This window comes from Canis lupus, chromosome 12 (genome assembly GCF_011100685.1).
Source record: "Canis lupus familiaris isolate Mischka breed German Shepherd chromosome 12, alternate assembly UU_Cfam_GSD_1.0, whole genome shotgun sequence".
Taxonomy (NCBI): domain Eukaryota; kingdom Metazoa; phylum Chordata; class Mammalia; order Carnivora; family Canidae; genus Canis; species Canis lupus.
This window is the reverse complement of record NC_049233.1, coordinates 47,725,795-48,863,649: the sequence shown is the minus strand read 5'-3', so window position 1 is coordinate 48,863,649 and position 1,137,855 is coordinate 47,725,795. Positions and strand designations below refer to the sequence as shown.

At 38.9% G+C, this 1,137,855-nt stretch overlaps 9 protein-coding genes, 9 long non-coding RNA genes, 1 other non-coding gene and 2 pseudogenes across 38 annotated transcripts; 12 read left to right on the top strand and 9 right to left on the bottom strand.

The window, feature by feature from the left end:
* The first annotated feature begins 22,240 nt into the window (after positions 1–22,240).
* RRAGD (Ras related GTP binding D) lies at positions 22,241–63,938 on the top strand. The gene is made up of 7 exons (XM_038554725.1): positions 22,241–22,610; positions 39,564–39,859; positions 45,430–45,629; positions 46,715–46,829; positions 47,634–47,776; positions 53,643–53,791; positions 61,016–63,938. The coding sequence occupies exons 1-7, from the start codon at positions 22,475–22,477 to the stop codon at positions 61,165–61,167; spliced, it is 1,191 nt and encodes a 396-aa protein (XP_038410653.1). The 5' UTR covers positions 22,241–22,474; the 3' UTR covers positions 61,168–63,938.
* Positions 63,939–75,575: 11,637 nt separating this feature from the next.
* UBE2J1 (ubiquitin conjugating enzyme E2 J1) lies at positions 75,576–104,671 on the top strand. Its single transcript, XM_038554724.1, has 8 exons — positions 75,576–75,789; positions 85,189–85,262; positions 87,034–87,165; positions 89,570–89,654; positions 89,940–90,045; positions 93,683–93,812; positions 95,013–95,132; positions 101,366–104,671. The coding sequence occupies exons 1-8, from the start codon at positions 75,759–75,761 to the stop codon at positions 101,642–101,644; spliced, it is 957 nt and encodes a 318-aa protein (XP_038410652.1). The 5' UTR covers positions 75,576–75,758; the 3' UTR covers positions 101,645–104,671.
* A 4,521-nt stretch (positions 104,672–109,192) lies between these two features.
* Positions 109,193–155,079, top strand: GABRR2 (gamma-aminobutyric acid type A receptor subunit rho2). Of its 2 annotated transcripts, XM_038554723.1 has the most exons (10): positions 118,316–118,423; positions 119,124–119,200; positions 119,640–119,730; positions 142,389–142,456; positions 144,428–144,651; positions 145,437–145,519; positions 145,718–145,858; positions 149,942–150,094; positions 151,114–151,310; positions 154,198–155,079. In XM_038554723.1, exons 4-10 carry the CDS (start codon positions 142,454–142,456, stop codon positions 154,507–154,509), a joined length of 1,113 nt encoding a protein of 370 aa, XP_038410651.1. In that variant the 5' UTR covers positions 118,316–118,423; positions 119,124–119,200; positions 119,640–119,730; positions 142,389–142,453; the 3' UTR covers positions 154,510–155,079. The 2 variants fall into 2 exon arrangements, with proteins under 2 accessions (XP_038410650.1, XP_038410651.1); XM_038554722.1 differs by lacking the exons at positions 119,124–119,200; positions 119,640–119,730 and adding an exon at positions 109,193–109,462 and having other exon boundaries at positions 118,317–118,423.
* On the bottom strand, positions 120,073–121,962 carry LOC111098355. Of its 2 annotated transcripts, none has more exons than XR_005368013.1 (3): positions 121,923–121,962; positions 121,446–121,519; positions 120,073–120,319 (listed from the first exon to the last, which is right to left on the bottom strand). It is a non-coding gene; the product is annotated as an uncharacterized LOC111098355 (long non-coding RNA). The 2 variants fall into 2 exon arrangements; XR_005368014.1 differs by having other exon boundaries at positions 121,409–121,519; positions 121,923–121,959.
* Positions 155,080–160,443: 5,364 nt separating the features above from the next.
* Positions 160,444–166,014, bottom strand: LOC119874298. Its single transcript, XR_005367452.1, has 2 exons — positions 165,561–166,014; positions 160,444–160,744 (listed from the first exon to the last, which is right to left on the bottom strand). It is a non-coding gene; the product is annotated as an uncharacterized LOC119874298 (long non-coding RNA).
* Positions 160,726–219,409, top strand: GABRR1 (gamma-aminobutyric acid type A receptor subunit rho1). 2 transcript variants are annotated; one of them, XM_038553358.1, is made up of 10 exons: positions 160,726–160,937; positions 184,226–184,369; positions 199,900–200,006; positions 201,456–201,523; positions 202,550–202,773; positions 209,693–209,775; positions 212,033–212,173; positions 214,715–214,867; positions 216,817–217,013; positions 217,851–219,409. In XM_038553358.1, exons 1-10 carry the CDS (start codon positions 160,906–160,908, stop codon positions 218,142–218,144), a joined length of 1,443 nt encoding a protein of 480 aa, XP_038409286.1. In that variant the 5' UTR covers positions 160,726–160,905; the 3' UTR covers positions 218,145–219,409. The 2 variants fall into 2 exon arrangements, with proteins under 2 accessions (XP_038409286.1, XP_038409287.1); XM_038553359.1 differs by lacking the exon at positions 184,226–184,369 and having other exon boundaries at positions 160,729–160,937.
* A 13,156-nt stretch (positions 219,410–232,565) lies between these two features.
* Positions 232,566–245,688, bottom strand: PM20D2 (peptidase M20 domain containing 2). Its single transcript, XM_038554712.1, has 7 exons — positions 245,085–245,688; positions 242,578–242,726; positions 238,614–238,756; positions 237,375–237,529; positions 235,087–235,222; positions 233,731–233,838; positions 232,566–233,505 (listed from the first exon to the last, which is right to left on the bottom strand). The coding sequence occupies exons 1-7, from the start codon at positions 245,538–245,540 to the stop codon at positions 233,351–233,353; spliced, it is 1,302 nt and encodes a 433-aa protein (XP_038410640.1). The 5' UTR covers positions 245,541–245,688; the 3' UTR covers positions 232,566–233,350.
* Positions 245,689–273,718: 28,030 nt separating this feature from the next.
* On the top strand, positions 273,719–292,148 carry SRSF12 (serine and arginine rich splicing factor 12). 8 transcript variants are annotated; one of them, XM_038554714.1, is made up of 5 exons: positions 273,719–273,859; positions 283,000–283,104; positions 284,412–284,515; positions 284,667–284,808; positions 289,473–292,148. In XM_038554714.1, exons 1-5 carry the CDS (start codon positions 273,795–273,797, stop codon positions 289,840–289,842), a joined length of 786 nt encoding a protein of 261 aa, XP_038410642.1. In that variant the 5' UTR covers positions 273,719–273,794; the 3' UTR covers positions 289,843–292,148. The 8 variants fall into 8 exon arrangements, with proteins under 8 accessions (XP_038410642.1, XP_038410645.1, XP_038410644.1 ...); XM_038554717.1 differs by lacking the exon at positions 283,000–283,104 and adding an exon at positions 283,230–283,576 and having other exon boundaries at positions 273,721–273,859; positions 284,404–284,515; XM_038554716.1 differs by lacking the exon at positions 283,000–283,104 and adding an exon at positions 283,230–283,576 and having other exon boundaries at positions 273,721–273,859; positions 284,392–284,515.
* Positions 292,149–304,093: 11,945 nt separating this feature from the next.
* Positions 304,094–308,196, bottom strand: PNRC1 (proline rich nuclear receptor coactivator 1). The gene is made up of 2 exons (XM_038554711.1): positions 307,496–308,196; positions 304,094–305,176 (listed from the first exon to the last, which is right to left on the bottom strand). Exons 1-2 carry the CDS (start codon positions 308,033–308,035, stop codon positions 304,733–304,735), a joined length of 984 nt encoding a protein of 327 aa, XP_038410639.1. The 5' UTR covers positions 308,036–308,196; the 3' UTR covers positions 304,094–304,732.
* A 14,360-nt stretch (positions 308,197–322,556) lies between these two features.
* Positions 322,557–325,694, top strand: LOC481915 (annotated as a pseudogene).
* Positions 325,695–341,255: 15,561 nt separating this feature from the next.
* On the top strand, positions 341,256–703,625 carry RNGTT (RNA guanylyltransferase and 5'-phosphatase). Of its 4 annotated transcripts, XR_005368010.1 has the most exons (19): positions 372,840–373,134; positions 380,825–380,934; positions 385,908–386,011; positions 386,111–386,199; positions 398,649–398,724; positions 400,006–400,246; positions 407,506–407,615; positions 408,812–408,913; positions 453,649–453,784; positions 471,875–471,946; positions 476,731–476,895; positions 536,735–536,803; positions 566,067–566,167; positions 653,102–653,168; positions 654,927–655,356; positions 661,768–661,918; positions 663,287–663,342; positions 664,353–664,399; positions 699,334–699,407. XR_005368010.1 is itself a non-coding variant. In XM_038554709.1 (16 exons), the coding sequence occupies exons 2-16, from the start codon at positions 380,848–380,850 to the stop codon at positions 701,131–701,133; spliced, it is 1,707 nt and encodes a 568-aa protein (XP_038410637.1). In that variant the 5' UTR covers positions 341,256–341,464; positions 380,825–380,847; the 3' UTR covers positions 701,134–703,625. The 4 variants fall into 4 exon arrangements, 3 of the variants coding, with proteins under 3 accessions (XP_038410637.1, XP_038410638.1, XP_038410636.1); XM_038554709.1 differs by lacking the exons at positions 372,840–373,134; positions 654,927–655,356; positions 661,768–661,918; positions 663,287–663,342; positions 664,353–664,399 and adding exons at positions 341,256–341,464; positions 700,970–703,625 and having other exon boundaries at positions 699,334–699,457; XM_038554710.1 differs by lacking the exons at positions 654,927–655,356; positions 661,768–661,918; positions 663,287–663,342 and having other exon boundaries at positions 699,334–699,438.
* Positions 529,816–530,084, bottom strand: LOC100683458 (annotated as a pseudogene).
* Positions 654,567–654,669, bottom strand: LOC119874399. The gene has a single exon (XR_005368193.1). It is a non-coding gene; the product is annotated as a U6 spliceosomal RNA (small nuclear RNA).
* Positions 675,299–695,043, bottom strand: LOC119874213. Its single transcript, XR_005368011.1, has 3 exons — positions 694,806–695,043; positions 692,106–692,224; positions 675,299–675,624 (listed from the first exon to the last, which is right to left on the bottom strand). It is a non-coding gene; the product is annotated as an uncharacterized LOC119874213 (long non-coding RNA).
* An 8,792-nt stretch (positions 703,626–712,417) lies between the features above and the next one.
* On the bottom strand, positions 712,418–728,097 carry LOC102154882. 2 transcript variants are annotated; one of them, XR_005368009.1, is made up of 5 exons: positions 727,966–728,097; positions 721,990–722,059; positions 721,026–721,248; positions 719,086–719,175; positions 712,418–712,940 (listed from the first exon to the last, which is right to left on the bottom strand). It is a non-coding gene; the product is annotated as an uncharacterized LOC102154882 (long non-coding RNA). The 2 variants fall into 2 exon arrangements; XR_005368008.1 differs by lacking the exon at positions 712,418–712,940 and adding an exon at positions 716,454–718,847.
* Positions 728,098–728,198: 101 nt separating this feature from the next.
* On the top strand, positions 728,199–817,320 carry LOC111098354. The gene is made up of 3 exons (XR_005368006.1): positions 728,199–729,084; positions 775,037–775,140; positions 816,567–817,320. It is a non-coding gene; the product is annotated as an uncharacterized LOC111098354 (long non-coding RNA).
* LOC111098353 lies at positions 779,286–785,313 on the top strand. The gene is made up of 4 exons (XR_005368005.1): positions 779,286–779,409; positions 780,344–780,373; positions 780,483–780,643; positions 781,363–785,313. It is a non-coding gene; the product is annotated as an uncharacterized LOC111098353 (long non-coding RNA).
* Positions 817,321–992,149: 174,829 nt separating the features above from the next.
* LOC119874281 lies at positions 992,150–995,753 on the top strand. Its single transcript, XR_005367451.1, has 3 exons — positions 992,150–992,273; positions 995,023–995,144; positions 995,240–995,753. It is a non-coding gene; the product is annotated as an uncharacterized LOC119874281 (long non-coding RNA).
* A 2,475-nt stretch (positions 995,754–998,228) lies between these two features.
* LOC119874280 lies at positions 998,229–1,000,917 on the top strand. The gene is made up of 3 exons (XR_005367450.1): positions 998,229–998,347; positions 999,285–999,357; positions 1,000,737–1,000,917. It is a non-coding gene; the product is annotated as an uncharacterized LOC119874280 (long non-coding RNA).
* Positions 1,000,918–1,059,420: 58,503 nt separating this feature from the next.
* LOC111098352 lies at positions 1,059,421–1,088,013 on the bottom strand. Its single transcript, XR_005368004.1, has 4 exons — positions 1,087,719–1,088,013; positions 1,077,657–1,077,830; positions 1,062,670–1,062,778; positions 1,059,421–1,060,284 (listed from the first exon to the last, which is right to left on the bottom strand). It is a non-coding gene; the product is annotated as an uncharacterized LOC111098352 (long non-coding RNA).
* CNR1 (cannabinoid receptor 1) lies at positions 1,087,416–1,110,897 on the top strand. 6 transcript variants are annotated; one of them, XM_038554706.1, is made up of 4 exons: positions 1,087,416–1,087,652; positions 1,089,105–1,089,187; positions 1,105,343–1,105,508; positions 1,105,676–1,110,897. In XM_038554706.1, the coding sequence occupies exons 3-4, from the start codon at positions 1,105,422–1,105,424 to the stop codon at positions 1,106,822–1,106,824; spliced, it is 1,236 nt and encodes a 411-aa protein (XP_038410634.1). In that variant the 5' UTR covers positions 1,087,416–1,087,652; positions 1,089,105–1,089,187; positions 1,105,343–1,105,421; the 3' UTR covers positions 1,106,825–1,110,897. The 6 variants fall into 6 exon arrangements, with proteins under 6 accessions (XP_038410634.1, XP_038410633.1, XP_038410631.1 ...); XM_038554705.1 differs by lacking the exon at positions 1,089,105–1,089,187 and having other exon boundaries at positions 1,087,417–1,087,652; XM_038554703.1 differs by having other exon boundaries at positions 1,087,417–1,087,652; positions 1,105,343–1,110,897.
* The last annotated feature ends 26,958 nt before the right edge of the window (positions 1,110,898–1,137,855 follow it).

Below are 1,137,855 nucleotides of genomic sequence, written 5' to 3'. Positions count from 1 at the left end.
CTCCTGCGGGAGCGAGGGGGGCGCCGCAGTGGGGTGAGCTCTTCGGGCGCGGGGCTCCAGGGTTTATCGGAGGGAGAGGGACTGGGCGCAGAAAACCATGCCTCATCCCGTGGCCAAATGGGTAGTTCAGGCTACTCCTAGTTCACTTAACTGGAATAGCCCAGTGGAAGCTCAACAGGGATGCATGATGCAGATTCATTAAAGAGCTGGAAACGGTAAGGAAGTCCTTGTTGCAAACAGCGTGTCTGTAAGTAGCTTGTCACAACCATCCCATGTGACACGGACAAAAGCATTGAGCTTTCCTGACTCCTGTACTCAAAATATTCAAAGCACAGTTTACATACCACTAACTTGGTCTGGTTTTTTTTGTTTTGTTTTGTTTTTATTTTTTTAAGATTTTATGTATTCAGAAACACACAGAGGGAGGCAGGGACACAAGCAGAGGGAGAAACAGGCCCCATGCAGGGAGCCCGACGTGGGACTCGATCCTGCAGTCTCCAGGATCACACCTTGGGCTGAAGGAGGCGCCAAACGGCTGAGCCACCCTGGCTGCCCTAACTTGGTCTGTTTTTCACGGTTACTTCTTCAGGACCTAGAAGAGTTCCCTGAAAAATCGTGAGCGTCCAATAAAGTACTGTCCGTTGTATGTGTGAATGAATAGAACCTCATCCAACCTTTTGAAGAAGCATGACAGGTAACTGCTGTGGACACAGCAGGACGAAGAGGTTGAACCCTAGAATGGAGTCCCAGTTTTACCTGAGGTTTGGGATAAGCTTATTTTGAACCTGATTTTTCTTATCTGCTTTGAAATAGGCCTGGTTTCCAGAGGCAAAGGAACATGATGATCTCTCTTTTTTTCTTAAGATATTGATCTCCCTCTCTCAGGGTGCATTCCATAGGAGAAATCCAAACTCACACCCAGAATGAGTAAGTGCTTGATTTCCCTCTACAATTTCAGAACTTCCCCGCCCCATAGCCATAGCTGCAGCTGTTCTTGGCAAGGTGTGAAACCTCCCCTGAGTGTGCTTTGACCCTCTTCAGATTTGTTCCCATCCCTGTCATTCCTCATCTAGAACACATTTCCTGGGCAGTCCCTGTGGCTCAGCGGTTTAGCGCCGCCTTCAGCCCAGATTGTGACCCTGGAGACCCTGGATTGAGTCCCACCTCTGGCTCCCAGCATGGAGCCTGCTTCTCCCTCTGCCTGTGTCTCTGCCCCTCTCTCTCTCTCTCTCTGTGTCTCTCATGAATAAATAAATAAAATCTTAAAAAAAAAAAAAAAAAGCATATTTCCTTTCCCTGCCCATCCGTAGCTCTTGATTTCACTCTAGGCAAGTCACCGGTGAATTATAGGTGAACCCCCAAAGTCAAGATATGTATGTATGATTTATCAACTTGATAATTTCTTTCTTGTATGTTTCCAGATTAAAGAGTTTTCCTAGCTGTTCATTTAAATGAACTGCTAGAGATACAGAGTGCTCCATTCCTCTGGGAAGCTTTAAAACATCACCATAAAGTCGAAATGAGATGGAGTTTTAAGTTACATTTGTGGGCAGTCAGAGCAATCACCCATTAATTCTACTGAAAGGAAGAGAAAGCTAACCCATAAAACATGTTCCTGCTCCTGGAAGCCAACTGGTCTGTAATCGTTCCCAGGCTTTGACTAGTGGGAATTCCTGGCTGAGGGGCCTCATGAGAGCCAAAGCAGGCAGTGGGTGAGCTGCTTAGAGATCTTGTTTGCTCATCTCCAAGTGGGCACACAGTCTTTGGAAAACTAATGAAAAGAGACTCTAAACTTCCCACTATACGAGGAAGGCTCCCAGCCTACAGTTCCATTCTTGTACCTCTGTTCAGCTTAATCAAAGCCAGCCTCATAGATCCACCTCCCTACCTCCTCCTTCTGCCTTACAAGAAAGTCTGTTCTGCCAATGATAGTTTTCCCTACTTTCTGAGAATATAATCTGCTCTGATTTTGAGCAACATTCACCATCCTCGTGACCTCATAGATGACATCAACAGTGGTGCAGTGGAATGCCCAGCTGGTTAAGAACTATGAAGGAAAATATTTCAATAAAGGATCATTTGACAACCAAAACAAAATTTTGCCTGTGTGTATTAATAATTCTTATAACAAATATATATGTATATATCTATATCTATATCTATCTATATGTATATATTCCTAAACACTACCTTGTACAGTTTAGCCTAGTTTTGAACTTTTTGTAAATGGAATCATTTTAGGGGCACTGGGTGGCTCAGTCAATTAAACATCCAACTCTTGATTTCAGCTCAAGTCGTGATCTCAGAGTTGTGAGATTGAGCCCTGTGTAGGGCTCTGTGCTCGGCAGGAAAGTATGTTTGAAATTCTTTCCGTCTGCCATTTCCCCTGCTCCCATTTGCTCAAGTGCACACGCACTCACTCTCTCTCTCTCAGATAAATAAACAAATCTTTATATTTTTTTAAAAGATTTTATTTATTTATTCATGAGGGACACACAGAGAGAGAGAGACAGAGACACAGGCTGAGGGAGGAGCGGGCTCCATGCAGGGAGCCCAACGTGGGACTCGATCCTGGGTCTCCAGGATCATGCCCGAGCCGAAGGCGGCGCTAAACCGCTGAGCCACCGGGGCGGCCCAATAAACAAATCTTTAAAAAAAAAAAAATCATTCTGCACTCTTCCTATGCATCCTGCTTTTCTCACTCAGCATTCTGTTTTTGAGATTCAGCTATTCAATTTCTCTGCTATATAGTGTTTCATTGTAAGAAGATACTGCAATTTATTTTCCAGTCTACTTTTGGACATTGGGTTGGCTCCAGTTTTTGCTGTTGCAAACAGTGTTGCTATGAACACTCAAATATTTCTCCTGATGCATGCGTGGAAGAGTTTTCAGGATCTTTATCTAGAAGTGGAATTGTTAAAAAAAAATAGAAGTGGAATTGTTCTGTCTTAAGGTATGTATGTATTCAAATTTACTAGGTAATGCCAAATTTTTTTTAAAGATTTATTTATTTGAGAGAGAGAGAGAGAGCACACGTAGGCAAGAAAATGGGCAGAGAGGGAGGGAGAGGGGCTGGGAGAGAGGGAGAGAGAGGATACCAAGCAGGCTCTGTGCTCAGCGCCAACCCAGGGCTCAATCTCATGACCCTGAGATCATGACCTAGGTCAAAATCAAGAGCCTGCCAATTAACCTAACCAACTGAACCACCCAGGCCCCCCACCAAAATTTTCTAAACCAGTTGTATCAATTTTTATTTCCATCAGCAATGTGTTCAAGTTCCCCTTCCTCTTCATCTTTGCCAGCACTTATTTTTGGTTTGTGTGTGTTTGTGTGTGTGTGTGTGTGTGTGAAATTATTTCTTATTATGGTTGTGATTTGTATTTTCCCGATTACTAAACATCTTTAACATTTAATAAACTTTCTTGTTTTCTCTTTTGTTAGTCATGTCTTTTGCCCTGTTCCATGTGTTTTGAGAAATCCTTCCTGACCCTGAAGTATACAAATATTCTTCCATATTTTCTTCTAAAAGTTTTATTTAGGGGATCCCTGGGTGGCTCAGCAGTTTGGTGCCTGCCTTTGGCCCAGGGCCTGATCCCAGAGACCTGGGATCGAGTCCCATGTCGGGCTCCCTGCATGAGGCCTGCTTCTCCCTCTGCCTGTGTCTCTGCCTCTCTCTCTCAGTCTGTGTGTCTCTCATGAATAAATAAATAAAAACGTTTTATTTATTTTTTAAAATATTTTATTTATTCATGAGAGACACACAGAGAGGAGAGAGAGGCAGAGGGAGAAGCAGGCTCCATGCAAAGGAGCCCAATGTGGGACTTGACCCTGGGGCTCCAGGATCAGGCCCTGGCCTGAAGGCGGCGCTAAACCACTGAGCCACCCAGGCTGCCCTTCTAAAAGTTTTAAAGCTTTGGGACACCTGACTGACTCGGTCAGTAGAGCATGTGACTCTTGATCTTGGGATTATGAGTCAAGCCCCATGTTCGGTGTAGAGATCACTTAAAAAAATAAAATCTTAGAGCAGCCTGGGTGGCTCAGCGGTTTGGCGCTGCCTTCAGCCCAGGGTGTGACCCTGGAGACTAGGGATGGAGTCTCACGTCAGGCTCCCTGCATGGAGCCTGCTTCTCCCTCTGTCTGTGTCTCTGCATCTCTCCCTCTCTGTGTGTCTCTCGTGAATAAATAAAATCTTAAATAAAAAAAATATTTTAAAAAGTTTGAAAGTTTTGCCTTTCATATTTAAGACCATATTCCATCTGAAATTCATTTCACCTCTCATTTGCAACGCCAGAGCATGCAAGCATTACAATGGGTTTCCATGTATGCTTGGGTCTGTTTTAGGTTCTCTATTTTGTTCTATTTGCCTATTCCTGTGCAAGTGCCATACTGCCTGAAAATTGGTATTTTTTTTTAAAGATTTTATTTATTTATTCATGAGAGACACAGAGAGAGAGAGAGGCAGAGACATAGGCAGAGAGAGAAGCAGGCTCCATGCAGGGACCCTGATGCAGGACTCGATCCCGGGACTTCAGGACCACGCCCTGGGCCGAAAGCAGATGCCCAACAGCTGAGCCATCCAGGGATCCCCGGTATTTTTTTTTTTTAAGATTTTGTTTATTTATTTGCTATTTATTTATTTATTTATTTGCTCCCAAGCAAGGGGAGGGGCAGAAGGAGAAGTAGACTCCCCACTTAGGGAGCCAAATGTGGGGCTTGATCCCAGGACCCCTGGATCATAATCTAAGCTGAAGGCAGTTACTTAACCTACTGAGCTGCCTAGGTGCCCTGAAAATTGGTGGGGTTTTTGTTGTTGTTGTTAAATCTCCATTTCTGGGATGCCTGGGTGGCTCCGGGGTTGAGTGCCTGCCCTTGGCCCAGGACGTGATCCTGGAGTCTGTGGATCAAGTCCCACGTCAGGCTCCCTACATGGAGCCTGCTTCTCTCTCTATGTCTCTGCCTCTCTTTCTCTGTGTCTCTCATGAATAAATAAATAAAATCTTAAAAAAAAAAATTGATTTCTGGGCAGCCCGGGTGGCTCAGCGGTTTAGCGCCAACTTCAGCCCAAGATGTGATCCTGGCGACCTGGGATCAAGTCCCATGTCGGGCTCGGGCTTCCTACACGGGGCCTGCTTCTCCCTCTACTGGTATCTCTGCCTCTCTCTGTCTCTCATGAATAAATAAATTTTTTTTTTAAAAAATCTTGATTTCTGATCATAGAAGTCCTACCCTGATCTACCTCTCTTTCATAAAGAATCTCAAGTATTCTTAGCTCTTTTCCAGAGACATTTTAGGTTTAGCTTGTCTGGCTCTATGAAAATTTTGGGTTCTGTTTTTTAAATTTTTAAATTTTCTTAAGTAAACTATGCCAGATTTGGGGCTCAAACTCACAACCCAGAGATTAAGAGTTGCATACTCTGCTGAGCCAGCCAGGCACCCCTCCATGAAAATTTTGTGATCTTGATTTGAAATCCAGAGAATCTATATGGCAGATGGCATTTTTTAATTCATGATTGTTTATTCACCTTTCTACCCTTGCCATGCTTCCCTATAGTGGTATAGACTCCTCTGCCCCACTGGTTTGGGACTTGTGACTTGTCTTGACCAACACCATGTTGGAGCAGAAGCTTTAAATATTTTGTGGACTTTAGTGCTTCTCTGACCCTGCTTTTCTCACCTTGAGCTTCTGTCCTATGCTATGAGAATATACTGCAAAGAGTGGCTGCCAGTATGAGAAATCACATGGAATCGTAGAGCCCAGTATGATTACAGATGCTCTGCGCTGTCATGTAATGGGAGCAAGAAATAGTTTGCTGCTACTGCAATTTGGAGAGACTTAGCAACTTTAAAAAAATGTTATTTATTCATGAGAGACACAAAGAGAGAGGCAGAGACACAGGCAGAGAGAGAAATAGGCTCCTCGCAGGGAGCCCCATGCAGGACTCCATCCCAGAACCTGGAATCATGCCCTGGGCTGAAGGCAGATGCTCAACTGCTGAGCCACCCAGGGCGTCCCGAGAATTAGCAACTTTACACTGTTGTATCTTTCTATCTATGAACATATTTGACATTTACTTAAAAATTTAGTAACTTAAATGTTTTAGAACTTTTCATTTTCTGTGGTGCCTGGGTGGCTCAGTTGGTTGGGTGTCTGCCCTTGGCTCAGGTCATGATCCCAAGTCCTGGGATCAAGCCCCCATGGGGCTCTCAGCTCAGTGGGGAGTCTGCTTCTCCCTCTCCCTCTGCTCTCCACTTGTGCTTGCTATCTCTCTAGTGCTCCTTCTTTCTCATGCAAATAAATAAATAAAATTTTAAAAAACTATTCATTTTCTGAGATTTATTATCTTTTTTACCGTTGTAAGTGATATCTCTACCTCTAAAAGTACATTTTCTACCCCTTGTGTTGTCGACAAAAATGCAAATATCTTTTTTATTATACTTACATTTAAAAACATTGCTAAATTCTGTTATTAATTTGAGTAAATTGTGAATTCTTTACTTTTCTATGTACCTACAAGTAAGGATATTTTATTTCTTCCTTTCTAATCCTTATATCTTTAAAAAACTTATTTTGAGATAATTTTACATTCACAAAAATTTGCAAAAATAGTATAAAGAGGTCCTGTGTATCCTTCACCCAGTTTCTCCCAATGGTTACATTTCACATAACTATATCACAATATCAAAACCAACAAATTGACATCGGTATGATGTGTGTGCAATTTTATCACATGTGTAGCTTCATTTAACCACCATCACAATCAGGGTAAAGAACTATTCCATTACCACAATGAATCTTACTCATGTTCCACACCTTCTCCTTTCCCCATACCAACCTAACCTCTGGCAACCACTAATCAGTTTTCCATCTTTATAATTTTATCTTTCGAGAATGTTTTATGAATGACATCATACAGAATGTGACCTTTTGAGACTGTCTTTTTTTCACTCAGTGTAAATGCCCTAGAGATTCATCCAAGTTGTTGGTATGTTTCAATAGTTCATTCTTTTTATTGCTGAGTAATATTCCATAATATGGATGTAGCATAGTTTGTTTAGCCATTCATCTGTTGAAAGACATCTGGGTTGTTTAGAGGTTTGGCTATTATGAATAAAGCTGCCATGAACAATCATGTACAGATTTTTTTTTTTTTTTTTTTATTCATGATAGTCACAAAGAGAGAGAGAGAGAGGCAGAGACATAGGCAGAGGGAGAAGCAGGCTCCATGCAGGGAGCCCGACGTGGGATTCGATCCCGGGTCTCCAGGATCCCGCCCTGGGCCAAAGGCAGGCGCCAAACCGCTGCGCCACCCAGGGATCCCTCATGTACAGATTTTTATACAAACATGTTTTTGGGGATTCCTGGGTGGCTCAGCAGTTTAGCGCCTGCCTTCGGCTCAGGATGTGATCCTGGAGACCCGGGGTCTAGTCCCACATCAGGCTCCCTGTATGGAGCCTGCGTCTGTCTCTGCCCCCTCTCTCTCTGTGTGTCTCTCATGAATAAATAAATAAAATCTTACAAAAAATTTAAAAATAAACATGTTTTCATTTCTCTAAGAAAAGTGGCCATAAATGCAATTGCTGGGTTGTACAGTAGTTGCATGTTTATTTTTTTTAAGATTTTATTTATTCATGAGATACACAGAGAGAGAGAGAGAGAGAGAGAGGCAGAGACATAGACAGAGGGAGAAGCAGGCTCCATACAGGGAAGCCCAACCCCAGGACTTGATCCCAGGACTCTAGGATCATGCCCTAGGCTGAAGGCAGGCGCTAAACCACTGAGCCACTCAGAGATCCCCCTTTTTAATTTTTTTTAAAAGATTTATTTATTTGAAGGGGGAGGGTCAGAGGAGAGAATCTCAAGCAGACTTCACTGAGTACACAGCCTGACATGCGGCTCAATATCAAGACCCATGAGATCAAATTAACTGTTTAACAGAGTGACTATGTCATTTTACATTCCTATCACCAATATATAAGAGATCCAGTTTTTCTACATCTTTGCCAGCATTTGCTGTTATTACTACTTTTTAAATTTTAGCTATTTTTTCAAAAGATTTATTTATTTGTTTTTATTTTTTTATTTATTTTATTTATTTGTTTTTATTTGAAAGAGAGAGAGAGGGTGGGAGCAGGAGAAGGAGCAGAGGGAGAGAATCTCAAGCAGACTCCTTGTTGAGTGTGGAGCCCGATGTGGGGCTCGACCTTAGGACCCTGAGATCATGACTGAACAGAAACCAAGAGTTGGATGCTCAAATGACTGAGCCACCCAGGTGCCCCTGTTTTAACCATTTTGATAGGTAACAGTAGTATGTCATCACTTGTCCCAATAATTTGCTTTTCTTTAATGGCTAGTGATATTGACACTCTTTTCTATTACATCCTAGAGGATTTTTATTTTTTTTATACTCATTACACCATGGATTTATAAGAAAAGGATCCCAGAAGCTCAGGCTCCTTTCTATTGGCTCTCAAAAAGTGTGCTTCTCTGGGTGAAGTAGGCTGGTGCTCCAGTTGAACCCAATTATCTTTCTCTATGGGTTCCCTCTTTTCCTGATTATTTCCCTTCACTTTTTTCTTGAAGCTATCTGGCTCTTAGAGTGCTCAATGCATACATTAATTCTCTCAGCAAGAATGTTACCTTTAGCTCATTTGTTTCAACAATGCCAACAGCATGCTGGGTCACACTACAGACTTCCATTTTTGTCATGGGAACATTCGTGAGGTACTCCTTTTTGAATAGTGCCCATTGCCTTGATGTCTACCATAACACCTTTTTTGTAGATTAGCATGTATACAGCCAAAGGAACAAATCCATGTTTTCTAAGGCTTAGAATATAAGTGGGTTATACATAACCACATATAGTGGGTTATTCTCCTCTTTGTCTTTGGGTTGGTCATTTTGGATGACTACTGGAAGATGGTGGTTCTGACCAAAAGACTGAATATCTTTCCATGTGCTTATTTGACATCCTGTATCTTCTTCAGTAAAATGTGTCTTCATCACATAGATCAATGGAACAGAATAGAGAATCCAGAAGTGGACCCTCAACTCTATGGTCAACTAATATTCAACAAAGCAGGAAAGACTATCTACTGGAAAAAGGTCAGTCCCTTCAATAAATGGTGCTGGGAAAAAAAAATGGTGCTGGGAAAATTGGACAGCTAGGTGCATAAGAATGAAACTAGACCATTCTCTTACACCATACACAAAGATAAACTCAAAATGGATGAAAGATCTAAAAGTGAGACAAGAATCCATCAAAAAAAAAAAAAAAAAATCCATCAAAATCCTAGAGGAGAGGAGATCCCTGGGTGGCTCAGCGGTTTGGCACCTGCCTTTGGCCTAGGGCATGATCCTGGAGTCCCAGGATTGAGTCCCGCGTCGGGCTCCTGGCATGGAGCCTGCTTCTCCCTCCTCCTGTGTCTCTGCCTCTCTCTCTCTCTCTCTCTCTCTCTCCCTCTCTCTCTATGTCTATCATAAATAAATAAATCTTTAAAAAAAAATCCTAGAGGAGATGGGGCAGCCCTGGTGGCTCAGCGGTTTGGCGCCTGCCTCCAGCCCGGGGCGTGATCCTGGGGTCCCTGGATCGAGTCCCACGTCGGGCTCCTGGCATGGAGCCTGCTTCTCCCTCTGCTTGTGTCTTTGCCTCTCTCTCTGTGTGTCTCTCATAAATAAATAAAATCTTTAAAAAAAAATCCTAGAGGACAACACAGGCAACTCCCTTTTTGAACTTGGCCACAGCAACTTCTTGCAAGATACATCTATGAAGGCAAGGGAAACAAAAGTAAAAATGAATTATTGGGACTTCATCAAGATCAAAAGCTTCTGCACGGCCAAAGAAACAGTTAACAAAACTAAAAGTCAACCTACAGAATGGGAGAAGATATTTGCAAATGACATATCAGATAAAGGGTTAGTACCCAAGATCTATAAAGAACTTATTAAACTCAACAGCAAAGAAACAAACAATCCAATCATGAAATGGGCAAAAGACATGAACAGAGATTTCACAGAGGAAGACATAGACATGGCCAACGAGCACATGGGAAAATGCTCCGCATCACTTGCCATCAGGGAAATACAAATCAAAACCACAATGAGATACCACCTCACACCAGTGAGAATGGGGAAAATTAACAAGGCAGGAAACCACAAATGTTGGAGAGGATGTGGAGAAAGGGGAACCCTCTTGCACTATAGGTGGGAATGTGAACTGGTGCAGCCACTCTGGAAAACTGTGTGGAGGTTCCTCAAAGAGTTAACAATAGATCTGCCCTACGGCCCACCAATTGCACTGTTGGGGATTTACCCCAAAGATACAGATGCAGTGAAACGCCGGGACACCTGCACCCCGATGTTTCTAGCAGCAATGTCCACAATAGCCAAAGTGTGGAAGGAGCCTCGGTGTCCATCGAAAGATGAAAGGATAAAGATGTGGTTTAGGTATGCAATGGAAATTACTCAGCCATTAGAAACTACACATACCCACCATTTGCTTCGACGTGGATGGAACTGGAGGGTATTATGCTGAGTGAAGTAAGTCAATTGGAGAAGGACAAACATTATATGGTCTCATTCATTTGGGGAATATAAAAAATAGTGAAAGGGAATAAAGGGGAAAGGAGAGAAAATGACTGAAAATATCAGTGAGGATGAGAGAACATGAGAGAAACCTAACTCTGGGAAGCGAACAAGGGGTAGTGGAAAGGGAGGTGGGCGAGGGGGTGGGGTGACTGGGTGATAGGCACTGAGGGGGGCACTTGATGGGATGAGCACTGGGTGATGTGCTATATGTTGGCAAATCGATCTCCAATAAAAAAATAAAATAAAAAAAATGTGTCTTCATGCTTTTGCCTGTTTTCCAATTGGGTTCCTTTTTTTTTTTTTTTTTTTTTGCTGTTGAGTTTCAAAAATTCTTTACATGTTATAATGTGAGTCCTATTTCAGATATATGGTTAACAAACATTTTGCTCCAGTCTATAGCTTTTCATTTTTTCTTCTCCAAGTAATCTTTATGCTCAAAGTGGGGCTTGAACACACCACCACAAGATCAAGAGTCACATGTTCTACCAACTGAGCCAGCCAATCACACCTTGTCTTTTCATTCTCTTAACAGGGAGTTTACAAGAAAAAGCTATAATTTTAATAAAATCCAATTTATTGATTTTTTTTTCTTTTAGGGATAGTACTTGCTTTTAGTGTCACATACCTTTGTTTCTTTTCCCTATCTTATCCTGCAATCAAGGATGTAGCACACTGTGGAATAGAAATGGTGGCAGTGGGCATCCTTCTCTGTTTCCGATTTTAAGCTACTGATTGTCTGATCTGGCTCCATCACTCACTTTACAGTTCCAAAGATAATGGGACCATATTTATCAGTTAGCCTGTGTTTGGCTACAAGAGACAGCATGCTTGACTATAGTGGTTTAAATCATAAAACACATAATAACTTACATAAAAAAATCTGGGTTTAGGGTTTTTCTATAATTCTATTGTATCACTCTCAGTATTGGCTCTTGTCTTTATTTTATTTTATTTTATTTTATTTATTTTATTTTATTTTATTTTTTGGCTCTTGTCTTTCGCTTGACATTTAAGCAGGAGAAAGGGACAGGCCTTCTCATTGCATTTATTTCAATTTGGGAACAAATTCTTCTCAGATGACCCTTAAATATATTTCTTCTTATGTATCATTGGATACAGCTGGGTCACAAGGTGATAAGGGATGTGGTTACTATACCTAGGTAAGTCATGAATCATGATTCAACCTTTAGGTCTGAGGTTCCTTCCCTAAGTATGTTGATACCCAAAAGTATTTCAGTATAACAAACTAAGAGAGGGGGAAGGGGAGTGTTGGTTATGCCACCAACAATGTCTACCTGACATTTGTCGACTTTGCATCCCTTCTGTCTGACCAGGTGAGGCTCATGGTAGACACATTTAGAGGCTTCTGTTCAGCTTATCCCCTTTTGCTAAGAGCTGCCTCCATGCTCATGAGGTTAGACCTCTGCAGCTACCAACCACACCCCCCAGCCATGGTGGATTAAACCATTAATTCAGCATATCATTTGGGACTTGACCACCATCAAGTTGTCATGTTGCACATGGAATACAATGTAAACAGTAATCCCTAGCTTGTGCTTCATGGAGTTTTGACCACTGTGCTAGGCACTGAGAACAGAATGGAGAGAAAATCAGATAGTCCCAGAGTCTCATGGTGAATACAGTCCTCAATCAAGCTATTGAATTATAGCTGAGAGAAATGCTCTAAAAGTGTAGCAGTGCATGGCACTGTGTAAAGTATGATTGGGAGATTAGGCCAGGAGTGGACCACTGGGCCAAACTCAATCAGATCTTCTTGCCTTGGAAAAAAAAGATACTAATAACTAATACGTATATAGTATTTGCCTTTTAAATATAGATATGTAGCTATATAGATATACACACACCCACAGTTCAGTCAGTTCAGTGGGATTTAATTCCCACAACTCTGAGATATATAACATTATCACCAGTTTAGAGATGAGGAAATTGAAGCACAGATAGGTTAGGTAACTTAGGCTAGATCACAATGCTTAGTCAGTGGTAAAACTAGGATTTGAACCCAGGTAGCCTGGTTCTAGAGCCTGGGACCACTATCATGGGGACTAGAAGGGTGGGGCCACCATCTTCTGTCACCTGGCATGAAAAGCATAGAGAGCCAGTTTTCATGTAGATTGAAGAATGAAGTGAGAAATATAGAAAGAAGCAAAAAATGAGTTCCCTTTTTAATGAGGCCTCAATTATCTCCCATAATATCTTAAGACACCTTTACCAAAATCCATTGAATATAACATAATTTCTGAACTTTATCACCAAGTATATGATCAGGTTTTATCCACTCATTCTTCCCATCCTCCCCCATTCATTTTTTTTTAAGATTGAGGTTTATTTTTTTATAAGGATTTTATTTATTTATTCATGACACACACACACACACACACACACACACAGAGGCAGAGACACAGGCAGAGGGAGAAGCAGGCTTCATGCAGGGAGCCCGACATGGGACTCAATCCTGGGTCTCCAGGATCAGGCCCTGGGCTGAAGGCAGCGCTAAACTGCTGAGCCACCCAGGCTTTCCTCCTCCCCCAATTCATAAAGGGTATATATTGTGTCAATCAGGACACATTCTATTGCAAAGGTCAGAACACTCACTTTCAGTGTTTTTTTTTTTTTTTTTAAGTAAACTCTAGCCGGGTGTGAATTTTGTACTCATTACCCCAAAATCTATAGTTGCGTGCTCTATCTACCAAGCCAGCTAGGTATCCTTACCCCTCTACGGTAATTCAAGCAGAACTTCCCAAATGGTTTGCTACTACCACTTGTGTGCAAATGAATGGGTTATAGATACAGCTAAGTTATTGATTTCTTCAGCCTTTTGGGGCAGCTGGGCAGGACCTGAGGTGACGAAAGTCTCTGAGCCAGTCACCTCTGGCTGCAAGTGGCCTGACCATTTATGTCAGTGTACCATATAAATAGTATCATTTTCTATTTTTACCATGGGAAAACAGTGGCTTCAAGAATGGACTTCTAAGGGGCACCTGGGTGGCTCAGCTGGCTAAGTTTCTGACTCTTGATCTCAGCTCAGATCTTGATCTCAGGGTTCAAGCCCTGTGTTGGGCTCCAAGCTGGGTGTGGAGCCTACTTAAAAAAAAATTGTCTCATGAAATAAGAAGTTTGGGGATAGGCCTTTCCAAGTCTGAGTACAATAGCTCAGCAAAGTCATCCAGGCTCTTTCTATCTTTCTATCCTGTCATTTCCATGACAGGGTTTTGGTTTTAGATTTGGTACCCATGGTTGCAAGATGGCTTCCCTACCTCCAAGTACTGTGCTCTTATACAACTGTTTTCAAAGCAGGAAAGGGTGGTGTCAAGCGGCCCTTCTGATTCATTGGCCTCTCTTATGAGAAAGCAAACTCTTTCCTAGGAGTTCCCTAGCAAGATTCCCCCTTATTTCTTACTGACCAAATATTAAGGAGTCTCAAAGTTTGAGTATTTGACTTTTCCCATCTCTAGTTTGAGAAATGGACATAGAAGAACAGGGAAGTGGGTTTGGGAAATTTGGGAAAGGCCTGGTAAGTAGCTGACGAACAGTGTCTGCAACTTTGGTAGGTCACACTAAGTGAAACGCTTACATGACAGTTCCTAGATCTCATTCTAGTAGATATTTATTTATCTTATTTGTTTAGTAAACTCTGCCTCCAATATGGGGCTTGACCTCATAAACCCGAGATCAAGAATTGCTGTGCAGACTGAGCCAGCCAAGTGCTCCTCTAGTAGATTTTTAATATGATCATTTTTCTTAAAGAATCTGTTTTCTTGGGCAGCCCGGGTGGCTCAGTGGTTTAGCACTGCCTTCAGCCCAGGGCATGATCCTGGGAACCTGGGATCGAGTCCCACATGGGGCTCCCTGTGAGGAGCCTGCTTCTCCCTATGCCTGTGTCTCTGCCTCTGTTTCTCTTCTGTGTGTGTCTCTCATGAATAAATAAATAAAATATTTTTAAAAAATCTGTTTTCTTGTATCATTGAATGTATACATTAGTATAACTTTCTGGCCTAAGAAGGAGTTGACAAGTGCAAACCGATCTACAGATAGGCGGAACGGTTAATACTTTTGTTTGGTTGACTCTACCGTCAGAAGTTTTCTGCCCTCATGTTACGGCACCATTTAGGTCAGAAGCTTGTCCTTGAAAGTCCATATGAATAAAAAGTTTATTTATTTATTTTTTATAGAAGTCCACATGTAGTCCACCTCACTAGTTTTGGACTTTGCTTGGGTAATAACAAACGCCAGCTTCAGTTGGTTCATGGCTCTAAATCAGAAAAATTCATTATTTATTCCAAAGACAACATGATAGATATCTAAGAAATATCCAAAAAATCACAGGATTAAAAGAAATTGCCCAAGGGCAATGTACAATAACCAGGATCTTAGAAATCAAGGACCTTGATTCACATCTTGCTCCTCCACCCCATCTTGTTCCTGTCTGAGTCTTACTCAATTTAATAAATGGCGTTACAATACATTTTACTGCTCAAACCAAATGCCTGGGAGGAGTCCTTTCCCTGACCACTCATGTTAAAGAAGCTACCAACAGGGGATCCCTGGGTGGCGCAGCGGTTTGGTGCCTGCCTTTGACCCGGGGCACGATCCTGGAGACCCGGGATCGAATCCCACGTCGGGCTCCCAGTGCATGGAGCCTGCTTCTCTCTCTGCCTCTCTCTCTCTCTCTCTCTGTGACTATCATAAATAAATAAAATTTAAAAAAAAAAAAAAAAAAGAAGCTACCAACAAATATTATCTATTCTACCTCTGAAATTGATATAAAATCTACCCACTCCTCTCACTTTTCACTGTTCTTTCTTCTTCCACCTGTAAATCTGCAATCCATTTCCCCCACCTCTGCCAGAATATAGGCATCACTTATCTACTGCTGTGTAACAAACCAAACCAAATCGTAATGGCTTTAAAAAAACAGCCATTTTAGGGGTACCTGGCTAGCTCAGTCAGTAGAGTGATTCTTGATCTAGGGGTTGTGAGTTCAAGTCCCACGTTGGGTGTAGAGCCTACTAAAACAACGATGATGACAAGAGTCATTTTATTTGTTCATGATTCTGTGGGTTGGCTGAGCAGGGTTCAGCTGGAATAGCAAGTCTGTGTTCCACATGGTGTGGACTGGACTTGCTGATGTGGCTGCAACACGGGCCGGGGAATCCAAGACAGTGTCACTCACATGTCTGGTCCCTCAGCTGGAATGGCTGGAAGGCTGGGCCTTTCTACTCTTGTGCTCTGGCATCCTTCATGGCCTTTCTGTCTATGAGGCTTCTCCACCAAACTAGCCCAGATCTCTTTTCATGGTGGCTCTAGGCTCCAAGAAAGTGAAAAAGGAAGTAGCAAGGCCTCTTATGGCCCAATCTCAGAAGTTGCACATTGTTACTGTCACTTCTGTAACATTCTATTTGGGTTTTTTTTTTTTTGTATATTTTTTTTTATTGGAGTTCAATTTGCCAACATATAGCATAACACCCAGTGCTCATCCCGTCAAGTGCCCCCCTCAGTGTCCGTCACCCAGTCACCCCTTCCCCTCCCCACCTCACTTTCATTCTATTGGTTAAAGCAAGTCACAGGGCCTGCCCACATTCAAAAGGAAGGGAAAATAGGTGGGAGGAGTGGCCAAGTCACATTTGCAAAACAGCATGTGGGATGGTATGGATGGTTGTGGCCATCTTTGGAAACAATCCACTAGAAAGGGCTTTTAGAAAAGTAAACCGCACATCTCATCTCCCTTCTTAAAACTCTTCAATGCCTCCAGAGGCACTTTGAATAAAATCCAAAACTCCCTATCCTGAAAAGACCACCTGTCCCTCATGCCTACTCCACCACTGTCCCCCTCTCTCATGACACTGACATTTTGTTCCTCCAATGCCCTTCCCTTGCTCCTTGGTTTTCCCAACTACTGAGAAACCTTCCAAAGGAACACTCTCCATCCTGGCTTTAACTTTGTTATATGTCCTTGTGGTCAACTGAAATGTCAAATTTTTTATTATTTATTTATTTATTTATTTATTTAATTTTTTAAAAGTGATCTCTACACGCAATGTGGAGCTTGAACATACAACTCCAAGATCAAGAGTCACATGCTTTACCCCATAAACATCAGGCTCCTTCTTTCACCCCCATGTACTCTTTCACCTCCCTCTGCTTATCTCCTTCAAAGTACAGCCCTGAAAATCTAATTGTCTTCATGGTCATTAAAAAACAAAATAAAACATATTTGTTGACTGTTGAAGAGATGAAGGTATCAAATATAAGTCTCTAAAATGGCTACAAATATGTCTGCACACTTAAAAGCAGAGTGTTTTCCTCTACAGAGGGGTAAATATCACTGGATTCTCTTATGCTGTTTGACTATTTTACCATATGCATGATTATTATTTATTTTTATTTTTTTTTAAGATTTTATTTATTTACTCATGAGAAACAGAGAGACAGAGAGGCAGAGACACAGGCGGAGGGAGAAGCAGGCTCTATGCAGGGAGCCTGACCTGGGACTCGATCCTGGGTCTCCAGGATCAGGCTCTGGGCTGAAGGCAGCACTAAACCACCGAGCCACCCGGGCTGCCCTGATTATTATTATTATTATTATTTTGATTATTATTTTTAAAGTAATCTCTACACCCGGTGTGGGGCTCAAACTCACAACCCCAAGATCAAGAGTCTCATGCTTTACTGATTGAACCAGCCAGGTGCCCCTCAAACTGTTATTTTAATAAAATATCTTTAATGATGGACTGCCTCAGGGAAAATGATTCAATGATTATTTAATGATTTTATCAGGTCAATGACTGTTAGGAGAATTGGAGACTGTGAGCAGCACTCTTGAAAAATTTGGTTGGCTTCTCTGGATTAGCAGGAGTCCAGGGAGATTCTGTAGAAGGCTCTTTCCTTTGTTTGCTTCAAGAGAGAATTAATGGCTTTAAATACATAAATACATATTTTAAAAGAAAGCCTAAAAGACTTTGAACATGTGAATCCCAAGAACCAGGCATAATGCCATCAGATGCCTTAAAATATCCTAAGATGCAGGATGCAGACTCTATTTAATTGCTTGCCCTCTTCAGGACTGCAATTATTCTCCCTAAATTGTACAGGTCTCTTTTACATAGCTCTCATGTTCCTTGTCACAAGACATCTAATTGCAAATGGCAAAATAATTCACTAAAATAAGGACACAAACGTCTGGCCTTTAAAATTGAAAAGTTTTTTAAAGATTTTATTTATTTGGGCAGCCCGGGCAGCTCAGCGGTTTAGCACCGCCTTCAGCCCAGGGTGTGATCCTGGAGTCCCAGGATCCGGTCCCAAGATCGGGTCCCACATCGGGCTCCCTGCATGGAGGCCTGCTTCTCCCTCTGCCTGTGTCTCTGCCTCTCTCTCTCTTTGTGTCTCTCATGAATAATAAATAAAATAAGAAGAGAGATACACAGAGAGAGAGAGGCAGAGACACAGGCAGAGGGAGAAGCAGGCCTCCATGCAGGGAGCCCGATGTGGGACTCAATCCCGGGTCTCCAGCATCACACCCTGGGCTGAAGGCGGTGCTAAACCGCTGAGCTGCCCGGGCTGCCCTAAAATTGAAATTTAAAATAAAAAAAACCCACTTAGATATTATACTTTGGCTTCATGGTACAATATTAGCCGTATAAACCAGAAAGGGTTATTAAATCACTTGCTATTTGTGTTCTTAATAGAAGGAGCAATGACAATCAGCGGTTTTATTATGGCAAGTAGTTTTCTAACTTTCCTTGGTTAGGAAGCTTTGAGATTTTATTTTCTTCCTTTCAGTGAATCCTATAAGTTAAATAGCCTGAGACAAGAGATCCATTTTTGAGTGTATATGTGTGTTTTGATTCTTTACTGAGGAGACTGGAGCCAGCTCTTCACTTCTCCCCCAACCCCCTTTCCAGTTTAAGGCTGCAATTTAAATTGACTGTAGCTACTAAGTAGGAATAAGATCCAATGTCTAACTGAGCTCCAAAGTAGTTCCATGATCCGCTCCAGGTCCACTGTATGTGGTACCCTGGGGAAAGTTTAACCTCAGTGTTCTTACCTGTAGAGACAATCATATTTACTTAATGTGATTATTTTGAAGGTCATAGTATTTTGGAACAGTGGCTCCTTTGTGGAAAAACTCACTAAATATTAGTTGATTAAATTTTATTATTTTTATTATGTTTTAAAAGACTCTATTTATTCATGATAGACACACACACACACACACACACACACACACACACACACACACAGAGGCAGGGACACAGGCAGAGGGAGAAGCAAGGCTCCATGCAGGAAGACCCATGTGGGACTCGATTCTGCGGCTCCGGGATCATGCCCTGAGCCAGAGGCAGACACTCAACCACTACGATAGACAAAGCTCATCTTTCATTAAGCTACAAAATACTTCTCAGAGTTAGTAATTTTTGTCCACTATATTCAAATAAAAAGAAATATAATAAAAAAAATTTTAAGGGGGGAAAAAGAGTTAAGAGGTTTTTTTTTTTTAGAAGGAAGGATGAGTAAAAATAAGCATTTAATAGTCATTATACTGTGATTCTTTCAAATCTTTAGGCAGTCCTGAAGGGATGAAGGCCTAAGAGTGATCATCTCTCTCATATGTCAGGTCATTATTTTTTCTAAAGATTTTATTTATTATTCATGAGAGACACAGAGACAGAGGCCAAGACATAGGCAGAGGGAGAAGCAGGCTCCCTGGGGGGAACCCGATGTGGGACTTGATCCCAGGATCCCGGGATCACTCCCTAAGCCAAAAGCAGACGCTCAACCACTGAGCCACCCAGGTGCCCCTCACATTCTTTTTATTTTTTTTTTTAATTTTTATTTTTTAAAAGTAGGGTCTATGTCCAATGTGGGGCTGAACTCACTCAGGACCCCAAGATCGAGTCATATGCTTCACCAACTGAGGCAGCCAAGTACTCCAAAGTCTTTCCATTTTTATTTAAATTCTGAAAGAACCTACACATATGACTTTTTAAATTAAAATACATCTTTCAATTTTTTCAATATATCCCTTATTTGACAGTATTGAAATAACAGCAAAAGAAAAGCAGTAAATTTTTTTCTTGTTCTGTTTGCCCAAACTTTATCAATACTATACATTTGTGAATGACAATGAATTAGAATTTCTTAAACCTATATATGACTTTTATCTACCTTGGGCTGGAGCACAATTGAAGATTTAGCTCTTATTGATTTTTTATGGATTTGTTCCTTTTTTTCTCAAGAATGCTCCAATTCTCAAATATTTTAGGGTATGCTCCAATTTACTGCTGGTGTTCCCTCTAAAATCTATCTTTTTTGGGGAAAGCAGAGGATCATCAAATATCTCCATCCTTTCTGGGTCTCAGGCACAGGGGGACTTCTGCCTTAGGAACTGTCCTATCTTGAACCCCCAGGTCCCTGGGGCAGACACACTCAACAACCAGCCCAGGAATGCCCTGTCTAGCCTGACTTTGGACTGGCTTCTATGGCCCCATAAGTAGCCGTCTGCAGTATGAATCAAGCCAGCTCAATGTCCTTCTCAAGCTGGTGGGTTTGTTCTGGGATACCTGAAAGTCGTTAAATCTACTCTGGGAGAAGACTCCTTCCTTCCTCTTGGGGACGTCCTTTTATAAAATGGATGAAAATGTGCCAGGAAAATTACCCCTAGAGTAACTTCCTCTGATAAGAACAAGTAGAGCCTTCTTCTGTTGGCTATGCTATTTGCCCCCTATTCCAGCCCCAGCCTGGGACCCACTATCTGCCCTGTGCTAGGCATCCTGGACTAGGTTCTAGACTTCCTTGCCCTCTGGTTTCCAGCTGGGTTTGGCCACTGGGAGGCACTTCTAGGAGAATGGCAGTTGGAGAGACATGTCAGCATATTTCTATTACTGTCTCCCTGACAGTGAGGTGCTTTTGAAAGTGGCTGCTTTCTCATCATCTAGAGCTCCAATTTTGTGCCCCCGGTCCAGTACTTCCAGATCCTTTCCTTTCCTCCTAATATTTTAGGGTTAATAGTATCTTCACACTGTTACTAATCCCTGTGTTGATTCCCTGAACCCTGCCCATGCCTCTGTAAATAGTCCCTTAATGTAAAACTTTCTATAAGTTAAAATCTTTCTCCCTGCCATCTGTTTTCCTCCTAGAAAGGACCTTGACTGATACAGTCCTATCAAGTTATGCTTCCTCCACTTGGAAAATCTGAAGACCTTCCCAGTCAGAAGCAGCCACCTCCAAGGTGTCTACATCTGCCTTTAACACAACTACTATAAAATTCAGGACTTGAGTTATGATTTGCTAAACTGAGAGGTCCTCTATGTCAGGAACACAGTGTCAGGAACACTGTCTACACTGTGTAGGTGGACCCGCCCTCCATCCCACACTTAGCTCAGCCCCTGGCATATAATAGGTGCTCAATAAATGTTTCTGACAGAGGCAGCACCCTTGGGCCCCAAGAGCCTGCAGTCTCAGCTCCCTGCCTCCTCCCCCACGCCACCTGCTGCGCTGTTGGCACCTGTAGGATCTGGATCACCATGCTGGCCAGCTGGTTTATTTCTTATTGTGCTTGACAGAAGGAAGTTCATCCACGTGATTTTGGCAGTATCCAGAAAGGGTGGGTACAGTCTGTCCTGTGATAAAAAGCTTGTGGAGAAATGCAGGTTTTAGTTTCACCCCCACATTGTTGCTCTTCCTATGTGAGACTTGCCCCCCTCACCCCCCCACCCCAAGGCTTGAAACATTCTGAGATGTGGGATCCCAGTCTACGAAACAATGAGACAGTTGTGGGGATCACGAATAACCTCTAAACATGTTGTACACCTGCAACCTTTTCCAAAATGCTGCAGAGGAATTACTATTCAGTCTAGGCAGCCACGAGGCACTTTCCTTTTTGAAGAAACATTTACATCTGGGTAGGCCTGATTTTTTTTTTTTTTTTTTTAATATTCTTGGTGGGAAGCACTTTGAACCATAAACGCACACTGCAAGGCAATTGCCATGGAGACTGAGCCTCTGCAGTGCATTGCTCTGGAGTTCTCTGCCCGGGGGAGCCTCAGCATCCATGCAGCGTCCTAGGCACGCTGCTCTGGGTGGGGGCCCGGGCGCAGCAGCGGTGTTGGGGTCGGGGAGAGGCAAGAGGCAGCCTCGGGACCGGAACCCTCTCCAAGGCTGACAGTGGAGCAGGCCACGCACCCTGGGGAAGGAGGTCGGGTGCGTGAGTTGGAGGTGTGGGGGGGAGGGGGAGACGTTCCGGGTTGGGCAGGCCCCCGGCTCGCCGGCCTGGGCGGGTACCACGTGCAGGAGGCGCGCGTGGGGGCCCCTGGCGCGCAGCCGCGGTGGGTGACTGCGCAGCGGCCCGGAGCCCGCGGCCCGGGGCGTGTGCGCCGCGAGCTCCCGCTTAGGTGGAGAGGTGCGCGCCGCCCTGCCCCCCGCGCCCGCCCCGGCCTGCGCGCGCCGCCTCGGCCCGGGGCCCCGCGGAGCGCAGCCGGAGCCCGGGAAAGCGCGCGCGCGCCCGCGTGTGTGTGCGTGTGTGTGTGTGTGTGTGTGTGTGTGTGTGTGTGTGTGTGTGAGTGACAGTGTGTGTCAGGTGACTCGGGTCACGCAGTCTCTCTCTCGCTCCTCGGGGAGGAACTGCCGCGCTCCGGCCGACTCCTCCGCCGGCGGGCGGGGCGGGGCGGGGCGGGGGGCTCCGGGCGCGGTGGGAACCGCGAGCCCCGGACCTGGACGCCGACCGCCGCGGGGGGCGCGCGGCCCTGCCTCCGCGGGCTCCCGCCAACCTCCAGACAAAACCCCGATTGAGAGAGAGGTTGCGAGCGGCGGGGAAGGAGGCTTGGCCCCCGCCAGGGACCCCCGCCGCCCCCGGGCCGGCCGGCCGTGGGAGCGATGAGCCAGGTGCTGGGGAAGCCGCAGCCGGAGGACGAGGACGACGACGAGGAGGATGAGCTGGTGGGGCTGGCGGACTACGGGGACGGGCCCGACTCCTCGGACGCCGACCCGGACAGCGGGGCGGAGGAGGGAGGTGAGCGCGGGGCCCCCCGCCCGGCCCCCGCCCGGCCCCCAGCCCCGCGCGCCCTCGGCCCGCGCCCGCCCCTGCCCCTGCCCCCTGTGTCTTCCAGCCCCCCGGCCGGCCGGGCGCGCGGGCCACCGACTTGGAGGGGACCCCGGAGAGCGGAGGTGGGGTGGGGGCGGGGGCGGGGCGGGGCGCCCGAGGAGCGACCGGGGGCTGCAAAATGGGGGATCCCGGGTGCAGGCGGCGGAGGGTGGCCCCGGACCCGCGGAGAGAGCGGGGGGCGGGGGGAGCGCAGGGGCACGAGGAACGCGCCCTCTCCGGCCCCTTCCACGGCTGGTCCCTCCTCCACCCTCACCCCGAGCTCTCCGCAGGGTCTGGGGGTTGGGAATGGGAGGGGACCGCCCGGCGCGCCCTGGGACCTCTCCCTGGATGCTGCTGTCGAAGCCTGGTCAGATGTCGTGGCTAAAAAAGGCAGCCGGCGGCGGCGTGACTGGCAGGGTCGTAGGCAGCTGCGGGTGTCAGTCTTAGCCCGTGTGGCCGCGGGAGGGGTCCCCGGGCTGCCCGGGTCTGCAGCGTGGGGGGCACCCGTGGAGCCGCGGGGGGATGCGCGCAGGTGGGGGGGGGGGGAGTCGCCGAGCGGCCGCGGGCTCCCCGGCATCCAGGCAAATAGAGTTGTTAGGACACCTTATCTCTGCTCGGTGTCACCACCTGGGCATGGCAGCGCTTGCCCCTGAGCGAGCGAGGGGCGGGGAACTGCGTTGCCATCCAGAGGCAAACTCTGTTTCCTGTTTAAGAAGTGGGATTTAGCAATTGTTCAGCCTGGGGGTGGGGGTGGGGGTGGGGGTGGGGGGGTCCTGTATTTAAATTCTTGAGGCCTAAGAAAGTTGAGAGTTTTTTGGGATTCCAGAAAGGTTCATCTTTTTTTGTTGTTGTTGTTGTTGGCCTCCAAAGCAAGGGGGAAAGGTCTTTTATTGTAAGGTCACTTGAGAAGGTCAATAGAATGAGGCTGTTAAACACAACATTTAGATGAAAGCTGTGTGCTTGCTAAAGAAGGAACTAACTTCTCAACATTTCACTTTGAAGAAATTGTGGGAGGGGTAAAACTACCTTTGTGATTTGGAAGAACTTTTGTTGAAAACGCGTTGAACTTAAAAATTCCTATACAAAGCCTCTCTGCGGAGGATGCTTCCCATGATTTAAATACGCCAGCTGCTACTTTCAATTAATCAGAAAGGGAAGAAAGTTTAAAAAAAAAAAAAAGAAAGTTAACTAAATCTTGAGCCTGATAGATGAGAAAGAAGCTTTTTAAGTCACACTTTTTCATAGTGTCCTGTCTCCACAGAGGATTTGTGCTAATTCTCCATTTGCTTAAATTGGTGTGTGCACCTGTGTGCTTCTCTCTTCTGCACTCCCCATAATTGGTCCCACAGTTGAGCACGTGGCCACGTTTTTGTAGATAAAGGCTTTCAACCCTTTTGTTGGAGTCTCTGGGGCTACCTTTGGTAATTAAATTGTTCAGTCGCTTTGTATTATTCAAATTGCTTTCCTTAGCTCCTTCTAGATTCTTAGAAGACTCCAGAGATTCAGAATGGGGATATGTTTGGAAGATATTTGAAATGGTAGACACACAATAGGGTGCATGTGTGATATTCTTTTAAAAAAAGAAAAAGAAAAGAGACTATATCTGGGAAGAAAAGCCCTGTAATTTGAGAATTGTTCTGGGGACCTGAGATGTTCCATGGAAAGTAAAGGACCTGCTTATTCTGCAGCTCTTTTAGGGGGCACTTTTCAAATTTGACTTGAGGACTTGAAATTGAAATGAAAGTAAAGCTTTGCCTGAGGGGTGGGATTTCCTGAACAAAGGGCTTCCCCAGAGCCTGGTCTTGAATGCTCCCCACTGCTCCTAACCTAAAGGCAAACTCGTCTGTAACTGATGCTTTTCATTACTTCAGTAATGAAATCATCCCTCGTGAGTTCTTGGGATCAACCTGGAATCTTGCTTTTGCATTGAGTGTATTTATGTGGTAAGAGGAGCGACAAATGATTATTTGTTCCTGCAGACATTACTGAAGCTGGGCCAGCTGTAGGTAGGTGGTCTGGTCTCAGAAGCCTTCCTCTATTATCTCAGATTCCTGTTTTTTCCATGTATCCCTGGCTTTGATTTTGGGGTTTAGGCCTGAATGCAGAGTCTCTTATCAGAGCATTCACTTTCTAGAGTGGCAGATAGGCTCCTCAGTCAGCAGTTCTAGCGACAACTGTCGTGTCATGCCAACTGATATGGTCCTGGGAAGTTGAGACGAGGGTGGAGGCTAGGAGTTGTGACTTTGATTCCTGGGACCTCAGGTGCCACAAAAGGGTCATCTCAATTTCTAATGGGCCCTGGGCATATACTGCATTAGAATCCTGTGTTATTTTTGGTAAAATTTACATTTACCTGCTCTCAAAAGTGAGAAATGGAATGTGGAGGGGAAGGGACTTTTTTTTTTACTCTGAGGAAAGGTGGGTATGGTACATTTTGAAGCATGAACAAAGTATTTCTCTAATGAACTCCCTTCTCCCTTTACCGTCCTAATGGACTTGATTTAATGCCTTTGCTTCGTGGAGACCTGGGGCTTTTTCCGTGAGGTTCAGAAATGTACTTTGGCAGGTGGGATGCAGACCTGACTAGCATCACCAGGTCAGTTGCAAAGGAGTTTGTCAGGAACTGTGCAAAAAAAAAAAAAAAAAAAAGGTAGATTGAAAGTGGATAGTGTAAATTTCATTTCCCTTAGCCTTAGAAGGAACCTCTGAGCTTATTTTTAAACTGAGGGACTTGTAAGTTTTACCACAATGTGCAGAATTTGAAAACTTAGTGCAACTAAGGTGAAACTTAAATTGCGCTTCTCTGGCTTGCACTCCAAATTTTATTTATGAATAGTAGGAGTGTTCTCGGGCACTGCAGCTCTGTTAAGGACAGACTTGGGCACCTCTCCACCCCTCTTTGAATATAGTTAATCAGAGATAAGGTGAGTTTCACCTTCAACCTCCTCACTCCAGATAAAACTCCAGTGAGTGGAGGCAATAAATAAGCCATTAAAAACAATTGCAGCAAATATAATGATTGTTTTTAGACACATGGAGTTTAAATCTTTAGTAAATTATTGTGCCTTAAAAACTGCAATCACAAGGAAAGCAATTAAAAGATCATAATCAGAAAGTGAAATTGTTTTTTTCCCCAAAGTTCCTCCCGATTTTTAGAGGGAAACTTGGCTAAGACAGCTGCTCATCATCCACAGTCCAGTTAAGGTGCGGTCCTGTTTCCATAGTAGCCTGTGAACTCTCTTAGGGTCTGAGGAAGTGACAGTTTAGGTGGTTACTGGAGGCACGAAAAATTGACTGTCAGCGGGTGATACTTCCGTGATGGGTGTAAATGCAGTGAAACTACCAGTTTGCATCTATTAATCATGAGTGTCAGCTTTTTTTTTTTCTTAAAGTAATTTAAAATTATTAGTGAATTCATCCTCTCATTGTTCCCTGAGAGTAAGTAGAGATAGATCATCCTTCTTCTGATAGTGAGACTTGGCTCAGAGGTGCCAGGACTTTTCTGCAGCCACAACATAAGGTAAACCTGAGCAAGGTTTAGGAGAGGGTCAAGTTCATGGAAATGCAAATCCCTTTCCTTGTAATTCTCCCTTGTCCAAAAAAAGAGTTGGGTTGACTACAGCCCTGGCTATGCCTAATCTCCTGGGTTTCCCTCTGGCCCTGGAAATCCAAGGATACAGAAGAGTCAGATGAAATATAGAACAGTAAAAATGATGTGACCAAAGTCACACCTTAGGCACGATGCTTGTTTATTTTTTTTAAGATTTTATTTATTTATCCATTAGAGACACATGGGGGGGGGGGGGTGGGCAGAAACATGGGCAGAGGGAGAAGCAGGCCCCATGCAGGCAGCCCGATGCGGGACTCCATCCCCGGACTCCAGGATCACACCCTGGGCCGAAGGCAGGCGCCAAACTGCTGAGCCACCCAGGGATCCCCACGATGCTTGTTTAAATACATGTAATATGTGAGTAGGGAAGGGGGAGAGAGGGAGCAGGAGAGAGAAAGAGGGTCTTAATCAGACTCCACACAGAGCCCAGCATAGGGGTTGATCTCCTGACCCTGAGATCACAACCTGAGTGAAAACCAGGGGTTGAACTCTCAACCAGCTGCACCACCCGGGCACCTTAGGAGCATATTTTTATATTAGATATTTTGTAAACATGTTTTAGTGATTCAGGGTATCATAGAATCTTGATTCTATACTTTTTTTTTAAGATTTTATTTATTTATTCATGAGAGACACACAGAGAGCTGCAGAGTCACAGGCAGAGGGAGAAGCAGGCTCCATGCAGGCAGGTCTCATGCCCTGGGCCAAAGGCAGGCACTTAACCCCTGAGCCACCCAGGCATCCTTGATTCTATACGTTGATCAGAAATCTCTCCCATTTTTGTTTTGGAACAGTTATAGGGTAGTCTGATGGGATTTTAAAAAAGGCAGAAGCTAAGTTCTAGAGTTCTGGATAAGGGCAGTAGCTCTGAGTTTGAAAGATCATCTTTGTTGATCCCCAGTTGACTATATGTCTCCCTGTTTACCATCTGCTTTAATCAGTCCCTTGGCCCCCATAGCTGTTGTGGGTGGCACAATTTCACTTCATACCACAGCCACTTTCCTGCTTATTTTTCTTACTTCTCTACCTCTGTTACTGTTCCTTACCTTTTTTTTTTTTTTAATTTTTCTGTTCCTCCTCTTCTGTGAAAGCTTTCAAGCTGTCTTGTAACAATGGCTTTCCCTGGTGCTGTGACACTCAAGCAAATGGGTTTTTCACTCCTGTCCTAAATAGTTCAGGATGCTGTCGACTTTCTCCTCTTGGAGACCTCTGGGGCAGACACCAGCTCAGTTTCTCAGTGCACAAGTAGGGGACCATAGAAAACCAACCTAGATCACTGTCAAAGTGATTGTTAAAAAAAGTTCACATGAACACTTTGCATTTTTTCAGGGACATTAGTAAATCAGAACACATTCGAAATGTTACTGAATATATATGTTAAGGAAATATTCATATATGGAATTGTTTTTAGTGACCTGTCAGTGTGATGAGAAAGGATTTCATAGAGAGAGATTTGGTCTTCACGTATAAATAAAAATCACCTTCAAAATCTTTGATACTTTTGAAAATATATGTTGTTTGCATTTAATTCTTACTAAGTAGCTGATCAAATAGTCTTTATGATTTTTGCATATTCTTTTATTAATGGTATTATCATTCATATTTAATTCCCACTTATGATATAATTTCTCCCTGAGCTCCTGGGCCTTTTTTTTTTTTTAATTAAGTAGGCTCTACACTCAATCTCAGGCCTCATGACCCTGAGATCAAGAGTGGCATGCTTCACCAACTGAACCAGTCAGGTACCCCTGAGCTCCTGGGGTCTTGAATGTATAAGTAGTTCTATTTATCAGAAATGTAAAGGACCACAGATAATATTGCAAATAGAAACAAACCAGGGATCCCTGGGTGGCGCAGCGGTTTGGTGCCTGCCTTTGGCCCAGGGCGCGATCCTGGAGACCCGGGATCGAATCCCACGTGGGGCTCCCGGTGCATGGAGCCTGCTTCTCCCTCTGCCTATGTCTCTGCCTCTCTCTCTCTCTCTCTCTCTCTCTCTCTCTCTCTCTGTGACTATCATAAATAAATAAAAATTAAAAAAAAAAAAGAAACAAACCAGAGGCCTCTTCCTAAAAGCATAAATAAATAGAAACTTAAGCCTTTCTGTGGTGACACAACAGAATACTAATAGCAAAGAAATTCTGACTTTCCCTTAAGGCCGTGTGAGTCTCTCACTGTAGCCACATTCCACAAAAAGACCTCTCATTACCTAGGCTTCGGCTGGGGAAAGAAAGAGAGAGAGAGAGAAAGAAAGAAGGAAGGAAGGAAGGAAGGAAGGAAGGAAGAGAAGGAAAGGAAGGAAGGTGGGGTGCACGTGTATATACAGACTCATGGGCCAGGGGCCATGTATGGGGTCACACAGCTGGTACATGGCAGAGCTGGGACTTGGACCCCAGTTTGTCACCATCCAGTACTATTTAAACCATTCCGCTTACCATCACTCTGCCATCATATTATCCTAACTTTTCATTAACTGTTTAGTTTTCCCATTTTGGACTTGTTTAAAGGTGTCACCTTTTGGAGAACATTCCTTAATTAGAATAGTTCTCGATTATATAGTATTTCAGAACTTATGAAGTACATTTTTTTTTAGAGATTTTATTTACTTATTCATGAGAGACACAGAAAGAGAGAGGCAGAGACACAGGCAGGGGGAGAAGCAGGCTCCATGCAGGGAGCCCGACGTGGGACTCGATCCCAGGTCCCCAGGATCACACCCTGGGCTGAAGGCGGTGCTAAACCGCTGAGCCATCTGGGCTGCCCGATGAAGTACATTCCATATGATGTCTCATTCTCTCCTGAGAGACCGCTTGAGCTTAAGAAGGTAAGGCCAACCCTGGTCAGGCCTTTAGTTCCCATTTTCCTGATTCCTGGTTCTTTGCTGTGAACATTCCCATCCCACAGATCAGTCTGGTGTGGCCCCTAGGCAGCCATGTGCCATGCATCTTTCCCTTCCTTGTATATTTCTAAGGCCTATTGATTTTTGAAAGGGATTTGCCAGTTACTGATGAAGTAATTAACCTGCAGGTCCAGTTAGATGGCCCTTCCCCATAATACTGTTCCTTGAATGATTGAGTTTCCCTGGGATTTCCAGAAGTCTAGTTACAAAGCTAGGCTGTTTGGAAAATTTGGTCCTTGACAGGACCCAGTACAAGATAGATAAGCTATGTTCAGTGTCCCTGACCACAGTAGATAAACTACCTAAGCATAAAGATCATACTTTTGATACTCAGGTGCTGATCTGGGCCAATGTCAGATATCAAATTTCTTTTTAAAGCTTCAGTTAATTTAGCTTCAAACTCTGCTTTGTCACTTTCATTCATTTCATTTCATTATCCCACCCAGCGGACATCTATGGAGTGTTTACTGTAGGAAGCACTGAGGCCTCAGTTTTTGCATCTGTAAAGGATGTATGTTATCAATTTGAGGATTAGAGGTGACCCTACATGCTATGCAGGTGGTCAGTAAATGATAACTGCTGGGCGATAAGAGGTTGGAGCAGGTTGGTTTGAGCTGTTTCATGCTGGCCAGAGCTAAAACCTGTCAAAAATGCCTTCACCCTCAGACAACAAAATTAGGGGAAAACCAGGAGTTGAGGCATGGACTTCCTCAGCAACCTACATTCCCTCTTCAAACCTGTCTGTGACCTCATGTTCTTCCCAGGCCCTGGATCCTTCTCTCACCTGAGCTGCAGGTGGACAAACACCCCACACTCCACAACTTCAAATACCCATTCAGCCCCTTTCCCTTTGGCATCTTTGTGAACGGGCTCTTGTTAGCATGGTCTGCCAGCTTGGAAACTTGGGGCTTCTTTCTCCCTCATCATCTGCGTCCAGGGAATCACTAAATACTATTGAGTTGATTTGGACTACTCACAAATCCATTTCTTCTGACCATTTCCATGGCCTGTGCCTTATTAGTCCTTTCATTTCTCATTTGTGTTCTAGAATAACTGAATTGCTGTCAGGGGAGGAAAAGCTTTTCCTTTACTCTTTTAGGTTCTGAATTGGGAGCCTGCAAATTAAACTGACAAAAGATGGATTAACAAGAGAAAACCAGATTTAATTATGTACTAATGCATGAGAGTTCACAGAAAATGCAACTTACCAGGTGTTTAGAGGGGTGCCTGGCTGGCTGAGTCGGAAAAGCATGCGACTCTTGATCTCATGTTGGCAGTAGAGATTATTTAAATAAATAAACTTAAAAAAAGTGTTTAGAATTCTGGCTTTTTTTTTAAAAAAAAGTATTTATTTATTCATGAGAGACACAGAAAAAGAGAGGCAGAGACACAGGCAGAGGGAGAAGCAGTCTCCATGCAGGGAGGTGATGTGGGACTCGATCCCGGGACTCCAGGATCATGCCCTGAGCTGAAGGCAAAGGCTCAACTGCTGAGCCACCCAGGCGTTCCAGAATTCTGGCTTTATTACTATCCTAATAGAGGATGGGGAGGGGCAGAGGGGCAGTTCTGGGATAATGAATGACTTCTTGGAAGGGAGTTGGGGAAAGGGCATTTATGGAAAAAACAAGTGACTTTTTGGAAAGATAAATGGGCGCACAAGAGAACAGCTGGGAGATAGGATAGTTTGGGAACCATGTCTGTTTGAGTGTGATGCCAACTTCTGTCTCAATTTCAGTCTTCACCAAAAGATTAGAGCTGCTTCTGGGAAGGAGATTTATGGCAAGTGAGTTCTTTTGCTTCTACTTTAGGCAAATAAGGGATTTCAGGGACTTCAATATCTTTCACTCAGTATAATTTTCATGCCACAGTGGCTTACTCTAGACCCCTTCCCTGTCTCCATACTGACCCCCTCTAGGAGATCTGTTTCTGGAGTGAACTTCTTGAAGTGTGAAAATGAACATGTTAGTTTCCCCTAAAATTCTTAGTGATTTCTTCATGACTTTTTTTTTAAGATTTATTTATTTAATCATGAGAGACAGAGAGAGAGAGAGAGAGAGAGGCAGAGACATAAGCAGAAGGAGAAGCAGGCTCCCAGTGCAGGGAGCCCAGTGCAGAGCTTGATCCTGGATCCTGGGATCACACCCTGAGCTGAAGGCATATACTCAACCACTGAGCCACCCAGGCGTCCCTCTTCATGGCTTTCAAAGTAAAATCCGAACTTCCTGGCATCTCATTCATAGGGTGACAGAGTCAACAAAATATTTTTGACTGTGGTCTGCAGTAAAAAATATGTTTGTATTGTGAACTAGCACTACATATGTCTAGGTAGACTTGAAAGAGTTTTGCTAGCAGTTTGTACTCTTATGCATGATGTACTCTGGTATTTCCCAGTCCCTTCTGTTTTCTTTGTTGCAGTTTTTGTTTGCTATGGAGGTAACAGGCTCCTCTATCAACTGATACTTCTTGGACTCATGCCACATGCTTTGTGATTTACCTATCTATATGTGGGACAGACAATAAACAAGTAAACAGACAAGAAGACAAAAGTGTAAAGTAAAAAGATAGTTTTGTATAGTGACAAGCACTAATTTTTAAAAAGATTTATTGATTTATTTGAAAGAGAGTGAGAAGGAGGAGGGGCAGAGGGAGAGCATCTCACATGCACTCCTTGCTCAGTGAAGGGCCCAGATGCGGGGCTCGATCTCAGGACTCTGAGATCATGACCCTGAGATTATGACCTGAGCCAAAATAAAGAATTGGTGGCTTAACCAACTGAGCCACTCAGGAGCCGCTAGTAATAAGTACTATTCCGAAGACACAGGGTGATGGGGTCTGATTGAGCTAGAGGAGGTAAAGTTGCTGCTGGGCTGCATGGGAAGAAAGCTAAGGGAAGCCTGTCAGGTGGAGGGAGGAGCAGGTCCAGACCCAGAGGTGAGGAACCAGAAGGTCAGTGTGGTTACAGGATAGGGAACTAGTGGGGATGAGAGGGTAGCCTCTGTAGGGCCTTCTGGGGAAAGAAAGTGTTTGGATTTTATTCAAAATGCTGTGGGAAGGAAGTCACTGGCTAGTGTGCAGCCTTTTCTTGCCTTTAAACTACATTTCTTCAACCCCAGGGAAGGTAGAATCTCTTCCTGGCACGACCTTTCCCCTCGTTCATCTCTTTCACACCTCCTTTTCTTTAAGACTCAGACATTTTTCTCCAGGGAGCCCTCTCTCTGAGCCCGTACACCTCGATAGCAGTGCATTGTAATTGTCAGTTTTTCTTGTCTATTTTCTCCTCTAATCACTAAGGAATGAATCTTTCTTTGTGTCTGCAGCCCCTGGCTCAGCCCGGTCTAACACTTGGCAGAGGATCAGGGAACCTTTATGAAACTGAACAAACTGCCCTCTGGTAGATTTCACCTCTCCCGGCAACTTCCTCCAGCACCCGCTGACACTTCTAAAGGGCCCTCCCTGGATGCCATCTCCAGTCCCAAATCCTGTGGTTCCTTTCTGATCTTTTCTTTTTTTTTCTTTTTAAAGTGTTAGTCCTTTTATTGCAGCTCTCATTCTTCATTCTCTTCCTTTCACCTTGCTCAGGATGTTCTTGAACGAGTGGTGATGCACAGGGTAAGTTTAGTGGAGAGAGCCAGCTGGAGGAGCCATAGGAGGCTGGGTGCTGCATTTCCTGACGTACATTCCCTGCTATCACTCCCAGAGTGGGATGAGAGTCTCTGAAAAACCCCACAAGGTTTCAGAAGCGTGAGGGGAGGTGGGAGAGGATTAGAGGAGAGATTTAAAAATATATATATACACATGATCTGTATCAGACCCTAGAGGCCCATCGTGTTTGAGAGTAATGGCAAATCAATTTTTAAAAAATTTTGTTTAGGGACGCCTAAACAAAAGCGGTTGAGTGGCTGCCTTTGCCTCAGGGCGTGATCCCGGAGTCCCACATCAGGCTTCCTGCATGGAGCCTGCTTCTCCCTCTGCCTATGTCTCTGCCTCTCTCTCTTTCTCATTCTGTCTCTCATGAATAAATAAATTCTTTGAAAAAAAATATTTAAAAATAAATAAAAATTTTATTTATTTTCTAAAGTAATCTGTGTGCCCAAGGTGAGGCTCAAACTCATGACCCCAAGATCAAGAGTCATATGCTTTACTGACTGAGCCAGCCAGGCACCCCAAAGGAGGGACTTTTGTCAGTAGTCCTCTGATATAAGAAACCTCTTCTGGTCAATAGCAGTGGTTAACAAAGTGCTTTTGAGTGTGGTTCACATAACAAATAACATTTATATTGTGAATCAACACTATGTATGTCTAAGTAAATCTAAAAGAGTTTTGCTAGTGGTATGTACTCTTACTATGCATGATGTACTCTGGTATTTCCTAGTCTCTTCTGTTTTCTTTGTTGCAGTTTTTGTTGAATGCCATCTGGTTGTTGGCTAAGGCCCTAGGTGGGGACTCCACCACATACCAGCCCTGTGACCTTGGGCATGTTCCTTCTCCCAGATTCCTCAGGTGCAAAACAGACTTGTACCTCCTCATTGCTGGGGGGGTGGGGGATAGAGATCATGTTGAGGAGGAGGGGGTAAAAGTTTAAGAAATGCCTAGCAAGGTACCTGGCACATGTCCATACCTGCTAAATGTAAAATGTATCTGCATGGGTCTGAGGGGTCTCCACAGAGTTGATGGTACCCTCGCTGATCTGGCTCACCATTGCCCAGCAGTTTACCGTTGGTGGCCTGTGCCTGAATTTGGCAGGGAGAAGGAAATACTTCCAACCACGTGTGTATGTTGTAGCAGCATGTGCATCTCACTTCCCAGCCAGTCTGTGTATATACATAACGTGCAAATACACCACCTTCTCTCTACACAGTGGCCTCCATCACCTCCCACTCTCCCAGGAGGAGGAATTCTGTCCTCCAAGGCACCAGCATGGATGGTCATGCTGCAGAGACGCTTGCAGACCTTAAGGAAGATAAAATCTACACTGACATCCAGCAGTATAAATTGGGAAGAAATAAAGACATGTATAAACACTTAAATATTTTTGTGCTTGTACATAATTTAACATGAGCTTTTGCTTTCTTTGATTGGATTGTTGCGCAATCCAATATCTATTGGATTGTTGATGCTGTGTTGCGCAGCAGAAACAGAATGCATAGATTTTGGATGGGCTAGCCCTCGGTTTGAATGTTACTTAACCTTCCTGAGCCTGAAATTTCTTTACCTATGAGATGGATGTAACACTATGTATTCCTGAAAGAGTTGAATAGGATGGGGTGTGGAGAGTGCCTAGCACAGTACCTGGCATAGGAAGGTACTTTCATACATGGCTGCTGAGTTTTCGTTGCACACATACTTCCCTGTTCTACAAAAGGCATTCTACCTTCACCTACATTTGGGCTCCACTCAGAGAGCCTCCTTCTCCCCACACCCATCATCCCCATCCAAACCCTGTGCTGCTTTGTCTGCATTCATAACTCTTGTAATGTGCTGAGTTCCTTCCTACTGCCCATGGGCATTTCTCCCCTACTCTTTGCATTGATCTAACACTGTTTGCGAGGTGATAATAGAATAACTATAGCTCTTGAGGTTTCCATTTTTGTCCTTGAGGATACATTTTTAAACATTTTTTCTTAGGTTTTCTTTTTTAACTTTTATTTTATTTTTATTTACTTTCTAACTTTTTTTTTTTTTTAAAGATTTTCTTTATTCATGAGAGAGACAGAGAAACAGAGAGAGGCATAGACACAGGCAGAGGGAGAAGCAGGCTCCATGCAGGAAGCCCGACGTGGGACTCGATCCTGAGTCTCCAGGATCACACCCTGGGCCGAAGGCAGGCGCCAAACCGCTGAGCCACCCGGGCTGCCCACTTTCTAATTTTTTAAAAGTAATCTCTGCACTCAACATGGGCCTTGAACTCAAAACCCCAAGATTAAGAGTCTATGCTTTACCGACTGGGCCAGCCAGGTGCCCCAGAGAATACATTTCTTAAAACAGCTGTATTGAGGGGGCGCTTGGGTGGCTCAGTTGGTTAAGCAACCAACTCTTGGTTTCGGCTCAGGTCATGATCTCAGGGTCGTAGGCTTGAGCCCTATGTCAGGCTCCATGCTCAGTGGGGTCTGCTTGAGGATTTCTCTCCTTCTCCCTCTGCCCCTCTCTTACGCTCTCTCTTTCTCTCTTTCTAAATAAATCTTTTTTTAAAAATCTCTGTTGGGCAGCCCAGGTGGCTCAGCGGTTTAGTGCCGCCTTCAGCCCAGGGCGTGATCCTGGGTATCCAGGATTGAGTCCTGGTTTGGGCTCCTTGCATGGAGCCTGCTTCTCCCTCTACCTGTGTCTCTGCCCCCGCCCCCGTGTGTGTGTGTGTGTGTGTGTGTGTGTGTGTGTGTCATGAATAAATGGGTAAAATCTTTAAAAAAATAAAAAAGCTCTATTGAGGTATATTTGACATAAAATTAAGTACATCTATTTGATAAGTTTTGACGTAAGTGTACACCTATGAAACCGTAACCAAGGATGTATCCATCACCCCCAAAAGTTTTCTTATACCCCTTCGAGGTCTCTCCCTCTGACCCCTTCTCACTACCTCTTCCATTTCCCAGGCAACTCCTGATCTGCTAGTTGTCATTGTAGATGAGTTTACAGTTTTTAGAACTTTACGTAAATGAAATCACAGAGTGTGATTTTTTTTCAACTGGCTTTCACTCAGCATAATTATTTTGATATTCATCCAAGTCATATGTATCAACAATTTCTTTTTATTGCTGAGATGCACCACAATTTGTTTATCCATTCACCTGTTGATAAACATTTGGGTTGTTAACAGTCTTTGACTATTACAAATAAAATTGCTCTGAGCCATTGTGTACAAGTATGGATATATACTTTGATTACTTTTAGGTAAATATATAGCTGTGGAGTAGCTGGGGTAATATATGTTTGACTTCTCAAGAAATCATCAGACTGTTTTCTAAAATGGTTGTACCATTTTACATTTCCACTAGCAGTGTATGAGAGTTCTAGTACCTCTACATCCTCCTCAATACTTGTTACTGCCTGTGTTCTTAATTTTAGCCATGTTAGCGAGTGAGCAATAGCATCTCATTATGGTTTTGATTTATATTCCTTGATGACTAATGATGTGCTGAGCATCTTTTTATGTACAAATTTACCTTCCATAAGTCTTCTTCGGTGCATTATTTGTTCAAGTCTTTTGCTTCCCCATCTTTCTGAAAATAGAGTTTTGTTTTCTTATTAGTAAGTTTTTAGAGTTCCTTACATATTCCAGCTACAAATTCTTTATCAGATATATGATTTACAAATATTTTCTTCTAATCTGTGGCTTGCCTTTTTTTTATTATTTTAATGGTGTCATTTGTAGAGCAGAAGATTTTATTTTAATTAAGTCCAATTTATCAATATTGGGGGGAGGGTGTTATATCTAAAAGATCTTTGTTTAACCCAAAGTCATAAATATTTTCTTCTAGAAGTTGGATAGTTTGAGACTTAAAATTAGGTCTATGATCTATTTTGAGTTAATTTTTGTATATGGTGTGAGATGTGGATTGAAATTCCTTTTTTTTAACATATGAATATTCATTTGTTTTAGCACCATTTGGTGAAAATGACTACCCTGTCTCCATGGAGTTGGCTTTAATCTTTGTCAAAACTCAGTTGTCCTGGTATATGTGGGTTTATGTCCGGATTCTTTATTATATTCCAATGATTTGTTTCTCTGTCTTTTTGCCCATACCACATCGTCTAGACTGGATTTTGAGTAGCTCCAAGATAACCATGTTTTGCATATCTTTTTGTCCAACTGACTTACTACTTTCAGTACATTAACCAGTGTATTTATTTATTATTTTATTTTTATTTTTTTAAGATTTTATTTTATTTATTAGTGAGAGACAGAGAGGCAGAGACATAGGCAGAGGGAGGAGAAGCAGGCTCCATGCAGGAGCCCGATGTGGGACTTGATCCTGGGATCACATCCTGAGCTGAAGGCAGATGCTCAACCACTGAGCCACCCAGGCATCCCAATATATTTATTGTATTGAAAAAAACAGAAACCTTACAACAACCACTTAATGAGAAAGTGTTGAGTTGAAATCGCAATTTAAAGAATATCTAAGGGCAGCCCTGGTGGTGCAGTGGTTTGGTGCCGCCTGCAGCCTGGGGTGTGATCCTGGAGACCTGGGATCGAGTTCCACATCGGGCTCCCTGTGTGGAGCCTGCTTCTCCCTCTGCCTGTCTCTCTGCCTGTCTCTCTCTGTGTGTCTATGAATAAATAAATAAAATCTTTTAAAAAAATAAAATAAAGAATATTTAATATCTTGAAATATTTCTGTATCTGTCAGAACTCTCTCTACATTAAACATTTTCTTAAAAACTAATTTTAATTATATAAATATAAATGTGTTTCCTTTCTATAATTAAAGCCACAGGGTGCCTGGCTGCTTCAGTCGAAGCAGCATGCAATTCTTGATCTTAAGAGTTATGAGTTGGAGCTCCATGTTGGGTGTAGAGATTACTAAAAAAAAAAATTAAAGCCCAAACCCCTTTGATGATTCCCCCAAATCTTTTTTTTTTTTAAGATTTTATTTTATTTTTATTTTATTTATTTATTCATGAGAAATACAGAGAGAGAAGCAGAGACACAGGCAGCGAAGCAGGCTTCACGCAGGGAGCCTGATGCAGGACTCAATCCTGGGTCTCCAGGATCACGTCCTGGGCCAAAGGCAAGCGCCAAACTGCTGAGCCACCTGGGCGTCCCTCCCCCCAAATCTTTCACTCATGCACTTTTTGTTTGCTGTGCATCCGTCTGGACCCTTTTCTAATGTATTTTATCAAGTATTTATATTTTCTGTTGGTTTGAGATAATTATAATTATAATTATTCCTGATGTCACTTTAACCATTATCTCATACTTTCTAGCATTGTATCCCTTTGTACTACATTCTGAGAAGATTTGATGTTCTAGTTCACTATTGCCCTCTTTATCTTTATTCTACTTTTCAATCCTTATATCTAACCCCCACCCCATACACACAATTATATTTTTATTTCTAACATCTCTAAGGCCATTTTTCATGGTTGCTCTTTTTTTTTAGTTTTTTTTTTTTTAAATTTATGATAGTCACACAGAGAGAGAGGCAGAGACACAGGCAGAGAGAGAAGCAGGCTCCATGCACCGGGAGCCCAACGTGGGATTCGATCCCGGGTCTCCAGGATCGCGCCCTGGGCAAAAGGCAGGCGCCAAACCGCTGCGCCACCCAGGGATCCCTTCATGGTTGCTCTTATTCTGAAACTCTCTGTTCTTGTTTTATGGGTACCACATTTTCTCTGAATATTTTATTTTTTTTATTTTTTTTGAATATTTTAATTATACTTAACTTGGAAGTTTACTGTGACTCCTGTATGAACAAAAAAGAAATTCAAGTACATTGGACATATATTTTCATTTCTTTGAATATATTCCTAGGAGTGGAATTGCTGAGTCATATGGTGACTCAGTGTTTAACCTTCTAAGAAACTGCCAAACTGTTGAAAGCACATCATTCTCACCAGTAGTGGATGAGGGTTCTAATTACTCTATAGCCTCACCAACACTTGTTTATTACTTGTCTTTTTTATTATACTCATTCTGGTGGGTGTGAAGTGGCATCTTATTGTGGTTTTCATTGTTTTTTTTTTTTTTTTTTTTTTTTTTTTTTTGATGGCTAATGATGTAGAGCTTTGTTTCATGTGCTTACTGGCCATTTTTGTATCTTCTTTGGGGAACTGCCTTTGCCCGTTTTTTTTTTTTATTAGGTTGTCTTTATTATTGCATTGTAAGAGTTCTTTATATATCTGGAGACTAGTCCCTTATCACATATGTGATTTGCAGGTGTTTTCTTCCAATTTGTGGGTTGTCTTGGCTTTCTTGATAGTGTCTTTTGAAGCACCAACGTTTTAAACTTTTGTGAAGTCCAAAATTGTTTGAGTCATAACTCAAATGAACAAGCATCTCTTTAGGGCAGAGAGACACTCTGATGATCTAGACAAAGAAGACGTTGCTTTGGAATGCTGAGACTGGATTTTTCCCGTCATGGTCTGCTCCAGGAAAGCTTTATATTCTTCACACCAGCTTCACTGCTTGTGATGTGAAGTTGTACAGGTTTTCTGGCCCTCTGGAATGGTGTGACAGATCGTGAAACAGTATTTTTCCGTGTTCTGAACTTACTCAGAGGCCCCTCAGTGAATGGGAGTGCTGTAGTTAGCAGTCTTTGTGTTTGGAAGATTAGCATTGACTGTGAATCATAAATCACATCTGAGGTGGAAGTGAAACTCCTCTAATTAACCACTGTGAAATCGATTCACTCTCATTCTTGTTTTGTGGTTTCTCCAGTTCTGGACTTCAGCGATCCCTTCAGCACTGAGGTGAAGCCAAGAATCCTGCTCATGGGCCTGAGGAGAAGTGGCAAGTCATCTATTCAGAAAGTTGTCTTTCACAAAATGTCTCCCAACGAAACACTGTTCTTGGAGAGCACAAACAAGATCTGCCGGGAAGATGTTTCCAATAGCTCCTTTGTTAATTTTCAGATTTGGGACTTCCCAGGACAGATTGACTTTTTTGATCCTACCTTTGACTATGAGATGATCTTCCGGGGAACAGGAGCACTGATATTTGTCATCGACTCCCAGGTGAAGTTCAGTATCGGGCTACAAGAGACTGCAGGCCCCATCTCCCCCTAAAGGCAGCCTCTCCCCTGTGTTCAAACCAGGTTCTTTGTGACTGGATTTGGTTTGGATTTTAGAATCAGGACTAGCCCTTTTTTTTTTACCAAACAAGTGTTTCTCAGTGGGGGTTCTGGGGGCTGCAAAGGGGAAAGGGCTTCCTCTGTGTAACCCTAACCAGAGAGCAGTGAGCACCCTTAGGGAGTTGTGTAGTCGCAGCAAATCATAGAAACTTCACAGATGGAGGGGGCTGCAGTACAGACCAAGGACAGTAAATATGTGTCCCCTCCCCACCTGCCTGGATACTCTTGGCAGACATCTATAAAAGAGCATAGGTTCTTTGCAACAAAAATTTGTATATAAGTCTACATTTTATTTTATTTTTTAAAGATTTTATTTATATATTTATTCATGAAAGACACACAGAGAGAGGCAGAGACTTAGACAGAGGGAGAAGCAGGCTCCATGCAAGGAGTGGGACTCGATTCTAGGACCACAGGATCTACAGGATCTGAGCCAAAGGCAGGTGCTCAACCGCTGAGCCACCCAGGTGTCCCTAAGTCTCCATTTTAAATGTTGGCTCTTTCCTAGGAAGATAAAATTCTAAGTGTGAAGTTTTTCTTTTTTTGTTTAAGATTTATTTATTTGTTTATTCATGAGAGAGGCAGAGACCTAGACAGACGGAGAAGCAGGCTCCCTATGGGGGGCCCAATGTAGGACTTGATCCTGGAACCCCAGGATCATGCCCTGAGCTAAAGGTAGACGCTCAACTGCTGAGTCGCCCAGGCATCCTGAAGTTTTTTTCTTTAATTAAATTATTATAATTATTATTGGTACACAATTGATTAAACTATTATGTATTTTATGGATAATTATTATTTAGAAAAAGCTAATTTTCTTAAGTATATCTCTTAAGACGATGGATATTTTTCCACTTGATTCACGTATCTATGCTTGAATAAGACCAGATTTGGCATCAATTCTGTTTTTGATTGTGTAGATAAAAGTTCTGAGAAACTTTGTTCACATAAATAAGTAGATGGATACAGAGTGAGTTTTGTTATAGCATTCGCTCAATTATTTAAACGCTTTCCAAGTTATATCCTCTAAATTGCCCAGTTTACTATCACAAGGGATTGTTTCTAGTAGTTTATCAGTAGACATTCTGATTGAGCCTTCCTTTAGCTTTGCTGAAAGCAAAGACACGAGGATCCCTTGACTGGTGAAGAGCCTTATTATCCAGGTATTAGTTAGTTATTCCCTTTATTAGTGTTCAAACTAGTCTCCTGAATTGTCTCTTTGGTATTCTGGGCCTTCCTCCTGTAAAGTGAGAGCTGGCAGGGGCATCTCGGGCGTGCCAGTCTTAGGAAAGAGTACAAGGAACAGAATTGGGACAGTGATGCTCTTCAAACTCTCCCCATGTCCAGGCACTCTTAGAAAGTGTCCGGAAACATAAGCTCAGCCCCAAGGCTCTCCAAAGGGCTCTCTTTTATAGCTGTTGAGAATAAATGGCAGTAAGTCTTCAGGAATGCACTAAACCCTCTCTAAGTTCAGGGCATGGTATTTCCCTGAAACTGGACCTACAGTCAGACACATGGGCCGAGCATACCTGCCCCTTCCAGGAATGCCAATGGTGTTAGGGAGGAAGGGGTATGTAAACTGCTAGTAATAATGGTTCTGAGCCCACACTTGGAAAGCCATTCTCTGAGAAGACTGTTCATGCCCGAGAGCATCATAAATTCCTTCAGGGAACTAAGTGCCTGTTTAATGTAATAATGAAATTTTCAACTAAGCCTTTTAGTTCCAAGTGGTTGCACCGTGGACTTCTAGTGTAGCTGTGGGAGTGTGGCCATATGGTAGGAGGGCCTTGCTCTTTCTTTTCTGGTGGTAGTGTGCTGGGGAGAGGCTTTTTTTTTTTTTTTTAAGATTTTATTTATTCATGAGAGACACAGAGGAAGAGAGAGAGAGGCAGAGACAGGCAGAGGGAGAAGCAGGCTCCATGCAGGGAGCCTGATGTGGGACTCGATCCCGCGACTCCAGGATCACGCCCTGGGCCGAAGGCAGACGCTTAACCGCTGAGCCATCCAGGGATCCCCTGGGGAAAGGCTTTAAAGTCCAGGGCCCGATCTATGAACAGGCAAGCAGTGCCTCTCCTCCCCTGGGCCCATCCGGAAACGCATGCTGTAGACACCTGCAACAGGTCCTGGGCCTGCGGTCAGTTGCTGCTTTCTTGGCTGCCCCACTTGTACTGACCTGTTTTCTGGCCCTTCTGTGGCCTTGGCAGTAGCCCCTGCCTTCCTGCCTTGGTCTGCCAGCGCCATAAATCAGGGAGCTGGAGCGCGAAGAGCAGTCCAGGTTGTGTGCATGCGGTGGCGTGGGGGGGCAAGCTCTTGGATATGTCCCACTCAGCTGTCTCTTCTAAGCTCCAGTTTTTCCCCTAAGTCACTCCACTGCTCTTTCTGTAGTTGTTGAACAAGGGAGCAGCAGTAGTAGCCCTCCCCGTGGGTAAGTGGATTCCAGCCAGATGACTCATCTTTTCAAGACAGTGGCTTAGTAAGTTTAGTAAGTACTTCAGTAGCCTGTCCATGCTTACGTAGCAATTTGCATTTATAGAATTCAAATGTCCAATGCAACTCTATCCTAGTTGTGGTTTTTTTTGTTCTTTGTTTTTTGTTTTTTGTTTTGTTTTGTTTTTATCCTAGGTGTTTGTAGTATGGCTATAATGTGGCTAAAATAGGTTCACGTGCCTATTTTTAAGTTGCAGCTGTAATTTGGTTTTAATTTTACCTGAACATGAAAAGTCGCCCTTCAGTTTGGGTTGGTAAATGTGTTTTCTTTCATTTTGCTTCTTGGTCCCCCATCCCCGCCCCAAGGGAGGGCAGAGAAAGGTATAAGAATGTTTGAGAAATCTGTCTTTTTAGGTTCCACTTTTAAAAAGTAGGAAAAACATTATTGAGAGCTATCATTTACTAAAAGGAAGGAATAATTCAATAAGTTGTTTTGGAGCCTAATACATACTTTTGTATTGGAAGCAGACTATAAAAACCATGTTTTGAGAAATTTATATACGATGTACTTACAAGCACCGAAAAGAAAAGCAAACCAGGGAGTCTTGGCAGGCACTTGAACGTCATTGCCTTTATTTTTAAACAGGGCTGTGTTGGTCTGACGCCTCATATTTTTATTTTTTTCCTTGTGAATTCCTCACAATCACAGGATTGCCAGATAAATATATCACCAGGGAGATAAATGTGTCCTCACAGTGTTGTAAAATAAAAGAGAATGAAAGTACCAAGAGCAGTTTCCTGTGAGCTAACTGCATGACACTGCCAGCCCCCCAGGCAGAGCCCAATATGTCCCACACCTCCAGGGCCACCCTTGGCCCCCTGAGGCTTTGGGAACCACAATGGAGTGTTGGCTTCATCTACATTGGTGATTGTGACCTGCCTGTAACTCCTAGATCTAATTATGGAACTAGGCAGTGCATTTTTTCCTGTATTTTTATTTGTTGTAGAAGACAGCAACAAACACAGTGGGAAAAATCATCCATGCTCCCTCTATTCTAATAAACCAAGTATTTCCTTCTTTCAAATGTTATTTTTTTAAGATTAGTTACTTATTTATTCATGAGAGACACACAGAGAGAGGCCGAGACCTAGACAGAGGGGAAGCAGGCTCCCTGAGGGAAGCTTGATGTGGGACTCCATCCGGGTACTCAGGGACCACACCCTGAGCCGAAGGCAGACGCCCAACCACTGAGCCACCCAGGCGCCCCTCCAATGTTATTTTTAGTCCTTGTAGGTATGTGCCACTTCATCACTTAGTTGGTAATCAGATCATCTTGTATGCCTGGCAAGGAAGTTAGAGTAGCAATTTCTAATCTTTTGAGCTTGTGATACTCTCTTGACATTGGCTAATTTTGCTTATAGACATGTCCCCTTAACTCCCCTGTTAAGTTAAAGACATAAACAATAACAAATTTTTAAGGTATAATTTACATACAATAAAATTCATTCATTTTGAGTGTGCAGTTCAGTGAGTTTGAGAAATGCATATACCTTGTAACCACTTCACAGTCAAGATATAGAATATTTCCACCACCCCAAAAGCTTCCTGTGTTGTCTTTTCTCAGACAGCCTCCCCCTAAATTTTGAGACAACGCAAATGAATTTTGTATGTTGTTTAAGGACATATGTAGTCACGCATAAAGAGATGATTGAGAAAAAAAAAAAGATGATTGAGAATAAACACTAAACTCAGGATAGGTGGATACCTCTGGAGGATGGAGGGTCGAGTGATGAGGTGGGTTGGGAAGATGGGGAGAGACACACAAGGGCTTTCTTTCTTTTTTTAAAAATAAATTTTATGTATTAATGTCTACACCCAATTGTGGGGCTCAAACTCCCAATTTTGAGATCAAGAGTCTCATGCTCAGGGTGCCTGGCTGGCTCACTTGATAGAGCATGCAATTTTTGATCTCAGAGTTGTGAGTTTGAGGCCCATGTTGGGTGCACAGATTACTTAAAAAAGAGTTGCCTGGTCCTCCAACTGAGGCAGCCAGGCACCCCTAGTGTTTGATTTCTTAAACAGGGAGATGCATATGTAGATGTTCATCATGTTACTATAAAAGTGTCATTTGTAGGAAGAGAAAAAATTGTATTGCATTGTTTGGGTTAGTTACTCTAGATCAAAGGTCAGCAAACTTTCTGTAGAGGGCTAGATGGTAACTATTTTAAGCTTTGCAGGCTGTCTGTTCCATCTCTGAGGAGTTTCCACAGAGGAATGCCACTCAGCTGTGCCGCTGTACCACAGAAGCAGCCACAGACAATATGTAAATAGAGGAGTGTAGCTGTGTTCCAATAAAACTTTACTTAGGAACAACACACAATGGGCCCAGTTTGGCCCTCAGGCCATGGTTTGCTGACCTGTGCTCTAGATCAGTGGCCCTTACCTTTCCTCTTGGCTCCTTCTCCATTCTCCCAGTGACCCATATCGTGTTTCCATCTCTAACTATTCATCACAGTTCACCAAGGGACTCATACTCTGGGAAGGATAGATAGTGTCCCAGGGAAGGTCCTAGGTGGTATGGGGTCATTTTGAAGTCATAAAACTACAACGCTGATCTTAATGACTATCATCAAGTTCCATCACAACTGCCTACAGCTGTGTTTTGCTAGCCTTTCTTTTTCATCTCTTTGTTGATGCAACTTCAGTTTTCAAACTTGAATTTCATGAAACCAGCTTTTATTTGGGCTTTTGCAAAGTATTTTGGAGGGTTGTACCCACGTGATTTCCAGATTAGAAGTGTATATGGAAGGGAAAAAAAGATAACTGCGAAATAAGGTGATGGATAAATTAACTTGATTGGGGGGATGATTTCATGATGTATATATATCAGAGCATCACATTGTACACCTTAAACACACACAGTGTTTATGTGTCCATCATACCTCAATAAGACTGGGGGAGAAGGAGTATATGTGGAAGGCAGCTCAGAAGGGTTTGGCCTCCCCTGACAAGTGTGTGTTTATTCCCAGGACGATTATATGGAAGCCTTGGCCAGGCTCCACCTCACCGTGACCAGGGCCTACAAAGTGAACACCGATATCAACTTCGAAGTGTTCATTCATAAAGTGGATGGTCTGTCAGATGACCACAAAATTGAAACCCAAAGAGATATTCACCAGAGGGCAAATGATGACCTGGCAGATGCTGGATTAGAAAAAATTCACCTCAGGTGAGAACAGGAGCCCTCTGGGATCGCAGTTAACAACAACAACAAAAAAAAAGCAGGTGTGAAGTCCAAAGTCACAATGAGTGGTTTGGTGTTCATCTGTTTACCCTATTTGTGCTGTATACATTGGGACAGTAGTTGGGAAAAGTAAGCTTTGCACGTGCTAATTCTGATTTTTGATGGGATATTTTTGTTTTTTTTAAATTTTATCTATTTATTCATGAGAGACAGAGAGAGAGAGGCAGAGGGAGAAGCAGGCTTCCTGCAGGGAACCCGATGTAGGACTCGATCCCGGGGCCCCAGGATCACACCCTGGGCCTAAGGCCAATGCTCAGTCGCTGAGCCAGCCAGGCATCCCTGTTTTTGTTTTTTAAACAAATGGTCACAGCATTCCCCACATATGAAAAACATAACATAAAACTTAAGGACATAATCCAGGAAGTTAATCACTGCTGAAGTTTACAATAAGTGATGAATACAGTAGTATTTATAGTCACAAGTAAAAGAGATCTCTGAAGAGGATTCAAATAGAAATACAGAGGAAAACCACTTCTCTGTCAGTTTTTAAAAAAGATTTTATTAAGTAATCTCTACACCCAGAGTGGGGCTTGAACTTACAACCCCAAGATCAAAAGTCGCATGCTCCACCGACTAAGCCAGCCAGGTGCCCCTCTATCAATTTTATTTATGGGGAGGTGTACACATCATTCAATTTACAAATCAGGAAATGGAAAAATAAGATGCTTCAATGCCAATAACATAGGCATTACTAACCCAAGAGGTGTGCATAAAGATGACCTGCTGTGGATTCTTTTGCAGAATGTAAGGAAGCTTGTATGGGCACACAGCACTGCAATTTTTAAGCTTTCCAGTCCAGCCAGTCAGCAGATGAGAATGGGCACAATCCTTGCTTTTTGGGAGTTGGAGGAATGGCTTGTTAAGACATGGTTCACTTTTTACCGAGGTCATATGGAACGTGTGCATAGGGACTGTAGACACAGGGAGCAGGGCACTGGTGTTGTGACAGCCTAAGCAATCTGTTCTCCAGTCAAAAGGAAAATGTGATGAAATACCGTTTTCTCTTTCAGCTTCTATTTGACAAGTATATATGATCATTCAATATTTGAAGCTTTTAGCAAAGTGGTTCAGAAACTGATTCCGCAGCTCCCCACCCTAGAGAATTTGCTAAACATCTTTATCTCAGTAAGTAAATAATATCATCCTGGTAGAACCATTTGCAGAATTTTAGAATAACATTGCAAGCGTGAAAACAGTCTTATTTCTGCTTGCTCTTATGGCACTGCAAGGTCACTGAAGGATTACTTTGGAAGAATGCTCCTATATACTGTTTTATGTTCTTTAAAATCTAACTCCCCAAACCATTCCTGTACTTTCCTGATATAATTAGAGTGTTTATTAAAGTTGTAGGCAGTCGTTCAATGTTGATAGAGCCCTATGAGATGTAGGAAGCAGTAAGGGTGGTTGGGGCAATAAGATATAATACTATTTTATATTTTATATGTTTAACCCTGTGGGGGTTTAACCCTGTGATGAGCTGGCTGAATGAGCCCTATAAACCGTCAGCTCTAGGCAAGCTCTGCTGTTGACTTGAGTCAGACTTGGTGGTGGTACTCATACTTACTCTGTCACTCCACCGTTTGGAGTTTGTTTAGATTTTTTTAATTTATTTTATTTTAAAATTTACAGTCAGCAAAATTAGTGTTTTTGCTTGCCTTTTCCTAACTGCAGGTACATCTCTAAGAACCAGGAAACAGTGGCCAATTTGTTTACCTACAGTAAATAATTGATGAAAAATAAGAATTCTCCATGTCTTATGCAAATCCATTATAAAGCTTTATGTGAGGTTGTAATAAAATAGAACATTTTTAGTAAATTAATTTTTGTTCATTCATATTTTACAGTGAGGATAGCATGTAATTTTTTATAAGTGGTGACATGTTCTCAAATCAGCTGTCCCTTTAAGATAGCATATTCTTTTTGTTTCAGAATTCTGGAATTGAAAAGGCATTTCTCTTTGATGTGGTCAGTAAAATTTATATTGCAACTGATAGTACCCCAGTGGATATGCAAACCTATGAGCTCTGCTGTGATATGATCGATGTCGTTATTGACATTTCTTGTATTTATGGGTAAGTAAAATATTCTTGAAGGCTACAATCAAACCATACTTCAGATTAGAAAATGAAACCTTTCATAACCTTTATAACATTTGCATTTACTTATTTGATTTTAATACTTGTGTTTTAAATGACTGAGATCTATAAATAAATATACCACTTAGCATGCAATAACAACAAAAATCATTGAGTTAATGCCTGACATTCTGCTAAGAAGTATATTGCATACATTATAACATTTAATTCCCCACTATTCCATGAGGTGCAATTTCCTATCCCCATTTCACAGATGGGGGAAGTGAGGTTCAGAGTGGTTAAGTTTCTAGCCCCTGCTCACACTGTCAATAAAGGACAGAACTAGAATTTGAACTCAAGTCTGATTCCTGGTTCTTCTGAAAAATCTGTCATCATATCATAATGTCATTCACACTTGGGAGAGACTAATAGGATCCTCCAACTCTAAATACATATCTCATATTAACAACAGTTCTGTTACTTTCTTCATTATAGGAAATAACTGCTGGGTTTTCTTTAACACACTTTGCCTTCTTTTAGGAGCAGCAGAGAATTACAAAACTAAGCAAACAGTATTACCTGTTTATTATTACTCTATTTCTTAGAGTCTTAGGAAACAGAACTTCCTGTACACTTAAAATATTATAAAATAAGCAAGGAGTGAAGAAAATTGATTGTGGTACCAGACATAGAAACAATTCCACATATTTTAAATTTCTTGGGTGTTGTATAGAGTGAATGAATATGAACTAGTTTGTCTGTCTTACTAAGATATCAAGTTGTTGCTGTCGATTTATGTTGGATCTTACATGCTTATCCAGTCATTTTTTTTTTTTAAGATTTTATTTATTCATGAGACACAGAGAAAGAGATACAGAGACACAGGCAGAGGGAGAAGCAGGCTTCATGCAGGGAGCCTGACATGGGACTCGATCCCAGGTCTCCAGGATCACACCCTGGGCCGAAGGCAGGCGCCAAACCGCTGCACCATCCAGGGATCCCCGCTTATCCAGTCATTGATGCGTAAAGTTCTTGTTCTTCCTCTTTACTCACCAGCTGTAACCTGCCTCACCTGGCCACCTCTGTCAGCTTTGATGAGGGTCTTGGTCTCCCCATTTCTCTCTTCCTCTGAAAATCCTTTGCCCCTCAGTTCAGATTCTTTGTCTTATACACACATGTACGCAGGGTCCCTTCCATTATGAAATAGGGAAAGTGATACTTACAAGACCACAGTAGGGATGACATATCACCTGGTAGGCTCTGGATAAATGTAGCTGCCATTATTATTATTATTATTATTATTATTATTATTATTAAACATTGTCATTTAGCTTTAGAAACAGACCTTATTCCCTAAGATTACTGCCTTTTTAGTAGTATTATTAAACACTGCCATCTGGCTTCAGAAATAGACCTTGTTTTCTGAGATCACTGCTATACAGCATTCTATTGTTTTTAAACACTAAGTGGATGACCTTGAAATAGTCATGGAAACTGAATGTATCCTGATTATAGTCTAGGTTGTCGTGGTAATCAAATACAATAAACACAATTAATCTGGCACCTATTTAATGATATGCATAATTATTATTGTGCCATATGGTAATTAGATGTAAGTGCTAAGCTGTTCATGTAAATGATGTTAATCAGAGTTCCTTTTACCCAGCTAAAACAAACATGAGGAGGGTGGCAGTAGGAGGAGTCAGATTGTTTTTCTGTGGCAGCATGCAGTGTTCCTGAGAACCTGTCAGGTTCAGTAAGAACCAGTCTGGGTCACCCGTTGGCTGTGGGCCCTGGAGTTTCCCCAGTGTTTGCTGGAGCCACAAGGAGCCAGCCCAGTTGACTGGCAGCAGCCGAGGAAACAGGCTTGCTGCCAGTTCCCAGATGCTCCATGGAGACCGGCATGGCCCCGAGGCAGGTGACCTGGTGCCTGGGTCAGCCTGCTCAGGAATCTGCGGAGCTTCTGCTCTGCAAGTGCACGCATACAAGCACCACACTTTCTAAAATCCATTGCAGCTGCCTGTATTTTCACTGCTTGGTGAATGCAAATTTCAGTAGTAGCATGTAGCTGTTAGGAGTTGTACTACATCACTAGTTTTTACTCATAAGTTTTTGGATCTTTTTGGTTTTTCCAATTTGTTTAATGTTTACTTTTTTTCTGACTATGAATGCAATCCATGCTCACTGCATAAAATACGTAAAAGCATAAAGAATAAAATTATTAAAATAGCCCATAATCTCATCACCTAATGACAGTCACTATTAACATTTAATGTGTTTTATTCTTATTTCTCTGTATAATTTTTAGGATACTGTGATCACTTTGTATATATAATTTTAAATATATCCTGCTTGGGACGCCCAGGTGGCTCAGGGGTTGAGCATCTGCCTTTGGCCCAGAGTGTGATCCCGAGGTCCCCGGATCGAGTCCCACATCGGGCTCCCCACATGGAGCCTGCTTCTCCCTCTGCCTGTGTCTCTGCCTCCCTCTCTGTGTCTCTCATGAATAAATAAATAAAATCTTTAAATATATATATATATATATATATATATATATATATCCTGCTTTATACATTTAACATTATTACCTAAGAATTGGTGCTGTTAGTAAACAGTGTATAATGTCTGTTTACTATTTTATTTTCTTGGAAGTTTTTTTTAAGATTTTATTTATTCATGAGAGGCACAGAGAGAGAGGCAGAAAATAGAAAAGCAGGCTCCACGCAGGGAACCTGATGTGGGACTCGATCCCAGGACTCCAGGATCACGCCCTGGATGGAAGGCAGACACTCAACCGCTGAGTCACTAAGACATCCCTCTTGGAAGTTTTTATTTTATTTTATTTTATTTAAAGATTTTTATTTATTTATTCTTGAGAGAAAGAGAGAGGCAGAGACACAGGCAGAGGGAGAAGCAGGCTCCATCCTGGGAGCCTGACGTTGGACTCGATCTCAGGTTTCCAGGATCACGCTCTGGGCCTAAGTCAGGCGCTAAATCACTGAGCCACCAGGCTGCCCTTCTTGGACGTTTTAAATGCAGTTTTCTTCATTGGGTAAAAAAAAATTCAAATGTTTTAGCCTATTGTTCTCAGAACATTACTTATTAGCAAGACAAATTCAGTCTAGAAAAACAGCTAAAAATAGTACAAAGGAAGTTAAGAATTCCGATAAAGCATCTTTAATATCTGAGATCCAACACTTCTTAGAGATTTTTCTTTAATGTTTTGGTAGGTCACAGTGAGTTGAATCCTTTTAAAAAAAAAAAAAAAACTGTCTTCCCTGGTTTACTTTTAAGTAGCCATGTGTGTGCCAGTTTAAAATATTCTCAAAACTAAAAACTTGCATATCCTTTGAAATACTCTATTTCAGCTTTTCATTCAATCCGGTTTGTCATCCTACCGCCTTATGATATTTATGAGATTAAAAGCATTAACTCTGAAATTAGATTAGTTTGAGGTCCTGCCTCTACCCCCATCATCAACCTTGACCAAATTATCCTATTTCCCCTAGCCTCAGTTCCTCAATGCCTAGCTTAGATGATTTTTAGGCCAGATGATAGATAATTCAGGATAAAAACTAAGAATGGTGGGATCCCTGGGTGGCGCAGCGGTTTAGCGCCTGTCTTTGGCCCAGGGCGTGATCCTGGAGACCCAGGATCGAATCCCACATCCAGCTCCCGGTGCATGGAGCCTGCTTTTCCCTCTGCCTGTGTCTTTGCCTCTCTCTCTCTCTCTCTGTGACTATCATAAATAAATGAAAATTAAAAAAAAAAATTAAAAAAACTAAGAATGGTGCCTGTGACATTGTAAATGTTGGCTCTTACTCTGCAAAGGGATCATGTTGCACTTGCCGTGTTACTGTGTTGTATTAATAAGGTCTAGCACAATTCCAGCTAAGTTAAATTTCTGATCAATTATTCATTAATTTGGGAAATAAAAATACACATACATACATATATATGCGCACACAGTTTTGGATAAGGGGGAAAGTTCCAGGGAAATGTTCCCTTTGCCTATAAGGAAAGGACATATAACTCTGATTACGTCAGTGTCTTCAGAGGGTCCAGTTTTGTTTTGTTTTTAATTTTATTTATTTGTTTGAGAGAGAGGGGGAGAGACAAAGAAAATGAGCGCAGAGGGGAGTGGTGGAGAGGGGCAGAGGGAGAGGGAGAAACAGGCTCCCCACTAATGAGGGAGCCAGTTGTGCGGCTCCATCCCAGGACCATGAGCTGATGACCTGAGCCAAAGGCAGAAGCTTAACCACTTAACCACTTAACCAACTGAGCCACCCAGGTGCCCCTGGAGGGTCCAGTTTTGATCATTAAAGGACATAATAATAATAATAGTGGTTAACCATGCATTTTACATGGTCTCAGAACTGTGCTCAGTGCTGTATATCTCTTATTTCATTGCATTGGGAAACTTAGAGGTAATTACTGTTAGTATACAGATGAGGAAATTGAGGTTCAAAGAAGTTATTCACCTTGTTCCAGTTCACGTAATAAGTGAGCTGGGGTTCAAACATGAGTCATCTGTGTCTGTAGGCCACACCTTTTCTTAAATAGACCAGTATATTTATTTTAATGTTTTATTTTGAAAAAATTTCAAACCTACAGAAAATGTGCAAGGATAGTCCAGTGAACTCCTGTATGATACCCTTCACTGGGATCCACCAATTCTACCAATTTGCCATAGTTGCTCTCTCTTTTTCTAATACATTTTGTGGTTTGTTTTGCTGAATCATATGAGAGTGAATTGCAGACATCATGATTCTTTGATCCTAGCCACTTACTTGAGTGTATGTCTCTTTAAAAAAAATAGACATTCTCAAATAAAATCTTAAAAAAAGGGGGGGGGGCAGCCCCAGTGGCTCAGCGGTTTAGCGCCGCCTTTAGTCCAGGGCGTGATCCTGGAGACCTGGAATCGAGTTCCACATTGGGCTCCCTGCATGGAGCCTGCTTCTCCCTCTGCCTGTGTCTCTGCCTCTCTCTCTCTCTCTGTGTCTCTGATGAATAAATAAATAAAATCTTAAAAAAAAAAAATACAAATTCCTAAAAAAAAAAAAAATAGACATTCTCTTATAGGACCACAGTTTAAGCATATTAAGCATATTTAGCATGGCTACATTAATGCATTATCTAATATATTGCCCATATTCAAATTTTTTTTTCAAAAGATTTTATTTATTTATTTGAGAGAGAGAGACAGAGATAGTGAGAGAGAGCAGGAACCAGGAGGAGAGAGAGAAGCACATTCTCCACTGACCAGGGAGCCTGACATAGGGCTCAGTCTCACCACCCAGGATCATGAGCCGAGCCAAAGGCAGCCACTTAACTGACTGAGCCACCCAGGTGCCCCTCCATATTCAAATCTTACCTATGGTTCCAATTCTATCTATATTCCTGATCCAGGACCTAGGCCAGTCTTTGGCTTTCGTGTTTCCTTAGGCTTCTGTAATCTGGAATAGTCATTCAGCTCTCGGTCTTTCATCAGGCCGTGATTTTGACCAGCCTGGTTATTCTGTCAGAAAAAACAAAAAAACAAAAAAACAAAAAAAAAAAACAAGAAACCCCTTGTGGAGGAGAGAAGAGCTAACCTTCATCCCTCATGTGTGTTCCTCAGGTGCTAGAGAGTTGTCTCCCTGCCCCAACAGCCACTCACTGTGTCAGTAGGAAGGGACGGTCATACACTATGTACATTCTTGTGATTGTGTGTTTCTAAGACTTTGCTGAAAAGCACCGTGATTGTAAACGAATTCTCATTATGATTATCATTGTGTGTATTAAAGCTGGTTTCTCTCACTGAGTTACAATTTATAGGTTTTTCTTAATGGTCACATACGTTTTGGTTTCTGTCTCCATTTAGTCTCAAAGAAGATGGAGCAGGAACCCCCTATGACAAGGAGTCAACAGCCATTATAAAGCTGAATAATACAACAGTTCTTTATTTAAAAGAAGTGACAAAGTTCCTGGCTCTTGTTTGCTTTGTCAGAGAGGAAAGCTTTGAAAGAAAAGGTAATTTGTGTGTGTGTGACTTAAGTGCAGCATTTCATTTCAGACTATACTGCTCCTACTGCTTGTTGAATGGGGACAGTCCACAGCATGCCTCTTGAAGCTCCCAGCTTGAGTCCCAGGTCCCCTGGGCTCCTGCCCATGTCTGTCAGGCTTCTGGGATCCTTGAACCAGCCTGCCCTCTAGTGATGCAGCTGCCATGAAGTGGAAATGGCACCAGACAATCCTCCCAGGGGCTCTAGCTTTTTCTTAAAAGCTTGTTACCAGGCTGTAAAGTCTCTTGCCAGGGAGGGCCCAGCAGCCTATAGGGAGGGTCAAGGCCTCCTTCTTGGTCCACTCCTCTGGAAGGTCTTAGGGACCATGTGACCACTTGAGATCCCTGTGTAAAGGAGAGGACTTGTAGAACGTTAAAGCTGGATGTATTTATTTATTTATAAAAAGATTTTATTTATTCATGAGAGACACAGAGAGAGGGGCAGAGACTTAGGCAGAGGGAGAAGCAGGCTCCCTGTGAGACTCGATCCCAGGACCTCAGAATCACTATCTGAGCCAAAGGCAGACACTCAACAACTGAGCCACCCAAGCATCCCATTCTTAACATTTTCTTTAGAGCTTTTCAGACTTTTTCATCTGTAGCTATGTCTCTATCTATATGGGATAATATGATAAATATTACTTTACAACCTTCACTGAATTTATTACAGACATCTTTCTCATTCACTAGGCCTTTTTTCTTACCTTATCATTTAAATAATTGTTAGTTTCTTTTATTATTAAAAATTTATATTGTTTTTAGATTTTAATGTAAATAATCTATGATGGCTTTCCTTACACTGAATATTTGTGTACATATTGGTTATTTCCTTAGGAAAAATTTCAACAAATGGAATTACTTAGGCATGTTTTGGTGGCTTCTAATACGTATGATCAAAATGTCCTTCTGAAAGATGTTATGGGTTTATGCTACTAAGAGTATATAAGTGTGTCCATTTTTCTGTATTATCAATATTGGATATTAGCACTAAAAAAATTATTAAAAACTAATCTTGTTTGAATTTGTATTTCCTTGCTTCTTGGTGAAGTGTGTATTTTTCCTATATTTAATGACTGTTATCAACCAAATTGCCTTTTGTGTTCTTGGCCCTCAAAACTTCTAATTGAGTCTTGTTAATCTTTCACTCCTTAGTTTCATCTTGCTGAAAGTAAGAATAGGCTCCTGGAATTCTGAACATAGACAAGACCATACCTTGTTTCATTCTCTCAATTATAGATGATTTTACGCACACCAAGGAACTATAAAGTGACTTTCTCTCAAAGTCCTCCTACCGGTGTATGGCAGTCAGATTCCTGGACTTGTCCCTACATAGAATCGGTTGTGTACGTTGTGCTTTGTACTGTCATATATGTATTTCCTTGGTTAAAGATATTTCCAGAATTTATATTTGGTGATTAATATTTCGTGTAGATTTTGGAAGCTAAGTAAAATAAAAGTAATACAAATAGTACAACTAGAGCCCCCAAAACATCTAGGTTAGTAGCAGGTCCTAAAATTTAGGGTATGTTAGCATCAACCCAGAGAGCTTGTTTATTTTGAACTGATTTTAGATTTAATAGAAAAGTAGTAAAAATAGTATGTAATTTATACATATTTCTCATCCAATTTCCCAAATCTTAACATCTTATATGCTATAGTTAGTTATGAAAAATAGGGAATCGCTATTGGCATAATACTAATTAATAGTATTAGTAAATTAATTAGTATCCATTAAAAAACCATAGACCTTATTTAGATTTCACCGTTTTTCCAAAAATGCCCTTTTTTCTGTTCTAGGATTCCAAATCGATTTATTTTTTTTCTTTTTATTTTATTTTATTTTATTTATTCATGATAGGCACACAGTGAGAGAGAGAGAGAGGTAGAGACATAGGCAGGGGGAGAAGCAGGCTCCATGCACCCGGAGCCCGACGTGAGATTCGATCCCGGGTCTCCAGGATCGCGCCCTGGGCCAAAGGCAGGCGCCAAACCGCTGCGACACCCAGGGATCCCCCAAATCGATTTAATTGTTATCCCCCCCCCCCAGTGTTCTCCAGTCTCTGACAGTTGTCTTTCATGACCTTGACACTTCTGAGGACTACTGATCAATTATTTTGTAGAGTGTTACCTCCAGTCAGGCTTGTCTGCTGTTTCCACCCAGTTGGAACAAGATTATGCACTTTGACAAGAATGTGTCCTCCTTGGTGCATCATTATCAAGCGGTTCAGGATGCTGATAAGTCTTATTACTGGTGATGTTGACCTTGATTTAGTTAAGGTAACGTCTGCCAGGTTTTATCACTGGAAAGTTCCTCTTTCCCTTTGTAGTTAATAAATGCTTTCAAATGATGTAAAGCCTCTTCCTCCTCACACCTTTGCCCACTAATTTTAACATCCATCTGTGGTTGTGGAAATAAATTGAAACAGGAGTTTATCATGTGGGTCTTTGTAAGGTACTGCTAAACCACCTAGGTGGGATCATCTCTGAGGATAGGCAGATTTGGTAGCATTTACTAAACTAGCTAGAAACCTAGGTATTAGTCTTAATGTTATAACTAGGAAATGACAGATTTAACCCCATCAGGTTAGGGAATCCTGGGTGGCTCAGCAGTTGAACATCTGCCTTTGGCTCAGGGTGTGATCCTGGAGTCCCGGGATTGAGTCCTGTATCAGGCTCCCTACGGGAATGGAGCCTGCTTCTCCCTTTGCCTGCTTCTCCCTCTGCCTTGTGTCTCTGCTTCAATCTCTGTGTCTCTCATGAATGAATAAATAAATAAAGTATTAAAAAAAAAAAAGCCATCATGTTAAACCCATCATGTTAAACTCATGTGCTTTATTTTATTTTTTTTTATTTAAAAAAAAATTTTTTTTTCATTTATTTATGATAGTCACACACACAGAGAGAGAGGCAGAGACATAGGCAGAGGGAGAAGCAGGCTCCATGCACCGGGAGCCTGACATGGGATTCAATCCCCGGTCTCCAGGATCGCGCCCTGGGCCAAAGGCAGGCGCTAAACCGCTGCGCCACCCAGGGATCCCGCTTTTTTATTTTTTTAAAGATTTTATTCAGGAGAGAGAGAGAGAAAGAGAGAGAGGCAGAGACACAGGCAGAGGGAGAAACAGGTTCTATGCAGGGAGCCGGATGTGGGACTCGATCCTGGGACTCAAGGATCATGCCCTGAGCCAAAGGCAGATGCTCAACCACTGAGCCACCCAGGTGTCACCTCATGTGCCTTTTTAAAGTGATTATCTCTATTTGCCTGGGATGGAAGGGCTTCCAAGGACAGGAGATCTTCAGAGCTGATACTGGGAACGTCCTAGGCAAACGGCGAATTGATCACCCTAGGGATTAGGTGGTTGTCACTGAAGGCAAAACTTAATGCTTATAAATGCATAAAATAGTTTGGTTTTGTAGCTTTACTTTTTCCTCTTTTTTAAAGATTTTATTTACTCATAAGAGACAGAGAGAGAGAGGCAGAGGGAGGAGCAGGCTCCATGCAGGGAGCCTGATGTGGGACTTGATCCCAGGGTCTCCAGGATCAGGCCCTTGGCTGAAGGCGGTGCTAAACTGCTGAGCCACCCGGGCTGCCCTACTTTTTCTTCTTTAAAGATTTTTATTTTTAAGTAATCTCTCAACCCAACACGGGCTCAGACTTCCAATCCCAAGATCAAGAGTCGCAGGCTCTTCTTCTAACTGAGCCAGCCAGACGCCCCTGTTTTTGTTGCTTTAATCTCATATTGTAGAGTCCTGTTGGCGCAGATAACGGACCCTTGTTGATGAGCTTTTCCTCATGCTGGGTCTCTGAGTTTTCATTAATGATCTCTGTGACTACTTTGGCAGAAAGGAGAGGATCGAAAGCAGATGTGGAGTTTTCAGCCTTGGCTGCACGTTATAGGTACCTTGGGAAAGGAGGCGCTAAAAAATATGGAAATCTGGGCCCTCCTCCAAACAATTAGAATAGAATTCCTGGGAGAAGGGCCTATGAAATGTTAAATTGTTTTAAGTACCCTGGATGTTTTTATTGTACGGCTAGGGTTGAGAACCACTGAAGCAGAGAAGGATGTGGAACCATCACGTAACTGTGGTGGTGAAGATAGTGTTTGTTCTGTTGGAGTCTCTGTTCTTGAACATTTCAAAAGCTTTTAGTGAAAAGGTTGAAAGAAATGGCAGCCACTTGATATGAATGCTCCCTTTAAAAACCTCAGTTGTGAATTTTTACTTTTAAAACTTCAAATGCAGCAGATAACTGTTAGGTTTTAAATTGTGAAGATGATGGGACGCCTGAGTGGCTCAATGGTTGAGCATCTATCTGCCTTTGGCCCAGGGCATGGAGTCCTGGGGTCAAGTCCCACATCCGGCTCCCTGCATGGAGCCTGCCTCTCCCTCTGCCTGTGTCTCTGCCTCTCTCTCTCTGGGTCTCTCATGAATAAATAAATAAAATCTTTAAAAAAACTGTGAAGATGAGTAAGTTCAGACTTGTCAGGAACTACCAACAGATTATTTCTACAAGTTGACTTTTCACTGAGCCAAAGTTTTTCTAGCTAAACTTTCTTCCTAAGGCAGTTGGTTGCATATATAGGCAAAGGATTTTGAGGTGGTTCTCACATCTTCTATCCATATTCCCACTAAATAAAATCATTTCTTTGTTCCTTGTTTATTTTCTTTTAATTATGTGCTTTGTTTGGAAGGATGGTCTCAAGAAACAAAAATGATAAAGTAGGGAAATGAGACAGGGAAGGTAGAAAAGCCACCCATAGTGGTATCGATGAGTAGATTTATGTTCACTTCCAATAAGAGAATCTCTGAGAAGCTGTGTGGAACAAACTCAGAATCACCCCAGTTGAGTATGGGAAACTGCAACATTTTTTATTTATTTTTATTTTTAGAATTTTATTTAAATTCAATTTGCCAACCTATAGTATAACACCCAGTGCTCATCTCATCACGTGCCCTCCTTAATGCCCATCATCCAGTTACCCTGTCCATCCACCCACCACCCCTTCTGCAACCCTTTGTTTCCCAGAGTTAGGAGTCTCTCATGGTTTGTGAAAGACTGCAACATTTATCTACCTTCCTCCACCATGCCCCTGTTTGAGGGGTGCCTTCAAAATATTCATTCCCATATCCCTGATAGCTGTCTGTGTGTGGTCAAGGCAGTTATGTGGTACCAAAGAAAGCCTTAGACAGAAAATGAATGTTTATTTTTTAAGGCTTTATTTTATTTTAAAGATTTTATTTATTTGAGAGGGAGAGAAAGAGAGCATGAGCAAGGGGAGGGGCAGACTCCTCACAGGGCGGGGAGCCCCACACAGGGCCCAGTTCCAGGTCCCTGATGTCAGGAACCCAGCTGAAGTCAGCCACTCAACCAAGTCGCCCTGGTGCCACAAGATTTTGTTTTTAAGTAATCTCTACACTCAAAATGGGGCTCGAGCTCACAACACTGAGATCAAGAGTCACATGTTCTACTGACTGAGCCAGCCAGGTGCCCGGGGCTTATTTATTTCTTACTACTTTCTCCCTTATTCCAGTAGTCTTGCCTTTAGGATTACCACTTAAGGGTTTTATTGCACTGTGGTCACTGTCACTTCAGAAGCAGCAGAGGGCGCCACTCAGAGAGTTTCCTGCTTCTGGAAGTTGAGCTAGTGTTTCCTCCAGGACACTTGCGGTTATATGACTACTTTGAAGAATTTCACTCGTTGGCTAGAATCCCAGTTCTTTTATTTCCAGGCTTTGGAAGCATCACCTCAGTGGATGGAAATGATTGTTAGGCTAGTTATTCTAATGAATTTAAAGATAGCAAATAGAACCAACTGCCTTATCCTAAGTGGTATAAATATAATGTTGCTCTCAACACTTTTACAAATTAGTGTAATGAAAAATGTACCCAAGGGAGATCCCTGGGTGGCTCAGCGGTTTAGATCCTGCCTTTGGCCCAGGGCCTGATCCTGGAGACCAGGGATCGAGTCCCACATCAGGCTCCCTGCTTGGAGCCTGCTTCTCCCTCTGCCTGTGTCTCTGCCTCTCTCTCTGTCTCTCTCTCCTGTGTGTGTCTCTCTCTCCCTCTCTGTGTCTCTCAGGAATAAATAAATCTTAAAAAAAAAAAAAAGAAAAGAAAAATACACCCAAGATTTGGGATTATCTTTTTTTTTTTTTATTTTTATTTATTTATTCATGAGAGACACACAGAGGCAGAGACATAGGCAGAGGGAGAGGCAGGCTCCATGCAGGGAACCCGATGCGGGACTCTATCCTGGAACTCTGGGATCATGCCCTGGGCCAAAGGCAGACGATCAACCACTGAGCCACCAAGGTGTCCCTGGGATTATCTTTTATTCCATTCCTGTACCAGTAATTTCAGAAAACAACAGAAGATTCTCCTCTACTATTTCTGCATTTAAAATTTACTTAGTATTGAGTGAGTGTCATTGGTCGTTGAACTTCCAAGCTTGAAATTGACCTGAGGTAACTACTACCACTCCAAGGTCAGGGACTTTGCTTTTCCCAGGGCTTCTGACAATGGCTTAAATATAATAGATTTTCAGTAAGTATTGATTGGTTGAATGATGAATATGGGAGCTTTGAGATCTTAGCCACATTTCAAGTCAGGGTCGGCCACCACTCAGTCAATTTAATAATCCCTTTTGAGGAAAAATAATAAACATCCATGGAAGATATGTCTTAATTGTAAGAAATCTTGAATTCTGGGGGCACGTGAGTGGCTCAGTGGTTGGGCATCTGTCTTTGGCTCAGGTTGTGATCCAGGGGTCCTGGGATCGAGTCCCACATCAGGCTCCCCGTATGGAGCTTGCTTCTACCTCTGCTCATGTCTCTGCCTCCCTCTCTGTGTCTCTCATGAATAAATAAATAAAATCTTTAAAAAAAAGAGAGAGAGATCTTGAATTCTAATAGGTCAAAAAATGTGCATTTCAGTTGGTTCTTCAATATTACAGGTCATAGACATCTTTCAAAATGTAGTCTCTCCTCTGGAACCTTTCCTTAGGAAAATGTGGACATTCACGAAACTTTGCATGCAATTCCTGAAGCCCAGCTGCAGAGCTTTGAGGGAAATCTGTGGACCTTCTGTTGAGGCTGCTCTAGTAGCTTGTCCTGATTGACCTGACCATAGCATGACATGACAAGAGAAGATTATTATTTCTGTGTGACATTTCTAACTATTTTGTTTTCTTCCCCAGGGCTTATTGACTATAATTTTCATTGCTTCCGGAAAGCCATCCATGAGGTTTTTGAGGTGAGGATGAAAATGGTGAAATCACGGAAGGTTCAGAATCGGATGCAGAAGAAGAAAGGAGCCACCCCCAATGGGACCCCAAACGTGCTCCTGTAGTGAGGCTTCGCGAGTATCTTTGCAAGTCAGACCTTTTGAGGCTGCTGCCCTGTGTTGCACTAACGGAAGAGGAAAAAGGAGATTGGGACACATGATGTATTTGTTGTAAAAAAAAAAAAAAAAAAAAATCCTGCAACCCTCTTGATCTTTTTTAAATAAAGTGAGCACTTTGAAGCCGAAACTTGTATTTTAACAACGAAGTCAAATCTACTGTAATTTCCTTACACAAATGTAAACTTTTATGGTCTGTAGTCAGAAACTCCGATGTGAGGACTGCCAGGAACTGTATATATTTTGCTCTTTTTCATGTTTTTTTTTTTCTTTGAACTTTGATAAGACAACTTTTCTAAGCTTTTTTCTGTACTTGGTGTCAAGGACATGCATACTGTAGGGTAGTTCAGATCTATATGGCAATCAGAAATCAAAAAAGCAATGCACTGGCAATGATTTTTTTTTTTTTTACAAATTTGGGAATCTTTGCTACTAATTGTTAAGAAAAATCATTTTTCAGTGGAGCTGAGACAGATTGGGGCGGCAAGCTCCAGGAGCAATAAGAACTGTCTCCTGTTTATAACTGGTATAAATGGGAGTTTTGTTGAATAATATTAGCACCAAACTTATCTAAAAATTTCTATAGCTGTGGCAGTACTTCCCTACTGAACAGTTTTTACAAAGCTCTTTACCTCAACACACATCTCTAGAATCATTTTATACAGAGAGGTTATTCCTTTTTGCTGCATTACTGTTCTTTAGAATCTTCGGGACCAGATTTCCAAAATGGTGCCAATCACTGGAGAGAAATAAGAATGTTGCTGAATTTCAGGGTTTCTGGAGGCTTTTCTGTACCTGCCACCACTTAGGCTGAAGTAACATCAGAGGTAACGTGGTTTCCCAAATGTAGGTGATTGGTACCTACAGATTTAAAAATATATATATACAATTTGTATGTTTGGCCGCTGTGAGATGGGTCTGTTGTGCAACATTTAAAATGTTTATTTAGGATCATAACCACAGGGAATGTCTCAGATCTCTCCCAAAGAGCATAATGCTGGTGAGCACATTTGTCACCACTGAGTCTCCTGCTCATCCATGACAGTGTGCCTTGTGGACTCTGCTTGTTCCCACCTTCTGATTGAACTAGAGCTCAGCTTGCCAGCAGCACACTCTGCACAGCTGAAAAGCCATCCTGCAAACCCCTAACAATCGGCAGGAAGAGGACGGCCAGAGGAGGCATTACAGTTAGCTATGTGTTTGTTTCTGTGAAATTCTTCCACTTATATTTACTTTAGACTTTCAGGATATTAAGGGACTCCTAAATCTCCCCTCATCCCAAACCATTCCTAGTAGATAATTCTATGTCCGTCCCAAGGGTCAGTGTCCTAAAGCATACTTGAGAGTGTTAGAAAATAATTTTATGTATGTATTTATTTTTAAGCAGACTCATAAGGAAATCGAAGCTGGTCCTAGCAAAATGTACCAAGTTCCTAAAGCGACTTAACCTTAAAACTATCCTACTTCTGTGTCTTCCTTCCATACTCTCTCCCTCCCTCCCCAAGTCCTATTCCTTTGAGGCTGCTAACTACAATGCAAGATGGTAGCTGATTCAGGTATAAGATTTGAGTCCTCCCAAGGGTCCGTGCATTTTGAAAGGAAATTTCTCAGAATTATTAAGGCGCCCAACTCCCTTCCTCATGATTCCTGCTCAGAAGCCTGGGTGGGTAGGAACCCAGGGTTCCAAAAGAGACTTTTCCTTAATTTCTAGACCTGTATATCCTGTTGGCTCTTTGGATCTTTGCCAACAGGCTTGGTACATATGGGTTATTCTTATAAATTTAATGTTCTAATATTTTTTACACAATCTTTCTTTTTGATTAAGCAAATAAACAATTTTCTAATGTGACTTTATCCTCAAGGTAGAGACACTTGCCTATCTGGTAAATCACACAATACGTAGGTATACATATACATATTATTGTAACCAGGAGGAGCTTCAATTTTTAAGCTGGGTGTATGATGGGTTTTTGTAAAATGTGCCTTAAAAGTCTATTACTTCAGGAGCAAATGATTCTTTGGGGGAAAAGCAAAAAAATAATCCTATGGCATAGGACCTGAGTTCATGGTAGTAAGTGCACTCTTTGATTGATTACACACTAATAACATAGATTACTGCCTCAAACCTGTAAGCATGGCAATGACCTCTTAGTTAAAGACAGATGTAGGAGTTATGTCTAAGTTTTCAATTTTTTTTAAGTCTGTGCTATTGGAATTACAAAATCTATTCCTTTTGCATTTTATTTTTGATATGGAACTTTGCTTACTGCGATGTGTATGGCCATGTTTAGGTCTCAAATCTATGCTATAAATACAAAGCCCAAATACATGGCTACAGTGACTGCTCTGGAACATTCTGACTCATTTTCAAAGGTTGAGAACTTGACCTGTGGGGTTCTAAGGCAATTAGAACTTCTATGTGGAGGTGAGACTGTGAATTACCATCTTTGGTTGTTTTTAGTTATGTAAATTAGCGTGTATGACCAGGGTAGAGTGTTTTTGAAGGAATATAAATTAAAAAAAAAAACAAAAAAACTGGTTGGCCTTCACAGACAGTGTTATTTTGTGAGCATAATATATTTTGGACCCTTAAACATAAAAGGACTAAAAAACACAGCAATATTGTTATATACGGGTTATATGCTAATTCTGTTTGAGACATACTCCAGAAAAACGGCTGAACTGTCTTGATTATTAAAGTATGGTATGCATTTAACTTCTATAGACTGGTTGTAATTTGTAATCAAGCGCAATGTTATGTTTTACTTTAAGCAGTACATTTATAATTGTTAAACCATTGCTTTCAAAGATGTTAACTGCCAACTTAAAAGCATGTGTCATGCTCATGATTTGGTAAGGCCCTTGTTTTATTTCAAGCATATTCGTAACTAATCATTCTGGGACCAGAATATTCTCTTTGGTGAGGTGTAAGTATGATCCTTCCTGTTTGTGGTTGTTTACTGCATGTGAATATCATGGCTTCATTGGCCCTGCTGGGTCCCTTTAGTAAAATGTCCTGATTAACCAGCTTTCATTTTATGGAAATGAGGATAAATCACTCTATTTACACTTTTATTTTTATTATATTTTTAAGCTCTCTTATCTCCAAATTTTTTATGGGAGCATGGTTGTTTAGAACCGTTTTTTTCAGTAAACCTCAGATACTAATTCTTGCTGCTCTGTCCCCTAATCCCTAGCCATCTGGAAATTCTTTTCCAAACAGTCCACCTTATCGATTCTGACTTGCTTAGTAGGATTCCAATCTGTAATGACTTTTACAGATTCTTAGAGTTCCCAGAGAAGACTAGCTTTAGATGTTGTATCATACATGAGGGGCACTGGGGTGGCCTAGTGGTTGAGCATCTGCCTTTGGCTCAGGTTGTGATCCTGGGGTCCTGGGATCAAGTCTCGCATCAGGCTCCCTGCAGGGAGCCTGCTTCTCCCTCTGCCTATGTCTCTGCCTCTCTCTGTGTGTCTCGGATGAATGGATGAATAAAAAATATCTTATATATGAAATTCTGTTTCTGATTGGAAAATCTGGTCTAAAATAATATGTTTTTAAGATTTTTAACGGATAGTGATGTTGAGTTTAGGAGAAAGAAAATGTCTTTAACAGAATTACTTACTAATGCTGTATAATGATTGAGTGCACACATTATGTCAGGCTCATAAGTGCTTTTGCATAAGTTATCTTCAGAAACCCAAGAGGTGGATACTATTATCACTCCTATTTTACAGATCAGGCAACTGAGGGTAGAGAGTTAAAATAACCCAGTCAAGATCACGTAACTAGCAAGACACAAGGCCGGGAGTCTAGCTGGAGAGTCCACCCTCAATACTGCTCTAAGCAGCTGTACCACATGTCCCTTTAAATGCTCTCTCTTTACAGATAGTAAAATGGGGGACTTGAAGTTTAGGATTTACTGCTGCCTGGGATTATGAAGGCTAAAATGCTGGGAAATTTTAAAAGAAATAGCTTTTCTCACATGAGAAGCAGTAAGAGCAGCCTTTTAATGTGCTTCACTCAAGATTATGCCTTCTTCCTAATTCATTACATAACTTGAATATGAAAAATAATATTAAAGTGTTTAAATATCAAAAGAGAATTTAAATACCTTTTCCAGACATTTAGTTTTCTAAGAAGCAAAAGTATATCAAATTCTCAGAAAGTCGAGAGAATTAGTCTTTGATCTTAGCTATATTCAACCTTTTACTTCATTTCTATTATATGCAACCATATTTATATATAAAAAAACAATGATCTGGATTAAAACTCAAACAAATTTTTAAAAAGATTTTATTTATCTGAGAGAGAGAGAGAGCAACAGAGCAATAGTGGGGAGGAGAGGGAGAAGCAGATTCCCTGCTGAGTGGGGAGCCTGATGAGGGGCTCTATCCCTGGACCCCAAGATCATGACCTGAGCCAAAAGCAGAGGGTTAACCAACTAAGCCACCCAGACACCCCCAAAAAGATACATTTCAATCCTAACCTCTCCTTGAGCTGCAGATCCACCTTTAAAATTGCCATTAGCATAATTTTACTGGAATCTTCTATAAGAAATCTAAAATGTCCAAAATTGAACTCCCTTCTTGCTAAATCTTCTCCTTCTGTGGTGGTGTGACTCTGCTTCCTGCAGTCCCTGCCAGAAATGTGGGCCTCCTTCTTAACTCTCCCTTCCAGCTCACTCCATCCAATCAACCATCCAGTTCTTTCAGTTCAGCCTTATAAACATCTATTCAATCAATTCTCTCCATCTCTTTTGCCACTACCCTGGTTTAGACCACCATCTCCTTTTCTATGGATCTCAATAGCATCTTAACTAACATCATTCCACCTCATCCATCCATCTCCATTCTCCACACAAGACCCAGAGTGACCGTTCCAAACCACCACCATTCTGACCATATCACTGCCTTGCTCAACATCTCTCATAGCTCTCCATTATAGATAACAAACTCCTCAGTAAAGTTTGCAAGAACCTGTCTCCCTGGTTCTTACCTCCCTCTCTAGCTGTGGTTCATCTCTCAACAGAGGTGAACCAGCATGCCCCTATAGTGTATGGTAAGTAAGAGGAAACATGAGTCTTTTTTTTTTTTTTTTTCTGGTTTTATTTACTTGAGAGAGTGAGAGAGCAAGAGTATGAGTGGGGAGGAGAGGGAGAAGCAGGCTCCCTGCTGACCAGGACCCTGGGGTCACGACCTGAGTAGAAGGCAGAGGCTTAACCAACTGAGCCACCCAGGCACCCCCATGGAACCATGAATCTTGATTCCTTTCTTTGTCAGTTGTTTTCTAAGGGAAATGATAATGTTTTTTTCATTCATCAGTGACTGATAGGGCACCTATTATATGCCAGACATTGTGCTTAATAAAACAGCTAAAAGGCAGATTCTAGAGATGCAAGGATTTTAGTAATAGAAAATAAAGTACTTTACAGAACTGTAGGAGTTAACTCTTCATGCAATACATTTTAAACTTTTTGTTGTTGTGAGTCACAAAAAATACAACTCACACTGCAAACTATCACATAGTCACACCTATAAAAATTACTTTTTAAAGTTTTTTTTAATTATTAAAGATTTTTAAGTAACCTCTACACCCAATGGGGGGCACAAATTCACAACCCTGAGATCAAGAGTCACACGTTCCACCAACTGAGCCAGCCAAGTGCCCCTTATAAATATTACTTTTATTTTTTATTTTCATTTTTATTTTCTTTAAGTGAGCTCTATGCCCAGGTGGGGCTTGAACTCACAACCCTGAGACCAAAAGTCACATGTTCCATTGCTTGAGCTAGCCAGGTACCCTATAATTATTACTTAAAAAAAAAAATCACAAAGTACTATTCCTTCTACTGCAATGCATTCTAGTATTATTTTCTTTATTTCCTTTTTTAAAAAAGATTTCACAATCCACTAATGGGTCACGACCTGTAATTTGTGAAGCATTGCTGGAGTGAATGAATCCATTGGCCAGATCAAAGCCCAAATCAAGAGTCTGATGCTTAACTGACTGAGCCACCCAGGAACCCCAGTAATTAACCTTACTGGGAGTTTAGGGACTCATAAGTTTGTATCTAAATTCTATGGAACCTTTGTTAATTCAGATGTCATTGGTTTTATCTGGTATCAAGAATCCACAAGTTTTGCCCTTTTGTAGTATTTGAACACTCCAAGAAGCAGGTGGACAAGTCCCTTCCCCATGAAAGGGAGTTGATATAGCTGCTACACTCAGTGTGGAGGAGAGCATTAACTAGTGTCTCGCTGCCTGGGGTCTTGACATCCCAGCTTCCTCAATGTGTACTCAATGTGCCCCTTGCTGCTGGGGCAAGGAGGATCTTTCTAGTCTCCCAAAACTGTGTAAAAAACCTAAGGCCGGGATCCCTGGGTGGCGCAGTGGTTTGGCGCCTGCCTTTGGCCCAGGGCGCAATCCTGGAGATCCGGAATCGAGTCCCACGTCGGGCTCCCGGTGCATGGAGCCTGCTTCTCCCTCTGCCTGTGTCTCTGCTTCTCTCTCTCTCTCTCTCTCTCTGTGACTATCATAAATAAATAAAAATTTTTTAAAAAATTAAAATTAAAAAAAAGAAAAAAACAAAAACTAAGGCCTGGGGTGCCTGGGTGGCTCAGTCGGTTAAGCATCTGCCTTTGGCTCAGGTCATGATTCCAGGGTAATGGGATAGAGCCCCACATTGGGCTCCCTGCTCAGTGAGGAGTCTGCTTCTCCTTCTTCCTCTGCCCCTCCCCCCTGCTCATGGTCTCTCACTCTCTCTCAAATAGATAAATAAAATCTTAAAAAAGAAAAAAACAAAACTAAGACCCTTCCCCTGAATGCCCAACTATAGTAGAGTAATTAGGACCTGTTTCTTCCATGCTAATGCAGGCCCAAGATGGGTCCCTCTGGTGTGAAATTTAAGCCGAAGGCAATCAAGACCCTCAAGAGAAACTCTGGCCCCTCCTGTAACCACACAGAAGAATCTAAATTGGGGGTCTTTCACAGAGTAAGGATTATTACCAGAGATAAACTTTATCCAAGTGACCCATCAGTATGGCAGGGCAAACACCTAATTACCAAATATCTACTTTACTTCTTATCACCCTGTGCAGTGCATTCCTTCCTTCTGAAATTCCAGGTCCCTACCTCCTTCTCTTTAGTTCAGGATAACATACAGACCTCATTTTGCCTGTCTTTGGAGTTTACATTTCTGTGTGGATTCCCCATGTGTATGCCATTAAATTTTAGGTGGCCCTTATTAGAAAACTGCCACTGCTTGAAGGCCTTTCAATACCTATTTTCTTACTGAAGAGTACGTCGTTCAAGAAGACAAAGTAGGGGCACCTGGGTAGCGCAGTGGTTGAGTGTCTGCCATTGGCTCAGGGTGTGCTCCTGGAGTCCTGGGATCAAGTCCTGCATCAGTTTCCCCACAAGGAGCCTGCTTCTCCCTCTGCCTGTGTTTCTGCCTTTCTTTGTTTCTCTCATGAATAAATTAAAAAAAAAAAAAAAAAGGACAAAGTAGACAAAAATATAAGGCAACTCTCCTTTCTGAAAAATGGTATTTGGGAAAAGTTTTGCTTTCTCTTCTTGGCATATATATAGCATACATTTTCTTTTAAGAACATCTGCACCTAAACCCAACTTCAACTTCCAGGAAGTCAGACTGGCCCAGCTGATTTCTCACAAGATGCTAGAAGGTGTATGGAGTATGGCATACCCATGCCTTTTGGTTATTTTGTGCTAAAAGGATAAACCACAGGAAAGTCCATCACTGCTTTTTAAAAGTTGATGACTTGTCATTCAAAGTTTGTAGACTGGATTTTAATGGGAAGGAGCATAAGGTTGTTTGTTCTAAAGATGTTAATAGTATTACTGAAATGCCTTGGGGCTGCAGAATTTCTCTCGGAAGGTCTGTAATTTGTGTATGCACTGAGCATTGTCTGTAGACTAAAGAAGTTTTCACATCTTTATGAACAATGACTTTTTTGGACTACTGTGGATACTATAGTGATGAAGAAAATACAAATTTCTTTAAAAGTATTAAATTCGAAGTAATTTTTTTGCCATTTTGTATTTTCCCAACGAACAGAAACTGAAACTGCTTTCAAGATAGGGAGCAGTTTTTTAAGCTATTCAGGCTAGTTCATAAGTGAACAAGTTTCTTCAATTGGCAAGTGGCTAAAAAGGCTCAGAGGCTGATGGATTGGCAATGGCCCGATAGGGGACCTGAAAGAAAAAAGGCATAGACAGAGAGGCAGAGGGACAGTGCTGGAAGAAATAATTAAGAAAGGACCCGGGAGGAGGGAGGAAGAAGACACAGCTGCAGGCACATCGTGAGGTACCTGTTCTTTCACCCATGAACAACTAGTTTTATCTTAGTGGCAGGTGTTTCCTTAGAGCTAAGATTAGAAAAGGAAATATCTCTTGACCAACTCATCAATCTGTTAGAACTAAGGAGTACGGAATATGAGTGTTGCAATTTTTTTCATTTTAAGAGCACTTTTATTATGAGGGGCACCTGACTGGCTCAATCAGAAGAGCGTGTGACTCTTGATCTTAGGGTCATTGAGTTTGAGCCCCAGGTTGGGTATAGTGATTACTTAAATAACTGAAAATAAATAAAGGCACTTTACTATGAAAAACCACAAAAACAAACAAAGTCCCTGCAAATGAAGCAAAACCACAATACTAAGCAGGTTTCTTTTTCTTCTTTTTTTTTTTTTGGTAAAGATTTTATTTATTTATATTAGAGAGCATGCGCATGAGCAGAGGGAGAGGCAGAGGGAGAGAATCTCAAGCAGTCTCCCTGCTGAGCACGGAGTCCCTTATGGGGCTCCATCTCACGACCCTGAGATCATGAATGGAGCAGAAATCAAGAGTCTCAGACACTTACCTGACTGAACAACCTAAGCACCCCTCTATTTCCTCATTTCTAATATCAAGAGCTGTAATTTTGGGTAAAGTGTCAGATAAATCAAAATTATGGCCGCAGATTGGATCTCCAAAAAGACAGTAAAAGACAATAAAAATGATTTAAATAGTGTGGCAAACAACTGTTTACTACTGTATTTAGAAATTGCTTCTTTGCTTATTAATGGAAAATGAGGTACTTTTAAAACGAGTGGACTATAAGTCGTTTGGTGGAAGGGCCCTACTAAACTAGTTTCACAAGCACTCCACTGGGTTTCAGATAAATTCACATGTGATCTCTTCACAATACTTTCTTCTAGAACACAGTATTAGAAAAGTGTTAACATAGAATTAGCAGGTCAGATATGTCTTGAACAAATCAGAAACTGAGGAGGATAAAATGAAGAGGTCATTTCACTCCTGGATCTGTCAGCCTGCCACCTGATGGTGGGTAGATGCTGGACCTGCGGTGCAGTAAGGCTGGGCTCACGGGAAACAAATTCCTTCCTGGCTGACATTTTTGTTCAGGTGAGCAGAATTTAAACTTGGGTCCCTAATAATGGCCAGCATCTCCTTATATTAATACCAGCTACAATTACATCCCCATTGAATAAATAGTCCCATTTTTCTTATTAATTATTTTAAAGGGGAAATCCTGGGGGTGAAACAATAGGAAAACCATGGCAGGTGGGTCTTCTTTTAAGTGAAAAATTGAAAAGTGTCTATTAGAAAATATTCAAAGTAATTAATAAAATGCCCACAATAGAGTCCATATATAACTTTCTGAGGTGTTTTTTCACTTTTAAGTATACTCTAGGAAGGCATTGATGTGAAATTAGTCAATTTACACTATCAATCTAAGTGATAATAGTACTGCTACTTGCAAAACAAGTAATCCAGTTAGCTGATGGCAGATACTTTTATTTTTTTTTAAAGATTTTATTTATTTATTCATGAGAGACACAGAGAGAGAGAGAGAGAGAGAGAGAGGCAGAGACACAGGCAGAGAGAGAAGCAGGCTCCATGCAGGGAGACCAATGTGGGACTCGATCCCAGGACCCCAGGATCATGCCCTGGGCTGAAGGCAGATGCTCATCTGCTGAGCCACTCAAGCAGCCTCCCCCTTTTTTTAAAGATTTTATTTATTAGATATTTTTTATATAAGAAGGAGTATATACAAAGGAAGCTCAACTCTGTTAAAGTACTAATACTTTATAAATAAAGGCTCAAGGTAAATACACTAAAATGTTGATCATGGCCATTTCTGTGCAGTAGGATTATGGGAGATTTGCATTTTTTTCATATTCCAAATACTGAACAACAATCATGTAAACCTTTATGACCAAGAAGAAAAATCATTTTAAAAAATAAGAAAAGTTCGGGGCTCTTGAGTGGCTCAATTAAGCATGGACTCTTGGTTTCAGCTCTCAGAGTCCTGAGATCAGGCTCTTGATGGGCATAGAACCTACTTAAGATTCTCATTCTCCCTCACCCTCTCCCTCTGGCTCTAACCACCACCCCACCCTTGCTCGCACTTGTGTGTGTTTTCTCGCTCTCTCAAATAAAAAAATATATATAAGAAAAGCTTTAAATGCTGAAGGATAAATATCTCAAAGTGAATAACACTGAGGTTCTAAGAAGCATATCCATTTTCAAATAATGGGGAAAAGGCCTGATTTTCCCCAAAATAGCATGATTCCTTGCTAGTGTAGCAAAAACAATCCAGGTTTCAGAGTCCAAAGACCTGGACTTGAATCAGGGTTCTTCCACTTTCTAGACAAGCGACCTCTGATAAGACAATGAAACTTTAAGATTTCAAAGTATTCAAATCAAATAAAAAAATAAAAAAAAAATTCTAGAAAAAATTGTTTTCATCAATATGATAAAGCAATAATGTCGGAAGCATAAGAACTTGTAGTGGAAAAAACTGAGAATTAAAGTAAATGGTTTTGGGGTACCTGACTGGCTCAATCGTGAAGCATGTGATTTTTGATCTCAGGGTCGTAAGTTTGATCTCCATTTTAGGTGTACAGATTAAAAAAAATTTTTTTAAAGATTGTATTTATTTGAGAGAGAGAGTGAGAGAGAGAGAGAGCAAGTGCATGAGCAGGGGAGGGGCAGAGGGAGAGGGAGAGAATCCCAAGCAGACTCTGAGCTGAGGGCAGAGCTGGGCTCAATCTTGTGATCTGAGATGAGAGTCAGATGCTTAACTGACTGACCCACCCAGGCACACTCCCCACCAAATCTTCAAAAAAATAAATTGCTCACTTCTCTGAGACCTCAACTGTCTTCACTAGTAAAATGGGTATAAATAACCTGTGCTGCTATCAGTATTGTTCGGAAGAACAAATGAGTTGATGTATGTCAAGTGCCCAATACTGGGCCCCATACACAGGAGATGCTCAAAAAGTATAGTCCTGGCTCTGCTCCCTGGATGCAAATAAAGATGGGTGGGGGATCTGCACTTCAAAGGGCTTCTGTTCTATCTAAGGAAAAGAGGAACTGTATAGGTCAATGATTATAGTTGTGTGTGTGTGTTTTTAAGTAGGCATGGAACCCAACTGGGGCTTGAACTCACAACCTTTGAGATCAAGACCTGTTCTGAGATCAAGAGTCAGATGCTTAAAGAACTGAGTACCCAGGTGCTGGATTGTGGTTCTAAATAAATACTCTTAAATGTCTCTGCGGAGAGAAATCTTTCGATTGGCTTAGAGGTCTTTGGCTCTTGAGATAAGCTTAAAAACTTTAACATGTGCCCATTAACTAAAGTGTCAGAATAAATTTTTTAAGAACATTTTTATTTATTTATTTATGAGAGCCAAAGACAGATGCTCAACCACTGAGCAACCCAGGAGCCCCTGGCATATGGATTATTTTGAGCTGAAGGCACTTAAGACCCTGGGAGCTCAAAAGAAACTTTTGCCCCTCCCTTAACCACACAGAAGAATCTAAATTGGAGGTCTTTCCCAGATAAAGGGAAGGCATAAATTTTATCTGAGTGACCCATCTGTATGGCAGGGCAAACATCTAATTACCAAACATCTGTTCTCCTTATTGCCTGTGAATTGTATTCCTTCCCTCTGAAATCCCAGATCCCTACCTCCTTCTCTCTAGTTCAGGATGACATATAGACCTCATTTTCCCTGTCTTTGGAGTCTCCATGTCTCTTTAGATTCCCTGTACATTCGCAATTAAAGTTGATTTTCTCCTGTTTATCTGTCTTGTGTCAATTTGATTCTTAGTCCAGCTAGAAGGACCTTGAAGGGGACAGGAGTTCTTGCTCCGTGAAAAGGGACAAAGTATTCTTGCTCCTCAACTGGACTCTTCCCCCCCACCCCCACCCCCCACCCCACAAGACTGGCTCAGTGGTAATTATAATCTCTCCTTTCTTGGTTAAAGACAAACAAAATTGGGCAGCCCGGGTGGCTCAGCTGTTTAGTGCCGCCTTCGGCCCAGGGTGTGATCCTGGGGTCCTGGGATCCAGTCCCGCATTGGGCTCCCTGCAGGGAGCCTGCTTCTCCCTCTGCCTGTGTCTCTGCCTCTCTCTCTCTCTCTCTCTCTCTCTCTCTCTCATGAATAAATAAATAAAATCTTTAAAATAGTCCATATGCCAAATAACACTCAGGGGGTGGGAGGTGGGGGGACTGCTGTCCTGAACCCCCTCAACACCAAGGAATAGGCTAGGTAGGGATGTCTTCTAAAAATTAAGAGGGACTCCTGGGGGGCTCAGCCATTGAACCTCTGTCTTCACACTTCTAGGGTCCAGGGATCAAGTCCCACATCAGGCTCCCTGCAAGGAGCCTGCTTCTCCCTCTGTCTATGTCTCTGCCTCTCTCTCTGTGTCTCTCTTGAATAAGTAAATAAAACCTGTAAAGTTAAAAACTAAAAAAAGGTTCTTAGTGTTTCCAGACTGTTTCCTTAGCTATCAAGGAGAATGATAGTACCTATTTCACAAGCCTCTTTACTGTGAGGCCTATTGCACAAGCCACAGGCTTTTGCAAAACTGTCAAGTGTTAAACAATTTGAAGATTCAACACAAAGAATGCATAAATGAATGAAGCAGGGTATCGGGGTTTGGTTTTGTTTGCATATCTCAGCCACTCTGATTATCCATTTGCGGCTCAGAAAACAACATCATGGAATGGCTTCAAAGATACCACCTAATTCTTATTTTAGATATCCTCCATTTCATCCCTTCCCTCTCCATTTCAGTCTTTACCAAGGGTTGCTGGTACAATTCTCTATGTAACAAAATAGAACTTGTCCAGCCAGATTAACCCTGCTTCACCTCACCTAGAATTCCTCCCTTCCCTCTTCATCCTCTTCATCCTCCCCACCGTGCCAATCCCTCCGTGTCTGCCTCAATTCTCACCCCTTCCTTAGCCTTCGAGAACCCGTATGTAACCCTTTCTCTGAATCCCGCTTTCCACAATGAAGCCTATACTGTGTCCTTTGAGGTTTACCCTTATGTATTTGTACACGTTCCCCCCAAATTCAATGTGACTCGCTGTTTTATTTGACAAGTTATAATTTCTTTCACTCCCCTCCCCAGGCTTAAAAGTACCTTGCACCTAATCACATTACTAAAACAAAAAACAAAACAAAACAAAACAAAAAAACAAAAAGAAACCCACAAACCTAAATTGCTATAAAAATCCTACTGGGGGCAGCCCGGGTGGCCCAGTGGTTTAGCGCCGCCTTCAGCCCAGGGCCTGATCCTTGAGTTCCGCGATCGAGTCCCACGTGGGGCTCCCTGCGTGGAGCCTGCTTCTCCCTCTGCCTGCGTCTCTCTTCCTGTGTCTGTCATGAATAAATAAATAAAATCTTTTAAAACAATAAAAATAAATAAAAACCCTACTCAATTTCCTTTTATTTTTAAAGATTTTATTTACTTTTCCTGATTAAAGATTTTTTAAAATTAATTTATTATTATTTTTTTTAAATTGGAGTTCGATTTGCCAACATCTCGCATGTCACCCGGTGCTCATCCCGCCAAGGCCCCCTCAGCGCCCGTCACCCGGTCACCCCAACCCCCGCCCTCCGCCCCCGCCGCTGCCGCCGCCCCGCGTTCGCTTCCCAGGGTCCACGGGCTCAGCACTGGGTCTTGGCGCCGCACTGGCCGTCGCGACCGCTGTGGGATGGGCTCCGGGGCCGCGCGCGCCCCTCCCCGCCCGCCGAAAGGCGCCTCCGCGCGGCCGCAGCCTGAGGCGGACCCGGGCGCCGCCCGCTTTTGCAGAGCCCGGAGCGACCTCGGCGGCGACCGACCGCCACGAAGCGGCCGCCACGTCAGGGCAACTTCACAAACCCGGGCGAGGGCGGGTGACGCAGCGCCGGCGGCCGCGGCGGGGTGGGGCCGGCGGCCCACGACGAGGCTGACCCGCAGCCCGGGCGCCCCGCTCAGCGACGCCCCGGCCGGCGCCGGCGCCCGCCCGGCCCTCAGGGAGGCGGGGGAGCCGCGGAGGAGGCGGCGCCATCGCGAAGCCCGTGCCCCGCCCGCAGTCCGGGCCGGGGCTGGGCGGCGTCTGCGGAGGCTCCCTCGGCCCGGCCCAATCGGCCCGAGCCGCGCTGACACCCGGGCGGCCGCGGCGCGGAGAGGTGGAGGCGGCGGGCGGGGAGGCCGGAGCCCGGACGGCGATCGGCCATGGAGACCCGCTACAACCTGAAGAGTCCGGGTGAGCGGGGCGGCGGGCGGCGCCCCTGGGCGGGCCGGGCCGGGCCGGGCCGGGCAGGGCAGGGCAGGGCCGGCGCGACCCCCGGCTCCCGGCTCCCGGGCCCGGCGCTGCGGTTCCCTCGCGTCCGCCGGCGCTCGCCGCTCGGCTGCGGGGCTTCGCGCTCTACGCGAGACCGCCGCCTGCCGGGCTGGTGCAGGCCGCGGGGCGGGCGCCCGCCGCCGACCCCGGGCACCGGCCGCTCCCCCGCGGCGCCCGGACTCTCCCTCCCGTCACCGTGGGCGCCCGGTGCTGGGCCCTAGGCTCCTCGCCAAGAGCAGGTGTCACGGGGATGTCCGTGGGCGGCAGCCAGCCCCTGCGGTCCCGGAACGCGGAGCGTCGCTGTCCCTTCGTCGCCGCCACCGGACTTTTATTAGCTGTTTGACTCACTTGGCGTGTGAGGACCGGTTTGTTTGAATTTCCCATTTGCAGCATTTGGGGCGACTGGAATTGCAGACCTAAAGGAATGCTCTGTTGGAAACCAACGAACCAGCGAGCTCAGAAAACTAGTTAGATGAGCCGTGTACTCTGGGGCTAACCATGATTTTTTTTTTTAATTTATTTATTCACGAGAGACACAGAGCGCGCGCGAGAGGCAGAGACACAGGCAGAGGGAGAAGCAGGCTCCACGCAGGGAGCCCGACCTGGGACTCGACCCCGGGTCTCCAGGATCGCGCCCTGGGCGGAAGGCGGCACTAAAGCATGATTTTTGCCGTGACGACTAACACGATGATAGAGCTCGATATTCCGTCATGGAGACTTCCTGTGGTTAGTGCCCCAGCTTCATTCACAGAGCAGCCCGAACAATCCCAGCCTCAAGTTCTTCTCTGGTGCATTTTAAGATGCAAGAAAAGTCAAGCCACTCTCTCCTATTAAGGCAGGCTGGAAATAAACCACTAGGTTTTGTAAGTGGTATTCATTTTATCTGCACCTTGATAAGTTTGTCAGGAGGGAGAAACTCCGCAGTTCAGCTCTAAATGGTAATCCTAGAATATTAGTGATGGTTTGAGCACATATTGCTGCTGCTTTATGTCTTCCTTCCAAGGAAGCGTCTTTTCCGTAGGAATCAGCAAGATTAGCATCCCGATGGAATAGAGCTGACACTGCGAATCTTTGATCTTTAAGAAATACTTAATGTGTAGGAACTCCAGAAAAGTCTGGGGATATTGATCGAACAGAGTGTTGTTAACTTGAGTGCTGTCGGGCTGAGAAATAGTCTTAGCTGACCAAGTGTGTAGAATGGATCATAATATTTGAGGGTGCATGGACTGCTTTAAAAATCTGGTGAAGGCTTTGGGCTTTCCAAGAAATGCATTCATATAATTTCTCTTAAGAACCCCCAGGGGGAAAAAAGGAAAGTAAAAGAAGAAAGAGGGAAAGAAAACCTCCACTTTTAGATTAGATGGTAGGATGCTTAAATTGTTTAGATTTTCATAGATTTAAATGAAACTATGTGGGTAAACATGCATGGTGACTCCTTAGAGGTCACATGATACCAAGTTCCTTAGGACAGCTGAGGGACTTAGTAGAGTGTCCAGAGAATAATGCAAATAAAAATAATAGTGCAGTCTCTGGAACGGACAACTGGTGGGTCCCAAGACGTTAAGAGCACATAGCTCGGGATCCCTGGGTGGCGCAGCGGTTTGGCGCCTGCCTTTGGCCCAGGGCGCGATCCTGGAGACCCGGATCGAGTCCCACGTCGGGGTCCTGGTGCATGGAGCCTGCTTCTCCCTCGGCCTGTGTCTCTCCCTCTCTCTCTCTCTCTCTGTGACTATCATAAATAAATAAAAATTGAAAAAAAATTAAAAAAAAAAAGAGCACATAGCTCACTTTCGATAGGTCATCAGACCTGAGGTTATGAGAAACTTTTAAAATTCTCCAGAATTTTGTGCATTTCCAAAGTATAGGATCTACCAGCTGGCTGAGCTTTGGCCGACATGCCATGTTTGTAAATTGCTTCCTCTTTTTTGGTATCATTTCCTCAAAGATGGTGTTGCTGTTCTATTCGAGATGATTTCTAAAAATCTTTTTTGTTTGTTTGCTTTGTTGTATGGATCATTTGGAGTTCATAGTGAAGGTGAATTAGATGACATATGGGATGCACTAGAAATGCTAGGAGGCACGATGAAAATGCTTCCTTCCTTTGTTTTATTTTCAGTGCTGTGGTATTTTTGGAGCAATGCATATGTGGAAAAAAGTGGTTAAAAGCACTGCACAATGTAAGAGATATAACCCTTTCTCTCTAATGTGGAATTGTCTTAGAGGTATGGATGGTTCAATTAAGAGAATACCCATAACTGGTTAAGGGCCAGTGTGCTAGCATGTGGATGGTAATTTGTTCATTTTGTAAGTGGGAAAACTTAATTTTTTGTGACTTTTCTGGAATGGACTTGTGGCGATGGGCAGAGAGCTCTGTAGAGAGCCACCTCATAGGCCTCTGACTTAGCCTCTCAATAGTTGCACTGCATCAAGCTCCCTGGTCCCTTTTTGGGTCTGCTCTGGCCAAGAAGGCAGTAGGGTCTCACAGTACAAAGTAGGGAGACCCATGTGTAAAGGATCTCTTGTGGCAGCTTTCTCCAGAAGGGGCCTATTAGTATGTTTAGCAGGTGATTGGTACGTAAGAAACGAGTGCAAAGGATCCTACTATCTCCACCAAAAACCTGGGAGCTTCTCCTACCGATGCCCTTAGTATGAATTTCCCACAGACTGAAAAAATCTCTAGAAGGTAATAAACTGAACTCATCAATTTATTCTCCTCCCCCAAACTTGCACCCCATCCCTTATTCCAGGGGTTAATAGCAACTAGGTACTTGTAGGAATCAAGATGATCAATCATCTTTGATCTCTTGGTCTACTCCTTTACTTCACCTCCTAGCCAGGAACAAACACACACACACGCACACTCACATACACAGGCATTCTCACATGGTACCAGGCCACACAATAAGTATTTATCTATTCAGTCACTATTGTCACCAGATCCAATAAAACAAAATAAAACAAAACTGACTAGATCACTCCTCATACTGAAAAATTTTCAGGAGCTTTCTCATACCTAAGGATAAAGTTCAAAGTAAAGTGTTTAGCTTGAGTGTAGCTTGTTTAGCTACAGGGCTGCTCATTATTTGATCCTTACCTTTCTCCCAACCTAGTTTCCCACAACTGCTCCTTTGCCTTTTTTTTTTCTCCTTTGCGTTTTTGCCATGTATCCATTTTTCCAAGTGACTTTCTAGATGGAGCAACTCTTCTCACCTGTATGCCCTGATATATTTTTTTAAGATTTTATGTATTTATTCATGAGAGACAGACAGAGAGTCAGAGACACAGGCAGAGGGAGAAGCAGGCTCCATGCAGAGAGCCTGACGTGGGCCTTGATCCCAGGTCTTCAGGATCACACCCTGAGGTGAAGGCAGCGCTAAACCACTGAGCTACCCGGGCTGCCCTATGTATGCCCTGATAAAGACCTGTTGGAACCTCTGCTTGGAATGGCTTCCCTTTAATCCATCTGAAATTCTTATTCTTCAAGCTTCTTTAAGGTTCAGCCTTGGGGATCCCTGGGTGGCGCAGCGGTTTGGCGCCTGCCTTTGGCCCAGGGCGTGATCCTGGAGACCCGGGGTCGAATCCCACGTCGGGCTCCCGGTGCATGGAGCCTGCTTCTCCCTCTGCCTATGTCTCTGCCTCTCTCTCTCTCCCTGTGTGACTATCATAAATAAATAAAAATTAAAAAAAAAAAAAGGTTCAGTCTTGTTCAGCTGACCACTATGTAGACTATAAGGTAGTCCCTGTATTTGTACATATGTCGTGTTTGTATTATAATTGTTTTCATATCTTTCTCACTCTGAGCTATTTGAAGGCAAGAAGCAGGTCTTGGTTATTCTTCTGTCTGCATCACTCAGACATTCTTTAAATGTTTGTTGAATGGATACCTTTGTAGGGTCATTTGGGGCAGAAACACTAGTCCTTAAACATTTGCTTAAAGGCCTTCACTATGGGAGCAGGAAGAGGCACTTGGGGAGCAAACATTGGATTCATGTCCTCAAAATACCTGATCCTGCGTCCTATCTATGCTTTGGAGATTGATTATATAAAGATATTTGCTTTCCAAGAGAAATTAGATCCATGAGAGACAGCAGCCTGTAAAAGATCTCTTTAGCTAGAGCTTTGTCTCCAAAGCCCAGTGTAAGCCTGGTGTGATGGAGCCTGGACAGGGGAAGATGCTTGGGCCCGAGGAGCCTAGAGCTTGGATCTAGAGTGATTATGTGGCCTCCATAGAAAAGAACAAGAGCAGGCATGCAGGTGCTCCCTACCTCTTTCCCTTCCCTGGCACATCTTATCTCACCATGGTAGAAGAATTTCTTGAATAATCTTGCAAAGATAAGAGAGCAGTTGATCAGAAGAAGTTTTCTAACTATGTGATAGCAAGAGATGAAGTATCAGGAGTGGCAGATTATGCACTAGCCCCAGTTGCCAGGCAGTATTTTGAAACTTGACTGTTCCATAGCAGTAATATTTCTCCTTGGGAACCAGAGAGCCATGCTATGAAGCCAACTGCATATGTTCGTTGCTTGGTTTTGAACCAAGGAGAGAGCCTTATATCCCAATCTATTTCTGACTTTAATAACTTGTGACCATGGAAGGGGGAGGGAGAAAGGAGAATTATATGAAGAAATCATTGACTCCCATTCACTAGGTACAAACATTGAAGAAGAATAAAATTATGTGATTTATTTAAGGATTTAGAGCCAGAAGTTTGATGCAGCTCTAATTTGGAGTCCATATTTTTTTTGCACTACGGTGTTTGTAATATATGTAAATGTAAGGAAAAAATTATGAAAATACTAAACTAATATTACCTACTATTTGACTGTATGGCCTGTTATGGCTATATGAGCTAGTAAAATCAGCATGCTTAGTTGTTGAGCAAATGATTGTTCCTTTAAATACATTCTTAAATCAATTCTGACCCTTTCTTACATCTCTCATAATATTGAGGTACTACTGGGTGTTTATTTTCTTCTCTCCTATTGAACTGAGCTGAGTGGGAGAGAGGCAGAGAAAATGTGATAAGGGTATGGAATGACATAAAATCTGACTTCTTCAGCTTATTCAGCCAACTGTTGAGGAATGAAGGAAAAACAATCTCTGTGGCATCTTTGGTTGCCAACAGCAGCCAAATAAATTAACTTCATGACAGATTCCAAAATTTAATTTAAGTCTAATAATATTAATTTGAAAGAATGATATTTTTGTGTGGCTCTAAACCAGAGTTTTTCCATCTTTGTTCCATGGGACGCTTCCATAGACTAGGTCGAAAGGGGTCAACAGTCCTTCCATGCTGGCTTCTTCTTCTTTTTTTTTTTTTTTTTTTTAATTTAAGATTTTATTTATTTATTCATGAGAGACACAAAGAGTGAGGCAGAGTCACAGGCAGAGGGAGAAGCAGGCCCCATGTAGGGAGCCCGATGTGGGACTCGATCCCTGGTCTCCAGGATCACGCCCTGGGTTGAAGGAGCCCTGGGTTGAAGGAGGCGTTAAACTGCTGAGCCACCAGCCCCATGCTGGTTTCTTCAATCAGAGCAGCTCTGTTACCTCTTTTACACACTGAGGTTCTCATGAAGCTTTTTTTTTTAACAAAGGATTTTATCTTATTGTCAGATAAGTTTGAAAACCATTTTAATTAGATGCTTAGATATTTTTGAGGGGAGGATAGTAAAATTCAAGCAAACTAATATTTGAGTGCCTACTGTTTGCTAAGCCCTGAGGAGCCTGCAGTGAAGTAAATTGTTTAACAGGAAAGACCGGGGTTAAGTAATTACAGGTGAGATCAACTTTATAAAAGATAAAATACAGAGTGTTATGAGGGCTTCCAGCAAGGAGACTCAACCTAGTTTCTAGGGTAATGGCTTCCAAACTTGACAGACTATGAGAATAACTTGAAGTATTTCTGGTCTCCACTCCCCTCCCAGGATTCCTCAAATTTTTATCTGTCCCAGTGGGAATCTCTAGTCATTCCGCAGCATGTACAAGGGAAAGTGTCAGGGCGACCTTCCTGAGAAAGCTTATTATTTTTTCTTTAAAGATTTTAATTATTCATGAAAGACACAGAGAAAGAGGCAGAGACACACGGCAGAGAGAGAAGCAAAGTCCATGCAGGGAGCCCAAAGTGGGACTGGATTCCGGGACTCCAGGGTCACGCCCTAGGCTGAAGGCAGGCACTCAACCACTGAGCCACCCAGGCGTCCCTCTGAAAAAGCTACTCTAAAGCCAGTCTAGATGATGAGATGGAGAGTGGGAGTAGGAACAGTATTGCAAGCTGAAGAACAAGACAAATGATAAGAGTAGAAAATATATGTACATATTATTTTTAAAGATTTTCTTTTTTTTAAAGATATTTATTTATTTATTTATTTATTTATTTATTTATTTATTTATTTATTTATTTATTTATTTATTTATTTATTTATGATAGACATAGAGAGAGAGAGGCAGAGACACAGGAAGAGGGAGAAGCAGGCTCCATGCCAGGAGCCTGACATGGGACTCGATCCCGGGACTCCAGGATCGTGCCCTGGGCCAAAGGCAAGCGTGAAACCGCTGAGCCACCCAGGGATCCCCTAAAAAGATTTTCTTTATTTATTCATGGGAGACATAGAGAGAGACAGAGACACAGGCAGAGAGAGAAGCAAGCTCCATTTAGGAAGCCTGATGCGGGACTTGATCCCGGCAGTACGGGATCACACTTTCAGTGAAAGGCAGACGCTCAACCGCATAGCCAGACAGGCATCCCCATATATGTACCTATTGAGACACATTTTCCCTCCATGCTCTGGACAGGAGGCTTTGTTCAATTCTTTTTTTTTTTTTTTTTAATTTATTTATTTATGATAGTCACAGAGAGAGAGAGGCAGAGACACAGGCAGAGGGAGAAGCAGGCTCCATGCACCGGGAGCCCGATGTGGGATTCGATCCCAGGTCTCCAGGATCGCGCCCTGGGCCAAAGGCAGGCGCAAACCGCTGCGCCACCCAGGGATCCCTGTTCAATTCTTTGATTCCCCCACCACCTGCTCCAAGACTACAAGCTCCTTGGTAACCAAAACTATTTTATTTTGGTTATAGCTGTAACATCTAGTATGAACTTAATAAATATTTGATGTTCAAATACTTCCATCAAGTGAGCAAAGTCTCTGCCTCTAGGGACCTAGTTCAGTGCAGGAGATGGAAAAAAATAGTAATTATGGAATAGGATAGAGACTTAACTTTTCCCCCCCACTTAAGAACTCTTGATTAAAATGAAATTTTATGCAGAAGTCTGATACTTACTGAACTATTTGGTTCTGTGTATGTAGGAGGTTTTCTCAGTTAACTTCTTTCCCCATAGCATTCCAATCTAAACTTCCATATATTTTACTTTTATTGTTTCCTCTGTGTATTCATACTCATGCATACTTCCTACTATTTTTTTTAAGATTTTATTTATTTATTCATGAGAGACACACACACACAGAGAAGCAGAGACATAGAGGGAGAAGCAGGGTCCACGCAGGGAGCCCGATGTGGTCGATCCTGGGACTCTGGGATCACACCCTGAGCCAAAGGCAGACGCTCAACCACTGAGCCACTCAGGCGTCCCCCTACTCTCTTTCTGAAAGATGTCAGTACCTGATTCCTTTTCTTTTCTGTCTGCTCTCAGGTTAGGTGCCACTTGATTACATACTTTTCTTATAGCACTTGTTGAACCACATCAGCTGATCCAGTAAGTCAGCTTTCCTCCCATACCTGACCTACCAACCTACCAGTTGATTTTCAAGCAGAGTTTTGGTGAGCCTTGGACTACCTGGTTTTTCCCTGGCTTTGCTCTCCTACACCAGTATCGTGACATTTTTTAGCACCCAAAACTTGAGGTGAAAGGGGCTGGGATCAAAGGATTGATCTTTGAGAGCCAGTAGGGAAGTAAAGAGGGTACAGATACAGATAGGATTGTAGGTTGTCATAGGCTGTCAACAGTCATTTATCATGGAAGTAAAAGGCTTTGCCATTAACTCCAAGAGGTGGAAGAGAAGGTGAGGAGAAAACAGGTGTGAAATAGTCTTGGGGTACTAGTTGGAGTGGGCTGGTGAGCTTACTAGAGAAACTGAGGAATATTAGATAGCATTGTGTCCCAGTGGAGGTTGTAGACTATAATGGCATCAATGTTCCTGCTTCTGTGACTTCCCTCACCCTCCTATACCCAGCTGTTTGGGTATAGGTACCAAATAAGAAGATGGTGGGGTTGGGTCAGCTAGAATTGAATTTTATTAGGGATTGTGAGAAAAGAACTCTTAAGAGCCAAGTGTGTGGATAAAGAGAGAAGCGAATATAGGTGTAGGTGAGCACAGGAAGTTATGGCGTCAGTGGATTGAAAGTTTTAAGTTGAGGGATCCCTGGGTGGCGCAGCGGTTTAGCGCCTGCCTTTGGCCCAGGGCGCGATCCGGGAGACCCGGGATCGAATCCCACGTCAGGCTCCTGGTGCATGGAGCCTGCTTCTCCCTCTGCCTATGTCTCTGCCTCTCTCTCTCTCTCTCTCTCTCTGTGACTATCATAAATAAATGAAAAAAAAAAAATTTAAGTTGAGTCATTTCTTTTTTTTTTTTAAGATTTTTATTATTTATTTATTCATGTGAGACAGAGAGAGAGAGAGATCTCAGGGTCATGAGCTCAAGCCCTACATTGGGCATAGAACTTACAAAAAAAAAAAAAAAAAGCAATTCTGTTAGAACTGTGGCGTTTCAGTGACCTCTGGGGACCGTTCCATTTAGATTAATGCCAGATGGTGGGTGGAAATTCCCAAAAGATGGAAGATATGGGGGAGTCTACTGTTCATAAACATGAATTACAGAGGGCATGTTTTTGTTAAGATAGGCATTTTAACAAGATAGAGTTGGACTGCCTGTGTTAGAATTCCAGCTGTCATTTACTAGCTGTGTGACCTTGGACAAATTATTAATTTCTTCATGTTTCCATTTCTTTGTCTGGAAAATGGGAATAAAAATAGTACTTATCTCATAGCATTGTTTTGGGAATTAGATGAATTAATATTTTAGTGCTAGCACATAGGAAACATATGTAAGTACTTATTAAATAAAAATAGTACTGCCCTAAATATTTAATTTAATATATAATTCTTCTAATGCCTACCTGCCATGTCCTTCCCTTCTCCAATTATTACTGTTATCTCATAATTAAACTTTTATCATATACTCAGTTGAACTAGTCCTCTACACATTTTTTATTGAAGTAGGAACTTTTTCATTAGGTTTGTAAATCTGTACTAATGTCTTGGTAAAGTGTATTTTAAATGTCTCTATCTTATAAATTTTATTTTAGCTGTTAAGCGTTTAATGAAAGAAGCAGCAGAATTGAAAGATCCAACAGATCATTACCATGCACAGCCATTAGAGGTTAGTTTCCATCTTTTACATCTGGATTTTAATACCTTAATATTTTAAATGAATTCCTTAAATTGTTTTTTCATTGCTTTGAGTCATTACAGATGTGTTTGATATGGTTTATTGATATATTTTACTCCCTGTATTTTCTTAGTACTTATTCCATTAGCCATTCAGAATCTGACTTTTTTTTTTTTTTAAGATTTTATTTATTTATTCATGAGACACACAGAGAGAGAGGCAGAGACACAGGCAGAGGGAGAAGCAGGTTCCATGCAGGAAGCCCGATGTGGGACTCATTCCCGGGACTACTGATCATGCCCTTGAGCCAAAGGCAGATGCTCAACCACTGAGCCACCCAGGCGTCCCAAGAATCTGACATTTTAGAAACAAATTTCCAGTCTCTATAAAATGGTCTTAAATGCTAAGGTTTTTAGTTTTAGGTTGTAAGTATGAGGGAGAGAGGGGTAATGGAAAGAACCCCAAACTCTATAGTTTGGAAGACCTGGCCCCTCGAAGGGACCTCTGCAGCTAGTTTGGGCTTCTTGTACAAACATCTCTGTTTCTTTTCAGTCTTCTCATCTGTCGGAGGAGGATATTTAAATGTGTTTAGTCTGGTTTCCATGATAATGAGAATAAAATATAATAAAGTGCAAATATTTTGCACACTGTAAACTGTAAAATACTTGGGGACTCTAAGATGATAGTATATTTATTAATATTACTGACTAATAAATAAGCTCTTGAGCATCTATAAGGGATGATTTTTTTTTAAGATTTTTTATTTAGTTATTCATAGAGACAGAGAAAGAGAGGCAGAGACACAGGCAGAGGGAGAAGCAGGCTCCACGCAAGGAGCCTGATGTGGGACTTGATCCCGAGTCCCCAGGATCACACCCTGGGCTGACGGCGGTGCTAAACCACTGCACCACCAGGGCTGCCCTGAGGGATGATTTTTTAAGGTTTTTTAAAATAATACACATTTACAGCAATTATTTGATTATATAATAACTTAGCTTAATTAAATATGTAATCTAATTTAACTTAGCTTAATTATGTAATCTAATTTATGAATATATAACAATGCTCCCCTGTTTTTAAATGTATTTGTTTAAAAAAGCTTTTAGGGGCACCTGGGTGAGTCAGTCAGTTGAGCATTTGCCTTCCACTCAGGTCATGATCCCAGGGTCCTGGGATCTAGCCCTCTACTGGGCTCCTTGCTTAGTGGGGAGCCTGCTTCTCCCTTTCCCCTCTGCCTGCAGTTCTCCCTGCTTGTGCTCTCTCTATCAAATAAATAAATAAAATCTTTTTTTTTAATAAATAAAATCTTTAAAAAAAAAGATTTTAGCTCTTGTGGGACATGAAAACTAGATCAAATAGCTTTTATTTATAACTTTTTTAAAAAAAAGATTTTATTTATTTATTCATGCAAGACACACAGAGAGAGAGGCAGAGACACAGGCAGAAGGAGAAGCGGGCTCCATGCAGGGAGCCTGACATGGGACTCCGTCCTGAGTCTCCAGGATCACGCCCTGGGCTGAAGGCGGCACCAAACTGCTGAGCCACCGGGGCTGCCCTTATTTATAGCTTTTATACTTGAGTTATTTTGTGCATTAGAAACTATTGTAGTAATAATTTGAAACATTTACTTTTTCTCACCCAGGAATATTTCTGGTACTCATTAATAAAGATGATCAAATGTTTTAATGTTATTGATTCCTTACTGGTTATTGTTTCTGTGCAGGATAACCTTTTTTTTTTTTTTTTTTTTTTTTTTTTTTAGGATAACCTTTTTGAATGGCACTTCACAGTTAGAGGGCCCCCAGATTCTGATTTTGATGGAGGAGTTTATCATGGACGAATAGTACTGCCCCCAGAATATCCCATGAAACCACCAAGCATTATTCTTTTAACGGTAAGGATTCTTGGCAATTTAGAATGCTTGTCGTTTAACTCTTCATGGTGACTGCAAAGCATGGTTAGCATACTCATTTTCATTAAGAAATAAAGCAGAACATTGCTATAACTTTGTCATTGGGGACCAAGATTTGATAGTACAATTCTTTTCCCCGAAAATAATTCCTAGGAATTGTCAATGCTAATGGATGCACAGTTGCCATAGTATGGTTGATAGGATTCAATGAATTAGTGGATACAAAGTGCTAGGGACAGTGTCTGGCACTTGGTAAGTACCAGAAAAGGGTAGTTAATGTTACTATATCTCTTACTCATATCATCACCTTCAACTTTTCACTTTAAACTCTTTTCCTCAGTTTCCTCATTTTTACATAGAGCTCTGAAAATAAAAACTGTCCCAGAGTCTTCAATAAATGTTAGTTATATTATTACTCTTTATATCTTCGAATTTCTCTCTTCACATATTTTATCTCCATGTAAGGAAAACTATTGATCCAGTTTTCTCTTTATTTTTCCTGGGATGTTGTTCCTTCAGAGTAAATTCCTCTCTTAGTAAGTTCTTCTTCCCTCATTTCCTTTCATTTGCAAGAATGGCTAATTATCCCTAACCTTGAAAAAAGCAAAACCAAACACAAAAGCCTTTCTGGATCTCTCCTTTCTCTTTAAGCTATTGTCCTACTTTCTCTTTGATAGCTTCAAGACATCCTTCCTCTAGCTTAGCCTGTTGCAGTCTGGTTTCTCCAGGCTTACTGCACCAGTCTCAGAGACCAGCTTGACAGTTCCCACTGCCTCTTCTCAGTCCTCATCCCAGACCATATAAGTTAAACATCTGATACACATGAGTAGCAAAAGGTGAAACGGAAGGTATTCATCAATACTCGACTAAAGCTGCTTTTACCCATGTGTGGTACAGTGGAAAGAGCGTTAATTTCATAGCCAACAGACCTGGATTCTGACCACTGCTCTTTCCATTACACCAGGCAGGTTACTTAATCTTTTTGAGGTTCAGTTTTCTCATCTGTTAAGGGTTGTGTATGGCAAATATGTTTACAATATAAAGTTCCTAGGACATAACCTTTTCTGCTTAACAAATACTAGGTGATGTTGTGAATTGTTAATGCCAGCAGTAGGGTAAGAGTAGGGTCTTGGAGGACCCCTCCTGTATTAGGAGTCACTTTTTAGTTGCTTGACATTGGGGAGAACCAGGTGGTTCAGGGGATGGGGCTGGTGTATGGGGAAACCAGGGATGGGGGGTAGGGGGGGTAGTTGGGGCAGCAGCTGTTAACAAATACAGAAATATTTCAGTAGTTAACTGATGTATGGTTATGGTTAGCACACTGCCTTCCTGATTTTCAGTATTTGATCTTTCTGATTCACTTCTCTCTTTTGGAAAGCCTTCTCCAATCTTCATTCAGCAAATATTTACTAAACATATGTCATGAACCATGGGGCTCAGTCAGTTAAGCATCTGATTCTTGATTTCAGCTCAGATCATGATCTCAGGGTTCGTGATACTGAGCTCTGCATAGGGCTCCACGTTCAGTGCAGTCTGCTTGTCCCTCTCCTTCCCCCTCTGCCTCTCCCTGCTCTCTCTCTCTCTCTCTCTCAAAATGAATAAATAAAATTAAAAAAATATATAGGCCATGCCCTTGTAGGTGTGGCAGGGAATAATAACTCAAGTTCTCTGGCTATGTGGAGCTTATATTCTAACTTCATGTCTCTTTGCCCATCCCCATGAGTATGGATATTCTATAAGTTCAGATATCAGCTGTTTTTTCTTATGCCTGTTGAGATGGCTTCACTGGTCACCTCTGTGAAGTCAGATACCAAACACATGTATCTTCTTCTGACATCAGCGTGTCTGTATTTCTGCCTTTCTGCTGTATATCATCAGTAGCTCTTCTACCAAGACAACAGATCCATGTCCAAAATGGAAATCATTACCTCTGATCTGCCTCTTTTGTATTCTTGTCTTATGAAATTGCATCATCCATATGAAAATCATTCCTGTCTCAGAGCCTTCTGCAGCAGTATCTAGTTAGGTGACACCAAGTCCTCTGGTTTTTCCTAGCCTCTGCATGTCTTCTCTTTTAGATCCTTCACAGAGCCTAGCACAGTATTATACTCAGAGGAGGATATCAGGACATCATTATATGTCAGTTATTTAGATTTAGATTTCAGTTATATAACTCAGTTTCAGAAAGGTGCTACAACTTCTAAAAACAGCATATATTTTACAAGTATTTGTGGAGTGTCTAAAAAAGGACAAAAATCTATGTCCTTTTGGAGATTATATTCTTTTAAACCTTTCTTTTAAAATTATTTATTTATAAAATATATTTATATTTATAAAATACAAAACATTACATATATAATTTTTAAAATGCCTTATTTATTCTAAGGCTAATGGACGATTTGAAGTAGGCAAGAAGATCTGTTTGAGCATCTCAGGACATCATCCTGAAACTTGGCAGCCTTCATGGAGTAGTGAGTATTAATTTAAAGTGAATATAAATCTTCTGTAATTCTAATTAACTCATAATTATAAAGTATAACACCCTCTTGAGACTGAAGCTGTTTGGGGTAATTAATTTGATGTTACTGAATAAAGAATAAAAATTCTTGCCTTGTCTCAATTTTTGCCATCATTTTAACACAACCACCTTACCTGTACCTTTTTAGTAAAAGCCCATGCGTCTTGTTTTCTTCTTCCAGAGTAAACCCAGTTCCTTTTACAAAACAACTTAGATTTATGTTTACCTTTTATTTCAGTAAGAACAGCGTTACTAGCCATCATTGGGTTTATGCCAACAAAAGGAGAGGGAGCCATAGGTTCTCTAGATTACACACCAGAGGAAAGAAGAGCACTTGCCAAAAAGTAAGTTTTGCATTTCATTCTTTGTTAAGATTTAAATACTATTCTGGGTAATGGCTGTTAGGAGATGGGCTCAGTCTCTTTGTGAGTTACCTTGGTTACAGGATCTAGTCTAGTTGTGCTATTTTAGAATTCATTTGTAGCAGTTTACTATCCAGGGGTGACCAGAGTCTAAAGAATTGATTTCATACTGTCTAGTTTTAGAAAGTACTTGGTAATAGCAACGTATCTTCTAAAAGAAGATATCTATTCTGGTCATTTGTCTCTAATTGAGCAGAATTACAGATAGAAAAAGAAAAAAAACCAAACCAACGCAATTGTTTATATGTAGCTTTCCATAAGATTGAAAACTTCTTAAGGGCAGGGAGGAAGTCCACTTTACCCATCTTTGCATCTACAGTATCAGGCTCAAAGCAAATACTCAATAAATGATCCAGAATAAAATAAAGGAGATTTTCTTTACCAAGTTACGGTTTCTTAGTGATATTGCCTTCTCATTTTCTTCAGATGCATTCTGTCTGTATAACCCAGATTAGTCACCAGATTCAGAGTAGCCTCTTCTTTGAGTGGTGCAAAGACTAATTCTCTCTCTCTCTCTCTCTCTCTCTCTTTTTTAAAGATTTTTATTTATTTATTCAGGAGAGACACACAGACAGGCAGAGACACAGGCAGAGGGAGAAGCAGGCCCCATGTAGGGAGCCCCATGTGGGGGACTCAATCCCGGGTCTCCAGGATCAGGCCCTGGGCTGAAGGCGGCGCTAAACTGCTGAGCCACTCAGGCTGTCCTCTCCTTTTTTTTTTAAGACCAACTTCTTTCTAACCCAGTTTATTTTTTAATCAGTGTGCATAGGGAAGAGACCCTATAAGAAATCCTATCAAAAGGCTTTCCAATCCTAGAATACTAGTCCCAACCCTCAACAAATGTTAAAGATTCCAAAATTGCACTGAGTGAGGAGGAAGAGTATTTAAAAGTACTTACAGGGGGATCTCTGGGTGGCTCGGTGGTTTGGCACCTGCCTTCGGCCTGGGACATGATCCTGGAGTCCCAGGATCGGGTCTCACGTCAGGCTCCCTGCATGGAGCCTGCTTCATGGCTCTGACTTGCCTTCTGGCACGTGACTCTGCCTGTGTCTCTGTCTTTCTCTCTCTCTCTGTCTCTCATGAATAAAAAAATAAAATCTTTAAAAAAAAAAAGTACTTACATTCTGTAATCCTTGATCTTCATCATTTTCCTGCTTGGACTCTGCTATCACCTCTCAGACATATTATGTTAATTAAATTACAGTATATCTTACCCTAGCACAGCCCAGAATATGTCCTCTTTAGATGTTTGTTAAATCAAATAGATTTTAGTGTCTGAAAGATTTGATAGACTCTTGGATTTCATCAACAACTTTTCTTTATAAACCTTATTTCCAGGTTCTGGGGATATACCTTATACTGTAGCTGTTATTCACAAATTATATAATATGTACTCTGAATATATAGCATTTGCTTTTATTTGATTTTCTTTGTTGGCTTTCTGTCTTGATACTTTTATCCAGTTCATTTCATGTATAAGGAAAAAAAAGAACTTTGTTTTTTTGTTCTAGATTTACCAATGTATACATTCTAGGTTATTTTGTTTTAAAGATTTTATTTATTCATCTGACAGAGAGAGAAAGAGCACAAGTAGGCAGAGCAGCAGGTGGAAGGAGAGGGAGAAACAGGCTCCCCTCTGAGCAGAAAGCCTCGACTGTGGGCTTGATTGATCCCAGGACCCCAGGGATCATGGCCCGAGCTGAAAGCAGACACCCAGCTAACTGAGCCACCCAGGTGTCCTTATGATAGAGGCTTTTTAAAAAACATGATTTTGCATTCATCCATAGTAGCATATTGTCCTGTGGATAAACTAATATATTAAAAATTAACCTTCCCCTTTAAGTCTCATGACTTCTCAGTTAAAGTGGACACATTTTAAAGCAAATAATTTGAATACAACTGACTTTCAAAAGGATATGGACAGCAGTGCTGCTTCTGGTGAAATAAAAATATTCATCAACAAGTACTAAGTTAATACGACTTTTACATATATTTGTTCACATGAAGTTTTTAAATAAATTTAAATAGCATGATCTTAAAGAACAAAGGCTTTTATTATGTTGAAGTGGAAGTACAATAAAATGATTTTTTTTAAAGTTCAGCAATGTAATGATGGATATTTTTATATGTTATACATATTTACTTCCAGTCCTACAAATCCTCAGCACTCTTGTGGACTTTGGGACACTTTTGGCTATATCTGGAATACAAAAGGGAAAATGAAAACCTAGAAAAACAAATAAATCTTAGGAAGTAGTCTAGTTAACAGATTTATCTTGACTCTACTTAATATAATGAGCGATAAATTTCAGTCTTTGGATTTTATATGAGTTCTCTGTCTTTCAAGTTATACTGCTATTTTTTTTATTATGTTTTTCTAAGTTTTCTTAAAATTCTAGCTAGTTAACATACAGTGCAATATTAATTTGAAGTTCAGAACTTAGTGATTCATCACTTATATACAACATTTATATATGATATATATTTTGCTCATCACTAGTGCCCTCCTTAATCCTATTTACTGTTTAACACCTCCCATACATCACCCCCTACCCTTGCTCCTCCCCTCTGCTAACCCTCAGTTTGTTCTCTGTAGTTAAGAGTCTTTCTTGGGATGCCTGGGTGGCTCAGAAGTTGAGCCTCTGCCTTTGGCTCAGGGCGTGATCCCAGAGTCTGGGGATCATTTCCTGCGTGGGGCTCCCTACATGGAGCCTGCTTCTCCCTCTGCCTGTGTCCCTGCCTCTCTCTCTCTGTGTCTCTCATGAATAAATAAATAAAATCTTAAAAAAAAAAAAAAGAGTCTGTTTCTTGGTTTTCCTCTTTTTCCTCCCCTTCTCTTGTTTGTTTCTTAAATTGCGCATGAGTGAAATCATACAGTGTTTGTCTTTCTCTTATTTCATTTACCATAAGTTATACTGCTATTTAGATGAATAAGATTTGTGAATTTTTTCCCTAGAAATATCTGTAAATTCTATTTTTAATGGCCTCTTTACTATTTTATCTATGTTTCAGCTAAAAAGTAACTCAAACTTTATAACGGACTTTTTTTCACAGGTTTAACATAGTTTTGTTATGTGATCTTGAGGACACTGTGGTTAGACATTCTATATATTTTGTTGTATAGATCTAAACTTAGTTTTCTTTAAAGAGTATGTTGGGAAAAAATGGAATCTAAGCCCTGATTTTTTAAAAAATTTAGATTAAAAAAAATTGAGATATAATCGACACGAGTTTTTATTGTTGTTAAGTTTTATTTGAGTAATCTCTCCACCCAACATGGGGGTTGAACTCAGCAACCCTGAGATTAAGAGTTGCATGCTCTTTTGACTGAGCCAGCCAAGCACCCCAACATGAGTTTTTTTTCCTAATACCAACCTAACCTAACTTGTATATTTATCTCAGAACTATAATATTGCTGTAATTGTCTAATTTATAGATGAATATGATATGGAATTTTCCAGTATTCTTTTATTTTAAATTGAATCATTCAGTATTTGAGTATCTTAAATTACCATTCAAGTATTTGATTTATACCTATCAAAAAATTATTTCCTACCAGATCACAAGATTTCTGTTGTGAGGGATGTGGCTGTGCCATGAAGGATGTCCTGTTGCCTTTAAAATCTGGAAGTGATTCAAGTCAAGCTGACCAAGAAGCCAAGGAACTGGCTAGACAAATCAGTTTTAAGGTACTCTAAATTTGTAAATGTTATTATGTAACCTTTTTGTTTACTGCCAAATTCTGGATAGAAAGTAAAGGCGATATAGTTTTGTGAAGTAAGATTTTACGAATAATTCTTTATTATGAAACTAATAATGTATGTTTAGAAAGGCATTACAGCATAGTGGTTAAGAGCTTGGACTCTGGTATACCATGCTGGGGTTCAAATCTCAGCTTTGCTGTTTATTAGTTTTAGGACCTCAGATGTACTACTTACCCACTCTGTGCCTTTTTCTCATCTGTAAATAACGTTACTTATCTTATAGGATTCTTATGAGGATTGAGTTAATACCTAACTGTATTGCATTTAGAACTGTCCCTGATACTTAATAAATTTTAACTCTTGTTATAGAAGATATGGTAATTTAGAAGAAAATCACAGTCATATATAATCCCATCCCCAAGAAATAACTGCTGTTAATATTTTAGCATATCTCCCTTATGTCCTTTTTCTCCACATATGTTTTACTCAAACATATAATTACTTTTGGAATTTAATTAGCTCTATAAAAAATGTCAACCTGCATTAAGCAGCAATGCTACTTCTCCCTCTTCACGTCTCTTAACATCCTGTCTGTCCTTTCATATCCAGTTCTTAGGAGAAATTTTTCCTTCTGTTCATTGTATTGCCTGGAAGAGGAGGTGCTTAATAAGTATTTGTTATTTTCTTCCTTCTGAAAATTCCTATCATACTTAATATTGTTTTTCTGAAAATTGTAGGGCCAGGTTTGTTTTATACATCAGAATTTTGGATTTTAGAAAATAACAAACACACACCATATTTTAGTACCCACAAATGGGATCTGGGGCAGTAACCCATAATCAAGTCTATTAATATTCCCTCAGCAAACCTGAGAATATCTACACTAATGTGGGATAAAGAGTATTAATAACTTCACATGTCACACTTCATCTGGAAATTACAAAAAAACTTCATTTAGAATTGTGGATTATGAGCCACAGGTGTTAGTTTTGTCTCTCACCAAGAGCTCCTTGAGAACAGGTTTTGTCTGTGCATCTTGAAATACCTAGCAGTTTTAGACACATGTGCACTTAATAGTTGATAGTAAATTAGCAAATAAAATAAGTCCAAGAGAGGATTAGTAGGTGTAGGTTCTTCTGTACATTTCCTATTTTAACGCAGCTCTTGGGTGTACTTTTTTTACAGGCAGAAGTCAATTCATCTGGAAAGACTATTGCTGAGCCAGACTTAAACCACTCTTTTTCACTAACTGATTTACAGGATGATATACCTACAACATTCCAGGGTGCTACGGCCAGTACCTCGGTATGGCTCTTGTTTTCTACATATATGTATGTCTGTATCATTGTCATTTGCAATAGGAGGAGGAAATCTCTAGATGAAATATCTGAATATTTTGATTCTCCTGACAGTTGGATTCCAGCTCACCTCTCCCTCTAATGAATCATAGTATCTTAAGCAAATTATTCATACTTTTTGGGCCTTCTTTCTTGTTAAATGGGGTCCTATTGTCCCTCCAGAATTCTGTGATTTCTCTGAAAAGTTGGTTACAGTATAACACTACACTCTGAATAAAACAAAACATACATACTTTGGCCACTTTCTAAATAGGCACTGTTTCTTTGGCAGGTTTGTTAAGCTGCATTAAGTCACTCAATTAATAAAGGACTAGAGCCAAAGATTTGTCTCAGATCTGCTATGCCCAATATTGTAGCCACTAGGCACATGTAGCTATCTAAATTTGTATTTACGTTACTCAGAATTAAATTAAATTTAAAATTCAGTTCCTGAGTCATAGTGGTCACATTTCAAGTAATCCATAGCCACTTATGGCTTGTGGCTGCCATTTGGACAGCAGAGATACCGAATGTTATCATCTCAGAAAGTTCTACTGGACAGTGCTGCCTTGCACATAGTAAGTGTCCAATAACTAATTGTTGAATGAAAGATTAAATGAATATTATGTGTCTTGTTAGTTCTGCCCTTACCTATTGTCTAAGTATTGGTGGGTATAGATCATCAGAGATTGATTAAGAAAATGTGATGGATAGTCACTAAATAATTAGGATTCTGGGGGAAAAACCAGATTTCCTTTCTAGATTTCCTTTCTATATGTAAAAGAACAGATGTCTTTCGGTAACAGATTGGTTGAGTAGCTGCATCTTCTTTCCCCCCTCTTCAGTTTTAGAGAGGATTTTAAAGGGTCAGGAAAATTTAGATAGCTGGCCAATACAGATGTGCCCTTTCCTCAGGCATAACTTACTATAAAGTGGGACTGCATAGTCCTGAGTGGTTGTTCTCTCCTTTTCAGAGAGTGAGATGGGTAGAGAGAAGTAGGTTGGAGAGAGAAAGGGAAAGGGTACCCTGGAGGAAGTAGTTGGAGGACTGGAGATGGAGGTATAAGGAAAAAGTGTATGCTGAGAGTTAAATTGTTTTCACATGATCCCCATGTAATTTTATGAATCGCAGAGGGATATTATGAATTAATTTTAGTCAGTATATGTTTTACCTTGAAATATTAAACTCAGACTACTTTTCACTTTTAGAATTCTGTTTTTTTATTTTATAGTTTTGGTTTTTTTATTTATTATTTTATTTTATTGTATTTAAAGATTTTATTTGTTTATTCATGATAGACATAGAGAGAAAGAGGCAGAGAGAGAAGCAGGCTCCCTACAGGGAGCCAGACACGGAACTCGATCCTGGGACTCCCAGATTGTGCCTTGGGCCAAAGGCAGGCGCTAAACCGCTGAGCCACGCAGGGATCCCCTGGGGTTTTTTTTGTTTTTTTTTTTTTGTTTTTTTAAATGGAACCATCCTATTACAGAGAGGAGGGTGTTTATCTTTTTTCACCTGTAAGGACAGTCTCCTGATATTTGTGATGTATTCAAATCTGTTTTTAGTCTCTTAAATCTATGTCAAGTCCCCCTATTGCATATTGCAGTTATTTTACTTGTAATTTATTTTATCATTATTTATTGTCTATCTTCACAGAATGTTTGTTCCTTGAAGATCAGAGCTTTCCTTCTATTGCATTATATCCCTGGTGCCTGGCCTTGTGCCTTGTGTATAGTTGTATAGTTGGTGGTCAATACATACTTTTTTTTTTTTAAGATTATTTATTTATTTATTTATTTATGAGCGACACAGAAAAAGAGGGAGGTGGAGGCATAGGTAGAGGGAGAAGCAGGCTCCACGCAGAGAGCCCGACGCAGGACTCGGTCCTGGGTTTCCAGGATCACGCCCTGGGCCGAAGGCAGCACTAAACTGCTGAGCCACCCGGGCTGCCCAATACATACTATTTTTTTAATACTTTTTTTGATTGAATAAATGAATCTTGGGATTGGCACTTGTAAAAAATACTAGAAATACAGGTAAAGAAATCTAGAAGTTTAAGTATATACATTGCATAACTAGTATTATTATCATAGTGGTATTTTCCATTTTGGTTTGATTTGATTTGTTTTCATTTTTATTATTGCAGTTGATATACAGTGTTGTTCTAGGTTCAGCTGTGCATTCTGATTTTAAATTACATAAAACTTTAAATTCTTTTTCATAGATAAAGGTAATTGATACCAATTCTGTTTAAAATACAAGAAGCAATAAATTGTCTACAGTTGCAAGTTAAGATTTTGGTTACATTTACATGCAGATTATCTCAGAGGATGATTATATAATTTGATCACTATGGAAGTAATTGAAACTTGGTTTTGGCTAGGGGTGGCTGCTTTACATGCAAGTGTAATATAAATTCACTAAAATATTATACATAAAATCCCAGATAAGCTATGTTTTTTTAGCCTTGAGGGGGCGAGAGATTGCCCAAAGTCTAAATACAGCAGATAATATCAGGCCATCTGTTGCTTTTTGATGCAGAATTTTTTTAGCTATGTAGAAAGAGGGAAAATACTGATGGTAGTTTTATGTTCTTCCAGTCTGTTAGACTTTTTTCCCCTCTTCCTAGGGATTGAGGTTCTGAATAAGCCATTCTATTTTATATTAAAAAGCAAACATACAACTCCTTCACTAATAGTGGTTATTCTAGATTATTATAGAAAAACTTATATGTATTATAAGGGAATTATCTGTGACTAATGGTTTTTAAAAATTAACTGAATTAAATACAAATGTCATAAACTTCTACCTTCCCAAAAATGGTTGCTTCATCTTAACTAAGAACATGGAAACTGTTATGACTTAAGTCTTCATTCAGTGATAGGTGTGTTTGGACAAGTTTAGATAAACAGCAAAAATTTAGAAGTCTGATTCCCAATCATACACAGCATTTTGTTATTTATTTATTTATTTATTTATTTATTTATTTATTATTTATTTATTTATTTATGATTTTATTTCTTTATTCATGAGAGACAGAGAGGCAGAGACACAGGCAGAGGCAGAGGGAGAAGCAGGCTCCATGCAGGGAGCCTGATGTGGGACTCGATCCTGGGACCCCAAGATCAGGCCCCGGGCTGAAGACGGCACTAAACCACTGAGTCACCCGGGCTGCCCATACACAGCATTTTGAAAATGCCAACCTCATGTGAACTGCCAAAATTTTGTCCAGTTCAACTCCAAGCAATCTAGGTTCCTCCAGGTCTATAACCTTAGGGTTGTTACCATTTTCTTATGATGTGATTGTCTTAACTAGGAAAAATTTTAGAATGTTATATCTCAGCTCAGCGCTAGTCAGTAATACTCAACAATATAGTAACCAGAAGGCACCTGGGACATAGGAATCTTTTTTATTTTTAAGATTTTATTTATTTATTCATAAGAGACACAGAGAGGCAGAGACATAGGCAGAGGGAGAAGCAGGCTCCCTGTGGGGAGCCCGATGTGGGACTTGATTCCGGAACCCTGGGATCACACCCTGAGCCGAAGACAGATGCCCAAGCACTGAGCCACCCAGGTGTCCTTGAAATATAGGAATCTAATTAAAGCAATATGTCTATAAAGTATTTCCATTAAGTGCATGTACTAAAATATCATCTAAAGACAATGTTTTATAGGGATTGTTTTTCTAAATGTTTTTTAAAGATTTTATTTATTTTACAGAGAAGGAATGGGGGGAGTGGGCATGTAAGGAGGAGGGGTAGAGGGAGAGGCAGATAATCTGAAACTGATTTCTCCTTGAGGACATGAGCCCCATGGGTGGGTGGATCTCAGACCCTGAGATTATGACCTAAACTAAAGCCAAGAGTTAACCCCTCAACCCACTGAGCCACCCAGGTGCCCCTAAAATATGTTAATCATACTAACAGAGGTCTGAAAATCTATCCTAAGCAATCACTTTTTGAAAATCTAAATCTGTGAGGTTCCTGGGTGGCGCAGTAGGTTAAACGATGATGGACTCTTGGTTTCAGCTCAGGTCCTGACTCCAGGTTGTGAGATCAAGCCCCAGGTAGGGCTTGGAGCTCAACCAGTGTCTGCTTGAGATTCCCTCCCTCCACCCCTCCACCCTGTGTGTGCATGCACACATACTCTCTCTCAAATAAATAAATAAATCTTTAAAAAAAAAAAACTAAATCTAGTGTCTCCATAGGGGTATATTAACAATGACAATATTAATAATAAGTAACATTTATCAGCAGTTGTGTATCCTAAGCATTTTATATTGTTAATCCTTTTAATCCTTATAAGTACATAGAACGCCTGGGTGGCTCAGCAGTTGAGCATCTGCCTTTAGCTCAGGGCATAATCCCAGTTTGGGGATCGAGTCCCACATCCGGCTCCCTGTGAGGAGCCTGCTTTTCCCTCTGCCTATGTCTCTGCCTCTCTCTCTGTGTCTTTCATGAATAAATAAATCTTTAAAACAAAACAAATAATCTTATAAGTACAGAATTGGATATTATCCAATTGTACAGATGAAAGAGCTGAGTCTTAGGCTGAATAATTTGCCCAGGATCCTGCATCCCCGAAGTGCTAGAGCCTGCCTGGTAATTAATGAATGATAAGGCTGCTTGTTTTAGTCATTGTATTCTCTCAAACTAATGGAAAAAAATAACATGTATAAAATAAAATCTTTAAGCTGAATCAATCTCTTGTGCTAGTTCCTGGATTGATAGCACCTTTGTGTTTTTTACTTTCCTTAAGAACCTTCCCTGTAAGCCTTGAGCACTTTTACTGCATTAGACACTTTTAGCTTCTTGGCTGAGAAATCAGAAGAATGGGAGATTTCAAATGGAATGTTGCTGTATCAGCCACTATAACTCAGCTCAACCCAATGAGTGCTTATTAAGATAATATGATGCCTGCGACAGTGTAAGACCTCGTAGTTCCTTTTCTGTCTCTGTGTTATGGGTCACTACATTCGAGTGCTTCCAAAAGACAATTTTAAGAAACTCAGATTATTCACACCTTGTAATGTTGAAATGAATGTCAGATTTAAAATGTACTTTCTTCTGTAGGTAACTTAGATCAGCAGTTTCTTCCCTAATGTTTATAGCTGTTGCCAGAACAAAGCTCATCCTCTTATGCTTTTTAAAAAGTACATTATTGATTTTTTTCTTCTATTTGAAATCTTCTCTAATGGAAAGTTTTAAAAATATTTTTTATTTACTCAGTTTTTAAAGTTATCCTGAAAAAGACATGCATTCTTATTTTTTATTTGAAAGGCTATTGGTACTAATATAACCAATATAAAGTTTTCAATAAAAGAATTAAAGGCCACTGGGTTATTAGAGGTAGAGTTAAGGTATCTATATAAATAAAATGGAATTTATATTTTGTAGAGCTTTCTTATCTATATACCATATTTAAGATTTTTGAATCACTTCGTATCACACTGTAATTATGCTAGGCCCAGTAGTCATTGAAAGGACAGAAAACAATTGATATCTTGTGCTTTGTAGGGCCCGCTACTGTGCCAAAGTATGCTTTATATGCATAAGGTAACATAATTCAAATACACAGTAAAGAATTATTCTAGACTTGTGCTCAATTCACTTTGCAGGAGTTATGAGAAAAGACAAACTTGGCTTGAAAACATCTGATTTTTATAACAGTACTGCTGTGAAGAAAGTATGGTTTGAAATTATTCCCTATGCTGTATGATTGTTGGTGGAAGCATGTGGATGTAGTCAGATAACATTGGAAGAGACCTGGTTCATGAAAGGCAAGCTGTTGAGAGTTAAAACTTTTTGCCATTTAGTCTGGCAAATTTTCAAGCCGAAAAGAAATCAGATTGCTTCCCTTCTTAGCTCTCCTGTAAGAAAGTAAGATGCCCAGATGCTTAACATATATTGCTGGAGTTGTAGCTACAGGAGGGTAGAAAGCCATCTGTAGAGCACATGGCCAACCTCTGTTCTCATCCTATTTGTTGCTGATAAAGTCCTCCTCTACCTGATGAGTATTCAGAATAAATTGTGTTGTTGGCTTGTTCAGGAGGGTAATTAGTTTCAGCCTTCAGATCATTCTTGGTTGTTTTGCCCATAGTCATATTTTAGTGCTCTGAGGTTTTGTGTATTCTTGTAACTTCCATATATACAAGTTTTCTTTGCCAATTTCAAACAAGATTTCCTAAAATTTCCTAGTATGGAGCCCAGAACCCCCCAGCAGCATCCCTTCAACGACCTGCTCAGCCTGTAGTTAAGAATACCTCCATGAGCCCTCGACAACGCCGAGCCCAGCAGCAGAGTCAAAGAAGGTCGTCTACTTCCCCAGATGTGATCCAGGGCCAGCAGCCAAGAGACAACCACACTGATCATGGAGGATCTGCTGTTCTGATTGTCATCTTGACTTTGGCATTGGCAGCTCTTATATTCCGACGAATATATCTGGCCAATGAGTACATATTTGACTTTGAGTTATAATATTGTTTTGTGTCTTAAGAGCTGTGACTCAGCTGCTTCATTAAACATTCTGCATTGGGTATAATCTAAGAATTGTTTACAAAAATATTATTTTGTATTTACCCTTCATTCCTTTTTTGATCCTTATAAATTCAGTATCAATATAGCTAGACTTTCAGACTGTGTCTGCTTAGTTTAAGGGACTAGAAAGTCAAAGTCCCTTGTCTCACCATATGACCTGCTTTACAGAGAAATAACTTATTGTTTCTCATGCCTCAACTTCTTTTTATGTAAATTTGTGATACTTTTCTGTATAACCCTTTGAAAATTTTGAATTAAAGAAGGTGTTTTAAGTTCCAGTGAGTATTACTAGTTACTCAATATCATTTATTGAGTACTCTGTTTCTACTTATGTAGAATGATCTAGGGATAAGAATTGAAAAGGGAAAGTAGAGCTCTTCAAATAGCTTGCTGAGAATGTCATTCATAGGAGATAGACTGGGATGCCCATTCTGTGACTTTGTGTCCTAAATGTTGTTCAGTGAAAGTAATTATTTCAGTCAGACATTTATGAGGAGAGATTACATCTTTGTTACTGGATGTTACTTGGAGGGAATAATGCTTTGTAACCACTTTGATATGCTGTTATCCCCTTCTCTCCCAAATGCACACAAGATTCAAAAACAAAGGAAACAGTCCTCCATAGAGCTTTTTTTAAGGAAAGAAGGGTCCAAGCCAGGAAATCACTTGATTTTCTTCCAGAAGTCAAACGGAAGGATCTTCAGATTTTAATGTTTGCTCTGCTTTGAATTGTATATCTTTTGAAGGTATTATATGCCTAGCTTTGTAATCACTATAAATTTAATTATTCTAGGAATAATGCATAATGTTGAAATATTTCATGTACCATTTTAATAGAAAAGCTCAGGGCCCAAGTAACAGTGATAGAAATTAGAAAAACCTTTACTTAGAATTGTCCACCTAATCAAAGCCCAAGAAATAATTTTCAGTGCAAAATCAATATATATAATGTAGTGCGAACTAGCTCCACGGATTGTAGCAGATAATTTTATCATCATAATGCCTGGTGAGAACATAGAATCACAGAAAAACATTGCCTTCACCATATTCAGTAGCCGCATTGAGGGCACTCAAGTGTATTTGTTAATGAAGAGTTAATTTTTAAATACAGACAGTCCCCCTGCTTTCAAATAGGTTATGTTCTAAAAGTGCATTTGTGGGTTATTATTTTTTTCTTTTACAACTGTTATAAATGGCATTCAGGTTCTAGACAAGTCCAAAAAGTTAGTCCATAATGTGTCTCAAGTACTTTGGAGGATGGTGTTCATAAAGTCCTTAATGTAGTTTTAACTAACCGAAATTATGGGCAAGATAGAAACAATTTGTGAAATTATATTAAAGGCAAATTTAATTTTTACTGCTGCTATGGACTTTGGTTCTGTTAATTATCAGACACAATTTCTATGTTCATCTGATAGCCGTTTTTCCTTTATGTCCACCTCTAAAATAAAGAACATACTGTATACTATTATATAACACATAATTGTCTTAAGCTTTAATAAGCATTTTAAAAGTGTTAACAGATTGTTTCTGTTATATCTACAAAGTTGATAAAGTCTTAAAAAAAAGCTCAAGGACTTTATGAAGACCTCCTATGTCAGGAAAATTATAGGTTACCATTTTATAACTTTATTGCCCATGAGAAAGCACATTCTGAAGTTTTGGTTTGGAACACAAAATATTAGAGATATTGGTTCCTCCTAGGGAGAGGGCATTGACCCACCTGGGAAGACCAAATAACATCATCACCTGAGAAAAAGTCCCCTTGCTCTCAACCTCTGCTGAGATTAATCGTGTGCTAGGAACAATCTTCCCTCCACTTCCTCTCAAACTTGAGCCAGCCTCTGGATCTCTGTGATCTTGTTACATGTATCCATGGGGTGTACCAATACTTTAAGATTGATTAAGCCGAGAAGATTTTGCATTGCGCAGGTCCTTCTCTATCTGATTTGCTTCTCGTCTCACACCTATCAGCTGACAGGCCACTTGTTTGTGTTGGCATTTTTTAAGCACTTGATACACATACCTGAAAGTGGCATACTTTTTGCTCTTTCCCTTTCAGCTTACATATGCTACCTAAAAATCCTTAAGTGGTCAATCTGATTCCCATCCTGGAGTTGATGAGCAAAAGTGATCTTTGGGGCTATTCTTACTTGAACGCCACCTGAAGAGACTTCAGAAAACTGTTATTTTTTAAAGCCCTAGTTTATCCCTTTAATTACAGCGTAAGGGCAAAACCAGATACGTGTGATCTGGTTGGTAAAGGCTTAGGACTCCTTCCCCCAATCCTCAGATTTAGGTAATTCATGGCTTTTTCTTTGACCAACAAAGCACATGACTACATATCAAGGTAGTTAAAATAGCATGCTTGAAAAAAATATATAATGTCTGTTTCACCTGTAACTGTTTAAGCCGATGAAACCTTTAAAAATTTATGTATTGTGGGGCTTTTATGTAGCACTTTACATGTTCATGCTGCTTATTTGTTTTATTCTACTGAAATAAATGAATTTCATCAAAATTCTCAATGAAGTTTTTTAAAAAAAACCTTTAAAATTGTTTATCATTTTGACTATGGAAATGTAATATTTCTTATTTCAGGAGAATAAGAAATCTTTTTGTTACTTTTGGCTATGAATAAACCTTCTGGTATCTTGAGACCTCCCATTTTTATAGACCAGAATCTGTAAACAAGCAAACCTCACACATTTGGACTTACTTGAGCAGAAATCTAGGCTAAAGTACTGAAAAGCCTATACTGTTGCATCATTTGCAATTAAGTATATGAAATGACTGCATTTAGTGAACCTGACTCTTAAAGACTAATGTATACATTAACGTGTGTACTGTTTAAGCCTTGTGGGAGGGTGTACATTGCTCAGAAGCTGTTTGGAACGCCTCTTGAACAGTTGCCTTCAGAACTAGTTTGAGCTGCTCAATAAAACCAGTGACTTTATTCATACCGTGCTTTGACCAAAAGTTGTATTCTTTATATTATTCGATCTTCAATCCATTTTGCCTCCTTAAATATTCTCTCACGTCTTCCACTTCTCTTTATGCTCCCTGCCGTTACCCTAATGAGCCTCCTCTCCTCGGACAAGTCTCCAGTCTTGCCCTATCATTCCCCTCACCCCTGCCAGCATCTTCTCCAGTGTGCAGGTCTGATTCTATCTCTTAAGCTCACACCCTTAATGTAGTTTATAAGGCTGTGTGTAACTAGAGTCCCACTGACCTCTCTGGCCTAATCTGACAGCAAATGCTTACTGCCACCTTTCCACAGCTCTGAGCCACGGGCCAATCCTCTGTTGTGAGAGAAATAAACAAATGTAAAATTATACATCTACTGCCTCACACCATATACAAAACAACTCAAAATGGATCCAAGACCTTAATGTTAAGAACAAAAACTATAAAATTGTTAGAAGAAAGCATACTAAAACTTTGTGACCATGAATGAGGCAGTAATTTCTTAGACACAAGACTAAAAGCACAAGTAATCAAGAAAAGAAGTAGATAAATTATGCTTTATCAAAATAAACCCTTTGTGTTTCAAAGAACATCATTAATAAAGTGAAAAGACAACACTGAATGGGAGAAAATATTTGCAGATAATATATCTGATAAGAGATCTATATCAATATCTAGAGAATCATTTCTCAATAATAAAAAAAGATAAACATTTAAAAACAGCAAAGGGATTATAGACACACAGATGACCCGGAAACATGAAAAGATGCTCCAACATCATTAGTCATTAGGGAAATGCACATCAAAAGTACAGTAAGATACTTCACATCCACTGTGATGGCTAGAATAAAACAGTTAAGTGTTGGTGAGGATGTGGAGAAGTTGGAATTCTCATCCATTCCTGGTGGAAATGTAGAGTGGGGCAGCCACTTTGAAAAACTGATAGTTCGGGCAGCCCGGGTGGCTCAGTGATTTAGCACTGTTTTCAGCCCAGGGCGTGATCCTGGAGACCTGGGATCGAGTCCCATGGTGGGCTCCCTGCATGGAGCCTGCTTCTCCCTCTGCCTGTGTCTCTGCCTCTCTCTCTCTCTCTCTGTCTCTCATGAATAAATAAATAAAATCTTAAAAAAAGAAAAAAAAAAAAAAACAGTTCCTCAAAAAATTAAGCAAGGAGTTACCATACGACCTCATCATTCCAGTCCCAGGTGTATTGCCAAGAGAAATGCAGACATAGTTACACAAACTTATACACAAGTATTCATAGCAGTATTATGTACTGGAAGCTCAAATGCTCGTTGACTGAAGATAAACAAGATGTGTTCTGTCTATACAATGGAATGTTACTTGGCAATAAAGAGGAATGAAGTTATAATACATACTACAACAGGGATGAGTCTTGAAAACATCATGCCAGAAAAAAAAAAAAAGAGAGAAAAAATAATCAAGTCCAGTGAAACCAGACACACAAGGCTAAATTGTGTATGATTAAAAAAAAAAAATAAAAATAAAAATAAATTGTGTATGATTCCATTTACATGAAATACCCACAGTATGCAAATCCATAGGACACAAAGTAGGTTGGTGATTGCCAGGGGTTGAAGGGAAGTGAAGGGGGAGTGATTGCTAATGGGTAGGAGGTTTCTTTGGTGGAAGATGAAAATGTTCTAAAATTAGATACTGTGATGGTTACACACACTGACTACTAAAAACCACAGTTTAGAGGAATAAAAATTGGGACACCTGAGTGGCTCAGTCGGTTAAGGATCTGCCTTGGGCTCAGGTCATAATCTCAGAGTCCTGGGATGGAGCCTTGGGTCAGTCTCCTGGCTCAGTGGGGTATATCTACTTTTCCCTCTCTCTCTGCTCCTCCTCCCACTCATGCTCTCTCTCTCTCAAATAAATGAATAAAATCTTTGAAAAATAAAGGGAAATTTATGTCTGTGACCAATACTTCAATAAAGCCATTACTTAAAAATTTATACTTACCTCCAACTGAGTTTTTCTCCATACCATCATTACAATAATTGATCTACTGAAAATAAGGATTTCAAGAAAAAATTGATAGGTTCCAGGATGCAAAAAAACAAGTATTTCTTTCTTTTCTTTTTAAAAAAATATTTATTTGTTAGAGAAGGGGAGGGCAGGGGCAAGGGGAGAAGAAGAGAATCTCCAGTAGACTCCCCACTAAGGGGATAGCTGGGTGGCTAGTGGTTTAGTGCCTGCCTTTGGCCTGGGGCGTGATCCTGGAGTCCTGGGATCGAGTCCCGCACCGGGCTCCCTGCATGGAGCCTGCTTCTCCCTCCGCCTGTGTCTTTGCCTCTCTCTCTGTGTCTCTCATGAAAAAATAAAATTAAAAAAAAAAAAAAAGACTCCCCACTAAGTGTGGAGCCTGATGCAGGGCTCCATCTCATGACCTTTGAGATCATGACTTGAGCTGAGACCAAGAGTGCGACACTTAACCAACTGAGCCATCCAGGCATCCCAAAACAAATATTTCTTGAAAACTAACAATATCCATAAATAGTTCTAGGCTTCTAGCCAGTCCTTTATAAGCCCGTTTCAAATGGAAGAGAGGAAACGTGTGAGCTTTTGAACAAAATCTATGGAAAAGAACTTTAATAGGACTTTTAAACAAATTACCTGGATAATTCTGAGAGGCGGCCAGTTTGGAAAACCACTGAATTAGTCCAAATACTGAAATTATTCCCACTCCCAACTTCCTATTTAATTCCTGTAATTTGGCTTCCTGCCACATCTTTCAACTAACACTACAGTTAACTGAAGTTAGGACCAATGTTCTGGTTGCCAGACCCAGTGAACCTGTTTCCTGCCCTCACTTCTTCACAACACTGTTGACTACCCCCTTCCAGAAACTCCTTTGGTTTTCATAGTCAATATCTTTGCTAGTTCTTCTACGCTTTTGTTTGGGCTTCCCATCCATCCATTAGAAGTGAAGATTCCAGTGCATTTGACTGGCTCAATCAGTAGAGCATGCAATTCTTGATCTCGAGGTTGTGGGTTTGAGCCCCACATTGGGTATAGAGATTAATGAATAATAAAATCTTAAAGTAGAAATTCCCAAGGATTCTACACTTCACTGGGACTTCTATTTTCCTGGAAGATCTCACCCTTTCCTGTGGTTAGACTACTACCATACACTGACGGCTCCTAATCTATTTCTCCAGTTCAGACCTTTCTCCTGAGCTCCAGGCTTCTTTATACTCCAGCAGCCTGTTTGGCATCTTGAAGTCCCACAATCCCTCAAACTCCACAAGTCGAAATCTATGTCATCTCCCCACCACACTTGTCCACCTCTAATGGGTATCGGTAAATGGTACCATTCACCAGTCCTACCTCCAAACTAGATTGTAGATATCACTGTTGTCTTCTCTATCTCCCCCTCTATTCAGTCAGCTAATGTCTTCTACTTCAGAAATGACTTGACTGTCTCATCCTTCTGTTTTCCCTCCTCTTCTCCTCCCACCATTCCTTCCATTAGGGCAGGACCCCATCCTCCTTTGTTATTATAAGTTCTCCAATACAAGTGATCCCAGATAGGAATTCCTTAAAAAAATAAAGTGGATCATGCCATCCCACTTTGCTTAGAGGAATCAAAAGAACTTCTTTTGATTCTGTCTTTCTTACATAATACACCCCAATTCTGTTCCCTTCTGGCTACCACTCCTTTGAACTCCAACCTCGCCTCCTTCTGTCTCTACCACACTAAACTCCTCTCCATCTCAGACACAGCAGGCAAGTAATAAGTAGTTTTTAAACATTTTATCCTATTCAGTAGATTAAATATAACCGCATATATCTTTACACTTCAAATGTTCATGATTCCATATCCCAGGATAGGAATCAAGGCTAATTTATGATGAAATTATACATTTTAGGATTAGAAATCCAAATTAATCTAATGCTCATGATAGGAAGAAGAGTTTACATAATCCTGAATTCTCCTTTGGTTTATAAATTCCTTCAAAATCAAAATGGGCTTTATGCTTTGATAGGATGTATTTTCATTGAGAAAACGATGTGGATTTGGGGAGGAAGTAAACATCCTTGGCTATAGGCAAAGCATGCTTTCTTAGATTGAGAAAGAAATAAAGCAATCCTGTGAAAATGGGTTATTTGCGTGTTTACTCAGCATTTCCAGAGCACATTCATGCGTTCAGCTTGTCCATCAGGTCTTCCCTGCAAATCCACTCAGAATCCAAGCTGTCTCCCTAGTGGATGTGACAGACTGGTTTTATGCAGCCAGAGGGAAGGATTAATGCTCTCAGCAAAGAGCTGGCATGTTCAAAAGGTTTAATTTTTTTTTTTTTTTTTTTTACGTAACAGTTTTAGTCAAAGCTGCTCTGGGACTCAGCGGAAGCAGAATTTCACAGGAGGACAAACTTGTTGACTAATGGCCAATCACTATGCAGCAGGGAGGGCAAAGCCTTGGTGTCTGTGTCACACAGGGGGGTGGGGGAGCTGTGGTGGGAGGTGGGGTGGGATGAGAATCACTATCAAATATTTAATCGCAAAAATCCATCTGGCCAGTCATGCTCTTGCAGCCCCTTGGAGAAGCACCGTCACAAAGCGACAGACTGAATCCATGGTTCAGCCCAGGGGGGTCAGCCCCGCTGCAGGTCACTGGAGAGCAGCTTGTGGCATCAAAGACGTTCACAGAATGCCTTATTTCACAAGACTCATTTTGTTCTTGTTTTGCCTGACGGCTCTTGTGGAAAGCAGAAAACCCAAGAGGAAGAGATGGACAGGGCAGCTGGAAATGCCCAAGCCAAGGTAAAGTGGTGGGTGGGAGGCGAGGAAGGCCACTAGCACCGGGGCACAGCGGGACAGCTCCCAGGAGGGCTAGTGGTGACACTGTCCTCCTGGAATCAATTTTCCAGCCATGGGTAGATGGGGCCACCAATCTGTCTCAGGGCACAAATATTCTCTAGTGTCACAGGCACAGGAGAGCAAAGCTAGACTAGGCCAAACATTTTGTTCTGGTATCTGTTCTGTCCAAGCATTTTGACTTAAGGCAGGTGGTTGAAGATTTTGGGGGTAAAACACCTCGTACTTCTCAGCTTGTGTTGCTTTGTTGCTCAGGATGACATCCTGTAGGGACGGTGGGGGCCTGCTGAGTAAAGGCACTCAGGAACGTTGGAGGGGGGACTGTGTATAGGAATTTCGTTGGAACTATTAAGAAAAACATGTAACTGAAAGTTGACTTCTTTAAATTATTTGATTGGGAACAGCTTTATAATGGTATCAATTTTCCTTTCACTGTTTTGATCTTTTTTAAAAAAAAAAACTTTATTTATTCATGAGAGACACAGAGAGAGAGGCAGAGACACAGGCAGGGGGAGAGGCAGGCTCCTCGCAGGGAGCCCCATGTGAGACTGGATCCCTGGACCCCGGGGATCACTCCCTGAGCTGAAGGCAGATGCCCAACCGCTGAGCCACCCAGACACCTCTCACTATTTCAATCTTAAGAAGGTATTTGAAAAAGAAAGAAAGAAAAAAAGAAAAAAAAAAAAAAGAAGGTATTTAAAATTTGCTAGGTTATCAGAAATACATGTGTGGACACAGCAACTGCCATTGGCACCATGTGACGGAAACGTTTCCAAGATACTGGTTAGGTGCAGAGTTTGCATTAAAAGATCGTGACATTACAAATCAAAGTTCCTTATTAAGTGTGTTTGAACCGATGTACGAAGTGCGATACTCCAGGCCCGACGTTGAACAACTGTTCAGCACGGAGAAAAGAGTAAGCAGCTGAGATGTAAACAGCATGTGTGAGATGTTACACATCTGTTCCCATTCTACTCATCATGTGTGAACTAATGACTGTGAGCAGTAATACACTGAGGCACATTTTCTAGGTCACTGGTTTTTATTTATAATCAGGCACCGCTCTCGGTGACAATTTTTTGAAACCGTACCTCCCATATATTCACTGATATGCATTGTGCTGTTGTACATATGTATACAGAAGTAAAACCTGATCGGGTCCTTATTTTTAGATAAAGACTATCAGTAAGAGTTACAATCTCTACTTTCTGCGTCCGCATGGAGTGTCTTAGGAGGCCGCTGCTCTGGGGGAGCTACACGCTCTACAGGGCCTAATGCTAACTATGCAGAAAGCAAACAGATGAAATTTGTCCAGGATACAGGGAAGACGCACTGATCTGGAAGCCTCATCCTGGTTACGTTGCCAGAATTACGGGCTGGTAAATTGGAAGGAACCTCAGGGGTCATTTGATCTGGTAATTCTTCTGAGCTTTAAGACTGTAAATGTGACTAGGTGTTGTATGAGAAAGGGGTTTCCAGGTCAAAGGAACTTGGGAAACTCTGGTTTGCACCATTTTAAACAGATGTCTTTATAGTGCAGCTTCTAGAACCTTTATTATGCAGACACTCTGAATTTGGAAAAGGAAAATAAATTATGCAGTTTCTCAGAAAACCCCACTTTTTGGGGACTCTTGTGGGATTCCTATTTTACAGAGCACACACTGGAAACACCATCTCAATTTTACAGACGCTGGCAAGTCGGCTCGCAGGCATGGGTAACTCACACAGCTGGTTAGTGACCCCCAGGGGCTAGAACGCAGGCTCCCTGATGTACTCAGCCTGTGTTGTGCCCAAGATCGCGAATCCGAGAAACCACCAAGGAGCCGACACCGGTGCAAACACACGAGGGTTTATTTACAAGCTCGAGCTTGGGTCCAAGTGTACCCGACACAGCAGAGCAGGGACTTGGACCCCGAGGTGGGTTTCAGCTTAGTTTTTATAGGCTGGTCTAGGGGATCTCCAGAAGGGGGGGAGGAATTTCTCAAGTTCTGTTTACATTTTGATATGGGGCCTTCCAGGGCATTGAGCTCTGTTCTTATTCTAATAGGGGCTTCCTGCCCTTGGCTTGGGCTCTGTTCTTATTCTAATATGGGGCTTTCTAGCTGTTTTCTTCCTGTAACTGAAGTAAGGTAAAGTTCAGCTCTTATTCACAGGGGCCTGGGATGGCTGTACCTGTGCTAACGCTGAACTTAAAGTGGAATGGCCTTAATTTTCTCGGCCTCCACACCTGGAGGAATAGCGTTATATGGACTTGTCTGTACCCCGAGAACAGTGCTAGGGTTCAGCACGAGCCCCTCAGGGATCCTCAGGGATCCTCCTCGGCAGCCTGGGCTCTCATACCTGTGTCACTCCTCAGAAGACCCACAGTCATTCCCAGACACCTGCCCGAGCTTGGGGACAGACTGAATCTGACCCTTAGGGGTGACCACAGTTTCTTGAACTCCATCCCAGGATATGTTAAAATGGAAGAAAAGGTAAACATATACATTCAACAAATATAAAATAATTATTGAAGGGAGAGGCTGGGAAAGAGGACAGAGAAAATGTCACATCAGGGAACATGATTCTAGGCCTTTCTAAGTCCACCAGGGCATGTACACGCTCAGGCAATCATGAAGCTGTGTCTGCCTGTGAAAAATTTCAGCCAAGGATCTGACTAAACAATTACTTTCATCATTGACACAGAAGAGTTAAGCTATAGAATAAACAGGAATAAAATGACCTGACTTTTAGAGCACTGCATCTCTGTAGGGGAGCTTCTTTTCTTTGAAATGCTGTCCCCCCTACCCCCTCCACACAGTCATACACACACACACCATACATAGGATTTCACATAGTCACGCCACACACATGCACGCCCCACACATGGTCTCACACACACAGCCATCCCTTCACATGTAAATTATATGGTCACACTCACGTATACAGTCACACAAACACACACACACACACATGCACAAACACTCTGTTAGGATCTTTTGTAACCCATATACCTTCTGTATTAATTACTCTGACCAAGACACCCTCACAGAACAATTATTCTGCTCAGTGGGTGCTTTTTCAAAAGCTGCTTCCAGGGCAGCCCCCGTGGTGCTGCGGTTTAGTGCCGCCTGCAGCCCAGGGTGTGATCCTGGAGACCCGGGATCGAGTCCCACATCAGGCTCCTTGCATGGAGCCTGCTTCTCCCTCTGCCTGTGCCTCTGCCCCCCCTCCTCTCTCTCTCTGTTTCTTATGAATAAATAAATAAATCTTAAAAAAAAAAAAAACTGCTTCCAATTTCCCCACCCTTCGTGTTCCCCTTTATTGAACTGTTGCCACTTGAACCGTTTTCACTTAGCCGTCTGATTTGTTCTGTTCTCCTTGCCTTTCAGCCTCCCAGCTTTATTCCTACTCCTTCCTGCCTGCCTCCTAACTTGGCCTCCTGAGCACACAACTTCTTTCCAGCAAGAGAGGCCTTTCTCCCTGGAGATCTGAGAGGGAACCTAGCTCTGGGCTCTGGGGGTCCAGGATAACACTTTCTGGTTCCCTCTGGTCCCAGAGCCCGGGGGGGCCCCTTCCATATTTCCTCTCCCGTTTGCTGCCCTCCCTCTGGCCATCCTTCTTCTGGTCCGCATCGTGTCTCAAGTTGTGCTGGGCTCAGGAGCAGCTTTGCTTTCCTGCTGCCCAGTGATCCTCACCTTCTCAGGGGCCTGGGGAGGGACATGGTGCCAGGAAGTCAGGGAAACCAGGTTCAGGTCCTGATTCTGTTGCTCCCCTGGCCATGGCCATGTTTCCCAATATTTCTTTTTTTTTTTCTTTAAAGATTTTATTTATTCATGAGAGACACAGAGAGAGGCAGAGACATAGGCAGAGGGAGAAACAGGCTTCCTGTGGGGAGCCAGCTGCAGGATTCAATTCCTGGACCCCGGGATCACGCCCTGAGCCGAAGGCAAGGCTCAACCACTGAGCCACCCAGGCATCCCCTTTCCCAATCTTTCTGAACCTTGTTTCTCCAACTGAAAAGGGCTGGTTGTGAGACTTTCCCCACTGGGATGATGGGGTAACCACAGCTCAGGTCCCGCACAGAGAAAGGGAGATTCATAAGGGCATGGTCAGTATGACTGCTCAAATAGACCTCAACATGGTAGCACTAGCCCTGCCTCTCAAAGGTGTAGTGAGCACATTTTTCCTCTCTCTCCACCCAACGCTGGTCTGAGGTCTCATGGAGGTCCTGGCTTCCCCTCACTGAGGTGGGACTCAGAGAGTCTGGGGAGTCTGGAGGCTTTGGGCCAAGGCATCTGGGCACTGGAAGGATGAATTGAGTGCATCTGGCTCACACAAATAGCCCAAGGCTGGGGACATTAGTGCCTTGAGTTATCAAATAACTGGTTCCTTAAAAAAAAAAAAAAAATCAACAAAACACTTCTAGGCCCTCTTTAATGGCACAGACATTTCAATCCTCTCTGTCCTGCTGGGGTGCTGGAATTCTGGGACTTCCGCTCCCTAATCCTCCCCTCTAAATGGATATGGAAACTGCTAGCCAGCAGGGATTTGCTTCCCAGGAGGCAGAGCCACAGGGCTGCACTCACAATTTAATGTCTGTGATCTGCTAAGCCCTCAGGTCGAGCTCTGCCTCTGCCTCTCCAGGGTGTCTTTGCTGGGGTGTCAAATATGGCCTGTCATGAAGTTGCTGAGCAGGGAACTGGGCCTGGTACCTCCTGCCTTCTGGAGCCAGGCTTGGGACAGAGACCACGACCAAAAGGGGAAGCTCCATGGAGGCACCGTGACAGTGACCACCATGCTTCAAGGGAATTGGACTTGGGTTCCATATTCCAGCTAACTGGGAGGAAGACATTACATTGGACTTCTCTCCAAAGGGCTTGTCTAAAAGCAACTCTGATCATGGCTTCTTCCTCCAACTGCTTAACACCTTCAGTGTTTTCCCATTGCCTTCAGATAAAAACAGAATTCTTAACATGATCTTCAGGGCTTTGCCTGGCCTGGTCCCCGCATGCCCTTGCAGACTCACTTGGTCTGTCTCTGTGCCTCTTCCTTCCCTTCCCCTTTTACTGGATGCCCACCCATCCTTCAGCCTAGACCACCTCAAATGCAGCATGTCCCAAACCAAAGTGTAGGTGTGCTGAGTTTAAACGCCTATAGGATATCCATTGGGGTATCATCAGTTGGGCAGTTGGATAAAAGGTCTAGACCAGAGGGTACAGATTGAAGAATCATCAACATGTTAATGACCACTGAATCCACAGACATAGGCCAGCCTGCCAAAGAGGGGTAAAGGGAGAAGAGAGGGAGGCTGGGATGGGGCCCTGGGGATATTAGCATATAAGGGATGGGCTGAGGGCAGGGGGGCGGCAATGGAGATTGAGAATGAGCTCTCAGGTGATACAGGAGGACAACCCAGTGCCTGGTCCTGAAAGACCAGGTTTCTAGCAGAGGCCTGGTCCTCTGTGGTGCAGAGAAACCAGCGTCCAGCAAGAGTAGCTTCAATGCCTCGGGTCAGGCATACAAGTGGGGCAAGAAGTTCTTGGGAGTCAGGATGTGGCAGCAGCACGGGGCACTCAGCTCTCTGGGAAGATTATGGATTTATTAGGAGACAGAAGACCTTTTTTTTTAAAGAACAAGCTTAAAGACAAATATAATTACCATTACCATTTTTCAGTAAATTTTGTGTGAGGATGTGCAGTCTAGACATTTTGCTGAGTTTTGGTTCAAGGGAGGAGAGACTTGAATCCAGTTGGGAAGCTGACAAGAGGGAGCCCTTGGAAAGGGAGATGCTGAGGAAGCTGGGGTGAGGGTTTTGAGGGCAGAGGTCAAGGGCTCTGGGAGGAGGGTCAGGCACCTCTGCCAAGCCCCCGGCCTCTAAGAAACTGCAAGGCTAAAAGAAGTGAAATACTACTACTGCTCCTGCTCCCAAGTTGCCCCAGCCCTGTATTCACCTTCTATCTGGATATCTTACAGGCACCTCAAAATCCAGATGGCTAAGAATGAGATGCACCCCTTGTCACCACAAACATGTCACCTACCATCTCGGGAATGCCCCCACCATTTACCCAGGTGCTCAAGTTATAAACCAGGGTCATCTTTGGCTCTCTCTTCCCTCATACCCTAATCCATCATCAAGACTTCTCTGCCTTTCTCAGATCTGATCACTTCTCTGCATCTACCTCCCCTACCGCCCTGATCCAGGTGCCATGTTTTCAGCAAGTCTCCTAATGGTTTCCCATGTCTACTCCGCTCTCTTCAGTCTTCTCTACTCAGTGGCCAGAGGATCTTCTTAGGTCCTAAGCCTGTCCTTGTGACTCCCCTGCTCAGAATTTCATGGGTTTCTTCTCAGAATTATACCTGTGAGGGTCTCATGTTCTTGTCTCTGGTCTTATCTCCCACCTCCTTCCTTACTGCTTTCCTTCTCCTTGCTGTCCTCCAATTCACTGGTTGTCTTACTGGCTCTCACACAAGCCAGACTCACCCTAGGACATTTGTACTTGCTATTCCCTCTTTCAGAGTGTACTTTTTCCAGATCTTCTTATGACTTGCTCTGCCCCTCAGCCCCTCTAGGTCGCAGGTGGCTTTCCTGACCACCTTCCACCCCAATCCATCTCCCTCTTACTCCTTATCCTGCTTTATTACATTGATATGGCACTTGGCACTTTCTGAAGTTATGTTATTTATCTGTCCGCTTGTTTATTGTCTATCTCCCCAACTAGGTATTTAGCCCTGTGAGGGCAGTGAGTTCATGTCCTCCACATGACTTGTACAGAATCTGGACAGAGTAGGTTCTCCACAGAAATGTGGTTAGCAAATGGTTTTGAGTCTAGGAATTGAGGAATTATGTGACCAGAGTGTAGGATGGCTGTCCATATGGACATCCCTAAGGTTGATGGGAGGAAGTTGAATGAAGAGGAAGAGAAGTAGTTGGGACCAAAGCCCTTGCTGGAAGAGGGAGAAAATAGTTGGGAGGTCTGGAGCTCCAGGTGGCTCTAAAGGTAGTGCTGTAAGGTGGGAAACCCAGGTTATAGGGTTTAACCTGGATGGGGAGGGGAGTGGAGGGCAGACCAACCTCTAGACCAGCACTGCATAATAAAACTTTTTGAGACTGTGGAAATGCTATAGATCTGCGCTATCCAATACAGTAGCCACTAGCCTCATGTGGCTATTAAGCACATTAGTACGGCCTGTATAATTAAATAAAATTGATATTATTTTGTCTTATTATTGACTTTATTAATTTAAATTTAATTTTAATTGACTTAAATAGCCAGAAATAGCCAGTGGCTACTCTTTTGATCAGCACAACTTTAGACCTCCCATCAAATTACACCATCTGAGCAGAGCTGACAGAGAATGAAAGCTAAGGAGGATTGCACAGAGAGGTGTCTCAAAGAACAGGCTCTCAAGAGAGGAAACATATTACTTCCCTCTTACAGAGTTTAAACAGGAAATAGGTCTGTTTCTCTGGAAAAAAAAAAAAAAGAAGGGTGATTAAAATACAGAGTAAAATCGGGGTGTATATATAAACGAACAACATTCAACACAAAACCTCTTTGTTTCCGGGATCCCTGGGTGGCACAGCGGTTTGGTGCCTGTCTTTGGCCCAGGGCGCGATCCTGGAGACCCGGGATCGAGTCCCACGTCGGTCTCCCGGTGCATGGAGCCTGCTTCTCCCTCTGCCTGTCTCTCTCTCTGTGTCTCTCATGAATAAATAAATAAAATCTTTAAAATATATATATATTTTTGGATTTTACTGCTTTAGGATTATGTGGGTTGTGGTGAGAAAAAAAAACATAAAGATGATCTAGAAAGAGTGAGTGTGGATGAGAGAGAATAGAGAGGGACTCCTTTGTCATCTGGGTTAGGGAAGGAGAGTGGACCAGGGTCTGCAGTCCGTGGCTGGCTCCACCTTCCACCACCTGGCTCAGTGGCCAGAGCAACCCTGTCCCCAGCTGGGGTGTTGATCCCCCTTGGCTGTACCTTGTCTGTTCTCCTTGGGATTGAGGCTCTGCACTAGGGTGGATTCTGTAGACAGCTCCTAACTGGGCTGATGTAAGGAGCATCAGGTCTGACTAGGACCGGCATTTTAAAACTGTATTTGTCTACTGTATTTGTCTCAGAATTTTATTTATTACAAAATCAATATTGCAGTAACATAAGAGAAACATTTAAAAAGAAAAAAAAAATTAGGGACACCTGGGTGGCTCAGTGGTTGAGCGTCTGCCTCTGGTGGCTCAGTGGTTGAGCGTCTGCCTCTGGCTCAAGACGTGATCCCAGGGTCCTGGGATCAAGTCCTGCATCAGGCTCCGCATGGGAAGTCTGCTTCTCCCTCTGCCTGTGTCTCTGCCTCTCTTTCTGTGTCTCTCATGAATAAATAAATAAAAGATTTTTAAAAATTATAATCCGGGACACCTGGGTGGCTCAGTGGTTGAGCATCTGCCTTCGGCCCAGGGCCTGATCCTGGAGACCCGGGATCAAGTCCCACGTCAGGCTCCCTACATGGAGCCTGCTTCTCCCTCTTCCCGTGTCTCTGCCTCTCTCTCTATGTGTCTCTCATGAATAAATAAAAAAATCTTAAAAAAAAAAATAATCCTGCACCATTCAACCCAACTGCTGTCATTCGATCATAACTTACCTTAGGAAGGCTCTGGAAGGGTTTGGTCCTTAGGACCTGCCTGTGAGGACCTGGGGAGGTGTGAGTGTGTAGCCTTCAGCAGATGGAGAAAAGATGCCTAACAGGTAAATCCTGCAGGGAGTAATCTCCCCAAAGGCCTCTGTGGGCCATTGGAAAATGTCTCTTACTTTGTCTTTGCAGTCACCTATATAAGAAGAACCTTGATGTGACCAAAATCCGCAAGGGAAAGCCTCAGCCACTTCTCAGAGTGGAGGACCACGATTTCTCCATGAGGCCCGCCTTTGGAGGTAGGACTGAGCACTTGCCTTGGCCGAGGTGGGGCCTGGTCCTTGGGGATGGGCTGCTGTTGCTCAGTCCTGTTCTCTCAGGCACAGCCCTCCCTTGGGGCCCTGATTATCCCACTCCTGGTCAGATAAACCCAATTCGGCTTCCAGAATTACTCGTGTTCCCAAGGAGAGAAGTGAGCAGAGAAGGGTGCTGACTAGAGTGCTGCTGAGGGCTACGCTGTTTACGGCCAGAGTCCACCTGCCCTGCTGCTGCCATATTGCTTTTCCTACAATATGAGCCAGCCCGGAGAGGCTGGACACAGAATGGCTCCCCTGCTTGGCCACCCTGTGATTAGCTGGGAATTTGGGGTTTTGAAGGCCGCCTGCCTTTCAGTGCAGCAACAATTTAACTTACTATAAGTCCCCTCGGAGACCTGTCCCCAAAGGGGCTTTGCTGCTTTGGAGTCAGAGAGGGGTGGTGAGGCTGGTGGCTGTCCCTTCCAGGGACTGGAGAAATGCCACAGGGAGGCCAGGAAAGGAGCCAGCCATCTGTTCTGACCAGGCAGGGAGTGGGGTGAGAACAGCAGAATGTGTGAGACGTGGGGCCAATGTCCCCCTTGTAGATTCTGGAAACTGAGGCCCAGTGCATTTCAGCCAGTGGGCTCTGGCCAAAGCAGACCTGGGCAAGCCGGCTTCCCTTTTCCTTTGTCTCCCTTTCCAGATCTCCTCTTAGGTTCCTGAGGCAGTAGGGGTGACCTTCGGGCAAGTCCCAGGCCCTCTCTGAACCTCTGTTTGCAGGTTTGTAAAATGGGGATAGTAATCCCTACGGTCAGGGGTGGCCCGGATTAAAGGAGATAATGTATGTAAAGCCCTTGACACATAAGGGTTCAGGGTCCCCTTAGAAAAACCCAGCTGTCAGGCCTTCCTCTGTGTGACTGTTAAGGGATTAGACATTCCTTTATCCCAGAGGCCTTTGCATTTTAAAAGGCCTCAAAGCCTCCCCCTCAATCCCTGAGCTCTGACACCTGCTGAGCAGGAGAAAAGTAGGAGGCAGATTATGGCCCTGTGCCTCTACTTCCTGCCCAGGAAGGCTGCTCACCCGGGGCTCAGGTCAGGAAGTTGCCATCTCTCTGGCAGCTCCGGTCCCCCCTCCGCCCCCCTACATTCCACCCCCCGGGGCCGCCATAGTAATGCTGAGGAGGAATTTTATGAAAACAAAGTTTTCCTGAATAAGCAGCTTGAAGAAAATAGCTGTATCTGCTCCAGGAGGTCTAAATGCGACATCCTCTCAGCAGGAAGCTCCACGTTGCTTCTCCCTGGAGTGTCCGGTAAGATACAGAGAGGGTCAGCTGAGCGGCTGGGACAGTAACACACATTAGTATTAATGACAGCTAACACTTCAGGGTGATTTTTTTTTATAATTTTTTTAAAGATTTATTTTATTTATTTATGATAGACACAGAGAGAAAGAGAGAGAGAGAGAGAGAGAGAGAGAGAGAGGCAGAGACACAGGAGGAGGGAGAAGCAGGCTCCATGGACCAGGAGCCCGACATGAGACTCGATCCCGGGACTCCAGGATCAGGACCTGGGCCAAAGGCAGGTGCTAAACCGCTGAGCCACCCAGGGATCCCCTCAGGGTGATTTTTTCTGTGCCAGGCACCATTCTAATCAAGGCAGACACATACAACATCTTATTTTAGTGCTCACAACCGCTCCGTGAGGTAGGTACTATTAGTTTCCCCATCTGGGGAAGGCCCAGAGAGGTGAGGTCACACGCCTGCTGAGGTCAGGCCCTCCCTCCTGGCTGAGGCTCTTTCTTGTCCCTTCCACCTGTCTGTCCCTCAGTGCAGGGCTGACATATCCAGTGGACAGGGTAGGCACGGAGTCAGATGCTCACAGTGATACTCTCAGAAGCCTCTGAAAATATGTTAAAACCAGAAGGAAAAAAAATGCAATGTTAAGTAGAAGAAAAGTTCTTAAGATATATAATTATATATTTACCTCAGGCCAAAACAGTTATAAGATATGCTTTTTTTTTTTTTTTTTTTTTATTTTGTGGAGGAAGGAGCCCATGAAAGCAAAAATGCCCCAGGCCCTCAAAAGTCATACCATGGCCCTTGCCTCACTGTCCAGTTTTGTGGGGCAGGTGTGTGTGTATGGGCGTGGTAATACCCTGGAGAACTTGCTGTAACTTTCCACCAGAGTCTGTTGCTGCGGGCAGGAGCCTGCAGTCACCTGGTCAATACCCTTAGTTTACCTGGGGTATCAAGAGGAAGAGCTGGGGGCACCCAGGAGGATTAGGAGGTGGCTACAGGACAGCCAGGAGCAGAACTGGTTTCACCTGGGACATAAGCTGTAAAACTGAAAGCCTCATAAAAATGCGCCCTCCTCCAGGAGAGAGTCAGGAAACCTGGAGCTAGCTCTCCGGGGAGGCAGGTGAAGCCTTGCCTGTTCCCAGAAAACCTGGCTCTGAGGAGAATCATCCAACAGGGTGGTCAGGGTGCTCCTTCCTCCAGCCACATTCTAATAGCAAATTGGCCTTCCTGTGCCCCATCCAAGGGGGCCCCACAGACTGAAGGGTCAGGATGGTCCCCTGCCCCTGCCTGCGTAAGCCTCTGAGGGAGGCTGGGAAGGCCCTGACTTTGGGGGAAGCTGCAGGGGAAGGAGGGGTCACCTCTGGCAGGTATAATAAGACCTGAGGCTATTACATATTAAATCTCAGTTCCCAAAGGACAGGATGGGGGCTGTTTGTTTCTCTTTCCAAACCACTCCCCCTACACTACCCCCCCCCCCCCCAGCCCAGGGCGTTTGGTCCTTTGGGCACCTTTTATCCTATTCAGGGCTTTCCTGGATGTCCAGACATCACTGGGCTGCAGTGGGGAAAAGGGAGCACGCGGTGAGGTGCCAGGGCTCCACACTCTCACCAGCCCGTAGATAAGAAGGTTTGTACTTCAGAGAGTCCAGGCCAGGAGGGTGGGATGGGGTCATTCCAGGAGTGGGGAGTACCTGGAGAGGGTACAGAGCCAAGCAGCTTTCCCAGTACCTGCTCCTGAGGCTCCCATTCTCCCCAGCACCTCATCCTTGGGTGGGGGACACCACCCAGGCGGCAGGCAGTTCCTGGGGGACAGAACAGCACATGGACAACTCCGTGCAAGTAGCAGAAGGCACTCGTTGCTGGTGGACAGCCCTGTACCAGGCCCCTGGTTAGCAGCAGAGCCTGGGCCCCACCAGCCCTAATGCCAGCCCATCCCGACCCCCTCCTCTCCTTAGCACCCACGTGCGCTAAGCGGGTCACTTGAACAGGGGTATCGGTTGATAATTGTGGGGTATCTCTTTTCCCTGTCTCCTCTGTTTTCTTTAAGAGGGACTTCCTTGTAGATTGATGCTTAAAAGTAGTCGATAGAGAAGAATTTATCTAAGGTTAGATACCCTGTGGATGACCTTTTCAGTCTGGAAAGAGAAAAGATTAAAAATCTAGCAGCTTCCTAATAATCCCAGGGATCAGTTGAAACAAAAATACCTTGCCTAAGCTCCCAGCTGCCTGATGCAGTAGCGTGTCCTGGTTAGAGGAAGCTCCAGAGACCCGGGGAGCTCCTCCACGTGTCAGGAGGTACGTCACAATGCTGTTTATTTGAGTTTAAATGCAATTTTTAAAAAATTGCCATACAGAACATAAAATGTACCATTTTAATCATTTTTAGGTGTACAGGTCAGTGCCCTTGTTCTGCAACCACCAACACCATCAGCCATCTCCAGAATTTTCTCATCTTCCCAAACTGAAACTCTGTGCCCATTAAAAACTTCCATTCTTTCCTCTTTGCCCAGCCCCTGGCAACCACCTACTGCTTTCTACCCCATTCTACTTTCTGCCTCTATGAATTTGACTAGTCTCTGTACCTCGTACCTCGTGGAAGGGGACTCCTACAGTTCTTGACTGACTTTTGTGACTGGGTAATCTCATTTAGCATAATGTGCTCAAGGTTTGCCCACGTTGTAGCATATATCAGAATGTCTTTTCTTTTTAAAGCCAAATACTATTCCATTGAATGTATAGGTCACATTTTGTTTATCCATTCCTCTGTTTTTTTTGTTTTGTTTTGTTTTAGATTTTATTTATTTATTCATGATAGACACAGAGAGAGAGAGAGAGAGAGAGAGAGAGAGGCAGAGACACAGGCAGAGGGAGAAGCAGGCTCCAAGCAGGGAGCCCGACGTGGGACTCGATCCCTGGTCTCCAGGATCACGCCCTGGGCCAAAGGCGGGCGCTAAATCACTCTGCCACCCAGGGATCCCTATCCATTCATCTGTTAGTAGGTATTGGGTGGTTTCCACCTTTTGGCTCTGTGACCAATGCCGCCATGAACATAGGTGTACAAGTATCTGTTTGAAACCCTGCTTTTTAATTCATTTGGGTATATTCAGAAATGGAATTGGTGGATCATATGGTAGTTCTGTTTACTTTTTGGAAGACCCTACACACTTTCTTGTATAGCAGCTGTGCATTTTATATTCCCACTAGCACAACGCTGATGTTTGAAATCAAACTGTTATGGGAGGGATGGAGTGTCCTTATGGATTCTTTTGAATTATATCCAAGGACTTTGTCAGGCTTATCAAGAAGAATGGTAGCAACAAAGTAGGTCAGGTTCTCCAACCAAAATACTTCTGTTCATAAGACAAATACATGTATTTTGAGCTGCAGGCACCTGACTGGTTTCGCTGGTAGAGCATGAGACTCTTGATCTCAGGGTCATGAGGCCAAGTCCCATGTTGGGTGTGGAGCCTATTTTTTAAAAAAAGCCTCATATTTTTTGAGCTGTTATTATGTGTCAGCAGGGCCTGTGGTATCCAGGGACCCAGTGGTGAGGAAGAGTTCACTCTAGTGAGAAAGACCAGTGTTAATGAGATCCTCACTTTAGGAGATGTGAGAACTGCTGGGAAGGAAAGTTCGGAAGCCGTGGGGTACACACAGCAGGGTCTGGTCATGCGGTCCCAGGGGGCTGCTACCCTGAGAAGCCAGGGAGGAAGAACACCAAGGAGTCACCCTTGCCTGGGAAGCATGTACCATTGGAGTCCTTTACATTTAGTGACTTCACCTGAAAAGATAGATTGTTCTCGAGAAGCTAACAGAAACAAAGAAATGATGAAGCGCAGTCAAGTACCACAGAAGCAATGTCCAAGTACCACAGAAGCTACGTTGGATGTCCCTACTGAGGGAGTGAGGGTGCTGAGGAAACGGTCAGTTCTGCTCAGAGAGAGGACCAGAGATGCCTTCCCTCAGGAGGCGATGCTTGCAATGAATCTGGAAAGATGTTTATTTTTTTTTAATTTTTTTAAAATTTATTTATGATAGTCACAGAGAGAGAGAGAGAGAGAGAGAGAGGCAGAGACACAGGCAGAGGGAGAAGCAGGCTCCATGCACCGGGAGCCCGATGTGGGATTCGATCCCGGGTCTCCAGGATCGTGCCCTGGGCCAAAGGCAGGCGCCAAACCGCTGCGCCACCCGGGGATCCCATGGAAAGATGTTTAGTGAGTGAGCCCAGGGGCAGAAAAAAGGACAAAGGACAAACCAGGGAGGAAGGTGCTCTTGGATAAAAGATGAAGTGTGTCAGGGAAATATGAGAAGCTCCATGTGTCTGGACTATATCTAGTGTGCGTGTGTGTGTGCGTGAGGTGGGGCAGAGAGAGAGAAGGCTGGCTGGGCAGGGGCAGCTCTGGGAAGACGGTGCTCTAGGACACTCACTGTGGGCCTGTGGGAGGATGCTGGGCAGTTAAAATGGTTACTGGTCACTGGCTGGCCACTTCTCGTCTGGAACAGAGCCTGTGAGAGGTTAAGCTAAGGCCACAGGGAGAAGTGGAGGGGTCTGAGAGATGCTAAGAAGGGAGACAGCCTCTGATGCCATCAGGGCACTGGGGGCACCTAAGCGTCTGTGCAGGGGGAGACCATTCACTGAGAGGCAGCATCAAGGAAAAGAAACTGGGAGAAGACAGAGTAACAGCGGGGGGAAGAGATGGATGGCTCAGGGGGCTGAGGGCAGAGAGAGCCCAATGTGTTGGGAGTGTGGAGCCATCACCAGGCTGAGGCCTGAAGGGTAAGAGGGGGCAGCAGTTACCTGAATCTAGGAAAAATCTAGAGCTGTGGCCTCTGGGAGAGAAGCTATTCCTCTCATTCTCCTCCTGCCTTCTGATGCCCACTGGCACCTTCAGTGGATGCACCCAACCCGAAGGCGGGAGGCAGGGACCTGTGGTCGTCAGCAGTCCTCAGCCCAGGCAGCGGGACCCTGCTGTGGCCCTGCTCTGACACACATCTGCCTCAGGCTATGCTCTGTGGGGCCACCAGGCTATACCCACCCGGGGTCTCCCTCCTGGCCACATCTGAGCACAGGGACTTGGACTCACCTGTCCACACTACCTTGAGCCTGTTTCCAGGGCCTGCACAGGCCTCTTCCCTAGGCAAGCCCCCAAGGGGGACTGTACCATCCGTGTGTACACCCCTCTTTCTGAAAGGTGGCTGAGGCATAGCTCTTGGAAGGGGGTGGGATAGACTTATGGGGTGTGGGTGGGGGGTGTCCACGTGCATGCGTAAGAGGCTCTTCTACACGGAGAGTGCTGCTGTGGGTAGGAAAAGGAAGGTGGCTTAGGGCCTGGGGCCTACTCTCCCTGCCTTGCCATGGGCCAGCCTGGAACTCTGAGCAGTCTAAGGGTTCTGAAGTTGGACTTGGCCTTCGGGGTTGTTGTGAAGATATATTTGTCAAAGAGGTAAGTTAGGCTATATATCATGTTGCAGTACCTTGGATTGGTTTATAACCTTCAGATATTCAAGCATATGGCATAGAGGTCTCTGGTTGTACTCTTACCTGTAGGCGGGCCTGCCAATGTTGTTGCTGTCCATAGAGGTCAGCTCCCCAGCACCGGGCAGGGAGGACAGTGGGCCTGGAGGTGAGCACTGGATGGGTTGAGACTGAGGGACTCTGAAAACCCCTGGGGACTGAACCCAGCCTGTGACCAGGGGCAGGTTGGGGCACTGGCTAGGCCATAGGACCTTCCCCACATCAGCTTCTGGAACCCAGGAGAACACCCTTTCTGTGCTAAATTCACACAGCAAAAGGACTGAATTCAGGAGAGAAAGCAGGCAGCACTGGCTCATGAGATAACCGCAAACCTCAATGCTTCCAACCTTCACCTAGGAACCTGCTAGTTTTCTGTTAGTTCTTTGTCAGACGACTCAGGCTGGAGCCCTCATCCAGCCCTTGTCCTTGTCCCCTTCCAAACCAACCAGCTTGAATCAATTCATCCATCAAACTGTCACTCAGATCTGCCCCCCCTTTCCCCTGCCTCACCCCCTTCCACCACACATATTCTCACCTTCTTTCTTAGCATTTCATTTAAATTTGGATTAATTGGGGCATCCTGAGTGGCTCAGCTGTTTAGTGCCACCTTCAGCCCAGGGTGTGATCCTGGAGACCTGGGACCTGGGATCGAGAGTCTCACATCGGGCTCCCTGCATGGAGCCTGCTTCTCCCTCTGCCTGTGTCTCTGCCTCTCTCTCTCTCTCTCTGTCTCTCATGAATAAATAAATAAAATCTAAAAAAATAAAAATAAAAATAAATTTGAATTAATTGACAACCTTAAATTCTATTAGAATTTTCTCTGTAGGGGCCTCACTTGACCCCACCTGAGAGCCCAGGTGAACAACAGGGTCACCATGCTCCAAAAGGACAGGTTGCTGGGCCCCACTAATGAGCCAGTCTTGGGATGTTCAATTTAAGAAATTGTTAGATATCCAGTGGAGGCCTCTTTTAATCTTTAACCAACAATCAGGCTATTGGAGTTTGGGTCAGAGATGGGGACCAGGATGGTGATGAGGGTCAGTGTGGCCTTTCAGGGGAGAGTTGGTTGTGGGAGGGGCTGGGTGTCTGCGGGGAAGAGCTTTGTCACAGAGACCACAGAGGGAGGGGTTTCAACAAGGAAACCGGAGCCCCCAGAAGACTCCTCTACTCAGCAGCTCAGCAGTGTCAGGAGGGGACAGGTAGGAGGTGGAGACAGCTGGGGGAGCTGTGGTAGTGGAAGAGTTTGGCAGCAAGAGGCAAGTGGCCATGAGGGCATGAGAAATTGTACAATCTCATTTTGGTTCGGACGTCTCCTTAGAGGTCAGCCATCCTGAGGTTCTCAAACTTGAGTGTGGATCAGCACACCATAGTGCTTATGAAAACCCAGACTCCTGGGCCCCACCCCAGAGCCTCCGGCTCAGGAGCCCTGGCGTAAGACTCCAGAATCCTGTTGCTAACATGTGCCTGTTGAGGCTGTTGCTGCTAAGGAAGGTAGCCCCCCCACCCCCACCCCGGTCTAGTCTAGCTTAGGTCCTAAAGTCCTAACACCAAAAATCCTTCTTTAGCAAAATTCTTTAGCAAAAATCCTTCTTTAGCAAAATAGACTGAGCAGGTTATAAAGAGCCTCCATTCTAGAGGCTGGAAGTCTGAGATCATCCATGTGGTTCCTGGGGAGAGTCCTCTTCCTGGTGTGCGGATGGCCACCGTCTCGCTGTGTCCTCATAAGTGTCTCTTCTTACAAGTCCTATCTGTGGAGGTTCCACCCTCATGAACAGCTCGCCTCCCGAAGGCCCTGACCTGCTAACACCACACATATGGCAACTAGGCTTCAGTGTATGAATTTGGGGTGGGGGTGGGGGGAGAGACAAGCATTCAGTTCACAGCAGGCCCCTCCTTCCTTGGGGTCTGTGCCCACCCAGCGTCCCCTTCTACCTTTCCCAGTGATGGATATGTGAGCGGTTTCCCCAGAACAGTTCAGCACAGAGTCAGTGAAATAGAGCAAGGCGGTCGAGGCTGATCCTCAGGGAGTCAGCGGTGCACAGGGTGCACAGGGTGCACAGGGTGCTCACTGAGGCAGCCCATGGACACGGTCTGCACCCGGGTTCTCCCCTGCCCATCCAGGACGCTCTCTCTTGGGCCTTAAAACAATATTTTCTTGAAGTAAGCACCGTGTTAGGGTTCTGGAGGTCTTTAACAAATCACCACAGATTTAGAGACTTAAAACAGCACAGGTCTATTACCTTATGGCTCTGTCGTTCCGAAGTCTGAAACGGGTCTCCCTGGTGACTTAAGGGGTCACCGGGGTTGTGCTCCTTTCTGGAGGCTCCTGACAGTCTGCTTTCTCGCCCTTCCTGGCTTCTGGAGGCTGCCCAGATTCTTGAATTCCCAGCTTCCCCCCGCCCTCTGTCTTTAAAGCCAGCAGCAGCTGATTAAGCTCTCCTAACCCTGCATCACTCTGAACTCTTCTTTCTTTCACATTGAAGGGCCTTGTGATTACATTGGGTCCACCTGGATAATCAAGGCTGTGCTTCCTATCTTCAGGTCAGCTGCTTAGCATCCTTAGTTCTTTTTTTTTTTTTTAGAGATTTTATTTATTTATTCATGAGAGACACACACACAGAGAGGGAGAGAGTCAGAGACACAGGCAGATGGAGAAGCAGGCTCCATGCAGGGAGCCCGAGGTGGGACTCCATCCCAGGTCTCCAGGATCACGCCCGGGGCTGAAGGTGGCGCTAAACCGATGAGCCACCCGGGCTGCCCAGCATCCTTAGTTCTATCTGCTATCTTAATTCCTCTTGGCCATGGTGCCTAACATATTCACAGGTTCTTCAGATCAGGATATAAGCATCCTTGGGGTGGGGGCATTATTCTGTCTACCACAAAGGTATGTAAGGTGAAGTTCATAAACCTTAAGTGTATAGCTTGATTTTTTACATATGTAAACACTTATCCTTGAAAACACTACCGAGATCAAGATCTAGAACGTTTCCAGCTCCTCAAAAGGCTTCCTCATCTCCCCTCCCGGTTAGTGCCTCCCAAGGGTCGCCATTATGCTGACCTCTATCATCACAAATTAATTTTGCTTCGCCTTCCCTCGCTTTCCCTTCCCTTCCCTTGCCTTCCCTTGCCTTCCCTTGCCTTCCCTTCCCTTCCCTCGCCTTCCCTCGCCTTCCCTTCCCTTCCCTTCCCTTCCCTTCCCTTCCCTTCCCTTCCCTTCCCTTCCCTTCCCTTCCCTTCCCTTCCCTTCCCTTCCCTTCCCTTCCCTTCCCTTCCCTTCCCTTCCCTTCCCTTCCTTCCCTTCCCTTCCCTTCCCTTCCCTTCCCTTCCCTTCCCTTCCCTTCCCTTCCCTTCCCTTCCCTTCCCTTCCCTTCCCTTCCTTCCTTCCTTCCTTCCCTTCCTTCCTTCCTTCCTTCCTTCCTTCCTTCCTTCCTTCCTTCCTTCCTTTTCTTTCTTTCTCTCTTTTTCTTCCTTTAATTCAATTTGCCAACATACAGTAGAACACCCAGTGCTCATCTCATCACATGCCCTCTTTAGTGCCCATCACCCAGTTACCCTATCCCCCCACCCTCCTCCTCTTCTGCAATCTTTTGTTTGTTTCCCAGAGTTAGGAGTCTCTCATGATTTGTCTTCCTCTCTCTAATTAGTTTTGCTCATTCTTGAGTTTCATATCAATGGAATCCTGCAGCATATGACGTTCTGTGAAGTAACCTGGTCCCTCTTTGGAACAGTACAATGGAGAGTGTTTTCATTATTTGAATGCCAGTCTGTCTTTCTGAGGGAACCCAAGAATGTTTTGTGGATGTGGTAGAGAAGGAAGGTTGGTGGCTCACAGCCTTGGCATAGCATGGGAGAGGGTGTGTGTGTGTGTGTGTGTGTGTGTGTGTGTGTGTGTGTGTCTGGTTTAGTCTGTGTTTCTTGCCTTAGCAGATATAGCATGCTGAAGTGACCAGCAGACCAGCACAGGCTTCAGGTCTGGACACAGAGACCCACTGGGTGGGAGGGTTTTGCTACTGGAGGCAAAAGGAGGGTTCATGGATTTGCCAAAAGACCCATGGAGTTTATTGCAGCTCAGCAGATGCCAGTCCAGGGGTCGGTCCAGACCAAGTACTTCATGACAGAAGCCAGCCAGTGTGGATACAAGGGCCCCTTTCTCCTCTATGCTGCAAGGTCACCCAAGGTGAGGGGAAATCTAAAACACTTTTAAAACCAGACTAGACTGAGCTGCTATTAATTGGTAACTGCAAAATTCTCACACCTTGAGGTATGATCTTTTGCAAGAAAGATCAAAGAAGCTGCCTATTTTTTCACATCTGAAAAGTGTGGGTTAATGATCCACCTTGCTCCGCTGTGCTTCCTGACACTGTTCATACAATCTGAAATGCCTTTCGTCCCTTCATTACTTGTGAGAAGTAACCAATGCTTCAAAGCCCAGCCCAAACACTGTCCCTATGGGGACACTTTCTCCAGTGTCCACTGTCAGAATTAATCAAAAGTTGTCTCTTCTATAAAATTTTCTACAGTGACTTTGGTTAGAATTAATTGAGCTTTCCTCTGGCTTCCTGCAGTATCTCCTAGGTACTCCTCTTTCTTTTTTACATTTTATTTATTTATTTGAGAGGGAGAGGGAAAGAGAGTGAGCACAGGGAGGGGCAGAGGGAGAGGGAGAAGGAGAAGCAGGCTCTCTGCTGAGCAGGGAGCCTGATGTGGGGTTCGATCCGAGGACCCCAGGATCATGACCTGAGCCCAAGGCAGATACTTAACTGACCAAGCCAGCAAGGTGCCCCTCTCCTTGATGCTTCTATTATTACATTTGTGATGTGCCCTGAAACAGAGCTCATTGTCCCCCTTAGTGCGTTTTTCCAGTCCCCCCTGGAGAAAGAAACTGTCTTCTTGATCTCCATGCTCCCAACTGCACCCCTGAGGGCCTGGCCTGATGGACATGGGCAGCGCAGATTTGAATGAATGAAGCAGGCAGTCAGTGTGGCATGGTAACATCAGGAAGCACTGATGGAGAGCATACGTGGAGAGTCTTACGCAGAGTAAGCTGCTGCTATGCTGATCTATGAAAGACTGTGACACCTAAAATATCAAAGTAAGGAGAATAATAAAGAATCATTATTAAGGCCTTGTTTTTTGTTTCAATTAATTTTACTACAAGCCCAAGAACATTTCATTATAAAAAGAGGCTTTGGAAAGACTTTGAAAAGATACGGCCAGATGACGGAAGAGATGAACAGATATTTCTACAAAGAAGACATCCAGATGGCCAACGAATACACGAAAAAATGCTCAACATCACCCATCATCAGGAAAATGTAAATCAAAACTACAATGCGTGTCCTGTCACACCTGTCAGAATGGCTAAAATCAACAACACAAGAAACAGCAAGTGTTGCTGAGGATGTGGGGGAAAAAGGAACCCTCTTGCACTGTTGGTGGGAATGCAAACTGTGGAAAACACTATAGAGATTCTTCAAAAAATTAAAAATAGAATTCTCACATGATCCAGTAATTCCACTAGTACTATTTACCCCCAAGAAAGAAAACACTAGTTCAAGAAGATATATGCACCCCTATGTTTATTGCAGCATTACTTACAATAGCCAAATAATGAAAGCAGCCCAAATGTCCATCAATAGATGAATGGATAAAGATGGAATGGAATATTACTGAGCCGTAAAAAGAATGAAATCTTGCCATTTGCAACAACATGGATGGATCTAGGTAGTATAATGCTGCAAAATAAATCAGAGAAAGACAAATACCATGTTATTTTACTCATATGGGGAATTTAAAAAACCAAATAAAGAAAGGGAAAAAAGAGATAAACCAAAAGGACTTTTAATGATAGAGAATAAGCTGATGGTCACCAGAGGAGAGGTAGGTGGGGGGAATGGGTACAATAGGTGGAGGGGATTGAAGAGTGCACTTACCAGGAGGAGCATGCAGGAATGTACAGAAGTGTTGCATCACTATATGGTGCACCTGAAACTAATATAATGCTATATGTTAGCTTTACCGGAACTTAAATTTTTATTTTCTAAAAAGATACTGCCAGATGAGTCTGATTCATTCACTGACCACAGCATTTCTTTCGACAAACCCTGGAGGGTTCTTTCCCTTTACTGTGACAAGTTGTAACTCCATTGTAGCTGAGAGCATACACTGCTTATAATTGCCAGCCCTTCTTCAAGGGTGGCCCACAGTGATTTCTCTGTTGTTGGGCTTCCCCATTCTATTGCGGGGCAGTCTGGAGAATTTTATTTCTGCTCGCACTGCTGGAGGTGAGTGAAGCTGCGCTTCACCCAAGGCTGGGGCTGGGTGAGTTTGGGCCTGCGGAGTCCAGGCACAGTGGGCGGTTATGCTGGTGTGGTGGGCGGGACACCAGGGTCCCTGTGATTTCCCTGGGGAACTGGGTCTGTGGCACCTCAGTGATGACACCAGGACTAAGAGGATGGCCATCATTCCTGCCTCCAATGTGTGTGTGTGTGTGTGTGTGTGTGTGTGTGTGTGTGTGTGTTTTAAGATTTTATTTATTTATTCATGAGAGACATAGAGAGAGAGAGAGGCAGAGTCACAGGTAGAGGGAGAAGCAGGCTCCATGCAGGGAGACTGACCTGGGACTCCATCTGGGGTCTCCAGGATCAGGCCCTGGACTGAAGGCGGGGCTAAACCGCTGAGCCACCGGGTCTGCCCCCTCCAATGTGTATTAAGCCCACTTTGGGCCAGGCTCTCTGTTCTGTGAGTTCTGAGGGAAATAACAATGAATGAGTTTGGGGCTCTACCTTCTAGGTAAATGAGCCAGGCCACAGTAACAATGGCAGTGATAATATAACCATTTATAGAACATCTTATATGCCAAACCCTTCCATGGGCTTTGCAGGGATTAACACATTCAATCCTCATGACAACTATATGAGGTTGGTATATACTATACCTACTTTACAGATAAGGAAATTGAGGCACAGAGAAATTATGTTTGCCCAAGGTCACACTGCTAGTAAATGTTGGAGCCAAAACTCAGCTCCTGGCTATCTAAGACAATGGGTTTGTTTTTTTACTTTGTTGAAGCATTGAGTCCTTTGAAAATCTACTTCTCAGAATAATGATAATCTCTCTGTCATGCCCCCCCCTCCGCTCCACCTGTCCCTAGGGGCTCCCTGAAGCTCAGGATAACTACCCCTGCCTGCCTTGCACAGATGATCTCCACGTGAGGACATTTGTAGAGAATGACAAAACACAGGAGCCAAGCAGTTCAGGGCTGCTGGGATGTGGCATGAAGAGTACCTAGAGAAAGCAAAGGAAGGAATGCAAGGCCAGGTGGGGGACCAGAGGGACAAAGAAATGGCCCTCTATCCTGCCCTGGAGCCTGTTCGGTCTTCTGGCGCTCCTGAGGGCAAGGTGGCTTTCTTGGGCTTATCTTCCACTTCCTGATCTTAATCATTCCTGCAGCAGTGGTTCCTCAACCCACTGATAAGCTGGTTGGAGAAGATGGGAGTGGGACCTGCTTCCTTAACCGGAGTTGGTAAATGACCATTATCTTCTCCACCCTGTGGGACCAGAGGGCCTGCAACATCCCCCCACCCCTTGCTCTTCTTCCACGCTTCCGGGGCGAACCTTAGGTCTTGTTGTCTATTGATATGCTAACTGCCCCACCCAACTCTAATGTGTGGGGGTGCGGGTGTCTCAGAAGCTTTCTAGAGTGCAGATTTTGGAGGCTGACAAAGTAGAAAGACAACCCTCCTCCCCAGTGCTTGCGGGGGTGGGGAGTAGATGAGTGTTCTGGTAGGAAAAGAACAGGACCCTGGGTTTCGACAACCTCAATTAGGCAGTTGGGGGAATCCTCCTAGAAGAAAAGCAGGGTTTAAGCTGAGACTCTGGTCAATTTGACTAGATAGAGTAGTTATAGCTTGCTGTGTTTCAAATGGAGTTATGTCTATTTTATATGACTATTATTTATTTCCTCTTTTTTTGAAATGCTTATTCAAGTCTCATGCCTGTTTTTGTATTGGGTTGTCTGACTTTTTCTTTTTTTCTTTTCTTTTTTTTTTTTTTTGACTTTTTTTTAATGGGACTCTGGGAATTATTTATATATTCGGCATATGAGCTCTTTGCCAGTGGTGTTTTTTGATAAATATGAGTTCTTGATTTCTTCAATGGAAATATGTTTTTAAGATTTTATTTATTTATTTGACAGAGAGAGAGAGAGCATAAGCAGGGAGAGTGGCAGGGGGAAAGGGAGAAGCAGACTCCCTGTTGATCAGGGAAGCCCAACTCAGGAGCTCGATCCCAACTCAGGGGCTGAGATCATGACCTGAACTGAAGGTAGACGCTTCACCGACTGAGCCACCCAGGTGCCCCTCAATGAAAAATTTTTTATTGAATGGTAACATGTATACAGAAAATATACACAAATCATAAGTGTACAGCTTAGTAAATTATTACAAATTGAACACTTTCATCAAGGAGCACCTAGATCAAGTATTTCCAGAAGTCTCCTCTCCCTGTCATTATCCTTCCATCATGGGCAACCATTTTCCTGACTTCTTCTTTTCTTTTCTTTTTTTTAAGATTTTATTTATTTATTTGAGAGAGAGAGAATGAGCAGGAAGCAGGGAGGAGGCACAGAGGGAGAGGGAGAAGCAGACTCTCTACTGAGCAAGGAGTCTTATGTGAGATACCATCCCAGGACCCTGGGCCAAAGGCAGACACTCAATAACTGAGCCACCCAGCTGTCCCATTATCCTGACTTCTAACACCAAATATTTGTTTTGCTAGGTAATCTCAATTTCAATGTAAATCTATTGATCTGATCTGATCTTTTCTTATGGTTAGTATTTTTTGTGTCCTGATATTGCTCCCCTGAGGTAAGAATGCCTTCCCCTCTATTAACATCTGGAGCATATTGTTTTACTTTTCACATTTGGATCTATAATCCACTTGGAGTTACTTTGCATATTGTGTGATTTGCATATGTATCACCAATTGTCCCAACATTGGTTATTAACGATACTATTCCTTCTCCAATGATCTATAGTGATATCTTTATAATAAGTCAATGTCCTTAAGTGTGTGTGTCTGTTTCTGTTACTTTCTACTCTGTTCCATTTGTCAGTTTGTTCATTTTTATGCTAGTCCTTCACTTCTTGTTTACTGTAGTTCTATAATAAATCTTGATATCTGGTATAGCACATCTCCTCACACTGTTTTTCTTCAAAATGCACTGCTTTGAATTTCCTGATAATCATTTTTTCAAGTTCCATAAGAAAACTTAATGAGATCTTGATTAGAATTGCATTGAGTCTATCTATCAATATGGGATCATTAATATCTTCATAATTTTGAAACTTCCAATACAGGAACATGATTTATTTTCCAATTTATTTAGCTCTTTAATTTCTTTCAATAATATTTCATAGTTTACTTCATAGAGAACATCCATATATTTTGTTAGATTTATTTTAGGTACTTATTCATAGGGTTTTTTTTTTTAAAGATTTTATTTATTTATTTGGGAGAGAGAGAGTGAGAGAGAAAGAGAACATGGACAAGCTGGGGAAGGGGCAGGGGAAGAGGGAGAAGCAGACCCCCGCCTTGCTGAGTGGGGAGCTCAATGTGGGACTCCATCCAAGACCCTGGGATCATGACCTGAACCAAAGGCAGATGCTTAACCAACTGAATCACCCAGGTGCCTCTCCTAGGTATTTTTGATGCTATCATTAAAGGCATTTTGGAAAAAATTTCCTTTTGTAACTTTGACTTTTGTATCCTGACTCTGTATTCAACATCTTTATTAAAATCCCTAATTAATTCTAATAGTTTATCTGCAAATTAAAAAATTATATACCCAATCTTATACAAATAATAGTAATTTTGTTTCTTTTTTCCAGTTGTCATAAGTTTTTCTCATTTCTTTCCTTATTGTACTATCTAGTCCTTTCAAAACAATATTGAATAGAAGTGACATTTACAGGCATTCTTAATATTAAAGGAAATCTTTCAGCACTTTACCATTAAATATGGTATTTACTTGGGCACCTGGGTGGCTCAGTTGGTTAGGCGTCCAACTCTTGATTTTGGCTCAGGTCATGATCTCATGGTAGCGAGACTGAGCCCTGTGTTGGACTCTGCACTCAGCGCAGAGTCTGCTTGTCTCTCTTGCTCTGCTTCCCACCCCCACTCATGCTCTCTCTCAAATAAATAAATAAATAAATAAATAAATAAATAAATAAAATCCTTAAAAATAAACAAATATGGTATTTACTGTAGCTATTTTTTGGTAGCTATCATTTTTCAAATTAAGGAAGTTCCCTTATATTCTTGTGCGCTTTAAAAAAATCATAAATGGACACTGATTTTAGTAAAGGCTTTTCTGTTAATGTGGAAAATTATATTGATTGATTCTATTTTTAGGATTTATTTTTTATTTATTTGAGAGGAAGAGAGAGAGAGTTGGAGGGGTAGGGACTGAGGGAGAGAGAGAGAGAAACCTAAGCAGACTCTGCACTGAGCATCAGTCTCATGTGGAGCTTGATCTCATAACCCTGAGTGCATGACATGAGCAGAAACCAAGAGTTGGCCACTTAACTGACTGTGCTACCCAGGGGCCCGATTCTGTTTTTATAGTTTAGAGTTTTATGCAGAAATTCTCAATCTTAATTTTTTAATCTCTTTGCACTTAGTACACAAAGATATTTTAAAGTTTATGCTATTTCAATATCGAAAGCCCCTTGTTCCTATTTTCTATTTTTTCTGATGGTTATTGTATGTCTTACTTTCTTGTGTGCCTGGCTATTTTTTTATTTTTTTATTTTTTTTTTCTGGCTATTTTTTTATTATGAACTATATATTATATTTACAATATTTTTAATAGAAATAAATGGAGACCTCGGATGGTGTTATCTTCCCCCAGAGAGGATTTCTGTTTGTTTCCATTTATTTCTACCAGGCACCTGGTAGCACTAATACCTGGGGCTGCCTGAGGCCACTACCACTCCAGATAACTTTAACCCACTTGTAGGGACTGACCTGGTTTGAAGCTGAGCTGCACATGGTACCTTCACTGCTAGGATATGCTCTTAGGGATCCTAAGCTGGAGCTAGACCACTTGGTGGGCCCTGGTGTCTAATCCAAGACCTGAGGCTTCCCAAAACCATCAAAAGCATCCTTCAGCTTCTCAGTTGCCTTCCTGAGTTAGCAAATTCTCCCAGGAGAAGTAGATCCAAATGTGGTTTTAAATCTGTCATATAGGGATCCCTGGGTGGCGCAGAGGTTTAGCACCTGCCTTTGGCCCAGGGCGTGATCCTGGAGACCCGGGATTGAATCCCACGTCCGGCTCCCGGTGCATGGAGCCTGCTTCTCCCTCTGCCTATGTCTCTGCCTCTTTCTCTCTCTCTCTCTCTCTCTCTCTGTGTGTGTGACTATCATAAATAAATAAAATTAAAAAAAAAATCTGTCATATAAATAAATAAATAAATAAATAAATAAATAAATAAATAAATCTGTCATCCTACTTACTATTTCTTTTTTGTTGTCTAACCAATTCTATGTTCTTTCTTTTTCTCTTTCCTTACTTGTTTTCTTATGGATTGGCTACTTTTGGTTATTCTTAGTTAGGGTTTCCTATTTTAGTTTTGAACATATGTACTCTTGCTATTTTTCAGTGGCTCCCCAGAAAACAACATGAACTCTTGGCTTATCAGACTAGTATGTTAATTAGCTACTTTTATTTCTCTCCCAGACAGTGTGAAGACCTCACAACACTTTCACTTTATTTATATCCCTCCTCATTCAAATGCTATTTTTGCTTGGATTTCTGTTTCGTTTTCTCATCTCCCCAGTATATTATTAATATTGTTTTATATAGCCAATGTTTACTTACAATTATGTGTACATTTTCCATTTTTGTTTTCTCTCTTCATTCTTGCATCTCCAGCTTTCCCTCTGGGATCACATTCCTTCAACTTGAGAAATATCTTCATTTAGGGCAGGACACATGTCCAATTCTCTGTTTTAGTTTCTCTGAAAATTCTGTCTCACTTTCATTCTTGGAGTCAGTGAGGAAGAAGTGGGACATCTCAACTTCAAAAATGGATAAATTCCTCATGTGTGCTTTTTAGGACCATGTGAGGACAAATAACGATAGAAAGGCTAGGAACCAAGAAAATCCTTGGCTACACATGTATCTCCATATCCTGCCTTGAATTTGTCACCTCATTGGCTATACTGCCTGAAATTCCACCAGTGATTTCTAATTGGTTTACCAGATCCCTCTCTCAAAGCAGGAAAACCACAGCAGTGTGACGAGGCCAAGGCAGGAATGCCTACTTAGTTTAATGAGACCGTTTTCTTTCTAACACCCTATGGAACCCAGTCCCACTCAAAACATAAAATTGTTCAAGGAAGGAGGAGAAAGACCAGTACTTTGGAAGACTTTCTCCCAAAATCAGGTCAAGAAGGGCCACAAAATAGAGTTCAGGAGAGCCTGGAAGCATTCGCCCTGGGTAGTGGGCAGGTCAAGGACAGAGATCAACTCCATTGCACTCAGACTAAGGAGAACAGGGTGTTGCTTCTGTTCAAACTTGAGGTGAGTCCCCTGGAATTCAGCTTTAGAGCCTCCTGAACACCCAGACTGTTTACCTCCAACAATCCAGATCTCCTGAGAACTTGACCTGCACTCCCACGTGAGCACTACCTTCCAGAGCACTGACGCCACCCTTACAGGTATTATCAAATTTCTCTGTGAAGGGCAGCTGGAGCTGTGGAGAGCAGGGCAGGCCCTGAGAACAGAGAGACACCGTTCCAGATTCCAAGCAAGCTGATATGCTTTATCTTGAATGTGTCCTTTGCCAAAACCAGCTCCTATTCAAACACTGGGCCCATTATCTGAAAACCGGGCCACTAGGAGGGAGGTCCAAAGAGGTTGATGGCTATATTGTTTCTTCCATTTGGCTCCTGGAAGAACTGGGTGTAGCAGATAGCGTGGCACTTTAGAGAAAGAAAGTGAGGGAGCAAGTACAGCACACCTCCATGAGAGGCAGGGCTACCCCAGTTAACAGCCTAGACGCTGAACCATTTTAATATCTCTGGCTTAGGGGCCAGAGGATGAGGAAACTCAGCCCCACCTCCCTGATGGTTATGCTGGGAGCATGTAGCCCTGTGCAGGGGAGCGGGGGCCAGGAGAGGACCCTGGCCAGGCTGCCTGCAGAACCCCCTCGTGATGCAAGCTCCCTGGGGAAGAAAGGCAGCCCAGTCAGCCCTCAGGAGGGGGCCTCCTCCCACACTGAACATTCCACTTCTGGCGCTTTCAAAGCACCCCTGAAGCCTGGGATAAGGAATGAACACAGCTGTCAGAGCAGGGACTTCCCGTGGGCCCTGACCTAAGCTAAGCCGTCAATTAAAAACTATGGGAAAATAAAAAGATCAGCTTACACTCTGATTTATTTCAGAGGGAAAAACTAAAACTAAAAAGTAAAGCATTGTACTCATTTGCTGAGTTAAGAACACAGAAAATATCCATTACCTCCCACTAGTAATAAATAAAATGCTTCCATTCTATTGGGCTCAGTCAAAAAATGAATCTTTAATGGTGAGATTGTATTATAGTAGCAGGTGTACAGGGGAGTTTTGGGGGTAAGTTGGTGAGTCCATCCAATGCCGTGGGCCACCTCCATGAGGAACCCTTGCTCCCCAGTTTGGGCTGGAACTGAGGATTGAGACTTCTGGTTCCCACTCCATGTCAGTGTCTCTGATCCTCTTTCCCTGCCCATGACCAAAGTCTTGGTGCCTTCCAGAACTTCTCACCACTAAAACCCAGGCTCCCTTGGCCACTCTAAGGTTCTTCTTGCTTAGACCACAGTGGGTCAGCATGCCCTGGTCCTGTACTCCCTGCACTCAGAGGTTCCAGGAGCCCCAGGGCTGGCCTCTAGACAATACCCTCTCCCCAGGAAACCTAGCTCAGCTCCCACTTGACTCTCAGAGATATATATATATATATACTTTTTTTTTTTGTCTGTGAGTATAATAGCATTTGTTAATAGGCTTGACAAACACATTTTTGGTTTTCATTTTCCCCATTTTAGATTTAAAAACCTAGGGACGCCTGGGTGGCTCAGTGGTTGAGCATCTGCCTCTGACTCAGGGCGTGATCCCGGAATCCGGGATCGAGTCCCTCATCGAGCTCCCCTCGGGGAGCTAGCCTCTCCCTCTGCCTATGTTTCTGCTTCTCTCTCTCTCTCTCTCTCTCTCTCTCTGTCTCTGATGACTAAATAAATTTAAAATATATATTAAAATCTAAAAAATATTGTATGGAAGTATAACATATAGAAAGTACACAAATTGTGAGCGGACAGCCCGTTAAGTTATCACAAAGTGGGGATCCCTGGGTGGCACAGCGGTTTGGCGCCTGCCTTTGGCCCGGGGCGCGATCCTGGAGACCCGGGATCGAGTCCCACGTCGGGCTCCCGGTGCATGGAGCCTGCTTCTCCCTCTGCCTGTGTCTCTGCCTCTCTGTCTCTCTCTGTGTGACTATCATGAATAAATAAATAAAATCTTAAAAAAAAAAAAAAGTTATCACAAAGTGAATGTAACCATCAACCAGCCCAAGAAATAGAACAATAGCCACAGATAAATCCACAGCTAAACCTGGTTTTGGAAATTTTGCCATGAGCCAGATGGAATTGAGTGTCAAAATCCTGTGCTATGTACTCTTCTACTTTTCTTCTGACATGTCCTGAAAGGATTTAAAAATCTTGTGTAGTATTGTCTTTGGCTGTGATCTTTTTTTATTTTTTTTTGTATATTTTTTATTGGAGTTTTATTTGCCAACATATAGTATAACACCCAGTGCTCATCTCGTCAAGTGCCCCCCTCAGTGCCCATCACCCAGTCACCCCAACCCCCACCCACCTCCCCTTCTACTACCCCTTGTTCGTTTCCCAGTTAGGTGTCTCTCATGTTTTGTTACCCTCTCTGATTTTTCTCACTCATTTTCTCTCCTTTCCCCTATAATCCCTTTAACTATTTTTTATATTTCCCAAATGAATGAGACCATATAATGTTTGTCCTTCTCTGACTGACTTACTTCACTCAGCATAATACCCTCCAGTTCCATCCATGTTGAAGCAAATGGTGGGTATTTGTCGTTTCTAATGGCTGAGTGATATTCCATTGTATACATAAACCACATCTTCTTGATCCATTCATCTTTCGATGGACACCGAGGCTCCTTCCACACTTTGGCTATTGTGGACATTGCTGCTAGAAACATCGGGGTGCAGGTGTCCCGGCGTTTCATTGCATCTGTATCTTTGGGGTAAATCCCCAGCAGTGCAATTGCTGGGTCGTAGGGCAGATCTATTGTTAACTCTTTGAGGAACCTCCACACAGTTTTCCAGAGTGGCTGCACCAGTTCACTTTCCCACCAACAGTGTAAGAGGGTTCCCCTTTCTCCACATCCTCTCCAACATTTGTTGTTTCCTGTCTTGTTAATTTTCCCCATTCTCGCTGGTGTGAGGTGGTATCTCATTGTGGTTTTGATTTGTATTTCCCTGATGGCCAGTGATGCGGAGCATTTTCTCATGTGCATGTTGGCCATGTCTACGTCTTCCTCTGTGAAATTTCTGTTCATGTCTTTTGCCCATTTCATGATTGGATTGTTTGTTTCTTGGGTGTTGAGTTTAATAAGTGCTTTATAGATCTTGGAAACTAGCCCTTTATCTGATATGTCATTTGCAAATATCTTCTCCCATTCTGTAGGTTGTCTTTTAGTTTTGTTGACTGTTTCTTTTGCTGTGCAGAAGCTTTTTATCTTGATGAAGTCCCAATAATTCATTTTTGCTTTTGTTTCCCTTGCCTTCATAGATGTATCTTGCAAGAAATTGCTGTGGCCAAGTTCAAAAAGGGTGTTGCCTGTGTTCTCCTCTAGGATTTTGGTGGATTCTTGTCTCACATTTAGATTTTCATCCATGTTGAGTTTATCTTTGTGTATGGTATAAGAGAATGGTCTAGTTTCATTCTTCTGCATGTGGATGTCCAATTTTCCCAGCACCATTTATTGAAGAGACTGTCCTTTTTCCAGTGGATAGTCTTTCCTGCTTTGTCGAATATTAGCTGACCATAGAGTTGAGGGCCCATTTCTGAATTCTCTATTCTGTTCCATTGATCTATGTGACTGTTTTTGTGCCAGTACCACACTGTCTTGATGATCACATCTTCATAGTACAACCTGAAATCTGGCATTGTGATGTCCCCAGCTCTGGTTTTCCTTTTCAATATTCCCCTGGCTATTCGGGGTCTTTTCTGATTCCACACAAATCTTATGATTATTTGTTCCAACTCACTAAAAATAGTCCATGGTATTTCAATAGGGATTGCATTGAATGTGTAAATGGCTTTGGCTGTGATCTATCTGCAGAGAGATCTTATCTCACACGAGACTGTGAGGCTTCTAGAGGGCAGGATCCCAGTTATCTGTTAAGTACTCTATAGGTATAGGTTGAGTGACCAAATGAATCTGGCCCTGGGCAGGCTGGTGTCCCAAGCCTGGATCTGAGGTTCTTAGGCCTCATCTGCCCTTTATAGGAGGACAATTAACTAGGGTCCCTATTCAAACACTAGAACATGGGATGCCTGGGTGGCTCAGCAGTTTTGAGTGCCTGTCTTCGACTCAGGGTGTGATCCTGCGGTCCCGGAATCAAGTCCCACATAGGGCTCCCTGCATGGAGCCTGCTTCTCCTTCTGCCTGTGTCTCTGCCTCTCTCTCTCTCTCATGAATAAATAAATAAAATCTTTAAAACACACACACAGGCACACACACACACACACACACACACACACACACACTAGAACATTAGTCCCTCTACCCTAGAGTGACAGCCCTGGGATGTAGAAAGTAATCCAGCTCATCGATTCATCCCACAAGCATGGATTAACCATTCACCTTGGTCCAGGAAAGACACATAAGTCAGACACGATCTCCGCCCTCAGGAAGAAAGCTCAGGCACTCATCATGTCAGGATGTAGCCAGAAAGCCCTCATAGAATTGGAACCCCTGCTTCACTCTGCTCTGGTCAGGCTATCCCCAGGAGGGGTGTGTGGCTGCGGACCCACTGGTAGATAAGAATGTGCCTTCCTCAGCTGTCTTTGCTCTTCTGCAGGCCCTGCTATCCCGGTGGGCGTGGACGTGCAGGTGGAGAGCCTGGACAGCATCTCGGAGGTGGACATGGTGTGCAGCGCCCTTGGCGGGGCTTCAAACCGGGGTCCTGAGGTTAAGGGTCTGTGAGAGCCTGTAGCTGGGGTAGCCACACGGGTGCAGGCTGTGCCTGGTGGGCAGAGCCAGGGCAACAGGGGGTAAAACTAGGACTTGGAAGTTGGCTCAGGTGCAGTGAAACCTGAAGCAGGGGTTCTCAACCTGATGGGTAAAAGTAACTGGGGGAGTTGGTTACATGGAGATTCCTGGGCCCCACTGGAGACATCCTGGATCAGTCTCTGGGAGTGAGGCCCGGCACCTTACACTTTGAACACACTCCTCAGGTGATGGGACTGGGGAGATGGACCACACTTGGAGGAGCACAGGAGGGGGTCATTTTCAGACAGAAATTCTGCAGTTCTCTGCTTGCTAATGCCCACCTGAGCATTGCTTCCCTACGCCTTCCTTGGCAGTGTCCACCAAGATCAGGCAGTAAGGGAAGGCTCTTAAAGACGCCTTGTTTCAATTGAGACCTGAAGGATAGATAAGAAGGAGACATCGTGGGGAGGGCCAGAGCAAGAGTGGGGCAAGGGCCCCTTGAGGCAGAAGAAACAGGAGGTTTATAAACACAAACCAAAACAGTAGGGCACAAACTGAGGAAGGGGCGGGGATGGAGAGGGGGAGGGTGGGGGTGCTCCCCTCCCCACTGAGCCTGCAGGACAGTCAGTTCTAGGTGTGCTAGTAAAGCAGAAGTGGGCACTATGGTCTGAGACCACTGCCACCAGGCATCTTTCCATCCTCGCTCCCGAGGGGGATGCTTGGGGCCCTTATTGACTTATCTGCACTTGTAACTTAGCACTTGCATCTTCCGCTGCGGCGGGGGTGCCAGGCTCTTGGTTTAAGGCAGCAGCCCTGCAGGCGAGGAGACACGGTTTAACAGAAAGAACTTTCAGGCTGAAATGATAGTGGATCTGCAGCTGCACATACCTTCATCCATTCATTCCCACCCCCACCCCGCAGTTTTCTATCCTGCAAATATTTATTGAGCACCCACTGTGTGCCTTCAGGTAGGGCCTGGGGATTCAATGGCACGCAGGGCACAATTCTGCCCACAAAGATTCTCCAAGATCAATGACAGAAACTTATAAATAGGACACTTGACCGTGCAGGTTTCTCCCAGCGTCCACCAACCTGAAACTGCATGCTTGGCCAACAGGGAAGGAGCACTGTGTGCCTAAGTCTAGGGGAGAGAGCAGGACTCCTGGGAAATCCTGCCCTGCTGGCCCCCTTGCTGGCTGCCTCACCCCTGTAGGTTTCATTCGCAAAGCCTGAAGGATGGGCTGCTCCCCGTCCCGGGCTCCCACCTCACGATGCACAGCAACAATGCGCCAGGCCCTTTCCTATTGTAGCAGCACCCCTGCGGCAGCGGCCACCCTCCTGCGGGTGCTGCAGCCCTGTCACTGGAGGCTGAGCCTGAGGTGTCCGTTATGTGGGTTAATGATGGGTTGATTGTAGGAAAGGAAGCTTTATTTCTTTTTAAATTAAAGATAGATTGATTGATTGATTGATTGATTGATTTATTCCTGAGAGACAGAGAGAGAGAGAGGCAGAGACCTAGTCAGAGGGAGAAGCAAGCTCCCCGCAGGGAGCCTGATGCAGGACTTGATCCCAGGACCCCAGGATCACTCCCTGAGCCGAAGGCAGATGCTCAACCACTGAGCCACCCAGGCGTCCCTATTTATTTATTTTGGAGACTGAGAGAGAGAGAGAAAGAGAGAGAGAGAGAGCACGCATGGGCAAGAGCTGGGTGGGAGGGGCAGAGGGAGAAGGAGAGAGAGAATCCCAAGCAGGCCCCCATGCCCAGCATGGACCCTGATGTGGGGCTCGATTCACGATCCTGAGATCATGACCTGAGCTGCAATCAAGAGTCGGATGCTTAACCGATAGAGCCACCAGAAAGGAAGCTTTCTAAGCACTTGTGTTTGGTGTCACCTCGGGCTCCCACAGGACTTCACCATGACCCTGTACCTGCGGCATTACTGGAAGGATGAGAGGCTGGCCTTTCCCAGCAAGAGCAACAAGAGCATGACCTTCGATGGTCGGCTGGTAAAGAAGATCTGGGTCCCCGACGTCTTCTTTGTTCACTCCAAAAGGTCATTCACTCATGACACCACCACTGATAACATCATGCTGAGGGTGTTTCCGGATGGGCACGTGCTATACAGCATGAGGTAACTGTCCATGGGGTCACTGGCTCTTTGTCCAATGCCATTCTAATACATATGGTCTGTCTCTTTGTCCCTGAAGAGTTTGTCATTGTGTTTGGGCCTGAGGGCTATATGGATGTGATGAGACTTCTGATAGCTGTTAGAAGTCTCTGAAGATGAAATGGTCACCCTAGTAGCCAGTGACTTCCCAGTCATCAGCAATCTCAAGCTCAGGTTAGGAGACTTGTTAGACTTGAGTGAGTTGAGAGTCAATGACATTCTATGTCCCTTCCACCCCTGAGAGCCTATCATTCTAGTTTATTGATAATAAAGATTTAAAAAGGCAACAAGACCTACTGTTTATTGAGTGTTATTCCAGATTGGCTTCTGGGCCAATGAGTGATTGCACAGGCTTATTCCACATCTTCTTGGCCTGCTTGTAGGGTTCACCAGAATTTGATGCTAATAGCCTTGGTGCGGTGTGGGGTAGGGAGGTGTAGGCGGGGTGGTGTGGGGTAGGGAGGTGTGGCCATAACCTCCCAGGCATCTTGGGGGGAGTTTGCTCACAGGCGCAGAGCAGAGTGCAGCTCTTGACAGTAGCTGGGGCCCAGCAGAGCACTGATGACATGTCCTGCAGAAGACAGAACTTGAAAGTTAGGGTCCTGCAACTTAGCGACTAGGGTTTCCAAGCTTCTGAATTAGACGTGAGAAAGCATTTGCTCTTGGTCGTTGGTGTTCTTCTTACTCGGGGCAGGCACATGAGCCAAGAACTCACTGCACAAGCCAACATGCCTGTTTGGGTTGCCTAGGATTACGGTGACTGCCATGTGCAACATGGACTTCAGCCACTTTCCCCTGGACTCCCAGACCTGCTCTTTGGAGCTGGAAAGCTGTAAGTATCAGTGTTCCTAACGACAAATCTCTGCCTTGTTCCCTCTCCAATCTCTGCGCCACTTCAGTAACCGTGACGCTGAGTACTGCCTGCCAGTGTTAAGACCTGTTTACTCCGAGGCTGGTATAGGATTTCCCTGTTGCTTCGGCCACATCAGAAGCCAAGGAGTCAAATTAACTTATTTTCCTCTCCCCAAAGATGCATATACAGATGAAGATCTGATGTTGTATTGGAAGAATGGGGACGAATCCTTGAAAACTGATGAGAAGATCTCCTTGTCCCAGTTTCTGATTCAGAAATTTCACACCACTTCCAGACTGGCCTTCTACAGCAGCACTGGTAGCTAATGTTTGCCATGGTTGGGTGCGAATGTGGGAGAAAATACATTAGAATTCTCCAGCCTTAAACTTTTCCCCTTCCGATGAGAATGAATCTGTATTCCTAAGGAATGCATAGTTCTACAAAACATAAGCAACACTTAGAAGTAGAAATTTAAAAAGTTTTGTCATCTTCTCAAAGCCGATGGCCAGAGGCAACCACTCCTAACGGTTTAGCACACACCCTTGTGAACATCTTGCTTTAATTATGTAAAGCGGGGTCATGTTTTACGTGCTATGCTGTTATCCGATTTGTCTGACTTAATGATACGGATGATAGCTTTTCGAGGAAATGTATCTATTACCTATATTTAGATCTATAGATTTATTGATTTATTTAGTTAGTTACTTAAGTGGGGGGAAGGGGAGGCCCAGAGGGAGAGAGAGTCTTAAGTAGGCTCCATACCCAGTGCAGAGCCCAACATGGGGCTTGATCTCGTGACACTGAGATCATGACCTGAGCCAAAAGCAAGAGTTGGACACTTGAGACACCTGGGTGGCTCAGCAGTTGAGTGTCTGCCTTTGGCTCAGGGCGTGATCTTGGGGGTCCCGGGATCTAGTCCCACATCAGGCTCCCTGCATGGAGCCTGCTTCTCCCTCTGCCTATGACTCTGCCTCTCTCTTTCTGTGTCTCTCATGAATAAATAAATAAAATCTTAAAAAAAGAGGTCGGACACCTAACCGACTGAGTCACCCAGGTGCTATAGATTTATTTTTAATATTTAGTGTAACTCATCCCAGACCCTGGGCTGTGTTTGAAGTTTTGAGAGGTTGCACTTGTCCATCTGTCTCTAATTTCACCATTACTTAGCTCTTATAGTCACTTCTGAGGGCTGTCAAAATAAAGTATCTAAACTGGGGCCCTGAAACAACAGGAATATATTTGCCCACAGTTCTGGGGACCATGCTCCTCTCTTAGGCTTTCTTTTTTCTTTTTCTTTTTTTTTTTTTTTTAAGATTTTATTTATTCATGACACACACACACACACACACACACACACACACACACAGGCAGAGGGAGAAGCAGGCTCCATGCAGGGAATCCGATGTGGGACTCGATCCCAGGTCTCCAGGATCACACCCCAGGCTTCAGGCGGCACCAAACTGCTGCACCACCGGGGCTGCCCTCCCTTAGGCTTTAGAAGGAACTCTGCCTTGTGTCTTACTAGTTTCTGGTGGGTGCTGCATTGCTCCAGTGCCATCCTCTGTTGTCACGTGGCATTCCCCCCATGTCCTTCTCTGTGTCCTAACATGCTGCTGTTTCTGTGGATCTGTGTCCAAATTTCCCTCTTCCGTAAGGATATTAGTCATTGGATTATGGCCCTCCCTAATCCAGTATGACCTCATCTCATCTCGATTCCATGTGCAAGACCCAATTTCTAAATAAGGCCACGTTCACAGAAACTGGGATTTAGGACTTCAACATATCTTTCTGAGGGACACAGTTCACCCCCATGACAGCTCAGCAGTAGCTACAGGACTCTAAGGGACTTTTCACTTCATCACCCCTTGTCCATATGCTGGGAAACCCCAGCCCTTCCATGTGGAGCTTCTGTGCTACTGTCTGTCCCTGCATAGCCACCATCTGCCTATTCACCTGCCCACCCCCACCCCTTTGTCCCCAACATCAATCACTGAAAAAGCCTGAGTCTCAGAGAAGGTGGAGTTAGTGTCTGGACAGCCCAAGGTCCCTTTCTTCCCTTTCTGCCCATAGGGCTCATCCTCATTCCTCCCTTCCTTTTCCGCTGGTATGTATTACCACACAATTTTCTCTTCTCATCTCTTCTTGGCAAGTTCAAATCCACTCTCTTGCTAAAACCATTTTTAAGAATGTCCTATATAACTTTTTACTATGTGTCAGTCACTGTCTTGAGTGCTTTATATGAATTAACTAATTTCTACCCAACAAACCCGTGGTGTAGATATTATCATCATCCCCAATTTACAGATGAGAAAACTGAGACTCAGAAGGGTTAATTTGACTATCGAAGTTGCACAGCTAGTAAGTGGCCAACGTGCCTTAGTCACTATGTGTACTTCTATTAGACATTTTCTGTGTTCAAATAGAAGTTTGTTTGTTTGTCTTGTCCCCCATTCCAGCCTTTCTGGAGTCCAGATTAAAATGCATCTTCCTCTCCCATTATTTTCTATGTGCCAACAAGTGGGTTGGTACAGGGGCTGTGAGCTCCCCACGAGTGCTCTGTTTGGAACACAGAGTATACATTTGTGAAGCTCCTGGTTCCCTCTTAGTGTTTCCAAGGCAACCCTCCCTGATTTTCTTAGAAGGAAAGGATAGTGGAACAAACCTTAACAGAATTAAGGCAATGCTCAGCCCTTCCAGAAAGACCCTGTACAAACCTAAAGCACAATGTGATTTGCTTCATGGGTGCCGATTTACGTAGGGAAGATAAAGCTGACATGACGGGACAAAGGTTGTGGGATGAAAAAAGGATTAGGTTATTTCTGTCACATCTGAAGATCACTTTCTATTTATCCAGTCCACTAAAAGTAGCTAGCTCATTCAAACAACAGGGGAACCTACACAGGAACCATGGGTCAAGCTTGTCTGGACCCATCCTATTGTTTGAGCCTTTCCCTATTGATCCAACCCTTCTTTAACCTGACGCCACAGTAACTTTTTACACCACCCAGGTAGCCTTTGTTACCTGCGCAGCATTTTCCTGGGAGCAGCCTGAGGTCCTCCTGCATCCATATCTACAGGGGAGTGTGTTTGACAAGCAGATTTCTGGGTCCCATTGCAAGCTACTGAGCCAGTATCCCGGGCAGGGCTGAGATGAGAGTGGAGTGTGTGTGCGCACACAGTTGCAGTCCACTTTTTCACATTTATACTGTCCTTGACACCATCTTTGATCCCAGGGATTGGGTATAGATCTTGTGGATTTGAGACCTTATCATTTTAGTCCTTATTTACAACCACCCATCTCATGATATATGTGGAAACCGACTGAGCTGATCAATCTATGACAGAGAGAACAGTGGCAAGACCCCGGCTCTGCTGGCTCCTGCCTCAGTGGTACTGGCCTCAACAAAATATATTCTATTTTTTTAAAAGATTTTATTTATTTATTCATGAGAGACACACAGAGAGAGCCAGAGACATAGGCAGAGGGAAAAGTAGGCTCCATGCAGGGAGCCTGATGTGGAACTTGATCCTGGAACTCCAGGATCACAGCCTGGGCTGAAGGCGGCACTAAACCACTGAGCCACCCGGGCTGCCCTGGCCTCAATGAAATAGAACCCAGTCCCACTTCTGGGCCTCGTGAGCACTGAGTCCTCAGGAAATATGGTTTTGGTTTGCAAATAAAAAATACAAAACAAACAACTAAACCTAGATCTCGGGATCCCTGGGTGGCGCAGCGGTTAGGTGCCTGCCTTTGGCCCAGGGTGCAATCCTGGAGACCCGGGATCGAGTCCCACGTCGGGCTCCCTGCATGGAGCCTGCTTCTCCCTCTGCCTGTGTCTCTGCCTCTCTCTCTCTCTGTGTGACTATCATAAATAAATAAAAATTAAAAAAACAAAACAAAACAAAACAAAAAAACCTAGATCTCTCTTTCTACCTTCTTCCAAAATGTTAGGGGAAGAGAAGTTAGGTAATATTGAATAAAACAGTACATGTAGGGCAGCCTGGGTGGCTCAGCGGTTTAGCGCCGCCTTTGGCCCAGGGTGTGATCCTGGAGACCTGGGTCGAGTCCCGCATGGGGCTCCTTGCGTGGAGCCTGCTTCTCCCTCTGCCTGTGTCTCTGCCTCTCTCTCTCTCTGTATCTTCCATGAATAAATAAAAATAAAATCTTAAAAAAAAACAACAGTACATGTATTAGATACTGGCAAGATACTTATTTATAGGAGAGAGGGCTTAGATTTTAGATAGGAGATGTACTATATTAAGTCTATTAATCATTAACTTTTAACTTTCTGCTGAAGATGAGAGCAATGTGGGGGGGAGGGGGGTAGAAGGGTTCCTGGGGATGGGGTTTGTTTAAGCCTCTCCAGCTGAACCTCCCCGGTTTCTTCCTGTGTCCCCCAGGCTGGTACAACCGTCTGTACATTAACTTCACGTTGCGACGCCACATCTTCTTCTTCCTCCTCCAAACCTACTTCCCTGCCACCCTGATGGTCATGCTGTCCTGGGTGTCCTTCTGGATCGACCGCAGAGCTGTGCCCGCCAGAGTTTCACTGGGTAAAAGCATGTGATAAGGTGCGGTGGGGTGGTTATTGTTTCAGCTGGTCACTATAAAGAGAAAAAGGACAACCATTATTCAGAGTTCTTAACTGATGGGCTGTCAGAGTCAAAAGGAGCAAACGTTCCTCCCACCTGTTGCTGTCACCACTCACATGCCACGCTGTTTCCTCCACTACTTTAGGAAAACCACAGGGAGCTAAAGCTACATCAGCTTTGCTCGAATCATCTCAGAAACATGAAGCCTGTCTGGGGGATAGACTTCCACCACCAGCAGGATTAGAGCTCAGGACTTTCATAAATAAGACAATTCTACAAACACCAAAACCTCCCTCTGTAAATACACACACTCTGTGTCGGCCTTGTTTGGACAGAGTCTGAAGGCAGGGTGGGTAATAGGGGATTTGGGGGAGGGGGAGGGCTGTACTCCCTGGACTTGTGGTTTTCCGCCTCCACAGACCAGAAGCTCCAGGGGGAACAGGGGGAACTGTACAGCTCATCATGGTCAATTTGGCCACGATCAGCCGGGTCTCCAAGAAATGTGAGGGTTTTACCAGCAAGGCACAGTGAAGAAGATAGCATGATAGGCTTCCAGGAATTTCCACAGCGTTCAGAGACTTAATACATGTGGTTGGGAGGAGAGGGAGGGAGGGAGGGCATTCCCTGCAGGGGTGGGGAGGTTCCTTTAGGGGTGTCCTCCGGTCACTGTTGCAAATTCCACATCTGACCGGGTCCTTGGTGAAGCACTGAGGAGGCGGCCAGCCACACCACAGACACCAGGCCCCCCCAGCCCCCGGGTGAGGATGGGGGGCTGCAAGGCAGAGGAGGCCAGCAGCGAGCTGGCCCGGAGGGACCCGCCTGCTGCCCATGGAGCAGATCTGCCGCGTGGAGGTTTCCATGCCGGGGGGGCCCCTCTGTGGGTTTCCGACACGGAGGAAGAATGCAACACGGTGACTCGGTGAAATGTGGGGGCCGTTCTGCACCCTCGCGGGTGGCTGAACCCCGGCTGCACGTTGCAGGTATCACCACGGTGCTGACCATGTCCACCATCATCACGGGCGTGAACGCCTCCATGCCCCGCGTCTCCTACATCAAGGCGGTGGACATCTACCTGTGGGTCAGCTTCGTGTTCGTGTTCCTCTCGGTGCTGGAGTACGCGGCCGTCAACTACCTGACCACCGTGCAGGAGCGCAAGGAGCGGAAGCTGCGGGACAAGGCGAGACCACAGTCCTTCATCTCCCGCCCGCAGCCCAGGCTACTGGTTGCATGAGAAGGGCAGGGAGCCAGGGCTGCCCAAAAGGAGGAGGATCTATTTCAGAAGGGGTTCTAGCTTCAACCACCAAGCATCCCAGAAAGCAGAGAGTCTGGAGCCTGGGGGGCTCAGTGGGTTAAGCGTTGGCCTTGGGCTCAGGTCGTGATCCTGGGGTCCTGGGATAAGGTGCACGTTGGGCTCCCTGCTCAGTGGGGAGTCTGCTTCTCTCTCTCTCTCTCTCTCTCTCTCTCTCTCCCTTGCTTGTACTCTCTCAAATAAATAAATAACATCTTAAAAAAAAAAAAAAAAAAAAGAGGGGATCCCTGGATGGCTCAGTGGTTTAGCACCTGCCTTAGGCCCAGGGTGTGATCCTGGAGTGTCAAGATCGAGTCCCATGTCAGGTTCCCTGCATGGAGCCTGCTTCTCCCTCTGCCTGTGTTTCTGCCATTCTCTCTCTCTCTCTCTCTCTCATGAATAAATAAGTCTTAAAAAAAAAAAAAAAGGAATCAGAAAGTCTTTGGACCAGGACTAGGAAGACTTGGGTTCTTTTTTTTTTTTTTTTTTTTTATATATATTTTATTTATTCATGAGAGATACAGAGAGGCAGCGGGAGAAGCAGGCTCCATGCAAAGAGCCCGATGTGGGACTCTATTCTGGGACTCCAGGATCATGCCCTGGGCTGAAGACAGGCGCCAAACTGCTGAGCCACCCAGGGATCCCAAAGACTTGTGTTCTCAGGCACCACTTACCCTGGGCCTCTGTTTCCTCATCTGTAAAAAGGTATAGAGGAATCCTCCCCTCCCCTCTTCCCAAGGTTGTTGTAAGGGTCACGTGAGATAACGTATGCAAAAGTTGTTTTGAAACTGTGGGGTTCTAGGCAGACATAAAGTATCACTATTACTATGAACATGTTTAGGGAAGATGCCTCCAGGTCCTGTGACCAGATGAGGGGAGAGGTCTAGAATTAAAAACTCTTGTATTTATCTGTGGTCTGACCCAGTGGAAATTCAGCTACATACAACTTTAGCCTTCAGACTCATTGGAAATACTATGCTGTCTACACTGTACTGCAGTGTAGTAACCTACGTTAGTTATGAGATAGAATACAAATGGGAAATTCAGGCAATGTGCGTGGGCCTTTGGACAGGGAGGGAGACTCCATTCCATTCATATTCAGACTCTTATTAATCACAGTAAACAATAAAATGCCAACTTGTTGCCAAATCATTGGTCATCATTGTACTAATCAAAATGGGTATTCACCTAGAAGGTATAAAGGTCAGGGGATATGAAAATCCCACATTTCTGTACATCTAGGTGGCTGGTAGCTACTTAACATAAGGGAGCTTTAAATTTTAGGAAAAGATGATGTGTTGCCTTTTCAAAAATAGTCTTTCAATGCCCAGATTATACTTAAATATATTATATATATTTAGGCTAGACTGTTTAAGAATTTATTTTTAAAGTTCTATTCAAACCTTTTTTACTTTAGCATTTGAGTACTCATTCAAATTTTCAATAAATCTGCACATTGGTCATTGTCAAATGGACTTCTGGATTTAAACACTTTTGATTTATAATCCAATGAACTTTCCTGTATGGAGCTGTCAGAAAAATAACATGCCTCCACCTGACAGGTACATGCCCTTGAATTATTAACCAGTGCCAGCTGGAAGCCCACTCTTTGCTGACTCAAATTATGGGGAGAAGTGAAGCCATTTCCTTCCTTCCAACTTATAATTTCTTTTTTTTTTAAAAAAAGATTTTATTTATTTATTCATGAAAGACACACAGAGAGAGAGAGGCAGAGACACAGGCAGAGGGAGAAGCAGGCTCCATACAGGGAGCCCAACGTGGGACTCGATCCTGGGTCTCCAGGATTGCACCCCGGGCTGCAGGCAGTGGTAAACCGCTGTGCCACTGGGGCTGCCCCAACTTATAATTTCTTATAAACATTTTCATACTTGTAGAAACAGTTGAAAAATAGGATAATATACATCCATAGACTCTGCACCTACACTCAACATTGCTAACGTTTTGCCATTTTTGTGTGAGCTCTTTCTCCATATACATGTAGTTTTGTCCATGCAGTTGAACCATTTAAAAGTGCTTTGCAGGTACCATGACCTTTTATGCTTAAATGTAACTCTTTAAAGTAAGGATACTCTCCTACTTAATCATCTTTTGATTCATGCACAAAGAGTTGGAGACCCACAACTGGAATCAGAATGTGTGGGTTTACTTTATTTATTTTTAAATATATTTTTAAAAGATTTTATTTATTTGAGAGAGAGAGAGCAGGGGGAGGAGCAGAGGGAGAGGAAGAGAGAATCTCAAGCAGACTCTGAGCTGAGTGTGAAGCCCAATGCAGGGCTCAAGCCAACAACCCTGAGATCATGACCTGAGCCAAAATCAAGAGTCAGATGCTTAACCAACTGAGTTACTCAGGTGCCCCCAGAATGTGGGGGGTTAAAGTCCTGACTCCGACACTAGCTGTGTAATCTCAGGAAAATTGTGTAGCCTCACTGGGTCTTAGTTTTTCCCTCTGCAATAGACTAAGTCGGTGATTCTGGACCCTGGCTGGGTGGTACAATCACCTGGGGAGCTTCACATCAATTAGAGTAAAACCTGGATGTGGCTATTTTAAAGAGCTCCCTGGATGATTCTAATATTCAGAGAATTATAATATGTAGAGAGTCACTGGACTGAGTGATCTTTGGAGATCCTTCTAGTTCTGCCTTTCTGTGGTTCTGAGTAGCCATGGGGCTTTGCTCTGGGCCCAAGGCACCTCCTCTGCCTCTCCACAAGCCCTAAACATGCCTGACACCTTCCTTGCATTTGCTGCCCACAGTTCCCGTGCATGTGTGGAATGCTTCACTCGAGAACCATGATGCTGGATGGAAGCTACAGTGAGTCTGAGGCCAACAGTCTGGCTGGATACCCAAGAAGCCATATTCTGACAGAAGAAGAAAGACAAGACAAAATAGTGGTCCACCTGGCTCTGAGCAATGAATCCAACTCCTCCAGGAAGAAGGGGCTTCTGAGGGGCCACATGGGTCTTCGCATCTTCCAGAACACCCACGCCATTGACAAATACTCCAGGTTGATATTTCCTGCCTCCTACATATTTTTCAACTTAATTTATTGGTCAGTGTTTTCCTAGGGGTCCGGAGGCTATGACTGGGAAAGGACATGCCTGGCCAGCTGTCTGCACATGGACCTGCCGACCATGCCCCCCCTCACCAGATAGAGCAACAGCTCCTGGACCACCATGGCAATGCCCCCCTCACCGGGAGCCCTCCAGCTGCCCTGTCCCTTATCTCATGGGTTTGCTCTTCATTAATGCTGTGTTCTGTGTCCTACTTCACGCCTCTTTGGGACTGTCTTCTTCTGTTCTTGTGTGTAAACCAGTTCACAAGAGCCCCCCCCCCTATAAAAAATGACTCGAATGCCTCCTAGATAATCTGAGACCCTAATGAAGCCTAGGATTCAGTTTTGAAGGGACACAGAAGAATAAAGGGCAAGACTAGGGGCTTTCTGGATAGGAGATGGAAAATAGGATTCAAAATAGGAATAAAAAAATCTGCAACCCATGCAACTAGATTAAGTGCCTACCTAGGAAGAAAAAAAAAGCTCTTATCCCAGATAGGAAATGATTTGACCTGTGTGAGTCTGACAACTTGCATGATTTTGCAATCCATTCAACCACTCATTAAATATTGAGTACCCACTCTGTGCCTGGTCCTGTGGAAATGAACAAATAGAGGTCTCTCAGAGAACTTCTCTAAGCCTGCACTCATTCTACATATGGCAGTAGTGCTGCTCTTCTGCCTCCCTCCAACCCCCACTGACTCCACAGATCCATTCTGTTTGCTGGTGCTTTTACTCCTAGGTCTGTCTAGGAAAGCATCTCCAGTCTCCTATGAGACCCTTGTGAAGGCAGCTTAAAAACTTCTCTTCTAGAATCTCCACGCAGGACAAGTCTAGTGCTGGGGAGAGGGCCAAGGACTTGGTCTTGGGGAGGAAGGAGCCATGGATCTGCTGTGGAAATGTGTTCCATATTCCAGCCTACTTCTCTTTCTGGGCTTCTCCCCTATCAGACAGGTGTCCTTAATAATCCTTGTGTCCAAGCCTGGTCCCCACCCCTGGGACTCTACCTGACCAGAAATACCCTGCACCTTGAAATGATTTCTCCCTTCCACAAGGTAGTGACTTTCTCTAATGTGGCTAAACTAAGGTTAGGAAAACAATCTGATTAACGGAATCTACAATAAATCATGAATAACCATTTCTCTTATCCGTAATTTAGATCTTTGCTAGTTAACTCAAGTGAACCTCTAATCAGTAGTATTTGTGGAAATATAAAGAACACGATTTTGAGAAGGGTACCTCCTCTTTCAATTACAGCATGTGGAATCAGAGGGCTGTTCTGGGAAGTAGAGAAAGAATGCCCAGTTTAGATTTCTTGCTTAATAAAAGAAATTGTTCTGCTCTTTCTTCCTACCTTCCACCTTCCTGCTCAGGGTCTGGGTATCTGGTCCTTTGGTCATGAGTGTACAAATGGTATAGCAAAAGAGAGGATGACCAAATGGTGCAGCAAAAGAGAGGATGACCCTGCCTTAAGTCAGGCGAGTGCTGGCTTGTGGCGTCTGCTCCACAGGGGCAGGCAGAGATTTTTAGTTCCTGAGGATTAGAGCTCAGGTGGGTGCCAGAGCCTACTGAAGTTTATTTTTTTTATTTTTTATTTTTTTTCCTACTGAAGTTTAAAGTCAGGGGCCAGTAGATCCCTGATCCTCTCCTCCCTCACCACAACTGTCACTTAGCTGCCTTATGCATTCCAGCTCCTCCTCTCCTTCCTCTTGTCGGTCCCTCATCCATTTCCTCTGGCCTCAGACCAGATTGTGCAACAATCTTACTCAGTTGTTTATTGTAATGTTGGTTGCTGTGCTACTATTATAGATTCATGAAACCAACCCTAACCCTAATCCTCCCAGCACTGGGATGTCCAGGATATACGAATATCTATAAGTTAAAAAGTGTTAAGTGGTTCAAAATGTAATGGGAATTCTGAGGAAAGAAAGAATGATTTCCACTGGAAAGACTAGATCTAATGGAGAAAACGGCCCCTGAGGTGACCCTTGAAGATTGGAGATTTCGAGAAGCTTTACATGCTAAATGCACATGTAGAAAAGTACATGCTATCCCACTCTTCATTTAGCTCATGAACTCAGGATCATGAGATGGAGCCCTGAATCAGGCTCTGTGCTCAGTGGGGAGTCTGCTTGAGATTCTTTCTTTCCCTTTCCCTCTGTCCTGCTCCACTCTCTCTCCCCACCTCCCCCCCATCAAAAAAAAAAAAAAAAAAAAGGAAGAAAAATTCATGTTAGATACATGGCTAGTGGCTGTCTAATATGGTAGCCACTAGCCATGTATCTATTTAAATTTAAGTAAAATAAAATAAAAGTGCAGTTCTTGCCACTTGTACTGGCCACATTTCAAGTGCTTTGTTCAATAGCCACATGTGGCTAGTGGCTATTGTATTGGATAGTACAGATATATAGAATGTTTCCACAACCACAGAAAATTCTATTAGTGCTATTGTAGATGAAAAGGTTGGCCTGAGCAAAGACATGAGAAAGGCAGGACAGGTTGGGGCTACATAGTATAGGGTTTGTGGGACAAGTCATCCCCGTTTTGGCTGGATCCTAGGCTATGGGAAGAGGAAGTGAAGTCCAGTACTTTCCATAGCACTAGGGGTGCCCCATGCCAGTGCCAAAGAGGAAAGCTTCCCCTGCATGGAGTTCTCTGGCCCCAAACCACTGGATTTTCCAGCCTTGTGGACAGAGGAAGGATAAAACTGTGTAAACAAGGATTATTGGATGATACAGAGCATCTGGACTTGTTTAGAAATTTTTACTCTCCATAGACTCTTCTAGACCACAATGCTGTTCAAAGAATGATAATTATGTTGTCATTAAATATATCATATTGCTATAGTTGTCTTATTTAATTCCAACACTACTGTGCTTCTGACTACATTGTCTTCATAAATTGAGGCTCATATAATATGCTGGCACTTTCACACTTTAAAAAAAAAAAAGAAAAAAAGAGATGGGCAGTCCAGGTTGGTCAGCGGTTTAGCGCCACCTTCAGCCCAGGGCCTGATCCTGGAGACCCGGGATTAAGTCCCACATCGGGCTCCCTGCAAGGAGCCTGCTTCTCCCTCTGCTTGTGTCTCTGCCTCTCTTTCTCTCCGTGTCTCTCGTGAATAAATAAGTAAAATCTTAAAAAAAAAAGAGAGAGAGAGAGAGAGATTTTAACTAGCTTATACAGTTAATTGTATGAATAAACATATTTACAATTGCAAACAGCATTTTATCACGTGGGACCATGATACAGTGACACTACTGCGCAGTGTATTCAGCACTGCCTTATTGCAGTGTAAAATAGCTGACTCTCCTTGAGGAAACGAGAAAATTAAAGGAGGTAAAGAAGGAGACAATAGCAGGAGTGGAAAACAGGAACTAAGGAAATGTTGAGAACATGAAATGATTCACCCTAGAGGCAGGAAGACAGGAGTAAACGTAATTGTTATCAGGGAGGCTTGAATGATACTTTATTTCACTGAATCTAAGGTATTATCAGTGTGAGATGTACCCATTAATTAAATTATAGCATGCTGATTATTATAAAATGAATCCTGATTTTGCAAATGTCAAACTGAAAAAATATGCATGTTAGAATAAAAGAAATAGGTATTGTACAAAAGCTGGTGATCGGACATACTTCTTTGGCTTCATGGAGCCAACAGTTACTATGCTTTTATCTTTGGGGTCTTGTGCCTGGGATGGAGATAGGGTGATGGCAGATAGACAAGTGGGATGAGTGCCTGGGTGGCTCAATCAGTGAAGCATTTGCCTTTGGTTCAGGTCATGATCTGGTTCAGATCAACAAGCTCCGAGTTGGGCTCTCTTCTCTTTCTCCCTCTGCTCCTCTCCCTGCTCATGCTCTCTCTTTCTCAAGTAAATAAATAAAATCTTAAAAAAAAAAAAAAAAAAGAAAGGAATGAAAAACTCCTTTTAGTGATTAAGAAGCTTACACTGCAGTTGGTATGTTTCAAAGGAGGGAGAGATCTTAGGATTTGAGGAACAAATGCTATTTGTGGTAAATTTTGAGCAACAGATAGATATAATTTCAACAAGTAGAAAAAGTGGGGAGCAGAAGGAAAGCTGAGGTGTGTTCATGAGACCATGGGCAGATACACTACCAAATGTACAAAAGTCTCAGGTACGCATCCTCCTAGTTCAATGATCCTGGTATCAATGGTCCTTTTAGGTTCATTCCAACTTAGAAAAAACCTGGGGAAGATGGGGCACCTGGGTGGCACAGTTGGTTGAGCATCAGACTCTTTGTTTCAGTTCAGGTCTTGATCTCAGTGTTGTGAGATCGAGCCCTGCCTTGGACTCTGTACTCTTCCTCTCCTCTGCCCCTCCCATTCATGCTCTCTCTCTCTCTCTCTCTCTCTCTAAAATAAATAAATCTTAAAAAAAAAAAGAAAGAAAGAAAAGAAAAAGAAAAAAGGATAAATCTGGGGAAGAAATTGGTCTGGTCTGATCTGGGCCACACATGTTGAAGATGATCAGAGTTCTGTGTTATGTGTAAGTTTAGAAAGAACTCTTCAAAGACATTTTATTTTGGTTCAATCTTTTTGTAAACATCTTCAGGAGGGAGACCAGGAATTCAAAAAATGGAAAACTGCCTAGTTTGAGGAAACCAATGAGGCAGAAAAACAATGATAATAATAGCAGGGAAAGTTCATGTTAGGTTCAGTTACGGGTGAGAGCCACAGCCTATGTGCTGACATAACAGAGACTGAGCAGCCAGGGGAAAGAGGAGGGATGAGGAGTTTGAGCCTTGCAGACAAGTGGAGATGTGAATGAAAAGTTATAAACGTTGGTCTGGGGCTGGAGGGAAGTAAAGATTTGGGACTTCCCTCCTAGATGTGCTCAAAGAAGCTCTCCAAGTGGATGGAACTCCAGGAGCAAAGCTTAAGAGAGGATGTCTGCAGATAAAAGCTTAGGAGTATATATTTAGGTGGGAAGAGAAGGACTGATGAGAGAAGTAGGAGGAGAACCAGAAGACTGTTGTGTCATAGAAACTGGAAGAAAGGAGGGCAGCTGGGGTGCTCAGTGGTTTAGTGCCACCTTCTGCCCGGGGTGGGATCCTGGAGACCCGGGATCGAGTCCCATGTCGGGCTCAATGCATGGAGCCTACTGCTCCCTCTCCCTCTCCCTCTGCCTGTGCCTTTGCCTTTCTCTCTCTGTGTCTCTCATGAATAAATAAATAAATAAATAAATCTTTGAAAGAAAGATACTGGAAGGAAGGAGACTCTTGAATGGAGGAGGGTATGGCTGGAGGCAAAAATAACCAGAAAATTGAGAAGGGTAAAGAACAGACATGGCAAGGTGGAGGCCAGAGGCTCAGTGGGATCAAGCCCACAGGTAGATGTTAGAGAAGAGGGACTCTTCTTTTAACTATAAGTGATTTAGGTAGATAGAAGGGAAAATGCTCAGAGAGTTACTACTATTTATTATGGACAGAATATCTTAGACTCTTATTTTCTTGGAAGATTTAAAAATAGCATGATGGCATACCTGGCCTAGATGAGGGTTGTGGTCTCAGTGGTTAGTTTCCCAAACTATTATAGTGGAATTTAAGGGACTGATCTGAAAACAGTTTTTATAACCTGGTTACCAGGTCTGTGGACGAGCAACAGTCTTGAGGACTTGTGCCATCCTTTGTCCCCACACGCATGAGGTGGGCACTGCCAGGAGACAGCAGGGCCATTGCCTCTATCACAAAAGATAGAACAGATGATAGAACAGTCATTGTGTAAAGGGCCAAGTATTGAGTGCATTCTCTGTGCTTGGCACCATGGTAAGAGTGGGATATATGGTTCCCAACTCAATTCTCATATAAACCTGAGGTGGGGAGGATTGCTCCTACTACATACCCCCTAATGTGTGCTGCCTTCCATAACTGTATGCAACACATCTCGGTAGGTGGACTTCATGTGAAATAATTATTTACCATAATGTTTTCAGGAAAAGGCAATTTATTTCCTTACTTAGATGGACAGAGATAGGGTTGCAAAGAGTAGAAAGAAAACTCAAACCCGTCTGAGTTGTGCTGAAACATGTGGGCATGGAGTCATCCCTACACCTGGGTAGAAACTTGAGTCTACTAGGACATGCAGGTAGCCCTTGAGATTGGAAGCTGGCATATGGGACACGCAGCTATTCAGGGTGGCGAGGACAAAATGTTATGAGTTTCCACCAACTGTGCTGTTGTAGGTAGGAAAAAGTTTTCTTCGACCCTCATAGGGTCCTTGGCTGAGTCTGAAAATGAAAGTGAAGAAGACAGATTAACAGGAGAAGAGTACACATATTCATCTAATACAAGTTTCATATGGCACTGAACCTTTGTAAAGACATGAAGACCTCAAGAAATGGCTAAACCTGAGTGTTTTTGTGCTAGATTTGATGAAGAGTGAAGAGTCATGGGAAAATATAATAGGACAAGGGATATGAGGTAAGTGTAGTAAATTGGGGGGTGGGGAGACTTAGCAAGGCCTCTTTCTCCAGATTCCTCTCTGTGCCCTTTGTCTTTGGGGACAAGGGTGCTCCTTTCCTCTGGGTGTGGAGAAGGCACCTGTCTCATGAGGGTTATGACCTGCTTCAGGGGATGGTAGAAAATCCTTCCTGCACAAACCAATTCTCAAATTCCTTAATCTTGAAATAGTCAACATGCTACATTTGAGGGGTTATGTCTCCTGCTTAAAAGGTCCAGACCAGCGGGATTCATGTCCACACCACCACCCTTGGAGACCCTTCTTCCCCTTCTCCTTTCATTGCAAAAGAACAGACAGCTGTGCTGGTGGGATTAACACTGGATTGGAAGCAGCTGACACCCCCACTTCCATCCCCACACCAGTCACTAAGAAATATGCCATGAGTTCAGATGGTTCCCACAAGGAAGGCTGCATGCCTAATGGTCTGAGGGTGGAGGCACTGGCCTCTTTGCACAGAGACCTAAATCCCATGCCAGGAGGGTCCTACATCCCAGCCTGTCCAACCCCCAGAGCCACCGGTGAGCATCTGCACCAGTACTATAAAAACATTCCCCATTAGCAGATTGGATAAAGCACTCAATCCTCACCCTCAGACCTTCAAATGTCATTACGAAACGACATTTGGGTCAGCCATTGGGAACATTAGGTTTGGGATTTATTTTAAAAGAGAAATTGAAAAATAAACCTTGGTTGTAGCAAACCATTGTTTAATCTAAACTGACCAGGTTTATAGTGGCAACACTCTTCTCCACCTTGCCCATTTAGACCAAGGCATCTCAAACTCTGCTGTGCATATGAATAACCTGGGGTCTGGTTAACAAGCATACTGTGATTCAGCAGATGGGGGAAGGGACATGGGATTGTGCATTCTTTTTTTTTTTTTTTTTTTTTTTTTAAGATTTTATTCATTTATTAGAGAGAGAGTGAGCAAGAGACAGAGAGAGACTATGAGCAGGGGAAAGGGCAGAGGGAGAAGGAGAAGCAGGCTCCCCGCTGAGCAGGGCTTTGGGGCTTGATTCCAGGACCCTGGAATCATGATCTAAGCTGAAGGCAGAGGCTTAACCGACTGAATCATGCAGGCGCCCCCAGGATGGTGCATACTTGGCAGGTGTTCACACTTCAAATGGCAAGGCCCTAGAGACCCCTGTTCATCATTTAAAGTTGAGCTTAGATGTCACACCCCCCCCGTTGATTTCCTAACATCCTCTTCCTTCCCAAAGCATAATTTATTACTACCTCACTGTTTCTCATTTTATGCATTTGAGCATTACGAAATTTCCTTTACATTGTGATTATTCTCCTTAATCCATGCTTTCCTATTCTGGCCAAGTGGTCGTCACCTGGGGGAGTTAAAAAAAAAAATCTCAGTGCCTGAGGTCTGCCCCCCACCCCCCACCCCCGGAATTTCTGATGTTATCACTCTCATAGCCAGGACACAAGGGTGCAAGAACACTTGGCTTTAGGGGGCCCACACAGAGCAGGCTGGGCCACTCGTTGCTGACAAAATCCAAAGGCAGAGAAATAAGTGGCGGTGAAACAAGAAAGGAAGTCATTTCAATGAGGCTGTCACCTGGGAGACAGTAGACTAGAGTCTCAGACTGTCTCCAAAGTGCTGAAAGTACATCCAGGTTTATATAAGGAAAATGTGGCACAAAGGTGGGTGGGAAAGTGCAGGGGGCAGTGAAGGTCCAAGTGATCCTTGTCTTGGGGTCAGTTACGTGGGGTCTTGCTGGCTCAGGGCAGTCCTTACTGCTTGGGGGTAGTTTCACTTCCCATCTGGGGATGCTTTGCCTTCAAGGGTCTTTTGCTGGAGATAAGAAATAAGCTGCAAAGAATTTAATCACTTAGAAAGTACAGATAGGTCAAAATGGGAGTATAACTGAAGTCCTCTTTCACTCTCCCTCTTTTAAAACTGTTTTTTTAAAAAAATATTTTATTTATTTATTTATTCATGAGAGACAGAGAGAGAGGCAGAGACACAGGCAGAGGGAGAAGCAGGCTCCTTGCAGGGAGCCTGATGCGGGACTTGATCCCGGGACTCCAGGATCATGCCCTGGGCCGAAGGCAGATGATAAACTACTAAGCCACCCAGGGATCCCCCACTCTCCCTCTTTTAAATAACACTAACTCTTTTTTAAAGGCTGGTACTAATATCTGAAATTTCTTTGGGAAAATACTGTCTCAACTTGCTTTGATGGTTTACAAACTGTGTTCCTTGGGATCCAGTGGGTTTTCTGGGGGTTCAGGAACTACTCTAGGAGTAGGAAATAGAATAGGAATGAACAGAGGGAGTGCTAACAAAGCAATGGAGCCATCCAGAGGGAGGGGACAGTGAAGAAGGAAGAGAAGCACACCCTTCCCCTTTTCCCAACAACTTTTTCATCCTGCTCTTTACACCAACCAGCCCAACAAAGAATACTTAACCTACTATGAGCAAGTGCTCAGTCTTTTAATCCTTCTAAGAACCCCATGAATTAGGATTCACAGAAGACATAAGAGGTAAAGATGGCAAATTACAGGGCCAGGACAAGAACAGGACTTCTGACCCCAAGTCCTGTCACTTTTCTTGGTTCCCTGCAAGAAAGCTGTGGGGTCTGAGGCACAAAGTTCCCCAGGGAAGCCTCAGTCTTCTCTCATCAGCACCACTCGGATCAATCCAGAACAGAAGGTACCCGGTTTCCTGGTGGCACAGGTGGGATAGAGGTTAGAGGTGGGAGGGACAAGAAGGCACCAACCGCCCGCTGAGCTTTGGTTTCTGAATTGACACCAGATTTGCCCAAAGTATTTGGAAGAAGCACCTAGCACTGGGTCCTGGTCTTCTGGCTGCTGCCTCCATCCCCGTTTTCCTTCCCCCATCACTTTTCCTCTTCCCCAAGAGAGCACCACTGCTCCACCTCTGGTAGGAAGCTGGCAGCTGCTGGCACCATAGCCCCATGTCTCCCTTGATGTCTGCTCTGCCACTGTAGGGCTGTAGAGTGGAATATGGCCACAAACCTTTTTCATTCCTGCTGTCAGCAGAGTGCTTGTGAGAGAAAACTGCAGCAGAGGATGTAATCACACACGCACTAAGCCCTAGAATGTAAGCTCCATGGGACAGGGATTTCCACCTATATTCTTAATTGCTGTGTCTTGGGGCATGTAACAGTGCTTGGCACATGGTAGATGCTCAGCAAATATTTATGGAAGGAATGAATGAATAACCACTCTTTGTTAAGTACCCACTATGTGCTAGATACTGTGCCAGGTGCTCTACCTAAACCATGTCATTTCCTGTTAGCTATTGAAAGGTCTTATTCATGCTCAGTATGGAGGCAGGAGCCTGGAGATTCAGTGAACACATTTTGCTAGCTGTGTGACATTGAGCAATGTACTTAATCTCTCTGAGCTGTAGTTTCTCCATCTGGAAAAAGAAAAAAAAGAAAGGAAAAGAAAAAGATGCTAATTCTGGCTTCTTTGGGTGGCTACGAGTAAGTTAATGTGTCCAAAGTACTCAGCCCAGTACTGGCCCAGAGAAAATATAATGTCAACAAGGAGAGGAGTAGGAGAGGGGCATGAGGAGGAGGAGGGTGAAGAAGGAAAAGGAGAAGAAGAAGGAAAACATTTAAAATTGTCCTATAACCCAAAGTATCCCCTCCATCTGTAATCGCAATCATTTCTAAAGAACAAAAAATTTAACAATGACCTGATCTCAGAGTATATAATTCTTTGCAAGAGAACCCAGTTTGCATTTTACCCAGACATTTTCTTTTTTTTTTTTTTTTAATTATTTATGATAGTCACACAGAGAGAGAGAGAGAGAGGCAGAGACATAGGCAGAGGGAGAAGCAGGCTCCATGCACCGGGAGCCCGACGTGGGATTTGATCCCGGGTCTCCAGGATCGCGCCCTGGGCCAAAGGCAGGCGCTAAACCGCTGCGCCACCCAGGGATCCCTTTACCCAGACATTTTCATCAGAAGGACAGATGAAAACTTTATCATGGACCAGTCGGTGCTTCGGGGGACCAGCTTTCTAAGAGGAGGACTCGTTCTTTATTTTGCAGAGGAGAGAACGGACCCAGGGAAGCTGAGTAACTTGAATAATGGCAGACAGCTAGTTTTTAGAGGAAAAGTGCTTATCCAGATACTCTCTTCTGCCAGTTATGGATTTATTTTTTAAAATATTTTATTTATTTATTCACAAAAGACACACAGAGAGAGGCAGAGACACAGGCAGAGGGAGAAGCAGGCTCCTCACAGGGAGCCCAAGGTGGGACTTGATCCCAGGACTCCAGGATCACGCCCTGGGCCAAAGGCAGACACTTACCTGCTGAGTCACCCAGAGGTGGGATCTTATTAATGACAGCTGCTTATGACCAACAAAGAATTATGGGGCCCTAAAAAGGCAATAAGTCATTGAAGGTGTTATCACTAGTCCTTACTCAGTGGTGATATCAATAGAGCTGTTAAAAGGATTTAGGTTCCCTAGTTGGCTTTCAATAAAAGACCAACCCTATAAGCCCCCAGTGGCAACCCCGTGGGGACCCCTCTCACTCCTGAGAGCTCTCTCTGTATTCTCACTTAATCAGCTTCCATCCCTTTACTCACCTGTGTCCACGAGATTCATTCTTCGACTCCATGAGACAAGAACCTCACTTGCTCACTTCAGTGGTGGTCGAGGATGCTCTAGCAGCTCTGTTCCATGTAGTCAGACTGTTCCATGCAATCTCAGGAACTGAAAACTTGGGTTCTTTCTAGCTCACTGCTTGCTGCCCTGGAGTGTGGCCCTTGACCTCGTGGTCCGAGATGGTGGTAGGAATCCTAGCAGTCATTTCTACAATTGAAGAAGCAGGATGCTTAGGGGGAGAAAGAAGGACAAATGGAGTATTCTTTCAAGGAAAGTTCCAGGGGCTGTCACACTTCCCCATTGGCTGAACTTGGTCCCATGGCCACATTGAGCTGCAAAGAATGCTGGGAAAGGTATTTGCTCTGACTAGGCATATACCTAGCTGAAAACAGGGAGTTCTGGAAGAAAAGGAAAAACACGTAGTGTAGGAAACAACAGTTCCTACCATACCACCCAAGAACACACCCACTGGTTTCCATGAAACCCCAGCTGGGAACAGTCAGGAAGGTCATAAGTAAGGACAAAATGTTCACCCATTGCCCCCCCTCCATCATCTCTCCCCCTCCCCCAGACACCTCTTGTCCCTGTCTCAAGTGTGAAGCAGGGCAGAGATACACGGGTCTTTCTAAAGCATTATGTTAATGCCAGAAGCTTCTGTTACTACTGAGCTCAGAGACTTGGAATGTTTCTATGCCCAGAAATAGGACCTGGGCACTGAGTCCCTGCCATCATTTATTTTGAAAGAGGGCAGAATTTTCCTTTCCCCCAGCTCTGCCAGATTTAGGGACAAGCAAATGAGGTCAGCATATCCGAGGTAATTCTCCTTGAAGACCTATGGAAACCTCAAACCCTTGCTCCCACTCACTGTCCTCCCTCCTCCCTCCATTTATGTGACTTCTCTCCCCAGAGGCTGCGTGGACCTGTCTGTCCTCACACTCTAAGGGGGCCTCGATTACTAGAGGCAAGAGAGCAAAACAACACCTCCAAAGTGATTCTCAGTCTCTGATTGTTTTCCCAGGAATAATGGAGGCTTTGCCCCAAGTCACCCCCATCCTCTTAGTTAACAGAAGTACCTTGTTTTGAGATCTCCCTCTGGTTTAAAGGATGTAGACATGACGCAGAGGAGGGCTTCTTCTGAGTTAGGATATCTTTAGAAATTGAGGTGATAAGCAAAAATGATATATGTGTATTAAAAATAAGAATAATATCAGAGTGAGGTAAGTAGCTGGAGTTTATTATTCTGGAGGCTCTTTCTTGATAAGAGAAGTGAGACTACATTTAAAGACAATATATTGTGAACAACAATGTGTTAGTTACTGGATTAGTAATCTGGGCCATTGGTGTGCCTGTGGTCCAAGTTTACTGCTTGCCTTGAGGTCATTGTGTCCTAAAACAAAGGCATCTCTCCTTTTTTACAGTACTCTTCTGTTTTGGTCTACTTCATGTTAACTAGTAGTCCACACGAAATTGGGCATCTAAATGGTTGTCATGGTTAGTCACATCTGTATTTCTGGAAAAGCTACCTTTTAATAAGCTATTGTTGGGTAATTGTTTAACTACCTGCAGCTGCCAGTTTTTATTGAGGTGTGCTTTACATGCAGGGAAAGGCACAGATCTTAATTAAGTATATAGTTCAGTGAGTTTTAACAAGTTTGTATACCCAGTCCCTTGCCTTCCTATCAAGAGACGGAACATTTCTGACACCTCACAAAGTTCCCTTATGCCTTATCTCCACTCAGCCCTGATGTCCACCTTCCCCCCACCCCCACCTCACAACCACGGTCCCGGGTTCTATCACCATTAGCTTTGTTTTGTCATTTCTAAAACTTCATATAAATGGAATCATAAGGCCTGTAGTCTTTTGTGTCTGGCTTTTTTCATTTTTTGAGATTGGCATATGTTTTTGAGATTCCTTCATGTTGTTGCAAAGTATCTAGAGGTCAGTCCTATTTGCTGCTCAGTGGTATCCCACGGTATGAATAAACCATGATTTCATGACCCAGTCTCCTGTTGATAGTTAGATCATATTCGGTTTGGAGAAATAAAGTTTTTTATAATAATTATAATAAATAATTTAAATAACGATATAAGTAATAAATGTGTAACTTATAAATAAAGACGCTGACGGGTATGTGTATGTGCCTGACTTATCACGGAAACTCGCTCATCAAAGATACTCAACTAAAGCTCAGAGGTGACAAACTTGGGTGCGACTGGAACTGTAGATACTAGGGTGAGGGAGGAATTTGTGGAAGGTGGTAGAACAATGCAAAAAATACCAATTCCCATACTTTAAAAAAATTGTTATTTATTAATTGCAATCAAATGAAGAAAGTAAGCTTGGTTTGAAAATACATGTTTATAATTTAGAAATGAGTCACTCCTGATGAGCTATTAATTGTACCATTTTACAGTGGAGAAAATTCTTGGACTCTGTGTAAAATGGAGACACTAGTTCCTACCTCACAGGGGTTTTTCAAGAAGAAAATGAGAATGCGCACAAAGTGCCTGTCAGCTTAAAGCTCTACATAAGTGCAAAGCAGTAGTGCTGTCTGTGACAAATTCACACAGTTTTCCCTTGAAAAGACTACAGTGAAATATGTCACACGTGTCATGCCTTTTTTGTTTATTAACTCATTTACCTTCCCAAGAGACAAATACTGTTGCTACCATTCCCATTTTACAGATGAAGAACTTGAGGCCTGTGACAGAGGCCACACTGGTATAAACAGCATAAGTGGAATTTTAATCCACAGAATTGGCTCAAATCTGAGCTGTTACTATTGTGCCATCTGCCTTTCTAAAAAGATGCACATTATACCTCCTCCCAACAGCTCGCTTTACAATAATTGTCTTCATCCACAGCCTTTATCTCCTTGTGGGAGGGTTGCTATATTCAAATTTGTTGGCGTACTCTCTACAAGATATTACAGACGAAGCTGCAAGCTTGCCTAAAATCTCAGCGATTTCCCATGTTGGTCTTCCTGGAGGTTTGTAGTGAGACTGCCGGGTCAGCCATACTCTTAGCAAATACTCCATGTTTATGAAACAACCAGAACCACCCACACAATAGACAGATCCTGTGGGCTCCTACTTCAAGCCATCTTTCCCAGAACACACAGTTTGGTGTCCAGCTGAGGTGGGAAACACCCTGTAGCACTAGGAAGCATCCCCATACCCAAGGCCATTTGGTCATTTACTGGAATGTCTCTGTCCTCATCACCTGGACATTTGGCCTTGCTTCTTGTAGACCATGCTTGCACCTTAGGTGGCACTCCCTTGTGTCTGAGGCTGTGGATAACTGAGGTGGAAGGCATCTTGCATGACTGGGTAGGGATGGGGGAGGGAGGACGGGAAGCATAGCATTTCTTTCTCTTTTTTTTCTTTTAAAATTACCGGGGACCATTCTTTTAAAAAAAGGAGGGAGCGCCTGGCTGGCTCAGTCAGAAGAGCATGCGACTCTTGATCTCAGAGTCATGAGTTTGAGCCCCAAGTTGGATGCAGAGATTACTTAGAAAATGCATAAATAAAGGGCAGCCTGGGTGGCTCAGTGGTTTAGCACCACCTTCAGCCCAGGATATGATCCTGGAGACCTGGGATCGAGACCCACATTGGGCTCCCTGCATGGAGCCTGCTTCTCCCTCTGCCTGTGTCTCTGCCTCTCTCTCTGTCTCTCATGAATAAATAAATTAAATCTTTAAAAAAAATAAATAAAAACTTTTAAAATAAAAGAAAACAAATAAAATACAATAAAATTACTGGGGACCACTAATACCTGCACATTGACCTGAAAGTTCAGTTTTTAAGTAGAATAATCATGGCTGTCTAAAATATTACATGTCCCTAACACTGAGGTTTCAGGGTATGAGCTGCGGAAATTCTAAAGTTAGGTGCAACTTAGCAACTCCTGAAACTGAATATTCAACTCTAGAAGAACCAGCTGAGAGGACCACCTGTGCTGCTTTCTTTAGCATTTTCTACAGAATAATTAGAAGCAGGAGTCATGGCCTCCAAAACCACATCACCAGCAATTGGCTGGCTCTACCTTCAGCATTGACTAAAACAGGAAATTTGCAGTTGTACCTAAATGGAACTAATAAGAAAAGAACCTCCTACAACTTTGTAGACACTTGGAAAAAGCAACCCTAGACCAAACCACCCATCTGGACCTGTCTTCTGTTCATAAAGGAGGTAGATTTGGAGAGCACCAACACCTCCTCCAGCTGGAATGGTCATGGTTCTTTTTTTTTTTTTTTTGATTGATTGATTGAAGATTTTATTTAGGTAGTCCTGAGACCTCATGGTTCTAAGAGGTGCCATGAGTGGTCAAGGACTGCAATCCTCCACAAACCTGTCATTTATGTTCATGTTGGAACTGTCCTGGATATTCTCCTGTGGGATAGCAGGGTATGGAGCAAGAGTCAGGGTGATTTCCGAAGCCCCTAAAGAGAGCCCAATCCTGACAGTCAGAGGGCAGAAAGTAGACACAAATCTACAAAAAGCATTCATTTCATTGACTTTTAAGGCTCCCCAGTGCTTTCTTTCTTCTTAAAACAAAGAACCAAGTCATTTGAAAAAGTGGAGACAAATGCAAACTCTGTGAGGCAGAGTTTATTTTATTTATTTCATTTTTATTTCTCAATGAGAATGGAAAAATTCAAAGAGAGTGGAATTTATTTGGTGGCTTGTTTTAAGGAATGACATGCAACCAAAGTTAATCTGTGAGTCAAGACAGTCACATGAGAAAAAAAAAAGGAAATAGTCATGCATTCATTAAATTGCACAACCATGATGTCCTTCTTTTCTGCTGCCGAGTCACTCTAGGACTGTTGTTTATTTTATGGTAAGATTAAATTACATTCTTCCTTTTCTTCAAGAGCTGACCAGTTCCAAATGTGGCTTCTCATTCAAAGAATTCATTCTTACCACGGCCCAAAAGCCTTCATTCATACAAATCATTTCCCTTAAGTAGCAGGGAATAATCTGGAACTGATTAAAAGATCTAGGGTGTCTTCAAAATGCCTCGGGCAACATGTTATATGAGACGACTGTGTTACAAATAAAATCATTTTGTAGACCAGCCATTTCAGGAAGAGGGAGGAGTTAGTCAGTGGAAAAACACAAGCCCTGTCATCGAGAGCACAAGTTTTCCTGTTTATTAACCACGTGTCCTGTGGAAAGTAACTTAATGTCTTGAAGCCTCAGCTTCTCATCGATGAGGTAGACATGGGAATCTGCTGTGCCTACCTCCAGGGCTGGTTCTCAGGCCCAGTGGAACCATGGATTTATTAAATTTTTTTATTTATTTATTATTTATGATAGTCACAGAGAGAGAGAAAGGCAGAGGGAGAAGCAGGCTCCATGCACCGGGAGCCCGACGTGGGATTCGATCCCGGGTCCCCAGAATCGCGCCCTGGGCCAAAGGCAGGCGCCAAACCGCTGCGCCACCCAGGGATCCCTGGAACCATGGATTTATATCCATGTTTCATAAATGCAACAGGACCATTCAATTGCAAACTGGTGTTATTCAGCAGTTGGGTCACTTTGGGGACGATAAAAGAAGTCCTTGTGTTTTGCATTCATCCCGCGGACCACATTATGCCACTGAGGGGACCCCACATCAACACCCTCTGTTCATCCTAGCCCACCCCGCGAAGGGCTCCAAACGGTCACTGGGGCTTTGGGCATAGCTTGATCTCACAGTATTTCCCCTTTCCTTCACCATGACTTACCTGGAGCTGCAACAAGCATATCAAACTCTCCATCAACAAGAAACTAGGGACTTTTTGTGAAGTTATATTGAACCTAGAAACCCGTGTGTTTTGGTTAAAGACAACCGTGGAAACGATTTAAAAAAAAAAAAAAAAAAAAAAAAAGGCTGCCTTAACAATTTTATCATGATTCCAGCAGAGGGAGACAGGGCTGCACGGACTCCCCACAATATCGGAAGTAATCTACAGGTTTGCATCACAAACAGCTTTTCTTCCCTCTTTTCCTTTCTGATCAGATGACTTTAGTCATAATTTTACTATCCCTTGGTGGAGAAAATATATGACTAAAGGCCCTTAGTGGGATGCCTGGATGGCTCAGTGGTTGAGCATCTGTCTTTGGCTCAGGTCATGATCCTGGGGTTCTGGGATTGAGAACCCGAATTGGGCTCCCTGTAGGGAGCCTGCTTCTCCCTCTGCCTCTCTCTGTGTGTCTCTCATGAATAAATAAATAAAATCTTGAGGGAAAAAAGGCCCTTATGAATTCAGCTGCACTTCCAAAACACTTCCAAAATGGATTTGCATTGTATTGGTCACAAGAGCCACTAGGGAGGGCATTTGGAAACGGTGGCAAAGGCAGGTAGTGCATTCAAGTCTCCAGAGGCTTCACACCTGTGATGGCCTCCGCAGGAGGCTGAGCCCCTTATCACCCCTTTTCCTACTTGAATCACAGACCCAGTTTTGTTCAGGCATCTGCCCCTTCCCAGTTCAGAGGGGGATCCTGATTCATCTAAGTCAATCAGATCACACTCCTCCCCCCCCCCCCCCCCCCCCCCCCCCCCCCTCAAAGTAATTGGTCTAGGGGTGGATTTAGGACCTTACTTGGTTGGCTCAAACTGAAGGGAAGGTCTTATCTTCCATACTCTGGGAAGAAGTCTTCTCTTTCTCTTCCATTGGATTTGAATGAGGAAACTTGTTGCTCTTGGCAGCCATATTCAACCATGAGTAAGGAAACAGAAAATACATCAAAGAATGAGGGAAGGAAAGAACCCAAGTTATTGCTGTTGGTTTTTAAGAAACTGAGCTTTTTTTTTTTTTAAGATTTTCTTTATTTATTCATGAGAGAGACACACGCAGAGAGAGAGGCACAGACACAGGCAGAGGGAGAAGCAGGCTCCACGTAGGGAGCCCGATGTGGGACTCGATTCTGGGTTTCCAGTATCACACCCTGGGCCGAAGGCAGGCGCCAAACCGCTGAGCCATCCGGGCTGCCCAAGAAATTGAGTTTTTGATGACACCACTAAGTTAATCAACCCTACAGCCTGGATTTCTTGTTATTGTGAAATAACACATTTCTGTTTAAGCCTGCTTGAGTCAAGCCTTTATTTTATTTTATTTTATTTTAGATTTTTATTTATTTATTCATGAGAGACACACCGAGAGAGGCAGAGACACAGGCAGAGACACAGGCAGAGGGAAGAAGCAGGCTCCCCGTAGGGAGTCCCATGTGGGACTTGATCCCAGGACCCAGGGATCTCGCCCTGAGCCGAAGTCAGACGCTCAACCACTGAGCCACCCAGGCGTCCCTTATCTTCCTTTTTGATTCTTTATTTCTCATTATTATGGTAAAATAATAAATGTTTCATGAATGCTTAGACAAATTATCTGGTGATATCCTGAGCAATCTCAAACACTTGGCCAAAATCCTTGGGACATTCAGCATTTGGTCTCCTTTCTCTGAGGCAACGTGTACTTCCTGCTTGACAAGTTCCAGTAGGAACCACAAGCAGATTTTTAAAATGTGATTTATTAGTTTAAATTGATTAGAGGTTATGAACATAAATTAGCAAAAAAGGGTTAGTAAGAAAAACACCTATGTAATCCCCCACCCTTGAAAAAGAGAATGAAGAAAGGCAGCACTAAAGATTCCAATTTTTTTTAACTACCATGGTTTGCTGTTTTAGATTACTTAAATTTTTCCCTCCATCAGATGAGAATTAGCAATGAGAGGAGTACTTACGACATACAGTATTTTCAGCATAGTGATGGACATCTTGGGTGACTTTGGATACATTTCGACTTGTACTGCAATCTCTCATTTGTAATAATCCCTCTAAATTATAGATCCATCTAGGAGTAGAATAAATAATAAGTAATCGGGATCCCTGGGTGGCGCAGCGGTTTAGCGCCTGCCTTTGGCCCAGGGCGCGATCCTGGAGACCCGGGATCAAATCCCACGTCGGGCTCCCAGTGCATGGAGCCTGCTTCTCCCTCTGCCTGTGTCTCTCTGCCTCTCTCTCTCTCTCTGTGTGACTATCATAAATAAATAAAAATTAAAAAAAAAATAAAAAAAAATAAGTAATCTATATAGTGCTATGTCAATGGAAGGAATAATTTGCAACAACCTCTTCAACAAGTGACCTATGGAAACCAATAAATAGTTTAAAATAAAAAGTAGTCAAGGGGCCCCTGGGTGGCTCAGGTGGTTAAGCGTCTGACTCTTGATCTCAGCTCAGGTCTTGATCTCAGGGTTGTGAGTTCAAGTTCTGTAAAAAGTAGTAAAAAATAGTGGTTCTCAAGAAACAGACTCTTAACTATAGAGAACAAACTGATGGTTACCAGAGGGGAGGTAGGTGGGGAGATGGGTGAAATAAGTAAAGAGGATACAAGAGTGCGCTTATCATGATGAGCACACAGTAATGTATGGAAGCATTGAGTCCCTCCCATCTGTCCGCCTGGACACAGCCCTGCCCTGAAACTATATTGTGCACCTGAAACTAATATAACACTATGTATTAACTATACTGGAATTCTAAAAAAAAAGAAAAAAAATTGTGGCCCTCAAACACTATTTCAGCCTGCCCAATGGAGATAGGACTACCTGGTGCCCTTGGGGAACACAAAAGGAGCCCATCAATCTATACAGGTACTGTATCTGGAAAAAAAAAAATAGGCTTAGGATGCCTGGGTGGTTCAGGGGTTGAGCGTCTGTTTTTGGCTCAGGGAGTGATCCCAGGTCCAGGAATCGAGTCCTGCATCGGGCTCCCTGTGAGGAGCCTGCTTCTCCGTCTGCCTGTGTCTTTGCCTCTCTCTCTGTGTCTTTCATTAATAAATAAGGAGCAATTGATGATATTTTATATTCTCCTTAGAGAAAGAAGTTTAACACAGTGTGTGTGAAAACAAGTACCTAACCATTTTAGGCAGCAGATAATTAAGTGCTAAAGTTTGTGGTACAGGGGGATCCCTGAGTGGCTCAGTGGTTTAGCGCCTGCCTTGCCTAGGGCGTGATCCTGGAATCCCAGGATCGAGTCCCACGTTGGGCTCCCTGCATGGAGCCTACTTCTCCCTCTGCCTGTGTCTCTGCCTCTCTCTCTCTGTGTCTTTCATGAATAAATAAGTAAATAAGTAAGTAAGTAAGTAAATAAATAAATAAATAAAATCTTAAACAAATAAATAAAGTTTGTAGTACAGAATAAATGCTATCAGTACACAGAGAGAGAGCTCAAGATGAGCTATTGTGGTCAGAGAGATTATTTTATAAAAAAGATGAGCTACACAGATGGTTTGGATTTAGATGAACTTTTAAGTTAAGAAAATTAGGGCAATTATGGTATTGTGTTTAAAAAGTAAATCAATGCTAATCAAAAATAGTTTTCATTTCAAGCATTGTTGAAGGTTTTCCTAAAATATATCATTATGTGAGCATCTAAGATTATTTCCTATTTCTTGGAAGGCTCCAAAATGAAACTTAGAAAAAAATTTAAGTGCACTTATATATTTTCTTCCTTAGGAAATAAAAGTATTGGGCATTTAATAGGTTCATTATTCATTCACTAAATATTTATTGAGCACCTACTGTGAGCCAGCAAAGATTCTAAGTGATGAGCAAAGGAGATATGCCTCATTGATGATTGAAATCTTTGTTTTAATATATTTTTTAAAGATTTTATTTATTTATTCATGAGAGACAGAGAGAGAGAGAGTGGCAGAGACACACAGGCAGAGGGAGAAGCAGGCTCCATGCAGGACTCCAGGATCACACCCTCAGCTGACGGCCGCGCTAAACCACTGAGCCACCAGGGCTGCCCTAATGTTTGAAATCTTGTCCAGAGTAGTTAAAAGGGGAAAGATACAAAATCTAATTAGATGAGGTGGTTGGGGAGCTTCTCTGAAAAGGCTATGTTCAGTTGAGATTTAAAGAATGAGAGGAACCAGTCAGCCCTCTGGGCAGCAGAGGCAGCAGAGCTCCAGGCAGGCCATGAGGCTGAGTTGGAGTGGCCCACATGTATCAGCCAGGGTTCTCCAGAAACAGAACCAATAGGATATAGATCTTTGTTTCTACATATCTATATATTTATCTAACTACCTATCTCCTACCTTATTTCAAGAAATTGGCTTATGTGATTATTAGAGCAGGCAAGTCCAAAATTGGTAAGGCAAGCTGGTAAGCTGGAGCTCTCAGGCAAGAGATGATGCTGTAGTCTTAAGGCAGAATTTCTTCTGGGAAACCACAGTTTTGCTCTTAAGTTCTTTCAGTTGATTAGATGAGGCCCACCCACGTTATCAAAAGTAATCTCCTTTACTTAAAAGCAACCATTGTAGACGTGAGCCACATCTATAGAATACGGTTCCCAGCAAGACCTAGATTAATGTTTGATTAAATAACTGGGTAGGGACGCCTGGGTGGCTCAGCAGTTAAGCATCTGCTTTCGGCTCAGGGGGTGATTCTGGAGTTCCAGATTGAGTCCCACATTGGTCTTCCTGCATGGGGCCTGCTTCTACTTCTGCCTGTGTCTCTGCCTCTCTCTCACTGTGTGTCTCTCATGAATGAATAAATAAAATCTTTAAAAAAAAATAACTGGGTAGTATGGCCTTGCCAAAATGACACATAAAACTGACCATCATAGCAAGAAAATGTCTAACACATCTAACACCATGTCCGGAGCATGATGAGATGAGGGAAGTAACCAGATAAACTTGGGAATCTGGGTGGGAATCTCAAGGCCAGGATACAGAGTTTAGGTTTTATTCAAAGTGCATTGGGAAACCACAGAACTGTATCAGCAGTGGTGGAGTGTTCATTCACCTTAGAGCCCCAAACCTGTATTTTATTCTGCTTTTTATACCTACTCACTGATAGTGGGATCCAAATTTACAAAGCAAATCACTTTGGCTGCTCTATGGAAAACACAGAGGATATGTCAGTCAGAATCCAGTCAAGAGGCAGAAACTACACCAGCGTTTTCAATAAGGAACATTTAATATGAAGAGCTGTTAACTAGATAGGTAGATGATTAACTGTTAAAAGGAGGAGAAGGCTCTATTGTGTATATAGATAGCAACTACAGAGAGCAGCCCCTGAATGAGGAAAAGGTAAAAAAGGAATTAAAGGAACAAACAAGGAATTTAGAAACTTAGAAGAGGTACTGCAAGCTTCCAGATTCAGACTCTGATGAGGTGTGGCTACTATAGGAACAAGCTGCCAGCCACTAGGGAGAAGAAACTTGCTGCGGGGCTGCTCACTAGAAGCACAAGAACCTCAGCTGCTCTGGAGAACAGGGCACCCTCTTCCCTTTGCTGCCACTTTAAAGAACAAAATCTAGAAGAAAAAATTCTCTTCTCTCTCCTCCAGACTTGCAGACTTTTTGGCGGAGCCTGGCATCATGTTGATTGGCAAAGGAGAAATGTGGTTTGCAGAGTCCAGCTCAAATATCACAAAGTAGGCCAATAAAGTGATATTGGGGCTGAGAGGCTATCAATTGATAACTGGTACAGGAGGCAAGAGTGGACTCATGAGACTGGACTAGGGTGGGGGCAGTGTAGCTGGATAAGTGGAATCATTAAGGTTATGTATTTGATGTAGATATGCAAAAAAAGCTAGCTTCCCTCCTTAATTATTCATAAGGAAAAATATTGAAAATAAGAAAATTCTGCAGTATGATTCAGGTTCTTGCAATTCTGGCTCTTGACTCCAAACTTGAAGTCTTATTGTCAGTATTTATTAATTCATTTATCTATGTAGTGAAAGAAATCAAGAACTCATAATAAATGGAGAGATTTTCCATGTTCATGGCTAGTTAGACTCACTATTGTTAAGATGTCAGCTCTTCTCAACTTGATCTATAGATCCAATGGAATCTCAATCAAAATCCCAGCAAGTTATTTTGGATATTAGTGAAGTGTTTCTGAAGTTTATATGGAAAGGCAAAAGATCCTGAATAGCCGTTAAAATATTGAAGAACAAAGTTAGAGGACTAATATTACCTGACTTCAGGATCTACTTTACAGCTACAATAATCATGACAGTGTGATATATTTTTTTTAATTTTTATTTATTTATGATGGTCACACAGAGAGGGAGAGAGAGAGAGGCAGAGACACAGGCAGAGGGAGAAACAGGCTCCATGCACCCGGAGCCCGATGTGGGATTCGATCCCGGGTCTCCAGGATCGCGCCCTGGGCCAAAGGCAGGCGCCAAACCGCTGCGCCACCCAGGGATCCCGACAGTGTGATATTTGTGAAGGAGTAGACCATAGATCAATGGAACAGAATAGAGAGACCAGAAATAGACCCATACAAATATAATCATCTGATCCTTGACAAAGAAGCAAAGGCCATTCAATGGCGAAAGGATAGTTTTTTCAACAAATGGTGCTGGAACAATATATCCACATGTGCACACACACGGGGAGAGAAGAAGAAGAAGAAGAAGAAGAAGAAGAAGAAGAAGAAGAAGAAGAAGAAGAAGAAGAAGAAGAAGAAGAAGAGAAAAAGTGTATCTAGACAAACACATCTATTCATGTAGCAAATATTTATTTATTGATTTCTACCAAGTGGTAGGCATCAAGCTTGTGATGATTCTCATGATGAAAAAAATATATGTGGATAAAATTCAGGCTCTGCTATCAAAAGGTATTATCTGGTGGTCTGTTAATCCTTGGCAATGTAGTTGTGGCTGGGGCAGCTATGGAACACTTGGCTGGGTTTGTTCAGACCCAAAGACTTAGAAAGTGGAAAGGTCAGTCCAGCTAATTAAGGCTTCTTATTAATCTAGATAACCCATCAATCATGAAAATTTAAAAATAGATAGTGGGCAGGCTCCAAATAGACTATTGTCGCCACCATATTAAATAATTAAGTAATTTAAGTGCTTTTGGTGTGACCTCAATACCAGCTGGCTTATGGATCAGTAATTCAACAGGGAAATGACACATTACATTACAGATGGGCTTGAAAAGACCGAGAGACCAGGGAATCTGACTGAACTAAAATAGCAGATGCAGAACAGGGGTGATGGCTGTCGATGCTCGCTGTAAATACCACCGCCTTCTTGGCATGCCTGATAGTAATGATCTGACTGACATTTTGTCCCCTCTTTGTCTTGTTTGGGTGCTCGAAGGGGCCAAGGGGGAAAAGAGTCTAGCAAAATGGATATTATATATATATATGTATATATTATAATTAATATATATATTAAGATTTTATTTATTTATGACAGAGTGAGAGAGAGGCGGAGACACAGGCAGAGGGCAGAAGCAGGCTCCATGCAGGAAGCCCCATGTGGGACTTGATCCCGGGACTCTGGGATCATGCCCTGGGCCGAAGGCAGTCGCTCAACCGCTGAGCCACCCAGGGATCCCAGCAAAATGGGTTTATAGGAATAAAAGTTGGGATTCATATCAAACTACCTGATTCCTGGGATGGAAAGAAAAATAGAATTTGGCAGACTGCTGATTGTTCCCCCAATTTTATTCTTCTGTTTTTACAAAAGGAAGGAGTTTTAGCTAGGCATAAGGTGACTCATCTAGAAACTGAAAGTCTCAGACTCCTCACTGTAGGAAATGGCCTACTTCTTGCCAGGAGAATGTGAATAGAAGTGATGAGTTCAACTCTTGTGTCACTTTCTTAAAAGGAAATTGCTTGCCTTTCGTTTTTTCTCTTTGCCTCTCCCCATGACCGGGGCAGCCCAACTTTAACCATGCACGTAAACACAGCACCCTAGAAAGGGATGACAAGATGGAACAAACATTGTATGGGGCAGACTTCCCCATTAACCTGGACCACTCGCCTCTGAACTGTTACGTGAGAAACAATATTCTATCCTATTGGTTTGTTGATCTTTGAATGTCTCAGTTATAGCAGTTTAAATTGTAGGATGGGCCATCCACTGAATAAATATGTACTTGCATCAGGAACTAAAAACAATTCTTCTGATTATTGCTTCATCCAAGTCATTTTTTTCTCTCTCATTCTTTATCCCTAATTCCTTACCTTGCAAGTTTCAGTCCAATGCTAGGAAACGACATTTAGGCCCTGAACTCAGAGCCAGAGCAAAACTGGTGTGCATGTAGCTAGAGAATGTTCCAGAGTGAGTAACTTGAAAACAGTTGATGAAGACCTAGGGCCATTGTCTTGGAGCAGCCAGAAGCAAGGTGTCTGAAGTTGACTGTCTTGGTCAGGGAGTGTTGGGCCAGTTCTGAGGGCTGGAGGCAAGGGGACATTTCAAGAGCCTAAAAGAGGCAATGAAAAAGCAAGTTAGGGGTGCCTGAGTGGCTCAGTTGATTCAGGGTCTGACTCTTGATTTCAACTCAGGTCTTGATCTCAAGTCGTGAGACGGAGCCCCACATCGCACTCCATGCTCAACAGGGAGTCTGCTTGAGTTTCTCTCTCTCCCTCTGCTCCTCCCCCTGCTTGCACACTCATGCACACACACACTCTCTGTCTCTCTCTCAAATAAATAAATAAATAAATAAATAAATAAATAAATAAATCTTAAAAAAGAGAGAGAGAAAGAGAAGAGACTGGTGTGCTGAATAAAGGAAAAGGAGAATTTGGTCAAAAACAGTGGTTTTAAAAATTGCTCTGGAAATACTATACTTTAGTAAGTCAGTCTAGGTCCTCAATAAGTCTTGGATCATGATTTCTAATTCCTCTGCCTTCCTGAATCTGGATGTTAGCCTCAGCTGGTTCTCTCAGGCCACATGTCATCTTTACAAATATCTCTTATGTCCTTATCTTGCAAAAATGGCATGGATACTCTCTGCAGTAGAGTCACATGGTGTTAATGGTGTGTGTGTGTGGGGGGATATTTATTAAAAGCACTTATAAGTGGGGAAGTAACAAAGTGCACATGACTTTCTGAGCCTTCATGATCTCCCCAAGAGGGGTACTTGGGCAGGGTATTGGTTGGCCAAGGCCAAATGCAGAAAGGGTTCTACCATTGGCGCTTCCTGGTGGGGGAGGTGGCCTTGTTGGGGAGGTTGGGCATCTAGCCTCAGCCTGTCCTCCCACTGAGCTAACTCAGACCTGTTGAGCCAGATCTCTGCTAGGCTACTGAGAGAAGGTAGGAAATGCATATTTGAAGCCATCTGGATTTGTTTTCTTTGGTTAAGTCCAGGGTCCTCTAAATAAGAAGGAAATGCATTTTCCAATATGAGCATCAAAGAGTCATTTAACAGACCCTTCAATGCCTTGTTGGCCTGAAAAATTTTATGTACTCAATCCCAGAATCTTTCCCTTTTGCCACTTTGTTTCTTCAGATGGGCGAGTCACTACCAAGTGAATAATCATTCTGTGCTTGCACTGACTTCTGGAGACGTCACATATTGTCTTTATTTCTAGATGTTGAGTTATTTTCAACATCTACTCACTAACTATTGTTTTTTTTTTTTTTTTTTTTTTTTAAATACCACAGGCTAAGTGGCATTTTTTTTTTTAATTTTTATTTATTTATGATAGTCACAGAGAGAGAGAGAGAGGCAGAGACACAGGCAGAGGGAGAAGCAGGCTCCATGCACCGGGAGCCTGATGTGGGATTCGATCCCGGGTCTCCAGGATCGTGCCCTGGGCCAAAGGCAGGCGCCAAACCGCTGCGCCACCCAGGGATCCCTCACTAACTATTGTTAAAAGACAATTTATATAAGAAGAGTTAACACAACTCTATAAAAATGAACACATGTCAAAATTTTTATTTATCTCATTAATTAGCAAGAGGACTGGTAAGATGTGACAACTAGTTCATATGAGGATTTGATTTATAGAGATTTATATTTCTTATTGGACAAAAGGAATAGTTTGCATAGCTATGGACAGAAAAAATGTATTACTTTCAGCTTTTTACATGTTAATATCTACTTGCACAGAGTTGTAAAATAGCCTGGTCAAAGACAATCAAAGGCCACATCCCTATAGGGTGAGATAATCCCTAGAAGGTCCACTGGACAAGGTTTAGCATTTGATTACAAGGACACCCAATAATCTCTTTTGCCCATTTCAATATCTGACAGTTTCTCCTGGCAGACTTCCTTCCCCTTTGATCATATACAATTTCAAGATCATTCTAGGTCATTAAAAAAGCTGGTTTCAGGACGCCTGGGTGGCTCAGTGGTTAAGCGTCTGCCTTCAGCCCAGGGTGTGATCCTGGAGTCCTGGGATCGAGTCCCACATCAGGCTCCCTTCATGGAGCCTCTTTCTCCCTCTGCCTGTCTCTGCCTGTGTGTGTGTGTGTGTGTCTCATGAATAAATAAATAAAATCTTAAAAAAAAAAAGAGCTGGTCTCATTAGGTTTGGCTGATGTACTTAGGTGCATTGAGATTGTTGATTGATCAGAGAGGCCTCCTTCAGCTTGCTTTGTGAAATCTAGAGTCATACAGTATTAAACAGTCCCAAATTAACTTCTGTCTGGGAATGTTCATAAAGAATCTGAGACTGAACTCTGAAAAGCACATCTTATTTGCTGTCCCAAGACACTCCACCAAACTTTAGCTACCTTTACATTTGGGCAAATTCTTCTCTTCTTGAGGTTTCAAAAAACATAACAATGGCTTCCCTTCCTTACTACCTATCAGGCTGGACTCTATAAACTGTTTCAGGCCACGTTTCTTGGGAGGACTTTGTAAGCATTGACTCCATAATTACAGCCAAATTTTGTTCTTTATTCCTTTTAAGTTTTTAAAAAAGATTTTATTTTTGGGTAATCTCTACATCCAATGTGGGGCTCGAACTCACAACCCCAAGATCAAGAGTTGCATGGTCTACCTACTGAGCCAGCCAGGGGGTCCCCAAAGTTTGTTCTTTAAAATGGCTTGTCACATCCAGTCAAATCAACTATAATATTCCAGGCAAGGCCTTGATGGCATAACGGAGTCTTCTAATTATATCTGGTAAAAAGGAGGACAGATTCTTATTGAACATAAACAATTATATTGAAAAGTATAGAGACTAGGTAAGTTTCTGAATTCTGAAGAGGGTAATTAATTGTGTCAGTGAGAACCATATATCATTTTAAATGTTTCATTTTAGGTTTACAACAGCACAATTTATAAAATTATTGTGAATTACATATAGCATAAGAAGAAAAAGGAAAGGCTTCCTTGTACAACCAGTAAATAGGACATTAAAACAAATCAACAGTAATCCAAATAATCTCAATAAAACTTCCTGTACCAATTTGTTCAGTCTTATGTAATTAATTCTCATTCTGATGGATGCTGGGTTAGCAGTTTCATGAAACTGTCTGCTTCTCAACTATAAAGAGTCCTGGAAATCCTAAGTTCCAGCATTATGCTCCGAAAGTTATCCATGTCAGCTGAGACTTAAAGAGTCAATAGATTGACTGACCTATCGATTATAGCAGTCCTTGAACAAGCATTAGAGATAAATAAAAACTATCTATGATGTTTAAAATATTCAACTGAGTAAATTTTGAAGATTTTATTGGCTTTGTTCAATGATTCATGAATCAGGCAACATCTAATCTAGCAGATAGAAAGGAGCTCTGAGGACCTATATAAAATAACAGATTTGTATAAGCAGAAGGGGTGGGACAAGGAAGTTATACTAGACAAAAAAGTGGACTGGTTAGGGGTGCCCAGGTGGCTTAGTGGTTAAGCATCTGCCTTCTGCTCAGGTCATGATCCCAGGGTTCAGGGATGGGGATCAGTGGGGAGCCTGCTCCTCCTTCCCACTTGTGCTCTCTCTTGCTATCTCTCTGTCTCTCAAACAAATAAATAAACAAAATCTTAAAAAAAAAGTAGACTGGTTATTGCAACATTACTTTCCTTTAGGGGATGGTAAGGTCTCTATTAGGCAGATTATTAACTAGTGCTAATTAGGTGACTTCTGATTGACTGGTTTAAGATTCCATTTCTAGGAGGGCTGAAACTAAGTCTTGGTGACATGGAACTTATCATAAGTGACTCCATTTTGGACCCATTGCTCTTAACATTAGATAATACAGGCTTAATGGCTATTGCTAATTTATTATTGGTATTTTTTAAACATGAAAAGTCTGATGAAGTTCATAATACAAATAATACAGCTAATAAGAAAATTTGGTTCTTTCTGTGCAAAACAAAGACAAAAAAATCCTCTCCCTCCAGCCCTCCCAACCTCAATCATATAGACAACCTGCCCAGGTAGGAAGCCATGAGGTTTTGTGGCTTCAGCATAGGAGGGATTGGGGGCGGGGAGTTGTACAAATCCAGCCCTCAGCTAAAGCAAATAATAATGGCTGGAAGCTTAAAATAGATCCAGGGAGGAGCTCATTAACTTAGTATAGGAAGCAGTTCAGTATTTCTGGCATTTCTCATTTTGGAAATTGCTTTGGTCCGTTTTCCTTCTATTCATTTGAACCAGAAAATACAGATCTTTTACTAATATATTCACCACATCTAATGATGAACTAATCTAGACTGGATGAAATAATTGTTCAACAGGAACACAGGACTTCAACCTCAGTTCAGAAAATCCCTGACATCTGACGTAGGAGGATTTATAGGTTTAGTGGAAATTGCTTTCTCCTGCTCTCCAGATTACATACTGTGGGTTTATTTATTTATTTTTTTGCATGAGTAAACATCCTTGGAATAATGAACAGACCAATAATGTCTTAAGAGAGAAAAAAGAACATCCTTTTCCTTTTTGCTGTTTCTTGAGAGAACCATTTGGATTTGGAAACCCATGCTGGCTGTCCAGAATATGAAAGTTGGCGTCTTCCTTTTGTGGTGGGGATGGGTTTTGACCACTGAAGGCAGACAGCACTGGCAAGGAAGAGAAGCACACGAGATGTCTAAGAAAGGCAGGTGAGTGGACTCCTGGGGATAGAGCCTATGGTATTGTTCTGGAGTCCCTTCCAGCATATCGTGTTTTATGTGGATGCCTTTCCCCACCTTTTCCTTTTGTTCCCCTGCTCCCTCTCTTTTTTTTTTTTCCCTGCTCCCTCTCTTTTAGGAAGTTAGAATTATGCTGTTGTTTTTTTAATGATGCCAGATCAGATATACTGTTATTACTGCATATTCCTAAATCTCTTATGAATCATCCTAGGGGAAAGATAGACTCTGGAAAAAAGAATACATGCACCTTGTTTAAAAAAATTAAGGGCAATTATTTGATGTCTGCATTCTATGTTGGAATAAATCTGCAAATTCTCAAATAACTAAAGGGGTCTCTAATTAGTGAGAATGATCTTGTTAGTTCTAACTATTTCTGCTAGATTTGTGGGTCCCTTTTAACATCTTTTAAAAGAAAACCAGGCAGCTTTCTTCAAGCTGTATGGCTAGACAGATCATTAGATTGTCCCCTACTAATAAATGGGGGAGGGAGGTGCAGGGATAGACCTGCTTGCAGACCTGCTGCTCACTCATCATCAACGGTACGTGCTGCCCTCCCGGGACTAGCATCTGAGGCAGCAGCTTAGGCAGAGGCCCCTTTGGCACCTGTACCCACTCAAGCAGCATTGATGGCAGCGCTGGTCGTTAAGTGCACATCTGCTTGCCCAACATTCATCAATAAAATAGCACAGAGGGAGGAAACCTGACCCATCTCTCTCTTTACTGATGAGGAAATAGAGGCAGTAAGGGCATTCTTGCCTCTCAGTTCTTTGTCAGCCTTAGGTCCAAATTAAGCTTTGAGTCTCTTTATCTCTGGATATAAATATGAATAGAGGTCAGAAATATCAATTAGTGTGAAAGGAAACCCAGCTTTTTGCAGATCAGGGCTAGTGAGAGGGCTGGGTGGGTGGCTGACTCTTCAGTGTCCCCCTCCTGGAGTTGAGAGCCCTCCACACACGGGCTCACAAGCAGCCAGCTACGGCTCACAGCACTTGTTCCAGGTGCTTTACGACATCACAAAACCAGGAGCTGAAATACCCCAGGATCATGGGAAGTCCTGGGCACTGAGACTGCCGTGTACAAGCCACATGCCCTGGTTCTGTCAGAGTCAGAAGTTGCTTGGGCAAACAGTGGAATCCGTGGAGCGGTACAGCCATAGAGATTATCTGGACCAAATGTGCTCATGAGGATTAAAAGCAACCACAACGACAAACCCTATTGGTTGTCATCAGAAACTTCTCAGCCTCTCCCCTAAGCCAGAGTTGCAGTGGCAACCTATTGGTGAATACCAGGGATGAAGAGAAGTCCTAGAGAGTGAAATAGATTTTCTTTAAAAAATATTATTTGGGGGGCATCCCTGGTGGCTCAGCAGTTTAAGTGTCACCTTCAGCCCAGGGCATGATCCTGGAGACACAGGATCAAGTCCCACGTCAGGCTCCCTGCATACAGCCTGCTTCTCCCTCTGCCTGTGTCTCTGCCTCTCTGTCTCTGTGTGTGTGTGTGTGTCTCTCATGAATAAATAAATAAAAATCTTTTAAAAATTTTTAAAAATTAAAAAATATATTATTTGGGGCACTGGGTGATAAGGTCAGTTAAGCACATCATTCGGTTTTGGCTCAGGTTGTGATCTCAGGGTCATGGGAGCAACCCAGCAGGATGGAGCCCCATGTGGGAGCCTCTGTGCTCAGAGAGGAGTCTGCTTCAAGATTCTCTCCCTCTCCCTCTGCCTCTCCCCTTGGTTCTCTTTCTCTCTCAAATAAATTAATAAACAACCTTTAAAAAAATTTAAACATTATTTAAAAGAACTTTCATTTTTTATTATGAAAGTCATATGTGACTATTACTTAACATTTTCTTTTTTTAAGATTTTTATTTATTTATTCATGATAGACATAGAGAGAGGGAGAGGCAGAGACACAGGCAGAGGGAGAAGCAGGCTCCATGAAGGAAGCCCGACGCGGACTCCATCCCGGGACTCCAGGATCACACCCTGGGCCGAAGGAAGGTGCTAAACCGCAGAACCACCCAGGGATCTCCTACTTAACATTTTCAAAAATGGGAAAGATGTTTTAAAAACACAAAAATCATTCATAATCCCCAAACCCAGAAATTTATGAGTGTTAACATTGCTAGCATTTTTGTGTATTTTCTTTCAGCTTGTCTTTTCTTTTTCTTTTTCTTTTTCTTTTTTTTTTAAGATTTTATTTATTTATTCATGAGAGACAGAGAAGCAGAGACACAGGCAGAGGGAAAAGCAGGCTCCCTGTGGGAGCCTGATGTGGGACTTGATCTCAGGACCCCGGGATCACGACCTGAGCCAAAGACAGACGCCCAACCCACTGAGCCACTCAGGTGCCCCCAGCCTTTAATTTCTAAGCACATACTGACTATTAACTAGTCTGAGATTATTCTATATATATAGTTACATTTGTAACCTTAAGGTATTGAATGATTTTGTCTGCATGTTTAATTATATACAGTCTACATAATTATCATTTGAATGACTACATTATAATGTATAAAAATGCATGATTTATCACCATTTAAGCAGTTTCCTCTGTATTGTGGACTTTTAGTTGCTTCCTTTGTTATTATAAATATTGTGCACGATTATCTTTGTACATTAGGATTGTCTACAGACAGGATTTTCTTTTGTAAAATAAGCTCTATGCCCAACACGGGGCTTGAACCCACAACCCTGAGGTCGAGAGTCACGCGCTCTACTCACTGAGCCATCTAGGCAATCCTACGTATATGATTTTTAAATTTGGATAGACTCCTGGAAGTGTACTGGGTCAAATGGCACAAGAACTTTAAAGCTACAAATATATTTGGCCAAATTGCTTTCCAGAATGGTGGACCCAACTTCTATATCCGCCAGCCAGGTGGTTTTATTTTTATATAGCCTACATTCTTAAAGGGCTTACTTAATTTCATCCAGATTCTCAACTCTTAAATTGCTAGTTATTTGTATCCAGGTTTCTTTTCAATTTATACTAATGAAATGGGAAGCAAGGTGTGAGGGCAAGGCAAGTGAGATGCCTGCGGTGCAAGGTAGGCACTTTAAGGAGGCACTTGCATGGTCTGAGAATGGATGCCTCCTTAGGTTTTGTTCCTCACTTCCTCGCTCTAGTCTCCACTCTGGCAAATAACTCAAGTACTGTTTCCCAAGATCTCCATAGGAGGCACATCCAGGTGGGACCTTCCTCATAAATCATGCTTGGTAAATATGAGAATGCCACGGCACTGGGTAATGTTTCTAGAATGGGTCAATAGTTATTGTCTCTTCCTCCTCCCTGAAAGAATGGAGGCATAACCTACCTACACCACAGGCCATGGGACAAATGCCAGCTCTTGCTCTGGGCAGGCAAACTGATCTATCAGAAGCAGCAAGAATTGTTCTCATACTTGCTTTGGCATGCTAAAAAATTCAAGTTTATTCTGAAAGTAAAGTGGGTCTGAATAGCTTCAGCTGGTTTCCATTTTGGAGAGCTCACACTGGTGTCAGTATGGTAGAAGGATGGAAAGGGTGCTAGAGAGGAGTCAGAGAAAGTAATCCAGAGCCTATGCCTTAACCCAGGTGAGAGGTAGTGAAAGCCTGAAATAGGATATTAGTGGAAAGAACAGTGCGGGGGTGGGGGTGGAGGAATGGATCTGAGAGCTTTAAAGAGCTAGAATCATCAGAATTAGACTGGGTGGTAGACTAGCAGGTATTTGAATTGTGTGACCTGGTAGAGGGTGGTGCCAGGGAAAGGAGAGCAGGATGAGGAGCAGATTTGGGGCAAGAGGTGTTCATTATGAACACGTGGACCTGGATTTGCTTTCACAGATGCTAAGAGATAGCTGTCTAATTGGAGGCCTATAGGTCTGCAGCTCATGAGGGAAATCGGGCTTGGAGATGTAGACTTTTTTTTTTTTTTAAGATTTTATTTATTTATTCATGAGAGACACAGAGAGAGGCAGAGACATAGGCAGAGGGGAGCCTGTTGTGGGACTCAATCCCAGGACCCCAGGATCATGACCTGAGCCAAAGGCAGACACTCAACCACTGAGCCACCCAGGCATCCTTGGAGATGTAGATCTTATAGGAGTACTCATAGGTGGTGGTGGATGAGGTGACCCAAAAACAGCATGTCACATGAAATAAGAATAGGATCAAGGAAGAATCTTATGGAAAAGCAACATTTAAGGAGAGGAAAGAGGAAGAAGCCTTGGTGAAGGATGCTGGAAAATGAGGGACCAGAGAAATAGCTGTGTGACTGGAATTGAGAGGTGTCATAGATGCCAAGAGAGCCATTTATTTAACAGTTGTCAAATGCTCCTTAAAGGGCCAGCACCACACCCAGCGATGGGTGCTTCATCAATGACTAAATCAAATACAGCTTTTGCCCTCCAGAGGCTTACAGACTACGGAGGCATTCCAGGGAAGTGTCAAGGATTTCCAGAAGGAGGGAGAGAACAATAGGGTCATATTACACAAAGATACAGCCGCTAAGATCCACTGAGGACCTCAGAGAAGAGTGGCAGTGTGTTGAAGAGTGGGATGGGTATAGGTAACTTAGACGAGAAATTCAGCTGTGAATGGAAAGGCTGCAACTGATGAGGGTGAGACAGAGCCAGCTGGGTAAGAGCTCTCAGGCCAGAGGAGATGCAGCAGGTTCACATGCTGATGAGGGAAGGTGGGAGAAAGGCAATGATGATGATGATGATGATGATGATGATACATGAGATACTCACTGTCAAATCCCTGTCCTGACAAAGCACAAGCCAATGAATTATGGACTGGGTCTCTGACTGTCCTAAATATCTTGGAATTTGATTTTCTCCTGAGTAAGTAGTGTTCTCTCTTCATCTTGTCCTTTCATTCTCCAGATAGTTTGCTTAAACCTTTGATTCTCCTCTTTGTGCTGCTGGGTCTTGTCCAGTTCTGACTAATGGTTTCCTGAGACCTATACTTAGGTTTCTTCCCATGCTGATGACATCATTTCCTTTCCTTTTTGTCCTGCTCACTTCTTTTGCTGCTCCAATGCTTACCAGAGATGTCACCTTCTGAGGAGCCTTCATTGGCCTTCCTCCACCCCGCCTCTCAGTCTCAACTGGGCAACTTACTTCAAGGCTTCCACAGCCCCCGTCCAGCCCATCTCAGAGGACTAATCTCTCAACATTAGCACTCACTCCTCATCTGCCTCAGCTTCTAGACTATCAGCCTCCTGAGGGCTGTATTAGTCTACTGGGGCTGCCACAATAAATTACCACAGACTGAGTGGCCTAAACAATAGACAGTGATTCTCTCACGGGTCTGGAGGCTAGAAGCCCATGATCAATGTGTCAGGAAATTTGGTTTCTGGTGAAAGGCTTTCTTCCTGGCTTGTAGACAGCCTCCTTCTTGCTATGTCCTCAAATGGCCTTTTCTCTGTGGAAGATGCATCTCTAGTGTCTTCCTCTTCTTGTAAGGACACCAATCCTATTGTATCTGAGCTCCATTCTTCTGAACTCATTTAACCTTAATTACCTGCCTGAAGACCTATCTCCAAATACAGTCACACTGGGAGTTAAGGCTTTAACATATGGATTTGGGGGCGGGGGCACCGTCCAGTCCATAACAAGGGCTCAACTTGTACCTTTATCCTTGTCACCCCAAGTTCGAGTACGATATCTGGTACATAATAGATACTCAAGGAATGTTAAGCATAAATAAATGAGTGCATTCTAATTCTTGCTCTTTCTGTACTTCATTCATCCAACAAATTTATGTATTCACTACATTATGCTCCAGGCACTGTGCCCAAGGCTTGGGAAGCAATGGTGATCCCTTGAGATGCTGACAATTCAGTAGAGGTTACAGACATTAATAAAATAATTTTTACAGAATGTCAGAATTTCAAGGACCCTAGAAATCCCTTCATTTAAAGATGAGAAGAGCCCCAAAATATAAAATACTTATGCCAAGGTCATGCTACATCCCCTCAGAATTCATACCGCTTATTTCTCTATGTCCAGGGCCCTCCTCTCACCATCATCATGTGAAAACAGGACATTATATTGATGAATGTAAGATTCAGGTTGAACCATATGAAAATGTTTTTCTAGGTCAAAACCATTGAATGTCAGCCATTTTATGTAGTTCAAATATTTTCTTGCTTAATTTAGCAATCTTATAAAGTTAGTATCATTTCCCCATTTTATATAAAACTGAGGCATAGAAAGATCAAATAACCTGCCCAAGGTTCATGACTAGTTTGTGGCTATCCTGGGATTCACACTGAAGCCTGACTGATGTCAAATCTGAGCCCTTTCCTATACTGTAATCTGCCTCATTGAAAAAATTTCACCTCAAACAAGTGATTGTGACTTGTGATTACTGTGATATCAAGTCTTGTTATAGGCTTTTACTATCCTCTTTTCTGGGCCTGATCTTATTCCATTTCCAGGTGCAAGGGCAGGAGGTAGGGGTAGGTAGAGAAGTTCACTCAATAACTTCACTTACCAAATATGTTGTGAGCTATCTCGACAAACTCTTTGTTTTCTGGCCTTTTTTTTTTTTCTGGTTTTGTTTTTTAAAAATAGCTGGTTATTTAATTAGTGATGGGAATTCCACTTAAAAGATATTTACTGAGATTCTAAAGTGTTCAAAGGCACATAGGTACATAGTGAATAGAATATGATCAGTAAACAAAGGTTGCTCATAAAGCAGGTAACATTGGAATTAGAGACAGATTTGTACAAGTTAGAAAGTAGTTAAAGAACTATAATAAATGGGAAAAGTACAGCCTCAGAATCCTGAGAAAGAGAATAGGTGGGGGAAAAAATCAGAGCTTTAAATTAAAAGAAAGTAATCCAGTGTCTTCAAGTGGGAAGGCATAGGGAATTTATGTTGGGACGTATGTACAAGAGAAAAGAGATGATCTAGGTTGAGATTTTAGCTGAGAAGCAGGGGGACAGACATGACCTTTTGTCCCCTCCAAGGGCAACAGCATCCCAGGGCTTTGTGCTAAGGACCTGCCTCACGTTGATGGGAACAGGATTCAGGCATGGTGGCAAGAAGAAAGTTTGATCAAATGACCCTGAGTTAGGACATGGAGATAGGATCAGAAGCCACGTTGAAGCTGGGCTGGTCCCACCCACACCAGACATGAGCCCTGCTGGCTTTTGATTCCAGGTAGTTCAGGTCCCCCACAGGTGTGCAGACCTCAGGTGTCAGGGAGTGTTCCCACCCTGTATTAGTCAGGGTTCTCCAGAGAAACAGTAGGGGGCATGTAAATGTATCTATCTATCTGTATATCCAGCATTACATAGATATATTGTGCGACACAGATGTAGTATAATGTGTATGTATGTATGGAGAGAGAAGAAGGAGGAGGATTTATTTATTTGAAAGAATTGGCTCATGTGGTTGTGGGGGCTACCAAGTCTGGAAATTCAGCAGGAGTTGATGCTGCAGCTCAAGTCTGAAGGCAGTCTGGTGGTAGGTTTCCCTTTCTCAGAGGATCTCAGCCCTTTCTCCTAAGGCTTTCAAATGATTGGATGAGATCCACCCACATCACGAAGAGCAATCTGCTTTGCTTAAAGTCTATTGATGTAAATGTTAATCACATCTTTAAAAATATCTCACTGCAAGATCTAGGTTGGTGTTTAACCAAGAACTGGGTACCATGGCCTAGCAAAGTTGACACATAAAATTACCCATCATATATTCTTAGAGGTTATGGTTTGAAAAGCAGTTTATTGGTTACTTACCCCAAAATCCACCTAGTAAGAAATCAAAAGAAATAAACTAGTTTCTCTCAAAGGAAAACACGGAATACTTATTCATTATGTGCAAAAATCCACAGCCTCTATAGCAATTCAAGAAATATAAGTAACATTATGGTACCATCCTTATTAGATAAATAAAAATTAAATGCACACATGCACACACACACACACACACCCTGTACTGCTGTGTCTGTGAGGAAACCAAAACTGTATTTGTAGGGATCTGCTGTGCCCTGACCCTTCCTATATTGCCATCCACCCACAGGGCTAGAGCTATAAGGTACCTCTAGTACCTTAGGGACAATATGCCTTCTGGAATAGGCTTGAAAGGTCTCCAAGCTCCCCCATGGCCCAATCCCTTATCTCACAGCAGAGTAAACAGAAACGGACAGAAAGCAGAAATGTGTTGTGTTCTCTCATCAGCCAGAAAAGCTGGGTCTTGAGAGTGTGCTGGCTTCCTCACTGGCAGGTGTCCTTCCTGCTGCACCATATCATTGCCTCAAAGAGCAACATGTACACAGTCTCATAGCAGCCTTCCTCGGGGTGGGCACACTGGAGGGTAGCCCCATGTTCAATCTTGGGTAAGCAGAGGAGCAAACTCAGCGGGTCTGGCCCATGTCTCCTCCTTATTGCCACACTGGCCTCCTTGCTGCTCCTGGGGCACACCGATCAGCCCCACCTTATGGCCTCTGTCCTCGCGAGGACTCTGCTGGGAGCACTTTCTCCCATTGGCAGGTTGCTCCCTCATCTTCTTCAGGTCTCTGCTGGATTGTCACTTCCAGAGAAGTGTTCCCTGGCCACCCCTATAAGACAGCCAGCTTAGTACCCACTCCCAAACCCTTACTCTACTTGCCATCATAGCCCTAAATTTATGTTCCCATGAGGTAAGATGGAGCCCTGGATGTGTGTCCATGAGGATTTCCTTTGAAGTTTTGGCCTGGGCAGCAACAGTTATAGGCAACCCCAAGAATCCATCAACAAAGCTCCTAAGCTAGATGGGACAGTGATAAGAAGACTGGCTCCAAACAGTAAGAAGCCAGACCTGGAGCTGCCACATACTCCATGACTTGGGACAAGTCACTTGACATCCTCAAGTCTGTTTCTTCTGTAGAGTAGAGTCGGTTATGTCTGTCACCTCAGGGTTATTGTAAGGACTGTGCAAGCTGAAGTATGGAAGGTGCTTTGACTACTGTAAAGCTCAGTAAACCCCTAATGATCCTGGGCCTCACCTATGTCATCTTGTGATGGGCACCAATAAGAAACTCTCCTGCAGACCCTCATTCCACCAGGCACCCCTTAGGGCTCCTCACTGCTTGGAGGATGGTTACGCTATGCACACCACCCGGATCTGCCAATTGGAGGCCTCACCTAGGGAAAGGAAATCCGTTTAGGATGTCTTGCTCTGTCTGAGCTCTCATTGGTGTAATGCTATCGATGTGATGGGACACAGTAAGTTCCTAAGTTGTCTTTGTAATCAAAGTTCTAGCCCACGGCCAGGCATCATCCTGGAGCTTACTTCAGCAACTTTCATGCTACCCTTTTTCCTTCTTTGTCAATTTCAAGAAAGCATTTTCTCACCCTCAGTTCTCTGGCCTCTCTCTTATTTTCCAGATTTTTCTCTGCTGCAGAATCCTTGTATTTCCTGAGCAGTAATTCATCCTGGTCTGTAGACTTGAGTTCTATTTAAACAAAAATTAGAGCAGTGGTTCTCAACATTGGCCGAGGAGGTTTGAAAGCTATTGATGGCTGGGTCTCACCCCTGTTGTGGGTGTGGCCTGGAAGTTCCTTGGGTGACCCCAAAGTGCAGTTGAGCTGAGAAACCCCTAGTTAAGTGATCCTATGCCTGCATTTTTGCTATGCTGGGCAGCAACTCATTCATTTTACTGCTCCCTCCCTAATGCAGAGGCCAGTCTCTTTGAAGGAGATTGGATTCTGTTAGCAGAGTCTCAGCCTTACCTTAATCGTTTGCTAACATTGCTGCATCTCCTCCCAGCAGCATATTTCCCTCTGCACACTCTGCTGGCTCAAAATACAACTTTAAGGAAAGTTGGTTGTCTTTAGCACCTTTCTTAAGTATCACCTCATTTAAGCCTTGGCCTCCTTGGCACATTTCTCACGGGACCATTTGACTCTTTGGAATATACCTTTGGATTTGTGCTTCTTTTTCCTTTCAATTTACATATTTACAGACCCTCTGTGTCTTAGTTTCCTCATGTATAAAATGGGGATAATGATAAAACCTACTTCATAGGATTGTTATGAGGACTAAGCCAAGTTAATACATGTAATACGAGTTAACTTAGTACCTGGCAGATAATAAGGACTCAAGCAGTGCTAGTTATTCCTATCATTTGATGTGTGTCATACTTCATTTCAAGATTAACAATCCGGGCTGCCTGGGTGGCTCAGTAGGTAGAGCACACGAACCTTGATCTGGGGGTTGTGAGCTTGAGCCCCACATTGGGTGTAGAGCCTACTAAAAAAAATTAATAATCATACTCCTGGCTGGTAAAAAGATGCCAATGCCATGCAAAATATTTCGTGATATATTGTATTGAGTTTAAATGCAAGTTATACTGTCTCCTCTTTCTCTCTCTCAGAGGATAAGGGTATATGCAGATGGCAAAGATTATTCCTGAGTGGTTTTTATTTTCTCCTTTATGTTTATTTTTTTAAAAGATTTTATTTATTTATTCATGAGAGACAGAGAGAGAAAGAGGCAGAGACATAGGCAGAGGGAGAAGCAGGCTCCATGTGGGGAGCCTGATATGGGACCCGATCCCGGGACTCCAGGATCATGCCCTGAGCCAAAGGCAGATGCTCAACCTCTGAGCCACCCAGGCATCCCTCTCCTTTACGTTTAAATTTATTTCACAAACTTTTTTTTTTAAGATTTTATTTATTTATTCATGAAAGACACACAGAGAGAGGCAGAGACACAGGCAGAGGGAGAAGCAGGCTCCGTGCTGGGAGCCCAATGTGGGACTCAATCCCAGGTCTCCAGGATCAGGCCCTGGGCTGCAGGTGGCGCCAAACTGCTGCGCCACCGGGGCTGCCCATATTTTACAAACTTTTAACATGGGTACATAAGCAATAAAAATTTTTAATAAATCTTTTTAAAATTAACTAATTTATCTTAGATATTTTTTAAAAAAGATTTTGAGAGAGAGACTAAGCGTGCACCAGCAGGGGGCAGGGAGCAGAGGGAGAGAGAGAAGCAGACTCCCAGCTGAACGGGAAGCCCAATACAAGACTTGATCCTGGGACTTGGAGGTCATGACCTAAGCAGACGCTCAACTGACTGAACCAACCAGGCACCCCAGCAATAAAAAAGTTCCTTAAAAATATTAACAGCATTAATGAAAAAGACTTCAAGGATCCGGGATCCCTGGGTGGCGCAGTGGTTTGGCGCCTGCCTTTGGCCCAGGGCGCGATCCTGGAGACCTGGGATCGAATCCCACATCGGGCTGCCGGTGCATGGAGCCTGCTTCTCCCTCTGCCTGTGTCTCTGCCCCCCCCTCCCTCTCTCTATGTGACTATCATAAATAAATAAAAATTAAAAAAAAAAAAAAAGACTTCAAGGATCCTATTTATCAGTCTTTTCTAGGCTAGAATCTAAGCTTTGTGATGGGAGAGACAGTGGCATCTCAGAGCCCATCTCTGTTTTCAGGCTGGCCCAAAGCCAAAGAAAGAACTGAGTCAAGCTCAATTTCCATCTCAAGCCCTTCTCTTCTTTCAATTCCCTCTGCTTCCCTTTTCAGACACCCCTCTAGGGGGCTGATTCTTTTTTTTTTTTTTTTTTTAAGATTTTTATTTATCTATTTGAGAACGAGAGAGAGAGAGAGAGAGAGGATGAAAGAGAGAGAAATAACGAGCAGGAGTGAGGGGCAGAGGGAGAAGCAGACCCTTGACTGGGCAGGGAGCCCGACACGGGGTTTGATCCCCGGACTCCAGGATCATGACCTGAGCCAAAGGCAGACACCTCACCGATTGAGCCACCCAGGCTCTCCTAGGGGCTGATTCCTTCCTTCATTCCACTAACATGTCAAGAAGCCACAGGGGCCCAGCACTGTACAAGGTGCTAAAGATAAAGAAGACTGCCTCAGTGGCCTGTGACCTCATCCCGCCCTCGCTGACCAGCAGTTGTGATGGCTTGTAGCCCCAAAGACAGCCCTCCCTGCAATCTTAGCTCTTGCCTACTGCTGGGACCCACTCCGGGGACCCACATCTGTCAAGTTCCTGCCTCTGCTCCCCTTTGCTGCAGATAAGTGATAGAATCCTTATGCATCAGTCCTGATGTTTGTGCATCAGGCGAGTCCCGGCGAAAACAGCATTGCACTCAAAAGGGCTTAACCAATAATTGAATAAAGGGACCACTCACAGAGCTGTGGGCAAGGTTCAAGGCACCAACCAGGCATGCCAATGTCCTTGAGGACAAGCAACAGCAGGAAGCTATGGCTACCCACAGTCCTGGAGAGCACATGGTATTATTGGAGCTTATTGAAGATACTGTGATTATCTGTGATCACAGAGCAACACAGACATTGCTAGTCCTTGGCACTGAGGCAGGAAGAGAATGAGGAATAAATGCCCTGCTCTGTTATATCCTGCCAGTGCCCATTTGGCTGAAACCACACGCCAGGGGGGCAAGGATGCCCAAGTGATACAGTCCACCTGGCCAAGTGTTACTCTCTGTAGTAACAGTTTCATGGTAGGTTCAAGTTAAGGATGGTGTCAATCTCAGGTCAGGGTAAACTACTGGGGCAGATATTTTAAGTCAGACCTCCTCAGACTAGTCTTTCCGAGTAATTCATTCTCCAAATCCTTGCTCCTGTGGGTACTGGGAAAATGCTCATCAAAAGGCTAAATTAATACATTGACGCTTCATAGTTATTTTTTTTCTTTCACATTTTATTCTGACTCTATTGGAAGTAGATCTGAAGGATGAGGAGTGCTTTGTTGATTTGAGACCTGTCTCTAGCACACAGGTTTGTTTTTAATTCCCATCATAGACAGAGACAACAACCAGAAGTACACAGAGATGCCAACAAGTAAGACAGGCATGGCCATAAATGCATGCACACCATTCTAAAGATGTCTCTTCCCCATGCCTCAACTGTGGTGATTTTCAGCAACAACCCCCTCCGTTGGCCATGGAGCAGAAGGCAGAAAGTGGGGGACCAGAGGATGGGAGAACTGGAAGGGAAAAGATGGTGGGCGCCCAGCTCCAGCTGGGTGAGAGAGGATGAGGGAAGTGATGGGGTCCAGTTTTCCTCCTCTCCAAGTCCCCAGCTTCTTCCTCTTTTACATTCATAAGCAGTGTAGGCTGGTTCTGTTTCACTAGTTTAAATTCTTTCCCTGGACTGCTTCCCTTGCTACGAGCACAGTAATTTCCTTACTTGGGATGGAAACTTCCTTGTCAGCTCAGTAATGACAGTGGCTCTTTCCATTTGTATACCCTTTAGAGTCTGAAGAGTACTCCCACACGTTATCTCATCTACGCTTTGCACCCCTTGTCAGGTCACAGGGCTTTACCTTTTATTGGTTGAGGAAATCTCAGGAAACAAATTGCCTAAAGGCACAGAGCAGTCAGCATCAGACATTTTTGTCTCTCAGCCACATTTCCTTCCAAAATGATGAAAGGTTTCTTCAAGAGAGAAGATGGCAAAGAACTTAAAGGTGGAGTAAGGTTGTTATAAAGGAGGCAAGTGTGTATATCGAGGATAAAATGAACCAGGGTGGTGGCTCTCTCAAGGCGCTGTCTCCACACGGGTGGCATCAGTGACATCTGGGAACTTCTTAGAGATGCAAATTCTTGAGCCTCAGCCCAGACCTACTGAATCAGAAACATCAGAGGAAAGGGGAGGCTCAGGAACCTAAGTTTGAATAAGCCTAGGACATACTGATGCAGGCCAAAGTTTGGGAACCACTGAATCCAGGGGAAAGGAGGTGTGTGTGGTGGGACCATAAGGAGAACACATGCCTGGTGTTAGCATAAGAAGGAGTGTGGGGGGGGGAGCACTTGGGTGGCTCAGTGGTTGAGCATCTGCCTTTGGCTCAGGTCATGATCCTGGGGTCCTAGGATTGAGTCCTGCATCAGGCTCTCCATGGGGAGCCTACTTCTCCCTCTGCTTCTCCCTCTATGTCTTTACCTCTCTCTGTGTGTCTCTCATGAATAAATAAATAAATAAAATCTTTAGGAAAAAAAAAGAAGGAGCTGGGAAGGGAGTCAATTATTTCCGTGGATTCTAAAGATGGTGCTGATGGGTGAATGAAGGCCATTCAAGGCCACTGCAGCATTTTTTGTAATAGCAGAAGACTAGAAAAAACCCAGCTGTCCACCAATAGAGGATGGTTACACAAATTGTGGTGCATCCATGTACTGGAACACTATGCAGCGTAAAGCAGAATAAGAGACTTGGGATATTTAGATATGGAAAAAAATAATCCAAAGTATATTTAAATAAAAAAGAAAAAGTAGGAGAGTTTATATAATATGTTAACTTTGGGTTTTAAAAAGGGAAGAACTAAGAACATATACTTGTACTAACTTGTACCTACAAGAAACTCTGGGCAGAAACAAGAAATCATTCAGAGAGGTACCTGTGGATGGGGGAATAGGGTAGATGGAAGCAGAGATAGGATGTCAACTGTTCACTGCATTTCCCTTCCTAAAATTGTCCAATCCTGTAAATATATTATCTGTTTAGAAAAAGTAAAAATAAATAAAAAGAGCAGTGGGTGCAATTCAGCAGCAGAAGAACAAGAAGCTGCCTCCTGTGGAACAGGGATGGTGGGTATTTCCAAGGAAAAGTGTATCCTCTTTGTACAGAATGAGCCAACAGAGGTCAAGGGTACCAAGCTCTGTCCACACCCACTGTCTCCTCCCTCCAGCTCAAACCCTTCCAGAATGGGCGAAGTGCTTTGGGGGGTGTTTAGACTCTTAATAAGATTTTAAAAATACCAGTCACCAAGCCCCATTCCCAGAGCACCCAAATCCAAATCTCTGAGGTGGGGCCTGGGCATTTGTTTTGTTTGTGTTTGTTTGAGAGAGAGAGAGAGAGAGCGAGCAAACCAGCAAGGATAGGAGGGGCAGAAGGAGAGGGAGAGAGAATCTCAAGCAAGCTCTGCACTGAACTCAGAGTCTGTCTCTGGGCTCAATTTCACAACCCTGAGATCATGACCTGAGCTGAAATCAAGAGTTGGACGTATAACTGACTGAGCCACCAAGGGAGCCCTAGGCACTGGTATTTTTAAAGCTCCTCAATTATGATTCTGAACCACTGTCTTGGACCTTCTGGGTCAAGTCATTTATCCAGAAAGCTGGAGAGAGAGAGGAAGAGAAGATATCCAGTAGCTAAAAAGAAGAAATAAGGGCAGCCTGGGTGGCTTAGCGGTTTAAGCGCCTGCCTTCTGCCCAGAGTGTGATCCTGGAGTCCTAGGATTGAGTCCCACATCAGGCTCCCTGCATGGAGCCTGCTCCTCCCTCTGCCTGTGTCTCTCCTCTCTCTCTCTCTCTGTGTCTCTCATGAATAAATAAATAAAATCATTAAAAAATAAAAAAAAAGAAAGAAACATGTAGGGTCCACTTAACCGTGGATTCTTAAAATATAAATAAATAAATAAATAACATAAAAAGAAGAAATAACACATCTTTTGAACCTGTCAAGATCAAATCTGAATGCAATTTTTAAAAAAATCTGTCTTGATGGGAATATGTGATGAACCTGTTTCTCCCCCCTTGGCAGCCCAATTCTGAAGCGAAGCCCTGATATCACCAAATCGCCATTGACCAAGTCAGAGCAGCTGCTGAGGATAGACGACCATGATTTCAGCATGAGGCCCGGCTTTGGAGGTATGAGACATGCCCTTGTGGTGGCCTTCTTCTGTCTTCAGGTCTGTCCACTTGTCCATGGATAGAAATCAAACCAAGGGGCCACCTCACTTTGCTCTCCCCCAATGGAGGTCTGCCTCCGTTGGGCTTGGGGATCAAGACGGAGCCCACAGCATCACCCCTGCTCAGCCCCGCCAAGGGCTCTGCTGAGCACATTCCCAGGTTAGGCTAGGCTAACTGAGCTGTCCTTAGGCCACTGCTCCTGACAAGGAAGGCTGGGGATCAGTGAGGCCAGCAAGTGGCTGTGGGAAGGGCCAGGGGAAGACCGGGTGGCTGCAGCCCAAAGCTGCCTCCTGCAAATGCTCTGAAATAACAACCTTGGACTAAATTCATGCTCATCTGGGAGCTGGCAGACGGAACTGTGGGTGTGTATCCGAGGGCAGAGTGTGGTCTGCTGGGTTTAATTAAATGAAAATAGCTTGAGAAAAAAATGATGTAGTGCAGAGGGCTGTCACAGCCTCTGAGGCTTAGCCTGTAGCTGGCGGATTTCAGCCGTCTCAGTGTCAAATAGGGTTTTCATCCATACAGGTTTCTTCCTGGAAGAAAATGTTTATTTTAGAAATAGTTCTCATGTTTTTATTTCTGCCGGCCACCTTCACCCAAAGAATAAACAGATTCTAGAAGGGAGTCTCTATTCCATCCATAACCTGCTGCTCTTGGTGCAAATCTACCTCAATCCATGATAATCCAAGTTGTGTTCCATGGCTGCCCCAAACACCTGGAGGCAGGGAGGGAAAGGGGCAGTAATCTACTCCCTTTATAATCTTTTCCTTCTCTTGATGAATATTAAGTTTTCATTGCCTAGAAATGCAAAAAAAAAAAAAAAAATCTAACGTTTCAAGGCCACCCTGCTGCATCCCTTGGAAGCTATTCCATCATGTGGCAAAGATGCAGATCTGTGGGTTTGGTCGATGACCTGCATGTGACTTTGGTTCTGGGTGTCTATTTACCAAGCAGTGCCTTTCTCATAGCCAGACAGAGACAATGGCTTCCATGATAAAATCAGGAGACAAATATAAAAAATAAAGTGGGGGACTTCGTGCTAGGGAGTAACTCCTTAGATAAGGCCCAGCTTTGAGCTAGGTCTTCATTGTACCTTTAGATGAGCATGTGTAACCAAAGAAGAAAGCTTTATTGGAATCTCATCATTTCAGAATCACCTGAATGATTCAGGTGAAAACAAAACACTTATTTTTTTTAAACTTTTGTTGGAGTATTCCAGGGAGCCACCCATGATTCAACCCTTTGATTCCTGGTTTCATTTCAGCTTGACATGTGGGGACACCAAACCTTCAAATCTGGCAGGAAGCTGAGGAACGGGTTCCAGGGGGAATGCTCCTCATGCCTGTCTTTTCCACAGTAAAAATTCAAGTAAAAAGAATCCATATTATTTCCATGCCCTGTTTGCAGGTCCGGCCATTCCTGTTGGTGTGGATGTGCAGGTGGAGAGCTTGGACAGCATCTCGGAGGTCGACATGGTAAGTGCTTCCATTTCAGGGACTGCGGGCAGGTGGATTCACACACACGGGGGCCTGTGCTGGGCTGGGAAGTGCACACACCCGAACTCGCTGGGTCTCACAACTCCGTGGGCAATGGGAATGCCCACAATCATGTAGGTGGCTCCGGAAGGTTAAGACACTTGCCCGAAGCCATCCAATTGGTGTGAGGCAGAGCCAATGACAAAGTTGATCTCCCTCCACACTAAACTCTTGCTACTGGGATGTGTTCTCTGGGCAAAGGCTGTCAAACATGAACAGTGGGGTCCAAGGAGGCAGCTGTCAAATAGCCAGATGTTCTTCAGCTGTAGATCCTATATTTAGCTGTGGAAATGCAGAAAAACTGCTGAAAAGTGTCCTTTTCCCCCCTTTTTAGTGGGTTTAGATGTGAAAATAGAATGTTCTACAACTCCTTGACTTACAGGACTTTTAAAGCCTTATGTTAGCTTGGGTTCTCCAAAAAGCAGACTTGAGAGAAGCATTCTAGCACAAGAGGTTTATTTGGGAGGTGATTCCCTATGACTCAGCAAGACAGCAGGGGTGGGAGACAGGGATAGGGGAAACAGGGATAGGGAGGAAGCAAAACAGCCTGTGCCCTCAAACCAGTTACTACTGTGAATCTCAGTCCCACTGGGGGAACTCTGAGAGTCAGCAAAGAATACACCTCAGGGTTATCCCAGCTGAGGGGCCAGGGAGCTGGGGTGTTTATCCAGCCCTCCCACCCCCTCCACTCCCCAAACATGGTGAGGGTCACCAGTGCTGGCAGTACCACCTTGTCAGTGTGGAAGCAGATGCCAGGGCATGGGGTGGGGTTCTGCTGGAGGCCTCTGGCTGAGTCCCTCCCCTGAAGCCCTCCAACTGCTGCTGCCAACCCCAGGGACTAGACGCAGGCCCTCGACTCTGCTGTTTCATTCCCAGCCAGGTGATGGCTCCATGGGGTGCACAACGTCCCGCTGACACCCAGTAGGTTCAGTGTGTGGGGTTCCCCTCTCTGCCCCCCGCCCCCAGGACTTCACGATGACCCTCTACCTGAGGCACTACTGGAAGGATGAGAGGCTGTCCTTCCCAAGCACCAACAACCTCAGCATGACCTTTGACGGCCGGCTGGTCAAGAAGATCTGGGTCCCTGACATGTTTTTCGTGCACTCCAAGCGCTCCTTCATCCACGACACCACCACAGACAACGTCATGCTGCGGGTGCAACCCGACGGCAAAGTGCTCTACAGCCTCCGGTAAGGCCTGGCAGCCTGTGACCTTTTGGCTTTCCAATGGCCAGCTTCTAACTTCTCGGGAGATGTCACCTTTTCAACTGTCAAGGGACGCCAATTTTACACACGAGAAAAAAATTGTAAGGAAGTTTTAGTCTCAGAAACACATTGGCAGAAATTTCTCAAGCTGATACTTATGATTTATGCCTTATCTCGCGTGTTATATTTTCATTTAAAAAACTTTAATGAAAGTTTTATTGGTTTAGACTCTAGTGGGAATCAATGAAATAGAGTTGACAAAATTCTTCTGAAGGACTTGCCTCCTTAGATGTCTCAATTCCTGTTTTTTTTTCAGGTATAGTTTAGAACTTGGGCTAAAAAGAATTCTTTTACTTTACCTGGCCAGCCAGGCTTGTTTGCTATCCTTTCTCACCATGGTATCCTACTTGAGAAACTATGGAAATCCCGGGTCACTTTATGACTTTTTTATTTTTATTTTTAAGAGATACAGAGAGAAAGAGAGAGAGAGAGAGAGGCAGAGGGAGAAGCAGGCTCCACGTAGGGAGCCCAATGTGGGACTCGATCCCAGGACTCTAGGATCATGCCCTGGGCTGAAGGCAGGCGCTAAACCACAGAGCCACCCAGGGATCCCACGCTTTATGACTTTTAAATAGCATTCTGAGCATCACTTTTAAAATATAAAGAATATAATCTTTTTTTCTTATGTGCTCAGATGCCTTAGAAATGTTCAGGTGCTCATTAATCACTGACCTGGAGGAGCTTTCCTTAAACACAGGAGCCACAGCAGGGCTTTCCCTACTTGACCAGCTTTAGAAACTCCAGGTGGGGCAGCCAGGTGGCTCAGCGGTTTAGCGCCGCCTTTGGCCCAGGGCCTGACCCTGGAGACCTGGGATCAAGTCCCATGTGAGGCTCCCTGCATGAAGCCTGCCTCTCTCTCTCTCCCTCCCTCCCTCCCTCCCCGTGTGTCTCTCATGGATAAATAAACAAAACCTTTAAAAAGAGAAAGACAAAAAAAAAAAAAAAAAAAAGAGAAAGACAGACAGACAGAAAGAAAGAAACTGAAGGTGGCCAAAGCTCCACCAGGGAGGATGTGTGGAGTTGAGCTGCAGGCCTTCCCAGAGAAGGGGCTGTGCCTGCTGTGATTTACTCCTCCTGTGCCACACTGAAGGTGCATTTTAGTTTTACAGACTTCGTTTTGGAAAAGACGAATCCCTACCCCAGTGTCTAAGGAAGGGGATGCCTAGACAGTGGCACAGTGTATCTTTTGAGTCAAAGATGGCAGTGTTGGGACGCCTGGGTGGCTCAGTGGTTGAGCATCTGCCTTAGGCTCAGGGCGTGGTCCTGGAGTCTCGGGATCCAGTCCCACATTGGGCTTCCTGCATGGAGCCTGCTTCTCCCTCTGCCTATATCTCTGCCTCTCTCTCTCTCTCTCTTTGTATCTCTCATGAATAAATAAATAAATCTTAAAAAAAAAAAAAAAACAGATGGCAATGTTGAAGCTGAATTTTTTGCCCCTACCCTCCAAGGTATTTATGATGATTCCTCATTAGTCATTTTGGCTTGGCACCTAAGCAATTAGTTACTAGACTCAGAGTGGAGTTATGGGGTTTTCCTCTCCGTGAATTGAAATGCCTCCCCCCATGGAAGTACTCAGGAGGGTCAAGGATGTGTAATCCCTCCCCCCAGCCATGTTGGATTGGTTTTCCCTGGAGTCTCACATCCGAGGCAGCTGACAAGTCATCCTTAAGCTCAAAAACCATCAACAAAACAACACAACCCGATGGTACCACCAGGGACACAAAAGACTAGACCGTAATGCATGTGAACACTGGTGTGCTGGTAAATGTTTAACAACTGGTTGCCTGGGGTTAATGTATAGACATATGTATGTGGACGTAAGTTTCTTATAAACATGACTGATAAAAAGAATGTACATGATTTATAAGTGAAACAATATATATAATACTTTCTGTTATAAATCCCATACACTTATAACTTCAGTACTTATAACTTCAGTATAATTTCCCATTTCTTATAAAATTCCATTATTATTTCTTCTGGTTTTATTGAGATATAATTGACCTATAACCTACTATTATTTTTTATGATTCTATTGCCAACAATAATCCAAAAAAATCAGGCTATGAATAAATGTTTGTAAGCATTTTTGTGATTATGTGACTTACAAATGAGTGTAGATCTGATCAATGATTGTTGATATTTTTTGTTTCTTATATATTTTTTTAAGTAATCTTTACACTCAACATGGAGTTCTAACTCACAGCCCCGAGATCAAGAGTCTCATGCTCTACCAACTGAACCAGCCAGACACCCCTATTTTTGTTTTCTTTAATAAGACAAAAATGAAACAACCAAGAACTATGCAGGAACTTCATTCATTCATCAAAGACATAGCAACTTCCTTGCTGAATTGGATAATAGCTTTTAAATATTGGAAGACATATCCTTAATTTTTTGTACTATTTATGTATAATAGCAAAAGATAAAGCACACTTTTAGGTTTTTTTAAAAATATTTTATTTATTTATTCATGAGAGACACAGAGAGAGAGGCAGAGACATAGGCAGAGGGAGAAGTAGGCTCCTCGCAGGGAGTCCAATGTGGGACTTGATCCTGAGACTTTGGGATCATGCCCTGAGCCAAAGGCAGACACTCAACTGCTGAGCCACCCAGACATCCCATGCTTTTAAGTTTAATCTGCTATCTTTTTTTTTTTTTTTTTTTTTATTTATGATAGTCACAGAGAGAGAGAGAGAGAGAGGCAGAGACACAGGAGGAGGGAGAAGCAGGCTCCATGCACCGGGAGCCCGACGTGGGATTCGATCCCGGGTCTCCAGGATCGCGCCCTGGGCCAAAGGCAGGCGCCAAACTGCTGCGCCACCCAGGGATCCCCTAATCTGCTATCTTAATTCAAGACAATCTACAAAACAATATATCAAGCCCTGATTTGGAGCATTTGCTGATTTCTGTAGTGTAAATATTCCTATCACAGCTGGCTTCAAACTACCAACCTGATGTCACTCAGTGCAGAGTTGGGAAAAAATGCATAGTAGCACAGTGATCGGTAGTGTTTTCCACCAAATAAACATTATATATGTAACTTCAGGAGTATAGATAATAGAAAAATAATTAAGAAGTGTTGAGTTTTTAATATTTATTTGTTTCAAATATAAGTTAAGTTTATACAGTCTGATTTTTAATAATGGCCATGTTTAGGGACTCCATCAATAACACGTGTGACTCTTGATCTCAGGATTGTGGGTTCGAGTTCCACTTTGGGTATAGAGATTGCTTAAAAATAAAATCTTAAAAAAAAAAATGGCTCTGTTTAACAACCAGCTTACAACTTCCCGAAAGTCTAGCAATTGGCTTTCCTGAGCCAGATGAAGTCTAATTTAGTACACCACTGGATGTGATCAGAGGCACTACATAAAAAATAAGAAAATGGAAAACCCTCCTGTGTGTTCAGAATCAGAGTCCTCAGTGAGCCTCCTTGTGGCTAAAAACAGATGCTTTGATTTTTCATTGCAAATAAAATCATAGGTTTGTTTGATTTAGGTGGGGGGAAAAATCCAAGAGGCCTAAATTAACTGCCATTTTGTTGTTGGTGGTTTTTTTTTAAGATTTTATTTATTTATTCATGAAAGACAGAGAGAGAGAGAGGCAGAAACACAGGCAGAGGGAGAAGCAGGCTCCATGCCAGGAGCCTGATGTGGGACTCGATCCCAGGTCTCCAGGATCACGCCCTGGGCCAAAGGCAGGCCCGAAACCGCTGAGCCACCCAGGGATCCCCTTAACTGCCACTTTGAGCTTTACTTTGGGGAAAACATGGGGTAGCTGCCCATCAACTGTGCCAGTAACAGGTTAACTCCTAGAATACAACCAATATACCATCCTTCCACCTCATCTAGTCATTGATTCATTTGACAGATTTTTATTAAGTTTCTGGGTGCCAGGATGGCCCCTAGAAAGGTGTGTGCAAATGAAAGCCTGTGAGGTCCTATCTCCAGATCTGGGGATGTAGAGAAGAATAATATCAGTGTGATTACTGGCTAGTGAAAGAGACAGACATGGAACCAGATGATGAGAATGTAGACAGAGGCATGTGTGTGAGCGGGGGAGGGGCAGGGAGTGAGTGGCAGGTAACAGGACAGTGAGGTTGAAATCTCCTGGGCCCTAGGATAAAAGAAAAAGTGAAATCCACAGATGAGATGCTCTGTCATACTAGGCAGATTTTATTAAGCAAATGTTAAAAAACTCATTCCATGGTTCTTGAATTCCCAGTCAACTTCAAAATATGAAAGAGTCGATGATTGTGGGCAGAGGAAAAGATTTATGAGATTATTTTTGGAAGAGAGTTATGGGCATGTTCAAGCCTTCCCTGGGATTTCCTCAAGAGCTTGATACACATGTGCATACCAGTGGGGGACACTATGCAGTCAGAGGGCAAGAGAAGAGCCATCTAAACACCCTGGGGCCTTGTAGGGTCAGTCACTGTGGAGTCAGAGCTGGGGTGGGGAGTTGCTGCTGGATAAGGGAGCTCTGAAGCTGGAAGTGTCCAGCAGTGGGAATGAAGAACCCAAGAAAGTTATCAGCTTCAACCGTGTAGAGCATGGTTGCCAGGGAGCTTCAACCAGAGAGCATGAAGTCACCTACCAAGGAACTGTCCTGCTCCCACCTCCCTCTCTCCTGTCACTTCCACCTGTACAGGAGCTGATCAGAGGTGGGCAGGAACTGATCACTCAAATGCCAATTTCATACCTTAGCTGGGAGGAGGAACAGCAGTCTTAATGTGAATGAAGTTTGAAGTGTTGATTAATATCGTGGGTCAAATTCTTCTAACTTTTGAATTGAAATGTGCTTTGTTACTTACAAGTAACTGTCTGGACTATTACATAAGACGTAAGCAAAAAAAAAAAAAAAATCACGGGACGAAATTCCATCCAAGACAAGGGGAAAGCCTACCAAAAACCCAATTTTTAAAAAAAAATTTTTTTAGAGAGAGTGCATGTGTTTGAGCAGGGAGTGGGTGGGGGGCAGGGGGGAGGAATTCTGGGGCAGAGGGAGAGGAAGAGAGAGAATCTTAAGCAGGCTCCCTGCCCAGTGCAGAGGCCAATTAGGAATTTGATCTCACCACCCTGAGATCAAGACCCAAGACAAAATCAAGAGTCGGGCGCTTAACTGACTGAGCCCTCATGTGCTCCCCAATGAATCAGTTTAGAAACATAGAGTCTGTATTAAACCACAAACTGTGCTTGTTCAATGTGTGATGTGTGAGTTACAAGCGGAAAAACATCAAGTCGGGGTTCAAAGAATATAATAACAGATATTCTAAAAATATCTGTTCCTGATACAAAAAGAAAAGATATTCAATCCTTTTGTTGATAGCGAAAACTTCCTGCATTCGACATTTCATTAGCTCTAAGTCTCCAAACTTAGCTTCTAGTTTCTTTCTTGCTGGGGATGCCATTAGGTATAGTTAATGCTGGTGTCGCCCCGATAGAAAAGGAAGCCTTCCATTTGGATGTCCAACTCAACTGCCATCCTGACTCCTCCCCACTCAATACACCCTGTTTATCAGGATTTCCACGGGGACATAAGGCTACTCAGCTCTGCCAACAATAGGAAATCCTTTTCAGGGATGCCTGAGTGGCTCAGTCTGCCTTCAGCTTAGGTCATGATCCCAGGGTCCTGGAATGGAGTCCCATATCAGGTTCCTTGCTCAGCAGAGTTCTCTTCTTCCTCTATCCCTCTCCCCTGCTTATGATCATTCTCTCTCTCTCTATCTCTCAAATAAATAAAACCTTAAAAAAGAAAGAAAGAAGAAGAAAGAAAGAAAGAAAGAAAGAAAGAAAGAAAGAAAGAAAGAAAGAAAGAAAGAAAGAAAGAAAATCTCTTTCAGAATACAATTCCATACTCACATGGAAGGGGGAAAATAAGGCCAGTATTTGGATAATTCAGTTTCAAGAGGGCTCTCTTCCTTGAAATTTCCATTTAAATTAAAAGTGATTTTTGTCTTTTTGGCTATGAATTATTCAGATAACTTCTACAACATATATATATATATATATATATATATATATATATATATATATATATAGCAAAGATTTGGTCAAAGAAAAAATAGTTTGTTCAGTATCAGCCAATAACTGTTAATCATGTCCTGCCAAGAGATTCCCCACAGGATGGGAGATTTTCATGTACAACTAATGATCTGTGTTGTGTTTGTTTACTGTTTGATGCAGAAGCCCATTTTCCTGTGTAAACTCTGAAACAAAACCATCAGATGCCAGCAAGTGCTTGCATGTTGGTACAAAAAAATCTTTCAGTGTTTTTTCATTACTATGATCTCCATGGAATTAGCCACTAAAAATAACTATGCCCACTGGGAGCTATTGTTATCGATATAAAAATAATAACATTATAAAAAAAGTGCCAAATTCGACCACTGGCGTAAGTGTTTCATTAATATTATTTCTGACATGTTGTATTCAAATATTGAATATCAATAAAATCAATAAAAGAACAGAAAAATTGAATTTATATAAAACCAGAGAACAATATATACTTCTATGGTTTCTTTTAAGAAACAACATCATATGAGTTTTTACTTCACATTTTTATATAGGTTGAGACCATTGCTTCAATAATATGCTTGAACGTGATAGAAGTTGGTAGAGATCCTCCGCCTCACACAGCCTCTAGAATAAAACATAAAACCCAGAGCACTCAGATGACTTTATCATACATAAAGCTACTTGTCTAAATCTTGACACCTTGCTTATTATGAATTATAAGGAGGCAGTTATATTGGAAGGAAGCAGAGCCCTTTTCTGTTTACCATTTTGCACTTGTATTTTGCAACCTCTTAAAATTTGGATGTTTGTCTTTTTGTTTCTAGGGTTACAGTGACTGCAATGTGCAACATGGATTTCAGCCGATTTCCCCTGGACACACAAACATGCTCACTTGAAATTGAAAGCTGTGAGTAGACTGTCTGGGACATCAGCACACAGATCACGCAAAGACTAACTCTCCGTAGCAGGAACAGCATGTGCTTCTCATTCATGCTGTGCTTTTCAAGTGATTTTTTTTTTTTTTTTTTTTGTAATTAAAAAGCTAAGTCCAGGGTAATTATGAAAATCAGGAACAGGTTTGAAACTAAAACCTTCTGTTCCCTTAAGTGACCCTTTAAATGCGCCAGAGCAATGGTTTTAAGCTCAGTTCTGGGGAACCGGGGCAATTGCTAGGGAGCGGGGTAGAGGGCTCAGCAAATGTGGGTCTCCTTGTGCAGCTACCTCTACACACCGTCCAATGTATGAGCTCATTTTTTATCTGTTTTATTGTTCTTCTGAATAAGATTTCTGTTAAAGAAAAGACTTCCTGGCAAAAACAAGTTTGCCAAGGTAATCACATGTGGTGCTAGAGGTCCTTAGGCACAACTGAGGGGCATTAGGATACTTGCACACATGGCTGGTGACCAAGCCCTAGTGAGGCATCCCTTTGGCACAGGGACCTTTATAAGCCTGCCTGTACTTGTGACAATGAGTCAGGTGTCCCCTGGCTCAGTCGTCTAGGACCAAGGAGGGCAGGGATGTTGAGATAGAGGGTCAAGAGGACAGCTCCATAGGGCACTGAATGTGGGAAAAGGGAGTAATAAATCCCAGGACCAAGGGGGTGACTGCCCAATGCATAGGGGCTTCGGCCTGCCGTCATTTCATCCTCCCCAGATTCAGTGAGCAGGTTACTGTAATGTTCATCATACAAGGAGGGATGTAATTTGCCTGAGGACATAGCATTAAGAAGAACTTAACTCATTGTCTCCAGAACCTTGTCTTCCCCACTAGACCCAGGAAGCTCCATTGGGAATGTAGCTTCTTCCAGTTGTATCCTTCAGGGTGCCACAGGGAAGCAGAATATTGGAGACACATAGTAAGAGATACTGAGTGCAAGGAATTGGCTTTTGCAAGTGAGTATGGGGGTTTGGTAAGGCAAGTCTGACATCTGCAGGGCAGGCTGTTGGGAAGGGCAGGCTGGGAACCCCGGGTGGGGCCTGATCTTGCCCTCCACAGGCAGATTTTATTTTTCTTGGGCAAACCTCAGATCAGCTTCTTAAGGCTATTCAATGGATTGGATCAGGCCTACGTGGATTATCCTGGATCATCTCCTTTACTTAAAGTGAACTGGTTGTAGGTGTCACATCTACAAAGCATCTTCAGAGGAACACCTGGATTAGTGTTTGATTGAATAACAGCCTAGCCAAGTGGATACATGAAACCAACCAACACACAGGTCAAGGGTAAGAGATAGAATAAAATAGAGGAATGAAATAGGACATCGGGGAGCTCCAGAAAGAACTGTTACATACAGGAGCAGACTGGACCTCAGTTCTGTCCAGGCTGCAGGTAGGTTTGTTCAATTGGAGTAATGTGTGTGATCACCTAAAGTGGGCGAAGGTCAGGAAGTGATCCTTAACGGGGCCCTGGGTAGAAGCACCTGGAGGCCTGCAGAGAAGGGGCTTGTGTTCTGCTGCCAGCACTTTATGTGTCCTTTTTCACAGAATGCAGCTCTTCTTGCCTTGAGAGTATTAAAGATATTAGCCACTAATGGATGCAGTACTACACCTTGGAAGCAGAAAAGAAGGCGAAATCAGCCTAGGTTTTTTTGTTTGTTTGTTTGTTTGTTTTTAATTTTTTTATTTATTTATGATAGTCACACACACAGAGAGAGAGAGAGAGAGAGAGAGAGAGAGAGAAGCAGGCTCCATGCACCGGGAGCCTGACGTGGGATTCGATCCTGGATCTCCAGGATCGCGCCCTGGGCCAAAGGCAGACGCCAAACCGCTGCGCCACCCAGGGATCCCCCAGCCTAGGTTTTTAAGACTGAACCGTGTATGCAATTTTGCCACGATTTCACCATTTCTGATCTGCAAGTATAGCAATTTCATTTGTTTTAACCTAATAAGTGGCAGGCTGGATTGTAGGGTGAAGGTGTTTGCAGGAAGTATGAGTATTTAGGCTCGAGAGCTTTGCTCTGATGACTTCTGGAAGACTGGGGAGAACTCATTTTTCTTTTTGTATTTTGTTTTGCTTTGTTTAGACTGTGGTTTGGTTATTCAGACTCTCTTACTGTAATCCCGGTTTGTGTGCGAGATCTGGAGCTGCTTCCACGGAGCCCCACAGATAGGCCTGCCTTCCTACCACTGCAGGCCTGTGCCTGATGCTGTCTTCCGTCTTTTCAGATGCTTATACAGAGGATGACCTCATGCTGTACTGGAAAAAAGGCAACGACTCCTTAAAGACAGATGAACGGATCTCACTCTCCCAGTTCCTCATTCAAGAATTCCATACCACCACGAAACTGGCCTTCTACAGCAGCACAGGTGCGTGTGCACGGTGGGGGCTGAGAGCTGGGGTGGGTCCTAGTCTGGCTGCAGGGGGTCATCCTCTATTTTAGGAAAGGTGTGAGTTGGCTGTCAGATGAGCAGAGGTTGTGCCACCTAGATGTGAAGCCAAAGGTGGAATTCCTAAATCAGGTCTAGGGGATGGCAAGAACCAGGGAGAGGTGATTTTTAGATGCCACCAAAGCATCCAAAGTGATAACCTAAAAAATATTAGTAAGGACACAAACATAAGCCATGTGAGGAGTTTTGTTTGAGCCAATCACTTTGCTGGTTTAGCAGCTGGCATCTCCCCTTCCCCCATAGGATTCCCAGAACCTCCTCCTCTGTAGGCAAGAAACAGTAGGATTTTAGGTCTGTTGATTTCTGTTTTCTTTGCTCCACTCAGCTAATCCTCTCTCTCTCTCTCTTTTTCCCTTTTTTCCCTCGAACTAATTCTCTTTTAAGTATACTGCTTACACAGGCCCCCTTTATGACCTTGTGAGGCTCCACACTCAGGTCTGAACAAGCTTGCCATCTCTCCTTGCCTGGGGGCATGCTCTGTGGTCTTCCTCCTGGCAGCTGAGGTGAACAGCTCTCTCCAACACTTACCTTTGTCTTGACTAATCACCTTTCAGGATGATATTATTCAAATCTTTATGTAGTTTCTTTTTCTTTCTTTCCTCCCTCCCTCCCTCCCTCCCTCCCTCCCTCTCTCTCTCTCTTTCTCCCTTTCTTTCTTTCTTTCTTTCTTTCTTTCTTTCTTTCTTTCTTTCTTTCTTTCTTTCTTCTTTCTTTCTTTCTTTCTTTCTTTCTTTTTTCTTTCTTTCTTTCTTCTTTCTTTCTTTCTTTCTTTCTTTCTTTTTTTCTTCTTTTTCTTTCTTTTTTTAAGTACGCTCCATGCCCAGTGTGGAGCCCAATGCAGGGCTTTAATTCATGACCCTGAGATCAAGACCTGAGCTGAGATCAAGAGTTAGATGCTTAGTCAACTGAGCCACTGAGGTGCTCTTCTTTATGTAGTATCTATTGCCAAAACATTGCATGACTGCGCAGTAAGTGTAACCTTTTAAGTCGTCTAATCTGTAATACAAGGCACTGTTGTATTCCCAACATATCGTGGCAATCCAGCATATCTCATCTTCTGTATATATCACGCAGGTCTTGGTTTTTCATGGGACTCCCACTTCATCCTTAGCATTCTGACTCTTCCTCTTTTCTTAGTCTGTTCAGGCTGCTATCATAAAATACCATAGACAGGGTGGCTTCTAAACAACAGAAATTAACTTCTCACAGTTCTGGAGGCTAGGAAGTCCAAGATCAAGATGCTGGCAGAGTCAGTGTCCGATGAGAGCCTGTTTCCTAGTTCATAGACAGCCACCTTCTTGCTGTGTCTTCACATAGGGGAAGGCACAAGGGACCAATCTAAGGTCTCTTTTACAGGGACGCTAATCCCACTCGTGATGTAATCACTCCTAAAGGCCCCACCTCCAAATACCATCATGTAGAGGATTAGGTTTCAACAAAAATTGGGGGGGGAGGGACATTCAGTTTACAGCACCTCCACAATCTCTTCCTGAGACTGTTTTACAGTGATAGCCATTGCATTATCATTGTTCAGGATGCCAGGTTTTCAAGTTAATATTGCCAAGTTTCTGTTTCATTTTCAATCTCATCATCTCAGGTTTATCTTGCTTTTTTCTTTTCCTTCCATCTTACCCCTGTTCCTTTGAATGCCTCCATGCATATTTTTTCCTTGTAGAGAGAACACAAGGGTGGAGCTGAACCATAGTGAACCTGTGTTTATTGCTCCTGAATGCAATGTTAGGGTTAGCTTGGTATTTTAACTTTAAAACTTTTTCCTCCATAGAGAATCCCAAAGGGGCTTGTTTAAATAAATGCTTCTCAGACTTTGTCAGACATATCAATCACGTGGGGAGTATTGTTAAAAGGAGATTCTGATGCGATAGATCAGGGGTGGGGCTGAGAGTCTGCATTTCCAACAAGCAACCAGGTGACGATGACACTACTGGGCTCTGTCCCAAAGGATGAGTTAACAAGAGTCTTATTTATTTATTTTTAGGTTTGTTTGTTTGTTTGTTTATTTAAGACAGAGACAGAGGCAGAGACATAGGCAGAGGGAGAAGCAGGCTCCCTGTGGTGAGCCTGATGCAGGACTCGATCCCAGGACCTCAGGATCGTGACCTCAGCAAAAGGCAGATGCTCAACCACTGAGCAACCCAGGCATCCCTGAGTTAACAAGAGTCTTTTGTTTTGTTTTGTTTTAAACAAGAATCTTAAATCACCTTCTCAAGAGGCTTCCTTTATGTAAAGACGGGGCCAAAAATTTCTTGAGACGGACTAACCCATGTGGTGTAGGTTATCATATAATCACTCCATTCCACGGTTTTTCTTTCACTTTGTAAAGATGTGGCAAGTTTCCAGTGAAGTCTGTAAGGCGATCATGATTCCCTGAATGAAATGTGTTGGGTGAAGGAGCTGAATAGCTATGGTGTGTGCTATCTTTACCTCCTTGTGTCCCCCCAGGCTGGTACAACCGTCTATACATTAACTTCACTTTGCGTCGCCACATCTTCTTTTTCTTGCTCCAAACTTACTTTCCTGCCACCCTGATGGTCATGTTGTCCTGGGTGTCCTTCTGGATTGACCGCAGAGCTGTACCTGCCAGAGTCCCTTTAGGTAAGGAATATCTCAAATGTGTATTTCAGGTATCTGAAAATACAAATAATTTCTTCCAGATAAAACCATTCATTTCAAATTTGATTCTAAACCCCTGTTGGCATTATAACTTGGAAAAACCAGGTATTGATTTACAGGTAAAATGCCATTATTAAGAACCTATGTGGCAAAACTGTTTCCAGGGCCCTACAAGTGCCCACCTTAGTCTTGTTAGAACCGTGTTCTGGGGTCCACAGTCTAGGTGTGTGGGTGCTTTTTCTGGCCACTTGCATAAGGAAACTACATTTTCTAGCAGGGTTTCTCAAAAGATTGCCCAAGGGATCTTTGCAATGGATCTCTGGAGCAAATTGTTAAAAATAAAGAATCCTGTGATTCATCTACATGTATAGAACCATAATCCCTGAGAAAGGGCTGGAACCTACATTTTGAACAAGGTCTCCTGATAATTCTTATACATATTCAAGTCTGAAAAATCCCTACTCTGTAAGAACTCCATGAATAGCTAAATTTGCCATCAACTCTCTCCCCCACTTTAAATATCGCACCCACCCAGTCACACACACCACCATTGTTCAGATGGTTCAGAGGCTTCAAGGGAGCGGGTGACCTCCACCCAGGTTTTAGTGACACTGAATCGAGCTGGCCCTTAAGGTGACTCCAGTCCCCTGTGACTTAGTGTTTGCCAAGAAATATTCTGAGCTTAATTTGAAATCCCAGGCAAATACCACTAACAAATGACTTGTCCTTTAACAGTTATTCTATAGCTTGAACAGTTACTATGCTAAATAAACAAACATTCCAGTTTCAAAAATCTAACCCCCCCTGAATGAGGTTAACATCATTCTTTGTAAAATTGATCTCTGAGTCCTCAAGTCAATGTTGTTGAGAGGGCAATGGGCAGCGAGGTCCAGCACAGTTGATAGTATAGGCCCAGGACTGTGAGGTTCTACCCCAGCAACAAGGACACAAGTACTGAAATATACCTTGCGCACTTTTCCCCCTTTTTGGAGAAGTAGTTACAAGATACACTTATCTACCTCCTTGTATATATCATCTCTGTTTTATTATTTACTTATTATTTTTTAAGATTTTATTTTTATTTTTAAAAATATTTTATTTATTTATTCATGAGAGACAGAGAGAGAGAGAGAGGCAGAGACACAGGCAGAGGGAGAAGCAGGCTCCAAGCAGGGAGCCTATTGTGGGACTTGATCCGGAGACTCCAGGATCACGCCCTGGGCTGAAGGTGGCGCTAAACCGCTGAGCCACCAGGGCTGCCCAAGATTTTATTTTTTTAAGTAATCTCTACATCCAATGTGGGGCCAGAACTCACAACCCCAAAATCAAGAGTGCGTGTTCCACTGACTGAGCCAGCCTGGAGCCCCTATACAATCTCTGTTTTAACCAACTGAATGGAAATAAATGTCTTGCTGTCAAACAGTCTAGGGTGGGCTCCCTATAGAAGGACAAAGTGATACAGGTGTCCTAATGAATATGCGAGTATGTGGAGGAGGAAGGGTGAGCATGAGGGGTGGAGGAACAGGAGAAGCTTTATAAAAGCTAGGTCTTGGGATCCCTGGGTGGCGCAGCAGTTTGGCGCCTGCCTTTGGCCCAGGGCGCGATCCTGGAGACCCGGGATCGAATCCCACGTCAGGCTCCCGATTCATGGAGCCTGCTTCTCCCTCTGCCTGTGTCTCTGCCTCTCTCTCTCTCTCTCTGTGTGTGACTATCATAAATAAAGAAAAATTAAAAAAAAAAAAAAAAGCTAGGTCTTAAAAAAATAAATAAAAGCTAGGTCTTGAAAGATGAGTAGGTGTTTGCTAGACAGAGGGGCAGGGATGGAGATATTCTAGGCCGGAGGACCAGAAGGGACAAAGATCAGAGACACAAAGCCACCCAGGGTGTTTGGTGAAAGACAAACTTGGGCTTATTTCTCACTCTGTTTGCAGGTATCACCACGGTGCTGACCATGTCCACCATCATCACGGGCGTGAACGCCTCCATGCCCCGCGTCTCCTACATCAAGGCGGTGGACATCTACCTGTGGGTCAGCTTCGTGTTCGTGTTCCTCTCGGTGCTGGAGTACGCGGCCGTCAACTACCTGACCACCGTGCAGGAGCGCAAGGAGCGGAAGCTGCGGGACAAGGTGACCTTACCATGAGTAAAGTGTCTGCTCAGGGGTAGAGCCTGGTCCAGCTCTGGACCACGGGCAGGTCAGACCTTCTCTATAAGTTGGGCTGGTGACACCCTCTCCTCCACCTCCTTCACCAGTTGGTATGAAGAGCAAACCAAATAGTATGTTAAAACAGTGTGAAATTTACACTGGACTATATCACTCATTCATTCAAATATTTATGTAGCACCTACCATATACTGGCAGCTAAGCCAAGTTAACTAAAACAGAGTCTCTGTATTCGTGGTGGTGTTGATTGTTCAGTGCTAAAAATAGATGACAATTCAACATGCTGGAACAATTATTTGTGGACACAGAGGCGTAATAACAAAAACTTCCAGGGTGGCCCATCTTTCATTCTAGGAATTCTCCTTTCATATGTGAAAGGAAAACTCCAGAAAACTAATACTAAATAGGAGTAAGCTGTCTCCACAATGCTACACCTTTCAAACCCCACCCCATCACACCACACACACACACACACACACACACACACACACACACACGTAATGTTATCTGAAAACATTTTTATCAGGGCTTATATCAGTTTATGATCTCATGGAGAACAGACCATTATTTGATCATGAACATTCAAGTTAGTCTCTGATACAAAAGTTGCTTTGGAGATTTGGAACAAAAATGGGCACCTGCTTTTTTAGAACGTCTATGGTGCCAACACCATTGTTTTCCCATACCCTGTCCCTAACTGGGACTAAAAGAAACTAGAAAAGGCAATCTGGGCCACCATGCAGTTTCTTCTGAGAGATGAAGCTGAGCTCACATCCCAGTGTCTGTTTGCTGTGTTTGCAGCTTCCCTGCACCTGTGGAATGCCCCAGCCACGCGGGGTCATGTTGGATGGCAGCTACAGCGATGGGGAGGTAAATGACCTGGGCAACTACACCCCAGAGAATGGAGAGAAGCCGGACAAGATGATGGTACAGCTGACCTTGGCCTCGGAAAGGAGCTCTCCCCAGAGAAAAAGTCAGAGGAGCAGCTACGTGAGCATGAGGATTGACACCCATGCTATTGATAAATACTCCAGGATAATTTTTCCAGCAGCATATATTTTATTCAATTTGATATACTGGTCTATTTTCTCATAAATGCCTGTAACTCTATACATTTCTCATTCTTCTGTCTGTACCACAGATGTACCTGTATGATGAAAGTAATTTAAGGTAATGATGAAATTAAAGTTCCCACTACCTACCTTTCTCTGTCTTTCCAAGACATTGACAAGACATTTATGGTTTAATTTGTACTTACTAACCACCTCTTATATCCACAGCATTCTACTCGGTGCTGCAGGAATAGGACATCCGTAGCAACTGGTGATAGTTGTTAACCAGGATGCCTTGGAAAAGCACACCGCCAGTGTTGTGGACACATTGTAGTTCAACCTCTTTTAGAGCCTAGGTGCTTATTCACAGGAATGACCCCCTATGTCCTTGTATTCTCTGGACTTGGTGGAATTGGGAAGCACCTAGAGTTCACTTGCATGGCATATACATGCACCTAAATCCCCACTTTGACCAAAATTTATGCTTCACTTCATAGTCTATTCCCTATTTTTCAATGTGTCTCCTCATGTTTATTTTAATACAAGGCAATAATAATACTCCTATTTTTATTCGTCTTATGGCTCATAAGGTTTCACCTCTTTCAGAAGCAAAGCTCTTTAGATTGGTGCAATGGCTTCTGACTTGGGGGGAATTTCCCTGGTAGGGAAACTGAGAGGTTCTATGCACACAGTCAGTTCTGTCATAGAGATAACTAGCCTAGAAAACCTGTGTTTCAGTGCTTCCTGTTTCATAATCACTGTTTCATGGAGCTCCACCTTGGAGTATGTCCTAGTTCAAAGTGAAGTCCTTTCTCAGTAGTGTGATATTTTTACTGAGGAACTTGGGAATAGACCGTTTTCTGCATAAACATTTTAAGAAAATGCATAATTAGGGGCAACCTGTAACCCACTGGGATGAAAATGCTCACGTGGTTTCTGAAAAAAAAAAGAACAGAAAGAAAAAGAAATGGGAAGACATCACTGAAGATCTCCAATTACGCTTAGTGAATGCCAGCATTTTCTGTGAACCAGAAAACAATGGCCACCTCCTGCCAGGACAAGGGAGAAATGAGAGGGTCCTAATTTGATGTATTATTTAAAAATTGAGAAGTTATTAATACTATATATCTACAGGAACAACCCCCACCAAACTCATCCAAACAGCATTTGTTTGAAACTCACTTTAATAAAGTGAATTCTATACACAATGATGTCTTTTTCTTTCCAAAGTTAATTGGATTGAGCACCCATACTAAATAACATCATATTTCTTCATATGAGAACTACATTCTCATATGAAAATAAAACCATATTTGCACAAATCCTTTTTTTTTTTTAATTTAACTTTTATTTATTTATGATAGTCACAGAGAGAGAGAGAGAGAGAGAGAGAGAGAGGCGCAGAGACACAGGCAGAGGGAGAAGCAGGCTCCATGCATCGGGAGCCCAACGTGGGATTCGATCCCGGGTCTCCAGGATCGCGCCCTGGGCCAAAGGCAGGCGCCAAACTGCTGCACCACCCAGGGTTCCCGCACAAATCCTAATTACAAGGTAGTCTCCCATTTCCCTCAATAAAGGCTCATGAAAACAAAAAGTTTTTTGGCAAATTCAAGAAGATACTTAGAGGGATATAGAAGAAATTGTTAAACATTAGTTTTTAATATTAAATTTTTTTTAAACATTACTTTTTTCATGCTTATTTTATGAAGGAATTTCAATCAAACTCTTTGCCAATATCCTTGCCATTCACTTCTTCCTCATGACTTGGGCCACTTCAGAGTCACCTAGCAAGGTTTCCAGGGCACATCATCTGAATTTCCAACTGCCTTGTTTGGGAAACTCACATGGGATGCTGTATTAGTCTAGTCTGCTCAGGCTGCCACAGTAGGTGGCTTAAACAACAAAAATTTATCTTATTTTAGTTCTGGAGGCTGGAAGGCCAAGATCAAGGTGTTGGCAAGTTTGGTTTCTCCTGAGGTCTCCCGCCTTGGTTTGCAGAAGTCCACCTTCTTTCTGTGTCTCCTAGCGCCACCTTTTTCTCTGAACCCACACAACCCTGGTGTCTCTTCCTTTTCTATAAGGACACTAGTCATATTGGATTAGAACTCCACCCTTATGATCTCATTTAACCTCAATCACCTCTTGAAAAGCTCTATCTCCAAATAAATCACAATGGGAATGAAGACTTCAACATATAAATTGGGGGGCAGGAAGGAGGCACAATTCCGTCCAGAACAGATGTCCACGGGAATTATTCATTAGCATAATAGTACATCCTATAGATGTTTGCTATTGATCTTTATAATGTAATCACATACGGTATTACTTTTTAAAGTTTACACTGATAGCCACACTGGTAGTTAGGAAGAAAAAGTGATTAAATTTATGTTCAATTTCTTTGCCACCTTAAAGCAATTCTCTCAGGTGACCTCTTCAAGCATTTCAAACTAGCATTGATGGAAGTGATTTCCATGCTAATGTTTTCTCAAGGCTGTACCTCGCTGTCAAAGCTGTGTTTGAGACAGAACTCTAATACAACTTTGTAAAGACCCAAATATAAAGCAACTCCCTCTTTCTGATGGATAATTTTGGAGAGAACCTCATCATGCATGTGGGTGTCTATAGTACTTAATAAACTTTTGCTGGCATGACTAGAGAATAGGAAGATTTGGTTAACAATATTGCCTGGTTAAGAGGCAGGTATCATCATACGCCCATATCGAATAATTTTTAAAGAGTCAAAATACTAAAAAAAAAAAAAAAGAGTCAAAATACTGTAAAATACTGTTGATTTGAACTATATCAAACATAATTTATTCTCTGGTAGTTCAGGATTTTAAAGTTTCTTATCATTTTTATGTTACAATGTGGACATCATAAAACTGTGCAGAGTGTTAACCAGGAAGGAACTGGGGTTAGACCAGCTTTTCCTTAGTGGCAATATTCTCTTTCTGTATTATATATTCCTAAGCAATATTTATTAGTTTTTTTCATAATTCACATTTTATAGAGAAGAGTAGGATGCTAGATTTTAGAATAAAATAATGGCTTGTTAGTAACAGTGAAACCTCACATTTGTAAAACCCAGTGTTATAAACAAGTATTTTTTTCAAAAGTACCACTGGGTGCGGAGCCCACCGTGGGGCTTGAACTCAATCCTGAGATCAAGACCTTAGCTGAAATCAGAGTTGGATGCTTAACCAACTGAGCCACCCAGGTGCCCCACAAACAAGTACTTTTGATGTAGCACATTGGGTCTGGCAAATGGTCAAGAAAGAATTCTTGAGATGTCTTCGGTGCAAAAAAAAAGATGTTGTTTTTTTTTTTAATTTTTGTTTTTAGAGTGCAAATAAGGTAGTTTTATTAAATCATGGGGACAGGACCTGTGGCCAGAAAGAGCTGTGGTGGGGTTGTGAGAGGTGACTGATGATCTATTTTCAGATTGCGAAGGGGTTAGAGATAGTGTAAGTCTCTAAAGAATTTGGAAGCGGGCAGCCCCGGTGGCTCAGCGGTTTAGCGCCGCCTGCAGCCCAGGGCGTGATCCTGGAGACCCTGGATAGAGTCCCACATCGGGCCTCTCTGCATGGAGCCTGCTTCTCCCTCTGCCTGTGTCTCTGCCTCTCTCTCTCTCTCTGTGTCTCTGTGAAAAAAAAAAAAATTTTGGAAGCAAGGTTTCCAAGACCTTGAAGGGCCAACTGTTAGGATTCAGTTGTTTACTACTGTCTAGTAAAGCCTTAGTCATGAGACCCTCCAGATGTGCATCAGTGGGCCATCTGTTTCAAGGATGATTGCTAACATATATTTTAGGGGCAGGGGGGAGAGGAAAGTACAGATAAAGGAAGTTTACAAAGGGTTTTTCATATGTCAAAGAAGATTTACAGGATCCTAGAGGTCTGGCTAATGTCAAGCAAAAGTTGCCTTTTGCTTCTAGCAGAGTATTAACACTGAAGCAGTTGAGCTCCTTGAAGAAGGCTACCTTGCCTGTCCCAAGTACTTGTCAATGGGCTGTAAGTTGTAAGGAAGTTTAATTTTTTTTTACATTTCTTTTGCCTTTGTTCTCCACATCACTTTTCCTTTTTCTTTTTTTTTAAGATTTTATTTATTTATTCATGAGAGACACACAGAGAGAGAGGTAGAGACATAGGCAGAGGGAGAAGCAGGCTCCCTGCCGGGAGCCGAAGAGTGGGACTCAATCCCAGGACTGCAAGGCAGAGGCTCAACCACTGAGCCACCCAGGTGTCTCTCCACATCACTTTCACGTAGTGTATTTGTATGAAAGATTCCCAAGTTTCAAACTCAGAAACCTTTCGTTTTGTGATAACTCACTAAAGAACTCATACAAAGAGACAGACTAAGAAGTCAGGGAAGGAAAAGAAAAAAATGAACTCTTGATGAAAACTTAATATCTAATTAGTAGGGGGGAAAAAAACAACAATTTTCAGGCCAAATGAAAGTTGAATACAACCCTAATGACTGCAAGATAAAATTCAATCTCTTTTTGGTTTCTACAGGGTTTGACAGTTTGATTTGTCAGATAAATTTGATAGTAGCTTTGGCATTGAGTAGATTGAACCCTCCTATACATATCTGATCCTCCAGTATATAAAAGCTCAATTTTGGGGATCCCTGGGTGGCGCAGCGGTTTGGCGCCTGCCTTTGGCCCAGGGCGCGATCCTGGAGACCCGGGATCGAATCCCACATCGGGCTCCTGGTGCATGGAGCCTGCTTCTCCCTCTGCCTGTGTCTCTGCCTCTCTCTCTCTCTCTCTCTCTGTGACTGTCATAAATAAATAAAAAAATAAAAAAAACATTAAGAAAAAAAAAATAAATAAAAGCTCAATTTTTTATAGCTCTCATTTATTCTGACAACTGGAGACAGGGAAACACGATGTATAAAGAAATGCAAAAAGTAAATACTCCCCAAATCCTCACCATTTCCCTGGCTTAAAAATGTAATTGACATTTCAAAGAGTAGTATTAACATTGGGGAAAACCCACTGGAGCAAGAAGACAGGTTCTGGCACCAAATATTAAATATAATCTTAATTTTAATCTAATTACATCTAGATGAATGAAATTCTAAAACATTGTCCCCGAAAATGATATATTCCAAGGAAATGGAGATTTTTGTAGACTGAGAGGTCAATGGAATTATTTGAATGAAGAGACACGGAAGTTGCTTTAGGAAATTTCACTGGCCACAATAGCAAGATTTCTTGTGTGCAAAGGCCAAGTTTTAAATTGCATTCAGGCACGTTTTAATAGGACTGCACTTGTAATTTTCCAGTAAGTTTCTTCCTTTTAGATCTTCTTTCAGAAAGCAATCAATGTTAGTATGGCCAGTTTAATGATATGCTTAGAAAAATAGTTCAAGCACGATTAGAGAACAAAAAAAATGATCTCTGAAAGTCTCTCAATCTTCTCTGAAAAGTGGCACATTTTCTCATGTTATACATCTGCACACAACTATTCTTATATGAAAATCAATTTTAATGTTCCGGCTTCCCCCCGAAATACCATGACTACAACTTAATATGAACCTGGCTGCATAGTTACTGGCTTTGCCATTTCAAAAGTTAACAATCTTTGCAAAATTGTCTTTAGTTATGAAATATGGCATAATTGTGCTCAAATATGGTGGATTTACCTAAAAACTAAAGATTTAAGGTTCGGCTTTACAACTGCTTTCCCATTTTGTAATACTGTTCCATCACACAGTTTAAGTATCATGGCATTCCTCAAGTTGGATTTCCATATCGGGGTATTCACTGTAACTATTTTTAATTGGGATAAAAATACAATATGTTCTTGCGACTCAGATATCCCCAGAGCAGTGTTGACATTATCTAAAAATGTGTTAAGAAAGCAGAATCTCAGTACTTGCCTTCCACCTTCTCAATTAGAACCATATTTTAACAAGATCTCTTAGGTGATCATGTGGGGGTGCCAGGCAGCCTAGGCAGTGAAAGAATGCACCCAAGGCGGAACAAAAGAGAAGTTTATTGATTGCACTGCAGGACAGTAGTTGGCAGGAGAGTAAAGGAGATTGTCTGTCACAAGACAGTGGTGAGGCACCACAGTTATAGGGCAGGATAAGAGAGTATGGGGACATATGGTAATTTTAGGAACTGCACCTGGGTCTCTGACTGGTTCTATGTAGTCCATTGGTCAGTTAGGGTCTATGGGTATTTTGAGGTGAATCACTTCAAGAGCCTCCTTGTATTCAGCTCAGTGGTTCCTGTGGATTCTTTTGTCTTGTTCAGGATTCTATTACTCAAGCCTATGGCCTAAAAGCAGCCTCCACAATTTATATGTACATTCAAGTTAGCAAAGCTCTGAACTAGGTTCACATAACCACACATCTTTGACTATCATTCTAGAAGAACTGATCAAAGAATTGCATTTATACACTCAACAACTCAATATTGAGGGCTTACTATAGGTGCTAAGCACTGTGTTAAGAGCTATAGCTGATTTGTTGATCTCAAACACATTGGTCCAGTAACTGCCACCCCCTCAAAAGTGTACAGCCCTCAAGCACCAAATCCAGCTTAAAAAAAACAACAATAAATGCCTCTACAAAATAGTAAGAAATGTTTTTCCTGGGGATGTCTGGGTGGCTCAGTGGTTGAGCGTCTGCCTTCGGCTCAGGGTGTGATCCCAGAGTCCCAAGATTGAGTCCCACTTTGGGCTCCCTGCATGGAACCTACTCCTCCCTCTGCCTGCATCTCTGCCTCTCTCTCTGTGTGTGTTTCTCATGAATAAGTAAATAAAATCTTAAAAAAAAAGTTTGTCCTGGAATCTTCAAAAAATATTTCTCCACCACAAAGCTCAACTGAGTTTAAATATTTTTTTTTTTTTTTTTAAATTCTAAGGGAGTCTCAGTTACCTGGGATCTAAGTGCATTTTTGGGAGGTAAATTTCCTTGGGGGGGGGGGGGGGGGCGGGAATAATTTGTAAACCTCATCAAGTTATAAAAAACAGAAAAAATTCATAATCCTATTAAGCAGAGGCAACTAGTATTACTTTTTTCTGTATATTTTTATATAGTTGCCATCATATTTTATATACAAATTGATTTTGGTTCTTTTCCAAAACATAGCATGACCATTTTCCTACTAAGAACTCCTTATATTCTGCAGCCATTAAAATCATCCTATAGGGGGAAGAAATGTGTGGGAAATATCAGAAAGGGAGACAGAACGTAAAGACTGCTAACTCTGGGAAACGAACTAGGGGTGTTGGAAGGGGAGGAGGGCGGGGGGTGGGAGTGAATGGGTGACGGGCACTGGGGGTTATTCTGTATGTTAGTAAATTGAACACCAATAAAAAATAAAAAAATAAAAAATAAAAAAAAACAAAAACAAAAAAAAATCATCCTATATTTTAAATATACAAGGCAATCTTCCCCTTAATATTGGGTAAAAAGAAATACTGTAATGAATACTCTTAGATATATATTCGTGTCATGCTCTATTCTATCTCCTTACGTTAACAATGAATGTTGGAATAGATGTTGATTTGAGACTGATATTCCTTATTATGTCACAGTAGTGTGATTCTAGGCTACTAGCTTTCTCCGACTGTAGAAATCACAAATGGGATTAAACTATATCTTAGTGGTATTTGAGAAGATGGAACAGCAACCCACTCATATTTGCTTAAGAAAGATTTAGAAGAATATAGGGGAATCTCACATATAAAAGTAAATAGAAGTACAGTGGGGCCTGATGAACACTGGAAAGATTTCAGACAGCTTTTCTTTTTAAGCAGCATGGTACCTTTCTTATTTTTCTGGGTGACTGTTGTACTGGCTATTAAGATTGTCCACTGCAAATACATGACATTCAGCTCCAGATATGTCTTTAAAATTCTAGGCTTATCATCATCTAAGTGACACTCCCATCCCATTCTAAATTCCCAGGAGAGCTAATTCAAGTGCCTCCTCACTCATATCAGAATTCCATGTCAGTTTGTATAGACCTCTTGAGAGCTGAAAGAGTGTAAACTGGCTCATTAGGAGGCAGGAAAGGAATTAGCAACCAGAATCAGATTAAAATTTTTCCTCCTGAGCCTACCTTGAGCTCAGTGATGGCTGTCTGCAAATGAGCCCAAATCTAGAGGGATCTTTCAGACTATTAAAACAAGAAACAGGGCAGCCGGGGTGGCTCAGCGGTATAGTGTTGCCTTCAGCCCAGGGCCTGATCCCGGAGATCTGGGATCGAGTTCCACGTTGAGCTCCCTGCATGGAGCCTGCTTCTCCCTCTCCTGTGTCTCTGCCTCTCTCTCTCTCTCTGTCTGTCATGAGTAAATAAATAAAATCTTAAAATTAAAATAAATGAAACAAGAAACAAAACAAATACAACAAAAAACAAAAATTTCAGCAACTGGTTCAACACAAAGGAGATGGTTTTGAGTATGCAGAAAGTAGATTTCCCTGGCAGTGGGAATGCATAGGTCAGGTTATATATTAAAAGATAATTAATACAGTTGTGACAAATCAAGTTGAGCACAGGAAACAAGTCTTGTTAGTGAAATTATGTTCTTGTCATCTAATAAAAAATTTGTGCTTTGTGAATTAATTCATTTCTAAGCTTTTATTTTTCCTTTTGATTCCCCAAATTTTTGTCCAATCTTGGATCAATGGAAAAAAGAAATCATTTCTTTTTTAAGGCGAGGAGAACTTAGTAAGTGGCAGAGGGTAGAAGGGTATATGTAGAGAGAAAGATGGAGTCACTCAGGTCAAGCTGGAGCCTGTTTCAAATAGGGGCCTGTGTTAAGCAATGATGCAAGCAGTTAAGGGTACTATAGTGGGGTGCCTGGGTGGCTCAGTTGGATTAAGTTTCCGGCTCTAGATCTTAGCTCAGGCCTTGATCTCGGGGTCATGAGTTCAAGCCCTACGTTGGGCTCCAAGCTGAGAGTGGAGCCTACAAAGAAAGGTCGGGGGGTATTAGAGCCACTGGATATAGTCAGGACCAGCATCAGCTAACACCCCAGGACTAGTAACAGAAGCAGGGGCCCAAGACCAATTAAAGTTCTTTGGAAAAGGAAAGGATTTTTTCAACAAACTGTCACTCTTCAGACATGACCTTTCTAGGTCTACTAAAAGGCAGCTGCCACTGAAGGCTCTGCCAGATTTATCTCTAAACAGAACTGAGAGACTTTACTGCTTGAGCTTAATAAGCAGTATGTGCCAAGCTGACCCCGACCAGAGGGAGATCTTATTCTCAACCTCAACTGCACCCACAGACTGACTTGTTTCCTACCCTCTTCTGTTATCTTGTTTGTTGTGTGTCTTGTCTTACATTCTGCTGTGTGCCGTGTAAGAAGTCAAGTTAGTCACATGGTAAAAGGTCATTGAGTTTGGAGTCCTGAATCTGCTTTAGAATTATGATTAACTTTGCTTTATGATTATATAAAGCTGACATTGTGCAAAGTCACAATTCATGTGTGTGCCCTCATAGTATACTCATGGTAATGGCAACATCAGAGACTAGAACACGGACTAAAATCTGATAAAAACCTAAGAGAACCATGGTTGCAATCTCTCTCTGCCTGGGATTTTCTATCACAAGCTTTTCATATACATATATGTATATATACATTTTTTTTTAACATGGAACCTTCTCTTAACACGCAACCCATCTAGATAGGTTTTTGTGACTAGGGACGTATGATTCTCCTCCCACAACACATGACCTTCCTGTGAGAAATGTGTCAAGTGAGATGACAGGGCACGCAATGAAGTCATCATTAATCCTGAACCTGTACCATTTACAGGCAGTTAACAATGTTTGGATTTAGAAGGTTTGTTATTTCTCGAATAAACTAAGCTCAAATGGGAAAACATGAAGTTTTTGAACCACTTTCCATTCTCTAGAGCTCAACAAAATACTGCATTAGACAAATGATAGATGTTCAAATTCTAATGTTACTGTTCACTCCCTGGCACAAGGTCTACTTAGGCTTTGACCTAAACAAGATTCTTGTATATTTAAGACCTGGGCCTTATATTTCTATTTTATATTTCTGAGGTTTATTTTTTAAGGTGATTGGATACTTTGATCCACTGAACTAACAAAAGCTAGTCTTACATTTCCATCACTAGGAAAAAGGATTGGACTCTTATTTTGAAAGCCAGTTTGAATTTTTCTCAGATGAAGACACTAGTAATTTTTCTTTTGTATGAGGCACTTATTCTTCAGTCATTGATAAGAAACTAAAAACCTGTTCCACTGCATTTTAGTAATTACATCGAATTATTCTGTATTAAAGTTGAAAATCCTTTTTATAGAAAATTCAATATTATAATTATGTATCTCTTACCATGTACAAATTACATTGGCATTTTTCAGCTTTGGAGACTAGTAAAACATTCATTTTTAAACAACACAACTTAAAAAAATCCTTCATTATATGAATAATATGACTTATTTTTCTTTAGTTTTTTAGGTAAACTCCACACCACACATGGGGCTTGAACTCACAGCCCCGAGATTAAGAGCCCCATGCTCTACTGACTGAGTCTGCCAGGTGCTCCGACATTTATAGTTTAAAAGCACACCATCATCTGTAAAATTGATGAATTAATAAGAGAATAATATATCAACATATTTGAGAAACTTTAGCTTCATGTATTTTTCTAGCTCTGTGTATACATTGAAAAAAACCCCAAGACAACTATTAAACATTTATTACCATTTCAGGTTTTCATATACATTTTTTTAAGATTTTATTTATTTATTCATGAGAGACACAGAGAGAGAGAGAGAGACACAGACACACACAGAGGCACAGACACAGGCAGAGGAAGAAGCAGGCTCCATGCAGGGAACCTGAAGTGGGACTCGATCCCAGGTCTCCAGGATAACGCCCTGGGCTGAAGATGGCGCTAAACCACTGAGCCACCTGGGCTACCCTCATATACATTTTAATATGTACATATTAAAACATTACAAAAACTACTATCACCTGATGGTAGTAGAGATTGCTTACTTGAAAATATTAACTTCATACATATCAAAATGCATCATCCTCAGTTCTATCATTGAACTGAGGTTCAATGCCTGAAGTATGTTAAAAAGATAAAGAAGTAGTTTATCATACCTTATAGCATTATAAAGAGTTGCCAGTCAGCACAAGAATAACTGACTTATTTTAAAATGAAAATGTTTTTTGATAGTTTGAAGGTTTATATGCTATGTAGGGCATTTCCCAGAAGACTAAAAAGACGCTTTACATAAAAAGAAAGAAATGTATAAAACACAACTATCAGAATATTTTTTTTAAAAAAGAGTATTAGACAATCATTTTTTTTTTAAGATTTTATTTATTTATTCATGAGAGACAGAGAGAAAGAGAGGTAGAGACACAGGCAGAGGGAGAAGCAGGCTCTACGCAGGGAGCCCGACGTGGGACTCGATCCCCGGTCTCCAGGATCAGGCCCTGGGTGGAAGGCGGCGCTAAACTGCCAAGCCACCCAGGATGCCCGACAATCACTCTTTTAACAAAGACTTTTGTTTTTTTTTTTTTTAGGATTTCATTTATTTATTCATGAGAATATACAGAGAGGAGAGAGAGAGGCAGAGACACAGGCAGAGGGAGAAGCAGGCTCCACGCAGGGAGCCCGACGTGGGACTCGATCCTGGGTCTCCAGGATCATGCTCTGGGCTGAAGGCAGCGCTAAACCACTGAGCCACCCAGGCTGCCCTAACAAAGACTTTTAATATCAATTTATTCTATCCAAACAAACTGACGTGACTCAGGTATTTAAAAATATTTTAGAAACACTTCCTCAAAAATTTCCAAGACAGCAGCTTTCAGATGTTCCCCCAATACCAGGGTTGTTCCGATGAAGTAAATCTTATGAGAACTCACCACCAACCACAAGCAAATCTTATGAGAACTCACCACCAACCACAAGCATTTTCAGGCATAAGCTTACTCTTCTTACCACCCTGAGCTTAGAAGCAGGCAGTCCTCAACAAAAGTTCATTGAACCCAAGTACTGAAATTATAACAGCTAAAATACCAACATATCAATAAACAGGCTTTTGAAAGACTGTGGGAAATCAAAACACTGTCAGTTTATACAAGTATTCATAAACATGTGAAAATGTTCTAGTTTATCCTAAATGCCTCAGCCCTTTTGAATGCTACACTAATTAAAAGGATACATTTCCTGAGTAGTTCATAAAATATGGATAGTATTTAAAAATGAAAAGCAGTGTGAAAAGGGTAAGCTAAATATTAGCTATACTCAGTCTTACTATATGGCATAGTGCAATCCAGTAATTAATAGTACCACATAATTGTTTTATTCAGGTTCTGTTTGTCAGGCCTGCTTTTAAAATTAAGTCACTAAAGAGAAAATATTTTCAGTCTGTAATTATATTTAAATCATCAATTTGACTTGTGCTTTTTAAAGTCTATTAATTTAACAAAGATAGCCAAAAGTTGATATTTGAGGAAAAGACTTTCAGTTCAGGGTATAAACGATAAAAGATCATTTTAAAAAGCATGTAATAAAAGCATTTTCTGTAAAAACAAAGACACCTCAAGCAGGTCCACCTATACCTCTAGTTTAGGTCAGAAATGAAGTCAATCTTAAAAAAAAATCATATAATCTTTAACTTTGCACTAAGTCACGTTGGCCTTCTTCCCCTCATGAGTCAGGTCTTAGTGTACCTGAAGGAAATTAAAGCATACTGAAAAGATACTGGCTTCAAATAATATACAGACATATTGATATATTGCATCAATATCTAGATATATAACCTAGTGGATTAGGTGTCATCCTTCAAACCATTTCTAGGAGAAAAACTTGGCTGTCAGCTTTCCTCAAAGCAAAGATACAATTTTCCTCAAAAACAGGATACAAAATTATAAATTCTGCAAAGTCCTATTTGTTAACATCCTAAAAATAAGCAATTACCTTTTAGGTATAAAGAGCTAAATACAGCCCTTCCTTGTCTAAGAGTGACACTGGTCACCTGTAATTTAGTGCTTCCTTTATCTTCCAAATCTTTGGAGATTTACTATACCCTGTGAGGATCAACCAACAATGGTAATTTAATCCCAGTATAAACATTTATGGAAATCCAACACCGTTACTTAGTGCCACTGAAGTATGAGAGTATAAAAAGAGCTTAGTTCTAAAAGGAAAATCGCTTATTACAATGGAAGTAGTCTCTTAAATTCAAATGGCATCATGAAGATCAGTGATAATTGATTCCTCTGGAATGAGATTTTTTATTCCAGCATTTATTGTATGTGTTTAATGATATTTTTTACTGTGATGTGGCTCAATTAACTCACTGGTATATAAAAAATAAAAAGGGATTAAAAATATGAATTATATTAAATGCTATTAAGGTAAAAATAATGTAAAATATCAAAGTAATATAGGACAGAGATGGGAAAAAATTTTTTTTTTAAATAAAGGGCCAGATAGTAAATATTTTAAGTTTTACTGGTCGCATGATCTGGTCTTGGTCTCTATTTTTTTCTACAATTCTTTAAAAATGTAAAGATTATTTTGTACCTGCTAGCCACATAAAATCGGGTGCTTGCCAAGTGAGGCCACAGCTTGTAGTTCCTTGATATAGAAGAAAAGCAATCCTCAGCTACTAACTCTCTACCCTTTTTTTCAACTTTAAATAATTTCAGATAGGACAGGAATTAGAGGTTCAAAGGACTATAAGGATAAGTGATCTAACTTTCCAAATGAGGAGCTCAAGGCCCAGGAGTCCCACATGACCCGCTAGTAACAGAGAGGCCAAACACTGGTCTTTCACCTTCTATTTTTGGAATATACTCAAATTTGAGGACTCCCTTTAAAATAAAGTATACTACAGCTTTACTGTATTCACAGCTTAAAGTATTTGCTTTACCAGATATTTTTCACATTCTTTTATCAAGAAATTCACACTAAGAAAAGAAAAAAAATATATATATATATACATTTTTTTTTTTTAAAGAAAAGAAAATCTTTAAAATACTTTCAAAATAGTATGGAGATAGCGTGCGGCTTAAGGAGGTTTAGAATTCTGTCCCCTAAACTCGGTAAGCTGGACAGGCTGGCTTCTGAGTAGAAGCCTGAATAGGGCTGCTAGGTCTATGACATTAATATTCAAAGCAAATAGACATTACTCCTTTCTCATTAAGTCCCCCAGAAGACACTGGGATACCACACAAACACTTCACAGAAAGAGTCTAACCCTATCCGTCTATATTTTTTCCTATTACGGATATGTGGAATTAGGAATAGCATTTTAATGCCACTTCTCAGAGTTAATTATATTAAAAAATTTTTTCATTTTCCTTCCAATGGTAAAACTGAAGCTTATGCTTTGTACCTGAGTTTCCAGTTGTTTCCCACAGCACTTCTGGTCAAAAACCTCTCTTTATTATCAATGAAAAGATTCTCTAAACCAAAACAGACATAATCAGATTTTTTTTCATAATCAGATTTTCAAAACCTCTTTTTATTATCAATGAAAAGATTCTCTAAATCAAAACAGACATAATCAATTTTTTTTTCATAATCAGATTTTCCCTAAATTTAGTACATGAATTTTAAAACAATTTCATTGCCCTATACCAAAAAGGAAAAAAAATCTTTCATGGACCAACTCCAAATATAAAGTTTGAAATTCCTTGAATCTTTTAAAATACACTTATACAACAACTGAATTTATGAAATATTATCACTGATAAGCCATGTAGCATCCAGACTGTTTGAAGAAATGCCATCACAGGGTTGCCTGGCTGGCTCAGTCAGTGGAGCACGTGACTTTTAATCTTGCAGGGTTGTGAGTTCAAGCCTCAGACTGAGTATAGAGATTACTTAAAAATAAAATCTTTACCAAAAAAAAAAAAAAAAAAAAGAAATGCCATCACATATCAGCTTCTAAAAGATCACAATTTCATCAGACTTGTGAAAATTTTCATTTTAAGTATCTAAATTAATATTTTTAGGTAAATTCTATGCCCAATGAGGGGCTCAAACTCATGACCCTGAGATCAAGAGTAACATGCTCTACTGACTGAGCCAGCCAAGTGCCCCTGAAAAATTTCATTTTAGATAATGAAGTCATGGGTTTTCTCCACATCATGGCCTCATTTTTCAGGTAAGAGGAATCTGACTCCTTTAAGACCAAAAATTAAGGATGTTCTCCTCCATCATTAAAAAAGATTAAAGAAAAAAATCATTACTTAATGATCCGTAAGTGGCTCCTAGATCTTCCTTTTATTCTACCGTATTTAAAAACTCTTCTTCTTGAAGTTTCAATTTAAAGTCTTCTTTGATTCTCTCTAGCAACTCTGGTTTAAAAATAACATCCAATGCTGTCATTGCCAGAGCTTTGGCAGTACGTAAAGTGTAGAACTGAGCTTCTTGTGATCCTAAAAGGTAGAGAAAAATAAATGAATAAGCCTCCATATTTATTACAAATTACTGTACTGGTTTGCAGGTTAGTACTCGATACTGAAACTGCCTCTTCAAATGCCCACACCTCAATATTTTCTGATCATGTCAGAAAATGAAGTAACAATAGGCTAAACTAAATGAGCAGCTATTACCACAAAAAGAGAGCATATGCCAACACATTCAATTCTAAAAACACTTACCTGCAGCTTCAGTATATTGTTCTGTATGGTTCAAGGCATCAGATCCAATGTAAAAATATGGATGAATCCCAGGAACCACAAAAGTAACATTTCCAAAATCAGTAGATCCTTTGAAAGGTAAGACAATCCATGAATTTCTAATTGCTAGTCCAATAAACACCAGACTGCACTTACCCAATTTCTATAGGATCTGACATGATTTACCACTCCTTTCCTTCTAGAAATTCTCTATTCCTTTGGCTTCCATGACTTGACTCTCTCCTGTCTAGCTCTCTGTTTCCTCTAAATTGCTTCCATTGCCTGTCTCCTAAGTGCTGGTAATCCCTAGGGTGTCATCTTTGGGCTTCTTCTCTGTGTACTTAGGTGATCTCAAAAACTCCTTTGTTTTCAATTACCTTTCAGATACTGACAACTTCTCTATCTGCAATCTAGACATCTTTGGGAGGTCCAGATTCAATAGTCCAGAACAATTCCCCTTAAAAGTTCTATAAGCACTTCAAACTTAACATATTAATAATATATACCAACATACCATACCCCAACCTGTTTTCTCCTGAACTCCTTATCTCAATAAATGACATCAACACCCATTTCTATGGTCAAGTCCTTTTGAGTCCACTTCATCAACAGCTACTATTATATTTTAGGAGATATATTGCTAACATGCAAACATATTAGTGATGCCTTTAAAAAGAAAAAATCTAAAATAATCCCCAAAACACTTGTAACTATTTAAATTCTAATCATTGCTTACTAAATTGTTAGTAAACGACCACAATAGTTATCCTCAGAAACTGGAATGCCCCTCTTGTAAGTACTTGCTAGCCTGCCTACTGATGACTGAGAATAAATTAAAATTTTATTTCTTAAGTAGCTCACTTAAAAATTCAAATTAAGCAAAAATTTTTTTAAAAGATTGTATTTATTTATTCATGAAAGACACAGAGAGAGGGGCAGAGATATACGCAGAGGGAGAGGCAGGCTCCCTTCGAGGAGTCTGATACAGGACTTGATCTCAACAGCCCAGGACCACAACCTGAGCCAAAGACAGATCTCAACCCCTAAGCTACCCAGGTGCCCCAAAACTAAGCAAATTTAAATACTAGAAATATTTAGAATACAAAGGAAAAAGTATATTGGCTATTTCTAAAAGCAAATCTGCTCATTTAACACTTTACATTCACTGAAGAGTTCATTAGTTTCTTTCCCCTAACCATTAAGTTTTTGAAATATATTGTTAAAAACAAGAGCTATACCTCCCTACCTCCAAAGCTGCTAAACAAAACCATTTAACTAAAGATGATATTTTCCTTCCTCAAATAGCACAATATAGCATATATGAAAGAATCTAGTTACCTGAAAAGCCATTCAACATTGCATCTTCTGAAATAAATTCTATTCCCAGTTTTTTTCCATTTTCAACATAAGCTTTCCATAGGCTCTTATTGGGAAGAACATTGTAATAATCGCGTGCTCCACCTTTAATTTCTACCTAATAAAAAATTGTAAAACAAATTTTGAAATAAAAAACTCATTCACTCTCTAATTTTCAAACCAGCAAGAAGTTTAAGAGAGCACACTTTCCCTTTCGTTTTTTTTCACTTTCCCTTTCAGATACAAACTCTCTCAAATACTTTACGTTTAAAAATTATGTATTTTGTATAATGAGACTTCCCTAGGACCCTATCTCCTTTATGTTATATATACACCAAATCACACAATGTCATCTTGCTCTACTAATCAGTGATTCTCAACCTTAGTAACTTCAATAGGGTATGGAAGGAGCCCAGGAATCTCCATTTTAGCCAGCACCTCCAAGTAATTCTGATGCAAGCAGTCCAAAAACCAGCCACTGAGGAACACTGCTCTAGGCTGTAGCCTCTAGAAGAAAAAAATTAAGCTTTGCTCATATCCAAAATACAAGCTGACACTGACACCACTGCCTGGTACCCTAAGAGAAAGAGAGGTTTACAATGAAGAAGGATTGACTATGGTCCTCATTTGCTATTTATTTTTTAAAGTACTCTCTACACTCAATGTGGGGCTTGAACTCATAACCCTGAGATCAAGAGTTGCATGTTCTACCAACTGAGCCAGCCAGGTGCCCGATCCTCATTTATTAATCTCTGTATTTCAGTATATGAAGATTTACAAGTAGTTTACAGGTGGCCAGTTAAGAGGATTCACAGATTTTGTTTTGATTAAGTCCAAAAGTTCCTCAAACTAAAGGTAATATAATTAGTAAAAGCCAATTTTAAAATGGTAGAATTGACATTTCTTCTAGTCTTAGCAATATCTAAGTTAGAAATAATGACAACCTCACCATATAAGTCAGCCAAAATATAAAAAATTAAAGAGACTATTTAAAATCTAGATTAAAATCTAATAACAATGAACCTTATCCTAAAGGAATATTATACCTTAGGATACTAGCTAATAATAGTTCATGTATTTATTCTATAAGTATTTATATTTAGAATTATAAATAAATAAGGGATGAATGATTAATTTTTTACTCTTGGGCACTTAACATAAACTGCCTGAGAATCACTGCTACTATGAGACACCATTACTATCAGAATAAATCAAACATCTCTAGTCTAACAAGAGTAGAAACAAATAAGGTAGTAATAAGGATGATGGCTAGACCCTAATTCTTAAAAAATATCTCATTTCCCACAAGAATCCAAAGATGAATTATATGATCTCTATTTTTCTTATCTCTATTTTTCAAGAGAAAATAGAGGCCTAAAGATATGAAATAAGACAGTAAAAATGTTTCCAAAGTTACAAAGTCAGTAGACTGAGAGGTAAGATCCAGATCTTGGCTCTCCAACTAGACTATAAACTCCTCCCAGGGCAAGATTTAGGTCATTCTGAAACATGTCATCTTATGTATGCCCTATATGATTGATACATAAATGTCACTGACTTTATGGTTCAAATGAACAAACTTGCTTCACTAATTTCTGCATCTATTTTAACTTTCCAGCAAGACATCAGTATTTATAACATTACTGCACAAATCTGTAACTCCACCAAAATTAGCTTTTGCTGATTTTGCCAGAAAGTACCTTTTTGGGTACTGTACAGAGCAATTCTGAAAACATAACTGCTAAGAAGGAAGGCTGTAACTTGCAAAAAAAAGAGGGATTCTAGTGCAGCACTATCAAGAGCTATTCCATTAACAGTGTAATAAGATGACTGTATGTGGGCACTGAGCAAAATAAATAAGAATTAAAGACTTTCATATCACCTATTCAGTCACTTGATTTTACATATTCAAATCATTGCCAAATGAAAAAGAGGCAAGGTAGGTTCTCATCGAACTTTAAAAAAAAAAAAAGATTTATTTACTTACTTTAGAGAGAGTGCAGTCATGCACCTGTGTAGTGTGTGGGGAGGGGCGGAAAGAATCTCAAGCGGACTCTGCGCTAAGTGTGGAGCCCAATGGGGCTCAATCTCACCACCCTGAGATCATGACCTGAGCTAAAATCAAGACGTCCAATGCTTGATCAAGACGTCCACCCAGGCACCCCAGGTTCTAATCTAACTTAACAATAATCTCAATAATCTAATTTAATAACCCCAGCCCATATATATACCTCTAATTTTAACTTAGATTAACTCTTAAAAGGTCTTACTGTACAACCAGTAGCCAAAGCTGCAGCTCTGAAGCAGTCTTCTGCTTTTTTGGTCAAAACTGGAAGTTCTTTCATTGAGGGTGCACGGAAGTAATAGATTAATTCAGAATAAGAGGGAATGATATTGGGTTTTACACCACCACTTTTTATTATGCCTATAAAAAGAACCAAATTACTGAAATTGAGTTTGGAGACCATTTCTTTAAGTTAAAATACACCCATAAAGTTTTCAGCCACTATGTACATGAAGAAAAACAATTTAAATTTATTAGCTTCACAGATATGCCAAAGAGACTTTTATTTCAGTAGGTTTCATTACCATTGTGTTGTACATTTTGATAAACTTTTGACCTAAGGGATAAAAATGGTATAAGGTTATATAACTACCCTTGTACTACCAGAATCCTATGAATATTTTAAATGTCATTGGATTCTAGGGACATAATTTTTATGCCAGTAAGAAACCAAAGTAGGTCAAAGATCACTAAGCACTATTGCTGCCAAAACAAATGCATTTATTTGGAACTACACTGAGAATGAAGATTTATCCATTCAAAGTAATAACTAAAATAGATGTAGAAATAAAATTTATATGACCTGCTCTCAAAATATAATTTCTACATATTTCTCTTTAAAAAAAACTAAGAAAACTGGTAAAAAGTACAATTACAAATTAATTTCAGCCTACAACAAAATCAGAAAGAACAGATATTAAAGTATAACAATATCTCAAATCATAAGAAAATAAATTTAAAAATAAATTTGTACCTTCAAGATAGTACTTTATTACCTTAGTTACCTTAAGGTGATATGCATAATTTAAAAAGATGTTACTCAGGATTAATGGCACTTGAAAAAATAAAACCAGTAACCGTAACTTTTTAAAAATAGAGCAAATGATTTATTACCATTAAAGAACAGTGAGGATAACTGGAAAAATCAAGATTCAACTTTCAAATACCTACAGAAAGCATGTATGTCCTTACATAAAATCATTATCTCTAATACTCAAAATGACCATTCCCCATTTATACATAAATACTCTTAACTGCCTTCTTTCCCAATAAATATAAACCTCCTAGTGTTCTCTCACATGAATTTCTGAAAACGTTTAAAAATTTTTGGAATATTCTTATGAAGTACATAAAAAGTCTCCAATTTTTAAAACTCAAATACTAATTACATTGCACTGAAACACATTAAACACCATCTATTACACAAAATACTTGACATTCATACCATGAACTCTCCAGGATGGTTTCATTTGCTGTCTCAAGACAGACAGATTGTTGTAGGCAAGAACAGCAGCATCCAATGCATTTACTCCTTCCCAGGGATATGCAGCAGCATGACATGCTTTGCCATAGTATTTCACAGTCACACTAGGAAACAAAATATCATTCAGAATTACTCTTCAAAATCACTAAAGAAAATCTAGGTACTGTCATTAGAATTACCCAACAAGTATTTAGAATTAATTCAGACTGCCAGAATTTTTATTTGCAAATCATTTGTAGAAATAAGTTACCTGAGAGATAACTATTATATAATATAGTGACTGACACAAAGATCTCATTCCAAAGAAGAACTTTGCTCAACCAACTTCCTGTATAAATTAAATCTGTATGCAATTCAAGTCAAACAAACATGCAATTCTGTATTAGGTGCTAGAATTACAAAAAAAGATGGTTCCTGTCTCCTTCTATGCTCCACTGTGATAACTCTGTATCAAAGATCTGCATAACTCAGATAATTCCGTCTTAAGGTTAACCGAAGATGAAGTAAAACAGAAATAAGTGACAATTTGGTCTTTTTATTTTTTTATTTTTTTAAAGATTTTATTTATTCATGATAGACAGAGAGAGAGAGAGAGAGGCAGAGACACAGGCAGAGGGAGAAGCAGGCTCCATGCCGGGAGCCCAAAGTGAGACTCAATCCCGGGACTCCAGGATTGCACCCTGGGCCAAAGGCAGGCACTAAGCCGCTGAGCCACCCAGGGATCTCCCAATTTGTTTTTTTTTACAGATTTATTTATTTATGAGAGAGAGAGAGAGAGAGAGAGAGAGAGAGGCAGATACATAGGCAGAGGGAGAAGCAGGCTCCCTGCAAGGAGTCTGATGTGGGACTGGATCCTAGGACCCAGGGATCACACCCTGAGCTAAAGGCAGTCACTCAACTACTGAGCCACCCAGGTGTCACCCCCCTTTTTCTTTTAAGATTTTTAATTTAGAAAGAGCTGACAATTTGAAATGAGTTACGACAATAGCAGATTATACTCACAATATTATAAGATACTGTAGCATTGTCAGTTGTTCTTGACCAGTATTTTATTAGTGTTCCAAAATACTTGTATCACTAATAGCTTAAAATTTTATCAATTACTGTTATTCCACTTTCAAATCGTTCTCATACCAATCTTAACTACTCCAATAATAAAAAAAAAAAAAGGTTTAGGGCAGCCCTGGTGGCTCAGTGGGTTTAGCGCCGCCTCCAGCCCAGGGCGTGATCCTGGAGATCCGGGATCGAGTCCCACATCAGGCTCCCTGCATGGAGCCTGCTTCTCCCTCTGCCTGTGTCTCTGCCTCTCGCTCTCTCTCTCTCTCTGTCTCTATGAATAAATAAATAAAATGTTTAAAAAAAAAAAAAAGGTTTAAAGGAAGGATTGGGTGGCGGGTGGGGGTGGGGTGGAATTAAAAGAAAATGAAAATTTAAAAAAATTAAAAAAAAAAATAAATGAAGGATTGCATAAGAAATAGTCGTTTATAACATGACTTGCTTAGACACTTTTTAAGCCTAACAGTATCCATATTTAAATTATTAAAAAGTTACTGTAGATTTATTTTTTTAATGGACTAGATTCAAGAGTCCTTGGTATGCTCATATTTCTTGACGAATTCAAAACAATTTGTTAGCAAAGACAAATAAAAGCATCCAAATATATTATTAAGACTTTATTGGATACTTGCTACTTCCTTGACATATATTTTGTCACATTATATTGAAATTGAAATTTTAACAAAACTGAAAAGGATGGCCTTTATGAAAATGGCTCTAGTACCATTTCTCCCAGGGATCAAATCCATGTACAATTAAAACACAATAAACCATAGGAAAAGAAATGTTCATGATTATTTTATACCCACATTAATATTTTAGCATATTTTAAAACAGATTTTAAAAAATATATTTTATACAAACTGATACGGAGTAATTTTTAAGACATATTCTTTCATTTTCTGGCAAGAAGAGCCAAACCAACAATATATTTAGCAGAATATTTAAAGGGGAAAATCCTCCTTTAAAATTCAATTTTTGAAAAATAAAATAAATTAAAAAAAATAAAATAAATAAAATAAATTCAATTTTTGGGGCACCTGGGTGGCTCATCAGGTTAAGCATCTGCCTTTGGCTCAGGTCGAAATCTCAGGGTCCTCCCTTGGGGTAACCTACCTCCCCACCCCACCTTGCCCCAGCTCAACAGGGAGTCTGCTTGTCTCTCTGCCCCCACCCCCTTACTCATGCTCTCCCTCAAATAAATAAAATATTTAAACAAATAAAATTCAATTTATATGTGTACCTATTTATGTTTATAAATATACTCAAAAAGTCCTGGGAGGATATATGTCTCTTCAGGAGGGAGAGGATGTGGGAAAGGTGGGATAACTATTTTTAAAATTTCATTTTAGTTCTTGGTTCTCTTTTCTGTCTTAAAAGATGGCCAACGAAAAATCTAGGAAGCCAGACACTAAAAAAAGGCTTGAGGTCAACTGGGTTGATCAGGATCAAGGCCAAGAAGCCTAACTCATTAGTCCTAGAAGGCTAATGGGCTGGGAAGCCTGCCTACAGCTGCAAGTCCCTTCTAGCCAGAGGCACTGGCAGAGATTTCTAACCTCCAAGGTTCTCCAGAGACGTTCTAATATATACTACCCCTGAAATCAAGGTTAAAAAATTCTTGTTTTTTTTTTTTTTTTTTTTTTTAATTTTATTTATTTATGATAGTCACATAGAGAGAGAGAGAGAGGCAGAGACATAGGCAGAGGGAGAAGCAGGCTCCATGCACCGGGAGCCTGACGTGGGATTCGATCCCGGGTCTCCAGGATCGCGCCCTGGGCCAAAGGCAGGCGCCAAACCGCTGCGCCACCCAGGGATCCCAAAAATTCTTGTTACTGAGACAGCACCAACTCCTAATGATAAGAAGGAAGATACCAGAACAGTTAATCATCTGAAAACAAGGCCTCATGAGATGCTTAAATGTAAAATAACAGTATAATCTAGAAGCTCGCTGGAATGGTTCTGCTATTAATCCCTAGCTACCGCAGAGGAGAGTATGTGGTTTTTTTCCAGCAGCTGAGCAGTGGCTCCTTTACACTGGCCCACTAACCTCTTGACCACTGACTACTAGGATCGAAAGTTCTGGTGTACAGAATTCAAACCACTTCAATGATCCATGTTCCTAAGTACCAAAAAAATTAAAGGTCAGCACCAGACAAATCAGAAAAGTATACACTGACTGGCAAATTCCACTAAAATCCAGAGCTAGTTTCTCTATTCTCTCTCAAAAATATAATTCACCCTCTGTGCAAAGAACTCAAATGACAATAAACTAGAAAAGTGTATTTTCTTCCCAAGTCTAATAAAGCTGCCTCTTACAAATCTATTCAGTTGCAAAGACAATCCCATATTAAAGGATAGGTATTTTCAAGAAAATAGATTGCTCTCAGTTTAAACTAGAATATGTGTTGGGGTGTCTGGGTGGCTCGGTCTGTTAAGCATCCGACTCTTGGTTTTGGCTCAGGGCATGATCTTGTGGTTGTGGGATCGATCAAGCCTCAAGTTGGATTTTGCACTCAGTGCATGCACAGTCTACTTTGGATTCTTCCTTCCTCTGCCCCTCCCCACTCATGCTCTTTCTAATAAATAAATAATTTTTAAAAATTGAATATGTGTCAACATATTCTGTTTGCTACTCTTATGCTTTTTAGGCACTACCTTAATAGTCCAATGATGAACACCACATTAAATCTCAATTTAGAAGAGGCTTACCAAATGTTATTCAAAGGGAATCAAGTAAGGTATTACATCATCATTTTTCAATTCACTTTTTAAATGTGTAAATATGGGAGTTTTACTCCTCAGTTAGGACATGCAAATATTTTAATAGTCTGTTTTCCACAAAGGGGCTTATTTCAACTTGACTACTTACTCATGTTCCGCCACATCAGGTAGATAAGCAGCATCCTCTTGGGATGGGTGAGCCATAAAAACAACATCAAGATTTTTAAAAGCCCCTGCTTCCATTAAATCAATTTTGCCACCACCTTCTTCTTCGGCAGGGGTTCCCAGGACAATTACCTAGAAGGAAATACCTGTGTCAGAGCAAAACAACCACAAAAAATCCTCGGAGGAAAATAGCAAACAGGTTCCCTTGCACATGTATTCACAACCTACATTAAAGTCCTTAAACTATGGAGCGAGGTTTTATTCTCTGACAAATAATGCAGTGGGCATAAATCTAAGGTGCTAAATTAACCACAAATCTTAACTTATATTATTATACCAATTTAGGGCAAAGTGTGCACTAAAGCTACAGCAGGAAACTCTTCCAAATTTTATAACTCAATTTTATAAAACTAATGGCAAAGATAAAAAAAAGATAAATACTATATATACTGAGTTCCTCAAAATTCTCTAGGGACCTATTTCTTTCTTTCTTTTTTTTTTTTTTTTTTTTTTAGGGACCTATTTCTTAAAGCTTCTTCTTGACTAAGTCTTTTAGTAATGTATATAATTATTCGTAAACACTTTACTAGTAAAGAACTTTCCAGTTACTTACTGGTTATCCTCACAACAACCCTGTGAGGTAGGCGAGCGATGTGTGTCATCATTTCAGGGATGGTAGTTTGAGGCCAGGAGTGAAGTGTTTGGCCCCATGACACAGAGCAAGTCTCCAGGTAGAGCAGGGATTAGTTGCCCTGATCCTCAGTCCTGAACTCTGATTCCTTACTGAGCTACCTCATTAAAAGGTCTTAACTCAAAATTTTTTTGAAGAGCATTAAATAAACCTTAAAACCACATTTAAAAACAGCCAACTAGGGATCCCTGGGTGGCGCAGCGGTTTGGCGCCTGCCTTTGGCCCAGGGCGCGATCCTGGAGACCCGGGATCGAATCCCACGTCGGGCTCCCAGTGCATGGGGCCTGCTTCTCCCTCTGCCTGTGTCTCTGCCTCTCTCTCTCTCTCTGTGTGAGTATCATAAATAAATAAAAATTAAAAAAAAAAAAAAACAGCCAACTATGACACAAACTTACTAATTCGATTCCACCAGTTCAACCAGGCAGATTTATTGGTCACCAAACACCTAATTAAACAAAAGAGAACTTTACAGAACATTTTACTTTGATATTTAAGCTTAACTTCTTCAAACAATTTTTAAAAGCAAAGAAAAATTATCTAGAAGCAACTAAAATACTTTCGAGATCACGTATAGGACTACAATGAAACAAGCTGGAAAAAGTCTTGTCTTGTTTAGGGAATCAACATAAACTCCATTTCCAGAGAGGACAGATAACCTTGCTACATAACAGTGCATTACCCTTCAAATGTGTACATTTCCCAAAGTTGAGCCTTCTCTGGAAGTTACAAAACTCTCAAACTCTCAAATTAACCTGCTTTTTACTGAACCCTGGGCTTTTTAAATTTGATGACTTCACAAGTTACATCTTGCTGACTTCTCTGAATCTTTCATAAACCTGATTAAAGTTAAATCTCTCCAGTGTTTCATGCAATGGCAAAGGACACTCCTCCCCCCCAACAAAACAAAAACCTACCCAGAAGCAGTAAAGAGAAGGGCAGCTAAAGAGAATAAGCCACAAAAGATGAAACTGTTAAGATAAAAGAGAAAAGTTACTGACATTTGAAAAAAAAAAAGGGGGGGGGGGCTACAGAATATGAAAATAAAACCTCGCTCTTGCCCTTAAGCCAAATGGTGATGATTGCATCTTAGCTCACAAAATGAGGACAGACCATCTGAAAAAAAAAAAAAAAAAGAAAGAAAAACACAGTATGCCCTGTAACAAACATAAACGGCATTACTCCACTTGAAGAAGACATTTCTTAAAACCATGAAATATTAAAATTTAAGGATGAACTCACTTATGTAGCAAATATTCATTCCCTTCCCTACTTTTCGTGCGGGCGCTTTGGTTGTTCTAATGAATGAGTATTTCCCGTCCAAAATACCAATGATTCGAGTCACAACAGCTCCTCTGACTGCCACACACAAAAGATGCTCTGCAGCTTGAGAGCCTTGGGTTTCCCTACCATGACGACTTTCTTCCAGAGATTGCACAACCCTGTCGGCGAATTGCGGTAGCCTCTGTTACCAAAAATAAATCACAACGAAAACCAGGCTCGGTTCTAAGTTCTTCCCCTTGGGAGAGTCTACTCAATCGTTGACAACTACGTAAGAGAAACCCAAAATCTGTCAAACGTCGCCGTGCGGGCAGCTCCCGAGCTGCAGACTCGTACCCAGGAGCCCCTCCCCCGCGCCCAGGCCGGGCGGGGACCCCGAGGGGGCGGCCGCGCTCGGGAAGCGCAGGATCCCGCGGTCCCCGGTCCCCGCCTCCGCGCCCGGGCGGGGCGGAGACCCCGAGGGGGCGGCTGCGCTCGGGAAGCGCAGGCGGTGCAGGTCCCGAGCCAGGGCCCCACCTCACCTTCACAGGCGGAGGCGGCCCGGGGCGGCCCTCCAGGGCCCCCTTCACGCCCAGCGCGGCCGCCGCCCCGACCTCGGCGATCAGGTTGTGGCCGCAGGCGTGCCCGAGGCCCGGCAGCGCGTCGTACTCGCAGAGGAAGCCCAGCTGCAGCGGGCGCGGCGTGGCGCGGCCCCCCGGCGGCTCCCACTCGGCGCGGAAGGCGGTGGCCAGCTGGTAGTGCGGCTGCACCGTCCACGAGGCGGCCGGAGGCTCGCGCTCGAAGAAGCGGGTCAGCACGTCGTGGGCCCGGTGCTCCTCGTAGGCCAGCTCGGGCTCGCTCCAGATCGCGCGGCTCAGGGCCCCCAGGCGCTCGGCCGCCTCGTCAATGCGCTCGGCGGCGCGCAGCTTCAGCAGCTCCAGCGCCGGGACGCCGCCGCAGGCGCCCCCGTCCACCGGCCGCTCCTCCCCGGGTCTCATCGCGACCACAGCCGGTGACCTGCCGGCGCCCCGCTCGACTGCGCGTCCGCTGGCTCCCTCCTAGCTGGCTCCCTCCGAGGTGCCCGCCTACCGCTTCAGCGCACGCTGCGGCGTCGGTGGAATCTGGGAGCGGCGCCCAAGTCAGCTCCGCTGCTCCCGGGAGCTCCGCGCCCCGAGCCCGAGGCCCCGCCTCCGTCGCTCCCGGGAGCACCGCCCCCCGAGCCCGAGGCCCCGCCTCCGCCCAGGAGCCCCGCCCCCCGAGCCCGAGGCCCCGCCTCCGCCGCTCCCGGGAGCACCGCCCCCGAGTCCGAGGCCCCGCCTCCGCCCAGGAGCCCCGCCCCCCGAGCCCGAGGCCCCGCCTCCGTCGCTCCCGGGAGCACCGCCCCCGAGCCTGAGGCCCCGCCTCCGCCCAGGAGCCCCGCCCCCCGAGCCCGAGGCCCCGCCTCCGCCGCTCCCGGGAGCACCGCCCCCGAGCCCGAGGCCCCGCCTCCGCCCAGGAGCCCCGCCCCCCGAGCCCGAGGCCCCGCCTCCACCGCTCCCGGGAGCCCCGCCCCCCGAGCCCGAGGCCTCGCCTCCAGCGCCTCGCCCGAAACCTGTCTGGTCCTCCCTCCACCCGCGAGTGCTCCGCCCCGGGGAGCAGGTGGGGAGCTGGTAACTGCTCCCAGCCGGGAGCGCTGGGAAGTCGCGGTGTCGAGGGACACCTCTCTCTTCCATCTCCTTGGCTGTGCTTACAACTGAATTATGCTTTAAAGTCATTATTACTTTTCTGCTGTGGCTTTTTTCCCACGGCAGCAGAATGAAGACGGTTTTATTGGCTCATTGCCATCAGACACAGACCAAGTGGAACATGGTCCTTGAAAAAGGCCACTTTCCTTTCTAGAACAGTGATAAAAAAAATTATACAAGATTTTTAGTTCATAAAACCAGATGCCAAAATAAATGCTATACAAAGAACACTGGTCTATAGACTATATTCTCAAGTGTTCAATACTGCCCTGACTTTCTTCTCTGGAGGTTGCTGTATTATCTAAAAGCTGCAACTACTCTATATAGTTTTCTTGTAAGAATGATGCTAGTGTCTAGAACAGCACCTGGAATATAGTAAGGACTGGATATGTATGAGCTACTATAGTCTTATTGGAGTAGAGTAGAACTAAGAACTTAAAATGAGTTTTTTTTAAGCTCAAACTAAAGAGTTAATAAAAAGATTTATGGTTGTAAATATTCATGCCATTTTGTTCACTTGAAATTTTATTTTATTTATTTATTTGTTCATTTATTTATTCATGACACACAGAGAGGCAGAGACACAGGCAGAGGGAGAGGGAAACCGGCTCCATGCAGGGAGCCTGACGTCGGACTCTATCCCGGTATCCAGGATCACACCCCAGGACGAAGGCGGCGCCAAACTGCTGGGCCACCAGGGCTGCCCGAAATTTGATTTGCATAGTAACAGCTACGAAAGAAAACATATGACCCGTTTAATTTGTAACTGTAATTGATGCTGAACTCAAGTAACATGATGTGTGCAGCTGCTGTGCACAAAATAACCGGGTTTTAAATTACCCAGTGAAGAAATTCAAGATGCCATAGTCTTGTTTTCCTCCAGAATGAAGCACAAAATCTGAAGAAAAAAAAAAAAAAAAACTGTTGATATTCTAAGGTGTTCCACATATTGAAAGTTTCGATTGGCTTTTCATACTCTACCCTCTCTCCCTTAATTTGTCACAATTAGGTTAACTGGGATACAACATATTCAGATAATTAGAGAAATGTATTTTTTAAAGGTTTCACCTATTTATTTTAGAGAAAAGTATTTTTTGAAAATAAGTCTAATGGAAGCTGCATAGTACATGAAGATTCTCTACTTCTGTTTTAACTATTTCTTTTCTTTTTTTTTTAAGATTTTGTTTATTTATTCATGAGAGACACAGAGAGAGGGGCAGAGACACAGGCAGAGGGAGAAGCAGCCTCCATGCAGGGAGGTCTCCAGGATCACAGCCTGGGCTGAAGGCGGCGCCAAACCGCTGGGCCACCAGGGCTGCCCCTGTTTTAACTATTTCATATGTTAACAATACCAGAGTACATGTCATATTTGAACTTGAAAAACACTGTCATTCTCATTAACACAGCCTTCTCAGCCCCGAAGGTATCAATGTGGTATTAAATTTCTGGACCCCCTTATTTATACTTAACAAATCATACCCTGGTATACTTTTGACAAAAATCCTACCTTTATCTATGAAATACAATATTATTGCTTTATGTGAGCAAAACCAATGGGAGCATTTGTAGAGCACCTACCCTGCGGCAAGCACCTAACATGTGCCAGGTGCTTTATCTGTATTGACTTATTTAATCCTCATAACAGCCTATGAGGTTGTTAATGTAATTATTTATCTTTATAGATGCAGTGTCCTAGATTACACAGCTAGTAAATAGTGGACCCAGGATGGGACAGAAGCCAGTCTGGCTCCCTGTGGCCTGCTTTTAGCCACCATGCTTTATTGCTTACGTAAGCAGACATCCAAATCCATAAATGCATCTGTAGCTTATCTATTTACATCAGAACCCGTAGCAATCACTTATTTTGAATAAATATATTGTAGCAACTCTGCCTGTTGACATAAGTAGGACACATGTAAACAACAGAAAAGGCATACACATCAATTCTATACAGAAGCTATTTATATTGCTTGTCATGAGTTAACAAAGCTGTCACTTGAGGTAGAGAAAAGATGGATTCGTTTCAAGTTCTGTTCTGTTTATGCACACACATGCTGTATATGTTTGGTTTCCATTGTGGGGACTGTATATTTCTTGCTCGTGGTGCTTTGTACCCTTTTATTTAATAAATTACAATAATTTGTTGGATGTGTATCTTCCCCAGAAATGTAGGGGAGAGGGAGAGGAATAAAAGGTGCTAAAATTATTTCATCCATAGAGAGAGTGCAGATATATCACCAGAAAATAAATAAAATTTAGAGTAAAACCTTAAAGAATATAGAAAAAAGGAATCAGTTCCAAATGTACAAAGGAGTCTTACTGACTACCTTTCCATTTTAACAATATTTGGAATCTGAATATTTTTCTCCAGAAATAAACTGTGGCCCTGGGCGATTTGGGGCTACCACTCCCAGCAAGCAAACTACAGTGCCGCTCTAGGATATTGGTTGTTCACGACATCGCCCTAACCACCTCCCCTGGTGCCCCCACCTCCAGTACTTATGATTATCCCCAAATAATTCTCTAGTTGATATAAACATGCAACTCGAACTAGACAACATATTAATAAATCACTCCTGGGCTAAGATGTTGGAAAAACTAGCTGTCATTCTGGCAGAAAGCAGTGAGCTAAGAATTTGGCAGAAAGGTGAATTTGGATTGAAGGTTAAGGAAAATGGAGGAACTTTGTACACATTGTTAAAAAATAAACCTTTATCCAGGCAATGGGTAACTACTGGATGTTATTAAAGGGTGGGGGGAGGTAAAACTGGATTTTTGTTCTGGAAGAATAATTAATGACTACGTGGAAGATTAACTGGAAACAGATTAATTGGTTCCCAGAATGTCCCAGGATTCCAGAAACGTTCCAAGGGCAGAAGTGACAGGACTTGGTGCCTAACAGAATGCGTTTGGGGGGCAGGGGAACATGATGGAGAGAAGGAAGAGATGACCAAGGTCCATAGTATGAACAGGGTGAACAGGTATGTGGATGGTAAAGTCATTAAACAAATAGGGGCAATGTGAGCATGGGGTCGAGCTGATGGTTGTGTGTTAGACATGTCAAGAGGAAGTGGAGGCCCCCACTCAAGAGACCAGTAAGGAAAGTGGAAGAACTAAGGAAAGTGCATTTCTGCATATCTACTCTGCATAATGGTTATATCCAGGGGAGAATTAAACTATCCAGGGAGTGAGTGACTAGGGAGGGAAAAAATTAAGCTGAGGAAGACACCTTGGAAAACAAAACAAAGGGAAGAAGCAAAAACTCTCTGGCGGAATCTTGTTTCTGTTGGATAAGGCTCTAGTACAACTTGTTTTTAAGTTCTGTATAGATTGCTTCAAATGGCCCATGAGGTAAAGGCAGCTATTTCAGAGCCTAGGACGTCATGGTACACACAGATATTTGAGGCTCCCTTTGGCTTCCATCTCTCCTGGCAGTGAGATTAGCTGCTCTGCTGACCATAACCGTTCCTGGAAATGAGGACAGTGATGTTCCCAGAGGAGGCTTCTCCTTTGCCCCGATTCCTTAGGGCTTATGTACTCCAACACTGGGAGACATGGCCTGACTTGAGCTGGATGAGAACACTTCTCTCCTAAGGTTATGTATGGTTCAGAAAAATGGAGAGAATTTTTATTGCTCCTCTACCTTCATTGATAAAACATTTAGAACTTGGACCCAACGCAGGGCTTGAGGGTCCTTCATGAGATTCCTCTCTCAAGCCATGTGTGTACAGGTTGTCCATATGCATACTATGGTTAGTAATTATCTATACTAAAGATTCACTTCTCAAAATTCTTGGTTATTTTGGTGCTTATTGTTGTGTGTGTGTGTATATATATATATTTAATTCTGTTTATTTGAGACAGAGATAGCAAGAGAGAGCATGATAAGGGGGAGAGGGAGAAGCAGGCTCCCTACTGAGCCAGGATCCCAGGTCTGGGAGTATGGGGCTGATTCCCAAGACTCCAGGATTATGACCTGAGCCGATAGCACATGCTTAACTGACTGAGCCACCCAGGTGCTCCTGGTGCTTATTATTTTAAAGTTGCTAGCAGGAATGGATGGTGAAGATGGTCACAGAGTGCTTAAAATACTCAAAATGTTTTATAAAAGATGTGGTAATGAAGAGTTATTAATTTTAAAAAATGTGTAGCCTAAAAATTAATAAATAACATCTAGCAATTAGAGGCATTCTGGTAGATGAAATAGGCAGTCAACTAAACATTTCCAATAAAACCGATTAAGAAAAAACAATTATGGTGTTCCCGAAGGTCTTCTGCATAAAATGTCTTTCCCCTTCTGTTTTGCTACAAGGTATGAGACCAAAATAAGGAAAGAAGAGACCCTCATGGGAAACTGGCTGACCAGTTTAGGAAAGCCAAATCAAGTCTTTCTTACTAGTTAATATTGCAAAATATTTACTGTGTGTTAACATGGCATGAAATAAGCCTCTGACAATCGGTTAAATTGAAGCTAGAGCAAAACTAGAAGGTTGAGTGGCTCCAGGGAAGTGGTCAAAATACAAAGTTATGTAAAGGGTAGTTTCAATTATACAAGATGATTAAATCCTAGAGATCTACTGTATATCATAGTGCCAATAGTTGACAATATTAAAACTTTGCTAAGAGAATAGATCTCATGTTGATTGCTCTTATCACATACATGTAAATAATAAAGAGGACAGAAGAAAACTTTGGGAGGTGATGGATATGTTTATGCCATAGATTGTGTTGATGGTTTCATGAGTATATACTTACGTCCAAAATCATCAGGTTATATACATTAAATATGTACAGCATTTTGTATGTCAACCATACCTCGATAAAGTGATTTACTAAAAAGAAAAAAAAAGTGCTTGCAAGAACCTGAAAACCTTCAAAGGGTTGTACAGATTTCTCCCATAGCCCGATGAGTTCCAAGCTAAAGGTTTTGGGGAGCTAATCAACTCTAGGAATAATTCCTAGCTTAGCTTAAGTAATGGCTGAGAACATTTAAATATTAGTGGTTACGGCAACAAAGTACTGTTAATTTTACATTTTTAATACATGCCCCTAAATTGTGTATCCTGTATTAATGTAATGACAAGGAATGGGGATCTCATCCCAGCCCCAATACTTTATCTGTGTCTCCTCGGGTGACTCAGGTTCTCACCTATGAAATGAAATTTAGATTCAGTTATGTGTAAGACCCATTTTAGAATAAAGATACCCCCCATCTCTGCCCAAGGATCCCATCTTTTAATCATCCTGCTTATCTGCTTCAATAAAATACTTCATTTTTTTTTTTTTTTTTTTTTAAATATTTTTTATTTATTTATTTATGATAGTCACACACAGAGAGAGAGAGGCAGAGACATAGGCAGAGGGAGAAGCAGGCTCCATGCACCGGGAGCCCGACGTGGGATTCGATCCCGGGTCTCCAGGATCGCGCCCTGGGCCAAAGGCAGGCGCCAAACCGCTGCGCCACCCAGGGATCCCCAAAATACTTCATTTTTAAAGCATGATTTGGTAGTATGAATCTTTCCACTTTGATTTAGTTGATCACAGAGGGAGAGAAGAAAGGACATAGTACTCTCTAGGTTCTGGTTGTTTCTTCCTAGCCCCATTTTCCTTTTGCTCTTTTATTTTCTTTTTAAATGTCATTTTCCTTATTTCATTTTTTTAAAGATTTTATTTATTTTCAAGAGAGAGAGAAAAAGAGAGAGCATGAGAAGGAGAAAGGGACAAAGGAAGAGGGAAGAGCAGACTCCCCACTGAGCAGGGAACCCAGCATGGGGCTCCATCTGGGGACCTTGGGATCATGACTTGAACTGAAGGCAGACGCTTAATCAACTGAGCCACCCAGGTGCCCATTTTCTTTATTTCTGATTTTTAAATGTAATATTTCATAAAAGTTGACTGATCTGGAAAATGGAAACAATGTTACCTCTACAGCCATCTCACAGGTAGGCTATAAGCAAATTAAATGAACTCCGTACATGTAAACACTGGCACAGTGCCTGGCATATAGTCCTGTGGGTACTCAAAAACGCTAGCTGATAACACTGGGATTATTAGCATTGTTTTGTTTTTTACATGTTGACCATAAAAATCAGAAAAGTCAGCAAAACACAAAATAATAAAAAATTATTTATAATTTATGATCCCATCTATATGATTATTGTTGCCAAATAGTAACAATTAATATGGTGGTACATGTATTTTCACACTCCTCTCTCTCTCCTCTCTGTATGTACATAGGTTCATGTGTGTGTTACAAATGTAACCTGTTTGTGACTGGGCCCCCTTTTTGGCTCCAATGTGTGTTCCTTTTTCATCTTTAGGCCAGACTGGTACATTAAATTCAAGGGCAAACTACTGATGATGCTTACAGTTTTTACTGAACTGAACCCTTTGAAAGGAGATGAAGACAGCATTATATCAAGCCCTACAGTGCAAAATTTCCTTAGAATGTTTCAGCATTTCTCTTTCTCTCCAAGTCCCTCTCCCTCTGGCAGTGCCTCCTGTGTCCCCTCCCGCACACCACATCCTCCACAGCCACTCCAGCTGCCTCGGGTTCCCCCCCTTACAACACTCCCCAAAGCATGCAGACTTTGTTCAGCAGAACCCTCAAACCAGGGCTCTTTTGGACAAACCACAACCACCTGTTGACTGTACCAGAGTGAGTCAGTTCAGCTGTGGACATATACTTTGACACACGCCAGTGGGAAAGGATGACTCTAAGTTTAATAATTATCTTTCAAGTCAGGAGAGAGAAAAGAAAAAGAACCTGGCAAATCCAAGCAGCGGGCCTCCACACACTGACTGACGCCCCCCCCCCCCAAAGTGGTCTGCTTGGTCACCATCAGCTCAGCAAAGCATACCCCAAGAATTCTGGGACGAGGGTCCCAGGATGACCTTGATGGCACCCTGGTCCCTTCAACATGTAGTTTGGATATCTTAACCCAGGAAAAGTCCTCCACCTCCATCTCTCCATTTACAAAAGTTCAGGTATATGATGTGCTTTAAATGAAAAAAAAAAATAGATATTACAAGTCCCCAATCTCTTCTGTGGTTCTTGAAATACTGTTAGCATCTATATTTTTGTGACAAGCTAGACAAAGCAGATGTATCACCACCATTCAATTACTTAGGTTGTGATATTTTAACTGGAAATATCACCTCTGTTCAAAAGTGATATTTTGATGCTCCCAGGTGCTACGACATCAGACCTTGCCCATCTACTGACCCAGAATCTTATATAAGGTGTTGACTTTTTATATCTATACTGTACATATATCTACTATTTTTGTCCGCTCAGGCTGCCACGACAAAAGACCAGAGACTAGGTAGCTTGAACAAAAGAAATTTATTTTCTCACAGTTCTGGGGACTAGAAGTCTGAGATCAAATGGCCACCATGATTGCTATAGCCATTTTCTTGCTGTGTCCTCAAATGGCCTTTCCCCTGTGATTGTACAGGGATGGGGAGAGGGCAGGGAAGAGGGGGAATGGGGGAGACCTCTGGTGCTGCTTCTTTTTATAAGGACACCAATCTTATAGATTAGGGCCTCAGTCTTATGACTTCACTTAAACTCAATTACTTCTCTAAAGGTCCCATCTCCAAATACAGTCACATGGGGGGTTAGGGTTTCAACCTATTAATTTTCTTTGGAAGGAAGGAAGCACAGTTTAGTTCATAACAACTACCAAACATCAGCAGTCCAAGCTAAATATATAGCAGCAAAGCAGAGGATTTGTTTTGAATAAAGATTATAAGCTATAATATTACATATTTCTAAAAAAAAAGACATCTGTAGTAAATATATACACAGATTTAGACAAATTCTTCAGAAAGGCTTTCCAAGTATTTTCCTTGAGAAATTAAAAATTCTTAACATACACTTATAGCATTAGAATTTAAAGTGTTCATTTCCTTTCAAGAGAGTGTTCCTTGAAATTCCATGTTTTTTCTTAGTAATAAATGTAAATCAGATTAAAGTGTTCCTCAAAAGCTATATTTTACAGTTCTATTTGCTCTAAGTTTTTTGTGCCAATTAACAAAATTTTAATTATTGTTATACGTTGCTTGACTTCACTAAAACTATCTTCCTTAGTTACAAATGAATTTGGCTTATGAGAAAAGTTCATTCAAACTGAATTATTAAAGAAGAGATATTTAATTCAATATCTTAATTTTTCAGGCAAATATGATAGCTGGCCAATTTTTAAATATAGAGAATATAATTTATATTATTATTTTAGAAAAGCAAACACTTTATTCATTGTCTAATTTATATCAAATGGCAACAAGTGATGCTCTCCTGTTTTTTCTTATCGAAGATTAGTTTATGATTTTTATCAAAATGCTATTGTTACCCAGATATTAGTTTCTTTCTCTGGGAATGTTGGATCAGAGATCTGCAAATTATGAGGACATGTAATGGGGATCTATCATGTTGCTTTGAAAGCTTGAAAGCCCATATTTGACTATAACATTCAACATCAGAATTTAGTACAGAACCAGGGCACCTGGGTGGCTCAGTTGGTTGGGTCACCAACTCTTGATTTAGGCTAGTCATGATCTCAGGGTTGTGGGAACGAGCTGCATTTTGGGCTCCACACTGGGCATGAAACTGCTTGGGATTTTCTCTTTCCTCTCTCTCTTCCCCTCTACCCCCCACCCCAGCACACACTCTCTCAAAAAAAATTAAATAATTAAAAAAAAATTTTTTTAAAGAATTTAGCACAAAACCAAATTAATTGTGTAACAGTGTACACCATTATATTTGAGATGGGAATAAAAGGCTTAAAGCTATTACACTGGAATGTCCAATGATTTATAGTCATCATAAACTGAAACAGACCCTATACCACATAATTTTAAAATACTAGAAAAACTATGAAAAAAAAAACAATAATGCAATGTATTTGAAGGGGGGGAAGAAGGGAAATAAGCAAACTATGCAGCAGTGAAATTTTTACATTGTTGTAGTCTTATGGAAATGTTTTTAAAAATTGGGGCACCTGAGTGGCTCAGTCAATTGAGCATTTGCCTTTGGCTCAGGTCCTGATCCCAGAGTCCTGGGATAGAGCCCCATGTCAGGCGCCTTGCTCAGTGGGGAGCCTGCTTCTCCCTCTCCCTCTGCTGCTCCCCCCTTGCTTGTGCTTTCTCTCTCTGTCAGATAAATAAATAAAATCTTTTAAAATAAATAAATATTAAAAAAATTAAGTCTGTGATAAGTGTAATAAAATATACACAAAAACATACATTTTTAGCCCATGGATCACAAAGTGAAGGTGAAGTTAAAGAAAACAAACTAAGCTTAAATAAATAAATAGAATGGCCAAAGTTGCCAATTCATGACCTAACCAGACTATTCGTCTGCTTTCAATTAATGGCTAAATAAGTTTGATGCAAGATCATATTAAACCTGAGTTTCTACATTGCACAATAGGATCATCTATCATAGCTGCTAATCTAAGAGAATTTGATCTTCAAATACCCAAGGCTGTGAAAAAAACAAACTCCACACACTTTACCCTAGATTCCAGTTTCAAACCCCACATTCTATGAAGTGCTTCCAATGTCCCTCTTTGACTTTTGAGTACTAATATTCCCTTAGCTTCATTGTATATTTTTAAATCAATATAGAAACTCAGCAAGTGCTTGTTAGTCAATTTTGGTTGACTTGGTATCTGAAGCAGCAATAATTAGTAAAGCTTCAGTAGTATTGAGGCTGGTGTATGCAAGGAAATTACATCGTTCTACAGATAATCAGCTTAACCAAGCCACCATTCTGACAGGAAGCAAACCTATGGAAGTGGAAAAACCTTAAAAGCTAATAGAAACATCTTCTGAAAAGTATCAATTGGCTTGTAAGGTAAAAATATTGTAGCAATGGATTTCACTTTTAGCTTCTGCTACTCATACCAGAGAAATTGGCCACCATACCTTACTATACTGCCACTTTTTTTTTTTTAACTTATGGTGAACTATAGAATTGATCAAAAGAGAAATCTATTCTGAGGAAATTTATAAGATTAATAAGTATACAAAACACTGATTTTTTCTGAGTATGAAAGTGTGTATATATATATATGGTTAGAAATTATATAAATGATTAAAGCATCATGCAGATATATACGTTTGAAAAATACTTTGTGTATAAATGTGCTAGAAGTAAATTGCACTGAATTAGCAGAGTTAGGTGAACATGACTCATCTGGTAAGGATGTGTCTTCATCAGCAAGATTCTTGGAAACACAGGTTTAACAAAAAGGAGATACCACAGTTTGAAATTCCTGTAACCACAAAAAAAAAAAAAAAAAAAAAAAAAGAGGAAGAAAGAGAAGTGAAATCTGGGGGGTAATTCATGCCAAAACCAGTAAGATTAAGAAGGGTTGGATTTGTGGATAAAAGGATGTTCCTGGATCTCAAGAACATTTGGGTCATTGCGGTGGTGGTTTTTCCTGGTGCTGTGGTTACAACAGCATAAATAAACGACAATGTTCCTGGCTACATGTCATTCTATTTGTCCTACCACAGACAGATATACCTCACAGCTTCATGAAGCCTAAGCTTCAAGGCCCAAAAAGGGCTTAGAATGGTTTCACATGGTCATAAATTTGAGTAAAATTTGAAGAAGATATTTCAATTCCTCAGTCATGTCACACTGAAATGGCCATAAGCATTCTGGGATCCATTTATTTTTTATTTTTTAAAAATATTTTATTTATTCATTCATGAAAGACATATAGAGAGAGGCAGAGACTTAGGCAGAGGGAGAAGCAGGCTCCCCACAAGTGCCCGACGTGAGACCTGACCCTGGGACCCCTGAGCCAGAGGCAGAGGCTCAACTGCTGAGTATCCCTCTGGGATCCATTTTAATGGGAAGATGAACTAAGCATACATTTGGTTTGGGTTTAGTAGAATATAATTATGGGTATAGCAGTTATTTATGTGCATAGGAAAGTATTGCCAGTTGTCCAGGTGTAGAAATGGCTTCCAGGAATATTCCTACTGTCTGCTATGCTGACTCCCCTAGCATCCTGTCACATCAAGATACAGGGACAGAGGTCATATTGCAATGTGACCCTATCCTCCAAAGCACAGCACTGTAAGTACATGGGTAGAAGGGAAGAAACAAGGTTTGAAATGAATGGAGTTTACTGGAAGTCAGTTTATTGGAAATTCTTCCAAACACTAGATATAAACACTAGATATATAGATTCCTTTTATAGATATATAAAAAGGAAGTTCTATCCTGTCAGTGATATGCTCAACAATGCAATGTATATAATTACAAATGCATCATGGTTTCTCCCCCTCTTTTGATGGAGATTGTACATAATAGATTTTTTTTTCTTTTACATAATAGAATTTAACAGAATTACTGTGTTTGTAGTTTACAAACTTAGCAGGACTGTATACACAATGAGCACATCTGTCTATGAAGTCATATGTTATATATACATTGCAAAGCACTGGATTGTGTCTTGATAAAGGCTGATGACATGTCACTCATTGGGAGAAGACTTAATTGACTCTTGATTTAATGCAAAATACTTGCATCAACAAGGATAATATAAAGTTCATTATGTTCCACTGAGACAAGACATGGCAGACAAAATCGTTGATGACTTGAGAGTTAAAGTTTATCATTGCCCAAGAAAACTTGAAATGTATTAATTTTACAGCTTGGGCAGCCCGGGTGGCTCAGCGGTTTAGCGCCACCTTCAGCCCAGGGTGTGATCCTGGAGACCCAGGATCGAGTCCCACGTCAGGCTCCCTGCATGGATCCTGCTTCTCCCTCTGCCTGTGTCTCTGCCTCTCTCTCTCTCTCTCTCTGTCTTTCATGAATAAATAAATAAAATCTTTTTTTTTTAATTTACAGCTTGTATGTGACAGAGGCTTTACTATACTTGACGATAATTCTAAAAATAAACATGACCTTACTAGTCATGAGTTATGAAGATAAAAAAACTTTTCCAAATTATCAATAATAAAAAAAAATTTAAACAATCATGCTAAACTAAATCATCCTTCTATACTGCTTATAGAAAGTATTACAAACCATTGTCCTATGAGGAAGAGATCAGGGGTCCTGACTAAGTCAGTAGAGCAATGTGACTCTTGATCTCAGGGTTGTGAGTTCAAGCCCCACATTGGGCATAGAGATTACTTTAAAAAAAAAAAAAAGGGAGAGAGAGAAAGAGAGAGAGAGAGAGAGAGAGAGAGAAAGGTGTGCCTAGGTGGCTCAGTATATTATACATCTAACTTTTCAGCCCAGGTCTTAATCTTAGGGTTATGAGTTCAAGCCCCACCCCATGTTGGGTTCCATGCTGGACATGGAGCCTACTTGAGAGAGAGAGAGAGAGAAATCAAAGTCTATGGAGAAAAACAAGAAAAGGAGAAATAGTATTATAGAGAGGTTCTAGGCACCTGCAATATAATTTTTTTCTGGATTTTCTGATATTTACTATATTTATCAACTTAAAAAATTTTAATTTTCTTTTATTAAGTAATCTCCATGCCCAACATGGGGCTCAAACTCACAACCCTGAGATCAAAAGTCATATGGTCAAAAAAAAAAAAAAAGTCATATGGTCTATGAACTGAGCCAGCCAGGCACCCCAACTTTAAAAAATTTTAAATGACTATTTCTATTCTTTACTTTTGTACCTGTAGTAATAGCTATTGGTCTCCTGACCTCATTCCCTTTGGCAAGAAAGTGCACACATCCCAGTTGCTGCAAGTGTTGATTACTAAGGACTCACATCTGTACCCTGCTGCAGCAGACTGATTGTCCACAGCTTCGGGGAGCCACCTTCCCTCGTAGACGACTAGGATGCTAGACTACCTCCGTGACTGTCTGATGCTGAGCCATAAAAGTCCCTGCCTTATCACAGGGTAACATACTTTCCAGAGCTCCCCAGGAGATGAGGCCAAGACTAGGTATCTTCTGAAACCACACCCTTGCCTAGCTTCTCTGGCTTTCTCCTGCATCCTCACTCCCCAATGATTTCCTGAGAGTGAGGCCTTAATTAATCACTTACTCAAGAATCCCAGTCTCAGGCTCTGCTTCTATGGAACCCCACCTGAAAGCATATCTAATTTTGTATTCTGATTCTCAGATAAATGCCCTAAACTGGAGAAGCAGTAAGTCCCCCAAAGTCTAGATTTATTCCTGGTCCTCCTTACGGGCATTGCCAAACAGAAGACACTCTGAGCTGGGAGATGGGGATCTCATTCAAAGTGGTTCGAGGAACAAGGCTGACTTCCTCACCATTTTAGCCACTTTGGTGATTGTTCTCCCTGCCTCTTGTCACCACCAAAGATTTGGTTAAAGGGATAGGATAAAAGATGAATCAGCTAAGATTAGATACAGCACTACTTAACCCCATAACCCAACTTAGAGAATTTCACTTCTCTGTTTTAAAAGAAGTCTGCTATGAGTTCAGGACAACTCTCTAGCCACCAGAGACCAAGGTTTCCATATCTCTGCTCTGCCATCCTATGTGGCTCTCTTCCTCAAGGTTTCCTTATGAGCTCAAGATAATCCCTGGCACTCCAGCTCTCATGTCCACATTCCAGGCAATAAGAAAAAGGGAGAAGGATAAAAGAAATATCCCTCACCTGAATTGGATCCCATTAAGGGGTCATTCTGGGTGTCTCTCACAGCATTTCTTCCTGTATGTCTTTGGCTAAAACTTGGTCATGTTGCCACAACTAGAAGCAAGGGAAGCTGAGAAATACTTTCTCAGAGGGATGATTTGCTGCTAGTATACAACATGGAATATGGCAAACAGGTGGAGGTGTGGGGACTTAACAAAGCAGAGAAAGCTGAAATTTCAGCACCTACAATTAGAAAAGTCAGAAAACACAAGACAGCTGTGGCACCTGTCATTTTGAAGTGACAAGATTAGTTGTAAGCCCATATAAGGAACAACTAGATCTCCAGATGCCAGCTCTAACATTGCATAGCCAGGCACCTAAACCTTTCCCATTTCAACAGAAGAAGACAAGTATTCTCACTGTGAAAGTTAAAACAGAGTTCTAACCTCAGGAATATCTCAGAGAAGTAAGACAAATGGTAAAATAGGGAGGTTAGGTTAAATTCTATGTATTGAGTTGTGAGAACCTTTAATGCCCTGCCTGCCTCTACTCAGCTCTTAGAATAATAGTAGCCAGGTTTGTACCTTCTGCGGGAGGATAGAAGGGATCTCTCTCCTGAAAAACAGAACAATAACAACAACAAAACAAACAAAAAACTAGCCCAGGAGGAAAAACCTACAGATACTAATATTTTGGTGTCTACAAAGTAAGACCTAAGTGTAAGTATAGTATAGTGAAGCCACAGTTAGCACACCCTAGCCAAGCTTCCAATCCATTTTTTTATTTTTTATTTTTTGGTGTTTTTCTCTTAGATAAGGACAGAGAACCAAGAGTCACTAGACTGTTGCAGAATGTCTCTGCCAGATTGACCCAGTCTAAGGGCCAGTGAGCATCAATCCTTGAGATCCCGGTAACAGACACCTGTTCTGATTCTGAAGCTCTCAGTTCAGGGGCATATATTGGCTGCAGGTGATGATTAAAAGAAAAGAAAAAGACTGTCGGTGGTGGGTGTTCTGTGTTGGAGAATGCTCTATCTCGTTTATCATACACCCCAAGATTAATGAGATGCACCTAGTTCTAATGAGATGCTCTCTGACACTTATCAGGATTGGCCTAAGTGCTGAGCTTCTCCAGTCTCTCAGCTCCTAAAATTACCCCAATACAGCCGCTCACCACTTTTCTAATGAAAATGAATTACTACCTTGTTGCCAGACACTGGTTGAGATTGCACCACTATTAATGGACACCTATGACGAAAGATTCCAGTACTTTTCTGGGTGATACAGAGAAACATTGGAATAAGCAAGGAGAAGTTCAGTCAATCTCATTGATTTAATGTGATCGATACATTCAAGAACATGTGAGAAGGCACAGCATGGGAGAGCTCTAGAGAATTCATGGGCCAGAGGCATCCACCATCTGGGGATGACATTGTCCCCATTGCATGCTTCTCTCTCACTCTCTGACAAGGACTGAAGTCCAGAGAGATGTGACTAAGCTTCATTTATAGACGGCAACGTCCACATTAACTACAACCCTAGCAATAGAAGGTGAGTCTAGTTATATATAGTATGGCTGGATGTACATTCCAATGTCTTTGTTTAGTTTCCCCTAAAAGCAGAGCTAGGGACTCATAAATACAGGTGACTTATTTACAAGATAATCCCAGAAAACAGGGGAGAGATACAGGCAAAAAGAGAAAGCCAATACAATGTGTATTACTGAATCACTAGACACAGCTAGGGATCAATCCTGCCTGGGACCTTCTGAAGAATTCTATGGAATCCACTTGGAATTGTACACTACCCACAGCAAATATCATTCTCAATGGGGAAGCACTGGGAGCCTTTCCCCTAAGATCAGGAACAAGACAGGGATGTCCACTCTCACCACTGCTATTCAACATAGTACTAGAAGTCCTAGCCTCAGCAATCAGACAACAAAAAGACATTAAAGGCATTCAAATTGGCAAAGAAGAAGTCAAACTCTCCCTCTTCGCCGATGACATGATACTCTACATAGAAAACCCAAAAGTCTCCACCCCAAGATTGCTAGAACTCATACAGCAATTCGGTAGCGTGGCAGGATACAAAATCAATGCCCAGAAATCAGTGGCATTTCTATACACTAACAATGAGACTGAAGAAAGAGAAATTAAGGAGTCAATCCCATTTACAATTGCACCCAAAAGCATAAGATACCTAGGAATAAACCTAACCAAAGATGTAAAGGATCTATACCCTCAAAACTATAGAACACTTCTGAAAGAAATTGAGGAAGACACAAAGAGATGGAAAAATATTCCATGCTCATGGATTGGCAGAATTAATATTGTGAAAATGTCAATGTTACCCAGGGCAGTATACACGCTTAATGCAATCCCTATCAAAATACCATGGACTTTCTTCAGAGAGTTAGAACAAATTATTTTAAGATTTGTGTGGAATCAGAAAAGACCCCGAATAGCCAGGGGAATTTTTAAAAAGAAAACCATATCTGGGGGCATCACAATGCCAGATTTCAGGTTGTACTACAAAGCTGTGGTCATCAAGACAGTGTGGTACTGGCACAAAAACAGACACATAGATCAGTGGAACAGAATAGAGAACCCAGAAGCGGACCCTCAACTTTATGGTCAACTAATATTCAATAAAGGAGGAAAGACTATCCATTGGAAGAAAGACAGTCTCTTCAATAAGTGGTGCAGGGAAAATTGGACATCCACATGCAGAAGAATGAAACTAGACCACTCTCTTTCACCATACACAAAGATAAACTCAAAATGGATGAAAGATCTAAATATGAGACAAGATTGCATCAAAACCCTAGAGGAGAACACAGGCAACACCCTTTTTGAACTTAGCCACAGTAACTTCTTGCAAGATACATCCACGAAGGCAAAAGAAACAAAAGCAAAAATGAACTATTGGGACTTCATCAAGATAAGAAGCTTTTGCACAGCAAAGGATACAGTCAACAAAACTAAAAGACAACCTACAGAATGGGAGAAGATATTTGCAAATGACATATCAGATAAAGGGCTAGTTTCCAAGATCTATAAAGAACTTATTAAACTCAACACCAAAGAAACAAACAATCCAATCATGAAATGGGCAAAAGACATGAAGAGAAATCTCACAGAGGAAGACAGACATGGCCAACATGCACATGAGAAAATGCTCTGCATCACTTGCCATCAGGGAAATACAAATCAAAACCACAATGAGATACCACCTCACACCAGTGAGAATGGGGCAAATTAACAAGGCAGGAAACAACAAATGTTGGAGGGGATGCGGAGAAAAGGGAACCCTCTTACACTGTTGGTGGGAATGTGAACTGGTGCAGCCACTCTGGAAAACTGTGTGGAGGTTCCTCAAACAGTTAAAAATATACCTGCCCTACGACCCAGCAATTGCACTGTTGGGGATCTACCCCAAAGATACAAATGCAATGAAACGCCGGGACACCTGCACCCCGATGTTTATAGCAGCAATGTCCACGATAGCCAAACTGTGGAAGGAGCCTCGGTGCCCATCGAAAGATGAAGGGATAAAGAAGATGTGGTTTATGTATACAATGGAATATTACTCAGCTATTAGAAATGACAAATACCCACCATTTGCTTCAACGTGGATGGAACTGGAGGGTATTATGCTCAGTGAGGTAAGTCAGTCGGAGAAGGACAAACATTATATGTTCTCATTCATTTGGGGAATATAAATAATAGTGAAAGGGAATATAAGGGAAGGGAGAAGAAATGTGTGGGAAATATCAGAAAGGGAGACAGAACGTAAAGACTCCTAACTCTGGGAAATGAACTAGGGGTGGTAGAAGGGGAGGAGGGCGGGGGGTGGGAGTGAATGGGTGACGGGCACTGGGGGTTATTCTGTATGTTAGTAAATTGAACACCAATAAAAAATTAAAAAAAAAAGGAATTGTACACTATTGACAAACTGCCCACATAATCAAATACAACACTGTATCTATACTATGTATAGAGAAAAATAAAGTAAAAAAAGCTTTATGAAATCATATGAAAATAATATTTATAAAACAGAATTCTGAGGGAGCACCTGAGTAGCTCAGTCGGTTAAGTGTCTGACTCCTGATTTTGGCTCAGGTCATGATCTCAGGGACCTGGGATCAAGCCCCATGTTTTGCTCTGCACTTAGTGGGGAGTCTGCTTGAGATTCTCTCTCCTGTCTTTCCCTCTCCCTCGGCCCCTCTCCTCAAATAAATAAATCTTAAAATGAAACAAAGCAAAAACCATTATTCTGAGAACTGAAGTTCTATTGGATGTTACTTTGAGCACAAGTATGGTCATTTAAGTAACATTTAAAATGCTGATGAATGAGATTAAATTCTTTTTGAAGAGACATAATTTTAGAGGTCTCTAGTTTTTGGATGTTGGTTCCAATAGTTGGTTCATTTGATATTTGAATCAACCCCAAAAGAATGCCTGTTTTTAGGATTTGAAAGTGGAAGAGAAACTCCAGCCCAAGAAGAGAGCTCCCCATAAGTGCTTCCCAGGAGATGAGAAGGAAAAGGAAGTCTCCACAGGAACTATTTCCTTGGATGGGGGTGGGGTAGTAATGAACCTCATATTGGAGCATAGGTGGGTGAATGTGGCTTGGCAGCACAGGAGCCTGAACAGAGGGAAAAAGCAGCTCTGCTTTCAGATCATGTCCACCCTTTTGAGGGATAATGAGGGAGCTGTTGGCTGGTAAAGCTTATTGAGATGTGGTGACTCCTAGCTCAGTGACCATATCATTCTTATAACTTTAGCCATCATCTCTTCTTGCCTTGTGTGTCTGGATCTTTCTTCATTAAGTTCTTCTATTACGGAAATTATTTCCTCCTTCAGGTTAAAGTTTGTCCTCTTCAACTTTCTGCACGTGTCCACCAGGCTCTGAATTTTTTTTTTATTTTTATTTATTTATGATAGTCACAGAGAGAGAGAGAGAGGCAGAGACATAGGCAGAGGGAGAAGCAGGCTCCATGCACCGGGAGCCTGATGTGGGATTCGATCCCGGGTCTCCAGGATCGCGCCCTGGGCCAAAGGCAGGCGCCAAACCGCTGCGCCACCCAGGGATCCCCAGGCTCTGAATTTTTGATGACTCTTTCTTTAGGCTAGTATCTTCCAAAGATGACTCAACCCCTGCACTCCCCTTTTGAACAAAGCCAGGCTTGTCAGGGAGTTGACACTATCTTGAATTACTGCAGCTGGTGTTTTTGACATTTTGAGCCAGTGTTTGTGAAAACAGCATTCTCCATTGCACATAAAGTCAGCTTCCAGCCAACAGGACAAGTCTAAACAAATATGAGATCCACCAAAAGGCCAATGGCAGATGTACACACCACTGACTCCAGCTGAAGACCACAGAGGGTGGGGTCCAGATCCCCATCATCCAGCCACAGCTCCACCACCACCACTTGTGGTTTCCCAAGGACACCTGAAGCCAAGTTCTACAGTGGCTTGAGGCCCTTCTATGGCACTGAAAGCCTAGAACAGAGTTCTGCTGTGTAATCATGCCTCCACCAGCCCTCCCACCAGCTCCATAACAAACCGCCTCAAGTAATACCTGTAAACATTTCTTACTGGCAATCTGAGCGGTCTACCAGTGGAGCTAATCCAGAGGAAGGATAGATTCAATTTTTAAAAAACTTCTTATTAGGGCATCTGGGTGGCTCAGTCAGCTAACTGTCTGACTCTTGATTTCTGCTCAAGTCATGATCTCAGGGTGGTGAGATCGAGCCCCACATTGGGCTCTGTGCTGGGCATGTTGCGTGCTTAAGATTCTGTCTCTCCCTCTCCTTTTCCTCCTTCCACGGCTCCCCTTCCTCTCTAAGAAAAAACAAAAGGTGATCAATTAGGCTGGTGTTTTTTAGTATAATTAGGAACTTGTACGCTTGCTTAAAAATATTTGGTATGTTTTAATTCATTGCAGTTACTATTCTTATTGATATTCAGATTGTCCCCACTTTAGCCAGTGTTGTCTTTTGAATCCTTTTAATATGACACCCGAAGACCTTGAAGGCTTCTTTCTTTCTGAAATGACCAGATATCCCAGGCTTATCTTGTACATTTCCTGCCCTAGACCTGGCATTAGCCACTCTTCCAAAGTCATGGTTCCTTTTAGGAAAAAATAATAGAGACTATAGTCTGGCTCTAGGGATGCTGAATGCTGCGGGGCTAGTCATTGTTTCTAAGTATTTTCAGTGGACAAAGCTAAGAAATATCTGTTTTTAACTGAGATATAATTGACATACAACATTGTGTTAGTTTTAGGTATATAAAGTAACATAATGATTTGATATGTGTATAAATGATGAAAGGATGACCACAATAAGTTAGTTAATATCCATCACCACAAAAAAATTAAATTAAAAAAAAAATCCATCACCACACACATATTGGATGGATTTGTTTCCTTATGATGAGAACTTTTAAGGTCTACTCTCTTAGCAATTCTCAATATACAATAGAGTATAGTTAATTATTGTCACCATACTATACATTACATCCCCAGCACTTATTTTCTTACAACTGGCAGTTTGTACCTTTTGACCCTCTTCACCCATTTTGCCCAACCACCATCCCCTGCCCCTGGAAACACCAGTCTGTTCTCTGTATCTATGAGCTCTAGTTTATTTTTAGATTCTACATATAAGTGAGATCATAGATTATTTGTCTTTCTCTGATTTAAGAAAAAAAATTTTTAAGGAGTAAATACGTTGCATGCAAGAGACTTTTAACTGATCTGCTTGTACCAGGTTCTACCACTACTCCCTGCAATTCATCCTATGAATCTGTCAGAATCATCCTATAAAATGTAGATCTAATTTTCTTAATCCCTTGTTTAAAAACTTTTGATGGAGTCCCATTACCAAAAGAATTAAGAAAGCTCCCTGGTGTGTGTGTATGAGTACACACACTGAACCTCTCAAAACTTAGCTCCTAATCTCCATGCCAACCTCTTTAGCATTCCTTCTTCCTTCTCCCCTTAGGTCAGCACACCACACTACTCCAACCACACTATGCATTTGCTCAGCTACTTCACTTTCTCTGAAATGCTCTGTTTTTACCATTCCTCGGTGAATTTATATTCACCCTTCAATAAATAGCTCAAACATCACTTTTCTTTACGATAACTTGCAGCCTCCCTTCCCCCACAGAGAGCTAATCTGTTTCCATCATGTTCTACATAGTACTCTGAGATCTTTATGTACCACTAATGAAACTGTATTGTAATGATTTGTTTACATGTGTATCTCCCTCTAGCTAGAATGTCTCCCAAATTGTAGGACACTCACCATTGGTGGTACTACAGATGGTTTTATTTATTGCATAGAGTGAGAGTTGGTCCCCTTTTAATAATCTACATCAGGGAAAACATTTTATTTTGGTGCTAGGGTGGCTTTAGCATCTTTCTGTTGTGTAATGATTAATTTCTGCTTTTAAAAGAGTGCAGACCTCAGTCTTGGACCCTTTATAGATAAAAGTAATTATCTAGAATTTACATTTTTTTAATAAAATGATATTTTGTAATGATTACCCTCTCTCTGTGAAACTTTAAAACTTAATATTGGTGATAGAGTGTTTTTTAAAAATAAAAGTAAGCCAATTTAAAGAAAAGCCTACTACAGTAAAGAAGTGCACCATGGCAAAAAATCTCGTAGGCTATATGAAAATGACTTAATTCTGGGAAACACTGGCCTGGGTCTTTCAGAACTATAAAGCATAACTTCTATTTTCATCCCCGGTTCCTAGTACTGTGGATAACATACAAGCAGATTATCACTAAACATTTGCCAAGTTAATTAGGTTAGGAAGAAGCACACAGCTCTAACATTTTCAAAACCAAGTGTCATTTTGGGGGACATGCAGGTAGAGTGACAGGCCTTCTGTAATCCAGTGTTTCAGAAAAAGTTAAACACCATCCACTGTTACCACATAAATGACCTTTTAAATTATTTCCTATAGCTGCTGTGGAAGAAATCAACTTCATAAGAGGATACAATCATAGATTTTTCAACTGGGTTGTGTGGAATAATAACCCATAAACCAAAGTTTGGGTGCAATAGAAGAAAGTTTACAATACATTCTATACAAATTACCACATCAGGGCGGGGGGTGGGGGTGACTGGATGACAGGCACTGAGGGGGGCACTTGATGTGATGAGCACTGGGTGTTATGCTATATGTTGGCAAATTGAACTCCAATAAAAAAAAAAAAAAAGATTCAGGATGGTGGTCACATCAGCTGGGACAGACAGGGAAAAAACAAAACAAAACAAAACAAAAAACCAAATCACGACATCACTCTTCACTTTCAAGGTCATGCATGGAACGTTTTAAGAAAGGGTAGACCAGAGCAGCTCTAACTAGAGGAGAGCTAGCACCATCTGTTGGGGAGTGAGTTCCCAGCATAAGAAACGTTCACTATCAGGTGATTTACTAATTCTGAATTTGTTTCTTCAAAATACTTTCATCACACTGATTTCAAGACACTCACACACACCCAAGTACAATATAATTTTCACTAAGTTCTAGTTCTCCATTTTGACAGTCAAAAACAAAACTAGTTCATTGATCTAAGATATATTCATCTTTCATGATTTGACTCCTTAATTACAGACCTAATAATTAACCTGCTTTGATCGATTTAAGAAATGGAAGAAAAGATAACTATATAGCCACATACACTACAGGATTACTTTAAAAGAACAAATACATGTTTCTTGGTCTTATAAACCAGCCTTGGCATATCTGTAGTAATTAGAAATAGGGATAGCCTTGAATTTCAAACTTTACGAATAACTCAGAAACAGTGTATTTGTACTTTCAAACTTTCCCCCCAAATCTGTTAAGATTGAAAGGGTTGTGTTTCTCCTGTCTACCATTTGTAATAGATGCTCCAAAGTCACAAAAAGAGTAGAAGAGATAGCCAGTTTAGAGTGGGAGGGCAGGTGGAACATGAAGGCAAGCCCTAGGTGTTTAGATTCTAAATAACAAGTTAGCTATCGGCATTCTCCCCCAAAGACAGGGCTCAGGAGTAAAGGTTCAAAATTAGAAATAAATTCATATGTGCCTTTATTTTAAACATAACTTATAGGGCAGCCCTGGTGGCTCAGCGGTTTAGCACCGCCTTCAGCCCTGGAGACCCAGGATGGAGTCCCACGTCGGGCTCCCTGAATGGAGCCTGCTTCTCCCTCTGCCTGTGTCTCTGCTACTCTCTCTCTGTGTCTCTCATGAATAAATAAATAACATATTTTTAAATAAATAAAATCAGTAATCTAGCCCGACGTGGGGCTGCCTCACCCCCACCAGGGCTGCCCTAGATTACTGATTTTTAAAGACTTGTCCACTAAGACAAATTTTAACAAGTTGAAATTTTTTCTTGCTATTTTCTTTACAAAAGTGTGATTTCAATGAAAAGTTTAAAATCCGTTTACTTAAAAAAATCTGTTTACTTTTGAAAAGTGAGATAAATGATTGTATCTAAACTGGAAATAACCTTATCCATTTTCCTGAAATATTTTCCAATTGAAAATATTATTGGGAAAAAAATCAAGAAGGATCAGATTGTAACTTTATTTTTATGGAGATATAACTGATATATAACATTGAGTTTAAGGTATACAACAGTGTTGATTTGATATTTATATATTGCAACATGATTACCACTGTGTCATTCACTAACACCTCTATCATGTCACATAATTACTATTTCTTTTTCATAGTGAGGACAGACCATAATTTTTTAAATGTATTAAGTAGAAAGGAAGCAGCTGCTACATAGAATATATTAAAGTCTGCCATAGAATAGGGGCTATAGTTATTAAACAATTGTCAGATTTTGCCAGTGGTATACTCCTTGGAATTCCCTGGAGATTTAGAAAGAAAAATTAACTCTCCCAAGCTGGTAGGATACCATTTTGTGCCTCAAAGCAAGGACTGATTTACTAAATGGCACCTAGCTAAATTTTAGGACTTAGGGTAAATATTATTTGTGAGTATGGTGCCAGGCAAGGTATTTAGTCTTGACCTAAGCCTTTTCCCTACTTCTCTAAGTGTACTCCAAAATGCCAAGGAAAAGATAAAGTACAATTTCATCACTCATCTCAACTGGTTTGATGACCTGGCCAAGACACTGGCCAAGCAGAGCATTCTATAATGTTCTTTCATTATGCATGCCTGACCATGTCCCTCCTCAGGCCTTCCAAATAGAAAGCAGGTTACTTACACTTCTTTAGAAACAGGAAGAGCATATGTTTTTATGTAATATAAATAATTATGGGTCCATAGCTAAATTATTAAATAAAAATGTACACACTTGGGATCCCTGGGTGGTGCAGCGGTTTAGCGCCTGCCTTTGGCCCAGGGCGCGATCCTGGAGACCCGGGATCGAATCCCACGTCAGGCTCCTGGTGCATGGAGCCTGCTTCTCCCTCTGCCTATGTCTCTGCCTCTCTCTCTCACTGTGTGCCTATCATAAATAAATAAAAATTTTAAAAAATGTACACACTTAAGGTATACAATATAATGGAGATATATATATATGCAGTGAAATGATCACTAGTCAAGATAATTCACATGTCCATCTTCTCGCAGTTACCATTTCCACAACCGACTTTAAATCAATTCCAGCTACTTTAAAAAATATTTTTAAAAATTTATTTCAGAGACACAGAGTGGGAGAGAGCATGCAAGCAGAGGAAGAGGGAGGGGCAGATAATTTTAAGCAGACTCTCAACCCCACGACCCTGAGATCATGACCTGAGCTGAAATCAAGAGTCAGATGCTTAGCCAACTGAGCCACCCAGGTGCCCCCAATTCCAGCTACTTTTAAAGTTCAAATTTCTAACCGAACCTCCTTTCACAGTTTAAAACCCTTTCCTCAGATACTTCCATCAATAGGAACAGGGAAAAAAAAAAAAAAACCCACTCCTCATGTACTGTTAAATCTTCTCACATACTCCTACAAAAGCTTTTCTTCAAACTGTAAAGAGCTTTGTAAAATTTTTCCAGTTTTAAGGAGGGTTTCAAAAATAATCTGACAGTACCAGAGGTAAGAAGAGAAAAGTAAAAATCACGTAGAAAAAAAAAATCCAATTTACATATAGACATACATATATTTTTAACTAAATAAGTTCATAGTTTACATGGAGTTTTTATTCTACTTAATATGCTAGGGAATAGATTTATTAATAACTCATTTCCCACCAAATCAAGTCTCTTATCTTCACAAGGTCATTATAGTGGATTGAATGGTGGCCCCAAAAAAGGTATGTCCAAGTCCTAACCCCCAAATATGACCTTATTCAGAAAAAAGGGTCTTTGCAGCTACAATTAAGGATCTTGACATGAGAGCAGCCTGTATTATGTGGGTGGGCCCTAAATGCAATGACAGGTATTCTTATAAGACAGAAGAGGAGATGGACCTGTGAAGATGGAGGCAGAGACCAGAGATATGCAGCCTCAAGCCAAGGAACGTCTAAGGGCACCAGGGACTGGAAGAAGCAAGGAAGGATTCTCCTCTAGAACCTTCAGAGAAAGTGTGTACCAACACGATGATTTTAGACTTCTGACCTCCAAAACTGTGAGAGAATGAATTTATTTCTTTTTAAAAAAAGATTTTATGGGACTCGTGGGTGGCTCAGCAGTTAAGCATCTGCCTTTGACTCAGGGCGTGATCCTGGGGTCCCAGTATCGAGTCCCACATCAGGCTTCCTGCATGCGGCCTGCTTCTCCCTCTGCCTGTCTGCCTCAGTCCCTCTCTGTGTCTTTCATGAATAAATAAACTTTTTAACTTTTTAAAAAAAGATTTTCTTTATAAGGCATCTTTATACTCAGGGTGGGGCTCAAGCTCACAACCCTGAGGTCAAGAGTCTCATGCTTCACTGACTGACCCAACCAGCCAGGCACCTCATAAATTTTTGTTTTATTTTTATTTTTTTTAATTTTTCTTGTTTTAAACCACTGAATTCGAGGTTTAATTTGTTACGATGGCCCTAGCAAACCAATACAGTCGGCATTCCAAACTTTCCTACTATATACCCAGCCTGCTTTTCAGCCTTATTTTCCTGTTCTGCTTTTTACTCGTTTGCCTCCTTTCAGTCCCAAATTGTGTCAAAGTCTTTGCACATGCTGTTCCAGTATGTGGATTTCTCTTCTTCATTCTTCAAATACCTCCCCAAGACTTCAGGAAAAGGTCAGTGATCCTCTAGCCCTGTTTATCAACCACAGTAGGGACACTTTCAGCAGCATACAGCTCTTACCACAGCCTTTATTGTATAGTTTATGCGTTTATTAGTGTAGTTGTTAGACTCCACCTCCCTACCAAACTGTAAGCTCCATGAGACTAGGAACCCTGCTCACCCCCTACCCCGGCTATATCCCCTGTCTAGCCCTGTGCCTGCTGTGCCAAAGCAACTCCTCTTTGAATGAATGGCCACTGTTCCAGAAGCGTTTCTAGACCTTGGGAAACTCTCCCAGCCTTTAAGACAGCTGTGAGCTGCGTAGGGTGACCTTATTGTTTACCCACCAAAATCAAGTGCTTTTGAGAATAAAAAGGAGTGCTATTAACCTGGTTACAGTTCTGGGTAATAGGTTGTTCCAACCACAAGAGCAAACCTGAAGGCAGAGGATAACTAGAAAGGGCTGGGCTACTTTTTGGAGCAAGGAAAAGAGGGTACTTTAAATTTGCCTAGGGGATCCCTGGGTGGCTCAGCGGTTTAGGGTTTAGCGCCTGCCTGCCCGCCTTTGGCCCAGGGTGGGATCCTGGAGAACCGGGATCAGTCCCACGTCGGGTTCCCAGCATGGAGCCTGCTTCTCGCTCTGCCTGTGTCTCTGCCTCTCTCTCTTTCTCTCTCTGTCTATCATGAATAAATAAATAAAATCTTAAAAAAAAATTTGCTCAATTGCCACTGCATTTTCATTGCTTTCTTCTACATCACACATTCATTTGTTCTTTCGTGTACCGTTGGACCCCCCCTCTCTACAATGCAAGCTGTGGGGGGTTGGGACTGGGCCTGCAGTGTTCATTGCTGTATCCCACGGCTGGCACACTTCCTGGGGCATAGTAGGCACTCAATGAATATCTTAATGAATGGACCCACCGCTGAATAGTAGGCCCTAAAGGAATAATGGATGAAGAATCAAGACACTAATAAACCAACAAAACCCCGAATCCTCGCAATCTGAAAACCCTCGAAGGCTCAGGCCTCAAGGGGCAGGCGACGGAACAATTCCCAAAGTCTGGGGCTGAGGCTGTCCGAGGATGTAGGGATGAAGGCCCCAGCCCGATGGGCTGTCGGGCAGTCGAAGTCAGTCGTCATCCCCACCGACTCCGACGATGCCCGACCCCCCGTCTGCGGCTCCGGGGCCCCCAGCTCAGCGTCAGCCCCGGGACCCTGGCAGTGACCCCGGCCGCCCCCTCCCCGAGGCCCCCGGGCTCCAGCCTCCAGGCCCCGCCCGGCCGCGTCCCCGACCCCTGGGCCCGCGGGGCCCCGCCGCGTCCTCTCCCGGATCTCTCGCGCCCCGGGACTCCCGCGCGCAGCCCGCCTCCCGCCTCCCGCCTCCCGCCTCCCGCCTCCCGGGTCCCGCGGCCCCGCCCCCTGCCCGAGGCCCTCCTCGCACCCCCTCGGCCCCCCGGACCCGGCGCCGCCGCGTCCCCCGAGCCCCCCCGCCGCCCCCCCGCGGTCGGCCCGGCCCGGCCCCGCCCCCGCGCGGTCCGCACGGACGGGCTCGCGCCGCGCAGCGCCCCCCGCCCCCCGCCCGCCTCTGCGGCTGCGCGCTCGCGGGGCCGAGGCCGAGGGGAGGGGGTCGCGGAGGGGCCGGCGGAGCTGCTGGGGCGGCAGCGGCGGCGGCGAGACGCGGAGCGAGCCCGGCGGCCGCGGGCAGGCCCGGAGGCGGCGGAGGCAGCGGTCATGTCGCGCTACACGAGGCCCCCCAACACCTCCCTGTTCGTCAGGAACGTCGCGGACGCCACCAGGTGAGCGGCGGCCGCCGCCGCAGGTTGGCGCGCGGGGGAGGGGCGGGGTAACGGCGGCGGCGCGCGGCGCGGCGGGGCCGGGCCGGGCCGGGCCGGGGCCTCGGGGGGCGGGGGCGGGGGCGGGGGGCGCCTTCCCCGCGGGCGCTGCGAGCCTCGGGCTCCGCGGGCTCCGCGGGCTCCTCGGGCTCCTCCGGCTCCTCGGGGCGGGACGCGCGCCTCGGGCCTCGGGCCGCCGCTCCGCTCCGCTCCGCCCCGGCTCGGCGCGCCCCCGCCGCGGGGCCCGAGGCTGGAGCCCGCCCGCCGCTCCCTCCCGGCCGCCGGGGTCGAGGGCGCTTTCGCTCGGGCCCTTTGTCGCCGGGCCCCGGCCGAGCTGCGCGGCCCGCGTCCCGGATGGACGAGACTCGGGGATGGCGACGAAGGTGTAAGATAACGCGCACCTGCCTTGGGCCTCACGGTTCCGGTTCCCCGGTCTGCTCTGCTCAGCGGGCGACGCCGGCCGGATTTGATTCTGTTGCCCAGTACGAAGGATGGGTTCGGGGGAGGAGGTCCAGGTGTTTTCCTGTGAAGTTCAGGGCGCGACAACATAAACACGCAGGATGACGGTTTGCACGGACTTGCCGGATGGACTGGGATGCCCGGGTGCGCGCCTTCTCTTGCGCCCGGGGATGTTTGCGTGGTGCCTGCCCCTTACTGTGGAGGAAGGATTCTGCACAAAGCGGAGTCTGCCCTCCCCGGCGCCCGAGGGGCCGACGGACGGTGGGATAGGGGCCTCCAGAGACGTTTCCGTTCCGCCGGGTTTACTTAATTTGCTCCCCGCTCAGCCTTTTTTTAGGTAGGCAATATTATCTTTTATTGTGCATAAGGAAGCGCAGAAGCCCAGAGTTCTGATGACTTACGTGGGGCTTCATGGCTACAGATACATGGGAGCCCTTCACGCCAGAGCCATAATGGAGTAATTATAATTTACCTTAGGGGAGTAAATGTTAAGTTTGTTTTTTTTGTTTTTTTTTAATTTGATCTCGACTATTATATAGGTCACAGTTATAGATTGTGGATTAATAATACCTTAATTGACATCTGAAAGATGCCTCTGTTTATATTTGTTCTTCTCTCAACCTGTTTACCCATACATGATGTAGAAAACAGAATTTATAATTTGGGTAGAGTAAAAATTCCCACAGTTAAACAAACCACTTGAATGCTTAAATAAGCATCAAGCCGCTCCAGTGTGTCTACAAAAAAAAAAAAAAAAAAAAGAGAGAGAGAGAGAGAGAGGTTTCCAGTTCTGATTGGAATTCGCCCCCACAGGGGCCAGCCAGAGTAATAGGAGTGAAGTTGTGAGATTAAGGCACAATGGGATAGTGTGGACTGTAGTAGCAAAGTGCCATCCAAGAGGACAGCAAGTTGGTACTACTAGCTCCGGCTAATAACCACTGTGGAGACGTTTGGACTTGTTGCCACATCATCCTAATTTTCTAAAGTCAGAAAACTGTGTTCGTGTGTGTAAACTGTTTCAAAATGTTGGCATTTATGGAGTTGAATCATGAGATTCCCATTTTTGTAGATTTAAAAGCCGTAAAATATTGGCAGTTTCATGTTTCAGCACACCTTTAATCGTTTTTTTTGTTTGTTTGTTTGTTTGTTTTGTTTGTTTTAATTTGTTCGTGAGAGACACAGAGAGAGAGGCAAAGACTTAGGCAGAATGAGAAGCAGGCTCCATTCAGGGAGCCGGATGTGAGACTCGATCCCAGAACCCTGGGATCACGCCCCGAGCCAAAGGCAGACATAACCACTAAACCACCCAGGCGTCCCAACCTTTAACATTTTTTTATTATTATTTTTTGTTTATTTATTCATGACAGAAACATAGAGGCAGAGACAGACAGGGAGAAGCAGGCTCCCTCTGGGGAACCCGATGTGGGACTCCATCTGAGACTCCAGGATCACTCCCTGAGTGGAAGGCAAACAGTCAACTGAGCCACCCAGGTGTCCCCTCCCCCCCTTTAACATTTCTTAAACATTGTACTAGCCAACTAAAACACATCAGCAAGTGACACATGATCTCTGATCTAGATAATCTACCATAAGTAAGCAAAACTAAAAATTGAGATTTATTGATTTCCTTTTAAAAATTTTTCACTTTTTAGCACTGCCACTGGGGGCAGTTGTCTAGGGGGTTTGTATTAATGGAATAGTAATTGGTAACATTTATTGAGTATTCACTGTGTGCTAAGCACTATACTACACATTTTGTGTATATCAGTAAATTTTCAGAATAACCCTGTAAGGTATGTTCTTCGTTAATCCCATTTTACAGATTAGAAATTGCGGTTTGAGAAATTAAGTTTCTTACCTAAAATTGCATAGCTACTGAGTAGTTTTGTGAAGGTAATATAATTACATATAACCTATATTGAAAGCTTTTTTGTATGAAGCAGCAGATAAATTAATTTTATGTTTTAAATTAATTTTATGTTTAGTATGCTTTACGTTTTGAATTCATTTTATGTTTAGTATGCTTATAAAGAAAATTATTGGGATAAATATTAAATGACATAAAATTATATATTTTGTGTGATTTCAATTATATTAAAAAATGAAGAAAGGAAAACTATAGAAAATGAGCCTGGAAAGAAGTCCACTTGTGTAATTTTCTTTATCCTGTTTTCAAATTTCATGTAATAAAATGTGAGTTTTATAACAAAGCCAAATTTTATCTCAAATGTTATTTTGCAGTAGCCATTTTAATATATGCCATAAAGCATAAGACATTAAAAGATATTATTATGGCTTAGCATAAAATTTGTTAGGAACGAAATTGAGTACAAGAACCAAAGAAAGATTTAAAATACATTTTAGGGCAGTCCAGTGGCTCAGCGGTCTAGTGCCGCCTTCAGCCCAGGGTGTGATCCTGGAGACCCGGGATCAAGTCCCACGTCAGGCTCCCTGCATGGAGCCTGCTTCTCTGCCTGTGTCTCTGCATCTCTCTCTGTCTCTGTGTCTCTCATGAATTAAAAAAAAAAAAAGGAATATTGATTTTAATATCTTTTTTTTTTTTTTTTTTTTTGCCATGTAGAAGAGTGATTTTTTTTTTAATGTCAGGTATAGTTTTCTAATGGAACAAAGTAATGTCCAAATCCCAAACATAACTCTCATTTTGCTGCATAACAGCACATCAGGTTTGGGAACAGCCATCAAGTCCCCTCTTTTGGATATCCTTAGCATTCTTTGGTTACTGTGTATATGAGACTATGTTGATACTGACAGTGCTATAGAAGAAGTATTAGAATTCAGCAAGATTCATGAGAAAAAGTGTCAGCAAACTCAAATAGAAGGAAATTTCCCCAGCCCAGTAACGGGCATCTATGAAAACCCTACAGCTAACAAGATTCTTAATGGTTAAAAACTGAATGCTTTCCCCCTAAGATCAGACCAAGCTAAGCCTGCGTGGCTTAGTTGGTAAGTGTCCAACTCTTGGTTTTGGTTCAAGTTACCACGGTCTTGGGGTGGTGAGATCAAGCCCTGTGTGGAGCCTTGAGCTTAGTGCAGAGTCGGCTTGAGATTCCCTCTTCCCTCTGCCCCTACTTGCGCTCTCTTTCTAAAATAAGTAAATCTTAAAAAAAAAAAAAAAAAAAGAACAAGCCAAGGATGCCACTCACACATCCTCATTCATCATTTTATTGCAGGTCCTAACCAGTGTAACAAGGCAAGAAAAATAAGAGTCATAAAAAATTGTAAAGATAGAAGCAAAAGTTGCACCTATTCTTAAGTGACATAAAACTACAGTAACTAGTGAATTTTAGTAAGTTATCAAGTATATAGATGAACTTATGAAAAATCTATATATTAGCAGCAAACAGTTGAAAATAATGAAATTTTTAAGACAATTTCATTTGCCTTAGTATCAAACAGATTTAGGAATAAGTTTCACAACAACAACAATAAAACATGTAATAAAAACCTTTGCACTAAAAACTACAGTACCAAGAGAAATTAAAGAAGACAACATAAAATGATAGATATACCACGTTCTTGGATTGGAAGAGAAAATATTACGTTATCACTTCTTTTCCCAAATTGATTTTATTATAGATTCAAGGTATTACTAATCAAAGGCTATTTTAAAAATAGGAACTGGGAGTGCCTGGCTGGTTCAGTCAGAAGAGTGCAACTCTTGACCTTGGGATCCTGAGTTTGAGCCCCTTACTGGGGGGTAGAGATTACTTTAAAAAAAAAAAAAAAAGAAAGAGAAACAAAGGGAAGGAAGGAAGGAAGGAGGGAGGGAGGGAGGGAGGGCGGGAGGGAGGAACTGACAAGCTAATTCTAAAATATATTGGCATATGGTGCACCTGAGTGGCTCAGTCCAGTTAAGCATCTGTTTTCAGCTCAGGTCATGATCTCTGGGTCCTGGGATAGAGCCCTGTATTGGCCTCTGCTCAGCAGGGAGTCTGCCTCTCTCTCTGCCCCTCGCACTACTCATGTTTATGCTCTCTCTCTGAAGTAAATAAAATTTAAAAATACATCAATATATTGATATACAAAGGATCTAGTATAGCCTTGTAGAATGGAAGACTTACAGTACTTGACATTAAGACTTACTAAAAATAGTAATCAAGACAGTGTGATACTGGCCTAAGGATAGACAAGTAAGTCAATAAAATAGAGAGTCCATAAATAATCCACACTTACAGAGTCAAATGATTTTTGACAAGGTGCCATAGCAGTCCAGTAGAGAAAGGAAAATCTTATCAACAAATGATGCTGCAACAACTGGATTATTCATACTGGAAAATAATGAACTGCAGCCTCTACCTCACATCATATTTTGAGCTGGATCATCAATTGAAATGGAAAAGATAACAATATAAATAAAGTTTTTAGAAGAACACATAGAATATCTTCATGACCTGGGGATAAGCAAAGATTTCTTACAGGACAAAGAAAACAATTACCATAAAAGAAAAAAAGAATATTGATAAATTAGATTTCTCTAAAATGAAAATTTCTGTTCATTAAAAAATACTATTAAATAGTCAAGCTACAGATGAGAGAAAATATTCACAGAATATATACACAAAGCAATACAAATACAGCTTTTTTTCATAATACATAACTTTTACAACTCGATAATAAAAAGACAGACATCAAAAATGGGTAGAAAGCTCCAACAGACTTCACAAGGAAAACTAGCACATAAAAAGTGCTCAACATCATTTTCATTTGGAAAGTGCAAAATAAAACCACGGTGAGATTCCACTTAATATCCCCTTGAATGGCTAAAAAAAAATTTTTTTTTAAAGTGCTTACAAAGACTGGCACAACTGAAACTCCTATATTGTTGGTGGGAGTATAAAATGGTACAACCACTTTGCAGAACTGTTTGGCAATTTCATAAAAATTATATATATACATACATATCCTCTTTAACCCAGAAATACAGCTAGTAGGTACTAACAGGAAATAATTGGCCCATACACATGAAAAGATGTTGCATCTAAGTGGTCATTAGGTAAATTAAAATTAAAACAATAAGATTCCCATTCACTTTACAACCATCAGGAATTGAAAATGTCAATGAGGTGGTGGAGCAATAGGAATTCTTATGGCTGTTTTGAGTATAAGTTGATTCGGTCACTCTAGAGAACATGTAGGGCAGCTGAAGATAAGCATACTGTCTAACCCACCAATTGCATTGTGATATATTCCAGGGATCTAGCAGAGCTCTACTGTATGTAGCACATGTATCATAATGTACACTGTAGCACCCTTTGCAATTAAAAAAAAAAAAGGCAGCATCTTAAGTGCTTATCCATAGAAAGGGATGAGTAAATTGTGGTTTATTGATAATACCAATACAGAGTTAAATTGAGTGATCTAGAACTACATAGAGAAATCTCAAGGGTGGAGAAGGAGCAAAATTACACAAATTGTCAGATACTATTTAAATAGAATTTTATTTTTGTATAAAAACACATAATTAGGGATATATTCACTTGCAGTAAAAATACTGAGTTATGGAGGGGCACCTGGCTAGCTTAGTTGGTATAGTGTGTGACTCTTGCTCTTAGGGTTGTGAGTTCAAGCCCCATGTTAGTTAGGTATAGATATTACTTTAAAAAAATAAAGTCTTTTAAAAAAAAGGACAAAAAAACAAACAAACAAACAAAAAAAAAAGGACAAAGTTATAGGGAGGAATAATGATTGTTTCTAGAAGAAGAATGTAAATATAAGTGTCTCATTTCTTTTTCTTTTTTTTTAAGATTTTGTTTATTCATGAGAGAGAGAGGCAGAAACACAGGCGGAGGGAGAAGCAGGCTCCATGCAGGGAGCCCGACGTGGGACTCAATCCTGGGTCTCCAGGATCACACCTTGGGCTGAAGGTGGCGCTAAAACACTGAGCCACCCAGGCTGCCCAAGTGTCTCATTTCTTAAAATTACTGAAAATGATGACAAGTATTGAAATATAATACTGTTGGTAGATATATAGGTATTAATGCCCTATTTTCTGAATGTCCAAACAGACCCCAAAAATGCAAAAATGAGAACAAAAAACAGCTAATAGGTGTGGGAGTGGTGACAGTGAATGGGACCCTGCTCTTTTTAGAAGTTTGTCTCCTTCAGACTCCTGTCACCTTTGGCTTCTGGGATTCCAAGCCACCATGATAAACAGTGCTTCAACGTCCTTTTGTACTATCTAGGATCCTTTTCCTATCAGCCACACACAGTAGGTTGATGGGATTGATTGCCTTAGAAAATATTCATTTGAATTCCAGCTTTACTGCTGGTTGTATGTACCTCTGGGCAGGGTAATTTCTCTCATTCTTGGTATCCTTGACTATGAAATGGATAACAATAACATTAAATGGTAACTCAGTATTTTGAGTGCCTGTTGTGTCCAATCGACTGTGCTAGGTATACTGGTAAAGACACCCCTTTTAAAAGTGATCCTCAACACTGATTCTCAGAATCCCCATAAAAAAATTAGACCAGGATGCCTGGGTGGCTCAGTGGTTGGGCGTCTGCCTTTGGCTCAGAGTATGATCCCTGGTGGGCCGGGGGCCCGCAATGGGCTCCCTGCATGGAGCCTGGTTCTCCTAATGCCTATGTCTCTGCCTGTGTCTCTCTCTCTCATGAATAAATAAAATCTTAAAAAAAAAAAAAATTAAACCTAACCAGGCCCCACCATGGGAAGCACTAATTGAGTCCAGAGTTAATGCATCAGGCTGGAGTACCTGTTTCTGTAACATCTGCTTCACAAATGATTCCAATATTCAGGAATAGTTGAGAATCTGTACTCTGTTGTCTGTGTTCTGTGGTAGGAAGGATTGTATTTTCCTTGTTCTCCATCATATCCCTAGAGTCTGGCCACGTAGGTGCTCAAAAATTATTTGTTGAATGAATAAATGAAAGAAGACATTGTCACTATCCTCTAAAGATAATAGTTTCAGGGAAGGCAGACAAATGTTTTATAGTAAGTATTAAATGAAAAAAATAGTAAATAATAAAAATATAATAAATATGTCAACTGCACTGCCTGGTGTATAGTGGACATTTAATCATAGTTGAATTCACACCCCTAGCTTTAATCACTGACTTCTGGTCTTGAAAGGAAAATATAATTAATTTGTATAATCAGAATTTTCAGTTTACAGGAGTCTGTTGAAATTTTTATTTTATTTTTTAAGTAATCTCTATTCCCAATATAGGGTTCGAACTTACAACCCTGAGACTGAGTCAAATGCTCTGCCTACTGAGACAGCCCAGTGCCCCTGTCTACAGAACTTTTTTTTTAAGAGAACAAGCTGGGGAGGGGGTGGGTGGTGGAGAAGAAGGAGACCTCCTGCTGAGCAGGGAGCCCAGCTTAAGGAGCCTGGAACTCGATCCTAGGACCCTGGGATCAGGACCCAAGTCAAAGGCAGAGCTTAACCGACTGAGCCACCCAGGCACCCCTTATCTACAGAACTCTTAGAGATGATCTACCATCACCTCAAATCCAGCATTTCTTTTGCCTCCACCCTCCCTCTTCATCTCTTTTCCAGCTATCTAATTTTTGTCACCGACACCATCTTTCTTCCATTTGCCCAGGCTAGCAGCTTTCCAGTCGTTTTCGAGTCGTCTTTCTGCATAATATGTTTTGAAGTACTCTTTCTTCTTCTGAGCCATGTTTTGTGCCCAGAGCCTAATGTTGAACCTCTAAGATCTCCAGGAAGCAGTAGGGTATAATGGTTAAGAATAGACTAGCATCAGGCTGTGGGAGTTTGATTCTAGTTCTGTCATTTGCTGGCTTGGTGACCTTAAGTAAATTGATCTGTCTGTGTGCTCATCTGTAAATAACCATAGGGTCATCGTGAGAATTAAGCGGTCTTAAGGTGAACAGAGACTTTTTTTTTTTTTTTTTTTGAACAGAGACTTTTTTTTTTTTTTGAACAGAGATTTGATTACAAATGTACTGTAATTGTCAGCTATAAATGCTAAGCATTTTGCCTCTTGAGTTAGATTGTTCCTCCATGAAAACAAATATGCTAAATATTCCTTTAGTCTCCCCTCGTTAGTTCCTATCACATATAGGAGGTTTAAATATAGTTGTCAAATTTAAGAATACAGTAGGTATTTTGCTTTATGTTTAGTAGTAAAACATCCATTTTTCTTTAAAGCCTGAGAAATAATTTTAGGACTTCTTTAGAACCTAATTCTTGTGATCTGAAAACAAAATTAACATAAACATGAAATTATAGTGAGGCAAATGAATGTGTTCTCAATGAAATAGGGTTGTTAGAACTCTTTATGTTGACAATTGAAATATCTTGTAATAGAAATAACTTTCAAAGATGGATAACTTTCCTGGGTCATTGTTTCCCCAATCTGATTAAACTTAACAGCCACCTGGAGTGCTTATAAAAATACAGATTTCCAGCCCCTAGTCTGTATCTTTTAAACCAGAACCTCTAAAAGTGAGGCCTGAGGATTTGTTTTCTTTTTTCCTTCTTTCTAAACCCTGGGTGATTCTTCCGACAGGCAATTTTAGATAATACTAGTCTAGATAATATACTTTCTTTTGAAGGTTTCAACTGGATTTCCATAGGCAAAACATTTTAATCCGGCTATTCATATTTCTTTGCCTTATTTCTAAAACACTTCAGGCCTGAGGACTTGCGCCGTGAGTTTGGTCGATATGGCCCTATAGTAGACGTTTACATTCCACTTGACTTCTACACCCGCCGCCCAAGAGGATTTGCTTATGTTCAATATCCTTTGTTTTCTGTGTGCATGTCAAATTACTGGATACGTGTGCAGATACGCATGTGTATTCAGGAGCATATGTTATGAGATTAATATTGCCTAATTAAATGTGTTTATTTCTTTATCTCAGAAAATCTAAAGCAGTCCACAGTAGCTGGCAAGCACCCCCCAGTTTGAACCAACCTGTTAGCTAGAATCCAAGCATAAACCGAGCAGGCGAGAAAAAAGGCACCTAAAGTTCAAGCATCAAGGAGTAAAGAGGGAGGGTGGACACAGATATAAAGACCTGGAAGAGGGGAAGTCTTTATCAAGCAAAAGACAAAGCCAACACCAGGTTGAGACTTCGGCTTTCCTACATTTATTCAGAGTTCCAGAGTCAAAGCCAAGTCTGATTTTGTTGGTTCTTCGTCTCTTATAAAGTCCATCTTGCAAGCCTTAAAGAGTAAAGGTCAAGGTTCAAGATCAAGTGACATTGAGGTAATTGCCAGTCTCATTTTGTATTGCATTTCTTGAGCTTTTTCTGTTTTCTATTTAAAAAAAAATTAAACCAGTGAATAACCTCCTGGAAGACAGCTATTTAGTCATTTTATATAGTTTATTTCCATTTTAGTTAGGTTTAATATATATGTAGATAAGGAAGTTTAGTGGGATATTATAAACCAGTATATGTAATTCCAGATGTTCACAGATTGCCTTTGTGTTTCTTTTATAATTATATCCCAAGTAATAAGAACATAAAAGTATTTTAAAGTAATAGGTTCAAAAGTAAATATCATTTTTAAAGGTATAATGTTTTAGGTTACGTGTGTCTGTGCAGTTTTGTGTATAATTAGTAATTTCTCCTAAATGTCATAATTAAAACGTCTGTCAGTGAAAGAATAATTTGTAATTTCAGAGTAAAGGCTTTTGCATGCTGATTTTTCTCAGTGAAAAACCTGATGAATCTTTTACCTGAAAGAAGGGAATGAATCCTAAACAGTTCTTTTTATAATACTAGCCAGGGTTGGACTAATTTTTTTTTCATAACCTGTTTCACATTATAAATGCATACTGCAATTGCACTAATGTGTACATTAAAAGTGTAATTACACATTTGTTCTTCTTACTTTTAGATTCTCCTAAATCATAAGGGGGCATTTGTTTTCATGATAAAAGTGAAATTCTTTTTTGATTTCATATATATATAGGAGATGTAAGCTTAATAATTTGGAGTTGTTTTTCCTATTAATTTCATGTCACATGTAAATAATTATTTAAAAATAACATTTTTACTTGATATCTGATGTTCAAAGTATCCTTAACAGCTAGTCATATTTGAAGATGTTCGTGATGCTGAAGATGCTCTTTATAACCTCAATAGAAAATGGGTATGTGGCCGTCAAATTGAAATACAGTTTGCACAAGGTGATCGAAAAAGTAAGTATGGCTAAACATTAGATCTTGTTTATTCAGCAGAATGAGTTTTAGCTATGACAGATTTTTTTTAATGTCAAATTCTTTCAGGAAATAATACTACTAGAGTAACTGTTATTGAGGTTTTCAGGTGATAAATTGTTTCATATTCTAGCACCAGGCCAAATGAAATCAAAAGAACGTCACCCTTGTTCTCCAAGTGATCATAGGAGATCAAGAAGCCCCAGCCAAAGGAGAACTCGAAGTAGAAGTTCTTCGTGGGGAAGAAATAGGAGACGGTCTGATAGCCTTAAAGAGTAAGTACGAAATACAAGAGGATTGAAAACTTAATTTTCTACTTTTTCTGGAAGACATTTTAAAGAGTTTCAAAAACAGGTCACCAGAATAATTTTGTTTAATATGCAAAAAGATCAACTTTTGTTAGATATGCTCTTAGGGCACCTGTGTGGCTCAGTCAGTTAAACATCTGACTTTGATTTCAGCTCAGGTCATGATCTCAGGGTTGTGAGATCCAGTCCTGCATCCAGCTCCATGCTGAGTGTGGAGTGCGCTTAAGATTCTCTCTCTCGGGGATCCCTGGGTGGCGCAGCGGTTTGGCGCCTGCCCTTGGCCCAGGGCGCGATCCTGGAGACCGGGGATCGAATCCCACATCGGGCTCCCGGTGCATGGAGCCTGCTTCTCCCTCTGCCTATGTCTCTGCCTCTCTCTCTCTCTCTCTGTGACTATCATAAATAAATAAAAAATTAAAAAAAAAAAGAAAGTTCCACCTTTAAAAAAAAAAAAGATTCTCTCTCTCCTTCTCTCTTCCCCTCCCCTCCACTCCATCTCTCTCTCTTTAAAGTAAAAAAAAAAAAAAAGGGCAGCCTGGGTGGCTCAGTGCTTCAACCCAGCGTGTGATCCTGGAGACCCAGGATCGAGTCCCACGTTGGGCTTCCCTGCATGGAGCCTGTTTCTCCCTCTGCCTGTGTCTCTGCCTCTCTCTCTCTCTCTCTCTTCTCTCCCTGTGTGTCTCTCACGAATAAATAAATAAAATCTTTAAAAATAAAATAAAATAAAGGATATGGTCTTTTCTATTTGAAATGTATAAATGTATGATTACTTGAGTTTGTTGAATATCTTCTAGTGTTCTTATTTCATGACAGACTTTAGACCTTTTTAATAGAAAAATAATATGTACGATGGAAAATCAAAGAATTTTTAATAAATAAAATTTTTGTATTTTCTAACTGAACCCAAAATTTAAGAATGTTATGTTCTGATGATTAAAAGCTCATAAGAAAGCAACCAGGGTAGCTCAGCGGTTTAGCACTGCTTTCAGCCCAGGGTGTGATCCTGGAGACCTGGGATCGAGTCCCACGTCGGGCTCCCTGTATGGAGCCTGCTTCTCCCTCTCCTGTGTCTCTGCCTCTCTCTCTCTCTCTCTCTGTCTCTCATGAATAAATAAATAAAATCTTTTAAAAAATAAATAAGTAAAAATAAAAGCTCATAAGAAATTTAATCGCTTGTGAAAGGAGATTGAACCTAAAATTAATATAATCAATATATTTATAAAAGATAAATTATTTTCTTTTTTTTAAGATAAATTATTTTTAAAAAATAAATTTCTAATGGTATTATAAGAAGACATGAAAATAGTAAGTTTTTCAGAAAAAGATGTTTGCAGGTTATCTAATTTTGCTGGCCAGGAGTTTGTTTCTGTTAGAATAATAGTAAATCATAATGGAAATTAATTATTTGGTGAAGCTATTTAAATGATAACTGAAATTGTATTAGCAGCCTTAAATTCTTAAATAATTATTGTATTTATCTCGAGTTTAGGGTTAGAATTTTTTCATAGGCATGTAGTATTTTAACGTAAATTCTATTTTTTTTTTTTTCCCGTAAATTCTATTCTTAAAGAATAATTAGCACTGGGGCTCCTGGCTGGCTCAGTTGGTGGAGCATGCCACTCTTGATCTTGGGGTCATGAGTTTGAGCTCCATATTAGGTGTTGTAGAGTTTACTTTAAAAAAAAAGAAAAAGAATGATCAGCATTTACACTAATCTTCTCTTTCCGTGAGTAATACGCTTAGCTGGGGAAAAATAAAAAATGTCTATCAATTGTCCCAAATCATCATGGAGTGTCAAGAACAGAAAGAACCACATCTTGTAAAGCAATATTGTTTTGCTTTGTACTCATTATAAGATCATTGCTTAACCTCCCTGACCTCAGGTTTTTTCATTTGTAAATTGTATTATTGAGAATGCAAACCTAACTCTCATTATATTTATAAGGATCAGATTTTGTGTATGCATATGTGTATGTGAGTATATGTAAATAATCAGAATATGTATAAGCCTAACATATGATAAGTAAATACTATATGTGATATTATCTTACTAAAAAGGAGTCTCTGATTTGGTTTTTAGTGGATATGGATTAAAAAACAAACTAGTTTGTTGCTATCCACTAGATTATGATGAACTCTTTGAGGAGCAAGGACTTTTGTCTTATTCATGCTTATCTCCCCTGGGCTTAGCAGTAGTCCCTAGCTCATATTAGATATTCCATAAATTTTTGTGAATTCATACATCAGTGAGTATATATATATATATTCCTGAAGAATTGCCCTTTAGCTTTCTTTAGTCCAAATACAGCATCCCCCTTATTTTTTCCCCTATGTTGGATTTTTTTCTCAAGGACAGTTTTCCCATTTGGTTTTCTACAACAGGAATGAAATTTAATAATTTCTTTCTTTTTTTTCTTTAAGAGAGGGATGGAGGGGGCACCTGGGTGGCTCAGTCAGTTAAACATCTGCTTTTGGCATCATTGGACTCCCTGCTCAGCAGGGAGTCTGTTTCTCCCTCTCCCTCTGCTCCTCCCCTCTGTGCATGTGCATGGAAAAAAAATAATAAAATCTTTAAAAAATAAGAACTTTAAAAGATTTGCATGGAGAGGAACAACTCTGGGTCTTAAACCAACTTTTTAAAGCCTTGTTTTTACAGGGCTATAAAGAAATTAAATAATTAACGATAACGTGTCTTATTCTTCAGGGTTTACTGAGCTTCTTGAAACAGTGAGTTGAGGGATCAGTGGTTGAGCATCTGCCTTTGGCTTAGGGTGTGCTCCCGGGGTCCTGGGATCGAGTCCCACATCGGGCTCTCTGCATGGAGCCTACTCCTCCCTCTGCCTAAATCTCTGCCTCTCTCTGTCTCTCACATGAATAAATAAATAAAATAAAAAACAAAAGAAATAGTGAGTTGATACCTTTCATTAATTTGGGAAAATTCTAGGCCCTTATCTCTTCAAATATTGCTTCTGCCTCATTCAGTTTTTCTTTTTGGCTGTGTGACTATGTACTATATATCTCTTATGCTCTGTTCTAGATTTCCTAAAATTCCTTTTCTTGTGTTTCAGTATATATGTTTTTCTAATAATCTGTTTTACAGTTCAGGTCACTTTTTCTTCTGTTGTATCTAGATTGCTATTATATCAATCTAATGACTTTTTAAATTTCAGAAACGTATTCTCAGTTCTAAAATGTCCATTTGTTTCTTTCTGTAGATTCCAATATTTTGTTAAAATTCTCCACTTGTATATTTGTTTTGCCCGTCTTTTCTTCTTATTTTCTTGAATGTATTAGTCATAGTAATTTTTTAAAATTCCCGTATGAATAATGTCAGTGTCCCTTCTGTCTGTTTCTTTTGTCTTTTATTTCCTTAGCTTTTAGTCATTTTTATCTATTTTTCAAATACCTCATAATTTCTTAATTGGATTTTGGACATTGCCAATGAAAACTTATAAGACTTTGGATGATATCCTCCAAAGAAAGTTGTTCTCTTCTAGCAGGTGAAATATTCACAAATCACCTTGATCCTGTCAAGGCTTGGTTTGAGGCATTGTTAAAGCTAATATATTTTAGCTTTACACTGATTCTTAGGACATAGTCCTTACCTATAAGGATATGGTCCTTCTGGGTTTTTAATTGAAAGCCTGGGTTGTTACTCAAGGGTCCTTGACCTTTGCGGAGCTTGAACTCCAGCCTTTTTCCCCAGCACTTTGTGTCTGATAGAATTTCAGCTTAATTCTTGCATCTTCCAACTGCTGTGTTTGCTGACCTCTTGGAGTCTCATCCTGTACTTACACAGTTTATACAGTCTCATCCTGTACTTATACAGTGACTTAAGGAGAATTTATAGGCAAATTTTAGGAGATTTTTTTTGTCTGCCACTCCCTCATTGCTAAAATTTTGGCTCCTTAGTTCCAACCGTTTTTGGTAAATGTGAATCCTAACTTGTCTTCCAGCTTAGTCAAATAGCCATTTTCTGGTTGGGTTCAACTTCTCCATGCCAGCATTTGGAAAATGTTCTTAGAAAAAAAAAAAAAAAAAAGGAAAATGTTCTTAGTAAAAGAGTCATAGCTTGTAACCCCTCAAGTTCTCCTAGGGTTGATTATTCTCCAATGCCTTTAAATAGTTGTTTTATAATGTTTAGCTTCTTTATATAGCTGTTTTCCATGGGAAGGTTAGTCTAATGCAAGTTGTTGTATCATGGTAGGATTCAAAAGTCCTGCATCTAGGTTTTTGTTTTTCTTTTTATAAGTACTGTTTGACAAACTTTAAGTAATTACTTTCTTTTTTTCTTTATCTTTTTTTTCCCTTCAGATTCTCATTCATTGAAGTTGTATAATCTAGATTAAACATGCAAGGCATTTTTCAGAACTGACCCATGTTATAAGATAAATCTAGCAAAGTAAAAATCTTTTGGTCATAGATTCTGATATAACAAATTTTACAAACTTGTTACTTATATTTGAACTAAAAAGCATGCATAATAAAATTAAAATTTTTTCTTAGGCTATCCAGGAAAAACATAACTAATACTATTTAAAGTGTATAAATTCCTGAAACTGCTGTTTCCTGACCTTTCATTAAATGTTTTTGTGTGAAATATATACTGTTAACATTATGAATGTTTGCAGGTCTCGACACAGGCGATTTTCTTATAGCCAGTCTAAATCTCGCTCCAAATCACTACCAAGGCGGTCTACCTCAGCAAGGCAGTCAAGAACTCCAAGAAGGAATTCTGGTTCTAGAGGACGGTCAAGGTCCAAGTCCTTACCAAAAAGGTCCAAGTCAATAGGAAAATCACAATCAAGTTCACCTCAGAAGCAAACTAGCTCAGGAACAAAATCAAGATCACATGGAAGACATTCTGACTCCATAGCAAGATCCCCTTGTAAATCTCCCAAGGGCTATACCAATTCCGAAGCTAAAGCACAAACAGCAAAACACTCTCATTTTCGATCACATTCCAGATCTCGGAGTTATCGTCATAAAAACAGCTGGTAAACAGCCACAGAAGAGCGCAACATAGTTTCGAATATAAGTTATCAAACCTCTCATTATGTTAAATAAAAATTCTTCAAGGCTCATAGTAATTGTGAGTTACTTTGGGCATGTGCAACAAATAAAATCTCTCTAGTTTTGGGTTAATAAAGTCTCAATTTAAAGGGCCCATACCACAAATTATGTGTCTGATGTCACCATTTTATGGACCATTTTTTGTTTACATTATGGCAGGATACTTTTCAAAGGAGATGGGTAAAATGGAACTAATATAGAAAATTATACTTGGATATTAAGTATTAGTAATATTAATGATACCTTTTACAAAAATATTTTTTACTTTAAAGCACTTTTACTTTCATGTAAAAAGTAATTATGACTGTATAATTACATAGGGCAGACTTAAACTGCTTAACACCTTACGTCTCTGTTGTATCTTCTGTTTAGACTTGGGCCAATTCTTAGTGGATATTAGTTCATATTATAAAATCTGACATTTCTAAAAATAGAATTTATATAGAGATCAAGCATTCAAAAGATACATTCTCTCCTAAGCTCAAAAAAGCTTTTATTTTTACTATGTGGAACAGTATAGATAAGTTGACATTAAGTTGCATCCTGTACTGTGTTCATTCACTTCAGAAATATCAAAACGTTTTAAATATATTGAGTTTTGAATAGTTGGAGACTACTTCTCTAAAAATTGTGTGCAGCACTCATAATCCAAAAATACTCATACTAAGCCTTATACATTTGAAGAGTGGTACATTTTGTATAAAAATCATATTTTATAACATTATTTCTACATACCTACTTTTCATCTACTACTTAATTTTTTCTTTTTAGAGTTCCAGCTCAAGACTTTAAATTGTATAGAATAAGTCCTATTATTTTTGAAAGTGTTGAGTATCTTGTATTAAGGAATTCAAGACTGCATCCTCAATAAGCTTTGTGGTATTCAGATTTACTTTACACTGTCCTTCATTTTTATAAACCAAATAACTTTATTGATATTGCTTTTGTAGTTGTTAAACCTGAGAATTTCTTTAAAAATGTGTTTGTAGTTTACGTTTTTCAGAGGGTTTTGGTAGTATTTGTGATAAAATGGTTTTGCATATGATTATTATAGGGGATATATTTATAGAGTTCTACTTGTGTACTTTGTTGAATTATATTGAAAATTAAAAGTTCTCAGCCCATACAGTTAATATTTGTATCTAGAGTGCTTAAGAAAAAAATCTGTCTTATATTTTTGGCATATAGGAGCCAGTGTTGCTTCTATTTTCTTTTTTAAATACAAATTCTACTTTTCTTTGCATTTTAGACCCTATGTAAGAAACAACTTTACAGAATAATTTATATGCTGGTGATATTTAGACAAGTACCATAAGTTAATGTAAACTGTACAGTACTTTCTGAATACATTTTCTTTATTTAATCATAAGAACAATTTATTTCAAAACTACAGCTCTTTGAAGTGTTCAGCTGTAATAAAATTTAGTCATAAAATTATGTGGCATTGTTAAAAATTTAAAGGATAGTCCAAAGAAAGAACAGATAAGTATTAATAGTAATGTTTTATATTTTCTAAATAAATGTTTGGGTTTATCCACGTATATATGCAGTAATTTGAAATACTAAGTAGAAATTGATTTATAGTGTCTTTACTTTGCATTTAATTACATCTTAGTGAAAAATTAATACAGCGATATTTCTGAAATTGCTTTTCCTTTGACTTACTCCTGATTTGGTTTTCCATTATAATCTTTAGACTGCTTAGGAAGATACTATTTGATTTGACGGAAAAACTCAAATGATAATAGTTCAGACTTCTTTGAGCATTTACTTGGCACTGCTCTATAAGTTTTGCATTATTCACTCATCATTACAACAACTGTATGAGATAAAAACCACTGCAGATAAAGAAAATGAGATGCAGAGAGGTTCAGTGATACCCACCAGGTCACACACTATTAGACTTGGGAGTGGGCAGTGGCTGGGCTCCAAACTACCCCTCCCTGATTGTTATACTTTTTGGAAGAGAAATCTGTGACAGATATATGCTAAACTAAGATAATGTTTAGAGTGAAAGGAGAAAATAGAATTAGGAAAATAAATTATTATAAGTTTTCAGTATAAATGGGTTCTGTGACTAAGTGGAAATTGACAGTTGTGCTGGTTGCTTGAGAAATTGTCTTCTAGGTATATCTCTATTCTAGGATTCACTTTTGTTATAGAATTGTTTCTTGGATCATTTAGGAGAAGATACTTAGGATAAGATTGTTAATAAATAAAGCAAATGTTTTATACATCTGTGATCATTTCCTTTAAAGATAATGTATTTATTCAGGTACCTCCCGAGCTTAGTGTAGGAGAGCTGCCTGTGTATATTTGTTCAGGATCAGAGGATAAGTTAATGTCAAAGAAAATAAAAATGGCCACTACAACTGTTTGTTTTCTTTCTCCCCATGAATACTACACAAATAATTTCTGTATAGCAGCTGATACTTTGCAGTTGCAAACAGTGGAATATGCCAGATTTTTTATTTGGAGGCTAGGATTTAATCCTAACTTATTTTTAAATGAAAAGAACTAATTTGGGGACTTTATATGTTATTTGTAGTGTTTACTTGAGATGCAACTGTTATATTACACATAATGTCTGCCTTATTATCGTCCCATTGCAAGAGGCAAGCAAAATTAGTTAAAATGTGAAGTATTTAGAAATACATTTACAGTCCTCTAAACTAAATTAAAATTGTAAGTTCTTAGAATTAAAAATTAAAATTTGTTTCCTAAACAGAGTGGTGAAATATTTAAAGTATTTATATGTAGATAAATATATGCTACCTAGGGGCACTTGGCTGGCTCAGCTGGTCGCGCATGTGACTCCATCTTGGGGTGGGGAGTTTCAGTCCCACATTGAGGGTAGAGGGTAGTTTATTTAAAAAAAAAATATATATATATATATATATACATATACATATATATATATATACATATATATATATAAAATGGAGTGCCTGGGTGGCTTAGTCCAGCCTTCAGCTCAGGTCATGATCCTGGGGTCCTGGGATCAAGCCCTGCATCAGGCCCCCTGCTCAGCAGGGAGTCTGCTTCTCCCTCTACCTGTTTGTGTACCACAATCTCTGTGTGTCTAAAAAGTAAATAAAATCATATATATGAAAAAAAAAATCATATATGTGTGTGTGTGTGTATTACACACACACACACACACACACACACGCTACTTAGTATGGTTTGGTGCAGACATGTTAACTTGGCATCATGGAACTAAAACTTTACTTCTAGGCCCTGTAGATTTTCAAACAAGTCCATGACTTGCAAGAGTTTAAGGATCAGTGGTTTAGTGAGTTTTGGAGTCCGAACTTACCTATATTTGACTAGAATACATTTCCAAGTATTAAATGAAGACTATGCACCTTAGCATTTAAATCCCTCCCGTGATGAATAGTATATTTAGGATCATATGAACTCTGGCATTGGTTTACAAGATCAGTTTAGGCTCTCTGGAAAATTTACGTCTTGTTTGCCTTTAAAAGATGTTTATAAAATAAAGCAAATTAAATATAATTGAGTCAATAAACTTTTTTAGAAATATATTCTCTGATACAAGTGTTAGACATAGCAGGTTGATTTAGTTCTTTCAAATTAATACAATAATGACCCCTTTTTCTTTTTGCTTAAAGGAATCATGAAAAATTGAAATTAAAAAATATAGATTATTATGTCCCAACATTACTATTTTCTCCCCAAAATTAAACTGTTTTTATCCTGTTTGGGGGAAAGGGCTATATGAATCTTAGATTATAGGAATACACTGCATTTCTGAACTTATGAAAAGAAATTGTATCAACTTGTGGTAGATGGATGTTGAGTAGATTGATCGTTACTGTTTTTTAAAAGTAAGTGATTTTAAGTATATCTTTCATGTAATTCAAAACACTATATTCAACCTACATGTTTATAGTAAATAGATTACAAATTGAAATCAAGAATATCTTACTGTTTGTCAGATTTCAGGTACTTTCAGAACACTGACAAAAAATTTAAAGGGTCAGTCTCTTTAGATGAGAGAATGCCTGGCCTATAATTAGCACTTGGTCATAGAAATGGGTTGATTGAATGTCCATTACTGTTTGATCTTATGTGTAGTATGAGTGGTTTCTCAGAAAAAGTGTAATTGAAACATGAAGTGAAATTACTACTTCTCTAGTTCATAATTATATGAACTAAATGGCTAAGTACTGTATACACTTTTTATAAATATCTTCAAAGAGGTAGGTTGAGGAAAACAGAATTCATTGCTATGACCACCTGTTTTCTAAAGTATAAATAATTACATTCTAGTTTGCCTAGCTTTTCCTAATAGTATAGATTTAAAATACTGTTAAGTTGACTTCAGTCTCAAGAAAAATCTCAGTGTAAGTCTTCCAAGGGTGCCTGGGTGCTCAGTCAGTTATATATCAGGGGTTGTGGGATCAAGACCAGCCTTGGGCTCTCTCATGGGTGCATGTGCACTCCGTCTCTCTCAATCTCTCTCTCTCTCTCTCTCTCTCTCCCCCTCCCTCTCCCTCTGCCCCCTCCCTGCTCATGCTCGCTCTCCCTAAATCAACCAATCAAGTCTTTAAAAGAAAAAAAAAAAAAAAAAAGCCTTCCAACCCCCAAGGAATAGCCTGTTTCTTTAATAGTGAATTGAATTTTAATGGCTTGGGCGGGGTGGATTAGGAATCATAACTGTTACATTGGTAAGGTAGTATTTGCTTTGTGAAAATAATACTTCACAACTTGAGAAAAGTATTCTGTTGAAAACCTTTTCAAAGTTGACATAAGCTATACAACTGGTCAGTCTCTTCTGGGAAATTTTGTATTTTAAAAATGAAGGAATTGTGAAATAAATGATTTCATAAGAATTTTATAGAAAAGCATTGATATTCATCATTGTCAGTAAATCTTCAGATTTTGGCCTTAATGTATTAAATGTAGCTGAATTGAAAAATATTAATGTTCTAGTTTTGTTAAGATAGTCCTTTAAATTTTTAATGGATATATAAGTTGAACCATTTTTGGTACTGTTTTGTACTTTGTTATTCCCTCTTACCATAGAATCTACTAAATGAGGTGTTTTGTTTTTTTTTCAAATAACACTTAAAAACATGGATGAAAAACTTTTATTTTAAAATATCTCATATGAAAGCACTTTATACAGAGTTCTGGCCTGCTGGTTAGTAGTCAAATATTCCTAAAAGGTTTCGTTGACCATACTTTGTCTTTCCTCTATTTTCACTAAAAGGTTATGGTTTTTATATGACTTAGTCTATCATGGAAAGTGGAACTACATCTTTTACAGAGTAATTTTAAACACTTTTAGCTTCCCGTTAGCACCATTGGTATTAATTCAACATTAAAGGCTTTAAAGAGTAGGAACCAATGAAGAGTTAAGAGTTTTACATCCCCATGCCCTCCTACTTCCTAACCACCTCAATGCTAACCAAGCCCTTCAGCCATCCCCTTTCTTCTCTTTTGGGAGTCATACATACCTATTTCTTTTCACTGCTTGAAGTTCAAGTTGTTCCACTTTAGATAATTTCTTTAACTTTCACACCATGGGCAGTTATTATAAATCCCCTTCAGAATCTTTGTAAGCTTCCATCTGTCTCTTCATCCTCCCTGATTAAAGCTTCTGCAATCAGCATTTATGTCAACATTAATATTAAATGTTGACTGTCACATTTCCCGAATAAGCCAAATACATTTCTTGAATGCTTAAATACATTATCCTCTCTCTAATCTTTCAGTTCTTGTTTACAATGGCTTTGGTGTTTCAGTCGTTAACTAGAGTCGTTCTATTATAAGTGTGATAACCAACTAACCAGACTTGAAATTGTAAAGAAAAACAGGAGATTAACAGTTACAACTTCAAGAGAAACTTTATGCTTGTATGCTACATATAAGCTTTTAGAATTATTGAATTTAGAATTATTGGCATGTACTCAACTTACATATAATGTTGGAGTGAATAGTAAAGCAGCCTTAATCTTCCCAAATTCTATTAAGACTGTTACAAAACTCCTCAGTAAAGAAATTAATTTTACAGTGAACACCCATATACCCCACTACCTAAATTCTACAATTAACAGTAAATTTTACTTGCTCTGTTACATTTATATCCATGTATTTTCCAATTATTTTGAATTTAACAGTAAAAATTTGAAAACCAGAGTGTTAATAAATAGGATACTCCAGTTAGCTAAAGAGTGATCAGAAAACCTTAGCTGAATACCTTTCACAAACCTAATTCTCTTCTCTTTCGAAATTTAGGGTCTGGTCTCAAGCATCAGATTATAGGAGCTTAATAGACACAGGTGGTTAAGGAATGTACAGTGAGTAGGACCTTTGGAAAGCTAATGGAAAAGGGCTATCTGATCTTTGATATTAACCCTTTAATCATTCTAAAATTTGAGAGCAATAAATGCCTGATCACTTGAAGAGTAAGGGTAATTTCAACCACTGACAGCCTTTATTTCATAGGATGATCCCCAGAATTACAGCTCTCTAAGGTTTTGATAGGAAGAACCAAAGCTCTCTATGATTTGATGTTGCTAAGTACAGTATAATAATCTTATTTAAAGATTTTTCTGGGACGCCTGGGTGGTTCAGCGGTTGAGCATCTGCCTTTGGCCCAGGGCATGACCCTGGAGTCCCAGGATCGAGTCCCACATCAGGCTCCCTGTATGGAGCCTGCTTCTCCCTCCGCCTGTGTCTCTGCCTCTCTCTCTCTAATGAATAAATAAAGTCTTTAAAAAATAAAGATCTTAATATTAGAAGGCAATTTTGAGTTCAATTTAAATCAAACATTTGCATGTTGGAAGTAATCAAAAGTCAAAATGTCCTTTACCTGCCATCCCCTGCTCAAGATTCTAGATTGCCGAGAATACATTTGTAATTTGGTTTTGACAACTAATCAGGTTAATTTCTAATATTAGAATAAAAGAACTATCTGTAATAATTTAGGGGTAGCTATGTATATATGACCAGCTTTGAAGGAATTTGATTAGTATCTATTATCTTTACAACCAGATTTACCACATTTTCTGCCACTTTATTAAATTAGGAAAAATTACTTTCCTGAATCCTTTCTTAAGAAATTCTTAAGTAAATTGCTAGAGAAGTGAAGTATTTGTCATTATTTTTTATCAGTATCTTTTAAGCTATTCTACATTCATAATACATGATCTAATGGAGCTTGACTAGAACATGTAGCCTCCTTTGACAGATGTGCATATGATTTTCTATGTAGGTAGCTTCTGCTGTCCTCCCATCTTTTCTACCATTACTTAATTCAGACTGTAATTAATATCACCGTAGTCTATGATAAACTATTCCTCAAGACACTTTAAATTTGTGTTACCATTTCTATACTAAGGGAACATTACTATAAACTATGCTTTAGAAAATGAACTCCAAGATCTCAACAACGAACCCTCAGTAAATGCAACACCTTTTATAAAGCTTAAATTGTAATTCTATTTGGGATTATAGCACGAGCTTAAGTTTGACAAATACAATTCCTGGGTGTTGGGAACATTACTTATACATTTCAGTATATTTAATTTAGAATTCCAAGATAATTGCAAAGGATATGAAAAGCAATCCAAAAACTGTCAGAGAATAATTCAAGACAATCTAAGAGATTTAAAGAAAAGAGATTTAGTTCAAGCATAAAATAGATGATCCCTAACTTAAAAAATTAGGGGATCCCTGAGTGACTCAGTGGTTTGGCACCTGCCTTCGGCCCAGGCCTCATCCTGGAGACTTGGGATCGAGTCCCATGTCGGGCTCCCTGCATGGAGCCTGCTTCTCCCTCTGCCTGTGTCTCTGCCTATCTCTCTCTCTCTCTCTCTCTCTCTGTCTCTGATGAATAAATAAATAAAATCTTAAAAAAAAAAAAAAAAAAAAACCTCCGTCTACCCCATACTTTCAGAGAATCCTGTAACTTTCAAGGTTTCTTTCAAAGATAAAATGTTAATGTGTTGATAAATAGCATTCTATAAAATGTACTCTCAAATTTCCTAATTTAGAAACAAGTAGTTCCTGAATTACACATGCCTTTTTAAAATGTTTTTTACACACTTCGGCTATCTCATGTCACAACACAGACATCCTCTTTCCATTTGAAAACTTGCGTTTTGGGGTTCTTGAAAGATTTATGGATTTAGGAGAAAAGGAAATACAAAGAAATCTAAAGGAGTTAGCTCGGGAATCAGATGCTCAGCAAGGCAGGCCTGAGATTTTTTATTTTTATTATTTTTAGGCCTGAGATTTTTAAAATGCATTTAGTTCAGCAATGCCTTTCAAAAACTTAAATATATATGGATGATGGGACTATCAGCCTTTCCACACACAAGTGTAAGTAAATATGTTTGATTCCCTTTGATACCTGAAGCAGATATCAATTGCCTACAGGCATGGGAATTGGGGGGGCCTTCCAACCTATGAATAAAGGATAATGTATTCCGCAATATGATGGAGAGTCATTAGGAGATACGAGATTGCACACACAAAAAATAGAGAAGTATAAAAGGTTGGGGGCACCCTGGCTTAGTAGGGTATGCAAGTCTTGATCTTAGGGTTGTGAGTTTGAGTCCCACACTGGGTGTAGAAACTACTTTAAAAAAAGTTATTAGGGATCCCTGGGTGGCGCAGCGGTTTGGCGCCTGCCTTTGGCCCAGGGCGCGATCCTGAGACCCAGGATTGAATCCCACGTTGGGCTCCCCGTGCATGGAGCCTGCTTCTCCCTCTGCCTGTGTCTCTGCCTCTCTCTCTCTGTGTGTGACTATCATAAATAAATAAAAATAAAAAATAAAAATAAAAAAAGTTATTAAAGGTCAGTTTTACCTGGTTTGAAACCTTGGACTAACAAAGAGGAGGTGAACTTTTTTACTCCCTTCACCAAATGGGCTCCCCTGCTATCAATTCAGAACTTGAATTGGAACTCTCTCCTAACAGGCTTTTACAGGTAGGTAACCAATCACCATTTAACAGTTTGAGAGGAAATCCTTTCTTTTTTTTTTTAAGATTTATTTGAGAGCATGAACAGAAGGGACAGAGGGAGGAGAGCGAATCTCACGTAGGCTCTGCACTGAGTCGAGACGTGGGGCTCCAGGCAATCAAGAGCTCAGCCCAAATCAAGAGCCAACACTTAACCCATCTGTGCCAGGTAGGCGCCTCCTGAGGAAATACTAATTCAACTAATTTGCTGTCATAGGTGAAGTTCAGAGTCCCCAGGAGACAGGATGAGCTCAAGAGTACTGGTAAAGATGTTAAGCCTTGTGAGAGAAGAGAGGCTACAGGAAGACAAAATATTTCAGCTCCATTTTCAAGTTGTAAATAGTGCTTCTGTGCACTATTACCAAACTACTTCTAGCGCTGACCTATCTTCTACTTGCTGTGTATTTCCACGTAGATGTCCTACACACCCCTCCACATTCTACATGCAAATCCAAAAGGCATCTATAATTCAGATCCCGCTCCAGAGTTCCCTCATTGTTAATTTGTTTCCCTAATTGCCCAATTTAAAAACTCTTTCTTACCCTCCATGCAGTTGCTCAATTCATTCTACCTTCAAAACCTTTAAGTAAGTCCTTGCCTATAGAGGGAATCCTTAGGCTCATCTCATTAACTGACAAATCCTTTTTCCTCCAGTTTTTCCTTTCCAAGCTGTTTTCCATATTTTCACCTGTTTTCTTTTTGAAGCTGGGATCTCTTTCCTTTGCTCATGAACCTTGGATGGCTGCCATGCTTGCAGAATAAAGTTGCAACTCTTATTAGGACACTCGCCCCCAGGTTATTAACACAGTACACCTTTCAATATATTTTATGTTCTTTCTTTGTACTTGTCTTCAACTACTGGATACTCCACATCTATCTTACACGACTGTCTATGCACTTTTACCTCTGACAATTATTTTCCTTTTCTTTACATGTCAAAAATCTTAAGGCCCAACTCAGTACTACTTCTAAGGTGCTAGACAACCCCTACTCACACGAATGTCACTACTTTCTGGGGGAAACAGTGACTACTTTTTTCACCTCTTCAGGCATTTGTTGTAGGGAAGGGGAATGCAGCTTGTATTTTAGTTACACATGTAATTTCTTCCCCACTTGTGCTACTACTTTCAGCTCTGCCATTATCTTTGTATTTCCTGAGCATACCTCACACATAAACCCCACACATTAAATTATGGACATGCTGCTCAAAATGTCACAAAGGAGCTGAGAAATGTCAAACAAGGGGGGAGGGTTGTGGAGGAGTGGCTGAGACAGTTTTATTGAGTTTTATTTTCCAAAAGACAGGAACTCTTTTTTAGAACTTTTTGAATCTTATATAGAAATGTTATCCAACCTGTGCAAGAATGAACTATTTTCTGGAATCAGACTGGGAAAGAGGTCAGCTCTAAGGCAACCCATTAGTTTAATATTTACAACACATTACTAGAAAAAAAAACTAAAAATTGGTGACTAAATATTGAGGGAATTTTCAAATTATGGTCTGAACTGCTAAAATGAGTTTCCCAACTATTTGAGAAGGTATCTGCATCTACATGCAGGAATGGAACTTCATACAAAATGAGCATAAAAAAGTTCCTTTGCCTCTTTAAACTTTCCCTTTCTTTCTAGAACTGGTGTCCCCACTCAAAATTTGTCTTTATACTTCTTGAAGGCTTTAGTCTCAAAAGCAGCCCTCGTTTTTGTAATTTCAAGCCATTAATACGGTTCTTCCCAACATTTCTAGAACCAGGGATAGGGCAGAGGTGGGTGGCTTTGAGCCAGGACAACCCAAACCCTCTCCCTGACATCTAAATACTTTTGAGGGATCCCTGGGTGGCGCAGTGGTTTGGCGCCTGCCTTTGGCCCAGGGCGCGATCCTGGAGACCTGGGATCGAATCCCACATCGGGCTCCTGGTGCATGGAGCCTGCTTCTCCCTCTGCCTGTGTCTCTGCCTCTCTCTGTGACTATCATAAATAAATAAATAAATACATACATACATACATACATACATACATACTTTTGAGAATAAGCTGGGGGCATGCAGAGTCTAGCCTACCACAGCTCCTCACAATCTTAATTTCACCATCCTGGGTGGGTTGCCACATGTCCCCCTGCCCCAGGTCCATTCTGGGGCCTAGTGCTGAAAGGCAGAAGCACTGCAATAGAGCCTAGGTTTTGTTCCTTCTCAATGCTGAAAGTTGACTTAGGGTTTTTATAAGAGGGCAGGTAAAGACAAAAGTAACGTGGGTTTTTTAGATAGTTTGAAGAGAAATACAAATGGTTTTCCCCAAGTGTGGCATGACTGGATCCCATTTAAGTCCCACATTTGTATGGCTTTATACTAAAATATACCAATTATTGTGAAGGGGTGATTACATAGCTCAGTTGACCCCTGAATAACATGGGGTTTAGGTGTACTAATTCCTGTGCTGTCAAAAATCCACATATAACTTGTTTCCCCAACTATTAATAGTCTGTTGACCAGAAGCCTGTAAGTCACCTAGCATATTTTCTATTAGATACTGTATTCTTACAATAAAGTGAGCTAGAGAAAACTCATGAAAATACAGTACTATACTATAAAAATCCACATCTAAGTGGACCAGCAGTTTTGAACCCATGTGATTCAAAGGTCAATGGTATGCCTAAAAACCTGAATGCTGGTCCTGAAAATGTAATTACTTGCCTAATACATTATCTAGTCTTTTAACTAATTACATAAACCACCTTAAAATTTGTATTTTAACGAGTTTGAAAAGAGCTGTTCCTGTCAATCTTAGTGTGATTTGATGTTTTATTACTTTTCCTTGATCTGCCTACAGGTACACTAAAATACTTAGTACACCAAGCATTAATGCAAATAAAAGTTCTGTGGTGTTACTTAGTATTTCACTTTATCAGTGCTAGTTGAGGTATTTGTACATTTATCTAAAAGTAATTTCAGAGCAGCCCCGGTGGCGCAGCGGTTTAGCGCCGCCTGCAGCCCAGGGCGTGATCGTGGAGACCCTGGATCAAGTCCCATGTCAGGCTCTCTGTATGATGCCTGCTTCTCCCTCTGCCTGTGTCTCTGCCTCTCCCTCTGTCTCTATGAATAAATAAAATCTTAAATAAATATAATAAAATTCCAGTGAATACCCCACATACTGATGTTCCATAATGAAGTGCCATTGCATGTAATTCACTCACATATTAACTTTTCGCCCCTTTGCAATTAGGAGCCCCCTCTACCAGGAGTTAAAATTTACACCTGAAGCTGGTGACTGCAAAATTGCTTTATAAACCCACAGAACCAGTTAAATGAACATTGGAGGAAATGTTTCAAGACTTGTAGAAAAAAAATTAAAGTAGTTAAATAGATTGGCCAGCACTAAGTGTGAATAATGTTGAAACCTACCCTACAATTAATGGGATTGTAAGGTGGAACCCTTGGGAAGTAGAATTAGGACATAAGGGCAGAACCCTCATGAATGGGTTAATGTGCTTACAAAAGGGGATCAAGAAAGCCCCCTCAAGGGAGGCCTGGGTGGCTCAGGGGTTAAGCATTTGCCTTCGGCCCAGGTTTGTGTGATCCCAGAGTCCCAGGATGGAGTCCCACATTGGGCCCCCAGCATGGAGCCTGCTTCTCTGCCTGTCTCTCATGAATAAAATCTTTAAAAAAAAAAAAAAAGCTCCCGACCTTCCTGCTATGTGACTCGATGAGGACTCCCCATGTCTGAGCCATGAAATGGAGACACTACATCAGCAGGTGCGTTGATCCTGGGACTTCCTGACCAATGAAACAAATTTATAAGCTATCCAGTCTTTAGTACTGTTACAGTAGTCCAAAGAGATTAAGGCTGCTAAATCTTTTAACACCAAAACTATTCAGCTTTTCTAATTAACCTTTTCACTGTATCATCTATACTGTAATTTAGCCAATTTTGTTCACTCAAAAAAATCATAAAACCTCTTTATGAACATCTATTTCCTTTATAAAATTTAACTACTTTTTACTTAGAAAATCTTACAAGGGGATCCCTGGGTGGCTCAGCGGTTTGGCGCCTGCCTTTGGCCCAGGGCGCAATCCTGGAGTCCCGGGATCGAGTCCCATCTCGGGCTCCTGGGATGGGGCCTGCTTCTCCCTCCTCCTGGGTCTCTGCCTATCATAGATAAATAAATCTTGAAAAAAAAAAAAATCTTACAAAATTTTGCAAGGTTGAAAGCTTACTGTATTTTGTTAAAGCTTCTCTAATTTTTAAAGCTAGCTATATGTAACTTTATTGTAATATTATTAAAAGTATAGCTTTCTCTACAAAGAAATGAAACTTTTTATAGCCAGGGCCAAGAATAGTTGGCTGGGTTATGAATGAGCTGTGTAAACAAGACTACAGCCAGTTCTGTTAACTAGCTTAGATTTTGTATCTATTCTAGTTTTCATACCCTCCTAGCTTCAATAACAGCTCATCAATAACGATTCTAACATTGTGCCCACAAAATCACCTTTGTACAGCCTGAAAGTCTCCCCTCCTATGAACCAAATGTGCAAGACAGGAGTCTCTTCTATATCTTTTCTTGCAAGAACAGTAGCACCTTTCTCATATTCCACCTTAAGAAAATCATATATACCCTGTTAACACCCTTTTCATGTCTAAGTAATGCCTGATTACTAAAAAATCTTTTCCTTTTGTTTCAAGATCAACTTTAGCTTTGTACAACTAAAAACTATAGAGGGTAAATTAGGATTTTAGAATTTTAGAACAAAGTTTGAATTTTAAAGTAACAATACATAAGCTACTGTATCTTTTAGCCAACATCAGGAGGTTCCAAATCTTCCATCTACTATTTTAATGTAAATTATGCTTGCTTTGGTTCAAGAACCACCATTCAAAATAAATATAAATTTAGTAAACCAAACCAAGTGTTTTCTTTCACTGAACTTGTAGGGTAAGTCAAGTAGTATTTATGAAAGTTTATATAAAAATACATGGTTATAAACTAAATCAGCTGTACTTTTGACCACAACCATTTCCATTGTAAAATGGGGAATTCCTCCCCTTAGAGGTAATAGCATTAAATTATTGGACCCTTTAAATTTCAGAGAAAGACAATTAGTATAATACTAAGACATTAAGCCAGTAAAATGTTAAAAGTTAAAATCCATCTCCTAGACACACAAACAAGTCACACACAAAGAGCCAAGACTAGTATAAAAGGGGGGGCCAAATTATATTATTATTTAAAAATTTGAGTACAACCAATTTTGTTGGCATTAAAATTAGAAGTATCTTAAATTTGAATGGATAAACCAAAAAACCAGAAATTAAGTTTGGTAAAAATGGGAATAGTTTTCCAGTAATTACAGATTAGAACGCAGAAATCAATTTAGAGAAACATAGACAAACCCCATGTTTACAATGATTGTGCCACAGATTTAAACTTCAGTAGTGCATTAGTAAACTGTTCACATTTAGATCTTCACCTTGAGATAACTGTTTCTTTAAAAAAAATCTCAGTACCTTGTGCAAATAAATCGGTCTTCCATGTGCCTTAGCACACTTAAAATTTCTCCATTGTATATATACAAAACACCTACCGTTTGGCAGGGCAAAATACATACTTTCATAACAAAACTATAATGTACCTCTCAAGTATGAACAATATACACATAATACATGGTATACAGTATTTACAAAATATAAAATATAATACAAGTTGTTGGTTGTAATTTTTTCAACTCATCTTTTGCACTTGTAAGTTACAAGGCAAATTTTCATTTCTGTACCAATTTTCTTTTCAAGAGTCCAGAGATTTTGAAAACCGACAGACATTGCAATCTGAGATCTAAGTTTGAACTTTTAGGAGAGTTTTTAAGTGTACTGCCATCAACTCCCTATTTTGGTTGGAATTTTCAATAGTGCTTCCCATCCAGTGACTAGGAGGCTTTGGAAGAACACTAGGAGAAGGTGGATCGCTAAACTTTGCCCCAGCATAATTTTCCTTTTGGTTCACTTCAGTTAGAAATGCTGATTTCTTCAAATGCATATTTTTAATATTCTCAGTGTTTTTAAAAGGCTTTTTTTCCTGCTTCTGAATTAAAGCGGATGAAACAGAATCCTGCCAAAAGTTATTTTCATTTCTTTTTGCAGAGGTGATCTTGGTTAGTGGTAAGTTATATTTGCTTTTCTGTCTGTTTATCTTTGGTTGTTCACACAAGTGTATACCATGAACAAGCTGGCCGTGGGGAATGGCAATTTTCTCCGATTTTCCCATCTTTGATTTTAAAACCTACAAAGACAAGGAACATAAAAGTGAATACAGTCTCATGATAAAAATTAGTCACAAACTTCACACCATATACCTAATGTTTTCTTCTTCTGGACTTCAGTTTACTGCCTTGCTTCAACGTGGGCTCACTGCACTTACCAAATAAGCACACATCTAAGTTTACTACCACCACCAATAAGTAATGTAGGGAGAAGTGTCACAGGGAAAGAAACCCAAAGTAACCCAAGTTCATCTTTCTATAACTGTAAGGAAGAGTAACAAGCTACTTTCCAAACAGTAAGATGTGGCCAAGAGGATGTTCACATACTTTCATTCTGATTGACTGGGTCTGGTTAAAAATAAAACCTATGTTCATAGATTACTATATATCTTTTAGTCAAGTCCTTTTAAAATTATCCAGGAAAGAAAATTTAAAAAACAAAATTATTCTAGAATAAAAATTTGGTTAGCAGGAACTAGATTTTAAGTGTTTTGATAATGGTTATTAAGTACACAGAAAAATTATCTCCCGGCTTCTGAAAACAAAATTTCATAAATTTAAGTACTAATCATTTTTTATCATCTTTTCCAGCTACACATATAGCAGCAACTTTAAAACTGAAACTTTCCGGGACACCTGGGTGGCTCGCGGTTGGGCCTTTGACCCAGGGCGTGATCCTGGAATTCCAGGATGGAGTCCCACATGGGGCTCCCCGTGTGGAGCCTGCTTCCCCCTCTGCCTAGGTCTCTGCCTCTTGTGTCTCTCATGAATAAATAAAATCTTTTTTAAAAAGTTGTTTCCACCTGTCCCTACCTCTTGTTTTAACAATTGCCTTTAAGAACTTTGCCGCTCAGGACGCCCGAGTGGCTCAGCGGTTTAGCACCACCTTCAGCCCAGGGCGTGATCCTGGAGACCCGGGGTCGAGTCCCACGTGGGGCTCCCTGCATGGAGCCTGCTTCTCCCTCTGCCTGGGTCTCTGCCTGTCTCTCTGTGTGTCTCATGAATAAATAAAACCTTAAAAAAACAACCTTGCCGCACCAATTCTAACTGCTTTCCCTAACTAGTGATCCTTACAGGAAGCCATGACCGGATGGAGGAGTAGAGTGCTTCATTCGCTCACCGCCCTTCTCACACTTGTACTGTGGAAGGGAAGCTGGACAAGAATACAAATGCCCGGGCGCCCACCCTAACATTCCAGGTCAGTAAGTGCCGGAAAAAAGATTACTTTTAACCAGGAACCAAGAAGTCTCCAAAAGGAGACGGCATATCAGATACGGTTTCAGAGCCCTGGAATCTTAAAACTGTACTATTATTTCGGTAATCACGGCGATCAAATCTAGCGAGAAGCTGCCAATCTCTATACTCGTCCAACGACGAGTGGCTGCCACTTACTTTCATCTCTTGAGGCCGTTAAGTCTTTGAAATTGGCAGGTTTTACTTTGCTACCCAGATCAATTTCAAAAGCTCGTTAGCGACTTAATCTCGCCGGAGTGCTAGTCTCACCCTAACCTAACGGCGCGGCAATGGAGAGGCTTCAACGTCAACCGCAACTTACAACTTTAGAGAAAAGTTTCATCGTTCTGGACTCAAGAAAACTACCTCCCATCAGTAAAACCCAGGACAGTAGACTGAAAAGGTCAGCAACTCCGTATTCATCTGCCAGGCGAGCACGCAAAAGCTCTCGTCCCAGAGAGGCAGGAACTGCAGGTGCAGCCGTCCCTGCCAACTTCTTAAGAGTTAAAAAAAAAAAAATTAAAAAAAAAGGTACAGCTGAGAAGGGTGGCGGCGGGGGCAGAGCCGCACCCGGGCACCGCTGCTCGGCGGAAGGCCAACCCGACTGCAGCCGCTCGCGGCCCGCTCCAGACCCACAACACGGCCGAGGCCGTGCACGCGCGCCGCCGTCGGGGAGCCCAGAGCGGTCGCCCGCCCCTTCCCCGGCCTCGCCTCCTTCATGAGCGCCGGAGCGCGGCGCACGTAGCGCGCTGACGTCAGCCTCCCGCGGGCCCCCTCCCCCCCGCCGCGCGCCCGAGCGCCGAAACCCCCTGGAACGCCGCCAGCCTTCTAAATCGGGGCTGTTGCTGGGGCGCAGCCGCGGCTCCCATTGGCTGAGTCCCGGGAGCCAATCAGCGGCGCCAGCGCATGCCTCCCCCTCCCCCGCTCCCCGGGCTGGAACCGAGCGGGCGTCACGGAAACTTCCCTCCCGAGTAAACAGCCGCCCCTCACCCCGGCCCCCCCTTGCCGACCCCTCCGTGCGGGGCCCCGAATCCCAGAGCCCGGCGGGGGCTGCCTAAGGGCCAGAACTCCCCCAGCAGCCCCCATGACCCCTTCGCGGCCCTTACCTCTCTTCTGAACGAGGGCTGGCCGGGCGCCGGGGGCGGCAGCGGGCCAGGGAACGGGCTCGCTTCCTCAGTTTGGGCTGCGGCCGCAGGACCCGGGGCCAAACTGGAGGCCCGGTCCGGGACTTCCTGCGCTCCGCTCGGGCCCGTCGCGGGGCCCCGCCCGCCCTCGAGGCTCGGCCGGTGCTGCTGGTACTGATGGAAGCGGCTGGGCAGCTGCCCCGCCGGGCTGGCCCGCACCCTCTTCTTGCGCCGCTTCTTTGGCGCTGCCCGAGAGGCGCCTCCCGCCGGAGCCAGACCGCAGTTGGACAGAGGTGCTGGGGCGCGAGGCTGCGGGGTCAGGCAGGGACCGTCTCCCCCAAGGAAGTGAGGGAGGAAGAGGGTGGGGGGCAGTGCCCGGGGGTCCGGGATTCGGGGTAAAGGCGGCGGGGCCGTGGTCACCATCGGGAGAGCTCCGAAGTAACCGCGGGCGGAAAAGCCCAGGGGCGCAAGGCGGCCGCCCAGGACAAGGGGCTCCCGCTGCGGGACGGAGACGACGGTCATAGCTCTAGGAGGAAAGTGGCTCAGCGAGAAGAAAAGGAGGAAGAGAAGCCAGCGATTGCAGGGCGGCGGCGGCGGCTGCTGCTAAGAGAGCCCGAGGGGAGCGCGGACCATGGTTCGGGCGGTGGCGGCGCAGCAACAAATAGCCTCAGCCTCAGCGCCGAGTGTTGTTATCCGAAGCCCCGCCCTTCGCCCGCCCACCTCCTCCCGAGAGCCCAATCAGGATGCGGCGGCGCAGGCCACGCCCCCTCCGGCGCTCCCTCCCCCGCCTCCAAGAGACACACACAAACAACCAGCTTGCTGCAGCCCCGCACAAAGAGCGTGCACTGCGCAGGCGCTGCCAACGGGCTCTTTCGGGAAGAGTCGGTCCCGCGAACAATGAAGTTCCGTTTCAGCCCGACCTCCCCCACCCTGCTCCCTTCTCGCCTCCGCACCTTGCCCTGAAGGCAGGGGTCCTAGTGCTAGATCGAGGCCGGATTTGGAAAAGGGGATGGGGGCGGGAGAAAGAAACCTGGAAACCTCAAGGCCACGGATGCCTCCTCAGCCACTGACCTTGGTTGGGGGGGGTGGGGAGTCTCTCTTATTTCAAGCCCAGCAGAATAATAACATTAGGATTTTTTAAAAAGGTTTCAAAGTACGTTATAGGGGTTTCATTCTTAGCAATTGCAAGGAGATCAGTCCACATTTAAGTTCTGTTTGGCAAAGTGTGGCTTGCGTTGTTGTCTTCATTTACTCGGGTCACCAAGCGCTGTTCCTTAAACGCGGTAAAAAGAGTGAGAATTAAGGGGAGTGACTGATTGAAAGGGGCCCCTTAGCAAATACAGCGTTCCCCGTAAATCCGTGATTGAGCAGTGGGAATGTTACTGTCTTTATACTTGAAGGACTCTGAGACTTTGGGATCACGAAACGGTGCCTGGCACTGAGGAAGCAAAGGGGGAGGTTTGCGTCTCAAAGGGAGAAAGTGAAACAGCTCTGCAACCTGCAGTGTATCTTGCTAGCTGGGGTGTTCTGGAAATCCCACGCTCATCGTCTCTCCGCACTGCGCTCACACACACAAGCCATGGCTCTTTTATCAAGTACTTTTGTGGCAGAAACTGTGCTTTGCATAAATTATGTCATTTGAACTCGACCCTAAGGAATAGGTACTCTATTTTGTCCCCACTTTATCAGAGAGGAAACCGGCTTCGAAAAGCAAAAAGTACTTGTCAGGCTATCATACAGCAAGTTAATAGAATTTGAACTCCAGTCCAGGGATGGCAAGGACCCAAGTTTTAACATCATCCAAACTACCTGCCACTTTAGTTTGGAGACCACCACAATAATCTTACCCTTCTCTGTATCCTTAGCTGTATCGTAGCCTCTAGCCAATATTTTTCCGCTTTGTAGTGCTCGATAAATGTTTTATGATTGGTAACAAAGTTGGACAGACGGGATACCCGGAATAATGCTTCCAAAACTTTATGCAGATGGAAGTTGAGGAAGATCTGTATAAACTTGTCATATGACATTCCATCATTGCCGAGTTTTATCATTTTTGCTGGATTTTACTCAGTTTTGTGTATCCAGTGGGATACCTATATACTTCCAGGGCTTTAAAAGATTTTAGAGGGCCTTTAATTCAAATCCTCTAGTCTGCAAATTGAAGTGGGTTAAAGATCAGGTGAAGAGAATGGCCTGGCAACAGTTGGTGGAAAAGATTATGGAGACTCTGGAATAATGTAGCTCTTTTGTTTTTGTAAGAGTTTAAAAAAATTTTTTTTAAAGAATTGTTTTTTAAGGGTTTATACTTTTTCAGAGCACTTCAGCTAATTCATTTTATTCTAATCCTAATCCTTTAGAGATGAGTTCTATTTTCCCTATCATACAAATAAAGCCTCTAAAGATAAGATAATTTATCTAGGAACACCTGCAGCTGAGGTGCAGCTGAGCTGGGTAGCTCTGCAGCTGAGCATCTGCCTTTGGTTTAGGGCGTGATCCCAGGGTCCGGAATTGAGTCCCACATTGGGCTCCTTGCAGGGAGTCTGCTTCTCCCTCTGCCTGTGTCTCTGCCCCTCTCTCTGTCTCTCATGAATAAATAAATAAAATCTTTTTAAAAAGTTATCTAAAGGTCACAGAATGGGTCAAGGACTAAAGTCCCTTGAACTCCCAATGCTTACTTCTCTTTTCATCATATCCCACACTAGGGTTTGGCTTTATCTGGGATTAATATCACACTGTCCTGGAGAATAATCTACTCTCTACTGGTAGTTCAGAGGGGCCCTTGATGGAAGAGATCTATTATTATCTGTGTGTATCTCTTGGGTGAATGTTAGAGTTATTAGATATGTATGTAGTTTATAGGCCTGAAGGGTAGGCATCATGTAAGACCCTGGATCCTGTATGTTGAGAAAGGTAGCCTTGGAGCTGTGATCACCTGGGTGATGGGCACTAAGATGGTGCCCACCATGAAGAGACAGGGAGTAGGAATGGATCACCAGAAGAGAATAATCCAGGTTTTATAAACCAGATAATTGGATTTCATGTTATTTTTCAGGTATAGTCCCTATAGATCCTAGTCTTTAGGAAAGCCTAATTTCGATAGGCAAACCTGGTTTCATCTGTGCTATACGATATAAAGGAAAAGGTCAGATGCTCTTGTCTGGGCCCAGAGGGCTAATCATGGAGGTACCAAGACATTCCAAGTATAAAGAAAGTTTTGGGAGGACTCTCAGGTTTTTTTTTTGTTTTTTTTTTTTGTTTGTTTGTTTTGTTTTTTAAGATTTTATTCATTTATTCATGAGACAGAGGGAGAGAGAGAGGCAGAGACACAGGCAGAGGGAGAAGCAGGCTCCACACAGGGAGCCTGATGCGGAACTCGATCCCGGAACTCAATCCTGATCCTGGACCCCAGGACCACACCCTGGGCCTAAGGCAGGTGCCAAACCACTGAGCCACACAGGGATCCCCTGACTCTCAGGGTTCTTAGAGGACTTTTGTCCCAGTGCATATCTTGATTTTATTTCTAAGTCAACAGTTTCTTTAGAGGAAGCTTTTTTTTTTTTTTTTTTTTTTAAGATTTTATTTATTTATTCCTAAGACACACAGAGAGAGAGAGGCAGAGAGAGAAGCAGGCTCCATGCAGGGAGCCCAACGAGGGACTCCATCCCGGGTCTCCAGGATCAGGCCCTGGGCTGAAGGCAGCGCTAAACCGCTGAGCCACCTGGGCTGCCCCCCCCCCACACCTTTTTTTTTAATAAACACTTGAAAAGTAAACCAGATATTAAAGAACAAAGAGGTAAAAACCGTGTATGAAATAAGCAGTTGACCTACAATAACCCTTTAGAGCTCTCTGAATTCCTCTGCTCTCCTACTTGCTTTTGTCTTACATTTTACTTCTGTCCTCTCCCTTTCTCTGCCTTTAATATCATCCTTCTGTCCTCCTTTTCTTAATATTTTTCTCCCCCCCTCATTGTGACTTTATTTCCATTTCCTCTACCTATTACTACTTAGATCTTAAATGTCCACACTCTAAGGGACACGTGTGAAAAGAGGAACACTCCAATTTATACTTACCTTGATGCCCAAATTTTTAATCTTTCATGTCTATGAAATAAAATTCCTGTAAACACTGAACACAACTAGGAAATCAAAATGTTTAAACTTAACAACTGCAACTTTCCCAGACATTTAAGCATCGATCACAAACCTTATTTTATCAACATAGTCTGACAATATTAATTGAAATTATTAGATTTATGTTTAGAAGCAAACAATATGCACAAAATTTCACAATAATGACAAAATTGGTATTTAAATTGCTACTAACATACCATTACCACAGGTTGAAGTTAATGTCTCTGTGATTCTTATCCTTATACCTTTCTGGGGTGGCAGTAATTTTACCACATTTATTTCTTAAAACTTCCTAAAAGGAACAGCAGACCTATGCAGGCTGTGCTTTGCACGAGGGCGCCTGGCCAAAGGGGGGAGGGAGGCCTGAACTACAGTTCTCACTCTGCTTTTAAAAGCTATCTTTCCAGGGGCTACCTGGAGGAAGAGATGTCTTTTTCTTATTGGTACACGGTGTCAAAGGAGCAGTGGCAGCCCTGGGGTACAGTAATATTATAGAGACTTGATTCTATTTTGTCCTAGATATAAAACCAAAAGAAAAAGCATGTTATTTAGACCAGCTGGGGTTTCAACCAATTTAAATCTTAGTTGGGTCATAGGCTTGGTTGTGCCTCCTGGCTGGCTCTCCTTTCATACGCTGATAAAACCTTTTAAATCCTTGCCATTCACAGAATGCAACTTAATGCCTTTCCTGAAATGATATAGTTTTTAGGTTTCATTTGGCCACCTTACAGAATCCAGTTTCTTATCATTACATATTCAGCTAGGTTGTTCATTTTTTGCAATCAGATTTGGTCTCATTCATTTGTTACAATTAATAGGATCATTGAAAGTTTTCACCTTTCATGAGATAGGGAGGGGAAATTAGCTATCTTCAGGACATTTAGCATATTCTCATTGTGAAACACATTATGGAATTATTTTTCTACTTGATCATTTTGCCCCACTCCTGATTAAATGTTGGATCTCCTTTCTACCCAATTGTTATGTGTGACAAATGATGTGGAGCAGTTCTTTCTGTTCTTGGTATAGTTAATATTTTCTTCCAGGACTGCTTGGCTGATTTCCAATTTCTTCTACTCATCCTTCCCTACTGTTGCAATTAGAGAAAAGGCATGCCTATACTTTGTAAACTAATATATGTTTTAGATTTAAAAAAAAAACCTCATACATATAACTCTATATTTATTCAACTTAAAAAAAAAATAACATATCTAGGGGCGCCTGGGTGGCTCAGTCAGTTAAGTGTCTGCCCTCAACTCAGGTCGTGATCCCAGGGTCCTGGGATGGACCTTGCATCAAGATCCCCACTCCATGGGCAGTCTTCTTCTTCCTCTCCACTGCTTGTGCTCTCTCTTGCATGCCTTTCCCTCTCTCTCAAATAAATAAACAAAATTTTTAAAAATATGAATATATCTGTATAATCACAGACACTATCTTCTTTTTTTAAAAGATTTTTTTTTTTAAGATTTTATTTATTCACGAGAGACACAGAGGCAGAGGAAGAAGCAGGCTCAATGCAGGAGCCCGATGTGGGAATCGATCCCAGGACCACGGGATCATGCCCTGAGCCAAAGACATGATGCTCAACCGCTGAGCCACCCAGGCATCCCAGGTTTTTTTTTTTTTTTCAGGCTATCTCTACACCCAACATGGGACTCAAATTCACAACTCTGAGATCAAGAGCTGCACCTTCCACCAACTGAGCCAACCAGGTACCCCACACTCTTTTTTCTTTTTTCTTAAAGACTATTTATTTATTATTTAGATTTTATTTATTTATTCATGAGGGACACAGAGAGAGAGAGATACAGGCAAGAGGGAGAAGTAGGCTCCATGCAGGGAGCGATTCGGGACTTGATCTTGGGACTCCAGAATCACGCCCTAGGCTGAAGGCAGATGCTCAACCGCTGAGCCACCCAGGCAGGCGTCCCCCACACTATCTTTTTTTTTTTTTTAATTTTTATTTATTTATGATAGTCACAGAGAGAGAGAGAGAGAGAGAGAGGCAGAGACATAGGCAGAGGGAGAAGCAGGCTCCATGCACCGGGAGCCTGACGTGGGATTGGATCCCGGGTCTCCAGGATCGCGCCCTGGGCCAAAGGCAGGCGCTAAACCGCTGCGCCACCCAGGGATCCCCACCCTATCTTTTATAGCTAAATTACCTGGCATTAAATTGTAAACTTTTTTCCTTTGGAGAATCATTATGGACTTTCATAGATTAACAAAGTTGCAATCATCTATAATCATTTTCCCTTTTTTGATTAAATCTTTAGATCTTGGCCAATAAAAATCCTTTTAAGATGGTTCTATGGTTTCTTCAGCCCTTCTCCCAAACATTTTTGAAAACATTCTTGCTTTAAATACACAAGATCTCCATCTTTCTCTAACCAAAACACAAAATGAGCTATTTTACAAACAACCTTAGTTCCTTTAAGTGAAGAAAATAGTAGTGGAAAAGTCTGGGCATCAAAGATGAATATGAGATTGTTTTGCAGGAGTGCAGATTGGGATTAGAATAACATCACTGCTAGGCCATTTTTTTGGACAAAATTGGAAGGCATTTCAAAGTCATGAGTCTATATTGATTTTTTAAAAATTCTAATTCTATCACTATGAAATCTTTTAAAACATTTATCCCATCACTAAATAAATGTAGTCTTCCCAACTTAACATTTATTTATTTATCTGTTAGATTTTATTTATTTATTCATGAGAGACACAGAGAGAGAGAGAGGCAGAGACATATAGGCAGAGGGAGAAGCAGGCTCCATGCAGGGATCCCGATGTGGGACTCAATCCCAGGACTCCAGGATCACGCCCTGATCAAAGACAGAGGCTTAACCACTGAGTCATCCAACCGTCTCATAATCTTGAAATTTTAACCCCCTCACTGGGACTGCAATTGTGCCCTTGTGTATAATCCTTATATGTCTTCTCAGTTATTAAGTGTATAATCACTTCATTAACCTTGATCTCTTTAGTCCCTCTTTGTCTCTTACGCCTTTCTCCCTTTTTTTATCTTTTAATTTTTTCCTATTATTCTCATTATCACTCTGACTTTATCTCCCCTTCCTTAAATATTGAAACCATGGAACTGGAGTATAATTCCTGCTCTAGAGTGTTTTGTAACTCTGCAGAGTTACTATCTTTTTCATGATTTAAGCTCCTTGTAAAACTTGGAACATCCAGATCCATCCCTACTTGCAAATACTCTTGATCAAGTCATCAAAAACTTAATGCCAGGGACACCTGGGTGGCTCAGCGGTGAGTGCCTTCAGCTCAGGCCATGATCCCGGTTTGAGGATCGAGTCCCACATCAGGCTCCCTGTGAGGAGTCTGCTTCTCCCTCTGCCTATGTCTCTACCTCTCTGTGTGTGTGTGATTCTCATGAATAAATAAATAAAATCTTAAAAAAAATACCTTAATGCCAGTTTTGTGTGTGTGACATAATGTACTCTTACAATATTGGCACATTTTTATTGACTTATTGATGTATTTTTAGTTAGGTAGTGTTCTTATAAGTATTCCAGAATGACTTTCTACATCAAAACAAATGGAGAAGGCAGAGAGGACCACAGAAGAGAAGAAGTTAGAACAAGCATTTTCTAACTTACCAAGGTTTGACTAAAATTACCACCCTCTGCCTTGTTTTAAAGAACATTGCAGGGATCTCTGGGTGGCGCAGCGGTTTGGCACCTGCCTTTGGCCCAGGGCGCGATCCTGGAGACCCAGGATCGAATCCCACATCAGGCTCCCGGTGCATGGAGCCTGCTTCTCCCCCTGCCTGTGTCTCTGCCCCTCTCTCTCTCTGTGTGTGACTGTCATAAATAAATTTAAAAAATATTTAAAAAAAATAAAGAACATTGCATACATTGTTAGGTTTTTATCATTGCAAAAATTTACTCAGGTTCCTAATGTAATGGTGTATTTGTTTTAAGGGTATGCCCACATAGACATAAGGAAGACAAGATACATACCAGGCCTCAGAGGAGCAATGAAAACCTTCATGCTCAGAACTCAAGAGAGACACAGGAATGACAGTATAGTGCCTACCAGACTTGGAATGAAGTTTGGAAACTCAAAATTTATTAAGGATTGCCGTGCACCTTAATTACTAGGAGGTTATTTTGTCACCCCCTAGCAGATGTTCGTTGATCCTTACTCTAAATGTTCTGGCATTCCCGTGATTCAACTACTCTTTCTGTTTGTGTTTCTTATATATTTCCACGTCCACTAGCACTACCAATTAACTCACTGTTTATCTAAGGCTCAAATTCCAGAGAAAGAGGAACTGATTAGTATAGTTTGGATTGGTCTAGATTGTATGATTCATTATCATCATCTTGGTTCAACAGAACTTTCTTACTTGACCTCCTCTTGGTGGCTCTTGGCGAGGATGACGAACCAGGATGATGAGGCATCTGTGAATAAGGAACCACTTAGGGCCACTTCAGGGACTGTGGACATGACAAACATTGAGAAGTCTGGCCAGCCCAGTACATTTCATAACCTACCTTTCAGGTCCAAAATATCTCTCTTCCTATGTGATGTATATATAGAATGGAGTATTACTCAGTCACAGAAAGGATGAGTACCTACCATTTTACATCAACATGGATGGGGGATCCCTGGGTGGCGCAGCAGTTTAGCGCCTGCTTTTGGCCCAGGGCGCGATCCTGGAGACCTGGGATCGAATCCCACGTCGGGCTCCCGGTGCCTGGAGCCTGCTTCTCCCTCTGCCTATGTCTCCGCCTCTCTCTCTCTCTCTCTCTCTCTCTCTCTCTCTCTCTCTGTGACTATCATAAATAATAAATAAATTTTTTTTAAAAAGGATACATCAACATGGATGGAACTGGAGGATAAAATGCTAAGTGAAATAAGTCAGTTGAAGAAAGCCAATTATCATATGGACTGAGGGTTGCTGAAGTAGAAGTGGATGGGGATAGGGTAACTGGGTGATGGGCATGAAGGAGGGCAGGTGATGTGATGAGCACTGCATATTTTACTATATGTTGGCAAATTGAAATTAATTTTAAAGAATTAAATTTTTTTAAAAAACTAAATATCTCTCTTTTCTGGTACCTACAATTCCCAGGAATCCAAAGGAAGTGAGATAACCTATGGAAATGAGGGATCTCTGACCATTCTTGGGAAGCTGGATTTCTAGTGACACTGTCCCATCATCCCTGGTGAAGCAACAATTAGCTGAAGCTGAGTGGAGGCTGTCCTTTCAAATAAGACCTGTGCTCAGCCAGCTCATTTCATTCCTTTACTTACCTGACTCTCTAGGCAAATAAGCAGAAAACTCCTCTAAAAATAGGTTGGATAAATAAATAAAATATTTTTTAAAAAATAAAAATAGGTTGAAGGCAGTGAGACAAATGGCCAGAACAGCTCTGAGGCACCTGAGGACTCAGGCTAACAGGGTCCAAGAACATGGAAAGGTGAACATGGAGGTAAAGGCCTGAGATTTGGTGGCTGACAAGATGAGTCCAGCAGAGACCAGGCTGGCCTTGGGGTGTGAGAGGGTAAGAAAAGGTATAGAGAAAGCAGAATAAAATAGATGGCTCCTGAACTTTCAAATCTGATTGATTTGGAGAGAAATGATAGCCTTGACAGGAACATGAAAATCTGGAGGGAGCAATCTGGGGAGAAAATAAAACTGCTGTGATTTAATTAGGTGTGCTTTTTTTTTTAAAATTTTTATTTATTTATGACAGTCACAGAGAGAGAGAGAGAGAGAGAGGCAGAGACATAGGCAGAGGGAGAAGCAGGCTCCATGCACCGGGAGCCCAACGTGGGATTTGATCCCGGGTTTCCAGGTTCGCACCCTGGGCCAAAGGCAGGCACTAAACCGCTGCGCCACCCAGGGATCCTGAATTAGGTGTTCTTTTTTCTTTTTTTAAGTAAGATTTTATTTTTGATGGTCTTCACTTTTTTTTTTTTTTAAAGATTTTATTTATTCATTCATGAAGGACAGAGAGAGAAAGAGGCAGAGACACAGGCAGAGGGAGAAGCAGGCTCCATGCAGGGAGCCCAGTTGGGACTCAATCCTGGGTCTCCAGGTTCATGTCCTAGGCCAAAGGCAGACGCTCAACCGCTGAGCCACCCAGGCATCCCTGGTCTTCACTTTAAAGTCAAGTGAGGGCAGCCCCGGTGGCACAGCGGTTTAGCTCCGCCTGCAGCCCGGGGTGTGATCCTGGAGACCCGGGATCGAGTCCCATGTCGGGCTCCCTGCATGGAGCCTGCTTCTTCTGCCTGTGTCTCTGCCTCGCTTGCTCTGTGTCTCTCATGAATAAATAAAATCTTAAAAAAATAAAATAAAATAAAATAAAATAAAAAATAAAGTCAAGTGAATTAAAATTTTGGTTTGTCTCTCAAAAATGAAAGAACTCTAAAATAGTTAAGTTGTTTTTTATTTGCCTATGAAGCCCTAATAGAAAAAGTATCCTTACTCTTGTTCAGTGCAAAAACATGAAAGTCTGTTTGTCTAATTGGTCTGGTTATCTTTGATTATTTCATTTGACATTTCCAGAAGATAGAAAACTCCTCCCAAAAAATTTAAGATAAATTGAAAATGGGTTAAAACATATCTACCAAATCTTTATTCTTCAGGTCCCACAGTAATCAATTCAATCCTATCCTTTTAAATAACTAAGAGTCCATGAGGAAAAGAGCATATTTCATTTTTACAAAATATTCCAGTACTCCAATTTTTATAGACTTTGAACTTAAGGTGATATGATACAGTAGAATTTCAGACACTAGGGCTCTATAAAAGGCTACAAAATGAGTATTTGTCTTAGAGAAATGCTTGTTATTTTCAAGCCAAAGTGAGATTGTATAGTTTTTTCCTGTAGTTTGTAACCTCGGAACATAAAAAGAAAAATGAGATTTGGCCAATGAGTTTCTGTTAACTCTTCATAAGAAAGAACATTTCATGTCCTTATAACATCCAGAAACAAGGTTTGTACAAAATGATCAGATCAACATTGCTTGAATTATCTTTACCATGTCTTTATTTTATCCTTGAAAATTTAAGGTTTGTACAAGAAAAGAAAACTAACATTCCCTGGGTTATATCATTTTAAAAATTCCTGAACATACAAAGACCAAAAGAATGTTTGGATTGCAGAGCTGAAGAACAAGCAGAACTAACTTCACAGAGGAGCTCAGAATGAAGTGGGGATGTTGATGTTTTGCCAAGTTTTCTCCGAGATATTGATTATGACTCACAGCCAGATATGACTCATTGCTATAAATGCCGTATCTAAAATGATGTCACCAGCTTTTTGAGCTTCAGAGGAGAGAAGAGTGTGATTTTGTGGCCTAACCAGTAAGTTACCACTTATAGTTATTTTGCATATATATGTGACTAGGTTAAACACTAACATTAGAGGTTCTTTAAGATGCAGCCCAGTCACATCATCCTGTAGTGGTGTCCACTAGCCAATAATGTATACCGTGCACACAGAGTTCACAATCAACTTCTTTTTCTTTTTTTTAAGACTACATTTATTTATTCATGAGAGACACAGAGAGAGAAAGAGGCAGAGACATAAGCAGAGAGAGAAGCAGGCTCCATGCAGGGAGCCTGATGTGAGACTTGATCCCGGGACTCCAGGATCATGCCCTAGGCTGAAGGCAGATGCTCAATCGCTGAGCCACCCAGGCATCCCTTGAAGCAGTCTTTCAAGATTTTTTTTTTTTTAGATTTTATGTATTTATTCATGAGAGAGAGAGAGAGAGAGGCAGAGACACAGGCAGAGGGAGAAGCAGGCTCCATGCAGGGAGCCCGATGTGGGACTTGATCCCAGGACTCCAGGATCACGCCCTGGGCTGAAGGCAGCATCAAACCGCTGAGCCACCTGGGCTGCCCTACAATCAACTTCTTATTGCGATACTCTAAAATATAAGAAGTCGGGATCCCTAGGTGGCGCAGCGGTTTGGCGCCTGCCTTCGGCCTAGGGCGCGATCCTGGAGACCCGGGATCGAATCCCACGTCGGGCTCCCGGTGCATGGAGCCTGCTTCTCCCTCTGCCTGTGTCTCTGCCTCTCTCTCTCTCTCTGTGACTATCATAAATAAAAAAAAAAAGAAGTCAGGCAAGGATCACCAGAGTTTTTGAGGAGCTAAGCAAAGAAACAAGCAGGAATAAAAGGAAAACAAGCATGAGTAAAAAGCCCCTCTAATTAATAGCCTCAGAGTGTTAGGAGTCTATTACATCTATAGAACACAAACAAGATGGTATAAAAAAGAAACAGTTAAAAAAAAAAAAAAAGGGAAGAAAGAGCTCCTGAAAATTAAAAATATCATGGCAGAAATACAAATTCCAGTTGAAAAAAATAAAAGATAAATTTGAGGCAATCTCCTAGAAAGTAAAATTTAAAGATGAAGAGTTTAAATAAATAAACAAACAAACAAAAAAACAAACAAACAAATAAATAAATAATATAGATGAAGAGTTTGAAAAATAAGAAATAAAAGAGAGGATCTGTTCAAGAGATGCAATATACCAAATAAGAATTTGAGAAAAAGAAAACAAAGTAAGTGGAGGGGAGGAAGTTTAAAAAGAAATAAATCATACAAGTTGCCTAGAAGTGAAGAACATGAGTCTGCAGATTGAAATGGCCCACTGAGTGCTCAACATAATGGATGAAAATCGGCCTACACCAAGAAAGGTAATAAGGTAACAAAAATAATTTTTAAAAAAGACTTGATTATTAAAATCCTTTTATGGGGGATCCCTGGGTGGCGCAGCGGTTTAGCGCCTGCCTTTGGCTCAGGGCGCGATCCTGGAGACCCGGGATCGAATCCCACGTTGGGCTCCCGTGCATGGAGCCTGCTTCTCCCTCTGCCTATGTCTCTGCCTCTCTCTCTGTGTGTGTGTGACTATCATAAATAAATAAAAATTAAAAAAAAATTTTGAAACAATCATTTTATGGGAGAAATAGGTCATATACAAAACAGCCGAAATGGAATAGTATCTGAAATATCAGCTTGAAGCTAGAAGACAATGGAGCAATGACTTCAAGAATCACGGATAAATGAATTCCAACTTAGAAATCTGTCTCCATGGGCAGCCCAGGTGGCTCAGTGGTTTGGTGCCGCCTTCAACCCAGGATGTGATCCTGGAGACCTGGGATTGAGTCCCATGTCGGGCTCCCTGCATGGAGCCTGCTTCTCCCTCTGCCTGTGTCTGTTCTTCTGCATGTGTGTGTGTATCTCTCATGAATAAATAAATAAAATATTTTAATAAAAAAAAAGGAAATCTGTCTCCTCCTGTTATGTACTCAATGTGTGTGTCCCTCCAAAATGCCTATGTTGAATCTCTGCTTCCTAATGAGATGGTATCAGGAGATGGAGGCTTTGGGAGGCAATAGGTCATGAGAGTAAAGCCCTCATAAATGGGATGAGTGCCGCTCAAATAGTCGTGAGAGAGCTTGCATCCTCTCTCTGCTCTTTACCATGTGAAGATACAACGAGAAGTCTGTAGTCTGGAACTCAGAAGAGAGTTCTCATCAGAACCCAAATAGGCTGGCACCCTGGTCTTGGACTTCTACCGTCCAGGAAGAAATAAATGGTAGCAAATAACTTAAAAATAAATGTCTGTTGTTTAGAAGCCACCCAATCTATGATACTTTCTCTTTTTTTGTTTTTTTTTTTTAAAGATTTTATTTATTCATGAGAGACACAGAGAGAGAGAGAGAGGCAGAGACACAGGCAGAGGGAGAAGCAGGCTCCATGCAGGGAGCTGGAAGTGGGACTTGATCCGGGGACTCAGGATCATGCCCTGGGCCAAAGGCAGATGCTAAACCGTTGAGCCACCCAGGGACCCCAATCTATGGTACTTTGTTCTAGCAGCCTCAGTCAAGGATAAGGGTAGAATAAATATCTTTCTTTTTTTTTTTTTTTAATATCTTTCAAATACATAACAGCTCAAGACATTTACTCTATATGCAGTTTTTCTCAGGAAGCTACTACAAGGGTCATTTCGTTGAAGTGAGTAAACCAAGAAAGAATAAGACATGAGATCTAGGAAACTCCTCCCACACAAGAGAGGGGTGAAGGGAATTTCCAGGATAAGGGTAAGAAATGAGCTCAGGGTGACAGCTATACAGGTAACCTAAGGAGTGTAGTAGCCCAGACTGCAGTAGGAAGACAGAAGATTCTGGGGAGGAGTGGAAGATTGTCAAGAAAAAGACAAAATCAATAGAATCCTCGATATGTTCAAAAGAATTGAGAAGAGATGCGCTTCTGTCAGAGAGCTTGGGGATGAATAAATGCTGGGTAAATGGAAAATGAAGCAAAGAAAATGAAGTCAAGGAAAGAGCAAGGCAATTATTAATTCCAAAGAAGAGCAAAAGTACAAGAAAAAATATATTCATAGTACAAGTGATTACATGCAAATCACCAAATATCAATAGAATCCAAACTTATAACTACATTAAGAGGATAGGGAAGGCCAATATATGTATATAATATTTGTGTATATATATGTTTATGGGGAGGTATGGATAATAATACAGCTAAAACCTCATCTTCAGAGTAGAAAGTCATTGGTTTATATCTTAGCACTATTAGTGCTTTATTTTTTTTTTAATATTTATTTATTTATTTATTTATGATAGACCTAGAAAGAGAGAGAGGCAGAGACACAGGAGGAGGGAGAAGCAGGCTCCATGCCAGGAGCCTGACGTGGGACTCGATCCCGGGTCTCCAGGATCGCGCCCTCGGCCAAAGGCAGGCGCTAAACCACTGAGCCACCCAGGGATCCCCATAGTGTTTTATTTTAAGATATGAAAGTTGGCCTGCACTTCCCCAGGCGCTGGGCCCACGCCTTCTCTGGCCAGTTTGCTGACTGCTGGAAGTCGGTGCTGTGGGCCTGTGTCCTGTCTGCAGAAACTCTTCCCTCTGCTCAGGTCCATGATGTCGGTGGACCTCGGCAAGTGGTCCAGGCCTTTGAGCCTGCAAGAAGTGGAGGAGCAGCCGCAGCATGCGCTGCATGTCAAACACACCGGGATGGAGGTCGACGAGCTGGGCAAAGTGCTGATGCCCGCCCAGGTTAAGAACTGGCCCACCAGTATTGCATGGGATGGTCTTGATCCAGGTAAACTCCACACCTTGGTCCTGACAGATCCAGATGCTCCCATCAGGAAGGACCCCAAATACAGGGAATGGCACCATTTTCTGGTGGTCAACATGAAGACCAACGACATTAGCAGTGGCACAGTCCTTTCCGATTATGTCGGCTCTGGGCCTCCCAAGGGCACAGGCCTTCATTGATACATCTGGCTGGTATACGAGCAGAGTGGGCCACTGAAGTGTGATGAGCCCATTCTCAGCAACCCATCTGGAGACCACCGTGGCAAATTCAAAGTGGCATCTTTTCGCAAAAGGTACGAGCTTGGGCCCCCGGTGGCTGGCACGTGTTACCAGGTGGAAGGGGATGACTATGTGCCCAAACTCTATGAGCAGCTGTCTGGGAAGTTGGGCAGTGCTGGGAGACAGTAGCTGTCCCAGAAGTCTCAAGCAGTGTTCTCAAGTTCAGTGATGCATGTAGATGCATCCACTTGCTGCCCAAGTGACAGGATTTTAAAGTGAAAATGAAGGCATAAAGACATGGGTGTGCAAGGAAGGCATAGGAAGGAAACAAAATAATACGAAGAAGGTTGATATTAGGCAGAAGTCATACTGAGAGGGGCACTAGGACCCTGCTGAGCAATTTAGAAAATCCTGTTTGTGCTGTGGGAACCCCAGAAGCTGATGAGTAGGCACAGCACCTGAAGGCAGGTGTACTTTGGAAGGGATAGAAAGAGGACTGACACTCAAAGCTGGAAGGCTGGAGCATCTGGGTGGCTCAGTAGGTTAAGCGTCTGCCTTCAGCTCAGGTCATGATCTCAGGGTCCTAGGATGGAGCCCTGCGTCTGGTAAGAGGGACACACAGAAGAGGAAGAGGCAACATGACCAGAGAGGCAGAGATTATGATATGGCAACAAGTCAAGGAATACTCGGAAACACCAGAAGCTAGAAGAGACAAGGAACTGATATTCTCTCCAAGAGCTTTCAAAGGGAGTGTGGTGACCCTACCTTTTGAGCTTCTAGCCTCCAGAACTGTGAGAAAATAAATTTCTGTTGTTTTAAGTCACTAAATTTATGGTAATTTGTTATAGCAGCAAAAGGAACCTAATACAATTGGTGATATTATATTACCTAAATGTCCTAAAATACCTAAGTATCTTAGGTATGGGGATTAGATGTTTGGTTTCAAGGAAAAGAGACCATGAAACGAACTCAAGCAAAATGGGATTTATTTATTTATTTTTTAGAAGGGATTTATTGTAACAATGTCAAGCTCATTCTTTCCATTGGAACACTAACCAAGCATAAGTGGAGACATGAGCTCTGGAACATCAACACATCTTAGTTAGTAATTCTTAGGGTGTGGCTTCTTTCCTGTCCCATGGCCAAGTCCACAATGGGAATCCGTCTTCTAAATTCCCAGAAAAGGCTCTGAGTGACCCAGCTTGTATTTGGTAACCACTCTTGGCCCATTCAATTGTGAGCGAAGCTTCAAGCAATTTGTAACTTGCCTGTTTGTGCTTTCAACTCAATAGGTCTCTACTATGGATTTTCTTTTAAGTCACAGGATATTAGTTTGCCTATCCTTGGAAGTTTGCATTCTTTTAAATTTTTATTTATTTATTCCTTTCCCTGTCCCTGAATTATTTTCTAAATTGTGGTAAAGTACACATAACATAAAATTTGTCATGTTAACCAAGTTAGAGTGTACAATTCAGTAATAGTATATTCACAATCTTGTGCAACCATTATCATTACCTAGTTCTGGAACATTTTTATCACTCTGAAAAAAAATCCTCATCCATAAGTAGTCACTCTCCATTTCCCCCCTTCCATAGCTTCTGGTAACCACTGAACTGCTTTCTGTATTTATTGATTTGCCTTTTCTGGACATTGCATTTAAATGTAATCACATAATATGTGGTTTTTCATGGCTGACTCCTTATACTAAGCATGTTTTCAAAGTTCATCTACATCATAGCGTGTATCAGTACTTCATTCCTTTTTGTGGCCAAATGCTATTCCATTGCATGGATATACCATATCTTGTTGGTCCATCCATTAATTGATGGACATTTGGATTATTTCCACCGTTTGGCTATTATGAATAGTGCTGCTGTGAACCTTAGTGCACAAGTTTTTGTTCTTTGGGGTATATACCTAGGAGTGGGATTGCTGAGTCACATGGTGATCAGATGTTTATTGTGGAGAACCGCCAGACTTTTCCAGAGTGAATGCACCATCCTACATTCCCACTGGTAATGTATGAGGCTTCCATTTTCTCTTCATCATCATCAAAACTTGTTTACTGGTTGTTTTTTGTTTGTTTGCTTTTGTGATTATAGCCATCCTAGTAGATATGAAGTGGTATCTCATGGTTTGTTTGTTTTTAAGTTTATGTATTTATTTTTAGTAATTTCTACACCTATTGCTGGGGGCAAACTCATGACCCTGAGAACAAGAATCACATGCTCTTCCAACTGGTTCCAATGGTCAGGCATAATTTATATCTCTAAAGTCCACTCACCTTGATTACTTTGACACAACTGTCACCAGGTTCTCAAGTGTCAAAATTCCCATTTACTCAGCACATACAGTTTTTCTTTCCTCCAGACTTTTAAGATTCTGCTTACCCCAAATTTTTGAATAACATTGGCATTTCAGAAGAAGAATCACATGGAATCCCTTGATGACTTATACTTCTGGGTCACTGGCACCTGCTCCCAGTGATATGCATCCTAATTCAAAAGTGAGTATTTTGAATCCATTTACATTCCAGATGAGGAAAGTTAAGTAATTTGCCCAAAGTTTAGAGTTAAGCATGGAACTGAATGAGCAGAATGGGAGAAACTATTTGCTAATCAAATATCTGATAAGGGACTTGTATCCAGAATACGTGAAGAACTCTTAAAACTCAATAATAAAAATGGGCAAAGGATTTGCCTAGACATTTCTCCAAAGAAAATATGTAAGTGGCCCCAAAACACATGAAAAGATGCTCAACATCATTAATTATTAGTGAAATGCAAATAAAAAACCACAATGAGATACCACTTTACATCCACTAGGCTTGTTACAAAAAAAAATAAAAAAAAGACAGACGTTGGTAAGGATATGGAGAAATTAAAACTCTCATACATTGCTGGTAGGATTGTCAAGTGGTTCCGCTGCTTTGGAAAACAGCTTGTTAATCTCTCAAAATGTTTACCATACTTATATACAACCCAGCAATTTCACTCTTAAGTATATACCCAAGAGAATTGAAGCAAAATACATGTTTATATTCACACACACACACACAAAGTTGTACATAAAATAGAAGCATTATTTATAATAGCCCAAAAGTGAAAATAACCCAAATGTTTGTCAATTAATGGATACACTAGAATTTGGTGGTCTGTCCATACAATGAAATAGTATTCAGCCATAAAAGAGAATGAAGTACCGATAAACACTGTAACATGGACAAACTTTGAAAACAAGCTCAGTGGAAGAAGCCAGCCACAAAAGATCTCATAGTATAATATTCCTTTTATATGAAATGTCCATAAAAGGCAAATACATAAGAGACAAAAAGTAGATTAGTAGTTGCCAAGAGCTGGGGAAGAGGGAATAGGGAGGAATGGCTAATGGCTATGGGGTTTCTTTTGGAAACAAAACGAAATTTTTGTTTTAATAAAAATATTATTTTAAAATTAGAGTGCTTGGGTGGCTCAGTTGGTTAATTGGCCATCTCTTGGTTTAGGCTCAGGGCATGATCTTAGGGTCCTGCAATCAAGCCCCATGTTGGTGTCTGTGCTCACCAAGGAGTCTGCTTGAGGATTCTCTCTCCCCCTCTCCTTCTGCTCTTCCTCCCTCTCACACTTTCTCTATCACTCTCTAAAATGAATAAATAAATATTTTTAAAAAGTCTTAAAATTGGATAGGAGTGATGGTTGTGCCATTTTATAAATATGCTAAAATCCATTGAATTGTAAACTTTGAAAGTGTTAATTTTATGGTAGGTGAATTTATCTTAATAAAGCTGTTAATATTAAACAAACAACAACAAAACCTCCAATCCTTGTTTATACTTCTTCATTGAGCTAATAGGTAAAGTGAGTTTCTGGAGAAACAGAAATCTTCTCTTTCTGTTTGGGAAACTTCTCTGTCTGGCCTATTACTTTATTCATCTTGTTATTTTAATGTCTGTCAAGTTTTCCACTGAAATACTATATATTCCTTTTCAGGCACTGCTGCCCTGATTTAGGTTAAAAAAAATCTGTGGAAACTTTCCCATTTTAAACAGATAAAAGCAGAGCTTCTTTGGTTGGAAATGATGTGGGGGACCTGGTAGTTAAATATATGCTTTCATGTATAGTCTGATTTTGTTACACAGTAGGTAGTAAAGCAAGTCTTTTAGCCAGGACTTTTTCTGAATAATGAAGAATAATATTAGACCATATACTAATAACTTTCTCTATCTAAAACCATTAGTGGGACTTTAAAAAAATAAACAGCTCCTGCTCTTTAGTAAAACAATAAATAAATATAGCATTTAACACTATAAAAGAGAAGATGTGTCCTTTAGAATGATCTAGGGAGCACTCTCATAAGATGGGTAGATATAGGTTGCTGTGCAGAACATCTAGAAAAAAATCATAAATATACATTTCCTTCTTTCAAAGAACTTATATCTTCTTGGGAAGATAAACTTTACATGAACAATTTAATGAAATGGCATAATGTATGAAAAGCACACACTTTTGGTACACATTATAACAAGACCACCAGAATTCCTTTACTTACCTTTCATTCACTAAAAACTTTATAAGTGCTTTCTACTACCAAACACTGTATGAGACTTGGGAATTACTGTGCTAAACAGGCCTGTCATGATCCTGGGCCACCTAAACAGCAAGGTAGAGCAGTAATGCAAAAGTCACAAGTTGGGATAGGAGCATAGCAGAGATGGCAAGTTTATTCGTTAGTGTTTAAAAAAAAAAATCCTTGGAAAGTTCCAGGTATGAAGTTTGGACTTGTCATCTATTTATGAAAATACTCTAAGGTGTGGCTCCTGCCTCTAGCTACAGCTGTATGGAGTCACTCATATCCACACATACATCCTTCCAGGTAGAGCTGGGCCGCTTGTGGTATCTGCGGCCTGCAAGGGCTAGTGCTGGATCGCTGTTGGCTGTGCCTTCCTTCTATAAAAGCAGATTTGCCAGTTACACAGGGAAGGTGGTGGTGATGGTGGGATTAGCCTATGAGGGTTTGTAATCAGAACGTGTTACCTGAAGCCTTCCCACCACGGTAGCAAGGCCACTCCACGGTGTTGAGAACTGACTAGGCTTAGAGCTGTCCCTGGTAGACTGCTCTCTTTCCATCAGATCCTCAACTAATGGGAATAGAGCTGGGGCCTCCAGCAAGGCCCAAGAAGATTCAGAGGTAGGATGTAACTGCATATACCAGCTCCTTCCACGCACACCCAGCAGGCTGAACGTCACTGTTTCCTTTTTTCAGCCCAGGCACCGAGACATATTTGCTCACGAATGTGCCTGCACTTTATAACCTTTTTTCTCGTGACTGAAAATGCATATGTTCTTTCCCTCATCCCCTTCCTGAGATTCTTATTACACTCCCTTCTACCCAAGACCAGCATACTCCCCAAAGAACTTACATCTTATCTAATTTTCCTGCTCAAGGCTGTCAGCTGTTTTATACATTATTAAAGAATTGTGCAATCCTAAGCAAAGAGGTCGGAGGGAGGGAGGGTGAGAAATAGGGATTCTGTTCTCATACCAGGGTCCAGATTCCCGGGAGGGCTGGGGGCTCTGTAACAGAGAAGATCATTATTATTGCTGCAGCGACTTTCACTTGAGGACAGCAGTTTTCAGAATGTGGTCAGAGAACCCCCAGAGCCCCAAAGATCCTCCCTTTTCCCGTTCTGTGTCTGTATGAAGCCAAATTCCAACTAAAACATCACAGCGGACTGAATGCAGAGGCAGATATGAGAATGCAGCTGCCTTCTATTAAGGAAGATGTAGGCAATTTGCCAAAAAGTAAATACCCCTCCTGTCAGTGACTTTTGTTTTGGAAAGATAGCTGGGTTTTTTTTCTTCTAATTTTTAATTTTTAAAAATCTTTTATTGTTTATTTATTTTTAAAGATTTTATTTATTTATTTTGTTTGAGAGAGAGTGAGCAAGCACAGGAGGGAGGAGCAGACGGAAAAGGAGAGAATCTCAAGCAGACTCCCTGCTTCACAGAGTCCAACAGAGCTCAATCTCACAACCCTAAGATCCTGACTTGAGCCCCAATCAAGAGTCGGTCACTCAATTGACTGAGCCACCTGGGCACCCCCACCCTTTCAAAAAAAATTTTAAGTAATCTTTACATCCCACGTGGAGCTCGAACTTACAACCTGGAGATCAAGAGTCACACACTCCACTCACTGAGCCAACCAGGTGCCCCAGATGGAAATGTTATTTATGCTAACATGTAATGTGTTTTTTTGTTAAGTTTTTAACGAAATAATATTTTTTAAATTTTGTTTCAATTTTCATATTGATTTAGTCCCTGTAAGAGAGCTTCTGAGAGCCCTTAATAATTTTTATTTTTATTTTTATTTTTTTTCTCTTTTCTTTTTTTTTTTTTTTAAAGATTTATTTATTTATTCATGATAGACATAGAGAGAGAGAAAGAGGCAGAGACACAGGAGGAGGGAGAAGCAGGCTCCATGCACCGGGAGCCCGACGTGGGATTCGATCCCGGGTCTCCAGGATCGCGCCCTGGGCCAAAGGCAGGCGCCAAACCGCTGCGCCACCCAGGGATCCCCCTTAATAATTTTTAAAGCTTATTATAGAGCGGTCCTGGTCCTGAGAAGTAAAAGTTTGAGAATTGCTCCTTTATGGCTACTCTTGGCCCCTGTTTCTTCTTATTCTTGTTCTTTGAGAGACCTCACCAAGCCCTCCTGCCTCAGCTTCCACCTCTGAGCTAGTGCGTGCTGTTGGCAACACTTGAGCTTCCATGTGCTGCTCTGTGACCATCTGTAGGCAAGGGAAGTAAGATTGCCTCTGACAGCCGACCTGGATAAATCCATACATGGAAGATGTGATCAACCATTCACTCATTCCACAGATACTTATTGAGTACCTACTATGTGCCATGTACTATTTAGACATTGGGGTTCCAACGGTAAGCAAAACAGAAAATCCCTGAACATATTACTGGGATATATGAGGAGAATATAAGAGTATAGCGAGAAAGAAAGCCCTGTAAGGGCTTGACTTTTTGAAGTACTGGGGGTAATCCCAAATTCTAGGTTCTTTCCCCAGCAGGGTTACCAAAAGTGATATATGTTTCCAGGTAAGCCATTCTGCTAGTAGGCCTCTGGAAAGTAGGTGTTGACACATTCCATCCTGGTAAGGAGGGAGATATGATGCAAGAAAAGTTCTTGCCAGCCACAGTTGGGGCAGGAGAAGAACCAGGAAAGCAGACCTTATGACTGGCAGCTCAGGAACAAGACCAGACTAGCATCCTGGCAGGACAAGGTAGTGATGATCCAGGGAACATGGGCTCTGAGAAATCATGAGGTCACCTAATCACCGCCTTCCAGACAACTTCTGAAGGAAGAAAAAGGAGAGAAACAGCTCTAAGCGGGAGTTATTACCTGGGATGAGACTATGTTAAGTTAGAAGAGTAGAATACTTTATTCTATTGTTGCTGAGCTTGTGTATGAAACCCTGAGGCAGGGAATTCTGGCAAGAATGACTCAATTAGACCCTTCTCCTTAACCCTAAACCCAAATATTATTACCAACTAGTCACATGGAAGACAGTAAGATGAAGAGAAGGAGATACCAGAGAGAAAAGAGAACAGGATAGACAGGTCTTTTCTCCAAGAGGAATTGGTTCCCACCTTCTTTGCCACTTAGGTCACCTGGAAGGGAAAAGCAGAGATCTGCACTTACACGTACAACATTAATGCAAGAAGGAGAGGGCTGAGGTGCCTGGCTGGCTCAGTCAGTGGAGTATGAGACTCTTGATCTTGGGGTTGAGTTCGGGCCCCACACTGGATGTAGAGATTACTTAAAAATAAAAATATCTTTAAGAAAAGAGAGGAGCTCCTGAATAGCTCAGTCAGTTAAACATCTGCCTTCAGCTCAGTCATGATTTCAGAGTCCAGGGATCAAGCCCTGCTCAGGGGGGAGTCTGCTTCTCCCTCTCTCTCTGCCCTTCCACCCACCCAGCTCACGCTCTGTCTCTCTCAAATAAATAAATAAAATCAAAAAAAAAAAAAAAAGAGAGAGAGAGAGAGAGAGGTCTATAAAGGAAAATAATGATAGGGGAAAGAGGGGGATCTTCATCCTGGAAAAGTTCTGGCTTTCAGACAGGATAAGAAAGAAAGAGAGCCCCAATCTCATGTGGCCCAATTGACTGTCCAGAAATGACCCATCAGTATATTGCAAACCAGTTTCTACATGCTGTTGTTCTTGTAGCTGGAATACAGGGGTACAAGAGCAAACAGAGGGGGGTCCCACACAGAGCAGGTTGGGCCACTGACTACTGACAAAATTCAAAGGCAGACAAATGAGTGGCAGTGAAACAAGAAAGGAGGTTATTTCAGTGAGGCCGACACCCCGAGGACAGCCGACTAGAGTCTCAGACTGTCGCCAAAGTGCTGAAAATACTTCCAGGTTTACATAAGGAAAATGTGGGACAAAGGTGGGTGGGAAAGTGCAGGGGGCAGTGAAGGTCAAAGTGATACTTATCTTGGGGCCAGTCACATGGGGTCTTGCTGGCTCAGGGCAGTCCTTACTGCTTCGGGGGTAATTTTGGTTCCCATCTGGGGATGCTTTGCCCTGTGGGTCTTGCCTGATTTAAGAGATGAGCTGGAAAGAACTTAATCACTTAGAAAGTACAGAGTGAGGTCAAAATGAAGGTAGTTGAAGTTGTCTTTCACTCTGTCAAACTCCCCTACCCTCCCCAGTCAGATTTGGTTGGTATAGATAATCTTTCTTTTTTTGTTTTTATGTATTTATTTGAGGAAAAGTGAGAGAGAGAGAACATGAGCAAGAGGAGGGGCAGAGGGAGACGGAGAAGCAGACTCCCACTGAGCAGGGAGCCTGATAGGGGGCTCTATGCCAGGACCCCTGGATCATGACCCCAGCCAAAGGTAGCTGCTTAACCCACTGAGCCACTCAGGCACCCCTAGGTAATCTTTCTTACATCTTGCAGTTCTGTGTCCTTTCCTGCCCTGAGATATTAGGTGAAAAATTGCTTGTCCAGAAATGATTTGTTCATCCAGCTAATATTTATTGAGCTTGAGGTCTTTGCTCAGTTATGAGTCCTGAAATGACTTCTGTGATCCAGTCTCCTGAGAAGTGATTCGCAGTGAAATGGATCTAGCCACCGGAGAGTTGATTGAAAAGTTAGGAGGTAGAAGATGACAGGAGAGGGGCCCCTGGGTGGCTCAGTTGGTTAAGCAGCTGCCTTTGGCTCAGGTCATGATCTCAGGGTCTTGGGATCAAGCCCTGCATAGGGCCCCCTGCTCAACAGAGAGCCTGCTTCTCTGTTTCCCTCTGCCTGTGGCTCCCCCTGCTTGTGCTCTCTCTCTCCTTTCTCTCTGTCAAATAAATAAAAATCTTAAAAAAAAAAAAAAAAAAAAAAAAGTTGAGGTGATCCCTGGGTGGCTCAGAGGTTTAGCACCTGCCTTCGGCCCAGGGCATGATCCTGGAGTCCCAGGATCGAGTCCCATGTCAGGCTCCCGGCATGGAGCCTGCTTCTCCTTCTGCCTATGTCTCTGCACCCCCCCGCCCCCCGTCTCCCATGAATAAATAAACAAAATCTTTAAAAAAAAAAAAAAGATAACAGGAGAAATAAGACTAACATTCAAAAGCCCTAAAGTGGCTGAAGTTTCTGGTTGAGACAGGGACCGTCTTGTGCACACAAAATAGGTAGCAGTGATGAGCATTCTCTTCCTGGGTGCGATTTCTCCTTGACTGTTTGCAGAGCAGATGCAATCTTGTACCATGGATAGATTATGCCTTTTAAAAAAACTTATTCTAAAAAAACTGATTGGCAATTCCGATGTTCCCAGATTCTTTCTAGCAGCTTGAATCACCTTCATTTAACTTTCTTTGGGGTGCCTACATGAAACGACCCAAATGTCAGAGCTGTTAAAAGACAAATTGAGGGATCCCTGGGTGGCTCAGCGGTTTGGCGCCTGCCTTTGGCCCAGGGCCGATCCTGGGGACCCGGGATCGAATCCCACGTCGGGCTCCCGGTGCATGGAGCCTGCTTCTCCCTCTGCCTGTGTCTCTGCCTCTCTCTCTCTCTCTGTGTGTGACTATCATAAATAAATAAAAATTTAAAAAAGAAACTTTAAAAAAAAAAAAGACAAATTGAGGCATATTAAAATTTTTTAAAGTTTATTTCAGCAAAAATCAGTGGGAATCAGGCAGTGCCAAATCAGAAGTAGTTAGGAGAACTCTGCCAGCAGAAGTGAAGGGAAAAACTTATAAAGAAAAGGCAGAAACAAAGCAAGGAAATTATGCAATTGGCTGTAGCTTAAGCGTTTGCCTCATTCCAAGAAAGTCCCATTGGCTGTTTGTGATTGGTGTTCTCCAACTTTGATTTCTCAGCATTGAGGTTTTTACAGGTTTGTTTTGTGTAAGCCTCTAAGGCATTAGAACCGCCTCCTTGTTGAATTCAACACAGCATAGACGGATGGTTGTTTGTGCCATTAACTCTAGCACAGAGCTGGCTTATCCACAGCAAGATTTAAATCACAGATCTACCATAATTTCAAACCACGTTCCTCCAGCGTTTTGTTAATGTGTCATTCAGGGAATATTAACCTAAATAAAATGTAATTAGTATGAAAAATCTTCCCTGAAATTATACAAAACTATGCCTAATTTTTATGCATCATTTATGAGGCAGATGATAAATAGAAGAGGCCCTGATGTTAGACCATCCAAGTGAAGTCCCAGCAACTGAATTTACTAGCTCTGTGACTTTAAAAGAGTTATTTGACCCCTCTCTGCTTCGTTTTTCTTATATGTAAAATGGCAGTAATAACAAATAGCTTCTTATCCAGAGTTGAGAGAGTAAATGAGCCAGTTACTGTCCAGTGGATAATAAATGATATGCAATAAATGTCAGTTTCATCATTATTAGTTTTTAAGTTTCTTTCCTGTTCTCTTCCATTTATATGGTTAAAGTCATTTTCTTTCTTTCTTTTAAAAAGGTATCCATTCTGATTACAGAACTAATATGTATTAGTAAAAGATTCAGAGAACATATAAAAAGATAAAAAGGAAATAGAAATTACCCATTAATCCCAGGCCCAAGAGATAGAACCACTTTGAAAATGACTCTCAAGAAATCTATTTACTAGCATTTCTAAGAAATGTCTGAAATTTCCATTACAGAGCTTCCTCAACTTACAATGGTTTGCGTCCTAATAAACCCCTCATAAGTTGGCAATATCGTAAATTGAAAAGTCATTGAATACTCCTAACATACCGAACATCATAGCTTAGCTACCTTAAATTTGCCCAAACACTCACTAGCCTACAGCTGGGCAAAATCATCTAACACAAAGCCTGTTTCATCAAAAGTGTTGGATATTTGTGTAATTTACTGAATACTGTACTGAATGTAAAACCAGAATGGTTGTGTGGATACACAAGAAGTTAAGCGTGTTGGTTGTTCACCCCCGTGATAGCGTGGCTGATTGGGAGCTAATGGTCACCTTTGCTCACCATCTTGACAGAGGATTATACCTCACATCGCTGGCTCGGAAAAAGATCCAAATGCAAAGTACAGTTTCTACCAAATGCGTATCCCTTTGGTACTATCATGAAGTTGAAAAATTTAAGTTGAACCATTGCCAATCGAGAGCCATCATATTTGGTTTTATGAAAAGAAAAACCTCATTTGTACCAAGGTGCTACTTGTCTTCCCTACACTGCTTTAGTGTGAATTTGAATATGAGTAGACACATCTTTAGTCACCATGTATTACTTTCTTTGCCAAGAGAAATCAAACAATGAATTAATCCTCGGTGCCACTCTTTTCTCCTCCGTCACTTCAGAGGAATCTATTGTGATACTTTTTCCATCTCCATGCCTTAGTGTCCTCCTCCTCCTCAAAGGGATAGCAAGAACCTGACAGCACTCCTGGTCCGTGTTCTCCACGTAGAGAACGTGAGCCACTGATGCCCTGGATGAACATGTGACTTGCTGAAGATCTCCCAGTGGGATAGGAATTAGAAGCCGGATCACTTGGTGTCCAGGCCAGTGCACTTCCCACCACACGGCAGCGCGGTGCAGGGTTGTACTCAGTCTGCCCTCAGCTTGCCTAATTTCCCAACTCTAAAGCCACTTTATCTGGGAGGGTGGCTCCAAGGAGAGTGAAGCCAAATGATGAAAGGTTTTGGACAAGGAAGACAGAGGTTCAGAAGCAGCAGAAGGTAGACGTTTAGTATTTTTGCTCAAAAATATCCCTCATTGGGCTCCCCAGGGAGAGCCTGCTTCTCCCTCTGCCTATGTCTCTACCTTTCTCTCTGTGTCTCTCATGAATAAATAAATAAAATCTTAAAAAAAAAAAAAAAAAAAAAAAGAAAGCATATTCTCTGAACCCTGAGAAAGGAAAAGGGTGGTTTTGGAAGGTAGAGCCTGGGGCTACTGGGCCACTCCCTCTCGGAAAAGGCAGGGGACAGAACCCTGAGGCTGAGAAGGGAGGAAAACTCAAGGACTTTTACTAGAAGATACAGCATTACAAAGTAACAAGGCAAAATGCAACAGAACCCTAGAAACTAATAATGGAGTCCTACAAATTAAAGTGTATGCAGCTGGATTAACATGTCTGTAAAGAAACCCCTAGTTTGTTTTGTTTTGAGGGCAAAACTTCCACAAGGTCATTTTACCCGAAAATGTTTCTTAAGTGGGTATTTACTTTTCCTAAAATGGGCATCGAAGGCCTAGATTGCAGTCACATGTAAATCCCTTCAGAAAGATCTCTAGCACTTCAATAACAATAAAAGTGAAATATACAGGATCACATAAAGAATATAAAATGAGACATTTCCTTTGTTACTATTTGGTTTGTTATTTATTATTATTTCTGATGCAGAAAGGTGTTTTTATTAAAGCACAGGGACAGGATAGGACTTGTGAGCCTGAGGAGTGCACTATTTGATCTTTTTATATCCGGGTCTTATCTTACTCTTAAAAAAATGATTTTATTTATTTATTTATTTGACAGAGAGTGAGTGAGCTCATGCAAGGTTAGGGGCAGAGGAAGAGGCAGAGGAAGAGGGAGAGGGAGACTCTCCCCTGAGCAGGTAGGCGACCTGGAGCTCAATCCTGCAACCTGAGATCATGACCTGAGCTGACGGTACGTGCTTAACCGCTTAACCAGCTGAGCCACCCAGGTGCCCCTGGAGTCTACCTTTTTAAAGAAATGGTGACAACACTTTAGGATATTTATATTTGGGCTAATCAAAATTAAATATTAAGATCAAACATGCAAAGTGCCGGGTGCCTGGCTAGCTCAGTCAGTGGAGCGTGTGAATCTTGATTTTGAGGTCAGGAGTTCAAGCCCTAGGCGGGGCCTAGAGCTTAGTTAAAATAAAATAATAATAATAATAATAATAATAATAATAATAATAAACAAACCACCAATCATGCAAAGTGCTTGTCTTATATAGTAGGGCTTTAATATATATTTTTTCCCCAGTTTTTAAAAGCATGTATCATTAAACATGAGAACATTCTAAAACATTTAGGTTGATTTTGCCTGTAGTTCAAGAATTTCTGAATCCTTAGTAATCTATACCACATTTTATGAGCAAGGAGCTACAATTCCCTTTAGGCAGGTGAGAAAGCTGACAGGTAGAAAGGTTAAACTATTTGCCCAAGCCCTCTCATTGGCGTTGCTTGATTCTGAGTCTATCAGATCCATTTTGACCCACCATCATCTGGCTTTCTGCCCACCCTCCACTCCACGGAAACTACTTCTTTAATGACTTCCCCATTGCCAAGTCCAATGATCAATTTTCAGTCCTCAGCCACATTTGACACAATTGGTCAGTTCCTCCTACTTTTCTTTCCCTTAAAGATTGTATTTTTAAGTAATCTCTACACTCAATGTAGGGCTCAGACTCACAACCTCAAGATCAAGAGTCACATGCTCTTCCTGCTCTTACCTACTGAGTCAGCCAGGTGCCCCTTCACTTCCTCTCACTAGAAATACCTCCTTCCCATCCCCCATTTGGTTCCAGTACCTCACTGTGTCCTATGTCTCTTGCATCCCTCCTTGTCTCTTATCTAATCCTCCTCGTTTTCCTTAGCATGCCAGGCTCCAGTCCTTGGATTTTTCAATCTATATCCCATTCCCTGGGTGATCTTGATTTAAACACCATCTTCCTCAAATCTGTTCCTCCAAATGTTCCCCACCTTGGTGAATGACATGTTCCAGGGGCTCAGGCCAAACCTTGGATAATCATTTGATCGTTTTCCCTCCTATTTCACATCTATTTCATCAGCAAATCTGATCTGTGATACATACTTATTTAAATCTGTTTTTTCCATCTTCCTTGCTACTACTACAACTTCAACACTCACTGACTACTTCAGTGGCCTCTTAAGTGGTCTCCTTTTGCCTGGTCTCACCCTTCATGGGAGAATGGGTAAGACCCATATGGGGGTCCATTCTCTACACAGCACCGAAGCTGTCCTTTAAAATGTGAATCAGAGGCCCCTGGCTGGCTCAGTTTGTAGAGCATGTGACTCTTGATCTCAGAGTTGGGAATTGGAGCCCCACATTGGGTGTAGGGATTACTTAAAAATAAAGTATTTTTTTTTAAAGATTAAAAAAAATGAAGATTTTATTTACTCATTAGAGACACACAGAGAGAGGCAGAGACATAGGGAGACGGAGAAGCAGGCTCCCTCTGGGGAGCCTGATGTGGGACTTGATCCCAGGACCCCGGGATCATGACCTGAGCCAAAGGCAGGCAGATGCTCAACCACTGAGCCACCCAGGTGTCCTCTTTTAAAAGATTTTATTTATTTATTTACTTATTTGAGAGAGAGAGTGAGAGAGCATGAGTGGGCGGGAGAGGGGATGCGCAGAGGGAGAAGCAGGCTCCTCATTGAGCAGAGAGCCCAATATGGGCCTTGATCCCAGGACCCTGGGATCATGCCTGAGCCAAAGGCAGGCACCCCCAAAATAAAATCTTTTTTAAAAAAGGGAATCACATCCTGTTACTGCCCTGCTCAAAACCCTCAAATGGCTTCCCCTATCGTCACAGAAACACCCCAAGTTCTTACTGTGGCCTCTGCAACTACCTGTCTTACCACTTGTACCCTTTCCTGCTCTCTCCCCACACATTGGCTTTGCTTTTCCTTGGTCATGCTAAACTGGTCTGGACTCAGGAGCTCTCTACTTGCTGGATTCTTTGCCTGAAATTATCTCCCAAACCTCTACCTCAAACCTCTATAGGGTTCACTCTTATTGTTATTCAAGGCTCTTGTCAAGTGCTGCCTCAGAAAGAATTTTCCTCATGTGCCTTCTAAAATGACATTCACTTATCTCTATTACTTTAAATGATTTATTTTCTTCACAGCATGTATCACTACTGACCATTATACTTATATATTATGTTCATTTGTTTATGGTTCATCTCTATCACTAAAATACAAGCTGCATGAGGGCAGGGAGCATGTTATTTTTTTGTTCACTGTTATGTCATTAGTGTCTAAAATAGGCACATGGTAGATATTCAATAAATATTTATTAAGTTCATTAATTCATTCAATAAATATCTATTGCTTTGATGGGACTTATATTTCAGTGGAGAGAGAGGCACTGTGGAAAATAAGCAAATAAATAGGTAGTGCACCAGATGAGGATACGCTCTACAGGGAAAAATAAAGCAGGAGAAGAGGAATAGAAAGTGCAAAGGGGCAGAGTTGTAGGTTTTGGCTTTTGCTAGTTTGAATAGGGTCGTCAGAGAAAGCCTCACTGAAAGGCAAAGTTTCAGTTGAGAATTAAAGGAAGCAACTCATGAGGCTATTTAGGAGAAGACAGGCCCAAACAAAAGAAACAGAAAATGCAAAGGCCTTGAAATAGAGGTGAGTATGGTTTCTTTGAGAAATAGCAAAGAAGCCAATGTGTCGGGAACAAAGCAGGGAGGAGACTCGTAGAAGATAAGGTCAGAGAGATAAGGGGGATGAGATTATTCAGGTTTTGAAGTTCATGTAAAGACTTTGAGAGATTTTTGCTTGAGATAGGAAACCAGTGCAGCTTTGGAATATTTTAAGCTGAGGAGGGACATGATATAACTTACATTTAAAAAGGATCTCTCTGTTGCTGTGTTAAGATGAGATTATAGAGAGACTAGGATGGAAGCAAGATCAGTTAGGAGGAGGCAGCTGTAGTGCAGGCAAGAGGCGTTGGAATCCTGGCCCGCAGTGATAATGATAATGGTGATGAGAACTGGTGGACCTCTGGAGATATTTTGTGGTTAAAGCTAGCAGACTTGGGGGCACCTGAGTGAGCCAGTCTGTTACAGCCCAGAAGGCAGGAGGTGATGGTCAGAGTGGAAAGCTTAAGACTGAGATTTTGAATGCAACTCCTGACAGAGCTAGCTAACTGCAGAACCACAGAGTTCAGAAACTCCTCACACCATGTTTTAAATTTCTGAGTACGAGCAAAAATTTTGATACCTGCTGTCATAATAGATTGTGAAGAAAGGGGAAGAGGCAGCAGTGAAGATGACTTTTGACAGGAAAAGTGAGTAAGTAATCATTTCAAGCATGAAGGGAAAGCAAATCAAATAAGGCCAAAAATCCAGGTTGTGAAGATCCATTTGGAAAAGGGAAAAACTGGAAAGAGCTTTGTTCCACACTTTAAGGTCACATGGACAGAGGTGGGTGAGTGAAGGGAATTAGAATCAGGTTTGAAAGCAAAATAGAAATACCTGACATTGTTGACCTACAAAGGGACTTCCCATGTGTAATATCAGGAATCATTCAAAGTAGCTGATTCTCTGGCTCCCAAAGCACTCATTAGTAACTTTAGAAGTCCCTTGGTCACTGGCTACCAGATGTTCCTTACTTCTTAACTCAGTGCTCATTTACTTCAGGGTCATCAAGTAGTAGCCAAACCACAGGATGAGCTGGAACAATAAATCACATTATCAGGACATACTGTTTCTTCAAACACAGGCTTCTGAAAGAGCGGTGTGGGAGACCTCTGACCAATCAAATAAAACTGAATTCAAGTTTAGTTAACAACTTAGGTTATGGATTTTTTTTGTCACTTATCACTTAGTCCTGAAAATTATATATATTTTAAAGATTGTATTTCTTTTTATTTTATTTTATTTTTATTTATTTATTTTTAAAATCATCTCTACACTCAACATGGGCCTTGAACTCACAATCCTGAGATCAAGAGTTGCATGCTCTACCAATGGAGCCACCCAGTTGCCTTTATTATATACTCTTGAAAATTATCTATTGAAAAATTCAAACAAACAAACAAAAAGCTCAAAAATGAATTCTTATGGTGGTGGTATTTGCACAACTCTGTCAATATACTGAAAGCTATTAAATTGTACACTAAAAATGGGTGAATTTCATGGAATGTAAAATTACACCTCAAAAAACTTTTAGAAAGGAATTTACATTTATTAGATACTGTAATGATATATTTGAAAATTTAAGTCAGGAATGTTGATTTTTTAAAAATTAGTAAGTTAAGGGATCCCTGGGTGGCGCAGCGGTTTAGCGCCTGCCTTTGGCCCAGGGCGTGATCCTGGAGACCCTGGATCGAATCCCACATCGGGCTCCTGGTGCATGGAGCCTGCTTTTCCCTCTGCCTGTGTCTTTACCTCTCTCTCTCTCTCTCTGTGACTATCATAAATAAAAATAAAAAAAAAAATTAGTAAGTTAAGCAGCCTACCAGAGTACAGCTCTAATAAAAGGAAAACCCGCAGGAAAAGAATTAGGTCACCCCTTCTGTGTTTCTAGTACTAGTTAATATAAACCAGAAGTAAAATTGCAACATTGCCCAGGATAATAACTGGGGTTTGCATAACACTCTAGAAAATTCCTTCCTTGCAACACTTCTTGGCCCGTATGTGCTCTTGTTCTTCCTGGCAAAGTCCAGCCCATATTGTCTGTGTACTTCTCCCTAACAGTTCTTTGCTTGTCACTTGGCTGGATGTACTTTACTGCTGAGAGTGTAACAATTTTTAATACTGAAATAGGAAGAGTGTTAGTTGACAGTAGTAAATTTTGCTGTCAGGCAAAAGGCCAAGTGGGAACTGGCATATAAATCAGCCTACTAGTTAGTCATCGTTCTCACCAATAAAATACATATCTGGTGTGATGGGAGTGGCAACTTGACTACTTAGCTGGTGTTGTTTCCATGGACTTTGGAAAGCCCTTAGGTGGGACCCATGGGTACTGAGGTGGGTGGGGCCTGCTGCCTCACCATCAGATCAGCTGTTGTTTTGTCACAATTATTCAAGGCCGTGAGCCGGCACTGAGTATTCCAGGCTTACGCCTCTGTAACTAAATTTTTTTTTACTGCTAAACTTTTTTTACTTATGTTTACTGCCAAACTGAAATGCTTAAAGCACCCAGCAGTGGTGGGCGACCTGAAAGTCTCCAGTGAGAATGTCTCCTCTCTGGAATAATTAACAGCTTGGGCCAAGTCCTGCCTTCGTGCTCTTCCTCACGTGAGTGTCGCTGCTCTCTGCCTCGCCCATGGGCCTGTCCAGAGCCGACCCCACAGGCCCTACAGCCTTAGCTTCTGCTGTGCCTTCCGGGGAGCGCCAGCTCTGAGATGATCTCTCCCGAGGTCATGCCCTGGCTCTGCCTGCAAGCACCCATGTGACTAAGGGAACTTCCTTTACCTTCTCTGGGAGACACAATACATTTTAGGGTGGTGGTTTGGCAGTAGATGCTCAACTAAAATTCGTATCTTTCTTGGCTATTCTAGGAGGGTAAAAACCAACATTGCTTTCCTCTAAACGGAATGTACTTCATAATTTAGCACCTGATTATAAAGTCTTTTGTACTTTTGCTCATTATTTCATGTGATGTTTGTCTTTTGTCCTCAGTTTGCCCAAACCTACTCTGGGGAGGGAGAAAAATGCTTTATTCTTTTTTGAAGTCCTCTTAGAATGTGTGCTTGGTGACAGAGTGAGATTACCCAAGTTTTAACTATGTTATGGGTGGTGGGCAGTTTGGTTTGTTACATCACCTTTTTCAGTTCCATTAGGTTGTGGTAACAGGATCAGACCAGGTGGCTGGGATTTAGGGACACTGTGGGCTACTGGACCCGAGTACCTTGTGTCATTAATGTTCAGTGTCTCTGACAGGTGGGAAGCCCTCAATTAAATATATTAATCTAAGCAGAGAATTTTTTGTGCAATCTTAGTATGTGCAAGTTCTATTACTCATCCCGATTACTGACACCCGGTTTCCCATGACAGGAATTGAGACATCCTTAACTCTGCCCTCTTTACCTCCCTCACAATCACTGATGTAGTCAGCAAGACCCAGTCCATTCTGCCCTTTCTATGACTCTTCTATGACTCTTCTGACCTTCCTTTCCAATCCCACTCCCCAGGTTCTGGTTCAGGCTACCACCATCTCTTATCTGGATCTTTATAAAAACTTCATAGCAGGTCTCTCTGTTGTGAGATTCACACCTCCATCATTTACTCCCCAAATGCAGCCATAGTTACCTTTCTCAAACAACCATCTGATCAGGTTATTCTCCTTTCTAAAATCATTTCATGTGGGTTGGGGGAAAAAAAATCCTTCAACAATTGATCATTAGTGAGAGGGCCTGCCCCGCAATGGAGTCCATCACTGTCCAATCCCTATTCCTTTCCCATCTGTCTTCCATCATTCCTCCCTGTATATCCTCATTCCAGTTATAAGATGCAGGCTCTGGGCCTCTTAATATACTATTTTTTAAAAAATATTTTATTTATTTATTCATGAGAGACACAGAGAGAGAGGCAGAGACACAGGCAGAGGGAGAAGCAGGCTCTATGCAGGGAGCCCGACGTGGGACTCGATCCCGGGTCTCCAGGATCAGACCCTCACAGGCTGAAGGCAGTGCTAAACCGCTGAGCCACCCGGGCTGCCCAATACACTATATTCTTGTCCTGGAATGTCCTTCTTCTTCATTTCTCTTTTTATTAGTGCTTTGGAGCAAAGACTGTAGGGCAGACAGCTGCATCTGAATGCTGACTCCTATGCTTGCTGGCGGTGGGGGGGGGGGGGGGGGGGGGGGGGGGGGGGGGGGGGGGGGGGGCGGGAGTCCAGGGCAAGTTATTCTGGAGCTTCAGGTGCCTCATCTGTAAAGTGGGGAAAAGAGTAGACGCTGCCTCCAAGGGCTGGTGTGATGACTGAAGGAGAAAAGTACATGAGTAGTGCTTCGGAAGGTGCCTGGCACAGAACAAAGGCCAAATAAAAGTGACCTATTACTAGTACTCAATATTGAAGTGTGTCATTTTCAATCATTGCTCTCTTGCCTTCAGTGGTAGGTTGAACGGTGGCCCCCCAAAGATGTCTACATCCTAATCCCTGGAACCTATGAATATGTGATTTCACATGGTAAAGGGACTTTGCAGATGAAATTAAGTGACGTGAGATGGGGGAGTATCCTGGATTATCCAAGTGAGTCTGGTGTGATCACAAGATTCCTTACACAAAGAAGGTGGGACAGTCAGAGAAAGGAGGAGAGGGTAATGTGCTAATGGAAGCAGAGATTGGAGTGATGCAGCCACAAGCCAAAGAATGCTAGCAGCCTCTGAAAGCTGGAAGAGATAAGGAATTACCTCCAGAATCTCCAGGAGGAAGAACTAACCTTGTCGATACCTTATTTTGTTTTTCCATTAAAAAAAAAAAATTCTAGTTGGTTAACATATAGGATAATATGGATTTCAGGAGTAGAATTTAGTGATTAATCACTTACATACAATACCCAGTGCTCATCACAAGTGCCCTCCTTGATATCCATCACCCATCCATCCAGCCCATCCCCACCCTACATCAACCCTCAGTTTGTTCTCTGTTAAGAGTCTCATGATTTCTCTCTCTCTCTCTCATTTTTCCCCTTTCCATATGTTCATCTGTTTTGTTTCTTAAATAACACCTTAATTTTATCCCTTAGGACTCATTTCTGACTTCAGATCTCGCAAACAGTAAGAGAATACCCTTGTGTTGAATTAAGCCACTAAGTATGTGGTAATTTGTTTTAGCAGTAACAGGAAAGGAGCACAACTTCCTAGAGATGGCTTGAGACCCACAGCATTTACATATAGATACATAATTTTTTTAAAAGTAAGCTCAAAGCCCAGTGAGGGGCTCTGTGACCCCTAGATTAGGAGTCCCAGGGTCTACCAACTGAGCCAGCCAGGTGCCCCGAGATATATAATTTTTAATTCATATGCCTCCTCCAGTAGACTGCATGTTTCCTAAGTACTCCTGCTTCTTATTAATATTCGAAACCACCTCCTATCACTGCCTCTACATACGTTGCACAGTGCCTGGCACATCCTCAAACTCCAATAAATATTCAATGAAGGGAAGTTTATGGTCTCAAGGGTGTTTTTTTTTTTTGTTTTGGTTGCATTTAGCTTGTGTCAAGATGGAGGGACCAGTCATGGATTACTTCAGTCTCTGGCAAGCACAGGTCTGGGAGATGTGTCAGGGGGAATGATTGAGAATAGGTTTGGGGATTTTTGCAGAGAAGAGAGGTGACTGTAATTGAAGGAGCACCCGGCCCTGGAATACTTTATATGATGAATATTTCATGGGGTTCTGGTCTCTGCTTTTCAAAGATATAATAGCGCTAGAAAAGATCCAGTGGAGGACACTAAAAATGATCAAGGGCAGAGAGAATTATGTATGGCGGTAAAAATGAAAAAGATTCCATTTGCCAAAAAAAGTGAAAGTCTTAAATTTATGATGAATAATCATGGATTATTTTCTCAAATCCTGAAAAAATGGAAATAGGTAACATTCCTGAAGCCTAACAGTCTTCCCAACAAAAATAAAAGAAAGTAGCTCTTTATATAGCACGCATTAAAATACAGGATCTATTACTCCAAGAGGCTGTGTCAACCGAAAATGTAAATACTGCAGGCAGAGCTGGATTAAGGGTCAAGCCAGCTGCCCAAGGTGCCTCTAAGAGGCACAAATCATTGCTGAATATGTTAGAATGTGGTGTCTGTTAACTCAGGTTTTCCAGAGAAAGCTTCTTACGATTTTACATCTGTAAAAATTTCTTGGTCTATTAAAATACACAGCGCCCTTGAGCAGAATTTAAAGAGAAGAAAACCAAAAATCTCCCCTCAATTCAGATTAATCTCCTTTGAAACTGTGCTTTTGAATTGCAGACAAGTGGCCTTATCTACTAAACGCCTGGGTTGAATAGAATGTACGGCCTTAGTGCTATTTACTAGAAGCAAGTGATTTATTTTCTTATCTGGATTTTAATCTCTTTAATATACCTTAGCAAGTTATTGGTCCCCCCCCAAAAAAAAAATCACAAAAGGAAAGTACGGAGGAAACAAGAAACCCAGAAAAGTAGGAATTATTGTGCAGATTTTTCCCAGGACGTTTAACTTTACATTGGTTGGTGGAACTCAAAGAGCAAATCAGTCTTAAGTAAATAGTTTTACTGATATTTTTATTTTATTTTTTTTTTTTTTTTAATTTTTATTTATTTATGATAGTCACAGAGAGAGAGAGAGAGGCAGAGACACAGGCAGAGGGAGAAGCAGGCTCCATGCACCGGGAGCCCGATGTGGGATTTGATCCCGGGTCTCCAGGATCGCACCCTGGGCCAAAGGCAGGCGCCAAACCGCTGCGCCACCCAGGGATCCCTAGTTTTACTGATAAAATATCATTTAAAACACTTTACACTTAGAAATGTTAAACAATTATTTAGAGAATATTATTGTGAGGGGCTCCCATTTTGGGGAGCTTTCTCAATTATGTTTTAACTGTACGTTTAAGAAAGAGTTGTAAAAACTTAGAAGTTATAAATGGCAATTTAGCAATGTGTCGAGATATTTTGGGATAATTACAGTCCTTGGGCAAACCAGCCCACCAGGTTGGGAACAAATGAGCTAGAGTGTGTGAAGAAAGTTCTTTGGAACTTGTCACTGCTATGCTGTATACTATCAGCCTCCCCCTGCTGTAGCCCTCCTACCCTATGTGTGCTAATTCTGATATTGCTATATTGTCCAGGTCCCAGGAAAGCTGTGGCCTGGTCACAGTCACCCTCCCCACAAGGCAGTCAGGAAATGGTCTCTAGCACTAGCATGCCTGGTATCTGAGAGCCACCCAGCTCCCATCATGCCTGGCTTACCACAGAGACACATCTCCTTTGCTCAGTATTTGTAGCTCAGAATACAGAGTCTAAAGCCTAGCCTTGAGCTGTGACTGATAGGCTCTCAAAACTGCTCCACTAACCCTCGCACCTGGTTCAAATCCTCAGCAGGCCCTTTGCCCTGAAACGACCCAACTTGTAATAATCTTCCTTATGCTTCCGGGTGTCTCGATTCAATACCGTGTAGAGTTCCAACCAAATCAGAGAAATAGGATTCCTGGCTTCAACTTGTCTCCTTGCTGGACCTGTGTTAAGCTTGATTGTCTTGAGTCATCCCCCCTTTCCCTTTCAGACTGCGCGAGCCAATGGCTCGGCCAGGTTCTAGCTGTTACTCTGCCTTCCCACCCTTAGCCAGGGGTACTTTCCAACCTGATACTGAACTGAGATTTTGCTATTTATTCATTCATTCACTCACTCACTCACTCACTCACTCACTCACTCACTCATTTTTGCTTTTAACACACACAAACTTTTTTTGAGGTAGTTTACATAAAGGGAAACAACCATTGCCTCTCATAACCTATCCTGTGGCACGATTTTCAAAAGACATATCATGTGATGGAAGTGTAAAACGGTGCACTTGTTTTGAAAAACATTATGTCACTTTCTCACAATGTTAAACATAGGGTTATCACATGACCCAGCAATTTCATTCCTAGGTATATGCCCAAGGGAAACAAAAACATATAGGCACACCAAAACTTGTACACAAATATTCACAGCAGCATTACTTATAGTAGTTCAAAGGTAGAAATAATCTAAAGGTCTATTAACTTGTGAATGAATTTTTTAAAAAGTGGTATATCCATATAATAAAATATTATATAAAAAGGAAGGAGTGCTGATATACGTTACAACATAAATGAACCTTAAAAACATTATGCTAAAGGGATGCCTGGGTGGCTCAATGGTTGAAGGTCTGCCTTTGGCTCAAGGCATGATCCTGGGAGTTCAGGATCAAGTCCCACATCAGGCTCCCTGTGTGGAGCCTGCTTCTCCCTCTGCCTCTCTCTCTATGTCTTTCGTGAATAAATAAATAAAATATTTTAAAAATTTTATGCTAAGTGAATGAAGTCAGTCACACATACCAAAAAATATATTGTATGATACTATATGAAGGGTCCAGGAAAAGGAAATTTATATAGAGAAAGTAGACATGTTGGGGGAGGGTGGGTGATGGATATTTCTTTTTGGGATGATGAAAATGTCCTAAAATTACATAATGCTGATGGTTGCACACTTCCATAAATATGCTAAAAACTGAATTGCACAATTTATTTATTTTTTTAAATTACTTTTTAAAGTAAGCTCTATGCTCCACTTGAACTCATGACCCTGAAGTCAAGTGTCCCGTGCTCTAGTGACTGAGCCAGTCAGGTTTCCCAAGATATAATACACATTTTATTTTTTTTTTTATTTTTATTTTTTAAATTTTTATTTATTTATGATAGTCACAGAGAGAGAGAGAGAGAGGCAGAGACATAGGCAGAGGGAGAAGCAGGCTCCATGCACCGGCAGCCCGACGTGGGATTCGATCCCGGGTCTCCAGGATCGCGCCCTGGGCCAAAGGCAGGCGCCAAACCACTGCGCCACCCAGGGATCCCATAATACACATTTTAATTTCAAAAGTACTGTCACATTGGCTGAGGTGGCCATAACAGTTTATACTCCTTCTGGCAGTGAATGAGACATGAGAATTTTCCTATGCCTTGACATATATATATGTATGTGTAAATTTGATAAAATGCTTGATAAAACAAATGTTTAAGCTTTGCCAAGCAAATCAGTGTTAAGTGGATTCTTACTTCCATAATTACTAATGAAACTGAAAATCTAGACTTAGGATTGCCGTTTCATATTCTTTCCCACTTTTTTCTACTGGAGTATTTGCCTTTTTATTTTATTTATTTGTTTGTTTGTTTAATTTTATTTTCAGTAGGTTCCATATCCAAAGTGGGACTTGAACTCACAACCCTGAGATTAATTGTCCCATACTCTACCAACTGAGCCAGGTGGGCACTCCAGCCTTTTTAATTTCTATCTTTAGTAGTTCTTTATATGCATTCTGTATGATAAATACCTATGTACTTATCTATATCCATATCTATCTACATATGCAGATATATCTTACCTAGTCATTACTTTATGGTTTTTGCTTTTTGTATTGTACTTGAAGGCTTTCTGTCCTGCCAAGATCATAAATATATGATCTTGGTACCAGATAAGGAACTAATACTGTTATATTTTCCAAATGACTAGACAATTGTCCCAGTGGTATTTATTGAATACTCCATCTTTTCTGCGCTGTTTTGAAACACCCTTTTTTTCATATACTAAAGTCCCATATCAAGAGCAATTCTTAGGCTTGTCTGTAGAAGTGAATCTGAAACCAGTGGATACAGGAAGTCCATGTGAGGAGAGTGAAACTAGCTCTCTGAACTGTCTGCCCACAGGAGTTTCCAGCAAGGAAAGCATGGGATTTCCCAAAGCTAGCCCTGGACTTTCTAGCATTAGGCAAATTGGAAGCTAAATACTCCACATCCTCATAATATCAATTAACAATTGATTATGTCATTTTAGTCCCTTTCTTTCCAGATTCTCTAAAACAATGTCACTCAGTTTGGTGCAGAAAGTGGTCACGATATTTATCTTCCAGCTCCTTCTATGATACCCCTCAGACTGTTTATGTTCTTTAACTAAAGGTCACTGGTAACCCCTCTCCTTCTGGATTCTGGCAATCTCTTTCCACTTGTCCTTTGTGACCTCTGCCATTATTGGTTCTGGGTCCTTGCAGGGTCTTTACACCTCTCCTACACCTTTGTAAATAGTTCAGTGATGTGCTCAGAGAGAAAGGAACTCTCTTTTCTATAAGACTTTAATCCGGGAAGAGGTAAGCCTAGAGCTTCAGAAGCTGTCTGAAAGTAAACCCAACCAAAAGGAAGGCAGAGTTAAGAGGTGGAGGTAGACAAATTCCTGGTGCTATCATTTGAAGCCCTGGGTATAGCCATATTTAAAGTGAACTGTGCCCCGGCCTTTTCAGGAACTCAGGAACGGAACTAATAAATTCTCTCTCCTTTTCTTTTTTCTTTTCCCTTTCTTTTTGTTCTTTTGTTGTTGTTGTTTGTTTTCCCACAGAAGTTTAGCACCCTAAAGCCCCACATTCTTCCCAATTTGTGATTCTATTCTCAGGCATTAGGTACCATTAATAGGAAAAGTAGATTTGAAAAGATTCTTGGTTTACAGGTTTCCAGTATTCAGATTTACACAGCAGGTTCTTTCAAATTACATTTAGGGGAATAAATCAGTGACAATTTGGCAATCTTGCAAAGTACAGAGCCTTCCAATTCTAAAGGATTTTGCTGGTGAGTCATTAAGTTAAAAAAAGAAATCTGTATCGGTAATAAATCTTTGTAGAAGTACTCTATGTTCTTTTCAAAATTGATTGTTTCTCGGTGGCTACTTCAACTAACATTATCAAAAGAATAGATTTCTGCTATAATATAAAATGATGCTTTCTGAGAAATTGTTCCCAGTCTTATTTAAAAAAAATTGACAGGGGAGATTTATTGCAGAGGATATTTCCACAAAAACAGAACTTTTAATGAATTCATTCTGTGTTATTTTCAGTGCTTATTATTATAGATCATAAACATTTGCCAGATTGGGAATTTGGGATTGTGGTACTTGTGGGGAGATGGAAGTGAAGACCTAAATGTTATGCAGTTTAGGACTTAACATTACTGACATCCCAAAGCTGTGGTGCCTGGGGATAAATGAGTCCCCAAATCCATCCTTTCACTCAGGTGTTCCTCACCCACCCTCCACATATCCAGTGGCAAGACCAGAATATTCTTCTTCTCCAACCTGTCACTTTCTCTCTTTTTCCATTTTCATTGCTCTAATTCAGGCCTTTGAGCTTTTGCAGTGGCCTCATAAGTGGCTTTCCTGACTTTAGCCTCAGCTTCCTCCTAGCTTGTTCTGACTCTGTTGCATTGCTTCCTTAGGGCAGAAGCTATGGTTCATGGCTAATAGTCACAGCTCTCTTACTTCATTTAGGGCATGGAAGGGAAGCATTGCTCTTCTTATTATATAACATAAAAAGCAAGCCAGCATTCTTTCTAAACCAAAACGGGTTTTTAGTCAGGGATTTTTAGATGTTAAAATCTAAACACATACTCCTTCTTTTTGAGAAGGGAAGTGCCTTACTTAAGGATAATTTACGAAGGTCACACACAGGCTGTTAGCGACATCTGCTTTTTTTAAGAAGGAAATTCCGTGGTTCTGTGCTGGCTTCAGAGCAGTTCACACCCTGTGAGGTGTTTTCCCATGGTTCCTCCAGGATAGGAACCTGACCTACTTTGGGAGATGAGGGACTGTTTCACTGGGGAAATGATATCTCTGTTGAAACCTAAATGATGAGCATGACTTTTAGAAAAGAAAGGAGAGGGTGCCAGAGGGCAGTATTCCAGGCAAGAAGACTGTGTACATAGAGGTGTCAGGGACTTCACCGAGCATCCAGCAACCCTGGGTATTCAGGGAAAGTCTCATATGGTTGGTGTGCAGAGAGCAAAGGGAAGAAGCTTGCTCAAGGAGACTGAAAATGTGTGCAAGGGTGAGATTTTGCGCAGCCTTGCAGACGGTGTTGTGAATTTAGGATTCAGGCCAGGTCTGGAGTTCAGAAGATCAAGGCATTACTAAGCTAGAGCTTTTAAGTCATCACCCCAACAACATTTATGTGCATAATTTTTTTCTGTCCTTAAGTGTCATTATACAATTAACTGACATTACAAAATAAATTAAATTTTAATTTTCATGTCAAATTAGAAGAGTGTTTGTTTGTTTTTTTTTTTTTTTTTTAAGATTTTATTTATTTATGGGATCCCTGGGTGGCACAGCGGTTTAGCGCCTGCCTTTGGCCCGGGGCGCGATCCTGGAGACCCGGGATCGAATCCCACGTCGGGCTCCCTGCGTGGAGCCTGCTTCTCCCTCTGCCTGTGTCTCTCTCTCTCTCTCTCGCTCTCTCTCTGACTATCATAAATAAATAAAAATTTAAAAAAAAGAGAAAGATTTTATTTATTTATTCATGACAGACACACACACACACACACACAGAGAGAGAGAGGCAGAGACACAGGCAGAGGGAGAAGCAGGCTCCATGCAGGGAGCCCGACGTGGGACTCGATCTCCAGGATCAGGCCCTAGGCCGAAGGCAGCGCTAAACCGCTGAGCCACGGGGGCTGCCCAGAAGAGTGGTTTTTTATCCTACATTTTATTAAGAACATTTTCAAAGAAAGAGAAATTGAAAGAATTGCCCTATCTTCTACAATTAATGTTCTATTATATTTGTTTTGTCACATATTTACCTATCTAGCCATTCTTCTTGGCATTCATCAATTCCTCTTATCTTCTGATGTGTACAGCAAACTTCATCCCTGGATACATTAGTATGCATATCGTTAACTGGAACTTAAGGTTTGTTTAGGTTTTCTTTTGTTTGTGTGTGTGTGTGTGTGTTAAATGGTACAGTGAAATGCAAACATCTTAAGTGTTCTATATGATGAGTTTTGATATATATATTTACATATAAATTTGAAGTTTCTAATAAGATATAACATATAAAAATTATCATCATATACTGTTGCAAGGCTCTTACATTATACATGATATGGTGTAATATCAATTCAAGGTAGATTGTGATGAATTAAGGATACATATTGTAATCTTTAGCAATCCCTTTAAAATATTAGAAAAAAGCCAGTAGGAGATAGGCTGGAATACAAAAATTACTCAATCCAAAACAAGACCAAAAAGGAGGAACAAAGAAGAGAGAGGACGAATAAAAAACAAATAGCATGGAGGTAGACTTCAATCCACCTATAACACAGTTATACCAAATACAAGCAGAATGAACAGTCTAATGAAAAGACAGCAATTGCCAGCATGGATAAAAAGGAAGACCCAACTGTATACTGTTTCCAAGAGATGCATTTAAATATGAAAGCACAGTCTGAAAATTACAGAGTAAAAAAGTCTATACCATGCAAACTTAAGCATCAGAAAGCTAGTATTTCTATGTATCAGAGAAAGTAGATTTGAAGAAAATGAGTATTTCTGGGGATAGAGAATGATATTGTGATGATAAAAAAAAGGGTATTTGATCAAGAAGATGTAAAATTCCTAAGTGCGTGTGTACCTAGTAACAGAGCTTCAAAGTAAGTAAGCAAAAATCTACAAGAAAAACACATCCAGGGATCCCTGGGTGGCTCAGTGGTTTAGCGCCCGCCTTCAGCCCAGGGAGTGATCCTGGAATCCCAGGATCAAGTCCCACATCGGGTTCCCTGCATGGAGCCTGCTTCTCCCTCTACCTGTGTCTCTGCCTCTCTCTGTGTGTCTCTCATGAATAAATAAATAAAATCTTTGAAAAAAAAAAAAAAAAAGAAAAGAAAAACACATCCACAATCACTAAAATCAGATTTTAGTACCCCTTTGCCAGTATGTGATAGAATAAATGACAAAATATCAATAAGGATAGGAAGATTTATGTGACATTCTCACCAACTTGGCCTGACATATTTAGATGATCCAATAATTGTAGAGTACACATTCTTTACAAATGTACATAGAACATTCACCAATATACATCTTATGTTACTGGGCCATACATAAAACTTAGAAATAATACCATTTACAAGAAAATAACGATGCAAAATACTTAGGAATAAATAGAATTAACAAAAAGTGTGTAAAACCTGAACAATGAAGACTACAAGGGCAGCCCAGGTGGCTCAGAGGTTTAGCGCCGCCTTCAGCCTAGGGCCTGATCCTGGACACCCAGGATCGAGTCCCGTGTCAGGTTCACTGCATGGAGCCAGCTTCTCCCTCTACCTGAGTCTCTGCCTCTGCCTCTCTCTCTCTCTCTCTGTGTCTCTCATGAATAAATAAATAAAATCTTAAAGAAAAGAAAAGAAAAGAAAGGGTGTGGGAAATGCTTAAAAAAAAAACCCTACAAAACATTATAGAAAGAAATTAAATACCTAAATAAATGGATTATAAATTGTTCATAGATTGGAAGCCTCCATATTATTATTATGTCTACCCTTTATAAACTGATTTCTAGAGCCACAGCCATCCAGTCAAAATTCCAGTAGGATTATTTTAAAAGAATTTACAAGCTGGTTGTAAAGTTTATGTGAAATTGCAAAGGATGAAGAATGGCCAAAATGGTCTTGAAAAAAGGACAATGTTGGAGGACTTCACTGCTTGATTTCAGGAATTACAAGAGGCTCCACAGTCATCAAGACAGTGTAATATTGGTGTAAATAGATCAATGGAACACAACAGAATCCAGAGACAGACTTACACATTTACAATTAATTGATTTTCAACAAAGGTGCCAGGGAAATTCAATGGGGAAAATGACAGTCATATCAATAAATGTGACTGGAGGGGGTCCCTGGGTGGCTCAGCGGTTTGGCGCCTGCCTTCAGCCCAGGGCATGATCCTGGAGTCCCAGGATTGAGTCCCAGGATCGAGTCCCATGTCGGGCTCCTTGCATGGAGCCTGCTTTTCCCTCTGCCTATGTCTCTGCCTCTCTCTCTCTGTCTCTCTGTCTCTCATGAATAAATGAATAAAATCTTAAAAAAAAATAAATAAATGTGACTGAAACAACTAGGTATCTATATGAAAAAATTATCGTTGAATATTATATTTGTAGTATTTATGACACTAGTAGTATTTATGACAAGTTACAATTTTAAATCTATGTTATCCATACCCTGGGAAATAAATTATGCAGGCAACCACTATACGAGCTCTCTGAAACCTCAGGAGTCATATTTATTAAGTAAAGCTTATTAAAGGACTGCAATTGCATTGAGGACACAAAGGTATCATTTAGAAAATAGTTTGGATCATTAAATAATATTTTATTTTCTGGGAAATATAAGAATGACCTTCTATTTTTTTTTTTTTGACCTTCTATTTTTATAGTGGATTTAGTCCCTTCCTCTGTATCCAAAGCAGGAGAAATTTCTATTCATTTATGACCAGTGGTAATACATTGTGACTCCCAGATGGTGATGGAGGGGCAGCTGCTACAACCTTGCAAAAGTGAAATCCCATGACCCAAAAGCTGTATAGCTTGAAAGAATTAATAGGTCTACTATCGATTTAGTTCTAAGGCTTCTTTTATTTTATTTATTTATTTTTTTAGAGATGGGGAGAGGCAGAGGGAGCAGCAGAGAGAATCTTAAGCAGGCTCCATGCCCAGAGCGAAGCCGGACACAGGCTCCATCTCATGACCCCGAGATCATGACCTGAGTCAAGATCAAAAGTGAGATGCTTAACCGGCCGAGCCCCCCAGGCGCCTCTCTAAGACATCAATTAGATACTGAAAGAATCAGGTTCACTGTGTCCTTCACGTAGATGGAGACTAGCAAGGTTAATCAAAACGAGAAATTCCTGCCCTAACAAACTGAAACATAAATGTAATTAGATTTTGAAAAGTTTTTCATACTACATTCTGAGTTTTTCTTTTTTTAATTTTTTTAAATTTATTTATGATAGTCACAGAGAGAGAGAGAGAGAGGCAGAGACATAGGCAGAGGGAGAAGCAGGCTCCCATGCACCGGGAGTCCGATGTGGGATTCGATCCCGGGTCTCCAGGATCGTGCCCTGGGCCAAAGGCAGGCGCCAAACCGCTGCGCCACCCAGGGATCCCTACATTCCTGAGTTTTGAGAGGGATTTCTCTAGGACAAAAAATCAGACTGCTGCTGTATGTATAGTCCTAACTCCCAGACTCAGGAAGCTTGGTAATTAGGTAAGGCCTGATATTCTCCAGGGAGTTCCTGGAGGCCCCCAAAGGGCCTATTGATTCTAGAGAGTCAAGTTGCAGCTGGAGTAGTAGTACAGTTTCTTTCTTATCACATAATCAATAATCCAGGAAAGTCTCCCAAAACCTGGAACAAAAATGCTCCCATGACAGAGGACAGCTTCTCTCTTCCATACAGTGCTAGAGACACATCACAGTCTCTCTGTACCTCTTTTTAAATTAAATTTATTAAAAAAATGATAATAAATCAATGTATTTTTCTGTTTATCTCTATAGTGTTTTCTTTTTTTAAATTGACTGTTAGTGATGACACTTCCGCGACCACACTTCCATTACTACCATGTCATTTCAAATGTTCAAGTTACAAGAGGATTGATTAGATTACATTTCTGTTCAGTTAAATAACAGGATACACTTTGAACAGTCACTGCAGGTTACTTTCTAAGCCCTTGCTAATGTTACAAATCATCTCTTAGGAAGGATTACTTTTGCAAGTGGGTCATCTCAACCATTTTGTGTTTATTCTTAGTTGGCTATTTATGGAGCATGTACTAAGGGCTAGGCTAAGTGCTTTACTTATACTATCTAATGTGATCTTTATGACATCCTCTCGAACAGATCTGTTTACTTCCTCCTTTTACAATTAACTTACTTCAGGACAGAGAGTTAGGCGATGATAGAGATGGACCTCAAACAGAGATCTGAGTCCACAATAACAAGCTCTTAAAACTACTCCATATTCCCTTACTGAGCTCAAAGGGTGACATACTCCTGATCTTACTCCAGATCCTAGGCACTTTGCTGAAACTCCCTGTGTGTTTCCTATCAACTGCTTGCCTGGTCTAGGCAGGACAGGGCAAGACAATGCAAATTGTAAGACATTGCCTTGCCTTTGGCCAATTCTTAAGATCTAGTTAGGCAGGTATTATCAACTTAAGATGCACATATAGGGGCCAAGGGCTGGCCGCTGCAAGAAGATTATTTTAAGTTAAAAAGTAATAAACCCCAACCGATTTAGGAAAAGCTCTTTACCTTCCCCTTCAACTCTCCAGAAAGCATTTAGATAGAGGAACTGCTCAAGAAGAAAGCTATCACCATAAAGAACTACATTACACTATGAACTAGGGGTGTTAGACAGGGAGGAACCTAACAAGGCTTATTTGATCAAAGTCCTCTGTGTCCCATTGTTTCTGAGCAGCCCAGTGCACATTTGTTTACCAAACATTTACTCCTTTTCATTTTCTGTGAATTGTGTTTTTTCCTTTTGAAGTCCCAGACCCTTTACTCCCTTCTCCTTAATTCAAAATGACATTACGTACTTCATTTTTGCCTGTCTTTGGAATTGCCATGGGCAATTCCCAACATATGCTATTACATTTGATCTTCTGTCAATCTGTCTCATGTCAATTTGATTCTTAGCCCAGCTAGAAGGACCTTGAAGGGGACAGGACGTTCTTGCTCCCTGACACACACTAGAATAATCTGCAGGACTTTAATAAACACCGAGGACAGAAATTCTGATTTAATCAGTCCAGGGTGAGGCCTGGGCATCAGAATTTTTAAAACTCCCCAGGCAATTCTAATGTGCAGCCTAGGTTGAGAACCACCTAGTTTTAATGAAAAATAGATAAAAAACCCATCAAAACCACTACAGTGTACAAAATGATATATTCTGAAATGTATTTATTCCTTACCTCTTTCCACAAAGGGTATGACGTGGCTAAAAAATTACTCGATACAGAATGAATTCCACTGAGGGGCATGGAGTTCAAAGCACTTGTCAAATAGGCCACAGATGGGCTGGAACACATGAGGTCAGTGTAGAAATAATTCAGGTATATTTTCTTTCTCTGATTTTGGTTTGCAAGGCAGCAGTGGCAGATTTTAGGAAAAACAGTTCTTAGAAGACAGTGATTGGTTCAGGTACTGTTTCTAGGTGGGTGATTGGGCCAAAGACTGATTCTAGGCAGCTGATTGGCCTGGAATCCGTTTCCAGGCTGTCTAGCCAGTAGATTGCCTTGTCTCCAAGGGTTATTCAATCTGCAAAGTGATAACAGGTCTCAGAAGCTTGTGTGGAATGATAATTTTTTCCCCATTACAGAGGCTCATTGAAGAAAATACCAGTATTTTAAGGATGACTCATAGGCATGTTGTACATTTTTTTGATCCAACTTTGCTAAGGGTTATGAATTGCTTATAAGGCAGAAGCTTCCTAAAGGATTTTTTTTGTAAGTTGAGGAGTGGCTGGAGCCATTCCATGAGAAATTTCCAGCTGTTAAAAGGGCAACTTTAAACTATTCAGTGCAGTTTAACTGTTGGACTATTTCCTGCCTTTTCCTTCTCTTTCTCAAGAGTGGATGAAGCTGCTCTCAGTTTACTATCAGGAGGAAAAACAGATAGAGTAAGAAATGATGCAATAATAGTGAAAGAAATCCAAGGGAGAAGGTAAAAAAAAAAAAATCACTATAATGCCATGATCTTAATATTTAACTATTTTCATTTTTGCATATTTTTATTCTAACCTAAAGTCAATATTATTTGGATGATTATGTATGTATGTAAAATTTAAGGTTTAACTGTCTAACCATATATTTTTTACGTTTTTATTTAAATTCCAGTTAGTTAACATACAGTGTAATACTAGTTTCAGGTGTACAATATAGTGACTTAACCCTTCCATACAATACCTGGTGCTCATCACAACAGGTGCCCTCCTTCATCCCCATCTTCCCCTTTAGCCCACCCCTTCGCCTCCCTGCTGGTAACCATCAGTTTGCTCTCTACAGTTAGGTCTCACCATATTTTTAAAATGGTGCTCTCAGTTTCTTTATTCTTTTTTTTTTTTTTTTAATTTTTTTTTTAATTTTGTTTATTTATTTATGATAGTCACAGAGAGAGAGAGAGGCGCAGAGACACAGGCAGAGGGAGAAGCAGGCTCCATGCACCGGGAGCCCGATGTGGGATTCGATCCCGGGTCTCCAGGATCGCGCCCTGGGCCAAAGGCAGGCGCCAAACCGCTGCGCCACCCAGGGATCCCCCAGTTTCTTTATTCTTACTGGCTTACCAAGTTCCTTTGAAAGTATGATGATGTAACATGATTTATGAGCAAATGTTATGTTTTTATCTTCAGAATCAATGAATATATATATTTAAAGATTTTATTTATTTATTCATGAGAGACACAGAGAGAAAGAGAGGCAGAGACACAAGCAGAGGGAGAAGCAGTCTCCTCTCAGGGAGCCTGATGTGGGACTCGATTCTGGGTCTCCAGGGTCACGCCCTGGGTTGAAGGCAGCGCTAAACCGCTGAGCCACCTGGGCTGCCCTCAATGAATATTTTTAAGTGGCGTGCACACACAATATTCATTTTACATGCTTATCTCATTTCAAAAATAACAACAATAATCAGCATTTACGGAGAGGCCACGTTGTGGCTCTAGGCTCTGTTTTAGGCCTTGAGATATGATTAGGAAGAAAACAGACAAAATCTTTCTCTAGTAGGGAAAGATAAGTAATAACAACGCTGGATGGCACAGAATGCTTCTGGGCTCTCTGTGTTTACACATATTAACTCATTTCACTCTGGTAGCAATCCTGTGAAGTAGGTACTATCATCATCTCTATTTCCTAGGGGAAGAAAGCAGTGAACAGAGTTCAGTGACTTGGTGAAGGTCATGCAGTTAGTAACCTTGGGGCTGGGATTTGTGGCTCTATAGATTGTATGCTTAACTGTGATGCTATTCTGTTTCTCCATAATCACCTCATTTCTACTTACTCTGCTGATGCAGGTAATCAAAGGTTTTTTTCTTTTTTTCTTTTCTAAGATTTTATTTATTCATTTGAGAGACAGAGAGGGAGAGAGAGAACAAATGGGGAGGGAGGGGCAGAAGGGGAAGGAGAGGGAGAAGCAGATGCCCTGCTGAGCAGAGGGCTGGACTCAGTAGATCCCAGGACCCCAGGATCTTGACCTGAGCCAAAGGCAGATACTTACCCAACTGAGCCACCCAGATGCTGCATCAAAAGTTTTTCTTTATTCAAATATTTTAAATTTTTACTTCAAATATTTAATATTTTTCTACAAGGCTTTGGATAAGTATTATTGCCAACACTCTTTTTTTTTTTTTTTTTAAAGGATTTTATTTATTTATTCATGAGAGGCACAGAGAGAGAGAGAGGCAGAGACACAGGCAGAGGGAGAAGCAGGCTCCATGCAGGGAGCCTGACATAGGACTCCATCTCAGGTCTCCAGGATCAGGCCCTGGGCTGAAGGTGGCACTAAACTGCTGAGCCACTGGGGCTGCCCCTTGCCAACACTTTCCAATGACAAGATACTCTGTGCCTGGTACCCAGGGAAAATAAAATGAAATCTTTGGTTTGGTGTACTTGCATTGATTTTGCCTCAAAATAAAATGACAGGTACATAAATGTTTATAGCCTCAAATTAGAAAGTGATACAGTGAAGTAGTTACCAACCTTCTCTGAACTGTAGAATCACCTAGAGGGGCTTTATTTATTTTTATTTTTATTTTTATTTTTCGTAACCTAGAGGGGTTTTAAAATATGACACCTGGGTCCCTCTTTCAGGGATTCTGACTCAATTGGTCTGGAGTGGGTTAAGGCACCAGTACTTAGCTAGTATGGTAATCTGGCAAAGTTATAGAATATTTAAAATCCAGATACTTAAAATCATAGTCACTGTTAAAAGCATAGTTTGAATCAGATTGACTTGGATTAAATCCCATGTCTGCTACTCATTAGCTGTGTGGTTATGGGTTATGGGTTAAGTTTTTGTGTGGGAAGAAAAATTCTCCTTTGCCCTATTAGGGTCTACAGTTGTGCTTAAGACTTAAAATGACATAAGACTGGCTCACAGGAGAAGAGCAAACAGATTTTATTAAATCTTCACATGTACGAGAGAGCTTTCGCAAGAAAATGCAGACTTGAAGAAGTGACCAGAACAGGAAGTTTTTATACCTTTTTGGCCATAAATACCACACATTTGTGGAGAAGTGACATGACTAAAGGGTTTGGTGAGGGGGCCGAGAGTTGTGAGCACGTGGCTAGGAGATACAAGGGGAGGAAACCAGTGAAAGATAAGGGTTATTTAATTTTGTTTGTACACACCCGTTTCTGAGCTGACTCCTAGTCTTCTGGTGATAAGAATGTTCCTCTCTTCCTGGTACAGGGAGGGTACTTTTTCTATGGGAAATTTTGTGGTTTTGTGGTTTTTAGGTAGTAAAGGGGAGATCAGGAAGCTCTTCCTTTATCTGCTATTTCTCAAATGCTTTCAGCTCAAAATAATCAATAGCCCAAGCAGTATAATTTGGCTGGCATGTCCTGAACGCCTTCATTTCTAAACCTGCGCTTCTCTTTTCTCATCTGTAAAATGGAAATAATTATTTACCTTTTAGAATCGTTGTTGTAGGGGCACCTGGGTGGCTCAGTTCGTTAAGTGTCTGCCTTTGGCTCAGGTCATGATCCCAGGGTCCTGGGATCCATCCCCCCACCCCCTGCTCATGCTCACTTGCTCTCTTGTGCGCTCTCTCTCTCTCAGTCTCTCTCAAATAAATAAATAAATAAATAAATAAATAAATAAATAAATAATCTTAAGAAAAAAAAAAGAATTGTAAGAATTAAAGAGAATATGCAAGAAAATAATTTTCACAGTCCTGGCACAAATTTTTTTTTTTTTTTAATTTTTATTGATTTTATGATAGTCACAGAGAGAGACAGAGAGGCAGAGACACAGGCAGAGGGAGAAGCAGGCTCCATGCACCGGGAGCCCGACGTGGGAATCGATCCCGGGTCTCCAGGATCGCGCCCTGGGCCAAAGGCAGGCGCCAAACCGCTGCGCCACCCAGGGATCCCTCCTGGCACAAATTGTGTCTAATTAATGGTTACTATTTTACATTCATGAATTAATTCACTCAGCAAATACTTGATGAGCACCTACCATGTTCCAGGCATTGTTCTAGGTGCTGGGGATACAGCACTGAGCAGAACTGACAAGGGTCTTGCCCTCAAAGTGTTACTTTGGATTTTTTTTTAGCATGAATAAAATGTTTAATCTCATGGTATTTTTTTCTTTAAAGATTTATTTATTTATTCAAGAGACAGAGAGAGAGAGAGAGAGAGAGAGAGAGACATAGACAGAGTGAGAAGCAGGCTCTTTACAGGAGCTTGATGAAGGGCTCAATCCCAGATTCCGGGATTGCGACCTGAGCCTAAGGCAGCTGCCCAACCACTGAGGCACCCAGGCATCCCCTCATGGTATTTTTATTACTCTACCTTATAATAGGTCATCTGAACTTGGGAACCCGTCCTTCCCTGCCCTCAGAGGGCACGCTCCCCTCAGTTGTCCCCTCTTCTCTGTCTCTACTGGCCCTTTGAGGTATTCATGGAAATGTAATCTTTTTTTCTTTTCATATTAAAAAAAATCCCTGAATCAAACCCTTTGGCTTCAAGTTATCCAACAATTACTGCCTTAACTCTTACTCCTTTTGCTTCACAGGCAGGTACAAGTATTAGCTGCACTCAGTCTCCACTCTGTCCACCTCTTCCCTTCTAATTCACGCTGCAGAATACTGTAATCAGACTTCTGTCTCCATTAAAATTACACCATTGCATTTAGGCCTTTGGACATACAGCCCCCATTATGCCCCCAACCCACCCCTAACTTGGCTCAGCTTAAATGTGCCTTTCTCTTGGAAGCTTGCCCCCCTGACTTTTCAAGATTCAGATTCTGTGGAAGGGTGGGCAGCTCCTGCACTGTGGTGTTTACACTGATTTTTTTTTATGTATCCTAAACTGGCCAAGTAAAGTCATTGAGGTCAGGGCATTGTCATGTTCATTACTACTGTTCTCCTCCTTGGATGGTATTTGGCACATAGCAAGGTGCTAAATCATATTTTTAAATAAATCAAGGTGGGGGGTCCTGGGTGGCTCAGTTGGTTAAGTGTCTGACCTTTTTTTTTTTTTAAGATTGTATTTATTGAGAGAGAGAGAGCACATGAGCAAGAGGGGTGGGCAAAAGGAGAGGGAGAAGCAGACCCTCTGCTGAGAACTAAGCCACCCAGGGGCCCCAAGTGTCTGACTCTTGGTGTCAGCTTAGGTCTTGATCTCAGGTTGTGAGTTCAAGCTCCACACTGGGGCTAAAAAAAAAAAAAAGAATCAATACATGAGTAATAAATAATAAAGTAATAAAGTCGTTCCTAATAAATAATAAGCTTTTAATGGTTCAACAATGTGTCTTCATCTTTATAATCTCTGGATTTCCTCACACACAGTCAGCAATCAATAGAAATGTGAATAGAATGGAGTAGACTTAAAGAGCACTTTTTCTGAGCATACCCTAAGGCCCAATTTAAGATAACCATTCTAGAAGTGAGTCAATGACCTCTGAAGTTAGCTTTCTGTAGAATCCAAATCTGGAGTTTTGAAATATGTCACCAGGAACTTCAGATGTTCCCTAACCATCAACCTGCCTCAATGTACTACAGTGATCCCAAGCTTATCCCGCTTCCTTCTTTCCTCTTCTTTTTTTTTTTTTTTTAATTTTATTTATTTATGATAGTCATCAGAGAGAGAGAGAGAGAGAGAGAGAGAGAGAGAGATAGAGGCAGGGACACAGGCAGAGAGAGAAGCAGGTTCCATGCACCAGGAGCCCGACGTGGGATTCGATCCCAGGTCTCCAGGATCGCGCCCTGGGTCAAAGGCAGGCGCCAAACCGCTGCGCCACCCAGGGATTCCCCTTTCCTCTTCTTTTATCTACAGCATAGACACACTTCTTGCTTACAGATTCATATACACATTGAGCCATGAAGTAGGGTAAGAAGGCAGTGTGGTGAGCTGAAAAGTGCTTGCCAGTTAGAGTCAAGAGACACTGGCTATGTTCCTGTCTGTCATAACCTTTCTGGAGACTTTGTCTCTTTATCTGCGATGAGGGAAAATATCTTCCCTATCTAATTCACCAAGTTTTTGTAGGCTCAGATGAGTTAACACAGATGAAAACGCTCTTGTAAATCGTAAAGCACTGCACCACGTAAAAGCAAAATTTCTCAATTGATCTTAAGTACATGCTATAGTTTAATAGCTCCCTAGCAAGGAAACTGCAAAGAGATTAAAGTGTTCCTGTATGGAGAGGGTATAGAAATCTAGAAGTTATGTATTTGGGAACAGGATGCTGTACCTGTTTCTCAGCATGGAATTAGGTAAAGATTAATTTTGCATTGGAACAGCTTCATACTAGATGCTATGCTGGAAGTCTGGGGTGACTTCCGTCTGAGATGCACGGTGTGCTGTTAATCAAGAATTAAAAACAATTGACTTAAGAAGGAAACGAGCCAATATATTAGCAGCTGATAGCTGGAATAACAAAGTTTCATCCCTCCATAAAATCTGCTAGGCTTCAATTAATCTAAAATATAAAGCATGAAATATAGATGAATACCAAACAACTGAGTTCCTTTCAAATTGATAGCTACCAGTGAATATTTTAAACAGCAAGCACTGTTGTGGACATATGGTTTGCCCATTTCTTAGTTTTCCCTTGCAGATGTTAGAGTTATTAGCTTTCCACAATAGAAAGGCTCTACAGTGTGGCTCTCCAATCGGCAGAACGGGCAGCATGAGCATCAACTGGGGAGCAGGGAGCATGTTAGAAATGCAGAATCTCAGCCCTACCGCAAACCTAGTGAATTAGAATCTGCATTTAACAAGATCCCAGGGATTGGGTGCATTTAAATGTAATGCACTCTGCCTTAAGGACCACTTAATCATTTTTCAAATGGAAAAACAAAAAATCAGGTCTTGAAGGGTGATTTCCCCTCCTCAAGGTAGAGCTTGGATGAAAAATGAAGATTTCCTGACTGCTGGCAGGTTCCAGCATCGCACGCACATCACCTCATAGCCTGGTTTCTGGACTTGTTGGCTGTGAGGCTTTGGGCAAGTTACTGAACTTCCCTGAGTCTGTTCCCTCATCTATAAAATGGAGATGATAGCAATGTCTACTTCCAGAAAGGTGAGGATGAACTCAAATTGGAAAACCTCTGAACACTTTGTGCCAGGTAAAGCACAATTCACAGTTTTATTTTATTATTCTCAAATGCAAACACAGACAATGTTCAGCATAATTTAAAGCAGGGGTAAGTGTTTTATGGCACGCAGAAGCAGATAGCTATTTGTATCTCTGAAAACCATCATGACTTGGCAGTAATGTTTAGAAAGCATTTTCTTATTTTTCCTCTTAATCTCTTGTATTTTCCATTGAAGGAAGTTATATAAACTGCACAACAGAGACACTGTCCTAGTCACTGTTATTTAATCATCTTGTAGGTTAGACTGACCTCTGTTATTATGAATTTGGTGAACCACGGCCAAATTCAGCCCTTGGAACAGGCCCACACATACGTAATTGAAGAACCTGACTCACTGACCTACTTTCTGGGTCAACACAACAAATAGAAGGCTGGATTACTTAGTTTTTGGCTCCATCTAGTGGCCAGGATGCAGCTCAATTTTGAGGTGTAGAGAAATCCTTGGGAATTGTAGTTCATGTTTATAATTCAAATACATCCAACTTCTCATCATTCAGAAGAAATGATCCAATATACACACTTGTAATGCTCTTTATTTGAAATAATAGGCTTAGGATTCTTGGAGCTGGTCAGAAAGTTGGAGACCTTTGTAATTAAAACAGGAAGACTGGAGTCATCTTTGATGCTTCCCTCATGAGATATGTCCATTCTGTCATCAAACCCTAAACATTTAATTCCTCAAAACATTATCCAGCCATATGTGCTTATTTAAACCTTCCTGTGGGACTGGACTGTATGCTTAGTGAAGGAAGGTATTGGGTATTCCTTCAGACTCTAGATTTTGCTCCCTTGTAGTACCTGGGAGAAAAATGGCTATAGGTGGACCCAGAGAGAAAAGTTCTGAGCAATAGGGTTTCCAGCCACACAAAAGCAAAGCCCTTTCCCTACAGTGTGGCCAATGATCAGTAGAGAGCTGAAGAAGCTATGTCAGGTGGTCTGTGACAAAAGGCCATCCTGGCCTGGAGATGTGTTGTCTGAGCTCCTGGAACCAAGACACAATTCTAGGTATAGCAGTGGGGGAAGCCCCAAGAATGACAGAGCTAAAATCTCCTACTGAAGAGTAGCTCTTTGTCAGAGGATTATTTTGAACAGGTTATTTTTGAGAAACTGCAGACACAGGAGAAATTCTGAAAACAGAGTAGAAGTTACCATTCTGCAAGGGAAATTTACCACTCATAGAGGAAAGGAAATCCCCATTGAAGAGCAGACTCCTTCTTGGTATCAGGAAGAGAAAGATAAGTCTAAAATCACAAGAGACATTAACAGAGAAGACAGCCATTTAAATCTGCATAACAAAGCTTACCTTTTACTCTGCTTTCCATGGTCCCCCCGCATAACTGCACATCATCCAACCCCCAACATCTTTCTTTTGTCTTTACCTGAAGACGGTATTTAAGGTGGTGGCTTGGGATTTCTGGGGGGAGGAGTTACCCTCGGTTTCCCTGAGTGTCCCCCATCTACACCTGAGGCACGCATGTTAATCAATTTCCCCTTTTGTTAATCTGTCTCTTATTATGGGAGATAGTATCCCAAAACTCAGAAGAGTAGAGGAAACATTATTTTTCCACCCCTACACTACCTATTTAGCAGGAAGGAATTCAGAATAAGATTAAGTTGGTCTAGAGGAGATAAAGATGTAATATCCTTGCACACAGGTCTGTGGCCAGGGAATCAGATCTATGTAGGAGCCTGTTTAGTGTTGGGTATATATTTGTTCCCCCGGAACTGGAGTTATTTCCTGTTAAGTCCTTGTTGGGGAATTGATGTTATGTGAATTAAACAAGGAGGCCGTTAGACTGAGGTGGCTCTAATCCCATGGTGGACTACATGAGCAAACCAAAATCTAAGCCTGTAAATGCCTCCGGGTCATGAAATCAAAATGCTAAGGACCACTAATCACAGCCAACTAGGCTTTAAACTACAGCCAGTCAAATAATTTATTTTCTTTGCTTCTATACTGCTCTGTAGAAAAAGTCTTTCCCTTGGCTCTTGTCTCCATAGTGCTCCAAACCGTTTCCAGTTTGGTAAGCCCCAATTCAAAACAGTTTTTCCTCAAATAAACTTTTAACATTTTTAATATGTCTCAGATTATCTTTTAACAAGGTGCAGCCATGAATTTGGACATTTAGAAGTTTCAAGACTAGCTGGAGCCTCCGAGAAGAACAGGTGTGAAAGCATGCCACTAAAGACCTGAAACTCTTCAAGCAGGCTCCGTGCTGTTGGTAGAAAGCTGGAAGAGAGGGTAGTTTTGGGTTTGCTCATATATTTCATTTTCTGCAGTTACTAGCAGTATACAAAACAAGGGAGGGACACGAAGGTGATTTTTAAGGCCTCTGTCTCAGTTTCTGACTTTCTAAAAAAAAACTGCATGATCCTCTGAGAGAGGAAGACATTGTTAGGGAGCAAGAACTCCTGTCCCCTTCAAGGTCCTTCTAGCTGGACTAAGAATCAAATTGACACGAGACAGATAAATGAGAAAATAAAATTTAATAGCGTACATGTGGGGAATCTACAGGGACATGGAAACTCCAAAGACTGTCAGGCAAAATGGGGTCTATATGTCATCCTGAACTAAGGAGAAAGGGGTAGGGACCTGGGACTTCAGAGGAAAGGAATGCAATTCCTTGGGTGATAAGAAGAAGAGCAGATGATAGGCAATTAGATGTTTGCCCTGCTCTGGGAACTCCCCTGCCCCCCAGTTTAGGTTCTTCCATGCAGTTAAGGGAGAGACAAACGCTTCTCCAGAGTCTGCAGGGTCTCAATTGCCTTCAGCTCAGAATAATTTCATGCCAAAGTGGCCCATGTTGGAGTGGCCTGCTCTTGGCCCCTGTAACATATGGCAGCCAAATTCCTGGGCTCAGAAAAGCTTGTTTCTGCAAGCCTGGACATGCTTCCAGACAGAAGTCAGGGTGGATGTTAGGGGTTGAACAGTCTCAAAAGATACGTTGAACTTCTAAAGTCTGGTACTTGTGAACATGACCTTATCTGGAAATAGGGTCTTTGCAGACAGAATCAAGCTTAAAGGAGGTTATACTAGAATAGGGTAAGCCCTAATACAATATGACTGGGGTCATATGAAGAGGGAAAGTAGGACATAGCCACATAGAGACAGGAGAATGTCATATGAAGACACAGACATGGGGGGATGTGGACCATGTGAAGATACAGGCAGAGGCTGGGACCAAGGAATGACTGGGACTACCAGTGGCTGGAAGAAGCAAGGAGAATCTTTTGGAGGCTTTGGAAAAAGCGTGGCTCTGTTATGTTTGATTTTGGACTTCTAGCCTTCAGAAATGTGAGAGAATACTTTTCCGTTGTTTTAAGCCCAGTCTGTGGCCTTTTGTCAGTGGAAGAGGCCTTCCTCTGATGGAAGATGAACCTTTGGGTCTAAGGGCATTTTCTGCAGATGTGGTTCACCTCAGCAACAGGAACAGTAAACCCCTATCATAAATAAATAAAAAAAAATTAAAAAAAAAAGGGATCATTGGGTGGTGCAGCAGTTTGGCCCCTGCCTTTGGCCCAGGGCGCGATCCTGGAGACCTGGGATCGAATCCCACGTCGGGCTCCCAGTGCATGGAGCCTGCTTCTCTCTCTGCCTATGTCTCTGCCTCTCTCTCTCTCTCTCTCTCTGTGTGACTATCATAAATAAATAAAAAAATTAAAAAAAGGAACAGTAAACCCTTGGGCAGTGAGGACTATGGCAGATACTTGAATTAATGCTTGCCACCTGAAGAAATATCTAACTCGGCCTTTGAGGATCTAAATGCTCTTAAAGTAAACGGTGATGTAGTACTAATGGCTGAATATAGGAGTTCTTTAGAACAGACTCTTGGGCACTGAAACCCTGAGAATGTCCCAGGTAAATTTCCCTTTATTTATTTATTTATTTATTAAAGATTTTTATTCATTTATTCATGAGAGACAGAGAGAGAAAGGCAAAGACACAGGCAGAGGGAGAAGCAGGCTCCATACAGGGAGCCTGATGTGGGACTCGAACCTGGGTCTCCAGAATCACACCCTGGGCTGAAGGCAGCACTAAATCGCTGAGCCACCCGGGCTGTCCCTTAAATTTCCCTTTAAAAGGCCTTGGGATGTGTATTATGCTAAGCAAAATAAGTCAGTCAGAGAAAGACAAATACTATATTATTTCACCCATAGGTAGAATTTAAGAAATAAAACACATGAACATATGGGAAAGGGGAAAAAAAGAGAGGGGAAACAAACCATAAGAGACTCTTTAGAGAATAAACTGATGGAGGGAGGTGGATGGGGGATGGGCTGGATGGGGGATGGGTATTAAGGAGGGGATTTATTAGGATGAGCACTGGGTATCGTAGGTAGGTGATAAACCAGTGAACTCTACTCCTGAAATCAATATTACACTGTATGTTAACTAACTAGAATTTAAATAAAAATTTGAAAAAAAAATAAAAGGGCTTGGGAAAATTTGTCTGCATTTATACCTTTAGGGACTTTGTTCCGGAGGGTGCTGGCTCCAAGAGCTTTAGATCCAGAAAGCATGGATTAGAGCAGAGGCAGATCCAGGTTTTTAGGGGTCCTTATATTAGTTTCTTAGAGCTGTTATAAAGAAAGTACCTCAAAATGAGAGGCTTAAAAAAACAAATGTATTGTCTCACATTGGAGGCTGGAAGTCCAAAATCAAGCTGTAGTCAGGGTCGTGTCTTATCTGACAACCACAGAGGAGAATTTTCCTTGCTTCTTCTAGCGTCTGGTATCTGCTGGCAATCCTTAGTATTCCTTGACTTATAGACCCATCTCTCTAGTCACATAGCTGTCTTCTCGCTGTGTCTTTACGACATCTTTCTTCTGTGCAATCCTGTCTTTATGTCCAAATTTCCCCTTATCATACGACACGAGTCATACTGAATTAGGGACCACCCCAATGACCGAATTTTTTTTTTTTATTTTTTTTTATTTTATTTATGATAGTCATACAGAGAGAGAGAGAGAGAGAGGCAGAGACACAGGCAGAGGGAGAAGCAGGCTCCATGCACCGGGAGCCCGACGTGGGATTCGATCCCGGGTCTCCAGGATCGCGCCCTGGGCCAAAGGCAGGCGCCAAACCGCTGCGCCACCCAGGGATCCCTTTTTTTTTTTTTTTTTTTATTATTATTATTTTTTATTTTATTCAATGACCGAATTTTAACTTGATTACCTCTGTAAAGATCCTATTTCCAAATAAGGTTGAATTCTGAGGTACTAAAAGGGTTTGGATTTCAACATGTCTCTTTGCCCACAATTAAACCAGTAACAGGCCTGAACTTATATAACTTGTATGGGTCCTCTTTAAGATTAAAAATATAGGGGCACCTGGCTGGCTCAGTTGGAAGAGCATGCAACTCTTGATCTTGGGATCGTGAGTTCAAGCCCCACATTGGGTGTAGAGATTACTTAAAAATAAAAATCTTAAAAAAAATATTAAAAATATAAAATAACAAACACCGTTTTAGGCCTCAGAGCTTGTGTGAATAAGAAGCTTCAGAGTCCTCTTTTGGTTTACATTAGAGTAGCTATTGGTGGGTATGAATTGGACTACAAAGAAGTCACATCATACCTACATTTGACTCATACGAACTTACCTGTACCCATGTAGGCATGCAAGAAAGAGAGAGAGAGGCTATTATTGTTCTGCTTCTTGAACCTATGCCCTTGAGGAAGATGAGAAGTTCAGACTGGAGAATCTGGCTGTGAAAAGTGTGTCTGTTGTTCAAAGATTGCTTGTATGTGACCCTAAATGCTAGTCAGTGACTTCATTTGGAGTTCAAATGAAGAAACAGCAGTGGAGGACAGTTTGGAGTTTGTCTTCTTTTGCCCCATATCTTGAATTTAGAACCTAAACCTCTCTGTGAGATGTGACACATGTTTCTCCTTTGCTCAAGGTTAACCTAAGGTGATCTCTTTCTGACCTTCTTCTATGTACTATAGCTGGTAAAGCCCAAGCAGCAGGCCGAGGCAGTGGGTCACCAGAATGAGAAAGGGAGCCAGTCACAGGTGGCATCATAGCGCTTGTCAGCTAGGGAAGATGGGAATTGATCAAAAAAGCGAATAGCACTTGCTGACATTTTGCCAACCTCTGGGAAGCCAGGTAGGAGCATCCTTCCATACATGCTGGTGTTCTGGCTGTCAGAATGAACAGATTTGGCTCTTCATGAGCCATTGATGGAGATGCGGGGAGCAGGAGACTCAACTCCATGGCAAGGCTTAAGGGGGCAACAGAGGGGGATTTCTGCAATAGTCTTTAATAGTGGGGCATAAATACTTGCTGGTGAAAAAATTAGGAATAAAATCTCTTGCCAATCTGGAGAATCCTCCCCACAAATGCAGAAAAGAAAGAACACACTTTTGTTATTGGATGCACATGAAATCAGATTGCAATTAGCTTCACAGGTAATCCTTTAATGAGACTGCAAAAAGAGAAAAAAAATCTCACCCTTTCCTACAGCCAAGCACATATACTGCATAGATTATATGTTCCCAAGATAAATGATAACCCGTAGTCATCTAAAGAGGATTTGGCAGTACCATTTGTTATTCGTTCTTTCGTAGTTCATCCTAAATTCATTTGGTAATTGGCATGGCCCTTTTGTCAGTTATTTGCCATTGTTTGAAAGAACAACAAACTTTTCTTAACTCTATGGGTTTCTTAACTCTTGCAGTTACAGCTCAAGTCACTTTGGGCTAAATTCCCGTGGTGACAGGTAGGTAGGGGGGCCATCTCCCTTCTTGTTTGCAGAGATGGCTCCCAGGCCCTAAGAAAAACATTCCTGTGTGGTAAGACAGGCAAGAGGTCCACTGAACTGCTGAAAAGATTTATACACACATCAAAGTGAAGAGGCAGGATTTACAAATACAAGCTTTCTCCAGAGAATGTTCTAGGAAACGGCGGGGGTGGGGGGAGTCTCTTTGCTTTTTGTCAACAGGGAAAATTCAGTCTTATTTTCATTTACCGTTACATGTTTCCTTATTGGCAAAATGGATGTTTGAGGGAAGAATTCACCCATGAAGATCAATAAAGAGTAGGTTAAGACGTATTTGTGAGGGTGGGTTAGGGGTTTTAAGAAACCAGGGAGGTGTCATGTTGGTTCCTCTGTGGGCATCTATTTTTCCTCTTGCAGAAAAGCAGAGATGTGGGAGTAGGAGAAAGATTCCTGGTAGGGAGAAACTGCCCAGTCACGTGGATGCCACCTTCCTACTCTACTCTCCTTTGTGGGGTGAGGGAAGCCACGAGGTCCTTTCGATCTATGGGCACTAAGGATGGAGAGGGCATGACTAGATAGTGACGTAAAAATGAGGCACACACGTAAAACTGAGGCCTCACAACCAATTACAGCTGCTCATCACTGGTATGAAGGCTCTGGGAATCTCTCCTTGTGCCTAGGCCTGAGCTCTCTGGGTGGACACAATGTGTCTGAGGGGGACAGTCTCCAATGGGAGTCACCCCCAGAAAGAGAAAGTGAGACATTATCACAGGATTAGGCTCACCTTTTCCATCTTTAGAGATTTGGGGGATCAAACACTTCACCACTCTGAGATGCATTCACTTTGCCAGCAGAGAAGAGAATTATCTAGGTACACCGTTAGTCTGTAAGGAAAGGGAATCTTATCTTATCCTGTGGGGAGAGGTGTGACACATTCACACACATTCACATAAAGGTCTCAAGATGTGACAGCAAGGGCAGCCTGGGAGTGTGACCTAACTCAGGCTCTCTCAAGGCAGAGAGCCATTGGGCCTCTCTATTTATGGGAGAATTCTGCGTCTTACTGAGAGGGTCCAGGCATTCAGGGGCTGAGCTGCCCTGCAAGTTTCACACCTACCCTTTAAAATTTACACCACCCACCGACTGCACCATCTTGCAGTTCAAATATAGCACTGGTGTTTAAGACCAAACTGTTACATTACAATCAACTTTCCCTTATCCAGCTTTATGTTTCATACTGGTAATAACAGTCTTATTACGGGATGGAGTTTACAAAATGCTCCCAACTCGAAGGGAAAGACCATTTGTTTGGGAAGGCAAAGGACGCCGCCAGGTAGTGGTACTCCACAGGGCAATTCCTGCCTTTTGCCAAGCTATTCACGTTAGTAACTTTGAGACAGGGACCCCCTGAAACTCCCAAACACTCTGAAACTTTGCTCCAGAAATGTACAAACAAAAGTCTGGAAGAACGCTCTGGGATTAATTTCAGATACTTCTTGGGTCCTTATTAGTACTCGCTCCACGCCCCCCCGCCCCGCCCCGCCCCGCGCCCCAACCCAAAGAGAAAGTCTTCATTTCTGGCATTCCAATTTCTCGCCCTTAGAATTTCTGGAAAGCAGGTTCCCTGATCCACGTCAGGGAGCACTTCCCAAATTCCAGATCAAACCCAGACCCCGCTGGGACGCCAAGCCTGCCAGGAAAAAGAGCGATCAGGACCTAACAGTGGTGGGAAGGACCCTTGCATCACTAAAACAGATGCTTTTGTGGAGGCTGCGGATCACTCTGCGCGTGGACAGAGTCTCGGCTTCTCTACGTCTCCCGAGATGACGATTAGCGGTCCAGGTGCGAAGAGAAGATACGTGTCCTTCAGCGGGAACCCGCGCAGGACCACCCGCGCTTGCGCAAAGCTGTCCTAAGAGCGCGCGGCCTGCTCGGCGGGGGGCGGGGCTACGGATGACGGGCCCCGCCCACTCGCCGAGGCTTTAACTCCTTGCCATCCCTCTAACGGGCTTTTCCGTCTTTCCCTCTGACCTCGGAAGAAGGGGGCGGGGCCTCTGGGGGGCGGAAGTAGCAGTGCATTGTGGGCTCGCTCGGAGCGGCGGAGTTGAGCCTGAATGGAAGTGGCGCGCCGCCTCTGACGTTTCCCGGGTAGGAGCTGCTGGGATCCCGACCCCTGCTGGGATTCGGAAGCCTCGGACCCCCGTGCGGAGCCGACCGCGCGGAGGCGGCGACGTTGGCGCGGCGAGCGTTGGTGGAGGCGGCGGCTTTGCGCGGCCCCGAGACATGGCTCATAACAAGATCCCCCCGCGGTGGCTGAACTGTCCGCGGCGCGGTCAGCCGGTGGCAGGTAACTCGGACGGAGGGGTGTGGGGTGTTCGGGTCCCTGCATACCGGCGGGCCCGGGGGGCGGGGGGAGGCCTCTGAAGGGTTCTGTGCTTGTTAGTGGTATTTCAGGACCGAGGTGAGCTCGGTCGGATGAAGCTTCGGGGTTGAGTGTTTGGGAAAATGACTGGAGGGGGTGGGTCGGTGGGTGGGGGCACGTGTCACTGTCCGGGACGGCTGAGTATCGCGAACGGGAGAGCAGGCAGCAGGTTTGTGTGGCATAAGCTGAGGACCCAAGAACACTGTGGGCATTACGTTGAGGCTTAGTCAGAAGTTTGTGAACCTTCCAGGGCTCTCGGAAGGGGAAGGGACAAATGTCAGTCTTGAGATGGAGGGCTCAAGAGGAGAGGAAAGTTTCCCAGTGGTGAAATGGATCGACACTGAGACTGGAGTTTGTTTTTTATTTTTATTTATTTTTTAAAGGAGACTTCTATCTCTGAGCCCAAGGGGAAGTATTTTTTTTAAAAGATTTTATTTATTCATGAGAGTCACAGAGAGAGAGAGAGAGAGAGAGAGACAGACAGACAGACAGACGCAGACACACAGGCACAGGGATCCATGCAGGGAATCCGAAGTGGGACTTGATCCCGGGACTCCAGGATCACACCCTGGGCCGAAGGCAGGCGCCAAACCGCTGAGCCACCCTGGGATCCCTGGAGTTTGTTTTTTAAAAATGATTTTTATTTTGAATTTTTGCATCCTTATTGAGTTTGACGAACAGCAAACTTTAAAGTGCAGTTTGATTATTTTTTTAAATTTTTTTTTTTTTATTTATTTATGATAGTCACACAGAGAGAGAGAGAGAGAGAGAGGCAGAGACACAGGCAGAGGGAGAAGCAGGCTCCATGCACCGGGAGCCCGACGTGGGATTCGATCCCGGGTCTCCAGAATCGCGCCCCGGGCCAAAGGCAGGCGCCAAACCGCTGCGCCACCCAGGGATCCCGCAGTTTGATTATTGACCATGTACACAGACACACTTCCAATGAAACGCCCCTGAAACCATACCACAATCAAAATAGTGAACATAGCCATCACCTCTCAAAGTTTCCCCTGCCCCTTGTAATCCTTTTCTCCTCAGACAACCTCCTGTCATTATAGATTAGTTTGTATTTTCTATGACTTTTACAATAAATTGTTTATATACATTTGTTTGAAAGGGAGATCTCTATTCTTTTGCTCAGCATTATTATTTTGAGACTTACCGAGTTCTTGTATGTACGTATGTTCATCTCTTTTTATTGCTGAGTAGTAGTCCATTGTTAGGGCGGCACCGTGTTTGTTTATCCATTCACTTGTTAATAGTCATTTGGGTTGTTCCCAGATTTTGACTGTTACAAACTAACTCGCTATGAACATTCCTGTACAGTTGTATATATGGACATACACTTTCATTTCTCTTATGCAAATCTCTAGGAGATGCATGGATCATATGGTAGGTGAATGTTTAACCTTTTAAAAAAATGCCAACTATTTATCAAAGTCCTAACATTTTACATTCCCACCATTAATGTATGAGAGTTCTATGTGCTTCATATCCTCCCCATCACTTGGTATGATCAGTCTTTTTAATTTTACCCACTGTAATAGGTATTTAGTAATATTGTAGTTTGATGTTGAGCTTCTTGGCAAGTCACATATCTTCTGTGAAATGTCCAAATCATGTACTGATTTTTAAAAATTTTTTTAATTGGGCTTTTATCTTATTGATGAGTTCTTTATGTATTGTAAATACAAATTCTTTGTTGGATATATGCTTAAACATTTTTTTCTCCCATCTGTAGCTTGCCTGTGCCTGTTCATTTTCTTTTCTTTTTTAAGGCGTTTATTTATTTGAGGGAGAGAGAGCGAACGGGCATGGGCAGTGGGGAGGGGTAGAGGGAGAGGGAGAAGAGGACTCCCCAATGAGCAGGGAGCTTGATATGGGACTGGATCCCAGGACCCTGGGATCATGACCTGAGCTGAAGGCAGACATTTAACCAACTGAGCCACCCAGGTGCCCACCTTTTCATTTGCTTTACAGTGTCTTTCTAAAGAGTGAAAGATTTAAACTTTAACTATAACTTGCTGCTTATTCTAGAAGGTATTTTGCAACCAGAATTAAAAGAGAGAACTTTGTAGTGAACTATGATTACTTGTTAGGTACATATCTGTAGTATGTCTGACTAGTTATTTGAAATTTTTGAAAGGGGAGATTCTATAGACCTTTTTAAATTCAGGTTTTCTGATTCTCCTACGTTGTCAGCTTTTCTTCACATTTTATATAAAATCTCCAGTCAATAGAGCCATATAAATGATGGATAAAAGTAATGCTGAAAGATAACCTAAGCAAATCTTAGGGTGAGGAAATGTTTTTCTTTATGCTCTAACCATTTTTTTTTTAAAATTTTTTTTCAATTTTTATTTATTTATGATAGTCACACAGAGAGAGAGAGAGAGGCAGAGACACAGGCCGAGGGAGAAGCAGGCTCCATGCACCGGGAGCCCAATGTGGGATTCGATCCCGGGTCTCCAGGATCGCGCCCTGGGCCAAAGGCAGGCGCCAAACCGCTGCGCCACCCAGGGATCCCATGCTCTAACCATTTTTTAAAAAAGATTTATTTATTCAGAGAGAGAGCACCCATGTGTGCGCACACACACTCACACACAAGCAGGGGGAAGGGCAGAAGGAGAGGAGAGAATCTCAAGCAGGTTCTGACTCCCTGCTGAGTGTGGAGCCTGATGCGGGGCTTGATCTCACCACCCTGAGATTATGACCTGAGCTGAAATCAAGAGTTGGCTGCTTAACCGACTGAGCCACCTAAGTGCCCCTGCTCTGTTTTTATATGCATATTCACTTGTAATAAAGAGTTGTACTTGATAATCATCACACTTATTCAAATAAATTCATCACAGTTCTTTAAATTTTTTTTTGTAGGTCTTACTCCCTAGCTGTTTTGACTTTTTCTCCTTACATCCCTAACTTTATAGTGAATCCATTCTTTTTTACGTGTGGTTTTCTTTGTGGAGTTATGAAGGAACCTCTAAACTTAGATGTCTGGTTCCTTTCTAGCTCGGAGCATGCTCCCTGGATTCTTCCATTAGGGTTATCCACTACACTGATTTGTGAGAAAAACAAGATCATAAAGAAGTTCTTGTTGAAGTGATTTTTTTTTTGTTTGTTTGTTTGGAGTTAGAAAAATGGTTAAAAAATCAGAATTGTAATGTAATCTGCAGGCTGGCAGTGACAAAGTTCAGAATACTGATTTACTGTTAGATAAATGGAACAAATGTAGCACTGACTTGGGGTAGATAGCAGCAGGTAAGGTGCTAACTTCAGGCAGCTTTATGTTTCTCTGAGAAATAGACTTGTGTGCCTTTTTTTTCTCCCTTTTGCTGGGAATGAAGGGCCTGGGAATAAAGCTTTTACTTATTATTGTATTAGAATATTTTGGCCTCCAAAAATTAGACTCTTAATTGTTGTGTTCCAGTGAGATACTAAGCTCACCTATCAGATTAATTGTGATCTCTGGACAGAACTCCAGGCCTTCTGACAGTCATACTAGATCTTTACTAGTAATCAATACAGCTTCAGCTTCTAATGCTTATTAGAAAGTAAAATGAACACAACGTACAAATGTTCATGCCACATTGTGTATTTTAGAAATGCAGGGTTAGCAATGTTTTATAGTGGGTAAAGCAAGAGATACTAGCTATATTCTTGAAAGCTTTAGTGAAAAATAAGGAATATTTCACATTCCATTTTCTAGCTATTTCTTTCTCTTTTTTTTTCTGATTTTAAAAGTAATTCATGCTATTGTATAATTTCCTTGGTATGTGGCATATTTAGGAAAATGTGTTATGGCTGCTTACATTTTCTCACTGTAAACATTGGGATACATTTCAATAGTACTAGATGTTCATAATTTTCCTGAATCAGAAGGAAGATGGTACTAATTATATTTAATCTGTTCCACTATGAAATTACATCTGATTAAACCAGACTTCCAGTGGGAGAGGGCTCTTTGAAATAGGGCCAAGCTTTATTTCTGAAAAATTCTTTTTTTCAACTATGAGTGATAGATTTCAGGTAAACACTTTGAGGAAAGCAAAATTCTTGTTTCTCAAAGGTAGATCATTCAACAAAAAATTATCTTGTGCTTTCTATGTGTGAAGAACTTACTTGGAACTAACTTTAGGAATGTAATATGAAACAGTTTTGTGATAGAGATGGTGACTTTGGAGTCATTTTACCTAGCAAATATTTGAGAGTCAACTTTGTGCTAGTCTTTAGGGCTAAGGAGATGATTTAGACACAGTTTATAGTGTCAGCCATCTGCTATATGGTGAGGTTTTCTCTGGGAGCCCTGAGCTGCATAGGTATAGGCCCAAAGAAGGCAGGTGGTTGAGTTTATGGAGGTCTTGGTTTTTCTCAGGTAAATGTGGCTGAGTGATATGGAGGATCAAGGAAGTTAAGGGTATTTAGAGGGGACTGACTATGATGATCAGCTGTGGACTCTGACATTGGATAAGGAAAGTGAAGACTGGAGGAGTTGATGAAAGAAGATTGGACCTCTGAGACAACAATGAAGGAGAGAGAGAGGGCCTAGTGGGATTAATCTTCTAACATGTATTATTTACTTATTTTGTTTCTTATTTATGGTTTATTTTTCCCCAATAGAGTGTAAACTCTATGAAGGCAGAGATTTTTACCTGTTTTTTTCTTTTCACTGACATGTTTCATGTACCTAGAACAGTGCTTGGTATGTTGTAAGTACTCATTAAATATTTGTTGTAATAAGTTAAGTGAGTTGATGGTAGAGGTGATAAGTGCTCAGATTCTAGATATATTTTGAAGATAGAGCCAAGGGATTTGTTGATGGATTAAGCTTGGAGTATGAGAAAAAGAGAGGAGTCAAGGATAATGCCAAAGGTTTGGCCTGAGACTACTGAAAAAACTAGTGTTACATATGCTGAGATGGGGAAGACCACGAGAGGAGCATCTTTTAGACCTTACATAGCGAGAGCTCAGGTTTGGAGATCAGGTCTGAGACATCTGTTAGACATCAAGTAGAGATGAAGTCAGGTAAGCAGTTTGATATCCGAGCCTAGAGTTCAGGGAGAGGTTTGGACTGGAGATACACATTTTGAGTCAGCAGCACATTGATGGCTTTTAAAGCTGTGAGATCAGATGAGACACCAGGTAAGTGAATGTTGATAGAAAGGAGGTCCAAGGACAGGGCCCTGGGACAAAACATTGAGGGGTCAGGGAGGTAAGGAGGAGCCAGTAAAGGAGATTGAGAAGTAGAGGCCAGAGAGATAGGAGGAAAACCAAGAATATGTAGTATCCTGAAAGCCAAGTGAAAAAGTGATTCAGGAATTAAAAATTAAATTGAATTAAAAAATGATCTTGAATTTAAAAGTGACCAGTTGTTTGAGAACTGAGCATTGGATTTAGCATTATGGAGGTTATTGGTGATCTTGAGTGGTTTGTTGCATAAAACATAAACATTTAAAAAATTATGTTTTATGAAATTTAGGTTAAAGTCTCTGGATAGGGGATCCCTGAGTGGCTCAGCGCTTTGGCGCCTGCCTTTGGCCCAGGGTGTGATCCTGGAGTCCCGGGATCGAGTCCTGCATCGGGCTCCTGGCATGGAGCCTGCTTCTCCCTCTGCCTGTGTCTCTGCCTCTCTCTCTCTCTCTCTCTCTCTCTCATAAATAAATAAATAAATAAATCTTAAAAAAAAAAGTCTCTGGATAGATGTTAAGATTTCACTCATGTTATTTTACGTAGATATTCTTACTGATATTATTGAGTTTTAGGATATAAATCAGTTAAAATAGTTGATTTTAAAATTGATTATATAAGGTGACTCCTCCTATGCTTATACTATGATTCAGGGAAAATAAAAGGCCAAAAAGGTCAGTTAGTCTTGCTGAAATTATGATCACTGATAGTTGTTTAATGAGTGATTTTGGGGGCACCTGGGTGGGTCAGTGGTTGAGTGTCTGTCTTTGGCTCAGATCCTGATCCTGGGGTCCTGGGATCGAGTTCCGCATTGGGCTCCCTGCAGGGAGCCTGCTTCTCCCTCTGCCTATGTCTCTGCCTCTCTCTGTGTCTCTCATGAATAAATAAATAAAATCTTAAAGAAAAAAAAGAGTGATTTTGGTTAGCATGCTTCTCAGTATGATCCCTATCTTGGAATGCAGGATAAAGCTTATATGATGGAGAAAGTTTTAACCTTACAGTAAAGAAGTATAATTAGAAATTTTAAAGACTGATTTAATGTACTCCATTATCAGTTTTCTATTATTATATTTTTAAAGGCTTTAAGGCAATAACTTTTTAATGTAGTAGTTTAAAACCTTAGTCTTTTTTTAAACTATTAGCCAATATAAAATTAAAATAATTTTTATTGATGAAGTATAGTTGACATACAATGTTATAGTAGTTTCAGGTGTACATAGTGATTTGACAATTCTTTGCATTATGTAGTGCTTACCACAATAAGTGTAGTTACCATCTGTCATCATACAATGTCATTAAAATATTATTGACTCTGCTCTATGCTGCACTTTTCATCCCTGTGATTTATTTATTTTGCAACTGGAAGTTTATACCTCTTAATCTGCTTTACCTATTTTGTTCATACCGGTGCCTCAAACTTAAACGCATGTGCTTGCACACAAGCTGGGGGAGGAACAGAAGAGGAGGGAGTGGAACGGAGAAAAATATCTCAAGGGAGAAAAAAAAAAACCTCAAGCCGACTCCCTACTGGGCACAGCCTCTTGTGGGGCTGGATCCTATGACCCTGAGATCATGACCTGAGCTGAAACCGAGACTGGGATGCTCAACTGACTGAACCACTCAGGCGCCCCTTTCTCTTGCTATTCTATTTGATTGTCAATTTTTGGAATTTATGTTGTCCTTAAAAATTCTAAGGTGATACTTTTAAAAGTATGGTTTGTACTGAGAATACATCGTGAACAGTTCCATTTAAAACGTTTTAAGACAGTGATTTTATGGTACGCCTGAGTGGCTCAGTGGTTGAGCATCTGCCTTTGGCCCAGGGTGTGATCCTGGAGACCTGGGACTGAGTCCTGCATGGGCTCTCTGCATGGAGCCTGCTTCTCCCTCTGCCTCTGCCTGTGTCTCTGCCTCTCTCTCTGTGTCTCTCATGAATAAATAAATAAAAATATTTTTTTAAAAAAGAAGACGGGATCCCTGGGTGGCTCAGCAGTTTGGCACCTGCCTTTGGCCCAGGGCGCGATCCTGGGGTCCCGGGATCGCGTCCCGCGTCAGGCTCCTGGCATGGGGCCTGCTTCTCCCTCCTCCTGTGTCTCTGCCTCTCTCTCTATGTCTATCATAAATAAATAAATAAATCTTTAAACAAAAATAAAAAAGAAGAGGGGCAGCCCCGGTGGCTTAGCGGTTTAGCGCCACCTTCAGCCCAGGCCTGATCCTGGAGACCTGGGATCCAGTCCCACGTCGGGCTCCCGGCATGGGGCCTGCTTCTCCCTCTGCCTGTGTCTCTGCCTCTTTCTCTCTCTCTATGTCTCTCATGCATAAATAAAAGTATTAAAAAAAAAAAAAAGAAAGTGATTTTGAGAATTGCTAATTATGGTTTCAACCTGGAACATTTTCTTTAATGAAAATTGTTACCTGTCTTAATGTTTAGGAAGATTCTTACCTCTGAAGACAATGTTAGGACCAAGATATGATAGTCAAGTTGCTGAAGAAAATCGATTCCATCCCAGTATGCTCTCAAATTATCTAAAGAGTCTGAAGGTAAGAATCAAAACCTTTTGGTATTGATTTAGTATACTTTATCTCTCTCTCATTCTTCAAGTGGCTTAAAAATACTTCTTATTTTGAAACAATTTATTGACTAAGAGGAAGTGGTAAAAATTGTACATAGAATTCTGTGAACCCTCCCCCTAGCTTTTCCCAATGGTGACATCTTACATAATTGTAGTATAACATCAAAGCAGGAAATTGACATTTGTATAGTACTGTTGAATTGATTACAGACCTTATTTAGTTTTTAGAGTTTTTATATGTGTTCATTTTTGTGTATATGTATATAGTTCTCTGCATTTTGATCCAATGTATAGATTTGGTGTTAGTCACAGAACTGTTTCATCTCCACAGAGGAATTCTCACATGCTATCCCTTTATGGCTAGACTCTACTCACCCCCATCTCTGTACATTTGTACCTGCTAATCCATTTTCCATCTCTATAATTTTGTCATTTTGAAAATTACATAAATGGAATAAAACAGTATGTGGCCAGGCAGCCCGGGTGGCTCAGTGGTTTAGTGCCGCCTCCAACCCAGGGCCTGATCCTGGAGACCCAGGATCGAGTCCCACGTCAGGCTCCCTGCATGGAGCCTGCTTCTCCCTCTGCCTATGTCTTTGCCTCTCTCTCTCTCTCTCTCTCTCTCTCTCTCTCTCTCATGAATACATTTAAAAAAAAATCTTTAAAAAACAAAACAGTATGTGGCCTTTTGGGATTGGCTTTTTTCACTAAGCATAATACCCTTGAGGGCCATCCAAGTTGTTGTATGTTTCAACAAAAAGTTTTTCTTTTTGTTGAATAGTATTTACTTATATGGATGTATCAGGGTTTATTTAACTCTTCTCTCATTGAATGCTTAAATAACCATTTAACCAATTTGAGTTATTTCCAGTTGCAGGGTATTGCAAATAAAGCTATGTAAACATTCATGTACAGTTTTCATTTTTCTGGGGTAAATGTTCAAGAGTATGATTGCAGTGTGCATAGCTAATTTTATAAGAAAGGGCCAAACTACTTTCCCAAATGAAACTTTTTAATTTTTTATATTAATCTGACATCATACTGATTCGTTTCCTAAAGCTACTGTAACAAATTACTATGAAATGAGTGGCTTAAAACAGCAGACATTTATTCTCTCACAGTTCTGGATGCAGGAAGTTCTAAATCAAGGTATTGGAAAGGTTGGTTCCTTCTGGAGGCTTAGAAGGAGAATCTTTTCCATTCGTTCTTTTCTGCTAGCTAGCTTCTGGTTAATACCAGTGATCCTTGATATTCCTTGGCTTGCAGCTTTGTGGGTTGTCTCTTGTTATTGACATCTCCCTGTGTGTGTCTAAGTTTCTGTCTTTTAAGGACACCCTAATGCAGTATGATCTCATCTTAACTTGATTATATTTGTAAAGACTCTCTAGCCCTATTTCCAGATAAGGTCTCATTCACAGGTATAGGATTTAGCACTTGAACATATCCTTTTAGGGGACATAATTCAACTTGTAACACTACTGTTTGTACTCTTCTATTTTAGTACATTAGTCTAATATTAATACCCATTACCCAAGGGCTTCTTTTTTTTTTTTTTTAAAGATTTTATTTATTTATTTATTCATGAGAGAGACAGAGAGAGAGAGAAAGAGAGAGAGAGAGGTAGAGACACAGGCAGAGGGAGAAGCAGGCTCCATGCAGGGAGCCCAATGTGGGACTGGATCCCAGGTCTCCAGGATCATGCTCTGGGCTGAAGGTGGCGCTAAACCGCTGAGCCACTTGGGCTGCCCTACCCAAGGGCTTCTATCATGGGAGAAAAATTGTCACTTAGATTTTGAAAACCTGTTATTCCTTTTCTTGGTGTAGTTTTTTTGCGTATTTATATTTTTTGTAAACTTTAAACTTTTATTTTCATTATCAATAGTGATATGAATTAAATCATAGTTAACATTTATAGAGCATTAAATATTTCCTGGTTGGTATTGTAAGAGTTTAGGCTTAGAAGCCATATATTCTGGCTTTGATTTCCAGTTTGCCACTTGCAGCTTTGTGGGCAAGTTACATAATCTCTTCCTGTTTCAGTTTCCTCATCTGTAAATAAAATTAGTGTATATAAAGCACGTAGAATAGTGCTTGGCACAGAATAAGGCCTTTATTGAATCTTATAACAACTCCATGAGGTAGATACTATTATTATTCTTACTTCATGGATTGGGACTATTATGAAAAATAAATATGTATATGTAATATATATGTATATGTGTATGCAGACAGATTCACACATAACATGTTACCTATATAGACACATCTCACACATACACACATACACATATATGGGGCTTCAGGCAGTCAAGTCATACGGTACAGTTTCTCCATTTCCTTGGCTAAAGTTTCCTATGTAGTTAGAAACTTCATATTTTCTTGCCCATTTCCACTTTACATCCATTTCTTATTTTGGACCTGGATACACACAACGTGAGTTCTAATTCTTTTTTTTTTTTTTTTTTTAAAGATTTTATTTATTTATTCTTAGACACAGAGAGAGAGAGGCAGAGACACAGGGAGAGGGAGAAGCAGGCTCCATGCAGGGAGCCCGAAGTGGGACTTGATCCTGGGTCTCCAGGATCACACCCCAGGCTGCAGGCGGAGCCAAACCGCTGCGCCACCAGGGCTGCCCATGAGTTGTAATTCTAACTCACTGAGAAGCTGTATTAATGAGATCTAAACCTCTGTGTTTGACAATATATGTCCTTTGAAGGAATTGAGATCACTGCTGAAGCTCTGTGAGAAAAGAAGTAGGTCCAGGGGTGGCATATTGTAGAAAATGTCATAAAAAAATACATTTCCTGTAAGTAAGAACTCTCTTGATGGGTAGATTGATCTCTCATCTGTACTTAAACTAAAGAATCTGGCAAAATCAGTGAGCACATTATGGCAGCTAGTTAGTATTTTGGAAAAAAGTTTTGTTAGTTTTGTTGTGCGTGAAATATAAATACTTTTGCTATTTTTCTTTCTAAGAATGGAGTCAAAACATTATGTAGACCAATCTCCTTTAGGCACATCCAATAATAGGTACTCAGTAAAATCAGCAACAATAAAAGAGAGAAAAATAACAATTTAAAAAGTGCAGATTGGGGACATCTGGGTGGCTCAGCATCTGCCTTTGGCTCAGAGCGTGATCCTGGTCCGGGAATCAAGTCCTGCTTCGGGCTCCCTGTGAGGAGCCTGCTTCTCCCTCTGTCTATGTTTCTTTCTCTGTGTCTCTCATGAATAAATAAATAAAAAATCTTAAAAAAAAAAAAGTGCAGATTGTTTCTCTTGCCATTCTTCCCAGAGAATAATGTGCTTCAAAATAGGATAGAGGATGTATGAATTTTTTATTTTTAAAATTTATTTTATTTATTTAATTAAAAAATTTCATTTATTTATTCATGAGAGGCAGAGACATAGGCAGAGGGAGAAGCAGACTCCCCGCGGGGAGCCTGATGCAGGACTGTAAACCAGGACCCCGGGATCATGACCTAAGCCAAAGGCAAGATGCTCAACCATGGAGACACCCGTGTGCTCCCATTATTTATTTATTTTAAAGAATTTATTTGAGAGAAAGCAGAGTGAGAGAGAAAGAGCATGAGGGGGGTGAAGGTCAGTGGGAGAGGGACAAGCAGACTCCCCTGCTGAACAGTGAGCACTGATGCAGGGCTCCATCCCAGGACCCTGCGATCGTGACCTGAGCTGAAGGCAGACGCTTAACTGATTGAGCCTTAATTTTTTAAAAATTAATTAATTAAGGTGCTCCTTGGGATCCCTGGGTGGCTCAGCGGTTTGGCACCCGCCTTTGGCCTAGGCTGTGATCCTGGAGTCCCGGGATTGAGTCCCACGTCGGGCTCCCTGCATGGAGCCTGCTTCTCCCTCTGCCTGTGTCTCTGCCTCTCTCTGTGTGTCTCTCATGAATAAATAAATAAAATCTTAAAAAAAAAAAATTAAGGTGCTCCTTAATTTTTTTAAAATTTTAATTTATTTATTAGAGAGATGGTGAGAGAGAACATCAACAGGGGCAGGAGAGAGGGAGAAGCAGGCTTCCTCAGTAGGAAGCCTGAGGTAGGGGCTCCATCCCAGGACCCTGAGATCATGACCTGAGCTTAAGGCAGTTGCTTAACCAACTGAGCAACTCAGACGCCCGAGGATGTATGAATTAACTGTTCTTTAACTTGGCTCAGTTTGGATGTACATATCTTAGTGAGACTCTCTTACTAGTCTGAAGATGATTCTAGTTGTGAAAGATTTTTTAAACCACTTGGCCTCTGATCACAAGCCAACTATATCAATTGATGGTGAACAGAAGAAATAATGATTTTAGTTCCAGTGCAGGAAGAAAAACTGGCTAAGAGGTGAGATTAAGTCTTCAATGAGATGTATAGTTATGGCCATGTGTACTGTTCTCTATTGACTATTTAAGGGATTTACAAAAGAATTTTGACTGTACATACTTTTTATCATATATGGTACTCACTTTAGAATTAGCTGCCTAGCTTGTGATGTAGTGATAGCTGTTTAGAATGCTGAGTTGATGTGTGCCTGGGTATGGGGTGTATTTCACACAGATGCTATTCTTGCTGTATTGTCTTGCTAATAAATCATAAGTCGGGTGGATGCAGAAAACTGCATCCATGTTTGCTTTTTTAGGTAGACTTTTAGGATGTTGAAGTGGAGTAAGTTTTGCTTCTGTTCTAGTTCCATCATTAGTTTGGGGGTTAATTTATTTCATTGAGTGCCTTTTAAGTTCTGGTACCTTGAATAAAACTTCAGTAACTGATGCTCTTGTCAATAGTTTATTGGCAGAGTGAACATAAAATCTCTCTCAATATAGATGGTTAAACTGGAGTATTGCCATTTCGTCAGTTTGTTTTGGAACAAATTCAGTTACTAGTAAATCTTCCTTTTTTCTTTCTTTCTTTCTTTCTTTCTTTCTTTTTTTTTTTTAAGGTTAAGATGGGCTTGTTAGTGGACCTAACAAATACTTCAAGGTTCTATGACAGAAATGACATAGAAAAAGAAGGAATCAAATACATAAAACTTCAGTGTAAAGGGTAAGTCATGTATTAAGATTCTTTATTTAATATTGAAACCTTTTGCTGAAATTTGCAATTTCTTCTTTTTCAAAAAAAAAAATGTTTCCGTATTACTAGACATGGTGAGTGCCCTACAACTGAGAATACTGAGACATTTATTCGTCTGTGTGAGCGGTTTAATGAAAGAAACCCTCCAGAACTTATAGGTATGTCTTACTTTACCACTCTTTAAATATTTTATTTTGTGATTGGGTTTCCATTTTCTTTTTTGCAAGTGAGGTGATACAGAAAATTTTTTTTCTTTTTTAAGTAATCACTGAGAAAAGTGATTAAAGTAGTTAGAATAATAGACTAACTTTTGTGAACTATGAAATACATTTTTGTAATTTTTACAGTTTTTGAGATAAAGCCCTAATTGCCCCTCTTCAGGTATACTACTGGGAAACTTTACCTTAAACACTGCATATTTATTTTTTATAATTTTGCATTTTATACTGTGTATACTATGAAAAAAATTTTTTTTTAAATTTTATTTTATTCATGAGAGATACAGAGAGAGAGGCAGAGAGACAGGCAGAGAGAGAAGCAGGCTCCATGCAGGGAGCCTGACGTGGTACTCAATCCCGTATCTCCAGAATTATACCTTCGGCCGAAGGCAGGCGCCAAACTGCTGAGCCACCCAGGTGTCCTGAAAATATATTTAGAAAATTTTTTTTATTTATTTGTTCATGAGAGGCACAGAGAGAGAGAGGCAGAGGCAAAGGCAGAGGGAGAAGCAGGCTCCCTTTGGGGAGCTGATGCGGCACTTGATCCCAGGACCCTGAGATTATGACCTGAGCCAAAGGCAGACGCTCAACCACTGAGCCACCCAGGTGTCCCTGAGTGAAACTCTTTTTTTCACTCAGTATTGTATTTCTAAGAGTGATTCATGATGATGTGTGTAACTGTGGTTCATATTTGGCTGCTGTATAGTATTCTATCATGAATATCATATAGTTTATCCATTTTCCTGTTGATGGACAACTAGTTCAGCAGATATTTATTGATTGCTACTCTTTGTAAGGTATTGGCTCTTGGAACATATCAGTGGAGAAAATAAAAAAGTCTTTGCTCTATTGGAGCTTATATTTTAAATTTTTTTTTTTTTTAACATTTTTATTTATTTATGACAGTCACAGAGAGAGAGAGAGGCAGGGACATAGGCAGAGGGAGAAGCAGGCTCCATGCACCGAGAGCCCGACGTGGGATTCGATCCCGGGTCTCCAGGATCGCGCCCTGGGCCAAAGGCAGGCGCCAAACCGCTGCGCCACCCAGGGTTCCCTGGAGCTTATATTTTAGCATGGACTGGGAGCAGGGGGAGGGGATGTGGGAGGAAGGCAGATAATAAACACTAAATGTATTAAATAGGTAAATTAAAACGGACAGTTACTTAAAATGACATTTGGTTTATTTTCATTTTTTTTTCTATTATAAACAGTGCTACTAATGGTCTTCTAGAATTTTTAAGGTTTGATTTTTAGCTTTGATTTTCTTTGTTCTTTCAGATATTTATATTGATATATGATTTGAATTGAGGATCTAATTTAAATGTTTTTTATATAACCAACTATTTGTTTTTTTGTAGCTTATTGAATAATTTTTTTCTCGTGATAGTTAGATGCCATAAGTTAACTTCTTCTTTTTTTTGTTTTTTTTAATATTTTACTTATTCATTCATGAGAGACACAGAGAGAGAGAGAGAGAGAGAGAGGCAGAGACACAGGCAGAGGGAGAGGCAGGCTCCATGCGGGGAGCCTGATGTGGGACTCGATCTTGGGACTCCAGGATCACGCCCTGGGCCGAAGGCAGGCGCTAAACCACTGAGCCACCCAGGGATCCCCAAGTTAACCTCTTATATGTACTTTTGGAAAGTTTTTACATTTGATTTGCCTTTTAATTTTTAAGGTAATATTTTAAAACTTTTGTTGTCAATATATTTTCTTTTGCAATTTCTTCTTCTTCTTTTTTTTTTTTTTTAAAGATTTTTAAAAAATGTATTCATGAGAGACACAGAGAAAGAAAGAGAGAGAGAGGCAGAGACATAGGCAGAGGGGAGAAGCAGGCTCCATGCAGGGAGCCCGATGCGGGACCCGATCCTGGGACTCCAGGATCATGTCCTGGGCCGAAGGCAGGTGCTAAACCTCTGAGCCACCCAGGGATCCCCGCAATTTCTTCTTTTTAAAGTTTTAAGTAGCTAACATTTTCCCTATACAGAGAATTAAGTGAAAAACTATTAGAAATAGTAAGAAAGTACAGGGGATATATTTGAACACAGATAAATAAGAAAATATCGACTTTCTTGCAAATAAACAGTAAATAGAAAATAAAATTAGAGGATGGTCTTACTAATCTTATTAATAATACTGATTAACATTTATGGAGCATTTCTTCTGTGCTAGTCACTCTGTAAACTGTTTTACATTCAGTGTCTCCTTTTCTTCTTACAACAGTCTTTTTACACGGAATTTATTGTCACCCTCATTTTATGATGAGAAATTGAAGATTGGGAAGATTAAGTGACTTATTCAAGGTCATTCACACAACTAGTAATGGTTAGAGCGTAGGTCATATCCTAAGCAATCTTAGTTTTAAGTTCATACTCTAAACCACTTCTCTTTTCTGTAACAGAAGTACATGATACCAAGGAATAAAGTTATTAAGTGTAGGAGGTCTTTATGAAGAAAATATACTTGGATGTTTAAAAGACTCGAAGAAAGAGAGAGATATTTGTTTCCAAGTTAATTTCAATTTTTAGTGTAATTCTAAGCAAAATCCCAATGAAACTTTGGAACAATTATTATGAAGTTAATTTCTTTTATTTGTAAAATTTACTGCTTCAACATAAGTCAACATATATTGAGCACAGAACAACATTGTTTGGCAAATGAAAGAGGCAATATTATGAGCAAGAAAAATTTGAAAAACAAAAATAATGAGGGGATTGTCCTTACCAGTTTGTAAAGCAGAGGGTAAAGTAATGGACACTATAGTAGTTTCCTGGTGGTAGAGGATATGTTTTCCAAATTGTAGGGGGAAGGTGTGATTATTCAATAAATGGTGTGAAACAATTAGTCCACTATATAATAACATGTATTTTAGATGGATTAAATATTTTTAAAAGGACCCATAAACACATAGGAGAAAATATAGGTCAGTATTTATTTAATTCTGGGATAAGGTAGTATATTTCAATATATCAACCAAAGGCAGAATCCACAGCAGTGTCCCTGGACTGCTTGCATGAGAATCACCTGAGGATGCTTATTAGAAATATTTGTTTTAGGGTCTCATCCTGAATCTGCATAATCAAAAACTCTGGGATTAAAGCCTAGGAATTCAGTTTTTGTTTTTTTGTTTTTTAAAAACAAGGATCTTTGGAGACTTTTTTATGTACACTTAAATTTGAGTGTTCCTGTCAAAAATGAAAATGTGTTCTCCATTACTGTAATAGTACCTACTGTAATCAATGAGTGCTTATTCTTTGCTTGGCAGACATAATGGTAAACTATAAGTGAATGAATGAAGAAATGAATGAATATAATCCTCATGACAACTATGTAGTATGTGGTGTTATCCCCATTTTACAGTTAAGAAAATTAAGTTTCAGAGAAATTAAGTAGTTTGCCTTTGGTCATGCATCTAATAGGTATTTTTTTTCCTTAAGATTTTATGTATTTATTCATGAGAGACACGCAGAGAAGCAGAGACATAGATGGAGGGAGAAGGAGGCTCCCTGTGGGGAGCCTGATGGAGGACTCGATCCCAGGGCCCCAGGATTATGCCCTGAGCCAAAGGCAGACGCTCAACCACTGAGCCACTGGCTCTAGGTTGTTGCTACCCTGATTTCTATATTAACTCATGAAAAATGAAAAATAATTTCTGAACTATAAAACATAACAGAAACAGAGCACAAGTATTATTTGACAAGTTTGGAAAAATATTTGAAGCATATGACGGATAAAAAAAATATACAAAGAGGGACACCTGGGTGGCTCAGTTGGTTGGTATCTGAGGCTCAGGTTATGATCTTGGGGTTGTGAGATCTAGCTCAGCGCTCAGCAAGGAATCTGCTTGTCCCTCTCCCTTTTCCTGCTTGCATGCTTTCTCTCTCAAATAAGTAAATAAAATCTTAAAAAATAATATATGTATATATGCAAAGAGATTTTATAATCCCAATGGCAAAATACAGAAAACAATGAAAATGCAACTTCTATAAAAGAAAATACAAATAGCCAAGAAACATGAAAAATTTTTTTTCATTTGTTAACAAAAGATACAACTAAAATATAGTTGTTACCTTCCCCCATCAGATTGTAAGGATTTAAAAAATTATGTCAAGGATTGGATACATTGAGTGCTCTCATATTGTTAGGGTGTTACTTGGTACTGCTTCTCTGGAGGGACATTTGGTGATATTTTTCAAGATCTTTGAAAGCAGGGATCCCTGGGTGGCGCAGTGGTTTGGCGCCTGCCTTTGGCCCAGGGCGCAATCCTGGAGACCCGGGATCGAATCCCACGTCGGGCTCCCGGTGCATGGAGCCTGCTTCTCCCTCTGCCTGTGTCTCTGCCTCTCTCTCTCTCTCTGTGTGACTATCATAAATAAATAAAAATTAAAAAAAAAAAAAAAGATCTTTGAAAGCATTTATATACTTTGACTTATCAAGACTACATCTAAGAATTCATTTTAAGGAAGTAGAGATGGACATGAAGATTTATGTGAAAGGAATTTCATCACAGCTTCATTTGTAATAAAAACAGAATTTGATATCTGATAAAAGCAGGTCGTTTATAGAGTATGCAACTATTATTTAACAGAAGAACAATAACATGCAATATATGCTATACAGTATTATGGTACATTCACAAGACTGTATGTAACAAGTGCACATATATACACCTATATTTAGGTATACATCCGGAAGATACACAGCACTATGGCCTTTGAGTGACAGCTGTTTTCTTACTTGAAAGAAATCATTGCAGTGGTAGATGCTAAAAATACGCTTGAAGAATTCAAGGAGGACAAAAAGTTTTAACATTCAGAAAAAGATGTCATGATTTCAGAAAGATTAACACTCCTAGGTTTAGGAAAATAAGTTACCCTTATAAATTGTCCAGTTGTATTGTTGGAATTATTTTTATATAGTTGATGTATTTAAATCAGTTGCTGTCAACATTTATTTATTTATTTATTTTTTTGCAAGGTAAAGATATAACATTTATGACTTTATATCTTTTTTTAAATTTTTTATTTTTTATTTTTTTATTTTTATTTTTTTTATTGGTGTTCAATTTACCAACATACAGAATAACCCCCAGTGCCCGTCACCCAATCACTCCCACCCCCCGCCCTCCTCCCCTTCTACTACCCCTAGTTCGTTTCCCAGAGTTAGCAGTCTTACGTTATGTCTCTCTTTCTGATATTTCCCACACATTTCTTCTCCCTTCCCTTATATTCCCTTTCACTATTATTTATATTTCCCACATGAATGAGAACATATAATGTTTGTCCTTCTCCGACTGACTTACTTCACTCAGCTCAACATTTATTCTTAACGTCCAAACTGCTCCAACCTAGGGCAATGGGAGCCTCTTCAGTTGGTTTCTATATTCTTTTGATATTACCCATTAGTCTGATGGTTTCCTTGTTCTCTGGCACATGATGTTTTCCAGACAGCATCTGTTATTTCTCTGAAGAGTTTGGTTCATTTTAGTGGTTCCTATTTAGAAAATAGTATTTAGAGATAATCTTGGTGTTGGAGATCATTCCATAATTAAACACATTAACATTTCTGCAGTTAAACATGAATATTCATTTTTTAAAAGATTTTTAATTTATTTCTCTATGACAGAGAGAGAGAGAGAGAGAGAGGCAGGCAGGCAGAGGGAGAAGCAGGCTCCATGCAGGGAGCCTGATGTGGGACTCAATCCCATGTCTCCAGGATCACGTCCTGGGCCGAAGGCGGTGATAAAACCGCTGGGCCACTGGGACTGCCCTGAATATTCATTTACACTAGGAAAAATAGACTATAAATAAATGTCACATAAAGTCAGGTTTTGGCCCCAAATGATTTACCAGAAACCTTAATTTTTTTTATAGCTCTTCATGGAGGCTGTAGTGCATTTGTTGTTTGCATGTACAGAAATATCTGTCTTCAGAATAAGAATTTTGGGGACTGGAGAAATTAAAAAATCTGTTAAAAGAGAAGTAGCTGATTTCTTGGTAAATAGTAAATTGTATGATAGATATGTATCCAATACCTCTAATTTAGGTATTTCTAGTTATCAATACTGTAACAGATTCGTGAATATGTATTTTCATGAGTAGCATATATTTATTTTGGTAAAAAGCTTTTTTTTTGGTTTAAAAAATATTTAAGATAACTTTGTATAGAATAAGTTCTTAATAATTGTTAGTTTCTTTTTTCTGTTCTTATTTTTTTTGCTCTTTTAGACCAGAGCATTTCATCCTCAGCACTATTGCCATTTTGGGTTGGATAATTTATTTTGGAGGGCTCTCCTGTGCTTTGTAGTATGTTTAACAGCATCAGTGGCCTCTACCCACTGGATGCTAGTGGCATCCCACCAGTTGTGACAATTAAAAATGTCCCCTAACATTGCCAGGTGTCCTCTGGGAAATACTGATTTAGTCTGAGATCCTAAAAATTAATTTATCTGACTAGTGAGATAAAAAGGAAATTACGTATATTGAAATAAGGCTTTATTTAAAAACAGTTTGCCAAAAAAAAAAATAAATAAAATAAAAACAGTTTGCCATTAACCTTTTCTAAGTCACCTCTTCGTAATTTATATTTCCAGGATATGTATTCCTATTGTTATAGCTCATCCTTCTGTCCTTTTGCTGGAGACATAGTTTCTCTCTCTCGTTCTCTTTTTTATTTTTTGAAAGATTTTTAGGTAATTTCTATAACGAATGTGGGGCTCAAATTTACAGTCCCAAGATCCAGAGTCACTTGCTCTGTACTGAGCCAGCCAGGTGCACCTGTTTCTTCTCTTCATTTGATTTTTAAAGAAAAGTTTTCCCTTAATATGTATATTAGTGTTAATATTTTTTGACATGCCATATAAACTTATTTCATTGTATTAGCTTACATCGAAAACAAAGACAAATTTTGATAAGGAGTTGACTTGAAATAGTTAATAGTGAGCTAATCTTTAGATGTAAACTCTGCTTTCTTGCCACTAGGTGGACCCATTCTCATAATCAATTGAGGAAAACTGAACGCTTTTTTTTTTAAACATTGAAGCCATATCATACTAGTAATCAGTGAATTTTTTTAACATCAAATATATGATCTTCCATAGTTTTCTGCAGAGATTTGTTTCAATGAGGTTTTTATTATTTTATTATCTTACTTTAAAACTCTAGTCATCTATTAATGTTTTAAAGTATAATAAGACTAAAACTTTACATATTTGCATAATAAGGAATGTTAAAAGAGCTGTGTTACTTTCTTAAATTATATTTCATCACATGACTTAATCACTTAGTTGGCAGTTATTCTTACATTTTCTATTTGTAAAAATATCTTGCTGGAGTAAAAATTAGATGCAAAAACAGTAGTGGTTTAGGTGAGAACTATGTTTACAGTTAGAATATTTGTTGCTTAAATTGGTCTGAAATACAAAGTAATAAAAGGAAAAGTTATATGTTAGGTTAGGATTCATGTTGGACAAAAGGTGTAACTTTCTGTAACTTTTGAGGCCCCTTTTCTTAAAAAGCAATGGAGATAATAGAATTTATAGTTTCATGATTATAGTCATTTATTTCTAAGGGGCATCGTTTCCTGTTCAAAGTTGATCTCTATTTTTTATCTACTCTTTAGAAACTTCATTTCAGTTGTGTCCTTGTTATCCATTATTGTCAACCTCTGTGATTAACCCGGTTCTTTTCAGCCTGTAAACATATTTAAGTCTCTCATATTAAATGATATTCACCCCCCCGCCAAAAAAAAAAACAAAACCCCACACCTTTCTTCTTGTTTTATATTTCCCCTTCCTCTTCCCAGCTGATTTTTTGAAAGATTGATACTTGAATTCACTTATTCCCATTCACTGCATTGCAATCTGGAGTCCTCCTCATGCACTCTTAAACAAATAGTGACTTTCACTTCTAATTATTATGTGACATTTAAACAGCTGAACAGTCATGTCTTGAAACTTTCTTTTTTTGTTGTAGATGACTCCATGTTCTCTTTGTTTTCTTGAGCCCATGGTAGTTTATTTTTAGTCTTTTTTATAGTTTTGCCACTTATTCTTGAAAGGTTGATTTTCCTCAGATTTTATTATTAGTTTTCTTCTCTTATTTTACATACCCATCCTTAGTGACCTTATACCACAGACCCCTTCCATAGTTGACTATGTGTTGATGATTCTTTAATCTTCAGTTCCAGCCACACCTGTGAAGCTCTTTGCTATTTTTTCCAATACTTTTAAGTCCCAAAAGAACCCTAAACTCCTCGTCACCAGCTGTACTCATTACCCTGCGTATAAGACTGATGTAAACTCCTGTCCTTCCCAAGCTAATAAATGGTGCTACTGCCCACCAACATCAGAGAACCAGAGACTCCTTTTATATCTTTTCTCTCTGTTGACAGTCATTCACACCCCAGATTGGAGATTCTGTCTTAAATATCTCTTCAGTCTGCCTCCCCTCAATAACCTTATCACCATGAGCCTTGTCCCTCAGACCCTTATCTCACACATAAATTACTGGGATGGCTTCCTTATTGTTTTTCTTACCTTTATTATTGCTCCCTCTCTGTCTTCTGTTGAGCTGCCATTGGAGTGGGTTATTTATTTATTTATTTGTTTATTAAACCTTTATTTGTTTATCTTTAATCTTTACACCCAGCATGGGGTTCGAAACCACAACACTGAAATCATGAGTCACATGTGCTTCCGACTGAGGCAGCCAGGTCCCCCAGAGTGTTTTTTTTAAAACATGATAATTTAATTGCCATGCTTAAAAATTTTTAATATCTCTCCATTGCCCTTATACTGTCTTTAGTATTGGATACAGTACTAAACAATTCAGGATATTGTTCTTTTCATTGCCTCCAACTGCATTTAGTATTACTTTCTTACTATATATTGCACACTGTAGCCATTCTAATTCATTTATAGTTTGCCATATGTGGTGTTTTGATTCATATTTTTATTTGCACAGATTGCTTTGTCTGCAATTCCTTTGTATTCTTGTTAATTGGGTATTGCTCATTGACTAAAGTTTTTATTCTAAATATTAATGATTATTTCTATGAATATAGAAATAGATTTAGTTTAATGATTATTTCTGTGAATATAGAAATAGATGATTTAGTTTAGTTGATGGTAACTCTAAGATACTGGTTTTCAAAATTTCAAAAAATTTTTTTTTTTCAAAAATTTTTTTTTATGTAGCAAAGGCCTTTTTTGTGTTTTTTTCTTTTTTCTTTTTAAGATTTTATTTATTTATTCATGAGATGCAGAGAGGGAGAGGGAGAAGCAGGCTCCATGCAGGGAGCCTGACGTGGGACTCGATCCCGGGTCTTCAGGATCACACCTGATCCTGGGATGAAGGCAGCGCTAAACCGCTGAGCCACCCTGGCTGCCTGCTTTTTTTTTTTTTTAAACTTAAAAAATTTTATCTATTTATTTGAGACAGAAAGAGATATGTAGAGAGAAATAGAGCACCAGCAGTGGGGAGAGGGAGTAGCAGGCTCCCTGCTGAGCAGAGAGCCCGATGCAGGGCTTGATCCCGGGACCCTGGCATCCATGACCTGAGCCAAAGGCAAATGCTTAACTGACTGAACCACCAAGGTGTCCCTGGGCAGAAGCTTTCAAGTTTGATATAGTTTCATTTGTTATACTTGCTTTGGTTGTTTGTGCTTTTGGTGTCCTATCCAAAAAATTCTTGGCAAGACCAGTGTGGAGTAGTTTCTTCCCTACATTTTTTTTCTGGAGTTTTATGGCATTGAGTCAGATTTAAATCTTTGATCTCTTTTGAGTTAGTTTTTGTGAATGGTGTAAGATAGGTGTCCAGTTTTTTTTTTTTTTTTTTTTTGGCATCTAGTTTTATTGTTCTGCGTGAATACTGTTTTCATTCCCCATTGAGTGTTCTGGGTTCCTTTATTGAATATTAGTTGACCATATATGCAGGAGTTTAATTCTGGGTTCCCTATTCTGTTCTTTTGGCCTATATGTCCATCTTTATGCCAGTACCATACTGTTTTTAATAACTACATTCTTATAGAATAGTTTGAAATAAGGAAGTATCATATCTTTAGTTTTGTTATTTTTCCTCAATACTGCTTTGGCTGTTCAGGGTCTTTCATGGTTCCATGCAAATTTTTGCATATTATAGATTCTGTGTAAATGAAATTTACATATATAAATATATATATCCTCATTGCATTTATTAGCAATTCATTCATTTTTATGGCTGAGTGGAAGGTATTGAATGGGTATACCACATGTTTATCCCTTCACCTGATGATTGACATTTGGGATGTTTGCTATTTTTGGCCATTATAAATAAAGTTGCTGTGGACATTCATCTTTGTATGTCTTCGCACACATTTTTGTTTTTCTTGGGTAAATAACTAGGATTAGAATGTCTGGGTCATTTGATGCTGATATATGTTTAACTTTTTAAGAAATTGCCAAACTGTTTTGGCAATTGTGTTGTTTTATAGTTCTACCAGCAATGTATGAGGGTTTCAATAACTCTGCATACTCACATTTGATATGGTCAGTCTTTTTTATTTTAGCTATTTTAATTAGTGTGTAGTGGAATTGCATTGTGGTTTTAGTTTGCATTTTCATGATAATGATGTAGACTGCCTTTTCAGGTACTTGTTAACCATTTACACATATTCTTTTATAAAGTATCTTTTAAAATCCTTTGCCCGTTTAAAAATTATTAGAGTGTTTGTCTTATTATTTAGTATTACGAGTTCTTTATATATTCTGGATACAAGTTCTTTTTTTTTTTTAATTTTTTTTCTTTTTTTTTTTTTTTTAATTTATTTATTCATGATAGTCACACGGAGAGAGAGAGAGGCAGAGACACAGGCAGAGGGAGAAGCAGGCTCCAAGCACCGGGAGCCCGATGTGGGATTCGATCCCGAGTCTCCAGGATCACGCCCTGGGCCAAAGGCAGGCGCCAAACCGCTGCGCCACCCAGGGATCCCTGGATACAAGTTCTATATTAGATATATGTAATGAGAATATATTCTGTGGCTAGTGTTTTTATTTTTTTCTCTTTTTATTTTTTTTCTTTTTAGAGAAAGCTTAAGCAGGCTCTATGCCCAGCGTGGAATCTGACATGGGGCTCAATCTGACAACCTTGAGATCATGGCCTTAGCCGAAATTGAGATTTAGGACACTTAATGGACTAGCTACCCAGACACCCCCTAGTGTTTTATTTTCTTAAAGACATCTTTCAAAGAGCATTTACCATTGTGAAGTAGCCCAATTTATCAATATTTCCTTTTATTTTGTTTTATCCAAGAAGTCTTACATTAAATTGCAAAGATTTTCTTCCATATTCTCTTCTAGAAGTTTTGTAATTCTTAACTTTTAATTTATATATTTGATTTTAGTTGTTCTCTATTAGGATGCTTTATATTGCAAAGAAAAGAGTAGTTTATTAAGGTATAATCTTAAATGGCAGATTATCTTTCCATTAAACATAACAAGAAAAGCTTCATTTTTGAGGTTTGCAAGATAGTGAGTTAAGTAATGTCATGTTAGTAATGTCAACCAAACTTTTACTTTTTCAAAGTAGTTAAAATGATTTAAAAATGCAGTCATTTTTTAATTTATGAAGCTCATTTGCAGCTTTTCCGAATGTGGAGGTAGACCCACATAATCTTGAACACATACTGAAACAAGATTTAAGAAAAAATTCTTTTTCTCAAGTTTTTCTCTGGAAAGTTTATTTTATTTTTTAAAGATTATTTATTTGAGAGAGAGAGAGGCAGGGAAGAGCCAATGGAGAGGGAGAGAAAGTCTTAAGCAACCTCCACACAGAGTGCAGAGCTGGATGTGGGGCTTGATCTCCCAACCATGAGATCATGACCAGAGCTGAAACCAAGAGTTGGATGCTTAGCCAACTGCGCCAATCCAGGCATCCTCTGAAAGTTTATTTTAAATATTATTAATTAGTGTAAAGATACTGTCAGTTGGTTTCTAAAAGAACTTCAAGGTAGTTTTATTTTTATTGTGCTGTATATCCATCAGTTATTTTCTAGATCCAGTGAAGTGTTGTGTGTATGTGTGTGTCCACCTTTTAAAGTTGTATGTTTGATAAAAAATACTATCTTATCTAAAGTGCTTGGAATCTGTTAGCTTTAAGAGAAATTTTTCGGCCTTAGAGTCTAAAATGATTTGTAACCAATATATACTAAACTTTTAGCTAGTGAGATAAATTAGATGCTAAGCAACTTAAACTGAGAAATTACTAATAGTTATAAGAAAGGGTCAAAGTTTTAAAAATGTAGTTATTTTATCAAATCATTAAAATGTTTTGATTGCAGGTTGGAATTTTAAAGTAAAATGTGGCTTCTGAAGTAATGTGTTAATTTTAAACCAAAGCTGCTTTATTTTCTAGGTGTTCATTGTACCCATGGTTTCAATCGCACTGGTTTCCTCATATGTGCCTTTTTGGTGGAGAAAATGGATTGGAGGTATTTGTTTCTTGTTATAATGGAAGAAGACTAGTAATTGATGATATATTTTATTAATTCTTTTAGTTTTAGCATTTTATATTACCAAATTTTTGATAAAGTTATGATTAATAAAATTTAAAATGGTTTTCGTTTTAGACTTGATTAATCTTTAAAACACCATTTATTACCTGGTATGTTGTTCTAAGTGGCACTGTAGTTGAATATTTATGGATTTTTATACTATGTCTTGTCTTTTCCAGATTTTTTTTTACATATTCCAGAATAATCAGATGCAACTTTTCTCAATATTTTTTTTGTATTCACCTTTGGAAGTTACTGTTGTTGTTATTGTTCTTTCTTTTCTTTTTGTAAGTAAGCTAGCAAATGCCCAACATGGGGCTTAAACTTACGACCCTGAGGTTGAGTTGTGTGCTCCACTGACTGAACCAGCCAGACACCCCTTGTTCTTTTCATTTTTAATAATACCTTTTTTAATAGCTGTTGAATATTAGGAAAACTTATAATGGTATATGAAAGGAGGTATTTTGGGACAGTTACTGAATTTGAACCAATCAAACAAACATGTCTTTATTGAAGTGTCTGTTTAGATCCTGAGAGAACCTGAAATTGCCTGAAATTCCTGAGTGAATGGGATATTACTACCTGAATTTTCTTGTTTACTGATTGAGGGTCATTATTTTTGTATATAAATATAGAGGGTCCTTCTGTGGATATAATCAGCTGAAGTACACATATGATTGTGTATTTCTCTTCACACATCCTCTGGTTCTCTACTACGTGCTTTTCCAGGTCTGTCTTTCTGGCCTTTGAGATGCTTTCAACAGTAACCCCAGACTACTGTGTTAGTCTGTGGTTTTGCCTCTCTCTGAGGACCTTTGCTCTTTTACCTGGGTCTATTGAAAGTTCTTAAAAGCTAACATGCTTTTACTTTTATTCATATTGCTACTCACATTTCTTTGATTTTTTTTTTAGAGTCAGACCTCAATCTTCAAGGCTTTATTTAGAATTTTCACAGACTTTACCTGGGTCTCTTCTATATGCTCATTGCAGCTTACCTTTAGATTACTTTAGGGATTATCAGTGTATCTTATATTTAAGCTGTTTCAGAAGAAATTTGTCCTTCAATGATTGAATGCCTTCGGTGTGGGGAATATGATTTGTCCATTTCATAAACCTATATTATACTTCATTTGGTACCTGAAATAGAATGAGTGAGTTTTGATAAATCTACATAAATGAAGAGTGGTGAGGAAATTACATGGTGTTTGTTTTCCATAGTATTGAAGCAGCAGTTGCTACTTTTGCTCAAGCCAGACCACCAGGAATTTATAAGGGTGATTATTTGAAAGAACTTTTTCGTCGCTATGGTGATATAGAGGAAGCACCACCCCCACCACTATTGCCAGATTGGTGTTTTGAGGATGATGACGAGGAAGATGAGGATGAGGATGGAAAAAAGGAATCAGAACCTGGGTCAAGTGCCTCCTTCGGCAAAAGGAGAAAAGAACGGTTAAAACTGGTAATGTTTCAAAATATTATAGTCTTTACTTTTCTCTTCTGCAAGCTTATTGAGATTTCTGTGTTTAGCTAGATTTGTAAAGTTACTTCATTCTGGCTGTTTCTAAAGATTCTTGATAGCCATGAGTCTGCATTTTCTATGGGAAAAGTTTGTTGAGTAAGTTCATTTTGTTTTTGATTCGTAGGTAAACCAAACAACTCTTACATATTAAACTGAGAATTTACTATTTTTTTCTTGTAAAGTATTGGGAGATTCCAGCTACATAGTGAAATTTTTTACTGATGCTTTACAAAATTGTCATATAGTTAAAATAACTTTACATATAAATTCTACTCTTTTCCATGGTTGGTATTTTCATATTTTCTGTAAAGTTGAACTGAGAAGACTCTTCTATGGACAACTCCCACTAATCTTCTTACTTCTATGGACAACTCCCATTAAAAGGCCTAACAAAAACCATTAAGAATTCTCCTCTCAGGGGGACACGAGAGATGCTGAGAAGAAAAGTACTGATTGTACTTCTATATACAGGTATATGGTATATAGGTCAAAGGGAAAAGTTAGGCAAAGTGTGGAGATAATGAAATGTTAATGAAGTTAGTAATTAAGGAATGTGGGATATCAGTTGAGCAGTACAAGATACAACTCCCTTATTAGTAGGCAGTGATTCACAGGCAAGGAAGAAGATGCCTTTTTTTTAATGTAAATCATATGATACAGTCAGTTGGGATTTTTAAAAAAGTCCCTTATTTGAAAAACATTGTTTTAATATGTATATACACATTTCAAACTTCAAGACTTTGAGGCCACTGAAAAGTATTAATTGTTTTGAAGCATAGAAATAATTTAAAAAATAACTTAATTCTCTTAGTCTAACTCATTGATTACTGAATCACATACCTAGAAAAATAATTACATTCTAAGAAAAGGCTAATAGCATAATATAGCAGAAATGACTACCTTCTTACAGTATCATTTTTGTAAGGAAATTTAACTATATTTTTTAAGGCTAGCATTAGCCATGAGCATATGCTAATGTGTTTTTGAATTATAGTATTTGAATGTGTGAAACAGTGTATTTTTAATTTAATTTTATTTTTTTTGTGTGTGTGAAAGACTTTATTTATTTTTGTGTGAAAGAGTTTAAAGCGAAGAATTATTATTTTGCAAACTTGTGCTAAAATTTGCAGTCCCCCACACCCCCAGCAGAAAGGGTCTTAAAAATGATGTTTATTTTATAATATCAAGTACCATTTAATTTCTAATGGTAGAAATTAGTTGCAAATGAGCTTCAGCATAATTATGAGAAACATAGCCAAGATGGGCATATTTCGTTAGGGAAAATAAATGACATTTAAAATAAAATCCCCAATCTACTTTTTCCTATTTTGTTTTGTCAGTTACTAGGAGGAGTGTTTTGAAAATTTCCAACTATGAAGGCACCACAGTGGCTTGGTTGGTTAAACATCCAACTCTTGATTTTGGCTCAGGTCATGATCTCAGGGGTGTGAGATAGAGCCCTCAGTTGGGGCTTCGTGTGGGGCGTGGGGCCTTCTTGGGATTCTCTTGTCCCTCCACCCACTAAAATAAATTCTCCACTGTGATTATGGATTTATCTGTTTCTCTTTCTGGTTCTGCCAAGTTTTGCTTTATGTATTTTGAGGTGATATCATTTAGTTTATACAAATATGTGTAGAAGATTGTTGTATCTTACCTGTGTCTTCACTTTTAGCAAAAAAAAAAAAATTCTAATGTTAGTATGATTGATTGCCCAAGCATTCTTTTGGATAGTTTTTGTATGGATTATCTTTTTTCTATCCTTTTGCTTTCAAACTTTATCTTTTATTTAAGGTACATGTCTATAGGTATTGTGTTGTTGGTTTTTTTTTTTTTTAATCCAGTGAATAGTTTTTGCCTTGTTGGAGTATTTGGTCCATGAACATTTATTTTACTGTTGTAATCAGATTTAACATTTAAAGTCTTACTCTCACCGCCCCACCCCAACTCCATTATGGTATATTCCTTTTTATCTTCCTTTCTTTATGCTTAATTGTTTTTATATCACCCCAACCCATTGCTTGTTAGTTATACATTCTTTTGCTATTCTTTTAGTGGTTATTCAAGATTTCAGTATGTATCTTTGACTTAAAGTCTGGTATATATTAGTACTTTTGCCACTTTTTAAACAATGCAAGAATCTTAGGACATTTGGTTGCATTTACCTCTTTCTGCCTTTTTGTTTTTGTGTATCTTAGTTCTACATGTATCTAAACACGTAAGACATCATCATCATCATCATCATTTTATACGTGAATATTCAGCAGAAAAACCCACATATTTATCCTTTCTGGTGCTGTTCTTTCTTTCATGTATGTTTGTGGTTCCATTTGGATAATTACTCTTCTCACTGAAGAGCTTTCTTTAGTATTTTCTTTATTGTGGGTCTACTGTAACACATTCTCTCAGTATTTGTGGAAAAGTGTCTTTTTCCTGCCATCATTTTGAAGAATGTTTTGGGTATAGAATTTTGGGTTGGCACTTTTAAGATATCATTCCATAATCCATTTCTATTAAGAAGTTGCTTCTCTGAAGCTAGTTTCTTTTTGTTTTTGATTTTCAACAATTTTACTATGATGTTTCTACTTAGAGTTTCCTTTGTGTTTATTCTGCTTTTTGTTTATAGTGATTCCTGAATCTGTGGTTGGATTTATTGTTGTTGGTTTTAGACAATTCTCAGCCATTATCTTTTCAAATAATGATTCCCATTCATTCTTTTTCTCTCTCCTTCTGGGACTTACCCAATAGACTACCCCCCCCCCCCAAATTCTAATGTCTCTTATTTTTCTATATTTTCCACCCCCTGCCCTTTTTTTCATTTTTCAATGTGGAGATGGGCCTGTCTTCCAGTTTACTTAATCCCTCTTTAGCTTTGTCTAAACTGATGTTAAAATAATCCATTAACAGAAATTAACTCAAACTAGCTTAAATAATAAGAGGAAATTACTATAAGTTCAGGGATAGGACTCAAATCCAGGAATATAGCTGGATCTCAGGAAGGGACTGGAGCCTGGACCAGAAAGCTATTTATTTAGAACCTGGTTTCTGCTCTTTGTTCTTATTTTCTCATCTTTGCTTTTCTCTCCTATTTCTGTTTCTCTCCTTTTGTGTCATCTCACTAGTTTTGTCTTTCAAAACTGGCTTTTTGTTATTCCTTGCTTATCTGGGAGCTTATAACCATCCTGTACCTTCTGAGCTTACATGTTGTAATTTTAGCCACATGAAGAGATTCTGAATCCTAATTCCAAATTGCCAGAAGAGAGAATCTGATTGGTTCAGACTGAGTTAATGATTTGCTTATGCTCCCATCAGCTTTGGCTGGAGTGGGATGTTATCTTGTAATGTCATATAACATGGTTGTTAGGGTCCTATCTTCATGGATGAGAGGCAGCTCTTAATGAGAGCTATTTTGCCACCAACCACAGTGGATGTCTCCTTTACCACAGTTGAGTGATATAGCTGATGGAGTTAGTCTGAATGGAAGAGGAACTTTTGAAAGAGGCCAGGAATGCAAGTGCAAGTATAGGAGAATGGTTTATACTACCCCCATGGGACTTGGGCAGTGGGAGAATGAGTAGTTTTTACTTAAGAGAGAAGTGGTCTCCTTGGTGGAGAGTTAGCTCTTAATTAAGACATAGGGAATGGGGTACTCATGAAAAAGGTTGAAGTTTTAGGGAAGGTTATTTATGAAAAAGAGATTCCAGGGTTTATATTGGAACTCTTTGGGAAGGTGGTTAGTCATAAGGTGAACCAAAGAGAAGGAGCTCCAAAGCAGTGAGGATAGATCGACCATCAGAGAGGAAAGACGACTGAATACTTGATTTTGGGTGATGTCAACAGTATGCTTGAAAGACATGAGAAGTAATTGACAAACGATTGGAAAACTTTCATTTTCCTCTTATTTCTATCTGAGTTGAAGATAACAGAGACAGTCCCAAGAGTTACTAATTTTTGTAGCTCCAGCTCAACACAATGAACTTATTTTGGTTTGAGACTTTATTTTTGTTAGTTTCCCTTTCCCGATTCATATTGATATGACTATGACTTGAAGTGATGGACTGACTCCTTGTAGTGAATTCTGATAGTTCCGTTTGGGTTTTTAACAGTGGTACATGTCCTGTACTTGGCCTTCACATTCCTGACACCTTTGCTCATCTTTTGAGCACATGCTACTATTGATTTGGAAAAGTATGACTTACAGTTATGTTGCTTGCTCCTTTGAATCGATATCTGGGATCATCTGTTTGAATAAGACTGTTAATGCATTTTCCTCATTATTAAAATATCCGTGTTACACCTTACATACATACTTGCTCACTCATTCTCTCTACATACACACCTTTTATAATTTGCACCCCCCATCTTCTATACAGTTTTCTGTTTCCCTCTAACTGATCTCTGATTCCTTTTGTCCTTTTTGTGGCAGCCATATGAATTTCCATGTTAAGCCTGACAGACTGTTAATGAAATGCACTTCTTTCATCTTAAGCATACATTATCTTCTTTTCACTTTTGATATTTCTTTATTCCCACACACTGAAATGGTAGTTTGTTAAAAAGTGAAAGTAAATGTCAGTGACTTTGAATCTCAGTTGTAGTATGTTTGAAAATAGTTCCAGACTTAAGACATTGCTGTTTAGATTTAGTGATACTTTTTGAAATTACTACATAATTTTGAATAATATATTTTTGTCAGAAGAAATTTGTAATGACAGTAAATAGCAAATTAAGTTAAAAAGTTAGTAAATAGTATTTGTGTATGGAGTACACCATGCTTACTGTTTCTTTTTTTTTAATTTTTTTTAAAATTTTTATTTATTTATGATAGTCACAGAGAGAGAGAGAGAGGCAGAGACATAGGCAGAGGGAGAAGCAGGCTCCATGCACTGGGAGCCCGATGTGGGATTCGATCCCGGGTCTCCAGAATCGCGCCCTGGGCCAAAGGCGGGCGCCAAACCGCTGCGCCACCCAAGGATCCCCTGCTTACTGTTTCTAATGGACTTATTCCTACCATTTTTTACTTAATAATAATTATTGCAGAAGTTGGGAAAGATAGTGAAAAAAATGAATGCATTGTAGGAAAGATTAAGAAAGAGGAAATATAAATGGAGAGGCATTTGCAAGATGGTTGGAGTTCTCTTTTATAATCAAGCTTATATAGTTAAAATGTGCTGAGGCTCAATATTTATTCTGGTAAATTAAAATACTTGGTTCAGCTGCATAGAATTATTAAAATATTTCTGTAAAATAGTAATATTTTATTTTAAAATATTTAAAATATTTTAAAATATTTCTGTAAAATAGTAAAATCTAATAGTAAAGTCTAATATTGTGGGAAAGTGCTTGGTAGAATGTTGATCATATTCCTATGTTTTAGTCCTTTTTATTCCTTCTTAAAAAATGAAATAATGTTTATTTGTTTAGGGATAATTTATGCTAATTGTTCTTGCTTTTCAAATTATCATTGATTTCTTAACTTTCCTCAGGAAATACACGCTCATGAGTGAACCTTCTTCATGTAAAACTTAAAAAAATCCTATGCTATTAGTACCTTCAAAATAAAGATGCTGAATGTTAAACTCTCTGAATGCTTTCTCCTTTTAATTAGTATATATAGGATATAATTTTATAAGTTTATGGCAGTTATCTGAGTATCTCAGTTACTAAATATACTAAAAATATGTTGTGAACCTGGTTCTTTTTCTCCTTCTTTAGTTATTATACGTAATGGTTGAATGATTCTAAAGCAGAACTTTCAGTGATTGGTAGAAAGTGGTGATGGTGTAATACGAAAGGAATGATATTCCTTAATCCCTTGGCTCACGAAATCTACAAAGTAGACTTATTTAAGGAAAATAGAGTTGATGACATAAAGGATAACTATAAAAAGCAATTCAGAATTAGGGGCAAAAAGTAGAACTAACGTCTGCTGGATTTTGACTCAGGACGCTTCTAGATTTGACAGGCACGTATGTGGACTAAATACTGTGTTCTTTTTTTCTTCCCAAGTGGCTCGAGTTGCCAAGTCTTTGCCAGAAGGTTGATCATTGCAGCTTGTAGACCATATTTTTTATTCCTTAATTACATTAACAGCTAGAGTTGTTTTATGGATTTTTCTTGAGACTGATGCCAGCCCTTTTATGGGTCTGAAAGTAATTGTAGCATGAATCTAGACTGTATTTTTAGTCTTTAAAATTTCCAGGAGTGTTCTTTATTTATTTGATATATAAATTTTCCATCTGCTCTACTTCTCTGTAATATTTTAAAAATATGCTTGCTATGAAATACAATAAAACACTTCATGTAGTTCTGAGTTCAAAAATTTAGATTAAAAATTCAGTGATGAGTAATAGTGTTTGTTACATCCAATGACTGTAGTTTAGCCATTTTGACTGACTGTTATACTCTTCTTTTTTTTTTTTAAAGATTTTATTTATTTATTTGACAGAGAGAGAGTGAGAGAGAGACAGAGATCACGAGTAAGGGTAGGGCCAGAGGCAGAGGGAGACGCAGGCTGAGCAGGGAGCCTGATGCAGGACTTGATCCCAGGGTTCTGGGATCATGACCTGAGCCCAAGACAGAAGCTTAACCGACTTAGCCACCCAGACGCCTGTCTACTGTTAAACTTATTCTAATTTACGAAGGTATATATTATGGGTGTTTATCTCTTTAAAATCCGTACTCTATCAGTAGTACAGTTCCTCTCTCTGTCCCCAGTGAGAGTCATTAGTGAATGGTATAGTGTGGACCTGGGTTAGATTCTATTTTTACTCCTGAATAAATTGCATACAGTCTCATTTACTTATTTGTAAAATAAATATAATCTACTTTTCAGAGCTGTTGTAAGGATTAGAGAAAATGTATAGTGTCAGATCCTCTGCCTAGCTCTGGGTAAATGGTAGGTAAGTTATTATTACTGTTATTAATAAGTAGTGTCTGTGGAGTGCTTTGACAATATGATATAGACACTAGGCTTTATATGTACATTGAAAAGGATATGATGGAATAAGGAAAGCAAGTATACAGTCCCAGGGGAGGTTAATAGAGCTTTCTGGACTAGACCAGAATATATGAAAATATATATATGAAATGTATTTCATATATTTGCTCAGACTTATGAAAATAAGCAAATCTATCTCTCAGTCTGGTCTTTGTAAATAGATTTTGAACACTAACAATATATATATTTTTTTCATTTTAAGGGTGCTATTTTCCTGGAAGGTGTAACTGTTAAAGGTGTGACTCAAGTAACAACTCAACCAAAGTTAGGAGAGGTACAACAGAAGTGTCATCAATTCTGTGGCTGGGAAGGGTAATAAACATTTTCAAGTTTTAAATAAAAACTTACTCATACTCTGAAACATTTTACCTTAATGAAAACATTGACTTAGCTTCTTTGCTCCTTGAAGTTTGAATTTTTACCTAGAGTGCTTAAAAAAATAGCAAGCAAGAGTTTATCAGATTTTTCTCAAGACCAACAGTTGAGTCAAAATTAGATGACTAGACATAATTAAATCACTCAGATATGTCTTCCTAATGGAACAGAAGGTTATTTTTGTCACTGCCTACTGTTTATTTTATGTGTTGATTCTGTTGCTGATTAATGTTTGGGTTGCCCATATCATTGTACTGAGGGAGAAGAGGTAAAACTTGAAGACTTAAATGTACCTCATTTCCCAGTTTTTCTGTAATCCAGTTTTCTGAAACCTGGGAGAATCAGCTTTAAATATGTTTTGCCCCTACCGTGACTTGAAAATATTTATCAGACATTTCATGGGAGGGGATTCAGGAGAGAGTTTTCTGCTCTGCTCTCTTGCTGTCCAGTCTTAGTCTACAGTCACTTCTATTGGTCATTGCCACCTGTGGCAGAAGATTGTTGTACAGCTAGAATATGATGAAACAGGATTGATAATTGTTAAAAATTCCTAATATAAAGAACTTTTGAACTGGTACACACAGATAAATTAGCCAGAAATAATTTTAACTAAAAGATGAAAATGATAATGAAGTAATATTGATTTTAGTGCTGTGCTAAACCCTTGCCAGTGAACTTTAGTTTTGACCTATATTTCTCCTGTTTTGTCACTTCTGGGCATCTTTTGAGCAGAAATTTGCCAACTTTGTGGAGTTATGCCAAGTTGGCAGAGTCATGATGGAGGGATATGGGGTCGAGAATAAGATAATTAAGGCAAGCAAGATTTAAGCTTCTTCCTGAAGTAGAAGTTTTGTAAATGTACTTCTTTACTGTTAGATCATGAATATTAATATTTAAAAAGCCTAATAGTTACAGTATATAGTGGCAATTAGAATCTTGTTAACTTGAGTCTGAAATGTCTAGAAGATGATGACGTTTTGTTAGCATTCTTGGGAAAGCTGATATTCCAGTTGACATTAATCTCATGATGGGGAGAATGTTGTGATAAATGTGTGACTAATGCGAGATTGGTTTAAGATGTATTGCTTTGTGTGGATGCCAGCCATAATAGTAATAAAGTGTTCTTCTTTAAGGTCTGGATTCCCTGGAGCACAGCCTGTTTCCATGGACAAGCAAAATATTAAACTTTTGGAGCAGAAGCCATATAAAGTAAGCTGGAAAGCAGATGGTACTCGGTAAGTTAGACTTCTAAAAAAAGTTATACAAATAACTCTAATGCTTGAAGAATACTGCTTTGTTAGAGAAGGTTTATACTCTTGGGAGTGTGAATTTCTGACTTGAACAGCAAAATAATCATGTTTCAAATATATAATTTTTGTTTTCCTAGTATTCTTAGTTATGTAATTCAGTTTCTTTCATTCTGCTATATTATTTTTGGTTTCAGAGTTCTTTTTTTTTTTTTAAATGGATTTTATTTTTTAGTAATCTCTGCAGCCAATGTAGGGCTGGAATTCACAACCCTGAGGTCAGAAGTTGCATGTTAACACCTACTGAGCCAGCCAGATGCCCCTCAGAGTTTTGTTAGTTTGACATAAGTTTATACCAAATTTAAGTTTGAAAGTGGTTTCTCTTGATAATACTGTGCTTTTTGGTGTGTCTGCTGCCCACCACCTTGTGTTTAATGGTGGTTGAACATTTCTAAAACTAACAGATGTGTTGTCAGTTTATAATCTAAAAATTACCATGTCTCCTTGATATTTTGTTCCTTCGAATATTTTGTTCTGTATTTTGTTCCTTTGAATAGTTTTTCCTTTTAATCTTTGCTAATACTTTTTGTAATTTTATATACTTGTGAGAGTATTGTATTCTTACAACAAAGCTTAGTTTCAGGTTTTATATTCCTATACTTTTAAATATCTATTAGTGTAATTTTATACTTCCTCAATAACATTTAACTTTTTCTTTCTCTTTTGTAATCACATTTTTATAGCTTTGCCATATGTTTTTTTTTTTAAAGATTTTATTTATTTATTCATGATAGACACAGAGAGAGAGAGAGAGGCAGAAGCAGGCTCCATGCAGGGATCCTGATGTGGGACTCGATCCCGGGACTCCAGGATCACACCCTGGGCCGAAGGCAGGCACTAAACTGCTGAGCCACCCAGGGATCCCCTGTATTTTTTAATTCAAATGTTCTAATGGTTGTAGTAATTATTTTAATAGATATTAACTTTCTCCTATTAACTTTTTCATAATAAAGAAAATATTTCAGAATAATTAAGATAGCATATATATAATTAGTTTTTTTCCCAGCTTTATAGAGATATAATTGACATATAATGTTACATAAATTTAAAGTGTACAATGTATTGATTTGATACACTTACATATTGCAAGATGATTACTATTCGCTAGTACTGCCATCTACTTCACATCATGACCTTTTCTTTTTTGTGGTGAGAATATTTAAGATCTGTTATCTTACCAACTTTCAAGTATATAGTACAATATTATGTGTTATAATCACTATGATGTATATTAGACCCCTGGAACTTATTTGTCTTGTAATTGGAAGTTTGTACCCTTTGACCAGTTTCACCCCATTTCTTCTAGGGTCTCAGCCCCTGGTGACCACCATTCTAGTCTCTGTTTCTATCAGTTTATTTTTTTTTAAGATTCCACATGTAAGTGATACTGTATAGTATTTGTCTTCCTCTGACAGATCTTATTTCACTTAGCATGATGTCCTCAGGGCCCATCTGTGTTGTTGTAAATGGCAGAATTTCCTTCTTTCCCATGGCTGACTAATATTCCATTGTATTTATATAGCACATCTTTCTCTATTGACGGTAACTTAGGTTCTTCCCATATCTTGGCTATTGTGAATAATGCTGCATTAAAAGTGGCAATGCAGGTATTTCTTTGACATGTTGTTTTCACATTTTAAATGTTATTTTGAAGATGATATAGGTTGCACTTCATTTTTGTGGGAAATTTTTGAATGTCAACGTGACAATTACACCTTTTTTATCATGTTATCTTCATCTGTATTTTGCTTGTGCTAACCTTAAAAGATGCGTATGAAGATATGGAGTGGGGCAGATAGAACTTGATTTTAATATTGGGTGAATATAATGATACTATTTCAACATGATCTCCTTTTTAGTAATAACATTTTTTTTTTAAATAGAGAATATATTGAAGTATTTTTTCATTTAATTTGTTTTTCTTTGTTGGAAATGATCTTTCCTTTCAATTTAGCATATTCTAGCTTTTTTTGGGGGGGGAGATTTTATAGGTAATAGGGCTCATGAAACAAAGTTCAGAAAATAACAAATGAAAAGAAGAAAATAAAATTAAAGAGTGATTCTCATCACCTAGAAATAACCCTTAAATCATTGTGGTCTTGATCTTATTCTTTGATTATAAAGCAGTTTATATCGGGGTGCCTGGGTGGCTCAGTTGGTTGAGCATCTGACTCTTGACTTCAGCTTATCTTGGTCTTAGGGTCTTGAGTTCAAGCCTTGTACTGGGCTCCATGCTAGGTGTGGAGACTACTTTAAAAAAAAAAAGTTCTATTGATGCTTCATATAGTGAATACAAATAGTTAAATAACAAGTATGTTTTAGGTATATGTTTATTTTTAAATATTATTTTGAATTTAGAAATGAATCTAAAAAATTAATACTTGATAACATTTTAAGCTATAGTATAGAGACATACAGTTAATTTTGCCCTGTGTGCTCCTGGAAGTGTTCGTTTTACAAGGATGAATCTCTTAAGGATGGATACAGTTAAAGATTTAGATCTAGACAATTTGGATAATTTGTCCCTTCCGTGCCCTCCTCCCTATGAATGTATAATTTTGAAGGATAAAAATTAGCTTCATTGCTTATTTTCAGAATGTTAAAATTATATTTAATTTTTTAGATTAGAATAAGCTTGGAATCTGAATATTAAATTGGTAGTAAGGATTAACAGAAGTTGATGAGTGTGTGTGTGTGTGTGTGTGTGTGTTTTTTTTTTCTTAAGGTAGGCTCCATGCCCAGTGTGGAGTGCAATGCAGGGCTTGAACTCATGACCCTTAAATCAAGACCTGAGCTGAGATTGAGAGTTGGACACTTAACTGACTGAGCCACCCAGGTGCCTCGATATATATATATTTTTAATAGCTGCATAACAATGTCTTAAGGTTTATTAATAGATATTTAATATTGTAACAGTGTCCTAGGTTTATTTTGTTTTTTATTTCTAAAGATTTTATTTATTCATGAGAGACACAGAGAGGGAGGCAGAGACACAGAGGGAGAAGAAGGCTCCCTGCGAGGAGCCTGATGCAGTATTTGATCCTAGGGTTCCAGGGTCATGACCTGAGCCAAAGGCAGAGGCTCAACCACTGAGCCACCCAGGTGCCCTACTGTCCTAGGTTTATTAACCACCTCTGAGTGGAGAAGGAGTAAAAAAAGGTGAGGAGCAAAGATGCCCATCTCCAGACTTATACTATAAAATGGTTTGGGGATTTTGGACTGAGACATAGTTTTGATCCAATGAGTTTCATAATCTGTGTATTTTTTACTTTCTACCTTGTCTTCTCCATAGTATCCAGGCTATGATCATGGCAAACCTTGGGCAAAATAACAAAATCAGTTTAATTTGTCATTTGTATTTCCTAATTTTGTTTATTTTCCCTTCCCTGCTTCATAAACTCCTTTCCCCATGTCTTCTCAATAATGTCAGACCTCTAAATGATTAGCTAAATAATTTGAGCTAAGATGTTTTTTTTTTTTTTTTTTTTTTTTTTTTTTTTTTTTTTTTTTTTTTTTTGAGCTAAGATGTTTTGATTGATAATGGAAATATCTCATTTCTCATGGAACTGTGCTCCATCAAAACAAAAGGATACCCTCTAAGTAATTATTTGAATTACTACTCTGTCTTAGGATACTTTGTTCTGGGAGGAAAAACATTTATGTGAGATATTTTCTGGACTAGTGCAAAATCTTTCTTTTGCACAGTAGGATTTAAGGCCAATAGCATGGGAGGAGGACTTTCTGTGATTACTGGGTAAAAGAGCCTCAGGGAGCTGTAGAATGGTCTAGGGGCCCATGGAATTAGAACAGCTGATTAACAGCCATGAACCCTAGACTCTATTTTATTTATTTACTTATTATTTTTATTTATTTATTTTTAAAAAATTATATTTATTTTCATTTTTTTATACTTTTGTTTTTTTTTTATTTTTTTTTATTTTTTTTTTATTTATTTATGATAGTCACACAGAGAGAGAGAGAGGCAGAGACACAAGCAGAGGGAGAAGCAGGCTCCATGCACTGGGAGCCTGACGTGGGATTCGATCCCGGGTCTCCAGGATCGTGCCCTGAGCCAAAGACAGGCACCAAACCGCTGCGCCACCCAGGGATCCCTATACTTTTCTGTTAAAGGTATTTCATGACCTTTTGGTACATTGCATGGATTGAGTACAGAAGAAAGTTGTGTTAGGAAAAGTGTACTGAGGAGTAGAAAGAGCACAGAGGTAGAAATTGAAGACTTAGTTTCTGATCTGTCTTTATCCTTTACTGGTTTGGATAAGGTTCATTTTTGGTAGTAATATATGCCATCTTTTTTTTTCCCCTAAGATTTTATTTATTGATTTATTGAGAGGAAGAGAGAGAGCGAGGGGGAGGGAGAGGGAGAGTGAGAATCTCAAGCCGACTTCCCGCTGAGCATGGAGCCCAATGTGGGACTCAATCCCACGACCCTGAGATGATGACCTGAGCCGAAACCAAGAGTCAGATGCTTAACTGACTGAGCCACCCAGGCACCCCATGCCATCTTTTATTAAATAGCTGTATATGTTTTCTACTTCATAATGTTTATTTGAAGCCTAAATGAGAAAGGATGTATAGAAATGGCTTTTTTATTTACTTATTTATTTATTTTTAGGATTTTATTCATTCATGAGAGACACAGAGAGAGAAAGAGAGAGGCAGAGACACAGGCAGAGGGAGAAGCAGGCTCCACGCAGGGAGCCTGACGTGGGACTTGATCCCAGGTCTCCAGGATCAGGCCCTGGGCTGAAGGTGGCGCTAAACCACTGAGCCACCTGGGCCGCCCTAGAAATTTGGCTTTTAAATTGAGGAATGTTCTAAATGAAATGTACTGTCAGTTTCCCAATATTAAACATATTAGTAGCCCATGTAGATAGAGGAGCAAATAAATATATGAGCTCCTCTTACTTCATGTTTATAAACCGTATGTACGACAGTCTTTTCTAGTATGGGGTATCTGCTTCTGTGTCTCTAGTTTCCAAGTTGACTTGTAGTACGTATTAGATATTTTTCCTGTTTTCACTGTATTTTGTACTTTGTTTATAATTCTTAAAATACTAGCTTTAATTCTGGATTTAAGCAGTAATATTACCACATAAAATATATGTATACACACACACACACACACAAATGTTTTTAAAAAGTCTCAGCACATACAAATTATTTACCTTCTTTCTTGTTAGGTAGTTCTGTTGAATTTGTCTAGAGTAGGTATTGGACTATCCTCGTAGTCCAAATCTTGCCCATGGCTTGTTTTTGTGAGTTAAGAATAACATTTATATATATTAAATTTTTTACTGTGGTCAAATATGTATAACGTAAAATTCACCTATTCTTTTCTTGTCTCCCTGTACAGACACCTTCAGATTTTTATTATCTCTTTATTTATTGTATTATAATTGACATACAATATTACTCTTTTTTTTTTTTTTTTTTTTTTTACTTTTTAAATTTATGATAGTCACAGAGAGAGAGAGAGAGAGAGAGAGGGAGGCAGAGCAGAGACACAGGCAGAGGGAGAAGCAGGCTCCATGCACCAGGAGCCCGACTTGGGATTCGATCCCGGGTCTCCAGGATCGTGCCCTGGGCCAAAGGCAGGCGCCAAACCGCTGCGCCACCCAGGGATCCCGACATACAATATTATATTAGTTTCAGGTTTACAACATAATGATTTTATATTTTAAAAATTCACCATTTTAACATTTTTAAATGTGTAATTCAGTAGCATTAAGTATGATCACATTGGAATGCCTGGGTGGCTCAGCAGTTGAGTGTCTGCCTTTGAGTGTCTGCTTTTGGCTCAGGGTGTGATCCCGGTCCCAGGATCGAGTCCCATATCAGGCTCTCTGCATGGAGCCTCTTCTTCCTCTGCCTATGTCTCTGCCTTCTCTCTGTGTCTCTCATGAATAAATAAAGAAAATCTAAAAAAAAAAAAAAGTATCACGTTGCTCTGCAATCCATTTTTATATTTTTATTTTTTTCATTTTTATATTTTTAAAGAATGGTTTAAAAAAGAATTTGTGACAGACTGTATGTGGTTTGTAAAACTTAAAATATTTATTATCAGGCCCTTTACTGAAGAAGTTTGCTGACTCCTGGTTTAGACCTATGCTTTCCATTACACAATGGTTACTGAGTAGTAGAAACATGCCTAGTCTGAAATGAGATGTGCTGTGAGTATAAAATATACACCAGAATTCACAAATACTAGAATGTATAATATATCAATAATTTCTAGTATTGATTACATGTTGAATGTTTTGAAGTAAATAGCACATTTTAAAAATTAATTTTACCTGTTTCTTTTTTACTGTGGCTACTCAAAAATTTGAAACTACCCATAGGACTCATGTTATATTTTTGCTGGATAGTGGAGTAGACAGAGAAGGACATTATTTTTTTGTCAAATTAAAATGAGATTAGACTGAGGGAGAGATAAGAGGCATGCTAGCTTGATGTGTCATGTCATATAAAAGCCAACTCTGAATGGAAATGTGCAGTAGAATAGTAGAGGAAATTTTAACTGATGAATCTGTAATTGAAAGAAGCATCTTAATCCTCTTTTAAGTCAGGCAAAGGCATAATTTAGTTTTTACATGCTGCTTAGGGTTGCTACAAATCTACATGGAATTCTGAAGAGCTTTGAAAATCATAGGCCTCTGTCCCATGTAGTGCAAAATACACATTTGTTTATTTTTAAAACTAAAATTGACAATTGGGATCCCTGGGTGGCGCAGCGGTTTAGCGCCTGCCTTTGGCCCAGGGCACGATCCTGGAGACCGAGGATCGAATCCCACGTCGGGCTCCCAGTACATGGAGCCTGCTTCTCCCTCTGCCTGTGTCTCTGCCTCTCTCTCTCTCTCTCTCTCTCTGTGACTATCATAAATAAATAAAAATTAAAAAAAAATAAAATTGACAATTAGGATGAAATTGTAAGAAAGATTTAATTGAAAAGCAAAAAAAAAAAAAAGACAGTTTTTTGTTAAAGATTAAAGAAAGATAATTTTCATTATTTAATATGTAGTGATTTTACTGTTCAATTTAGGGATGTCTTTGAGGCAGCGTGGGATCAGAATGATCACAAAAATGTGTTCAATAAAGCTCTTATAATTTCCTTGGTGTGAGATGTTGGACAGAATTTCTTTGCCTTTTTTTATGTTGTTTATCCATCTATATGATGAAATGAACAGTAATTACCCCATAGGCTATTTTGATTATTAAGTGAAATAATGTATATAAAGTATCTACCATGGTGCTGGCATATAGAAAATGTTTAGTAATTTTTTTTGTTTGTTTAGTAATTGTTAATTCATTTTTAGTTGACTAAGCCTCTAATTTCAAACCTTTGTGTATTTGCAAAGGTTCTATATACAGCATTAGCAAAATCACACGGCAAGTTTAACTGGCCATAAAATTGCTGATGGTTTGTTTGCATTATAGTTGATGCAAAAAAGAAATTGGGGTACATGCACATGTTCATGTGTGAATGACAGAGAGATAGAGAGAGAGAGAATGTGTTAGGTTGGAATCTAGGAGTTAAAATAAGTAACCCTGTTCTGGAATTAAGATTTTTTTTTGTTTTGTTTTGTTTTAATACTATTAAGCTTCAGTCTCATTTGTAACATGCAAATAATAACCTAAAATCTAGAGATCCATTTAAAAACTTATGCTTTGCCATCCAGTTAGGAACTTTAGTTTGCCATCCAATTAGTAACTTAGAAAAATCAAACTCTAAAAAAGTAGAGTTGCTGATTGAGTAAGGACACTGGGTGATGAACATATCAGATATTTTCAACAGGAAGTGGTCAAATCTTAGTGCAGTGAAGTTTATAGTGAATAGTGAATTTCAAGGCAAAAAGAAAAAAGCAGTATTTCACTGTTTTAATTTTTAAATTCCTTTGTTCCATTTGTTTCTTTTTTTTTGTGGTAAATATTAAAGTAAATAATTTCTTGCAAAGTAAATAATTTCTTGCTATCTGAGCATCTCGTTGAGAGGAGTCTGTCATTTTCCCTTGAGGAGGTATGACAGAACTTCCTTCAGTTTCTTATGCTCTCTTCCTCCCTTCTGGCTCCTTCACACACATTCTTTGTGCTTTGGGAGAAAGTGGACACCTGTGTCAGGAGCCCACTGCTGAAATACTGCCTTCCATTTCTCTTATTTTAACCCCGACTTTGTGAGAATTACAAACAGGGTCTTTATATATATGATATGTTAAATGCATCAGGATCTAAAGTTTATGCTTTGGATGTGTTGTGTGGATATTAAGAGAAGCAGGAATAGAAAGGCAATTGGAATGTGTCAGGCCTTCCTAAGAATTGTTTTGAGAAAAATACTGAAATTTCATGTTGGGCATGTGATTAGTGGAAATAAAAACATGAGAAATTTGTGATTAATGAAAACTATGACATTAAAATTGATTGTATTTGATATATGACTAGTAAAATATGGATATATACATATTTTGGAACTATTTAAGGCTTAATGATAGGTGTGTGTTTATAATTCATTTTTAAAATTATTTCTTATTTAAATTCAGTTAATTAACATATAATGATTCATCAGTTGCATATAACACCCAGTGCTTATTACATCAGATGCTTTCCTTAATGCCCATCATCCAGTTACCTCATCCCCCAACCCAGGTCTCCTCTAGCAACCCTCAGTTTGTTTCCTATTGTTTAGAGGCTCTTGTGGTTTGTCTCCCTCTCTGATTTTATCTTATTTTATTTTATTTTTTAAAGTAATTATTGATAGGTATGTACTTACTGTCATTTTGATAATTGTTTTCTGGTTGCTTTGCAGTTCTCTCTGTTCGTTTTTTTTTTTTTTTTTTTCCCCTCACTTTCTTGATGATTGTTGACTTTCTGTAGTGTTATACTGGGCTGGCTTTCTCTTTAGTTTTTTGTTTATCTATTATAGGTTTTGGGTTTGTGGTTGCCGTGAGATCCATATATAGCATCCTTAGTATATAGCCATTATGAAGTTGAAGGTCACCTAAATTTGAACAAATTCTAAGAGCACTTCTTTTTCACTTCCTCCTCCACATTTTACATATATGTTGTCATATTTTACATCTCTTTATTCATAATGTTCTCCTAACTATGGCCCTTTCTTTTCCACTTAAAGGAGTTCCTTTAACATTTCCTGTAAGACCTGTTTAATGGTGGATGAAATTTGAATATATCATGCAAAGATTCTGCTGAAAACTCAGCTGATAGCCTTATTCCCTTGTACATAACTTTTTGCTTCTCTATTGCTGCTTTTAAAATTATTTCTTTAAAATTATTTCTTTAACCTTTGACATTTTAATTATTATGTGTCCTCATGTGGACCTCCTTGAGTTCATCTTGTTTGGAACTCTTTGTGCTTCCTGGACCTGGATGTATATTTCCTTCCCTAGGTTAGGGAAGTTTGCAGCTATTATTTCTTCAAATAAGTTTTCTGCCCCTTTCTCTCTCTCTCTTCTCTCTTACTTTTGGAACCCTATAGTGTGAACTAATATACTTTTAAAATGAAACCTGTATTAAATAATTCTTACTATACTTGGGCATAACCTCCTATTTTGGGGTATTTGTATGTGCATGCACATGTATGTTGTCAAGAAATCATAGCATTGGAAGGAAAGAAAGCTTTTATCTTATAAAAGGCCATATCACATAGTAACTGAGATAACAGACTGTAGAGCAGACTGCCCAGGTTCAAATTGTGACTCATCATATTACTACCTTTGGGTTCTCAGTTTCCGTATTTGTAAAATGGGAGTGATACTAGAATTATTGGATTTTGTGATAATTGAGTTAATGCATATAAGACAGTTTCTGATTGTGCCTGGCATTTTGCCTTTGCTGCTGTTGTTATTCTTCTATAAAGGAAACTATTTAACCCAAACTGTTAAATGTGTAGAAATTTTCTATTGTGTTTCTGAGCTACTGTCTGTAAACTAGTACAGTATTCACATTTTTCTTTTTTAATTTATTTATGATAGCCACAGAGAGAGAGAGAGAGAGAGAGGCAGAGACACAGGCAGAGGGAGAAGCAGGCTCCATGCACCGGGAGCCTGATGTGGGATTCGATCCCGGGTCTCCAGGATCGTGCCCTGGGCCAAAGGCAGGCGCCAAACCGCTGTGCCACCCAGGGATCCCAGTATTCACATTTTTCTTGGAAGTTTGTGAAGATTGGAGATTTTTTCATTTTGTTATTTTCAAATTGTTTTTACAACTTCCATATATAACATTCAAATGAAAACTTATTAAAACATGTAGCTTCGGGCAGCCCCGGTGGCATAGCAGTTTAGCACCGCCTGCAACCTAGGGTGTGATCCTGGAGACCCGGGATCGAGTCCCAAGTTGGGCTTCCTGCGTGGAGCCTGCTTCTCCCTCTGCATGTGTCTCTGCCCCTCTGTCTGTGTGTCTCTATGAATAAATAAACAAAAAAAATTTTTTTAAAAGATTTTATTTATTTATTCATGAGAGAGAGAGAGAGAGAGAGAGAGAGAGGCAGAGACACAGTCAAAGGGAGAAATAGGCTCCATGCAGGGAGCCCGTCACAGGACTCGATCTTGGGTCTCCAGGATCACGCCCTGGGCTGAAGGCGGTGCTAAACTGCTATGCCACCGGGGCTGCCCAATAAACAAAATCTTAAAAAAAAAAAAAAAAAAAAAGTAGCTTTTTTCAAATTTATGTAGGATCTTTAGTACTTTGCTTATTACTTGTTAAGTATTAGTGTCCAACTAATACTTAAAATGGGAAAAACGGTTTAGGTATTTAAAACTGAGGGTTTTAAGTACCCCCCTCCCTTTACGACTTCAAAGAATAGGGCTTTTGTTATTCATTACTTTATTATTAGAGAAATCAAACCATGTCACTGTGCCAAAAGGAGACATGTACTTTTCCCACATGGCTTACAACAGTATTACTTTATTTTTTGTCTACTTAATGGAGTTATAATTTATGTGCAGCATATAGTTCATTGAGTTTTGACAGACATAAACCTCCATGAAAGCACTACCATAATCAAGATACAGAACATTCTGTTTTCTAAAGGTTTTCTCCAATCCTTTTATAGTCCATCCCTTTTCTGCCACTGGCCCTAGTCAACCGGTAGTTTACTTTTGTCATTATAGATTACTTTGCACTTGCTAAAATTTTGTATACATGGAATCATACAGTGTGTACTCTTATGTGTCTGACTTTTTTCTCTCAGTATAATGATTTTATAATGATTTCTAAAAAACCTGTTATATAAATTAGTAAATTGTTTCCTTTTTATTGAGTATTATAGTATATGGATGTACTACTGTATTTTGTTTATTCACCTGTGATTGATATTTGCCATGTTTTTGGTATTTGGCCATTTTAAAAAGTTTAAGAAGTTGCTGTGAACATTTGTATGCATGTAAATCTGTGTGGAGATGTTTTCTTTGACATTTTTCCTTTTGTAGTTCATACTTTTTGTGTTCTAAGAAATATTTTCTTTCTTCAAGGTTGTAGGATTTTTTCTTATTTTTTTTCTAGATGTTTTATACATTGGGCTGTGATACATTTGAGTTAATTTTTGTATATGTGTTAGGTAAGGTTCAATGATATTTTTTTTTCCCAATGAAAAGCAGTTCCAGTATCATTTATTAGAAAAGACTATCTTTTTTTTTCCATTAATTGTCTTGGCACATGTGTTGGAAATAAGTTTACCATATATTTGTAGTTGTATTTCTTGTTTTATTGACCTATGTGTTTATCCTTACCATAATGATAAGTTTGGAAATGGTAAGTTTGGAAATCAGGTAGTCAAAGCCTTCCAACTTTGTTGTTGTAATTTAGAAATTGTTTTGGCTGATCTGGATTGTTTGCATGTCTCTCTAAATGTGAGGATTTACATTTTAGTTTCTCTGAAAAAGCCTACTAGAATTTTGATTTGATTTACATCTAATCTACATATAACAGTACTGAGTATTCCAACCGATCAACCTCTATTTATTTAAGTCCTCTTTAATTTCTCCCAGCAGTGTTGTGTAGCTTTCACTGGAGAGATCTGGCATGTCCTTTGTTAAAATTTCGAAAAAGAACCTATTTTGATATTGTAGTTAACTGCCTGTTTGCATGTGGTTCTAAAAGGAGGCCATGTAATAAACTTGGAAATTGTTCCTTGGAAATTAAAGTGGAAACACCTAATATCTATTGAAGTCAAAAGGAGGTTCCTTGCTTTGAATTCAGATGTATCCTCATGCCTGGCAAATAGCTCATGAACTATTATGAGGACACTAATCATTTGGGCATGTTGATATTGTACCAGCAATCTTGCTGAACCCTTCTGTTCACTAACTCACTGCATTTTCTATTAGTAGGACTATAGATTTTTTGAATTTACTGTGTAAGTAATTTGAAAATATTTTTCTGTTTTCATTTCTTGTAATTAGTATGTGAGTGTGTTATGGCATTAGACTTCTAGAGAATATAGAATTATATGATATTGGATAATCTTGTCATGTTTTTAACTTCATTGGGAATGATTCTCAGTTTTATTATTGATATTTGCTATAGGTTTTACCATACAGCCTTTATCTAGTTAAGAATATTACTAGTCCTGGTTTGCTAAGAATTTTTATCATCAAATATTATTATATACATTTTTAGTGTTTATTGAGATAAGTCATCTGAGTTTTTACATTTAATTTGTTAATTTACTTAGTGTGGTGAATTACACTGATAGATTTTTCTGAAGTTGAACTACTTTTTTTCCAGGATGATGTTGGATTAAATTTGATGATTTACAAACGTATAGTTTGTGAGATTGGTCTGTTTTTTTTTTTTTTTTTGTACTGTCTCTGTGTGATTTTGATATGACGATGGTACTAATTTTTAAAAATAAATCAGATTTTTTTTGTTATGTATCTAGAATAATTATAAAAATCAGGGGAAATGTGTTACTCTTATAAAGTTGTAAAATTATTAAGTGAGGTAATTAAAGTAATTAGTCTAATGCTTAGCATAAGTGATTAAATGAAAGAATACAATTCTAAATGAGAGCATAAACAAAGTGTGATATATACAGGGAATTAGAATTTGACCCATGGGAGAATTCTAAGGGTAGAATTAAGAGAAAGAATCGTAATATGTATTGGTCCTAGTGGACATGCAGAGGAGGGGAGAATCTGTTATATAGTTGGGTGTAAATTCAGTATCAGCAGAAGTGTTATCAGGGTATTGCAGATGCAGTTGGAATTGAACTGTTGTGAAATTGTGAAATACTGCCTTTTCACAGGTTCTGAAGAGTTTTCTGGGAAAATATAATTAGAACTTTTAAAGTAGAATTTCTGTGTAGTTAACTAGCAGAATTTGTAATACAGTAAAAAAAAGATCTATCTTCAAAATTCATTCAAAATTAATTCCAACATCCATTTGAAAATGAAGATTTAGAACTATGTAAAAATTTTAGAATTAATCTCAAATTTTCTTTTATTTCCCCCCTCAAAATCTCTTTTAATTATTTTTAATTGAGATTAAGTACTATACATTTAATTTCGGCTGTTTCTGAACCATTATCTAGGTAAAAACTAAATTACTATTTTTTGTAACTACTGTTGTCATGCAGGTAGCAAAGTAAAAGATAGTAACTTAGACTATGTTGACAATAGGAAAAGTGTAAGGTTATGGGAACAGTTTGTAATAGAAAAGCAAAAGCTTTATTATGAATTGATAATCATGATAAAAGCAATCTCCATGAGGGCTGGAGTTTTTGTCTTTTTATAAAAAATATGAATGATTTATACTCTGCCATATGAAAACATTCCTCTCCCTCTGTCCCTCCTTTCCTTCCAGCTCTGCGCCCAATGCCCAATGTGGGGCTTGAGATCAAGGATCACTTGCTCTACTGAATGAGCCAACCAGGCACCCCAGGATTTTTGTCTTTTTAACCATTGTGTCCCCATTGCCTAGAATAGTGCCTAGCACGTGGTAGGCACTCAGTGAATATTTATTGACTGAATTGATCAGTGGAAAGCTGCTAATGTCTTCACATGAAAGATATGGGAAACACAGTAGTTATGAAATTTTTAACATTTAAAAGATGACAACTCTGTCACATTCAATTTTCCAACAAAAATGTAAATCATTTAGCAAAAGAAAAAAGTATATTTCCAGGAAAATATGCCCTAGGAAAGAATTTAAAGCTAGATAGACTTAAGAAAGAAATGACTACTTTTGTTTGGATTAATGTAATAATAGGGATGATATGTCCGCATAGAGTTGCTATAAAAGAATTAAGTGAAGTAAATAATTTAAAGCACTTCAAATTCAGTAGAAGTTAGTAGAGAAAAGATAGCAATATATGCATATACTTATCTCCTGACTTAAATCTAATACACATACACATATACAATCATACCCTGCTTTAAGAAAAATTGGATTTATAAGGTAAATACGGGACTTGGATTACAAGGAGAATTATTGCAGGAATTAGAAAGCTACTTAGGCACTTACGGAGATGTAATTTATAGTCAGCTTTTTATAACACCTCTATTTAAGTAAGCGAGATACATTTACATAATGCTTCTTGGAGGAAATTGTAGACAGATTCATTCTCTCTGAACCCTGGTCTGGGAATCCCCTTTTTATCATCCATTCAGAAATTACACTGCAGACTTGTACTTCCAGGGCTCTGTCAAGTGCCAAATGGATCAGAAGTGCTTAAAACAGAATTCCTAGCTTTAAGTTTTCATCTAATCCAAGGTTCAGCAAATGTATTTTGTAAGGCCAGATAGTAAATTATCTTTAGTTTTGTGGACTGTGTTGTCTTCTGTCTCAGCTATTTCTGCTCTGCCATTATAGCACCAAAGCAGTTATATTCTGATATTCTTTCATAAACAAATGAATGTAACTGTGTTCCAATAAAACCTTACACAAAAGCAGGTAGCAAGCCACATTGGGCCTTTGGATCAGTTTGCCGACCCACGTTTGAATGATTCTTTGATTCTTCTTCTTCTTCTTCTTTTTTTTTTAAAAGATCTTATTTATTCATGAGACTACACAGAGAGGAGAGAGAGAGAGAGAGGCAGAGACACAGGCAGAGGGAGAAGCAGGCTCCATGCAGGGAGCCTGACGTGGGACTCGATCCTGGGTCTCCAGGATCACGCCCTGGGCTGAAGGCAGCACTAAACCTCTGAGCCACCTGGGCTGCCCTGAATGATTCTTCTTAAGAGACTATCTTACGTCTTTTATACATTAATATATCTCAAATGTGGTTTCCTTTCCTTTTTTTTTTTTTTTTTTCCTTTCTTTTATAAGAAAGTATAAAAGTGAGCTTAAGGTAGGAAACATAAGATTAATGTAAAAATATATTTTTATTTTTTAATTTAATTTTATTTTTAAAAGGTTTTATTACTTGCGAGAGCATGAGTGGGGGTGAGGGGAAAGGAGCAGAGGGAGAGGGGCAGGCAGACTCCCTGCTGAGGAGGGATCCAGACACAAGACTTGAACTCAGGACCCTGTGATCATGACCTGGGCCTAATGCAGACGCTTAACCGATTAAGCCACCCAGGCACCCTAACATAAAAATATTTTTGTTAGGACGCCTGGGTGGCTCAGCAGTTGAACATCTGCCTTTGGCTCAGCGTGTGATCCTGGGATCCTGGGATCGAGTCCCACGTCGGGCTCCCTGCGTGGAGCCTGCTTCTCTCTCTGCCTGTGTCTCCTCCTCTCTCTCTCTCTCTCTCTCTATCATGAATATATAAATAAAACATCTTAAAAAAAATTTTTGTCATTGGTAAGCCACGGGTACTTTGACAAGATGTTTCATGTAAGTAACTCAGGAAACATAAATTTGAGAGGAAAATTGTCTTTTTTCCTCAATAAAAATCCTATCCCATGCCTTTGTTATGTATATATCCTGAAAACGTACTTAGTGACTTATAGAAATATCTGTTGTGGGGTGCCTGGGTGGCTTAGCAGTTGAGCGTCTCTCTGCCTTTGGCCCAGGGCATGATCCCAGGGTTCTGGGATCGAGTCCCACATCGGGTTCCCCACAGGGAGCCTGCTTCTCCCTCTGCCTATGTCTCTGCCTCCTCTGTATTTCTCATGAATAAATAAATGGAATCTTAAAAAAAAAAGTATCCGTTGTATGGATCAACTAATTATAATAGGTAGTTTCTGTATTTGCTGCTATAATGATTCTTATACAGAACAGTGTAATTACCTCCAGCAAGTTAGTAGCTTGCTTGGATCCCTTGATATGTATCTCATTAATGATGTTTGTAGCAGATGTTTATTCTAATGACTGGAGCTGAATGTTCAGACAGGAACAGTGAGGATAAGGCAGACTAGAAAAGTCTTACATACTGAGAAGAATATTAAAGAGGTTTCAGATGTCTTTGGAATAATTTTCAGTGAACTACAAACAAAACCAAAATATATTTTATGCTGTTTCGGAACAGAATAAGTAAATCAAATTATAATCAATTAAGTTATGTGTATACTACTTTAATTTAGATTTGTTCACTCAGCTGTTTTTTCAGTTCCACTTGAGGGAAGATATCAGAGCAAATATAAATTTCTCTTTAGTTCTGTTTTTCTTTTGACTGCAAAGCAAATTGTTCTTTATGATATGATACATAAGAACTTTGGATATAGGTATTAATAAGAATTTATCTCTTACTTACTAGTAAGTATTAATTATAGCCTATGTCATATTTAATATTTAGAGACTTACTAGTGTATAAAGTTATACCTGGAAAGAATTTTAAATTTTTGAACTGTTCTAGGTAAACTTAGAGTTATGTGGAAGGGTCTAAGGGATCAGAATCCTGAAAATAAGGTATTTGCTTCAGTTGTACAAGTAGTGGCAAAATCAGCAATACAACTCTGGTCTTCTGCAGCTTTTTTCTTTATTATTCTTTGTTCTAGTATTTGGGCTTTTACAATTTGGTTTATGGTAGTTTTGTTGGAACCTGCTGGGAGAGAGCCAGGCCAGTTTTCTTGCAACTAGGAGGGATACAATAATGCTGTGATTCCTGTGTTTCTGTTTGATCGTGGAGAAAGGAGACTAATTGTGATTAGAAGTCAATCAGAAACACTGTTTAATGATCTGAAGCTATAGCTTATTATTTTTTTTTTAAGATTTATTTATTTATTCATGAGAGACACAGAGAGAGAGGCAGAGACACAGGCAGAGGGAGAAGCTGGCTCCATGCAGGGAGGCTGATACGGGACTCGATCCCCAATCCTGGGATCACAACCTGAGCCGAAGCCAGGCGCCCAACCTCTGAGCCACCCAGGCGTCCCTGAAGCTATAGCTTATATCTGGTGGTAAATTGGTTAAAAAAAGAAAGCATCAGGACTCATTTTACATCTTCTTTAAGCCCAGCTCTTACTTGGAGCCCCACTATATAAAATAAGTCAAAGTGATACTGCTTTTGTTGTTGCACATTTCCAGAGAGCGTGTGGAGTCGCATTCTGAGTGTTCTCTAATGTCATGATGGAACGTTTTAGGTAACAATCCTCAAACACCAGTGGGTGTTTGAGTTATATTACCATCATGATTTTATTACCATGTAAGATACTCTTATTAAAAAAAAAATTCAGAGATCCAAATTCAGTAGGTCTTGCTTGGCTTGGAGACTCTGCTTTGAAAAGCACCAGTTGGTTCTGATTTCAAGCCTGGTTTGGGAGCTACTGTTCTTAGCACCCTGTGGAATACAGTGTAAAAATCACTGATCTGAATCAGAGTAATGTTTAGCCAACCATTGAGTTAAGGATACGGTTGAGATTTTCTTTTTTCTTTTTTTTTTTTGTTAAAATTTTTAAATTTATTTATGATACTCACAGAGAGAGAGAGAGAGAGAGAGGCAGAGACATAGGCAGAGGGAGAAGCAGGCTCCATGCACCGGGAGCCCGACGTGGGATTCGATCCTCGGTCTCCAGGATCGCGCCCTGGGCCAAAGGCAGGCGCTAAACCGCTGCGCCACCCAGGGATCCCACGGTTGAGATTTTGATCATCAATTGATTAAAGGACATACATATAAAATGCTTAGTACAGTGTTCGGTGGATGTTAGTTATTGTCAGAGCTAAAGACTCCTTGGAAAACTGTTTTTACATGGGAACCAACATTTTGTTTCCTAGAGTCCATTCACAGTTCTCTTAGGGTGTGGTGTAGTTACAGCATAGGAAGAAAATGGGGTATTGGTCAAAAATAGTCTAACATCTTAAAACCAGACTTATGAAATAGATATCAGCTAACCAAATCCTTAGGATTTACTAATGGATAAAAAGATCCTTTAAATACAAGCTTCTTTGACTAAATGCTAAATGTGAGAATTATTCCTAATTAATAGAGATATTGTGTCTGAAGTGATGCCTAAAAATAAAAATCAGATGAATTCAATACCTGTTTCCAAATCTGGCTAGAGAACTCTTAGAGCTAAACAGATACAGGTAAGACCTCTTGCAAACATAGGTACAGCCCCGAGGTAGAATTTGCAGTTGCCCATATGCTAGGGGTAGCAAACATCTGGAACTTTGAAATATTAAAAAGATTTAACTTTTTTTGGTTAATAGTTCTAAGTATATGTATTTTAAAATAGAGGTTGGCTACAGCCCCAAATATATGAAAGGAGATAATATTGGATAAAGAGATTGATTTTGTTTGTTTATTCATATGGTCAATAAATGTATTGAACATCTTCCATATGTCAAAATTAGAACTAAATTGTATAATATTTTTATATAATTTTTAAATCTTAACATGAACATTTTCCATTTTAAAGTCTACTTTTTAAAAATACTGCATAATTGCTGTCAAGGTAAAATTATTTGCTTTCTATTGAGGCATTTAGATTGTTTTGTTTTTTTGTTATAAATATCTGTAATGATCTCCTTATATCCACTTTGTGTAGGTTATGATAAATATAGTACTTTGACACTTAAAATACTTTGATACTTAGATAAAGAGTATGGAAACTTCAGAAGTCCTTGATACACTTTGCCAAAGATTGTGTGGTACAAAAAAAAAAAAAAAAAGATTGTGTGGTACACCCCAAATACCATTGCCTAAAAGAGCTCATTTCACTGCATCCTTGGCAATTTGGGTAGTTTCATAAATAATGATGTAACCAAGTTGACAATCAAAAATAAAATTGTATTATTGCCTTTAATTAGCATTTTTTAAAAAAACAGTGTGGTTTCTGGGGTTTATTGTGTATTTTGGCTATAGTAACTTTTTTTAGCAACAATTTTTTTTAATAGGTAGCACTTGTTAAGCACTTACTGTACTAGACATTGTCCTGAGTACTATTATGTATCTCATTTAATGCATGCACTATATGAAGTGTAGATACTGTTATTATTCTGGTTTTATGAATTAGGAAAATGAGGCACATAAAGGTAAGTATTCCAAACCCATACGGTTATTTAAGTAACAGGACTGGGATTTGAATGCAGGTGCAGAGCTTAGGTTCCTTACCACTGTGCTGTATCATAAAGGTATTTCTTTTTTTCTGTATTGCCAGTTGATGTCTTCATTATTTTGTTCAACATCTCTTTGGTTATTTTTGCTGTTTTATAGGTGCATTTTTGTCTTAGTTTATACTTACTCTGATATTGTCTGGCTTATAAAACATTATATAGGGAGATTAAAAGTGCTTTCTGTGAGAACTTTTATCCCATTCCTTGGGATAATCAAAATTAAGAGTTGGATATTTGGTTCCTGTAGACATTATGCCTTCATCTACCTATCTGCTACCTTCTTCCCCTACTGCCTGATCCTCCATAAATGGGATATGATACATACTGTTCTATTATAAGTAAACTATAGATAAACTTTATCAGTTTTTTTTAAAGATTTTTATTTATTTATTCATGAGAGACATAGAGAGGCAGAGACATAGGCAGAGGGAGAAGCAGGCTCCTCACAGGGAGCCAGATGTGGGGCTGGATCCCCGGACTCTGAGACCACGCCCTGAACCGAAGGTAGACGCTCAACCCCTGAGTCACCCAGGCGTCCCTATGAGTTTTCTTCATATTGCTTTGTGGTGGTAATTGGAATAGCATTGCAAGTTCTTAATGGGAGAATCAATATGTTTGTAGAAATGTTTGTAGAAATAATGTTTTGCTTTCCTAGGTAACTATTAAGTGACTAAAGGTGTCAGAGACAATACAATACAATACACTGTAGGAAAACAGAATAGAATTCCTACCCTGAAGCAGCTGTAAGATATGAGTTGTCATAAAACTGTGAATAGTATAAGACAGAATGAATAAGGAGAGGTACCAGAGAGCTACTAAGGAGCATTATTTGATATTCCATATGAAATATGAATGCTCACTGTGATTTCAGGAATGTAATATTGGATGTCCTAGATAATTTTGAAATTTTGATAGTGGAATAAGTAAGAGATGCAAACACATTTGTTATTTAGTATTGAAGAGTGCTACTGACTAAACTGAAGAACATTTGTCCCCAGCCCTTATTTTAGCTCTGGAGCTGTTAGATGAGATGTTAAATGGATTTCATACTTATTTTTTTCACAATTCCATGATATTTTCAGAACTAGTTATTTGCTCAAGTGCTCTTAATCTGTTATGTGTGATTATAGAAATGATAACTACTAGTTTGGGTAAAAAAGGGAAAAAAAATCTGTTCCTCTTTGTGAATCAGTGAAAAATCGTTGAAAGAATTATAATTGATTTTTAAGGAATGCACATTATATACAAATGAAAATTGAAAGTAATCAGCCATGTCAGGAATAAATGCAAAGTGAAACAAACTTTGGAATATTCTTTTGATCTTTTCTTTTTATAAAGACTGAATGATTTATAAAAATCAAAGTGGTTTTCACATCTTTGTGTCCTTTTGATACAAGGTGTTGCCCAAACCATTGTAAATGCCTTTTAAATTTTATTCCAGAGGCAAATCTGGGCAGTGGACATGGCATTACTCTGATGGAGGACCACTTAAAAGGATACAGTATTTTATATATTTAGTTTGTGTGGCTAAGAAGTTCTAAAAAGCATAACCTGTTACATTCATGATAATTAGTGCAAATGAATATATAATTTGATTTTATACTTTGAAGTCAGACATAGATACTCTATATTCTCATAATGAACGGAGCTACTTAATCTAAAAGTAACTAATTAAAATATTCAAGAGAGGCTTCTTATCTATAGAACTGGTGGAGATTCATGAGGTTTGTTTACAAGGATTAGAACTAATTACTTGTTTGTGCAATGAATAATAATTTTTCAGTATTCCATTATATTGAAAGTTTTTCTAATCATCTTAATTAGGTCAAAATCAATGAATATGTCTGTACCTTACTAAACCTTTTCCATTATTAGTAGTTGTGACTTTTTCTAGTATAGACTTGGTATTTTATTAAAAATGTCGTTTTTTGTCTTGTGATTCTGGTCTTGTAATAATGAAAAAATGACAGTGTTTTAAAAACTTTCCCCCCATTTTAAAAGTATTTTGTTATTTATTATAGAAAATTTAGAAAATGAAGATAAGGAAAAGAGAAAAAATGAATAGCATCTGTAATCTTATCAGTTTGAGGTGGTTACTGCTTATATTTTGGTGTGTATGCCTTTAGACCTTCCTCTCTTACACATATGATTTTGCTTAAAGAAAATATTCCACAGTATTTTTTCAGTGTATTTATATGCCAAGTACCATTCTGGGTGCTGGAAATTTATTATGGTGGTTCCTGCTATAATGCAGCTTTTATTAGGTGAACTATGTTTTCTACTACATAAACTGTTTAGTATCTGTGATTTATAATCTGCTATTTTTACTTAATCCATCCTAAATATTTTTCCATTTCATTAAACATTTTTCTTTTAGATGACTACAAATAAAATTACTTCTTTATTAAGGTAGTACCTGCTCATGGTTAAAAAAATATTGGAAAGCTTATAATGTAGAGCACTAGATCCCTTCTCCATTCCTTCCTTTTCTCCATCAGTTCTGCTCACTAAAGGCAACCACCTTTAACCATTTCTAGTTTTTACTTATCATATGCTTATCCCAGATTTCTAAATAATATGATTATATCTCTGTTTATTAATCAGCTATAGGTGAGTTTTTAGACTACTACTCATGTAGTTTTTAGCTACATGAGGATGTAGCTCAACCAAAATCTTTGTGCCTTCCTTTTCTTCTAGTTTCTCATCCTACTTATACTATTATTGTTAGTTCTTTATTGATCAAGCCTGTAATTTTAATCCTGCCTTCACTGTTCTGATAGCCCCTGTAGAGTGTTTCTTGATTCTTCATGTTGTAGGATGAGGACTTTAGAGTTCCCTGTCTTCACCTACCTCTATTATGTCAGATCTAACTTTAATATTGTCAACTTCATTTACATTTACATGCTGTTTGGTAAACATAGTTTTTTTTTTTCTTTTTTAAATTTTAAGTCTGTGGTTGAATTGAAATAATAAAAATACTTAAAAATTTTTCCACTGGAACTACTTAGATTAATGGGAAGGATTACCTCTGTGCAGTGGTTCTTAGCACTTCTCCATTTCTTTCTTCTTCTTCTTTTTTTTTTTTTTTTTAAAGATTTATTTATTTATTCATGAGAGAGAGAGAGGCAGAGAGGCAGAGATATAGGCAGAGAGAGAAGCAGGCTCCTCCCAGGGAGCCTGATGTGGGAACTTGATCCTGGGACCCGGGATCACGCCCTTAGCCAAAGGCAGACGCTCAACCGCTGAGCCACCCATCTCCATTTATTTCTTGATGACCAGAAATTTATTGAAATAGTTCATCTGCTGATGCTCTTCCCTTCTTTCTTATCTTCCTTGTGTGTTTCATTAGTTATCTTTTGCTACATAACAAATTACCTCAAAATTACCCTTAAAATTAGTAGCTTAAAATAAGAAACATTTATTAACTCATAGATTTGGGGAGCAATTTAGTTGGGTGGGTCAGGCTCTTAGGAGGTTGCCTTCAAACTTTTCCAAGCCTGCTGTCTTCTCAAGACTCCACTTCTGAGCTCACTCCTGTGGTTGATGGCCTGTCTCAGTTCTTCACTGGCTCTTGGCCTGAAGCCTCCATTCCTTGCCATGTGGGTTTGTTCATAGGCTGTGTGTGTGTGTGTGTGTGTGTGTGTGTGTGTGTGTAGCCTTTTTCCCCTACCCTCTTAGATTGTTTGGGAGCCTGCAAAACTGACAAAAAACTGAAAAGAGAAAACAGTGTATTCATATGCATGTGGGAGTGCAATGAAAGAAGTGGCTTGCTAAAACACTAAAGTTAGGGATTTATATACCTAACTAATAGGAGAAAGAAGTGGGGAGGAAAGACTGCTATGAAAACAAAAGGGTTTCTTTGGGAAAGGCAAATGGGTTTTTAGCAGAACAAAAGGGAAGTAAGAAAGTTTATAATGTTTGTTATGCTGGGTCGAGTGGTCTTTTCTGTCTTCATGGCTATAACTGCGCCCCCCCCCCCCCCCCCAGGAGGATTTAAGACAGTTTCACTCACTCCTTCCTGGGAGTGAAACTTCTCTGAAGAAGGAATTTATGGCAGCTTCACCTCCAGAAGTTTCTGCTTTTAGTTGGATAAGGGAAGCTCTGAGGAGGCTTCATTCTGCATCTGTTGAATATCTCATGTCTTCAGCTTAAAATAATCATACTAACTCTGGGGTTCCTAGTGGGTCCCTACAGCTGCCTGAGTGTCTACCACAGAGCAAATGATCCGAGAGAGAGCAGTTACTCCCAAGATACCCAAGATGGAAGCAATAGCCTTTTTATAATCTAATCTCAAAAATGACAGTCACTTTTGCCATATTCTGTTTGTTGAAAGTGAGATGTAAATCCAGCCTTCACTGAAGGGGGCGGGGGGATTAGGTTCCACTTCGTGAAAGGGGTGGGGGGAGTGTCAAGGAATTTGTGGACTTGTGGTCATATTTTTATTTTTTATTTATTTTTTATTTATTTTTTTGTGGTCATATTTTTAAAACCACTAGATGGCTGTGTATGTATGTACAATTTTTTTTTTTTTTGGTTATTTTGATAGTGTCTTGGGAGGAAAAAGACTCACACTGGATCTCTAGTCCATTCCATAATTTATTTGAGAAATCCTGTATGGTTAGAAATTTAGATTGTTTTGAAAATGTAGTCTTTGTAATAGTACTGTGATAATGTTATTCTAGATAACTTTTTTATTTTTTTTATTTTATTTTATTTTTTAAAATTCTTTTTAAAGATTTTATTTATTTATTCATGAGACACACACAGAGAGAGAGAGGCAGAGACACAGGTAGAGAGAGGAGAAGCAGGCTCCCTGCACGGAGCCCGATGCGGGACTCGATCCCAGGACTCCAGGATCACACCCTGAGCCTGAAGGCAGACACTCAACCAGCTGAGCCACCCAGGCGTCCCTAGATAACTTTTTTATATGAGTAATTATTCTTCTGATAGTTCATTATAAGTATTGCTATATTCTCTATGCTCTAGAATATGTTTAAGGAAATATACATATATCTATTTTAAAGTAAGTACTTCCAGTGCATTAAATGTTTTTGCAGCATTTTCTGCAGGGATATATAAGGACTGTGTTCTGAACTAGTTATTTTAATGATTTATTAAACAGATTCATCCCTGAAAATTTTTTTCCAGTCACTTTTGGTTTAGATTTGGCATTTATGAGTTCACTAGATGGCAGCAGAGGACCAGCTTTTAATTCAGGCTGCTTTTGTGAAGCAGTAGAGGTACCCAGTACATTGTAACATCTAAAACATACCAAAATATTAGTTTAGGATTATTAAGAATTTAGTAAGGATTAGGGGGATCATGTATACAAGAATGTTCAAAGCATAGTAGTTTTGATGATGTTGACATATTCTTCTGTGCATTGTATCTAAATTATATTTTTAGGTGACTGTGTAGTATCATTTTGGAAGTATTTTTGTAAATACTATTAAACCATATTAAAATCCCTAAAAGTATTTTGTCTACTTCAGGAAACTGCAGTGTTCTTATGTAAGAATCATAGAGAGTGAAGAATGATATGAAGATTTTCTCTTATCCCATGTGGGATTTTTGCTCTCCATTGTTTTTCTTGGGAGCAAAGGAGTCTAATAGAAAAACTTAGGCTGGAAGAATATAACTTCTTCCTTTATTTTAGATAGTGAAATTTATGGTCCGAGGATAGAAAAATCACTTGACTTGTGTGTGGTATATGAAGAATAGTGATTTTGACATATGTACTCTAATTATATTTTAGGGAAAAATTTTCTATGACCATATGTTTTTTTTTCTTTAAAAATCATATATAGTATTTTTACTTTCTCAGGGAACTATATTCAGGTTTTACATGTTTTTGGTAATTTCATTTCCAAAAGTTTGCATTAGTATCTGTGAACAAGTTAAAGAAATTGAAAATGAGTAATTCTGACAGCTTTTTTTAAAATTGTGAAATCTGATTTTAAGATTTTATAGGCAGCCCATCCTAGTACACCACGTCTCTGGCTTTCAGCCCAGCTCTAATGTTGCTGCTGTTGCTGATATTTTTGCTGGCAGGTGAGCTTTCTTGGACAAATTTTATTTTAGCAATATTTTAGAATATAGAAAATGTAATTTAAAAAATACTTTTGCATAGACAGAGAACTAAATTTTGTCTCCTCATGAATTATTTAGAATGGCATTTAAGCCTTTTATGTCTTATATTAGCCTGATGATATAAACTTGTGACTAGAGGTACAGAGTACAGTATATATAACTACAACAAATAGAATTGCTGCTTAAATAACTTCAAGCAACTGCACAGTGAGTCTACTTTGTGATCTGGCCTTTGTAGTTGCCTTAATATTTTGAGTCTATATTATATTTATTTTTGTAGCCTTAGTAGTATTTAACTTCTTGTATTTAGTATTTAGCTTTTGAGATTGGTGTATCTAGAATATCTCCTGATACTTTTATGTGAACACTAATAGACTAGTGGAAAACAGTTAATTTCTAATAGTGTGATCCATTAAGCATTATTTACTAATAAATGCAGAAATTAAAAATAATTTGAACAACTGGTGCACATATAGTTTTACTTATTACATTTTCTCTATGTGTATTTTTTTTTAAGATTTTATTTATTTATTTATTCATGAGAGACACAGAGAGAGAGGCAGAGACGTAGACAGAGGGAAAAGCAGGCTCCATGCAGGGAGCCCCATGTGGGACTCGATCTCGGGGCTCCAGGATCACGCCCTGAGCTGAAGGCAGATGCTCAAACCGCTGAGCCACTGAGGCGTCCCTCTATGTGTATGTCTTTCTTAAAAATACCTTAGTTGTTGGGATCCCTGGGTGGCGCAGCGGTTTGGCGCCTGCCTTTGGCCTAGGGCGCGATCCTGGAGACCCGAGATCGAATCCCACATCGGGCTCCCGGTGCATGGAGCCTGCTTCTCCCTCTGCCTGTGTCTCTGCCTCTCTCTCTCTCTCTCTGTGTGACTATCATGAATAAATAAATAAAAAAAAAATACCTTAGTTGTGCTGTTAGCCCATTTATAAATTGAAATACTTGAGGATTTTAATGGTAAAGTATAATATCTGTGTTGAAAGTAAAGTCCTTATATATGTATTTTTAAAGATTTTATTTATTTACTCGTGAGACACTCTCACACACACACACACACACACACACACAGAGGCAGAGACCCAGGCAGAGGGAAAAGCAGGTTCCATGCAGTGAGCCTGACATGGGACTCGATCCTGGGTCTCCAGGATCACACCCTGGGCTGAAGGCGGCACTAAACTGCTGAGCCACCCGGGCTGCCCCAAAAGTAAAATCATTATAGATTAAGTTGTTCTCTCCCTTTTGCTAAAACAAATAACAAAATATTCATTGTTCTAGTAGAAATAGTGTGAAAATAAAAAGATGTTCCTTGCTTTAAAGACAATTTCTAATTTTTGACCTATTTTAAATGGTAGCTTTTCTGTCTATATACTTGGAGCTACCAAATAAAGTATTTTAATGTGTAGTCTCTTTCAGTGGCAAAGGTTTGAGAGGAAAATTAGTTTGTACATGTTTTAAAAAAAGAAAATTTAAGACCTGGTTTATGGGGTGCATGACTGGATCAGTCAGTAGAGCTTGTGACTCTTGAGCTTGAGGTTGGGAGTTTAAGTCTCACATTGGGTGCAGAGATTACTTAAGAATAACATCTTAAAAAAAAAGAGCTGGTTCATACTTTTAGACTGTAATTGCTCTATTAACATGGGAATGCATGAGAACACAATATGAAATACAGTTGCATGTAAATGACATGGCATAGAACATAGGTGTCCTTAGGAGGAAGATGACTACTGAAGGTCCAGTAATATGGGCAAGAGGAGCAACAAGAAGGAAGCCATGAGGGGGAACAACCTGAGTTGGACAGTGCTAATAATTGGTATAAATCCAGAATCTATGTAAGTTCTGGCCACTGGGAAAGTTAGGTGCTTAGACCAGAGGAAGAACATTGTTAGCACTGGTGCTTCGGTTAAACCTTTGTTTATATTTTTAAACATGTCAGAGTTTTAATGATTGCTAAGCCTTGAGTTTCTGATTTGAATTTTGCCTTAATGTCAGCTCCTGCTTCTTCTTGAATTATTCTTAGGAATTTGTAAGGTAGGGATCCTTTATTCTCAGTCTTCTTGAAGTTTAAGGCCTCCTGGAATTGCTGAGTCAGTTGGTTAGCCCAGTGGCCTTTGAGGGACTTAAAAGAGCGTTTGAAATAGAGAGTGGTAAGAGAGTATTTTCCATAGTGATTCAGAAGGCAGGGAAGTGAACATTTGCTGTGGAAGGGGAAGCAGACTAAGCTTTGGGGAGTGGAAGAATAAAAGAAAGGGGTGAGGTCACAGCTGACCTTTGTACCAAGACATCCTCAAGGGGCTATCCTGGAGGGGGCACTGGAAGACCCTATAGTAATTTGTCCGTCCCCCCTCCCCTTCCCACTGCTCCCCCAGTTGTCCCCACATTTTATTTCCTATTTCAGTTATCATTCAAGGGCTATTAGGTAAACCTTTTTTCGGGGGACTCAGTGAAACTTTTATTGAAAGTAGATTATATTAGCTTTCATTCAGTTAGTCTACCCAATAGTGAGTTTCAAATTTGCATAATATGAAATGTGAAAACTAGAGGATTGTGTTGGGACTAACTTGTGATCTTGCATACTCTTCTTTTACTTCTCTTTCATACTCCTCTTTGTTCCTTTTACTTGAGTTAGCATCAGAACAAGGATATTTCTATAGCTAAGGAGAGAGGAAAAATCTATTTGAATGTAACATTTAGACAGGTGCTTTAGAAAAAAATGTATTTGAATGTAACTTTTAGACAGCTTTTTTCCATGTATTTTAAAATTTTTTAATTTTTTGTTTGATTTTATCTGTTTGGCTTTTCTATCTTCATTTGCAATTTGAGTGTTAAGGGTGGTTAGAAATTGTTTAATCCAGCACTTTGCATCATTTAATGTGCATGTGAATCCCCTGGGGATCTTGTTAAAATGTAAATTTTGATTCAGTAAATCTGAGATGAGGCCCAAGATTCTGCATTTTTAACAAGTTCCCAGGCAATGCCAATGCTACTAGTCCAAGGACTACACTCTAAGTAGCAAGAATCTACTCCATTCTCTCAGGATGTTCAACAAGCTATATCTAATTAGCAGTTGGTGAGCTTTTATTTTTTAATGTGACAGTCATATATATTTTAGTGTAGGAAATATTTAAAGACTGGGAAAAAGCCTCTTCTCCTAGTTAAATGGCAGCTCACTTTTAATAAATAGCCAACTTTATTCATCTTGACTCTTTAAGATGGATAAGATTTTGTCTTCTAACTATCACTTTTAAGGATTTGAAAAGGATTTTTTCAGCTATGTCTGTGTCCAGTTCTTGTTTTGGAGTGCTTACAATCTGGACTTTAGGTGACCGTTGAGAAACAAATTTAAGTGAACTTAGAAGGTCTTCAAAATATCTATATTATATTCAAATTGAGTTTTTGAGGTGGGAGCTTCTTGCTATAGAAAAGTAAAACGTGTCTGTTGATGTTAAGTGACTTTTATTTGTACTTTATTTTCAGACTTAGACGAACTGGAGGAGTTAATATAACCAGAGAAGGTTTTGTGTCTGTGATAGTGTCTGTATAAATACTTTTTGTTTCTTACTTGCATTTGAATCTAGCCTGGTTTTTCTTGTGCCTTAAGTGCTATTAGGATTGTTGCAGGGCTGGAGGTGGGCTCAGTGTGTATGTGTGCTCACATATGTGCACCTGTTACTCAGGTGAAGTGGGATGATCGTAAGAACCCTTCCCCCCTCTGCCCCCATCCGCCCCTGTTCATATGTGCATGCACACTCTAATAAATAAATAAAATCTTAAAAAAAAAAGAAAAAGAGAAAGACTTAAGCAAGTTACTACATGAAGGGTTCAGAACAGTGCCTGGCACATGGTAATAAAACATCAGCTCCTGGGATGTCTGGCTGGCCCATTCAGTTAAGTGTCTGACTGTTGGTTTCAGACCAGGTCATGATCTCAGGGGTCATGAGATTGAGCCCTCATCAGACTGTACACTCAACACGGAGTTTGCTTGAGATTCTCTCTCCCCATTTCCCTCTGCCCCTCTTCCTGCTTGTGTGCACTCTAAAATAATAAATACTTTTTAAATGCCAGATATTGTTATTATGTCTAATTTAAAGCTGGATATCATTAGTAACACTACAACTAGTATTTAATACAATAAATGTTTAAGTAACTGTTTTTAACTACCATAGTAGACTCCCATTATTTTAGGTTAGGATGGTGTAGTAGTACAGATACATAGGTTTAGAAATAGGCATACACAGATTTCTTTTTAAAGTTTTTATTTATTTATTCATGAGACACACACACACACACACACACACACACAGAGGCAGAGACACAGGCAGAGGGAGAAGGAGACTCCATGCAGGGAGCCCGACATGGGACTTGATCCCGGGTCTCCAGGATCAGGCCCTGGGCTGAAGGCAGCGCTAAACTGCTGAGCCACCCGGGCTGCCCCCATACACAGATTTCTGAGCAGTACAAGATGGCAAAATGAAAAAGGGATAAAGAAGTTGCAATTCTGAAGTTAAAGCATGTGCTTAGGAGTTGGACAGTTAGAATCATTTCATAGTACTTGATGAGATTTTTATTTCTAATCTGTCTGCCTGTTTTTTTAGGGATAGTAAGCACTGCCAAGTCTGGTAATACAGGCTTCTCAAAGCCCATAATGATAGCATTTGTACCATTTGACACATGTAAACAGAATAAGCAGATTAAATTATTTTTTTAATTATTGGGTGGTTTGGAACAAATTTGCTCTATATCTTATCATACACTTGATTATTTGTATTACATATCATTAATTCTGTGGAATGGGAGGGACGAATTTAGAAACTACACTGGCCTTATGCCTTGCCAAACTTTATAGTGTTGATTTTTAAGCTTTGCATGATACTTTAAATCTTGCTGGTTGAAGGAGGTGTCTTGAAACAGAAACATCTATATTTGAAAACTATTAATATTTGTTAATAGAAATAAGCACACATATTTTAATGAGAAAACTTGGAGAACCTGTGATTTTCTTTTTTTTAATGATAGATATCCCTAGGTCTTCAAGATTTACTTGTGATAAATTACGTAAATCAGAAAAAAAGTTAGTCATTTGATGATTTTTCCGTAAGCTAAGTTTTACCAAGTACCAAGCTTAAACAACAACAACAACAAAAAGAGATGAACAGAACATAGAAAATTTGCTGTATAAATAACATGTAAAAGGTGGCTATGCTTAGGTAGAAGACATTTAGATGTTGGCAAGTTGGCTAAATGTTCAGTGGCATGCTGCTGGCTTGCCACTTAATATACAATTAACATTCTAAGATCAAAGGCTGGTTAGACAAATTTGACAATTGGTGGGATAGTGAATGGGCTTTGCAATTTAAAATTAAATAATACATGTTTTCTGTTTAATTACTGTTGTGTATATGTAAGTGATCACTTAATAGAATGAAGCTGTGGGCATAAAGTGACTGCTGCAAGACCATTAAACCTTAATCACATCTGTTTCATGACCTTAAATTGATGTGATACGAGGATTTAAAAAAGAGCTAATCCTTTTGAAGAAGACTGCTGTGCTTATAGAATCAATGAATCAGAATAAAATTGCTTATTGAGTTGGAATCTTTTATAATGCTGAATGAAAATTTTGATCGTTTTTGATGAAGAGAATATGTTAAAACTGTCTCTTCATTTCAGTGACTTAATAGTAATCACGTTTTAAAAAGGGTAGTTGGTGGGGACGCCTGGGTGGCTCAGCAATTAAGTATCTGCCTTTGGGTCAGGGTGTGTTCCTGGAGACCTGGGATCGAGTCCGGCATTGGGTTCCCTGCATGGAGCGTGCTTCTCCCTCTGCCTGTGTCTCTGCCTCTCTCACTCTGTGTGTCTCTTATGAATAAATAAAATCTTAAAAAAAAAAAAAGGTGTTGTGATGGTGGTATTGTGTTTGTGTGTGTGTTCTCTTTAATTTGTTAATGTGAAAATAAGAATGATTTTAATGTGAATTCTTTGAATTTCTGGAAGATGAAATAAGGTAAAGCTGTGATTTCAAATAGTTTTTCTTTTCGCGGGTTAAAATGTTACTTTTGTCACATAAACAGGCAAATAGTTATTAGTTTGAAAGTAAAGTTCGGGGATCCCTGGGTGGCGCAGCAGTTTAGCGCCTGCCTTTGGCCGAGGGCGCGATCCTGGAGACCCGGGATCGAATCCCACGTCAGGCTCCCGGTGCATGGAGCCTGCTTCTTCCTCTGCCTATGTCTCTGCCTCTCTCTCTCTCTCTCTCTCTCTCTCTCTCTCTGACTGTCATAAATAAATAAAAATTAAAAAAAAAAGAAAGTACGTGTATAGGATTACATTGTTTTATCATCAAATAAATGTCATGTATAGGATTACATTGTTTTATCAAATATTGTTCCTTTTGTGAAAGTAATGCAAATAGTGATTCCTAAACTTATCAGAAGTCTTTCTCTGAGATTCCTGAACTTATTTTGGTAGACTTTGGGCTGTGTTTCAGTAGAATTCTAGTGTAAATGGTGGTTGGGTTGCCAACCAAGGCTTGCTTAATTCCTAAGGTAGCTACTTTACTGACTGTGTATGTCAGCTGTGAAAAATAACAAAAGGTACTGTTCCTTTTGTTCATTTGGAAATGAACCAAATTATAATTGCAACAAATGCAGGAAGTTTATAAAAAACACTATTGACTAGTTAAAAAATTCTGTTGGGGAAAACAGGTTTGCTTTTACAGGATAAGGAGAGTGAGAGTATGATGGAAATTGTGAGAGGGATTCTGTCTGTGATACTGATTATTTTGTGTAGGTGGATTAAAATCTGAATGACTTTTTAATTTTGCTTGATACAGATGTGTCACTAGCCTTGATCAGAGTTTTCTGAGACTCATTAATGGAACTAAGTGAATGAGGTGAGAAAGAGGAAATTGTCTTTATTTAAAAAATTTTTTGGTAAAATATATATAATTTTTTGTAAGAGTTGAAAGAAACAAAAAAATGGGTTAAAGGAGACATGGCTATAGTTTGAAAAAGAGATTACCATTGGATAAAATTTATTGAGTGGTGAGGTGGTGAGAGAAAAAAAAGGCAAAGTGTACATAAGCCTCCATGGGGAAGGAGGAAATCTGGTGTTTGGCAAGTCAGCTGTTCTTGTATTGTTCTTAGAATAAGGTGTGACAGGTGTTGGTGGGTAGGGGGCAGAGTCTGACCACCTGCTCTTGTCAGGCAGGTTCATAATTTTATCTGGGGAAGTGGCTCTAAACTAAATTTTCTTTGTAAGAAATTTTAGTATACCTGAATTTATTTATGTATAGTTTTTACAACCTTGAGAATTAGGCTTGAGGTACTTGTGTGCCAGTTCTTTTGGTAAGAGAGATGAGAAGGAATGTAGCTGGTACAGAGGGTTTGGCCAAGCGCTCTTATGAGAGGAAAGTAAACTTTGGGCTTAATATTACACATTTACCTTGTTTGAAGGACAGGAAATAGATGGCATGTCTCTTGGCGTGAAATTATTATGTAAAGAGCTCGTATCATGTGACCCTTGGTACTGAGGGTATGTTGGGGACCGTAACAGTGAGGTTACATCATAGGCTAACATTTAAATTACTTGAATTCACCTGTTATACAGTGGACAAAAAGGAAAAAAAAAACCCAGCATATCCGTTAGCATCACATGGACTGTAAGTGGTAGAAATCAACTTTGCCTCATTTAAGGAGAGGAATAAATTGGAAGGCTCTAAGGAGAACCAGTCTGGGAAAATGGGTAGGAATCCAGAGCAGCCAGGTATCAAGGACCAGAACCAAGATCAGGCACAAGAACACTTTGCGTAGGAAGCCACCACTGGCATTTGCTGACAGTGACTCTGCTGTCGCTCTGAATCAGTTTTGAGCTATTCCTGTGCTTCTCTGTTATTTGCTGAACTTAAAAGTTTTGGGAAAAGAACATTTGATTGTCTGGTTTATAGAACCTGAGCCTATTTCTAACCTGGTTGCCAGGAGAGGCCTTTTGATTTTCAAAGTGAAAATGAAAATTTACGTATCCAGATTTAAAACATGATGTCTCACTTCTGCCAAGCTAAACCAGTTAGTCCTTCCTCCTCAAATGCTTCATGGCTCAATAAATAGGGTACACCCAGTTTACGTATGCCAGAAGCTAGGAAGTCATCCTTGACTTCTACTCCCTCAACTCTCACCAGTAGCATATTGTCCTGTCAGTCTGCGGCTTAAATACCTTGAGCTTATCTACCTACCACTAAATAGTCCTTGCCACTGTGGTCCCACTTGGTATACAGCAGAAGCTGTATAATATCTCAGGCCTATAGATTGGTTCCTACTCTGAAGGGGTGCATGCTATGTGGGGGTGAAGTTTAAAAAATGTGGGTCAGTTTATGCCTTTTTTTTTTTTTTTTTTTCCAAAAAGCCTTTCAGTGATCTGCCTTATATTTACCTAGTATTTCTCAGCTCTGGTCTACCCTTAAACCAAGATGAGGGACTCTGCAAAACTGCATATCTCCCTTGCCAGCTTGCTTCCTGTTAGGTTTTACCACTGGGACCCCTTGGGCGAATTTGGGAAAAAAGAGAGAGGGCTTCTCCTGTTTTCTAGTTTCTTTTTTTTTTTTTTTTAAATTTTTTATTTATTTATGATAGTCACAGAGAGAGAGAGAGAGGCAGAGACACAGGCAGAGGGAGAAGCAGGCTCCATGCACCGGGAGCCTGATGTGGGATTCGATCCCGGGTCTCCAGGATCGCGCCCTGGGCCAAAGGCAGGCGCCAAACTGCTGCGCCACCCAGGGATCCCTGTTTTCTAGTTTCTTTATACCTTCAGCAACCAGTGATAACTATCACTTCATTCTCCAGCTTCTTTTGGCTCTCTCAGCACCAGCCTTGCTGCTCCCTCTCCCAGGTACTGGCTTCTGGGCCACACATTCTAGATAGATAGAGTGCCATTTGCATCTCTTTCTCACCCCTTAGACTGCATCGCCTTAGCAATCTGAGCATCCTCTTTTTTTGTCCCTCTTCCACAGAGATTCAAACTTGAGTTGCAAGGCAGCTTTCATAAAAGGAACAATATTTGATTATAAAACAGTGTATCCAAGGTATCAACTGTGTGGTGCCAACTCCATAGAGGTTTGAACACCAAACTCCATGGACCTCCCCACACTCGTCCAGGCATAGCTCCATAATACCTTTCCTCTAAGCTCCTCATAACACACCTCTTCCATTTTGTTCCCCCAGCCCTGTGGTGGTAGTACTTCCTGCAGTTATGAATTTCTTGATTCCCTTAGCCTTCTCTTTTTACCTTTTCAGCTTTTCAGTATCCATGTAACCAGTTTCCTGTATTAAATGAGTGCTTGAATTACCCATATGATTTGTTTGTCTCATTCAAAGGGTTTTCCATTTTCTAGTAATAAAGTAAAAGAAGATTTTTATTAATTCCTAAATTTGGAACTACTTCTCTAGTTTTAGGCCATGCCACCCCCCCCTTTCTCTCTCTCTCTTTTTTACATGGTGGGGAAAGGGGGAGAGGGAAAGAGAGAATCTTTTTTTTTTAATCTTTATTTTTTTTTAAATTATTTATTTATTTATGATAGTCACAGAGAGAGAAAGAGAGAGAGAGGCAGAGGGAGAAGCAGGCTCCCATGCACCGGAAGCCCGATGTGGGATTCGATCCCGGGTCTCTAGGATCGCGCCCTGGGCCAAAGGCAGGCGCCAAACCGCTGCGCCACCCAGGGATCCCGGAAAGAGAGAATCTTAAGCAGTCTCCACACCTAGCATGAAGCCCCATGTGTGGCTCTATCTCACAACCTGAAATCATGACCTGAGCAGAAATCAGGAGTCGGATGCTTAACTGACTGAGCCACCCAGGTGCCTCTCCTCTTTTTCTCTTTATGCTTCAGTGTTCTGAAGTTTTTTTAGGTGCTAGAACATGCACATTCAGTTTTTGTCTCAAAGATACTGCACCTGGTAGACTGTACCAAGCTCTGATTGTTAGCACCCCCATCCGCCTTTCTTTCACCTCCCACTCCATAGCAGTTACTTGGCTAACTCCTGCATGACACTGTAGAGGTTATAGACATAGGCTATTGTGTAGGTTTTATCAGCTTTGTTATTTTGCCAGCTTTATGACCTTGGGCAAGTTACTTAATATGCATTTCAGTTTTCTCATCTGGAAAATGGGGATAGTAATTTTACCTACATGGTAGGGTTAATGTAAAGCTTAAATGTGTTAATGCATAGTCGTTGCTCAGTAAGTAATATTAATTATCTACTGTTATCATCAGCTACATGAAAATCCTTCTGGAATGCCTTATGCTTTTATTCATCTCCACACTCTGACAGGTTCCTCCTTTTTTTTTTTTCTTAAAAGATTTTATTTATTTATTCATGATAGACATAGAGAGAGAGAGAGAGAGAGAGGCAGAGACACAGGCAGAGGGAGAAGCAGGCTCCATGCCGGGAGCCTGACGGGAGACTCGATCCCGGGACTCCAGGATCACGCCCTGGGCCAAAGGCAGGCGCTAAACCACTGAGCCACATGGGCTGCCCTGATACTTTTTAAGTAAATATTAAGCTTTGCAAAGTGCTGGCCTGAGTCCTTGAACAACATGATAGATTATGCCTTCAATATCATTTTTACAAAAGATACAATTGCTTTTTATTTGACCTTTCCTTATGTTGATTTAAATTTTCTTTGAAACACAATCCAGGGGATGGCTAACTTCTTCCAAGAAATCTAGATTCTCCCTATCCACAAGGCATAGCTTTTTTTTTTTTTTTTTTTTTTTAAAGATTTTATTTATGTATTTGACACAGAGAGAGAATGAGCACACATACACAAGCAAGGGGAGCAGCAGAGGGAGAGGGAAAAGCAGGCTCTCCACTGAGCAGATTGCCCAGTGCAGGGCTTGATCCCAGGACCCTGCGATTTTGACCTGAGCCAAAAGCAGATACTTAACCAACTGAGCCACCCAAGCACCCCAGGAATTGGTGCTTTTGAAAAGCATGTGCAGGAGTGCTTTAGGAAGTAAGTATTTCTGTTGTCTGCCAGCCTGTTGACCTGGCAGCTGGTCTAGGAGTCTCTCAGGGGCATGGTAATTCTTGATTGAGGCTGATTTTATTTTTTCTAGTGTAACCTGACTCTCTAGAACCTACACCTACTAGGGCTACAGCTGTTTCAATATGTAGCAAGGGCTTGAGTTCTCCACCTTCTCTCCAGGGCCCTGCTGGGACTAATTATTTTGAAAACACTAGTAGCAGCATGCTTCCAATTTAGCCCCCAGATGTAAGCTCTTTTGGTCTTCCTTGCTGCTTTTCAACCTGTTTGTCACACACTTCTTATACCTTAATCAGCTCTCCCATTTCTCCTCCCTTCTCCTAAACATGTGTGTTTGCTCTTTGCTTGTTTATGGGAAACAAATTATCCTCTGTTACATTAACCTCTGCTATGTTAACTTCCATCTCTTTATTTAATGTTTCATTTAATGTTTCTTTCACCCACTGGCCTTACTTGATTGAAGTACATCTTTCAATTGTTTCTTTTTTCTGACAACCAGGAGGTTGGGCCGACTAGTCAGTATTCTCCAGTTGCAGTGGTACATGCAGACAGACTATTATTCCTCTACTTTTTCAATTAACAGGAACAATTTAAATAAAATTCTGTTCTTTTGGGTCTTAGGTCTTTTAACTTTCTTACTTCTATTGCCGTCAATTTTCTCTCATTTGAAGATTTTGGTACTTAGATATCATCTTTATTTTCACCCCTAGTCTTGCCATTTATTCATTTGGTAGCCATAGCCTATCCATTTGTAATTTCCTCAGCTTGAATCCATTTGGACTTTATTTTTTGCATGTGGTGTGAAATACAGCTCCATTCTTGATGATCCACTGATGGGGAAGTAATGATGATAACTTGACCACTTGAGGAATGCTGCATTTTAAAAGTATATAAATCGCCCCATGAATTGATTGGCTCTGAGAAGATAAGGGCAGATAAAAATTCTTAGGAATGTTTAACATGTTTTATGTTTAATGTTTAATATATTTAAAAATTTAATTTTATAGTAATGAATGAGAATTGGACCTGAAATGATAATATCTGGCTATATCATAATCTTGATTCAAAGAGAGGGGTTAGCTATTTTGCTAATGATAGTGCAGTAGAAAGAGCATTGAATAGTTTGAGGTCCAGCCATTTACAGATCACTTACTTTCTCTTTTTTCCTACTGCAAACTGGAGAGAGTAATAACTGATTTATAGTTGTTGGGCTAATAAAATGCAATAATTGGATATAAGTGTATGTGTGTTCTGTAAACTTTCGATGTTTAAGATCTAATAAAAATTAGAGGAGTATTCTCTCCTAAGATAAGATTGCTCTTCATTGTCACATTGTCTCCATAAAAAACTTTGATTTCTCTATACCATGTGTTTTTATAGGAAATGTGTCTTTTTATAGGAATTGTGTGTGTTTTTATAGGAAAAAAGTTTTTTTTTTAAAAAGCATTTGTTATTTGTGGTACTTTAATCTGAATGATAGTTGTTGGGGTTGGCAGAACCGAACATTATTCGGTGCAACTATTGTAAGTCTAAGGAAAAAAACTTATTTATTTATTTATTTATTTATTTTTTTAAATTTATTTTTTATTGGTGTTCAATTTACTAACATACAGAATAACACCCAGTGCCCGTCACCCATTCACTCCCACCCCCCGCCCTCCTCCCCTTCTACCACCCTAGTTCGTTTCCCAGAGTTAGCAGTCTTTACGTTCTGTCTCCCTTTCTGATATTTCCCACACATTTCTTCTCCCTTCCCTTATATTCCCTTTCACTATTATTTATATTCCCCAAATGAATGAGAACATATAATGTTTGTCCTTCTCCGACTGACTTACTTCACTCAGCATAATACCCTCCAGTTCCATCCACGTTGAAGCAAATGGTGGGTATTTGTCATTTCTAATAGCTGAGTAATATTCCATTGTATACATAAACCACATCTTCTTTATCCATTCATCTTTCGTTGGACACCGAGGCTCCTTCCACAGTTTGGCTATCGTGGCCATTGCTGCTATAAACATCGGGGTGCAGGTGTCCCGGCGTTTCATTGCATTTGTATCTTTGGGGTAAATCCCCAACAGTGCAATTGCTGGGTTGTAGGGCAGGTCTATTTTTAACTGTTTGAGGAACCTCCACACAGTTTTCCAGAGTGGCTGCACCAGTTCACATTCCCACCAACAGTGTATGAGGGTTCCCTTTTCTCCGCATCCTCTCCAACATTTGTTGTTTCCTGCCTTGTTAATTTTCCCCATTCTCACTGGTGTGAGGTGGTATCTCATTGTAGTTTTGATTTGTATTTCCTGATGGCAAGTGATGCAGAGCATTTTCTCATATGCATGTTGGCCATGTCTATGTCTTCCTCTGTGAGATTTCTGTTCATGTCTTTTGCCCATTTCATGATTGGATTGTTTGTTTCTTTGGTGTTGAGTTTAATAAGTTCTTTATAGATCTTGGAAACTAGCCCTTTATCTGATATGTCATTTGCAAATATCTTCTCCCATTCTGTAGGTTGTCTTTGAGTTTTGTTGACTGTATCCTTTGCTGTGCAAAAGCTTCTTATCTTGATGAAGTCCCAATAGTTCATTTTTGCTTTTGTTTCTTTTGCCTTCGTGGATGTATCTTGCAAGAAGTTACTATGGCCGAGTTCAAAAAGGGTGTTGCCTGTGTTCTTCTCTAGGATTTTGATGGAATCTTGTCTCACATTTAGATCTTTCATCCATTTTGAGTTTATCTTTGTGTATGGTGAAAGAGAGTGGTCTAGTTTCATTCTTCTGCATGTGGATGTCCAATTTTCCCAGCACCATTTATTGAAGAGACTGTCTTTCTTCCAATGGATAGTCTTTCCTCCTTTATCGAATATTAGTTGCCCATAAAGTTCAGGGTCCACTTCTGGATTCTCTATTCTGTTCCACTGATCTATGTGTCTGTTTTTGTGCCAGTACCACACTGTCTTGATGACCACAGCTTTGTAGTACAACCTGAAATCTGGCATTGTGATGCCCCCAGATATGGTTTTCTTTTTTAAAATTCCCCTGGCTATTCGGGGTCTTTTCTGATTCCACACAAATCTTAAAATAATTTGTTCTAACTCTCTGAAGAAAGTCCATGGTATTTTGATAGGGATTGCATTAAACGTGTATATTGCCCTGGGTAACATTGACATTTTCACAATATTAATTCTGCCAATCCATGAGCATGGAATATTTTTCCATCTCTTTGTGTCTTCCTCAATTTCTTTCAGAAGTGTTCTATAGTTTTGAGGGTATAGATCCTTTACATCTTTGGTTAGGTTTATTCCTAGGTATCTTATGCTTTTGGGTGCAATTGTAAATGGGATTGACTCCTTAATTTCTCTTTCTTCAGTCTCATTGTTAGTGTATAGAAATGCCACTGATTTCTGGGCATTGATTTTGTATCCTGCCACGCTACCAAATTGCTCTATGAGTTCTAGCAATCTTGGGGTGGAGACTTTTGGGTTTTCTATGTAGAGTATCATGTCATCGGCGAAGAGGGAGAGTTTGACTTCTTCTTTGCCAATTTGAATACCTTTAATGTCTTTTTGTTGTCTGATTGCTGAGGCTAGGACTTCCAGTACTATGTTGAACAGCAGTGGTGAGAGTGGACACCCCTGTCTTGTTCCTGATCTTAGGGGAAAGGCTCCTAGTGCTTCCCCTTTGAGAATGATATTTGCTGTGGGCTTTTCATAGATGGCTTTTAAGATGTTGAGGAATGTTCCCTCTATCCCTACACTCTGAAGAGTTTTGATCAGGAATGGATGCTGTATTTTGTCAAATGCTTTCTCTGCATCCAATGAGAGGATCATATGGTTCTTGGTTTTTCTCTTGCTGATATGATGAATCACATTGATTGTTTTACGGGTGTTGAACCAGCCTTGTGTCCCAGGGATATATCCTACTTGGTCATGGTGAATAATTTTCTTAATGTACTGTTGGATCCTATTGGCCAGTATCTTGTTGAGAATTTTTGCATCCATGTTCATCAGGGATATTGGTCTGTAATTCTCCTTTTTGGTGGGGTCTTTGTCTGGCTTTGGAATTAAGGTGATGCTGGCTTCATAGAACGAATTTGGAAGTACTCCATCTCTTTCTATCTTTCCAAACAGCTTTAGGAGAATAGGTATGGTTTTTTCTTTAAACGTTTGATAAAATTCCCCTGGGAAGCCATCTGGCCCTGGACTCTTGTGTCTTGGGAGGTTTTTGATGACTGCTTCAATTTCCTCCCTGGTTATTGGCCTGTTCAGGTTTTCTATTTCTTCCTGTTCCAGTTTTGGTAGTTTGTGGCTTTCCAGGAATGCGTCCATTTCTTCTAGATTGCCTAAGTTATTGGCGTATAGATGTTCATAATATGTTCTTAAAATTGTTTGTATTTCCTTGGTGTTGGAAGGAAATACAAACTATCGTGGCCATTCTCCTTTCTGATTCATGATTTTATTAATTTGAGTCTTCTCTCTCTTCTTTTTAATAAGGCTGGCTAATGGTTTATCTATCTTATTAATTCTTTCAAAGAACCAACTCCTGGTTCTGTTGATCTGTTCCACAGTTCTTCTGGTCTCGATTTCGTTGAGTTCTGCTCGAATCTTTATTAACTCCCTTCTTCTCTTGGGTGTAGGATCTATTCGCTGTTTTTTCTCTAGCTCCTTTATGTGTAAGGTTAGCTTTTGTATTTGAGTTCTTTCCAGTTTTTGAATGGATGCTTGTATTGCGATGTATTTCCCCCTTAGGACTGCTTTTGCTGCATCCCAAAGATTTTGAATGGTTGTATCTTCATTCTCATTAGTTTCCATGAATCTTTTTAATTCTTCCTTAATTTCCTGGTTGACCCTTTATCTTTTAGCAGGATGGTCCTTAACCTCCACGTGTTTGAGGTCCTTCCAAACTTCTTGTTGTGATTTAGTTCTAATTTCAAGGCATTATGGTCCGAGAATATGCAGGGGACAATCCCAATCTTTTGGTATCAGTTCAGACCCGATTTGTGACCCAATATGTGGTCTATTCTGGAGAAAGTTCCATGTGCGCTTGAGAAGAATGTGTATTCAGTTGAGTTTGGATGTAAAGTTCTGTAGATATCTGTGAAATCCATCTGGTCCAGTGTATCATTTAAAGCCCTCGTTTCTTTGGAGATGTTGTGCTTAGAAGACCTATCGAGTATAGAAAGAGCTAGATTGAAGTCACCAAGTATAAGTGTATTATTATCTAAGTATTTCTTCACTTTGGTTAATAATTGATTTATATATTTGGCAGCTCCCACATTCGGAGCATATATATTGAGGATTGTTAAGTCCTCTTGTTGAATAGATCCTTTAAGTATGATATAGTGTCCCTGTTCATCTCTCACTACAGTCTTTGGGGTAAATTTTAGTTTATCTGATATAAGGATGGCTACCCCTGCTTTCTTTTGAGGACCATTCGAATGGTAAATGGTTCTCCAACCTTTTATTTTCAGGCTGTAGGTGTCCTTCTGTCTAAATGAGTCTCTTGTAGACAGCAAATAGATGGGTCCTGCTTTTTTATCCAGTCTGAAACCCGGTGCCTTTTGATGGGGTCATTAAGCCCGTTCACATTCAGAGTTACTATTGAGAGATATGAGTTTAGTGTCATCATGATATCTATTCAGTCCTTGTTTTTGTGGACTGTTCCACTGAACTTCTTCTTAAAGGGGAATTTTAAGAGTCCCCCTTAAAATTTCTTGCAGAGCTGGTTTGGAGGTCACATATTCTTTTAGTTGCTGCCTGTCTTGGAAGCTCTTTATCTCTCCTTCCATTTTGAATGAGAGCCTTGCTGGATAAAGTATTCTTGGTTGCATGTTCTTCTCATTTAGGACCCTGAATATATCCTGCCAGCCCTTTCTGGCCTGCCAGGTCTCTGTGGAGAGGTCTGCTGTTACCCTAATACTCCTCCCCATAAAAGTCAGGGATTTCTTGTCTCTTGCTGCTTTAAGGATCTTCTCTTTATCTTTGGAATTTGCAAGCTTCACTATTAAATGTCGAGGTGTTGAACGGTTTTTATTGATTTTAGGGGGGATCTCTCTATTTCCTGGATCTGAATGCCTGTTTCCTTTCCCAGATTAGGAAAGTTTTCAGCTAGAATTTGTTCAAATACATATTCTGGCCCTCTGTCCCTTTCGGCGCCCTCGGGAACCCCAATTAAACGTAGGTTTTTCTTCCTCAGGCTGTCGTATTTCCCTTAATCTATCTTCATGGTCTTTTGTTTGTCTCTTTTTTCCTCAGTTTCCTTCTTTGCTATCAACTTGTCTTCTATGTCACTCACTTGTTCTTCCACCTCGTTAACCCTCGTCGTTAGGACTTCTAGTTTGGATTGCATCTCATTCAATTGATTTTTAATTTCTGCCTGATTAGCTCTAAATTCTGCAGTCATGAAGTCTCTTGAGTCCTTTATACTTTTTTCTAGAGCCACCAGTAGCTGTATAATAGTGCTTCTGAATTGGCTTTCTGACATTGAATTGTAATCCAGATTTTGTAACTCTGTGGGAGAGAGGACTGTTTCTGATTCTTTCTTTTGAGGTGAGGTTTTCCTTCTAGTCATTTTGCTCAGTGCAGAGTGGCCAAAAGCAAGTTGTATTGGGAAAAAGAGAAAAAGAGAGGAGAGAAAGAAGGAAAGAAAAGAGAAAGAGAAAAAAAAGGGAAGAAAAAAAACGAAAAAAAAAAAAGAAAAAGAGAAAGAACAAGAAAGAAAAAAAGGGGGTGGGGGAAGGAAACAAATCAAAAAGCAAAACAAAACAAAACAAAACAAAAAAAGAACCACGGGGGAGTATCTTCTGATTCTGTGTTCTTTAAGTCCCTTGGCTTCTCCTGGAAGTTGTCAGTCTAGCTGGTGTTCTGGGGGAGGGGCCTGCTGTGCTGATTTTCAGGTGTTAGCAGTTGGGGGAGCTGCTGTGCCCCTGCCTGGTGCAGGGCTCAGTGGGGGTTGTTTACCCCGTGAGGCCGCAGGAGGAACAGCCCCAGTGGCGGGGCCAGCTCTGGAAACCTGGATTCAGCTCCGGCAGGAACTCCGTCTGCAGGGCCTGGAGGCTCCAGGGTGGGGCCGCTGATCTGCTCAGCTGGGGCAGGAGCGTCCTCGCCGTCCTGGGCCCTCCCGGCCTCTGCCTGTCCCGGGGGAGGCCGGATCCTGGGCTGTGTCCCGGCGCCCTGTGCTCCGGGGCCTGCGCTGTTGGATTCGCGCTCCCGGGCCGCGCAGCCCCCTCCGCGGAGCTGCTCCTGGAACCGCGCAAGCCCCTCTGCACGGAACCTCTTCCTCTGCCCGAGCCCCTCCGAGCTGCTCCCGGGGTGCGCAGCCCCCTCCGCGGAGCCGCCGCCGGAGCCCCTCCTGGCTGCTCCGGGTCCCGCCGTGCGCGCTGCAGCCCTTAGGGAGCTCGGCGCACTCTCCTGGGCGCGCAGTTGCTCTGTTACTGCCCCAGGGAACCCGAGGGTTCCTCGCCCTCCTGGGTTCTGCTCCACCTCCCTGGAGCCCCTTTCCGCCCGGGAAGGTCGGTGCAGCTCCTGCGTCTCCGGGACGGGGCTCTCCTGTCCTGGGGACACTCGCCCCGGCCTCGGCCCGGCTCCTCGCGGGGCCCCTCCCCCTTGGAGGCCTTTGTTCCTTTATTTCTTTTTCCCCGTCTTCCTGCCTTGATAGATGCGCGAACTCTTCTCACTGTAGCATTCCAGCTGGTCTCTCTTTAAATCTCAGGTCGAATTCATAGATTTTCAGGATAATTTGAAGGTTTTCTAGGTAGTTTGGTGGAGACAGGTGATTTGGAGACCCTACTCTTCCGCCATCTTGCTCCTCCCCCCAACTTTTTTTTTTAAAGATTCTTTATATATTTATTCATGAGAGACACACAGAGGCAAAGACCCAGGCAGAGGGAGAAGCAGGCTCCCTGTGGGGAGCTCGATGTGGGACTCAATCCCAGGACCCCAGGATCACGACCTGAGCCAAAGGCAGATGTTCAACCACTGAGCCACCCAGGCGCCTCTCAGAAAAAAACTTATTTTTTATGATCCTATACTTGAATTATACTGTTATAATTATCTTTTTAATGTTTCATTTACAGGTATATGATGTTGATTGATGGCACAAATGAAGTTTTTATGATTGATAGAGATAATTCAGTGTTTCATGTTTCAAATCTGGAATTTCCATTTCGTAAAGATCTCCGTATACATTTATCAAATACTCTCTTGGATGGGGTAAGTCCCTTGTTGTTGTTACTGTTTTAAATTAGACCAACACTGCTATTTTTGTTTTTTCTTGCAAGTGAATGTTTTTTTTTAGAGTGGGGAGGGTCATAGGGAGAGGAAGAGAAAGAATCTTAAGCAGGATCCAGTGCCCAGAGCGGAGCCCAAAGTGGGGCTCAACCTCACAACCGTGAGATCATGATCTGAACTGAAATCAAGAGTTGGACACGTAATTGACTACAGGCGCCCTTAAATGTGTATTTTTATTAATTCATTAGGAAACTTATAATCTAGTTTTTTGAAGTTTTTTTTTTTTTTTTTTTTGAGAAAACACTCTCACTTGATCATTGTCTTGGGTATGGGAATAAGTGAACAAGGTTAAATCTTATTTATTTATTTTTTTGCTCTTTGTGACTGAAAAAATAATGCTTGTTGAAAAAGACTGTTTTATTATTTTAATATTAATTGAATTTCAGTTACTTGATGCAACATTATCACATTTTCCCTTGACTCTTCAGCTACATGGACTAGTAATTCTTGTTTAAAGAGAATCATGCCTTTGAAAGCAACCATTATACTTTTATATTTGAATTTTAAAAGCTGGTATGAGTTTTCCTATTTCAGAAAATCTGTATTTAATACTCATAAAATTACTTGATTAAAAATGTTTTAACTTGCTCCTGTATAAACAGCTTTCTTCATCCCAATTCTGAAAATATTTGTTCATTGTAAATACAAATTAAAATAATATAGAACATTAGGAAAAAGCTGGTAAAAATCACCAGATCTACCATTGGAGTAACTTTGATGACCATTTTGATGAACATTATTCTAGGCTTTTCTCTGTGACAGAGTGTTCAATCTTATGTCTGCTCCTGTGGGATGTAACATTCATATTAGTAATAGCAACTCAGAACTTAGATTCTTTAGGGTCTTTGGGATCCCTTATAGTCCAGTAGGATTCTGAATAATCGTGGAACCTCTTCCTTGGTCGAAAATGAGAACTCTGGTGAAATATGCATGAAAAGAACCAAATGGTACATGTGTTTTGTAACTTGTTCTCCCCCCCCCCCACCCCAATAGCAATTTGTTTTGGACCTCTTTCTCACGTAAATATCTGAATGGTATACCATTGTATAAGTTAACACCATAATTTGGGGTATCCAAACTATCTTGACTGTGAAAATTGTAGCAGATGCTCTTTAAAAATATGATCATCTCAATAACACAGCCTCAACTTAATGAATTAGACTCTCCCAAGGGGTCAGAGTTATCTGTACTTTTGGAAGCGCCCAAGTGATTCTAATCAGGCAAGTTTAAGAAACAGTTTTGTAATTTATTTAACCAGTCCTCTTTTGGTAGATGTTTTGATTTTTTTTTTTTTTAAGATTTTATTTATTCATGATACACAGAGAGAGAGAAACAGAGACACGGGCAGAGGGTGAAGCAGGCTCCATGCAGGGAGCCTGACATGGGACTCGATCCGAGGACTCCAGGATCACGCCCTGGACCTAAGGCAGGCACCAAACCCCTGAGGCACCCAGTGATCCCATGTTTTGATTTTTTTTTTTTATTGTAAGACACTTAAATGCATATCCTTATACCCCTTTCCTTTCATAGTTGTACAATTTTATAACTAAGATTTCTTAGAGGTGAGATTATAATGTGTATTAAGAATCTTTTGATTGTGGGTAGCTGAAGTCCAACTTAAAGTAACTGAAGAAAGAAAATTAATTGGCACAAATAAATGTTTTAGCTTGACCTGCTTCAAGCTGGATCTGGGGCCTCAAAGAATACTGGCAAGGTTTTGTTGTTTTTTTTCTTTGCTTTACTTGTCTGTTTGGTCTCATTCTTCATGAAGGCTTTTTCACATGGGAGGCAAGTTGCATTGTAGTGCAAGCAGAAAGAGAACTTTGTCTTTAATACTCATATGTCAGTCGCAGGGAGGACTCCAAAGGGTTACATACCGATGGAAGCCACTCAGTCACTGGTAGCACTACCACTTGGGAGTGCAAGAGGAATAGTGTTCCTAAGGAGGGGATGGTAATAGGCTCTACCCTGTTCACTATGCTATGTATGAGGGCATGCCCACTATAAATTTGACAGGTATAATTGGCACCCTTCTTTCCAGAAAGTTTGAACCCATGCACATTTCTACCAACCATATGTAAAGGATCTGTATACTCCTAAACACTGGGTTTTGAAAATTTTGAATATTTTCTAATTTGATGAGGGAAGGAATTCTTTTTTATGGGACAGTGTAACATAGTGATTAAGAACTCTGAGTCTATCTGTTGGTGCCTTACTGGCTTCATCAGTTGTTATATAAGAGATTTAAGTAATTTATTCAGTTTTTTCATCTGAGTGAAGGGAGGCTAGGAACAATACTTAGATTTTGATGCTATTTTGAAGATTAAGTTGGATAGTTTATAAAGTACTGGCACTAGTGTCTGACACATAGTAAATATTTAATTATGTGGATTGTTAATGAGGTTTAACATTTTGTCACTTCTTTGTGAATTACTGTATTTCTTTTGTGAGTTGCTGGTTCAGATCCTTTGTATGTTTTTCTCTTGGATATTCATCTTTTTCTTACTGATTTGTAAGAAGTTTTTGCCTGTTAGGGTATTACTTTGTGACATATATTTTGAAAAAAATGTATTTTGCTTTTTGGTGTTTTCTGTGGCACAGGTTTAAATTTATATAGGTAAATTTATGTAGGTAAAATTATAAACATTTAGTTTTTCATACTTGGCTTTAATATCATTTTAAGAAATTTTTACTTAGTTTTCTTCCTATTTTTCATATTTTACTTTAGAATTATTATAATACCTGTATTTTCTTTTAGTATATTTTAGTTTTATTTGTATATTTAAATATTTGATCTATCTGAAATATATTTTGAAAAAAAGAATAAGGTAAGGGTGTGATTTTATTTATTTCCAAATGTCTAAACTGTTGTCTCAACACCATTCAACTCATCTGTTTTTCCTTTTTAATTGGATATATGATTTTTATTGTGTAGTGGATTCCCTTATATATCATTGTTTCTTTTTTCATTTGTTTTCTCATTCCATTAGTTTTTTTGTCTTTCAGTGATAGTTTTAGATTGATTTTAATACTTTCATTTTAGCATATAGTTTAATGTTTGGCTGTTTAAGTGCACCCAGTCTCCTGGTTGTTCTGATTTGCCACTTAGATTTTGCTCTCTTTAGCTTTTGGGTGAATGGGCTATTTGATTAAGAGGTTAGTCTGTACTTAATGTGCAAATCTATAAAACAATAAGCTTATACTTTTCTCTACAATCTCTGGTAGGCTTGTCTTCAGAGTGTTCATCTTTCCCTTTGCTGTATTTGGTTGAATGGTTTATCCCTTTGCCACACATTCACTGCCTTTCTCTGGAGGGAAAGGGACTCTACATCTTTATTATAACTTCTCACAACTTCAGGTCTCCTTTCTACAGGGATACTACTTATATTTTTAAGATTTCTAACCTTTCTTCAATGTTAACTTTTTTCATGAGCCAGACTGAATTATATGTGGCCAATAATTCTCTGGAATTTGTATGAGAATCCTTTGTTGTTTTAATCCAGATGAAATTTGCTCCTCTATTTCTGGCTTTTATTCGCTGTTGGGATGATACGGAGTGGCTTGTGAATGATTACTTAAATTATCAATGGTACAATGATCCTAATGAAAATCACATGCATAAAATACATACTTATTTGTTTAACAGAGGGAATATCATTTTCCAAGTGTCCTGAATGCTTTTGGCCCCATCCCATGTACATTGTTTTTATTTACCAGCTAGATAGATATTGGAGTGTGCAAACCAGTAGATGGAAGACTGATGGGAGAATAAGATGTTTAAATTAGTAATTCCTGAGATATAGTTTGGGGTGATGAGAAGATTCAGGATGTGACCTAGGGAAGATGAAAGTTTGAGGTTGTGTGAAGAAGAGCAATGGAAGTAACATCAAGGAAAACATTAGGTGATTCTTAATGAGTGATGGTAGGAGTTCAGGTTGAGAGTTTGACTATGAACCAGGTACTAAAGATTAGAAAAGAAGAAAAGAAGGTAGTATGGTTGGATGGAGTGGCAGAGACTGAGCAGAGTAAATATAGTCACAAAACAAAGAGAGTACTCTGTGGGGCTGTAGTAAAATGTCAGTTTGTAATGACACTATATATACATAAACATTTGGAACATGTATGTGCAGCACACACACACACACGCACACACACACACACACCCTGTGATTGACAGAGCCATTATGTACGGTTGGAAGTGTTGTCCACTGCACATCTCCAGGGTGTGCTATTCTCAATTCTGTAGTTAGTGTGACTGGCACCCCTGGAGTTGTGCTGTTTGTAAACTGCACAGCCAGTGTGGCAGATCTGGCAGTGCCTTCATGGGAACAAGAAGAACATTCTGTTTTTGTTAACTTCATTTAAGATATAATTTTTTAGCATTGTAATCAATAAAATAAAAGGAAGAAAAGGACTCTTAAGTTAAAGCATTTGCCACGGTTTAGTATAGTTTATCATTGAACTAATATTTTTTTGAATGCTTTTCATGTTCAGGTTGCTGTGCCAAGAATGCAGAGGGTTGAAAACAAGGCCTCACCCTTGAGACATTATACTTCATTTGATAGGGTGGAGAAAAATTGGTAGTGATGGAGGAGACCTTCAAATAAAACAATAACTTGATGATTGGTTTTTAAAAAAAGTCTAGTGGTGGTTTAGAGAAGAAATAAATTACATCTAGTTTGGAATGAAAGAAGTTTTATAGAGGAATTAGCATTAGATATGGAAAGATTTCTTTAGAAAGAGATTTTTTGTTGGACATGGGCTGAGGGCATTCCAGGTAGGAAATAATGCTTAAAAATTAGATGTTTAACCATCTGCAGATTTAACTGAGCAATACTATTTATTTTCACCCCAAACTTGGACAAATGAAAGCTGCATAATAGACTCTTGCGAAGTTTTAAAATAGCAATATGATTCATGATGTCAATTTACTTGGACCAGAATTATAGTTGCCATATCTGTTTTTCCAGTTAGTTAATTAAAACAGTCCTCTGTAGTTTCCTGTTTCTTCTACATTTTCATTTGCAAATTGTTTTTGTAAAATTCCAAATCCAAGAATAACTCAAACTACCTAATTGTCTGGCTGTCAGATGTGAACATTGAAGTTTTTGTTTTGCTCTCTAAATTATGTTCTTTGACCCACAAAATGTGGAAAATAGGAGTTTAGAAATATGGCATTAATTCATTTGAAACAATCAGTGAAATTCAGTTGATTTTATATTGAGGTTAAGAGGAGAATATAGCAGTTAGTCACCAAAGTTAATAGCAAGAATCTTGGAAAAAATGGCATGCCTTTTCAACTGTTAATGTTTTTTGTAAAGGAATATGCATATTCATTGCTAAAATTTTAGAAAGTCTGTACATCATAAAGTAGAAAAATTAAACTGTCAAGAAGAGGTTACATTTTAACATTTTGTATTTTCTTTCCGTCATTTTGTTGTGCCTATATTTTCAGAATGTATATAATTAATATATATATAGCTGACATTTAATATATGCTGTGTATCTAGGGTTCCATCATTTCCCTTCATTTTGAAGAACTGATTTTAGGATTTAAAAATATTTAGTTTTATGTTTAAGAATTGAAACATAATTGACATGCTATAAAATTCACCTTTCTAAGCTGTATAATTTAGCAGTCTTTAGTATATACACAAGATTGTGCAACCATTACTACTATCTAATTCCAGAATGTTTCATCACCTAGGTGGACAATGATAATTAGAAGTAAGTGGGCCTTGAAAGGATTTTGAGGAATGGGTTACCTTTGAGATGAACTTTGAAGGTCTGCAGGTTTCCAGAGAACAGTTAATTAAAACCCTTCATTGGTTCTCCATTGCCCATAGCATGAAACCCAAACTACTGAACATAATATTCTTTATATCTGGGCCATGCCCATATGTCTTTAGCATTGTCTTTGATTGTGAACCCTCGAACTATAAGCTCCATCTATACTGAGCTTTGGACAATTTACCTAAAACCATCATTTTTCATGCCTTTGTAATACTATTTGGCTCATTCACCATCCTGCTAGGAAATACCCACTTGTACCTTTCAGGATTTAAGGAATGGATCACAATGTCTTATTATCAAACCTTTCTCTTACTCTTCAAGTAGAAATAACTACTCCTAGTTAAGTCTATACTATATATCCTTATTTGGCTGAAATAGTGTAGGTTACCTCTGCTGTCTTGGTATAGTTATTAATAGGAAATCTTTCAAGTATTCTGATTTAGACAGCTGCATGGTCACTCTATCTATATAGCAGCCTTTCATTAAACTAGAACTTTTCGCTGGACCTAGTCTAGCTACTGTGTATTTTCTTCTCTTTTGGGGCTCTGTTTTGAAGGTAGAGACTGTATGCTTAATTTCTCCAGTACTTTTCGCTGGACCTAGTCTAGCTACTATGTAGTTTCTTCTCTTTCTGGGGCTCTGTTTTGAAGGTAGAGACTGTATGCTTAATTTCTCCAGTATTTGGAGCTATGTCTAATAACATAGCCTGGGCTCAGGAAATATTGGATGGATAGGTAGAGAAGGGTGGATACCTGGGGACTACAAAAAAGATAATGGAATATAGGAAAGTACAGAGGATAGGAAAGTCAAACGTGAGGGTTTTTTTTGTTGTTGTTGTTGTTTGTTTTTTTGTGGGGCTCATAATGCAGGTCTTAAGTTGCAGGTTTCTCCACAGCAATATTTAATATCAAAAGACAACGGAGCAATTTCTAATGATTTCTTGAGCAATATAAAATTGCTGTATCTTGCAGTTTTCCTTAGTTTTTTTTTTTAGTTTAGGGTTTATTGAGCATCTTTTATCTATGGGTTTACAAGTTTTTCTTTTTTATTTTTTTTCCTTAAGATTTTATTTATTTATTTTTGAGAGACAGGAGAGAGAGGTAGAGACATAGGCAGAGGGAGAAGCAGGCTTCCAGTAGGAACCTGATGCGAGACTCGATCCCAAGACCCCGGGATCATGACCTGAGCTGAAGGCAGATGCTCAACCACTGAGTTAGCCAGGCATCCCAGGTTTACAATTTTCCTTAAAAGTAATTTTTTTTTGCTATTATTTCTACTCTTTACCTGTCTGAAGATTTGATTATTAATGCTGTTTTCATTAAAAACAACTTTTATCTTTCTATTTCAATTTTGGGTAGTTTCTGTTGCTGTATCTGTAAGTTCACTAATCTCTTCTTTTGTAGTGTCTAAATTGCATGGTATTTTTCCATCCATAATATTTTTACTTCAGGCATTGTAGTTTTCACCTCTGAAAATTCATTTTGAGTCTTTTTTTTAAAGATTTTATTTATTTATTCACAAGAGACAGAAAGAGAGAGGCAGAGACACAGGCAGAGGGAGAAGTGGACTCCATGCCAGGAGCCCTACGTGGGACTTGATCCCAGGTCTGCAGGATCACACCCTGGACTGAAGGTGGCGCTAAACTGCTGAGCCACCCAGGCTGCCCTTTGAGTCTTTTTTATATCTTCTATGTCTTTACTTAACTTTTTGGAATATATGGAATACTGTTATAATCATCTGCCTTAGTTTTCTTGCCTGCTAATTTTGACATCTTTCTCAGTTTTGGGGTGATTTTTGATTGATTTTTCTCTTCTTTATAGGTTTTTTTTTTTTTTTTTTCTTTACCTCTTTGCATACCTGTTAATTTTTGACTAGATGCCCAAAATTTTGAATTTTACCTTTTTGGGAGCCTGATATTCCTGTGCTTAATTCTGGTATGTAGTTAATTTACTTGGTACTGGTTTATACTTTTTGAGTCTTGCTTTTAAGATTTGTTAGGTGGACTAGAGCAGGGATAATTATTCTCTGCTGAGACAAGTTCCTTCTGAGTACTCAATACCCTGTGAATTAATCTGTCTGGTAGGCAGAGACATTATTCCCAGCTTTGTGTGGTCCTTTTCACATGTATACTCTGCTGAACATTCATGGAAGTCTGACTTGAGGATATCTTGTAGTTCTTTATCTGGGCATATCTCTCTCTCTCTCTCTCTACCCTGAGAACTCTAGTCCTGTTGGTCTCCCCAGACAACCTGTTATTCATTCATTCATTCATTCATTCATTCATTCATTCATACATACATACATACATACATACTCAGGGAGACTATTGGGCTTTACCTGGGATCCCCCTGCCTGCACTGAAGCCTGAAAACCTCTTGGGCTAGAAGTTGGGAAAATTGTAGGGCTCATATACCTTATTTACTGTCTCCTAGAGATTACTGTCCTTTGTTGTTGGATGTTTAGTGTCTTGAAAATGATTGTGTCCTCTATTTTGTCGACATCTTTGATTGTTTCAGGCAGGATGGTAAATCTAGTTCCTGATTCTCCAGTTTGGTTAGAAGAGGAAATATGTTTTTCCTTCTTGACTGGATTTTATTAAATTTTTTTTTTAAATTTATAGTTGTGGTAAAACCACATAACATAAAATTTACTATCTTAACCATTTTTAGGGATACAGTCCAGTAGTGTTAACTCTATGCATGTTATTGTTCAACAGTTCTCCAGAACATTATCTTGTAAGACTACAACTGTGTTCCCATTAAATAGCTCTTCATTACCCATAGGCCTGTGAGAACCATTATTCTACTTTCTATTTCTGTGATTTTAACTACTTTAGATACCTCATATAAGTGAAATCATATAGGATTTATCTTTTTGTGACTGGCTTATTTTACTTAACGTAATGTCTTCAAGGTTTATTCTTATTGCAGTATGTGATAAATTTCTTTTCTTTTCAAGGCTGAATAGCATTTTGCTATCTTTGTATGCCGCATTTATGTATCCATTTGTGTGTTAATGGATATTTGGGTTGCTCCCACCTGTTAGCTATTGGAATAATGATATTATAAGCGTGGGTACGCAAATACCTCTTCAAAACCCTGCTTTCAATTCTTTGGGATATATACCCAGAGGTGAGATTGCTGGATCATATGGAGGTGTTATTTTTAATTTTTTGAGGGAACTGCCATGCTACTTTTCATAATGGTTGCACCATTTTAAAATCATAGCAACAGTACCCAAGGGTATTTTCTTAACTAAGTTTTAAGCTTAGGTATTTTATTTTTACGTACTTTTCTGTAACCTAGAGTAACGACAGCAGCTGTAGGCAAGGGGAGACTTTGTGGTGGGGAGATCATTTGGGAAAAACTAAGCCTAGGTATGGGGTCTTTTGTTAGAGTCCTTGGGTTTTGTCCTTTAAGAAAGGCTTTTAGTGAATGTTTTCTTTAGCTAATTGGGAACCAATATTATTCCAGTAATGTGCAGGTTATTTCTTCAATTCATTGTGGAGTTCAGGAATCTTTCTTCAGGCACAAAGAGTATTGTGCTATTTCTATTACTATAATCAGAAGAGAGAAAAAAGAGGACAAGAATAACTACTGAGTTTGTTTCTATCTATATTTGAGTGTAATAGTGACAATTATCAAGAATTTGTCATTTTACAAGTAGGGTCTCTGGGAGCTTAGTGAACTTGTAGTGAAATGCTGCTGTACTTATTGTTTTGCCCCATTCTTGGTAGTTTTCAGTATGTATGTCTGTATGTCTGTATTATTTATTTATTATAAATTTATTTTTTATTGGTGTTCAATTTGCCAACATACAGAATAACACCCAGTGCTCATCCCATCAAGTGCCCCTCTCAGTGCCCGTCACCCATTCACCCCCACCACCCGCCCTCCTCCCCTTCCACCACTCCTAGGTCGTTTCCCAGAGTTAGGAGTCTTCATGTTCTGTCTCCCTTTCTGATATTTCCCACACATCTTCTCCCTTCCCTTCTATTCCCTTTCACTATTATTTATATTCCCCAAATGAATGAGAATATACACTGTTTGTCCTTCTCTGATTGACTTACTTCACTCAGCATAATACCATCCAGTTCCATCCAAGTTAAGCAAATGGTGGGTATTTGTCATTTCTAATGGCTGAGTAATATTCCATTGTATACATAGACCACATCTTCTTTATCCACTCATCTTTCAGTGGACACCGAAGCTCCTTCCACAGTTTGGCTATTGTGGACATTGCTGCTATAAACATCGGGGTGCAGGTGTCCCGGCGTTTCATTGCATCTGTATCTTTGGGGTAAATTCCCAGCAGTGCAATTGCTGGGTCGTAGGGCAGGTTTATTTTTATTTTTTTTAATTTTATTTTTTATTTTTTATTTTTTATTTTTTTATTGGTGTTCAATTTACTAACATACAGAATAACACCCAGTGCCCGTCACCCATTCACTCCCACCCCCCGCCCTCCTCCCCTTCTACCACCCCTAGTTCGTTTCCCAGAGTTAGCAGTCTTTACGTTCTGTCTCTCTTTCTGATATTTCCCACACATTTCTTCCCCCTTCCCTTCTTTTCCCTTTCACTATTATTTATATTCCCCAAATGAATGAGAACATATAATGTTTGTCCTTCTCCGACTGACTTACTTCACTCAGCATAATACCCTCCAGTTCCATCCACGTTGAAGCAAATGGTGGGTATTTGTCATTTCTAATAGCTGAGTAATATTCCATTGTATACATAAACCACATCTTCTTTATCCATTCATCTTTCGTTGGACACCGAGGCTCCTTCCACAGTTTGGCTATCGTGGCCATTGCTGCTAGAAACATCGGGGTGCAGGTGTCCCGGCGTTTCATTGCATTTGTATCTTTGGGGTACATCCCCAACAGTGCAATTGCTGGGTCGTAGGGCAGGTATATTTTTAACTGTTTGAGGAACCTCCACACAGTTTTCTAGAGTGGCTGCACCAGTTCACATTCCCACCAACAGTGTAAGAGGGTTCCCTTTTCTCCGCATCCTCTCCAACATTTGTTGTTTCCTGCCTTGTTAATTTTCCCCATTCTCACTGGTGTGAGGTGGTATCTCATTGTAGTTTTGATTTGTATTTCCCTGATGGCAAGTGATGCAGAGCATTTTCTCATATGCATGTTGGCCATGTCTATGTCTTCCTCTGTGAGATTTCTGTTCATGTCTTTTGCCCATTTCATGATTGGATTGTTTGTTTCTTTGGTGTTGAGTTTAATAAGTTCTTTATAGATCTTGGAAACTAACCCTTTATCTGATATGTCATTTGCAAATATCTTCTCCCATTCTGTAGGTTGTCTTTGAGTTTTGTTGACTGTATCCTTTGCTGTGCAAAAGCTTCTTATCTTGATGAAGTCCCAATAGTTCATTTTTGCTTTTGTTTCTTTTGCCTTCGTGGATGTATCTTGCAAGAAGTTACTATGGCCGAGTTCAAAAAGGGTGTTGCCTGTGTTCTTCTCTAGGATTTTGATGGAATCTTGTCTCACATTTAGATCTTTCATCCATTTTGAGTTTATCTTTGTGTATGGTGAAAGAGAGTGGTCTAGTTTCATTCTTCTGCATGTGGATGTCCAATTTTCCCAGCACCATTTATTGAAGAGACTGTCTTTCTTCCAATGGATAGTCTTTCCTCCTTTATCGAATATTAGTTGACCATAAAGTTGAGGGTCCACTTCTGGGTTCTCTATTCTGTTCCATTGATCTATGTGTCTGTTTTTGTGCCAGTACCACACTGTCTTGATGACTACAGCTTTGTAGTACAACCTGAAATCTGGCATTGTGATGCCCCCAGATATGGTTTTCTTTTTTAAAATTCCCCTGGCTATTCGGGGTCTTTTCTGATTCCACACAAATCTTAAAATAATTTGTTCTAACTCTCTGAAGAAAGTCCATGGTATTTTGATAGGGATTGCATTAAACGTGTATATTGCCCTGGGTAACATTGACATTTTCACAATATTAATTCTGCCAAACCACGAGCATGGAATATTTTTCCTTCTCTTTGTGTCTTCCTCAATTTCTTTCAGAAGTGTTCTATAGTTATTAGGGTATAGATCCTTTACATTTTTGGTTAGGTTTATTCCTAGGTATCTTATGCTTTTGGGTGCAATTGTAAATGGGATTGACTCCTTAATTTCTCTTTCTTCAGTCTCATTGTTAGTGTATAGAAATGCCACTGATTTCTGGGCATTGATTTTGTATCCTGCCATGACACCAATTTGCTGTATGAGTTCTAGCAATCGTGGGGTGGAGGCTTTTGGGTTTTCTATGTAGAGTATCATGTCATCGGCGAAGAGGGAGAGTTTGACTTCTTCTTTGCCAATTTGAATACCTTTAATGTCTTTTTGTTGTCTGATTGCTGAGGCTAGGACTTCCAGTACTATGTTGAATAGCAGTGGTGAGAGTAGACATCCCTGTCTTGTTCCTGATCTTAGGGGAAAGGCTCCTAGTGCTTCCCCATTGAGAATGATATTTGCTGTGGGCTTTTCGTAGATGGCTTTTTTAAGATGTTGAGGAATGTACCTTCTATCCCTACACTCTGAAGAGTTTTGATCAGGAATGGATGCTGTATTTTGTCTAATGCTTTCTCTGCATCTAATGAGAGGATCATATGGTTCTTGGTTTTTCTCTTGCTGATATGATGAATCACACTGATTGTTTTACGAGTATCGAACCAGCCTTGTGTCCCAGGGATAAATCCTACTTGGTCATGGTGAATAATTTTCTTAATGTATTGTTGGATCCTATTGGCCAGTATCTTGTTGAGAATTTTTGCATCCATGTTCATCAGAGATATTGGTCTGTAATTCTCCTTTTTAGTTGGGTCTTTGTCTGGTTTTGGAATTAAGGTGATGCTGGCCTCGTAGAATGAATTTGGAAGTACTCCATCTCTTTCTATCATTCGGAACAGCTTTAGTAGAATAGGTATGGTTTCTTTAAACGTTTTATAGAATTCCCCTGGGAAGCCATCTGGCCCTGGACTTTTGTGTCTTGGGAGGTTTTTGATGACTGCTTCAATTTCCTCCCTGGTTATTGGCCTGTTCAGGTTTTCTATTTCTTCCTGTTCCAGTTTTGGTAGTTTGTGGCTTTCCAGGAATGCGTCCATTTATTCTATATTGCCTAAGTTATTGGCGTATAGCTGTTCATAATATGTTTTTAAAATCGTTTGTATTTCCTTGGTGTTGGTATAGATCTCTCCTTTCTCATTCATGATTTTATTAATTTGAGTCCTCTCTCTCTTCTTTTTAATAAGGGTGGCTAATGGTTTATCTATCTTATTAATTCTTTCAGAGAACCAAGTCCTGGTTTTGTTGATCTGTTCCACAGTTCTCCTGGTCTCGATTTCGTTGAGTTCTGCTCGAATCTTTATTAACTCTCTTCTTCTGCTGGGTGTAGGATCCATTTGCTGTTTTTTCTCTAGCTCCTTTATGTGTAAGGTTAGCTTTTGTATTTGAGTTCTTTCCAGTTTTTGAATGGATGCTTGTATTGTGATGTATTTCCCCCTCAGGACTGCTTTTGCTGCATCCCAAAGATTTTGAACGGTTGTATCTTCATTCTCATTAGTTTCCTTGAATCTTTTTAATTCTTCCTTAATTTCCTGGTTGACCCTTTCATCTTTTAGCAGGATGATCCTTAACCTCCATGTGTTTCAAGTCCTTCCAAACCTCTTGTTGTGATTTAGTTCTAATTTCAAGGCATTATGGTCTGAGAATATGCAGGGGACGATTCCAATCTTTTGGTATGGGTTCAGACCCGATTTGTGACCCAGTATGTGGTCTATTCTGGAGAAAGTTCCATGTGCACTTGAGAAGAATGTGTATTCAGTTGAGTTTGGATGTAAAGTTCTGTAGATATCTGTGAAATCCATCTGGTCCAGTGTATCATTTAAAGCTCTCGTTTCTTTGGAGATGTTGTGCTTAGAAGACCTATTGAGTATAGAAAGAGCTAGATTGAAGTCACCAAGTATAAGTGTATTATTATCTAAGTATTTCTTCACTTTGGTTATTAATTGATTTATATATTTGGCAGCTCCCACATTTGGGGCATATATATTGAGGATTGTTAAGTCCTCTTGTTGGATAGATCCTTTAAGTATGATATAGTGTCCCTCCTCATCTCTCACTACAGTCTTCGGGGTAAATTTTAGTTTATCTGATATAAGGATGGCTACCCCTGCTTTCTTTTGAGGACCATTCGAATGGTAAATGGTTCTCCAACCTTTTATTTTGAGGCTGTAGGTGTCCTTCTGTCTAAAATAAGTCTCTTGTAGACAGCAAATAGATGGGTCCTGCTTTTTTATCCAGTCTGAAACCCTGCGCCTTTTGATGGGGTCATTAAGCCCGTTCACGTTCAGAGTTACTATTGAGAGATATGAGTTTAGTGTCATCATGATATCTATTCAGTCCTTGTTTTTGTCGATTGTTCCACTGGACTTCTTCTTAAAGGGGAATTTTAAGAGTCCCCCTTAAAATTTCTTGCAGAGCTTGTTTGGAGGTCACATATTCTTTTAGTTGCTGCCTGTCTTGGAAGCTCTTTATCGCTCCTTCCATTTTGAATGAGAGCCTTGCTGGATAAAGTATTCTTGGTTGCATGTTCTTCTCATTTAGGACCCTGAATATATCCTGCCAGCCCTTTCTGGCCTGCCAGGTCTCTGTGGAGAGGTCTGCTGTTACCCTAATACTCCTCCCCATAAAAGTCAGGGCTTTCTTGTCTCTTGCTGCTTTAAGGATCTTCTCTTTATCTTTGGAATTTGCAAGCTTCACTATTAAATGTCGAGCTGTTGAATGGTTTTTATTGATTTTAGGGGGGGATCTCTCTATTTCCTGGATCTGAATGCCTGTTTCCCTTCCCAGATTAGGAAAGTTTTCAGCTAGAATTTGTTCAAATACATATTCTGGCCCTCTGTCCCTTTCGGCACCCTCGGGAACCCCAATTAAACGTAGGTTTTTCTTCCTCAGGCTGTCATTTATTTCCCTTAATATATCCTCATGATCTTTTGATTGTTTGCCCTTTTTTCCCCAGTTTCCCTCTTTGCCATCAACTTGTCTTCTATGTCACTCACTCGTTCTTCCACCTCGTTATCCCTCGTCGTTAGGACTTCTAGTTTGGATTGCATCTCATTCAATTGATTTTTAATTTCTGCCTGATTAGATCTAAATTCTGCAGTCATGAAGTCTTTTGAGTCCTTTATGCTTTTTTCTAGAGCCACCAGTAGCTTTATAATAGTGCTTCTGAATTGGCTTTCTGACATTGAATTGTAATCCAGATTTTGTAACTCTGTGGGAGAGAGGACTGTTTCTGATTCTTTCTTTTGAGGTGAGGTTTTCCTTCTAGTCATTTTGCTCAGTGCAGAGTGGCCAAGAATCAAGTTGTATTGGGAAAAGGAGAAAAAGAGAGGAGAGAAAGAAGGAAAGAAAAGAGAAAAAGAAAAAAGAAAAAAGGAAGAAAAAAGAAAAGAGAAGAAAAAGAGAAAGAAAAAGAAAGAAAGGAAAAAAAAGGGTGAGGGAAGGAAACAAATAAAATAAGCAAAAAAAAAAAAAAAACCCCAAAAAACACAAAAACAAAAACAACAACAACAACAAAAAACCACGGGAAAGTATCTTCTGATTCTGTATACTTTAAGTCCCTTGACTTCCCCTGGAACTTGTCCGTCTAGCTGGTCTTCTGGGGGAGGGGCCTGATGTGCTGATTTTCAGGTGTTAGCACTTGGGGGGAGCTACTCTGCCCCCTGCCTGGTGCAGGGCTCAGTGGGGGTTGTTTACCCCTTGAGGCCCCAGGAGGAACAACCACAGTGGCTGCGGCCAGCTCTGGAGCCCTGGTTTCAGCTCCTGCGGTAACTACAGAGCTCTCCGTCTGCAGGGCCTGGATGCTTCGGGGGCGGGGCTGCTGATCTGCTCAGCTCGGGGCAGGAGCGTCCTTGCTGTCCTGGCCCCTCCTGGCCTCTGCCTGTCCCAGGGGGAGGCCGGATCTTGGGCTGTGTCCCCAGCTCCCTGTCTTCCCAGGCCTGTGCTGTTGGATTCGCCCTCCTGGCCGGCAGCCCCCTCTCCGCGGAGCCGCTGCTGGAGCCCCTCCGAGCTGCCTCCAGGTCAATGCATACGCGCGCTGCAGTCCTTTAGGGAGCTCGGCGCGCTCTCCCTGGGGCGCAGGTGTCTGTTTGTGTCCCAGGGAGCCTGAGGGCATCCCCGCCCTCCTGGGGTCCTGCTGTAACTCCCTGGGAGCGCCTTTCCCCCCGGGAAGATTGCTGAAGCTCCTGCTTCTCTGGGACGGAGCTTTCCTGTCCTGGGGGCACTCGCCCTTGGATGCCTTTTGTTTCTTTATCCCCCCCACCCCCCGCCCCAGTCTTCCTACCTTGATAGAAGCGTGAACTCTTCTCACTGTAGCATTCCAGCTGTTCTCTTTTTATTTATTTATTTATTTATTTTAAATTTTTTTAAAATTTTTATTTATTTATGATAGTCACAGAGAGAGAGAGAGAGGCAGAGACACAGGCAGAGGGAGAAGCAGGCTCCATGCACCGAGAGCCCGATGTGGGATTCGATCCCGGGTCTCCAGGATCATGCCCTGGGCCAAAGGCAGGCGCTAACCTGCTATGCCACCCAGGGATCCCCTGTTCTCTTTTTAAATCTCAGGCCAAATTCGTAGATTTTCAGGATGATTTGAAGGTTATCTAGGTAATTTGGTGGGGACAGGTGATTTGGGAACCCTACTGTTCTGCCATCTTCCATTCTAGGTAGTTTTCAGTTTTTAATAGTTACTTGTATATTTCCTTTTACTTGTTTTGTTTGCTGATAATAAAATTTCCTTTTTGCTATTTCTTATTGAACTCTTCCTATTGAACATTTTTGATGCTCAAAGGAATATTTTTGCTCATTTCATCAGAAATTTGGAAGGGAAATTTTGTGCTGTTATCTGAACCTGGAAGTTCACTTAATTTACATCCACAGATTTTTGAAAATAATAATGAATTTAAACCTGTTTTTGGTGCCACCTTGATGGTTCATTAAATTCTCAGATACAAGTATTTAAGTAAAAATATTTAGTAAACAGGTTAAGATAACAAAGTGATTTAATTTATGCCGTGTGTTGGGTTGAAGGTGATAACCATGAATAAGTATCTACAGGTTAGCAAATACATATTTGGGAAAGAAATTAATTAGTAATAGCTTCTTAACAAAGTATATTTGTCAGTGTGTTCTTTGTACTTTTGGATGGTTGTGGATTTTCTGTCATGAAATTATATAACAAAAATCCTGCTTAGTTTCTTCGGAAGAATATGAGGAAAGAAAAATAATTTTAGGTTAAAATGTATTATTAAGAATTAAAATTTTATAAAATACTACATTATGTGCCTAATCATTTTTTTGAAAAAATATTTATTTATTTGGAGAGAGAGAAAGAGAGAGAGAGAGCACGCAAGCGGGGAGAGGGGCAGAGGGAGAAAATTTCCAAACAGGCTCCCTGCTTGCTGAGTGTGCAGCTGTACATGGGGCTTGATCCAGTGACCCATGAGATCATGACCTGAGCTGAAACCAGAAACCAAGAGTCAGGCACTCAACCAGTTGAGCCACCCAGGCACTGCTTATAATCATCTTTTAATGTCCTTTATCTCTTTTCTGTCCATGTGCAGAATTTAAGATTTTTTTTTAATTTAATGGCTATAATATGTAATATATTCTCTTGTCCTGTTCCCTTTGATCATAGTAGAGGGACATGGGACCAAGGAAGACCACATTGGCTCACATGGGGAATATATTTATATTAAGGGCACCATTTATACCTACAAATTTTATGATTAAAGTAGTTGGCCTATAACAAATTTTAAAGCAAAAGTGATTTAACAAAATTTAAATAAAAATATTCCTCATATTTGGAATTTAAAATTTGTAGTTTCTTTCTTCTAATAGTTGTTTAGTAAATCAAACATAAAACAAAATGTAACATAGTAATTCAAATAGAAAAATACATAATGAGATCTTGTTATATCATTTTATTTCAGTACAGAATAAATTCATGACAGGAATTTATGGGATGCTGACAGTCTATTGATTTGATCTGGATATAAGTGTGTTCATTTTAATGTTTCATCAGGTTGTATACATATGGTTTACGTGCTTTCTGTGTATATGTTATATTTTAATCAAATTAAAGAAATTGCCATTAAAGTATGAAGAAACTTAATCTTCTTTTCTCTTTTAAGGAAATGATTATTGACAGAGTTAATGGACAGGCCGTTCCTAGATATTTGATATATGACATAATTAAATTCAATGTAAGTACCATTAATATAATTTATAAAGTAAAAATTGTCCCTGAGATAACAGATCTGTTTTTACAAATAAAAATTGTTATCTGCCTTAGAGATAGTAGGAGAGAAAAATTGTGACTTGAGTTACTTATTTGCTATCTTAATAATAATTTTGCAACTTTCTCTGTCTTTAGATTTTGTTAACTACTTCAACTGAGTAAAGAAGAATAGTTTAGCTGATAAAATAAGACAGCATTTTATAAGATGGAAAGTGTTGGTTTTAGTTATCCTGTATACAATTAAAAAGAGCCCACAATTTTATTACTGTCACTTGAAAAAAAAAAAGAGAAGCTGATTATGGGTATTGAATGTATAACTTGGGGGCAAAAATATGTTATTCATGAGTACAGGCAGGAAACTTAAAAACAAAATATAAAATTCAGTTATAAATAGATATCAAAAAATAGAAATTATATTTTCTACCCATTTCCTATAGTTTTAGACAAGCCAAGAATCTGCCTGTTCATGTTTAATTATAGTATCAGTGTCTAAATTATTTAGGCAGTACAAGATGACTTCTGTAAATGCGAGAAACTCTTTCAATAGTGTACATCTATGAAAAGGTATAATCATTCCTCTAGACATATCTTATTCAAATTGCATAGCCATTTAGTATTCAAACCAGACTGAAAGCAATTAAGAATTCTGGAATTAAAAGTGCTGTTTAAGTTTTAGAATTCTGAAGATTTATAACAATTTTTTAAAAGTTCTTTTTTGGGGTATATATTTTAAATTATAGTATTGAGATTCAGGATTGCATTAATCCAGATTACTTTAAAGGCATTTTTTTTCCTGGAAATTTTCAATGTACATATTTCATTTTCTGTCGAATTTATAGATTTCAAACAGTTTTCTATTTAAGAGACTCAGGTCAGAAACCACCAAATTTAAATTTCATCTGTTTGTGATTACTATATGCCTCAAAAGTAGTGCTTTCCAGAATTGGCTTACTCTTATCATAGATCTTGGAATAATGTTCATTGACCCATAACGAGACCTAAAGGGTGGGGGTAGCATTGTTTTGTTGTGAATGGAAGAATTTTGTCTCCTCTGCCTTTTGACATTGAGCTCTGTTTTAGTGTGTGTTCCATGCAGGCTCACTTCTTAGCCTGGGAACTTTGTCTTTGACAACATCCTTCTAATTCTTTAAAAAAATATGAAAAATTTCAGTGTATACAAAAGTATAGAGAATGATATGAGTAATGCACATATACTAATCACCAGATTTATTGAAGCATAACATTTTGTCATTTTTACTCCACTCTCTTTTTAATAAGATAAATTATAACAGATTCAGAAGTTTCTCATGCATACCTCACTTATCTTATTCTTAACCGTCTTACCTAGAAGCAACTTCTACCTTGTATTTGATGTTTATTGTTTCCATGAGTATTTTTAATAACTTTACTATCTATGTGTGTGTCCATAAAATATATGTGGTATTGTTGTGCAAGGGTTCTAGTGCTATATAAATACTACACTATACTGTGGTACCAAGCATTTACTCTACATTATTTTGTTGAGATTTATTTGTATTAATGCATATAAGTTTAGTACATTCACTTTAATTACTATTGAGTATTGCTTTGTATAAATATATAGATTTTGTCTTTTTTCCTTTTGATGAACAATTAGGTTTCTGTATTTTGCTATTATATTACTATTAAACAGTTTAATATATTCTTGTGTGCATACATCAGAATTTGTCTAGGGCAGTTCTCATTCTTGGGATGTAAGCACCTGAGGTGTTTTTAAAAAGTACAATCCTTTATCCCTACTTCCATCATAGAGATTCTGACTGAATTGTCAACTTCAGGTGTATTTGCTACATTGCTGAATTCCTCTCAGAAGTAGACATAACAACTTAACTACAGTTGGTATTATCAGAGTTTAAAGTTTTTGCTAATTGGATGTGTGTGAAATGGTATCTCATCTTGTTTTAATTTGCTTTTCCCTTATTACTGATGAAGTTAAGCCTACTTCATATGTTCATTTTTACTTGTTTGGATTTTTCTTTTGTCATTTAACCTTAAGTTGGAATAATTTTCTGGTTTTTCTATTTGGTTGTCAGTCTCCTTAATGTGTAGGAACTAATTATCTTTTCTGGATTCTAATCCTTTTTTGGTTATGTATGTGACAAACAATATTTTCTGCAAATTAGTATCTATAATGCACAGGAGTTTTTCGTTTTCATGAAATCAAACTTACTAGACCTTCTCAAAGTTTGTGCTTTTGTGTCCTGTTTAGGAAATTCATTAATTTTGCTATAAGAATGGTTAAGTTATGCTTTTACAAGGTCTATATTTACTCAATAAATACTTCGGTGCCATTAGTTGTAAAGTCACATTTCCCCCCACATTTCTGATATTAGGATATATTTATAATCAAAAGCATGTCATATATTTAATTCTTTAATTTATTATGGAGCCTTGATGGTTAACTAGCTTATTTTGAATCACCAGATCAAGGTTACTATTAGAAAAAAAATGATGTTTTGAAAAAATAGTTAAAATCTTTTTAGTTCCCTTAGTTTATTTTGTCCAGGAGGATTTCATTGATCATCTTTTATATGTCAAGTGCTGTTCCTGGTAGTGGATATACACAGATGAATAAGATGTAATTTCTTGCCTTCAGGGAATTTATAATTTGATACACTGGCCTCCAAAGAATACCATTTCAACAATGGGATTTGGGAAGAAAGTAGAACTTTTGTTTATTTTTATCTATTCAATTTTTGTTGTATAAAATATACAGTTGTACATGTTGCAACTCATTAAAAATTAACATGCATGTATTGTAAACATTTGTTAGGGTATGTATTTAGATTGAGTACAAAATCAAAAGAAATTTGTGTACCACTGGTCTTATGGATGAGAAATAAATGTAAAGAAATAATTATAATAGTATAAGAACAATAAAGATATGTTAGAAATATAGGGATATATGAAAGGAACTAGAGAGGTGAGAGTATTTCGGTTTAACCAGGGTTCAGTTGAGTCAAGGAAGCATGGACTTGCAGATAAGAGAAAAAAGTTACATGGATTAATTTTGAAGGATAGAATCATGGAGGTCAGGAGCATTAGAGGTTGTTAGTGTACTTATGTGTGGTGGGATGTGGGACACAGCAAGAAATGAGAATAATCTGTAGAATAGGGGGCCAGGGGACTTGAATAGGCATTTTAGCTTAGTTCTGGATGTAAGTCGGGCAGTATTGAAGGGTTTTAGTTAGGGTAATGATAGGATCTTTCTGTTGTCTGTTTTCAATGATTTATCACCTACCTATCAAGTACTTCCTTTCTTGAAGGCAGCATAGATTTGAAGGTGAACTTGCTTTCAATTTTTTCTTGTTGCTTTGATTTATGTGTATATATACATAAATATACATACACATAAATATATATACATAAATATATGATATATATTAAAGTAAAAAGTATTTAGAAGAAAATTTAGACCACTTAAATATTTTTAGACGATTGTTAGACTTTATTTTCTTAAAAAAATGGACAACTTGCTTGTTCCACATTAATTTTATAGAAGTCTGAATTCATCTAATAAGTCTAATAAATAAGCCTAACATTTTAGATTTTTCAACCTTATTGATGATGCAGATGTCATGGAAAAGAATGGACTTTGTGATGATTTACTGATGTTTCCTCAATACATACCTTTTACAAACAGTTGTATGCCTTCATGTAAAGGGAACATATTATACTACCTCATATCTAGGGCTTACTCTCTCTTGCTCCTTATTCTTATTAAGTATCAGAATTGTCATCCTTCCAAAATTGAGAAAAAGTCATCCTCAAGGCATATTTAATGTCCACAGCTTAACCAAATACTACCACCCTTTTGTAAGCATTAGGTTGTGTAAATGTTAGGCTGAGTAATATAGATTAGAGAAGAGGAAGAAGATGAAAAGGTGAGAAAAATTCATGGAAGGGTGTCCAATTGTAAAGTAAAGAAGAAAGGTACTTGATATGAGGTGATGCTACTAATCTGGATGGTTACTGTTAGCCAGATGAAGTATTGGATGCTGTATTATATATACTATTAGGGTAGGGAAAGCCCCTACCTTCAATTTACAGAAAAAGTATATGCACTTTTAACTTTATGGTTCAAATCATCTATACCACATATATGTGTACCATACTATATACTGTATATGAAGAGCTTTCTTTATAACTATATAATTGAGTATATTATGGAAACTGTTCTATATTAGTTTTTAGAGTTGAGATTGTATTAGTCTAATAATTATCTTGTGTTTATTGAGGCCTGTAAAGCATTAGTGCTTTAAGCAACAAGAAACATTTAGGTGACTATGTTGTTTATTTTGATGTGTTATTTGCTTATACTTTCCTGAATTATGTAGATTTTTGTTTTATATAGGTTTTACTAATTTATATAATTTTACTAATTCAAATAATAAAAATGATTACTGAGTATATTAATACTTTAATTCAGATGTGAAAACATCAGATTAATTTATATTAGAGAAGATTTATACCACTCTTCCATTATATTTTATGCATTTATGGTTTTAAAATAACTAATTGTGTATGTGTTTAGGTGTGTTTAATTAGTGAAATCAGGACTGGCATATGTGGTTATGCAGGGTGTGCATTAGACAAGTCCAAAGGATGCTGTTTATGTAGACTGATATGTACACTGTGACAGCCTTAATAATTATGCTGATAAAATAGTTTTCAGTGTTGAAATTTAAATAATTGTCTCATTTAATTCAGGCACAGCCAGTTGGAGATTGTGATTTTAATATTCGTCTGCAGTGTATAGAAAGAGAAATAATAAGCCCTCGACATGAAAAAATGAAGACTGGGCTCATTGACAAAACACAGGAACCGTTTAGTGTCAGAAATAAGCCATTTTTTGACATCTATACGTCAAGAAAGGTAAAATTTTCTAATTAGTACTTACAGCGTGTCATAATTCAGCTTATAAGAGGAATATGAATGACATTTTACTGCCCAGTTGTCTTGATTTTTTTCAGAAATTATTTTAATTGAATATAACACTATTCTGGACAAATGTGCACTTCCCAAGTCTTCTCCAAAGTAAAATTCTCAGTGATGGAAATTTAAACTCGGTTACTTTCTTGTTTCTCATAATAGTTTTTAATTCATGGCTGTTGGTTTATGTTATCTTTTTTAAAAAGCTGTAAACAGTAAAGAATGATATAGTGTGAAAATCACCTGTTATGCTTTCTGAAGGTCACCTGTGGTTGGTACATACTACTCTTACTCAAAAAATTCATTTGTGTACACACACATATATTGAGAGTTTTCTTTTACTTCTTTCTGTTGTTTTGGCACTTAAAATGCATCATACTGAATCTTCTTGGATTGTTGTTTTTTCACCTAACAATGTGGTGTGGGAATATTTCCAGGTCATTGCTTAGAGGTTTGCCATGTTATTTTTTACCTGCTACATGGTATTTGACAGTAAAGATACACCATGAAATTACTATGTTTTGGAGAAGGGTGGCTATGATAGAATAATATATAGGAAGTATAGCAACATATGCAATTAGGTGTTTTAAACTCCTTTCTAGTATAATTCCACATGCTAGATGATGCAAGTTTTTGTTGTATTTTTACCTAATTCTGCTCAAGTCCACTTAATTTGGTATTAGCCCTTGGATATAATAATAGCAGTAATTCCAGCACTGCCCAGGGCCTGTCTTTTTTCCTGTCAAGGGATATAAAGTTATCATTCTATTTTTATTGATATTTGGTGTGGAACTATTGATTGACCACTCCTGCCATGATCTTCTCACGGTTCACTGCTTGCCTTTTGTGTCTGTTATGGCAGCAGGAATGTTATCAGGGTCTCTATTTCTGTGCCCTGCCCAATCTATAGGGTAAGGATAAGGTTGGCTAACACTTAACCTGGGCCATGTCATTGGTGAAAATTTGCTAACTGGAGCAGTAGTCTCTTACAGAAATACTTTTGAAGTTATAAATCAGTGTAAAAGTTGGGCAAAAGCCACATGGTTTTAGTTTGCATTGGTTTTGAAAAAAAAATTAACTTGACAGCTTATGCTGTTATAATTCAAGTTCAGCATTTAAGAAAATGTGTCTTAGATTGTATAGGTTTCTTGAGTCTGAATCAGTGCTACTTAGACATATTTGCAGTGGATGACTATTAGAAAACTGTTCTTTAGGGATATGAAATTGTTGGGTTGAACAGTTTTTCATGTAGTTTTCCACTAGAAAAACCTGTTCTTTTTTTTTTCTTTCTTTATGTAGCCCCTTTAAGAAGCATATTCTCTTTTTTAAAGGAATTTTGGTTGGAATTTTAACTATACTTCCCTCCCCACCATTTCCAGTTCTTACTGTTACTTTTTGTTCCCAGGAATACAGAAGGAAAGCTCATTTTGTAGCATGGTCTAAAGGATAAGAGTAGTAACACCAGGTATAGGATAGTAGGTACAGTAAACAGATTATTGCTGTAGAAATAATTATTTTTATCATTGCTAATGGCAATGGGTGAACTAGTGATATTATGAATGATAAAGCATTTGTCAGAGAAGTGTGTATCATTTTATGAGGAAAGTTTTTATGTGGTTTTAAACAAAATTTACAACTACAAAGAATGCATGTTTTTGCAGAACATAGAATATTTTTTCTGTATATTGTTAAAATCATGGTGATAACTTTGATTTTAGGACTTTATGTAGCTCTGTAAAAACCTACTCAATTTGTCATTTGATCTGTCAAGCCCAGTGAAAAGATCATGAGTTGTTCAGTTTTTAACTTTAATATACATAGTTACAATATAATATCCAAGGTAGTAAAAATAAGTAGCAGCTTCTCAAATTACAACTTATTTGTATTTACAGCTTGAGGACCAATTAAAAAAGAATTATTTGAATGATTAATATGGTTTACAAAATTGTAAAAATCATGCAGCAAAGTTTCTCTGAAGGTTTCCTATTCATTTATCACCTAAGAAGAATCACCATTGCCATTAGCATTTACTGTATCTGTCAGAATTTTCCTCTGCATATATAAGCAAATACATTTGTTAATATTCTTACCAACCTCATCCAAGAGATGACTCTTAACATACTGTTCTGTACTTTGCTTTTTCTACTTAATGTATTTTGAGTCCCTTTGCCCTATTGGTACTTTGAGGTTATCCCCTTTTCATTCTTTTTTTCCTCCCTCCCTCCCTCCCTCCCTCCCTCCCTCCCTCCCTTCCTTCCTTCCTTCCTTCCTTCCTAATTTTTTTTAACAGTTGCACAGATTTCCATCTTATTAGTGAACCATAATTTAACTATTCCATAGCTTAGACATTTGCGTTGTTTTTCCTCATTTGGTAGATTTTTGTTTCTTTGTTTTGCATAGGAATATTCCATTGTGTCTGCACTAATTATTGAAGAGACTATCCTTTTTCATTGAATTGTATTTGTACCTTTATGAAAAATAGGTTGTCATGTATGTTTGGGTCTTTTTCTAGATTTTGTTCTTTTCTCTTGTTTTTATTTGTCTGCCTTTACACTAGTACCACACTGTCTTGATTACTTTTCAAATTAAATCTTGAAATGAGATAGGATTAATCTTCCAATTTTATACTTCTTTTTTGAAGTTGTTTTGGCTATTCTAGGCCTCTACATTTTCCTATGAGTTTTAGAATAAGCTTGTCAGTATATACAAAATGGAAGCTGGGATTTGGACTGGAATTGCATTGATTGTAGAGATCAATTTAGGGAGAAGAATTGATACCCTAACAATGTTGAATTTTCCAATTCATCAACCTGGTATTTTCCTTTTATTTAGGTCTTTAATTTCTCTCAGCTATTTTTGTAGTTTTAAGGATCAGGTTTTACTCATCCTAGTTTTTTCAGATTGGTTTCATACTGTTTGATATATATAGCATTTAAAAAATTTCAGGGGCAGCCCTGGTGGCTCAGTGGTTTAGCACTGTCTGCAGCCCAGGGTGTGATCCTGGAGACCCGGGATTGAGTCCCACATCGGGCTCCCTGCATGGAGCCTGCTTCTCCCTCTGCCTGTGTCTCTGCTTCTCTCTCTCCTCTCTGTGTATTCTCATGAATAAATAAATAAAATCTTTAAAAAAAATAAAAAATTTCAATTTTTAATTTTTGATAATATATAGTAATACATTGATTTTTGTATATTGATTTTTTCTTACAGTCTTGTTAAATATCTTAAAATATTTTGTTACTGTTTGTAATAATTCTTCAGTTAATTTTCTTAGATTTTCTAGTTATTTAATCATATTAAGTATAAATAGAAATAGTTTTCTTTAGTTTTTTAGATTGCTTTTTGTAGATTTCATCAGATCTTTTTATGTAGACAAACATGTTGTCTGGAAAAAAGGGGGTACTTTTACTTTCCATTTCCAGTCTGTATATCTTTTTTTGCTCTTGCCTTTTTGCCCTGGCTAGAGCCTCTTATTTAATGTTGAATGGAAGTAGGGAGAGTGAACAAGCCATATTTGTTCCTTTTGTTTGGAGCAGGAAAAGTTTGTTTTTAACTATTAAGGGTGATGTTACCTGTAGGACTTTAGCAGATACCTTTTATACAAGATGAATTTTTAAATTTGAAAGCTGTTAATTTTCAAATACTGATTTTATACAATTCTCACTGTATATTTTGTTACTGTTTGTAATAATTCTTTAGTTGATTCTCTGGATTTTCTAGGTATTTAAGCATATTAAGTATAAATAGACATAGTTTTCCTCTTTAGACTTTTCATACATTAATTTTTTTCTCATCTGATTCAGTTATGCATGAATACAATTTTAAACTAGTGATAGTTATAGGGATCCTTGTTTTGTTTATGATTTGAGTAGGAATGCTTCTAGTGATTCTTCAAAGTATAATATATTGTCTTTGAGTCTGGAATCTATTTTATCAAGTTAAACAAGTGTCTGATTCTATTTTACTGAGTTGCTTTGCTTTTAAACAAGAATTAAGTATTCAGTGTTGTCAAGTGGCTTTTTATGTACTATGGGTAAAATATCATTATCTTTTTCTGTTAGATTTGTTTATCTCATGAATTAAATGAACATATTTCCTGATGTGATAAGCCCTAGTTAATCTTACTGTATTATTGTAAGTGTTTTTATTATAATTTCTTTAGAGCAGTTTTAGGTTCACGTTTTGTTTTGTTTTGTTTTTGTTTTTTTTTTTTTTGGTTTCGGGTTTTTGTTTATTATTGTTTGCTTATTTATTTAGAAGATTTTATTTATTTATTCATGAGAGACATAGAGAGAGGCAGAGACACAGACAGACAGAGAAGCAGGCTCCACGCAGGGAGCCTGATGTGGGACTCGATCCTGGGACTCCAAGATCATGCCCTGGGCCAAAGGCATGCACTCAACTACTGAGCCACCCAGGTGTCCCCAGGTTTTTGTTTAAATCACCATTAGTGAACCTATGGTGTAATATTAGTTTCAGGTATAGAATTTAGTGATTCATCACTTACATACAACACCCAGTGCTCATTACAAGTGCTCTCCTTAATACCCATCACCTATTTTTATTCATTCATTTATTATTAAGATTATTTATTCATTCATTCATGAGAGACACAGAGAGAGAGAGAGGCAGAGACATACGCAGAGGAAGAAGCACTCTCCTTGCAGGGAGCCCGATGTGGGACTTCATCTCCCAACTCCGGGATCACACCCTGAGTCGAAGACAGATGGTCAACCGCTGAGCCACCCAGGCATCCCTACCCATCACCTATTTAACCAGTCCCCCTTACCACCTCCCCTCTGGCAACCCTCAGTTTGTTCTCTATAGTTAAGAGGCTATTTTCTGGTTTGCCTCTTGTTCCATGTTCATTTGTTTTGTTTCTTAAATGCCACATATGAGTGAAATCATGTGGTATTTGTCTTTCTCTGAATTACTTTGCTTAGGGTGATACTCTCTACCTCTATCCATGTAGTTGCAAGTGGCAAGATTTTATTCTTTTCATGGCTAATACTCATTTATATCTATATCTGTATATATATACACACAGAGACACACACTACGTCTTCTTCATCAGTTGATGGACATCTAGGGCGTTTCCATAATTGGGCTATTATAGATAATTCTGCTATAAGCATTGGGGTGCATATAACCTTTTAAGTCAATATTTTTGTATTATTTGGATAAATGCATAATAGTTCAATGGCTGGATCCTACGGTTGTTCTATTTTTAACTTTATTTTTTGGTATTTTTTTTATTGGCATTCGATTTGCCAACATATAGCATAACACTTGTTGATATGATCTATCCCGTTGATTATTTTATGAGTGTTGAACCAGCCTTGCATCCCAGGGATAAATCTCACTTGTTTAAGAAGAATAATCTTCTTAATGTACTGTTGGATCCTATTGGCTAGTATCCTGTTGAGAATTTCTGCATATGTGTTCATCAGGGATATTGGTCTGTAATTCTCCTTTTTGGTGGGGTCTTTGGTTTTGGAATTAAGGTGATTGCTGGCCTCATAGAACGAGTTTGGAAGTATTCCATCCCTTTCTATCTTTCGGAACAGCTTTAGTAGAATAGGTATAGTTTCTTCTTTAAACGTTTTATAGAATTCCCCTGGGAAGCCATCTGGCCCTGAACTTTTGTGTCTTGGAGGTTTTTGATAAGTGCTTCAATTTCCTCCCTGGTTATCATCCTGTTCAGGTTTTCTATTTCTTCCTGTTCCAGTTTTGGTAGTTTATGGTTTTCCAGAAATGCATCCATTTCTTCTAGATTTCCTAATTTATTGTTATATAGCTGCTTATAATATGTTTTTAAAATCATTTGTATTTCCTTGGTATTGATGGTGATCTCTCCTTTTTCATTTGTGATTTTATTAATTTGGGTCTTTTCTCTTTTGTTTTTAATAAGATGGGCTAATGGTTTATCTATCTTATTAATTCTTTCAAAGAACCAACTCCTGGTTTTGTTGATCTGTTCCATATTCTCTGGTCTCTATTTCATTGAGTTCTGCTCAAATCTTTATTAGCTCTCTTCTTCTGCTGGGTGGAGGTTTTATTTGCTGTTCCTTCTCCTGCTCCTTTAGGTGCCAGGTTAGCTTTTGTATTTGAGTTTTTTCCAGTTTTTTGAGGGATGCTTGTATTGCGATGTATTTCCCTCTCAGGACTGCTTTGGTTGTACCCCAAAGATTTTGAACGGTTGTATCTTCATTCTCATTAGTTTCCATGAATCTTTTTAATTCTTCTCTAATTTCCTGGTTGACCCTTTCATCTTTTAGCAGAATGGTCTTTAACCTCCACGTGTTTAATTTCTTCCAAATTTCTTCTTGTGATTTAGTTCAAGTTTCAAAGCATTATGGTCTGAAAAATATGCAGGGGACAATCCCAATCTTTGGTATCAGTTAAAACCTGATTTGTGACCCAGTGTGTGGTCTATTTTGGAGAAAGTTCCATGTGCACTTGAGAAGAATGTGTATTCAGTTGCGTTTGGATGTAAAGTTCTGTAAATATCTGTGAAATACATCTAGTCCAGTGTATCATTTAAAGCTCTTGTTTCTTTGGAGATGTTGTGCTTAGAAGATCTATCAATTGTAGAAAGCACCGTGTTCAAGTCTCCAAGTATAAGTGTATTATTATCTAAGTATGTCTTAACTTTGGTTATTAATTGATTGATATACTTGGCAGCTCCCACATTCAGGACATAAATATTCATGATTGTTAGGTTCTCTTGTTGCATATATCCTTTAAGTATGATATAGTGCCCCTCTTCATCTCTTACTACTATCTTTGGGATAAACTTTAATTTATCTGATATGAGGATGGCTACCCCTGCTTTCTTTTGAGGACCATTTGAATGATAAATGGTTCTCCAACCTTTTATTTTCAGGCTGTGGTGTCCTTCTGTCTTAAATGAGTCTCTTTGTAGACAGAAAATAGATGGGTCTTGCTTTTTTATCCAGTCTGAAACCCTGTGCCTTTTGATGGGATCATTAAACTCATTCACGTTCAGAGTTACTATTGAAAGATATGAACTTAATGTCGTCATAATATCTATTCAGTCCCTGTTTTTGTGGATTGTTTCTTTGGACTTCCTCTTTCTTTTACAGAGTCCTCCTTAATATTTCTTGCAGAGCTGGTTTGGTGGTCACATATTCTTTCAGTTTCTGCTTATCTTGGAAGCTCTTTATCTTTCCTTCTATTCTGATTGAGAGCCTTGCTGGATAAAGTATTCTTGGCTGCATGTTCTTCTCATTTAGGACCCTGAATATATCCTGCCAGCCCTTTCTGGCCTGCCAGGTCTCTATGGAGAGGTCTGCTGTTAATCTAATATTTCTCCCCATATAAGTTAGGGATCTCTTGTCTCTTGCTGGTTTAAGGATTTTCTCTTTATCTTTGAAATTTGCAAGTTTCACTATTAAATGTCAGGATTGAACGGTTTTTATTGATTTGGCGGGGGGACCTTTCTATCTCCTGGATTTGAATGCCTGTTTCCCTCCCCAAGTTAGGGAAGTTCTCAGCTATGATTTGTTCAAATACACTTTCTGGTCCTTTGTCCCTTTTGGTGCCCCCTGGAACCCCAGTTAAATTAGATTATTCCTTCTGAGGCTGTCATTTATTTCCCTTAACCTTTCCTCAGGATCTTTTAATTGTTTTTCTCTTTTTCTTCAGCTTCCTTCCTTGTCATCAGCTTGTCTTCTATGTCACTCACTCTTTCTTCTATTAACCCTCGTCGTTAGGACCTCCAGTTTGGATTGCATCTCATTTAATTGATTTTTTATTTTGGCCCGATTAGATCTAAATTCTGCAGTCATGAAGTCCCTTGAATCCTTTATGCTTTTTCCAGAGCCACCAGTGGCTTTATAATTGTGCTTCTGAATTGGCTTTCTGACATCGAATTGTAATCCAAATTCTGTAACTCTGTGGGAGAGAGGACTGTTTCTGATTCTTTTGTGGTGAGTTCTTTCTAGTCATTTTGCTCAGTGCAGAGTGGCTAAAACCAAGTTGTACTGGAAAAAGGAAGGAAAAAAAAAAGAAAAAAAGGGGGAGACAAAAGGAAACAACAAAAAACGGAAACGAAAAACAAAACAAAACAAAACAAAAGCTAACAAAAAAAACAAGGAGGGGTATCCTCTGATTCTATATACTGTAAGTCCCTCAACTTTCCCCGGAGCTTTTCAGTGCTGTTTGGTCAGGAACTTGCTCTTCCCCTGTCCTTCCAGCTGGTCTTCTGGGGGAGGGGCCTGCTGTGCTGATTCCCAGGTGTGTGCACCTGGGGGGAGCTGCCCTGCCCCCTGCCACATGCACAGTTCAGTGGGAGCTATTTATCCTATAAGGCCCCTGTTCCCTGGTGGCCCCGCTCAGTCCCAGGCACAAGGTGACACAGGGAGGAACAACAAGACTGGCGGCAGCCAGCTCTCCAGCTCTAGTGTCAGCTCCCGCAGTAACTACCGTAGTCTCCCAGTCCACACTGGCCTGGATGCTCGGGAAGTGGGGGGTGCTGATCTGCACAGCTCAGGGCCGCCCGGCAGCAGGAGCATCCTCGCAGTCCTGTGTCCTCCCAGCCTCCTCCTGTCCCTGGATAGAAGTGCGAACCCTTCTCACTGTAGCATTCCAGCTGTTCTCTCTTTAAATCTCAGGCTGAATTCGCAGGTTTTCAGGATGATTTGAAAGTTATTTAGGTAAGTTGGTGGGGACAGGTGACTTGAGACACTACTCTTCTGCCATCCTGCCCTGCCCCCTCAAATGCTTTTTCTGCATCTATTGAGAGGATTATATGGTTCTTTTCTTTTATTAATGTGGCATATTTATATTGATTGATTTGCAGATGTTGAACCACCCCTGTAGCCCAGGAATAAATCCCACTTGGTCGTGGTGAATAATCTTTTTTAATGTACCACTGGATCCAATTAGCTAGTATCTTGTTGAGAATTTTTGCATCCGTGTTCATCAGGGACATTTGCCTGTAATTCTCCTTTTCAGTGGGGTCTTTATCTGGTTTTGGAATTGAGGTAATACTGGCCTCATAGAATGAGTTTGGAAGTTTTCCTTCCATTTCTATTTTTTGGAACACTTTGAGAAAAATAGGTATTAACTTTTCTTTAAATGTTTGGTAGAATTCCCTTGGTAATCTGGCCCTGGACTTTTGTTTGTTGGGAGATTTTTGATTACAGATTCAATTTTTCTTGGTGGTTATTGATTTGTTCAAGTTTCCTGTTTCTTTTCAGTTTTGGTAGTTTATATGGTTCTAGGAATTTATCCATTTCTTCCAGATTGCCCAGTTTGTGTATAATTTTTCATAATATTCTCTTATAATCATTTGTATTTCTGTGCTGTTGGTTGTGATCTTTCCTTTCACGTTTGTGGTTTTGTTTCTTGGGATCCTTTTTAAAAAATTTTTATTTTTTTATTATTATTTTTTAATATAAATTTATTTTTTATTGGTGTTCAACTTGCCGACATATAGAATAACACCCAGTGCTCATCCCATCAAGTGTACCCCTCAGTGCCTGTCACCCAGTCACCCCCACCCCCCACTCACCTCCCCCTCCACCCCCCCTAGTTCGTTTCCCAGAGTTAGGAGTCTCTCATATTCTGTCTCCCTTTCTGATATTTCCCACTCATTTTTTCTCCTTTCCTCTTTATTCCCTTTCACTATTTTTTATATTCCCCAAATGAATGAGACCATATAATGTTTGTCCTTCTCTGACTTATTTCACTCAGCATAATACCCTCCAGTTCCATCCACGTTGAAGCAAATGGTGGGTATTTGTCGTTTCTAATGGCTGAGTAATATTATTGGGATCCTTTCTGTTATCTTTTTCATAATTTTGTCTAGGAGTTTATCAATTTTATTCTTTAAAGAACTAGCTCCTCGTGTCATTGATCTGTTCAACTGTCTTTTGTTTGTTTGTATATCATTATTTCTGCTTTGATCTTTATTATTTCCCCTTTTCTGCTAGCTTTAGACTTCATTTGTTCTTTTTTTAGCTTCTTTAGGTGTAAGGATTAGGTTGTGTGTTTGAGATTTTTCTTGCTGCTTGAAGTGGGCCTGTATTGCTATATACTTTTTATGACCATTTTTGCTACATCACAAATGTTTTAGACCATCATATTTTCATTTTTTCCATGTATTTTTAAATTTCTTCTTTAGTATCTCGGTTGATTCATTCATTCTTTAGTAGGATGTTCTTTGGTCTCCATGTATTTTTGGTCTTTCAAATTTTTTCTTGTGGTTGACTTCAAGTTTTATAGCATTGTCGGAAAATATGCAAAGTATGATTTCTTTTTGTGCTTGTTGATGCCTGATTTGTGACCTGGCATGTGATCTTTTCCAGAGAATGTTCCATGTGCACTCAAAGAGAATGTATATTCTGCTACTTTAGGATGAAATGTTCTGAATATATCTGTTAAATCCATCTGGTTCAGTGTGTTTCCTCGTTGATTTTCTGCTTAGATGATCTGTCCATTTTAAGTGGGGGTGTTAAAGTCCCCTACTATTACTGTATTTTTATCAGTAAGTTCCTTTATGTTTATATTAATTGTTTTATATATTTGGGTGCTCTCACGTTGGGGGGCATAAATATTTACAACTGTTAGATCTTCTTGTTGGATAGACCCCTTTATTATGATGTAGTGGCCTTCTTGATCTCTTGTTACAGTGTTTGGTTTAAAATCTGGTTTGTCTGATACAAGTATTGCTACTTGGCTTTTCTTGACATCCATTTGCATGGTAAATATTTCTTCATCCCCTCATTGTCAATCTAGAGGTGTTTTTAAGGTCAAAATGAGTCTCCTATAGGCAGCATATAGATGGGTATTTTTTTTTAATCCATCTGCCTATGTTGTTTGATTGCAGCATTTAGTATATTTACATTCAGAGTAATTATTGGTAGATATGAATTTAATGCTTAATTTTATTACTTGTTTTGTCATTTCTGGAGATTTTCTTTCTTCCTCTCTAGTCTTTGTTGATTTTGGTTTTTCTTTCCACTCAAAGTATCTCCTTTAATATTTCTTGCAGGGCTGGTTTTGTGGTCACAAACTTCTTAGTTTTTGTTTGTCTGGGAAACGTTTTATTTCTCCTTCTATTCTGAATGACAGTCTTGCTCGATAGAGTATTCTTGGCTGAATATTTTAACCATTTAGCACATTGAATGTATCATGCCACTCTCTTCTTGCCTGTCAGGTTTCTGTGGATAGACTTGCTGCTAACCCTATGTGTCTTCCTTTGTAAGTTAGGAGCTTCTTTTGTCTTACTGCTTTTAGTTTTTTTTTTTTAATCTCTACATTTGGTAGTTTAACTACAATATATCTTGGTGTTAGCCTGCTTTTGTTGTTTTTGATGGGAGTTCTCTGTGCCTCCTGGATTTGGATGTCAGTTTCCTTCCCCAGATTAGGGAAGTTGTCACCTATAATTTCCTCAAGTAAATGTTTTGCCCCTTTCCCCTCTGTCTCCTGCTGGGACTCTTTCATATTATTAATGTTATTAAGTTTATGAAGTTGCTGAGTTTCCTGTCAACATTGATCCAATATTTTTCTTCCCCCCTTCTTTTCAGCTTCATTATTTCCCATAATTTAATCTTTTGTATCACATATTTGTTCCTCTGCTTCTTCTACTCTTGTGGTCATTACATTCAGTGCGTTTCAAGTCTTGTTTATTGCATTTTTCATTCTGGCATGACTAGTTTTTAGGTCTTTTATCTCTGTGGTAAAAACCCCCCTGGTGTCTTTTATGCTTTTTTCAAGTCCAGCTATTACCCTTATGATTGTTGCTTTAAATTCTGGATCACGAATATTACTTATATCTGTTTCAGTTAGATCCCAGACTGTGACCTTCTCTTGTTCTTTCTTTTGAGATGAATTCATCTGTCTTGGCATTTTGTTGTTGTCATCATCATCTTTTTTTTTTTATATTTTATTTATTTATTCATGAGAGACACACAGAGAGAGGGAGAGACATAGGCAGAGGGAGAAGTAGGCTCCATGCAGGGAGCCTGGTGTGGGATTGATCCTGGAACTCTGGGATCACGCCCTAAGCCAAAAGCAGATGCTCAATTGGTGAGCCACCCAGGTGTCCCTAGGTCTGTGTCTTCTTTAGTGTGTTAGGAAATCTGGTTATGTTTCTTGCCCCCAAGGGTAATGGCTTTATGAAGAAGAGGTCATATACTGTCCGGGGCCTGGTGCTTCAGGAAGTGTCTCTGGTGTATGCTGTGTGCACTCTGCTGCTGTATCTTGCCTGCTCTTTCCTGTGGCTAGTCCTCTACAGAGTTTTTCCTTGCCTGAAGTATGGAATATTTGGACCTTGGCCATACGGTGGTAAGTTTTTTAACTAGGTGTGCTCTGGTCTGTTTATTAAAAGAGACCTGATGCTATAGTCAGTAGTCATGGGATTTGTGCTGGTCTCCTGGGGGAGGGGCCTGATGCACTGGTCCTCAGGCATACTTGCCCAAGTAAAGCTGCACTAGCTAACTGCAGGGGGTGGGGCCTGGTGTAAGCTGTTTAAGCTGCCATTGTTGGCTGTGCTGCTTACTGGTTAGTTTATGCTGAGAGGCCTGGGGAGGTTATGCTAAGGGGATGGTGAAGGAAAATGGTACTTGCTCATCTCCTAGATATACTCCAAGAAGGAGGAACCATCTCTCTCGTGCATCCCAGGGGATCTTCAGGTTTCGCCATCTGCTCCTGGGCTATCTGCCCTCTTTTCCATAGGACCATTGCAGCACCCACTGGTCTCCACACCAGCACTGCCACAGGTCTCTAAATCTCTATTTTTGGAGCCCTGCTGGTTGTAAAAACTCAGAAAAATCAGCCCCTCATGTTTTCCCAGTTACTGGCTTTGGGAAAATGTTTTCCTTGTGCAATTTTCTGTGTGTATTCTCCCTCTTCCTCCCTCCCTCCCGTCCTCTCTCCTTCCTTCCCTCACTTTCTCTCTTCCCCTATTTTCCTCCCCTTTCTGGACCTCGGCTCATTCCCTTACACAGCATCTGTGATCTGTTTTTTCCCAAACCGTATCTCCACACCTCCGCCTTCCATGATGTGGCCTCTTCTGTCCCTCTAGTTGTGCAGTGTGTTCCTTTAGTCCTCAGATCGATTTCTTGGGTGTTTAGAATGATTTAATATTTATCTAACTGATTGGGGGAGGAGGCAAGCTTAGGTCCTCCTACTACTGTGCCATCTTAGGTCCTTCTCTCACAACAAAATTAAAGGGTGATACAGAGATTTTCCATACACCTGCTGCCATTATACATTCATTGTCTCTTATATTATCAGTGTCACTCACCAAAATGTTACTTTTGTTGCCACCAATGAACATACATTGACACTCTAATCATTCCAAGTCTGTAGTGTACATTAGGATTTCCTCTTGGTGTTGTACATTTTGTAGGTTGGAAAAATATATTAATATCACATATCCATCATTATAGTATCATACAGGGTATTTTCACTGCCCTATAAATCCATGCTCTGCTTAATCATAATTCTCTTTCCCCTGCCCCTTGGCAACTTCTGATTTTTTTAAAAAAATTTTTATTTATTTGAGAGCGAGAGAGAGTGAGTGAGAGAGGAGTGAGCACGAGTGGTGGGAAGACAGAGAATTTCAAGCAGACTCTGTGCTGAGTGTAGAGCCCAGTATGGGGCTTCATCCCACAACTCCGAGCTCATGAGCTGAAACCAAGAGTTGGATGCCAAACCAACTGAGCCACCCAGGCACCCTAGCCCTGCTGATTTTTATATTGTCTTTTTTTGCCTTTATCAGTATGTCATATAGTTGGAATCACCCTTATTTTATTTTATTTTATTTTATTTTTTTAAGATTTTTATTTATTTATTCATGAGAGACACAGAGAGAGAGGCAGAGACATAGGCAGAGGGAGAAGCAGGCTCCCCAGGAGGAGCCTGAGGTGAGACTCAATCCCAGATCTTGGGGTCACGCCCTGAGCCAAAGGCAGATGATCAACTGCTGAGCTACCCAGGCATCCCTGTTATTTTTTAAGATTTCACTTTTAAGTAATTTTGTTTCCCAGCATGGGGCTTGAACTCACAACCCCAAGATCAATAGTTGCATGCTCTATGGACTGAGCCAGCCAGGTGCCCCTTATTTTATTTTTTGGATCACACTATTTTAGACTGGTTTCTTTCACTTAGTAATGTGCCTTTACATTTCTCCATGTCTTTTTTCATGGCATGATAGTTAATTTCTTTTTAGTGCCGAGTAATATTACTTTGTTTGGATGTACCACAGTTTATTTATGCGTTCATCTACTGAAGGGGACATCTTGATTGTTTCCAAGTTTTGGCAGTTTATGAATAAAGCTGCTATAAACACCCATGTGTAGGTTTTGTGTGGACATAAGTTTTCAACTTTTTTGGGTAAATACCAAGGAGTATAATAATATATTTTATTTTTTTGATAAACTACTAAGCTGTCTTTCAAAGTGGCTGTGCCATTTTGTGTTTCCACCAGCAATGAGTGAGAGTTCCTGTTCCACATCTTTCTGAGCAATTGGTGATGTCAGTGTTTTAGATTTTGGGCATTCTACTATGTGTATAGTGATATCTTATTAGTTTTTAAATTTGCAGTTCCTTAATGACATATGATATGGAACATCTTTTCATTTCCTTATTTTTCTTCTAAATCTTTTGGTGAAGCGTTTTTTTGTCTGTGACCAATTTTTTAATTTAGTTTTTCATTTTGTTATTAGGAGTCTTTGGATATTTTGGTTAAGAGTCCTTATTAGATGCGTTTCTTCAAATTTTTTTGTAGTATATGGTTTGTCTTCTCATTCTGTTGACATTACCTTTCACAGAGCAGAAGTTTGTAATTTTAATGAAGTCCAGTTTATCAATTATTTCTTTCCTGGATCATGTGTTTGGTATTATATTCTAGAAAGGCATAACCATACTGAAGGTCATCTAGGGTTTTTCCTGTGTTATTTTCTAGGAGTTTCATAGTTTTGCTTTTAACATTCAGGTCTATGATTTTTTTGAGTTAATTTTTGTGTAGGCGTAAAGTCTGTGTCTAGATTCATTTTTTGGCATATGATATTCAGTTGTTAAAACACCACTATCTATCTTTGCCCCATTGTATTGTCTTTGCTCCCTTGTCATAGATCAGTTGATTGTGTATATATGAATCTGTTTCTAGGCTATGTACTTTGTTCTACTGATCTATTCTTTTGCTAGTATGCAGTATCTTGATTACTATAACTTTGTAGTAAGTCTTAAAGTCAGGTAGTGTCAGGCCTCCAACTTTGTTTCTTTCTTTTCAATATTATGTTGGTTTTCTGGGTGATTTGCCTCTCCATATAAACGTTAGAGTCAATTTGTCAGTATCCCCAAGTAATTTGCTGGCATTTTAATTGGTATTGCATTGAATCTATAGATCAAGTTGGTAAGAACTGACATTTTGACATTATTGAATCTTCCTATCCATGAGCATGGAATAGCTCTCTCCATAATACATAATGTATTAATTTTAAAAGATGTGCTCCCTAGTTTTTTTCCTAACATTTTATTTAGGATTTTTGCATTGATGTTCATAAATGATCCTGTTCTGTAAATCTTTGGTAACTTTTCCTTCAGTGTTATACTTGTTTCATAAAAAGAACATAGGATTTTCTTTCTCTCTCTCTCTCTCTCTCTCTCTCTCTCTTTTTTCTTTTTTTTTTTCTTTTTTGCTTTGTTCTGGAGTAGTTTTAGTAGCCTTAAATTGCCTATTTTGATGGGTTTTGTGGAATTCTCCCATGAAACTTTTTGGGCTCTAGTATTTTGGGGTTGGGTTAAACAGATTTATTGGACTTTCTCTACGTCTCCTATGAAAATTGGTTTGTTTAGATTTTCTCCCTCTTCTGAAGTCTGTTTTGGTAATTAACATTCTTTGTAAGATATCTACTTTATTAGTATTTTAAAATGACTTGTATAGGGTTGAGAAAGTAATTATAAGATTTTAGATTTCTTTTGTTTTTATGGTTATTTCCTCTCAGGATTTATTAGTTGAATATTTCTTTCTTTGGTTTATTCTTTTTTTAAAATATTTTATTTATTTTTGAGAGAGAGATTGAGCAACAGCAGGAGCAGGGGGAAGGATGGAGGGAGAGGGCAGAGGGAGAAATAGCCTTCCCCAGAGCAGGTAGCCCAAAGCAGGGCTCGATCTCAGAATCCCGGAATTGTGACCTGAGCCAAAGGCAGATGCTTAACTGACTGAGCCACCCAGGTGCCTCTCTTTACTTTTTTTTCCTTAATAATAGTAGCTTTTATTTATTTTTATTTTTTATTTTTATTTTTATTTTTTGCCTCCACAGTAAACCAGCTTTCAGTTACAGATCTCTGTACTTTTCCTAAGCAAAACCTACTTTTATTTTAATTAATCTTTGGTTTGTACCTCTCTTTATTTTATTGTCCTTAAAGAACTTTATTTAATGTTAAGCAGAGGGAGAATCTTAAGCAGGCTCCATGTCCAGCATAGAGCCAGATGTGGGGCTCCGTCTCATGACTCATGAGACCTGAGCCAAAACCAAAAGTCAGACGCTTAACTGACTGAGCCACCCAGGTACCCTGTCCTTTATTAACTTTTTGAGTTTGACACTGAACTCATTGATTCTCATTCTTTTCTTGCAGATATTAGTACTTAAAATTTTCTCTGAGACTGCTGTAGTCTGATAACTATAATATGATATCAGGTAACTTTTGTTATGTTTTTAAGAATTCTGCAATTTTATTTTTTGCCTTTTCTATGTTCATTAAAAAGTTGTGAAATTTCAGGGTGGAAGAGTCTTTATTTTCTGAATTTGTTATTTTAAATTTTATTGTGTTAAGATGAAAAATATTATCTGTATTTTTCTGCTTTTTGGAACTTATTATAAGACATTATAATTCTTTTTACTGTTTCTTAGACCCTTCAAAAGATGTTATTTTTATAATTTCAGGGTAAAAATGTTGATATATGTCAGACTTACCTTACTAATTATGTTTTTGATTTTTGTCTTAATATTTATTTTTGGTTCAATCTGTTGTGGACTAAGTGAGGTAAATGAAAGCTTCCTAATAACTAGTGTCTGTTTGTTTAATTATAATGTCTTTTAAAGTTTCTTCATGAATATTCATACTATAAATACAGTACTTTTTGGTGATGATAAATCCACAGATAATTGTTTATTCATTTGGATTTATCTTTAGACTTATAAACTGTTTTTTTTTTTTTACTTGTTTAATCTTTTTTTTTGTCTTGACTGTTAAGATTGTGACTAATATTGTGAGCCTTGTTTCTTTTTGTGTTTGCCTTTGTGCATCTTACCATTTAAAATGTTTTTTGAATCATATCATTTCCCTTATGTGCTTTGTATACAGTGAGGTTTTGTTTTCCTTTGTGATACACACTGTAACACTTCTATTATTTGGAATTTTAAATAGTTTTATTGAGGTGTTATTGCATATCATATAATCTACTCATTTGAAATGTATAATTTCAATGAATTCAATTTAGTGCCCAGTTCAGATTGTGTGATCACCACCACAATCAACTTTAGAATATTTTCCATCACCTCCAGAGAAACTCTCTACTTGTTAGCAACCATTCCCTGATTCTTCCAAACTTGTAGCCCTTGGTAGCCACCAGCCTACTTTTTCAGTCTCTAAAGATTTGCCTAGTTTGGACATTTGATAGAAACAAAGTCATTCAATATGTGATGTTTTGTGACTGTCTTCTTTTACATAGCCTAACATTTTTAAGATTCCATCCACATTGTAGCATTAATCTGTGTTCCATTCTTATTATGGCTGAATAATAATTCATTATATGGCTATATAACATTTTATCTATTCTTCAGTTGATGGACATTTTTAGTTTTTTTTTTTTGGTTATTATAAATAATGCTGCAACAAATATTTCTTTTTTTTTCTTTTTGCAACAAATATTTCTGTCAAAGTACTTATGTGGACATGTGTAGAACTCTTATTTTTTAAAGTGATGATTTATTCCATTTATATTTATCCACATGATAGATCTATTGGGTATCAGTGCTGTCATTGTTTTATGTTTTCTATTTTCATAATTAACCACAAGTCTTTCATTCTGCTGTTAAAATGTGTGTGGGTGCATGTGTTTCCAGTTTTCTGGTATTTGGTCTGTATTTTTTTTTTATTTAATTTTTTATTTATTTATGATAGTCACAGAGAGATAGGGGCAGAGACACAGGCAGAGGGAGAAGCAGGCTCCATGCACCGGGAGCCTGATGTGGGATTCGATCCCCGGTCTCCAGGATCGCGCCCTGGGCCAAAGACAGGTGCCAAACTGCTGCGCCACCCAGGGATCCCTGGTCTGTATTTTTGTTCTAGTAGTTAATTTCATAATTATGTCTTTCTATGATACCTTCAGTTTTGTATTTCTTTAAATATTACCTATTAAATTCCTATCTATGCATAATATAAGTCTTTGTTCTTTTATTCCCATTTTTCCAGTATTAGCCTTTAATAAATAATATTTTCCTACAGTAAAATATACTTCTACTACTTGATTTAACATTAAATTGCAAACCTAGAGTCCCAGCCCATCATTTTTCCCTTTTTTCCTTTTAGTGTTTATTTATATTATTTTCATGTTTTGGGGGTAATTGATATTTACACTGTTCTTTCCTTCTTTTTTTTTTTTTTTTTTTGTTCTTTCCTTCTAATCCCAACATTTGTTTTATTAGGCTTTACTGCTTTGGTAACCACTTCTTTTCCTGTTCTTGCTTGGTTGAAGTTTATTTCTTAGTGGTTTTCTCAAGAATATTTCATGAGAATAGTGGTCCCTTAGTTCTTGCATGTTCAAAAGTGTTCAAAGTAACCTTTGTTTTTGAAGAGTCATTTGGAGGAATATAGAATTTGGCTCACACTTAACCTTTGAGTGTTCCACTGTCCTCTAATATTTAATATTGTTGTGAAGCAGTAATATGCCATCTCCATCTGATTTTTTTCCCCTTCCATTTTAATTAACTTAATCTTTTTGTTCCTTTGCTCAAAAGATTATTTCTTCATCTTTAAAGTTCACTAATTTCCCAGAAATGTCTTAGAGTTAACTGTTCTAGGTCAATTTTCTCTGGCACTTATATTCTTCTTAATATGGAGATTCAGGTTTTAAGTTTTCTTAGCTTTTATCTTTAAATATTTGTTATATTATATTGATTGGCTTTCCTCTTTGGACATTTTGGCTGTGTTCGTATTATGTCTCCTTTTCCATCTTTCAAGGCAGCAGTTCTCTGACTTTAGTGAGCTTCTGAATTGTCTAGAGGGCTTGTTAAAGCAGACTGTTGGGTTCCATTCCCAGATTTTCTGATTCTGGTAAGTCTCCAGTGGCATGAGAATTGGCACTGTCTCCCAAATTCCCAAGTGAAGCTGCAGCTGCTTGTCCAGGGACCCTGCTTTGAGAACCATTGCTCTAAATCTAATATTGATGCCCTGATCCTTTCTTTTGTTCTGTTTCATTTTGTTGTAGCCTTTAAATTTATATTCTCTTGCTCCTGTTCTATATTATTATTCTATATTCTTTATAATTCCTTAATTTCTGTGATTATTTTTTCCCTTGAACTGTTTTCCTGTGTATTGTCTTTTTCAGTTGTTTTGCTTTTTCCTTGAATCTCTATTATTTCTTTTTTGTTTGTCTTTACAGCAGTGAGAGTTTTATTAATTTATTTTATTTTTAAAGATTTTATTTATTCATGAGAGACAGAGAGAAAGAGAGTGAGAGAGAGAGAGAGAGAGGCAGAGACATAGGCAGAGGGAGAAGCAGGCTCCATGCTGGAAGCCCGATGTGGGACTTGATCCCGGTACTCTGGGTTCACGCCCTGAGCCAAAGGCAGATGTTCAACTGTTGGGTCATCCAGGTGTCTCGAGTTTTATTATTTTTTAAAAAGTCATCATAAAATGTTTGGTAAAAATTGTCATTCACGTAGGGCAGTATTTTTTTTCAAGTTTGCACTGTCACTATTACATTTCTGTCTCTTTCATCCAGTACTTTTGTATTGATGCTATGTCAGTTTTCTTAATATTACCCATCTTTAAAGAAATTAGATATGCTTGGATCAGTTATTTGCAGGAGGTTGCTGTGGAGGAGAATACAGATTATATTACCCAAGGCTTTACTTTGGCCATGCTTTTTCACAGAGTCAAGCTTGTTCTAGGCAGTATGCCTTTTCTATGCTATTCTTTTAAGTAACCCCACTGAATGTGTTCTAGACTTGCCTAGGAGCTGGAGTGCTTCTGTCTTTTTATTCTGGTTTCCGTATTCAGTATTTCAAATATTGAAATTCACTTTTTCACTTCTAGGCAAGCCATTTACTTTCAGGAAGTGTATTTTTGTGCACAGTTTCTGGCATCTGCTGCTAATTCTTTCAACCACACTGTGAACTTTCCTTTAGCCCCCTTTCTCTTGGATTCTAGCTATGTTTTATAGTTTACATTTGTATTTCAGAATCTGTGGATTATATTTGCCTCTGAGTTTTGCTGAAAAACATGAGTCACTTTAAAAAAGTTTCTTTGACAAATAAAATCACAGGTAAAAATCTTTTCTTCATTTTTTAAAAGATTTTATTTATTTATTCATGATACACACACACACACACACACACACTCACACACACACAGAGGCAGAGACACAGGCAGAGGGAGAAGCAGGTCCATGCAGGGAGCCCAATGTGGGACTCAATCCCAGGACTCCAGGATCACACCCTGGGCCAAAGGCAGGTGCTAAACCGCTGAGCCACCCAGGGATCCCCGGTAAAAATCTTTTTTTGTTGCTGGGATGATTTATAGGAGGAGAAGGAGAGAACTGTATCAATGTTCATGTTGGAACTTCATGTCAATACTTTGAAAGCCTTGGGTATGATTAAAGCATTTAGGCAGATTTATGGGTATTGTTAGAGATGTCATTAAGTTTTCTTACAAGATTTATTTTTGACTAAAAAAATATAAACAATCACAGATTTCTTTTTTTTTGATGTTTTATTTTTTTATTATTATTTTTTAAATTTATTTTTTATTGGTGTTCAATTTACCAACATACAGAATAACCCCCAGTGCCCGTCACCCATTCACTCCCACCCCCCGCCCTCCTCCCCTTCTACCACCCCTAGTTCGTTTCCCAGAGTTAGCAGTCTTTATGTTCTGTCTCCCTTTCTGATATTTCCCACACATTTCTTCTCCCTTCCCTTCTATTCCCTTTCCTATTATTTATATTCCCCAAATGAATGAGAACATATAATGTTTGTCCTTCTCCGACTGACTTACTTCACTCAGCATAATACCATCCAGTTCCATCCACGTTGACGCAAATGGTGGGTACTTGTCATTTCTAATAGCTGAGTAATATTCCATTGTATACATAAACCACATCTTCTTTATCCACTCATCTTTCGATGGACACCGAGGCTCCTTCCACAGTTTGGCTATTGTGGCCATTGCTGCTATAAACATCGGGGTGCAGGAGTCCCGGCGTTTCATTCCATCTGTATCTTTGGGGTAAATCCCCAACAGTGCAATTGCTGGGTCGTAGGGCAGGTCTATTTTTAACTCTTTGAGGAACCTCCACACAGTTTTCCAGAGTGGCTGCACCAGTTCACATTCCCACCAACAGTGTAAGAGGGTTCCCTTTTCTCCGCATCCTCTCCAACATTTGTGGTTTCCTGCCTTGTTAATTTGCCCCATTCTCACTGGTGTGAGGTGGTATCTCATTGTGGTTTTGATTTGTATTTCCCTGATGACAAGTGATGTGGAGCATTTTCTCTTATGCATGTTGGCCATGTCTATGTCTTCCTCTGTGAGATTTCTCTTCATGTCTTTTGCCCATTTCATGATGGGATTGTTTGTTTCTTTGGTATTGAGTTTAATAAGTTCTTTATAGATCTTGGAAACTAGCCCTTTATCTGATATGTCATTTGCAAATATCTTCTCCCATTCTGTAGGTTGTCTTTTAGTTTTGTTGACTGTATCCTTTGCTGTGCAAAAGCTTCTTATCTTGATGAAGTCCCAGTAGTTCATTTTTGCTTTTGTTTCTTTTGCCTTCCTGGATGTATCTTGCAAGAAGTTACTGTGGCTGAGTTCAAAAAGGGTGTTGCCTGTGTTCTTCTCTAGGATTTTGATGGAATCTTGTCTCACATTTAGCTCTTTCATCCATTTTGAGTTTATCTTTGTGTATGGTGAAAGAGAGTGGTCTAGTTTCATTCTTCTGCATGTGGATGTCCAATTTTCCCAGCACCATTTATTGAAGAGACTGTCTTTCTTCCAATGGATAGTCTTTCCTCCTTTATCGAATATTAGTTGACCATAAAGTTGAGGGTCCACTTCTGGGTTCTCTATTCTGTTCCATTGATCTATGTGTCTGTTTTTGTGCCAGTACCACACTGTCTTGATGACCACAGCTTTGTAGTACAACCTGAAATCTGGCATTGTGATGCCCCCAGATATGGTTTTCTTTTTTAAAATTCCCCTGGCTATTCGGGGTCTTTTCTGATTCCACACAAATCTTAAAATAATTTGTTCTAACTCTCTGAAGAAAGTCCATGGTATTTTGATAGGGATTGCATTAAGCGTGTATACTGCCCTGGGTAACATTGACATTTTCACAATATTAATTCTGCCAATCCATGAGCATGGAATATTTTTCCATCTCTTTGTGTCTTCCTCAATTTCTTTCAGAAGTGTTCTATAGTTTTGAGGGTATAGATCCTTTACATCTTTGGTTAGGTTTATTCCTAGGTATCTTATGCTTTTGGGTGCAATTGTAAATGGGATTGACTCCTTAATTTCTCTTTCTTCAGTCTCATTGTTAGTGTATAGAAATGCCACTGATTTCTGGGCATTGATTTTGTATCCTGCCACGCTACCAAATTGCTCTATGAGTTCTAGCAATCTTGGGGTGGAGGCTTTTGGGTTTTCTATGTAGAGTATCATGTCATCGGCGAAGAGGGAGAGTTTGACTTCTTCTTTGCCAATTTGAATACCTTTAATGTCTTTTTGTTGTCTGATTGCTGAGGCTAGGACTTCCAGTACTATGTTGAATAGCAGTGGTGAGAGTGGACATCCCTGTCTTGTTCCTGATCTTAGGGGAAAGGCTCCCAGTGTTTCCCCATTGAGAATGATATTTGCTGTGGGCTTTTCGTAGATGGCATTTTTAAGATGTTGAGGAATGTACCCTCTATCCCTACACTCTGAAGAGTTTTGATCAGGAATGGATGCTGTATTTTGTCAAATGCTTTCTCTGCATCTAATGAGAGGATCATATGGTTCTTGGTTTTTCTCTTGCTGATATGATGAATCACATTGTTTTACGGGTGTTGAACCAGCCTTGTGTCCCAGGGATAAATCCTACTTGGTCATGGTGAATAATTTTCTTAATGTATTGTTGGATCCTATTGGCCAGTATCTTGTTGAGAATTTTTGCATCCATGTTCATCAGGGATATTGGTCTGTAATTCTCCTTTTTAGTTGGGTCTTTGTCTGGTTTTGGAATTAAGGTGATGCTGGCCTCGTAGAATGAATTTGGAAGTACTCCATCTCTTTCTATCATTCGGAACAGCTTTAGTAGAATAGGTATGGTTTCTTCTTTAAACGTTTTATAGAATTCCCCTGGGAAGCCATCTGGCCCTGGACTTTTGTGTCTTGGGAGGTTTTTGATGACTGCTTCAATTTCCTCCCTGGTTATTGGCCTGTTCAGGTTTTCTATTTCTTCCTGTTCCAGTTTTGGTAGTTTGTGGCTTTCCAGGAATGCGTCCATTTCTTCTAGATTGCCTAAGTTATTGGCGTATAGCTGTTCATAATATGTTTTTAAAATCGTTTGTATTTCCTTGGTGTTGGTAGTGATCTCTCCTTTCTCATTCATGATTTTATTAATTTGAGTCCTCTCTCTCTTCTTTTTAATAAGGGTGGCTAATGGTTTATCTATCTTATTAATTCTTTCAAAGAACCAAGTCCTGGTTTTGTTGATCTGTTCCACAGTTCTCCTGGTCTCGATTTCGTTGAGTTCTGCTCGAATCTTTATTAACTCTCTTCTTCTGCTGGGTGTAGGATCCATTTGCTGTTTTTTCTCTAGCTCCTTTATGTGTAAGGTTAGCTTTTGTATTTGAGTTCTTTCCAGTTTTTGAATGGATGCTTGTATTGTGATGTATTTCCCCCTCAGGACTGCTTTTGCTGCATCCCAAAGATTTTGAACGGTTGTATCTTCATTCTCATTAGTTTCCTTGAATCTTTTTAATTCTTCCTTAATTTCCTGGTTGACCCTTTCATCTTTTAGCAGGATGATCCTTAACCTCCATGTGTTTCAAGTCCTTCCAAACCTCTTGTTGTGATTTAGTTCTAATTTCAAGGCATTATGGTCTGAGAATATGCAGGGGACGATTCCAATCTTTTGGTATGGGTTCAGACCCGATTTGTGACCCAGTATGTGGTCTATTCTGGAGAAAGTTCCATGTGCACTTGAGAAGAATGTGTATTCAGTTGAGTTTGGATGTAAAGTTCTGTAGATATCTGTGAAATCCATCTGGTCCAGTGTATCATTTAAAGCTCTCGTTTCTTTGGAGATGTTGTGCTTAGAAGACCTATTGAGTATAGAAAGAGCTAGATTGAAGTCACCAAGTATAAGTGTATTATTATCTAAGTATTTCTTCACTTTGGTTATTAATTGATTTATATATTTGGCAGCTCCCACATTCGGGGCATATATATTGAGGATTGTTAAGTCCTCTTGTTGGATAGATCCTTTAAGTATGATATAGTGTCCCTCTTCATCTCTCACTACAGTCTTCGGGGTAAATTTTAGTTTATCTGATATAAGGATGGCTACCCCTGCTTTCTTTTGAGGACCATTCGAATGGTAAATGGTTCTCCAACCTTTTATTTTGAGGCTGTAGGTGTCCTTCTGTCTAAAATGAGTCTCTTGTAGACAGCAAATAGATGGGTCCTGCTTTTTTATCCAGTCTGAAACCCTGCGCCTTTTGATGGGGGCATTAAGCCCGTTCACGTTCAGAGTTACTATTGAGAGATATGAGTTTAGTGTCATCATGATATCTATTCAGTCCTTGTTTTTGTCGATTGTTCCACTGGACTTCTTCTTAAAGGGGAATTTTAAGAGTCCCCCTTAAAATTTCTTGCAGAGGTTGTTTGGAGGTCACATATTCTTTCAGTTCCTGCCTGTCTTGGAAGCTCTTTATCTCTCCTTCCATTTTGAATGAGAGCCTTGCTGGATAAAGTATTCTTGGTTGCATGTTCTTCTCATTTAGGACCCTGAATATATCCTGCCAGCCCTTTCTGGCCTGCCAGGTCTCTGTGGAGAGGTCTGCTGTTACCCTAATACTCTTCCCCATAAAAGTCAGGGCTTTCTTGTCTCTTGCTGCTTTAAGGATCTTCTCTTTATCTTTGGAATTTGCAAGCTTCACTATTAAATGTCGAGTGTTGAATGGTTTTTATTGATTTTAGGGGGATCTCTCTCTTTCCTGGATCTGAATGCCTGTTTCCCTTCCCAGATTAGGAAAGTTTTCAGGTAGAATTTGTTCAAATACATATTCTGGCCCTCTGTCCCTTTCGGCACCCTCGGGAACCCCAATTAAACGTAGGTTTTTCTTCCTCAGGCTGTCGTTTATTTCCCTTAATCTATCTTCATGGTCTTTTAATTGTTTGTCTCTTTTTTCCCCAGTTTCCCTCTTTGCCATCAACTTGTCTTCTATGTCACTCACTCGTTCTTCCACCTCGTTATCCCTCGTCGTTAGGACTTCTAGTTTGGATTGCATCTCATTCAATTGATTTTTAATTTCTGCCTGATTAGATCTAAATTCTGCAGTCATGAAGTCTTTTGAGTCCTTTATGCTTTTTTCTAGAGCCACCAGTAGCTTTATAATAGTGCTTCTGAATTGGCTTTCTGACATTGAATTGTAATCCAGATTTTGTAACTCTGTGGGAGAGAGGACTGTTTCTGATTCTTTCTTTTGAGGTGAGGTTTTCCTTCTAGTCATTTTGCTCAGTGCAGAGTGGCCAAAAGCAAGTTGTATTGGGAAAAGGAGCAAAAGAGAGGAGAGAAAGAAGGAAAGGAAAGAGAAAGAGAAAAAAGAAAAAAGGAAGAAAGAAAAAAAAAAAGAAAAAGAGAAAGAAAAAGAAAGAAAGGAAAAAAAGGGTGGGGGAAGGAAACAAATCTAAAAGCAAAACAAAAGGAAACAAAAGAATACAACAACAACAACAACAGCATAAAAAACACCACGGGAGAGTATCTTCTGATTCTGTGTACTTTAAGTCCCTTGACTTCCCCTGGAACTTGTCCGTCTAGCTGGTCTTCTGGGGGAGGGGCCTGTTGTGCTGATTTTCAGTGTTAGCACTTGGGGGAGCTGCTCTGCCCCTTGCCTGGTGCAGGGCTTAGTGGGGGTTGTTTACCCCGTGAGGCCCCAGGAGCAACAGCCCCAGTGGCGGGGCCCCCTCTGGAAACCTGGATTCAGCTCCGGCAGGAACTCCGGAGCTCTCCGTCTGCAGGGCCTGGAGGCTCCGGGGCGGGGCCAGTGATCTGCTCAGCTCGGGCAGGAGCGTCCTTGCTGTCCTGGGCCCTCCCGGCCTCTGCCTGTCCCGGGGGAGGCCGGATCCTGGGCTGTGTCCCGGCGTCCTGTGCTCCGGGGCCTGCGCTGTTGGATTCGCGCTCCTGGCCGTGCAGCCCCCTCCGCGGAGCCACTGCCACCCCCGAGCCCCTTCAAGCTGCTCCCGCCCCGCAGCCCCCTCTGCGGAGCCACCCCCCGATGCTGCAGCCCTTAGGGAGCTCTGCGCACTCTCCCGGGGGCAGGTGTCTGTTAGTGTCCCAGGGAGCCCGAGGGCACCCCCGCCTCCTGGGTCCTGCTCCAACTCCCTGAGAGCCCCATTCCGCCCGGGAAGGTCGGTGCAGCTCCTGCTTCTCCGGGACGGGGCTCTCCTGTCCTGGGGACACTCGCCCCGGCCTCCGCCCGGCTCCTCGCGAGGCCCCTCCCACTTGGAGGCCTTTTGTTTCTTTATTTCTTCTCCGTCTTCCTATCTTGGTAGAAGCGCGAACTCTTCTCACTGTAGGATTCCAGGTGTTCTCTTTTATTCTCAGGCCGAATTCATAGATTTTCAGGATAATTTGAAGGTTTTCTAGGTAATTTGGTGGGGACAGGTGACTCGGAGACCCTACTCTTCTGCCATCCTGCCCCTCCCTCGGTCCACAGTTAGATTTCTTTGTGGAGTTATGCCTGTGTATCATTAGGATTTGCTACTATTAAATGAAGGGAATTGTAAGCACAAGCCAGTTTTTTAATAGTTGAAATATCCTGAACTGTGTACTAGGACATGGTTGTTTGTGTCCCGAAACACAAGTGGCAGAAATCTCCAAATATAGTAGCTGAGTGTTAAATGATCCTCATTGTTCTTGTTTGATGGCCTAGCAGTTTTCAGAGTTGTTCCCATCATATGTCACTTTACTGATGATCAACTCTTCCCTCTCCTTCAGTGAGGAGAGGGAAGACAGTTTGCCTAGTTTGGACATTTGATAGGAAACAAAGTCATTCAATATGTGATGTTTTGTGACTGGCTTCCCATTGTTTTGGGTGTGTACTGTTTTATATGTCACCAGGTTTCTATTCTCTTTATAGTTCAAAAATTTATTGAAATCTTTCTCAGTTTCTGATATTTGTCCCCCACTTGCTTTTTTTTAGTTCTGAGTTCATTCCATTCTTGTCATTTTATTGGTGTTTCTGACTAGGGGGAGTGAAGTACATAGCAGCTTTAACTGCAGTGGAAACTGAAGTGCATTTTCAAGAAAGACGTGGAATACCCAATGCCCTTTTTTGTTACATCATTTCTAAGTGTTCTGCTTTCTTGAGACATACTTAACATTATAACCTTGGGTATAATTGTTTTTATATAATATATTGTTTCTGTTTTTTTTCCTATTTCTCCCTCCTGTACTGTACTCTGGAAAATCTTGAGATTGGTCTCAATGAAAGATTTAATTATTCCTAATGTTGGTTTATTTTCCCTAATGTGAATTTTTTTAACCCTTTCTGCAATATTTACTTTTATCTTTACCTATTTTCCTTTTAATATCCTGTTAATTTTTTCTCATCTGGTTCTTATTACTTTATTTCTCTTTTTTTTTTCCTTGAGAGACTTTGTCCCCTAGCATTCAGCTGAGGAGATAAATATTTTTCTTAAAGATTTATTTCTTTTTAATGGAACTTTTAAATGGAATTTATGTTTAAAGTTTTAGTTTTCCTATGAGTTTTCATGATGATATTTCTCTTTCCTTGAATAATGATTCATTTAGTCCTCATGTTTGTTAGCTGACAAAGGTTGTAGATGTTCTTATTTGCACTCTTTAAATTTCAATTGACATGCTAGTTTACATTCATGTCACTTGTGTATCTGGGACTATGCTAGAGTAAAATGGAATATTCCTTTATCTTCTTCTGCATGATCCTCTAAACAGATGGAGTATATGAATATTAGTCTCCAATATGCTTTGCTCTCCAGGAGCCTCCTTTCTTTTCTTCAACTACCACACTTTCTTTATGAGTGAACATGAAACCAATATACATACTCTTCCTTCCTAATTATTTTCTTGGACTTAGAGTGTTTGTGTCAGTAAAGGAAGTGAAGTTCTTTAAGAGACTTAGGTTTTCTAGAGTAGCAGTTTTCAGACTTTTGGTCTCAGGACTCCTTTATACTCATTATAATTATTAAGGACCCTGGAGAGTTTTTTTTTTTAATTTATGGAGATTATATCTAGTGATATCATATTAAAAATTACAACTGAAAATATTTATTTATTTTTTAAAAAGATTTTATTTATTTATTCATGAGAGACACAGACAGAGAGGTAGAGACATAGGCAGAGGGAGAAGCAGACTCCATGCATGGTGGTTCTACGTGGGACTTGATCCTGGGACTCCAGGATCCCGCCCTGGGCCGAAGGCAGGTGCTCAACCGCTGAGCCACCCAGGTGTCTCTAAAAACAGTTATTTTAAAACAACTAAACCAACTATATTAATAGAAGTAACATTTTTGTGAAAAATTACATATTCTAAAGCAGAAAATTCATTGTGAAAAGTGTCATTGTTTTGCCTTTTTGCAAATTAAAGAGTGGTTTTTTTGAAGACAGCTAGATTCATTTTTTTTGTGATCTATGTCTTGTATTGCTGGAAAACTACGGTGTGCTCCTAAAGGAATGATAGTGAAAAGGGTTAATTATTGCTTGATTTTATTATGAGAATAGTTTTGACCTCATGGACCATCTGAAAGAGTCCAAGGGAAATCCTATAGACATTCTTTGAAACCCATGTAGAAGATAGGGAAAGAGAGGGTATAGGAACAGTTTGCCCCATGGTGTTGTAGACACACGTGGAAGAATAGCTAGCTGCCTGATTTCTGCTATAATCTATGATAGGATTAGAGAGATCTGTAGGGAGTTGGAAAGGGTCATTTTTATTGGTCAGGCTTCCTGTATGTGTGGTATACAAGGTCCATTGACCAGCCTTTTCAATAGAGATATGTTAGCCTTGAAGTTCTGGCAGCATATGAACTTTTTTTTCCTGATGCAAGGTTTAAGGTTTTCATCCTGCATTTTTCTTAAGTGTTTCGATAGATGTTTTGGAAAGTTTGTGTCAGAGCTGTGAGACAGTATTTTAAACTTCAAACCTCTTTTAGTATTTGGTTAGTCTGAGAAGCTGCTTTCTTTTACATTTTATTATTATTTTCCTCTTTCTTATTTTCAGGGCATAGTAGTTATCCATTACGTAAGTAGGTAGAAAGAGCACTTTGAAATTTTAGCCATTTATAAAAAGCAATAAGATTGATGAATGTATTTTTGCCCAATTGCCAATTTATTTTTCTACTAATTGGCAAAAATAATTCATATTCTTTCTTGTAAATTCCCCATTTTTATTTTATTATGACCAAGCCTGACCTTGGATTATTTCACACTTGTGAAGTCTTTTTCTCATGAAATAGTAAGTTGTCTTTATTTCCTGCTTATTTGCTTCTTTTAACTCCCTATTTTTTCTTTAGGGGTAGTTATGTTCCCCATAGGGTTGTATGTGGTTAGGACCCAGTCAGAGAACATGCAAGGAACAATTTTGAATGATTTTAGGAAATTAGACCAGATTAAAACATTAAGCAAGACTCCATCCCTCTCTCTCTCATCTTACACATTCAAATAAAAAAGAAAAAGAAAAACCTAATAATTTGTTGAATGTTCCTAGCAGTAAATTTATTGCTTTTCTCTGCTTGGAAAATTATTTACTTTCTCTTGTCCAGTTTGACTGCTTTATTAAGATTCTGTAGATAACAGTTTTACAATGATTTGTTTATTGCTGTTTTGAAAGTAAAATATTTGCTGTGTAGGATGAAAAAGTAATAAATGTGAAGATCTTTCTGATAAGTTTTGTGAGGATTCAACAAAGAATTATGAAAGTTATTCTTTTACTACATTTAATTTTTCAAGGCCATGTATTCACCTAGTTTAATTAGTTTATTCATTTATTATTTTTTGTATACTTTGCTAGGTAGAAATTAAGGTTTTATTTATATTTGTGTATTTCATCTGACATTCAAATTTATTTTCGAGGTATAGTCTGCTTTTATTTTTTTCTATCTAAATGTAAAGTTCTTAAGTGTCTAAAACTAGAGGTTCATAAAGAAAATCTAGCCATAAGGTTTGTTATTTATACATACAAATGTCTATGATTTTCTGTTGTATTGTTTGTATTATAGTAAAAGAAAAAGAACCTTTGAGAGTTTGTTATTGCAACTGTGGATGAAGAGAAAAATCTTTCCTTGAGTGTGAAGATATGTTGTTCACACATGGAGAGGTTTTTCAGTGACTATGCTTAGTTTTTTATGTAGTTATGGATATAATGGTGAAACATTTTTGGCTTAAAGGCAGATGAGAGATAAAATGGAGATAACTTTATGTATTCTCATATTTCTGCTGTTCAGCTTCGCATTATCTAGTCTATTGATCTGTTGTTCATTATTGAAATTGAGTATGACCTGATGGATCCCTTCAGTCTCATTCATTTACCATTGCAGAGGAAGATTTAAGAAAATCACAGTAATGCATAATAGAGAGAATTGCTTTTGTATGGTGGGCCTCAATGTTTATTGTCCCAGGAACTTCTTTTGGAGTAGTAAATCTGAAACATGGATAGTAATTCCCTAAAACATAAAGATATAATTATTTCTGATGTCAAATACATTTTAAACATTTTTATGAAAGATTCGCAGTTATGGGGAAATTGCTGTATGTTTCTTCAGTATAATAGCTTAAAATTTGTTTTACAGTTAACATTCAGGAGATATGTATTAGTAGATTCAGAAGAAAAAAAGTGATTATTGGCCTCTAAAATAATTGAGGCAGTTTTTTTCCTGAAAAAATTCTTATGGATTAATTGTCCCAACCCACTGTGGCTGTGAATCTCCTACAGGTTAACAAAGGCATAGGGATTGACATATCGCATGATTGTCTTCAAAATCAACTGAACACTTTTTTATTTTTTAAGTGTGTAACTCTCATCTGTGTGAACCAGTAATTTGATATCAGTATCTGCCCCAGGAGACTTATATTAAAATGAAAGACTAAAGTTAAGTCATATCATTTGTTCCTTTCCAGAGTTGCATAGAAAATTAAGTGAATCTTCTGTTGGTCATTGTTAAAATGATTGGAGGGGAGGGTCCTTGGTTCTAGCACACGAGTTGGAAAGTAACTTTCATAGTCCATCTTACTGTTCTTAATTAAAAAAACTCACTACTTATTACATTGCTGGAAGAGTAGATGTTTATAACAACTTTGGACTTTCTTGAAATCTACAGCATATATATATTTCAATTCTCCCCCAAGAATTGAAAAGGTAATGTATATAAATGGGAATGGACTTTAAGCATGGTTGAGAAAATGTCAATTTTTAGAGTAGATAAGGAAAATCAGGGACATACACTTTTTAGTTGGATTGTATTTCTTGGTCATTGGGTACATATCTGTCTAGTCACTTTTATGCCTGGATCAGAGCCAGTCTTACCAAAAGTTAAGCATAGAAAACTGATGTTTTATCATTGAATGAGTGCAATAAAACTTTAAAATAATTTCATAATTTCTAGGAAGATTGATTTGTGGCCCTTTATTTTATGTGCTTTTCTACTCCTTGCAGTATTATTTTAATATATTGTATAGCATTTACTTAAGAAATATAGTCTGTGATGATGACTTCACAGGGTTCAGGTGAAGCATTGAAGAACTTGACTTGATTGTGGAGTCACAGATTAACCACTAATATGTAGCAAAATCCTATTATCTAACTAATTGGTTGTGGTTTTGTATTTATTCATGAAAATGCTTTTGGCAGTCACTTCAGAGAAGCCTTAAATTTATTGGTTCAAGCAGTCTCACTAATGCTTAAGATTCTGAAGACAAATGCATGGGAACAAATTGTAAATCACAGGTGTGATTCTAGTGCATATTTGGTTTTGTAACTTTAAGTTCACATAAAATTATTTTCTGTACCTTGTTTTACCAAATAAGATGCTTCTACTTATATGACCATGCCCTTATTTTAGGTACCACTGGGTAAGAGAGACCTCTGCCAATTAAACTATGATACGTTGCTGATTGATTATAAGATATATCCTATATTCAGAGATGTAAAAACATGTGGGTTGTGACATAGGGAAGTATGTATTTCCTGGTAGAGAGAGGGACTCTATTTTTTCCATTCCAGCTTATAAAATTGGTTCAAATAAAAGTTATTCAAATAGATTAGGCTGAGATCAGAGCATGTTTGTTTTCATTTTGTTTTCCACCAGTGTACTCTTAGTCTTGTCCCATTTGAATGTGACTGCTGGGTTCTGAGTGAAGTGGAGGTTAGTGGGAAATGTACAGTTTAAATGAACACATGGAATATGGCAACTGTGTGATGTGCAGAAGAAACATTTAAAAACAGTGCTCATGATCAGAGCAATGTCATCTAGCATTTTTTTTTTTTTCCACTGGGAAGTAACAGTGAACTCTTAGCAGCAACCCGTTATGGAATACTGTGCTTTATCATAGAAGAAATATGAATGTCACTGCATGACAAATTGTGGTCGCAGCCACCAAACAAGGGTAAGATTTGCATGTATTCAAACAAAGAAACATAGGGAAAAACCCCATATTATATTAAAATATAATATGTCAAACATACATATAGAGAAAATAGACTGCATTTATTTAAAAATAATGTTTTTAGTTAGTATTCTTTATTAGATGTTAAGATTATTACCACATTTATTAGATGTTAAGATGAATATTTTGTAGATAACTTGGTGAAAGTTCATGAATATTTCCTTAGGATAAATTCTAAATAATGGAAATTTAGGTTCTAATCCATATTACCCACCCAACACACTTGGAAGTTTGTGACTGTATCCACTTCTACCCATGTGATAGAATTCTGAGATGACATCATGATCTTTGTATTATTTCCTTCTCTTAAGTATGGGTATCTAACCAGCTTCTAACCAATACATGGCAAATGTGATGGGAGGTTGTGTTATCAATTTATTTCTCAGCTCTGAGTGCACCTTTCAAAATATTTTCTGTGATGACTGATAGAATTTTTTAAGCATTTCATTTGGTAAGAATTTGGCATTTGTAAGTATTTCTATGTTTAGTATTTTCATTTCTATTTTTGTGTTTTTAAGAAATTTATAGAAATTTTCAGTTTTGGGGCACTTGGGTGGCTCAGTCATTTAAGCTTCTGCCTTTGGCTCAGGTCATGATCCCTTGGTCCTGGGATTGAGCCCCCATTGGGATCCCTGCTCAGCAGAGAGCCTGCTTCTCCCTCTGCCTCTGCTGCTCCCCCTGCTTGTGCTCACTTGCTGTCTTTGTCAAATAAATTAATAAAATCTTTTTAAAAAAAAATTTCAGTTTCTTGTATGATTTCTTTTGTTGGCACTATGTTTATGATATGTGTGTTTTCTTTTAAAACAGTACAGTTTAGTTGAATGTTCTGTGACAATGGAAATGTTACGATTTCTGTTGCGTAAAATAGTGCCCATTAGCCACATATGGTTACTGAGTACTTGAATTGTGGCTAGCGCAACTGAAACATTGAATTTTTTAAAAAGATTTTATTTATTTATTTATTGATGAGAGATAGAGAGAGGAAGAGACATAGGCAGAGGGAGAAGCAGGCTCCTCGCAGGGAACCCAATGTGGGACCTGATCCCTGGTCCCCAGGATCAAACTCTGAGCTGAAGGCAGATGCTCAACTGCTGAGCCACCTAGGAGTCCCAAGGAACTGAATTTTTAATTACTTTAAGTCTAAAATGACAAGTAGCTACCATATTAAATAGCACAGTTTATTTAAACTTTATTTGCTAATTTTAGTATTTTGTGCCTACATAGATTCTTTTTATGTTAAAAGTGGAATCTAAATTCATTATCTAGGTGTATAGTAAACATGTGATCTAGTTTTTGACTACTTTTCTGCTCATTTTCTATGACTTTTTCTTCTAGTTACTGTTCAGTGTTTCTTTTTCTTCCATTTGTGATACTTCATTTCATTCAAAGACATTTATACTGTGCTTAGAGCTGTCTTCAGATCTTATGGCTGCCTCTTTCTAGTTTTTAGCTCACCTCCTTAGTCCTTTTCTGAATCTCTGATATTTTTCAGTAAGATTTTGCTAAGAAACATTTCATGTTTTTACTATATCTGATTTAACACATCTTAATTCATGTATCTGTTTCTCTCTCTACCCATTTTTTTGGATACGTTTAAAGTATAGACTTCAATGCACTTTTAATTTTAGTTTTTATTAGGTTGTTTATCTCTGAAGAGTTCTTTATATATCCTGGGCATTGATCTTTTGTCAGATATGTTTTCCTAATATTTTCTCCCAATTTTGTAACTTGATGATTCATTTTCTAGACGGTGTCTTTTGGTAAGCAGGAGTTATTAAATTCACTGAAGTTTAATTTATCAATTATTTTTCTTTTATGGTTAGTGCTTTTTTGTGTGTCCTGTTGAAATTTTTTAAAACTTTACTTGTTAACTCTAGGTCAGAAAAATATTGAGAGCTTTGTGGTGTTAGCTTATATGTAGGTTTTATCCAACTCAAATCAGTTATAGTGTGGGGTAAGAATTGAGGTTTGTTTTTTTCCCCCCCATATGGATATATAGTTATGCCAGCACCTTTGGAAAGACTTTTCTTTTCTCATTGGATTCCACTGATAGCTTTGTAGAAAATAAATAAAAAAAAATTAAACCATCACATTATAAGTGTTGATCTATTTATAGATTGATCACTTATTTTTAATTGGTATGCCGTTCACTTTCACTCTTTGTGAAATAGACACAATTTCTGATAAGATAGATAATGTGATAGATTTGCTAGCATTTTTCTAGAGCCTAGAACATCACCTGGAACTGCTGAATAAATGATAGAGAGTGATCTCTAGTTGATAGTAGGTAGAGATTGGTTTTGTAGTTGGCTTTTATATTCATTATGTTAAATGAAATGAATTATTTCCAACGTTTTCCATGATGGAAAATAGTTTATTTACATTAGTAACAAACCGTTCTTTGAAAGTTTGAATGAACTCAGCTCTAAAATAATTTTTAGGGCATTTCTTGTTTTATTTTTCCCTATGCACATTTTAAAATTTAAATTCAGTTAATTAACATATAATGTTATTATTGGTTTCAGAGTTAGAGGTCATTGATTCATCAGTCTTCTTTAATACCCAGTGCTCATTATATCACATGCTATCCTTAATATCACCCAGTTACTGCATACCACCACCCCACTGTGACCCTCAGTTTATTTCCTATGATTAAGAATCTCTTATGATTTGTCTCCTTGTATGATTTCATTGTTATGTTTTTCCTCTCTTCCCCTGTGATCCTGCTTTGTTTCTTAAATTCCACATGAGTGAGATCATATGATAATTGTCTTTCTCTGATTAACTCATTTCGCTTAGCATCATATTCTCCAGTTCCATCTACGTCATTGCAAATGGCAAGATTTCATTTTTTGTTGGATGAATAGTATTCCATTGTGTGTGTGTGTGTGTATGTGTGTGTATATATATATACACACACGTGTATACATGTGTATACACACACATACACACACACACCACATCTTCTTTATTCTTTCATCTGTTGGTGGACATCTGGGCTCTTTCTGTAGTTTGGCTATTGTGGGCATTGCTGCTATAAACAGTGTGGTATAGGTGCCCTTTTGGATTTACCCCTGTATCTTTGGGGTGAATACCCAGTAGTGCAATTGATGGGGTTTTAGGTTAGCTCTATTTTCAACTTTTTGAGGGACCTCCATACTGCTATCCAGAGTAGCTGTACCAGTTTGCATTCCCACCAATAGTATACAGAGGTTCCCCTTTCTTCACATCCTCGTCAACATTTGCCATTTCCTGACTTGTTAATTTTAGCCATTCTGACTGGTTGTGAAGGGTATCCTGTTGTGGTTTTGATTTGTATTTCCTTGATGCCAAATGATGTTGAGCATTTTTTCATCTATCTGTTGGCCATTTGTATGTCTTCTTTGGAGAAATATCTGTTCACGTCTTCTGCGCATTTCTTGATTGGATTATTTGTTTTTAGGGTGTTGAGTTCCATAAGTTCTTTATGGATTTTGGAGAGTAGCACTTTATCTGATATGTCATTTGCAAATATTTTCTCCCATTCTGTCGGTTGTCTTTTGGTGTTATTGACTGTTTTCCTTTGCCGTGCAAAAGCTTTTTATCTTGATGAAGTCCTGATAGTTCATGTTTGCCTTTGGAGATGTGTCTAGTAAGAAGTTGCTGTGGCTGAGGTCACAAAGGTTACTGTCTATGTTCTCTTCTAGGATTTTGAAGGATTCCTGTTTCAAATTTAGGTCTTCCATCCATTTTGAGTCTATTTTTGTGTATGGTATGAGGAAGTGGTCCGGTTTCATTTTTCTGCATGTGGCTGTCCAATTTTCCAAATACCATTTATTGGAGAGACTGTCTTTTCCATTAGATATTCTTTCCTGCTTTGTCAAAGATTGGTTGACCATAGAGTTGAGGGTCCGTTTCTAGGTTCTGTATTCTATTCCATTGATCTGTGTGTCTGTTTTTGTGCCAGTTCTATACTGTCTTGATGATTACAGCTTTGTAATAGAGTTTGAAGTCTGGAATTGTGATGCTACCAGTTTTGGTTTTCTTTTTTTCAACAGTTCTTTGGCGACTCAGGGTCTTTTCTGGTTCTCTACACATTTAGGATTATTTGTTCCAACTCTGAAAAAAGTTGATGGTATTTGATAGGTATTGCATGAAAAGTATAGATTACTCCAGGTAGCAAAGACATTTTAACAATATTTGTTCTTCCAATCTATGAGCATGGGATGTTTTTCAATTTCTTTTTGTTTTCCTCAGTTTCTTTCATGAATAATCTATAGTTTTCTGAGTACAGATCCTTTGCCTCTTTGGTTGGGTTTATTCCTATGTATCTTATGGTTTTGGGTGCAGCTGTAAATGGGATTGACTCCTTAATTTCTCTCTCTTCTGTCTCATTGTTAGTGTATAGAAATGAAACTGATTTGTGTATTGATTTTAAATCCTGCAAATTGCTGAATTCCTGTATGAGTTCTAGCAATTTTGGGGTAGATTCTTTTGGGTGTTCCATATAGAATATGATGTCATCTGCAGAGAGTGACAGTTTGACTTTGCCGATTCAGATGCCTTTATTTCTTTTTGTTGTCTGATTGCCTAAGGCTAGGACTTTTAGTAGTATATTGAACAGCAGTGGTTAGAGTGGATATCCCTGCCATGTTCCTGACCTTAGGGGAGAAGCTCTCAGTTCTTCCCCATTAAGAATGATATTTGCTGGGATGCCTGGGTGGCTCAGCAGTTGAGTGTGTCTGCCTTTGACTCAGGGCATGATCCCATTTCGGGATCAAGTCTCACATCAGGCTCCCTGTGAGGAGCCTGCTTCTCCCTCTGCCTATGTCTCTGCCTCCCTCTGTGTTTCTCATGAATAAATAAATAAAATCTTAAAAAAAATGATATTTGCTGTGTTTTTTTTGGTAAATGGCTTTTATGATATTGGGGTATTTTCCCTCTATCCCTATGTTGTGAAGAGGTTTAATCAAGAAAGGATGCTGTAACTTGTCAGAAAGAAAATGGTCTTTCTGCATCTATTGAGAGGATCCTATGGTTCTTGTCCTTTTTTTTTTTTTTTTTTTTTAATTAATGTGGGGTATCACATTGATTGCTGATGTTGAACCACCCTTGCAGCCCAGGAATAAATCCCACTTGATCGTGGTGAATAATCCTTTGAATGTATTGTTGGATCCTATTGGCTAGTATTTTAGTGAGAATTTTTACATCAAAATTCATCAGGGATATTGGTCTGTAATTCTCCTCTTAGGTGGGGTCTTTATCTGGTTTTAGGATCAAGGTAATGCTGGCCTCATAGAAAGAGTTTGCAAGTTTTCCTTCCATTTCTATTTTTTGAAAATAGCTGTTTTGTGAAACATCACAAATTCCTGTAGTTTCTGTTTGTGCCGGAAGCTTTTTATCTCCTCCTTTAAATGATATCCTAGGTGGATAAAGTATTCTTGGCTGCTTATTTTTTCTCATTTAGCACCTTGAATATATCATGCCAGTTCTTTCTGGCCTGCCAGGTCTCTGTGGATAGGTCTTCTGCCAATCTAATGTTTCTACCCTAGGAGGTTATAGACCTCTCTTCCAACTGCTTTCAAGATTTCCTCTTTATCTCTCAGATTTGCAAGTTTCACTATTACATATTGGGGTATTCACCTATTTTTATTTATTTTGTTTTTTTAAAATAATTTTTATTTATTTATGATAGTCACACAGAGAGAGAGAGAGAGAGAGAGGCAGAGACACAGAGGGAGAAGCAGGCCCCATGCACCGGGAGCCCGACGTGGGATTCGATCCCAGGTCTCCAGGATCACGCCCTGGGCCAAAGGCAGGCGCTAAACCTCTGCGCCACCCAGGGATCCCTATTTTTATTGATTTTGAAGGGAATTCTCTGTGCCTCCTGGGCTTGGTTGCCTGTTACCTTCCCCAGATTAGGAAAGTTCTCAGCTATAATTTGCTCTAATTTACCTTCTGCTCCTTTCTCTCTTTCCTCTTCCTCTGAGATCTCAATTCTAATACTGTTTCAATTTATGATATCACTTATATATTGAATTCTGTCCTCATGATCCAGTAGTTGTTTTGTCCTATATATCAGTAATTCTGTCTTCTGCTTCATTTATCCTAATTCTGTCTTCTGCTTCATTTATCCTAGCAGTTAGAGCCTCCATTTTGATTACATATAATTAATAGCATTTCTGATTTCGACTTGATAGATTTTAGTTTTTTTATTTCTCTAGAAAGGGAGTCTCCAGTGTCTTCTGTGATTTTTTTCAAGCCCAGCTAGTATCTTTATAATCATTATTCTGAACTCTAGTTCCAACATCTTACTTATGTCCATACTGATTAGGTCCTTGGTAGTTTATACTGCCTCTTGTTCTCTTTCTTGAGGTGAATTTTTCCATCTTGTCATTTCTATCCACAGAAGAATTGGTGAATGAGAGAACAAAATACAAAATGGCAACAACAACCCCAGAGAAATATATGTTAAATCAGAAGAGACCTGAAACTGGGTGCGGGGCGGGGGGAGGGCAGAGAGAAAAGCGTATAATCAGACAGGTAAACAGAATAGAGCAATGCACTGGATCCTGTGTGTATTTTGGTCTGTTAGAAATCTAGATTTCAAAAATTTAATAAACGAACATATGTGTACAAAAAAATTAAGTACAATGAAAGTATAAAATGTAAGTGTAAAAATGAAAATTTAAAGGACCCCCCCCCCAAAAAAAAGAAGCAATATAAACAGGGGAACAGAACAGAACAATACTCTATATCCTGATTGTATTTTGTTTGCCTTGTTAGAAGGAGCTATATCTCAAAGTTCTAAGGAAAGAAAAACATGTATTTACAAAAATAAAGTTAAATACGTTGAAAGGGTAGGAAGTGACTGTAAAGATGAACATTAAAAATTACTTTAATAAAAAAAAAAACCAAAAAAGCAAACATGATCATACAGCTGAAGAGAACAGAGCCATACACTAAATTCTGGATGTATTTTGGTCTGTTAGAAGAAACTGCATCCCAGAATTGTAAAGAAAGAAAAACTTATGTATATACAGAAATAAAATTAATGAAAAGATAGAATGTACTGTAAAATTGAAAATTAAAAAATCTTTTTTAAGAGAAAATTCATGATGCTTTTTAAAAAAATTTAATTTATTTATTCATGAGAGATACACAGAGAGAGATAGAGGCAGAGACATAGGAGACTCCATGCAGGGAGGCTGATGTGGGACTTGATCCAATGCAGGGGTTATCTCATGACCCATGAGATCACGACCTGAGTTGAAACTAAGAGTCATTTGCTTAACCAACTGAGTCATCCAGGCACCCCTGTTTGTCTCCTAATATAGCTTTGCTTACGATTGATTGATTGATTGATTGATTGATTGATTTTATTTATTTATTCATGAAAGACACACAGAGAGAAAGAGAGAGAGACAGAGACACAGGCAGAGGGAGAAGCAGGCTCCATTCTGGGAGCCCAATACAGGACTCGATCCCAGGACTCCAGGATCACACCCTGAGCTGAAGGCAGGCGCCAAACTGCTAAGCCACCCAGGGATCCCCACTATTTATTTTTTTAAAAATTTTGTTTCACATGTGTTTTTCTTCTGTATACTTTATTGTTTTTTCTTTGTTCTTTGGTATTATTGGAGAGCTTAAAATGTCCTATACTTTACACATCTTTTTTCACCATAGTTAATTTTGCTCTTTATATTTTAGTGTGCTTTTCAGAAATTTATTTAGAACGTGAAGCATATGCTTTCTAAAAATTAGCCAATTCTTTCTTCATATAGTGTTTTTAAGGAAACTTTTTTCATAGATATATTCTGAAATGTGTACATAAATCATAAATTTAAAGCTTCAACAGTTTTCACAAAGTGAACAATCACATGAAATGCACAAATGTAGAATACTGTCAGTATTCCAAAACCTTCCCTGTGTGCCCTCCTGGTCTCTCTCCTTCACTCTCTTCTCCCCAGAAATTATTACTGTCTTGGAGTTAAATAGTATATGAGTTTTTTGTGTTTGGCTTCTTTCAGTTAATATTTGTACAGTTCATTTCTGTTGTTACATGTAGACATAGTTTGACCATTTTTATTGCAGTATACTCTGACTATATCATAATTGACTTACCCATTCTATTATTGATAGATATTTGGGTAATAGTTTAGGGCTATTATCCATTCTGTTATTGATTAATCAATCTATTGATTGATACTTGGATTATTTCTAGTCTAGGACTAGCCTAGTTCTACTAGAACTAGTAGTGTTGATGTGAACATTTTGGTGCACACACATATATTACTTTAAAAATATTGGGCACGCTTGGGTGGCTCAGTGGTTTCAGTGTCTGCCTTCAGCTCAGGGTGTGATCCTGGAGTCCCGGGATCAGGTCCCACATTGGGCTCCCTGCGTCTCCCTCTGCCTGGGTCTCTGCCTCTCTCTCTTGTGTCTCTCATGAATAAATAAACAAAATCTTTTAAAAAACTATATATATATATATCCAAAATAGTAAGGAAACAGGCCCAAATACGTGGCCACTTGAATTATGATAAACGTCACATTATAGAGCAGTGGGGAAAGAATGAGTCTGCTCAGTAAGTAGTGTTGCATCAGCTGGATCTCCCCTCACCTCCTCTATGTTGTTGACAAAATTTGGTCTATATGTTTCTTTTCTTTAAAAAATACTAAAAGGCTTTATTTTTTGAGAGTGGTTTTATGTTCACAGAAATTGAACTCATGGTACAGAGATCTTAGAGACCCTCTCTCTCTCCCAGTATGCAGTTGCAGTATACTCTGCATTTTACTTGAATATGGTACATTTGATACACTTGGTGAACCAATATTGATATTAATAAAGTCTATATTTTTACATTAGGGTTAGCTCCCTGTGTTATATAGGTCTATGGATTTGGCAAATGCAAAATGTCATGTATCTACCATTATAGGATTATACAGATTAATTTGTAAATTGTGCTCCCTGATTCATCCCTTTTGGCATCTCTTGAGCCTCTGGCACTCATGGATCTTTTTACTGTCTCTGTAATTTTACCCTTTCCAGAATGTCATATAGTTAAAATTATATAGTATATAACCCTTTCACATGATCTTCTTTTACTTAGCAATATGCATTTAAAGTTCCTCTGGTGCTTTTTATGGTTTGATAGCTCCCCACTCACTTCTTTCTTTCTTTCTTTCTTTCTTTCTTTCTTTCTTTCTTTCTTTCTTTCTTTCTTTCTTTCTCTTTCTTCTTTCTTTCTTTCTTTCTTTCTTTCTTTCTTTCTTTCTCTCTCTCTCTCTCTCTCTCTCTCTCTCCCTCCCTCCCTCCCTTCCTAATAGTTTATTTTTTATTTATATTTATTTATTTTTTAAAAAATATTTTATTTATTCATGAAAGACACACGGGGTGGGTTGGGGGGCAGAGGGAGAAGCAGGCTCCATGCAGGGAGCCCGACGTGGGACTTGATCCTGGGACTCCAGGATTGCACCCTGGGCTGAAGGCAGGCGCTTAACCACTGAGCCACCCAGGGATTCCCCAATAGTTTTATTTTTTAGAGCAATTTTAGGTTCACAATAAAATTGAGGGGAAAGTACAGAATATTCCCATATATTCCCTACTCCCACACATGGACCATCTAACCCACTATCAGTATCTTGCACCATAGTAGTACATTTGTTATGATTGATTAAACCTCTGTTGACATGTTATTACTCAAAATTATTATTACTCAAAAATCCATAGTTTACATTAGGCTTCACTTTAGGTGCTGTACATTCTGTAGGTTTTGACAAATGTTAATGACAGATCCCTATAGATTGAAGTATTATATAGTTTCACCGTTCTAAAAATCCTCAGTGCTTTGCCTGTTCGTCATTGCTTCCTCTCTAACCCCTGCATCCACTGGTCTTTTTATTGTCTTTTTATTTTTGCCTTTTCCAGAATGTCAGTGTGTAACCTTTTGAGATTGGCTTCTTTCACTTAGTAATATACATTTAAGTTCTTTTCATGACTTGATAATTTAACACCGAATAGTATTCCATTGTCTGGATATATCACAGTTTATCCATTCACCTACTAAAGTACATCTTGGTTTTCTCAGGTTTGGAAATTGTGACTACAACTGCTGTAAGTATCCACATGTAGAATTTTGTGTGGGTGTAAAATTTCAGCCTTTGGGTAAATACCAAGGTGCACTATTGTTGGATTATATGGTAAGAGTATGTTTAATTTTGTACAATACTGCCAAAAGAAAAGTTCTATCCATTCCTTTTCCTCATTCATAAGGGTTTTCATTTCTTTCCTTATTTTTATCCTTTGCCTTTCTGTTTGCATATCCTTAGAATTTCTAGTCTTATTAACGTAGAAGCTTAGTGCACATATGTATCCACCTATACTGTTTACACATGTATGTACCCATGAGAAGTAGAGAATGACTCACTAGGCTGAAGTAGATTGAGGCCTTTCTGGGAAAGAATCTGTAAGTAGATGCATGAAAGAGAACTATTAAGAATTTTGACTTGGGCATAGGAGGCTAATGACAATACAATTAATGAAAGCAAGAATTCTTTAAGGTGCTAGGTAAAATTTCAGTGAACCATGTAATTGTTTTGGTGCATTAAATTGTTGATAGATGCCTAACTTTTAAGTATAGAAAGAAATATCACTGTAACAGAGGTAAAATATATTTTGCTATTTTGTTCATGAAGTATTTTATTTTCTACAGCGGTCTAGATATAAATCTTAGGTCCTATTTTTATTTCTATGCTAGCTTAATACAAAGAATAAGGGAAATGTTGCATGCTTTTTATTTTGTGGAAAACAAAGTTTATTTCTTAAGGTCCCACTACCATTTTTTCTTTACTTTATTAGACTATAGAACATGTTTAGTTTACAGATAAATGCCATTTGGTATCCCAGTATGGGTTATCCTCATTCAAAGATATGCAGCATCTCTTAAAGTTCTCATGTGTGGTAGCTAATTGGTTCACTTTACCTGTTAACTGACAGGGTAACTACAGCATCATTCTATAGTCTGTAGCTTCTTGAACAGTCTCTTGACATAATGCCCAACAAGGGAAGTCATGATTTCCTACTGATCAGTATGACTTTGACAACAGTCCAGATTATATCAACTAGAGGAATTCAGTGACAAAAACTTACTACAGTGAGCTTAGTCCACCTGCATAGTCCCTGCAAGACTGCCCTCATTTCAAATGCCAGCTACAAGTTTTGGCTCCCAGGCTCACCTTTGCTTCAGATTTGCTGGGTACAAATTCTGGGGTTCCCAGGGACTCCTCAGGTTTGATAATTCAGTATAATGGCTCAGAGACTCAGAAAAGCACTGTACTTGTCATTATAGTTTTATAATAAAAGAAGAACTGGGTAGCCCTGGTGGCTTAGCGGTTTAGCGCCACCTTCAATCTGGGGCGTGATCCTGGAGACCAGGGATCGAGTCCCATGTCGGGCTCCCTGCATGGAACCTGCTTCTCCCTCTGCCTGTCTCTCTCTCTGTCTCTCATGAATAAATAAATAAAATCTTAAAAAAAAAAAAAAAAGGGAAGAAGAACTGCATGGGGCAAAATCTGGGAGGAACCCAAGTTTGAAGCTTCTGGTGGTCTCTTCCTAAGAAATCATGGACAGCATTACTTACTTCTGGCTAAGAGGCATTTGACAGTACCCAAAGAGTACTGCCAACCAGGGAACCTTTGGTGTACAAAGTTTATATTGTGATTCTGTCACATATTACCTGCATAGATGACCTTTAGTCTTCAGCCCAGAATTCTAAGAGGTCTGGGCTAATAGATTTAATCTCCAGTTCCTCTGGAGGGCAGAACTGATATGCTTATTCCAAAGTCTCCATTGTAAATCACCTTTTTAGAGTCTCTGGTGCCTAAATGCCCCAGGCAAACAAAGATATGCTTGTCAGGCAGGACATTCCAGGGGCCTCGAGATCATCCCCTGGTAGTGGGGCAAAGGCCAAACCTCTCTTGGTAAAGTTAACTCTTCAGTACATACCTATTCAAACAAAGGATGTATTGTTTGCAGCTTACCATGTAGCTCTTTGAAAGTCTTAAGTTAAAAAAAAATATGATTTCCTCTTTTTGCTCAAATTACAAATATTTAACTTCTTTCTTTCTCAAATTTGTGCCCCTTTTGTTGGAACAATCAGACCAGCCACTTATGTAGTTTAATTTTATTTGTATTGCATCACATATGTGTTTATGGTAAAGTACCCATTCTGTTCTTGTATTCTTTCCAAAAGTGCTTATTTTTCTCCCAAACTAGTAGATCATACTTTTATACCCACAAAGGAAATATTCACCTATACTTTTTACCAGCTGTAATCTGTATAAACATTCTGGAAAACATTTAGGAAAGGTTTCCCAGAAAAAAAAAGTGCTTTAAAAACCATGCTGAAGGAGCTTGGACTATATAGGCAGTGAGGAGCACTCAAAGCTCTTTGGTTGTGGTTATGACATACAACAAATTATTTTAGAAAGTCAGTTCTAGTGGAGGTAGAGTAGAAATAGTTTGAAAGAAAAAGTTAACCTATTAGCAAGAAGGCCAGTTAGGACCCTATTAGTGTTATCCTTGCTGAAGATAATAAAAGTAATAAGGGATGGTTTATGAGAAAGTTACTATGAGAGATGATTTCATCTTTTAAAAAATTCTTGCCCCTTTCATAATCTGTACATATATTAACAACTTAAACTTCTTAACAATTTTTTAAATGTTTTTATATTACACAGTTTCTTGGGATAATTCCATGTGTTTTCTATTTATATCTATTGGCTTGCATTTATTTATTTATTAAATTTTTATTAAAAAAATTTATTTTGAGAGACAGTGAGTAAACATGCCTTCAGGATTGGGAAGGGGCAGGGGAAGAGGGAAAATAGTATCTTAAGTGGGCTCCACACTGGGGTGCAGATCGCAGGACTTGGGGCTTGATCGCTGGACTCTGAGATCAAGAACTAAGCTGAAATCAAGAGTCGAGTGCTTAACCGACTGAACTACCCAGGCACCCCTATTTATTTTTTAGAAAGAGAGCGCATGTGCTTGAGCACGTGTTGGGGCAGGGGGAGGGGCAGAGAGAGAGGGAGAGAGAGAGCATCTTCAGTCTCCATGGCCAACATGGGCTGATGTGGGGCTCGATCTCACCACACTGAGATCATGACCTGAGCCAAAAATCAAGAGTTGGATGCTCAACCAGTTGAGCCACCCTGGCACTCCTGGCTTCTTTTTATTGGTCTCAAAACTGTGCTGTTCATTTTATTTAGTAAACCTTTGTTGAAGTGAGAGCATACTCCTCCAGAGTACTGTGATAGATGCTGAAGATACAATGATATGTGTGTGATTTTATTGACCTGTAAAAGCCCACAGTTCAATTCGGTAGACAGAGGAAAATCCTGTGGTAGAAGGAAGCACAGGGTGCTCTGACAGAATGTTGAAGGAGCACATAACCTCGAATAGAGATTAGGAGAAGATTTCTGGGTACATGACCTGCTAGCATAGAAAAGCAGTTAAGAACATGGGCTCTGGAGCCAGAATGATTTTGGATTCTTGGTTTCTTGCTGTGTGACTTTGGGCAAGTTCTAAACTTCACCTTTAAAATGGGAATCAGGACACATCTTTGTGGTTCAGTCAATTAAGCAACTGATTCTTGATTTTGGTTCAGGTCATGATCTCAAAGTCATGAGATCAAGCCCTGTGATGGGCTCCACACAAAGCATGGAATCTGCTTGTGATTCTCTCCCCCTCCTCTTGCCCCTCCCTACTGCTGTGTGTGTGCCTGAGTGTTGTCATGTGCACTCTCTAAATAAATAAAAAAGTAAAATCTTTAAAAAAGAATAAAATGAGGATAATAATAGTCCCTACTTCATAATATTGTTATGAGACTAGAATGGCTTGATATATGTAAAGTACTTAGAAAAGTGCCTGTGGTATAGTTTTTAGATGTTTTACCTCTTCTTTCTCATGTTTTGTTTTGTGTTGTTTTTTGTTTTCATGGATACATGATTAGCACTCAGTAAACATTTGGATACAACTAGATGAAATTATAATTACCTTTCTGTTTTCTTAGAAGTCTTTAAACAGCTCTCCTAAATGCACTTTACTGTAAAAGGATTGTTTTTGTGTATTTAGATCCTTCTTAACCACAAGTCATAAACTGGTAGGCTCCCGAAAGTGTAAGCTCTTCTATTACTTAAGAAACGCTGAGTTTGCTTGAGGATGAGGATGTGCTCCCCAGTTCATCATAATTCTTATCAACTAGTCCCTGTTTTCTTACACCTAGTCCTGTTCAGCTTCATGGTCTGGCCTCCAGGTATTTGAGTTTGGGACCTCCACACTAGACCCTGACACTAGCTCTTCCAGGATAAAAACCTATTGATCTCTTTTAAATCTCAAACACTTGATAGAATGGCTGTGAGTTATTGACATCAAATGAATGTTTCTTGAATAAATGAATAATGCCTCAATTATGAGATGAAAAAGAAGTCTGGGGATCCCTGGGTGGCGCAGCGGTTTGGCGCCTGCCTTTGACCCAGGGCGCGATCCTGGAGACCCGGGATCGAATACCACATCGGGCTCCTGGTGCATGGAGCCTGCTTCTCCCTCTGCTTGTGTCTCTGTCTCTCTCTCTCTGTGAGACTATCATAAATAAATAAAAATTAAAAAAAAAAGAAAATAAAGAAGTCTGGCATAAAGAACTTTGATTATTCCATGAGGGTGAGTTGACTTTCATTTTATAGAATTATGAGGGAATTTTGGTAAAAGTAAGACTGACAATATACCAAAAATAATAAAGAACCTATATTTCCTAGAGAAATTTTGTTAATAGATTTTCTAACTTGTCATGTGGCACTTACCAGATTTATACTAAGGTTGATTTTAATTGTAGTAGTATGGGTTGAAAGAGCCATTTGAAGCTATTTATATTTTGATTAGCTAATGATATAGTTGTTGAATCATCATTGGTAAATAATGTAAATCAAATCATTGTTTTCAAAAGGAGATAATAATCTTGCCTTTTTGGTGAGCTAGATGGATGAGTTTTGTAGAATGATTATGTACTGATTAGAAGAATATTTAGGGTACAGAAGCATTGAATAATCTTAACCTAAACCAGAAGTTAGACTCTAGGAATGAAAAAGAATGAAGAGTAGTATCCAGGTGAGTGGAGATTTCCATTTTGGGGGGATTGGTAAAATAAAGCCGTGAATTTTAGGGGATTTATTGAAAGCACAATTAAATAAGCAGATATAAGTTACTATATTGAATATTCTCAAATGGTTGGGGCTGTGTGGGGCTATCTGCTCAGAAAATGTTTTATGTGAGTAGAATAGTCCAGAACAGAAAGATGGAGATTATTCTTTTCTTGTTTAAGTATTCCCTTGATGTATTTTTCTTTACTTTAATGAATAGATGTTGCCAGTTGCATTCCCAATGACACTGGATTCATTTTCTTCTTCATTGTGGTCTTAAGTTATCATTTTACTTACTGCTAAGAGGTTCCTTTCTGTGCTTTATAACTTTGCAGTTTCTGTTTTGTTTTTTATGTTTCTAATTTCAAGCCCTTTTGCATTATTTTCTTTGCTTATACATTTATAACAATTTGGTTTCCAATTACTTCTGATTCATAGACACATAAAATACCAATTCAAAGTCCATCATCTGGTGTGTTACCTTTTTGCCATTTCCACAAATTTTTGGTCAATAGAAAGTTACATGTAGTTACATGTCTCCTCTAGGATGTTTCAGACGGTATTCCAGTGATGGGATTATGTTTTTATAAGTAAAACTTGATGACACACTATAATGTTTCATTAATAATTATTTGGGGGCAGCCTGGGTGGCTCAGCGGTTTAGCGCCGCCTTCAGCCCAGGGTGTGATCCTGGAGACCTGGGATCGAGTCCCACATTGGGCTTCCTGCATGGAGCCTGCTTCTCCCTCTGCCTGTGTCTCTGCTTCTCTCTCTCTCTCTCTCTCTCTCTCTCTCTCTCTCTCTCTCCCCATCTTTCATGAATAAATAAATAAAATCTTAAAAAAATATTTGGTATATTATGTCTACTATTTTACCTTTTATTCATCTAATTTAACCTGGTGGAAGATAAAAAGATTAATTCACTATATGTTCCACTTTAAAGCTTCCAGGGTTTTGCAGTTAAAATTTTGTATTTAAAAGTGAGATAGCTTTTAAGAATTTGTTAGAAGTGTTTTAGAAACAACTTCGGTAATTTAAGTTGAACTATCTTTCTGTAGAAAGATTGACAGGTAATGGCTAGTTCTATCACTGCATTTAATGCTTTTGCTAATGACTTAAAATTAAGGTATTATTTAGGCATATTGGCCTAAGCTTATATTATCATTGGTTCCCCAGTTTGTTTAATGCTAGCTAGACTGCTAGCATTAGTAGGCAGTCAGGAAATAGCTACCTAATAAACACTGATGGAAATTTTATTTTTATTGAAGTGTTATCCAATAAATTCTCTCAGAAAAACTTAGATTAGCACTTCTTACATAAAAATACCAGTGCAGGGACGCCTGGGTAACTCATTGGTTGAATGTCTGCCTTCTGCTCAGGTCGTGATCCTGGGGTCCTGGGATCGAGTCCTGCATCAGTCTCCTGATGGGGAGCCTACTTCTCCCTCTGCCTATGTCTCTCTCTCTGTCTCTCATGAATAAATAAATAATCTTTTTTTTTTTTTTTAAGAATACCAGTGCAGCTCATAAATAAGTTATACTTAAAATATGGAAGAGGAAAAAACCAAAGTAGCTTAAAATTATAGGACGTTCTATCTTGGAATGTAATATCAGAGACAAGAGAATAACAAAATGAGTTTTTAAAATACCTATTATTTAAGTTATTAGAATAACCTAACTTTTCAAGCCATGCTATTTTAACAGTGTATATTGAAACTCTTTTTGGCTCCTTGGTTAACTATTCCTTCCTTGGAGACTCTGCCTGACTTAAATTCTCTCAGACTGCCCATCACTCTTGTTGAATACAGCTTCCCTGTGTTTGGTTTGATCTGTTTATTACAATGGGTTTTCCATTTCTTTGTAATTTTTAATTCAGTGACTTTCTTCTGATTTAGTCACTTTCACTTTGGCAACTTATTTCTGGCTACTATTCCTACTTTAAAGTTTTAAGTGCAGACATATTCCTTTCTAACCACAACTTACATCTCTTAAAAACTTGTGAGACATTTCATCAACTTCTCTGCCATCTAGTAAATTGAGATTGTGCCCTCCTCTTCAACTATATCTGGGGCTTATTAGCTTTAGGGGCGCATGGTTCTCTTTCACTGGGCTTATCATCTCAGCCAAGGTGGCTCTTTTTTTTTCCCTGAACTTCCTACATTCTCTAGAGTTCTTAGTTTCTCAAGGTAGAAGTTGACATCATTGATTTGTGACCTCTTTTTTTTTTTTTTTGGTTAGTCATCTAGTACAATAAATTTTCCTAAGTGTACTTTAGCCACATCCCTCAAATCTCAGTTACTGTTTTATCATCTTCCTTCCATTTGAAATATTTAAGTTTTCTCTTTTAATTTCTTCTTTTATTCATGGGTTATTTACAAGTGTGTTAAGTTTCCAAACATTGAGGGGCTTTCCCAGATATCTTTTTCTTGATACTTAATTTAATTCATTGTGATCAGAAAACATACTTGGTGTGACTTTGATTTATAAATGTGCTCTATGTACTTGGAAAAATATTTTTTCCTGTTGTTGGATAGAATGTCATGTAAATGTCAGCTAGGTCAGGTTGTTTCAGTGTTGCTATAGTGTTCCATATACTCACTCATTTTCTGACTGGTGTTCTTTAAGTGTTGCTGTGTAAACTGGGGAGACCTTGGACCCTGGGGCCTCAACCCAGCCAGACAAAGGAATTGCTGAAGATTCTTGATCTTGTAACAAGAATTAATTCAAATTCAGACTGCAGCACAGCAGATAAGTAACATATACAGGAAAGTTTATTAAGTGAAAAGTAGAGATGAGAGCCCATGAGCTTGAATAAGAGACAGTGGGAGAGAGAGAGAGAGTCAGAGACGGAGAGAGAGTCAGACAGAGACAGAAGCAGAGACAGAGTTGCATGTCCTGGAGTTTGAGTTTCTACCTTTTATTGACAGTTGTTAACCAGGGGGTAGAATATTACTTGGGATGAGGATTTCTTGGGAGCAGGTTTTGGGCGTTTTCTTCCTTATGTGGTCATCCACAAAAGGCCTCCAAGTTTCTGGCCTCCTATGTCAGCCATCTTGGGTTTGCTTCATGTGGCTTTGTTTTGGATGGTGCCAGGACTGGCCTCTGACTTTCCCAAGAGCTGACCATGACTTCCTTTTTGCCAATGTCCAGGTGTCCTGTTAGAACCTAACTAACTGCCTACTCTAACATATGTGTTTTCAAGACATCTTTATCTCTACTGAATGTTTTTTTCTACTTGTCGAATCATTTATTTGGAAAAGAGTCTTAAATGATCCATGTATAATTGAGGAGTTTTGCCTTATTTTTATTATCTACTCTGTTAATTTAAAAAAATGCATTTTGAATTATTACTATTTTTGGTGAGGTGCATATACACTTAAGATTGTTATAGGTCCTTTTTATCTCTGGCAATATTTCTTGTTCTTGTCTTCTTTGTCGAATATTAATATAGGCTAGCCACTTCAGCTTTCTTTTCATTAGTGTTAGGATTTAATATCTTTTCTCTCATTGTACGTTTATCTTTCTGTCCATCCATCCAGCTTTATTGAGGCATAATTAACCTATAACATTGTGTGAGTTTAATCTATCCTTCTGCTTTCAATCTTTATATACAAAGTGGGTTTATTGTAGACAGCCTATAGTTAGTTGGTTCTGATTATTTTTTTCCTGACAATTTCTACATGGGGTGCTTGTACCATTTAAATTTAATGTAATTATTACTGTGGCTTGGTGTGGATCTACCATCTTGCTACTTTGTATTTGCCTGTGTGTTCCTATTTCCATTTTTCCCTCTTACTGTCATTTGGATTACTTGAGAATGTTTTCATTTCTTTATAGCTCCACTTTAGGCCCATTAGGTATACATCGTTGTTTTATATTTTAGGAGTTAGCCTAAGATTTATAATATATCTCTTTAGCCTTTCACTGTTTATCTTTAAATAATATTGTATCACTTTATAGTTGGGGTAAAAAACATACAACAATATCATTCCATTTCCTGTCATATATTTTGCTTCCAAAAGCATGTTATAAACTACACAGTACATTTTAATATATTTGCTTTAATTAGTTATCTTTTAAAGAAATTAACAAATATCTTATTCTATTTTTCAACCATTTCTTTTTTCTTTTTAACAGTCATCTTTTATTGGATGTTAATTCTCATATAGGATATGAAAGGATTTATTCTATTGTTCAACCTTCCCTTCCCTTCCCTTCCTTTCCCTTCCCTTCCCTTCCCTTCCCTTCCCTTCCCTTCCCTTCCCTTCCCTTCCCTTCCCTTCCCTTCCCTTCCCTTCCCTTCCCTCTTTTCTTTCTTTTTTCTTTTCTTTTCTTTTCTTTTCTTTTCTTCTTTTCTTTTTTTTCTTTTCTTTCTTTCTTTTCTTTTCTTTCTTTCTTTCTTTTCTTCTTTTCTTTTCCAGTCATCTTTTATTGGATGTTAATTCTCAATTAGGATATGAAAAGATTCAGGTGCCAGGGAAAAGTCATGGTCAGGAATGCAGAATGTGCCTCCACACTGGGCCTTCTTCAGTGGTACTTTTGTAGCTGCTCATGTTTAAGTTCCTGGTAGCAATGACAGTAGTTGAAAAGCCCATAGCTGCCAGCACCATAGAAATCTCAGTGATGCCCCCTTTTCTTATATTGACGTCCTTGTTGTTGTAGTACCAGTAGTAACCTCTGTAAAGTGCTCCAGCAGTGCCTGTAGGGGTGAAATTCTGCATTAGTATCCAGCTTGGCAGCCCTCCTAGTTTGTCATCCATGAACTTCATCTCCTTCACTGGTACATATGACTCCATCTAGGAGTCATGGGTGTCTGTTTTATCTAGTTTTCAGCCATTTCTGAAGCACTTCAGAAATTTTTTGTTTAGATACAGGTTTTTGTTGTTTGTTTATATCATATTTCTTCTACTAGAAGACTTTTAAAATCTTTTGTAGGATAGCCTGGTGGAAATTCATTTTATCAGATTTTGTCTGTTGGAAAAAAAATTACTTTGCCCCCATTTTTTATTTTTTATTTTAATTTTTTGTATATTTTTTTATTGGAGTTTGATTTGCCAACATATAGCATAACACCCAGTGCTCATCCCATCAAGAGCCCCCCTCAGTGCCTGTCACCCAGTCATCCCAACCCCCTACCCACATCCCTTTCCACCACTCCTTGTTCGTTTCCCAGAGTTAGGTGTCTCTCGTTCTGTCACCCTCACTGATATTTTCACTCATTTTCTCTCCTTTCCCCTTTATTCCCTTTCACTATTTTTTATATTCCCCAAATGAATGAGACCATATAATGTTTGTCCTTCTCCCATTGACTTATTTCACTTAGCATAGTACCCTCAGTTCCATCCATGTTGAAGCAAATGGTGGGTATTTGTCATTTCTAATGGCTGAGTAATATTCCATTGTATATATAGACCACATTTTCTTTATCCATTCATCTTTCTCAATGGAACACTGAAGCTCCTTCTACAGTTTAGCTATTGTGGACATTGCTGCTATAAACATCGGGGTGCAGGTGTCCTGCCATTTCACTGCATCTGTATCTTTGGGGTAAATCCCCAGCAGTGCAATTGCTGGTCATAGGGCAGTTCTATTTTTAACTCTTTGAGGAACCTCCACACAGTTTTCCAGAGTGGCTGTACCAGTTCATATTCCCACCAATAGTGCAAGAGGGTTCCCCTTTCTCCACATCCTCTCCAACATTTATTTCCTGTCTTGTTAATTATCATCCTCACTGGTGTGAGGTGGTATCTCATTATGGTTTTGATTTGTATTTCCCTGATAATGCCCCCATTTTTTAAAGATATTTTCATTTGTTAAAGATTTTTGGGTTTATAGTTTTTCTATTAGTACTTTAAAGCTGGTATTCTATTACCTTCTGGCTTATGTAATTCATGTCAAAGAGTCTGCTGTTGTTCTTATTTTTATACCTCTGCATGTAAGTTTTGTTCTTTCTTACTGGGGTTTGACTATACTTCTTTTTCTTAAATCCTTTTTGTTCTCTAGGCTTCTCTTGGGGTATGTACATGTGCAAATGTGTGTTTAATTTTGCAGTACTCTGAGGCATTATTCCTCCAAATTGTTTCTTGTTTCCTTATCACTTTCTTCTTTTAAAATCACACTCCAGTTGTACGGATGTTATATCTTTTTAATCTCTTGGCTCTTTAATTCTCAGTTTCTTCTCCCCCCCTTTTATTCTTTGTGTTTCAGTTGGAAGAACTGATACAGTTTTCTTCTTCAAGATTCTCCCTCAGTGATTCTTTCCTTTGTTGTGTTCAGTCTGCTATAATCCCATTGATTATTATTTCCATTGATTAGCATTCTTTTTATCTAATACCTTTTTTTATATTTTATATTTCTACTTGTCTCATTTTTATAGTTTTCATCTCTTTGTGCAGAAATTCCACATTTGTTCATACATGTTTTTCACCCTTTCCTTTAAAATATTAAGATTATTTTATATTATTTATTTATTTTTTTAAGATTTTATTTATTTATTCATGAGAGACACAGAGAGATAGAGAGGCAGAGACATAGGTAGAGGGAGAAGCGTGCAGGGAGCTTGACGTGGGACTTGATCCCAGGTCTCCAGGATCGTGCCCTGGGCTGAAGGCAGCACTAAACTGCTGAGCCACCCAGGCTGCCCTGTTAAGGTTATTTTAAAGTATTTTATAGTTTTAAAACATTAGCCATATCTGAGTCTTGTTCTTTTGACAGTCTTACCTGTTGAATGTAGATCATTTTTTTTTCTTGCTTTGTGTATATGTGATAATTTTTTTTATTGGGTGCTAGATTTTTTTTTTTTTCTGTTTGAACAGTAGAGACTGAGGTAAATGTATTTATGCTTAGTAAATGGGTATACTTCTTTTTCAGTTTGTTATAGATCTCATTTGAAGTGGGGAAATTAGTGGTTGAATCAGTCTGTTCTCTTTCGGAGATGGGTTTGTGTTGCTATATAATTATCTTTCATACTCCAGAGACTTCACATCCCCTCAGCCTATGACTGCTATTCATGGGCTTATTGAGAGTGTGGAGCAAAGAACAGTTTCTACCAAAAGAAACTGTTCATCTTTTGTATTGAATCAATACAAATCAATACAAAAGGTGAATTCTCCCAAAGGTGGATCAATTTATATGTCTCTCTCCTTTTGGGAGGGGGTTGGGATTCAGTTCATCCTGTTGCCTAGAGACCTTAGCTTTCTAAATAGCCTTATCAAAAATTATGATTTTATAGATTATCTGCTTTTTTATAATTATCATATTAGGGGATCCCTGGGTGGCGCAGCGGTTTGGCGCCTGCCTTTGGCCCAGGGCGCGATCCTGGAGACCCGGGATCGAATCCCACATCGGGCTCCCGGTGCATGGAGCCTGCTTCTCCCTCTGCCTGTGTCTCTGCCTCTCTCTCTCATTCTGTGACTATCATAAATAAATAAAAAAAAAAAAATTAAAAAAAAAAAGAATTATCATATTAGAAGCAACATTCTCTTGCCACTTTTTATAGTAAGTGAAAGTGGAACTTTCCCTTAAAACAGACTTTTAAAGATAACTTTAAAGGAGGGGCACATGGTGGCTTAATTGGTTAAATGTCTGCCTTTGGCTCAGGTCATGATCCCAGAGTTCTGGGATTGAACCCCACTGTGTGGGCTTTCTGGTCAGTGGGGAACTTGTTTCTCCCTCTCCTTCTACTACCCTTCTCCCACCATCGCTTATGCTCTCTTTCTTTCTCTCTCTGTCTCAAATAATTAAATAAAATCTTTTTTTTTTTTTTTAAAGATAACTTTAAAGGGGCTAAACACTTAGAAGATTATGAACATAGACATATAGAATGAATGAAGGGGAAAAGCCTTCCTAATGTTATTCAATTGGTACTTTTAACTTGGGATAAGATTTATTGTGAAAGTTGCATGTATAATTTGAAGTATATTGTTATTCAGGAGACAAGAGTGATAATAATGAAAATAGGTTAAATGTCTTAAATTTTGGCTATAATGATGAAGATAGTGATATATGAAGATGACGAGAAATTTGGATATATTGTCTTTCAAGAGTTGTGAAGGGGAAAGAGCAGTATTTTTAATTTAACATACTTTATATGATTTAATTTAAATACTTTATATGATTTCAAATATGAACACGTAACTCTATTAGTGATAAATTATACAATATTCATACAATATATAGATTTGATCTCTATTCCTAAAAAATATTTTCTTCCCCTTCAAGAATTTTACCTACCTTTGTATATACCTTTTTTTATATAGTAGTACATGGTACAATACATTTAAAGTCTATAAACATTGAGGTGCCTGGGTGACTCAGTTGAGTATCTTACTCTTGTTTTTGGCTCAGGTCATTATCTCAGGGTTGTGAGAGCAAGTCCCACTTCGGGCTCTGTGTTTAGTACAGTCTGCTTGTCTGTGCCTCTCACTCCTGCTCCCACATTTGCTTACATGCATTCTCTTTTCCAAATAAATAAATACGTACATATACATACATACATATATACAATCTAATGAAGAAAATAAAATATGTAAACCTTGAATGATGATTGGAGGACCTATATATATAGGATGTTGCAAAAATGTTTGGGACATTTATTTCAGAGTTAAAGCAGATTTTCTTTGCTTTTTTTCTCATTTTTAATTGAAATCTATTTTTTTTTTTTTTTTTTTTTTTAGCTGTCTGGCTTGAAGCTCATTACTGAATCTCTAATAGCCTCAGTTTCTTTTTCTGGCAAGTTAAATAATAATAACTCAGAAATACAAATCTTGTGAAGAATTATGTATTTTGAATGACATATTTTAAGAACCAAACACAACAACACTTTTTTATAGGTCCTATAGTATGTGATAGGTGCTAATGTAAATGTTAAAAAAGAAAGATTGTCTGGAGTAATCAACAAGGAGTAAAATAAGAGTAAAAACAAAAACTGTTTCTTGTTTTGTCTCAACAGGTTTTTAGTTCATAAAAAGTAAAATAAAAAATGAAGAAGTTATTTTCATTTCTGCAACAAGTAACATCATGTTATTTAGAGTCTTACCAACTCTATACTGTTACTTTATACATACTTTGTATAAAGGGAGGAGCCATTATATAAATTTGAGACTTCAGATCTAAGAATGGAAAAGCTATATTTACTTGCCATAGATGATGTACCTACAATTAAAGGAGAACAAATTCCTTTAACCTTTAAAAAGTTTTTTAGGGGCACCTGGCTGCCTCAGCTGGTAGGGCATGTGACTCTTGGTCTTGGGATCGTAATTTTGAAACCCAGGTTGGGTGCAGAGCCTACTTGAAAACAAACAAACAAACAAACTTTTTTTTTTTTTTAATGGTGATGTGGCATTGGTTTTCGTTGTATTATTTCTTAGTAGAATTTGTGCTATGAATTTAGCAGGTTACCTTTTCTTACATGATAGGATATAAGAAGTATTAAAGTTATACTTTTTCTATCTTGCTTGAGCCTTTACCCATCATTAGTTTGTGAATATTTGAAAAAGGTTGAAATAGAACATGAAGGTCTAATTAGATATGCTTCTCAGTATGAGAACAAGTTTCAAAAATTTTTCCTCTAGGATGAATATATCACATACATGATCCAAAGTCTTTAATTTAACATTGTCTTCCAAATTTCCAGCAAGAATGTAAGCTGATATTTTGACTCTTTGATGCTTAGGGTTTATTTTTCCTCTCTTAAAAGAAATTTATAAGAAATCAGTGTTTTTAATTCACATGGAATTTTTATTCTGGAAAATTGCCTTCTTAATTTGTTAGGTCATTTATACTGAGTGCATTGGAGACAAACATATGAATCTTGGAACTCTTGAAATTTTTGCCTGTTTGGCCAGACTCTGGATAATGTGACTAAGATTCCCAGTTTGCCAACTCCCTAAGAAGTCTTAATATTGTAATAAAAGGAAAAAGCAGAACCAAAAAGAGAACTTCAAGAGCATTGTAGTTTTTAAAAAAAAACTGTGTTAAAATATACCTAAAATTACCTTTTTAACCATTGTTAAGCATACAGTTCAGTGCCATTAAGGACATTCACATTGTTGTGCAACCATTACCATTATCCATCTCCAGATTTTTCTCATCATTCCATTTTTCTCATCATTTCCAGATTTCACTCATCATTTCTCATCATTCTCATCATCATTCATCATTCCAAATGAAACTCTGTACCTATTAAACACTAACTCCTTATTCTCCCCTGACTCCCCCTGCCCGGGCTCCCTAATTTTCTGTCCCTATGAATTTGACTAAGGAGCTTTATAGTTTTAAGGGAATTTAGATATTTAAATCAGAGTGGTCTTAAAGTCGTTGCAAACTAAGATTGCTCTTGTTTTTCTTTCTGAACTGCCCTCAGTTTAGACAAATTACAAATTTTGAAGAATGAAGTGGCAGAGAAGATGAAGCCACAGTTTGGGATGAGACTCACAGATTTGTTGCATGTGAAATAAACTTGAAATTTTGGTTATTGCTTTTGGAGTACAAATCTCCCTATAGATGAAGTGGTTTTAAGAGGTTGTAACTGTGATAAAAGAGATGTCTCCTGGGGCATATCCAAAATTTTGGATATGGAATATTTGAATCCTGGACCTATCTGGACTGTGCTGTAAATTGGTCAGACTCTGGCTCTCTGAAATACGGAAATCAATGTTTAGGGCTTCCGTTAGTGATAACACATATTCAGTTCTTCAGAATAATAGAAATCTGTGAAAGAAACATTTAAAACTCTTTGCTCAGAACTAATGAGAGAGCTTTGGGACTATGTCTTCTACTCTTTAGTAGATAATGATATTGAAAAAACTCATTTGTATTTTATACTGTGTATCCCTTGTAATGCATTTCTCTGCTTGAAAAAATACAAAAAAGACAACAAAACAAAAAGTAGGACAAAATTTTTTTAAAAAATCTGGTGGGTTTGGGGAAGACACAGATGATATGTTTTTGGACTGTGATCCCATGTCTGAGCTTGCTTGTGGTTACAGATTCTCAGGGGATATCTCCTCTGCCCCCAGCCTCCATCTACCCCTTGCAGGTTCTCTGCTATTTCCTTTTTTTGTGCATGTTTTATGTTTTATTCCCTGTACTAATTACTTCTCAGAATTTCTATTTTCACTTTGATTTTGGCCTCTGTCTTCCTTCCTTTTGTGCTGCCTCAGCAATGCATTTAAAAATGTTTTTAATATTTTATCCATCATTTTGGTTGTTTTAGTTACGACTTTTTCAAGATATCTAGCCTGCCATGGAGTGACAGTCTTTATTCATTAAAAAAAAAAATCTTGCAATATGTTAATCTAGATCCCTCTGTGTCATCTGTCTCCCCCATTTTGTATTTCAGTTCTTAAAGCTTATGTATTAAGAAATTTTTGTAAAGCTTGCAAAAAATTAAAATACTCTTTAAGTGATTATTGTATTTCTGAAAATGTGTGTATTTATTTTATAGTTACTTGAAGGAAATTTTGCCAAAGAAGTCAGCCATGAAATGGATGGACTTATTTTTCAGCCTGTTGGAGTAAGTTCGTGTGTGTGTGTGTGTGTGTGTGCACGCGGTGTGTGCATTTGTAGTATGTATATAAATATATGTCTACACATGCATGTATATGTATATATAAAGTACATTTTCTTGAGGTATATTTACTTAGGATTGATTACTGCTACAATCACTGCCTATCCTTAAATAATTTATTACAAGATATTTCACTTATATTCAATATATAATGATAAAATGAACAGTTATTTGCTTTTCACTAAGCTTATGAAATAAACATTGATCATTAATTTTCAAGGAAATTAGTCTTTTGATACAATTAGTTTTTTAAATAATTCTTGCAAAATGTTAATTTGTTTCCTTACTAGAAGTCTACTGATAACATTACTTAAATGCTTATTTCTTTCTGTACCCCAATTACCCTTAAATATTAATATTTCTAAAATTTGTTATGGATGAGTGAAATTCAAAGAATCTGTAATACTTGAAGAAAATATAATTCTTTGAATAATACATGTCAGATTTCTGAAACTCACTGAAGAACTTGCAGTAACTGAATGGTCATCATATATTGGGTGTAAGTTCCATTTTTGCTTGATAGTGTGGTTTCTTAGCTTTAGCACCAGTGACATTTTTTTGCCACATAATTCTTTGCTTTGGGGAGCTGTCCTGTGTATTTTAGGGGGTTTAGCAGTATCCTTAGTCTGTACTTACTAGGTGCCGGAGTTACTTCTTCCCTCAGTCCCATCTCTACAGGTATGACAACCAAAAATATACACGTTCACTGCCTGCTTTCCCGTGGAGAACAAAATTGCCCTCATTTAACACCTTGTGCTCCATAGGGCACTGTTTCTCAAAATGTGGCCTGTGGACAAGGAAATTAGCACCACCCAGAAAGTTGTTATAAAAGCAGCTCACCCTAGACACTACTGATTAGAAACTCTTGGAATGGAGTCCAGCAATTTGTGCTTTCACAAGCTCTCCACTGACTCTGATGCATGTTCAAGTATGAAAACCACTGCTCTGCAGGAAAGAGTTGTACTATACCTCATGCAGTTAATGTACTACACCTCAGCATGTGCTGCAGTATGCCTCATACACTGCATTTTTCCTTCAGTAACTCTAGCCTTAGAAATTAGGGTATGGGCTAACTAGGAAGTTGTATAGAGAGACATCAAACCGGGTACCTGGAGAAAGGGAAGGAAACTAATATTTTTGAAGATTGTGTATTAAATACTATATTATCTATATTTTACATATATAGTAGAACTTTAATATACAAGTTTAGATATAATGTGATATGTGATTGGCTTCTATCTTCCTTCCAGTCCCCTTTGCCAAACAGGTAGGGAAAGGCTATTCTGTGGTTGAGGGAAAGGTGATGGAGGAGAGTTAAAGGCTGGGGAAAATTGTAGAAAATGCTATCTTAAGAAGATGGAAGCTAGATCTTTGAATTCCAGTATTTTCTAGGCCTTATCTCCCTAGATTGAAATGAAGTTTAAAGATAGAAGTAATTGCAGTAAATTTTACTGTGTTCAACTCATAATTCACATCCATGTGTATATGAGGTTTCAGTATATGTAAGAGAAATGACTTGACATGTGAGCCTGTGGCATGTCTAGAAAAGTCAGCTGATGTATTAGTCTGTTCTCACTCAAATAACCAGACTTGTTAGTACAGTGATTTTGTAATTGATAGCTAGTAAGGCAAGTCTTTGTTCTTTGTCAGGATTTTCTTAAATATGTGTGGACATTCGGTTTAATATATAAATTTCAGAAGTCGCTTGTCAGGTTACCGAAAAATTCTTGTTAGTAGCTCATTTAGAATTGCTTTGAATTTAATTTGGAAAAAGTTGATGTTTTTACACTGTGAAATCTCAGTGAATAAGGTTTAGCTCATCTCAGTGAATAAGGTTTAGCTCTTTTCAGGTCTTTTTCTGTTCTCTAATTCAGTGTAAGTTTTTAATTGTTGTCGTTTAATTTCTAGATATTTATTATTTCCCATTTTTAGAGTAAATGGTGTCTTTATTTGGTACTTCTAACGTACTGCCACATTGTTGACTTATTTTGTTGATTCAAGAATCTTGTTGAGTGTTCTTAGTTCTAATTATTGTCTAATTTTACATATTGCCCGGAACCTCTAGTACTGGCTTAAACATTGACTTTATTGGGTGGAGGAGAGGGTTACATTCTTACCTTATTCTCAACTACAAAGGAAATGTGGCTAAATTTTCTCCATTAAGGATGTTTTTGGTATATTTCTCTTAGAGAATCTTTATCATGCTAAGAAATTTTTGTTTCTATTCAGATTTTTTTTTTCCAATCATAAATAGGTTTTCGGAGTTAACAAGTGTTTTCTTTGTATCTGTTGATTGAGATTGCCATGTCATTTTCCTTTTCATGACATGGTAAATTATAGTGATTTTCTCCTGTTGATCCATCCTTACATTCTGACATAAATGCTACCTAATTATGACATATATACTTTTTTTGACATAATTTTTAATATACCTTTGGATCTGAGTGTAATAGTTTTTTGAGGATTTATGCTATCGTATTTCTTATCGTTTTCTCCTTTTTTTTGTATATTCAAAATAAAGAAGGTAATATTATGGAAAAAATACTGTAAGTTCCAAGTAACACATAATAACATATGCATATGTTTTTAAAAGTCAAAATATCCAATATCATGGCTTCTACCGAAAAATAGAACAATCTCTTCTCATACTTTTCCCTACATTCAACATGCCACTCCTAGGAGGTAATTATTTTCTGTTGTTTTTGCTGTGTGTTTTTTCTCTTTTTCCTCTATTTCTACAGAATCTGTTTATGCTGCTCTTCCTTGGTTTTCTGTTTTATACATGATCTGCCTACTCTCTGCTGTTGAAGAACAGGATTGAGTTCTTTCACTCCTCCAACATCACCCCTTCTCCTTCTGTCATCCCATTATAATTATATCACATTTTTGGTCAAATGAATATTCAGTATTTGTATTTCTGTGGTAACATAAATATTGTTCACATCTGAGTCAAGTTGTATAATATTATATTTTCATAGAAAACTTTTTTCCTCTAAAGTTAGGAAATGCCTTATATTTTCATTTGTTATGATTATCACTACTTCTTCCCTTAAACTCTTTAAAGGAACTATTTAATTTTTTTTCAATACAGTCAGATTTATCAGGTGATATATCCAGTTTGAGTTTTACTTGAAGGCATTCCTTTTGGAGCCTTTCTTTTTAAACATTTTATGTATGTATGTATGTATGAGAGACACAGGGAGAGGGAGAAGCAGGCTCCATGCAGGGAGCCCGACATGGGACTCGATCCCAGGTCTCCAGGATCATGCCCTGGGCCAAGGGTGGTGCTAAACCGCTGAGCCACCCGGGCTGCCCAGAGCCTTTCATTCCAGTGTCCTGCTGCCTTGCTTTCTCTCCTTGAGACTTCTCTTCACTGTCTCCACCCATCCTGGGGATTCCCAGCTTGCAGAACAAAATTAAGTTTATATTTCCTTATTATTCAAATGGAATAGCTTGACCGCTTCTCTCCTGTGAAGAAATGAGTCACAGTGTAGTGTAGTACTGTAAGCATCCCTTTTTACTTCCTAGGGTTTTCCCCCTTACAGTTATGTCCTGAGATTTTTAAACTTATCCCATCTTAGCCACCTTGATTCTGGCTACCAGATTCTAGAAAGGGGGAATTCTGCTGAGTTCTTAGATTGACCCTATCCTTTTGTGCATTTGCTGCCATCATTTCTTTGTTGATGTTGTTGAGGATGGGTATTTCTAAGTTACTCCTGTTAACACCTGATGGTAGTCTTTTAGGGTATAGAGAAGATGGAAAAGTAGTTTCTAGATTTCTTCTAGGTCACCTTAGGCATGAGCACTTAATCTGTTTTAATTCTTTGGGCAGCACACACATATACCTGCACATCACATACTGTTCCTCTGTCATTACTGTTACACTGCCTTGGTCAAAGTGATTTCTAGCCTCATATACACCTTTGTCTAGAAGTAAATCTTTCCTGTAACAGCTTAGGCCGTGGTCACAGATCTGTACCTTCCCGTTCCCTGACATGGAGATTCTCAGATTCTTTGACGCCAACTGATCTCATTTGAGGCTACCAGACGAAGAGAGATGTAATATTGTGACTGAAAAAGAAACAACAGTTGGAGGCTTGATGAGATTGGGTTCCTGTTCATATTCCATCTTGTCCCTGCTCTCCATTTCTTAAGACTTATGGGGAGAGGTTTGCTTTTATGAAACCAAGAAAAATTTTGTTTTCCTCTTTTCTTGAAGAGTTGTTATTACTTGCTAAGAATCTTTATAATTAAGATAGATGACTTAAATGATTATTCTCAAAGCAAGAAAGAGCTCCAAGATAACCTTGCTGTTTCTTATACTAGGTAAAGAAGTAGCTACCACCTCACAAGGTAAATATTGATTATGTTTTTGTTTCATAAATACTGTGGGTTTCTCTGAGGTTATTAGTACTTTCCTTTCTTATTTATCTTTACTTGTCCAATGTCTAGGATAGTGTTTGTCCCAATATGTCTTAGAAAATGTTCATCAAAGAAATGAAAATATATCATTAGATTTTCCTCTTGCCTTTCAGATTTGACTGGTTTTATATTTTATCAATATAGGAAAAAAATGTTTTCTTCAGGTTTTTATCTAAACTGTAGTTAGCTGATAAACAGTGTACAATTAGTTAGAGTTTAGTGATTCATCACTTACATACAACAGCCAGTGCTCATCACAAGTGCCCTCCATAATCCCTATTACCTATTCACCCCAACTCCAGCCCACCTCCCTTCCAGTAACCCTCAGTTTGTTCTTTATAATTAAGTCTATTTTCTGGTTCCCTCCTCCCGTTTCTCTCTCTCTCTCTTTTTTTTTACCCCCTGTGTTCATCTGTTTTGTTTCTTAAATTCCACATGAGTGGGATCATATGGTATTTGTCTTACTCTGACTTATTTTGCCTAGCATAATACACTCTAGCTCCACCCAGGTCATTGCAAATGGCAAGATTTTTATTCCTTTTTATGGCTGAGCAATACACTATTATATATATATATATATATATATATATATATATATACACACACACACACACATATATATGCGCACACACACACATAGATAGATATACTATTATCCATTCATCAGTTGATGGACATTTGGCTGTTTCTGTAATTTGGCTATTGTTGATAATACTGCTATAAACTTTGGGCAGGGTGCATGCATCCCTTTGAATAAGTATTTTTGTATCCTTTGGGTAAACAACTAGTAGTGCAATTGCTGGGTTGTCGGGTGTCTCTATTTTTAACTTTTTGAGGAACCTCCATACTATTTTCCAGAGTGGCTGCACCAGTTTGCATTCCGACCAACAGTGTAAGAGATTTACCATTCTCTGCATACTTGCCAACACCTTTTGTTTCTTATGTTGTTAATTTTAGCTATTCTGACAGGTGTGAAGTGATAACTCATCGTAGTTTTGATTTGTATTTTCCTAGAAAGTAGTAACGTCGAGCAACATTTCATGTATCTGTTAGTCATCTGTATGTTTTTGGAAAAATGTCTAGTTATGTCTTCTGCCCATTTTTTAACTAGACTATTTTTTGAGTGTTAAGTTTGATAAATTCTTTTATTTAGTTTGATGAATTCTTTATAGATTTTGGATACTTGCTGTTTATCTGATAGGTCGTTTGCAAATATCTTCTTCCATTCCAAAGGTTGCCTTTTAGTTTTGTTGATTGTTTCCTTTGCTGTGCAGAAGCTTTTTATCTTGATGAAAACTCAGTAGTTTATTTTTGCTTTAGTTTCCCTTGCCTCAGGAGACATATCTAGTAAGAAGTTGCTATGGTCAATGTCAAGGAGTTTACTCTAGCATTTTGATAGTTTCTTCCTTAGCATTTTGTTAGTTTCCTGTCTCATATGTCTTTAATCTATTTTTTAAAAAATATTTTATTTATTTATTTGTTTATTTGAGAGAGAGAGAGAGAAGGCACGTAAGCAATGGGTGGGGGGGTTGGCATGGGGTCGTACAAAGCAGACTCTGCCCTGAGTGTGGAGCTAGACATAGCCTGATCTCACAACCCTAAGATCATGACCAGACCTGAAATCTGGAGTCGGATACCCGACCGACTAAGCCACCCAGGCACCCCTGTCTTTAATCTGTTTTGAATTTATTTTTGCATAAGGTGTAAGAAAGTGGTCCATTCCATTCTTTTGCATGTAGCTGTCCAGTTTTTCCAACACCATTTGTTGAAGTGACTGTCTTTTTTCTATTGGATATTCTTTTCCTGCTTTGTAAAAGATTAGTTGACCATGTAGTTATGGGTCCATTTCTGGGTTTTCTGTTCTGTTCCATTGATCTATGTGTCTGTTTTTTTGTGTGCCAGGGCTATATTGTCTTGATCCCTACAGCTTTGTAATATAACTTGAGGCTGGAATTGTGATGCCTCCAAGCTTTGCTTTTCTTTTTCAAGATTACTTTGGCTATTTGGAGTCTTTTTGGTTCCATACAAATTTTTGGATTGTTTGTTCTAATCTGTGAAAAATTCTGGTGGTATTTGGATGGACTTTGCATTAAATGTATAGATTGCTTTGGATAATATAGACATTTTAACAAAGTTCATTCTTCCAATCCATGTGCATGAAATGTTTTTCCATTTCTTTGTGTCATCTTAAGTTTCTTTCATAAGTATTTTATACTTTTCAAAGTACAGGTCTTCTACCTCTTTGGTTAAGTTTATTCCTAGATATCTTAAGGTTTTTGGTGCAGTTGTAAATCAATCACTGTGATATGTCAAGATTAATAAAACAAAGAATAAGAACCATATGATCCTCTTGATAGATGCAGAAAAAGCATTTGACAAAATATAACATCTATGTATGATATAAACCTTAAAAAAAGTAGGGATAGAGAGAGCATACTTCAACGTAATAAAGGCCATATATGAAAAACCCACAGCTGTATCATCCTCATTGGGGAAGAACTGAGAGCTTTTCCTCTAAAGTCAGGAACAAGACAAGGATGTCCACTCTCATCACTGTTATTTAATATAGTACTAAAGTCCTAGCTTCAGCAATCAGACAAAAGAAAGAAATATAGGCAAACATTTTTAAAATTTATAGCTATTTTATTTTTCTTGTACATGCATATGTATAATTAATTTATGCTCTCTTTTTAAAGAAATTTTTCAGTGACCTTCTTTAAATTCTCACTTATTTCCTTGCAGAATCCCCAATGCAAACAACTATTCTTCATGAAACAATAATACAAGCTTTGCTACTTGCATATTCTTCTCAGAGACTTCCCAGTGGGTTAGAATTGGTCTCCGTTTAAGACAAGGCACTTTATATCTCTTTGGTTATCCAGTTCTTCATCTGTCAAATGTACAGGTTATAATAGTTTAAGCTCTGAAATTCTATAATGATCATATGATGATTAACATATGTGAGTATAAATTAACACTAAAGAATTTATTCTTCCTGCCAATATCAGGGAAAATATATTGGGTAAAGAATTCTTAATAAGAGAGAGAATAAATTCTAATATTACTCTCATAAAAACAATATATCTCTTAAAAGGAGATTTATATTATTGCAATAAATAAAATAGAGTTGTTATAAAGTTTATCACTATCACCATTATATGACTGTATTTCTGATAATTTTTTTCTCCTACCATCATTTCAATAGAATTTTCACTCTTTTTTTTTTTTTTTAAAGAATTTTCACTTTTGCATTCTAAATTTATTAAGGTTACTATAGTATATGGAATGCCTTTGAAAGTCATATTTTGTTCATCAGTGGATGTTGTCAATTTCTTATTAATTTAACCTTTCAGATCCTTAGGTTAGTGCATATCTACAAAGACTCATTTTGTTAGAAGAAGCATTTCACAGCCACTTATTTTGGCAAAAGTTTAATTGATGACAGCACTATACGGTACTAGTTATTAATCTTTGGCTAATTAATTCTTTTCATTTTCCATAACATTTTAATGATTTTTGATGTGTTTCATTTTTAATCGTAATTTCTCATGGAGGTTTTCTATCTAGTTTTTTATTTTTTTTTTAATGTATTTTTTATTTTTTATTTTTTTTATTTTTAATTTTTTTATTTATTTATGATAGTCACACACAGAGAGAGAGAGAGGCAGAGACACAGGCAGAGGGAGAAGCAGGCTCCATGCACCGGGAGCCCGACATGGGATCTGATCCCGGGTCTCCAGGATCACGCCCTGGGCCAAAGGCAGGCGCTAAACCGCTGCGCCACCCAGGGATCCCTCTATCTACTTTTTTATTTCTTAAAAGTACACTTTGTCAGCTCTTTCTGTCTTAATTTTTACCACAGATGCATACTTTTAATGGTGTTTGTAGTGTGCCCTTTAGTGGCACTTCACTGTTAATTGATTAGATTGGCATCTGGCTGTAAGAAGGATGTGGTACTTAGTCACATGTCCTATTCTAATTCTACAGTGAGGTTTTTTGTTTGTTTGTTTGATTTCTATTGTGTTTGTGTTAAATATTCTAAAGAGTATTCTGAGTATAAAATATATTAACTCTGTCTTCCAGGATAGGTTCCAGTTTAGCATGAATCCATTCAGGAGAGCAATTTTCTCACTCATATGCAAAATTTCATTATATGCAACTTTGTAGTGTTTATTATTTTTTTATGATCTTACTTTTGTAATTTCAGTCTGATTTTTCTATTCTTATGTACTGTGTCCTTAGTTTGGGCCACTACCACAGGAAGGGCCCTCTGTGTTCCATTTTCACATTTTTGATTTACCAGAGCCACTAGTGAGACTATACTTGGTTTCTACACAGAGATTTGTGACTTTTCTACCTTTTTAAAAAATGAAAATCTAAGTTTCTATTAAGTAGATGAACTTGAATGACATTATCAAACATTGTATTCATGATATTCTCCTAAAGAGAGCAGAGTTTAAGATCTATTTTTCTAATAATTCATGACTTTTATGATTTCTTTTTATTGCTTTCAAAGAAGGAATGCTTAAGTTTTTTTCTTTCCCTTAATTCTTTGGGATTGAAACCATAGTGCTCATATACGGTGTCCAGTTCCTTTTCTTTACCAAGAAAAATAGCCTTTATCTGATTGCTGTTGCATAGTGAAAGGAAAGACATTAATTTTCCTTTTCAGCAGCTCTAAGTTTTCTGTCTAAAGAGGTAAGAACAGAGTTGATTACAGACAGGTGTAGCTTCCAATGATGGGAGATGTGATTTTAGATAGTCCTGAGACAGAGCATTAAATGACATTGCCTCACACAATGAGAAATTTATTTCCACTCCAGTTTTTATTTATTCTCTCAGTTTATAAAGAGAAAGTTTATTTCTAGTTTTAATATCTAAGGCTTGCTAATCTTTCCCTTTTCAACCAACTAAGTGTGGGTCTGGTTTTACACTATTTAAAGGCAGTATATTTACTATAATTTAGTATCCATGATTCATTTTCATCATATGTAATTTTAGGACTACTTATTAGGGTAAGCAATAACATTTTTAATTTATGGCATAAATATTACACTGTTTGGATGAACTTTCCCAATTGTATTTGGGGGCCATTTTTCAACCTTTCATTGTTACCTAGCTTGATGTGGTATTTCTCACTAATAGTTGTAGAGCCCAATACCCAGTGTAATTTCTGATTCTGTACTTGTGTGATTTGTAAATTACCTTCCTTTGTTAGGCTTTCTATGGAAAGCAAATTCTGAATGAGAATTTAGGAACCTTAATCAGACCAAGAACTAATTTTTAATGTAAAATTTGCCAACATTTCTAAATTTTTCTTCTGGGGAAATCTAAAACTCAGCTTTAATAATTAAATGCAGGCAGGATAAATGATGGGCACTTAGGCAGATTAATGTGGTATATTGTAATAATATGATATGCATTATGGTATTTTTTTATCATGTTAAAATGTGTAAATTTTTCACCTTCTCTTTTTAAATTGGGAGTTATCTGAATCTTAGGATCTGAGGTTCTTTTCTGTGGAGTTCTTTGACCTCTTCAGAGACCAAGCCTCCAGGCCCCTTCTTGGTTGCATTTGCCTGATTGTTGCACATTCTTGGACTAGAGAAGATAATGGGATGAGGGCCCACTGTTAAGTAGGGAAGCCTTACTGAACTCATCAGGTTTCAGTTTCCCTCTTCAGTTACACTTGAATCTTCTGGACTAGAGCTTTTGTGCTTCAGTTTTTTTTCAGAGTGAGGGTATCTCCTGCATTTTGCCTAGGGTGGAGGAGGGAACATAGAGGTTTAAATATTCCTTTTAAAATTTTTCAACGTTTCTTGTTTTCAGTGCCATGCCTCAACTTTCTCCCCCGTGGCTATCTTCTGAGTTATTTTCCCCACATTATCTAACTGTTCTGAGGAGCTGTGACATGCAGCATGAATCGCTTTCATTGGTATCCTCTTCTGCAAGCACTTAGTATTCAGATTTCTGTGCTCTGTGCCCTACTAACTTCTCCATCTCTTTTTTTGCCTTTCAAAAATGTATTGACATGTTTTCTGCTGTTGTCTTCCCTCCTATGTTTCCTTTTCGGTTGATACTTCTTTTCTGTAACTCTTGCTTAAGTGAGGTTTCAAATCAAAGTGAATATCACTTATGCACCTGTTTAATTCACTATGTTTATCAGAAAATCTTCCAAACTTTTCGCAATGTAGTATTGCATTGCTGGATTCCCTTGGCCAAAATTTAAAATAAATGAAGAAAGGAACTAACTGAGTGACCGTTCTAGCAGTCTGAGTGAATCTGCATAAAGTGGAGAGGAGTCTGGGTCAGAGTAGACAAAGTTTGATTTTTAACCTGTAATCCAGTCCCTGATACCAAAGAAGTACTCCAAAGGCAATTGAATGGTGAAGGATGAAGAGGATTCCTCTGTATCTACTTGTGAAAAAACCCTTTGGTTTACATTTGTTTGGTGCTAATTACTTAAAACTTAGCAAGAAGTTAATTCTGCTCCATTACATTAATTATAGTGACTGAATTAGAGTTGGATAAAAGGTAGAACATATAACTTTTGCTAAAGAGTAAAAACGAAAATATTTGAATCTTGGCAAAAAACTGAAGAATAGTGATAAAGATACTATATAAAGGTGGTGATTCTATTGAGTGTAAACCAAACATTGGCTTAGAAGAAAGTTTGCTTACCTTTTCATTTATTGTCCTGTGTTTCACATAGCTCATTATTTTTATAGGAAAAAGGAAAACCAAAGTTAATTAATGATATGTTCAGGAGAATAAAACTTAGAGTATATTTTTTTGTGATTGTAAAGAAATCCACCAGTATCTGATATTTACTAAAACACAGAGCAGTCATTAATTATCATGGAAGCCTCAATTTAAAAAAATAGATTAAATTGCATTTGCAGAATTATAGAAAAATCAGGGCTGAAAAGATACTTCCAAGATTAGACCAATGGCTTCAAAACATTAATTTCTGAAGTTAGAGATTTCTGTGAACTACCTCAGGACCATATGGAGGAATTGATTACTATGTAAGCATTGTGTTTACATCACAGCTCTGATTTATTTCTTTTAAGTATTGTAGTTTTAGATAGGTTGTATTTTTAAAAGGGCTTTGCCTAAGTAAATATTATGTGAATCAGGTTTTTTTTTTTTTTTTGAAAAGTCAACAATAATTTCTCTTCATTGCAAAATCAAGATTATTTTGCGGGCCTTTTAAATTTTTTAATTTTTTTTTACTTAATCATCTAGTGGTAGTCTACACTGCTGTCCACTATTTCTTGAAATATTCTCTTTCATGGCCTCTATGACACCACATGCTCCTAATTCCTTCTAGTGTTATACCATTTTCTCTCCATCTCATTCAAGCTCTTCATCTTCTACTAACCATTCAAGTTTGGACTTTCTCAGTTAATGTCCTGGACATTCATTCTTTCTAATGGTCTACTCTCTCCCTAGAAATCTTATCCACACCCATGGCTTTAGTTACCCTCTTACAAGCCAGACTTTTGATTTAAGCTCCGTATTTGTTATCTAATTGCCTACCTTGACATTGCCTTTTGAAAATCTCAGAAACACCAAAGACTCAATACATTTTAAAGCCAAACTTCATTTCTACTCCCCATACAATGAAACAAGCAAACACACAAACTGTAAAAACCTTTCCTTTCCCAGCATTTCCTACTCCACTTAAATGAGAAATCTGCTAGATGCCATCTTTGACATTTTCCCTTCTTTCGTCCCTCTAATCCAGGTCCAGGTCTTACTCTGTCTTCCTGCTGTATCACCTAAGTATTTCATACATTATTCCCTTTTCTCTCTGTAACCTCTGTCACAGCTCTAATCTGATTTACCATTCATTGTCTCTTGCCTGGTCTGCTGCAGTGGCATCCTAACTGGTCCTGCAACATTCACTTTGTCTCCCTCTAGTCTTTTCTTCACACTGCATTCAGAGTGATCTTCTTCCTATATCTCTAGTGATTTCCCCTGGTTTTCAAGTTAAATACCAAAATTAGATTTAAAGGCAGTTTACTCTTTATCACATGCTGTCTTTTGGTTTCCCCAAGTACTTGGCTGTTGATGCAAAAATAGCTGATTTTTATTTAAAGGTGACTTATATTACTTTGTGCACACTGTTTTTAAAAATTTCAAATGTAAGCTGTATTTGACAAAATGTTTAAATGTTTTGAGAAAAATGGGTATTTTCTTCAAAGGAAAAATTAGCTGCTTATTTTTATGTAAACCTATGTATTTTTAAGTTTTAAGGTTCAAACTTTGATCAGACTAAAGAGATCATTTGGTTATTAGTCTATACCATAAACCAGTTAGATTTTATTTTATTTTTATTTTATTTTCAGTATTATGATTTTCTTGACAGTTTGAATTGCTAACCTTTGTCATCTAAAAATGAATATTTAAAAATGACCCTTGGCATTTTAATATGCTATAGGTAGTAGATCTTTTACTTAACAGCTATTAGATCTTTTAATTTCATTTACAAAGTTGATAATACTTAATAGTATTTTATAAGAGGATTTTAGCGATTTATGTAGCATAGTAAAATTTTATATTTAGTAATAACTGATTAATTTCTAACCTTTTAAAAACCATATTTGATTTTACTTTTGTTATCTGAGACACATATTTCTTTTTTTTTTTTTTTGGAGACACATATTTCTGAGTAAGAATTTTTGTTCTATTAGTAATCCGTCACTGAAATAAAAACAGAATTTTGTATGATGGATTACAAAGTAAAAGTAATAATAAAAATCTTGAAATTATATTCTTTGTTTTATTTTTTTAAAAAGGCTTTTCTTGCTTTTATATATCAGCTATCCTGTAAATATTAACTGTATATTTTTTTTGTGTATATTTTTTTCTATATTGAGTCAAAAGTATTTTCTCTGAAGCAGTTGTGATGTCATTGTTTTTTTATGTCTTCATCACTATCTTGATTTTCTGTAAGGTGGGTCAGCTTGATTTTATATCCCTGGCATTAATCAGTTTGCATGTAAATGGAGTCAGCTTTGATTTTAATATTACTTTCTCGTGAAATATTAATGTTTTTATTAAATCTCTACTACTGCCAGGTATATTGAATGTTATGGATAGATTGTAAAATGAAAATTAGAATTAGTCTAATGCCTTGTCTTGAAGTACATGACGAGTTAGAGTGGTTTTCCTCTGAAGCAGGGATGATGTTACCATGGTGAGAGCTTCTGTTGCCATGACATTTGCTTGCATATTTTGATAGGTCTTCATTTGAAGAAGGGCTCTGTTTCCTGGCAGACTGGAAAAGTGTCATTCTATCTTTTCCCAAAATTTTATTTTTTACTGAAAAATATAATAATTTCCAAAGAATTGTAATAGTGAAGTGCCAAGAAAGAAAATACACCTTAATTTTTAATTTTTTTCCTTGTTCAACTGTTAAAACACAGCAAAATATTCTTAGCTTGCTCTGTATAAGGAAGAAGGAGAACATCATTTTTCTAGTTTTCTTAAGAAATAAAGTATTGCATTTCCATTGAATTTTGTTGACAAAATAAACAGTCAAAGATGAATAATTTGTAATCAGTCTCAGTTGGATACAGATACATAATCTTATTGTACAACTAAAAGACACTGGTAATGATATATTGGTAGCAGAGCAAAGGGAAATAAATATAAATAAGGACTTTACAAAAATGAATGAATCAGTGAATTCCAATAGGGTGAATATATAAAGTATAAAATCAGTTTTATGTAAGTGATACATATTAAACACAATGAATTAAGGATAGTTCTTTTTTATTGATAACATGTTTAGTATTGAAACATTAATGATAGATTTTTAAAAAATTGTATTTGACAGTGGTATGTTTTTAATTTTTGACTAGATAATACAGAAATTTTAACATGTTGTAAAAACAAAAATACATAGAAGAAAGTCTTGCTTTCACATGGCATCCCTCCCTCAGTTATTGATTATTGTTAGTGTTTAACTTTTCACACTTTCTTTATCCACTTATAAGCAATTACAAATGTGTTAATACATTCTTATTCCAACCCTACTTTTCAAGAAAGATAGCATGTCATTTTGCAGTTTGCTTTTCAGAATTTGTCCAACCATATTTTGAATTGTGTATTTTGATAGTGCTCTAATTTTAGCATCTGGGCACATATTTGGATCAGCACAAAGATAGGGCTTATTTTTGACACCTCCCATCCCTTATGCTTGTGGCAATTCAGAATTTTATTTTATTTTATTTATTTTATTTTATTTTATTTTATTTTATTTTTATTTTTTTAAAGATTTTATTTATTTATTCATGAGAGATAGAGAGACAGAGGCAGACACACAGGCAGAGGGAGAAGCAGGCTCCATGCAAGGAGCCCGATGTGGAACTCGATGCCGGGATTCCAGGATCACGCTCTGGGCTGAAGGCAAGCACTAAACCACTGAGCCACCCAGGGATCCCCAATTTAGAATTTTAGAAGGAAATATTTAAAAGTGCACATTCTGTCAATTTAGAATGAAAAAAATCGATTTTCTTTTTGTTGTTGAAGTTTAGTGATAACTTTAGCAGCTCTTTCTAATGGTAGACCGATTCATTTTGTAAAAGCTGCAAACTGAAATATTCTATAATGAGTACATGTTTATACAGCTATATTTCCTGCTTCAAATTGTTTTCTTCTTTCCTGTATTACTCCCATTCATCCTTTGAATGTCAAATTAGGTGTTGCTTGCTTGGGGAAGCCAGGTCCAACTAGGTGAATGTGACTCTGTCCTGCTATAATGGTGCTCTTGTTGGCTCCAAAGCATTTAATGCCATATTGTGATTTTTAGTTATTTTAAGATTTTGTATTTCTATAATTAGACTATAAATACCGTGAAAGCAGAGACCGTATTTGTCTCATTCGCAGTGATATTTTTAGTACCTATAACATAGGTTTTCAGAGATGAATATTAGGTGCTGTATTTTATATGTATGCATTCTGAATGTCTCATTTCCTGAGATTCACTACACTTGTTTCTGTTTATACTCATTCTTTTTCCCTATAACTCTCTGCTTAAATTTCACTTCCTGGAAGCTTCTCTTGATCTTTTTTTATTATATGTTATATTCTTTATTACATGCTGTCACAGTTCTGAAGTGCACATTTCATAAAGCTCACAGTCTACTGTAATTGCTTATTTGTCTGAAATCCTCCCATTACCTTTGTCTCTCTGGCCTCTAGCACAGAGGTTGACACAGACCTACTAGTTGATCAATAGATATTTGTTTGAGATAAAAAGAGTGAGTGCATATTCTAGACCACTGGTTCTCAACTGAGGCCATTTTATTTGTCAGATGACATTCGACAATGTCTAGAGACATTTTTGGTTATCACAACTGAAAGGGGGTAGATGTTGGTGCTCGTATCAGTGAGTAGAGAGGCCAGGGATGCTGCTAAACCTTCTACAATGCATAGGACAGCCCCCTACCCCCATCCAAACAAACTCTTACCTGGACTACAGATGAAGATTTGGAAGTAATTGTTATTGTAGATGTATTTGGAGCTTTAGAGGAGTGGGTTATATGCAGTGAGTAACAGTAACAAGGAGGCAGGGAATAGATACTTGAAGAATGTATATTCAAAATTGATTCTGATCTTGAAATTTACCCCAGATGACTGTTTAATAGACACAGTTTTTTTGAAACCTCTGGTAGATATTTAATGTTAATGTTTCTCTGATGGTTTTTAATGAAGCAGAATAAGCCTATATAGTAATATATATTCACTTTTTTTTTCCACTCCCTGTCTGCCATGCCATTGTGTGATACCTGTATCTGTGTGTTTTCTTTCTGTTCTTGTTTTCTGTCATTCAGCTTGTTTGTGTGTGTGTGTGTGTGTGTTTCTGTGTTGAGTGATGTAACATGAAATTATAAAATTATTTTTGTTACGATGTTTTTAAGAACTTCTTTGCTTTCTGAGGTAATTGAAACTCTTGGATTTGTTTTAAAGCTAGATTTATTAAATAAGTGATTTATAAAAAAATTGAGTTCTCTTAAACTGGAATTTTGACAGATGGGCAAGGTTGCTCTCATTGTCTTCTTTAACTAAATTATATGGCCTCCAACTGAGAGCACTATCTATCATATCAATGCTTCATACCAATGCTGGGAGCATAGAAAATTATTTTAGTAGTGCTATGTATAAATTAGTAAAAAGGAGGTTAAAGTAGTTGATGTATAAAGTAATTAGGCTGCAGGTGTTATGTGTATCTAGAGTTTGATCATCTATCAGTAGACTGATTTAGACTTGTGTCTTTTAGAAGAGGAACTATGAGGGTCTGCTAGCTCTAAAAGTTAATTTTTAAAGATCATATGACTGTAATCATAGATATTAAGTGGGAATTACTCCGGAATTGTGGAATGTATTAGCTCATTCCTTCATCTAATAAATTGGGTGCTTACTATATATGTCGTATATATATATTGCTGAGTTTTGAAAATAATAAAAATGGATAAAGGCAGTGTTTCTGCCCTCAAAGCACTTGTATACTATGGAGAAACTTGACATAGCACATTATAGTGTATAAGGTGAAAGAGTGCAGACTGATGGAGGGGAGATACTTTGGTGGGCCCAGAGAAAGGTTCAGGGTACACTGGGAGATTAGGCCTTTGTTAAAGATAGGTCTAGATACTTGGCCTAGTAGGCTTTCCACTGGTGGTAGAGATAAGCTAAGTGGTTTAGGTGCTGAAGAAGTTTTTTTAGGTTTGTTGAGCTTTCTTTTCCTGCTCTCCAGGCTACTTGCCAGTTGCTTTCTCCTCCCACTTACTCCTCCCCACAAAAGAGTAACTAGAAAACCACTGACTTAAAATTGGCTTCCTTTGGAACAGTTTTGTAATCTCACCTCATGACATCATATAATCCAACTTTTTCAACCTTTCATCATTTGCTTTTGGGCAAATGATACATTTAATTTAGTTAATGGTATGAAGATTTTTTGTATTACTGTGATTTGGAAATTTTTTTGGACAAGTTATAACTATTCTGGTTATCAGTTTGTTTATCTTTAAAAAGAGGGCATTTACTGCATGTTTTCAGGGCTCCTCATTTTTCTAGTATTCTTATCCAGGTCTATTAACTGATCTTGGTATTAAGTATTTTCATTTGACCTGTCTTATGCCAGTTTCCTCATTGGCTAAATTTTAAAATCATTGTAGTTCTATGGAACTGTCTAGATATAGAAACTAAAGCTGAAGTTTCAGAAGTTTCTGTATAATTACAGTTTTTTTCAAAACTTGTTTCATTAGAAATATAAGCCACAGGTTGTTTTATATTACAACAACAGCAAGAAGAAATTAATTAGACTTTGAATAAGATAGAAATAGTCATCTGAATGTTTTTGAGTAATTTTTCCAACCTGAATAAACCAAGAAACTATATCAAATCTCTTATAATTTTACTCTCAAATTACAACTTCAATTTCCATAAGTAGCAATAAAACTTAATAAGTAAATGAGAGATGTCAGCAAGCTTCTGGAAACTGGGAAGTCTCCATTTTCTTCCCCTGAGTCTTTCCATGATACCTCTTCCTACTGTCTCTACCAAGTTTGTGACTTTTCAGAAGTAGAATACCAAGTGATTGCCTTGACATAGTTTTATTGGGAGAGTGGTTCTCTTCCCCCACGCCCACCTCCGCCCTTTATATCAAGAACAGGATAGAGTAATGAGCCAATTTGAGTCTCAGAAAACTTGAACTAACTTCCCTTCAATTCAGGTATGTTTCTGGTCACATTGTTTAGAATTTTCTTATAATCTGATTGTTTTTCAAAATTCAATTTATGCATTTTTCTTATTCAGGAAAACTTCCTTTACCCCCTTCCCCTAATTTTGATATATCTTTGTTGTATTTCCTAAGCAACTCTTTATGTCTGTAGGGTTTTTTTTGAAGCACCTCTATAATCTCTTGCAGATTAGATTAAAAGCCTCACTGTGGTTGAGTGCACTGTCTTGTTAGTCTTTGTATCTTCTCCAACTAGTGTGGTATTAAGCACATACTAGGTAATTAGTGTTGAATGAATGACTTTTCTTCTATACAAGGTATTTATATCTTGATTTTGTGCTATAGATATTTGCTATTTGCTTCTCTGTGAAACATGGGCAGAGGATTTAACCAAGCCACTAAGTCTGGAGTTGTTTTACTTTTCTCTCCAGTAGCATTGCCAATTAGAATTTCTTTTGTTTTTCTTAAAACTAAATGGTAGAACAACAAAAATAAAACTAACATTATGATAAGGCCAGGGATCTTTCTTAGTTTCAGAGTCTGATCTTTGTGAAGAAGGCATTCTGTCTCAGGTTTCAGTGTAGGGCCTAGATGGAATATGATAACATAACTGCTCACATTTTCCTAGTGGGAATCATAGAGTAGCATAGGGCTGCAAAATATGAGATATCTTTGGTTTATTTTATTTTATTTTATTTTATTTTTTTATATCTTTGGTTTAGATACCATGTTTTAGGCAAGCACAATACTATTACTACTGCATTTTTACAAGGGAAATAGATAAACTTTTGAACTTGCTTAAAATCATGGAGGTAGTAGAGGGAAAAAAGAACTAAATATCTTGTCCCTTTTGCTATTATTACTATTAGCTTCATTTACATTAGAGTTTCTCAACTTTGGGACCATTGACATTTTGGGCTGGATAATTTTTTGTTGTGGGCAGCTGCCCTGTGCAGGAAGTTTAGCAACATCTTTGGTCTTTACCCACTAGATGGCAGCATTACTCCCTCCCCCTCCCTAGTGTGACAACCAAAAATGCTGGCATGGCCAAATACCCACACCTGGGTGGGGTAGGGTGGGGTTGCTGGGCTGGGAAGTGGGTAAAGTCATCCCTATTGAGAACCACTGCTTTATCCAACAAATATATCACTTATGCCTCCATTTTATTTTCTAAGTTTTAGAGACTTTTCTTTGGCACATAGCCATCTTCTACCTCTATCTAAACCAGGTTCTGTTCCATTTGGTACTTTCTCAAACATTACTCTGCTGTCTGAATTGCATTCATTACATTTTTTTCTTTAAGAGGATAATGGATAACTCAGGTTATATTGGTGATTGCTTTCAGACGTAATTTATCTCCAATTTTTTACTTAACAGCTTACCTGGTAAAACCAGATTTATTTCTTAGAACTAAGTATTATTAGTATCAGTTAAATATAGCTTTGATAATTTTTTTAATTGAGATACATGTTGGTGAATTTAATAAAATCGAAATGCATTCCTCCCTAATTAACCCTGAAAATTATAGCTTGAAAGGATATTTTTGTATCCATGTTATAGTTCAGCAAGATTCTGTATTTTAAGTTTGATAACTCATAAATATTTAATTTTAAAAGGCAAGTCTCTTATTATATAATATCTTTGCCTTTATTATTTTGGGGATCATGAAAAAAGGATTTTTTTAGTAGTGATTGATATGCATAGTCTTTCATAAATATTACTAATTTAAATCATTTCCTAATCTAAATCATTCTATTTAAAAAATAAAATTCAATTTTCAAAATTTATTTTAAAAAATAAATTCAAATGTACCCGAGAATAATACTTTATAATAAATTTAAAATTTTTGCACTTTATTATTTTTATTATTTTATTTTTTTGAAGATTTTATTTATTTATTTGACAGAGCAAGAGAGAGCACAAGCAAGGGCAAGGGGCAGAAGCAAAAGCAGGCTCCCCCACTGAGCAGGTAGTCTGCTAAAGGGCTTGATCCTAGGAGCCTTGAGATTATGATCTGAGCTGAAGGCAGACAGATACTTAACTGACTGAGCCACCCAGACACCCTGCACTTTAGTTTTTTTTGTCAAGTATTTATTGAGCATTTTACTAGGTGTTTCGTAGGCACATAATTAGACATGATTTTTTCTGGAGTAGAATTTACATTCTTTTTTTTAAACATTTTAAAAAAAAATTTTCATTTATATATGATAGTCACACACACAGAGAGAGAGAGAGAGGCAGAGGGAGAAGCAGGCTCCATGCACCGGGAGCCCGATGTGGGATTCGATCCCGGGTCTCCAGGATCGTGCCCTGGGCCAAAGGCAGGCGCCAAACCGCTGCACCATAAGTATTTAAATACATTATACTTGTGGAATCTATGTCACTGTAGAGTTTACAGTCAGTAATTGAGAACTCTGATATTTTAAAATGTAATTTTCTAAAATTTATTATCATGAATTTCATTAGTTTTCACAAAGGTGCTTTGAAATTTCCAATAATATCAAGTCTAGTATTTCACGTTAATAAATGGTTTGGTGTGCAATGAGATGAGGGAAAGACTTAAGTTTCTGAATTATTGCTGTGAAAAACAGAATTAGTACATGCTGTTTTCTCATTAGAATCAAGATTGAACCTTGATTTCCAGAGAGAAGAATGTGAAGGATATTTAATATTCATTATACAAGTAATATTATATACTAAATTCTTTTTAGAATTTGTTGTTAGCTATTTGTCATGAAATATTTTAAGACTGTACACCATTAAACTTTCCTACGTTTGATAACTTCTAAGTGGTCTCATACTCATAAATAAATAGGGAACAGAAGTAAATGATTTGTCTTTAAGTATGACATTCCCTTGGCAGAGGTTGTGAATGAGGTCAAGGTGGGATGCTGACCTTCCTTTCTTCACTTACTCTTTTTTACCCCTCACTAGCATAGTGAACCACTCTCACTTAAAGATCTATGACATTTTTATCAAGTATGCTTTTTTAGAAAAAAGACTAAATTTTATCAGATTCTTTTCATTAATGGGTTGACAACTGGAAAATATTAACAGTTTTATTAGCATTTAAAAAATTTTTATATTCAGTAATAAGTTTAAAGGTTTATTTGCGATCATCCTGAAGGATATATGTTACCCAAATGAATATCTTGGGGGAAATAAATGGATGAAATTTCCACTGAATATTAATACTGATTTTATATTCATTTATGTTTAAAAAGACTTGGGGGGGGGCAATAGCATATATTCTTAAATTTGCTACAGATAAAATATCTTTCCTATCAACACCAATGGTGTTTGTTAGCAAAACTTAAGTTGTACTAAATTTGTCTCTATGTGGACTTCTGTTTGACATAAGTAATCCTGTGGCTAAAGTTTTTGAAGTTTTTCTCAGATTTATAAAAATGTGTTAGAATGCAATTTAACTTTTACATTTAAGAAAAATATTATTAATAGAGAACTTTTAGCACTTTTTCCTTCCCAATGAGTATCTTTCTCCAGACTCCCCTAGGACAGGGTGGGGGCCTGCCTCCTCTGGGGGTGCCTGATGGCTGGCTCTCCCCTGTGCTTACTAATATATTTCCTTCTTTAAACCCACCAAAACTGGACCAACTGGCCTCTTTTCTCCTGGGACCAAAATCTGGAGACCTCGCCACCCCCTGCTCCCATACCTCTTCTCTTTCCCTTTGGCTTCTTTTTCCCCCTGAGCCCTGCCCTCAGTCCGTTCCTTGGCTGGGGGTCAGGGATGCTGCCTTCTGGCCTTACTTCCACAAGTATGCCTCGCCCCTAGCTGTGGCTGCAGGTACTTAATTTATAGGGAGAGGCCTTGTGGCAGCTGCCACCCCAGCCACTGCTGGGCTGCCCTCACCACACATCCCGGCAGCCTGCCCCTCTTGGCTTCCCATTTTCCATTCCCCTTGATGTGGCTAAGGGGTGGAAGTAAGGGGACAAGGAGGGAAGGCTGCCTACCATGGGCTGAAGCTTGAAAAACTTGAGTTATACTGATTTTAAAAAGTATTTTTGAAAAAGAAAAAAAGCTATCATTATTTAGCACCTACTGGGTGCCAAGCAGGGTGCTAAATGCATAGTCTTCATGAGGTCTGATGCACAAAACAGTCCAGCAAGGCAGGTTAGCTCCTTCTACTTGAAACAAAATTACATGTCTTGTAGAAGCTGAGGCAGCCAGAGGGCTAGGTCGAATTTGAACCCAGATCAAACTCACTTCAAAGCCCTCTCTTTCTTTGCTCTGCTTTGTCCTATCGTGTCATGGAAATTTCTCCTTTTTCTAAGGTGAGAATATGCTGAAGATTTTTTTTTTTTTGGTCGACAGTATCAAATATAATTTATCCAGAGAGAAATACAGTGTTTTAAGATCTTAATTCCAAAAGGCTGACAGAACTTAAAAGCTGAGCAGAAAACAGCCTTCTGTTGTATAGTAACAGATGATGGCTGAGAACTACCCTCAGGGTCTAGCTTTGAGAGGAGGCTCCACTGGCCATATCAGGTATATAAAGGCCCTTATGAATTATTGATGGTGGTGGTCTCTCCTCTTCGCAGGATGCCCATTTATTCTACTGTGGGTTCCTGGTTGCAGCCAGGATAGCTATTCACCCATGAATATGGCTGCACTCCCTATAATGCCCTTGCTGAATGGACATACTTACCTCTCCTTTAGTAGATGCTATATTTTTCTACTCCTGTGTTTTACTCACATTTACTTGAGTTCGTGCTCAGATCTCCATAAGTGAATATTACCCATTTGTCAAGGCTTACAACGATCATTCTTCTATAATCAGTTATTAGTTCACTCAAGTAAAATATTTTCTCTTTTTACAATGTTCCCAGAATACATTTAAAACATTTGTTTTCTATAATCTCTTTAATTGCATGGACAGTGTTATACAACCATTTCTACGATTTCCAAAACTTTACATCACCCCAAACAAAAATTCTGTAGCCATTAAGCATTAACTTAAATTTCCCCCACCCCCTGGCTCCTGGTACTTCTAATCTACTTTCCATCACTATGAATTTGCCTATTCTGGATATTTCATACAAGTGGAATCATACAATTTTTGTCCTTTTGTGTTTGGCTTATTTCACTTAGCATAACGTTTTTGAGGTTCATTGATTTTGTAGCATGTATTAGAACTTCATTCCTTTTTATGGCTGAATAATATTCCATTGCATGTTCATAATATATTTTGTTTATCATTTATATGGTGATGTAACTTAGGTTTCCACCTTTGGACTACTGTGAATAATGCTGCATCAAATGTTTACATATATAAGTGTCTGTTTGAATCCCTCTTTTCAATTTTTTGGGCTGTGTACCTGAGTAGAGTTGCTGAATCATAGGGTAATTCTGTGAGTAACTTTTTGAGGAACTACCAAACTGTTCTCTGTAGTGGCTGCATCACTTTTTATTCCTTATGGTAGTATATGTGGGTTCTGACTTCTCTATATCCTTTCCAACACTTGTTATTTTCCCTCTCTTCTTTTTTAAAAAAATGAAAGTCGCCCTAGTAGGTATGAAGGGGTTTTAATTTGCATTTCTTTCATGATTAATGATAACATCTCTTTATGTGCTTATTGGACATTTTGTATCTTTTGTAGAAATGTCTATTTGATTCAAATGTGGGGTCAAACTCATAACCCTGAGATCAAGACTTGAGCTGAGCTAAGTTGGATGCTTAACTGACTGAGCCACTCAGGCACCCCCGACAATTTTTAAATTAGGTTGTTTGTCTTTTGTTATTGAGTTGTAGAAATTCTTTATATATATTTTGTGTATAAAATCCTTATTAGATATATGATTTGCATTCCCCCTCTTCTGTGGGTTGTCTTTTTACTTTGATAATGTCTTGTGGTGCACAAAAGTTTTTTAATTTGATGAGGTCCAGTTTACCTATTTTTTTCTTTTATTGCTTGTGCTTTTGGTGTCATACCTAAGAATCCAAGATTATAAAAATGTCTCCTTCTGTTTTCTTCTAAAGAGTTATATGGTTTTAGTTGTTATAGGTCATTGGTCCATTAAAAAAAATATTAGAGAGAAGGCACTGGGAAGGGTAGATGGAGGAGGAGAGAATCCTCAAGCAGACTCCTCAGTGAGTATGGAGTCTGACAGGGGGCTCGATCCCACGACCCTGAGAGTATGACCTGGGTCAAAATCAAGAGTCAGATGCTTAGGCAACTGAGCAGCCCAGGGACCAATGCCCCTCATTGGTCCATTTTTAATTCGTTTTTTATATACGGGGAGATAGCAGTCCAATTTCATTATTTTACAAGGGGAGATCTAGCTATCCCAGTGTCATTTACTGAAGAGAATATTCTCTTCCCCACTGAATAGACTTTGCCTCCTTGTTAAAAAAATAAACATCAGGGATGCCTGGGTGGCTCAGTAATTGAGCATTTGCCTTTGGCTCAGGGCGTGATCCCTGACTCCTGGGATCAAGTCCCACGTCGGGCTTCCTGCATGGAGCTTGCTTCTCTCTCTGCCTGTGCTGCCCCTCTCTCTGTGTCTCTCTCATGAATAAATAAATAAAATCTTTAAAAAAATCAATTGGCTATTAACATATAGGTTTATTTCTGTACTCTCAATTATTTTTCATTGGTCTATATGTCTAGCTGTATGCCAGTATCTCTGTTTTGATTTACAATAGCCTTGTACTAAGGTTTGAAATTAGGATGTATGAATCCTCCATCTTTGTTGCTCTCTTTTCAAGATGGTTTTGGCTTTTCTGCATCTTTTGCAATTCCATATGAATTTGGGGATCAACTTTTCTATTTCTGCACAAAAGGCTATTGGAATTTTGATAGGGATTATATTGAATCTGTAGATTGCTTTGGGTAGTATTGACATCTTAGCAATATTGAGTCTTCTTAAATTGGTACTCTGAGACTAATTCCAGTGTGTGTGTGATCCACACATCAACAAGTAATTCTATGACACCAGCTGTGTGTCCTACAGTTCAACTCAATTCTCACGCTTGGAGGTGGTGTCAAATTCTGTGAGTTGAAGACTCAGTCCTACCAGATTACTGCCTCCCCACTCTCCTTTCAGATGCCAGTTGCAAGTCCAGGTTGTTACCTGTACTTCTGATGAACTGGCTATAAATCAGAGGTTTCCATGACATTCTCCTCAGGTTTGATTAATATGCTAGATGGAATCTGTTGATAGAGTAATGACTAAGGTGCGTGGAATTTTCATGCCCTTTCGAGCCTTGCTGTTCTCCCCAAATCTTCACATGGTCACCAACCTGGAAGCTTTCAGAACCCTCTCCTTTTTCTTTCTTTCTTTCTTTTTTAACGGAGCTTCCATTACATAGGCATGACTGATTAAATCAGTAGCAGTTGGTGATTGATCTAATGTTCACCCCTTCTCTCCTTCCCAGAAGTCAGGAGGGGGTGGGACTGAAAAATTCCTACCCTCTCTGATTGCACGATTGGCTGCTCTGGCAGCCAGTCCTCAGCCTTAATTAAGTGCTTTCCAAAATCTACCTCACTGACAGAACAAAAGACCTTTACTGCACTCATCACTTAGGAGATTTCAACGGTTTTAGGACCTCTGTACCAGAAACAGGATGAAGACCAAATATGTGTTTCTTACTGTAAATCACAATATCACACTATCTATGAACATGAGATGTTTTCCAACTTCTAGGTCTTCAATTTTTTTCAGTAAGTTTTTGCAGTTTTCAGTATACAGATAATTCACTTCCTTGGTTAAATTTATTCCTAGGTATTTTGTTCTTTTAGAATTATTATAAATGGAATTACTTTCCTTTTTGGATTGTTTTCATTGCAGTTGGATAGAAACACAACTGATATTTTGTATTGATAATATCACCAAAAATATTAAATTATGAGGAATGAATAAAACAAAAGTTGTGTTAAGATTTGTATATTGAAAACCAGAAAACAGCAGGGCAGCCCCGATGGCCCAGCGTTTTGGTGCCACCTTCAGCGCAAGGTATGATCCTGGAGACCCAGGATCGAGTCCCACGTCAGGCTCCCTGCATGGAGCCTGCTTCTCCCTCTGCCTGTGTCTCTGCCTCTCTCTCTCTCTCTCTCTCTCTCTCTCTCTGTCTGTCATGAATAAATAAAATCTTAAAAAAAAAAAAACAGAAAACATTGCTGAAAAAATTTTGGAAGATCTAAATAAACAGATTTGCAATGTTAATGTATTGGAAGATTCATGTTGCTAAGATGTCATGTCTCCCCAAACTGACCTTTTGATTCAGTGCAATCTTAATAAAAATCCCAGTAGATTTATTTTTCATAGAAATTGACAAGCTGATTTTAAAATTTATTTGGAAATATAAATGCAACCTTAGTTAAGAGGGTTTGGGAAAAGAAGAACAAAGTTTAAGGACTTACACAACCAGATTTCAAAACTTATTAAAAAGCCACAATAATCGAGACAGTGTTATTACTGGAAAGAAAGGTACGTTCAGTGCAACAGATTAGTGAGAATAGACCTGTATCTATAGTTGTAAACAACTGATTTTTGACAAAGGTGCCAAGGCAACTCTATGAGAAAAGATAATCTTTGAAATAAATGGTGCTGTATCGATTTGATACCCACCTGCCAGTGTACCCAGTCCCTTATTTCATATTGTATAAATAAATTAACTTCAAATGGGTCATACATACACACACACACACACACACAGTAGAATATTAGTCTTAAGGAAAGAAGGAGATCCTACATTTGTGGCAACATGGATGAACCTGAAGTACTTTATGCTAAATGAAATAAGCTAATATCAGTAACAAACATCACATGATCTCATATATAAAGGGAATCTTTTTTTTTTTTTAGAAAAAAAAATTTTTAAAAAGATTTATTTATTTATTTATGATAGACACAGAGAGAGAGAGAGAGGCAGAGACACAGGCAGAGGGAGAAGCAGGCTCCATGCCGGGAGCCTGATGCGGGACTCGATCCCGGGACTCCAGGATCGCGCCCTGGGCCAAAGGCAGGCGCCAAACCGCTGAGCCACCCAGGGATTCTCCCCACCCCCCCTTTTTTTAAAGAGAAGTTGAACACATTATAACAGAGTAGGATGGTGATTACTAGAGACTGGGGGTAGGGGAGAAGGAAAGATATTGCTTAAAGGGAAAAACTTTCCGTTACATAATTAAGTTCTGGAGCCCTAATGTGACCATGGTTTGAGTATGGTTAATACTATGTGTACTTGAAATTTGCTAAGAGAGTAGATCTTAAATGCTTTTGCCACATACCAAAAATTAAATTATGTGAGATGATAGATATATTAGCTTGATTGTAATCATTTCACAGTTTATACATATAATCAAAAGATCATGCACATCTTAAATTTTTTTCTCATAGCTCAATAAGGCTGCAAAAAATTGATTTTTGGCTTCATTAAAGTAAAAAAAAATTACTCTTCAAAAGAAATTAAGTAAGGAAATGAAAAGGCAGAACAAAGACTGGCAGAAAATATTTGCAGTATATACATCCAACCAAGGTTATTTATTCAAAATATATAAACAAGTCTTACAAGTCAATAAAAGGAGATAACCCAGTAAAAACAAAGGTAAAGTTTTGAATAGACACATCACCAAAGAAGATCCACAAATCACAAACACATTAAAAGATTTTTAAGATCTGTCATTAGAGAAATGCAAATTAAAATTATGAAATATACCTTTGACTTAAAATGACTGGTAATACCTAGTTCTGGAGTGGATATGGATCAAACTGACCTCTCATATATTACTGGTGGGAATGGAAAATGTTATAACCACTTTTTTTTTTAAGATTTATTTTTTATTCATGAGAGACAGAGAGAGAGAGAGGCAAAGACACAGGCAGAGGGAGAAGCAGGCTCCATGCAGGGAGCCTGATGTGGGAACTCGATCCTGGGACTTCAGGACTATGCCCTGGGCCAAAGGCAGATGCCAAACCGCTGAGCCACCAAGGGATCTACCGTTATAACCACTTTTTAAAAACAATTTCACAGTTTCTTATAATGTTAAATATACATTTACCATGTGACCCAATCTTTCTACTCCTAAATATTTACCCAAGAGTTAGAACAGCACATCTGTGCAAATGTTCAGAGCAGCATCATTCACAATAGTCTAAAACTGGGAACAGCCCAAATATGCTCAGCCTGTAAATGCATAAACAATTTGTTGTATATACATAAAATGGAATCCCATTCAGTAATAAAAAGGAGCTAACTACTCATATACGTATGATCACTGATGGTGTGCAGAACCTTTTGTTAAGAATTTCTTATGATTTCTAGGAAACGTACATAGAAAGGTAATAGAAAGAAGGTCTCTGTTGCCAGAGATTTGGAGGGAATTGAGTGTACATGTCAGGAGGAAACTTTTTGGGGTGATTGAATGGTATATATCATGATTTTGACAGTGGTTACATGATTGTATCCATTTGTTAAAATTCACTCATTAATTTTATTCATTGTAAATTATCCCACAGTAAAGCTGAACAAGACAAAACAATTTTAAAAACTGACCAAACTTCCTTTAAGTCATAAAAAGATTGGAGAGAATAACCAGTTTCATTCTTTTTCTGGATTTTTACAAACAAGGGTCTGCATGCTTTGTCAGGAAAAGGAGAAAGGCCATCACTAAGAAGTTAGATATCTAGCTTCAGTCATCAGTTGAAGATAAAAACATATTCAGAAAAAAAGTAATAATTTTGCTTAAAATAAAAATAAAATTTTGCTTAAATTGAGGGCCCCAAACTTCCAATTATAAAATAAATAAGTTACAGGGATGAAAAATACAGCATAAGGACTATAGTCTATTGTAATAACTGTGTGTGATGATGGATGGTAACTGCACTTTTTGTGGTGAGCAGCATGTATGTAGAATATGTAAAATTTTCAAACTTCTATGTTGTACACCTGATATTAATGCAACATTGTATATCAATTATACTTTTGTTTTAAAAAGTACAAAGTATACTGTATAAAGTAATTGTTATTTTTAACTTTTTAGCTTCTTATTAACCATTGTTATTTTAATTCATTTTAGAAATATAAACCGGGTCGATGTGATGATATTTTGAAATGGAAGCCTCCCAGTCTGAATTCTGTGGATTTTCGCCTAAAGATAACAAGAATGGGAGGAGAAGGGTAAGTATACACTTTTGCCACCAATTTTACATGAAATAATACTATTTGTATAAGACTTCACTGTTTACTGGATACTTTACATGTACTTTACCCCCACAAAAGTAAAATATCTTATTTTACAATATATGTATATACCATACATCTAATTTTCAGCTATTAGAGCTACTAACATTTTGTACTTATCCTTTAAACTTTAAAAATTTTGGTCTTTAAAAGTACAGTTATTTCTAATATAAAAAATGAACTTTGTTAAATTATAAAGGTGAATATAGATTTTACTTGAAAGTTCCTGTCAAATGAATTATAAATGTAAGATATAATCATTGTTATTATAAGTAAATGTTTTGAAGTAAGCCTTTTTTGCTTTGAAAGAAACTACTTCAAACTTGCATTTGCCTGACAAAAACATTTTTCCATATTTTAATTGTTGACTTTCATTAAGATTTTTCATAATGTTCATTGTTTTTCATTTACTGGTTGATCTTCTTTATATGACTTTATTGGTTGCGATTTTAGAATAAAAAGATGCTTTAGCCTGAATATTTTCGTTATTTTCTCAAAACCTTGTTGTACAAATCTCTATGACCTTTTATGTAAGTAAATATGTAACACCAAAATAAGAAATGTTTAATAAAGGAAATCATAAAGAAAAAGTAAACAACACTGACAGATTAAAAGTTTACTAGTACATGCTATGAAATCCTTTTTATTTACTTGGCAAAGGTAAACTACAGATTTACTTTTTATAGCTTAATGGAACAAAGGATATATGATCAGTTAATTTGAGTCCAGACTCCAGAAGATAAAGTTTCTTAAGAAACTGCATTTTTAGATAAAGGATACTATGCAGTGTGGTGTAATCCTAAGTAAAAAAAAAAAAAAAAAAAAAAGAGAGAGAGAGAGTTTAATAAATCATATGAGTGTCAGTTTTTATAAGATGGAATATTTAATATCTTACATCCTTAAATAAGAGTTTCTGACTTAGTAGCAAAGTATAGTTTAGTTAGAACAATTATCTGGGGCCCCAAATACTGTTGCTTGGGTATTTTACTCTGTATTGGTCTGAGTTCATCCAAGGATAGATAGATAAATTTTTTACTATTTATAGGATCATATGGGATATATATATATATATATACTTTTTTTTCCCCATCAATTGATGTCAAAGATTAAAGAAATAGCATTGGCAACCCAGAATAATCTTGAGTTTATTTCTTACCAATACTTACTCAAAAATATTATTTCTCTTATTTAATTTTTGGATAACTATTGATACTAGTATCGATACCAATTAAGTTTATTAACCAACAGCATCAATAAATGTTTTATATTAACATGCTAGTAATTAATAATAATAATAATAATATATTATCAATCAAGTTTTTAAAACTGCCCCCAAAATATATATATATAAAATCTTTGGATAAGTATTGAAAAGTACTAAATTCAAGATCATTCTTCCCAACAAAGTATCTGGTATGCGGATATTCTGAGTTGCCAACTTGCTGTGGAACCTGTCCATCAATAGTTATGCAAGCTGAGTGTAGACTTGATGTGTTCTCTGAAATTGCTGTTTAGAAGACTGCCTCACTTCTAAAATAGTTGGAGGCTGAGGGATTCTGGTAGGCTGCCTGCATCTTTTTTTTTCTCCTTAAAAGACATAGATGAATGTAGTTCTTTGGAAATATGATTCCAAAGATGAAATAAAAATTTTACATTGCTTTATTACTTAATTTCCTATTTTATCTGATGATGTGTTTATAATACTCAAGCAGTGTAAGCCCTTGTGTGTGTGTTTTTATTTAAATTCAATTAATTAACATATAATGTATTATTAGTTTCAGAGGTAGAGTTCAGTGATTCATCAGTCTTATATAATACCCATTGCTCATTACATAAAGTGCCCTCCTTAGTGTCCATCATCCAGTTACCCCACTCCCCCACCCCCCTCCTCTCCAGCATCCCTCAGTTTGTTTCCTATGATTAAGAGTCTCTTATGGTTTGTCTCTCTCTGATTTCATCTTGGTTTATTTTTCCCTCCCTTCCTTTATACTCCTCTCTTTTGTTTCTTAAATTCCAATTACGAGATCATATAATTGTCTTTCTCTGATTGACTTATTTCACTTGGCATAATGCCATCTAGTTCTATCCACATCATTTTTTGATGGCTGAGTCATATTCCATTGTGTGTGTGTGTGTGTGTGTGTGTGTATGTGTATCACATCTTCTTTATTCATTCATTTCAGTGAGCATCTGGCCTCTTTCCACAGTTTGGCTGTTGTGGACATTGCTACTATAAACTTTGGGGTGCAGGTACCCCTTTGGATCACTACATTTGTATGATTGGAGTAAATGTCTGGTAGTACAATTGCTGGGTCATAGGGCTTTGTGTGTGTTTTATTGATGTTTTGTTGAGTTTTGAAAAATTACTTCATTTTCCTTTTTACAGATCATAAATCTTAGCACCGAGAAACTATATGAGGTTCTATATTGAATGTCCATTTTCTAAGTAGCAAAAATGAAGTAATAATTTTTCTTGCAGTTTTCTACTGCAGTTAAATATAGCAAAATGTAATTCAGTTTAGTAGTTTGTCATCCCAGTTTTGCTTTGTTCTTAGTATGTTTTTAAGTATATTTTCTTCTTTTAAAATTTTACCTCTTTTTAAATGTCTTCTTACAGGAAAAAAAAGGAATTATTTTTGATTCTGGTGCATCTTTAAAACACACCACCATGTCAGCACTTAAGGTCATTTTATGATAGGAATGTGCGAGGTACATTTGCATAGGTACATAATTTATTTATGTAATGTAGATGTCAGTTTTCAAAAATAGAATATTTAATTTGAAATATGGTGTGATAACTATTACATAAAACATATGTATTATTAAGTTAGCCAGAGTAATAAGCTTTTCTTAATGTAAAGAATTAGGTATTACAGTAGTTTTCACTAAATGAGTGAGCTTTTATTTAATGCTTTGTTAAATGTTGTATGTTAGAGAGCATTTTAAGAAATATGCCTGTAATAGTTTGAAAGGAGAGTAGCCATATCTCTAAATTCTAAGAATCATAGCATGTGACCAGTGAAGTGGTACTAAGATATTAAAATACTATGAGACAAACTGATTTCCTTTCTTGATTGTACTTCTAAATATTTCTAAATCTAAAAGCTAATGTAATCTAAAGCTTAGGATGGAGTGGAATGTTTTAACAAAATTTAAGTACTAGGCCTTAAAAATGTCTTCAGTTTTTTTTTCTTCAATGAAGTCTTATGTTTCAAAATATTGTTTTGAGTCTTACTCAGCTGCTGTAATAAAGTGGGTATAGTATAGATTCTTGTTAGATTAAAATTTAATACAAATAGAAAAACGTACGTGTTAAATGCCCTTTAGATGGCATTAAAATCTAAACTTTGCTTTTTAAAACTCCTTTTAGTATCATTTCTGAAAATTTGGGGTATATTAACTTTGATTTATCATGGCCTAAAATAATTTTTGTATATATTAGCTATTTGCATTGTATTGAATTTTATAGACATACAATATAGATTTTCATCTGAGAGCTATCTGTTTTTTTAAAAATGTCATATTTATATTAACTTACCTGCAACCAAACTGTGGTCATTGTGTCAAAAGCTAGGATTACAGAGGTCTATTCTGGAAAGTGCAAACCCTTGCGTACAATGTTAATGGCTTATAGTGCATAGTACAAACTTATTATTTGTATAGCATAGTAGTTTAGATGACAGATTCTAGAGTTATACTGCCTGGATTTAAATATCCTTATTAACTGTGTGACACATTCCTTTTTTCTGTGGCTCATATTCTTCATTCATAAAATAGAAATCAACTTCATAAGATTTAAAAGGATTAAATGAGCTAATATATGTAAAATAGAACAGATGGTGCATGGTAAGCATTTAAATGTTTCCTGTCTTTTTTGTTTTAATTAAAATAGGTTTAAAAGTCCATATTTCCTTTTTGTCTCTCCTGAATTCTTTTGTTTGCTGAACTGTGTAAATTCTATTTTCTATGTGAATTATTTCTCATTTGATCCTAATCCCTGTTAATTTTTCCCTTTTAAAATGCATATATCTTCAGCTTATTAATGTAATTAATCATAAATTGTTAAACACCTGGAGAACAAGAACATAATAAAGCCACAAAAGTTTTATTTGTAGAATTTTTGTAACAAATATTTTAAAATAGCCTTGGCAATATTATATAGTGGTTAAACACAGGTCTAATCGTTAAGGACATGGGTTCTTGGCCAAGACTGCACAGAATCAACTCCTAGCTCCAGTCATTTCTTATTACTGTTACATACTTTCTTGTTACTTGATCTTTCTAAGCTTCCTAATCTCTAAAATTCCCTTAGTCATAGTTCTTATCTCATAGATTTGATGTGAAAATTTGCTGCTTCTCTATAAAATTGCAGGAGTTAACAAAGTAAATGTGGGTTCTGCCATTATAGACTTTGCAATTTCAACCTCTTGGGTTAAAATGGAAAAATAATACTGCTTTTTGAGGTTTGGTAGGGATTAAATAAAATGATACATGTGAAGAATGTAGCATAGAATCTAATAAATGTTTATTTTTGTCATTTTGGTAGTTATAGTTATTAATTTAACCTCAGTAGCCTGTGTGGTTATATCATGGATTAAAAGTATGCCCTCGGGCAGCCCAGGTGGCTCAGTGGTTTAGCTCCGCCTGCAGCCCAGGGTGTGATCTGGAGATCTGGGATCGAGTCCCATGTCAGGCTCTCTGCATGGAGACTGCTTCTCCCTCTGCCTGTGTCTTTGCCTCTCACTCTCTCTGTGTCTGTCATGAATAAATAAAATCTTTAAAAAACAAAAAGTGTGCCCTGTTTAATCAAGTCAGGGGGAAAGTGCTCTGAATGAAGCTGCACTTTTCTGTGAAAAGATAAAGATGTTTCCTCTTCCTAATAAAGAAAATACATTCTAAAACAACAATGAAGCTTAATTTTTCATCTGTCACTTTGGCAGATATTTTGATTGGGTTGATTAGGGTGTGCGCAAATAGGCACTTCCGTCTTCCGTTTGATAGGAATGCAAAATGGCACAACTCTTCTGGTAGTAAGGTAGCATATATCCTGAGGAAGTATGCTTCGAGTTTTGTGAAAGGAGAGATCTTGCCTTCTACATAGTTGTATTTCTGGTATCTGGTGTGGTGACTTGTATATGATAGACACTCAAGAAATATTAAATGGTGAAATGTACATATAAACAAATAAAAATACCAAAAGGTGTGTATATAAGAATTATATTGAAGTATTACCTATAATAGGCAGATGAAAAATACTCAATGTCTCTCTCTCTCTCTTTTTTTAACTATATTAATCTTTTGAGGTTTCTATGTCTTCATATATGTTTCTAGGAAGTTGCTACTAATATAAATGGTGTCTTTTACAAGTGGGTCCAGTCTGTTGAGATACAAGATTATCTTAGAGGTTTGAAACTGAACTCAGACCTACTATTCAACTTTCTTGTTTGATTTTATATTCACATATAGTTATGTGATATTAATAGATATATCGGTTTGGGTCTAGTAAAAAACAAAATCCACAGCAATTATTTTAACAGAATTAATTTAATATAAAGAATTGTAGTTACTAAAGAACTGAAAAGGGGAGAAGGCAAAGAAGTGTTTAAGAGATAGTAGGGATCCCTTGTTGGCTCAGCGGTTGAGTGTCTGCCTTTGGCTGGGGGCGTGATCCTGGAGTCCCAGGATCGAGTCCCGCATCGGGCTCCCTGCATGGAGCCTGCTTCTCTCTTTCTGCCTGTGTCTCTGCCTCTCTCTCTCTCTCTCTCTCTCTCTCTCTCTCTCTCTCTCTGTGTCTCTCATGAATAAATAAAATCTTTAAGAAAAAAAAAGAGATAGTAACTGTAGGAAGCACATACCATGTAAGGAACAAAGGAATGAAGGTGAATTATTAAAACATAAAAGCTTGCAGGGGGCTCCTGGAACTCATTAGAAGGTCACTGCCAGCTGGTGGTGTTGTTGCCTTAAGATCTTGGAGGATAGATCTTATGGCTCTGAATTTTGACATCGGAGGAAGGGTAAACTTACTGGCTAGCAGGTGCTGATTTTTCAGAGGGGGCCCCGTGAAGCTAGTTTTAGGACTATGGGAAAAACTTTAATAGAGCCAGCTGTTACTATTGGAATCAATTGTCACCCAGGGGTAGAAAACTTATGTGCAAACAAAGGAGAGAGTAGGTCCTTTCTTTCTTCTTTAGTCTCACCCACCAGGAGTTTACCAGGAGTTTAAGAATAACATATTGGAGCATGGAGGGTGAGTTTGAAACAAGTGACCATAGCTTAGTATTAGCACAGTGTACTTCTGTAGTTACTTATTGTACATTCGATTCTACACATTCTTGAATTTCCAGAGAACAGCAAAAGTATTCTTTGACTTGAGATGCATATATTCTCTTACTAATTCAAAGTGTAGGGATATAGGGTTTCAATCATTTACCCATTTCTAGAAGATAGTCGTGATATCTATCTCTGGGCAGTGTTGATCACTCCTCAAATTCAGTCACAGTTCCATGCAAATATCTATTACTTGATGATTGAATCATTAACTTAGTCAACATCAGCAGTCCTGACACTGGTCATGAGACCTCATAGCTGAAGCTTTCTTTTTCCACTGTCCATTTCATTTTTCCTTTGTTCTGAGATGATCCAGGCTTTTTACTTGGTGGGGTGACACAAAAACCTTTAATACTGGTAGGTCTGATCCTCAGTGGTTTTACCTTTGTTTATTGTTTGTTCATATAGTTTTCCATTAACTTTTACTCTTGGATATGGAAGATATGGATAAGAGGCAGAGCACCCTAGGTTCCAGACATAGTCCTTCCTAATGGTTTCTGTAGCAGCAGTCCAACTTTTCTTTGGTAATACAATTGGTCACTCTAGTCAATAATCAATTTCTGTCTCTTTTTCTTTCTTTTCACTTGTTGGTTCAGTTATATGAGAAGCACAAAACGGTCAACTAGCAGTTTCAATTTCCAATTTAGTGGGACATTCTTGTGTTCCTTGATATAAAAGTATTCTTATTTGCAAATCAAAATTTCTACACCAATTTCTCCCTCCCTGCCTCCCTCCCTCCCTCCCTCTTGAGAAGGGGAGAAAGAGAATCTTCAGCAGGCTTCATACCCAGTGTGGAGCCTGATATAAGAGGTTCAGTCCCACAACCTTGAGATCATGACCTGAGCTGAAATCAAAAGAGTCAGAGGCTTAACTGAGTGTGCCACCCAGGTGCCCGTCTTATGTAGCATTTTTACTGCTGAATAGTTTGTTTCAGCTGTCCCTACACTTCATGGCTTAGTGGGTTAAATAGAGCTCCTTTCATCATGGGCAACTGAAGTCATCATGTGGTTATTTGTTTCCTATGATCAGGCCTTCAGTGTCTTTCAAGGTCCAATAACAAGCTAGGATCTGTTTCTCAAAAGAATAATGATCTTTAGGAAATGGCATGATTTTGCTCTAAAACCCTGAAGACTAATATGGTTTTCTTGTGGGGGCTTGCCCAAAGCTCTTAGATAATGGATATACTGAGTTATAAGGTTCAAGTAGTAAAACAGTTTATACTACAAACTGGATTTGTTATAGAGCCTTCTTTTGTTCTGATCCCAACTTAAAATGCCTGTCAAGCAGTGTGTCCCCATCTCCCCCTCTCCCTCACCTTTTTAGTAGTAAATGGAGTACCTGTAGTAACTTGTCTTTCACCTTGGAGAGATTATCTGACAGATCTTGGGCAATTGGACTCCTAGAAATCTTACTTCAGTAATGGGCCCCTTAATTTTTGTGGATTTTCTCTCTCATCTTCTGTCTCACATATGTTTTACTAAGGCATCTAAAGAACTTTATGCTTCCTCCTCCTCATTTTTAATAAGCGTAAGTCCAGAGTCATCAGTGTCATGGATCAGTGTTTTGTTCTGTGTAATGTCAGAGTGATCACTGTCTCTGAAGAAAATAAAGATAATATTCAGTGGTGGCAAGGTAATAGAGAAATTGGAGTCCTCAAACATTGATATTGAGATTGTAAATTGGTGCAGCCATTATGTGTCAGTTCCTCAGAATGTTAAAGATAGACTTAATCATATGACCGAGCAGGTCTACTTCCAGATCTATATACAATAGAAATGAAAACGTATATCCACATAAAAATCCATACATGAATCTTCTTGGCAGTATTATTCATAATAGCCAAAAGTGGAAACAACCCAAATATCAGTCAACTAAAAGAATAGATAAATTTGCAAGCAAAGTAGGTCTTTTATTCATCAAACTTAGTATGGTAGATCCTCTTAAGCAATGGGGCTCCAGATTTTACCACCAAGGTTTCAGTTTCAGCTTTGCCACTCTTTTCTTAGGTTTTTTTTTTTTTTTTTTTTCTTTTCTTAGGTTTTTTAATCTTTGTGTTGCTTGCATTTCTACAACTGTATGATGTAGATAATAGAAGTGTCTATAAATTTAATGAGAAAGTACATACATTTAATCCACTTCATGTCATACAGTAAATACTAAGTATATATTAACTATTAAGAAAACAGGACCACTGCCTCTATGAATTATACCATGGCAAAAAGCAGAAGAGTTGATGGCCATGAATTATGCTGTTGATCATACCAGGCAAAAGCAAATATCTTCTGATAGTACCTCACTTAACATAGAGACAATATATTTGCCATCTTGTAGTTGTATGTAAGATTTCAGATTGTGTTGATTTGCTTCATTAAAGATAGCACGTCTGGAACAGCTGCAGCATTTGGTGTCACAACCTGTTTAAATTATGGTAGTTTATAATCACTCTTCACAATCACCCACCTTCTGAATAGGCTAACCAGGTAAATTTAAATGATATATGATTGATTTTTATCACTCCAACATCCTTTTAAGTCTTGGATAGTGTCACTAATCTTTGCACCTATCGTGGGGATATGGATGTATTATTCCTTTTGCTTTTCATCCTTGGCAGGGAGAGCAAATTCTAGGGGCTTTCATTTGGCTTTCCTAATATAGTGATGCTTATGCCCTGGGTCAGAGAGCCAAGGTGGAAATTCTTCCAGTTTCCAAATATTTCTGTTCCAATTATACTTTCAGGAACTGGAAAGTAACCACAGGTTGCATCCGTGGACATACTATTCTATTTAGATTTAAACTTGAGCCGGAAACTGATTTATCACCAGACCACCCTAAGCTCTCTGAGAGACCATGATGGCACTTTACGTCCCTGGTAATTAATGTCTGTTTAAAGTGTCTGAGTTCCTGACTGGTCTATTTCTTTTTTCCAGTGCATAATCACCTAGCAAGCACTGCTAGTGTTTTGAAGAATAATTTGATGAAGATTTACAGCAAAAGTCAGCACATCTTTTTAATAAAAGGTCAGATTTTTTTTGCAGGCCATACAGTCTTGTCTCAGTTACTTAATTCTGCCATTCTAGTGCAAAGGCAGTCAGACAATATATAAATGAATGAGTGTGGCTGTTTCTAATAAAACTTTATTTACAAAAACAGGTGCTAGGCTAGATATGGCCTGTGGTGGTTGTTTGCTGGTGGCAGACTTATACTATATGCTTGAGGTAGTGTTGCTAGGTCCTTCTTCAAGGGGACTTGGCCTCTCCATCTGCTAAGGCGCTCTGATCTTCATCTTAGGTTTGTGCACTTGAAGTTGAGAAATGCCAGCTTCCTAGCAAGCACAATGAAATTAGTAGAATCAACTACATGATTTCACTTCACCTTCTATTGAAAAATATATGAAAACATCTTACTCTGCCGAGAGTGGGTTTTTTTTTTTTTTCCTTTTGCTCAGGTTTATTTAAAAACATTGATTAGTTCTATTTCTTATGCTTATTTGAGCTAGTGTTTTTATTTTTAAGAAGGAAATTAGAGTGGTAAAATATTTGAAATGTTGAAAAAAGTGTTCTTGTATAAGAAAGGATTAAGTCAGCAAGAATATAGCTAATAGACTGTATGGGGGAAAAAGTCATTTCTTTGCTGAGCAGGGTCTTTTTCTTTTGTTTTTTCCTCTTCTTCCTTTGCTCTATTTTGGAATGAAATGCATAAATTTTATTTATATGTCAATAAAAATTATTTTAAATAAGTGAAATTAGGGGAAAATACTAATATAGTCAACTTTATTACATATTAAATGACTAAGCTATTTGGCATATAGTTGGTAGGTTTTTTTTTTTTTTTTTTTTTTGGTATGTAATAATGGCTATTTTCATCTTCTAGCAAATGGCCCATGGTAACTGCTTTAGTTACCTTATTTGAAATATTCTCATCACCTAAACTTATTATTATTATTTTTTTAAGACAAATGCTTCCTTGGATTTTAGGCTTTTAGGTAATTTCTGTATTAAATTCTTGATTATATTTTATTTCCAGTGTGGGCTAGGAGAGGAAAGGAGGAGTTACAGCTGACTTTTTAGTTCCTCTGCCTAGCTTTCTATAGTAGGTATTACTAATTCCTGTTTACTCTTTGGTTTCTTCCTCCCTACTTCACAGAAAATCTTTCCCAGTCCACTTACCAAAAATAAGTATCATAGTCAAAGTGCCTGTGAGTTACTAGTGGGAGAAAAGGAAAGGATCATGTGGTTTCAAAATATCTGCAGATGACCTCACTCTGAAGTCAAATTACTTCCTTTTCGCTTATTAATTTAAAAGAGATGTTGGTGTCATCTTAGTTTTATCATTTTGTTCTTTGGAGTTTAACTTTTATATTTATTAATTTTAAATTATTCCTTACAATGAGAACCTTTTACTTGTGTTTTTTGCTCTAATCTAATGTATATTTTCATTAATTACAATTTCTCTAAGTTAGCTTTAATGTTATGAGAAGAACCTTGTCACTTAGATACCTCTGGGGAAGTTGTATAGATTAAACAAATGCTAGTTAAATTCCTACTTTGAATCAATCATATTCAGGGTGTGGGGGAAAATTTAGGTAACATAATATTCGACTGTAGACCCTCTGGAGGGATGAGATGGAGAGGACTCTAAAATTTTGAACTTTTTTTTTAGTAGATTTGTTACTCGCAGTGTAATGGTTGTAGAAATGTAAGACTGTTTTACAGGTGTTAGGAATTGAACAAATGAGTACTCATTTTGGGAGTCAGGGTTCTCATTGAGGAAAGAGGAAGACAGTAATATGGAATAGAAGAAGGCAGTGAAGAATCCTGTAGAATGGATTTGAATTTTTAAAATAGTCAAATATGTATATATGTGTATAATATACAAATATATAAGCATATATAGACATATATAAATATGTATATTTGTATGTATGTGGGTGGGACACATATGTAAACACTTTTCCTAGCTCCGTCTACTGGCAAAACCCAGAAGCAGATGCCTCAATTATAATGAATATATCCAGCACCAAGATGCTGCTTTCTAATCCCCTTTCCCACTAACAAGAATCAAATATCTTCAAAGAAATGGCTTATTCTAGGGCTAGGCAGAGAAATTGGAGGATGACCCTAGAACATCTTCTTATGCCAGAAGGTAAGAAAGTGGTCAAAAATAAAAGAGGAAAAAAGTTGGGGGCATGTTGAAAGGATACGAGAGCTAAGTAAAAGTGACTCCTAATGGCCAAATATAGGACTGTGTGAGCAGCACAAAACAATGAAGGGTTGTAATAAATTATAAACCTTGGCAAAAATAGGAACCCATGAGCTGATGCTGATAATAAATGAGGAGAAAAGATAGTCTTGTGTAAAGTAGAATGCTCACTGGTAAATGTGGAAGGAATCTTGGAGGTGGAAAACATTTTGCCACCATCATAGTGAAGATTGGCTCAAGCAAGAATAATCAATGGATGCTAAGTCCAGGAGAAAAATTTTTGTGAGAAACAGGATATTTTTATGGTTGTGAAATGTCTTTCTATGGATTGCTTCTAATTTACACGGGGAAGAATAGTATTTACTCAGTTGATAAATTGGATAACCCTATGACTGGCTTATCAAAATTAACATTAGCAGTGAAGGGAAAATAGGCATCGTGTGTTTCATTTAACTGGTATTCTGACTGTGAATATACAACATGAGTCTAACCATGAGTAATCAGTAAACAGATCCCAAATGTAGAACATTTTATGTTTTTTAAAGATGCGTTTATATTATTTAAATATGTCAGTGTTATAAAATGTAGTCTGAGGAATGTATGCATAAAATGTTGCACATGATTTCAGAAGTCAGATACTACCTGGAGCAATACACACCTTGTAGCAAGAGTATAATATCTGAGAAGCTTGCCTCCTGTACTTCTTTGCTGACTCTTTCCTTGTTGAACATTCATTCATTTGTTTTTTCCTATTTGCCAGGCACTGGAGTATATTCAGTGAATATTTTCTAAATTGAATTTCTGAATTACAGTTATCACAACAATGTTATAAAATTAATTTTGGTAATTTTCTATCAAATAGGCTTTTACTTATTATGGAACAATTCACAAACACTTCTACAAGGCATGAATCACTTCAGAGCTTTTTATGTTCTTCTTCCTTATGAGGAAGGAACATCTTCACCTTTTTAAAGGCTGCAGTATAGTGGAAAAAACTATCAAGTGAGTAAGAACAATCTGGGATAACTGAATTTGAGATATAATGAGGAAAAATAGATTTGAAATCCATTTAAAAATAGTCTTTAAATATTCTAAATCACGTAAATAATCATGCGTCTGACGTATGGCATACTGGAACTTAACAAAATACAAATGCTTGTATGACAGGTGGTGATGTCTAAGGCTGTTACTTAAACTTGTAAGGATAAATAAAAGTTGCTTTTTGAAGCCTGTGATTGGAAAATATCAGGGTTTAGGATTAATCTGTGAAAGGTGGAACTTTGTGATTGACCTGTCAAAGTTTAAATATTGTCATACTCCTATGGTATAATTTCAAAAAGAAAAAACTTTTATCTTTTTAACCAGGCACATTTTGTTGCCTTTTGTTTTTATCCTGTTTTCACTGAATTTTAATTAGAAAATATAGCTTGTAAAATCTTGACTTAAATTTTTTTATTTTGTTAACTGTGTCTTTAGTATGTGTTGACTTTTCTAGATCTTCCTTGGACATACTGACAACAATATTACACTATTTGAGGAATGTAACATTTTCTTTGTATTTATTAAATTGTATGTTTTTAAAAACTGAATTAGTGAATTCCTATACTCATTTTACTAGTTCTGTATAAGAGATGTTTTGAAGCCTTATATTATAACCACGTTCTCTTTGCATACCTTTTATATTTAGATCCTATGCTGTTTGATATGTGCAGATTTTAAAGTTAATATTTCTGCCTCTCAAATCATGCCTTCTGCCATTATATCATGTACCTCTTTATTATTTTTACTGCTTTTAACTCTAAATTCCTTCTAGTTTGATACTAATACTGCTTCTTATGCTTTCTTTTTCCTTGAATTTGTTGGGTGTTTTTTTGCCCATTTATTTTTTTGTTTCACTGTGGTAGTTCATGACTACAACTATCATGCTAAGATCCTCTGACTTTGGGACATAGGAAATACATGATCACACATATGCAGGGACCAGTCATTGTTACACATTGATAGTGCAACTGTGCATATTAGATGACTAGTGCTTTTTATGAAATCAGTGGATAATGCACCGATGTGATACGGTAGATGTCAGGTGTTGAACTAACATCTAGTTCATCTAGATGGCTAATGAAAGACAATTTTTTTTTACAATCAAATTAGATAACTTTTCTAGGGTTTTCTTGGTTTCCAGGCTGAGGATACAAGAATTTTAGAATGCTAGTGAACCTCTTCTCCCCTTACTTTTCTATCTGGCATTTTCCACAACTTTCACTATGGTGAGTTTCCCTCATATCGCTAGCACTTAGCTCCAAATGAGCAAACTAGAAGAAACTTGAAAAGCCACATGCTCTGTGTTTTGCTGCCATCTTACTGAATTTTGTAGATATATTTTAAGAATGTAGTGATAACCTGTGATTTGTATATGGTCAATATAGTTATTCTTTTTAAATATTAAACCAAATTCTTAGTTGGAGAAATTCTGTTACTTTGTTTTAAGTTCATTCTTAAAAATGTGTTTGGTTTTACTTACCTCGCTCTTTAGTCTCTTGTCTATAACAAGAGATTTTAGGTAATTCAAAATTAATATGTTAAGGTATTTGATTTTATTCTTTCTACTGTAATTTAAGTTTATTACTTATTTTACCTGCTAGCATTTTTTTCCTTTTAAAAAAACTTTGATCACATTAGTATTCATTGCATTTTTCTCCTTGTTAACTTAGGAATTATATGATACTTTTTTATTGTATTAGTGGTTACCTTTCCTTTCCCTATATTCATAATTAGATACATGTTTCTCTATTATTTGAAATTAAGATACCAACTATTTCCCTTACCAAGATGGTCGCTTCACTCTCCCCTCATTACATAAGAAACATGGAATACTTTCTAATGCTTTACCTTTCTCTGTTTCTCCAGATGAAATCCTTGCAATGTTTTTATTCTCACTACCTTCCCCACCCTAAGTTTTATTGGAGTATTTACCAGAAATTTTCCCCAACTCAACCCTATGTATATTACTAAAACATCTTAATAGTTTTACTTTAAAAAGCTGGTTTTTAGAATTTGTCTTAAACCCTAGATATTCCTTTTAATTCAACAATATATTTTTTTGGCTGTTGTACTGCATATATCCAGTTTGTCATCTAGTTTAAATTTAGTAGCATTTATTTATTCCAAGATTAATCGCCTACCAATTTTCTCTTTCTCTTATTTTCTGTTTCTTGTTCGGATTCGTTTGTTTTCTGGATAATCATATCTTATTTTTCTCTCAACTATTTTTTGAGTAAGTTCCTCAATGATAGCATAGGTTATTACTCTTAATTTGTACATCTGTCTTTTTCCTGAAAGGTTAATCATGTCTTGAGTATAGAATTTTTGAGGTACATTTGTTTTCTTTTTTGTTGTCATTTGGCTCTATTGTTGAAGATGAGAAGTCTAAGTCAGTCAGTTTGATTCTTTTTCCTTTCTTTATGGGCTCTCTTGTTCTTATTTTTCGTTATTGGCTCATTGGGGCTCAGCTCTGGTTGGAGTGCAACACAAGGGAAAATATGTATTCTTTATGCACTGCATCAGTTTTATAGAGGTTTCTAGTTCTCTGCACTAAATAACTGGGGAAAGCCTCCCTGCCTCCTTAGCTCCTAATGGTCCAAGAAGGCCAGGCATGTCACCTGGGGCTGGTGATTCCTTTGTCTCTAGGATTTTCACAGATTTCTGTGGTGTGTGCTCCTCTCACGATTTGTTAATTTTCGGTCTTCATCTTGGGGCTCTTTCATCTTGGGGCTCTTTTTAGCCCAGGCAGGAGAAAGCCACAGATCACATCCCTTGCTAGGAATCCCTCAAATTCTATCCTCAAAAGATATTTACTTGACTTAAAAGGCTGATAATTCAGAGTTGGATGTGAGGAATCAGACATGTTTAAAATTATCTTCTGTGATCCTTAATCTTTTTATTTTAAATTTTCAGGTAGTCCTGTTTTTTTTTTTTTTTACTTTAAAAAATATATTTATGTATTGTTGTGTTTTATTCCTTGTTTTATAAATTAGGATCACAAAAGTATTCCAGCATAACCCTCTTCTCTCCTCCCCCCACCCAGAAGTTACTTCAAACTGCTGTAACAATATACCATAGATTGGGCTGGTTATTTCTCACAGTCCAGAGGCTGGAAGTCTGAGATCAGGCTGCCAGCATAGTTTGGTTCTGGTAAAGGGTTCTCTTCCAGATTGCAGATTCATTGTATCTTCACATGGCAGTAAAAGAGGGAACTAGCTCTCTGGCCTCTTTTTTTTATTTTTTATTTTTTTTAATTTGTTTCAATTTAAAAAAAAATCTTTTTTTTTTTTTTTTTTTTTTTAAAGTAGGCTCCATGCTAGGCATGGGCTCAAAGTCAAAACTCCAAGATATAAGATGTGACCTGAGATCAAGAGTCAGACACCTAACCAACCAAGCCACCCAGGGGCCCCTGACCTCTTCTTAAGACAGTACTAAACCTATTCATGAGGGCTCCATCCTCGTGACCTCCCAAAGGCCCTGCTTCAAAATATCGTCACACTGGGGATTACATTTCAGCATAAGAAATCTGAAGAATATGAACAGTCCATAATATATATATTGTTATGGTCAATATTGTGTATTCTATTTTTACTCCTATTTGTAATGACCCTTAAGTTTGTCAAAGGCCTTTTAAACTCTAAATATTTCACTCTAGAGGGAAACTGTCTCTTGAGACTCCTCTGTGTAAGACAAAAAGCGTGATAGGCTATTTAGCTAGTCCCTTGCTTCTCTTGCTCTTTGTCAGTACAGTCTCGTCTTTTACATATAAATTATGTGCATTGTGTTTTTATTTTTTCTTTATATAGCTTCAAAAAGGTTGTTGGGATTTATATTTTAATTTTGACAATTTTTTAAAGTCATTCCTATTTCACCTGGTTCTGGTGCTCATGAGCAGTCATTTCATACCTTGACTCTATCCTTTTTTCAGAACCCTTTCTAAATTCAAGTATATTTGCATATAATATTTTTAAGAAGTATGCTTATTTAGTATTTTCTCATAACCATAAATCTTTCTATTGTGGTTTAATTTGCAGAAAATAAACGATCACCTTAATGTTGGAAAATAAAAGGTTACATTATAACAACTCTCATTGATTTGTATATTTATTAAAATCCTAAAAGTTAATTTGGAATATTAATTTTGTTTTTTCTTTGTATTTCTAAGAAACTTTTTTCTCAGACCATATACAGAAATTTTTATTTTTTTAAAAAAATCTTTATAATATCTCTAGGCCATCAGAAATTTTTAGATTGTTCTTGAAAAGTAGAGAATTTACATTTGCTCCTAAAAAGACTTCTCTGTTTGTTCTTTTCCATGGCATTTTATTAGTCTACTGCAGAAACAATTGTGTTTATAATAAAAATATCACTAACTGGCTCATATTTGATTTAATTATGGATGGAGTTTTAAAAATTAGCAATTGCTTATAGTTTTTGTCTTAGGATTTAGCCTGAGGTATTTATGAAGTTACCAGATATTTATTGCTAAATACCCCAAATTCAAATTCTTGTTTGTATCTTAAAGGAGGAAAGATTTGAGCTTTTTAGCTGCTGCGTTTCTCATTTAAAATCAATAATGGAATAAATGAAATAGCTCTGATTATTAAAGTAATTGCAAAATAAATAATAATAGAATTATATTCTCTTAACTTTCACAGTCTGTTTTGAGCCAAGCTATTTAATTTGGTTTAAAGAGTTAATTATTACAAAAGGATATTTAATATCCTCTAGCATATGACAGCATCAAAATATAAATATGGTAATTTATTGTAAAAAGAAGAAAGCTAGGGCACATCATTGTTAATGCAGTCCTTTTATCTCTGGAAAATGGAACTCATATTAAGCTTTGAATCTCAGGGGACAGAATATGGGGGCAGGGTATGGAAGGAGCTCATTTTGTTCTTTGTGTACATCAGGAAACTATCTTAGCAAACTGGACTTCCAAGTATTGAATAATGGCACAATAAGAACAATTATGATCCAAGATTTTTGCAAATCTACATGTAATGGTTATGCTCATGGTTATTTTTAAATATCTTAATTTTATTATATTAGCACCTGTTATTAATGACTTTTGTTTAAAAAAATTATACTTAATCATAGAAAGTGCATTTCACTGCGTAATAGCAGTTGAAGCTTTAGATTTTCTAAATGCCTATATATACATACTATACCAGCATTGTCCAATGTGTAACACTACAGATGTAATCATAGTATTTATACTAAATTATTATATTCTTTTAAGTGGAAACCTCTATCAACTGGAGGTTTTGTGTATCGATAGCTTAAAGATGCTTTATGTTCATATTGATAAACAGAAGCCATTGCAGATTTCAGGCACATTTTCAGTAATCAAAGGAAGTCTAGCTTTTGCAGCCTTTTAAAAAAGTACATTTTATTTTCATTTAATTCTTTGGAAATTGACCAAAGAAGCTAACAAGTTAACATGTTATATCAAAGATATTTTTACTGAACATTTTACAGTTACATAAATTCCTTAAGTATCATCAAATTTATCTCTTTTGGGTAATGTTTTAACTTATATAAGTAGAGTTGCCATATGTATTATATAGATTTAAAATTTGCTTGGGCATTTAAATATAGGTTTATTGTAGAAAGTATAGACCATATTACATGGTCTCAAGGGAGTTTAGAATAAATTAGCTATAAATTGCATGAATTCATTACTAAGAAACAAAGACCTTTATTCTACTTTTTTCAGAATCTAATTTATGAAAAGAAAAAAGTCACAATCCTACTGTGCTCCATTTACTTTTAGACTTTCATCATAGTAAGTAGCAGTGCTAGTTATAACTGATTAATCACTATTCATTAAGCATTATTGAAAACTATGTGCAAACCATGTTGTTAGGTGCTGGGAATGAAAAGGATGGATAAGCCCTACTCTGAAGATGTGAGTAGCTTGACTGGAGGGATAGATATAGATAAACATCAGTGTGACAAATGTGGTACTGTCAGTGTGAATAAAATACTACTGGGGCCCAGGCAATTTTATTTTACGTATAAAAACATCATTAGTAATAGCAGAAAGAAGGCCCCAAAGAACATGTTTTCTTTAAGTAGAACTTTGTAAATACATAGGCATGGCATAAAGTGTAGTCTGAAAAAAATCATGAAATCACATGGACTGTTGATTGAATAACTTGAGTTTATGGAAGTGCAGATTTGAATAAAGTAGTCCAGGATCAGATTGCAATAGACAAAGAAAGCCAGAGTAAAGAATTAGGACTAACCTTGGAGAGTTAATGAAGACTATAAAAAGAATTGATATTATCTGTGTTTTAGAAAGTTATCCTGGCTAGAAGACAGAGATTGGTAACATATTTCAGCCAGTTTCACACGCCAGAAACCTATAAATCATCTTTATCTTCCTTATCTGGTTATAAAGTACTGTAAGTTTTACTTCCTGGATATTGCTTAAATCTGTTGACTTTCCCCTGTGCTGTAGACATGATCTTCGTTCAAACTAGCATTCTATCACTTGTAAGAGCCCCTCACTGGTTTTACTGTAATACTCTTGTTCTCACGTAGTATATTATGTGACTTTAGTAGATATTACTAGAACTCTGCCAGCTTTTCCTCTCTTCCCTCTTATTTTGGTTACTGTTTGCCTGGTATAGTAGGTATGTTGAATATGCTGGTACCTGTGAGTGTGACCCTGTTTGAATATAAGGTCTTTGTAAATGTAATTAAGATAGAAGTTAAGATAAGGTTATATTAGAGTAGGGTGGGCCCTTAATCCACCAGAGGAGACAGAATAAGAGAAGACATACAGAGATACATGAGGAGAGAAAGCCCTTTGATGATGGAGGCAAAGATTGAAGTGCTGCTGCTATAAACCAAGAAATGCCAAGGATTGTCAGCAGTCTACCAGAAGCTAGGAAGAGACAAGAAAGAATTCCCTCTTACAGGTTTCTGAGGAAGCCTGGCCCTGCCAACATCTTGATTCCAGATTTCTAGCCTCCAGAAATGTGAGACAATAAATCTCTGTTGTTTTAAGCCATTAAATTTGTGTTACTTTGTTACAGAAGCCCTAGGAAATGAATACACCTGGTATGTATTGTTTATCTTTTAAGTTTAACCTTCCATTTTCTTTATATCTTTAGGCTTTTTAGTTGTACTTTGACATTCTTCATCTTTTAAATGAAGCATTTTGCTTATTTACAATTATCTGAATTAATCATATATGTGAAAATTTTTGCATTCTTGTGTCTTACCTTTTCTGTATTTATTTTCCTCTTTTTTTTCTTGCTTTTATTTTGATAGATCTTTTTCCCTGTTCAATTTGAAATGTTGCTCTTTTGATGGTTACTCTAGAAATTTTAGCATTCATATTTAACTTAGTATAAGTCTAAAGTTGGTATCTTTACCTTTCTAAGTTGTGTGCTTTGATCACCCCTTTCCAACTTATGTGTTGTTGACTTTTTTCTATGTTTTTCTATAGTAAAGCTCAGAAAACATTACGATTTCTATTATGTACAATCATATTTGGTTGCTTTTCCTATTTATAACTTCTTTTGTTATGCTTTGCTTCTTATATTTTCTACTCTGTGAAATTACTAAGCTTCTGCCAGTAGTTAAATCCTCTAACATTTCTTTTAGGCTCTTCTAGTAGCTAATTCATTTGTTTTAATGACAGTCTTTATTTTGTCCTTATTCACTGGACATTGAATTTGAAGTAAACAAATTTTTTTCTTTAGCAGATAGATGATTTTCTTCCAGTGTCTTCTGACTTTCATTTTTACTGTTGAGAAATCAGCTGTTAGTATAATTGTCTCCTTTGAAGATGACCTTTATTTTCTTTCTGTTTAAGAGACTGTCTTTAGTGTGCTGCAGATTCACTGTGATGAGTGTGGGTATGGATTTTTTTCCTAATTGGAATTTATTAGGCTTTTTAAAAAATCAGTTCTGAACATTTCCTGCCATCATTATTCAAATATTATATCTTTTTCCCCTCCTCTTAGAGCTCCAGTTGATTCATTTGTTAAGCAAATAAATATTAAGCACCCTCTATTTGCCAGTTACTGTTTTAAGAACTGTAATACATTTTTGAAATATCAGATCCCTGCCTTTTGGAATTTACATTTTAACCAAGAGAGACAGACAATAACTATAACAAATAAGTGAATTAAATGATGTGTGGAAAGGCAATTAATGTATGGAAAATTTTTTAAAGAACTAGAAAAAAAAGATTGAGTATTCTAGGTTAGAGGGGAGGAAGGACAAGTTGAAGTCTTTTTTGTAAAGATTTATTTATTTGAGAGAGAGGAGCGAGTGTGATTTGGGGGGAAAGGCAGAAAAAGAAGGAGAGAGACTCTCAAGCAGCCTTCCTGCTGACCACAGAGCCCAGCATGGGGCTTGATCCTAAGACCCTGAGATCATGACCTGATCATGACCTGAGCTGAAATCAATAGTCAGTCAGATGCTGGGACACCTGGGTGGCTCAGTGGTTGAGTGTCTGCCTTTGGCTTAGGTCATGATCCCAGGGTCCTGGGATCAAGTCCCGCAGTGGTCTCCCCACAGGGAGCCTGTTTCTCCCTCTCTGTCTCTGCTTCTCTCTCTGTACCTCTCATGAATAAATAAATAAAATCTTAAAAAAAAAATAAAAAGAGTGAGATGCTTAACTGACTAAGCCAGTCAGGCAAGGACAAGTTGAGCTATTGTAAGTCTAGTTGGTGAAATAAGATCTGAGCAAAGAGTTGAAAGAGGTGAAGGAACTAGCTAAACACATATAATGGGGGAAGAGCCTACCAGACAAAAGAAAGAGAGCAAAAGGCTCCATGATCAGCATGGTGGCCAGTGTGGCAAGAATTGAATGAATGAGGGAGGGAGAAGATCTCTAATAGATCAGATCCTATATTATTTCACCTTCTGGCTGATGTAAAGACTTCAGCTTTTAGTCTGAGGGAAGTAGGCATTGCAGGATTTTAGAATGAGAAGTGACATGATTTGGCTTATATTTCATAAGAATCCCTTTGGCTGCTATGATGAGAATGGACAGGAAAGTTTCAGGCAAACCAATTGAGAGGTTATTATAAGAAACCAGACAAAAGTTCTTGTGAGTTAGGATATAGAGTAGTAACATTGATGATGGTGAGAAATGGTCAGATTTGAGTATCTTTTGGAGGTAAAGTATGGTGATTTTTTTTTTAACTTAGCTGAATTAAAATGATATTTCCCAGAATTCCTGTCCTTGTATGATAGCAGATTAGAGCTGGCTTTAAGAAATGTGTGATACTTGAATGCAAAAGTACAGTAGTAGCTACTACTTTCAGATGTGCACATTATCATTGCTTTTCTGGCTTACCTGATTGGGGTAGGACAATAATTGGCCCTACAAGCCACTGGCCACCCATCTCCTCCTTTAGCCTCTCTGAGTTCTGGGCCAGGTACATGTACTCCTCTGGGAAAGGCAAGCAGATTCTTTAGGTCACCAACATTATCAAGTGTAGATGCAGTAAAAATAGACATGGTTCTAGTTTGTTCTTGGAGATTCTCCTTTTCCCCAGTTCACATCCAGATTTTCTCCCCAATTGTGTGCCATACTGATTGATTTCAGGCCCACCATCAAACACAAAGGCCCCAGGCTTCCAGACTTCTTTGCAAGTGTCCCCTAATGGTCCCTGGTTAGCAGCTTTTCTCAGATCCTTTAATCATCTCCTTTGTGATCTTTACTCTTTTGCTTCTCCCACAGTGATGTAAGGTCTAATCCTTGTAATCACTATCTGACTCCATATCACTGAATAGTTAGCAATTAATACTTGCAGAGCCTTTGCAGTCATTCATGGACATGCACAGGGTAACAAAAAATTGGGAGTCCTCCAATGGCCATGTTCCCAACTAAGGTTGAACAAGGCAGTGCTCAGCTTTCTTATTTTAACTCTAAGATTTTATTTTATTTTATTTTTTTTTTATTTTTATTTATTTACTTATGATAGTCACAGAGAGAGAGAGAGAGGCAGAGACACAGGCAGAGGGAGAAGCAGGCTCCATGCACCGGGAGCCCGACGTGGGATTCGATCCCGGGTCTCCAGGATCGCGCCCTGGGCCAAAGGCAGGCGCCAAACCGCTGCGCCACCCAGGGATCCCAAACTCTAAGATTTTAAATAAATGTCCTTTTTGTGACTCTGTTTTTTACATTTTTTTGTGCTTTTTATTGGTGATTTTGCTGTTTAAGTTACCTCCAAGAGTAATGCTAAAGTGCTGTCTAGTGTTTCTTAATGTACTCAGATTAAATCATAACTGATACATAGAGGTATGAGAGAAAGAGAGGAGTCAAGGTTGACTCTAGGATTTTTTTTTTTTTTTAATCTAGGATATTTTATTTTTTTATTTTTTATTTTATTTTATTTTTTTTATTTAAGATTTTTTATTTTATTTATGAGAATGCACAGAGAGGAGAGAGAGAGAGGCAGAGACGCAGGCAGAGGGAGAAGCAGGCTCCATGCACCGGGAGCCCGATGTGGGATTCGATCCCGGGTCTCCAGGATCGCGCCCTGGGCCAAAGGCAGGCGCCAAACCGCTGCGCCACCCAGGGATCCCTACTCTAGGATTTTTGCCTGAGCTCTAGAATGAAGTTGCTATCCTCCAATAATGGGAATGAATGTGGAAGAGTAGGTGTAGAAAGAAAGGTTTTAGAATTCAATTTTAAATATCTTGAGTTTGATAGTGTAGTGTAGCTATCCATCTCTATATGTTAAGTAGTTGATAAATATAGAGTTTAGAATTTTGGAGATATGGGGATCCCTGGGTGGCGCAGCGGTTTGGTGCCTGCCTTTGGCCCAGGGCGCGATCCTGGAGACCCAGGTTCGAATCCCTCGTCGGGCTCCCGGTGCATGGAGCCTGCTTCTCCCTCTGCCTATGTCTCTGCCGCTCGCTCTCTCTCTCTCTCTCTCTGTGTGACTATCATAAATAAATAAGAATTAAAAAAAAAAGAATTTTGGAGATATATTTGAACAGTGTCAGTGTACAGATGGAATTTAAAGCTCTGAGACTAGATTATACAGCTAAAGGAAGAAATGTGGATAAAGAAGAGGATGAAGGATTGAGTTCTGGACCTATTGATGTTTAGAGGCTGGGGAGAAGAGGAGGAATCAGCCAAAAAGAAGGTTGGAAAAAACTTAGCAAGGAATTAGAAATGTCTATAAGTCAACCTAATGGGAGCTGAGAATTCCCGCTTGGATTCAAGTTTAGTTTGTTTTTTTAATATTCAGCTTGTCTTCTACTCTAGTAGGACATATTTTGTATTTTGTGCCATGTTTTTATATATCCTGATATCTGTCTAGGATAGTTATTTTGTTCCATACATCGGTCTGTCTTTATTGAAAAATATTTTGTACTTCGAAATTCTGATTTGGCAAGTTACCGCTTATTCTTGTCCTTCTTTCATGCTAGGAAATCATAAACATTTTGCTAGATTCCTTTTAATTTACTAAATTTAGTCTTTTTAAATGAATTATAATCACCTATCACTTTGCATACCAGTTAATCAGACTTTGGTCTATCAAAATAATTTTTTTTTCTGCCATCTTTTGCATTCTGGCTATTTTCATTGTTCTTTGTGTAGTCATCCAAATACATGTTAGAAAAGAAAGCTATCAAAGCTCATCAGTTTTGATGTTTAGCTGCTAAATATTCTAAGAATATTGTGTTCTGGAACTGGTTCCAAAACATGGAACATGGACATGCACAGGGTAACAAAAAATTGGGAGTCCTGCAATGGCCATGTTCCCATCTGAGGTTGAACAAGGCAGTGCTCAGCTTTCTTATTTTAACTCTAAGATTTTAAATAAATGTCCTTTTTGTGACTCTATGTTTTTTACATTTTTTGTGCTTTTTATTGGTGATTTCACTGTTTAAGTTACCTCCAAGAGTAATGCTAAAGTGCTGTCTAGTGTTTCTTAATGCAAGAAGGCAGTGATGTGCATTTTGGAGAAAATATGTGTGTTAGATAAGTTTCATTCAGACATGAGTTGTAGTGTTATTGGCTGTGAGGTCAGTGTTAACAATATATATTAAATAATCTCTCTTTAAACAAAATATACTTAATGTTCACTAGTCGTCATACCCTATTTTAACTTTGATAAGGACAAGCTGAAGTTTCAAGGGAGGCCAACTCCTAGATTTTGTGCTAGGCCACTGGCTCTGAAGAGTAGACTAATGTGGATTTCCTTAGGTACTTTTGTCCTCCTGGATACATGCAGTTTTATGCATTTCCTCTGAGAAGGAAAAGTACTCAATACTGTAATCAACTTTGTCTTTCCCTGATACATTCTTTCTTACCACTTCCCCACTCCCTAAAAATATAGGTATAGGTTGTCAGAAAGATGCAGAGTTTTTTAAATCTGAGACTGGCTACAAGAAGTTACCAGGAGAACTAAGAAAGTTCTGGATTTCCCTATTTTGATTAGAGGGACAGCTGTCTATTTCTAGTAGGTAAAAAATGGGAAATGGTGGAAATTAAGACTAACCACATAATGAAGTGTGGCATGGCTATGATAATTTACTAAGTTTTTTGCTGCAAAGAGTCAGTTAAACTATCTTGATATTGTTTTCTGTAAAGTGCCATATGTTTTTGGTTTGGAGACCTTCATTAATTAGACTCTGACCTTGCCTATGATCATGCAACAGCTTATGTTTTTTCTCTTCTGAAAAATGAAAACATTGGAAAGATTATCTCCAAAGTAACTTTCTGCTCTCAATATTTATGATTGTTGATCATAAATACAATTGATCCTTACTATTTGCAGGTTCTGCAGTTGCGAGTTTGCCTACTTGGTAAAATTTTTGTAACCTCAAAATTAATACTTGCAGAGCCTTTGCAGTCATTCATAGACATGCACAGGGTAACAAAAAATTGGGAGTCCTGCAATGGCCATGTTCCCATCTGAGGTTGAACAAGGCAGTGCTCAGCTTTCTTATTTTAACTCTAAGATTTTAAATAAATGTCCTTTTTGTGACTCTGTGTTTTTTACATTTTTTGTGCTTTTTATTGGTGATTTCACTGTTTAAGTTACCTCCAAGAGTAATGCTAAAGTGCTGTCTAGTGTTTCTTAATGCAAGAAGGCAGTGATGTGCATTTTGGAGAAAATATGTGTGTTAGATAAGTTTCATTCAGACATGAGTTGTAGTGTTATTGGCTGTGAGGTCAGTGTTAACAATATATATTAAATCTCTCTTTAAACAAAATATAGGAAATTAAGTTATATATTATTTGTTTGACAAAAATATCATCAGAGGATTGCAGGAATCTAATGCTGTATTTTCTTTAAGAGCAGTAGTTCAGTATTCACTAATTTAGTGTTCTTGGTGACTTTATAGAACCTAGCTACTGTGAATAACAAGAATAGACTGAATGTTTTTTCTTTTATCCTATCCTTATGCTCCTTGGAATAATAAGCTCTTCTTTACTCCCAGGATATACAGTTCTACACACTGACTACATTTAATAAACACCTGTTCAATGAATAAGGGGATCTTTGTGTCTTCTCATATAATAGATGACTAGTACCTTTTTGTTGGACAAATTAATATTGCATAATTTATATTTGAGTACAAAGATACTACACTTGAATATTACTAACTTTCATTTTAGGATTTCATTTTGTTATATTTGAGAAATGGGATTAGATTAGACTTCTTTAGTATTTTGGAGATGTATACAGATGCAAGTGTTATTGATGAAAGGCTTTTTTTCTCTAATGTCTCAGAATATTGTCATGATTCAATGAAACCGAAAGTATAATTTTGAAGAGACCTTGGATTTGGAATTCTTATGCTTATAAAAAGTCCTGGAAGTATTTTTGAAAAATTGCATTAGACATGTTCTGGCAAAATTTCCTGTAATTATGTCTGCCAAAATTTCACTGGCTAATTTGTACTTGTATAAGTTGCTCTTCAGAAGTTTTTCCAAGTATGTCATTTTTTTTTAAAGTTTGTTTTTCATGTATATCCTATGTCGGACATAACAATATTTTCATACATTATTTATTTCTGCTCATAGGAAGCCCTGAAAATGAAATTTTACAAACCTCACTGTCCATTTCAGCATAGGCATAGATATTAACCCTATTAGCAACTAACCATGCTTCAATCAGTAAGTCAGTGGCTTGTCATCCTAAAAGTAGAACTCTCATAATTCTTTATAAACAATAGCATTCTATAGTTTTTGTTTATAGTTTAGTCGCCTTTTATTTAACTTACACATTTTAGTATGGAAATTACCTGGGCAGCATGAGTTAGCTTTCAATTAATAAGATTTCCTGTATTAGTATTTCTTATGCACCAATATGGACTTTTACTCTACTTGTTGAATAAGCTCATATTAGTATTATTTTATATTTTATTATATAAGGAGAATTGAACTGGAGAGTGACTGAGTAGGTCCATTAGTTTACTCAGTGATTGTTTAAGGTTTGACCTAGTATTCTCTAGGTCTTTGCTTTAATAACTTGTTTTTTCGGGGGGGTGTGTGTGGATTTTTTAGTAGGTCTTTAAGTATTTTTTTAAAAATGTGAGAGCCAGAGGATCTCTCTCTTTTTTTAAAGATTTTACTTATTTTAGAGAGAGAGAGGGAACATGTGCACAAGTGAGGGTAGGGGCACAGGGGAAGAGCAGAGGGAGAAGGACAAGCAGACTCCATGCTAAGCATGGAGCTTGATGTGAGACTTCATCTCACGACCGAGATCATGACCTGAGCTGAAATCAAGAGTTAGACACTTAACCAAGTGAGCCATCTAGGGACCCCTCTGTTAGTATTTTTTTGTAATTTAGGTGTCATCAAGGACCTCCTGACTTTTGAATTTTATTTATTTTTTTTTTAATTATTTATTTATGATAGTCACAGAGAGAGAGAGAGAGGCAGAGACACAGGCAGAGGGAGAAGCAGGCTCCATGCACCGGGAGCCTGACATGGGATTCGATCCTGGGTCTCCAGGATCGCGCCCTGGGCCAAAGGCAGGCGCCAAACCGCTGCGCCACCCAGGGATCCCTGAATTTTAGATGAATTGATTTGATTCTCTTTTCTTGCTGCCCTTTTCCTCATCTCCTACTCAATTACATGCCCTGTTGAAGTTCAAAGTCCCAGATACCAGCAGATCCTAGGAACAGTTAACCTTCTCAGGGTGATCTGTTTCTGGGCTTTTGCTTTCTAGCCTGATGTCTTTACTGTGTTTTGACCCGGAGAAGAAAGTCAACTCTTTCCTCACATAAGGTACTAGCAGTGGTAAGTTGTGATACTTTATTCAATTTCAGAACTTCTCTGTGACCCTCTTTTCCATTTACAGTGTTTCAACAATTTTAAGGTGCACATTTTCCCCTCCACCACCATTTTAACATCTTTGAAATCAGGTTGGTCTTGTAATCAGTGGTGCCTGTCTTAAGTTGGTTTCCCTAGGAAATAGATTCTGAAGCAGAAATTTGCATTCATGTTTATTGCATGCATCACTTAGAATGACAGAAGCAGGGCTGGTTTAAGAAAAGTTGCATTGTTGTGCACTTGTAGTAGAAACCTCAGTTTGTATGTGGGAAGCTCTGGAACTGGGATTATCTCTCAGTTTCCCTAATTGAGATACAGGCACTGGCCCTTTGTACTTCCACATCATTAGATGCCAGTAACAATAGGAAAAAGTCCTAACCTTGGGTGAAGGAGCTTCTTTGAGCTGTAGGCAATCTCTAGAGAATGACTCAGCTGTGAGCTGTCAACATCCAGTACTCTTGATACCTGGGAAAATGAATACCGCATTTTTGGAGAGGAGAGATCTGGTAGCCAACCACAGCATGTGCTACTTTTGTCATGTGATAGCTTTTTATTTCTTAGTGGTAGATAAATTAATTGTGGCTCTTACAATCAGTAGCCTCTTAGATTCAATAAAACATGGTACTTTCAAGAAGGATTTAATGGTTTTATTGATAAAATCTGTTCAAGAAGACAGAGTGGTAGATCTGTCTGATATATCTTTCTTTTTTTTTTAAGATTTTTATTTATTTATTCATGGGAAATGGAGAGACAGAGACACAGAGACACAGGCCGGGGTTGGGGGGTGGGAAGCGGGCTCCATGCAGAGAGCCTGACGCGGGACTCAGTCCTGGGACCCCAGGATCACACTCTGGGCCAAAGGCAGGCGCCAAACCACCAAGCCACCCAGGGATCCTCCTAATATATCTTTCATAGCCATGAAAAATTACATACTTCCATTCAGTCATTCAACTAAAAAGGGCCTTTTTTTTTTTTTTTTTTTTTTGTAATTATCACATATTAGATGCTATTTTAGGAGCAAAGCTATATAGTACTGAATGGTAAAGAGGAAGTCCCTACCATCATAAATCTTACATGGCAGTGAAAGAAGACAAAATCAACAAATATATATGTATATGTCAGGTAGTATGACACTTCCATGGCTATGGTATAATTTGATATCTACCTTGAGGTTGGTAATTATCATATTATGACTCTGACCAAGAGTTTGTAAGGACATGCTAGCTTTCTTGATTGATTTTTTTTAAAGTGGTGTATCTTGATTAATCTATTGTATCACTATAACCTCAGTTATGGATATCAATAAGCATTTTTATGATTAAATTGTGAAAACCTTTGGGGTTTGTATAATATGGTTCATAAATTTGGTTTTTATAATGTTATTAGATTTTGTAATTCTGCTAATTCTGTCATGAGGAACATAATTACTTGAAAAAACATTGTGTGTTTAATTATACATGGGTATTGCTTAGTATCGTTCACAGACAATTAGAAATACAGAATCTTTCCTGGAGTGTTAGACTGTTGGAAAGATACCCTATAAGTAAGTGGTATTTTAAAATTTCAGTCAAACCCATTGCCTTACTCACTAATTCTATGTTCATGAGACAACTTGTATTCGTCCTGAGATGCAAAGTTTATGAAATTAAATAACATAAGTATTACATATTAGATTATATCAGTAGTACAATCTGTCTAATATCAGGTCTCTGGGAGATTATATTTTCCATGTGATATAAACTTAAAAAATGTAGGCATACTCCAAATATCCTGCTCTTCCTAAATAAATTTCATATATCTTAAGTACTAACTTTAGTCTTTTAACCTTTTTATAGTTTTATCCATTAGCAGTTCTTGGATTAAACATTCCAATAGACATCCAAATATATAATTCACCTATAGTATAAATATGAAGGTAAATAGAATAGGTAGCTTAGCAAATAGAATTACTAAAAACTCCATGGATAGTGAACTGTTTGTTTTCTCTACAGTTGTCATTAATAATATTTAAATGCACCTGGGTGGCTCAGTGGTTGAGCATCTACCTTTGGCTCAGATTGTGATCCCAGGGTCCTGGGATTGAGTCCCATATCAGGCTCCCTGTGGGAAGCCTGTTTCTCTCTCTGCCTATGTCTCTGCCTCTCTCTGTCTCTTGTGAATGAATGAATGAATGAATGAATGAATAAATAAATAAATAATATATCCTTTATCTTCCTGTCTTTCATTCAGTCATTCATTCATTCAGTAGAATAGTAAATATAAAGAGCATATTGCCTTGTACAGAGTTTATACTCAATAAATGTTAGTATTTTATTTCCTATCCTGTTTTTTTCATTCAGTGGGTATTTGTTAAATATTTAATATGCCCAGACACTGTTTTACATCTCATTTATTTGTTTACTTGTTTGTTTGAGTAAGCGAGAGAAAGAGTGGGAGGGAGAGAGAGAGACGGACGGAGGGGCAGGGGAGAGGGAGAGACAGTCCTAAGCACACTTCTCGCTGAACACGAAGCCAAACATGGGCTCAATCTCATGACCCTGAGATCACCACCTGAGCTGAAACCAAGAGTTGAACACTTAACTGTGCCACCCAGGTGCCCCCACTGTTTTGTATTTTAGGACAACAAAATGGAAAAGAGAATATCTGCCTTCAGGGAAAATATCATTTAGTTGAGAGACACGTAGACAAGTAACTGTAGTAGTTACATGAGAAATATTTTTTTTAAAGATTTTATTTATTTATTCATGATAGTCACACAAAGAGAGAGAGAGGCAGAGACACAGGCAGAGGGAGAAGCAGGCTCCATGCAGGGAGCCTGACGTGGGATTCGATCCTGGGTCTCCAGGATCACGCCCTGGGCCAAAGGCAGGCGCCACACCGCTGCGCCACCCAGGGATCCCACATGAGAAATATTTTTGAGAGTAGGAGTTGTCCAGTATGGGAGTTGGATATAGGTGACATTTGAAATGCATCTTAAAAGAATTTACTAGGTGAGAAAGACTGAGGAGGACTTTCCTAGGAGAGGAAACTGTGTGTCCAAAGCATAAAGGCATGAAATAATATATTTTTTAAACATTGCCTATTGTCTTAAGTGATCATTTTCTTGCAGGCTTTAAGGGTTAGAAATAATAAATGTAAATTTCTAGTGTAGTGCCTGACACATACTGGTCACTTGGTAAGTGTTGCTTATATTGTTCTGAAGTTTTAAATCTGTAATTTCAAAGTCAAGGTTTATTTTTCCAAAATAATGGGTATATAATATACTATTGAATTTGAATTTATTTTAATAGTATTTCAATACTACTTATTTCAATCATAACAAAGACACCAGTATCATTAAAATATTTATTTATTGCCTAATTGCTCTGGCTAGGAATTCCAATATTATTATTATATGAAGTGGCAAGAATGGACAACTCTGTCTTGTTCCTGAGATAGAGGAAATGACTTCAGCTTTTCCCTGTTAAGTGTGCTATTAGCTGTGGGCTTGTCATATACAGCCTTTATTATGTGGAGGTATGTTCTCTTGATGCCTGTTTTGTTGAGAGTTTTTATCATAAATGGATGTTGAATTTTGTCAGATGCTTTTTCAGCATCTATTGAGATGATGGTTTGATTTTTATTCTTTATTTTGTTAATGTGGTGTATCACATTGACTGAGTTGTGAATGTTGAATCATCCTTGTATGCCTGGAATAAATCCCATTTTATCATGGTGAATGACCTTTTAATGTTTTGTTGAATTAGTTTTGCTAATATTTGTTAAGGATTTTTGTGTCTGTGTTTATCAGGGATATTGGCTTGGTAATTCTCTTTTCTTGTGGTGTTCTTGTTTGGTTTTGATATCAGGATAATACTGGTCTCATAAAATAAGATTGGAACAGTTCTCTTCTGTTTATCAGAAGAGTTTGAAAATTGGTATTAATCCTTTTTTGAATGTTTGGTAGAAATCACTAGTAATACCTGGACTTTTGTTTATTGGGAGGTTTTGATTATCAATTCAGTTTTCTTGCTAATAATCAGTTTTTTCAGATTTTCTGTTTCATTATGGTGTAGTCAGTTGTATATTTCTAGGAATTTATCCATTCTTCTGGGTTATTCAATTTGTTGGTGTATAATTGATCACAGTAGTCTCTTATGATTCTTTGTATTCTGTGGTATCAATGTAACGTGTGTTTCATGCCTGATTTTATTTGAGTCTTTTTCTTGGTGAGTCTAACTAGAGGCTTGTCAATTTTGTTGGTTTCATTGGTCTTTCCAGTTTCTATTTCACTTGTTTCTATCTAGTCTTTCCTTTCTTCTCCTAACTTTGAGTTTTGTTCATTTTTCTTTTTCTATTTCTTTGAGCTGTAAAGTTAGGTTGTTTACGATTTTCTTGTTTCTTGAGGTAGACATTTGTTACTTTGAACTTCTCTCTTAGAACTGTTTTTGTGGCTTCTTACAAATTTTGGTATTTAATATTTTGTTAATTGTTTTTTGGCTGTTTTTTTTAGTTCTCTATTTTTTCTTCACTTTCTTACTCTCTTCCTTTGTTTTTGATAACTTTGTTTAATGGCACACTTATATTCCTTTCTGTTTATCTTTGTGTATTTACTATAGGTTTTTGCTTTGTGGTTATGTATATGCAAATCATGTATAAACGGCTAATATCCAAAATATATAAAGAACTCATACCACTTAATAACAGAATAAATCGGTTTAAAAATGGACAGATCTTGGGGTACCTGGGTGCCTCAGTTGGGTAAGCATTTACCTTCTTGGCTCAGCTCATGATCCCAGAGCCCTGCATTGGGCTCCATGCTTAGTGTGGAGTCGGCTTCCCCTCTCTCTGTTCATGTTTTCCTTCTGTGTCTCTCTCAAATAAATAAAATCTTTCTTTAAAAATGGGCGGATCTGGATAGATATTTTCTAGAGGAGATCTATATAAATGGCCAACGGGTACATGAAAAGGTGTTCAGCATCATTCATCATCATGTAAATGCAAACCAAACCACAATGAGATATCATGTCACTCCTGTTAAAATGGCTATTCTCAGAAAGACAAGAAATAACAAGGATTGGTGAGGATGTAAAGAAAAGGGAACCCTTGTGTACTGTTGGTAGGAATGGTGTAGTTGCTACCATGGAAAACAGTTTGGAATTTCCTTAAAAAATTAAAAATTGAAGTACTCTATGATCCAGCAATTTCACTTACAGATATTTATCCCAAAGGCAGTGAAAATACTAGCTTAAAAAAGATATCTGTACCCCATGTTCATTGCAGTATTATTTATAGTAGCCAACATATGGAAACAACCTAAGTGCCCATCAGTGAGTAAAGAAAATGGAATATATATTTATATGTATTGGAGTATTATTCGGCCTAAACAAGGATGAAATCTTGCCATTTGCAACAATGTTGATGGATTTTGAGGGCATTATGCTAAGTCAAATAAGTCCATCACAGAAGAAAAAATGCTGTATGATCTCTCTCATATGTGAAATCGTAAAATGAATTCCTGTGTACCGAGAAGAGATTGATGGTTGCCAGAGGCAAGGTGTAGGAGAAATGGGTAAAGGAGATAAAAATGTAAAAAAAAAAAAAGCCCCCAAACCCCCAAAACACCCCACAATACTAAAAATTTATTTGAAACTATCATTCTGTAGCACATCTTAATGGATATGAAATAACATTATTATTTGAATGAAATAACATTAAAGAGGAAAAATGGAATATAAAGTAGTATTTTAAGACAAAGTAATAGATTGATTGCAGTTAAGAATTTTTATAGGTACATTACTAAAGAGAGATTATTTGAATAAAAATATAAGGAAATTTTGTGGACCATTATAAAGTACTACATAGAAAAAGAAGAATAGGATAAAAGAGATCAGGAATATTTTATGGCAAAGGTGCAACATTGAGAATATGACTTTTGAGCCAAGATGTGAAAGACAAGGGAATTTAGCCATGTAGATAATGAGGGCCAGGGGAGAATATTTTGTATAGGATAGACAGCCAGTTCAGAGCGCCTAAGGCAGAAGTGATATGCTTGGTGCACTTCAGAAACTGACTGGAATACAGTAAGCAAAGGGAGAGCAGAGGCATCATGGAACAGTTATTTGGGCCATTTTAAGGACTTTGGCTTTTATTCTGAGTGAAATGAGGAGGTGTTGTATGGTTTTGAGAAGTGGCACAATTGGACGTTTTTTTTTGTTTGTTTTTTTGTTTTTGTTTTTGTTTTTGTTTTTGTTTTTGTTTTTGTTTTTGTTTTTTAAGGATCACTCCAGCTTCTGTGTTAAGAACAGACTAAGGGCAGGGACACCTGGGTGGCTCAGCGGTTGAGCATCTGCCTTTGGCTTCAGGGCATGATTTTAGGGTCTAAGATTGAGTCCCACATCAGGCTCCCTAGAGGGAGCCTGCTTCTCCCTCTGCCTATGTCTTTGCTTCTCTCTCTCTCTCTGCGTCTCTCATGAATAAGTAAATAAAATTAAAAAAATAAACAACAGACTAGGGACAGGAATGAACGTGGAAGCAAGGAGACCAGTTAGAAGGCTAACTGCAGTAATCTACAATAAAGAAAGCAACCCAGAAATTAAATTTTATCACTTCTCCATCTTTCAGTGGCCCTTTACTGACCTCATTATAAAATCCAGATTTCTCAGTATGGTGAAGAGTGGAAGCTTCTTGATCTGGTCCCTTCCACTTACTCATATCTTATATCTTATTACTATTATATTTGTTCCTTTACTCAAAAGGATTTTGAGTCTTTGTGCTATTTCCTTTCCTGGAAATATTTTACACCACATCTACTACAGTTCCTATGCTTTAAGATACAGCTCAAGAATCTCCTGCAGAAAACAATCCTTAACCCTTTTTTCCCTATCTGGGGTAGGCCCTTCTGTGTGTATAGTATTTATCTCACTGTGTTGTAAATTACCTCTTTGCTTATTGACCCAGACTTTATTGAATCAGACCTATACAGAAAAAATACGATTTTAAAAACAACTCCAGTACACACTGAAATAAAAAGAAAAAATACTTATTACATGAAGAATCTAATATCACATTTAAAAATAATATTATATCATGGCCCAAGTGGGGTATATTCTAGAAATACAAAGGGGATGTCAGTAAAATTCACTAATTTCACTAAATTCACGAATTCATTAGAGGTAAAGAAAAAAGTTATATAATTATCTCTATAATTGATAGTACTTGTTTTGCAGTCATTGAAAAACCACCTAGTAAAACAGAAATTAATGAATGCTTCCTTAGCGTGATTATCTATCTTCCCCCAAACCACTAACTTCTCCAGAAGAAGTCAGATTCATTAGAAGTCTTTATTTTTATAATTAATTAATTAATTAATTAATTAATTATCGGTGTTCAATTTGCCAACATATAGAATAACACCCAGTGCTCATCCTGTCAAGTGCCCCCCTCAGTGCCCATCACCCAGTCACCCCATCCCCCTACCCACCTCCTTTTCTACCACCCCTTGTTTGTTTCCCAGAGTTAGGAGTCTGTCATGTAAAAAAAAAAGTCTCTCATGTTGTATCTCCCTTTCTGTTATTTCCGACTCATTTTTTTCTCCTTTCCCCTTTATTCCCTTTCACTATTTTTTATATTCCCCAAATGAATGAGACCATATAATGTTTGTCCTTCTCCAATTGACTTATTTCACTCAGCATAATACCTTCCAGTTCCATCCACGTTGAAGCAAATGGTGGGTATTTGTCGTTTCTCATTAGAAGTCTTTCTGTTACATCCAGGAGTAATATAGAATGGTCAATATTTACTCTGTTCTGTAATATTATATTATAGGTATTAGCAACTCAGTTTGATAAGACAAAGCAATTAGAGGCATAGAAATTGGAAAAGAAGTAAAACTATATGTTTTTAGATCATATGAGTATATTCCACAGGAATTTATAGAAAAATTGACATAAGCAATGAAAATTTTTTGTAAAATTCAATAGCCTTACATATGCAAAATTAAAAAAACAACTAGAATATATAATGATTCTCCCTCTGCCTGTGTCTGACTCTCTCTGTGTCTCTCATGAATAAATGAATAAAATCTTTAAAAAATAGAATACATAATGAAAGAGATGATCTCATTTACAGTAGCAAGCAAGAAAATGCTTCAGGATAAATGTATAAAAAGTGTGCAAAACATATGAGGAAAACTGTAAGACACTTAAAAATCCTCAAACATTTGGAAAGACATACCATGTTCTTGGATAGAAAAACTCAGCATAAAGATTTAATTTCACTTGAGCTAATTTATAAATCTAACCACATTTCAATAAAAGTGCCCTTAATTATTTTTCCTGGGGTGACAGAAGTTGATTATATAGTTTATTTGGAAAGAAAAAAAGCAAGCAAAAATCATGAGGAACACCTTGATAAAATAGCACCTGGGATCTCTGCACTATATTATGGTAGAGGAGAATAGGCATTGCCCTGAGACAACATTGTAAAGGTATATTGTTGACCCTAGTAGGTAAAACAATTGGCTTCTATTCTTTACAGATTGGTGTGGAGAAAAAGACATTAGCCTGGTCAGTAGTTGCATAACAAGTACCAGAGGTTGTGCTGATTTGCTCTAGTAACAATCTAGAACAATAGCTGCTGTTGGAGGCACCACCTGATTAAACTTACAGAAAGTCTAGTCATTCTCTAGGATGTGTGTGACATCTGCACAGGCCAAGCTGGTGAATTAAATGGGAATGTGATAGGTATCACTATTCTTGCTTCATTTTAGTTTTGATTGTAATACTAATCTCTGCACTGCCCCCAGGGATATTAGTATTACTTCTGGTGTTAATATCTTGTTATGCAGGGGAATTCCAGAAGCTTCTACCTGTTTGTACTGTAATGGCCGTTAGCACATGGATAAGGGAGTACCTGTAGAGATTCTGCCAGATGCCAGGTATGCTTAACCTTCTAGTTATGCATTCACCATAGGAGAAGTAACTACTGGGTGAGTCTGTAGACTAGCAGGGCTCACTGTGAATCAAACTGGTGCTAAGACTTCACCTATCACTTGTCTTCTTTAAGTTTTCGCTTTGACTCATGGGCCCTAATGGTGTTTTATGTCCCCAAGAAATAGTGTTCATTCTCCTAGAGTCAGTTTATAGTAATCTCTGAAAGGGCTGTATATTTATTTTTCTCCATGGCATGGTTACTCTATTAAAAATAACAGGCCTCCTGAGGAAGATTTGATAGAAAATTGATAGTTGTAGTAATACTACAGGGCCTTCTCCTTAAAAGGACCTAGCTTCCCTTTCATCAAAGGCCTGTGGTTTTGGGGATTGACTTAGACCTAAACAGTGGGTGAGAGGATAGCAGCAGGCCCCAGGTAGACCACAGGAAGCAGGCAGGTGGTGAAGAGTTTGCAACAGAATGCTGGAAAACCAGAGCCAGTCTCTGCTAGGAGCCACTCTGGTGATGAAACAGTTTACCAGAGAATGTCAGTAAGGCAGAGCTGGTTTGCCCAGACCTCTGAGGTGAGGGCCACCTGGCTTCCCATACAGTATTCAATTGACAACTGCACCAGTGAAGAAAAGCATACCAGAACCTAGGCAAGGGCCTTGTAATATCCCTTTACTGCTCTATTTTGATAAAGCTTGATGTTGCACCAGTTGGCAAGAGAGAAATGTTATAGGCTTCTGGTCTGGAATCCCAAAGCAGAGCAAGAAGAGTAGATTTGGAGTTAGGGGGTAGTAAATTGATAACTGGCATAATTAAAATTGATAACTGGCACTATTGTACTTAGAGGATGTAAGGAGACCAAGTCACTATTTTGAAAGCTGATGAAGGAAAAGAATAAAGCCTTTTCCTCTGATTCTGTTATATAAAATATACCTCAGGTAAGCAAATAGTCAATGAGGCTAGGTTTTTCTTTATCAAAGTTTTTTCAGCCAAGTAATGAAGAAGGAATAATATACTATCACATTTTGTGAACTCCTAATATATTTAGGCCAGCACTGTTCAATAGAAATATGTGAATCACACACGTAATGTAAATTTTTCTGATCGCCATAGTAAAAAAAGTGGAAGTAGATGAAATTAGTTTCTATAGTATATTTTATTTAACCCAATATGTCTAAAATATTGCCATTTCAACATGTGATCAATATAAAAATATAGCAGGATAGTTTTTATTCCCTTTTTTTTGTACCAAGTTTTAAAATTTGGTTTGTATTTTATACTTACAGCATATTTCCATTTTGATTAGCTCCTTTTGATATACTTAGTCATACTTGGCTCGTGGCTACCATATTGAATAGTTCAGATCTAGTGAACCATATTGAATAGTTCAGATCTAGTGATTGACCATCAGTGATGTTAACCTTACAGAAAAGAAGGTAACCAGACATTATACATCTTCTGATACTTACCCAGGAGGTAGTTATGCCAAAATAAACAAACTTACATGAATGTTGTTAAGCGTCAAGATCTAACCACCTGTTTTGAATAAATACAGTGGACTAAAGGAAGTATATAAAACAGTACTATCAGTAAAATCCAGACTGTGGGATACTCTACATGATAATAGACTTGATTTCTTTAAAAATAAGATGACAGAGGAGGCAGAACCAAAAGAACCTTCAATAATTTATTAACTAATTGGATATAAGGACTTCCTTAAAAAAAAGAAAAGTAGACAATAGGAAACATTCAAACACAGGCGAGGTATTTAATGATACAGAGAGAATTGACTTCTTGGATGGAACCAAGGGTATTGTAGTTATGTTTAAAAATGACTATTCTAGAAATACATATTGTGAAATACGTATGTATGAAATGGTATCATGTCTGTGATTTACTTCAAAATAATTTGGAGGTATGAGTCAACATATGGGGATAATAAATAAGATTCACCATGAGGTAATATTTGTTGCAGCATGGGTTTATATGTTTATTTTTTATTTTTTATTTTTTTTGGTTTATATGTTTATATGTTCATTGTCATTTACTACTTTTTTTAAACTTTTGAATATGCTTGAAAATACTATAACTAAATGTCTTTTTCATGTATGAAATTCAGATTCAAAATCAAGAAAATACTAACTTTTCAGTTAGAAATAATTTTAGACTTATAGAACAGTTGTAAAAATAGTATAGATTTTTCATATCCTGTTCCCTTAGCTTGTGCCTGGTTTTCTCGGGATCTGGCCCCATATTCCTTTTCTCTCTGGCAAAGTTTTACTCTTGTCCTAATTTTACTCTTGTCCTTTTGCTGTAATAAACCATAACCACGAGTATAACAACTTTTGAGCACTGTGAGTCCTTCTAGGAAATGATTGAGTATGAGGGTGGTCTTGGGGAATACTCTGCATAGTACCTAAATTTGGTTTGTTTGGTATATTCTGGTTAGATTGAAGTTGTGCATTTTTCCCAAGGATACCACACAGGTGATGTGCCCTTCTTAGCGTATTATATCAGAAGTAGGTGATGTAGGCAGATAGGTCTTAGTTCTGGTGATGTTTCTTGATCACTTGGGTTAAGGTGGTGGCTGCTAGATATCTCCTTTGTAAAGCTGCTGCTTTGTTATTGCTGTTGTTAATACAGAATGTTAATACATTCTTGAGAAAGATGGTTTCAGGCTATGCAAATATCTTGTCGTTTTTTACCCATTAGTTTTAGCTTCCACTGGTGATCTTCCTTGCAACAATTATTACTGCAGTGTTCTCATGGTAATTTTCTGCTTTCAGAAATTGTTTTTTTTTTTTAATCCCTAAGTATGCTAGGACTACATACATATAGAAACAAGTTGTGTTTATTTGCAATGAAAATATTCATGTGATAAATTTCTTTAGCTGCTTATTTTATTAAATATCATATTTGTAAAGAAAATGAAAGCTGTTTTGTCAACTTCCTTAATTACTCCTGATTTATCATTATTTATTTATTTATTTATTTATTTATTTATTTATTTATTTATGATTTTATTTATTTGTGAGAGACACAGAGAAGAGAGAGCGAGATATTGAGAGAGAGAGAGAGAGAGAGAGAGGGGCAGAGACATAGGCAGAGGGAGAAGCAGGCTTCATGCAGGGAGCCTGATGTGGGACTAGATCCCAGGACTCCAGGATCACGCCCTGGGCTGAAGGCAGGTGCTAAACCGCTGAGCCACCCAGGGATCCCCCAATTTATCATATTTTAATAGATAAAACCATCCTTTCAAAGTTTGCTGTGTTTTGATAACAGACTGTCAAACCCTGAGATTTTACATTATTTTCTCTTAAATTATTCACCTTGTTTGGTATAAGTCACATTGAAAATACATGGAGATCTTTTCTTATGAGGAATCAACCTCACTTTATAATATAAAAAAAAAAAACTCTTCATGTTAAATAACAGAAAGAAGATTCTCTTGAGGTAAAAAAAAGCCAATGTAATAGTTTTCTCTTCCTCTGTTATCTTATGTATTTATAAAAAGTGTTAAGAATGATCCCTTCTTTTCAACTATTTTAGAACAGTTACTGGTTGTTTCCTTCTTTGAAGTGATATATGTTCTAGAGATGATGATCTTAAAGTTTAATAATGAAATTTGTTGTGTGGTGGCAAATGCAAATATAAGTTCAGTATTAGAATGTAGTTTACATAAGGTATTTTTTAGTTCTTTAGGAAAATAGAGAAGTGTACTAACGAAGTGTTTTAAAATATGTCTAGGCTTTGTAGTAAGCAGTTTATATTTGTTAATTCAGTTCATCACCATAAGCCTATAAAATAGGTGTTGCTATCTTCATTTGAAGTAAGTAAACTAAAGTGGTTCAGTAGCTTGCCTAAAATTATATGGCTTTAAATAAGAGTCAGTATTCAAATTCTTGTTATGCTCCAAAACTTCTTTTATTATAGTTGTGATTTTCAAACTGCTCCACGAATAATATTTTGTTTGAATAAGGATTCTACGCTGCGCTCTTGTGCACTTTTTATATAAAAGATGATTAATGTAAAGTTCTTGTGTTACTATTTTAAATTAAAACTGTTGGTACCACTTTGTGAAACTTAGCATACCTTTATGTGTTTGGAAATTTAAGGGTTAGCTTATAATGCCTGATTATTTTCTCCTAGGCATTGCTTCTGTGGTCTGTGTATTTTTCTCCAAATGGAAGTAATGCTTCTGCATTTATTGAATGTAAATGGAGGAATAGGGATAACAATCCATTTTTCTTTACAACTGTAACTCTAGAAAATTAATCTATAATCACTATTCAATAAGCACTCTTTAAAAAGTTTGAAAAATTAACACATAAGTATTTTAAGTAAATGCTGCCAAACTTCAGTTGTTAGTTATTGGCAGTCTTATCTTGGAATTCTTGAAGAAGCGTTTGATGGTAAATTTTCTCTCAGCCTTGTCAGCAGATCTAGGTCACTTAACTAGAGTATGGTTTAACATTTTTTTTTTTTTAATTTGAGTATAATTGACACACAGTGTTATATTAGTTTCAGGTGTACAACAATGTGGTTTAATTTCTCTATATATTGTGTTCTGTTCACCACAAGTATACCTACCATCTGTCACCATATAATGCTCTTACACTTACAGTGTCATGGATTGTATTCCCTGTGCTGTGGTTTTTATTTCTGTGGCTTCTTCATTTCGTTACTGGAAACCTCTGTTTCTCACTCCTCTTCACTTATTTGGCCCTTTCCCCTAACCCCATTTTCCTCTGACAACCACCAGTTTGTTCTCTGTTATTTATAGGTCTGATTCTGCTTTTGTTTTTTGATTCATTGGTTTTGTTTTTCAAATTCCATGTATGAGTGGAATCATTTGATATTTGTCTTTCGCAGTCTGACTTATTTCACATAGTCATATAGGGATGAACCCTATATGTTCATCCATGTTGTTGCAAATGTCAAGAACACTTTTTATGGCTGCATAATATTCCACTGTGTGTGTGTGTGCGCGCGCGCGCATACATAAATGCACATCTTCCTTATCCTTTTGTCCATTCATGGACACTTAGGTTGATTCTGTATTTTGGCTGTTGTAAATAATGCTGCAGTAAATATAGGGGTGCATAAATCTTTTGAATTTGTGTTTTCATTCTCTTTGGGTTAATATCCAGTAATGGGATTATTTGATCATATGGTATTTCTATTTTTAATATTTTGAGGAACCTCTATACTGTTTTCCACAGTGACTAAACCAATTTACATTTCCATCAACAGTGCACAAGGGTTTGTTTTTCTTCACATCCTTGCCAACAACACTCATTGTTTCTTGTATTTTTTATTTTAGCCATTCTGACAGATGTGAGGTGGTAACTCATTGTAGTTTTGATTTGCATTTCCCTGTTGAATGATGTTGAGCATCTTTTCATCTGTCGGCCATTTGCAGGACTTCTTGGAAAAATGTCTATTCAGGTTATCTTCTCATTTTTAAAGTAGTTTTTTTCTTCTTTTTTTGGTGTTGAGTTGTATAAGTTCTTTATATATTTTGGATATTAGCCCTTATTGGACATATCATTTGCAAGTATCTACTCTCATTCAGTAGGTTGCTTTTTTATTTTGTTGTGAAGAAAAACTTTATTTTGATGCATTCCAAATAGTTTATTTTTGCTTTTGTTTCCTTTGCCTTCGGAGACATATCTAGAAAAATCTTGCTACACCCAATGTCAGAGAAATTATTGCCTGTGCTGTCTTCTAGTATTTTTATGGTTTCAGGTCTTATCTTTAGATCTTTAATCCAAGTTGAGTTTTTTTTTTAGTATGGTATTAGAAAGTGGTCCTTTTTCATTCTTTGGCATGTAATAGTACAGTTTTCCCAGAACTGTTTATTGAAGAGACTGTCTTTTCTTCATTGTTTATTCTTTCATCTTTTTCATAGATTAAATAACCATATATGCATGGATTTGTTCTGGGCTCTCTATTTTCTATTGATCTGTGTGTCTTTATGCCACTACCATGCTGTTTTGATTACTACAGCTTTGTACTATATCTTGAAATCTGGGTATGTATTACCTCCAGTTTTGTTCTTCTTTTTCAAGATTGCTTTGGCTTTTAGGGGTCTTTTATAGTTCCACACAGTTTTTAGTATTATTTGTTCTAGTTCTATGAAAAATGCTGTTGTTATTATGGTAGGAATTGCATTGAACCTGTAGATTGTTTTGGGTAGTATGGAGATTTTAACAGCTTTAATTCTTCTAGTCCACGAGCATGAAATATTTTTCCATTTGTGTCATCTTTATTTTATTAGTGTTTTGTAGTTTTCAGAGTACAAGTCTTTCATTTCCTTGTTTTTTTTTAATAAATTAATTTTTTATTGGTGTTCAATTTACCAACATACAGAATAACACCCAGTGCTCATCCCATCAAGTGCCCCCCTCAGTGCCTGTCACCCACTCACCCCCACCCCCTGCCCTCCTCCCCTTCCACCACCCCTAGTTCGTTTCCCAGAGTTAGGAGTCTTTATGTTCTATCTCCCTTTCTGATATTTCCCACACATTTCTTCTCCCTTCCCTTCTATTCCCTTTCACTATTATTTATATTCCCCAAATGAATGAGAACATATAATGTTTGTCCTTCTCCGATTGACTTACTTCACTTAGCATAATACCCTCCAGTTCCATCCACGTTGAAGCAAATGGTGGGTATTTGTCATTTCTAATGGCTGAGTAATATTCCATTGTATACATAGACCACATCTTCTTTATCCATTTATCTTTTGATGGACACCGAGGCTCCTTCCACAGTTTGGCTATTGTGGACATTGCTGCTATAAACATCGGGGTGCAGGTGTCCTGGCGTTTCATTGCATCTGAATCTTTGGGGTAAATCCCCAACAGTGCAATTCCTGGGTCATAGGGCAGGTCTATTTTTAACTCTTTGAGGAACCTCCACACAGTTTTCCAGAATGGCTGCACCAGTTCACATTCCCACCAACAGTGTAAGAGGGTTCCCTTTTCTCCGCATCCTCTCCAACATTTGTTGTTTCCCCCATTCTCGCTGGTGTGAGGTGGTATCTCATTGTGATTTTGATTTGTATTTCCCTGATGGCAAGTGATGCGGAGCATTTTCTCATGTGCATGTGGGCCATGTCTAGGTCTTCGTCTATGAGATTTCTGTTCATGTCTTTTGCCCATTTCATGATGGGATTGTTTGTTTCTTTGGTGTTGAGTTTAATAAGTTCTTTATAGATCTTGGAAACTAGCCCTTTATCTGATATGTCATTTGCAAATATCTTCTCCCATTCTGTAGGTTGTCTTTTAGTATTGTTGACTGTATCCTTTGCTGTGCAAAAGCTTCTTATCTTGATGAAGTCCCAATAGTTCATTTTTGCTTTTGTTTCTTTTGCCTTCGTGAATGTATCTTGCAAGAAGTTACTGTGGCTGAGTTCAAAAAGGGTGTTGCCTGTGTTCTCCTCTTGGATTTTGATGGAATCTTGTCTCACATTTAGATCTTTCATCCATTTTGAGTTTATCTTTGTGTATGGTGAAAGAGAGTGGTCTAGTTTCATTCTTCTGCATGTGGATGTCCAATTTTCCCAGCACCATTTATTGAAGAGACTGTCTTTCTTCCAATGGATAGTCTTTCCTGCTTTGTCGAATATTAGTTGACCATAAAGTTCAGGGTCCACTTCTGGGTTCTCTATTCTGTTCCACTGATCTATGTGTCTGTTTTTGTGCCAGTACCACACTGTCTTGATGACCACAGCTTTGTAGTACAACCTGAAATCTGGCATTGTGATGCCCCCAGCTATGGTTTTCTTTTTTAAAATTCCCCTGGCTATTTGGGGTCTTTTCTGATTCCACACAAATCTTAAAATAATTTGTTCTAACTCTCTGAAGAAAGTCCATGGTATTTTGATAGGGATTGCATTAAACGTGTATATTGCCCTGGGTAACATTGACATGTTCACAATATTAATTCTGCCAATCCACGAGCATGGAATATTTTTCCATCTCTTTGTGTCTTCCTCAATTTCTTTCAGAAGTGTTCTATAGTTTTTAGGGTATAGATCCTTTACCTCTTTGGTTAGGTTTATTCCTAGGTATCTTATGCTTTTGGGTACAATTGTAAATGGGATTGACTCCTTAATTTCTCTTTCTTCAGTCTCAGTGTATAGAAATGCCATTGATTTCTGGGCATTGATTTTGTATCCTGCCATGCTACCAAATTGTTGTATGAGTTCTAGCAATCTTGGGATGGAGGCTTTTGGGTTTTCTATGTAGAGTATCATGTCATCGGCGAAAAGGGAGAGTTTGACTTCTTTGCCAATTTGAATGCCTTTAATGTCTTTTTGTTGTCTGATTGCTGAGGCTAGGACTTCCAGTACTATGTTGAATAGCAGTGGTGAGAGTGGACATCCCTGTCTTGTTCCTGATCTTAGGGGAAAGGCTCCCCATTTCCTTGGTTAAGTTTATTCCTAGGTATTTCATTTTTACTTGGTGCAACTGTAAATGGAATTAAAAATATTTTTTCTGCTACTTGTTATTAGTGTATAGAAATGCTGTTGAGTTTTGGGTATTAATTTTGGGTCCTACAACTTTACTGAATTCATTTATTAGTTTTAACAGTGTTTTGGTGGAGTCTTTAGGGTCTTCTCTGTATAGTATTATGTAATCTCCAGGTAGTGACAGTTTAGCTTCTTTATCAATATGGATGCCTCTTTTTTTTTTTCCTTGTCTGATTTGTGTGGCTAGGACTTGCAGTCTTATGTTGAATAAAAGTGGTGAGAGTGGAATAAAAGTGGTGAGAGTGGACATCCTTATTTAGCTATAGTACTCTTTTTTTAAAAATATTTTATTTATTTATTTGAGAGAGAGAGCAGGAGAGGCAGGGAGGGAGGGAGAGAGAGAGAGAATCTGAGGCATACTCTATGCTGAGTGGGAAGCCCAATGTGGGGCTCAGTCCCAGGAGCGTAAGATCATGACCTGTGCTGAAACTAAGAGTTGGATGCCGAACTGACTGTGCCACCCAGATGCCCCTTTAACTATCATACTATTTAATACAATCAGAGGTCTTTTTAAAGCATTCTTAAAAGAAATGTTTTTCTATTGCAAATTTAAAATATGTTTGAACAGAGTTGATGAATTTTTGAACAGTCATTTCCTCTCAGTTGTCTGTGATTTCTAAGCCATTGACTCTTTCTTTTTCCCTTTTGGAAAGTAAACTCTAAACTTTATATCGTAACCTAATACATGTTGTTAGAAAAAATGTTTTGTTTTGGCTTTGGATTTGTATGCATCTTACTTATCTTGAGTTAACATATTTCTGTTTAAACTCTATTTTCATAGGATTCAGGACCTCTTATTTTTATGTTACACTGTCGTCATGCCATAAATGGAAGGGCAGTTAGTAAATGCTTTTTATTATTATATATTGATGAAGTAAATATGATTGTTCTAGCTCCTTTCTTGTAGTATTTTAGATTATATGATTATTTTTATGATCTACAAACCTATAAAAAGAACATCTGATTTTGCTAGTAACAACTGGAAAGCTAAGATGTTATATTATTTGATAATTATTTATTTGGGTTTGTTTTCAATTATAAAGCTCATAGTTGCTTATGAGGGGAAAGAACAAAACTTTGGAGTCATGAAAAGTAAAAGTTCTTTCTCTTCATTATTTATGTACAACCACTATTAATGGTTTCTTGTGTCTAAAAAGATCTTTTTCTTGTGTCTAATGAAGATCTTTTCTCTTCATTAGATCTTTTGAAAATATGCTGAGGACTCGTGTAATGGTTGTTGGACTGTGATGTCACATCTTTTGGCTTCAGTATATGGAAGAGAGTGGGGCTGACAACGTAAAGCAGTATTCTGTTTCATCTTTTGATTGCTTTTGATTGTGCTTTTCTATTTCTGAGCAGTTTTCAATTCCAGAGTGGCTCTCTTGATTTTCTCTTAAACATCTTTCCTACTTGTTTGTCAGAATTACTTTTTTTTTTTTTTTTCTTTTGTGGTATCTTTCTGTTTCTGGAAAAGGAACATTGGGACTTCAGCATAAGTATTGTTTCCTACAAGAAGACTAGGATGATATCTGGCTATTGACAGATTGGGAGGGTAATTGATTATTTTATCGATACCTTTAAGATGGTAATATTAATGTATAAATATATATCCTAAATGTTATTTAATGGCTTTGTTTGTAAAAATTAAATATGATCAACTTAAAAGATTAAGAGAGGTGATCTACTTGGCCATGAGAGGTACTTGAATACTTTTCATATATTTTGTTGATATTCTTTTAAAAAATAAATTTCTGCTATTTCACATGTTATATCTGAAGAATACATTTTAATAGGAGCTTTATATAGCAATTCAAATTTTGTACTTGGGCTTTATAATAAAATTAAGCAATATTTGTTTAGATACATAGAATGTGTATTAGGTAGGACATAATTTAAAAAAATTTTTTTACACAGCAGTTGCATGGGGGCAATATATGCTAATTCTAAAGTGTGAAATTTGAACTGGTAAAATTGTAAACATTTTTAACATTTTAAAGTCTTTTCAATCTGTTCTATATGAGATGCAGTTTTTTTAAAAAAAATCTATCATTACATGATAGAAAATAGTTTCTAAAAGCAAAAATTCTATTTTATTTAATTACTTATTATTTTCACATGCAAACGCAAACCTTTTCTTCAGACTTTCAAATTGTCATTAAGGACCATTGATTTATTTTATTCAAATCAATGTGACTTCTTACTTTTGAATTCATAAAACTCATACTTTGCCCTTTCCTGTGTCTCTTACTCTTTCATGTTTCACCTGCTCATGCATTTCAGCTTCCCCCTTCGTCCTTAATTGATTTGCACTGTCATTTTTGCCAGTTACTTTATTGACCCTACATGTGTACTTTATTTGTACCATAATTTAGTGAGCAAATGTTGTACCTTATGGACAGGAAATTGTTAAAATATTTATCCAACAAAGACAGGGATACCACCCTGTGAAGCTATAATTAAAAATCACATTTTCTGACTATTTTTGAAGCTTGTATAGACAGATACTGGAAGATTATTGTATCTTAGGATTTATAAAAATATCTTTTTTTCGGTTTTATTGTTCCAAAGATGTTTTTTTCTGTAAAAATATCTTTTCTTCTGTTTTATTGTTCCAAAGATGTTTTTTTTCTGTTAAAAGATACTTATTTAATGATATTATTTAGTGTCTTTTCTGTTATATAGGTAGTTTCTTGGTTTTGGTTCCTCACTTTTCTCTGTTTTCCATCTTACCCTAAATCCAGTTAGAAGTATTTCATTTGTGAATTGTCAGGTATAGATCCAACATGAGGACTCCTCTAACTTAAAAAGCTCCTTACAGGGATCCCTGGGTGGCGCAGCGGTTTGGCGCCTGCCTTTGGCCCAGGGCGCGATCCTGGAGACCCAGGATCGAATCCCACGTCAGGCTCCCAGTGCATGGAGCCTGCTTCTCCCTCTGCCTGTGTCTCTGCCCCTCTTTCTCTCTCTGTGTGACTATCAAAAAAAAAAAAAAAAAAAAAAAAAAAAAAGCTCCTTACAAAAGCTCTCAGTTCCATAATTTTGCTTTACCTTTTGTCTTATCAGTTTTTTAAATAATAGTATCATTTATTGACTCAAAGTGTTTAATTTGCTAAATTTCCCTTGTATGTTATACATATACATACATTATCTCATTAAGTATTGTATAATTTCTGTTGGCTATAGTGAAAATCAAATAGTTTTTCTGTTACATTTTGTTATTTCCATCACATGCTTTTGTGAGTGTGTTTTATTTATAGACTTTAGTTTTAAGTTTATAGAAAAATTGGGCAGGTAGTACAAAGAATTCCCCTACACCTCCCCCTGCCCCCCCCCCCCCGAGTATTCCTAGTTTCTTTCTCCTATCCCTTATAGCATTGCTGTCATTCATTTCATTTATTCAATTGCTGTGATCACTCAATGCATTTCTGCTGTTACTATTTTGAACTAGCAGTAATTATTTCAATTAATAATACAAATAAATCCTTATTTTACTTTTATTTACTCCTTCTCTGACATTCTTTTTAAATATAGATTTGAGTTCTGACCTCTGTAATTTTTTTTTTCTCTCAAGAACTTCTTTTTACCACTCTTGCAGGGCAGGTCTTCTGGCAACAAATTCCTTCAGTTTTTGTCTGAGAAAATCTTTGTCTTTGGCTTTTGAAGGATAATTTTGCTGGATAAAGAATTCTAGGTTGGTGAATTTTTTCACACTGTATATTTCACTCTACCTTTATCTTGCTACATGATTTCTGACAAGAAGTCTGATGTAATTCTTAATTCTTATCCTTGTTTCTTCATGGGTATAGTGAGTTTTTTCCCCTCAGGCTTCCTTCAAGATTTTCTCTTTGTCTTTGGTTTTATGTTGTTTAAACATAATGTATGTAGGTGTAAATTCCTTCTATATATCTGCTTCATGTCCTCAGAGCTTCCTGGATCTGAGTTTTTGTGTCTGGCATTAATTTTAGAGAATTCTATCCATTAAAAATCGTTCAAAAATGATTAAAGGTAGCTATTTATAAATTAAAGTAAGTAAAATTGTATAATTTCTTGATATTTTCTTGATTCTCAGTGTAACTAATCACTTTTTATTGAAACCTGGTCATGTTGGATTTTATGCTATCAGACTCTGGCTCTTGTCTTATTTAAGCTTCTTGTTTTAGCAGGCCTCCCCTGACAACTCTTTAGCAGGGAAAAGAAGGTGCTTTGTTAGTGCCAGGTTAGAGTTGAGCCCCAGGTTTCTCACTTGGGGTCTGTAGAACAGGGGTTGTTGGGAGAATGAAGGTTTCCATTGGGCAGGGATATAAATTTAGAATCCCCATTTGGCCTCCATGGATATTGTCTTGGGGGAGGGATAGCCTTTTTATCAATGGATGGTGGTGAAATCCTGATTATCCTAGACCATCCCAGTGAGAGATGGAAGGGTACCACTTTAGAGCAGGGTGGGGATAGAAGTCTAGGTTCTCTCCATGGTTTTCACTGACCTTGGGGTAGGGAGTGTCTCATACTTCTTGGCTCCCCAGTCAGCTTTCTCTGTCCATATACTGTCAGAAGGCTGGGGCTCCTCAATATAGCCTAGTGAGATTGGAAGTCTAGGCTCCCACTTGGCCTTTGTTGTTAGGGCCGGGAATGGTAATTTTTTCTACAGTGTTTTGCTAGATTAGAGTAGTAATTATATGAAAGTTTTCTATCTTGCTAGGTTATCTCTTTCCTGGGTAAAGAGAGCAGGCTTTTCTTGGGATTTTTGGGTCTTCTCTCATTAATATTTTTGGCTTTCTGGCTTCTGTGATACTCATTCTGAAACATATGAAACCAAAAGAAAACCTATGATATTCATAATCTTGTTGTTCTTTGGGTCCTGAGTTCATTAGTTGGACTTCCTTCTTCTTCCTACCTATTAGAGTGTTCTTACCTTTGTGTTAGATAGCATGTCTCTAGGTTTTAGTTGTACTTCGTGAGAGAAAAAGGGAAAAGGTTTGTCTTTTCTTCTTTCCTGTAAGCTGAAGTCCTAGAACATATTTAATTTACAGAAATATAATTATGCATAACCTTATAAGAATAGATACTGTTGTTCACTAGTTTAGTTATTTATTGAATTGAGTCAAAGTGGTGCATGTTTTGTTAGGAAAGTTGTCTCCATCTAAGATGTTTGTGAGTTGAGAAGAGAAAAATGCAACAAAAACAAACATGTGCAGCATTTATACCAAGTTTGTTTTCAAATATATCAGTTCGTATACTTTTTAGTAAACATAATTTATGATTGGGGAGGAAAGATAGAAAGTATTGTGTTGAACAATAACTTTAGCCTTTTCCTGTCATTTCCATTGTTAACTGGAAGCTGGTTCTATTATGTGAAATTCATTTTGGATGATCATTTGTCTTTTAATTTTGTGCTACAGACTGTAAATGAGCCTAGTCTTGTATTATAAAACCACAGATAACCTCTGGAGCTGGTGAACCAGTCAAAGCATCTATTCTAAATTATAAGTTCTCATTTATTTTGAGGCTTCTTCAACCATTTGAAAGATAAAGGTTCACATGAGTCAAGTGATTTTCAAATGTTTGAGTATTCAGTTCAGATTTTAAAAAGTATTCTTTAAAATTTCAGTTTGAATAATAACTTGTAGGATAATTATCTCCATTTTACAGATGAGGAAATTGAAAAATGTGATTTAGTTTATGACTTATCCAAGAGCATTCAGTGAATTGAGATTAGAACTGGAACAATAGGCCAAGATTGGAACTCTATTTTTTTTTTTAACACCGTCTGTGCTCAGTCCAATAGACCATGCCAGTAACCAAATTAAATTTATATATCTTTCAAAATGAGAGCAAGGGGGAAAAGAGAGTTATCCAATTAGAACTTTAGCTGCAGACATGGTCCATAAAGATCTAATTTTTCAGTCTGATGCATCAAGAATATTTCATCATTATCATATCCCTTCTTTTATATGCAGCATAATAAAAAGTCCATACACACAAGACAATAGTTTCAAAAAATATTTTTCTGCTTAACAAGAAATATGATAGTTATTTAATTTTTACAATTTAAAGAAAAGCTGAAAAAATGATATGTATAACAAACATAAATATGGCACATATCCTTACCATCGATTACATAGCTATACCATATATATTGCACATATGTGATATAAGACGTGTTGAAAATTTATGATAGGTTTTTAACCTATCAGTATTATCATGTTAAAGAATACTATTGTGTCAAGTAAGTTGGAATTTGGGAACTGGTTTATTTAATTGACTTTTATTCCATATCTGTCTTCTCATTTTGAAATACTTATATAAAATATATATATGCTTTCTTTTTAGAGTAGTTTGTTATAATACATGTGAAGAATTTATCACTAAAAATTAAGGGTCTGGGTTCTAGATTTACTTCCTATTCTGCTAAATAGATTAACCATAGAAGTATATTTGTAGTATTGTCTGGGAATTAGAATCCCGATATAGCAGTTAATATTGTAGCACCATGGAGATTTCTTCTCTGCTAATTTTTAACCTTTTCTCCTATACCTAAAATTCTCCTTTTGTACTCTGTTGTTAAAATTATGGTCATTGTGAAGTAAAGCTGGGTAATAATGTATTGCTTTTCTATTCACTGCTTCTGCTTTTCACAGTGGATATTTTCTTTAAAGTAGCTCGGTTTAAGGTGATACTAAAGAAAATTTAAAGCCCATATCTCAGTTGTCCCAGATTAGGAATGCATATAATGAAACTGAGTTATAAATTTTATTCCCCAAGTCCTAACTAATTCTATCTTTGAAGTTTCCTAGTTTTTTTGTTATTAACATTTATTGTATTTTGCTTTGTATTATAATGAACTGTTAACTTGACCCCCATAGTATCTATGAAAGTGTTTACACTTTGTCTATTCTCAAGTACATAGTTTGAGTTGAATTTAGTTCTCTGAAGACAAGGTAAGCAAGCAAGTGACCCCTTCGTAATACCTGTTTTTTTTGTTTTTGTTTTTGTTTGTTTTTTTTAAATACGGAATGTTGATTTTGTTTCTGTTTCAGCTTGCTTTTCATTGGGCTGCCAATTTATGTATTCATATTTAATTTTATTATATATTCATAGTTTTCTTAACATGGTTAGATTATTAAGATTTTGTTTCTCCAGTACTCTTAATTTGCATGGTGAAAAATCAGATTTGTATTTCTCTGATGATCAGTGGTATTGAGCGTCTTTTCATGTGTCTGTTGGCCATCTGTATGTCTTTCTTGGAAGAATGTCTATTTATGTTTTCTGCCCATTTTTAATTAGATTATTCTGTTTTGGGGTATTGAGTTTTAGAAGTTGTTTATAAAACTTTGGATACTAACCCTTCACCAGATATGTCATTTGCAAGTATTTTCTCCTATTCCATAGGTTATCTTTTAGTTTTGTTGATTGTTTGCTTAACTGTGTAGAAGATTTTTATTTTGTTGAAGTCCCAATAGTTTATTTTTGCTTTTGTTTGCCTTATCTCAGGAGGTTTATCTAGAAAGAAGTTACTATAGCTAATGTCAAAGAGGTTACTGCCTGTTCTCTCCTCTGGAATTTTTATGGTTTCAGGTCTCATATTTAGGTTTTTCTTCCATTTTGAATTTATTTTTGTGTATGGTATAGAAAGTGGTCCAGTTTCATTCTTTTGAATATTGCTGTCCAGTTTTCCCAACACCATTTGTTGAAGAGACTATTTCCTATTGAATATTCTTTCCTGCTTTGTGGAAGATTAACTGATCATATACAGTTGTGGGTTCATTTCTGAGTTTTCTTTTCTGTTCCATTGATCTTTGTGTCTATTTTTGTGCCAGCCAGAATGGCTAAAATCAGCGGCTTAATAAGAAACAACAGATGTTGGTGAGAATGTGAAGAGAAAAGAACCCTCTTGGACTGTTGGTGGGAATACAAACTGGTGCAGCCACTCTGGAAAACAGTATGGAAGGTCCTCAGAAAGTTAAAAATAGAGCTACTCTATGATCCAGCAATTGCACTATTAGGTATTTACCATAAGAATACAGAAGTACTAATTCAAAGGGATACATGCACCCTGATTTTTTTAAAAAATAGTTTACTTATTTATTCACGAGAGAGAGAGAGAGAGAGAGAGAGAGGCAGAGACACAGGCAGAGGGAGAAGCAGGCTCCATGCAGGGAGCCTGACGTGGGACTTGATCGGGGGTCTCGAGGATCAGGCCCTGGGCTGAAGGTGGCACTAAACTGCTGAGCCACCCGGGCTGCCTGCACCCTGATTTTTATAGCAGCATTATCTATAATACCCAAATTATGGAAACAGCCCTGGTGTCTATTGACTGATGAAAAGATAAAGAAGAGGTGATATATATATTTTATACATATATATATATATATGAAATATTACTCAGCCATAAAAAGAGTCAAATGTATAATGTACAATGAAATTGTTATATACAATGGAATATTACTCAGCCATAAAAGAGTGAAATCTTGCCATTTGCAATTGCATGGATAGAGCTAAAGAGCATACGCTAAGTGAAATAAGTTAGAGAAAGACAAATACCACATGATTTTACTCCTATGTGGAATTTAAGAAACAAAACAAATGAGCAAAGGGAAAAAAGAAAAGAGCAGCAAACCAAGAAACAGACTCTTAACGATAGTGAACAAAATGTTGGTTATTAGAGGGGAGATGAATAGAGGGCATGGGTTAAATAAGGATGAGGATTAAGGAGTACACTTATGATGAGCACCGGGTATTGCGTGGAAGTGTTGAACCACTATATTTTCACTGGAAGCTAACATTACACTGCATATTAACTAACTGGGATTTAATAGAAACTTAAAAAAAGGGGCAGCCCGGGTGGCTCAGCTGTTTGGCGCCGCCTTCGGCCCAGGGCGTGATCCTGGAGACCCGGGATTGAGTCTCACGTCGGGTTCCCTGCATGGAGCCTGCTTCTCCTGCCTATGCCTCTGCCTTTTTCTCTCTTTCTCTCTCTCTCTCTCTCTCATGAATAAATAAATAAAATATTTAAAAAAAGAAACTTAAAGAAAAATTAGATGATCATTGCTCAAGTATTTTATTGATTTTTTTTTTTAGAGAGAGAAAGAGAACATGAGTGGAGGGGAGAACAAAGGGAGAGGGAGAGAGAGAATCTTAAGTAGGCTCCATGCCCATCACAGAACCCACCCCAGGGCTCTATCTCACAACTCTGAGATCATGACCTGAGCCAAAATCAAGTCAGATAGATGCTTAACTGACTGAGCCACTCAGATGCCCCTGCTCAATTATTTTAAAATATAAATTCTATTCTAATAAATGCCATTTAGATGTCAGTCCAGTGAGAATAGTGCCTACCAGTAGGCAGCAAGTGAATAAATGGATGAATGAGAAAACTAATGAATGGTTCTTATACCCTATCTGTTTAAAAATTTGTTCATTTAGGTATTTATAGGGAAGGTCACTATGTTTAAGCATTTGTTGAAAATTCTTAATTTAAACTTATTAGTGCTGAATGCAGATTCTCTGAGCATGCAACATGAAAACTGTTAACTGACTTACGATGTAGCAAGTTAATAGTTATATCTAAACTAAATTGATAGATTAGAGGCCATTAAGTAGAATAGTATAAAATTGTTACATAGATTAAATGAGACTTGATGAATGTTAAGAGAGTCTGTAGACTGTAAGCTACTATGCAAAGATTAGTCTGTTCATTGAACAATCTTTTATTATTAATTTGAAGCCAGTAATACATGTTAAACTACTATTGTAGTATGACTACAGTATATGTAGTGTTGGGTATATGCAATATGTGTTTGGATATATATGCTGGATTTATAGATTGTCAAATTATAGACTAAAGCTTATTCTTGGTAAGATATTTTTAGGTGTTTCTAAATAATTAGAAAGGTGCAATCATAAGAAAAGTTACAAAGAATTAATAACTAAGTATATAGAATATAATTTTGATAGATTATTATTAGATAACAAATTTCCTAATGTCATTGCTGTAACTCCAATGTGAAGCTTTGGCAGGAACCCCTTTTGATAAATTATTAGCAGTTTGGATTTATTTGTAAGAAATAATGGAAGATCGAACTTTGAAAGATTAAATCTTGTCTTTAGAGGTTTTTCAAGAACAAGGTAGATTTTCTGTTGATTTAAGTTAGAATGAGAAGGAAACAAGTAAAATGGTTCATTTGTAGATTAGAAAACATATTACATCATTGAAAAAGATTCCCAGTTTCACGCAAGAAAGCATTTAAGTACATTAGTGATATTTGGCTTTTTAATTTTCAGCCAAAAACAATTAACTAACAAAAACTAAACTTACTATGAAACAAATTATTATGAAATATGTTTCTTAGCTTATACTTAACTCCTGCCAAGAGAATATACCTTTTTCAATAAAATTTTCTTTTTATTTATGTTATTTTTTTGTCCTCTAAATTTGTATATGGTAGGATAGTACAAAGTGCTATGGACTTATTTAATGGAAATACTGCTTCTTCAGAGGTCATTTGCTGTCTAGACCTCTATATATACCAGTTATGACAGATTATACTTCACTATTTAGATTACTATGGTCACAAGGCAGCATCTTAAAAGGAAGAGTTTTAAATATTATGCTTGGAAATGGTATAAAGGACCATTAAAATTTGGTGTGTAATAACCATTTTAATCAAAATTCCATTTGTTCTTATTTTGTTCCCTTTTTTAAAAATCCATAAATCTATTGCTCTTTTTTTTTTTGAAGAACCTACTTAGAATTTTTGATGGTTAAAGGCAGTAGTCTTAACCTTTAGACCAAATATAGTGCATTTAAGTACATTCATGTAATAAGATCTTGTTAATTTAAATTAGACTCTTTTAGAAGTCTGGACATACTTTGCACACAGGTTGAGTAGAAGTGTACTTTTATATTGCTTAATGAATTTATGCTCGACATTTTTGAAAGTATATTTAGTCTTACTGAGAGTGTTTTCGTTAAGGTTGCTATAACAAATCCAACAGACTAGATGGTTTAAACATTTATTTCTCACAGTTCTTGAGGCTGGAAGTCAGAGATCAGGGTACCAACATTGTTGAGGTCTCAATAATGGCCCTTTTCCTGGTTATGTCTTTGCATGGCCTTCCTTAGTATGTGTATGCTGAGAGAGAGAGAGAGAGAGAGAAAACTCAAGTCTCTTCCTCTTTTTATAAGGGCACTAATCTTATGATGAGGGGCCTCCCTCATGACCTAATTGAACCCTAATCATCTCCCATGGGTCCCACCTTCAAATACCTTTATACTGAGGATTAGGGTTTCAACATAGGAATTTGTAGGGGTCATGAACATTCAGTTCATAGCAGAAGGAGAAACAAAAACTTTCAAAGAATCACTAAGCAATTTTAATTTCATTCATTTGTATACAACCAATATGCTATTTACATCATCTAGCATAACTTCTATTTTGCATTTTTGTAACAGTACAGCGCTGAAAGAGCAAAATGTATAATGGAGGAATCTCAAGCTGGCTATAAAAAATAGTGAGAACTCTTGATTTTGAAAAGTAAGCTAATCCAGAGGTATCTGGGTTGTTTAGTTGGATAAGTGTCTGCCTTTCACTCAGGTCATTATTCCTCGTTCTGGAGATCAGCCCTGTGTAGGTTGGGCTCTCTGCTCAGCAGGGGAGTATGTTTCTTCCTCTTCTCTGCTCCTCTGCCTGTTTGTGCTTGCTCTCTCTCACTCACTCTTTCAAAGAAGTAAATCTTTTTAAAAAGGTAAGCAAATTTAAGTAATGTGTAACATATATACATGTATCTTATTGATTATAAAAATTTATGACCCCTAGCTGACAAGATTACCTGTTTGATTTAAACCAAGTAGATGAGATCAGGATAGAATCTTTTTCTACAAAGAGACTATGACCTCTGGATTCGAGATGATTACTTACTGCATATTATCTCCATCTTCTGGCTTTCCAGAATGTTGTCTAAGGACAGGTTCTGGCTGCATGACACAGGCCTATCCTAGTTTGTTAGGCAGTCTTCACAGAGGCAAGAAGTTTATGAGCAGTACTTTCTACTCTTGCTGCAATGGGTACAATAGATCCCACCTTGAGATGCAGCAGAATTTTCTTCTTTGTTCAGTTGAGTTTTTTGAGAATTTTTTTTTCAGGACACATTCCCAAAAGAACATATAGTTTCCTCATATAGTATGGTAGCCGCTAGCCACATGTGGCTGTTGAACACTTGAAATGTGGCTAGTCTGAAATGAGATGTGTAAGTATAAAGTACACACCAGATTTTGAAGACTTGGTACAAAAAAGAGAGTAAAATATCTCACTAATAACTTTGATATTTATTACCATAATGAAATGATAATACTTTTGTATGTATCATTAAAATTAATTTCATCTTGTTCATGTTCTTATTATTTTTAATATGCCTGTTAGAAAATTTAAAATTACATATGTAGCTTGCATTCATGGACAGCACTGAGCTATGTGATTTTAAATATTATAGTATATATATGTATTAAATGACCACAGTAGCTTAACTTGTGTTCCAAACACAGTTCAGTTGTGCTGTCCTTCTTTTCTTTTTAAAATATTTTATTTATTTATTTATTTGTTTAAAAAAAATTTTTTTATTGGAGTTCAATTTGCCAACATTTAGCATAACACCCAGTGCTCATCCCGCCAAGTGCCCCCCACAGTGCCTGTCACGCAGTCACCCCCACCCCCCGCCCACCTCCCTTTCCAGTACCCCTTGTTCATTTCCCAGAGTTAGGTGTCTCTCATGTTTTGTCACCCCCATTGATATTTTCACTCATTTTCTCTCCTTTCCCTTTATTCCCTTTCACTTATTTTTATATTCCCCAAAAGAATGAGACCATATAATGATTGTCCTTCTAGATTGACTTATTTCACTTAGCATAATACCCTCCAGTTCCAACCACATCGAAGCTAATGGTGGGTATTTGTCATTTCTAATGGCTGAGTAGGGATCCCTGGGTGGCGCAGCGGTTTGGCGCCTGCCTTTGGCCCAGGGCGCGATACTGGAGACCCGGGATCGAATCCCACGTCAGGCTCCCGGTGCATGGAGCCTGCTTCTCCCTCTGCCTGTGTCTCTGCCCCTTTCTCTCTCTCTCTCTCTCTCTCTCTCTCTCTATGACTATCATGAATAAAAAAAAAAAATTAATGGCTGAGTAATATTCCATTGTATACAAAGACCACATCTTCTTTATCCATTCATCTTTCGATGGACACTGAGGCTCCTTCCACAGTTTGGCTATTGTGGACATTGCTGCTATAGACATTGGGATGCAGGTATCCTGCTGTTTCACTGCATCGGTATCTTTGGGGTAAATCCCCAGCAGTGCAGTTGCTGGGTCGTAGGGCAGGTCTATTTTTAACTCTTTGAGGAGCCTCCACACAGTTTTCCAGAGTGGCTGCACCAGTTCACATTCCCACCAACAGTGCAGGAGGGTTCCCCTTTCTCCACATCCTCTCCAACATTTGTTGTTTCCTGTCTTGTTAATTTGCCCCATTCTCACTGGTGTGAGGTGTTATCTCATTGTGGTTTTGATTTGTATTTCCCTGATGGCCAGTGATGCGGAGCATTTTCTCATGTGCTTGTTGGCCATGTCTGTGTCTTCTTTGGTGAAATTTCTGTTCATGTCTTGTGCCCATTCATGACTGGATTGTTTGTTTCTTTGGTGTTGAGTTTAATAAGTTCTTTATAGATCTTGTAAACTAGCCCTTTATCTGATAGGTCATTTGCACATATCTTCTCCCATTCTGTAGGTTGTCTTTTACTTTTGTTGATAGTTTCTTTGCTGTGTAGAAGCTTTTTATCTTGATGAAGTCCCAATAATTCATTTTGCTTTTGTTTCTCTTGCCTTCATGGATGTATCTTGCAAGAAGTTACTGTGGCTGAGTTCAAAAAGGGTGTTGCCTGTGTTCTCCTCTGGGATTTTGATGGAATCTTGTCTCACATTTAGATCTTTCATCCATTTTGAGCTTATCTTTGTGTATGGTGTAAGGGAATGGTCTGGTTTCATTCTTCTGCATGTGGCTGTCCAATTTTCTCAGCACCATTTATTGAAGAGGCTTTTTTTCCAGTGGATAGTCTTTCCTGCTTTGTCGAATATTAGTTGACCATAAAGTTGAGGGTCCACTTCTGGATTCTCCATTCTGTTCTATTGATCTATGTGTCTGTTTTTGTGCCAGTACCACACTGTCTTGACGATGTGGTGTGTTTCTTGACCTTATTTTCTTGTTTTATATTTTTCTCCTACTCAGTCACAGTCTAGTTGAAAGCTGTGTCTCAGCATAGGACCTTTTCTTTCTTAATCTTCATAGTATTTTAAGGTAAATATTTATAAGTTAAGATTTCATCCTTCTTTCTCTAGAAGTCACAGACATTGGCAATTCATTCACTAAATGAATATGAATAATTTAATACTGTGTTTTGAAGAAGTGAAAACTGTGGCCTTGGCTACCTTTCAGATTCCTCTTTTTGCAGAGGAAGGCTTATGCCTGCTTGGTATTATTGCCAAAATCTGAAGCTTATAGTTTAGCATTAAAAAAAAAAAAAGAAGAAAAGAAAACCCTTTCCTCCTGGAAAACATATACAACAACCGGGAAAATAAATGAAACTGCATGAATTCCATTTTTACTAAAATAAGATTCCAAATTGCTGCCAGAAGTGGCTGTAATCCAGCAGAGCCATGGGTGAAACAGCACTTGGTAGCATGGAGCTGCCTAGGAAGAATTGAGGGACCAGAGTGGTAACATTTCAGAAAGTACCAGCATCAATAAACTACATAAAGATCAGTCGCCATTCCTATAGTCTAGAAGTTAGAGCTGGGGCCTCCATGCCCAAAGCTGAGATCTGATATTGAGATCTGATAGCTAGCTGCCAGGGGAAGGAGGGAGAAAAGGGAAGCAAGAGGTGTGGAAATGTCTGACAGCGGCAGATCTCAGCACACAAACAAAAACACACATTCTGAAGTTCAAGGGGGTCACCCTAGAAAGCAAGGGTGTTACCCTGAGGACAGTAGTCAGTGAGGTAGCCAGGTAGCTAGGGGAACTGTGCTGGCTACAGAAGCCCTCTAGGACCCAATGATGCAAAAAAGGGATCTGAAAGGAATAGTTTGTCAGTGAAAACTAAAAGAGAGAACACCTGGATTTCAAGTCTGAAAGGCTACCTTCTTTCCCAACCTTGCCTTCACTGGAACCTCCTACCTGATCCAGGAAAGCCTAAGGTTTTCAACCTAAAATACAGTATTGATATGGGATCAAATAAAATATACTACTGGAAAAAGAAACAAATAAAACAACCATGAGGAACAGAAGCAAAACAGTGGTAGATGAGGTCTTATGTGGTGGTCCCCTTTGCCCTGAGTCTGTTGGTCCTTCTTTTGTGTATTCAGCTAATTACATTGAATTATGGAGTTTGATTTTTCTTTCCCTAAAAATCAATGTTCTTGAGGGTAGAGTCTATTGTTCAACCATAAAACATAGTTCCTGTGGCTTTGAAGACCTTTTGTACTTCGGAGAGGATGAGTGCTGTAGGTAATAGCATTTGTCATGATTTGAAAAAGTATTGCCATCAAAGTCTAAATTAGGAAAAAGTGATATCAGCTAGGAATCGACCTAGTTTGTATGCTCATATTTCAGAGAACTGTTTATCTTCTGAGAAACAGTTCTTACCCATTTCCTTGCCCAGAAGAATAAAAACCCTTAAACTTCTGCTCTAAGAAGGCATAAAGAGCTCAGTGTAATGATTTTCTTAATTCTTTGACGGAATCACTCTGTATAAACCTAACTCTACTTAAACCAAATGATAGTTGTTCCCTGAAATGTGATTTATTCCTTTCTAGCATAGCTAGTCAGCATCTTAATGAAGTACAAAGATAGCAAGATGGATCTGTTGTAACATATACCCTGTATGTCAGGTATAATTCTTTTTCTTTTTTCGTAGCTATGACTACTTGGTATTTTAAAAATACATGTTCTTGGTCATAAATTTGATAGAATGAAAAAAAGATATAAATCAAACTTCTAAGATGGAAAAATCTAGTTGATATGACCACTGGGTTATCTTTTTCCTAAATGAATTTCTACCTAGCAAATTTTGTGAGGGAAGAGGAATAGCAGAGATAATAATCTATACTGTTTGTGGAGAACGTTCTCTTTCATGCTATTACTGATTACAATTGTATCATTTGTGAGATCAAACATAAAAAAGAAAGATGTTTGATATTGTGTACTTTGGCTGGTTAATTGGTAGCAGGATTATTTGGAAACACTTGTCATCTGATTCCTGACACACACAGTATTTATTGCTTAAATTCAAGAGTTAAGAAGTCTTGAAAGATTGCATTCTTATCCTGGTATCTTTTATCTTTGGCTAAGGCCTATGGTGCTACTAGACTTTTTATATTTTCAGTTTTTCACAGATTATAGTAGGACATCATTGATTTCTAGATATATTAAAACAATTTTACTGTGGAAAGTTTATTTCCATGGAATAGTAGTCACTAAAAAACTAAATCCCCATGCTTATTCTTTAAGATATATTGTAACTGAAGAAATAAAAAATTGAGTCTTAAGAGAATAGAAGATTTGTTCTCTGGGAGCCCACAGTTTGCAAATGCAAAACAGCAAATTTTTATGAGGAAAAGGTGTTTTTTGTAGAATGTGTTGCTTGATCACATCAGACTCTGGGAAATCAATTATATTTCTGAGCCCTCTTACCTTCTCCATTCTTAAAACAATCATTGTGAAATGATTCTTGGGAACACAACCTTGATGTATGGGATCAATCATAATCTTTCTGCCTTATTCAAGGATCTTTAGATAACATTTCTGTCCTCATTACTTTTGAGCTAGATACTTTTTAATTTGTTTAATCATTATTTGGAATTGTTTTCTGTGTAACATCCTATTTCTTGATATAGCAAGTGTTTTGTTTTAGGGCCAGTCATCCATAAATGAGTTTAAATCTGTTGTTAGTTTTAGAGGATTCAGGGGGAGAAAAATAAATTTGGAATCATATTTGCTTAAAAAATGATCTCTTAAATATCTAATCTAGTAAACATGGTTTATTACTTCATATTATAGATGTATGTATGTATGTATACATATATATATATATAATTTAGTTATTATGTGTCACATATGCACCACACATTTGTTTCCATTATTGAAGTAATTATGCATCATCTCCTCAAAAGAGTCTTGAAATTATCACACTTGACCCTTTATCTCCTTTTATCCTGGTAATTGAACAAGGAATTGTTCCATCTAATTAAATTTCTTATTCTTGGAATCTTTTGTTTGATAATATTAAGATCATGTTCTGAATTTTGCTGGGGGGCAATGAGCTTAACTGCAAGGGACCGTTAGTACTTTCTCAATAAAGCCATTGTTGTTTTCTTCTTCATTAATGACTATTTTACCCTAATAAAATTAGGAAGAGAAGAATGTATTATTCCCTATCGTTTACTTCTGTTCTTTTGATGGGAGGGAGGCTCTTATAAGGTGTATTTATTTTAACATGAAATTCACTTGTTTAAGGTTACTGTGTGCCTTGTGTGTGGCCCTTGCCAGTAAGTTCCAGGTAGAGATAGAGGCACCAACTTTAAGGACCCAGGACTGTTTGGTGAGTTTGAAGCATTAATTGAGTAGTTGGCCTTTCAACTTTCCTACCCTTCTACATGGGAGACTTGTCATAGATTGAAAGCACAAGTATAATAGTTTTTGTATCTTTTATGGATAGCATATTACTTTGAGATGAAAGCTCTGAACTATGATCCTGTTTATTACCAAACTAAGTTTTAATGTTCTCATGAGTAAAATGACATTAATACTAATATCGTTAGTATTAATTATAACCTGCCTCATAGAGTTACTGTGAAGATTAAATTAATGCAAGTCAATTAGCACAGTGTCTAATACATATACTAAACATTGGGTTTTAGTATAATAATTAGCATAATTTATTTTACAAATGTTTATTGAATAACTTATTGAATGCCTAGAGCAGTGATAGACCATATGAGGGATATAGAAAAAAATACTACCATATGAGGGATATTAGAAGAATATCATTTTCCCATAGGGAGTTACAACATAGCTGTGATAAAACAAACACATAAGTATCTAAGAGCAATCTGGCTGTGACATCTGTCACCCCAGTGTCTCACAGGGTTGATTATGCTGATCTGGCTGGCTAGGCAGGTAGTTCTCTTCCTCCCTCACTGCTCAATATGTGTTTTTTCCTAAGCTGCGTGCTTGGTCAGGCTTGGTCAGAGAGGACCTTTCTTTGGTCAAGGGTGTATAAGTACCTGGGCTCCCCTGCTGGAACCTCCAAAAAAACCTTCAAAGTCCATTTGTAGGAGAACATAGGGTAGTCAGGCTTCCAAGACTCCTGACACACCCAAATGAGGTGCTGAATGTGGCAGTCTGCCTTTCTTTAAAAACAAGAAAAACAAAATGAAAAAAACATGAAACAATGGTGAACTATGTATGACAATATGTAAAGAAGGATCCAACTGTGTGGCACAGGTTGTTGATACTGCACAAGAATTCAGAACAGTAACAAATTAGTGAGGGTGGGGCAATCAAGGGAAGCCTCACACAAGACATGACACTGGAGCTATGTCTGGAAAAATGGGTTCTATTGGAGAAAAAGGATATTGCAGGTAGAGATGAGTAGGGCCCATTCACAAGAGAGTAAAGAAGAATTAAAGGAAGCAGAGGCCTCCAGTTGCTGATGACAAGGAAATCAGAAAGTAAGATCTAAATTCTTGTCTTTGATTTTAAGCATCTTAATAGCAAAGTTTTATATTAAAACTTTTTCAGCTCTTCTCTTTTATACATCTAACTATATAAACGTATTACCACCCTGTTCTCATATGAATACTGACATGTTACTTTCTCTGAGGCAAGATTATAAGTATCAAGTTGTTTCTGAACTTTTATTACTGCAAGAGGACTTCTTGTCATTGTAATTCATTGTGTTCTCTTGATGATGCAGTCAGCATCGATTTTCTTTCTTCCTACTTTGTTGTTATATTGTGATGACTCAGTTTCCACATTTATTTCTACAGACCACCCTTTTGGGGAATAGCAATGGAAGGAAGAGCTATGAAATATTAATAAAAAGGGAAGAAAAGCTAAAATGTTAAATATTCCTACAAAGAAACTATAAATCAGTATATTAACTCTTAACAAATTGTCCTTGCATAGAGATTCTTTCATAGTGTTTTTAACACCTGGCTACTCTGCCCTCCTTTCCCTGAGAGAGATGTATGAAGAATTAGTAGCTTCAACTGAATCATCTTGCTTGTGTTCAGTTATTTGTATTGAAATACACTAATCCATGAAATTTCTATTTCTTTTCAAACTGTTATTACATGGTACATGTATGAGGTTGTTTCATTAATCGTGTTTTTCATAGCCCGGAATGGTTATACTTGGAAGTACTGTACTCTTCATGTTTTATAAGTAGCTACATAGTTTGAGGTTCACTTTCATATCAGACTACTTTTAAACTATGGCTAAAACTTTCAGAAAATACAAATTTGGTAAGTACTTTATAAGCAGCATTGGTAGGTAGTTTATAAACAACAGTATACATACTGTAAGAAAAAAAATGAAACAAGGTATTTTGGATGATTTTAGTTATGGCAATAGCAGATAAATAGAATCTAATCTGCCATCCCTCTTCAGGATGTCTTCACTACTGTACTTATAATCTTTTGAGTACATCTCTAATGAATGACAGACTATTAAAATTTAACTTAAGTACTTATGAAAAGTTAAATTCCCTAATATCTGTGTACATTTAGATTTTAATTTTGTCATGCCTTGTATACATATGGAATTGTTTCACTTTATTTTAGGCTACCTTGATACATGCCTTACTAAATTATGTTTTACTTCATAAAAGTAAAGTAACTATTTATAAAATAGTTGAAATGTGGGGATCCCTGGGTGGCTCAGCGGTTTGGCGCCTGCCTTCAGCTCAGGGTGTGATCCTGGGGTCCTGGGATCAAGTCCCGCGTCAGGCTCCCTGCATGGGGCCTGCTTCTCCTCTGCCTGTGTCTCTGCCTCTCTCTCTCTCTTTGTCTCTCATGAATGAATAAATAAAATCTTTAAAAAAAAATAGTTGAAATGTGATTGCCATTTTCAGATATGGTAGTAGAATAGTATTTAAAAACAGTATTAGGGGCAGCCCTGGTAGCTCAGCGGTGTAGCGCCGCCTTCAGCCCAGGGCCTGATCCTGGAGACCTGGGATCGAGTCCCACGTCGGGCTCACTGCATGGAGCCTGCTTCTCTCTCTGCCTGTGTCTCTGCCTCTCTCTCTCTCTCAGGAAAAAATTAAAAAAAAAAAAAAAAAACATTTAAAAACAGTACTAGTTGGAAGCTTCCAAATTGCTGTTTGGAACCATTTCAGTAATAGAATCGTATTAAGGTGGCCTTTTTCTTACATGGTATTCGACAGGAAATCTACTAGTGCTGTTTCTCATTTATAGTAACATTATTTGCATCCATCTTTAGATTATTTATATATAACAGATAAATCCCACAATGTCTTTTTGTTTTTACTAGCCATGTGTTTTATATGATGGCAAAGATTATTATTCTTATAAGCACTGTACTTGAGAAAATGCAATGTAAGTATATCTCCACTTCCTTGTAAAATTAATCTGATCTCAGAAGCAACACATTGCTTTACCTCATTTATCCACCCAGAAGAGGCTTACTTTTCCACCCTCTCTCCCCAAAAAGTGTATGTCAGTGCACTGATGACATATTCAGTTCATATTGATTGTAAGATTTGCCTCATGTCTCTTGCCTGTTCCTGCTGCCTTGCTCCTCTTCATTTAAAAAAAAAGTCATAAGAACAACTTTTTTTTTTTTTTTGAGTCAAGGAATAATACCAGATGAAAAAATTTATTGGCTAGTAAACTGATGTTCTTTTATTTTTGATGTCCCTTATGTTCTACTGACTTTGTTTTCCTTATCTACTCTCATTCTTCCTAATCACATCCAATATTTTACATATAATCAATTCAGATTCTGGAAGCAGAGATTCTAGAGGCTATTTTAAATCCCAAACTTTTTTTGAGTATCACCTGCTAGAAAGTAACAGGCTCTGAACCTGTGAGTTTATAATAATAACCAAACTTTAGGAAATGAAGTGGAATATTTAATTTTGACCTTAGAAATAAATTAACTTGGGTCCCATTAGCCATAATCAGAACATTTACAAAATAATTTATATTGATTATTATGCCACAGATAGTTCCTGATGTTTTTGTTCCAGCTAAGGCTGTAAAAGAGCAAGCAACATTTTAAAATTTTGCATGAATACCTCAGGTTTATTTTTCTAAAATTAAATCGAGATTTTTAGGAAGCTGTTACGCTTCTTCATTATTTCTATTAAGCCTTATCTGTCATCTCATTTGTAGGAATCCTACTTTAAAATTCCCTAAATCCAGGTAGCCTTTTTTTTTTTTTTTTTTAAGATTTATTAATTTATTCGTGAGAGACACAGAGAGAGGCAGAGACACAGGCAGAGGGAGAAGCAGGCTCCCAGATCCCGGGATCACGCCCTGAGCCAAAGGCAGACTCTCAACCACTGAGCCACTCAGACGTCTCTGTTTTGTTTCTTCCCTCTTTTTTTACTTTTGTTTTTTACTTACCAAGCAACCACTGATCACACCCATCTTGTGTGCACTGTACTAGAAACTTGGGATTGTAATATAAAATTTCATATAATGACATTTCATAGTGTTTGGTAAGAGAGTCTTAAAATATGAAAACTTTTATTAGTGGTTCCACTGTTGAGTCATAGTGCATCTAAAAGGAATTCCCTAAAAACCAGCATATGCATTTCCACTTAACATGCAAGCTTCTACTTTCAGTGTTTAAGTCTTTAGCATAGGATTTACCAATTTGTCTTAGTTTCTTGTAGTTTAACTCATTCACACCTGCTGCCTCTTTAAGGCTATGAGCTCCTGGGGGTAGGGATTATCTTTATATCTTTGGTACCTGGTCCAAAGTCTGGCATATACACTAAATGATTCAGTTTTCATAAAGAGAGAGAAAGAAGATGGGGGAGAGCCAAGATGAATACAGATTTGACTTAATTTCCCTACCTTGTTGTTGCCTTTCCTTTCCCACCTTCTCTTTTTAAGTAGGCTATGTTGATTGAAGAGGTACCCTGCATATCTGAAGAGATTGGATAGAGTTTTGCAAGCCCCAAACTGATTCTTTAACTCAGAGTTGATCATGTTGTGAGGAATTAATTAGCCTTAGCCAAATTCTTAATTATTAAAATAATGCCCATACAGCATGAAAATTAAGAACAAAGAGCCAGAGGAAGAAAATTTTGATTCCCAGTTCTATCTCTTACTAGCTGTGTGCCCTTAGGCAAATAAGTCTTTTCTGTTAGCTTCCATATCTATTAAATGGGGATAATAATGGTACCTAACTCTTGAGGTTCTTTGACAAGATTAAATGACAGTCCTAAATTAAAATTAATACTAGGGAGATCAACATAATATAAAATTAAGCTTAGCACATGGCTTTGCTTGTTGACATTCTTAGTGAATAAAGTTGCTTTTGTAAGTATCAGTACCAATTTATAATGTATATCATTACATCTATATGTGTGGACACACACACGCAAATACACACATATGCGGTTGACCTTTAAACAATGCAGGAGTTGGGGCATCAACTCCTCATGCAGTTAGAATCCTTGTGTAACTTCAGACACCGCCCCCCCTCCAAATTACTGATAGTCTACTCTTGACTGGAACAGCCTTACTGAAACATAAACAGTTGATTGACACATATTTTGTATATCATATGTATCATAACAATAAAGCCAGAGAAAAGAAAATGTTACTAAGAAAATCATAAGGAAGAGAAAATACATTTACAGTACTATACTGTAATTATCAGAAAAAAATTGACATATAAGTGGATATGTGTAGTTCATACCCATGTTGATCAGGGGTCAACTGTACATACATACTTAGACCTGCTACTTATAGCATCTTATTTCTGACGTAACTCCATAGGAAACTTAGTCATCTGAAGATTGTTTTGTGACTATGTGATCAAAGAAAAAGGGTTAGGTGATCTTGAAGGATATCATTCAGACTGTAATAGAGTTTAGAAAGTCAGGTTTTCCGTGTTAGTATTACCTTTTTAGCATCTAGATAACTCATCTTTGCTAATTATGTCAGTCTCTCTTCCCTTCTGCCCATGTATGTCTTTTTCTCCTTCTTTCATACATGCAGATATGCACATAGCATATAAATTCTGACAAGTTTATATTTTTAAACTTTGTCATTAACCACAAACCTCCATATTTCATACAAGGAAATGAATTTTTTATTCTTTTTAAACTCTCATGTGTTTTGAGATTATACCTTGGTCATTTAATGTATTCAACTAATTTTGATTGAATAAATAAAATATTGAGTACCTATATTATTTCATTTAATCATTTATTATTATTTATCATTTAATATTTATATTTACATAAATAATATTTATATATTATATATTACTTATAATATTTATATTATTATAAATATATAAATATATATTTATATTATTTCATTTAATAATTTATTATTATTTATCATTTTATTCTTTTATTTCATTTAATCTTTTCATTTAATCTCCGTAAAGTAAGCTATACCCATTTGTTCAACAAAATATTAAAGCTAAAGAGAAGTTAAATGAGATGCCAAAAGTAATGTAGTTAATAAGCACTACAGTTAGGAATTGGACCTACTCCATAATCTCAAAACTACCATTTCCACAGCATCATGAGTCATCTCTCTAAGGTGGATTACTTCCATAAATATTATCATTCTGTAGTTATTTTCAGTGGACTCAACTTGAGTATTACCATTCTTGACTTTATAACCCTCCTTGTTAACTCATAGAGTAGAACACAATAAAAGATTACAAATCTTTGAGAAAAGAAAGAATAAGTGCTAACGTTCAGAAAATATCAAATAAATGGAGGACTAGATAGTTTTAGCATGGAGACAAGGGAAGCTAAGAATGTATGTATAGAAATATAGATGAATTGAAGAATATATAGGCTTGTAGCACAAGACTAGATTTCTCCATTCAGTGAGAAATGAAAGTGTTTTTTGGAGTGAGAAAAGGATGGATCTGAGGAGATTTGGAGAAAAGAGGAGGTCTGGAACAATCTCTGGAAATCAAGAAGAGAAAAACGTTTAAAGTTGTTGATAGACTTGTATTTTAGGAATGGATATTTTTGGGCTTTTAAAAATTATGATAAAATATGTATAATATAAAATGTACTTTTAAAATTATTTTTCAGTGTACAAATAAGTGACATTAAGTACATTCTCAGTGTTGTACAACCATCACTACTGTCCATTTCCAGAACTTTTTCATTATGCAAAACAGAAACTCTGTACCCATTAAACAATAATGCCCTGTTCTTCATTCTCAGTGTTGTACAACCATCACTACCGTCCATTTCCAGAACTTTTTCATTATCCCAAACAGAAACTGTACCCATTAAACAATAATGCCCTGTTCTTCATTCTCATGTTGTACAACCAACCATCACTACCGTCCATTTCCAGAACTTTTTCATTATCCCGAACAGAAACTCTGTACCCATTAAACAATAATGCCCTGTTCTTTTCCTCACCTTAGCTCCTGGTAACCACTATTTTACTTTCTGTCTCTGTCCATCATGTTTTTGCTGAGTATATCCTAAAGTTGTAATGACCATAACCTGCTTCAAGAATTCACATCAGTCATTTAATAGAATGGGGAAAATGAATGGAAAAATATTGTGATTATTAGGTAATCTTTATCTTACTTTTAGAGAATAACTACATTAGCCTAGTCATAAGGATATGAGGGTCTTTAAAGTCATTTATAAAATGTGGTCCTGGTTAGCTAGATATCATTTAACTTATATTAATGTGGGGTGGTTTTTTTTTGTTTTTTTGTTTTTTTTTGGTTTTATTGTTATTTGTTGTTATTTGTTTTTTTAAGTAGGCATGGAGCCCAGTGTGGGGCTTAAACTCACAACCCCAAGATCAAGACCTGAGCTGAGATCAAGAGTCAGATGCTTAATTGACTGAGCCACACAGTGCCCTTATGTTAATGTTTTAAGAAATGTTAAAATTATCATGCTTTATAGCATTGATGGCACTATATAGTGAAAATGACTTTCTTAGGGACATTTCATGATTTTCTTTTATCAGACTAACACATGAGATTCTGGAACTTTGTCTTGAATACTTGATTATAGTTACATTATTGAGGTTGAACTATCTCACTCATTATGTTAACTTTTAATTGTTAATTGATCAAAGGCATATTTCAAAGATAAATATTGTCATTAATAAATAATTGACATGCAATTCAGCATTCTAGACACTTTTAAATTTGAAGTAATTTTAAAAGAATTTTGGTATTATATCATTAGTTATAAATACGTTTGGAACAGATATCAAAATAAAAGATAAAATGAATTGTCATAATTCAAATTCTTTTACATGAGCTGTTCAGCTGGTAAAAAGTTCCTTCAAGGACTCTACAAACTACAACCAGTCAGTAGTTACCCTGTTTGAACAAAAAACATACTGATGAATTAAGGAGGAACTGTCTTTTGAGCTAACTCAAAATAGGCTGATTCATTTTTATAGTCATGAAAAAGTTAATTACTTTTAAAAGTAAGGATTGCCAGTATATGCCTAGCAATGAAAAAATAATTCTGTACCTACTATAATCCTATTTTAATATAAAAATATATAATATTTAGAAGAATATTCAAACTAAAATTAATAGAAGGCCAATTTAATAAGTATTCTATCAATGAGACACTTAGGCGGTTCTCTATTTTTGGTTATAGTTCACGTGTCAGTCAGCATTTTGTAAAGAGTTCAATGAAGCTGAAATTCACATTTGCAGTAATTCTTTTCAATGTGCAGTATAACAATCTCAGTCATTTTGGGGTCTGTGATTTAAAAAAACAACATTTTTCTCTTTGATTGATCATAGCTATTATTGAAATAGCTGGTAACATGTGACATGGTGCTATAATTTAGCGTGAAAAAATTGAATTGTGAATTATATCCACTCAGCTTAAATTTCTCTGTTTCTACTCTCCAGAGCATCTTTTGTACTTCTTTCCCTGCAGAAGTGGCTTCTTAATGTAATGTTCCTACATTTTCCCAGAGGAAAACAAGGACTTCACTGTCAAATTCTTTATGTCCAAAGTAGTACAACAAAAACAGAAGGAAAAATAAAAGAGGATTCAGAAGTTACCCATACAAGAAATGAAGATGTTATTCCATTTAACCTTTTAACAAATGTGTTTTACACGTATATCCATCATGGTGTCATTGTCAAGGAGATGAACATTTATGGATGTGATGATGATTCAGATGATTTCAGATGTTTAGGTTTGAGGCTAATTCCCACATAAGTCATTCTCTCATCTCTTCCTTTGTAGGTAGAAGTAAGCCATAAAATAATGTTTAGGATCATTAGATAACAAATTAGGCAGTAAGCTATATGTATGTAAGGATTTCCCTGTTAAATTCCCCTTTCAAACTGTTCTGCTTCCTGTTCACACAAGCAGTTCTTCAAATAACAAATCTCTTCATTTAGAATGATCAGAGAGGATCAATTTAGAATTATTTGTAGGCTCAGTTTTTATTTGCTATATGGCCTGTGAACCGTTGTAGACTTTCTTTCTAAAATATATTTAGCAAATAAAATAAAATATATTTAGCAAACCTTGGAAGAAGTTTGTACATTTTTTTAATCAAAGAGTAATTGATATATAATCTGCACACAGTAAAAATGTGCAATTTGGTTTTTATTTTATTATTATTATTTTCAAAGGTTTTATTTATTTATTCATGAGAGACACAGAGAGAGAGGCAGAGACATAAGCACAGGGAGAAGCAGGCTTCACAAAGGAAGCCTGATACAGGACTTGATCCCGGAATCCCGGGATCACGCTCTGAGCCGAAGGCAGATATCTGCCCAACCACTCAGCCACCCAGGTGTCCCTCTTGTCTAATTTCCGAAAAACATTGTATAAAATTGTGTATTTAGTTGTTTAGTGGGAGTAGGAGCTAGTCCAGTTCTTGTGACTCTCCCTGTCTTGCCTGGAATTGGAAAATTTGTCTAAATATTTTTAATGCAATTTTATTTCTTTTCTTCAAGAATGTATTTCTTCTTCATAAAATCTCGTTATGCCCAGATATGTGAGTTTTGTTTTCATATTATATTTATGCCATAAAATATGTAGCTCCAGCACTAAAGAAGAGATGAGTGACTTTTGGATTCCCTAGGAGCTCATCTCTTCAAATACTCATCTATTTATACAAGAATATTAAAATATGTTACTTATCAATGAATAACTTCATTTAGTAGTCACTCTCACTGATTGCTTATTTTGTTTTTTCTTTGCACTTTTTATATTAAGACCTCATATCATAAAAGAAAATATACAAAAAATACATAAAATAAATAAATGTATAGTTCTATGAAATTTTGTGTAATTAGCACCCACTTAACCCACTGCCCAGGTCAAGAAGAAAATATTTCTAGCATCCTAGATGCTTCCAGCATGCACTTTCTCATTCACAAATTTTTTCCTCCCACCAAAGATAACCACTATCCAGAATTACTTCCTTACTCTTTATCCTTTTATTACTTAAGTATGGATCTCTAAACAGCAAGGTTTGGTTTCGCCTGTTTTTGAGCCTCACATAAATGCAACCTTATGTTCTTTTAGGTTTGGCTTCTTTTGCTCAGTGTCGTGATTTTGAAATTTATCCATTATGTGTGCAAATTCAGTCTTTCATCACTCTCTTTCTGTTTATAGAACATCATACTATATAAAGGCATTTGAATAGATGGCAGTTTGAGGTGATTAACTGTAATTGTCAAACATCTTTGTATGTGTGCTTTAGGACGCATACATACATGTCTGATAAGTATATACTTAAATTGGCATTGCTGTGTTCTGAAGCGTGTGTTGAACTTAAAATATAATGTGGGTTATAAATTTCTTCTATTTAGTGCTTTCAGTCACTTAATAATGTCTTTTCTTTTAAATTAGCATTTCTCCAACTCCTAGTTTTTGAGATACTATTGACATATAACATTGTATTAGTTTAAAGTATATTGCATAATGATTTGATATGTGTATATTTTGTGAAGTGATCACTACAATAAATTCAGTTAACATCCATCACCTCAAGTAGTTATAAAATTTTCTTTCTTATGATAAGGACTTGTAGATCCACTATCTTAGCGGATCTACAAGTATTATTAACTGTAGTCACCATGATTTTTACATCACATCTGCAAAACTTACTTATCTTACAACTGGAAATTTGTAACTTTAGCTACCCTCATCTATTTCCCCCAACTCCCATCTCTGGTAGTGACTATCTGTTCTCTAAACAGTGAGTTTGGTTTTGGGTTTTTTTTAGATTTTATGTATAAGTGAGAGTGTATCGTATTTATCTTCTCTGTAGGATTTATTTCATTTAGCATAATGTCCTCAAGGTTTATCTTGTTGCAATTGGCAGATTTCCTTCTTTTTGTAATGGCAGAATAATATTCCACTTTGTACATATAGCACACTTTCTTTATCCATCCACTGATGGACACTTAGGTTATCCCATGTGTTGGCTATTGTAAATAATGATGCATTGAACATGAGGATGCAGATACCTCTTTGATATAGTGATTTCATTTCCTTCAGATATATACCCAGAAGTAGAATTGCTGGATCATAGGTAGTTCTATTTTTAATATTTTGAGGAACCTCTGTGCTGTTTTCCATTATTGGCTGTACTAATTTACATTCCCACCAACAGTGTATAAGGGTTCTCCTTTCTCTGTATTCTCTCCATCATTTGTTATCTCTTGTTTTAGGGTTTTGTTTTGTTTTTTTAATGATAGCTATTTTAACAGGTGTGAGGGGATATCTCATTGTGGGTTTGATTTTGCATTTCCCTGATAATTAGTGATGTTGAGTACCTTGCCTGGTACCTGTGAACCATTTGTATGTCTTTTAGTTCCTCTGTTCATATTTTAATTGGATTTGTGTGTGTGTGTGTGGCTGTTGAATTATAGGAGTTCTTTATATATTTTGGTTATTAACCTCTTTTTTAAAAAGATTTTCTTTATTTATTAGAGAGAGAAAAAGAGAGCATGTGCATGCACACACACACATGAGTTGGGGGAGGGCAGAGGGAGAAACAGACTCTCCACTGAGCAGGGAGCCTGACATGGTGCTCCATCCCAGGACCCTGAGATCACGACCTGAGCCGAAAGCAGACACTTAACCAACTGAGCCACCCAGGTGCCCCTAGTTATGAACCTCTTATCAGATACCTAATTTGCAAATGTTTTCTCCAGTTTTGTAAGTTCCCTTTTCATTTTGTTTATTGTTTCCTTTGCTGTGCAGAAGCTTTTTCAGTTTGATGTAGTTCCACTTGTTTATTTTTGCTTTTGGTGTCTTTGCTTTTGATGTCAAAAAATTATTGCTAAGACTGATGTCAAGGAGCTTACTTCTATGTTTCTTCTAGGAGTTTTATGGTTTTAGGTCTTACATTCAGTATTTCAATCTATTTTGAGTTAACTTTTGGGCATGATGTGGGGATGGGTGAGCCAGCTGTCTGTCTGTCTCTTTCTGTCATAGTATAATGGACAATGTTACATTAGTTTCAGGTGCACAACATACTGATTCAACAATTCTACATGCTACTCAGTGCTTACCACAGTAAGTGTAATCACCACAATGTTATTACGTATTATTGACTGTATTCCCTGTGCTGCACTTTTCATCTCCATGACTTATTTATAACTGGAAGTTTGTACCTCTTAATCTGCTTCATTTATTTTGTTCATCCCTCTACCTACATACCTCCTGGCAATCATCAGTTTGTTTTCTGTATTTAAGAACTTGTTTTGTTTGTTCGTTTATTTTTTTAATTTTTTTTTTGTTTCAGGTTTTTATTTAAATTCCAGTTAGTTAACATATTTTAATGTTAGTTTCATAAGTAGAATATAGTGATTCATTCCTTACCTATAATACCCACTGTTCATCATATAATAGTAAGTGCCCTCCTTAATACCATCACCCATTTAGATTTCACATATAAGTGAAATAATATGAATCAAATCATTCTCTTAGTGTAATATCCTCTATTCCCATTCATGTTGTCTCATGGCATGTTTTAAAAATTTTTTATTTTAAAATAACTTTAGACATATAGAAAAGTTCCAAAAATAACACAGACTATTCCTGTATATCTTTCACATTGTTTTCCCCTACGGTCAACATCAGGAAATAAATGTTAGTACAATACTGTGAACTTAACTACATTCCTTATTCTTATTTTGTCAGTTTCCCACTAATATTCTTTTTCTCATCCAGGATTCCACATTGCATTTAGTTTTCATGTCCTTAATCAAATTTGTGACAATACCTCATTTTTGTTTTTCATGATCTTGACACTTTTTGGGAGACTACTGATCAGATATTGTCCCTTATTTTGATCTCTTTCAGTACTTTTTGACAGAAGCACCATGGAAGTGACATTGTGTTTTTTTTAGTGCATTTAATGGTGTTGGGGAAGGTGAAGGCATGTTAATAAATCTAAGTACTGTGATGTTAGATTTAGTTAGTTGGTTGGGTTTCTCTAAAGCTGCTATATTTGCTTTGTGATTATAAGTTTTCTGGGGAGAAACTTTGAGACTAGGCAAATAACAGGTCTCTCATACTTTCATCTTCTAGTTGTAACATCTTTCATTGGCTTTTGCCTGTAACAATTATCACTGTGTTGTTTTTCGAGCTGGTGAATTTTTCAAATAATGGTGAATTTCAATTTCCCTCATTCTTTTTCATTGTATAGAACTGTCCTCCCATCCCCCCTTCCCTATATGTTTACTTATATTAGTAAGGATTTAAGAATAGTTTATTCTATGGTTTATAATCTAGTACTGTCATTTTATGTTGCTGTTTTGGCTTTAGTCATTGAGAACTTCTTCAATTTGGCTTCTATGTCTTTTTGACATTCTCTCATTATTTTTCAGCTCTTCCTGACTTTCTAGTTCCATAGATATTCCAGGTCCTTCTTGTATTTTCCCTCCCGCAGTCCAAGAATCAGCCATTTCTCCAAGGACCCCACTGTGTATATAGTGTGTGTGTGTGCGTATGTGGGTGTGTGTGGTGAACATAGAAAAACCTAGATCCTCAGTCTAGTCATTGCTGCTTAGTGTCATCATAGGCGCTCTCAGTTGTCAGAGCTAGGAATGTATCATGTACTAACATGCACCTACACACACATTTATATTTATTTCTTTATCCATCTGTGAATGTATTAAAAGCTATGAATTCCTGCTTAATACCTCTGATTCTAATTTAGCATCATAATGTTAATTCTAGCTTTCCCCCTTTGCTTATATGTAACTCTTTGTGCAGTGAGAAACCTGCATCTCTTTACCCATGGTATGTTTACTTGTTTGTTAAATCCTAATATACATATAACATTTTCAGAATTATTAACCTATACCCCTGTGAGAAACAGGTTTACTAGCTCAAGGACGATATTTGTGTACAGTGCTTTCTATCTGTGGCCTTATGGAATATAGTCAAAATATGTTTTCTGAAGTTATTTTCTTGTTCATCCCCATCCCCTAATGGGGGATGTTATTCATTTGTAATACAATGATTTTTATTCCATTTTGGACTCCCTCAACATTCTGATTGATTTTGATGATTTACTTAGTTTATTTATTTAGTGTATGAAACATTATTATGGTTATGGTAATCATGACTTTACAAAAAGATGCTCTCATGGAATTATGCTTCTTCATTCACCATAATACCTATCCCCCAAAGGAAAACAATCTTTAGAGTTTGTATTTTAGCTTTCCTGAAATCCTTTTGCACAAATGAATAGATACATGAATATTTTCTAATGCTTTTTCTTTCTTACATTAAGAATAACATATTTTAGTGGCACCTGGGTGGCTCAGTTAGTTAAGCGTCTGACTCTTGACTTTGGCTCAGGTCATGATCTCAGGATCAGTAGATTGAGCCCCTCATTGGGCTCTGTACTCAGTGCAGAGTCTCCTTCTCTCTCTTTCCCTCTGCCTCTCACCCCACTCGTTCTCAGGTCTCTCACTCAAATAAGTAAATAAAAATAAGTAATAAAATACATAAAAAGAATAACATACTATATACCCTTTTTTACTTTTCTTTTTTCACTTAATAGTAAGTATATCTTAGAAATTGCTCCCATCAGTATTAGAGATCTTCCTTATTATTTTTTACAGCTACATATTACTCTATTGTGTGGATTTACCATAACTTATTTAACTACTCTGCTGTGTACTTGGGTTGTTCCAGTATTTTGCATACCAAGAATGTGCAGTGAATAGACTTGTACGTGTGTATTTTTGAGTTTTTGGAAGTGTATCTTCAAGGCAGATTGTTAGAAGAGAGATTGTTAGGTCAAAAGCTTAAGTGCATATGTGGTTTTGTTAGATATTGCCAAGTTTCCCTCCATGAACATTGTCCTAGTTTGCCTTTTCCACAGTAGTATATGAGAACTTTTGTTTCCCCCAGGCTAGCCAGCAGAATACAGTCTCTATGTGTTTCAGTTTTTGCCAATCTGATAGGTAAATGGTCACTTGGTGCTGTTTTAAAATGTATTTCTCAAAAAAAAAAAATGTAAAAATGGGGCTCAATCTACTGATCCTATTTCTCTAATTACAAGTTTGAATATTTTTTTATATTACTAATGCCTTTTTGTGTGTGTGTATTGCCTTTTTATGTCTTTTTCTCATTGTCCTATCAGGTTTTTGTTCCTTTCCCCTTCAGTTTTTAAGAATTTTTAATAATAGAATTATTAGTTTCTTCTCTGTAGTGTATGTTGCAAATGTTTTCTCATAGTTTGTTAGGTATCTCTTGACTATTTATGCTATTTGTGCCCTGATGGTTTGTTGAAATTTTTGTATAATGTGATTTACCAATATTTTCTTTCGTCACATTAAAATTACAGAGAAATATACCCAGGTTTGTTTTCCTTCTAATACTTATAAAGTTTTTCTATTCTGTCCTGCAGTGCCACCTTTAATCAATCAAGTATTTATGTGTAGGTCTGTTTCTAGATTCTCTGTTATAGTCCACTGGCGTTCTTGCCTGGCCCTTGCTAATACCGCATTTTCTTTACTGCTGAAGCTTTGTAAGAAGTCATGATACCTAATGGAGCCAGTCTCCTTACTTTTTTGTTCTCTAAGAGAATCTTTTGTATTTTTGTTCTTTTGCTTTCCCATGTGTATTTTGTAATGAGCTTATTAAGTTTCTCATAGAGATTCTCTCAGGATTAACATTGCATTAGGTATATTCAACATTGAGATTTCCTATCCATGAACATGATATATTCTCTCATTTCATTTAAGGCTTCCCTTCCTTCTTTTCTTCCTCCTTTTTGCATTTTTATTCATGAGAGAAATTAGCCTATACATTTCCTTTCTGGTATTATCAGAATTGCATTTTTTATTTATTTTTATTTTTATTTTTATTTATTTTTTAAAGATTTTATTTATTTATTCATGAGAGACACAGAGAGAGGCAGAGACACAGGCAGAGGGAGAAGCAGGCTCCATGCAGGGAATCCAACGTGGGATTTGATCCCGGGTCTCCAGGATCAGAACCTAGGTTGAAGGTGGCGCTAAACCACTGAGCACCCGGGCTGCCCAGCATTGCATTTTTTAAAGAAAATAAATTTTATTTTTTAGAACTGTTTTATGTTTCCAGATATTTGACCAGAAAATAGAGAATTCCCATATATCTTCTCTCTCCCAGCACATAGTTTCTTCTGTTATTATCACCTAGCTGTTAGGTTTTTAGGTAGATAAAAGTTTTTCACTAATTTTGGTAAATACCAAGAAGTGTGGTGCTGGATTATATAATAAGAATATGTTTCGTTTTATAAGAAACTGCCAAACTGTTCTTCTGCATTTTACATTTACATTTCTGCCAGCAGTGAATGACAGTTCTTGTTGCTCCATATTCGTTGGTATCAGTGTTTTAGATTTTGGCCATTCTGATAGGTATATAGTGGTATCTTATTTGAATTTTCATTTCCCTAATGACTCGTGATGTTGGGCCTTTCTTTGTTTTATGCTTACTTGCCATATATATATTTAGCAAGATGTCTCTTTAGGTCTTTGGCCATTTTTTAATTAGGTTGCTCATTTTCTTAGTGTTGAGATTTAAGAGTTCTTTAATTTTTGAATAACAGTCCTTCATCAGATATGTCTTGCAAATATTTTCCCCAGGTCTGTTGCTTGTCTTCGCATTTCTCTCTTGATCAACATTGCATTTTATTATTATTTTTAAAGATTTTATTTATTTATTCATGATAGACACACAGAGGGACAAGCAAAGGCACAGAGGGAGAAGCAGGCTCCCAGCAAGGAGCTCATTGTGGGATCTGATCCCAACCCCAGGATCATGCCCTGAGCCAAAGGCAGATGCTCAACCGCTGAGCCACCCAGGTGTCTCAACATTGCATTTTCACATCTGAGTGTCAGAGTTATGCTGACTTGTTAAAATATAAATATTCTTTCTTCTTCTATTTTCTGGAAGAATTTGTATATGATTAGAATTAATTTTCCATTAAATGTTTGGTAGAATTTGCTGAAGAATCCATCTATAAACCTGTTGCTTTCTTTTGAGAGATTAAAATTTTTGTGGTAGGACAAGTAAGATACTCTATTTTTTCTTATGTCAGTTTTAGTATACTGTATTTTTCTGGAAGATTTTATAGTCTTAATTTTCAAACTTGTTTGGTGTAAAGGTACTTATACTCTTAATATTTTTTAGTATATGTAGGTTATATTCTCTGTGTTGTTCCTGATACTATCTGTGCTTTATCTTTTATTGTCGAGGCTCATTAGAGATATGTCAATTTAATCATTCTTTTAGAAGAAACAGTTTTTAATCTTTAACCCTATTCAGTGTATGTTTTCCATTCGTGAATTTTAGCTTACTGTTTTCTTCTATTTTCTTTGGGTTTAATTTAGTGGCATTTTTTCTCACTTCTTGAGGTGATTGCTTAATTCACTGATTTTCAGCATTTATTTTTTGACATATACAGTTTGGGTTATACATTTCTAAGTTGGATTTAGCTGTATCTTACAAGTTTTGATATATTATTATTTTGTTATCTATATAAAAATACTCGATAATTTCCTTTGGAATTCCCTACAGCTTACTTACTGATGTATTTATATCATTTTAGACATGAGGATTTTCTGATTATTTTTATGTTCTTGACTTCTAACTGAATTCTTGTATTTAAAGACTGTAATCTAAATTATTTGTTTTAAGTTTGCTTCATGGCCCAGCATATGACCAGTTTTTATAAATTTTCTGTGTATGTATATTCTGTGGTCCATGTATTGTGCAACTATGGCTGGTGTCCCTATATATTTTTGTCAGTGGTATTGCTGAGTTCTTATGTATTATTGTTGCTTTTGTGCTCTGTTTTTCCATCATTTATTAAGAGAGGAAAGTTTAAACTTCTATCATTGTGGATTTGTTTAATTTCATTATGTACATCATTGTTTTATATATTTTATAGCTGTGCTATTAGATCATATAAATCTCTTGACAAGTTGAACCTGTTATTATTCTGAGGTATCTCTCTTGACCTCAATAATACTTTTTACATTGACTTTTTTCTGTCTGATAATTATATAGTTACAGATATATTTGTTCTCTGAATACTGGTAGCTCAACATTTCTTCTTATATACCTTTGCAAAATGATTCAGTTTTCTCTTGTTTGCTTCAGCATTGTATTTATCCTCCAGGTTTATTTATTATTTTTATTTATTTCACTCAATATATACTTCATTTAATCAAAGCTTCATTTTTAGGTAACTTATTTCTGTTGGCACACAGACTCTTTCAACATGGTTTTTGGTGGTGGTGGTGGTGGTGTGTTTTCTGTTTTTGTTTTTGTTTTTTTAACAAAAATCTAGAGCATTTGTTATGCCTGTATTAAGGTTTAGAAAATAAACCAGATAGAAAAATGTAGGCTGTGGAAAGTCTCTAAAGATAAGAAAAAACTTACTCATTGGCTCATACAATTTTTTTTCTGGGCCTAAAGGCATATGCTGCTGTTATTTACATCCTACTGGGAGTCTCAAAGAATAGAGGCCTCTCAGTAATATGCATTTTTTCAAATTCAGAAGGGCGCTATTGATCCCATATGAAATGCATTTGTATTCTCTTTTTTCCTCATAGTAGAGATATCAGATGTGGCTTCTCTAAGAAGTAGGATTTTATGTAAATAAGCATTAAAGATATTATAAATTTTGGGGCACCCAGATGGCTGGCTTAGGTCATGATCTCAGGGACGTGAGATCGCCCCACCTTGGACCCTTGCACTAAGCGTGAAGCCTTCTTAAGATCCTCTCTTCCTCTTCCTCTCCCTCTGCCCTACCGCCACATGCATGTGAGCTGTCTTAAAAGACAACACAAACAATGAGACTAAATTTTTTCAGACTATTTTGTTGCAGTTGAAAAATATATATTAGTAAGTATTGTAATTATGGGTTGACAGAATAGTTAATTTTGAGTTAGTTAGCTTATTATTTTTAAAAAGATGCCCTTTCCTTTTTTTAACTTTTAATTTGAGGCAAATATAGACTCAGTTTCCTTTTTTTTTTAAGATTTTATTTATTTATTCATGAGAGACACACAGAGAGAGAGAGAGAGGCACAGACACAGGCAGAGGGAGAAAGCAGGCTCCATGCAGGGAACCCAACATGGGACTCCATCCCAGGTCTCCAGGATCATACTCTAGGCTGAAGGCGGTGCTAAACCGCTGAGCCACCCAGGCTGCCCTCAGTTTCCTTTTATTTTTTTTTCTTTTGGATTTTTAGTTTTTTAACAAACTTAGGATATGAAGACAAGGATAAATGAGGACAGTTTGGGAAAAACTGGGATATGTGTTCCCTATAGCTATTAAGGATGATAGTGGAAAAGAAACTTACATTTATTTAGCACCTAATACATAGCTGGACCAGGCCAGTTACTTTAAGTTGGCATTTTACATTGTCTTCTCAACAATCCAAGCATGTCAGTATTATTATCTTTTTTTTTGGTATATATTTTTATTGGGGTCCAATTTGCCACATGTAGCATAACATCCAGTGCTCATCCCATCAAGTGCCCCCCTCAGTGCCATCACCCAGTCACCTGAACCCCTGCCCACCTCCCTATCACCCCTTGCTCGTTTCCCAGAGTTAGGAGTCTCATGTTCTGCCCCCCTCACTGATATTTCCCACTTATTTTCTCTCCTTTTCTCTCTATTCCCTTTCATTATTTTTTATATTCCCCAAATGAATGAGACCATATAATGATTGTCCTTCTCCAGTTGACTTACTTCACTCAGCATAATACCCTCCAGTTCCATCCACGTTGAAGCAAATGGTGGGTATTTGACAAAATACAGCTTCCATTCCTGATCAGAACTCTTCAAAGTGTAGGGATAGAGGGAACATTCCTCAGCATCTTAAAAGCCATCTACAAAAAGCCCACAGCAAATATATTCTCAATGGGGAAACACGGGGAGCCTTTCCCCTAAGATCAGGAACATGACAGGGATGTCTACTCTCACCACTGCTATTCAGCCCAGTACTTGAAGTCCTAGCGTCAGCAATCAGGCAACAAAAAGAAATAAAAGGCATTCAAATTGGCAGAGAAGAAGTCAAACTCTCCCTCTTTGCAGATGACATGATACTGTACATAGAAAACCCAAAAGATTTAGTTTCCTTTTAAAGCATTGCTTTTACATCTGATATAATCATTAGGTTATGGTGAATGAGAGACTTAAATAATGTTCATTCTGTTACCTGACAAGTTTTATTTTTTTCTTTACATGAGAAACTTTTCTGGAAACAACTTCACAGCATTCTTTCCAGGATAGGTATTTGTTAATATTAGTATTTGGGAATTTGAAGCAAAATGAACATTAGTCTTACCTGTGGTTACTTTTTCAAAAATGCAAATAGGTCCATTCCTGATTCTTCTGCACCCCCACCCCATGTTATTGCTGTCTTATTGCTATTGTCCCCTTCTTTTTTTTGTTAAAGTATAGTCTTGAATTCATGACCCTGAGATTAAGAGTCAGATGTTTAATTTACTGAGCCACTCAGATGCCCTGCTATTTCCCTCTTTGATAGCCACACTACAGAAGTATTTAGTTAAAGCAAATATTTTAGGAATTGTTAGCATATGAATAAAGGTTATGTTAATGTTCATGTAACTTCAGGGCAGAGCAGTTATCTGGTACTAAATGAGTGAGAGTTTCTATTTTAACAAATACATATGAATGCACCTATCAGTGCTGAATTAATGCCTTACTCTGGGAATTTAAAATATATGATAGCTGTATTATATGCAAGTACCTTTTCACCACAAAATGGTATCTATTATTTGACAACAATTATGTATACAATTTGGCAAATTAATTTTTTGAAAGGTAAAAATGGTTAAAGAAATGTTCCATCTTAAAAGTGTTTTCAGAGTGTTAATTATTTTGCATTTAGATGATGGTATATATTAAAACCCACTCAGTTGATGGTGGTAATATAATCTATGGTTAGTAATAATAGGTACATGAATGAGAGAGAACAGTATGTAAAAAGTGAAACATGTATATGCTACATAATTGCTATATTTAAGAAATGTCTTGCTTAGGGAAGGGTAGCTGTTAGGCAAGTTGGAGGAAGGGGGGCACACTAAATAGTATATTGGCAAGCTTCCTGAAATGCATATGCATAGTAATTTGAGGCACATTGATTTTTAAATGTCAGCCAGCTTTTATTCTCTTCTTTCTCTAGCATCTATTTGTATGAATAGGGACTATTCTTGCTTCTGAAGGGGGGTTTATTAAGGTTATTGTGAACATTTGTTATATAGGAAATAAATTACCACTGCTGTATATAAAACTAACATTAAATTTGTGATACTGGCAATAGTTTGTGAGAGATTTAATTCTTTATGTGTTAATTGATGGCTAAGAAATTTTCCATTTCACTGTTGAGATTTAGAGATATTGCAAACAAATGTCTTTGTTATGTCTTGCAAACATAACAAAAGTTATGTTCATGACCTTCAACAACATGCTAAAATGAATTACTGCAAGTATCACTTATATCCCAAACTTAAGTATCTTTTTGCTAAATTGGTTTAATCAGGATTGTGTTCATCAGCTATTAACATTCTTTTTAGTGGTCTTTAATGCTTTATAAGTCTTTGTAGAATGTTGAGAAGCCAAGGATACTCCTGGGAGATTGAATGTCTATCTGCCTTATTTCATAAAATCTAAGGTGCTTTTGAGAGTGTGCTTTCTTAATCTTCCTAGACTGAGTTAGTGAAAGGTAACTACAAAACCATCTTTCAAAAACAAAACAAAACAAAACAAAAAAACCATCTTACACCTGTCACCTGGAGACAGTGATTATAAGACACTCTAGAATATCAGAGGCATCCAGTCTTCAGAGAAGTTAAAATATGAAGAAATGCATATCCTAGAATTATTAAATTAGGACTTTTGAAGTCACTCACTATAAATTTTAAAAGATACTTATGATAATCTTGTGTTCTGATTTTTTTTAAAGATTTTATTTATTTATTCATGAGAGACAGGGAGAGAAAGAGAGAGAGAGAGAGAGAAAGAGAGAGGGGCAGGCTCCACGCAGGGAGCCCGATGCAGGACTCAATCCTGGGACCCCAGGATTATGCCCTGGGCCGAAGGCAGGCGCTAAACTGCTGAGCCACCCAGGGATTTTTTTATGATTAGGCCAATATGGTACACTGAGAAATTTCTATTGTATTGTTTTGAGTTTGCAGTCTTTTGTTCACTTTAAATACTACTCAATGTTTCATTATTAGATTCATGTAATAGAATATATAGTTATCCTTGAGATCATTTTTTAACCTGCCGTAAAATGCTGTTAATTTTCATTACCTAGAGTAAAGGAGATGTGTTTTGAGCTAGTTGCTTTGAACAAGGGGTATAGGCAAATTTTTTTTTATTTGCTTTATGTACACTAATGTTAAGGCTGGAGTTGTGTTCATTTACTCACAGTGTCCATTAAGAAAAGGTTTATGATTTAAAAAAATGAGATAATCACAAGAATGTTTAATTATGTTCTTCTTATATCCTGTACCACTACATGCTCCACGAACACAGTTCTAATAATGATATTTCTTCATTCACATTTAATGCAATCAGAAATAAAGGATCTCTTTGAAATGGGAATAGGAAGGGAATTATGATAAAGGGAACGTAACCATTATTATATTTTTTTACCTTCTATATGGTTTGCTTTTTATTTCCGTGTACATTTTTTATAAGAACTAAGCATATTTTATAGAAATATGACTTCATATTACTTATACAATAAAGATATGGCATTTGACATTCTTCATGGTTTATTCCAAACTCCCTTTGGATTTTTTTTTTAAGATTTTATTTATTAATGAGAGATGCAGAGAGAGAAGCAGAGACATAGGAAGAGGGAGAAGCAGGATCCCTGTGGAGAGCCTGATACCACACCAGGACCCCAGGATCATGACCTGAGCCAAAGGCAGATGCTCAACCACTGAGGAACTCAGGCACCCCTCCCTTTGGATTTTCTTTTTTTTTTTTTTCCCCCTTTGGATTTTCATCTTCACCTAATTATTTCTCCCTCAAGCCATACTCGTCTACTTTTTTGTCTCAGATCTCCTGCATTTTCAGGACTGGGTTTAAATTTTTCCCTTCGCCTTATCCACCCTTTAAGACTGACCCAGCTTTTTGAACTTTTCCAGCTCCCTCCATAGTAAGTACTTCTTACTCCACTATTTTGCAGTGGCAAATACATCTATATAGCACTTACCAGAGACCACCTTTTGGTATCATTATTTATTTGTCTGGTTTTCCTGTTAGATTTTGGGACTCAGTTATTTAGGTTTGTATTATCTCCTGTAGTATGTAGTATAGATGTACTATGAGTGATTTTTGAATTGAATCCTTATAGATTTTTACATATATGCATTACTTCTTTCAGTTTTTTCCCAGAGGCACTCTGTGGTAATTTTGCCAGAATTACTAATAATATGTTAGTAATTTTTATATCTAAGTTTTCATTCTCAGCATTTACCACTATTTTAAGTATAAGAATTATTCTTGAATCACATTGTATACTGGAAACTAATAGAACACTGTATGTTAATTATACTTGAATAAATAAACAAAAACAAAGAAGTACCCTCCTGTGATAATCTATTTCCAAATTAGTTTTAAAAAGGATTATTCCTTTGCAGGTTACTGTCTTACAGTGCAAAAGATAATAATTGCAAAGATAATTTTTTCACAGTATCTGTTTGTTATACAAATTTTGATAATTATACAAGCTTATATAAGGAAGAATATTTTCAAAATAAAGTGTTTTTCTTTTGTTTTGTAGTTTACTTCCTCAGAATGTCGGTCTGCTCTATGTTGGAGGTTATGAAAGACCCTTTGCACAAATCAAGGTATGATTGTTCATTTTTCAGTATACTTTTTTAGATGTAGTTCACTTGTCCAGAACCCACCCAAAACCTGCAAATAACTATAAACGTATCAAAAATATTATGAATGTGAATTACTGATTTCATTTGTTTTTGCATGTTTCTCCTGAAGAAGTAATTAAGTTTTTCAAAGGATTGTTTTAATTTTCTTGCTCATAGTAGAGTTAAATTTGACCAAAGCACTATTTAACCTGTGTAATTTGGTAAATTTTGATATGCTTAAGCTTGTGAAACCATCACTACAATCAACAAAATGAACGTATTTCATCACCGCCAAAAGTTTCCTGTGCCTCTTTGAAATTCCTCACTCCTGCACTTCTTTTCTTTCAGTCTCTAGGCGACCACTGATCTGATTTGTGTCATCATAGATTAATTTGCATTTTTTAGAATTTTATATAAATAGGATTATACAGTATTTATACTCTCTCACCCCCCTTCTCCTTCTCCCATCCGCTTTCATACAGCATAATTATTTTGAGATTCATCCATATTGTCATACTTACCAATAGTTCATTCTTTTTAATGCTGAATAGTACTCCATTATATGGTTATAGCACAGTTTCTTTATCCTTTCACCTGCTGTATGGACTTTTGGGTTGTTGCTACTTTCTGGCTACTATGAACACTTGTATACAAGTCTCGGTGTGGATATATATTTTCTTTCCTCTTGGGTAAATACCTAAGCTGAGTTAAATGGTGGTTGTATGTATGAGAGTGCCAGTTCCTCCATCCTGGTCTGGCCCATCTTTTATTAAGTTTAGTCATCGTAAGGGGTACATAGTGGTGCTTCACTGCAGTTTTATTTTTCATTTTTGTCATGACTAATAATGCTGAGCATCTTCTCATGTGCTTGTCATCTGTACATCTCTAGTGAAGTGTTTGTTCAACTCTTGCCATTTTTAAAATTGGGTTTTTGTGTTTTTACTGTTGAGTTGTAAGATATTCTTATATCTTCTGGATATGTCCTGTATCAGATCTGTGATTTGCAGCTTTTTCCCCCTATCTATGGCTTCTCTTTGCATTCTCTTAACAGGGTCCTCAAAGAGCAGAAGTTCTTAATGTTGATGTTCAGTTTATTAGTTTATTTTCTGTGGCTAATGCTTTTGGTATTGATCTAGGAAATGTTTGCCTAACCAACGTCACAAAAGATTTTAAAAGATTTTTCTCCTTTGTATTCTAGAATCTTAATAGTTTTAGGTTTTACATTTAGGTTTAATAACATTTTAGTCAATTTTTGTGTATGATTCAAAATTCCAGGTATAGAGGAATGCTGAGTGCCCCCCCCCCCAACCTTTTTGGCACATGGATATCCATCTGTTATAAAACCATTTTTATTTTTATTTTACTTACTTTTTAAATTTGTTAAATATGGAATGCTTCACAAATTTGCATGTCATCCTTGCACAGGGCCATGCTAATCTCTGTATTGTTGCAAATTTAGTTTATGTGCTACTGAAGCAAGCACTAAAACCATTTTTAAAAAACTATCCTTTCCACCATTGAATTACCTATACATCTTTGGTGAAAATCCGTTGATTTTGTGTGATTATGTGAATCTATTTCTGGACTTTTTATTCTGTTCCATCCCTCCACCAATACCACACTGTTTTGATTATTGTATCTTTATAATAAGTCATAGGGACAGAGTAAATCCTCCAAATTTGTTCTGTTTCAACGTTGTTTTGGCTAATTGGATTCCTTTAATTTTCATATACATTTCAGATTCATCTTGTCAATTTCTCTAAAAATGCCCACTGGACTTTTGATTTGGATCATGTTGAATCTATAGATCAATTTGAGGAGAAATGACATCCGAAGAATATCAAACATTTTAATTCATGAAGACTGCATATTTCTCAGTTTATTTAGATCTTTAATATCTCAACAATATTTTGTTTCAGTGTATGGACCTTGTACATTTTTTTTTGGACCTTGTACATTTTTAATAGATTTATCTATAAATACTTTATACTTATGATGTTATAAAAGTATTTTTTAACATATTTTTATAAAGACTGCATAATTTCTGTATACAATAAATATAGGAAAAAGGTTTTTTTAAGTGAAATATAATTAATATACAATAGTATATTAGTTTCAAGTGTACAATATAATGATTCATCTGTGCTGTACATTACTCAGTGCTTACAAGGTAAGTGTACTCTTAGTCCCCTTTATCTGTTTCACTCACTTATCCCCCAGCCTACCTCCCCTCTGGCAATCACCAGTTTATTCTCCATATTTAAGACTCTGGGTTTTTTTTCTTTGTTTCTCTTTTTATTCATTTGTTTCTTAAATTCCCATATGAATGAAATCATATGGCATTTGTCCATATCAAAATAACCAACAGCATTTTTTATAGAACTAGAACAAATAATACTAAAATTTGTATGAAGTGGGCAGCCTGGGTAGCTCAGCGGTTTAGTGCTGCCTTCAGCCCAGGACATGATCCTGGAGACCTGGGATCGAGTCCCGCGTCAGGTTCCCTGCATGGAGCCTGCATCTCCCTCTGCCTGTGTCCCTGCCTCTCTCTCTCTCTCTCTCTCTCTCATGAATAAATAAATACAATATTTAAAAAAAAATTTTGTGTGAAGTCACAAAAGTCGCCAAAGAGCCAAAGCAGTCTAGAGAAAGAAGCACAAAGCTGGAGGTATCACAATCCCAGCTTTTAAGATATACTACAAAGCTGTAGTAATCAAAACAGGATAGTACTAGCACAAAAATAGACACATAAATCAATGGAACAGAATACAGAGCCCAGAAATAAACCTATGCTTATATGATCAATTAATCTACGACAAGGGAGGCAAGATTATACAATGGGGAAAGAACTATTTCTTCCAAAGACAGTGCTGGATAGCTACATTGTGGAGTAATGAAACTGGACCACTTTCTTAAACCAGACATACCAAAAAACTAAAAAATGAATTAAAGACCTAAATGTGAGACCTAAAAACCATAAAACTCCTAGGAGAAAACATAGGTAGTAATTTCTTTGACATTGACTGTAGAAACGTTTTTCTAGATATAAAAAGTATTTTTCATTTTAATTTTTGATCATTGCTGGTATATAAAGGATTCAGTATTTATGTGTTTATTTTAAGTCCTGCAATTTTACTATATTCAACTTTAGTGCTAGTACTCTCTTTTTGTAGATTTCATAGGATTTTCTACATAAGTGATTACATCATCAACTTAAATAGAGACAGTTTTCCTTCTTCCTTTCTGATCTGGATGCCTTTTATTGCTTTATTACATTGAATTAAATCTACAGTACTGAGTTGAGTAGAAATGGTGAGAACAGACCATCAGTGCCTTGTTCATGATCTTAGAGGGAAGGCATTCAACCTTTCATCAAAAATTGTTTTTATGGTAATATTAGTTAAGGGTTAAATCCTAGATTCCATCTAGGCTTTCTTGTAAGAAAGGGAATAATATTAAGAACCTTCAAAGTAGTTAATTAAAAAGGATGATTTGAAGTCATCCTTTTTTGTTATTATAACTTTTTGTTAATGTTTACTGATAGGCCTGTAAAATTTATTTTATGTTTTTTTTGTTCAGTTTTCCAATTTTTCTTCACATTTGTTTCTTGGTTGTATAAGTTTTCTCTTGTTCCAGTTGAGGGGTGTGAGTTTAAATTTCTTTCTACCTGCCTACATGAGATGTATTTTTATGCTTTGAAAAACAAGGATTTTTTTCAGAATAGACTGAGCCTGAATAGGACATATAAAATATATTTAATATCATGAAAGTCTAGTAACAGTGACATTATTTTAATTTTTTTAAATATTTTATTTATTCATGAGAACACAGAGGCAGAGGCTCAGACAGACCACTGAGCCACTCAGGCATCCCCATTATTGACATTTTTAAGTGAAAAATCTTATTTTAGCTACCAGGATTAGCCCTTCTTTAAATAGCTCCACTAATTTAATTTAATTTAAATCAGAACACTCTCAAAAGTTCATCATTAGGGATGCCTGGGTATCTCAATCAGTTAAGCATCTACCTTTGGCTCAGGTCATGATCCCAGGGTCCTGGGTTGAGCCCCACATCAGGTTCCCTGCTCAGCAGGGAGTCTGCTTCTCTTTCTACTCCACCCCAACCCACCCCCGCCCTGCCTGTGATCTCTGTCTCTCACACTTTCTCTCAAATAAATAAAATCTTTTTTAAAAAGTTCATCATCAGAATCTTAACTGATGGACCCTTTTGAACTTTTCTAATTTCTTAAGCAATGACAGACATTCAGGTACATTTGTTTTCCTCTATTTTAAATATCCCTGGAACACAAGTTGGCAAGAGTTTCATCATAAACCTCTCTTTCTATCCTGTTCACCTAATTCAGCAGTGTAGCCAGGAATCCCTAATAAGTTTCTGCAGGAACATTTTTGAAAGCCTAATTTTTTTCTGTCCGTTGGTTTGGAAAATCCTGTTTCTCCTTATTATAACTGAAATAACTAAAAAGTGAGAGGCTTATATTATATATTTAGGGAAAGTAGAGAAGACAGTGTGTCTATGAGTTACATCTCTCAAAACCATATTCTAAGTATATGTATGAGGTTAATTCCTGTTACTCACCTGATTTATTTTCTTTATCCAGGCCTTTCCTAATAAGCTCAGTGACAGACAGAGGTCAATCCTTTGTCAATTCCTTATCTTTAATTAATTAATTAATTAATTTTAAAAATTCAAGTTCAATTAGCCAACATATAGTACATCTTTAGTTTCAGATGTAGAGTTCAGTAATTCATCAGTTGCATATAACACCCAGTGCTCATCACGTCATGTGCTCTCCTTCATGCCTGTCACCCAGCCCTTTATGCCTGGATAATCAACTCAATAGAAAAAGGCCCATTATTTTAGAACACCTTTTCTTTTTCATGTTGTTGTGAGAAAGGTTTCTCTCATAAACTGTGAAAGGATTTATCTTTATTAATTATTGAAGTTCCTTCATAATTCTTATGGTTCTTATGCAAATGCTATATAGATTGTTACCTATTTAGAATACTTATAAGTTAATTGGAAAACAATGAAACAATCATGGTTTACATGCTTGAGACTAATAGGGTTCATTTCCTCCCTTGCTTTGGACCTGACTTGTTTTGGACATGAAATACCAGTACTTGTTATGTTCATTTTTCTCCCATTAAGCTAAGTGTAATGATACTATGTTGTGTAGCACAGATATCAGATATAACCTTTAATAAATGGAAACTGCTTGGCTTTCCTTAAGAGCATATTGGTTGAATTTTTTTAGTAAATAGTAAATAAAAGTGTTCACTTGAATATTTAAGGAAAAGTTCTTAGCATCGTAGGACTAAGTTTGAGTGGTTTGATGTTAAAGGCTCTTTTTGTTAGAGACATGTTACGGTTCTATTTCTAAAAAGCAGCTCCATTTTATAAAGATGAAAAAGAGAAAAATAAAATCACAAAATAGATAGTAGATACTTAGATGTTAATTGGATTCTGAAAGTTGCTATAGCGTATGAGATATCTGTACTATTAATAGCATGAGTCATTACAACAATTCTTACACAACATATACACCTTCCATTATTACCCACCTTTTAGTTCTAATTTATTTATTTATTTTTTTTAAAGATTTTATTTATTTATTTGAGAGAGACTGAGAGCCAAAGAGATCATAGAGAGAGAGGGAGAAGCAGATGCTGCTGAGCAGGGAGCCAGATGCAGGGCTTGATTCCATGACCCTGAGATCATGCCCTGAGCTGAAGGCAAATGTTTAACTGACTGAACCACCCATGTGCCCCTAGTTCTTATTTCTTATCCAAGGCTAAAGATACAAATATATACAAACATGTGACTTTATTAGCCTTAGACTAGTGCATCTTCATGCTAGTTTCAGGTTTTACTGTTTTTAGGGGAAGTTATTCCAACTTACCTTTATCTCTTAACATTATCCATAAGTTGTCTGGAAGGTTCTTTTTTCAGAAGGCTCAGTTCTTTTGTATATAACTTTTACTCAAGGCAGTTACTGTCTTCTCAGATCATTAATCCCTTTCAGAATCCTATGAAAAATAGGAAAAATACATGCACTTCTACTTAAAATTCAGGGAGTTCATGGACCCTCGTAAAGGGCTTTTAAGGACACCAAGTTAAGCATCCTAAAAAGGAAATAAAGCATGTTTTTCCAAATTTTTCAATTAACCAAAAAGGTATTGAAAACATATAAATTTTAGTTTTTAAGGGAAGTTTATCATCTGAAGAACTCGATTTTAAGCATACATGATTATTTCTTGTTTTATCTTAAAATAAAACAAATAAATAAAACATGGGTCATCTTATAATAAGTTGTCAAGCAGAGTCAGAAAGCAGTTGCCTCACATATCCACTGATACTTTTTGTGTTATAAATGAAGCAGATTTCACCCTCATCCAAGACTAACCTTTTTTTGAGATCAAGGTTCTAAATGTACTAGGCTGTACATGACTTAAGTTTTCTTAAGAAATGCGGTTCAGTAAACCTTCATATGCAGTCTTTGAAATTAAAAAGGAATGCTTTGATTAAAGTAAAATTTTGCTTAATCCTTATTTGCATGCTTTCAAGATGTCAGAAGTTTCTTAGAGGTCCCTTATTTGAGGGTGTGAGATGGTATTTCCATGTATCTTCATGTAATACCTTTATCTTAATTGGGTGTATATAAATTATATTATTCATAGCTCATTTTTATAGACATAAAAAGTTTAAGTAATAGTTTATATTTTATGCCTATTATTGTTTTATTTTCTAGAATATCTCACAGTCTAGTAAAAATCTTAAGGCTATTCTTAGAGGTTTCTAGTTCTTGAGGCTCCACTTAGCAGCCAGAATCCATAAAACCAAGGAGTGAAGCCTGTCAACATCACTTTTAATCAACTCAGGGGTTGTTATGGAAAGACTCAAGGCCACAGGGCTGTCCCCTCCCTGCCGGGCTTGGTATTAGTTGCCTCTTCCAGTTCTGACAGCCTAAGATATATGGGAGGCTGGAGGCTGAGTCAGACAGTTTCCACTTTGACACCACAGAATGGCTCAGAAATGTCCTATTTTAACTATGAATTCCATGTAGCAACTATATGTGAAAACTAAGGAATACAACCATTATTCTGAGGCAGTTATTATATGGTCAGTACAGCAAAGTTATTCCCTGCCTGAAATCCTAGATTTATCCTTGCTGAGTAACTGGGTGCCATTTGTCACAGTCTCATACGCTAAGCTTTCTGAGCCTGAATTTTTAAAATCTCCTTATAGCCAAGGATATATAGTATTGGTGTTTGCATTCATATGCATATGCAATAGATGCAAAGAAATAGTGCTTTCCTTAATTTTCAAAATCATATTTGGAAATTCATGCCATTCCCTCAGACTTTTCTTCTGCTGACAAAAAATAGGATATTTTTTCTTTAAGCTATATTGAGTTCAGGTTGTCATTTATTACTTAAACATTTTTGAGATGGCTAATAACTTGTCAGTTTTAATTTTTAGGGTAGGTTTAATTTAAAGGTAAAGTGGGGACTCTCAATTATGAAAAAACTGAAAAACACTAGGAAAACTGACCTACTTACTGGCTGATGATTTTTTAGAAAATATTTGAATTTAGAAAATAAATATATTTATTAGGTCAACACTTTTTAATAAAAGAAAATATTTGGCATCCATATTTTAATTTTCTGAAATATCTGAAGCATTACATGAAATAAAGACACAGTCCTTAGAACTGAGTATTGTAGTTTAGTGGCTTCCAAACTATTGACCATGACCTGTAGGAAGGTAAGAAACGTACTTCCATTGAGATCCTATACACATACACATGCATATGTTTATATACACACAGTGTAAACTGAAATTTCAAAATAAGTGTGATGCAATAACTGTTATTTTCCATTCTGTTTATTTTTCTGTTGATTTGGTTTTTAAATGCTGGTCTTCACCCACTAAATTAACTTCTCTCTTGGAAAATGGGTCACGACTCAGTTTGGCAAATATTGCTGCAGAGTAGGACTTGTCCAGCTAATGCTGCTCTGTGCTTCTGCCAGGAGACTGCTACACTTATGCAATGCATATAATCATGAAGAAGCTTACCTGCCCCTCAGTTGATGACAGTGGCTTTGAGGGAGAAGAAAATAAGATGAAAAAAAAAAAAAAAAAGAAAATGATAAGATGTCATAGTTGCTGGGAAGAGGAAAGAGGAAAGCAAGGAAAAAATAAATGAGAAATGAATTAAGATGTTTTATGGAGCCAAGTAAAAGCTATTTTCTGTTTTAAAAAATTCTAATTCTCAGGAACAGAAGGGAGCCTTCCACGCCTACTCTGTCTTCCAAGTGATTTCATGTATTTTGAGGATAGAGAAAGAAATAAAGGTAACATCTCCCCTAGGGGAAAAATTAGGAAGACATGGAGATGGGTGAGAAATTGAGAGAAAGCAGTGGAATCAGATCTAGATTTGTACAGCCTATTTATTAGATAATAGCTTAATTTTTTATAACACTGTAAATGAAGAGGTAAATTTTCATTGTCTCAAATGTAGTAATAAGGGAAAACATGGTTTTCCCTTTGTTGAAAACAGATTCAAGGGGTGAAAGAAGGTTTGAAAAACACAAATCCTCATGGAAGCTAAAAGTCTTCATCCTTCTATACAACAGCTCTTACATTGCCACCCACTTTTTGTCTCACACACTTGCTGACAGAGTGCTGCAGGGTCACTGCAGGGCTTTCAGGTAAGCCCAATGTTGTGAGTTTCTGTATAGTCATGCATGTTTACTAAGTCATGTAGTAATTGCAGACTAGGGTTCCAAAAAGTTCCCAAAATATTCCCGAATTATGGTTCTTGTTCCTTTTATACCAAGGTAGTTTTGGTAACGCTATTGCGTGTCTGTAGTCATACGTGTTTCAGGCTTAGCATTCTTATCTTCCTATCCTTAGAAAACTTGTCTATGAGACTATAAGCCCTGTGGAGTTGGATGGTGTCTTGTGTGCTTTGAGATCCTCAGCATTTGGCCTAGTGCCTGAGACATAAAAGCACTAAATAAATGTTTTTTTACCATTATTATTGAGGATACCTAGAAAGCCAAGCATTCTTATTGTTTATTGAAGTATAACTGATATAAAATTGTATTAGTTTTAGTTGTACAACATGAATCAACTTTTGTATACATTATGAAATGATCACCATTGTCTAATTAACCTCCATCACTATACATAGTCACAGTAATCTTTTTTTCTTATTATAAGACCTTTTAAGATCTATTTTCTTAGCACTTTCAAAGATGCAATGCAGTATTATTAACTCTAGTCACCATGCTGTACATTACATCGCCATAACTTACTTATTTTATAGCTGGAAGTTTGTACCTTTGGCCTCCTTCACACATTTCACCCACTCCCACCCCACCTCTGGCAACCACCAGTCTGTTCTCTATATCTAAGAGCTTGGTTTTGTTTTATGTTGTTTTGTGTTTTGTTCCTTGTTTTTTTTTTTTTTTATTTTTTATTTTTATTTTTTTTTAACCATTAAGTATTTGCCATGAAGTTCATCAAAGTATTTAAAACTCTGGCTCTAATTACATACATATTTACTGGCTGAAAACTTTATTTTCTAATCTATATTACATCTTGAGTTGAGATATCTTTGAGGGAATACAAATTAATTTTATTTTCTAATTTAAGGTTGTGGTTGTAAATTATTAACATCAGCTATTTGAAATGTAGATTTTATGAATACATTATTCTAAGAACATTTTAAATATAGTTCTCAAATTATTTTCCAATTAAGAAAGTAGCATTTTTCTTAGTTAAAAAATTCCAATAACTTTCAACCTCTTTTGAGCCAGACACTTCATTGAAAAATGTTGGAAATTATTTTAGTATTTTCTAGTTTTTGTTAAAAACCAGAATTATATGAAAGCTTAGTTCTTATTAAGCATGATTTAGAGAGAAAAATAATTCTTTTTTTGTAATTTTGAAATGTTCTCAAAGAAGTAAATGATATCATGCCTGTTTAAGTATTTATAATGCAACGGACCTCCTATTTTGGTGAAAGGAAATAACATGGTACTTCTTTTCCCCCTTGTGTTTTTTCCTACCAGTATTTACTTCCAAAAAAAAAAAAAATAGTTCTCTGGCTTGAATTTCAAAGGCACAGGTAACCATTTCAATATGAGATACTACATCTAAATTAACTATTGGGAAAGTCATATTTCAGATAAATAGTTCCAGTTTCTGATCTAGATTTCTATGAGACATCTAGAAATTATATATTTCATATTATTCCCACAAAAAGAAAAATAATTTCTCCAGTAGTCAGTTATAAATGAATATTTACATATCTTCTTCTCTAATAAAGTTTCAAAAAAAAAACAACCCCCCCTCCTCAATTACAGAAAAAGATCTACTTCAGGTGTCCATGACCATGAATCAAGAGTTTGGCAAGCTCCAGATGGGTGTTGTCTTTGTTGGCTCTTCAAGAACAGTAACAGCTCTGAGAGTAGATAATACAGATCAATAACTGTTGCCAAAATTTTAATCAGCAGTATTGAAGTTGCTACCTTGAGCACCTTCAGAAGTTTGAGACTGCTGCATTAAGTGACATCATGTCATAAAAAATACTGTGGGGCATGGATGGGAGGAATCTTTAATCTTCTAAAACAGGAATACAGAAATGTAGTCAAGTAAATCTAGCAATCTCTTAAAATAATTTTTTTCTAAATAGTGAGAAAAGTATTCATTTTCTCCATCTTAAAATTTTATTAACAGTAGAATTATTTGCCTGTAAGTAAAAATGACAAGTTTATAGTTTAAGAAATTCACAGGGCAGCCCCGGTGGTGCAGCGGTTCAGCGCCGCCTGCAGCCTGGGGTGTGATCCTGGAGACCTGGGATCGAGTCCCACGTCAGGCTCCCTGCATGGAGCCTGCTTCTCCCTCTGCCTGTGTCTCTGCCTTTCTCTCTGTGTCTCTATGAATAAATAAATAAAATAAAATTTAAAAAAAAAGAAATTCACAAATTATGCTAAAAGCAATGAAGAATTAGGTTTGGAAAAACTACTATAAATTTTAAGTTTAACATTACAAATACAGGTCAGTATTGAGGTACCATTTGAATCTTTACAGTTTTACTAAAATATTTTAAATATTAATATTTAAATTCTTTTACAGTGTCACCAGATCAGTGCATTTCTGATATCCAAGAAACAGATTCACAGGTGATCATTCATTTGCTAAAATAATTGATGTTGTTTCTGATATTAAAGTACTTTTCATTAAGTTTTCTTCTAAGACTTTAATCTTAGTCAAAATATTATCAGTGAACATACATTATACATACATTCTTTAAAAAAAATCTATTCAGAATCTATGTGGATAGACATATGAAATTACATTTTAGGTTATTTAACTACCCACAGTTTTTTCTCAAAAGTGTGCAATATTTTAGAATCAGATTAGACTTTCCAAGTCTTAGTTTAAAAAGAAGTTATCTGGTAGAAAATTCATTTAATGTAAAACTTTTTTTTTCCCCCCAAAAGGGGCTTAGACTTTGTAAAACAAATAATATAGGGACACCTGAGTAAGTCAGTGGTTAAGCGTCTGCCTTTGGCTCAGGACGTGATCCCAGGTCCGGGGATTGAATCCCACATCGGGCTTCCTACAAGAAGCCTACTTATCCCTATGTCTGTGTCTCTGCCTCTCTGTCTCTCATGAATAAATAAAATTTAAAAATAAATAAAAAGAATATAAGAGTATTTTAATGTAATATATCCCTAAAGTGTAATAATTTTTCTCATTTTATCATCAAATGTTATGTACCTCTTTGGATATGTCATCTTTTTTTCTTCTTTGTCAGTATTTGAAAACTTTTTGTCATGAAATAGGAAAATAGGATAATTTGTTTAAAACCAAAAGCACAAACAGTTTTAGTACTGTTACCAAGCAAAAAATATTATACATCAACGTTTGTTGAACACTATGCCAGGCACTTTTCTAAATAATTCTCAAACAAAAGTTTAAGTACTTTTAGAATTTCCAGCTTTACAGATTAGGAATACCTAGAAGGTTGAGTGACCAACCCAAGATTATACTGCCCATAGGCAGTACAGTTGTATTATGTTGCCTTCTATGGAATATTAGTGTCTAGTATTTAGTGTATACTGTTTAGTTAAGTATTTATATTGCATTATTATTATATACATTGTTATTATAGTCCTTGAAGTCCTTCTGAGTTTTGCTTGTACAGTAGGCCAAATTCTCTCTGTAGTTGATATAATACTAGTTAAGACATTGGCTGAACTCAATGAGTTACCTGAAAGAAATATGGTTTCACCACAGAGATCAAGATAGAGAGTTATTACGGTTTGTTTACATAAAAACAGAAGGGAATATAAAGAACTCAAAGTTATAATCTCACCTCTGCTACTTAGCCAGTGTTGAGTGTTTATGTTCATTAGTTGTTAATAGCAAGAGCTGTGAGTTCTTGTATTGGGAACATTTGTGAATATGAGATATTAAAAGGCTTCTAATTATAATATCTTCTGATTTCATTAAGAAGTATTTCTCTTTCTGTTCCCGAAACATCTAGTTTGAAATTTATTTTGTTATGTATTTCTCTTCAGCCATCATTTTTAGAAGGGCCAATTCTACTTATTATTTTTCTTTTATATTAAATGCTTTCTATTTTACCTTTATTCTTAATATTCAAGAGATTTGGGTGAAGTATTATGTGATTATTAATTTGAAACAATCTCTGGAAATCTAATTTGTTTCTTTAAGAAAGAGCCAGCTGATAGAAAATCAGGTATATAAACAAATCATCTGAGATTTTGAGTGCTCTGATTAGCTTAGAAAGAAAAAGTATCTCATTTGCAAGATTTTTTTTCAACCAGGTGTGGCAGTTTTGCTAGATATAGTGATAAACAGTTTCTCATTGTCTGGCTCAAAGTTGAATTTGCTTTGTGAGAATAGCTAGAATTAAAACATTTAAATATTTTTCAAGATCAGTGTATCTTGGAGGCATTTTGATGACTCAGGGCTGATTTTAGCTGCAAAAAGAATTATAGCAGAATTGCAAGAAGGAACAGATGTTTTTTAAGTTTCGGGATGAGTAGGTTGGTTGCATAGCACAGGGTAATTGGATGATGCAAAAGACAGTGACACTAAGAATAAACAAGGAGATACTCTCAGGGTCATTTTGGTTTAGCAAAAGGATGAATGAAATAAGAGAACATATATATAATATAGGTCATTAGATGTCAGAAAGTGGAGATTTCTGGAGTGAAATGAAGCCATTCAAGGAAAGGGTAGAAATTATGTTGGTGGGGGTAAGTTACTCCTAGTGATGAACTATTCCATTCTGTTGTATCCTGTTAAAAGATACAGTCCCCAAGCTCTTGTAGGAGTTATTCTTATCTATAATAAGTAAAATCTTAAGTCTGATGTTGATTTTTTAAATGCTTTTACTGGCTTGAATAATTTATTAAATCAATAAAATCATGAAAAATTATAGTTTGAGAGAAAAAAGTAAGGGCAAGTCTATTCTTTGGAATTCCACTCCTTGATGGAGTCTCAAATGTCCTTAGTAGATCCACCTTCCTTGAGGCTGCAGTTTGTTCTGTTAGCCAGGACAGTTAACATCCACCTCTCTTGAGTGACTTGTGGTTGATCTTCCTCACTTACCTCCTCAAAATCTTATACTCCTTGTGGTGCCTGGGTGGCTCAGTTGGCTAAGCATCTGACTCTTGATTTCAGCTCAGGTCATGATCTCAGAGTTATGAGATCAAGCCCCTTGGTGGCCTTTGAGTTGGGCATGGAGCCTGCTTAAGATTCTGGCTCTCCCTCTCCCCCACCCTTAAAAAAACAAAGAACAAACTTACATTCCTTCATAGTCTCTATTTTAGGCATTTTGATATTCTCTAGCATAGATTCAGTTTCCTATTAATGGCCTTCAGAACCTTTCATAAGTTTACCTTGCATTTGTTTGCTTTTTTTTTCATTTTTAAGTTACCACCAACATGACTTCTTACTGCCCACTCTAGCAAATATAACTTCTTCCCATTACCCTTTCCCATCCCATTGTGTCTTTATTTTCCCTAACTTACACTCCTCTGATGTTTACAATTTCCTGTTCCTTCACTATACATACTATTCTCTTGTCCACTATATGTCTCAAAACTTCCTGCTAGTCAAAAAAGAACATCAGTTAAGTATATATATGGAGACTGGGGATATAAAGATTAATAAGATATTTGCCCATAACTTATTTATAATCTGAAAATATTTATAGTATTTATAGTGAACTGAAAGAAATTTCTTTGTAAAAAGATAATGAAGAACTCAGGTAGGATGTGATATGTCAAATGCTTGTAATTAGCCAGAAATGTCAAAAGTTGAAGAAGAACCGTGGACTGAGGCAGTTAAGATTTACAAAGGAAACACAAATTGTGTTGTCCTACAACTAAGTGAATAGTAGGATGTGTATGTATTTGAGAGAGAGTGTTTGTCTTTGTCTTTTTCTGTAGGGATAGCAGGATGTTAGGTGATTCAGGAAAACAGAAAATGCAAAGTTGTGGAACTGGAAGATTTGCCTTGGATATAAGGCTTATGTAAGGAAGTAATAGGAAATATAGTTGAAGAGGTAAATTTGTATTAGAGAATTTTTTAAAAACCCAGCCATACTAACAGCAAGACTGTACAGACCATTTTAAGAATTTCTAAGTTGGAATAAGACTTAGAAGTTAGGGGGACCCTAATGCCTTTTTAGAGAAACATTAAAATTTTAGGTAAGATCCATGCTCAACATAAAGAACTGACATCTTCCTGACAATTCATGTCAGTATTCTAGATGGCTTCTTTAGGCCCCAGCTAAGGAAACTAATCCTAAAGGTCACTGAGATGGGCAATGACAAAAGGGTGCTAGATTCCTAAAATCATAACTATCAGGCAGTAAAATATTTTTATATCCTCTTTGTATTATCTGAAGTGTTCATTTCTAAGGGAAACAAGAGAAATGGAACTAATATAAAAATAGTTCAAATTAGGATCTCCTGGGTGGCTCAGTCAGTTAAGTGTCTGCCTTCAGCTCAAGTTATGATCCCAGGGTCCTGGGATTGAGCCTCACATCGGGCTCCCTGCTCAGTGGGGAGCCTATTTCTCCCTCTCCCCTCTGCTCATGCTCCCTTTCACGCTTTTTTTTTTCTCTCTCTCAAATAAATAAAATCTTTTTAAAAAATCAAATTAGGGCAGCCCTGGTGGCACAGCGGTTTAGCGCTGCCTGCAGCCCAGGGTGTGATCCTGGAGTCCCGGGATCCAATCCTGTGTTGGGCTCCCTGCGTGGAGCCTGCTTCTCCCTCTGCCTGTGTCTCTGCCTCTCTCTCTCTCTCTCTCTCTCTCTCTCTCTCTCTCTATCTCTCCTGAATAAATAAATAAATGAAATCTTTAAAAAAAATCAAATTAATGTTTCTATTAGTTGTTTCTGACATTGTGTTGCTGCTTGAGTTGAACTATTATTTATGACAAGAGGTGGATGACTAGAGAACTTTTCTTAATATGGCTAGTTATATCTTTGAATTTGACAGTTCAGTCATGGAAGAGCCTTCTTTTCCATGGTTGCTATTTAAATCATTTTCATCTTTTTTGTGTGTCTTGTGAAATTAAGGCTAAGCCAAAGTCTGTTAGACGTATTTTTCAGAAGAGAATTGTATTCTGGAAAAAGACAACAGAGTGATTGGTCCAAGTTTGTTCATTGCAGATTTTTATTTTGAAAAAGAAATTAGTTCATTATATCCTTTCCAGCATGGAAGGTGATAATTACCCTTTATTGTTGAATTCACAGCTTCAGAGAATTTTCAGAATGTGACTTTTAAAATACAGCAGCAAGTCTATGATTGAGTTAAAAATAATTATTATCTTTTAAAAGATTTTATTTATTTGAGAGAGTGTGTGAGCAAGAGAGCACAAGCAGGGAGAGGGCAGAAGGATAGGGAGAAGCAGACTCCCCAGTGAGCAGGGAGCCTGACATGGGGCTCCATCCCAGGACCCTGGTATCATGATATGAGCTAAAGGCAGACGCTTAGCTGACTGAACCACCTAGGCACCAAGAATAATAATAATTATTTATGAATAATGCATAATGCCAAATATCTACTTCCTGTAGTATACTATTTTCACTTAAAATTTATTTTTCAAAAAAAATTATTTTTCAGTATTTCTACATGGTAATAAGGAAGCAGAAACTTATTTGCATATTTCTGGTTTGATATATGTGTTCTTTTTGGAAATAATAACTTTAAAAAAAAAGATTTTATTTATTCATGAGAGATATACAGAGAGGCAGACACAGAGGCAGAGGGAGAAATAGGTTCCCTGTAGGGAGCCCAATGCAGGACTTGATCCCAGGACGCTGGGATCATGACCTGGGCCAAAGGCAGACGCTCAACCACTAAGCCACCTAGGCATCCTGGAAATAATAACTTTTGACATTATTTTTAAAGTCAGATGTTTATGTGAAGATCAATGATAATTAAAACTTAGCTGTCATTAATGGAATTGTAACATGATTTTAATGGTTCTAAGTGTGAGTAGAAATAAGGTATTTTTATAAATAGCAAAAGAAGTTTTACTGAGCATGTATTATGTGCCCAGGACATATATACTTCCTAATATTTATAACAGTCATAATAAAGTAGATATTTATATTTACAGATGAGAAAATTGAGACACAGATTAAATAACTTGCCCACGATAATGCAACCAGTAAATGATATAATTGGGATTGGAAACCAGGTTTTTCTGACGCCCTAATCCCACTTTCTACGTTCCTATGTTGTTGGTTTTGTGTAAATATTGCTGGATTAAATTTTTCACTCAAGAATGTTGATCAAGTATTTCAAGGGAATCAGCTCATACAACAATGCATTGAAAAGATTGAGCTCTATAGAAGTGCAAGATGGGGATCCCTGTGTGGCTCAGCCATTTAGTGCCTGCCTTTGGCCCAGGACGCGATCCTGGAGTCCCAGGATCGAGTCACACGTCGGGCTCCCGGCATGGAGCCTGCTTCTCCCTCCTCCTGTGTCTCTGCCTCTCTCTCTCTCTCTCTCTCTCTCTCTCTCTCTCTCATAAATAAATAAATAAAAATTTAAAGAAGTGCAAGATAGTAAAGACCTAAGTAACATCATTTAGTAAAATATTTCCCGTATAGCTATTTAAGTTAATTTCTTCCTTTGATATATTAGAAGTATCCCTACCTCCTTAAAGTGTTTTGTAATTTATATAACTTATTTTGAGTGTCATCTTAGGCTGTTACCTTGTACTTTAATCAAGTGATGGCCTCAGGAATTGTTAATGTTTCTTAAGCCAGTTACTGCCTCAGAAAATGGTCCAAGATTACTGTGCTTTTGTAGTTAGTGATTTGCTGTCAGCTGTCATTTCTCAAAGTCAGCTTCTGACAGTTCCTTTCTTACTGCTTCTATTTTTTTACTTGCCAATAACTTAAATGCCAAGATTTATAGGGAAAATCAGGTAACTCAACTTGTTAAATCAGTGACATTAATTTGCATATATCAATAAGCTTTGACCAGTGGTCCTAAAGGTATCTCTCCATCCTCCTGGAAAAGTATAATTCATGGACACTGTTCCTGTTTTTTCTTTTTTTAATGAGAGGGAGTGCTCATTCTTCTGTGTTTTCCTGAAGACAGTACTACACTAGTGGTAGTGTTTTATTATATATTTCAGACTTCTCTTGTGTGTGTGTGTGTTATATTTGAAGGGCCTACAGACTTAACCTTTATCTCTTTTAATTTCGTATGTTGCTCTTGTGATCCTAAGTATTTGAATGTGGTTCTGCTTATTTATTTGAATACAGCCAAGAAGGCAAAAAGCATCAGCTGTTATGCTAGGAGTCTTTCATTTGCAGTGGGGTTTTTTCTTCAGTGAGCCTGCTGCCTTTACTCAAAGTCTCCCTTTCATCTCTGTGGCAGTAGCTGATGTCTCTGTCACTGCTACTCACAACCATACCAAGTGATATAAAACAGATTTGAAGCTTAAAATACTTTTCTAGCGTAACTTGCACCTGTGTATCTTCAAGTTTCTCCAGCAAAATGACTGAATCAGTTCTGCATTCAGTTCCCTTGTCAGGTGATGCCTCATAGCTCTCCCTTTTGTTGTAGTACCCGCAGTGCAGTGTGGTTTATAATCCATACTCTTTTAAGTCACGTGCCAATTTAGATACTTAGCTTGTCTCTCTAGCACAGTGCTCATCTCTGTGTCTGAGTGCTTATGGTTTATCATCAAGATATCAGTATATTTCAGTTTCAGGTATCATCTTAAAGAAAACACACAGGAGCTTTAACAGAAGCTGGGAGCTTTTCTACCTAACTAGAAATACGCTAATTGTCAGATTCCAGGTATTCTCATAAAAGCAATGTATTACTAAGAGGAACCTCTTAAAGAATGATTTTATCTATTTTACAGTTAATAAGGGCCCTTTCTGAATTTTTATTTTGGAGGTTTACAACTTAAACAGGATGTTGAGTTTTCTTGCATACATGAATAATGTGTATTCTGAAATAGTTCAGCTGTAATGCCACAATTAGCACCATTTTTCCAGCAGCATTTACTCACTTGGTGCCTCTGTGTCACATTTGGGTAAATCTCATACTATTTCCAACTTTTCGATTACTATTGTGTTTGTTACGGTGATCTGTGATCAGTGATCTTTGACATTACTATTGTAAATGTTTTGGGCCCCCACAAACTATACCCATATAAGACAGCAAATTTAATCGATAAATGTTCTGTGTCTTCTGACGGCTTCACCAACTGGCCATTCTCTCTCCTTGAACCTCGCTATTCCCTGAGACACAAGAATACTGACGTTAGGACTGGCAATAATCTAACAATGGCTTCCCAAGTGTTCAAGTGAAAAAAGAGTCACATACTCACTTTAATTCAAAAGCTTAGAAATGAAAGTTAGTGAGGAAGGTGTGTCAGCAGCCAGTATAAGCTGGAAGGTAGGCCTCCTGTGCCAAACAGCCAAGTTGTGATTACAAAGAAAAAATTCTTGAAGGAAATCAGAAGTACTACTCCAATGAACACACAGATATTAAGAAAGTGGAACAGCCTTATTGCTGATATGGAGAAAGTTAGTGATCTGGATAAAGGATCACACCAGCCACAACATTCCTTGAAGCTAGAGCTTAATCCAAAACAAGGCCCTAAATCTCTTAAGTTCTATGAAGGCTGAGAGAGGTGAGGAAGCTGTGCAAGTAAATTTTGAAACTAGCAGAGGCTGGCTCATGAGGTTTAAGGAAAGAAACTGTCTCCATAACATTAGAGTGCAAGGTAAAGCTGCAGGTATTGATGTAGAAGCTGCAGCAAGTTATCCAGAAAATCTGACTAAGATAATCAATGAAGGTGGCTACAATAAACAGATTTTTAAAATGTAAATGAAACAGGCTTATATTGGAAGATGCCATCTAGGACTTATTATGTAAGAGAGGAGAAGTCAGTGTCTGGCTTCAAAGCTTCAAAGGAAAGGCTGATTCTCTTATTAGGGGCTAATGTAGCCAGATCCTTAAGTTGAAGTCAGTGCTTATTTACCATTCTAAAAAGCCTAGGCACTTAAGAATTATGCTAAATCTACTCTTCCTGTGCTTTATAAATGGAATAAAGCGTGGATGACAGCACATATGTTTACAGCATGGTTTACTGAATATTTTAAACCCACTGTTGAGACCTACTGCTCAGAAAAAAAAAGATTCTTTCCAAACATTACTGCTCATTCATGAGCAGATATTTCTCCAAAGAAGACGTACAGATGGCCAGCAGACATGAAAAGATGAACAACATCACTCATCATCAGGGAGATACAAACCAAAACTACGTGAGGTATCACCTCATACCTGTCAGAATGACTAAAATCAAAAACAGAAGAAACAACAGATATTGGCGAGGATATAGAGAAAAAGGAACCCTTGTGCACTGTTGTGGGAATGCAAACTGCTGCAGCCACTATGGAAACAGTACGGAGGTTTCTCAGAAAACTAAAAAATAGAACTATCCTATGATCCAGTACTATTTACCTGAAAAAACCCCAAACACTAATTCACAGGGATCCATGTACCCCTATGTTTATTGCAGCATTATTTATAATAGCCAAACTATGGAAGCAACCTAAGTATTCATCATAGATGAATGGATAAAGAAGATGTGTGTATTCACATGCACACACACACAAAATGGAATATTTAGCCATAAAAGAGAGTGAAATCTTGCCAATTGCAACAATGTAGATAGAGAGTATAATGCTAAGTGAAGGGCAGCTCCGGTGGCTCAGCAGTTTAGCGCCGACTTCAGCCCAGGGCGTGATCCTGGAGTCCTGGGATTGAGTCCCAGCATGGAGCCTGCTTCTTCCTCTGCCTGTGCCTCTGCCTCTCTCTTTCTCTGTCTCTCATGAATAAATAAATAAAATCTTTAAAAAAAATAATGCTAAGTGAAATAAGTCAATTAGGGAAGGACAGATATAATGTGATCTTACTCATATATAGAATTTAAGAAATAAAACAAATAAGGAAAGGAAAAAAGAAAGACAAACCAAGAAATAGGGTTTGTTTTAAGATTTTATTTACTTATTCATGAGAGACAGAGAGAGAGAGAGGCAGAGACATAGGCAGAGGGAGAAGCAGGCTCCCCACGGGGAGCCTCATGCAGGACTCCTTCCCAGGACCATGACATGAGCTAAAAGTATACGCTCAACCACTGAGCCAGCACCTAGGTGCTCTGAAACAGATTCTTAACTACAGAGAACAAACTGATAGTTACCACAGAGGAGATGGGTGGGTGGGGTGAAATAGGTGATCACTTATCTTGATGAAAAAATAATAAAATAAGTTTTTAAAAACCCATAAATATTACTGCTCATTGACAATGCATCTGGTCACCTAAGAGCCCTAATAGAGATGTATAATGTTGTTTTCATGTCTGCTAGCATAGCGTCCGTTTTGTACCCCATGAATCAAGGAGTAATTTCAACTTTTGAGTCTTCTTATTTAAGAAGTACATTTTGTGGGCACCTGGGTGGCTCAGTCAGTTAAGCATCTGACTCTTGATCTCAGCTCAGGTCTCGATCTTATGGCTGTGAGTTCAAGCTCCATGTTGGGCTCCATGCTGGGAATAAAGCCTACTTTAAGTCCAAAAAAATAAAAAGAAAAAAAAGAAAAAAGAGAGACAAACAGACAAGACATTTTCTAAGTCTAGAGCTGCCGTGGATGCTGACTCCTCTGATGGATATGGGCAAAGTAAATTGAAAACCTTCTGGGAAAGGATTCACCATTCTGGATGCCATGGAGGACACTTGTGATTCATGAGAAGAGATAAAAATATCAACATTAATAGGGATTTGGAAGAAGTTGATTCCAACCCTTATGGATGACTTGGAGAATTTTAAGACTTAAGTGGAAAAAGTAACTGCTGATTATGGTAGAAAGAGCAGGAGAGGTAGAATTAGAAGTGGAGCCCAAAGATGTGACTTAGTTACTGCAGTCTCATAATCAAACTTGAAGGACAGAGGAGCTGCTTCTCATGGATGAGTAAAGAAAGTGTTTTCTTGAGATGGAATCTACTGGTGAAGATGCTGTGAAGACTGTTGGAGTGACAACAAAAGATTCAGAATATCACATAAACTTAGTTGATAAAGCAGCAAAAGATTTGAGAGGACGGACTCCAATTTTGAAAGAAATTCTATTGTGGGTAAAATGCTATCAAACAGCATCACTTACGGCAGAGATATTGATGAAAGGAAGTCGATTAGTGCAGCAAACTTCATTGTCATATTATTTTAAGAAATTGTCACAACCACACCAGGCTTCGGCAACCACTGCCTTGATCAGTCAGCAGGTATCAACAATGAGCAAAGACCCTCCATCCAGCAAAAAGATTACAACTCACTGAAAGCTCAAATGATGGTTAGCATTTTTTAGCAATAAAGTGCTTTTAAATTAAGGTATGTACATTGTTTTACACATAGTGCTATTACACACTTAATAGACTGTATTTTCTGTATTCTTATTTATTTACCCTTGAAGATTTTACCTTTATATATCTTTACATGCCACTGAAACTTTCCGTGTTTGTCATGAGAAAGTATGTATCTCACACACTAAAGTATATGAATAGTAGATGCTCTATATATTAATGTGTAGTCTCAGAAAACTGTTGAACTTTTTAGGATTGTTTGTACAGAAGTATCATAACTGGTGGAGACCTCTGGTATAATAGTATCATATGCTTTATTGAGATGCCATGTAGATTAAGAAATAGATGCTGCCTCTAAAATAAAAAATGTTCTTCATATTCTTCAGGGATACACCATATGTTGATTCCATATTTGTGGTAGTCAAGTGGCATCTTTGACATCATTTTTGAAATGTATTACCATATTCAACTGAAAAAAATTAGAGTAAGAGTCAAAATTGGTTATCATTTTAAGTGTTTTTTTATCTGACAGTAGCAAAAGTAGCATAATTCACTTTTGCTGATACAAAATAAGAAACTCCGCAGTTATATATTTCAACAAATTGAAGTTTTCAAAATGTTGCTTATATTTCTCTTTTGAGAGAAAACAGTTATTGTGTAGTAAATAGCTTATTGTAGCTTTTGAGAAAAGTGTGTATTTAAAACAGCTGTAAAGATGGGAAAAGTGCCTTTTCATATCTAGTAGAGAACAGTGTGACTGTCTCACATTATGTGCAACTAATAATACCTATATGTCTTATTTACTTTTAAAAGAAAAGAAAATTACTGAGCATTTTATTTGCAGGAATCTTTTGTTTTTGTGTCAAGTACATTAATGATGTAAGCTTTTTTTTTTTTTTTGTCTAAACTTTAAAATATAAAACTATTCTCTCTAGTAAACAGATATTTCCTTCACAATTAGATGGAACTTGAATTTATCATAGCAGTCAAACTATCTGGTAAATTATATCATCCAAAGAAAACTTGATTAATGGATTTTTTAGTCAAGGGTAGTCTTCAGAAATTCCCTGTTAATAGGTCTTTGTGGTGGCTTTTAATCTCTTAAAACATAAGGCTTGCATGGGATGAGGCATGAATTAATTTTCTAGCTTTTGACAAAATTGAATCCTAAAACCATCCACATGCATGTGACAATCACTTCTAGAGAGTAATTAGCTTGCTATAAATATGAGATTTCCTGTGAGAAAATTGCTCATGCTATGTAACCAATTCAGAAATTTGGCACATTAGAGAAAAAGTATACCTTATCCAAAAGAATAGAACACTTCAGTTTTTAGTTTGTTTTAGTTTTTGTGCTCTTTTGTATAGATATAATTGTGAGAAATGTGACAGGCTGGTGTGTGAAGCATGTTTATGTCCTTTATGGGGTATGGGATTAACTTTCATAATTAGTTTTTAGAAATCTTTATGGAAATTTTTTCATGAATCTATTAAAATGCACAAGATTGATTTGCCATTCAATTGAAAATCATGTTAATCCCTGAACCTTAGGATAGACTTTAGAACGAGAAAAACCTGCTGAGATTTTTATCCAATTTATGTACTTTGGTGTTTCATCTGTAAAATGGGAATAACAATATCTACTTCTGAGAATTATTGTGTGCATTGTACAGAACAGTGTGGACAAAGCACCTACAATACCAGGTTTATAAAAGTCATTTTTAAAAAATGATGTTTCCCTTACCCCCATCACCCCTCCTCCTAGGCATTTAATAAGCCATTACAAATAGGGAACTTATTCTTTTATTACCTTAGGATCCAGATCATTAGGATCTTCAGATATACTTTCTTTTTACAGTTTTTCTTCATATGAGAAATTATGACATGAGAAATAGAGTGAGTAAATAACCAACACCACAGATTATGTGTTTTGAATATTTGTCATAGAAGACCCGGGCTGCCCCAAACTTGATACTTGCCTCCTGAGAAAACAGGGCACATGGGTACTGTGCTCGGGAGCTCAGGTCTATGGCACAGAATTCCAGCTAAAAGAGATAATTTGAGCTCAAGGTGTACTTTCTCAAAGCTAGGTTTTACTTTGGTTTTAATTCATAAATCGTTTTTTGGAATAGCCAACTTTTTTTCTAATCCAGTTTGACAAAAACAGATTGCAAATAAACCAAATAGTCTATTATTTGCCTTCATTTACTACCATTAATAGTTTTATGCTAAAACGTACATTGAATCAGTAAGAGTGAACCACATGGGGTTTAGTTTCTTCAATTGTATTTAGTTTTATTTTCTTATTGTTTAAAGTGGAAATCGAAGGAAATGGAAAAAAAATTCTTCTGTTTATGTAATACATTATTATGTTTTCCTACATAAATTGAGTGCAGAATAACCCCAGGAAATAACAGGAAAGCAGACTAACAAGTCATGTCCCCTGATGTCTACCAAATGGTTTACAAAAGTTAACTCATTCAGTCCCAACAGCAAACCATCTGGCAAATTGCAAGCATTGTGCTCCAGGTTAAATAGCTTAAAAACTGAATAGTGTAGAGCCTAAGGATCGTGTCCCATGGAGCACAGTGCACATGTATCAGAAGCACCAGAGTCAGGATTTTAATCTGGTTCTGCTTACTCCAGTGTTCTTACTATTTTCTTATAATACTCCTTCCTAAATTGTCCCAATAATCTTGCAAGGTTAGGAATACTCTATATCAAACTGTCCTTAAATTGCATGCTATTTAGTTTCCTGTGAAGAAGTAAAAAGGAAGTGATGTGGTATGTCAGAAGGAGCTCAAAATTGGGTATGAGACTCGGTGTTCTCATTTTTGCCTTAAAAAATTTTTTTTAAATCAGAAATATGTTTTTTCATTCAATCATGAAAACCTTCCTAAGGTTTCCCTTTTTTAGCCCAAACTAAAACACATTTATGATTATTTGGCTTTAAGGTTTTAAAAAGAAAGTAAAAATATTCAAAGTTAAATAAAATAAATGTTTTGAGGACTCTATTGAGAGACTATATGGGTAAGAGCTTTGGAGTCAGGAGAAAGTAAGCTTGAAACCTTCCATGACTGAGTTTTATATACACTGTGACCTCATGGTAACATATATCTGCTCCTCCTTATAAATTTGGTCTAGTTTACCAAAGGGTGATGTGCTAATTAGGAATAGTAATTGGAATTACTCTAAAATAGCCTTCCTTATAAAGCAGAATTCAAAATGTTAGGTCTGTAAGAGGCAACCATTCTGTCATTATTTAAGAGAATTAGATCTGCTCCAAAGTGCCTGACAATGTATGTATCAGACAGCAATGATCAAATGAGGCCTTCCTCCTCATCCTGCAGGGCAGATGCTAGAGATAGCCCTTCCCACAGAATTGTTATTGGTTTCTTTCTGATACAAATATACTCCCCCTACCTGCCCCCAGGTAGTGAGTGGTAGGGGAAGTTCTTTTGATTCACCAGAATTTGATTGCACAGTGATACCAGTGATACCATTTGTTGTATAAATGACCTATATCTCTAAAAAAGGAGAATGTGTTTGTTTCTGTCCTTGGACCAAAGAGCAGGAGGGGATTGAATCTGATACATTTCCAGATAGGGTGAATACTAGAAACCACAAGTCCTATATCTGCAGATCTGGAGGCTATAAATAAAAATAAGCACAGACATCCCAAAATGATGAAATTAAACATTGCAGGACTGATCACCAATGATGTAGGGTTCTATTCCTGAATATGCCATTTTCTGACTAAACAGGCAGTTACGTATATGTACACTGAGGACTGGGATTTATTTATCATTCTAGGTCTTAGGAAAGTTCAAAAATGAAAGCGAAGGTTTCTGTTCTTATCCTGTCTTCATTTGGAAAGTTTGACTTATTCTTGTCTAAATTTTAGAATTTATATATATATATATATATATATATATATATCCAAACACCAGATATGTGCTTGTATTTGGTATGTAAGATCTGAAAAAAAAAAACTTTTGTATATATTATATACGTACGCATGCCCTTGCAAATCATGTGTGCATGCGCGCGCACACACACATCAAACACAGAAAACAAATATAAAGGAATGATTGCTTCTTTGTTTATATCTTCCTTGTTACTTTTGAACAGCATTTTATACTTTACTGGACGAATGTAGAGAGAAAGATGGAAAAAAGAGTGAGTCTTGCAAACTGCTCAAACTTCACCCTAATTCTCCATCTAGCGGTAGGATATTTATTTTCCTTCAAGAATCTTTCTTCAAAAAGTACCTCCTGCTATAATAATATGATTCTCTTTCTATTAAAAGGAATGAGAACTATTAATAACAATAATATATAAATATAATGGAATGTCTCTTTTTAAATATCATTCGAACAATCTGTCAACTGTCATTTCTCTCTCCATGATCGTTACAGCTTTTCCATTTTTCCTTTACATATTAAGTATTAACTGGGAATTCATCTTTTATGTTTTTTCCAAGTCATATTTTATTTTCTATAATTCTCCTTTACAAAAACATCTCTAGAATTCTTTTATTATATAAATTTTCCTAACGGATAATCAAAAGAACCTTGAAATTTGAATTTAGATATTATTAATAGGCTATTCATTAAATCATCTATTGGATCATTAATAAAGTGATAAATTATTAGAGACTTGAAGCCAGCCCTTTGTACTCTCAGGGCAGACGTTCAGTGGCTTGTCATATGTCTTTTTTCAGTCTGTAACCTTTCAGCTTTGTGTAGTCTGATTGAATATTGTTACCAAGGCCACTTTGAACTGATTTGGCAAGTCATATTTCTTGAGACAATTTGCTGATCCTTCTATCTGTAGATTTGGTAGAAAATGTTGATAGAGACTTTTTTAAGATTTTTATTATGGAAAGTTATTTTAAGAAGGAAATAAAGGCCAATTTTATAGTAGCAGCAGGAAGGTAGAAACCTATTTTGTTTTTGTTTTTTAGAAACCTATTTTGAATTCATCCTTATTTACAAAGATCCTAAGTCCCTTTTAAAATTAGAGTCTTGGGACGCCTGGGTGGCTCAGTGGTTGAGCTTCTGCTTCGACTCTAGGTGTGATCCAGGAGTCCCAGGATCAAGTCCCACATCGGGCTCCCTGCATGGAGCCTGCTTCTCCCTCTGTTTCTCTGCCTCTCTCTCTCCCTCTGTGTCTCTCATGAATAAATAAATAAAATCTTTAAAAAAAAAAAAAAAAAGGAAGAAGAAGTGGTTAGCCAGAGGGGAAGAGAGGATGATGTGCTAGTTAGAAAATAAGTACAAATGCATGGATCAAGAAGAGAGCCAGGTCAGTCCAGAGAATGAAAATCATTTAATAGTAGCTGGAATGTTTTAACATCTGATGTCATTTCTATAATTTCTTTGTGTAATATTCATCAAGTTTGTTGTTTTTTCTTGAACACATATTTATTGAGTACCCATTATGTGTTCAGGGAGATCTGGTAATGAACAAACAAGGGCTCTTGTTTTGTTTGCTCAAGGAGCTTTTACCATCTAAGGGAGGCAGAGAATATAAACAGAGGAAGAAGTTATACCATCAAGTAATATATCACATGATATTTCAAGACCTGACAAAATAGATTTAATTCTATAGAGAAAAATGTCATTTGAAATTATTAAAGTCAAGCATCAGCTCTTTTTTGCCAGCATGTTATGCCAGCGGGACTCTGGAAGAGATGGGTGAGAGTCTGTGCCTGGCCCAGGGCAGCCTCTTCGCAGTGCAGTCACTCTGGGGAAGGAGATGACATGTGGAAGGTGGAAGGAGTCATGGGGGTAGGGTCTATCTAGCTTGGCATCTTGAGCAGGAAGATTCCTGTCCTGAGAGTTGTCCACATCCATTTTTCATATAATTCAAGACTAGAAAAGGTGAAATGCTCCCCACTTCCTTGATAGTTGCTTGAAATCGATACCTCATACTCTGTGAGGGTTTTTATTTATTTATTTTTCTAACTTTGGAGTTTGGTCCTGAAAGCAATTTAGTGGATTTTAAACAATTTTGGTTTTGTTTTAATGAAATAAAGTAGAAGGGAAAATAGCAAAGTGCACCAAGTAAGGATATAAATGTTATATAAAATGTGTGTGTGTGTGTGTGTGTGTGTGAGAGAGAGAGAGAGAGAGAGAGAGAGAGAGAGAGTAGGTTGGGATATAAACTGTTTTTCCTATGTTAGGTGAATTAGGTCAAACATTTTTCTCCTCTTTGGTGAAACTTATATGACTGTAAGTAAAAATTTGGCCTGAGAAAACATCTCTTTTGCTTGTTAAGGATTGTTTTACACATCACAGGATTAGTGTGCTGGACTGAGATAGATGCCAAAAGTCTAGACCCTTGTTCTAACTCTGCTCCTGATGAAATATATGCTTTGGACAAAGGGTAGGCTTTCTGTGAACCTCAGTATTTTTAATCTGAAAAGAGAGCTGGCCTAGGTAAGCTCTTATGCTCCCTGCCAATCAAGATTCTAGACTTACTATTCTCTGTAAGGCAGTCGGGTATAAAAAGCAAATTATCTTAAAACTGAGCATTTGCACAGCTTTACCAATTTAGAGAGGTAGCCTTAAGAGTAAACACAAAAACGTGAAGCAAAAAACTGTATCTGGCTTACTATCACATGATCCTGGTTCCCTACAGGACATGCTTGTCCCTTCCTCTATAAAGCAGATGGTCCACTGCATGCAAATAGATCCTATGAATGAAATAATGAACATAAAGGCACTTGGCATGGCACCTGCATAATAGAGCCTTAAAAAATGCTTAATTGAGAAAATGTTGCTTATGATCTCAATCCCTGCCCAAGACAGTTCTATGGGCTACTTGTCACAAAAGTCAGGAAGGTCAGAGTGCTGCAGAAAAACCAGTACTTGAAACGGATGGACACCCTTTACCTACCATCCATTTCCAGTTATCCGATCTGCATATACTATGTGTTTCCTTACCCCTCTGTGAGATGCCAGGGTGACAGATTGTATCTCCCAGCTACCTTTTTACCACTGCACGCAATAGGGAACATCAAGTACACAGGAGTTTCTCCAGTCTCATCCCCTGTGCTGCAGGAAGACTGCCTGAGAAGGAAACTCAACCATAAAATAAAGTCACAGAACCAGTTTATCCCATTCATATGTTTGGGTATTTAGGGTCAATTTTCTTGTAGGTGCTTACCTGTATTTTGAGATAGTAGCAATTAAACTGAGCTAAATGTAACAAAATAGTACATGTTACAGAGGATGTTAAAATTCTCAAAGAGCTCTCTGCTTGTAGCAGTTTCTTAATGCTATGGAGCACAGAACTGTGTGGCCATCAGAAAGAGCGGCTAACAACCCCATTTGGGGCATTGTTAGACAGTTCTGTTGACACATGAATACATTTCATACTATTATCATAAAATTGTGGCCTGGAAATTGAGCAGCCATGGTGCTGCATTTCAGACTCACATTTATAATAAGCTGTAATAAAGTAAACATTTTAAATGGATATAAGAATAGGCATTACTTGTGATCACAAATGTATGTTCAATTGAAGTGCTTTTGAAGCTCAATTTAACAAAGCAAACAAATTTCCTGGCATTATTAACATAATTGTTCTCACTGTTGGGTTTTGATTTCTAAAAAGTTATTTAAGAAAAATTGCTTTAAAAACCCCAAAACCAGCAAAAAGAAAGGTAACTAAGAGTGAACTACTTTTCCTTTTATCATATCAGATTTTTTTTAAGTCCCAAATATTCACTCTGCCACTTCCCCCAACTTGCCAAACCATTGCCAATCTTTTTAACTCAAGAGTTCATGTTTCATGATTAATTTCAGGTTATTCAGTTGTTTTCTCTGCCATCAGTAGGCTCTGGAGTGGGGCTACGCAGCATTTATCTGCTAGTGAAACTCCAGGCTGTGCAGTAGTTAAGACAGGGACTTATCCCTTTCCCTGTCCTAAGGACAGAAAAGGACTATAATATCCATTTAACATCAGAGTGGGGGATGCATAACTATATGTAAATTTAGCACCAATTAGATGGTAGGATTCGAAGGACTGTTGTTCCTGGAATATTCCAAAAGCAAAAATGGAAATGATAGTGGTAACATCTGAAGTGTGGTGGCAAGACCGTTAAAGCAGTGATAATTTGGAGCCTTTGGGCACAGCACAGTCCTAGGAGGTGATCACTGTGTCTTCTGTGACAGCTGGCAGCTGGCAAACAAAGCAGATGATGTGTTCTCAGCTTGTTAGTTTTCCATAGTGTTCTCCAATTTTGAATAAATCCCTCAAACATCCTTCCTGTATCGTCATTTGGCTAGAGCAGACCTTCATGTAGCAAGTGTGTTACTGGCACAACAGTCCACCACAGCGGAAGCCATGGGAGCTCAGGGTTGCAGGTATGCTGGCCTAAAAGTTGGCAGAAGTATACAACATGGCCTTGACAGGAGGAACACTCTTCAAAAACTCAGATGGTGATTTCTGACAGTCATGGAATTGAGCTGACTTAGTCAACATTAGAGGGAAGCACACGAGTGCAGGAATATCCTATAAAAGTACTGATGATTTAAAAGCATTCCTGCCAAGCATATGACCTGATACAGAATTTTAACTCAGCATCAAGATTGTGCTAGATACCTTTTAGAGGGAAGGTAAAAGCCACTGATCTTACTTTCTTCAGACTTAATTCCAAGTAGCTTAACACTATTGCCCAGAAAATAATAGATAACCATGGCTACCTTGAGAAGAGCAGTTAAGTGGTGAACGTCCAAAGATGTAGTTTTCTTGGCCCATGAATGAAGTTTTGATTCTGGTTCTTTATTCCCACTAAGACACATTCCCATTATCCTCACCAGAACAGGATTAGAACAAAAACGTAAGGGGAAGGAGGGGGTGGGAGAGAGGAGAAAGTAAATGAGAAATTTAATCTGGTTCCACATATAATCTTCGGGAGTTGTGAATTGTTACAATTCTGTTCTCTCAAAGATCGGCAATTCAGTATTTCTAAATCTTTAGATAATAGCCAGTACTTATGTGCATTTTATATACATGCATAATTCTTTGCAGCAATCCTTCCCCGCCACCCCCACCCCACCGCCCCCACTTTGAAATAAAAGGAGATAAAACAGTTGCCAGGACAGAAAAGACTGTTTTAAATCACTGAAACCTACTAGAAATTTAAATAGCTCTAATCATCACTGAAATCTTTCTTTGTTGTGTATTACTCAACGGAAAAGCACTTTATCTTCACTTCACAGACCTGGCTTAGGACACTTAGAACTTCCTTTGTCTCCTTTTCACATCTTTTCCCTCCCTACTTTTGAGATTTCTCTTTCTCCTGACTTCTTTCCAAACCTCTTTTCTCCAGACTAGTATTAGCCAACCAATGATACTTGAGGTTGGTGGATTTGTTTTTGTTTTTGTTTTTCTCACATGCAGCCTGAGTTTCTTATTTTTATTTTAGAAGATTGTTATATTAAACTTAACATGACCTACTATTAGACTAGCTCACATGTCTCCTTTAGTTTGTGGTGACTGCAAAGGATACTCCATTAGCTCTTTGGTTTAGCTATTTAGTAATTTCTTGATTAGGAGTGAACTATAATAAAATTTTCCTTTCCTCTTATTTCTTGAATTTCCTTGATATTACTCAGGGGCAGTGCGATATAGAGTTCTAGATCCAAACATAACCTTGAAAGAATTAAATACTCTGATCCTTAATGTCTTCATTATTTACAAAGGATAATAATGTATATAAAGAGCCTTGTGTGGTGCTGGCTATAAAGTAGTTACTTAATCAGTATTAGTTCCCTCCCATTTCCTTCCCTATGAAGGAAAAATCTCACGCAATAATTTTTTTTTTAAGATTTTATTTATTTATTCATGAGAGACACAGAGAGAGAGAGAGGCAGAGACACAGGCAGAGGGAGAAGCAGTGCTAAACTGCTGAGCCACCCGGGCTGCCCCTCAGGTAATAATTTTAAAAGTAAATAGTTCTAAAGAGGGCAACTCTTTAGCGCTGCCTTCAGCCTAGGGCGCGATCCTGGAGACCTGGGATCGAGTCCCACATCAGGATCCCTGGAGTCCTGGGATCAAGTCCCACATCGGGCTCCCGGCATGGAGCCTGCTTCTCCCTCTGCCTGTGTCTCTGCCTCTCTCTCTCTCTGTGTCTCTCATGAATAAATAAATAAAATCTTTTTAAAAAAATTGCTCTAAAGAAAATAAGTATCTTAGGTAAAAATGTTAAGTTAATTTTGTGTACCAGTTACAAAAATAATGAGTTTTCTATTTCCTCGGTTTTATGCCTCCTCAATGCATGAATGTTCACATACGTAAAGATATACTAATCAATAGAAATAATGGGGGATGCATTTTAGTATTTGAATATTTTAGAATAAAAGTGACTTGATGATCTTAAGTTTCCTATCAGCTCCAAAATATTGGATTTTATGAAAGGGGATTGTGATATGTTTAAGGGCAAAAAAAATTTTTTGAGGAAAGTATTTAGGGAATGTGACAGTTGAGGCAGATAATTTATTGTAATAATTTTCAAGCTTCCAACATCTTCTGAGTAGCTTTCGATTGCGCAATTAATGAAGCCGATGAGACAGATTTAAATAAATCTATTGCGAATAGCCTTCATAGGGTATATAGAGAAAAAAAGATAGAACCCTTGGATTCTAAGCAGTGTTACTATCACTCTGTGTAATACCTTTATCAGTACCTCCAGGATTTCTTTCTCAAAGAAGAAGAAATATAGCTGCTGAGAAAGCATTCATAAAAATAGAATGCAATGTGCGTGCCAAGGAGTAAAAGAATGACTCTAAATGGCTTAGTGGACATAGCAAAGGCAGGTTACAGGTACTGTGGTCAGAATATCTCAATATAAGTCTCCACTGACTGGAGGTACAGACAGGTAAGAAAGGAATCCTGGAAAGCTTTGTTTGTTCAGATGGGTCCTAGTTAGTTATCCACAAGAGCATTACCACTAAACTAAGGCATTGTGTGTACCTAAGTTAATGATTCAGAGGTGTGTGGGTCTGTGGGCTTTGGTGCCCATTCATGCCGCTGGAGCAAACTGAGTCTTTTTAAAGGAATGTATTTCCTCTAAAAGGAATGTATTTACTCTTAAAGATAGCCAAAAGGAAAGAACAAGACAAAAAAAAAAAATAGAACAAGACATTTTTGTTGTCATTCTAAATGAGGGCAGAACGGAAAGGAAATTTTTATTTATTGTAGCATTTTGGCTTATTGCCATATGCCACACCGATCCACGTGGAGGACAGTTCTCTTGAGGTTTCTAAACTATAAAAAGAGCATTGTTAAATAGTTGAGTTTAAAATGAGTGTGAGGTAGGGGCACCTCGGCAGCTTAGTAGGTTCCGCATCTGACTCTTGATTTCAGCTCAGGTCATGAATCCAGGGTTGTGAGATCAAGGCCTGCATCAGGTTCCACACTGGGCATGGACCCTGCTTAATTAAGATTCTCTCTCTTCCTCTCCCTCAGCCCCTTGGCCATTCATCAAATTCAATCTGACAAATACATTTTATGAATTATTTGCATTGGCTATGGGACACACATCTTTAAAAATAGGCAACATCAGATAAGTCTTTCATCATACTTTTAACTGTTTAGAAAGAAAAAAAGTGTTTAACATGCATATTGGTTTTACCCTTCTTCCCAAAATGGTAGATACTAAAGCTTTCCTTGGTTGTGTTTTGTTTTTATTATCCCAAGCATGCACTGAATCCATGATCTGCTTCTAATTCTTATCATGCTCAGTACTAAACAGGGAGCAATGCTTTGTGTCATCAAGTTTGGCACTCTACTTATTAAGCCATTACCCCACCTTACCTGGCAGAGCTGCCTATTTTGTCCACATGACCTTTTCTTTTTGCTAGTTGTGCCCACAGAAAGGTCTTCAATCCACTAATGGCTTCTCATTTGGTCTACAAATCAGACAAAAGCTTTGCAGCTGTGAAATGCAGTCCATTTTAAAATTAACCTATTGTAAATCCTTAATGATTGAGAAATTCTGCAATTTGCTATGATTTGTGGTTTGTGCTACAACTAGAATAGCAAACAGCAGAGATGATACAGGTCAGAATAGTGGGCATTGGGAGAAAGTAAAGAAGAAGAAACTTGTTAGATACTGTGCTTGGTTCAAGCCAATATGTTAAGCCCTTCATCCATCTCACATCACTTTGTCTCCCATTCCCAGACTCTCCAAGTGGAGTGTAATCCTTGGAAATAGTTACTTAAATTACATTTTCTAACATAAGAAGTAAAATTGTCCACAAGTGGGATCTGTCTTTGCCTCCTTTAACACATTTTCAACCTAGAACCTAGATTCTTAAGGATAAGGAGGGCCCATGTTTTTGACTCACAAAGACCTAGAATTTGAATTTTGATACCAAAACAAGTGAGCTCTATCCTTATGCAAATTACTTAAATTCTCTGGGCTTCAGTTTCTACATGTCTTATTAGATACATACACAGATTAAATTAGATTCTCTATTAGAAAACCTAGTAGGGATAAGTAGGGATACAGTACAATTCTCTGTCATTTACTAGCTATGAGACCCTAACTAAATAGAGAAAAAAAGATAGAACCCTTGGATTCTAAGCAGTGTTACTATCACTCTGTGTAATACCTTTATCAGTACCTCCAGGATTTCTTTCTCAAAGAAGAAGAAATATAGCTGCTGAGAAAGCATTCATAAAAATAGAATGCAATGTGCGTGCCAAGGAGTAAAAGAATGACTCTAAATGGCTTAGTGGACATAGCAAAGGCAGGTTACAGGTACTGTGGTCAGAATATCTCAATATAAGTCTCCACTGACTGGAGGTACAGACAGGTAAGAAAGGAATCCTGGAAAGCTTTGTTACTTAAACCTCTGTGCCTGTTTCTGTATCTAGAAAAATGAAGATACTTCCTACAGCTGTTATGAGGATTAAATAGATTAATCCATGTAAAGCACTTAGAACAGTTATCAACACTTAGTGTTTAATAATTATTAACCATTCTGGTTGACAGATATTAAATGGATAATCAACAAATTTTATTTACTAGTAATGATAAATATTCTAAAGGGAAGGTGTAGGGTGCTCTGAGACAGTTCATATGAGCTAGAAAGATAAGCAAGGGCTGTATCATTCAGTACTTTGTAATGGGAAGGCATCCACAAAGGATGATGTGGTTGGATTTACTTTTTACAAAATTCATATCGTTCTTGTGTCTTTTTAAATTCAGCTTTTAAAATTTAACATACATCAAGCTCACTCCTTTGGTGTATAATTCTGAGAGATTAGATAAATGCATAGAGGTGTATAGCCACAACTGGAATCAAGATATGCTAGTTCCCCCTTATTTGTGGTTTTCCTTTCTGTGGTTTTAAGTTACCTGCACACTCAACAATGGTCAGGTAGCAGATGATCCTCCATCTGATCTCTGCTGTGTGCACAGAAGGTCAATATTAGCTTAAGGTCAATTAGGCTGTCACAATGCCTACCTCAGGCACCTCATCTCATATAAGTATTTTATCATTTCTTCATCACAAGGAGGGTGAGTATGGAACAATAAGATATTTTGAGAGAGAGCAGCCTCATTCATATAACTTTTAGTACAGTATATTGTTATCATTGTCCTATTTTATGATTAGTTACTGTTGTTCATCTTTTACTCTGCCTAATTTGAAAATTAAACTTTATCATAGATATGTATGTGTAGGAAAAAACAGAGTATATTTAGGGTTCAGTACAATCTACATTTTCAGGCATCTGCTGGAGGTCTTAGAACATATGTGCCACAAATCAGGGAGGAGTACTGATAGCATGAGCCCATCACCTCCCCCAAAATTCTGCAGGACAGCCCTATGCAATTAGTTACACCTCTCATTCTCAAACTTTGCAACCACTGATCTGTTTTCTGTTCCTGTAATCTTGCCTTTTCCAGGGTGTCATGCACAGGGAGTCACATACTCTACAGCTTTTTAAGTCTAGTTTCTTTAACTTAGTATACTGCATTTGAAATTCATCTATTATTGCTTTAGTCCTTACTGCTGTGAGTAGTATTCCTTTGTATGGCTATACTAAAACTTCTTTATCTTTTCAGCGATTGAAGAGCACTTGAGTTGTTTCTAGCTTGGGATGATTATGAATAAAACTACTATACACATTAGTATTCAGGTTTTTCTGTGAATGTGTTTTCATTTTTCTTGAGTAAATCCCTAGCTGGTTCTTGTGGTAAGTATATATCTTACTTGATAAACAAACTGCCAAACTGTCTTCTAAAGTGGTTATACCATTTGATATAAGATTTTAGTTGCTTTACATTTTTCTCAGCATTTGATATTATTCGTATTTATCAATTTTATTTATTTTAGACATTCTAATAGGTGTGCAGTGGTATCTCATTGTGATTTTAATTGCATATTTTCATGTGCTTAATTGCCATCCATGTCTTCTTTGGTGAAGTATCTGTTCAGGTTGTTTGCCTTTTTTTATTTATGAATTAGCATGCACGTGGGGTGGGGGGCAAAGGGAAAGGTAGAGAGAAAATCTTAGCCAGGTTCCATGCTCAGCATGGACCATGATGCGGGGCTCAATTTCAGGACCCTGAGATCATGACCTGAGCTGAAGTCAAGAGTTGGATGTTTAACCAACTGCGCTACCCAGGCACCCTGTGTTTGCCCATTTTTAATTGTGTTTTATGACTGAGTTTTAAAAGTTCTTTGTGTATCCTTGATACAAATCCTTTGTCAGATGTGATTTGCAAATAATCTGTGTCTTGCCTTTTCATTCACTTAGCAATATATTTAACAGAGCATAAATTTTAAAATTTATCAACTTTTTGTTTTATGAATCATGTTTTTGGTGGGGTTTTTTTTCCTAAGATTTTAATTTATTCATGAGACACACACACACACACAGAGAGAGAGAGAGAGAGAGAGAGAGAGAGAGACATAGAGGGAGAAACAGACTCCTCATAGGGAGCCTAACATGAGACTCCATCCTGGGACCCAGGATCCTGCACTGAGCCAAAGGCAGACGCTCAACTGCCGATCCACCCAAGCATCCCTTTGGTGTTGATTTTAGAAACTTTGCCTAATGTATGTCACAAAGATTTCTTTCTGTGTTTTCTGTAAAAATTTTATAGTTTTAGGTTTCATGTTTAGGTATATTTTCCATTTTGAGTTAATTTTTGTATAAAGTAAAATATTTGTGTTGAGGTACATAATTTGGAAACAGGTGTGCAATTTGCTCCAGCACCATTTGCTAAAAAGACCATCCTTTCTTCACTGCAAATTTGCAATTTTGGCAAATATCAATTGACCTTGTAATTACAGATCTACTTCTGGACACTCTTCTGTTCCACTTATCTATGTGTCTCTCCACTCACCAACCACATTGTCTTGATTACTATAGCTTGTATTAAGTCTTGAAATCAGTGTCAATTCTCCAACATTGTCTTTTTGTTTGGGCTATTCTAATTTCTTTGGCTTTCCATATACATTTTAGATCAGGTTGTTGATATCTGTAAAAAATTCTTTTGGCATTTTGCTTGTGATTATGTTGAATCTGTAGATCATTTAGGAAGAACTGACATCTTAGCAATATTAAATCTTCCAATTCATGAGCATGGTATTTGTTTAGGTCCTCCTTGATTTTTTTTTCTTTTATTGATGTTTTTTAATTGTCAGCATTCAGATCCTGCATGGTTTTTTTTAATTCATACTTAAGTATTTCATGTTTTTGAAAGCTATTGTAAATGATGCCATTTAAATTTTAAACTTCTAGCCATTCATTGCTAATATAGAGGAATAAAATTGGTTTTAGTATAGTAACCTTGTATCTGCAACCTTGTGAAAGTTACTTATTAGTTCTTTTTTTATGAGTAACATGTCTTTTGTGAATAGAGACCATCTTATTTCTCCCTTCCCAACCTGTATATCTTTTATTTGTATTTTAAGCAAGGAAATGATTTGGTTGGATTTGCATTTTTCAAAGACCAATCTGGCTGCGCTGTAAAGAATTGATGGGGTGGGGGAAATGTAGAAGAATAGTCTTTTGTAGGAATCTGAGAGATAGAGAGGGGACAAATGGACATGTGCAGAATATATTTTGGAGGTAGAATTGGTAGACCCTGGTAATAAATTGAATAGGAGAGAAAATAAAAGGGGAAAGGGATCAGGAGGGCACTAAGGTTTCTGTCATGAGGAACTGGTTGAGTGGAGTTCCCATATATTGAGATAGAGAAGAAGTACATTTGGGGGAAGATAGAGTTGAGTTTTGAATATGTCAGGTTTGAGAAATCTATAGGAATTTCAAATAAAGATGTCAAGTAGGCAGCTGGACCCTCTCTCTATATATATGATATAAAAAGGTATATATAGGGCATACCATATGAGAGGAAGAGTTTGGGAATGAGTCAGACTTATGTGGAACCCTCTTTAAAGGCATGTAGAGAACATTCTTTATTTTCAGTTCCTTCAGCATGCCAAGATCTTAAGTTTTTTTTCACCTCAGACCTTTGGACATACTGTTAATCACTCCCTGAAGTGTGTATGACTCCCATTTCCCCTTGCCTGCTCTTATTTGTTTCCCTCTCTGTCTTTCTCCTTCTTTCCATCTCCTTCCTTCATTCTATAACTGACCTCTCATCATATTATAAATCTCAACTCAAGTATCATCTCCCCAAACTACCCCACCTAAAACCAGATACCTTTCTCCTGGCCTTAGTTTCTATTGCATATCTGTTTTCTTCATAGCTCTTACATAATTTGTTATTTGACTGTTTACTAGACTATACATTCCAAAGGACTGGAACTGTGTCTGTATCACCAGTCTACAACCTTGTGCCTGACACATGGCTGGTCAATAATATTTGTCAGATGGTGGGAAGGAAGGATCTTCAACGCTTTGCCGTGGCTGCATTAGGTCCAATGTCTTTGTGTTTTCATATGACTGACTTACCTTACACTTACATGTGAAGAGGTTTCTATACTCCATTTCAGCCAAAGTCTGAGCAGGAAAATAACCTTATTTGTTTCATTCTGCATTTATTGTCCACAGAGTGCCAGGCTTTGTGATAGCTGGTGGGATATGAAATGGCATTGTGGCATTAGACAGGGAAACCTATATTGAGACCTGGCTGTTCCATTTTCTAGGTCTGTGACTTTGGGTGGGATATTTAACCACTTTGAACTTTAGACTCCATACCTGTTGAAGGGCAATAATAGAATTCCTATCATAAGATTGTGGTGCAAAATAAATCAGATAATGTGTATGGGTCACAAATTTATAATTTAATTTATAATAATTATAATAATTTATAATACAAACAAATTTATATTTGTTTGATACATACTAAGTGCTCAATGAATAAATTGTTAATATTCATTTATATAAAATGAGTCATATAGTTCTAGAAATGATTGGTATTGCTTGACCAGTGGGCAGGGTGGGAGGAGACAAATCTTTTATCTTTCATTTTCTCTACTTGTTCTTTACTGCCAAGACAGAAATGCTGCTTTTAACACTATGATAGCAGACTAGTAATGTCACCGCCTCCATGTTAGGCACCCAGAAACAGAGAGTACAAATGCATTGTTTATTCAGATGACAAACTGAAGATATTTAAGCCATAAAACGTTTTGTTTTGTTTTGTTTTGTTTTGTTTTGTTTTGGAGGAAAGAAAGAAAAGGTAGAAAGGAGGAAGGAAGCAGAGAAAGGCTAGAGATAGTATTAGCTTACTTTAGTTAACCAGCCATCAAACACTACAAACTGGTTTGATAAACTGAGGCTCATGATTCTCTTGAATTCGGTAAACATCCTCTCTGAGGATCTACCTGGGACTCAGTACTGTAATAACAGTGGGGAGATGAATGAGGAATATATATTTTAGTGATCTAGAGCCAAACCAATGAGATTAACTTGATAGAAATTCTCATTCTCTACCATGATCTATATTCTGCACCTCCGGCAAAGTTGTTTACTACTCGGATTGGTTTCCCCTAAGAGCTAGATAAAAACCTACATGTGGGTTTACATATTAGGATCTGGGGAAGGATGAATGAATGAAAAGGTCTTAGGACAGAGGCTATGAAACTTTCTTGGTTCATTTTGCCTCATACACAACATCTCTAAGGCAAAAGAAATACCTAACACCTCCATTGATTGAGAGGATGGAACCAAAAAATTTAATGAGTATCTAGATTTTAACAATTTAGCACATGTTAAGGATTACATAACTTCTCAAACCTTGGAGTCAGATTATACACCACCAACTTCATTTACTATTCTGATTTTTGTGGTACTTGGTATTTATCGCAGTAATTGCCCCCAAACTCAGCTTTGCAAAGTCATCTCAAGGAATCTTATATTGAAACTGTGAACTTCTTCCAATTAATAGTTTGTATGGTGTTTAACATTTGCCACTGTTTCCTTAAAAATTTGGATCCCTGGGTGGCTCAGTGGTTTAGCGCCTGCCTTCGGCCCAGGGCATGATCCCGGTGTGCCAGGATCAAAAAAAAAATGAAAATATCCCACAGTACCTCTCTGAGTTTGTTGCAGCACACCAGGGTACCTCATTGCACAGTTTGGGAACTGTGGTCTTGGGATCTTATTCCAAGACTTTGTTTTCTATAAATGTTTATCTCTTTTTATTTTTCTATCTCTCATGAAAACCAAGCTGAAGTTTGGTTTATTATCTATTATCTTTTATGTAATAGTTTTTAAAGGAAATTTTCATTATTAAAAATTATGAAAGTTAAGCACATGTAATATAGAAAGTTTAAAAATACAGCATGATACAGGTAAAAGTCATTCCTGATTTCACCGTCTACCAATAACCATTGCCTACATATCATTGTTTTATCTTTATGTCTGTTATTCTATATGAATATTTATTATATTTTGAGTAAGAACTGTGACTAACTCTGACTTTATTGGAAGGTAATAATCTATGGTTTAGTGAGAATTTCATACCCTGAAGTTGTGATTGTAATGACCTTTATGACAAATGACAAATAAGAGTTCTGGGCTGCCTTCTTTTTTTTGGCTGCTTTCATTGGAGGGCTTGAAGACCCCATCATTCACAAGGGAAAAAGACTTCCTGCTGCTCTGTTTCCAACCTAGCAAATGCAAAATATGTTATTTATACATAATAGTAGTGGTGGGTGTAACATTTTTTTAAGAGGGTAACTTGTCAAGTGTTTTACTTTCTTTAATAGTGGATGCACTTTCTAATAGTAATATATCAAGGCCCTACTATAAAGTAGTATTTTTAAAAGATTAATAATTCAGATTTAAGCTATTTGTATTGTTCTGATACCATTAGGAAAACGTTTCTAGTTCCATTTCATTTCTATTGTGTTATTTTATTTTCTATACCTTTATAGGTACTAGAAATTGAAGTTATTTACATGAAAAATTTTTGTTTCATCTAGTTATGTTTTTAAAATTTACCTTCTGTCACTGTATAGAGGTAGAACTTGAATTATCAGAGTACAATTATAACTTCAAAAAGAAAAAATGGCCAATTTTAAGTTTAGCTCCAGAGAGCAGTTAACAAAAGATGGAGTGGAAACTTCTAAGTGAAACATCTATTCATCTGTAGAGTCTCATTGTTATTTTCTCTTTCTCTTTCCCTCAATAATAATTTTAAATTCTGACCTGAACAGGTGGTGACAGTACTTTCTTAGCATAGCCTGGACTGTTGAGGAGTGATTCTGTTCTTATAAAATCCTAGTAGAGGACTTCATGGCTGATTCTAGGGCTGGGGCAGAGAAAATACAAAGATGAGCCTGTAGTAGTATCTTGAATTGCCAGAAAGTAAATGCTGAAAATAAGTAAGTAAAAATGGAAGCAAATTAAAAGGACACAGGAGCCAACCTGAGAGAATTCCCAGTGCCAAAACTGGAACAATTTGATCAACAAAATGAATGACAGTAGTATTTTATTATAAACCAAAGAATAAAATATCCATGAGTTTATACTGATACAACTAAGTATATGAAGGAAATGGTCCAAGTTGTTCCTTACAGAAAAAGTCCAGATAATAAGTGTAGAAGGAATGGAGAAAAGAGAAAACCCCATTAGAACACCACAGGAGTAATTGCTGTGGGCAAGATTCACAGATGGATGCTAAAATTAATGAGCAAAACCTTAAGGAGAAACAGGATATTTGTATAGTCTCAAAATACCTCTCTCAAGAAACTTAGTAATTTCTCTGGTGATTCTAATAAATGTCCACAACTTTTTTGATACTCTCCTTCCCAGGAAGTGTAGCTTACTTCCCTTATCCTTGAATGGAGCTGTTTGTTCATTGTGACTAATAACTACCAGTAGAGTATGGAGAGGAGAAAAATAGTAACTTTACAGTAGTGAAATGTGGCATGTACCATCTTAATGAAGTGGTCAGAGTTAGTTAGCATCACCAGTGATAAGTCCTGTTGATACCACACACCCCCAGATGTTACACAACAAAAGAGGCACTTAATCTTTTGACATTTGTCCCCTAAATCCATAACCCCAGTCTAATCATGAGAAACCATCAGAAAATTCCAAATTGAGGACTATTCTACAAATACTTGATTAGTACTCTTCAAAAGTGTCAAGAATGGTCTGAGAAACTGTCATAGATCATAGGAGACTAGGGAGACGTGATGACTAAATGCAGTCTGGTTTCCTGGCTGGGATCCTGGAACAGATAAAGACATTAGTGGAAAAACTGAAGTCTGAATAGTCTGCATGCATTTCGGTTAATTGTGTTGAGCCAATGTGAATTTGAGTTGATAAATGTAGCATGATATGTAAAATACGAACATTAGGGGAAGCTGGGTGATAGGAATAGTAGAACTCTCTACACCATCTATACACAGCTTCTTCGTATATCTGGAATTCTTTCAAAATTAAAAGTTAAAATCAAACAACTCACTGATAGCTTTCTCAGTCTAAGGATATTAGTTATTATTAGTGTCTCCAGAGCAAATTAATTCAGAAAAATCCCCCTCCCCTCAAGCCTTTGTGCAGTCTCTCTATAAAAGAAAGAGGAGCACACTCTCTCTCTTTTTAAGATTTTGTTTATGTATTTCTTTATTTGAGAGTGAGAGAGCACAAGTAGAGGGGGAAACAGGAGGACAAGCAGATATGCCATTGAGTGTGGAGCCCAATGTGGGGCTCAATCTCATGACCCTGAGATCATGACCTAAGCTAAGATCATGAACTGAGCTGAAATCAAGATTCAGTTACTTACCTGAGCCATCCAGGTGCCCTAAGATGAGCCCTTGATAGCAAAACAACTTCCTCGAAACAGGGACAGTAAGCTTTAGAGTTTCATTCCACCACTAGAATTAGAAATGCAACTTTGCCTGCTCTGTATAGGTCAGTTCAGCCAACACTGATGGTTTCCTTTTGGGACTTGGTAGTGTAGGTAATTAATTGCCTAGCACTTACGTTACAAAAAGTATTCTGTAAGAATAGTACAGAGTGGAGTACCTGTGATTGTGTTTGACTCTACCATGGGCTCTTTATTGGAGGTATTATTGTTGAGCGGCTAATTTAAAATCTCCAGAGATATTGGGGGCACCTGGACAGCTCAGTCTGTTAAGCTTCTGACTCTTGATTTCCACTCAGATCATGATCTCAGGGTTGTGAGATCGAGCCCCGAGTCGGGCTCCACACCCAGTATGGAACCTGCTTAAGAGTCTCTCTTTCCTTCTGCCCCTTCCCGGCCCCTTCTCTCTGTCTCTCTTTCTCCCTCTCTTGAAAAACAAAAACAAAAAACCTCCAGAGATACTAGATCCAACTTCATTGGACTGTCTTTTAACCTAATTTTATTGGTATATTCAAATAGTATAACAAATGTGGTACTCAACAAGGTGGATACATGAACAAAATATTTTTCAATATAAAATACATTGTATATTGCTTTTTAAAAAAAACTCATTAACTCAATATAATTATGAGTACAGATATGAGATCCTGATTTATAAATATTTTATTCCTATTATTTTCAAGCTCTTAATAGCTCAAACTAGAGTAACAGAGTTGATTATAGAAGGCCTAACAAGGTCTTGTTTTAGTAAATAATAATACTAAATTGGCTGTGAGTGGTTATTGTCATAATAACAAATTAGAATTTGGATACTAAAATTAAACTTCTCCCATGTATGACAGTCATTCTCTTGATCTGACCATTAGTGACAACTGTCTTTAGTTTGTGCACGTATGAAAGGTATTATTTTTGTCAAATATATTTTACTACTGAACCAAATGAGTACCTCGCAGTGTGTCTAACTTGGGAATATAACTGATGTGATCAATAAAGAACAATGAATTGTTCTTTAATATGGACATACATTTAGGTTAGTATAGTGGCAGGTGCATGCATTTTTCTTAAAGCCGTTTCTCAGTTGTTGTTAATGCATGCTCAAATAAATGCACAGATACTTAATAATACTGCTTAATTGCTGTAGTCATATTGAGGAGCACATAATTTACAGCAATTCTGGAACCAGGAACACAAGAATGATGAGCTATATGATAAGGACTTACTATAATTGCTGGTCAGCAAACGTACCAACCGACTCCACATTGTTGGTACAAGCCTGTCTTGTATAGTACATACGATATAATTTTCTTGACGCCTATTTTCAAAGTGTATCTTTCCATGTCATCTTGATTTCTTTAGTGAATTTACTTTAAAGCATTTTTTGTTTTTGAAAGCAATGTGTTATTTCCTAATTTTATATTTAAGAATTTTACTGGTTGGCCACTATGTGCTATTTATTATTTATTATTTGTTATTCTTCCAGTGTCCTAGTAAGTTAGGAACTCCTTTGCCCATTTTAGAAATTAGAAAATGGAGGCTCTGGAAGGTTTAGAAACTACCTCTGTTAGAGCCTACATGTGGTAAATGTGGTTACCTACCTGAGTGAGTTGCCTAACACTTGGCTATCGATGTCTAAAAGTAAAAGGAGGTGGATCCTTAGGAAGAAAGGGAGGGGAATTGAGATTAAAATAATGAATGTTTGAGAATAATTTTGGCAAGTTTGCTAAGTGCAACGTCAGTTTTTTGGGCAGGTCTTTTCCAGAGCCGATGAATCTATTGGTCCTGTTGGATTTTTTGAAAATGCAAATAATCCAATCAAGTGTAATACTCATTAAGGGACAAGGAATACAATTTGATAGTTTTTATAAAGATACGTACTGCCTAATCTGTGAATTGAAAGCATCTTTAAAAAATTTGCTTCCCTTCATATTCCTAGGTGGTATTGAATCTGTGGGTAGAAAAATGAGAGCATTTCAAATAATGCTAATGAAGTTTAAATGATTGCAATCTACCATATTGTGAGGGAAAGTTGTTAGCTGTGAAAGATGAGGACAGAATTAAAATATTACCATGACTGGCATTTGATTTGAAAACTGCAAAGATAAGCTTAGGTTCCTATTTATGAAAACTATCCTCACAGCCTGATGAAATATCTTAAAAGGTTTCATAGTTTCCATGGATACTTGTTAGCTTTGATAGAGTAAGTTGTAATTCATATTCAATCATCGGAGGTGAAGTAGCCAAAAAACCTGCCAGACTAAAATCTGAAGTAGCTTCATCTGTATTTCATAGTAGTTTGGAGATGGAAAGGGTAACTAACCTAAAGATTAGAGTTTGGATTAGTTGTTACTTCTTGAAAAGCAAGCTGTGTAGGGTGCACATTACCTGAATCTGATCCTGATATTTCCTTTTGTGTGTAACTTTTTCTTTTAACTAACTAGTGAAGGGAACTTCTTTAGGTTTTGACTTAGGAATTTAGATGGTGAGACCCTTCTGAAAGCTGATGAACCTAAGCAGCATACTCAATTTCTGAAATCCATAGGGACACAGAGATACTGAAGGCCTTGGTCCCTATGGTAACATATTTGCATTTGGCCCAGAAGTGGCTGGTTTGTGCTTAGCCTCTTTTAATTGCTATATATTGACAGCTGTTTTCACGACTATTTGTAAAATGTCGGATTAATGAGCATGTGTACAAGGGAGTGCACACCATATCCTTAGGCTTGATTAGACACTTCAGATGACAAAAAGCTCTGCATGAAGAGTTACTGAGGTGTTTTTGGCATTCCCTAATGTGTCTGTCACATAGTGGAAGCAAAAAGCCTTTCAAATGATTTAAATATTTTCTTCAATTCTCTTTTAAAACAGGTGACAAAAGAGCTAAAACAGTATGACAACAAAATTATAGAATGCAAATTTGAGAATAACAGCTGGGTCTTCATGAGACAGAGAACAGACAAAAGTTTTCCTAATGCATACAACACTGCCATGGGTGAGTATGACAGCCTACCGGTATTTGTTACATTGAGAGAGAGAGAGAGGAGCGAGCGAGCGAGCGCACAGGAGCGTGCACGCATGTGCATATTAAGGTTTCAGAATCAAAATGTGTTCTGCTTGATGGGGCATGGGGTCATTCAGACCCCTGTCCTTGCTGGTTGGGAAAGAGGCTATGACTGTCAGCTCCATTTGGCTTATGGATTCCCCTCTGTAGGACTGTGCACTTATGCCCATGTGCCCAAAAGAGAAGTATAAAGGGCAGGATAATGAATGGGCTGTATACAAGTTGAATTTGTTGAACAACAACAACAACAACAAAAGCCATGATAATTTCAGATCTATTCAGAACTATAAAAACCATTGTTTGCCAGATGGTAAAAGACAAAATTAGCAAGGGAAAATGTAATTTCCAGCTCCTAAAATAGCTTTACAAACAATGAAGAACAAAGTAAATGAAAACCACTAAAAAAAAAAAAAAAAAAAAAACCTCCTAAAACCTGCTATGCTATCCTTCTGAGTGTTCTTTGGGTACAATATAAATGCTTTGGGAATTCAGAATAGAAAGTTTCTTTCATGGAGAACAACATAAATTAATTAAGTTTATAAGGTAAACTAGTAGCAGTTATTGCTCTGGATTGCATTCTTAGTGAAGTTGAGAACAGAAACAGATAAAAACTAACATTAAAGGTTAATAGAATTGTGTGCTTTTAGACTGCTCAGTCAGTGATGATGCTGATTATATGATAAGCTTATGAGAAAATACAGAAATTGCCAGTTTCAGTTTTGCAGTTTATGAAAGTTACTATTGTACATTTAAGGGTTCTGTTGGAACTAGCATCTGTGTTCAGACAAGATGAGTTAATTTTGAAAATAGAAATAATTAAGCCAGGTTTTTTTCCCCAAAAAACTAAATACGTGAATACAATTCCAAGGACTGGTGGTAGGTAAATTTTGGTCACATAAGAAAAGATGCCATATTTCTTCATAATTTTGTTGTAATACTTAACCTCAAACAAGTTATTAAAGTAAAATAGTACAATCTGTCAGGTACAGTGGAACCTCCCTGCTCAGTGGAAATGGTGGCTGGTGCTGTGATGACAAGGTGGTTTCCTTCTGACAGATGAGACTAAAGGAAGATAGCACACATTTTCTATACAAGTTTTAGTTGAATATAGACAATAGCATGATGCACGATGGTACATGAAAATCCTATTAAAACAGTTTTGGGAAAGTGAAAAACCATAGTGAAGGTGTGGTTATAATTCAAATACTTAAAGTCTTGGCTTAAAATTAACACTACAAGAAAGAGTAGCCACCAGAAAAGCTCCATTTGGGGGGCAGGGAAGGCGGAGAATCATTTAATGTGTGAAGCATGTCACCCCAATCGGTGAAATGAAAGTGTTTAGCATAGTGGGATGAAAACCTTTCCCCTTTCACATCTCCCTGTGGTGAGTCAGCTGCCTTAATTAACCCTCACGTTGAGACACGTGTCTCTCTTTGTCCACAGCTGTGTGCAACAGCATCTCCAACCCTGTCACCAAGGAGATGCTGTTTGAGTTCATCGACAGATGTGCAGCAGCTTCTCAAGGACAGAAGCGAAAGCATCATCTGGACCCTGACACAGAGCTCATGCCTCCACCACCTCCCAAAAGACCTCGCCCTTTGACCTAAGACCTGCCTCTGACTTAAGGATTGAGAGGAAAAATGAGTGAGAAAAAATGCTGTTGCCCCATTTTTGCAGCCAGAGAAATTCGAAAAAGAGTGTGGCTTGATGTTGATACACATTTGATTTTTTTTTTTTTTTAAAAAGAGAAGTATTGTAGCCAGCCTGTAAATATTTGATGCATTTGTTTCCTCAGTGCTACAATACATCGTGGACCTTAAACATTTTATTTATATCTGATAAACTCAGCCTTACCTTGTGAATCTGAAGATTAAAATATCCAAAGGTTTAATTGAGATTGAAATCAATGAAAAAGAGGCCTTGTTTGTATATGGATAACTTTTATCTTTAATTTATAAAGTTAGTAATCTGGAACTGTGAGCGCATAAAACATTGTATTTTTTAGAAGTTGAATTTCAACAATGGTAAATTTTCCTTTAAAAAAAAATAGGCAATGGCATTAAACATTCTTGCTATCACATCATGGATTTCCTACATTTCTGAGATTCTTGTATTCAAAAACAAATGACAAGGTTGTTAAGTATTGTACTATATTAAACAACTTGGTCTGGCATATATCATTTTAAGAAGTTTTTTTTTTTTGAAATGTAAGAGTAAAAAAGTAAAGCCCCATTTTTGTGAATTGCATACTTTCTAAAGAAGTATATTGAGTATTTTCATGTTTCTATTCTTTGAACTAAAATATCAGATATCCAATGTGTCTATTCTGGCTGTGGTTTTGAGTTAGTTCATAGAACTTAGATATACACCACCAGGTCCCTTTTATGTGTTGTTCTCCCAGGAGACTTTTTTTTTTTTCTTTTAAAAAAGACAGGGGTACTTCTGCTTTACCTCAGTGGTATTGGCACATTGTAAATTACATTAAAACACACAACTCACTGTGATTATGGGGAATGATATCAAATACAAACGATGTTGTGTTAGTTCCCTTGAACAAAACAGCAAAGGAAATGCCAGCCAACTCCTTTGATTAGAAGGTAATACCAATGGAATAGAATGCTGTCACTAGAAAATGCTCTCCCACTGCTAGATAAATGCAGAGGCAAAGCCTAGACATCTGTAGGAACTAAACATCAAGGAAGCCAAGACATTTATTTTCAAAGCCAGAATTCTATCTATGTTCTGTGCTGGGGATGCTATTTCTGTTATACATCTGAATTTTAAAACATTTACTGATAGATAATGGATTTAAAGAGCAGCTAATTGGTTATTTGCCATTGTTGAGAAGCTGTGTTCTGATTGGTTTGTGAAGGAAACTCTGAGAATTAGCCTATTAGAGGCTAAATGTATTTATTTTTAGAGGTACAGGTTTTAAGTATGTGTATTTAAAACAAATTTTCATGATCTAAATTTTATATATATATGCATATATATGTCAGTATATGCATCAATGTATATTCTTCTACTAATAACAATCAGACATGAAAAATGCAAATGAGTTACCCAGCAGACTGAATATCTGACAGGATTTCTATATATGATATAGCACAGATTAACCAAAAATGTATTTATATTCACCTGAGTTTTAATGTTTTTAAACAAAGTTTTCTCCTGCAGCGCTTTTCTATATGAAATATTAGAGTCATGCTTGGGCTTTTTCCTTTGTTCTTTCCAAGTTATGTAATGTGTAGTGAATGTATCCAGAATGTCATTTTAGTATTTCATTCCTAGAGTGTTTTTTTGAGTTTGGGTACTAAAGGGATTCAAATACCTGACTGCCACAATGACTGCTGAAAGGTGGAAATTTGTCAAGGTTCCATAGTGTCTTGTACAGAGTGGGTCTGAAAAAACACCTATGCAACTCCAAATAGTCTGATGCCTGCTTCACCAGGATTAGTGACTCGTTTCACATGGTATGTTGTTTTCTTCCAAGCCTGTATAATGCACAGTCCTTCTGCAGATATAAGAGCTAGTTTTTGCCAGTGATCTTCAGTGGAGTTAAAATGTTTATGGTAATTGTAACCTTTTAAATGAGTTATGTGAAAAGAGCATCTCATTTTTAATATACCCAGATATTTTTTCCTTGCCTTTGTGCATTTTCCAGGATTTAATTTTCTTAATTTGTTCTTTCCTTTCAATTACAGTGAAGTATAATAGCCGACCTAATAAGTAGATCCCATTTGGCCCCTTTAACACACTATCATCTGCAGTATCATAAAAAGTCATCTAGAAAGTCAAGGGGGGAAATCAAGAGGCAGGAATTGGGACAGCAAGAAGGACAGAAACTCTTCCCTTCTCAGTCCACTTCACAATAACCATTTTCTGACACTGAAGTTTTATATAGACAACAGTAAGAAAACTTTGCTTTCCTGAGTTATCAAATATAAAAGCTTTTGCTTTGAATTTGGAAAAGATATGGATGACTTGACTGCCTGGATGGTTACATTTGCTTTCCGTGAAATGCTCAGAAAATGTCAGGACATTCCTTCTCTAATTGTGTGTCAGTGTGTATTGTAATAAAACTACTGATTTAAAATAACAGAAAGCGTATCTACTTTGTTTTGCTGGTGATGCCTTTGTGTCCCTTTATTTAACAAACGATTTTGTGTCCTTTCTTTTGCTGACATTATCCTGCCTGTCATCCATACCCAATGTTATCCATCTGGTTTTGTTGCATTCTAGAATTAACATAAAGACTTGGAACATCCTCTATTTTTCTTCCCCAGAAACCAAGAAATTGAAGTGACATGGGAAGTATAGTTTGCACCTTTTCTTTTTGGAGTGTAGGGGAGCGGGGAGAAAGCCCATCTCTAAATGATATTTGTAGTATTTCTATTTGTCCACCTCATCATCTTAGTACCCTGTAGATACTCTGTTACATCATTTTTAATACATTTAATTTTTTCAGCAGTAAATACTCTAAAGTAATGAAGTAATGACCTATCTGATTTTTTGTAGTATGGAATTTGCCATTTTTCATTTTTAAATGATGCCATTTGGAACAATGTGTATAGTCCTTTATAACCAAAAGACCTTGAGAGTCAAGAATCAAATACTTACAGGTGACAAAGACTAATCTTGTGGAGAAAACCTCGGGCTAACCCCAGAAATCAAGTCGAGGCCCTGCCTCTTCTTGATTCTGGTTCTCTACACTCCATCCCCTTCTAAAAATGCTAAGATTGAGCCAGATGGTCAAAAAGAGCCTTTTCAGATCTAACGTGATTCTTATGAAAGCTTATACTTTGTAAATAGCCCATATTCACGATGAAGGCAGTATTACCATTGCTGAATATTTGCCAGGTACCAGGGTTGTCCTAAACACAACTACACTGTTGCAGGCAGGTACCATCTCTAAGCCTGGGTGGCACAGCGGTTTAGCGCCTGCCTTTGGCCCAGGGCGCAATCCTGGAGACCCGGGATCGAATCCCACGTCGGGCTCCCGGTACATGGAGCCTGCTTCTCCCTCTGCCTGGGTTTCTGCCTCTCTCTCTCTCTCTCTGTCTCTCCATGTGTGTGTCTCATGAATAAATAAATAAAATCTTAAAAAAAAAAATTTGTAGCCGAGGAACCAGAGACTCAGATAATGAACCCAAGGTGACACAGCAAGTAAGTTGTGAGCTGAGACCCAAACATGGGTCTTTCTGACTCCAACGCCCAACCTGTTGTTCAGTACTCCTGAAGGCTTTGTTGCGGTCCCAGCACAGGGGCTGCTTCGTGGCAGGGGTCCCAAACTATTTGTTTTTTGGTGCTAACAGGTAATGGCTTTCAAGCACCTCTCTCCAAAACAGGGACATGAAGTTGGGATCAGCAAAGTAAATATGTTTTTAGGGACTTGTTTAACCACTTATTTAACAATATTTAAATGTGAGTGACACAGAGACCATGAAAAGAAGTTTAATATTCTCATTAAGATGCTAAATTCCAAAGACATAATTAGGAAGAAATAAGTGATTAAATTACACACTGGGCCAACATTTTTCTGATTGTCGCATAGTTAACTGTCAACTCTGATGCTTTGGCAGGTTGGTGTCAGCCTTGGTTAACCCAGAAGTGTCCCTCCTCCTACCAGACTCTGATATCAGGTGACCGCTGTGTGACAGGGTGGTGGTGGAGGGCACTCAGAGCAGGGGACTTCCGGCCTTCTAAGAGGATTTTACGTTTCAGAAAATAAGTGCATGCAGCTGGGTTGCCAACTATTTTGCCATGGAAGGGCTTTACAAAATATTAGGTTGCCATTATTTCATAAAATAGAATCTTAACACCCAAAAAAGGAAGTAGGACATAATTTCGAAGGGACAGGTCTTTACGGAAAACAAATTTTGTTTTATGACTCTTTACATGGTCCTTTGCTTCTATATTTCACCCCAAACTGGTGAAAACTTTTTCATAGACCAGTGTTGGGAATCAGTGCACAGGTGAAATTCCAGGCAGCTCATTCATAAGTGGGGAGAGGGACAAGAAACCCCCCTGGGAAGAAGCAGCCCCTGGTTCCATAGCCAAAGGTCATTTTCGAAGCCAGAGTTGACCATAGTATACTCTGCAGTTGTTGATTATGTTGTGCCCTTGAGATATAAGGTGTACAGGTGAAAGATGAATTGCCTGAATGTTGAAAAATCCCCAAAGAGAATGAAACCCTTAGCTGTTTAAGGTACAAAAATAAGCAATAGCCAAATACAACACAGAAAAACAGAATTTGGCTTTGATAACAAATCCCACAGTCAGCAATGTTCACAACTTTGAAGTGGTGCACAGTGTGTTTTTCCTTCGGGGCACTGCCACCAGACTGACCTCTCAAGGCTGCAAATCCGCTCCTGCTACTGCCCCCCAGTAAGAGCTCCCTGGCACATGACGTCAGAGGCCGGCCGTGAGCTGGTCTCAGCCTGTATCCAGATTTGGATCGAGCCTGCCCCATGATACAGCTGTGTGCCTCCCTGCTATTCCCAGAACTCTGTGTTCTGTGAACCCAGGAACTTTTGCTCATGGTGCTGCTACTGCTTCTGCCAGAAACCCCCACCCTCCCTTCCTCCCAGGATCCAAGGGCCCTCCTGCCATCGCCAGCCTCCTAGATCTCACGCTGTATCGGGATAGTGTCCACCGGCCTCCTCTCCAGATGAGGGCCTCAGCCCATAGCACAGGGTACCTAGGGCAGGAGGTGCAAATGCCCTGTTTTACTTGCTATGGAGACTCAGTCAAGATGCATTTGCTGTCTCCCCCAGCTTAGCCATCTGTGAGCGTGACTTTTTTTTGTCACTCTGGCCTTCTTGTCATAATAGAAGCTCTAATAACATCTCGTTTCTTCAGAATTTCTTCAGAGGCCATCCATGAAGCATCTTGTATTTAATCCTGATGAGAAGCGCCTTGTCTGTTCTTGCCTTTTGTCCTGAAAATGAGTGCTTCTGAGGAAACCTCTCAGCAGGACGAATCTTAAGAAAGTGCCCTGGCCGTGATACACTCTGAGGGAAGCAGGAGAGAAGTGGCGTCTTCATCACGTCTTATTTTTTGGTGCAGTTTCACTGAGCCTGCCACATCTTCGACTGGGAAGCTCCTTCTCCCTTCCCACCTACTCCCGCCCGATTTCTGATGTTTTCAAAGAGAAATCCTCCAGTAACTGCTGAGGCTTTCAGTTCGTTTTAAAAATAAATACCAGCCCATGATCTCTTAGCGTAAATTGGTGCTTCTAGCGGTGTCTTTTAGAGTGGGAAAGGCAAGTGAAAGATATTATTCTTGTTGCTGCTATCGAATACTATCTTCCAGGATCTAAAGGAATAAGAAACTTTATAGTTTTCTGTAGAAGTTCTCCTCCCTTCGGAAAGCTGCCAGGGGAACACTGTGGTTTTGATCTCCACTATAAACACACCGTGTGCTCTGATACACATTGGAGATGCGGGCTGCGGGGAGCTTAGCTGAGCAACACGACAACCGAAACACTCCTGTAGAAAATTTCTTGAAAATTCCACATGTAGGTAGAAATTGTATGCCTGGAGACATCACATACTTTTGGGATGATGCAGGAGGTGGGAGTGTCCCAGACCATAGTGGATGGGTAGGGAGGCGCAGAGAACGTGGGGAAGGGCGCTTTGGGGGGCTTGTCTAAAGCTTGTGTGAAAGACAGTGGTAGGAAATGGGGCTGTGGTCACTCCGACTTCAACTAACCAGCCAGACAAGCACCCCTGGCCCCTTGCTATCCTTCCAGCTACCTAGCTCTCTGTTCCTTTTTCTTGCAAAATTCCTAGAAGGAGGTGATTGCACTTGCTCACTCCTTATCTTTGTATTTTTTTTCCCTCTCCTTTTTTTGAGAGAGGGAGAGGACGCTTGAGAGTGGGGCAAGGGAGGAGCAGAGGGAGAGAGAAAGAGAATTTAAGCAGCTGCACACACAGTGCCAAGCCCATGTGGGGGCTCGATCTCACAACCCTGAGATCATGACCCAAGCTGAAATCAAGAGTCAGATGCTTAACTGGCTGAGCCACCCAGTGGCCCCTCCTTGTGTTCTCTCTTGAACCCTCTGCCAACAGGCTCTGTCTCTACTGAGACCCCTCTTGTCACTCCCACCAGTGCCCTCTGCAGGGTCAGATCCACTCTCTTAATTGACCTATCAGCGCTCTCAGCATTTGAGTTTCTCACTCCCTGGTTTTTTATTTTGTTTTGTTTCGTTTTTTCTCTTTCTCTCTCTCTCAACTCTTTTTAATGAGAAATGTTCAAAGATATGCAAAACTTAGGAAATGATACAGTTAACCCCCATCTACCCGTAGTTAGCAGGGATCAGTTTGTGGTAGTTCCTGTTTATTTACACGCCAACCAGTCCCCCACCCTCCTTCACATGCACATGTGCGTGCATGCACACACACACACATGCACATACACACGCGCATGCCCTCTCCTTGTTGAACTCTTGCTGCACTTGGCCTAAGCCACTATTGTATCTTGGTTGTCTTTCCTCCTACCTACTGGTCTCTCTTGCTGAACCCTCTACTTCCTCCGCCTCTACATGTTGTAGTGACCAGACTCAGTCCATAGGCCTCTTTGCACATGTGGACAGAGTGTAAACTCTAAGAGATCTCTCCTAATCCCTGAACGCTAATACCATCTATATACAAACAATTTCTAAATTTACTTTTACCCTGGATCTTGCTTGTGAATTCTAGACTCAAATATCCAACTGAAAACTTGACATCTTCACTTAGATGTTTAATGGTCGCCTCAAACTTAATACACCCTAAACTGAACTCTCCTCCCCTCATAGACTTGCTTCTCTTCCCACAGCCTTCTTGTAGAGCTTAATGGCAACTGCACTTTTCCAGTTGCTTCAGAATCATCCTTGATTCTTTTCTTCTCTGACACTCCACGTCCAATCCATCAGCAAATGCTGTCAGCACCCCCTTCAAACTGTAACCAGAATTTGACAACTTCTCAACCTCTACAACGTCTCTCATCCCATCTCTTGCCTACATTATTGCCATAGCCTCCTAACTGGTATCCTGGTATTCATTCTCCTTCATCCCCTCCTCCGTCTGTTCTGCACACAGCTGTCTGTAATATTCTTTAGAACATGTCACTCAACTACTCAGAACCTTCCAGTGCCTTCCACCTCATTCAGAATTAAATTCTAAATGCATACCATAGCCCACAAGGCCTACATAACATGGCCCCAGCCGCCTCTTCTGAACTCACCTCTCATCCTACTCCTTGTTCACTCTGCTCATCCTACTGGCACCTTTGTAGTTTCATCTTGCCACGCATGTTCCCACTTCAAGGACTTTGAACTTTTCTTTCCTAAATGCTCTTCCCCTAGCTATTCATAAGGCTCACTGTCCTTTCATTCTAGTCTCTAGACAAATGCCACCTCATCAAAAAGGCCTGGCTGACCATCCCATCTAAAGTGCTACGGCCCCCATCACCACCTGCCCTCTTACCCTAATTTATATTTCCATAAGCACTTACTAACATGTTTATGTGTTTTCCTGGTGTCTGACTCTCTGCCCTTGAATATAAGTTCTAGAATGTGAACTGAATTCGATTTCATTCATTGGTGTATTTCTGTGCCTAGGTCAGTCTGGCACAACGTATAGAAGTCTAATAAATATTTCTAAATCTAGAAATGGATAGGGTGGCACAGATAGTCTGGGGACAGATTATGAAGGGATATGAATGTCCAGCTAAGAAGTTAGGCTCAGTTTGGTTAACAGTAAGGAGCTATTGGAAGCTTTTAAACATGGGCGTTCTTTATGAGAGTTTGTCTAAGGTGACAGAAGAAAGAAAACAAGATGATAGGCCAGAGGAGAGGCTATTGTAATCCCAGTGAGAGGTAAAGGACCTAGAATAGGATAAAGTATACCTAATGGAGGAGAGGGATGTGACAGGCATTCAGAAGAGGGAATCATCAAGATTCAACAATATGCTGAGAAGCCAAGATTACCTTCAGAGGTTTGAACTCAGTGGGGGAACGGTGGTGCCCTTCCCAGAAACAGGAACATGAGAAGGAAGAGCTGATTTGGGGCTGGGCCCTCTGAGCATGGTGAACTGGAGGTGCTGTCAGGAGGTTCAGATGGAAATGCTCAATGACAAGGTGGAAATTTTAGAATGGAACTTGGGAGAGTCAGACAACTAGCAAGATTTTAAATATGCTCACACAGCAGTGATGGGAAAAGGAATGTGAGTGGAAAGTATGGAGTAAACAGAGGTCAAGCAACCCCCGTGTTAGTGGGTGGAGAAAAAAATAGTAAAGTAAGACATCAGGATGTCAGATCAAATAAAGCTCAAGAAAGTAAGGAAAAGAAAATAAAGTCGAGAAGGTATAGCCTGCAGCAGCCGAGAGAGAGGTGTGTCTTGATAGAGGCGGCAGGAAATAGCTCCCATTGCTTCAGGAGCAAGTCATGGAGAGCGAAGGACTGAGATAAAAATACATAGAGAGAGAGCCTTCAGAAGTATGATAGGGATGGCTGGAGTCAGGGGAAAACCAAGAGAAAATATGAGGAAATGAAGGTGGTGGGGTTTGGGCCTTAGCCTGTCAACAGATGAATGACTGTTCCCAAAGGGTAGTGGTGGTGCCATGTATTCATGTCACGATGACCTGTCCAGCTTCCCATCCCGTTTCAAGATACCCTTGTGTGTGGTCAGGGACTCCTGGGTCTGGTGGAGAGGTGTTGATCCTCTCCGCCCTTGGTCTGGCTGGGTGGGGCGACTGTTGTCTCCAGCTGAGCCTTGTCTCTGGGCTCCTGAGAGGGAGCGTCTTGGGATTCCTGCAGGTGGAAGCTCAAGGGCCAACCCCAAGTACACATGCTGCTGCTGCTCCACCAGGGAGCCTGGGTGAGGTAGGTCTCAGAGCCTGACGCTGCCCAGCCCAGAGAGGCTGTGGGGCAGCTGAGTGCACTGCCTGGGGTGTGGCTCTTTAGAAGGGGTTCCTGGGAACTGGTGAGGGCAGGCATTTAGGGCGTGGGCTGTCTCGGCCTTCCTGTATGTCAGAGATTCCTGTCCACTGTGACTGACAAACTATTGTGGTGGCTCCGTTTTTAGGTATAAGGAGACTGTTTTAACAATGCACATGCATCCTGCACATTAGGGCCTCATCATTATTTAGAAATAATTTATGTAAAAATAATTGTCTTGGAATGGAAGCCCATTTGCTTTATCACAAGTAACGTCAGCAAGAAATCACAATGAATTTGTATGTAGAAGTGAAAAACAGAGCATGTTACTGAATTCTTTAAATATAATTTCAACAGTTGACGTTTTTGAAAGGTTGCCAAAAAATGGCTTTAATTTTTTTCATTCCCAACACGGGCAAGGTTTCTCACTGATATTGACTACCAAGAAGCCGAAGACATTATCATTAAAAAGTTTAATCAGGATTTTAGGACATCATTTAAAACATTAAATCTGATATTAAAAAGGCATGTTCATGGAAGCTAGGTCAGGTTCCTCATTTAACATTTTGAAATGATTTTATTTTGAAGTTTCATATGAAGTTGTGTCTTCCCTAAAACTTTGTATCTTACTTTTCCTTACCACAATTTTATAATCTAAAGAAAATCGAATGGACCTTTTCCCCCCAAGACCATATAGACACCTTTAAAGCTTTAGCTTACCCCAGGGTGGCCTCCAAAGATTTGTCATTTTCTGTGCTTGCCATGATGTGAAAAGTGCCGGGAACTTTGTTCTGATGGCTGAGGATTGCAGATTGGCCAAGTGAAAGAAGAAAGTTGAAAAGATGAGGGATTTAACTCCACGCTGGGTAAGAAATCAAGGAAAGTTAGATGATGGCCTGGCTGAATGGGAAAGTGAGAAGGCCAGATTGAAAGACCAGAGTGGAGAGTCCAGCTACACTGAGAAGGGCAGGGCGCTGCTTTCCATCTCTCCACACTTGTATTTTCTTTGCTGCCTCATGCCAGTATCAGGACTATTTTGTTATATCATGACAGGAAAACAAACTCACCTACTCTAGATAACTACATAGTCCAGAAGGCAGGAATGATGACTTCAGGATTGGTTTCATCCAGGAGCCTTGCAACTCTTAACTTCAAGTATCATTGGGCTTCCTGTGGTAGCTCCTGATCCTTTAGGAATCACATCTCAATTCACATCCATCATAAAGAACAACTGTCTACTAAGAACCCCAGCAAAAGTTTCATTACATTTCACTGCATCTGATGATCATTTGCCCCTTACTGAACCAATCACTGTGGCCAGGAAATATAATGCCCTCTCATTGGCCAGGGTTAAGGCTGGTACCCACTGCTATAGCTGGGAATGGAACCAAGTCTCCCAAGATCTCCCTTCTTTAATCACTGTTAGCATTTCCTTTTGGCACCTACCTGAGGTTTATTCATATTCATTAGTTATAGTCAAAATGTTAACCAACTGTAGGCACTGGTGCTGACCAATCAGAACAGCTCTGGAGCAGCATACTGAATGTTCCCTGCCAAGCCAGGTGTTAACTCTATCTGGTTGTTAGGTTATAGGGAGGTCTGGGGATATCACGGGAGAGGCAGGATAGCTGGGAGGAGGAATTTGCAGGTGGTGATTAGGGAAGAGATTGTTTCCCAACTAGTATTCAGCTAGTTATTTATAAGCAGCGTTGCTATAACAAGAGTAGTGGCACTGCTAGTATTCCAGCTATTTTGGGGTGTATTTAATCCTTTCTACCACCATACATAGACCATCTTCCTAAAGGTTTATTTGTTCCTAAATCTCAGATAGCACCTGACAAGGTACATTTATTCATTCACTTGCACAGCAAGCATTTCTTCAGCCTAACAAATAGTGGGTCCTGAATAATTTAATTGAATGAATGCAATGGCCTCCTTTAAAAGGGTTGCAAAAAAAAAAGTATTACAGTTAAAGGAAGATACAGTTTAATTTAGGAGAAAGAATAAGCAAAGTTTGAGGAAACGGATAGGACTTCTAGGGAATGTATGATAAATAGACACAATCAAGTTGCCCAGGGACAGTGATGAAGATTCATCTGGAGCTTGTCTTGGTTACAAATATATTTTCCCAGATTTCTTGTTGATGGGATCCAGTGGAAAGGGTGCTTGTGGGGTGCAGGGCTAGGAGGAGGCCAGGTGGTATACAGAAGGGATGGCACTGCCCTGGGGCAAGAAGCAGGCAAAGAGTGATGACAAGCATGAGGCTGGCTAGCTGGAGTTAAGTTTGGAAGAGGGGAGCTACTTCCTGGGTCCCGATCACCTTCCTGGGATCCTCCCAGAGAAGAAAAGCATGAGACTGGGTTTGAGCTGGAAGTCCTCTTCTGGGGCATCTGGTCCCATTTTAGAGGTAAGTAAAGTGAGACCCAGAAATGCTAGGTGACTTTAGCACCGCTGGTTGTCTTTCTGATTCTCAGCTCTCTTGGTGTTATTCCCTGTGAAGATAAAGACGGGGAGGAAAAACGATTGCCTCCAGATAGGCAGGCAATCTAACCTTTGACAAAGCCCATAGGTAGCCCAGAGGTGGCTGCCCTTTGCCCTGTTTTCATCTGGAGCTTGAGTGACAAGAGGCACCCAGATGCCCATGGGGAGCACAGGTGCACACACACACCTCCAGGGCTTGGAAGTTTATTCAAGGTGAAGCAAAGACCACACGCACCGCTGATGGGTGCTCAGAGTTGCGTAACCTACAAGCACATGTCTACTTAGAAAAGTTTGATTTTGATTGCCATAGAAGGCAAAACATCTTAAAATGAAGTTGAGCTATCTTTGGGTAGGATGCAAAACCGCCCATGGGTATATCACATCAGAAACGATGTGTGATTTCTTCCAGTCCCTCAACTCAAAAAAGATGAACAGATTTAACTGATGCATTCTAAAAATAAATAAATAAATAAAATCTGCTTGGAGTTTGAAACCAAGTATAGAAGTTTCAGGGTCTTTTTTTTTTTTTTTTTTTTTTTTTTTGGCGAGGGGCAGTTGGGGGATGGCAAGGTAAAGGACACTGGAATTTTTTTCCCCCAGTGGAAAGACAGAGTTATAACTGTACTGTTTTAGCTCTGAGCATTTTCTACTGAGTATAACAAGATTACTAAAGGTCACAGAAACAAGGTTGGCTTGGAAAAAATTATGAATGGTGGTTATCCACTTAAATCATCACACATATGCCAGAGGAGATTTCTTCTGAGTTGAAAACCAACACTCCTCTGTAGTGTCAGTAACAAAACAAGTGAAACCCAGAGCTGACCCGACTCACAGGACTCAGATCAGGAGACACAGCATCTGCCTGCAGGACAACCAAGTGTGGGTGCAAACCAAGTGAGGGCGCGTGCCCTCAGCTCTCCCGTCCCGCCACCCTCCAGGGGCCAGGGTCTTGGGCGGTGGTGGTGGCCCTGCAGTCTTCATCACTCAGTCATCCTCTCTGGCAGCCAGGGGTTCATGGGCCTTCCTCTTATTGGAGGCACAACTGAGCTTTCCCTTCTTAGATAACAAAATCTTCTGGATGGGAGCAGAATGTCCTTCATGGGTCATCTAGTATAAAAATAGTCAACTCACTAAATTAATTTTGTTGTGTAAGGACCCCTTACCCCCACCCTTTGGACTGAAAGTTTATTCTTTTAGTTCTCTTTTGTCTTTTTTAGAAAAGAGATTTAATGTGTTACTGTGGTGCAGAAAATCAATGCTTTGAAATCAATGGTAATTTCTCAGGCTGTTTAAAATTATTCACATGGCTGGCTAAGGCTGCTGCTGATAGAAAAACACAGTTTTGTTGCAGAGGAAGACTTCAAGTTGGAAACCTCACTGGTGGTGTGTATCTGCACGTCTTTTCTTGCTAGAACTTGAATATTTATCCTGCAACCCAGGCACCAATCCTCATAGGGTGCTGGAGGCTCTAGCATGTGTCCCTCTGAGCTGTCAGCCTGGCCCTCCGAGCTTCCAGGGGGATGTGTATGAGGCCAGGGATGGTGGGGGGCAGGGGGGAGTGTGGACAGCAGGCATGCATTGTGCAGACGTGTGATAAGTGATGCCAAGCTCGAGGAAGAGTGAGGTATGAGGGGTACACGTTGCAGTGGAGGTTTGAAAGAGGCCGAGAGGGTCCTTGGTTCCTTTAGGAAAACTGCCTGGAGGAAGGGCCGTCTTCTTGAGCCAACACCGTGCAGAACTTTGTAATGAACACACCACATCCAGCCTGTGATTAACACTCCCAGCAGCTCTGGGAAGTAGTCATCATTATCCTTACTGTGTGGGGGAGTGGACTGGAGCCCAGAGAGGTGGACCTGGGATTGCATGGGCCCAGACACACAATTCTACAGGTTCAGGGCTGGGCTTGGTGCCATGAGGGGACCTTAAAAAAAATAGAAGACCCCGTTCTCCTGGAACTCACCCTAAGATGGAGAAGGTAAGGTGCCTAGTGTAAAAACCCTGGAAAATTATTTGTAGCAACTTGTATGCTGAAAGAATATTGATTCACATCTGCCACTAATTAGGGTGTTCCTGGCAGGGAGTAGTGCCTTCGCCTAGGAGGCCAGTTCTTTGGATGCTATAGCAAACCCCCATCCCAAGTACCAGTACCAAACAGACAGCTGGGCCCTGTCCTATTTGTTCTTACTGAGGCGCAGACAGCTGTCTGACAGGGACACGCTCCTAGGACCCTCCTTCTCCACCCCAGAGCTGGACTTGTCATCACACTCACCAGTAGGGGGTCATTCCTAGGCCTGTATCACCCATATGGTGCCTCTGTGGGACTGGAAAAACTGCCTCCTCTGGGCAAGGCGGCACAAAGATTGCAGAGCCTCTAAGCCAAGAGTGAACTGGTGCTCAGCCCCTTCCACACCAGAACAGAACACTAACTGCACATCCTAAGGGGTGAGCCTGGCTATTCTTTATCAGCTCTTCCTGGAGCCAGCCAATGCCCCGCCAAGCAGCTCGCTCCATTATAGCTGCCCCTGGAGAAGTGTTTCCCCCAAACCCAGAACTTCTATATCCCCAAGAAGAATTTGGTTTGGACAGTGGTTATTAAAATTTCTAGTTCTAGTGATCACTCTGGAGAGTGCACCTGGGGTGTTGGGGAGGCAAAGGTGGCAACCGAATAGATTGAAACAAGGAGTCGACTCCCTGGAACTTGTATGCTTCAGCCACACCAAATCACAGCTCAATAAATCAGTCAGCAATAAATCACACCAGGGTGGGTGAATCTGCACCAAAATTCATTAATAACATTGTCACCGTTCACACCATAAGACAAATGCTGTCCAGATAAATTAGAAACAGAGGAGGGGCGCCTGGGTGGCTCAGTGGGTTGTGTCTGCCTTTGGCTCAGCCAGGAGTCTGCTTCTCTCTCTCCCTCCCTCTGCCCCTCCTTCCCCATTTGTGCCTTCTCTCAAATAAATAAAGTCTTTAAAACATAATAAAAAATAAGCAGCAGCCAAGTTGCCTGAGAAAAATGTCAGTGACACATCACAACACAGACAATCTCTTGAGGGAATCAGGACTGCAGTTGATGTGCATTCTAGGGAAAACCTTCCAGCCTTCATGGAAACATTCAGAGGCATTTTCCTTCATGCCACAGGTGTAGCTTGCTTTATTGACAGAGACATTCCTGAGAAGTTGTAAATAATTTGAGTTTGGGGAAAAATAATTTATATTGTGTTCAAAGAGAACTCAATATTTCACACACTACTACAGTTAAGATTCTTCCTTTTGGAGGGATTTTTTTTTTTTTTTTTTTTGGGCAACTCCTGCTCCTAAACCAGTATTAACCTGGAGGCTATAACTGAGCTCCAATGGCCATGGCCTTGTTTAGGGAAAAATTATAGGCAAAATTTGTGTATATGTGTATTTTTTCTGGAAAGGTCCAGAGCTTTGGGATACCTGGGTGATATAGCAGTTGAGTGTCCGCCTTTGGTTCAGGTCATGATCCTGAGGTCCTGGGATTGAGTCCCACATTGGACTCTCCACAGGGCGCCTGCTTCTCCCTCTGCCTATGTCTCTGCCTCTCTGTGTCTCTCATGAATAAATAAATAAAATATTAAAAAAAAAAGAGGTCCAGAGCTTCTGCCTAATTAATGCTCAGAGGGTTTAACAATCCAGAAGCAGTTTAAGAACTGAAAGCAGTTTTTTGGATAAGGTTGGAGTTGAGTATTTGAGCACACCTGTGCGGATCTGGGCAGGACAGTCCCTTGGATGTGCTTACTGCCATGAATTATGTTCAGGCCAGGTGACTCCCTTGTTCTTGGCACCTAGCAAGTTATCACACCTTTCTGTGAGCATCTGTAAAAATTATAAAAGAGGAACCCTGGACACAGAGCTGACCCTGCCTCCCATATCCAAAAGGAGTGACCAGCCTATGTTCATGTGGGGTTATGCTACTTAGCCCCTCTTAGACATGAAGGTTATGGCTAACATGTTGCCTCAGAGCCAGCCCATAGTATGTCCCGGGCTTCCTAGAAGGGCACAGTCTGGAGTCATGCTGTGTTGAAGAGTCTGTTTGAGGCTCTAGCTGCACCGTCCACCTAGGCTCATCCTCTGAGCCTGGACATGCAAGGCCCGAGCCCCTTTTCTCCCTCAGCTTCGCTCTTCCATGAAAGGAATAGATTCAGTAACACAAAAGGTGTCCCTGTGGTCAGTGCATCTTTGCTCGGAGTTGTCATTAAGTGCTAGTGGGTTGCTGGATTTTGCATCACACTGGATCCTAAAGGACAATGAACTGGGCCAGCAATTGTTGAGGTTGGACTGATGGCCATGATGGAATGTCAGGTGGAAACTGGGAAAAGTAGGTGATTTATTTACAGGTGGCCAAGTAACTGAAAGTGAAAGCTGCTTGCCCCTCACTGGGACATCAGGATTATGGTTTCTTTGCTTTCCAAGCCAAGTGCTTGTTTATGAACATTGTCCAATAAGTCACCACCGACAAGGGACATGGGGGAGTGAGGGAGCCAAAGGCTCAATGACCCTCCAGGGATTTCTGGGCTCCATTCCTAGTCCTGAATGAAAAGCTGAAGCTCCTTCATTTTCCTAGGTTGTTAGGCATGAGCTGGGGTGCAGGACTGGCCTCCATCAGCTAACTTGCAGGCCGATTTGAGTCAGTGAAGGGTAGTCAGACAGAGTCCCACACCTCAAATATTTTCATTGCTGTCCCTGCCCCTCCATTCCAAGAAGGGAGATGTGAACCTGGCATGCTGGCCGCATCTGCAGTGACTTGTGAGAACTTAGGACTCTCTGCCCCACCTTCCACGTGGCATAAATGCTGCTCAGGAGACTATAAGTAATGTTTCAGAGATCCAAAAATTCAGAGAGCCATCTTGACGAAGCTAACCAAGCTCCATTAGTGTCTTTTAGACAACCCCACGACAAAAAGCATTTCCCGTGCCAATGCACGTGGTAGAATGTTTTCTTTTTGATGATTTCAGAGATTTAAAAATGTCAAAAAGATTCTGCCTGTAAATGTCCCCACAGTGATTTTGTCATTTTGCAGAGAAAAGAAAGCAAGCTTCACCACCACCCCTTTCAGAATAGACCAAGCTGCAGAATAGACCACCCCTTTCAGAATAGCCCAGCCCCTCCTTCCACTACTCCTTTCTACCACACCCCCAACTTATTTATATTCTGATCTTCAACGCACTTGAAAAGATGTTATTTCAAATGTTCCAACCAGAGAGAAAATCTTCCTCCTGTTTTTTAGAGCCTGCCATCAAAGGACTTAATCTGCATTTGGGTGGCTGCAGATGTGGGTGATGGAGGCTGGAATCATACACAATGTGGCAGAGCTGGCTGTCCTTGGACTTCATCGGGCGGCCCCCTGCCCGCACCACTGAAGCCCCCCAGGTCCAACAGCAGAGCCCACTGGTCCAAGGTGTCACAGCCCAGAGATGGGGAGATCCCAGCCCTCCCAGAGTGAACTGTGTGTTTACCTGGGGAGTGGCAGTCAGAGAAGACACAAAAGTTCACTCAGCCTTTCTAAATCAGTACTCACTACCAATTGATCAAGGTTAAGACAAAATTTTCCCTTGCATGCTTTGGGTAGGAGTCAATTTGCAGAGATTAATCAAATAGCAAAAATTGATGGAGAACTTTCTAAAACAATCTGAGAAGACCAACAGAGTCATTTGTCTGACAAGTATTTGATGGTTTACTGTGTGTCAGTTGATGAGGGTAGTGACATATATCCCTCTTTTAAGGAATAAAGCAGACAGATGAACAACAATACCACGTTGGGTGCCTCTATGCCACCTGAGATGGTATGAGGTGCTATGGGAGTGGGCTGAGGGTCGCTTATGTCAGACCCAGGGATTGGGGATCTTGGATGTCTTTCTTCCCTGAGGATGTCATGTCAAAACCAAGACCTGGAAGATGTAAAGTGAGGAGGCAGTTTGGAAAAATCATGCTGACTGCCACGTGGGCAATAAAACGGGAATGCTGAGGAAGGAGAGGAGGCTGTGGGAAGAGGGGGTGTGGCCTGACCTAGGGGAGTGACAGTGGGTGGAATAAGAAGCAGCAACCTTGGAAATGGATGAGATGCAGAGGGAGGGGGAGAGGAAGGAGTTCAGGAGGAAGCCTGTGTTTCTGGCCCGGGTGACTCACTCTGCAAGGTGGTGTATTCTCTGATAGGAGGTCCTCCTGGAGAAGAAGGAAGAGGAGGAGTGCACCAGAGGAGTGATTTCTTAGAAGGGGCTGCGGGTGTAAGGAGAGAACAGAACTTGATTAGGTCAGGTTTAGACAGGTTCAGGGTGCTTCTAGAACAGAGAGAAGTTCAGCAGGCAGCTGAACCCCTGGGAAGGGAGTGCAGGTGTAAGGGAGATCTGGGCTGGACATTAGGTCTGGGAGAGCCTTAGGTAGTTGGGAGACTTCAGTGACGATTACAGACTTTCCTAAGTATTTTAGAAGCATCCTTAGCAATCAAGAGTTTGGTGCTAATTACAGATAACAGCAGGCCTCATTTGCATATTAACAACTAAATGTACTAATTACAAATTAGCTTTATCTATTCATTAAAACTCGCCCAGGAGGCCTTTTTACTTAGAAAGGCTTAGATAGCATTTAGTTAAATTACTGTGCGTGCACCTGGAAGTAATAACAGCTGCATTTCTTATATGCCATTGTATAAATCAGACTGGCAAAATAGAGGCTTTAATAGATTTAAAATCAAAAAGGAGATTCAGTTTTGCAACCTCAGAAAGCCAAGGCATGCATGTGGCTAACAGTAGTTTCCAGTGCAAGTAAAAGGAAAATAAAAATTTGTTCTAGTTTTGTTTTAAATTTTGTATAGCTTCTTCTTCTTGAGGAAGCAGGGTCCCCAAATGGTTCCCAAAAGGGCCTCGAAAGCAAATGGACTTTCCAGACTGAGAATGAAAAGAAGCTCCCCTCCCCTCCACCTGCCTCAACCTGGGCAGCTGCCTGGAAAGCTGCATCACCCCACCTGGAACAGGAGAGGGAGGGTCCAGGAGGAATGGCTCAGAAAAAAAGGGGGGAGGCGGGATACTATAGAAGGTTTGCTGTACCCAAAGGTATGAAAGGGAATTTTGGGCTCCGTTGCAGTTTGGGAATGAGTCAGCGATAGTGTCATTTAAAAACAAAGCAAACTGACAATTACTAACACCAGGAAAGACAAAAAGCAAACTGAAAAAAATGTTCTAGTGTATCAGGTGGCTCAGCTCTGCTGAAAACATTAAACCAGCCACTGATTTAGCCAACAGCAGTGATGTAACTATATTGAGAAAATGGAGAGGAGGCAATGGTGTATATATATACATATATGGGAGAGATGGCATCGTCTTCCACAATCAATCTAAAACTGGAAAAAAGCATTCCACGTATGCTGCTTGCAGATATGGAGATAAATACCAGAAGACATGGTCTTTGAAGAATGAGAATTAGCGGGGAGACAAATGGGTCCATGACAGCTGTTGTCTATTTATGCTTTGTAGCCTCTTTGACTATTTAGTATATACATGTGGTACTTTGATAAAAAAAAAAATACATTTTCAAGGGCCTATGAAGTCATGGGAGACTAGTTTGTTTTGCTTCAATTGCTAAGCAAAGGCAGCAAAAAAACGGTGTTGCCTCAGGTCTCAATTTACCAGAGCACAGACGGAGCAGCTGGGGGCTCGGCCATCTGAGACCCCAGCACCCAGCAGGTGTTGCTGGGACAAAGGCAGTGTGGGCTGATGGAAGACAATGCAGTCCTACTTGGCATTCACCTGTCTCAGTGTCTTCAGGAGCTTCCAATCACCTACTTGAGAAAATCCCAATTCCATAACTTCGACCTTTAGGGCCCACCTCTCCACCTCCTGTCATTCCTCCCATCACATTTGCACCCTCAGCCACCCTAAACAGATTGTAGTACTGCAGTATACACGCGCGCACACTCACACACACACAACCTCATGACAGACTCTCCTAATTCTCTGTAACCTGGCTAACCCCTAACTCCTGCTCAGTTCCCTGTGACATCCTCATCCAGACCTTTCCTTCTGAAAGCCCTCATGACACCTCCTGTGGGTTTCCAGCATGCCCTGTCTTACCTCCCATATTACTGGTAATCCCTCTCTTCCAGCCCTCAGGGGCCCCTGGGGCAGGAACTGTGCCTGGTAGTGTTGCTCCAGTGAATGATTCTGCCAGGAACTTCATGACCAGGTGACAGCGATTCCTTCACTGCATCTTCCTTTTGCTCCTCCGTCCAGTCTCATTCCACCACAAGGCTCCTGTCCTCAGCAAAAGCCTGCTCAGTCTCTGCTTCTCTCTCCCCTGAAGGAAAGAGAAATCCAGGTCAACTGAGGGAGTAAGAGAGTCCAACATAGCTCAAAAGGATAGAAGGCTTGTGTGATATTGGGCCAGGCACCACCCTAGAGCATAGAGGGAAGGTTCTGAAGGCCTGGCCATGTGTCCTCAGCTGGGGAGCCTCTCATTACACAGTCCTTCATCTTCTTGAAACCTTCCAGGAAGTGGCAAGCTTTACATTCAACCATTAGCACTTCCTGACCAACGAGTTCAGAGTGCATTGCCTAGGGGAAGAAGGCCAGTGGTGAACCCTGTCCAACCCTTCCCTGACCTTAGCAGGACCCAGTCTTACTATACCTGGGAAAAGCTTTGTTCTCATCTCTGTCTGGCCAGGGGGGCCCAAACAGGGACATGTGTGGAGTGCCACACTCCTCACAGTTGAGAACACCCATCCTGGCCTGGCATCCCGGCTTCCCAACAAGGATGAAAACTTCCAAAGGGAAGACCAGCCAAAAGAGGAGGGAAAGTAGTCAGCAATGGTTAGCAGGCACCAGGAGAAAGTGGCCTAGAAGCATGACAGGCTCTATGATGACAGTAATAGATATAATAATGATGCTAAGCATTTTCTGAACTCTGATGTGGTGCCAGGCATGGTACTAATGCCTTACACATGTCATCTCATTAATCCTGTCAACACCCTGCACAGTAGATGCCGTCACTATACTGGCACTTAGCAGAGGTGAGTCCCAGGGCTCAGAGAGAACTCACCTGTCCAGGTCACGCTGAGATGGTAAGGTCAGGAGGGGTCCCATTCCACATCTCTCTGGCCTCAAAGAATCTAAATTTTTAACATGGATGTTACATAGGTTGGCAATGAAAAGAAGAGTTAGAAAAGAGAAAAAAGGTGATGGAATTTTTTTTTTTTTAAGTTTAGGGGAGGCTCAGCACATTTTAAAGAATGAAATTCTTTAAAAAAGATTTTTAAAAACTTATTCATGAGAGAAACAAAGAGAGGCAGAGACATAGGCAGAGAGAGAAGCAGGGTCCCCAAGGGAAGCCTGATTGTGAGACTCGATCCCAGGATTCTGGGATCACAGCCCAAGCCAAAGACAGACAGTCAACTACTGAGCCACCCAGGTGCCCCTGAAGAATGAGACTGAATGCATCCTACCAACACCTCCTCCACCCCAATTCCTCCTCACCCCAAACTAGCAGCCCAGGTACTTCAGGGGTTCTGGGGTCACTTTTTCTTCCTCAGTTCCAAAGTTGAATGAACTGTAAACAAGTAAATGTTTTCAATAATGCTCCCTGAGGTGCGACCTTAATCTGCATCTTGTCTAGACTTTCTAATGCCCCTGCAGGAGCACCGGATCTTATCAGCGTCTACATTTTTGACAGGCAATAAGCTCACACTTCTCTGGGCTGATGGCTCCGGGTGCCTTCCGCAGCTAGTTAGTAATTTCAGATGTTGTGGGAGGGAGTTCTCTGTGGAAGAATCACACTTTCAATCCAAAATTAAAGCTCAATTTGGTCTAATTGTCCTTGATTTTATCAGTTGCATAAAATGGCTGATTCCATATGCAAAAATAAATAAATAGTTGTGCAGCTTCGAAATCCCTTCTTCTGGGGGCCAGATCCCATCAAGTTCTATGCTGTCTCTCATGCTATTTCCATCCACCAAACAGTGCTGATCTTTCTCTCTCCTCTTCTATTTTCTCTTCTTTCTCTGCGCTTCCCCCAGTCCTTACCAAAAAAAGAAAAGCATAGTGTCTCTCTGTGTGTGTCTATCTCCTCTGTCTGTCTTGTTTAATTTTAGAATGGAAGTTCCTTAAGAGCAAGAATAGTTCCTTCATGAGATGATGACACCCAGAAATCTGGAAATGCCTATCTAAATGGTAAATTGGTACATCGGAATAAAGAAAATAATAAAACTAGCCATTTATTTATTCCTCCAGCAGCCATTTCTTTGCAAACAGAGACCACATTTTAGGCCTGAAGCAAAGAGGTAGAGAGACTATCCCAGGCCTCTGGTGGGAGAATGCCTTCCAAGAACATCCAAAGATTTACCCTCAAGCACAGAAGGTGCCCATCCCTCATGGGCAGCAGGACTAAACTCCAGCCTGCCCCTGCCTCTGGTTAACTGTGTGACTTTGGACAAAGGCCTTCCCCTCTCTAGTCCTTCCTTTTCTTTAGTGGAGGGTCAGGGGATGGTCTTAGGTGCATTCCAATGGTGGCCCAAGGACCTCTAGGAGAGAGAAGGGAGGTTAGCAGTGACCCAAAGGAACTGATGGACACGATGGAGGCCCAACTGCAGGAGTGGCCAAGGGATGGATGTGAGCTGAGGCATTTAAGGGAAATTTGGGAGGCAGATCAATAGGCCTGGTGCTCAATGGGTCTAGGGTGAGAAGAGAAGAGTCTGGAGAGACACTCTCATTTCTGCCTTGGGGACCCAAGAGGGTGTGGAGGACATGGATCAAAGTGGCAGTAGGAGGAGAAGGTATCAGATTGGAATGTACCATCTGTGCTGATTTTAAAACATGTCCACAATTTCTTTAACACTATTCCTATCTTGAATATGGACTTGCCTTAGTGACTAGCTCCTAATAAATATAAGGCAATAGAAGTCATGCCATGTGACTTTTAATACCAGGTCATAACCTAATTCAGTTTCTATAGGGCTCTTTCTTAGTCTCTTGCCTTTGGAACCCAGCTACTATGCTATGAGAAAGCCAAGGCCAAGTGGGAAGGCCTTCGGTAGGCACCCCAGCCGAGGTGCAAACTGATAGCTGGACCATGCAAGAGAGAAAGCCTTTGGAGACGGCTCAGCCTCTGCTACCATTGGCCACAGCCTCATGAGAGACCTGAAATGAGAACCACCTAGCTAGGCTGAGTCAAGAGCCAGAACTCTGAGAAGTAACACAGACTTCTGTTACTGTTATGTTACGCCACTATGTGTGAGGTGGCTTGTTATGCAGCAGTAGGTAATCAGAACCCACTCCAAATGGGGAAAGGTGCTAGATCATTCTGGGTCCTGGCAAAACACAGAGGGTCCATGCAGATGAGTTAAAAGGAGAGAGTTTAAAGAAAAGGTTATCTACATAGGTATGGGCAAGGCTGAGAACCAATAAGGGATGATGAAGTACCCAGAAAAAAGCAACAGGAGTCATGCCTGCCTCTGCGCCAGACAAGATAAAGGGAGAGGACAGTGTGGCTAGAGCCTGGTGGCCATGACAAATATGAAAGAGAAACTGAGAAAGATGAGGGCCTACTAGAATCTCAGCAAGCCTGGGAAGGAGGGTAGGAAGGAAATGGCTACAAACACCCCTCACTCTTCCTCCTCTGACTTTCCCATCTCCTGCTGAGGTCTCCCATCAGCTGACTCAGTGGTGGGACCAGAGGGTAAGGGAGGCAGTAATGCCATGTGTGGAGCCAAGGCTCCCAGACCATGCATCAAGGTGGAGAACACACGTGGACAACAGCGAATGCAAACCAATCAGCAAACATGAATGGAATGAAGAGACAAAGTCTTAGCAGAAAGACAGCAAATGCAACATTTAAGGACAAAGTGAGGCAGAGGTGCCTGCAAGCAAGAAGGTGAGGATGAGATCTCAGGGCAAGAGGACAACTGGGTAGAAAGTCCTGCTGCTCATAAACCCTTCCAGGGAAGAATCTGAAAGTAAGGGCCAGGACTATCACCTTCACTCGGTAGGTTCCCACATTTGCAGACAGCTGGCCCCTCCTGGACTCTAAGAAGGGGAGTGGATAGAAAGACGGCCATAGCACATCTATCTTTTGCCTTGTAGGCTGGTCTTGCCTTACCATCTGGACGCTTGGTGCTGAAAGGACACGGGCAGTCGTACTTCTTGTGTCTCTTGTGTTGTGTGCACAGGGACTCAGGTCTTACCTGAGTGGGAGTGTGCATGGAGGGCAGAGGGCCCCTAAAAGTGCAAGTGCAAACAGCTTGGGGGTTGTTTTTCCTGACTAGTTGAGTGGGTTAGGAAGCAGAGACAGTCTTTCCGCATTGGCTGGAAGACTTCTCAGAGCATGTGTCTTGCTTTGAGTTATTGTCCTAGAAGACAAGACTAGCTAGCTCCCCTTTGTGGCAACACCACAGCCTGGTTTGTCTCCTCCTTCACTGAGTCCTCATGTATCTGGCGCAGCGCATGCTGGGGACGGGGTCCCTGGATGGTGCTGGTGAGTGGACAGTGGTGAGAGCAGGAGGGCTGACTGCTTCAAATTTCAATATGAGATTCATGTCTGGAGACTTGGGGGTAGTTCTCTGACTCACATTTAGCGTTAAAGTCTCCTCTTTACCATGGGAATGTGGGTTCAGATTGGAATGGTTAGGAATGTGCCTGCCAGCCCCATGTGCCAGGGCATTTCTCAGCCCTGGGACCCAAACCCAGTGTGGAAAAAGTTCTGGAAAAAGTCCAGGAAAAAGTTCTGTGATGATAGAAATGTTTTTCTGTATGGTCTCATGTAGTAGCCACTGACTGCAGCTACCAGAAAGTGGCTAATGTGATTGAAATACTGAATTTTAAGCTTTGTGTCATTTTAATAACTAAATGTAAATATACAGAGCCACATGTGGCTAGTGGCTCCTGTGGCATGGATGGGGCAGAGGGTATGGATGGGAAGATTGTTCTGTTTTTAGTTCTGGGTTTTCCATGCAGCCCAGAAAGTGTGAGGAGCAGGATCTCTACTCTGGGGATCTAAGGAAGAAAATAAGTACCCGCTCTTTAAAGGGAAGTACCAGGGCTAGAAGTTAGTATCTGGCCAAGTGCTTCCAGAAGGAAGAAGTTGGATCTCAGCAGGTCTGTAACCTGCTGGGGTGTGGAGAGGGCGGGCAGAGCAGATGAGCAGGGAAAACTTTCCCACCCCTGAGGAGCCAAGAGACTTGCCAAAGCTGGAAAAAGTGAAGGGTTTAGGACCAGAGCATTAAGACAGAGAATAAAGTTGGAGAACTATTGAAAAGAGGAGGAAGGAAAAAGAAACAGTGGAAAAAGGAAGAGTTGGCCGCTGAGACAGGACTCATGCCCATCCCACCTGCCAACTCAGAGCCAGCAAGCGTGTTCTTCAAGGTGTGTGCCAGCAAAGGATCATTTGCTAGAGGGCATCTGGAAGAGGAGCCAGTCTGGCCCCTGTGGAACTTCTTGGTGAGCTAGGAAGGGCAGAGTAGACTGTCTTCAGTGTACCGCTTCCATCTGCGGTCTTGCTGGCTAACACCCCAATACCACTGATCTTGGGTGAGGGGCCTGGGAGCAGGTCCCAGACCCCAGCCCAGCTCCCACCCACTAAGAGGCTGGGGTGCTTGGAGTCAGAAGGTGCCTGGGGCTGTGAAGTGAGCCAAGAAGCTGCCCAACAGCTGGGAAGGAGCTCTGCCCGATGCACTGTTCCAATGCCAAGGTTCCCGTTTCTGCTAGGACAGAAAGACATGTTGTAGGATCAGGAAACACAGAATTATTTTTTTTCTATTCTGCTGAATCACTTCTAACATAATAATAGGGCAGTGGTAGCCGGTTGATTTTGGCCTTGAAACTGAATAGGCCTGTGTCTTGGTTCTCAGCCCTTGGTCTTTTCCTATTTCTATCTTTCTTTCTGGAAAACAGCGCGTTTTTGCATCAGCAAAGGCAGAGACCTAGGTGTAGGTCAGATAGGGATGGGTGAGAGTGCTCCAAGTCCTGCCTGTTATTTATGCATCAGTCAGTCAGGGCCAGGCCAAGGAGGAGGTGGGTTTTCCTACAAGACACAGAAGACAGGAAGACTGGTAGTTTTTCTGTTCTACTCACTGGACAGGGGCTTCCAGGGGCCATGGAGCCTGCCATTCTCACTTTTTTTACTTCATCCATCTATCCACCCATCCACCTACTCAACCATCTATCCATCCACCCATTCATCCATTTTGAGTAAAAAATTCTCCAATGTCCTGAGTTTACGCCTTCATTTTTAGGGGTATGATAACCAAAGCACCACACCATAAGTTGATTTTGCGGCTTCTATACCCCAACTACATTTCTTGCGCTGATAACTGTGTCTGTACTTTTAAGCTCAATGCCTAAACCAACTGACGTCCCCAGGAGAACATTCTGAGGCCTGGAAGACTGACGAAAGGAAGAGCCATCAAGAATGTATGTGAGGAGCGGGAACATCTCCTATGGGGACTAAAACAAGGAGCATGGCCACATTCCCCCCAACCCCCCGCCCCAGGATTTGGATTCCACTTGCCTTCCGTTAAAAAAAAAAAAAAAAAAAAAAGTTATTTTCCACCCTTCTGCTCTGAAGAGTTTCGCTGTCGGTGGTCAGAGCAGGAAGCCCTTTTGGTGAGCGGTGGAGGAGGGGAGGACCACGTGCTGGAGTGACGCCCCGCCCCAGGGCCCCCGCGCACGCGCAGAGCCTGCTGAGCGCGGGAGGCGGGCCGGGGGCCGCGTCCTCTACCCGGTGCTCGCCCACGGCAGGTGCTCGCCCACGGCAGCTGGCCGCCTCGCCGCCTCGCCGGGAGCTGAGACTGGCGCTCCGGTTCCCGAAGAAGCTCGTCACTTTGCTCCTCTTCTGCTCCCGGAGCAGCCAGGCAATGTGTTGTCTTCAACCACAGAACTGTACACGTGGCAATTCAGCTTCAAAGGAAATGCCTCGCCTGTGAAACAATCCTCGCCGTGCCAATTGTGGGATGATCATTTCCCACACCGAAAACACACTGAAAATGTTGGCTTTTAGGACACATCAACAGCGGAAATGCGAACTCACTTGTTGAAGCAGAGAGAAGGGAAACGGCATCTCCTCAGCGCGGCCAGTCAGGATGCACAGCTGCTGCCGGCGTCGCCGCCGCCACGTGTCTTCCGGTCAGTTTGCCGCGCGGCCCCGCGAGGCTCCGGCACGGCTTCCGGAGGAAGTGCCCGCCCCCCGCGGCGGCACGCGCCCGACGCTCGACGCTCAACGCTCGACGCTCGACGCTCGCACAGGGCCAGTCGCCGGGAGTCGGCGCTGCGTGGTGGTCGCCGCCGCTCGCGCTCCGTGATGGAGGAACTCGGCCTCCTCTTAGAGCGCGGTCAGCTCTTGCTTATTTCCTTCAGTTTCGCTCCCTGCCTGGGGTGAGTGGCTGGCGCCGGTCCGTGTGCAGATTCACAGCCGGGCTGGCCTTGCTCAGCAACGAGCTGGAGTGCGATCCTTGGCGACACCGTGACACAGGCCTCTTTCTGGGGAAGACCCAGAGCCGCAAAGTGCCTGGTGGGACCCTCAGCCCTTTTCCAGCACGTCCGTGGGAAGTGGCGAGCGTGCGTGTCCCGCCTCGTGGCGGGTTCTCTCTCTCCCACACCTTCCTCTGAGGACGGTGAGGCCTTTGTGGGCTTGTTACCGCTCTGTCGCCTTAACTGCAGCCTACCCCAGATCTCACCAGAGGCTGCTCTGCGCCCCGATGCTGGCTGCCAGTGAGAGTCAATTTCCCTCTCATGAGATGTAAAACGAAACAAAGCAAAACTCCAACACCCAAACCTGGTGATCCTCTTCTGTTGGTGCATAAGCAAGAGCAGATGCAGTCCTGTCCCCCAAATGTAACCCCCCAGACATCAGGGAGCCTGCCTGCTGTTGCCCCCTTTGCATCTCAGAGTCTATGGGTCAAGCTTGCCTCAGTGAGCATCAGTTTGCAAGGTTAAATTTACTCTGATGCCTGGACATAGCACTTTCCTACAACTGAGCAGGGGCTTCTGATTCCAGACAAAGGGATAAAAATGCATGCCGCCTATTTTTCATGCTAATTACAACTAAAAACCCTGGACAAAATGCATAAAGCACTAACTACCAGAAAACTGAAAGGTGGAGGAAAGAAGCAGATGGCTAGAGACCTAGAGATTCAAGAATAACCCAGAGGTGAGTTTGGTATGCGTGTGTGTGTGTGTGCATGCTTGCTTGTGAGTGTGTATCTCCTGGATATCCTAGCCTGAGCACTAGAGAAGCCTGAAATCTGGAAATGCCCCGTGACACCAAAAAACCCTCAAGAAAGCCTTCCCTCTCTGGCCAAAGGATCTGGGAAAGGGTGGTCCTGTGTGACGGACTGTTTTAACTCTACCTGAATATATATTCTGGATATTAAACCCTTATCATATATGTAATTTGGAAATATTTTATCCCATTTTTTAGTGTGCCTTTTTACTCTATTGATAGTATCTTTTGATGGGCAGAAGTCTTTCATTTTTATGAAGTCCAGTCTATTTTTTCTTTTGTTACCTGTGTCTTTGGTGTTAATATCCAAGAAATTGCTGCCAGGTCCAATGTCATGAAGCTTTCCTCTGATGTTTTCTTCTAAGAATCTTATTACTTTATGTCTTACCTTCAAATCCTTGATGCATTTAAGTTAATATTTGTGTTTGGTCTTAGATAAGGGTTTAATTTCATTTTTGTGCATATCCAGTTTTCCTACATTAAAAAGACTGCCCTTTCCCCATTGATTGATTTTGGTACTTCTGTCAACAATAATTTAACATACATGCAAAGATTTATTTCTGGGCTTTCTATTCTGTTTCATTGATCTACATTTCTGTGTTTATGCCAATACTGCATTGTTTTAATTACTGTTGCTTTGTTTTGGTTATTTGGGGTCTCTTGAGATTCCATATGAATTTTTGGATGGGTTTTTTTTATTTCTGTAAAAACGTCATTGGAATTTTGATTAAGATTTGCTTTGAATCTGTAAATCATTTTGGATAGAAGTGGCAGTTTAACAATATTGAGTCTTCCAATCCATGAACATGGGATATGTTTCCATTTATTTATGTCTTTCATTTCTTTCAGCAGTGTTTTGTAGTTTTCATTGTATAAGTCTTTAAACATTTTTTTCTTTTAAAAAAATTCTGAAAATTCTTCTTTTAAATTCCAGTATTGTTAACATACAGCATTAGTTTCAAGTGTGCAACATAATGATTACATACAGTAATTCCATATATCACCCTGTGCTCGTCCAGACAAGTGCATTCCTTAATCTGCATCATCTATTATTTCACCTGTCCCTGCACTCCCCTCCCCTCTGATAACCATTGGTTTGTCTCTATGGTTAAGAATCTGTTTCTTGGTTTGCCTTTCCTTTTTTTCTTTTCTCATTTGTTTTGTTTCTTAAATGCTACATATGAGGGAAATAATTTGGTATTTGTCTTTCTCTGACTTATTTTGCTTAGCATTATTTATACTCTCTAGCTCCATCCATGTCATTGCAAATGGCAAGATTTTGTTCTTTTATATAGCTGAATAATATCCCATTATAATATATTCCATTATAGTAATATTCCATTATACATAAACACACATACAACCATTATACACACATACACATGCACGTGCACATGCACTACATCTCCTTTATTGATTTATTTTTTCATCTATTGATGGACATTTGGGCTGCTTCCATAGTTTGGCTATTGTAGATAATGCTGCCATAAATATTGAGGTGCATGTATCCCTTTGAATGAGTGCTTTTGTATTTTGGGGTATGTACCCAGTAGAATGATTACTGAATTTGTAGGGTAGTTCTTTTTTCTTTTTTTAAAAGATTTTATCCATTAGAGACACAGAGAGAGAGAGAGAGACACAGACAGACACACGCAGAGAGAGAAACAGGCTCCTTGGAGGCAGCCTGATGTGGGATTTGATTCCAGGACTCCAGGTCACACCCTGGGCCGAAGGCAGGCACTCAACTGCTGAGCCACCCGGGCATCCCTATAGGGTAGTTCTATTTTTAATTTTTTGAGAAACTTCCATATTGCTTCCATAATGGTTGCACCAGTTTGCATTCCCACCAGCAATGCACAAGGGTTCTCTGTACACTCACCAACACTTGTTTTTTGTGTTTCTAATTTTAGCCATTTTGACAGATGTGCAGTGATATCTCACTGTAGTTTACTTTATAAGTCTTTTGCCTCCTTTGCTAAGTTAATTCATAGATATTTCATTCTTTTTGATGCTATTGTAAATGAAATTATTTTGCAGTTTTTGTTTCAGATTGTTCATTGTGTGTAGAAGTGCAACTGATTTTTTATATGTTGACTTTGTATCCTGCTACTTTGCTAAATTCATTTATTCTAACTGTGTGTGTGTGTGTGTGTGTGTGTGTGTGTGTAATCTTCAGGGCTTTCTATGTAAAAGATTGTATTATCTACAAAGATAGTTTTACTCTTTTCTTTCCATTTTGGATGCTTTTTATTTTATTTTTTATTGCCTAATTGGTTTAGCTAGAACTTCTGGACTATGTTGAACATAGTAAAAACAAGCATCCTCGTCTTGTTCCTGATCTTAGAGGAAAAGCTTTCAGTCTTTCATCATTGAATATAATTTTCCTGTGGGTTTTGCATATGTAGCTTTTATTCTCTTGAGGTAGTTTCCTTCTATTCATAGTTTGTTGAGTGATTTTATCATGAAAGAGTGTGGATTTCTGTCAAATGTTTTTTCTGCATCCACTGAAATCATTATGTGGTATTCTATTTCTTTCTGTTGATGTGACATATTATATCAATTGATTTTCATATGTTGAACCATCCTTATATTCTGGGAATAAATTCACTTGGTCATGATGTGTAATACTTTTGATATATGGATGAATTCTGCATGCTAGTATTTTGTTGAGGATATTTGCATCAATGTTTGTAAAGGATAGTGATCTGTACTTTTTTTGTAGAGTCTGTTTGGCTTTGCTATCATCAGGGTAAAGTTGGCCTCAAGGCTTCATAAAATGAGATTGGAACAATTCTCTCCTCTTCAATTTTTTGGAAAAGTTTGAGAAGGATTGGTATTAGTTCTTTAAATGTTTGGTAGAATTTACCTGTGAAGCCATTGAATTGGGGTTTTTGTTTTTTGGGAGATAGTTGATTGCTGATTCAGTCTCCTTATAGTTATAGATCTATTCAGATTTTCTATTTCTTTGTGATTTAGTCTTGGTAGGTTTGTGGTTCTAGGAATTTGTTCATTTCATCTGGGTTATCCAATTTGTTGGTGTACAGTTGTTCTACTCTCATAATCCTTTTAATTGCTGTAGAATTGGTAATGTTCCCATTTTCATTTCTGATTCTAGTAATTTGAGTTTTCTCTCTTTTTCCTTAGTCCATGTAACTAAAGGCTTATCAATTTTTTTTGATGTTTTCAAAGAACCATTAGTTTCATTGATATTTTTCCTATTGTTTTTCTCACCTTTATTTCATTTTTCTCTGCTCTAATCTTTATTATTTTCTTCTTTGTGCAAGCTTTGGGTTTAGTTAGTTCTTCTTTTTCTAGTTCCTAAGTTGTAAAGTTACGTTGTTGACTTGAGATCTTTCTCTTTTTTTGATATAAGCACTTATAGCTATAATTTTCCTCATTTTAGTATTGCTTTTGTTGCATCTCATACGTTTTGTTCTGTTTTGTTTTCAATTTCATCATTTGTAAAGCATTTTCTGTTTTCCTTTTTGATTTCTTCTTGGATCAATTGATTGTTAAAAGTGTATTGTTTGGGCAGCCTGGGTGGCTCAGCAATTTAGCGCTGCCTTCAGCCCAAGGCCTGATCCTGGAGACACGGGATCGAGTGCCACGTCAGGCTCCCTGCATGGAGCCCGCTTCTCCCTCTGCCTCTCTCTCTGTGTGTCTCTCCTGAATAAATAAATAAAATCTTTTAAAAAAGTATATTTAATTTTCACAATTTTGTGAATTTTCAGTTTTTTATATTATTGATTTTTAACTTTATCTCATTGTGATCAGAGAAGATAGTTTCCATGATATCTACATGACCTAGAGTTAGGCGAGAATTTCTTAGAAAAATAAATTTATTTTATTTCTTAAAATTGTTAAATTGGACTTCATCAAAATTTAAAACTTTGCTCTGTGAAAGATACTATTAATAGAATACAAAGATAAACCACAGACTAAGGGAAAATATTTGCAAATCATACATCTGACAAAACATTTGCATTAGAATATATCAACAACTCTTTAACCTTGACAGTGAAACAATGTAATTAGAAAATGGACAGAAGACTTGAAGACGTTTCTCCAAATAAAATATATAAATGGAAAATAAGTATATGAAAAGATGTTCAACATGATTACACCTGAAACTAATATTACACTATTCCATTAACTAAATGGAATTTAAACAAAAACTTGGAAAGAAAAAGAAAAAAAAAAAAAGAGACAATATATTGTATGAATCTATTTATATGAAATGTCCCAACTAGGCAAATCTATAGACATATAAAGTTGATTTGTGGTTGCTTGGTGTTGGGTCAGAGGCAGTTGAGGATGAGAGAAATGGTGGTCAGGTGACTGCTAAGGGACTCGGGGCTTCTTAGTGAGGTGATGAGAATGTTCTAAAATTGAGACGGTATGAGTTACACAATGTGTGAATATATTTAAAAATGTTGAATTATGTACTTTAAAGGATGAGTTGTGTGGTACACAGATTATATGTCAATAAAGCTATTGTAATAAAAACACAAAAAATGATTTTTTATTAGAAAAATACAAATTCAAACCATGATGAGATACCATTACACACCTATTACAATAGCTAAAATAAAAAATATTGACACTACCATGCTGGCAAGGATGTGAAGCTACTGGAACTCTCACATGTTGCTTAGTGGGATATAAAATGATGTGGCCAATCTGGAAAACCATTGGGAGTTTCTTACAAAGTTAAACATACATTTACCGTATGACGTAGCAGTCACACTTGTGGGTAGTTATCTTACATACATGAAAGCTTATCAAACACAAACACCTGTATACAAATGTTTATAGTTGTACACTATTTCTTTTTGCAACTTTATTCATAATAGATGAAAACTGGAAACAGGGCAGCCCTGGTGGCTCAGCGGCTTAGCGCCGCCTGCAGCCCAGGGCGTGATCCTGGAGACCCTGGAGACCCTGGATCGAGTCCCATGTCAGGCTCTCTGCATGGAGCCTGCTTCTCCCTCTGCCTGTGTCTCTGCCTCTCTCTCTCTCTCTGTGTCTCTATGAATAAATAAATAAAATCTTTAAAAAAAAAAAAAAAAGAAAACTGGAAACAGCTCAGATGTTCTTAATAGTAAATGATTAAACAAACTGGTACATCCATGCCATGAAATACTACTCAGCATTAAAAAGGAACAAACTATTGATACACATAATCACTTGGATGGATCTTGAAGGCATTATGTTGAATGAAAAAAATCTAAAAAGGTTATATACTGTATGACATAGTTTATATAACATTTAAAAAATTAGGGGCTCCTGGGTGGTTCAGTCAGTTAAGCATCCAACCCTTGGTTTTGGCTCAGGCCATGATCTCATGATGTGAGATTGAGTCCTGTGATGGGCTCTGCTCTGGGTGTGGAGCCTATTAGGATTCTCCCTCTCCTTTTCCCTCTGCCCCTCCCCCCAAGCTTATGGCATGTGCATACTCTCTAAAAAAAATTACAAAATTATAGTAATGGATCATTGAATGCTAGGGGCTAGAGATATTAAAGGAACTATAAAAGAGTAGAAAAGGGTTTTCACTAAGGGAATAGAACACTTTTATATCCTGATTAGGATGGTGTTTACATTAGTACAGTCTTGTGCTAAAATGATGAAATATGAATACGGACTGTAGTTGAGTTGATAATATTGTGACAATATCAGTTTCCTGGTTTTGATAATTTCTTATGATTGTGTAAGATATTATAATTTAGGAAGCCTGGATAAGGGGTACATGGATCTAGTATTTTTGCAACCTCTTGGGAGTCTAACATTATTTCAAAATAGAAAGCAAAAAACAAAATAAAACCAAAAAAACTGAACAAGCGCTATTTCTGAATATTGCTCTGCAGATAACTTGAAGCATTTCTGGTTTAGCATGGCACTCAGGACTGGAGAGAGCCCCTCTCTTGCTTCTTTTTCCTTTGGGTCATCAAATCTATCTACCTAATTCCTTGAAGAACGTCTTGCAAGCAATTCAGACAAACATAGTTCTACTCAAAACATCTGTGTGAAAGGAGCTAAGGATCCCTTTTCCAGGTGCTGTAGAGTCTTTAACCCCTCTTCCTCTATCTGCTCCTCTCACTGATGTTTGATGTTATAGAACTTCGTGGCTAATTTTTGATCAGTCAGCATATGTTTACTAAGCACAAGGTTCATGCAAAAAGAAATAGAATTTATTTGTTATTTTGGTATCTGTATGTGTATAAACATCAACAGACATCATGTGCTTAGGGGATCTGGGGTCAGGTGCAAACCATCAGAGTCAGAATTCAGGGCAAATCACTCTTGTGTTCCCTCACTGCCTTGGATGTGAGCTCTCTGGGCTCCTGTAGACACTGACACATTGTAGTATTTTTGATAATTTTTGTGTATATCTTCCTTCTCACTGGGGCAAAAATCTTGTCTTCTAGAAAATTTTCATCCAAGCTATTGTTAATGTTTGCTATCAGGACTAGGTCCTGTGTGGTGTCTATAGACTTCTGTCCCAGCTGGCATAGCCACAACACCCTTTGAGATGCTGCTTAGAATCCCACACAGTCTTTACCGTCTCAACCTTAGAACCTTATGAGAATCCTTGTCAAATGAAAATGACACTGCCCATTGTGGCAGAGGCTGATAGTGCCAGCCCAAATACATTTCTCTGCTTCTTCCTTTGTAGAAGAATCTCTATTTATTATGGGAGGTGGCAAGATGCTCAAATAATAGACTACAATCTTCAGCCTCTTATGTTTCTAGATGTGGACAGGCAACAAGTTTTAACCAATGAGATACACAAAAGGGTTATTGGGTGGGACTTCTGGAAAAATTTTTAAAAGACAATTATAAAGTGGCTGTTTTGAAGCGGGGGAGCCCCTCTTCTTTCTTCTGCCTTCTGTCTGGAATCCAGATGTGATGGTCAGTGTTCCACCATTAGTCCTTTCTTTGCTCATGAGGTGGCCTTCAGAATGAAAGTCAGAAGCTAAAGATATAGAGTCAGAAAATTGAAGGAGCCTTGGTTCTTGATGCCCATTGCCATGCCAGGCTGGGACTGCCATCTGTGAACTCTGTGTGAGAAAAAAAAAAACCTGTATTCTCTTTGCTCTTACTAGCAAGTCAAACACAATCACTAATAGATACATGCCTATGTGAGATATTGCCCTGGCCTATCAGCCTTGGAACCTATTATAAAACAAGATGAGGTCACTGTGGCAGGTCACATGTTCTTAATGAGCATGTACTCATGACAAGGGAACGTGTGCTGATGTGTTTGAAGAGGAGAGTCAGAGTAGCTGAGAAGAGTGTGGAGGTGGGGAGGACGCTGCTTGGAAAGGATGAGGGGGGTGAGGAGTGATTGGGTGTGCATGAACTTTAAGCCATACTTTCAGTGTCCGCTGGTAGGGGGTCACCTCCTTCTCTACCCTTTTGCTTTCTGAGTTTCCCTCTGCCAACAGGCTCTGGGAACTGAGATCCAGCTATACCCTTCAGACCCATAGAGAACTTGTCACTAGTCCCAGTGAAATGAAACATGGGAAAAGGTCAGTTGAGATTGGCCTCCTGAAAGGAGGGATCTTCAGTGAGTCACCGCTCAACTTCCTGAGGTGCATGCAGTGGGAATGATTAAAGCAGCAGTCAGCTCTTTGCCTGATGTTAGTTCAGGCCTCTGATTTAAGAAACAAATAGGATGTGCAGAAAGGGAGAGTCAGGTCCATTTGGGACTGGGCATTTACATATGGAAACTCAAGGCTGTGCACAGCTCACAGGCAGAGGAGGATTTAATGGAAGTGGATGGAGATGCTTTTTGTGGAAGGAAATAATGAGAGAGAAGCAGCTCTTGTTTTCCCTGGATGTCATCATGGCTCTGGACTGATGACATTTCCAGAGAACAGTCCTCTTCCCTGCCAGGCTCATTTGTGCTCTTGTGCGTGGGCTCCTGTCCTCTGCCGTAATGGGGCAGCCACAGTGGACGTGCTCATGGCCATAAGGAGTTTTATGGCCTTCGAAGAGAATGAAGCTTGTTTTGTTTCTATGAGAGAAGAAATGACAACTTCTCTCTTTGCCTTCTCCCTCTACCTTCCTATCAGCAGTTTGGCATGGCTTTATAGCTCTGTCTTGTTGGGGCCATCCTCCCCCAAGGCCCAGGTCTTGCTGGTACTAATACAACTGGAAGGCATAACCGCACTCTTCTCTCAGCTCGAGATAGGAATTTAAATTAAACCTCATTTAGCTGGGCGCTCCCTTTTGATTTATCAGCAGATGCCTCTTGCTGTTTGAGCCTTGTTAAATTGCTAGCAAACACTTCACTGACCAGCTGTTCCTATTAAGCCAAAAGAGCGCTGCAGAGCAGGGTCAATCCCCTTGCACTTTGGATGGTTCTTATAGGCCATCCCTGCGGAGCGGCCATGGGGAGGGTATTATCCCCACACCCTGGGAGCCGGCTGGGTAATGGCAGCAGAGATTCTTCTGCCTATGGGTGGGAATGGAGGGGGGAGTAGGCTGCACTGGTCAGGGACCATTGCTCTGTTCCGCATGCTGGGGTCCTGCCAAGCCTCTGAATGAGGCAAAGCCCTGATGCCCAGCCCCTGGTGTAATGTCAGGTAGGTATCTTCCCCATGGGTAACGAGCCTAGCACATGCCAGCCATGGATGGGGCTTTGCTGAGCCCGAACTGACCTAGCTAAGTCTAGGCACAGGTGTAGTTCAGTCTTTATGACCCATGTGTTCCCTAGAGGAAGAAGGGCACACACTTCCATCAACTGTCTCACACTCAGTGATGTGTCCTGAGAAGCCTAGGGCTGTTTACGTATGTGCTGTGTCTTTGTGTAAATAAGGAAGAGTCCCTATCCTTATCGTGGACACAGCCTTGTGCTAGGGCCAAGACCTGGGCAAGCACCCTCCATGTGCAGCTCTACCTCCATGCCTGGCCTCTGTGGAGCACCTTTGTATTGTGTGGGCGCTGCACAATTGCACTGGGAACCCCACTGGTCACCTCTAGCTCAGGAGCAGCCTGACTGGCTGCCTAAGATTTTCTCTCTACCATTTGCTTATTCCGCTCCTCAGAGTGCCGTCCTATCTCCTGCCCTCACTCCCTTCTCATTCCCAAACTAAATCCCACCAGGTCACAAGCAGCTTGTTCTCTGGGGACCATGTACAGATCAGAGTGGCCCTCCAGAGCCTTGAGGGAGGCCATCCAGAGCTGAGCCCCTGGATCAAGGCTATGTGGGGCTTGTGTGCCAGACCGAGGGATCAGGGAAGCCTTACTTCTAAGTGCTTGGTTGTGAGGAAATTGGTAGCACTGACTCATGGAACGGAGTCCTTCCTGGATAGGACCCAGGAAGCCACAGTCTCCATCACTGTTCTTACTTGAGATTCTTGTTCCAGGTGGCAGAGGTATCACTTTGGACTTAGAAGTTTCAGCAAAATGTCTCAAAGGCAAGATTCTGAGAATGTCCCCCTGAGCTCATCCTAGGACCCTTCTCCCTGTAGCTGTGGACCTCCAGAGCCAGGGCCAGGTCTAGGTGGAATGCTTTGGGGTGGGGTGGTTAATATATTCTAGGAGTCAAGCCACATCCTTACATAGAGAAACTCTGCAAAGGATCTTTAAGACCTAATATCAGAGCATCAGATGTCTACTCTGATCTCTTCCCTTTCCTGTCCCCTCATGACACAAAGACAAGTACATAACAGACTCTGGGCCAGGCCCCTGGATGTAACCTGTCCAGGTACAGTGTCATATTCTGCAGGCTCCTGGATCAGACCCTTCATGGGGGTGGTGGGCTGTGAAAACCCCAGGCTCCTGATCTCATTCTCATGGGTCAACCTGGCCTTCAGGCCACACTTACTTTTCCTGTACCCTTGTCACATCCTTTCCTGAGATACCACAGAGTGGGAACATGCAATGGGCAGGTTCTCAGGTTGCTTACGGAGCACTATTGGAGGCTGCTCAGTATCTTACCTACCATTTTGGTACCTACAACAGGTAGCCCTGATATTTTCTAAGAAAAATGATTTCCTCTGTATGCCTCTCAGTGGGATCTACTCATTCCCCTAACCCAAGTCTTATTTTTCACCTTTGTAAGGGTTTTTATTCTTGTTTTACTTTTGTTTTCTATTTTTTGATCAATATCCTTTCAAAGATGGCCAGTAGTTTTTACTTCCTTTTCCTTCAGAGGTGCAACTGGGCAGCTCTGTGTCCTTTGCACAGCCCACACCTACCCAAAATTTTGCCACAGTTACACTACTAGCTCCGCACAATCCTCCTGTTAGACCACTTTGGATGATTTTCTTTTTCTTTTTCTTTTTTAAAGATTTTATTTAATTATTCATGAGAGACACACAGAGGCAGACACATAGGGAGAGGGAGAAGCAGGCTCCCTGCAGGGACTCCGATGTGGGACTTGATCTCAGGATCCTGGGATCATGACCTGAGCCAAAGGCAGATAGCTCAACTACTGAGTCACTCAGGTGCCCTGGATGATTTTCTTTGAGTGTAATTCTTGGCATTTTCCTCTCCCAAAACTCATCTGCCATTTTCTTGTCCACTCATGGCCTTGAAATAATTCCTGGCACTTTGATCCCTTTCGTTTGGCATTTCCTTGCAGACTTTGAGAATTCTTCCTCCCTTTTGGCATTGTTACAAGTAGTTAAGTGTGTTCTGGTCTGAACATCAGGCTTCATGTCTGCATCCTTTAGGCTCAATTTTCTGTACTTTTCTTTGTTCTCCATTGGCTCTAAAAGAATGATATTTGTCTCTCAGGCATAGGGAAGGGAGGGATAGAGTTTCAGCCTCTTGCCTTCCTCCTCATTTGCACACACATCAGGTCCAGCTTTGATCCTACTTTTGGGAGGCAGCATGAGAGAGCAGAAAGGTTTTGGACCATGGAGTAGACCTGGGCTGAGTGTCAGCCCCTTTCTAGTTGTGTTACTTTGGGTGACTTATTTATCTCTCTGAGCCTCAATTTTTCAGTATCAAATAGGGATAATAATCTTTGCTTCAGAGGGTACCCAAACAAAGAATATGGAGGATGAATCCATTTGATGACCAGATGATGGAGGGATCATTTATTTCCTAGGTGCCCTGGCCTCCCTTTGCTTTCCTAATATTCATAATAAAAACAAGAGAAGCTCTTAAAAGCATACTTTTTAAAAGCTGAGCTGGTTGTGCACTGTCCATAGCAGCATTATGTACAATAGTCAAAAGGCAGAAGCAACTCAAGTGTCCGTTGATGAATGAATGGATTAAAAAAAATGTGGTATATGCACACAGTGGAGTATTTTTCAGCCTTAAAAAGGAGTAAAATTCTGACACATACTACAACATGGATGAACCTTGAAGACACTATACTACGTGAAATAAGCCGGTCACAAAAAGACAGATACTGGATGATTCACTTATATGAGGTACCTAGAGTAATCAAACTAATGGAGACAAAAAAGTAGAATCGTGGTTGCAGGGGCCAAGAGGACAGGGAATGGTGAGTTATTGTTTAATGGGTTTCAATTTTGCAAGATGAAGTAGTTCTGGAGATGAATGGTGTTGATGGTTACACAACAATGTAATTGTACTTAATGCCACTGAACTGTACACTTAAACATGGCTGTTTTATGTTGTGTTATGTTTCTACTTTACCATGATTAAAAAAAGAAAAGGTGAGCTATCCATGCTTTTTATTCATGTTGTCTTTTAACAGTTTGCCAGTCAAGAGGAAACAGTTTGTTTTACCTAAATTTTTATTATAGTAATACATGCATGTGAGTGAAAAGAATTAAACAGTACTGTGCTAAAAAAAAAAAAAAAAAAAAAAAGCCATCCCCTCGCTAGCCTAACTTCTCCCCACAGCTCCCTAGTCACTGAGAATATTTTTAGCTAGACAGTGACACCCTCTCCAGCAGCTGTGGGGAGAGCCAGAACAGACCATTTCTAGGCAGGCCTCAGGACCACACCAGGCTCTCAAAGACAATGCCAGGCTCTTATCTCTGAGGAGAAGCTAGGCTGCAGAAGAAGAAACTAAAGCTGACAGGCAAGTGAGGTCGGAGAGAGGGGACCCTGCTGGGGCTGTCCAGCTTTTTCCAGGTTCTTCCCAGTTTTGTGGGCCTAGAGAAATCTGTTTTGCCTCTACTAAAGAAACATGAAAAGCAGAGTTGTGCCTGGAGGAAGTAATGGGGGAAAAATGGCACCAATGAGTGGGTTTAGAGGCAACAAGTCTATTTATGGAAAGTTGAGTGGATCACAATAATTGCATGCAATTCCATGCTTTTAGTCTTCATGGTAACCTTGTAAGGCAGGCACTACTGTTTATTCCCATTTTACATATGTGGGAGTTGAGGCAAAGAGATTGGTAAGCCCAACCAATGTCACATGGATCTGGACTATTATTCTTGAGTATATACTGGGGCTCTGACACTAAGGAGATGAGAAGGAGAGCAACAGCAGAGGCCCAAGGAGCCCCACAAGCTTGGCCAGATGCGGCCATCTAAGTGTCCAGGTCCTAAAAAATGGGCATATGAGAACCTAGGCAGATGCTGCAGATGGGCCACAATAGAGGAAAAGAGGGATGTAAATTCTTCTGGAAGTCTCCAGCAGTCTGAGAGCTGGGGCTGAGGGGCTGCTAAACAGATTGTGAAGGAATAGGCTTCAAAGGTGGGGGAGATTGTACTGGGAGAACTGGAGAAGGTTCCTTGAGAGAAGACATCCAGGGGAAGTAGAGGAGGTTGAGGACCATGGGAGGGTGAGAGGTGGAGACTAAAGGTTGTGTCTTCAATACTGCACAGAGTGGGGCTGTGACCTTTTTGGAGGTGTCAGGATGTCATAGGCAGGGTCAGGAATTTTAGATGACACAGAGACTGTGGAGAAGGTATCATCTGTCTGCTCACCTACTCTCCCTCCCTTCTTCTTTCATCATTTCATCCATCCATCCATCCATCCACCCATCCATCCATCTGTATTAGTCTGTTAGGGCTGCAATAACAAAGTTCCACAGACTGGGTAGCTTACACAACAGAAATTTATTTTCTCACTGTTGTTGAGGCTGGAAGTCTTAGATCAGAGTATCTGCAGGTTTTTTTTTTTAAAGATTATATTTCTAGAAAGAGCATGCAAGAGGATGGGCAGAGCAGGAGGGAGAAGAAGAGGGAGAGAATCTCAAGCCGACTCTGCACTGAGTATGGAGCCCAAAGTGGGGCTCAATCTCATGACCCTGAGATCATGACTTGAGCTGAAACTGAGTTGGGCACTAAATTGACTGAGCCACCTAGGCACCTCAACAGGGTTGATTTTTATAGATGCCTTTGTCCTTGGCTTCTAGATGGGCATTCTCTCTTTGTGTCTTCACATGGACTTTTGTCTGTTATGTGTCTCCAAATTTCCTATTCTTATAAAGCCACCAGTCATATTGGATTAGAATGCACCCTGATGACCTGGTTTTACCTTAATTACCTCTTGAAAGATGCTATCTCCAAATATAATCATATTCTGAGGTACTGGGGGCTACAGCTTCAACATATGAATCTTGATAGACACAATTTAGTCCATAATGCTTTCCTTCCATCCAGTCACCTTTTAATTTATCTGTCCTTCCTTTCTTCCATTCTTCCATTTATCTATTCATCCATTTATTTATTCAGCAAATATTTATTTTTTTAAATTTTTTAAAAGATTTTATTTATTTATTCATGAGAGAGAGAGAGAGAGGCAGAGACACAGGCAGAGGGAGAAGCAGGCTCCCTGCAGGGAGCCCGACATGGGACTCGATCCGGGGTCTCCAGTTTCATGCCCTGGGCCAAAGGCAGACACCCAACCGCTGAGCCACCCAGGCGTCCCTCAGCAAATATTTATTGACTACAATGGGTCAGGCACCCATGAAATATAAAGGCCTAAGATGTCTACAGACAGTGGGACATAGTTAAAACTAGTGGGGAAAGGACAAAGATAGAGGTGTTCCCAATGAGAGGGAAAAGATAAAAAAAGGATACTCCACTGATATAGGGGTGGGGTGGCAGAGAAAGACTACTGGAAGACATAATGCTTAAGGTGGGTATCGAATACAAACTAAAGTGGCCAAGAAAATGGAAGGAAGGGAGAAGGGCACTCCAGGCAGAAGGAACAGTGCATGAAAAGACACATGTGTAAGAGAACAAGGCATAATCAGGGAATTGCAACAAGTTCGTTCTGCCTGGAAGGTGGAGTGCACGTAGCAAGCATTGAGCTGGATCGGAGGTCGGAGGAGTGGACATGAAAGAGCTGTCTCCTCCCAGTCATAAGGGGCTTGAGTTTTATTCTGGAGACAATAGGGAACCAAGGACAAGTTTTAAGCAAGCAAGGAAGAGGCCTTTCCTCAGGAACGTTTAATGATAGGTTTTACTTATCTTGCTTACTGTCTGCCACACCTGCTAGATTGTAAGCTTTCCTAGGAAAGGGAGTCTTGTCTCATTGTTATATCCCCAGTACCTAGAACATTTCTGGAACACAGTGGCAGCTCTGTAGAGTAGATGATTTGATTTGTGTTTAGAAAGCTCAGTTGGACAGATATTGGGTAGAGACTGTAAGTGAATTAGGAGAGAGCCTTATGAGAAATCATAGTGTGTGAAAAGTGGAGAGATAGCAGTGTTTGAGCTGGCAGGGAGGTAAATGAAGGCTTCTGGAAGTCCAGACTCCCTAGAGAGGCTGCCCAGTGCTCTCCTGCTCTGTGTTGCTGACTGTTTTCTCCACCTCAGCAAATGGGCAGTGAGGGCCATCTCGTCCAACAGTCCTCTTCTTTTACTCCTCTGTTGGAGCCTGAGAAGCCCATCACTGGTTTGATGTGTACTTTTTCATGCATTCAACAAATATTTATTAAGCACCTACTATGTGTCAGGCACTACTGTAGTTGCTGGGGAAACAGTAGTGAACAAAACAAAAATTTCTATCCCTGTGGCTGATATTCTACCTTGGGGAGGCACCAATTATGAATAAGCATAATAACTAAATATATAATATGGTATGTTAGAAAGTAATTAATATAGAAGACATCATAGAACAAGGTCTTAGAGTCAGAGGTGTGGCAGTAGGATGCAGTGAGGTTGCAATATAACACAGAGTGGCCAGACCGGTCCTCAGTGAAAAGGTGACACCTGAACAAAGATCTGAAGGAAGTGGAGGAGTGAGTCTCATGGTCATCCTGGGGAAGAGAGCTCCAAGCAGAGGAATGGGGAGTGCAGTGGTCTGAGATAGGAGCTGGTCTGAAGTGGGTGGATAAGGTACCTGGATCCAGGTGAGTAAGGAGAGAGGGTTGGAGAGGAAGAGAAGGGCATAATTAGTGTGTGCACATGTGTGTAGGGGATGGGTCATGGGGGAACAGATTATGCAGGCCTTGAAGACCATTGTATGGATTTCTGTTTTTATTGAGGGTGAAATGGAGAACCATTGCAAGGCTTTGCTATGTCTGCTCCTGGAATGTTGTGAACTCATGAAATCTTAAACCTCAAAGTCTGCATCTGAGTGATCTGGATAGGATTGCACAGAACCACATTATGCAAGAGTGCTTCCTAGATACTTCCAAATACTTGTGGTGGAGGAGGGAAGAAAGACAGGTCCAGCTCATGAAGGACATGGGAAAGGAAAATCTCAAGTGAAAGGTTGTCTACTGCAGTGAGGGAGTTTTGACTCACAGGAAAAAAATTCTTTTCTGGATAATTAAAAACTAGAAGAAGCGAGTTAAAGAATATCTAGGAAGGACCTCTCTTGACCAGTCAGGACGTGGTCCTACCTGAGCCTTAGGTTAGACCAAATGAACTCTTCCAGCAATTATCAATTCAGAAATCCTATGAATCCACTTATTTCCTTTTGTTAAAACAATTTTCGACATTCACTGGGATAACAGTATGAAATTATATTCTGGAGTCATGTGGGAGCTTCTTTCTCCCTCCCCGGTCCTTTTCCTTACTACTTGTGGATTAACAAACACAACGAACATTGCTATTGTCAAGGCCCTGTCACAGAATCTCTGTGAAAAGAGATATTACCAGAGTGCACTGAATTATTTATTCTCCAGAGTCGGCACATTTCACAGCGGGACTTGTAAGTCTGCCCTTGAGAGGCAGGGCTTGTTCCCAGGACTCAGTCCTGGTCAGGTTTAAGAGTGTGGCCAGCAACCACTTTGTGGAGCTGAGTTTGTTGCCTGGATTGAAGCAAAGGGGGACAGATTGTGGGAAGTACAGCCCTGAAAACAGATATCCACGTTTTCAGGCTCTTAATGTGTCCTCTATCATGGGCTGTCAAACGGGCGAAGCAGTTTTGAGTGATGTTCTTGACAATGTGGAGTGTTTCACATTTATCTAATTCTCTAAAAGACAATTTTATACCAAGAGATTATTATCAACTTTGTCCCAGTGGAAGTTATCGATGCCCTGACTTTAGGGCTGACAAAGTAATGTGCAGTTTATGGCACCTGTCACCCAGATGGAAGGGAGAGTCATTTCTTACCAGTAAGCAGAATGAAAGGAATTTGGGATATTAGAACCAGCCATATCATTACTCTGAGGTGAAGGTGAAGGGATGTCAGTCAGGGGCTATCAGCTTGTTAGGGAAAGGGAAAAGAGCATTATTGATCTTGACTCTAGAATTGACTGCATCTGACTTGTAAACATGTCTAGTATTATTAAGATTTCCCCAAGCATCTGGGAGGTGCAGGAGAATAGAACGAACACAGATCTTGAAGCCAAAAGTAAGCTTCAATTCTGGTCAAACTCTGTCACCTTTCTGAAATTTCTCCCTGAAGACCAACTCCAACATGTGGCTCTAATGATTCCTTTTGACAGCCCCCACATATCAAGGTTTTGAACTTTTAACTGACATCTTAAATAGACACACTTATTATTGGAAACATTACATAAGTTCAACTCAGGTCTCAAATGTCGTCAGTTGACGTTTATGTTCTAATGCAATTTATAATTCTTCACAGAAAGGTTAACATTTAATTAAAGTACTGCTGGAAATTTCCTTTTTGATGAACCTGGGCTTATGCTTTCTTTGCTTGGAGTGGAGAAAAAATAATCTTCCATGATCTATAGGTCTATGGTTAAACACAGTCATTTCAGGATCCAGAGGAAAGCCAAAGGCAGAATGAAAACAGGGTTTGCTGCTCAAAATCCACATCTCTAGGCCCTCAGAGAATGGCAGCACCTGTTGGAAACTCTCTTGGCAAGGAAGAGGTTGACTGGGCCATTGGCCAAATGTTGGATTCTTCTCCTTTTGTTTTTAGTTGGAAACCAATGAAGGTTAAGCTAAAGGCAGATTGCCAGCTTCTCCTTAAGTTAATTACTCTGAAGAGAAACAGTGTTAGTTAGGAGATGAAAACTTGGAAGGCTATAGGCTGGAGGACATGAAAGATGATTTATATATTGCTCAGGAGCTTTTTATGAGCAGGAAAACATTTTGTGACATAAAGTATATGATGAACTCACTATTAAAAAATTAAAAATCACTATTAATTTAACTCAGAGTGATGCTGTTCTATACTTAATTAGAGCAGAGGTCTTTCCAAGTCTGTCCCTCTTTTAGATCAGATTTTGTGCTAGGAGTGGGTGAACTAGATGGACATCAGCCAGGGCAGTGGGTTTATTGATTTCCAGAGGAGGGAAAAGTTGCATCGTGGACACACACTCCATTAAACATGTAAAACAGAAATCTGGATCCCCTTTGCATTTTCTTGGGCTTAAGTTTAACAAATTGAGTGTAGAAAAAAGTTGCTTATTACTTTTTAAAAAAAAACGCTAGAGAAACATTTTGATTTTATAGAATATAGCTTGGTGCCAACTTTTATTTTTAGCATCTTGCCTATACAGAGCTTGCTGAAAGCATTAAAATGAGGGCATAAGAGTTTTATCAGGATAAAAAAGGTTTTTTTAAAAATTAGCTTTTGTTTAAAAGACAAAACTGCAGCATACAAGTGCCCATTCGAATTATTACAGAGTTAACAATTTCTGAACACTTATTTTAAAATAATGTAGATATTAATATGCAGATTGACAAAAAAGTTATTATATGATATATGGAGATGGGCCAAATCTCCACAGATTGAAGCACAAGACAACACAACTTATCTGTAGCTATCTTCTTGTTTGCTAGTGTTGCACAGTTCATGGATACTTACCAATGAGCACTAAAGTTGGTGACTATCATTACCAAATGCCTAACGGTCATTAATCTGCTATGATGGGCACTTGTGTGTTGCTTGATATTTCTTTAGACACATAATCTGATAATGAGCTTGTCTGTCTAATACATGTCCTATATGGTAAACTTAAGGACTTCTGAGTGAATCTGGAAGAACCTGGGTTGGACCAGGGCCCAAGATTTTTTTTAGCACATTTGATTTGGAAGTCAGAAACCTAGCCAAACTATGAATGAGCTAAGTGACAACGGGATGTATAAAGGGAACGTGGGTTTTAAGGAATGGGGGAGAGCCAGTACTGTCCTTACTGTGCTGCTTGATGCCACCTGGAAGGCAATGGGTCAGTCTATATCATCTTAAAACATAAAACAGCATTGACACAGAGGTAGATCATATAGTGACCAAAACAATGTTTCTAGAGCATCATCGCTTACCAGCTGTGTTATCTTGAGCAAGTTACTTAATGCCTCTGTATCTCAGCTTCCATGGTGGTATAAGAGGATCCAAACAGGACCTACCTCACAGGTTATGGTGAAGATTAAATGAGTTAACCTGTATAAAGTGCTAAGCAGTGCCTGGCTGCTAGGTGAGTGCATCTAGGTCTTAGTGAATGCTAGCTCTTACCATTATTTTGCATTAACTTGGTTTGTGTGTTAGAGGAGGAGGGGTTGGTCTTCAGTTGAATTTCCCAAACAAAAACTGCCAGACCTTGGCTTTTGGCAGGGCAAGTGAGAAAGAGGTTAATTGTTTTAGCCTTTCTAAAAGACCGCTGATAGGAAATATAAGCCTTGGCAGATGAACTAGGAACAGATAAATACACTTGATGTTTTTGGTCACATCCTCTATTATTAGTAAGAAGCACATTTCCTTTTGGGGTGAACATTAGGGACAAAAATAAGGCTCTTCAGATTACCACCCCTTTTATTAATGCTATTGAAGCACTCGGGCTTGCATTGAGGCCGACTGGCAAATGCATCCTCATAAAAGCAAATGTGGCGCATTTAGGATTCCATTCACTTTGAGCAGAAAAAGGGGGGATTGGGCGCCGGAAATGCAATGCATGATCTTGACAGTGCTTATTAATATTCTTAGTTGGGGGAGTTTAGGTTGCAGCTTTTAAGGGTCATAAGGTAGGGGGCAGCTGACTGTTATTTTGAGGCTGCCTGAAAGATCTACAGGCAGGGAGGCATGCATTTGCTGTCTCTATACAGGCAGATTTACCTTTAATAGCAAATGATTTCACCAGAGCCTATTTCTCAGTTTCAGCGGGTAGGTATCATATCTTTCAGTGTGTTTCACTTTTATTTGGAACTATCAAAAGAATAAGAAAGAAAAAAAATCAAAGCATTGCCTAATGGCATGATTCTCCCCAAATCCTTTTTTTTTTTAGTATATGTGCTGCCGAAGCGAGCACTCTCCCCAAATCCTTTAAGTCAGTTTTGCCTTCTCCAGCATTACCAAGCTTTGTATTACGAGAGTTCACAAAGCCGAACAGAATTTTCTTCAGTATTCCATTTTCATCTGAAGGGAAGCCTGCAGCACCATGGGTGCTAGGGAAGCTTGTTTGTCTAGGACACCCAGCCATGCTCCAGGAACAGGGAACAGTGGGATGCCCTTCTGTGCAAGGAGTTCTCAAGCAGCTTTGCAAATTGGAAGGAGGCAAGTCTTCTCTGTCACCCAGATACTTGTCAGCCATGTGCTGAGGCTTTGGGGATGTCGGTGAAAGGAATCTGAATGTATTTTGGTGAAATGCCTCAGGAGGAAGATCAGCTGCTTCCAAAAGCATTTTATATAAATAAAACTTCACATGTAAACCTAAAACAGAGTAATTGACCCCTTGAGGTTGTGTCTGGCTAATAAGCATGGATATAACAAATTTGGTCCCACGATGCCCAAAGAAACTAACAATGAAATCACTGCCACCGTTATGATCCCAGAACTTCTGCTTTGAGCATGGGAACATACAAGGCTCAGACATGTTAGAGTTAGAGACGTAATGCTGAAATGAAGTTTCAAAGAGAGGCTATGAAATTGAAATTTCTTTTCTTGGAGATTTTGAGGAGAGCATGGATTATAGGGGAAAAAAGATACTGGGAACCTAGGGGAAGCGTCTAGCTTTATTTTTTTCTATGAGTCTACAAACTGCAGCCAGAAACTTTCTTTTGTAAATATCCAAGTTACATTTAACACAAACCCAGTGGAGGGCTGATTCAGTATTTAAGTTGTTCTGGACAACTTTTTAAAAGCTGCTTTGGCATTGGTGTTTTATGGAGGAAAAAAGGACAATCATGGAAAAGCACAACCATGACCAATAGAAGTGGAAAAAAACCTGAGCATAACAATGAGAAGCCTTATGGACAGAATTGCAAGAAGACAGCCGAAGTTCTCCTCATCCACATGTGCAATTATGTATGGATGAGAAATTACAGGGCCTAATAATTACAGCAGCAATTGTCCACTTGCAGAACAATTAGCCCTTTGCTCCTCATTCTGAGAAAGTGACTAATTGTACCCACAGCAAGCCAACTATTGGCACATTTGTCTTGGAATGAAATTTTATGCCTGTCAGAAAGTGCCACCTATAGGAACACGAGATCTAGGATTGCCATGAGGCCCAGTGCCCTGAGACCCAAGGCTCTGAAATACCCACCTGCTAGCCCAGCTAGGACAGACACTGAGGAATGTGAGCAAATGGGGAAGAATGCTAATGCTGAAGCTCTTGTGGACCACACCTAGCCATGTGGATTCATATATAAAACAAGGAAAGTAAAAATAGATTCAGGTAATGATAACAATTATACTTAATGAGTACCTTTCATCGGAGATCATAAATGTCTTCTAGTTAAATTTCACAGCCTCCTGTGAGACATAAGGGAAAAATATTTGTAAGCGAAACTATACTTTTCAAAGAAGCAGAAGCATGTTAGGCAGTGATGAGTAGCATTGTGTTTGAAATGGATAGAGGATAAAATCCAGAGATTTCAGATTTTTTGTTCTAGAAATTACACTCCTGCTTGTTTTGTTTAGGTAACATTTTTCAAGATAAGAAATGTAATGTGTCAGGTGGGCTATAGTCTGGCAAATCAAGAGGTCCTCCTCCCCCATCTGATCTACCCTCAACACACTCACATTAGTTAGCAGTGAGGTTACATTAAGTTCCTGGTTTGATCAGCCAAGCATATAGTCTTATGAGCCATGAGGGGGACACTCAGGGCAAGAAGAGATGGCCTATCTCTGAATAGCTTCCTATGGCCCCGGATTTCCTTGTAGGATACATAGCTACTGGCAATGCTGTCCACACACCCAGAACCCCATCAGTTCTTGCTGCTACACAGACCTCACCTCAGGCCTGAGCTCACATTACCATTCCAGAAGGTATTACTCAAGCAACCATGCATTTCAGTTTGAGAAGTAGTCACATATATTCCTGAAGACCATTGTCTTCTAGTATACAGAGTCAGGGCCCAGGGACCCTGGGACATTCTGTTTGTCTCTAGTTTTTTATTTTTATTTTTTATTTTTTTTATAATAAATTTATTTTTTATTGGTGTTCAATTTGCCAACATACGGAATAACACCCAGTGCTCATCCCGTCAAGTGCCCCCCTCAGTGCCCGTCACCCATTCACCCCCACCCCCCGACCTCCTCCCCTTCCACCACCCCTAGTTCATTTCCCAGAGTTAGGAGTCTTTATGTTCTGTCTCCCTTTCTGATATTTCCTACACACTTCTTCTCCCTTCCCTTATATTCCCTTTCACTATTATTTATATTCCCCAAATGAATGAGAACGTATAATGTTTGTCCTTCTCCGACTGACTTACTTCACTCAGCATAATACCCTCCAGTTCCATCCACGTTGAAGCAAATGGTGGGTATTTGTCATTTCTAATGGCTGAGTAATATTCCATTGTATACATAGACCACATCTTCTTTATCCATTCATCTTTCGATGGACACCGAGGCTCCTTCCACAGTTTGGCTATTGTGGCCATTGCTGCTATAAACATCGGGGTGCAGGTGTCCCGGCGTTTCATTGCATCTGCATCTTTGGGGTAAATCCCCAACAGTGCGATTGCTGGGTCGTAGGGCAGGTCTATTTTTAACTCTTTGAGGAACCTCCACACAGTTTTCCAGAGTGGCTGCACCAGTTCACATTCCCACCAACAGTGCAGGAGGGTTCCCTTTTCTCCGCATCCTCTCCAACATTTGTGGTTTCCTGCCTTGTTAATTTTCCCCATTCTCACTGGTGTGAGGTGGTATCTCATTGTGGTTTTGATTTGTATTTCCCTGATGGCAAGTGATGCAGAGCATTTTCTCATGTGCATGTTGGCCATGTCTATGTCTTCCTCTGTGAGATTTCTCTTCATGTCTTTTGCCCATTTCATGATTGGATTGTTTGTTTCTTTGGTGTTGAGTTTAAGAAGTTCTTTATAGATCTTGGAAACCAGCCCTTTATCTGATACGTCATTTGCAAATATCTTCTCCCATTCTGTAGGTTGTCTTTGAGTTTTGTTGACTGTATCCTTTGCTGTGCAAAAGCTTCTTATCTTGATAAAGTCCCAATAGTTCCATTTTTGCTTTTGTTTCTTTTGCCTTCATGGATGTATCTTGCAAGAAGTTACTGTGGCTGAGTTCAAAAAGGGTATTGCCTGTGTTCTCCTCTAGGATTTTGATGGAATCTTGTCTCACATTTAGCTCTTTCATCCATTTTGAGTTTATCTTTGTGTATGGTGAAAGAGAGTGGTCTAGTTTCATTCTTCTGCATGTGGATGTCCAATTTTCCCAGCACCATTTATTGAAGAGACTGTCTTTCTTCCAGTGGATAGTCTTTCCTGCTTTGTCGAATATTAGTTGCCCATAAAGTTCAGGGTCCGCTTCTGGGTTCTCTATTCTGTTCCACTGATCTATGTGTCTGTTTTTGTGCCAGTACCACACTGTCTTGATGACCACAGCTTTGTAGTACAACCTGAAATCTGGCATTGTGATGCCCCCAGATATGGTTTTCTTTTTTAAAATTCCCCTGGCTATTCGGGGTCTTTTCTGATTCCACACAAATCTTAAAATAATTTGTTCCAACTCTCTGAAGAAAGTCCATGGTATTTTGATAGGGATTGCATTAAACGTGTATATTGCCCTGGGTAACATTGACATGTTCACAATATTAATTCTGCCAATCCATGAGCATGGAATATTTTTCCATCTCTTTGTGTCTTCCTCAATTTCTTTCAGAAGTGTTCTATAGTTTTTAGGGTATAGATCCTTTACCTCTTTGGTTAGGTTTATTCCTAGGTATCTTATGCTTTTGGGTGCAATTGTAAATGGGATTGACTCCTTAATTTCTCTTTCTTCAGTCTCATTGTTAGTGTATAGAAATGCCACTGATTTCTGGGCATTGATTTTGTATCCTGCCACGCTACCAAATTGCTGTATGAGTTCTAGCAATCTTGGGGTGGAGGCTTTTGGGTTTTCTACGTAGAGTATCATGTCATCGGCGAAGAGGGAGAGTTTGACTTCTTCTTTGCCAATTTGAATGCCTTTAATGTCTTTTTGTTGTCTGATTGCTGAGGCTAGGACTTCCAGTACTATGTTGAACAGCAGTGGTGAGAGTGGACATCCCTGTCTTGTTCCTGATCTTAGGGGAAAGGCTCCCAGTGCTTCCCCATTGAGAATGATATTTGCTGTGGGCTTTTCGTAGATGGCTTTTAAGATGTTGAGGAATGTTCCCTCTATCCCTACACTCTGAAGAGTTTTGATCAGGAATGGATGCTGTATTTTGTCAAATGCTTTCTCTGCATCTAATGAGAGGATCATATGGTTCTTGGTTTTTCACTTGCTGATATGATGAATCACATTGATTGTTTTATGGGTGTTGAACCAGCCTTGTGTCCCGGGGATAAATCCTACTTGGTCATGGTGAATAATTTTCTTAATATACTGTTGGATCCTATTGGCTAGTATCTTGTTGAGAATTTTTGCATCCATGTTCATCAGGGATTTTGGTCTGTAATTCTCCTTTTTGGTGGGGTCTTCGTCTGGTTTTGGAATTAAGGTGATGCTGGCCTCATAGAACGAATTTGGAAGTACTCCATCTCTTTCTATCTTTCCAAACAGCTTTAGTAGAATAGGTATGGTTTCTTCTTTAAACGTTTGATAGAATTCCCCTGGGAAGCCATCTCGCCCTGGACTTTTGTGTCTTGGGAGGTTTTTGATGACTGCTTCAATTTCCTCCCTGGTTATTGGCCTGTTCAGGTTTTCTATTTCTTCCTGTTCCAGTTTTGGTAGTTTGTGGCTTTCCAGAAATGCGTCCATTTCTTTTAGATTGCCTAATTTATTGGCGTACAGCTGTTCATAATATGTTTTTAAAATCGTTTGTATTGTCTCTAGTTTTTTAGGGTCATGGAGCAGGTCAATGTCTAACTCTGAGTATTATTCCTTTTTGTCAGTGTTTTAATAGTTTGGTCTGAGGACTTGATTACAAATCTGTTTGAAGTGCACTCTTTGATCCTAGGTGGCTAGTCAGATATTTGCTTTTTGTTTTTGTCTGGTTGTTTTTGCGGTTGCTGTTATCAGAAAATATATTTGTGAATCAACATACAGAATGCTGGCAGGGCTCATCTCAGCCAGATTTATGGGTAATACTGCTGAAGCATGTAGCTTCCTTCCCTCTTTTCCTTTGGATGCTGAGTTCTGTGTCCCTTTATTTTAGTGAAGTCTCAGAGGATGTCCCCCATCTCACTGTTTGGCTAATTCAGTTTGTGTTGGTCCAGACAGGATATGGGCTGCCATCTCAATTTCTCTGGCATGGAGAGGTTGTGTGGATGTGGGGGCCTGGTTTTGCTGAGGGCAGGGAGCAGGGGCTCTGCACCCACTCCCCTCCTGCTTATCTGGCTGGCTCTGTCCCTTGTGTTAGTGTTCTAAGTAACGGCACACACACTCTCCAGTGGACCCTGCCTATTTTTTCTGTCTCTGTCTCAATTCCTTTTGGTTATTCTCTTCATAAGAGATATATTTTCTAATAAGGATCTTGATATTTTTTCTCTTCCAGTGCTCAGTACTCTACCCTCAGTTCAGCTGTATCCATTTGATATCCCATGCCCAGTCTTCTACAATATTCATCTTCTGCAGCATTTCCTGACATTTTACTGAAGAAAGGAGGGACATGCAGTTGTCTAATCACCCTCCTTACTACCAAAGAAATTGTGGCCATAGGGCAAGATTCTAAGGTGACCCAAAAGAAAGGAAAAACACTTATTTTCCTAAGATTTCTCACTTTGGAGACATTGGGCACACTGGCAGCTTCCCCTTATCTCCATTGGTTCTGATCCAGCAAGTACATTTATGCCCCAAACAAAATCATATCTAAAACACAGAAACTAGATACTTAATGCTTTAGCTGAATTGTCTTGAGATCATTTAATTCAGTATTCTTGGAAGCCATGAACATCCTGAAAATGATGCCTCAGTCTTCCTTTCTTCTACATTTAGCCTGGACACACAAACCTGCTACTGCATCAGGTTACATATTCATACTTGTTTCAAGCAGAAGTTTCAAAAAGTAATTGCTTACTTATTTACTAATAAAAATATTATGTTCTTATTTAAGAAAAATGTGAAACTTCAGAACACAGAATTTAACCCAATTAGTTCCTAGGACATTTGTCCAGATCTGTCTCAAGGTCAGACTTGCATGCTATGGAAACTATTTTGCACACACTTTTAGAAACAGAATTACTCACAGTTAAAATTTCAAAATCAGAACTAGTGCTCTTGGCCACCGCCCCCCCCCCCCTTTTTTTAGGGCCAGGGAATTAAGTTTTTTGAATAAACTTAATTCTCCCTTGTTTTGTCATCCCCCCTGTGGTAGCAATTAAATAAGCAAGATTTGAGGTAAATTTCAGCTCCATGTTCACCCCTTCATATTTCCAAAATCTCAGCAATTTTCCAGTTTCTGCTCGGTATGAACCTAGAGGGATGGGTCCCAGATAATGGAGAAGAGAAATATTTCTGGTTCATTATCATTTCTTATTTTTGGGGATCTTCAATCACCCCCAGTGCCATGACTGGCATATTTAGGAGAAGCCAGAGAACAATGCTCAGGGACATCTTCTCCTGAAAAATGACTTTTAAAATTATCCCTTAGGGCTAACCTATTGGAGGTAGATAGATAGATGGACTACATTAATATGACTCCCCCTCAAAAAAATATTCATATATATACACATGCCTCCTACCATAGACTCCCCTGTACTACGCTCAAATGTAAAGTTATATTAAGTTCCTCTCTTAAATACCCAAAGATACACAATCTTACTGCAATCAGTGAGGCCATGCAGAGGAGGAACACATAGAGCATATCTTGATATTGCTTCTCTTGGCCCATGAAATCCTTAATGTGGCTCTGGAGTTGCCAGCAATATTGTCTACTTCTTTCCAGATCATGAAAGCACAATTTTTGCTAAGATCTTGCCCATTTATTCTCAAGGATTATATCAATTATCCAGAAAAATTTACACTAAAAGTTTATGCATTTCCAATTAAGAGAATGTTTATAAACATGCCTAGACTCCCTGCAGGAAGCCTGATATAAGACTAAGTTCTCTTTGTTCTTAATCCAAATTCAGCATCAAAAAGGCTGTAACTTCAGGGATTGGGCATTCCAGATGTTTGGCTACTGTGCACATTACTGCTATAAACATCAGAGTGTAGGTGCCCCTTCGGATCACTACATTTATATCTTTAGGGTAAATACCTAGTAGTGCAATTGCTGGGTCATAAGGTAGTTCTATTTTCAACTTTTTGAGAAACCTCCATTCTGTTTTCCAGAGTATACACTTTTTTCTTAGATTGATTTTCATTGAGTTATTTATCCACTACCCAAATATCACTTTATACATGTTATTATAAAGATATGAGAAATGCATGTGAAGTGCTTAGCACAGTGCCTTTCATGAAGGAATTACTAAATGTTAGCTATTAGTAGGGTAATGGTAGAAAGAGATTAAATTGATATAATATTTATACATTTTAAGAGATTATTTTTCCAACAGTTAAGAATAGCTGTATAATGCTTATTATGTGTAGTCATGAATGATGAGAACTTGGGAAAGTAGGAGGGAAATATACCATGCCTTTGATGTTGAACTTTATTATTTTCTAGGGATCAGTAATGGTGCCTTGTGTGTAAATATTATCCTTTTCATGCTTAAAAAATACCCTTCATCTTCTTTAATTTCCCTGGGCATTTTGTCACATTCTTTTAGTAAGCTAGGAGGGTGTTCAAAGGGCTTTATTTCTGAATTATGATTTTGGAGTTTCAGATTCAAGATGGCACATAGTTTAACACCATGACTAGATGCTTCAGCCTGATATACTCTGTTGGGTACTAATCTAAGTTTTCTCATATGTCTGTAGTCTCTGAGGACCTTAGAAAAGGGCCATTTCCCCAGGTGGATATCTACCAATTTGGGAGATGTTCCCCAGATGGGGAATTAATTTGTTCATTATTTCAGATGCATTGTAGTTCATTTGCTTTAGAAATTTTTTTGTTGTTGTTGCTGCCTAACAGCAAGATCTTCTTTGAATGGTTAATACTATTCTCTCCATTAGAGTTCAAATCCTAGCTTGACCATTCATTGACTTACATAATTTTATCAAACAACTTGGATACTGAGCATCCCACAGCAGCAATATTTATAAAATGCAGAAAGTTGTATTTTCCACTGGATGTTGGAATATTGGTTTGTACTCTGATATTAATGTGAGATGCTCTAAAATAAGTGGTCATTATCATCCTCACCCATTTTTAGCTGAAGGGGATTTAATAATGCTGATGCTAATTTTCTTTTGGTCTGATAATTATAGGGTATGTGATTCTAGTACAAATAAAGGTTAATGTTTGTCTTGGTTTGTCCCAGTCCTTTTCCCTCAGTGCCTTACATCCTGAGGAATGACTACCATCACTTTTATCACAGAACTTTTATTACATGCTGAATATTCTTTACAACACTCTGCAAGACAGAGGTTTCCCTGGTGCTTACCTTGTAAGAGAGATGATGTTGATGAATAAATATGAGAAATTTACCAGTCCATCCAAGTGTTTAGCAAGCCTTTCTGTGAGCCTTCCCAAAGGACACTGTTTATAAATGAAATGAAACCGTTGTTCTTTATTCCATACTGTGTAGAAATTATTTCTCCATAGGACAAGTGCACTAGAGGTTGTTAAGGATTCTTTAGAGAAACTGCACTACAGAACTGTGCAATTTTCTGTAATTGTTAACTCTCATTTAATATTTTAGTTCTGGAATTTTGAATGAGATTTTTTCCTTCCCCTTTCAAGAATGTACACTTTTAGATCGTGACAAGAAGGAGCAAACAGTTAAATGAAGTTGAATATAAATCAAAATGAACTCTCAAGAGAAACGAAAATAATTAATAAGATGAGGAATGTGATGTGTGAGGTAAATTCACAACAGAAATTTACCAGGGTGATTTAGTGATAGTGTAGATCCTAAACCTCTCAGAAATTAAGGTGAGAGAAAAGAAGGATTTAAGAATATAAGCTGTGACATCGTTTATAGAGAATTGAAAAACACATAAAGCATACTAATTATAGTTTATGAATACCTGCATATATTATAAAAGTATAAAAACAAAGATGGAAACAGAAAACACATTAGTCTTAGGATATTGTTAAGCTTTTGGGAGATGGAATGGAAAGGAATCAGAGAAGTAAGTCTTCAGACAGTCTTCAAATACATTTGTCCGTCCCTCCCTTCCTTCCTTCCTTCCTTCCTTCCTTCCTTCCTTCCTTCCTTCCTTCCTTCTATATTGTTTTTATTGGAGTTCGATTTGCCAACATATAGTATAACACCTAGTGCTCATTCCATCAAGTGCCCCCCTCAGTGCCCATCACCCAGTCCCCCCTCCCCCTGCTCACTTCCCCTTCCACTACCCCTTGTTCGTTTCCCAGAGTTAGGAGTCTCTCATGTTTTGTCACCTCTCTGATTTTTCCCCACTCATTTTCTCTCCTTTCCTCTGTAATTCCTTTCACTATTTTTTATATTCCCCGTATGAGTGAAACCATATAATGATTGTCCTTCTCTGATTGACTTACTTCACTCAGCATAATACCCTCCAGTTCTATCCACGTCGAAGCAAATGGTGAGTATTCATCATTTCTAAGGGCTGAGTAATATCCCACTGTGTGTGTGTGTGTGATATATATATATCACATCTTCTTTATCTATTCATCTTTTGATGGACACCAAGGCTCTCAATTGCTGGGTCATAGGGTAGCTTGCTTTTTCTTTCCTTCCTTCCTTCCTTCCTTCCTTCCTTCCTTCCTTCCTTCCTTCCTTCCTTCCTTCCTTCTCAAAGAGAAAATTTTAAGGGAATACAGCACAATTTTAAGATGTGTTAAATAGCAGTGGATAGTAAATAGTTGTTATACTGTTTGTAATTTTCTGTGTTTTAGATGTTTTCTATGAACAATATGTTTTTAAAAGATTTTATTTATTTATGAGAGACACACACACACACACAGAGGCAGAGACATGGGTAGAGGGAGAAGCAGGCTCCATGCAGGAAGCCCGATGTGGGACTTGATCCTGGGACTCTAGGATCACGCCCTGAGCCAAAGGCAGATGCTCAACCACTGAGCCACCCAGATATCCCTATGAACGATATTTTTTAAGAAAGAATTTAAGGAAATGCATTATTTATCTAAATAGAAGAATGATCATGGCATTTGCAATCCAGGAGTTTAGAGTATAATTCTAGTTTGCACCAAACCTGGAGAGGTGAAGTGAATTTTTTTAAGGTCTCAGAACTGGGCACCATCAAGATGTAATTCAGGTCTACAAGAGGGCCCCCAGCCAAGAACTCTGTCCAGCGTATTTCATAAGAGTAACCCCATAAACAAAACCTTCTTAATGACAAAATATCCCCAGGTTTCTTTCAGGGTAAGTGACACAAGATTTTTCACTGGAAACATTATAACATGTCCAAATATTTTTTAAAAGAGAACAGTTTGGGCTTTAATTAATTCAATTCAGTAAATATATTGAATACTCAGTAAGTGCATGGCATTGTGTGTCCTCCCAAGGCAAAGTTTTTATAGATTTTTTTCTGTTTTTCCTCTTAATTGGTTTAGTTAAGGCAGAGACGCATAATATTGGATGCAAATATCCTTGATACACCAGAGGAGGAGTTAGAAGCCAAAGACCAAGTGGGAAAAAACCCAGGACACAATAGCTTTGAACTCTCTAGATTTGAAATCCGTATTTAAAAATAAGTGGCGAAATGATGTCTGTGGCCAAATGAGGTGGAAGAGCACACGGGTGTCCCTATGGAAAAACGCTAATGATTATGTTGTTATTATCAGTCCAGATCTTTAGGGCCTAGAAATATCAGATAGGAAAACTCTTCCTTCTAAATCATCTCTTGGATAGTGTGTGTAACCAAAACTATTATGAAACCACTTGGAACAAGAAGGATGATTAAAAACTAGAAAGAAAAGAGCAGAGAAGGGGTTGTCCTACAGGGGGCATTCCATATTGGCAGAGGAGAGGAAATAAATCTCAAATTGCAGAGCATGTGACACATAAGGGGTTTCAGGTGGCTCATGTGTACAAATATGAGAACAGATTTGTTGAAGTAGGCTTTGTAAACTCTATCTCTAGACAGATTCTAACAATAAAATTTATTCTTTTGTGGCCGAAACTATTTAATGTGTGGATGGGCAGCCTTGTTCTCCAGGATTCTCCCAACTGTATGATTCTAAATCTGTTTCTGTCATCAAGGCCAATGTTGGTTAACCAAAAGACTTGCTAAGCATTGTTTGCCTAGTGGAAGTTTGGGTACTTCTAGGTTTTGTGACATAAATGAGTTGAATAATGTGGTAGCAGTGAGGTGGGTCATCGTATAATGAGGTAGGTGTTGGCAACTGAGGAATAGACTGAGGACTGGGAAGTCTCCCACATACATTTGGGAGCCACATGCATTCCTGCTGAGGCCACTCTTTAGCCATCTCCACGTTGTCTTATATATCAACAATGGCAGACTCTGATTAATAAATTGAGGGATGGGATGCCTGGGTGGCTCAATGGTTGAACGTCTTCCTTGGGCTCAGGTCATGATCCCGGGGTCCGGGGATCGAGTCCCACATCAGGTTCCCTGCATGGAGCCTGCTTCTTCTGCCTGTGTCTCTGCCTCAATCTGTCTTTCATGAATAAATAAATAAAATTTAAAAAAAATTGAGGGAGGTGCTATAAAGATGAATGCCACCAATATCCACCCCATCCCCACAGTCACTATCCACAAGGTTGTGGAGGGAATGTCCAGGGATGAGGTGGGGATGAGATGGAGATTGACAATATTTCCCAGTTTGCATAGGATAGTACTAGTTTATGCCATTTTTCTATTTTTGTAAATTATTACAAATTAGCCACTTATCCTCTCAGAAGCGTCCCCCATTTGGATGATAAACTATATCGTTACCCCAGCGGAGTTGCAGGGCATAGGACAAGCATATATATGGCCTGTCTTAATCCAGCCAACACATGAAAGTTGTCCTCCCTTAAAAATTTGGCACTGTGATAGTTTATGCTCTGACTCACAGCTGAGTTAAGGGGCAAAAATGTCAGCATCACCACAACTCCTTATATCCAACTGCTACGAAGGCTGTGAATTTAAATAGTTCCTGTCTTTGAAGCTGCAAATGAGCGCTGTCAAATTCCCAGGGTTGTCAGGGTCCTTGCTGAGATGTGAGTCCAGCAAGGGCAGACTGACTCTGCCCACCAAAATTACTTCCTCAGCTCTGTAAATGAGACTTTGAATATCCTTTGTAAAAATTGCTTTTATAAAAATTACCTTCCCATTTGAATATGGAAAGCTGAGCCACATATATTCTGCAGCATGCTTGAGAATATATTCCTAGAAAATTTAACTGGTTATCTTTAAGATCAGCCGACACTGACTATCATCCTGCACGGAAGAAAGAACGAATGATTAAATCTGAAAAGAAATGTGGGTATTTTAAATGAATTCAATTCTTTTGCCATCATAATCATCTTATTCATGTATTTTTCCCCCTCTGGTAACATTTTGATATACAGCCCATGTTCAAGATCACCAACGGAAGCAGGCACAGGAAGGAAATGAAATGAACTTCAACAATAGGCAGTTTTAGATATTCCAAGCAGTGCTACCCGTAGACCAGGGATTGCCTAATAACGAAATAAAGGTCTCAGGGCTTACCAGCAAACCACAAAGCAGCTAATTTGGTATTTCTTGCAGAAAAAGAACTGGAAGCTGCACAGGATTTGTTTAGGAAAGAACTTGGCCAACTTAGTTGATGAGGGTGTTTCAGGAAGAACAGATTACACTCCCATCACCATCAGAATACAAAATAGAGATGTGAAGTGAATTCTATCTAGGAACTGCATTTTCCTGAATCCCATATTGGGGCTGGGTAGAATTGTTCCACACAGAGGAAAATTGTACTTTCTTCTTCTCAAGACCTCATTCAGAAAATTCACATAACTGCTAAGGAAAAGCCCTCAACCTATGCACATATAGGAATGAAAGAATAAAGAGTACCAGTCATCTTTGTGGTTTGGGGCATGCCCTGCACATACTTAGAAACCCAGGTGGCATGATGAAAGAAATTGGAGTATAACCTGAAACTGGATTACAACCACAGAGGTAAGATACATGTTTTTTTTTGGGAGGAAAAAGATCACAGAGAAAAAGGGCGAGGCTTCTGATGCCTTCTGGTATTTCACAGTTGAAGGAGGAGACTGGACTGCCATGTCTCTCCTGTTCATAGACCATGACAGGAGAGCAAGAAATTCTTGTGGGGTGAACACCACGGAAGAAAAGGGCTCCCTGGGGGAAATGTTGCTCCCTGTGGGATTGGAGGCAGTAACCCAAGTTTTGTGACTCTTGTATGTTTATGGAGTGTTGATGGTGGACTGCAGCTGCTAGAAATGGATCGCGAGTGCTGAGATAAATGAGCTCCTCAGCTCAGTGCCATGGAGCAGCCGCATCCTCTCTGAGGGAGCCTCAGATCATGAAAAACTGCATCTTTGCTCCAGGGTGATGCTGAAACATCATCATTTCTATGTATGCTGGGAGGTAAACAGGTTGGGAAGCCCTGGAATAGAGTGCCTCAGTCTGGGAACCCCTGGGTCAATGTAGGAGTGTGAGGTATTGAAGACTCAGAGTTTATTGCGGTGGGTTGAGATGTGTCCCCCTGAAGATATGTCCAAGTCCTAACCCCTGGTACCTATGAATGTGACCTCACTTGGAAAAAGAGTTTATACACATGAATTAAGTTAAAGATCTCAAGATAGGATCATCCTGAATCTAAGGTGAGTCCTACATCCAATGACTGATACCTTTGTAAGAGAAAGGAGAGGGAGATTTGATACAAACCAGAAAGAAGACCATGTGAAGATAGAGGCAGAGATTGCAGTGATATGGCCATAAGCCAGGGAATGCCAGGAGCCACCAGAAGCTGGAGGAGGCAAGGAGGGATTCTCCTCTAGAGCCTTTGGAGGGAGTGTGTCGTCGCGTTGATTTTAGACTTCTGGCCTCCAGTTCTGGGAGAGAATAAATTTCTGTTGTTGGAAAATTTCCAAATTTGTGGTAATATTTTTGTGGCATCCCTAGGACACTAATACAATTTCCATCTTGGGATTTGTTCTTTGTGGAAAACTTCAATATTCTCTTATTGTTCCCATTATACCTTCCTTCCCTCTCACTTTTCTTATTTACCCCCTTCTCACAAAGGTCTTCATTAACCACTCCAGATACTGGTAGGCATTGGGACTCCAAAAACAAGTAAATATGGAGTCACCATAGCTCCGTTTGGTGGAAGAAATAGACCTAAACATTATTTCAAGGTACAGTAGGTGCTGGAGTGATTAGTGAAGGACATTGTCCTATAGGAATCCAAAAGAGGGAGCAGTTCGTTCAGCAGGCATATGGGAAAGTTTTCCCAGAGGTGGGGGCATTTGAGCTGCATCTCTTGAAGGGCAAGAGAGATGAAGATGGGAGGAACGTGGAAACAGGCACTTTAAGCAGAAGGAAAATGTCATTTGGGGTAGATCTCTGATGGATGATTCATCAGTGATATATCATGTGCTTGTGCTTCTTTCTACTCTTGTGACATGTGATGAAATACTGAGCTTTTTGGTACATTCCATTAGCTTTATTCCATTTCCCCAGAGGTCATTTTTTAGTTCAAGGTCTGGGCTTTATTGAGCATGGGAATTGCATATAGCCCAGAGCTGTCCTAGAAAGTGTGATCCTTTCTTGACCTGGGAGGTATAAAAGGGCCCTATTAAATCTAGGGCTGCTCACAAACACACAACTTATGGTTCAAAGTAGAACAGAGCCCCTGAGTCCACTTGAATACAGACCTAGATTCAGAACCCTCCTGGCATCAGGGCACGCAAAACTGCAGTGAAATGCTGAGGAAGGCACTGTGGATCCTTCTGTTTGAGAGGTGAATTGGCACGTCAAGGACTCTATAAAAGTCTTTGTATCCCAAGGAGAATGGGAAACTAGCATGACTTCCTCATTTAAAATTAAAAGTACTTTGAAGTCTGAGGCATTAGTATTATCCAATTTTTAAATGTATGCTTCTGACTTGAGTCAGATTTGGCATCTGAGTTTAAGAACATGAACTTGATTCTCGGCATTCCCAGAGGCAGGTGAACTTGGTCCTGAAACACTACGCCTGTGGACAGTGTTCAAATATGCTAACCTAAGCCAAAGCAGGTTAATTATGGTTCCCATCTTGAAGATAGGTCATTGTAGAACAAAAAGGAGCCAGTTTAGGGTAAAGCAAGAAAGGGGCAAGGAAAATGTTCCTGATGTCACGTGAAACCACTTGGTGTATAAGGTGCAAGTGCTGACTCACCTCTTCTGTGTCGTTGACAAATTTATTACTCATTTACACCTCAGTTTTCTCACCTTTAAAATAGGGATAATAGTAGTACCTTCTTCATATGTTTATTGTTAAATTAAAATGATTCAAAACATGTGAAGTGTTAGCGCCGTGCCTGGCACATGATCAAGCAATCATTAAAGGTCATGATCATGACCATGATTACTTACTGCTAAGAGTTAAATGAGATGATGATGCTGAACAAGGGTTGGTACCTCCTTTGCTAAAGGCACTCTCCTACTGATGTAGGGTCTTGAAGTAAGTAGTCAAGAGACACAATGCACATGATGTGAGAGAACAGATGAGGCACAGGTACCCGGATATGCCTGCCTGACCATAGAGAAGGGGATGGCTGTTGCAGTCAGAAGGTGTCAGGCCTTGGAGGTAACATCACCAACCACTGCTGCTCTAGGCTTGGTAATGGGCAGAGCCACCCCATGTGGCAGACGCATTTCCTTAATGCCATTTCTAGAAACTACCATTGTGCCTGCCTGCTAAGGAGCAAAAGGGTCCTGTATTTACTAACATGTGGGGGTTGGTAGGTAGCAGTGGAGTGTGTCAAGGGTGAGGTGGCCAGGGCTACACAAGAGCATGGCGTGGTGCCACACATGCATGATTTCATTTGACTCTCACAATAACCTGGAATGATAGGCATTAAGTCTGTTTTTTTTAGGAGGAAAATAAGGTTGAGAGAGAGCAATGACTTGCCCAAGGCTATATAGATGACAAGGCAGAGCTAAAAATCAAACTTGGAGTAACCCAAAGCTCTGGTTTCCTTCCCTCTACCAAACTGCCACCTGGTTCTGACATCCTCTTAACAATGAACACATACTTCTGTTTTTCCAACAAGATAGCTTTCTTCCAAATTTCATTTTAAAGGAAAAAGCAACATATATTTTTTTTGTTCAGTTAAGTAAAAATGTTTTTGCACCTAGAGGAATACCTAGGAAACTTTAGAGAATAATTGAATTGAACATACTAACTTTTTAATTTAGCGAAAATACCATATTCCTTTAAAGATTTTACCCAGTTTTGCTTTCAAAAGAAGAATAAACCAGGAAATTACAGGAAAAGCCTATTTTCCTTGTGAATCCGGAACAAATTGAAACTAGGATATTATTGCTACAATTATACATAGGGAAAAATTCTTGGAAGAGTACTTTTGAATTGTTTTAGATATTCATTTCTATTGCCTTGAAAAACTTGCATTAAAGGAGAGATGGTTAAGAGGAACATATATAATTTTTGGTTAGATCTGATTTCTTAGCTTTGATACTATTGACATTTTGGGCTAGATAATTTTTTGTTGCGAGAGACTGTCTAGTATATTGTAAGATGTTTGGCAGTATCTCTGGCCTCTACCCACTATCTGCCAGTAGCATCCTCCAAGTCGTGACAACCAAACATGTCTCCAGACATTACCAAATGTCCCTTGGGACAAAATTGCTCACGGTTGAGAACTACTGAATTAAATGGAAAATTGTTATCATCAATCAATAAATATGCTTATCCTCATGGTTTGTGGCACTGTATCATGAGCATATCTGCTTCCTGGCAGTTCCCAAGGTCTGAGGAGGACCCGTAGAACAGAGAGACCTTTCTATAATAGGATCTTATTAGGACTTCATTCTTTTTCTGGTTTTTAAAATAACAGCTTTGTTGAGATATAATTTACATACCATAAAACTTATCCTTCTATAGTGAACAATTCAGTGATTTTTAGTATAGTCACAGAATTGTGCAAGTACTCCCATTATTTAATTTTGGAACATATTCATTACCCTCCCCCAAAACTCCATATCCATAAACAATCGCACCACTTTCCCCATTAATTTACTTTCTGCCTTTATGGATTTGCAGGGTTCCATTCTTAAACACGAAGTATTTAGCTTGCAAACCTAACAGCCAGTGTGGATAGGGTTTTTTTCTTCTGACCCAATAGTTTCTTTTCCCCCTCAGGTATTTTATTATTTTTTTTAATTTTTATTTTTTAAGATTTTATTTATTTATTCATGAGAATATACAGAGAGGAGAGAGAGAGGCAGAGACACAGGCAGAGGGAAAAGCAGGCTCCATGCAGGGAACCTGACGTGGGACTCGATCCTGGGTCTCCAGGATCACGCCCTAGGCTGAAGGTGGCGCTAAACCACTGAGCCACCATGGCTGCTCCCCTTGGGTGTTTTAAATCTTGCTTTAAAGTCTAGCTCCATATTCTCTTTTTCCAGGAGGCATTCCCTGCTTTCTTCTCTGATCCAACACTCTAACCATTAACCTAGGGCTTGGCTGTGGAGTGGAGCTACTTACAGCTCACTTTTGGCAAAAGAACTTTACTGGGGCAGATACCTTCCCATCATGCACTCAGGCCAGTGCTTAGTACTCAGTGTCATGGAGTGAGTATGGCTTGTTGGCTGCTTTGTCATGGGCCTCAAAGCATGCTTTCTGGGAACAAAAAGTAAACAGCAATGAAAGATATGAGTGAGGAGATGGACCAGCTAGGTCTGCATTCAGTTAGATTTCCGGGAAGTCATATCAGTGACTGAGGTTTTTTGGCTTTAGAGCAGTAAGGTGATGGGCAGAGGTGAAAAGGTCAAGATGAAAATCTGCAAATGGCCCCAGCTGCAAAACTCAGTTATGACAAGAAAACGTGAGCAGGAGGTGTTGGCTCTCAGAAATCTGTGGTATTATTTGTGGAGAGCCTGAACACGGAGCTACCCATGGTCTTTTAGCTACTTCCAGCCCACCACCTTCCAACTTTGGTGAGTTGGCAGTAAGCTCCGACCCAATACTGGGGCCTCTGTGAGAGGGAATGAGAAGGAATGGAAACTAACTTTCTCAAGCACTGGGCGGGAATGATAATAGCTAAGAACATAGTGTCCACTGGGTTCTCAGTTCAGCTCTGATGCTCAGTTAATTCTCAAAATAACCCAACTAATAGGTGCTATCACCAAATCTGTTTTAGAGATGAAGAACCTGAGACCCAAAGGAATTGAGTAAATTGCTCAAACTGACTGAAAAGTGGTAGAGTGGGGTTCTGGTCCAGAATTCATTGTGTAATCATTGCATTGACATTTCTCTGAGGAATATTGCCAGGGGATCTGACACACATTAACCTCTCTGAGCTCTCATGAAAACTCCGTAAAGTCAATATTATAACCCCATTTTTCCAATAAGGAACCTGATGCTCAGATTAACTGTCATACAGTTCATAGATGGCAGAGCCAGAATTTAAGCCCAGATTAAATGTGTTCATCCCACAGAAATGCTGCCAAGGACAGCACCAGTGATTGGGTCCTTTCAAAGTTCAGCCTGGAAGCCTTAGATCTTATCCTGCTAGAAAGAAGAGCCTCTGAGTATTATTATTATTTTTTAAATATTTTATTTATTTATCCATGAGAGACACAGAGAGTGAGAGGCAGAGACATAGATAGAGAGAGAAGCAGGCTCCATGCAGAGAGCCCAATGTGGGGCTCGATCCTGCTCTATAAGGAGTCCGATGTGGGACTCGATCCCGGGACTTCAGCATCACGCCCTGGGCCAAAGGCAGGCGTTCAACTGCTGAGCCACCCAGGTGTCCCCAGCCCCTGATTATTGAGGGGAAACTACTTAGTTATTTTCTTATCTTCAAGTGAAGTTGAGAAATATGAAGAATTCCTTTAGAAGGCTCTAAATAGTTATACCTTACAGAGCTAGAATATGGAAAAAGAAACATGGCGCTCTACCTTAGGAGCCTGAAAAGTAGTTAGGAGAAATAAGGGTTCAACTGTTTGCATTCCTTGAAAGAATCTTCCAAACTTGAGAACTGGCAAGTGTGTGAGTAGAGCAAGGAGATGAGGGCTGGTGGCCACGCCATCTCAGTCAGGATGCTGACATGACACTTCCCTGGGGAGCCTCACCTTTTGCATAGGCATGCCTATCTGGGAGATAAGCACACCTCAAACCTGATAAATATAGATGACACACTTTGAACCTGAGAGGAAGCTCATCAAAGAAGAAAGCTAATTACAGGGCTAGTTATTTACATAATTTAGATGGCAATCTTCAAAACATAGTTATATTTCAGAGATTCATGACTTTAATCAGGCTGCAAATAGTGAATAACACAGAGCAAGCCAGGCTGATTTGCACAACTATTAAAACTATTAAATGTATAGGTCAGCACCTATACATAGAGCAAAATGCCAGGGATTACAAATTATCTTAGAGCCATTCTGGAGAAATGGGATAATGGATCAAAAGGGAAAGTATAGAAAATAAAAATTGATCAGGGCAGTTATTTGAATGTGGAATTAGATGAATCTATAACTGCTTTAATCAAAGTATATAGCTGTAACATAAAAGAGTATATCTTACTGAAAGCTTAGTGAGTAGGAACATGGTATAATGAAAGGATTTTATTACCATAGAACCATAAAGTTCAATTTTATGCAAAAATAAAAATGACAGGCAATATAACAATTGGGCTATCTGAGAAATAATATTTCACAGACATAATCTACATTGGGGCTGGCTATAGACAGTTTGATTGCTTTCATAACAGATAACTGACCACATGAAGCAACTTGCTCTTTCTCTGGAGGCTTTATCCTGCCAGCAGACTTATATACATGCTGTTCCTTCTCTTGTCAGTGCCTTGTCTCCTCTTTTTGGCCAGCAAACACACATTCATCCTTCAAGACGGAATTGTAGGAAATCTGATAACAAAGTAAAAGCATAAGGCTTTGGGCTTGGAGCCTCCATTTAGCCATTGACTAGTTGTCTGGTCTTGAGCAGTTTACTTAACTTCTGTGATCCTCTGTCCACCACTAGCTATGTTAGGCAAGGTTATCCTCCCTCCCCAAAGAGTTTATTTCCTCTTCCCTTATCAGTATCACAGCATTAACAATTCTAGTTTATTTGCTACTTATGTGAATGTGGCATTTGTGTGGCAGCCAGGCTCTTGGGTTCAAATCTGGAAGCTGCCACTTACTTGCTGAGCTTCATTTCTCATTTTAAAGATGGGCATGACGCACTGGGGGTTATTCTGTATGTTGGTAAATTGAACACCAATAAAAAATAAATAAAAAAAAATAAAGATGGGCATGATGGCTGTTGAGGTGAAGACTGACAGCTAATCACCAGACTTGTTCCTCTTCTTCATGGGTACATGGCAAGATTCCCCAGCCTCCTCTATAGTGATTCCTGGTTATATGACTGAGGAAAGCCCATGGAATATAAGCACGAGTTATGAGAATCACTAACAATCCTCGCTGTTAGAAAAACCTCCATTCTTTCCTTCCCTCTGCCAGATTAAGGTAGTAGAGGACTGTGAGTTAGTAAGTGTCTTGAAGGTAGCAGAGACGCAAGATGCAGCAACCTTAGCTTCTGAGTCTTTACTTGGAAAAGCACAATGACACCCTAATTAGGAATGCCCATTTTGGGCTTTAAATGAGTGAGAAACGATCATCTCATAGTAAACCATTGATAGCTGATAGTTTATCTGTTATAGCAGCTAGCATTACCTTAATACACCAATTTCATAGAAGTATACACTGCTGTGAAGATAACAATGGTTGGCAGAGTTCCTGGAACATAATAAGCCCTTAACAAAATCTGATAAATGAATGGATCATTAAGTTCTCCAAAAGAGAAAATAGAATTAGTATACATAATGATTTTCCCTTATGTCAAGCCAAATTTAATTTTTTTTGTCAAGTTAGATACAAATAATTGGGATTTCTAACAAGTTTATAAGAACTGTACTCTCTTGTGGCTAAATTAGTATTGCTTATAATTAAATTTCTCACAAATTTCCAGAATATTGGTGCTGAATGGGACCTTGGCAAACAAGTCACACACACAGCCTCTCATTTCGTAGGTGAGGAAATAAGGTTTGGAGAGGTTATTATGCTAATTACGGCCAGAGCAAGGATGTATGATTATTTTCACAATTAAAAGAGATATTTTCTGATTGTAGAAGTTACAAATGAGTGTGGCTGAAAGGTAGGCAACTAGAAACATTTTATTTGATGGAGAAAATAAGAATTATTCTAATGTAAACATGGGCTATGTTTCTAATCTTTTATCTATGTATATATTTCATAGACTTTAACAGTGATCATGATGATTTTACAATTTTATTTATTTATTTTTTAAAGATTTTATTTATTTATTTGAGGAAGTAGGAGCAGGGCGAGGGGCAGAGAGACAAGCAGACTACCCGCTGAGTAGGGAACCTGATATTGGGCTAGATCCAGGACCCTGAGATTATGACCTGAGCTGAAGTCAGATGGGTAACTGACTGAGCCATCCAGGTGCCCTGGTGATTATACAATTTTAAATATTGGGCACCAAGACTTGACCCTGGAGCTCCCTGGGCCACTCTTGGGGCTGACATTAATGTGGGTCAGGATTGCTGTGATTGTTTTGACAAAGTGGCATTCCTTAGAGTGGAAGATTCCTCCTTCCACCTTGGAGAGGCTGGGTGGTTGGGTGTGAGAGTTGGAGCCTGCATGTTGTGGGGCAAGCCCTCTACCTGTCTGGCCTGGAGTTTCCATGACTCCCTGCCTGGGGGCAACCTCATTCATCCCAGTGGACCCAGATACAGATCCAGGTATACATGTTTCAAAGCCAAGAAGGGGCAAGGCCAGGGACCCTCTCTGTCCATCTTCTCAGCAACTCTTAAAACAGTTCTCTTAAATATTCTGAATGATGATTTGGGGGAACTGATCTCTTCTTTTTGCTATAAAATAACTTCTCACTTATGGTAATTTGTTAATAATTTCAATAAACTCTAAGGGAGTGGAGTTGTTCTCTCATAGTTTCCCTTTAGCCTCCAAGATGCTGGACACATTTAGATAAACTGCTGAGAAAGAGCACAGAGGAGGTCCCTAATGCTATGTAAAGTGTGGCTAATAGCCTCTCCAGCAGACAAATCCTGCCCTCATTGCCATGGTGTCTCCAACTGGCCTGTGATTGGGAAGAGGGGGTGGGGTCAGCCTCACAGTTTTGACCACAAATTGTCATTTAATAAGAAGAAGGTTTTACCTAGGGGAGATCTGGGGCCCTGGGCCTCTTTCACAATTGTCACTGTTCTGTAAGTGACCGTTTAGTATTCAAGGACAGTCTGATGAAAAATTGAGACTGACTTTTTCATATTATTATGAGAGTCTTATTTCCCTCACTTATTTTTCCCCCGAACACCCTCCCCAACCAATACTGCTTTCCTTGCCAGCTCTTATTTATAAACTTAATTTCTATAGATATGTTAGATGTATGTATAACCTGGATAAAGATAAGCTGCCTGCCACATGGCCCTTCCTCAGGGTGGAGTCACTTTCAAAGTAAAATCTATTACCCCCAAATGCTTAAAAGTAACTTGAATGATCATTTCAGTTTACTGAGAAAATGCTGGTGACAGATTATAATCATAATGCAAGGAAAAAGATTTAAAAATTGTCTTTCTCTCCACCCCCTGGTCCTCAGCTTCTCAGCGGTGTGCTCCTACCCAGTAGTTGCTCCTCTACACATCGATTCTCAGTTCCTTCTAAAGCAAACCTAGCCAGGCTTTGAGGTTCTCCCGCCACAGCCTCTGTTACACACATAGAAACAGTCTGGAACTCTTTCAGGCATGGTAGAGGGTAAGGCTCTGAATATTTATATGTTAATATTTTTCCCTACCTCATAGTTTAAATTCGTCCCTTCTGTGTTAGTTGTGCTTTTTTTGTAACATGGCTTCATTTCCATGATGGATGCCTTTGCAGGGAGTATGCTTAGATATGTATCAGGCAGTTTTAAAGCTGAATCAGGCTCACAGAACTGAATAAATAAAGTGGTGACTGAGTTCAAGACTTTGAAAACAAAAGCCGACTGCAGACAACAGGAAGCCGTGAATTGTTTCCAAAACCCTTTCGACAACTCCCTTTTGCCTCAAGAATCCTTTTGCCTACTGGCCTCTTCTTTATTTCTCTTCTTCCTCTTTTCTTTCTGTTCTCTCCCAAGCTGTCAGCAACAGTCCCCCATGGGGGGACATGCCCAGTACAGAATTTTGCTGAATTCTCTTTTGAAGGAACTAGAAACAGAAGTGGAAAACCTATAGGGCAGGTAAAGTGAGTACACATTTATACTGAATATCATAGATGTGCAAAGGAAAATCCACCCAAACTCCTGAAACTGGGAGTTAACACTTCTAGTCAAAGAGAAATGTGAAAATGAAGCCTTCACAGCATTGCAGACAAAGAAGTCTGGATAGCATACTTCTAATTGGCAATGCAATAGTGTCCCCCTTGGGGATTGGGGTTGGTTGGTGGTGGTGGGGAGAGGGAGATGGCTCACAATAAAAAGTCGCACAGGGAGATTTCATGTGAGAAATACAACTGTAGCTGACACAATCAATTTCCTGGTACAGAAGGGACCAAACTACTTAGAAGGCATCTGTGAGGAGAGGTGGGAATGAAGCATCTGGTCAAATGCTGCCTGCGGCACATTTGAGGTTAGGCATGCCTTGGTCTGGGTCACCCCCCAGTTTGCACACTGGTTGGCTTCCTCTCTCTTAGACATATAGCAGCTGTCTGATAATCACTGGCTATTGATTGATTAATTAACCATATTCAGTGTATCATTTCAGGGAACTCAGGGAAGGAAAGGGGGTGTTGCAGGGAGATCTGGAAGCAAAGAATGGCAATTCTGAAAAAAAAAAAAAAGAGCCATAGAATCTGTTTCATTGTGCTCTTAGAAATTATTGCTCAACTCCTGCAGCTCTTGCCACCATCACGCATTCCATTGGAAAAGCATTTTTCTGTTGTTGAGCCAAGTGGCATATCCCTCATTTCCCTGGGTTATTCTGGTCAAGTTAATTTCTTGCCCTCCCATATCCCGTACCACCTCCCCCCACACTGTGTCCATGACAAGGACAGACAACAGGCTCCAGTCTCAATTCCCTGTCTGTGGCCTCCTCTCCCATAATAAGAAAGATGGAACCCACCGTGGACAGTGGCTTTTGTCAGAGGCTTCCCATCTTGGAGAGCACACTGTACCAAAACATGATGACTGAAGGCTAAAAGGCTTTCCTCATTATCACTTTCTCCCAAAAGATGTTGCCGGAATCATCCTGTCATGTAAGCCATTTGCAGCCCAGGTGAATGAGGCACTTTGGCTCATGTGAAACTCTCAATGTGAAACTCTCAATGTCATAAAGCTGGCTTGATAACAGATTTCCCAGAGAGGCTATTCCCAATTCTCTTATATCACTCATCTTAGCAAAAACATTGTTATGTGCCTATGTCATGCTTACTGTGTTAGGTGTTCTCTCTCTCTCTCTCTCTCTCTCTCTCTCTCTCTCACACACACACACACACACACACAGAACAATACCAGTCCCTGCTCTTCAGCAGTTCAGTCTAGACAGAAACACAAACACAAATTATTGCAACACAAACCCATAGCACTAGGTCTAATGGTAGCTCTGTGTCTGTTCCAGCATTATCCAGAGCAATGGATGAGAAAGAAGGGCAAGCACTCCAGGTAGGCTGATGCTCTTTTTCCTTCCCCAGATCATTTGATCTTCTTCTTAGCTGATTTGGTCACTCTTAACCTTATTTCCCTGTCTTATATTTCTACCCTCAACTCCTTCCTTACTCTTGCCCTTGCTGACACAACAGATTTGTTGGTTCAGTCTCAGACATGTTTTCAGACTTTGTCTGCATCTTCCCATCCCTGGCCATGATAGCCAACATTGGTCAAGTGCTCAACTGGTCTCCTTGCCCTCAGGCTCTCCCTCATCAGTCCTTCTGCCGTCCTCCTACATGGTTATTTTCTTAAAATACAAATCAGATTACATCACTCCTTGCTTGGAGACAATCACCAACTCTCTTAGCTTTCAGCGTGACTAGGCTTTGCACCATCTGCAGACACTTCGTGGAGGAGGGGGTATTAATGGCATTCCCCGACCCAGGAAGAAATGTGAATGAAAAGGAAGGGGACTGAGCCACCAGCTGGGCTGGTGAAGTCAAGGCTCTTGTGGGGACTGCACATTGGAACCACCTGGAGAGCTTTTATAAACCACAGATGCCAGGGCTGCACCACCCCCTCCAGCCACTGGATCTGAATCTCTGGGTAAGGTCTGAGTGTCTATAGATATAAAAAGCTCCCGTGAGTGATTCTGATGAACAATGAGTGTCACAACCCACTGTGCTGGGGAACCCAGCAGGCTCTGTACTTTGGGATGGCTCATGTGCTTTGAAAAAGGGTACTCACATCAGCTCCACCTCATGAGAAGCACAGTAGTGGTCTCTGGTGGTCCTTTGGCTCACAGTCCCAAATAAAGCAGTGACCAGTTGGCTCATGAGGCCATCACAGCCCTAATCTTTGCTCTGTGGCTCTGTATCCAACTGATCTAACTTGCCAAAAGCCAGGCTGTGTCACAGATAATATGCTTTAACATTTAACCAATTCCTCATCCTTGATATGTATATTCTGCTTTCTATTGGGATTTAAACCACAAAGTTTTAGTTATCTTAAAATAGCATAGTAGTATATTTTATGAAGCACGACTTAACCAGATGCAATCTTTGTTTGCTTCAGGCTTGATTTGGAAAGCTTCATATTCTGGGTTTGTGATACTTCAGTAGTTTTAGAAAATATGTAGATTTACTTCTAATTCACTAGGTACTTTTTTGGGGGGAAATCTATTGATCTTACAGTCATTAAAAAGAAATATTAGGTTTTATTTTTCAAGGTTCAGCAAATGTGTGTGTGTTTGAAGGGGGAATGGTTTTACTTGATTATTGACATTTTAATTTGTTTCTTATTAGGAAACACAGATTTCCTTTGGTGGTAACCACTTGGCTGCACAAAACTACTGCATGGCCATGGAAGATTACAATGTATAGGAAGCTTTATATATTCTTTGAAGAAGGTAGGTAGAAAAGCCAAAGACTTTTTTGTTTTGTTACATAAGTCTCTGCTACTGGCCTCAAACTAGCTCATTATTCAAGTCAGGGCAGCCTAGGCTTGGGGCAAAGTAGCCCAAGTGGAAGTGGGGCTTTTCTTTACCTTGAAGTACCCCCCCACACTTTTTTGTATACTGCACCCCATGCAATGTAAGCCTAAAAGACCCGATTGTCTCCACACTTGCTTCTCTTCTTTTCTTGCTTTCTTAATGCTGCAGTCCTTTATTTTTTGTCTCACTTACCCTGTCACTTCCCCCACTTTCTTCACCAATTTTCCCCACCTAATAATTATAAAGAAAAACGTTAACCATGAAACCTTCCCCTCCCCCCTTGCTCTTTTATCTACACAAAGATCCTTGACTGCAAGACATCTAGTACAGCACATTCATTAATTTTTAATTTGTCTCCTCTTGTGGTTACTGTGTTCCAGGGACTAAAGGACCTGGAACAATGGTCTCCAAAACCTTGGGCTGAGCCTTTTTTCTTATATGCAGGGATATAGCTGAGGGCATAATGGAGTCTGATCAAATAAATATCTGTTATTTGAAACAGCCTGTTCAAGGTGAATATGGATTTTCATCACATTAATCCCGAGCTTCTGAGCCAGAGTTTTTGTGCCTGAATATTATTAGCAAACAGAAAAAATAATTTTGAGAGATGGCAGACTGAAAGAGTTATTCCTCATAGGAGAGCTGTTCCTGAAGTGGCCCAGAGGATTTGAGGGCAGATGGCTGCAGAACCAGTGAGGGCAGCCTCCTTGCCACTTCCGAGTAAGGAAATCCAGGAAGTGTCTTATGGAGAGGCTCTGATTTGCTATTGGTATTCTTCAGGGTCTGTCCACAGTCCACTTTGCCTTTGCAGTGTACACTCCCTTGGAGGAGCTCATCCACTCCTTCAGCCATTCTCTACCTATACTTCAACACCTCTTAGAGTTCTATCTGCAATCAAGCTATCTTGTCTGAGCTCCAGAATCAGTTACACAAATGGCCTCCTGGGACTCTCCAGATATGTCCAGAACAGAACTCACTTTCTGGACACTCCTAGTCCTACCCCCAAATATGCTCTTATCCTGAGTAGTCCTCTCATGACAGATGGCACTATTGCCTATCATATTTATAGGTAAGAAATCTCTGGGTTTTCCTTGTTTCCTTTTCCCCACTATTTTGCCCAGTAATTTGGCTGTGAGGACTCCTGACAGATCTCGAGTCCATCCGAACCACCTCTGGCCTCATTCATTCATTGAATTGTCATCTCCCACCGGGACTGGCAAATACCTCCCAGCTAAGCTGTTGGGCACTATTGCCTATCATATTTATAGGTAAGACATCTCTGGGTTTTCCTTGTTTCCTTTTCCCCACTATTTTGCCCAGTAATTTGGCTGTGAGGACTCCTGACAGATCTCGAGTCCATCCGAACCACCTCTGGCCTCATTCATTCATTGAATTGTCATCTCCCACCGGGACTGGCAAATACCTCCCAGCTAAGCTGTTGGACATCTACGCAGCTTCCACTCTGTCATGTCTTTCACACTACTGTAGGATCCTTTGTTCCATAGCACATACCCTTTTAGGTCACAGACAAAAAATGTTCACAGGCTCTTAAAGGTATGCAAGATAAGGTCTAAACTTCTTTTCACAGCTTCTCAGACCCATCCTTATTTGTATCCAGTCTACCTCACTAGCCTTATCTTCCCACAAAAAGTGACACTCTCCACTCTCTGCTTACTATAGTCTCACTGAACTCTGGTTTCTCTTCAGATCGCATAAATCTTTCGCCTTTTACTATAGTCTCACTGTTCCCCAGGGCCAAATTTCTATTGTTCTAATTCTTATGATGTCCCTACTCTGTGCCAAGCATGCGAGGCACCATGGATTCAGAGAGGAGTAGGACACAGCTCCTGGAAGTGCTCAACACCTAACAGGGCAAATAGACAAGAACAGAGATCATAACCATGAATACCAGGAAAGAAGGAAGAACATCTGTAGGATTTCAAAGCAGGGGACCTTAAATATTCCTGAGAGACTTAGAGAAGGCTTCTAGAGGAGTTAGTTGTTAAACTAGTATGTGGGAGATCAGGGAAGAGGGAACGGGCATATGTAAAGCCACAGAATTACAGAATAGCAAAGCATGTCCCAGGAAAGATGAACAAGACAACGTAGTTGGAGTAGAGGATGCCCAGAGGAGTGTAGTAGGAAAGGTTAGAGAGGTAGGTGGATATAAGAATGTGGAGTACTGATTATGCCAGGTTTTGTTGGCACTGACATTTTTATTCTCATTTACAATGAACATGTGCCATCTATATTAGTTTCTTATGGCTGCAGTAAAACATTGCTGCACACTGATTGGCTTAAAACAATAGAAATTTATTTTTTCACAATTATGGAGGCTAGAAGTCAAAAATCAAGATATCAGCAGGGTTGGTTCCTACTGGAGTCTCTGAGGAAGAACCTATTTCATGCCTTTCTGCTAACTCCTGGTGGTTTCCAGCAATTTTTGGAGTTCTTTGGCTTGTAGACATAGCATTCCAATCCCTGCTTCTGTCTTTTGCATAGCATTTCCCCCATGTGTCTGTGTCCAAATTTCCTTCTTCTAATATGGATACCAGTTGTTGGATTAGGGCTCACCCTAATTCAGTATAAACTCATCTTAATTTGATCACAACCTCCATGATACTATTATCCTATTTCCAAGTAAGGTCAATTCAAGTCACAGTTAGGACTTGGACATATTTTTTTCGGGGACACAATTCAACCCACAATAATAATCTTGACTTCAACTATGGGAGTGTTTTAACAAAGTGTGTTAATTTAGTTCAACATGTTTTATAGAGCACTTCTCTGCGCTAGGTTCTGTATTATGAGCCAAGTAACCAGGGTACAGGGAGTAGATTTGGGACAAGCACCTTTGGGACTCAGTGGGGTGCTTCATATCACCCATGGTTTCTCATGAAAAGCCTTGTCTCTACTGAGAGACATCCAATGTATACAATTAACAGGAAGTGGACCAATCCTGTGAATGCCTTTTATTTCAGCAATTTTATTAATTGCTACCCAGAGAATGATCATGACTCACACTACTCAAGACAGTTTTGGTTTGTGCCAGTTATCCTAATGTCCCATTGAGTTACCTGCCCTTCACACTCTCAAAATTTTCTGGCTTAAAAGATAAATGTTAAAAAAAAAAAAAAGATAAATGTTATTGTCACTCTAACAATAAGAGAGCTATTGTGTTAGGTGCTTGATGTATAAAAGTGAAAGGGGGCCCTTGCCTATAAAGGACTCACAGTCTGCTGCAGGAGGGAAGTGAAGAAGCATTTATAATGCAGCATGATTAGTGCATGGCCTTAGGCAAGACAGGATGCCATAATAGTGCATGGGGGTTTGAGTTGGAGGGCTCTTGTCAATTCATTGAAAATCTGTTTTATGAATGACTAGTTTACCTCAGCTTGGCAGAGGAATAGCTTCTGATAGGTCTGGAATGGCTGACTGGAGTGGAACCTCTCTGTTACTGCTCTGTTTGGGGGGACCCTCTCTCTGGAGCACCTGACCAAAGGCAGGGAGTCCTATATAGTCGAGGCTCACTATGGTCCCTGCCACAGCCTGTGCCTAGTGCTCAAACACTGACAGCCATGGAGTTAAGAGCTTGGGGGCCTGTGTGCAAGTGTTAATGAAGACAGAGCACAGGTACAAAGTAGAGGTGGTATCAGGGATAGAATGAACTACTCTGGAGGGGCAAAGGCTTGCCCTTTTCCTCTTATCAGGCTGGATATGACAAAAGGGAAACCTGGACAGAAAAAAAATCCTCAAAATCTGTTGAAACCAACTATGTGCCGTGGATAGCTATAAACTCTTTAGATGGTTCAAGGAAATTTTGGGTGATGTGATAAGTTGACAAATTAGCTTTTGGCAAACTTGTGCTTTGGAGAATTGGCTTTTGGAGAGGTGGATGGGTTCAGATCATTGGATATCAGTAAAGAAAATATGGAAAATTTGAGGCAAAGTGGTTAAAAGCTCAGACAATGGAATCAGTTGACCTAGGTTGGAATTCTGGCACTTTGATGTAACAACTGTGTGATTCTGGCACAGAATGTTATTTTCATTTTACTGGATCAGTGTTTCCAACTCCAAATTATAGGCTGGCCAATGCCCGAGGACCTTTGGGGTCTCGAATGCAGCTAGGGAGAGGGCTGGCACAAACTGAAGGCATTTGCTCAGCATCCTGTGGTCCAGTTGCTGGTAGACTTTTACAAACTTAGTTGCTGGGGATCAGACATCTGCACCTTGAAAAGCTCAGAGATTTCCAATGCATACTTGGGGTGTGATGTCTGGGTCCACCCCAGAAATCTTGTTTTAGTGACCAGAGTGCGGTCCGGTTATTGGGTTGTGGGCACTTCCATAGGGGGCTGAGATGCCAGACTGAGAACCACTGTACTAGACCAAACGGGCTCTGTCTGTCTGTGCCTCCTACATCTGGAGTGGCCCTCCTCTGGGGTGGGGTGAGAAACACAAATTCTCCAGCCCCGCACCCATAAGGCCTCTGAGTTGGCAATTTAAACCTAGATGCAGCTCAGGGATATTTACTCTGGATGAGAAGCAAAGGGCACAGGAGAGCACTTACTCAGACCTCAGTATGCACAGTTTGCACAATACTCAACATGTATGATAGTATTCAGACCTCAGGGAGAGAGAGTTTTGCTTTTCCCTCCGGAATGGAATTAAAAAGAAAATTCTGTCCTGGTAAGGTGCAAAATGTTTGCTTTATGAGGCAATAAGTATGTCTTTTATAACAAGTGGAGAGCCTGCACTCAGGTACTGACAACAGAGAGAGGACATACAAGAGTCCTGCTCTGATCTTTTAGTGACCTCCATCCCTTAATTCCTCTGCTTCGTATTACCCTCTGTGTTTGGAGTTTTATGCAGACTCTCCTGATGGGGTGTCAGAGGGGGGAGGGGGCCATGAGGGCACCTCACAGGAAAGGGCAATGCTTTACTGCAGTGTCAAGGCCCAGCCAAGCCAATGCCAGTTATGAGCCTGAGAAGTTTCCAGTGAAGTCCTTCCCTGAAGGAGAGGCCAGAGAACTGTCATTTTTTGTTATGGCCTGGCTTCAGGACCAGTTTGAAATAATACCCCTTCTTTCTTCCCTCCCTCCCTGCCTGCCTTCCATCTCAGGGCAGATGAAAGAGTCTCTCCAAATGCAAGGTAATTCTACGTTTTCCTTTGTAGCACTTGGGGCTTGATCTCCACAGTCTGATTGGGGGTACTTAGAAGGATAAAAGCATTCCACTGAAAAGTCTCCTTTCTTTATCAGGCATCTTACTTTCTTGCCAAGGCAAGTCCTCTTGTAAAAGGGAGGCTTTAAAAGTCTGTCAAAGGATACTACCAAGAGGGTGGATTCATTATTTTAAAGCCCTTTCAGGGTCCTCCTACCACTGCATTCTTCATGAACTTCTTTGGATGGTGACTTGGAAGGTGAGATTCTTCTTCTCAAGGGGTATGAACTATTTTGATAGACTAGTGGCATAAAAGATGGGGTCGTATGGGATAAGAGAACCAAAGGAATGAGGACTGACCTCGGACTGGAGCCTGGGGAAAGGGCTATGCAAGTATAATTTTTGATTTATGTGACCCCATTGAGTTACCTGACACATCTTTTTACTTATTTATTTTCTTCAAAACAACTCTATGTGAAGAACTGACCTTTTTTTTTTGTTTTTTTGTTTTTTTGTTTGAGAGGGGAAACTGAAGCATAGAACTCATTAGTGAAGCTCCAGATGCTGTGAGAGAGCACCTTGGCTTGTGTGAGTTGAGGATGGGAAAATCTCCATCAATCTATAGTCCACAGATTGCTAATTCTCTCTTGGCTGCTGGCACTGATGTCCCATCTAGTCAGGGCTATGGCCCCAGCAGTGCCAGCAGGTCCACAGACCAGCCCCTCCCAAGGGTCTGCCCTCACTCATGGACACATTCTACACACTGAAGGACATGCAGACCCTTGTTCTTCTGACTTCATGACTTAAATGCTGGAGAAATAGCCAACATCAGACAGCAGAAACTTCAGAGAAGGATTGTTTTGTTTTGTTTTAGATTTTGGAGGGAACATGGGCAGTGTCACCTTTATAGCAAGACTCATCACAACAAAGAAAAAGGTTAAAAAAATACTTATTCTCTTCCATGTTTATTTGACTTAGGTGCTGCTTCTTACTGGCGAAGTCTTAGAATGTTCCTGCCCAGAAAATGCCCACTTTGGAATAGATATAATATGTAATACTCTGATATAACCCACAGGAGAGAGCATTAGGCTATGAAGAGAACTGATTCCATCCATCCATCCACCCGACACACCCACCCAATCATTCATTCATTCATTGCTCCAAATGTTAATTGCCTCTGTGCACTAGACAAAGCTAAGACATGGCTCCAAATCATGCCTTCTGGGTGGAGAATGCTCAGCTCCTTCACCTCCTAGAATGGGCAGGAGAAGCCCCTCAAAAGCATGGTTGAGAAGCATCAATATGAAGGAGGTATGTCCTGGGAGTCACATTGTCCAAGAAGAACCATGATCTTCACTGACATTCAATTATAGCTCAGTATTGTGTAGTTAAGTGGATTTTATTATTCTATCCGGTGGAAGAAGGCCATGAATCATGGAGTGAATCATCCAAAGAAATGAGAAGTCTAGGGAGTAGAACCATCAAGGTAAAGATACACTTTGTCCTTGAAGTCAGCAGTAGCCACAGGACTGAGTTTGGAATTAAGTGGAAGTGACATGTGCCATCCTTGGGTCATGGCCTTACTACAGAGGGCATTTGTTCTTCCATCCTCTCTTCTCCCTTCTTGTGGACTGGAATATGGATATGGTGATGACCCAGCTTCCATCATGCATGTGAGACTAACACTAGAGGTGACAGAAACACAGTGTAGAAGAACCTAGGCCCATAAATGATTGTGTGAAGCAGAACCTGCTGCCAATCTAGGGTGCTCACTTCACCTAGGTACGAGAGAAATCACTTCTGTCTTAGTTAAGCCATGGCGTTATAGCAACTTAGCCTTCACCTTAACAATATATGAGTATGACAGGGGTGGGAGATGGAAGCGACAGCCCTCACTTTCTCCCTAAGTTTAGAAGAGAGGGCTGCTGGATCCAGACAGGCACAGGCCAAAATATGGCATTTGTCGCTGTTAACATCAAGACTGAAAAGTAGCTTTAAAGCTGCAGCTAAGTGGGTTGGCTGATACTTCACTTCTGAATTGGACTTAGCCATCTCATTCCTAGCACAGGATGGCAGAAAGGGGGCTGAGACAATGAACCTTCTACCAACCAGATAGTCAGCTGTGTGGTCAATGAGCAGGTTCTTTCCTTCTCTCCATTCCAGCATCCTTGCTCTAAGCCAGACTCATCACATCCAGACTTTACACTGTCCATAATTGGAAGTGAGAGTGGTTCATCCAGCAGATCTGTTTGAGAATGAAGAAAAAGTTCCCCAGAAGCACCCTCCATCCCTTACTTTCTATTAACTTGCTAGTGAGAAGTGGCACATGTTCCACTCTACTCACCACACACAAGGGGGGTGGAATTGCCTTTAGACTGGTCAGTCCCACTTCTGGGGGAGGGATGGGAGCTGTCTTTTCTGCCAACTATGGCTATATGGGGGAAGAGGACTGAACAGAGCCAGGGTGCTGTTAGGAAGGGACACATCCATGGACCCAGCAACCTTTAGAACTGCCTTCTCAAAGGTTTTGAATCAGATACTAAGGACAAAGTGGTTTCATATAAATTACCCCATTTCTCCATGTCTAATTACTTATCTATGGAGGAATGTTGGCATTTGTAGGGCAGACTTGAGGGCATTTGGGTCATGCAGATCTGTGTGTCTCCATGGAGGGGTATGTGTGTGTGTGTGGGGAAGGCTTCCCATTATTTGGATCAATGAATTCTTGAGATGAATGTATGAGTCTTCAAACATTTTGCTTTTATTGCAGGAGCCCAGAAATATTTATTTATTTGTTTGTTTGGTTGGTTGGTTTTGGGTCAATCTGTAAGAAAGAACATCTTTCTCAAGTCAGAGTCCACCCTAGTTCATACCCTGGGCATCTCTAAACCAGAGGTGGAACAGTCCCATAACTAGTTCCTCTCTAGTAATTCCTCTCTTCAGCCCTATGGTAGCAGTGTCCTTTTATTCCTTTTAAAACCCAGTTCTGATATCATCCACCCATTCCAAAACCTCCTTGGGTTTCCCATTTCTTAAAAGATGTAGTACGGATCTCTTGCCTGACACTAAAAGCTCCCTCTGATCTGGTCCCAGTAGACATTTCCAGCATTATTTCCCAATTACCCACCTTAATTTATCCCACACTCAAGTCAAGCTAAAGTACATCCATTTATCCATGCATCTGTTGATTCATTCCTTTGACATTGGGAAAAGCCTCATCATCTTGGATTATTCCATAGTGCCCTAAGAGGATCCCTCTGCTTCCATTTTTGCCTCTGTTGTCCATTCTCACCTTAGCAACTAGAGCAATCCTGTTTAAAACTTAAATAAGACTATGTCAGTCCTGTGCTCAAAACCATCCAAAAGAGAGTTGCCAGATTTAGCCAAGAAAGATGCAGGATGACCAGTTAAATTCAAATTTTAGGTAAACAAGTAATACTTTCAAGATGTAAGAATGTCCCATTAAATATTTGGGATATACTGATAGTAAAAAAAAAAAAAATCATTGTTCACCTGAGGTTTGAATTTACTGTGTGTCCTATATTTTATCTTGCAACCCTACACCAGTGATTTTCCAAAGTCACACTCAAAGTTAACAGCAAAGTACTTAAACCATCTCTGTATCCCTGGTGCCTGTATCTCTGTGATCTCATCACTCACCATTTTCTTGCTGCTTCCTTTTCCATGACCACTGGCCTCTTGTGCTCCTTGAACACACTCAGCACATTCCTGCCTTGGAGTCTTTGCACTTGTTTCCTCCACACAGGGAGGAATACTCTTCCTTCCTGGTCAGCCACATGTGTCTCTCCCTCACTTCCTGCAGCTCTCTCTGCTCAGATATTATCTTTGCAGCGAGACCTTCCCTGACTATTCTACCTAAATTGCCACTCCTTACATGCTCTTGTCCCTTAATTTTCTTTCCTGCATTATTTTTTCGCTAGAGCCCTTACAATTATCTGACAGATTTTCTGTTTACTTGTTTATTTGCTCATTGTCAATCTTTCTCCTCACTCCTAAATGAGATATAAGTTATGTAAGAGCAAGTACTTGGCCTGCTTTATTCAGTGCTGTAATCTCAGTGCCTAGAATAGGCCTGCCAGAGTAGGTAATCAATATAAAGCTGATGCATTGACAAATAAATCAATAGATAAATAACTACATAATTTAACTTTAGGGAATGTAAGTTCTACAGAGAAAGACTAAGCATGGCAAAAGAGCAGAGAATCAGTATTTTACTCTGAGGAGGTGACATTTTAGCAGAACTGAGTGAGGTTTTTGTTGTTTTTTAATTCTACAATACAGTGTTATCAACTACAATCATTGTATTTTATATTAGCTCCTCACTGAATGAAGTTTCAATGAAAGCCCCTTCTGCCTCTCCAACTTTCCTTTTTTGTTGTTGTTCTTTGCTCTCTGCGAAATCAGAGAGCCTCTTTCTAACCTCCTATGGGAGAAGTCCCACCTCAAATGCATAGATAGCTTGGCCCCTGTCCCTTGGCCTATGTAGACATGAATAACGCTGGACTTCACTCTCCATTCTGGCTTATGTAGCTGGCAAAGAGAAAAAATGAGCTGATGGGAGTGGTGATGGGGCTTATATTTCACATCTTGTACTTGGTTGTAGCTGATGCTTGAATCCCACTGACAATTGCTGACAACTGCTTGGCATTTTAGCATCCCTCCAGGTGTGGAACTTCTTCCTCCTGACAACAGAGGACTTGGTGTGGAATTCTCTGAGATGGCTCCTTGCCTTCACTCTGCACTAGGGGCCACAGACAAGAGCTTTGCCCAGGAAATGAAAATAAAAGTCATATTCTATGAGGGTTGGACCCTGGGAGTCTAAGGGTTCCTTTTTTTTTTTTTTAATTTTTATTTATTTATGATAGTCACAGAAAGAGAAGGAGAGAGAGGCAGAGACATAGGCAGAGGGAGAAGCAGGCTCCATGCACTGGGAGCCCGATGTGAGATTCGATCCCGGGTCTCCAGGATCACGCCCTGGGCCAAAGGCAGGCGCCAAACTGCTGCACCACCCAGGGATCCCTAAGGATTCCTTTTATGTTGAAAACCAATAAACTCTCTACTCTCAATAAGGACCATCTGGAAGAGCATTTTGAAGCTTAAAAACAAAACAAAACAACACAGCTAATGCTTTAATGTCTTAGTGTCTTCAAATATCAGGTCTTTTTTTTCAAACTCATCTGGGGGATAAAGTTTTTATCTACATTTGTGTTGCTCTCTGAGAGGATGTGTCCCTGGAATCACATACGGGAGCCTCAATGCTGCCTTACCTCAGTATTGCTTTAGGGATTTCAGAGAAACATGGTGTTAAACCCCTTCCATAGGCACAAAAACCTCCATAAAACCACAGGATTAGCCACTTGGTTGGGAGGGAGGTTCTATCTCTCAGTAAACTCACTTTTGTCTTCTCTGTCTCCTCAGGATTCGTCAGATACGTTTTGTATATTTAAATGATGTAACAGTTGTGTGAAAAACTTTCTCATAGCTTCCAAATATTTCAGAAACTGAACAGCTTTGCTCTGAATGAGAAAACCAGTAACACTAATTTCATTTTCATTTCATTTTCTCTTTGGCTGTTCTGGGAATTTACATTGGCCATTTAATTTTACTGTTATAGTTTTATAAGGATATTATCTCTGTGTACAATGATGTTTTTTAAAAGGAATTGTAAATTGTATTAAAGCTTTTGAGTCTAAACTTCTAAAAGCTAAACATTATCATCATTTTGTTTTCTATGTGAATTTTGAAAGTCATGCTCTTTTTAGATTGGTATCTAAAGACTTATAGGTAAATCAAAAGTATAGGAATTTTCTTCTGTCTCATTATATGACTCTCAAGAAGATACTTTTTAAATGATTTCTAAAATAGCATTTATCAAGTAATGAATATTTATGTTTTTGTTTGGAGTACTATTCAAATTCAGTTGAATACCAACATTGGTCAGTGCTCATAATAGGGATGGAATAAATTTATTTGACTTCTTTTCATATTGACATTCTCAAAGCTTAGTGACTCATGATTTTCTCTTGATCAGAGGTATGAATACACACGAGAATAGTTGATGAAACCAAATTCATAACCTATGGAAAAGTACTTGTGAGAAATAAAATGACTTTCATTTATTAAAGGCCAGTACTGGGGGCGATATAGTAATAATAGCTACCATTTATTGAACATATACTCCATCATAGGCACAGTGTTAAGTGCTTTATATAGCTTATCTCATTTACTCCCCATGACAGCCCTCTAAGCTAGCTAGATTTTGTTATCACTCCCATTATACAGATGAAGGAACTGAGGCCGGAAAGTGAAAATCATCCAACAGGCAGAAGCAGAGCTTAAATTTGAACTCCAGAGTCTCAGAGCTTAATCACAGTGCTATAATGTCAACCAGCTCTGATAGTAGTGGGAGGAGGAATATAATTAATTACTTACAACAAAACACTTCTTTCTGAAAAGTACTCATGTTCCTGCCTCTTAGTAAAATAGTACAGTCTATACTCTCTCTAGGACATAAGCCTGGACAGCTTATGAGCAGGCTCATAAGCAAACTGCAATGCTCAGCTATTCAAGTGAATAGTCAACACTTTACCATCCCGTTACAGCATAACTGACATTTGCAATTCAAATTATGCTTACTGATAATAGGAAAAAAAATCCATGAATGTGGCAGAGAGGCACTGCCCCATGAAGAATTGATGGCATCCAAGGTCACGGCTCAGCAAAACTCAATCAGAGCTAAGTTTTTAAGAGAAAACTAATACAGAGAAAATATACACAAGAGATAGAATTTGTAAGTAATCAGAGTATGAGAAGAAATGGAAGAATAAGAATAGTAAGTGTGAGGTTGTATGGTCAGGGCTCTGTAAAGCATCTTGGTAATAGTACATTCATCCTGTCACAGTATCCACAGTCATAAAGGGAACTTATAAGTCATTAAGAAGAAAACAGAAATAACTCCTAAACATGTTAAAGTAAAAATAATTTTATTGACCCTCAGCTTCAGAGAAAAGAAGTTCTTGAGGGAAAAATGAAATGCAAATGAAGAAAAATAGAGTTATCACCACAATTATAATGTCTCTTGAAGTCAACTTTATGCTCTTAAAATAGAAGTAGATGATTCCAAGGACTAGAGAAGCCCATGTGGGTTATCAACAAAGTTTCATAGTTGGCAAAATCATTACAAGGGATTTTATGGATTTGAAAGTAGATAAAAGACACTAATAAGAAATAAATAGCCTAGAACATCCCCAAAGGGGCAAGATCAATTTTATAAAATAAAATCAGTAGGTAAATTAGACACATCATTCTCAAATGCCCTTCTGTAAAATATTGGTGTCCCACTAATAAAATAAAATTATTGCAATATTTTCCCAAAGTTCAGAAAAAAGTTGAACATAACCTCCTCAATTTAACACTTCTCTTCCTTCTCTCATCAATTTTTTTCTTAAAACTTCCATTCTTGCTCTATGAGAGAATAGATAGGAATTAAATATTAATAGAAGATATGAGGCAAATATAACCATTATTAACTGAACAGTTTAATTTTTATGGACATATGTTTATTTTGGGGGGGTGATTTTATATTGTCTACATTTTTGTTAATAAAATTATTCTTGGTTGATGTGTGTCTGTTTTGTTTACCATTGCATATTACCTTGCTTATTACATTAACATGTGTAGCTTTTGCTATAAACCAAACCATCTCAAAATTCAGAGACTTGAAACAATAGAAATTTATTATTTCCTCTGATGGTGTGGGTCAGTTCTTCTGATCTGGGTTGTCTTAGTTGATCTCTGCTGATCTGGTTCACGCAACTGTGGCCAACGGAATCTGTAATATCCCATTTCAAGGGGATGAGTACAAGGAGAGAAAGAATTTGTGGCCATATTTTCAATCTGACAATCTGCAATATGAACAAGCCTGAGCTAGCCTGCTGGAGGGTGAGAGACAAGTGAAGAACTGAGGCACCTCAAGTTCAGATTACAAACTGCGCAACTGAATAAGGTCATCCTAGGTCATTCAGCTCCCCAGTCAATTCATAGAACATGGGAAGTAATAAATAGCTGATTTTTGAAGCCATTAAATTTTGGGGTAGTTTACTTTGCAACTATGGGAGGTCACATTGTGACTTTGTTAATACCTCTCATATCTTTAGTCTTTTAAAGTTCCCAATTCGAACATTAAAGGAGGTGCCCCTTGCTCCCACACTGCTAACACCAAGTAATTTTTGGACACCAACAAGGTGTCCAAGAACTCAATTCAGTTCTAACACTACCCAGAGAAAATGTCAGATTCTATTGGTTAAAGATTCAGTCCTATGAGGCTGTCTCACATCCCACTTCAGATGCCAGTTGCAAGCCCAGGCTGTTACCTGATCTTCAGACACACTGTCTATACATTGGAGGTCTCAATGACCTACTCCTTAGGTTTAGTTAACTTGCTGGAGTGACTCACAAGGACTCAGGTCCTGAGAGAGAAGCTTCCCTCCTCATGAGCTTGGAGAATGGCTTGGTGACATGTGGAAGCAGTCTGGTTCCCCAACCATGGAAGTTCTGCCAAAGAGACCCCCCCCCCCCCCGCCCCGAAAGGACCAAAAAGCTCTCCTCTTGGGTTTTTATATTTGTTTGTTTGTTTGTTTTCATTACGTAGTTAGAATTGACTAAAACCATTGGCCAACAACAATTGATTTGATCGACTTCTAGTCCCTCTCCCCATCCCTGGAGGTCAAGGGATAGAACTGAAAGTTCCAACCCTCTAATTACATGATTTGTTGTCATGGCAACCAGCCCTGGACTTTGAGTGGGATCCAAAAGTTACCTTCATTAATAACAAGATGCTTATTTCACCTTTAGTCTCTGAAGTGTTTTTGGAAACTGGATAAAGACCAAATGCATCTGAGGAATGTATTTTGGTCATCTGAATGGCCAAATATTTATTTCTTATAAATTATTAAATTACACTTAGGTTGGGTTTTTTTTTTTTTAATTTTTTATTTATTTATGATAGTCACACACAGAGAGAGAGAGAGAGAGAGGCAGAGACACAGGCAGAGGGAGAAGCAGGCTCCATGCACCGGGAGCCCGACGTGGGATTCAATCCCGGGTCTCCAGGATCGCGCCCTGGGCCAAAGGCAGGCGCCAAACCGCTGCGCCACCCAGGGATCCCAGGTTGGGTTTTTTATGAAATCAACTCTGAGATTGATTTACATGTATATGGTTTACTGGGGAATGCCCTTGGGACTATCTGTGAAGGCACTGGGGGAAGCAGGATTGGACAGACAATGTACTTGCAAGAGTGGTCTTGGTCCATTTCATGGGAGTTAAGAAAATGGAACAAAACTTCAGAGTTGGGGATCCCTGGGTGGCACAGCGGTTTGGCGCCTGCCTTTGGCCCAGGGCGTGATCCTGGAGACCCGGGATCGAATCCCACATCAGGCTCCCGGTGCATGGAGCCTGCTTCTCCCTCTGCCTATGTCTCTGCCTCTCTCTCTCTCTCTCTCTGTGACTATCATAAATAAAAAAAAAGTCTTTAAAAACAAAACAAAACAAAAACTTCAGAGTTGTCTTTCACTGAGGTAAGGTTTTAAATCACTAGATTGGAGTGGCCCTGGGGGAGGGGCTGTAATCTGGGGTTAGGAAGATTCCTTTGTCAGAGGATAATTTCCAGGGAGGGACTCAGCTGTGATCTATCAACAGCAAACACTTTTAGAGCATGGGGGAATGAGTGCCTTGATCTTGGAACTGAGATCAGGGTAGTGCATCCATGTGTCCACAATAGCTACTCTTCCCATCAAAAAGTAGGGTTTATTTCTGGGCTGACTTTCTGATTTGCTTTGATCATAGAATGTGGTAGAAGGGACATTGAAGAGCCTAGGCTATAAGATGCTTGGCAGTTTGACTTGTGCTCTCTTGGAGCTTTGATTCTATCTTGTAAAGGAGCCTGGGCCAGCCCGTAGGATGACAGAGAATGTGAAACCCACAGCCAGCACTAACCAGTAGACGTGTGTGAAGTGATCCTAAACCATCTAGCCCCAAACAACTGCTAGAGGTGACAGCTGCATGAGAGTTTCCAGAAGAAACCAGAAGAACACTTGATTGGCTGAGTCCAGACCAAACATGATCCATTAGAATCATGAGAAAATAAAATAACCAACTTTTGGGGTGGTTTATTATTCAACAGAAGATAACTGATAAAGCCAGAAAGTCTAACAGAAAAATTGATACCCAGAAGTGAAGTGCTATTGAAATAAAAGCTCAAAACATGGGCCATTAGCTTTAGGGCTGAGTGGTGGGTGGATCTGAAAAAGTGGCAAGGAGACTATTGGTAAAGCCTAAAAAATGATGGAAATTGTTTTTGGAGATGAGAAAACTGGCAACAGCGTATTACTTAGTAGCAAACAATTGGCAAAAAAAATATTGCATGTGGTAATTTGGAAGATAGTGTAGTTAATAAAGTAGATCTGACTAATAGATTTTCAGGACAGAATGCTGAAAGTATCAGCATACTTCCCAATACACATAATAAAATGTTGCAAGAAGGAACTCTTTACTTTGCAACCAGAATTTAGAGGAAAATAAAGGGCCCAGGACAGTTTCTCCCTCACAGACTCCAGCCAGTACAAGATTCTCAAACTTTGTCTAGACCTAAAGCTCAAATCAGGGCTGTGGTTATCAGATTCTTGGCTTAAACTTCTGAAAGATTTGAGGCAATGCCTATGACATCATCTTGGCTGGACAACAGGACTGCTAAAGGTCTTCAGGCATTATTCCATAGTAACCTAATATGCTGCCCAAGTAGAGGAGGACTATCTTGAAAAGGACTGTAGATGTAGCTTTTATTAATGGGGGTGGGCCATAAACTAACACATAGAAAAACCACAAAGATCTTTAAAGAGTTGTATTGAATAAAGAACCATCAATTTGTACTAAAAAGAGACTAAAATCATTCAGCTTGCAAAGAGGTTTCTAGTACCCCAACTTCTTATATGTAGAAAGCAGATGTCAAGAACTATGGAAGGGCTCAGATTGTAGCCTACTTGCAAGCTAATGAGTTAGCTTGTCACAGTTTTGTGGGTGCTGGCAAAAGACACAAACCTCGTGAGTCAGAGATAAAGAATAGTTTATTAATCATGACATAGTAAGCAGTGTGAGTATGAGCATATTTATGTTATTTCTCTGAGCTCCAGTTCCCACAGGGTGACATGAAGAAAGCCAAATGACAACTGCACATGCAATGGATTATGTTATAGGAGAGGAACTCAGAAGTTTGGAAACCTTATTCTTTTATGTTGGGCAGTAAGTATGCTGGTCTACTTATACCAGAGGGAGACATTATCTCTATCTTGCAGGGCTATAAGCATTTGCCCTTTATTCCAGAAGGAGGCACTATCTCTACATTCCAAGGCTCTTCACTGTATAAACATCTTTGAAAAAGATACGCCAGAACAAAGGCAGGCAGTGTGTCTATTTGCAAGATGTACAGAATGCAAAAGACCTACAGAGAATTGTTCTTCCAATGGTGGGCAGCTTCACACATGAACCATTCTAATGGAAAAAGAAGTATGTCTCAGAAGGCATTGCAAAGAATCCAGACAATAAAAACACAAGCTTAAAGGACAATGGACTCTAGAGAGCCACTCTCAGGAAGAATCAGAAAAATGGTCTGGGGACCTATTTCCAGGGAAGAAAACTGAGCCCCTGTAAGGAAACATTCTCTACTGCTGGAGGAGGGGATCCTAGCAACAAATTCCCAGCTATATTTCAAAATTGTTCTGGACCAGTAACTTCTAGGTACCTTGCATTCTCTCTCTTTTGGAATGGGAGTGCCTATTGTGGTTACTCTGTCATTGTCTTACCATTATATATATGGGTGTGTGAGACAGATAACTTGTCTTATAAGTTCATCAGCCTCTGGGTCAAGAGGAACTACATGTGGGCCTGGTTTATGTCATGAGATCATGGACTTCAAACCTATTGCCATAGCTGAATGGGACTTTTGGATGTTCTAGGCTGGGAGTGGGCATACTTTGCATGTGAGAAGAATGTGAATAGTTTGTGGCTGAGGTGGACTACAGTGGACTGCAAGAATATCCTGTGCTCTTCTTTCCTTGCATCATCTCTCTTGCACTGTGACTTTGCTGCTGCTCCCAGGAAACATCTGTTTCTCCATCTTTTCCATCTAGGCTGCTCATGTGATTTGCTCTGGCTAATAGGACATTAGCAAATACACATGATGTAGGCAGAGGTGTAAAAGGCACCTGTGTATTGGGGCTTGTGCTCTCTGGAGCCCTGGAACCCTGAGACTGCCATGTGGACAAGCCTGAGGTAGCCTGCGAAGGATGTGAGGCCATCTGGAGAGGATTGTAGACACCTCGGCCACCATCTATCGACCACTGGATACATGAGTGAGGTCATCCTAGATTAGCCAGTTACCCATTGAGCTGCTAGCAAGCCCAGTGGAAGTCTTTCCAGCTGGCCCAGACTAGAATTGCCCTGCCTTCACCCAGAATTGGAAACAGAAACAGTCTACAGTTGTTTGAAGCCACAACATTTTGGGGTGAGTGGGTATATACTAAAAGTAAGCTGATACACCACTGTACCTCCAAACCCAGCACGTACTAGATACTCAATAAATATTTGTTGAGTTAATATTTATGATGTTGCAATGAAGATAAGAAATCATAACTACTCACAAAATGTCAGCCACACTATCTTTGCTAGGTGTTAATTATTGAATAAAAGTAATGAGATTAGATTAGAAATAGATTATATCCCAACTTGGTTTTTAAAACAAAACAAAGGATTTAACATACCTTTCTTTACATTCTATCCATGTAAAATAAAAGAAGGAAACAAAGAAAAATGGCGAAGTTTACAGGGCAATATAGAATATATTGCATAAGCTTAATGGGATGGATCCATTATAGAAAAAGAAAGATTGATTCCTAGTTTAAACAGCAGCAACAGCAATGACAAATCAGAATCAAGCATGTAGCTGTATACAAGAAATACTCTTGAAACTAACACAGACTAAAAGTTAGAATGCAATCTAGAGTGAGCACATATGCCATCATGAGTGAATTGTGTTGTCGTTCCTGACAAACCTGATTTGGTCCTGGCAGGTGTCTGTGGCAAAGGGAGGATAAATTGTCCACTGAATGTAATATGTTAGTGCCTTTCCCTCTTTTGCCATGCTAGAATTTACTGGAAAACTGAGGAATAAACAACAAAACTAGAGTTTGTTCATGCATTACTTATAACATTTAAAGATAGAAACTCATTGAAAAAATCAAATTAAAAACATCTTCCATTGCCATCTTTGTTATTCCCAACCTTCATGGAGACCACCATAGAGTCCAGTGGACTGCCTCCTGGACTCATAAAACTCCCTCAGAACAACCCCTAATTTGGCGGTGATAATTCCAGAATGATATATTCGGTTCTTTAAACTGTAATTAAAAACAAACAATGAACAGTGGGTTTCCCATGTTGTAGATGAGAGTATGTCACAATATGTCCTCTGATCTCTCCTTCACTGTCTGTTGTACTGCCCATCTGTTTTCCTGATCAGCGACCCTGGGAGAAGTGGGAGGGGCCTCAATCTAACATAGAACCGACAGAGTCTTCAAGGTTGATCTTTGATTTCAGTGACAAATTTTTGCTATTCTTACCCCTCACGCTGAACAAATTTAAGAGTGAGTTGCACTTTCCACTTAGGTTGCTGCATTCATGTACTACCAAGTCTCAAGCTCTGATCTATTCCAGTTGTCATCTGCTTTTCCTCTGGGGCATCAAGACTATAAGAACAGAGAGCATATTGTGTTCCCTGGCCTAAGCCCACTTCAGGGATGTCTACCTCCTGCACACACAAGTTTTGCTTCTGGGGACAGACAAGTAGACTGTGGAGTCTTACCCAGAAGAGGTGGAAGAAAGCTTTCTGGAGACAAATGTTTTCTTAAAGGAGACCTAAAGGATTTGTGTTTCCAAATGGAGGGAATGGGAATCATACAAAGTCCAGAGAACACAATGGCTGCTTTGGGTAACAAAGGTAAATCAATGTGGCTATAATAAAGGGGTAAAGGGGATGGGAAGTTGGTTCAGTGTTGAGAGCTGAAGATGTAGATATAGACTGACACCAAGCCACCAGTCTTGTGCATCCCCCTAAGAGGAGGATGACATTTGCACTTTCTTCTAAACATAATGGCTAACTTTTGAAGGATTCTGAGCATAGGAGCAATGTGGTTTCAGAAAGGTCCCTTTGGCTGCAGTATTATAAACAACTTGAGCATGTGTAAGGGTGGGGAGGAGTTGGGGGAAGGGAAGAGTCAGACAAAAATAGAAAGAAGGAGAATAGTTACAAACAAACAAAAATCCATCTCTATTTTTTCCAGGCTTGGACTTGAAGAGAGAGAAGACATTGAATTTCAGATATGAGGGGTGTAGATCATACATGATTTGGGTGTATGATGAGACATATCGATGAAAGAGGAGACAGGGTCAAGGCTAATTTCTGAGTTTTATCTTGTACCACAGGATCTGTGGTTCACTAAAATTAAGACTATCAAGGGAGAGGAGGTTTTTGGGAGGAAGATGAAATTTCTTCTGGTTATGTTAAATTTGAGATGCCTGAGAGATATTTGGGCAGCAGGGAGTTGTATAGATGTGTTTGGTGCTCAGGGGAATTGGACTTGGGGTAGAGATATCAAGAATCAGAGCTGTAGGAGGCAAACAAGATTAAAGGAAGTGAACACGTGAGAAAAGAATGCAAGATTAATTCACCACACAGACAAAAACATCTTTATATACTCCAGTGATGCAAGGCTGGAAAATGCAATGAAAATGTAGATTCTGTTAAAATAGCAACGGGACATTAAATTCTTGGCTATTAATATAATCCAGGACAAAGAGATTTATTTGAAGAATCTATAAAAGTCTAATGAGGACAATAAAGGCAAACTTGAATAAGTAGGGAGCTATACCATACTATTTATTTAAAAGGCTTAAAACAGTGAATATGGCAATATCCTCTAGGTTAATATATAGATTTAATGCAATGACTATTAAAATCACAGCAAGATACTTTATGGAAATTTGCAAAATGATAGTAACATTCTTTTTGAAGTAATCAGTGGGACAGAATACATATAGGATCAATATATAGAAAGCTTTTATTTATTTATTTATTTTTAGAAAGCTTTTATATAACGCTTTAGATCACACAAAATGCTTTCACAACATTCCCTCATTTAATTCTTATAACAACTCTTGTAATGAGGTATGTTTAGTTATTATCATTTTAGGGTACCCATAGGTCCCAATATACATGGGGCAGCCCTGTTTTTTGCTATTGTCTAGATGCCGCCCTTCCATTTGATATTTTTCTTATGTTTCCTTTCTTAAAGATAGTATTATTATTATTAATAGTTGCATTCAAATTATCTGGGTAAGTTTGGCACCATGTCCATGGTACTCTGTCCTCTGTCGTGGTTTTGCCTAGTAGTAGGTAACGGCATGAAAATAGAGTTCTCACCTTTAATATATATTAAATCTGAAAGATGATGAACAGTGATAACACTTTCTCTTTTTCCCTTCCTTGGTGCAGAGAAACTAACACCTCCCTTCTAAGTGCAGCATGCAGGGTGAGGGCATACTCATTAGTAAAACAAAGTGCACCCAGATTCTATAGATAGCAATCTCTTTCCATTTTGGAGGAAGAGATTTTTGCTGCTGCTACTGGCTCTGACCAGCCACTTGGTGTGCCAACTGGCTGCTCATGTGAACCATTTGCATGAAGCCACCAGGCTACCAGTTGGTGGGGTTGGTGGGGAAATTGGAACATGATAGGTTATAAGTGAAATACATACAAGATATGGAAGCCCACCAGTCCTTCCATTGATTACGTAGAGTATTCTGAATATTAAAGAATGGTTAGTCATTTAATATGTGGAATAAACATACAGCAGTTTTTTTTACAATTTTTTTTGTTATGGCAGAAATAATATAAATTAACCATTTTAACCATTTTTAAGTGTACAGTTCAGTGTCACTGAGTGCATTCACATGGTTCTGCAACCATCACCACCATCCATTTGCAGAACTACTTCATCTTTCTAAACTGAAACTCTGTACCAATTAAACACTAACTTTTCATCCCCCTTTCTATTCAGTCGTTGGCAATCACCATTCTACTTTCTGTCTCCATGAATTTGACTACTCTAGGCACCTCATTTAAGTGGAATCATACAGTATTTGTCTTTTTGTGATTGTCTTTTTATTTCACTCAGTACAGTATCTGCAAGGTTCACGTGTGTAGCATGTGTCAGAGTTTTCTTCCTTTATAAGGCTGAATAGTATTCTATTGTATGTATACATCTGTTTATTTTATTCCTTGGGATTTATCTGTTAGTTTTGCAATAAATGATTTTAAAAAAAAATTTTTTTTGCCTCTTTCCTTAAAATTTTTATTTGAATTCCAGTTAGTTAACATACAGTGTAATACCAGTTTCAGGTGTACAATATAGCAATTCAGCACTTCCATAGAACACCTGATGCTCATCATTGAAAGTGCACTCCTTAATCCTCATCACCTATTTTACCCATCTCCTCACCTTGCAATAAACTCTTTTGTTGACAATAACCTCAAAAGTTCATGTTTCATGAAATAACAATTATTGAATTTTTGTTTCTCAAGAAAGTTGGTGATAAATGTATAACTTAAACAAGTATTTGTTGAAATTTGTCACTTACCAAAGGAGGCTGTAGTAATATCACTGACCACATGAAAATCAAAAGACATAAACCTACCAGTGAAGCATTAGTATTTACTTCAAAAGTTAGTAATTATTTTAAGATTGCCCCCGCCCCTGTATTAATTTAACATGTGGAGCTTCAGAAAGTGCATTTATATCACTCTGTGAATCATGACTTTTTATTTAGATCAAGTTACTGTTTTCAGTAAACTTTATTTTTAATTCCAAGTTTTCTCATACATATTTGGAAACAAACAACTCAAAAGCTGAGTGGCAGAGATTTTTTTCCTACAAAGTTGGTTATATCACTCTATCCCATTATCCAACATGCTCTTTTAAAATTGTAATGCTGACACTCCTCCATCACAGATATGATTTTATGTTTCCTACTGTTGAATCTCTCTTGTCTCTCTTGCTCTCTTTTTCATACACACACACGTGCACTTCCCCTGTAATCATCATATAGCAAAGAAGTCCAGTTCCAGGTCCAAACATATGATGAGTAGGTGTTTCAGCCAATAGCCCCTGTGAAGGTCTCAGTTGGCAACCAGCATCATGTGAATGAACAAGTCCTCAGATGACTGCTGACTTCAGCCTTCCAATCACCCTAGCTGAGACTGAGTGGTGCATAGACAAGCTACCCTACCAAGTCTTGCTCAAATTGAAGATTCATAAGCAAATGTCATTGACTTAAGCCTCTAAATTTTGGAGTAACTTGTTACTGAGTCATGGGAACTGGCACAGGGTGTCAATGTATGGTCCCCATTGTAGGAAAGAACTTCACAACCTACTAAAAATGCTTATTTTGTATCAGGATCATCAGATAAAACAAACAGAAGCATGAGTAGTTCTGGTACAATATATAGGTGACTTCTGAACACAGTCCAGCTCTGATCTTTGCCAGTATACAGTTAAATGTAATCTTACCTTGGGTCTAAGTTTTAAGAACTAAATCTTCACCTTGTTCACCTAGTGCCTACATTTATGCTTTGACAGGTCCTCTAGGAATGAAGTCCTGCTTATATTATCATCCCTTCATTTATGATACTATAAGCAGTTACCATTTATTAAACACCAACCATGTCCTACATAGTGCATTACATATGTTAGTCTTTATAACAATCTTGCAATAGTAATAGGTATAATAAGCCATATTTTTTAGTAACTACTTTTAAAATTTTAAATTAAATTAATTAACGTATACTGTATTATTAATTTCAGAGGTAGAGGTCAGTGATTCATCAGTCTTACCCAGTGCTCTTTACATCATGTGCCTTCCTTAATGTCCATCACTCAGTTACCCTATCCTTCCAACCCTCCTCCCGTCCAGTGACCCTCAGTTTGTTTTCCTATGATTGAGAGTCTCTTATGATTTGTCTCCCTCTGTGACTTCATCTTGTTTTTTTTTAAACCTCTTTTTCTGGGATCCCTGGGTGGCGCAGCGGTTTGGCGCCTGCCTTTGGCCCAGGGCGCGATCCTGGAGACCCGGGATCAAATCCCACATCGGGCTCCCGGTGCATGGAGCCTGCTTCTCCCTCTGCCTCTCTCTCTCTCTCTCTGTGACTATCATAAATAAATAAAAATTTAAAGAAAAAAACCACCTCTTTTTCCTATGATCCTCTGTTTTGTTTCTTAAATTCTACGTATGAGTGAGATCATATGACAATTGTCTTTGATTAACTTATTTCACTTAGCATAATACCCTCTAGTTCCATCCTCCTTGTTGCAAATGGCAAGATTTCATTTTTTTGATCACTGAGTAGTATTCTATATATATATAATATATATATAGAATATATCTATAATATATATAATATATATATAGAATATATCTATATCTATAATATATATATAGAATAAATTATATATATATAAAATAAAATATATATACACACTATATATATTTTATATATATATATAGAATAAATTATATATATATAATAAAATATATACACACACCAGATCTTATTTATCCATTCATCTGTTGATGGACATCTGGGCTCTTTCCACAGTTTGGCTATTGTGGACATTGCTGCTATGAACATTGGGGTGCAAGTGCCCCTTTGGATCACTACATTTGTATCATTGGGATCAATACCCGGTAGTGCAATTTCTGGGTCACAGGGTAGCTCTATTTTCAACTTTTTGAGGGAACTCCATACTGTCTTCCAGAGTGGCTGCACCAGAATAAGCCCTATTTTATAGATAGAAATATAAGGCTCACATAGATTAAGAACTTGCTCAGTGTCATATAAGATTCTCTAATGCCAAAGCCCTGGTCTTTTCCACAGAGTCACACTGGAACCCAACTTTGATCCCAGCACTTGGCTGTGTTCTGCTAACTTGACTATAGATATCCATGTTGCTGGTTATCTTCTTGCTTATACTTCTAAATGTTGCCAGATCTCTGTTGACAATCCTATCTGTCAATCATCTTGTCACCTATTGCTGGACCTTGTTAATGCCATCTGCTTGCTTGGGTTCTGTGGATTCCCAGTGTTTAGCTCTCCCTTTTCTCACTTCAGTTAAACCTCTCATAAGTGAGTGTTTCATAGAATTGAAGCAGCACCAGGACAAGAAGTTTTGACTTTGAAGGAGAATGAACTCAGACCCACTCATCCTCCACACAAAGCATTATAAACAGATTTAAAAATTAGATGAGCAGCAACAATACTGCAAATCTTACTAAGTTAAAGAGATGAGACTATGGAAAACAAGATGACTGGATTAGAATATGGAAACATTAAAATAAGAAGAGATTGGAAAGTATTAGAATTTATTTCTCATTAGAAATAATGGAGGTTAAAAGGCAGCGAAATGACATAGTCAAGGCATTGACTCAACTAAGAATTCTGCATCATGCAAGATTATCCTTAAAAAATAAAGGAGAAATAAACATTCTCAGATGAACAAAAAAATTAAAGACTATGTTGCTGGAACACCCACTTTACAAAAGATATTGAAGAAAGTCAGAAGGTCAGTCAGGCTGAAATGAAATTCTACTAGATGGTAACTCAAATCCACAGGAAGAAATGAAGGGCACCAAAAATATTAAATATGTGGGTAAATATAAGAGACTACAGTATAGTTTTTTCTCTTTTTTCATATCTTATTTTTTAAAAAATTACTGCTTAAAGCAGTAACTATAATATACTATTGGGTTAGTGATATATATCATGCACAATATATAATATGTATTGTATATACAATGTGATTATGATATGAGATCATATATATCATATATGGTTATATATGATATACAGTATATGATTATATGTGAGTATATATGGTATCTATAATGACCTATAGCATATATGACAATAATAACAAAGGAAGAGGAAAGAAATGGAGCTATACCAGAATAGAGTGGCTCTATTTTACCTAATTAAGTTAGTATCAATCTGTAGTCAACTGTGATAAATTAAATATGCACATTGTAATCCCAAGAGCAATTTCTAAGAAAATTACTTAAAACATATAGCTAAAAAAATCAACAGAGGAATTAAAATGGAACACCAAAACATATTTAACACAAGAAAAAGTAATAATAGATGAACAGAGAAATGGCAAAAGAGATGAGACAGAAACAAATTGCCTGTCAATAATTAAATGTGGGTTGACTAAACATATTTTTGAAGAGCTATCTAGTAATGGAGCAACAATTATATTGATATCAAACAATTTTCTCAGCCATTTTCCTACTGCTAGGAATCAGGTTATTTGCAATTTTCTACTATAATAAACAACATCCCTGTGACCATTTTTATACATTATTTTTGATTTTGTTAATTTTTGTTTGTGGTAAATTTCATAAAATGGAACTAAATTTTATCAAACCTTTAAAACTTTTTTCTAAAGATCTATTTTAGAGACACAGAGAGTGAGAGAGAGAGTGAGCAGTGGAGAGGAGTTGAGGGATGGGGAGAGAGAGAATCACAAGCAGACTCCATGCTGAACATGGAGCCTGCCCAACATGGTGCTCAATCCCATGACCCTGAGATCATGACCTGAGCCAAAATCAAGAGTTGGATCCTTAACCAACTGAGCCACTCAGGCACTTCAAACCTTCATAACTTTTAATCAGTGTTGATGAATTGCTCTCCCCAAAATATATGAGTATGTATTTATGAGCAGATCTATCAACAATGCTTAATAATTGTTTAATCAGATGAGTAATGATAACCTGGAGTTATTTAACTTGGCATTTGTTTCATTGCTGTCAAAACAAGCATTTCTATCCTTGATAATTTACTGCCTGTATTTCCTTATGTGTAAATTAGTTGTACAACTATTTATTAGGTAGAATATGGATTATCATTTTTTAAGATTCTTTTGTAGTGATGGAAATGACTAGACTTTTATATTTTTAAATTCCTCCATAATAGTTACATTGGTTCATTAAATTAGCTTAATGATAATAAGTCCTTGAGAAAGGGGATAATTAAGAAAAGATTTTGAAGAAAGCTGGTAATAGAGTGGAAAGTTAATCCATGTCCTTCAGAAGTTCACAGTAGCTCTCAGCTCTTATGGTCTCTTTCTGAGAAGAACATTACAAATGAAGGACCCTATAGCTTCCTGTCTTCTCTAAGGGCACTGAGGCGAAACAGAGTGATGAGGAGCTGACAGACATTGAGCTGGAGAGTCTTAGGTGGAAGGCTTAGCTGAGCTGGAAATAATTGATTAGTCAGGGAAGATTTAGTGCCAAAACATTAAAAATAACACAATGATAATGCTTCCTATTAGCAGATTTGGTGTTCTACATGGATCCAGAAATAGATTAAAACTCAGGTCAAATGAGGATCTCTGAGTTTTCTCAAGAAAAGTAGTGGGAGAGAGAAATTTGTCTCATGCTTAAGAGCTACAGTTGCTTTTTTCCACATAGATTTTAAGTATAGCTCCTGCATTTACTCTAGGAAATGTTTCTTACTATTTTGAGTCAGACTTTACAGAAAAGGATCCATGACACCAGGAGCTATTTAATTTGCTGACCATTACCTCAGAACTAGCGGACCATTATCTCAGAACTAGCTTCCTATCATCCATGTATTATCTCCACCACCCTTGCTACAGCTATTTCATGGAATGAGATTTACAAAAATTTAGATCTTGATGCTGAAAAGTGGACAATTCTCAGATGTCATTTTTCTTGAATCATAGTACAACAGATAATTGAAAATCACAGGGGATTTACAATGAATAATAATTGAATACTACCACGTGCAAACTACCCTATGAAAGTGCTCACCACAAACTCCGCACCACCCTAGGCCTGGCTCTGGTCTCAGGCACACAGTCTCCTGAATGGGGGAGCAGAACGACAAGGCAAGATTCCAGGCCATTCTGTCACATGGTGCTGAGGAGAGCCAAAGTGTCATTCCCCACCTAGCCAAGGCTTTCTGGTGTAGACTAGACCAAACCAGCTTTTCAACTTACCCTGGTGCATGTTTGCTGACAACAATTAGAAGGAAAGGAGTTGGGGAAAAGGACACAAAAAGATGAGAAAGTGAACAAGCCCTTACATTTATGGTCCCAAGGGGCATGTCAGCAGTGAGTGGGTAGCCCCACTCCTTGTGTCTGTCACTCCTTGTGTCTGCATGGGGAGGGCATCCACTGGAGGAACTACATGCAGCCTCCTTCCCACTTTTCTTTCTCTCTCTCTCACAATGTTAGAGTCCCTGACTGGTGGGTGACAACCAACAGTTAATGTTTCTTGACTGGCTGAGGCTTACCTTGTAAAAGGCTGTGAGCATCGGGGATCTGGATTCTTTCCACTCTTCCCTGCCCCAGAACTTTTGGCTGAGTGCTTTTGCCTGTGAATATGAACTTTCCCACAGAGGGCAGACCCATTAGAGAATGTATGCCAGTGAAGAGCAGTGGCAAGTTGATTTGGTTGCAGACTTCAACTGTGCTTTCCAAATTTGCTGTTATCATGCTCTTGCAATGTATGATTTCTATGTCTACATCTTAAGTAATATATACTCGGGCAGGGAAGAAAGGGACCTCTGAGTTTCTCCTGGTCTCCTTTCCTCTAGCAAGCTTAAAGGTAGATTTATGACCATCCCACAGTTTATGCATGGGGTTTTAAGATATGCATGCTTGCATCATTCCTGGCTTCCTTTTTGCCCCAATCCTTGTTATTTGCCTTTTTCTTTCTCGCCTAGCTTTGATTTATGTTAGCTTGTACTCTGCATATCCTTGCAAGGTACCTTATGTTCTTCTTAGAACCAGGCAGCGTATAAATACATGAATAAATATAGTGAGCACCTGGCTGCCTGAGCCTCTGGCTCCACATCATGCTTTGCTGCTTCTTGGTGTTTGGGTTCAACCCAAGCACAAGGTAATAGGCTCTGTTCCTGTGCTGGGTTGTGCCCTAGGCCTGCCATTCAAGACTTCTCTTAATTCTTGGCTTTTTCTTGCTTGGACACTTTGGTGAGGATTCATAGACATTTGTCTGATCATAATCTCCTCTATCATGCTTCTCTGCTGCTTATCTCCTCCCCATTCTAAGTCTGGAATTTTGTTCCTAAAGTCCATAGTCTCTACATTCCTCTGGTTTTAACTAGCATCTCTAGATATAGTCTGTAGACTGATTTATAGGGTACTTTAGAGCTCTGAGGAGGCAGTTAGGTTTTGGGGTTGGATATGGGTTGGTCTAATCATCCATCCATCCATCCATCCATCCATCCATCCATCCATCCATCTTTTCTTGATAGATAATAGATAGGGAGAAAAGAAAGAGAAGGGTAGAGAGAGAGGGTAGTGAAGAAGGAAGGAACTGGGAAACAGAGAGAGAGAGAGAGAAAGAGAGAGAAAGAAGAGAGTCTGCCATGTGTCTAATACTCAACTAAGTTGGGGATATGATAGTGTGACAGAGAGAACAATCTTTGCTTTGTAGAGCTTACAGTCAAGTTTTGTGAGTTTGAACCCAAGCTCTGACACTTGCTAACTATACAAAGTTAGGCAATTATTTAATTGTTCTGAATCTCAGATTCTTAATCTAAAAAAAAAAAATGGTAGCAATTACTACTGTATCAGGCCATCTCAAGGGTTAAGGAAGATAATATATGGAAAGCACATGGCCCAGTGAGCACTTCACAACATGGTAGCTATTACTATTAGATGTTTGGCCACACACAAAGGTGGCCTCTCTTTTTTAAACTTTCTCACAGGATATGCTAGGCTGCCTCTTCTCTGCCTATTTTATCCATCTAACCATTCTCGTTGTTCTTGTTTCCAGAAATTTGCTGCAATTTCTTGTTTACTGGTGATGCCATTTCTGTTGTTCCCTGTAATGGATTTCTTTTGTTTTCTTCTTCTAATTTTTGTATTTGAAGAACAGAACCACTGTTTACAGTGAACAGTAGTACTATGACTTGCAAAACAGATGAAGTGTACCAAAGCCACGACTAAGACAAGCATTTCCTTTTCTTTTTAAAAAATATTTTATTTATTTATTCGTGACATACACAGAGAGAGGGAGAGAGAGGTAGAGACACAGGCAGAGGGAGAAGCAGGCTCCATGCAGGCAGCCTGATGTGGGACTCGATCCCGGGACTCCAGGATCATGCCCTGGGCCGAAGGCAGGTGCCAAACTGCTGAGCCACACAGGGGTCCCCTAAGATAAGTATTTTAAACTGTTTTAACATCATTTAATGTATTACTAGAAACCCCTGTGAACCTATGAGTTCCTAAAAGTGCTGACTTCCAGTAACTGCCTAATTTCTAAATTCTGACCAGTCCCTTCTTAGACCAGGCCTTCTTAATTTCTACTGTAATTTCCTCCCTAACAAAACTCTGTAAGTACCTTCTGTCAGGTGAATCCTTGCCTTACTCTGCTGCCAATTTAATGGCTCACATTTCTAGTGGTCTCTGGGAGGCATCTGCACATATTTTGTGGAGGGGGGCATGTGCCAAAGAGGGATGGCAGGCAAATATATGCATCCAGTCTGCCATCATGAACCAGAAGTTCCCTCCAACATTTGTTAGCTGACAAGGTAGCTCAAGAAATAAATGAAAAACCCAGATACATCAAAGTGATCTTCTTTGCATCCTTTGCCTTTATGCTTTGGGACAATATCAGTTGAATGCTATCTCTGATGAGAGATTCGAGGCAGCACTTTTGCGTGGCAGTAGGAAGAGTGTCTGTGGAATCCACTCCTCTTTGCTTTCCCCATTCCCCCTTCCCAGCCTCTCTCTAGGCCTGTGTTGGACCCTGGCAAAGCACAACAATCTTTAAAAGTTTGATAACTGTGTTGAGTTTTTAGAGGAGAGACTGGTTTCAAATTTAATGAGAAACACGAAGGCAGATGAACTTAGAGGTGGCCTCCGTCTTCACACAGGTTCCACTTGTCAGGGTCACAAATAAGCTTCTGTTAGCTTCAGAGATTATCCTGGTGTCTGCTCACTCAGCAGGCCTGCGTGGTGTTGTTTCAGTGACTGTGAACATGATCTGAATGCTTGATGCAAAAGGAGCAGTTGGTGGTGGTACACTCAAGCAGATCATCTCTGAATGATTTAAAGAGGATGAATTCCATCCACTCATGCATCTTTCTCCCTGACAAAGATGGTTCTAGCAAGAGGACTCCTGCTCCTTCCATGAGGGTTGTGCTGATGGGTGTAGTTGATACACGGACAAATGAGATCAAGTTAGCTTCTCCTAATAATCATTGCTGGAGAAGCCCATGATTGTGAATTTAAAGTGAAGGCCCAGGAAACCAAAGTAGCAGTCAGTAATAACTTGTAAATGTGGCCTTAACAGGGTACATATTCAGCTGACAGGTGCTGGTGTGGTTGTACCAGTTGTTAAATAGTCAATGCTTCCATGCTGCCTAGAAAGCCACCACTGCTTTGAGCCCTGAATGTGTCCTGCCTTTCCTTTTACCTCCCAGACCCTACACAGCCAGCCACAAAGGTTAACCTGGCACAGTGGGGCCCATGATCTGCCCCAGGTCTAACATGCTTTGCTAGGCCCTGCCTACCCATTATTGACCATTTGGAATATCACACTAGGTCTTAGGTAGTTTTGATCTGCAAGGAGAAGATACTGAGAATTGTAAACTTAAATAGTAGAGCCTGGGTGGTGATCAGACGCAAGGGACACTCTGCAGGCACTGCATTGGTGAGTGAATGGAACTTCGAAGAGTGCAATGTTCCCAAAGAAAGGAACATCAGTGAAGAAGACTTGGAGCTCTAGAGGAAAGACTGTAGTGATGGGGGAGGGGCAGTCAGAAAACTCATCCCAGGTGACAGAACTTCCTGTGGTAGCCTAAAACAAAGGGACAGGAATAAAGATAAAATAGCAAGGATATTTTTCACAAAGTAGCAAGATCTATGAAGATCTATGCCTGGGGAAAAGAGACTAAAGCTCACCAGTTCAATGGTGGCCCCACCGTTGCCATTCTTCCTCACTTCCCCCTCTGGCCAGTAGCTTCTTGACCATGTCCCAAGGCACCAAACTCTTCTTGCCTCAGGGTCTTCACAGCTCCCTCTGCCTGGACCTGGTCCTCCAGATATGCACATGGCTCCCTCCTCACCCTTTTCAGGTCATTCTTCATATGTTATTACTCTTGCAGCCACTCTCCTCCATCTCCACCCTTACTGCCCTTGCTGCCTTACCCTTGAACTCACATGCCACTCCCATTCCCTCCTTTATTTCTCTTCTTGGCACTTACCACCACATTTTGCTTGTTTACTTTATCTCTGTCCCCTTTACTATGATGAAAGCTCCATGAGGGCAGAGACTTTTTGCTCTGTTTTGTTCACTACTGCATCTCTGATACATAGAAGATCATATGGCAGATGCCTTTAGTGAATATGTGTTGAATTGATGAGTGGAAGGAGCAAATGACTTTGTGTCTACCATGAACTGAGCATTGCATTAGGTTCCATGCTTTCCCATGGAGCACCCTATCCAACCTCACAGAGTTGCCTCAGGATCTCCTCCTCCTCTTTCCGCTGTGATATTAATTAACATATATTTATTTAGCCATGTGTGGCTAGAATCTTTTGTACTAGACAGAGTAGCTCTAACATAAAAGACAAAATCAAAGGAGCTCATGCTCTAGTTGGGTAGGCAGGAGTATTTGAATTCACCTAGTGGCCCTTGGTAGTATATAAATACCTCTAGCATATTTTTCTGGTCTCCTGGAATAATAAGCCCATCCTAGTCTCCCTTTTCATTTTGTCTTGGCCTCAGCAGTGCCAGGCTGAGGTGAGGCAAGTGAGGCATTTGGCTCAACTGTAAAATTTAAGGGAGCATCAAAAAACTCATTAAGATAATGCAGTATTTTAAAAATCAAAATTAAAGCAAAAATTCATGATGAACATAATAATAACATTTTAAATAAAGACAGGATCAGTGTTACTGGTTTTTCCTTTTGCCTCAAGCTGCATTAAGGCTTGCCATGGCACTGGCACATACCAGGGGTCACACAGTAGCTTCTACTAAGGGTCAAAAGAGAAGTGAAGGCAGTAGGCACTCTGGGAGTGTGTGTTTGAGGTAAATGTGGCCTCATAAGTAATTTTGAGTACTTGTAAATGTACAGTGGAATTAAATGGAGTTGTGTGTGGAACAGGTACATATTGCGTCTCTGAACAAAAGAGCATGTAGGCCACAGTGGCCCACAGTGCACATGGGTCGGAAGGAAGAAGGATGCTGAATAGGTAAAACTTTGTGGTTTTGAACTCACTGCAATATATATTAAAATGCAACAGAAGTGCAATGAAGAAAATATCATTCACAGTTCTACCAGGCATTTTACCTTTACTGTATTAGATTATTAAAACAAAAATGATATTATTTTGTTATGGCAAGTCAAATATAAAAGAGACATAAAAGGAAAAGCCAGTCATCTCTTCCTTTCTTTACCCCAGGCCAATTTCCACCAACATTATCTAAGTTCATAGCTTGTGTTGCACCTTTCTCTCTGCATATGTAGATGTACATAGAACTTGGTTCTATGTATATGTTAAAACTGAGTGTTTTAACAAAAATAGGATTGTGCTATACATATTACTCTGCAATTTTTTTCCCTGCAATTTTTATTCTTACTTAATAATACATTGTGGGCACTTCTTTAGGTCCATTACTATAGATCTTTTTAAAAATTAAATTGTATTTAGTTTTTTAAAGGTAATAATACATGCACATGGTTAAAAAGGGTGGAATAAATGTGATTCAGTGAACATTGTGTTCTCTTACTCCTGTGCCATAGCCACTCCCCACCCTTTCACAGTGCAATCACCATTATGTTATGGTCTGAAGCCCTACAGAGCTGTTCTTTATGTGAAAACACACACTTTCTATGCAGGGTAGAAGTCTTCCCACACTATCTTCTCTTGCTTTTTTTCACTTAATAATATATCTTGGAAAGTGTTTCATGTGCATACAGGTAAAACTACATCTTTCTTTTATTATTATTATTTTTTCGTTCTTTTTGATGGCTGCCTAGCTTTCTATTATATAAATATACCAAAATATATTTAATGCTCCCTACCAAGGAAAATTCTCTCTCTCCCTGCCCTTGTAACTATATCACTTTGCATACATGTAAATAGTCCAGCTGCCCTCCAGAGAGGCTATATCATTTATAGTTCTACCAGTAAGGCAGGACCCAAATCTCCACACTCTGGCGATATGGTTTGTCATCAAACTTTCTGTCCCTTGCAATGTGATAGGTGGAGTTGTATCTCAGGGTAGCTTTAAACCGCATTTTTCTTATGATTGCATGCCATTTCTTGTCATGAAGGGTGTATGGATTATATTTCTGTGAACTATTTGTATCTGTGCCCACTTGAAAAATTGAATTATTTGTTCTTTTCAATATTGATTCATGAAGCCTTTGTACCTTAAGGAAATTAAAGAGATTAACTTTTTGCCTCAAATATAATCTTTTTAATAGCTACATAATAAAATGTAGTATTGGTGTTTATTATGAGATACTTCTCTTTTTTGGGTGCTTGTTTGCATGGACAAATAAAGTTGAAAGAATACCCCTATATATAGATAGATGTATATGTATATATATGTATGTATATATGTATATGGACTGCAATAGATTTCCCAAAGTGAGATGGCTTGATCAAGAAATCCATATATTTTAGCTTTAATAGCTATTCTTAGGTTACTTTTTCAAAAGTCTGAAGCAATTCACATTCCTACCATCAATGGATGGGAAGTGCCTGTTTCCCCGCATCCCAGTTAGGACTAGTTCTTATTACACTCTTCCATTTTGAAATGACAAAATGATATCATCTTATGGTTTTAGTTTGTATTTCTCTGACCACTAGTGATGTGGAGCATCTTTTAATATGTTTACTGGCTATGTTCATTTTCTATTTGTGAATTGCTTGTTCATATTCTTTGCTTATTTTTCTTCTGGATTTAGTCTCTTTTCCATCAATTTTCAGGGACTCTGTGCAATAGCAACATTAACTCTTTGTGATAAATATATACATTTTTTACCTCTCTTGTTTCTGCACTTTGTTTATAATAACTTTTGCTTAACAGCTTAAGTAACTTAAAAGTCTATGCTGTTAGGATGCCTGGGTGGTTCAGTTGGTTAAGCATACGACTCTTAATTTTGCCTCAGGTCATGATCTCTGGGTCATGAGATTAAGCCCTGTGCTGTGCTTTGTGCTTAGCAGACAGCCTGCTTGGATTCTTTCTCCCTCTATCTGCTCCCCACCTCTCTTTCTCAAATAAGTAAAGAAATCTTAAAAAAAAAAAGTTTATGCGGTCAAATATATCTTTTTATTTATGGCTTTGAGCTTCTTGAATTTATTAGGTTCTCTGCATTCTTTACATTTTTTCTGTAAAGGGTCAATAGCAAATATGTCAGGCTTTGTGGACCATATGGTGTCTGGAGCAACTACTCATCTCTGCCATTGTAGGTTGAAAGCAACCAGAGACAATACATAAAGAAATGGGCAAGGCTGTGTTTCAATAAAACTTTATTTACAAAAGCAGGTAATGGCCTGCTGGCTGTAGTTTGTTGAGCTCTGTGTCAAATAATAAGTCAGATGATAAAATCCTTTGCTCAAATCTTCCAAAGTCTCCCCATGTCCCTTAGATGAGTAAAAGTCAAAATTATAAAATTGTTTCTCATTACCGCTCTAACTTTATCTTCCACAACTCCCACCTTTGTTCATCTGTTCCAGGTGCACCAGCCTTTTTCTGTTCCTTGGACCCACCAGACAAATCTCATACTAGGCTCACTCCCTCTTTGCACTTGTTTTTCCCTCTGCCTAGAATGTTTTTCCCCCAGATACTTGCATGGGTTTCTCCTTCATTTCCTTCAGGTTTTATCATATCACAGTATATCAGGGAGCCCTCTTCTGGCCACCCTGTTTAAATTTAACCTCTGCCCTCACAGGAGGTTTCTGTTTCTTTTTCTTCTTTTTTTTTCCCCTTTGCACTCACCACTAATAACATGTATTTTACTTATTTATTATATTGATTGTTTTCCTCCCCCAGAATGTAATTTTCACAGGGGCAGGAATTTTCATGATTTTGTATCCTCAGGACTTCAGAAGAATTTCTGGCATATATTAAGATTCAACATTTTTGTTGAATGATTGAATACATAAAGTAGAGAGGGAGAGATGAAGATAGAGAAGTGATAATTTCAAGAGAAAAGTCCTTGAGAATGAGAAATAACTACTTTTGATGGGGGACAGGGACACTCTTTCATTGGAAGAAAGAGGTAGGTGTCTGTGCAGGTTGGTCTATATTAGGATTTCTCAACCATGGGCTATACAGGGCCAGGTGGTTCTTTGTAATTTGGGGCTGTCTTGTCCTTTGTACAATATTTAGTAACATCTCTGGTCTCTCCCTACTAGGTGTCAGAAACACCTCTTGGGTTATACCACTCAAAATGTTTCTGGACATTGCCAAATATTCTCTGAGGGGTGAAATTGCCCTTGGTGGAGAAACACTGATCTATACATTTACACTGGGAATGAGGGCTCTTTAATGATAGTTCTTGTTCTCTCAGTTAGATATATGATGAGATCATCAACTGAGAGTTTAGGGGAGAAGGAGTAGGAGGTTTGAGGAAGGAGAAGATATGAAGGGGTAGTCTCAGAGTGAAAAGAGGCAATGGTGAATGAGAAATAGGTTTACCTCCTTCCTGGCCCTGAAGAACATAAAATATGGGAGAAAAAAAAGTACCAGAGGGCTGCAGGAGAAAATGTTTTCTGTGGACAATTATTCAGAGATTAGGTTTTTGATTATAGATTATGAGTTTTAGAGAGAAAGAATTTAGGAAGAAGGGGAGGAGTGGGAATGGATGGGATTAGGGTTTGTTTACTATAGTGTAGAATCGAGAAAGCCCATTAAAACTGTAAATGGGAAGGTTTGTGCTCCTGAGGGAAACTGATATAAGACAGGCACATGACACAGACTGATACTAGTACTGAGAGCCTCATGGAAGATTGAAAGCTATCAGGTCAGTGTCATGATCCCAAATACTTTGCTTGAAGCATCCTGGAGGAAAGGAGACCAACTCTCCTTTATTTACTTGTTTGTTTGTTTGTTTATTTATTTATCTATTTATTTATTTATTATTATTTTTAAATATTTTATTTATTTATTCATGAGACACACACACACACACACACACACAGGCAGAGACACAGGCAGAGGGGGAAGCAGACTCCATGCAGGGAGCCCGATGTGGGACTCAATCTTGGGTCTCTAGGATCACGCCCTGGGCCAAAGACAGATGCTCAACAACTGAGCCACCCAGGCATCCCGAGACCAACTCTCCTATGCTTTTGTAACTAATGCAAATGAGATTATTTTTCCCATTTCCATTTCGAATCAGTTACCACTAACATAAAGAGAAGCTTTACATTTTTGTATATTTATCTTATCTTCAGGCTCTTTCTCTAATTCCCTTATTCTAATAGTTTTAATGGAGTTTTTAAAGTTTTTTCAGTTATGAGATTATACTGTCTGCAAATAAGTTTCACACTTTCAGTGTAATCTAAGTCAATAAAGTCTGTCTAAGACACATTTCTTTGACTTCCTTCAGACCCCAAGCTGAATCTCCCCTCAGGGTTGAAGCAGTTACTCTGTTCAGCCACTGGATGGCAGCTACTCAGCACATCTGTGCTACTCTGTTGATCCATAGATCTGTCAGAGATACTACCTGAGTAAAGTTTCCTACCAACAGAAAAAGCTATTTCTACAGATGTAAGATATGGACCACTCTTCAGAACCAATGAACTCTACAAGTTTATGATGTAACTACATATATCAAAGTAACAAAAATGACTGTTCAGTAAGAGGCCTTCCTGTTCTTGTGGTCCCTCAGCAAATCTAAAAAAGGATCGTTTATAGCAGACAAAATTGTTTATGTCTGAGGAATTCCTGCTTTCTAGGTAGGGTCTAATTTTAGATAAATTCCAGATTTTGTTGAAATGTTTTTGAGATTATCTCCTTCCATCCAAATCGAAAGTGATACTAATATGATACTAATTTTATTAAGTCTACAACTGTTTTCTTTCTTCTGCGGGCGGGCGGGGGGGGTCTGCGGGCGGGAGGGTTGGGAGTGGGTGGATGGGATTGGCAGGGTTCGGGGCGGGTGGCTTGAGTTGCTGGGGTGTGAGGTTCGGTGAGTTTTTTGAGTGGTGGATTCGTTATTGCTCTTCCTTCCTTCTTTCTTCCTTCCTTCCTTCCTTCCTTCCTTCCTTCCTTCCTTCCTTCCTTCTTTCTTTCTTTCTTTCTTTCTTTCTTTCTTTCTTTCTTTCTTTCTTTCTTTCTTTCTTTCTTTCTTTCCACTTGAAAGTTTGGCCTGGAAAGGAAGAGTACATGTCAAGACAAAATATCCTTCTAAGTTCCATTTCTCTAATACTATCTTGGAAAACTTTATTAGAGGCCATCCCAAAATATTTTACCTCTCTATTTAGCAGCCTTGCTTTGAATCTAGTGGAATGAATCATTAGCCTTAGCCACCCTGGGAACAAACAAATCAGTAATACAGATACAAATCCCATTAAATTCTTATTATCAAAGATAAATTACCCAAAACTACATGTAAAATTTATATTATCTGAAAAGATTAAGATATAAATACAATGCTCTTTACCTAAACATTTGTGTTGTTGATACAATGAAAAGTACAGAATGTGTGTCTTAAATTTCTATCACTTTATAGCAGGAGTCAGCATACTTTTTCTGTAAAGGGCAGTTAGTAAATATCTTAGATTTTTGTGAGCTACACAGTTTTTATAACATCTACCCGATTCTGTGGTTGTAGTTCAAAAGTAGCCCTAAACAATACATAAATTAATGGCAAAGCTGTGTTCCAATAAAACTTTATCTAAAGAACAGGCAGTGGGCCAGGTTTGGCCTATGTGCCATAATTTTCCAATCTCTCCTTTATAGTAACGTTACTCTGTGGAACTCTGAGAACATGTTGGACTTCAGTAGACAGGGTCAGAAAACAGATACACAGTTGGTGAAGTTAGAGAATGGATCTAGGAGCACATCAGGACCCATAGAGTAGGTCTTTGTGGGAGACAGTCCACATTTTATCTCAGAAATATGGCTGTAAAAGTGGGACTAAAATCTAAGAGCAAGAAGGCACAAGGCAGGGGCATACTGTTGGGATCGAATTCCCCATCTAATTTCCTTGTTGTTATGAGAATTGTGGTGCTAATTATAGTGTCTTGAAATTATTTCTAGCCGTACTTTCTCCTGGGAGTAATGGATTGTGTATAGTACAAAAAAGTGTATCTTGTCCAGTCAATGTTTCTCAAGGGAAGTTCCCCAAAGAAACTGTCACCAGAGAATTTGAGCATGACAATTTCTTCTCATTAGAGAGTCCCAAGGGCTTGGGAATAATCTGCTGTTTACAGTCACTGCTAACCTTTCCACTACACTGAGAGATCCTAATGGGCTTTCATCTCTCTTTGAGTAGAAGGAGAAAGAAGCGGATCTATTAGCCTCTGAAATGAGGAGAGTTTTGTGACCTAACACAAGATGGAGGTTAGAGGCAAGAGGAGACCAGCACATGAACAAATGGACCTATGGCTTTCTGGAGTATCCAGGGCAGGGACCACCTGACCTCTTAACTTTTACATTTCTTGGCCTTGGGGCAATATCAAGCGCAAAGTAGGTGCTAAAAAGGATGAATAAATGATCTGTTCTTACTAGATAAAGAAAAGAATTAATTGTGACCCCACTTTCCTTTTTATATTCCACAGTACAGACTGAAAAGGGAGGACTTATGATGGATGATTGTTTAGGAATTTGTTCTCCAAGGATTTCAGGGTCTGACATGCAGCCTTCCCTTTTCACTTAGCCCACTGTGAATCCTCCATTCTCAGAACCCACTGATTTTCCATCTTGCTCATTTGTGGATGAAGCAAGTGTTCAGTTTAGACTACTTTTTTTTTTTCTGGCTTCTGGGAGTACAAAGTTGAATAAAACAGTTTTTGTCCTTAAGGAATTCATAGTGTGACACACCTGTGTTATGTGTCTACATCTGTTCTGAGTAGATTATAAGCCCCTTGAAGATGACAGGGACCTCATCTTTTCCTTCTTTCGAATCTGCCCAGTAAGGCTGAGGATTCAGTTTAAGGAATACTTGATATATGTAGTTACCAGACCACTTGCTGGGCACAGCTCTGAACCATATGGACTATATTTGAACTGCCACTCAAACTGGGAGAAAGCTACAGTTGGAGCAGGATGATTCCAAGTACATATTCCAAGTGTAAGTTCCCCTTTCAGCTTTAACCTGGAGTCATCCTCCCAGCTCAAAGTGACTTCAACACTCCCCTCTCTTCTTTGTTCCTCCACATGAAAGGTGGGGCTATATGAGTCCTGATATACGAGCCATGGTTTTTGTAGTGCTCTGAAATTCTTGTGAAAAAAGCATTTAGGCAAAATATGAGCTCATTTATATCTGAGTGCTATAAGGTTTTATATCAAAGCCTTCACAGTTTCAAGTTTCAGTTGGGAAGTAAAATCACCTCAGGGATGGAGAACTGTCAGCTCCCAGTACGGCTAAGAATAAGGCAAGGTTGACTTTTGGTGCCTGTCACCTTCTTCTGGTAGTGAGTCCCGTTCAACTGGCCTGGAGGCTCAGATAGCCCAGTGCTCACCCTTCTCATTGATGCAGTGAGCTCCAGGTTACTTGCAGGCTCATGGCTGGTGAAGTTTACCTGCGGGAATGTTGCAGCTGCCTCCACTGAAAGAGTCCTCTGTGTACACAGGGGAAATTTAAATTCTTGGAACATGTTATCTTTTAGCAGTTTGTTTTCTAAAAATTATTCAATATTTTTATAGTATATTTTTCCACCTCTTTTTAAGTATCATGGTTTCATGGCCTCTCTCACCTTTACTTGAGAATGTCAAACAGCACATACAAGAGTGAATGTTAGAGTCACAGAGAGTCCATGACCAAGGATTAGAATCCTTTATCTCCAGTTGGGTCTGTATACTTCATTAGGTTTATGGTAATCTCCTTCCTCATTTCTTCCTTAGATGAATCTCTCAGCAATAAAGTTACTTCTGGAAGAATAGCTGACTATGCTTCTGAGACAGGCCACTGAGTTGGGTAAATCAGAATGACTATCACATGTGCACCCTCCTCTCTCCTGGCTACCCTGGCTGAGCCAGATGCTCTCTCTAAGCAATATCCCTTGTCCAGTCAGTATTCCACAAAGCATTTCCTGAGACTCTCATGAGCTGCAACTGCTTCAGCATGAAATGTAGTATTTCAGAGTTCTAGCCAGGCCCAGAATCTTGTGATCTTTTTCTCCTAATGAAACTTGTTCTTGGCTAACTGTAGCACTACAAATTAATGTATGGATTTATGATAATTTTAGTCAGAATCCCAACAGAAATTTTTATATATATATATATATATATATATTTTTTTTTTTTTTTTTGCAGGAGGAGTGGATATTTTTGAAAGTTTATATCATAGAATAAACATGGGGAAATTATCAAGTAAATTTTGAAAATTAAGAACAAGGTGAACTTGTCCTAACAAATATCAAACAAATTATATAGTGATTAAAATAAAACCAAAATGGTACTAGTATATAATTATAGACAAGTAGGTCACTGAAATAGAACAGAGAACAGAGAAACAGATCCAAGTGTACTTAAGAAATTTGATAGATTATAAAGAAGGCATTTCATTTCAGTAAAATAATGGACTATTCCATATGTGGACTGGGGCTGGCTATCCATTTGAACAAAAGGATTTTATATTTATCCAGATATTTACCACTTATGACATTCTTCATTCCTTTGTGTAGATCCAAATTTCCATCTGGTATCATTTTCTTCTGCCAGAGGAACTTCCTCTAACATGTTTGTTAAAGATCTGTTGATGGTGAGTGCTCTCAGCTTTTTTGCCTGACAAAGACTTTATTTCATCTTCCTTTTTGCAGTGTTGGACAGTAATCCCTGACAGATGGGAACCAAACCAGGTGAAACTTACAATTGCTGCAGCTTATTGCCTTGAGCAAAGGGAGAGGCTGGACATGTCCCTGAGTTGAGGTCCATGGAGACTAAAGTGGCTGAGTGCAGAGAACAAAGCCCTGGAGGGAGGAAAGCTGCACAGACAGAGAACTCTTGAGATACACGGAGGCCCCTGAGTCTTCGGCGGAGTTCTGATCGGCACAAACATAGGAGAAAACAACCAAAGACCTGAGAAGAAGCATCCAGAAGGACCAGGGGAGTGGTGGCCATCACTCCCACAGTGCCTGTTCCTTCAAATCAGACTGGAAAACCTCATAACTCATGGGGTAGAGGACTCAGAGGGGTCTTGCCTCAGCTGTGGGAATTGATTAGCTCTAGATTAACCTCTGTTCTGGACCTGCTTAACAAGTCTTAAAGAGTCAAAAGAATCAGTTTCCCATGGTATCACTTATATGTGGAAACAGACAAAGAAAAAAAACAAAACAAAATGTTGAACTCTTAGAAACGGTAGAAAAGTGGCTGGGGGTGGGGCAGGGATGAGAAGAGGTTGTCAAGGGATGCAAACATTCAGTTATTCACCCATAATGTGATTAAGGTTTGAGGACCCAATGTTAAACATGTTAACTGTAGTTGATTATATATATCACATTGTACAATTGAAATTTGCTAAAAGAGGAGAACTTATATATTCTCACCAAAAAAAAAAAAAGTTAAATATGTGAGGTGAAGTATGTATTAATTAAGTTGATGAGGGAATCCTTTCACAGCATATGTATATGAAATTATCACATTGTATGCTTTAAATACATAATTTTTATTTGTCAATTATACCTAAAAAAATGGGGGGTGAGTGGGAAGGATCAGTTTTCAAATGATGGGGAACAGGCCTAGCTGAGGACAAAGCACAAGCCCGCGGCAGCACATTGACAAGTCCTTGAAACAGGCAGAGGGACATTTCCCTACGGACTCAACTGCCTCGATGTTAATACATTGCTAAGGGCAAAAGACAATCTTAGCTCTACACTCAGGATCCTGAGAGTCTGCTTTAACATATAAAAATTCCTTTAGAAATTTTCTTTATCTCTAAACCCCACAAGATATGTGTTGGCAATCATCCCCCAAGCATATGGCCCATGGATATACATCTAAAGGGTCTCATAAATTAAAGTTTTATTAGACGGTAATAAGTGACCTTTTCCCAACAATGGCTAGCCCCCTTAAGGTCCTGGAAACCTTGCTTCCAAAATTCCTTAGAAAGTACACTATCCCCAAACCCCTCCCAACTCCCAGGTATATAATCAGCCACTCCTCACAAGCCTGGGGTAGCAGCTTCTCCTGCCCACAGGTCCTGCCCTGTGCTTTAATAAAACACCATTTTGCACCAAAGACATCTCAAGAATTCTTTCTTGGCTGTCGGCTTCGGACCTCACCCCACCAAACCTCACCTATATCCCCAAACTTCATCACAAGGGCATCCTAGAACAAAGCTACTCAAGAATATTTATAGAAATAAAAAAATGTCCAGCACCCAACAAGGTACAACTCATAATCTCTGGTAACCAATCAAGGATTAATAGGCATGCCAAAAAGATTCAGGAAAACACAACCCATAATGAAGAGGAAAAAAAAAAAAAAAACAGCCAAGCAAAACTAAGAACTGATGCAGATGTTAAATTTAGCACAGGAGGAAATTAAAATAGTTGTAACTGTAATCCAGATGTTCAAAAACATCAAGTGGAGTCATGAGAGATATAAAAGAGACCAAGTTAAACTTGTGGAGATGAAAACTACAGTGGTTGAGATGAAAAATACTCTGGATGGAATTAATGTTATATCAGATATTGCAGAAGAAAATATTAGTGAACTTGCAAACATAGTAATAGAAACAGCTTAAAATGAACCACGGAGAAAAAAGGATTATAAAACATTAAAAGAGTATTAGTGAGCTACAGGGCAATATCAAACAACCTAATACATATGTAATTAGAGCCCTGAAGGAGGGAGGAGAATAGAAAAATAATTTGAATAATAATGGCTGAAAAATTTCCAAATTTGTGAAAACTAAAAACACATAAATCCAAAAAGGTCAACAAGCTCCAAGAGGAGAAATATGAGAAAAAAAATTGAGCCAAGTCACATAGTATTCTAATTGCTCAAGTCCAGTGGCAGAAAAATTTAGAAGCAGCCAGAAAAGAAGATATATCATGAAAAAAGGAACAGAAAGTTGAGGATTACAGTAGTTTTCTCACCAAAAACAAGACAAAAGCACTGTTTTTTTTTTTTTTAGATTTTATTTATTTACTCATCAGAGACACACAGAGAGAGGCAGAGACATAGGGAGAGGGAGAAACAGGCTCCTTGCAAGTATGCCGAATCAGGACTCCATCTCTGGACCCCAGGGATCGCGCCCTGAGCTGAAGGCAGATACTCAACCACTGAGCCACCCAGGCGTCCCAAGAACAGCATTTTTAAAGAACTGGAAGAACAAAATTCTATCAACCTAGAATTCCCAACTCATACAAGTAATCTATAAACAAATGAAATACATGCTTAATTTCAAGAAAAATTGGGAGAACATTTAAAACAACAATTAAATACTATTTTTTGCCATCTCCCTCTCTTTGGAATCAGTTGAGAAATAAAGCACAGGAGATAAAGGAAGATCGACATTGAGCTTTATCACTGAGTGACAGAGAATTGATCAGAGAATTAGAGAATGGCTTAGATCAATAATAAAATTGGGTTAAATATTAATTCTTAACCTATGAATGAGACACCTGTACAGTGACAGGCATCTGCTTATCTGGAAATTGCCTCAGGGCTGGATGGACCAGAAGGCACCCTTTCTGAAGGCAGGCAGATCTGGGCTGAGAAGGGCCAGACATGTTCCATTCCTTTCCTTAAACTGACCAGCCATGTAACTTGCTCTTCTAGGGGTGATAGTGGGCAGGCAGTAAGAATCTGGGGTTGTTTTGACCATCCTTACCCTTATGGAAACAGGAGAAATGAGGGGATAAATGTTCTCCCCAACAATAACTGGGAAAAACATAAATTTAAAAAATCACGTAGTAAGTATTGATTTGCAGTCAAGACCTTGGGAGTCTTCATTTTGGGGCTGCCCAGAAACAGACTATGAGTTAAGGATTTGAGTGTATGTGGTTTCCATAGTGTTTTAATGCATTCAGACTGCTATGACAAATACCATCAACTATGTGGCTTATAAACAATAGACATTTATTTCTCACAGGCTGGGCAGTCTAAATCTTGCTGTGTCCTCATGTGGCAAAAGGGGCAAGGGGGCTCTGGGGTCTCTTTTATAAGGGCAGTAATCCCACTCTTGGGGCTCCTCTCTCATGATGTAATTACTTCTCAAAGGTCCCACTTCCGAATACTATCACATAGCGGATTAGGTTTCAACATAAATTTTTTGAGGGGAGGATGCAAACTTTAGCATATAACATATTAACATTAGCATACAGAGCATCTGGGATGTGATCTCAGGAAATACTAGTAAGTCACTGAGGAAATGAGATAGAGAAAGGAAGGAAGATATCATGAGTGTTTTATCAAGAAATTTACCACTGTGGGCAGCTGGCACGTAATTCCACTGGCACGTAATTCCACTGGCACTTAAAATGTATAAAACCTTATAAAACACATCTTATCTTGCCCTAGAGGCAGAGGACCTGGGGTATTTATCCACTAGTCATAGGTTGAAGGCTGCTTTTGAGGTAGGGGTGGGGAGGCATTAATTTTCTGGAACATCAAGACTGTGCCTCATGAAAACAAAGCTTATTTCAAGGGCCACGGAGAGCTCTTAGGCGTAGGCTTGGAGGTTTTGGCATTTGGAAACTGGACTGGCAAGCATAAGTGCTAAAGATAGATGAGTGGGACCTGATAGCACTGATGGTATTCAAGAAATGTTACAATATTTCATTTTCTTTAAGTGAGATTTAACCTAATTCCAAGCCCACATCTAGCTAGCCTGTCAGAAAATATAACGTTATTCATTAATGGAGTTTTCCTGGCTCTTTTCAGGTTGGGCAAAATTTCCAGGAAACTCATACAAAGCAAACTATGTGGGAAGCCCTGGTTTTCACTTCACCTTTGTTTAAATCAGAATGGTTTCTATATACATCTGGCAGCTTTGTTGCTTTCTTACGCTTGGAAAGCTTTGCTATATGATTAGCAGCTCCAGTGCTGGGGATTTTCTATTTCTCTCCACCCCAAGTTCACCTGAGAGCACTGCAAGGCAGTCAACTATGGACCTTCATTCTTTGTTGAAAGAATGTTTCCAACTGCATCCTCTCCTCTGATGCTGCTGTCTTTCAAAGGAATTCTAAGAGCTCCCTAGCTACCATTAGTTCTGAGCAGCATCCTCTCATTTGGCTCAGGCCTCAGCAGACCAAAGTAAGGAAGGCTGGCTGACTGCAGGCTACTTCTGCGGTCTCCTGCTCCAACCTCCTCTGAGGCAGCAGCAAACAAAAGTCTGTCCATCTGCTCAGATTGGAGGCAAGAGAGAAAAATATGAAAAGAAGAAAACATGAGTTAATAACCCAACATTATTCTGCTCATAGTTAAAAAGAATGAGCCAGAAAATTGCAGCTCTCTAATATGAATTTTTATCATGATGGTGGTGGCTCTCTGGTGCCCCTCTGCAACGTCACCCTTCTGCTGAGGAAACTTTCTCTGAACCAGTGTGGAAGTACATGATATCCGGTAGCAAGGCAAAGGGGGTGTTCTAGCATTTCACTAGAATCTTACCGGCAAACAAGATAACCCTCTGCTATTAACAAATCACAACCGGGATCAAGTAATCCAACGATTACTTGCATCATAGAAGAATACATCATTGCCTGGAGCATGAGTTATACAATTTCACAGTGTCTCTTGGTCTCAACCTATTCTTCATTTCTTTTTTGTTAGTATATGAGAAAAATTAATATACAGTAAAATGAACTTTTTAGGGGGAAATGTTCTATACATTTAAACATTTAGACATTCATGTGAAAGTGATAATTTGCATACAAAACTGTTGCATCACCCCCAAACAACTCCTCATGCTGCTCTCCTGTAGTGACACCCTTCCCTTGCCGCTAACCCCTGGCAAACATCTCCATCGCTATAGCTTTGCTTTTTCCAGAATTTTAGTGTAAATGGAATCATATATCAATATCAACTTTTGAGACCGAGTTCTTCATTCAGCATAGTACCTTTGAGACTCATCCATGTTGTATGTACCCACACAGTAGTGCATTTCTTTTCAATTGCTGGGTAATTCTATTGTGTGTATGTAACATATTTTTTAGAGTTCATTTACGCGTTGAAGGACATTTGAATTGTTTCTAGTTCTTTGATGATTGTAAGTAGAGCTACTGTACACATTTGTGCAAGCATTTGTGTGAGTATACCTTTTCATTTCTTTAGGGAAAATATCTAGGTGTAGGGGGTCATATGATTAGTGTATATTTATCTTTATAGGTAACCAGAAAACTGCTTTCCAGAATCACTTTGCCATTTTATATTCCACCAGCAATGTAAGTCCCAGTTTCCTCTCATCCTCACCAGCACTCAATATAGTCAGTTTATTCTTTAGTCATTATAATAAGTGTTTAGTGATATCTCATGTGGTTTTAATTTGTTCCTTGTCAGCAATGTAAAACACATTCCCTCTGGCTGCCTGTAAGATTTTTTTGTCTTTGATTTCCAGATGTTTTGATATGATAAGCCTCTGTGTGTGTGTGTGTGTGTGTGTGTGTGTGTGTGTGTACGTGCGTGTGTGTGTATTTAATCTGCTAGGTGCTTTCTGAGTTTTTTGATCTGTGATTAGTATATGCCATTACTTTTAGAAAATGTCCGCCATTACTTATTCAATTATTTCTTGTGCCCTATTCTTTCTATTTCCTACTTCTGGGATTCCATTTTTACCTGCGTCAGACCATTTGATATAGCATTGCTCCTGGATGCTCTGTTGAAGCCATTCTTTGTCTCTGTTACTGTGGTCATGATTTTATCTTTTTATTCTCCCTTATAGTTCCTCTCTCTGCTGAAATTACCTATCTTGTTGTCTACCTTTGTATGTTGTCTACCTTTTTCGTTAGAGCCTTTAACATATCAGTCTTTGTTATTTTAAATTCCCTGATTTCCAATATCTGTGTCATATATGAGTTTGTTTCTATTGATTATTTTATCTTCCCAAATTCAGTTTTCCTTATCTTTTTATATACCTCTTTTTCTTTTCTTTCTTTTGTAGAGAACTGTCCATGTTTTATAGGATAGATGATGCCAGAAGATATTGAGATACTTATTTATTGCACTTGGAGATGAACACATCTGTTTTTCTTTTATGTCTTTGGTGTAGAAGTTTGTGCTAATCCAGTCAGGAGCTGGACAGATTTTGAAGATCCTTTTTGTGCTGGGTTACCCTTAGTATACCATAGGCTTCACATTTCTCTAGTAATACCTTGTTTTTACAGTGTGGGCTACTTTGCCAGAGGATTTTTCTTGGTGTCCGCTAACCAGAGAGAGTGTGTTATTTGGACTTCTTCCAGCTGTAACCACTGTTATTTTCTCAGTGCCTGTCACGGTGGTCTAGGAAAGAGGGTCATTCTCTGATGTTCTGACTTAGCCTCAGACTTAGGTAGGCACTGTGAGCCTGTTGTCATGCCTTTCTTCTAGCAATAAGGCTATCCTTGCACGTGTTCCTGCCATTCCCCAAGGGATAGAGCTTTAAAAAATCCATTCTCTTCTTACAGCTTGCACAGACTCCACCAGTGATCTAAGGTGTTGGTTTTTATGGCTGGCTGTTCTCTTTGCAGATGAAAGCTTTTGTCCCACAGGGAAGGTGGGAAATACGGGTCTGGGTGGAGTCTTAGCAGTGGTTGGTGTGGCCCCCCCGCCCCAGCACTGTGGATACAGGCTTTCCCTGTAAGTGTCTGGAGGGTTATGGAGAAAATCTTGCAAGAGGTGAGGAGCTCCTTGGTCTACACCTCCGAGGGACTGCACACTCTCACTAACCCACACTCAGCCTTTAGTAAATCTGTAAAATTTCACTAAGTTTTATCAGTTTATTTGGAAGTTGACAGTGTTTGCTCTGGGTAAACAGATGCTTAGCTTGGTTTCTCCCTGAAGGTGTCTGTCTCTCCCCAGATTTGAAATTTGTGGTTGGATGTTTGCCCTGTGACCTCAGTTCTTTCATGGGTTGGGGAAAAGTTGTTGAATTATTGTTTTTGTCCCAGTATTTCTTGTTGTACGGGTGACTGCAATGCTCTTTCCAGCTCCTTATACTTCCAAGGTGAAACTGGAGGTATCAACTGCTTTTTGAGAGTATTTCCAAGGCATGACTTTAAGACAAGAAATAAAGAAGAGGAAATCTTGCCCTTCTCTCTCCTTTTCTTTTTTCCTCCCCCCTCAACACAAGTGTTTCTTTAGGTCAGCTTCTGTTTTCACTCACTTTAGTAATTCCACAAAGTCTTTAATTTTCCCTCCATTTCTCTGTTTTAATGTTTATTTACGCATATAATTTCTGTTGGTTTGGCTGGTTGAATATGTGTATGCGCATCCCTGTCAGTCATTTTTATTATATCCTTATTTTTGCTAGTTACACATTGCACAATGGACCCCCTTTTCCAGGAAGGTTCCTGGCATTCCCCAAGAGGAGCCCTGTTTCTGCCTGCTTCACAGCTGTGATCTGGAGAGGAGGTAGGTGTTGACTGTTTCTTCTGCCCAAGCAGAGGAGTGGAGATGAAGCATTCACACTTCAGGGTCTTACAGATGGAAGGCAAAAGCCCTCATGGCTCTGTTGTCCCTGAGCTCTTCAAGTGCACACATTATGAGAAGTGCAATTGCATGCACACACGCCCAAACACACCCATCTCCTCACAAATTGTGATTCAGAATGATTTTCTCATTTTTCCTCAGTAAAGTAAGGAGCACAACCAAACTTACTGTAATTTTTTTAAAATAGAAGGTATCTTTATTGATTTCTTTTAACTACAAAAGTATATAGAATCTCTTTAGTCCCACTGTTTACATTTTGGCATATATTCTTCCCAGGGTTGTTTTTTTTTCTGTTTATAGGGAAAAGAAAATGTACTTTAATTTGTAAAAACTCGGGTGAAGGTTAGCCTAATTAACTAACAGTTTTGAAGAAATGGATTAGTGGGGATAATTTTCTTTGCTCTTGGCTGCTCAAGGCTTTGCTGCTGTGAGCAGGGAAGCAAGAGACAGGAAGCCAAAAAGAAGCCAGGGCTAATATATTAGACTGAGTGTGTGGAGAGGAGGCAAGAGCTAAAGAAATAAAATGGAAGTGAAAGGGACATGAGGACAAGGGTGCCCTTCTTCCATTTGACTGTGTGGGTGCTTTCATGGCCATCCTTCTCGGCAGAAGGTAGGATACAGGGCCAGCCCACAGTCAGCAGTGAAAGGCACATTCACTGGGGAGCATACCTTTTCTCCCCACGTGGGCCCTTTCCTTACAGCCCTGCATCCCCTGGATCTCCGCACAACCCTGGCCTCTGTCCTCCAGGAGAACTGCAGCTCTTTTGTAGCAGCCTCACAGCTCAAAGGTCATTTTGCTCCTGTTTTCCTTTCACTGATCCTGGCTCCGCTGATAGCAGCAGTGCTTTCGCTTTGATCCCTAAACGTGGGGCTCCTTGGGGGACACTCATATCAATAGCAAATGTGTATTATTCTGTTCTATCTGTCTGGACAAGGAGGGTGCAGGTAGAGCTGTCAAATGTCAGCTCTCTGAATTTGGCAATTCTGCTCTCAAATGGAGGTTATAGGAGAGGAGCCGGTTCCCCATCCCATGCACTCATGAAAATATTCCTTCCATAATTTATGGCCTTCCATTGCTACAAAGATGATGAGAATTCATATTAATACAAAATTTAAGATTTGAGACAAGGAAAGATGTGTCTTAATTCCAATCTGTTTGAGTTTATAGCTCTGACATGGCACCAGGAATCAGCTTGACCAGAAATGCAGATCTTGGACAATGCCTGAGGGGATCCAGGGTCTCTGAAGAAGTAAAGATATCACTGTAGTGGATTATCTCTGATTCACCTAAGAAGAAAAAAACAGTTTCAATGCTAAGAGTTATGCATTCTTTCCCCCATTAGTTATCCTCACACTGATTGTCATAGCAGGCCTCTCTACTCAATGACTTTGATTCTTTAATGTGACTAATAATTACAGTGTTGATTCTATGTTAGGCAGTGCCTGGACCTCCAGCCTTCCATCTGGTGAGATTCACTCTGGGAGCTCCTGCTGACTCGACTGCAAAAGAAAGAAGTATCACCAATGGAGATTAATCCTCCCATCAGCCTGGAGAGAAAGGGCCGAAGACCACATGTGGATTTGCTCAGCATGCTACTGCCTTTATTAAACAACCAACAGGACAAAAGGAAACAAGGCCTCTCCTCCTCCAAAAGAGTTCAGTGCCAAAAATGTATTATCCAGTCAAGAGCCACAAGTTCAGGTCCAAATGCACTTTTTTTCTAAACATGCTGTTCTAGTGTGTGATAATAAGATTGGGCATAGGCAGTTTGGAGTAGATAAGGTGTCTATAGTCAGTCCTGGGGAAGGAAGGGTAAGTCAGACTTTAGGAAGGAGGTTGAACCTGTAGGACTCATTCACTTATTCATAATTTATTGATTGTTTAACAAACATTATGGAATGCTGATTTCATCCAATGCTAGTGGTAGTAGGCTAAATGGTGGCCCTTCAAAATGTATGTCCATGTGCTCCCTGGAACCTGTGAATATTACCTTCTAAGGCAAAAGATGTTATTAAATTAATGATCTAGGGAAGAGTTTATCCTAGATTATCTGGGTGGGCCCTAAATACAATCATGTGTATCCTTATGAGAAGAGAAACTGATGTGAAGGGGGAGGCACCCACAAACCAGAGCTGGTGGCTCAGAGAGGGGCATGGGGTAGGCAATCTTGCCCCCAGAGTCTGGGAGAGGGCACAGCCCTGCCCTCACTGTGTTTCAGTATGATGTTGGCCCTCCCTCAAGAATTTTGTGATCCAGTTCAGGTGTAGGGTCACAAACATGTGGCTTATGGTCAGAGCAATGAGATCACAGGCCCCCACCGAAGCCACGGGTGACAGTGGTGAGCATAGAGATGGGTGAGGCAGAAGCTAGAAGCTAGAAGCAATCAAATTGTGCCTGTAGTGCTGGAGAATCTTTTTTTTTTTTTTTTGAATGCCTATCTGCCCTAATATGTTTTATTGATGTCAATGCAACAAATTTATTTTTTTTAAAAACAATGTTAATATTATTTTCTGATTATAAAAGGAATACATATACATTAAAGAAAACATGGAAAAAATTCAGAAAGATATAAAGATCAGTAATTACATTAGTCCATAATCCTGCTATCCAGAGATGATCCTGTGAACATTTCCATTATTAATGCACATACATGCATTAGGAATTTTGGTCAGATGTTATTTTTGCATTGTTGTGACTGTCATCTCACATTTATGGGTGGGTGACTTAGACTACTGGGTATAAGGAAAGAAATCCTCCCAGTTTGGAGTAGGAAAAAGAGTTTGGGTTTTAGGATGTACTAGACAGGGTAAGATAGGTATGCTGTGGTAACCAAATAAGTGAAGCCCTAAAGTTTTATTGCTTGTACACATGACACATCCATTGTGAACTGAAGTGGGGATGGTGGTTGGGGTACTGTGCTGACTGTTGTCACTTGGAGTCTCTGGTTGAAGACATGCTGCTATATAGAATGTTGGGATGCCACTGGTCCCTGAAGCAAGGAAAGAGAAAGGAGGACCACTCATGGGTTCTCCACTGTCTCCTCCTACAAGATGACACACATCATCTTTCCTCACAGCTTATTGACGCATCTAGAGATATGGCTGTGCCTCACTGGAGATGGCTGGGAATTGTAAAAGAGTGCAATGAGTATTTGATTCTATAGAATAGAGAGTTATTGACTTTGTTCAGAGAATGAAATATAAGTGCACTGGATTCCGATGGACATGGACAGCCATCAGGCCCTGAGGCAGCTGGAGAGACAGTGGCTGTCTCAGGGCCTCTTCATTCTTTCCTGGAACACTGGTCACATCAGATCAGCCATATAGGAGCAGAAATCCACTTTCCTAAAATTGCCTGTCCTCCCACAAAAGGTGGGTGCAGGCAAAACTCTCCCAAATACTAGCACCAGGAGAATTTGGAACTTATTTTTTCCAAGACTTCAACTTGGTGGGAGGGTCCCAATCTGATAGGGCGCTGAAGAAAAATCTTTCTTGGAGCCAAAGAAGTAGAGGGAAGGTAATTAATAGGAGTCAATATTCATCTTTACCTTATATGAGTTTTATTGATCTCATTTTATGATGCATACACATGTGTTTAATTTTAGCACAATTTATTAAAATAAGAAGAAAACCTGTAACCCCTTCAATAATCCCTGCCCTATTTTACCTGAACTACTTCAGCATGGAAATTTTCTTATTAGTAATGGTAAAAAACCCAAGAATTAATTTTAAGAACACATCACTGGAATTTTCCTCTGTGGCAAAGGAAGCCCTGGTGTGATCCAGAGCCAAGAATTTTCAAAACTAGAAGATATCTTGGATGTTCGTGTTCCCCAGAGGGGAACCTGGGCAATGGAGTGAGGCGACCTTAAATAATTTCCAGAAGGGATTAAATGGCTTTCAGAACTCAGTAAAATTGCCACCTGTCCTTGCCTCTGGCAGGGAAATACAGAAAAGATTTGGGATTAAGCTTCAGCATGGTCTCCAGGAGAGCCATCTCTGCAAAAGGAACTTTCATTCCGATTCTATTCAGAGCTCCAGTTTGATCAGGCTGGGCTTCTGTGCCTGCCTTGAGAGATGGTATTTGGTTACCCTGGAGGTTTTGTGTTCCTCCGAGCATCCATGCAGGGTATTGTACATGAAAGGAACTTCTGGAATTCTTAAATTTCTAAAGGCTCCATTTAAAAACTGAAGGATTCATACTCATCTTTAATTGGGCCCCTACTCTTGGTACTTGGGTAATGTATTGCTCATATCTTGGGCACTGTCATTGACATTTGCAGGTGAAGAAGCTGAGGGTGACAGATGCTGGGTAATTCCCAAGGTCATGAAGCTTATAAGGGATGAAGCTGCTATGGAAACCCAAGCATGTCAAATTCATACCCCATGCTCTGTGTCTGCCAGGCCAAAGCAAGCTTTGCTGTTAGTTTCTTCAAAAGCTAGGATCAGAATGGGAACAGAGATCAAAGGGAAGTGGAGTTCAGCTAACAATTCAGTAAAGGATAATGTATGATATTTTCAGAGAAAGGACAGATACGGAGGAAAAACAAAGGTTTGGGATATGAGGTCTTTGTACATTTGACAAAAATGCAGTTGAAGAGTGGATAGTATAGTCTCCTGGATTTTGGCTGCCATTTTGATAAAATTATTTGTCCATGTAGGTAAAATTTCAATTTTTCTTCCCCTTGTGATATAGAGTTTCACACTGACATCATCTTAAATTTATCTTTGGCAGCACCTGGCTTTCCTGTATTCTTGGTATAACCTTGCTGGAGGCCAGGGTGTAGGTATCAAGACTAGAATGTGGGGCTGAATTCAAATTCTCCACTATCTTTACTTAGCAGTTGAGTTTCTAGTTTCTCTTTAAAAGTATAGGTGATGATACATTTGCATTTATGGTACCCTAGCAGAATCTCAGCTTTTCTGGGACTCTCACAAGTTCACAGTGTAGGGGAGGATGGAGGTAAATTCATAGCTTGTTAGATTGGATCAGCCTGTTCCCACCTTGTGCAGCAAATTATGAATTCCCTGATTTCATGTCAGAGTTACATAGAGTACGGCAGGACCAGAGGCACTGATGTCGTTTGGGATATGTGATGGGATAGCAGATCTTGTCTGCTTTGGGAGATAGTGAAAGAGGTGAGAAAGAGTGTATATTCCTGTGAAGTTAACCAGTCCGACTTCCACAGTTACCAGATGGATCCACCCCATACCAGCTACTGATATTGAAACAAGCATATGCCCCAGCATTAGAAAAAGCTCTAGGCATTTGAAGAGAATCAGGAGCTAGTATGGAAAGAGATCTACCTGGACAATTGGAGTAATTGTTCCAGGGACAGAGGGTTAATTGTAAACATTAAGAAAATGAATAAGTCCAGGTAGCGTCCTCATTGAGTATTGAGACCAGTAAAGAAAAGAGCAGGTTACCATGCAATGCAAGAGAAGTATGAGCAAGAAGAATTTTCTTGCATTAAAAAATTCATAAATTAAAAATTAGAAACTCATTAAAATAGTTTTATTTCTTCTTTATACCTTTACTTCAATGGTCATATTTTCCATAATGGAAATGTATTTTTTTAGAGCTGGGACATTTCAATGAAGATTATTGAAAGATTTAAAGCCTTGGGTTTTGTTTCTTTTTCATTTTATTTTTTACAATTTAATTTTTATTTCACATACAGTTTTAATTTTTCTGTAATTTAGCTTTTGATCGTCAAACTCTTACCAATTAGTCAAAGTTAATAATTTAATTTTTAGTTTTAGGAAAACACTATAAGCTACAATGCAAAAATTGGCCTCATGTATCAACACACTAAAAATAAAAACATTGTGTATCAGCATCTTTTTCTGATTCCAAATTCACATGCCCTTTATGTATCTTTAGCTGAGTTAATAGTGTTCTGGAACTACATCCTGCAAACATTAAGAAATCTTCAGGGCCAGGAAATGTTATGGGTATTCCTTTTTTTTAATTTATTTATTTATTTATTTTTTGTTATGGGTATTCCATAATTCAATATATAGGATGAAACAACACTCTTGATGTATTTGCTATTTTTGAAGGCAAAGGAAGGAATTTGATTCTGACCAAGAAGCCACTGACAAAAGAATTATGATTTGAGTAGCAGGTGCATTTTTCACTTTGGGGAATAAGATAAGCTAAAGAAATAAAAAGACTAGAGCTCCCATTTTATACAATTTTACTTACAACCTAAAAACAACCATTCTTAATAGTTTTTCTTTGCCAGTTTTAAAGCAAGTAGAATGGAACCTGAGATGAAAACTGCAGGATAACAGAAAATACAGGGAAACAAATATTCTGTTGTGAATTGCAGGTAGTACAAGAATGACAGGGAAGAGTGGCATGTACGTTGAACATGAATCAATAATATAGCTCTGGTACTGTGATGGGGAATATGTATCCTGGAATGTCCTGGGCAAGGATAAAGAGAAGTATAGAAGGTGGAAACTGAGGGTTCTTTTTTCATTCTAAATGCCATACTTTAAAGCATTGTTTTCATTTCTATAATGGAATCCCAAAACCTTTGCAGGAGAGTATGGGGCCCTAAAAAGACCAACATAAGCAAGTTATAGAAGATAAGAACTCTGAAAGTACGTGAAAGAATTTCATGCTTTGAAACTCACATAGAATAACGTAAGGGTGTAAGAAATCAACATCAAACAAACAAAAAATCAAGGAAACATTAAAAAATTGTATTTACTCAATATTAAAAAAAAGAAAAAAGCAAGGCTAATTCATTAAAGATTTGCAAACATAGGGGAGTGCCTACAGCTTGATGGAGTAGGCTGTCTTTTTTCCACCATGAGAAGAACCATAGGATAGGGACTAAACTGTAGCAGGGAAGAGTCAGGTATAAATCAAGTCACTTCCTTGAGTGATGTTATGTTATTAGATACTGATGGTATCAGATGGAGATTACAGAATTTTCTAAAGAGTTGTGCGGGTAGGGGGAAGAGGAAGTTAGAGAATCATTTGTGTCTATATTTGTCTGGGATATTTTTCCCCCAAAGAAACAATCTCCCAAACAAAGAACTTTGCTAATTGTCAGTAAGGAATCCAGACACAATACTAGCTTCTTTGGAAGCTGGCTCTTTGGAAGAGGTTTAGAGAAGGAGGAAGGTGAGTTCTGGGTGTATGGTCCTGTGAGTGCAGATCTGAATGCTGCAATTCAGACTGGCCACATTTCAAATTTTTAACAGCCCACGTGTTGCTAGTGGCTACTGTGTGGACAGTGTAGCTCTGTGGTTTGCCTGTATTTATATTTTAATTTTTATAACATATAGGCTCAAGAGTAAAATTATGTTCTTTCGACAAACTAGCTAACTCATTCTTTCATTAAATAAAATGTCTCTAATTCTCTATTTAGCTATTTGAAAGTTCTAAATAATTGTTTCTTATATAAAACAAATAGTTTTCTAAATCATCAATTATTACAGAATTCCAGTCTTGCAAGGATAAATACACATTTTTACTTCAACTAATTGAATTTCAAGGGAACAGTTTAGAGTCCAAAGGAAGTCTCATTTCTGAGCCTGAAAGGGCTGCAGGCCCTGCAGTGAGGTTTGCTCCTTGCTTGTGTCCATCAATAAAACTGTATCTTAATTTTATTTATTTATTTATTTATTTATTTATTTATTTATTTATTTATTTATGATAGTCACACAGAGAGAGAGAGAGGCAGAGACACAGGCAGAGGGAGAAGCAGGCTCCATGCACCGGGAGCCCGACGTGGGATTCGATCCCGGGTCTCCAGGATCGCGCCCTGGGCCAAAGGCGGCACCAAACCGCTGCGCCACCCAGGGATCCCTAAAACTGCATCTTAGCCCATAATAATACTATTGATGACAATGATTAACATTTATTAAGCTATGTTTTAAGAACATAATCCTATGATTTCTGAACATTATTGCTTGTGTTCCCATAATAACAACATCAGATAGGTACTATTTCTGTCCATAATTGGTATATATACTATATATATATATATATATATATATATATATATATAGTCACTTCAGATTATATAGGTGGTGAGAAACAAAGCAGGGAGGCAAAACCAGAGCTGATCTAGCACCAAGGTCTGTATGCTTAACTTGCACAGACAACTGTCTGCCTCTAGTCATGACCCTTGGCTCCCCATCTTGTGTCATCCTTAATTCCTCCAAAACTTGCCCAATTAGCTTCCTTTTCTCAACCTCTGTGATCACACACATAGTGCCTTGTAGAATTTGCTAATTTTGCAATTTCTGTGAAGAAAGAACTTCTCAACTCCTATAAACCTCTAGTTCTAATTGGAACATAGTGGTCCCATGATCTCACTACCCTGCCTTGCTCTGGAAGACACCATCTATAGATCCTGCACATTTGTCCACAGTGACATTTCCCGAAGAATGGTGGACAGTGTTCAACTAGGGCATACCCTTGGTCAGAAAACCGAAGCACCTCCAACACTTCACTTTTTGCTCCTTTCCCCTTCTTCTACAATGTTCCCAAAGAAGAAAACAACCCACCTTTGGTACAGGAGGACTTGAATACTTAGTGTTTATTTTAGGGAAATAATTATTGATGCATCTGTGTTTGTGGTCCCCATCGTTCTGTGGGTGTTTGGAGACTGCATTTATTTCCTGAGGCTACTGAAACAAATTACTACAGCTTGGTAGCTTAAAATAATAGAAATTTCTTCCCTCACAGATCTGGAGGCCAGAATACTGAAATCAAGGTGTTGGCAGGGCTACACTACCTCCAAGGCTCTAGGGGAGAAGCCCTCCTTGCATCTTCCATCTTATGGTGGCTCCTGGCATTTCTTGGCTAACTCCAATCATTGACCCTCTCCACAGGCTCTTCTTTATGTCTTTGTGTCTTCTTCTCTCCTCTAAGGACACCAATCACTGGATGGCTCTAAATCCAGGGCGATTATAGCTCTAGATCCTTAACTAATTATACCTGCACAGATCCTATTCCCAAAAAAGTCACTTGATGAGGTTCTGGGTGGACATGAATTTCGGAGGGATACTATTTAACCCATTCAGGGAAGTTTGTACCATGCAGAGCCCTCTAATGTGACTACTAACACATGCCCACAACACACAGTATTAGCATTTGATGAAGATACCACCACTTTCCCCTTGGGTCTTGGCATCAAGAAAGATAAAGGGAGGCAGAAAATTCTAAAGTCATGGATGTTTAAAATTGAAGGAATATGCAGGCTTGCTCCTTCTGACCCACTGTGTTTTACACAGGTAGCTCACTTCCTAACAGGGATTTGTGACAAAACTTTACTGGCAAAAATGAATTTCAAAGGAAACAAAATATAAATTCCATCTCTTTCTTAGAAAGATTTCAGATGATATTCCTGATTAAGTATACCTCTCTACAACCCTATAGTACTCTGTACCTCATTGAATTTTACTTTTAAAGTTAATATCAACTTACTGAACATGTACCACATACAACCTGCACCCCCCCCCAAAAAAAAACCATTAAATAAACTAAAGAGAAAGATTGGCAGGAAAAAGACTTGATGGGGTAGGGTCTAGAAGGCTGGGAGGGGGAATATAAATGGACAGGACACTGTTCTCAATGGAGTTGGCTATCTGGTGGGGAAAATGGGCATAAAAATGATAGAAAAAGTAAGTGAAATAAGGAAGGCACTGGAAGTATTTGGTTAGGAGGCATTCATTTTCTGGTTCTTTTTTTTTAATTTTAATAATATATTTTATTTGACCTGATATGTCCAAAATACTAACATTTCAACATGTAATCAATATCAAATATTATTGAGATGTTTTATGTTCTTTCTCTCACAGTGAGTCTTTGAAATTGGGTGTGCAGTTTTTGCTTACAACACATTTCAGTTTGGACTAGCCACATTTTAAGAGCTCAATAGCCGCCTGTGACTCGTGGCTCCCACATTGAACAGTGAAGACACAGCTTCCCCTGAGCTGTCCTACATCTAGAAAAATGGTCTTAGACCTCATGGAGGTCTTAACCTCCATGAAAAGGAACTTTCAAACTCTTTCTGGGGAGAGGAAGATGTGCGGAATACATTTAGGGAGACAGTGGTGTACCCACAGTATTGTTCTTATCTGTGGTAAACTCATGAAGAATTAAATAGCTTCAGCTTCACATTTCTGGAATTTCAGTTTTAAGTATTTTATTTTATTTTTTATTTTATTTATTTATTTATTTATTTATTTATTATTTTTTTAATTTATTTTTTATTGGTGTTCAATTTACTAACATACAGAATAACCCCCAGTGCCCGTATCCATTCACTACCACCCCCCGCCCTCCTTCCCTTCTACCACCCCTAGTTCCTTTCACAGAGTTAGCAGTCTTTACGTTCTGTCTCCCTTTCTGATATTTCCCACATATTTTTTCTCCCTTCCCTTATATTCCCTTTCACTATTATTTATATTCCCCAAATGAATGAGAACATATAATGTTTGTCCTTCTCCGACTGACTTACTTCACTCAGCATAATACCCTCCAGTTCCATCCACATTGAAGCAAATGGTGGGTATTTGCCATTTCTAATAGCTGAGTAATATTCCATTGTATACATAAACCACATCTTCTTTATCCATTCATCTTTCGTTGGACACCGAGGCTCCTTCCACAGTTTGGCTATTGTGGCCATTGCTGCTATAAACATCGGGGTGCAGGTGTCCTGGCGTTTCATTGCATCTGTATCTTTGGGGCAAATCCCCAACAGTGCAATTGCTGGATCGTAGGGCAGGTCTATTTTTAACTCTTTGAGGAACCTCCACACAGTTTTCCAGAGTGGCTGCACCAGTTCACATTCCCACCAACAGTGTAAGAGGGTTCCCTTTTCTCCGCATCCTCTCCAACATTTGTTGTTTCCTGCCTTGTTAATTTGCCCCATTCTCACTAGTGTGAGGTGGTATCTCCTTGTGGTTTTGATTTGTGTTTCCCTGATGGCAAGTGATGCAGAGCATTTTCTCATATGCATGTTGGCCATGTCTATGTCTTCCTCTGTGAGATTTCTCTTCATGTCTTTTGCCCATTTCATGATTGGATTGTTTGTTTCTTTGGTGTTGAGTTTAATAAGTTCTTTATAGATCTTGGAAACTAGCCCTTTATCTGATATGTCATTTGCAAATATCTTCTCCCATTCTGTAGGTTGTCTTTGAATTTTGTTGACTGTATCCTTTGCTGTGCAAAAGCTTCTTATCTTGATGAAGTCCCAATAGTTCATTTTTTCTTTTGTTTCTTTTGCCTTCGTGGATGTATCTTGCAAGAAGTTACTGTGGCCGAGTTCAAAAAGGGTGTTGCCTGTGTTCTTCTCTAGGATTTTGATGGAATCTTGTCTCACATTTAGATCTTTCATCCATTTTGAGTTTATCTTTGTGTATGGTGAAAGAGAGTGGTCTAGTTTCATTCTTCTGCATGTGGATGTCCAATTTTCCCAGCACCATTTATTGAAGAGACTGTCTTTCTTCCAGTGGATAGTCTTTCCTGCTTTGTCGAATATTAGTTGACCATAAAGTTCAGGGTCCACTTCTCGGTTCTCTATTCTGTTCCACTGATCTATGTGTCTGTTTTTGTGCCAGTACCACACTGTCTTGATGACCACAGCTTTGTAGTACAACCTGAAATCTGGCATTGGGATGCCCCCAGATATGGTTTTCTTTTTTAAAACTCCCCTGGCTATTCGGGGTCTTTTCTGATTCCACACAAATCTTAAAATAATTTGTTCTAACTCTCTGAAGAAAGTCCATGGTATTTTGATAGGGATTGCATTAAACGTGTATACTGCCCTGGGTAACATTGACATTTTCACAATATTAATTCTGCCAATCCATGAGCATGGAATATTTTTCCATCTCTTTGTGTCTTCCTCAATTTCTTTCAGAAGTGTTCTATAGTTTTGAGGGTATAGATCCTTTACATCTTTGGTTAGGTTTATTCCTAGGTATCTTATGCTTTTGGATGCAATTGTAAATGGGATTGACTCCTTAATTTCTCTTTCTTCGGCCTCATTGTTAGTGTATAGAAATGCCACTGATTTCTGGGCATTGATTTTGTATCCTGCCACGCTACCGAATTGCTGTATGAGTTCTAGCAATCTTGGGGTGGACACTTTTGGGTTTTCTATGTAGAGTATCATGTCATCAGCGAAGAGGGAGAGTTTGACTTCTTCTTTGCCAGTTTGAATGCCTTTAATGTCTTTTTGTTGCCTGATTGCTGAGGCTAGGACTTCCAGTACTATGTTGAATAGCAGTGGTGAGAGTGGACATCCCTGTCTTGTTCCTGATCTTAGGGGAAAGGCTCCCAGTGCTTCCCCATTGAGAATGATATTTGCTGTGGGCTTTTCATAGATGGCTTTTAAGATGTCGAGGAATGTTCCCTCTATCCCTACACTCTGAAGAGTTTTGATCAGGAATGGATGCTGTATTTTGTCAAATGCTTTCTCTGCATCTAATGAGAGGATCATATGGTTCTTGGTTTTTCTCTTGCTGATATGATGAATCACATTGATTGTTTTATGAGTGTTGAACCAGCCTTGTGTCCCAGGGATAAATCCTACTTGGTCATAGTGAATAATTTTCTTAATGTACTGTTGGATCCTATTGGCTAGTATCTTGTTGAGAATTTTTGCATCCATGTTCATCAGGGATATTGGTCTGTAATTCTCCTTTTTGGTGGGGTCTTTGTCTGGTTTTGGAATTAAGGTGATGCTGGCCTCATAGAACGAATTTGGAAGTACTCCATCTCTTTCTATCTTTCCAAACAGCTTTAGGAGAATAGGTATGGTTTCTTCTTTAAACGTTTGATAAAATTCCCCTGGGAAGCCATCTGGCCCTGGACTCTTGTGTCTTGGGAGGTTTTTGATGACTGCTTCAATTTCCTCCCTGGTTATTGGCCTGTTCAGGTTTTCTATTTCTTCTGTTCCAGTTTTGGTAGTTTGTGGCTTTCCAGGAATGCGTCCATTTCTTCTAGATTGCCTAATTTATTGGCGTATAGCTGTTCATAATATGTTTTTAAAATCGTTTGTATTTCCTTGGTGTTGGTAGTGATCTCTCCTTTCTGATTCATGATTTTATTAATTTGAGTCCTCTCTCTCTTCTTTTTAATAAGGCTGGCTAATGGTTTATCTATCTTATTAATTCTTTCAAAGAACCAACTCCTGGTTCTGTTGATCTGTTGCACAGTTCTTCTGGTCTCGATTTCGTTGAGGTCTGCTCGAATCTTTATTAACTCCCTTCTTCTCTTGGGTGTAGGATCTATTTGCTGTTTTTTCTCTAGCTCCTTTATGTGTAAGGTTAGCTTTTGTATTTGAGTTCTTTCCAGTTTTTGAATGGATGCTTGTATTGCGATGTATTCCCCCTTAGGACTGCTTTTGCTGCATCCCAAAGATTTTGAACAGTTGTATCTTCATTCTCATTAGTTTCCATGAATCTTTTTAATTCTTCCTTAATTTCCTGGTTGACCCTTTCATCTTTTAGCAGGATGATCCTTAACCTCCATGTGTTTCAAGTCCTTCCAAACTTCTTGTTGTGATTTAGTTCTAATTTCAAGGCATTATGGTCTGAGAATATGCAGGGGACGATCCCAATCTTTTGGTATCGGTTCAGACCCGATTTGTGACCCAATATGTGGTCTATTCTGGAGAAAGTTCCATGTGCACTTGAGAAGACTGTGTATTCAGTTGAGTTTGGATGTAAAGTTCTGTAGATATCTGTGAAATCCATCTGGTCCAGTGTATCATTTAAAGCTCTCGTTTCTTTGGAGATGTTGTGCTTAGAAGACCTATTGAGTATAGAAAGAGCTAGATTGAAGTCACCAAGTGTAAGTGTATTATTATATAAGTATTTCTTCACGTTGGTTAATAATTGATTTACATATTTGGCAGCTCCCACATTTGGGGCATATATATTGAGGATTGTTAAGTCCTCTTGTTGGATAGATCCTTTAAGTATGATATAGTGTCCCTCTTCATCTCTCACTACGGTTCGGGGTAAATTTTAGTTTATCTGATATAAGGATGGCTACCCCTGCTTTCTTTTGAGGACCATTCGAATGATAAATGGTTCTCCCACCTTTTATTTTCAGGCTGTAGGTGTCCTTCTGTCTAAAATGAGTCTCTTGTAGACAGCAAATAGATGGGTCCTGCTTTTTTATCCAGTCTGAAACCCTGCGCCTTTTGATGGGGTCATTAAGCCCGTTCACATTCAGAGTTACTATTGAGATATATGAGTTTAGTGTCATCATGATATCTATTCAGTCCTTGTTTTTGTTGATTGTTCCACTGGACTTCTTCTTAAAGGGGAATTTTGAGAGTCCCCCTTAAAATTTCTTGCAGAGCTGGTTTGGAGGTCACATATTCTTTCAGTTGCTGCCTGTCTTGGAAGCTCTTTATCTCTCCTTCCATTTTGAATGAGAGCCTTGCTGGATAAAGTATTCTTGGTTGCATGTTCTTCTCATTTAGGACTCTGAATATATCCTGCCAGCCCTTTCTGGCCTGCCAGGTCTCTGTGGAGAGGTCTGCTGTTACCCTAATACTCCTCCCCATAAAAGTCAGGGATTTCTTGTCTCTTGCTGCTTTAAGGATCTTCTCTTTATCTTTGGAATTTGCAAGCTTCACTATTAAATGTCGAGGTGTTGAACGGTTTTTATTGATTTTAGGGGGGGATCTCTCTATTTCCTGGATCTGAATGCCTGTTTCCCTTCCCAGATTAGGAAAGTTTTCAGGTAGAATTTGTTCAAATACATATTCTGGCCCTCTGTCCCTTTCGGCGCCCTCGGGAACCCCAATTAAACGTAGGTTTTTCTTCCTCAGGCTGTCGTTTATTTCCCTTAATCTATCTTCATGGTCTTTTAATTGTTTGTCTCTTTTTTCCTCAGTTTCCCTCTTTGCTATCTACTTGTCTTCTATTTCACTCACTCGTTCTTCCACCTCGTTAACCCTCGTCGTTAGGACTTCTAGTTTGGATTGCATCTCATTCAATTGATTTTTAATTTCTGCCTGATTAGATCTAAATTCTGCAGTCATGAAGTCTCTTGAGTCCTTTATGCTTTTTTCTAGAGCCACCAGTAGCTGTATAATAGTGCTTCTGAATTGGCTTTCTGACATTGAATTGTAATCCAGATTTTGTAACTCTGTGGGAGAGAGGACTGTTTCTGATTCTTTCTTTTGAGGTGAGGTTTTCCTTCTAGTCATTTTGCTCAGTGCAGAGTGGCCAAAAGCAAGTTGTATTGGGAAAAGGAGAAAAAGAGAGGAGAGAAAGAAGGAAAGAAAAGAGAAAGAGAAAAAAAGGAAGAAAAAAAAACGAAAAAAAAGAAGAAAAAGAGAAAGAAAAAGAAAGAAAGGAGAAAAAGGGGGGTGGGGGAAGGAAACAACAAAAAGCAAAAAAAAAAAAAAAAAAAAAAAAAAGAACCACGGGGAAGTATCTTCTGATGCTGTGTACTTTAAGTCCCGTGACTTCCCTTGGAAGTTGTCCGTCCAGCTGGTCTTCTGGGGGAGGGGCCTGTTGTGCTGATTTTCAGGTGTTAGCAGTTGGGGGAGCTGCTGTGCCCCTGCCTGGTGCAGGGCTCAATTGTTTACCCCGTGAGGCCCCAGGAGCAACAGCCCTAGTGGCGGGGCCAGCTCTGCAGCCCTGGATTCAGCTCCGGCAGGAACTCCGGAGCTCTCGGTCTGCAGGGCCTGGAGGCTCCGGGGCGGGGCCGCTGATCTGCTCAGCTGGGGCAGGAGCGTCCTCGCTGTCCTGGGCCCTCCCGGCCTCTGCCTGTCCCGGGGGGAGGCCGGATCCTGGGCTGTGTCCCGGCGCTCTGTTTTCCGGGGCCTGCGCTGTTGGATTCCCGCTCCCGGGCCGCGCAGCCCCCTCCGCGGAGCCGCCGCCCGAGCCCCTCCGAGCTGCTCCGGGTCCCGCCGTGCGCGCTGCAGCCCTTAGGGAGCTCGGCGCACTCTCCCGGGGCGCAGGTGTCTGTTACTGTCCCAGGGAACCCGAGGGCATCCCCGCCCTCCTGGGTCCTGCTCCAACTCCCCGCGAGCCCCTTTCCGCCCGGGAAGGTCGGTGCAGCTCCTGCTTCTCCGGGACGGGGCTCTCCTGTCCTGGGGACGCTCGCCCCGGCCTCAGCCCGGCTCCTCGCGGGGCCGCTCCCCCTTGGAGGCCTTTTGTTTCTTTACTTCTTTTTCCCCGTCTTCCTACCTTGATAGAAGCACGAACTCTTCTCACTGTAGCATTCCAGCTGGTCTCTCTTTAATTCTCAGGCCGAATTCATAGATTTTCAGGATAACTTGAAGGTCTTCTAGGTAATTTGGTGGAGACGGGTGATTTGGGGACCCTACTCTTCTGCCATCTTGCCCCTCCTCCCCATTTTCTGGTTCTTTATTGGAACTTGGCCATCATGTAATTTTTGCTTCTTCCAATAACACTTCTGGGAGAACCCTTTTACAGTCCTTTCCTGTTTCTACTTTATCCTATAGTCCTTGGAGTACCCGTTTTGTCTTTCTCTTATTAGTAGTTCTTAACAGGAAAGCATATTAGAATCAGCGTATGTGGAGGATCTTCATGGGCACACATAATTGGGAAACAGTGCCACGTGATTCCAATAGCCTCTCACCCCCCCACTTCACTGAGAACAAATGTAAGTAGATGGGGACAGGGACAAGGACTTTCTTCTTTGCTATTTCAGAGCATGTAACACAAGGCATTGTCATGGAAGGCAATGAATAATGTTTGTTGCAGGAATGAACCAATGGATAATTAGTATCATATGATTTCAACTATGAGGCAATTCTCTAATGGTCTCCCTTAGTTGATGTGGTTGGCCAGCTCTTAAATGTCCCACAGATCCCTGCCTCCCACTATACATGCCCTTGTGTAATCCCCTCCCCTTGAATGTGAGCTAGGCTTGCTGACTTACCTCCAATGAATAGAATTTGGCAGAAGCAATAAAATGCCACTTCCAGGATCGGGCTATAAAAAGACTGGTTTCTATTTTGGGCAACTCCTCTCTCTCTCTCTCTCTCTCCCCTTCCTTCTGACTCTTAAAGCTGTCACGCTGGGGAAAGCCAATTGCCTTGTTTTGAGTAGCTCTTTGGAGTCCATCTGGCAAGGAACAGGTGTTTCTCTGGCTAGCATCAAGCAAGGACCTTAGTCCTTCAGTCCCTGGAGGATAATCATGGGGGAACTGCATTCTGTCAACAGTCACAAGAATGAGCTTAGAAGTGTATGCTCCCCACCACTGAACCCTAAGATCACTGCTGCTCTGGCCAAGAGCTTGATTGAAGGCTCTAGGAGACTCTGAGTGAAAAGTCCCCAGCTAAGCTGAGCCTGGATTCCTGCCCCACAGAAACTATGAGATAATAAATGTTGCTGAAGGTGCTAAATGCTGGGGTGATTTGTTATGTAGTGATAGATAATTAATACAGTTGTTGGCTTCCCCCAAGCCTGACTCAGATGCCTTACATGAGAAACAGAATTGCCAACCAGAGAGGGAACCTTGGAGACCATTGAACAGCTACAAAGACTCAGGCTTGGAGAAGGAATATGACCCAAAGAGTGACAGAATCAAAGTGACTGGTTTGGGATGCTATGGATACCCAGTGCTCTGTTGACTACTCAGCAGTTACCTCAGCTGAAAAATTGGTCTTTGCCCCAAATGTATAATGTGGCAAATGTCACCTTAGTGATACATAGTGATTACATATCAGCCACAGTTTAAGTGTCTACATGTTGGGAACAATGTATCAGATTAATTCTGAAAAATGGAAAGTTATTCAATATATATTCAAATATTTTATATCATAAAATATATCATGATAATTTTATATTATACACCATGAATTATATAATGTTGTTATGATATGAACTTTAATGATAATATTGTATTTTTATAATCCCTACATTGAAAAATCTTTCACATATGCTCTTTGAAATGAGTATGATTTCTCATTCCCACATACCCACTCATACCCATAATATGAGTAATTATTTCTATTTTACAGATAAGAAAATTAAGGCAAAGCATGTTAAATTGCTTGCCTGCATTCATAGCCAGGACCTGAACTCAGGTCTCTGATCCAGCTCCAGGGACTGTCAGCTGTTACATCCTTTTAGGACCCTCTTTTGTGGTCTGGTGCTATGCCTAGGCCCATGCCCTTGGCATGCTTGCTGTTCTTTATGGCTAGGCAACTATTCTACCTCCATCTTGGTATCACCTCTGTCATTCCTGAAAGATTATGTTGTGTGAAATAAAGAATATTTTTAAGGTTTTGTATGTGTGTGCATGTCCCAGATCTTAATGACAGAAAACAACAATCAGTAATAATACAAGGGAGTAGAGTAGAAAAGAAAAAAGAAAGCAAACATAGCAAAATAGCATTCCCATTGTGACTTCCACCAAGACTTTTAAAAAGCAGAATCATCTGTTTTCTCAAAATCAGCAGGAAGCCTCCCTGTCTCCTGTACTCTTTGCTGAAACCCTTTTGACCAGTGGAAGCACCACATGGAGGCTTTAAAAGGTAGCATTTGAGACAGACTACTTTAATACAACTCAGCTCTAGGATGTGACAGCAGACTTTTGCATTAAGGCTATAATATAGGCCCTAGGACACCCTATTCTGGCAACAGATTTCTAACTGCCATCCAACTCCAGCCCTCAGTCAGGGGCTGTGCTGGATGATTGGTCACACTCTGGAAATGCCAGCTCCCAAGAATGCACAACACCACAGTCTACCTCACAGAATTAGCAGTGACCTCTAACCTTACAACAAGATGAAAAACAAACAAATCAGCTGAGGATATTTCCATAAAGGAGTCTGGGATTTTTGTCAGGGCCTCTGGCTGCAGTATAATCTCTTCTTTCTTCCTCTGTCTTCACTTTTCTCTCTTGTGACACACAGGCATGTCTGCATAAGTGAGCCTGTGCACTTGTACATTGGCATGTTCACATGTGTACTGCATATATGTACATTTGCACACCTGCATCCCATATTACTCCCACTCCCTGTTCATTTCAGACCTGAACTTATTAACTACTTCCTTTTTCTCCTCATATAATTTTCTGTAAGACATTTCAACATTTCAGATAGTCTATGAATTCTATTTTGTTTTTCCTGGAGATCCACTCCCAGAACCATTGGTGCTCCTGCCCCCACCCTGGACTTGAAGGTCTGTAGGCTTCCTGAAGTGCCATCAACAGGAACTTCTGTTTAATATCATCTTAGGAATTTCATTTACAACTTTTCTGTTGAATTCTCACATTTTCTGAATTCTATATTTTCCACTATTTTGGTAATTTTCCTGCTTCTATGGAAAAGTCTTTCAGTTGTTTCTTAAGAAAAGGTGCATGGGAGGTTAGTTTTTGAGACTCACTTTTCTGAAAATATCTTCCTTTTACTCTGACCATTGATTGATAGTTTGGCTGGGTATACATTTCAAGGTTTTAAATAATTTTCCTTCAGAACTTAAGATATTGCTCTATTCCTTTCTGCTATCCATTGTAGCTATGAAAAAGCCAATGTGGCATTGTTTTTTAATCTCTGAAGGCTTTAAAAAATTATTATTGATCTTCTGTTTACCTGTGCTTTTCTGGAATTTCATGGTAATATGTCTTTAGGTAGGGAGAGGAGCAGACTTTATGCTGAGCATGGATCCCAATGCAGGGCTCAATTCCACAACCCTGAGATCATGACCTGACCCATAATCAAGAGTTGAACTCTTAACTGACTAAGCCACTCAGGCGCTCCATATGTCTTAGTATGGGGCTATCTGCACTTTGCTGAGTGGTCCTTTCTAAGTAGGTATTCACACAATTTTCATATATACTTTTGGTAGTTCTCTTCCTTCCATGTTGGCTGTTTTCTTTTCTATAACTCAGATGTACTTCCTAGGTTGAAGCTTTAATATCTTTTTAATACATTTTTATTTTATTTTCTGAGAGAGTTCCTTGTTTCTAATTTTTAATTTTGAGAGCACTTTATAATTCTTAACTATTCCTTTCTGAAAACTTTCTATTCTTATTTTATGAATGCAACACATTCTCTTATCTCTCTAAGGGTATTTACTTTTTATTTTTTTTTGTGGGTGGTGGGGTGGTGGTGGTGTACATTTCTTCCATTTCCTGCACTGTTTTCCTTCCTCTGGGTTCCTTTCTACTCTTTGTTTTTATCTCTTCCTTTCATGTTGGAAGTTTTCCTAAATGACAGTAAACTCTTTGTTGTTCATTTCTAAGAAAAAATGAAGCAATGAAAGAGTTTCTTGGAATCTCTGTATGCACAGGTGAGATTAGTCAGTTGGGAGACTTCTCTAAATCTGTCAGTGAAGTGACCATTTGATTTTGCCAATATACCAGGTTTCTTCATTGGTTTTATGATCAGCATCAGTAAGCCTGTTTAAGACTTCAGGTTAAGCGTGGCAAACTGATCACATACACATGCGTCCTCTCACTTTCAAGACCCTGGTAAAATGAAAATAATAAGAAAATATATGCATCATATATTTATCCACAAGATAAAGAGAAGAGGGTAAGATCTCAGCAGACAAGAAATTTCAACATATCTTGGTAAGACAGAAGGCAGATAGAGTTGCAGCGATTGATTTAGCAGAGGGAGCCAATGTCACTGGAGTGATAAAATTAGGACCACCTACCATTCAGTTTTCTTTCACTTCATTTCTTCATTTTATGTCCTCCACTAGGTCTGGGATCTCTGAGTTCAGTGCTTCTTCCTTGAGTTCTCATGAAATTTAATCTCCCTTCTCCGGCTTGGGGCAGAGGTGGGGGGGGGCAGGGAGATAATACTTAATTGTCTGATAGAATAATGTGAGAGAGGGAGCCTTGGGATATAGCCACTCCATACATGCAGATTTTCAACCAATCCCTTCTTTAACCACATGCCTCAACCTTTCTTCCTACAGTATTTAACTGATAGTCTGATAATCTCAAGGATTCTATGGATAAAATGATTTCTCATCTCTAAAGCTCTTTCAGATATGGCTTCCTCTGCTAAATCAATCATTGAAACTCTATCTGCTTTCTGTCTTCCCAAGATAAGTTGAAACTTCTGCCAATATCTTACCCTCTTCTCTTTATCTTGTGGATAAGTATATGATACATATATTTTTCTCATTATTTTCATTTTATCAGGGTCTTGAGAGTGAGAGGAAGCTTGTGTATGTGATCAATTTGCCACACTTAACCTGAAGTCTTAAACAGGCTTACTGATGCTGATCACAAAACCAATGAAGAAACCTGGTATATTCCCTTAGGGATTAGGAGTTAGAGCAAGGCAAAAATATGGCACCAGTGCCATACCACACTTAAAATCTAGTGGGTAAGTGGAGTACATCTGGTTTAACCCAGTAATTCCACTTGGGAGGCCCAAACCTAAGAAAATAATTCACAAAACATTTTAAAATGCTTCTGTTTGAAAGTATTTACAGCTATATGAAATATAATAGAACAACTTAAAAGTCTTATAGCCTAAAACTGGAGCTATTCCAAATGTCCAGTAATAGGTAGTGGACTGTGGTATGTTAATGAAAAAAGAAGGGATTTGGGTGAAATTGACTGGAAGAGATCATGAGAGAACTTTCCTGAGTGGTAAGGATGTTTTATATCTTGTTTGCAGTGGTGGTTACATGGCGATATCCATTTGTTAAAAATCATCTAACAGTACGTTCATAGTGTGTGCAATTGATTGTATATAAATTATGCCTTAAAGTTGATTTAACAATAAAACTTTTTATGGATACCCATTACTTTTAAGATGAAGCATAGTCTGCTAGTCAAGATGCTCTACAAACTATCCTCAAATCACTCTCCCGCTTATTCTCCTGCATTCCAATTAAATCTCCCCTCAGTCTGAGGAGTGGTTCATATTCTCCCACCTGCCATGCCTCGCTCACCTCTGCATATGAACGCTTGCCTTGTCCATGCTCAGATTGCCTCTTGTAAAATGGTTCAAATCTTTTCTGCTCCTTTTCAAAAAAGCCCTTTCTGAGCACTAAAAGATTATTGCCTCTTCTAGTCTCTTTTATTTTTTGTCTATACCAGTTATTTGGCATTTCAAGATGTTTCGCTTTGAGATATCTTTTATTATCTTGCATTATTCTCACTTCTGTATTGATGTTTTGCTTTTCATGTGTGCATTCCTTATTGTCTGAAAGAGATGAATTTTCTAGACAGTATGCATTATACATCTTTACATCTTTCCTAGCACCTAGTATAATGCCTTACACATAGTTGGCAGTCAATAAATATTTGCTGAACGGAGGATAAGATAATAAATCAAGTAGACATTTTAAAGAGAGGAAACTGGGGATTTTGCATCTAGAGAGAGAAGGATTTTCTTTACCAGTAAGAACTGGCAGGACAGAATCATCCAAAGAATCCACTGAATTAACAATAGGTCCAAGTCATTTATAATCTGCATTTTGTAAAGGCTATATGTTATAATGAAATAAACATAATATGTAAAATTAATCCACAGAACCTATGCGATATGGGACTTCTGGCTCTATAATTAGGATATGGCAATTTTAGACTCTAGTGATTCCTGAATTTATTCCCATAGATTTATTGCTAGGAATCCTGACTCGGTCCCAGGAGGCAATGTCTTGTGCTATATATGGCATTCTTCTTGTCATCTTTTCTCCTTGCCTCAGTGTCATCAAGATAACAAGCACTTCTGCAATTCTAGGTAGAATGTATATGCTGCAAACAGTAGGAATGAATTCAGCCGTAACATATGCTACACATTTATTATGCACAGCTTGTTAGATTCTGATTTCTGATCTGCCATTTTTCCCCAAGGAATATAGACTTCCAGTGTGGCAAAAAATAATATGGCTATTTTATTTTAAAGGGCAGACTATTTATATAAAAGAGGGCCCCAAATGAACTCATCCATAAGTCATGTATGATCTTTCTTTTACACACTCATTGGTTGAATTTACTTATGGTAAGTCAGTCTTTACGGTATAGTATTTATTTTGTCACACAGAGAAAGAGTACATGCCCAGAAATTGGACGCCACACATACCCACTCAACTTGCGGTAATGAGGGCTGTTCTTGCCGATTTACTTTGCTGCCTGACAGACAAGAGGGCTGTTCGTTTTATCATTGTTGCCCACACCTATCAACCCACCCTCAAGTGTGATGACTACCACAGCAATATATATAGCAAATCTCCTCAGGGACTATAATTATTCATCTTTCAGAAGGCACAAGATCTATTATGGATGAGCGCTGTAGACAAGAAACCAGTTTATAGGTTTAGTTCCTAAGTGAAAGACTGATCTGTCTTTATTGGAGGAATAGCCCATTACCATCTAATAAATGAATTGTAAGTATTGGAAAAGATTGTGTAAATATATTTGTGACTCAGACACATAAACACTGTTCTGATATTGCCACGGAGAAAACAAAAGCTGATGTGAGCCGTCCATCAGACGCTACCATGATGTGGAAAATCCAGGGGCCTGTCATGAAGCCTCAGCTTGTTGTCTTGAGTTATGAATTACTCTTAAATTAATATCACTACTGCTGCTATTGGGAGTGCCTGATTTCATAACATTTTTGAGCCCAGTAGTCGATCAAGGCACTCAAGCTGTTATTTCCATCAGAGATGAGGGCTTAAAGTGTCCCCTGTGGCACGTCTCTTGGTTTCCCAGTGAATCTTAAGTTGAACGTGCAATCCATTTCGCTCTCTCATGGTTAGGTACCATGGTAGCCAGCAGTGCATTTTTCACCATTTGCTTTGCAGTATTCTGTTGATTTTCACTAATAGAGCTTGTTTACCCACTGAAGCATTTGAATGTTATTTATACACCGAGTAATAAAATGGTTCTGCTCAACTGTGCTCTGATTTGTCTTAGTCGAGGCTCTTTAGAATCTAAAGAAAACAAATCCGCTTAAGGTAACCCAAGTAAAGAGGGAACCCTTACATAGAAATGCAGATCACTTAATGACTATGTATGGGGTCAGGGACTGAAGTGAAGAACCAATGCTTTCCCATTATCTCAGGGACATACAATTTCTCTTCTTTCTGTGCTTCCTCTCATCTGTCTGCTCTTGCTCTTTTGGTCAGTTTCTTCTCTTACTCATCTTGCCCACAACCCAGTAAGGCCATAGCTCCAGCTCCGTATCATTGCCTCTGCCTCACTATAGTCTGGCCTCTATCACTAAGTTCAAACTCTTCTGAAATCTGATTGGCCTACCTTATCCAGAGGGAAGTCACCTTTGAAATATTCCTTTCACAGCCAGTGGCAGTTTCTCTAGAAAGGGTGCTAAGGTGTAGGAGCCATAAAACCTGACAAGTCATGAGCTTTCCACCATGCCTGACTTCATTCTATTGTCTTGCAGTTACTTCTTCAAGCTGGTTGACAATAGGAACAATTGTGTCCCATGCCTGTACTCTTGAATGGACACACAGTTGCATCTGACTTACAGATTTTCAGTTCTGCACAACTACAAAATTGAAACAATTTCTAGAAGTTTCTAAATCAGGGGTTATCAATCTAAATGTTCTCTCTGTCAAATCATCAGTATCTGAGTTCTCTTTCTTGGCTGCATTTGGGATCAAATATTCTAAGCATCAATGACTGTGCAGTATAGGTAGGAGGGCAGGGCTTTGACCTGGCAAATCTACCACAAATGGGACTCTACATCCCCTGATGTCAATTTGGTAAAGCTTCTTACCCAAATGTTAGGTGATTAAGATGATTTCTTTTGTTTTCAGTAAATATATCCTGAGTCAAATTAAACCTATGGCCTCTCAATGGAAGAATATAGATCAGATACAAAGACTGGAAACTGGTCCCTTAATGACCCTAGTGAAGAGATAGGAGAGATCACCGTGCTGTGGCAAACTCTCAAAGGGATTTAGTTGCCAGTGAACATGTTTCTATTGTGCTACACCTAGCTCATGTACAGACCTGTCTTCCCGAAAAGAACGTAAGAGCCTGAGAGCATAAATGATGCAATGGTTATCTGTGGTTCTAGGATCCACCATAGGACCTGGGTTCATGGTTGGTACTCAATAATGTATGCTAATCTAATGAATAGAGGGACTATGTAAGGAAACTCCTTTGCTGACATCAGCACAGGCAACCTCAAGAAGCCTGCTTTTCTTTTTGTACCTTCCTGTGTGTGTGTGTGTGTGTGTAATATTGAGACAATTAATCATCCTAATTAAAATTTAAATGTATTCTCTATAGGCAATTTCAGTAGTGTTTTTTTTCATTGTCAGCCTTCAAAAGAACTGCTTTCATTTTACATCTTCTAGTTCTAGCACTTTGTTGTGAGTTAAAGGAATACATCTTCCTAAGTTTTTAGACATATAACATTTAGAAACCATTCTCTGCCATGTTTGCCTACTTAAACTTTTCCACAGCATTTACTTCTGTCAGTCATTTTATCATTTTTTCCTGCTCCTTCTGACCAAAGGGGCCTGTCTATACTGGGGAATCTATAGCAAAGCTCTGACTTTATGAAGTTTCTTAGGTAGACCCCACCTTTCCCAGTCTCCAGAATGTTGTATATCTTTACCTTATAGAAACTTATTACCATTTTATTTTTACAAAATAAAAATAAGTTTATTTTATAAATTTTATGGTGAACAGATAAAGCAAAAATAACTAAAGTCATAGTCTCCATCACCTGGGGATAACCAGCCTTTCTTTCTATGCGCACAGGATTATTTAAAAAAAAATACAGAATGGCATCTCTTTACAGCTCTCCCTCATCAGACTCTTAGTAGTAGTCCACCTGCTGAATTTGGTGGGCTGCATGCCTGCTAAGCACACAACCCTTCTGTGCCTACTGGCTACATGATTCACCTTTGTTGTACTCGTATGATTTGTCACATTTTGCCACATTAAAACATTATGGTGTTTTTAACTTGTTTAGTTTATTTTCTGGATTCATTTAGCATGAATTGAAAAGCTGACAGCCCTCTGACTCCCTGGGTTTGGACAATAATAAAGATGTTAAAAAAGGAGTGGTGATTCCTGATTCCAGCAGTATAGGTCAAGGAGATGCCCTGAACAGCCCTCTTGATGGACATAAGTTAAATACTAAATAATTTAAAAAATTTTTTTAATACATTGCTGAGCTGTCATGGAAGAATGTCCTTCTCAGATGTTATATCTGAAGTAAATTCAAGCCTGGGTGCACGTGCTGGGGCTGCCTTCTGTACAGGATGTCCTGCTTCTGCTTGCAGAGACGGGGATGTAGGGCATGAGAGCTGCGGCTAGGGGAGTCTTAGAGGTGATCTCCAAATAAGCCGGGACTTTGAAAAGCTACACTGTTAGTGCAATGGAAAATGAGAAATGAAGCTCACTGTATAGAAGAGAGCAGCAAGGCAATTTGCCTGACTCGAATGTGGTGTTAAGAATGAGACAAACAATGTCTGGTATCTCCCTTGAAAATTCATAACCACAAGCCAGCCCACATCTGGGCTTGGTGGCAAGAAAAAAGCAGGGAGGGAGGAGAACAGAGAATAGGAATACAATGGAAAAAGGAATAAGATTGTAAAAGTAGATTAAAATACAAGCCTATATTGCATAATTTTCCTCAGCTAATATTTTTTTCAGTAGAACACGTCTTGATTTTTAATAACCAAGTGTCATAGAATTTACCTGTGAATACATTTTTTTAAAATCAGTCATTGATTATATAGGAGCAGTATCTGATTACATTCCAAATACACAATGCATTTTTAACAAACGGTTCTGAAGAGATATCAGGTTACATTCTAAATACAATAGATAGATCATCAGAATCACATGAAGCATGTAGAGTTCTGACAAAGGCGAGACTGGCCCTGAGCAAGATGTCATAGCATCACACTTGATGGGAAGCACCCTTTGCTACTGTGTGCTTGTCCTGAGCACATTTCCAAGGGCCTTTCATATTTAGCCCTCATTTTTGACCAGTAATTAAGTTCTCTCTCTGTCTCTATCTCTCTCATACATACACACACACACAATCTAAGAAAGCTTTGAAGGAAAATGTAGAGAATAAAGAAAAAAAAATGTAAATAATGAGAGAGTTTAAACAAAGCTCCATTTTACAAATGTTCCCATGCTTAAATGTTGGTGACCTCCTTTGAAAATATCTCACAGCTTTCTTGTTCAGGAGCCTCTCCAGCAGTGCTAGATGACAGAGAATTTCTATTGGCTTCTGAGTTGGATAGTTTGCTTGAAATTGCCTGTTATCAACTCACTCATGCACATCAGCACTTTCTACAACCAGTGACAATTACTGCTTTGGTTCTGCTACCTTGTCAGTTTTCTTCAAGTATCAAGTTTGCTCACCACTTGGTGAGTTGCAGTTTATTGCAGGTAATTGTCTTGTTTTTATTGGAAAATTTTCACTGCATTTTAATATTTTTTAAAGATTTAATTTATTTATTCATGAGAGACCGAGAGAGAGAGAGAGAGAGAGAGAGAGAGGCAGAGACACAGACAGAGGGAGAAGCAGGCCCCACGCAGGGAGCCTGATGCAGGACTGGATCCTGGGACCACAGGACTACACCCTGAGCCAAAGGCAGATGTTCAGCCTCTGAGCCACCCAGGCATCCCATCACCACATTTTTAAAAAACAAATTTATTTTTGCTTTTATTTGCTCTGCCATACTGTCAACATAATGTTCATGATATGCATGTAGACTTTCATGTTTGGTAACCATAAAACAATGCTTTAAGGACTTTACATCCAAATATAATAGTTTGTTATTTGTATTTAAGTATTTTACTTACGAAAATTATTTCGGAGGTAAGATTAAGGTATAATGCATTTATACATTCTTCTTATTTAAAATAACAGGAAATAAGCTCTCAGTGTTTTCATGCAAAATAGCTGATGTTTTAGGAATGTATTACTGATATTAGGTATGATGCTTAATTTTGTGTGTCAGCTTGACTGGATTATAGGGCCCTAAACATTTGGCTAAACATAATTTCTGGGGGTGTCTGTGAGTGTTTCACACTCACTAACGTTTGAATTGGTAGACTGAGTAAGCAGATTGCCCTCTCCTATGAGGTGGCCATAAGGAAATCAGTGGAAGGTCTGAAAAGAACAATAAGATGGAGGGAGGCAGATTTTGCCTTTTCGGCCTGACTATCAGAGCTCGACATTGTCTTCTGCCATTGGGCCGAGACTTATTCTGCTTCTTAGGCCTTTGGACTTGGATTGAATCACACCACCTGCTTACTGGGTCTCCAGCTTGCAGACAGCAGATTGCAGGATTTCTCAGACTCCATAATCGTGTGAGTCAATTCCTCATAGTAAATTTCTTTAGATAGATAGATAGAAAAATAGACATAAAGACAGATAGATTATTTATATTATCACAATACGCATAAGTGGACTGAACACTACAGATAAAATATAATACAAAAAAATCCAGCCATAGACTATTTAAAATAAACCACATGCATCACAAAAACATCTAATTATTAAAACCAAAGGATGGAAAGATGACATACTAGGTAAGTAATCAAAGGAAGCCTGGGGCAGTTATCTTAATATTCGATAAAAAGCAACTGTAAGAGAATGAGAGAGAAAGAGAGCCATTGCATAACATTAAAATATTTAATTTACCCTATGGTTATACCAAATCTAAGCTTATGCATAAAATAAGAGTTCCAAAATCTATAAATCAAAAGTTGACAAAGAAAATCAAGAACTACTATATGGTACTCTCTAAGATATGAATAGATCACCAGGCAGACAAACATAAGCAAAAATATAGAGGATATAAACTGAAAAATTAAACTTGATCTCATGGACATTTAAAAACCAGAATATTTAATTACACATTCAAAAATATGCATTATACATACTAATGTATAGCCCATATCAAACATTCGTAAAAACTGAATTCTTGTTGGAGAAGAACTAGCCCAATTCATTTGTAATCATTCTCTGATCATGATGTAATTCAGTGACTTATAGAAAAAGCTAAAACCACAGGGGGAAAATTGGTAAATGTTGGCTACGTTAATATTAAGGATGGCTGTTCAGTGATATACATCAAAAAGTAAAAAAGCAGGTCAAAAACTTGCAGAAGATATTTGCAAGATGTATAACTCAAGGGATTATACAAAGAATTCCTAGAAATCAGCAAGAAAAAGGGTGAATGGCCTCATACAAAAGTGAGAAGACTTACTCTCAGAAGAGCCAATCTAGCTGGTCCATAGACACATGAAAAGATGTGCAAACTCAGTAATTGGGAAAGGTAAATTAAAACCACAAAGAGGTATAATTTCACACTTCCAGGGAAGGGTGAAATATAAAAATTGTTCAATACCGATGCCAGATGTAGGTCAAACAGGATCCCTCACCCACTGCTGGTACAAACCTGTATCCTGTTTGGGAACGCCTCTAGTGTTGGAAACATGAAGAAGAACGGCACAGGACTGAGGAACACAAAATTCAGGGTGGTAGTTGTCCCTGAGGGGAAAGCAAAGGGAAGATGATGATTATCACATAAGAAATGATGTGTATTTTATACATGGTTTTGTCAGGATGGTACGTCTCACAATTTAAAAAAAATATTAATAAAGTTAAAGGCTGGTATCAGCCAATACTGAAAGTTATTTCCATACTTGGTAGGTATTGCGATATGGTTAACAGAAAGGCACTATACGGGTTAATTTGTCTTTCATGTTGTTTGTGCTTTTTCTAATGGTTTCCAGTATTGGGCCTGAGCTCTAGTTAGTTATACCAAACACATATATTAAATTGTGTGTTTAATTGTGTGCCCACCCACGTGGGGCACCTGGGTGGCTTATTTAGTTGAGCATCTACCTTCGACTCAGGTCGTGATCCCCGGATCCTAGGATCCAGTCCCGCATTGGGCTTCCCTGCTCAGTGGGGAGCCTGCTTCTCCCTCTCCTTCTGCTATTCCCCCTGCCTGTGCTCCCTTTCTCTGTCAAATAAATAAAGTCTTAAAAAAATTTTTTTCAAGATGTGTTGCCTATTTATCACAAACCCAAAGTACCTTGTTTATTGCAGACCTTTCTAAGATAGCCATGAACAAAGAAAAAAGGAATGTTTATCTATTTTTATTTTTTAATTTAATTTTTAAAGGTTTTATTTTTTTATTCATGAGAGACCCAGAGAGAGGTAGAGACATAGGCAGAGGAGAAGCAGGCTCCCATGGGGAGCCAGATGTGGGACTGGATCCCAGGATCCTGGGATCATGACCCAAGCCAAAGGCAGATGCTCAACCACTGATCTATCCCAGTGCCAAAAAAAAAAAAAAAAAAAAAAAAAAAAAAAAGTTTAAACTAAGACTGTTTAACATTTCTAATGCTGAAAAGTAGGGTCTAATATTATTTAAATTTCTCAAATGTTTACTATAGTCAGGTTGTGATTTATTTTAAAAGGAGCTTTTTATGTTTATCTGGCTTGATTTTTCCTATAAAATCATGCTGTTAAGGTATTCTGATGTGTTTATGATCTCTCTAAATTATTATCAAATATTGGTTTTAAATTTCTTGTAAGATGACTTCAAGTTTTTTAGAAGACTTCAGGAAAACGAAGATCAAACTATTTCTCCTTTTCTTGTGATGATTACCAAACTTATTAAGTCTGTATCTAGTTAAGCCTACGGTTCTGTAAAGATCCTGTAGTAATTCATTAAGTCAACAACCAAAAGCTTCCTTTACTTGGCTCTAATGAATCAGCTAAAATATCTATCTATGCCTATAGACTTCTAGGACCATCTGTCTCCTATTGGAGTTGAATTTATGCCATCTGGCTTTATATGTATTTTAGGGGGCTGGCTATATAGAAGCAAGCTCTGAGAGTAGTCACCAATGGCTACAAAGTTTATTCTTATATCTTTCCCCACAGTCTTTGGAGGAAAAAGGCATATCTTCCTTTTCCCTAATCTAATATGTTGAATTCGTCTTTGATTTTATTTTTTCCTTCTTTTTTTTTTTTTAAAGATAGTATTTATTTATTCATTCATGAGATACACAGAAAGAGAGGCAGAGACATAGGGAAAAGCAAGCTCCTTGCAGGGAGCCTGATGGGGGACGTGATCCTGATACTCCAGGATCACACTCTGGGCCGAAGGCAGAGGCACTTAACCACTGAGCCACCAGGCATCCCAAAGGGATTTTCCTTCTACAGAGATTGTCATCTCCTGATGGTTACCACAGTGGAACTGGGTGGAGGCTGGGTGAAACAGGTGATGGGAGTTAGAGAGTATACTTATTGGGAGGGGTGTGGAGTAATGTATAGAATTATTGAATTACCATATTGTATACCTGAAATTAATACAACACTGTCTGTTAACTGTACTGAATAAAAATTTTAAAAAATTCACTGAATAAAAACTGAATAAAAATTTTTAAAAATTCATATTTCATAACCCCTCTATGTCTTGCTCTCCTCCTTCCCCCAAATGTTTACATATCATTTTTAAAAACAAACAATAAGAACTTACTATGACATCAGTGAGTCATTCAATGCCAGTTCCTTTCATCTCTCCTTTCTTTAATTAGCAGACTATTTGTTGTAAACTTCATCTCCCTCCCTTCTTGATCCTCAGTTCCACAGCCAACCTGGCCACCTATCAGAGCTTATCTCTGTCTTTTCTCAAACTGTGTTTCAAGCACTGACCCCATTATGTTCCTCAAAGTTAAGTGCATTCCCATTTCAGGTCTTAGCATTTGCTCTTCTCTCTGCCCCATGCTGTTCCCCCATGTATTCACAGGACTTCCTTCACTTCTCTGTTCAGATAACTTCCTCATCACTATTAAAAAAAAAACCAAAACAGCAAAATACCCCGACCTCCACCTCTTAGATTGTTTATTTTTCTTCATAGTACTTGCCCCTAGCTGGCCTATATTTATTGGTTGTTTGCAAACACAGTGAAAAAGAAAAACTTTAGGGATCCCTGGGTGGCGCAGGGGTTTGGCGCCTGCCTTTGGCCCAGGGAGCGATCCTGGAGACCTGGAATCGAGTCCCGCGTCAGGCTTCCTGCATGGAGCCTGCTTCTCCCTCTGCCTGTGTCTCTGCCTCTCTCTCTCTCTGTTACTATCATGAATAAATGAATAAAAAAAAAATCTTAAAAAAAAAAAAGAAAAAGAAAAACTTTAGAACGGTGCCTGGTGTATAGTTAGAGCTCAATAAATACCTGTGGCTTGAATGAATTAATGAATGTTGAAAGCACCTCATCTCAGGTCTATAATGATTCTTCTGTTTCCTTGATGTCCTGTTCATCTGTCTGTAGCATTTGGTTCTTATAACACATCCTTTCTCTCAGTTTCTTTCTTTAGCCTTTCCTTGCTCTTCTGTCTTCCTCAAGAGTTGCTTTCAAATGATTCCTTCCTCCAAAGCTTAGTTCTGAGCCCTAGATATTTCTTTTTCAGTGCTCAATCCTCAGAGATTTCTTCTATTCTTACTCTTCTTTTTACTGTGATAAAAAAACCATATAACATAAAATTTACCATTTTAACCATTTTTAAGAGTTGGTTCAATAGTGTTAACTATATGTACCTACTTGTGCAATGAATCTCTAGTACTTTTTCATCTTATAAAACTGACACCGTATACTCATTGAACAATGACTTCCCTTTAGCTTCTGGTAACCACTATAGTACTTTCTGTTTCTAGGAGTTTGACTACTTTAGATACTTCATAGAAATGGAATCACACAGTATTTGTCTTTTTGTAAACAGGCTTATTTCACTTAGCATAATATCCTGAAGTTTCACAGATGCAGCATGTGACAGGATTTGTTCTTTTTAAAGGCTTAATAGTATTTCACTGTATATAAGCACCATGTTTTCTTTATCCATTCATCTGCCAGTGAACATTTAAGTTGCTTCTACCTCCTGCCCATTGTGGGTAATTATGCAATGAACATGGGTGTAAATGTCTCTGTGAGATCTTGTTTTCAATTCTTTTGGATATATGTCCAGAAGTGAGATTGCTAGATCATATGGTAATTTTCAGGGAATGTCCATGCTGTTTTCCCATGCAGCTGTTTTATTATATATTCACACCAATATTGCACAAGAGTTCTGCTTCTCCACATTCTCATCAAATACTTGTTATTTTCTGTTTGTTTTCTTAATAGTGACCATTTTGGGCTTTTTAAATAGTGGCTCAGTCAGCCAAGTATCTGACTTCAGCTCATGTCATGATCTCAGGGTCCTGGAATGGAGCCCCATGTCAGGCTCCCTGCTCAGCTTGTCCCTCTACCTCTTCTGCTCATCCCCCTGCTTGTGCTCTCTCTGTCTCTCTCTCACATAAATAAATAAAATCTTAAAAAAAAATAGTGGCCATCCTAATGAGCATGAGACCTATGAGACCTCACCTCTCATATTCATTCTGGTTCTGATTTCCATTTTCTGATGGTTAGTGATGTTGAGCATCTTCTGATATGCTTATTGGTCATTGATATGTTTTCTTTGGAGAAATATCTGTGCAAGTCCTTTGCCCATTTTTAAATTGAGTTATTTGTGTTTTTGTTGTTGTTGAGTCATAGGAGTTCTTTATGTATTAATCTCCTATCTAGGGATGCCTGCATGGCTCAGTGGTTGAGCACCTGCCTTCAGCCCAGGACGTGATCCTGGAGTCCTGGGATCGAGTCCCACGTCAGACTCCCTGCATGGAGCCTGCTTCTCCCTCTGCCTGTGTCTCTGCTCTCTCTCTCTCTCTGTGTCTCTCATGAATGAATAAATAAAATCTTTAAAAAAATAATCTCCTATCTAATATATGGTTTATAAATATTTTCTCCATTTCTCTAGAATCCTTTTCATTCTGTGGGTTGTTTCCTTTGCTACCCAGAGACTTTTTCTATTTAAAACCTTTTTATATTTCACTTGGCTCTTAATTTTTATCTATACTCCTCACTCTTGTTTGCACACCTCTTTCTTCTTCAGCCTTGCCTCATCATGTCTTTGCTTTCTTCTTTGCCTCTATACAGTCTAGCATAGGATTACAAAGTGGAAACTCAGTAGTTAAGCTGCCAAATTGGATGACTTAAACTGTCATATTGTCACTTCCAGTTTTGATTTCTTATCAAGCACCCAGGCCCATGTTTCCAAATGCTTTCTGAACATCTCAAAACTGTCTCATGGCCAACATTTGAAGCCTTACAGTTACCTCCCTTCTACTTTCTTCTTACATAAGCAATCACCGAGTTTCTATTACTTTTGGACAATGAGTGTAAATTGAACATTTCTTTTCCATTCCAAGGGTCACTGTGAACCAATCCTCATGAACATAGCCCCTTTCAATGCCATCCCCCATTCTGCTCTCAGCTGTTTTTTTTTTTTAAGATCAGCTGTGTTTTTGAGCAACAAAAAGGACAGCCCATTTTTATCTTATTAGGATCCCATATCTAGTGACCCCCAAGAGTAAAACTAAAAGTTTCCCTTGGCTTTTATTTTGCCCTATGGAAATGAGAAATACAACTTAAACTTACAATTAACAAAATTGTCCCTCCACTTTGGCAAATTGATGTCCTTCCTTGGTCTCCAAAATAGCTTCTTCATTCCTGCTTCTGTGCCTTCACTGTCTCCTGTAAGACTTTCCCACCTAACTTAAATAATTCAAGTCCTACCCTTCTGCCTAATTCTAACCCTCACGTATGCCCTTCAGTCTCCCCTGACAACTAACTAAAATAACTTTGGCTTAACTTTGAATGTCCTAAGCATCTTTGTATGTTTTAAAACACCAGGTTAATGCTTTCATTAATATTATAGCATTTTCTTTTGAAATATCCCAACTTTGTACTTTTCTCTGAGCAGTGAGAACCAACAAAATTATAGTAATTTTCCTAATTCTGAGTTATAGATTTTGAGAAAGTCAAGAGACATGATTTTTTTGTTCTAAACCACCCTAAAGCCCAAAAATCCAAACAATTAACTTTGCAATAACCTTTGGCCAGTTCTCCATAGACCTAAAACTCATAAATCCAAAAGCCATGGGCTGGTGTTCTTTGAATTTTTTTGAAGGAATTAATACCCCAAATAGTCATGACCCAGTGCAAGTGGAGTGTAGGACCTACAAATAATGTGCTGGGTAAGGAAGCAAAAGCTTATTATGGACACTTGTTACTGACTCCTTCTGTGATTGTGGGTGATTCACTTAACTTCTTGATAGTCATCTCTCTATTTGCAAATGGGGATAAGACTGGGGTATAAGAGGTACTGCTTAAAAAGTGTTTAGCTCCTGATAGGTGAGATATGAATTATGTTATTAGGCTAAGACAAAATTTTCTTTTTTTTTCTCTTAGTAAATAGGAGCTGGTCTGTTTATTTATAGATAATCCATCTTATTCTGAAGAAAGGAGTTTTAATTCAGTGTTCAAAATATATAACACTTTAATTTTTAAGTAAAAAATGTCAGGGTAAATGGACAATAAGTAAAAGGAAAAATAAGAGAAGAGTAGAAAAAATGAGATGATGAAAACCAGAAGTGGAATCAATAAACAGAAAGTATGTCTTGAGATGCAATCCACTTGCTACAGATGGCCTGCAAATCTGACTCTGAGATTTCTAGCAGCAGCTCAGATAGAAGAGCATGATTGGTTCAATGATTCATGAAGTCCACACGTAAAAACAAACCAACTGCTCAAAGGAATAACTATTCCTGGTACTAAGATCAGAGGGAAATTCCCTGTTCTAAACAATGACACTCAAGCTATGAAGAGAAGCATGCATAACAATTGAATAAGTGATGCAAAATTCTCCCTTTTGGTGTTTTTGAGTTTTTTCCTATAAAGCATTTCTTTCTTCATTTTATTTTTCAGGAACAAGAAGTTGATACTAAGGCTATATTGGTCAAAAACTTGGGTAAGTGAAAAATAATTTTTAAAAGGAATTTGAAAGGAACAACTAGGGAGTAGCAATTCCACATCTAGAAAGGACAGGCCAAGAGCACAGAAATGACAAGTTTTCAGGTCAAACCAAGGGCAAAATAGGAATTCAGGAGCCATCTGGACAGATTGAGTGTGGTGCCAAAGCCCTGAAGTAGAGTCTTAATTTCAAGCAAAAGATGAAGAAAACTAACCTGTAGTTGGGATGAAGTCATAATATAATTATAATGAATAAAATTATTTTAACATTTAATGGACTCTCTTCTGTGATTTTGTTTCATTTATATTATTTCTAGAAAAAAAACCCGATATATTTACTTATACTGTAATTGTCCTGAAAAGAATTCTACATTTAGGCTCGGATTAGTTTTGACCATTAGTCCATTATGAAGGGAATAAAGGCAACAGAAAAATGATCAAAAGGCATGAACAGGCAATTCAAAAAAGAAGAAATTTGTATTTTATGGTCATCTGTATAGTTAATCTACATAAAATATTTTCAGTTTTACTAGTAAACAGAAATTATAAATGCACATTAAAACATTAGTGTTATACTAGTATTGTTTATCAATTAAATTTGTACAGCACTTTTGGCTTAAGTGTTAATATGTAGCATTGGCTCTCTCATACACTAGTGGTGGCAGCTGCAAACAGACATAGCCTTATAGGACAGTTTGGTGATATATATAAAAATCCTTAAAAATCAACACATACTTAAATTTAGCAATTCTACTTCTAGGAATTTATTCTTAGGAAATAACTTAGAACAATACCAAATGTTCACTGAAGAATTTTTAAGTGATTCTTAAAAATATAAATACTAAAAAATCTAACAATAAGTAATTTGTTTAATAAATTACAATTCATCTATGGAATTCTATCCATTCATAAAAGTTGAAGGTGTTATAGCAGAATTGTTGTCTGAGAGGATGTTCATGACCTATTGTTTTGTGTTAAAAGTAGATTACAGTATGAGGTACTATCATGCTCTAGTAATCAAGAGAGTGTGGCAGTGGTATGAATTTAGACAAATAGATTGGTAGAATGAAATACAGAGACCAGAAATAGGGGCAAATAAGTGTAGTCAGTTGGTTTTCAATAAAGGCATAACACTTTTGAAAGGGAAAAGAAAAACCTTGCAACAAATAATGTTAGAAGAACTAGATATCCATTGAAAAAAAGAAATGTACCTCACCCCCTACCTCATTCCACAGACCAGAAAACCAAACCAAACCAAGATAAAAGAAAACAAAAAACCAAAAAGATGGGACATAGACCTAAACAGAAAAGTTAAAAGTACAATGCTTCTAGAAGGAAATATAGGAGAATATCTTTGCAATTTCTGGAGAGGCAAATATTACTTAATTAACTTACAAAAAGTTAAATCATAATCATGATTTAATCATACACCATAAAACTGATAAATTGGCTTTATCAAAATGTCATCATAAAAATAAGATGATGAAAAAATGTACCACAGTCTGGGTACCTGACAAAAAACTTGTATCCAGAATTCATAAATAATGCCAACAAGTCAATATTTTTTTTAAAACCCAATTTCTAAAAATGAACAAAAGTTTTGAGCAGATACTTCACAAAAGATATACAAATGGCCAATAAATACCTGGAAAGGTGCTCAATAACATTAGACATGCAAACTGAACCACAATGCAAATTAATGCAAATTAAATGCAAACTAAAAACGACAATGAGATATCACTATATACCAACCATATTGCTAAAATTTAAAAACAGAAAGCTAAATGTTGGTGAGTATATGCAGCAATTGGAACTCTCATAAATTGTTGGTGGAAGTGTAAAATGGTACTCTCACTTTGGAAAATTGTTTGGCAATTTTGAAAATAAAATTAAACATTATATATATATATATATATATATATATATATCCTGTGACCCTGTAATTAAACTCCTTAGTTTTTACCCAAGAGAAACGAAAGCATATGTCTACAAAAAGACGGTATAAGAATATTCATGATAGATTTATTTATATTAGCTCCAAACTGAAGACAACCCAACGTCTGTCAACAGGTAAATGAATGAACAATTTGTGGTACATTCGTACAATGAGACACAAGTCAGCAATAAGAGGATATGAACTACGGATATATTTAACGACATTGATGGATCCAGGAGCTACTGCTGAGTAAAAGAAGCCAGACAGGAAAGGGTACATACTGTTTAATTCCATTTTTACAAACTATATGGAAACAAAACAATTCTATGATATAAACAATTGAAACGGTGGTTGCTTTTGGTGAAGTAGGTAAGGCTTGACTGGAAAGGGACATGAGAAAATTTGTTGGACTAATAGGATTATTTCTTGATCAGTAATGGTTACAAAAGTGTGTACATTTTTCAAAACTCATCAAATGTGCACTTAAAATCTGTGCCTTTGATTTGTGGAATCCAGTTTCTAAGAAGGCTCCAGATTAAGCCCCATGTGTTGGCACTCATACCTTATCACGTGGTAGCTGGTTTGGTCTGTTTGACCCTTAGAATACTGTGGAAGTGATATAGGTCACTTCTGAGACTGGGTTATAAAAGACTATAAAAGGTGCTTCCATTTTGATCTTGTTTTCTGGTTTTCCTCTTTTGGATTATTTGTTCTGGGGAAGCCAGCTGCCATGTCTTGAGTATAGTTAATAGGTCAATAGCCACTGTACCTTTTGCTTCTTACTCTAAAACATTTTCCATTTCTGTCCACCCAGAAAGTCTGGCTTTATATGGGGAGCCCCAGCAGAGGCAAGAGTTGGGTGGGGGCCAAAAGTTAGTTCGAGGCCCTGATAATGACAAAAATTAGGGTCAAAACATATACCAAGTATAAGATCATGGGAACTTGTCAGGTGTTCTTGTGACTCTTTGTGATTCCAGGGAGTTCTTCTAGTCCCATTTGGACTTCTTTTTCTGCCTAATCACCCCTAGCTTTGCAGTATTCTCAGACACACCAGGAAAGACAGCCACATGATTGAAACTGAAGTCTCATGCTCTTTGCTCACATGGGCTGGGGACACATTCCTCATGCATTGCACATGACTTTTACTAGCTGCAGACATGATCCATCAAGTGCTGCCGAGGGCAGGCACCCAGCTGTCACAGCTTACATTACCCGGACCTTGCAGGAGAGGTACAATATGGAAGATACCCAGAAAGTGGTTAAATCCATTTTCTGTGATTTTGGGTCAGATTATTCAGTCTGTTTGTTCTTTATGCCCTTTGCTGATTCTTCAGACTCCTGCCTGGGGGCTTCATGGACCTGTTGGTGAAGCAGTATTAAGAGGAAGAAAGAGAAAGTAGTGGCCACAAGGTATAGGCTATCAGTTACTGGGCTGGCCAAAACTCTTTGGAGAAGGGGGCTGAAACCACCATATGATAAAGTGAAACTTGAGGATATACAAACATTCTGTTCTTTATGAGAGTGTCCAGAAATCCACAGGGAAAAAATGTTGCATATGGTTGGGCACTGTCAAAGAGAGTCATCATTAGGGCGGTAGGATTTTCTTCTCTACCATTTTTTAGATTGTGCTAAAATACACATAAAATTTGCCTTTTTAACCATTTTTAAGTGTATAGTTCAGTGGCATTAAGTTGATAGACATCACCATCAATCCATCTCCCTAAGTCTTCAGCTTGCAGAAGTGGAACTTTGTCCTTATTAAACAATAATTCCTCATTCTTCCCTCTGTCCACTCCTAATAATTACCATTCTTTTTCCCGTCTCCAGAAATTTGACTACTCTAGGCTCCTCACGTCATAAGTGGAATCATATAGTATTTGTCCTTTGGTGACTGGCTTACTTCACTTAGTGTAATGTCTGCAAGGTTCAATCATGTTATTGTGTGTGTCAGAATTTCCTTACTGTTCAAAGCTGAATAACATTCCATTGTATATACATATCACATTTTGTTCATCCATTCATTTGTTGATGGACACTTGGGGTGCTTCCACTTTTTGGCTACTGTGAATAATGCTGCTATAAACATGAATGTATCTTTTCTACCAGTTTATGATGAGCCAAGGACCAAGCTGAGTATTTAAGACATTTTCTTTTTTCAATTTTATATCTTTTAAATTTTTCAATTTAAAAGGGTATGGTTTGAGTAAGAAAAAACTGGCAATAGGAATGAATCAGAGGTTAGAGCATATAAAGACAATTGACCTACAATATATTGCTAAATTTGGGTTCAAATCATTTGGCAATGATCTTTTGATAATTCTTAAAATAAATTCCCTTCAATGAAATAAATCTAAGTATTATTATTTGGCTTGAACTGAGTTCTCTTTAGAAAAGAGCAGTTTTTTGTTTTTTGTTTTTTGTTTGTTTTTTTTTTTTTTAGAAAAGAGCAGTTTTTACAAAAAGTGGCATTGAAGTTGAAAGAATGAGCAAAGATTGCTTTCATGGCAACATTTAGAATTTCTTATAAGAAACAACTTTATTTTCAAACATATAAGTATGTTTGAAAAATTTGATAAAATATTATCAACTTGAAATTTGTCCTCAAATCACTGGTGCACTTGGAAATTCTCATCCAATTCAAGAGTGTGCATCAATGCCCAAGAATGCTCTCTAAAGCTGTTTTACTTTCTTTCTTTTTTATTTATTTATTTTTTTTTTAATTTTTTTTTTTTATTTATTTATGATAGTCACAGAGAGAGAAAGAGAGAGAGGCAGAGACATAGGCAGAGGGAGAAGCAGGCTCCATGCACCGGGAGCCTGATGTGGGATTCGATCCCGGGTCTCCAGGATCGCGCCCTGGGCCAAAGGCAGGCGCCAAACCGCTGCGCCACCCAGGGATCCCTGTTTTACTTTCTTTCAAGAGAAGCTAGTCACAAGCTAGTCACTAGCCACGTGGGGCTACTGAGCACTTGATAGGTAGCTCATCTGAGTATATGAGATGTAGCACATCTACACATAGTACCAAAAAAAGAATGTAATTAATGATTGTTTTAGATTAGTTACATGTTGAAATAGTAATATTTAGGCTATATTGGGTTAAATAAGATATTGTTATTCAAATAATTTTACTTGTTTCTTTTACTTTTTAAAAATGTGGCCACTAAAAAATGTAAAATCATGCATTGTTTACATTCTATTTCAGGTAGCCCTAAAGATTAGATTATTTGTCATAAGTTTTGGAGAGGACTCAGATGGTCAGAACAAGGCCTATGCCCTTCTATATTGTCAGCACGAGCAGCATCTCTCCTGGAGTGGTGAGAACCTGAGACCCACACCGTCTCAGGCTAGGGATTGTACCTTGCTTCCTGACTGGGTCTTCAAAAATGCCATACCAGAATGAAGATGTGCTTGCCTTGTCTTGTATTCTCCACGGGTCTGTGTCTTAACATAAAGGTACATCTTATAGAGAGAATCTGCTTTTACTCAAGAAATTCAAGAGTTTATAAGAGATAGGTAGTAAGCTTGCAAGCAGTAAGTTCTTGACCGCAGCAGGTAAAAATGGGAGTTGAGGAAGGTTTGGTGGCTTGTACGGGAGAAATCAGAGCTAGCGGCTGGAGTGCAGAGACCCGGCTTGTGAAGACCAGTACCAATATAAGGGCAGGGAGTGGGCTTGAGGAGATAGAAAGATGGCCCAGTGTGAAGGCGAGGGAAGAATGAGAACAGAGTCTGACTCTGTCTACTGAGGGCGACGGAGTTGCAGATGAGACAAGGAAGCCGTAATGATTGAGTTGTCTTCATTTTTATCCTTTACTGAAGGTTCATTTGTTTTCCACTTATTTTGGCTTCTTGTGGGCCCTTTAGCCTGTTAGCGCCTTGTTTCACACTAATCATAAGTGGCTGTTATTGCCAAAATGTGACATATCCAATTTAGGATCCTGCCTGTTAGTTCCCTCAAGCTCTGCTGGATCATTTGCTGTAAACCCTTTTTTTTTTTTTCTCTTATTAGTGCGTCATTTTACAGAGTATTGCTCAAGCTGCAGGGTTCTATGCAGTCTTCAGGCTCTGCAAAGATTTGTTCGTGTAAAGAGTTTGGTTACGGTTAATTAGTGTATGCACGTGCGCATGTGTGCATGTGTTTAATTGGTTGCTAAACTGTAGTATTATAATGATCCAGAAATGCATTTTAGGACTACTGGCATGTCAAAAAAAAAAAAAAAAAAAAAAAAAGGACTACTGGCATGTCTTACAGTGTGAATAAAAATGGTTCACTCCATCTAAATTCAAGATATTGGTCTGTTTCTCTATTAGGTATGAGAAACCAATCAGACAAGTTGCAATTAACACTAATTCAACCAGTCATGGGGTTTTGCTTTTAAGACCAAATGCAGTGATATCAGAAGCATATGTATGCTTGCTGAGATACTGGTGGTATTAGATACTCATGTTGTTAGAAGTACTGTACAGAGATCTTATCAGAGTGAAGGAGTACACACAGAACTGGTGACCAATTCATGTTAAAAAAAGTATTTCTTTATGAGAGAGAAAGAATGAGCAGATGGAGGGGGAGGGGTAGAATGAGAGGGCAAACTAGCAAGGACCCTGATAATAAGCTCAATGCAGGGCTTGATCCCAGGACTCTGAGATCATGACCCGAGCCAAAGTCAGATACTCCACTGACTGAGCCACTCAGGCGCCCCAGACCAATTTCCACTTGATAAAGATCAAGTTACTGTGGGCAGTAACTTCACCCACTTTTGTCAGCAGATAAAAGATATGGGAGTCCCAGTTGCCAGAGGTGGAAACCACAGAAGATGTTGGCATAGGGCTGCTTTCAAAGAGATTCATCACAAGAAGTGATCTGCCAGAGGTCAGCATTCAGAAGTCGTGGGGGTGTACCAGTGGGAGCAGAGGCAGAGAGGAGACTGGGCTGGCCAGCCAATGAAGAGGATCTGCCTTTACTCAGGGAGTCCTGGTCTGAAGGCCCAACATGGGAGTTTCTGAAGAACTCTTGGAAGTGCTGATGGGCAAACACCCACTTCCAAATGCTTGCCAGGCCTACAGAACATGAGGCCACCCTAATGCAGTAGCAAACAAGTAAAAATGGCCTGTCTTCTTCCTGTCTTGCTTTCCTCCTTACTATGTACCTCCAGCCCACCCTACCCCCAACTTTGACTTTGATGGAGGATGAGATCAGTTGAGCAATCCAAGAGAAGAAGAAAACTTCCATGAAGAAGTGTTATTTATCATTAGATGAAAATCGAGGTATAGATTCATATATCGGATTAGATATCTTTTGTATGCATGGGAGCATGTGTTTTGTCTTTAACTTTTTATTTTGAATTGATTTAGACTCCCAGGAAACTGACTGTATTCAGTTTTCACTGGGTTTTACATATACTTGTGTGTGTGTGTGCATGTGTGTGTTCATATGTGTGTATAGTTCTAGTCGATCTGATTTCAAGCATAAATTTGTGTAACTACCATCACAATCAGAATACATCAGAATACAGAAATGTTCTAACACCATAAATAACACATGTGTGCCATTCCTTTGTAGTCAGACCCAATCCCCATCCCATCCTTGCTCCCTGGAAATCACTAATCTGTTCTCCATCTCTGTGGTTTTTATCATTGTGAGGATATCACATAAATGAAATCATATAGTATGTTACTTTTCAAAACTTCCTCCCCTCCCCAAGCATAATGCCCTTAAAATCCACCCAATTTGTTGGATATATTAATAGTTTGTTCCTTTTTATTACTGAGTAGTTTTCCATTGTGTGATTGTTCCAGAAATTGTTTAACCACTCACCAGTTGAAGGATACATGGATTGTTTCCAGCACTGGGCTATTACAAATAAAGATTCATGTGTTCTATAAACATTGTATACAAGTTGTTGTGTGAATAGAAGTTTCTATTTTTCTAGGATAAATGCCCCAAAGTTGCTGGGTTGTATGATAACTGAATATTTAGTTTTATAAGAGAGTGGCAATCTGTTTTCTAGAGTGTCTGTACCATTTTACATTCCTATCAGCTTTGTATAGAAGATCCAGTTTCTCTGCATCTTTGTCAGCACTTGGTGTTAAGCTTTTTGGCTTAGCTATTCTAACTGGTATGTAGTACTATCTTGTTGTGCTTTTACTTTGCATTCCCTTAATGGCTAATGATTTGGAATATCTTTTTGTGTGCTTCTTTATCATCAATATCTCCTTGGTGAAATACTTGTTCATGACTTTTGTCCATTTTCTAATTATTTTTGTATTGTTCAGTTTTGAAGTATCTTTGTATATTTCAGATATAACTTCTTTGTTAAATATGTAGCTTGCAATGTTTTCTCCCAGTCTATAGTTTGTCTTTTCGTCCCTTTAAAAAAGTATTTCACAAAGCAAAAGATCTTAATTTCTATGAAGTTCAATTTATCTTTTTTTTTTCTTGGAAACTATGGTTTTGGATTCATGTCTAATGCTCTTAATCTAGCTCTATGTCCAGAAGATTTTCCTCTTAAGTTAGGATACTTAAACATTTATTTAATACATAAGTCAGCAAAGGAAATGCAGAGGAACCTAGACAAAGAGAAACCAAATAGCAAAATTTCCTACTTAATCCAATGATATCAATAATTATATCAATGTGGGTGAACTAAACACCCTACTCAAAAGGCAGAGATTGTCCAGCTACAAAAAAGCAAGATCTGACTATATGTTTTACAAGAGACATACTTTGGATCCAGTGGTGCAAATAGTTTGGATGTTAAAAGATGGAAGATGATAGATCATGAAAAAGTGAGTATAAGAGGGCTGTAGTGGCCATAATAATATCAAACAAAACAGAATTTAAGATAAGAACTATTACTGAAGGAGAAAGGGATGTTTCATAATAACAAGAGGATCAACAGATCAAGAAGATAAAACAATTATAAATGTATATAAAATCTCACAACAGAGCTTCAAAATACATGATATAAAAATTGACAGGATTGAAAAGAGAAATAGACAATTTAATGGTAATAGTTGGAGATTTCAATGTATCACTCTCAATAAATGATAGAACAACTAGAAAATCAATAGGGGTATATAAGTCTTCAATAACACTATCAACCAACTTGATGTTACTAACATTTATGGGACAGTCCATCCAGATTTCAGAATACAAATTCTTTTCAAGTGCACATGCAACAATTCTGTAGGTTAGACTATATGCTGATTCAGAACAGAATTAAATTAGAGATCCACAACATAAGATAAATTGGTAAAATCCAATTTCTTTGAAAATTAAATAACACACTTCTGGATAACCTATGGGTCAAAGAAGAAATCAAAAGGAAAAGTAAAGATATTTTGAACTCAGTGAAACAAAAACACAATATATAAATGCTTCAGGAAAGGATCTAAAATAGTGCTGAGCATAAAACTGGTAACTAAATACCTACCTTAAAAAAACAGAAAAAGAAGAGCAATCTAAGCTAAAAGCAAACAAAAAGAAGCAGTAATAGAGTATAGTGGAAATTATTGAAACAGAAAACAAACAAAACAAAAAAATAGTAGAAAAAGATGAATGAAACCAAAAGTTTAGTTCCTTAAAAAGATAAACAAAATGGACAAACTCTTAGCCAGAGTGACAGGGAAAATAAGAAAGATTAAGATTACCTGAATCAGTAATGAAAGAGGGGAACATCAGTACCAGTGCTACATAAATTAAAATGATTATAGGAAAACATTATCAAATAATTTTATGCCAATAAACAACTTAGATGAAATGAACAAGTCCCTAGAAAGATGCAAATTACCAAAACTGATACAAGAAGTGGAAGATCTGAATGGACCTATAACAAAGTAAAGAAACTTAAATGAGTAATTAAAAATCTTCTCACATGGACAACTACAAAATAGTGTTAAGATAAATTTGTAAAGACAGAAATAAATGGAAGGATATTTCATGTTTTAGTTTGGAAGACTCAGTATTTTTAAGATGAACATCCTTTCCAAATTGATCTATGGAAGGAACACAATCCCTTTCAAAGTCACCATAGGCTTTGATTGTAGAATTTGACAACCTGATTGTAATTTTTTTTTGATGTGTCAATTTTGCTAACCTATAGTCTCCAGATATTAAAAAACAAACACCAACTGAGGTGATACTTTGAAGGAAGTTTGCAGATGGCATTGTCTTACTCATTTGACTTTAAGTGAGAAAGATTACGGTGGATAATCTTGATGGACTTGATTCAATTGTTTGGAAGACCTTCAAATCAGGGCTGAGGCTTCCCTGGGGGAGTGGGGGAAGAAGTTCTCTCTGCAGACAGTAGCTTGCTTTCTCCCATGCCTTTGAATTCTAGGCTTACCTTCCTGCCCGCCTGTCTATAGATTTCAGATATGCTTAGTCAGCCCCTTTGCTGACTAAGCCAATTTCTTACATAATAAATTTCATAATATATATTATATATTCATAATATATATCATATATGTAATAAATTTCATAATAATATAGAAGAGTCTACTGGTTCTGCTTCTCTGGTTGAACTTTGGCACACTTACTTAATAATTTACATGGATACATGAAGGTCTAGATTAGACAAAACAACTTTAGCACAGAACAAAGTTGGAGGACTTACATTACCCAATTTCAAAACTTAATGTAGAGCCACAGTAATCATGAAAGTTTGGCATTGATGTAAGAATGGGTATATGAATCAATGATAACAGAATTGTAAGTCCTCAAACTAACCTTTATATTTATGGTCGATTGGTGAAAATCCACATACACACAAATACTTGTACATGAATATTCATAACATCGTTATTCATAATAGATGCAAATGGAAACAGCCTAAATGTCTATTGATGGACAAATGGATAAACTATACTGTGGCATATCCACAGAACAGAATATTATTTAGTAATAAGAAAGAATGAAATATGGATACATGTTACAATATATTTGAAGTTCACAAGCATTGTGGTAAGTGAAAAAAGCCAGACACAAAAGACAATAAATTGTATAATTTCTTTTATATGAAATTATGTCAAGAATAGGCAAATTTATAGACAGAAAGTAGATTAGTGGTTCCTGGGGCTGGAAGGGAGGAGAGACTCACTGCAAGTGAAGTGGGCTTGAAGGAATTTGAGGGTAGTTGTAGAAATGTTCTAAAACTGGATTGTCATGATGGATGTATAACTCACTAAAACTTACTAACAATATCAATGAACTGTACACTCACAATGGGTCTTTTTAATGGTATGTAAATTATACTTTAGGAAAGCTGTTAAAAAACAAGTAAACAAAAACCACAGGGCCTGTTTCAATGGTCATCAAGGGAAAAAGGAAAGGAAAATTCACTACAGAGCAAATTCAAAGTGACTGTGGAAGACAAAAATAAAAGCTGTGTATTTGCTTTTGCAAATACACTCCAGGAGTCCAGCACTTCACACACACAGCGTACAGAGGTCAATATGGCTAGAACTAGATGGTGTGGCCATCTTGAAAACTTCATCCCATTTCATGACATAAATATATTTTCTCTCAATACCATGAAAATATATGAAGATATGTTAAAACTTTGATTCAGCCATAGTTACCTTACCTTGAAATATAATTTTATGATTTTCAGCTTAATGAGCCTTAAGCCATCTTCTTTGGAATTCTAATTATAATGAGAAAAGCAAGGAAAAGAGTAATAAGACAATGGTAGAAATCCAATGGGCTCAGTGTCTTCATTCATTTCCCACACCAGCCAGTTGACTTTCCTTGGAAAGAAAAACTGCTCCCAAGTCAAACTCAACCCCCCAACTCCAGCCAATTGCCTAAAAAATGTGTACTTTAGAACTGTGGACTCAGCAAAATAATGGGGTGGCTCAGAACACTTATTTTCAAGGGAGATCCAGGTCAGCACAATTCAGTTTGTATTAATTAGCAAAGGCAAGGATAAAAAGTATAGGAAAATCCAAGGCATAATCCAAGGCATGGTGTCACGCTATTGCCAATGACAAATTATATATTTATTGAATAAATGGGGAGAATTTGTTATGAAGTAAGAGCAGGAAGTCAGTTTTTGTTTTTCAGTCGTACCAGGTGATAAACAAGACTCAAAAGGACAGAATCTAGGTTAAATGTTTAGACAGGAAACTGGGAATTCTGCAAAAAACCTGCTCTTCCTTTTTCTCCCCACTGAAAGAGTACTGATTTCCAGTCATATAATAATATTTGGAGGCACTTCACAGGCTGGAGTTTCATAATGACTGTACTTACCACCTGTCTTTGTTAAGTTTCCAAAGGAATTTGGCCGTTGCCCTATTTTTGTTTCTGATCTTTAGCTCAGGGTTTCTAAGGCAGGTCACATTTTAAGGGACATGCTTAGTCTCTTTTCTACTCTACAGATCTCTCAGTCACACCTGAAATAATGCTGAGCTGTCTCTTGAAGAGAACCAGAAGATGATGCTGGCAGATTCTCAGATTCAGGGTCCCACTTGCTGTGATCACCTTGGAAATGGGACTGAGTGACCTGCATTGTACAGACTTTAAGCTAGCATAGAGATATTAGATATTCCGGAAGCAGAAACATTTTCTCATTCCAAATTGTATGGAGAAAATTTGGCTCTGACTGATACTGAGATTATTGCCTTCAATGGAGTGTAAAAGAGTCCCTCAGATTCAGATTTCTTAACTCCTCTTTTGAAATGGAGCAGATGAAACTTGCTTATCATTGTACATAGTGAATTTCATTACAGGACTGTTATATCTGTCAACGGGTGGCCACACACCGCAGCTGACTTTCCTGGTTATCTGAGCCGTCCAGCTGGATGTGCCATCTTTCCTCTCTGCCCCCATGAGTATTATCACTGCCTGGCCAGAGCAGGACCCCACGGCCCACTGTGGACCTGCTGCTCAGGTTAATCTGGCACCAGTGGCATTAAACTTGCTCGACAGTACTTCTCCTCCCCTGTCCTACCTGCCACCACCCTGACAATGTCTTCCAAGAGCATTGTTTCTAGAAAGACAGGTGTCACTCTCAAGTTTCCTAGGCAGCTAAGAGACGCACATAAGGAGCAGAGGGTGGTGTAATTAGGGTTGGGGTTTCCAGTCATTGAATACAAACACTCTGCAGGGCTATCTCTAGCACCTGCTTTATAGTACAGCTGCACAAGTGCAATTGGTTTTTCAAGTAGATTCTGAGAGAATATAGTCCCATTTTTCAATTTTAATTAGGGACAATTAGATGATTGACTTTATTATTTTTTTTAAAGATTTTATTTATTCATGAGAAACACACAGAAAGAGAAAGGGAGGGGGCAGAGGGAGAAGCAGGCTCCATGCAGGGAGCCTGACATGGGACTTGATCCCGGGTCTCCAGGATCACACCCTGGGCTGAAGGCAGCGCTAAACCGCTGAGCCACCTGGGCTGCCTCAGATGATTGACTTTAAATCTCATCATCAAAGAGGACATAATCAGAAAAGAAGATTTTTTTTTAAATGATAAAGAAAATACATAAAAAATTTCTTTAATTTTTCAAATACTAGGTGTGACTCTTGTCCCCATTTCCAAAATTCCAAAAGGTAATCTTTTCAATTTTACTATTTTAAAAAGAGCCTGTGATTTTTAATTTTGATGTCCTTGTTGTCCTACTACTTATTTAGGACAGAGTTAAAAAAAATATTCAAGTTGTTGGAGATTTTTGGCTTAAGCATTTGTTACTGGCTGTTGACGAATCGCCCTGTCTGACTTCCCAAGTATGTGGGTCACAGAATGCCTACTTCTAATTCAAAATTTGTATTTATAATCAACTTTTGCAGATGATCCATAAGCAGTTCAAAAGAAGGCATAATGCCTGTACGGAACAAATATTATAAATCTATTAATTCAGGGTTAGTATTTGGAATTATTTAAAGCTTTGTGTTATTATCCACTTGAACCTGTCAAAGCCTGAGAGCACTGATTAAACCTTTCACTATGATTGCCTTTCTGATAATCTCTGTTTTCAAAAATATCCTTTCTTTATTCCTTCATTCATTTTTATATATTTTTAATTGCTGTATATTCATTATGGAGACACTTTATTATGAAATATTTCTTTCTTATCATATTCAATGTCTTTGGTTTGAAATCTCCTTTGTCTGATACTAATATTTTTTCTTTTGCCTTTTCTTTCTTTTTGCCTGATTGAAACCCATTTAAAAAAATTCTTAGGGGCACCTGGGTGGCTTAGTCGGTTTAGCCTCCTGCTCTTGGTTTTGGCTCAGGTCATGACCTCAAGGTCATGAGATTGAGCCCAGAGTTGCAGTCTGCTGGGGAGTCTCTCTCTCCCTTTGCCTCTGCCCCTCCCCCCACGCACTCTCACTCTCTCTCTCTCAAATAGATCTTTAAAAAATTTTAAGAAGTTTTAAGAAGAATTAAGTTTTAAGACAAGAATTTTTAAGAAGTTTCAGCATCATTTTGAATATTTTTTGTAAGAATCATCCAGTTAGAACTTACTTGCTAATCCAATCTTATAATTTTTGTGTTTTAGTATAAAATTTGTCATTTCTGTCGATGTAAATGAACCACTAGTTCTTATGCCTGTCATTTTGTTTGATGTTTATTTGTGCCTTTTGCATTTGCTTTTCTTTTCTTTTACTGTCTAAATGATATAATAATGAGGACATCTTGTTTCAAATTTGAAAGTTTAAAAAAATAACTTAAGCATAACTTTAACTTCCAGAGTTTAAGAAAAAAAATTGACTTCCTAATATGTCAAATACACACTAGTATTAACTATATTAATGGCTATAGACTTACAGTCCTAAATACTTAGAAATATAAGACTGATTAAGAATTTTTTGGATTTTTCCAGATTCAGTTTGGCAATATTTATTATATTTATTTATGTTTAATTCCATGAGTTATTTGGTTTTAATGCTAACACGTATCTTTTCAGATACTTTTTAATGCTTAAAATCTTAGTTACAATTTACTGCTTTTTTGTCTAGAATTGGTTTTTTAATAATTTTGGGAGATGGTGACTTGGGCCCATTTTGGGTATCTTTGAATATTTATTTTTATTTTTAAAAAGATTTTATTTATTTATTCATGAGAGACATGCAGAGAGAGAGAGAGAGAGAAAGAGAGAGAGAGAGAGAGAGAGAGGTGGAAGATATAGGCAGAGGGAGAAGGGGCTCCTTGCAGGGAGCCTGATGCGGGAATCGATCCCAGGCCCCAAGATCACACCCTGAGCCAAAGAGACAGACACTCAACTGCTGAGTCACCCAGGTGTCCCATCTTTGAATATTTAAAAACCTCTGTTGCTATTTTTCATAAAAGGCAACCTAATTAGGACAAGAATTTCTAGGTCACTATTATTTTTTCTCAAATAGTCACCAAGTTCTAGGTTCTGGCATGTTACTTTATTTCTCTAGGACTCAGTTTTTATTCATAAAATGATGATAATAGCCCTTGTCCCAGTTACTTCGCAGAATTTTTTGAGGCTAAAATCAGAAAATGGACAGCAAAGTACATTGAAACTATAAAGGACCACGATGTTATCATTTCACATTGAGTTTAACATGAAGTGCAATGTTTTTATATTTGTCTGGACTGATTCATTTTTTGTTTGCTCATTGGTTCAGCTCAGCAACCTCTTTAAGAAGCACCTTCTTTTCCAGATTCATCTGTTAACTACACCCTTCCTGGTCAAGCCACCTGATGGGTCGTGGGATTTCCTATATCTAAAATACTTTTTATTTTTCTTTTAAGATAGAAAGGTGGTTTGTGGTCACTGAGGAAAAATTGAAAATAGAGAATAACACACACACAAAAAGAAAAAAAAAACAGTAACATTCAAGTTAATTCTAAAGCAATTAATTCTGAAGTAATTAATTCTTAAGTATTTCTGATACACAGGAATAGCCACATTTTAACTTTTTTCTTATACACACAATCAACCTTTTTTCCATAAAATTGATGTCATATTAGGGGCACCTGGGTGGCTCAGTCAGTTAAGTTGTGGACTCTTGATTTTGCCTCAGGTCATGATCTCAGAATCCTGAGATCGAGTTCTGCAATGAGCTTCCCTCCCTGTTGGCTGTAGAAGATTGCCTAAGATGTTTTCTCTCTCCCTCTCAGTCCACCCTCTCCCCAACCCCGGCTGTGTGTGCTTTTTCTCTCTTAAAAAAATAATACCATGTTATAATGTTATATAAGCTAATTTTAAGTAATTTTTAATTGGTGTATATAGCAACACACACCAATCATAAGTATACAATTTGGTTAATTTTTCATGAAGTGAATCCATCTGGGTAACTATCCTACAGAGCCAGAAGATTATGGCCAGCCCTCTGAAGACCTTCCAGGTAGCCTCTCCCTAAACTACCAGTTCCCTCTCCATTCTGACTTCTATACTACCCACTAATTTTGACTACTTTTGAATTTTATATGAATGAGCCATGCACTATGCTTCTTTTGTGTCGGCCCTGCGTTTTTTCTTTAGCCCTGCGTTGTTTATGAGGGTCATCCCTCTGTTCATTCATTTTTATTGTTGTGCACGGTATTCCATTATATGAGTGGACCACCATTTATTTTTCTTTTCTACTATTAGTGAACATTTGGTTTATTTCCAGTTGAAGCTATTATAAATAATGTTGCTGTGAATATTTTTGTACATCTTTGAAGTAAATAATATACTTCTTGGTTAGCTATATACTAGGTAGTGGAATTGCTGGGTCATAGGCTATGCATATGTTCAGCTTTAGGAGATAATACCAAGAAAGTTCTCCCTTCAAGAAGCAGTGTATGAAATTTTGAGTTGCTCCACACACTTGTCAACTCTTGGTAATTTAAACCATTATATTGGATGTGTATTAGTATCTCATTGTGGTTAATTTGTATTTCCCCGAAATCGAAAAAGCAGAACACTTGAAATTGTTATACACGTGAGGCACCTGGGTAGCTTAGTCAGTTAAGCGTCTGCCTCCAGCTCAGGTCATGATCTCAGGGTTCTAGGATCAAGACCCATGTCAGGCTCCTCTGCTTCTCCCTCTCCCTCTGCTACTCCTCCTGCTTGTGCTCTCTCTCTCTCTCTCTGGCTTCCTCTCTCAGTCAAATAAATGAATAAAATCTTAAAATTTTTTTTTGTTTATGACTATTTAAATATTTTCTTTTGTGAGCTCTTGTTCAAGCATTTTGCTCATTTTCCTATTAAGTCTTATTTTTAAAAGTTATTTTTAGGAATTTTTATATACTTTGGGTGGGAATCACTTGCCAGATGCATGCACATTAATATTTTCTTCTATGCCTTGGCTTTCTTCCCACTCTTTTATGTTATCTCTGGATGAACAGAAGTCCTTAAGTTTAATATACACAATTATCATTTTCTTTGCTATTATGTTTTTCTGTGTGTCATTAAGAAAAGCTTTGCTTAAGCGAAGTCATAAAGTTATATTCCAGTACAATAATCTAGAGGCTTTATTTAAGTTTCACGTTTAGATCTAACTTTCACCTGGGGTTAATATTTAATTGATTTTTAGGTAGGGTGTGAGGCCATGAGTCGTTTATTTTTCTCTATATTGAAAAAGGCATTTTCTTATGCAGCATCACTTTTCTCATAAATGAAGTGACCGTATAACTAGATTAGCATCTGTTTCTGTAGTCCCTATTCTATTTCTTAGCTTCCATTTGCATATTCTTGTGTCATGACTCAGCTTTAAAATAAACCTTGATATGTAATATGTAAGTCTTCTGGACTAGTTATTTGAGAATGCTTTCCTATTCCTGGAAATGTAAGTGTCCATGTACTGTTCAGAGTATTTGGTCAATTAGTAACAACAACAGCAACAACAATACCAACACAAACCTGGTTGGGATTTTTATTTGTATTAAATTGAATATACAGTTCAATTTGGAGAAAAACGGTAGCTTTACAATATGGAATCTTCCAACTCGTGGACATTATGTAGCTGTCTATTTATTTAGATTTTTTCAACTTGTCTTAATAAAGTTTTTAGTTTTCTGATAGAGATCTTGCATAACTTTTACAAAATATGTTATTAGGTATTTAATTTTTTATTTAATGTTATTATAATTGTTATTATTTTCCAAATACAATTTTTAAATTTTAATGTAGAGAAATATAAGTAAAGCTGATTTTTATATATATCAACTTTATATCTAGCATCTTGCTGAATTTACTTTTAATTCATGCAATTTTTATCTGTAGATGATTGGATTTTCTATCTACAAAATTACATTGTCTGTAAATATTATTAGTTTTATATTTTATTTTTCAACTCTTAAAGCTTTTGCCTTGTTGCTTTGGCTTGTTTCTATAGTACAATGTTGAATAGCAGTGCTGGTTGTGAGCATGATTGTCTATTATTTGATCTCAAGGAGGTAGTTTTCAGTTCTCACCATTAAATATGATTTTGATTGTTGGATTTTTTTAGATACTTCTAATCAGATTAGAGAAGTTCATTTTTTGCCCTAGTTTATTAAAAGTTTTTGTTATGAAGTAACATTGAGTTTTGTGAAATGTTTCTCAGGAAACTTTCTATAATTACAGATTCAATTTCTTTAGTATAGCTATGACAACTTATACTATTTATTTCTTTTTTTCTCAAATATGCAGTTATATTTTTCTAAAAAAGTGTCTTTTACATCTGAATATTTTAATGTTTTGCATAAAATTATCCATAATATTCTCTGTATATGTATCTCTGTGCGTGTCTATATGCATTTAGCTCTATTTATTGATGTATAATTTACATGTAATTAAATTCACCAATTTTAAGATGAGTTTGATTTATCCCACTGTTTCCATTCTCACAACTTGATTTTGGTTGGCATACCTTAAGATTTTTACCTGCTTTATTATTATTATTAACAAAGTTAAATTAATATTGTTAAATTAGCATTGTTTACATCTTAAGTGCCTGTTTAAAAATTTTTTTGTGGTATTTGCACTTGTTTACCATACTTACAATAGTTATTTGGAACTTCTTTATTTGCTCTACAATTCTTTTAATTTCTATTTCTTTCACTTTTCTTGAAATTTTTCAATTGCCTATTATAACTTTTTGCCCCTTCCATATTTGATAATGTCCCTCTGTTTTCTTTATACAATTCTCTATTTAGATATAGATCTGGGTATAGAATTCTGGGCCACAACTTTTCAAAATTTCATTCATTTTATGTAACAGAAAAGAAATTTGAAAAAAAGGACTTTTTTTTTTCCCCTTTGTTGTTCTTTCTGTTGTTGTTCTGTCCCCTCTGTTAGTGATGCTAGTGCAGTAGGGACTGACACATTGCATCTGGTTTTCAATTTTGTCTCAGGTCTCCTTTCCAGATATTCAGGTAGTACTACTGAATATTCTTTTTTTTTTTTTTTTTTTTTTAGTACTACTGAATATTCTTGACTCAATTGTTGAACTGGGTTCCAAAAGAATTGAGTTCTATCTATTTCTTGTTTTTCACTTGGTTTTAGCCAAAATCCCATTAGAACATATTTGAGGGGAGGGGCACTTTCCTTTTTTTTTTTAAATTTTTATTTATTTATGATAGTCACACAGAGAGAGAGAGAGGCAGAGACATAGGCAGAGGGAGAAGCAGGCTCCATGCACCGGGAGCCCGACGTGGGATTCGATCCTGGGTCTGCAGGATCAGGCCCCGGGCCAAAGGCAGGCGCTAAACCGCTGCGCCACCCAGGGATCCCCTTTTTTTTTTTTTAATTTTTATTTATTTATGATAGTCACAGAGAGAGAGAGAGAGGCAGAGACATAGGCAGAGGGAGAGAGGGGCACTTTCCTGATGTCTCTTCTTCTTTCTTACAGTTTGATACTGTTTTCTCAGGAAGGTACCTTAAGACCTTTCAGAATTTCTACATGCAGTATATCTAACTAAAATTCCTGGGAGTTTGTTCCTCATAGATGGTCTAATTTTCTTTTTCAATGGCTCAGGTGAAGTTTTTTCCAATTTCCTATATCCTACATTCCACTGGTTGTTCCATTTTGACTGTGGTGATGATTTGGGGGAGACATATAATACCTGGGCTCAAAATTATCATCTTACTTGGTGACTGCGGGACGAATTCCTTTCTAATTCCTTCTTCCTCTCATAGTAGTAACTTTGTCTTAATTGTTTTTATTTGACCCCTAGTGCCTCTGTAGATTCTTGGAGCAAGTAATTTATTGATCGGTGGTTCAATCTTCGTTTCAGGAGTCATATACATTTGATACTCTCAATATCCTGAATTAACACTCCAAGTAGTTAACTTAGATGAATTATAAAGTCCAACATAAACACTTTTCTTTATACAATCCATAAAAATTATATCAGCAATGCTGAGATTCAGAGAAGAGATAAAGTGATATAAGAAGCTCAAGAAAGCCTTTATGCTAAATGGATTTAGAAACACACAGAATTAGGAGCACCTGGGTAGTTCAGTCAGTTAAGTGTCTGCCTTTGGCTCAGGTCATGATCCCAGGGTCCTGGGATTGAGCCCCAAGTTGGGCTGTCTGCTCAGTGGGGAGCCTGCTTCTCCCTTTCCCTCTGCCTACAGCTCTGCCTTCTTTCAAATAAAGAAATAAAACCTTTTAAAAAAAGAAATACAGAATTATAAAATTCTAAAGCTTGAAGTGTCCTTAGAACAATTCAACTTAACTTTTTCACTTTATGGATGGAAGACACTGGGGCCAAGGACGTCAAAGTGACTTATCCAATATGTGAAAGTACTACTTTGAACAGAGGCAGAATGAAACTGAGATATAGGAGGGCACTCATTTTTTGGTCTACCCATCACATTTTTCTTCTTCTGGAAAAAGCTCCATCTTTTAAGGAAATTCTTGTAGGGGATTCTCCTTCTCATCTTCTTCAACTGTGTAACCTTAATAAGGGCTGAAAGCAATATCGATCTGTTCCCATGAGCATAAAAAATAGGTATGTGACCTTAGGTGACCTAGTATCTTTACGCAGAATTGAAAAATTTGACCTCAGGGAAGGGAGCAGTTACTCTCTGTTGGCAAAGCTGGGAAGAGTTGAGCTGCAGAAGACAGTTTCAAACATTATGTAAAAGCTTATTTAAGAGAGAGAAGCTGAACTCTTAAATGTATCAGAGAGGAAAAATGGAGCTAGCAGGTCTTCATAGCATTTGGGAACCTGGTTCCAGACATCCTGTGGCCACCTAGATTCTACTCTGCCCATAGCTTGGGTATTTAAGTTCAAGAAAACATGCCCTTTGGGCCTAAGCTGAGTTGAGTATTACTTTAGTTACTTATAGTCAAAAGAGTCCTAGCCAATTTGTGTGCCTTTAAGAAAAGGCGGAAATTAAACAGATGGAGAAGAGTGGGGAGGGAATTCTAGGCAGGGAGGGAGTTGGGAGGGAGTTTGGAGGCCAAAATGCTGTGCTCTGTTCTGACAGCTTGGTAGAATTAACACCTCAGCAGGTCAAGGATGATAGGGAGTGGAAAGCATAAAGAGCACACAGAATTGCTTCCCTGGGGTGGGAACATCTGGGTATTTCACCAGGAGGAGCTCAGAATAGGAGGCAAGAGGGTACTACACAGGGTTACCTCATAGTTTTGTCAGGAATATTTCCTGACATATATGTGCTCTCTTCAGAAATGGCAAACACTAGTAGCAAACCAGAGTGGACAAATATTGCACGTTTTTCTTATCTGGCTCAACCATAAATTTCCTACTGAATTTAAAAGGAAGAAAAAGCATTGACTCATCCACAGAGGGATGTAAGGCAAAAAAGAAAGAATTCACTGTAATTAAGATTGCAAAATTGCTTCAGTATCATCTCATCTTTGGCGGCTTGAGTATTTCTGATTTATTGTCCTTTTAGGACTGGGAAAATGAATCAGTGGGCTTCAAACTGTGTTTGTCTTCTAAACACATAGCCCTTTTATAATCCTCATTTCTTTGTGGTATTTTAATTCCTTATCTTGAGGTCCTTCAGCTTATCAGTTACATTTTCAATTTCTCATTGGAGTTTATTGTACTTGTATTTTATTGTTCACTTTACCGTATACAATTTAGTAGACTTCAGAGTGGGGTCCCTGTCAAGAAGGAAGGAAATTACTGATCCATGTAAGACAATCAAAATTGGAACCCTGGTGTTAGAAACTGTGAAAGAGTGAAAGCTCATCTTACTCTAGCTGTCAAGACCCAGTGTTTTCTTTAAAATTATTCAGTGGTGTGGTGTTGGCCATGACCATGGAAGGGATCGGCCAGCCGAGGAATGTACGATGTGTTAGAATCATAACACTCTCTTTTCATTTCTATCACTGACCCATTTGTGCTCCTGACTGCCTTAGAGCAGGCGTTTTAGTCAGAGACCTATTTTTCCTCTCTGCCACATAATGGTAATGAAACTGTTCAGCCTGATTTCCACGGATTTTAGGAGAATGACTGAGAAAAATGGTTTCTGAAATGAGAGTCATTTTAGCATGAGTAATGGAAGGAAACCAGGAAGTCATTATGAATTTCCCATAGGCCATCATGAGCCTCCTCTGGCCATACTTCTGGCGGAAATGCCAGTCCTTAGGAAATGATGAACTTTGGGGTAGTTGTCTGATGTCTTCTTTTTAGGTCCTACTTCCTGGCAAGGCTTTTTCTCAGATTAGCCATTAGTGCAGTTGGCCTATAATCTCCTTTTCAGCCATGCCCCCCTATTGCCCTGACTATGCAATTTGTATCAGAATCCTAAGAGCAAAGGAACACGGAACTAGCTACACGTTGTTGGATAGTAGGAGGCAGTGATACTCAAACTTCCAGAGCCACTTACAAAGCTTAACCAAAAGTGCATTAGCTGCTTGTTCTGAAACATAGCTATAATTTGGCCATAAATAGTCATCAGACGGCCTGTTTAGAGACTGACATTTCAGAATGACAAGGGCTGGAACACAGCTGAGAAAGAGTTGAAGAAGCCTCTGTCCGATCGGTAAAAGAGACACCAAGAAGAGGCTGAATATGACCTGCTGGGTGGTAAGTTTTGCTTTGTGCCCTAAGGGCTCCTTTTTTTTTTTTTTTTTTTTCTGAGAGGAGACTGTCATAAAATGGTTAGCATATTTTAGAAGCTCGGTAAGGTTTCTTTCTTTCTTTCTTTCTTTCTTTCTTTCTTTCTTTCTTTCTTTCTTTCTTTCTTTCTTCTCTTAAAGATTTTATTTATTTATTCGTGAGACACACACAGAGAGAGACAGAGACATAGGCAGAGGGAAAAGCAGGCTCCCTATGGGGAGCCTGATGTGAGATTTGTTCCAAGGGCCCCAGGATCATGACCTGAACCAAAGGCAGGTACTCAACCACTGAGCCACCCAGGCATTCCAAGGTTTCCTTTTTTAATGAAAAAATAAAGGGAAGAAAAAATTCATAGATACGTTTACTGCAATTTTTAAAACACAGGAACAGTAACAAAACAACAGAACAGCAGTGAACTATATAGAAAAGAGATGTTCATATTTGAAAAGTGCTCACTGCTAAGTTCCCAGGAAAGTTGGGTAGGAGAGCCCAGCCAAGATTGCTACTTCTTCAGCCATTATAAACAAGTTAAGGAGACATATCTAGAAGAATGGGATTTACATGTATCAGTTCAAGTCCTCTGGGAAGCAGACACCAAAGATGGAGTTAGGAGCACAAAAGCTTTTTTGGAGTAACGCCTATGAAGGATAAAGGGAGAAGGAGCAGGAATAGACAGGGAGAGCCTTTAGACCGTAATGCAGGTTGATACCTGGGAAAGAAGAAAAGAAAGGAAGGATGCTTGCACAAGTAGAGCCTAAGACATGAGTACTATTCCGAGAGAGTCTAGTCCAGTCAAAGAATCCCATGTTGAGCAGAAATGGCCAGGATCTGGTATTCTGGCCGTGCTCAGTCACTGGTGAGGACTGTGTGTGTCCTCAATTCAGATACTACCGTGGATCCTGAAGACACTGACATGGCTACACTATAGGAAACCTCAGCTCCCTAATGCAAATTGCTGTTCTAAAGTTTACTACATTTATCTTGTGAGCTATTTCATTACAAATTTGGGGTAACGATGCTGCTGAAGGAGATATGTTAAGCAATATCCTGTACCACAGATATTTAGAAGAGTGTTGCAGTTGGCATGAGAAGGAGGGCAGATTGTTATATAATAAAAATATTTCATGAAACTGACTACTTTAGCTTCTGGTTATAGTGGTATGGTTTCTAAAAGCCTAATGGTTTCATTGACGATAGCTAGACAAGCCAGGGGGGAAAAACAAGCCAAAACAGTTGTTTGATAGGATTAGGGGCAGTCAAGACCTAAGGGATCAAGGCCTTAGAGAGAAGACAAGTTTGCTGTGGTGAGAGGGATATTCCACATGCTGCTTTCTCCTGGAACATTTTCCCAATATTGAACCAGAGACAGAGTTGTTAAGCAGAGCTAAGGCAAGCTCACGGAGTGGGGTAGCAAATTGGAGTTTATGCCTGCCTAAGCAGCCAGGTACTGAAGGACCAAGATCCCAGAGGAAAATAGGTCCAAGGAAGTTGGTTCACACTTGGCACCAGTCTGCCTCTTGAGGTTTTTCTTGATTCTTAAACTGAGCAGGGTCAACGGCTATGAAAATAGCAGAAAGCAGATAAAAAGCAGAAAGCAGAATGAAGTTCTTTGTTGTTGTCGTCATTGTTTGTTTTTGTTTATTATTAGCAGCTTCATGGTGCTCAGGAGATAGAAATGGGAGTCTCAGACCTACCAAAATGTGAGTGCTTGTCAATACTCTAAGCCCTCAGTGGACTAAGTCCTAAGGGCTGAGTCCACTAAACATCCAGAGAGCACAGAAGGATCTGCTCACTCAGTGGCAAAGCATAGCATACATTTGCCATGCGGGAGGATAACAGTGCACTTCTGCAAAATTTTGGTCACAATTTTCGGCATTCAGTAAGAAATTGCCACTCTTATGAAGAAATAGAACAAGGAGAGAAACAGATATTCGATACATGCTGATGGATGCCCAGTTATTACATTCATCAGTCATCTATTTCTTTCTTAATAGTTTTGATTGCTATGTTTAAGAAAACACAAGATGAAAATTTTCACCAGATAATTAAGAATCTTTAGTAAAAGGGATGAAGTAGAGTTTTGACAGCTAAAAAAGTACAATAACTGTAATGAAGCAGCTAGTATCAGGTGGATACAGGTGAGAGAATGAGTGAACTGGAAGAGAAGACAGTTAAAAATATGTAGACTAAGGCAGATGGGAGAAAGGGATGGAAAATGTGAAAAGAGCATAATAACACAATTCTTTTATAAATGATAGAAAAAAGCAGAAAAAATAAGTAGGCTTATAAAACATTTGAAATACTTAATTACAAACTTGATGTAATTGAAATATACAGAACACAGCCCTAAGACAGAATCCACATTCTTTTTAAGTACATTGAACCAAAATTGACTGTATTCTGGGACATAAAGCAAAATATAGTAGTTTTAAAAGATTGAGACAGTTAAAACTCTGCTTACTGACTACAGTGGAATTAAGCTAGACATAAGTAAGCAACAATAAAACCAATAGAAAATGCCCTCATATTTGAAGTTAATCAATTTACTTCTAGAAAATCCAAAAAAGAAATTATTGAACTGAATAATAACAAAATGTGACATCTCAGAATTCGGTATGATTCGAAAGCGTGTTTGAAGAAGTTTACAGGCTTATACACAAATAAGAAAAGGAATGTCCTAAAATCAGTGATCTAAGTATCCAGTTCAGAAAGTTTTCAAAATGACAGTAAGTTAAATCCAAAGAAAGTAGAAGGATGTAAATAATAAAGGTAACATTGGAAATTCCTGAAGTAGAAAACAAATGTATAATAGTTATCTAAGTCTTGCATCAAGTCATTTTCTTGCATGAATTGACATAAAAACATTACTGAAATTTGGCACCTTTGGAGATATTTGACATCAGTATGAGCAGAAAGCATAATTTAATGAGATAATAGATGTGAATTTGGAGTTTTATAATAGACAAATAACAACCATTATATAGTAAAGTTACTGAATTGGAAATGTAAAGAAAGCAGCCAATAACTTAGGTTTTAGAATCTTCTCTGGAACACACTTCATGGTATTCCCATAAGCTTGGCTACTTAATTTTTATAGTTTGAAGTTTCTCTTGTTCTGTATTTTTTTTGTGATTATTGAATTCACAGTTTAATACATATCACAGTTTATGAAAATAATTTTATTGAAGACAAGAGTTAAAACCTTGAAAAGAATTGACATAATTGATAACTTCCTATCTAAGAAGAAAGAAAATAGGCAGAAATAACAATATAAGAAATAAAAAGGAGATGTTACAGGTCCTATATATATTAAAAGGGTAAAATATATTATAAACAACTTTATATTAATAAATTAGAAAATTCAGATGAAATTGTCAAATTTCTAAAATCACACATCTTACAGAAACATCAGAATGATCCTATGCCTATTAAATAAATTAGTTAATCTGAAATTAAAAACCTACTACCAAAGAAAACTCCAGTCCATGAAGGTTTTACTTGTGGTTTTGTCCACACATTTAAGGAAGAAATAACCTCAATCTTACCAAATCTTCCAGGAAACAGAGAAAGAGAAAGTATTTCCCTACTTATTTGATAAGGTTCATATAATCTTCATATCAAGACCTGATAGCCACCTACTTAATTTCTCTCATAGACTTAGATACAAAAATCTGAAGCAAAAATCTTAGCAATTCTTCTCTGCCCATTAAAAAAAAAAAAGGAAAAAATTTTAATTAATTTAGATATACTTCAGGCATACAAGATTGGTTTAACATTTGAAAATCAATCAATGTCTATTAACTATAGCAACCAAATAAAGGAGAAAAGGAAGTTACTTTACAAGGAGCTATGACTGGCAGTGAGCATGAGGCTGGAGACTTCTGCGATGCAGGTAATATGCTTTTTTTGACCTGATTGGTGAGTGCATGGATGTTCATTCTGAAAATGCATTGAGTTGCATACTTCTAATTTGTTTACATTTCCATATGTATGCTATGCTTCACTACATTTTTACACTAAAATATTCCATGAAAATGATTTCTTATGGAATTTGTGGGCTCTTCAACTGACAAACCATCCAGCCTGCTATTGAATTGTATTTCAGAGTTTGAGGAATCTTACAATTCAGGCCAAAATCCATCCACATACACAAAGCAGTTACATCAGAAACCTGTCATTACTCTATGAATATTTGAACCTCTTCCTTCAGAATTTTATTCAGGATTAGCCTAAAGGTGTACAAGAAACTAAGTTTTTTAAAAACTCAAAATGATATATTCTATCTTTAGGGTTTCCCCACTTCATTAGACTTCAAATGGCTTCATTTTTCCCTCAAAGAATGAATATTTACTATCATAAAGATATTTAACAACATTATCTTTGGAATAAGCATGAATTCTCCAAGGATTGTCTTTGAAGGAGCAACTTTATTGGGACTCACATATCCAATTGTCTTTCATAGTCTATGTGCTTGCTGTACATCACGGATATTAATTTATGGTAATACCTCATTGCCAAACACTCTTCCGTCTTTAGTATAAACCCATATTTTACTTTTGTCTCCAGACGACATTGGAGAAAGCAGTACTGGGTAGTAAATAGCGTGTTTATTTTCTTGATACAAAGGTGGCCAACTTTCAAAGCACCAAAGGATGACAAATACATACACAAATAAAGGTCAGTAGTTCTCAAAGTACTGTGCAATTTCTGGATCAGAAGCTTCAGCACCACTGGGCACTTAGAGATGCAAAATCTGGGTCCCAACCCAAACCTGTTGAGAAAGAAGCTCTGGGTGGGGCTCAGAAATCTGTGTTTTAACATGTCCTGTAGGTAATTCTGATATATGCTAAAGTTTGGAAACCCCTGGCATAGGGAAGAATTATAGCAGAAAAAATGCAGTCTTTGGAGTTAGGCTTAGTCCTGGCTTCACCACTTCCTATTTGGATAATCTTGGGCAAGTCCCTTGATTTTGAATATATTGAGTTTTCTCAACAATAAATGGGATGAATAATCACTACAGTTAATCAAGCACAAAAAGGAGGCTTTCAATATGTAGTATTGATAATGCTACTGTCAATAGTACTGATAATACTAATAATACTACTGATGATTTTTTATTAATTATTTTAAAAATAAATAAGATTTGGAAATCCAGTTTCCCCTGGAATAATAAGAGATACAGAATTTTCCTTGGCTCATGTGATATCATAGAACAGTATTGATTCCATTTGTTTAGTTATAAAGCACATTTGGAAATATTCCTGACTTTGTCAATTCATGGGAGGCTCTCCTTGTCGATGAAAGCATCGCCATGTGGCAGCTTAGGCTGAAAATGATTCTGCTCAGCGCAGGACAAACAGCATATCCTGGGACTTTGAAGATGACACCGCTGAATAAAGAGCAAGTGCATTTCTTTGAAGAAAATTGCTGAGCATGCATCAAAAACAATTTTTCCCCCTACTTTTTTTTTTTTTTTTTTTTTTTGCCTTCTTTCATGCGTTAGTAGATGTTTAGACTCAAAGAGTTGCCAAATCTCTCCACTGCTCAATTAGGAGCCATTCTCTTTTCTGGTAATGGCTCTGCACTTGAAGTGCTCCCCACCTGGAAACAAAGAAGCAGAGGAAATGCCCTGGCTCTTGCTCTTTTCCTTTTTATTCCCTGAAGTAAGCAGATTCGGCTCCAGTTTCTCCACCACATCATAGAACACACACTACCAAATATGGCAGAGAGAAGACTATTTTTTTTTTTTGGTTCATTTTGTTTCTATTTATTGTCTCTGTTTCAGTGTTAATGATTAGGGAAGGAAAGTCTAAACTGGCCACTTACATAGATGACTCAATTTGGTAATTAAGTGAAGTTGGCCAGATGTTAGGTTGTTAACAAGCATATTGGATCAGGACTTTTTTCTTCATGTTCTTCTCTGTTTTGCACAGGCTCCAGGCCTGAAAACTGTCCTTTAGCTTGTGTAGACATGGCACTGACAGACCATGACACTTCCTCCATGCTTCATCCAGAGCTGTGGTCTATATTGGCAGGAATCTATCATTCTGTTACTTTTCCTTGAGACTTATTCTAGGAGCAAGAGTATGATGTAGCATGCGTCCAATGCATTTAATTTAATTCATCAGATTGCTGTGCTTACATACAAGTTAATTCATGGTGCTGTGCAAATTAAAGAGCTTGTCAAAAAAATGAAGGCTTTCAAATTAGTCTGGGAGATACCTATTATTCATTGGATATAGGAACCAATCATAGCATACTTAAGCAACATCTTTCATATATTTACCATCATCAGAGGTGTCTATAAACCTCATATTATATGTGTCACTCTGAACATATGGGTACCTTACTACCCACACATGGAAAATTCATTTGCAGATAAATGTGACCTTCATTCACATTTCTAGAATCTCACTTTTAAAGCACACTGCCATATTGGTTAGCTCTGAAAGATATTAAACATTTCTCCAAACAGAAATGGCATCATGCATTCCATATACGGATGCCCACCTACAAACAGACATGAAGTCAGATGTATGTTGTAACAGTGCTCATGCACACTCATACGTATGGTCGTTCTGGCATTTGAAAATGGTGCATTTTAGGTGGTACATGGAATGAGAGTGGCCCCTGGAGATAGAACTTCTGAGTGGTCTGAGTAGATTGAAGTCCTGAGAGGAGCAGAGTAGTCAGGCAGGATGATCACACTGGGGAAACATTCTTCCTTCTTCAAAGTTATATTCATTGTGTGGCTTTTCAGTTGTACTTGCAGGTAAGCCATTTCATCTGTGTTCGTGTGAATGATAAAGCTGTTAGAAGACTACCCACCTGCTAACATACATATACTGGCTGTAGTGCTTCACATGGGGTATGAGGCTGACTGCCTTCCCAGGGGGGATATTTGGAACTATATGGGGGCATTTCCATGCCCCATAAACTGAAGGATGGGAGGTGTTTCAACATGCAGTGTCTAGCATTAAGGAGATGTTGAAAATTCAGCAACACCCTGAATAGTTCTGCACAAATAAGAATTGTCATGACAAAAATGTAAATTGCCCCATCTTTGAGAAGTAGTTGATTTTTTGGTTCATATCCATTGATTATTCCCAACTTTGGATTTTGGGGTTTCTATTCGTTATCATGAGTTGTAGGATGTTGTAAACCACGATGATATTTCATATGTCAAGCTCATCCAGACTTCTGAGTTCCAGAACATTATCCAACTGCTTACTGTACATCTCCATCTGGATATCTCAGAACACCTAATTCGTCACATCCCAAATCAAACTCTTCTCCGTCAAACCGTCTCCATTTCATCTCAAATATCCATTGTGTTGGTAAATGCTATCACCGTGGCAGTCAAGCTAAAAAGCTGACGATGGTCCTAGTGCCTTCCCCTCCTCACCTTCATATGTTTTTTAATTTTTATTTTTTTCCTTACCCTCACATTTAATCAATCACTAAATCCTGGGTTTCTACCTCCTTTTTTCTTTCACTTTTTTCATTATTTTCTTCATTCCTGCTGGTATTGCCTTAGTTCAGCCTCTTTTTATGTCTGCCCTGGACTATTTCATTCACCTTCTAACCGATCTCTTTGCCTCACTGCATTATTTAGGAATCTTTTGGTTAAAGTGTCAAAAAAACTTGGCTAAATGGGTTTTTATAATTTAGAAGGCAGAAGATTCAGTGACAGCTCAATCCGGGTTCTAAGATGACATAATTAGATCTCTGACTCACTTCAGCCACATACTCTACTTTCCTCTGTGTGGCTCCATCTCAGGCAGGCGCTCCTGATGTGGATCATGCCACAGCTCGCTTCCAAGACTGTTTTTCCAGCCATCTTGGTGAAAAGAGGCAGATTCTTCCTTACTTGCTTCAGCCCAGGCCCAGGCACAGCTCTCCTTGGCTCCCATCTTGTTGTATGTCCACCTAAGCCAGAGGAAGAGTCAGGTCGTCCCACACAAACCCTATTGAATAGGCCTGGGGAGCAGTTGGTTTCTAAAGAAAAAACCCCACATTTTTGTTAGTCGAAGGAAACAGAGAATGTGTACTTAGGAGTTAATATCAATTTAAACTCTCTCTGACCTAAGTTCTATCCAGGGACCAAAGTGATCTTTTTCTGCATATTGAATCACATTTTTCCCTGACAAAATCCTTCCATACTTTCCTGTTACCTTCATGATAAAGTCTAGAAAAGTATGAGGAGCACTCTAAGATCTGACTCTGCTAACTTCTCATGTCGCGTGTCTCTTCTTATCTGGCTCCTCACTCTGCCTTGGCTATAACCATTGAGATTCACTAAATACCACATGCTGTGCTATGTTTTGCATTGGCTCAGAAAGCACATCCCCTTTCTCTACCTAGAAAATACTTAGACATTAGTTAGAGGCAGTTAGTTAGGTTCTAACAGGATGCCTGGGAGGCCAGCAGAGATGAAGTCATGGCCAGTTACTGGGAAAGTCAGAGGCCTGTCCTGGCAGCACCCCAAAACAAAGGCAGATGAAGCCAAATCTAACCATACAAGCTCAAGATGGCTGACAAATGAGGCCAGAAACCTTGCTCCCCAAAAATCCCCTCCCCAAGTAATGAATATTCTACTCACTGGTAAACAACTGTCAGTATAAGATAGAAACCCAAAACCCAGGGCACACAACTCTCCCTCTCTCACATTCTCTCTCACTCTCATTTTCTCTCTGGTCAGCTCTCACATCTCAAGAGTGTACTTTTTTTTTTTTTTTATAAATTTTTATTTATTTATGATAGTCACACACAGAGAGAGAGAGAGAGGCAGAGACACAGGCAGAGGGAGAAGCAGGCTCCATGCACCGGGAGCCCCACGTGGGATTCGATCCCGGGTCTCCAGGATCGCGCCCTGGGCCAAAGGCAGGCGCCAAACCGCTGCACCACCCAGGGATCCCTCAAGAGTGTACTTTAATAAACTTTCCCCCCGTGTTGTTCTCCCACTGTGTTGTGTCTGTCCTCGAATTCTTTCTCCGAACAAGACCCAAGAGCCTTCAGCACTATCTTTGTGACAGGCTGGGCAAAGGCCTCAGAGCCAGGGGTCTCCCCAGTTCATCAGACAACATTACCTCTGCTCCTAACCCTTGCCCCATCCTCTCCTGCCTTTGTACCCCCACTGAACCTGTAAAGATATATATCAGAGTGCCTGTGACCCAGTTCATCCTGATTGGTTTGTCTTCCCCTTTAGACTGTCAGTTCCTTAAGGTCAGAGATAGACATTTCTCTTTGTATTCCAAATACCTAACAAGGTACATGACCCACAGTTGGCACTGATAAGATATTTACCGAATGATTGAATCAGTAAAATATAATAAAAATAAAACATTTATCATTGATAAAGTCAAACAGGATACAAATTCAGATTTTTTTTTGACATTTGAAAAATTTAAATTTACAGGAATCAAAGTTGTTTTTAGTGTGAAAGGGGAATGACAACTTTGAATGGAACACAGTATTGCAGTATTATTTAGTGGGGCACTGTGCTAATTTGTTAAGTGATCGTTATTTTGAGGGAACAATTTGGTAACTAATTTGGTTATAACCCTACTTGAGATCTATTTTTATGTAATCACTGTGGTCTGAGAAAGTAAACCCTAGCCAGTGAGTCAATGGCAGTGGGTATAAGGTCAGGGAAACTATTGGCATTGATTGTTTTTGTCTCCCAAATCTAAAATCTTCCTAGCGTGCTATTCAGATGGAAACAACCACCAAGCACTCAAGCTAATGGCCAAGGTCATTTTTCCAGCTAGGCAGCGATGCAGCTGTGTCCAGTGCCCTAGGCAGGACTTGAAAGAATCCTGTGTGTCTCCCCTTTGCCAGTGTGGGGGAGCGCCCCTCCCCCACACCACAGGTCTGCTTTGAACAGTGCTCCAAAGAAAGCTCCCACTTGCACAGTGAATGCTAAACGACTCCTTCCTTTCCCCCTTGGGGCTTAATTCAAAGAACATTTTTCATTAGGACTTTTCTAAGAATTTAGGGAGAACGAAATTTGAGTTTTATCAGAACAATGAAAGCTCCCGATGATGGGGATCATGGCCGTATTTATATGTAATTTCCTCCTGAATTACTGTCTCTAGAGTTCAAAATCGTCTGGAAAGTGCCCAGCCTTGGTTTCACAGCGCTGAGCTAGCATCTGAGCTAAGAATGGAACTCAGGTCTCTTTAACTTCCCAGCCATCTATTAGAACACTGTGCCTCTCAATTGTGTCTTAAATTAGGCACATAAATGAATTCACTCACACTCTTCCTGCCTACCAAGTTTCTGCAAAGGAACTTATCAGCGCTACATGCTACAGTTGGGAGAATTTCCTCAGCTCTAGAGTTAGACTCCTACGGACTGCAGGAGTGGGAGAAGCTCAGATTGAAAAGCTCAAGTCTCCTTGAATCTCCCAAGAGCTGCACTGTCCCCTCCACCCCCTCCATCATCAGCCAGCCAGAAACAAAGGAAATCCTTCTTGTCCCAGGCCAAACTTCATCAGGGAGATTACACGTTTAATGTGAGAAGCCCTTAGACCAGCAAGATCCTACAAGTGTGGAAAGGAAGCTACGCGGACACAACTGTGAGCTGCTCCTTGCCATCAGTGGAATTCTACATGGGGGCTCGGCTTCATTCCCCAGGCCTGTCCCTTCCCTGCATCCATCTGCACAAGTGAAGAGGGGGCCTAATGAATTAGAGCAAATTGCTTGGCACTGCTCTGACCTGATGGCTGATAGGAGCTTGGGGGCAAAGTACCTTTTATTTTTAATGCGCTCTTGCCTCTCTTTTAAATGTTTTCTTCTTTTTGGTCACTTGAAGCCCTAGTGCCTGTGGAGTGGGGGAGGGGAGCGAAAAAACCCCGCACAAAAACTCAAAAGGAGAATATAAATAAATATCATTTGGAATCTTGCATAATATCAGCCAATGGCAACAGCAGGTTTTTGACAGGCCTGCGAACTTCCCCAAAACAACATCCTGCCAGCCTGGCTGTGATTCAGGCATGAGTCAACGCTGTGAGATGGGCCGCTGCCAGCCTGCTTCCCCAGCCCAGAACGACTCCCCCCAGGCCCGGCGGTCTATTAACATTTTGCATCCAGGCTGGACTGTGTTATTAGTGGTGCTGGTCCCCCTCAAGGTAACAACAAGAGGACATTTTTTCTTCCAGCTTTGGGAATAAATCTAGGATGAAGAAAGAAAGATGCCTCTTCATCACAAAATGATCTTTGATTAAAAAAAAGGGGGGGGGTCGGTTCAGTTTTTACAGCTGTCATAATTCTTATGGACCAGAGAAAAGCCCTTTGCCCACCCCCTGGAGTCTTGTTATAATGAGGCCCGCCTGCGATGTCTTTTTTTGTAATCCAAAGGAGGGATGGAGCTCATCGAACTGGGATGGGAGATGCCCTAGGAACCATCAGAGCCCCAAATGCTGTGCAAATAATTTCCTATAGATATTAGGAGACTACCTACCACAGACATTTTTCTCAAAGCCTGCCTCTTACTTGGAAACGAGGGCTGTGCTTCAAAGAGCAATTCTCACTCTGTGCACACGAAGTAGCAATCACAGGCTCCCCCGCCCCCCAAAACCGCCACCTTGCTAATTAGGGATGCTGGCCTCCTTCTAAATGCCCATGGTGCCTTCTGAGCTGGGAAAGCACAGCACAGTCGTGATTCTGCAGACGTTGACTCAGAGTAGAGCTATAAAACATGAAATTTTCTCCAAGTAAATATGGAGCCAAGAGTGAGACATAATGGAAAGAAAACAATGTTCTTTGTTGGTTCCTTCCCCCTTCATTCTTTTGTGTGGGAGCAAAGGTGTGATTTATAAAACCTGAATCAGGGAGACTTCTTTATCCTTATGGACAAGTTCCTCACTCCTTTTCTTTAACCTGTTGACCAGTCAATGACCTGATACAGGGCTTTTGTTAAATTATTCTCCCACTGCTGAAAGTACAAAGTAACTTTTGAGAGTCCCACGTCCATTTGAGAATCTAGAGGGGACGAGTTTATGTTGTACAAGTCCTGACTTGGCACTAGAGCCTTTGGTTCTTCAGTGATGGTTTATACCTGCTTTTTTGTCCATCCATAGTTGGGGGCAGGAGGGGGGAACTCCAAAAGTGATTAGCTGGCAAATTTCTTTAAGTGGAGCATTCATACAATTTTTAGAAATTGCAGGCTTGGAAACGGAGTTTCAATAAAGAGGATATTTTTGGAAATAGTGTTCTTGGAAATTCTGATTTTTTTTTTTTTTTAAAATAGCTTCTCCTGGCTTATACCTTGCATGTCACTTGTCTTGTGGGAACACTTGTCCCTTGCGGTAAAGTGATGACTCAGGTGTTAAAAAGTTCTTGGAAACATGGCGATCCTGCACTCACAGAGACAGAGTGGAGTCGCAGGATTCCGCTGGGAGAACTCTGACGGCTGTCAGTGGGCTCTCACTTCGGAAGCAACTTCCCTGCAAGTTATGCCCACATCTCCTGTGCCAGCCAGCGTGTGGGTGTGAATGGGCTTTCTCACAAATGCTGGCCCTAGTTTTTTGTTTTTGAAAATTTAGCCTTTGCTGTTTACTCTAGCTTCAGACATGATATTTTTTAAAACCACTCTTGGAGTCTGCAGCATCTTTTCTCTCCTTACCAAAACTCTCTGCCATAACTTTGGCCATGGAAGTTGACCTTGTTTGTCAGCAATTCATAAGCTGGGGAGATGGCAAAGAGCAAAGTGATGGCAGTGACGCCCAGCTAGCAAATTCTGGCCCTTGCAGGGGCATTACTATTGGTGCCTTTATTTGCAAACTGACTCTGTCTGTTTCTGGCCTCCTGTGTTACCAGCTGCCTCCTTTCCTCACCCTCTTGATGGCCACAGATCTCTGCTTATCACCCATTTCCATGCTGGCTTTGTGTGCCTCTTTGTACGCCCTGCTCTGAGTAGTTCCCACAGCATGCGTGGCATTGTCAGTGACTAGTGGATAAGCTGCCTCGCCTACTCCAGTCATTCTGGACCTCCTTTGTCTCGTTTCCTTTTCGATGGCCTAATTTCATACACATTCGGACTAAGGACTCTTTTCAAAATAAGCAGCCGATATGGGTGTGCTATTGTTCCATGTGGCGGCTGCCAGATTATTATTTTTTAAATGTATTCACTGCATGGGTTTATCATGGAAACTCCTATTGAAAACCACTGCCCCCAGGGAAGGATTTGAGCATTTGGGTAATTTCCTGAAATTCTCAAGTGTATGTGTTTGTAGTTTCTTTTTCCTCCCCTCCAAATGGATGCAGCCATGTCAGAGCGATCCATAAACAATATTGATTGCACAAAAGCACCAAACTGCCAGTCTTGAAGCTCTCTGCTCATCCCCTGCTGCATACCCTAATCTCTGAGAAGCCCTTCCTCTTTCACAGGATGCAAAAGAAACACACCAATTGGATTCCCATTTACAGTAGCAAGGCTTCAGTGACAGTCTCCCAATTTTCTCCGTGTCAGCATCGTGTCAGTTCTGGACTAAAAGCTGGAAAATTATGCTACCTGTAAAACATGGCTTCTCTTCCTAAGCCAGCAGAGACGTGCATGAATGCAATACTGTGTGCATCTTCGCGGCCCTGAACATGGAATGGGCTGCCTTCCACTTGATTTGCTAATCTAATACAATTAAGGCCATTAATAAGTGAAGTTGTTTGGGAACTTGGTTCATTGCCTAAAATCTGTGCAAGGCAATGTCATTTAAAGATCTTTTTCCTTTCCTTTTAGACTTTATCCTTTGAATATGTACTCAACTTAATAACCTCTGTGACCTGTGAGGTTAATTGTCACCAAAAGAAATGTTTCTACCAGTTTAATGGAACAGATCTTTGAATATTTTTTCCCTGAGTTATCCAGTGCTTCTAGATTTTCCTTCTTGGTCTCGTATTTCCCAATAGATGGATTATGTTTCAAAAGCCACAACCGCATATGAGTGTGGCCCACAGCTTGCTGATGTCTTGGCAACACAGGGTCAAGATTATTATCCAAGGGTTTGTTTTAAAAAACTACATTTGCTATGGTCCTACCCAACCATTCTTCCACATAAATTCACATTCTCAAATTGCAGCTAACCTTTAACAGAAGTCCAGCATTTGAAGTAATTGAACATTAATGTGTATAGCAATAAAAATTCTGTAGTTTAACCCCAAGACTGATTGGATTCCAGGAATGGTATTTTAATGAAGGGCCCACTGAATTTAGGGCAGCTGCTGGGTGTTATGCTAGGCTGGTAGCTGAATCTTGGATCAAACACAACTTTGCAATGACTCATACATTTTACTAATTTATAAGTGCAGCCTTCCTTGAAATCCCAATGTAAAGAACAGCATCCTGATCCATAAAAGTGAATGTAACCTTGAAGTCAATGAAAATGAGGATATTGTTCACTGAAGAGAGAATCTGTAAGCTTATCACTTTCCCCTCCCACACCTTCTAGCTTTTTATTTTCTTTGAGTTTCACATGAGGGACTTTGTGAAGCCAGAAGCATAAATCTGACTTCTGGAGATTTGTATAGCAATAAACAATAAGGTCTTATCTGAACAGCCAACAGAAAAGGGTTGGATGGCAAATTCATCTAGACACAGCATCAGGCTACCCAAGTGGGCATGTGGGACTTTGCTCTGAGCCTGGCTAGGAAAGAGTCATGTGTGATAGACAGTCGGGGAAGTACTCTCTCATCTTCCCTGCTGGCTTTAGAAGCTTCTCATCTTTGATTGTTCCTTGTGGCCCATCTTTATCTACCTCCTCAGAACCCCCAACCCACCCCACCTCACCCCATACCGTGGCCATGCCTTGCAAGTACCCATCTGGCTCCTGCCAGAGGTGCAGAGTCCAGCAAAGTTCCCCTTTGTTTACCTTTCCTACCATTAACTTCTGGCTTTTCAGTTCTTGCATGTGAAAATGATCTTACCATAAAGTTATATAGGAAAACGGGATTCAAAATTGTACTTTTGTAAAAACCCCAAATACGCAAAAAATTACTTTATTGGAAGAAAATGCATCAACATGTTAATAGTCCTTATGAATACCTTGATCTTCATACTTTTCTCTAGTTTCTTTTTTTTTTTAAACCCCAAACATACTATTGTAACAGGAATGTGTTTGCCCCCGCTCCTCACATATGATATACAAGGTACAGCCTGAAATCCTTCAAAATCAGATTAAGGAAATAGACTTACTTAGAATGCAAATTTAAAATAACAAATTATAATCATTTGCCTGTACTTGAATGGGCAGTGAGCTAATCCAAAGGAAGAAGTGAAACTTTTAAGGGACTATTAGCAGTTTAACATTCTCAGTTGGTGTTGATTATGGATTTCACTCAATAAGGTGAAAATGAGATGCCCCGGAGAGGTTGGCCATCATCACTGGTTTTCTCTGACACAGCAAGTGTAGGTATGTAGGTCTTTGGCAGGATCCTCCCTGCATGTTGCTGTAAAGAAGCATCTTAGTGGCCACGCTGAGATTCTCTCTGATGGGCACATTTGCTAATTAGGAACAGAAAGAGGACATGCTGGGCAGGAGGAAAGAGAACAGAGTGGGAAGAACTGGTGCCCCAGATTCCAACTCTGCTGCTCTTCAGGAAACAGGGAAGCTGGCTGCACTGGCTGTGTAGGATCCAAGAAGCCTGCCCACCCTTGCGCAGGATCCTCACCCTGCCTGCGCTCTGCTCCGCACTGCAATGGGCAGCGACAGGTACACTGCACATAGGGAGTCACATTTTATAGAATTCTATGTATTGGTATTATGTGTATGTATGTATGTATGTATTATATGTATCTATGCGTATATGAATGTAAATGCCATCAAATTTAATATGTGTACTCCCTGGAGGTGCCTGTGCTGCCTCTCACATCTTCTCCTCCCACAGCTTCTTGTGGCTATGGCTGCAAGGGGCAGCATGCTCCTGCCACACCACCTGGGGTCCGTGGGAACCCATCCAGCCACCATGACACAGGCTCAAGGGGGTCAACAACCAGGGGCTACCCATGGACCATCGAGGTAGAACACATGGATAAATCCTCCCCTGTCCCATTTCTTGGGTGGACAGTCCTGGGACTGGCTCTACATGGCTCCTGATTGGTCTGTAGTGGTGGAGTTATGTACATGAGGAAAGAAAATCACACTCCAGTTATAAAATTAATGTATGTTTCTGGTAAAAAATATTAAAAACTAAAGAAAAGTATGGAAAATAAAGACAAATTATAGCTCAATAATATACCTTGGATTGGATTTCTCTCTTCCTCTGTTTTCTCTTCCAAGTTATCCAGCTGGACTCTAGTTCAAATATTTTCTTTGGGTCACACCAAAGACCTTCGTATTGATGATGCTACTTTTGGGGATGGTTATACAGAGGTGTTTCTTTCAAAATGCAGTACAAAAGTAATCCTTGGTCTGCTTATTAGACTTCATAGGTGTCATATTTCTTTTCATAAGCATTATCTCATTTGGAATTTTTCCTCAACTTTTCACCACCTCTTCTCCCCATTTCCACTCCTAATACCTTAACTAAGGTCACCCATTTATCTTGGCCTGGATTGTTGCCTTGTGACTGAACTCCTTGCTTTTGGCTTTACTCCTGTTTGAACCCTTATCCCTACAGCATTCCATTCTCAAAACAGTGGCCAGAGTGATTCTGTTTAAATAAAAATTGGATCATATCACTGCTCTACTAAAAAAAAAAGCTCTATAGCTCTCCATCTCACTCATAATAAAAGCTCTTCTGAGGGCCTAGAAGACCTTCCTGATTCAGTGCCCTGTTACCTCTCTGACTTCCATCTCCTCGAACTTTTCTACTTGCTTAGTCCTCACCAGCTGCATTGACCTCCTTGTTGAGCTAGGAATCCTCCAGCTTCAGGGCTGTGGCACTTACAGCCTCATCTGCATGGAATGCTTTTCTCCATCTATCCACTTAGCTCCCTCTTCCCCTTTCTTCAGATCTTTCTTGAGTTTTACCTTCTCAATAAGGCCTTTTCTAATCTCTCTGTTTAAAATCGCAATCCTTCTGCACTTTTCCAGCACTCGCTGTCCCTCTGTTTTTTTTTTTTTCCCATAGTGACATCATCTAAACTATATTCACTTAGATATATTGTTTATGACTGATTTCTCCTGCCTGATAAAAACTGAATGAGGGCAGGGACATTTGTTTTGTTTCCTTCTATTTCCAGTTTTCAGAACAGAGCTGCACATTGTATGCTCAGTAAGTATTTGAATGAATGTGTGAATGAATGAAGGAGGTTTGTCAGTTTGCCCTATCTCTATTTTATAGGTGACAGAGTAGAGATTCAGAAAGATCAAAGGACTCTGCCAAGTTCATACAAATGGTACATGCTACAGCCTTGAACTAGTGTCCCTATCTCCTGTAATGCTCATGCAAGAAAAATGGAAATAGTCCTTGGATTTAGCAATTCACACTTAAACCAGATTTATTAATATACAAAACTTATCTAGAGACGAGCTGGTAAGTAACTAAACACATGAAAAGCAAGCATATTTGAATACATGCTTTCATGTGTGTGGTAACTACAAAACAGCTCATAACAAAATCTGTAACCTGTCTTTAGGATGCAACAACATGCATACCTGCTTTTGTAACTGTTTCTCCTGTCCTTATTTTTTTATTTTAACCTGATTTTTTTTAATTACTTGCTTTTTATTTTGTTGCATTCTATGAATTTTGTAAGGCACCTCTAGTCTTCTTTTGGAGTGTAGCAGGGTGAAAAATAAAGAAGCAAAAACAATATAGTGGTGTTAACACACTGTTAAGGACTAGCACGATCTGACTTTAAGAAAAGATTGAGGTGGGCTAGTGTAAATATACGTGGGGCTCACTAGGCAATGCTGAGATGGTCTGGTCTCTTCATGATGACGATTCAGAGAAATAATCTTTTGAAAAATATCATTAAAAAATTTCAAATTTGTTCTTTAGTTTTTTAGGAAGCTGACAAGTGAATGGGCTACTTGGGTGACTCAGTCATTGAAGTACTTGACTCTTGATTTGAGCTCAGATCATGATCTCAGGGTTGTGCGGCTCTGCTCTGAGCATGGAGACTGCTAGGGATTTTGTCTCCCTTTCTCTCTGCACATATCTGCCCCTCTCCTGGCTTGTGCTCTCTCTCTAATGAAAGAAAAGGATAAAAAGCTGACAAGTGAGCAGATAAATGTTATTGTCCAACACTATGACAGAACTGAGATTTAATCTGCTTATAAGGTAACTAGTTAGCTTGCCATAATTCCATGGATGCTGGTAGACAACATGAGATTTCTGGCTTCGAGGCAAAGAGTGGTTTATTGTTCACAGCAATAGCAGCAGCCAGTGTATTGGCATTTTCACTCCAGTTCTCCAGGTTTCAGTTCCCACACGGTGACACAAAGAAAGCCAAATGACACCTACACACACAGTGGGTTGCATTACAAGATAGGACTCCTGAGTTTAGGGAACCTGAGTGTTTTATACTGGGGTAAGCATGCCTCCTCATTGCTCTGGAGCAAGATACCATTTCTATCTTCTAAGGCTATTTGCTAGACAAACATCTTTGAAAAGAGCCTGGAACATCTGCAAGAAATGCAGAAATATAAAGAGCCATCTAAAATAGTCTCTCGATGTATATATATTCTAAATGCAGAAGGAAACATCTTAAAAGCCATCTCCATCCACCCCTTTCATTCTTAATATCTTCCCCTGGAAGGTGGCTGCTCCTTTTGTGCTCTTTCTGTCTCAAATCCCCAAACCAAGCTCTCTGTCAGAGCCAGCAATGGACTTTGGTCTTCCTTCCTTTCTTTTTTGCCTTTAGTCTTTATTCTTGGCTAAGAATAAATCTCAACACCAAGTACAACACGACTTTCTCTTCATTTCCCTGCTTCTTTCTACTGAGTCTCCATTCAACATCACAAAACCTTAGAGACTGAGCTTGGAAAGACCAGGTTTCCTTTAGAGAGCAGGGCAGAAAAGCCAGGACATCCATACCTTAAGGACTTTTGTCCCTGATCAAGGGGGCCCTCGGTACCTCCAAGTTCTTTTCTATTCTCTGTTCATTCTTTTCTTCCTCCCTCTAGGGTTCAGGGCTCTAATATTGCTCCCAGATGGTTTTTAGTTAAGAAAAGAAAGGGAATCTGAAAGAGGTCTCTGGTTGAGGGGGGCTTGAATTAATGACCCTTTTGGAGGGTCTGACTGTAGTTTAATATGAGCTGTTGTGCAGCATGGCTTATAGAGCTATGTAACCAGACTTTTGAAATTTCTAGGCAATTTTGGGTGTTTTTTGGGCAAGACACTTTTGAATCATCCTCAATAGCTTTAATATCCTTTCCACTTTCTCCAAAACTCCTGTCCCTCTGAACTCTTGTGTATCAGCCCCACCTTCTGTTCCAGTAAACTTGACTGCTCTTCTATTTTTCACCCACAATAAACTTGGCAGAGTTTATATCCAGAGAAGATAGAGGTTCCCATATTCCTGCCAGAGAAGATAGAGGTTCCCATATTCCTGCCAACAAATCATCAATCCTACCTGCAATTATTCCATTTTCTTCATTCTCTTACCCAAAGTTCATTTCCCTGCCTATGCTCTCAATCCCTCCTGTACCTCCTGGCCACCCACCCACTCTTCAGCTATGCCTAATCCTGTCTCAGACTTCACCATTTCCTAGAATGGTCTTCCTACATGCTACCCAGTCCCTCTTGATTGCTGAACACAGGGAAGGCTTTTCAATCTTCCCTTCTAGATCTTTCTGCACTACTAGGTTCACTCCACCATCTCCTTCTTGAGCCATTTTATCTTTCAGATTCTGGATGATCATGAACTCTAGGTGTCCTTCTGCTCCCCTGGCCACTACTTTTCAGTACCCTTAGCTGGTCCCTATCTTTTATCCAGCCTCTAAGTGAGTCCCCCAGACTTGGTCCTGACAAGGACTATAAGCTTCAGAAAGCAGAGTTCAGAATGGAACCTCACTCTCCATATCTGTCCCTTTTTAAAATTTTTAGTGTCTTGACTTCATTTTTCTAGTAAGGGTAGACTTTCTGTACATTAGAAGGAACCTAGATGCCTACAATCTAGACACATAGCCTAACAGTTTTAACTAGAGAATAGATAAAGATTTCCTTTTTTGAGGTAAAGTTTTTAAAATATCAGGGAAGAGCTCTAGTGGGCCTGCCTTGAACCATGTGCCTTCTCCTCAGACTGGTCCTATGACTGGAAGTCTAGTCATAAGAAAATAATAGAGCTTTTGGCACCAAGAAGTGGGTGCTGCTGTAACAAATAGCAAAAATTTGTAAGTGATTTTGGAACTGAATAGCAGGCATAGGCTGAAAGAATTTTGAAGTGCATGACAGCAAAAAATGTAAATTGCCTTGAATAAATATTCGTGGAAATATAAACATTAAAGGCACTTCTGGTGAAGGCTCCACATGTCATTAGAAACTGATGGAAAGGTGATCTTTGTTACGTACTGATAGAAACTTAGCCGGCTTGTGTCCTACAGTTGTCTGGCAAGCAGATCCTGTGAATGATGAACTTGGGTATTTAGCTAAGGAGATTTCCAAACAAGTTGGGTCATAAATGTCATCATAAATGTTCTTATAAGAAAGATATAGAGGGATATTTGTTTTATCCACAGAAGATGAGGTGGTAATGTGACCTCAGAGGCAGAGGTGGGAATGATGCAGATATAAGCTGAGAAATCCCAGTAGCCACCAAAAGCTGAAAGAGGCAAGGGATAGATATTCTCCTAGAAACTCTAGAGGGAGCACGGCCTTGCTGGCATCTTGACTTCAGACTTATAGGTTTCAGAATTGTGAGACAATAAACTTGTGTTGTTTTAAGCCACACAGTTGTTGGTAATTTGTTACAGCAGCCACAGTAGATGAATGGCATAGTCTGGATCACCTGTCATCCCAGAGGCCAGCAAGCCTGAGATGTGATGGCAACTTACCACCAAAATCATGTGTGCACTTGAAGAAAACCAAAACCAACCAAACAAAATCCAACAGAATAGATCTGAAACATTTTCTTCTCTCCTTTGTTTATCTTTTGTGTTTTACAGAAGCAGTGCTTACCAAGATTAGCAGTGACTACCATTGGCCATCTCTACCCTTATGTCACTTTCCCCTCAGCAGTATTCAATGCTGCCAGATGCTCCCTGCTTCTTCAACACTCTCTTTCTTTGATTTCTTTGATTTCCATTGCCCTGCACCCTCTGGCTTCTCCTTGGCTTCTCTGACCATTCCTTTCTTCTCAGTTTCTTTTGTATTTCTTCCTTTGCTAGCCCTCCCATTGATGTAGCTAGCCCTCAAGGGTCTGTCCCAGGTCTTCTTTATTTTTCTTCAGTTTCCTTGGAATATCCATTTGTTTCTTTGGGCTCAGTAAGGGTCCATGGGCTCCCAAATTTATTCTGTCAACTCAGACTTTTTTTATTTTTTTTATTTTTTAGCTCCAGATCTCCATTTAGCACTGCTTACTTTATATTTTCACCTGGATGTCTCATGTTCCTCACACTTAGCCTGTCCTTTCTCTACCCTCATTCCTAATGGCCCATCTTATCCTGGTAAACAGTACATCTGTTCACTCAGTTGTTCATGCTAGCATCACGGGAGTCATGTCTAACCCCATCCCTTTCCTCACAGTTAACTTCAGTCTGTTTCTAAGACCTAACCCTTCTACCTCTGAAATAGATTTCAAATGTGGTCCACTGCCATCATTCTAACCCAAGCCATAAGCACCTCTCATCTTGGCTTCTGCAGCAGCTTCCCAACTATTTCCCTGCTTCTACCCTTGCTCTGCCTCTCTTTTTTATACGCTAAAAAGAGTAAGTTGCCAATCATATCACTCTCCTAATTTAAACTCTTTAATGGTTTTCATTTGCATTTAAGATAAAATCCTAATCAAAGCCGATAAAGTCCTGAAAGAGTTGTGTAGTGGATACCCAGAATACTCGTCAGGAATGAGGGATTTATTTGCCCAGCTGTTGTGAGTACAGTCAGCTGCCTGCTCAGGGATCTGAGCTGATCCCTTTGGAGATTGCCTCAGCTGAACAGTTGCCTTTCCTAAGGAGATAGCCCCCTTTTCTGGGGTGACCTTCATCCAACAACTGAATGATTATGGGGAGGGTGGTATAAGCAGCGGTTGAGCATCTGCCTTTGGCTCAGATTGTGATCCTGGAGTCCTGGGATTGAGTCCCACATAAGGGTCCCTGCAGGGAGCCTGCTTCTCCCTCCCTGCTTCTCCTTCTGCCTGTGTCTCTGCCTCTCTCTTTGTGTCTGTCATGAATAAATAAATAAAATCTTAAATATATATATATATAAGTTCTAAATGTATATATATATGTTCTAAATGTATATATATATATATATATATATATATATATATATATATATATTCTAGTAGCAATGTAATGGCATCCTTGTGAAAGAGAGTTTACTTTTACTGGACTTGTGTGACCACATCTTGAGAATGAAGTAGCAGATTCCTGAGCACAGAGAAAGCATTCATCAGATGGCTAGATTCTCCATGACAGCATTCTATGACTTTCTGTTCTAGGGCACAGTTTTAAAAGTACCCAAAGAGGTTGACAAATGGATTCCATAGACAGCTAAATTTGAGGAAAAAAGTTTAATAATAAGTCAGGCAAGTCATTTTTACTGCAGTATTTTTTTTTTTTTTTTTTTTTTTTTTTTTTTTTTTTACTTTACTGCAGTATTTACTCAAGTTTTAATATGTAAAAAATGCATGGTGAAAGTCCATAGAGGCCACCAGGACTCAGCATTGCTCAGAACTCTTTTTGACCAATGGCTAGTGTTTGACTAGTGGGGTTAGTGTTCTGTGGAACCTACTTCAAGAAATTCTGCTTTACAGCATATGTTGCTCTGAGCTGTTAATGAAGAGAAATTCTTAACCCAGAAGCATGAAGTAATCCCTACAAGTGTGGATACTGGATAAAAAGTAATAAATTCTCCCTGCTTTGCAGAGAAGATATATTTGTTCACATTTGTACCTTTAGCACATGAACGTGCCTGCTAACTCCATCCTTGGCAGTATTAGGATGGATAATGGAGAAAAGCTAGAGCATTATCATTTTTGTTTATACTCTTTACTAGATGCCACACTGACCCTTTTAGAAATTTACCAACCATTTATATTTTGAAGTGTTCATAAGGTCCCTGGATAAAGAATCCCTCCAAATATATTTATATATAGAACACACAATTGGGGAACATACTTGACTATCAGAGTCAAAATTCAGATCTTCAGAGACAGAGACAGAAAAACCCAGAAAATTGTACCAGTTTTACATTAACTAAGCTCATTTCTATCTTGTGCCATACAGACACTATAGTGAGTCCCAATTATCCAGCTGCCTAATCAACACCCATAATTAAATTCTCCACATTTGCTCCCTTTTATTCAGCTTTCCCAGTGACAATGTACCCACTCTAGAAGAACGAAAGTAACAGTGCAGCCAGGCTGTTGCTTATGCCTGTCTTAATTCTGTGAAATCTTTTATCAAATGCCCATTATAAAGGTCTGGTCATTGGCTTGATGCTTTTGCTTTTCAGTAGAGTGTGAAGTGCTCCAAAAGCTCAGCCACAAAGTGTCAGGTTGGTCCTATGACAATGAAAGGTGCATAGCAGTTCTTACTGTTTCCAGACCATGATGCTTTTTGACTGCCAGGTGAACAGCTGCCCTTACTTGTAGCTTTCACTTAAATTGAGGGGGCGGAAAAAGAAGATGGGGAGAATTGTAGGATTAACTCATGTTTTTTCAGAAATCTTTTCAGTTCCTGGTGCCAACAAAAATTTATGGAGTAACCAGCATTTTAAGAGACACTCTGGGCAACAGAATTATTTTTAATAATAATAAAATAATTTAAAATAACTATGTTTGCTATGGAGACATTTTCTGAGAGCAAAACAGGCTATCAGTTTTAAGTTGGGGGGGTAGCATATGAAAGCAAACTGGGCTATCTATCCAAATGAATACCTCAACGTCCTTCAAGATTCTAAGGAGATAAATCAAACGAAGGCAAATTAAATATTTAATTAATGTTAGAGTTGATAAATCATCTCTAAGATGAACAATGCAGGGCTATTCTGTAAGCCACATTAGTTTTACCCACTTTAGGTGCTATCCATATACTGGTTCCTTTTTGGTCACCCCTCGACCCCCTTCCCCCCACACAGACTTACAAGGCCACTATCAAACACCAGAGATGGTGTTCCTATGGCAACTATAGTCCATTTTATTGCAGTCATCTTTACAAAAAGTCAGTTTTAGAAATCCACTATGATGAAAAGGGGTATCTGTTTACACTTGTCCAAGTTAAGTTTTCTACACTACATGTGATAGCATGTCCTTGCTATTGGCTAGGACTGTGTTATGTGTCAAGAATCCTACGGATTTCTAGTTTGATTAATCAAACTGTATCTTACAGGACGAACACAGGGGGTCATAAAGACAATTACCTTAAATCACTCTATGCCCAACTGTGCCATCTACAGGCTGAAGAAACTCTTTTGAGTGTGGCCAAAAATGTCTCTGATGTCATAGGGAGCTTTAGGAGACTCCTAGGGGGAATCTTGCTCTTCTGTGTGCCTGAGTACATTTCTTGCCTCCCTGTGTCCCATAAGAGAAATTCCACTTCTTCCCCAAAGCAGTAGAAGATCTTGGGAATACAGGAAGCTGGTTGGAAAAGTTACTATGTTACTGTATTTAGTAGAATAACTATGGGATTGCAGTCAGGTGGCTTCTGACTCCACTATTGATTGGCTTTGTGACCAGAGAGAGTTAATTTGACCTTCTTGGGTCTCAGTTTCTTCATCTGTAAAATGAGGGTTTAGGCTAGCTGACCTGCAAAGTCTGATTTGGCTTGAAGCATCTGTGACATTATGTTTAATGGAATCAAGGAACTTGAATGAGACTCACCTCTCTGGACATGATCAGAAAGGAGAGTGGAAAATGAAATTACCTCCGTTCCTGCCAAGCCAAAGTGAGCTCCAAAATATACAAATATATGTGTATATAACTTGTTACTTTTGTTATTAAAAAGAGATGGAAACTTCCATCAAATGAAACAAAGCTATGAGATTCTGTTTTATGTTTTGGTGCTGGCTGTGGGATGGATGTTTATCTTGGTTCTTCCTCCACGACCTTGTCCCCTGGTGGAGACTATGCATGGTGAGTTTGCAATGGGAAAACAGCAGGACAGAAAGAGCTAGATGGGCCCAGAAATTCCAGTATAGAGTCCCTGTAAGAAGGTCAGTGTTCTCTCTCACCTAATATGGGAAGCAACAGGGAATGGGAAGCAAAGGTTACTTTTTAGATAGTTTTATACCATCTCTAATAGATCTCAAAATGACTTTAGATATTTTGAAATTCCTCCCTCTACAAAAGCACAAAGTCATTCCTTCCCCCCAGATGCTACTGCTTTTCCTGACATATTAAGAGTTACAGATATTTTCCTCATGATCTCAGGCTATTACTGCCTCTGTTAATCAGTCTGTCTCTCTTCCTCGTTGCCCTTGTTACATGGTGTTGGCAGAGCAGAGTTACAATATCTCAGCTGCTATTTTAGTATTTGCTTTATGGTGACAGAGGCCATATTTCCCCAACCAAAATCTAGGGAAGCACGGTGAGACAACTATGAGTCCTCACGAGGAGAGTAGAACAGAGTATTAGAGTGTTAGAAATTAAGGCTGTCCTAGAATACCCCTGATTACACCAGATCACTTGGCAGCTTGCCATTCTTTGGTGAAAGGAGAGGACCAATAAATCTTCTCATTAAATGATAGGATTTTTTTCAGAGTCATCTGGGTTCTTTAGACCACCATGCCTTCCTTTTTCTTGCCTTCCACATGTATGCAGAAGTGAAAGTTTTGGGATCAGGTCTGAAGCCAAAAAATTCCTGAGACTTTCAGTTCCCTCAAACACCAAGAGAAAGATCATACTTTCAAGACATATGGCATCATTTTCTCTCATGTTTTATAATGCCTGCCACCCACACTTTCCTTGCCAGACTCAATCCTCAAGTGCCTGTAGGATGGAAGCTCCATGAAGGCAGGAAGTGTTGTCTGTTTTATTCACAGCTACATTTACAGCATCTAGAAGTATACTTAGCACATAGATGTGGGAGAGCATAACCTTAATGGGCAAAAAACCCCAGTAAGAACAGGGACACACATAAATGGCAACAACTTTGTGCGTGTGGCAAAAGCCAATTATTCCTGCCATCGGTCTGTATTGGAAACAGTACATGCTGAAAATAGCAATGACGATGGATGAGATAGCCAGGCCCACTAAGGTCGGTTCCCCTATCCCCTGCAGTCCCCAAGTTAATGTTTCTCTGAGACCCAATAGTCACCCATGCAGTTCCCTGGTGTCCCTCCCATGATTGATTTCATGAGTCATTTTCCAGCCTTGTTTCCACATACTTTACATTCTATGATAACAAAATCAAAAGCCAATCCAGACTCTGGGCTTCACCTCAGCACCTGCACTTTCTGGCAGTAACTGATGGTGTAGCCTCTTCAGGCCTCTCTTTATTCCAAGATATGGGACTCTGAGTAATCATTTTGTCTCTTTCTGGAACATGCCATGCGGTAGATAGAGGTGCTCAATAAACATTTGTAGGATGAATGAATGACATTATTTTATTAAAGACTGGACTATATCAGTTCTTTTTGTAAATCTGTGGTAATGTTAGAAATAAGGACATTTTGACAAGAGAAATTTGTGATAGGAAGAAAAAGGACAACTCCTCTCCTTCTTATTTGGTTTCAGACTTGGATGAATCCTTCTTTATATATTTAGCAATATTCAGCTGTATTTCTTTGTGAATGATAGACCTCTCAGATACTTCTTGTTTATTTTTTTGACCCAAATGGCAGTATATACAAAGGACAAGAGCCCTTGAGGTACAATGTCAAATATAGCTGGCATATGAAACCTTTTTCAATCCGATCTTTAGTCATTGTTTCCTTGTTTGAGGACTTTTATGAGAAATGCCTGCTCAATTCTATCTAAAAAATAAATAAATAAAATTGCCACTTCTCCCTTAAATTCATTTCTGTCCTATTTTATTTTCCATTTTAAAAGAGTCTAAATTTGTTTCAAGTAATAATGACAAGGTTCCATTTATTTCAAATCACTAAAACTCCAATGTTATTTCAGTAATGTTATTCTCAGAAAAGCCTTACTACTCCAGAACAACACTTTTATATTTTTATAAGTGAAAAAAAGTAAAACAGCAACAAAACTTACCTATTTGGAATTTACAATAATTTGGACAAGAAACTTGGCTAAAGTTTGATTTTACAATACCTTGGAGGAAAAGATTTGTTAAGCTACTTACTAAGGCAAAAATTTAAATTATGTAGAAAAGCAACCAGGAAGGGAAGGACATTAACATAAATAAATATGCAAATAACACATTCTTCTGTACCATAAAGCAACTTCCTAAAAAAACTCCATCAGGCCACATTATTTATCTAGTTTAAATTACTATAAGAAAGCTCCACATGTATATGCTACTTTTTTGTACAATTTACTGAACAATTGTCTATAACACTTTTAATTATCACAGTAACCTTGTGAGCTAGGCATCATTCCCATTTTATAGACAGGAAAACAGTAGCTTGGAGAGGTTAATAGATTAGCTCAAGGACAGATGACTAGTAATTGGCAAAAGCTGGGATTTAATTAAATATAAGTCTTCAGATGCATGATCCAAACTTCACTTCACTGCAACACAGATGTCTGTAACAATTTTAATATGTTCTGTAATTTAGGCTTTTCATTAATCCTGACAGACCAATTAGGCAAAATTAATGTGTTTTCCCCAAGTCAGTGGATAGAGTCAAGAAGAGCTTTGGAAAAAGATGGGAAGGAATACTTTTCATGATCATTAACCAGTGATGATAATGAATACATCTCCTACCCAGAGGAGGTTCAGAGTGTTCCCATCTATATCTTTATAATTGAAATCTAAGTTTAGAAGAAACCTCACAGATCATCAGTTGCTTCCATCTCAAGGGAGAACATGAGTATCTTGTTTTGTGACCTGGAGTAGGAGAATAGTGAGCATGGATGCTAATGCTTATTTGTTTATTTGCTCTTGCCCTTAACAGATGGAGGATTGCCAAGGAGAAGTTATTAGCATAGCTTCATATTTTTCCACAGCAACTCCAAAAAACACTAGAGTAATGCATTCAAAGTCAGAAAGAAAATTGTTTTCAATTTAGAATTCTATACTCAGCCAAACTATCAATCAAAGGAAAGGGTGGAATTAAGAGATTTTTTAGACATGCAAAAATTTTACTCCCATACTTTTTCAAGAGGCTACTGGAGGATGTGCTGTACCAAAAGGAGAAAGCATATCAAGACAGGAAAATGATGCAATGCAGGAAACAAAGCATACAAACAGAGCAGAAGGGAGAGGCAGATGGATATTGGCCAAGAGCAATCCCAGGCAGAAAGAGCAACTAACCTAGACTGGAGAGTTTCAAACATTTGTGGCCAAGGACAGCATGGGGTTCCACATTCATGGTCACCCTTCCCAGGTATACATAATGCAAGTAGGTGGGTTGATGAGATCTACAATGATTAGATAATAAAGTGTATATATATATATATATATATATATATATATATTTAAGATTTCTATTTATTTGTTCATGAGAGACAGAGAGAGAGGCAGAGACACAGGCAGAGGGAGCAGGCTCCATGCAGGGAGCCTGATGCGGGACTTGGTCCCGGGTCTCCAGGATCACACCCAGGGCTGAAGGTGACACTACACCACTGAGCCACGTGGGCTACCCTAAAGTATATTTCTAATATGAAAGTTCACATTGAAGCTGGTGCCTCTTTTGTTTATCCTTATTGACTGTGACATAGAAGAAAATATAAATCACTTAAATAGTATGTGTGTGTGTGTGTGTGTGTGTGTGTGTGTGTGTGTCTATTTCCATAGAATATTTCTAGAAGGACTTATGAGGCAGTACCTGGTTGCTTCTGGAGAGAGGAAGGAGACTTTTCACCACACATTGTATATATTCTTGGTCTTTTTGAATAGCTTATTATACACAAAAAGTAACATGAAATATAAACTCCCTCTCTCAAAACTCCCCAATTCAAAAACCATACAGATAAGTGTTTAATCTGATTGGTCATGGGTAGTTTGAGGACCACTGAGATGATTCTCACTTTCCTGTGTGTTTTCTTTTCCTCTAGTTAGCTCAGAGGCCATCTAGAGTGCTAGCTGAAAGATATGATTTCAATATGTATTTCAAATTGTTTCCTGAAGGGTGGTTCCAACTTAAACAATACAAACAAAGAATTGAGAGAATCCATTTCCCTGTACTTTCTAGACTTACCTTTTTATTTATTTATTTTTGCATTATCACATTATTTGGAGATGAAATTACTGAGCAACACTCAGAAATGTGCTGGTTTGGTTTGGTTTGGAATTAATGCTAATTTATCTGGACACAGACTGGGCTTTTTATAAGCTGGTGGTACATTGGCATCTCTGCATGAAATCCCTGCTTATGGCCAGACTCCACACACTCTTTTGGTACACCTTAGGATTTTGTTGTTCCAGGACCAGCAGAATACTAATTGTCCCCATATAGTATTCGTAATGAAGAGCCAAATTACTCTGCATGACAGACAAAATCAGCTTGGCCCCTGAAGGCAGCCTCATAAGCGTAACATGAATTTGTCATCCACTGTTGGATTGCTTAAAGCATTCATTATTGCACAAAAATTTCTGCTGGTGCCTTTTACCATAGCAAGCCCCAACAGTGTCTGAACAATGATTCAGTCTTAGCAACAGTCAAGATGTCATTGTAAAAGCTCTCAGGGAGTCAAGTCAGTTCTTTGCTGGCCTGTGTTACCAGGCAGTGTAGATCTTACTGCAGTATAGGATAGTAGAGACAATGTGGGTTTTAGAATCAGACCCTTCTGCTTCTTACTTCAGTTTTACTTCTAACTAGCCATATAACTGTGGGGATGTGCTTTCCCTGAATCTCAGTTTCCTCATCTCTAAAATGGTCATTTTAATAGTTATTTTACAGGGTCATGGTAGGGATTAAATGAGATATGAGACATACATGCAAAGTGCCTGGCATATGGTAGGAACTTATTTAAATAAAATGAGCTAACCATATTAGCTAAGGAGATAAGAATAGACATGAAATTAAATTTCTAATTATAAAGAACATGTTATCTGAAGCAGGAAGAGGACAGAACAGATCATAGAAGCTATGGAGACTTGAATGGGGAAGAGAAGAGGAGAGAAAGAGAAAGAGAATGGGAGGATGAATGATTCTGTGGGTTGAATTGTGTCCCCCTGCCCAATTCATTATTTTGAAGTCCTAATCCCCAATTTGACTATATTTGGAGATGGGGTCTATGAGAAAGTGATAAGTTTTAAATGAGGTCGTAAGGGTGAGGCCTTGATCTCATAGGCCCTTATAAGAGAAAAAGACACCATAGTACTCTCTCTCTCTTTCTGCCTTATGAGGACACAGCAAGAAGGCAGTTGTGCGCACAACCAGGAAGACAGCCTTCTTGAGAAATCAGTGATGTTGAGGGATGCCTTGGTGGCTTAGCCATTGAGCGTCTGCCTTCAGCTCAGGGCCTGATCCCAGGATCTGGGATTGAGTCCCACATCAGACTCCCTGCAGGGAGCCTGCTTCTCCCTCTGCCTGTCTCTGCCTTTCTCTCTGTGTCTCTCATGAATAAATAAATAAATCTTAAAAAAAAAAAAATCAGTGATGTTGGACTTCTAGCTTCCAGAATTGTGAAAAATAAATCTATGCTGTTGAAGCCACCCAGTCTATGCTATTTTTGTTATGGCAGCCTGAACAGACTGAGATAGAGAGAAAAGAGAGAGAACATATTTTGGTAAGGCTAGAACAGGGAATTTGCACTGTCATTGGTAATGCCTTGAAGGGAAGAGCAGAAGGATGGAGAAGAGGAGGGTCCCCTACAGAAAGACAAGTAAGAAGTCCTATCCTGGAGCCTTGAGTGAACAGTTAAGGAAGTGAACATGGCTGCATAATCTAGCACCAGCTCAGGAAGGACTTTGAATTCCTTCAAGAGCAAGAAGATACCAAGGGTAGCAATATTTCAGGCAAAATAAAATCCAGTGTAGGATATTTTTCCTCAACCAGCTGGCTGTCCTTTAGGAGTTTTGGGGGAAAGTTGGATAAATCATTCCATGTGAATCTTTACAGATAATGAGAATCGGGCCAGCTGGGAATGAAGGACACAGGAACTGTAGGCCTGACCCTGACCAGTGAACTCTGAATTACACTGAAATTATGAAGCACATAATCATCATTTGCTCACACAGCATTCATTCTATACAGACTGTAAAGGGGTAAAAGTTCCCATATTCAACCATATTTCAAAGAATCTTAGAATGTAACAAGAAAGCGTAGACACCATTTAGTCAAATCCCATCCAATGGAAGGCTTTCCTTTACAATTTGCAAGAGAAAGTGCTATTAATTCAGGCCCTATCTAGACACTTCTTTACTGCAATTTTTTTAATCTTTTTATTTTAAAAATTATTTTATTTATTTATTCATGAGAGACACACAGAGAGAGGCAGAGACACAGGCAGAGGGAGAAGCAGGCTTCATGCAAGGAGCCCAATGTGGAACTCGAACCTGGGAATCCGGGATCAGGCCGTGAGCCAAAGGCAGGCGCTCAACTGCTGAGCCACTCAGGCATCCCTAATGCAATTTTTAGAACAGCATTCTCTTTCTCTCTTCTCAGATTTGAGATGTTTTGAATTCTTTGGGGAGCAATAACAATACTGTTACTCACTGAGTGCTCGTTACTATATGCCAGTCACTATGCTGTTTTTTTTTTTTTGTTGTTGTTGTTATTATCACCATTTTATACATGTGCCAAGTGAGGCTTAGAGAGGTCAAGTAATTTGCCTCACATCACACAGCTAGGAAGCAGTGGAGTCAAAATTTGGACCTGGGTGGTCCACCCTCACAGCTTGAGCTCTTAACAGATGTCCTCTTGCATTGACCTACATCAGTGTTTTCTCCTTCTGCCTCAGAGAGACTTTCAATAGGGCTACAGTAAATGTGGGGATATAGCTTGAAAAGGCCATCCATGAGGACTCTCAGACTGTTCTTCTAGGTTCCTTTCTTTTTCAGGGCCCCCAAATGATTACTGACAATCCAGATATATTAGACAACATCAAGGTCTAATTTTTTTTGAAATGTTAACCAATATGGTTAAAATATATAATTCTTTTTCCAATGGAAAAAACTCTGTGAAAACAAAACTTGTACATGACTAATATGGTTTCCATAAAATAACCTGGCATCTTGATATTTTAGGGTGTGAAATCAATAGTAACATTGCTTCATATTTCATCTTGCCCTTATAAGCAGAAGTCTGCACTTTTGGAAATCACAGAGTCACATGAGCTCAACCTCTAAAATCCAACCATTCCAAAAAAAGGCACCATCCTGTTTCTTTTTTCTTAATTGCAATTATTACTCATGCTACATCAGGAGTTTCTCCAGCTCCAGTTTTAAAGACCATCCCTTTTGTGTAAGTCATGACTTTATGTAGAGTAAGAAACTGTTGGACAACAATATTAGCAACTGCACGTATACTGTTAGGATTGCCATCAGGACAGTCCATGGCTTTCTATTGTCCAAGCTCCATAAACCCAATTCCTTCAGAGTTTCCAAATGAGTGAAATAATTTAGTTCAAGCTCTGTGAGACATACATAAAAGTGACCCTGGTAGGACCAGTTAGCCTCCATCTGTTCTCCACTGCTGACCTTCACCTTTACCTCATCAGTCAGCTAATAAAAACATGACATAGGCCAAAAGAAAGACTTCAAATAAGCCAACACAGCACAAAGTTCAAAGCCTTCTCATAGAAGGACAGTGGAATCATCTTTATTAGATAAAAGGCAGTGTATGGTCATTTTAGTTATTCCTTGGAACTTTGCTCCAGGTACTATGTACCTCCTAATTTATAAAGTTACAGATTAAAATACTTTTCATGTTTAATTTTTAAGATTTGTTATGTATTTTAGTTTTTATTAAATATGGCACACTGTAGAGTGTTACATTCATAGTACCACTTTGCAAAAAATAATTATAAGAGTTTGGCTAAGACATAAAATATAATTTAAGGCTGTGTCACATATTCTTCATTCTTAATTTTGCATCTTTCTGCCATTTTCTCCTTAAAAACAATAAATCATGGCGACCTTAAGTCAACTATTAATCTTATTTTTTTTCTGGATAAATCTCATGTTGTGCATAATATCTGGTATTTCTGTATAATTGTTTTTCCCAAGGAGGCTTGCATTATCCTTATTGACAATCTGTGCATTGGCTTCTAATTTTTCCATATTGTGAGAATTAATATTATGCTTTGAATAATAAGTTACCTATTTTCTAAGCTTGATGAGTATAATTTTGGTGACATAGAAGCCACTTAGGAATATGTTAAACATCTGTGGGCAACAGCATAAATTCTACACAATTTCACTCATTACTAAGATACTTAACCAGAGATATTCCAACATCCTATCAAATTAATGCATGGCTTTCTTACCTATGTATTCTCCAAAGTCCAGGAATCAAAAGCAGATGCTCTTGCTTCTAGAGGTTATTTTCATATCTTCTAGGTTATTTAATGATTTCTGGCACTATCTACTTATTATTCCATCATACTTCAGTTACATGCATTAAATTACTTCTTAATTTAGAAACATTAATCAGGCTTGGTCTTTATCATTGGAATTTGTCACTTTCATAGTGGTTCAGAAGGGTTTTTGTTTGTCTTGCATTTAACTAAGTCTGGCTTTTGTGGTGCATAGTCATGAGTCTCAAATCTCATTTTTCTTCCTCCAACCCAACACAGACAAATATCCTTTCTATAGAAGTGAGAAGACTTTCCATTAGGTTATTTCTGTGGAGGTATTTGAAAAAGAATCTATTTCTCACTGAATTACTTCCTAAGATGAAATTCAAAGCCTGTCTTATAGAGTACACTGACAGTGTCATTACAAAATAAGCCTGCCAGTTCATATGCTAGTATGAAGGAATCAAAGACTTTGAGACCTGAAGCCTTTCTTTCAAGATCCCAGAACATCTCTCTGGTGTTTCAACTACCAATTGAAGCCCTGAAGAAAGAAAAGAATCTAAATTTGACCAATAGTCACAGAAAGCATTAAAAGGCATTCTTAAATTATAGCTAGGACAGGTCCCATTGTGTTGTTTTCTCAAAAATAAATAATTGAAAACCAGTACATATTTTAAGCAATAAACTTGTGTTTTCACCAAAAAAAGGAATTGCATTATCCTAAAGGTCTACAAAGATGTGATACTAGTCACATGAGAAATATTTTCACAAATGAAGGGTCCTCTTTTCTCAGTCTTTAGACTCTATTCATCTTTTTTTCTTTTTCCTTCTCTTCAGCATAAATATTAAAAGCAAAACTATAAATAAAACAAATTTCAAACGATGAAACATTTTATAGACAAAAGTTTTTGAAACTAATGTTAATATAAAAGATATTTAAATTACTAATGTTTAAACAACTTAAAAGTACTCACATTCCCTTTCACTTTAACATTATTGTTTACATTACTGATATATTCTAGTCCATATCATAAGGGTATAGAGATTTTAGACATAGAAATCTTTTTGCATTTGCAGAATTGTGTTTCTGAAACATTTTCTAGTTGGCAGAACTTTTGCTGGCAAAATCATAGTATCATAGGAGACTATCAGGAACTGGAAAAGTGAATAAAATTCTACTAAACATAAATTCTTAAGAACCATGTTCAATAAAATTTCTAGAAGGTTTCTAGATGTTTTTGTATTATCTTTTGGAGCCTAACAAATTACTCCAAAACTTACTGGTATAAAGAAACAAACATTTATTATTTCACAATTTCCATGGGTCACAAAATCAGGAGCATCTTAGCCAGGTGATTCCAGTTCAAGGTTTCTCATGGGGTTGCAATGAAGATGTCATCTGGGACTGCAGTCATCTGAAGGCTCTATTGAGTCTGGAGATTTGCTTTTAAGTTTACTGTTTGTGGGTGGAAGCTCTCAGCTACTCCCCAGTGAGCCTCTACCCCCAAAAATGGTAGTTGAGTTCCCAGGTGCAGAAGATTTAAGGAGGAACGAGGAGGAAGTCACATGCCTTTTATGTCCTAACTTTGAAAATAACTCACCTTCAGTTCCACCTCTTTCTATGCATTAAAAGTGAGTTACTAAGTATAGTCCACACTCAACGGGAGAAGAATTAGATTCTACCTTTTGAAAGGAGGAATATCAAAGAATTGGTGGATTTCTTTAAACCACTGCAATTTCCAACACAAACTAGATGTGTTGATTTTAAGAACATGATCTCGTGGGGGGTGCCTGGATGGCTCAGTTAGTTAAATGTAGGACTCCTGATTTCAGCTCAGGTCAAGATCACAGGGTCATGAAATGGATCCCCACATTCAGCTTTGTGCTGGGGGAGGAGCCTGCTTAAGTTTCTCTGTACTTCTCCCTTTGCCCCTCCCCCCCCCACCTTGTGTGTCCTCTCTTTCTTTTTCTCCCTCTCAAAAGAACATGATCTGGGGGTAACCTTTTTCCTGATGCACCACATTTATTCAGGAAATATTTGTAATATTTGTATTAGAGTATTATAATATTCTAAGGTAGATTTCCCTCAAGTTATAGTCAAGTAAACTGTATCTTTTCAGTGATTTTTTAAAAAAATTAGCCTTTACTGGAAATGGAAATTAAAACCACAATGAGATATTCCCTTACACCTGTCAAAATGGCTAGAATAAAAAACACGAGAAATAACATATGTTGGTGAGAATGTGAAGAAAAAGGAATACTTGTGCCCTGTTGGTAGGAATGTAAATTGGTACAGCCACTGTGGAAAACAATATGGAGGTTCCTTAAAAAGTTGACAACAGACTTAACATATGATCCAGCAATAGCACTACTGGGTATTTACCTAAAGAAAACAAAAGCACTAATTCAAAAAAACATATGTACCCCTCTGTTTATTGAAGTATTTACAATAGCCAAGACATGGAAGCAACCCAAGTGTCCCCTGATAGGTGAGTGGATAAAGAAGATGTGGTGAATATATACTTTGAAATAGTACTCAATTATAAGAAAGAATGAAATCTTGCCATTTGAAACAACATGGATGGACCTAGAGAATGGAATGCTAAGGGAAATAAGTCAGTCAGAGGAAGACAAACATTGTATGATTTCACTCATATGTGGAATTAAGAAACAAAATGAATGTACACACAAAGAAAGAAAAGACCAAAAAATAGATTCTTAAATGTGGAAAACAAATTGGGGGTTGCCAGAGGAGAGGTTGGTGGGGGGATGGGTGTAATAGATAAAGGGGATCAGGAGTGTGCTTATCTCGATGAGCACTGAGAAATGTATAGCATACATTATATTGTACACCAGAAACTAATATAACACCATATGTTCATTATATGTAAATATGAATAAATAAATAAGTCCTTTTCTGCTTTAAAATTTAATGACCTATGCACTGGCATTTTCCCTTGTTTAATTGTTATAAGCTTTAGTAAAATGTGTAACTGTCAGGAATTTTAACACATTATCAAGATGGGTGTGTATATTTGAGGGGTGGGCTGTGTGTGCTGCTGCCATGTACCTCGCACTGAGTGGTCACACACAGAAGACCCCTTTGCCTACCTTACTGCTTGGATCCGCCACTGTGGTTTAGAAGAAGCTGAATCATGTAGCCATATTCTTTTATTTATGGCAACTGAAATTATCATTAAATTGTTTAATGGTAATGAACTAAAATTTTGGTATAGAAACATAAAATCACAGTATTCCAAGACTATGGCTGGCTAAATCACAGTTGAAGGATTGTTTTGTTTTTTCTGTCTAACATCATTTTGTAAAAAACTTTTTGTGTATCTTCAACCTCATGTTTATCACTTTAATAGCTCCATAATGGTCCCCTGAGATGATATACCATAGATTATATAACCATTCCCTAATCACTAGCTATTTGTATTCCTTGATTCTTCCTTCTACTTTCACAAATAATGTCGCTGTAAACATCTCAGTACAAATAGCTTTCTTTTTCCATCATCTCAAGCTCTTCCTTAGGGCAAAGTTCCCCAAACTGGATTATTTAGTCAAAAGACATGCACTGTTTTTTTTTTTTTTTTTAATCTTTTTATTGTGGAAAATTTCAAACATATGCATAAGTGGAAAAAATTATATAATTATCTTATGTACCTAACTTCCCTGCTTAAGTTATTATCAACTCATAGACATTCTTGCTTATTGATATCTCCACTCCCTTTTCTCCTACCTTATCCTCCAAATTGGATTATTTTGAAGCATTTATCATTTCAGGTATGACCGTTTTTTGTTTGTTTGTTTGTTTCGTATTCAATACTGGTTGTCTTATTGTCCTCCAGAAATTCAAATGAATTTTCAACTCTAAAATCCAAATATAACATGATAGCCAAAGAATGAAACATAAAAGAAAAAAAGTGGACTTCATAAAAATTTAAAATTTTGCTCTGTGAAAGTTCCTGTTGAGGACAAAAAGACAAAATTATGTACTAGGAAAAAACATTTGCCTGCTACATGTGTGACAAAAGATAAATATAAATATCTTATTTTATATACATATATTATATATGATATGTATATGTATAATTAACTCTCAAAACTCAATAGTTAAAAAAACCCTATTAATTGAATTAAAAATGAGCAAAAGGCATAAAGTGACATTTCGCTGAAGGCATTTCACAGATGACAAATAAGCACATGAAAAGATGTTCACCATCATTGGCCATCAGGGCAATGCAAATGAAAATCACAATGATCTATCACTACACATCCACTAGGACAACTAACATAAAAGAATAGTGACAATAATAAATGCTTTTGAGGATGTAGAGAAACTGGATCTTTACACACTACTGTTGGGAATGTAAAGTGGTGTATAGCCATTCTGAAAAATAGTTTCTCAGTTTCTTAAGAAAATTAACTATATGCTTACCACAGACTCACCAATCACACTCCTGGGCATTTATCTTTGAGAAATAAAAACTTAAGTCCACACAAAAATCTGTGCATGAATGTTCATAACAGCTTTATTCATAAAAGCTAACAGACTGGAAACATCCCAAATGTCCTTCACTGGATGGATAGCTAAACATATTTGGTAGATACAGTCCATGAAAAACTATGCAACAATAAGAAAAATTAACTGTTGATATTTACAACAATTTGGATGAATCTCAAGTCCATTATGCTGAGTGAAAAAAGGCAATCTCAAAAGATCACAAGCATCCATTGGTTGATGAATGGATAAAGAGGATGTGGTGTATATACAACAGAATATAATTTAGCCATAAAAAAAGAATGAAAACTTGCCATTTGCAACAACATGGATGGAGCTAGAGAATATTACTCTAAGTGAAAAAAAAGTCAGTTGGAGAAAGGCAAATACCGTATGATCTCACTCATATGTGGAATTTAAGAAACAAAACAAATGAACATGGGGGGAAAGGAAAAGAGAAAGAGGCAAACCAAGGAACAGACTCTTGACTATAAAGAACAAACTGATGGCTATCAGAGAGGTGGTTGGCGATGAATTAAATAGAGATTAAGCAGTGCGGTTGCTGTAATGAGCACCCAGAGTTGTGGGTATGTGTTTAGTCACTACGTTGGACACCTGAAATAAATATCACACTATACGTTAACTAACTGGAATTTAAATAGAAACTTAAAAAAAGATTACACACTGTATGATGCCATTTATATACCATTTTTGAAATAAAAAAAGGGTGGCATGAAGGGTTTTTTTTTTTTTTTTTTGGTGATGAAATAGTTTTGTATCTTGATTGCCATGGTAGCTGCCATGGTCATTACATTTACACTTGTGGCAAAACCACCAGAGGCCTCTACACACAATTTTACCGGTGTTAACTTCGTGGCTTTGATATTGCACTATAATTATGTAGGAAGTAACCGTTGGGAAAGCTGAGAAAAAGGCAAGACCTCTCTGTACTATTTTTACTATTTACAGTGCTTCTGTAATTATTTAAAAAGTTAGAAATTCAAATATGGATTTCCTGTTCATATTTTTGAGTCTGTATGAATTAAATTGAAGCATTGAGCTGAGATTCGGCTTTTACCATGGAGAAATCTATACAACAATCAGATCTTTAGAATTTCTTAAAACTTCTTGAAACAACCCCTCCGGGGCCTCCCAGGCGGCTCAGTGGTTTAGCGCCGCCTTCAGCCCAGGGCGTGATCCTGGAGACCCGGAATCGAGTCCTACGTCTGGCTCCTTGCATGGAGCCTGTTCTCCCTCTTCCTGTGTCTCTGCCTCTCTCTCTCTCTCTCTCTCCTCTCTCTCTCTCTCTCTCTCTCTCTCTCTCTCTGTGTGTGTCTCATGAATAAATAAATAAAATATTAGAAAAAAAAAGAAACAACTCATCCTGTGGTAGAAGTTGGAAGATGTCGCTTCATATTGAACGGGCATAAGGAGCACTTGGCAGGTCCGCCAGGACTTCCTACTACCATGGTGTCCTATCAGGGCATTTTCTGAGTAGATATGACTGAAATCATAAAAAAGTGGTTCTTGCCATTTTGCCAAAAGTCATTTTCTTTAGGAAGAAGAACCCTGAGGGAAGTGCTTTTACTCATTCATATTTATTACAGCTGAAACCTTGAAAGACACCGCCAATTTTGACATTTGGTCTCCTAAAATTTGTAACTCAACATAGGGATACTTAGACTACCAAATCAGGCATAAATAAATGAGGAATCTATAGAAACATGAGAAAAAGAGACACATAAAATAAGAAATATTTAGGCAGGCTTACAAAGGCAGCAACTCAGTGAAAAGGAAATACATGTATATGTGAATGTCCATGCACATGCACACAGATGCAACCACATATTCCACGAAACTGAATGCAGTTTGGATCCTACTGCAATTGACCAGACAGAGATGAAAAGAACAGTCTGTAAGCTTCAAATGCAATAGGCTTCTCTCCGATTTTGCATACGTTTTAAGGTATTTGATATCCATAGCCTTCTTGAGATTCCACAGTCCCTTTGGCTTTTGGTAATAACTCTTTCTTGCTTCAATCTCTGTCTCCTTGATTAATATTTCTTGGCCTTGTTTTCAGACTTCCCTTTCTCTGCCATCACTTATATGCTGACTTCTCCAATCTTTGGTCCTCTTCTCTTCTCTGCTAATGTGGTCTCTCTCAGCAATCTTATTGATGGCTTCCAAGTCCACTGATATGCTGATGACTTCCAAATCTGTATTTCCAGCCTTACCTCTTCCTTCCATTCAAAAGTCATACATCCAATGACTTACTGCATATTTTCTCCAATATTTCTACCAACATCTTAAACTTCCTATGTTCGATGTAAAAATCGCTATTTATCTTCCCATAGTGCCTCCTCTTCCTCCAATCCCCACATTTCTGAACATACTTTAACATCTAGGTCAGAAATATTGGTACTCTACCTTTACTTTCACTGACATACCACTCCGTTTATCTCAACTTCTTTCTCATCCTATCCTCTTAATGTCTCTTGAATCTGTCTTCCCTTGATACTATGAGCAGTTGTCACTGCTCATAGCTCAAGATATTTTCATTACTTGCCTGTCTGTTTCAAGAATCTCCTTACTATTCTTCCCATGTCTGATCCCATACCCTCAATTTATCTCCCATACTTTCATTCATGAGTTTTCCAAAGCACACGTCTGTTTATAATACCCTCCTGTTGAAAGCACTTCAGTGGTTTCTCATTGCTGACAGGACAAAGTTTCTCATGAGTTACTCAACCTCTGGACTTATTTCTTCCTTCTCACCAACAAGCAGCTATCTTCAGCCAGTATCATAAATAATAAGCACTTCTTCAGATTAGGCTTACCATAACTCTGAGCCTGTTCTTACTACTGCAAGTCCCTATGCCTGGGACCCCTCACACCCCCCCTTCCAACATCTTCCCACACCATGCACTAGCAGAATATTTACATCCTTCAAGACACAAAGTGTCACCTTCAGTGTGGAGCTTTTATTTTGACCCCTTAATTCACCAGGCTAATTCCCTTCTTTGTGCTTCCTGTGCATCTCATAGAATCTACTGTCTTGTCTATATGATTTTAGTTTACACATATGTCACCCTCTAAAACTGTGAGTTTCCTGAGAAAAAAGACGACTTTAAAATTGTCTTTGAATCTCAGCACCCGACACAGTGTCAAGGGTATTGTAAGAACCTATTAGTCACAATTAATATTTTTTAAGGAACTGCTATATGCCAGGTATTGTTCTATGTGTGTGCAACCCTCTGCACACACTCTTACTTAATTCTCTCTGCACTATGACATGGGTTCTATTCCCCCCTCCCCCCCACTTTATAGGACATGTTGCTTACATTATAATTAAATGCATTGAAAATGCACTTGACGAATATTTATTGAATGAAAGATAAGAAATGGATGAATGCCCAACTACTCAGTCTTCTCCCTGGGAATAAGACCCTGAAATATCCCTCTGAATTTAGTTCCCTGCAGGAAGGCCGCCAGCCCCATATGTTATCCTGGCATAAACTGTTGCATTTTATGATCCGAAGAAGGTTTGCAACCCATTTCCATTACCACAGTCCATCTTCTATTCCAAAGCACACCCTAAGACATATGTCTGTAAGATGCCACTAAACATTTTTAACATAAAGGACCCTGATCGTGTAGCCTGCTTGGCCAGTTATTTATCGATTTTCTGGAGTGGGGAGTTGTGATTGTTGAATTCCAAAGTCAATCCAGAGATAAATTCATAGGTCCTATATAAAAATCAGCTTGCTGCTTCTCTATATAGTACCTTCATAAATAATTCTTCAGGAGATTCCATCACTTTTAAATTCAGTCTTCTAGTTCAATACTTGGCACACATTTTGATTTTGAAAGAAGCTCTATAGAGTACAAAGACAGGGATTTGGAATCAGAAACCTGAGTTTTGAATTGCAGATGATTTTGAATGAAGTATATAATCCCTCAGCCTCAGTTTCCTCAACAGATGAGCAAATATTTGTCAAGCCCCATCATGAGCTAGCACAGTGCCAGGCCTTGTACAGATGGGGACTTTTTTTTAAAGATTTTATTTATTTATTCATGAGAGACACAGAGAGAGAGGCAGAGACACAGGCAGAGGGAGAAGCAGGCTCCATGCAGGGAGCCCGATGTGGGACTTGATCCTGGGACTGCAGGATCACGCCCTGGGCCGAAGGCAGGTGCTCAACCACTAAGCCACCCAGGCGTCTCCAGATGGGGACATGATGTCTGCAGGAAAGGGTTGTTGTAGGGGTTGATATAGACAGTGCCTCTGAAGCATAGATGGCCCTCGGTGTGCCCAAGATTTTGGTGTTTTTCTTCCATACGTGACAATGACTAAGAATGACCATTTCCTAATAGAGGAGAACTCAAATTCCACCCAAATATTTAAAAATATTAAAGATAAAAAATAAGAAATATTAAAGATGATGATAACAATACTCAAAAATAGTAGTGTAAAGATACACATGTAAACATGTAAATACATACCTGCAAGGCTGGAAAATTAAGACAGTTTGAACTTTTGTACTATTAACAGTTTGGATTTCATTTGTCTGGGAGTTGTGAAAATACAGTATTACAAGTTAGTCTTAGGACAAATAAATAAAAAGAAAAATATAATATTGCTTTTGTATATATTTGCATGGTGTTTTCTAAATGAGAAACATGAAATTGTAAAAAAAAAAGGGGGGGAGAAATCGCACAATAATCTAAGGAACACTGCTGAGAATTTATACCATGTTTTAAATTAAACAGTCCTATTCTTCACAATGCCAGCCCCATAGCTGAAGGCTCCTGCGAGTCCCTCTGCCTAGAATTTTTAGCTGCTAGTTGTTTTACATCTTGTTTCATGCTAGTTGTTTTATGTTGCTTTGTCTTTTATCTCTCACTTGGAGAAGGCAGTGCGTTCCTCTCCAACACGTGTCTTCACTGCATGTTTCTACAAGAGAATATTTTTTAAAGCCTGGGGAATTTTCCAGTATTAATAACTGTTAATTAGTCTTAAATGTCTCATGCCTTCAAGGAGGTTCTGGACTTTACCTACCTAAACAGCTACTGCATAACTTGATTACTTACTGCTTTCAACCAGAGCAAGAAAATTAGGAGTTAATGATTTTCCTTTAGTTCCACATTGGTCCTTTTGCCTCCTCTTTGCAACACATATACACACACCCATTTTCCAAACCTGAGAAAGTGGAATTAATTTCACTATCCTCTGCTGCTATACATAAAACTAATTTATCCTTTATTTATCGTAATGAATTAGATAAAAATACCTTCATATCATTCCTATGCTTGTATTTCACTGATAGAAGTGTTAATTGCACAGTTAAAAAAAAGATGCTATTAATGTTATTATCTGCATTGCTTATGTAATATTGTGGAGTATAAATTTAAAACCACCATACTTTGACTCCCTTAAGCTTTTTGCTAAAGTGTTATATTAATTCTTATCACAACAATACCCCTGTATCACATAAAAAAACATATTTTCTAAAATGCTCTGATAATGAAGGCATGATAGCAGGAATATAATACTCTTAACCTGGCAATTCATCACCCAAAAAACAATTTTCTCAGATGATCTATTGCCAAGATTCATGCTGCTGGATGTGCATAAAGAAGAGACCATTATTGTTCTGCAACCACAATCTAGTATTATTTAACAATAAAAAGACAGATGTACAAACAGCCTTTGGATTGAGTATAATTATTTAAATTATTTGAAATATCCTTAAATAGCTTCTCTCAAAACTTATTTCTATTTAAGAACTTACAACATTGCTGTCCTTTCTCAAATTCTTTATGTCTCATTTCTTGTCAGAGATTAATTTGAATTAATTCCAATTTTCAGCTTTACATTAACTGCATTCCAATTAGCCCACAGAAAGTCCCCTTAGTACTACTTAAAGTTGTAAACCAGTACTCTTCCAGACCCCTTAATTCCACCCTTCACTTTCAAATGCTACAGAAATGCAGAATTTCAGAACAATCTTAGTCAAATTGAAGATGATGGTGTTTAGCAGCCACTCACAACCCAGGGTATATGTAGGCAGAATGCTAGTCACAGCAACCTGAATAATGGCTGGGTTTTCACATGTAGGATTAGGTAATGTTCTTCAATTAAATAAATTTATGTTTGATATTTTTTCATCCCCCCAAACATAAAAGCTGTAAACAGCCACAACCCTTTGAAAATGAAATGGCCTTCTGTGCCCCTCAGGCTGAGATTTAAGAGTTTTCTGTCACTGATTCATTCCCATTCCCATGGAAACAGTCACCAAGAATGATTCTGCTGTCATTATTTTCGAGCACTTATCCTGGTCCCAATGATCTGGTGCTGTGTTCATGGAAGTCAGAAAGGAAATGAGCATCAGTCTTACGGAATGAACTCAAATAACTGTCAACTGGTAGGGTGAAAGTCAGATACTTCCCAAGAAATTGGCCTTTTAAAAATACATGCTTTAAAAAAAAATAAAAATACATGCTTAAATGTTTTTCTAAGGATAAAAGGAATTTATTGTATACAAACTCTGGAAGGATGCACAAGACACTACAAGTAGTTATTACCTATGGAGGACTGGGAACTGGACAGATGGGAGAGGAGAATGGAAACTTCGTAGTTTCTTTTTTTTTAGCTCTTTCTTACAGAAAATTTTAAACCTAGGAAAAGTAGAGAGAATAGTATAGTGAATCCCCATACACCCATTACCCAAATTTAACATTTACCAACTCATGGCCAATCTTGTTTTATCTAGACTCCTAACCCCCACTGGATTCATTTCAAGCAAATTCCAGACACCATATGATTTTATCCACAAATATTTAGTACTTATCTTTAAAATATAAGACCATTTAAAAATATAAAAAATACTATTATTGCATATTAACACTATCACAATATATACTGAAATATGCATACATGTGTATATATATGTCTATATATATATTGGCACAAAATATAATAGTGTTTTGAAATGTCCTCGTTTTTTCATAAAGATTTTTTACAGTTGACTTACATCGTGATCCAGGCAAGTTTTTGGATGACATTTGATTCCTAAATCTTTTAAGTCTCTTTTAATCTATAACTTCCCCTCCTTTTCTTTTTAAATTTTCCTCTTAAAATATATTTTTTAAGAGATCAGTGGGGTTTCCTATATTCCAGATTTTGCCAATTGCTTCCATGGTGTCATTTTACATGTTCCACTGTCCTCAGTGTATCTGTAAACTGGAAGTTATAGACAGAGCCTTGAGTAGAAGCAGGTTTGATATTTTGACAAGAAAATTTCCTATATACTATTCAATTCTTCCATCAGGAGATAGAAAATGTCTCATCTTTTTTTCATGAGGTTAACAGAGATTGCTGAACATTACTTAAATCCATTATTTCACTGGAGATATGAACTAAGTGAATGAATTATCTATTTAAAAAATTAGTGAAATAGAATTTTTAGAAACTTGAAAAAGAAAGTAATGCAGTAAGACCCCACTGTAATATCATAAGTGGGCTCTAAAAAAAATCAGAACAACACTGTGTAACTGGCCCACCTGATATTCTAGAAGTCCAACCAGGCTGTCCAAATGCCTTCTGGTCCCAAATGTGACTTGGAATCATCTGGTATACATGCTTACTTTGATGTAAATATTGATGTGGAAGATTCTGAGTCCTAATGCTGATGGGGACTCCTCAGAATCTCCTAATGAGCTGGTGCCCATTTTGTCAGTCCGATCTGGAGAAATCAGGCTATGAGAATACTGGAGACAATAGGACACACACTTCAAGCTTTTTATTTCTCAAGGAGGGGTTGTCTGCTATTTCCTTTGCAGGCTCTCCCTCCCTTCGATTTTCATATTACTCCCCAACTCCCAGCATGTAAAAACTTTAGCAAAATGGGGAGTTGGCTGAAGGATGTAGTAATTTCTAATGGCATTGTATCAAAATTCATACTGCTGCACATTTTGCTGTATATGCACGGTGTGAAGAAAATAAAAAATCACTCATAAACTTGCCATTTCTAGATAACACTGCCACCATTTTGAAGTGTCGGCTTCCAAATATTCTTCCAATATTCTAACATATACATCCACACATGTAAAACCAGGCCAACTTGTTTTTAGACTCTGCTTTGAAAAATGAGATAGGTTGTAGTAGACATATATCAGAGTAGTTCTTGTTTTATAGAGCAGTGTTGGCACTACCCACTTACACCTTTGCCTGATGGACTCAAGCAGACAGTATACTAACCAAAGTTGAACTAACAAGATCCTCTCAGGGGAACTGAATGGAGACGTTCAGAGATGCAAGACAGTCAAGGTGGACACATCTGATGGTTGTGCTCTTACAAGAAGATTTGAGAGCCCTGGTTGCTAAAGATCCCAGGGCATTCTATCCTTCACTCCTGAAGCTTCTCATTCAGTTTTTATTTTGGTTCTGTCAGATAGCTCAGTTTTCTTCTGATATGGTGCTTATTAATAGAGGCAGATTTTGCTACTTAAGCTATTTCAAAGTCTACATTGGTATATTACCATGTTTCTCAAAAATGTGTATTTTAATGGATATATGTTAGATGTCCCATATATAATCCTTCCATTGTAACCAGTCATGATTGCTAACAATTTTCAATAATAAAAATAATGCTGTAATAATATATGTAAACAATGTATAAACTGCTTCCACATTTTAAATTATTTCCTTAAAAGTTGTTCAAACTTTTATGACATTCATGGTAAAAATTCATCTTAAGAGAAGTGATATCAAATTACCAAACCATGATAATTTTATGATCTAATGTTAGTCTTGCCATATGTTCATCACAAATGATTATTATAATTTATGAAAGTCTTTGTCAATTCAATATGGGGAAAAGTTATGTCAAAGCTATTTTAATGAGGGCCTTTCATTGTTAGTGATGCTGAATATTTTGGATATTTGTATATTCTGCCAATTTATATTCTTTCTCTATTTCTTAAAGGATCATTCATCTTTTTTTAAAATTTGGATAATACTCTTTTCTGTAATAAATATTGCAAATAATTCTTTCTTGTTTGTTTCTTTCCCTTACATTTGTTTTTGTATTATAAATGTACTGGTAATTTTAATTTTTAGGTATTCATGTTTTCAATATTTTCTTTCATACGGTTCTATCTTGCTTAGGAAATCTCTATAGTTTTATATTAATATTCTTATAATACTTTTAAATCTCTTAGGTTTTTTTGATTTTATGGTACGAAAAAGATCTTTTTTTTCTTAAATGAGGGGCTAGATATTTCAAAAATATTTATTAAATAATCTATCATTTTCTAATGGTTTTTAAGTAAGATATTTATCACATACTAAATTTTATGAGTGTTCTATAATAGTTAAAGTTTTTTTTTAAATGCTTCTATGCCAGTTCCACTATAATTTATTTTTTATTCTATAATAAAGTTTAAATTCCAACAGAAGAAATCTTATTATTTTTATTTTTCAAAAATATTTAGGCATTCTCAGTTAATTTTTTTATTCTAGATAACTCTAGAAACACATTTGCTTGTGTTAAATATCTTTTTATGAGAGATGTTTAGAAAGGAGTTGGCACGTTGATATTATTAAATATTTCAAGTACATGATATATCCCTACATTAATTCAAATTTTCTCTCATGTCTTACAGTAAAATTGTTCATAGTTTTTAAAAAATACATGGCTCTAGCACATTACTTGATAGGTTAATTCTTAGATATTCTATATACTGGATTCCAGTGGTAAATCATAAAAGCATTGGTTTCAGTCTGTTTATGAGAACAAACTCAGTTATCTCTCATTGATCTTATACAAAGACAATCCTATCACCTATATGTAACAGAGATTTTAATTTCCTCTTCTTCAGTACTTATGTCTTTTTTTAAAAAGATTTTATTTATTTATTCATGAGAGACACAGAGAGAGAGAGGCAGAGACATAGGCAGAGGAAGAAGCGGGCTCCATGCAGGGAGCCCGATGTGGGACTCAATCCTAGGACTCCAGGATCATGGCCCCAGCCAACCGCTGAGCCACTCAGGCATCCCAGTACTTATGTCTTTCATTTTCTCTTGGCCCTGTTACATTGTTCTTTCATGATAGAGGAGACAATGACCATTCTTGTCTTGGCTTTTATATTTTGGTATTATATGATATTGTCTCTAGACTAAGACTTTATTATGAATAAAGAATAGCAATTATCAAATACCTCTCAAACAGTGATTGACACAATACAGTTTTCCTTTATTCTATTGGTAAGATAAATTTATTAATTCAGGTCCCAATGTTGAAACATTTTCTTTTCTTTTCCTAAATGCTACTAGGCCATAATGTATTATTCTCATTTAGGAAAGGATCTTATTTTCTACAACTTTATTAAAGAATTTTAACTCTATTATAATAAGTGAGATTGGTTTATCATTTTGTGGTACCATTGTTAAGTTTTAGTGTTAATGCTACCTCCCATTGGGATTTTTATTGGACTTTTTATTAATAACTCAAATTATTTTAGAAAGATTTCCATTGATTTAGCATTCAGGATTTTTAACCTTGGAACATATTATCTCTTTCTGTGTGAAAGTCTTGATGTTGGATCACTTTATGTGAGGAAGTGTCCTCTGACTTGGGAGTTAAAAAATTCATAAAAGTGAACTAGGTGAAAACTTAAGGAGGTGAGGGCATCCCAGCACAGTTAAGAGTCTGTGTCATGGTTAGCCTCTCTCTCCTACCCTCTCCATGTTCATCTGTTTTGTCTCTTAAATACCACGTATATGTAAAATCATATGGTATTTATCTTTCTCTGATGGACTTATTTTTTAGCTTATGCTCTTGCTCCATCCACATCATTACAAATGGCAAGATTTCATTTTTTATGGCTGAGTAATATTCCATTTTGTATGTATACCGAGAGATTTTATTTTAAGCATGATTTTCTTTAATTTTCTATCTATAATCATGCTATCAACAGGCAATAATCTTGTCTCTTATATTTCCAGTGTTCCTTAAATTTTACATTTTGTTATATTGGCATGGACTCAATGTACAATTCTGTGCAATAATATTTATAGCAGGCATTTTTGCTTTACTCCTGATTTTAATGAGGTTGCCTCTAATATCTTATCCTGAAATGTGATGTTGGGTTCCTTCTTTGGTGACTAGATAATATTAAAAAAGTCTTGAACTTCTAGTTTTCTAATATTCAAAAAAATAAGAATGGGTTGTGTCAAAAGCTCTTTCAGCATATATCTGTTATCTATCCCGTAATACTTTTTCTTACTGAACGTGTTTAATAGATCTGTGAATTCTGGGAATAAATCTCAGTTGGTTGATTTTTAACATAGCCTTGAATTTAGTTTGCTAGCAATTCATTTCATGTTTTTAATAAGTCAAAAAGAAATTGGCTTTTCTTTTTGTTTGAGTATCAGAGCTATGTTAGCTTTATAAAATAAATTATGTAGTTTTCTATATCTTTCTGTTCTTTGCAGCAATATGTGTAGCATTAGTCATTCCTTGAACATTTGAAAAAAACTCCATCGGGTTTCAGAGCTAGTACTTCTTTTATACCTTTCCCATGTCATCTGTGGTTGTGTGTCTATTTGATTTTGACTCCTGAATCAATTTTAGTAACTTAGTTTTTTAAGACAAGTTTATATTTTTCATTGGATCTTTCTAATATTAACATTGAGCAATACAGCATGTTTTCCTATTGTTTTAAATTGTTTCTAAAACAAAATTTAAAAAGTTGTTTCTGTTTTACAACCTCTGTATCATTCCTATATTTATCTACTTGCTTTTTGCATTGTTGCACTTTTTCTTCTGATTAAATTTGCCAGAGTTTGGTCAACTTCCTTCTGCTTCCTTTGTTGGTTGCTAGCTTAAAGTGTACCCTATTCACTTCAGTTCTTTCTTTACTTTTTTTGGTATTCTTCCCTGAAATATCGAGTTGAATGATTTATTTATTTTCCATCTATTTCCTTAACATTTAAACTATTGTTTTAACTTTGTGGTTTAAAAATATTCTGTATATATATATATATATATATTTAAATTTATTTTTTATTGGTGTTCAATTTACTAACATACAGAATAACCCCCAGTGCCCATCACCCATTCACTCCCACCCCCCGCCCTCCTCCCCTTCTACCACCCCTAGTTCGTTTCCCAGAGTTAGCAGTCTTTACGTTCTGTCTCCCTTTCTGATATTTCCCACACATTTCTTCTCCCTTCCCTTATATTCCCTTTCACTATTATTTATATTCCCCAAATGAATGAGAACATATAATGTTTGTCCTTCTCCGACTGACTTACTTCACTCAGCATAATACCCTCCAGTTCCATCCACGTTGAAGCAAATGGTGGGTATTTGTCATTTCTAATAGCTGAGTAATATTCCATTGTATACATAAACCACATCTTCTTTATCCATTCATCTTTCGTTGGACACCGAGGCTCCTTCCACAGTTTGGCTATCGTGGCCATTGCTGCTAGAAACATCGGGGTGCAGGTGTCCCGGCGTTTCATTGCATTTGTATCTTTGGGGTAAATCCCCAACAGTGCAATTGCTGGGTCGTAGGGCAGGTATATTTTTAACTCTTTGAGGAACCTCCACACAGTTTTCCAGAATGGCTGCACCAGTTCACATTCCCACCAACAGTGGATGAGGGTTCCCTTTTCTCCGCATCCTCTCCAACATTTGTTGTTTCCTGCCTTGTTAATTTGCCCCATTCTCACTGGTGTGAGGTGGTATCTCATTGTGGTTTTGATTTGTATTTCCCTGGTGGCAAGTGATGCAGAGCATTTTCTCATATGCATGTTGGCCATGTCTATGTCTTCCTCTGTGAGATTTCTGTTCATGTCTTTTGCCCATTTCATGATTGGATTGTTTGTTTCTTTGGTGTTGAGTTTAATAAGTTCTTTATAGATCTTGGAAACTAGCCCTTTATCTGATATGTCATTTGCAAATATCTTCTCCCATTCTGTAGGTTGTCTTTGAGTTTTGTTGACTGTATCCTTTGCTGTGCAAAAGCTTCTTATCTTGATGAAGTCCCAATAGTTCATTTTTGCTTTTGTTTCTTTTGCCTTCATGGATGTATCTCGCAAGAAGTTACTGTGGCCGAGTTCAAAAAGGGTGTTGCCTGTGTTCTTCTCTAGGATTTTGATGGAATCTTGTCTCACATTTAGCTCTTTCATCCATTTTGAGTTTATCTTTGTGTATGGTGAAAGAGAGTGGTCTAGTTTCATTCTTCTGCATGTGGATGTCCAATTTTCCCAGCACCATTTATTGAAGAGACTATCTTTCTTCCAATGGATAGTCTTTCCTCCTTTATCGAATATTAGTTGACCATAAAGTTCAGGGTCCACTTCTGGATTCTCTATTCTGTTCCACTGATCTATGTGTCTGTTTTTGTGCCAGTACCACACTGTCTTTTTTTTTTTTTTTTTTTTTTTTTTTTTATGATAGTCACAGAGAGAGAGAGAGAGGCAGAGACATAGGCAGAGGGAGAAGCAGGCTCCATGCACCGGGAGCCTGATGTGGGATTCGATCCCGGGTCTCCAGGATCGCGCCCTGGGCCAAAGGCAGGCGCCAAACCGCTGCGCCACCCAGGGATCCCAGTACCACACTGTCTTGATGACCACAGCTTTGTAGTACAACCTGAAATCTGGCATTGTGATGCCCCCAGATATGGTTTTCTTTTTTAAAATTCCCCTGGCTATTCGGGGTCTTTTCTGATTCCACACAAATCTTAAAATAATTTGTTCTAACTCTCTGAAGAAAGTCCATGGTATTTTGATAGGGATTGCATTAAACGTGTATATTGCCCTGGGTAACATTGACATTTTCACAATATTAATTCTGCCAATCCATGAGCATGGAATATTTTTCCATCTCTTTGTGTCTTCCTCAATTTCTTTCAGAAGTGTTCTATAGTTTTGAGGGTATAGATCCTTTACATCTTTGGTTAGGTTTATTCCTAGGTATCTTATGCTTTTGGGTGCAATTGTAAATGGGATTGACTTCTTAATTTCTCTTTCTTCAGTGTCATTGTTAGTGTATAGAAATGCCACTGATTTCTGGGCATTGATTTTGTATCCTGCCACGCTACCGAATTGCTGTATGAGTTCTAGCAATCTTGGGGTGGAGGCTTTTGGGTTTTCTATGTAGAGTATCATGTCATCGGCGAAGAGGGAGAGTTTGACTTCTTCTTTGCCAATTTGAATGCCTTTAATGTCTTTTTGTTGTCTGATTGCTGAGGCTAGGACTTCCAGTACTATGTTGAACAGCAGTGGTGAGAGTGGACATCCCTGTCTTGTTCCTGATCTTAGGGGAAAGGCTCCCAGTGCTTCCCCATTGAGAATGATATTTGCTGTGGGCTTTTCATAGATGGCTTTTAAGATGTCGAGGAATGTTCCCTCTATCCCTACACTCTGAAGAGTTTTGATCAGGAATGGATGCTGTATTTTGTCAAATGCTTTCTCTGCATCCAATGAGAGGATCATATGGTTCTTGGTTTTTCTCTTGCTGATATGATGAATCACATTGATTGTTTTACAGGTGTTGAACCAGCCTTGCGTCCCAGGGATAAATCCTACTTGGTCATGGTGAATAATTTTCTTAATGTACTGTTGGATCCTATTGGCCAGTATCTTGTTGAGAATTTTTGCATCCATGTTCATCAGGGATATTGGTCTGTAATTCTCCTTTTTGGTGGGGTCTTTGTCTGGCTTTGGAATTAAGGTGATGCTGGCTTCATAGAACGAATTTGGAAGTACTCCATCTCTTTCTATCTTTCCAAACAGCTTTAGGAGAATAGGTATGGTTTCTTCTTTAAACGTTTGATAAAATTCCCCCGGGAAGCCATCTGGCCCTGGACTCTTGTGTCTTGGGAGGTTTTTGATGACTGCTTCAATTTCCTCCCTGGTTATTGGCCTGTTCAGGTTTTCTATTTCTTCCTGTTCCAGTTTTGGTAGTTTGTGGCTTTCCAGAAATGCGTCCATTTCTTCTAGATTGCCTAATTTATTGGCGTATAGCTGTTCATAATATGTTTTTAAAATCGTTTGTATTTCCTTGGTGTTGGTAGTGATCTCTCCTTTCTGATTCATGATTTTATTAATTTGAGTCTTCTCTCTCTTCTTTTTAATAAGGCTGGCTAATGGTTTATCTATCTTATTAATTCTTTCAAAGAACCAACTCCTGGTTCTGTTGATCTGTTCCACAGTTCTTCTGGTCTCGATTTCGTTGAGGTCTGCTTGAATCTTTATTAACTCCCTTCTTCTCTTGGGTGTAGGATCTATTTGCTGTTTTTTCTCTAGCTCCTTTATGTGTAAGGTTAGCTTTTGTATTTGAGTTCTTTCCAGTTTTTGAATGGATGCTTGTATTGCGATGTATTTCCCCCTTAGGACTGCTTTTGCTGCATCCCAAAGATTTTGGAAGGTTGTATCTTCATTCTCATTAGTTTCTATGAATCTTTTTAATTCTTCCTTAATTTCCTGGTTGACCCTTTTATCTTTTAGCAGGATGGTCCTTAACCTCCACGTGTTTGAGGTCCTTCCAAACTTCTTGTTGTGATTTAGTTCTAATTTCAAGGCAGTATGGTCTGAGACTATGCAGGGGACAATCCCAATCTTTTGGTATCGGTTCAGACCCGATTTGTGACCCAATATGTGGTCTATTCTGGAGAAAGTTCCATGTGCGCTTGAGAAGAATGTGTATTCAGTTGAGTTTGGATGTAAAGTTCTGTAGATATCTGTGAAATCCATCTGGTCCAGTGTATCATTTAAAGCTCTCGTTTCTTTGGAGATGTTGTGCTTAGAAGACCTATCGAGTATAGAAAGAGCTAGATTGAAGTCACCAAGTATAAGTGTATTATTATCTAAGTATTTCTTCACTTTGGTTAATAATTGATTTATATATTTGGCAGCTCCCACATTCGGAGCATATATATTGAGGATTGTTAAGTCCTCTTGTTGAATAGATCCTTTAAGTATGATATAGTGTCCCTCTTCATCTCTCACTACAGTCTTCGGGGTAAATTTTAGTTTATCTGATATAAGGATGGCTACCCCTGCTTTCTTTTGAGGACCATTCGAATGGTAAATGGTTCTCCAACCTTTTATTTTCAGGCTGTAGGTGTCCTTCTGTCTAAAATGAGTCTCTTGTAGACAGCAAATAGATGGGTCCTGCTTTTTTATCCAGTCTGAAACCCTGCGCCTTTTGATGGGGTCATTAAGCCCGTTCACATTCAGAGTTACTATTGAGAGATATGAGTTTAGTGTCATCATGGTATCTATTCAGTCCTTGTTTTTGTGGACTGTTCCACTGAACTTCTTCTTAAAGGGGAATTTTAAGAGTCCCCCTTAAAATTTCTTGCAGAGCTGGTTTGGAGGTCACATATTCTTTTAGTTGCTGCCTGTCTTGGAAGCTCTTTATCTCTCCTTCCATTTTGAATGAGAGCCTTGCTGGATAAAGTATTCTTGGTTGCATGTTCTTCTCATTGAGGACCCTGAATATATCCTGCCAGCCCTTTCTGGCCTGCCAGGTCTCTGTGGAGAGGTCTGCTGTTACCCTAATACTCCTCCCCATAAAAGTCAGGGATTTCTTGTCTCTTGCTGCTTTAAGGATCTTCTCTTTATCTTTGGAATTTGCAAGCTTCACTATTAAATGTCGAGGTGTTGAACGGTTTTTATTGATTTTAGGGGGGGATCTCTCTATTTCCTGGATCTGAATGCCTGTTTCCCTTCCCAGATTAGGAAAGTTTTCAGCTAGAATTTGTTCAAATACATATTCTGGCCCTCTGTCCCTTTCGGCGCCCTCGGGAACCCCAATTAAACGCAGGTTTTTCTTTCTCAGGCTGTCGTTTATTTCCCTTAATCTATCTTCATGGTCTTTTAATTGTTTGTCTCTTTTTTCCTCAGTTTCCCTCTTTGCTATCAACTTGTCTTCTATGTCACTCACTCGTTCTTCCACCTCGTTAACCCTCGTCGTTAGGACTTCTAGTTTGGATTGCATCTCATTCAATTGATTTTTAATTTCTGCCTGATTAGCTCTAAATTCTGCAGTCATGAAGTCTCTTGAGTCCTTTATACTTTTTTCTAGAGCCACCAGTAGCTGTATAATAGTGCTTCTGAATTGGCTTTCTGACATTGAATTGTAATCCAGATTTTGTAACTCTGTGGGAGAGAGGACTGTTTCTGATTCTTTCTTTTGAGGTGAGGTTTTCCTTCTAGTCATTTTGCTCAGTGCAGAGTGGCCAAAAGCAAGTTGTATTGGGAAAAAGAGAAAAAGAGAGGAGAGAAAGAAGGAAAGAAAAGAGAAAGAGAAAAAAAAGGGAAGAAAAAAAAACGAAAGAAAAAAGAAAAAGAGAAAGAAAAAGAAAGGAGAAAAAAGGGGTGGGGGAAGGAAACAAATCAAAAAGCAAAACAAAAAAAAAAAAAAAAAAAAAGAACCACGGGGGAGTATCTTCTGATTCTGTGTACTTTAAGTCCCTTGACTTCCCCTGGAACTTGTCCGTCCAGCTGGTCTTCTGGGGGAGGGGCCTGTTGTGCTGATTTTCAGGTGTTAGCACTTGGGGGAGCTGCTGTGCCCCTGCCTGGTGCAGGGCTCAGTGGGGGTTGTTTACCCCGTGAGGCTGCAGGAGGAACAGCCCCAGTGGCGGGGCCAGCTCTGGAAACCTGGATTCAGCCCCTGCAGGAACTCCGGAGCTCTCCGTCTGCAGGGCCTGGAGGCTCCGGGCAGGGCCGCTGATCTGCTCAGCTCGGGGCAGGAGCGTCCTCGCTGTCCTGGGCCCTCCCGGCCTCTGCCTGTCCCGGGGGAGGCCGGATCCTGGGCTGTGTCCCGGCGCCCTGTGCTCCGGAGCCTGCGCTGGTGGATTCGCGCTCCCGCCCCCTCCCCCCTCCGCGGAGCCGCCCCCGAGCCCCCCCGAGCTGCTCCTGGAACCGCGCAGCCCCCTCCGCACGGAGCCTCTTCCTCTGCCCGAGCCCCTCCGAGCTGCTCCCGGGGCCGCACAGCCCCCTCCGCGGAGCCGCCCCCGAGCCCCCCCGAGCTGCTCTGGGTCCCGCCGTGCGCGCTGCAGCCCTTAGGGAGCTCGGCGCACTCTCCTGGGCGCGCAGTTGCTGTTACTGTCCCGGGGAGCCCGAGGGCATCCCCGCCCTCCTGGGTCCTGCTCCACCTCCCTGCGAGCCCCTTTCCCGGGAAGGTTGGTGCAGCTCCTGCTCCTCCGGGACGGGGCTCTCCTGTCCTGGGGACTCTAGCCCCGGCCTCAGCCCGGCTCCTCGCGGGGCCCCTCCTCCTTGGAGGTCTTTTGTTTCTTTATTTCTTTTTCCCCGTCTTCCTACCTTGATAGAAGCGCAAACTCTTCTCACTGTTGCATTCCAGGTGTTCTCTCTTTAATTCTCAGGCCGAATTCATAGATTTTCAGGATAATTTGAAGGTTTTCTAGGTAATTTGGTGGAGACAGGTGATTTGGAGACCCTACTCTTCCCCATCTTGCTCCTCCCCCCCATTTATATATTTTTTGATCAGATAATTTTTAATAGGTGTCATTCTGGGAAAGATATATATGTCTTTATTGTTATAGAAAAGTTTGTTTTCATTGTTCCTTAAGCTTTTGTTAATAGTATGTTATTTTGATACACAGTAGACAGATGTTTCCAGTTTAATTTCTTTTTTTTTTTTTTGGATACTGTTGAGGTTGTTGGTAGGAAAATACATGACAATTTTCATAAATTTGCATGATATTTGAGAAGAAATTTAAAGAGTACAAGATTTAGTTTAACACTTCAAAAAGTATTGGTTTTTGTCATTTTCCTTTGAACACCTAATAATTTTTAGATTTTGTAATAATGGCATGTCATATAGGGTTTACAGATCCATATGTATAATCCTTTACTATGAATTTTACCTTTTGTTAGCATAAAAAATCCTTTTTCACTTGTTCAATGCTTTTGTCTTGAATTCCTTGATGTGATCTTTTGATCTCTGCTTGGTTACTTGTTTGCCCCAATATATATGCTCAACTTGCATTTTCCACCTTTTAGTCTTTGTAGTACATTATTTTTGACCTCTCAGTATTATTTTCCATCGAGTATATCTGGTAAGTAGACAGAACTGATTGCTTTTCCTCCCTAACTTAAGCAGATGCTTAAACAGGACATTTTAAACCAATTAATTTTTGTTCTAGTTGATGGGATTGGTCTTTTTTTAGACTTTTCTTGCTCTTGCATCTTAAGTTTGTATCATCTAGTACACAACTGAAAAATGTCAGTTTTCCCTTTTTTTTTTCTGATTTTAGGGGTATATTTGTTTCAGAGGTGTGTTCTTACTTTTGTTTTTTCTTAAAATCTATTCCCAGGTTCGGCAATATTTTTGGCTATCTTTTTCCTCCTTAGCCTCCATCAGAGGTGATCCATCTAGACCCAGACTCTGACAACAGACACTTGTTTCTTTCCTTGGGCCCTGCTCACTGTCTCTGCTGGTCTTCTTGGATCTATGGCTGGTGGTCATCTTGCCATACTAAGTTCTAGTTTCATTTTCAGACTCTGGAAGGTAGTCCTCACATGTCCCTGACAGACTAAGGTAGGACTGTCTTCTATCCCTGTTGACTGTTTATCTGACATTTGAGTTATTGGAGTTCCCTAAGCCTACATCCCTTGCTATTTGTTGTCTCACTGTTCTCTGCTCATTGTTTCTGATCCAAGAGACTTGCTTAAAGTACACTTAATAGGGCACCAGGCATCATACCAGTCCAACAACCAGTCTATCTATTGTTTTCTAGGATTTGAGATGCTGATATTTTGGTTTGGACCACAGTATTTTGACCTCTTCAAAAATGGTGGACTGGTAGGTTGTTAGTTGGCATAGATTCTAATTCTGAGCCAGAGTCAATTAGTTGGGAGCAGACAATGGATTTTTGCTTTCTTTTTAGCCATCAGAGTTCTTCTGTTTCTAGCAACATAACATGCATTGAACACCAATTGTTTTGTCCAATTTATTCCATAGGGCTTATATTTAATTGGTATATTCTCTTGCTATTTGTAATAGATTAGGTGTCAATTATTGTTTTTAGCATTGATATGAAAGTTTTATCTTCTTCTGCTTCGTGAATAGTTTTGTCACTGGTGAAGAGATGCCATGGTGAACCAGAAGCCACAAGCAACAATTTAAAAAAAAAATATTTTTTGAAGTATAGTTGACATACAATATTATGTTAGTTTTAAGTGTACAACAGACTGATTCAACAGTTGTATACATTACTCAGTGTTCACTATTATAAGTATAGTCACCATCTGTCACCATACAATATTATTACAATATTATTAACTATATAACTTGTGCTGTAATTTTTATCTCCATGACTTATTTATAACTGGAAATTTATACCTCTTAATCCCCTTCACCTATTTTTCCCATCCCCCCCTACCTCCACTTTGGCAACCACTGGTTTGTTCTCTATATTGAAGAGTCTGTGTTTGTTTGTTTGTTCATTTATTTTGTTCTTTAGATTCCACATACAAGGGAACTCCTATGGTATTTGCCCTTTTCTGTATGACTTGTTTCATTTAGCATAATATCCCCTTGGTCCATCCATATTGTCACAAATGACAAGATTTCTTTTTTTATGGCAGAGAAATATTCTATTGTACATATATGTACCACATCTTCTGTAGCCATTCATTTATTGATGAATATATAGGTTACTTCCATATCTTGGCTATTGAAATAATCCTGCAGTAAATGTATGGGTACATATATCTCTTTGAATTAGTGCTTTTGTTTCTTTAGGTAAATGCTCAGTAGTAGCATTACTGGATCATATGGTATTTCTGTTTTTAATTTTTTGAGGAACAGCTATACTGTTTTCCAGAGTGGCTGCACTAATTTATATTCCTACCAACAGTGTACAAGGGTTCTTTTTTCTCCACATCTTCACTAACACTTGTCATTTCACAAAGCAACATTTAAAAGAAAGAAAAACAACTATGGTCATGTTAATAATAGCCATTTGTTGAACATTATGTTATATTCTAGGCATAGTGCCTTAATGGTAAATGTCAATCCTATTTGGAACACCTTTTCCTTAATTTAAGAGACCAGTGGATATATTTTTTTCCTGATTGTCATCTAAGCAATTGATTTGTTTTATTTTATGCACATTGAATCAATATATCATCAAGCTTCCCTTTTTATCCTGTGCTAGAAAGCCAAGAGTCGACCTATAGTAAGTGTATTAGACTAATGGTGTTCCATTTTGTATTAATCTCAATAATGACTTCAAATCATGCCATTATTTTTATTTATAATGTATTTCTGGTTGATGCTATTTACAGTCTATTAAATATGCCTTAAATATCTTCTGTAATAAAGTGGAATAATAATAAATAAATTCATGTTCTTACACACCTACCTTCAAAATATTGGGTCTGTAAGATATGTAATTGCACATTATATTAGGCTACACTGATCCTTGTGATTTGTAAAACATTGAAAATCACATGGTTTAAATTCTTGTTTTTAGCTTATTTAAAAATATTTCTTTAGAAGCTAGATGTCCTGGATAGTAGCCATGAGCAGAGATGACACTGGGCATTGTAACCTTTTTATAGCTAGGAGCTTTCACTTCCTTTTTTCTTCTCTCTTCCCACTTAGGGCATCAAGGACAAAATGGATGAACACATGGAGCCACACCTCAGCTCAGCTCCAGAACCTGCCAGTACCTCAAGATTAGACCTCTTCTTGAGCTTTTCTAGCTCCTCTTCTATCACCTTTAACTAGTAAGTAATCATACACATATACCAGAGAGGTGGCAATATATGAATTTGAATAAATACAATAATTACGTAGCTTTCCTGAAGCACACCAGGTTCCCAATGAAAGGTAGATAATGTTACTACTTAATTATGCTCTGTCCTCTTCAATGTCTGCTGAAGAGGCTTTCTTGGGGGTTCACTGCAGTTTTCTATTTAGACCTGCTTTCTGCTCTGCATCCTTTACTCCAACTCTTCCCCTTTTCAAAATATTCATATTTTCCTACATTCCCCTAGGGCCTTAGTTTCTACTAAATTAGCATGATAATCTATTAAACAATAATATATCATCATTTAAGGTAAGATTTTCCTTTTAACAGGAAATTCTGGTGAAAATATCTTAGACGAAGACATAAATAAGCATATTTGGAATTTTAGGTCAATAGGGGCAATATTTTTGGTTGACTAGCACTTTTCAAATCATAATATTGTTAGAAGTTTTTTGTGAATTTGAAGTTGTGAGCTGGGGGATAGGTACTTTTAACCCTTTCTACAACATTGCTAAACCAAGGTTGGTAGATCCAGGAAACTCCTTTTAGGCCCTAGATGAAAATGAAAGAGGTTAAAAAGTTAAAAATACGGAAAACCAAATGAATTATAGCTACAGACACACAAATTAAAAATACTTTTTATCTTTGATAACATGATACATCAAAGATCCAAGCCAAATGAAAGATATCAAAGCTTTACTAATTCAAATCCAATAATATAGGATTTGAGGTGTGGGCCATCTTATTTAATAGATGAAATAAGTTAAATCAGGGTCAATTTAGTTGAGACCATCTCACAGGAGGTACAGGGAAAAGACGACTGTGAATGTTCATGCTGAGTCTGGTGAGGCAGAGAGAAAGCTGCCAGCCTGGGTGTATGCCAAAAAACAACAAGAATATAGAGCTGGACTAATTTGAACTCCCTGCTGAACCTCAAGAAGGCAAATGAAGAGCAAAAAGATTCTCTGGTCATCTGATCAATATTGGCTTCATCAAGCTGAAGAATAGCATGAAGAATCTGCATGCCCCATTTAAAAGCTGAGATTTATAGTTTTGGGGATTTTCCCAGAAAAATGGATGTACATATGCTGCTTTAAACACCTGAAAAAAATGAAATGTAGGTATTTCAGCAGTAACTTATAAAAATGCTGTTTTGTAAAATTCTTCAGGAAAATTGCACTCCAAATGTAGCTTTTATTTCATGAGTGTCAGGAAGAGCCCTAGAGTATCATCTATAGAGAGAAACTCTTTATGTTTAGCCACAAATCTAAATCCTTATATTTTGCTTTGAATAGAATAGCATAGCCATGTTTTAATTCTCTTTTACAACAATTACCTTCTACTTTTATATTTTGACTTTTACACACCTTGAAAATACACAAAAATATAAAGGAAAACATCTTGAAGCTATATTATAAGGCTAGAGAAAAAGCCTTCTAACTCATTCTTTTAGGAACACTATTTGTCACATGGTCTAAGGTCCTAATACAATACCATCTATGTGCAAAAGATATGCTTACCTTTTTTTCCCCAAAATGGTAACTGGCACAGTTGGTAGGTTGCAGGAAAAGAAGCATTCTTCAGCTGCTGGAGGTGAGAATATTGTCCCAACCTTTCTGAAGACACATCAGCATATGACTCAAAGCCGTAAGAATCTCCTTTTACCTATTAATTCATCTTACAGAAATATATCTTATGAAATAATATTAGATGTGCACAAAAATGTATTACAAGGAAAATCAAACAGCACTACTTATACACCTGAAAAATTAGAAACCATCCCATTAGAGGGATGCTAAAATTAAAGATAATTCTTTTCTGGGTAAGATCATATTTTTTTGATAGAAACAAGATGGAAATTGCAGGACACCAGCACACATAGACCCCCTTAAAAGCTTTTATTCCCCATAAAATGCAGTGTCCAGCAATATCCAGTGGCATCTATTTCATCTCATTGCCCCTGCCTTTGGCCGAAGGTGTGAGTCTATATTTACCTCTGTGGTCCCGAGCCCTAGGTAATCTCTCCTGGTGAGGGAGGTGAGCTTGGCAAGATTGACTGGGCCCCAGCTGGGCCTCTGCAAAACTCTAGGTGGCCAGTGCAAGGGCCAAAGGAAGAAAGAGCTGATTCCCTTTATTGAGGCTATTGTTTTTCCAGGGGAAGAAATTAGGGGACAGTCTCTTATTCTGTTTGGGACATCTAAGAGCAGATTTTCTCTGCTTTTAGGAAAAAATTAAATATAAGCAATCTGGTGAATAACCAGACTTTTTTCAACACAGAGAGATTTTAAGCATGGGATTTATAGGTATTTGCTTACTTCATGGCACCTCTGTGGGCTATCTCTAGAAAGTACTACATGGTCTGTGGCACACCTTACTTAAGAATTATAGAAGTCATAGTTTTGTTCATCCTATATGCTTCTCAGAAATAGAATTAGATACATGACAGCAAAGGGGATTTTCAAAGAAGTCTATCATGATAAAAGTCAATTAAATACATTAATTGTAATTAATTAAATACATTATGATATAGTGATTAATTAAATACATTATGGTATAGCTATGCTATAGTATACTTATTCTGCAGTCCTTAAAACCATGCAGTAGAAGAAAATGTCATTATATGAGAAACATGACAAACAGATTACAAGCTAACATGTGCAATGCGATCCTAATCTCATCCAGAAGTTGAGAAAAAACACTGGACATATTTATAGCACAACATAAACACCTCTGGCTGGTGGTGGTATGGGTGGTAGTTTTATTTTTTATTTTTTCTTTTTGTTCTTCTGTAGTTTTAAAAAAGCATATCCATCTTGTACTATTTTTGTGTTTAGAGAACAAATGTTTAAGAAAAAAAATTGGCTAATTTATGCAGTTATTATTTATTGAGTACCTATCACATGCCAGATATTATGCTAATCTTGAGGGTACCATAGTCAACACAAGACAATTTCTTTACACTAGAGCTTATTTTTAGTTGGGTGAGAGCACAGAAAACAAACCAATAAGCAAATTAAATATTTAATATGTCAGATGGGTATAGGTGTTGTGGGGAAAAAAAGAAAAAGAAAAAAGGAGAGAAAGAAAACCAGGGAAAGGAGATAGGCTTGCTGGAGACTGGAAGGGGGTATGACTTTAGATAAGGGAAGGCAAGGTGCCTGAATGGCTGAGTCAGTTGAGCCCGACTCTTGGTTTCAGCTCAGGTCATGATCTCAGGCTCACGAAATCTGGCCCTATGTCCGGCTCTGCACTCAGTGGGGAGTCTGCTTGAGATTCTTCCCCTTTCCCTCTGCCCCTTCTCCACTATCTCTCTTAAAAATAAATAAATAAATCTTTGTAAATACATACATACATACATACAGGAAGATTCTGTGCTGGTAAATGTGTAAATTTCAACTGAGTGCATTTGAATTTAAAATCCTTGCTGGTGGGATCCCTGGGTGGCGCAGCGGTTTAGCGCCTGCCTTTGGCCCAGGGCGCGATCCTGGAGACCTGGGATCGAATCCCACATCGGGCTCCTGGTACATGGAGCCTGCTTCTCCCTCTGCCTATGTCTCTGCCCCCCCCCCCGTGACTATCATAAATAAATAAAAATTAAACATAAATAAATAAATAAAATCTTTGCTGGTGACCACGGGTGGTTTTAGGAAGTGTATCATTATTAAGCACAGAGTAACTCACCCATTATCACAGAATCACAGAAAAGACAATGTCTCTCGTGCACAAGAGAAGCAGCTTAGACAGGGACCTAAGTCCCTAGAAAGCCAATAGCACCCTTGGGTATCATGTAATGAACTTGGATTGTCCAGTTGTGACTATCAAAGTATCACTGTATTAAGATTTTTGTACAAGGACTTGTGACAAGAGCAGAAGATTGCCCCTCAGTATATATCTCTTGATAAGGATAGATAGATAGATAGATAGATAGATAGATAGATAGATAGATGATAGGTAGAAAGAATAGTCAACCATTCACAATACCTGCTTTCTCTGGAATAGTGTGATGGTCCTCCTTCCTTACTCCTCCCAGCCTGGTCCTACCCCAGTCAGGCATGCAGAAGTATGCTGCATGGACAAACAACCTTTCACGAAGGTTGTGCAAATATGGAAATCAATGTACTCTTTCCAGCCAAGGTGAAGTGGTAAACTAGTTGGTATGAATTGTTTGGGTTCCAATTTCTCCTTCTATTCCTGACAGAGATATTCATATAATACAATGTTTTTGTTTGTTGAGAAGTTGTCTTAGTCCTTTTTGGGCTGCTATAACAAAATACTCCACACTAGGTGGCTTATGAACAACAAACATTTATTGTAGTTGTGGAGGCTGGAAGACCTAGAGCTGACCACCAGCATTGTCAAGTGAGAGTCAAGTGAGAGTCCTCTCCCAGATTGCAGACTGCCAACTTTTCACTCTCTTCACATGGTGGAAAGAGCAAGGAAGCTCTGGGGTCTCTTTTATAACAACACTAATCCTACTCCTGAGGGCTTCACCATCATGATCTAATTACCTTCCAAAGGCTTACCACCCATTATATCAGGCATTAGAATTTCATTGTATGAATTTTGAGAACATATGAGTAAGGCAAAAGTATTCCTGAATTTTCAGAATAACAGGCACATTTGCATTTAGACAAAAGCACCAAGTGCATTTGAAACCCAAATATAAATTATTTTGTGCTAATCTGTGGAATTGCATATTTAGATACTGACCAGTGAAAAATAATTTGCTTGTCTTGAGGAATTTTGATAAATAATTTAGAATTGTCCACTCCATCTACAGCTGCTATGAATGGTTTTTAAAACTGTGTTTAAGTCTGGGTACTCACTGCGTCTAGTCCAGATATGGCATGCCTGGAATAAAATAGGTACTTGATAAATGATGGCTGTGATCATGAGGATGACATGATGACAATGATTAGAGGGATATTGACAAACCAATTCTTGTTAAAGTATAACAATACTGCAGCAATATTTTCCCTTTCCTAGAGGAATTTGTGTTTAAAAGGAGGACTACAGGGGTGCCTGGGCGTTGCAGTTGGTTAAGTGTCCAACTCTTGATTTCGGCTCAGGTCATGAGATGGAGTCCTGAGTCCTGAGCACAGAGTCTGCTTGAGATTTTCTCTCTCTCTCTCTCTGCCCCTCCCCCACTCCAGCTTGCACTCTCTTTCTAAAAAAAAAAAAGGGGGTGGGGAGGACTACAAAGAGAAGAGAAGATATGCAGAGCCTAGAATAATGTGGGGCTCTGATTTTTTAAGGTGAGCACAGGAGCACAGGACTGTCCCTCAGTCCTCCAAACTTGCCACATGGCCATCTACAAACTGATTCCACATAAACCCAGTACAGATTTCATAATATTAATATCAACTAAAATAGTCATCCTTGTTTTTCATCCCTAGGACATAGGCCTCTGGAAAGAATCTCTCTTCCCCCTCTCCCAAGTGCCGTGGCTTCACCTCCCTCCAGGGCAAGTAGCACAGAAAATCAGCTCTCCTCTGCAAGCCAGTGCTGCCTCACTTCCACCTAGGACCAGGAAGGGGAGGGTATAGGGATGAGAGAATAAAATCCCATGTCTTTAAAGGGACATCAAGACTACTGAATCGAAACCTTTGGACTGATATTCCAGTGGCTTTTATGACACATTAAAGATGAAAGAAAAATGGATTCACACCAGTCCACGTTAATTATCTTTGGCTCTTTGGCTCCCTGCACTATGTCAGGGAGTTTTGAGATCTTCAAACTATCTTCTGCTGGATATAAAAAAAGAAATATAGAAAAATATAGCAAGTGGGATAATAGCGTTTGTCACTTTCATTTACAGTTCGTTTAGCTTGGCTGAATTAATGAGTACCTATTAGGCACACTTGCAAGGATCCCTTTACACGTTCTTAAAGAATACCATACAATTAAATATCACTGTGATAGAGTCATAAATAGCAGAAACAGAAAAAAAAATCCCTCAAGTTACTCAGATTGGCATTTTTATAGAGCAGATACTTTTTACCAGTCCAGAACATTCCTGGTATCAGGTAAAGAACAGGCATTTAGGGAATACCTCTTACGTGCATATCACTGGACAGAGCACACAGGGCTCCTCCTCTCAGAGATATTGTATGTCCTCTCCCTTCATCTGCCAAATTCTCCTAGTGCTTTGTCAGTTACTTTTGGGGGGCACCTCCTATTTACTGTCCTTGTGCGTACTTTTTTTGCCCATATTTTATTCCTTCTTTGGATTATAAGCTTTTGCAGGCACTGTATTTTACAGCTTCATATTTCCCGTAGTACTTTGCTTAGTCTTTCACATATGGCAAGGTGTTCAATTAATAATTTGAATTAATACCAAAAAAGGAAAATAAACATTGCTGCTTCTAAAAGCCTATAATAGCTAATAATGATAAACAATCACCTTTTTTAAAGCACTTTCTGTGTGCCTGACCTGACACTGTGCTCGATGCTTTAAATATATTACCTTATTTAATCATATCCCCATCTGGAGAGGACAAATCTGAGCCTTACAGAGGTTAAGCCAATATTAGCTTAATGTTACACAGTGAAACTCAGGATTTTTTTTTTTTTTTTGAAACTCAGGATTTAATCATGGGTGACTCTAAATTCTATGGTCATAAACTTTATGTCATGCACTCTTGTTAACTTTGATGCCATACATTCCTATAATTTTTAATGGTTTTTAATATGCTATCATTATTACTTTGTCATCATTACTATGATATCCCATATTCCCGAATTAATTGTTAAAATTGCTGAATGCTCTAGAGCAAAATATCAAAGGCATGCACTGAAGTAGTTGGAAGAATGCAGTGTTAGCCTTGAATTTCCTACTATTATGGCATAAAAAAACATTAGCATCATTATGGATATTCAAGAAAGATTTAGATGAAATGAAAGAGTGGTCTTGTTTCTTTTTCCTGGATACCATGGTGCTTACTAGAGGGAGAGAATTATATCATATGAGATCACCAATCAATGAAATTATCTATAGCTTTCTGAATAACTGGTGATGGTCACATACTACATAATAGAGAAAATTTTTGAGGCATTATTACACCTGAACTTTACTATTAAGTACATTTATTGAGTATCTATGAAGATTTAGAAGTATGCTTAGGCACTTGGAATGTAAAATTGAATAGAATATGGTGCCTGACTTCAAGGAACACCTGGCTAAATAATTATAATGACATTTGTTACATCTTATAATAGAGTGTCACAGAAAACGCTATAGTTTGCAGGTGTGGAAACAATTCTGTCTAATGATCAGGAAAAATATTTACACAGCCAGTGAAGAACAGGTTTCCAGGGTATGCTAGTACCAAGGCTAAGATGTTAGCCCAATGAGTAGCTGTTGGGAGGCTAATTGTCAGATCTAGTTGCTCCTATCAACTTAAATAGAGGTCCTAGAAGAAGATAGAAGGTGAATGTACCAGGCACAGGTTAATCTGCATTAGGAAGATGTCCTGGAAGGTGTTGTGAGTACAAAAACAGGGAGATCTGGTAGTAGGTAAAGAAGGTGGTGGTGAGCAGTTGACATCAAGATGCTCACACAAAAGCAATGGGGCTGGGTGCAAACATGAGGGTCCAGGGTGGAGGTTCTGGGTCTAAAAGCTGAAGAGGTGGGCCAGATTCTCTTCCTCTAGAGCCACACAACTTTCGCAGGTAGTTAAAGCTGGGCCTTAAATCTGTCATAAGGAGCAAGACCAGAGCAAGAATAGTTTTAAGTTGCCTTAACCACAAACTTTGATGCTTGTGGTGAGGGGTTCCTTAAATCTCTCCTAAACCAAGCAAGAATAGGGTTAGCTTCAGTGTGTGTGTGTGTGTGTGTGTGTGTGTGTGTGTGTGTATGTGTGTGAAGGAAGAGGCAGACTGTAGGAGGATATAACAAGCCCCAGCTATGGGGAGCAGAGGGAGCAAATGAGCCTCCCTATGTCATGATAAGTAATTCCCTAGGTTCTTCCTTTTCACTCCAGAATATTAACTGCTAAAGGTTTCCTTAGCATTTTATTTTGAGTCATGACATTGGTGGGATAATGATATCACTAGTAAGTCACTTGGCAGTCCTGTCTTTTACTATTGAAATGCATGTAAGACTTTTCATATTTTTAGAAAATCTCTGTGGTTTCTAATTATGGTAGCTTATTATAGTACCTGAAAAAAATGAGCCCTGAAATATTTAATTAATTCATAATTTAAGGTAATTTGAAAAGGGCTACTCTAAATTTTATCTTCTATTGATTTGCATTATCTATCTTTTACTAGGCTAATTAAGTTGGGTAAGATTGCAAGGAAAACTCTTAAATGACTTTTGAAAATAGTTTTCTAGCACTCTTAAATGTGTTAAAAGCTACCATATATATCAATACTTAGTGGATAATTATTATAATAATAATCATTACCTATTCATGAAAGTAGTTTCTCTAGTGATATTTACTTGGCACGGTAGAAAGAACCCTCTTTGAATCAGTATGGATGTTTATGATAGTTAGGACTCTTTTGGTTTTAAGTGACAGAAACTCAATTTGAACAAATTTAGGCTAAAAAGGATGATTTTGTCACTCTTTTAATTGCAGGAAAAGCAAGAGTTCAGTTGAGCTTCTGAAATAACTAGAACCAAGAACATAATAAATGGCTTCAGAGCTCCCTCTCCTGCCTTTGGAGGCCTCCCTTGTATGGGACAGTGCCATGACCGCCCTAAGGTGAGCACTCCACATTTCATTCCATCTACCAGCTCAGAGAAAGTACAACTATTTCTCTGTTTCTGAATTTTAAACCCTGGTAAGGGCTATGATTGTCACATTTTGGGTCAGATGTCCATTCCTAGACATATCAGTTATGGCTAAGGGAGTCAGAGTATTATGGTTGGTTCAAATTAAGCCACTCATAGGTAGATTAATTACTATGGCATAAGAAGAGACTACATATTTTTATTTTTTAAAGAATTGTTTAAAAGATTTTATTTACTTATTTGAAAGAAAGACAGCAGGGCAAGAGAGTACAAGTGGTGGGCAAGGGCAGAGAGAGAAGGAGAAGAGGTTGGAAGGAGACCCTGGGACCATGACCTGAGCTGAAGGCAGATGCTTAACTGACTAAGCCACCCAGGCACCCCTGGACTAATATTTTTAAAAAGAGAACTTAAAGTATATAAATAAATGAAAAGGCATACCATATTCCTCTAAGGGAACTCTAAGTAATACACGTTGCTCATTCACCCAACAAATATTTACAAAGGATCTCTTATGTACCATGCAGGTAATCCCCCAAAATATTGATAATGTCACTGAAATTCTAATATATAAACCTCAGATAACTGTTGTAAGGACATTGACAAGTGGATTATAAAGTTCATAAGGAAGTTGATAAGAATGTTTTAAACATTTGTTTAAAAATGCAATTTTCAATATATGTAGATGTAATATTTGATACAGCTACAAAATAAAAGAGGGAAGTACCTATATGGTGGCAAGTTTTTTACATTCCACTTGAAGTGGTAAAGTATTGATTCTAAGTAGGTTATGAAAAGCTAAACAGAAATAGATGAATGGAAAACTGAGGAAAGAAATCATAAAACAAACTAAAATGGCACACCTAAATATGAAGAGATAAATAACTGCATTAATGCAAATGATAAAAATAAATCAGTTTAAAAATAGAAATTGTTAGAATAGTTTTTTTAAATTGTGACCCAACTCTATGTTGACTATAAGAACAATACTTTTGATATAATTATATAAGTAGATAAGAAACACATTTTGATTACAATGAATATGTGGATATAATAGTACATGATCAAAGGATTTTAAAAATATATCATACAGATACTAATCAGAAGAAAAATGGTGTGAATTTGTTAATATTCACATCATGTGATCAAAGAAAGTTCACTTCAATAATAAGACACAGCAGTTCTAAATATATGTGCATCTGGCATCAGTGTTTGAAGATAGATAAAACAAAAAGTGACAAAACTGAAAGGAAAAATAAACAAATCCACAATTATATTTGGAAATGCTAGTACTCCTTTCTCAGTAATCAATAGAACTAATAGACATAGAAAATCAATGAAGATGCAGCAATACTGAACAACATTGTCAAATAACTGAAGTTCACTGATGTGTATAGAACATTGCACCCAAAAAGAGCAGACTAAGCATTCTTTTCAAATATACATGGAACATTCATCAAGATAGACCATACTTCTAACAAATTAAAAATATTCAACATCATACAAAGTGGCTGACCATAATATAAAGATAAAAAGGACTGTCTAAATATGTGGATATCAAACAAAATACATCTCTATAACCCATAGGTCGAAGAAGAAGTCAAGGAAAATTAGAAAATTTTTTGAATTGAACAAAAGTGAAGATTAAAAAAAAAATCAAAATGTGTGAGGTTCAGTTAAGAAGGAAACATAGCTCTCAATTCTTATAATATTTTAACAGAAAATTGGTCTCAAATAAATAATATTAAGCTGTCTCCTTTATAAACTAGAAAAATAAGAACAAAAAAATTCAAAGCAAGCAGAAAGAGGAAAATAATAAAGACAACAGTAGACATCAATGAATACAAACAGTAAGTGCTATTGAGAAATAGAGAAAATTGATGAAACCAAAAGCTAGTTCTGTGAAAAAATGAATACAATTGATAAATTTCTAGCAAAAATGACAAAATGATAAAAGAGAGAAAACAAAAATTACCAATAGTAGGAATGAAAGAGGGGATAGAACTATATCCTACAAGATATTAAGGGGATAATAATTGAATATGTGAACAACTCTATGCTTGTACACTTGACAATGGAAATAAAATGAATTATTTTCGCAAAAATCACAAACTGCCAAAACTTACCTGAGAAGAGATAGATAGCCTCAGTAGTCCTACAACTATTAAATAAATTGAACGTGTGATTAAAAACTTTCTGAAAAGAAATCTACAGGTCTAGATAATTTCACTTTCAAATTCTATCGAACACTGAAAGAAGAAATAACATTGATTTTACACATTTTATTACAGAAAATAGGAAACATTTCCTAATTCATGAGGCCAGCATTACACTGATACCAAAATGACAAACATTTCAAAAAAAGAGAAAACCACATACTATAAACAAAATGTAAAAATCCTCAATAAAATATTACTTAAATCCATCAAAATATAAGAGAAAAAATACACCATGACCAAGGAGGTTTATCTCCAAATGTAAATAAAGCTGGTTCAAAAATTTCAAATCTGTCAATATAATCCACATATTAACAGCTGATGGTGGAAGATTAAACAGATTGTTTCAATTGTTCAAAAATAAAAAAAGGAAAATATTTAAGTATGAGTTTAACACAACATACATAGGATTTATGTAATGAAATCTACAAAATGCTTATGAAAGACTTTTTAAAAAGGTCTCAGTAAATGGTATTTATGGATTGGAAGACTCAAGTAGAGGTCAATACTCCTCAAACTAATGTACAGCAGAAAGTTTTGAAGATACAGACAAATTGACTCCAAAATTTGTACATAAAGCCAAAGGAATTCAAGTAGTCAAAACAGTTTTGGAAAAGATAAGGAAGTTAAAGGAATCACACTCCCTGATTTTAAGATTTACTATTAAACTTTTGTTAATCAAGACAGTGTGATATTGCTGAAGAGATAAACACATAGATCAATAAAACAGGATAAAGAGTGCGGAAAAAGATACGTACATTTATGGCCAATTAATTTTGATAAATGATCGAGAGCAATTCAATGGAGAAAGAACACTCTTTTCCACAAAAAAGTGTTAGAAAAATCAGAGAGTTATATATATATATAAATGAACCTCAATCTAAACCTCACAACTTCCAGCAAAAATTGACTGAAAATGATCCATGTATTTAAATATAAGTGGGGGTACCTGGCTGGCTTATCAGGAGAGTATGTGACTCCTGATAGCAGGGTTGTGAGTTTGACCCACATATGGGTATAGAGATTACTAAAAGTAAATAAATAAACAGTAAATAAATTTAAAAGATAAATGCAAATGTAAAATTATAAGCCTTTTAGAAGAAAACATAGGAGAAAATCTTTGTGGGCAGGGTTAAGAAAAGAATTCTTAGATATAACAAAAACACAATCCATAATAGAATAAATTGAGAACAAATTTAAATTTTCTTATACAAATGTAAAACTTCTGCTTATATTCACACAACAATCACACATATAAAACCATCACACATATAAAAATATGAATAATTATGGTACTTCTATTCAAAACCACCAAAAACTGAAAACAACCTAAATGATCTTTGGTAGATAATTAGGTAAACTGTGGCTACGTCTACCCAGCAATGAAAAGGAAAGAACTGTTGATACATGCAATGCCTGAAGTGAATTTCAAAGGCATCATGCTCAGTGAAAGAAGCAGTCTCAAAAGGTTATATCCTCTATGAGTCTGTTTATATGACATTCTGGGAAAGATGAAACAACAGTGATAAAGAACAGATCAGAAGTTGCCAGGGGACTGGGGTGAGGGGAAAGTATTACTAAAATGGGGTAGCACAGGGATATTTTGGGGTGATAGAGCTATTCTTTATTCTCAATGTGGTGGTGGTTACACAAATCTATACATGTGTTAAAATTCATTGGACTATACACAAAGGAAATGAGTTGACATTACATTATGCTATTTTTAAAAATAAAATCAATACACAGTGTAAATAGACTTTAATTCACCTCTTTAAATATATATATTTTTGGGGGATCCCTAGGTGGCTCAGCGGTTCAGCATCTGCCTTTGGCCCAGGGCATGATCCTGGAGTCCCAGGATCCAGTCCCGCCTCAGGCTCCCGGCATGGAGCCTGCTTCTCCCTCTGCCTATGTCTCTGCCCCCACCCCCCTCTCTGTCTATCATGAATAAATAAATAAAATCTTTTAAAAATTTAAATAAAAAATAAATATATATTTTTCTTATACTCCTGGATTAAGAAGATACTAATTTGACTTTACAAAATTAATAATTTCTGTAGGCTAGAAAGTAAATAATATTAAGAGATAAGTGACACAGTGGGAGAAAATAGTTTCAATGTATACACTAGGCAAAAGACTAACATACAGAATATATGAATAGCTCAATTATATAAAAAAGAAGACAAACAAACCAGTAGGGGAAAATGCACAAAAAATCTCAAGAGGCAATTCCCAGAAAAAAAAACCTAAACGGCAATAAACATATGAAAAAATGCTCAATCACAATAGTAATCAGGAAAATACACATTAATACAACAATGAGATATTTGTCACCCATTAGAATGCCCAAATTGAAAAAGATGGGTAATATTGATTTAAGCAAATATGAAGAAATTGGCCCTTCCTGTTGGGCTGTTTGTGGGAGTGAAAACTGGTGGCACCCTCTTGGAAGACAATTTGGCAGTTTCAGTAAAAACTTTTGGGGCTTTTGGGGCAGCCCAGGTGGTTCAGTGGTTTAGCACCACCTTCAGCCCAGGGCTTGATCCTGGGGACCCAGGATCGAGTCCCACATCGGGCTCCCTGCGTGGAGCCTGCTTCTCCCTCTGCCTGTGTCTCTGCCTCTCTCTCTATGTCTCTCATGAATAAATAAATAAAATCTTAAAAAAGAAAAATAAAGCAATGGCTTTTGACCTAACAATTCCATTTCTAGGAATATCTCCTAAAGATATATTTCCACATATGCATAAACGTGTATGTATAAGGATTACATTTGACATTGTTTTTATTAATTAAAAATTGTAAAGAAGATAAATATTTATTGAAAAGAGATTTAATGAATTATGGTAATTCACACTAAGAAATACTATTCTGCCATTAAAAAGACATAAATCAGTAAACATTGATATGGAAATAAAACCTAACAGACTGTGGATTGAAAAGGCAAGTGACAGAACTATGTGCATAATATGATGTCAATTTATTAAAAAACACATATGGACATATATACTACATGTATGCATAGACATATATAAATGTGTAAATAAGGGGAAGGTGGTCTGGAATGCTATTTAATTGAAGTCTATAATCTACTTCTACTCTATGGTAGGTAAATGGAGTGGGACTGGGCAGTGTGAATAAGGCAGTGTCATTTGATAACAGGAAATTAATTCAATTTAATTTCCTTTAATTAAATGCCCCTAAATTACAATAACTTGAGGAGGGTTTAAGAATTTACAAAGCTACATACAGGCTGTCTGGCAACCTCAGGAGTAGTATAGTTCCTTGGGGCTAGAAAAAGCAAGACTGTCACCATCCCTAGGTTTGAAGGGACAAGAGTAGAGAGTAGTTGCTATAACCCCATATGAGAGAGTGGTAGTGCAAGGGCTTTTTAGGAGAAGCTATGGCTTTTGCTCAAGGGACACAGTCTATGATGACTACTCAGGAAGGATGCCAGGGAAACAACTTCGTTTTCCTCCCTTCTTTCCTTCCTCCTCCAGGGTTCCTCATTGATCCCTCATGGAAGTCAGAGATAAAGAGCCCATTGATGTAGCCCATACAGATTAGCAGATGCAGAGCAGAGATAGGGGTGCAGAAGATGGAAAGTGGGTCTGGGCAACTGGAGAGCCCCCTATATAGGCACTTTTTTGCCTTATGCTGCCTTATACTTCTGTGTTATGTGAATCACTAACAATAAAAATAGATAACATGTAATTTTTTATGGAAAAAAATAAAGTAGTGCCAGATTTCCATCCATCTTTGCAGCATCAGTCTCCAGCTCTCAATCCATAACATTCTTATTCCAATGAGTAGAAGAACCTTACAGTTTCCCACCCACCATAAGAATACAACTACTTCAGGTTGAGTGGAGGTGTGATAGATACTTTTGTCACCCCTGACGCAATCAATTACTCTTTCATCCTTCTTAATGGACCTTGGTTTTGCATTCTTCAATCTCCTGTGTAACCATATGATGCCTCAGGGAAAGCTGCCTGTCCCAGAGGGCACTTGATTGGTTTAAAGGTGATCCCAGTCTCCTTTTCAGGGATGGGGAATAGGCATGTGACCCAACCTGACCAATAAGACAAGAGAGGAAGACTGTTGGAGCGTCTTTGAGAGAATTTTCCTCACTCTTAGCCATGGGAGCAGAGTGTTTGTTCTTCGACTCTATCACATCTGGATATGGTGGCTGGAGTCAGCGTGCTCCCAGCTTCCCATGGAAGAGCTCAAAGATGGGACTACCTTGGGTTCTTCACTGAATCATCCAGCCGGGTGGGTCCCACTATTTCTGGGCTTGCTGTCATGTGAGAGAATGCACTGTTTGCACAGTGTCTGCATCTTGGCACTGTGTGAGAGAAAAAAACTTTCTCCCTCTCCCCTCTTGGGTTTCTGATTGGGGCCTTGCAGATCAGACTGACAAAAGGCAGATTAACAATAGAAAAACACTAGTTTATTAAGGCTTGCATTGTACACACACGGGAGAATTCAGTGAGGAGTCACCCAAAGGCTTATATGGCATCTTAGCAAAGAACAATAAATTTGTAGAAAAATGACAAGACTACAGTTTTCTGCATGGAAATCTTTGAGCTTCAAGAGTGGCAAGTTGGGGGAAGGTAAACATATGGGGAAACTAATGGAAGAAAAGAGTGACTCAGTAAGGTTTGTTTGTGTGGATTCTTTCTCAGCATCATCTCATCTCTGTGATAAGGTTTGATATCCCCTTCATGGTTTGGGGAGTTGTGGGGGGATTCCTTCACAAGGGGAATTCATGTTCTCCTTTCAGGCAGATGGGGAGTGGGGACATAGCATTCAGCCTCTACCTGCTTTTTCTCAATTGCCTTCAGCTCAGAATTATCCTTATGCCAGAGTGGCACATTTTGGAGTGACGTACTCTAAACCCCCTCTGTGTGTACTGACCATATGTTTTTCATGTCAATATAAGTTGATGTGAAAAAATATGATGATTTGAGGTGCCACGTTTTCCAAGATTCACTTTAGAATGGAAGTTAAACTTTAATAAGTAAAACCAAAGATTTATAAGTCCTTTTATTATTATTATTCATTATTTGTAAGGTGAAATTTATTTCTTTTTGATAATATAGTGATTCTGTATATTCTTTGTTGAAAATATGGAATATGGTAAGAAGTGAAAAGAAGAAAATAAATAGTTGGTATCAGTAAGTAACTACTGTTACCATTTGTGTGTATGAAGATACTCAGCTTTTTTTTTTTTTTTTAATTTTTTATTTATGATAGTCATACACAGAGAGAGAGAGAGAGAGGCAGAGACATAGGCAGAGGGAGAAGCAGGCTCCATGCACCGGGAGCCCGACGTGGGATTCGATCCCGGGTCTCCAGGATCGCGCCCTGGGCCAAAGGCAGGCGCCAAACCGCTGCGCCACCCAGGGATCCCCTCAGCTTTTTTTTTTACAGACAGCTGTGGGCTTTTTGTTTTGGTTTGTTTTTAAAAGAGACAGAGAGACAGAGAGAGAGCAAGTGTGCTCAAGCCAGGGTAGGGGGGAAAGAGAATTTTAAGCAGGCTCCATGCCCAGCACAGGGCTCTATCTCACCATTATGACCTGAGCCGAAATCAAGAGTGGGACGCTCAACAGACTGAGCCACTAGGCGCCCCAGACAGCTATGGGTTTTGTTTGTCCTACTAAAGTGAAATGGAAGCCTAACCAGTGTGCTGTAAAATGTTCTCACTTAGCCTCTTCTGCCATAGTCATCTCACAGTAAGCGACATGGTGTCCCATTGTATGGACGTGACATAATACACTTACCTACTTCTATGTTGTTCAACATTTACATTGGTTCCAATTCCTGAGGTCTTGCTGATAACAAAGGAAAGAGAAGAGTTGGTATTCAAATGTTAAATTTGGATAGTAAATTAGAATTTCTCCTCAGAGTCCTCAAGGAACCAGCAGCTTACATTCCTCTGCAGACTATGTTTCTCTTTCAATGTGTCACATCAACCTTCCTTAGAGTGCGAGCAGGCAAGCCCCAGAGGCAGGACCCTGGCCCCAGAACTCTGGTTTTCCATGTCATAGTTAATACCAATATTAATACCACCACATAGAGCTGGGCTTCTAAGTAATTACCTTCTACTTCTAGTTTGTTCAATGGAGTTGAAAAGCCAACCTTTTTTAGAGACTTATCACTAAGACTAGTGTAGGGGCCACGGGTAGATGGCCCCAACATGTGACATTCTGGCATATTGATTATTTTAAATAAAAGTTTCTTAAGAAATAGCCGGTGCAAGGACATTAAGATCCTGCTCTGTGCCCCTGAAAGCAGAAAACAATCTCCCACATAAAAGGTACCCTCCTGTGCTAAGAAGTAGAACGACATCCTTACACCAGAGATACAAACTTGAAAGCCAAGAAAGCTATAAAATCAAACCTTGGTACTTTTCCTAAGCTACTACCTCAGCCCAAATTCTGCTTAGAAGTCCTTATAATTAAAGTTTCCAAAGATCTGTTTTCTTTATCCTGTCGATTCCTCACAAGTCTATTGTCTCTTTGTCTAAAAAGTATAAAAACAACCTGCCCTGGTCATTACTTTAGGTCTTAATTTCATCATTGGGCCATTACATCATGTGTAGTATGCACACATACTACAACTTCAGCTTTTTTCTCCTGTTAATCTGTTTTGTATCAATTTAATTCCTAAAGGAACCAGAAGAACTTGAGTAGGGAGGAGGATGGAGAAGGAAATTTCTCCCTCCCCCACACTAGATTGACCTTCCCTAAAGAGGAAAGCACAGAGGCATTTCAAGTTTGTTCCTGCCATGGTTTATTGTGGTAGTTCATTAACAAAATCTCATACCTTCCCCCAGACAGTGACAGTAATAATCCATGCTGCTTCCATAGCCCTTTACAATTTACAAAGGGATTTTCCTTTGCCATTAGGTCTGATTACTACCACAGTCCTTTCAGTAGGCATGTGGATAAAGCTGGAAAGGAAATCTGCCCCTTCCATCTCCTGCCTCCCCATCTCCAGAGTCCATGCTGACTAGGCCAAGCCTACTGGTGTTCAAGGTCACCGTGTTTTGGAAGACACTTTCACAAGAGGAATCATATTTCTTTGACCTTTTGCACCCAGCAAGCTTGCTTAGTGCCTGGATTTGGGAAGTAGGATAGCCATTTCTCGAGCTTTATTTTCTTCTTCATGTATAAATGCTGCATGCTCTGGTCTCAGGGGACTGGTTGGCAGCATGATTTGGCCTTCCAGTAGATGGAGAAGGCACATGAAGCTTAACTGAGCTTCAGCAGCACACTGCAGGCCAGATGACTGCAGGGGACAGGCACCAGCCTGGAGAACAAGGAAAGGCTCTGCCCCTGTTCATATTGTCATTTGTGTGTGCAGTGTGTCCTTCCAAGTCTTCATAATCCTGATCTCACCAATACTTTCAACAGTGATTTGGGCTCATATTATAGAGAAGGAGATGACCTCCGAATGAGCTGTGACTTGCCCAAGGTAACCCAACTGGTAGTAATAAACCTGGACCTCACTCTCAGGGTTTCTGATTTTCACTCACCACTCTGGATTTCCAGGATTTTCCTGAGACAAGGTCCATTCCTGGCCACTGTTCCTCTTGCTGTAACAAGCAGTAGGAGGAGCTCCTTTACAGTGTGGGGCTTTTCCTGTTACCATTCACTCCTCTCCTGTGACAGGAACAAAGAATAAGGCTGGCTACTACAGCACCCTCTTTCCCAAAGCAGGAAACTTCTGTAACTGCGTTCAGCGTCTGTGTTTCAGGGATGACATGAACAATAGTAAGTTTCAGTAGCCTTAGGGAAGTATCGGAATAACTATGTTTAAAACCCCTGGTTCCAGAGCATCTCTCCTGTACTCTCCCCAGCATGGTCTTTTATCTTTTATTTCGTTGCATACTTATTCTGCTTCATTTATCACTGAGACAGAGATTTGTGGGTTTTTTTTTTTTTTTGTACCTACTGAATCTAAGTACCATGAAAATAGATGGTAAAGAGTAGTGTACAAACTAAAACTTTCAACCATCTGCCTTTGAATTCAAGAACCTGGCATATGGGAGTTCCTGGATGGCTCAGTCCATTAGACATCTACCTTTGGCTCAGGTCATTATCCCAGGATCCTGGGATGGAGCCCTGCATTGGGCTCCCTGTTGAGTTCCCTGCTTCTCCTTCTCCCTCTGTCCCTTACTCCTGCTCATGCTCTCTCTCTCTCAAATAAATAAAATCTTAAAAAAAAGAACTTGGCTTATATATTTTACCTATTTCAAGTAGATCATAGGAAAAGTTCTTTCTGTCAATCAAGAGAAGCAACCAATTTTCACTAAATGATAAGACAATTCAGCCCTCCTTATTTGCTTTTACTTTTATCACAAATAGTAAGCATTCTTTTCCTTTTGTTAGAAATAATGGCCTCTGGTTTTTTTTTTTTTTTTGCCTCTGTTTATAATAAAATAAAATGTATGTGTTGCAGTACAGGTTTAAAAAGCTGAAGCTGAAATATGCTTTCTTTTCTCAGTAATATTATTTTTCACCTCTCTGTTTTTTAAAAACCCACATGGTATAGCCATCTGATGCATGAAAAGAATAATAGATGTGGAAAACTGCCGTTTTTCTCAAAAAATATCTCCTTCCTACAATCATAAAGAAGACCATTTGACTTTTATTGCTATGGTTTCCAAAACCTCCGTGCACACCCCTCTGCAGAGCATCTTCGTTGCCACTGATTTCACTGAACTCAGATTACACATTACTATCAAAGGTAAGTGGTCAACAAAATCACTATTTGTGACCCCACAGATAATCCCTCCAGTAGTCTGAGGTTTCCACCATGATTTCCTTTTTTCTAAATGTCTGAATTGTTCTATGCAAAGTCTTCACAGGGGTTTTTTCAGTGTTTGCGTGGCTGAGCACTGGTGGATAAAAAGCTAAGGCAGAAACTGCAATCAGTGACCTTGAATCACACATAAGAATGTGCTACCCAGGTGAAGCACTCATGTGGAAGCCAAAGATCTTCACGCTTATTTCAATTTCATCAGCATTCTGGTTTCTGAACAAGGCCCAAGTACAGGAGGAGGGTTATGCGTGATAATGAAGGGATGACTAATCTGATGTCTAAATAGTGACTCTGGGTTGTCATACGACTTTTTCATCATGCTGTCGTGCAATCATCTTCGACACTCTGTGATGTCATCTCCCTTCCTTGTAAGTCCAAGCCCCAGATGTAGCTTATCAGGCTGCTTGTCATGTGTGTCCTTTCAAGAGCCTTATGATGTAAATTGTATTACTTCTGTAATATCAGGTGAAGAGAGACATGAAATGATGCCCTCCACTATCCCAACCCCAACTCTGGGACGTTTTACTAGTCTTCTCAGTAGAGAGGATAGCCTACTGAAGGAAGGGGATTATCTGTTAAGATCTCCAAAGGTTGATATCAGTGGGACCAACTCCCTCCAACTTGAGGTCCTCTTCAATCTCAAGAGAAAGGGCAGTGAACAACCATGATAGTGGAGGTGGCATTGGTGATGGGGGAAGTAGGTCACCCATGGCTGATACTACACACTTTTGGGGGCCATCAACCCCTCTTGATGTGGACTATAACACCCTCAGTAAAGGCAGGTCACACTAGAAGAGAGCTTGGAGCCCTGGTACCCACCTCAAAAGGAGATATGGAATTAAATACCCCCATGATTGCCATTTCTGCTCCTTAGGCTCAGAAGAGGCATAGCTCTCTTCTGGAAGGATTTGGAACCAGCCACTTGAGAGAACAACTTCATATCAGAAGTCTTGGTGGATGCTCTCATCTTCAGGGGCAGATGGTCATTCTCATTTGAGAATAAATGAACTGAGGGGCACCTGCCTGGCTCATTCAGTAGAGCATGTGACTCCTGATCTCAGGGTTGTGAGTTCAAGCCCCATGTTGGGCTTGAAGCTACAAAATAAAAAAGAAAAATAAAATAAATTAAAACAAAAGAATAAATGAGCTGAAAAGCCAGCTGAATTATCACCAACTAACTTAGGTGGTGTCATGGATTGAATTGTGCCCTCAAAAAGAGGGACACTGGAGTCCCAAGCCCCAGTATCTCAGAATGTAATCTTATTTGATAGTAGAGTCTTTACAAAGTTAATCAAGTTAAAATGAGGACAATCATGTAGACCCTAAATCAATATGACTGGTGTCCTTATAAAGCACAGAGACATTCACAAAGAGACAATGATGCAAAAAAGAAGGCAGAGACTGTAGTGATGCATCTACAAGTCAGGGAACACCAAAGAATGCCAGCAAACCACCAGAAGCTAGAAGAGAGGCATGGAACAGATTCCTCCTCCCAGCCCTTAGAAGGAACCAACCCTGCCAAAATCTTGACCTTAGACTTCTAACTACCAGAATGGAGACAATAAATTTCTGTTATTTAAGCCACCTGGTGTGTGGTACTTTGTTATAGCAGCCCTGGGAAACTAATACAGGTGGGGAACTAATCATAGAAAAATACTTTAATTCTGGACAAGACCAGTTGCTAGAGAGATTTCTATTCTCTAACATTGTATAGTCAATGGGTAGTATTGAGAAGAGAGTACTTTGAGCCATTTTTGGGGTCCTAATCACAGTAATTGCGTAGTGTCCAAATAGGATACCAAAGGCCAGTTTGTGAGGCATCTCCAGTGAGAATAATAAGAGATGCTCCTTCTGTTGAACTGGCAGCTCTGAACTTGCATGGTACCTGTCCCTTCGTCCTTGACTCATCTCTATAGCTTTTCTCTCCTTCAAAAGGTTACATCTGCTTTATGGATGACAGTGTTTACTTTGCTGGCTTCCTGGGTTGGAGTAACAGGACAGAAGAAGAGAAATTATTGTAATTTTTCAGTCTTAAGCTAAATCTTGATATTACTGTCATAACCCTAGCAACGGTTTTTCCTGTGATAGTGTTATAGAGAATTTCAACTATTGGGCAGGAGTGACAATTGTCTCCCTGCCTCCACTACCATTTTTCTTTTTGTTTTGAGTGTTCTTACCTCTGCTGGACTCAACTGAGCTGCTGAATCATTAGAATGGACACAGTCCAATGGTATCTGCTTTTAGTGGAATCGTTCCTCAGATAATCTGTTTTCATCACATCAAGAGCCAAGCCAGTCAGTTAACACAGAGGAAATATTAAAGGCAATATTTTTTCATTAAGGTAAGGCACTAGATAGCCCACATGCTATTTTTTTCCACTTAAATACGAAAGTGAAAGCTGTCTACAACAAAGTCTTATTGAGGAAGAAATAAGAAGGAAATTGATTTTAAAACAAACAGATGCTGCCAATATGATTTCTAGGGAGACTAGGAATCTGGTCCACTTTAGTCTCTCATCTTTTTCACCTTCTACTGAAGTACCACCCACTTTTTTTCCCATTCATTTCAGCCTGTCTCCCAATATACCATCTGTCTGCCTCATCTGAGAAAGCTCACAGACAAAGAAGAAAATAGAGTAACATAAAGGAGGCCAAATTATGCTAAGAAGTTCTACTGGAGATCAGATACCCCTCATCCTATCGCTTTGCCACTGTGCACTGTTTCAAACATCTCCCCTCTACCTTCCCCAATTTGGTTTATCCACACAGGCGAAGACAACCAGCTCAGAATAATGATCTCCAAAATTCTGAAGATTTTGGATTATAAACTCAAACATGACTAGAATTTGTCATTTCAATGCAGAGAAAAATAAGTATTTCTGTACATATAAAGGTCACAATATTGACTAGGGTTGGGAGAACTTCCTGGGCATTCAGATCTCCCTCCTACTTTTTTGGGAGAGAGTAGGGGAGAGAACCGAAGCTTATCAGCGGAGTGCTAGACCTTCACACAAATGTACTTGGTTGGCTGTGATAGAAATTGCCAGTCATTTTAATTCCTAAACCTTGATTAATCTCGTCGGTACCTGTGTCATCCACTTGTTTTTCTGTCCTTAGGTTTTCATTGCTGTTCAGCCCATCCTTATCTCAACAGAACTTTTCAGGATTTGATTTCATCTGATTGTGGTAAAATTAATCCATCCTAATGTTGGACACCTCAATTGATGTATTTCTTCAACAGCCTGATTTGTTCTATTAGCTGAAGCACAGAAAATCTCTTTCCTTTACCATCCATGCCCTCTCCACTACTCCTTTTGGTGAAGTGCTTGACAATCTTCTTCTCTCCTGCAAAACTCATCCTCTGTCTGCGATTCTGGCCATAAATAAGGAAAGAATCTTTTCTTAAACATCTAACATCTGGGTCTGGAATTATGCCTCTTAGAGCCGCATTTACATCTCCAATCATGACATAGCATTGAATATTCATCTTTAGTTTTTCATCAGCTATCAATACATCTTTTGATGCACCGCTGGGGTCCAGCCTCTGGTTCCTTACATCCAGCAGTGATTGGGACTTTCATGTCTTCCTTGAATTATTCTGAATCTACTTTTACAAATTCCATTCTCTTCTTTTCTGGCTAATCTTTAATTTATACAGATCAAATTGCCTAGCCACAAACATCTTTTTAAAAATATTACCTATTTGACTGTTCCTTGACATACTCTCGATGCCTGGTCAATGCTTTTTAAAAAATCTCCTTTTCTTAGGGTCTCTTATAAATGCATTTAAGAGCATCAGGTTTAGGCGACAGAACTTCTCAATCTCCATGATTTATTGTGAAACGAACGTCCCAGAGTAAAGGAATCCATTATGATCCTGAAATTGTGTATTGCAGTAAGGAGCACAAAGGGATACATTTAGCAAACAATAATGACAATTACAGAAACAAAGAGAAGAGCAGAGAGAGGCATCCCCTGAGGCTGGGAATTAATTGAAGGTGGGATGTCACCAGAACAGACAGGTTTGCCTTTCCCAGCCCCCAACTCTCATCAGAGCCAAAGCTCTCCTTCCTGACAGTAAATCAAGGCAGAGAGAGAGAGAGAGGCAAGAATAGGGGTTCTTTTTCTCAGAATGTCTTCTTTTTGGTTGAAAATAAAGAAAACTCCTCTAACACGTTCAGTGCTGCTCATTCTTAAGGGAAGCGACTGTATAACATTTAGATAGCTTTTGAAATCTATACACGCTCTTCCTACCTGCTGTGCTCAATTTCAGAACCCAGTGCTGTCATTAAGGAAAAATAGCAACCTTTGTTCTCTCCTCCAGGCACAACATGTTGCGCGGATTTTTTGTTTCCAGGAGGAGAAAAAAACCCACTCCATTATTTTCTTCCGCTAAGGAAGCCCGACCAAGTCTCTGTGTCTCTAGGTCTTTCTGTGTATGGGCGCTGGACACACCATTACTGTGGTTCACTGGGCTAGATTTCCTTCATGTATTTTAAAGTCCCTCTTGAAGACATCAGGCCACTTACTATAACGGATGGTTTTCATTCTCAGTGTAATAAAGGCACATTCCTGAGGCAGACATTTCAGTCAGAGATGGCAAACATCAGAAGTTTCAAAGGCTTAGTTCACAAGTATATCCAAGCTTTCAAAGCTTGGCAGCATCTTTGGGATTTGAAAACTGGATTGGAAATCTGAGTTATATTTTTTGTACTTCTTGATTTAGCCTGTGTTTTATATACTCCATTTTTCTATCTTTAAACATATCAGAGAGACTAGAGTTATATATATACATACATACACAAATAAGAGATAAAAAAGCAAGCTTGGTGAGTTTATTGAGATGCGATAAACATTTTCGTTGTGGAATGTAAAACTCTCTTTTTCTGTCTTTCCGTTGTCATCCACTGTAGGAATGATTGAGACTCCTGGAGCTCATCTTTGCACATCTTAGATCTACGGGGTTTCATCAGTCTGCAAACCAAGTGCTGGGCTGAAAGGTAAGTGAGGGCTCGCCCAGGTCAGCACGAAAGACCTCACTCTTCTACTTCCAAGTCTAGAGGCTCACCTCCATGCACGCTGAATTTTCCTCTTTCTTTCCATTTACTGTGCAGGTGTTACCTCTCCTTCGATGTTTGTCCCCATCACCTTCTCAAGAAGCTTCTACTATTCTATGCTAAAAACATATAATATTTTGGTTTCTCCCCCAGCTACCACCCAACCCTGCCCTTCTCTTCCTTCTGTAGCCATACCCACTTATCTTGCTTCTTATTTTGACTTCCTCACCTCCTACAATATATTGTCTCTTTCACTAATATAATATTGTTTTTCTGTTCTTGATAATATATATTGCCTTGAATTCTAGTGTCACATACTAAGGTTGCCACTCTTCATCACTGGTATATCATCCTCTGATTTTCAACTTCTGTATGTTTTTTTTTTTTTTTTTTTAATAAAAGAAGGTCTTTTACAGACTGTGCATTCCTGGGTCTCATTTTAAATCTGTTCTGACATTCTCTGTGATTTCCAAGTGAGTTTAACACATTTGTGTTAATTTTAATTATTATTCTATTAGGGTTTATTTCTATGACCTTACTTCGTATCTTACACTTATTGTACTTTATTTTTTTCCTCCTTCCCTGAAACCTTCCATTGGCTAGAACAACTTTCATTCTTTCAGTTTGAGAGTCATACATTCTATCTTTGTCATGCCAATGTTTGTATCTAACTACTTAAGATTTATATTTATGCATATGTAAAATATTAACCTCTTAAATGTGTTAGTTAGTCAATTTAACCTCTTTCTCCAAGCAGGAATGAGTGCTTTAGCACACTGTCATCTCCTCTGGTGTGTCTATCAAACCCCTACCCCCAGATGTTATCATCTAGAATGTAAGTTCTGGATTGTGATGGATGCCCTTTTTCCTTTTTTGTTTACTTGTTTGTTTCCTTTTTTTTTAAAAATAATGTGTTTTCATCCTTGCCAAATGCATCCTTGCCTTAGATTTTCTAAGTTACTTGAGTCCTTTAAATCCCCATAGCTCTTTTAGCATCTTTCTAGATTTATTTCTCTTCTTGAAATTCTTCTTCAAAAAATGTTATCCTTGCATTTATTTGTTTATAAAATTAAAATTAATTTTATGGAAGGTCCAATGGGATCAGATTAGATAGTATAATTAACAAGATAGAATGACTATCTTACTAAGGTTACCATATTTTAAGCTTATTCTTTTCCCTTTACATTACATTATTTACTGATTATGCATTCACAGAAAATACCTGCTGTTCAAAGAGAATGACATTTGGAAGCTAAATGATCAAAGTGTATCTCAACTAGTTACAACAATTGATAATGCCACAGGCAACACAGTTTCTTCATCCAGCTGCTGGGAGCAATTAAACAGCTACTCATCAGTATCTAAAGTGCAAAAATAAAATTGCCATCTCAAATTTAATTTGAGATAATTTATAAATGCATCCTTAAATTTTTAAGACTCCAGAGTAAGCAGGAATAGACTAATACATATGAATAAGATCAAACATGTTTCTTTTTAAACAAATTTTTGCATTTAAATGATAGACTGGGTATTAACCCTAGGTTCAAAGTTCTTTCTCATCAGTATTTAAAAAATATAAGTCCATTATCCTCATGTATTCAGTGTTGCTGTTGAAAAGTCAGATCTCAATCTGATTCTTGTTCTTTCAGAAATGAAATATTTTTGGGGGAGCCTTTAAATGTTACTAAATTTCGCTTTAAAGGGGGATTATCAAATTTTATCATAATGAATCCAGTAATGTGTGTTTCTGTCCTTTTTCGATTTCTATGGACCTTTCCAAATTGAGATTCTTCATCTTTATTTCTGAGAGATTTATTGCCTATTTCCCCTCCTTTGGTTGTTTTTATTTTTGTTTTGGGGGGGTGTGTTTCTTTCTCCTTTCTCCTTTAGGGATTCCTTTAATTTGGCTCTTAGTACTTCTACCTATATCCTCTGTATCTCTTAACTTAAAAAATTCTATCTTTTATACCTCCCTGCAGTGTTCTGGGGTCGGTTCCTTACCCTGCTCCCTGGCTCCTCATTTGTAATCATAATGCTATTCAGCCCACCTATTGCCTTGCTTGTTTCCCCTGCTACATTTTTCATATGCATTATTTTCACGTTCATCTTTATGACTTCTTGTTACTACTTTTTCTTACTTTCCTTACCTTTTTGAGGGTAAAGTTTATGATAGTTTAAATTCTTGATCTTCCTGTTATTTCTATTTGGTGTAGAAGAGTTTGCTCAGTGTGCTGTTATTCTTTTCTATTGGCTGTCGCCTTCCACCATCTAATTTTCTCCCATGAGCTCATATTCCTCTGGTGGCATCAGTTCATCATTCAGGTGATGTGTCTCAGCATATGTCATTGTTAGTCTAGTCCAAACCTTAGCCTGTATCTCTCCTGTTGAGGTTAAGGAGGAAGAAATGTATGTGCTCCTGGAGAAAGTTTCAGGTACCCAGCACTCATATTAGATTTCATCATCTTTCTCTTAAATCCCATTTAGAAAGGACATTATGAAGTGATAATTTTCTTTGATTTAATCTGCTCACTCCAAGAATACAGAGAAGGAGGATATGGGAATGCTGGCTGTTTTGCAGAATCAGATTGATGTGGTGTTATTTCCCTTCCACACCAGCTCTGAGTGATTTGGGGTGTTGGTGCTAGCTCTCTCACAGGGGTGATGGAACAGAACCCATTCTAGGCCACGTGGAGTACAGGAAAGAAAAGGCTTACCCTCAAACTGTTTTCTTCATCCACAATAGTCTCTGTCTAATCTGGGTGGACATTTCTTTCATGCATCTGGTTCTTAAAGCCTTCTGGTCCTCAGAGATTTTTCACATATTTTATGGTAATCTATAGGACCTTCTTCACTTCTTCCTTCTGTTCCTCCTCCTATATATATATATACTTTCATAGCACTCATTCCATCTCCTTAGGTATCACTGCACCACCACCAACACACAGTAGGTTCTCCATAATTCTTTGGCAAATGAGTGAAAGGTATAAACTCACAATATCTAGTATGGTTATGGGACAATGTTGGGCAATAAAGGAAGTTAAGCATATACCATCACCGGTCTGATCTGAATCAAAATCACTGGTCTAGTTCTACAGAAGAGGAAGCAGAAGTCCTTTTTTAAAAAGATTATTTATTTATTTATTCATGAGAGACACAGAGGGAGAGGCAGAGACATAAGCAGAGGAAGAAGCAGGCTCCCTGTGGGGACCCCACCATGGGACTCAATCCCAGGACCCCAGGATCACAACCTGAGCTGAAGGCAGATGCTCAACCACTGAGCCACTCAGGCATCCCAGGAAGCAGAAGTCTTATTAAACCCTCATGGACACATAAGATAGTACAATTTGTCATTACTGTATTATTTTCAATTAATCACAAATATCCAAATAACAGCCTTTCTTTTTTTTTTTTTCTTATTTATTTATGATAGTCACAGAGAGAGAGAGAGGCGCAGAGACACAGGCAGAGGGAGAAGCAGGCTCCATGCACCGGGAGCCCGATGTGGGATTCGATCCCGGGTCTCCAGGATCGTGCCCTGGGCCAAAGGCAGGCACCAAACCGCTGCGCCACCCAGGGATCCCAAATAACAGCCTTTCATATACCATGTGTGCTTTTCTTTCAGCTCTGTTTTTGCTCCATGTATTTTGAAACTCTGTTGTTGGTACATACATACATATTGAGAGTAGCTAAGTCTTCATGGTGGGTTCGTTCTTTTATCATCATGTAAGATTCCCCTTTGCCTTTACTAATTTCCTTTACTCTGAAGTCTACTTTAGCTGGTATTAATACAGCTACTCTTACATCTTTATTGTTAATATTTGTACAATTTATTTTCCATTCTTTTTACTTACAAATAATCTATGTTGTTGGATTTAAAGAAGTTTCTTACAGACAGCAATTAGTTGGATCATTTTTTTAAAGATTTATGTATATTGATTTAGGGGGCCAGGAAGAAAAAGAGGGAGGGAGGGAGAATCCCAAGCAGACTCCCTGCTGAGCGGGGAGTCTCATGACCCTGACATCATGATCTGAGCCAAAACCAAGAGCCAGACACTTCACCTACTGAGGCACCCCCCCACGCACCCCAAAGCCCCAGTCTCCGTCTGTTGTTTACTTTCTTTTTAGAGGAATTCCTTTAGCAATTCTTTAAGGATAAGTTTGCTGACAATGCTTTTAGTTATTATCCTTTATCTGAAAATGTATTGATCTTTCCTTTATTCCTGAAGGATATTTTAACTAGATATAGAATTCAGGCTTGATTGTTCTTTTCTTTCAGCACTTGAAAATGTTCCACTTCTTTCTGGAAAGAAGCAGAAAACATAATAATTCTTTCCATCTTGTTTGATGTAGATTGGCAGTGGAGGCTTGGCTCTCCAGTGGCCTGGCTGGTTCTGAAAACGGGGAGAGTAGGGAGCCAATTAGTCCCACCTTGTGATACCTCATTCCATTGCATCGGTCCAGGTAGAAGTGAATGCTCTGCTGCCCCTGGGCTTTGATGACACCACCCTAGTGTAAGAATCAAAGTACCACCTGCTTCCAGTGGGTAACCATGTATGTTTTGCTGTGCCCTCTCTTGATTTGTAAAAGAAGAGGTCTAATTAGGGAAAATTGAACCAAACATATTAAAACCACAACAAATTAACTTTCCTTTTTTCTCTCAGAGCTAGGTCCAGGCAAAATAGCTAAGTAGGTAAAATTTGACCTAAACATGTCTTCTCTGTTATGTGTTGGTTTCTCCTCACCTGCTACAGAGCACTCAGGCTATCTTCCAGACTCCAGACTCTTAAAGAATCCTATAAAAATTTATCTGGTATTCTCAGTATAAGCCTTTTGGTTGATTTTTATAAATTTCTTCATGCATTTATTTGAAAATAATTTTTTATATGTAAAAGTTTTCTCTTTAGAGATCTATTCTTGTAGGTACTTGATAGATGACTGACTAGCAAAACTAACAAACTAAGAGATTAAAGGATGATAATTTTTTACTGTTATCCCTTATAGGAAATAACTAGGAGGGAGGGAAAGAGCTATACAATTTTTAAACATTTTTTTTTCTAATTTAAGTTGCATTTAAGTAGAAGTCTTAAGTACTTTAAACAGAGGCATCAACACTGAAAACATTTGAGGAACAGAGTTGATATGGAGGCAGGGTTACTGGGGGCAACAGATCTTCAGGAATCCTTAAATAATTTATTTATTACCAACAGTGGACTGCCTCATTTATCCTTAATTTGCACAAAGAATCAAGAGCTGTCTGCTAGGTGCTGTCTGCTAGGTAATTAAACAGTATGTGCCATTTCTACTCTTCTGTATCTTATTGATTTGATCTTGTTTCTCATCTGTCAGAGCTCTTAGATAAAAGCAATTGCCTTCCTAGGGTGTCATTTTATCTTCTGGTCTGCATTTCTGGATGAGTGATTTTAGATTTTATTGTTGCCATTATTTGGTTGTTGCTGTTTGATTTTTGAAATTTATGATTTATGTTCCACAGAACAAAAATTTAAGATTTTTAAGAGAAAAAGGTATTCTTGATTCATCAAGGTTATGTAGCCTTTTTCCCCATCAGAATGGATGTCTGATTTTTCTTTCATTGTGTCTCTGTAAGCAGCATGGTTGCATTGCTGAATGCTTCTTAAGCATTGGTGTTGCTTTTTAAAAATCATAGTCTTCTGAGGTTTGTAAATGGACAACATCAATTTGTAGCTCCCTTAGAAATCTGTATCTGGACACCATGATATTGACTGGAAAAATTAGGAAGTCTTCTCTCAAAGAGATGTGTCTCTGTAACAATACCTGAAAAGGTTTTTCAAAAGAAGACATAAAAAAGTAGCCAGAAAAATGTTTACCTGAGAATGAGTGAACCTATATTAATACAGCTTATTAGTGTAATAACATCCTACATATTATAACATACATATAAAGTTGGATTTTGATATCAATTTCAAATTCTACTTTGCTAAAGAGCTGGGGAGGAGGTGGGTGGGTCCTCAGATAAGGGTAAATAGATGAAAGAACCCATTGCATTTTTTGCATAACAAGGATGAAACATTTTAGGGCTCATGTTGATTCATTTGTGGTTGTTAGTCTAATATTAGAAGCGACATGGTCTACCTTCCAATTTCATTCAAATTTCATCTCTAATTTGCCATGTAAATTTTCTCTTTACTCATCTTAAAATTTTGTCATATAATTATAACAACACTACTAATTGTACTGTGCCTGAATAGTACTTAAGAATTTACACTTTTGTATAAAACGTCTCATGAGACATCATAAAAGGAGGGTGAGATATTTGTTTTAAAATTATTAATAACTACGTTTATTAAACTATGACCAGAAAATATGGTCTTTAATTATACTTTTTAACAAGGCACATTTTCTGTTTATGAATGTTTATAGTATTAACTACATCTTACACATTATAGAAGAAGAAATACAGACAATCTCATCTTCTCTAACATATGAACCCTTCTTCCACTGGGCAGATTCCTGTAAGGGGATTTTATCCACCCTCCAGAGCCTGTGAATCAATAGAATTGGGAGAGAGGCTGTGCCCATATCTCAGAGATCAATCATTCTGTGCCTGAGAAAGCTACCAATGACATGGAGCACAATCCATGGCTTGTGTCTGCTAACAAAGTTAGACTTTTTTAAAAAAGATTTTTAATGTATTTATTTGAAAGGGAGAGTGTGTGCAAGAGCACAAGCACAGGGAAGGGCGGTGGGAGAGAGAGCAGACTACCTCCTGAGCAGGGAGCCTGACACGGGTTCATCCCAAGACTCTGGGAACATCACCTGAGCTGAAGGCAGATGCCTAACCTGTTGGGCCATCCATGTGCCCCAACAAAGTTAGATTTTTATAGAAACTTCTCACCCTTTTAAAGCGATTAAGTTATTGATGTTAGAAAAAAGAAAGAAACAAAAAAAGCAGAATACCGGGCTCCTAAGGAAGAGAATATTATCTAAAAATTAAAAGGAAGAACACAAGTCCCTGAAAATGATTTGCCACAAGAAAATTTTTAAAAATTTCCAGATGTCTCTACTTGGCTAAAAGGTGAATACAAGAAGATATAGTTTCTCTGAAGAGTGGAAAGAAAAAGATGGCTAGATTTGATACAAAGCTAATAGGCTTAGGCATTGGCTTAGATAGAAAAAAGGTAGGATGAAATGAGGTGTATTATTAAAGGAATGTGAAAGTGCAATGGTAGAATCAAAATTACAAACCAATCTTACTTCATGAGATAAAAAATATCTCAGAAAACATCTTTCAAAAAAAGAAAACATCTTCCTAGTATTACCAATTATATCTGATAATTGTGTCTCATAAACTTTTAGAACAGCTTGAAGGGAAAAAAAAAAGATGAGCTAAAGAGAAAAGTTAATTTAAAAAAAGAACTTCAAAAAACAAAAGGAAGCAAAGACAAGATAATGACCCTGAAGGATAAATAACAAAGATAGAGCACACAACTTGTACATTTTCCAAAGAAAAATACGGAAAAAATGAACTTAAGCAATAGTCAAAGGTCTTCAAGAAGCATATGAGTGCTGAAAAGGGCCACCAGAGGCCAGGAAATTTTGGAGAAAAAAAAAAATCTAAAACCAAAGGAAAAATTGGAGGAAGGTGGTCAAAAAGTGTAAACTTCCAGTTACAAGGTGAACAAGTACTAAGGATGTAATGTACAATGTGATGAGTAGAGCTAACACTGCTGTATGGTATACAGGGAAGTTAAGACAGTAGGTCCTGGGACACCTGGGTGGCTCAGCAGTTGGGCAGCTGCCTTTGGCTCAGGTCGAAATCCTGGGACCCGGGATCGAGTCCACATTGGGCTCCTGCGAAGAGCCTGCTTCTCCCTCTGCCTATGTCTCTGCCTTTCTCTCTCTGTGTTTCTCATGAATAAATAAATAAATTTTTTAAAAAGACAATAGGTCCTAAGAATTTTCATAACAAGGAGAAATACTGTTTTCTTTTCTTCTCATTATGTCTATGTGACATGGTGGATGCTAACTAACCTATTGTAGCAATCATTTCACAATATATGTAAATCAAACCATCTTATTGTACATCTTAAACTTATGCAGTGATGCATGCCAATTGTTTCTCAATAAAACTGAGAAAAAAAGAGTCTAAAACCAAGACATACAGAGGTAAAATTTTTGGTTAGAGTAAGTTATGGTGTGTGAACATTTTTTAATATTATGTCATATATATATATGTCCTAAAAATGAAAATGCTTACATTGCAATGTATATTGTATACCTATATAATGTTCTAGAGAATTGAAAATGTTAGTATTACAGTGTTAAGTGAGAAAAACCACAATGCACAAACAGTATCCTAGCCATGTAAAAACATGAATTGGAAGGAATTACTCCAAAATGTTATGAGCATTTATCTCTAGTGGTGGGATCGTATATGATGTGTTTTTTCTTCTGAAATCCACATGTCTGTCCAGGCTTCTTGGTTTTATTGAATAGCCTTGACTACTGCCTTGAGTTCCACCTCTTTCTTCAGCATCCTTCACTGGGTAACTAGCAAGCATCTCAGCCTTAACACATCTGAAGCCAAACTACTGATTTTCTCCCTATCCTTCTGGTCTGCCATTTTTTTCTGTACCCTCTCTTAATTGCTAAGGTTAAAAATCTACAAGTTGGGTACACAAATTTTCCTTATATTAGTTATATTATATATTTAATGTGTATTCCTAACTATTTTTGCATGCATAAAATATTTCATAATTTTAAAGAGAAGACTAAGGGCTTGTCTAAAGAATACAAGAGCCAATCTAAAGGAGTTCCTAATAGCTAAAGTTGGAAAAATTTGACCAATAAAATAAAAATGGATAATACTGAATTAAGCCCCTATAATAACATAAATATCCATGAATTCATATTGAAACAAATAAATAATCAAAAGATAAAAATGGGGGAGAAGGAATGGATCTTCCCCATTAAGAATTTTGATTAGTAAATATAGAAGGAAAGAAGAAAATAGAAAATTGAAAATCATAATAGAAATAGAAAATCACCATTAGGCAAACACCACAGTAATTATTTTTGCAGGCATGATCCACTGATGGATGCCAAAATTATAGGGCAAAGGTTGGAGAAACAGGGTTGGTACTGTTTGCAAGTATCATTCTCAAGATTTTTTAACTACAAGGGGAAAAATAGCAACTCAACAGTAAAGCCAGCAGAAACAACCTATACCACGTGATCAAGGTCAACATCACAGGTAACAAGGTATATAAATTCCATGAATCATATGTGGTACTGAGAAGGATATCTCACTTCTGAGATATCTTCTTTCCAGACATGAACAACCTCATTCAATCATGGGAAAACATCTGACAGACCCCAAATTGAGGAGCTTCTACAAAATAACTCATTAATATTCTTCCAAAGTTCTTAAGTCATGAAAGACAAGGACAGATTGAGGAACTTTCACAGATTGGAGAAGATTAAAGAGAAATACCTAAATGCTGTGTGGGATCCTGGAATGGAAAAAGGACATTAGTGAAAAAAAAAAAAAACTGATGAAATTTGAATAAAATCTGTAGTTTAATTAAAAGCGTTATACCAGATAATTTCTTACTTTTGACAATTGTAGTATGTAGAATGGGAATGTTCAGAGAAGCTGGGTGAGGGTATCTGAGAACTCTGTTTTTATTTTTATAAGTCTAAAATTAGTTCAAAATGCATGTTTTTAAAAGGTAGTCTAAAATAATACATCCAATAGTATCTCAATTTTCTAACTATATATTCCAGATAAGCAAACCATGAGGAACCAACAACAGGCAAGGTGGGAGGACACAGGGGAGGAGCTTGCTTTAATGCAGGAAAGCAGGAATTTGGGAGGGGCTGTTTCCAAAGTGTCTAGAGAAGCATTCAGAGGGCTACAATCAGTTGAGTGTGATGGTTTCTCACTGACAAGGAGAAGTTCTTCTTTCCTCTTGATGGGGTATGTAAAGTAAGCATCTCTCTGTTTGGGGTCTAAGTGGTAGCGAGTGACAGCTCCCCCTTCCAAGACTTCCTTGGTCCATTTTCTTTCTTTTTTTTTCCCCCCTTGGTCCATTTTCTTTCTTTTTTTTTTTAATTTTTATTTATTTATGATAGTTACAGAGAGAGAGAGAGGCAGAGACACAGGCAGAGGGAGAAGCAGGCTCCATGCACCGGGAGCCCGATGTGGGATTCGATCCCGGGTCTCCAGGATCGCGCCCTGGGCCAAAGGCAGGCGCCAAACTGCTGCGCCAGCCAGGGATCCCCCCTTGGTCCATTTTCAATAAAGTTTTCTTTATTTATTTTCACAATATGTGTGTGTGTGTGTATGTATATATTATATATATACATAGAGTATATGTATGCATATGTATATATATGTTATATATACATATGTATATTATATATCTGTTATATATATTATATATAACATATATTATACACTAAAATGTTTCTAAGTGCTGGAATTATGAGTAATTAGATTTTCCTGCATTCTTTTTCTTCTTTTTAAAAGATTTATTTATTTATTTGAGAGAGAGTGAGAGAGTACAGGGAAGGAGCAGAGAGAAAGGGAGAGAGAAACTTTAGTAGAGTTCTGTGTTGAGTGGGGAGCCTAATGCAGATCTTGATCCCAGGACCCTGAGATCAGCACCTAGGCTGAAACCAAGGGTCAGATGCTTAACTGACTATACTACCCACGTGCCCCCAATTTTTCTGCATTCTTTAATTTTTCTAGTGAATATGTATTGCTTTTATAATTGTAATTAAAATAATAAATTATTTTTTAAAACAATATGAGGAAACCTGGGTGTCATTTAAAATTATTTTTTCTTTCTTATCTCGTGTATCTAATTCATCTGCAAGTCCTGTCAGTTCCTCCTTCAAAATCAATGCATTCCCACCCCCTCCTCTGCCTATTTCTTAATCCATATCTAATCCATCATTTTATCATCTTCTCTGGCCCTCGTGTTTCCATCTGTGTCACCGAAGTCCCTTTTCTGTGTAACACCAGAGCAATCTTATATCAGACCCCATCTTTCCTTTCCTGCCACACCTCTGCTGTGCACAGAGTTAAACCCAATGGCTATATTTTGCCTAATGTCCCTGCCTCTCTCTGACCTGCCTTTCACCAGCGACCCTTGCTCCCTCACCCCTGCACACCTTCTTGCAGATCTTGCTCTTAAATAATCAGATGGTTTCTGTCTCGGGGCCTTTGTACTTGCTGTCCATGCTCAAAATGCTCACTTCCCCAGAGAGACATTCACTCACCCCGTTAATCTCTATTCTCTGATCCTGCCTTATTTTTCTACATAGCAGTAGTGAAAATAGAACATCAGAGCGTATTTATTTTCTATCTCTCTCATAGGAATGGAAGCTCCATTGCTCCTTTCTTGGTACTCAGAACAATGTCTGACATGTAGCTGATGATCAATAATATGTAGAAAGTGAATGAAACAACTTCCTGCCCAATGCAGAGCTCAGGAGACCAAAGCCCACCCACCAATTTCTGCAGATCTCCCCAGGGGTGGGGTTGAGGATGGGTTTAGTGTTGGTGGGTGGGTGGATAGGGGGACTGGGCTTTAAGTTTTGATCACCCTTGTCCTGCCTCTGTCTCACATCCTGACAATATTCCCATGTCCTCTGACTCTCAGTTTCCTCAAAAATGAGTCCAAATCACCAACAATAAGCATTTGTGGTGTTAGCTGATGTTAGTGAGGATTACCCAGAGAAAGTGGAGAGGAAAAGTAAACAACTTCAAGACAAACATTGGTCTTCTTTATTGTTAAAATGCTGTGTTCTCACTACTGCCATGGAATTTCATCCATATACCTGCTGTCCATCTGGAAACTCTCCCACTTATTCCTCCTTTCCCTCTCTTCAGTCTGCCACTTTCTCCCTCTCTGTAAGAACACAAGAAAAATCCCTCCCTTTACCTCACAAAGGGCAGTTTCCCTTCCTTCAGAGCAATGGCATCTGCTCACACCCAGGACTCCAGTGAGGGTGGGAAGCACTTTCTGTCAAGCACCTTCCGGAGATTGTTCTATCCCTGAGAATCCAGTGTCAGTTGTTAATGTTTTTCTCCACCTCATTACCTCTACTTTTCTGTATTTTCTATTAGAGAGAGAAATTAAGGTCAAAGAAATTATTCCATCAGGTACCCAAGTACAAAAGAAATAAAGTCAGGCAGGCTTCATATCTTTCTTCCATAAAAATTAATACTTGCAGCACACAGAAATGTTCTTTTCTTTTTCTTTTCTGCACCAAATTACATATTTTCTTAAAATTTTCCTAGTTTTTGCTAATTTGGTAGAGAGAAAAATGGTATCTTTCTTTAAACTTTCTTTTATCATTTGTTTATATTTGTTTCAACATCTTTATATAATTAATTGAATCTTCTCCTTAAAAAAACAAACAAACAAAAAAGACAGTGGAAAGAACTTGGCTATGCCCCTGTTCCCTGGCCCCTCTGTTTCTCTTGTAGTCGTGTCATGAACACCCCATGGCATCGATACAAAGACATTAGATACATTGAGTTGTGTCATTGCAAAAGTATTTAAAGATTATACTATAATTTGTGATTGAAATAGAAAGTTTTGTGTACAGAGAAATGAATGGAAACAAAACCATAAGGCACAAATTTGATATTGATGAAGCAAATATTCACTGTTGGAGAAATAATCACAACTCCATTTATTTGCAAATCAACGGTCAAGTGCTTTATGGGACTTAAGGAAGTTACCACAAGCAGATGAAGCTGAGTTAAGGTTTTTTTTTCCCTCACTGAGGTACATACATAAGTTTTGCCTATTACATATCAACCAGGGCAACTGAAGGAGATATTGTCAAATCATCAGAATACATTAAAAAAAAAAGCCAAAGCCAAAAGATGCAGGTTGTACAATGTAAAGGCATAGTTTAATTGGCGGCATTTTTCTTTCTTGATGATTTGCCTTATAATTTATGGAATATTAAAAAATAAAGAAACACTTCATTATTATTAACAGTATTAATAATTAAAACTCATAAGTGCCTTGGGTTTGTATATTTATCTCATATATATTATCTTATTTGATCCTCTTAACAAACTTGTAAAATGTTTATAACACCTCTTATTTTATTATTATTGTATATTATCATCTTATAAAAATAGTTATCATTATTATGACCATGTTGCAACTGAGAAATAATCATAACATATGTAAAATACATAACATGTTACACATGATTATAAAATCAATATACAAATAATGATATTTATTATGATTACTATGTCTATGTTGCAGTTGATAAAAAGCTCAGAGCCTGAAAGTGATTTGTATAAGACAAACAAAGCCTAAGGGCAAAATAACAAAGTGTGAGTCTTGTGGTCTTATCTTTAAAAAGTCTGAAGACTCTGTCCTCTTCAAGCCTTGTAATATGTCAGTTTCACTATGTGGTCTCTCTAGACCTTAAAAGAAAAAGGTGACTAGGTATTTCTCCAGATTCATCCTATATCCCTCTGCTACAGTGTGGAGAGGAGCTGATTTGGTTAGGTGCTATGGGTGTAAGAAACAGAAATCCCAACTCAAACGGGCTCCAGCAAGAAAAAAATGTATTATCTCACAGGAGATCCAGAGGTTAGGGCAGCTTTCAAGGTCAATTGATTCAGTGACTCAGTGATGACATCAGAGACTCAGGTTGTTTCCATGCCCTCATTCTGCTATTCTCAGGACTGGCTTCATCCTCAAATTGGTAGCAAGCCAGCTACACACATCTCAGGCAAAATATCCGGACATGACAGCACACGGAGAAGAAGAGAAAAAGTACCTTCCTGTGGTTCTCTCTCAGGGTAAAGGAAATTTCTCCCAGAAGTTCCACAGCATGACTTCTCTTTTTTCTTATTAGTCAGAGTTAGGAGACAAGCTCATTCTTGAAGCAATAACATACAAGGAGGAAGAAATTACCTTTGTACCAATAAGGCAGACACCTGGAGTTGGAAGTGGGGTCATCTTCCCTTGAGTCAAAACCAACCTTCTAAGACCAGGAAAAGGAATTATTCACAGAGCCTGTTTATCAAAGAATGCTTTACCCAGGAGGTACACTATTGGGATGCACTTACTTTTAAAAAATGGCACCTACACGATTATTCACTCTGGTGTTTTGATCTAATCCATAGTTAGGAAATCAGTTTCATTTTATACTGTTCCTACAATCACACACACACATTTTATAAAATCATATGGTAACTTTGCATTTTTAATCTTTTATAACATTAGTGCAATGAGTTTGATCCACTTGAAACTCCAGGTACTTAATGCTTTTCTATGATAATGGAAATGGCAGAAGAGAACAGAAAGTTAGGTTTGAAGAACAAGGGATCAAACCAAGAAGACCTTGCTTGGTTGCTTGATAACTGAATGACAAGATCATATGTGGCAGTCGCACTATTAGATCTGAAGTGAAATCATGAGCAGGTTATAGAAAAGTCCTTGTATTCTTTCAGAAGCCATTTAACAAGCAGCAAATAAGAGTGGAGTTGGACTATGACAGGATAATAGATTTTTCTGCCAGGAAAAAAAAGATGTGCAGTCATTACCTCAAGGAACAAAGAATGTAAAGAGGAGCTTAAAACTGAGACTTTGTTCTGGAAAGCATTTGTAAGTAGAATGCATTCATCCTTAAATAAAAATCATATCTGTTACTACATATGAAATAGGATGCGTTTTATTCTAGTACTGAAAAAATGTAGTAGTGACTTTGCTAATACAAAGAGGGCATATTTGATTAAGTACTGCTATCAGTGCACACTGAATGCTAGAAATTGGGCAAAGGGGAAGCAGTATATTTGTATTTTATATTATAAGGGAGAGGACTTACTGGTCTTCATGAAAATGAACTTCATAATGTAATCTTTTTGGTTTAAAAAAATGAAGCCTGGAAGAACAATCCAAGAGAAAAAAAGCAAAGAATATTATAGATAATTTACAGAAGACAAAATACAAAGGGTAATAGACTTATGCATAGATATTCAGCCTCAATGATATAGAAATGCAGAATAGAAGGAGATTGTACTAATGTCTCCCTACTGGCAAAAGTTTTTGACAAGATCCACTTTTGTTAAAGGAAAGGACACTTCTGCATGATTGGTAGAAATGTAAATTTGTACAATTTGTGTGACAGTTGGTAGTGAATCTGAAACCTTTTATGAACATTTCAAATCTTAACTTCATCTGTACCTTATTCACATCACAGCTGTGGTGACCCAGTGTGACTTCAAACAATGCAAGTTGACCTAGCTCTTCACCTTACCTCAGGACTTCTCAGATGGCCCACGAGGGTCAACACACAAACCAAAAGTGCTGGAGATTGCAAGTCCCATCAGGTAAATCTCTGATGAATGGGGGACAGAACTCATCTATAAATGTTTTTCCCTTTCCCACTGTCCTCGCCCCCTGCCCAAATGGATGGTACTGGAATACATTTCATATGGCTACTCAGAAATTTCTGTGGATTTAAACAATGGCCATCTGAAGCAGTGGCTAATTCAATAAGATACCTTAATATGGGCTCTTCCTCCTTCCCCACTTCGTTCCCTCCTTTCATTCCTGCTCCCTAGGATCACGCTTCTCAGAAGGTACTAACATGTAAGCGTTGTCTCTAGTTCTGTGTGAACCTGGCTAAGGCAGGTAAGAGCTAGCATGCTTTAGAGTACATGTGACTAGCCTTCGCCTTATGGACTCTCTCCTGTGGACAAGCTCACCAAAATGTGTCAGAAAGATACATGCATGAATGTTACCTGTAGTATTCCTTGTAATAGGCAGAGAGGATCATCCTGTTATAGTATTAAATGAAAAGAAGTAAGTTATAGGAGGGATATGTGTGGAAATATATATAAATCTCCTTGGGTATTGTGTAGGTATGAAACAAATCTAACAGATTTTAACAATGATTTTTCTGTAGAGTATACAATAATCAGAATGGGAGCACATGGTTTATTTTTTATTTTTATAATAATACTAATAAATTTCAACCCAATAAAGATTTTTTTAAAAAAGAAAGCAATCAGATTTCATTGTTTTTAATGTTATCAGAAAGGAAAAATACCTAAAAATATATATGTAATGGCTCAAGGTGTAGAAGCAAGGGAAGTTTTTTTCTTCCCAAATTTTAATTTTTTCACTGTTTAGGTCTCTTTCCTAACAAATCTCTTCTCACTTCTGGTCTGAGAATGACTCATCTTCTGTTTTCTCTCTCTTATCTTCGGATCCATCAAAATTGAAGTCATCTAATTCCTGTTCCTTCAGGGTGCTAAGTTACAAGGGTGATGATAATCTAGTCTCAAAGTCAGGATTTCCAAACTGTAGGAGATCTTCATGGTTATGTCATCATCTTACAGATGAAAAAACTGATACCCAAAGAAGACAAGTGATTATCTCAGATTATCTATGCACTGCCACAGATCTGGGACTAGAATTCAGATATGATTCCCAGTTTGGAGCTCTTTCCATTAAATGGTAATCAGAAAAAGTCACTAGGTTATGGCATAAGCTGATACTGTGTGGCTAGTTGATTTTATCCCTTTGGATAATAGAAGTCATTACTACTTCAAAAGCACACATCTTCAAAGGGAACTGAAGAAGCAAATTGAGTGAAAGAAGGGCCTTAGGAAATATTTGGGGGGTGAGTTCTTATGCTATTGCACAAGTCACATCTTGCATGAACCAGACAATTCTACATGCACTTCACCTTCAGTTCTACTAAGAAAACCCTTACTAGCATTTAGTAGCCATCACACAAGAACTGACTGGTGGCTGATGCTTTGATACGACTTTGCAGAATTTCCCTTCTGTGAGTAAGCTTGAAATAGCTGTTATAGTCACCAAACAGACCAAGATTCATGTGAGCCTATATGCTCAAATGTATACAATTCAGGAGGATTGCCATCAGGTTCTCTCTGATAATTTTTCTTTGGTTTGCTAACCTTTCTTGATGCCATTTATCTTATTTTCTCCCCTTTTAGTAATGTCTTTCTAAACATCCATGTTATAATCGGTTCTGGAACTCACTGATTGTGCATGACAGAAGGAACTTAAAGAAAATTATGCATTGCTCTGATCTAGCCTAGGGCACACAAATCAAAGCCTCCACTGCAGACAAGACATAGTAAAATTGAAAGTAGCTACACTTTATATGGAAATTAGCTGCTCCTAGAATGCAATATAGTTAAGCATATATCAAAACCAAAGACAACGAACATATGAAATATATTTCTGTGCTTGGAATATTCCCTTCCCTTTTCTTCATATATAGGAAAATTCTCAGTTGATTACATTACATCAAAATTTTAAGTTTATTTTCTTAACATGAACATATGCATGGTTGGTATATTTGAGAAAAATTTGGTAATTTTCCTTCTTCATTTTTTCCTATAGCTAATACTTCATGGAAACTTAAAAAATAATCAGGACCTGAAGCAGTAATTTGAACACACTGTGTCCTGATGCCTTTTGATGTAATCAAGAAAACATGAAAAAAGAGTATGTTTTTCCTCCAGAGCAGACATATGCAAATGAAGATTTTATTTTTCTCTTGATTGCTTTTTCTTTTTAAATTACAAAAGAAAAATTTAAAATAAGGCAATCATATTTTTTATAATTCTTAAAGCTAAAGGAGAGAAATTGTGTTATTCAAAATAGCTGTCCTGATCATAGATCAGTCTTCATCTAGGGTCTGACCATCAACAGCTGTCAAATGCAGACTCTTTATGTGGAAAAGAGAAGTACAAATCACATGGATTTGGTCACTTTCTTGCAGATGGCTACATATCAAGTTTGCTGGTTTTCAAAACTCTTGGTTTAAAGAATCTGGCTTTTAATTCTCTTAAAATACTTCTGTTTCTGCTTGCAAAAACCAAACTGCACAGGCTAATTTACATAAAAGGGATATTTATTAAAGCTTATCATACAAGACATGGTGAAATCTCGTAGAACCGAAGAGTGAATCTAGGAGGCTGTGCAGCCAGGAATATGTCCAAACTCCATGGAGGATGGCTTCCATGGAGGGACCCTGGTGGCTGAACACTGGGGGCAGCTCTCACCAACATGCCACTAGCCCAGCGCCTGTGCTGAGACTGGTTAAAAAAGAATATGGCACACTGGGCTGCCTAACTACTTCCCACTAGCGCCCATTCCAATTAGTCCATGTCTGCCCCATCATATTGATTTAAAAAATATTTTTCATATCACTAATGCCTATACATACTACATTTTTTAGTGGAGTGATTCGCTTTCTTAAAAAATTATGTATGTATGTATATCCATAAAGGTTTGTATGTGCCTAGAAAATGTGGTTTCTCTGGGGATTGAGAGAAGGGTGGGACACAAGTAGAAGTGAGAACTTAATTTTTACTTTATATATTTCTGTATTGCTTACATTTACAATAAGCATGTATTCTTTTTACAGTAAGCATCCTGACATAAAGAAGTAAATTATTATTTTAGTTCTTAACATCTTTAAGGTCATTTTCATATTTCTGAACTATAATTTGTGAGCTATAATCATTCACTATTGGAATTGGAAGAGGCTTAAGAGTCAAGTGCAACTTCCCTAGCCAAATCCTTATAATGGACAGTCTACATTTAATTGTCTCCAATGCTTTATCTTTCCATCACACTTACAACAATTCTGACTTTATTTTTAAGTATCTTTAATTTATTTAATTTAATATCATTAAGTTTTATACTCTGTTATTTTTTTCCTTATGTCATTACAGTAAAGTCTGAGGGCTGTATTTTGCTCTTCGGGGTCAAGTAAGCCAAGATCAGCCCAGGAGCTGGTCTGAGGAGCACCCCATTTATTCTTGACTCCCTGCACTGGGGGGTAGCAGACTCCTGCCACTACCATAGCACAAAAACTACTCTGGAAAAGGTCACTATTATCTTATGTTGTAAGATCAATGGAACCTTTTCTCTTGTTAACATACTCGATGGCTTTGCAGTAAACAAAATTGGCTACTCATTTTCTCTTTTTGGTTTCCATTATGGCATTCCCTCTTGGTTCTTCTCTCTCTGTAACTTATTTCTTTCCAGTCTCTTTTGCTGGATTATCTCTCTTTACACAATCCTTAAAAGACTACTCTCTCTTCTCTACATTTATTTATTTATTTATTTATTTATTTATTTTTAAAGATTTATTTATTTATTTATTTTTTTAATATTTTTTATTTATTTATGGTAGTCACAGAGAGAGAGAGAGGCAGAGACATAGGCAGAGGGAGAAGCAGGCTCCATGCACCGGGAGCCCGACGTGGGATTTGATCCCGGGTCTCCAGGATCGCGCCCTGGGCCAAAGGCAGGCGCTAAACCGCTGCGCCACCCAGGGATCCCAAGATTTATTTATTTATTCATGATAGACATAGAGAGAGAGAAAGAGGCAGAGACACAGGAGGAGGGAGAAGCAGGCTCCATGCACCGGGAGCCTGACGTGGGATTCGATCCCGGGTCTCCAGGATCGCGCCCTGGGCCAAAGGCAGGCGCCAAACCGCTGCGCCACCCAGGGATCCCCTCTTCTCTACATTTATAACCATGATCTTACTTGCTTCTAGAGGACTTCAATAATCTGTGACCTGTTGACTCCCAAATCTGTATGTCCTCCTTAGATGGTCAGCAAAGTCCTGACAGGTAATCCTGCCCGTGGCCGTGTTTGTGCACATTTTAATTTTGGCTCTTTTGAGAACAGGAACAGAGAACCACTAATAGGTCAGGAAAGAGAAACTACAGCAAAGTTGGACCTTAAGGAGACAGGAGCTAAAAGGTTCTGCAGTTAAGAAGTCTTTGTACACTAGAAGTAAGAATAAGCAAATTTTCAGGTCTTCATTCTGATGTCCTATTATAAATGTGATGGCCTCACCCCCATTCTAACTCATTAAAAATGCAAATTCTTGCCTTATTTCTTGGTTTCCTAAGGGAGAATATGACTCTTTAAACTTATATTTCATTTTCCTTCCCCCTGACCTCAAGTGTATGGGATTGAGTTAATTATACTCAGACACACTTTAACTTGCCTGTGCAAGGCCAAATTAATTGTTTTAATTTTTCTTCTTATTTCTCATTCTTACTCCTTCCATCATTTGATGGAATTGCATCAAAAGGCATTGACTTTAATATGTGCGATATGTGTCCTTGGATGGTATGTGTCTCTGGAAGATGTATAAATGATGCTATATTATTGCTTTCTATTTTTCACTCAGCGTAGTTTTTAAAATTTATGTTTCTGTATATACATCTAGTTGTGACTGCTAGAGGCTTTTCCAGTGTATGTATTTATCATATTTTACTCATCCACTTCGCTGATAGACATATGGGTTGCCTCCAACTTCTCTGCTTCTGAAACAGTGCTGCAAAAACAACTTTACATATGTCCATTTATCTATCAATGACATTAGTCTTCCGCTTTACATATATAGAAGTAGGGTTGTTAGGTATGTGCATAATTAATTTTGTTAAATATTGCCAACTTACTCTTTAGAATGGCTTACCAATTTACAGTTCTACAGTGTTTGAGGGGTTCCCCTGTTTTCTACATCCTCATGAATATTTTTAATAGTACATTCGGAGTTTTGCCAAAGTGGATTTGCAATATAACTCATCATTTCAAACCAGTTCAACCAGATCTAAGACTAGCCACTCTTGGATCAGGTGTCTGTACCTTTTCCAATCATATGTAGCTAGTGAAAGGTAGGGTAACATGGTAGATAATATTGCTTATTTGCTTTCAGCAAGGGCAGTGAGTGTGGCAGCTTCTCCTTAGAAGTGTTTGTGGTTGAGGCAAGACCATGAATTTTTCATTCTTCCTTCAAGTCTCCTCCATTTTGTTGCTAGAATTATCATTCCAAGTGCAAATCTGCTCTGCTATTCCGATAGGCTAAAACCTAAACTTCTTAATATGCTTTGCCACCTGGCTCCTAACTTCTTCTGTGGCCAGAGTGGAACCCCTATGGTTTTCCTAGCAGGCCACAGTGTTTCATAACTTCAGTGCTTCTTCTGTTACTGCTTTTTGTGCTCGCAAAGTCATTTAGCATTCCCCAACTCACTTTTCTATTGCAGGTCTCCTGACTAATCTTATCTATTTTTAAGCCTTGACTCTAGACTTACTACCCCCAGAAATTACTCTATGCCCACTCTAACCTATACATCCTCTTGGTTGACCTGGCTCCCTGCCAACTTTTACATGAGAATGTCTATTCCTTTCCTGGACTTTATGGTGCTGCTGTTATCTCCTGCTTGGCTGCATGTCCTTTGAGAACAAAGAAGGCATCTTATTTGGCTTTTTCCTCCCAGAGTCTAGCAGTATCTCAATCTAGTGAGTGCTTAACAAACGTTTTCAAATGAATGAAAAATGAGCCACTTATTTTTACAGGGTAATAAACTAAGGCCTGGAGAGGTTAAGTGGCTTTCTCAGTGGCATACAGAAGGTAGATGAGAATGCTGGAAGTAAAATCCAGGTCTCTTAATTTCTACTACTTTCCACTATACTGTGAAGAATCCTCCACCTTTATCCTAATTACTTCCATTCTACAGGGTAAGAAACTGAAAAATTGAAAGTCATCTTCCTAATGCCAAGAAACATTGAACTACAGTTCTATGCAGGCTTTTAAAACTTTCCTTTGGATTTTTCCTCCTCCACTGAAAAATACTGAACTATATGGAAACAGACATTATAATAATATTTTGAATTGTGAATTGTATGAAGAAATTCACCATGGAGCTTCAAACTAAAGAAATTCCTTAAATCAAAGATTATAGATACTAATTTTTAAAAAGCTGATGTTAATGAAAGTGATGTTACCACTTTCCTACCATTTTTTACTGTATATCAGAGACATAGCAATCAAAGTCATCATTTCTGTCGAGAAACTTTGCAGAGACGTTTACAATACCGAATGTACTATTATAAAAATATGTCCTTTTCGGTTTTCAAAGGGCCTTGAAGTGTTTTGCAAAAATTCTCCACCCACTTCAGTACTCTCTACTCTCGACCTTGAGAGAGTGCTACAGTGTTCCCGCTAGAGCTGGGGAGGAGAGAAACCATTCTGTCTTTATTTTTCCATCCATTCTAAGAGTAGTTCAGCTGGAGCTGGTGGTGAGTGTGGCCATTATCTCCAGGCATTTTCTCTGCCACTTTAGAATAGGATAGACAGGTGTCAGAGGGAGCATAAAGGGTGTGTGTGAGGTTTCAGTGGCATAAGACTGCTTTGTGGCTTGCTGCTAATGCTTTTTCAATTTACACATGTCTGAGGAAGGGCCATCACTCTCCATGGTCCTGAGAATGGAGTTCATTATTTCTGTGCTGCGAATTAGGGGAAGGAATAATAATTCTCTATGTAAATTGAAGGAACTCAGATGCACAGTGAGGCTCTGCATCTGATGGTGCAAATCCTGCAATAGGACTGGAGACTTCCGAGTCTCTGCTTGTTTCCAGTCACTGAGAAAAGAATTTCTCATCCGTCAAGAGTGCCACACAGGCTTATAGCATTAATGTTTATAACCATCAGAGAATCATAATGTTTATCACATTAGAGGCAAACTAGAAAATTATTTATGATATAATTCATGTGTATCATTTAGACACCCAGCAATGTTCTGTCGAGTAATGCTCATGAATTATTTCAGTGGGAGGGGGCTGATGGCAAAGTAGGAGGTGACAGTAGTAGTGAGATATGTGGCCCATTGTTTTGTTTTTAACCTTTGATAAAATGATTCACAAATAGAAACATGAAAACTGCTGCATTAAAAGCATGTCATTTCCAGCAGAAAACTAATATATTACCTTATCATGAAATAACACACATGGTCATTGGAAGCCTGAAAGATACAGTCTGAAAACACAACTTTTAGACTTATATTAATGTATAATTAATTATATTATTTGGGTTAATTATATAATATGTATTTATATAAAATGATTATATTAATTAACTAGACACTTGGCATTATATACATCATATAGAGAGAAAAATCTTGCCCCTTACCCAAAATGTAGAATATTTTAAGAAATATGGTAACGTCTGTTTGTGGAAAAGAATGATCTGTGGATTCATTGACTAATTTAAGTGATCCAGTTAACTTTATCTACATGAAACACTAAGAACTATTCAAAACTAACACAAATATTTCCTTGATTTTATACAAATCTGTTTTTGATTATGGAATGTGATGGGCATGATAAGCATAATCTTTAAATTAAATTATACTTTATTTTATGCTCTTCAGAATTTGGTGACTTACAGAGGCTGGGAAAAGTAGAAAAGGTAGTTTCCCCTTGACTAGGATTATGTTTGTTCTGTTTGCTCACAGACGTGACCAATTAATCTAATGTCAACCCTTCCTTTTTTTCTGAATATGAGCAGCTAGTCAATTTCCATGTAAGGATAAACTGATAAAAATATAAACATATATCAAGTAGTGTTTATGAAAATTTAAAGAAAATGAATTCTTTCAACTTTCATTTATTCATTTACTTCTTAGATTACAGAAAAGTAAAAAAAGATAGATTAGGTCATCTAGGCATTTATCTGGAGCCATTAGAGGATCATAAAGTGTCTCTTCTACATTGGAAAACACAATCAAGCGAGAAAGCTCATTTTCTTCTCAGTTGAACCTATGAGAGGCCTTGATGAAATTCTCAGTGTAAATCTCTGGCTTCTTAATCAGATATTAATTATGGGATGAGACAGGCTTTTTTTTTTTTAAAGATTATTTATTTATTCATGAGAGAGGCAGAGACATAGGCAGAGGGAGAAGCAGGATCCCTGAGGGGAGCCTGATGTGGGACTCAATCCCAGAACCTCTGGATCACAACCCAGGCTAAAGGCAGATGCTCAACTACTGAGCCACCCGGGTGCCCTGAGACAAGCTTTTAAAAAGGTATTTTATGCAATGCCATCCATATTTTTTGGTCAGTGCTTCACTGAAACCAGTTCCAAATCAAGATGCTTCCCTCTTCATTTTTAAAGAATTTATCAGAGAAGGAAACCTCTTAGATTCTATTGATAGTCTACCCCACAGAAAGATGTCTTCTAGATGAGATGGCAAATTTTCTGGTGTACAAAATGCTGATATACTAGCTTCAGTGACAGCCTCTGTATCTAAGTGCTTTTAAAGACTCAGGGATATCTGTCACAATTATGACATCCTCAACAAGTAGATTATGAGCAGGTTTGGGTCCCAAGATCTCCGTTGAGAAGGAAGGGAGCAATCGTTCAGTCTCCATTTTTCCTTTGAGCCATTTTGGAATCTTTTATTCTGTAGTTCACCAGAATGTTCTACTTTTTATTTCTCCTCTTCCTTGGATGATGACTGTGGGCCCCAGGTGCCAAACTGTGGAACATAATTGTCTACTGATGGTGACATCTGGTTTGTTGGCAAGCCTCTTCTTGAAATTTTTTTTCTCAGTGAATAAATGATAGCTTAGAGCTGGGTAATAATGGAGCTTTGTCTCCTAACATCTTTGGGCCAGGTTTATTTCAAATTCATTAGCTTATGCTAAAAGTAAACTATGAACCGTTGATAACCCTGGCTGCAAGGGTTATCTTGCAAGGTAGTCTTCAGAAAGTCTTGCAGCCATAATTAGCCTGGAATAAATTTTGCAGCTGATTTTTTAATGAAACAGTTTTCTATCTCCAGGGATGTGAAAGTAAGGAAGATTTTTGAGACATTTACAAGGGGAAAAAAATCAACTTACAATTGTTAAGTGTTAATCTAAAGTACGAAGAGGGTGCTTTTGTGAAATTGTCCCCAGAGACAAAATTTACAGAATACATCCGAATTTACATAATACAGATACAATCTAACCATTCTTTATGTTTCTTAATATACTGTACTCACTATCTACAGTGTCCTTTTATTATCTCAAGGTTGTTTATGTCTAACCATCCTTACCCATCCCTTGGCCTAAAATCTATTGAAAACTGAAGAAAAATCATGAGTACTTAGAAAAGAGAAAATAGCAAATGAAGCTATTATTTAAAAACAAAATTCAAATATTATTTTTTTTAGAGAAGAGAAAGTTAAAGTACTAACTCCTATAATTATAGAAATTTGACCCCAAACTTTCTAGTCCTGTGATATATAGTTTATGCCTTTGTCTTTAAAGAAGGAAAAATTCTATCCTACAAAGTTCAATACTGCCTGTAAATTACTGTTTACTCAAATAGTAATTCTACTAGTCTATTTTCTTTGCTAAAGAATAGATAAAAATTACACTAAAAACTGGATGATCCTACCATGTAGCCTTTTTTTCTATAAACAATTCTTACAGAAATAAAGTCAGATGATTCAGAAAATATGGATGTCACTGATGCATTTGTGAGGTTGTGTTTGCCTAAGCTGTATTCCAGAAAGTAGTATGGTGGTTCTGTAAGGTCTAGAAAGGACATACAATTATTACAAAGGTCAAAAATGAAGTTTTCCATTTTCTTGAGCTTCTAGGCTAAATTACTAATATTGAGAATTGGATTTTAATATGCAAACTAAACCCAGATGGAGGTTGGAGTGTAGTTGTGAGTGGAATCTGTCCCTGAAGAGGTGGGCAGATTTTCATAGGAAGTAGTCTGGAGCAGGAGAAAATCATGGATTGGGGGTACAATATTTAAGAGGGGGAATAATGGGGACAGAAGAATGTCTTGACTGTGAAGCAGGGGAGGAAGAAAGTAACTTCAGAATACTATGGGGAAGGAATGGGAAGCATAGCCATTGTCTGGAAACAGAATGGAAAAGAGGGAAATTTAGAGAAGTTTTAAGAGAAGACTTTTAAAAAATTAAAAAGAGGAAGTAGTAATAGTTACCGCAGAACTAAAGAAGCAAACCTTTAGAATGATGAATCTGACTGAAGTTCCTGGGATAATACTTTTGAAAGCCTTGATCTTCCCAGAATCTGAATTCTTTGAGAGCAGAGTCTCTATGTTCCCTTTATACTTCCTCACCCTGGATTCCATGTTTTCTGCCTTGGCTTCCATTATCTCTAGAGACAGCTCTGTAGAAGGCTACTGGGGCCTCTTTCCCAGTCACTTTTTCTTACTCATATCCATCTTGGCCACTGCTGACTAGCACCAACCAGTGTGTCTCCCCTGGTTTCTGTGGTCCTTCACTCTGCTGTTTCTCCTCCTGCCTGCCAGCGTGCTCCTTCTTTGGTTCCCCATTCTCCTTTTGCTCCCTCAGCATCACCATTTCTCACCACACTCTTTCACATGGTATCCCACATGATTTCAGGATGTCAGACACCTCAGTGAAGACAGGCCTGCATCCTGGCCTTACTCTGAGTTCTTTCCCAAGTTGTCACATCAGCCTGCTAGACTCTGCCTGGATTTCCCACTGGTACCTTGAGCATAAGGGGTTTGAGATATAATTATCTTCCCATTACAAAACCGGCTTCTTATGTTCCCTAACTCTACTATCAGTATCACTGTCTTCCCAGTCATCCAGGCTCAAAAAGATTGATATCTTAGATTTCTCCCTCTTTGCTTCCTAGATTCAATTGTCAAGTCATTCTGCCTTTGCAATGTCTCTCACATTCATTGGCTGTCATTGTCACCACTCCATAGAAGCTTCTGTAACAATAACTTTCTTATTGTTCATTTGACTCTGATATCTCTGATAGGATGTACTCATAGTATAATATGGATAAATTAACATTTATAATATTATCCACATTATATTTATATTTATATATCCATATTATAATTATAATTAATTTATCTATATTATACTGTATTAATAAATACTATTAACATTCATTCAATCAACAATTATTGAGTGCCTACTCTATGCTAGACAAAGGTCTGTGGAGATAGAGAATAAAAGGTTCTTACATGACAAAGGAATATAAAGTCTTTTCTTAAAAGAAGGATTCTCACATAAAAAGAATGAGTAATACAGCTTTATTTGTAGAGAAATAAATGTAGTAAAGAAGAATTTGTTGATGATAGCATCTATTAAATAATGAAATAGGATATTACAATTGTTTATAGAGCCTCCTTTCTTGAGTATTTTTAAGAATAAGATAGGTTGATTATTCATAAGCACTAGGTTCAGGACCAAAACAAAATCATACTAATGAGACTCATTGTACCTACTGATCCATTTACTTTAGTCTGTCTTGTTTCAGCTGGTTTTTCCACACTGGGATCTGTCTGTGGGTGACCTCTGAGTCATTTGCTAGAGGCAAAGGCTTCCATTTTCTTTGCGTAGTGGTAACCAGAGAAGGATGTGGATATTGCTCAAAGAGAAGTAAGTGGCTTTAAGCCTCTGTTTAAAAATCCTAAGTTTTTGGTTTAAATGCTGTTTTGAGGAGTTCATTATTGAAAATATACTTCTGCTTTCAGAAAATGCCCAAGCTCTGCATCAAAGGCAAGCTGCTGATTGCTAAGGATGTGGTACAAGAGCAAGCCAATCATTGATTATAAGAAAAGGGGAAGGCTTCCAGCTAGTTAATGAAGCAACCTGCTAACAGTTTTCGGGTTGGAAAAAGTGATCAAGGACTTTCTTTTACACAAACAGCATCATTTGATTGTTCTCACTCTCTCATCATCAGAAGATTTGTGCAATACAGTGAGATGTTGTAGAAAGAGCCTGCATGGGATTTGCCATTAGACCTGGGGCTGGGTTCCAGTTCTATTCACTCAGTGCTTATAAAACTTTGAGCAAGCCAAGCTTGCCAAGCCTCAGTATCCTCACTTAAAAAACAAGATTAACAGTAGTCACCAGTTCACCTGCTTATTGTAAAAACTTCAGATCTGTCAAAGGGCACTGTGAGCTAAAAATATCCTAAATTATCTATGCAAATATCCAGTAATAACTAGAGGGGAGGTGCTGAGAACCAGAAGTTTGCATTTTTAATTAAACGTAAGTCTTAAACAAGTTTGACAGATACGATGTGTAAGAAATAGCAAATAAGTTTATAATTGTACTCAAGTGTTTATTTAATTCCATCCTGAATGTGGATTATTTTAAAAAGTAAATCTCAATTTGCTCTAGTGCTATGTTCTAAAATCTACTTGCAAATTAGTTTTTGAAATGTCTGGCATATTTTTCCACAGAACAATGCTATAAATGGTGGTTGTCTCTAGCACACCCTGTAAAGACTACCCAAAAGTAACTAAAATGTCAGGCTTTTGCAGTTTGGTCCAGGACCCTAGCCATTTTCTAGTGTCTCCATATAGCATAAACTACAAGTTGGAGATCATTTATGCTTTTGCTGCTCTTTGGAACGTAGGAGAAAGAACTGTGGAATTTCTGGTAGTGGCTGTGTCCTCTTCATGTCCCCAGGGCATGATCAGAAGGAAATATGGCTACGTGGAATATCCGTATACCTACCTGCCTTCACCCAGCACATGTCATACTAAGAATCCTTATCTCTTCTCTATTCAACCTATACTTTTGCCTGGGTTGTGGTGAGTCTTTGAAAATAAATTCTTGAGAAAAGTAGCATCATAGCAAAATCGCAGCCACTCCTAGGGCTCCTATGGGACCCTTCTTCTTCCATAGGAGATATAGCCATTAGGGAATGTCTCTCTTATATCCAAGAAACTCCAGATCATGTAGGGGAGGGGCCAGAGGAAATAAAGGGTTTAGGATGTTTGCTTCCTCCCCCAAATTTCCAGGATAGGAAACCCCTTTCCCTAGCACAGGCCAAACAGACACATTAGTTTGAGAAGTTTGTAAATTAAAGATCTTCATGTAATATTGCTTCACCACAAATTCTTCTGTTATTTTAATAGAGGAGATATTTTTGCTTTTTGAAAGAACACTAAAGTGAAAAGCACACTTGTTAATCTCTCAGCTAAGATAGGCACCATTTTGATGTCCATAACAACATAAAATGATAAAAGAAATATTTTAAAAGACATAGTTCTATGGTGGGACAAACAAGCTTGTTAAATATATATATTTCATGGTTTTAAGTCAACAGATGTAGAGAAAAGTCTGTGAAAAATCTGTATGATTAGAAATAGCTAAGCCAATATTTTCAGTTTGAATAATGTTTTAGTGATAGTTAAATGGTAGAAGCTTCTAATCTCTCAGCCCCAAGGTAGTAACAGGGATGCCTCTGGTTGTGCAGTTTGTGGACTAGACAAAGGGAGCTGGAATCCAGTGAAACACTCTGGCACAAAGCTAAGCTATAAGGAAGAGACACTTTCATGATATTTACACTAAAGTGCTCTCTATGCTAGCAAGTATCCTGTTTGGCAATCATCAAACACTAGACCCACCTGCCAGGAGGAAAAAAAATTGCAGCCAGGGGATAGCTTAAGGGAATTAGTACAACCAACTCCATTAATCTCTGTTTATTATAAAGTTGACACTTTAAATGTTTATTAATGAAGGAGAAGGGAAGTTCATACTTATTGAGAGTCTATGATATGTTAGGCACTGTGTTACCCTTTTGAAGTTTGCTCAATTGCCTCCAACAAAATGGGCAAAGGCAGGGGAAAGGAATACAAGCAGATAATAATTACATTTTAAATGCCAATGCCTTAAATTAGCATAATTCTTTTCATAGAATTTGAAAATACTTAATCTTATTTATCACAATAGCTCTATGAAATAACTGATGTTATCTACATCTGACAGGTAAGTTATAAGAAGTAAATCTTTACTAATGCATTTAACTCAAATCTCCAGACCCTTAATCCTGTGCTCTTTTCATCATGCCAGTAAAAGGCAGATTTAAGTAGTGGAAATCTGTAGGCTGAGTCTCGGAATAGAAAGTAGTGTGTGGGGTAGGGGTTGGTGGAGGGGGGGCTGACATTGGAAAGAAATTAAACTTCAAAGAATAAATTTTAAGTTAACTGATACAAATGTTAACTATACCTAAAACCATATAAACAAAAAAGAAAAACAGCTAGAAATTCTTAAAACCCAGGGAGAAAACAGAGGACTCTCAGAACATTTTATGTAGCAAGTACCTTAAGAAGGAGGTCCTGCCGGATGCCTGGGTGGCTCAGTTGGTTAAGCCTCTGTCTTTGGCTCAGGCTCAGGTCATGATCCCAGGGTCAATTCCTGCATCAGGCTTCTTGCTCGGTGAGGTGTCTGTTTCTCCCTCTCCCTCTGCTCCTCCCCGCTGCTCATGCACTTTCTCTCAAATAAATAAATAAAATCTTTAAAGAAGAAGGAGGAGATCCTGTCAAGGTGAGGTGGGAAGAGCTGGAAAAAACAACAGCCACAGATTCAGTCTCAATGGGAAAAGGAGGGCCAGACATTAAAAGCAATATATGCATTTAATAATTTGAATATCCTTTTGGGATATTACAAGGAATAATCATATTGACTTGACTTAGCTGATAGTAATGTATTTGTTTCCATAGGACAAAAGCTTAAGAGAGCTTCATGATTATGAATATAATATATCCTTAAACCATCATGAAGCTGTGGAAGACACCACAGTAGTACATAACTCCCTGAGAAACAGAAGTGGTTTAGCCTTTCAGCTGGTACGTAAGTTCAGTTCCATTCAGCCAAAGACTGTCTTAGTTAAATACAACTTTTAATTAATGGTGAATCGAATGTCTCAACCAGATTTCTCACAAACCTGTGCCTTTATTCAATTGCAATATGCCCTTTCTTCACAGCACTTATCATACTGTCCATCCATCTTTTCATCCTTTCATCTGTCCATCTTCTATCCTTCCATTCATCCATTGTAGCACCCACTTATCCTTCAGCTCATCCATCCTTTTATCCATACCTTCGTCTAGCCATTTATCCTTCTACCCATCCATCTACCCATCCAATAATCCCTTTATTCTTTCTCCCCAATTAAGTTAATTGCTTGTGGATAATAAGAAGTTACGAATAAACAGCACTGGAAATCAAGATGTATTTAGGTGTGCAATTTCAGGCAAGTTGGAGGATATATAATTGCATCATTTATTATAGTCCCGGTAGTCACCTAGTTAGTTTATCATGTTGTGGCTCAGAACTAAAGATAATCAGCTATAATGATCAAGCTTAGTTTAATAACATTTTCTTTTTATCATTTTGCATTACTTTTATATTTATGGAAACTGCTATTTCAGCTTCTGAGATTACATTAAATGAATCCTATCTGTCTTGACAAAAGCCTTCTATTACTATTTTTGGAGAAGTTCTACTCACTTCTGCAATATTTGAGGACATATTTGTTTTCATTATTAAGCTTCATGAACAGAAGTAATTTCTTCCTTTTGTATAGTGCTTTATAGTTTATAACACTCTTTTTAGATCCATCATCCTTGATTCTCAATTAAAAGCCAAACTCAATATTTTGCATATGTTTTGCTGCAGATCTCATTTCATCTCAGGTGAGCCAGCGACCCCCCTCATCCCCCTCGGGACATGCCCCAGTGCTGTTTTCATTAACTTTCCCCTGGTGTTTGTTTGGATATTCAGATGATGATGAAGTGGATGTTGTTCTCATTATTCCTGCCTCAGGATGTGGTGGACCACCATCTGCAGATGCCGTGTAAGTGATCATCTTGGCACTGACCCATATGCCACCTTTGTAGTCATGAGTATTCTATCCGAGAGATGCCATCTGGTTTTCACGGTAGCCGGTGGAAAAGTGGGGGTCTATGTTTTACCGCTGAGATGTGTGTTCAGAGAAAAAAAATTGAATGTTTTCTGCTCCCATCAGGGACAGAGCATCAGCTGTTGTGTTCTTTGTATCAAATTTTCTCATAGCATATACCTTCATCATTAGAGTTGTTTTATCAGAAATGTTAAGAAGCCTTCCACACTCTGTGGAGCGAGGCTGGGATGTGGGTTAGGTGGGAGGAAGAGGGAGGAACAACTGTCCCAACCACAGAATCTATAGACCTTACATGATTTAGCCCACCACACCAATCCTGACTTTTTAGTTTTTTAGATGCAGAATACTTTTTTGAGGTTGTCATTTTTAGTTGTTGAAATTTTTAAGAAATAATTTTCAATTACAGAACAATTATAAGAACCATGCAAATAACTTTCATATGTTCTTTACTCAGATTCATTCGTGGCTTACACATTTCGGCACATTCGCTTTATATATGTTTATCTTGAACCACTTGGGAGTTAATTTTAAAAATTGTACCCTTTTTGCCCCCTAAATAGTATAGATTTTCTAAGCACAAGACTTTTTTTACATAACCGTGGTACAGTTATCAAGTTCAGGAGATTAAAATTGGTATAAAACTAGTCTCTAAAACATAGCTCATAATTTTAAGACTTAAAAGCAGTGTTGAAGTTACAAAATTTCTCCACCATATTTCTTCTCTTAATCAAGTTGGTAACATTTTTTTTATAGCCCCTCTTATCATATGTCCCCTTCTACTATGGAAGCTTAACTTTTGAATGTACCATGCACTTGTCGCAACTTATAGCACAAAATCAGTGCTATGGGCAACACATAGAGACACCCTACGCACTTGACTCATACTGAATTTGTAGAAAGCTATGTATCCTTCGTCCTAAAAAGTGTTTCTGAGGTTCAGACACATGTCAGTTTCTCACTTCTCTCCTCTTTTTGGCCCCATGGATTTACTGTACAGTTGCAGCTAGAGTAGGAATCCTAAGTACCTTAGTTTTATTTTTTTCTGCCTTATTCTCTGACTTCTCTACCCAGCCTTTATTCAAGCAAGGCTTGTATTTCAAATGGTTTCTTTTTATTCAGAAATTCACCCACTCCTTCAATGATCAAGCTCCTTCCCATATGATAAGATTTTAGGTGAACAATATGTACTCTTTAGACTCTTTAGGATAGCATCATTGATTTTTCAGACGTCTTCAAAAGGAAATGCATAGGAATAAGCATTATTTATAAAGGTATCTTTTTCATAATCAGTAACTATTCATCTCTTCTATTAGCAGGTTTATCAATCACAAAGAGGGAAACAGGCATCTGAAAGTGGCTGGCAATCAAGAATACTACAGGAAGCTTGCTTTTGGAAGGACATATATTCTTACCTGGTTCCTATTTCCTTATGAATTTTCTTGGCTTAATGCATTTAGTTTTATAATTTGTGTTCTGCTCCCACCACTAATTTATTCCCTTGCTTACCAATTTATCCAGATAAAGGTCTTGAGACTACAAAACGTAACGATGAGTCATTCCAAACACTATTTCTTATGTTTACTTTGCGCTGACAATAGCTAGTCTCATATTTCAAAAAGAATGTTTTCCTACAAAATACCTTTTTTTTAAAAAAAATGGTGAGACATTGAGATAAAAGACCCGAGTTTGGCAGAGTAATTAGTTGGTCAACTGCTTCTTTTTTTTTTTTTTTTTTGATCACATAAATTACTTCTCTGTCAAGTGACAACAAATGTAATTTGAACTGAGATTAATTACATAATAATTATGCTTAACATAATTGGTTAAATAGAGGAATTTCTTATGAAATGGTAGATTCTTAAATTTATACAAATAAGACCAGATGGTGAACAGCTAGTTTTAATTAAATTAGGTTTGGTAATTATAGATGATTAATTTTAAATTTGACTCAGATTAGAAAGACTATATTAAGGAAATTATTTTTAGTTTTTTCAATAGGATGATAATGTATTATGATAATTATAAACCCCAATATCTGGGATCAAATTAACAATCCCTCTTAATTTCACTTTGATAAATAAGACTTTGGAAAAGGTTACTAAGAAAAATAATAGTATCTCCTTCCTTAGAGGTCTTTGAGATTCAATAAGACATCATGAGTATAGGAGTTAGGTGTTTTCTTTCACAGAGAAGGGGCCAGGGAGGCCAGTGGTTGGAAAGATGAAGTAAATGGTTTCCTGAAGATATTTCTAATTCCTGAATGTGGTGACCAAGCCAATATTACAGATTACACTCTGGCAGAGAGTGCCAGAATGCATGTTAGTCTATCAGACAACAAAAAGGGTTTCTGAAAAGGACGTAAAAATCCCACAAAGGCAGGTATGTTAGAGGAAGGGTTTTTCTCCACTTTTTCTTTTCATTCAGAAAGTATTTTCACATGGCTTATCATATGAACTCCGGTATAAAGAGTCTGTGAATTGCTTCTAACCATAGGAGCTGTGTGTCACTCATCTGTGAAAAAGTCTGAAACTAAAAGTGCAAAAACAGATAAGCCTGGCTCACTGAGGGGCCTGCCCCACACTAGGTTCATTTTTATTCTACATGGATGGCTTTTGATTATGTTTATTTGTTCATTCATTCATTTATTCATTCATCAAATATTTATTGCATGCAAAGCTCTTTGTCGGTGATATGGTTTTATTAGACACTTGCTTTAAAAGAAAAGACTGTTAAAGCAAAAGCTTACTTTCTGTATTTTCATTGTTTCTATATGCTTCCAGCAACATAGGTCTTTAGCTGTTTTTCCTATTACCTTTAACAGGAAAGGCAAAGCCCAACTCTAGCTCAAAATCAGCCTCATGCTAAAGTGGCCTGAAATCTTCAAATGGTCCAACCAGGAGCACAGCTGCTAAGGTGAGGTCTCTCAATGAAAGCACACACAAAGCCACATGTGCAGGATCCTGTGTGTGAGGAGACAGGATAAGGCCACCTGGCTGTCTAAGGGCAGCATCCCAGATAGGTCCCATTGTTCAGGATGAGGATTATATCCTGGTTCCCTGCCTTGTGCAGGACTGATGTTGGCTACAGCAGAAATTCACTTTAATAAACTATAGTAGTGGGTGGGCACCTGGGTGGCTCAGTGATTGAGTTTTGCCTTTAGCTCAGGTCATGATCCGGGGGTCCTGGGATTGAGTCCCACACCAGGTTCCCCACAGGGAGCCGGCTTCTCCCTCTGCCTGTCTCTGCCTCTCTCTGTGTGTCTCTCATGAATAAATAAAAAAAAATCTTTTTAAAAAATGAAACTACAGTAGTTTTAGTTGGACTAAGACTAGAGTCCTGAAGCCATCCAGGATAGCCTTTTCTGTCTGGGGTAGGATGGACTGTATCTGCCAGATTATAGACCAAAAAAGATGCTTTCATGAACGTAAAATTAGAACAGAGAGTTGGATTTTTATTTTTAACTATATTTTTCATTACACAAGTCATACATAAGTATTGTAGAAAGCTTATGAGACCTCAAGAGACAGAGAGTTGGATTTTTATTTTTAACTATATTTTTCATTACACAAGTCATACATAAGTATTGTAGAAAGCTTATGAGACCTCAAGAGACACTAAAAGGAAAAAAAGGTTTTTAATCTCACCATTTAGCAATTACTCAATGTTTAGGGATACATTCTTCTAGATACTTTTCTATAGATATCTATTTTTATCTTAGAAAGAATACAGATGTTTGTGTATATACTGTTTTTTTAACCCAGTTTTTCCACTGGATAACATATTGTGAGCATTTTCCCACATCAGTATATTTATTTCACCTTGAACAATCACTATGAGGGAAACATGGTATTTCATAATATGACCTTTACTTATTTGGCCAATCCCTTATTTTTAGACATTAAAGACTTTATTTTAATTTGTTTTTAGCTTGGTAAAATCCCTTAGTCCACTGTTGCTGCCTTTGTGTCCAGAGAACAGGGGCTATTCATCTAGAATTGGATCATGCTCCAGGTGGCATTCATGAAAACAGCAAATCTAAACTATAATTCTTCTCTTCTGCATTCATTACTTTCTGCACACTTGCAACTGCCAGTGATTATTTTTAATCAAGTAAATTTTAGGTTAGTTACTTTGTGGTGACATAAAATAACACCCCAATTTAATCAGTAAACTATAATACTTAATTAGTAAACAATGAACTAAAGGTTATTACTGAAAAAGATGTCTTAGGTCAGTGGTTTCAAACCTTGGCTGCACATTAGAACCACCTGGGGGGCTTTGAAAAATCCTAAAACCCAGGCCTCACCCCAGTCCAATTAAACCGAATCTCTGGATGAGGTTCTGAGCACCAGTTGCTATTGTCAAACTTCCTAGGTAATTACCATGTGGAGCCAAATTGGAGAACCACTGGCTCTATATCAAGTCCCTTACTGTTTGTGAATGTGAAATTTCTTTTGACTTCTCTGAATCTTTGCATCAAACAATGACAAGATGGGGTGGTGGGACTGACCCAAAGTGGGAATTAGCAGTTGGAGAGGGAAGTCTAATAGCGTTGCTCCCTTCTTCCATCTCCTGAGGCACAGGCTGGGGGTGTGGTGGGGCAGTAGCTGGCTCCGAATCCATGGGAGAAAGCCTTGCCTTACAGAATGGATGATCTGTGCCCTTGATGGTGACAACAGCAACACCAACAGCAATAGCCTGTATAGTCTTCAAGTCACTGAATGTCCCCAACAGCTCAATGAGCCTGGAGCTGTGATCATCCCAGGTAATAGAAAGTAGAGGTGAAGAGTATACACTTGGAGCAAAACATCTGCTTGCTATCCAGGCACAGCCCTTAAATCTGTATAACTTTCAGAAAGGTACTTAATTTCTCTGTGCTTCAGTTTCTGCACCTGCGAAATGCAGATAATAGAGTTTCTACCTCTCTGTTGGGATGAATAGATAAATAAACCCCGGAAGAGCTTTTAGGAAAGTGCCTGGCACTCATCAAAATACCAAACAGAACAGTGGTTCTCCACCAAAAGTGATGTTGCTCTCTCCCCAACCCCTCAGGGGACACTTGGCAATACATATATTTTCATTGTCTCAGTGGGGCCGGTGGTGGTGGGAGGCGGCAAGTGAGTAGAAGCCATGGATGGTGCTAAACACCCTATGATGTGCCGCAGAGCCCCCACAACAAAGAATCAGCTGTCCCCAAATGTCAGTAATGCTGAGGCTGAAAAACCTCAGTGGATGTTGGTTATTTAGCCTTCTGGGGAGGAGGATAAGCCAGGTTTAGGAAAATTGAGTAATTTATCCAAGGCCATGCATCTGGTACTAGGGCTGGGATTTGAACCCAAGTCAGAAATACAGAGTTATCTTTGTCATTCCATGAGGATGTGGTCTATGGATGTGGGGTTTAGCTTCATTTCTAAAGTGTGGGATACTTCTTCCCCTCATCCCTAGGTTTTATGAGGCAGTTAGGGGAGGTGACTTTTGGTCAGCTGACTACAGTATATGTGACAGGGAGAGGGAGATGCCGTGTTGGAAATGGCAGTCTTCATCAACTCTGATTACCACCACATCTCACCCTTTCACTTTTATCAAGCAGAGACAGAAAGAGGAAACGAAAAAAAGTGGTGAAAGGGTGTTATGAATGCCATCATATGCTCTTTGGGATTGCTGAAAATGTAGGGATTGATGTGTGCCTTCAAAAAAAGCAGTGAATCTATTCAGCATCACCTTTCCCTGGAATCACAAGTATGCGGCATATATGTCCCTATCCTTGTGAGTAATTTAACAATTGTACATGTTTCAATTTCTAGGCTATTTCATTCATTCTCTGGAAACGATGAATAGACAAGAACTGTAATGAACAGGCTGATACATTATAGCGGGCACCCGCAGTTCAGACAATTTTAAATCTAGTGAAATTAATAAAAGGTACATCAAAGTGTGCTTTTTCAATCTGCTAGAGGAATGGGAAATTGCATAACACCTAGTGCAGAGATGGTGATAAGACAGCACTAAGTGACAGACTTACTTTGCAAGTTTATGATCACCTCTGGGTGCCCATTAACGAAACGTATTGAATCCCTCTTAAAGCATCATTTCTGGCGGAGGTTCCTTGGAGCAGCTCTCAGAATAGGACTCAGGCAGAGCTGCCCTTGCCCTCACTCTAGACCCACATTCCCTTTGGGGGGCACTCACTCAGCAGAACTTTCTCCTGTTATGCATCTCCCAGTACAAATCTAATTCTTCACCTGCCTTTTTGTGTGTTGAAAGCTGTGTTATTCCTGTCTACATTTTTCAGCCGTATCAGCTATGTAAATCAACACATCTTCTTGGATTGATTTTCTTTGTGAGCCAGGAGCCATTTGTGGTGTTTCTGCCTGGGAATGTAATTTGGAGCTGTTTCACTGTTGAGTTTTTGAGAGGCTATTTTAATTTCCATCTAGTAGGTCTTTTTTCTTTCAGTTGTCCCAGATCTCAATCTGTTTCTATAGAGAATTGATTCCTCACTTGATAATAGCTTTACTTACAGTACATTCTAGAGTTTCCAAACGCCAGACTTGGTAAGAATGAAATGCAGGTACAACATGACAGTTTTTCAACACTTCTGGAAGTGACATAATGCTTGAATGCAGGAATAAAATTACCTGTCTGGTAATTGAAAATTGAGAACGCAATGATCATTGCCTTTTTATCATAAAAATTTGTAAAAAAAAAAAAAAAGAATAGAAAAGAAAGAAATATAACAATGCCACTGTATTACAAATGGTCTACGTCTTGTTAATGTAAAAAGAAAATCATATGTAAAATAAAATGGGGATACTTCATGGCATAGCATGCTTTTAGTATATTGGCAGTTATAAAACAGCTGCAAAGTATTAATCTAATATTTTACAGAAATGCAAATGAATTTATTCGAATCTTTAAAGCATTATAAACTTTCTTCCCATTCTAGAACAAAACTAAAATTCAAACATATTAGTTTAGTAGAGCAGTACAAGTAGTTTTATTTGTCTTTACCTAATTTTTGCAAGGTAGGGAAAACTTTATTATAAGGATGTTTCTAGGCAGGAGTCTACATGTTTTTATTCAATTTATGATAATTCAAAAATAATTATCTTACAGATTTTTAAGCTTATTTTAATAGATACACAGTAAATGTTAATTTTATAAATTATAAAATAAATCAATCATAATAAATCAATCATAATAAATCAATTTGCAATTTGAGTGCTTTATATCAAGCTAGTTTATTCCATGTTTGAATACAAAGAGATTAAAAATATCATCTATTGGAAAATAAACTTACCTAAGCATTAAAACAATTTCAAATTTTAATAGAGCTACCCCATTAATTGAGAGTAATTTAACCTTTAAAGTGTCTCACAAAAGCAATGAAATATTCAAGACCAAAAATTTAAATTGAATTAAGTTAAAAATAATTGTTAGTTGTGAACAAATGTGTTAAATTTTTTCATAAAATTGTGAATGTTAATTTTAAATGGAGAAATCCTAGCCTTTAAAAATAGTTATATAATTGAATGTGTTTAATACAAAAATCACTCAATGCACAAAGCTAAAAATTATTTTCTTTATTTAAAATATAGAAAGGAATTTTAAATAAAACAACTTTTTTAGTCTTATAATAACAATTATAATAAAAATGATTAGTCATAAACTTTAAAAATCATATAATGGGGATATATTTTAATTAATCATACAAATCAAAGTTTTTAAATGATGTCCATGTTTGCTCACTTGTTTGGATCAAGAGAATATGTGTAAAACAAAATTCTTTAATTGAATCAACTGCAATTACATTTAAACTCGGGGCTCTAAGCATGGGATGATGAAATATATATTACATTTCAATGTGACTCCCTATAGAACTCAGCTTTACCTCCCTACACCTTCCTGTTCTCTTAAATACATCATTCCAGCAAGGTGAGGTTTCCAGTTTGTTGAGACTTAACCACTCAATTGCCAGAACACCAACACTTTGGCTTTTATTTAATGGAATTACTTCTTTTTTAAATTAAAATATAAAGAAAAGTGCAGAAAATAAAGTAGCAAGCATTAATCTGGATATAAATCTAGATTTGTTAAAGAAAAAATCTTACAGATCCAGACAAAATCCATTTTGTACTTATCCCTATCCTGTTATCTCTCATCTCAGAGGTAGTTAATACTCTGAAGTCAGTGAGTACATATACTGCTCATATTTTTATGCTGACCCACTGATGGGCTAATATTTTCTACATGTAGCTACATTTCTACAACCACTCTTATTTTTTTGTTTTGCTTTTCTTATTTTCAAATGTGAACAATCCTCGGGGTGCCTGGGTAACTCTGTCAGTTGATTGCCTGGCCCTTGGTTTTGGCATAGGTCATGATCTTATTGGTCATGGGATCCAGGCCTCCACAGGACACCTTGCTCAGAGGTGCTCAAGACTCTCCCTCTCCCTCTGCTGCACCCTTCCCTCAAATAAATAAATAAATCTTAAAGAAATGTGGAAAGTTCTAAATGTAGACATTCTAAAGTACATGTATGTATATTTGAATATTCATATGTATATTTGAATAATAATAAACACCTTGTCTCTCCACTCAATTTATGGGTTGCTCTGTGTGCCCCTCTCAGATCTTACTACTCCTTCCTTATGCTGTTCTCCCCAGAGTTAGGCATAATCCCAATTATGTTTCTTTTATTGTTTTTTACACATGTCCCTAAAGGGTTATTATTTGATTTTCATTGATTTCTATTTTATATAAATGGAACGAATGTATATATTCTTCTATGACTTACCTTTTCATTCAATGGTATGTTGTTGAGACTCATACATATAGCCATAGTTCATTCATTTTCACTCTCATATGTAGAGCTTCCACTGTATAAATATATAATACCATGAGCTATTTATCCATTTTAATATCAAGGGGTTTTTGAATAATTTCTAATTTTCTGGTACAATCAATACTTTAAAGGACAGTTCTGTATATGTACCCTGGTACACACAAGCAAGAATTTTTCCAGGGTTTATACTAGGAGTGGAAATACTGTGCATATTCAAATATTCTAGGTAATGCCAAGTTGTATGTGTGTGGGTGTTCTTTAGATAGTGTGGATATTAATCCTTTGATATATAGTGATATCAGCTGGAATATACTGATGCTGTGGTAATAGCTGTTTATGGTTGGCACCCAGGCTAATTGATGATGCTTATGCTATACTTTTAAATATTTTGAATAACATCTTTATTCATACTTGTTGTAAATACTTTCTGGTTGGTGGCTTATCGTTCCACTCTCTTTTTTGATGTCTTTCGAAGAACAGAAATTCTTAATTTTAGTGAAGTCAAACATCAATCTTTTCTTGTAAGCATTGCACATTTTTTATAATTTGTTTAAGAAATTTTTCCCTGCCTTGAAGTCATAAAAATTTTATCCTATATTTTTCTTCAAAAGTTTCAAGTTTTGTCTTTCACATTAAAGTCCCTAATCCATGTGGAATTTATTTTTTATATGCTGTGAAGTAGAGATATATTTTCAGCTCTTTCATGGGAGTAACAGATTGTCTCTGCTTTCTCCTCAAAGACTTGAAGATTGAGCCTGAGCAGCCCCTCATTCTCTCTCTCCACCTATTTGTGCTGGTTCTTCCAGTGGTCAGAAGGGCCCTTCTCACTGCCTCCATCACCTCCTCTTACTGATGTCACTGGTAGTAGCTTACACTGCTCATTTCCATTGATTTTTTTCCCCCATTTTGTCACTGTGCCTGCTTCTTTACTATCTACTGCTTCTTACTTCTGGGATCACAACAAAGATTCGCGTTTTAGAGATACTGGCCACTGGTTAAGAGGTTTCTCTTTTACTGTGCAGTGTTATTTTAAAGAAATAATATTTAGGTCTTTGGTTTTTAAATTCATCATTTATTTCTGGGTATTCAAGGGCTCTTTATTTACATTCTCTCCTCTTTTCCTGCCTGCTTTTGGAAGATTGGTCTCCAGAAAATGGTGGTTTTATTATAATCACATCCAAGACATGAAGGACACAACTAACACATAATACAACACCCCTGCTATGCTGATTGGTAGGGCCCAAATGAGCCTGAATAGGTAAGCACACTTTCCATTGTGGAGCTCCTGGAGTGTTACTAACCAAGGGGTAGCAGGCCCAGCAGTCGATGGCATCCAGTGACATGGTCAGGTATAGCAAAGTGGATGGGATGCTAAGGTTTGTGCAGGGCAGGTAGGAATTATACTCCAAGTAGGGTAGTTGTGACAATGTAGCTTCTTCCAGAAAAGGTCATATCTCCCATCCTGGCCAACCTGTCATCTAGAAAATCAAGAGTTGACCAGGACCTAAAGGTCTGGTGTGAACTGTGGCAGATGATTGGAATGGCTCTCAGGAAAACCAAGAGACAGCCAGTCCCAGAGAGATCCAGCTGGAAGTTTTAGGAGAGAGTTTTCTCTCAGAAGTAAAAGATGGTTCCATGGGAATTTGCAGTAAAGGAAGTCAGTTGTCTTCAAGGGACAAAATAGCAGGTGTCCTGGACTGTATTTTGGGAACAGGATTCTCCTTCCTGAAAATATGTGAGAAACATGGCAAAGTCACACAGCTAGCTGCTATGTCTGCTCATCAATTCCTTCACCAATAAAAATTCTCATGCCTATTCTCTCTTGCTATGTCACATGTTGCTGCATGTTTTCTGAAAACATGCAGAGTCCATATGAGATACACATGTATGCAGTGGTTCTTTATAAGAGCCAAGAAACATAATTATAAAGGCAGTTCCCTTAGGGCACTCTACTTATATATCCTACCCCCAACATTACAGAAAACCATCATCAGAAGGATGAAATAGTTTCAATTGCTCAAGAAATGATTAAGATGGCCAAATTCTTTACAGTCTCACTACTTAAGCTTCAAGATTTGCCCAAAACACATACCCTTATTGACATGCTACAACAATTTATTTTCTTATGTATCCATTCAATAAACATTTCATAGATGTCTGTTCCATGCTAAATGCTGCTAGCAACTGAAAATAAAGATAAGCCTTGCATATGAGAAATGGGGCAAAAAGTCCTACCCATGCTGGTCACTTAAAGGATCTGTAGGTTTTTGTAGCAATGAAGAGAATTCTATGTGACAGGGACTCCCTCAGAGTCACAGGAAAACTCAGAAAATAGAAAAATCTCTTTTTCTCTGTGGGCTACTGTATATAAAAAGTTGTGAGGCCAACTGCATAAAGCTCAGACTCCACAAAAAGTGCATTACAGAGTCACAAATCCATTTTTGAAAATGCTAAGGTGTGCAGATAAACCAATGAGTTATACAAGTCACCTACTGTCAAGCATAGCATTACAAAGAGGAAAATTCTTTTATAAACTCCTGAAAGACATGTAAAGTATACTCACAAGCTCTCTGCAATAAAATTGCACTGTACCTCTAGGCCATTTGTTGAAATAGAAGTGGGACAAAATGTGAGCTAATGTGTTGCAATGATATGCTCTTCCTTTTCCATCATATTATTTGCTTCTTTCCCTAGTACCCCCTTTTTTTCTGGCTTGAGCCTTTAATAGTGTTCAAGAAAAAGCTCTATCTCATTTGTAAGACATAATGTACTACTTACTGAACGATCTTGCTTTTTCATGACAAAGTACTTGTCTGCTTGAACATGTTTAGTTTTGGATGCATGTCATTCAACATTCAGCCTGGAGTTAATAAGTATTGGGGCACAGTGTCCATGACTGAACATTTACATAATGGATATTATGTCCTTTTGGCTCAGCAATCTTCTAATAAATTAATATTAAACAATAATTTCCAGGCTGCTCAGCACATGGTGAATGTCCATCCTTCATATTCTGGGCTTAATATCCTTCTAGCACTTTTGCACCCTTGAGACCCAGTAATATGCCTCATGGGACAATAAAACAACATCAGAGATTGACACAGTGAATTGAAGAGACTAATGTTCACTGGGTAATTGTGCAACTCATGTATATTGGCAGAATCAGAGTCTTGCCTCCTTATTGTGGCTTCTTCCAAACTATTGAAACAACCACTAAAAAAGAACACCCAACACACACTCACACATGAAATCCCAACCTTCTTTATAATATTATGACTTGTATTCTTGGTCTCATCAGATGGATATTCTTGTGGGACTAATGATAATAACTACTTTTAATAGATAACAGCTTATTCCACATTTGTAAAATAAATTATTTTTAAAAGAACTTTGTCAAAAGTGGATAAAGTCGTTCTAACAGCAAATATTTGTAAAATATCTTGAGGATGAAGGCCACTGAACAAACAATAAATGCAAAAGGAGGTTCATATTCTTTTCCAACTCATGGAGGTTGTACATAGGAGTTTAGAGCTAGGATTCTTCCCCAGTTGTCATCTTCTGTCTAGCACTGCAATATACCTAGGAAGTAAGGAGGGGGCATCAGATGTGTTGGAGAAGAAGAAAAAGAAGAGTCAAAGAGGTGGAAGTTAGGAAAGTATGTGCTGTAGATAAGCTTTCCCAGATAATTTTAAAAGGTTATATTTTATATCTTAATATTCCCTTTAAATGTATCTTTTGTTGTTGTTAATATAAAAATAGTTGGAATAATCTTCCAGGTTAATTAAAGATTGGAAGGCTGACTAGGTAATTTTGCAATGGAAATATCTGGGGGCCACCATCTTAACCCCGTGGTCAGTCTTAGCATTGCAAATGGTGAGACACCAGATGGTGTCTGCCTCCTGAGGTGATGCAATGTGAAGGTCATTGCCCCTCCAAGAAGTGTTCTTGTTTTAACTCTGAGTTTACAAGATATACATGGGGGTAGAAGAGCAAATGTAATCAGAAAACAGGGAGGTAAATCCAAAAGTTGGATATCCTACAGGACAATTGGCATTGTTTGCTCAACAAGTCAATGTTATTAGAAAGAGGAGTGGAGCATGAGTTCAGAAACATAAGAACCAAATGGAATGTGTGGTCCTTGAGTAAATCCCAGTTTAAGTAAACAAAACTGTCAAATATATTTTTTGGAAAAGTAGGGGAAATTTGAACAGAGATTAGATATTAGATGTTATAAGGGAATTATAAATTTTGTTAGATGTCAATGTTATTGTGGTTCTGTAGGAAAATATTCTTACTTTTTAGAGATGTATATTAAAAAGTTTAGATTGAAATGCCTTGACATCTGTAATTTACTTTAATACTTGAACCAAAAAAAGTTGAAGCATTGTGGAAGACTATTAACTATTATTAAATATAGGTGATTTTCTCTACTTTTCTGTATGTAAAAACATATTCATAATAAAAAATTTAAAATTCAAATAAAATACTTGGAGTCTCATGTATGATTTTTACTGATTTTTTTTATAAATGGTCTAGAGTTCATATTTTTCCTCTGATTGAGATAGTTTTATAATTATTAATCATCAATATTATTATTATTATTATTATTATAAAAGTAATACATGAACACTATCTAGACTTGGTGAGGATGGGAACAACTGGAACTCTTATACATGATTGAAAGGAGTGTAATTTGGTACAAACACTTGAGAAAACTGTCAATATATGTTAAAGCTACTATATAACACCATTTACATAAAGTTAAAAAAACAAAAGCAAACCATAGTGTTAAAAGTCAGGGTAAGTTGTTATCCTTGGGACAAAGAATTAGTGACTAGAAGGAGTTATAAGCTTCTGGGAGGCTAATAATGTTCTATATTTCAATCTGAGACTGACTACACTGGTGGATTGGCTTTGTAAAATTCACTGAATTGCATATTTATGGTTTGCGTGCTTTCTGCATATGTGTTATATGTCAATAAAAAGTTTATGCCAAAAAATGTAGCACATGTTTATTGTAACAAATTCAAACAACAGTATATTGCTTTCCTTTGGGGAATTGATTTATATGTCAAGAAATGGTAAATAATGGCCTCTTATGGCCTAATTGCAGAGTCCTATTGTTATGCTTTGTTATTTTAAGTGAGAAGTCTTGATGTGTCCAAAATAATCATCCCATCTATCTAGTTCATGCATTTAAGACATCTGTCCAAAAAAACTATGGTCTAATAACACTACTTGGACATGCAGTGATGGTATTTTAAGACAACAATGACTGCCCTATGTTATGTTTCCGATGTAACACATTGAAAAAAGAATGGATACTTTAGCATGGAAGTTTCACTTTGTGTGAATTTAGGTTAGAGATCTAAACACAGCCAAATCTCAAAGGGGTACTTCAGGTTTTTGACAAAAATGTCATACTGAAGTGAAAATAAGCTATGAATTTTGACATTTTCCCAATTATTACTTTACGTACTATTTTGTATGTTGGAGCATTATACTTAGACATGATTTAAATGTCAGCCAAAACAACTGTTTTCTGCCACTAATATAAAATTATCTTATGTACTTGGAGCCCTTGCTTTCAAATAAGCTTCTCGCCTCACCATGGCACCATAGTCAATCTGGCTTCTCTGCAGTCTGTTGCAGAAGTTACCAGTCACAACTTAATGACAGGGGAATGAGGGGCACAGGGAAGGCATTTATTATTATTTTCATCAGTACAATGAAAAAGCAGTACTAAGATTTTTCCACATGAAGGACACCGTGAAAGGGCTGGATATTATCCCTAACTATCCCCATTTTTACTTATTTTCCAGCAGGAATACATAATGGATTCTGAAATGTCCATGGATGACAGCAAAATAGAACCCCACATGGTTACATGCCTCTGTCTCCTATACTATAGTATGTTATAATATTATAGAGGCTTGTATACACAAGTTAGGTAAAACAATATTTTTCAATTTTTATATAATCATAATAACTTAATTTATCAACCATCTTCTGTGTACCAGGTACCAGGTGAACCATTCACTAGTTTCTTTTGACTGTATAGATTAGGGTAATATTAGCTGTTATATCAGTTAATTATGATATCTGTTACAGCGTCTCTCCATTAACACAATAGACAATCATTTCTCGCTTACATGGAGTCTAATGTGCAATAGAAGAGTCTGCTCCACACAGTCATTCAGAGACTCAGGTTGGCAAATTCTCTACCTTTTTCAACACATGGATTCCTAGATGGACCTGGGATCAAGAAACAGCCTGTGAAGGAAAAAGAGAGTGGAAGATCATACTGAAGGTATTTATTGGCCATGCCTGGTAGCTGTAGTTTCTCCCCACATTTCTCAGGCCAGAATTCAGTCACATAATCTTATTTAGCTGTAAGGGAGGCTGAGAAACACAGTCAAACCAAGAAGACAGGGAAATGGATTTGATGGGCAGCTAGTCTGTGTTAGCCATACGGGTCCTTTAAGGAAAGAATGATGTGGGTGGACATGATTGGGGAAACTCAAAGAAAGAATTTCTTATTCTTAATAATCAACCAATAATCACATTATAATATCCAAAACACTTGTGATCCCCAGGCACTAAAAATATCAAAGAAGCATCTCTAAGTTATGAACCATGGAAATGATAAAATGTGTGTGTGTAGAGGAGGCCCTTGAATAAAATATATTCAGCAACCATATCATTACTGTTTATCACAGGACAAATCACTTCATTTGTGCCCTGGTATTTATAACCACCTTCACTTACCAAAAATTTTACATGTATTTATCATCATATTTTTATTTTGAAGGCAAATTGAGAAGCAGTGATGTTGAGTAGGAACAGGGGAATGGAGAGTGGGAAGATATACCTTCTGGACTGCCTGGTATGAAGAAAATATAAACTTAGCAGCCCCTAGCCCCCACCAGTGGCCTACATTCTTTATCTATGCTTACCAGGCATGAGTAACAAACATTTTTTCCTTTGAACATACTGTTCTGTTGATGGGACTTGCTAATGGTTTTGCCATTCACCAGCCAGGATATCAGCTTTAGTGTACACACAATAGATTGCCAAGCCTTTTGTGCTGTTCTAACTTTTAGTCCATTATTTAAATAAGGGAACAAAAAATGTGCTTACTGAGTTTATAAAAGGTTATAAATATGGTTATGAAAAGATATAGAAAATATTTTTGTTTTGAAAAATAAGTTTGGGGGCACCTGGGTGACTTAGTCAGTTAAATGTTCAACTCTTGATTTCAGCTCAGGTCTTAATCTTAGAGGGTGACTGCTGAGATCAAGTCCTGCATTGAGTGTGGGGACTACTTGGGATTCTCTCTCTCCCTCTCACTCTGCCCCTCCACATCCCCTTCTCTCTCTCTGAAGAAGAAGAAGAAGAAGAAGAAGAAGAAGAAGAAAAGAAAAGTAAGTTTTGACTTCAAGATATCTTTGGCAGTAGTAATAGATAGAACCAGGGTAAAGAATAAAGGTAAGGGATCCCTGGGTGGTGCAGCGGTTTGGGCGCCTGCCTTTGGCCCAGGGCGCGATCCTGGAGACCCGGGATCGAATCCCACGTCGGGCTCCCGGTGCATGGAGCCTGCTTCTCCCTCTGCCTGTGTCTCTGCCTCTCTTTCTCTCTCTCTCTCTCTCTCTCTCTCTCTCTATGTGACTATCAAAAAAAAAAAAAAGAATAAAGGTAAAATAATATAACAAAACACACATGCATACATACATACACACACACCTAATAAGCTGCTTATTGTAATAAGCAATACAATAAGATGAAGGAATGTGACCATTTGGCCTTTCCTCTTGACTACTCCACAGAAAATATCTGATTTTCTAATTAATGTGTATTAATGTGTATATATTGCAATAACTGAAAGGAAATCCTAGGATAGGAGCATTTTCACTGGCCTATTCTGAGGATATTTTCTGACCATGATTGAGGCTACAAGGATTCTGGAAATATTATATCAGCCACTAGGTCTGTAGTAGCAATGGCTAAGTCAGCAAAAGAGCTTCATTTAGTTTCCTCAATATTTCAAAAAATATACAGCCTAAAACAGATTTTCTATCAAATACTTTCTATAATGCCCTTTAAAATCTTTAATAAGAACTAAACTCTGTGCATATCCTTTCTATCTCAGTTTGGTGCTTACTGTTGCATGAAAGCTGAATAGGATGCCACTTGAGATCAGACCAACATAATTTTCAGAAATGCAACTTTTAAATAACAAAGGTGGGGTGCCTGGCTGGCTTAGTTGGAAGAGCATTCAACTCTTGATCTTGGGGTCATGAATTTGAGCACCATGTTGGGTGTAGAGATTATTTAAAGAAATAAAACTTTAAAAAATGAAATAGGGGCACCTAGGTTGCTCAGTTGGTTAAAGTGTCTGCCTTTGACTCAGGTCATGATCCCAGGGTCCTGGGATTGAGCCCCGTGTCAGGCATGCTCCTCAGTGGGGAGTCTGCTTTTCCTTCTCCCTCCACCCTTTTCCCCTGCTGGTCCTCTCTCTCTCAATAAATAAATAAAATCTTTAAATAAAATAAATGAAAATAAAAAATAAAATAAAAGAGTAATCATTACCATCAAAAAACAACTTTAATCTCTTTCTTTCATACTGGAAATGCTAAGTATATCATTTTACTACTTTAAACAATGAGATTATCATCAGTAGTTATTTATTCCAAGAAATAAATCAGAGAAGAAGAATTTAAAAAGAAGTAATCCTCTAGAAAAGGTAGAGCTATAAATCATTTTAATGTGTATTTGGTAGACATTTTAAAAATAACATATTTTAAAACAAATATTTGCTAAGTTATCTCTATTGTCTTTCATCTTGCAGGAACTAATTAAACATTTTAAGTCTCAGAGTTTGAAGGTGATAAAAGTTCAAGGTATAAGAACATTTAGGAAAAATACACAAGTATACACAAAATCAGCATTGCTTCTTTGAAAAGCTTTTAGTACCACAATCATAGTATTTAGCTCGTTTATGTCCTTTATGGAATGAGAAAAGAAAGATCAAATCTTCATGTTTAATTTTTTTTTTAGAGGGAGAGGTGGGGGTAGGGGTAGAGAGAGGGAGAGAGAGAGAATCTGGAGAGGCTCCACATGGGGCTCAATCTCAATCTCAAACTCATGACCTGTGCCAAAATAAAGAGTCAGACACAGCCAACTGAACTGCCTAGCTGTTACCTTTATGTTTAATTTAGAGGTTGTCTGTTTACTGATGTTTAGCCAAGGCAACTAACTTTAGGTTCAAAGGTGTGGGAAATTAGTGAAAATTAAGTTGTGATACTTGGAGAGAAAAAAATGATGTGGAACCATGGAAATCCTGTTCCCAGAGAACATTCTAGTCAACTAAAATGTCAATTCCAGAGCCTCATATCAGAAATATTCACAGGGGATCCCTGGGTTGCTCAGTGGTTTAGCACCTGCCTTCTGCCCAGGGTGTGATCCTGGAGTCCTGGGATCGAGTCCCACGTTGGGCTCCCTGCATGGAGCCTGCTTCTCCCTCTGCCTGTGTCTCTGCCTCTCTCTCTCTGTGTTTCTCATGAATAAATAAATAAAATCTTAAAAAAAAGAAATATTCACAAACGATACCATATACCTACATGCAGACCTTCCCACACACATACAGAGACATGCAGATATATCTGCATGCCACAAGTATAGGTCACACATACACCATATATACACATACCTATTACAGCCACAGAAACATGTATATCACACACACAGAAAATTCATATATATCCACACACCACACACTTATGAACATATACTCTATACTTACTACACATTTACACATCAGATACACACATACACACAAATACACACAGACACACACACTTCTATATATATTCAATTGTCAGCCTAAAATAAATAGGCAAGAGGGATTCAGCAGAATATTCTATTATTTTCCTGCCACTCTATGCATTAACAGAAATCTGTAATGGAGATTTGGTCCTGACATTTCCAAATTCTCAACCTAAATTACATGTTGTATATAAGCCATGGTAAAACATGGAGGCCTTAGATTTGCATTGCACTTTATAATGGAACGAAAAAATTGAATACTTTTCTATTTCTATCTTTACCTTTATGCCTGTCTCAGAGGGATATATAATCTCTCATAATATTTCTAGAATGATTTTAGAATTTACATAGTGCTTTCACATAAACAGTTTTATGTAATTCTCACAGTGATGTATTGAGGTAGATATGACTACCTACTGATGAAGACACTGGGGCCTCAGGGAATTTAAGTTCCTTCTCAAAGGGCCATAAACAAAGTCAGAGGCATTTGCTCTTTTTACATGGCTTTCCTGTCCATATATATCACTCACCACACCTGTGTCATGGATCAGTGGATGGCATTTCTACACTTAGAACTTCTTGAACATTGGATTTTTTAAAATTTCTGTTTTCAGCTATTGCCACAATATCGGGGCACTAATTGCAGGAAGGCTCAAGTGCATAGACAACCATGACTGAAGCCTAATCCCACAGCTGATTCATGGTCAGATTCATGCCTCTGTAGGTTACATGACAATAGAAGAGCCTCTGAGAAGCTGATCACATGCAGGAGCATCACCAGCCTAGCGAATGGTCCATCATTTACTCTATCAAAGCAACCAACCAGTACATGAAAGAAACATGTCTAAGGGCTGAAAAAAATTTCAAGTCATATACAAACTTTACACCGCTCTGAACAGTACCTGGTACATGTTGGTACTTAAAATCACATGTTGTATACATAAAGCACATGAAATTAGGTGACATTGCCAAAATTACAAATTAGTTTCACTTATGTTGCTATAAGGTTTACTAAAATAAGATTCTTCTTCTTTTCCTTCCTTTGTTCCTTTTTCCCTTCCATCTTTTGCATTGTAAGGTTATTAATCTTATCTAATAGCAAGGATTTTATACACGTGTACCTTCATTTAGGTGATTGATTCTAAAATCTACAAATGGCTTTTTGTTCTATATGCAAACCATACTATAGCCAGTTACAATGGTCAGACCATAGAATGAGTTGTTCAGAAAAGTATTCCTTCCAGAAATGAATGACCATACAGTAACTAATAGAAGTTCCTGCTTGGTATTCACAGGCTTTCTCTCCTCTAATTCTTACCATTTATCAAAATGCCAGCATGAAAGTCTACTCCTCCACTTATAAATAATGAAGAATTTCCCCACCACTGCTAATTCAAAATGAAGAAAACAGATTATCTTACATTTATTTCCTGAGTTTCTTTGTAACAACCCCTTCTACTTTGAGAGGCTATACTCCCTTTTTGAAGTGTTTATTTAATAATCTTACAGTAGTGAAGTTACCTAAACTACAATCCTATTAACCAGTGAGATGATGCTGAAAACATTCATATTTATAGAGTATACTTAGGTTCAGAGCATTTCCTTGGCATCTGATTCCTACCCATCCAAATATATATTTAAAATATAATATTTTGCTAATTCATTTAAGGCAACCATGGTCAATAAAAAGAAATAGTGCCCTAATGAAAAATAGCATAATATCTTATAGAATGTGTAAATTTTACTGTTTGACTCACTTTTAAAACCCCAGAAGATGTCGTGTTTGGGATATTAATTTCAAATGCCAATCATATGCATTTTTGCAGCTTACTAACTGAGCATGTAAAGGTGAGAAACATTATGGACAATTAATTATAGGGAAATTCTAAATTATTGTCATTTTTCATAGTAGCCATATGATACCTAAAACCAGAAAAACAGAAGATAATGTGCAGTGTTTTACTGTAGAATCTTTTTAAAGGGTCTGGCTGGTGACAAAACATGAGAGACACCTAACTCTGGGAAATGAACAAGGGGTAGTGGAAGGGGAGGTGGGCGGGGGGTTGGGGTGACTGGATGATGGGCACTGAGGGGGGCACTTGGTGGGAAGAGCACTGGGCGTTATGCTATATGTTGGCAAATTGAACTGCCATAAAAAAAATTAAAAAAAATAAATAAATAAAAGGTCTGGCTGGAGAGCAGCTCTCCATGGTGCTGATAGCCAGGAACTGACAGGTGTGAAGCTAAGTGGGCAGTGAGTTCAAGATCAGAGATCAAAATAACACTTGTTCTCAATCTGTCTGTTTTCCAGACATGTAAGAATTAGTAATAGAATGACTCCAGAGATCATAATGCAGCTTTCCAGTGAACTTTTAACACACATTAACTCCAGTCTTTCAAAACTAAGACTTAGAGAATGAGCAGAATTGGTGGGGGCAAAAGATGTTCATCTCAGATGCCAAAAGACAACTACAGAGTTGTATTTCTTCATTTTAGTAGTCAATTATTTCACAGTAAGTAGTTGCGGTTGAAGACAGGAAAGTTTGCATTTAATTTTACTAGTCAATAACCATATAATCTTGGGAAATTCACTTATCTTCCCGAATGACTTTTTACCTGAAAAATGAGATGATGATAATAAGTAGCTCCTGTGGTTTGTTTTTATTGTCTCTTTCTACTTACCTCAATGAAAGCTCTCTCGGGGCAGGAATTTTTATCTGTTTTGTTCACTGATCTATCCAAGAATTTGGACTAGTCTCTCAGAGCATAGTAAGTTTTCAAATGTTTGCCAAATAAATGAGCCAGGGAGAAGAAATTTCTTAAGTTTGGAGCTAAAAATGTCCTTGGGATATTTGTAGGTACTAGAGAGACATATGATCAAAAGACAATTGGATAAGAAAAAGTAAAAAAGATAAAACCAAAAAAGATGATAATTTAAGAGAAGTGTTATGATGAATAAAGCAAAATTGGATAAAATTAATTGGGATCTGAGGTGCTACCAGAAGGTACAAACCTCTGCCCCAGACCACTAATTTTGAGGGGTACTTCTAAAAACTGCAACATTTAACATTTATACTCTGTGTTACAATCAGTACTTGGAACTATTTAGAGTGTTTCTATGACTTTGTCAGAGAGTCTTACTTAGGCACCTAGGGTAAAATACTTATTAAGGATTTGGGTTTCAGAGAAAGAAATATTAATCTGGCATTGAAGGTCCTCCTTTAACTTCTTACTCACCTTATCATCTGAGATTTCTCATGACGACCCTTCCTTCTAATTTTCCTATTGTCTGGGGCAGCCTTGGTTTATTCTTGCCTCTATACTCAACCCATGATTTTTTCCTACCAAAAGGAACAGGTTTTTTTCCTTTTTTACCTAATCAAATGCTACGTATTTTTAAGGTACACTCAAATATTAGCAACTCTTATGACAATACTTGTAATTATTCTTTACTCCATTAATCTCCCCCATTAATTCATTTTCATTATTTAATTCTCTACTATTCACTTTGTCATTTAAACAGAAACTGTTTGATATTATTTTTTCCTTTGCATAAGTGTGCTGTTACCATTTGAAGGTGAAGGTACTTCTTATATTTCTATTATATACAAGTACTTTTCCTTAGTACATACTGGGTACAAAATAAACATAGATTTGATATGATTTCATTGCTTGAATCCCTCTTAATGTACACTCACCTTGAAGAACTGTGAATGATTAAATCTTTGTCTATATAGGGGTTATCACATGTTCTGGTTAATTGGGGGTTCATTGTAATTAAATTTTTTGTTAATGATATATTTGACAAGATGAATTTTCCTGACATATGTGAATAACAATAAAATGGAACCATTCATAGTAACCTAAAGAGAGATGAGAATTTGGAAGGCTCTAACTTGGAGGTGGTCATGGAAAGTGACCTTAATAAATCAAACAATGAAAAGTACATTATAGTATATATCATAAAAAATACAGTCTAAAGAAAACTCCTCAGGAACATTTTGAGGGAATTAAAATGTCCTCCTCCGGTTCTCACTTGGATTTTAACTCTGAACCTCCTGGTCTGCCTAATCTCACTCTCATTCATCTATTCTGTTCCCTACTCCAGAGCTTCTTCATCCCAAAGGCAACCTCTTTTACCCTCACTCTTCACATCCCTCCACATACACTCCTGTCTATTTTGATTCAACACTTTCTTCATATGTCTCTAATTTTTTAGTCATTTCTGTTTCAATTATTATTTTTTCTTTCTTTCACCCTCCCTCCATGTCTCTCTTTCTTTCCCCTCTCTCTTTCTCTTTCTGATATTCCCATTATGCATTGTTGTACCTGTTATAGTTGTCCCATAGTCCTTGGATATTCTATTTTGGATTTTTTCTTTTCTTTTTTCTTTTTTTCTTTTTCTTTTTCTTTCTCTTTTCTTTTCTTTTTCTTTTTTCTTTTTTTTTTTTTTTTTGGCTATTTAGTTTTGGAGGTTTCTATTGAGATAAACTTGAACTTAGAGATCCTTTCCTCAACCATGTCTAGTCTACCAATAAGCCCATCAAAGACATCCTTCATTTCTGCTATAGTGTTTTTGATCTCTAGCAGTTCTTTTGGTTCTTTCATCTCTCTGCTTATATTGTCCATCTGTTCTTTCATGTTGTCTGCTTTATCCATTACTATCCATTACAGCCCTTAGCATATTAATCATAGTTATTTAAAATTCCTAATCTGATAATTCCAGTATCCTTGCCATATCTGGTTCTGACATGGCTTTGTCTCTTCAAAATGTTTTTTTGCCTTTTGGTATGTCTTGTAATGTTTTCTTGATAGTCAGATATGGTGTATTTGGAAAAAGGAATTGCTGTAAATAGACTTTCAAGTAATGTGATAGTGAGGTGTTGGGGAAGGGGAAGTGTTTTAATGTTCTATTATCAGTTCTCAGTCTTTTAGTGAGCCTATGCCTTTGGACTGTGAACTTCACAAGTGCTTCTCAGTATTTTTCCCTATTAGGCAGGAGAAGATGGCTAGCATGGCTGCAGTTAAGTATTTTCCTTTCCTAGGTCAGTTAGGTTCTGATAATATCCCAGTAGTTTAGGCTTTGGTTAACTAATTTCCCCTAAGGGTAAGCCTTGTTATGAAGAACAGAAGGCTCTTTTGTATTTCAAAATGGTTCCTTTTGCCTCCCCTAGTCAGAAGCACAGAAGATTTGTCCTCAGTAGTTACTGTGGGAATCTGGTCAAGCTCCTGGTGATAAATCTCACAGTGCTGGGGAGCTCCTCTGTCATTAGTTCTGCTGGAGTTTTTGATTCTCTGAGTTGTCTTAACTGAGCCTCCAGCAATTCATCAATTGTAGTACAGGTTTTCCTACCTCTACTTGTTCCTGGGGCACTTTCTGCTTCTCTCTGTTCTAGTAAATTGTTACTCTTTATATTTACTTGTCAGCCTTTCCAATCTTAGGGGCAGTGGTTTGCCCAGTGTCTTCACCTCTCTTACAAATCCTAGAAGAGTTGTGGATTTTTCAGTTTATTCAGCTTTTTACTTGTTGTTAGGTAAACAACCTTGTTGGAGTGGTGACTTCCAAGCTACTTATATGTGGAACCAGAAACCAGAAGTCAGCACTTCTTTTTAAAAGAGCTTACAGAATATATTATCTGTCCGATATAATTTAGTATCTGATTATGCCCAGTTTTATACTAATCTCTGTTTTCTCTGCACAAATCTTGTCTCCCTGTATAGATGATAAATTCATCAAGTGGAAGAAGTGCCTAGCAGAACTTGAGCATGAAAGAGATGCATGATAGAGTCTATGTGGCAAATGAATGTTCCTCTTCTTAGGATCACTACAAGAAGTCCAGCAGACAAGGTCCATAGCCATCTTGTGAAGTGCTAAATTTTTCCTGAGAAATAATTGCTCCCACCTATTGAGCTATATTTGAAGCACTATTTCCTTAGGTCAATTTATTTAATCTTAACAACTTTGTAAGATGAGTAATGTTCTCAAACTCCATCTTACAGACTGTTTTATACTTTCATGAAATGGTCAGTTAGGTGTGGCCACAAGAGGGACACAGGAGAGGCTCAGAAAAACAAAGTTTATTAAACTCACAGGTCCTAAAGAGATGGTCTCTGCATGCCATAAAGAAGTCACGTGGGGAGAGCAGGCTTTGGGTGCAACCAAGCATATGGGGAGATGAAAGTGAGGACTCACGGGCAAGTGCTTTTTCTGGAGGTCAGGATGGAGTACATGCATAAAAGGTATGTGGGATTTCGTCAATACATTTGACTATCACTAGAATATAGTCACAGTAGGGCAAGAACAGGAACTTGTGGCAGGGGCTAATAAAAGGAACTTATATCGGTACACCTGGTCACTTGGGGGAAAGTCTATGAGGATGTCAAGGAAGCAAGAAAATATGAAAGTTTAAACTCACAATAGATAGATGAAGAAACTGAAGTTAAATTTGATAGAGGGCAACTAGCTATTAGGGATAACACCACAATTTGAATTAAGACAGGCTGACTTTATTAGATTAACCCACCTTCCAAGAGATGATACTAGAGTTAAAAAGAGAAATAATAGGAAACAAACTTCCTGCAAATGCTTTGTTTACCAGACAGATGTTGTGGCTCCATATTAACCACTGTTCAAGCATCAGATACTCTGACACAAGTTGCATCTGAATGGAATACCAACAAAAATATCAAGATGGCCAAAAACATGAAGACTAATGGCATTTACTGATTAGAAGAAAGGTGGTTTCTCACTGTTTTCTTTTTTTTTAAGATTTTATTTATTTATTCATGAGAGACACAGAGAGAGAGAGAGGCAGAGACATAGGTGGAGGGAGAAGCAGGCTCCTCGTCGGGAACACGTTGTAGGACTTGATCCTCAGACCTGGGATCACACCCTGAGCCAAAGGCAGACGCTCAACTACTGAGTCACCCAGGTGTCCCGATTTCTCAGTATTTGGTAAACTTTTCAGAGCAGAACACACCATTCCAACAAAGAAAAGGATGGGAAAAGATGAAGTAAAAGGAAGGGATTGGTGAAAAGAGGGGAAAAGGTGGGAAAGTAAAGGTCAAGAGAGTAGAATTAGGAGAAAATGTGAGGGAGAGTAGGCAGCGACCAAAAGCACTGGCAGTGAGGGACTGAGAGGAATGTGATGAAGAGACAAGAACTAGCAGCTAGAACAACACTGTTGCTGTTCTCGACTCCAGCTGGGCAGCACTCTCTTAAGTGTGTCACAAGGCCAAGAGGAGTGGGTTCCTGTCAACAGGGTGACAGCAACAGTCCTGGGTTGCAGCTGGTAGAATTCTGTAGTAATGGAGAGTTTTGTTTTTTACACTGCCCAATATGGTGGCACTAACCACATGGGGCTACTGAGCACTCGAATTGTGCCTAGTGCAAATGAAAACTGAATTTTTCAATTTATTTGTTTAATTGATTTAATTATAAATAACCACATGTGGCTAGTGACCACTATCAAATATCATCTAGGACTTTCAGGTGGCAATGTGATTCTAGGGAGTTCTCTAAAAAAGCACATTTCATCATAACCCCCTAACTTAGGGTGCCTAGAAGCCTCAGTTGGTTAAGTGTCTGTCTTTGGCTTGGGTCATGATCCCAAGGTCCTGGGATCGAATCCCACATCAGGCTCCCTGCCCATGTTCGTGTTCATTCTCTTTCTCTCTTTCTTTCTCTCTCACTTACTTTCTCTCTCAAATAAATAAAAGATTTTTTAATACAGAAAAAAATAACCTATATTTTTAGGAATGTTCGTGGCACGGAAATGATCAAGAAAGGACTGCATTAATATTCTACTTGCTAATTATTGAGGAATAAATTGTGTCCCCCTGAAATTCATATCTTAGGTAGCCCTAGTACTTCAGGATGTGATTGTATTTGCAGAGGGTCTTTATGAGGTGATTAAGTTAAAATGAGTTTGTTAGCTTGGGCACTATTCCAAGCTGACTGGTGTCGTCATAGAAAGAGGAGTTTAGGACACAGAGAGATACCATGGGGGCGTATCCACAGAGGAAAGACCAGTTGAGGACACAACAAGAAGTTCAGGAGAGAGGCTGGACTTGCTGTTAGCAAGTCCTTGATCTTGGCCTTCCAACCTCCAAAAACTGTCAGAAAATAAATTTCTGTAGCTTAAGCCCCTCTGATTTGTGGTATTTCATTATGGCCTTGTTATGAATAATGAAACTATTAAAGGCACTTAAAAACAAGTATAATACATTTTTAAAAAAAAATTCAGTGTAATTTAAGTGAAAAGTTTCAGGGTCTAAAGGTTTAATTTTTATAAAACCTTATTTCTTGACCAATCCCCCAGAACTGAAATCACAATCAAAACCAGTATGTAAGGCTCAGAATCTTATAGCGGAATGTTCAAAGGAGGATACAAATTATAAGCTACAATTATCTGCTACTAAGAAGTATTTTATATGCTATTCCTATTCAATTTAAATTCTAAAAGCCATATTAATGACAGTTAAATGGTAGTTCCCTATGCAGAATGACAGGCTTTAAAATGTGACTCCTCCATGCAAAATCTAAGGGAAATTTCTGGTTGCTGGGTCTTGGTTTGGTGCTGTGAAGGTCAGCATTCTTAAGTAGGGAATTTGCATTAGTGTCTGGGTGTTACAAGAGCTGCATAAATTACCTATTGCAATGGCTAGCTCTTTCAAAGATCGCTTCTGACCGATATGGTGAGCATGGGGAGGAGAGAGGGAGACTCTTCCTTTCTTTCTCTTGTCAATAAAATATGTTCTGTTTCGTTTCATATTTTTTTTCTTGAGATGAATGTTGACTTTATATAAGTTTTGTTTTTTGTGATATGCTTCAATTAATCACATGATTGCTAGGCATGACCTGACCTGTAACAGTACTTTGAATCTTGCAGATATCAAGACATTATGATAAGACTCACTGTTTTGCTGAAATGTGAGGAGGCTACATAGGCAATGCTAAAGCTACACATTTTAATAAAAGTTTTCTATAAATTGGAATAAATAGTACATATTTGGAAGCAATTGATAAAAGGGTAAATTTTTACCTAATAGACAATAAGGGTATAAATTTAGTTGCAGAGACTCCACGATCTTAATAGAAAATCATTTCTCCTCGTATTATATTACTGATTTATATTTCCAATTATGATGATTTCTCTCAAGAAAAACCCCATTTGGAATCAGTGTTAAAACTGGCTCTCTAAGATGAAATTATGAAGAATTATGAAATTATGAAGTTGACAAAATCAGTTTTGTCTGCTCCTCCACATCTGTTATTGTTTGCAGTGTGGTATTGGTTCATTTGGACCACTACCCAGTGCTTTGGACCTTGGTGGCTCTTGCCTTAAGATGTATCTGAGGGGCACATCTGTAGCAAGAGGGGCACCTAGCTAGTTCAGTCAGAAGAGCCCGTAACTCTTGACCTTGGGGTTATGAGTTGAATCCCACATTGGGTGTAGAGATTAAATAACTAAACTTAAAAAAATTTATTTGTAAGATATCCTATTTTCTCTATGCACTGTGGATTTTCTAGTTAATAAACAATTCTTGATAATATATTAATGATTAGGATGGAGTTTCAACCTTTCTAGGCATCATCTTTTTTATCACCCTCTTTTGGTAATGATGCTGCAGGTTAAACAAGAGATATGAATGGAGGTAAACTGACTCCATGGTAGATGGTGGATGGAACAATATTCCTTCCCAGATGGAGCTTCTGTTTCCTATTAAAATTTATTTCTTAAGAAGCTGTGGGGTCTTTCTATGTTTGTAAAGGTTTTGCTTCCATCAGTGGGCACTCCTTTTGGGGAGCTGGTCTTTGAACTTTAGTGATCCTTCTATGGTAGAGAAAGAAGAGCTATACCCCCCTTGATAAAAGCCCTTCTCAGGCACCATTTTGTAAGTCAGGTACTTGATTTGTCCAGCAGAACCAGCAGAAATAACTGACCCAGATAGACTTATTTTCAGAATAGGTATTAAAAATGTAGTTAGACCATTAAAAACAGTTGTACCAATCAGCATAGGCTAAGGCATGACCATAATAAGCAACTCCAAAATTTTAGTGACTTATTTATAATAAAATTTCTTTCTCTCTTGTGTATATGGGCCAGGAGCTATACTCCAAATCTCCCTCTCCCAGGACCTAGCCTGAGAAAGTACTCCTTGTATCAATCACCATGCCAGAGGAAAAAGAGAACCCTGGAAGTTCTCACACCAGCAGTGCTCAGCCCAGAAGTGATACATGTTACTTCTGCTCACAGCTCAATGGTCAAAACTAATCACAGGGCTCACCCAACTACAAGGGCCTCAGAAATGCCATCTCTATTTTTTTATTGTCTGGGAGAAAACTGGAGATATTTGGCCAATAGCATAAGTGACAAGTGCAGTGCCTAAAAGCATTCTCTTTTACTTTGGAATTTATGAGTACAAAGCATCAGCTAAAATTAAGTAAACGTATATAAAATAAAAGAATTGCATGCATGTTGCTAAATAGTTAAGTTAGAAACAAATGCATAGCAAATTATAAATAATTCCAATGATTAGTGGCCAGAAAAGCAACTCTCTCCTAGGCCTGGTTTGGATAATCTTATTTTGTTGTCCAGCTTTGGTATGCAGGGCAACTCTATGTCATACTGTCAGCTTTTATCATAGCTGACATATTTATTGCAAAGAGTTCTCAGATTTTGCTCCTGAATGGTAAAATTTTAATTTTTTTTAGTTTCTTTTTAATTTTTTTAATTTTTTGTATATTTTTTATTGGAGTTTGATTTCTCAACATATAACATAACACCCAGTGCTCATCCCATCAAGTGCCCTGCTCAGTGCCCATCACCCAGTCACTCCAACCCCCTGCCCACCTCCCTCTGCACTACCGCTTGTTCGTTTCCCAGAGTTAGGAGTCTCTCATGTTCTGTCCTCCTCACTGATATTTCCCACTCATTTTCTCTCCTTTCCCCTATAATCCCTTTCACTATTTTTCATATTTTCCAAACGAATGAGACCATGTAATCTTTGTTCTTCTCTGACTGACTTATTTCACTCAGCATAATACCCTCCAGTTCCAACCACATCGAAGCAAATGGTGGGTATTCGTCATTTCTAATGGCTGAGTAATATTCCATTGTATACATAGACCACATCTTCTTTATCCTTTCATCTTTTGATGGACACCGAGGCTCCTTCCACAGTTTGGCTATTGTGGACATTGCTGCTATAAACATCGGGGTGCAGATGTCCCACTGTTTCACTGCATCTGTATCTTTGGGGTAAATCCCTAGCAGTAATTGGGGTAAACTGGGGTAAATCCCAATTGCTGGGTTGGAGGGCAGATTTATTTGTAACTCTTTGAGGAACCTCCACACAGTTTTCCAGAGTGGCTGCACCAGTTCACATTCCCACCAACAGTGCAAGAGAGTTCCCCTTTCTCCATATCCTCTCCAACATTTGTTTCCTGTCTTGTTAATTTTCACCATTCTCACTGGTGTGAGGTGGAATCTCACTGTGGTTTTGTATTTCCCTGACGGCCATATACATATTTGTATTTCCCTGACAGCCAGTGATGCATAGCGTTTTCTCATGTTCTTGTTGGCCATGTCTATGTCTTCCTCTGTGAGATTTCTGTTCATGTCTTTTGCCCATTTCATGATTGGATTGTTTGTTTCTTGGGAGTTGAGTTTAATAAGTTCTTTATAGATCTTGGATACTAGCCCTTTATCTGATATGTCATTTACAAATATCTTCTCCCATTCTGTAGGTTGTCTTTTAGTTTTGTTGACTGTTTCTTTTGCGGTGTAGAAGCTTTTTATCTTGATGAAGTCCCAGTAATTCATTTTTGCTTTTGTTTTCCTTGCCTCCATAGATGTATCTTGCAAAAAGTTGCTGTGGCCAAGTTCAAAAAGGGTGTTGTTGCCTGTGTTCTTCTCTAGGATTTTGATGGATTCTTGTCTCACATTTAGATCTTTCATCCACTTTGAGTTTATCTTTGTGTATGGTGTAAGAGAATGGTCTAGTTTCATTCTTCTGCATGTGGCTGTCCAGTTTTCCCAGCAGCATTAATTGAAGAGACTGTCCTTTTTCCAGTGGATAGTCTTTCCTGTTTTGTCAAATATTAGTTGACCATAGAGATGAGGGCCCATTTCTGGGTTCTCTATTCTGTTCCATTGATCTATGTGTCTGTTTTTGTGCCAGTACCACACTGTCTTGATGAGCACAGCTTTGTAGTACAACTTGAAATCTGGCATTGTGATGTCCCTGGCTCTGGTTTTCTTTCTCAATATTCCCCTGGCTATTCGGGGTCTTTTCTGATTCCACATAAATCTTAAGATGATTTGTTCCAACTCTCTGAAGAAGTTCCATGGTATTTTGATAGGGATTCCATTAAATGTGTAAATTGCCCTGGGTAGCATAGACATACTCACAATATTAATTCTTCCAATCCATGAGCATAGAATATTTTTTCATCTCTTTATATCTCCCTCAATTTCTTTCAGAAGTTAAAATTTTAATTTTTGAGGCCTAGAAATGTTCTGCCTCAATTATACATATTTAATGAAGTGGACTTTATAGTGATATGATTATTTTCCTTTTTACTTTACACCATAGAAGTCTGTAAGTCATAGGAAATATGGGGCAGAGGAGGAAGGTTCTCAATATGAATATGTCATACAGTGTGTTCCCCAATCTGTGAGTATCTTCTGTAGAAGAAGTTATAAATAGATATGACTGAACCATATGAAATTGCCATTTGTGCACGACAAACCATTGAATGCTGTCAATTTCATATATTTTAACCTAATAATTCCTTCATAGTTTTAGGTTAGAAAAATCTTTTCAAGGAATAATATTGCTCTTAGAGTTCCTCCCATTTAGTTATAATCCCTAGTAGAGGTCAAGAGTACAGATTTTGAATTCAAATAATTCTGTATTTTTGTCTCTTAGTTATGAGGTCTTAGGTAGATTCTCTGGTCTTCAGTTTCCAATGGCCATAAAAATAATACCAACTTCATGGGGAGGTGTGTGGATAGAATGTGATTGTGTATTTAATACTTATAATATTGTGCTTGGCATCTGTCAAATGCCCCCCATATGGTGTTTTATACATTATTTCTTCTCACTCGCAAATGCTGCTGGCTGCCACACCACCACACTAAAAATCACCATTTGTAACCAAATTCTACATAGTCAGAATCAACTGTTTCATGTCCTCCATGTGAATATTGCAGAGGCATTTGCTCCTACTAGAACAGCCACTCCATTCAAGGAGAGTCAACACACAGACATGCCCTGCTGGACTCCTTTGTAGCCTCCACACCATGGGCAAGTACCTTTGAGTTCACTCCAGAGGAATAAAGAACACAGAAAAGGGGATAGAGAGGAACATAGGGACTCTTGCATTTCACAGTAACTTTGATGCTACCCAGGAAACATGTAGGACAAAGGCAAGTAGAGGTACCAGGTCCTATCAGAACAAAGCATAGCCTAATTTTCCATGCTTATGCTTGCATGCTGTTTTGGAGACTCTGACTCAAGAATGAGCTAGAGGAGTTCCTCAGCTCATCTAATTTCTCTTCCTTAAAGAACTTGTAAAGAATGAGTCCATTAATAAGCAGAGAGATGGCCAGTGTAGATTTGCCCATCACCAGGAATACTGAATATTTACATATCTCCACTTTTTCCTCCATTCTATCACCAAATACATGTTTGGTAAGAATTCAGTGCTCTTACAAATAAAGTTCATTCCTATACAGATTGGCATGCACCAAATTGAGAAAGAACACTAAGAGAATTTTTAATTAATATTAATAGTAAGAAAGTATTATGATGATTCAATTTATTCTTCTCTAAAAGCTAACTTGAGACAGCACACAGAGTTGGTGAAAAACCCATTTCAATTTCATCTTTCCTAATCATGCTTGCTTAAAATAAAAGCTTATAGCCACATAATGTGAGATGAACAGGATGTATTCTCAACACCTATTTATGACACTGCATTTCATAGAGTTAGAAACTTATGGCACACAGAGGTAGAGTTATTTTCAAATTCCCCAATTTATCAAGAATATTTACAAATCCTGGGATCCCTGGGTGGTGCAGCGGTTTGGCGCCTGCCTTTGGCCCAGGGCGCGATCCTGGAGACCCGGAATCGAGTCCCACGTCGGGCTCCCGGTGCATGGAGCCTGCTTCTCCCTCTGCCTGTGTCTCTGCGCCTCTCTCTCTCTCTGTGACCATCATAAATAAATAAAAATTTTAAAAAACCTTTAAAAAATAAAAATAAAAAAAAAGAATATTTACAAATTAAAACACCCTTCTAGGGATCCCTGGGTGGCGTAGCGGTTTGGCGCCTGCCTTTGGCCCAGGGCGGATCCTGGAGACCCGGGATCGAATCCCACATCAGGCTCCCGGTCATGGAGCCTGCTTCTCCCTCTGCCTGTGTCTCTGCCTCTCTCTCTCTCTCTGTGACTATTATAAATAAATTAAAAAATTAAAAAAAAATAAAACACCCTTCTAAGATAGGAAAGTGTTGATCTATAATTTTATATGATATCTACGGTATCTTAGAAATAGAAAAAAAGTTACCAAGAAGTCAGTAATCTTACAGCCTCTGTCACAAATATGTATCAGAATTTTTCAACACTTCATAAAAAAGGAGTGTCATAAAAATTTGCATTCAATTTCTTAAAGTTTTTGAATATTAGCATATTCAACAAAAGTTGATCGGTGCTATAAAAATCAATGATGAAGTTTGCTTTACTCATAAGAATCAGCTGTCCCCCTGCACTCTCAGAGTTACCAAGGTACCTCTCCACTACTGGTCTGGGTTTCTTCGTTCTGCACTAAAGCCAGGCTAGTGGCCACCCCAAGTGTAATCAATACTCCATTGTGTTGTGGTGGAGTATATTCTCTCACCAAAAATAGACCAAAATGGGTATATATAATTGAATGCTAAACCTGGGAGGCCAGTCTTTGTCTAGTAACCTTGTAGCACAGTGAGCTTCATGAGATGAAAGAGGCCACCACAAGCAATATCCTTTTTCAGGATTTCTCCATGGAAGCATACTCAGAGTCAGGTGAGTCACACAATCTTCTTTCCTGCTTGTTTAATAAGAGGCATTGTCTCTCTGCCAGACTCCCTATGGGAGCTTAATCAATATTAATTGAATGAATGAATGAATTGACATGAAGTATGGGGTAGGTGATGCTGAAAGACTTGCCTTGCAATGGTCATATGGCCCTACTGGCACACAAAGAATAAAATTTCTGGAGGTTATTACTTTGCTTAGCTGGTAGCCAAGATAATGGCTGTGCAATTGACAATGCTCCTCTATGTGAGAAAATGATAATGTCTTCTGCCAGTCTTGTCCCATTTTGGCATTGACTAGAGCTGAAAAATTGGCTCATTTGCATAGTATTTTGGGTAGAAAAGGTGAGAGAATGGCAGGTACACTCTTCCATTTAGTTATAAACTTTCAAGACCTATTGAAGAATCTGGATTAGTAAATACTAATTTTTTAGGGACTTGCCTGTATTATGTATTTCCAAAGTATTCCATTTAATTTTCAAAAGAAATAGCAGTACTTATTGTAATATTCATATATCATCTGTCTTATATTATTTGTTTACATATTTTCATTACAATAATAAGTATGATTGGCATAAATAAGTTTGAGAAATGAACACAACTAACTCTTGTTCAACAACAATAACAAACAACTCAACAGATGAGAGAGCAGAAGCACACAGGCATATCAGAGAATAGCTGAAAGCATTTCAGAGTACTGAAGACCTCAATCTGCATGTTTTGCAGAGGACATAAGAGGGCCTATAAATCTGGCTGATTAGTTGAGTAAAGGTGGATTAAGATGGCTTGCTTCCCCTATACTGCTGTCTTGGTGTCCCCAGAAGCCTCATTTTTCTTGTATTTGCTTTTTTCCTTTTTGATCCTTTGAAGTCACTTTGTGATTGTCTGCCTCCTTAACTACATAGTCTGGCTTATAATAGTTGCACGGTATATGTCAACTAATGAATGTTAGACGCCAACCAATCACAAGCTGTCGGTTATGATCCTCAGATATTTGATTCCTCACCATTGTCATACCTGGAGCTCTCTGGATTGTTTAGTGTACCACTATATTAGGAATTTAATTAAAGTGTATCTGTGACATATGGGTGTATTGCTTTGGTACCTCTAACTGTAGGTGACAGAAAATTTTTTAGAATTGGTGGCATTAGAAGTTCAATTTTTTCCTGTTAAATAAGCTAAGTCCTCTAACATTTCTTCCTGGCTTTAATTTTCTATTCTTTCATCACACTTCTAAAGGCAAACTATATTTTAAATTATAAAGCCCAGGAGTAAATACATGTGCAGGAATGCCTGACTAATTTTGAGAATAATTAAAGTGACTTTTTTAATGCTTATTGACATGATTGTTCACATGTCTTAGGGAGTATTACATTTGTTTGATTTTCCGAATGTTGCTTCTAGTGCCATGTTAAACAAATCTAAGTGATGATGCATTCAAAATACAACTTTATTTTTAAAACACATTAAATGAGGTTAATTTTAGCTTGCCTGAGCATAGAAACCTGGTCAAGACCCCTGGCTTTTATACTCACTTTTAAGTAATGGACAGCTCCACAGTCATTTGATGTCCCCCAAATCATTTTAATTCAATAATTACAGTATCCAGTCTGAGATATTATTCAAATCACTAAACATTACTTAGCATTAAAATCTTTTCCTCCTCTTTAGCTTAGAGTTTCTTAAGGCTTGAAGCCTACAGGGGGGCAGAGGGTGAAGATAGAGTTTTCTTTATTTTTCCATACTGGGCTTCTTCTCACTCACACTTTCTAGCCAATTCCTGACCTCTCTAGGGGTAAAGAGGAGAGAATTGGAGGATGATCAGTGATGGGAGAATAGAAAAGTTCTTACTCTCATTGGTGCTGCTATAAGCTGGCTTCACACTTTGTGGACCAGGCTGAGGGAAGCCAACTCTTTCTCTCAAGAGGTGTTTTCATGGTCTCTTCAGAGGTTCCCTGATTGAATTCCTGCTGGCACTTTTCATGACATTGGTGAATATATCTCTATTCCAGGCTGTCACTTGCAACTCTTCTTACAGCCCTTAACAATTCTGAATTTCGTCTCTGGTTTCTTGTTACTAAGATCCTCCCCTCCTCTGTGTAGCCCATTAGGACAGGACATAAGATAACCTCACAGTAATTGTGTCTCCTACATGACTCCTATCTGCTCCACAGAAAATAGTTATGGATCTGTTGACCCAGCTAACTCTGGAAATTCAGGCTGTTCCTGGTATAGCCGTCTAACCCTGTTGACATTGGGATACTTCAACTTCTTCAGACATCAGTCTTTGTGTCTTCCAACTCCCATCACTTCTAAGGTTCTGCAAGTCATCAGGTGAAGCTAAGATTGTGAAGCTGAAACCCACCCTTGTCTTAGAGCACTCACAGAGTGGCAGTAGCTCTCTCTCAAGGAAATATCATCCCCACATTTTTCCCCATTTCATGCACTCTCTCTATTTATATCTCTGACTTTATTGGGAGTTCCTAGGTTCTAGAAGTAGGTTTCCATAATTTCTTTTGTAAATTCTACCAACGGGAGTCTGTCTCACATTCCGGCTTTCTGTTGACACTTCAGTCAAAACTGAGACAGGAGGACTGCCTTTCTAACATCCTATTAAATAATCATTTCCATACCATTCTCCTGGTTCAGATCAAAGCTTATCACCACCTATAAACAGATGAAGAAACCGAGGCCAAAAAATATGTATAAGAAACATATGAAAAGTCAAACACATCTAGAATCTATATAGTTTTAAAATAGTCAGTTTTATTTGATTCATAAAATATTCTTCCTATAAAAATTCTGCTAACTTTTCAATAACTATTGAAACTGGAATAGAGGAAGTATGAGTTGTCACAAATGAAAATTGTAGCTCTAAAAAAGCAATACTAAAGGTTAGAGGTGACCCTTGGTTAGAGATTCCTGTGCTTTCAAGGGCTGGGATTATTCTTTGGGTAGTTACTTTCTTCTCATCTAGAACCTTGAGAATATCTCTTTTTTAGGAAGTCCAACTGGCTGACAAATCAATTCTTTCCTTTGTCTTTGGAATTACACATGAAAACTCACATATAAGGATGTTGGCACAAGGTAACAAAAACATAGTTATTAAGAAAAAAAGAAAGGCAATGCAAATAAGGTATTAGACCACAGAAAGATCAGAGCAGTCCCAAATATGGCACTACTCAAAACATAATTCCCCAAATGTCATTTTCAATTTCTGGATAAAGGACCTTTTCCTACTGGGACCTACTGTCACCTCTGCTGTGCTCTGTTGGCATGAGTTTTAGCCATGTGCTTGGTTATTTGCCTCCTGTTGGTAAAATTGTTCCCACATGGTCTACCCCTGCCCCCACACACGTGCTCTGTCCCCACAATGATGCTTTGGACTGGCCCACTTACCTCCCTCTTCCGGAACCTGATCTCATGCTGAATTAATTCTTGGCCTGCTCCTCTGGATCCAGTGACCTTTATTGTGCACCTGTTCTGGGAAAGGTACTGAACTGGACAGGACTCTTCTGGTTGCAAATGATAGAAAGTCAGTTTGAAGGAGTTAGGCAAAAGGGTGAATTTATTGGCCCAAGATCTAGGATGTAGGGGTATAACTAGTGCCACAGGAGCCAAGGGACCCATTCCACCAGGACTCTCTATACCTTTATCCCTTATCTTTCCTTTCCCGGCTTCATACCTTCATTTGCAAATTTTCGTCTTCTACAGATTGGGGATATGACCATGATCAGGATCATACCCTCACAGATTTCCAGAGAGAAAGGGCCTCTATCTCTCTCATTTCTAGGGGCGAACAGAAAGTTCTGGAGAAAGGTTTTGGTCCACAAAGAATGAGCTCATCTTCTGGGCCAATCACTGAAGCCAGATGGGCAGGATCAGGGAAGCTTCTGCTATGGAAAAGGGAGAGATATGGGACAGTGCTTCCAGGAAGATGGAGGTGAGCCAGGCAGTCCCCACAACAGATGTCCACCAACGGCACAATACCAAGCAAGACATTAATGAAAGGGAAACCTAACATTCTCCTGAATTAGGTAATAATTCCAAGCAACCTCTTTTAACAAACTTCCACTTGTATACTAAGCTGCCAAGAGAAAGAACTCACTCCTTGAGGCCATCTGCCACCTAAATAGTGGGGAGTCATGCCCAAAGGGAAAAAAAATCCCACATCATTCAAAATTCCTTATGTCTTGATTGGGAAAGAGTTAGGGAAGTTAGATAAAGAATTAGAGAGCAAGTCAGAATATTTCCGGGAATCACAATATTCTGCTAATACCCAATTTGATTTGGTTTATCAAATTTTCTCTCTATAAAAATCCTGCTAACCTTTGAGGAGTCCTTGAAAATGGCATAGAGAATGAACCAACTGTTGACAGAAATTAGAAATACAGATCTTCAGGAAGCTACAGGAAAGTTGAAAGGTGGCTCTGTGCCAGGAATTCTGTCATACATTGGCTCTCATATATTTTTTTTTTGTGGGGAATTTAGATCTTGCTTGGGTCCTAGCCTCTGGCCTCTGGCCTCCCCCTCTTCTGCATCAGGACAGGCAGGCCCCCTTTAAGAGCCACAGTCTGGTTTAGGGACACCTGGGTGGCTCAGTTGGCTAAGCATTGGACTCTTGAGTTTGGCTCAGATCATGATCTCAGGGTGTTGGGAATGAGCCCTGCATTGGGGTTCCCTGCTGAGCAGGGAGTCTGCTTGGGCTTCTGTCCCTCTTTTTTTCCCTCTCTCTCTGCCCCTTCACCTCTCTCTCTCTCTCTCTCTCTCAGATAAATAAATTATTTTTTAAAAAGCCACAGTCTCATTTATCAGAGGATTATAGGCCTATGATTATTCCTCAGTTTGTACCTTTATGGGTTTGTATAATTGAAACAAATTACAAAATTCTAATTGTATCTAATTTCATATTTATTGGGTAAAAAATCAAATTACCTCTCTAGAAATAAATGGTATTTTTATTATCCATTTTAATCACACAACTAACGCATTCAGCTTCTTCCTCCTGGTATTTATTTTCTTCTTCCTTGGGTATATCCTCTAGTAATTCTTATGAAAACATCTATGAGTAATAAGCTTTCTGAGGACTAGTATGTCAGAAAATGTTTTAGTCTATTCTCATATTTGAGTGACAGTTTCATTGTATATAAAATTAGAGGCTCAAGTCTATTTCCTTTCACCTTTTTGAAGGGGGTGCTCTAATACGCTCTTGTGTACAGTGATGCTGCTGAGGAGTATGCTGTGAATTTGATTCCAATTTTTTGTAGATATTTTGTTATTTTTCTGTATCTTAGTTTTTAAGATTTTCCATTTAGGCTTGACCTAGGAATGAAACGTCTAGAACTGGGTTTGGTCACCACTACTGATATTGTTGTTGTGTTTGTTTCTTGGCAGTCCTTTCAATTTTAGGACTTAAGTTTTCCTTCAGGTCTAGAAATTTTTTGGCTTTTGTGTCACTAAGTATTGTTTTTTCTGCATTTTCAATATTCTTTCAGTTTGGACCGCTAATGGATGGAGGTTGATTTCCAGGCCTATTCTATGTGTTTGCTTGTTTTTTTTGTTTGTTTGTTTGGTTTTTTTAACTTTTCTTTTGTACTATTCCTTTACTTTTTCCATTTGTGCCATATTCTGGAATAATTTCTTGGTGGAGTCTTTCAGATCCCTAATTTAATCTTTAATTGTGTTTATTCTGCTATTCAGCACATTTTTTACATTTTCTCATTTCAAAGGTTTATTTATTTCACTTCCATAATAACTAATCAGTTCTATCTTAAAATCATCCTTTCTAGCTTTTTGATTGTAATATGGTTCCTTACCTCCTTGATGACATAAAAGAAGCTTAAGTTTAGTTCCACACTACTACTAGTGTAAATCCTTCATTTTTTTTCCCAGAAAAGTCATTTTTTTATGGTTTTGGTGGTCCCCAAATTTGAGAATATTTTCATCTTTCTTAATGAGTTTTTTTAAGTTCAAGTATAACTAACATTCAGTGTTGTATGAGTTTCAGTTTCTCTGCCCATTTTTGATTGGATTATTTGTGGTCCTTTGGTGTTGAGTTGTAGAAGTTCTTTATATATTTTGGATATCAATTCCTTATGAGTTTGTTTTGGTAACTGAACTTCTCTATTAGATTTTCTGTTAACTCTCTTTGGATAGCCTGGTGGGCTTTAGGGAGCTGCTGTTTGTAGGGAGAGTGATGGAGGGATAAGCCATGATACCAGGTGAGGTAAAGATGCTCCTGATTCTTCTGAGGCATTGAGGACACCTAGAGGAACTGCCTTGTTATTCTGTCCCCAGCTTCAACTGCTCCTGGGTGGAGATGGATATAACTGGTGTGTGTGTGTGTGTGTGTGTGTGTGTGTGTGTATCTGTCTGGCTACTGCCACTCTGGTACACTTGCTAATTACCTCTGGTGTTCTTTCTAAGCCCCTCTGGCAATTGACTTCTTTTGGTGCTACTCCTATGCATGTTCTGAGAACTGACTTTCCAACTTCATCTTAAACCATATGCTTTTCATTTTTCAAACTTTCATTGGTTTCTTGTTAAGTAAAAGTTCCTCTCAATTTGTATTTTATACAAATAAAATTATGTAATTTTAAATAATTTTTATGTCTTTTTAATCATTTGTATTGATTTTGGGTAGGAGTAGTGTTTGCCAGTTCTGCATTCTACCATTTTGAAACCAGAATGTTCTTCTTCCTCTTTCATTTATTTATTTATTTAGTATTTTTATTATTTTTTTAATTTATTTTTTTAAGCAAACACTCATTGAGCTGACTGTGTGTTAACTGCAGCTAGGCATGGGAGTTAGAACAGTCTCATTTTTCCTGCCACTTTAATGCAAAATTCAAATTGGAAAGCAAAAAAGGGAAAACTCAGTAATCAGCTCATAAGGTCAGATCAATTATATAAAGCCAAGTAAGGCATCAAGAAAACAGATAAGACATGAGCTAGAGGCAAAAACAATGTTCTCTGATCCTCCAGTTTCTTTGTAATCCTTTATGTATAGGGTGGTCATATGTCCCAATTTGCCTGTGATGGTCCCAGTTTGTGCCTCTTGTCTTGGTGTAATTACTAACAGTATCCCTTTCATTCTCAAAAGTGTCCTCTTTTGGCCTATAACTTATATGATCACCTTATAAAGACACTATATATGAAGAAAATCAGTGAATGAACATCTCTTGTTGGTGATAATATGTGGAGCAGTTCGGGGTATAGGGAGGAGGAATAGCAAGTTACCATTCATTCATTCATTCATTCATTTATTATTCATTTCTTTGTTCATTCAAAAAAGATTCTACAATGTGCCAAACAGTGTGCTAAGCGCTGGATATACAGTGATGAACAGCACAGACACACCCACGGACCTTTCCCTGAAAATCAATTACCAAACTAACAAATCTATTTCTTAGGTACAGACCAAAGATGAATTATATGATCTCTCCATATTTTTCTCTAGTTCAAGGACTTGGTAAAGCATTGTAATCTATCTGCTACTCAATCATACACTGAGAATAGTATTAAGTTAGCATATGAAAAGCATATCATTGTTTAAAAAGAGAGATGAAATACTTATCTACCAAACAAGGATAAAACAGAGGGCTGTGCAGTTAGTAATGGATTTGAAGTCACTGGGTGGACAGTTTGGGTAATTAAGCAAACAAAACATACCACTGGAAAAATTATCTAGATTGATGATTAGCATGGTTTTGAATTCAAAGGACAGTTTCACCACCTTCTTCACTTAGGCACGGAGATAATGTATATAACGGATCGATCACTTGCAATTTTCTGCTCATTATGCTCAACCGCTCTTCATCAAATCCCCCATTCGGCATGCACATTGCCACAAAATCAAAAGCAAAAAGCAAGTTGAAAACTGCAACGACTGTTACTCTTTAATTTTTTAAAAAAGTGCAATTCCCTCAAAAAGTTTGAATATCTAGTGTTCCTTTTGTTATTTTATTTAGATAAAATTTTGCAAGGAATTTTCCTCTCATTTCCTAGAGATCAGTATTCCTAGAAAGACTCACTGCAAACCCCAGGGGAACTTCGAAAATGTCAGGAGCTTCTTTAAATGGTGTGAAACCCACTTACAGCTTATTTCCTACAAGCTTTGATGTGGAAATAGCAGAATGGGTATTTTTTTTTAATCCAGTGGCAATAGGAATGCATTGTTTGTGATATTATCCATAGTCAGTTAACCCCTGGTGAGAGATACTGCTAAAAATCTTCCAAAGATGGGAGTTCCATCCTGCAGGATGATTTTCTCCTCTGTGGATTATAACCTTCGTCGTGGTCCCAGATTTTGCACAGATGTGATTACAGAAGGAGAATAGTTGACTGTAGAAGAGTCAATGCAAATCTGTCTTTATTATCAGAAAAATAAATCAATGGTAGCCAAAAGGATTATCAAAGTAAATGTAAATGTCTTGATAATATCTATACATAGATAGTAAATAAAGCATGTATGCTCTCGTGTTTGCATACATAATTATTAAATCCTGGACTTTTTCCACTCTGCCTTCAAACCAGCTGGTCTTTCCGAATCACCTGTCTTAGTGGCATTCTAAACTACCTTGTCACCAGATCAGAAAACTAGAATCAGTCTCAACTCTTCACCCTCTACATCCATTCTTCCTTAGATCTTTCATTTCTAACCCCTATAAGTCTCCAACTTGTCTGTCTTTTTCCTGTCACCCTGCCATTGCCTTACCTACCCTCTTCACATCTCTTTCAGGCTGCTGTGACAGCTTTCCTTAACACCTCCCAGTTTCACTTCTTCAACAGAGAGATTCCTAAAATTCTAGTCTGATCATGCTTCTCTCTTTGCTTAGAAATATTCAGTGGTACTCTTGGCATAGAAAGCTTAGAAATACTCAATGGTACTTTTTAGCATAGAAAGCAATGATCTAGAACCATATTCCTTTTCTAGCCTCATGTTCATCTGTCTCTGGGCCTACCCCTTATCCAGGCCATGCTGAAGTATTTGTGTCTCAGACCCATCGACTCCTGTAGGGTCTTCATGGCTTTGTACACGTCCTTATAAAACAGAAGGGTTCCAGAAAACCCTTCCGCCATTTCTTTACCTAGCAAACTCCTATGCATTCTTCATGGACCTGCTTAGGCAAAATTCTTCTATGAAGCCATTACTGAGTTTCTGTGACAGAGTTATTCACTTACTTTTCTGCCTCCATAACTCTATAATTAATTCCATTACAGCATGCATTACACACTATCATAATTATTTATCTCTTTCAGAAGACAGTAGAAATCATATTCTTTTTTATTATGTCAATTCCTCTCAGTGTTTGGCAAATAATATGCTCCTTAAATATTCATTGAATAAATTATTAAATATTTCTTTGCTAAATAATATAATTTATGAGCATTAATAAACTTTTGTCTGTAAACTAGGTGGTTTCTTTTTTGTTTATTTCTACTATGCTGGAATGTATCTGTATATGTGCAGAATATTTGTGTATGTTGCCAGACTCTTTCATGGTGTTAAATAAAAGAACAACCAGGATACTCTCATAATGCATGCTGAGCCAAGACAAAGTTCTTTCAGAGAATGAAGATGAGAAGGGCATCAGAGCAGACTCCTTCACCAGGGCCCCCCCAAATCAATATCATGATGTTTTAAGAAGTGACAATGTTACTCCCAGTGACCTGCACATGTTTGACTCACTTTTATGGGAGAACTTGAGTAGAAGCCTATTCAGTTATATCTAGAAATGATGCCTCTGGAAAGAGCTGTCTCCCCCTGAAGGAGCTGTCTGGGAGTCAAAAATTTCCTGGAGGAGAATCCAATGTAGATTCCAAACTTGATTCCATGGCCTGCATGTGGAGGTCACCTGAGTCACCTTCAAGCACACCCACACTCCCAGCCAGAGATACAGGCAGCTTTATCAGCCTGAGTCCATCCAACAAATCCCACCAACTGGAGTCTGGCCTTTTGGGCCTATAAGAGTACTTTGCCACACACTTGAATTTTCACCAATCCTGGCAAATCTGTAAGTCCTAGATAATGAAATAATTTGGAAGCACTCTTTCCTTTAGGTGTGACTTTGAATGTCTTCAAAATTAAAGAGATATTTGTCAAATTACTTCTTGGCAAATAGCATAGTATAGTGCTATAGTTCTCAAAGTTCGCTGAACGCAGAACACTTTCTTTAAATGACAATGTAAGCATAAGCCCCATATATAAAATAAACAAAACAAGAACTGCTCTGGTTAAAGCAAGACTAGGAGCCCTACTTGCTCAGCCTCCTGATAAGTGAGTCTGAGGATCCCTAAGGATCCTAAGTGTCAGAGAACACTGACAGCCACAAAGGTAACTGGATTCCATTCAGGTTCTGCCACCAACCCAGGCTCTGCTGTGTTGCTGGGGACTCCACCCATTCCAGCTCTCCCTTGCTGGCTCTTGGCATCAATGCTCTCTTGTTTTCTCCATTGTATTATTCTCACCAAAATCACAAACATGCTTCAGTACCTCTCATTTTCTAACATCCTTCCCTTGACTCCAGCTTACCACCTAATTTCTCTCCTACCCTTCTCAGAAAACTCTACATACTGTACTGACTTTCTCACTTCCTATTGTTTCTGAAATACATTTTTATTTATTTTTTAAAAAAATATTTAAATTCAATTTGCTAACCTATCATCTACTCCTTTCCATCTCCTCTGCTACCACCAAGTCCAAGTCAACATCATCTCTTGCCCAGACAATTGCAGTGGGCTCCTATCCAGTCCTCCTGGTTCTACTCTTGCCTGTCTAGTGTCTACTTTCCACAGAGCAGACAGACAAATTTTTTAAAAGCATAGATTAGATCATGACACCTGATAATTAAAATATTTCAGTGGTGCCTCAATGTATTTAGATTAAAATCCAAATGCCTTCTCATGGTATATACAGACCTGCAGGATCTTCCTTCTTCCTATTTCTCCAACATCAATTCATATCACTGCCTACTCAGCCTTTGGGGCCTCTGTGCTTGCTATTCATCGAGTCTGGAATGTTCTTGTCCCCTTCTTCATCTGCCTGATGCGTCTTCAATAATTACTTGTATGCTATCTCCTCAGAGAGGCTGTCCTCAACCTTAGGATGCAAAGTTTTGTCCTTATTTCTCTTTTTCTCATTCACCCTTTTTATTCCCTTGACAATACATATCACAGCCAACAATTATCTTGTTACCATATTTTTCTATGCATTTATCAGTCCATTCCATTGGAATTTTAGCTGCATGAGAGTTGGAACATGTCTTTCTTGTTTACCTACATGTCCAGTTCCTGGCACAGATCCTGGCATAGGACCTTATACATAGGTTAAATATTTTTCTATTATTGTTGCAAAAACAAATTCCATTTTGAGTGACAAAAATAGTCTAAAAGTAGATTATGGTGATGGATGCATAACTGTGACTATACTAAAAACTACAGAGTTTTATACTTTAAATGGGTGAATTGGATGGTACATGAATTATACTTCAATAAAGTTGTTTTAAAAAATTAAGTCACTTTAACTTTTTAAGCCTTAGTTTCCATATTTACAAAATTGAATAATAATAACCAAGAAAGAGGAGAGGATGAGTGTAATTTTCACAAGTTTCTGTTCATTTTACCATAGTCACTCTAAATATTCCTATAAAAGGTAGTTAGGGTCTCAATCCTCTAGGGTTCAGCAAACCTCAGCAATGTCCCCGAGAGATGCATTTATCCACCACCTCCTAGCTGCCATTGTTTGAGGACTGCTCCCATAGGCATTTGTTCTGTAGCCCTTTAGCCTGTCCTGCATGGGTCAAGTACACTCCTGTGGGGAGTTATGAATGCTTGCAAGAATAAGACCCCATAGAATTAGAGTCAGACACCAATGGGGTCTTCTGTGCTCCTGATGTCATCTCTCAGGCATACACCAGCTAGAGGCAGCATTCAGGAGCAACTGTCTACCACCTACTAGGTAGTCAGAGGTAGGTAGGTAGACCTATGCTGAGTTGCCCTGGACTCTAGACCTCTTTGATTCTCTTCATTAACTCCTCCTGAAAGTCAAGGTAAATTAGAATCTTCTGGACTTCATTATCACAGAAATCTTAGTAGCCAAGATGAGCTCTAGATTCCATGGCAAAAGTTATTGCTCTGCACAGAATGTGTGTAGAAATCTGAAAGCTGTGGCTTAATCATCCTGCTGTCTTTCCTCTCTTAATGTTTGCTGCAACTCCAGTTCAGCTTTAAGTCTCCTTACCCCATAAAGCCCACACCTTCCTGGCATCTTTTATTCTGCCATAAACATGTGGTATCAAGCTGCAGATTTCTCCAGGACATTGTAAAGCGTAACTCTTAAACAAGATAAAAAAATAAGTAATTTATCATGGCACATAAACATGTCACAATTTTTAGAGACTCTTTGCACTTTCTACTTTAAAATTTAGAGTTAGAGCCATATTAGACAGTGCAGTTAAAATGACCTAGGGATAGAATATTGCCCTAAAGTTTCCCCTCATAAAATTAATGCTGTGAATGTTACCATTTTGTACACTCAAGAGTTCACTTCAGCTTTGTTCTGTTTTGACCTTTGTAAGTTATTTTAAAGATTGCATGTACCTTCCCTTTGCTGTGTCAAGAGCATTGGAATGACTTTTGGTCAAATATGATAAAATTCTACCCTATTGCTGTTTACTGATCTTGTCTTACTTATCTATCTCACACTCTTTGCCTCCTCAGAAGTTCTTGCTGTGGTGATCTATGCCCTGATAGTTCCATCCTTCCTTGTCTGGGAAGTGTCCTTGAGTCTCAACAGGAACCCATGTGGGGAGCTGAAAGAGTCCACTCTGATGCCACTTCAGCTCACAACTCAGAGTGAAGTGAGCCAGCCCCATATTCCCAAGAAATAGAGGGGATCCTCAGCTCTGGAAAATAGGATGCTTTCCACTTTTTGGTTTGATATGGTATTTGTCAGTTCTCTAGCCTTGTTTATCTTGCCAGTGCCAACCTATGGGATGGAAAGTATCATCTCACAACTACGTGAGGCCATCATGTTAGAGTGCCCCAATTCTTCCTGCTGGACCTTTGTTCACACTCAGCTCTGCCAGGTGTGCCCTACTCTGCATTGATTGATTTTTTAAAAAAGATTTAATTTATATGAGAGGCACAGTGAGAGGCAGAGACATAGGCAGAGTTGGAGAAGCAGGCTCCCTGTAGGGATCATGTTGCAGGACTGGATCCCAGGACCCGAGGGTCACTACCTAAGCTGAAGGCAGATGCTCAACCAGTGAGCTATCCAGGTGTCCTGCATTGACTGATTTTGTCATAAATCAGGCACATTGCTAGGCCCTAAAGACACGGTGATATGTGAAGTAGACATATGACCCCTTGGAGCTTAGGTCTACTTAGAGGAGGGAAACAATGAAGATGCAAGGCATAACTAAGCAAATAAATGTATAATTACACATTGAGGAACTTATTGGAAAATATTTTTAGGGTGACATTAGGAAGACATATCTGTGGAGGAGTAGCAGGAGAGAGTGGGGAGACAGCCCCAAATAGGGCAACAGAATAGGTTACCTAAGTACATAGGACCTATGGTCAGCTAGCATGGGTCCAAATTCTGCAGGTACTATTCTCCATGTGCAATCATGAATAAATTACTGGACTCTAATCCTTAATTTACTCTAATCCTTAACTTTCTTTTCTTTAAAATGAAGATAGTAATACTATCTAAAACTAAAGATATTGAGAAGATTGACTAATTTGTGTAAATCCCCAGACCCAAAAAATGTGCTCAGTGAATATTAGCTATTAATTATTATTATTAAGCTGAGAATTGATAGCCAAATAGTGGTTAAACCATGCCAGGAGTTTGGGGGAAAATCATTCCAAGAAAAGGGAACAACATGTGCAAAGGCAATAGAACTCAGTTTGTTATAGGGTCTATGAAAGGTGTTGTTGGAATTGCATGAGTGAGAAGACTGCTACGGGATGGATTAAAAAGTAACCATCTGGTGACTGTGAGCTTTCTTCATCAATGCCCATTTGCATGAGTGCCAGCCAGAGAAGGCAGATGTTGGGTTCATCCAGGATTGTGTGGGTTTTTTTTTTCCCCTCAAGAAAATGTGAAAGAGGAAGAGAGGGAAAAGATGTTGTTCTGTTGTATACGTAACAGAATGATTCTAATGAAAGATCATGAAATCTAAGCTAGATAGGAGAGAATAAAAGATGATAATAAATAATGGGCAGAGAGAAAATAGAAGAGGGAATGAATTAGTGGCATTAACTAGCTAGGAAAATTGTTTCAAAGATTACTTGAGTAAATGAGCTAGGAAGACAGGAGGATAATACAGGGAAGCAGAGTCTTTGGATTCATTGTGAGGTAGTCTAGTCTCTGGGGTGATAAAATTTAGGGCATGATTCTGAGATCATATAGCTGAGGTAAAATGGTGGTCAAGGCAATGGGTGAGAATAAGATAAAAAAACAAAGGGGCCAAAGTATTGAATGAATTATCCATAAACAACCCTGCCAGGAGACAGTGTGGCAGCTTTATGCAAGTTAGAAAATGGCACCTCTGTCACAAGATGTTTTACCATCACCTGCCAGAATTTATCAAAATAACTACACAGATCAATGGTAGCAATGGTGATAGAGTTGGTCTTCCAGACTTGCACAAGTTTAAGTGCCAGCCCTGTCTATATGTGTGTTGAATACAGGAAGAATAAGAAGAGGTCAGAGTGAAGAGGAAGAAGACACTCTAGGAACCACGGTCAGTAGTAATTAACAGAAAATGACCAGAGGCTATTGGTTGACAGCAATGAGGAGGGGGAGAGGATGAAAAGTTCGATGGTGTGAATCTTTGAGGAACAGAGCTTTCATAAAATGGAGGAGTGCTAATAGTATAGAAGCAAGACTGGGGATGGGATGAGCACTGGGTGTTACATTATATGTTGGCAACTTGAATTTATATTAAAAATACATAAATAAAAAAGAAGCAAGACTAGGGTGCAAGAGTAGAACATCAACCTCCTCCCACTAATGTACTTGAGATTTGGGAAATAAGCAGGCTCTTTATGAAAAGCATCTGCGTGGAAAGGGATAGTAGGTTTTCTTCCTTTCCTAAGATTTAGCCCAAGTATTTTCTCTTTCATGAATCATTTCCTGATTTTCCCAGCTGGAAATAATTCTCTTCTTCCCTAAAACCTCTAGCAACTAATTTGTGCTTTTATTTCCAGATTATTTTCTATTGTAACTCTAAGTTGTTTTGGTAGATTCTTATCCACCCTAACAGAATGTTTGTTCCTTGAGAGTGGAACTCTAATACATCTTTGTATCTGTTATAATACTGTCTCTTCACTTATTTAGTTGTGGTGGGGACTTAGTAAATATTGAATGAATGAGTGAATGAATTTTACTTTCTCTTTTTTTGTTCCCAAAACTTAGTGAAAAGAATTGGACATGTTTACAAACTTGCTTCATCTATATTGCACCTACAGTCACAGCAATTGTGAACTTCAAGTTTTGCAATCTGGATACAAGGAACCATGTGAATTATATTTAATGGTATTGTTTCTCTTTGTCTCTCCTTAGTGTAATGGAGTTATTCCTTTTATTATAATTTTTGAGTGGCACCAACAATTCTATGCTATTAATTATAATAATTTTATTGGAATGAATTATCTTTTACAGCTTGCATTTTTAAACAATAAAATAAAAATCCCATGTTATTTGAAACAGTTATTATAAAAATAATCATATTGTGAACTAAATTTTCCTTTAAGTTTTACAAATATTTTAATCGTTTTGAGTTAGAAATCTCATGTGATTGTTTTTTTATTAAATCAATTATATATTTTAAATCCACAATAATATGGTTCAGCCCAGTATAACAATTGAAAACTGTAAGGTCATCCTGTTTTAAGGATAGTAGGATATATAAATAATTGTTTGGAGAGGACTGAGATAGAGAAATTAGTTGCTTTAATGATCAATATTGGTGATTAGTCCCTTTTTTGATTATGAAAAGTATAGTTTTATCCTGGAACGTTAAATAAAAGACTAGAAGCTCCTCCTTTGGCTTCTTTAAGAAATATCATCTTATTCTTAAAGTTAAAAGAAACAAACAAACAAAAATCCCTCCTAAGTCTTTTCAACAAATGGTGCTGGAACAACTGGATATCTACATACATGCACATGCAAAAAGAGTGAATCTAGACACAAACTTTACACAGACATTCACAAAAACTAACTGAGAATGGATCATAGACATAGATGTTAAATGCAAAACTATAAAACTCATGAAAGATAAGAGGAGAAAATCTACATGACCTTGGGTATGGAGATAACTCAGTAGATAAAACACCAAAGGCAGAATCCATTAATTGAAATAACTTATAAGCTGAACTCCATTAAAATTAAAAACCTCTCTGTGAAGGACAATGTCAAAGGAATGAGAAGACAAGCCACAGACTGAAAAAATATTTATGAAAGAAACATCTAATAAAGGACTGTTATCCAAAATATACAAAGAGTTCTTAAAACTCAATAATACATAAACAACTTGATTAAAAAACTGGCAAAAAATGAGTGGGGAATATCAGGGAGGGAGACAGAACATGAGAGACTCCTAACTCTGGGAAACGAACTAGGGGTGGTGGAAGGGGAGGTGGGTGGGGGGTGGAGGTGACTGGGTGACAGGCACTGAGGGGGGCACTTGATGGAATGAGCACTGGGTGTTATTCTATATGTTGGCAAATTGAACACCAATAAAAAATAAATTTATTTAAAAAAACTGGCAAAAGACCTTAACAGACACCTCCCCAAAGAAGATACAGATAGCAAATATAAATATGAAAAGATGTTTAACATCATATATCATCATATGAACTGCTAATTTACATAAGATTCCACTACTGGTCTATTAAAAAGGCAAAAATCCAAAACACTGACAACACCAAATGTTGGTGAGGATGAAGAGCAACAGGAACTCTCATTATTTGCTGATGAGAATACAAAATGGTATGGCCACTTTGAAAGACAGTTTGGTGGTTTCTTACAAAAATAAACATACTCTTACCATATGATCCAGCAATTGTTCTCCTTGCTACTTACTAGAATCAGTTGAAAACTTAAGTCCTCCTGCACAAAAACTTGCACATGGATATTTATAATGGGTTTATTCAAAATTGCCAAAAATTGGAAGTAATCAAGATAGCTTTTCATAGGTAAATGGATAAATAAACTGTAGTACATCCAGATAATAGAACATTATTCAGTATTAAAAAGAGATGAATTATCAAGCCATAAACAGACACAGAGGAAACATATGCATATTAGTAAGTGAAGGAAGCCACTCTGGAAAGACTACATTAAATTATATCAGTCCAACTACATGACATTCTGGAAAAGGTAAAACTATGGAGACAGTAAAAAATCAGTTCTAGGAGCCAGAAGAGGAAGAGCTGAATAGAAAAAACACAGAAGATTATTAGGACACTGAAACTATAGGCATACCTGTTTTACTATGCCTCACTTTACTAAGCTCCATAGATACTGCTATTTTGTTTTGTTTTACAAATTAAAGGTTCATGACAAGTCTGTGTTAAGAAGTCTATTGGCCCCATTTTTCCAACAGTATTTGTTCACTTTGTGTCTCTGTGTCACATTTTGATAATTCTTGCAATATTTCACTTTTTCACTATTATTATATTTGTTATGGTTAGTTTTGATTTTTGATGTTACTATTGTAATTGTTTAGGGCTGCCATGGACTGCTCCCATATAAGACAGTGAAATTAATCTATGAATGTTGTGAGTGTTCTGATTGCTCCACCAACTGGCTGGTCCCCCTTCTCTCTGCCTCTCTTCAGGCCTCCTTATTGCTGAGACATAATATTGAAATTAAGCCAATTAATAACCCTACAATGGCCTCTAAGTGTTCAAGTATAAGAAAGAGTCACATGTTTTTCACCTGAAATCAAAAGCTAGAAATGATTAAGCTTAGTGAGAAAGGCTTATGGAAAGCCAAGATGGGCCAAAAGCTGGTCCTTTTGTGTCAGTTAGTAAAGTTCTGGATGCTAAGAAAAGCTTTGGAAGGAAATTAAAAGTGCTATCCAATGAACACATGACTGATAAGAAAGTGAAATAGCCTTATTGCTAATATGCAGAAACTCTAGTGGTCCGAATAGAACATCAAACCATACACACCATCCCCTTGACCCAAAGGCTAATCCAGAGTAAGGTTCAAACACTCTTCAATTCTATGAAGGCTGAGAGAGGTGAGGAAGCTGCACAAGAAAGTTTGAAACCAGCAGAGGATGGTTCATAAAGGTTTTTTTTTTTAATTGGACTTAAATTTGCCAACATATAGCATATCACCCAGTGCTCATCCCGTCAAGTGCCCCCCTCAGTGTCCATCACCCAGTCACCCCATTCCTCTGCCCACCTCCCTTTCCACTACCACTTGTTTGTTTCCCAGAGTTGGGAGTCTCTCATGTTCTGTCACCCTCACTGATATTTTCATTTGCACATATCTTCTCCCATTCTGTAGGTTGTCTTTTAGTTTTGTTGACTGTTTCTTTTGCTGTGCAGAAGCTTTTTATCTTGATGAAGTCCCAATAATTCATTTCTATTTTTGTTTCCCTTGCCTTCATAGATGTATCTTGCAAGAAGTTGCTGTGGCCAAGTTCAAAAAGGGTGTTGCCTGTGTTCTCCTCTAGGATTTTGATGGATTCTTGTCTTACATTGACATCTTTCATCCATTTTGAGTTTATCTTTGTGTATGGTATAAGAGAATGGTCTAGTTTCATTCTTCTGCATATGGCTGTCCAGTTTTCTCAGCAGCATTAATTGAAGAGACTGTCCTTTTTCCAGTGGATAGTCTTTCCTGCTTTGTCGAATATTAGTTGACCATAGAGTTGAGGGGCCACTCCTGGATTCTCTTTTCTGTGATAGATAAACCATTAGCCAGCCTTATTAAAAACAAAAGAGAAAAGACTCAAATTAATAAAATCACAAATGAAAAAGAAGAAACCACCACTAATACCAAGGAAATACAAACGATTTTAAAAACATATCATGAGCAGCTATATGCCAATAAATTGGGTGATCTAGAAGAAATGGATGCATTTCTAGAAAACCATAAACTACCAAAACTGGAAGAAGAAGAAGAAGAAATAGAAAACCTGAACAGGCCAGTAACCAGGGAGGAAATTGAAACAGTCATCAAAAACCTCCCAAGACACAAAAGTCCAGTGCCAGATGGCTTCCCAGGGGAATTCTATCAAATGTTTAAAGAAGAAACCATACCTATTCTACTAAAGCTGTTCTGAGAGATGGAAAGAGATGGAGTACTTCCAAACTCGTTCTACGAGGCCAGCATCACCTTAATTCCAAAACCACACAAAGACCCCCCAAAAAGGAGAATTATAGACCAATATCCCTGATGAACACAGATGCAGAAATTCTCAACAAGATACTAGCCAATAGGATCCAACAATACATTAAGAAGATTATTCACCATGACCAATTGGGATTTATCCCTGGGATGCAAGGTTGGTTCAACACTCATAAAGCAATCAATGTGATAGATCATATCAACAAGAGAAAAAACAAGAACCATATGATCCTCTCAATAGATGCAGAGAAAGCATTTGACAAAATACAGCATCCATTCCTGGATGGATCTCTTCAGAGTGTAGGGATAGAGGGAACATTCCTCATCATCTTAAAAGCCATCTATGAAAAGCCCACAGCAAATATTCTCAGTGGGGAAACACTGGGATCCTTTTCCCTAAGATCAGGAACACGACAAGGATGTCCACTCTCACCACTGCTATTCAACATAGTACTAGAAGTCCTAGCCTCAGCAATCAGGCAACAAAAAGAAATAAAATGCATTCAAATTGGCAAAAAAGAAGTCAAAGTCTCCCTCTTTGCAGATGACATGATACTGTACATAGAAAACCCAAAAGACCACCCCAAGATTGCTAGAACTCATACAGCAATTCGGTAGCGTGGCAGGATACAAAATCAATGCCCAGAAATCAGTGGCATTTCTATACACTAACAATGAGACTGAAGAAAGAGAAATTAAGGAGTCAATCCCATTTACAATTGCACCCAAAAGCATAAGATACCTAGGAATAAACCTAACCAAAGAGGTAAAGGATCTATACCCTAAAAACTACAGAACACTTCTGAAACAAAGTGAGGAAGACACAAGAGATGGAAAAATATTCCATGCTCATGGATTGGCAGAATTAATATTGTGAAAATGTCAATGCTACCAGGGAGATTTACACATGTGATGCAATCCCTATCAAAATACCATGGACTTTCTTCAAAGAATTGGAACAATTCATCTTAAGATTTGTGTGGAATCAGAAAAGATCCCAAATAGCCAGGGGAATATTAAAAAAGAAAACCATATCTGGGGGCATCACAATGCCAGATTTCAGGTTGTACTACAAAGCTGTGGTCATCAAGACAGTGTGGTACTGGCACAAAAACAGACGCATAGATCAATGGTTCATGAAGTTTAAGGGGAAGCAAATACTGATGGAGAAGCTGCAGCAAGTTATCCTTAAGATCTATCTCAGGTGCTTAATGATGGTAGCTATACTAACAACAGATTTTCTTTCTTTTTTTTTTATTAAAGATTTTATTTATTCATTCATGAGAAACACAGAGAGAGAGGCAGGCAGAGACATAGGCAGAGGAAGAGGCAGGCTCCATGCAGGGAGCCCAATGTGGGACTTGATTCCTGGACTCCAGGATCACACTCTGAGCCGAAAGCAGATGCTCAACTGCTGAGCCAGCCAGGCATCCCTAAACAACAGATTTTCAATGCAGATTAAATAGTCTTATGTTGGAAGAATTTGTCATTCTAGGACTTTCACAACTAAAGAAGGGAAGTCAGTGCCTGGCTTCAAAGCTTCAAAGGACTGGCTGACTGTCTTGTTAGGTGCTAATGCAGCTGGTGACTAAAAGTTGAGGCCAAAGCTCATTTACCATTCTGAAAATTCTAGGGCCCTTAAGGATTAAAACTATTAAATCTATTCTGCTTGTGCTGTACAAATGGAACAAAAAAGCCTGAATGACAATACATCTATTTACAATATGGTTTACTAAATATTTTAACCCAATTGTAAGACCTACTGCTCAGAAAAAATAATACCTCTCCAAATATTACTGCTCGTTAACAATACACCTGGTCACCTAACAGCTCTCATAAAGATGTACAATGAAATTTATGTTACTTTCATGCCTGCTAATACAACATTCATTCTGTAGCCCATGGATCAAGGAGTATTTTTGACTTTCAAGTATTATCATTTAAGAAATAGATTTTGTAAGGCTATCGCTTCCATAGATAGTGATTCCTATGATGGATCTGGGCAAAGTAAAGTGAAAACCTTCTGGAAAAAATTCACCATTCTACATGCCATTAAAAACATTCATGACTTCTGGGAAGAGGTTTAAATATCACATTAATATGAGTTTGGAAGAAATTGATGCCAACCCTCATGGATGACTTTGAGAGGTTCAAAACTTCAGTGGAGGAAGTAAGTGCAGATGTGGTGAGAGAGCAAGAGAGCTAGAATTAGAACTGGAGCCTGGAGATGGGACTGAATTGCTACAACCTCACGATAAAACTTGAAGGGATGAGGAACTACTTCTTACAGATGAGTGAAGAGAATGGTTTCTTGAGATGGAATCTACTCCGGATGAAGATGCTGTGAAAACGGTTGAAATGATAGCATGGATTGAGGATATTATATAACTTTAGTTAATAAAACAGTGGCAGGGTTTGAAAGGATTGACTCCAATTATGAAAGAAGTTTTACTGCCAGTAAAATGGCTATCAAACAGCATCACAGGCTACAAAGAAATTGTTCGTGAAAGGAAGAGTCAATCAGTGCAGCAAACTTCATTATTGTTTTATTTTAAGAAATTGCCCAGCCACCCCAAAACTCAGCAACCACCACTCTGATCAGTCAGCAGCCACCAACATCAAGGCAAGATCCTCCACCAGCAAAAGGATTATGACTCACTGAAAGCTAGATGATGGTTAGCATTTTTTAAGCAATAAAGTATTTTTAATTAAAGCATATACACTGTTTTTTAAAGATGTAATGCTATTGCATACTGAATAAATGATAGTATAGGGTAAACATAATGTTATATGCATTGGGAAACCAAAAAATTCATTTGACTCATTTTATTGTGATATTTGCTTATTGTGGTGGTTTGGAACTGAACCTGCAGTATCTTCAACGTATGCGTGAACTCTGTATGATACTATAATGGTAGATACATGCCATTATACACTTGCCAAAACTCAAAGAATGTATAATGCCAAGAGTTAACTCTAATGTAGACTAAGAACTCTGGGTAGTTCTTAATGATGTAAGTTCATCAATTGTGATAAATGTACCACTCTGGATATTGATAAAGGGGAGGCTGTGCACATGTAGAGGCAGGGAGTATATGGGAAATCCTGTGCCTTCTGCTCAATTTTTTGTGAATGTTAAACTTCTCTAAAAAGATAATGTGTGTCAAAAACAAACAAGCCCTACTCTTCAAGACAAAGATTCTTTTTCCAGCAAGGTATTCCTGGCACTTCTTCAGGCTGACCTTTATCTATCTCTCCTACTTTATCTTGCACCACATCCCTCCATAACACCATTCATCCACCTACCCATCCATAAAATATTTACTTAGATTCTCTTCATGCCACATATTGCTAGGTGCTAAGGCAGAAGGGTGAAAAAGCAGACACTATTATAATATTTATAACCGTAAATTGTAATCATTGATTTGTTTTTCATTTTAAGACTTTGAATTCCTTGAGGACAAAGATTTTATCTTGTTTACCAAAAGATAGGAATGCAAAGAAAGTTTGTGGTTAGATATATGAATAAATAAATAGATAAAATTTTCCTTTATGATATTTTGAAATTTGAAGTTCAGTTTTCATACTTATTTACATTTCCTTCTGAAAATTTTCTTCTGGAGGCTTTTAAATAAATGGACATTTATTAAGTACACATACATTATTAACTTATTGTCCTTACTATTCAGAACATCCTGAGAGACTTTTGAGAATAAAAGAGTTTGTTTCATGTCTCAGCAGCACAGCTTGCTATTGCAACAGAGCTTACCTCCCTTTGGAGAAGTGCAGAAGTGCATACCTTCTCTAACTCCTCAGGTTGACAATGACTGACAGAAGTCTTGGCAGAGGAAGAAAAGTTTCAGAAATAGAGTTCAGCTTTGACTTTACTAATTAAAAGAAGTAAGATTTCTGAGTCATCTCTCTTTGAGATCTTCTTGGTTGGTCATGGGTTTTTCCCCTCTTTTTACTTTAATTTACATAGGCAAAAAAAAAAGGTATTAGAAACTCTTTAAAATACTTGCTGATCTTCTAATTATGGAAAATTTCAAACATATGCAGGAGCAAAGAAAGTAAAATAGTGATTCTTCAGGGACAAGCACCCAGCTTCAACTATCACCAGCTCATGGTCAAACCTGTTTCATCTATATTCCCACTCACGTCTCCAATCTCTGCTGGCCATCTGGATTGCTTTGAAGCAAAGTTTATCTGTAAATATGTAATTCTAAAAGATAAGACCTCTTTTTGAAAAGTGTAATATATAATACCATATCACATCTAAACAAATGAACAGTAATTCCTTACTGTCACCAAATAACTTGTTAGTGTTCAAATCTTCCTTTTAACCCCAAATTTTAAAATCATTCATTTGAATCAGCATCAAATAATGACCATGCACTGCAATTGGTTGATGCCTCAATTATTTATTTTACTGGTGACTCTCTTCTTATTTTTTCCTTGCAATTTATTTATTAAAAAGAGCTTTGGTTTATTTGTTTGCCCTATAGAGTTTCTGGATCTGCTAACTGCATTCCCCGTGAGATAGTTTAACACATTCTTCTAAGTATTTCCTATAATTTGGTAGCTATATGCAGATGGTGATGGGATTCAGGTTCAATTTTTTTCCCCTTATTTACCAGTTTTAAAAATGAATCGATTCTTTTCCACATTGACCAATGAGGTTTTATTTATGTTATTATGAACTTGAAATTTAAATATATTTGATGGATTTCATTTCAAACATCTCATATATCTGATAATCCAGTGATCCCATATTGCATGAGTGGGTGGAGGCCACTTCGAGTTGGCTTCCTGGCTTTGTAGATGTGACTCCAACAGACTTTAACCACTTCCCAGCTTTCATATATGATATGCCAAGCTCCTCTTGCCCTGGACCTTAAGTCAACCATTTCTCCATTAAGTCTTGGTTCATTTTGTTGGAAAATGGTTAATTAGAGACACAATCTGGGTACTAGAAGTGTTCTTCGCTATTGGGTTTGTCACTGTTTTGAGGTCTTTTCAGTAGATAGAGCTAGTGTACAAAATATATTTTTTAATTTTTTTTAATAATATAAGCAAGTATGTTAAATGCTTTTTATCTATTTTTCTCAAGCTATCTGCCTTTTGGAACAGATATTTTAACGTATACTTTTGGAATGACATTATTAAAAACTTTCAAACTTCTGACTACAATAGTGGGAGATAATGTATGAGAAAAGATTCCACTTGAAAAATTGTTCTTCTGATATAATTAACTGTTCAGGAATGCCTGGGTGGCTCAGCAGTTGAGCACCTGCCTTTGGCTCAGGGTGTGATCCCGGAGTTCTGGGATCAAATTCCATATCAGGCTCCTTGCATGGAGCCTGCTCTCCTGTCTCTGCCTCTCTCTGTATGTTTTCCATGAATAATTAAATTAAATCTTTAATAAATAAATAAATAAATAAATAAATAAATAAATAAATAGACTGTTCAGTTGAAAGGCATATTCAAAATCTTACAAATGAATTTACAAAGAGTAGAATTGATCATAATATAAAATTATTTTAAAATCATCTTGAAGACAAAAACAAGTATATAATTAAATTTTGTAAAAATATGAAATGGAGAAAGCGTGCATACACAACAAAATGATTTTGGAAAAGCATGATGCAACTGAAAATATATTTAAGTCACTAGCCTTTGTAAAAAATATAAAATTCAGGAAGTATTTTAAGTTTTTGCTACAAATTCTTACTGTATGAGAGATATCTATACATAAAATTCTCATATTAATTTTCATATTTAAAAGTTTGAAAACTTATTTTGAATAACAGTATTTCCAGAGAGGGGAAAAAGTCCTCTTTTCTACATTATCTACTACACATCCTTAGCCTAACTTGTTCTGTTTCCAGAATAATAGGTTGATTAATTTCCAGCCTTATCAAATTTCCTAGTTATATCAGACTTGTATTAAGTAAAATATTTTTTAGACATCCCTGTTCATTTCTTTTATATTTTGTTACATCATGGTACTTAAGATTTCTGGGTTTATAATTTTTCAGCATTTTCATCTGTACAATGCATTTTCATCCATTTTCAAATGGATGAGAGCAGAGGAGAGCAGAAATAGCTTTACCCCAGAGTCAATTTCCCATACATTCTAATTCAGGAGTGTGGAGGAGAGACAAATTATGAAGTCTCTATTTTTGTCACAGCCTTGCTCCCCACCATTACCTTCTCATCTCTGAAAGCTTTTCATCCTATCATTAAAAGGACTGCCAGCAATGTGTGCCTATATTTTGGCATTTAACTCATAACTATTGAGAACACGTACACATTTCCCCTCCAGCTAGATGATGAATAAATCCTTAACCGATCTAAAACAAGCCCAGTCACCAAGTTCAGGGCCCACCATTTCCATTTCTATGTGGCTTCTATTGCTACTTACCTCCCTAGAAGGGGGTATACATCTAACCTTGCGCAAAGAGCAGCTTGTAGATGCCTGGGCTGCAAGTTGCCTGGCAAACCCAACCTGACATGGACAGCAAATGCCACACTGAGAATGACATCTTGCTCATATGTGGTACCCAGGTTTTGTTACTCCACGTTAAATAGAATGTGGACAGAAGGAGAAGGCTCTATATAATATGGAAAATGAATCTTACAGGCAAAGATTAAAGGAATGTGTGTGGGTGGTGCAATTTGATAGGAAAAACCTGGCTTCTGTTAGCACTACACCTGGTCTAGGGGGTTGGGGGTGGAAAGGGGAGACAGAGGGGTGTAAGAATTGATTAAAAGTCTAATTTTTAAGCTATGGATTTCCATTTCTCCTCAGAAGACAAGCCTTCATTTCATCCCATCCATTAGTTTAACACAGACTCATTTCAAATGCACAATTAAATTTTACTTCAGTGTAAAGGAATTTAGGAATAAACAGCAGAGTTGCAGGGGGTGGAGGGGCAGATCACAAATATAATCGTGAGTTAATCAAATCTCTTAGCACAAATCTGAAACAATAAATGCTTTCAGGTAGTCTAGTTGACACTTTTCTTTCAGATCATAAGAACTCCCTACTTAAGTTTTATCATTTCATTTCTATGTCAGTGACTTGTTGTTGTGCTTTTTCTTTTGTTTTGTTTTGAGGGGGAGAGGGGAGGAGTTTCATAGTTTCAGAAGGGCATGGACCTCTACTTTGGTTCATTACATTTTTACTTCCCAGTCCAAGGACAATTTACTGCCTTTGAGCCCTTTTCTGCTTCTGGAAGAATAAAATCCTTCTCAGATTGAGCCCTAGACTGATCCAGTTTGGTTGTCCCCTAAAGCATAGTCTTTTCACTCCCATCCATACCTATGCGGCCGGTGGCCATGGGCCTCTATCCCAGTCTTCTCTGTCTCTCCAGGCTGACCTTCTGGAATGTATTCCCTTGGTCTTCTTTACTTGCTTTCTTCAGAATCCCCCAATCCTCATGGTCCTGGCAGACTCCTGATGGGGCTCAACTCTGCAGGAAGCCTCCTGGCACTTTGAGGTTCAGTTCATACTCCCACCCCCACCCCCATCTTTATAATCACTCCTGTGGGGAGCCACAGTAATGACACCATAATGACAATTCCAGTCTTTCCTCACAAATTTTAAAGCACTCAAGACTGCCCCATTTACATTTTAACGCAAGAATCATTAGTCCCTTGACAGAGAGAGCTCAGCTCTTCAATTCACAGCACTTTTTCTTCTTTTTCATCAGTAGGGAACATTTTATCACAAGCCTAGATAAAGAAGATAAAATATGTCTTAATGGCTCCCTTCATGCATATGTTTCATTAGAGATTACTCTATTTTCAGAGCTACCAAAAGCTCACACTACCTTCATAATTTAAAAATAAGCAAAATCAGCGTATTTCTTATCCAACCAGTTTCTGTTTTCCCACAGAAGTGACAGCGTGTGAGAGACAAGATTCTGTATATTGAACATGGAAACCTCTTATAGTTTGCTTATTTTTTTGAGAGGTAATATAATAATGATTAAAATTACACTGTGTAAACATGCCTTCATACATGATATGCACAGAGTATTAATTATAAATTTAATTAAAAATCTAATAAAAGTCTTGGTCTTCCATGAGTGAAAGAACTTTGAACAGTTCTAATTAACTACTGGTCTGATTTTCAGGTTATATATAGTTTATTACCAAGCACATTTCTGTGATTATTTGCTTTCTTTGTGCTTTTTAAATTTGTATGTCCCTTAAAGAATTAAAAATGTCTACCAAAATGTGTGCCAATACATGATACACTTTTTATGCTTTCTTCATTTGAATAAATAGTTTTTTTTTTAATATCTTTTTGACAAGACATCCTCCTAGTAACTTCACTTATTCAAATTTCTGGAAAACTTACTGTTAGCTGCAGTACTTCTCTTAAACTCGGATAAATCTCAGTGGTGAAAAGAGAAGAAAAAGTGGAGATAGTAGAGTTAGTATTGTCAACTTGCTGACACATTTTCAGGAGTACGATCCTCATTGACAAGGATGGTATTAAAATGAAATTTACCACTTTATTTAGAGTCCCTTTAAACATGACACCAAATTTTGAGGACAAAATGATTTGGGGGCCAAATTTAGCAAACCTAAAGCAAACCTCTTGCCAGCCACTAAGTGAGATGATGGGGAACCTCCCAGCACCTGCACTCTTCCATGCTGCCTTGAACACACAGCTCTGGACAAACTTTGGTATTAGGCTTACTTGCTTTCGTCTGGTATTGCTCATCCAAAAGCATGAGATTGGATGTATTTTCCCCGGTGTCAGCTTTTTAATGGGTGATCAGTAAATTATTTTTAAATGTAGATGTAACATCAGTTCCTAACTGTGGCCTGAATGTTTGCTTCTCCCCAAAAGTCATATGTTAAAACCTAATGCTCAATGTGATGCTATTAGGTGGTGGGGCCTTTTTAGGTGATAAGTTCATGAGGGTGGAATCCCCAAGACTGATATCAGCACCCATTTAAAGAGATACCCTAGACTGCAAGATACATCCATGAAGGCAAGAGAAACAAAAGCAAAAATGAACTATTAGGACTTCATCAAGATAAGAAGCTTTTGCACAGTAAAAGATACAGTCAACAAAACTAAAAGACAACCTACAGAATGGGAGAAGATATTTGCAAATAACAGATCAGATAAAGGGCTAGTATCCAAGATCTATAAAGAACTCATAAAACTCAACACCCAAGAAACAAACAATCCAATCATGAAATGGGCAAAAGACATGAACAGAAATCTCACAGAGGAAGACGTAGACATGGCCAACAAGAACATGAGAAAATGCTCCGCATCACTTGCCATCAGGGAAATACAAATCAAAACCACAATGAGATACCACCTCATACCAGTGAGAATGGGGAAAATTAACAAGGCAGGAAACCACAAATGTTGGAGAGGATGCGGAGAAAGGGGAACCCTCCTGCACTGTTGGTGGGAATGTGAACTGGTGCAGCCATTCTGGAAAACTGTGTGGAGGTTCCTCAAAGAGTTAAAAATAGACCTGCCCTACGACCCAGCAATTGCACTGCTGGGGATTTACCCCAAAGATACAGATGCAGTGAAACGCCGGGACACCTGCACCCCGATGTTTATAGCAGCAGTGTCCACAATAGCCAAACTGTGGAAGGAGCCTCGGTGTTCATCGAAAGATGAATGGATAAAGAAGCTGTGGTCTATGTATTCAATGGAATATTACTCAGCCATTAGAAACGACAAATACCCACCATTTGCTTTGATGTGGATGGAACTGGAGGGTATTATGCTGAATGAAATAAGTCAATCGGAGAAGGACAAACATTATATGGTCTCATTCATTTGGGGAATATAAAAAATAGTGACAGGGAATAAAGGGAAAGGAGAACAAATGAGTGGGAAATATCAGAAAGGGAGACAGAACATGAGAGACTACTAACTCTGGGAAACGAACTAGGGGTGGGGGAAGAGGAGGTGGGCGGGGGGTGGGGGTGACTGGGTGATGAGCACTGAGGGGGGCACTTGATGGGATGAGCACTGGGTGTTATTCTATATGTTGATAAATTGAACACCAATAAAAAATAAATTTACAAAAAATAAAAAATGAAAAAAATAGATACCCTAGAGAGTTAGCTTACCCCTTCTGCAATGTGAGATTACAGAGAAAAGATGGCCTTCTGAGGAATGGGTTCTTGCCAGATACCAAATCTGTTGGTGTCATGATCTTGGATTTCCCAGCCTCCAGAACTATGAGAAAGAAATATTTGATGTTTATAAACCAACTAGTGTCCAGTATCTTGTTCTAACAGTCCACACAGACTAAACAGTTATCTATGAAAACCTTCTGAGGACTTTTAGATTATATAAATTAACTTTTGTATCATGGTTACTTAATACCTACTAAGTGCCAACTTGATTGTATTTTTTTCTAAGCTGCTTTGCTTCATTAACATTTACTCATCCTTCTGTCTCAACTAAGACTTGAAGTGTCAACTAAGATCAAGATACTCCCTGGTCATCCTTGACCAGGTTGCTCCCCTTCAAGGTGTTTCCATAGTACCCTGTGCTTCCCATCGTACTCTGGGCTTCTACTTCCGTAGCCAAGTGGGAGACCAGCAACCCATCAAACTAGTATTGAGATTACTTCAGAGTGAATGCATATGACATACGAAAGATGCAAAAGGAATTCCTACCTGAACTTCCCTTATCTAACTGGAACAGAACTTTACAAGAGTCAGCTGCCACAAATCTCCCTCCACCACAAGTCATAGTATACTCAGAGATGCACTGACCTTGTGTTAAAAAAATTTTTTTTTTGCAAACAAGTCCCATCAGGACCTTCCATCCTTTGAAACCTTTAAGAGTCACCCACCCTTCTAGCCTTTGTTAAACTGATACAAAAACCTTTACCCCAAGAGCTACTATCTCTATAGGGTACTCCTATGTATGTAGTATTTTTCTCCTGTTAATCATTCTATTTTGGTTAATTTGCAGGCCCCTGACCAGTCTAACCTAAGTTGGTAGAGAAGCTTTCGCCCCAACACATGGCATTGTTTATTACAAATTGATTTTAACATGACTATAAACTCTCTGGAAGCAGAGACTAAGTCTGTCTTGTATTCACTGAATCCCCCCAGAAGGTTCTCTAAGTTGGTGTTTATCCTTGACTATTTTTTTCATTTCATTCACACCTGAACAAAGTTACTGGAATTAAAATTCACATAAAATAGTCATTTCCCCCTCGAAGCTAACTAGATATTTCTTAATTGAACTAGTTATTTGATCTTTGCTAAATATACCAATGATTCTTCTTATCCACATCCCTATCTCACCTTCCAGATCCACTGACCACTAGGAGACTGACAGTTCTTTTCTGCCTATGTTGTCACTCTGGTTGACTGGCTCCTGGTTGAATTTGACCAATGAGAGGTACCAGCAGGAAATCAGAGGGTAGGAGGGGAGAGAGAGGTCAAAGTTACATTTTCTACATTCCCTCCTGCTCAGTGCAGCATCTCTGGTAGTAGTGTGTCCCTTTGCAATTTTGGAGCCCACACAGGGCCCCTCTTTCCAGGTTCCAGCTTATTGGATTCTGCTAACTCCACTTTCTCTCCTTGCTCCTTCAGCCCAAGGGTATCAACAATTTCCCACTGCTACTAATTTCTGGGTACCTAACCTTCCTTTTTTGCACCTTGAACCCCCTCTGTTAATGCCTTTATTAAAATCTCTTCACTGAACTATCAGTAGTTCCTGTTTCCTGAAGGGACCACAACTAACACAATAAATAACTTGATGGGTTGTTGTTGGTTTTATTTTGTGGAAGAAAGTGGGGAGGAGAGTGGGAGTGCTAAAAGTGCTAGGGTTTTTATATATCCTTAATAACTGAAAATGACCAAATATTATTGAGTATCAATGTTTTGTTATGGCATTTGCCTGGGAATATTATTCATGCTTTAAATGTTTAGATTTCTAGATTCAGTTTCTTCGGATCATCCAATTATTCTTCTCAACTCTTTGATCTTTGTTTCTGGTCCATCTATTCTATTTTTTCCTTTGGGAATTCTATATTCCTTAGTGGGATCTCACTGATCTTTTCCCCATTTTTAAATTATCTTTCTCATAACTTTAATCTTTTTGTCCATTTTTTTCTGTGTTCTGAGAGAGTTTTACAAATTCTATTCACTGATATTTTCCTTCTTTTGCTATTTCCATCTCTTTTAAACTTGGCAGTCATGTTTTTCAAATTCAAGCAATCCTTCATTATTTCAGATTTTCATAATTGTTTATTCAAGTTATATAAATGCAATTCCCTCTTGAATCTTAATGAGAAGATTAAAAATCAGATATTTTCCAAAGCAGTTTACTGAAAATCGCAGTTCTCTGAGTTGGGTTACCCCCCTCCTATTTTTCTTTGGCTTAAAAATACATTTGTAGACAATATAATATTCTCCTTACCCATCATTTAGGGGGTGCTATATACTTCTCAGGTTTTGCTTACAATTAAGTAAAACTTGAGTTAGATTCTATCAGATATTGGTGTGAGTTTCTGCCCAAACCCTTAATTCAGAGGGGCATCTGAGTCAGGGTTAAAGAAATAAAGGGAAAAAGGCTTCAGAAGATACCAACAGAATCCTGCAGGGAATGAGTCAGAAATAACCTGCAGCCTGAGTTGCTGCCAGTAACCATGTTTTATTCCTTGTATTCCTAGTACAATATTACTAAAAGAAAAGAAAAAAAAGTTTTTGATGGATTGAATGACTGAGTGAGTTCAGAGTTCAAGAGTTTTTAAAGTAGTCACTGAAAAAAATTTCCATATTAAAAAATAATCAAACTTTTAAATATTCATTATTTTAACACACTGTCAGTTCAATAAATTGTGGGTTTAAAGAAGAAATTAATTTAATGTTTTTAAGTTCCAAAGTGTCATTTTTATTTAAATGTCATTGTTTTCTAAGTCCTGAGTCAATAGTCTTTCTCTCTGTACTTGGAAAGAACAAATATGCAGATGAATCATCCAACTTGCAAATAGGCCATGCAAGGCATGATGGTGTCAAGGAAAGAGCAAACCAATTTGTGAGAGTAGACCAAAGTCCTATTTCCACTATTCCAGCCATATGACGTGGGTGTGTCACTTTAGAAAAATCTTGGATTTCTTATCTGAAAAATCTGCTTCATTTATCTTAAAAGAAGGGGACAAAGTGTATTTTAACTGTGAAGTACTATGCAAATCTCAGTTGTGGTTATTATTATAATTTCATGTACTGTATTGATTGTAAACAAAATGTTCTCTGAATTAGAAAGTAAAGAATACAAAAAACTTCAAAAATGGAAGGAAAAACCCAACTGATCTCTGGCTGCCAAGGAAGTGGAACAAAAGGAAGTGAGTTTCAGCAAGAGGCAGAATTCAGAAAGTAATAAAATCCTCACCTTTCAGAATAACTGACCACAATACAATCTACCTGAGATCAGGGTAGCTCCCTCTTCCAAAAAAAAAAAAAAAAAAAAAAAAATTCAAAAGGAGAATAAATAGACCATTCTGTGTTGACCATGGGATGGCAAACTGACAACTGCAGGTCAAATCTGCATTGTGGATGAGCTTTATTTGACCAACAAAAAGTTGTTACTTTTTACATTGAATTTGAATGTCTTTGGGTAGTCCTTTGGTTGGTCTTTGTAGTACCCATAACCTTCGGTTATCTCCTACCCAAACTTTTACTCATTCAAGCTACCTGCAGAGCCTTCAAGGCTTTTGAGGTTTTGACCTCTGCTGAAGGCCAGTGTCCTAGCTGATGCTCTTGCTATTGCTCCTTCAAAGCTTTCCCCAAAGCATTCTAACTGGTCTCTATGTCTTCAGCCTATCATATAATGAATCTGATAAGTCCTTAAGTCCAAAATTCTTTTTTTTAGATTTTATTTATTTATTCATGAGAAAGAGAGAGAGAGGGGAGACACAAGCCAGAGGGAGAAGCAGGCTTCTGCAGGGACTCCATGATCACACCCTGGGCCAAAAGCAGGTGCTAAACCACTGAGCCACCCAGGGATCCCAAGTCCAAAATTCTTAAGACCAATGTACAATACCTTTTAAGAAAAGTTCCCCAAATCCCCTTTTTAGCCTTATCTTCTTCCTTGCTTTCCACACTCCTCTCTTTAGGTACTCCAAATCTTCTATTTGGGAGACATATCACCCTTATTTATACTTCTGAGCCTTATGTAAGGTGTTTTCTATGGCTAGAATATCTGTTAAACTGCCTTTTATTCTTCATGGTCAACATCAAATCTCATTCCCGTGAGACCTTTCCTAATTTTCTCTTACTACTTCAGAAAGAGTTAGTTTATTCTTTCTTCTGTGTTTCCATTACATTCTATACCCAATTCTAGGACTTCTATTGCATATAAGTTTATGTATCCATGTCTATTTTCCCTGCTATACTGTAAGATCCTTCAAGGCCAGAGGCTGCATCTAATTAACTTTTGGATCTATCTCAGTTCTTAAAATAGATGATTATTTCAAGATTGTAATTGATAAAAGGTTTGGGGAATATATAATTTTCAATGGCCATCCTTAAGGTTATTAAATAAATAAGTAACACAACAAGAGTGCCCTTTATTTTCCATTTCTTCTAGAAACAATAAATACTGTTATGTGGACCTTTTTGATTGGGTAAGTGATATCCGGTCAGATATGTTACCTACCCCAGAGATGAAGAGCCAGTTTTTCCAAACATGTATCTTTGACAAAGCAGAGCAGGGGATCCCTGGGTGGCGCAGCGGTTTGGCGCCTGCATTTGGCCCAGGGCGCGATCCTGGAGACCCGGGATCGAATCCCACATCGGGCTCCCAGTGCATGGAGCCTGCTTCTCCCTCTGCCTGTGTCTCTGCCTCTCTCTCTCTCTCTCTGTGACTATCATAAATAAATAAAAATTTTAAAAAAAATTTAAAAAAAAAAGCAGGGCAGGCTGGAACATTGTCAAGCTATCATTCTACTTGCTACTTGCCATCTCCTTGCAAACATAAAACTGCAAAAAGTACCAGTTATAATATAGGCTGAGGAAAATTTGCCTGACACACTCCAGGGCACAGCAATCTTGAACACAGGGGACAAAGCTGATGGACCAAATCTCAGACACTGAAATATTATCAATGTCAACAACATGTGGAAGCAGCACTCCATTTTTCACATTGCTTTAGAAGAGACTCAAGAGCAACAGATTTGACTTGCAATACAAAGAGTAACAGTAAATAAATAAAACCAGTATCGAGAATGAAATGCCATAAGAGGGATTTCATGATTCCTAGATCATACTCATTTAGAAAAACATGCATAACTCTGTGAAATATTCCTCTGCAACAGTGATCCAGCAGAACACTAGCTCTTCATGATCATTAGAGTAGATTAGTATATTAGGGTTAAACAAGAAGAGTCATACAAAAATGTTTCTGACCTTTGAAACTTATGTGTAGTTGTATGGTGAAATAAGAGCAACATGTCATATCTCTCTATAATCTCAAAATAAGGAATTAACTCTATATAGAATGTATTAATTCATTAATTCAATAAATATTATTGAGAATATATTGGATACTATTCTGGGTGTTGGGATGAAAAAGATGAACAAAACTTACAGAACTCTGCACTCATAGAACTTGAATTCTGGTGGGTGAAGCTGACATTTTAGTGATGATTGCAATTTCTTATTTTTTTTTTTTTAATTTCCAGGTCTTCTGGAAATACTATAGATAGTCAACATTTTGGAGAAACGATCTTGAGGGCAGCCCAGATGGCTCAGCGGTTTAGCGCCACCCTTACCCCAGGGTCCTGATCCTGAGGCCACGTCTGGCTCCCTGCATGGAGCCTGCTTCTCCCTCTGCCTATGTCTCTGCCTCTCTCTCTCTCTATATATATATGTCTCTCATGAATAAATACATAAAATCTTAAAAAAAAAAGGGGATTTTGACACTGCAAAATGAAAGTCAGTGAACAGCAATAAATCATCTTAAGATTTATTAGTATCTAAGGATATTTATTATTACTATCTAAGGATGTTTATTATTATCTATGGATAGACTAAAAACTATTTAAAGCTCAGCTGAATAAAATTTTGTTGTGTAATTTAAGACTAGTTAAATTCATTCTGAAATTATGAGAGCCTGAGCTATGGTTAGGGCATTGTATAGTAAACCAATTATATCTTGCACTTTGCACTCTCCTTCCATACTGAAAACTACAAAAAAATATCAGTTACATAGCATAGGTTGAAGGAAAACACACACACACACACACACACACACACACACATATATGACATATACATTTATACATGAAGGATATACACTTATAGCTGAGGACTGAAACTTTGACATCTTCTGAGGTGAGAGGGCAGCACCCAAGATTTCCATATGAAGCCAAGACCTTAGAAGAGGGTGAAGTAGAATATGAAGGTCTAACTTACATCCAATTAGAATCTCACAGAGAGAGAGAACAGAGGTCAAAGAAAACAGGCAATGTTTGAAGTGATAATGTTGGAGAAACATCCAAATTTGATGAAAGACATGAATCCACAAAAAGAGAAGGTATGATTGATAAATAAATAAATCCATACCTATAAGCATTGTAATGAAAGTGTGGCATGTTGTGATGATTAATTTTATGTGTCAACTTAACTAGGTTAAAGTATGTCCAGATAACTGGTAAAAACATTACTTCTGAGTATATCTGTGAAGATATTTCCTGAAGAAATTACCATTTGAATTCATGAACTAAGTAAAGCAGATGGTCCTCCTCAGGGTGGTTGGACATCATCCAATCCATTGAGGACCTGAATAGATCAAAAAGGTGGAGGAAGGGCTAATCACTATCTCCATTTGAGCTGGGACATCTATTTTCTTTTGTCCTCAGACATTTGTGATCTTAGTTGGTAAGCCTTAAAATTTGGACCAGGACTTACACCGTCACCACCCTCCACCCCCTGGTTCTCAGGCTGTTGGACTCAGACTGAATTATACCACTAGATTTCCTGGTTCTCCAGCTTACAGATGGCAGATTGTGGGACTTCTCAGCCTCCATAATCATGTGAGCCAATTCCTATTTTGTATATATGGTTCTGGATTCTCTGGAGAACTCTGACTAACACAAATATCAAAGAAAAATAGTCTTATAAGTAACCTGAAAGAAGAGATAAATATGATAAACCATTTAAAAGGGAATGACAGCTGGACAAAGCACCCTTCTTAACAGGAATAATGGAAGCCAGTGACAGTGTAATTTACCTTTAAAGTGAATTGTGTACTCAACTAAATTATCTCTCAAGATAACTATCTTTCAAAAATTAATGTTGGGGTGCCTGGGTAGCTAAGTGGTTGAGTGTCTGCCTTTGCACAAATTGTGATCCTGGAGTTCTGGAATCGAGTCCCACATCAGGCTCCCTGGGGGGAGCCTTCTTCTCCCTCTGCCTATGTCTCTGGCTCTCTCTGTGTGTCTCTCATGAATAAATAAATAAAATCTTTGAAAAATGCTAATGTGAAATAAATATATTTCCAGACAAACAAAAACTGAGAAAGCTATTACTAGCAGACTTTCAGTAAAGGAACTTTTAAACTTCAAAAATATACTTAACATTTAAATAGCATTTTCTATATGCCAGGTTCCTCATATTTATTAGCAAATTCATCCTCAAAATAATCCCCTGTTGTAGTCACTATCATTATCCAAATTTTACAGTGAGGTTAAGGTCCAAGGTCACACTGTTAGTAAATAACAGCTCCAGGGTTTGAACTCAGTCTAAGTAAGCCTAAATGAAGGTGCATTTTAAGACAAAAGAAAATATTACCAGAAAGGTCTGAGATTCAAGAAGAAATAGTGGACAAAGAAACCAGTAAATATATTGGTGTATATAAACTAATGTTGTCTGTATAAAATGATAATGCTAATAATTATGCTCTCTAATCTGTGGAGTTAAAAATCATATAAAATTGATAAAAATTGCATATAAATTCAAAGGGAGTAGTGTTATAAGTCTATGTTCTAAGTATAAATTGCTTTAACGTCTATATATTTGTCAAGATGATAGTAAGAATGAATTAACTTTAAACTTTCTTAATTTAAGAATAGATGGTAGAGTGGTGTGCATGATTTCTGAAAAAGGCTGCTGCTTATGACTAAAGATGTAGAGTGGCTGAGTGGATTTAAAAAAATAAGATCCAACTATATGCTATTTAAAAGAGACTCACTTTGGATTTAAGGACACAAATAGGCTGAAATTGAAGAGATGAAAAAATATTCTGTGTAAATGGTAGCTAAAAGAGAGCCAGCGTGGCTATACTTACATCAGACAAAACAGACTTTAAGTCAAAAACTGTCGCAAGAGATAAAGAAGGACATAAAATAATGATAAAAGGGTAAATTCACCAGGAGAATATAACAATTATGAATATAATTGTACCCAATATCAGATACCTAACATATAAAGCAAAAATTGACAGATCTGAAGAGAGAAATAGAGAGGAATATAATAATGAAGTAGGAGACTTTACAATACCCTACTTTTGATAATGGAGAGAACAACCAGACAGAAAATTAACAAATAAACAGTGAACTTGAACAACACCATATCCCAATGAACCTAAGGGGCATATATGGAACATTTCACCTAATAGTAGCAGCAAATACATTCTTCCCAGGTACATATGGAACATTTTCTAGCATAGACATGTGTTAGGTCACAAAATAAGTGTTAACAAATTTAAGAAGACTGAAATCATATCAAGTACCTTTTCTGACTATAATGAAATGAAACTAGAAATCAATACCAGAAGGAACACTGGAAAATTGACAAATATGCAGAAATTAAACAATATGCTTTTGAATAGCCAATGGGTTAAAGAAGAAATCAAAAGAGAAATTAGAAAACTGAGACAAGTGAAAACAAAACAACATTTCAAAACTTTTGGGATGCAGCATAAACAATTGTAAAGGAAGTTCATAGCAATAAATTCCTACATAAAAAAAAGAGAAAGATCTCAAATACACAACAAAACTATACACCTCAAGGAACTAGATAAAAAAGAACAAACTAAGCTTAAAGTGAGGAAAACGAAGGAAATAATAAAGGTTGGAGCAGAAATAAATCAAATATAGAACAAAAACATTTTTTAAATCAATAAAAGTAGGAGTTGGTGTTTTGCAAAGATAAATAAAATTGATAAATCTTTAACCAGACTAGGGAAAAAAAGACGTTTCAAACAAATAAAGTCAGAAATGAAAGAGGAGACATTACAACAGATGCCACAGAAACAAAAAGGATCATAAGAAACTATAATAAACAATTATATGTCAAGTAACTGAATAACCTAGAAGAAATGGATAAATTCCTAGAAATATAAGGCCTGCCAAGGCTGAATCAAGAAGAACTGGGAAGCCTGAATAGACCAATAATAAGAAGTATGAAATTACTTCAATACAATAAAGACTATATATGAAAAGCCCACAGCTAACCTCATACTAAATAGTAAAAAACTGAAAGCTTTTCTTCAAATATCAAGAATGAGGCAAGGTTTCCCTTTCTCATCACTTCTATTCAACATAACAGTGGAAGTCTTACCCATGACAATTAGGCAAGAAAAAAAATGCATCCAAATGGAAAGGAAAAAGTAAAATTGTCCCTCTTTGCAGATGACATGGTTTTATATATAGGTTTCCTAAAGACTACACACACACACACACACACACACACAAACTGTTAGAAGTAATAAATTCAGTAAAACTGCAGGATTCAAAATCAACACACGGAAATCAGGTGCATTTCTATATACTAACAATGAATTATCTGAAAAGGAAATTAGGGAAACAATCCCATTTACAATAGTGTCAAAAAGAATAAAATACTTAGGAATGAACTTAAGTAAGGAGATAAAAGACTTACTACAAAACCACAAAACATGATGAAAGGAATCAAAGAAGACACAAATGGAAAGATGTCTCATGTACACTGATTGGAAGACAATATTGTTAAAATGTCCATATTACCCACAAAATGATCTACAGATTCAATGTAATCTCTATCAGAATTCCAATGGCATTTTTATAGAAATAGAAAAACCAATTCTATAACTCACAGGGGACCAAAAAGAACTCCCAAATAGTCAAAACAATTAGAAGAAAGCTGGAGTCAAAATACTTACTGATTACAAAGCTACAGTAAATAAAACAGTTATTTACTGGCATAAACACAGACATATAGACCAATGGGAACAGAATGGAGAGTCCAGAAATAAATCCACACATATACAGCCAACTAATTTCAACAAGAGTGTGAAGAATACACAATGAGAAAGGATAGTCTCTTCAACAAATGGTGTTGAAAACTGGATATTGGCATGCAAAAGAATGAAACTGGACCCATATACCATACACAAAAGTCAATTCAAAGTGGATTATAAGCTTAAATGTAAGATCTGAAACTATAAAACCTCAATAAGAAAATGTGGGGAAAAGCTTCATGACATTGGTCTTGGCAATGATTTCATGGATATTGGCATCAAAAACACATACAACCAAAGCAAAAATAGGTAAGTGGGACTACATCAAATTGAAAATCTTCTGCGTAGTAAAGGAAATAACTGACAGAATGAAAAGGTAACTTACAGAATGGGAGAAAATACTTATATGTCATATATCTTATAATGGGTTAATTTACAAAATATGTAAGGAACTCCTAAAATTCAATACCAAGAAAAAAAGTATTAAAAATGAGTTAAAGACCTGAACAGACATTTCTCAAGAGAAGACATACAAATGGCCATCACTTATATGCAAAGATGCTCCATGTCATTAATCATTAGGGAAATGCAAACTGAAATCAGATGAGACATAGTCTCACACCTGTTGATAGTTATATTTAAAAAAAGACAACAAGTGTTGGCAAGAATGTGAAAAACCAAAATCCTTATACACTGTTGGTAGGAATGAAAATGGTATAGCTACTATGGAAAATTATATGAAAGAGGTCCTCAAAAAATTAAAAATAGAACTATCATATGATCAGCAATCCACTTCTGGGTATTTATCCAAAATAGTTGAAATTAGGATCTCAAAGAGGTAGGATTCCTATGTTCATTGTGGCATCCTTGAAGCAACCTTAATGTCCATTGATAAATGAATAGATGAAGAAAATGTCACATACATACATATATATACATATATATATATATATATATATATATATATATATATATATATATATATAAATACTGCATGATTCCATTTATTGTGAGGTATCTAAAATAGTCAAACTGATAGAAGCAGAGTGGAAAAGTGGTTGCCAGGAGCCCAGAAGGAAGGAGAAATAGGGAGTGGTTAACCAAGAGGTATAATGTTTCAGTTATGTAAGATGAATAAGTTCTAGAGATCTGTGCCTATAGTTAACAATAAATGCTGTATTGTATACTGAAACAATCTATTAGGAGGGTACATTTCACATTCAGTGTTCTGATCAGAGTAAGAAAATTTTTTTTAATTTGAAAGAACTTTAAGGAAAAATTGATATTATCTATCATCATAGTGGAAAATTTCAATACATCTCTCTCAATTATTAACAAGGCAAGCTGACAAAAAATCAGTAAAGCTATGGAAAATTTGGACAACAAAATTAACAAGCTTGGTCTCTTTGACTTATACAATATAATGCACCCATCATTTACTACATTTAAAAATGATGAGTATGTTCTCAGCCACAGGACAAGTTTTAGCAAATTTCAAAGAATTTCCATCACATAATCATATTCTCTAACCACAATGCAATTAAGTTAGACATCCATAACAAAAGGATCACTGTAAAAAGTCTTCACACAGGTATTTGGTAAGGAAACAATGTTCCAAAAAGTCACAGTGCAAAAAAAAAAAAAAAAAAGAAATAAAAATGTAAATTTATTTTAGAACACATGGAAGTACTAAAAAATGAAAACACAATATATCAATACCTATGGGATACACTAAACATATATTTCAAAAGACATGTATAGCTTTCAAGGCTTATATTAGAAATAAAAGACTGAAAATTTAGAAGTCAAGCATCAACTTTCAAGAAGTTGAAAAACATAAAGTCAAGTATATAGGAAGAGATAATACAGATAAGAGCAGACATTAATGAAATTATTTAGATAGACATAAAAATAAAGTTACAATTGTTGATAAGGAAAAATCTCTATGATCTCTTATTAAATAAAAAGCAAGGTGAAGAATCACACTAATAATATGATCAGGATTGTGTAAAAACTAAGATGATACATCTATATGTATAATATGTCTTTTTTATATAATATGTCTTTAAAAGGAAACAAGAGACAACAAATGAAGATTGTTTCTAGAGATAGTGGATCTGGAACAAGGAGGAAGATTTTGGTTTTTCATTTTATACCCCCAAATTTTTTCTATGTTCCATATTAATTTCACAATTAAAAAATCCAAAAATTATTTTATCCAATAGGAAAAATTTCTTTTACATCAAAAAGTGAAGAAGAAAAAGAAGAAAGGAAAAAAAGAGGAAGAACAAACAAAAATATAATAGGCTTTTCTGTTCGTAGCACAAGCATACCGTGTAATAGTCATTTGATTGACCAGTTGAAAATTCTTGGATAAAAATAATTGCACCAAAGCAAATGTCAATGATTTGGCACATTGAAGCTCTTTGTGGAATTTCAAAAAATTTCTGGCCTTTGAATATCTCTCAAATGAACCTCTTGCAGGAATGATCAAGGAAAAAAGAAATAGGGCATAAATAAATAATACTAGGAAATAATGGTAGACTTACTACAAATTTGCTAGAACTTTATAAGATAAATGGTAGTAATTTAAAAGATAGATAAATTGTAGATAATTTAAAAGATAAACTTACATATGGTAAGTTTATGGCAATTTGATATACATATTTTTTAAGATTTTATTTATTTATTCATGAGAGACACACAGAGAGAGAGGCAGAGACACAGGCAGAGAGAGAAGCAGGGTCCATGCAGGAAGCCGGAGGTGGGACTTGATACCCCATCTCGGGGATCACACCTGCAGCCGCAGCAGCCGGAAGGCGGCGCTAAACTGCTGGGCCACTGGGGCTGTCCTGGCAACTTGATATTGACAAATTCTTGCAAGAATACAACTTAACCAACCCAAAGAGTAAGAAAGAGAAAGGCAGAAATGTCTGTAACCTTTTGAAGAAAACTGAAACAGTAGCTTAAAAATCTTCCTATATAGGAAACACCAAACCCAGTTTTGCATCAAAATGAGATACAACTTTATACCTAGCAAATTAGAAAAAAAAAATAGAAAGTCTGACACCACCAAGTTTTGATGGTGATGTGAATGATGCAAGCAGAAGTATTCTCCACTGAAGACAGGAGAATAAAGTGTACAGGCATTTTTGGAAATAGCGGCATATTCAAATATGCCCATATTCTATAACCCATCATTTCTGTTCTTAGGCATATTTATCCATTAGAAACTCATATCTCTGATCTAGAGACAGCCATAAGAATGTTTATAGCAACAAGCATCCTGCATATATTCACACAAAGCTAGACCATTTAGAAGTGAAAATAAATACAGCTAATAAAAAAACTTGAGTGAATCAATCTATCTACAAAATGCTAAATGAAATAAGCAATCTACAATGCAATGTCATTTTTTATAAACACTAAAGACAGTATTTTGGTGATAAATACATGATAAAATTTATTTTTTAAAAAACAAGGCAGGATTATACAAATTTCAGGAGGTCAGTTACTCTGATGGTGGAGATAGTGTATAGGATAGGAGAGGAATATAAATACACATTTTTTTAAAGTATTAGAAATTTACTGACTCTTAAGTTGGATACTTATGTTCATGAGTATTCACTTTATTAATGTTTCATAATTTACTTACATATGTTCTTTTTCCATTACCAACATGCAGGGTGACTATATGAGGGCTGATTCTGTCACTGTGGTTCAGGAGAGAGGTGCCCTGAGCAGCTGACAGGGCTGCTCCACTCCCTTAGTAGGTTCTTGTGATGGATATGTGTGTGTTAGCCTCTCTTAGCTTCATGACAGCTGCTGGTGAGGTCATGAACCTTCCCTTCTCTTCCCATGCCTTCCAACTAACCTTCTGAGAGTAATTTAAATTACTTATTCCTATGTACTGAGAGATTGTGCTGATAAGAAGAATCTCAAGTGTGCAGCACTCACCCTTCATCACCATTTCAGCTTATGTACATCATTCTCTTGTGAGTTTGGTTACCATAAGACGGCATCTCTTAGAAGATCTAGATCAATTAAGGACCCAATGATGAGATGGTATTTCTTATCATGCAGAGCTGAGGGTCAGATTATAGGCCATGACATATCAAAGTGTTACTGCCTTGAATGTCCAGTCTTTTATCTTTCTCTGATGGAATCCTAACCAGCTCCATACAATATGAATTTGTTCAGGGTCCCCAAAAAGTTTTTTCTTATATGAAATAAAAGAAATATATTCCTTATGTTCCTACATAATACATGTAATATCTTATATTTGGGGGGATAGATAAATACATAATTTAATCCATTTACTTTTATTGAGCATCTACCTAACAGGCTCTATTCTAGGCTTTGAGGTTACAGTAATCCTACCATCATATGAAAGCTTATGTTCTAGTGAGTGTAACAAATTAAAAGAAATTTTATCTGCATTAAAATTGTGCTATTATAGAAATTATAAGAAAATCATGGTTAAATATTTTTAGAATATGATAAGCATGAGATGGACTTTAAGCAACAACAAAGATAAAAACTAACACAGTAGCAGTAGTCATTGACACAATTACATAAATATCCAATATGTACTTTTAGGTGATGTATTCCCTTTAAAGTGAAGTCAGATTGTACATTGCCCACACTTGTAATATACACATACTTAATTATATATATGGATAGAGTGACCAGTTTGGATAAATACACACTGAATACTAATAAGCATTTCTGAGTAACAAGATTATAAGTAAATTTTTACAGTAGGCATTTGTTACTTTTATAATAAAAAATCTATGACAGTATTTCCAACTGAAAATAGTAATTGTAGCAACAACAATGTTCTCTGCTTATATGTGAAGATCATACTACTGACCTACTTATAGTAGTGGTGAGAATTTTTGCCAATCCATGTAGCTTCTTGTCCCCTGGGTGACCAGTGATACATGTTCTCTAGATACTTGGCAGTCCTCTAGGAAGTATGTATCTTCATGTTTTTATTTCTCATCAGCATGCTTCGTGGCCACAAGGTTAACCAATCTGCTTTCTCCTAGGAATAGAGAGAAGCATTTTCATCCACTAATTGCCTGTCCCTTTGGTGAACATTGGACAAAATTGCCCTGACTAGGCTGTGTCTCTGGAACTGCTGTAGAAGATTGAACTAACACTCTACTTGTAGGTTCAGGGCCCTGGAGAGTGAAGAAAGGATCCCAGAGCCTGAGCAAGTCAAGTATAGTCTGAGAAGTGGAAGCCAGGAAACATGAACATTCCCAAGAACAGTGGGTTTCACCCTTGTCAGACACAAGTGCCTTTTTTCAATAATGAATATTTTGTACTATAACCTTGACTAAAGTGAAATAAAATTATAAATAATATTATTTACTACATACCTGCTTTTTGGGGGAAAAAAAAACCTAACACCACACCCTAAGTAAAGTATAAAAGAGAACCAAAAGGAAGCAAGTCATGTAATATAAATATATATCATTCTGTAAAAGCTAAAGATTTGTTGATTAAGGGCATAAATGCCATAGTGATGCAATTTTTCAAAATGTTTAACTCTCAAATTACATGGTGGTGGTATTCCTGGAAAATTCAATGTGTATTAAAAACATGACAAAGAAAAAAACAACAAAGAATTTTGGATGGATTTATACATAAATAATGTAGTTAGGCTCTGGGCCCAGAATAATAAAGACACTTCACCTACATGAATGCCCACAAAAACATTTGTAAATTGTATGAGACACAGGACAGTTTTTAATTGTGTGAAACTGCCCTATGAATTGCAGTATGTCTAACATCCTAGCCTTTTATTCTACCCTTCCAACCATGGTGACAAGAGTGCATCCCTTCTCCTATAAATTTCCAAAGCCCTTGAAGGGCAGTATTGGTCTATTATCTTTGAGTTAACCCAGTGCTGTTTTAAAGATGGGGCTAGACTGAGTTTTCACGTCACTCCAGCTGTGTGTTTGTAGGGCTTGATCATGTCCTTTTAAAGGACTCAGTATGAGGTACATGGGTGGTGCAGTCAGTTGAGTGGCCTACTCTTGGTTTTGGCTCAGGCTGTGATGTCAGGGTTGTGATCTCAGGGTCATGATCTCAGGGTTGAGAGCCTGAGCCCCATGTTGGGCTCCATACTCGGTGCAGTGTCTGCTTCAGATTCTCTCCCTTTCTATCTCTCCCTCTGTTCCTCCTGCTTGTGCTCTAAAATAAATAAGTAAAATATTTGTTTTATTTCTCTCTAAAATAAATAAAATAAACTTTAAAAAAATAAAGGGCTCAGTATACACCTGGCATTTTCTGTCAGTGTTTGAAATATACAAAACTTTCACTCCAAAATACAAAACTTTCACTCCATTTCTGGGAATTTGTCCTTTAATTCTCTCAACCAATTATATATACTGACAATGTATAATAGGAGATACATCACTCTTAATAGCCAACCCCTCTAGGTAAAGAATTGAGAGATGGAAGTAGGAGGAGGAGACCTGGACTTTTTACTTTTTATTATATAGCTTTTCATTATGATGATCATGTTTTAGTTTTATTAAAACAGAAGTTTTAAGTCCTGAGAATGAAATGATCAACTTGAGTGTTGAACCCATGGCTTGCTTCAGTGACTCAAACAGTTGATCTCATTAGCCCCAACATATTATTGTGATGTCACAAAAAAAAAAAAAATGTCATCTTGACATTGTATTATCTGTGAATCATTTTTTAATCAAATAAAATTAAATATCCATGCTTTGTCTCAATGTGCTCTTTCAGGGTTATCCCTAAACCAGTTCATTACTCTGAGGCCTTTCAGAGCAGAAATGAATTAGTAGGGAGATACCCTAGGGAATATGACAGGAATTCTCCAAAAACAGACCTCAGGGGCTGCCTATGAAAGCTGAGCTTCATAGTAGGCAAAGTATCAGACCACAAATTTCACATATTGTCTCAAGCTTCTCATTTTTAGTACTTCAGGGACACTAAGAGATACAGATATTCTGGAGTAATCTTTTTTTATTTTCTACTTTCCTCTTATTTCTTTTTTTCTTTTTCTTTTTCTATATCTCTCATCCACCCAACCAATGGGCTCCTTATTAATAAAAACATCTATTAAAGGGAGAAAGAACTAGAGAAAGGGAAAAGAAAGCCTTCTTCTAGAAGGTAGTGGAGTAGAAAATATTTCAGACCACTGGAGGTGTGGTCTTGACATTAGGATTCTCCTTATAACATATCATCATAGAAAGTTTCAGAACTGAAGTTATTTAAATTTTTAAAAAGATTTTATTTATTTATTTTAAAGAGATATAGAGCAGGGGAAGAGGCATGGGGAGAGGGAGAGAAAACCTCAAGCAGACTCCACCCTGAGGCAGGGCCTGATGGGGGTTTAATCTCATGATCAAATCTCATGAGATCATGACCTGAACCAAAACCAACAGTTGGACACTCAACCAACTGAATTACCCAGATACCCGAGAACTGGAGTTATTTTAAAATGACATTTACTGATGGTTCATTTCCCCCCACTTATTCTTTAATAGTTTTGACAGGACAAAATTGTTACATTATTTCTTTTTCTGGACTGCTGTGCTGAGTTGACACTTGCTATCACATGTGACAAACAATTAACAGCTTCTAAATGAAGTTTCTACCCTCCCAGTTTCCTTGCTTGGGAAACACATACTAGATAGAGATAAAGTTACCCTTGTTTTGCTCAATAGCTACTAAAGGGAAAGTAGGAGTTGTGCAGTCTTAACACTCAGCAACCTGTCTTAAGGGAAATCATATATTTTTTAAGATTTATTTATTTATTTATTTTAGAAAGAGAGAGTGCACAGTGGAGGGGCAGAGGGAGAGGGAGAGAGACAATCTCAAGCAGGACTCTCCACTGAGTGCAGAGCCCAACATGGGGCTCAATCCCATGCTCATGAGATCATGACCTGAGCTGAAACCAAGAGTTAGACACTTAACTTATTGAGCCACCCAGGCACTGTGAAGGAAATGATATTTTTAAAGAAATAATAAATAGCATATTTTCCATATTTTTATGTATAAGGAAACTGTGTCTCCTTGAGTTGAAAAAGTAACCCCCAGTGGGCAACAATCTATATCATGCAGTAGCAAAAACAACCAGTAGATCAGCCAATGTACCAGCTTGGAGAGGCATACCATCAGGCCTCAAACTGAAATTCCTTTCAATAGATGTAATCACCCATTACATACATCCAATATCCTTGCTTAGGAGTCTGCAACTTGGTTATTAGCACACTACTTGCTCTTCCCTGGGCCTTGGGTACAAAGTCAATGCCTTCAAAGCTCTAAGATTCATAATTTATTTATTATTATTTTTTATTTTATCTCTTAAAATGAGCAGAATATTTAAAATATTCCATGTAATTTGATACAACTGAGAAATCAGTGGACCATTACATCAGATAAATTATTAATGGTAATAAAATCCTTCATCAAATTTTTCTTGAAGCTTTCCAACGTATTTCTACCTTTATTATCTTATTAAACATTCTCAAAGACTGCGTAAAAAACAAGTTAGACAGATTAGTGTTATTTTCATCTCCCAGACTAGAAAAGTAAGGTCTAGAAATGATAAATTACAGCCTGGTCATCAGTGCCAGGGGGGATGTTCTGCTTGCAAACCTCACCTATGTCCTCTCTAAATCCATAGTTCTTTAAACAGGAATTAGAAAACAATATGATACTTTCAGTCCTTCAATGCTGTTGAAACAATGAAGTCTGAACTCTACTTGTTTCTTTAATGTGTTTTGGATACAACAGATAAGACAACAAACCCACAGACTAATCATATACCCCATTGGCTTTTGCCAATTCTCATTTTTACTGGCAGCTGCATCTCAAGGAAAAGCTAGCGAACTGCAGGGAGTAGATAATGGGGACTTCTCAAGGTATCAGGACACCCAGACCTCTGTGTAAAGCAGATAATCAACGGCATGTGTTTAGAATGGGCGCCACAGCAAAGAAGTCACAGCTGAGCCCCAAGAAACCCTCAAAATGTGAGCACTTTGTTTACAAATCAGCTGCCCGCCCTCTGGTTTAAGAATGAAAGATCCTGTAGCCATACTGTGATCCTTTCCAGATATTTAATACAGATGCAGCTACAGGATGGCAATAGTGGCAGGACAAATAAAAAGAACTCTCAGTTAGTGAGAGCCTAAGTTCCAGGCACCAGGCTGGGCGTTTTGTGATTATTGTTTCATTTCATCCTTATAACTGGAGACAGAAAGACATTTTCCTTTTTAAGGTCCTACCTGAAGCTGAGAAAACCATGAAGAGCATTAGGAAGAGAATTCACTCAGAAGGCAGTCCCAGTAAAAAAAAAAAAAAAAAAAAAAGAAGGCAGTCCCATTGACTAAGAAGTACCTGTCTTTTAGCACTATTTTTTTCATTATTTGCCATATTTTGACATTCTAATACTGCAGCTTGCCCCATTTTTCAAAAAAGTGAAATATTTAGACAAAGAATGTTTGTAGCCTTTTTAATTATAGAGTTTTGATGACTATTTTGCAAGTGTTTAATCAAGGCGAGGGGGGGGACAAAAGCTTTATTAACCTGTTTTCTCACTCCCTTTATTTGCACTATGTGTTTGTTTATTATCTGTTAGCACATACTCCTCATATGGTTTGAAATGAAAGGATGATCCATCTCCTCATTACCGATCCTCCGCTTGGTGATGAAAAACAAAACAAAACATATGAACAAAGGAAAAATGCCTTCCTGTCATTTCTCAGCCTTCTTTGCTGCTGCTCAGCTGGGATGTTGAAGAGTGGGGTTTAATGAAAGAAGGTGAGAAGGTGAAAAAAACCGCCCTAATGAGCATGTGTTTAGTTTTATGGGAAGATCACTGAGAAGCGGCTGTGATTTTCTTTGTGCCTGATATAACGCAGTGTCCCCCAAGGTCAAGGAAGCCCATCGTCCTCCCTTCTTCACCCATTCATTCCCTACCCTGGCAACCAGCTTCTGCACCTAGACCAGATTTTATTTTTGATGGTGGAGTCAGAAAGAATGTCATTTTTCATCTCCAGCTTGTAACTCTTGAGTAACATGCGGAAGTGGCGCAGGAGGTTCTTCAGGTTACTTGCTTCACTGGTAGAGCGTCTTTTGAGCAAGCATCCCAGATCTCAAGCCTGGGATGACAGAGCCCCAGCCACGTCTGTCCGTCCACAGGCTTGCTGACACTTACCCTTTAGACTGGGAACGAGGAAACAAATTCCCATCCGGCAATGCAGAGGCACTGCAAAACAAAATGCTTTACTGCCTCAAAGGAGAACCAATAATAGCTGTCAAAACTCTAAAGCAATGCTCCGAATTAGAATGAAATCGTGCAGTCATAATATCATTCCCAAAAATGTCTTCAATCAGCCAGCCTTCCAGCCCTGTGGTGTGAGCGTCACAGTGAAAATACCAAAGAAAACGCGAGGGTCAAACTTGGATAGAACTCTTAAAACTCTAAGAGAGAGGGATGTTTTTGCTTCACCAGTTCCCAAACCAGGAAATCATTACTCATCAGTCCCAACAGACCACTCCTGTGGGGAGTGGGAGACAGGCACGACCAACCATAAGTAAAAAAAGAAACCTCGAGGTATAGCTCCTTTTGGATCAACAGCTATCTCAGGGAGGCCGGGCACGCTTCTCTAATGTTCCATGTCCAGTATAACTTATTAACATTTTGGCAGAAATAAATTGAGATCTTTCTTTGAAGTTGAAATACGCAGCCTTAACTGTGCTCTCATCCTCTACATTTCACTGAGTGAATAACCTAAATTACACAGAACGCCAGTAAATTGGCTCATCATAGCCCTGTTCTAATTTTAAAAGGATAAAGAACTAACAAACGAGAAGCCTCACATGTAGCAGTGCAGGGACCAGTGAAGCCCGTTAAAGGGCTGCCGTACCCTTTCCCCAGGCGGTCACGGGTTCAAAATCAGCCTGGGTTAGTGGTGACCGAGAACCAGCCAATGCCTTTGCGTTGAACGAATGAGCGCCCTCAAACATGATGCTCCTAAGACGGATGCTGAGAGCTTGCACTTGTCACTCTTGCTGTCTCAGGAGTATCGTGGTTGGCCAACCACATGTGGAAACTAAGTAATTTTGCCCCATTTAAAGTTGACCCTTGCATAAGGTGAACTCTGAGGCATCGAAACCCATTTTGAGTTCACGCTGTTTGCCGTCTGCTCCTCTTCCAGCTCTGAGGGAAAAGTCTAGCTGCTCTTTGACTGAGGGCTCTAACATCCTGATGGGCCCAGGACAGACTTTTTCAGTTTGAAACATGTACAAGCATGCCCACAAGAACTGCATTTTTCAGACTACAAAATAACTCTCTCCGTTTCAACAGAGCATTCACATGTGGTGATAAAATGCCAGGTCACAAGTCAAATTTTGACTCCATTACTGAGTCTTGAGCTCTAAATGGGAAGGCAGTACAATTCACCAGCTGTCAGGCTCCAGCCTTCGCCCAGCCCTGAACAACAGACTCACAGGCAAATAGTTAGAGCTGCTGGAGTCGCTACTTGATTAGACTCTTAATGATTGGCTCTGTCCGCAGGTCACTTCAGTGAGTCACTCAATAGATAGACTTAAGCTATTTGGATCCCAGGTTTCTGCCTTGGAATTTCATAAAATCCAGTGGGGGGGGGGGCGGGAGGGTGGGAAACAAACTCACCATCAGTCAAAGGAGATTCAGGATGACTCAGAGACCCTTAAGGTAATTAGACTGCTCCTCTTTATGAAAAAGCAAAAGTTGGTGTGAATGAGTTGAGATACAACATTTCCACGGAGTACCCTCGGTAGGTTGTCAATGGTTTCCACCTTCAGATTCGATATTGAAAACCACACGGGTAGGTTGATGAGTGGAAGAATGTCCTATAAGGGGTACCCTGGGATGTGTCGGAATTGTGTATGGGAGGGATGCTAAATACCTGGGCCACCCCAAGAGCACAGATCACCAGCCTCCAGGGAAGAGTGACCGCTCCCATGTGAAAGCCTGTTGCTGGAAAGCCTTCCAGGAGCTCTCCTGTCACCTGAAAGAAGTGCTCATCACAACAAGAAGACCCACCTAGATCCTTTCTTTTAATGGCTAGCGATCATTTGAACCTGGGCTACACGGAAGTGGCAACACTATGAGGTTGGTGTCCAGTCACCAGCTCACTTGGGAAGTTAGAGTCTGGGAGTCACAAGGAGGGCAAAACTGTGAATCTGCCCTCCTGCCAAGGGTGTAGGTGAGGGGAAAAAATCTAACAACCATGACCCCTAAAAGAAAACAGAAGCAACAGATGCTGAAGCCTCCCTACTGGCCTTTCACATCTTTAAATGAAATTGTCTCCCCGGGGGAGGTAGGCCGAGATGCTTTCCTCTGCTGTGGGTAGGGCCTGCACCGCGCATCAGGGTCAATGCCCACGGCCCGTCCCGCATCTCCCCACGTGCCAGTTATTCTTCCATCTACTGGTGGGTCCATCAGATCTTCGTCTTTGACCTGTTCCATGTACCTACCTCGTGGAAATCGATCATTTCAGCGGTGGATTCTTAAATGGCTATTTCCCTTATGGGGAAATGGGAAATAACTTCTAACCCAAAGCAATCTGGGGAGATTTAGGAAGACTCAACTAGTTCTCCCGCAGGAAACCTGTGCTTGGCCTGATGTTTCCAAAAGGCACTTACTTACACCCTTTAGGGTTCTGGACCCTTCACCCTTGAGCTTCCTCCCCATTAGTCTCCCCTTTTCCTTCCAAGGCTGCCTTTTCCGGATTCTTGCCACGTAGTCCGAATACGGGGCCCAGATGTTACAAGTGCTTTTGGGCCCTTGCCCGGGGTGGGCGGGGAGGAGTGTGGGGTGCAGAATGAGGAGCGGGGCTAGAATTTGCTGGATCCCTGGTGAGCTGTCATGAAATGAACGCTGAGGCAACGACGGAGAGGAGGGCTGGGAAGCGAACCAAGCCTTTGGCAGGGCTCTCGGGGCCCTGAGTGACGTGGCTCCCTCCATCAGGTGGAAACCGTGCAGTTCTCCCTCGACCCAACTCACGAGAGATAAAGATGTCTAAACCGCCGCCGGCGCCGCTGCCACAACTCCGCCTGGGCCCCGGGGCGGGGGGGGGGGGGGCGCCTTTTCTGCTGAAGCAGCGACTAGGGCTTGTTTGTAGGTTCGCAATTCACCATGATAAATGTAAAGACCAATTAAGGTTTGATCCGTGCACACGGGAGGCAGACGGCGGCTGATAGTGGAACCAATTAACGAGCATGTACCCTAATTCCTGTCGCGGCCACCGGGCGCACCGCGGCTCCCCAGGCGCCAGCGGCGGCGGCCCCCGAGTCCCCTGCGCCCCCCGCCCGGCCCCGGAGAGCGGGGTGGGGGTGGGGGTGGGGGGTCCTGCTAGTGCCGGAAGGTGCGAGGCGCTGGCTCCAGGGAGGCGCAGGAGGCGCAGCACCGGCCGCCTACGGAGCCCAACTGTTTGCAGCCGGGGCGTGCGGGTGGGGCGCGCCCGAGTGGTCCGCGCCGGGCGGGGGCGCGGGGGCGCGGGGGGCGGGAGAGGGCGCCCAGCGCGGAGCCCGCCGGTGCCCCGAGGCCGGAGGACAGGTGGTCGCGCGGCCACCGCAAGGTAGCAAATTGCTCGGGGGCTGCGCGCCGCGGTCCCCGGGGCCTGGCTCACTCTGGCCCGCCGCGGGGGCGACCGGGGGCAGGCTGAACCGCCCGGGGCGCCTCGGCCTCCGGCCCTCGCCCCCCTCGCCCCCCTCGCCCCCTCGCCCCCCTCGCCCCCTCGCCCCTCTCCCTTCGGGCTCGGCCCGCTGCCCCAGACGTGACCCCCGCGCAAGGTGTTGGCGCTGCGCGCAGCCCGGGCGCGCGTGATGAGGGCCCCGAGGTCGGGGGCGGCGCGGGCCCGAGCCCCTCGTCGGCCCGGCCGGGGTGTGCGGGTGTCCGGGAGCAGAGCCGGGTCCCGGCAGTGGGGGCCCCGGGGCCCAGGAGGCGGCGGCGCGGGGGGGGGGGGGAGGAGGAGGAGGAGGAGGAGGAGGAGGAGGCGGCGGCGAGGCGGGCCGGAGAGGCTGGTCCCCTCCGCCCAGGGCCGGCGCCACGGCGGGTCCCCCGCGCCAGCAAAGTTTGGAGCCGCGGGCGCCGCGCTGCTTGGTGCGCGGGTCCCTCCCCGCGCGGTCCCCTCGTGGGGTCTGTGCCGCCGCCGCTGCCAGGGCAGGACAAAGGCTCATTAACACGTGATGGGACCGCGCTTCATAAATGGGACCGGAGCGCGCGGGAGCCAGAGCCAGAGCGCCAGCGGAGGCAGAGGCGGGGACCGCACGAGCGCGGCGAGGCGACGGGCGCCAGCGCCGAAGGAGACCTGCGGCCCCGCGCCGAGCCAGGCGGGGCGAGCGGGGGCACCCAGCGGCCAGCCCGGGGCGGGGGCGGGGGCGGGGGCGGGGGCGAGGCTCGCGGGCGGCGGCCGCCGAGGGGTCTCCGGTCCGGGTGGCCGGCGCGGGCGGGCGGGCGCTGGAGGAAGGGGACGCCGGCGCGCGGGCAGCGTGGACCGACTGACTTACTGACCGACCGACCGACGGAGGCACACCCCGCTCCCCCCGCCCCGCCCCGCCCCGCCCCGCCTCGCCTCGCCCGCATCCCCGCGCCGGCGCCGCCTCCCTCCGGCGACTCCCTCGGCCGCCCCTGCCTCCTGCACTTCTTCTCCGCCTCCGCCTGGTCGAGGCTCCCTCGGCGCCAGCGCCTTCCCCGGGCCCGGGCGGGGCGCGTCGGCTCCGGGCAGAGCTCCGGGGAGTCGGGCGGAACGCTCGTCCCTGCAGAGAAGCCGCCCTGCGCCGGCCAGAGGTGCCGAGGGAGCTTCTCCCCGAGGACCGGGGGATGCGAAGGGTAAGACCTGGCAGGGTTGCCTTTTGGACAGACTTGTGTCCGCCTCCCGCCCCCTCGGGTACTGACCGGTGTGGTCCCCGAGTGTCCTCCGCGGAGTTCTTAGTCCGTGCGAGCGAATCGTGCGTCGATGTTTACTTAGCCGTAGAGCCCCAGCCTGCAAACGGTGGTCAGTGCTACTTCTGGAGGTTTCTACCATTTCCTGCTTACTGAATGTGTGTGCACCCCTTGTGTGCACTCCTGTGTGCTGCTAGAAGACGTGTAATTGTGCATGTTGGGGAAAAAAAGCAGGCGCTTGAGTTGGTGCTGAATGTCTGTAAACCGTGTCAGCAACTAAGTGTTCCCGGAGAAATACACCGATCTCTGCACCAAACCTAGAAACTGTCTAAAATATGAAGTGTCATGTAAAAAAAAAAAATTGTATGTCATAATAAACTTTTGGTGTAGAAAATGTAGCTGCAGGAACCACTCCGTTTTAGGAAAAATAAATGTACATTGAACATCTAAATTTGAATGTTGATGGAACCATTAACCCAGAACTAGCCATTAGATGGGGGAAAAAAAAAAGTTACTGTGTTTGTGAAAGACATTTCTCGGTGAGGCTCACAATCCTAAATGGATCGCCTCTCCCAGTGCAAATGTGTGCAGTGACCGACGCGAGAAACTGTCATTTGGTCATCTGAAACTTTGAAAGCAACTTGCATGTTTCTAATTTTAGTTTTAAAATGAACAGATGAGGGGAAAAAATAGTAATCTGTTAATCATTTTGCCTCCCATCTTTTTTTATTTCCCTTTAAATTAAGTGTAGAATGTTCTTGTCTTTGTTGTTGCTTCTCGATACATTAAGCATCCTTGGGCATTTAATAAGAGATTACAACAGATTTACTGGTTTTAAAGGTGTTGAAAGATATCTCTACGGGTCCCACAACTTCTCCTCATATTTTATTACCAAGTTAATGCCTTTTCAACAATGGGGGAAATGTAATTTCTTAGCGTAAACTCAGTGGACATTGAGTATCAGTGAGGTGACCACTGCCATCAATCTATTTTGCAGAATATTGAGAAGCTCAGAGCAACTAACCTTTAAGGTTCCCATAGGACTTTGTCTGATTTAAAGTGTTGCTTTTCTAATCCCACCCTACTGACAGTTTGCAAGGGAAGATATACTGATTGATTTTTCTCTCTCCCTGTCCTCCCCCCCCTCTGCCTCCCCTAATCTCTAACTCAGTTAAGAGCAATTTTATCAAAATAAAAGGCCATGCATAGTTTCTTAAGTGAGACAAATAATTTCCTGATTATATCCATACATGAGCAGAAGCCACACACCTCCAGAATTTTAAGTGTTGCATACTGCAAGCGGTTACTTGTAGGCACAATAGCAGTTGCTGTAGTTGGGCAAGAGGCAAGAGGACGGACGTGTTTTTTTTTTTTTTTTAAAAAACTAATCCATTTTAGGTTATCAAGAGAACTTACTGTACACAGACTCTTTTTGTTCCAAAGATGTCTCCCACTCCAAGCAAGGAGCAATCCTGGCTGAGGTATGTATCAAGTGTCTGATGGGGAAAGGTCTCATTGTGTTCCTAAGTCTCTGTGGGGGTAAAGTGATGCCACAGGGGGGGAAATGCTCAGTTCTGACCTTTCATAAATAAAATTACTATGCTTGCATACTCATTGCTAGGAAGGCAGATTAGATATTCACGCCCCCCCCCCAATTTTAATAGATAGCTTCAATATATATGCATATTAAAAGAATATGATGCCTCGTCCCTTAAATAAACCATAGATGATATTATTTGATTTGGTGTGTAAAGTTTTACGTTTTGGTGAAAATCTGATTTCACGTTGGAGTAGTGCTCGGCTTTGTTTGTTATCCACTGTTTTCTTTTTTCTGTTACCCTTTTCCCAGTGGACTCTGTGCCTCCCTGTCGCTTGTGAGATCGTTCCTCTCTAATAAGCCTAGCTGCAGGATCAGTGTGTTCTTTTTGGCATTTCAAAATGTTAAAATAGTGAAATTGTTAAATGTTACCAAGATGAAACTGCTGGGAATGAAATTCTCTGGAAGAACCACTATATCTGTGGCACATTACAGTCTATTCGAAAAGAGAACTCCTTGATTCAGTTTACCTATTTTTCCTCAAGAAAGAAGCAGCCCCTTTGATTGTGTTGATAAGTATTTAGTATGCAGTGTCAGCTTATTAATTACTAAGGCAGAGCCTGAAAAACTCTTTCAAAACAATCTTGTGACATTCTTCTTTGCTTTGACTCAGAATTAACATGAACCACCAGGAAATTTAGACAGGCTCCTTGGTTGTGTTGCATATTAGTATTTGGAGGTAGAGTTGGAATACTGGGCTGTTGAAGAATAAACTATGATGAAATGGAACTTATAATAGCAGTTGATAGTTCACCACGCTTACCAAATGTTTCTTCCCAGAAAACAGTTGGCCTAATAAGAAAAGGGATTATTTCCCATAATTAGCTCTCCAGGAATGCTGCAAAAAAAAAAAAAAAAAAAAAAAAAGGAGTAATAAATTGAATCTGGAGATACCTAACCACACGTGATGAATAAAACGAGATTTGGTTATAGTGTCTTGAATTTGGTTAGTCAGATGGAGCCTGTCCTTGAGGTTGCTGAGTGTTATTCTTGGGGTAATTATGTTAGCTCAGTTGCCTGAAGAACACAGATGAGAGCTTTCTTTCCTGCAAAAAGGATGCCGTGTCTTCACCAGTGTAATCTGTTTCTTCTGTTTTTGTATTCATCATTTTCTAATTGAACTAAAAAATTAGAGGGAAACCAGCCTTCGGGTTTAAATTATTTATAATTCTGCTTTTGCCTCTGAAAAGACCTGGACCCAACATTGTTTGAAAAACTGCTCAGGCCAAGTTTACATATTGTATATCTATATTTTGAGGGACTGCAAACTCTGCTGTTTTTTCTCTTCTTGACTGAAGATTGGAAGAGAAGTTAAAGAATCAGAGGAAATCAAAACCAATCGATACACATTGTATTGGCAAGATTTTACTTCATGCCCCCCCCATCTCCAATGCTTCCTTAATTCTTTTCCCATAGCAATGTTCACTTTCCATTATAACTGCATGCACACTGTTTCTGAGGGGTTGAGGGATATGACACTTTGCCACTGAATTGTTATTTAATGTTTTTGATAATCATTTAATTCACTGATGGTGAAATGGAACTTATCTTCTTAGATTAGATTGGGTTAACTGTATAACATGATATAGATCAACTCAGATTTCTCCCAGACATGTTCTGGACTAAAAGAAACAATAAATGTCATCCAGAAAATATATAACATCAAATTATATACTGCATAATTTTAGATGATTGAGATGTATAAACACACTTGTATACATCTATATGAACAAACTTCTTCATAGATGTGTGTCATGGCTGACATAAAAATTTAGACCCGTTGTCTACATATATCTGAATATATAATTCAGATTTTAAATAAATTCTACGAATTTGGGGAAATGTCCAAATTCAAGACAGCTGTGCAGATGGACACAGAAGACTCAAGGCAAAAGAAGTATCCACCTTGCATCAAAACAGGGCCGTTCTGATTTTCCGGAATAGTGGAGATCCGTCCCAGTCTCATGTGTTCTGAGAATCTTGCAAAGATGCCAGGACGGGTATAACTTCATCTGATTACAGTTTTCTCATCAACACTGACTGATGTATTTAATACCGTTTTCACCAATCTTGCTAGTTGTTTATTTTTGGAAAGAAAGTTGGGAGAAAAAAAATACAAGGTTATTACTATATCACAAAATGCATATTAATATCAGTATATTTGTAATATACAGCACATTATAGTGCCATCACAAATAAGTCAAAACAATAGGAAATATGTGAGGGGGGAAAGGGAAGGTTGTTTTTAGCGGTTTTCAAGTGCCTCTCTTGGTATTACTCAAATAGTTTGATGTTAGCGGAACTTCTATCTCAAATAGGCCTGAATGGATAAGAGGTATGTTTATGACCTATCAGTGATAATAGGTCAAAGCCATTACATAAAGTAATCAGTGTTATTACCTCTGGTTCTTAACAAAAAACATTTACTAAAAGCTTTCCTGGGTCATATTTCTTCACTGGACAGGGTGCATCATGGAAAGTAAAGTACATTTCATTATAATAGTTTTTCTAGTACAGTTGCCATTACAAATAGATTCTTGAGCTAGTTTTCATTGATATTTTTCCATATATTTGAAGTATTTTGCATATAATTATTAACAAATAACTTCTGGATATCCTCTCACTTACAGTTTCATTTGGACAGGTTAGCACAAGGTTTATTATTGGGTTTGTATGGGTTTTCGAAGGAAGAATTGTTTACTCACCAAACCTGAGCAAATGAGCCTGGCAGAGTCACAGCAGTTGTTCTGGAATACTACAAATTCTGTTGTAGCCCCAGCTGGAGAAATTTTCACACCTGCACTTTAGGAAAGCTTTCAAAGTTTTGCTTTGTTTGTTTTGTCTTCTCTTGTTTTTGAATATGTGAGTTGAGACTGGTTAGATGGGAACCAATATATCTTAGCCAACTCTTTTTTTAACCTATTGTGCAATTGTATCATATTCTGTATTTTTGAATAAGCTTCTTAAGATAGATTTTGCATTTTTTGAATGCAACTAGGGATTTAAGCTCCTTTTTCTCCTAACACAGACGGCAAATCATGTTTCTCTAAGAGCACAATATTTTATTATCTAATTCTTATTTTTCCACTTGGGTTTGGATTCTTAATTGTGTAGAGTTTGGATTCATGGGGTAGAAATTTGATATCTTTGGCTTCACTCTTTACCATCATTACCAACTCTGAAAAGCATTTAAAATTTGTTTTTGACTTCAGAAGATAAAGTGCAGTATAGTTTCCTAAATTTGACAATGTAATATCTATTTTTTTTATTCCTACTAGCAAATTCCATGCTATTGCTTTTTAAAGAAAAGCAGAGGCATTTTTCAAAGATGTGCCAGGCAATCTGTTGTGGTAGTTGAATATACTGGCAAATGCTTTCACAAACTGTGTATGTCAGTAGTATATTTAAATATAATTAAAATAAAATATAATTAGGAAATAATGTTTTTCAAAGTTTATGTTTAAATGGGAGAGTTCCCTTCTTTCCTCATTATTTCTTCATCTGTTCTTTTAGACCATATACTTAGAGAAGAAAATTGGAAAATGAGTTCCATAAATTGAGTTAAGTTACAAGGAGTTTTACATTTAAATTGGTGATAAATTCCGGTGTGCTTTTTTAAAAACAAATTTCTCCTTTCATGTACGGATATTTGCACTAGGAAACTTTATAACACCAATTTCTGTTGGCCAAGAGGCTAAACAAGATATTCAATAGTAAGTGAACCAATACCATATGTAGTATGCCTTTGTCAGTCGTGTTTGCTTTTAATTCAGCCGTATTTAAAAGTAATCAACCTGATTTATTCTTTAGAAAAGACACTTAATTTAATGCCACTATGATCTGTGTATTTTGGTTTATTCCAGTGTGGCTTGTTAAATGGACCAGATTTTCAACTCATTTCAATGCACTGCTACAGAATTTGTAAATGTTTTCTCTAGCATTTGTGCAAGTTGTGGTGAGCATCCAGTATGCATGTGGAGAAGAAGGAAAGCTGAATGATTTAATACATAACCGAAGTAAGCAAAAGATTGTCCAAAGAATTCTGTGCCTTTGCATATGAGGGAATTTGACTTTGGAAGATAGACAATTAGTTTTGGAAATTATATCAAAACTTCTTACAAACAACCCCAGAAAAGGGAAAACGTTTGGATGATTGTAGTCCCCAGCTAAGGAAACTAAGTATGAGTAATCTATGATCCATTTTTATTGATGAAATAATTAGAGAGGAAACAGTCTGCCCAAAGTCAGATATTTAAGTACTTTGGGATACATTTCCATATATTTATAACTTTTAGGTATTTTTGCAAGATATATGCCAGCTATAAGCAGTATAAATTGCATAATTTAATTCTGTAAGTTAATTTGCAGCGGATCTGCATTACTTGGGCCTACTGCAAAATTTCCATTTTAGTTTGTTTTCTGGGTGCATCTCCTGTGACACATTATTTTACAGTTCGAGGAAGAGACGAACAGAAACAGAAACATTTCCAGCTTTAAAAAAATGAGCTGAATGTTAACTACTATTACTGGTTTCCCGTTCTTTTATTCTCAGTCATCATGGGTTCCTTCACAGTGGCATTGAAAGGAATAGCTAGCAGTTCTAGAAAACTTTGTGCAGTCTTTGTAAATAGAATTAGGAGAAAATGGTGTGTGGAGTTCTTAAGTTATGTCTGCATGCTGGGTAAGTACATATTATATCTTGAAGCCACTTTTCTCTGTTGGTCAAAAATATAACAGTCAGTTTGCTGGAAAAGTGCAAAGAAGCCCAGAATTGTAGACCAAAAAACCTTGAGAGGTTCCCTACTCGTTATGTTTATTTTCAGGCTAGACCACATTATTCTATTTCAGTCACACGGTTTTAAACATCTTCTTTGGGAGATTACTTTATCATGAGCGGGCTCCCTTAGCAATCCATTTCAATGAGCTAAAAACCTACACCCACAGAATATTCTTTCTTCCTATCCTCAATTCCTGAAGGTTAATTTTTATCCCTCCCCACCATTTAGTCTTTACCATTGGTCTCCATAATCTTTAACAGTGGTTTTTAAACTTTATAGAGTGTGTCAGAATCTTGCGGAGGGCCTTGTGACAACACACCTGTGCCCCGAACCCGGAAGTTTCTGATTGTGTAGGTCTGAGGTAAACCTGAGAATTTGCTGTTTTCCTAAGTTCCCAGGTCATGCTGATTCTACTGATTGGGAGACCACCCCTTGAGACCTATAAAATAATTCTGTGTGCTCTCCCAGACTGCTGTGTGACTGCTTAGATGGTTCATTGAGATGTACTTACCCTGGATGGCCAGCCCATTCTCACCTATCTTATTTCCTAGTTCTTTATCTTCACGTCACTTTTGCACAATACTCGCAGCTCCTCAGCTCTGCTCATAATCCAAAATTGCACCATACAAGTCCTAGGAAGGATTTGACCTTGAATGAGTACAAAAGAACCACCTCATGGTTTCAGTGACCTCAAAATCCTGTACTTGCATCCAATTTGCACACTTCTGTCTTAATTGAAACTACATTTCCAAAGCATATTTTTCATCTTTACTGAAACCTATTTCTTCTGGTTGTTTGTACATATTTATTTGCATCTTGAAAGTATATTTTTATGTTTGTATCTTTCGTGTTAGTACACACCGATTTTTTTTTTTTAACATTTCAGCTAAAGGAGAAGGCGCGTAAGTACCTAATTTATAAAATCATGTTTGAAGAGAATCCTGGATTTACACAATAAAAACTTATTTAAAATTATTCCAGTGAGAGAATGATGGGAAGGAAATTGAATTATTTAGAAAGCTGCCATATCCTTGATTTGTATGACTACTTGAAGAAATATTCACTTCTCTTGTGAAATAATCCATTGTTGCCCCTGTAATGATAAATTTCCACTCTTTTTCATCACAGAATTATGGCCTGTGTTGGTGAATTTGTATTTGGAAATTGGAAAGCCAAATGTTTCATAAAATAGAGATGAGTTAGGTTTGTTATTAGAATTGATTTTGGGCTCCTAAGATATTCCCATCTTACTTTTAGCATCTCTTGGCATAAACATATCATTTGTTTTCAGCAGAACTACTTTCCTTTATTTATCCCTAATTACTTTCTTGAGGCAAAATTCCAAATATTCACAATTAATTTTATCAATATATTAAATTTTCTCAATGCCCCTTTGTCCCAAACAAGCAATTAAAAATTAGGTTTGTAGGCAGTAATAATAACCCATTTTAACCCTCCATAACATATTTTCTTATTTATGTTTTAATTAATTTGGTTGTAAAATACTTAAAATGTTGTAGCAGGAGAAGTTGTTCAACCAAAGCAAGAACTATATCCACTGAATAGAATAACAAATTGATTCCTAAGGGCTTATAAAAGCCACTCCATCTAGTGGTTGAATTTTCACATAACTTCTCTTGACAAGTGGTTTTGAAAACACTATTGCACATGGAGAAATCCCTTTGGGAAAGATTAATGCATAATAACATGCATTTGAGGGAAGGAAAAACTTCATTATAATCATAACTTTATACATTGTCTTTAACGGTCTATCAACAGCATGTGATCAGGATTCATTCAAGGTTGTGCATGTCACAGAAATCTCTTTGTATATCATTGTTTGTGCCTAAACATTGAAGTTCATAACATACACCCGGGCTTAACAAGGATCAGAATAAAAAATATATACCTGATCTTTGCCTAAAGCTTCCACTTGCCATCAGTATAACTTCTGTTTAACAATGAGATAAAAGGGGAAAAGATCCAGGGATGAATAATTGTTGATGCCTTTTATGTGACCTTTACACTTGGGCAGTTTTGTTTCGTTTTGTTTTGTTTCAAGTGGATGTTTGTATGAGACCAAAACTCAGTTTTAATTCCCTAATAACCAACTGACTTTATGCCAGGGAAAACTATCCACAGTTAAATGTCATTCTACTAATATAGATACCCCTGTCTCTGATGCACACTGACATTCATTTAGTAAACAGGTACTGAGTATGTACCCCGTGCCAGGCACTGTGCCAGGCAGAGGACACGTGAGGCATATAGGACATGTCCATCCTCTCAAGATGTCCATGATTTGAAGGATTTAGACACAAGACACAAGAAAGACTGCCACAGGATGACTCAGCAGCGCCTATCCTCTCTCCTGGAAGAAAAACCTCAAGCATATATATAGGAAGAAGATTATACAAGCCAATCACTGGGATACATGACCCAATACCGTTGGGTGATGTAATATCATATGCCTATGACATGTTTTCAGATCCTATCCTATTCCGTCATCTGTGGGAGAAGGACAGATGGATGAACCTTTATTTGATTGAGTGGGGTGGGACAGAAAATCATTTCTCTTGCTTCCTTGACCCATATCCATTATACAAGTGTAATACGTGGATACATATTTAATGTCTACAGTGATAGGCACAGAGTATGCACCCAGTAAAAATGTGTTACATGAAACATGTGAGGGCCTTTAACTTTGTATCCATCAGCCACATTGCTGTAGTCACACAGCTTTGTGCTCTTTGGGCACCAGGAATTTGTCACAAGCACTCCCTTGTTGGAGACTTATCAAGGTTTACAGAATTTCTTCTCCCTTGGTTCCAGCCAGCATCTTAGGACCTGGCCACAGAGAGTCATCTTCCATCTGGGTCTAACAAAACCACGCTGCTCATGGTGGGAAATTGAGTGATTTCAAGTGAGTTTGAATTTCTCCATATGGGAATGAAAGCTTCAAGCTTTTGTTTACTAACAACCATCACATCCCATTCAGAACTAAAGAAGGTGTCCTCTCCATTCCCTGCTGGTATCGTGGAAACTGTCATTACCATCAATCCTTACAATCGACTAAATGGAAGGGGAAAAAAATCTAATTAAAAAATAGCGGCAAAGACAGGTTAGATTTTATTTATTATTTGCCAACAGTCGCTGAAAATAAGGTGCTAATCCAGGGTTAGGATTTATGGCTTATAGTTAATTATCATACTCTGTCCCTGAAGACCACAGGACAAGGATGATTTGCAAGGGCTATGATTAATCTTTTTTGCTGTCAACAGTTCCTTCCTTCAGATTTTAGTTGTTTACTGTGTAAAATGATCAGGTACTGTTTGTTACCTCCTTTTCCAAAGATCAGTTCTTCCCCCCTTGGAAACGAAAGAACGTGTCTTATTATATGGTTCCTGGACCTCAAAGTTAAGAGCAAGGACTTTGAGGTATGCAGCCCTGGGTTGAGTTCTGGTTCTCTGCCCCTCTAGTTAGAGACCTCGGGCAAAGTATCTTACACTCAAAGCCTCAGTTTGCTCATAGGTAGGATGCGGATTGTGATAGCACCTAATGCATGTCAATATTTTAAAAATATATTCTTAGGAATCCCTGGGTGGCGCAGCAGTTTGGCGCCTGCCTTTGGCCCAGGGCGCGATCCTGGAGACCCGGGATCGAATCCCATGTCGGGCTCCCGGCATGGAGCCTGCTTTTCCCTCTGCCTGTGTCTCTGCCTCTCTCTCTCTCTCTCTCTCTCTCTCTCTGTGTGACTATCATAAATAAATAAAAATTTTAAAAAAATATATTCTTAGCACATAAACAATCTAATATTTCTTATTGAAATATCTGGAAATTGGAATTTTCTCTGTTGTGCATTTAAGTCACCCAAATCACCCAGTCACTCTAAGATTTGAAACTAGAGAAATAAGACTTGATTTTTCTGTTGGACTTAAGTTGTAGTTCATGCATTCAAAGAGAATGTACTTTGTTGAAAGATGAAGGAAGAAACTGAAAGGTATGCTGCACCCCTGGACAACATGTAACACACTTGAAACTATTGCTGTCCTTGGTAATGAACTGTCAGACAGCCTGTCTACTGGGTTCTACATGTTTTATGAGCTGGCCTTGTAATGACCAAACTTTACATACATGATAAAGACAGGCTTATGGAGTATTTTGTATACAGGATGATGGCTTCTATTGAATTGAAAATTTTGCATTTTTTTAAGGGAAGGCTGCATCAATTATGCTTGATTACTTTCTTTACAAATATGTAGAAGAGGTAGCTCTCTAAAAAAAGAGAGAGAGAGATAAAGGCACTTGGTAAGAGGAAACATCAAAACAGTAGAACAAAATGAAATGGTAAATGGATAAATGGAATTGGTTATAAAAGTCAACAAATCATTTCATTCGTATTATTGCCTCTGTGATAGGCTTTTCTTATGGCCTCATCACCTAATATGAGTGTTTAATCTGATGTAGATTTAAAGGCATCATTTTTTAAGCCCAAAAATTCTTTAAAATTTAACAAGCTTTTAAATGTTAGATAATTAGGCATACTTCAGGTTAGATTTGAACAGAAATATAGCCTCGTAAGTGCCTTAATGTCTATTCAGTTCATATTAATTGATATATTTTCATGAAATATATTTTCTTGCTAACAAAGACCAGAGACAATGGTGCATTTAATAACTTCTATTCCACGTTACAAAATATTGAAAAGCTAAAGCTTTGAGAACCAACCGAGCTTTACCTACATAATGGAATTTTCTTTTATGTATGGGAAAAGGAACTGACATTAATACAAGGAAGAAGGATTATGTATTTTTGCCTGAATTATCAGGATAATTAAGTCAATCCTTCTCTTTGCTATAGAAGATAATGCAAAAAGTGACCAAAGTACTTTAATAATTCCAAAACTCTGATGGTTATGTAAGAATTAGAGAAGACTCAGTTGCCCATTCAACCATAGAAGAAGCATCATTCATCGAGTTACAGTGCTGGCCCATGAGATCTGCCATGTATATTGAGGACATGTCTTAGACATAATACAATTATGAGGGTCAACTAAAATTTTCCTACTAACTTAAGAGAAATACATTATCAAGTTACTTTTTCTTGATCAAATTAGTAGAAACCAGACTTGTTCCCAGAAATGAATGGAAAATAACAAATACATCCACTGGCACCTTCATTCTCATGAATGCTTTGCAAGACTCTTTTACAAAGCTAGCCGAGTAGAACAACACAGGGCCAACAATGGAATAAGGGAGAATGAGAGGGTTAATTTAAGCAAGGGCCTGGGACTCCTGCATTTTATATCCTGGACTCCTGTCAACTTAGAAACTATGAGCTTGGCATCTTGTCCTTAAAGTATTTATAACTTTAGGCTGGGGGGCTGAGACAGTCTATAACTATATCTGGAGCACTGGTCCTTTTGATGCTTCTAGAGGGTTTTCTGCCTAACTAGACATGATGTGCTGCAGGGAGCAGATACTGCCTACTGCATGTCCCCCCAGAGATGCTGCACAGGCCAGAACTGCCAGCATTTTGACTCCAGGTACAACCGTGATAAATATCTAAATTATTGAATGTCTCTCTAAAACAAAGAAGATCTTCAGTAGGGGAGTGAAGACTAAAATAACCTGCTATTAATTATATTGAAAAGACTTATAAAGAAAATATTTGAAATCTTGTTTTGTTACTCAATACTAACCCTAATCATAACATGTATGTTTTATACCCTCAATGGGTATAGAAACAAAGATGTGGATTCTAGGTAGACTTTGGAATACTTCATGCTGTTGATATACCCAGAACATTTCTTTGATGTGATACCACAGCCTGCCAGTTATTTAAGTTTGGAGGTGGTAGATGGAGAAACAAGTGTGCATTTAGTGAGATGGACCAACAGAACAGGTAGTGTCCTTCTAAACATTTGAGATTTTTCAAAAAAATAATAGATTCAGCATAGTATAATATTTTTATTTTTATAAAGGTGTGATTTATAGCTTAAATTACTAGAATAAGTTCTTATATTTTTAAGAACAATTCTAGGAAAATCCCCTTAAATGTCATTCCATCATTGTTTTACTATAACAGTAATAAAAACCAACTGCTTCTTTAATAGGTGCATCTACACATCTTGCTAGAAATTTCCAATTATGATTTTCCCAGTAGCAAACAAAAACAAAATTAATGGCAGCTGCATCCCCCAAAGCCTAAACTGCATTACTAATGAACTCTCAAAGAAAATTATCAATGCAAAAAATAATCAGGTGAAAATTACTGTAATAAGCCAAATGTAGAAATAAAGGAAAGAATTACTGAAATGCAGAGGGCTGCTTTCCCGTCATGATCCCATTAACTGTTAAAGTAGCCTGTGCACAGTGGTACTTTGACACTGAACTGCACAAAATCCATATATACTTTAAAACTGTATTCCTTAATTAGAGTTGGCTGATATTGGACAGAAATTAGTCTATATTTCATAACCACACCAGGCTCTGGCTCAGATTTAACAAGTTAGTTCGTTTTAATTAAAGTGCTTGGTTGCATTAAAGTTGGAAATTGTGATCACATATGTGGTGATCTTAATATAGAGTAAATCACAGGCACACATGGTTTGCATTACTGAAGAAAAGTCTTCCAGATACTAAAATTTTAATCGTTGAGGCCATGCCAGTAGGCAGATTTACCTAGATGGGCTAGGATAGGAAATAGTGATTTAGTAGGAGGTAGTCTTAATTACTATTGACAAAATGCCTTAATTTGAGTTTGTAAGAAGCTGGAAGACCTGAATATAATACAGAAAGCAAAAATGGCTTCATTCTAGTTACTGTTAATTCCTAAAACAGTGCATAAAGTCCTAGAGCAAAAACTCTGGAGTCTGAGAGACATGGGTTCAGCTACAAACTCTTCATTTTCTGGACAATTTACATTAACATCTAATGACCTCCATTTTCTTATCTGTGAAGTGGGGATTATAAATAAGCAATAATAGATATAATAGAGTTGTCATTGTCTTGACAATTTAATGATAGAATATGTGTGAAGTCTCTGGAATTCCTGGAATATAATAGACATCCAATAACGTTTCCTCCTCCCTCACCCAAGTATGCATCTTTTATTTCCTTCATGCTTCAAGTGCTGAGACAAAAATAAAAATTGAATAATCAGCCTATGATCTAATAAGGAAATGTGCTATCTTGAAATAATATATTGGCAAGAGTCACAGTACTAATGATAATAATATTTACTAAAGACTTAAATTTTCTGCTAGGTCCTGTGTTGAAGTGTGCTATCTGCTTTTCTTTCTTTCATTTAATTTTTAGAACAATTCTGGGACTTAGGCAACATCGTCATCATCATCATCATCATCCCCATTTTACAGATGAAATACTGAGGCTTAGAGAAATTAACTACTTGCCCAAGTATAAGTCTCACAGTAATCTTGGTCTGCTCACTCCTAATTCAATGTTTTCTTCATTGAACTAGTGTTTTGACTAGTTGGCATCAGTGGGGAAAAGAGGGGAGATAGTAGCATCTCTGGCTTAGGTTAAAGGGATGATGGTTCATTAATGTTAAAAACAGCTCTGAACCCATACTGTCCAATAAGGTAGCCACTAGTTACATAGGTCTATTAAGAATTTCAAATGTGGCTAGTACCACATGCTGAAGTAACAATATTTTTGATACATTGGGTTAGATAGAATATATTACTAAAATTAATTTTATCTTTTCCCTTTTTCTTTTTACCTAGGTAGTGGAAACTTTAAAATTGTGTATGTGGTTCACATTACGTTTTTATTAGACAACACTGCGCTAGAACAAGAACATCTGGGTTCTTTCTGGCTCTACCACCTACTAGCTGTGTGAATGGCAAATTCCTTACCCTCTCTGTGCCTTTCATCTGTGAAATGGGGATAATAGTGGTAACCCGTCTCATAGGGCCATTGTGAAAAATGAACAATTGGATAGACATAAGAGGCTCAGGATGCCACCTACACATAATAAGCTCCCCAGAAGTGCGTAAAAAGGGAAAATCAGCATGACTTTGTGGTATGCTTGATTATAGAGGCCAAGAAAGGAGTCCAGGGTAAGTTCAAGGTACAAGATTGGACGACTAATACGATTAGTCATAATTCCATATGAAATGTGAAAAAAGACAGGACTGGAGGTAGTTTGCTGCAGCACTATTTTAAAGCAAGAGATGATAATCAGTCCAAACCTGCATCAGAAGGAGGCTGGTCACATTCATTTAATGGATACTTAGGGCACCTGCTAAATGGAGGGAGGTTTCATGGACCAATGTGGAACTGTCTTCACATATACTTTTAAATGGAAAAGCAAGATGCAGAACAGTGTATACAGTATATCAGTGTTTGTTAAAAAGCAAGTAAAGAATGAATTTATATATTTGCTTGCATATGCATGGAATATCTCTGGAAAGAATAATAAGGACCTTCTTGCCATTGGGAGTAAAACAGGATGGTTGGGACATGGGGATGGGAGAAACTGGCTTTGCTGTACATCCTTCTGTGCCTTTTGAAATTGGAATCATATGAATGTAATATATGCGTATAAGTGATCAAAATTTCAAATAAATTAGTTTTTAATTGGGAAGTGTGAAAGGCAAGTTAGTTACTTGAAAAATAAGAGGACTTAGGGTTTGGAAGTCCTGGACTGGCTCCCGATAAGAAATGTTAGACTCCAGTTTTGGTTTTCAGGCCAAATGTCCATTGAATTAATTACCTTTCTCTCCTCTAATTTTAGAAAAGACAAATAAATTTTATTAAATCACTCTTTTCAGGCACCAGTTAATAAAATTCAACTGCCACCTGTTAGGTTCATGTGAACATTTTCTAAGGGAGACCAGCCCTCTCTTTCCTATCATTTTATCAGACACCATTCCTCTGCTTGGAAACCACTTTCTAGTTATGGAAGTAAATATGTAAGTTCGCAGTTAAATGATGTGTGGGGAGGCCTGAAATGTAGGGGAAAACTGGTGGAACTAGTTCTGCCTGGAGGGAAGGGCTGGCCAAGGAGATGTCAGAAATGGAGGTAAGTCTTGAAAGATCAATGGAACAGACATCTTGGAAATGCGTATTTCAGGCCAGAGGGAGGCTCAGAGGGAAGGAGGAAGGTGTGCAGGTGTGATCCCAAGAGCAGCACGTCTCCTAGGGCCAGCGAGCTCTGTGTTTGAGTACAGGTGGGAGTTGAGAGGCAAAAGTTAGATTTGAGAATAAGCCAAGACCCTTAACAGCTGTCTTCACAAATTGTGGCTATTTTCTGTGTCCCTCAGATTATGGGTGAAAATTATATGTAAGTGGAGTTGTTTAGCAAATGTAACTTTACAAAGAGCAGAGTTGACTCAGCAGACAGCCTGGACTCCAGGATGGCAGGATAGAGCAAGGTGGGCCACATTTAGCACAGTGTCCCTATTCCAAGTTACTAAATAAACAGAAGAAAAAAACCACATTGTGATACTTAAGGTATGAATTTAGTTTTTTCTTCTTTGCCTCCGTGTTCTGTCTCCACTCACTGATCCTACATATTCTTGGCATAAACATCCTTTCCTTGGGGAAACCTCCTTCAACCACCCTAGACCGGCTGCTCCCACAGCATCTGGTATATCTCCAGTCAGAGCTGTCACCACACTTCATCATAATTATCGGGTCAGCTGTCTGTCCTCTGCCACACTGTATACTTTACGTGATAGGGATTCTTTCTCTCTTTTTTTTTTTTCCTTGAAGATTATTTATTTATTTATTCATGTGAGACACAGACAGAGAGGCAGAGATATAGGCAGAGGGAGAAGGCTCCTGAGGGGAACCTGAAGCGGGACTCGATTGAAGGACCCTGGGGTCAGGACCTGAGCCAAAGGCAGATGCTCAACCACAGAGCCATCCACGTGGATTCTTTCTTGAAACCACTAATGCCGAGCACCTAGTACCAACCTACCACCCTGGCACGTACTGGGTGCTCCATGATTTGTCGAATGGATGAATGAATTAATCATTAATTCAGATAGGTAGGATCCCTGTATTTTAGTAGGAGAACTCAGAACATTTTCATTTGTTGCAAGATAATAACTATCTCCCCCTACACACAGTGGGTTATATTAAAAAAAAAAAAAAGAAAAATACAGTTAGGAAATAAAATGATGGTTTTATGATTATTTAAATATTATAAGTACCACTCAGTAATTCTAATATCTTTATAAACTAAAGAGCCTAATAGCCATGTTTTAAAACATTTATAAATAGTAAAATCAATTCCCTGGCTGTTTATTTTGAAACAAAACTAAATTGCTTATATTAGAATTGAAGAGCCCTTAAAATTTGGCCCCTTTTTCTCAGTCATCCGTCTTTCTGGTGCTGTCTACATGGAAAGCCTAGATGATACAGCATCGAGGCCTGTTTCCTGTCTCTTAGAATGCTTGTGTCCCTGCACCATTCATGGAGACACTATCAGGAAGCACTTTTTTCCATCATTACTGCTGCCCGGTGTTCAAGATCTTGGTCTTCCCCTGAGCCTCAGTGCAAATTTGCCCTTTATGATATTTTTCTTGGTTGGTGTAGACATTTTTTAAGTTCACCTCAGCCATGCATTGGTCCAGATGTCTCCTCTGGGAGAGGAAACTTGCCTGCTGGATCAGGCCAGCATCCAGATCTTCCCCCATGGTCATCTGTTCTTCTGGTGCTCAGAAGTCTCTCCCTCCCCCTTCACACTCAGCACATGGGCCGCATAACACAGTCCCTGATTCCAGACCATCTCATACTTTGGCTGTGCTGTACGTTCAGTCTTAGCTGTGTGACAAGGTGATAAAGTCTTCCAAGAGCAAAAATTGTGTGACATGTTGCTCTCCCCCATCCTCACCAGCATTAGGACACTGCTGTGACAGTAGAAGCCAGGTGGTGAATACTTTCTAATGCAACTATGAGTGCATGCCATGCCCAGGACACATTTCCTTCATTGACTCTTGGCCTCTGGAGGTCTGTACAGGATCACACAGTGGCTTAAATCCAGACAGCTTAAATAAGGAAAGAAATATTTCTAGTGTGTGCCACCACATCACCAACTTTGGGTGGCTTTTCTCTGGCTGGCTGACTCATTTTGTTGACTGTATCTGACAAGGATTTTATCTAGGCTCTGAGACAGGAATGAAATAATGTGATGGTACACATTTGGGATGTTTACAGTAGATTTTTAAAAAATTTTATTACTCTCTCAGTCTTCTCATCATTCAGGTTCTTTGTTTTCCCTCCTGTTAGGATTCCCTGCTGCGGGTCTCTTTCTCAGTCATTTTGAGTTTGGCCTAATCCAAGACGGAGGTTATGAAGTCTATCCTAGATGGCCTTGCCGATACCACCTTCCGCACCATCACCACAGACCTCCTCTACGTGGGCTCCAATGACATTCAGTACGAAGATATCAAAGGTGACATGGCATCCAAACTAGGGTACTTCCCACAGAAATTTCCTTTAACTTCCTTTAGGGGAAGTCCCTTCCAAGAAAAGATGACTGCAGGAGACAATGCCCAGTTAGTCCCAGCAGACCAGGTGAACATTACCGAATTTTACAACAAGTCCCTTTCATCCTACAAGGAGAATGAGGAGAACATCCAGTGTGGGGAGAACTTCATGGACATGGAGTGCTTCATGATTCTGAACCCCAGCCAGCAGCTGGCCATCGCCGTGCTATCCCTCACACTGGGCACCTTCACAGTTCTGGAGAACCTGCTGGTGCTGTGTGTCATCCTCCACTCCCGCAGCCTCCGCTGCCGGCCCTCTTACCACTTCATCGGCAGCCTGGCAGTGGCCGACCTCCTGGGGAGCGTCATATTTGTCTACAGCTTTGTTGACTTCCACGTGTTCCACCGCAAAGACAGCCCCAATGTGTTTCTTTTCAAACTGGGTGGGGTCACCGCCTCCTTCACGGCCTCTGTAGGCAGCCTGTTCCTCACGGCCATTGACAGGTACATATCTATTCACAGGCCCCTGGCTTATAAGAGGATTGTCACCAGGCCCAAGGCTGTGGTGGCATTTTGCCTGATGTGGACCATAGCAATTGTGATTGCTGTGCTGCCTCTCCTGGGCTGGAACTGCAAGAAACTGCAGTCCGTTTGCTCAGACATTTTCCCACTCATTGATGAAACCTACCTGATGTTCTGGATCGGGGTCACCAGCGTGCTGCTGCTATTTATCGTGTATGCATACATGTATATCCTCTGGAAGGCTCACAGCCACGCGGTCCGCATGATTCAGCGCGGCACCCAGAAAAGTATCATCATCCACACATCAGAGGATGGCAAGGTGCAGGTGACGCGGCCCGACCAAGCCCGCATGGACATTAGGCTGGCCAAGACCCTGGTTCTGATCCTTGTGGTTTTAATCATCTGCTGGGGCCCTCTGCTTGCGATTATGGTGTATGATGTCTTTGGGAAGATGAACAAGCTCATTAAGACGGTATTTGCGTTCTGCAGTATGCTCTGTCTGCTGAATTCCACCGTGAACCCCATCATCTACGCTCTGCGGAGCAAGGACCTGAGACATGCTTTCCGGAGTATGTTCCCCTCGTGTGAAGGCACCGCACAGCCTCTTGATAACAGCATGGGGGACTCGGACTGCCTGCACAAACACGCCAACAACGCAGCCAGTGTTCACAGGGCCGCAGAGAGCTGCATCAAGAGCACGGTCAAGATTGCCAAGGTGACCATGTCTGTGTCCACAGACACGTCTGCCGAGGCTCTGTGAGCCTGATGCCTTCCTGGCAGCACAGGAAAAGAAATTCATTTTTTTTTTTAAAGCTTAAAAATCTAGAAGAGTCTGTCATCTCATCGGTTATATATTTTTAAGTTTACCATGCTCAGTGAAAGGTGATTGTCACCAGGATCAGTTACCTGTTCTTTAACATTTCGATAGTGTAGGTACTGAAACTCAGTTCTTCAGGGGTTTACAGTGAAGGAAGCTTGCTGCTGATGTGACTGAAGCTTTTTCCGAGTCTCAGCGAAATAGGAGAGAAACCTGTGGCTACACAGTCTGAAGTCAAAGGACCCATAGGAAAACACCATCAAATGAGTAATGCCTTTGTAACCACAACTCTCATTATAATGTGAAATGTATTTGTCCATAAGTATCGGAGATGTCCACTTTTACAAGTTACACTACTAAAGTAGAGCTCTTTTGTAAAATGTATTATGTCATGTGAGATGTGTATCAGTGTTCACTGTGTGTTATTTATATTTGTCTAGTTCAGCAAAACTGAAAGGTAGACTTTCATGAAAACAATGGGACATAAGCTGTGGATATACACCAGTGAGACCACTTTTTAAAAAATTATTGCCCGTGACTTTAGAAACCTTAATATTTTTTCCAATCTATTTAAATTTGACATTGAAATAACCATAAAGGTTTATTTTTCTGTTAATACAACAAGAAGAATTTGAAGACTATCCAGAGTATTGAGCAGAATTCATTGACACTTAAAAATTTGTTAGCCCTGCATTTTCATACGTGGACATTTATTATCTTCTGGACTATGGCTGTTCTGTTGGGTGATGGATTACAATCAGAATGGAAGACAGAAGGCATATTGACTTTTCTGGCTGACATCTCTGACTTTCTTTAGTCTTTAGCTATTACTAGACCTCTTAAGACAGCATGTGTCAATCTTAATGTATATTGTTATCACTGTGCAATTGCTGTTTACTTGAAGAGTACTGCATTCTTAGATTCCAGGTTTAAGTAGATTCCATGCCTGGGTGGCCAAATGAGTCTTCATTTTTTCTTAATTGAAAAGAAGTATTGTCTGGATCAGTAAAATTATACCGTGTGTGAGTGTGAATATAAATGTGTGTGTGTGCGTGTTTCTATCCTGTAACTGTTCCAGTCATGTCATAAAGTGAGAAAACTGTGACCAAGTGTAAATTTCACCACTGGCTGCACTCTTGCACATGAATTCAGTTTCTAAAATTGAGTTCTTCCAGAAACCTCGTTGATAAAAATACTGACCATAAACATTCAGAAAACTGCCCCCTCCTTTAGAGATTGTCAAGAACTACTCAATTGACTTTTAGATATTTTGTTAAGACCAGTATCTAACAAGGAAGAATAAATGACAAACATGCAAGTGAAGATCTGTATTTACCATGTCAGTGTTGGGAAGTGAGTGTCTCAGTTTCTGAGCACCTAATATCAACCAAGTCCATGGGGAGGTAAATCATCAAAGCGAAGTGGTTCTAGAAACCCCATGGTAACATTTGTCATTTGAGTATGTAGTTATGTGACCCTGATTAAGCAACACTGGACCTCGCTTGCTGAAGTAAGACTACCAGGTCTGGTCCATGTGGCTATGGAGGCCCGTCGGACAGTGGGTGAGACAGAAAAAAGGCAGCGAGGAGCCCACACAGTTGTGATTGAGGCTTGAATGACATGTGGCTGCTTCTGTGCTTCACCTAGAGGCCCGTTCTGACAACTCAAGACCCGGCTTTGATGGGGTAGATTTGAAGGAATAGGCCTCTCTCCTGTTCCTGGTTAGCAGGATCTGCTAAAGTATAAAGATGTGCATGGCTTTTTTTTTTCTCATGCCCCACCCTCATACTCCTTAATGGTACCATGGGTGCTCAGAATTGGGCTCTTTCCCAGTAAGCATTAATATTGTTCGGAAGCCACTTGACTCTGACAGCTTTTACTTACAAACAGTCTTCTCCTTACCCAGATAAAGCATGGTTCCTACCGGACCCAGGGACATGCATAGCATGAATTAAAGTGGAGAGCTAGCATTTATCTGGTGATTTCTAGCTCTCTAGATAGATGAGCAGCCTACTGGGGCAGTGACCTCTTGTGCAGTGTATGGTCTGCAGGTGAATGTACCCTGTGGGCCAAGCTGGGATAGATTTAATTGTCTGTATAAACAGCTCAAATCTGCCTGCTGGTTGCCTCACCTTACCTCTCTGTGATATATACACGGGAGGGCTCAGGGTGTTAGAGGAAGAATAAGATCTCTTTAGAAGAGAGAGAAAAGATTATTTACAAGAACTCACCGTGGTCTGGTTCCACTGAAGAATTGCCAGTCTTTAGTCCCACATTATCCCAAATGTTAACCCACATGTTTCAGAGCTCACGAGGCAGTACCAACTCTCTTCTCACAGCTGTGAAGACCTGGTGGAGATGAAATTCTTGTTATTTATAGAAAAATTCCAGGATTCATTTTTGAAACTGTATTTCTGTGTATGCAATGTAGATTTTATAGTGTGTTGTGCTTTCAAGATCTAAATCATATATAATAAATTAAGGGACAATGGGGCTGACAGCACTAAACTTGGTGCTTATTGATATTCTAAGAATTATCTGTGAAATATCATCACATGTGTGTTACACTACCTTCATTTTAAAACATTTCAATTAGTTTGATTCACTTTGATGCTTTTAATATTGTTTCCTACCCCAAGAGACTCCAATGTTCTCCCTAATGAGTATACTTATTAGAATTACCATTCATTAGTATCATTCATTACCTAGTCCCTTAATTAGGCCCATTAACTTAAATATAATTTAAATTTCAATAAGTTTTATAAGGTCTGACTTCAGACTCACCTATCTTCCTCTGAGGGTAACATAATTGTCCTGACCATGCATTTCACTATCACATACGTCTTCAGAAAGGGCCAAATTCCCAACCTGTTCAGTTTCTTCAGAGTAATGATGAATCTTTCAGTCCTAGACCAATAGTTTCATTTAAACAAGGAAGGCTGTTTCCAAGAACCTCTAATTTTCCATTACATATGAAATTTGTGTAAAAGAAACAGGGATCTGGGAGAAGCTGCAGACATATGCCTACACTTGAGTTGTTTCCCAAGCCTCCCCACCACGTTGAGTCAAGCCTATCTGGCATTAAGTGTCTAGGAATTTTGGCTGCCTAAACCCACATTGCAGGAAATAGGTCCAACAACCAGATGAGAATTAGGCCCCGGATGAGTAGCACTATAGTTACTGTCCTGTTGATTCATTTCTGCCATTCCACATCTGTAAAAGAGACCACCAATATCATGCGCAAAATTAGATTTCTCACAATCTAACTGTATATTTGTATGATATTTTAAAATATCCTAAATGCTGGGCAATGGCTATTAACGATTGTCTTGCATTGGCCTTCTGATGAAATGTTACCAATGCCTATTGTAATATAGACAAAACATTTTATCTACTGATTTGGGCTGAATGTATGTAAATAGGTTTTTAAAAAAAGTCAGATGGTTAAGCAGTGGCCTACAAATCAGTAATTTTCAGATAGAAGAATTTCCTTACATTGCTGTGGCATCCTAAAACCTATCTTCACGTAAACTTCGTGTACTAGGCTTGCTGGGGATCAGAGTCCCCAAGAAAGGAAACCTTTTCTTGTGGTAGTATGAACCAAGACACCAGATTATCTGGATTCTTATTTCCAATGTTTCAACTGGGAAGCATAAATCTTTATTGTCTGTAAATCTAACATTATTCCTTTTCCTCTTAGAAGAATATCGTATTGTTAGATGTTTGTTAAGCTGGTAACACCCTTGCAACCGCTGCAATATCTTCGTTAGTAATCTGTATAATACTTTGTACACAGGTACTAGTAAGATTGTTATTCAATGTAGCTTCAGTCATTAACTTACTAGCGCAAAGTAGTACTTTCGTAATATTTACAATGTATTAAGCCCACACTATATTTTATTTCAATGATATAATTAAATTGTTATTTATTCAAAGAGAAAACATCCCATCATGTTTATTGTCCAAAGTTACCTGGAATCAAATAAAAATTCTAGATTCTCATGAAGAACATAAAATGCCTTTGAATTCCACCTTATTTCACAGTCTAACATTAAAACACTCAGGATTTAAGTTCTAAAAGATTGTGGAAGAACCGGTTTGTTCCCAAAAAGCACTTTTGACTTTATTTGAGAAATGAGGACAGATTGGATTAATGTAGTCATTTTTAACATAGGAAAAACATGCATAAAGCCATTATTTATATAATAAAGGAAAAAACCCTGCCATACCTTTTTAAAGCATTATTTCATTAAAGGGCTTAGTGATTTTGTGGTAATGCACAGTTCACAATGTGTAAATGAAATTGGAATTTAGCAGATTTAGCAAAATATATAAATCTGTGGAATTTATAAACACAAATTCTAAACCATGTGAGAGAGATACTTTTCAACATAACTTATAAAAATATAATTTTATTTGAACAGGAAGAAAAATAGTTTGAAAATTTTATGAAGTAAAAAAAAGCATTATATGAAGTTTACACATTCTTATTATCTGAAAGTATGTTATCAGTTAATTTTGAAAGAAAGTAAAAATTTTCAAATGGTAAATTAGCAAATATTTGAAAATAGATTCTTTTTATTATTTTAATGACAAAATAAAAATTTAGCATTCTGCCTATTTCAGGAAACACTGTGGTTAACTGCATAATCTGAATGCTTCTAACAGAAAAGCAAATGACATGTGTTCTTAGTTCTTAAATTTTACATTGGGACTTGATGGGAAAAAGATACAAACTTAAAACTGATCCCCCATCAATAATTCGTGTTGCCATTGATAGTGAAATATACATTCAGAATGATGTAGAAACAGAAAACCAAGTGAGGTATGCAAGAGTCTCCATAGTGTCCCCCATAGATGATTCCAGATGGAAAAAAAAATCCACCCTTACTTCTAGAATATTCTATGAGAAGGGTTTCTTCTGGATTGAAGGTGATACATGTGAAGTTTTTGGCTCCATACTGGAACACAGAAAGTGAAGAATACACATTATCATTGTTCAACTTCCTGTGCCGGAATGCTAGTGAGAGAAATTTGGAGTGTATGTATCTGATTAGGAGGTGATGAAATGTGAAGAATGGGTTAGTTTCTACACATCTAAAAGTATAGGTCATTGGGCTACTGTTCTTCAGAAGTTTCTGGTAATGTTAAGGAATGAATATATAGGATTATAGGAGACATAGCTCCCTGTGACATATCCAGAAGAAAAGAGAATGACAGGAAGGAATGAAATGAGGTAAGGAATTAATTAAAATAATAGAGCTGTAGACTTGAATTAACAGAAAAAATGAGATTCTGGGACTCCCCAGTATTGACTGCAGCAGCTTATTCATTGCTTTAGACATGGGTGTTCAAATAATTGTAGGCAAATGAATAACTTTTCTCTTACTGTTAAGAAACAGATGACTTATGCAGCACTTCAGTTGTTTAAGAATAATGATATTAGAAGGGTGCTTGGGTAGCACAGTCAGTTAAGTATTTGACTATTAGTTTCCACTCTGTTCGTGATCTCAGGGTTGTGAGATTGAGTCTCATGTCAGGCTCTGCACTAGGCATGGAGCCTGCTTGGGGTTCTCTCTCTCTCTCTCTCTCTTTCTCAAAAACAAAAACCCAAAAATATATTAGAATTCCTAACATCCTTAGGTAAGCCTGATTCATTTGAAAATGTTCAAATACTCCTTATCCAGTATACCCACATTTTGACCAACATCAGAATCATAGCAAGTCTCAAAGATACCCAGCTTTGGCTGACAGAGGCAGCTTTTGTGCTAGAAAGAACACTTAGGAAATTATTTAGACCCAGAATGTAGTTCTGTATTAGTCACTGTCTACTTGTTTGGCCTTGGACAAGCTACCACCTCTGATCTGGTTTTCTCATCAGTAAAAAATGCCAGCTCTGAAAATACCAGTAGGATCAGACAATATCAGATGTTTTGAAGAGCTATGAAAACTGTGAAGGGCTATACTAATGTAATTCATTTTATCTTAGTTATTTCGTTAATGTCTACATAAGTCCTTTAACTAATAATCAGGAATAAAGAAGCTACATTGTGCCAGAACTTTACATTGGCACTTTATATATATATAATTTAGTCCTCAAGTAACTCTATGATGTATATGTTGTTAGCCTTATAACATAGGTGAGTCAAAAGCTGAGTGAGGTAAACACTACATAACTAAGGTTAGAACCCAGGTCTTCCTTGATTCCAAGACCCATAGTATTTTTATGAAACCACAGTGACTCCAGTCATTCATTCATTATTCATTTATTTTTTTTTTCTTTATTTATTTATGATAGTCACACACACACAGAGAGAGAGAGAGAGGCAGAGACACAGGCAGAGGGAGAAGCAGGCTCCATGCACCGGGAGCCCGACGTGGGATTCGATCCCGGGTCTCCAGGATCACGCCCTGGGCCAAAGGCAGGCGCCAAACCGCTGCGCCACCCAGGGATCCCCATTCATTATTCATTTAAAGCCATATAGTCCACAACTATTTATTGCAAGCTTCCCATATTCTAGGAAATGCAAGTTGAAGAACATCACCATTACTTAACCAGAATGCCTAGTAAAAATAATGCCCAAAGTTCTATTGTTTTGCAGTACATCTTCATACATGTAGTACATGGAGGTCAAGTATCTTGTTCAAATTCACATCAGTAGTTAGTAGTAAGTTGAATCTCTAGAGCTCAAACCCAGATCCTTTGTTTCTAAACTCTGGATCTTTCCATCTCACCACATTGCAAGGGAGCATGGGATGTGATGAGGTGTGTGGCTCTAACTATACTTGTGTTTTCCTTCCTTCATCTCCAGATGGTAGCAATTCAAGAACTTGATCAAATCTCTTCTGGATGTCAAAATAAATTAAATTTGTGTTCTTTATTACTTGCCTAGTAAGATTCATTACTCACTTTGGGTAACTGAAACAGTGGTTGAGGGGAAGTTTGATTTATTTTATCCCCAGACCTGTGTGCTACAAATACATTCCTCATCTTACCTACAATAGTGGATTTAGCAATTTGGTCACTTCCTATAGTTTTCATTTTAATTCTTTTAATTTAAAAAACTTGCTTTATTTTTAACTTGTACATAAAACAAGGCACCTAGGAAATAATGCTCTATCAGTCAATAAAATGTGACTTGTTAAAATTGTAAGATGCAAGTTAGCAGATATTTACTGAGAACCTACCTTGTGCTTGGCACCAAAAATAATGGTTAGCATGTATTCCATTTATTAGGAGATGCATCATCTCATTTAAACCTCTTAACTGGCCCGTGACACATTATGATTTCCATTTGACAGACAGTAGCTTGCACAAGGTCACATAACTAGTAAGTGGTAGAGTTCAGATTTTCTCTTAGGTACTACATTACTGAGTTGATAGCTACAAGCCAATTTCCATTTATCAAACTGTACTGTGCATTTATTCTGTTCAATTCAAGCAACAATTATTGAGTATCTACCATGATAAGTCATCAAATTACTTAACATCTAATGAAAGAAGATGAACACTTAAACAGGTCATCTTAATACAATGCAATCAATGCTAAAATAGAGGAGGCTATGGAAAACCAGAAAGAGCACAAGTAACTGACTTAGAAATATTGAATATTGAAGCTGAGTATTGAAGACCAAGTAGGAGCTATTCAGAAAAAGAGAAAGGGAAGATAAATAATGCTACGGAGAAAATGGAGATAAAGAATGTTATAGGGAAAGAAATAATGGTGGGGTAGGGAAGGCAGGTGAGAGATTTAAGAGAGCATATGTCCAGAGAATGACACGTAGTCTCGTGTGGCTGGGACATGGTCCCCATAGGAGAGTGATGAGGATGAGGGCCAGGGGCCAGATCATCAAGGGCCATAGATACTAAAGGGACTTATTTTTCCCAATGTACTTCACTGTGATTTATAGAGGCCTGTGCAGATTTATACTATTAGGCAAAAAAGGTCAAAGTTTAAGAAGGCTTTTCCCTAATTCTTCTTATTCAAAGAGATTTTTACAAAGCATTTTATACATATGTAAGAGTATCGCTTCCTGCTTAGCCCAGTAGAGCACCCAGGGGTGGGGGTGGGGGTGGGGGCTCCATAACCTGTTTCCTAATTAGCTGGCCACATATTGTCCTTCCTGATGACATTACTGTCACTGCTAGAAAGAGCATTATTCACTAGGAACTGAGGGACATCAATTAGCTCCCGAAACAGAGCAGTCATCAGTCACAAAGTGTTCCTGGTCATTATTCACCTGGGCTGGGGCAAACCCTCTGATCTCAGGATGACAGAGACAGTATTGAACACCAGCCCTTGAGGCCTCCAGCCCTCTGCCCTCCTGCCCCCTTTGTAAATAAGATTATTGCTGCTGCTTCTGCCTAGTTGCCCAAAGAGATACAGAAATCCTTCAGGGAACAAATAGATAAGAGGGAGAATCCTTTAAAACCATCGAAAGCAACCCAACCCTACACCTGACCCAAGTGTAATTATCTCATTCGTATTGAATAACACAGATACTTTTCAATTAGGAGTTTGAGTTTATAAAGGGAAGGAAAAAACTAAAAACAGTTTTTGAGTTATTCTGTGGGGAGGGGAGCAAAGCTTTAAACTATTTTGGCATCAATTCTTTCCCAAATTAATTGCTAATTTAATTTACAGTTTTTGTAAAGATTTTACCACACATATATTCACAACATCTACACAAAGAAATTTTGTGTCTTTTTAAGGGAGGTGAGGGGGCTTGCTATGCTTTTTCTTTTTCTTCATAATATTTCTGGTGTGTGTCTCATTCAAATCTCTGATTATTCTAGAAAGGAATTATTTTTATTCTAGAGACCATTTAGCCCTTCAATTTAGCCTCTGATTGCTTGTCTTGTTAAATCTCCATCTTTCTAACCTGGGTGGCTATGAGCAATTTGTCTTACTTGGTCATCCAATGCAAATATTTTCAAGTATTTGAAATTGAGTGATTGAGGAATCAGAGAAAAGCCTTACAGAATGTCCTTTGTTTCCTAACAGAAGGAAAACCCCTATGAATTTTAGCACTATTTACTGAAATTAGATAAATCCAAATATCTCTTTGAATGACCCAGAATATGTCACACCTGCTGCAAAAATGCCACCATCTCCTGAAAAGAGCCTCCAGGAAGAGATGAGCAAGATGGGACATGTGACTGTTACAGCAAATATGGATCAATGTATATCTTGGTACAAGTTGCCCTTCTGTGGCCCCTCATGAAAATTTGCTTCCCAAAAGCCCCAGTTCCAAGCCTGATTGGTTGAGGTCCCTAGCTCTCATGGCCATTGTGATGCCCAAGTGGAAGAGGAATAGCAGAATTCACATATGGGAGGAGGACTGTTGGACAGCGCTTTCTTTAGCAGCAATTCTGATAAGTCCCAAAGCATGAGAGCTCTTTGTTCTAATCACATTATGTCCAAGCAAAGGGAAATAGGAAAAGAAATATTGATTCTGGGAAACTGATTATGAAATTAAATTTTTTAACAAGGTGGCCTCAGGAGATGCTTGCAGTAGAACAGAAAATTCTTGAGGCTTAGTGAGCATGCTAACAGACTACCTTGGTAGTTTAAAGCTAGAAACAAATAATGCTATGGTTAAAATGCAGTACCTACCAATGGAATCAACTTCTATGGCTCTCCTCTTCTAAAAGGCACACATCTAGCCTTCTTAAAGGTGAAGAAGAATGAGGTCTATTTCTAAGGGGATTAGGCAGATAACCAATATATGATTTCTCTTCTTTGGTGGAAGCATGAAAATGAATGCCAAAGTCAGGGAACAGTCATGAACCAAGGGCCTTGGCAAGGCTTCATGCCCTTCTTCTTACTGCTATCATCTCTGACAGTAAATACTATAAACAGTCTAAAAAGGAAATTCCTGCCTTTGTGTCCAGGGCTAGAATATTCAGAGTACACCTAATGGATGTTAGGCACTGAGCCAAGAGAAACTAACACTGTAGGCAAAAATCAGCTTTACTATACTTAAACACTTACAATTTTTTTGGCTTATTTTTCACGGCACTATATGTTTGTGCTGGAACTATGAAGCCATCTGCACAAATGGCAGCAACGACAGAGACAGAGCAATCATCTGGAAAATGGGAACTAAAAACACTAGCTTTTGTCTAGGGATAGAAGAGCAGAAATGAGGTATAAGCCACAGAAAAGAGTAAGAAATTTAGAAATGAAAATGAACTTACTCCAACTTGTTGGATCTAAATGAAAATTCTGTAAGAAACTGATTAAAGTGTTTGCAAAGATATTAGGTTTAGAAACTTAAAAACAAATATACCCAAATATACATAAACACAATAACCAATAGATTTAACGTTGCATAAAGCAGAAGCTTCTAAAGCTTGCTGTATGAACTGGCCCATTTGCTCTCTCCTATATACACAGAATGATTGTTCAAGAAGTGTAGGAATCTAATCAGGTGTGGCTGATTAAAAACCTATATCCAATTTACAATAAGCACTTCTCAGCTTGAGAATGAGTCTGTTCATCTACCGGGTAGTCAATGAAAGCATCTTGGCAGACTTAGCTACACAGGTGTTTTAAGACCACTTGATATATTCAAATTCAAATTCAAATTCATAAAAAAGATGAGTGGAAAGGGAATTGTATTTCCTCACAAAAATAATTTGCACCTGTGAAAGATCTCGGAGCAGGGTGTGCCTTGAGTTGTCAATTCCTCTGGTGGATTTAAAACATAACTAAATGTTCATAAATCTATTTATAAGAACTTTTCAGACATAGCTCTATTGTTCAGAGTGAGATGTTCCTACAGTTTAACACTTTTCCACTCAGCCTACCTTCTAATTCCACACAAGCACTTGCATCCTTCTGTATTCGGTAACCCGCAATTGTTTGCCATGGATAGATTGATGAGCTGAACATGCTCGGTTCTTCAGGGCAGAAGACCCCTACACAAATTTGAAATTGTGTTAGGATATAGGCAAGCCCCAGGTCTTCCCAGTAATGGTGAGTGGAATAAAGTGAGTAATGAAATCCATAAATAATCCCCAGATGGCCAAATCCTTGATGGCCAAATATGAAAAATTCTGTAAAGATGTTACCACCAATGCTAACAAGTGGGAGAGGGGGCCTATTAAAGGCTGATGCCTTCTCTCACTGACCTCGGTCTCCTGACAGAAATAGCAGGCAAATAGTCAGAGAGCACCAGGCCTGGGAGCAGAGATACTGGGCAGATTGCCTAATTAGCTTCTAAATAACAAGGAAAAGACCATAAACAAGGCAGAAGCAAGCCAGAGGGGATTTTGCTTCCATTTAGCAATGAATTTGTCCATGTCCACTGGATGCCAAGAAGACTAAGCATCTCGGCCTACCATGTGGTACCTCGGACCCTCTCCCACGGCTCTCCAGAATGGTCCTGGCCATCAGGCTGCCTCCCCACACAGCGGCTCCCTAAAGCTGCAGAGACTCAGCGAGGCTGCATTCTGCAGAGGAAGGGATGCAGGGTCTGGTTCAAGGCCTGACATAACAGCTGAGCACACCCTTGGCTGAACTTCCCCACCCCATGCGAGGCCCCAGCAGTCTTTCTCCTAGCTGCTTGCAGGGTCGATGCGCTAGAATTGTGATTAAGTGATACCGGTGCTGTGACATCTTAAGTCTGTGAAGTGCTGTATTCATGGAAGGTTTTATGGGGGGTCGGGGTTAGGAAATGAGCTAACCATGCAAATAATCTCAGAGCAGCCTCTTTCCAGGAGCATCCAGTAGGCCTAATCCCTTTGTTCTGTTCCACCTCCCCTACCTAGCTCCAAGAGCATTGACAGCCTGAAGGGGAGTGTGGTGTTTGCAGCCAACACTGAACAGAAGAGAGGCAAACCTCTGCTATCTAGCTGCATTGCTGGGAGAATTCTTTTTAAAATATGATTCTGTCTTCTATGATCAAATTCAGTGCTGCCTAACTCTCCCTAGAGCCTTCTGGGTGACTCAGTAGCAGTTCATCTGTGCACAGAATTCATATATAAAGTCAAACTCTTTGCTATAGATATTATTTTTTTCCAGAGATCATATATATGCAAAAAATTGAAGGCACTGAAAATAAAAAAAAAATATAGATGATTCTCAGTAGATTTAGAGGCATACTTGAAACTTCTCCATGTAACTGATACTAGTATTTATTTCAGTACCAATTTTAGATCTAATTTTGGGAATTCATTTTGGGAATATATATTGAAAAACTTGTACATTTGACTTTCAAAAACAGGATTGTACCATGATTCCCAGCTCTCAAATATCACATTCTGATTGCTTATTGCTACATTGTTCTTAACTTTCTAGCCAAGCTAAAATGCTATGCAAAGACTAAATTGTTTTACTCTGTTCCTTAATGATAGTTGTCATGAACCAACCAGAATTTGATTATTAGTTGATTTATATGTTATTCATTCAACAAACACTTGTGCAAATCTATTGCCTATGCTGGGAAAATAACTCAAAGCCCTTAGGAGGCTATATGGTTCTGTGATAATTTATAGTACATAAGTAATCCTTTGCAGTCACGGATCTATGATTCCTTGATTTAGAATATCTATTGAGGTTTTGTCAACATTCACTTCTCCCTCCTTAATGACTATTTTTACCAAGCCCTCTGAGATATGAAGTCACTTGTAAAGGTGTTAGGATAGAGAAGTATAAGCGACACAAGACTTCCTGCTAAGAAACAGTATCGATTCTGTGCATTTCACACTGTACTGGCACCAAATACAGTGCCAGGCACTGGTTTGCAAGGCAGGGAATGGTGGAGGATGCTAACCCCATAGTTGGGGGCAACAAGCAGTTGCTAGGGGAAAAGAAGCTGTGGTTGTTTTCAATTAGAAATGAGTTCAGATTAATAAGATCCTTTATTAGATTGCAAATGTCTTCATGTTGCATTGAATTTATCAGTCATTTATACCTTAGTGTAAATGTTTTAAATACTAGCTTCAATTGTGTGTATCTTTTAAAGAAGCACTTTTACTTCACTCACTATATATTGCACACTATTCCAGAAGTTTCCTAAATCAGTTTTAGACAACCTCTTACATAATAAGAGCATCTTTCTTCAATACTCAGAACAGTTCTTCAAGAACTTAAAAAAGTCACCTCATGCATAAAAAACAATATTTGTATATTAATTACACTAGAGTCAATTGTTAAAGCAGCTCATGTCTGGAAAACTACTGCCCTAAGACCCTACCCAGATACTCTAAGGACTGAGGAATGAAACAATGATTCAACACGCCGGTAACCTATTTCTGGCACATTGGCTGGAAATGTCTGACTTAAGATATCTGAGATTTAATTTGGTAATTATATAGGATGGGAAATTTTAGAACATGAAGTGTTTGGATGGAGTTGAAAGGCTTTGAAGGCTACCAAAAGGGTAGCAAGAAGTCTTCGATTCTTTTAATCTGTCTGAACATGAAATGAGAGGGCTTTTCTATATCAATTGTTATGATGTCACTAGTCAGATTTAAAAGCCATATGGTTCCAGTACTAAAGGAGGAGAGCCTATAATCTATGATACTATATAAAGCCTAAGCTTTAAATAATATATGTCTACTATATAGATCCTGATCTATTGTCAACTTCCCCTTCAGATCAGACATCTGTTCTTCTGGTAATTCTCCTGGGAATGTCTTGATCTCATTTGTGGAAAGGCCAAGAGGCTGCTTGCACCACCTCCATCTAATGCCTTTTAAGCTTCCAGAATTCCATCAATGAAATAAGTGCTTATTCTGCACTGGGAATTTCAGTTTCTATATAAACATTGTAGTAAATCATTGTTTCTGAATAAAAATGATTAAAAGATTATTCTGATAGGCTACAATGTGAGAAGTTCTGTATTCCTTTAAAGTTAGTAATAATGCTGTTGTTCATGTATATGACATTTTCTTCCACTTGGAAAGTGTTTTCCAATAATTTATTAGTTTTGCTCAATTGAATGCATTTGCCCTTTGATCTCCATGATTCTTATTGAAGGCATGTTCTTTTTCCCAGTAATAACTGGTGTTACGGCAGGATCTTTCATTTCTGTTTTAATTTATATAATTCTTTGACCCAAGGAGTCAGAAGTCACTTATAAACAAATTGCTTTTCAAAAACCCATCAGGCAATAGCCATTACCTGCCATTTGCAGATATAGATACTGCAATTTACAAATGTAGATACTAGAATCACCTGATGATTCCTTTGCTTTAAAGTCAGGTACAAATACATAGTAGGTTTGGGAATTCAAGTGTTCTAGCCACTGTAATATCCTCTTTAAATGATACAGTGATGGTAAGGTAGGGAAAGTAAGCAGAGACTAGTGAGGAGAAATATAGTCCAATGGCATTATTCCAAATTAAAGCAACACATTGAAAATTCCCTCAAACTTACTGCATGCATATCTGAATTTACCAAATAACTGAAGTTGAGTATAAAGTTTAGAGTACAGAGGAACCTTCACCTATAGGAATTTTGACTACAAAGATGCTGGTATGGAGACATCTGCGTGGCTCAGTGGTTGAGCATCTGCCTTTGGCTCAGGTTGTGATCCTGGGGTCCTGGGATTGAGTCCTGCATCAAGCTTCCCAGAGGGATCCTGCTTCTCCCTCCACCTATGTCTCTGCGTCTCTCTCTATGTCTCTCATGAATAAATAAAATCTAAAAAAAAAAAAAAAAAAAAAGCTTGTATATCCTCTTGTCCATAAGTCCAGAGACTCAAAGACAGTTAAGTTTATGTAAGTTTAGCTGATTAAGAGTAGAGGTCCTAGAATCAGAGTGCCTGGGTTCACAACCCAGCTCTACCACTTTATGGCCTTGGGCAAGTCATTTAACCTCTACCTCCAGTTTTTTCCACTTGTACCATTTTGAGAGCTCATAAGAAACTATACATAAAGGGCAATGAGTTAACCATTTGAAGCTTGAAAACTAATCATTCTTGTCTTTCGTTATTTTTTTAATAATAAATTTATTTTTTATTGGTGTTCGATTTGCCAACATAGAGAATAACACCCAGTGCTCATCCTGTCAAGTGCCCACCTCAGTGCCAGCCACCCAGTCACCCCCACCCCCAGCCCTCCTCCCCTTCTACCACCCCTGGTTCGTTTCCCAGAGTTAGGAGTCTTCCATGTTCTGTCTCCCTTTCTGATATTTCCCACTTATTTTTCCTCCTTTCCCCTTTATTCCCTTTCACTATTATTTATATTCCCCAAATGAATGAGACCATTATCTTCAACATCTGTTCCCCAAATAACCAGTTTCCCATACCGAAAAATCTATTGAGATAGGTGTCTTCTACCTCAATGACTGCCACTGTGTCATGGGGTGTTTCTTGGCTCTGTGACAAACAACCCCTACCCCTGTTTCCCCAATGTGGTCTAATATTGGTTAAATACCAAGGGGGATCTTGGACCCATGAAGTCCTCCACCCCTGATGGCAAAATGTCATCAAGAGCACTTTTATTATTTTGCTACCTTAACAAACTCCAGGTGTGCTGCTGAATTTATATTAGAATATTAGGGATCCCATACTGGTTTTCAACATTCTGACTCTACATTAAAAAGATTTTCCATCTGTCAATCACTTTCTTGTCCTTCATCTAAAGCAAGATCAATGTCTCCACTTGGGAATTTACTTAAGGCTCACATTCAGATGCTGCCAAACAAGCAGCCCTTTCCCTGGCCCCTTAAAATGACCTGGAGCTTAATCTACTCCTCCACCTCTGCGCATCCATTAAAATGCCTGCAGTCCCCAGTGTAGAACACTAAGAGAGGCCTTCTTATATTTGATATCAACTATTTTCTACCACTCTAGAGAGGTAGAAGTATAAAAAAGCACTATACCCTTATTGAAGGAATATGTCTTCCTTTCTCCTTCTCTATCCTTCCTCCAGCCCAATGCTAAGTCACCAAATGCTGCTTTCAGTGACCCTATTATTAAGGGAGAAGGATGTATTCTTGGCATCCAAATGCATTCTTCTTTGTCCTTTACAGATAGTGATTATGGCTAGTTAAAAGCAGCACTATTAATGCTATTCTTCAGGCACAGAATGGATTGACCTGGTTATCTAATGACCATAGATAACAAGATGTCTATAGGAAAACTTCCTCAAAGTGCTAAACAACAAACTTACAAACAAACTTTAGGGATAAAGATCACCGCTAGGTTCAGCCTCAAAGATGCAATGTTTTTGGGAAACAGTTACTCAAACTTTCAGTGAGGTCAGCAGTTTGACTTATCTTTGAGGTAGGCAGTCCCAGAGATAGGTCACAAACACACTACTAATCTGTCTGTCAGCAAGCTTATATGGTATTGTTAATAGTATTGTCCATTTGATCTGGCCTGACCTGGGCCTGTGGTAGCCCTATGCAGGCTAACCATTTGGCATCCCTTCTTCTTTTTTTCCCCCAAGATTGATTGATTGATTGATTGATTGATTGATTGATTGATTTAGAGAGTGGAGGGAGGGGCAGAGGGTGAGGCAGAGAATCCTCAAGCAGGCTTGGGGCTTGATCCCAGGACCCTGAGAGCTGAAACCAAGAGATGCTTTACAGACTGAGCCACCCAGGTGCCGTACAGCAGCCCTTCTAATGAATCTTCATTAAGTATTTCTTCAACATATATTCAAGATAAAAGTTGAGTATAACTCAGAAGGAGGGACAAAAAGAAAGCCACAGGTAGTATTGTTTCAATTTGTATGCTCACCCAATAACAAAATTAAAGGTTCTGCAATTAATTGAATCTCCTTTCCTTTGAAGGTATTTTATGAGCAACTACTTAAGTACTTTAAGTAGCAGGTAAGCAGCTGGATGGTGGGCACAATCCACAGAATGTATTCTTTACAAGGTTGGCCCACGTTTATTGCTGGCTCTCACTCTTGGTCTTTGGGCAAGAACCTCTCTTTGTCCCTTTGGATGATCATGGAGCCCCTGGTTGTAGGCAACAGGCCCATATTCTATCCCCCTGAGGGTAGTGAAGAAGGGAAATCAAACAGACTATAATTAGCTATTGATTTCTTCCTTAAATTTTACCAAGATTCAATTTAAAAAACAAGGTCTTTTAAACCTAAATTAGTCCTCAGAAAAACACATGAAAAGCTGAAGGCACCATAAGAGTACCTGGAGCCAAGTAATTTTCAGTGGCTTCCTTCCAGGTGCTGTTGGGGTGTTTTTAACTGCGCTAAAGAACTCCCTCCATTAAAGTTGTAATAAAAGCCTAGTGCAATGATTCTCCAACCTTAGCTTGCATCAGAATCAGCTGGAATAGTTGTTAAAACACAGATTGCTGGGACCTACTCACAAAGTTTTTAATTCAGTAGGTATGGAATGGAATCTGAAAAATGGCATTTGTAACAAGTTCCTAGGTGATGCTAATTGAGATGATCATTTTTTCTGCCTCCTTTAATATTTTAATATTTCTCTGCATCTTTTTAATATTTGTGTTCCCATTTAGAATGTAAGTGTCTTGAGGGAAGGAGCAAAGTCTGTCTTGTTCATTACAATAATCCTAATTTCTCCCACAGTGTCTCACTATTTGTTTAGTGAATGACATATTTATTAATTTTTTGCTTCCATATCTCTCAAAATACTTCTATCTTAATAAGAATGGCAATTATAATAACTAAGTCTAATGTCCATTAAAATAGCCTAGAAAAGGATGCATGGGTGGCTGAGTGGTAGAGGGTCTGCCTTTGGCTCAGGTCCTGATCCCAGGGTCCTGGAATTTAGTCCTGCCAACAGGCTGCTGCAGGAAGCCTACTTCTCCCTCTGCCTATATCTCTGTCTCTATGTGTCTCTCAGGAATAAATAATATCTTTAAAATAAAAAAAAAACAGTCTAGAAATTGTGCCAAGTGTTGACTTACATAATCTCATTTAATTATCATACCAATCTCTTGAAGATTTTGTATTATTCCTCCCTATCTTACAATTAAGGAAACTGACATATAGAGATATTAAGTAATTTGAGACTGGTTACATTACTAGTAAATTCTATGCCCAAGATTTAAATCAGGAAGTCTGATTTCGTGTGCTTTCCTCATACCTCTCTGTAAAAATCACCCTATACTATTCATGATCTGTGCCTGCTTACCTCTCTACCCTTTCCTTCACCTTCACACCCAGTAACCCAGACATACCATGTTGTTTTATCATGCACCTTCTATTTCTAGTGGCTTTTCCGCTTTATGGGTCTGGAAAACAACCATTCAACTTTTGAACTCAACTCAGTTATCTCCAATTCTAAAAAATTTTTCATAACTGCCCGAACCCAGTAGATAGACTGGACCACTGCCTACTTAATACCCTCTTTGTACCTTATTCATCTCCAACATTCTATTGCTTTTTCTGCACTGTTGTGGTCTGTTCTAGAATAGGACCTCTGCAAGATCAGAGACTACATCTTAACTGGTTTTGATATCTTCAGAATTTAATATAGATCTTCATAGTGGACATTAATAAACATTACATAAAGTTCCCTTATGCTTGTAATATTTATCATTAGAGTATAAAATAAAAACATCTATTTTTGATAAAAACTTTTCATCATTCTATTATCCTTTTTTTAGCATTAAAATTTTTTATCACTATTTTCATTTTCAGGAGTTCTATTTAATGCCTTCAAAATCTGCATCATCCAAAATTTATTATGTTCAAGACTTGGTAGCTAGATTTCATTTGTTTTTATGTCTTGACTCTCCTTCATGGTGACTCATTTCCTCGTGTGGTTTGTAATTTTTTAATTTGTGAACTCATCTTCTGCAGAGCCTATTTTTCCCTGGAGATCCTGGTTGCTCTGAATGTGGGAGAAAAAAATAAAACACTTTTGAGTCCTTTCAGATGTGTTTTCATTGGGGATTTCAAGTCATTTGATAGCCCAAAATCAGCTTCTAATGCTAATTTCATGGTTTAAGTTTTCTGTACCACCCTAGTAGAATAAATTCAGACTACACCTACATTTGGCACAACCCACATGTGGCTTTAAATTTCTCATAAGCAACTCTTTCCCCTTCCCCTGAGGCCTTGGATAAATAGTAACTTTATTTCTGTCTTTCTGAACTGGTAGGAAAAGTTTTTTAGATCTCTTGACAAATAGGGTAGCTTTTTAAGACTTTGAGCTCTATGCACAGAGTTGTTTTTCAGCCTCCAACCTCACACAGATACAAAGCTATGTCTCTGGGTCCCAATCTCTGGTCTCTAACTACATATTTGATTTGAAATCTCCTTGGGCAAGTGGCATCAGCTCCTACTTTCTGTTCTGGTTTTGGTTTTTCTCTTTGCTGCCACTTTGGATTTCCTTTTCATTCTTTGAGCTACGTACTAAATAATCAATAGAGAAATATTTTTTCCAGCACTTCAATTTGCATTCTTGTCTTCTCAGTCTTCCATGTTGTTAAAAAGTCCCACTTCAGATTTTCAGAATGCTTTCATATGCTTTTTCTTCATGTGATTCACCTAAAAACTCCCAAGAAAGATGAGCCAGGTTGTAGACCCTCTTACACTAGGTAATTCTGTAGATTGAAATAGTTTAAGAGACTTACCTAAGTGCGCATAGATAATAAGTTGTCTTACCAGTTTGAAAATTCAGGTCTTCTAGTTTTACTCAAAAGGTAAGGTCCAAGGATTCAATCAATACCTACTGTAGGCAAAGTTGGCCTTTTTAGCAAGTAGTCCTAAGAATACCTCCAACCTGTTTTTTGTTTGTTTGTTTTTTGTTTTTAATTTTTTTTTTTTATTTATTTATGATAGCCACACAGAGAGAGAGAGAGAGAGAGGCGGAGACATAGGCAGAAGGGAGAAGCAGGCTCCATGCACCGGGAGCCCGATGTGGGATTCGATCCCGGGTCTCCAGGATCGCGCCCTGGGCCAAAGGCAGGCGCCAAACCGCTGCGCCACCCAGGGATCCCTGTTTTTTTGTTTTTTCGTGGGCTCTAGACCTGGGTTTATTCTCTTGCCCCTTACCTTGCTCCACCCCTCTCTCCCACATCTTTATCACTTCTTCTGAGTATTTTAGTGGATAAATACCATTCTCAAATACACTAAGCAATCTTTCCCACCCAAGTATCTTCTAAGCTGTCTCTCAAACCTTATAGATTTACCCAAAGCATTCTTTTCCGTAGGAATCATTCTCCCTTCCCTAATCAGAGTGAAGATATTCATCTCCACCCTACATCTTTCTGCTTCAACTCTTTTTATGCTTACACATTGTTCTTCCACCAGTGAATGGAGAGAATTAGGAAGATAGGTCAAATTTAAACTGCAAGAGAATAAAGACTCATGGAGCTACTGAAGAATTATGTGCCTATTATAGAAATTATGTACTTTGTCTGTCTATGTTGACCCATATTATTATGGGACTCTCTATGGGGTGAAATGATTTCCAAATGCAGTGTACTCTGAGATGTTTGGGTCTCATGTAAAAATAACAAAGCCTACATATGGAAGACAACCATGGTCACTTGGAATTGGCCCCTTCCAATACACCTAGCCCAGGGGCCATAGCTACCCAAAAAAGAAAGCGTAAGGATCAGAATGCTAAATAAGAAAATTCACTTGGGTCACATACCTTCTTCTACTTTAAATATTTTTTCTCGTGGAATCTTCTTGATTCCTGAAATGTTTGGCTTTGAGTCTTAGCCTTTTTTTGTTTAGACTTGTTTGCATTTAGTGAGTTGCCACCAACTGTTTATGTTGCTCCTGATTACAATCTCTTTGGAAACATGTTCTGGAAATTTTTTTGTCACAGATCTCAAGTGACAGTAAGAAACACTATTAGCTGGATTTCAAAAGGCCCCATTCCCATCTTCCATACAGGAAGAGAGATCAAACCTTTTGTCTTTGAACACCAACACTGATAGAATAGATAGTGCAAATGTATACATAAGTCCTACATCAAACATTTTATTACGCATTCTGAGTAAATAAAGAGCAAATGTCAGATGCTTACACTACATTGAGGGAAATTCTATCCCCTCCCTCCTCCCCCAGAAAACCTACGAAAGCCAATCAAAAGTCTCACTAGCTTCAAATTTAATTACAAGTAAAAAGAAAATATTTACAAATGGAAATCAGAAAGTTAGGCACTCCTGAGTATTAGCTTCAAAACGTCTTGTTAATTAGTCAGCCTTTGTCATCTCCTTACCTTAGGTCAGTCTATGCAAGGGAAATCTGTGTAGAAGCACTTGTTTTTCTGGGATTACTTATTGCTAGTAAAAGATGTTTGTGCCAAAATGGAATGTTTAAGGTTATCTTCTTGTTGAAGATGACACTTGTCACAGTGTGATTGCCAGCAACAAGGGAGAGTTAATGCAAATAGTTTAATATTATCATGTCTGAGATGTATTCCATTAGTGTCACAGCACGTTGGATTAAAGACATTCTTCTAGCATGTTACATCTCTATTGTCCCTTCATATTTATGGGCTGCTGCACCAAAAAGAATGAAAGGGTCATCCAGCTATGATCTGAAAAGATGTTAGGACAGGAAGCTATTCTTTTAACCCATTATCATTATTATTTTTACCAGTGAAAAGCACTAAAAAAGCTTAGATTAAGCAATTGGCAATTCAACTGTAGACAATCAGTATTCAGGGGGCAAAGGTGACTTAGATGATTCTATCTTGCCATCATAATCTCCCCAATGTTGTCATGTAGATCCTTCAGATGGAAGGTGTTAAGTTTGGCACATAAAGGCTGTTTTTCTTCTCCTTTGGCTCCTGTAAAGAGAGCTAACTATTGCCTTCTGATAATTTGATTTATTTGTGGGCTCTCTGACTCTGGTCAGCAAGTGCAGTCTGAGAACTTGATACTTATGTAGAGAGAAGTAGAAGGTTGCAGAACATGACAATCTTGTTCACCAGGAGTCCATTTATGTGCATCTACTGGGGGCAGTGAAGGATGTTGTTGATAAATGTTAGCACGGCTGCTCCTGAAATCAAATGCTTTCTTCAGGGTATAATATTGCTTTATTTGGGGACTCTGCAGGGTTTTTGTGGCATTGGGCTTTGTTTGAAAATTCAAAGAATTCTCCAATGGCAAGCTTGGCTGTTCTAAAAAATAATCAATTAAAAACCCAAGCGCTTTAGACACTATGAAAGCAAGTACAAATGTTCCTGGTTTACATCTGAAAAAAAAAAAAAAACAAAAAGAAGAAAGATTGAATGCTATTTTAGTATCAAGGACAGCTGTCACCTAATGGGGTGAATTCTTTCCACAAAGAAACTATAAGCAATGGAAAATGCCAAGGTCTTCTATCATTGTGTTTTCAGGTTAAACTAAATAATATGTTCTAAATATTTTATTGTGTAATTGGATTTATGTTATTGCTTTGTGGGGGCTGTAGAGATGTTCAGAGAAAGGTGACTGCCTTTCTTAAGGTACTATAGTCCTATCCATTATATTAGTATTTCCATTTCTTGGTCCCACTGATTTCCCAGAGAGGTTTTCCCCAAGTGTAATATGTTTTGTTCTTACTTATGCATTGGATATATCATCCTCACCTTGCTGTCTCATTCACCATTGCATGAGCTTTATCAATATCTGGAAAAACATTATCCATACAGCACAACTATATCTCTATGGTCTGCTCTGGATGTGAATGGTCAGAAATATTCTTTCTGGCAAATCTCTTTGGGAAATAAACATGGGATATATCACCTTTGCCAGGAAGGTGAAAGACAGGGAAGAAGCCCCTGAGCTATATATTCAAATCAAGGCTTGCTCCTGCCATAAGAGGTGAGAATGCTATGGAACTGTGGGAGGATTATAGCCCTTGCAGGAAATGTGGCTTTGGAGCTCCAGAGATCAGGGTCTCACTACACACTTTGCACAGTCCAGCTGTGCTTTCTCACAAGGCAGAGAGGAAAGCCAACCACAACAGTAATAGCTGACATTTATTGAGTACTTAGTGCCAGGCAGGCTAAGGGCTTTAGGTATATTAACTAATCTAGTCCTCTCAATAACCCATCTATACATGAACCAATTGGGACATAGAGAAGTTTAGCTCTATGGCCAATGCTACAGAGCTGGCAACAGCCAAATGGGAATTTGAGTCCAAGAAGTGTGTTCCATGCTTGTTACTCTTCAAATCATATTGAATCTACATTGAATGTCATTATCAATGCAAAACACATAACTACTGAAAAGAAGGGTCATAAATTGAGCTAGAGTTTTGAAAATACACATAAAATCCTAGACACTATGACAAATGGCAGTGCCTAAGCAAAAAAGATAAAGTCTTTGATCTTTAAGAGCTGCCACCTAAAGGAACAAATCAGGTAAAATAGAATAACATTGTCATAATTGTCATTGTTATCGTTGTGTGTGTATGTGTCTAAAAGAGAGAGACATGGTCTAGTTCTTGTCAGATTTGTTTTCCAGCAGAGTCTCAGCTTTTCCTTCACAATGGGTCCCTAGGTACAGATGACAGTTGACATTTCAATCAGTTTTATACTCATGAGGAGATCTTTCCTATCCCTTTTCACTTCGTTTTGCATCTTGTTTGCATATATCTTCATAAGTGATGAACCTGTGCCTCTTCCTTAGACCAGTTGTTTTTTTATTCCTGTTGCTTTTCTTATGGTCCCTCCATGCCTCTCTTTCAAAGTACTTGTTTCTTTCTTTTCTCCTTAGCCCACCTCCTGGTGGTTGTTGCTTCTAGATAGCATTTTCCTCACTATCAGGGAAGACTTTTTCAGTCTGGGCTGAATATTTGAGTTCAGACTTCAGATCCAGAGGATCTTAGATACCAGATTCAGTGTCACTGCCACCGAATTACAGAGTCAGGTTACTCCCAGTCACCTGATTAGGATGAATCCCCTAGTGAGGAAGGTGGAAGGAGATAAGAAAAAGTTCAGATGAGGGATCCTAGGAGGAGAAAAACTGAGTTCTAAGACAGAGGAGAAGAATGTGTTGGAGTTTAAGTGACCAAATGATCTAGAAGACTCAGAGGAGATTCTCTCAGTGGTGGTAAATGAGGTGGGGGAAAGTTCCTACTGGTGAAAGAGACCTGTTGCAAACTCTTCCTTGATAATAATAAACACCAAAGGGCCAGCCCAACCCCATTGGCCTTACTTGGGGTTCCAGTACCTGTAAATTGAAGGAAGAAGCAAATACTGTAGAAGTAGGACTGACTATATAACTGTGATACCTGGTGCAAAATGAAAATGCAGGTTCCCTTGTTAAAATGTTATGAAGAATTTCAAGCTCATGATGACAAAGCATTAAACCAAGCACAGAGCCCTTCTAAGCATGGGACCCTATACCACTCCGCAGATCACATACCCATAAACACAGTCCTACCAGGAAGCTCCTGTGAAAGGATAGAGGGTCTCTCTCTGCTGGAGAGCTGTTTATTTCACAATTAATAATTGGGTTTTGCCTGTGGGCCCAATAAAGGAGAAGCATGTGACAATGATAAGCATGCTGTTCAAGAATTTGAAAAGTATAAATTTTATAAGCAACTGTCAGACGCAAAAAAATTCTGTGATAAAGTGGTATGAGCAGTTAATAATCTCCCCATAGCAGAAAGCTATCATCTCTGTCTGTGTGGGAATTTGGAAATAACTCCAAATTGAAAGATTTTGCCCTTGAGGCCACAGAGTTAGATTCAAAGGTAGTAAAAAAGGGAAAGGGAAAAAAGGAAAAAGAAAGACATATCTTGGAGAGACTAGATGATAAAAAAGAGGGAGTTACTAGAGAAATGGGAAAGAAAGGATATGTACATGCTGTGTCATGTGCACATGAATCGTGAGGAAGAGGGAGGGAAAGATACCTGTGAAAAATGCAGATGGATTAACAAATGGGAAATTGCATAGGTTACGGACTCTGAACAAATACTGATCTACAAATGATATTCTTGGGAAGAAAAATGGTTGATCAGTTGAGTGCATAGGAACCAGGAGGATGGGAGGAACTCTGATTAATCAGCTTGGAAATCCTTAAATTAGTAACTAATGAAAAACAAATTTGCTTTTTTCTCTCCTCATTAATTTGTATTATGTGAAGGAAATTACATTGACAATAAACAGTAAAGAACTGAACATTTTGTTAAAACAGAAGATACAACTGTATTATTAAATAAATACCCGGCAGTCTCTCTCCAATTAGCTACTGTTTATAAAGTGCAATGAGATTCCTGGATGGAGGGTGCTATAAAATTGTGTATTATGATAGTTATGACTGCTGGGAAAATGACCACCAATGAAAAGGGTATATATGCTACATAGGAATGCATGTTTGAGAAAGCTACTGTATAAAGAAAAAAATAATTCAGACGATCGTTTTTTAATTCAAAGGGTCCGAAAACCTCCTCTGGGAGAATGATAGATGCATATGCCAGTTCTACATGTTGCACCTGCAGGGACTGTGTTCTGGGGTAAGTTGGGGCCAGAAGGGGTCAGGAGGAACTGGTTAACAACTGCCTTTCAGGGGAATTTTTCTACCTCTTTCCCAGCACCTGAATGAAACTGACAGGGATTCTGATAAATACACCAAAAGGATAGGAAATCTTGTCAGTGTCACTGGGCTGCTGTCACTTGGGGAGGCTTAAAGGGAAACTCCCACAGACTCTTGAAAACTGGGCTTTGACAGACCTTGGAAAGAATCTGGCACTTGGATAGACCCTGAGTCTTCCTGGAATGGGCTCCAAGAGTAGATTTCCAAATATAAAACAGCAAGAGGAGTAAGACAAGTGAATTATAGAAAAGAGATGCAGGTCAATGGGAAGAGGCCCAGGAACAAGTGGATCATAAGGCTTTTTGCCTTAAGATTTGGGGATTGTTTTCTCTTGCTCTTGCTCTCAGTGTGTGTGTGTGTGTATTACATGAGTTGTGCGATTTAGGCAGGAACTTGCCCTTCTTTGAAACTTGGCCTAAGGACAATGCGAGAAGAGATTTGGCCTATTTGTTTAATGGGGAAAAAAGGGAACAAAGAAATGAGAGCATGAAGTTGAATGTGAAAGAGAGGCAACTAGGTATTTGTAGACAAGGAGCTCAGCGGTTGTGAGCAACCAAGACAAGGAGTCAATAATTGGGACTTAAAAGCCTGAATAATTTTATACCAATAGCTTCAGGGTAGCAAGGCAACCTAAGGTTATTAGCTCACACAGTTGCCCCCTTAGCCCTTCTTATTGCATTGGGTAAATGGCTCCCTTTTGGCTGACCCCAGCCTATGCTGTATCTGCATTAGGAAACATGGTCACAGTGATCAAGAATTACTTCATTGGGATTAACATTGACTGGACTCCATGCACAGCATTCAGACCCTGTTGGGGCTTTACTCTGCACCAGATGACCAAGCAAGCAGGCTGGCCTCTCACAGGTGGCCATTCCCAGGGCCTGGCACTTCACAATATGCTGGCCTTTGGATTTTCTCTGGGTAGCAAGAAACAGAATAATATCCCCAGTGCAATCTGACACTCAAATTTAGTAGGTAAATGAGGAGGCTATAAAAAATGGTGTTGGGAGGGGGAGGCAGAAAGCAAAGGATGAAGGTGCTGGAAAGACAATTAATGATGGGGATGAGCGATACAGCTTGGTTACCCTTTCGGTCCCTTCTACTCTGAGATTTCATAATGCCACAGTCTCCTAGGAATAGAGAGAAACATAAAAAAGAGTGCAAGAAAGCAAAGAAAAATCAGAAACTTAAAAATAGCCAATATTTAATTTGCACATTCTATAAACCAGGTACTAGGCTAAGAACTTTATATGGTTTTTATTCTTGAATTTTTACCACAACACAATGAGTATGGATCTCCAATAATAAAGTGTCTGGGAGATGGATATTAATCTTCTCTCCTTTTTACTATCCAGAAACTGGTGCTAAAGGAAAGACAGTTCCTTGCCCCAGTATGTATAGCAGAACAACAAAAAAGTGAATCTGTCCAACTCTGGAGTTTTTTTACTCCCACTGTGATGGTGCTACACAGTCTCCTTCAAATACGGACTGGAAAAGGAATTGAAGAGCCACCTAAGTTAAAAGGACCCGAGAGAAAAAGATGAGGAGGTGAATGTTCTCAGTCTCTTAGAGTTTAACAAGAGATTGCAGAGATGAGATAAAGATATTATTCACTAGCAAGAAAGGATCCCATAATTGTTCAAAACAAACTCTCAGGGAAGACATTTTCCAGCTCAGTATCGCTCCCCTACAGAACGGAAATAACCAGCTTTGTTGAAGGATACCTTTACTGAACATTAAAGGAATATAATTGGGTAGAATTCCCTCCTCACAACTTGGGAGGTGGCCATTGATGAAAATGGGTACTGTCCTGCTTTAAATACTATTCATTCTTGAGTCATCCCCATGTGAATCCTATAGCTCCATCTTTAGAAAACCAAATTCAATGCATAGTCCACTTTCCTGGCAGCATGAAACATGCATGAAGGATGTTAATCACTTATCATTCTCTGCTCTTTATGCTTTGAAATGGAGCAGAAGAGTATGTTAAGTACTTGGCAAAGTGCCTAAAGCAGAGAGGCCTTAAGCAATGTTAGTCTTCTTACTCTGCTTTCCCTCAATCCTTCTTTGATCCAAGGGTCTCCAAAGATTTTTGATAGCACTCCCATCAGTTAAAGAGAAAGAAAGAGAGAGAAACCTGAGACTGAGCCATTGTGGTGGATATTGTGGTGCTCTCCTTAGATCCCCTCTTCAGGGTTGATGTGTATAATCCCCTGCATATATGGGTTGCTGATTGTCACAGCTGCGTCCTTCACTGGGAATTGCTCTCAGCTGAAGGCACTCTCTTCGCTGGGAGTGGGCCATGGCTAATGACTCGTTAGTGAGGAGGAAGGAATGCCCAGCCCCCTTACCTTAATTCAGGAAAACTCTGAAGGGCCTTCCTAGCTCCAGAGCTCATGGTAGGATCTGCTGAGACCTCAGCTGCAAACACATTGCAGGCCACCTTCTTCTCCCTGTTCTCCTCCTGCCTTCTCCATTGCTGGTAGGTATATCTTCCAAGAGTTTCTCCAGTCAATTTACTAAATATAACTCTCCACTTCAGTCTAGTGAATCCAATTTAAGACAACTATCAGGTCTATTTATAATAAATACAGCATTTAAATGTTGAATGTATGAATACTGTATCAAAATATTTTACTATAAAACATTCACAAAATATAAATTTAAAATAAATGTGGAAAACACTAATAGAAATTAAAGTTTTAGTATTTTCTTCCCATATCTCAATGAATTCTCTTGTGCAATTTCTCCCCTTACTTTATACACACACACACTAAGAGGAGACTGTTCTTATTCAATAAAAAACGATGAAAGATTCTGTCTTAAGTATCATAGGAGATATAAACATGATCTTACAGTGTGGTTGGGAAGAAAGAAAACACTTGTACAAATAATCAATGAATGGGACTGCATAGGGAAAAATTGATGCATGTGTGTAATAACACATAAGCGATACCTCAATACCAAGACCACAGTATACCCATGGGAGCTGAGGCCACTTCAGTCAGGGGGAATTATGGAAGGATTCCTGGAGGAAGTAGGATCAAAGTGGGTGGTAATACTTCTTAAAGAAAGAAAGAGGAAGGGTAGGCATTCCCAGAAGGAAGGATGAGTGAGGAATGTGTAAGGTTGTTTTGAAGTGAAGGCAGAGAAACTTCAGGTGTGTAGGGTTTATGTGGGAAAGAAGTGGAAGACAAGACTGGAAAGGTGGGCGAGGCAATCTTACATTGGCGGAGACACTCTGAATATAAGGCTAAGGAGGTATGGGCTTTGTTGGCAATGAGGAGACAGAAAAGGGTTTTGAGGAGTTGAGTGGAAGCCTTTCAGATAGATTAGTTTCACAGCAACATGCAAAGAAAGTGGGCAGAAATTGTACCTAGAGTACAGGGAATTTAGCATAAAGGAAAACAGATTAATGACAGATCAAGAAAGAACTAGGAAACCTGAGTGAGAATAGAAAGAAAAATATTCATAGAAAAGATTTCGCAGAGGAAAATCTACATCATCTCAAGAATAAGGAAAAACACCACAGGACTGGGTCTTAGGCTCTAGTAACATACAGGATATTGTACTATTACCAAATATGAGGGGACATCAAGATGTACTAACTCTAGAGGAAATTGTATCTTTGTTCTCACATTTTGATTTTAGGGTGATCATGTGACATCTAGGTGGAAGTGTTTGATACTTATACATGTAGACCTGGAATCAAGAGAAAGGATAGAATTAGGCATGTAAATTTCAAAGCTATCTGCATAGCAATCCTATTTGAGTTCCTGAGAAGGAATCAGTCTCTTGGAGAGAGATTCATGTAGAGTCAGAGATGCAGGTAATGAAAAAAGGAAGACAGATGGCTCTTTGGTGGGTAAGGGAAGTGTTAGATTGTGAGGAGGAAGAGATTCTCAAAGCAAGGGCAAGAGCACTGTCAAGATATTGAAGCTGCAGCAAGTCCAGAATGAATGAGTGGAAGTCATCACGTTATGATAAGTTATGATAGTCTTTAAGAGAGTAATTTTATTTGAAAGGAGGAGGAAGAGAGGTATTATGAATTGTATACAGCTTTCTTTTTAAGTTTGTGAAGATAGTGAAAGAGAATGTAAGGGTATCAGCATCACAAAGGTATTTCTAAGATAAGGATGACATGTACAAGGGAGAGAGAGAGAGAAAATGATGGTGCTAAAGAAAGAAAGGGTGGTCAAGGGTTGATCAAGTAGAGGCAAAGTCAGCCAGAGCATGGGAAGGAAGGGGTCTTGAAAACAAGAGTCTCAGTCCTTTGAGTCAACAAAAAATGAAGAGCATGGGTATAGAGATAGGCTGCAGGTCTGCTCTGAATTTCCCAATTGTTGGATTTGCACAAATACCACTCTCTGGAAGTGAGAGTCACCACTGTAGATACACACAGAGGCAGTCTTTCCCTCATATATTCACACACATACCAACACACATACATATACACATACACTCCACAAAAAGACAAGCTCCCACTGAAGCTTAGGTAATTTTAAAAGGGGAGTGCTTATGCATTTTTAGAAGATGGGAAGTTAGATTTCTGACTCCCTGTATTTCCTTCATTTGAAGACATTACTGTCATAAACAAACAAGCAAACAAAGGACATTGCTGTCATAAATAAGTGAATAGATAAATGAAAGTCTTTGCTTCATAAATAAATGAACAAACAAATAAATGACATTGTTGTCACCCTCCCAGCACTGTAAAATGCCACCCTCCTCCGCTCATGTCCTTCAGCATTGCTGATGTGTATAATCCCCTGCATATATGGGTAACCCTGTCTTAGAATAAAGGAAAACTTGTTTCTCTCAGGCACTCCAGAGGATGTAAAGCTAATTCTGTTCTGAGGTCAAGGAAAAATCTGCTGCTTGAGATCTTACTGGGCTATATATGCCCTCTTTATTAAACACTAACTGTATAGCCACATCAAGATATACCAGAATTTTCACTAGAAGGGGTTTGATGGTGTTGTGTCTATAGGGCTGTTTAAGCACTCTTCTTTATTCCACTCACAAATGTGGTTGGGGTAGGCTAGAGTAGGCTCCAGAAGAATTAAGTCTAGAGATCTATAAAAGCAAATAAGACATCCAATGGATATGATAGAGAATATTTTGAGAATAAGGAGCCATTTGGTGGAAAAGGCAAGGCAAGGAATGGCTTGGGGTATGGAGCAGAAGATCTGGATTCAAGTCCTAGCCCTTTGACTTGGTAGTTGTGTGGCCTTGAACTGATAACTTGTCTGCCTCATGCTTTGGTTTCCTCACTAGTACCCAAAGGTTGATAATGCCTACCCTGAAGACTTGCTTTGAGGATTGGAAGGGAAAACATCTGGCACACAGTGGATGCTCAGTAACTATGGGGTGGGGAAGGAATGGCCAAGAAAAATATGAAAAAATTACAAGGGAAAAGCTTTCTTCCCTTCTGTTAGTTGGAACAGAAAAGCCAGAGGAAAGAAAGATCGTGTTTTCCACAAAATTTCGGGTGGGCAAACATAAATTTGATATAAAAGATAATAGAATAA

Excerpts from the sequence above, each read along its gene's own strand:
- RRAGD (XM_038554725.1), top strand. The coding sequence starts at position 22,475 with ATGAGCCAGGTGCTGGGGAAGCCGCAGCCGGAGGACGAGGACGACGAC. Across the intron at positions 45,630-46,714 it reads TTAGAAAAAATTCACCTCAG|CTTCTATTTGACAAGTATAT; the intron begins GTGAGAACAGGA and ends TTTCTCTTTCAG. Across the intron at positions 53,792-61,015 it reads GGAAAGCTTTGAAAGAAAAG|GGCTTATTGACTATAATTTT; the intron begins GTAATTTGTGTG and ends TTTCTTCCCCAG.
- UBE2J1 (XM_038554724.1), top strand. The coding sequence starts at position 75,759 with ATGGAGACCCGCTACAACCTGAAGAGTCCGG. Across the intron at positions 75,790-85,188 it reads CTACAACCTGAAGAGTCCGG|CTGTTAAGCGTTTAATGAAA; the intron begins GTGAGCGGGGCG and ends ATTTTATTTTAG. Across the intron at positions 85,263-87,033 it reads ACCATGCACAGCCATTAGAG|GATAACCTTTTTGAATGGCA; the intron begins GTTAGTTTCCAT and ends TTTTTTTTTTAG.
- GABRR2 (XM_038554722.1), top strand. The coding sequence starts at position 109,275 with ATGGTTCAGCCCAGGGGGGTCAGCCCCGCTGCAGGTCACTGGAGAGCA. Across the intron at positions 145,520-145,717 it reads CTCTTTGGAGCTGGAAAGCT|ATGCATATACAGATGAAGAT; the intron begins GTAAGTATCAGT and ends CTCTCCCCAAAG. Across the intron at positions 151,311-154,197 it reads AGCGGAAGCTGCGGGACAAG|TTCCCGTGCATGTGTGGAAT; the intron begins GCGAGACCACAG and ends TGCTGCCCACAG.
- GABRR1 (XM_038553358.1), top strand. The coding sequence starts at position 160,906 with ATGGGAAAATATAATAGGACAAGGGATATGAG. Across the intron at positions 184,370-199,899 it reads GAGATGTCTAAGAAAGGCAG|CCCAATTCTGAAGCGAAGCC; the intron begins GTGAGTGGACTC and ends CCCCCTTGGCAG. Across the intron at positions 202,774-209,692 it reads AAAGTGCTCTACAGCCTCCG|GGTTACAGTGACTGCAATGT; the intron begins GTAAGGCCTGGC and ends TTTTGTTTCTAG.
- PM20D2 (XM_038554712.1), bottom strand. The coding sequence starts at position 245,540 with ATGAGACCCGGGGAGGAGCGGCCGGTGGACGGGGGCGCCTGCGGCGGC. Across the intron at positions 237,530-238,613 it reads ACCATCCTGGAGAGTTCATG|GCATAATAAAAAGTGGTGGT; the intron begins GTATGAATGTCA and ends TTCTTTTTATAG. Across the intron at positions 233,839-235,086 it reads AATGTTGAATGGCTTTTCAG|GATCTACTGATTTTGGAAAT; the intron begins GTAACTAGATTC and ends TACCTTTCAAAG.
- SRSF12 (XM_038554713.1), top strand. The coding sequence starts at position 274,456 with ATGACGGTTTGCACGGACTTGCCGGATGGACTGGGATGCCCGGGTGCG. Across the intron at positions 274,692-282,999 it reads CCCGCTCAGCCTTTTTTTAG|GCCTGAGGACTTGCGCCGTG; the intron begins GTAGGCAATATT and ends AAAACACTTCAG. Across the intron at positions 284,516-284,666 it reads TGCACAAGGTGATCGAAAAA|CACCAGGCCAAATGAAATCA; the intron begins GTAAGTATGGCT and ends TTCATATTCTAG.
- PNRC1 (XM_038554711.1), bottom strand. The coding sequence starts at position 308,035 with ATGACCGTCGTCTCCGTCCCGCAGCGGGAGCCCCTTGTCCTGGGCGGC. Across the intron at positions 305,177-307,495 it reads AGCCCTCGTTCAGAAGAGAG|GTTTTAAAATCAAAGATGGG; the intron begins GTAAGGGCCGCG and ends TTGTCTTTGTAG.
- RNGTT (XM_038554708.1), top strand. The coding sequence starts at position 373,071 with ATGGCTCATAACAAGATCCCCCCGCGGTGGCTGAACTGTCCGCGGCGC. Across the intron at positions 373,135-380,824 it reads GCGCGGTCAGCCGGTGGCAG|GAAGATTCTTACCTCTGAAG; the intron begins GTAACTCGGACG and ends CTTAATGTTTAG. Across the intron at positions 400,247-407,505 it reads GAAAAGAACGGTTAAAACTG|GGTGCTATTTTCCTGGAAGG; the intron begins GTAATGTTTCAA and ends TTTCATTTTAAG.
- CNR1 (XM_038554702.1), top strand. The coding sequence starts at position 1,105,406 with ATGAAGTCTATCCTAGATGGCCTTGCCGATACCACCTTCCGCACCATC.